General features: G+C 44.2%; 3 protein-coding genes, 2 long non-coding RNA genes and 1 other non-coding gene across 19 annotated transcripts; 3 read left to right on the forward strand and 3 right to left on the reverse strand.

Annotated features, from left to right (window-relative positions):
- Positions 1 to 6,350: 6,350 nt before the first annotated feature.
- Positions 6,351 to 217,642, reverse strand: TRAK1 (trafficking kinesin protein 1). 13 transcript variants are annotated; one of them, XM_021666616.2, is made up of 17 exons: positions 217,622 to 217,642; positions 143,515 to 143,810; positions 108,675 to 108,869; positions 62,863 to 62,939; positions 54,557 to 54,673; positions 51,135 to 51,235; positions 50,154 to 50,262; positions 47,705 to 47,783; positions 45,990 to 46,120; positions 45,304 to 45,378; positions 44,297 to 44,434; positions 39,285 to 39,361; positions 37,506 to 37,742; positions 35,784 to 36,100; positions 27,172 to 27,528; positions 12,348 to 12,450; positions 6,351 to 9,131 (listed from the first exon to the last, which is right to left on the reverse strand). In XM_021666616.2, exons 4-17 carry the CDS (start codon positions 62,911 to 62,913, stop codon positions 8,336 to 8,338), a joined length of 2,688 nt encoding a protein of 895 aa, XP_021522291.1. In that variant the 5' UTR covers positions 62,914 to 62,939; positions 108,675 to 108,869; positions 143,515 to 143,810; positions 217,622 to 217,642; the 3' UTR covers positions 6,351 to 8,335. The 13 variants fall into 13 exon arrangements, with proteins under 13 accessions (XP_021522291.1, XP_064216176.1, XP_064216174.1 ...); XM_064360106.1 differs by lacking the exons at positions 143,515 to 143,810; positions 217,622 to 217,642 and adding exons at positions 11,460 to 11,538; positions 139,688 to 140,127 and having other exon boundaries at positions 27,310 to 27,528; XM_021666617.2 differs by lacking the exons at positions 143,515 to 143,810; positions 217,622 to 217,642 and adding exons at positions 11,460 to 11,538; positions 139,688 to 140,129 and having other exon boundaries at positions 9,038 to 9,131.
- A 46,070-nt stretch (positions 217,643 to 263,712) lies between these two features.
- Positions 263,713 to 924,353, forward strand: ULK4 (unc-51 like kinase 4). Its single transcript, XM_064360107.1, has 37 exons — positions 263,713 to 263,797; positions 268,921 to 269,106; positions 276,218 to 276,317; positions 281,890 to 282,029; positions 285,388 to 285,550; positions 292,046 to 292,147; positions 293,020 to 293,103; positions 295,856 to 295,931; positions 298,657 to 298,749; positions 300,222 to 300,346; positions 300,501 to 300,570; positions 302,514 to 302,610; positions 306,799 to 306,903; positions 310,005 to 310,065; positions 312,104 to 312,285; positions 313,824 to 313,870; positions 319,670 to 319,748; positions 372,029 to 372,136; positions 387,815 to 387,898; positions 403,123 to 403,284; positions 417,442 to 417,624; positions 447,308 to 447,435; positions 488,553 to 488,686; positions 490,462 to 490,583; positions 490,738 to 490,794; positions 500,618 to 500,669; positions 500,772 to 500,870; positions 524,882 to 524,929; positions 525,034 to 525,178; positions 540,099 to 540,191; positions 578,981 to 579,029; positions 631,126 to 631,231; positions 724,920 to 725,083; positions 732,448 to 732,546; positions 786,221 to 786,406; positions 921,332 to 921,417; positions 923,849 to 924,353. The coding sequence occupies exons 2-37, from the start codon at positions 268,969 to 268,971 to the stop codon at positions 923,910 to 923,912; spliced, it is 3,831 nt and encodes a 1,276-aa protein (XP_064216177.1). The 5' UTR covers positions 263,713 to 263,797; positions 268,921 to 268,968; the 3' UTR covers positions 923,913 to 924,353.
- Positions 308,287 to 308,422, forward strand: LOC135268189 (U8 small nucleolar RNA). The gene has a single exon (XR_010336470.1). It is a non-coding gene; the product is annotated as a U8 small nucleolar RNA (small nucleolar RNA).
- Positions 924,354 to 930,225: 5,872 nt separating the features above from the next.
- On the reverse strand, positions 930,226 to 972,589 carry CTNNB1 (catenin beta 1). 2 transcript variants are annotated; one of them, XM_012460130.2, is made up of 15 exons: positions 972,423 to 972,589; positions 946,263 to 946,323; positions 945,593 to 945,820; positions 945,135 to 945,388; positions 944,770 to 945,008; positions 944,480 to 944,681; positions 943,028 to 943,172; positions 937,074 to 937,177; positions 936,651 to 936,989; positions 936,221 to 936,379; positions 934,665 to 934,784; positions 933,999 to 934,149; positions 933,792 to 933,913; positions 932,508 to 932,568; positions 930,226 to 931,529 (listed from the first exon to the last, which is right to left on the reverse strand). In XM_012460130.2, exons 2-15 carry the CDS (start codon positions 946,273 to 946,275, stop codon positions 931,321 to 931,323), a joined length of 2,346 nt encoding a protein of 781 aa, XP_012315553.1. In that variant the 5' UTR covers positions 946,276 to 946,323; positions 972,423 to 972,589; the 3' UTR covers positions 930,226 to 931,320. The 2 variants fall into 2 exon arrangements, with proteins under 2 accessions (XP_012315553.1, XP_012315555.1); XM_012460132.3 differs by lacking the exons at positions 946,263 to 946,323; positions 972,423 to 972,589 and adding an exon at positions 946,025 to 946,049.
- Positions 972,590 to 974,960: 2,371 nt separating this feature from the next.
- LOC135268160 (uncharacterized) lies at positions 974,961 to 977,492 on the reverse strand. Its single transcript, XR_010336443.1, has 3 exons — positions 977,142 to 977,492; positions 976,372 to 976,452; positions 974,961 to 975,234 (listed from the first exon to the last, which is right to left on the reverse strand). It is a non-coding gene; the product is annotated as an uncharacterized LOC135268160 (long non-coding RNA).
- Positions 977,493 to 1,076,516: 99,024 nt separating this feature from the next.
- On the forward strand, positions 1,076,517 to 1,081,078 carry LOC105722554 (uncharacterized). Its single transcript, XR_001108604.2, has 2 exons — positions 1,076,517 to 1,076,919; positions 1,080,667 to 1,081,078. It is a non-coding gene; the product is annotated as an uncharacterized LOC105722554 (long non-coding RNA).
- The last annotated feature ends 72,355 nt before the right edge of the window (positions 1,081,079 to 1,153,433 follow it).

A 1,153,433-nucleotide genomic window follows, 5' to 3' on the forward strand; every position in this document is an offset into this window, starting at 1 on the left:
TGTTGGATCGTATGGTAGCACCATTTTTGGTTTTTAGAGGAACTTCCATATTGTTCTCCATAATGACTGTACTGATTTACACTATCACCAACAGTGTACAAGGATTTTCTTTTCTCTACATCCCCGCCAGAGTTTGCTATTGCCTGACTTTTGGATATATTTCATTGTAGTTTTGATTTGCATTTCTCTGATGATCAATGATATTGATTACCTTTTCATATACCTGTTTGCCATGTGTATGTCTTCTTTCGAGAAATGTCTATTCAGGTCTTTTGCTCATTTTTTAATTGGGTTATTAGTGTTTTTTCCTATGAAGTTGTTGAAGCTCCTTATATGCTCTGGCTGTTCCGTGTCAGAGGTGTAGTCTGTGAATCCACCCTGTAGACGGTCTCCTCATGTCGTTGGCTGTTTAACTTGATGTGACCCCATTTGTCTATTTCTGCTTTGGTTGCATGTGTTTGTGGGGCATTACTCGAGCAATCTTTGCCCAGTCCAATATCCTAGAGAGTTTTCTTGTAGGAGTTTCATAGTTTGAGGTCTTAGATTTAAGTTTTTAATCCATTTTGATTTTGTTTCTGTATATGGAGAGGGACAGGGGTTTGGTTTCATTCTTCTAGTTTCCCAGGCACCATTTATCGAAAAGATCGCCCTTTCTTCAGTGTACATTCTCAGCACGTTTGTCAAAGATGAATTCACTGTGGATGTATGGATTTGATTCTGGATTCTTTGTTCTGTTTGGTTTGTGTGTCTGTTTTTATGCCACTACCATGCTATTTTGGTTACTATAGTATAATTTGAAATCAGGTAATGTGATTCCTCCAGTTTTGTTCTTAGAATAGATGTGGCTCTTCTGAGTCTTTTGCGATTCCATATAAATTTTAGAATTATTTTTTCTATTTCTTTTTTTTTTTTTTTTTTTTTGAGACAGAGTTTCGCTCTTGTTACCCAGGCTGGAGTGCAATGGTGCGATCTCGGCTCACTGCAACCTCCGTCTCCTGGGTTCAGGCAATTCTCCTGCCTCATCCTCCTGAGTAGCTGGGATTACAGGCGTGCGCCACCACGCCCAGCTAATTTTTGTATTTTTAGTAGAGACGGGGTTTCACCATGTTGACCAGGATGGTCTCGATCTCTTGACCTCGTGATCCACCCGCCTCGGCCTCCCAAAGTGCTGGGATTACAGGCTTGAGCCACTGCGCCCGGCTATTTTTTCTATTTCTGTGAAGAATGTCACTGGTATTTTGGTAGGGATTGCATTGAACCTGTAGATTGCTTTGGGTAGTATGGACATTTTAACAATATTGACTCTTCCGATCCATGAACATGGAATATACTTCAATTTTTTTGTCTTCTCTTCAATTACTTACCTCAGTGTTTTATGGTTTTTATTGTAGAAATCTTTCACTTATTTGGTTAATTCCTAGGTGTCTTATTTTATTTGTGGCTACTGTAAATGGGATTACTTTCTTTATTTCGATTTCAGATTGTTCACTGTTGGCACAGAAAAATGCTACTGATTTTTGTATGTTGATTTTGTATCCTCAAACGTTACTGAATTGATCAGTTTTAACAGTTTTTGCTGGCACCCTTAAGCGTTTCCAAATATAAAATCATCTGCAAACAAGGATAATGTGACTTCTTGCTTTCCAGTTGGAATGCCCTTTCTTTCTTTATCTTGTCTGATTGCTCTAGCTAGGACTTCCAGTACTATGTTGAATAACAGTGGTGACAATGGGCATCTTTGTCGTGTTCCACATCTAAGAGGAAAGGTTTTCAGTTTTCCCCCACTTAGTATGATACTAGCTGTGGGTCTGTCATATATGACTTTTATTATGTTGAGGTATGTTCCTTCAATTCCCTGGTTTTTGAGGGTTTTTATCATAAATAGATGTTGAACTTTATCAAATGACTTTTCAGCATCAATTGAAATGATCATGTGGTTTTTATTCTTCATTCTCTTGATGATATGTATCACTTTAATTGATTTGCATATGTTGAACCGTCCTTGTATCCCAGGGATAAATCTCACTTGGTCATGATAAGTGATCTTTTTAATGCGTTGTTGAATTCAGTTTGCTAGTATTTTCTTGAGGATTTTTGCATCACTATTCACCAGTATGTTGTTCTTGAAATTCCTCCTAAAGAATGTTTTTAAAATACAGGTGAGTGAGGGCACAGTGGGGAAATAAGGCCCCACAGCGGGAGGGAGGGGCTGAGATCCATGTTATTGGTGGAGAAATGGGCCAGAATTGGAATGAAGAACCCAACCTCCTTTATAGCAGACAGGACAGAGAAAGCAGAGTGAGCCTGCAGCAGGCTTACAGGTTTGAGCACAGAAAGTTGGAAGAGTTCCTGTGTGGTGCTTCTGCTTTCTTTAGGAAAGAGGGCAAATATCTTTTGCTGAGAGAGAGAGAGGGAGGGAGGGAGGGAGGGAGGGAGGGAGGGAGGGGAAAGTGAGGATGTATTAAGGCGGGTTCTTCGGGTCTTTTGCTGTCTCCAAGCGCCCTCTGCTGGCTACGAAAAAAATAGACCTTTTAGGATATGGTGTTTTCGAGCCATGAGCTCAGATGTACAAACAATTTCATTTTGTTTTTCTAAATCTCGATGTAATTCCTATTATAAGCTTCCAATCAACTCAGGTAGCTCAGCATGACTTTCCTGCTCCACCAGCTTCTCCTCAGGCGGCATCTAGGTTCTGGCCAGAGCTGTGGGCGACGCTGGTGGCACCTCTGTCCTGTTGGCAGGGCTCCTCGGGATGCACCTGCCTCTCTGCTCCCAGGTGGTGTGTGGAGTGATTCCCACGTCTGCCTGAGGCCGGGTACTTCGGGATCTCCTGGGACTTCTCCACGGAGACGCCTCCGCTGCCGTTTCTGCCTCCTCACTGCTCCGTGCGGTCCCCGCCCTGCGATGGGGTGAGGTGCAGGTGCGGGGAGGGGCTCCAGAACATCCTCACGTCCCCAGGCCCCTGCCAAATGAGTTCATCTGTCCTTGGAGCCCCAAGCGCATCGGGGGCGTCTCCTACAACCTTGGCCGTGGCCCACAGACAGGGAGAGGAGAAAGGCCCCCACACCGGTTCAATGCTGCCATCCCTCTCCGACTCCCACCGCCTGGAGCATCTGCGTGAAGTCCTTGTCTTTTGTGCTTGGGAAGCAGGAGTAGCAGGGGAGTAAGCCGCGAAGAGAGAAACTGTTTCACCAACTCGATGCTTTAAAAATTTAAAAATATATTCTTTCTTAAAGAGAGAGAGAAACTGGCTCCACAAGTTTCCTTCCAAACCTTTGGTCTCACACCAAACATATACTCAGCTTTGTCCTTCCCCATATTTGAAAACCAAGAATTTTATTATCTTTGTTTTCTGGTCTCATCAAATGCCTCTTTGACAACTTCTTCCTTAGGCCATAGTGTCCTCTGGTTGACCTTCCTCGACTGGGAGAAGGGCTTGGGACACACATGAAGAAATTCGACGTAGAACAGGGCAGATGCCCCAAACTACCGTAAACATCCTTCTGTCCCACTCACGGGACAGGGGATGCCTTCTAGGGCTTACAGAACATGTATCGGTAGAGGGCATCAGAGGGCTTCCTGACTTTTGGGATTAACTCTTTTCCTCCTACACCTTTTTAATTTTTTTCTAAGTTTTGTTCTTGACTTTTCCTGAAAACACTTCAAAGTGAATTGCAGACACCAAGCCCCTTTGTCTCAATCCTTCAGCTCCTGGGAAATAGGACATGCCCTTCCATATCCACAGCGCAATTACCGAATTCAGGAAACTTCATACCGGTACAATTTTAGAAACACATGCTCTATATTCAGATTTCTCTGATGACTGTCCCAACATCGTCTTCACTCCAGCATCCAGTTCAGATCACGAATCGCATTCGCTGGCTTGTCCCTTCAGCCTCCTCTAACCCGGAACAGTCCTCACTCTGTCATGACACTGACGATTTTTTAAGGGATGGGTACATTGTTTTATAAGATGATAAATGTCCCTCGATTTGTCACCCTCACGATTCAGGCTCTGCATTTGTGGCAGAACAGCACAGCGTGGAGCGTGTCCCTCCCAATACATCTCATAACAGGAGGTGTCTTCCAGCCGTTTGTCCCATTTTGGGTAACGTTAAATTTTATGACTTGTTTAAAGTGGCGTACTGCACAGCAGAGTTGTCCACTGCAAAGATAGCTTTCCCACTTTATAAATTAGCAAGAATTCTGTGGGAATACAACGTGTGTAAATATCCTGCTGCCTAACGAATTCTCACCCAGTGGGTTTCACACCCATTGTTGTCTGAATTAGTTAGTATTATGGTTGCGAAATGGTTGTTTTTCTGATTCTGTTGTCCCTTCTGTATCTGTCATTCACCTCCCTTCCGCTGTAAGGAAGAGCTTAGAGGAATGCGTTCTAGGCTCCCCTTCCATCCTCCCTCTGCTTGGAACGCCTTTCCCCCTCGGCAAACCCTGGCAGCCCAGATCAGGCTCACCCTCCCTCTGCCCCTGCTGGGCAGTTAAACCCACCCCCTCTCTCTTTCTTCCCTTCAAGTAAGATGGGCTGCAGCTGCCTGCCTTCTGAGAGCCCCTGAGACAAGGAGAGACTGGAAAGGGGAATCCCCTCCCACAGCAGCACTCCCACCCAAACTCCACCTAGTCTAGTGCAGTGGGCCTCAAACTTTGGGGCACACGAGAATCACCTTGAGGGCTTGTTACAACACAGACACCTGGGCCCCAGCCCTGGGATTCCAGTGCACTATCAAAAAATCCTACTGGCTTAACAAGAAAGTTGTTTCTCCTTCAGGTTACGTGGCAACCAGGTTGGCAGGGAGCTGTGCTCCACACACCGGGGACTCGGGATAACGGAGATGCCACCGCTTCAGTACGTGGTTTAAAAGAGAGGCCGCAGAGTCCTGCGTGGGTGTTCCTCTGCTTATCGCCCACCGGTCAGAACTAATCATGTGACCTGCCTGACTGCAATGGCTGGGAAATGGGGATCAGGCGGATCATTTGCTCAGCCCCGTGACTTCTGCCACCAGCACACTCCCTGGATCCCACCAGCCCACTGCCACACGGGCCTCCTCTCTGTTCTTCAAGGGCACCAAAGTGCTTTTCTGCCTCCGCGCCTTCACACCAGCTGCTCTCTGTGCCGAAATGCCCGTGCCAGCTCTCACATGCTTCACTCAATTGCCCTCCCTGGAGTGGCTTCCTCGGACTGTCCAATCCAAAGCAGCCACCCACTCCTTCACACGCCCTATTCTAATTCTCTGCACAGCCCTTGTGTTCTTCTCACAGCCCCCGTGACAGCAGAGCCCGGCTCACTTGCTCGCCCCCAGCGCCTCCGAAGCCTGGCACATGGGGCTACTCAGAACACATTTACTCAACTATTAATTCTAAGGTGCATTACTGTTTTCATGTCACAGGTTAAAAAAAAAATGGAGGACCTAAAGAGGACGCGTGGCTCGTCCAAGGTCACACCACTGCCAGACGGTCAGCAGCTGCCTTCAGACCCACGACACCACGTCTTACAGCAGCGTTTGTCTGCCTGATCGCGCTGCTTTCAAGCACTGAGGGGGCAGAATATTTGTCTTCTCCTTTTGTTCTCCTCGCTCTTCTCCATCTGGTGGACCTCCACCATCTTTGGGTGTCTCTTAGCCCAACGCTATGGAAGGCAATTTGGCAATATCCATCTAGGAATTTACTCCACAGATGTGCTCACATATGCGATGATCACATACATGCAAGGCTTTTCATTGCAGCACTGTGACAGCAAAAGATTAGAATTAACCCAGTGACACCAGGCACAGTGGCTCACACCTGTCATCTCAGTGCCTTGGGAGGCTGAGGCAGGAGGATTGCTTGAGCCCAGAACTTCAACACAGTGAGACCCCACGTCTACAAAAAATACAAAATAAATAAAAATTAGCTGTGCATGGTGGCACACACCTATGGTCCCAGCTGCTTGGGAGGCTGAGGCAGGAGTATCACTTGATCCCAGGAGGTCAAGGGTGCAGTGAGCCATGTTTGTGCCATTGCACTGCAGCCTGGGCAATGGAGTGATACCTTGTCTCAAAAAAAAAAAAAAAAAAAGAATTATCCCAGTGACCATCTGTAAGGGACGGTTCATAAGGGTATGTAAATATTCACAGTGGGAATATACACTCAGTGGAATAGTACACAGCCCTGAAAAGTGAGGGACATCTTCGGAGTCTGATTGGAAAGTTGTCTAAGGTATATCATGCTGAAAGAAAGAAGGCATGTAACAGCACGTAAACATTTAGTTTTCTGCTAAACACTTTCAAGTCTTACATAAAGAGATCGTCTCCTTCATGAAAAGATAAAAACAAAATACAAATCCGAATACCAGCGTGGTTTCCATCATTTGAACTTATTTTATTGATACTCATCAGCGAATGAAATTGTGTTGATTTCTGATGCATTACAAGACACTTTTTGGTAGTGGCTGCACAATGGTGACTGTTTATTTACTATACTAAATGTTGCAACCTCTGAACTGCCAATTTTTACACCGTATTTCTGGCAGTGATGAGTGGCTCCTCTCTCTCAATACACAAACTGGTCCATTCAGTCTATGATTTTCATATTCCTTTGTTATTCTACCTACTGCTTTAAAATACATTCAAATAAAAAGGTCTAAGTTACTTGCAGTGAGTGCACACGTACAACAGTAAGGACGGCTGAGAACACAATGAACCAACACTCCTGTGTTCAGAGAATACATAGTCTGAAACCGTGGGACTGAAGCTTGCTCCTTAGGGGCTTTATCCCTGGTGGGCATGAGGTTACCCTCACTCAGTGGAAGGATGCATCTTCTGCTGGTGGGGAGCACACGGAACGACAGTTTCATTTACGTGGGATGTTTTCCTTCCATAAATGTCTGGGACACGGTGTCACGGGGCCGCATGATGCACAGTGCAGCCCTCACGTTGGAATTGGTAAGTTATGTGGCTGGACTGGGGTGCCACAGACACACTATGACTGGAACTGGAAGGAAAGAGAATGTTTATTTAAAACACGGCAGACACAAATAATAAATAGGAGTTTAAAACCGAATCGGCGACAGCAACAGGACCGGCCTCGTGGTTCTCTGCACAAGCACCTGTGTCTTTTCCTAAGGGTAAAAAGTGGCACAGGGAGACAAAAGGCTTTGGAGGGAAAGAAAACACCCTTTGTGACCACGTGCTGCTGTCAAACAAGAAGGCAGAACGTGTGGGCACTGAACACTGAACGGCTGCGATCGGAGACCGCACGGCGACCGCGCCCTGGCCGGCCTCGGCTTCCAGAGGCGGCGCTGGAGCCAGTGCAATGCCAAAGCCTCGCTCTCCCTGGAACCAGTTTGGTATTATGCCTGCTTGTGGTTCTTCCCCTCTGCTTTTGGTGTTGACAAATTTCTTTAATAAGCTTTTCCCCTATACTTTTTCCTTTTAATCCTATTGTTAAAGGTGTCTTGGGTCTGGTCTTAAATCAATTTGGTTGTGACGCCGGGTCCCAGAAAAAGCTGCTATCTCTTTAGCGGTTTGGTGTGTTTGAAATGCGTATTTGAACCACATAGAGAACATACACTACCAGTACCATGACTTCCCTGCATATTAAAAACAAAGGAAAAATAAAACAGATCACACAGAACACGGACGGGCTGCTGAACAACGCAGCAGGACCATAAATACATTCTCTCAGGTCGGACATCGGGCCTGACAGCTGCTCACAAAACACAGGATGACCTCAACGGAAAGGCATGAAAACAAAAGGTCACACCTCAGAAAAGAAATGCCTGTCCACTGAGGCGGAGTAGCGAAGGTCCGGAAGAAGCTGGGCCACCCATAAAAAGAAAAGCCCTCCAATCAGGAGACCACGCCGGCCACACGTGGCTGAGGACGGAGGCTCCTTAGGCTCCTTACAGGGTGGGCGAGGCGAGGTGTCATGACCCGTGCCGCGTGACAGCTCGTGGTGTGCCAGCCACAGAATTCACTGGTTTCCTATCCATAGGATAAGAACACACTTGGAGTTTCAGTGCTTCTGAAAGGAAAGAAGAAAGGACCCCACCTTCCCCCACGTCAGCACAGGTGAAGCCTTCGTGAGCGTGACGACAGTGCAGAGGCGCTTCCTGTGGGATCTGAAGAAAGAGCAGGGTGGACGCGAGGTCTCCAAGTCCTATGTACACATTTTACAAAGTTTCCACTCTTCCTCCCTTAGGCACGAGGTTGATTTGTCTAGCTCAGGAGGGGGTGGACAGAGGAGGGCAGCGGGAGGGGGTGCACCACGGGGAGGAGAGGGAGGAGGGAGCAAGGCAGGGGAACGTCGGCCTCCTCCAGGGCAACGGCCCCTCCGGTCCTCACCGTAAGCTAGTTTGTTTGGAGAGCTTAGCACCCATCAAGATGCCCGAGGTGAGAGTCACGGGGGCTTTCATCTGCATGCTGGACCCCACCATGGTGGGGAAGCTGCGGTTCCGCCGGATGCCACTGTTGAGCTGCAGCCCGCCGATGGCACTGGTGACAGTGGGACATCCCAGGGGCAGGCCCTCGGGTACCAGGCCTCTGGGGACGAGGGCTGGCGCCGGCCCCGGGGGCCCACACAGGAGGGGTCCCCGCTCCTCAGTCAAGGCGGGGACGTGGGGTCGCCCTGAGTTCACCACTCTGGCCACCCCGAGCCTTCGGACTTTGTCCACGAGGTTGAGGTTGGAGACGGACACGTCGGTCTGGCTCTCGCTGCTGCGGACGCTCTTTTCTCTCACCTCCCGCAGGATGGAGCTGGCCGGCTTGGAAGCCAGGAAGTTGTCGTAGGGGGGGCTCGTGCACTTGAACTCAAAGGAGGGCGGGGAGGACGTGGGCGTCTGCATGGGCGAGTTCGGCGGGGTGGAGGGGATCACGGCCATCTTGGGCACGTAGGAGTGCAGGAGCGAGCCCCGGCCGGCCCTGTCCCAGCTCTGGGGGTCGTACACGGCAGCAGAAATGCCCCGCTCCTTCAGCAGCCACACGAGCCCCAGGGACGTGCTCATGGTGGTCGTGGACTCACGGGTGTTAGTGAAGGACTCAGCCAGGCTCAGTCTCCGTGGAGTGCATGGTGTGGCCACCGGCGTGGACTTCAAGTGGCTGGCGCTGCCACAAGCTGGAGTTGGGGCTGAGTTAAGGCTGGAAGGAAAGATGACAGGTTATTCACCAGAAGTGCCCACGAGCTCCACAGAGAGCGCCAGTGGCCAGCCTCCTGCAGGGGGTGTGGGGAGACCCGGGACGCGATGGGAGGGTTCCCCCAGCAGAGGTCCCCAAAGGCTCCGACCACATCTGCTCCTCCCTCTCCCCCTGCAAGGGGAGCATGTTTCAGTGAACAGGAAGCTGCAGTGATCCCCTTTGCCCATTCCTGGCTGGTGGGTCCAGCTGTCACCTTTGCAGTTGAAGGAACAGGCTCAGAGCTAGGGGTTTACTTGGTGCCACATCTGGCTGCTAAGTGGACATCGCAAGTTGAGTGACTCTAAATCCGTCTGAGAACAAGAAAAGAAGCCCTTTGGCAAACAGGCACTCTCTCCCCACCAGATTTACCGATTCCAGTGTTCCCTCCTAGTACCTACTTCTCCCTGAAGCAAGACGTGAGCCAGGACTCCGGGAGACGAGACACTTTATCTTAGGAAGGGCAAGGATGGCCACAGCACGTGGGCTGAGGCCGGGCTGTGCCCCTCAGTCCGCTGTGGCCGTGGGCTCCTGACTCCGGGTGCAGAGCTCCTGCCTCTGTCCCACGCTGCCTTAACCCTCTTTAAATGCTTGCCCACATCCATGCTAACCGGTGGAGGTGGAGGGTCGGGGAGGCACGTCGCATACGAACAGATCTCCGTCAACGGCGCTGCCCAGAGAAAGGCCGGCCGCAGCGTGTGGAGCCTGCGGCACTGAGGAAAGCAGGAAGATCTGCTCATGCACGCGGGTCGTGCTCACCGCGGACTCGCTGGTTCCAGCAGCTGAGATCCAGCCGTGGAGTCCGTTAGGAACGAAAAGTTTCCACAAGGGCAACGGAGGGAAATGCATTGCTGTCTGCTTAAAAAGCAGAAAAGGTTCTCTCTTTTTTCATATGTGTAATTGCAATTACCTTTGCGCCAACCTAATAATTCAGTCTCCCTAGGGACTGTCAAAAATTGCCAGTGCCGCCTATACTGCAAGTCACCACTGCGGTGTATTGGGGAAAGTTTCCAACTGGCAATAAACTTCTTGGCTGTCATACTGCCGCCCTGCAAAGCTGGGAGAGGTTCTCTTTTAACAGCTGCTACAGGGTCCGGGGAGGCCAAACAGGCGAGGAAGCTCTGCATCTAAATGAGCGACCGAGAGCCAGCAGGCGCTACCCTGCTTCTCGACAAGCAGCCAGGAGGCAAAGGCGCACAGCCCTCCCAACACTCTGGTGTCAGCGCCTGCTCCAGGATTTTGCTGGGGCTGCCAGTGCGCCTTGGAGCAGGTCAGCTGTGTGGTCCCTGGGAGCTGAGGGTGGAGACTTCGCTCCCCAGCCTGGGGGAAGAAAGTCCAAGCACTCTGGGAAAGGCATCAACGGAGGGAAAGGGAAGGAAAGGGCCCATTCTGGGGCAGGTCTTTGGAATGAGCAGAGGAGGGGCCCCCTCCTCATGGGAGACGGTTCAAAATGACATACAAGCTAGCGGCACCATCTGGCTCCACACTCAGGGGACCTCAGCCCTGGAGGTCAGCATGGCGTGGGCATCCCAGAACGGGCCCATCTCACACAAGCTCAGGGGTGAGGATGCTGGTGGGCCGGGGGCGCTCAGAGAAGCATGATTAGAAACCACAACAGATTCCAAAGGCTAAACGTGGATTTTTTTCTAAAGGCATGGGTGGAGTTTTACAAATGCTGATGTGCCCTCAATAAAGGACAAAAAGCCGCAGACTTGAGACCCTGTCGACATGGCCATCCCGAGGGAGATTGTTTCAATTTTGCTTGCTTCAATTGATTCGTTGCCATTTTATTTCAAGCAGCCTTTCTTTCAAACTCGGGCCAAAAAATAAAAAAAAAAAAAGCCTTCTCTTGCTACTGACTTCCCAGGCTTGGCTCGGCCTGACAGCCACACGGAGACCTGTGTGCGGCTTGAGTCCTATGGCTACGGACGGACAGGAGTGCCATCCAGTAACCCAGGGCACCAGCCTCTCATCGGGGATGCTGGTTCCACGGCTCTGAAAACAGCCTCTTCCCCACATAAAGCCACGTTCTCCAAGGGCAGGAAGGGAGACGGGAAGACAAAGCTCAAATTTACAGGTCCCCGTCTGGTGAGGACTCGGGGTTAGGCCTGTATTAGTGCTGGCACTCGGCTTGACTGGGGGCGTTTAGATGGGTTAGGGGCATCGACCATCGAGGCCGAGTTAGAACCACAGAGACACAGCCACGCCTCAGTCCCAGGTTAGTGACGGCCACACGTGCACACACAGCCCCTCCCAGGGAGCTGCCGGGGCAGGCACTGCTGGCGGTGTGCTCACCCCCTGCCTCGCCCGCGGCCCTACATCTCCTCTCAGCTCAACGGGGCATATGGCCGCTTCGACGTCCTCCTCACATGACCTGCGGAGAATCATTCATAGTTTAAGATGCCCCTGGCTCACTGCACCCGCCCCTTCTGCTTTACCTTCCGGCAACCCAGCATCTCGCACCACAGAGGAGACAGCTGAGGGGTCGCTCTACTCTGCTAGGGGAGACCATTTTCTCTTTTGCTGGAAGCGGTGAAAGGCCTGAAATCAGGCCAAACAGACCAACTCACAGCAGACCAGTCCTCCCCATAGAAATGGACCTTGCTGGGCACGTGGCTCAGTCCTGACGTCTTCTCATTTTGGCCATTACAGCTTGGCTGTGGGGCCTGGTTCCTGGGGCCTGTTCCAGAGGCATAAGGGCTTCCACAGGGCTCCGTAACTCCATCCATAACTAAAAGAGTTCTGTGCTCTACTGACAAACTCTGGGGCAAAAATCCAACAGGCCTGTGTTCGTGTCAACTTCAGCTGGTTGAGGACAGGCCTCACAATCCATTCCACGGACAACTAACAGGGCAGCCGAGGGCGGGCCCAGGTCTCTACATCTGAACCAGATCCAGACAAACAATAGCCTTAATTCAAAAGGAAAGATGGACTTGAACCCAAGAGGTGGAGGTTGCAGTGAGCCAGGATCACGCCACTGCACTCTAGCCTGGGCGACAGAGGGGGAAAAAAAAAAAAGAAAGAAAGAAAGATGGGACCCAGAACAAGTGCCTGCAAATGCTGGCTTGAGTCGGTTTTTCTATGAGCCTCTCTACCTGGCTTTCTTCAACACTAAGCCTTGCAGGCAAGGGAGTGCCCCACCCTCACCCCGCCCCTGCCCACCCCAGGGCCAGGGTCCCTTACCTTGGTGTGACCCGAGTGAGCTCGTCCGAAGGGTGCAGGATGCGGCAGGTGGTGAAGGTGAAGGTGGAGTTGGTCTGAGACATGCACTTCCCGGGATGGTGCGCTGCATTGGGAGCGACAAAACACACCCTTGCATCCAAGTACAACCGCAACGAAAATTCAAATCCAGCATGTCACCCCACAGATGCAAGAAGCGGTGAGCTACCTTGTTAACTGGATCTGGGCGAGGAAGGTGAAACTCAAATGTTCTGGATTGAAGGTGAGTCCTCAAAAATAACCACAATTTTGAGCACTGGTCTGCAGAGCACCGAATTCCAGCTTCCGACCCAAGCCAGACAAGGTTTCTCATCGGCATTCTTGGGCCAGTAGTGGATCCAGTCTGGGGCGGGAGGCGAGGGGGGCCGGGTAATGGGATTTTGGGGGGTAATTTTGTTTCCCCCCTCAGGTCAGACCTGCTGTCTTCTTTTGTGGCTTTACATGTCTTTGCATTGGCCACAGGTACCAAAGCTCTGCTCAGGGGAAGGGGAGGGGTCCAGTCGGGGAGAGCCACTTGGCACCTGGGAGCAGGGCAAGGCTCACAGCTCCCTTTCTGCTCACACAAAAAGGGGCTTAGGGACGCTGGCTCCACTACTGCCTGTCTGTGATCATCATGGCGGGAGACGGGGACTTCAGCTGCCTCGGCAACAGCGTGGCAAGAGTTCCAGAGATCAGGGCTCTCCGGGGCCATGGGCTCCAGGATCGGGTCTGCAGTACCGGTCCCCCGGAACCCCAGCGGCCAGCTGCTTTCCTGACATCTCCAAGATGTCTGACGTCTAATGAAAATGAGACGGCAGCAAGCGCTCCTCAATTTCCTTCCCTTTAATGCTCTAACAAGCCGTTGCTGAGGCAGCTGAGACTATGGTCTGGAGCAAAGTAAATCATGGAAGTGTTAGGACCATGCATGAGAAAGCTGGCAAAGGAAAAAGGAACAGAGTCTGCGGGAGACATCATGATTGCACAGGTTCATCCTCATTCATAACTCAAGTATCAGAAAAAAAAAAGATGCTGCCCCAAACAGCATGCAGGATGAAGTACCGGGGTGCTTCTCCCACCCAGCCCCACCCCACCCTCTGCCCCTGCAGCAGCTCAGCCCCCAGAGACCTCCTGGGAGAAAACTGAATCGGACGTCAGAGGCCGTGGGGATTCAAAGGCCATGAAGATTCAAAAGGCTGAACTAGAATCTTCCAGCTCCTCATGGTATATTTTCTCTTGGATTTGACAAAAGGCAGACAGCTGCTGCCCCAGACCTGCAGGTCCACACACAGTTGACCATGTCTTAAAAGAAAACTAGGAACCAAACCAAAACAAGCAAACAAAAAATGCTGGAGACACAAAGGCAGGCGGGACAAATCCAGAGCACAAGAGTGACGGTGACTGGAGGATTTGGAAGGTCTGGCCCGGGTCTGTGTGCCCAGGCAGGCTTCTGTGGCACCTGGCATGACCGCCAGCACCAGGGCCACAGGAGAAAAGTCTCAGCCACGTGGAGCTCCACGCAAAGCAGGAGGGAGGGGAAAACACATAAAAACGGCCTTTGTGAATCTTTCTCGATCGGTAAACATAACGGTTCAGGAACTCCGTGAGTAAGAAACCGTCACGAGGAAAACAAAAATGGAACAAGCTATGAAGAGAAGGCAGCGACAATCACGAGTCTCTTCCTGCAATAAGGTCCAGAAACAGAAACGACAGGAAGCCCGGGACGCATCCCAGATAACGGGCAGGAAGGGGACTTGGGAAGAGGGAGAGGGGCGAGCAGTGAGTAGAAGTAAGACACTTGAAAGAAAGAACATTTAAGAGAAATCAAATGAGGGAAGCTGGATTTAAAATCAGAAGCATCCCCCCCTTAAACACAGGCCAGAACATCCAATCAAAAGGTCGCAAATGTTCACTTCCTCCTCCACCCTTTACATATTGGATCTTCAGTTGCAACAGGGAGCGTCGGATGGACGTTTTAGAGACACAGCTGCATCGGCAGAAGCAAACCCATCTTACACAAATGGGTTTTGGAGGTAGGAAAAGGCTGCTAAAAATTCACAAGTCACCATTCCCCAGAAGCAATCAACAGCTTTAGAAGACCAAGATCAACCAGTGTGCAAGGTGCTAAAGCCAGAGGTTCGGCCGCTCCAAATACCGCCAGGACGCCCGGACCCGCGGGCGGGCTCTCCGCGTCAGCACTGACCGCCGGGCCGCTGCTGCGCCTCCCTTCCTTGAGACACAACACAGAGACAGTGAGTCACCCGAGACCGAGGTCGTCAGGGGCCCCTCATGCTTGCTACAGAGCAGCAACGGGCTGATTCCTAACGCCCTGATGCAGGAGGAGAGCAAGTTCTAAAAAAAAGCAAAACGGGAGAAACATCAAAGACCCTTCTTGTCGGGAAGTGGGGGTGGGGGTGAGGGCTCACTGTGAAGTCACCGAGCCCGCGCCTCGCACCGCAGCCCCTTCTGTATCTAAACGGAAAGTTCCGTGCAGAAGACGGTATCGCGTGTTCATCCCATGCTGCTCAATCTGGGGGCTCCAAAGGAAAGGCTTTCTTGGATTTCATGCTTTAATTCCCTATTTGAGTTTTTTCCCTCAACCTGAGTGAAGGGCTTCCTGGTGTGAAGAGACGGGCATACGTTAAATGCGTGAGAGTATTAACGACGACAAATATTTTCATCGTTTTATTTAGGAATAGGTTTGCATTTACCAATAAAAACCCCTAATTCTTAATTGTTTTTCTTGCCCCAGATTCCGACACTGGTACAAAGTGTGATAGGCTTTAAACTTAATGAATCCTTGATTATTCAAGATCTTCTCCGGTGATGAACTGCCCATGGCCAGCGTGAAGATGTTTTGTTCTGAAAACATACCACATGCAAGCACACATCCTTCCGCTAGCTACAGGGGGACGCGTCAGCGGACTCTGAGGGTGACAGCACCCGACCCACACGCTAACAGAGTGACAGCTCACCTGCTCTCGCTGCTGGACTCTGGCGAGCTTTCTGCCTGGGGCAGGTACACTTGGGCAGTAGCACTGACTGCCATGCTCCTCGGGGGCCTGTGGCGCCTGGGACTGACTGCAAAACTGGGTGGCTGGGATCCTTCTGCTGAAGCCAGTGAGGAGGGATCCCCGACATGGCCCCACTCCCTGGACGCCCCTCAGACTGCACTAGACAGAGTCGGGTGGCTGCTGCTCTGGGGACTGCTCAAGCCTCCCAGGGAAGACAGGTGGGAGGCCCACGGATTCCCACGGCCCAGTGCTTTTATGGTGAGGAGAAGAGAGCACAGGAGAGGCTGGGTCACTGCGGTGGGCCCAGAGGTTCCACAGGGAGTTGCAGGATGATGAGGACTCTGCCCATCTGCTGCCCACAAAATACACCTGGTACACACCTGCTCATGCCCTTCCTTCCCCATCACCCCTGGGAATTGCTGGGGACAGAAGCTTGCTTCTCTCTGAAGGCCACCATAGAACCCAGCCCTTAACCCTCACAGGAGCTGGAAGGACTTGGTGTGCTGCTATGGGGACATTTACGGTGCAACATTCACCACGCACAGCTGCCTCCGAGGAAGGCTCTGAGGATGGAGACGGCAGCCATGCTGCACACCAAGCTGTTTCTCAACAGCTCACATAAGTAACGTCTACACACGCAAAATATCTAGGAAAAGGGACTGTGCCTTTGTGATGCACTGAAGCCCTTCCACGTCCTTTCTGCCTTTCTTGGGAAGTGGCCGACTAGTGTCAAATAAACCCTATGCCCCTGCCCTTCCTGTCCTTTTTTCAACTTGAACATGTAATGGGATGCTGCTGTCACATGACTTGGATCTGCTTTCCAAGTTCTATAAACCCCTCAACTAATACACGCCCCCCCCCGACCCAGCAGTGGCAGCCACAGGCCAGCCTGTTCTATCCAAGTAAAAACAAATCTATTGAAAATAAAAGCCCTTGTCCATCCAGCTTGAGGGTGTGTTTTGAAGAGTCCCCTGGGACTACAGCCAGCTTGTAATGACTTTGTGGCCTTTTGCTCGAGGGGTGGAAGGGGGAGAGGGAGACGTGTGTTTGCCTGTCGACTGCATGAGAAATCGTTCCCTTTCCAGTAAACAGACAGGGAAGAAACAATGCGTTATCTCTTCCTAAAAGACTAAGATATCAGGGCATAGAAGATGCTCTGAAGATGTTCCTGTCTCTTCATTATGTCACTCTGCCCATGACACCTGTCTGCCCTACGCATCATCGTCAATAGAAGTGCTGTGTGGGGATTCCTGAGGCTTTATCAAGCGTCTCCTCTGGAGGTGAGGAGCGGGTGATCACGAGCAGCTTCACACGCAGCGGTGCGGCTTTCTGGTTTTAGAAAATACAAAGGCGGTTTTAAACTATAACATGCTGTACAAGACGACGCTTCTAAAGGCCTTGGTTCTGGGCTTCGCAGAGGCTTGGTATTTATTTGTTCTCTGCGTTTCTTCACCAGGCGTCTGATCGCTCCTGCAGCTCAGTGGAGATCTCGAGCTCCTCGGTGAGCAGACGTCTGGCCAGAGGGAACTTGGGAGGTTTCTATCACAGATTTGAACCACATCACAAGAGCTTTTTCTGATTTCTGCACAACTTATTTTTGGTTTCTGCAAAATTAAAAGTCGACTCTTGCTGCTACGCCAAGTTGCCTACTCTGTTTCATCTAAAAAGTACCTGATTTAAGAGGTGGACAATTTCACAGCACTGTGCAGAGAGGGTCAGAAATCCTCTCAAGTGTCCCTGGGGTATCTTCCAGAGAAAGGGGAATTTTTAGAATGCTGTTAAAATGTCAAAAGGGCAAATGCGAAATCTGTAGTCTTCAGACACCACCGAGGCCGGCCCCCGTGCCTGTTCCCTCGTCCTTCGTTCTGTGCAGACACCGACGGCGCAGGGAGCTGGCCTGGCTGAGCTGCATCGAGGCTTCCCCCGCTGGTGTTTTCAAGGCCGGCAGGAGAGCACGTCCCCTGGGCTCCACTCCTCCTCTCCACACTGGCACTCCCTCAAGGGCCCTCCACGTTAGACGGGTGTCGGTGGGGACGCCTACTCCTCAGCCGCCCACGTGCCTCTAGGAGCGCCGGGGTTGTTCAGAAGTGAGGATACCAGAGAGGACAAGCTCAACGAGTGAGCTCTGTTCTGCGTATTTTAAGCAGGGCTGACTCTACGCTGTCTGTTCTGAAGGAGTCGATTCTTTCAATCTTCATTTTTCCACTGCAGGCAGCAGCTGGCCTGTTTTACTCTGGCGTAACATGACGGAAGAGCGGGGGGTTCCCTTAGCGTCTCCTAACAAGGTGGGTGTGAGCCGGCCATCCGCTCTGTCCATAACAACCAAACTCCCTCATCGCTGCCACGGACCAGGCTGAATCAGAAAGTGTTCCCAACAGAGTGGGAACTCACATCAACTCTCTCAGTGTAGACGACGGGAAGGAACTTCCCTGCACCCAAAGGTCTGTGAACCGAGCACACCAGACCTTTCCTTCCAGACCCGTCAAGTCCCCAAACCAACCTCTCACAAGCCTGTCTGAACCCCACTTCTGTGATCTGTGGTGCACTGAACGGGGCACAGCATAGGGCTGGGCTTTGCTGTAACTGCCCCGCCCGGCAAAGCTGCAGGATACCCCGCTGCCCCGGCTCCGCCTGGCTCCTTCCCACCACAGCCCTTCTCTGCGCTTTCCTCACTCAGCCACTGCTCCTGACCTTGGGCCTGTGTATCAAACAAGGAGGCAACGGAAGAGGCTGATTCCTGGCTTTTGCCTTGGTGGCCTGGCGGCTGGAGATTTAGGGAATTTTCCAAGGGCAATTCTGGCCAAGTGCGTTTTTTGTCTTCCACTCTGACTTTAAGATCTCAGTTCTCGGCCAGGTATGGTGGCTCACACCGGTAATCCCAGAAGTTGGGAGGCTGAGGCAGGCAGATCACTTGAGCCCAGGAGTTCAAGATCAGCCTGGTCAACAAGGTGAAAGCCCGTCTCTACAAAAATACAAACATTAGCTGGGTGTGGTGGCACACGCCTGTAGTCCCAGCTACTTGGGAGGCTGAGGCAGGGAAATCACTTGAACCTGGGAGGTGGAGGTTGCAGTGAGCCGAGATTGCACCACTGTACTCCAGCCTGAGCAACAGAGAGAGACTCTGTCTCAAAAAGAGGAGCTCAGATCCAATTGGGACAGTTTCCAATGTGGCCAGGTAAGATGCCAAGATGCCATGACTCATGTAAGTTTTCGAGGATATATCCCCTCAATATGAACCAGTCATGCTGTGTAAAGGCTTTAAAATAACCTGACCATAATTTTCTCTAACCATGTGTCCTTAATCCCACTTCTTTCTCACCTTTAAGGATCAACGCATACAAGACAGTTCAACTAAACTGTCCATGTGCTAGCCACACACCAACGTCACTGTCTGACACTAACTCTTAACCCATGCGCTAGCCACGCGCTGACGTCACTGTCTGACTCTAACTCTTAACCCACGCGCTAGCCACGCGCCGACGTCACTGTCTGACTCTAACTCTTAACCCACGCACTAGCCACGCGCCGACGTCACTGTCTGACTCTAACTCTTAACCCACGCACTAGCCACGCGCCGACGTCACTGTCTGACTCTAACTCTTAACCCATGCGCTAGCCACGCGCCGACGTCACTGTCTGATACTAACTCTTAACCCATGCGCTAGCCACGCGCCGACGTCACTGTCTGATACTAACTCTTAACCCATGCGCTAGCCACGCGCCAACGTCACTGTCTGACTCTAACTCTTAACCCACGCACTAGCCACGCGCCGACGTCACTGTCTGACTCTAACTCTTAACCCACGCACTAGCCACGCGCCGACGTCACTGTCTGACTCTAACTCTTAACCCACGCACTAGCCACGCGCCAACGTCACTGTCTGACTCTAACTCTTAACCCACGCACTAGCCACGCGCCAACGTCACTGTCTGACTCTAACTCTTAACCCACGCACTAGCCACGCGCCAACGTCACTGTCTGACTCTAACTCTTAACCCACGCGCTAGCCACGCGCCGACGTCACTGTCTGACTCTAACTCTTAAGCCCCACGCTAGCCACGCGCCGACGTCAGTGTCTGACTCTAACTCTTAACCCATGTGCTAGCCATGCGCCAACGTCACTGTCTGACTCTAACTCTTCATCCACGCGCTGGCCACGCGCCGCCGTCACTGTCTGACTCTAACTCTTAAGCCACGCGCTAGCCACGCACCGACGTCACTGTCTGACTCTAACTCTTAAGCCCCACGCTAGCCACGCGCCGACGTCAGTGTCTGACTCTAACTCTTAACCCACGCGCTAGCCATGCGCCGACGTCACTGTCTGACTCTAACTCTTAAGCCACGCGCTGGCCACGCGCCGCCGTCACTGTCTGACTCTAACTCTTAACCCACGCACTAGCCACGCGCCGACATCACTGTCTGACACGAACTCTTCATCCATGCGCTGGCCACGCACCAACGTCAGTGTCTGACTCTAACTCTTCATCCACGCGCTGGCCACGCACCGACGTCACTGTCTGACTCTAACTCTTAACTCACGCGCTAGCCACGCGCCGACGTCACTGTCTGACACGAACTCTTCATCCATGCGCTGGCCACGCACCAACGTCAGTGTCTGACTCTAACTCTTCATCCACGCGCTGGCCACGCACCGACGTCACTGTCTGACTCTAACTCTTAATCCACGTGCTAGCCACGCGCCAACGTCACTGTCTGACTCTAACTCTTCATCCACGCGCTGGCCACGCACCGACGTCACTGTCTGACTCTAACTCTTAACCCATGCGCTAGCCACGCGCCAACGTCACTGTCTGACTCTAACTCTTAATCCTTGCCACATGCAGGCTCTTCCCCACACAAACGCCAAAAATCAGAGTACTTGCAGAAGAAGAAGATGACTGGTTCTGACATACTTTCTATGTAAATTAAAACATAAAACATAGCACTGAAAGTAAAACCATAATCTAAAACTTTTTAAACATTCCATTTTAATCATCTAAATTTTGTGCAATACAATAACATGGAATCATCCTTCTTACGACGTGGGAGTATAAAAATCAACAACTGGATGATGCTTCAAATAAGACATTTAAATACATAAATCAAACTCTTCAGTGCCTAAAGCTTTTTCTCCACGGGACAGCAGGCTCTGAATGAAAGTGCCTCGTATATAAAGCACTTCCCAGTTTCCTTCAATCACACCAGCTATGCATAAAAAGGTTAATCACCTTCTGTCCCCAAAGTGTCTCCCTACTGAGTCTTCCCAGGCAGGCAGCAGCTCCTGGGATAGTGCTGTTTGGGAACAGACAAGCCAAGGGCAGAGGACGGATTAAAAGGCAGGGACCAGACCACCGTGGATACAAGTCACGAGGCAGAGGATGCCCCAAGCCCTTCCCAGGAAGCTTATCTGTCTGCCCGTGTCTCCATGATTGCAGGAATAGCTATGTGGGACCTCTGGATGATTTATTTAGTGATGTGCTTTTACGTTATGAGAATTTAAATGGTCCTGTAATTCTCAGTAGAGAAAACAGAGCCAACTCTGTTCACCCTGCTCCCCTCTGAAGCCAGTTTTTAAAGATGAGTCTTACCCAGAAAATAAGCCCCAAAGAACTCTCATCTAGATGCTCAGACCCTTCCTAAATTACCATCAGCAACCTAGATCATTCTTTTTTTATTACACACCTCCAACCTGACCCTTGCTACAGTCTCATGCAAGGGGCATGCCCCTCCTCAAATAAAGTTGCCAGGATGAATTTACTAAGGTTTGAGTACAGAGGGAACAAGCAAGAAAGAATCTTCAGTGTCTCTGTTCAATAGCGCGGTCATGACGACAGTCCTCATCACTGGCTCCTTCTCTCCCTCTGTGTCCTTCAGGAACGTGGTCAGGATGACAGTCCTCATCACTGGCCCCTTCTCTCCCTCTGTGTCCTTCAGGAACGTGGTCAGGATGACAGTCCTCATCACTGGCTCCTTCTCTCCCTCTGTGTCCTTCAGGAACACGGTCAGGATGACAGTCCTCATCACTGGCCCCTTCTCTCCCTCTGTGTCCTTCAGGAACGCGGTCAGGATGACAGTCCTCATCACTGGCCCCTCCTCTCCCTCTGTGTCCTTCAGGAACGCGGTCAGGATGACAGTCCTCATCACTGGCCCCTCCTCTCCCTCTGTGTCCTTCAGGAACGCGGTCAGGACGACAGTCCTCATCACTGGCCCCTTCTCTCCCTCTGTGTCCTTCAGGAACACGGTCAGGATGACAGTCCTCATCACTGGCCCCTTCTCTCCCTCTGTGTCCTTCAGGAACGTGGTCAGGATGACAGTCCTCATCACTGGCCCCTTCTCTCCCTCTGTGTCCTTCAGGAACACGGTCAGGATGACAGTCCTCATCACTGGCCCCTTCTCTCCCTCTGTGTCCTTCAGGAACGCGGTCAGGACGACAGTCCTCATCACTGGCCCCTCCTCTCCCTCTGTGTCCTTCAGGAACGCGGTCAGGATGACAGTCCTCATCACTGGCCCCTCCTCTCCCTCTGTGTCCTTCAGGAACGCGGTCAGGACGACAGTCCTCATCACTGGCCCCTTCTCTCCCTCTGTGTCCTTCAGGAACACGGTCAGGATGACAGTCCTCATCACTGGCCCCTTCTCTCCCTCTGTGTCCTTCAGGAACGCGGTCAGGACGACAGTCCTCATCACTGGCCCCTTCTCTCCCTCTATGTCCTTCAGGAGCGCGGTCAGGATGAGAGTCCTCATCACTGGCCCCTTCTCTCCCTCTGTGTCCTTCAGGAACACGGTCAGGATGACAGTCCTCATCACTGGCCCCTTCTCTCCCTCTGTGTCCTTCAGGAACGCGGTCAGGATGACAGTCCTCATCACTGGCCCCTTCTCTCCCTCTATGTCCTTCAGGAGCGCGGTCAGGATGAGAGTCCTCATCACTGGCCCCTTCTCTCCCTCTGTGTCCTTCAGGAGCGCGGTCAGGACGACAGTCCTCATCACTGGCCCCTTCTCTCCCTCTGTGTCCTTCAGGAACGTGGTCAGGATGACAGTCCTCATCACTGGCCCCTTCTCCCTCTGTGTCCTTCAGGAACGTGGTCAGGATGACAGTCCTCATCACTGGCCCCTCCTCTCCCTCTGTGTCCTTCAGGAACGCGGTCAGGACGACAGTCCTCATCACTGGCTCCTTCTCTCCCTCTGTGTCCTTTGGGAACGCGGTCAGGACGACAGTCCTCATCACTGGCCCCTTCTCTCCCTCTGTGTCCTTCAGGAACGTGGTCAGGATGACAGTCCTCATCACTGGCCCCTTCTCCCTCTGTGTCCTTCAGGAACGTGGTCAGGATGACAGTCCTCATCACTGGCCCCTTCTCTCCCTCTGTGTCCTTCAGGAGCACAGTCAGGACGACAGTCCTCATCACTGGCCCCTTCTCTCCCTCTGTGTCCTTTGGGAACGCGGTCAGGATGACAGTCCTCATCACTGGCCCCTCCTCTCCCTCTGTGTCCTTCAGGAGCGCGGTCAGGACAACAGTCCTCATCACTGGCTCCTTCTCTCCCTCTGTGTCCTTTGGGAACGCGGTCAGGACAACAGTCCTCATCACTGGCCCCTTCTCTCCCTCTGTGTCCTTCAGGAACGTGGTCAGGATGACAGTCCTCATCACTGGCCCCTTCTCTCCCTCTGTGTCCTTCAGGAGCACAGTCAGGACGACAGTCCTCATCACTGGCCCCTTCTCTCCCTCTGTGTCCTTTGGGAACGCGGTCAGGATGACAGTCCTCATCACTGGCCCCTTCTCTCCCTCTGTGTCCTTCAGGAACGCGGTCAGGATGACAGTCCTCATCACTGGCTCCTTCTCTCCCTCTGTGTCCTTTGGGAACGCGGTCAGGACGACAGTCCTCATCACTGGCCCCTTCTCTCCCTCTGTGTCCTTCAGGAACGTGGTCAGGATGACAGTCCTCATCACTGGCCCCTTCTCCCTCTGTGTCCTTCAGGAACGTGGTCAGGATGACAGTCCTCATCACTGGCCCCTTCTCTCCCTCTGTGTCCTTCAGGAGCACAGTCAGGACGACAGTCCTCATCACTGGCCCCTTCTCTCCCTCTGTGTCCTTTGGGAACGCGGTCAGGATGACAGTCCTCATCACTGGCCCCTCCTCTCCCTCTGTGTCCTTCAGGAGCGCGGTCAGGACGACAGTCCTCATCACTGGCTCCTTCTCTCCCTCTGTGTCCTTTGGGAACGCGGTCAGGACGACAGTCCTCATCACTGGCCCCTTCTCTCCCTCTGTGTCCTTCAGGAACGTGGTCAGGATGACAGTCCTCATCACTGGCCCCTTCTCTCCCTCTGTGTCCTTCAGGAGCACAGTCAGGACGACAGTCCTCATCACTGGCCCCTTCTCTCCCTCTGTGTCCTTTGGGAACGCGGTCAGGACGACAGTCCTCATCACTGGCCCCTTCTCTCCCTCTGTGTCCTTTGGGAACGCGGTCAGGACGACAGTCCTCATCACTGGCCCCTTCTCCCTCTGTGTCCTTCAGGAACGTGGTCAGGATGACAGTCCTCATCACTGGCCCCTTCTCTCCCTCTGTGTCCTTCAGGAGCACAGTCAGGACGACAGTCCTCATCACTGGCCCCTTCTCTCCCTCTGTGTCCTTTGGGAACGCGGTCAGGATGACAGTCCTCATCACTGGCCCCTCCTCTCCCTCTGTGTCCTTCAGGAACGCGGTCAGGACGACAGTCCTCATCACTGGCCCCTCCTCTCCCTCTGTGTCCTTCAGGAACGTGGTCAGGATGACAGTCCTCATCACTGGCTCCTTCTCTCCCTCTGTGTCCTTTGGGAACGCGGTCAGGACGACAGTCCTCATCACTGGCCCCTTCTCTCCCTCTGTGTCCTTCAGGAACGTGGTCAGGATGACAGTCCTCATCACTGGCCCCTTCTCTCCCTCTGTGTCCTTCAGGAGCACAGTCAGGACGACAGTCCTCATCACTGGCCCCTTCTCTCCCTCTGTGTCCTTTGGGAACGCGGTCAGGATGACAGTCCTCATCACTGGCCCCTCCTCTCCCTCTGTGTCCTTCAGGAGCGCGGTCAGGACGACAGTCCTCATCACTGGCCCCTCCTCTCCCTGTGTGTCCTTCAGGAGCACAGTCAGGATGACAGTCCTCATCACTGGCCCCTTCTTTCCCTCTGTGTCCTTCAGGAGCACAGTCAGGACGACAGTCCTCATCACTGGCCCCTCCTCTCCCTCTGTGTCCTTCAGGAACGTGGTCAGGACGACAGTCCTCATCACTGGCCCCTTCTCTCCCTCTGTGTCCTTCAGGAGCACGGTCAGGACGACAGTCCTCATCACTGGCCCCTTCTCTCCCTCTGTGTCCTTCAGGAACGTGGTCAGGATGACAGTCCTCATCACTGGCCCCTTCTCTCCCTCTGTGTCCTTTGGGAACACGGTCAGGATGAGAGTCCTCATCACTGGCCCCTTCTCTCCCTCTGTGTCCTTCAGGAGCGCGGTCAGGATGACAGTCCTCATCACTGGCCCTTCCTCTCCCTCTGTGTCCTTCAGGAACGCGGTCAGGATGACAGTCCTCATCACTGGCCCCTTCTCTCCCTCTGTGTCCTTTGGGAACACGGTCAGGATGAGAGTCCTCATCACTGGCCCCTTCTCTCCCTCTGTGTCCTTCAGGAGCGCGGTCAGGACGACAGTCCTCATCACTGGCTCCTTCTCTCCCTCTGTGTCCTTCAGGAACGCGGTCAGGATGACAGTCCTCATCACTGGCCCCTTCTCTCCCTCTGTGTCCTTTGGGAACACGGTCAGGATGAGAGTCCTCATCACTGGCCCCTTCTCTCCCTCTGTGTCCTTCAGGAGCGCGGTCAGGACGACAGTCCTCATCACTGGCTCCTTCTCTCCCTCTGTGTCCTTCAGGAACGCGGTCAGGATGACAGTCCTCATCACTGGCCCCTCCTCTCCCTCTGTGTCCTTTGGGAACGCAGTCAGGACAACAGTCCTCATCACTGGCCCCTTCTCTCCCTCTGTGTCCTTCAGGAACGCGGTCAGGATGACAGTCCTCATCACTCGCCCCTTCTCTCCCTCTGTGTCCTTCAGGAACGCGGTCAGGATGACCTCATCACTGGCCCCTCCTCTCCCTCTGTGTCCTTCAGGAACGCGGTCAGGACGACAGTCCTCATCACTGGCCCCTTCTCTCCCTCTGTGTCCTTCAGGAACGCGGTCAGGACGACAGTCCTCATCACTGGCCCCTTCTCTCCCTCTATGTCCTCCAGGAGAAGTTATTTGTTGACTTGATAAGCTTCAGTCCTTCTGTACAACTTCTCGAAGATGCACTTCCACTTCTAGAATTCACCTTTTATTCTGCCTGAAAGGCTGCCAGGGAGCATCCCAATCGACATGACGCCTACCCCTTCAGCCACAAAAATCAGCGAGGCATCACGCTCTGTGGCACCGCCTGCCTTCCTGACGGGCACTGGTGTGGATGACAAAGCTGGGACACTCCCGCAGCTGGTTCTCCTTTTTCAAGGTGTAGATATGAAATAAAAAACATTTCATTCCCTTACAAGCTTAATCTAGTAATTTAATCGCTTAAAAAAAATCAAACCACGAATAAACCTATGTGCTGAACAAATCACATGACTGGATGACTTCTCTAAAGTTAACGTCAAGGACAAAAGGAAGAGTTGATCCCACACAAAATCCCTTGACCCCAGCTGCCTGAAATTAGCCAGGGGAATGGGAGACACCGCCAGGAACCCCAGCTCTTTCCTGCCCTGTGTCTCACGGGGAGAGTTGCGGTGTTCACAGAGGAAAACTACGAATCATGAAGACGAATGTCCTCGTTTCAAACCTGGTGACTCGGGAATGACATGAGGATGACAACACAGAGTTAACTCATTTCTTCTCAGACTCTCCCCTGATTGCATAAAAGCTTTGTCTTCCCAGCACAAGGAGCTGGGAGGCCCAGTCCCGGCAGAGCACGCTATTGGGGAAAACAGTAGCCATGAGATCTCACGATTCCCAGGGCTCTGAGCACAAAGCTTTTCATCCCAGTTGGGATGTGGGTAATTCTGTAAACTCATGGTCACAGCTTTCGTGCTTGGACGCAGTGGGTGGAGTCAGCCAGAGCTCCTTCCCAGCTTCATCCAGGGCCCTCTCCCCAGAAGAGCTTAGTGACGTTCTCCGAAGGTTTATTTGGTTAAGGAGTGTTGCTGACACACTTTTAAAAAGCCCACTTTGAACACATGCGTCAGCTGGAAAGGAAACGACGTATATACCTACGCTGAGGCTGGGAAAGTGACTAGGCTGGCGAAGATCTGAAATCCTGAAGCCTTCCCGGTTATTTCCATTTTAATACAGCCTACGGGCGACAGACGGTCTCACCTGCCTTCGGAATGACCCAGCACTCAATTTCCCTCAAACTGCTCAGCTCCGCTTGGAAATCACCAGGGAACTTCAGAATCTTCCCCTTAGACTCAGGGAGACACCCGGACCAGGAAGAAGGGCACTGATGTTCTCAGCCACCCAATGGCCCACTTTTTTTTTTTTTAGCAGCCTTTCCTGGTCCCTCTTTAAGATCCCTGCTGGGCCATGCACCTCCAGGATGGGCAGGGGAGCGACACCCATTGTTACAAATAGGAGGCATCAGACTCTGTATTAAAAACAGAACCGCACAATGAGAATGCTTTAATCATCACCCACACAGACGAGCAGAAGCTACAGACAGAGAGCCACTACGGATGGTGCCTGGAACAGAGGTGAGAATGGCCCAAAACTCTGCCTCCGGGAAAGGTGCCAGGTTTACAGGACTTATCATGGTGCCCTCACCAGACCCCTCCTCCTCCTCCTCCTCCTCCTCCTCCTCCGTGGCCGCTGGCAGCTCCTGCATCTCCTCTGGGGAAGCCTGAGGCCGGCTCGGGTAACTTCTGCTGCCTGAGACAGTCACACGTGCTCGGGACCTCTCACCTGAGGTCTCTGGGTTCTGAACTGGCGTGGAGGTAGCTAGGCGCGGGAGAGAAATGTGGTCACCTGTGTCATCTTCTTCAAAGTCGTTAAGGCAGTACACTTCGTCCAGGTCAACGTCCAGCGTCCGGAAGCCCTTGGTGACCACACCGGGCCGGGGGTCCAAGATGCCCCCAAGGTGAGGTTGGGCCAACTGCTGCCAGTGGTGCAGGGTGGCAGAACCTGCAGGAGACCAGGAGGGGAAGAAGGGGACAAGGAGAAGAGAGGCTTAGCATGGAGTCCAGGACAGCGGCTGCTTAGCACCTTCAAAGTGCTCAGCGCGAACCCCAGCAGGGCCCGGGCCTCCCGGTGGACCACAGCGGGAACTTCGGGAGCTGCCCTGACCCTAACCCTACCACAAAACAGTAGCCAAACCCTACCATGCCCAGAAGGGGTGCCACGTTAAGAAATCCACAATTATTTTTTAAGTAAAATCCATACCATAGTATGTGCAAAGGGAGTCTGAGGACAAGGCTTTTATTTTAATCAACCGATGTCAACCCCAACATTCAACACCTTCTCATTTTACAAAATGGAAGGGGAAACACGGCAAGGTAAGCCTCAAACGGGGGGCCACACGTGCTGATTCTATGCCGAACACACACTGCTGGGAACAGGGAAGACACGCGCTCAGGCAGCATAAGATCACATCAAACAGGCCCAGGACCCACAGCAAGAGAAAAGCAGGAAATGAAAGCGGCTCACAGAGGTAAGTGGCAGAAACGACCATCACCCCCTTGACTGAGGTTTTCTAAACTCTGCCAGCAACTTTGAGAGGCTGCTGGGTTAGGGAGACGGAATCAGGTCAGAGAGGTGTGATTTAAGAACACAGTAGGTCCACACAGAGGTCTAACGCAGGGGAGCCCGTGTTCTCCATGACACCAAACCCCAGGACTCAGATGACACCATGCAAGGTCTGTAATGACACTGGAGTGTGTCCCTGAAGACCTCAAGCTGTCACAGGTGCTCTACAAAGAGAAGTGTCCCTAAACCAAGCATGCTCAGGAAACTGAGTGAAGAAGTGTTTTTGCTGAGGGGCATCACAGACCCTGTCGTGCGCCACAGTGTCCTTGCCCGACTTATTTCACAGAGGAACACTTACTAACACCGCATGTGACACCACGCTAGTGCACGGCCCGTGAGGGTGAGGCTGGCAGCTAGCCCCATTCTGCAGATGAAGAAGGCACCCAGATGCGCATGGCCACGCAAATAAATATTCCGTGCTCAAAGGAGAGACTCCCGAAGAGGTTCTCAGGCATTTCCTGCACAAATGGACGCTCGGGCAGCCACCACTGGGTTACCAAGGCTGTGCTTGTTGGGTAGGAAAGAAGCCCTTTAGGATACCAGGCTGCCCTGGGGCGTGAAGACACAGGAGTCGAGGCTGCCAGAAGCCAGCAGCTCAGGAAGTCAAGACAGAAGAGGGGAACGTGGGCAAGCCGAGGCGGGAGGTGGCGGGTGAGGGAGGCCCGTGGTGTGGGCACGGAGTCTGCCATTTCCAAACACCCTTTGGAAATAACGTCTCATGGGACAATCTCAGCCAGAGAGGCTGGGAAGGGATTTAAAAACGAGCAATTTCCAATCCACTTAGGAGGAAGAAGAAGGCGCACACTGCCAGTCATGTTCACAGAGTTCCTAGACGCCCACTTCAAGGTCTATCCCGGTTTTAAGAGTTCACGGGTACAAGAGCAACACACTCCATCTGGATATATTAAATAGAAATAGAAAATACACTAAATTAAAAAAAAAGAATTAGGAAAGAAAGATTATAAGGAAAGAGGGTGTCATATATCTGTTCTCTCACTAGGTGCTAAGACGCATCTAGAGCGATGGTTCTCAACTAGGGACAATTTTGCGCAGTCCCCCGCCCTGGAGACACGTTTGGCTGTCTCAGCTGTGGAGGAATGGCGTCTGGTGCTAACGGCATCTCGCGGGTAAAAGCCAGGGACGCTGCCACATATCCCGCAATGCACAGGGCAGCCCCACAGCAAGGAACGAACTGGGCCCAAATGTCAGCAGGGCTGGCGTTGAGATGCCTCTAGAGCTGAGCTCCTCAACTCTCGGCTGTCTTGAGAATCTGAAGGAAGCTGTGGACCCACTTCCTAAGGAAGCGTGCATGCTAGCAACACGGAGCAGGCGAGCCCGGGGCTGCGCAGACCTGCAGAGAACCCACTTCCTAAGGAAGCATCCATGCTAGCAACACGGAGCAGGCGAGCCCGGGGCTGTGCAGACCTGCAGAGAACCCACTTCCTAAGGAAGCGTGCATGCTAGCAACACGGAGCAGGCGAGCCCGGGGCTGCGCAGACCTGCAGAGAACCCACTTCCTAAGGAAGCATCCATGCTAGCAACACTGAGCAGGCGAGCCCGGGGCTGCGCAGACCTGCAGAGAACCCACTTCCTAAGGAAGCATCCATGCTAGCAACACTGAGCAGGCGAGCCCGGGGCTGCGCAGACCTGCAGAGAACCCACTTCCTAAGGAAGCATCCATGCTAGCAACACTGAGCAGGCGAGCCCGGGGCTGCGCAGACCTGCAGAGAACCCACTTCCTAAGGAAGCATCCATGCTAGCAACACTGAGCAGGCGAGCCCGGGGCTGCGCAGACCTGCAGAGAACCCACTTCCTAAGGAAGCATGCATGCTAGCAACACTGAGCAGGCGAGCCCGGGGCTGCGCAGACCTGCAGAGAACCCACTTCCTAAGGAAGCGTGCATGCTAGCAACACTGAGCAGGCAAGCTCGGGGCTGTGCAGACTTGCAGAGAACCCACTTCCTAAGGAAGCATCCATGCTAGCAACACTGAGCAGGCGAGCCCGGGGCTGCGCAGACCTGCAGAGAACCCACTTCCTAAGGAAGCATCCATGCTAGCAACACTGAGCAGGCGAGCCCGGGGCTGCGCAGACCTGCAGAGAACCCACTTCCTAAGGAAGCATCCATGCTAGCAACACTGAGCAGGTGAGCCCGGGGCTGCGCAGACCTGCAGAGAACCCACTTCCTAAGGAAGCATGCATGCTAGCAACACTGAGCAGGCGAGCCTGGGGCTGCGCAGACTTGCAGAGAACCCACTTCCTAAGGAAGCATGCATGCTAGCAACACTGAGCAGGCGAGCCTGGGGCTGCGCAGACTTGCAGAGAACCCACTTCCTAAGGAAGCATCCATGCTAGCAACACTGAGCAGGCGAGCCCAGGGCTGCGCAGACCTGCAGAGAACCCACTTCCTAAGGAAGCATCCATGTTAGCAACACTGAGCAGGCGAGCCCAGGGCTGCGCAGACCTGCAGAGAACCCACTTCCTAAGGAAGCATCCATGCTAGCAACACGGAGCAGGCGAGCCCGGGGCTGCGCAGACCTGCAGAGAACCCACTTCCTAAGGAAGCGTGCATGCTAGCAACACGGAGCAGGCGAGCCCGGGGCTGCGCAGACCTGCAGAGAACCCACTTCCTAAGGAAGCATGCATGCTAGCAACACGGAGCAGGCGAGCCCGGGGCTGTGCAGACCTGCAGAGAACCCACTTCTTAAGGAAGCATTCATGCTAGCAACATGGAGCAGGCGAGCCCGGGGCTGCGCAGACCTGCAGAGACCGGGTCACCGGCTCCCGAGTCCCACCAGCCACAGCCTCCCTGTGAGCTTCCCTACACCGAGGCAGGCCTGCACGGCACCTTGTTTGACATCTATTACACCAACTCACTCCTCGACACCACCCCAGGAACTAAGTATTATAATTACACACTTTACAGATAGGGGAATGGTGGCTGCCTGAAGTTAGATAACCTTTCAAAGCCACTTAATGAGTGGTGGCATAGCCGGGGTTCAGAACTAAAGACCAGGTTTTCAGGCTGCCACCCATCACAACCCACAGGCCTGAGGACAGGAAGGACACCGGTGTCCCAGCTGCACGAATGGTCAGCAGCAGAATTTCCAGGTGGGTGTCCAGGGCCTGTCAGGAGACAGTCCCGCTGAGAGGCGCTCTCTGCTGTCCCCGGGGACTCCCATTCACCCTGCCTAGCAGGCCCCAGGACGAACGCCTGCCGGCTGTGCAGGTGCATCCCTGATAGGAAAACAGCACCTTGAGAAGTCTTAAAAAGCCACCGTACTATCAAGTTCAGCTTGGGACTGGACACATGGGAGTCTAAGAATGACGAGAAAGCCCTGGTACAATATGCCCACGTCCCCTCTACTTTTGGAAGGGAAAAAGGGGGTACGCCAATAGACTCTGGAAGGTGAAGAACCCTGGTAAGGAGATGCCGAAGCCCCTCGTCCTTCTGAAGGGAGGACGTCTACGATTCCCTGGGAGAGAACCCAGGGAGGCTGGAGGTCTTCGCCCCGACAGCAGTCTAGGCCTTTCTCCTCCAACTGTTTAACAGGCTGCCCCTCCCCTCCCTCCCCCTGCCTGCTCCCAAGGATGGGCTGGAAAGAGAGAAGTGAGGCTGTGAAGGGTCTGCTGTAGGAGGCCACAGAAATGCGTGGAATTACTTGCATTCTCTGACACTCCACAGCCAAGGAAACTCAGTGAAATTACAACTAAAACATTACGTGGAAAGAAACATCGTCCTCAGATTTCTATCCCATGCCTTGGGCATCCTTTACTCACGTAAGAACAGCCAACTGTTACTGGGCATTTGCTGAGTGCCAGGCACTTTTCTGAGGTCTGCATTTATAACTCACTTCATCTGCACGTTATCGCTGCTGTCCGCACTTTGCAGATGAGGAAGCTGGAGTACAGGAAGGAAAGTCACTTGCTAGCGGCTGTGTGTCTGGCAAGTGGCTGACTGATCCGGGACTGACAGCAAGGCTGGCTTAACCCTCAGCAGTGAGAGGTCTCACACATGAGAATTTCCAAAACCTGGTCAATAACACACCCGAATGTCTTTCCAGACACCCATGCAGGTGGTTGTGCTATTTTAGTTCTGTCATGCTGCGGGGCTCGTGGACTATCTCCACTCCTGGCTGGTTCCAAGGCCCCGGGGGGTTTGCCAAGCCCGTCAACTGGGCAGGACACCTCATGCCTCACCTCCCTGCTGCTGCCTAAGCCATGTGGGAATTCTACCAATCTCCTGGCTGCCTGGAGTCCTTCCTCTGATACAAGAAGGTATGTGAATTAAAACATCAAGATGAATTGCATCTCATTCAGAACCGATGTTGCCTCTTTCCCATCCATTTCTCCAGCTCGTTCCCCAGCCTGGCTTCCTTTCCTTGCCAGACACTGTAAAATGAGCTATCTCCCATTACCAGTTCAAGACCTGCTCACTCCTCCCACACACAAAAGCCAGGCACCCGGGGCAAGGGAAGGGAGAAAGCTTCATCTCCTGGCGGGCCCCAAGGTAAAGTTCAATGGGAAATGGGCATGGGCAGCAGGGAGAACTAACTAGGGTCATTGCCTCTTTCCCCTCTGCTCTCCTTCCACACCCTGGTGTTCCAGCTACAACATTTTCAAATCCTCAGAAGAGAGGAAACCCCACAATCTACTAACGTCAGGGGAGCATCAGGGCTCAGACACTAGAACGAAGCCTGCTGGATAAGGTACAGCTCCCCAGTGTAGCCTTTCCCTTAATTACATGTTATCTATCCGGACATGTTGCCTTGGTTATGATTAATCAGAAAGGAAGAGCAAATTCCAGGAAGAAAGCACTGCCCGCCTCAGTCTTTGTGACACAGACCTCCTTCTAGTCTGAATGTTCTGTTTGTTCTTCACCTGCTTGAAACTGGTCAGGCAAGATGGAGAGACAAGCGTGTGCTAACACTCTTAAACACCTGGCTGTTTCAGCTGCCACGGTAAGCAGAGGGCAAGATGAATTAAACAGCTAAGGGAGCCAGGCGGAAGACACTGATTGGCTACCTGCTCTGATCGCGGCCAGCAGTCTCCAGGGACCGCACCTCAGGTACGTTCACCTGGGCTGCTGGTGATCATGGGAATCTTATTAGCTTCTCAGGAGGCCAAGAGAAGGAGATAATTTAAGAATATGACCCTAAAGCTGGTCCAGATCTCAACACGAGTAACTCAGCCCTACAGACCTGGATGGGAGCAAGTTTGGGAAACCAGAATTTTAATAAGCACCTACTAGATGCCAGGCACGAGATAAAACACTTCACATTTACTCCTACCACAAGCCGGTTTGGTAGCCATCAGCCTATTTCACAACCACAACTAAAGAAAACAAGGCTCAGAAAGTGGCGTAATTTACCCAGTGTCACAGTCAGAGCCATACTGAACCTGGCCCAGGCTGACTTCCGCATCAGCTCCCCGTCTTATCTTATTAAACATGGTAACCAAAAAACAGCTGTGGAGGAGAGGGGAAGAAGAAAATACTGGTTGTATTTTAAACAGCTAGGAAGCCTGAGCCAGGTGTGCTGACTCGCCTGTAATTCCAACACTTTGGGAGGCTGAGGTGGAAGGATCACTTGAGGCCAGGAGTTCAAGACCAGCCTGGGCAACATAGTAAGACTCTGTCTCTACAAATAAATAAATCAGCCAGGCGTGGTGATGCACTCCTGTAGTCCCAGCTACTTGGAAAGCTGAGGCGGGAGGATTGCTTGAGCCCAGAAATTCAAGGTTGCAGTGAGCTATGATCACACCTCTGTACTGCAGCCCGGGTGACAGAGCGAGACCCTGTCTCAAAATAGAAATAAATAGATAAACGGCTAAGAAGTCAGAGAACTCCAAATGGAGCCAAAAGGATCTATATCATGAGGTTGTGTTATAGTCACTATGATAAGACATAACTTTGTCATGGTATTGATTTAGCCTCCTGGGTAGGAGAGAACTCTAGATGAAATGCATCTTGCTAATCTAACAGGATTTCCTATTGTCCTATTAGCTAATCACAAAAATACTACCAAGTCACAAAATTAAAAGAAATAAAGCCAAACTGTGTGCTTTGAAAATGAATCCAAAAACATATTCTTAGATGATCTAATGAAACACAGTCAAATGCAGAAAGCAGACAAGACAGAGATGATAAATTCCCATGATCTCTGAGTGACAAAGGAGAACAAAGAAAAGAAAGGCAGAAAGTAAAATTGCAGAAATGAAAGATTTTATTGAAAGAAGAACAGACACAATGTGAATCAGGAAACAGTCACCAAGCTTACAACTAAATAAACAGTTAAAAAGTAAGCCGCACCTCTTCTGAACTCTGAGAAGGACCCAATTATACAATTTTAAAGTAATAATGAAAACAAACCAGCCCGCCCTCCTCCTCTGGGGACTAAGGAACCCAGTCAAGTCTTGGGTCTCCAAGAAGCGCAGCCGTATCTTACAGCATATGCCTCTCACAGGGGCAGCACTGCTCCGCGGGGCAGACACAGGCTCTTTCAAGGTGAACATGGTTAGATTCTTTTTCATTTTCACATCACGGAAACACTGTTGATGTATACCGTATGTAGATATACATATAGTACATAAACAATATATCCGTGGTATTAGAACGTCATAGGGGGTGATTAGCAAAAAACGTCCAAGGAGGCTCCTTAGCGGGGACAATAATTTTTAAAAAGCTGGGAAACGCTGCCTTACAGAAGTTCTAATTTGGCTTCGTATCATAAGTGTTAATACAGAGTTTTAAAACACCTTCTCAAACTTATATGGCTTTTCAAACTAAAGGGGTAAAAAATGAAAAATAGAAACACTTGCTGGCTCTTGGCAGGGTGGTATTAGGTAGAGGGAAAACCTTTTGTAAGTGCCTAAACTCAAAAAAAAGAACAAAAAAAAAGGAGGCAGGAAAAGAGAGAGGGAGAGAGGGTGGGGGGAAGAAGTTTTTCCGAGTTTCACCGTCTGAGGTGCCCCTGATAGCAAAGCATGAGCTGCCCCTGGAAAAGGATGGCTTAAGGAGGTAGAAACTCACTCGTCTCCACAGCCACCCCTTCCTGGGCTCCAAACTGTAGATTCTAGGAGCCGAGCTCAAAACATACTGCATCTGCCGAAAGCCACAAGCTTGTTATATGAAGATCAAATCAGAACACATAAGCCCACAAATCACATTTGGGTGGTTATGGGGGAAAAAATCTCCATTTAATAGAGTGTGCTTGGCACTTCTCCCTGACACCAAACCTTCGGATTCGCTAAAGCATTAATTCTCTGCGTTCCTCACACCCACGGCAAAACCTAATGAATTTCTGAACCTGTTAGCAGTGCCACTACTGCTTCAAAACGTTTTAATTTCTAAGGTTCTAAAAGCAAAGGGAAGAACTAGAGGACCACAGTGCATGGGCTTGTCTTTCCTTGGCAGGCCTGGTGGCCTGTGTGTGCACTGTCGCACCTGCCAGCCAGAGCGGGGGCACGAGGTCTAGGCTGAGCGCCACCCTAGAGGAACTCAAACCAGCAGCGAGGGTCGCTGTCGCGGAAGAAGAAGGAGTAGGCGTGACAGAGGTGCCCCGCCCTGCGCAGGTGGATCAGGGACCACAGGGAGTCGCCCAGGAGGACGGAGAGGGGCCGAGGCCCCGTGCCATCACCTTCCAGTGGCTTCACGATCTGCAGCTTCTCGGGCAGGTAGGAGCGGCTGCTGAAGGACATGCCGGAGAAGCCGGTGAACTCGGAGAAGCGGGAGTGGGTGCCCAGGGACATGATGCTCTCGGTGGGTGTGAGGGAGCCGCTGCGGGGCTCGCCCTTCTCCGCCAGCTCCTGGAGCTTCCTCTCTTGCTCCTCCTCAAAGAACCTCCTCTCCGAGAGGTAGTTCTCCCGGCGCAGGGACAGCCGCCTCAGCGCCGTCTCCAGGTCGTGGGAGCCAGGGGTGCCCGGCGTCCCCGGCTTCTTACTTCGCTCCTCATTTCTGGAAGAAGACACGGGCGTGAGGGTGGAACGTAAGCAGGGCTCCAGGGCACAGCAGCGGCCATCCCCGGGGCTGCAGGACTCTCCACGGGAACCAAGGCCAGCAGCTGACATTCAGGCAAAAGGGGGACAAATGCGTGTCCAGAGCTACTCCTGCCAGGGGTCTTTTCGAGGGGGTGGAGGTGGGGGGACTGAGGATGAGTATTTGCACACAGACTGAGTCAGTTCAGTCCCTCTACACACCTCCCTGAAGAACCTGTAGGAAGAGCCTGCAGGCTGCTGTTCCTGGCTGCCAGAAGGGAGCGGGTTTAAGGGACGCTTCTCTCTCCCCTTGAGGGAAAGGAGCCCAGACCCCGACTCTGAACAAAACCTGCTCCAACCAGGGAGGCTCCTGTCTGTGTGATCCAACTGGTCAGGAAGAATCAATTTTATTAGGTCAGAGAAAAAGGGCACACAAAGTGCACAATGGGTGTGTGTGTGAGTGTGTGTGTGTGTGTTTGTAAGGGCACACAAAGTGCACAATGGGGGTGTGTGTGTGTGAGAGTCTGTGTGAGGTGTGAGTGTGTGTGGGTGTGTGCGTGTGTGTTGGTGTGTGTGTGTGTGCGCGCGCGTGCAAGCTCGTGTCTGCCTGTCTGCCTTCAGGACAAAGAGGAACTCACCACTCCTGAAGAAAGCACAGCCCTGGGCACCCTGGCCCCCCTGCACCCCACCCTCTGCACCTTGTGACCACATTCCAGTCACAAGACAGCCTTGTCTTCCTCACTCATTCCAACATCCAAGCTACAAAGTGGTCACAAAACAAATGTCTATTCTGTAGCCTTACCATGAAGATTAACAAAAAAATATTCATTAATCCTCCCCTCAAGCACTTCACAGCATAGACTTTCCAGTATTATCTTGTTATACGACTTTAAGCCGATTAAAATATCACATCGAGGACAGGCCCGGGCTCAGTGGGTAGGTAGAACAGATTTGGAGAACTGGAAGGTCTGCATTTTTTTTTTTTTTTGGAGACAGAGTCTCATTCTGTCACCCAGGCTGGAGGGCAGTGGTGCAATTATCAGCTGGCTGCAACCTCTGCCTCCCGGGTTCAAGCAATTATCCTGCCTCAGCCTCCCGAGTAGCTGAGATTACCCGCCACCACACCCACTAATTTTTTGTATTTTTAGTAGAGATGGGGTTTTGCCATGTTGCCCAGGATGGTCTCAAACTCCTGAGCTCAGGCGATCCGTCCACCTTGGCCTCCCAAAGCGCTGGGATTACAGGCGTGAGCCACCGCGCCCGGCCAGGTCTGTATTTTTCAGGCAATTCTCATCCGCCCCCCTCTTAACAATGACTGAGCCCGCAGGCAATCCATACCGCTCCTCACCCCGAAACAGAGAAGCGAAAGCTCGCAGCGTGCTCACCCCAGCTCGGCGGCCTCTGTTTCCAGAATGATGCTGTTGGTCTTGTTGTCGAGGACCACGTTGCCGACGTCGCTGCCGTAGAAGCTGGACCGGGGGGTGCTGACGCAGCTGGACAGGAGGGAGTGCGTGGCCGAGGACTGGTTGGAGCCGGGGATGTTCATGGGGGAAGGAGTCAGAGACCTCTGCCTGACGACCTGGTTGATGCTCCTCACGGTCTCAAAGACGCGCTTCTGGTGACTAGGGAGAAGGCACCGCACCGTGAGTGAGCCCACGTGGGGACGACCCGGGAGTTTCACCTCCAGAACCATCAACTGAGGAGCCGGAAAGACACCTGGCCGTGCGTCCCTAGCGGCCCACTATCCTGCGCCTACCTTGTGTTTCTTAGGGTGTGGGTTGCCTCCGTCACAATGTGAAACTTGAGAGATTTAACACCCACTCAATCCAGACTTGAACACCTGGTTGAACCCCAAGGGCGATGCTAGTGAAACCGCGTTTCACATCCCTAAAGCTTAACCTACAAATAAACACACTTCAGTGTGACTTTGTCTCCTAGTTTGCTCTTTTCACAATCGCTAGGAAGCGTGCTGCAGCAGGGACGTGTTCACTGCTCGGCTCATCGCAGAGATTCAGCCGATACTTACAGAATGCGTATCTGTCGAACATTCACAGAGGAAGAGCAAGACTCAGAGGCAGTCTTAAACCTCTATAATGAGATGGTAAATACTAGATCTGCCTGTTTTTGGAAAGCGCTATTTTAGGAACAGAACCACACTGTGACGCTCACTTGTCCCCTTTTAAAGAGAAAAGGGTGTGCATGTTTCTGAGATGGCTACTTCCTTCTGGGCTGCAGAGGATGTCACACATATACTGAAGTTCACTTGGACGCTTGTCACTCCCAGGGTCTCACTAAAGTTCCATCCATGAAGTCCGGGTTCAGAGAAAACACAATGAAACCTGGTTCACAGGTTCCTTACGAGCACCTCGGGGCAGGCTAAGCACAGAGCTGCATTAGGAAGAGAGACGGGGGAAGCTCATACCCCAGGTGTGTTCAGAAGGGGACGGAAGCCTTGCACAAAATCTCTAGGAATTCTCTGAATCTCATATTACATTGCTTTTAATTTTTTCAAAAATGTTTTCCACTGAAAGGAAAGATAAAAACGTGCAGCTATGCCAAGATGAAGCTTGTGTTAAAAGAGATGGGAAACACGTATCTCCCTTTCTAGGACTTTCTGTAAGTTCAAAATTTGTCTTCAAAACCTAAGAAGAAGAGGAGCACAGGGGCTCACGGGCCAGTGACTCACACCTCTAATCCCAGCACTTTGGGGAGGCCAAGGCAGGAGGATCACTTGAGGCCAGGAGTTTGAGATCAGCCTGGGCAACACAGTGAAGCCCCATGTCCACAGAAGATTTTTAAAAATTAGCTGGAAGTGGTGGCATGCACCTGCAGTCCCAGCTACTCAAGAGGCTGAAACAGCAGGATCACTTGTGCCCAGGAGTTCGAGGCTGCAGTGAGCCATGATCACACCACTGCACTCCAGTGTGGGTAACAGAGACACTCCATCTCTAAAAAATAAATAAATAAAAGTTAACACGAACAAAAGCTAATCAGAGGACCTGAGGGATGCCGTCAGCTGTGTTCTATCATTTCCCTTAATCTGGACTGGGAAGGACAAGAGTCAATCACTGTTGGTACCCAGAACCCCAACGCTGCTAGGTTTTGAACACCACAGGTCACGAGTTTGCCTCTGGGAAGCTCGGAACTGTAAAAACCGGCCATACGTGATGTCTGGAGACTCGGCCTCTTCCAGCTGCAGCTCCTTGCGCATGGTTCCCTCAATCTCCGCTGCCAAGGAGTCCTGGGAAAACCAGAAGACGAATGTTAAGTGGGCGCCGGTTCAAACGCTCTGTCTCTGAGACAGGCACGCGGCCAGGGGCGCCGTGGAGAGCACGCCAAGGCAGCAGAAGCCCAGTCTCCCCGCAACGCAAGGTGAACCGCACTCTCTGCTGTCAGAGACCCTCGCTGAGCGTTCGCCGGGCAGGTTCTGAGCACGGCAGCGCCACCGGGCACGGAGCGTACAGCTGCTGACTCACCTGCCGTTAGGTGTCTAAAGCAAACTCTCTGCTCCCTTGGCCAAACCACGGAGCTGCAACCATGGCCACAAGGCGGGATGCGGAGCTTACCGGGGAGGGCGATGCATTCACAGTGATGGGGACAGGTGAATTTCCAAATACCTCTGAGCGTACAGTGAGATGTGGCACCTCAGTCCACACAGGCCACACAAAGCTACTGTCCCGCTCGTCTACAGGGTCTGTCACACGCCCTCTCTGTCAAAGATTTTGACAGAGAATAGACAAGTGCTTCCAACTTTGGCTCCTAGGGAAGCCTTTCCCACCTCCAAAGGGCAGTCTGGCTCTGGGCTGGCGAGGTCTCACACGCATGGCCTGAGTCACGCACACTGACATCTCCAGGTCTCCGCTCTCATCCTCCCTGTCCTCCTGCAAGGGAAGTTCCTTTCCTCGCCAACCACCCACGGCCCACCCACCTTTTAATGACCTGCCCAGGAAATGCAGGGTTCCTGCTTCCACTAGGAATCTGCATTTCTTCGGAAGCAGACACTAAACACAGGAAGTCTTTGCCACTTTCAACAGCTCACATACTTCTCTCTCCAGCTTTGTGGGGCAGGGGAAGCCACTAGCCAGGGGTGGCTAGTGAGCACATGAAATGTGGTGTGTGACTGAGGACCTGAACTCATAATTATCTATTAATTTAATTGATTTAAATTTGCATAGCCACATGTGGCCAGTGGCTTCCCAGCAGACGGCGCCTGGGGCCGTGTCTCTGTGGCCTCACAGTCCACGGGGATGCTCCAGTCTGGAGGCTGGAACCCAGTGAGGAGACGCCACAGGAGCCAGCGGGAAGCTCGATGAATAAAGGGCTAGCAGGCGTGCTCTCAACCCTTATTCACAAATGTGCATTTTATTCTGTAATTATTACCCACAGATCGCAATTAAACATGATGTCTAGTAAGGGCTTCTCTAGGTGAGTCTGACATCTTTTAAGCCAGCCTATTTTTTTAATACTGTTATTCACCATATAATTGACAAACAGAGAGGAAAGGGCCTTCATACACCTTAAGAAAAATGAAGTGTCAAATTACTACAGTCGGCCGTCCGTATCTGTGGGTTCCTCAGACTCAACTAATCTTAGATAGAAAATTTGGGGGTAAAAAACAAAAAATAATAAAAATTTAAAAATCGGTACAGTATAACAACTATTTACATGGCATTTACAGTGTATGAGGTATTGCCAGTAATCTAGAGATGATTTTTTGTATGTGGACGAGCATGCAAAGGTTATAAGCAAACACGATGCTCTTTCACATCAGGGACTGAGGCATTGGAGGATTTTGGTATCTGCAGGGGTCCTGGAACCAATCGCCCTCAGATACTGAGGAATGACTAATTCCACAGCCACACTGAGATAAAGCCACGTGCAGGCCCTGTGACTTGCTTACGGCCACGACCCTCTCCCCTCCGGCAAAGCAGGCAAGTCTGTGGACCCCTTCTCAGAATAATGTTTTTAGGCAAATAAAATGAGGATTATAAAAGAAGGCAGATATATATCAATATAACTGTGTGTGTGTGTGTGTGTCTGTGTGTGTGTGTGAGAGAGAGAGAGGGGGAGAGGGAGAGGGGAGTTCAGGACCAGTTATTGCTGTCATTTTGAAGTGGAGATCAGCATCCGTGGGGTGTGAGGCACCTGTAGCAACACCACAGGGCCCAGCAAGGTGGCTCGCGCCTGTAATCCCAACACTTTAGGAGGGTGAGGTGGGTGGATCACCTGAGATCAGGAGTTCAAGACCTGCCTGGCCAACTTGGTGAAACCCCATCTCTACTAAAAATACAAAAATTAGCCGGGCGTGGTGCTGGGAGCCTGTAATTCCAGCTACTCAGGAGGCTGAGGCAGGAGAATCACTTCAACCCGTGAGGCAGAGGTTGCACTGCAGCCTGGGCGACAGAGCAAGACTCCGTCTCAAAAAAGAAAAAAAAAAAGAAATGTGCCATAAAAATACCTGTGATTTCTAATGATGACAAAGTCACAGGAGTGCTAATATCACGGTGGCTTGGCGACCTTCATGAAGCAGGAAATATTGAGTACAATTAAGAACTAATTTCACAGGCCCCCCGAATTTGGTCTGTAAATCCCAGATGAACTCCTGCCATAAGGCAAGAAAACTGGAACACAGCTGTGTAAAAACTGCTACTCACTGTTCCATTCAGCGATTAGAACAGCCAGGAGCAAAAGAGGCAGATCCGGGCGATGTGCATGGTGCAGTCTGCAGACTGCTGTAAATACCTTTAATGCATGATGCACTAAAAAACAGCCATCTTCAACAACTGGGCTGTGCCAAGAGCTACAGAAAAAGGCAAACAAAAACTTCACCTCAGCAAATACGAAAGCTGAGAATCCCTCAGAAGAAACTGAAGTGGAAGTTTCGAGTCGACTTTTCTCACGCAATAGTTTAGTTTTCAAAGAGAGGTCCGTCCTTGGGAGCGGGGAAGGCAGCGGAGTGGATCTTGGTGCCCAGGAAACGCGACGGTGTCAGGAGCTCACCGCACCGAGATGAGAAGCCAGGAAGGAGGGAACCCCGCCCGGCAAAGAGCCTGCAGCGTGGGAGCCAAGCGCGGTTAGCGCTAGATCAGGGAACTCGGGGGACTGAATATTCTTTGCTGCTTTTACTGAGATTCCTGGAATCACTGATCGCCCATCTGTGCCTTAGAAAGCTGACTATATGTCTTTCTTGTTGGTTTCCCTGAGATTTCAGTGAAGTTTCCTGCCGGTGGGGTACAGGGGTGGTGGCTGTTCCAGCCTGACTTTGATGCGTGAAAGCAAAGAAGAAAAAAGACATGATTTAGGGAAAGTGGGCCAGACAACAAGGAGGGACAGGGGTCGGCAACAGGGGCCGAAGGGAAAGAGCGCCAAGGCAAGGCCGAGTTCAGAAGGGACAGAATCTCACAAGCGTTCGTGCAGCCATCCACTCCCATCTCACTTGGGGGAGTGGCTCTCGAAAGCGCTTCTCTCCTCAGACAGCATTTAGCATTCATCAAACCATGGAAATGGAGCCTGAACGTACAGGAGTTCTTGAGCTTGTCCTTCAGGCCATCAGATCCATCTAAACGTAATGTCCATTAAATGTCTACAATTCTACAACATACCCAGCGCTAGGCTAGGTACAGAGTATTACAAGAGGAAGGGGGAAGAGTTACAAAGAAGACAGGGTCCCCACCTTCCAGGGGCTTTAGTCTGATAGAAGATGACATGAGGAAGCTCATTCCCCTGTAACACTTCTTCACAGGGCAGTGATCAGCCATGGGGTTCAGCCCCGTGCTGCCCAATTTCCACAAGGAGAGCAGCCTCCTGGAAAACGCCCTTGTCAATCACGTTCCCCAAAGCATATGAGGCAAATGAGGCCAGGGCTAAAAAATTAGACGGTAGTAAAATCATATGAAGAATGTAGCTGAGTGTACGGCTCACTCCTGTACCCCTAGCATTTTGGGAGACTGAGGTGAGAGGACCACTTGAGGCCAGGAGTTCAAGACCAGGCTGGACAATGGAGCGGGACCCTATCTCTATTTTTGAAAGGAAGAAAGGAGAGAGAGCAAGTGAGAGAGAGAGTATTGTCAGCCTAAGCACAGAGAGAATTCTGTTTTTCAGATCACAGATACTGAAACTCACCAAGGGAATGATTAATAAGTGTACAAAGAATCAGCAGACCTGGAAGGGCATTTAAAAAATTCTGGAATATACTTATGAGGCCAAAACAGCACACACTCCAATGTCAGAATTAAAAAAAAAAAAAAAAAACACCTCAGGAACAGGGTGAGTATCCCTTATGCAGAATACCTGGGGCCAGTAGTGCTTGAGATTTGGGGATATTTCCAGAATATACATCAACCGAACATACCTAATCTGAACATCTGAAATCCAAAATGCTCCAACGACCGTTTCCTTGAGCATCGTGTCAGCGCTCAAGGAGTTCTGGACTGTGAAGCATTTCGGATCAGAGGTGCTCGACCTGTATGTATCAGGTCTTCCAATACCTGAGGTTCCTGCTAAAGCAAGATCCTGCGACATTTAGCTTTTAATGGCAGGAGCAGAAAAGACCACAGATTTAGAGGAATGGAAAGGACCGACGTGTCTTACGTATTTGAGAAACCACCAGACTCAAGCATCCTTGATTCAGACTTAGATCTGAACTGAGCAATGAGAAGCGAACTGTAAACACCCAACTCCAGTGGCCGGAATGTCCGACACAGCTCCCATCACTGTCCCCCTGCTGTCCTCTGGCCGGGAAGAAGGCATCGCTCACCACGGGAAACAGACCCAGCACCCAACTCCAGTGGCCGGAACGTCCGACACAGCTCCCATCACTGTCCCCCTGCTTTCCTCCGGCCGGGAAGAAGGCACCGCTCACCACGGAAAACAGACCCAGCACCCAACTCCAGTGGCCGGAATGTCCGACACAGCTCCCATCACTGTCCCCCTGCTTTCCTCCGGCCGGGAAGAAGGCACCGCTCACCACGGAAAACAGACCCAGCACCCAACTCCAGTGGCCGGAACGTCCGACACAGCTCCCATCACTGTCCCCCTGCTGTGCTCCGGCCGGGAAGAAGGCACCGCTCACCACAGGAAACAGACCCAGCACCCAACTCCAGTGGCCGGAATGTCCGACACAGCTCCCATCGCTGTTCCCCTGCTGTGCTCCGGCCGGGAAGAAGGCACCGCTCACCATGGGAAACAGCCCCAGCGAGTGGTAACGCCGGGACGTGGTGCTGGGCACCGTCTTGTTCCGGAGATTCTTCAGCTCCTCCTGCGCCTCGTGCAGCATCTCCATGCACTCGGCATACTTGTCCTCCAGCTCGCGCAGCTGCAGGAGCAAAGACACAGAGGGTCAGGGTCTCCCGGGCACCCAGGTGTGCACATGTCTGCCCATCTGAGGGCCGGAAAGACACCAACAGAGTCCCCAGCACGTGTAGAACCAGCTGCCCTGTGGGCCTCTGGCCAAATTACAGAATTTTCAAAGCCTTGCTTTTTCTCTGACCTGAGGCAAGCTTACAGACTCAGAAACCTCCTAAAATACCAACAGCGGGCAAATGAAATAAAACCAACTTCATGCAAAAGAAAAATCAGACTACCCATGATGGCTTACATCTGTAATCTCAGCCCTTGCCCTTTGGGAGGGCAAGGCAGGCAGATCACTTCAGCCCAGGAGTTGAGACCAGCCGGGACAACATGGCAAAACGCCATCTTTACAAAAGAACAAAAATTAGGTGGGGATATTGCCCACACCTGTAATCCCAGACACTCAGGAAGATCACCTGAGCCTGGGGAGGGAGAGGCTGCAGTGAGCCATGGTCATGCCACTGTACTCCAGCCTGAGTGACATATGAGATCCTGTCTCAAAAAAAAGAGAAAGAAAATCGTCACACCCATGTTTCAAGCCACAGCTGTGCGTGAGATTCCTCTCCCAGAGTGCTCTGTGTGGCTCTGTTTCATTTCTCTGAACATGTTTTGGGCACCTGCACCTAGTCAGCACCACCCCACAGGTGTTCAGAACCAGCATCCGTGCCAGTGGGTACAGAATCAAGATGCGACTGGGTTTACTATGCCACGAATAAAAATGAAATGAAATTCAAAATAAAAACGGTGGTTACGACGGAAGGGACTGTTGCTGTCGGGGAAGGCTGGTCCGCCTCCGCTGCAGTCAGAGGCGCTGCAGGAACGAGGGGTGCTCACCTCGGCCGTGAGCTGCCGCTGGGCATCCTTCGCAGCCCCCAGATGCTGCACGAGCTCTTCATTTTCCACCGCGCACTACAGCATGGCAAAGACAGAACATTTTCTAAGACACTCAGATTGTCCAACTTTCCCCCTCATTAACCTAATCCACGAGGATCTCCTCGCTTTCTACGAGGACATGCTCATCTCATATTCAAGTTCTGTTTTTCATATGATTTTGAAGGTAAAGTCTTTCCTAGATCCACATCCGTTCTCTATAGCCCTCCACCCCATCCCCCACTTCCAAAGCTCGCTGGACGCACTCTACCCTACACCAACGGCAAAGCCAATTTTGTTGCCTCTTCTTAAATCTGAAGAGGATTCTGCTCTCTTGCAGAACATACCTCGTGCACTGTGTAAAAACAAACACGAGACTAGATGATCCCTGAGTTAAACTCCAAAAGTTCATATTTACAGCATCTTTTTAATGAGTTCAAATGATTTTAGGAGATAAGAGGTCACAACTGAGACTCGTCACCCGTTCAGGGTGATCAGTTTTATACTAGTGAGCCCACTAAGCTTTTTCTGCAAACGGACAACGCAAACTGCTAAGATGTGAAACGGAAGGGCGCTGTCTTCCGGAGTAAGCGTCTCTTCCCCATCTCGGCATGGCCATTGTATCAGCCAGAGGAACACAGAAGCCTTACAGCTTTTGCCTTTTTCTGCAGATCCACTATTTGCGACAGCAAGTGTGTGATCTCCTCCTGCTGCCGGGCAGCATCTTCTGTCTTCTTGGCCAATTCCTCTGAGATACTAGCAATCTGGACATTGGCATCCCCTTTGACAAGGAAAGAATCAGAAGAGCAAGTCAGAAAACCACACATGCAGACCCAGAGAGAAAAGTTTCTATGCGCTTTGCACAGGAAAAACCATGGTTATTACTAGACAGCTGGAGTGGAGAGGGTGCAGGAAGAAGGAACTCACAGTGACCATTTTCCCACATGGAGAAGCAAAGCAGCTTCTGCAGGGCTCAGAAAAAGCAGCTCACCCCATTAGCTGTCACTCCTGGACTCAGCGTGGGGCCCCAAGCCCACCCTTTGCTCTGGGGACACCAAGGCTGTGTCCCCAGAACAAAGCAGGGAGGCTCCGGGGGTCAGATAGAAAGTGACAAGACATGAGTGCACCTGGCCAAATCCTTACATTCCACACGTGAGCAATCCATGAGACCAAACAGGCACCCGCTGCTGTGCCCAGTTCTAGAAAGGAACTTCTGCCTGCACAGCGCAATCCCTTGGGGTTTCCAACCCATATTCAGAGTGAGCACTCATTCAGCTAGATTAGAACATGAGGTGTGTTTCATTCACTTAGTATTTTGCTGAAACGCAAAATACTTGGTGTTTTGACCTTTTGTCTTAACTTGTAAACTTAAAATGAAGAGGACGAGGGAAATATTTATTTGCAAAGGTGAGAACTCTGGCCTCAACTTCCACAAATCAAATTATTGGTTGTAAGCTGTCCTTCCACATTAGCAACACAGGTTTCGGTGGGTGGCCCTAACTTAGACATTAAAAAATTCCAATATTCCAGCCAGTCACAGCGGCTCACAATCCAGCACCTTGGGAGGCTGAGGCAGGCGGATCACCTGAGCTCAAGAGTTCAAGACCAGCCTGGCCAACATGGTGAAACCCTGTCTCTACAAAAACACAAAAATTAGCCAGGCATCATGGCGGGTGCATGTAAACTTGGGAGGCTGAAGTGACAGAATTGCTTGAACCCAGGAGGCAGAGGTTGCAGTGAGCCCAGGTCACGCCGCTGGACCCTAGCCTGGGTGACAGAGTGAGGCTCCATCTCAAAATAATAATAATAACTCCAATATTCCAGTAGAAAGCCAAAATCAAATTTAAATATCCAGCTCAGTAATAAGCTGAGTTAACACATAGCTGGCAACTTAGCACTAAGTTGACTAATGGGGAGGGGGTGCCACGCAAGGCTGGGGAGGCCTCTGGTTTTAGGGAAAATGCTGCTGAGCCGTAGGCTGGCAGGAAGCTGCCCTTCAGCAGGGCTGCTGCGAGGCTGTGTCACCACGACAGCGGACGGATGCGAGGAAGCGGGCGGGGCGGGGCAGCGGCGGGGCGGGGCAGCAGGCGGGGCGGGGCAGCAAGCGGGGCGGGGCGGGGCAGCAAGCGGGGCGGGGCAGCAGGCGGGGCGGGGCAGCAATAGGCATGGGGCGGGGCAGCGTGGGGTGGGGCGGGGCAGCAGGCGGGGCGGGGCAGCAAGTGGGGTGGGGCAAGGCAGCAAGCGGCACGGGGCGGGGCAGCGTGGGGCGGGGTGGGGCAGCAGGCGGGGCGGGGCAGCAGGTGGGGCGGGGCAGCAAGCGGAGTGGGGCGGGGCGGGGCAGCAAGCGGGGCGGGGCGGGACGCACTCAGCTCCTTCACGCAGTCGTTCACCAGCTGCTGCTCCTTCTCCTCGTAGGTGATGGTCTCCGTCTTCAGCTGGCAGGCCTGCGGACGAGACCCAGGTCAGACGCCGCGCGTTCTCACCCGGCCAGGTGGGGCAGACACGGGCCGAGGCGTAAAGCCAGGGCTAACCCGGGTCTGGGAGGGAAGCTGCCCTCAGCAGCCCCCCACGTGTCCCCCGTGGCACCCTCAGATACACAAAGTCCATCCGAGTTCCCGCTTAGTTAATGGACGTGCGCGCTCAAGCTGAAAACCGGGTACCACTAGAGGGCGCCACGGGCACAGGCGCTCTGCAGCTTTGCTCTGTTCAACGCAACGACCACTACCATCCCATCCAAGCATCTGTTCCTATCTGTTCATTTGTGGCTGTCCCGGCTCATAAATGTGGATGCTCTGTGGTCCTCACAGTGCCCAGGACACCACCCTGCCCACAGCAGGCACCCTGAGGATAACCACGTAGGAATGGCAAACACCTGCTACGTGCCAGGCACTGAACCCTGAGGTTCTGAGTTGCACTTAAACCTGCTGTGTTCAAGTTTAGTAAGAACGAGGCTCAACACAAAAGCATTATGATGCAGAGGCACAAGAACCGTCCCAGGACTCTGGACAACTTGCCCTGGCTGAAAAGGGTGAAGGCCAGGCACAGTGGCTCACACCTAGAATCCCAGCACTTCGGGAGGCCGAGGAGGGAGAACCGCTTGAGCCCAGGAGGCGGAGGAGGCTGCAGTGAGCCAAGATCATGCCACTGCACTCCAGCATGGGTGACAGAGCGAGACCCCATCTCAAAAAAAGAAAGAGAGAGGGGAAGAAAGGAAGGGAGGGAAGGAGGGCCCCAGTTAGACAGAAGTGTCTGAGCCCCGGGTCCTGGCTCCAGAAAGACATCACAGTCGGAGTGGAGGTGGGGTAGCAGGAGTCTGTAGCTGCGATCAGATTCCCTCAGCTGGCTTTGGGTGAAGACTCTGACAGGGCTGAGTTCCTGGGCACCTGGGGCTGGAGGATTTACCCACATCAGGTGCTGGAAGAGGTGGCACTAGACTCGGAATGGGGAGAAGGGGGCTGTTGCCTTCTTGGCTACTGGCTGGCAGAAACCTGGGCAGCCTTCTTGGTCAGTCTGGGTTTACGTGACCCATCAGTGAACAAGGGACTGGAAGAGGTGAGGTCCAAGAGAACAGGGATGCAGAAGAGCATCTTATTCAGGTCGGGCGTGAAGATCTTACCAAGGTGTGGGCAAGTTCGACAGACGGTCTGAACTATTCGAGGGGCTCCCAGGAGCCCAGGGCCAGCCTAGGTGGGCACACAGCTCCCACCTGACACAGGCCTGATAAACAGGCTGTACTTCGGCCAGAGGACAAAAACTCACCACTGATTAAGACAGACGGTACTAAATCTGCACGCATTGGGGTTTTTAATAGAGGGGGCAGTGGGTGGAGGCAGAAAACAAGGGGCTTAGAGTCACAGACTTGCAAATCGTAGCTTTGTCATTTACTCACTCGAATGACCTTGGGTTATCAAAACACCTAGTAGCCTGGGGCCCACTGTTCCGATATGAATCAGAGTAACGAGCTTTCATCCCTGTTGTGAAGACTAAAAAAATGAGGCGGGCAAAAGCCCTGGCACAATCCCTTGGCAACAAAAATAACAGCAGGGGTCCCCGGTCGCCTCGGCTCAGGCTTTTTGAGTTAATTAAGAAATATGGCTCTGCCGGGCACAGTGACTCATGCCTGTAATCCCAACACTTTGTGAGGCCGAGGTGGGTGGATCACCTGAGGTCAGGAGTTCGAGACCAGCCTGACTAATACAGTGAAACCTCATCTCTACTAAAAACACAAAAATTAGCTGAGCGTGGCGGCGCATGCCTAGAATCCCAGCTACTTGGGAGGCTGAGACAGGAGAATTGCTTGAGCCCGGGGGGGCAGAGATTACAGCGAGCTGAGATTGCACCACTGCACTCCAGCCTGGGTGACAGAGTGAGACTCTGTCTCAGAAAACAAACAAACAAACAAAACAAAACAAAACAAAAAGAAATCTGGCTGTGAGCATCTGTGGACCCTTTCCTTGAGCATCTGCTCTGTGGCAGCATGAAAGCAAGGCTGGGCTTCTCCACAGGTGCTGTGGTCAGAGCTGGAGCACACCGGGGAGACCTCACTGCAGGGCTGACGGTGAAGGAGGGGTCTCCAGTCTTCCCAGTCCTCGCTGTGTCATTCACCAGGTTCACCTGCCCCAGCCAGGGAGGCGTGTGCTGGGCTGGAAGGCAGTGCCTGGAGCACAGCGGAGGCATGTCTGCCGAGCGCCTGGCACAGCTCTTCACAGATTGCCACCTCTGAGGAGGGCACTTAACCCTGGCTGACCTCACCAGATAAGGCGAATGGGGCCACCTCCCTTCCAGCAGGGGCAAGAGCAGGGAGTGCAGGTCACCTCGGATCGAAGTACAACATTCTCCTCTTCGAGATCTTTCAGCTTCTTTTGAAGAGAATCCAAATGAAAGTAATTCTGGACTGAGGAGGACGACTCATTCCTCTTCAACCTGGGAGAGAAAGTACACTCACAATCCGGGGAGACACGCTTCCTCCCAGCACCTGGGAAACCACGGGGAGACACAAGGAGGGGCGTGCAGAAGGACAGTGACCCACCAGACCACTCTCCCAGCCCCAGGAAGGCAGCGCCCGGTGCACCGATTCAGACCCACAGCTCAACCCTTTATCCACAACCTGCCACCTCACCTTGGAACTCGGGGCCACCAACTCTGTTTAAAGCCTACACAATTCCAGGATGTCTGGGAGTTTATTTGATACTCATCAAGCATTTGTATGTGCCAAGAACTCTTTTAAGTACTCTGTATGTTTCAACTCAATTAATGCTTATAACTCTGTGACCTAAGTTCTACTGCTATCTCCATTTTACAGATGAAAACTCAAGTCACAGAGGTTGAGTAATCTAGCCCACAGCATGCAGCTAGTGAGGCCCAAAGCAAGATGTGCAGCCAGCCTGCTGGGCGCTAGAGTTCAAGCTCCCGACACAAGGCTCTGCCGACACTCAGAGAAGACGCCGCACCTTCTGTCCTGAGGACGTGCCCCAGCACCTCTGGCTCCAGAACCTGAATTCCCTCCAACAGCAGAGCCTAACCCATCGTCCACTAATGTGCCAGGGCACATCGATCTAAATTGACAAATAAGCAATGAGACCCAGGAAAAGGAAAACTAAAAACCTGTCCACCTGGTCCCACTGAAACAGTAACATGAATCTGTTTGAGGCGCTTGGAGACGTTTGGCCCAGAAAAGGCCGAGCGCGGGTGACCCCCACTGCTGATGAAGGTGACCCTGTCTAGGTGACCCCAAGGACGTAACAGCCGCCAGCCTGTGCTCTGGCCTCCGGAAACACAGCCCTCTGGTGACTTACGGGGTTGAGCAGACAGACTCGGGCTCGCTCTCCTCCGCCGCGCTGGTGTAGAACTGAAGCAGCTCATCCTTCATGGACAGCTCATGCCGGAGCTGAGACACCTGCACAGGCAGAGCCGGGGCCATCATTTGCTTCCCATTGAAAGTAAAAGCATTTAAACTGATTTTGTGCTGCTCAAAACAATAGGCTTTCATTTGATCTATTTAAATGAAACACAATTACTTTTTGGCCGAAAGTGGTCTGAATTTGTAATTTTTACTTTGGTACAAGGAACAGCAGAGAGGGGACTAGAATGACGCTTGGTGGCTGGGTGCCGTGGTTCACGCCTGTAATACCAGCATTTCGGGAGGCCGAGGTGGCAGGCAGATCATCTGAGGTCAGGAGTTCTAGAGCATCCTGATCAACATGGTGAAACCCCGACTCTACTAAAACTACAAAATTGGGCTGGGTGTGGTGGCTCACACATGTAATCCCAGCACTTTGTGAGGCTGAGGCAGGTGGATCATTTGAGGTTGGGAGTTTGAGACCAGCCTGACCAACATGGAGAAACCCCGTCTCTATTAAAAATACAAAATTAGTTGGGAGTGGTGGACATGTCTGTAATCCCAGTTACTCAGGAGGCTGAGGCAGGAGAATCACTTAAACCCAGGAGGTGGAAGTTGCGGTGAGCCGAGATCACGCCATTGCACTCTAGCCTGGGTGACAGAGCGAAACTCTGTCTCAAAAAAAGACTGATGCTTGTGGGGGATGCAACTGCCAGGGACTTTGGATGTAGCCAGATGACCAGCTGGGCAAATGGCCAGAAAAATGGGTCATGTTATGAACGAGGAGGCCATTCATTCACTTCTGTCAGAACCAAATCCCAACTCCAAATAGGCTCCTGGAGATGCCAGCTCTGCATGGCCAGCACAGGCAGCCTGCCGACCTTGCTCTCACGCGCGGATGACCGCACAGCCCCACTCTGTGATGCCCCCTCATAAGGCTCCTGGCCGTGCCTGGCCAGACCTCGTTCTGTGTTCACTGCTCACTGGATAAGAATTTCAGACACAGGAAGAACAGAGGCAACCCTCAGAGAAGGCCACATCGACTCCTGCTGAGATGGCTTTGCAAACCACCCTGATTTGTACTTAAGGTTTTCAAATAAAGTTCTACTGTAAAATTTTCATTTGCCCTTTCACTCTGCAGTACTGATGAACAGGGAACCAGTGCTAGAAAAAGAACCGCAATTATGTTTTAATTTTCTTGTTTGTCATTTGACCTAGGGTCTACGGTTTATTGCAACTTTTTTCTACATAACACAGTGAATTATGATGTCTTCCATGGAGAAGACAATTTTATGTGCATAAAGGGTTTAGCTTCGACACCTAGACTGATAATTGAATAATATGCCAAAGGGAAAGATGTTACAGCTTTCAAATTCAAAGCTTTTCCAAGGGGAAAAGGCATTTCCACTCCCAGAGACTTGCATCCTCTGTGCAAGTGAGGCCTGTCCCAAGCAAGGACAGTAAAGTGAAGAAGCTGACAGATGACCATTTGTGGGCTACTGGGTGGCAGGTCTGTCTGCTCAGAAGTGGCCGGGAGGGGGCCAGGCTGACCCAGCAAGCTTTCCCATCAGTCACATGAGAGGGAATCCAGGTCGTGACACTGGGGACAGGGAATGCAGGAATCACTTTATTTCTCCTAAAATACAACAGCATTCTCCCTTATTATATTTTAAAGAAAAGCTAGGATTAAAACTTTTCTATACAGTGGCAACTACGCATCATCATATTAAAACTATTGTTAAACCCAGACGACAATGTACTGGGAATAGCTTTAACAAGAAAGAAGTCCAAAGGCATCTTAGGTACCAGAGCATCCACTCCCACTAAGGAAGTTTCTGATAGAAAACAAGGGAGAAGAAGCCCGGCACGGGGCTCACACTTGTAATCCCAGCCCTGTGGGAGACTGAGGCTGGTGAAGAGGCCAGGCACGGAGGCTCACGCCTGTAATCCCAGCCCTTTGGGAGACTGAGGCTGGTGAAGAGGCCAGGCACGGGGCTCACGCCTGTAATCCCAGCCCTTTGGGAGACTGAGGCTGGTGAAGAGGCCAGGCACGGGGCTCACGCCTGTAATCCCAGCCCTTTGGGAGACTGAGGCTGGTGAAGAGGCCAGGCACGGGGCTCACGCCTGTAATCCCAGCCCTGTGGGAGACTGAGGCTGGTGAAGAGGCCAGGCACAGAGGCTCACGCCTGTAATCCCAGCCCTGTGGGAGACTGAGGCTGGTGAAGAGGCCAGGCACGGGGCTCACGCCTGTAATCCCAGCCCTGTGGGAGACTGAGGCTGGTGAAGAGGCCAGGCACGGGGCTCACGCCTGTAATCCCAGCCCTGTGGGAGACTGAGGCTGGTGGATCGCTTAAGCCCAGGAGTCTGAGACCAGCCTGGGCAACATGGTGAAACTCTTCTCTACAAAAAAACACAAGAATTAGCTGGGCGTGGTGGCACATATCTGTAGTCCCAGCTACTCGGGAGGCTGAGGCAGGAGGATCGCTTGAATCCGGGAGGTGGAGGCTACAGTGAGCTGTGATCTTACCACTGCACTCCAGCCTGGGGACAGAGTGAGACCTTGTCTCAAAAAAAAAGAAAAGAAAAGTGGGGAAAGGAAACCAGGAGGAGAGTTCTCACAGGTAAAATTCACTGGTAAAAGAACAGGGTGACAGAAGGGAAGCTGCTAAGGAGGGCGTGGCTCTAAGCCCCTTCTCCTTGCTCCAGCCATCCCCCCTGACGCCGCAGCTGCCCTCCTCCGTGCAGACCACGTCCCTTCCAGAAAAGCAGTGTCACTCCTCCCGAGCCGAGGCGCCCTAAGCTGGGCCAAAAGTTCCATGCCCTTCCTCTGACCACTCACATCCACCAGCCAAGACTCACATCGTGGAAATAAGATAATAGGCATTTTTGTTTCGTTTTGTTTTACAGTACAAAATTATACTGTAGCGATGACACGAGTCTCCCTTTCCTCTGTGCAGAGCTGACGTCCTCACAGGGCTCCTCTCCAGCTGCCCACGCCCAGCCTGACTCGGGAAGCCCTGCTCGTTAGGGTGGTTGCCTGGGTGCCCTTCTGCCACGCGTGGGGCTTCTGGATCAGCCTGGACTCTCCGAGGGCAAGGACTGTGGCTGACCCAACACGGCACACAGGCGTGCGACTGCGTGAGGACTGTGCCCGCCCGACCACCCATCCTCACTGCCCGAGACAGAAAGGAGGCACGGGAAGCAGCTGGAGCTGCAGGGGGGCGGCTTTCAGGCCCCAGCTGCCCGTCTCGGAACAGGCGGTTCTGGGCTCAGGCCGCGGCCGTGCCCTCGGGAGGGACCTGCTAACTAGGACCCCGTTCGGCCATCTCCTCCAGCCGTGCCCTCGGGCCCCCCGTGAGCCTCGGCCGCCGCTCTCACCTCCTCCCTGACGTGTTCCACCTGCTCCTCCAGCAGCTCGTTCCTCTCCGTGAGGGTCTTGTTCTTCTTCAACAGCGACTGGCCGATGCGGGCGGCCAATTCTAAATCCCGCTCTTTCTGCGGAAGGAAGGAGGGAGAACAAGGGTTCAAAAACCTGTGTTTCCCGAAGGAGCCAGCGGTGCTCCGTGTCGAGTGAGGAAAACGAGGGCACCCAGGAACAACAGAGGAATTAATAATTCACATCCGTGCTGGCATCTGACGTCTGTTAAAACAGGCGCGACCTCTGCCCACATAGCGTGTGAGAGCTACACGGACATCGCGCAGTAGAACGGAGGCCTGAAAATGTAATGAAAAAAGCTTTGTTCCTACACAAAAGAAAAACACGCTTCTCAAAACAGTTACATGCAACTGCTTTGTTACTGTGCAATCATGGGATGACCTGTCTCTCCACCTGAGGGCTGGGCTATTGTATTGCTAGGGCCCAGCACAAGGGAACAGTAGCTCTTTGTTAAGTGAATGAATGAATGAATGAATGAATGAATATAGAAACTCTAAAATGCTCTTACAACGAAGCCAGGAGCTGACACAGGGAGGCAGCCTCTCTAGCACACATTAGGCTGGAATACATCGAGTTCCTTATTTTTGCCTCATGTGAAACAAAAATGTTTAAAGTTACTCTGAAAAACGATTACGTGCTGTTTTGTTTTGTTTTTTACTTAGAAAAGGCTACTTAAGCTTCATTAAGCAAAAAACAACATCCAAAATGGAGATATTATGCATAAAATGGCCATACTTCACAGACAAAAACATGCTTAAGGCACAGAGCTTTCTGTTAGCTCAGCCGATGGCATCAGTTAGACAGAGCAAGACTCTGTCTCAAAAAAACAAACAAACACAAAAAAAAAACAGAGGAAAATTGGGAGTGGCGTGTGAAGGCAGGGCAGCCTCTGTGGGAAGAAGGACGTCCCCTGATAGTGGACAGGCGCCATCGGCAAATGCAGACTTGGTGATTTGCTACCACTGTCTGATTCAACTTGGGTGTTGGCAAAGGGAGGAGAAGTCAGAAAAGCGAAATCATTTTAGAAGTCTACGCTCATGACTCTGTTCATCTGGTTTGAAAGAAAGAATGGAACGTGTTCTTTGGGGCAGGAAAATCGCTGGGGAGGAGTCCTGGGCTCTGATGAAGCACGCGCTGCTAACTCCCACACGGTCCCAGGCAAAGGGCTTCTGCCTCACAGGATCAGGCACACTGCAGATCCTTCTTTTTTTTTTTTTTTTTGAGACAGAGTCTCAGTCTGCTGCCCAGGCTGGAGTACATGGCACGATCTCGGCTCACTACAGTCCCCGCCTCTCAGGTTCAAGCGATTCTCCTGCCACGACCTCTTGAGTAGCTGGGATTACAGGTGCGCACCACCCATGCCCAGCTAATTTTTGTATTTTTAGTAGAGACGAGGTTTCACCACATTGGCCATACTGGTCTCAAATCCTGACCTTAAGTGATTCGCCCTCCTTAGGCTCCCAAAGTGCTGGGATTACAAGCATAAGCTGCTGCGTCCAGCCAACAGATTCATTTTTCAGGCCACAGGTTTCAAACCCATTAGTGGGTTGAGAAACCATTTTGGTGACAGCAACCAACATTTTGTTTTAACTTAAATACAATGGCACAGAATGGAAAACACCAAAGTGCATCAAATGTAATAAGAGAATTATTTCATGTTTAAACGGTTGTCTCGTCACCTGTTTGCCTATGTGAGCACTGGCTCACAACCTAAGCTGTGTTTCTTACAGCAGGCACTGGTCACAAGTTCCACTGCTCCAGATGAACCAGCCTCCTGCACACTGGGAGGGTGTGGGTTCTCTATGTGAATGCAGACAGGGAGGTAAAGGGGCAGGCTGGCTGAGATAGTCTAGAAAAACTCTTCTAGGCTTATGACTCACTAAGTTTTAGAATAAGTAGAATAATCAACTTTTATTCCTAACTTCTTAGATATCCATGTTATTCCATGCAATAATACCACATCTCCCTTTGCAAAGCCCAGGAATTCCAGTGAAGATGAGCGTCGCACTTGAGGTCTAAGACTGGATTCAACCGCACTTCCGCTCCCTCTCGCAGGATGACGGCCTCTCTCCTCCAGGCCTTCCACAGTCCCCAAAATGGCACTGCTGTCACCACAGTCCCAGAAGCCAGCCAGGTATCACAGTTATCAAAAATGAGCCAGGCGCAGCAGCTCACGCCTGTAATCCCAACACTTTGGGATCGCTTGAGGTCAGGAGGTGGAGACCAGCCTGGCTAACATGGCAAAAAACCCATCTCTACTAAAAATACAAAAATTAGCTGGGTGTGGTGTTGGGAGCCAGTAATCCCAGTGACTCAGGAGGCTGAGGCCAGAGAATCGCTTGAACCCAGGAGTCAGAGCTCGCGGTGAGCCAACATCACCCCACTGCACTCCACCCTGGGTAAGAGAGGGAGACTCTGTCTCAAAAAAAAAAAAGAGCTACAAATTACCCAGCTCATTCCCACAACTTGTGCCTCCTCATCATGACGCTTCCTTTCTGGAAGCACAGTACATGTGGAGAGGGCCCTCTCATGGGCAAAGGGGACACACGACTCTTCCCAATCAACCGAGATGCTCATCTCTGCACATTTATCCACACTGGTCACAGTGTCTACTAAGAAGTTCCCTTGGCTGGGGGCAGTGGCTCATGCCTGTAATCCCAGCACTTTGGAAGGCCAAGGCCGGAGGGCCTCCTGAGCACAGGAGTTCAAGACCAGCCTGAGCAACAGAGGAGACCCCATCTCAAGATACAAAATTGAAAGGAAGGTCCCTTGTCTCATAGCCCTTTGCCATGTCTCAGACTCAACAGTTGTGCTTATTGGGCACCCAGAGGAAAGGGTTCAAAGACTCGTGTGAGGGAGACTGCACAGAATTAAAGTCTCCAGGGGCTGACTCAAGACCAGCACCTAACCCACGCGCTTTCAGCTGGATTTGGTTAAAACTGCGATACCAATGTTCACTTCCCTTTGAAAGTATGGTCTCCATAAATCTAACTCAAGTCTACCAAACGTCTCTTCTAGAACACTCAGCAGGCGCTTCGTCAGTGCTCCTCAGCTCACCACCTCACTACCTGTTCTGCGCTGCTTTCACGCACGCAGGCTGCCAAGTTCCAACAAGCGCTGATACTTTGTAAGCCTTAGCCATATATACACACACACACACATATATTTTTATATGGAGTCTCGCTCTGTTGCCAAGGCTGGAGTGCAGTGGTGTGATCTTGGCTCACTGCAACCTCTGCTACCTGGGTTCTAGTGATTCTCCTGCCTCAGCCTCCTGAGTAACTGGGATTACAGGCACACACCACCTCACCCAGCTAATTTCTGTATTTTTGGTAGAGATGGGGTTTCACCATGTTGGCCAGGCTGGTATCAAACTCGTGACCTCAAGTAATCCACCCATCGCAGCCTCCCGAAGCGCTGGGATTACAGGCGTGAGCCGCCGCGCCCGCCTGGACTTCACCACATCCTGCATGCACATTTCAATGTAAACAAATGAAGCACACAGTATAATAATGAAGACGGGTCAGGCAAGGCGAGGGATGCCAGAGCGCCCGAAGGATGCGGAAGGCTCGCAAAGGGCCAGACACCAACGGGAATGGGAGACAGGACGGGGAAGAGAAACAGGCAGAGCGGTGAGCTCAACAATGAAGTCCTCCGTCTGCCGGTCACACCTCAAACCCTGCGCCCAAGGGCGGCCTCGCCTCTGCTTGCCCCACAAAGACAAACACTTCCCTGGTCGATGCCAGACATGTGATCTTTAATTTTAAAGAATACTCTCTGCCAGAAGAAAAAGCAGGAAGTCATAGCAAATGGGCATAAAAATGTAGTTCGAATGAGATCCAGTCTCTGACAGCGTAATAGGGTGGTTACAGTCAACAGTCATTTAGTCCACGTTTAAAAATAACTGAAAGTGTAACTGGAATGGTTATAACACAGAGGAACGACAGACGCTTGAGGTGACGGTGCCCTTTTCCTTCTCCCTGCCTCCACCTTCTTTTTTTGAGACAGGTCTCGCTCTGTTGCCTACGCTTGAGTCGCTGGTGCAATCACAGCTCATCACAGCCGCACACTCCTGCGCTCCCGCAACCCTCCCGCTGCGGCCTGCTGAGTAGCTGGGACCACAGGCACGCACCACCATGCCTAACTAACTGTTGGAATGCACCTCTGGGCAAAGCTCGCCTCCGCCTCAGTTACAGAGTCTAGCTTTTTGTAGAGAAGGGGTCTCACTATGTTACCCAGGCTGGTCTCAAACCCCTGGCCTCAAGCAATCTCCCACCTCAGGCTCCCAAAGTATTTGGATGACAGGCGTGAGCCACACTGCTCAGCGTGACACCCCATTTACCCGGATGTGATTATTATGCATCATATGCCTTAGTCAAAGTATCTCACGTACCCCATAAATACATTCACCTACTCTGTACTCACAAAAATTAAAAATAAAGAGAAGTTCGATTAAAAATATTTATAGATGAAATGAAAATTTAAACAAAAACGTTATTGTAGTGTCTCTAGTTTTTTCTCTTTAATTTTACTAAGGCAACAGGCTGGTTGGGTTTTTCTTTGAGAATTACAAGAATGAAAAAACCTCCCATTTCTCTAGCCAAAATATGGTAAGTGTTTACTTCTAAAAACAAGAAAACAGGCCAGGTGTGGCAACTCATGTCTGTAATCCCAACACTCTGGGAGCCCACAGCGGGGAGAATCAGGAATTTGAGGAGGCCAGGAGTTTGAGACCAGCCTGGCAACATGGTGAGACCCCATCTTTACGAAAAACAGAGATAAAAACAAGAAAACAGCTAGAGGACGGTCACCGGCTTAAACTACCAAGAGAAAAAGAGACCACAAACAAGTGACAGGCCCTTGGAAATGAGCCATTAAAAGAACCACCAGTTCCTTTATTCCCCAGGAAATGAGGCGAGCCAGGGCTCATTCTAACTGCAGGCTCCCTCTCCTCACTGAGCTTTAAAAGCACAGACTTAAAAAGACTGTAACTCGAGTCTCAGCCCCTTTTCACCAATGAACTCCTGCGCTGACGGGCACACCCACGAGAGATTCCAACAGCCTGCCGCCTACGCTCAGCAGCTGACTCATCCCATTCACCAAGTTCAAGGTAAAAAGCGTGACTAAGGGGCCAGTGGAATCCCCCCTCCGTAACCGAGGAGGAGGCAAGCTTTGCCCAGAGGTGCACTCCAGATAGCCCAGGTGAACCTCAGCATCGTCTTCCCCTTAGAGCCAGAGCAGACCCTGCCGGCGGAGGGCTGTGCTTTGGCGTCCTGAGCAAATCCCCCAGCACCCCACCTGCCTGCTGGCGGCAGCCGTGCAAAACACAGCAAGAGAACAGAAGAAACAGCCGAAGCCCAGGAAAAGCGCGGCACAGCGCAGCTGCCGCACGACTGGGACAGTGAGACTTTAACCGGGACACCCGCCTAGTTCCGAGGAAAGGCAGTGACTCAGGCGTGAGTCTTATCAGAACAGGAACAGAATGGCATTACACACGGGACACACAGACACAAACAGACCGTTGCCATGATAAGGCTTTAAAAATGACACAGCCTGGGTGCGGCGGCTCACGCCTGTGACCCCAACACTTTGGGAGGCCAAGGTGAGAGAATTTTTTAATTCAAAGATGTGAGAGATTGAAGTAAACAGTGACGGTGCTGCTGCAGTGTGGTTCTAATTTTTTGTTTGTTTTTTTGAGAGAGTCTCGCTCTGGTGCCCAGGCGGAGTGCAGTGGCGCGATCTCGGATCACCGCAACCTCCACCTCCCGAGCTCAAGCGATCCTCCCACCTTAGCCTCCCGAGCAGCTGGGACTACAGGCATTTGGGATTACAGGCACACATCACCATGCCTGGCTAATTTTTGTATTTTTTGTAGACACGGGGTTTGGCCATGTTGGTAAGGCTGGTCTCAAACTCCTGTGCTCAAGTGATCCACCTGTCTTGGCCTCCCCAAGTGCTGGGATTCACAGGCGTGAGGCACTGCACCAGGCCGGGAAGACTGAGCCTCAGAGTTTAAGATCAGCCTGGGCAATATAGGGAGATCCCATCTCTACAAAAAATACATTGTTCACCCGGCTGGATGCACAGAACAAACGAGACTGGGGGGTGACTCCTACACCTGGGGCACAGCCAGCTGGGGATGCGGATGGGGTCGGCTTCAAAGGTCCCTGGTGGGCCCTGCAGTGCAAGACTGAGAAGCAGGAAGACATCGAGGCAGTTAAACGGCATAGAGGGCCAAGTGGGGAGAGCAGGGGCCATGTCCCCAGAGACAGCGGGTGGTAAGAGGAGGGTTCAGGACCGTGAGGAGCCTCAGATAAAGGGTAAGGGGATCACAGAGGGCTTGGATGGGGGCAGCTGCAGAGAGAACGTAAGGCCTCACTGCCGAGGCCCCGAGAGCTTGAGTGGTGGCCTTGGAATAAAAATAAAGGCACGGATTTGGGACCCCTCTCAGAAGACTTGAACAAAGGGTGATGAGTGGGCGCCAGAAGCACTTTGTACGCTCTGGAGAGCGCTGCTCGGGGAGACGGATGCCGCACAAGGGGCCAGCAATAAACCGCTTTCAAAAGTCAGCGGTGCCGGGAAAGGCAGCCTGCTGCATGGCCGACACCAAAGATGGCCGCAACGGGAGGGGGACCGAAGGCTGAAGGCCGGTGCCCCAAACACCACCCCGACACCCTGTCACACGGCCAAACACCCTGACATCGTTTCTGATGAGTTTGTGACTTCCCTACTTCAGAGGACCGAGCAGGAGTGGACTGCAGGACCAGGATGAGAAAGCTGACGTGCAGAGGTAGAAACATGGGAGAGAGAGACGTAGAAACGGTGAGAGAATGCCACACCCCCCAAACGAACCTTCCGAGGCAGGCGGATCATGAGGTCAAGAGATCGAGACCAGCCCGGCCAACATGGGGATACTCTGTCTCTACTAAAAATATAAAAATTAGCTGGGCGTGGGGGCACGCACCTGTAGTCCCAGCTACTCGGGAGGCTGAGGCAGTAGAATCGTTTGAACCCTGGAGGCTGAGGTTGCAGTGAGCTGAGGTCTCGCCACTGCACTCCAGTCTGGGCAACAAAGTGAGACTCTGTTTCAAAAAACAAAAACCTCTGGGAAAACCAGTGTGACCCCGTGTCTGTCTGAGCTTCAACTCTGACCTCCCACTGGCTGAAAACAGTAACAATGATTTCTGTGTCCTCCACATCACAGTCACACACCCCAAAGTCATTCCAGAGTCTAGAGGAGGAGCAGGGGTCTAGACGTCAGCATCTGTCCATTTAAGGCCTGATTCAGGGGAGCGGGGGAGTATTAATGATGGGTACTTACTCCATAAACACTAAGAACCCAGCATGTTCCGGCCTGTCCCCGGCACACAGATACACATATCATACTCAGCTGTTTCTAGAGACCTTCATAGCACTGAATTCTCAACTCCCAGCAGAATATCAGAAGAAATTCAGAAAACCACAGACTCTGAAATGCAGGCAGCTCACCGAATCTTAAGCAACTTTCTTGAATGTCTCTTGCCATGCTTATTCTGCTTATTTCCATGCTGACACTGCATAATATTCCACTAACCTAAGTAAAAACTTAAAATACGTTAGGAAGACACAGATGATGATGTATTTTTCTGACTTTTTGGATACACTTAAAATATATCAATGTTCCAGGATTTTTTACACTTACAACTGGATATTCTACCAAGTATTTAAACGCAGCACATTTGCTGTCATTCATATATTCCTTTAAACATATAAAACACCTGCACAAAATTACAGCTATAAGGGCCGACAGAGCTACCAGTTCAAAAGGTGAAGCCCGCCGGGCGCGGTGGCTCACGCCTGTAATCCCAGCACTTTGGGAGGCCGAGGCGGGTGGATCACGAGGTCAAGAGATCGAGACCATCCTGGTCAACATGGTGAAACCCCGTCTCTACTAAAAATACAAAAAATTAGCTGGGCATGGTGGTGCATGCCTGTAATCCCAGCTACTCAGGAGGCTGAGGCAGGAGAATTGCCTGAACCCAGGAGGCGGAGGTTGCGGTGAGCCGAGATCGCGCCATTGCACTCCAGCCTGGGTAACAAGAGCGAAACTCCATCTCCAAAAAAAAAAAAGGCGAAGTCATTAAATGACACCCCGAAAGAGCCCACTTTCCAAGACTCCTGACTGAAGCAGGCAGTAGGCATGGTTTAACCAGTATCCATGAAAATCAGGCACTTACAAACCACTCTCGCCTTCCCCTGGAGCACTTACCTCCTCAAGAAGCCGAGTGACAGCATCTATGTCATTATATGTCCTAGTCATCTGGCCAACTCTTTCAGCACATAAAACTGTAAGAAATAAAAACAACAATGAGACTACGGATGTCATGAACCTGCCAAACAAATACCTCACGTAAAAAAGAGCCCCTAGCGTCGCTGCGCGTCAGGCACGGAGGCGCGCCGGCTCTGCTGCGTTGAACCCGCACCGCGCTCACACCGCCAGACTCCATTCCCAGTTCCAGTGGCTGCAGGATGAGTCTGCGGGAAGGGGAACGTGCAGTCCCTGAGAAACCTTCACATGGTGTGTCTGTGTGTGAGCAGGTGCCGAGGGTGAGGTGATGGAGGGGAAGGGGGTCTGGCCTCACAGATACTCAGCAAACTGAACTGGGGGGCGGGGCCCAGCACAGCCACCCATGTGTGAATGATCAGAACGACCTGGACTCCGCTAACCACACAGGCCCAACCAGAGGAACAGAGCGGGATCCTTCGGAAAGCAGCTGTTGGCATAATTATTCAACAATAGTCTTAAACTGATCATTTCATAATGGCACAGCCCCTCCTCCCCAAGTGGCCTACATTCTAAGGTGATGCAACCAGCTCCATACCATGAAAACTAGGCTGTTATTTTTTAAATATACATTAAAAAGACTGCTACGATCGCCCACACACACATACACATACACATGCACTGAGAGTGCTATTTCGTCACACACACAATTTACTGTGGTCGTAAGAGTCTGCACACAAGCACTTTAGGGCGATGTGTCTTTGTTCTCCTTCCGTTGAAGAGACGGGTTGTGAAACAAAAGAAGGCTTTTGTCTGCTAAAGATACATCAGGGTTGTTTTATCTTAAATCAATGACAAGGAATTGATTTGCAGTTCAACAAACACCAAGAAGGTAGCATAAGTTTTATTCTATGGGGGGAGGAGTGAATACGGATGGATTTATGGCCAGTGTGCAAACACTTCTGAAACCTGCCACTTTGGGACGAAATAAATAACTTCTCAGTAATGCTCTGTAACTAAGACTCTAGTGAATAATTCTGTTAAGAGTCAAAGCTTTCCTAATGACCCACATTCAATAACAGCCCACGCGACGCATTTGGGAATTGAAGCGTATTACTAAGCTAAACTCAGTAGCATTACAAATGGCAAACAGCAACTGGAATTCAATAGGTCTCTGAATATTTTATGAAATGCAAGTAGAGATCATCCTAGTAAATTAGCTCAGAGAAATCGGATCTGCTGGAATGATTTTCTAGCTTAGGGAGGAGACCTGAAATCTGGTTCTAAATCTGAAACCCTACCAAGAGAGCGCCACCAGAGCCAGCAGACAGGACTCCTCCACCCAGCACTTTCGTGAGATCCCTCTTGTCCAAGTGGGGGAAATATACTACCTCAGACAGAGCTGCCAGGGAGGGAGCCGCAAGGGAGATTTATAAGAGCAGCTTTAAACCAGGATCTAATTTGATGTAGATGAAGTCCAGCTCAAAGTGCTCTAGACAGTCCATCAGCTCGAGGTCACACCAGTGCTTAAGTGAAGACTCCTATGCCACAGCTGTGATGGTCTGCAAGAGTGTGGATCAAAACCCCAGCCCCCCAGCCAGCACCCAATGCCCCTGCAGCACTCCCCCAGCCAGCACCCTGCAGCACCTTGTATACACCAGGCAACAGCCCGCAGCAGTTAGGTGGCCTCTGTGTTTACATTTGTGTTGTCACTTGATGACCTGCTAATCACCCCCCTCACCGGTCCCCACTCTCCTCAAAGGACTGAGTCCTCCACTTTCCTGGGAAAAAGGGAAACTGGGCTACATTTTTAACTAACCTGGCTCTATTCTCTGTATGACAGGATTCAGAGCTGCTATTTCTCTAACCCTATATTATTTAGAGATAACACTCACATTTTTAAGGCTAAGTTTTTGAATTGAGGTAACTGTAATTATTCGTATAGTCAGTCAGTCATGTGTAGATAACCACAAGCAGACGCAAGAAATAATACAGAGGGGGCTGGGCGTGGGCACTCACGCCTGTCCTCCCAGCACTTTGGGAGGCTGAGGCAGGTGGATCACCTGAGGTCAGGAGTTTGAGACCAGCCTAGCCAACATGGCGAAACCCCGTCTCCACTAAAAAAAAAAAAAAAATACAAAAATTAAGCAAGTGTGGTGGTACACACCTGTGGTCCCAGCTACTCGAGAGGCTGAGGCAGGAGAATCGCTTGAACCCAGGGGCAGAAGCTGTGCCCCTGCACTCCAGCCTGGGCGGCAGAGCGAGACTCCATCTCGAAAAAAAAAAAAGGAAGGAATAATACAGAGGGATCCTGTATACCCTTTATCCAGTTCCCCGCAATGGTAACATTCTGTAAGACCATAATATCCCCAGCAGGATATCAGCACTGATACAACCCGTAACTTTTCCTCACAGTTCCCACTTCACTCATGCTCATTTGTGTGCACGTGTGTGCGCGAAGCTCTACGTAACGTTACTGCCTATGTTGGTTCACACATCTACCACTTACAAGGATCCCATGTGTTGCTCTTTTATAAAGCTTTAAAATATTTGTAAAATTGAACCCAGTAAAATGCACACCTGTCTCTACTAAAAACACAAAAGTTAGCCAGCCATGGCGACAGACGCCTGTAATCCTAGCTCGGGAGGCTGAGGCAGGAGAACTGCTTGGACCCGGGAGGTAGAGGCTGCAGTGAGCTGACCTTTACTAAGCACAGTAACTATGGCCAGGTACCATTCATAGCCCTCCACATAGATTATTTCATGTAATCTTCAGAGCAATACTCTGAGGGGTAAGCGCTTACACTAACACCATTTTACAGCAGAAAACTAAGGCCCAGAGAGGCTGAATAACTCGCCCAATGTCACACAGCTAGCAGGTGGCAAATTTCAAAATAACAAACTTTCGGTCAAGGCAGCAGTTAACACTGATGGTTCTCCTACTATGTCAAGGGGTTTAACATGCTTTCTCAATTAATCTTCACAGCAACCCTGCAGGGTGGGCACTGCTGCAATGACCACTTCACAGACAAGAAAATGAGGCTCTGAGACGTTAAGAATCTGGATACTAAGGACCCAACTGAGGTCACAGAGAATGAGGCTGCATTGCAGGGACCGCACCTGGGCCAGTCTGGCTCCTGGACTAAAATGGAAGACCCTAAAGGACATGAGGACGAGGCACAAAGCATGGGTGTGTAGGAAGTGTGTGAACAGAGCAGGCAGCGTGGGGGCCTAGGGGAAGAACCCTGAGCCTGGGCTCGGAGGCTCAGGTTCTCACAGGAGACTCTGTCCCCGTCACGGGGCTCTGAGCAGCCATCAATTAACTTCTGTGTTTTGGAATTCCTCTTCCAAGAAATAAGGAAGCAGGTGTGAGACCAATGAGGGTGGGAAATTACACACCATGCCTTCAGACAGCATGATGGCTGCAGGTCGTGCTTTTCAGATACCAACTTTCTAGACACTAAATCTACAATACACCGTGGTCAGTTTCTCTCTCTACAAGAACGTATTTCAAGGAGAAGTTCCATTTCTGACCCAAGGAGTGCTACCAACTAAATCCACTTCCAACCAGAAGATGTGGCAAGAAGGAAGGAGGGAGGGAGGGAGGGAGGGAGGGAAGGAAGGAGGGAGGGAGGGAAGGAAGGAGGGAGGGAAGGAAGGAAGGAGGGAGGGAGGGAGGGAGGGAGGGAAGGAAGGAAGGAGGGAGGGAGGGAGGGAAGGAAGGAAGGAGGGAAGGAAGGAAGAAAGGAGGGAGGGAAGGAAGGAAGGAAGGAGGGAGGGAGGGAGGAAAGGAAGGAGGGAGGGAAGGAAAGAGGGAGGGAAGGAAAGAGGGAGGGAAGGAAAGAGGGAGGGAAGGAAGGAGGGAGGGAAGGAAGGAAGGAGGGAGGGAAGGAAGGAGGGAGGGAGGGAAGGGAGTGAGGGAGGAAAGGAAGGAGGGAGGGAAGGAAAGAGGGAGTGAAGGAAGGAGGGAGGGAAGGGAGGGAGGGAGGAAAGGAAGGAGGGAGGGAGGGAAGGAAGAAAGGAGGGAGGGAAGGAAAGAGGGAGGGAAGGAAGGAGGGAGGGAAGGAGGGAAGGAAGGAGGGAGGGAAGGAAGGAGGGAAGGAAGGAAGGAAGGAAGAAAGGAGGGAGGGAGGGAGGGAAGGAAGGGGAAGGGAGGGAAGGAGGGAGGGAAGGAAGGAGGGAGGGAGGGAAGGAAGGAGGGAAAGTAAAGGGGCCACCATAAACCTCTATGTTTTTTTTTTTTAAAGAGAGTCTCACTCTGTCGCCCAGGCTGGAGTGCAGTGGCACGAATGTAGCTCACTGCAACCTCTGCCTCCTGGGTTCAAGTGATTCTCCTGCCCCAGCCTCCTGAGTAGCTGGGATTACAGGTGCCCACCACCACACCCAGCTAATTTTTGTATTTTTAGTAGAGACAAGGTTTCACCAGGTTGGCCAGGCTGGTCTCAAACTCCTGACCTCAAGTGACCCACCCACCTCAGCCTCCCAAAGTTCTGGGATTACAGGTGTGAGCCACCATGCCCAGCCTCTACAATAATTTAATATGAGATAAAATTATGGTCCATCTTCTAGAAGAAGTTCGATGCAACTTGCTGCCTAGCCATCACAGTAAAGTACACATGCCTCACCTCTGGCACCATCAGGCTCACACCAAACAACCATTACCAGGAACCAAGCTCTGCACTGAACAAGGCAGGACCCCTGCCCTCCTGGGGCACACAGAAAACAGGGCAGCCTGGGGGATGGGGCTCAGAGGGTTCAAAGCCTGACAAGTCCCTTTAAGGACTGTGGACTTAAACGGAAAGCCAGCAGAGAGTTTTTCAAGTGGGGGGCATGCAATGGGATTTCTATTTCAGAAGACATTTTGGCTCCAGTGTGCAGCCACGGGGAGGGGTGCGGGGCAGAGTGACCAGCGACAAGGCTGGGGATTAATCCAAGGAAATAAGGAAATCGTAGGTGGCACGAAGTGGGCTCTCTCCTTGAAACTTAAGAGATAAAACCGAGTGGGAAGTAAATCAAAAAGCAGTGGATTGGGGCTTCTCTCTGGGACAGTAAGGACAGCAGTGATGTCTCCTTTGGAAATGGGCAGGAGACGAAAAATCAGAGGCAGGACCGGGCGGCCCCGAGAAAGCACTGGCACCGGGACAGTAGCTGATGACCCTCTGCAGTCACGTGCCAGACAGAGGGCTGCCCACAATACACAGGGGCAAGATGCCCGCCTGACAGAAACACCCTCCTAGAGCCAGAGGAGGGAGATTTTTGGTTTGGGAGAATCCACTTTGAGATAAGAGGAGAATCAATTCTTCTTGGCATGGAAGGTAAAGTAAGGAATTACGAAGCCAAACTGGAAGAGGAGCAGTGGGCGGGCTGACCAGAGGGCGGAGACACAGGACTGGCTGTCACAGCCAATGGGGACAGGGCGATGGAGGGGGGGTGAGCTCCATGGACTACCTTAGTCTGAAAACCAGTAAAGCAACTTTTATGCAGAATTAAACCAGGCTCAAAATGATTGTAAGAGTAAATGTTGGCAGCCATCTTCCAGCATCCAGGAGGTAGCCAAAACCCCAAACATCTACAGTGCGCAGGCCCAGGGCAGAACAGAACCATGTCCCTGCCTGATGCCAAGGAGACCTGGCCAGTGGGAAGCTCGGGAGTGACTGGAATTGAAGACCCCGAGGAAAACCCCACGGGAAGAAGACAAAGGCGGTGTGGCACTGGGGTTTCTATCTTGACACTGTCCAGGGCTTCCGAACGAGCTGGGAGAAGTGGGAAGGAGCGGAGCTTGGGGCTGGAGCAGGTAAGATCTGAGACCCAGGCAGAAGGCAGAACCCAGAGGCCTAAGCTGAGGGGTGGGGGGTGGGCAGATCTCTACAGCTCATCACAGCAACCTGCCCTCGCCAAAGGACCCTGTGTCTCCATGCTGTATGTCCAATTAACAGGCGTGACAAAAGCTTTTTTGTCATTTTGGTCTTATCAGCCTTCTTTAAGAAAATATAGTTAGAAAAATGTCCCTTCCCATTCATTGATTCTGGAGGAAAACATTCTCATAACTTTGTTAGAACGAATAGCTTTCATCACTTCTTCACCTAACTCTAGTCACATTCTTCCCATCGATGTCAACTCTGCGTATCTCTGGAGTGAATAAATGAATAAATATTTTACACACACATGTACATATGTGTGTATGCATGTGTGTGTGCATATAAGAAGAAAAACCTCCCAAACCCTCAAGAAGACGCTGTTTCGTTATAACTCAAGTAGAAAAGGTATTCGAGACTGCCTAGTATATTTGCATTTTGGGCTGTTTGCATTCTGCCTTACGTACAGGTCATTTCTTTAATTAAAATAGTGTTTTCCAAAGCTTTTTTTTAAGAAACTGAGCTCCATCCTCCCCTCAATAATTTTTCTTCCTATCTTCTGTACCTTAGCATCAGTGTTTTTAAAAGTCAATTTTCTATAATTATCATCACAAAAACTGCAAACGGATTGAATAAACATTCAAAGTAGGCACGTACCCCTAGCAATTCTGATATACCCAGCTGAAACAGAGCTGGTACTTAGGTGTCAAACAAAAGAACGGTTCACAGGCCAGCTGATGGGCTCTCTCTTTTGACGAGCAGCAGCCGTCCTCAGGATGAAAAAGCATTATACCCGGCCCCCGAGGCTCCAGGAAGTAAACTCAGTAACCACCTACTGCCTGCAGCGTTCACAGGGGTAGAGGATGGAGGTTCAGAACCTGGGAGCCAACCTGGGGTCCCAGAACCTGGGAGCTAAAAAGCTTTCCATAAAATTCCAGATGAGCCACCCTGCATCCAAGATTACAAAACAGATGTCCTTCAAAGGTCTGTGAAAAGCATGCAGTTTTTGAACTTAATTAGTCCCTGCTCTGCTTAATAATGTTCCCCAGCTCTGCTCCCTCCTCCAAGCAGCAGCCTCAGCACACGGGACCTACAGGAACCATCCCGACCCGGCCCAGCCTCCCCTCCCGCCTCCTCCCCTGCCATCCAAGCTCACTCTTCACCAGAGCTCCTCCACATCTGATGATGCGACTCTGAGATGTCTGGGCTGGCACTTGTATGCCCGCCGTTTCCGTCTCGTGCGGACTGTCTTTCTCTCACTTCTCCATCTGGGAATTTCCTGCTTTTCCCATAGGCCAGAAGGAAGGTGCCTCCCCACAGCTGACTCCCTATCCAAGGGGCCGCTCTTCTGCCCCCTTTTGTAAGATCTGTAGACACCCAGGGCAGGCTGATTTCACAAAGCACTTCTGGTGAGGGGAACATCTTTAAATTGCTGTTGTGACTCAGCTTTCAGCGGCGATGCTCACTTGTCTCTGCCAGACCCAGTGCTGGGTAACTTACACTTTCACCCCCACGCTTTATATGACAGGGAAACCGAGGCTCTGAGAAGTCGCATGAATTGTCTAAGGTCACAAACGCTTTTTAAGGTCTCCTAAGTATCTGCTCAAGATAAATGAACATAGACCTAAACATACATATGTCAGCATTCATAGCAGCATTATTCATTATAGCCAAAAAGTCCATCAACTGGAGAATGAATAAACACGATATGGTATGTCCATACAACGGGATGCTACTGAGCCATAAAAGGAAATGAAGTTCACGTATGCTACAGCATGCAAAATCCTATGCTCAGCTTAAAAAGACAAGAACACCACATATTGTATGAGTCCATTCATGTAATGTATAAGGAAAGGCAAATTACAGAGATAGAAAGTAATCACTGCACCGGGCACCGTGGCTCACACCTGTAACCCCAGCACTTTGGGAGGCCGAGGCAGGTAGATCACCTGAGGTCAGGAGTTTGAGACCAGCCTGGCCAACATGGGTGTAACCCTGTCTTTACTAAAAATATAAAAAGTAGCCGGGCATGGTGGCACACGCCTGTAATCGCAGCTATGCAGGAGGCTGAGGCAGGAGAATTGCTTGAACCCGGGAGGCAGAGGTTGCAGTGAGCTGAGACCGCGCCACTGCACTCCAGCCTGGGTGACAGAGTGAGACTCCGTCTCAAAAAATAACAGCAATAAGCAAAAGAAAGACCCCTTGAGCCCAGGAATTTGAGACCAGCCTGGACAACACAGCAAAACCCCATCTCTACAAAAAATAAAAACATTAGCCAGAAATAATGGCAAACCTGTAGTCCTAGCTACTCAAGAGGCCGAGGTGGGAAGATATCCTGAGCCCAGGAGGCGGAGGTTGCAGTGAGCCGAAACTGCGCCCCTGCACTCCAGCCCGGGTGACAGAGTGAGAGAGACCTCGTCTCAAAAAAAGAAAGAGAAAGCAGATGACTGGTTGCCTAGAACCCTAAGCGGGAAATGGCAGCTGACTGCACACAGGCACAGAGGATCTTTGCTGCGGAATGCCAAGTCTAAAGCTGAATTATGCTGGCAGTTTCACAACTCAGTGAAGTTAAGGAAAACGTTTGAGTTGTCTACTTAAAATGGGTGATACTTAAGTTACCAAATAAATAACATGCAAGCAAGCATCCTCGGACCAGGCCATATTCCAGCCACTTCCCCATTACACGGCAACGTAAAAATACCACTGCATGGTTTCGATCCCACTAAGAAACCAGCACGATAAACAGCACATAAAGGTACTAATCTGCCCCACTTAGACTATTTTAAAATTAGAGAATTGTTGTTAAATAAAATGTAGTCCGATCGTAGAAATAACTTCATGATATGGCCATAACTGAGAAGAATTTGACTTTGAACTCTTCCTAGGCACACACCTCTTCTAAACAGCCACCTCCTTGAAGCCTTGGGCAAGTCCCTCACTTGCCTGTTGACCTTCAATACTTATCTTCAAAATAACTTAGACTTGATCAAATAGTCCTAGTGAACTGACTACTCACCCCAAGACACACCTTACTTGGCTTTAGAAACAAAACAAAATGTAGCTATTTTGATGAAGACTTTGAAGTGGCCACTGGAACAGGGTGAGGGCCCACAGTACTCGGTAATAAAAAACAATGCTCATTACTCAGCAGTTACAGCAAAAAGAACGAACAAATTCTTTTTATTCTTATCTCGAAGTCCTCATGTCAAAAATGGCTACAGCAGGACAGACGGAACAAACCCCAAACGCTTACAAACACCCTTCCCACCTGGGCTGTCCAGGTCACGTGAAGGAGCTTTCTCATTTGAGGCTAGACACACAGCTGATACTCAAAAAAGAAAAGAAAAGAAAACCTCTGTTCTACTTGCAAAGAACGGCTCATTTCTAACCGACACCCCGGAGAGGGATGAGAACATGAAAAGCCTGGTGTGTGTCACAGGACCAACATCAGCCCGAGTCCTGGGGAGTGAGTCCTGGGGAGTCTGTCCTGGCCACAAGGCTCCCTGCAAAAAAGAAGTGACACAAAGAGACAGGGAGATGGGAAGTTGCTAAGTCAGATGCATTAAAAGGATGGCATCAACTCAGTGGCTGTGGTCCTAGGCGGAAGCAAATGGGCAGACCGCTACCGCTCCTCCCAGCGGAGAGGCGCTGGCTCCCCACGCTGCCTCGGGCCTGTGTGGCATTCCGACGAAGGCACACGAGCAGGTCACGGGGACAGCAGTGGGGGCAGAGGCCAGCCCAGAGCCAGGCCCACTCCGAACAGTGGTCTGTATGGGCATTACCCTGTCCGTGTGGAGCGTGGCCTCTCCATAGGGAAGCAGGAGCATGGTGTCACCTGCCAGGGACGGATATCAACACAGCACAGCTCCGGGTCCTTTTATTCTTATCATATCACTATTAACTGAGCCGTAGTGTGACTATCCTACCGGCTCACGTTCTTATGCCTTGTAGGCTATGCAGGCGCCAACACAAGCTATTTAAGCAGCAGAGACGAATCGATGAAACGAGCATACTAAGACTGAGTGTCTACAATGTGCCAGCTGCTACCCCAGGCATTTTACAAGAATTATTTCACTTAAAACTCAGAAGAACCCCACAACATAAATAGGATCCTCATTTAACAAACCAGACCGAAAGGCCAGTGGCTAGTCCAAGGTCAAGAGGGACACCGCCCTGGACTTGGACCGGGTTTGCTAGACGCTGTAATCATCCACCCCGCCCCACACTGGAAATCCCAGGGTTGATCTACAGCGGCCATTTATCACCGAGACATTTAGCGAGGCAGTAACCAGACGGCTCGCACTGGCCCCCGGACCACGAGCCTGGCACTCTGTTAGGAGCTGCCTGTAGGTCACCTCCATTAGCGTCGACATCCATCCTATGAGGAAAGTGTTACTACTGCCCCATTTTAGACACAAAGAAACTGCCCAAGGTTACAGAGCTATTACGGAAGGGCCTGCTCTGTCCGACCCCCACGTTGGAGCTCTCAATATCTGTTTAGTAAATGAATGAATCCTACCCTCAAGGAATCCTGACCTAGCTGAGAAGGTGAGGCACATGCACAAACTGGCGTAACACAGAGGAACAAGCAGAAAGTGCCAGGTGGGCGACACTGCTAGGCAGCTCAGAGGACAGAAGAAACCTGGGGGTGGCAGAGGGACACGGGACAGCCCCCAGAAGTGGGCAAAACAGCAGAAGGACCCCAAAATACAGAGATCGTGAGCAGGCTCTTTGTCCATGGCCACCCTTTATTAGGAGAACCACCTAGAGTGCCTGACCCCACGGGAGGCCTGTGTCGGGTAGGCATGGATATTGAGAATCAAACCCCGAGCAGAGACCAGGACAATGGAAACCATGAACCAAGAGAACTTTGTAAGAGGTCTCTTGTCAGTGGGTACTGACACACCAGGTCAGCTCCTCCTTCAACTCTGACCCCTCGGGAAAGCCGTGCACAGCACCCTCGACGCTGCCGGTGACACGATGTTAAGGCCCAGGACTCCGGCCCCTTCTCTGGAACATTCCCAACTCCACAGCCCAGAAAAGCCGGAGGCATCACAAGCGCCTTGGGGACACAGCACATCTGGACCCAGTCACCCCCACGGTCCAGTCCTCTCTCTGCAGCCCAGGGGTGCTCTCCCAGGCTGGAGACACGTGCCCTCTCTGTGCTGCCTCCCCAGCCTCACCTGGGAACCAACCAGCTGGAGAATCTGAACAGCCAGCAGGTGCAGGCGCTGGACAGAGACGCAGGAGGCTCTAGGTTCCCACGACTGACTGGCATTTTTTCCACCCATGTTTTTCCAGATGATCACGTCTGCTTAGTGTTCAACACCTGAAAGCTGCCCTTTGTGAGGAAGACTGACTGCCGACTCACACACTCTTAGCAGCCACCCCTCGGGAGAGCGGGATGCATTCTCTCTCCTGCAGTCCGTGTTCTCAGGGAACCTGAGCTTGGTGATGAGAACGCCCAGCCAACTCCAGACCATTGCACATCTCTTTCCAAACCACACCTTCTCCTGAGCAATCCTGAGCAACATGTGCCAGAAATTTAGCGATTCACCTTGCAAATGGGCAACCGCTTTGGAAGTGCCCCAATGAGAAGAAATTAGGATGTCAGGCTTCTTGATGCATTTCATCAAAAAAAAAAAAAAAAAAAAAAAGACCACCACCACTGGGAATGTGCCAGGTAACAGGCCACAAGAAAGTGACTGTGAAACTTCCCTTTTCACCACGGTGTTCCTCATACAGATGCCCAGGCACTGAGACGGGGAGGGACTCACTATTTCATTCACACAGTTCAGCCCTCTTGATCTCACCGTGAGGAGAGGGATTGCAAAAAGCAGACAGAGCCCGACTCAAAATATGCCACAAAGCACCTGACATCAATTTTGCTTTCTCATCATGCAAGTTTTCAGCTGCCAGAAGACACAGGGCCTGGATATTTCCTCTCCCTGAAAAGACAGTGAGAGCCAAGTCGTCTCCTGCTGTCTGGTCTTCCAGGAGCACCCACCTCATAGGGTAAGAGGATCAGTGAGATAATTCAAGGGAAGGGCCTAGAACTCTGCCAGCTGAGTGCCTGGGCGTGGTGAAACGCAGAGTCCCACAAGGCAAGGCAAAGGCCCTGCTCCGTGCTTACGGCTGGGGGACTCCACACAGGTGCAAACTACCTGAGCAGAATGAGTGTTTACATGAAAGCCTGTTTTAAAGATTAAATGAGTGACATAAGAAAGTGCCTAGTATCCTACACGGTGACCTGGGGAGAACAGCGAATGTATCCTGTATCCATTAACTATCAGAGCAACTCAAATGCTAATTGTGTCTTACACATTTCAGCCAAAAGCACCTCTTTTAGACGAGTTGACGATGTAGAAACACCTCAAAATCCAGGTAACACAGATCCAAATCCACACATATTTTCACTACTCACAGAGTATTTCTGCTTCACAGGTGGGACTGGCTTTCTGTGTGACCACGACAGAGAAAAATGGGGTCCTGCCCAGCTTGCTCTGAGACACACGACATGTTTCCAGCAGCACTGGCCATGATGCCAAAAGCTCTCAGTTTCTGTCTTTCTGATCTGCACCACAGCCTGGCTTCTTTCATGTCAGGAGCAAACCTTAAAAGTGAGTCTGTTTCATTTTACAAAGTAAACTAAGCATGTTGGCAATGGTGTTTTTCTTTTGAGGTTACTGTCCTAAAAATACCGTTAACACCTCTCCTACAGGATGCTAAAAATGGTTTCCTGGAGTATGAGGGAAAACTGGGTAGAAGCACACAAGAGCAGAAGAGGATACACAGTAATTATCATTAAGGTGACAAATGCGAGGCAAAATGTCTTCCCCGGAATCCGGTTATAAGGCAGACACACCATCATCTACGAGGTGTGGATCAGCCAAGGACAATGTGCGTTGGAGTCGCCCAGAGGGCGTGTTAAAACTCAGCTTGCTGGGCCCTGCCCCCGTTTCTGCTTCAGCAGGTCTGGAGTGAGACCCAAGAAGGTGCACTTCTAAGGAGTTCCAGGTGATGCGGACGCTGCTGCTCAGGGACTCCCCTCTGAGAACTGCTGGATCATAGCTATAAAACTGAAATAATAACAGTACTTGAGCTCAAATGAATGTTTTAAAAGTTCAGTGCATGAATCCACATAAAGTACTGAAAACGGTGCCAAGTACTTAGGAAGTGCACGGTGACATTCTCTAACGCCACCACCTGGCTCTCGGTTTTTTAAAAAAGTTTCACACATGTATCTATAGAAATTTTGAGGAAAAGAAGATTTCTAACAAAAGCTTTTAACAGTGGCCCACGATGGCTGCGGATGAGCACAGGGGTAATAAGACCTAAGCCTATTCACTAAAGCTGACCTCATGCCTGCATAACTAGAGCCTGTCAGATATTTTGCTGACAGGAACTGGTCAGAAACCTGTTTATCAGACGTAGAACAAAAGACAGGACTGACAAAATCAGCCAGCCTCCAGAGACCCCCGAGACCCCTAAACCTCCTCCCTCCTGCTCAACTGCATATTTCCCTTACGGTATGCACAGCAAACGGAATCCCAGGGAAGGGGCTGTTGCTGCACTCTCCCTCTTCTCCCGTCCGTGTCACACGCATCCCCCTGTTAGAACACGCACCTCTACTGTGCCCCAAGTCATCGACGTCAGGACACGTTCTCCATCAGGCTGAGCCTGTGATCCCAGGCTCGGTCCTCAAACCTGGCTCAGAATAAACTGTGATTTCTCTCAGTTCTAGTGGCTGTGACTTCACTTCGCTGACAAAATACATGAAGAGAGACAGACAGAGACACGCTCTCTCTTCGTATATTTATATATGATACATATTTATAACACGTATTTACATATATATCACATACTTATGTATATTATATATATGAAATGGGCACAACACAAAGGTTTTTCCTCTTGACTAAGCTATATGATACTTCTCCAGAATATTTTATAGCCTTTAGTTTAGAATCACACAGATAAATGACTGGTTTTTTTTTAATTCTTACCAAATTTTTTTTTTTTTTGAGACGGAATTTCGCTCTTGTTGCCCAGGCTGGAGATCAGTGGTGTGATCTCGGCTCACTGCAACCTCCGCCTCCCAAGTTCAAGCGATTCTCGTGCCTCGGCCTCCCGAGTAACTTGGATTACAGGCGCCTGCCACCATGCCTGATTAATTTTTGTATTTTAAGTAAAGATGGGGTTTCACCATATTGGCCAGGCTGGTCTCAACCTCCTGACCTCAGGTGATCCACCCGCCTTGGCCTCCCTAAGTGATGGGATTACTGGCATGAGCCACTGCACCCAGCCTTATTTATTTATATTTATACTTTATTTATTTATTTATTTTGAGGCAAGGTCTTGTTTTTGTCACCCACCCGGGGTGACTCAATAGACACTCGCCACCATATCCGCTTAACTTTGTATGTTTAGTAGACACGGGGTTTCTCCATATTTGTCAGGCTGGTCTCAAACTCCCGACCTCAAGTGATCCGCCCGCCTGGGCCTCCCAAAGCGCTGGGATTGCAGGCATGAGCCACCGCGCCCGGCCAAAACTCTGACTAGGTTTTAAGGCAGCAGCTGATCTCATATGTTAACCTACATGCCCATCATCTGGACATCTTGTTACGATGCAGATTCCGACTCAGCAGGCCTGGGCTGGGGCCTGAGCTTCTGCGTTTCTAGCAAGCTCCCAGGTGATGAGGGCACTGGCAGAAGCAGCAGAGATTTAAGGGGCAGGAAGCTAATCCAGCTAAATCTGGGGGAGCTCTAGTTCTACAAGGACAGATGGACGCCTTTCTCCTGATCCCATCCAGGGACCTAACAAATCCTCAACGCTGTCACTCCTCTCCCCTCCCCAGGAGGGCACCCGCCGGAACGCAGGCCTCGGCGTGGATGGGGTCCCTCACTCTCTCCTGGCTTCTCCCGGTTTTCTCCCTTCCTGCAATAAAATATTTGCAGCTGTCCTGGAGGGGAGTGTTAACAATATGTTTAGAACAGTAACTTTAAAAGAAAAACACTTTTGGTACAGATCGATTATAAATAATGTTGAAAACAAAAGTTCCAGCCTGGGCAACATAACGAGATCCTGTCTCTACGAAAAAAATCTTAAAAAGCAGCTGGGATTGCTGGGTCAAATGGAATTTCTATTTCTAGGTCCTTGAGGAATCGCCACACTGTTTTCCACAGTGGTTGAACTAATTTACACTCCCACCAACAGTGTAAAAGTGTTCCTACTTCTCCACATCCTCTCCAGCATCTGGTACCCCAAAACCTAAAATGCAATTAAAAAAAAAAAAAAAAGCAGCTGGGCATGTTGGCGTGTGCCTGTGGGCCCAGCTACTCGCTACTCGGGGGGCTGAGGTGAGCCCGGGAGGTCAGGCTGCAGTGAGCCAGGACTGCACCGCTGTACCCAAGCCTGGGCAACAGAGGGAGAAGCTGTCAGAAAAAAGAAAGGAAAGGAAAGGGAAAAAGAAAGAAAAAGAGAAGTTATCCTGAGACAGGAAAACAGAGCGTCCTCAAGCAGCAGTTTGGAACATCATATTCTGACTGCTTTTACTCAAGGGCCCTAAAGAACATCCGCATCACTGTTTAAACATCCTGATCAGCCCCCGAAGCCCCTTTCTCCAGGCTGCGGGTGAAAGTTCTGGAAGCCCAGCTAGAAAGCTCACACATCCTCCCTTTTCCCTGCAAAGGAGCATCTCTTTAAGAGAGCTGGCAGTGGGCTCCCAGATTTCAGGCTCAGCCTTGGGCTGTTCGTTTTGAAATATTTCTAAGTTTTAAAAAATTCTTATTTCAGATCAGTGATTAATAATTTTTTTAAAAAAATAAACACTGCCAGAACAAAAACATGCTTCATTTAATAAGACTCGGTCTCTTATCCATGTAACTTATCAGAACCTAGTCACAAGATCACAACTGAATCTCTTAAAACAGAGTGCTGGAATGCCACAAAAAAATAAAAAAGAACAATTAGTGACATTTGCAACAAGGATGAATTTCACAGAATTAGTTAAGCAACAGAAGCCAGACACAGGGGAATACACCCTGTTTGATTCTATTACAAAGACTGGGAAGTGGCAAAACAAGTCTAAGGTGACAGAAGTCATAATAATGGTTTCCGGGAGGGTCGATGTGAACTAGAAAGGGACCGAGGGACTTCCTGGGGAGCTGGAAATGCCGTCTCGGGGTTGGGGGAGCGGGTCTTACAAGGACGGCTTTAAACCATTTGCATAAGACCTCTAAAGTTACACCTCAATTAAAAAAAAAATGAGTGCTATGAAATCAGCAGAACACTCAAGCCTATTTAGACACGAAGAAGGAAAGGATCAGATCTGAGCCAAGTACAGAATTTACCCTCTTCCAAGAGGTCCTGAGAGTCATGGTGTCTGTGGGTGGGCTTCCTCTGTTCCTCCTGGCAGTCGTATTCAAAACATTCTTCTTCCCTGCCTTTGTCTCTCAGGGACATTGCTGAAGTCATCCCACAGCCACGACATCCCCCTAAGGGACCATCCTTGGGGGTGCCCCCAACCCCCTACCCAGAGGAGCCATGCCGGCCTGGGCCCCCAGGGGACACACTGCGCCCCGGCCGGGGCCGCAGACATGCCCTGTCTGAGCTGAAGTGCAGGGGTGTACACAACGCTCCTGGCCCAGCATCAGCGGGGAAGGACCCGGAAGGGGGTGGCTCCCAGGAGCCTGGAGGAGGGGCGGGCGGGGAGCAGCACCAGGCGGAGTGGGAATGCCCGGCCAGGCGCAGGGGATTTGAGGGAAGCCCTGCAGGCAGGTGCAGGAACTCGGCTAGCTCTCCGCCGCTTCTCCCCCAGGAGCAGTGAGGAATGGTAGCTTCCGAAAGTCTCACAGCAACCCCATGGGGCAACAGCAGCTAAGCTTAGAGCAGGTACACCTGTCTGAGCAGGTACCTAGAGCAGGTACACCTGTCTGAAGGCGGGGCGCTGGCGGAGGAGGTGTCCTTCTGAAGCACTTCCTGTGGGCGTGCACAAGATAAGGAGACAAACCTGACTGTGGCAACGGCCAGACTGACAGTGCTTAGCAGGGGAAGGAAGGGATCATTCTAGCAAAAGGGGGGAAAAAATGCAGTGACCACTACCTCATAAGCTTAATTCATCCCAGTCCTCCTTGGATAATAACCTGCATTTTCTCTTTATCAATCTGCATTTCATAAAATCCTGCTCTTACCCTAAATCTGTTTCCACAGCCAAATTTATAAAGATCTCTCTAATTGCTAGACGAAGATAAAAAAAAAATCTAAAGCCTAATAGCTTGCAATGTTGCCTGCAGAAGAAGCCACAGTTTAATTGCATACCTTGGTATCAATTCCTCTGTACTGTCTGATTTTGCCTGTAACAGTGAGAATGGCAGGTTCTTCCATCAAACCCAGTGAAAGGCAGCCCTGGGTGCCGGCACGTCAGAGAATCACAGCTTGTTCTGTCATCTCTGTGCTTCAGCACCACCTCACCCACACTGTGCAGGTCTCCTGCTCCTAACAGCTACACCAGGACACCTATTCTAACCTCTCTGACGAGCCAGCCAAGAGAGAAGATTTTAGCAGACTGCACAAGTTCGTGAACTACATCTCATTCATCTTTGAATCCTCAGGGCTGAGAATTCTGCTTAGCTGGCTAAAAACGTCTGCTAAATTGAATTACTACCTCCATAAAGACTAATATGAGATCATATACAAGTGACTCTAAATAGAAAACCAGAGGACATATGTATCCTCTAGTTAATTTTTTAGAACTTGAATATGAGAGCTGCATTTTACCATAATAAGATGTGTTCTTCCCACCCACCCCCCAAAAAAAATTCAGGCAGGGAGTTCAAAACTCCATTTGAAATACTGCATAAGCTTTAAATATAAACACACTCAAAAAAAGTTTCTTTAATCTCAGCAGGCTTTATCAGATTAGGCTAATTCAACTCAGACAACAGTGGGTGTATCTATAAAGTGCTGAGAATAACACGAATGGTTATTCTGAACCCCTGGGAAGGAGGGAGAGAGGAGGAACGTCCACCTTGTGCGTGATGCATTCAGCAAGTATCAGAATGACGATGAGATGCACAGGATATTGTGCTGGCAACAGTGCATATAAAGGCAAACAAAAGCGAATTTCACCGATGCAAAAATGCCGCTGAGTGACTTTACTCATAATAAAGTCATTTCTACTCATCTTTTAATTCGCATCTAGACTAGCCCTATTATGAAACACACAGAGACTTACATATTCTAAATGATGTCCAAGTCTCTATATGTTACATAATATTTAGAACATGACTTTATTACTTTTCCCCCAACTTTTAATTACAAAAATATTTAAAATACATAGAATAGGTCCAAGAACACTGCAGTGAACACTGGCATGCCTCTATCAGAAACGAACAATGAATATTTTGTTTGGGGGGGTGCATAGTTCAGATTTACAGAAAAGTTACAAGAATAGGACAGAAAACTCCTGGATGGTACAAAGATTCCCCAAATGCTCACACTTACCACATGCGCTTTCTCTCTCGACACTGAAGCACGCTATTTTTAATCCATAGACCTTCCTGAGACTCCCTTCAGTTGTCCCAATAACATCCTTTATGGCAAAAGAAATCCAAGATCACGTGTTTCATTCAATGGACAGGTCTCTTAAGTCTTCTTTAATCTGGAACAATCTCTGGGTCTTTGTATTTCAAGACATTGATTTTTTGAACAACACAGGCCAATTATTTTGTAGAAGGCCCCTCACTCTGGGTATTCCTGGTGTTTTCTCATGATTGGATTCTGTTTATGAACAGAAAACACACAGGTGGTGTTACTTTCTCGTCAGCGCATCCTCTCAGGAGGGGTCTGCTGTGGAGCAATCCCACTACTGCCAATGTTAACTTTATTTTTATTTTTTGAGACAGGGTCTCATTCTGTTGCCCAGGCTGGAATGCAGTGGTGTGATGATGGCTCACTGCAGCCTTGACCTTTAAGCTCAAATGATCTTCCCGCCTCAGCCTCTAAATAGTTGGCACCACAGGCACATGCCACCACACCTTGCTAATTGTGTTTTTGTTTTTTCTTTTTTGTAGAGACAGGGTTTCACTGTGTTGTCCAGGTTGGTCTCAAACTCCCGGGCTCAAGTGATCCACCAGCTTCAGCCTCCCAAAGTGCTGGGATTACAGGCATGAGCCACCATGCCTGGTCCCATCAGTAATTTTGTTTGTTTGTTTTGGATTTTTGGGTTTTTTGGAGACAGAATCTCACTCTGTCTCCCAGGCTGGAGTGCAGTGGTGTGACCTTGGCTCACTGCAACCTCCGCCTCCTGGGTTCAAGCTATTCTCCTGCCTCAGCCTGCCAAGTAACTAGGATTATAGGTGCCGCCACCACACCCGGCTAATTTTGTATTTTTAGTAAAGATGGGGTTTTACCATGTTGGTCTAGCTGGTCTCAAACTCCTGACCTTAAGTGATCCACCCACCTTGGCCTCCCAAAGTGTTGGGATTACAGGCACAAACCACCATGCCCGGCCCCCATCAGTAATTTTTAAAGCTCCAATTTTTAAAGTCCCAATGTTAACTTTGATTATGTGGTTTCCTCACTATAAAGCTATTATTTTTCCCTTTGTTATTCAAAAGTGTCTCATGGTGATATCTACTTTGAGGCCACTAGTTTTAATAAGTCTTGTCTTAATCAGTTATGTGGACGGACGGAAAGTGGTGAATTTCTAATTCCATCATTCTAACATTTACTAGTTTGCTTTCTATTGTTAGCAATACCTTTTTCTTCCTCCCATTTATGTAGTCATTCATTTATTTATGTCAGTATAGACTCACGGATTCTTCCTTTATTCCATAAGTTATAATCCTTCACTATTATTATTTGTTTTGATGTTCAAATTGCCCATATCAGGCCCGGGGAAGCCCCTTCAGGCTGGCTGCTGTGTAAGACGTGAGATTTTGAACCACCCTGGACTCTCCTTGTCACCCGTTTCTCTGGGTGTAGACACTCTTCAGGGTATCCCTCATCTTTCCTCTCTTCCTGACGCAGGGGTGTGAGACAGTTCCCAAACTCATGCACCTCTGCCTTCACTTCACCGTTAAAGGCAGAGATGGTACAAAGAGCATCTTCCCTGAGAGTGTAGTGTCTCCCATAGTCTAAGCAAAACACAACCCCCAAAGACCGGCAAGAAAGCCTGGGAACCCCCGTGCCAACGGAGGGATGAAGAGAGCAGGACGAGGGTGGACGTGGAGGCTGGAGCCGGAGGCATGAGACACTTTAGTAACAGAAGTGCGTGCTGTTCCAAAGGCGTAGACTAGACACCGGGACCCACAGCAGGGAAGCAGAGTGAGTTCCCGATCCATCTCCAGGAACACCGGACAGGAAGGCCGGTGGAGGGGAAGGTCAGCCACCTCTCGCAGGGCAGGGGCACGTGGTTCTCTGCCTCCCACTCACATCTACTTGACACACTCCCCAGAAGTCATCTTCCCAAAGCTCTACCTGTGTTGTCCAAAGAGTGGCCACGAGCCACTGGGGCTATTTATGTTTACACTTAGATGAATTAAAATTAAATAAAGTTTAAAATCCAGTCACACTAGCCACATCTCAAGTGCTCCGCAGCCACATGTGACCAGTGGCTACCATATCTGTCAGCAGAGAACAGAACATTGACAGCATTACAAAAAGTTTCACTGGATAACACTGATCTAAAGCGTGCCCCTTATTTTCAAGGTGGGAGCTCTACACCGTCTCAGCTTCCACACCCTGCATCTCCCCGGCAGCCTGCGCTCCCAGCCTGGCTTCCCACCACACCTCAAGCAGACAAAACAGGCTGCTAACTTCTGCCTACATAATGCTACTGCCTTCGCTCACCTGTGAAGCGGACCAGACTGCCACCCCTTTTGAGCAGAACCAATCGAGGGACAGCAGATGCCGGAAAAGCTCCAAAAACAGAGCATACATTTCCCTTTTGTAAAGGGAATTTACATTTGGAAGGGTGTCTCCGTGTTCCGTACGATCTCTTATCAATGGATGAGGCACCCACTTGAATGTGCACACACCTTATTAAACCGGCCTTGCGTGCCCACGTTTGCAGGCTGCCTCCCCACAACGTGCTCCCCCGTGGGAACCCCAACCCCTGTCCTTTGTCTCACCTTTTCTCCACACCTTGCTGCCCTTTGGGATGATAAAGAGGCTTCCAGATTCTTACTGCCTCTTTGACTCTATTTCTTTGTGACTGCCAGCGCCTACTTACATAATCACACTGATTTTTCTCTTGTCAACATCTTTTATCAGTCTGTTGCTCAGGGCACCCAGCTACCGAATCAAGCAGGGTAGAGGGATAAAGTTTTTCCTCTGCTACACCTCAACATCCCCAGCCCCCCAGGCCTAAATCCTCCGACCTTTCAAGGTCTGGTTCAGCACGGCTCCCCTCTCATTTCAGGTGTGGGCATCCTTCTCTCCACTCCACTCGCCCCACTGATGCTCAACGCTCCACACTCACATTTCACTTCTCTGCTCCCACAGAGCAGGGTTGACCCTAGTGAGGCTCATGTCCCCAAAGACCTTGCTCATACGATGTCAATCAATAAACAAGGCTGGGCACAGAGGCTTACACCTGTCATCCCAGCACTTTGGGAGGCTAAGACAGGAGGATCCCTTGAGCCTAGGAGTTCGGGACCAGCCTGGGCAACATAGCGAGACCCTGTCTCCACAAAAATAAATTTTAAAATGAGGCAGAAGGATCGCTTGAGCCCAGGAGGTCAAGGCTGCAATGAGTCGTGACTATGCCACTGCACTCCCGCCTGGGTGACAAAATCAAGACCTTGCCTCAAAATAAATAAATATATAAAATATAAATATAAATAAACAAATAAGGCTGGGTGCGGTGGCTCATGCCTGCAATCCCAGCACTTAGGGAGGCCAAGGCGGGTGGATCACCTGAGGTCAGGAGGTTGAGACCAGCCTGGCCAACATGGTGAAACCCCATCTTCACTTAAAATACAAAAATTAGTTGGGTGTGGTGGCAGGTGCCTGTAGTCCCAGCTACTCAAGAGGCTGAGGCAGGAGAATCGCTTGAACCTGGGAGGCGGAGGTTGCAGTGAGCTGAGATCACGCCACTACACTCCAGCCTGGGTGACATAGCAAGACTGCATCTCAAAATAAAGAAAGAAAAAATAAATAAATAAAATTAAACAAACAAGAGCATCACAAAGCTCCAAAAACGTGGTTTCTGGGCTTGCTCTGGCTTTCTTCCGAGTCTCTCGTCCTCAGCTCCTACATCAGAGAGGACCTTATCTCTGTCTCACTATACCCAGTGATATTCACAAAAACTTAATTCTAAAACAGTTACATTATAAAACCGTTTACATTTCATTCTTTTTCTTTTCTTAATCCCCGCAGTAACCATAGAGGAGATGCTGTGTCTGGAAAAAGAGAAGTCAGCCTCTGTCTTCATGGGCGCATTTACACGATGAAACACAAGACAGAGAAATGGGGATCTGTTTGCATCGACACGTAGGAAAATTCAAAAACTCGGCTCAAAAATGCAACTTTTCAATTAACACTTAAATCACCTCTAACAAAACTTCACTCATGCACCAAAAAAATAAAAATAAAACTTCACTCACGAACCAGCCACCGCCATCTGGGTGACATTTGAGAGATCACTGAAACCAAGTGAGAAACGGAGCACGCGAGACTGGCCTCATGTACATATCAGTCTTCATGAGAGAGTAAGAAGCTGTCAGAATCACCTCAGCGACAATCCACCCGAGTCTCTCCATTTGTGAAGTCAGAATGAACTAGACCACCTCCCGCCCCTGCATTCAAATCTATCAGGTTATAAAAGGGGGAGGTGAGCAGGGATGGAGAGCAAGTCTTATTACAAAAGAAACTGATGCCACAAACAGGTGGTCAAAATGCTGTACCTTGTTCAAAATGTCATTCCCCCCACCGCCCTTTTTTTAGATAGGATCTCACTCTGTCACCCAGGCTGGAGCACAGTGGCATAATCATAGCTTACCTTGCCCTGCTGGGCGCAAATAATCTTCCCACATCAGCTTCCGAGCAGCTGGGACTACAGGCATGCGCCACCACGTGCAGCTCAGCGTCTCACCATGTTACCAGGCTGCTCTCAAACTCCTGGCCTCCAGTGATCCTCCCACCTCAGCCTCCCAAAATCCTGGGATTACAGGTGTGAGCCACCACACCAGGCCCACATTAGCCTTTTCAAGGAGATATTTTTTGTTGTTAAAGGCCTTAGTAAGTAGTACTATTTCTCAGAAAATAAAATTAAGCACTGACCTGGCTCTTCATCGCTTATAAAGAGCTATCACTTTATTTACACTCCACAGCGGCTTCTAGCAGTGTTGTTACTCCTGTTTTCCAGATGGGGAATCTAGGCTCACCAAAATCCCAAGACGTTCCCATACACGTGGCTACACGAAGCACAAAACAGGCCTCAAATACAGGGAGCCAGAGCTCTTCCTGCCATTCTGCCCGTTTCTAGAGTAACTACAAAGAGGACCGTTTCTTCACTATAAGGGCACACACTGAACCCAAGCCCTTTTGAAAATTAAAAAGGTGTCATACTCTTTCTAAGCACACTTTAAAAAGTGACCAGTGTCGGCAAGAAACAATCTAAGATCCCAAAACTGACCTAAATGGTTCTTTTCCTCCCCTCCCCATCCCTGGGGCTGCTTCCATGGACATCAGCAGTTTACCAAACACACATGATGTAAAGAATCCCCCAAAGCATGCACCAAAAATTTAGATTTCTCAAGACTTCTCCTAGTCTGGTGTGAATCTGAGAATCTGCTTTTTAAATAAGCAAATGATTTTCAATGCTTTCTCGTTTTCAAGGCTCTGCCTCAGAGGTGGACGCATCCAATCTGGAGGACTATGACCCCGCCTGACACCAGAGTGGCAGCTGTACACATTGAGTATGCATGCACAAATTCTGCCAAGGCTACTGCTATTTTGTATCGATCGCTGGCTATTTCAAATCTCTTGTAAAAGTTACTTGAAGACACTGGGTCGTCAACGCCTCCAACATCTTCTTATTATAAGCCCCTGTCCCATGCCTCTTGTTACATCCTCTGGGTCTTGCTCTGGAGGCGGGGAAGCAGGGCAGGCAGAGATGGGTGCTGAATAGAAGACCACCACAACACACACTAATACACGGGGGGAATACAGTTATTCAACACTGAATAAAGTTCTCCTAACCCTCAAAGATATGAGGGAATGGTAGCTATCCCTTAATTCCAACTTCAAAAGAGGGGTTCTAATTGGCCTGCAACCTATATTCCCAACCAGATCCATTTCTTTTTCAGTGCTAACACTGCGATTTAAGTGTGAGTCAGTAACTCTGACATAAATGATGATTTTGCATCTTTTTCAAAACACTTGACTCACCTTTTATCAGCATTAACAGTTCCTAAAAGCGTCCCTCATTGACGATTCAAATGCCCAATAATCAGAGAGACAAAGCATTGTGTGTGTCTATTAAGTTGCAATAAAAAAGACAGAAGCAAATAAAAGACAGGTACATATAAACAGGGGTAAATTTCATTTCCAGACTAACCTGCCTGAAGCTAGGAAGGACCCAATGAGTTAGACACGTGTAAGCAAGTAACCACAAAATCAGCGCACACCTGAAACCCCCTTTTTGTGCCTTTCCTAAACCAGTTTATTTCTGGACTTCTGTTCCTTTTATTCCCTACTTTGCTACCTCTTTAAATGGGATCATGAAAATGCCAGTGGTCCCAGTAAATTCTGTCTCAAAAACCTTCTTCCCGACATCCAAAATGGGAGAGAGGGTAAAACACAAGTGTCTTGCTCAACATACATTCAGACAATAAGAGGATCAGAATGTTTACCCTTGAACGCATGAGCCGTCTCCTCTTCCATCTTCCTCTGCTCTTACAGGAAGACAGATCAGGGTCTCTCCGGGCCAACAGACTCAACTGAGGAATTGCTGGGTAAGAAAATCCTTCCGATGGACACTCAGATAAGAGCAGGCCTCCGCTCACCCTCCAGACTAACCATGGCAAGTGACTGGCTTTATTTCAGGGTGTAAAGGGAACCGGACGGTGTGGTAATTGGGTCATGATATTAAGAAACCTTCTTCTCCCACTTCTAGGATGACATCCACAGAGCCATGGCCACACCTGACCCACCCACGGGCCTGTGACAGCACCCTGCCATGACCAGTGCTCCCCAATCCAGTGGTACAGTGAGGATGTACTGAATCACTTAAAAGTTATGGGCTGGGCACGGTGGCTCATGCCTATAATCCCAAACACTTTGGGAGGCCAACGCCGGTGGACCACCTGAGCTTGGGAGTTCGAGACCAGCCTGACCAACATGGAGAAACCCCATCTCTACTAAAAATACAAAATTAGCCAGGCGTGGTGGCACATGCCTATAGTCCCAGCTGCTTGGGAGGCTGAGGCAGCAGAATCGCTCGAATCTGGGAGGTGGAGGTTGCGGTGAGCCAAGATTGTGCCACTGCACTCCAGACTGAGCAGCAAGAGGGAAACAGAGACTCAAAAAAAAAAAAAAAAGTTATGGAGGGTAGTCACAAATCACCAGGGAAACTAATGATGCTTTCCAAAAAGAAGCGTCTCTAGAATTTCCTTTTGGAGTTAGGTAGCAGGATGGGAACTGGCTTTAAGAATGATATATTCCAAAGAAAAAAGAATTCATTCATCCTTTCCCCTCATGACCCTGGCAGCTGCCTCCAATCCTTGTTCCTTGAGTTACTTAAAGACGTACACAGAACCAACATGACAACGTCTGCATCCGATGCCGGGGGACGGTGGGGCTGAACTGGCAGAGTTTTTCCACCCATTTAAATACCAGCCCCGAGAAGGCCTGTTGGCCCCTCTCCTTAACCCACAGTCAAGGCAAAACTCAGTGGATGAGAGATAATTATGTAGTTTTTCGACCTGGACTAACTAGGCCAGGTCCCAGCCTGTTACATCATTCAGGTTAATCAAATGTAGTCAGGACTAGAGCATTCTGAAACTCCCGACTCAATTAAAAAGCGCTTACCTTATCTATTAATGGCTCCTATAGGGTTGGGAACACATCATCACTGGGGAACAGACCCTCAAAGTGTATATATTAATTGTGCCCTTTTTTTGTGAAGGGATGTGATAGGAGGATCATTTTCAAGAAGAAATTAAAGAAGACAGATTAACGTGTAATACACAATTTTGATGCCCAACACCCCAGCAAGCTGAGACCCACCCACTGGGATTGCTTAGAGAACACACCTCAGTGCTGTTTTCCGTGTGCCTGAAACCTGAGGCCTGTCCAGCCACACAGCCTGGCCTCCACCCAGTCTCCTCCGGAATGTGCCACACCCTCCCTGCACAAACCAAGGTAGTGGCAGAAGGACACATCCTCTTCCTGCCCTCCCATCACCTCCCGCCCCCACCTCTGCTGGATCCAGCAAGCAGCTTCATTTGAATCACCCGCTAAGTGGGAGGCTGCTCCTGCCTCTTCTCCAGCCTCCGCTGGTTCCCAGCTCTCGGCTGAGAAAAGGGCAGAGTCTTCCAGGCCTGCTGCTGGCGGTCCAGGAAGCCACCTCCTGAGCACACGATTCCAAGCTCCCAGTTTCCTAACCCTCCAACGGCAGGAGCACAGGGAACACATTTCCACTTGCACACGTACGTGCATCAACAACACACTCACGTCTCACGCCAGAGAGAATTCAATCCAATAGAAGTATAACACTTGCAAGCCCGGCATGCCAAAACCATCTCCCCTTCTGAGCAAACCCTCATACACACCGCAGGAGTCTCTCGCGGCAAAGAGCGCTGCCCACCTGCCACCTCCTCCACCGTGCCTTTGCAATCGTCAGAGCCAGTGGTGCTAGTTCTGGTGCCCACCCTCGCCAGCTGCCTGTCTCCCCTGAAGGTTTCAGGACCCCCCCACCCTGAAGGAGACAGTGCCCCACACATCCCGGCTCTATTTTGCAGGGGCCATAATTACCATCCGAGCATTCTTCATAATACCAGTCTAGTTCATAATAATCCGCTTCGATAAATTTCTGCATAGTCAGTGGTCTTGCGAGGAAAGAATGGACTTTAGAGCGCCATCAACGTCAAGTAAAAGGCTGCCATGCCTCCCCGCCCTTCCAGAATACTGGGCAGAAGAACATCCCGAAACACACCAGAATCAGGCTGTGCATTCTTAACGACAATCTGGAGCCAAAACAGGAAAGCGGGCAATGAAAGGAAAAATTCTACGGGGAAGGAAGAAGTAGGAGGAGCAGAAAGGCAGGCAATTTGCAGAGCTACCGGAGACCCCGGCAGCACTGGACAGCAGCCCTGAGTGGGAGTAGCCAGGATCGTCCTATCCAGACGCCCAGAGGGTGACGTCAGGGACACACACCACCGCCGGCTTCTCACTCGAGCCTCGTCTCCTGCTTGCGGCTCATCTTTCAATCTAACCGTTGCCATGGAAACCGGCTGGCTCTGAAAAATGATGCAGAGATGGAGGAAATGTCTTTAAGGATGCTGGGAGCAGAGGCTGAGAGATGCCAGGCAGGGAGGACAGAGCAGGCAAGGAGAGACGGGGGGTCAGCACCATCATCACCTTCAGCAAATGTAAGGACAAGCTTCTTCACCCTACGCTGGGTCGTGATAGAAGGAAGATTCTGATTTGAAATCTGCCACCTTTTAAAATCTATAAACCATTACTGTTGGTTCGCTTCCCTCAACCTGACTTAACACATTAAATGTCTTTTATAATTTTCGACCACCACTTGAGGGAAATGATCACTTAGCAAATGGAAGCATTTTCATTTAGATGCACTACTATTCTCATGCCTTTGCTCAAACTTCTAGAAAAACAGCCTGCCACATGCAAATAGAGGAGAGTGCCGGCACAAAGGGCTTGTACAGTACAATATGCTGTTTCATGGACACTTACATGTGTAATCAAGGTGCAAAAATGCACACCAGAAGGAAGCAGCCCATCTGCAGGAAGGTAGCTGCCTCCGGGGAAGGAGTGAGGAAATGGGGCTTTAAAACGTTCCTTATAAATGCACCTGTGTGTTTCATTTCCTTAAAAAATGCAGTTAATATAAGCTCTAAATGTCTGACATGTTTGAAAGATTCATAATAAGACAAGGTAGTGGATAAGAAGCCCGATTTTAGATTAAGCTACAGGTTGAATTTCATTCCCTAGAGCCGGGTCTCTCAAGCCCAGCACCACTGGCATTTGAGGTTAGATGATTCTTGCTGTGAAAGGCTGTTCTGAGCATTGCAGGACGTTCGGCAGCAGCCCTGGCACCCACCCACCAAACGCAGGCAGCATTTCTCTCTACCCCCAAGATGTGACAACCAAAATGTCTCCAGGCATTGCCAAATGTCCCCTGGGTGCAGAATTGCCTGATGAGAACCTTGCCCTAAATCAAAACTACTTCCTTTCTTCACTGGCCTCTCAGCCAGGTACTGTTAAGAATCTACTGGTGTCAACAGTAGCATATATACAAATTGTGTGTGTGTGTGTGTGTGTGTGTCTGCTTCTGTATGTAAAATAGAAAATTAAAAGGAAAATCACATAGACACACGCATCTTACATATAGAATCTTAGATGGAATCTATACTTTGTACCGATCCATCTCAATCTTCCTAGATCACTGGAAGCTGAAAAGTCTGTCACGCTGTGTTGTGAGGTCCCCAAAGAAACCTCTCTCTGCTCTTGGGGTAGCCTTTCTTCATGGCAGGGCCATACCTGGCCCTCTTCATCAGGCCTTGCTGGCACACCTGGGCAGGAAACCACATCAGACCTTCCCACTTGCCAGGTGGCTGGACGACCCCATTTGGCCCAGTCTTTAGTGAGAGCAGATCCTGTCCCCCTGTGGACTGGAGGGACTCAATCCTTTGGCACTACGGATAACAGAGCCTCAGACCCTAGAGGGAGAAGGGAAGTTAAAGGCAGGGGCCAGAACCAAAAGCAGACAAAGGAACCATCCTGCAAGGGGCAGAGGAACCGCTGATGCTGATGATGAACTTCGGCTAAAGGAACCATCCTGCATGGGGCAGGGAACCGCTGATGCTGACGATGAATCTTGGCTAAAGGAACCATCCTGCATGGGGCAGAGGAACCACTGATGCTGACGATGAACTTCGGCTAAAGGAACCATCCTGCATGGGGCAGGGAACCGCTGATGCTGACGATGAATCTTGGCTAAAGGAACCATCCTGCATGGGGCAGAGGAACCGCTGATGCTGACGATGAATCTTGGCTAAAGGAACCATCCTGCATGGGGCAGAGGAACCGCTGATGCTGACGATGAATCTTGGCTAAAGGAACCATCCTGCATGGGGCAGAGGAACCGCTGATGCTGACGATGAACTTCGGCTAAAGGAACCATCCTGTATGGGGCAGAGGAACCGCTGATGCTGACGATGAACTTTGGCTAAAGGAACCATCCTGCATGGGGCAGAGGAACCGCTGATGCTGACGATGAATCTTGGCTAAAGGAACCATCCTGCATGGGGCAGAGGAACCGCTGATGCTGACGATGAACTTCGGCTAAAGGAACCATCCTGTATGGGGCAGAGGAACCGCTGATGTTGACGATGAACTTTGGCTAAAGGAACCATCCTGCATGGGGCAGAGGAACCGCTGATGCTGACGATGAATCTTGGCTAAAGGAACCATCCTGTATGGGGCAGAGGAACCGCTGATGCTGACGATGAATCTTGGCTGAAGGAACCATCCTGCATGGGGCCGGGAACCACTGATGTTGACGATGAACTTCGGCTAAAGGAACCATCCTGTATGGGGCAGAGGAACCGCTGATGCTGACGATGAATCTTGGCTAAAGGAACCATCCTGCATGGGGCAGAGGAACCGCTGATGCTGACGATGAACTTCGGCTAAAGGAACCATCCTGTATGGGGCAGAGGAACCACTGATGCTGACGATGAATCTTGGCTAAAGGAACCATCCTGTATGGGGCAGAGGAACCGCTGATGTTGACGATGAACTTTGGCTAAAGGAACCATCCTGCATGGGGCCGGGAACCACTGATGTTGACGATGAACTTTGGCTAAAATTGTTAACAGGGTGAAAAGTCCAGAAAACGTAGGGACAAGGCAATGATGCCATGCCCAGCCATGGTGTCCTCTGGCTGCCACTCATTCCCTGGGGACCTGTGGCCCTCTGGCCTCATCTCTTCCTCCTCCAAAGCACCCCCAGCCCAACTGCACGTTCTTTCTGGTCAAAGTGGGTATCAGCCTGCCTCACTTACCTTACTCCCTCTCCCTGAGCCCAACTTGAGGATACGTTTTCGGTCTTCTAGGACGTGCACCCATTTAAAGTCAGCAGACAACGATCTTTATCCCTTTCTTATAACTGCCCCGCTGTCTGACACATCTCATCCCTCCCTCTCATCTTTCATCTCATCCTATCTCTGACCACGATGGTGCCTCTCAAGAGCCCCACTGCAAACCACCAAACAGCCCCCTCAGACGTTCACCTCAAGACATGTTCACCTCAAGACGTCCACAACAGAGGCCGGAGTCCCGAGTTTTTCTGAGGTTTTGTTTAAAGTTCCTTAAGGTATTTACAAAAAGATGATGCGCATCATAAACAGGCAAATAGTTAACAACTACCTCCGAAAACATCGGCAGTGTTTACCAGTTCCATCCAATCAGGGTGGGGGAGGTCAAATAAGAATCTGCAAAATGATTTAATAAAGGAACCGGCGGGCTGGCTGCATTGGCTCATGCCTGTAATTCTACCACTTTGGGAGGCCAAGAAGCAAGGATAGTTTGAGGCCAGGAGTTCGAGACCAACCTGGGCAACACAGCCAAACTTCAATTCTACAAAAAAATGTTTTTAAACCAGCCAGGCATGGTGGCAACATGCCTGTAGTCCCAGGTACCTGGGAGGCTAAGGCCGGAGGATCACCTGAGCCAGGAGTTCAAAGTTGCAGAGAGACGTGATCATGCCACTGCACTGCAGCCAGGATGACAGAGTGAGACCCTACCTCAAAAACTAAAAAAATAAAATAGAGGAACAGGAAATGCAAACTCCCAAAGCATCACATGAAAGTCAGACAAACCTCCCAATGGCTGAACACATGGCGGTTCCTGCAGCTACACAGCTCTTCATCTGCATCCTTTGCAGTATCCTTCGTAATAAACCAGTAAAGGCATTAAAAACATACGCTTGTGAGACAATGCTATCTATGAAACTATGGATGATACAAGAGCTTCACTTGGTATGGAAGAGTATCCCACTGCTGAGGTCAGAGAAACCAAGTATTAATAACTCTGGAGGAATGGCAAGACGGGTGGGTGAACTACAATACTGCTTTTCACCAAGAACAAGGCCATCAGCTGCTGAAGAAGCATCTGGATACTTTTCTTAAGGGCGAGAGAAGACGGAAGGTATTTTTTCCTCTTTGTTGAGATGAAATGGTTTCCAGACCAGGGACACAGTGTAGTCGGTGCATAAATCAGTGAACTTTGGATACAATAATTTTTTACAGAGCAGAATCTTTCTTACTCAGAAGAACTAATCACCTAAGTTCCTGGAGCCAATAGGTGAGAGTTCCTCAGAGAACATTTCATTCACTGTTGCAGCATTTTTGATCTTCCTTGAACACATATCGACAAATTTCACAGAATTGGGGGTAGGGGACCGCTGGGTGCATTAATCCAGGAGATTTCAAACTTAGGCAGACACAGTGTTGTCCCTCCCGGGAAAAGGGTTTCAGTGGCTCGTGTGTGTTCTTCCTTATGACCCAACTAAACATTAGGCCCACGTGCTGAAATCGGATGCTTGTTCGGTACAATGTGTAATATTCATCGTCTTGAGAAGACTGATGCTTCTGAAGAACACCATGAAAGTTGAGGAACTGATTACATTTGGAAGAGCTGTATCTACTTACAGAAAAGTAAACGAGGTGTAAATAAAATCTAGTAGCATCAACATGTTTTTGAGTTTTAGCAACTGAAAATTTTGCTAATGCATGAAAATGTAATGGATAAATTTTTTATTATTTACAAATCATATCAAAGATCTTTGTTGAAAAATGCACAAAACTTTTGTTTTTTGTTTTTTGTTTTTGAGACGGAGTCTCGCTCCATTGTCCAAGCTGGAGTGCAGTGGCACGATCTCGGCTCACTGCAACCTCCGACCACAGGGTCAAGCGATTCTCATGCCTCCACCTCCCGAGTAGCTGGGATTACAGGTGCATGCCACCACACCCAGCCAATTTTTTGTGTTTTTAGTACAGATGAGATTTCACCATGTTGGCTAGTCTGGTCACAAACTCCTGACCTCGAGTGAACTGCCCACCTCGGCCTCCCAAAGTGCCGGGATTATAAGCATGAGCCACCAGGCTCAGCTCCTTTGCCCATTCTTAATTAGGCAGTTGTGAAATTTTCAAAACTGCATGTAATGTTTTGGAAGGAAATACATACTAACATGTTAAAGTAGCTCCTTTGTGGAGGAGAGGAGGTGGAAGATCACAACTGTGTGTCTTACTTACAGACTGCTAGCCATTTTACCCATCGATCAGCATGTGTTACTTATATAATTTAAAAAAAATTAAAATGCAGTGAATATTAAATATAATAGACAGAAAAAACTGACATTCTATGAAATTTAGCACAACTGAAGAAACATAACACTTCAGCAGGGTTCAAGGGGTCCTAAGAGTTCTATAAAAGATTAGCTTTCACTAGAAGCCTCTCTCTTACTGAAATCCCAGCCATCTCTTGGCACATGTTTTCTCCACATATAATTTTATGTGTAACAGAATCAAGAAACAAATACATTCTAATGAAATAATCCGATCTATTTGGAACAATATGTTCTCAAATTATAAGAATGAATTTTGTTAAAGTTAAATAAAAAGACAAGGATACGAACCCCTCATCTGCTTGCTTTTTTGGTTTGATGGAAACCCTTTACGCGAAGCTTGGCACATTTACCTCACAGCACTAGGAATCTGTTTAACATTTTATCCCTACCCCATTGCCACAAAACGAGTAAAAATAACAGATTTCATAGTTAGGCGCATGGGCTTTCGGAGTCAGTCCGAGGTTTGGTTCAGGCTCTTTGTTTTCCTGTCTGTGACCTTGTTAGACACATCAGTCTCATCTGCTAAATGGGGGTGATTAGAATACATTCCACAGAGACAGGTGAAGCTATAAGCAATTGGTGCACGGCAGAGCACCCAGCACGGTGCCTGGGGCAAAGTGAGTTTACAATAAATGTTAGTTGGGTTCATCTTCATCACTCTAATTCTTTTTTTTTTTTAAGGGGGGGGAATTATCAGGAAATAAACAATTAAAAAGAGGGTACAAATTCCTAAGCTATAATTAGGGAAATGAGGTAGAAATGCCATTTATAAGCTTTTCCCGGAATAACTGATTCAAAGGCACTGAGTTCACAGCACGGAGCAGGAGTGACAGGTGGGGTGAGGCAGGAGTGAGACCATTTCTACACAGCGACAACACGTGACTGAGCACAGCTTATGTCAAGTCCACAGGCTGCACATATTTAATTCACTTTTTAAGAAAACGGGAAAGAAACAGAACAGCGTATAAAATAAGCGCAAAGGAAGCAGCATCATTTAGGGGGATTTTTATGAGCTTCGAGCAATTTCAAAGTGAACTGCACCAAAACTATTTTATGTGCTCGGAAAGACAAAGTCATCTGTGCACAGCTCTGCAGAGCTTCACAATTAAAACCCGTCTATCTGGCATCAAATCCACCTTCCTTCACACAAGAGTCCCAGCGCTCCTGAGGGTTACAGCCCTTCCTCAGCCCAGGTTCACTGCAGCTGAAAAAGCAGCCTCCTTCCTACCATGACCCTACGCTCCTCCATCACTGCCACCAGAAAGTCAGGAATAAGAACGGGTCCCAGGAGCAGCCCCAGCAAGCCTCGCGGCCACCTGGTCAGCCGCCCCGTTCGGGAAGTGCCGACTGTATTCCAGGCGTTCAGTACTTTATATCTCACTTAATCCTCAGACTCCTGCGACCTAACGACTCTCCCACTGTGGAGACAAGGAAAGGGGTCTTCGTGGTTTAAGTCATTTGCCAGGACTGCATACCAAAAGCATCTGGACATAAACCAGAAACGATCCCGTCCTAAGCCTCTTCCACTTCTCAGTAAGTGAACGAGAAAGCATCAGAGGATTATTTGCTAATGGAATTTGAATGAAAAAAAAGAAGAGGTACAATTAAAGAAGACAAAGACTCAAGTTAGCACCTCACAGAGAAAACAAATTGAGAAGCTTCTCAGCCTCCTGAGTAGCTGGGATTACAGGCACGCGCCACCGCGCCTGGCCCTGCCGGTGTAATTCAGTTAAAAGTCTTGAGATGGCATCATCCTGGATTGAGGTGGGCCCTAAATCCAATGACAAGTGTCTTCAGAAGAGAAGAGCAGAAAAGGCCCACAGAAGAGAGGGCCACGTGAAGACAGAGCAGAGCCTGGAGGGATGAGGCCACAAGCCAAGGAATGCCGAGGACGGCCGGCAGCCACCAGAAACCGTGAGGGGGGCAGGGAACAGTTCTTCCTCAGAGCGTCCAGAAGGAACCAGCAGTGCTAACACCTTGACTTCGAACTCCTGACCTCCAGAACTGTGAGAGAATAAATTTGGTCTTACACCACCAAGTTTGTGGTAATTTGTATGGCAGCCCCAGGAATCTAACATAGTTGCTGAGATCACACTTTCTTTAAAATCTGTTAAGGTTACTAGACCACTGGAAAAATATGAAATAGGTTCAGAAATCACAAAGAAATGACTCAGACCCACAGTACCGACGCTTATGTTAAGCGTCATCAGGAGTTTTGCTGTCGCTGCTACAAGACCTGCATGTTCTCTTTCGTGAGTATTTAAGAGAATCTGACAGATTTGGTCTGTGATGTTAAGGCAGGTCTAAGTAAATGTATTTGTAATCAAATTTAAATGTTTAAAAGAACTTAATAATAAGTTACTTATTAGCTGTGTGAGTATGTATTTCAATTTACGTAATACATGAAAAAGAGGAAGGAACGCTAACAATGAGCGATACGGGATAGAAACGATGCAGTGATGAGTCTGCCCGTGTCTCAGACCTCACAGACCTCGCCACATCCCACCTCCCCGCGCCTCACAGGTGACCAGCATGGGCACGCCGGGCCTCGATGTGGCTGAACAAAACGACCTCCAGTTCCTACTCATCCCCAGTGCTCCTCCTTCCTGCTGGCACACAGAGCCCCTGGAGGTCCCAAGTCCCCTCTTGAACCTGCTCCCAGTCTCCAGAGCTTTCCTCCCTGTTGGTCAGGGCACCTGTGTGCCACAGTGGAAGAGAGGAAGACCCGGAAGAGGCTTCCGAACCTTCTGTCCTTGAGGGGGCCATGGGGCTCACGTGAAAGACAGCCTTGAAAGCAGGCCTTCCTTCTGCTTGCTTCAGAAAGTAACCGAACAGGGTGCTTCTTTCTGCAGAGTTCTCTTTCTGATCTTTGTTTTTTAAAATGTTGCCGCTGCCAGTCACAGCACCCACGGCAGAAGGCAGGCTGCTAATGAACAGCTTGCTGTCAGCTACCCCTCCCAAACCATCTCCTCCTCATTTCAGGCACAGGAGAAGCAGGCACCAACCCACCTCCAGGGGAAGGTCGGGTAACAAAGCCCGGCTTTTACAGAACACATCCAAAAGCAGGGGGACGGATTCGGCAGAGCACTCAGGAGCCAACGCGCATCCTGGCCTCCATGCAGTTCTCATTACCATCCACCTTACCTCTGAGAAGGACAGAGAGAAGAGCTCGGGTGTGCGGGGGCAGCAGTGCGCAGCCTGCACAGTTCTGAGCTGCCTCCTCCCAGCCGGGGAGGCTGAATGGGAAATCTCACTCCCGTGTCCAGCAGGTCACGCAGCAGGTGCCACAGGCCTCAAAACACAAGTAAACCAGAAGCTCGAATGGCCCCGTGTTCCACTCATGCCAAAAGTCAGCTGCACCGCAGTAGCCTGAGCCCATCACAGGGGCGGAATGTTAGTGAGCTGTCATGTCAGTTTCCCACCTGAGTCCGTTCCAGCTTTGTCTTAGATACGCTGACAAATATGAAATAACACGAGAAAGAAAAACTGTCAATCTGTACAGAATTGCTTGCCAGGCATTTTTCTTCTTAAAAAGAAAAAAAAAAACACTCAACATTGGAATCTGGTTTGATGAGAAAGAACTGAAAGCTGACAGGCGGCAGGGGACAAAGTATGCCCAGGGACCATGAGGGTGGGTCTGCTGACCAGTACGAGTACCTGGCTGCAGTGCTCACCAGACGCTGTGCAAGGCTCCTGGTGCTGTCCTGCACCCTGGCATGGGGCTGCCTTTGATTACCTCCCCAAGACGGGCACCCTCGATTCCACTCAGTACCTGGCGCCAGGGCCACACCTGGGCGGAGCCATCGTGACTGCACATGGCTGCCCTGGAGGAAATGACTGTGCTCCAGCGTGTCTCTGCTTCTACCTTCGATCTCGCAGACGTCAGTGTCAGCTAACAGCGGTGAAAAATGGGCCCAAGGAAGAGTCTGCTTATCGGAGCAGTGAGTAAGAGAAAAGAGAGAAGGCACAACCCCAGGGCTCACTTAGGTTCCAGCCTGTAAAAAAAAAAAAAGGCCCCAGAGCTTGGGGATGGCAGAAAAGACATACCCAGAGTACTTGGACATTTACACAAGAGAAATTCTTGGTAATGACTTATACATACATTATAATGTATACGTCTTGCCATTAGCTTTGTTAGCAAATGATAATGAAAAGTTCCTGGCAATTAGATTTCCTTCCCAATTCAGTACAACCTCCACTACACCCAGACAATTTATCCTTCCTTCCTTCATTCAACCCTGCCTCACCACACACACGTCTAGGTGATAACAGACTCCTCAATGTTCCAAGAGGTACCCCCCCACACACACACACGCACAAACACACACACGCACACACAAACGCACACACACACGCACACAAACACACACGCACACACACATGCGCACGCACACAAACACATACACACAAACACACGCACACACGCGCGCACACGCACATGCACATACACACACACACTGCTCTCTTTTAGGTCACCACCTCATAAAGTAATAAAATTATTGACCGCTCTCCCCTTCGGAAGGCAGCACTATGTGCCGTTTATTCATTTAATTTGTATAGGTCACTGCATTCCGTACTGCCAGCACTTTTCATGTTTTAAATAGAGATGGAACCTCATCATGCTGCCCAGGCTGCTCTCAAACTCACCCTGCCTTAGCCTCCTGGATGCTGGGACTACAGGTGCGAGCCACCACGTCTGGCCAGTGTCTCTATTTTTGTTTCACTTGGACTTTAATTAAATGAAGGCAATCTTTGGAAGGTGGTAACAGAATGATCTTGTTATTCTACACGTGGCTTTCAAAAGGTGGCAACAGATAGAATGATCCTGTTATTCTATGTGTGGGTTTTAAATCTTGTTTTGCTTTTATGAAAAAAGATAAGAAAAGATAGAGTTTATTTTTAAAATTTAAAATCGTGTCTCTGCATTTTCACTTATTTAAGAAGCATTTATTAGGCACCTGTTCAACACGAGGCCCTGGGGTGAGGATGCTGTCCATCAAGCAGACATGGACTCTGCTCCATTCATTTGCTCTATGAAGATGAAAATCATTTTAAGCAATTTGTAATCTTTTAGAATTTAAGCCTAGTACATATCTAAATCTTAACAAGAAAAGTCCTGGGTAATTTAAAACATGCTAGAGAGTTAAGTGCATATTTCTATAGTGTTCTGAGAATACTTAGAAGATATTCCCTAGATTATGAACTGAAGGCAATTTAATAGCACTTGCATTTGAAAAAGAAATCAACACTACAATTTTTATAAAACAAAAATTAAAAGTCTCTATTCTCTTAATTCCTATTTTGCAACATAGAAAAACTAGATGGCCATAAAATAAAAAACAATTTTAAAACCTTCATCATGGGATACCATTAACCAGAGAGTGAAAAACTCTCAAAGAAACACTCAGAGAACCATAAAATATTTAATGCTGATTAATTTCCAGATAAGAAACCGAGTCTCAATGCAGTGATAAGTGATTTGCCCAAGGTCACATATTTAATCGGTGAATGATTAAGAAACGCACCCTAACACAGGACTGAGAGTCTGTGGTCACTTCCTCTCCTCTCAGAGCCCCTCGGAAGAAGAAAACCTTCACTCTAAAGCGACATTACCCAACCCACACGGGGATCAGGTGTCTCTCTCAATTCTAGTGAAACTCCACAAGTAACATACATTACTGCTCTCCCCCACAAAACCGCCCTGCGACAGTTTGAGAAGCGGATCTCTTGATAACACTTTGAATTTAAGGGAAACGACTCATATTTCCTGAAATGACATACCGTATTCACACCAACTTTAGTCTTCTCCTTCCCGGCCATCACCTAGTCGCTATTTTCCACACATTCGCTAAGAAAGAGGTAAGACATCCCTCCTCGGCCATCTAATAAAAAATCTCTAGGATGCGTTTAGGCCTCTTGAAGACCGGATTCAGTGTTTTCAGGCAAATTGCTGGTAAGTACTATCCGGCCTGATACCCGGAAGCGAAAGGGTATTCGTCCACGTGTTATTTGGGGAAGCAGAAACAGCGTGGATTCCTAATCGTAGATCAATGGTCAAATATAATTGACAGAATATTAAGTAATGGTGAAAATTGTGTTTTTTAAGAGATTTAATGCCAGGGGTCAACATATAATACTTATTTTAAAAGTATTATGTCCTTAAATATGTAAATGTTGCAGAATAAAACAAAAAGAAATCTAGGAAAATCTCACAAAAAGTGAGTAGCGATTGCTATGTTAGTCATCTTTTTGTTTTTATTTTCGAAATCACCTAAAATCAGCAAACTTTTGTGATAGAAAGAAATATTATTTTGGCCGGGAGCAGTGGCTCATGCCTGTAATCCCAGCACTTTGGGAGGTGGAGGGGGGTGGATCACCTGAGGTCAGGAGTTTGAGACCAGCCTGGCCAACAAGGTGAAACCCTGTCTTTACTAAAAATACAAAAATTAGCCTGGTGTGGTGGCATGTGCCTGTAATGCCAGCTACTCGGGAGACTGAGGCAGGAAAATCGCTTGAACCCGGGAGGTGGAGGTTGCAGTGAGAAAAGATCGTGCAACTGCACTCCAGTCTGGGCAACAGAGCCAGACTCCATCTCAAAAAAAAAAAAGAAAAGAAATATTTTATTTATTTTTCTCTTTTATTGAAACAGAGTCTCACGCAATTGCCCAGGCTGAAATGCAGTGGCACGATCATAGCTCACTACAGCCTTGAACTCCTGGGCTCGAGTGACCTGCTCACCTCAGCCTCCCGAGTAGCTAGGACTACAGGCATGTACCACCTGGCTAATTTAACAAATACAGTTTTTTGTAGTAATGGGGGTTTCCCTATGTTGCCCAGGTTGGTCCCAAACTCCTTGTTTCAAGCAATCCTCCCGCCTCCGGCCTCCCAAAGCACTGGGATTATAAGTGTGAGCCACAAAAATATTATTTTTAAAACCTAACATGTTAAGGATCATTTGTGTTCATTACAAGGACAGGCACGAAGAGCTGAAAACAGGGTTGGCATCACAGTTCCCTATACACGCCTCCTTCTTCACTCTGAAAATCAGAAATGGGCCCTGGCTCTCCGCCACGTCATCACCAACGAAGCCACAGAATCTTCCTCAAACCCACAAAAAAGGAAACCGAAGCACAGAGAGGTTCCGTGACTTCTTTGTGACAAAAAACAGCAGGTTTCAGAACCAGGACTGAGGTGCAAATGTAGTATCTGCGGACTGAGGTGGGCAGGGGAAGGCGTCTCTGAGAATGGACAGGGTCACTGGTGAGGGCCTGAGGCGTGTCCGCCCTGGGGTCCTGTGGAAGCCAGGCAGGTGGCAGGAAGAGCTGGGGCGAGGATGACAAGCACACGTTCAGCTTCTGTGAGATTCTGGCAACACACCGGGGCAGGAGAGAGACGAAGCCACCGCTGCAGAGGCAACAGGCAAAGCAAAGAAGTTGTGGGCAAGAGGGGACCCCATGCCGGAGGACCAGTGCGCGTCCACATCTAAGCGCATCGGAGAGAGAAAGGGGCTTGGCCGAAAACGTGGACAAAAACCCAGGATGACTAGTCAGCGGAGGAGAGCTAGGGTGCCGTGTTTGTGTGGACGTCCCATTCCACACAAATACAGGCCGAAAGCAGAACTCCCTCACCTACCTACCTACGTGTCACGCTCCTTTCACCTACTGTCCCTGCTGTGCAGGGAGTGCCCTGAGGGCGGAGATCGCGTCAGTTTTGTTCCCTCTTCTGTACAGAGGGTAAAGACTCCCAGTGGGAATACTCTGGATGAGGCTTCTCATGTTTTCTCATTTTTGCTTTCTTTCTCTCTCTCTCTTTTTTTTTTTTGTAGAGAAGGGGTCTCGTTTTGTGGCGAAGGCTGGTCTCAAATGCCTGTCTTCAAGCAATCCCCCCACCTCGGCCTCCCAAAGTGCTGGAATGACAGGCGTGAGCCACCGCGCCCGGCCATCGTGCCTTATCTTGAGCAAATCTCCACTCTCCTGGGGTGAGGCCTGTATGAATAAAACACACGAGTTTCGTTGTGCACACCGATAAAACCAGCGGTATAAACGCTTGCTACGGCTGTGATCGTGTGGACACACGTGAATGAGGAAAGGCGGAAATGGGGGTATGCAGGCTCCACTCTATGGACACGCTCCAGAGTGCTCGGGTGAGGAGAGGGGAGAGGCACACACAATTCCTGGCCCCACATACCCCAGCTATGCCAGTCAGTACACCGCGCCTCAGGGACGCCATGTGAACAACGATGCTGGACTAGATCGAAGGTCTTTGTTGTTGCTGTTGAATTTTAAATTCAATTCTTTGAAGTTAAAATGGCAAGGGAGCTGGTTTAACATGCAGGTTCCCAGACGCCACTCCCTCCTCCCACGTCAGCGAGGTAGGCAACTCGGGGCAGGATGGCGCCCAAGGCCTGGGGAGCCGCCTGCACTGGTCCGACCCAGTGCAAAGTCCTTGGGTTAGGTCATGGCAAAAATAAATAGTCCAGGAGATGATTTTATCTCCTTAGTCAGAAAGCCTGAGCTGGAATGCAAACAAGTCTTCAAAGGATTAGAGGTAACACCAGTCGCTTGGTAAATACTTTCAGCTAATTCATTTGTTTCTAAACAAATGAGAGTTGCTCAAAACACCGTTCCATCGTCTGCTTTACAGTGTTTTGAGAAACTCTCATGTGTTTTGTAACCTTCTTTTCTTAGGAAAAAGACCGCTGCAGGTAAACGCAGAGGGAGGGCGGTCAGCAGATCATACGCAGGCGAGATACGGATTTTATATTTTTCTCAATCAATGCTGCTTAACAAAAGAGTTACATACAGCAGCCCCTGGAAGAAGGAACCAGAGTCCCACAGCCACCTGACGGCCGGTGCAGCAGCTTTCACGGCTGGTGTCTGCTGCCTGGTACGTGACTGCAGAAGTCTAACACACACACGGTCATTTCCACCAGGGATTAGGGAAGTGTAACCTACAGGCCACAGGATGGAGGTGAAAATCACAGGGGAGAAGGAAACTTCATCTTCAAATTAAGCTGTGTCGAGCTAAGCATCACTTGGGACAATGCCCTGAGCCATGAAAAACATGAATTTTGAATATGTGAGACACGTTATTTTACCAATAATCCACTGACAGATGCTAAAACTAAGGTTTTGATGGGGTTTTGTTTTTTTGTATTTCACCAGATGAGTTTTATTCTTAAACAGGAAGTCTTGTCCCCTTTGTGGCTACTCTGAGATACTGGGCAAGAGACGGATTCAGACAAACTAGGTCTGAATCTGAGCCCTCACCTTGTTAGGCCTGTGACTTTTTCCTAACTTCCCTGAGCCTCGCCGTCCTCATCTGCAGAATGGGGACAGCAAGAGTGTTAAATTCAGGCCACTCTGAGGATTACCCAGCACACTGCAAATGCTGTATATTGACTATGCCTTCTCCCAAATGTCCCATGGTTGTGGGTATATTTGTTTTCTGGGTCATTTAATTTTCTGTGTTTCCCAGACTCAGGAGTTAAAAATCCACCTGACTGGGAGAAGTGCTAAAACGTCTCCGACAAGGTCATTCTACCACCTGGTAAAGGCAGATGCCCAAAGCTTTCTCGCCTCTTCTTAGGAAGCCAAGTGAGGGCCGCCTTTAAAAGGTAAAGCCACGTGTCTCTACCCGGGGGATGGCGTGCCGGAAGCAGCCGTGTCTGCCCTGATCTGACGTGCGCGGCAGCGTGTAGCTGGGCCTCCTCTCCAGGACTCCTCACCGAGGGGAGCGCATCAGAACCCGGCGCTCCTTATCCCCATGCGCACCCACCACCGAGAACCTCTGCCCTCATCGACGGAGGTGCCTTGTCTTCTCACACGCCTCAAAACTGACTCAGCACACTGGTGAGTCACAGCGTCTCCCGGGTTACACACGTGTGAACAGACACACGAAACCCAAAAAGGGCACCAGGCACACAGCAGGACTCTGAACCTGTGCCTTCTGGCGACCCCTCTGCCAGTTTGGCAAGGCTCACAGACCCTTCTTCAGATGAAAATTTCGAACACGTAACATAAAATACGAAGGACTGCAAAGGGAAACAACTGCATCTAAAGCCTGAAAAGCTCCGGGGTGCGAACAACAGCAAAGGAGTCTGCGACATCTGGTAAGTGCTTCTTTATTAAGAATAAAAGAAATAAAAAGATCTAAGTAAATAAAATAAGACTCATTCCATGACTCCGCATGCCACAGCACTGAGCCTTCCACACTTCCATTTCACCCATAAAAAAACAGCCCTACCCAACAGGAACATGAAACGAAAGGTCGATCAGCACACTTAGCAACAAATGTAATTTCATGGCAGTGATGAGCGAAGGCAGGAATTCAAAGTATCTGTTTCCACTGAAGCATGATGTGAAAGTATCTGTGATATCTACTGACGACAACGTCACAGGTGCTGCTAACGCCACTGTGCTGTGTGTGTCTACGTTCATAATGAAAGGAAATGCTGCAGTTCAGTTAGAAGCCAATAAAAACTAAAAGTAACTTCTTCCCCTTTACTAGTTCACGGGACCCCTAAATTCTCTCTGCAGACCCGTGAGGCGTCGCAGGACCTCAGTGTGAGAGCTCTGCTCCACAGGGTCCTGGATTTAGGAGTTAACACCTGATCATTCAATTAACAGACATTCAGGAAATAGCTATGCTGCTCTAATAGCAGGAACCACAGAAGATACAGAATTAAGTGACGGCTTGATGCAAGCATGCTCTAAGAACTTTCAGAATCTCCGCTCAATGTTTATTTTGTTTTTTCCAGTTTTATTATAAGTTGTGTTATCTACTGCCTAACTCACCAGGATTTCTTCTTTTTTCTTAGCTGTATAAACTAAAAACAAAGCAAGCAAACAAACAAAAAAGACACTCTCTCTGTTCAGGTCTGCTGTTAAACAGATTTTAGAAACTGTGGCTCAGCGTCACAGAGTAAGCACTGAGCCTTTCCCACATCTATTTTACCCGTAATGAAACCATCCCTACCCAACGGTAGGTATTTTACAGAATGAAATGAGACACTTTGTGTAAAAGTTCTCTGAAAACCCGTAATGAAACCATCCCTACCCAACTGTAGGTATTTTACGGAATGAAACGAGACACTTTGTGTAAAAGTTCTCTGAAAATTGTGCGGTGTTGCCCAAGGATGGTCTTCCACTTACAAAGGAAATGCCAGTGATTAATCAAAGTGTGAATGGTGCTGAGTGCAGTGGCTTACGCTTGTAATCCTAGAACTTTGGGAGGCTGAAGCAGGAGGATTGTTTGAGGCCTAGAGTTTGAGACCAGCCTGGGCAACATAGGGAGATCTCAAAAAAAAAAAAAATTAACAGTTAGCTGGGCATGATGGTGCATACACGAAGTCCTGGCTACTTTGAGCCCAGGAAGTCAAAGCTGCAGTCAGCTGCATGTGCACCACTGCACCCCAGCCTGGGCAACACAGCAAAACCCTGTTTCAAAACAAAAGCGTATGAGTGGGCACCAGGAGCCTCCTGTGGCAGAAACGGCCGTGACAGGTACCACAGACTCACAAGAGGGTTTCCTACGGGAAGGTAAGTAACACAGAGAGAGCTCCCAAAAAATAATTCTGTTACAAACTCTACTGTTCTCCTGTGAGTTCTTTTGCAGACTTCAACAATCTGAAAAAAGTCAATACAAAACCTGCCAAGGAGGTTTGCTTCAACTTGAATGCGAGTATAAGTCTAACATGCCTCATGCCTCCCTGTGTGGATTATTCTGTTTTTATCCCTATCGAAGCTGGTTATCTGCAGCGTTCACAGAGACTCTGTAGGGTTTATGAGTCAATATAAGCAGAATTTTTTTTCTTACTAATATCTAATGAAGAGAACCTGAAAACATCCCTAGACGTACCCTGAAGGAGAAACTTGTAGCACCAACTTGTTTATTATAAATGATCTCACTAATTCAATAAAATTAGAGAGGGCCGGGCGCAGTGGCTCACGCCTGTAATCCCAGCACTTTGGGAGGCCGAGGCGGGTGGATCATGAGGTAAAGAGATCGAGACCATCCTGGTCAACATGGTGAAACCCCGTCTCTACTAAAAATACAAAAAATTAGCTGGGCATGGTGGCGTGTGCCTGTAATCCCAGCTACTCAGGAGGCCGAAGCAGGAGAATTGCCTGAACCCAGGAGGCGGGGGTTGCGGTGAGCCGAGATCGTGCCATTGCACTCCAGCCTGGGTAACAAGAGCGAAACTCCGTCTCAAAAAAATAAGATAAAATTGGAGAGATCAGCCTATATTAGAAAAAATAATTACAAGATGTGATGTAAGCTGGTTTTGAACCAAGTTATCTCCAGGTAGGAGGATTGCTATACTTTAAGTGACACAGTGATATGCAGATATGTAAATTATTGGCTGCCATAAATTTTTAAAGAGTGAAATTACTTCTAAAAAATAAATATGAGAAACATAAAGTATTAATTTTTTAAATTATCCTTTTTTTTTCGAGTCTGCAATATCCAGCTTCACACCCTGGCCATCATGGCCACACTGAAAACCCTCGCCGAGTGTACTGCTCACCCTCCCAGGTATCAGCTCTGCAGCCCATGAGCACGACAGGTTTGCTGCTGCTGCGATATTTGGACTCGCTGAATAACCACTTAGTGAGCTTTCACACAAGAGTTATCAGCCTTGGTACACACGTCTTGCTGTGCCACATAAATGAGCAGCCTGGATGTTCCCAATATCTTTGGTTTTAAATTTAGACAAACTCCTTCCCAGTGAGTTTCTAAGGACTTGTGGTACTTTTGGTAAGAAACAGAAATAGGAACATTTTCAAACTCTTCCGTACAGTACAAAAAAAAAAGTTGGCTCCCACCTGTAATCGCAGCAGTTTGAGAGGCCAACGTGGGTGGATCACTTAAGGTCAGGAGTTTAAGTCCAGCCTGGCCAACATGGTGAAACCCCGTCTTTACTAAAAATGCAAAAATTAGCCAGGCAAGGTGGTATGTGCCTGTACCCCCAGCTACTTGGGAGGCTGAGGCAGGAGAATCGCTTGAACCCACGAGGCAAAGGTTGCAGTGAGCTGAGATCACACCATTGCACTCCAGCTTGGGTGAGAGAGCGAGGCTCCATCTCAAAAAATAAGTAAATAAAAAGTTGGATCGGATGAAAATCTTACTTGGTCCCCACTCCTCTAAAATGTCTATGCAGAGCATTTAAAACTGGGAGCTTCGATGTGGGTAACCCCTACAGCTGCATTTCTTTGACCACCTTTCCAGAGGTGGCAAGCCACAGCACAGGGTAGCCAGAACAAGAACTTATTTGGGGCCATGGCTAAGAAGGACTGGTCCCGACGCTGCCGTCGCAACACACACGGACAATTACTTACGGAAGTATTTTAGCGTCTCTTCAATTTGCTCGGTTGTGAGGTCAACGTTGGCATCGGGAGAAATGAGCGGTGTATGGAGCCAGTCGTCGTGGTCATAACCGTAGATGGTGTCGGCTCTTAACTTGTAATGGGGCAGCTGCTCCTCCAGGAGGCTGATGATCTCGACTTCCGGAAGGTCGGTGCTGTTGCACACGTCTGAAGACAAGACCACGAGATGTGAGCACCGGGCGGGGCCACCCCCTGCTGCTGCTGGTTAACTAAACCTGTGCCCTGCGGCCGCACCTTCGGTGACTCATCTACAGAACGAAGAAGCCAGGCAAGGCTAGATCGGGAGTCTTTTCCCAATTTAAACTCCATTCTCGAAACTTTGAATTTTGCAGGCTTACGGCCAAGACCTGCACAAAATGTCTCCGGCTGTTTAGTGTCCACTATTTAGGAAGAAAAATCAAAATTTTTGAGCTTTTATCATCTGAGTCTTTCCTCCAACCCTTTCTCCGGCCATTCTCCTTCAAGCTTTCTACACTTCAGCCAAACCAGTATTAATTTTACCAATATGCCTAACCTCTTCCTGACACTCTTTTACCATTCGGGCTAACCCCTCATCTAGAATTTTGCCTTCATTTAATTTATTCATTCATCTGTTCATTCATCCACACTTCCTTCCTTCCACCTATCCATCCATATGTATCCTGAGTACCAGAGGCAGAGAAGACACAGCGGTGAACACAAGAGTCACGGCCCTGCCCTTCCAACACTTACATCCTTAGGGGGCATCCAGCAGTTACACCAGCAGGTGCCCATTCTTTAAGGAATACCACCTGACACACTGGTGTTTTGAGTACACCAGGCAGAATTAATCTGCCTTACCCTTTCTATGCTGACATGCCATTTTCTCAGAACTTCAGTTACTACACTTATTTTTTATTTTTTTTGAGACAGAGTCTTGCTCTGTCACCAGGCATGAGTGCAGTGGTGCGATCTCAGCTCACTGCAACCTCTGTGTTCTGGGTTCAAGCAATTCTCCTGCCTCAGTCTCCCAAGCAGCTGGTACTACAGGTACACACCACCACACCCAGCTAAGTTTTGTATTTTTAATAGAGATGGGGTTTCACCATATTGGCCAGGCTGGTCTTGAACTCCTGACCTCGTGATCCACCCACTTTGGCTCCCTAGAGTGCTGGGATTACAGGCGTGAGCCGTCACACCCAGCCGCTGCTACACTTATTAAGTGTCTTGAGGATATTTCAGTATCTGACTCATCCTGTTGGGGGAGGGCACACTTCCATACACAGCAATCCTTAATCCTCCACCTGTACCCCGCAGCTCTTGGCCAGGCTGTGCTCAGGGGTGCATGAGAATGCCTGTGATGAAGAACCAATTCACACAAAGCACATGGATGCAGGCCTTTACATGACGACACGGCAGACACGGCCAGGACGGTACCCTACTTCTCTATCCCAGGGCTATTCATCAAAGGAGAACGCAGAAACTGAAGGAAGTGCTAATGCGTGAGTGATAACTCTCTATCAAGTAACTCTGACATCATCCTCTCTATCAGCCCATTTTGCAGGAGGCATCTGAGACCTGTGACGAGACGGCCCATGGGAGCAGCGGTGGCTTCGTCAATCCATAAATGGTAACCAAGTGCCTGTGGTGTACGCAGCTAGACAAGAGAGGAGAGTTAACTTGGTGTTTTGTTCTAGGAATGAGTCTTCAACAAAGAAAAATTAATCAAAAGATAAGAATATTACTGAGGTTGATTCTGTTTTTTTAAGACAGTGTCTCACTCTGTTGCCCAGGCTGGAACGCAGTGGCACGATCTTGGCTCACTGCAGCCTGGACCTCCTGGCCTCAAGCGTTCCTCCCACGTTGGCCTCTCGAGTAGCCAGGACCACTGATGTGCACACCACACCCAGCTCATTTTACTTTTTGTACAGACAAGCTCTCACTATGTTGTGAGGTCTAATTTTACTTTTTGTAGAGACAAGCTCTCACTATGTTGCCAGGTGGGTCTTGAACTCTTGGGCGCAAGCAACCCTCCTGCCTTGGCCCCCAGAATGCTGGGATTACAAGCATGAGAAGTCTTGCTAGGCCGGAGGTCAGTTCTCATCAAAGTCACCGTACCATGTTCTTGCTTTGAAGCAGAAAACAAAACCGAGAACCTGGATCAAGTGAAGGACCAAACTCAAGCTTCAGTCTCCATCCCTCTCCAAGCTGTTAGAGAGGGCAGAGGAGAAAAAAAAATACTTGTGACAAATAAAACCACGCAACCGAATGGGAAAACAAAGAGGAGATGCTGAGGATGAATAAAAGTGTGAGGTTTTCCTAAACATGGTAAGATCTCATTAAAGGGGAAAGCCTTCCACATGAGCACTCACTGGCACATGTCTACACACACGCGGGAAATGACCAGTGCGCTCAGTGGGGGTAGATCCTGGCGCGCTCCACGCGGGAGGCAGCTGTCAGAGGGAGCAGGAAGGGGCTGGGGCAGGGATTCACCGCAGAACCAAAGCCCGAATGGCAGGGAGGAGCAGTCCCTTCCCTGTTCTCCCTGCTCGAGCCAAGGCCGGGACTGCGGGGCCTGCACACACTCAGGTAAACACGGGACATGTGCCCGGAAGAAGAGCGAAGACCTCGTGTCTGCTAAGAAGGCCATTCAGCAGATGAAAAAAATATGGATTCATGGGAAAAAAAGAGCATAATTATGACTCGCCACCCTTTGGGCAGGCACCCACTGCAAACACCTGTCAGCACCCACCCTCCAGCAGCTCCCCACCATCCAGTTCCCACAGCTCTCCCTCGACTCAATATGCAAAACTTCACCAGAGAGCACGTCCACCCAGGGTGTCAGCACGGCTTTCCAAAACGCAAGGAAAGGGTTAAAAATGAGACAGGACAGGCAGGATTTTACGTGGAGCCTTAGGAAAGAAGTTCAGTCCTGGAGGGGTGGGGGGCTACATCTCACTGCTGGGACTTCTCTGCCTCCGAGGGGAGATGTCACAGCAAGCACACAGAGCATTCCAGCCAGCCAAAAACGACCAGACCTGCTCCCTGACTTCACAAAGCTATGTCCTCCCCCAGGCAGAGCAACAGCCCCACCTCAAGACAGACAACTTCTCACATTTCCTCCCATCTCCCACTGGCAATAAACCACCATCCAAAGGCTCAAGATGGGCCGGTAATAAGCAAACATTTCCTCTTCTCGCTATCAAGTAAAGAGTAAGTGTTGAGAAATGCTGAGTGTACGATAAAATATACTGTTTGCTAAGAACAGCAGCAAAGAAAACCTAGCTACCCCCACCCCGACACACACATAAGTGGAAAACTGTTAGGGACATTCTAAAGTGGCAAGACAGTATGTGTGTATCACACACCAGTTCAAACAATTCTTTCAGCACGGGACATGTGACCTGCCCCCGTGCCTCCCTCGTGGAGAATACTTTCTGGTACCAGGGGTAAGCAGGCGCCAGCTGCCCGCCTAGTTTATCTTGGTTCTATGAGAAAACGCAGAACCCCTGTTTGTGAATACGCATCACCTGTTCAGAGAGCGTAACTACGTGGGTCAGAATCTGCTCGAGGCCCTCAGCCCGGAATGCTGTCAGCCCGAGGCTCTCGGCTCGGAAGGCTGTGGGCCCCGATAGTCCCACTTGGCTGTTCTGAGCGTCTGCTTCTTAATGCCTTCAGCGCCACCTGGGTGGGATCTCTACGGCCGAGCTGGTCTCGGTAAGTAAGTTCCTGTGAAGTTCATCTCTGGGAAAGAACTCACAGCCATAAAATGCCACCAGGTAACTGAGGGAACATGGGATCAAACAGGGCTGACACCCAGTCGGCAGCATCTGGCTAAACATGGATCTGGTCAAACCAGGATTCCACAGCGACTCCACACGGCGCAGCGCCAGCCTATTGCTGGCAGAGCAGGCAGGGAACCAACACGTTCCCGCATGACACACCCACACAGCAGGCTGGGATCATCTGGTGTCAATGCTGTTTGGTGGTGGGGAAGGCAACAGACTCCAGAAAAGAAAAAGTCCCTTCTAAGAAATCTGAGAATAACGCCTTGCTGGTGAGCATGCTTTCAGTCGCTCAAAGTTGAGACCTGACTCGTCCTTCCGTGTTTCCAGAGCTGAAGGTCAACCTGTTTACAGTGTGCGTCCTTGTGCCCAAGTGGTATCTTTTTCCTTAGAGCATATGATATGTGAGATAAAGTGTCCAGAGGTAAGGCTAAGCCAAACGCCTTTTTAAAAAGCCCTGGGCCAGGCACGGTGGCTCGCACCTGTGATCCCAGCACTTTGGGAGGCTGAGGTGGGTGGATCCCTTGAGGTCAGGGATTCAAGACCTGCCTGGCCAACGTGGTGAAACCCTGTCTCCACTAAAAATACAAAAATTAGCCAGGCAAAGTGGCGCACGGTGGTAATCCCAGCTACTCAGGAGGCTGAGCCAGGAGAATTGCTTGAACCGGGGAGGCAGAGGTTACAGTGAGCCAAGATCGAGCCACTGCACTCCAACCTGGGTGACCGAGCAAGACTCGGTATCAAAAAGAGCCTCCGTATATTTGGTTTTTGTGTGACGAGACCAGCCGTATAAACATTAGCAGCAAATTTCCACATGCTTTAAAGGTCCAAAGAATTGGGACAGGATTATGGAGATGGCCCGTGCAGCTGTCCTTGACCTTGGTCACAAAGCCTAAAGCCCTATGGACCCCCTGTGGAAGGAGACGCCATGTTTGCCTCAAGGAGAGGACACATCCAAGGCCTGACATCAGGTAAAGATAACAGAAGAGTCTTCGAGAATTCCCCAGGAATGCTTTCACCGTGCCCAACACCATGCAGGGCATTCTCACCCTCCCAGCAACCCGGGACACAGATGTCTGCCTGCGTGACAGATCCGTAAGCTGAGATGCAGAAGGGCTGTGGGACATCTCGTCGGTCAAGGCGATTCAGCTAACGACGCGGCGGTCAGGCAGGTGCAGCCTCTTCCGTCCCCCACCTGCTGCCCAGCTCCTAGGAGGGTGCACCTGAAATGCTGGGGAATTCCCAGGATGTCACTATCAGGATGCTCCTGTTCTAAACAGGTGGAAGCCTTCATACCTGTGGTGGGCTTGTAAAATGAAACACTTTCAAATTAGGGAGGTGCTGGAATGATTTTCCCCTTTAAAGCACAGAAGGCAGAGGCAAGAATTTAGTAACTTGTCTGCAGAACCACGGAGGGTCCAGGGCCTGTGCGGGGCAGGGGCTTGTTCCAGTTCCCGCTGCGAATGGATAAAGCCGCCCCCACCCCACCCCACCCCGAGGAAAGGGGCCCTTCGTGCTCTCTCTGGTCACCATCTCCCCAAAGTTGCAATTCACTTTAGTAACAAGCTGTAAAAATGCGTTCTCAAGGAAGTCTCAAATGAAGGGCAGCAATTTCCTGACCAATCCCGAAGCCCAAAGGTCCACGGCTTCAGGTGGACATGCAGTAACAATGCCCGAAGTCCCACCGACTCCCAGCCTGTCAAACCATCAAAAGGCCGGGCTCAGCCATCAGGGGAGGCTCACCTCTCAGCATCTCCTCCTTGCCCAGTTACTGTAATGGCCCCACGGTGGCCAGCCACATTGAGGCTGGTGCCATTTCTGGAGAAAAGCTTTTTTTTTAAAATTATTTTTTATTTTTGTTTTAAATAGAGATGGAATCTCACTATGCTGACCAGGCTGCTCTCAAACTCATGACCTCAAATGACCCTCCCATCTTGGCCTCCCAAAGAGCTTTTTAAATCATGCTGCTGCTCTTTAAAAACCTCCCAGGTCCCTATAAAGTGCTTCAGCATTCTGCCTCTACGTTTCTACGGCAGAGGCTACGGATGCTTCCCGGCATGCAATCTCTGCTGCTTCCTTTTGGTAATGCCACCCCAAGATGTGGCTGGGCCACGGCCACCCAGCTAAACACTACGTTTCCCAGCTTTCCCTGCACTGAAGTGTGTCCACAGGCCTGGTCAACAGAACGTCCAAGTCATGCCCTTTCCGCCTGTCCAGCTGCAGAGTTGGGCTGGTGCTGGAGCCATGCTCGGCTGAATTAGTCAAGGCGATGCCCAGGAAATGACCAGAGCTGCCTCGGCTGCCTGAAACACCTGGTGTAGAGGGAGCTCCCGGATCTCCTTCCACTCGGCCTTTTAAAGGCAAAAGAAACGAAGGGCCACCTTGTTGAGGCCACAATTCCAGTTACTTTGGTCTCTGTTAAAGCAGCTAACTCAATACTCGAATAGCCTTTCTTAGCAAGTGCAGTTCTGCTATTTTCCCCAATATCCCTGCACTTAAGGCATACCAACTTCTCACCATTTTCCAAACACGTTTTTTCCACAAATCTGAGTTTTTCCACCAGCTGTTTTAGCTGCCTAGAATGCCCTTCACTGCCTAGCAAATTCCATCTTAAAATATCATTCAAATGTCACTCTGTACTGCAAAGCCTCCCTTAACCCCTTTCCTCCGACTTCCACAGTACTCGGTACATAATGACTTCACTGTTAGAGAGGTGTATTCTCTGTGGCCCTTCCCTACTAATTGTGAGCCCCTCAAGAGAAAAGGCTTTGAATTATCCGCCTTACGTTCTGCCCAGCCCTTAGGACTTTGCCAGGCAACGGTGGTGTGAGATGAGTGAGGAAGCAAGAGAAGGAGGGGCAGCGTCCAGCGTCAGGTCTGGCCTGTGACTCTCCTGCCTACTCAGGACAGACATGCGCCCAGCCTGCAGCATGATGGGGGGGGCATCTAGTGTCAAGGTCTTCTCCAACCCGCCTCCGTATCCCCCTAGCTCTTTATCCAGCACAGAGGAAAGTCCCGTGGGTAGTGAATGTCCCCTGGATTGTTCAGCACATGTCAATCCAACGCCCACCATTCTCTGGGCACCACTTTGGAAGCAAAAAACATAAAAGGACTCTTTACCTCTTCAGAGCTATAACCCTTTCTAGGTTTTCTCCAAGGCATAAGATTCGGAACGCACCCTCCTACCCAGGGTGTGGGCTTCAGTGGGGCCGCCTGGGAGCGGGGAAAGGGTGCTGGAGCCTGCTTAGCACCTGGAAGGTGTGGAGCTGTAGAAGCAGCTGTGTCCGTTCTCCACCAGGCTCGGGCTAGATGCTCGCCTGCAGAGAGCGGCAAGAGGAGGCTCCTCCATCTAGGGATTTGCACTGATGCTCACGGGACATGCCAGCTTCACAAACCTGCAGGTGCCTGAGACAACGCTCACGTTTTACAGCAAAGGCGATAGCTCTAAATTAGCGTAGAACATTCAACACTCAGAGAACCTGGTGTGAAAATACAGAATTCAGCTGGGCACAGTGGCTCATGCCTGTAATCCCAGCATTTTGGGAGGCTGAGGCGGGCGGATCACTTCAGGTCAGGAGTTTGAAACTAGCCTGGTCAACATGGTGAAACATGTATTAAAAATACAAAAACATTAGCCGGGCATGATGGTGGGCACCTGTAACCCCAGCTACTTGGCAGGCTGAGGCAGGAAGAATCGCTTGAACCCTGGAGGTAGAGGTTGCAGTGAGCCAAGATCGTGCCACTGAACTCCAGCCTGGGTGACAGAGTAAAACTCCATCTCAAAAAAATAAAAAATATAGATCTCTGGCCTCTCAGAAGAAGTTAGCATATATAGGATCAAGGCCCTCCTCCTCCACGGAGGAGTGAAACGCTGAGTGGTGGCTGCCCCAGGGAGGGAGTGCGGTCACCCAGCAGGGGTTCTGGGCCTCTTGCCTGCACGCTGGAGCCTGGGAGCTCTAAGCCCAGGAGAAGAGACCTGAGCAGCTCCAAGGTGGGCGGAGTGTGCAGAGCGCTGTCTAGACGAAAAGCAGCCGTAGACACTCACCCAGCTGGCAGGAGACGGAAAAACAGAAGGGGAGAGGGAGGAATACACAGCAGGAGAGAGAGAGAAAAACCTAGTGAGAGACAGCTCAGGGAAAGCAGAGGAGGAGAGGCCGAAACGAAGCCGGCACCACAGCTGCCACCTGCTGGAAGAAGCCAAGAGGCCCTGGGTGCCCGCCTGGAGCATGGCGTCCAGAGTCAGGAGAAAGGGAGCCCCCCTTGGTTCTGACCCATGCCCGCTTCACCTTGTCACTGGCAAATCACATCTTCATACGCCTGGGACGCAGTTTCTTCATCTGCAGGACAAAGGTGCATGGCTGCAGTAAAGCTTTCTTCGTACCCTAAGTTTCTCTGAGCAGTGACAGCAAGAGCTCTGGGAGCAGCCACCACTCACAGCACTTCCCGGCCACGCCCCCAGAGCCACGCTGACATGCTGACTCCATCTGAGACACGGGGGGGTCTGTATTTTTATGAATGTTGAATACTAAGGGCCAGATGAAACACGCATGCCTCCAGCACTCTGGGACTTCAGAGAATGCTGCAGACCACATTAAAGGTGACAATCAGAACAACAGAAGGGACCTTCACTCTTCAAACAACGGCCACATTAGAGGCCCCTCTTTTCTATTTCTTCCTCCCTGTCCCTCTCCCCCTCCATTTCTTTACCCACCGAGTTTCTACTTGGCCATCAGAGAGGTGGGGGCCGAGCATGGCCCTTGGTTGTGCTCGGGAGGGGTCCTGGCTGGGGGCGATACATCACCCATGGCAGTGACCGCAAACCCACAGCAGCATTTTCACGACTTCACAAGACAACACTCCTTATCTGCTCAGCCAACTGCAAACCACTCTGCACAGACTCGGAAACGATTCCCTTTTCTTAAAATCAGAAGGATTAAAGGGCACGAACGACTCATACACAGGCCACACTGGTGCTGCAGGTGTGTGTGATACTTTGTAAGCAGTACCAGACAACCTTCTAGAAAATTCCTCTCTGTCAAGGGACCATGCTGTTTAGAGCTTTACCTGAGCATCTTTAGAGATTCGGTCTCAGTAATTACTTTCCATGCCACCAAAGTTGTGACTCCACAGATCACAAAGGGGACATTAGGGCTAAAAGCTACTGGTGCAGCCCCCTGACTGAAAGGAAAGGACACTGTTCAGGCCAAGGAAGCAGCAGACTGAGATGGGTGTGTGGCCCGCGGCAGGTCCCGCCACGTCAGGGCCTCGGGATGCGGGAGGTCCCACCACGTCGGGGCCTCAGGATGGGGCAGGTCCCACCACGTCGGGGCCTTGGGTGGAGCAGGTCCCACCACGTCGGGGCCTCGGGATGTGGCAGGTCCCACCACGTCAGGGGGCCTCGGGATGGAGCAGGTCCCACCACGTCAGGGGGCCTTGGGATGTGGCAGGCCCCACCACGTCGGGGCCTCGGGTGGAGTAGGTCCCACCACGTCGGGGCCTCGGGATGGGGCAGGTCCCACCACGTCAGGGGGCCTCGGGATGTGGCAGGTCCCACCACGTCAGGCGGCCTCGGGATGTGGCAGGTCCCACCACGTCAGGCGGCCTCGGGATGTGGCAGGTCCCACCACGTCAGGGGGCCTCGGGATGTGGCAGGTCCCACCACGTCAGGCGGCCTCGGGATGTGGCAGGTCCCACCACGTCAGGCGGTCTCGGGATGTGGCAGGTCCCACCACGTCAGGCGGCCTCGGGATGTGGCAGGTCCCACCACATCAGGGGTCTTGGGATGTGGCAGGTCCCACCACGTCAGGCGGCCTCGGGATGTGGCAGGTCCCACCACGTCAGGGGTCTTGGGATGTGGCAGGTCCCACTACGTCAGGGGGCCTCGGGATGGAGCAGGTCCCACCACGTCAGGGCCTCGGGATGTGGCAGGTCCCACCACGTCAGGTGGCCTCGGGATGTAGCAGGTCCCACCACGTCAGGGGGCCTCGGGATGTGGCAGGTCCCACCACGTCAGGGGTCTTGGGATGTGGCAGGTCCCACTACGTCAGGCGGCCTTGGGATGGAGCAGGTCCCACCACATCAGGGGGCCTCGGGATGGAGCAGGTCCCACCACGTCAGGGCCTCGGGATGTGGCAGGTCCCACCATGTTGGGGGCCTTGGGATGTGGCAAGGGCAGCTCCAGATGTTGGCTCGCCATCCGCTGTCTGCCCAGCGCCCAGAGCTCTGCCTGGTAACTGGTAGGTGTTCAATGAACGTTCGCTGCACAACGCGAAGCGTTTGTATCTATTACTGCCTCTCATTTACTCTCACAAACCGGCAGGCAGTGCAGGATGTGGGCTGGGAACGCACTTCCTGAAGGAGGAGACCCAGATCTAAGACGGAGGGGAGACGGAGGCCCTGCAAGGTTCAGAGCCGCGGGGGACGTCCCGAGGCTCAGCGTGGGCAGGAATGGAAGTAGGACCTCCCTCTCCAGCCTGGCTCGCACCCCAGCCACAGAGGGACGAGGGCAGGTCCAAGTCTTCCTTTTCTGCCCCTCTCTCCACTGAGAACAGCTCACTTGCTGTGAACGGCAAAGAGGATCTCCAGAGGAGAGCAGGACAAGCAGAGAAACCCTCTAGAATGAGAAAGAAAGGCTAACAAACTGCGCTTCACAGACAGGAGCAAAACCCAACGCGGGGAAGTTGCCTAGAACGCCGGGGTCTTCGATACCACCAGAAGAAACTCTTTCTAAGAAAATGGGTAAGAAGTTACACTGGCTGAATTCCACACTGCCTGGTGTCAGGTGCTGAGCCATCATCTACTCACATATATACGCACCAGCCTGGCGACACGCACCCCGAAGGAAGCGGCCGCACGGAGACGGCCAGTCCAACCAACTCAGCTGTGTTTAGAAATGGCTCCGACGAGAGGCTAAGGGGCATCTGGGCACGGCGCACTCCAGTCGGCCACGCCAGGGTGCCGTGCACAAGACGGGACGAGAAAGGCAGGGTAATGGAAAGGAAGGACCCCGCCATGGAGGCCCCACGTGCCACAGCTAAATTCAGGGCTTTTCAGAAACAGTAACTCCAACAGACCTTCTATAGAAATCTACAAAAACAGGCAATAATTGCATTACAGGTTGTTAGTATTAGATTGATTCTAATACTAAAACATAAAGCAAAAATTGTACAGAAATTTATTTTAAATGGAAAAGTTAAGGTGTATAAGTTCGGAGTTAAATCTCCAGGAAAATACTAAAAAAAAAAAAAATGGACTGTTACTGTCGATTTGAATTTGTTTTACTAGGAGATAAAAAGATAAAATACTTTTGATCTCCGCTAGTGTTGATAATTTCTCTTAAAAGCGAATGCTGGCCGGGCGGGGTGGCTCACGCCTGCAATCCCGACATTGTGGTAAGCTGAGGCGGGCGGATCAGTTGAGTTCCAGACCAGCCTGGCCAACATCGCAAAACCCCATCTTTACAAAAACTAGCCGGGTGTGATGGCACATGACATTCATCCCAGCTATTTGGGAGGCTGAGGTATAAAAATCACTTGAACCCAGGAGGTGGGGGTTGCAGTGAGCTGAGATCGTGCAATTGCACTCTAGCCTGGGCAACAAAGGGAGACTCTGTCTCAAAAAAAAAAAAATTAAAAAGTATGTAACATACTACAATTATTAAACAACCAGGGGAGGATTATTTTACATGGAAATATCCAGGGCCGTACGAATGTAATTAACATGCTCGCAACCGAACGAGTGTTTAGGCAGACGGAGCTGGTGTAAACTGGAACAGCGCTTGCAGTGAACAGATTGACATTATGTTTACAGAACCAAAAATGTGTCCATGATCCTTAAACCAGTAATCACACCTGCGATTAAATCTCAGAAAGGAATAGCGACAATCTAAAGTGTAAAATTCATAAGCATGTTTACGGTACACGTGACAAAGTTAAAAACATGCATGACCAGGTTTCTCAGAAAGTCAAACACAATCACCATATGTTGCAGCAATTTCACTGCAGCAAATTCCTGCCGCTGCTTTTGTCTCAAAAGAAGGGAAAGTGGGAACTCAAACAGATATTTATGCACCCAGGTTCTTAGTAGCTTAGACAGAAACAGCCCTAACACCCATCAGCGGATGAATGGATGAACAAAATGTGTAGATACAGAGGAGTATCATCCAGTCACAGGAAGGAATGAGGTACCGATAAATGCTGTGACATGGTGAACCCTGCAAACATTCCGCTCGTGAAAGAAGCCGGCCTCAGAAGACCCCACGTGGAATGATTCCATTCACATGACACGTACAGCACAGGTAAGTCCACAGACACGGAAAGCAGATTCGTGGCTGGCAGAGACCAAGGGAAGGGGACGATGTGGAGTGACTGCTCGTGGGCAGGTGTTTTCCTTTTGGGGTGACGAAAGTGATCTAGAACTAAATAACGGTTATGGGTGCACATTTCACATGCACTAAATGCTCTTTAACACCGTTAACTGGGCTGGGCGCAGCGGCTCACGTGTGTAATTCCGACACTTTGGGAGGCCGAGGCAGCAGCATCGCTTGAGCCCTGGAGTTTGACACCAGCCTGGGAAATATAGTGACATCCCATCGCTATATGCTTTTGGCTGGGTGCAGTGGCTCTTGCCTGTAATCCCAGCACTTTGGGAAGCCGAGGTGGGCAGATCACCTGAGGTCAGGAGTTCCAGACCAGCCTGGCCAACATAGTGAAACCCTGTCTCTACTAAAAAATACAAAAAAAAATAGCCAGGTGTGGTGGCACACACCTGTAGTTCCAGCTACTTGGAAGGCTGTGGCAGAAGAATCACTTGAACCTGGGAGGCAGAGGTTGCAGTGAGCCAAGATCATGCCATTGCACTCCAGCCTGGGCGACAAGAGTGAAACTCCATCTCAAAAAAAAAAAAAAAAGAAAGAAAACAATGTTTTTAAGAAAATTAATTTTTTTAATGGTTAAATGGCAAATGTTATGTTTATTTTGTTTTGAAGAGACAGGGTCTCATTCTGTCACCTGGGCTGGAGTGCAGTGCTGCAATTATGGCTCAGTACATCCTTGAACTGGGCTCAACTGATCTGCCCACCTCAGCCTCCCAAAGTGCTGGGATCACAGGCATAAGCCACAGCGCCAGGCCTACAATACTTTTTAAAATGACATTGTTAGCCTGAGTGTGCTGGCCCATGCATGTAATCCCAGCACTTTGGGAGGCCAAGGCAGAAGGATCACCTGAGCCTAGGAGTTCATGACCAGCCTGGGCAAGATGGCAAGACCTCATCGCTATAAAGAAAAAATTAAAAATCTAGATGTGGGGGCACACACCTGTAGTCCCAGCTACTGGGGAGGCCGAGACGAGAGGATCCCTTGAGCACAGAGTTAGAGGACGCAGTGAGCTGTGACAATACCACTGCACTCCAGCCTGGGAGACAGCAAGGCCCCATCTCTTAAAAAAAAAAAAAAAAAATTGTTTTTGAGACAGAGTCTCACTCTGTTATCCAGGCTAGAGTGCAGTGGCATGATCTTAGCTCACTACAACCCCCGCCTTCCAGGTTCAAGCAATTCTCCTGCCTCAGCCTCCAGAGAGGCTGGGACTACAGGCACATGACACCACGCCCAGCTAATTTTTGTATTTTTAGACGAGGTTTCACCATGTTGGCCAGGCTAGTCTCGAACTCCTGACCTCGTGATCCCTCCTCAGCCTCCCAAAGTGCTGGGATTACAGGCATGAGCCACGGTGCCCGGTCCACAGCATCTTTCAAAACAAAAATGTTGGTGAATTTCATACTTATTCTTGTCAAATACTATGTAAGCTGTCAAAATTTGGCATAGGGGTTAGAAAACTATAAACCCAGCCCAAAACAATTATCTTTGTGTAATTTTTAATAAATAAAACATTGATATAGGTTTCATGAAAATAGCCGCATTTTGAATTTAGTAAGATTATTACCTTCACTTCTAATCCTGTGGCTTTAGGCAGTCTAGTTCATAAACAATAAGGAAGTTTGTTTTGGGAAAGGGCTGCTATCGTCTTTTTCAAAGCTAAACTATACAAATGCCTCCCAAAGTTAGTTCGACCTATGTCCAGGAATGAACAAGGACAGCTTGGAGGTTAAGAGCAAGATGGAGTCAAGTCAAATCTTTTTGCACTGTCTCAGATTTTCTGGGTTTACAGCTCCTTCTGGGCCTTCTATCTGGAATGCTTTTCCCTTGCCTGCCAGCCGCCCCTTTGCCCTCTGATTCCAGATGGAGTGACTTCTTGAGGGCCACCTCCCTAGATAGGTAGGCTAAGTTACGCGCCCCCCCCCCCCCACCCCCACGGCACCTGGCATTTTCCACCAATCACAATCTGTAGTCACTGAGTGAGTGACTGATTGTCGCAGTCTCTGTCACTGGACTATATACATCTCCAAGAGGGCAAGGACAGGGTCTGCTCAGGGCCAGAGCAGACACTCAATAAATGCTGCAGAATGGAACGAGCAGCCAGTGGGTTCTTCACAGGCACCTGCAGCGCCGTGCACTGGGAAAATCGAACAGACGCTGAGCAGAGAGGCCAGGACCTTCACCGAACACCTGCGGGAGACCTGGGGCTTTCGCCAAAATGATGCCTCTCTCCTGGTCACAAAAATGCACAAGACAAGACTTGCTTTTCTGCCTTCTCCTCTCCTCCTCCCCGGGCCACAAAAAGCTTGGCTGTCAAATGGCCAGGCTCACACCCCACCTATAAAAGGCAAGGGGGCCAAACCAGGGCAACAAAATTCAACACCTGATGCTGAATTGAGCAAGAAAAGTCAGAAGAGTGAGAATGTTTACACCCTCAACAGGAAAAAGCCCTTCAGCTCTTAGGCTGCAAAGGCAGGAGGAACCCTTTCAGGCCTACTTCAAAGGAACTTAAAAACTCTGCATGGAGGCCTCCATCCCCAGAGAGCTGCGCCCCCACCCTGCATGGCTCTCAGCTGCAGAGGGCTGCACTTTCTCCTGTGCACACCTTAGCAGAAGACCCAGAACCCAGATCCACCAACCCCCACCCCACGACACACGCAGACACACACAGACACACGCAGACACACGCCCCACAGCCTTTCCCTCTATTGTTTGTGCGGCTCCAGCCACAGCCAGGAACTGCCCGTCCGGGCTATCCAGTTATCCCCACATGGACAGTCTTTATAAGTGTTCTGGTTACAGAGTTGCATTACTCCTGGTATTTTTTGTGTCCAATTTTGCAACACACACGAGGTTTTCAGGAACAAACACACAGTTAGAGTCAGAATGCCTGTATAAAGTTTAATTTTGCACACTCAAAGCGATCAATCATTTTCTTTACAGTCCTCGCCTTTATGTCTTGCTTAGGATGGCCTTTCCCATCTCAAGGTTAGTAAAATACCCAGTAATATTTTCCTCTAGCACTTTTATGGTGGAATTTTTAACATTATATCTCTTCTTTCTTAAATTCTTTTTAACTGCTGTTTGCGAAGTAGGGCTAACTCACAGGCAGTGTGTCCAGGTAGCAGCCAGCATTACATCTTTGAATCACCTTTGAACCATCTGGATTTTATTGGGTCTGATGGAGTTATGCAGGGATCCAGCTGCTCTTTCTTATAATGATAACAAACACATCAGTAATAACAGCAAACATTCATGGACTGCTACCATAAGCCCTTATAAGCCTTTACATCCATTAACTCATTTGATCCTCCTGACAGTCCTGACATTTACCCCCATTTGACAGAGAATGAATACACTAAAGCAGAGAGAAGTTGAATACCTAGACCCACACCACACAGCGTGTAAACAGTGAACTGGTTTTCTAACAGATCTGAACTCAGAGGGCACAATCCTAACCACCACCCATGCCCACCGGCAGGCTCCAAAGATCTTGGCCTCACTGATGAAATAATCCCTCCTTCTAACTCTTCTTTCTCTAAATTCTCCTAGCCTAACTTCCAGTCTCTTGCATACTTTGATAATTTCTTTAGCAAAGCACATAGATAAATCTTCACTTTTTTACCCATTCTGAGACTTTGTCTTCAACCAGGAGCATTATGGTCAAACTGGGTAAGACTCATCTTACAACTGTCACGCCTCTTGGTGGTTCAACTTCTGGAGGTTTCGTTACTTTGCTGTCTTTTGCGTTGTAGAGTATGTGCTAGCAGATTCTTTTTTCTTCTAGTGATTTAGAACAGAGCTTCCGTAAGCAGTGCTGGGAACGGAGGGTGCCAGGCAGTGGCCAGGGTGACCTTCAGCTAAGAACTACTTCCACCATTCACTCATCGTGCTAGCCTCATCTTCCCGGGCTCAGGTGAGCCTCCCACCTCAGCTTCCCAAGTAGCTAGGACTACAGGCAGCACCACACTTGGCTAATTTTCATATTTTTAGTAAAGATGGGGTTTCTCCATGTTGCCCAGGCTGGTCTTGAACTGGGCTCAAGGGATCCACTTAGCTTGGCCCCCCAAAGTGCTGGGATTAGAGGCTTGAGCCACTGCCCCAACCTGCATCATATTTTTAATTATGGTCAAGGAGTAAATTCTGAAAGAGTTAAGTCCCACATCAGGAAAACCTACTTTATTAATAGCACAAGATCTCATGAAATCCACACGCCAACTGTGCTCTACCATTCAATGCATGCATCTGTTTCACTGTTAATCTAAACTATTTCCTGAACAGGAAATTCTGTTTAAAAATGAACAATGGTTACTTTTTCAAAACATCAAATGAGATCATCTGGATATTAAAAGATTTCAAACTCATCCAAAAAGTGCCAGTCTGACAACACGCAGTGAAGCAAAACAGACACGGAAAACAAACCAACCCTGACGGTAAATGATTCCACATTTACTTGAACCAATTTTCAAATGAACGCAAATGTAAATTCAAAGTGTGGAAAATTCCAAAGGACAACCTACAAAGCAGAATACAAAGAGACAAACACAGCATTTTAATTGTAAAAAGTAATTATTCAGGTGATATAATCACTATACACAAGTGTCCAGTGAGCACAAAGTGTCTATTTTATTATTCTGTTTTTTATTCTAAATAAAAGAAGAGGTCTCACTATGTTGCCCAGGCTGGTCTCAAGCTCTTGAGCTCGAGTGACCCTCCCACCTCAGCCTCCCAAAGTGCTGAGATCACAGACACGAGCCCAGCCATGAAGTGTCTGTGAAGTGTACGCTCAAACAGCATCGATGACCACTCAGGAAGGGCCCTTCACCACCGCTCTCCGAGGTTAGGGGCAAGCCTGTCGGAATCAAGAACAAAGACAGCAGAAATCAAGAGTTTCAAAAGCTTATTAAGAATGCTCGGCCAGGCGCAGCGGCTCACACCTGTGATCTCAGCACTCTGGGAGGCTGAGGCAGGTGGATCACTTGAGGTCAGGAGTTTGAGACCAGCCTGGCCAATCCAGCAAAACCCCGTCCCTACTAAAAATATATATATATACAAAAATTAGCTGGGTGTGGTGGTGCATGCCTGTAATCCCAGTTACTCAGGAGGCTGAGGCAGAAGAATCGCTTGAACCCAGGAGGCAGAGGTTGAGGTGAGCTGAGATCGCACCATTGCACTCCAGCCTGGGCAACAAGAGCAAAACTTCATCTAACAAACAAACAAACAAACGGGAATGCAGCCACACTGGGAGAGACTCAAGGAGACTGAAGGATGATAGCTAAAGGGCGTGGAGCTTTTGGGGGGTGGAGGAAAATGTTCTGAAATTGAACAGATTCACCAACGGAACTGGTGATGGCTGCACACCCCTGTGAACATACTGAAAACCACCGAGTTTATATGGATGAACCATACGGAGCATGAATGATATCTCAATGAAGCTGTCACAGAAAAAAAATGTAACCGCAAGGAACGTGGAGTAGGGCTGCTGAGCGCTCGTACTCGGTAGAGGCAGGAAGCAGAGAACTCCCCTGGGCAGACAGGGAAGGGTCCCTGGAGAACTTCCGACCCAATGAGGTCACTGTGCACAGGGCACCTGCCTAAACATACCAGCAGTGAAAAATTCTATCCCTTCACACACGTGCAGTGAGGGAAACAGATCAGTGTGGAATGGCTCAGGCTAAGGGCCCGCATGCACACTGCAAGGTCAGGGTGGGGCCGCCAGAAACTCGCACCTCATACAAATCAGGACCACAGCCCCATCCGCAGACAGAGAAGCCCTTGTATTCAACTGCAACGGGAGAACCAGCAACCTGCTTTCAGGACTCCTCTCTCTGCTGAAAGTTAATTCCACTCGCTCTCTGAGTGTCCGTGTGCCTACTGCTCCCTGGTCAGGAGACAAGAACCTGGACCTTGCTGGGCTAAGGAGCAAAATATCCTGCGTCAGCACCACACCCTAACACATCAGCAAATCCGGAAAACGGAAACGCTGTCCACAAAAGATAACTCTGAATCCACGAGAAAGATTAAATTGCCTTCCACATCAACTGTGTGGAAAGCCCAAGGTAAAAGGACCTTCTAATACCTCCAACAGACATTTCTTCTGAAAATAAGGTAAGAGAAGTAAAATGAGACTTTGGCTGGGTGCAGTGGCTCATGCCTGTAATCCTAGCACCTTGGGAGGCCAAGGCAGGCGGATCACTTGAGGTCAGGAGTTCGAGACCAGCCTGGCCAACATGGCGAAAACCCATCTCTACTAAAAATACAAAAATTAGCTAGGTATGGTGGCGTGGGCTGGTAATCCCAGATACTTGGGAGGCTGAGGCAGGAGGATCACTTGAACCTGGGAGGTGGAGGTTGCAGCGAGCTGAGATCACACCACTGCACTCCAGCCTGGTGACAGAGTGAGACTCCATCTCAATAAATAAATAAATAAATGACATTTCATGCTTAAGAACAATTAAGCTTTGGTTGCCTAGATTTTCAGTGACGTGAAACAAATGTTCACAGCTTAACAGTGCTGAGTGGACAGGTGGGAGATAGCTGGGCTCCCCAACAGCTCTTTGAATGCCATTTGGCTTCCCAACTAAAAAGAGATGGTTCTCTCTTAACATTAAGTTGGTGTCATGATACAGATCACTCTGTGAAGGTCTAGGCCAGGAGTCTGCAGACTGTGGCCCAAGGGGAAACTCACCCCCTGCTATTCTTATAAAGAAAAGTGTTCCTGAAACTCAGCACAGCCGCTCCCCTCCAGGTAGTGTCCATGGCTGCTTCATGCACTGCAACGGCAGAGACGAGCAGCTGAGGCCAAGACCTGCAGACCTGCAGACCTCAAAGATGTACTCTCTGGCCCTTTACAGGGGTTTGCCAACTCCTGCTCTAGGCCGTAAGAGTCACCTCCTTCCCCCATCCCCCACGCCCAAGTTTCCAGCCCAGGAGGGCTAAGAGAAGAAGCCGATCATTCAGAGATGACTGGCATCATGAGGTGCCATTCGGTGCCACTCCTGTCACCTAAGAATATCCTAAAGTCCAAGCTGTTCATTTTGTCCATGATTCTTCCTTCATCCTTCCTGAATCACCCTTGCTATGATTCACCATTTGCCCAATATGAGCAAAGTATTTCACAAATCTGTGACTTCAGCCTGGGTCACACCACTCATTGAGGCCGATATAACCCCATGTCCAGCAGGAGGCTCTGAGCCTGCCTGTGTGGGGCGGCTGGATCTGTCCTCCTGACTTGTCCTCTGCCCAGAGGAGAACATGTCCCTAGGTAGGTACCAACCTTTTGGCCCAAATCCTCAAGTAAGAGACAAAGCCAATTGGCAGGTGACCCATGTCTGTGAGCAAGAAATAAATGTTGCAGGAACCACAAGGATTTGAAAGCTGTTAGCACTCCTATAGCAACACTATATAATACATAGCTAATTTAAAGTCCTGAAAAGTTGGCCAGGCGAGGTGGCTCACACCTATCATCCCAGCACTTTGGCAGGCTGAGGTGGGCAGATCGCCTGAGGTCTGGAGTTCAAGACCAGCCTGGCCAACATGATGAAACCCGTCTCTACTAAAAATACAAAAAGATTAGCCAGGCATGGTGGCAGGTGTCTGTAATCCCAGCTACTCAGGAGGCTGAGGCAGGAGACTCACTTGAACCCGGGAGACAGAGGCTGCAGTGAGCCAAGACCATGCCATTGCACTCCAGCCTGGGCAACAAGAATAAAATTCTGTCTCAAAATAAATAAAGTCTTGTGAAGTACAACCACTGACAGCCAGAATAAAGTCCACCACATGGGACTGAAGTTACAGCCCTATCAGAATCTCCTTACATGAGTCTAAGCAAGAAAAACGGCCACACTTGGCTATACTGACACCATCCCTTACAGAAACTGTTTCTGGAATTAGTTCCGGGAAACAACGCGGATGGGAGGAGAGCAAAGGTGGCTGGAACAAGGCAGGAGAAAGATGAGATGGGAGAAGAGTCCTTTTCTTCTACACAACTAAAGCTGCCTGCCTCACCTGTCACCATGTTTTTTAAAGAGAGACAAGATCTCTTGCTCAGTCATTCAGGCTGGAGTGCAGTGGCACAATCATGGTGCACTGCAGCCTCCACACCCTGGGTTCAAGTGATCCTCCCACCTCAGCCTCCCAGGTAGCTGGGACTACAGGGCCTGCACCACCACAACCAGTAACTTTTGTAGAGAGGGGGATCTCACCATGTTGCCTAGGCTGCCTTCAAACTCCTTGGCTCAAGCAACATCCTCCTGCCTCGGCCTCCCAAAGTGCTGGGATGACAGGTGTGAGCCACTGGCCCCAGCCCTGGCAGTCTCTTCCTACAAGGAACTCCCCCTTTCCCTCAATCAATCCCAAAACTTGCAAAACCCAGTGAGGGCACCGGGCTCCTGCTGCTATGCGTCTCTGGCCCACTAGGTGGTGCTCCATCCTCACCTGGACCGGCCCATGCTTTACCTGCCGTCCCAGGCAGCCTGAATTCAAACCAAAGGCAAAAGAAGAGAGGGGCACAGACAGCTTCCAGGCCCTGCCACAAAGTCGGCTTTGCCTCCTTCTCACGTCTACTAGCATCAATAGGGAGAAACGACACTCAAAACAGCACCGGGCAACGAATTGGAACCTGCAGGCATGACAACCTACGTCAGGACTTTTCAAAGCTGAACAGAACAGCATCATTGTATTTATCAGATAAGCTGAAACCAAACACGTTGGTTTGGGAAAGAGACCAAAATTCCTACTAAGAGAAGAACATCAGGGTCCCTGAGCATGCCTCTCCCTCTCTGCGGGCTGGGGTTTGAAGGAGGGGCCCTGCCCACAGGCTTCGGGGGCCATCGTCTGTCCAGCCACCTCCATCCCTCCCACTAGGAAGGTTCAGTTTGTATCATGCATATGTTCCACCGTCTAGGTCAAAATCGAACTAGGGTTTAAACTCCCTGGAGGGTGAAGATTCGGGTGTTGCTCTGAGCGGCTGCACTCCGATCTGGAGCTGGCGACGGCGTCCTCTGCCTCCTCCACCCACCTCCAGCTCATTTCTCACCTGCACTTAAAAATCTTGCTCACTTTAAACAGCCATCCAGCTGGGTCACCCCTGCCCATGCCCACACGTCCACCCATCAGCAACTCCAGCCCAGTAGAGACTGGCGGCCATCCTCATCCTCTCCACCAAGTGCAGTCACTCATCCAGGCTGAGACCCCACACCTGACAGCACCCGACTCCCCAGCTCTCACGGTCTCCCATGGCCCTATCACACGCCACTTCTGCCAGCCACACTGGGCCACCTCTGAAGTCTGGAATTCAGATGCCCCCCGCCATGACTGCAACCCCACCCTCACAGCTCTCCCTCGGTGATTCCCGAGATTCCACCTGGAGACCCCCTGCCCCTAGCTCCCTCTGCACGGCCTCTGCCGTCCTCCTCCTGTCCTCCTGGAGACCCCAGCCCTTTGCTCCGGCAACGTTGGTGCCTAAAGCTTGGTCCACCTCACTCCTGTGGAACTTTCAAGGCACCCATACGGCAAAACCCAATTCTGGATGAAACCACCTGTCCACCTGCTCTCCCTGCAGCTGGGCTCCAAGGGGTACCCCGTCGACTCCCATCCTCAAAGCGCCCACCCTGCTAGGCGCTCCTTCCTTTCCAACACCGTGATAGAGGGTGGCAGAGTAGGAAGTGAGCCTGGATCGGATGAGACCTCAGCAGGGCAGGACATTTGTAAATTAGGGCAAGACCGCCTTCTAGGCAGCTCATCAAATGGTGAGCTAGCTGGAGCTCTGTGCTCTGCCCTCCCCGCTGCCACCGGTCAGGTGACCCCCCACAGAACTCACCGGCTTCAGCCTTCCCGCCTCACGTTACTGATATCCTCACCTTTTTCTTCCCATTAGCTGAACTCCAGCTAATACTTCAAAAGACACACCACGCCTCACGACATGGACACTCAGCTGGGAAAGGGCCAGGTGACCACAGGGCCAACTTCGCTTCCTTCACATGCTAGGAAAGCACCAAAGAACATCAACCCAGCACGGCCCGAGACCTGAGCATCAACCCAGCACGGCTGAGACCTGAGCATTAACCCAGCACGGCCCGAGACCTGAGCATTAACCCAGCACGGCCTGTGACCTGAACATCAACCCAGGACGGCCCGAGACCTGAGCATCAACCCAGCACGGCCTGTGACCTGAGCATTAACCCAGCACGGCCCGAGACCTGAGCATCAACCCAGCACGGCCCGAGACCTGAGCATCAACCCAGCACGGCCCGAGACCTGAGCATTAACCCAGCACGGCCCGAGACCTGAGCATCAACCCAGCACAGCCTGAGACCTGAACATCAACCGAGCACGGCTGAGACCTGAGCATCAACCCAGCACGGCCCGAGACCTGAGCATCAACCCAGCACAGCCTGAGACCTGAACATCAACCGAGCACGGCTGAGACCTGAGCATTAACCCAGCACGGCCCGAGACCTGAGCATTAACCCAGCACGGCCTGTGACCTGAACATCAACCCAGGACGGCCCGAGACCTGAGCATTAACCCAGCACAGCCTGTGACCTGAGCATTAACCCAGGACGGCCCGAGACCTGAGCATCAACCCAGCACAGTCTGTGACCTGAGCATTAACCCAGCACGGCCCGAGACCTGAGCATCAACCCAGCACGGCTGAGACCTGAGCATCAACCCAGCACGGCCCGAGACCTGAACATCAACCCAGTACTGCCTGAGACCTGACCATTAACCCAGCACGGCCCGGGACCTGAGCATCAACCCAGCACGGCTGAGACCTGAGCATCAACCCAGCACGGCCCGAGACCTGAGCATCAACCCAGCACGGCCCGAGACCTGAGCATTAACCCAGCAAGGCCCGAGATCTGAACATCAACCCAGCATGGCCCGAGACCTGAGCATCAACCCAGCACGGCCTGAGACCTGAGCATCAACACAGCACGGCCCGAGACCTGAGCATCAACCCAGCACGGCCCGAGACCTGAGCATCAACCCAGCACGGCCCGAGACCTGAGCATCAACCCAGCACGGCCCGAGACCTGAGCATCAACCCAGCACGGCCCGAGACCTGAACATCAACCCAGCACGGCCCGAGACCTGAGCATCAACCCAGGACGGCCCGAGACCTGAGCATCAACCCAGCACGGCCCGAGACCTGAACATCAACCCAGCACGGCCCGAGACCTGAACATCAACCCAGCACGGCCCGAGACCTGAGCATCAACCCAGCACGGCCCGAGACCTGAGCATCAACCCAGCACGGCCCGAGACCTGAGCATCAACCCAGCACGGCCCGAGACCTGAACATCAACCCAGCACGGCCCGTGACCTGAGTATCAACCCAGCACGGCCTGTGACCTGAGCATCAACCCAGCACGGCCTGTGACCTGAGCATTAACCCAGCACGGCCCGAGACCTGAACATCAACCCAGCACGGCCCGAGACCTGAGCATTAACCCAGCACGGCTGAGACCTGAACATCAACCCAGCACGGCCCGAGACCTGAGCATCAACCCAGCACGGCCCGAGACCTGAGCATCAACCCAGCACGGCCCGTGACCTGAACATCAACCCAGCACGGCCAGTGACCTGCCCGCCGCCTGCACCTAAGAAGCTCTGGGGAATGCTGCCAAGCTTCCAAAGGCATCCCCAACCTACATCCACCTCAGCTGTACGATTATTAAAAATAAAAAAGACATTGTTTCCTTAAGGAAGAGGAGGAGGAGAAGCAGAGAAAGGAGGGTCTGGGGATGGAGGAGGAGAAGGAAGGAGGGAGCGGGGGAAGGAGAGACGGGGAGGGAGATGGGGGACAGAAGAGGGTGAGAAAAAGGAAAACATAAAGGTCCTCCAGGATACTCCTCTGGAAACAGACACACCACCGGGCCCCGCTGTTGACACAGTTGCCAATATCATGGCCATTTAAAGGGTGAGACCCCACAGCCCTTCCCAGAGCACGCCCTGGTGGGCCGCCTATCAGTATGTGTTTGGTCTGTTTTCTAAGACAGACGTCTGGGAAATTTAAAAACTCAAACCATAAACTATGTGGGAGTCCTTGCTGGGAGGTTCACGTATGCCCGGGAGGTGACGCCTGGTAATCAGCATCCAGGATTCAAAACCCACGTGGACCAGGCAGTGAGGTGCAGGAGGAAGGAGGGAACGCATGTGAACGGGGTGCCCATGGTGATTAGGGTTCTGGAGCCAATCGCTCCATGAGCCGAAAGGAGAAACTGTTAAGCATTTGTCTCGGGTCACCGAAAAGACAATAAAATTCCTCGAGGAAATACCGAAAACGCTCACCTCTACACCCTGAGGAACGCGTGTCAGACGCTGCTGCTGTGTGTACACCTCAGCTGGCAAACCGCAGATGCGCTCATGCCGGGGGTGCCGGTGGCGGGCGCCCACACGCTCCCACGTCGTCTGAACAACACACACCACACCACCTCTGTAACTCGCGCCATCAAATCAGTCCCGGCCCAGGAATTCGCACGGGCACACTCATCGCTTATTTGCTTAAATATGGGGGGACGCGGCTCCCCCCAACCCCAGTGGTATTTGCAAAATACTGGAAACGGTCTACGTCTTACAATGGGGAATTAATTAAATCAATCCTGGGGCTTATGGACAAGGAAAACAAGGCAGCCAGCAGAAAGAGTATGTGGAGGCCTCCCAAGTGGAGAGGTCTCCCAAGTGGAGAGGTCTCCCAAGTGGAGAGGTCTCCCAAGCGGAGAGGTCTCCCAAGCGGAGAGGTCTCCCAAGCGGAGAGGTCTCCCATGTGGAGAGGTCTCCCAAGCGGAGAGGTCTCCCAAGCGGAGAGGTCTCCCAAGTGGAGAGGTGTCCCAAGCGGAGAGGTCTCCCAAGCGGAGAGGTCTCCCATGTGGAGAGGTCTCCCAAGCGGAGAGGTCTCCCAAGTGGAGAGGTCTCCCATGTGGATTACCTAGGAGAAAAAGCAGCCGTACGCTGAGTGCATGTCTCCATTTGGAGAAAGCTTTCAAAGCGAGGAGGGGACATATATATCGTACAAACGTGTGCACAGAACATTTCTGGAAAGATAGACAAGCAACAGCCATTCCCTCGGGAGGAAGGCAGAGGGCTGGGAGTGTGTCGAAGCTGGGAAGCGTCAAAGTGTCTTCTTCACACCGTATGCACTTTTCCTGCTGCACACTTTTAAAACCAGCGCTTCTGAGGGTGAGTAGGAATGCCGCTTGAGGCGCGATTTAAAACGCAAAACCTGGACACGACTCAGAGCCCCCATCAACAGGGCAGCTGCAGCGGCCCTTTCTCGGACCCCTGAGTAGTCAGCCTGCTCAGCCGCCTTTCGGCTCCCCCTGCACAGCAACGCTACCTGCAGGGGCAGGGCCTGACTGCTCCTCTCCTGTCTTAATGAGGCTGTGTCCACTCAGTGACATCTGAAGTACAGGCTGTCATTTTTCTCTAGTTTTTCCTTTATAGTGTGGGGAGGCATTACGTTGATTCTTTTAAAATTTTGTGTTTGGCCGGGTGCGGTCGCTCATGCCTGTAATCCCAGAAATTTGGGAGGTTAAGATGGACGGATCAATTGAGGTCAGTAGTTCAAGACCAGCCTGGCCAACACGGCGAAACCCCATCTCTACTAAATACACAAAAAATTGGCCGGGCGCAGTGGCTCCCGCCTGTAATCCCAGCACTTTGGGAGGCCAAGGTGGATGGATCATGAGGTCAGGAGATGGAGATCATTCTGGCCAACATGTTGAAACCCATCTCTACTAAAATACAAAAAATTAGCCGGGCATGGTGGTGGGCGCCTGTAGTCCCAGCTGCTTGGGAGGCTGAGGCAGGGGAATCACTTGAACTTGGGAGGCAGAGGTTGCAGTGAGCAGAGATTGTGCCACTGCACTCCACCCTAGTGACAGACTGAGACTCCGTCTCAAAAACAAAACAAACAAAAAATTAGCCAGGTATAGTGGCACATACCTGTAGTCCCAGCTACTCCGAGGCTGAGGCAGGAGAATCACTTGAACCCAGGAGTCAGAGGTTGCAGTGAGCTGAGATCACACTACTGCACTTCAGCCTGGGCAACAGAGTGAGACTCCGCCTCAAAAAAAAAGATAGAAATAAAAATAAAATTATGTTCTTAAAAGGATTTGTTATCTATTAATTTCATTTAAGAGCATGAAAAAAGGAATTACAAAATGCCTCTTCTGAAAAGAAATATTAAGTCTCCCCAGACGGAGAACTGCTGGGTTTTCCTAGCCTGTTGAGGCTGCTAGAGCAGAATATCATAAACTGGTGAGTTGAAAACAATAAACATTTATTTCTCCCAGCTTTGGAGACCAACAAGTCCAAGATAAAGACACCAGCAGATGTCCGGTGAGGGCTTGCTTCCTGGTTCACAGACGGCACCTTCTCCTCCGTCCTCACAGGGTAGAACAGGCTAGCTAGCTCTCCTAATCCACTCATCAGGGCTCTGTCTCGTGACCTCACACCTCCCAGAGGCTCTCTACCTCCTAATACCACTGGACTGCTGATTAGGTTTCAACCTGCGCATTTTGGGGAGACAGGCATTCCGACCACAGCCTGGCCGAATTAAATGACTCATGATGCTGGTGACGATACAGCCAGACAATGGGAGACCGTGCTATTCCTTTAACGAATAAGGTAATAGTATGTGAATTCATTTTAAGTAATATTGGTAATACTCTTAAAACTCAGATCAAGGAATAGGATATGGTCCCATCTGTGTTTTTTAGGAAATGAACACGTGCGTACAAACTTCTTGGAGTGCCTTTTCTAGCGGTGAAACCGTACGGACGGTGCAGTGAGAGCTGCTCTGCACTGACAATATTTCGGTGCACTTTCAAGTTTCACCACTTGCATGTGTTATTTTCATAATTTTAAACCCAGTTAACAGTAAGTGAAATTATTAAAAAAAATGAAGAACAGGCCGGGCGCGGTGGCTCATGCCTGTAATCCCAGCACTTTGGGAGGCCGAGGCGGGTGGATCACGAGGTCAAGAGATCGAGACCATCCTGGTCAACATGGTGAAACCCCGTCTCTACTAATACAAAAAAATTAGCTGGGCATGGTGGCGCGTGCCTGTAATCCCAGCTACTCAGGAGGCTGAGGCAGGAGAATTGCCTGAACCCAGGAGGCGGAGGTTGCGGTGAGCCGAGATCGCGCCATTGCACTCCAGCCTGGGTAACAAGAGCGAAACTCCATCTCAAAAAAAAAAAAAAAAAAAAAAAAAAATGAAGAACATAAACAGGGTCAGAAAATAATGCTGCTGGGTCTAAACCTCAAGGATCCCTATTTTACACAAGCGTTAAGCCTCCTGCTCTGTGCCTCCTCAAAGGTCGGGGTGATGGCAACACCCACTTCAGAGCTGTGCTGAGGGGAGATGAGTTCCAGGAGCAGCACCTGGAAACATGCCAGGCACAGAGCTACTCCTCGGTAAGTGGCAGCCACTGTCAGGATCTGCGAAGGCTGATTGTACAAATGTGTCACCTTGACTGGGCCATGGGCTGCCCAGAAATTTGGTCAAGACGTATCCTGAATGTGTCTGTGGCCGTGTTTCTGGGAGAGATTAACATGAGCGGGTAGGCTGAGTAAACAGGTCCCTCCTCACTGTGAGTGACGAGCACCTCATCCAATCAGCTGGGGTCTGAATAAAGCAAAGAGGCTGACCCACCCCAGGGTCTTGAGGACTGGCACCCCAGTTCCTGGACCTCAATCCTGTCAAGCCTTTGGGCTGCAGCTATACCATCAGGTCTCCGCAGGCTCCAGCTCGCCAACTGCCCATCTTGGACTTGTCAGCCTCCAACATCAAGTAACACAATTCCTTCTGATGAATCTGTATATCTGCTTCTCCTATTGGCTCTGTTTCTCTAGAGAAACCTAGAACAGGATTTAGAAAATTCCGTTTCTTCTAGATCTAGTTATAAAGTTACAGCTTTGCCAGGCACTGATGTTCACACCTGTAACCTCAACACTTTGGGAAGCTAAGGTGGTAGGATTGCTTGAGGCCAGAAGTTGAAGACCAGCCTGGGCAACATAGCAAGATCTCATCTCTATTAAAAAAAAAAAAATAGCCAGGCATGGTGGCTCGAGCCTGTAGTCCCAGCTACTTGGGAGGTGGAGGTGGGAGAATCACTTGAGCCCAGGAGTTCAAGGCTGCAGTGAGCCATGATCGCACCCCTGCACTCCAGCCTGTGAGGTAGAGTGAGACTCTGACTCTAAAAGTAAAATAGCTTCAGCTCCTCATAGTTCCAGCCTGCCCTGCTCAAGATTTTCAGTGTTTATGAGTGATCAGGGGTCAGTGAAAACAGAGAAGTTTCTGACTCCAAAGTTCCTCCTGGGGCTGGGTCCCAGACTCGCATGCCCCCCCAGCTGCCCAGCCTGAGGCTGGCATCGGTGCACCCCAAATCCCCTCTCGTCAGTCCCAGTTCCTACAACAGACCTTGGCTGAGCAGGAGGAACAGGGTGCCGCGGCCCGCACCTGGCCACTCTCTGCCAACAACTGCCGTTTTTTCTATTATAATTTATTATGTGCCAGTTTCCTAAAATAGTTTGGGGTGAACAAAGATTGATCCATTATATACAAGAAAAACTTGTTTCAGCCAGGCACGTTGGCTCACGCCTGTAATCCCAGCACTTTGGAAGGCCTAGGCGGGCAGATTGCTTGAGCTCAGGAGTTTGGGATCAGCCTGGGCAATGTGGCAAAACCCCGTCTCTACTAAAAATACAAAAAATTAGCAGGGCGTGGTGGTGTACGCCTGTAGTCCCAGCTACTCGGGACGCTGAGGCATGAGAACTGCTTGAACCTGGGAGGCAGAGGTTGCAGTGAGCCAAGATCATGCCAGTGCACCCCAGCCTGGGCAACAGAGTAAGACTCTGTCTCAAAAAAATAAAAATAAAAAAGAGAAGAGAGGGGAGATGGGAGAGAAGAGATTGTTTCAGGTGCAGAAATAAAACCAGTTAGGAAGAAGATAAAAATATATCAAATACCTGAGAACTAAGGTCCCCAAATCACAGGAAAAAGATCTCACAAATACATTTCAAATAAATTTCACAACTCACGTCAAAAATCTTGTGATAAATATTCTACGTACTCCCCTAATCATAAGGGAACTGGAGGACAGGAAGATTAGCTGGTGGCCCCCAAAATCATTTACAGAATATTGAAAAGGCAGAGGTGAATGTTTCTGTGGTTTTGCAAAGACCAAATGTTATCTCTACCAATCAGCTCAACAGGCCCTTTCTGCATTCCATTTGCAAAAACAAATCAGCTGTGAAATAGAGGCCATTCCACTGAGGGAAGGAGAAAAACACTTCTAAATTACACATTTACAACATATTTGTGATTCCCTAGATTATAATTCACATTTTCTCAGTCTGTCGTGAAAGGGATATATATTGCACTGTCCATTCTTTTCTGTTTCATAGTCAGATAAAAGACCAGTAACATAGTAACACAGTCAGTAACATGGTCAGATAAAAGACCCATTTAGATGATAACTTTTCAATAGAAAACACATATAAAAATTACACTAGAAATTGACAAAGCCTTAAATTTAATTAATAAGATGTGTAATAATTGCATAATATTTTATTTGAGCATGTTTTCAGAGGATAAGACATCAAGTTTTATGGCTTAAGTCAGTGACAGAAAAGGAACAGAACCTGGGCCAGGCAGGGCGGCTCACGCTTATTACCCCAGCACTCTGTGAGGCCGAAGCAGGGGAATCACTTGAGCCCAGGAGTTCAAGACCAGCCTGGGCAACACAGTGAGTCTCAAAATAAAATAAAATAACAAATTCTAAGCCATGGCCCTTTGAGGAAGAGTGCCCCAGGCAGGGCTGCTCCTGTTAGCAGACTATTCCTGGGCAATCCTCACTTGGCTTACAGCTTCTCCTTTGTCCCCTGGCCCACCTCTATGCTCTGAGAGCAGGGCCGGTCCTCACCAACCCCAGGAATTAACATAAACCCCAGCAAAACGCTGGCCCTGGGCGCAAGCTGGTTCAACACACAAAAATCAATACGACTGCCTCAGTAAGACGCATATTTAAAGTGTCTTTAGGCTTATTCAATGAGATTTACACATCGTAAGCCTAAAATGGCTGGAACGAAACAGGAGCTCACATCTCTCAGGGATTAACTGTTTTCTGGTCCAGACAGCTCCCAGGAAGCTGTGTGCAGACAGGACAGAAACCAGACGGGTCATCAACCACCGGACTCCGACCAGCTTAGAAGGAGTGAGAGGCGTCAGCCCCACAGCAAGAGAGACAAGCCACAGCAGATGTGATTAGCAAGGCCTCCGTCACTGGGGTGTGGGTCTGAGCCCCAGGCCCAGGCGTTTAGTAAAGGACAAAAAAGAAAGGGAGGACGGGAGAGAGAGCCAGGGGAGGGAGGGAGGAAGACGGTGCAACTCTGTCCTTTACCTTCTGAAAAATTCCTTGCTGTCCCAAGATACCAGGTTAGTGTCTAAGAAACCAGGATGAAGACGAGGCATGGGATGAGAGCCCTCGCAGAAGCCCTGCTCCCCACTGCAGAGAACTCGAAGGGAATCGGAGGGGGAGTGCAGGGGCCTGGGCTCAGCTCAGCCCTGTGCTCCTGCCCTGCAGGTGCCACTTGCATCCTCTGAACACGGGCAAGGGGACGAGGGGACCCGGAGATGGTGGGGAGAGGGCGCTGGTTGTCTCTGAAGTCCCTTCACTCTGCCTGTCTGTCATTCAACATGGCAATTTCTCTACCACACGGCCAAGAACAACCTCCCAGGCAGCGCAGAGCAGGAGAGAGACAGCTTCTCCTGTGGTCTCTCCTCCTTTCGGGCCACACCACAAAGAAAACAGACACAGACAGACCTGGCAAACGTACTTACCACAGGAGTTTGTCCGAATGAGCTGGACTTCACAGCGTCCTGGCAGCGGCTGAGCCCCGATGGGCTGCCCAAGTTGAAAAAGCAATGCCATGTGCAGACATAAATCCAAAGGCACTTCAGAAGACAGAGAGAGCCTCCGCGGGACCCCAGCCCAGGCAGCCTCGCACGGCCGCCCGCCCGTGCCTTCCTCAGCAGTTTTCTGAGTTTGCTTGTTAGGGCAAATCCTAAGATCGTGAGCACAATGGGTTATGTAACCCCGGGCAGCCTGGGAACCCCATCGGCTCATCTTGTTAAGCCATCCCAGACAGAAAATGACGCACCCAAAAACATGATACCGCTAGGTTGGGGGCAGGGCAGTAGCAAGGAGAACGGGGCTTTGTGATGGGCATTCGGTCGTGCCTAAAAATTAAAGTGGAACAAAGTCTGCTGTTCATCTCAGGGCTTGCTGGGAACTGGGGGAGGAGTGAATTATCAGGGGCTGGATGCCAAGCGGTGTCCTGAGACTGCACTTGGCCAAGCCCCGGGAGGCCACAGATGCATTCCCGGGGACAGCCTAGGTCTCTCGGAGAACTTTTTTCCATTCACTGTCTTCCTTTCAATGACTGCCTAATAAAACTTTAATCCGAGCACGTTCTCTCTCCATCACCTGGCAGCCCATACCTCTGTGTTTACACTGCTGTTTACCAAGCCACTGCTAAACACAACAGCACTGAGCGGGTTCTCAGCTGTCCTCCGGTCCCAACAAAGAACCCCCAAGTCACCACATCCTATAGGGTCTGAAGTTTCAGCATTACACTCTGCCATTTCTCTACCCTCCGTTGTCACGTTCAGAGAAAGCGAAACCAGCCTAGCAGGCTGCATGCTTCCTGGATGTCACCGGTACAGGCGCCACGAGAATCCCAAGGATCAGCTCCTGTGTTTGGACAAATGTGGGTGCCATTGGGACGTTGCCTCCTCCACAAGGCCCTTGTGGTGGCTCCTGTCCTTCCCCTCCGAGGTTCAGCCTGGCACCCTCCCTGGTGCCCTCCTGTGCTGTGCTTCTCACTGTGCCAACCTCGGTGTACAGCCAATTTCTACGCACTCATCTGTCTCCCCAACTAGACTGCATTTTGGGCAGCAAAGAGCCCCTGCCCTGGGGTCCCACGGACCTGGATGCAAGTCCCACCAGTCTAGAGTTCCACCAAGGTGCTGAGCCTTCTGAGATGTAGACTCTTCACCTACACAAAGAGGGTAATAGTGCCCACTTCACAAACAGACACAACCGATACACCCAACACACGTTCACTGAGCACGACGTTAGTCACCGGACGCAGGAGTGCGCAAAGCTGGCACACAGCCTGCCCTCTGCGAGTCTCCAGTCTGCTGCAAGTTTGGCAGACAAAACGCAAATGCAGGAGCTCAGAGGATGGTTAAGTCTGGGGAGAAAGTCAGCAGGAAAGGGAGACAGGGAAAGGTGGGGAAGATCACTCTTTATGTGGGGAGCGAGGGGGTCACAAAAAGCATCAAATAAAATGTCACTTGGGGCCAGGCACAGTGGCTCACACCTGTAATCTCAGCCCTTAGGGACACACAGGTGGGAGGATAGCTTGAGCCCAGGAGTTCAAGACTGGCCTGGGCAATATAGTGAGGCCTCATTTTCCACCAAAAGGAAAAAAAGAAAAGAAGTGTAAAATGTCACTCGGAGAAGGAAGAGGGGGTCATAGGCTATCTGGAGTCAAGGCAAACCACAGGCTCTGAGGCTGGATGTGCCTGGTGAGTTCGAGGTTCAGTGAGGCAGCCGGTGTGCCCGGAGCAGGCTGGGCACAGAGGAGACAGGTCAGCGGGGCAAAGAGGGAGGCCCATCGTTCAGCCCCTTCCTTCCAGGTCTCTATAGGAGGGGAGCTCACGGGAAGTTTGGAGGAGAGTTAAACCATCGGACTGTATTAAAAGCCAACTCTCACGGCTGGGTGGAGAAGGAATTTTACGGAGGCAAGGGCAGCAGTAGGGGCCCGCTGGGAGCCAGCGCGATCACCCCGGTGTGAGGTGGGGGTGGCTGGGACCCGGCAAATGCTGGGTAGATTCTGGGCACACTCAGAAGACAGAGCCAACAGCATTCCTAACAAACTGGGGTATGCAAGAGAGAAGGGCAGAATCCTAAATGCCTCCAAGATGCTTGGCCTGAGCACCTGGAATAATGCAGGTACCATTCACAAGGGCGGGGAAGACCCCAGGAAAGCAGGCGGAGGTGGAGCTCGGCTTGGTCACGTGAGCTTGACACGCCTGTCAGACATCTGAGTGGTCTTCAGCCTGAGACATCTGGCCTTAGCGGGGAAGGTCCAGGCTGAGTACACGGAAGGCGATTTTAAAGCCTGTGTGCTGGGTGAGGTCATGTGCTGCCTGGGTGCGGACATACGAGCAAAGAGGTTGGAAGACTGGGCCCTGGGCCCTTCGCCGTTCCCAGGCTTGGGAGAAGAGGAAGCGCAGACACCGAGGCGGGAGAACAGGGAGAGCGTGGAGACCCAGAAGCCAAGTAAGGACCGTACTTCCAGGAGACAGGACCTGGCAACGGTGTCAACGACCGCTGAGGAGTGAAGTCAGGCGAAGACAGAGGACGGGTCCCTGCACTGAACCAGGCTGGGAGTGTGGTGGGGCAGGAGCCTGCCTGCAGTGGCCTCCAGAGAGAACAAAAGAAGAACTAGAGCGAGCAGAGGAGCAGAGACACCGGCCTGCGGGAACATGGAGCTGAGGAGGACTGTTTCAGAAGACAGAGATCACAGCCCGTTTCTGCACGAATAAGAAAGACCCCAGTGCAAAGGCAAAAGGATGATGCAGTGGAGAAAAGGGAGATGTTGGAATGCGACCTTCAGCGGGGCGGGCAGGCGGGAGAGGGGCTCAGTCACGGGTGTGGGCCAGGCGACAGAAAGGGAGAGGAGGAGCAGGTCGCCCGGCCGGGAGCCCCGGCCTCCCCTGTGCCTTTCTGCGTCCAGGAAACCCCTGACACACAGGAGGTCCTCAAGGCTTAACTGGTAACACAGAACAAAGAGAAGCTGCTGGAACCCAACTTGCGTCCATTAAGCTGTCATCAGGCATCACTTCAAACAGACAAAGAAAATCAAACACTGCAGGCAAAGGTGAGAAACCAAGCAGCTCCTACAGGAACGCCAGTGGATTTCACTCTAACTCTGCGGCTTGCTGCCGTTACGCGCAGCACCCTCCACCGTTTCCACTGAGGGCCCTCTCTTGTGCTAGCTCCGAGCCCTTGTCTCAGTGTTTCCTTGGGGAAAATAAAGAAGCAAGAGCGTAGTTCGTACTGAGCACCTGCGCGGCGATGTTCCCCTGGGAGGTGAGGTCCGCCTGGGACTCGGAGGCTCATGACGGACACAGGCATCCGTAAGACCCGCGTCTGAGCAAGTCCCGATGGTGTACAAAGGGCGCTGTGTGAACTTCCGTGTCCGCATCCCACAGGGACCTGCCTGTGTCTCCCGTTATACCTGCCTTATATCTGAAGAAGCTGACCCCAAGAGGGAAGGAAGGCTCCAGTCTACACTGCGTGCCTGCGATGGGTCACGCTGGCTGCTCAGGTTTCAGCGTTACCATCTTGAACCTTCATGACCGTTCAGTGAGGTGCTGTCTGCATCTTAGTCAGGAGAGCAGGTCAACAACTGACCCAAGTTACAAACGCTCACTGCAGCACGGCTCTGGATGGGAGGCCTCACGGTCCCAAACCCCCCTCTTTCACACTTCGGTGGTTCCGCTCCACGCACCTCCCCCAGACCCTCCCATGCTCCTGAGTCCTCAGTGACTGAAACCTCCCTCCCTTCCTCCCCGGCAGGGAAAGGGCCACATACCGGTAATGGTGCAGGCATCCCGGTACCCTCTGGAGCTGGGAGCATCTTCCACGGCCTCGCTTACATAGTGCTCCTCAGGGATGCCCGGGCTGCAGGCTAGGACTGCATGGTTGCATGCCTCCGAGGGGGGCACAGAGCTGGCCGAAGTGTCGTCGTGCAGAGCTGTGGCGTCCAGCTTGGCAGGTTTCACAGGGAGGTGCCCACTGCCATTGGGGGCCCCACTGCCGGAGTCTGGGGCAGCGGGCGAATGGCCCCCAGTAGTTCCGGTGCACCAGCAGGGACTCCTTACAGGGACTCTATGGGACAATTGAGAGAGAGGGGCACAGTTAGAGTCTGTCAATAAACCTCAACAAACCTTTAGAAAAGAAGGGCCCGGAGTTGGCGTGCGTTCAGACTATGAATTCTGAGAAGTGTTTCCCTCACGTCAAGACACCTCCAATCACATTGCGTTGGTTCAGTAAAACAACTGCAGCAAAGTTCCATTCAACGAATCAGGTATCCAGACTGACCAAAATGTGGAGTACATGGCTTCCTTTGCTTATTGAAATGTGCCTTGAAGTAGCTCTAAGCAAATAAAACACACTGGAGCACAGCTTAAACCTGTATTCCTACAGGAGTTATACACACAGAGAGGTCACATTTTTATTTGTATATTGAATTACATAAGATATGTTTCTCTTAAACTCTTCCCACCACAATAACTTCTCAACTCTGTAAGGACTTTAAGGTATGTCCCTACCTTAAGCTACAGTGAGAAATTAGGGGACTCCTTTAAGAACTGCTAAAAATGGCCAGGAGCGGTGGCTCACCCCTATAATCTCAGCAGTTTGGGAGGTCGAGGTGGATGGCTCATTTGAGGTCAAGAGTTCGAGACCAGCCTGGCCAATATGGTGAAACCACATCTCCACTAAAAATACAAAAAAAACCCAAAACTGACCAGGTGTGGTTGCGGCCACCTGTAATCTCAGTTACTCAGGAGGCTGAGGGAGGAGAATCGCTTGAACCCGGGAGGCAGAGGTTGCAGTGAGCTGAGATCGCACCACTGCACTCCAGCCTGGGCGACAGAGCAGGACTCCACTTCAACAAAAAAAAAAAAAAAAGAAAAGAAAAGAAAAGAAAAAAAGGAATCTGATGAAAACTATGAACTCACCCCCATTTAAAACCTGACAGACTAAAGATACCTGCTGAGAAAATGATGGCACATGACAGGCTGCCCAGCATCTGCTCCGCTCCAGCCGCAGCACACCTGCACGCAGGTGTGTTCCACACCCTTCCGGAGCGCACCGCCTCACCTCCCAGCCCACCTGCACACACACCGCAGGTGTACACTCAAAATGCCAAACAGGAGCTTCACGGAAAAGGAAGCCTACGAAACATTCCTCAGCACAGGAGATCGCAAAGCGCGGTCTGAGAATCCCTGGAGTTTCCTGAGACTGGTCTGGAGGGTCTGCAAAGTCAAAGACGCTCTCGCTCACTCTTCCATGGATGTGCGTGGAACTTTCCAGAGACTACATGACGTGTGATGATGCCATTGCTCTGAAGGCTAAGTAACGGAGCTTTCGTATCCCTGCGGTTTCACATCTTATGTTTCAACTTCTAATACAGTATCTATGAATCAACAGAACCATATAAACAAAAATGCTTTAGGAGACTCGATAACTTTGAGGCATCCCAACACCACAAACACACACACAAAAGCGTGAGAACCACTGCTCTAATAAATGATACATTAATGTTTGTTTAAAAATACATACTCACAAAAAGAGAAAGTTAACAGACATTTCACCCAGCACGATACAGTCAGTTCTGAAAGAAAACTACAGCCCTGAATTTGTGACATTTTTCTCAACAAGCTTATTTACCAAAATACACCAGGAATTCCTATTACAGGCTGAGTATCCCTTATCTGAAATGCTTGCGGACAGAAGTCTTCCAAATTTTTGATTTTTGGCTACGTGCAGTGGCTCATACCTGTAATCTCAGCACTTTGGGAGGCCAAGGCGGGCAGATCACTTGAGGTCAGGAGTTCGAGACCAGCCTGGCCAACATGATGAAACCTCATCTCTGCTAAAAATACAAAAAGTAGCTGGGCGTCCTGGCACATGCCTGTAATCCCAGCTACTTGGAAGGCTGAGGCAGGAGAATCACTTGAACCTAGGAGGGGGCAGCGAGCTGAGATCACACCAGTGCACTCCAGCCTGGGCAACACAGCAAGACTCTGTCTCAAAAAGAAAAAAAAAATTGGACTTTTATCAGATTTGGGAATATTTGCCTTATACTTACCAGCTGAACGTCCCAAATCCAAAAATCTGAAATCTGAAATGCTCCAATGAGCATTTCCATTGAGTATCATGTAAACACTCAGAACATTTCAAATCTCAGACTTTCACATCAGACACACTCAGCCTACATAAATGAACTCAGCCCAGGCAATACACTTCCTGCCCTCACTGAAATGAAAAAATCAATATGAAAATGGGAAGGAGGGGTATGAGAGCCCGTATATCCCCGCTGAGAAGGGAAAGTTAACAAGAGAAGCTTGGGACCTTTAGGAATTTCTGCAAAACAACATGTAGATGAAACTGGATTGGAATAAAGGAAAAAAAAAGAAAACTGGATGGTCACGCCTAGTCAGTGACTCGAATACAGACAAATGGATAAACTGCCTAACCAGAAAAGTCTATAATCCTCAGGCAGAACCCAGAACGTTCTGGGCAGCAGAGGGCTGAGCAGGGTGGACTAGAAGACCTCCAAGAGTCACCACTGGTGGTCCAGGGGTCAGATGGGAATTCACTGGCTGCAGCCGAGGGAAGATGGGCACGGTCACAGCCAACCCCAGTGGGGCCCAATGGGACTTCTCCATGATGGCCAAGTTGTGATTCCTGGTCCGGATACCAACTTGCTGACTAGAATCAGTGCATGAAACTCCATCAAGCTGCACTCTTTACAATTCATACACTATTTTCACACTTTTTTAGAAATATGGAGTCATACTATGTAACCCAGGTTGGTCTCCTGGGTTTAAGTGATCCTCCGGCCTGAGCCTCCCAAGCAGTTGGACTGCAGGTGCACACCACCAAGCCCAGCCTTCACACTCTTTCTCTGTATGTCTATTTCAATTAAGTGGTGAAAAGATTAGTAAATGCAGATACTGAATCTATAAATTATCTTGAGAAGTCATCCTTAAACCAAGAAGATAAAAAGACACACTGATGAGAGTCCCAGAAAAACCAAGAAAGCCTTGAGACAGAAGGAGTAAAGGATATACAAACAGTAATTTTAAAATGCTTTTCTAGAGGTGAAGCCTTACACCTTTCAATCAAAAGGCTCTGCACCAAGACCCTAACAAAATCCACGGAAAAATAATAAACTCCCAGACATCATCTAGTGGGACGTTTAAGTTCCAAAGATTGAGATAAAAATCTGACAAACATTAAAAAGGCATCCCCACATGTCTACATGCCGTGCCAGTGGGATAATTCCTCAGAATTTATTTAATTCAATTTTATTTTATTTATTTAAGACAGGGTCTCATTCCTATCACCCAGGCTGGAGTGCAGTGGTACATCACAGCTCACTGCAGCCTTGACCTCCCACCTTAGCCTGTAGCTGAGACGACAGGCACACACCACCACATCCAGCTAATTTTTGTATTTTTACTAGAGAAAAGTTTTACCATGTTGCCCATTCTGGTCTAAAACTGCTGGACTCAAGTGATCCTCCTGCCTCAGCGTCCCCAAAGAGCTGAGATTACACGCATAAGCCACAGCACCTGGCCAGTTCCTCAGAAATTTAAGTGAAAGATAGTCACATAAGACTTCTATACCCAATTAAGCTACTGTTATACCCAAAAACAACTGGCAGATGCTTAGAAGCTCAAAGACTCCGATGGTCCTGAGGAGCTCCAAGTCTGATGACGGATGACACCTCATGGGCTCTCACTAACGCAGGTCACCACAAAGAGCTCAAAAGGTGAGGAAGACGCAGCAAAGTAAAACCGGCAGGGAAATTAAACCGGGAACACTTCAAGTCACATGTGAATAAAAACAGGGAAATTAAAGCAGGAACACTTCAAGTCACATGTGAATAAAAACAGAAATTAAAGCGGGAACACTTCAAGTCACATGTGAATAAAAACAGGGAAATTAAAGCGGGAACACTTCAAGTCACATGTGAATAAAAACAGGGAAATTAGACCAGGAACACTTCAAGTCACATGTGAATAAAAACAGGGAAATTAAACCGGGAACACTTCAAGTCACATGTGAATAAAAACAGGGAAATTAAACCGGGAACACTTCAAGTCACATGTGAATAAAAACAGAGAAATTAAACCAGAAACACTTCAAGTCACATGTGAATAAAAACAGGGAAATTAAAGCGGGAACACTTCAAGTCACATGTGAATAAAAACAGGGAAATTAAAGCGGGAACACTTCAAGTCACATGTGAATAAAAACAGGGAAATTAGACCAGGAACACTTCAAGTCACATGTGAATAAAAACAGGGAAATTAAACCAGAAACACTTCAAGTCACATGTGAATAAAAACAGGGAAATTAAAGCGGGAACACTTCAAGTCACATGTGAATAAAAACAGGGAAATTAAACCAGAAACACTTCAAGTCACATGTGAATAAAAACAGGGAAATTAAAGCGGGAACACTTCAAGTCACATGTGAATAAAAACAGGGAAATTAAAGCGGGAACACTTCAAGTCACATGTGAATAAAAACAGGGAAATTAAAGCGGGAACACTTCAAGTCACATGTGAATAAAAACAGGGAAATTAGACCAGGAACACTTCAAGTCACATGTGAATAAAAACAGGGAAATTAAAGCAGGAACACTTCAAGTCACATGTGAATAAAAACAGGGAAATTAGACCAGGAACACTTCAAGTCACGTGAATAAAAACAGGGAAATTAAACCGGGAACACTTCAAGTCACATGTGAATAAAAACAGGGAAATTAAAGCGGGAACACTTCAAGTCACATGTGAATAAAAACAGGGAGCGGGAACACTTCACGTCACATGTGAATAAAAACAGGGAAATTAAAGCGGGAACACTTCAAGTCACATGTGAATAAAAACAGGGAAATTAAAGCGGGAACACTTCAAGTCACATGTGAATAAAAACAGGGAAATTAAAGCGGGAACACTTCAAGTCACATGTGAATAAAAACAGGGAAATTAGACCAGGAACACTTCAAGTCACATGTGAATAAAAACAGGGAAATTAGACCAGGAACACTTCAAGTCACATGTGAATAAAAACAGGGAAATTAAAGCAGGAACACTTCAAGTCACATGTGAATAAAAGCAGAGAAATTAAACCAGGAACACTTCAAGTCACGTGAATAAAAACAGGGAAATTAAACCGGGAACACTTCAAGTCACATGTGAATAAAAACAGGGAAATTAAAGCGGGAACACTTCAAGTCACATGTGAATAAAAACAGGGAAATTAGACCAGGAACACTTCACGTCACATGTGAATAAAAACAGGGAAATTAAAGCGGGAACACTTCAAGTCACATGTGAATAAAAACAGGGAAATTAAAGCGGGAACACTTCAAGTCACATGTGAATAAAAACAGGGAAATTAAAGCGGGAACACTTCAAGTCACATGTGAATAAAAACAGGGAGCGGGAACACTTCAAGTCACATGTGAATAAAAACAGGGAAATTAAAGCGGGAACACTTCAAGTCACATGTGAATAAAAACAGGGAAATTAAAGCGGGAACACTTCAAGTCACATGTGAATAAAAACAGGGAAATTAAAGCGGGAACACTTCAAGTCACATGTGAATAAAAACAGGGAAATTAAAGCGGGAACACTTCAAGTCACATGTGAATAAAAACAGGGAGCGGGAACACTTCAAGTCACATGTGAATAAAAACAGGGAAATTAAAGCGGGAACACTTCAAGTCACATGTGAATAAAAACAGGGAAATTAAAGCGGGAACACTTCAAGTCACATGTGAATAAAAACAGGGAAATTAGACCAGGAACACTTCAAGTCACATGTGAATAAAAACAGGGAAATTAAACCGGGAACACTTCAAGTCACATGTGAATAAAAACAGAGAAATTAAACCAGAAACACTTCAAGTCACATGTGAATAAAAACAGGGAAATTAAAGCGGGAACACTTCAAGTCACATGTGAATAAAAACAGGGAAATTAAAGCGGGAACACTTCAAGTCACATGTGAATAAAAACAGGGAAATTAGACCAGGAACACTTCAAGTCACATGTGAATAAAAACAGGGAAATTAGACCAGGAACACTTCAAGTCACATGTGAATAAAAACAGGGAAATTAGACCAGGAACACTTCAAGTCACATGTGAATAAAAACAGGGAAATTAAAGCAGGAACACTTCAAGTCACATGTGAATAAAAACAGGGAAATTAGACCAGGAACACTTCAAGTCACATGTGAATAAAAACAGGGAAATTAGACCAGGAACACTTCAAGTCACATGTGAATAAAAACAGGGAAATTAAAGCGGGAACACTTCAAGTCACATGTGAATAAAAACAGGGAAATTAGACCAGGAACACTTCAAGTCACATGTGAATAAAAACAGGGAAATTAGACCAGGAACACTTCAAGTCACATGTGAATAAAAACAGGGAAATTAAAGCAGGAACACTTCAAGTCACATGTGAATAAAAACAGGGAAATTAAACCGGGAACACTTCAAGTCACATGTGAATAAAAACAGGGAAATTAGACCAGGAACACTTCAAGTCACATGTGAATAAAAACAGGGAAATTAAACCAGAAACACTTCAAGTCACATGTGAATAAAAACAGGGAAATTAAAGCGGGAACACTTCAAGTCACATGTGAATAAAAACAGAGAAATTAAACCGGGAACACTTCAAGTCACATGTGAATAAAAACGGAAATTAAACCGGGAACACTTCAAGTCACATGTGAATAAAAACAGGGAAATTAGACCAGGAACACTTCAAGTCACATGTGAATAAAAACAGGGAAATTAAAGCGGGAACACTTCAAGTCACATGTGAATAAAAACAGGGAAATTAAAGCGGGAACACTTCAAGTCACATGTGAATAAAAACAGGGAAATTAAAGCAGGAACACTTCAAGTCACGTGAATAAAAATTGAGAAATTAAACCGGGAACACTTCAAGTCACATGTGAATAAAAACAGGGAAATTAAAGCAGGAACACTTCAAGTCACATGTGAATAAAAACAGGGAAATTAAAGCGGGAACACTTCAAGTCACATGTGAATAAAAACAGGGAAATTAAACCGGGAACACTTCAAGTCACATGTGAATAACGCACTTCTTGCACAAACCCAAAGCAGACAGCCCAAAAGAGAAATGCGCAAAGGATAGAAACGTTCTTTCCCCGGCCAAGACACAACGCACACGCCCCAAACAGTTAAAGGAACCTTAACAGTGAATTTTAAAAAACAACCACAAAGATTTCGGAAGTATAACAATGTCCAAATTCACAGCTGAGTTAGGGAACTTCCAGCCTTGCGTATCACTGAAGTAAGGTGAGGCGTATAAATTTGGAAGAACGGCCCGACAAAAGGTACCGTGGCTCTCCGGCCCGAGTGTGTATAGGTCAAAGACGCACACCACAGCGAACAAGCCACAGCGGAGGACCGAGCCATTAATTACGGGACAGCTCTCAAGAAGTCAACCGTGCCGCCATGAGGAGGAGGTGTCAGAGCAGACAGGAACGAATCCGCACAGAAAGATGCTGTAGGCAGAAAAACAGGAGCTCACGAACGTGGACTTGACAAAGTTTTAAAATGCATTAACAAACTGAGCCTTCGTTAAGCCTTCTTCAACCTGTACTCAGAGGTATTCCATCTGACCTACGTACACAGAAGTCTGAAATACTTTCTCCCGTTGCAAAATGCAAGTGTTCTTCTGAAAACTAAGACAGTTTCATGTAAATCAATATGGTTTTTTGTTTGTTTTTACAAAGGTTCTAATATGTAAAGATTTCTCTCTCTCTTTTTTTTTTTTTTGAGACACGTTTTCTTCTGTCTCCTAGGCTGGAGTGCAGTGGCTCGATCTCGGCTTACTGAAGCCTAGGCCTCCTGGGATCAAGCAGTTCTCCCACCCCAGCCTCCTGAATAGCTGAGACTACAGGCATGCGCCACCACGCCCAGCTAATTTTTCTATTTTTGGTAGAGACAGGGTTTCACCATGTTGGCCAGGCTGGTCTCAAACTCCTGGCCTCAAGTGATCCACTCACCTGGGCCTCCCAAAGTACTCGGATTACAGGCATGAGCCACAGGGCCTGGCCCTAATATGTAAAGATTTCTTAAAGAGGTTTTACAAGCAAGCCTTAGACCACTTTCCCTTTCACGATCTATAAAGTGAGGGAGATGGCCTAATCCTCATCAGTAGCCCCAAATCACTACCGTTTCTCCTCCTAGTACCTGTTTCCATTTATAGCTGTCAGACACTTAACCCAGAAACACACTGCTACAAAATAAATATTGCACGTATAAGCACTCTCTGAAAAAAAACAAAATTTGGAGACATCAGCAAACGCTCACCTCACTCAAGACTCAAAAGGGAACACAAGCCAGTTCTGAAATCCAGAAAACGTTTGACATGTGCAGCAACTGGCAAAGCTATTCGGATGCCCGAGAGGCCCCTCTTGAAATGACACGACTGAACGCTCACCCATTAAAATCAAATGGAAAACCACCTCAATTTCTATTCATAGAAAAACAGTTATACATTATGGCATGTCCAAACAACTGAATTCTATAAAATGTCTGTGTCTAGTACGAATTAGATTCTCAAAATAATCACTGTCATTAACACTGTAATTTCCAGATTCTCAGAATCGGGCGCTTTTCTTGGTTCTGCTATAATATTCACATGCCAGCATTTCCAAACCTGTTTTGCCACGGAGCCCTTCTCCACACACCCATCTACGTGGCATTTGTTTCACGGAGGACGCTCTAGGAAAGCCTCTCCATCAGACACAAGCTTCGTGCACTGTCCATCCACCGCCATCTGTCCAGTGCTGATCTCCCCCCAAAAACTGTGAGCTCCCTGGAAGCACGGCCTGGCACTGGCACATAGTAGGTACTAAGTAACTGTCTACAGAATAAATAATGACACATGAAGAAGGGGTTTGGTGCAAGTTATTCTGAGGATCCCCTGAGGCTTAAAGATCAGGTTTTACAATTTATACAGGAAGCAAAGGGTCTAAACTCCCAAATTTCCCCCTGCTGACCTTGAGGACCAACAGGGATCCATGGAAAGCACCTGAGGCACTCCTGAGTGTTCCGAATATGCAGACCACGGCCCGCGGGCTCTGCAGGACTGCTCCAATTTAACCTTACTTCATTTTCAAACAGACTAACACACAGCAAACGTGGCTTAAAGAGGCCAGGCCCAGTGGTTCACACCTGTAATCCTAGTACTTTGGGAGGCCCAGGCAGGAAGATGGCTTGAACCCAGGAGTTCAAGACAGCCTGGACAACATGGAGGAACCCTGTCTCTATACAAAATACAAAAAAATGACCAGGCATGGTGGCATGCGTCTGTGGTCCCTGCTACTAGGGAGGCTGAGGTGGGAGGATCACCTGAGCCTGGGAAGTTACATTGAGGCTGAAGAGAGCCATGAGTGTGCCACTGCACTCCAGCCTGGGTGACTGTGGGATCCTATCCGCCCCCCACCCCCTAAAAAATGTAGTTTAATAGTTAAACGTGTAAAATGACCCAGACACAACAATTCAAGGATCAGGAGACCTCATTCATAGACCACTCAAAGCTGGTTTGCAAGGTCTCCACACACTTTCTAGCTTGGAGAATGAGTCACGGCACGTGCCCTCTGGGGACACAGAGGAATTTGTAGGGCAAAGCTGACAACCTTTCCCCAAGGTGCCAGCCTAACTTCACTCTAATGTAAACGGGCATTTCTGAGGTTCCACAGGGGCTCAGGAACAAAGCAGCCCCTGCCCTGGACGCTCTCTGGCTCCAGCAAACCCTGGCAGACCAAGCAAAAGGCTTCTTTCAGGCAGAGGAAACAAACAAGGCTTAAGGAAAGTGAGAGGACGGCACGGCCCTGAGAGATGAAAGCGCCTCTGTTTAGTTTACTGAATTCTGCCCAGAGAGCTGCAGGAAGGCGGGATTTTTCTTAGCAGAGGAGTGAGAAATTCTGCAATCTGGTCCATTTTTCAGCAAAAGAGGTGCCAGGAAAAGAAGTAGGATAAAGTACACATGGAAGCTGAGCCTGGCGGGGCGGCCCAGGTCCCCTGCCCCACTCTTCTCAACTCCGTGCTCAACAATTCCAGCCCCCCACTTGTCAAGAGTACTTAACACACTGTTCAACTTTATGCCAGTTTGCTACTGAACTCAAATTTGCTAACAAAATACACCTGTGCAAGTTCCTAATATTTCCTCCCCATTCCCCTCCAACCTATGTCATTTTTGTGACTCAGAACCTGAACTTGAAGAGCTGTTTGACACCAAGAAAACTGTGTCATGTCCCAGGCCTCAGACCCCTCATCTGGACGAGGAAGGGATCACGAAACCAAGCGACCTTCCACACCCTGCCTTCCGGCTGTGCCACCGCACTGGCTATAAAAGAGGGTAGTGGAATTGCAGGAGGATTTGTGCACCCTGCCCAGTCCTTCTGGGGGGCACACCCCACATCCCTGGTGTGATGAGCGTGAAACCATTCTCACCCACACACAGGTGGCTTCTAGTAGGAGGTCACGCGCAGACAGAACTGCCCTTTGTGAGCAATAAATCACCTGTTTCCCAAGGGGTCGAAAAAGGAGCTTCTGACAAGGCACGGTGGCTCACACCTGTAATCCCAGCACTTTGGGAGGCCAAGGAGGGCAGATCACCTGAGGTCAGGAGTTCGAGACCAGCCTGACTAACATGGCAAAACCCTGCCTCTACTAAAAATACAAAAAATAACCAGACATGGTGGTGGGTAACTATAATCCCAGCTACTCAGGAGGTTGAGGCAGGAGAATTGCTTGAACCCAGAAGGCAGAGGTTGCAGTGAGCCGAGATGGCGCCATTGCACTCCAGCCTAGGTGAGAGAGCGAGACTCTGTCTGAAAAAAAAAAAAGCTTCCCTCAGGACAAACTCAGAGATTGTAAAGAGAAAATCAGAACCAGAGTACCAGGTTGAAGCCCAAAAGGTGACAAGGAGAAGCTACACCTGGGCCCCCCATGGCCAGCCAGGCCCCTGAGCTTTCTAAGTCTCCTCCTTCTGGGCAGAGGCATCTGATACACCAAGGGACTTTCCTCAGCGATTCTAAACAAGCAGGGCCAAGTATGGCCAAAGATTTCAAAAGGGACTAACTGCTCTTGGGATTAAGTCAGTCTTCAATTACTACTGTAACAAGTGACCACAAATTCAGTGTCTTGAAATAATACCCAATTCTCAGATCACGGTTCCATAGACTGGAAATCCATCATGCATCTCACCAGGCTCCAATCAAGGTGTCACTGGGGTGTGAGTTCCTTACTGGGGCTCTGGGAAAGAAGTGGTATCCACACTTACTCAGGCTGCTGGCCTAATTCACTTCCTTGTGGTCGCAGGACTGAAGTCCCTATTTTCTGCTGGCTGTCAGCTGGGTGCCAACCTTTCTTCCTGTGTTTCTTATGCTTTCCATGAGCTCCTGGGGGTCTCTCTCCAGTGTCCACAAGCGGCTCCCACATCCCAGAGCAAGCGAGAGCATGTGGAATCCTTCTCACACTAGGCATCTCCGTGACTTCCCCTCTGCCTCGTCTTTCTAGCCCAGAGCCAGTGCCGGCACGTGGAATCCGCTTCACACTAGGCATCTCCGTGACTTCCCCTCTGCCTCGTCTTTCTAGCCCAGAGCCAGTGCCGGCACGTGGAATCCGCTTCACACTAGGCATCTCCGTGACTTCCCCTCTGCCTCATCTTTCCAGCTTCCTCTTCTGCCTTACTTTTCTGTTTTTAAGGGTTCAAGTGATCACACGGGGCTCACTTAGATCATCCAGGAGAATGCCCCTATCTTAAGGTCAAGAGATTAATAGCCCTAATTCTATGTGCACAGTTCCTTTACAGAAGTATCTAGATACTTAATAACTAGTGGATGGAAATCCTGAGGGGATGAGTTTGGATTTGCCTCCCACAGAGGCCTTTGATTCTGAAGGCATGTTCTGCCTCCAGAGCCCCCTGCTGCCCCAGCCTAGTGGGAAGGCAAACCAGAGTCACCCCACCAGTCACTCAGACCCTTTGCCCTAGAAGGTCAGATTTAGATCTGACATACCAGACGGTCCGGGTTTAGTCCCAGCTCAGCCATCAGCTGCTGACAGCAGCCTCTGGCCAGGTTCTGAAATTTCTTTCATCTACAAAATGTGGTGTGACCACCTGCTTGTCAAGCTGCAGAAGGAGACACAATGAAAGTAGGTGGCTGCCAGGGTGGGATGGTAGATCTGAAACCGGATCAAGTCTGAGAAGCTCTCTCTCTTCACAGACAGTCTCATTCTGCACCTAGAAAACCCCATAGTCTCTGTCCAAAGGGCCCCAGTTCTAACAAACAACCTCAGTAGTTTCAGGACACAAAATCAACATACAAAAAGCAGTATCATTTCTATATACCAATAACGTCCAAACTGAGGGCCAAATCAAGAACTCAATTCCATTCACAATAGCCACAAAAAGAACAGAACACCAGGTCGGGTGCGGTGGTTCACGCCTGTAATCCCTGCACGTTGGGAGGCCAAGGCAGGAGGATCATGAGGTCAAGAAATCAAGACCATCCTGGCTAACATGGTGAAACCCCATCTCTACTAAAAATACAAAAATTAGCTGGGCATGGTGGCATGCACCTGTAGTCCTGGCTACGTAGGAGGCTGAGGCAAGAGAATCACTTGAACCTGGGAGGCAGAGGTTGCAGTGAGCCGAGATTGTGCCACTGCACTCCAGCCTGGCAACAGAGCAAGACTCCGTCTCAAAATAAATAAATAAATAAATAAAAATAAAATACCTACGAATACAGCTAACCAGGAACGTGAAAGATCTCTACAATGAGAATTATGAAACACTGCTGAAAGAAATCAGAGATGATACAAACAAATGAAAAAACAGGCCAGGTACAGTGGCTCACGCCTGTAATCGCAGCACTTTGGGAGGTCAAAGTGGGTGGGTCACTTGAGGTCAGGAGTCCAAGATCAGCCTGGCCAACATGGTGAAACCCTGTCTCTACTAAAAATACAAAAATTAGCCAGGTATGGTGGCACACACCTGTAATCTCAGCTACTTGGGAGGCTGAGGGAAGAGAATTGCTTGAACCCAGGAGGTGGAGGTTGCTGTGAGCCAAGATGGTGCCACTGTACTCCAGCACGGGCAGCAGAGTGAGACTGTCTCAAGTGAAAAAAAAAAAAAGAAAAGAAAAACTTTCCATACTAATGGATAGGAAGAATCAATCAATATAATTAAAATAACCATATTGCTCAAAGCGATTTCAGATTCAATGTTATCCCTGTAAGACTCCCAATGATATTCTTCACATAATTAGAAAAAAAATTCTAAAATTCACTTGGAACAACAACAACAATAACAACAAGCCCAAATGGCCAAAGCAATTATAAGCAAAAAGAACAAAGCTAGAAGGATCTCACTACCTGATTTCAGACTATACTACAAGGCTACAGTAACTAAAACAGCATGGTACCAGTATAAAAACAAACACATAAACCAATGGAACAGGTTAAAGAACACAGAAATAAAGCCACACATCTACAACTATCTGATCTTTTACAAAGCCAACAATAACAAGCAATGGGGAAAGGACTCCCTATTCAATAAATGGTGCTGGGATAACTGGCTATCCATATACAGAAGACTGGAACTAGATCCCTTCCTACTACCACATATAAAAATCAACTCAAGATGCACTAAAGAGTAAAAGATAAAACCTAAAACTATAAAAACTTTAGAAGAAAACCTAGGAAATGCCATTCTAGACATGAGCCCTGGCAAAGATTTCATGATAAAGGCACTAAAACCGATTACAATGAAAAACAAAAATTGTAAGTGGGATCTAATTAAACTAAAGAGCTTATGCACAGCAAAATAAACTATCAATAAACAGACAACCCATAGACAAACATCTGATAAAAGTCTAATATCTGGCCAGGACTGGTGGCTCTCATCTGTAATTATACCACTTTGAGAGGCCAAGGCAGGTGGATCACCTGAGGTTAGGAGTTTGACACCAGCCTGGCCTACATGGTGAAACCCCGCCTCTACTAAAAAGACAAAAATTATCTGGGAGTGGTGGCGGGCGCCTGTAGTCCCAGCTACTCGGGAGGCTGAGGCAGGAGAATCGCCTGAACCAAGGAGGCGGAGGCTGTGGTGAGCTGAGATAGAGCCATTGCACTCCAGCCTGAGCGACAAGAGTGAAACTTCATTTCAAAAAAAAAAAAAGTCTAATATTCCAAATCTATGAGGAACTTAAATAAATTTACAAGAAACAAAAGCATTAAAAAATGAGCAAAGGAGGCTGGGTGCAGTGGCACACGACTGTAATCCCAGCACTTTGGGAGGCTGAGGCAGGCAGATTACCTGAGGTCAGGAGTTCAAGACCACCCTAGCCAACACGATGAAATCCTGTCTTTACTAAAAATATAAAAAAATTAACCAGTGTGGTGAGGCAGGAGGCTGAGGCAGGAGAATCTCATGAACTCAGGAGGTGGAGGCTGCAGTGAGTCGAGATTGCGTCACTATACTCCAGCCTGGGCAACAGAGCAAGACTCTGTCTCAAAAAAATAATAATAATTTAACAAATAAAAATGAAAACAAATAAATAAAACAAAATAAAATTTTTAAAAAATTTAAAATGGGCAAAGGACATGAACAGACACTTTTCAAAGAAAGACAAACACATGGCCAAAAAGCATATGAAAGAAAGCTGAGGCTGGTCCAGAGGCAGCGAGTGATCTCAATTGATCGTTCACAGTCAGTTACAGATTGAACTCCTCGTTCTGCTCTTTCCCCCTTCTCACTACTGCACTTGACTAGCCTTTAAAAAAAAGAAAAGAAAAAAAGCTGAACATCACTAATCATTAGAGAAATGCAAATCGAAACCACAGTAAGATGCCATCTCACACCGGTCAGAATGGCTACTAAAAAGTCAAAAAACAACTGATGCTGGTGAGGTTGAGGAGGAAAGGGAATGCTTCCACACTGCTGGTAGAAATGTGTTACATATTAGTCCAGCCACTGTGGAAAGCAGTCTGGAGATTTCTCAAAGAATTTAAAATAGAACCACCATCCAACCCAACAATCCCATTACTGGGCATATACCCAAAGGAATGTAAATCGTCTACCATAAACACATACGCACACGGATCTTCATCCCAGCACTCTTCACAACAGCACTTGAGCCCAGGAGTTCAAGACCAGCCTGGGCAACACAGTGATACCTCCTACCTCTTTTGTTTTAGGGGGTGGGCTGGGCAGAGTCTCACTCTGTCACCCAGGCTAGAGTGCAGTGGCACTATCTCAGCTCCCTGCAACCTCCCTTTCCCATGTTCGAGCAATTTTCATACCTCAGCCTCCAGAGTAGCTGGGATTACAGGCGTGAGCCACTGCGTCTGACCAGAACTCATCCCTTGATTAAATTTTTTTAATTTAAATAATAATAATAATAATAATAATAAGCAATAGCAAAGCCATGGAATGCACCGAGATGGCCTCAGTGGTGGACCTGACAAAGAAAATGTGGACAGATGCCACAGAATACTACGCAGCCACAAAAAAAGAGCAAAATAATCTCCTTTGCAGCAGCATGGATGGAGCTGAAGGCCATTATCCCAAGTGATTTAATGTAGGAACAGAAAACCAAACGCCACATTTTCTCACTGATAAGTGGAAGTTACACACTGAATACATATGGACACAAAGAAACAATACACGCCAGACAACGGGGCCTGCTTGAAGAAGGAGGGTAGGAGGAGGGTGAGGACTGAAATCCATTAGGGGCAGTGCTAACTACCTAACTGATGAAGTTATCTGTATACCAATCCCCTGCGGCAGGCAACTCGCCCATGTAATGAACCTGCACCTGTGCTCCCTGAACCTAAAATCAAAGTTGGAAAGAAAAAAAATCAAGTCTGAGACTCACCCTCAGCATCACAGGCATTTTGCTGCTGACCATGCAATGGAGGCATGTGTTTTCAGCACTGTGTTTCTACCTGAGGAGCAATCAGTCACTCTGGAAGCTAGCTAACTTGCACACAGTCACTTGAAACGGGGCGGGCACTCTAAGACCTCAGCTCCTCTGTGGCCACAGCGGTCTGGCACTATGCTCAGTAATTTGCATGCATGGCCCTGCTTAAGGCTCACAGCCTGTAAAGTAACATCAGCACCCACTTTTTACAAGAGAGGAAGGACAGGGAGTAAACAGGGCCAGGATGTGAGCCTAGCTTTGAATGGCTCCAAAGACACTGCTTGCCCTGTGACGGCTGTGAGTAGCATTGTTCTTAAAGGAGCTCGCCGTCCAGTGGAGAATCAGATATTCCATGTGATCCTGACCACTGACCATTTTCCTACATCTGTCCACTGTCTCTTAAAACAACCCTCTTGTTGAAATGGGGGCAAAGGAACTCAAAGCCAAGACCCGCTGAGACCGCTCAAGTCCATGTAAGAAATATGCGTACCCCAGCTAGGCCGATGGCGGGGTCTGAAGGCCGGGGCCGAGCTGTGTTGGGGGCAGCTGATGGGCAGCCATGCAAGAGGTCTGTCCCTCTCCTCTTTCATCCTACCACTCTCCTGCCTCATTTGACCTTTCTGGCATTCCCATCAGTCCCAGCCAACTCCTTAAATAACTGGACAAGTGGCTGCACAGTGGAAAATAGCGTGTACAAGTTGAACAGGTGGAGGATGAGTTGAAGGCTCACAGCGACGGCGCCAGGTGGATGATAGAGCCAGCGTGCCGGGCAGCCGCCGTCGGCCTCACAGGACCCTCATGCCACGCAGCTCATGGTGGGCTTTCGCAGGCAACGGGCCACGGGTCCCGCCATGGTCATACGCCAGAGCTTGGTACAATCAGCCCCATTTCTGAGGCAGGGGTTGGGGAAAAGGCTTGGGGAAAGATTAAGTGACTTGATGAAAGTTTATCTAAATAACTGTAGATACAGGACTGGGAAGCATCGCTGATCACTGGAAACCTGCAACGACTGCTCCCCTGGGCTGTGAAGCGGGGCAGCACCTTGGAAGAGGGGGTGCGTGTGACCACCCACAGAATGAGAAAGATTTAGAGGAGCTGACGGCCACAGCTGCACTCAGAAAGTGGGAGCAGGTCAGGGTAACCACAGCACAGGAAAGGCGAGGACAAAGGGTCAAGGACAGCTGCCAGGGCCTCAGTGGGCTCCTGGGAGAGACCCCAGGGCCTCCTGAAAAGCACAAGCTGGGACAGCTAGGGCCCCAGGCGGCCCCGTCACGGATTCTGCTCGAGTGACTTCAGGGCAGACTTGCACGTGGATGGGGCTATAGGTGCCTGCGTCGTGTGTGTCTGTCCTCTCACTCTCATTTCACATACACTCAGACTCAGGAACACACAAACACACATATGCACACACATACACACAAAACAAATGCCACTTTTAAGGCTAAACCTTTCTCTGGCTCTGGAGAAAGTGAATCCCCCTAATAAATCAACAGTCACTCAAAGAAAATTTCCACAACTCAAGGCAACTGCAGAAAAACGACTCTGACCCAATTTAGTTCCTGAATCCAACCCTCTGTCTTCTCTAAACCTTGCTCAGGACGGAAGCAAACGCACCAGCACGTGCACGGCCCCCGGTAAACACCTATGAAGCACGGAGAAATCCACTGAATGGATCCGCGTCTCATAAACAGAAGCTGCTGTCGTGTGACCAAATCCCCATTTCCAAAAATAATTCTGCAAGTGAGAGAGCAAAGAAATCCCAAACCACGCTGCCTTCTGCAAGCTCATCCCCGTCTCCCAGAATGAGGAAGAAAGAGGGGAAGGCTGCACCCCGACCGCCTTACGTAACGGTCTGCAGCTCTCCCTGGCTGATGGCAGCAGATTTATAAAACGCCATAAATAGCTCCCTCTCCTGACACAGGAAACCAGGCTAAGAGGCTGAGCTGCAGCGCCTGCGTCCAGCGGCCTCCTCGCGTGTTTACAATGGAACCTTTATGAGCAGAGCATTCAGGCACAAAGCAAGTTCGGTGAGACCAGCTGGCCCAGGGCCCGTGAGGACGCACCACCTCAAAGACCCCAAAAAGCTAAGTCAGAATAAAAGGTTTGAATAAAACTTGGCTGTCGACTCCTGAGAGAGACACACTCCCAGGCCAGTGTAGGAATGGTGACTACAGGATGCTGCTCTGCAAAGGGGCTTCCCCAGCAAACCGGGCCAACGGGGTTGTTCTTTGGGGTACACAGTGGCCTCTGGACACTTACGATTGCCAGCCAAGGGGCACAAGGCCAGCCTGACAGGCAGCCGGCAGGATGAACACAGTTTTCAGAGAAGCATCCCAGCAGGATGTTACATGCCCCACTTCCAATCAGAAAATGAGAACCTGAAGCGGGTTCTCTGCATTCCCAGGACACCAGGAAGAATTCTGGAAGCTGGCCAAAGCCAGGAAGAGTGGTAGGAGTGGTAACCTCATCCCAGATCTCTGTAGGTGGCTTGTTGGAAACATGAGACTCCAGGCTGAAAAGCTATTGCTTTGAAGGGGAAAACTTTGCCCAGGAAGGGCTAGAAGTCCCAAAGCCCACACTGCCTGTGTCATCACTCTGAATGGCAGGGGGTCTCTGGGGGAGAAAGAAAGAGGAAAGAGAGAGTGGATTTTTTTTTTTTTTGAGACAGAGTTTCTCCCAGACTAGAGTGCAATAAGCAAAATCTCGGCTCACCGCAACCTCCGCCTCCCGGGTTCAAGCGATTCTCCTGCCTCAGCCTCCTGAGTAGCTGGAATTACAGGCACGTGCCACCATGAGCAGCTAATTTTTGTATTTTTAGTAGAGACAGGGTTTCACCATGTTGGCCAGGCTGGTCTCAAACTCCTGACCTCAGGAGATCAGCCCGCCTCCGTCTCCCAAGTGCTGGGATCACAGGCGTGAGCCACCGCGCCCTGCCAAGTGTGGGCATCTACAGGAAGACAAGCACACGGGGCCTCGCGTCTCCCAGTGAACAGGCCTGCATGAGGAATGAACCTCACCCGGTCAAAAACCGCGGCTGCCCAGCTGCCACCGCCTAGGATAAAGTTAACATGATAGCTAGCGTGAGAAAGAGGTCCAGGAGTGAGCTACGGGTGGGAGGGGAAGAGAACAGGCTGTTTGTGAGTCCTCCTTAGGTCCGGCTTTCACTGCAGTCACTCCCTAGGAGGAACCTGGCTTTTAAAGCATCAGGACTCCAGCAAGGAAAAGGGCACTCCTGGCTGCCATTCACTGCACAGTGACCGTGTGCCTGGCCAGGCCTGGGTCCATTACCCCAAGGAGTGTCTGCCCAAAACCCACGGGGCCACGTCATCACCCTCCTCAAGTCACCAGTGGGGAGACCGGGGCCGGAAGTAACTTGCCCACAGACCTAAGAACCAACAGGTGAAGCTGGTGTTGAGCCCGAGCCCGTTTACTGCAACAGCACCTGGCAAACATGCTGATAAACGCATAAGAGAAACATCGGTGTACTTCACTGTACTCTTCACCACTCACAGATTTAAAACTTATCAGAACAAAAAGTTGGGACATAAAAAGAACACCCAGCAGGCACAAGCCGCCGGGCCACACCTGCATCTTTAGCAAAGAAACTTCAGTGCTGGACGTGGTGGCTCATGCCTGTAATCCCAGCTCAAGGCAGGAGGACTGCCTGAGCCCAGGAGTTGGACACCAGGCTGCGCAACAAGTGAGACCTCATCTCTACAGAAAATAAACAAAAGTAGCCGGTACAGTGCTAGGCACCGGTGGTCCCAGCGACTGAGAGGCTGAGATGGGAGTCCTGCTTCGGACCAGGCGTCCAAGGCTGCAGTGAACCACGATGGCACCACCACACCCTTGCCTGGGTGACGGAGCAAGACCCTGTCTCAAAACAACAGCAACAACAATAAAATTCAGTAATAAAACTTTTCAGGAAAAAAATATCACTGGTAATCAAAGAAATGAAAAATAAAACAAGTATGGGCTACTATCATGTTAATTATAAGATGATTATAATTAATTATCATTATAACCTGTGCTGCTGACAAGCATGCAGGTAACAAGCACACTCACAGCCAGGAGCACGAATCAAAAGCAATTCCAGTCCAGGCGCAGCGGCTCACGCCTGTAATCCCAGCACAGGCCGAGGCAGGCAGATCACCTGAGGTCAGGAGTCCGAGACCAGCCTGGCCAACAGGATGAAACCCCATCCCTACTAAAAATACAAACATTAGCCGGGCGTGGTGGTGGACACCTGTAATCCCAGCTACTGGGGAGGCTGAGGCTGGAGAATCGCTTGAACCCGGGAGGTGGAGGTTGCAGTGGCAGAGAGCGCACCATTGCACTCTAGCCTGGGCGACAAGAGTGAAACGCTGTCTCAAAAAAAAAAAAAAAAAAGCATTCCACTTCTTTAATTATTTTCTAAGAAAAATCATAACTGCATACAAAGATGTAACTTTTCTCAGCATTTATGTAACTGCTAAAAATTGTCTAATAATACAGACTTTGATTAAAAATTGTGTAATAATACAGATTTTGATAAAAAATGTCTAATAATACGGACTTTGATTAAATAAGGCATGGTCCTCCCATATATCATGTCTGCACATTTTTCACCTCAACAGCACATCCAGTGACACCGAATGACGTGGTAGCCAAGAAAAGACGCTCTCGGGAGAGATTCAGTGCGAAAATGGCAGGCCACAAAACAAAGTGCAGAACATGGTATCTCTATTTAAATAAAGGTGAGACATGTACAATGTAATTAAAGAATATTTCCGGTAGAATTTCATCTTCACAAGCACCCATCCCCACCCATCCCCACCCAGAGAACCACACCCAACAGTCCTCAGTTACCCTCCTTATTAGGTCCTTGTTTGACCTCCAGCGTGACAAACCCAGTCCTCCCTGTTGAGAGCTGAGTGAGCTCAGCATCACTGCACCATCTGACCTGCCCACAGCTTTCTTTTTTTGAGACAGGGTCTCGCTGTGACACCCAGGCTGGAGTGCAGTGGTGCAGTCAAATCTCACTGCAGCCTTGACCTATAGCAATCCTCCCACCTCAGCCTCCCCTGTAGCTGGGACTACAGGCATGCACCACTATGCCCGGCTAATTGTGTGCGTGTGTGTGTACAGAGTCGGGTTCTCACTATGTTGTTCAAACTCCTGTGCTCCGGTAACACACCCACCTCAGCCTCCCAAAGTGCTGGGATTACAGGCATGAGCCACCACGCCCGGCCTCCACCACTTTTAAACTGAACAAAAGCACGTCTCCTCACCAGGACCACACAGCCACGAATGCATTTCCTAAAGCACTTCCACGGTAAGTTCAAACCCTACAGGGACAGAAAGGCAGTCAGAACAGGTCGCCATGTGACGCTGGCCAAGTGAACGTCAGTCAACCCTCCCATCCTCGGTTTTCTCATCTATAAAATGGGAAGCTGTTACAGGATTAACTGAACTAATACAATCACGCAAAGAAAAATGCACTGTATGCATACAGTAAGTGCTCAATAAATGACTGCTCTGCAGTTACTGCTGAGGTGATTTCCCATAACTAGTAAAGGCTGACTTGTTGGCGAAATGGAGACCTTATTTCAATAGGTACCATCCTGCAAACAGGCTATGTACGAATTTCAAGTGGAGACTAATTACGTATCATTCCTTAAAGACTCACTTCTACCTGTTTTAGTTCACTGTTCTGACCTCAGTGCCTGAAACATGGTAAAACTCGATGAGTGCAGAATGAACTTAATGACTCACCCTTTATGCCCAAGGCACTAAAAAATAACCAGTCCAACTCTTTTAACTACAGCTACGTGGTCTACGTGCAGTGGCTCACGCCTGTAATCACAGGGCTTTGGGAGGCCAAGAGTTTGAGACCAGCCTGGGCAACATAGTGAAACTCAGTCTCTACAAAAAATTTAAAAAGAAGGAAAGTTAGCTGCACATGGTGGCACGCCTGGAGTCCCAGCTGCTTGGGAGGCCGAAGCGGAAGGACTGCTTGTGCCTCGGGGTTCAAGGCTGCAGTGAGCTTCAATCACACTGCGGCTGCTCTCAACCCTGGGTAGCAGAGTAAGACCCTATTTCTTTCTTTTTTTTTTGAGATGGAGTCTTGCTCTCTGGCCTAGGCTGTAGTGCAATGGCCTGATCTCGGCTCACCACAACCTCCACATCCCAGATTCAAGTGATTCTTCTGCCTCAGCCTCCCGAAAAGCTGGAATTACAGGCACCCACCATCATGCCGGGCTAATTTTTGTACTTTTGTAGAGATGGGGTTTCGCCATGTTGGCCAGGATGTCTCAAACTCCTGACCTTGGGTGATCCGCTGCCTCGGCCTCCCAAAGCGCTGGGATTACCGGCGTGGTGAGCCTCTGCGCCTGGTCGCAAGAACCAGTTTCTAAATAAATAAATTTTTTGAAAATTCACATCAAAAAAGCTAATTGCCAAAAAAGAAAAAAAATTAACGTGACAGGCCAATCACAAATATACCACCCTACAAAGCACCATGGCTATTCACTGAGCCATCTGTTCGGAAATGAGAAGGAAGTGCGTGAGGGGTTCCTGACGGCAGAGCGACAGGCCACCAGATCTCGCTGCCGGCAACTTCTGAAACTAACCTGCAAACCTTACAAAGCCTGAAAAAGACAAACAATCTCAGCCGAGCACCAAAGAAGAGCTGGAAGTTTTTGTTTTAAGGCACGTATTTCAAAAAGCTTCATTTCTACTTCCATATTAGCTTCTCAATGTGCACTGAACTACGGTGAAATCACAGCCGTGTGTTTTTGAAAACAGATTCCGCAGCTATGGAAACTGCCGTTGTCACTGTATTTTGACTTCACTGCAGGATCGAGTGAGAAGGAACATCTCAGCCTGGACACGGCCACTCAGCTACACATCTTGTTCTTTTCAATAAAAAATGTGCTCAACCGTAATTGACAAAGTTCTCAAATACCTAATTTTCAGAACAAACTGCACCACATAAAAGTTCCTTCAGTTAACAATCCCTACTTCAGACACATGTGTGAGAAAGTACCTGATTTTATTAATTCCAAATAATCCCTAGAGAGGCAAGGGGGGTTTGCTTGGTCCACAATTAAAAGTCAGATTCCAGACTCAAATCAGCCTGACAGAAAAGGAGAAATTCTCTACAAAGCACTAACACACGCATCTGGGAAACGGCACTCAGTTTATATCATCCACTTTTGATAAGTAATCCAAAGCAGACCTCGGATTACTCAAGAAGTAGCTCAAATAATTAGGAATGTGTGGTATTGAGGGAAGAAGCCAAGAGCCTCTGTACGAGAATGCGCAGAAACAGTGCAGCCGAGGACGAAAGCCGCACAGGGGCTAAAGGGAGCACGCATCCCCCCGCCCCCTCCCCAAAAAGGCACCCATTAGCCTTTCTCATTGAAATGAACACGGCAGTTACCAGGAAACAGGTCCAAACAGTCACGTACATACCAAGTGCATGGTGACAGCTGGGCCTTGGGCCGCCGTGTCATGGGATGGCAAGATGGCCTTATTGGGCCTGATAAGCACAATGCATAAAGGCAATAGCAAGACAGGAAATGAAAACAGGAAACACATGGGCTGGGAACTGCATGCACGGTGGGCAGGGAGGACTGCGTCTGCCCAGGGTAAGCAATACTGGCTCCTCACTGGTCCTTGCTGGGCACTACTTCCAGGAGCACCAACAGCGGGAGGTCTCGCTTCTGCACAGCTCATGCCCTTGCGCCTCTGGGTGGGCGTGGGGAGGGGCGGGGGCCGATGTCCACACCCAGCCTTCCCATGCTGGGCTCTCTCTCTGTCTCTCCATGACCATCCCATTTCAGAGCACAGGAATCCCTCCACAGCCTTAGGTCTAACACACTTCAGAGCTGCCCCTTCACAACCAAAACTTTACTTTTTTTTGAGACAGAGTCTCACTCTATTGCCCAGGCTGGAGTGCAGTGGCATGGTCTCAGCTCACTGCAACCTCACCTCCCAGATTCAAGTGATTCTCATGCTTCAGCCTCCCAAGGAGCTGGGCCTACAGGTGTGTGCCACCACGCCTGGCTAATCTTTGGATTTTTAGTAAACACGGGGTTTTGCCATGTTGGCCAGGCCAGTCTCCAACTCCTGGCCTCCAGTGATCTGCCCACCTCAGCCTCCCAAAATGCTGGGATCACAGGCATGAGCAACAGTGCTCAGCCCCAACAACTAAAACTTTAATAGGGGCTTGTTCTATTGGAAGGGTGAGAAAGGCATCTTTGGCAGAAGGAATAAGAAAACCCTTTAAAAGCTCAACACGGAGTTAAGATTCAAGAGGTGGCCAGGTGTGATGGCTCATGCCTGTAATCCCAGCACTTTGAGAAGGTGAGGCAAATGGATCACTTGAGCCCAGGAGTTGGAGACCAGCCTGGGCCATATAGTGGGATGCCATCTCTATAAAAAAATTAAAAAATTAGCAGGGTGTGGTGGCACATGCCTGTAGTCCCAGATACTTGGGAGGCTGAGGTGAGAGGATGGCTTGAGCCCAGGAGGTCGAGGCCGCAGAGTCGTGATTGCACCACTGCACTCCAGCCTGTGCAACAAAATGAGACCCTGTTTCTTAAAAAATAAATAAACTATTCTAGTACTTCCACAGTTCTGTGACCCAGTTATGCTGGGTAAAGGCTATTCCGTTTGATATCATCTGATTAATATCAAACTGAACAGACTTTTCCCAACATAACTGCAGGTTGAGAACCCCACATCTGAAAATTCAAAACCCAAAATGCTCCAGGATTCAAAACTTTTGAGCACTGGCATGGTGTTGCAAGGAAATACTCATTGCAGTGTTTTGGATTTCAGGTTTTCAAATATGAAATGTTCGATCAGCAAATATAATGCAACTATTCCAAATTCTCAAAGAATCTGAAATCTAAAACACTTCCGGTTCCAAGCTGTTTGGGAAAGGGATTTTATTTTATTTTATTTTACGATGGAGTCTCGCTCGGTGGCCCAGGACGGAGTGCAGTGCTGTGATCTCAGCTCACTGCCACCTCCACCTCTCAGGTTCAAGCAGTTCTCATGCTTCTCCTGAATAGGCTGGGATTACAGGTGTTCACACCCATGCCTGCCTAATTTTTTTAAATGTATTTTTTTATGTATTTTTAGTAGAGACAAGGTTTCACCATGTTCACCAGGCTGGTCTTGAACTCCTGACCTCAACTGATCCACCCTTGGCCTCCCAAAGCCCTGGGATTACAGGTGTGAGCCTCCATGCCCGGCCTGTTTGTTTTTTTTTTTGTTGTTGTTTTTAAGTATAGCTACTTAACCCACTAAAAATATACCCTTACTATTCTATGATAAAATTAATTCATAAATCATTATGAGAAAAGCTTTTCATTCCAGGAAGTCCAGCACAAATATTTTAACTTCAGTATTTTAGGAAACATTCTGTAATCTGCTTAATGTGTTTACCATGTACTTGTATTTCCATAGTAACTTCATAATGAAGCAATATTCATTCTAGGATATTAGCCTAGGATCACATGGTAGCTTCCTAGATTCTAGTTGATAATAGTTTAGAGTTCTTAGGAATTACATTTGGGTAATCAGACAGTTCAAAAATTTGTTTTATTTCTTAGTCTTCCAACACTGAGACTGTCTGTGAGAGAATTCTTTTTTTTTTTTTTTTTTTTGAGACAGAGTCTCATTCTGTTGCCCAGGCTGGAGTGCAGTGGCACCATCTTGGCTCACTGCAACCTCCGCCTCCCAGGTTCAAGCGATTCTCCTGTCTCAGTCTCCCGAGTAGCTGGGATTACAGGCACGCACCAACATGCCAGGCTAATTTTTTTTTTTTTTTTTTTTTTGTATTTTTAGTAGAGACAGGGTTTCACTATGTTGGCCAGGCTGGTCCTGATCCCTTGACCTCATGATCCACCCAACTCAGCCTCCCAAAGTGCTGGATTACAGGTGTGAGCCACCATGCCTGGCCTTTTTTTTTTTTGAAGACAGAGTCTCACTCTGTCACCAAGGCTGGAGTATAGTGGCACAATCTCAGCTCACTGCAAGCTCTGCCTCCCAGGTTCAAGCAATCATCACACCTCAGCCTCCCAAGTAGCTGGGGCTACAGGCGTGTACCACCGGGCCTGGCTAGTTTTTGTAATTTTTGTAGAGACAGAGTTTTGCCACGTCGCCCAGGCTGGTCTCAAACTCCTGACCGCAAGTGATTTGCCCACCTCCCAAAGTGCTGGGATTACAGGCACAAGCCATCACACTCAGTCACGCCTTTTCAACAGAGCAAGAACTCCATCACAAAGGCATTCCTGGTTGTGGTGGGAAAAATCTACTGACAGACACAATGGGGATGCTCCTTCAGCTACGGCCCAGGGCAGGGCTTGGCAAACGTTTCCCATAAAGAGGAAAACATTAACTATTTCAGGCTTTGAGGGCAACACAGTCTCTGCTGTAACTCAGCAGCTGCAGCAGGAAGGCAGTCACAGAAAATACGGAAATGAGTGGGTGTGGCTGCGTCTCAATAAAACTTTATTCATAACAGCAGGCAGGGGCATCGATTTGACCCAGAGGTCAATTTGCTGACCCGTGGTCTGGGAGAATAAGCAGTGGATTTGGTACTGAAAAGCAGGCCTGGAATTCTGACTTTACTACTCACTACCAGTGTGAGCTTGTTTGAGTTTCTTAAAATTTCTAAGTGTCTCTTCCATTTCTCACAAACGGGATCATGTCATCCAACTCCTGAGGTCATTCTGGGGAGTGAGGTGATAAGGTGAAAGTGAGTGCACATCCCCTCATAAGACAAACACGCCTTCGCTGCAGGGCAGAGCCTGGAGAACAGCTCAGGGGGCTGCAGGGAAGTCCCACCAAGGGACACTAGGGGACACGAGGTTGGAAAACACACTGTTTTCCAACCAAGTGAAGACTCCACCGCTGAGAATCACACTGCGCAGCAGCAGCCTCGACAGTCTCTGTTAAAGACCTACCATTGTTTTGCTTTTTCTTAACAGCAAAATATCTTTTTTGTTTTTTGTTTTGTTTTGTTTTGTTTTGAGATAGAGTCTTACTCTGTCACCCAGGCTGGAGTGCAGTGGCACAATCTCCGCTCACTGCAATCTCTGCCTCTCGGGTTCAAGCAATTCTCCTGCCTCAGCTTGCCAAGTAGGTGGGACTACAGGCGTGCGCCACCATACCTGGCTAATTTTTGTATTTTTAGGGGAGACGGAGTTTCACCATGTTGATCAGGCTGGTCTCGAACTCCTGACTTCAAGTGATCCACCCGCCTCAGCTTCCCAAGTGCTGGGATTACAGGCATGAGCCACCATGCCTGGCAATACTTTGTTTTAAGGCACACAGATAGTGCTGACACAATCTATTTCACACAAAGTAGCACGCCTGGTCAGTGAAAAGGAAAATAAGCCACCAGCATGAACAAGCCTCAGACGTGTCATTACTCAAATACAAAGTTTTTCAGAGGCGTAGCAGTATCATCATGCTGTATTTAAGCTGGTTTTGTATTTAACATTCTGAAATGTTAAATAAAAAATAGTCTCTGAGACAAGCATGTTTTTTAATGCTAAAAGTATAATATTTAAACATGTGGATGCAAACTTTATTTTTTTGAAATTGGCTCTAGTAGGAAAAACATGATTCAAATTAAGATCTATCCTCAGCCAAAGGAATGAAAAGCACTGAAGCATTTTGTTTGCACCTCCGCTGACAGCACCCCTTTATAACACCAGGAGTCCCCAAGGAGACTGAGAGTTCTGCCAGAATAACAGGCAGCATTCCACTCCTGCTTTGGGAAAACTGCGCTTCATCCACAGGAAAGTGGGCATGTTAGAAGGTGAGCGCCTGCCGACAAAACGTCGTCTGCCGTAGGATTCCTGCCACAGATGCGCGGCTCTCTCTCAGCCATGACTCCTCTTGCAATTCCAACGTCCCCTTCTCCCAGCTGGGCAGCCTGAGCCAGAAGCAGCTGTCCCAGAGCCTCCACCCGAGACAGCTGCATGCTGGAGGGATGGCGTCAGCATCGGCCTGGAAGGGAGTGGCTTCCCTCCTGAGCCAGGCGTGAGCACCAATGGCTGCCATCATTTGAATCGAATATCCCCTTCCAAAATAACCTGGACCACTCCCAGGGCAAAGAACTACTGAGTGAAGCTCAAATTCCTGCAGATGGGTAGATGGACGCTCCTGATTCATTAGTTAATGCAGTGGTATATTAGTTAACGCAGTGGTATATTAGTTAACGCAGTGGTATATTAGTTAACGCAGTGGTATATTAGTTAACGCAGTGGTGTGTTAGTTAACGCAGTGGTGTGTTAGTTAACGCAGTGGTATATTAGTTAACGCAGTGGTGTGTTAGTTAACACAGTGGTATGTTAGTTAACGCAGTGGTATATTAGTTAACGCAGTGGTATGTTAGTTAACGCAGTGGTATATTAGTTAATGCAGTGGTGTGTTAGTTAACGCAGTGGTATATTAGTTAACGCAGTGGTATATTAGTTAACGCAGTGGTGTGTTAGTTAACGCAGTGGCGTGTTAGTTAATGCAGTGGTATACACTGTTGGTGTTCTCATTCGTGAATTAGATGGGAAAGAAGTGAGATGACTTGGCATGACCCAAGCCAAAGCGAACATTCCCAAATTCTCTTGTATTTGTACTTGTGCAGAATGGAATTCTCACATGACGACTGGGATTTCTATATTAAGTATCTCAGGCCAAACTTCTACTAAATAAAGTTCAAGTGGCACTGGGTTCACATGACACTCAGAGCTCTCGAGCAGCTGATTGTTCTCCCCGTATCTCCTGCTTTGGAACTTGAGCTTCAAAGTAGCTCCTTGCCTGCTTCTGTCATGGCCAGAGTCCACTCTGTATCCAGGACATAGAAATGTGATGAGCTATGAAAAGACTGACGGACAACAGGGCTGTCTCCCTCGCACTGTGTGTGTGTGTGTGCGTGTGTGCATGCATGCACGAATGCACACAAGCACACACATCCACCACTCTTGAGACTTAAGGTCAATGATTATGTAAGATGTTAACATTAGTGGAAGCTGGGTCAAGGGTGTATGGAAACTCTGAACTCTTTTTGTAATTCTGTAAATCTAAAATTATACCATAACAAAGAACTTTTAAAAACACACTCTTCAGTCAGCTTCGAGGCCTAAAGCATACCATTGAGGCTTTGACAGTGTCCTCAGCAGAAGTCATTAAGTCCCTTGGAAGGTCAGTTTATTTAGCCCTAAATGAACCTGATGAGATCCCCAAAAGACTGCAAAACAAAACAAACAAACAAAAACAGGCCGGGGCGGTGGCTCACGCCTGGAATCCCAGCACTCTGGGAGGCCGAGGCGGGCGGATCACCTGAGGCCAAGAGATCGAGACCAGCCTGGCCAACATGGCAAAACCCCGTCTCTACTAAAAATACAAAAAATCAGCTGGGCGTGGTGACAGGTGCTTGTAATCCCAGCTACTCAGGAGGCTGAGGCAGGAGAATGGCTTGAACCCGGGAGGCGGAGGTTGCAGTACGTTGAGATCACGCCACTGCACTCCAGCCTGGGCAACAAGAGTGAAACTCTGTCTCAAAAAAAAACAACCACCTGACAAACAGGTGTGATATTAATACAACAACATTCACATGAAGGATTCTTCCCAATGACAGACTGAGACTATAAACCATGAGACTGCTAAGGGGCCATGCCTGGAAAAGAGGCAGTCCTTTACCACTACATTACCCGTCCCACAGTTCAGAGCTGCCCGTCTCCCTCCTTCCTGCTCCTCAGAACCCATGGGTCTTAGTACTTGCTATTTGCTCCACCTGGAATCTCCCTTTACCACCCGCCCTTCCCCCGCCCCACCATCACGCTGTGGCCATCTCTGTTTTCTCAGATCTTAGCTGACAACTTAACCCCTTTATTTTTCTTCTGAGAAGCAGTTCCCTCTGATATACTACAATCTACTCATTTGTCTATTTCCCCTCTCCCTGAAATACAGTGTAAGTTCCATGTGGGTGGAGATTTTGTGTTTTTTGTTCACTGCTAACATGATTTCTTAAAAACCTTCTCTGGGCTGTCCCCTATGAGCTTATTGACATGGTTCTCTGGAATCATTAAGATTTTTAAAAAGAGAAGACATTTCTTATTCAGGAGGAAAGAAAGAACTGATAATCAGACAAGCACTTTCAGAACCGCTGTGTTCCTGTAACTCTGTCCCGTGCTTTAAACACTGTGTTACTGCCTGTACTAAGCATATGCTACTTTACAGAAATTATTTCACTCATTTCTCAATGACCTGTGAAGTTTAAGAAGTAGGCAGTATTATTCCCAGTGCACAAAGGAGGAAACTGAAATACCACAAGTAAACAGTGAGGCCAGGACAGGAATCTAAGTTACCCCGTATCTTGCCTAGAAGAGCTTCCATCACAGCTAGCTGTCTCTCTGTAGAAGAATAAAAATACTCTGAAATCAGTCACTTTTAAATTTTTTCCTAGAAAATAATAGGGTTTCTGAGTTGGATGACGTTTTTAATAAAAGACAAATATCAAGGAAAACTGTACATGACCCATCACATCTGTCCTTGCAGGAAAATGCACAGATACGTCCACCAGGGAGAAGGAAACGCCCGAGGCTGCCGACAGGCACAGGGAGAGACAGCCCACGGTTCTGTTCTAGCCGCTGTTTTGAAAATTTCATTAGAATTCATAAAAACTACCAGAAAGATTACTGGTGAAGACAAGTCACTACCTTCTAAAATTCAGGGGACTCAGTTCCCATCCTGGAGTGGAGAGTGGAGGTGGGAGTCTCAAAATCTGTGTACGCACAGAAGCACACTTGCCAGTGCGCTGAAGTCCCAGCCTGGGCAGCAGAAAGACACTCGTCTCTGATAAAAATTTTTTAAAATTAGCCACACATGGCGGTGCAGGCCTATAGTCCCAGCCACTCGGGAAGCTGAGCTGGAAATTTACTTGAGCCTAGGAGGTGGAGGTTACAGCGAGCCATGATCGCACCACTGCACTCCAGCCTGGGCAACAGAATGAGACCCTGACTAAAAAAGTCCAAAGCCTACTTCTGTCATATGTATGTATGCATGTGTGTACACACACATACGTGTATAAGCACACGCATACACACCTGGATTCATTTTAAATTCAGTAAATGAGCACTTTATCCTTTAAAAAGAACTACGGCACAATGAACGGTTGGTAAAGGGCAAAGCTCTCAAGATACACATTTTAGTGTCTCTCGGGTTACGTTTTGTCTTACAGCCAACGGTCCTTCACTATGCTCACTCTGGCATTTTTTGCTTCCTTAGAGGTACATAAAGCAACGGTGTATCTTATGATCTGTGGTGTGTGGGGGTGGCAGTTCAGCACGATTCAAATGCGCCACCAAATGATGGGCAAGCCCACGGCGGACGCGAAAGGCAGGTCCCTGCGTCGGCCAGGAGGCCGGACGGGCTGACTTCAAAGGCTCCCTCCATTCTCTCTCTTTCTCTCTCTCTGCCTAATAAATCGCCCTTTGTAAAAAAATAAATAGAAATCAATCAAAATAAAGGCTCCTTCCAGTCCTCAGTTATCATAATATAGATGAACGTGATAAGATGAAATTTAAGGGCAAAAGCATACTCACAAACAGACCTCGCCTTCGTCAATCGCCACGGCGGCCGGGACGCATGAGCGGTACCTATGTGTCAAAGAAGCGGCTCCAAGGAGTATTTTACCCAAAGCGGCCACAGGTCTGACTTCTCAACGGAATGCCCACTGTGGCAGAGCAGGAGGAGAAGCAGCAGCCAGGCCAGGAGAACTAACCCGAGCAGGGGACAAAGGGCGAGTGTGGGAAGGAGTGAAGGAGGAAGTGATGCCCGAGCTCAGCTTTACTAGGAAGCTCGCTGAAGGACACGTTCAGGTTTACTGGCATTTAAAATGAAAACGCCTTTCAGTTGGTTGAATTTTCCGCTTTCTTCAAATACTTAAGAACAAAAGCACAAATTGATTAACATGGTGTGGGCCACGTGTGAGCTGAACCAGGGTGAGTTCTCCAGGGGACAGGACACTCGATGGAGGAGTGACATGTGGCCTCCCCAAGATGCAGGTGAGAGGGAGCCAAACCCAGAATCTAAGATCTTCCGCTCCCTTTCTGCCTGGCCACACACAGCGGGTCAGTGCTCGCCTTCCGGCAGGTTCTCCTCAGAACACAAGACGAGGGCAGCAGATACAGCATCGCCAGCAAAACACGACAAGACCCTCCCCAGGAGGCTGCGGCTACATGTTCTGAACCCAGCGGGCCCAGTCAAAACGCCAGCAGAGGGAACAGGCCAATCAGTACCCGCCTGACACCTCCTCAACCCCCAGCCAGCATGCTGCAAAGGAGACTTAAGAATGGAATGAAATCTGGATTCTATTAGGAAGGAAGGACGTGTGGCAGAGATGGATGAGAATTGGCAACTTCTGTTATTTCCATCATTCACCCACCCACCCTTCCTTCCTTCCTTCCTTCCTTTCCTTCCTTCCCTCCCTCCTTCCCTCCTTCCTCCTCCCTCCTCCCTCCCTTCCTCCTTCCCTCCCTTCCTCCCTCCCTTCCTTCCTTCTTTTCCTTCCTTCCCTCCCTTCCTCCTTCCCTCCTTCCCTCCCTCCTCCCTCCTCTCTCCTTCCTCCCTCCCTTCCTTCCTTTCCTTCCATCCCTCCCTTCCTCCTTCCCTCCTTCCCTCCTCCCTCCCTCCCTTCCTTTCCTTCCTTCCCTCCTTCCCTCCTCCCTCCTCTCCTCCCTCCCTCCCTTCCTTCCATTCCTTCCCTCCCTCCCTCCTCCCTCCCTCCTCCCTCCCTTCCTTCTTTTCCTTCCTTCCCTCCCTTCCTCCTTCCCTCCTCCTTCCCTCCCTTCCTCCCTTCCTTTCCTTCCTTCCCTCCTTCCCTCCTTCCCTCCTCCCTCCTCTCTTCTCCCTCCCTCCCTCCCTTCCTTTCCTTCCTTCCCTCCCTCCCTCCTTCCCTCCTTCCCTCCTCCCTCCCTCCCTTCCTCCCTTCCTTTCCTTCCTTCCCTCCTTCCCTCCTTCCCTCCTCCCTCCTCTCTTCTCCCTCCCTCCCTTCCTTCCTTTCCTTCCTTCCCTCCTTCCCTCCTTCCCTCCTTCCTTCCTTCCCTCCTCCCTCCCTCCTCCCTCCTCTCTCCTCCCTCCCTCCCTTCCTTCCAAAAGCAGCACCATGAGCCTCCTGTCAGTCTTGGTGGAGAAAACCACGGCACAAAACTGGATCCCAGCCCTCCAGGAGTTCACGGTCCATCCATATTTACATAACAATATTCCATTTTCCTTGGTATCCAAAGTAACACAGGACAGCCAGGTGGTCTAAACAGCCAAGAGGAATTTGGAGTGCTTTTAATAACTGCACCTTAAAATGCACCACTGCCCTACTTCCCGTCTGCATGATCACTGCCAGCCAGGAGGCAGCTCTTTCTGAATCAGCCAAACTGGCAGAAGGTGCCCTTCATCAGCCCCTGTTCTATTCATAGCAGCTGTGCACAGCTCAGGTTACAGGCTGGTTCACATCCACAGAAAACTGGCTTCTCTAACTGAGACAATTCTGGTACCTTACTTTGTCTCTGGCCAAGATTTTTATTTTTAAAACTCTAATACTGGAAATAGAAATGTTGAGCTAAAGGTATAAAGAAGGATGCAGAATCACCTGTTATTATAATCAGGGCCAGGAAAAAGTGAAGGCTCTGAATTCAAAAACACGAAGCACTCAATACTGTATCCTCACACGACACACACTTAAAGGTTAAGACAGAAAAATGCATACGTTCGTGTTGCACTTGGGACAATATTAAAAAGTGGGAATTTTTACCTTTTTTCTAGATTTCTGAGTGAACAAAACAAACGAATGTTTTTAATTTCAAAATTTCTAATAACTCACCAGGGTAAAATATTTAATAATCAGTTAATATGTTTGCTCAGTATAATTTTAAAATCAATTATATAAAATATTTCCATTTATTTTGAAATATTTTCATTGTCTGTTACCCAAGAATTATTTCAATAATCATTTCAAAAGTCAACAAGCCAATAAAAAAATGCTCAACATCATTAACCAGCAGAGAAGCGCAAATGGAAACCACATGAGATGCCACTTCTCACCCGCGAGGATGTCGGTAATCAAAAAGAGACAAGGCGCGGTGGTAAGGCCGTGGGCAAACTGGAACCTCACGCACTGCTGGCGGGAATGTAAAACAGCACAGCCGCGTTGGAAAGCAGTCTGGCAATTCCTCAAAATGTTAAATACAGAGTTACCACACGACCTAGCAATTCCTCTTGTAGGTATCAACATGAAGAAACAAAAACAAACGTCCACACTAAAAGAGTCCACAAATGTTCGCAGCAATCCTATCCACAAAGGCCAAAAAGTGGAAATAACCCGGAGTTTACCAAGTAACGAATGGGTAGCCAAATATGAAAAATACGTACAATGGAATATTATACAGCAATAAACAGGAACGGAGCACCGATACCTACATCGTGGGCAAACCCTGAAAACGCTATGCTGAGTGAAAGGGGCCAGCCACAGAGGACTACACGTCGTCTGCTTCCGTTTATAACAAGTGTCCAGAGGGGAAAAGACAGCTACTACAGATGCAAAGTACATTAGCAGTCGCCTGGGGCTGGAGGACTGGGGGAAGTGGGGGGCAATTGCTAACGAACACGGGGCTTCTTTTGGGAGTAAGTTTTCTAAAATGTATTGTGGATGACCGGGCACAGTGGCTTACATCTAAAATATCAGCACATTAGCAGGCTGAGGAAGGAGGATCGCTTGAGGCCAGGAGTTCAAGACCAGCCTGGGCAACACAGGGAGAATCTATCTTTATGAAACATTAAAAAACTAGCTGGGCATGGCAGCACATGTCTGTGATCTCAGCTGCTCAGGAAGCTGATATGGAAGGACTGCTTGCACCCAGGAGGTCAAGGGTGCAGCGAGCCATGATCACACCACTGCACTCCAGCTTGGGCAACAGAGCGAGACCCTGTCTCAAAAAATAAAATGAAATAAGATTTGCTGTGGTGACACTGCACAACTCTGATGACCACTGAATTCCACACTATAGATGTGTCAACTGAATGGTACGCTAATTATATCTCAATAAAGCTGTTATTTTAACAAAGCTTTTTAAAAAGTCTATGGAAGAGAGTTTCATAAAGAGAGAGAGTTTCACAGCAGTTTCTTTGAGGTGTTAGAACTATTCTGTATTCTTGTGCTGGTTACATGACTCTATACATGTGTTAAAATTCAGGCTGGATACAGTGGCTCACTCTTGTAATCCCAGCACTTTGGGAGACCCAGCTGGACAGACCACTTGAGGTCAGGAGTTTGAGACGAGCCTGGCCAACATGGCGAAACCCTGTCTCTAGTAAAAATACAACAATTAGCTGGATGTGGTGGCGCGTGCCTGTAAATCTGGCTACTATGGAGGCTGAGACACAAGAATTTCCTGAACCTGGGAGACGGAGGTTGCAGTGAGCCAAGACAGCACCACTGTACTCCAGCCTGGGTGACGGTCTCAAAAAAAAAAAAAAAAAAAAAAACTAGTTTGCTGTATGATGGTTTCTAAAATTTTTTTAAAAATTAAGGCTATGGCTTTGGGCATACACAGCCAACGTATTATTAACAAAAGTTCAGAGATAATCATGGCAGGGGCTAGTCTGTAAAATGGAAGATGATTCGCCTTCCTCTGACTTAGTTACATTTGCTTCAGTGAATAAGAAAGTCATTTCCACTTTTCACCATACATACAATTTCTACCATATATAAAGTATCTTCAAAATATTTCTACCATGCTGGGAACAAGCATGATGGTGGTAAAAGAGCAGAAGGCTGTTTTTATAGAAAACAATGAGCCTTCCAATGGAATGAATGCTGCTTCTTCCAGGCACCAGGCCACAGAGGAGCGTGAAGTCCTTGGTTCTTGGTCTGGCTGTACAACTGACTCACTGGTGAGGTGACGTGGGGTGAGTGCTTTCTGATTCTCCTACTTAAATACCCATGGCTTCCCATTGTTGCTAAATAAAACCCAAGCTCCTTGCTATGGTACACAGGGCTGCAACGAACATTAAGTGTGCATGTGTCTTTATAGTAGAACGATTTATAGTTCTTTGGGTATATACCCAGTAATGGGATTGCTGGGTCAAATGGAATTTCTATTTCTAGATCCTTGAGGAATCGCCACACTGTCATCCACAATGGTTGAACTAATTTACACTCCCACCAACTGTGTAAGAGTGTTCCTATTTCTCCACATCCTCTCCAGCATCTGTTGTCTCCAGATTTTTTAATGATCGCCATCTAACTGGCGTGAGATGATATCTCAGTGTGGTTTTGATTTGCATTTCTCTAATGACCACCAAATGCCCATCAATGATAGACTGGACAAAGAAAATATAAATATACACCATGGAATACTATGCAGCCATAAAAAGCGATGAGTTCGTGTCCTTTGTAGGGACTTGGATGATCTGGAAACCATCATTCTCAGCAAACTGACACAAGAACAGAAAATCAAACACCGCATGTTCTCACTCATAATGGGTATTGCACAGTGAGAACACATGGACACAGGGAAAGGAGCATCATGAATTAGGGGCAGTTGGGGGCGTAGGGGAGAGACGGTGGGGGGTGGGGAGGGATGACATGGGGAGAAATGCCAGATATAGTATGCACCTAAAGTAAAATAAACAAATTAAAAAAAAACCCAAGCTCCTGATTCTGGCTTGCAAGGCTCTCGGGCTACACCCTGTACCTGCCTCTCCTTGCCTCTCCCTGCCAGGCTGGGTACCAGACGGATCACAAAACCAGCTAGGCCTGACTCCCCAGCCAAAGGGGCGTTGAAGGAGGTCATTCACTTCACAGGTATTTACTGATCATGCTGACAAAATGCTTAGCACAGAACTTGGCACATAAGGAGCCCTGAATAGTTCATTATTTACCTGAATGAATGATGGTAGCTGTTATTACTAATGGTTTTCACTATTCACCTGAATAAATGGCAGCTGTTATGACTGCTGCAGATGCACACACTCAAATGCTAGCTTGCTTCATAAGCCCAGATTGCTGTCCATCCTGAACCCTCAACACCCCAATGTAACAGCAGCAGGTACTCACTAAATGTGCTCACCCCACGGCATTGGTCTTAGGGAACAGGGAAGATTCAGGGAGACCCGGAGTGCTTAGAGAAATTTCAATTAAACTCAGAAGAGGCCTTTGTGCATCCAGGTATCTTTGTCATAGCTTAAGCACGTGTCAGGGTAGGGGACTGTCTGCAGGGCCAGAGATTTTAGTTCCCAGTTGTGTGGTTCCCAGTCGTGTGGGACGCACAGTCCATCCTTCAAAGGTAATAGAGAAAGCAAAGGTGCCCCTCGGCACGTGGGGGTTTCATTTTCACTTGGTGAGGGAGGGGAAAGGCAGTGTGACGGACTTGGGATACTCCCTCACCTGGGCGGCTCCGGCCTACTCTCCCTGACCAGCCCGGGGCAGGCAGGGGCAGTGTGGACTTGGCTCGGGCAGGCCCTGGGCGTGGGTGCCAACCAGCCTTTGCCAGCTCCTCTGGGCCTAGATCCTGGGGGCGGGGTGAGGAGGCAGTGGCTTCTGTAATACCGATTTCTCCAGCCTTCACCAGGGTCCAGGAGGAAAGGAGCCCATACCACAGAATGGGGCCCTGCACAGTGTCCCCAGCTCCCCCAAGAGGGGGGACTCCCCACCCCATCCCCAGAACAGTCACCTGCCCTTAGGGCCCCTTTTACCCTCCCCCTTTGCCATCCCCCGGCCCCCCAGTTCTGAATGGATGGCAGTCTTTTCTCTCCCACTGAGTGCCTTTTTTTCTGGAGGCAGTGAGCGGGAGGAGGTCCATCATCCACCTTTTCCTTTTCTTCACACACAAAAAAGAGCTCGGCTATCACACTACACGAACTGTAAACACTAGAGAAAAGTCAGCCAGACAGGGTCCATAAGGTCCACTAGCTTACACAAACGGGAAAGAAAAGACTTCTCTGTGCAGGCCACCGCCCGGGATAGGCAAGATCTCATAAAAACAGCCATTGTTCAGGAGGAAAGAATCAGACAGCTTCAGTCCAGGCAGCACATGAGAAGGCAGCATTCAGCCGGCCTGCAGAGTCAGGGAATCTAAAGGGCAATGGAGGAGCCCAGTCGGTCGGCTCCCCGGCTTCCCCTAACAGAGGTCCGAAATGTGCCAGGAGCACCAGCAACTCCACATGCCTTGGGAAAATGACTTCCTCTGACAGCCACTCACATCCTGGGGACCTCAGCACCCCAGGCCTTAACGCTGTGGCATCAGGGACCCTTTCATAATGGGGGAGGGCACAGCATTGCATACAATGGGAGCCCAGCTGGGTTAAATGCACATCCTGCGTGCCCGCAGAATCAAGATCAGAAGGAAACCCCCTGCATGCCAGCTGTTAACTCTGGCATCCACGCGCAGACCCAGTTCCATCTTCACATGACGCAGTCACCCGAGTTATTTTCTCCTTCAAGACTGAATCACGCCTTTTGCTCCAATTGGCTACTTTCCCAAATCAGAGGCCGAATCCGCTCAACAACGGCACAAGGGGCCTAAAGCTGGAGGGTTATTTCCCTCTGGAAGCCTCAGGAGGCTGCTGTTCCCTCCTTCCAGGCTACGTGGGAGCCGCCCCCAAACCCAGAAGGGCCGGACTGCGCCAGTCCACGAGGTCACGTAAACCGGCGAGGAGCACCACAGCCTCCCGAGGAGCTTGTGACAACAGACTGCGGGGCCCCTGCCTGAGATTCTGAGGTCTGAAGTGAGGCCTGAGAATTTGCATTTCTGACAAGCTCCCAGGGACGCTGAGGACACGGGCTGGGGACCGCACCGAGGGCTGCTGCTGAAAGAGCAAGCAACGTGAAGCCACGTAAGCCCCAAGACATGACACGATGGACTCTTCCGCACAGGGCCGACGCCTCGTCCCCTGGACACCCGCCCAGGTGGAGTTTCTTTAATTTATAACCATCTTTACATCTTTGTGAGTTTGGACTTCACAGATTACCCCTTGTGTCTGACGGAGTCTGCAGATTGGGTCATTCAAAAGCTGGTGGCACGCTAAGCTATCATATCACAAGGGCACAGGGTGGCTTCACACGAGTCATGTCACTGGGTAGCAGAGAAGACAGGGCTCAGAGGGGAAGAAGTTTAAGAAGGAAAATCTCAGCCACATGCACCCGGACAGCCACCGGGACTGTGTTCTGGGAACTGGGGACGAGGCAGCCAGACCTCCATCATGTGTCTCGGTCTCCCGGTCACTCAGAATGCTCCATGGCTTCTTTCTCAGAACGGCCCATTCACGTGCAGGTGGCGAAGCGCTAGCCATCTCCTTCGAGCCTTTGAAGGCCAGTTCACTCGGGTCAGGGGCCGTGGAACAGCCATCGGCTGCTCAGGCTGGTCCATGCGTGGAAACGGGACCCAGAAGCAAGAAGAGCAGCTGCAGATGCTGGGCCAGGATTCAGAGAAAACTGCAGAACGAGGGCACGCCCCGGCCAAGAGCAAGCTGACCTTCCCACAGGGTTAACGCCATCCCCACCTCTGTGGACAACGAGAAAGCCTGGGCCCCACTGGGCTGCCTGTCTTCCTCCCTCCCTTGGGCATAGAATGGAGGGTCCGCACTGAATTATCAAAGGAAACGCCACAGAAAGATGGGTACCACCCTCAACTTCGCTGATTAATTCACACGACCAAGAGCTCTCTCCGGCTAGGCTGGTGAACGCTATCAGGATCTAAACAATGACAGGCACGATGAGATCTGCCATGCTGCGGAGGCAGCGCCTGGGCCCCAAACCCGAGGTCTGCACGGCCCACCTGGAAAACACAAAGGCCACAAAAGTTGCCATGAAACTGGATGAAAAATTAAACGAATGCCAGGCGTGGTGACCCATGCCTGTAATCCAGCACTTTGGGAGGCCAAGGCAGGCAGACTGCTTGTGCCCAGGAGTTCAAGACCAGCCTGGGAAGCATGGTAAGACCCTGTTGTTTTATAAAAAATAATAAAATTTAAAATTTTTAAGAATCAAATGTATAATGTGAGCTCTTCTGCATATAAAAATAAAAATTTTCCTTCAAAATAAGAAAGTCAACCAGAGGATCTCTGACTTTACTTCCTTAATTCCTACAAAAGTGACCACAAAGGAGGTTTTTAAAAGATGTAATAGTGACCATCCTGACCAAGAGGGAGAAACCCTGCCTCTACTAAAAATACAAAAGTTAGCGGGGTGTGGTGGCACATGTCTGTAATCCCAGCTACTCGGGAGGCTGAGGGAAGAGAATCGCTTGAACCCGGGAGGCGGGGGTTGCAGACAGCTGAGATAGCTCCACTGCACTCCAACCTCAGGGATACAGCGAGAGTCCATCTCAAAAATAAAAATAAGGCCAGGCATGGTGGCTCACACCTGTAATACCAGCACTTTGGGAGGCTGAGGCAGGTGGATCATGAGGTCAGGAGATCGAGACCATCCTGGCCAACATGGTGAAACCCCATCTCTACTAAAAATACAAAAATTAGCCCGGCATGGTAGCGCACACCTTTAGTCCCAGCTACTCGGGAGGCTGAGGCAGGAGAATTGCTTGAACTCAGGAGGCGGAGGTTGCAGTGAGCTGAGAGCACACCACTGCACTCCAGCCTGGCAACAGAGCAAGCCTCTGTCTCAAAAAATAAAAATTAAAAAAGATATAATAAACCCACAAGGACAAAGAAAACAGAAGAGAACATGAAAAGTTTTGACAGATTTTTGGAAGATGGAGAAACAGCTGGAGAAAGCCTACCTGCCTCGGTGGGACGAGGCCAGGATTACCTGCAGGGGCCCGAGGAAAAGCAATGAACTCTAACGGGGTTCCGGGCTTGCAGGCACTGGGCTCTGGAGGGTAGTGAAGGGGAATCAGGCTTATAGCTAAAAACAGGAGGACTGGCCCAAGGTGCATAGAAATGAGCACTGATACCTCCCCAGCTCCTGAAGGGCCTCACCCTCCTGATCACACAGGCAATGTCCCTTCTGCACGCCAGCAGAAACTGATCAGAGAAGGTGAACACAGAAGCTTGGGCTCTGGAACACCAGGCACAGATGAAGGTAGGACTGAGCATGGATTATAAATCTATACACTTAGCAGTATGAGACCCCCACCCTCACTCCTCCCCACCCTCAGTTCCCTTCCCCCACTCAACTGACAAAAGCACCATCAGTCAGGCAGGGGACTAGAGGGCTCCCCTCTGGGCAAAGCAATCAGTCCAAAGGACAAAACGACCATTACCCAAAGGGTTCCTGGTGAAAAAGGCAGGGTCTTATCACTCATAAGACAGCGCGCCCTGCTCTGCACAGAGCTAGTTCCTGGTGAAAAAGGCGGGGTCTTATCACTCATAAGACAGCGCGCCCTGCTCTGCACAGAGCTAGTTCCTGGTGAAAAAGGCGGGGTCTTATCACTCATAAGACAGCGGGTCCTGCTCTGCACAGAGCTCCAGCCAGCTGCCTCGACTGTGGACAGCCAGAGGCCGCCAGACGCCCGAGGAGAGCCTCTAATTTGCAGACAGACACCAAAGCAAACAGAGAAAAGGAAGCCAGGAGACAGAGACAATGCAGAGAACAGAAGAAAACTTCCAGAATTCATCACTAATGCCTTCAGAGAGAGAAGGCGCTGTATCCAGAAAATAAGACTAGGATACTGATTCCAAAAAAGTCAGGAGGGGCTTTTGGAAGTTACAGAGAAAGCTTTGGAAAACTAAAGAATTAATAGTAGAAATAAGAAAAATAAAAGGACTAAGGATAAAACCGAGGAAATACCCAAGAAAATAAAGAAAAGAGAATTAAGAATAGACAACAAAGAAAAACAGAGGGTCAATCCCAGAGGAGCTCCAGAATGAGAAGAGAGAGGGACAATGAGAGGAGAAATTATCAAAGAAATGATACAAGAAACTTTCCTAGAAATAAAGCATATAAACTTCTAGATCAAAAGGTTCATACTAAGAAATGGGTGATGGAAAAAATAATAAGTAAATAAATAGTTAATTTTTAAAAATAGATGGAAGGAGTCCACTGAGTGCCTGGCATAATAAATTTTTAAAAGTCCCACCCAGCACCACCAAATTTAGATATTTCTAAAAACTTTCAGAGAAAAAAAATGAATGACATAAAAATGAGCAGAAACCAAGATGATAAAAGACATCTCAACAACACAGGAGGTTAAAAGAACTTAGAGGCAAAATTAATTCAACCTAGAATTCCACACCCATTCCTACTAGCAGTTAAGCATGAGAGCAGAATAAAAATAACATCCCTGGCAGGTGCAGTGGCTCATGCCTGCGAGGCCATGGATGGATCGCCTGAGCCCAGGAGTTCAAGACCAGCCTGGGCAACATGGTGAAACTCCATTTCTACTAAAAACAAACAAACAAACAAACAAAACTAGCTGGGCATGGCAGTGGGCGCCTGTAATGCCAGCTATTCAGAAGGCTGATGCAGGAGGAGTGCTTGAGGCCAAGAGGCTGAGACTGCAGGGAGCTGAGATTATACCACTGCACTCCAATCTGGGCAACAGAGTGACACCCCTCTCAAAAAATAAAAATAATAATGTCCCATGCACAAGGATATTATTTATAACTACGGAGGCAGGCCAGACGCGGTGGCTCACGCCTGTAATCCCAGCACTGTGGCAGGCTGAGGCAAGTGGATTGCTTTGAGCTCATGAGTTCAAGACCAGCCTGGGCAACATGGTGAAACCCCATCTCTACTAAAAATACAAAAATACAAGAATTGCTGTGAGGTGTGGTAATGTGTGCCTGTGGTCCCAGCTACTCAGGAAGTTGAGATGGGAGGATCCCTTGAGCCCAGGGGGCGGAGGTTGCAGTGAGCCGAGATCATACAACTGCACTCCAGCCTGGGTGACAGAACAAGACCCTGTCTCAAAAAAAAGGAACCATAGAGGCAAGTATCAGAAGAAAAAGAAAAAGCTACAAGTTAGAAACAGTGACTTTTTGGGGACCAGACTAACAGCGGAGCAGGTGGAACACAGAATGGAATTCACGGTGGTTCTAATGGACCTTTGAGTACTTTTTGACCTTTTAAAAACCACGTACATGGAATTAGCAGGAAATACACTGGACTGAGAGTCATGTTGACCTGAACTGTGAGTTTGCACAAAAGTAATTTCAGACCCACGGTAAACTCTGCAGGTCCCACGGCCTGTCCATCAGGAGATAAAATGTAAGAAAAAAAACACACAGAGGGGGGTCTGCAGATTTAAAAAGACAACATACACACCCAGCTCCTAAGAACAGCAAAATCTTATGTGCCTAGAGATTATGATAAAAAGACAGCAGTTACTCTCGGCAGCGGGGAGAGAGGAGCTTCTAGGGAAGCTGGCAAAGTTCTATTTTCTGACCTGGATGTTTATTATAGGAGGATTTATCTTATAATTCACCACCTATTACTGTTTTGTGTGGCTTTCTGTATCTGCATATGATTTTACCCCTCCAAAAAAAGGGAGGAAGTGCTTTTTAAAAAGCTATGTGCATACGATTGCCTTGATGAGAATGAATTATTTAAAAATAAAGTCAGGCAGACATCACACACACAGAAGACTCTCTGGCAAGATGTTCCCTGTTACCGACACTAAGCATTTCTGAGCAGTATGATTTGGGATGGCTTCTTACTTTCATCTCTTTCCTAAGTAATTGGAACCTTTTAAATTGGTTGGCACACAAAAACAGTCATTATTTTACATTAAAGTCAACTACAGGTTCTGTGGGCTGATTTGTCACATCTACGGGTGCCAGAGTTTCCATCTTCCTCCTTCTGTCCTGACTTTGCCTAATTAATGCCAAACCTGGAAGTATGGGACAGAAATGAGAAAAAGTAAATCTTAAATAAGTCCATGTGTCTACCTTTCAGATCTGCTAAAAGATCAGCTTTTATGGCCAGGTATGGTGGCTCATGTCTGTGATCCCAACACTGAGAGGCTAAGCAGGAATCTGGCTTTTAAGAATCTGGCTTTAGCCAGGAGTTCAAGACCAGTCTGGGAAACAAAGCAAGACCCCATCTCTACAAAAAGTTAAAAAACAAAAAAACCAGCCAGGCACAGTGGTATGTACCTGTAGTCCCAGCTTCTTGGGAGGCTGAGGCAGGAGGGTCACTTGAGCCCAGGAGTTCAAGGCAGCAGTGAGCTATGATTGTGCCACTGCACTCCAGCCTGGGCGACAGAGAACACAAAAGATCAGCTTTTGTGAGAGTATCCTCTGCCTCCATTAAACGTGAAGACAATTCAGGTACATAATAATTAGGCATTTTTAGAACAGCTTTACCTTTTAAAAAGCACAAGCTAATACCTTGGCCGTGGCCACATTTAACTTAAAGAATGAATTTAAATATTAAAATGTTATCCTAAATCAGGTAAGATATGCCTATGAGTATCTTCCATTTTAATCAGCTTCCATAACCCCTTAAAAATGAAATGAAATTGAGGCCACCCTAATTTTTTTAAAAAATTAAGTTATTAGGCCGGGCGCGGTGGCTCAAGCCTGTAATCCCAGCACTTTGGGAGGCCGAGGCGGGTGGATCCCGAGGTCAAGAGATCGAGACCATCCTGGCCAACATGGTGAAACCCCGTCTCTACTAATACAAAAAATTAGCTGGGCACGGTGGCGCGTGCCTGTAATCCCAGCTACTCAGTAGGCTGAGGCAGGAGAATTGCCTGAACCCAGGAGGCGGAGGTTGCGGTGAGCCGAGATCGTGCCATTGCACTCCAGCCTGGGTAACAAGAGCGAAAACTCCGTTTCAAAAAAAAAAAAAAAAAAAAAAAATTAAGTTATTACAAGGCACTCAGGAAATAAATACCAAAGTTCACGAAATCCAGAATCAATAAACAAAAAACATGCACATATTGAAAAGGAAGAGAGAAGTGCTCAGTTAGCACCGTCAGTGCTGAGCGGTTTATGATGGGGAGTTAGTCTTAGGGAGAAAAATTTACATTTCTGCCACCCAAAACAAGTTATATAAATTCTAGCAGACACTGTGCCTTACACATCAGACTTAATGGTAAACACAGAGATTAATCTTCCTTCAGAAGGGCTCCAAGCACTCTGTAGACATCCTCTTAATTTCATCTTCCCAGCAGTGGGGATACTAAAGTCAGAGGAATTCTAGGCACCAGCTAATTTATCCTCTGGCTTGTTAGATGAGCCAATAAATCCATCCAGAGGGAAAGTCCAGGCAGCCAGGCGCGATGGCCAGAGGGCCACCAAAACCCACAGAAACCCTCCTTCCTCTAACTCCACCCTGCCGTAGAGACGTGGTCCCTATTCCAGCCTTTCCCAGGCTATGGGCTCCTGAGAGTCTCCTAGGAGTTCCCGAATGATGTAAAAATTATGTGTGGTCTTTTTTTTTTTTTTTTTTCCAAATGTGCTCTACTCAAGATTTAAATCGACACAAAGATATAAAATTCCAAAAGTTGCTCAGTCAAAACTGTGATTGTCAAGGAAGCAAAGCTTCTGGTTCCAAAGGTGGTTAGCTGCTACCCAAGTAAGCCTCCAGTTTTTACCTGGTTGCCATTTGGTGTGGGGACCACTGGCCCCAAACACACATTACTGGCTGAGAGGGTCATTCTCTGCAGGCTCAGAGATGTGCAGGCACAGGGACTCTCCCTATATAACATACTGAACTGCTCAATTATCCAAAGTCCATATAAGCAAAAAAACTCAAACAGATTTTTCAAAGTATCTGTATATGCTAATAAGCAATTACAGCAATGGCCCTGGAGTACAGGCCTGATTGGGAACTCTGAACAAAGCACATTATAAAGTGTTTCAGCCTACTAAACACAGCAGCCTGGTGTCTAACCGTCCCAGGAGAAGGCGTCTTGGCTAAGGATGGCAGCCAGACGGCACTGCCTGAGAATCACAGATTAAGTGCTGCCGGGGGTAAAACTAGACTCAGTCTCCAAATGGTGAGCCTGGGTCCTTGGACCCAGCCACAGGCGTAAGTTCAAGTCCAGCAAATGCCCCCCTCCTCCCATCTCTCCGAAGTCCGTACGAGGTGCACTCGGCAGCCACACCTGAAGCATCAGCAGCAGGCAAAGTGTGTTTTCCCACCACCCAGGATCGGACCCATGCTGACCCACCACCTCACAGAGAACACTGGGTTTATGATGTTTTCTGAGTTTTTTTGAGACGGAGTCTTGCTCTGACTCCCAGGCTGGAGTGCAGTGACACTGTCTGGGCTCACCGCGACCTCTGCCTCCCGGGTTCAAGCGATTCTCCTGCCTCAGCCTCCCTAGTAGCTGGAATTACAGGCACGCGTCACCAGGCACGGCTAATTTTTGTATTTTCAGTAGAGACAGGGTTTCACCATGTTGGCCAGGCTGGTCTTGATCTCCTGACCTCAAGTGATCCACCCGCCTCGGCCTCCCAAAGCGCTGGGATTACAGGCGTGAGCCACCGCGCCCAGCCTGGTTTACGTTTAAACGAATAACAACGTGATTCCCCCTTCAAAATTTTTACCCTCCAACAGTTCCCACAGCAGGTTTCCCTTAACAGAAGGCATGAGTCCAGCTTCTAAATAGGGTTAAAAGAAAGAAAGGCACCTATTTGTAGAGAAGTAACGCACTGTGAAATGCGTACTCGAGAGCATAGATTTCTCCTTTGAAAAATTTTAATCACCACATTTCAAAATTGCCACATCCAATTTCCTGATTAGGGGAAAAAATATTTAAAAGAAAAAGCATCAGTGGGCAAAGAATTTCTTTTCTTTTCTTTTCTTTTCTTTTTTTTGCGACAGAGTTTCACTCTTGTTGCCCAGGCTGGAGTGCAGTGGTGTGATCTCGGCTCACCGCAACCCCCGCCTCCCGGGTTCAAGCAATTCTCCTGCCTCGGCCTCCAGAGTAGCTGGGATTACAGGCACACGCCACCACGCCTAACTAATTTTGTACTTTTTAGTAGAGACAGGATTTCACACGTTGGCCAGGCTGGTCTCGAACTCCTGACCTCAGGTGATCTGCCTGCTTCAGCCTCCCAGGGTGCTAGGATTACAGGCGTGAGCCACCGTGCCCAGCCAAAGATTTTATTATCTTAAGTACACTGGTTTTGTAGCTCTAGCTTCCAGAACTAAAGTAACATAAAAATCTAGAGAAATCGTGTAATTCAAGTAAAAAATCAGAGCACAGGGAAGAAAACAGAGAAAACTGGCCACAGACTCATGGCTGTGTCAGGGCTTGATCTTTTCCATGAAATCTTCTTAGTAAAAAATAGACCATTTATTAATAAGCCTTTAACCTGGAGCACCTCCCCTTCTCCTCATGCAGATGGAGGAGGCGCCCACATCAGCTGTCCCAGGGAGCTCAAGAACCAGCCACACGGCCGGCACGTGGCACAGACATCCTCGAACTTGGGTCTTCTGGCTCCAGAGCCCAACCTCTGCAAATCCGATTCGCTGACTACTTTCCAGGAAAGCTGCCCCCTAAACAGAGAAAACTCCTTCCATTAACACAAGCCATATTCAAACGGCCTTCAGGAAAATAAAATGGGCTAGGCACAGCGGCTCACATCTGCATCCCCAGCACTCTGGGAGGCCAAGGAAGGTGGATCTCTTGAGCTCAGGTGCTGGAGGCCAGCCCAGGCAACATGTGAAACCCCGTCTCGAGCAAGAATAAAAAAATCAGTTAGCCATGGGGGTGTGACCTGTGGTCCCAGCTACTAGGGAGGCCGAGATGGAAGGACTGCTTGAGAGGCAGAGGTTATAGTGAGCCGCGATCGTGCCACTGCACTCCAGCCTGGGCGACAGAGCGAGATCCTGTTTCAAAAAATAAACAAATAAAATGAAAAGCAGATAGGGATGAAAAGGACAGACTGGATGCTGAGGCAAACTGAAAACTGGATTTAAAATTCCAAAATCAGTTTTAAGACCCCAAATCAAACAATCCAGTGCCTTTTATATCTTGGGCCACCCGGAGGCTGGGCTCCTACCCAGGCCTGAGGCCCACCAGCAGACGGCAGACACGAGTTCCCGTTTTCAAAATAGTAAACTTGACCACAGGAATAACTATTCATATAAATTTAAAATTAGTTAAAAAAAAAAGAGTTGGCCTCCCACCAACTAAAATGTACAGAAGGCTGTCTGCCAAGTTATCAAGTGCTCTTGAGACCAAAGCATGGTCCTGTTTCAAACCTGTGAGTAGTTGGGGTGGTCGGGGAGGGGGTGGGTCCTGTCATTCTAACAGGCCACTGGGAGAATCAATCGGGGATACCAAGAACCAAAGCCAGGGACTGGCTCGGACATGGCCAAACCCTGCAGACCGGCCTGCCTGACACCATGAGAACCGGGATCCCCTTTGCTCCCCAACTCCACGGAGAAAACAAGATACAGGGTCTGGAGCTGGATAAAAACACCCGGGCGGAAAGCCAAAGACAGCATCCATCAGAAGCTGGAGAGGTCTGCTCACAGGGCTGGGGCGGGGGTGGAGGGGTCGGGCAAGGACAAAGGGTTCCCAAGACAAAGGGACAGAGGGGGGAGGGGTAAGGAGGAGGGGTCTAGGACGAGAAAAGGCAAAGGGGCCAGGAGGAGGGAAAGAGGGTGAGGGAAGCAGAGAGGGAGTGGGAGTTGGGGAGGGGACAGGAGAAAGGAATGGGGGACAGAAAGGAGGAGACGGTTAAGAGGACAAGGGAAAAAAGAAGGGAAATGGGCAGGAGGAGGCGGGAAGGAGGGCAGGGCAGGGGGAGAAGGTGACAAGCAGAGGCAGACCCACAGGACAGCTGAGTGCCTTGAAACGGTTGCCCAGCTGCTGCCCGTGAGCCCACAATAACAAAGCTTACGCCTGGAGATGGCTGCGATCACTAATCCTTGCCCCTAACGCGGGATGAAAGAGCAGGAGGAACTCTAAAGTCAGAGTACCCAGGATCAAACTCCACAGAAGGGCCTTCCCAGTGTATTCTTTACAAAGGAGGCCAACATCCTCGGGTAATAAGAATCTGAGATCACTCCTTTTTAAAGATGAGACGAGGAGACAAGTATAATTAGCCACACGTCCAGACCATGACAGGTCACGGTCTAGGTAATCAGAGCAGTGAGTGCAATGGATGATCTGCCCAGAGAGAGGAAGAGCCAGCCCGCCCTCCACGTTAAGAACTGTGTTCCCAGGGCTGGGACTGGTGGCTCACACTTGTAATCCCAGCACTTTGGGAGGCCCAAGCAGGCAGATCACAAGGTCAAGGGATCAAGGCTATCCTGGCCAACATGGTGAAACCCTGTCTCTACTAAAAATACAAAAATTAGCTGGGTGTGGTGGCTCACACCTGTAGTCCCAGCTACTCGGGAGGCTGAGGCAGGAGAATCACTTGAACCCAGGAGGCGGAGGTTGCAGTGAGCCGAGATGGTGCCACTGCACTCCAGCCTGGTGACACAGCGAGACTCTATTTAAAACAAACAAACAAACAAACAAAAAACCTGTATTCCCTCCTGGAGCATACACTGTGAAGCAGTCATTTTTATGAGTTCACCGAAAATTTGCAAGCAGAAGAAATTTCTACTCAAAACTCTCTATGTTACTGAAAAGAAAAAACTTCCATTAATGGGGAAGTCTAAACAACAGTATTTTTAAAGTAATGTAATCATCTGTCCAGGCACAGTGGCTCACACCTGTAATCCCAGCACTTTGGGAGGCTGAGGCAGGCAGATCACTTGAGACCAGGAGTTCAAGACCAACCTGGCCAACATGGCAAAAGCCCATCTCTACAAAAATACAAAAATTAGCCAGGCATGGTGGTGCACACCTGTAATTCCAGCTACTCTGGAGACTGAGACAGGAGAATCGCTTGAAACCAGGAGGCAGAGGCTATAGTGAACTGAGATGGTGCCACTGCATTCCAGCCTGGGCAACAAAGTGAGACCCTGTCTCAAGATCATCATCACCATCTAAAAAATCATTTATGATATACCATATTAATAAAACAAAGGATACAACATGTATGATCGTCTCAATAGATGCAGAAAAATAATTTGACAAAATTCAACACTTGCATGATAAAAACATTCAACAAACTAGAAATAGGACGGGCTTGATGGCTCACGCCTGTAATCCCAGCACTTTGGGAGGCCGAAGCAGGAGGAACACCTGAGGCCAGGAGTTCGAGACCAGCCTGACCAACATGGAGAAACCCCGTCTCTATTGAAAATACAAAAATCACCAGGTGTGGTGGTGCATCCCTGTAATCCCAGCTACTCAGGGGGCTGCGGCAGGAGAATCGCTTGAACCCGAGAGGCAGAGGTTGTGGTGAGCCAAGACAGCACCACTGTACTCCAGCCTGGGCGACAGAGTGAGACTCCAACTCAAAAAAAAAACAAAACTAGAAACAGAAGGGAACTTCCTCAACCCAGTACAGTGCATCTATCAAAGACCCATTGCTAATATCAAACTTAATGGTAAAAGATTGAATATTTTGCCACTATGATCAGGAGGGCATCCACTCTTACCACTCCTATTCAACATCACTGGAGGTTCTAGCCAGAGCAGTTGGCGGGGTGGGAGGGGGCCGGGGGCCAACGAAAAGGCCCTCACATCGAGAAGAAAGAAGTAAAGCTATCACCATTTGTACATGACATGATCTTACATATGGAAAATCCTAAGGAACCCACGAAACATCTATTAGAACAAATACACAAATTCAGCAAAGTTTCAGGATACAAGATCAACAAACCAAGTCAGTCACATTTTCACACACTAGCAAAAAACATTCCAAAAATGAAATTCAGAAAATTATTCCATTTATATTAGTATCAAAATAATAAAATACTTAATGAATTCAACAAAAGAAGTAAGAGATTTGTACACCAAAACTACAGTGTGGAAAGAAATGAAAAAATGTCTAAATAAATGGGAAAACATCCCACGATCAGGTATTGGAAGACTTAATATTGTTAAGATGTCAATACTCCTGAAATTGATCCACAGATTCAATGCAACTCCTACCAAAATCCCAGCTGTTTTTTTTTTAAGCATAAATTAACAAGCTGGTCTTAAAATTCATATAGAAATGAAGGAAACTAGAATAGCCAAAATCATCTTGGGGAAAAATCCGACAAGGTTGGAGGATTCACAGTGTCTAATGTCAAAACCTACTACACAGCTACAGTGATGAAGACACTTTGGGAGGCCGAGGTGGGCAGATCACTTGAGACCAGCCTGGCCAACGTGGTGAAACCCCATGTCTACTAAAAATATAAAAATTAGCCGGGTGTGGTAGTGCACACCTGCAGTCCTAGCTACCCGGGAGGCTGAGGCAGGAGAATCACTTGAACCTAGGAGGTGGAGGTTGCAGTGAGATCGTGCCGCTGCACTCCAGCCTGGGCGACAGAGTGAGACTCCATCTCAGAAAAAAAAAAAAAAAAGACAGCATGGTACTGACATGAGAATATACAGATCAATGAACTAGAACTAAGGGCCCAGAACTAAACTGTTACATTTGATTTTCAACAAGACAATTCAATGTGGAAAGGACAGTCTTTTCAATGAATGGTCCCAGGACAATCAGATGTCCATATACGTAAAACAATAAAGTTGTACCTTCACCTCACAGAGAAAGGACAGTCTTTTCAATGAATGGTCCCAGGACAATCAGATGTCCATATACGTAAAACAATAAAGTTGTACCTTCACCTCACAGAGAAAGGACAGTCTTTTCAATGAATGGTCCCAGGACAATCAGATGTCCATATGTAAAACAATAAAGTTGCACCTTCACCTCACAGAACGAAGTTAGACTCCTCCCTCACAAAAATTAACTCAAAACGGATCATATACCTGAATATAAGAGCTAAAACTCTTACATTCTTAGAACAGAAAAAAGTAACAGAGCAACTCTGGGCACGCCGCCTATGAGAGTCCTGCTCGGCAAGGAGCAGTTATATAACAAACAAATAAATAGTAGCAGCTCTTGGTGACCTTAAGGTAGGCAATGATTTCTTATATATGACACCAAAAGCACGTGACCAAAAGTAAATAAATAAGACTTCATTAAAATCAAAAACGTTGTGCTGTAAATGATACCATCAAAAAAGTAGAAGACAATCCATAGAAGAAAATACATGCAAATCCTATATGTGGTAAGAAACTTGTATCCAGAATATATAAAGAACTCTCACATTAAAAAAAAGCAAAACCCAGAAATAGGCAAAAGTCCTGAACAGACACTTCTCCAAAGATACACAAATGCCAATCAGCACGTGGAAAGGTGTTCAGCACCATTAGCTGTCCCCAGAATGCAAAGCCACAGTGAGACAGCCCTTCATACCCACTAGGATGCCTACAATCAAATATATCAACAGTAACAAATTTTGGCAAGGATCTAGGGAGAATGAAACCGTAATACACTGCTGGCGGAAATGTAAAATGGTGCAGAGACACAGGAAAACAGTCTGGTAGTCCCTCCAAAAGCGAAACATAGAGTTACACTGTGACCAACAATTCTGTCCTAGATACATACTCAAGCAAAATGAAAACATGTTATACATCCACACAAAAACTTGCACATCATGTTCACAGCATTATTTTTAAGATAATAAATAATAAGTGGATGGCCAGCACGGTGGCTCACGCCTGTAATCCCAGCACTGTGGGAGGCTGATAGAAGGATCACTTGAGGTCAGGAGTTCGAGACCTGCCTGGCCAATATGGTGAAACCTTGTCTCTACTAAAAATACAAAAATTAGCTGGGCATGTTGGTGCACACCTGCAGTCCCAGCTACTCGGGAGGCTGAGGCAGGAGAATCTCTTGAACCCAGGAGACAGAGGTTGCAGTGAGCCGAGATCGTGCCACTGCACTCCAGCCTGGGTGACAGAGCGAGACTCCCTCTCAAGAAATAAATAAATAATAAGTAGAAACAACCCAAGCATCCATCGACTAACTGAGGAATGGAAAATAAAATGTAGTATATCCATATAACAAACATTTGGGAATAAACAGAAATGAAGAATTCCTGCATGCCTCATTCACCACCCCTGAAAACACTCTGCCAAGTGAAAAAAGCCGAACACAAGAGACCTCATATTATATAATTCCATTTGCATGAAACGTCCAGAATAGGCATATCCAGATTAGAGATTGCTTAGGGCTGGGGAATGAAGGGAGGGAGGACTGACTATTGACTGCTAATAAGTATGGGATTATCCTTTATGGGATAAAATGTTCTAAAATTTTATTGTGATCACAGTTGCACAACCTTGTATTAAAAATCACTAATTGGATGAATTGTAAGGTATATTAATTAATCTCAAGGCCGATTTAAAAAAATCAATCCCAGCACTTTGGGAGGCCAAGGCAGGAAGATTGCTTGAGCCCAGGAGTTTGAGACCAACCTGGGTGACACAGGGAGACCGTCTCTACAAAATAATTTAAAAAAAAATTTTTTTGAGATGGAGTCTCCCTCTGTCACCCAGACTGGAGTACAATGGCACAATTTCGACTCATTGCAACCGCTGCCTCCCAGGTTTAAGCAATTCTCCTGCCTTAGCCTCCCAAGTAGCTAGGATTACAGGCGCCCACCACCATGCCTAGCTAATTTTTTTTTTTTTTTTTTTGTATTTTTAGTAGAGACAGGGTTTCATCATGTTGGCCAGGCTGGTCTCGAACTCCTGACCTCAGGTAATCCACCTGCCTCGGCCTCCCAAAGTGCTGAGATTGCAGGTGCATGCCACCACACCCAGCCTCTACAAAAAGTTTTTAAAAATAATTAGCCACATGTCGTGGCACATGCCTCTGGTCCTAGCTGAGGTGGGAGGATCACTTGAGCCAGACAGGTTGAGGTTGAAGTGAGCTGTGATCATACCACTGCACTCCAACCTGGATGACAGAGTGAGAACCTGCCTCAAAAAAACACCAATATCTCCTTGGTAATTGTGGCTAGAGAAATTCAGTTCAATTCAGTATTCCTGCCCCTATCCCAACACCCTTGCACCACAGCTAAGAAAGAGACGAATTTAAAAGATGTTAAAGCCACCACCGCCTCTGGGAGGTCTCTGACCCACTGCCTCCCTTTCCATTTGAGGTCCTGCATTAGAAAAGGCAGTTGACCTCTCTGAGCCAAATCTTTTGTCAGGCAAGTGGCTGACAATGTTATAATCCTGTCTTTCACTTAAACATGGCCCAGCAGCTCTCAGGGTAGCATCCCTTTGAATGACCTCTCAAGAATCTAGGACTGATGGTATCTTTTACACATCACACCACACACAGCTCACAGACTACGGACTTTCCCAAAATCAAAGTTTGTTTCTTTATTTATCTATTGGGACAGAGTCTCACTCTGTTGCTTAGGCTAGAATGCAGTGGCCCAGGCCGGTGGCTTACGCCTGTAATCCCAACACTTTGGGAGGCCGAGGTGGGCGAATCACAAGGTCAAGAGATCAAGACCATCCTGGCCAACATGGTGAAACCCCATCTCTATTAAAATCACAAAAATTAGCCAGGCATGGTGGCGCGTGCCTGTTATCCCAGCTACTCGGGAGGCTGAGGCAGGAGAATTGCTTGAACCCAGGAGGCGGAAGTTGCAGTGAGCCAAGATCACGCCATTGCACTCCAGCCTGGCAACAGAGAGAGACTTGGTCTCAAAAGAAAAAGAATGCGGTGGCCCAATCACAGCTCACTGCAACCTCAAACTCCTGGGCTCAAGTGATCTTCCTGTCCCAGCCCCTCAATAGCTGAGACCACAGGCATGTGCCACCAACCTGGCTAATTTTTTTTTTTTTTTTTTTTTGTAGAGACGAGGCCTCACTTCATTACCCAGGCTGCCAAGATCACAGATCTTAAACATGCTGAATCCAGAATTTGAGGTTCGGGCTTCCAAACACCAAAGCCGCTCCGCCCCACCACATTCACAGAGAGGCAGGATAGATTGCATTATTTACGCCCCAGCAATCCCTTATCCCCACCCCAGAGATCTCTAATTGCACCTCACACCATTTCCAAGGAGGAGGGGTCAGGGACTGCCAGGCTGCTGGGTAATAAGCCCGCTGCCCTCCTGAATGGCTTACTGCGCTGGCTGAGACGGGAGGCCTCGGTGATGACCCAGAGCCCATTAAAAAGCACTGGGAACGTGATGCGCTAACAGTTCCAGAGCAAACACATCCAAATATCGGGTTTTAAGGCAACACTGGCCTAGAGTTTATAGTTCTAAAAGCTGACTTGATCATAACTCCACAGGAAAAATCCCTTCCCACATTTCCACACGAGCCAGTCAGAGTGGGTGTCACTCTGCTGCCCACACTGGAGTGCAGGTGGTGCAGTCGTGACTCACTACAGCCTCGAACTCTCGGGCTCAACAGATCCTCCCACCTCAGCCTCCGAGTAGCTGAAACTACAGGCTCACGCCGCCGTGCCTGGCAGCCGGTGCTTTGATTCCAATGACAACGAAGTTTCGTTATAGGGAGAAAAGCAGCACGCTTGTTTTATGGGGTGACAAAATGCTTGGTGCCACAGACGTGGAGCAAAACGAAACCTCGAGGAAATAAAAGAGAGGACGATAGTCTCGTTGCCGACATTCACACACAAGACGGCAACGGCATTCATCTGGCGCTGCATTTGTCTGATATTTATTTATTTGGATTTTAAGAAGACAGAGTGGAAAAGCCTGAGAAGAGGCTGGAGGCTGCAAAGATGGTTTTTCCAGGCTGACCCACTCTAGGTGCATTTGAGCAAAATCCTGGGGCTTCCTGCAGTAACCTGGCAAGACGCGCCTGGCTGCAAACACCAGGGGCAAGGGGCAGCAGGCCACAGTGCACGGAGCGAAGAAGCCTGGGAAGGTGAACGTTCTGCATTCACCAGGCAGGCCTCGCCCACTGCGGTCCCGAGAGGCCCACCTCTCGGGGCTGATTATTCTTACCATACCCCACCAGAAAGCAGCATGGTTTTCTGTCCTCAAATACTTGAGATTCCAAGAGAACTGCACCGTCTAGATTCTCTACCGATAACCTCAGCCACTTACCCACTTGAAGCGTCAGCACCCACTGAAATAGGAAACCTGCTAAGCATTCCTGACTCAGTCAGTCTCTCCAGGCCTGAGGGTGAGGGAGCTGATTCCCCTCACTTTTCAGGACATGGGGAAGAATTCGGACTTCACCCTCCACCCCCCAGGCCCCCGCCCGACCCATGCTGTGCTCAGGGCCAGCAGCTTTGCAGGCAGGGAACTAATCTCAGATTGCTGAGGGGAGCAGGAGTGACAATGATGAGCCTTGGATCAGCTGTTTAATCTTTTTATACTGTCCCTGGTCCCTGAAATTCTGATCTTTACTCTGGGGGCATGTTATTATCCATGTCATGAGGAAACTCAGACAGCCCCACTCTAAAAAGGATCATTTTTAAAAGAGTAAATTTTGCTGGGCGCGGTGGCTCAGGCCTGTAATCCCAGCACTTTGGGAGGCCGAGGCAGGTGGATCACGAGGTCAAGAGATTGAGACCATCCTGGTCAACATGGTGAAACCCCATCTCTACTAAAAATACAAAAAATTAGCTGGGCATGGTGGCGCGTGCCTGTAATCCCAGCTACTCGGGAGGCTGAGGCAGGAGAATTGCCTGAACCCAGGAGGCGGAGGTTGCGGTGAGCCGAGATCGCGCCATTGCACTCCAGCCTGGGTAACGAGAGCGAAACTCCGTCTCAAAAAAAAAAAAAAAAAAAAAACAGTAAATTTCAAATGAGGTACTGCTTCCAGGCACAGCCTAAGCAAATTTTACAACACATATACTAAGGAAGTATTATCAAATCACCTGAAGAATGTTCAGAAAACTATTTTTTTTTTTGAGACAAGGTCTTGCTCTGTCCCCTGAGCTGGAGTGCAGTGGCACAGTCATGGCTCGCTGTAACCTCAAACTCCTGCCTCAGCCTCCAGAGTAGCTAAAACTACAGGCACGCACTAGCATGCCTGGCTAATGTTGTTATTTTTTGTAGAGATGGGGGTCCCATTATGTTGCCAAGACTGGTCTCGAGCTCCAGGGCTCAAGCTCTCCTCCTGCCTCAGCCTCCCAAAGTTCTGAGACTATAGGCGTGAACCACCGCACCAAGCCAACAATTTTTAACCCCAGGATTTAAAAATTATGTAAATGTTTTCTGACTTTAAAAATTCCATTTAGATGTGTGTGAGATCTAGGCCTCACCCTCGCCTCTTCTCTCCCCGGCTCCTCCTGTCCCTCTACCCCTCTGGGCACATCACATCCTTCTATTGCCTTGAAATGCCACCTTCTACCACCCTCCTCCTGCCTCTCCTGGTGCAAAACCCTCTCTACCATCCCTGCTTCCCATCCTGCCTCCCCTGCTCTGGCTCCACACAGCAGCTGAGATTTCTTTTAAAAAGTCAATCAGGGCTAGTCACACCTGTGATCTCACACCTGTAATCCCAGCACTTTAGGAGGCCAAGGCAGGTGGATCACTTGAGGCCAGGAGTTTGAGACCAGCCTGGCCAACATGGCAAAACCTCATCTCTACTAAAAATACAAAAATTAGCCAGGCACGGTGGCACGCACCAGTAATCCCAGCTACTCGAGAGGCTGAGGCGTGAGAATCACTTGAACCTGGGAAGCGGAGGCTGTAATGAGCTAAGATCGCACCACCACACTCCAGCCCGGGCAACAGAGTGAAACTCTGTCTAAAAAAAAAAAAGTCTTATCAGGCTGGGCACATTGGCTCACACCTGCAACCCTAGTGCTCAGGAACGACAAGGAGGGAGGATGGCTTGAGCCCAGGAGTTCAAGACCAGCCTGGGCAACATAGTGAGACCCCACCTCTACCAAAAACAATCAAAATTAGCCAGGACGGTGGCACCCACCTGCAGTCCCAGCTACTGGAGGGGCTGAGGGGAGAGGATCACTTGAGCCCAGGAGGTTGAGGCTCCCGTGAGCTGAGACTGCACTGCTGCCCGCCAGCCTGGGTGACAGAGCAAGACACTGTGACTTGCTCTGGATGTGTCCCCGCCCAAGTTTCATGTTGAGTTGTAATCCCGTGTTGAAGGTGGGGCCTGGCGGGAGGTGAGGGACCATGGGGGTGCTTTCTTACGGTTTACACTGCCCCCCTTGGTACTGTTTAAAGTGTGTGATGCCTCCGCCTTTTCTCTTCCTCCTGCTCCAGCCGTGTGAAGCGCTGCTCCCCCTTTCCCTCCCACCACGATTGTAAGTTTCCTGAGGGCTCCCGAGAAGTCACACAGATGCCAGCATCGTGCTTCTTGTGCAGCCCGAAGAACCACGGGCCAATCAAACCTCTTTCTTTATAAATTACCCCATCTCAGGTATTTCTTTATAGCAACGTTAGACTAGCCTAAGATACCCTGTCTCATAAATAAATAATCCAAAAATCAATCAATTCTTGTCACTCCCCTGCAGCTTCCTCCATACTCAGGATCCTCCAGTAGCTCCCAATCCTACGCAGATTAAAATACCCACTTCTCACAGCAGGCGGCCGTAAGGGTATGCGCCCTCCGCTGAGTAACTCCCGGCTTTATCCGCGTCCACTTTCCCCAGGAGCCCCCTGCACTGCACCACACTGGCCTTCTCACCAAGGCCTCTGCTTTTGCTGTTTGCTCTGCCTGGGAAGCTTTGCCTCCTTATGTTCCCATGGCTCAATCCTCATTCTGTCTCTGCTCACCCATAACCTCCCTAAAGACACCTCTGCCGCCACCGCATCCTCTCCCCTAGTCACTACCTGGTCTCATATCCTACACCTATCACTACTTTGAGTCTCTTCCATCTGCCCCCAGACCTGGACCGTCTCATTTACTGTCATAACTCAACGCCTGGCCCAGGGAAGCCACACAGCACACAATTAGCAATCATTGATCTAAGTGGGTCTCCAGCTCCCCAGTCTGCCAGGAATCCCGACTCTAATCAAAGGTGATTTTTACCCGCTGAAGACGTGTGAAATCAGGGCCAACCATACATTTCTGGAATAAGCATAAACCACTCAGCAACTGTCATGTTAGGCAGCCTGTAAGCACGTGGCCCACCCCCTGGTGTTCCAGTACCTGCATCCACTAGTTTGTAAGAACAGAGGCTGCGGCCGGGCGCGGTGGCTCACGTCTGTAATCCCAGCACTTTGGGAGGCCAAGGCGGGTGGATCACCTGAGGTCAGGAGTTCAAGACCAGCCTGGCCAGCATGGCGAAACTCTGTCGCTACTACAAATACAAAAAAATAGCTGGGCGTGGTGGTGGGCACCTATAATCCTAGTTACTCAGGAGGCTGAGGCAGGAGAACCGCTTGAACCCGGGAGGTGGAGGTTGCACTGAGCTGAGATTGCACCACTGCACTCCAGCCTGGGCAACGAGAGCAAAACTCCATCTCAAAAAGAAGAAAAACAGAGCCCGCCATTGAGAGAAAAGGCTTTATGAGTGGTTTCCTACATTACAATTCTCCTCCTTCAGATAAAATTAGAGAAATGAAAAACGGTTGTTCCTGGTTTTCTTTCCCAATCTCTGAATTCACAGGGAAATGAACATATTAATAATTAGTTACCCAGCTAAGTAACTCTCTCTCAAACTGGTCTCACTGTATAGTTTAGGTTTTGGGCTTTTTAAAACATATTTTCGGCTGGGCGCGGTGGCTCACGCCTGTAATCCCAGCACTTTGGGAGGCCGAGGCGGGCGGATCACGAGGTCAAGAGATCGAGACCATCCTGGTCAACATGGTGAAACCCCATCTCTACTAAAAATACAAAAAATTAGCTGGGCACGGTGGTGCGTGCCTGTAATCCCAGCTACTCAGGAGGCTGAGGCAGGAGAATTGCCCGAACCCAGGAGGAGGAGGTTGCGGTGAGCCGAGATTGTGCCATTGCACTCCAGCCTGGGTAACAAGAGCGAAACTCCATCTCAAAAAAAAAAAAAAAAAAAAAATATTTTCTACAACTAAATAATGTTTAAAATATAAGAGTACTTTTCTAAAATAGATATATTTACTGTCTTTTGAAGAAAAATGCCCAAATTGGCTGGGCACAGAGGCTCACGCCTGTAACCCCAGCACTTTGGGAGGCCGAGGCAGGCAGATCACCTGAGGTCAGGAGTTTGAGACCAGCTTGGCCAACACAGTGAAACCCTATCTCTACTAAAAATACAAAAATTAGCCGGGCGTGGTGGCACGCGCCTGTAGTTCCAGCTACTCAGGAGGCTGAGGCAGGAGAATCGCCTGAACCTGGGAGGCAGAGGTTGCAGTGAGCTCAGATCATGCCACTGAACTCCAGCCTGGACAACAGAGTGAGATTCTACCTCAAAAAAAAAAAGATCACTGATCTCTTCAATCACTGGATCACTGAGACCCAGGACAACAGCTGCAGAAAAGGTGGTTAGCCAAACTAACAACACACGAACTGGTACGCAGAAATAATCAGTGCCCTGAGGTAAAGGTGGTCCTGTGCAAGATGACCACTGCGCCACAGGACGAAGAGGACAGCAAGCTAACCACGCAGCTCAAACCAGGCTCTTGTCAGAAAAAACTTTAGTACAGGATCGCCCTGAGACTTGCCCGCATTTCTTACACTTTCTGTGAAATGCCAAGGCTCACTTTTAATCTAAAATAAGCAAGATTTCTTCATGTCCCACTGAGTCCTCTTCCAGTTCCACAAAGGATTAAATAAAAAAGGAAGAAGGGAGGGATGGAGGGAGAGACAGAAAGAACGAGAGTACAGAAAAATAGAGGAGAGCAAGAAAGAGACAGAAGGAGAAAGAAAGGGAGAAAAAAGAGGAAGAACAAACAGCAGAGGGAGGAACAAACAGAGACATAAAGAAAGAAAAGAAAAAGTTCACGGAGGAGAAACGGGGACGTGCTGCAGGGAAAGCTGCTTGTTAAAGGTCCCTCTTTCCTCTGTGTACTGTATCAGGCCATATGTGGGAAGTGAACAGGGCTGGAACTCCGCCTCGGAACATCTGCCACGGACTTTAAAAGCCCTAATAATAGCACAGCTGGTGTCCCCAGCCTAATGAGCTCACCACCCACGTGACGGCTCCTTCTCCAGCAGCTTCTCCAGAGAGAGGAGGCTGCCACTGAGAAGCAGTCCCCGTCCCGCCCTCCCCCACAGGCATGCTTTATTCATTCTCCCCTTCCAGAAACCACCCCCTCCCACTTTCTGGAGCTACGTTACTCCGATCCAGCAGTTCCTCTGAACAGACACATTCTTCTTTTTTCCTTCCCCTCTCCCTTTGGACACATTCTTAACGTGAAAGGCAAACGCCAGAAATAAAAGACGGGGACATCACTACAGATCTTATGGACACTGAAAGAGTCAGAATCACGCCAATTAATTCAGCAGCTTAAAGTGGATAAAGCCCTTCAAATACACAACCTATCAAAATTAATGCAAGGAGATATAAATAACCCTACATCTATTTTTAAAACGGAACTCCAAATGAAAAACTTTCTACACCACAACGGAAGGCCAGCGTGCCCCAGCGTGCCTGGTTGCCAGGGTCCAAGTTGCAGGCGTCTCGTCTCGGGAGCACTGGGCAGGGAAGCTGTGTCTGGCAGGAAGACTTTCCCACTGACTGAGGCACAGCAAACAAAGAAGTGAGGTTTTCACAAGGTTGGGAAGTTTTAACCCCTTCTGGTATAATCCTTTGAAACTAATTCCCATCACAGTATACTTTCAAAAGCTCTCTAGCACTTTAAGAAACTGTGCCTTAGCATCAGGAAGGGGAAGGGTTTCGGCTCCTGAGGGGAAGCTGTAGAAAGTGACAAGAGGGCTCACGTTGGCACTGATGTGGTATCCATAGCAATTGGAAGAGAAGCTGAAAAATCTGGGGTCACTCACTCTCAGTCCAGGGCAACACATCCTGACAGCCAGGAAGAGTCAAATGGCTACAGTGAGACACTTGGGGTTCACTCACCAGAAAAAGACAGAGAAGGCCACGTTTCAAAACGCAGGCTTGGAAACACAACATGGTGTGTATGCAAGCATGAAGTACTGACGCTAACAAATTACTAGCTCTATCCCTGTCTAGCAAGTATTTATTTCAATAGCAATCACATGATTAGCTAAAAGCGGGCAATCATTAACTTCATCTACTATTAAACAGTTACACACAGAAACACGGTGTTTATATCTTGTTAATATCATGAATAAGTTATGTAACCCTCGACAATGCCCTGTTTTAACTTAAAACACCAATGCTATTGTTGCCATAAGTTAAACACTGCAAAATTCACTAAACTTCAAAGATACAGTATTCTAAGGACTACCATAAATATTTATACATTATTCCCTTTTGTTGGAACGTTTAATAAACTGAGAAGAATCCCCTTTGAGACGCAGCACAGTTGTTTCCACTCACGAAACAACGGAAGCGTTAACACAATCGATTGCAATTTTGGTCTCTGTTCTTCCAGTCTTGCCTTTTCACTCTTTTTGGTCACACCTCCAGGTCAAGTCACTCTTTCTCAAGTCTTAAGAGATTCCTTCTGGCTCCATCTTCAGGTCCACAACAGTGCCCTGCTATGCCACATCAGAGCCAAAAGCAAAAATATCCAATAATGCCAATCCTGTCTTTTTTTTTTTTGGACAGAGTTTCGCTCTTGTTGCCCAGGCTGGAGTGCACTGGCACTATCTCCACTCACTGCAACCTCCGCCTCCCGGGTTCCAGCGATTCTCCTGCCTCAGCCTCCTGAGTAGCTGGGATTACAGGCGCGTACCACCACGCCCGGCTAATTTTTGTATTTTTTTAGTAGAGATGGGGTTTCACCATGTTGGGCAGGCTGCTCTTGAACTCCTGACCCTATGATCCACCCGCTTCGGCCTCCCAAAGTGCTGGGATTACAGGTATGAGCCGCCGCGCCCGGCCCACCAGTCCTGGCTTTAATTAAAATTTTGATATTTTGTTCATCACAGAATTGTTTGCATTTATATTTTTAAGTATTACATTAAAATACTATTTATCTTGATGACTGAGGGTTCTGGCACCCTCCCTTAAATTTTGTACAACCCTAGTCAGGCCCTGGCCCACATTAATAACAATACACGTGGGGCAAGCCAAGGAAGGAATAAACACCAGGCTCATCAGCTACATCAAAGACTGGGCAACAGCTTCAGGATCACCGATGGAGGGGTGTGTGTGTGTGTGTGTGTGCGTGTGTGTGTGTGTGTCAGTGTGTCACAGTGAAATCAGACTTTGAATATTTGAATAAATATTTTACATCATGCTGCATTGCCACCTAAGATAGGAGTGTCCAATTTTTTTGGCTTTCCTGAGCAAAATTGGAAGAAGAATTGCATGGGTCACACATAAAATACACTAACAATACCTGATGAGCTAAAAAAGAAAAAAAAAAAATCGCAAAATGTCTCAATGTTTTAAGGAAGTTTATGAATTCGTGTTTGGGGGCCACATTCAAAGCCATCCTGGGCCACAGGTTAGACAGGCTTGTTCTGACAGCTGACAAATTATCCAGAACTTTTCATTATCTTAAACATTGAGCTCCATTTTTTTTTAACTTTTTTCTTTTTATTTTCTTGGGAGGAAGTCTCGTGATACTGCCCAGGCTGGAGTGCAGTGGCTGTTCACAGGAACGATCAGAGTGTACTCTGCCTTGAACTCCTGACTCTAAGCAATCCTCCCGCCTCAGCCTCAAGCAGCTGGAAATTTACGGGCACAGTAATTTTCACACACACACGCCTTGTACTGTCAACACCTCCTCACAGGAAACCACCACGCGGACCTCCATCACCACAGGGTAACCGTGCCTGTTTCTGAACTTCACACACATGGGGTCACACGGTGTGTACTTTTTATGTCTGGTTTCTCTCACTCAGCATTTTGTCTGCAACACTCATCTATCCGTTTTGAGTATTCGTGCTCCATTGCCTTTTACGCTGCTGAGTAGTATTCCACGGTATGGCTACACCATGCTTTGCTTATTCAGTCACCTGCTGATGGACGTGTGAGCTTCTTCCAGTCGGGGGCTATCATGAGTAAAGCTGCTATGAGCTCAGTACATAAGCATTTGTTTCTTTTCCGTGAATACCTGAGTGGATCACTGAGTCAAAAGGCACATGCTCAGCCTCAGTAAATATTAACAGTTTTCCAACAAGTTGTTCCTCTGGATGTTATACACCGACTTGCAGTTATTCCACATTCTCGTCAGCACTTTATATTGTCAGATTTCTTAATTTATCCATTCTCATAGGGGCTGCAGAGGTTTCTGCTAAAATAAGCAGTTTCCATTTCTCTCCAATTTTACCATGATTCTGTAACTCCAATAGAACAGCTATAAAACCTCAAGTAAGACATAAGAATCACAAGAAAGTACAGTAAAATCTCAGAGCTCACTAGTTTCTTTGCTTCCTTCCTTCCTTCCTTCCCTCCCTCCCTCTCTCCCTCTCTCTCTCTCTCTCTCTTTCTCTCTTTCTTTCTTTCTTTGAAATGGAGTTTCACTTTTGTGTCCCAGGCTGGAGTGCAATGGCGTGATCTTGGCTCACTGCAACCTCCACCTCCTGGGTTCTCCTGCCTCAGCCTCCCCAGTAGCTGGGATTACAGGCACACATCACCACACCTGGCTAATCTTTGTATTTTTAGTAGAGATCGGGTTCACTGTGTTGGCCAGGCTGGTCTCAAACTCCTGACCTCAGGTGATCCACCCGCCTCAGGTCCCAAGGTGCTGGGATTACGGGCACGAGCCACCGCTCTCAGCCATGAGCTCACTAGTTTCAAGGACTCATAAGACAAGCACAGATGATCACGGCAAGGAAACCTGTAACATTTCATAAACGTCACAAGAACTCTTACAGTCAACATGCTGCCATAAGATGTTTACAAGGAGCCTGGGCACCGTGGCTCACACCTATAATCCATCCCAGCACTCTGGGAGGCCAAGGTGGGAGGATAACTTGAGGCCAGGAGTTCAAGACCAACCTAGGCAACATGGTGAAACACTGTCTCAACAAAAAAATTTTTAAAAATAGCCAGGCATGGTGGTGCATGCCTGTAGTCCCAGGTACTCCAGAAGCTGAGGTGGGAGGAACGCTTGAGCCCAGGAGGTGGAGGCTGCAGTGAGCTGTCATCACTACCACTGCACTCTAGCCTGGAGAAAAGAGCAAGACCCTATCTCAAAAAAAAATTTTTTAAGATGTTTGCAAGGCTAAGCCAGCATCTCTTCTGAGAAATAAAGAAGTAAATGATACAACTAGAAATACCTGCATACCTATTATGTGTAAACAAACCCAAAGGACATTTTAGCCTTTATCTCACTTGGCCTCTCACAGGGAGTGACCCTGTCAACCCTACCCTTCACCAAAAGAACACTCTCTCCCCCCCTACACTTCTGGCCTCCCGAACTCTACTTACTTACTCCTCTGTGAGTTCTACACACGGATATCACTCCTGTCTACACAGGAATGGTCCCCAAACCCTTGCTTCAAACTCCTATCCCTCTGTCAAGTGTCAGGCCCAGATGTCCCACTGCCCTAAAGATCTCCACTTAGAAATCTCAGGAGTGGCCAGGAGCGGTGGCTCACACCTGTAATCACTGGCCAGGCGCGGTGGCTCATGCCTGTAACCCCAGCACTTTGGGAGGCCGAGGCGGGCAGATCATGAGGTCAGGAAATCGAGACCATCCTGGCCAACACGGTGAAACCCCATCTCTACTAAAAATGCAAAAAAAAAATTAGCCGGGCATGGTGGCAGCATACGCCTGTGGTCCCAGCTGCTCAGGACGCTGAGGCAGGAGAATCGCCTAGCCGAGATCGTGCCACTGCACTCCAGTCTGGGTGACAGAGGAGACTCCATCTGAAAACAAACAAACAAGCAAACAAAAAACTCAGGAGCACATCAAACTCAGTATATTCAAAACAAGACAAGACCCTCCAGGTCCTCACCACTGGGACGGCTGATTAACGGTGGTCCAACTCGGAGACCCCGGCCTTATCCTTCACTCTGCCCCTTCCCTACCCTCCCTACCTCTTCAACGGGCACGGCTCATCTGCTGGGCATCTACTAACACGCCCTCCATCACTCAGTACAGCCAGAGCTGCCGTCGGGTGTCAGTCGTCGTGGAGGGTCACGTGCTGGCCTGGGACACGTTTACCAAGGTGAAGCCGGTGCCACCCCTAACGCCACCCAACCCTGCCATGGGCCTTCTCTTTGGAAAATCTACAAACTGCATCCCTTTTTCACCCTAGTGACCAAATACAGATGCAACTTCTGAGTTTGTGAGGGAAGTTCTCAAACCTGCTTGTAATGATCAATGCTGGCAATGCTGCCTCTTGCCAGAGAATTCAGTATGCCGTAAAGAATGAAAACTAGATTATAAGACAACCAGACTCCCAGGAATATTTATTTATTTTCTTTCTTTCTTTCTTTCTTTCCTTTTTTTTTGAGACGGAGTTTCACTCTTGTTGCCCAAGCTGGAGTGCGGTGGCACGATCTTGGCTCACCATAACCTCCGCCTCCCAGGTTCAAGCGATTCTCCCACCTTAGCCTCCTGAGTAGCTGGGATTACAGGCATGCACCACCACGCCCGGCTAATTTTGTATTTTCTGTAGAGAAGGGGTTTTTCTATGTTGGTCAGGCTGGTCTCGAACTCCCAACTTCAGGTGATCCGCCCACCCCGACCTCCCAAAGTGCTGGGATTACAGGCGTGAGCCACCAGGCCCAGACAGAATATTTATTTTCTTTATTCCCTTCACGACTATCATCTCTACTATAACATCAAGAGACTCAGCCCAGCTAAAAGTTTTGCAAGGTAACACTCAATTGTTGTAAAAACATTCCTCTTGCACTAATTTTTTTTTTTTTTTTTTTGAGACAGGGTCTCTCTCCATTGCCAAGGCTGGAGTGCAGTGGTGTAATCATGGCTCACTGCAACTCTGTCTCCAGGCTTAAGCGATCATCTGCTTCAGCTTCCCAGATAGATGGGACTACAGGGGCACACCACCATGCCCAGCTAATTTTAGTAGTTTTTGTAGAGATGGGGTTTCACCATATTGCCCAGGCTGATCTCCAACTCCTGGGCTCAAGCAATCTACCCGCCTTGGCGTCCCAAAGTCCTAGCATTACAAGTGTAAGCTGCCACACCCGGCCAGAAATTTAATAAGACTAATTACTTTCCTATCTTTCAAATATGGTGTGAAACATCTACTGCACCAGTCAGTATTTTAGTCTAATTTTGCCAATGATTTGGCTGTCACGCCTTTTATCCTCGGCTGTAATAATAACAATCTGCTTGTTTGCTCAAATAGAAAGATGTTTTCTCAAATATATAACACCAAACTACGTTTTTACCACAAGACTCCTTTGGAATGTCTTGATATTCAAATCCAAAGGGATTCTTCTAATGTCTTGGGACCACTGCAAGGTTAACCCTTTCTCCTCAAAGTCAAAACAGGGAAGCTACTTGCCAGGTGAGCAAAAACCGTAGCTCACATCTGTGCTTTAGGCCAAGGGGTCTATTCCTGCCACTGTCATACAGACGAAGGCCAGCGCACACCCCACCCTTGAGGTGTGGCAAATAATACCTGTTCCCAAACTATTTGTGGATGAATGGATCATAAGGAGTTCAGTAAACAGTAATTACGGCTAACACAAATGCTTCCTCTCAGCCAACCGTATGTATAAATTCACATAATCCTCTTAATAACTGTAAGAGGGCTGGGTGTGGTGGCTCATGCCTGTAATCTCAGCACTTTGGGAGGCCAAGGCAGGTGGATCACCTGAGGTCAGGAGTTCGATATCAACCTGGGCAACGTGGTGAAACCCCATCTCTATAAAAAATAAAAAAATTAGCTGGACGTGATGGCGGGTGCCTGTAATCCCAGCTACCTGGGAGGCTGAGGCAAGAGAATTGCTTGAACCTGGGAGACAGAGGTTGCAGTGAGCCAAGATCATGCCACTGCACTTCAGCCTGGGTGACAGAGTGAGACTCCATTAAAAAAAAAATAATAACTGTATGAGGTTATCATATAAGGTGATGATTCCGAAGCTGCCTGTCATAAACAGGAGTTGTTGGGTTCAACGCACCTAAGCACCAATCTTACAGGGGTAAAAGAAACATGGCTTCAAACACATCAGTGGTGTGCTGCACTGTGTCTACGCTGTTAAACAGGAAGGGTTTAACTGTTTAACTAATGAATGAAAACAGCTACATCTCACTCAGGCACATAAAGCAACTGCACAACTGTATTCTGTATTTTATTTAAAACATATCCTAGATGCAAAGGTGGAAAAGAAATGCTCGCTGTCTAGGTGACACTCTTTTCTTCTCTACTATGAAAGCCAGTAAATCAATTGTCTTGGAAATTCTGCACCCAAACGTAATACTCAGAGACACAGTACCAGTGAGTCATACGCATAACAAATTGCTCATTTCCTCCTCCCCACCTTTCCTCTAAATCATTGTAATGCTATTCCTGAATCATAGGTTTGGTTTTTTGTTTGTTTAGTGTTTTTAATTTTCCAGCATAAAGCTTGCCAATTCCAACTTTGTAACATGACAAGAATCTGTCCCTTTAGTTTAAACCTCCAATTTTCTTCCCAGGTTGGAAATTCTACAGTGCAGGCAAAGCCCACACCTCTGGACCTCCCCTTGATACTATAACTGTCTTGCTAGATCTCCTCGGGTATCAGATTACCAAACTCCCCGACGGGAAGTCCAACAGGCAAACCTATTTTATTGTGGGAGCCCTGTATTCAGAATCACAAGACGTAGCACACTGTTTTCCTGAGTTACCGTTTTCTCTTCTGGAAGTCTCATATACCACATCCAAAGAGGAACGAACACTTGGAAAACTTAACATTTACTAAAGCCGAACATATGCCTTACGACCTAATAATCCACTCCTGAGCACATACCCAAGAGAAACGAGTACTTACATATCTAGTTCACAGTGGATTTATTCATGATAGCCCCAAATGGAAAAAGCCCAAATGTCCATCAACAGGTAACTGTATGAACAAATCACGGTGTAACGGTACAATGGGATACTATTCTGCACCAAAATGGAATGAAGCACCAGAACACGCAACAAATGGGTGAATGTCGCGGACAAAACGTTGAGCAAAAGAGACCGGACACAACAGTGCACACCATCCGACGCTATTCACGTGAGGTTCAAAAACAGGCACAACTGTCCTGTGGCAATGCAGGTCACAGCAGTGGCTACCTACAAGGAGTTACGGGCAGTGCAAGTGGAGTGCTAAGCAAAATCAACAAAGCTAAGATAAGAAACGAAAGGTTCAGTTAATCTGTCAGCCTTCGATGGTAACGCAACATGATATAAAATATTTGTTTCATAGAGCACGGCCACAAGCAAAAGGCAGGCAGAAGCAGAGCCCGCCAGCATCGCCTCTCACGGCCGTGTTCTCTCCCCGCCGTGTCCTGCAGCCAGAACACGGCCACCTGGTTCCACCACGAATCTGGCCCGTCAGTCCCCGTGGCATGAACCGCCAGGCCGCCTGCAGTCCCTCTCTGCCCGACCTTCTCATCGCGCTGAGGGCAATCGATCCTTCTGGAAGGCAAAGGAATCTGTCTTCCCCACTCTCCAAGAAATACTTCCTAATGGCCCCCAGACAAACATAGATTCAAGGGTGGTTTCTGCTCTCATTGTTTACCTGCTCCTCAAGGTCCAAATTCCTGACCTAGTAATACAGGTGAAGCCAAACCACTTCTAACATTATAGGGAGACATCTTATCTTTGGTCACATCTCAAACTAGACATTATTTGATGGGAATCCATAATCAAAGGAGGCAGCCTGCACCAGGCGCTGCGCATCTAGAGTAGGTTGTATCATATCTGCTCCACATTCTGCAAAACTTAAAAACTGAGGGCTTACAGGATGTCAGCACAACAAACATCCAGACCACAGCGCATGCGGTTTATGTTAAAGAACGGCCTGGCCAGGTACAGTGGTTCATGCTTGTAATCCCAGTACTTAGGGAGGTCAAGGCGGAAGGATCGCTTGAGGCCCGGGCAGCCTGGGCAACATAGGAAGACCTCATCTCTACAAAATAATTTTAAAAAAGAAAAAGAAAATTAGCCAGGTGTGGCGGCACGTGTGCTACTTGGGAGGCCAAAGCGGGAAGATGGCTTGCACCCAGGAGTTCAAAATTACAGCGAGTTATGATCACGCCACTGCACTTCAGCGCAGGCAACAGAGAGATTCTATCTCTAAAAAAAAGAACTTTCTAATTTTACCAAAGCAAGCAGAGGAACGAATGGACAACTTCTAAAATCCCATGGTTCTCCATACGCATAAATGCTTTATCTCAGTAATCCTGGAGCGAGAGAAAAAAGTGAGATCCTATGTCCCTATTCTAATTAATGTGCATTTTAAGTGACATAAATCAACCTGCATCTATGTAATGGAAGATAGGATTTGCTAACAGTTAATCCGTGTGAACATAAATCAGTAGACAGTGGCATCTTTTAATCAGCATAATCATGTTATCTAGTAACGAATTCTAGTCATTAAGGAGGAACGCACAGCGCCCTGAATAGTATGCTAAAGAGATGCTTTCAGGAAATGTCAAGCCACTTAGTCCACATGTTCACAGTTATTTTCACCTACTTCTTAAAAGAAAAAAAAAAGATTTTTAAAGTCACCTGAGTACCCACAGCATGGTCTTATTTAACATTCAAATGTGGATAATTTATACTGCGATGGAACATCTTTGTCGGATGTTAGTACAAAATTCATTTCCTCTGGATAGATTATCTTCTGTCTTTGAACGTCCTGGGACTAGCAGAGACCCTAGAAACAACACAGACCCAAGATTGTCACACTGGGGTACATGTGCTTATGCTGGGGAGTCCATGGAACCTCAGAGAAAATAAGGTACATTTTCCTTAAGAGTACTTTTTGGAGGCTGGGCACGGTGGCTCATGCCTATAATCCCAGCACTTTGAGAGGCCAAAGAGAGCGGATCATAAGGTCAAGAGATCCAGACCATCCTGGCCAACAAGACGAAACTCTATCTCTACTTTAAAAAAAAAAAAAAGCACTTTTTGACTCAGTCAGCAATTTTTGTTGTTGTTGTTTGTTTTGAGATGGGGGTCTTACTCTGTCACTTAGGCTAGAGTACAATGCTGCAGTCATGGCTCACTGCAGCCTCAACCTCCTGGGCTCAAGAGATCTTCCTACCTCAGCCTCCCTAGTAGCTGGAACTACAGGTGCACATCACCACACCTGGCTAATTTTTTTTTTTTTTTTTTTTTTAATGATGAGGTCTCACTATGTTGCCCAGGCTGGTCTTGAACTCCTGGGTTCAAATGATCCTCCCACCTCGGCATTCTAGGAAGGGCTATTCCCAGCTTCACCTGTTATATAACAACAACCTGTCTCTGTTTAAAAAAAAAAAAATTTAATGACATCCAAACAGGCTGACTACGGGCACACTGCCCATGAGTTAGCCCTGCTCCACAAGAAACAGTACTATAAAATAAAAACAGTATATTTCGGATTAAAAAAAAAGACCAAAGATTTCAAGAGCTCCCCTCCCACCCCATTCCCCCTCCCACCCCATTCCCCCTCCCACCCCATTCCACCCTCTTCCACCTCAGGTGCACTATCAACAATAATTAAAGAAATGTCTCACTATAATGAATAATACCACACAGCCGTTCACAAAATGCCTATCAAAGCCTTTCTTTAAGCAGCTAAACATCACTGGTATTCTGTGTAACTCAGGAGACACCCAGTTTTACACATACGCAATTATTTACTGTCTCTTCACTAAAACTTTGCACTTTTCAACACTGAAAGTGGCCTCCATTTAGATACATCTAAGAAGACAAGTCAGAATAGGGAACATTTGTTTGAAAAGAAGGGGAAAAAGGGAGGTGAGAAGCCAGAAGACCCATTCACTCAACAGTGTAACTCTGTCAAACAACAGTGTAACTCTGTCAAACAACAGTATATCTCTTTCCAAGAATAAAATAAAACCTAAGAACCCACAGGAGCCCTTGAGTTCATGAAGACACAGTTTTCCTCCGAACATCTCCATCTTTCAAAAAGAGCATCCTCTTCTCTTCCCCCTACAAAAATGACAGTGTATGCCAAATATAGATGAGTTAAATAGATTAGAGTCCTTTTTCTTTCTTTCTTTTCTTTTTTCTTTTTTTTTTTTTTTGTGACAGAGTCTCACTCTGTTGCGCAGGCCGGAGTGCAATGGTGTAATCTCAGTTAACTGCACCTCCAACTCCTGGGAGCAATTCTCCTGCCTCAGCCTCCCAAGTAGCTGGGGTTACAGGTGCAGGCCACGCCCTACTAATTTGTTTGTATTTTACTAGAGATGGAGTTTCACTGTGTTGGCCAGGCTGGTCTTGAACTCCTGATCTTAAGTGATCCGCCTGCCTCAGCCTCCCAAAGTGCTGGGATTACAGGCAGAAGCCACCACACGTGGCCCAAAGCCCTTTTATATTACCTGATTTGACCCTTATAATAAACCTATAAAACGATAATTACTGTTACATGCTTTATTATTCCTGCTAAGGCTCAAAAAGGTTACCAAATTGCAAACCGAATCATGTTGGAATGAGACCTGAATGCGCTCCCACGTCGTTCAATACAACTTTGTTAATAGACAGACACTTGCATTTATAACACTGTCTCCCAGAGAGGGGAGAGCAGGGCAGAGAGATTAAGGTCACACAGCCAATAAAGAGAGAGGGGTTGGGATTTCAGTCTGTTTCCCACTCCAGGACCAGAGAGAAGGAGACGCCACACAGCCAGGGTGGAGATACCCTCAGCCGAGCGCTGGGGACGGGAAACTGGTCCCTGGGGCATCAAACAGGAAGCAGCTGGTGCTGGGGCCAAGCTGAAACCCAACTCTTGCCAAACTCGCAGTCCTGGGACAAGGGCTTTAGCCCAATTCAGCATCCCCGAGGGCCGGGCTCAGCTCTCCAGCTGGCTTAGACTACACTGGCCTGGGAACCTCTTGACAAAGCGGAGGTCAAAGATCAAAGAGCAACCGAGCATGACCGTTCCAAACAGAGACAGGGGGAAGGCGCCATCTGTCACTCCAGGCCCAACTCTCCAAGCCTACTGGTCCAGCTCCCAGCCTGTGGTCTCTCCCCTCCACCTGGGAGACCGTCCCCAGTGGCCTGGCCCCAGGGCTAACCAGAGCTCAGCCTGAGCGCCTTCCTCTTCGCTGCTCTGGTAGCTGGAAACGGGAAAGGACCGTGGAACGAGATCGTTTCAGTATGGTAACCTCCACTCCCTTCCAGATAAACAAAAGACCCTCCAGGAAAGGTGACCAATCACAGACAGAACTGACAACGTTCACACCTAGGAAGCAAATAAAGTTCTGGTGAAAAAAAAAAATCATCAGCGCAACGACGAATACCTCGAAGGCTCTCAAAGCGGAGGCTAATTTCAGTGTCTACACAAGTGCAGCCGAGGGTCTAAAACGGGGAAGCTGAACGGGGAGGGGCGCCCAGCGCCAGCCTCGGAGCAGGCGGACTTTTGACATCTTTCCTGAAACACAACTTTACAAAGGAAGAGACGACGCGGTTCACTGCTTTTGTTTTTACCTGCAAGAGGCTGACCTTGGAGACCAGAAAAGAACTTTAAAAATCAAGTCAAAAAAGTGAGGAAGTGAACTCGTTGGCTCTCAAGGGCGCAAAGCAGGCTCTTAAACGCGTGTCTGCGGTGTCTACACGCGCAGAGGGTGTCATTTTCACTAAGTCTTGCGGGTGCGTGGGAACCGGGTGCTGCCCGCGCGCTGGCCTGGCCGCTCCGCGCGCTCTGAAGGTCGCCTCACTGTCACCTCGCAGAGCGCGGGCGAGGATCCAAGCCACGCGGCGGGGCCGACACGAAGCCCTGGGGCACTTTTCCGGGTCCGAGGGCCGCGGGCAGGTGCGGCCGGGGCGTCAGGAGCGCGTCCCCGCAGGGTCCCGGCCTCTCGTGGACACTCGCCCCGGTCTCACGTGGACACTCCGGACGCCGCATCCCCCATCCCCGGCCCGGGCTTACCCGCAGGAGGCGCACGGAGCGCGACGCGGCAGGCGCGGTCCCGGGGCTCGGGGGTGCCGGGCGCTCGGCTCTTCCTACGCCGCCTCCGCGTCGTTCTCGGCCCGGCCCCGGCCGCCCGGCGGCTCCGGTTCCCTCTGCTGCAGCCGGCCGGGCGGTGGGACACTCGGGGGCGGGGGGTCGGGTCCGGTCCCCTCCGCTCCGCCGCCTCCGCCGCCGCCTGCCCGGGCACTCCTGGGCTCGGGCCCGGGTTCCGACCGCGGGGTCGTCGGGGCGTGCGGGGCTCCGGGGGCGCTCAGGGGCGCCCGGGCTCTCCCGCCTGTGGCCCCGCTCCGGGGGGGCCTGGCTCGCGGCGCGCGGGCGTCACGGGCTGCGGGGGCGGCGGGCGCGCGGGGGCGGCGGGCGCGCGGGCCGGGGGGCGGCGGGCGGGGGCGCGGGCTCCGATGCGGGCGGCGCGGCGCGGCCTCTCGCCATGGCTCCCCCGCGCGCGGCGGCTCCACCCCCTCCCTCCGCGCTGCCGTCACCGCCCGACGCGCGCCGAGCCCTCCCCCTCCGGCCCCGCCCGCCGCCCGCGCCGCCACCTGCGCGCCGCCCTCCGGGATGCCCCGCGGCCTCGTCCCGGTCCCCGGAGCCGCGCCCGCTCCCTCGCCCGCGGCCGCCCCTGCGCTGTCACCCGCGCCGCGGGGCGCAGAGAAGCGTCCTGTCGGGACCTGGATCCGGAAAAGCTGGTCGCGCCCGCCCCGAGCGCCGCTCCACTCCGGGCACTTGTGCGGTCCCTCCCGAGTCCGGGCGCTGAGGGTCGCGAACGCCGTGGAGGTCCAGCCGTTCTGTCCCCGCAGGGCAAAGACGCCCGTGGGTTTAAATGGAGGAGGATGGAGCTGGGCGGGGACGAGGCTGCGGGGGACGGAGCTGGCGTTCGGGGCAAGATGCCACCCAGGGGTGCGGGCGGTGGGGGCGGGGGACAGCCCGGGGAATCAGGAACCGACCCAGGAAGTCTAGCTCGCAGGCCACCCTGTTATGCAAATCACTTGTGGACGGTTTAACGGGGAGCAACCCACGTGATCGCATTTCCAGCTGAGGCTGCCGAGTCTACTTCTCTGCCCAGGGGTCACAGAGGACGTCGGGAGGACTTGAAGACTCAGACCGGATGCAAAGGTGTAAGGAAACTGAACACCGCGAAAGCTGGTTTCTCATGCTGGCGTAGACCTGACTCGGAGACATCATCCAGTGTGTGCTGGAGATCGGCTCCGGCAAGAAGCATCCATGGACGCCGTGGACGCCGACTCTAGGGGCACCGACTGGCTGGCAGATACTTGCCTGGCCTGATGTGTCTCCCCATAGGTGGTTCAGACCTGTTGGTAGAAGAGCGGAGATAGGAGCTATACAAGGAGGTAGGCAGGCCGCACCCGGACCGGGTGATCAAAATTTCCATCGCCGGTGAGAGTAGATGGAGTTCATGTCCACATCAGCCGCAGTATCCCTGGGGACGGCGCATCGTCTGAACCGGAATGATGAAACACCAGACAACCCCAAATAAGGACCACCCATTAAAAAGAGGAAGGGGCTGCATTGTGCAAAAATGCCAGTGTCCTTAAAATCAAAAGAAAGCTCGGGAAATGTTACGGATTAAAGGGTTCTAAAGACTCAGGGCAGCTAAATGCCATGCCTGATCTACACTGCGTCCCGTACTAGAGGAGGGGGAATGCTTCACCAGCTGACAGAGTCACAATACATGTCATAGACTAAAGCACTGGATCAATGTTAAACTTACTGACGTTGATAACTTCTGCTATGGTTATGTACAAAGATATCTCATTCTTAGGAAATACACACTGAAGTATCTTGTAAGAAAGGTCATAGCATATGCAGCTTACCTTCAAATGATTCAAGGGAAAAACATCTTGATAGGAAAAATGATAAAGCTAAGTGGGCAATAAAGGTAAGCTGCATATTATCAGTGAATCTGCATATGGGGTGTACTTAAACATTTCTGTAAGTTTGAACTTATTTCCAAATAAAAAGATTTGGAAAATCCATCACATTGGGGGATGAAGTAAGGTGAGGAGAAAGCAGGTGTGATATAAAAGGGAACACAAGGGATCTTTGTGACTTTGGAACTGTTAAACGTCTTGATTATGGTAGCACAGGTGATAAAATGATCTAGAACCTGATACACATGCAAATGAGTATGAGGAAAACTGGGAAAATCTGAATAAGATAGGTAAATTGTATCAAGGCCAATATCCTAGTATATGATATAATATTGAGGTTTTGCAAAATGTTGTCATTGGGGAAAACTAGGCCGAACATATTATTTCTTACAACTGAATGTGAACCTACCATTATCGCAATACAATTTTTAATTACAAAAAAAATCATTTTCAATTACCAAAAAAACTGTCTGTAAATGGGCATGGCATCCAGGAGCATGCCAGAGCAGATATGCCAGAGCTCTCATAGCGGATCCAGAACAGACACGGTGCTGTTACCCACAGTGAAGGCTCTCAAGAAAAAAATTAGACCATTTGAAGTACAACCAACAGATCAGATTCATTCCAGCGCTGTAATTTAAGAATCCTAGAGCTGGGGGTTCTTTGAGATCATCTGGTCTAACCTGCTCATTTTCAGGAAACCGTGGGCAGAAAAGTAGTGTGTGTCCACAGGAGCATCAAGTTAGCGGTAGACCTGTAACTACCACTTGTCTGCCAAATTTGTTCCACTCTCTTTGCATCTACCAGCTGCCTGCCACTCCCTAGATCCGTGAGATTCAGTTAAGGCTGGTAGAAAATTTCGAAGTCATTCACTCTTTGGAGTCCCTGCCTTGTTCTGTGGTGCCAGATGACAGGCATCTGGATTCTGCTCCTGAGGAGTAGGGGCCAATTTCCCTCTCCTCCTCCCAGCTCGGAGGAAGCAGATGGCAGGCGGGGCCCCAGTGACAGCCCCAACTCTGGACCTGCCAGAGCTGATGAGCTACTTGGAGCGGCTGCTGGCCTGCTGCTGCTGGAAGCCAGTGGAACAGGAACCTGGGAGGGAAGCAGGATGGATTCAAGAAGGGAAAACAGTCACGGCCCCGGCAAGTCCTTGCTTTACGCAGTATCAGGCAGAGGTCCCGGCGACAGCGGCAACTGGCTTCTCGTGAGCCACGGATAGCCCTGTACTCTTCCCTTTTGTTGAATCAAATTGAAATTAATCTGTTTATTTGCATTTGCCAGCCCTCGTTAGTAACTGTGGGAAAATACAAAATAGAGTATCTGATCCCTGCCTGTTAGGAAAGAAAAGTGCGGCTGGGGACCCGAGGTGGGAATGTTGAAAGTGACTCAACAGAAGCAATGAAAAGGCTAGCTGTATCAGCTGGGGTTCCCCGAAAGCCGCGCCAGGGAAGGACTCATGGGCAGATACTCCCTTTTGGGAAATGATCCCATAGGATATGGGTGGAAAAAGAAATTGGGACCAGGAAGGAAAGAAAGCCAGTCCAAGGATGTGAAATTTCTGTGAACAACTGGAGCTTAGTCCCACGGAGGCCCCTGAGGAACTGCGCAGAATGCAAGACAGAAGGAGGGAATATTTAGCCACCAGTTCCTGTCTCCCATTGGTCAACTTGGTGCTGAGGCCAGGAGTGGCGGCTCACACCTGTAATCTCAGCACTTTGGGAGGCTGAGGTGGGAAGAGTTCAAGGCCAGCCTAGGCAACATAGCAAGACCCTATCTCAACAAAAGAAAAAATTTAAAATTAGCCAGGTTTGAATGTGTATGCCTGTAGTTCCAGTTACTCAGAGGCTGAAGCAGGAGGACTGCATGAGGCCCTGATCTCAAGGCACTGCAGCCTGGGCAACAGAGTAAGACTTTATCTCAAAAAAAAAAGTAGATGCAGCATGAGGCATATATGCAAGACGCCCGACACCAGCCTTATTCACTGCTGCCGTCCCAGCACAAACAACATTGCCTGACTCATGGATGCCCAGTCACTAGATAGTGAACAAATGATGGCCGGGGCCTGTAATCCCAGCACTTTGGGAGGCTGAGGTGGGCGGGTCACCTGAGATCAGGAGTTCCAGACCAGCCTGGACAAAAGAGTGAAACCCCATTTCTACTAAAAATACAAAATTATCTGGGCGTGGTGGTGCAGGCTGTAATCCCAGCTACTTGGAAGGCTGAGGCAAGAGAATCGCTTGAACCTAGGAGGCGGAGGTTACAGTGAGTGATTCAAGATTTCCCCACTGTACTCCAGCCTGTGTGACAGAGCAAGACTCCGTCTAAAAAAAAAAAAAAAAAAAAAGAATGAAATACTACAAAAAGTAGGTCCATAAGTCTTTTTTTTTTTTTGAAACAGAGTCTCATTCTGTTGCCAGGCTGGAGTGCAGTGGTGAGATCTCAGCTAACCACAACCTCCGCCTCCCAGGTTCAAGCAATTCTCCTGCCTCAGCCTCCCGAGTAGCTTGGACTACAGGCGTGCACCACCATGCCCAGCTAATTTTTCTTGTGTTTTTAGTAGAAACAGGATTTCACCATGTTGGCCAGGAATGGTATCTATCTCTTGACCTCGTAATCTGCCCACGTCGGCCTCCCAAAGTGCTGGGATTACAGGCATGAGCCACCACACCCAGCCTCACAAGTCATATTTTGACAGTTTTGCGTGTGTGTGTGTGTGTCTGTCTGTCTGTCTGTCTGTTTTTTGGGTTTTGTTTTTATTTTTTTAGAGATGAGGTCTTGCTGTGTTGCTCAGGCTGGTCTGCAACTGCTGAGCTCAAACAATTCTCCCACCTCGGATTCCCAAAGCACTGGGATTACAGGCATGTGCCACCGTGCCCAGCCTGTGTCTGTTTTATTAGTATTGGACTGGGCTAGGGTGATAGACTAGTGAGTAAAACAGGTACACTCCTCAGCCTGGGCAACACAGGAAGACCCCCATCTCTACAAAAAAAATCAAAAAATTAGTCAGGCATAGTGACATGTGCCTGTAGTCCCAGCTACTTTGTAGGCTGAGGTGGGAGGATTGCTTGAGCCCAGGAGGTCGAGGCTGCAGTGAGCCATGATTGTGCCACTGCACTCCAGTCTGGGTGACAGAAGGAGAGCCAGTGTCAAAAAAAGAAAAATAAATTGGTATATTGCTGGCTCTAGCGGACCTCTCTGCCCAAGAGAGAAGTCAGATATTGTGATACACATATACATATTTAATTAGTTTGTGAAGGCTGGGCGCGGTGACTCTCGCCTATAATCCCAGCTCTTTGGGAGGCCAACGTGGGGGCAGATCACCTGAGGTCAGGAGTTCAAGACCAGCCTGACCAACATGGTGAAACCCCTATCTCTATAAATAATATAAAAATTAGCTAGGTATGGTGCTATGCATCTGTAATGCCAGGTACTCAGGAAGCTGGGGTGAGAGGATCACTTGAACCTGGGAGGCAGAGGTTGCAGTGAGCCGAGATCGTCCCACTGCACTCCAGCCTGGGTCGCAGAGCAAGACTCTGTCTCAAACAAACAAACAAAATTAGTTTGTGAAAAGTGCAATGGTGCTATGAGTAGGATAAGATGGGGGTTTATGATAGATTCGTTGGTTGAGGAAGATTTAAGGAGCTAACACTTAAGCTGAGCCCTAAAGAAGGAACAGGAAGCAGCCATGCACAGTGGAGGGGCAGCATCAGGGAAAGACCCGCATGGCTGGAGCCATACTGGGGTTTCAGGGAAGAGCCAGGCGCTGGGCCTTAATGGTTCTGGTGAGGAGTAAAGAGTTTTAGGTAAGAGTGACAAAGTCACATTCACTTTCTAAAAAGCCCCTTCTAGCCGCTGTGTGGAGGATGAACTCGAGTGGATAATCAGGAACCTCCACAATGCTGGCTGTGGAGGGTGTGAGGAATACCAGATCACATCAAGGCCAGCCCAGAAGGGTCAGCTGCCACAGCGTCCCCTCTGCCACCACTACTGCCACCAGTAATTCTTCAGGAATATGCTATAACCCACTGTGACATAAATGGGTTCAAAAATGGCAATTGGTAGACTAAGGGTTGCATAGCTGAAAGTTAATTAAAACCAGTATTTCTAGCCTGGGCAATATAGGGTGACCTTGCCTCTACAATTTTTTTAATTGGCCAGGTGTGGCGGTGCATGCCTGTGGTCCCAGCTACTCAGAAGGCTGAGGTGGGAAGACTGCTTGAGCCCAGCAGGTAGAGGACTCAGTGAACCATGATTGCACCACTGCATTCCAGCCTGGGGGATGAATAAGATCCTGTTTAAAAGAAAAAAATAAAAACAATTCTCAGACAATCTTACAGGTACTATGTGAGGGAAAGGGGAAAAGTGTTTTCTATTCATTAACAGATGTGTAGGAAATAAAACAATTACTACAAACAAAGCATCAGCTTGAATTGAACTGAGAGCACCCCAAATGATTGTAGGGTATTCATCTATAACCACCCCATATGCATACATCTTCTAAGAAAAGAGCTTGAACCTGTCACCGTTCCAGAATGAGAGCAAAGTCCAGTGATGTTTCATCCACATGCACATTATCCTGAAATCTCTCTTTTTTTTTTATTTTTTTTATTTTTGAGACAGGGTCTTGCTCTGTCACCCAGGCTGCAGTGCCGTGGTAAGATCTCGGCTCACTGCAACCTCCATCTGCCAGGAGGCTGAGGCAGGTTAAAGGGATTCTCCTGCCTCAGCCTCCCGAGTAACTGGGATCACAGGCACCTGCCACCACACCCAGCTAATTTTTGCATTTTTAGTAGAGATGGGGTCTGGCTTTGTTGGCCAGGCTGGTCTCGAACTCTTGACCTCAAGTGATCTGCCCACCTCGGCCTCCCAAAGTACTGGGATTACAGGCATGATCCACTGCACCTGTCCCCACCCCCTTTTTTTTTTTCTTAGAGACGGTGTCTGTCTCTGTCACCCAGACTGGAGTGCAGTGGTGCTACCATCACTCACTGCAACTTCGAACTCCTGGGCTCAAGGAGTCCTGCCTCAGCCTCCCAGGTAGCTGAGACTACAGGTGCATGCCACCAGGCCCAGTTTTTATTTATTTATTTGGTAGAGATGGCAGGGGGTCTCACTATGTTGAACAGGCTGGTTTTGAACTCCTGGCCTCATGTGATCCTCCACCTTGGCCTCCCAAAGTACTGGGATTACAGGTGAGAACCACCGTGCCCAGCCATCATGGAATATTTTATGCGAGATTTTAATCTCACATTTATTGAGCACAGTTTACACCAAGCACTGTGCTAAGTAGCACTGTGCTAAGTGCTTTATTTTTAAATTTTTTATTGTTTATTTATTTTTGAGACAGAGTCTCACTCTATTGCCCAGGCGGGAGTGCAGTGGCACGATCTCAGCTTACTGCAACCTCGGCCTCCAGGCTTCAAGCAATCCTCTTGCCTCAGCCTCCTGAGTAGCTAGGACTACAGGCGTCCGCCATCACACCCAGCTAATTTTTGTGTTTTTAGTAGAGATGGGGATTCGCCATGTTGGCCAGGCTGGTCTCCAGCTCCTGACCTCAGGTGATGCTCTAGCCGCGGCCTCCCACAGTGCTAGGATTAGAGGTGTGAGCCCTGCGTGCAGCCACGTGCTGAGTGCTTTAGTAACATCAGTGCCTTAATTCTCACAGCAACTCTGTGGGATAGCTATTATCTGCAGTTTATAGATAAGGAAACTGACCCTTGGAGAAGGTCATAAACTATTGAAAAAGTCAGGCTGCTAGCCCCAGATGACTGATTGAACACTTTGCTTTTGTCTCTGCAAAGTAAAAGAGAGTCAACTTTAGTCTTGGGTAATGGGAAGAATGAAGAGGAGAGGATTTGCACGGAAAAAGAATTCTAGGATTAAGACATGAAGGGCTGGGCATGGTGGCTCCAATTTATAACTCCACCACTTTGGGAGGCCATGGCGGGTGGATTGCTTAAGCTCAGGAGTTCAAGGTCAGCCTGAGCAACATGATGAAACCCCGTTTCCACAAAAAATACAAAAAAAATTATCCAGACATGGTGGCACGCACCTGTACTCCCAGCTACTCAGGAAGCTGAAGTGGGAGGATAGCTTGAGCCTGGGAGGCGGAGGTTGCAGTGAGCCAAGATGGAGCCACTACATTCCAGCCTGGGTGACAGAGCCAGCCCCTGTCTCAAAAAAAAAAAAATATATATGAAGACTTGTGTTTATAAACCAGATTCATTGCTCATGGATTTTTTCGAAGAGAACGCATGGATTAACAATGATAACTTCATTACAGCATGTGGTCTTGTGCTTGAATCCATCTACCTTCCTCAGACGAACCAGACACTATCATTCTTGTGCTATAAACTCTTCAGCAACTCCCTAATGATCTAGGGGTATAGCCCAGACTTTCACTCCGGGAACAGTATTCTCTTGACTTGACTTCCACCTCCAGATGCCACCTGCTTTCTGTCACCCTTCCTAGCAAAGCTATTTGAAGAGTTGCTGATTGTCGCTGTCTCAATGCTTGTCCATTTTTTCCCTAAGCCTGTTCCGCTCAGACTCCTCCACCCAAACAGCCTGTGTCAAGGTCACCGTTGGCCTCCACTTGGCCAAATGAGGGTCCATTCTCAGGTCTTCTTTCACGTCACCTCTCAGCCACGTTTGACACGACTTTTGTCATCTTGCTTCTCGAAACATCTTCTTGACTTGGATTCCAGGAAACTGCCCTGTACACTCACTCCTTAGTGACCTCATCTACTCCCCGGGCTTTAAACACCATCTGCACACAGACAACTCCAAGTTTATCCTTCCAGCCCAGACCTTCCTTCTGAACTCCAGACTCATGTAAACAAACTTCCTACTTGACGTCTCATAGGCATCTCGACCTTATTATGCCCAAAATGGAGCTGCTGGACTTCTCCCAAACTCTGCTATTCCACAGTTTCCTAGATTTCAATTGTCCAGGCAAAAACCTTACACTTATCTTTGATTTATCCCCTTTTTTTTCACCCCACATCCAATCTATTAGGAAAGCCTGTTGGTTCTACCTTCAAAATACAATCCAGAACCTACCTCACCACCTTCCCGGCCTCCCTCCCGCACCAAGTCACCGTCGTTTCTCCCGGATTCCCACTAGAACCTGCCACGTTCTTACTTGCTCACCTGCCCTCTGCCCCTGCCCTACCTCAGTCCATTTTTCAATGCAGCAGCCAATGATCTTGTAGAATGTGAGTCACATCGTGGCTCTCCCCTGTTCAAAACCCTCCAGCTGTTCCCCATTCCTCCCAGAATATAAGCAAAAGTCTTTACAGGGCCGACAGTGGTGGTGCACACCTGTAGTCCCAGCTACCCGGGAGGCTGAGATGGGAAAACTGCTTGAGCTCAGAAGGTCGAGGCCGCAGTGAACTGCATTTGTCACGCTGCCCTCCAGCCTGCGCGACGGAGAGAAACCCTGTCTCGAGAAAAAAAGAAAAAAAGAAAAGGTCTTTACCATGGCCCACAAGACCTACACGTCTGCTCCCCGATCTAACCGGCTTCATTTTCCTCTGCCCTCCAGCTCAGTAACTTCACAGGAACAATGGTCACCTTGCTGTTCCTTGAGCATGTCAGAGACACTGTCACCTCAGAACTTTGCTTGGAATGCTCTTCCTCCGCCTGCCCTTATGGCTCTTCTTGTCTCAATAAGACTTACTTCTTTTGAGATGGGGTCTTGCTCTGTCACCCAGGCTGGAATGCAGTGGAATGATCATAGCTCTCTGCAGCCTTGAACTCCTGGTCTCAAGCAATCCTCCTGCCTCAGCCTCCTGAGTAGCTGAGACCATAGGTGCACATCATCATGCTGGCTAATTTTTTATTTTCGTTTTTGTAGAGACAGGGTCTCTCTATATTGCCTAGGATGGTCTCAAACTCCTGGCCTCAAGTGATTCTCCCTCCTTGGCCTCCCAAAGTGCTGAGGTTACAGGCATGAGCCACACGGCTCACCAATGAGGCCTCTTTGAATCGTCTCATCAATACTGCCACTTACTTTCCCTGGGCACTCTCAATGCCCCTTAACCTGCTGTATCTTTTTTAAAATTTAGCACATTTTAATATATTATATTATTTATTTTCTTAAACCTCTTAATTCACGAGGTGATCTTAATCTCAGATATATTCTCAGCACAACGTCTAGAACATAGTAGTTGCTCAATAAATATTTGTTGTTTGGATTAAATCTTCAGGCTCTAAACACAGATCCATAGGACTTGGAGTACATTTATTGATTAACATTTTATTGTTTTGTTGAGTGTGAAGAGTATAATAACTCTCATTTCTCATATCAAAGTTAAAAGATCTTGAGAATATGTCCTGAATCTCCTTAACTTCCCTTTCACAACTCATTATAAAGTGACCACCTTTCAAAACCTTGCTAGATCCTATTTGTATTCAAGATATACAATAATATTCTTGGGGTAATGAGTGTCCTATATTACTTTCTGATTATGATATGTTGACACCAGCTAAATCTCAGGCTTTTATGGACTTTGAGCTCATTTAGTCTTCTTCCTAAGCTAAAGAGTCTTTTTTGTTTTTTTTTTGAGACTAGGTCTTGCCCTGTAACCCAAGTTGGTGTGCAGTAGCACATCATAGTTCACTGTAACCTCGAACGCTTGGACTCAGGCAGTCCTCCCACTTCAGCCTCCTGAGTAGCTGGGGCTACAGGCATGCCCCGCCACATCTGGATAATTAAAACAAATTTTTGTAGAGATGAGGGTCTCACTATGTTGTCCCAGCTGGTCTTGAACTCTTGGATCCAAGGAATCCTCCCACCCTGGCCTCCCAAAGTGTTGGGATTACAGGCATGAGCCACCATGCTCAGCCCCAAATTGAAGAGAATTAGTCACAGTTTATCCTCATGGAAAAATACCTCTGCTATTTTAATTCTTTAGTTGCTCTTATTTAAGTATCTCCAAATGTGTATGCCTTTCTGAGTTTCTGGTGACTGATATTCTAAGCATGGCAACATGCTTCTAGCTCTCTGTTTCTAAGCTTTGTTTTGTTTTCCCTGAGCAATCCTGACCCAGGCTCAGGGTTCATGGACATTCAAGGGCGGACATCAGGGAGCATATTTGTTAGGGTGGACTATACTGAAATGAAAATAAGTAAACCTGCCAGGCATGGTGGCTCATGTCTGTAATCCCAGTTACATAGGAGGCTGAGGCAGGAGAATCACTTGAACCTGGGAGGCAGAGGCTGCAGTGAGCCAAGATGTGACACTGCACTCCAGCCTGGGCGACAGAGCGAGACTCCATCTCAAAAAAAAAAAAAAAAAATTAAAGATAAAATGTCATGCCACAACACAGCAGTTTCTTTTGTTTGTTTGTTTGTTTAACTCAAGTAACAGTCTAGAGTGACCCTAGATTGGAGGAGGAGCTCTGTTCCACATACTCATTCAAAGACGGGTAAATCACGGTTGTGCTATCTTAGATCACCCTGGCATGGTCATCCCACTTAGGGGATGAAGGAGGGAGCATGGAAGAGTATATGTGAGAGGTCTGATGAGCCAGGACTGACGGGTACACTTCAGCCCTGCTTAGATTTCACTGGCTAGAGGTATTAGTCACATGGCCATAAGTCACCACAAGGGAGGCTGGGAAATGTAGTCCAGCTGAGCAACAAAGGAGAAGGAGAGGATAGATTTTGGTACTCAGCATTTTCTGACACAGGAGTTCTGAGACCTGGGCAAACATACACACCCACTATATATTTATCTATCTATCTATCTATCTATCTATTTTTAGACACAGTCTCACTCTGTCACCCAGGCTGGAGTGCTGGAGTGCAGTGGTGTGATCTCAGCTCACTGCAACCTCTGCCTCCCTGGTTCAAGTGATTCTTCTGCCTCAGCCTCCTGCATGGTACCTGCCATCACACCCAGCTAATTTTTTGTATTTTTACTGGAGACGGGGTTGCAGCATGTTGGCCAGGCTGGTCTTGAACTCCTGACCTCAGGTGATCCACCCTCCTCGCCCTCCCAAAGTGCTGGGATTACAGGCGTGAGCCACCACTCCCGGCCAAAATATATTTTTTATTCAATTTATTTTATGTTGTTCTGAAAATGTGTTGTAAAGAAAACCACTTTATCAGTTCAAATTACAAGATTTTGGTTTTAGTTCACTTTATGCTTCACTAGGAAGCATGAGATTTTATGATTGGCCCAGCAGGGTCGTGACTGTTGAGACTAAATCTTAGGGCCTGTTACCAAGAGAAGACGCCACTACATATGGTCAGGCAAGGTGCAAGCATTACCACACCATGTTGACATCTGAACGAATTACTTGATAAAAACGGGGAAAACCCTACCATGAGGGACAGTGCTGGCGCTCTGCCCTTGTCCCCCACAGCCTCACAGCTGTAGAGGAGCCAGGACCAGCTTCCAGCACGCTGACCTAATCCTCTGGCTGCTGAAGCCTGCCCTGCTCAGCGCAGTGGGCTGGAAGTTACGGGGAATTGCAGATCTTCCAGAAGTCCCTGTTCCTTTGTCCCTTCGGGCAGTGTTTGTTCTGTGCTGGCTCCCAGACTTCCTCATGTGATTAGGCGCCAGTTATTTTTGCCTGATAAAACCCCTTCATCAGCACCACCTTCCTTTCCTGTCTCACTTCTCTGTCCCCTGGCGGTGTTTCCTGGGATCACTTCCAGAAAAACTGCGTATCTTAGGGGCCACTTTAGGAGGATCCCAAACTAACACACCTCTCTTACTGTTACTCGTTTGCATTTGGTCAGAGTTTAGCACAAGGTCTGTATGTTGGCAACTGTCGAATTGAAGCACAGAGCCCCCAAGGAAACTTCTCAGACCCTGTGATGATGCCACGTTGGGTGGTGAGGTGAGGAGAGGCGGGGCCGGCTGTTTCCGCGCTACCAGTACTGTGAGAAGAAAACAGAAGTGACGAGCGTGCGCTGCTCCGCACTGGCTAGTGGAATGTTTTCCTCCTGGTGTGACACATTTAACAAAATAACAGGGCCAGGCACGGTGGCTCATGCCTGTAATCCCAGCACTTTGGGAGGCCGAGGTGGGCGGATCATGAGGTCAAGAGACTGAGATCATCCTGGCCAACATGGTGAAACCCCGTCTCCACTGAAAAATACAAAGATTAGTTGGGTGTGGTGGCGCGCGCCTGTAGTCCCAGCTATTCGGGAGGCTGAGGCAGGAGAATCGCTTGAACCCAGGAGGCGGAGGTTGCGATGAGCCGAGATCGCACCATTGCACTCCAGCCTGGCAACAGAGCAAGACTCTGTCTCACAAAATAATAATAATAATATTAATAAAAATAACGCAGTTGACCCATATGAATAGACTCCTGGTGCTCTGACTGGCCTTAGATATACATAAGCCCAAAAGAAACAACCCAAACCCGTGCCACGTAGACCAATCAAACAGGGACTCAGCAGCCGCAGGGTCTTAAAGGAGCGTCCCAGGCTTGTTGGATGAATCAACAAAGAAGCACTTTCAGGAACAGAAGCGAGGAGCGTTCATGCCTTTTGTTTTGTTTGAGCCACTGAACGTGGCGGGCCACAGATCCTGCCCCACCCACGTGGGTGGTTTTAGCAGCTGAAGCACAAGGCCAGGACGGAAGAGCAGGAACATCTGTGGCTGACACCTTGACATTGCTGCCGAGAGGGCGGGTGATTCTCTCGACAAGAACTCAAACCTGTGTTTGCTTCCATTTGGAAGCCCGTCCAAACCATCCTTCCAGGTTGCACATCCCAGCGGCAAGCAGAAGAAATAAACACACAATTTGAAGAAATTGGATGGAGTCATTTTTTCCTTTATCACCCCCGTTCCATTTGAAAACTCTGTTGCATAAAGCACATTTTATTGGTTCTTTTTCTGCCCCTCTTAGCTGTTTCAAAACTTTTACAATGTGTTTCTATTTCTTTAATATATCTATTTTTACATATTTGACAACTTTATATTTATCAAAATGTTAGTTTTTTTCTTGCATCAGCCCACATCATGCTTCGAGACCTTAATCTTACCTAAGAATACACTGGCCAGGCACGGTGGCTCAAACCTGTAATCCCAGGACTTTAGGAGGCTGAGGCGTGTGGATCACCTGAGGTCGGGAGTTTGAGACCAGCCTGACCAACATGAAGAAACCCTGTCTCTGCTAAAAATACAAAAATTAGCCGGGCGTGGTGGCACATGCCTGCAATCCCAGCTACTCGGTAGGCTGAGGGAGGAGAATCACTTGAACCCGGGAGGTGGAGGTTGCAGTGAGCCGAGATTTTGCCACTGCACTCCAGCCTGGGTAACAAGAGTTAAACTATGTCTCAAAAAAACAAAACAAAACAAAACAAAAATACACTGTAGGGTCAGGTGCGGTGGCTCTCACTGTAATCTCAACACTCTGGGAAGGATCTCTTGGGTCCGGGAATTCAAGACCAGACTGGGCAACATAGGGAGACCCCCTGTCTCTACAAATAATAATAAAAAATGAGCTGGGCATGGTGGTGCGTGCCTGTGGTCCCAGTGACTAAGGAGGCTTAGGCAGGTGGGAGGTCAAGGCTGCAGTGAGCAGCGACTGTGCCACTGCACTCCAGCCTGGGTGACAGAATGAGACTCTTTCTCAAAAACAAACAAAAGGCTGGGAGCGGAGGCTCACACTTGTAATCTCAGCACTTTGGGGGGCCGAGGCGGGGGAATCACCTGAGGTCTAGAGTTTGAGACCAGCCTGACTAACTTGGAGAAACCCCGTCTCTACTGAAAATACAAAATTAGCATGTGGTGGCACATGCCTGTAGTCCCAGCTACTCGGGAGGCTGAGGGAGGAGAATCGCTTGAACCCAGGAGGCGGAGGTTGCTGTGAGCTGAGATTGCGCCATTGCACGTCAGCCTGGATAACAAGAGTGAAACTCTGTCTCAAAAAAAAAAAAAAAAGCCAAATAAAGAGGCTGAAAGACCACATGCAAAACACAGTGATGCAGGATGAACCTGGAGTATCTTGTAAAGCCAGGAAATAAAGAAATGCTAAAAGAAAAACTAAACCCACACTCGTGGGGTCTGTGTCAAAGGGGCACGGGAGTCAAGTGAAGAAGTTTCCAGCGGCCAAAGCTGGAAGAAATTGAGCAACGAAATAAATAAAGTAGGCTTGGATTATAACTCAAAGTACAAAATAAATCCCCGTGAACCTATATTGACATAAATAAATGAATGAATAAATACATGGGGAAGAAGAAAATAAAATCTCCCATACAGAAGAATTCCAAATAAAGTATGTGGAACTCCACTTCCAGCAGATGGGTCATAACTCCCACTCTGTGTGTGTGGGCTGTGCTTAGTGACGTCGTTCAAAAGAGTACAGTATGGCCTGGGCATCATGCCTGAAATCCCAGCAGTTTGGGAGGCCGAGGTGGGCGGATCACCTGAGATCAGGCGTTTGAGACCAGCCTAGCCAACATGGCGAAACCCTGTTCTACTAAAACACAAAAATTAGCTGGGTGTGGTGGTGCACGCCTGTAGTCCCAGCTACTGGGGAGGTGGAGTCAGAAGACAGGAGAATCACTTGAACCCGGGAAGTGAAGGTTGCAGTGAGCTGGGATTGTGCCACTGCACTCCAGAGTGAGACTCTGACTCAAAAAAACAGAAAAAAGTACCTTCACCGTGGAGACGGCGGACAAGCGTCACCTCCAGCAGTGAGGCGATCAAGGTTGACCCAACGGTAATGAGTCATGCCGGTAGTATGGCCCTTAGTAGTATGTGATGAGAATGGCACTTGATCTCCACGCGCCTCCTCCCCAAAACCAATAGCCCCAGTCTGATTATGAGAAAAAGATCAGACAAATCCCAATTAAGTGACAGTCTAAAAATAACTGATCAATGATCCTCAAAATTGACAAGGTCGTCAAAAACTGGGAAAGTCTGAAAGACTGTCACAGCCAGAAAGAACCCAAAGAGACAAGATGATTAGATACAATGGGGCATCCTGGATGGAATCCTGGAACGGAAAAAGGACATTCAGTAACAACCAAGTAAATATGAATGAAACGAGGACTATCATTAATAATAAACGTCAGTATATGTTCGTTAATTATGACAAACGCACCGTACTAACGTAAGCGGTTACTAATGGGGGAAACTGGGCGTGGGGCATGTGGAGACAATTTGTATTATCTTTATAATTTTTCTGTGAATCTAAAATTATTCTAATATGAAAGGTTTATTTTAAAAATAGGGATAAACATTGCAACCAGTATGATTTAATGTTTAAATAATTTGGCTGGGCTCAATGGCTCATGCCTGTAATCCCAGCACTTTGGGAGGTCAAGGCAGACGGATCACTTGAGGTCAGGGGTTTGAGACTAGCCTGACCAACATGGTGAAACCCTGTCTCTACTAAAAATACAAAAATTAGCCAGGCTAGTGGCATGTGCCTGTAGTCCCAGCTACTCAGGAGGCAGAGGTAAGAGAATTCCTTGAACCCAGGAGGCAGAGCTTGCAGTGAGCCAAGATCACGCCATTGTACTCCAGCCTGGGTGACGAAACAAGACTCCTTCTCAAAAATAAATAAACAAACAAACAAATAAATAAAGTTTAAATAATTTGTTCCTCATAGATAGTATAATGGTTAAATATTTTTAAAATAAAAAGATAGTTTAAATAATTTGTAATATGATTAAGATATTTAATGAATCGGTTACTAAAGAAATACTTAAGTGTAAAAAGTAAATATAATTTAAAGTTAAAATATACTTTTTCTCTAAAATTTGAGAAGTCATAGGAGAAGGAAGAGGATGGAGGAATGAGGTAAATTGAGAGGTTTCAGCTGGGCGTGGAGGCTCATGCCTGTAATCCCAGCATTTTGGGAGCCAAGGCAGGCAGATCACTTGAGGCCAGGAGTTCAAGACCAGCCTCGGAAATATGGCAAAACCCTGTCTCTACCAAAAATACAAAAATTAGCCAGATGTGGTGGTGCATGCCTATAGTCCCAGCTATTCAGGAGGCTGAGATAGGAGGATCGACCTAGCCCTGGAGGTCGAGGGTACAGTGAGCTATGATTGTGCCACTGAACTCCAGCCTGGGTAACAGAGGGAGAACCTCAATAAATAAATAAATAAACAAATAAATGTAGGTTTCATCCTGTTTCACGTATGGTTTTTATGGAAAAAATATATATATTTTTGATGTTAGGTGTTAATGGAAATCGTTATAGGACACCTATATCAAGAGAGCAGAAACTGATAAAGCGTAATACAGCCAGACATTAAATGTGGCAAGAGTAAAGCCAATGAGTAATCAGTGGTTACAGTAAGTACTGAAAGGTTAAATTCTCCTTAAAAAAGAGAAGGCTCGGGTGGGCACTGTGGCTCATGCCTGTAATCCCAGCAGTCTGACGGGCTGAGGTGGGTGGATCACTTGAGCTCAGGAGTTCGAGACTGGCCTGAGCAACAGGTTAGATCCCCATCTCTACAAAAAATACAAAAACTAGACAGGCCTGGTGGTGAATGCCTGTGGTCCCGGGTGCTTGGGAGCCTGAGGTGGGAGAATTGCTTGAGCCCAGGCGGTAGAGGCTGCAGTGAGCCGTGATCACGCTGCTGCACTCCAGCCTGGGTGACAGAGTAAGACCCTCCTCAAAATAAAACAAAAAAAAAAAGAGAGAGAAAAAGAGAGAAGGCTCTCAGAGTGGGTTAGAAAGGAAGAAAGAAAGAGAAAGAAAATCTAGCTCCACAGAACTGACTTACAAAAACCTATCTGAAAAAGCATGATTCTTTGAGAGTTGAAAAGTGGTAGTGGGAAGGGCAAAAATGTAACGGAAGAATGCACAGTAAATAAAGACAAAGAAGAAGAAGGCGTAGGTGACTCTTACTACAGCGTGGTGTTCTGAACGTCTCTCTCGTGTTTCTCAGCCAGCTCACACACAGCTGAGTCCTCATCAGGCCCGACGCCAGCTGGTTCCACCCTTTTCCCCAGTAAATCTGAGGATCTTGAAACATGTTTACATTTTCCAAAAATCCATTCCCTTATTCTTGTCCCCTTTTCCCTCGGGCCACTAAATGACTCACTGCAGGTCTCTTGCCTCTGGACATCTTTTCGATCCATGCCACTTCGAGGCCTCACCACTGTCTACCCAAGCACAGCTAATGTAAGGCTGTCATGTTTAATTAGAATTGACCAAGACCTGAGGATAGTAATTATATGTTAACCAAGTTAACCAGATGGAAAGACTCGATGTTGTGATATGTCATCTATCCCCAGATTAATCGGTGAATTTTACGTAATTCCAACCAAATGTAAAAGAATTTTATTTTAAGGAAATTACGACGTATTCTAAAATTGCTATGGAAGAATGCATACGTAAGAATATCTAAGACAATTTAAAAAAATCAAGGGTTACTACTCCTGACCAGAAAACAAAATGTAACATAAAGTCACAGTAATTAAGGGATTATTTCTGTCATCGGAATAGACAAATACGTCAATTGCACAGAACTGAGAGTTAAAACCAGAATCATGTATCTGTGAGGATTTAGTTTTATATCTAGCAGGGCACTATTTTGTCTCTTTTTTAGTACACCAGATTCTCTGGGTTCCTGAATAATTCAGATAGGAACTGTTTTACTGGAAGAAAACCTTAAGAAATTGTGTTAGTCATATGGTGTCTACTGTGACATGTGTTTTAGGCAAAATCCTGTGTATATATCCACACACACATATATATGTGTATATATGTTTGTATATTATATACAATACATATATCATGTATATACTTAATGTTTATATATTATATATACACATATTTCATTATATGTAATACCTGTATACATTATATATTTATATAATAATATATATTAGTATATTGTATAACTTATTATGTTAAATGTAAACGTGTATATATATAATTACACAGCCAGACACGGTGGGCTGTGCCTGTAGTTCCAGCTGCCCAGACAGCTGAGGCGGGAGACGGCTTGAGCTCAGGCGTTCCGGGCTGCGGTCACTATGATGGTGCTTCTGAATAGCCACTGCCCTTTACCCTGGGCAACATAACAAGACCTCGTCTCTAAATTTCTTTAATAAAGGCTGGGTGCAGTGGCTCACACCTGTAATCCCAGCACTCTGGGGGCAAGGCGGGAGAATCACTTGAACCCAGGAGTTCTAGACCAGCCTAGGCAACATGGGGAAACCCCATTCCTACAAAGAATACACACACAAAAAAAGATTAGCCAGGTGTGGGAGCACAGCCTGTAGTCCCAGCTACCCAGATACCCCGAGGCTGAGGTGGGAGGGTCAGGTGATCCACTGCACTCTTAGCCTGGGTGGCAGAGTGAGACTCTGTCTCAAAACATGAAAACAAATCATATAAGGGTCCCTCATGTATTTATCACTAGCTCCAAGAATTATCAACGCAAAGCCAGTCTATCTCAATCCTCACTCAATTCCCTCATCCCTTGAATTATTTTGAAGTAAATCCCAATCCCAGACATCATATCATTTTATTCATAAATATTTCAATGCAGCCAGGTGTGGTGGCTCATACCTGCAATCCCAGCACTTTGAGAGGTCAAGGCACATGGTTCAAGGTCAGGAGTTCGAGACCAGCCTGGCCAACATGGTGAAACTCCATCTCTATTAAAATACAAAGCTTAGCCGTGTGTGCTGGTGCACGCCTGTAATCCCAGCTACTTGGGAGGCTGAGGCAGGAGAACAGCTTGAACCTCGGGAGGCAGAGGTTGCAGTGAGCCAAGATCATGCCATTGCACTCTAGCCTGGGAAATAGAGACTCCGTCTCACAAAAAAAAAAAAAAAAAAGTAAATATTTCAATGTGTATCTCTAAAAGATAAGAAGACTCTTATGACAAGTTACCTAAAATGTACATATTACTAGTGAAACTGTGTTGACAGAACTCACCCTGGCATGGCTTTTTATCTTGCCATGGCTTTTTTGCGGGGCTGGAGATCGTTCACAAATTTTTCAATTTTTTCTGTGGATATTATTTTATTCTGATTTCCTGCTCTTTTTGTGTCTATTTTGTTAATCTGAATTTTGCTAAACATAGATCAATTTCATTAAATTTCCTCATTTATTTTTATGAAATGACATCTAGCAAAAGAAACAATTTAAGATACAGCCAGCTAATGCCAAAGGAACCACTGATGATTCGGGGGGAAAAAGGGGCACTGGAGGAACAAAGGTCACGTGCAGAGGAAAGGGGACAGACCCCGGGAAGAAGTGGAGGGGCTGCCCTTAAATCGGAGGCCACCATCCGTCACCATCCGCTGTGTCCGAGGGAAGACGGTTTGTGTGTTCGATGCATGTAAATGGATTGACTCCGTGATTCCGGGGAGAGTGGGGGAAGGGATGAGACTATGAGAGGTTAAAGGAGAAAGAAGTTGTGAAATAGTCAGCTCAGACCGGAAGAAAGTAAATTGTCTAAGAAAATGTGGAGGCCTGGGAAGCCATTTGAGAGCCATGAGTTACAGATCGAAGGCAGGCCCCAGGTCAGCACGGCTGTGTGTTTAACCGCAGCCACCACCTTCTGCTCCTGTGCTGGCACAGAGGGAAGAGGGGAGGTGAGTTTAACCAGCATTATGTTTGATCAGATGAGTTTAACCAAGAATGAGGAGACGGCAGTTCGGAGCATGCAGAGGAGGATGATTTTAGTGCCATGGGGAAGTAAAACAGGAAAGGAGTGATGGACAGTGGGAAAATCATTAGTGGTGTGGGCGAAGAAACAGCCATGGCGTGAGAGATTGCCAGGAGGTTTGTCTCATGACAGACTGAGTCACGGTGGAAGGGAGACGCAGGGGACGGGCGTGTGGGAGCGTGCTGTGCGGAGCATTTCAGGACGGGAACTGGGGACTGCAGCCTTCCATTTCTTACGGATATGTTGGTCCCTGCCTGTTAATTGTGCTGCTCTTTACCTCAGACCTGCTCTTCATCCAGGAAAGTGGATTTGCTGTTCAAGAGTCCCCTCGCTGGAAGGATTTTCTTTCCTTCAGTCTTCAATGACTCTCTCTCTCTCTCTCTCTCTCTCTCTCTCTCTCTCTCGACAGCTCTCACTGAGTCACTCAGGCTGAAGTGCACTGGCATGATCTCAGCTCACTGCAGCCTCCACCTCCCGGGTTCAAGTGATCCTCCCACCTCAGCCTCCCGAATAGCTGGGACTACAAGGGCACGCTACTCTGCCCGGCTAATTTTTCATAGTTTTTGTAGAGACGGGGTTTCATCATGTTGCCCAGGCTGTCTCTTTGTCTTCTGTGCCTGGAATGCTAAAGCGGTACACTTCTGGTTGGCTCCGGGAAGCATTGCAGAGCAAGTCACAAGCCAGGCTTGAATTTTCCTTCCTTTAGTCAAAGGGAACTCCCCGTCAGGGAAAAGCTGTGCGTCAGGAGGAGGCATGCTGGAAATGCCAACGACCTGCTCCTGCAACTTTCTAGTACCTGTAGGGCCTGCGGTTAATGATGTGGTAACACTGGGCTCACTCATCTTTGTGGCTTGGTGGCTCTTTTAACTCAGTTCATGATCAGCGGCTCATACCCCAAGGGCGTATAGTTTAAACAACAAAAAATCTATTTAAAACTGTAGCAGTAATTTGCAGTTCTAGCAAAGAGGAAAGTTGTGGGGTTAAACTTTGTATTTTCTTTCTTATAGAGGCTTCTAAAAAGGTATTTTTGTGTGTTTTTTTTAACAAACATTGTGTACAAACTTTAAAGCATCAATATTTGGATCAAAACAAGACCTAGCTTATTTTCTGCTTGCTGTAAATTGAGCAAACATGCTATAATAAAAACAAAATGAAGGGAAAAAAAGAAAAATGGCCAATGTTTGCCGGACCTCTTTGGATTTGTGAGATGACATATACCATATTCAGATGTGCTACTCTGAAGTTACTAAGTGATGGGAAAAGAATGCCAAATTTGGCCAGGTGTGGTGGTTCATGCCTGTAATCCCAGCACTTTGGGAAGCTGAGGCAGGTGGATCACTTGAGGTCAGGAGTTCAAGGCCACAATATTCTTTATGTCACAGGTCAAGGAATGTTATGAAATTGCTGAAAATGTATATTCCAAATCACACCCAGGAGCTGGGGTAAAAAAAATTCCTGGAATATGTTTAGCATTTTGCTGGGCCTACTGTGAGATGGCCACTGAGGAAACGCCATTAATCCCTTAGGACCCCAAAGTTCCACTCTGATCTATGGGTCACATGGATTATGGGACTCCAGGGGTCCCACAGTGCTCAACAGTGCCCTGGCAAGCCAAGTATCTCCCTTTACCTGGCATGCTGTTGCTGTGATCGGTGCCTTCAAGTCTTGTTGTGAAACGCTAGGAAGAAGACTAACGGTAAGTTTCCATACATGCCATTACCATATGCATTCTCATGAGCATTTGGACCCTCCTTTCATTCAAGGACTCTGTGTTCTGATATGTCTTATGTCTGGCACATGGGTGAGGGGTCATGATTCTCTATCATAATATCTCAAATTACAAATTTGTTTTTCAGACCTGATTTTTTTTGTGGGTCATACAAATCAAATTGTATCTATTATCTATTTTACTAATTTGGCGTTATTCTTTTTACAGATCTATTTAGTAACGTCAATTACATGATCAGATACCCCCTCTTAAACATCCCTTTGGGAGAGGACATTCTGTTGATCTCTCTATCCCTGCGATTTTGATGACAATGTGCATCTTGGTTTTCACCAGGAAGAGCTGTTGTATGATCAGATCTTCCTGGGACCCTCCTGTTCCCATTGAAATGAAAAAGGACATTCCCACTGGTATCCACGGTGTACAGACAAAGCCACTCATGTGCTTTGAAGAGACGCTTATCCCTCTCTCCCAATATATTTTTCAAGGCCCTGATAAAGAAAGGGTCTTCTAGTACATATGGGAAAGGTAGTTAGGTCCTCTCAAAGTCTCTGGAGACTTTTCTTTATATTTATGGCTTTTAAAGTGTGGCTCAGGGAACCCTGGCCATGTTTGAGATCCTGTCAGGGGCTGTGTGATCTCAAAACTATTTTCATTGTACTATGATGTATTTGCTTTTCTTTTTCTTTCATTTAAAAAATTTACGATGTCTTGTAGAGATGGGATCTTGCTTTGTTGTCCAGGCAGGTCTCAAAATCCCAGGCTCAAGCGATCCTCCCACCTCAGCCTCCCAAAGTGCTGGGATTACAGGCATGCACCACTGTGCCCAGCTCCCTGTTACTTGCTTTTCACACATGTTCTCTCATGAATGTATCGTGAAGTTTCCCAGAGACTACATGACATGTCATCTCAACAGAGGGAACGTAGAAGCAGATGTAAGAACCCAGCTGTCTCCTAAATAATGCTACTCTGCTCATTGATTTTACATTGTTTTGGAAAATATAGGTTTTTAAAAATTAAAATATGTTATTGAAGCTGGAGTCACAGCAAGACGGCCAAATAGAAGCCTCCACCAATGTTCTCCCTGCAGGAACATCAAATTCCACAACCATCTACACACACACACACACACACACACACACACAACCACCTTTATAAGAACCAAAAATGATGTGAGCAATCACAGTACTTGGTTTTAGCTTCCTATCATTGAAAGAGACACTGAAGAGGATAGGAAGACAGTCTTGAACTGCCAGTGCCGTTTCCCCCCGTTTCCCCCCGTTTCCCCCCGTTTCCCCCCCGTTTCCCCCCGTTTCCCCCCGTTTCCCCCCGTTTCCCCCCGTTTCCCCCATCCCCAGAAGCTGTCAGGTGGCAGGGAGAGAGAGTCTGTGCCCGTGGGGGAGGGGGGCACAGTGACTGTGGGGCTTTGCACTGCAACTCAGAGCTGCCAACACTGAGCAGAACTCAATCGACGATCATGGAGGGAGCGTCTAGATGAGCCCTGGCTCGAGGAAAATGACCCATTCCTGGAGTCAGAACTCGAGCTTCGGCAAGCCTTGCCACCGCGGGCTGAGGTGCTCTGATATTCTAAATGAACTTGAAAGGTAGTCTAGGCCACTAGGACTGCAACTCCTAGGTAGGTCCTGGTGCTGTGCTGGGCTCAGAGCCAGAGGACTCGTGGGGGCACATGACCCAGTGAAACACCAGTCACTGTGGCTGAGAGAGCGCTTGTGCCACCGCTCCCCTAGCCCCAGACAACACTGTCATGGCTCCAGAAGGGACCCTTTCCTTCCACCTGAGGAAAGGAGAGGGAAGAGTAGAGGGGACTTTGCCTCGCAACATGGGTGCCGTCATAGCCAGGCTAGCACAGGGCACCAGGTAGCGTCGTGAGGTCTCATTCCAGGCCCTGGCTCCCACACAACAGTTCTAAAGCCGTTCTGGGCTGGAGGGGAAGGACCCAGTCCTGGCAGGATTCATCACCTTCTGACTGTAGAGCCCTTAGGCTCTGAATAATCAGCAGCAATAACTGGAAAGTACTTACCGTGGGCCTTGGGTGAGACTCTGAGACGTGTTGGCATTAGGTACAAACCAGCACATTCCCAGCCACGGTGGGTATAAAAAGACACTCCAGCCGGACGCGGGGCTCACGCCTGTAATCCCAGCACTGTGGGAGGCTGAGGCGGGCGGATCACAAGGTCAGGTGTTCCAGACCGGCCTGGCCAACATGGTGAAACCCCGTCTCTACTAAGAATACAAAAATTAGCAGGGCGTGGTGGCGCGCACCTGTAATCCCAGCTACTCAGGAGGCTGAGGCAGGAGAATCGCTTGAACCCGGGAGGCAGAGGTTGCAGTGAGCCGACATCAAGCCACTGCATTCCAGCCTGGGCGACAGAGGGAGACTCCATCTCAAAATAAATAAATAAATAAAAATAACAAAAAACAAAAATAAGAGAGACTCTTCCTGCTTGAGAAAAGCAGAGGGGACAGTGAAGGGGACTTTGCCTCGTAGCTTCGGTACCAGCTCAGCCACAGTCGGGTAGAGGAACAAGAGGGCACTCGCAGGCCTGACTCCAGGCTTGGGCTCTCGGACAGCATTTCCGGATCGACCCTGGGCCGGAAAAGGGACGACTTCACTGAAGGCTGGGTCCCAGACCTGGCAGCATGTATCATAAACTGACTGAAGGGCTCTGGCGCAGACCCTGAGTGCACATGAGCAATTGCCAGGTAACACTCCCCATGGCCCTGTAGCGGTGGATACAGAGAGAAGCTCCTCTGCCTGGGGAAAGCGGAGGGAAGTGGGAAGGACTTTGTCCTGTGGCTTGGGCGCCAGCTCAGGCGGAGTGCAATACAGCACCAGGTAGATTTCCAAGGCTCTGGCTCCAGGATGACATTTCTAGCCTCCCCTGGGCTGTGGGGAAAATTCCCACCCTGATGAGAAGGACACAGACTGGCTGACTTCACTGACTGTAGCACCCCAGGGCCTTGAGTGGACACAGGCGGTAACCGGGAAGTGACTGTAGCACCCCAGGGCCTTGAGTGGACACAGGCGGTAACCGGGAAGTGACTGTAGCACCCCAGGGCCTTGAGTGGACACAGGCGGTAACCAGGAAGTGACTGTAGCACCCCAGGGCCTTGAGTGGAAACAGGCGGTAGTGACTGTAGCACCCCAGGGCCTTCAGTGCATACAGGCGGTAACCAGGAAGTGACTGTAGGACCCTAGTGCCTTGAGTGGACACAGGCGGTAACCAGGAAGTGATTACACTGGGCTTTGGGCAAGACCCAGTGTTACACTGACTTCAGGTCTGACCCGGTGGAGTCCAGTGGTGGTGGCTACAGGGTTACTCGTGTCACCCTTCCTTCAGCTCCAGACAGCTCAGCACAGAGACAGAGACTCTGTTTGCTCAGGAGAAAGTAAGAGAGGAAAAGAAGAGCCTTTACCTGGTAATCCAGAGAATTCTGCCTGATCTTACCCAAGACCACCAGGGTAGTGCCTCTATGAGTCTTCAGGAACCACAGTGTTATGGGGTCTGGAATGTCTCCTAATGCAGGAGCCGTGACAGTGACCATAAACTTAGATCACAACACCCAACTCCCTTCAAATGTCCAGAAAACCTTCCCAGAAAGGATGGACACAAACGAGCCCAGACTGTGAAAATCACAATAAACACCTAACTCTTCAATGCCACACACAGACCCACATCCACAGTAGCAAGACCATCCAGAAAGACGTGCTCTCACCAAATGAACTAAGTAAGGCACCAGGGACAAATCCCAGACAGACATGAGACCTGTCAGAGTTCAAAAGAGCTGTTTTGTGGAAACTCAAAGAAATTCAAGATAACACAGATAAATAATTCAGAATCCCATCAGATAAACTTAACAAAGACATTGAAATAATTTTTAAAAATTATTTCAATTTCATTCCAGGCAGAAATTCTGGAATGGGAAAATGCAACTGACACATTGAAATGCATCAGAGTCTCTTAATAGCAGAATTAATCAAGCAGAAGAAAGAACTAGTGAGCTTGAAGACAGACTAATTGAAAATACACGGTCAGCAGATATGCTGGCTCATGCCTGTAATCCCAGGATTTTGGGAGGTCAAGGCAGGAAGATCACTTGAGCCCAGTAGTTCAAAACCAGCCCAGTAGTTTGAGACCAGTGGTTGTGAGACTCTGTCTCTACAAAAAATTTAAAAATTAGCTGAGTGCAGTGGTGTGCACCTGTGGTCCTAGCTGCACAGAAGGCTGAGGTGGGAAGATTGCTTGATCCTGGGAGGTCGAGGCTGCAGTGAGCCACGTTTGTACCACTGCGGTCCAGCCTGGGCAACAGAGTGAGACCCTGTCTCAAAATTTTTTTAAAATTAATTAAAAAAAAAAAAAAACCACAGTCAGAGGAAACAAAAGAGAATAAAAAAAGAATGCAGCATGCCTATACAATCCAGAAAATAAATTCAAAAGGGCAATTCTAAGGGTTATTGGCCTTAAAGAGAAGGTAGAGAAGGAGACAGGGGTAGAAAGTTTATTCAAAGGGTTAATAACAGAGAAATTCTCATTCCTAGAGAGAGATGTTGATATCCAAGCACAGGAAGGTGACAGAACACCAAGCAGATTTAACCCAAAGAAGACACCTTAAGGCATTTAATAATCAAACTCCCGGCTGGGTGTGGTGGCTCACGCCTGTAATCCCAGCACTTTGGGAGGCCGAGGCAGGTGGATCAGGAGGTCAGGAGATGGAGACCATCCTGGCTAACATGGTGAAACCCCGTCTCTACCAAAAATACAAAAAATTATCTGGGCCTGGTGGCACATGCCTGTTGTCCCAGCTACTTGGGAAGCTGAGGCACGAGTATCGCTTGAACCCGGGAGACGGAGACTGCGGTGAGCCAAAATTGTGCCACCACACTCCAGCCTGGGTGACACGGCAAGACTCTGTCTCAAAAAAAAAAAAAAAAAAAAAATCAGACTCACGAAGGCCAAGGATAAAGAAATAATGCTAAAGGCAAAAGAAGAGAAATAAATAATACAATGGAGTTCCAGTATGTCTGGCAGAGCACTTTTCAGTGAAAACCTTGCAAACCTGGCGAGAGTGGCATAACATATTTACGGTGCTGAAGGAAAAAATCTTTTATCCTAGAACAATATATCTGGTGAAACTATTCTTCAGATATGATGGAGAAAGAAAGACTTTCCGGCTGGCAGCGGGTGGCTCATACCTGTAATCCCAGCATTTTGGGAAGCTGAAGCAGGTGGATCGCCTGAGGTCGGAAGTTCGAGACCAGCCTGGCCAACATGATGAAACCCCGTATCTACTAAAAATACAAAATTAGCCAGGTGTGATGGCATGCCCCTGGAGTCCTAGCTGCTCGAGAGGCTGAGGTGAGAGGATCGCTTGAACCCAGAAAGCGGAGGTTGCAGTGAGCCGAGATTATACCACTGCACTCCAGCCTGGGCAACAGAGTAAGACTCCGTTTCAACAACAACAACAATGAAAAAAAAAAGAAAAGAAAGAAAGAAAGAAAGAGACAGACTTTCCCAGACAAACAAAAAATGAAGAGTTACATCAACACCAAACCTGTCCTACCAAAAATGCTAAACGGCGTTCTTCAATCTGAAAGAAAACAACCTTCATGAGCAATAAGAAGTTCCTGAAGACAAGACTTACTGGTAATAGTAAGTACACAGAAAAACACAGAAGATTAAAATACTGTAATTGTCATGTGTAAAGTACTCATGTCTTGAGTAGAAAGATGAAAAGGTGAACTGATCAAAAACAGCAAATATGACAACTTTTTAAGACACCGGCAGTACAATGATACATAGAAACAACAAGAAGTTAAAAAGCAGGGAGCACCATTAAAGTGTAGGGTTGGTATTAGTTTGCTTTTTGCTTGTTAGATTGTCTGTGAAATGAGTGTGAAATTGGCATCAGTTTGAAATAATGGGTTATAAGATATTATTGCAAGTCTTATGGTAACTGAAATCTAAAAAACATACAATGGATACTCAAAATATAAAAAAGCAAGAAATTAAAACATGCCACCAGGGAAAATCACCTTTGCTAAAAGGAAGACAGGAAGGATGGAAAAAAGGAGGAGAAGACCAGAAAACAAGAAATAAAATAGCAGGAATAAGTCCTTACTTACCAATAATAACATTCACTGAAATAAACTAAACTTTCCAATCAAGAGACACAAATTGTGCTTGTAATTCCAGGATTTTGGGAGGCCAAGGTGGGTGGATCACCTGAAGTCAGGAGTTCGAGACCACCTAGCCAACTTAATGAAATCCCATCTCTACTAAAAATACAAAAAATATCTGGGCACCTTTAATCCCAGCCTCTGGGGAGGTTGAGGCAGGAGAATCGCTTGAGTCCAGGAGGCAGAGGTCGCAGTGAGCTGGGATTGCGCCACTGCACTCCAGCCTGGGTGACGACAGGTACAGACTCCATCCCTGGTTACAAGCCAGGAATAAATTTTACTTCCTTCCCTCTCCTCCTCCTAAGAGCACCTCCTCTATAAACACATGCACGAGAATCCCCCTCTCAGGTGCTAGTTTTAGGCAATTCAATCTAAGACAATAACAGGGTTTGGATCTGTCTCCCCACCAAATCTCATGTTAAAATGTAATCCCTGCTTAGCTATGGGGAGACAAAAAAAAAAAAAGAAATGGGCCGGGCGCGGTGGCTCAAGCCTGTAATCCCAGCACTTTGGGAGGCCGAGGCGGGTGGATCACGAGGTCAAGAGATCGAGACCATCCTGGTCAACATGGTGACACCCCGTCTCTACTAATACAAAAAACTAGCTGGGCATGGTGGCGCGTGCCTGTAATCCCAGCTACTCAGGAGGCTGAGGCAGGAGAATTGCCTGAACCCAGGAGGTGGAGGTTGCAGTGAGCCGAGATCGCGCCATTGCACTCCAGCATGGGTAACGAGTGAAACTCCGTCTCAAAAAAAAAAAAAAAAAAAAAAAAGAAATGTAATCCTTAGTGTTGAAGGTGGGGCCTGGTGGGAGGTGCTTGAATCATGGGGGCCTATCCCTCATGAATGACTTAGCCCCTTTCCCTTGGTGATGAGTGAGTGAATTCTTGTGAGATCTGGTTTCTTAAGAGCGTGTGGCACTTCTCCTCAGCTCTCTCTCCCTTGCTCCTGCTCTGCCATGTGAGATGCCTGTTCCCCCTTCCCCTTCCGCCATACTTGGAAGCTTCCTGAGACCTCCCCAGAAGCAGATGCTGGCACTATGCTTCCTGTACAGCCAGCAGAACTGTGAGCCAATTAAACCTCTTTCTTATAAATTATGCAGCCTCAGACATTTATTTTTAGTAATGAAAGAATGGCCTAACACAGTAAGAAATAGTCCTAATATAAGAAGAAGAATCAGCCAGGGATGGTGGCTCACGCCTGTAATCCCAGCACTTTGGGAGGCCAAGGTGGGTAGATCTCTTGAGGCCAGGAGTTCGAGACCAGCCTGGCCAACATAGTGAAACCCCATCTCCACTGAAAATAGAAGGCCGGGCGCAGTGGCTCACGCCTGTAATCCCAGTGCTTTGGGAAGTCGAGGTGGGCAGATCACCTGAGGTCAGGAATTAGAGACCAGCCTGATCTACATGGAGAAACCCCGTCTCTACTAAAAATACAAAATTAGCCAGGTGCGGTGGCACATGCCTGTAATCCTGGCTACTCTGGAGGCTGAGGCAGAAGAATTGCTTGAAACTGGGAGGTGGAGGTTGCAGTGAGCCAAGATGGCGCCATTGCACTCCAGCCTGGGCAACAAGACCAAAACTCCGTCTCAAAAAAAAGAAAAAGAAAAAATTAGCCAGGTGTGGTGGTGGGTGTAATCCCAGCTACTCCGGAGGCTGAGCCAGGAGAATCGCTTGAACCGAGGAGGCGGAAGTTACAGTGAGTCAAAATCTTGTCACTGCATTCCAGCCTGGGCAAAAGAGTGAAACTGTCACACGCACACACACACACACAAATGTAAAAAAAGAAGGAGATTTATGTTCTGACTGCCCACATTAAGAAACATCTAGAATGCCTATCTTTATTACAAAAGAAAACAGAATGCATACCCTCATTGGCTGCATATTCTACTCCAGGGACCGTTTCTTGATTTTCAGGAAGTTCCAGGAGGCTGGATCCTACCTTCTTTTAAAAAAAAAATTTTGAGACAGGGTTTTGCTATGTTGTTCAGACTGGTCTCAAACTCCTGAGCTCAGGCAATCCTCCTGCCTCAGCCTCCCAAAGTGCCGAGATTACAGTTATGAGCCACCATGTCCAGCCAATCTTATCTTTTTTGTTTGTTTGTTTAAAATTCTTGGTTAGTTTTATTACTGACTATGAACTCATTTGCCATTTAATCTAGATTATTTTAATTCTGATGCTAAGGCCAGCTATTGTCTTTTGCTAGGAGTCAAACAAAATTTTTGTAACCAAAACGTGTTTTCAATAAAATTTTATATGTATATATGTAGATAAACAACAAGAGAGCACTAAGAATCTATGTAAAATTTCATCACACAATTTCTTTGCAAGCTGATTGATTACAGAAAACTGTTCATCAAAAACGGGGGGGCGGGATTTTTTGTTGTTATTTCAGACATTCAAATCAATACAACCTATATTCTGAGTATCAACCGGAATGGTACGGGTTAAGAAGCAAACCATTTACACAATGTGGAATGTTCCATTGCACTTCCTCAGAGCTAGACTGCCTACATGAGAAATATCTTCTCTCCCTGAGAGATCAGCTAATTGAGAGGCTCATCAGCTAAATCACATTGGTCAAAATACCTGCCAACCAAGCAGATTAATAAATTCAAAGCAGAGAGGGCCGGGCGCGGTGGCTCACACCTGTAATCCCAGCACTTTGGGAGGCCGAGGCGGGTGGATCACGAGGTCAAGAGATCGAGACCATCCTGGTCAACATGGTGAAACCCTGTCTCTACTAAAAATACAAAAAATTAGCTGGGCATGGTGGTGCGTGCCTGTAATCCCAGCTACTCGGGAGGCTGAGGCAGGAGAATTGCCTGAACCTAGGAGGCGGAGGTTGCGGTGAGCCGAGATAGTACCATTGCACTCCAGCCTGGGTAACAAGAGCGAAACTCCGTCTCAAAAATAAAATAAAATAAAATAAAATAAATTCAAAGCAGGAACCTTCGCATCATCTTTGCTGTCCACTAAGAGCCTCACTTGTTGCTATTGCCACCGAAGTGTTGGGGAGTAACCTTCAGGGGCAGGTTGGCATCCCGAAAGAAAAGTATTCACACTTTGCTTCTTTTTCAACTTTTTTTTTTTTTTTTTGAGATGGAGTCTTGCTCTGTCACCAGGCTGGAGTGCAGTGGTGTCATCTTGGCTCACTGCAACTTCCGCCTCCCGGGTTCAAGCGATTTTCCTGCCTCAGCCTCCTGAGTAGCTGGGATTACAGGTGTGTGCCACCATGCCAGGATAATTTTTTGTATCGTTTAGTAGAGATGGGTTTCACCATGTTGACCAGGCTGGTCTTGATCTCCTGACCTCAAGTGATCCGCCCGCCTTGGCCTCCCCAAGTGTGGGATTAGAGGTGTGAGCCACCGCGCCCTGCCTTCTTTTTCGACTTCTTTGGGTCACTTTGAGCTACCACAACATCTGGACATTGAGCTGCTTCAATCTGGACCCGCCTCAGGCATTTCTGAGGTGTCCTCGGGGGTACTGAGGGATGGAAATCTTCCATCAAGTTGCAGGGCTCTCCCAGCTATAGCTGAGGCATCATCCCTTCACTGCACACTCCGCCGGCACCTACGCCATGGTTTTCAAACCACCCGATCCTCTCTTTTTGACCACTGATTTAGATTTAGGCAGGAATCCTTAGATTCTGCTTTTAATTTTTTCTTTTTCTTTTTGGACAGAGTCTCGCTCTGTCGCTCAGGCTGGAGTGCAGTGACGCAATCTCAGCTCACTGCAACCTCCGCCTCCTGGGTTCAAGTGATTCTCCTGCCTCAGCCTCCCCATGTGCCACCACTCCTCGCTAACATTTGTATTTTTAGTAGAGACAGGTTTCCCCATGTTGGCAAGGCTGGTCTTGAGCTCCTGACCTCAGGTGATCTGCTCACCTTGGCATCCCAAAGTGCTGGGATTACAGGTGTGAGCCACTGTGCCCGGCCAGATTCTGCTTTTAAATTGATGTGGATTCCAGAGAGTACTGATGGAAGACTTTTTCTCTAATCATAATCTGATTTTTTCCACCCATAGCCAGGCCATGAGAGCAGCTCTGCCTCAGCTATTCAGCTCTAAATGACTCCTCGTTACACACACTCTCCGCCTTGTCTTAACCAGTTACCATCTCTGTACCCTCATTCTCTGCAGATAATTTTTCTTTCTTCTTTGTTATAATAATTTAAAACAAAATGGTTAAGAACTGTCTCCCCAAAAATAGAGCTTCATGGAGCAAAATTAATTGGCTAGAAACAGACCTAATGCATATATCAAAAAGTCAGTCTATAATGAGGAAGACATCACAAATTCCTGAGGAAAGTGCTCAGTATTCTGAGGGGTGATCAAGTTACGCCCTAATTTCCCAATGTTCACCAAAATAAATTCCAAATGGATTAGATAATCTGACGTGAAAACTGAAAGAATAAAAGTAGAAAAATATGCAAATATCTACTCTCCAAATGAAAAATACCTTTCCAAGCTTAATAATAATTTATTTGAGATGGAGTCTCACTCTGTTGCCCAGGCTGGAGTGCAGTGGCACAGTCTCAGCTCAATGCATCCTCCATCTCCCGAGCTCAAGCGATCCTCCTGCCTCAGCCTCCTGAGTAACTAGATTATAGGCTTGCCCCACCCAGGTTTTTTTTTTTTTTTTTTTTGTATTTTTGGTAGAGACAGGCTTTCACCTATTGCCCAGGCTGGCCTTGACCTCCTGAGCTCAAGCTATCTGCCCACCTCGGCCTCTCAAAGTGCTGGGATTAGAGGCACACGCCACTATGCCTGGCCAATGAGAATATTTGTAAAGCAACAGAGGAAATATTAAACTGTAAACTGTTGACACCACCCTATCACGTAGGAATTTATCATCAGACAAAAAACCTGACATGCTGGTCAAGACTGATGTATAAGAATGTTTTTGCCAGGCATGGTGGCTCACGCCTGTAATTACCCGATAGCAGATCACCTGAGGTCAGGAGTTCCAGACCAGCCTAGTCAAAGTGGTGAAATCCCATCTCTACTAAAAATACAAAAATTAGCCGGTGTGTTGTGGGTGCCTGTAATCCCAGCTACCCAGGAGGCTGAGAATTGTTTGAACCCGGGAGGTGAAGGCTGCAGTAAGCTGAGATCATGCCACTGCACTCTAGCCTGGGTGACAGAGCAAGACTCTGTCCCAAAAAAACAAAAGTTCTTTTCAGTGTTAACTGTGTACCATGAAAGAGGAAAGGAAGCCAGCTTTTATTCTGGACAATGAGAGAGCACCTCTCCCTCGTCCCATCGGAGATTGTTCAGGGAGCCTGGCCTAATAGTTAGGCCTGAATTTGTGAGAGAAAACTCAACTATAATAATCTGCAGATTCTTTGAATTGCTAAAGGCAAAAGTCAGGAATGGGAGACATTTATTTAGGAAAACTCTTTAATGATGTTTAGAGATAACAGACCAGGTCAGTTTCATGTAGAGGTAAGTGATTAACAGAGATTTCAAATGCTGCCCCAAATAACATAATAGGACTTATAATTTTTCCCTGAAGACAAGGAAGAATGACGGGAAGTCCAAGTCTGGGTAGAAAAGGTGAGAAAGGAAAATAGAGCTTCAGACAGAGCCCTAGGTTACCTGTGGGTCTGAGGCATCAGGCTGACATGCACGTATATACCTATACACGTATATACATGTATATGCAAACAGCTCTTTTAAAAGAGCTATTTAAGAAAATTAGAATATATGCATTTATATGTGTATAATGCATATATGTATATACACACACATTTATATATCTATAATGTATATGTATATACACATACATACATTATATGTGTGTGTATATATGTGTGTATATATTGAGGCTAGGTGTTGCTGTGTTGCCCAGGCTGGAGTGCAGTGGCTATTCACAGGCATGATCCCACTACTGATCAGCACGGGAGTTTTGACCTGCTCCGTTTCCCACCTGGGCCGGTTCATCCCTCCTTAGGCAACCTGGTGGTCCCCCGCTGCCAGGAGGTCACCACATTGATGCCGAACTTAGTATGGACACCCGATTGGCGTAGCACACTACAGCCCAGAACTCCTGGGCTCAAGCGATCCTCCAGCCTCAGCCTCCAGAGTAGCTGGGACCATGCCCAGCAGATATTTTATATATTACATGTGCATATATACACATATAATTGTATACTCACATATAAGATTTAAAAATATTAATTTAAATTATATGATGTACAGGCCGGGTGTGGTGGCTCACGCCTGTAATCCTAGCAGTTTGGGAGGCCAGGGTGGGTGGATCACTTGAGGTCAGGAGTTGGAGACAAGCCTGACCAACATGGTGAAACCCCATCTCTACTAAAAAGTAACAAAAATCAGCCAGGTGTGGGTGGTGCGCGCTCGTAGTCCCAACTACTTGGGAGGCTGCAGCGGGAGAATTGCTTGAACCTGGGAGGTGGAGGTTGCAGTGAGCTGAGATCGTGCCACTTCCTGGAAGTGGAATCGCTGGATTGAACGAGGGGTGTGCATTTGCCATTTTCAGGAACACTGACAAATGCTCTCCCATCAGCAATGTGCAGGTGCCTGCTCCCTGACACCCTCACCGTCACCAGGTTTAATACTCAATTTTAAGTTGTTTTCTTTCTAGGCTGTAACTTCTCTCTCTTGTTGCCACACGTTCCGTGAAAGTATGTGTCACAGAGTAACATGGGCTTTGGTGAATGAAGAAGGAGAAGGAAATTGCTTTTAACGGTACTGTTGAAGAAGATCAGAACACGCCACCCCAACACATGCCACTTAGACATATCGACTGTTTTGAACTGAAGACAATTGAGAGACAGCTGATTTCAGGGTCAGGCCTGTTAATACTTGGATGAGAGAAACAGCAGGTGCAGGAAGGATTCCCTAACCTCCTCTTTCCACCTAAAAGGAGGGCATAAATTTCCTGTCAGAAAGGTTCCCTCCCTGCACCATTAAAAGGAGAACATTCTTATCAATGGAGGTCGGGAATTCACACCAACATGAATCTGCAGAAACAAGCCTTGCTAAAATAATACATCTGGCCGGGTGCAGTGGCTCATGCCTGTAATACCAACACTTTGGGAGGCTGAGATGGGTGTATCGCTTGAGGCCAGGAGTTCAAGACCAGCCTGGTCAACATAGTGAAACCCCCATCTCTACCAAAAATACAAAAATTATTCGGGAGTGGGGGCACACATGTGTAGTACCAGCTACTGGAGAAGCTGAGGCAGGAGAATAGCTGGAACCCGGCGGGTAGAAGTTGTGGGGAGCCCAGATCGCACCACTGCTCTCCAGCCTGGGCGATAGAGGGAGACTCCATCTCACCAACAGCAACAAAAATCTTCCATTAATTTCCCGCTTATTTCCTAGTCACCTTCCTGTAATTTACTGCCCCCAGCTCAGATCTCTTTTTCCACTGCCTCTTCATGTTTCTATAATTACTCTTTGTTAAAATGATGTATGAGCCCCTGGGTCTAGTCATTTATTTGAGGCTTCCTTTCTTTTCTATGAAGGCCTCCATGTGCACATAAAATTTAGAATATTATCAAATAAATGCATATGCTTTTCTCCTGTTAATCTCTGTCTTGCCAAAGTCACAGGCCCCAGTGACAGAACTTACGAGAACAGAGGAAAAAGGGCCCTTCTACACTGTCACATGTGTGAGGGGAAGCAGGGTCCGATGAGACTAGCATGTGCTGGAGATAAGATGAGAAGGAAGCAAGACTTAAGGAACTTGTTGTGAGAAAAGACCAAACTATATGATTTCCCCGAAAATCCCGTCTACTCTGGAGTGGCCAAGTACGTGCAGTGTATGCTGGAGTCAATGGAAAGGGACATCCCGGAAGGCCACACATTTCAAGGGCTCCTAGGGTGTTATTGTAAGGGTGAAACTCTCCCATCCAAGAAGGGGTGGCGTTTGACTCTTCAGTGTATTCACTGACACACTGGAGCCGGAAGAGGGATCCTGCTGCTTCCCAGGCCTTCCAGAGTAAAGGGCAGCATCAGCCTTGAAGCTCCCAGACTCCAGTGTCTGTCTCTAGGAGAATCCATTCCCTGATTGGTGATCTGAGAGTGGCACACACTACATCTGAGCCCCCATGACGTCATGGCCAGCTTTACAAGCCGGAGGAGCACCACAAAAACCATCTCCTGCTTCTGAATTTGTGCCCCTGGCTCGTGGATTCTCCCCCTTCTATTTCTTTCCTTTCTGTTTTTATCTCTGGTAATGCTTTTCTTCTGTTTTCACTGTGATCGTTTTGCTGTTATCTTTTTTCCTTTTTTTTTTTAGATGGAGTCTCTCTCTGTTGCCCAGGCTGGAGTGCAGTGGCACAGTCTCAGCACGGCAAACTCCAACTCCCGGGTTCAAGCGATTCTCCTGCCTCAGCCTCCAGAGTAACTGGGATTACAGGCACCTGCCACCACACCTGGCTAATTTTTGTTTTTTCAGTAGAGACATAGTTTCAGCATGTTGGCCAGGCTGGTGTCTAACTCCTGAGCTCAAGTAATCTGCCGGCCTCCGCCTTCCAAAGTGTTGGGATTGCAGGCGTGAGCCATTGCATCTGGCCTTGTTATTTTTCTAAGCTCATTGCCTCTTTTTTTTGAGATGGATTCTCGCTCTGTCACCTAGGTTGGAGTGCAGTGGTTGAATCTCAGGTCACTGCAACCTCCGCTTCCTGGGTTCAAGCAATTCTCCTGCCTCAGCCTCCCGAGTAGCTGCCCACCACCATGTCCGGCTATTTTTTTTTTTTTTTTGTATTTTCAGTAGAGATGCGGTTTCACCATATTGGCCAGGCTGGTCTTGAGATCCTGACCTTGTGATCTGCTGGACTCAGCCTCCCTAAGTGCTGAGATTACAGGCATAAGCCACTGCCCCCAGTCAGCTGACTGTCTTTAAACTAAATCCAACATGTAATTGGCAAATTCATAGCCATAATAAGAAACTTAAGTAAGTAGGACAGTGCAACATAAAAAGAGGGTTTAGAAGATTTGAACATGTCAGTTAATAAGCTTAAAAATATGCATATGAAATTTGGAACTCAATAAATAGAAATAAGTCTTCCCAAACTCTTGTGGTACATTAAAAATAGTAGCCATGGCTGGCGTGGTGGCTCACGCCTGTCATCCCAGCACTTTGGGAGGCCAAGGCAGGCAGATCGCAAGGTCAGGAGTTTGAGACCAGCCTGGCCAACATAGTGAAACCCGGTCTCCACTAAAAATACAAAAAATTAGCTGAGCATTGTGGCGGGTGCCTGTAATCCCAGCTACTCGGGAGGCTGAGGCAGGAGAATGGCTTGAACCCCAGGAGGCGGAGGTTGCAGTGAGCCGAGATCACACCACAGCCCTCCAGTCTGGTTGACAGAGTGAGACTCCATCTCAAAAAAAAAAAAAAAAAAAAAAAAGTAGCCATTCGTTTGATCACAAAGAAAATTTCAATAAATCCCCAAACCCAAATAACATACAGGCTAATAACAAAATCAGTCTGACTGCTAATTAAATAAAAAACAAAACCACAACTCCTTCTTTTTTTTTTTTTTTGAGATGGGGTCTCGCTCTGTCGCCCAGGCTGGAGTGCAGCGATGCGATCTCGGCTCACCGCAAACTCTACCTCCCAGGTTCAAGCGAAGCGTTTCTCCTGCCTCAGCCTCCCTAGTAGCTGGGACTACAGGTGCCCGCCACTAGGCCTGTTTAATTTTTGTGTTTTTAGTGGAGACGGGGTTTCACCATGTTGGCTGGAATGGTCAACTCTTAAATGTCTTGATCAAAAATAAAATGCAAGCTCTGGCAAACAAGAATTTGGTAAAAAATAAAATAAAAAATGCAAACTCTGGGTACTATACCGTTTCACTTGTTCTTGGTGACATTAGTTATGATTGTTAAAGTTTCTCACTTGCTTTCTGCCTTGATTTTCTAGTCCTCTGAGTTACTGGTTCGCTTATTTTAAGAGAGTCTTTCGTCGCATACCTCGATGTTTCTGACTATGTGTGCACAGATGTGATAGGAAGGCGCTGAGAGCCTTCGTCAGTGCCTGTTGCACATTTGGGGTGTTTATTCATCGGTGAACTTCATTTTATGGTGATGAGGTAGTGAAATCGTTTTCTTTTAAATGACATCTAGAAGCATAGTTCGTTTTGTTTTGTTTTTGAGACAGAGTTTTGTTTTTGTTGCCCAGGCTGGAGTGAAACAGTCTGATCTTGGCTCACCACAACCTCTGCCTCTCAGGTTCAAGCGATTCTCCCGCCTCAGCTTTCAAGTAGCTGGGATTACAGGCGTGCGCCACCACACCCACCTAATTTTGTATTTTTATTAGAGACGGGGTTTCTCCACGTTGCTCAAGCTGGTCTGAAATTCCCGACTTCAGGTGACCTGCCTACCTCGGCCTCCCAAAGTGCTGGGATTATAGGTATGAGCCACTGTGCCTGGCTTTCTTTTTTTTTTTTTTTTTTCTTTTTAGATGGAGTCTGGCTCTGTTGCCCAGGCTGGAGTGCAGTGGTGCAATCTCAGATCACTGCAACCTCTGCCTCCCACGTTCAAGCAATTCTTCTGCCTCAGCCTCCCAAGTGGCTGGTATTACAGGTGCGCACCACCACACCCAGCTAATTTTTTGTATTTTTAGTAGAGACGGAGATTCACCATGTGAATCCACTCAGGCTGGTCTCAAACTCCTGACCTCGTGATCTGCCCTCCTCAGCCTCCCAAAGTGCTGGGATTACAGACGTAAGCCTCCACGCCCACACTTTTTTTTCTCTCAAAGCGCTGGAGAGGCTCACACCTGCAATCCCAGCAATTTGGGAGGCCTAGGCAGGAGGATGACTTGAGCTCATGAGTTCAAGATCAGACTGGGTAACATGGTGAAACCCTGTCTCTCCAAAAAGTACAAAAATTAGCAGGGCATGGTGGTGCACACCCGTAGTCCCAGCTATTTGGGAGGCTGAGATGGAAGGATGACTTGAGCCCAGGAGGTAGAGGTTGCAGTGAGCTGAAACCACGCCACTGCACTCCAGCCTGGGGGACAGAGCCAGACCTTGCCTAAAAAACAAAAACAAACAAACAAACAAAACCAAACCAAAGAAAAATTAGGAAACATCCTCTTTTGCCAAAGGTCACTATTTCTTGTACACAACTCTTTCCCAATAAATAATATTCCAATATTTTAATTGAAGATTAGAAGACTAATTGTCATGATGATTTGCAGGAATGGGGGCTAAAGAAAGGCTTCGTGGCTCAAAAGGCAGGTTTTCACTCATTCTCCAGTGTCCCAAGCCTTTTGTTCATATCGTTTAGAAAGTATTTCCATGTTTTACCTTGAAGGTAAATGCTACTGCGTGGAGAAACTTGCCCGGGGTGCTGAGGTCTGCTGGTATTCAAGGTGGAATCTTCTCATCCTTAACAGGCTGAGGATAAAGGCTCCAGGACTCACATGTTACTGGCTGAGCGGGGGTGGCTCTGAATCCTCTGTTCATCTAAAGTCAAGTGCTTTTCTGTGTTCCAAAGAATGCTTCAGAGTTTCCACCTAATGATGGTTCCCTTCCTTGTTCTTAAGTGCCCTTATGATTTCAATCTCAATTCAATCATTTTAGTGAGATTTTAGGAGGATTTGTGGTAAATTCATATGTTCAGTTCTTCACCTGGAATCTTGTCTAAATTATTTCATGAGGACAATTGTAGCCTTTCCCAAGTGTCTCATTTTTATTCCCTTCTAAGTAGAGGTGGAGAGTCTGTCTTGGGGGCTACCCTGAGCACCTCTAATGTCCTTCAGAGCCTTCAAAATAAGTATTCTTTGTTCTTTTTTTCCTTTTTCCACGCTGTTGCCCAGGCTGGAGTGCAGTGGCACGATCTTGGCTCACTGTAAACTCTGCCTTCTGGGTTCAAGTGATTCTTCTGCCTCAGCCTCCCGAGTAGCTGGGATTACAGGTGTGCTCCACCACACCTGGCTAATTTTTTGCATTTTTAATAGAGATGGGTTTTCACCATGTTAGCCAGGATGGTCTCGATCTCCTGACCTCGTGATCTGCCTGCCTTGGCCTCCCAAAGTGCTGGGATTACAGGCATGAGTCACCGTGCCTGGTCTTCAAGTATGTGTTCTAACTGCTCTCCAGTATTCAAGTGAATTTTCTTAATTTATTTTCCTTTTCCCTCATTTGTTTTTTCTATAATGAAACGTCATTTGCAGCCACATGGATGGAACTGAAGGCCATTATCTTGTGTGAAATAAGCCGAGCACCAAAAGACAAATATTGCATGTTCTCACTTATATGTGGAAGCTAAAACATTGGTCACATGGCGGTACAAAGTGGAAAGATAAATTACAGAGACTGGGAAGGGTGAGTAGGAGGAGAGGGGACAGTGAAGGAAAGTGTGCTAAAGTATAATAGACAAAAATACAATAAGATGGAAGGAAGAAATTCAACGTTTGATAGCAGAGCAGGGTAGCAATCCTTAACAAAAAGGTACTGAACTTGAGTGACAGACACCCTAAATTCCCTACTTGATCACTACGAATTATACACCTGTAACAAAATTTCACATTTACCCCATGAACTTGTAGAAATAAAACAATTGTAAAAGAAACATGATCAAACTTTTCCCCCTCCTATTTAGGTGCCTTTAGAACTTGAGGGTAAAGCATATTTCAGATAATAAACTTTTTTAGGTGTGGTGGTTCATGCCTGTAATTCTAGCACTTGGGGAGGCTGAGATGGTAGGATTACTTGAGACCAGTTTGGGCAACACAGTGAGACCCCCATCTCCACACACACACACACACACACACACACACACACACCATCTCCACACACACACCCCATCTCCACACACACACACACCCCATATCCACACACACACCTCATCTCCACAGACACACACACCCCATCTCCACAGACACACAAGCACCCCATCTTCTCACACACACACACACACACACACACACACAGACTTAGCCAAGCATGGTGATGTGCATCTGTAGTCCTAGCTACTAGGGAGGTTGATTTGGGAGAATCCCTTGAGCCCAGGAGTTTGAGGCTACAGTGAGCTATTACGATGCCTCTGCACTGCAGCACAGGCAACAGAGGGAGACCCTGTCTCTAAAAAATAAATTTCGGCTGGGTGCGGTGGCTCACACCTGTAATCCAGCACTTTGAGAGGCCAAGACGGCAGATCACCTGAAGTCAGGAGTTCAAGACCAGCCTAGTCAACATGACAAAACCTTGTCTCTACTAAAAAATACAAAAATTAGCTGGGCATAGTGGCAGATACCTATAATCCCAGCTACTTGGGAGGCTGAGGCAGGAGAATTGTTTGAACTCCGGAGGCAGAGGTTGCAGTGACCCAAGATCACACCATTGCACTCCAGCCTGGAGTGGGAGACTCTGTTTCCAAAAAAAAATAATAATAATAAAAAATAAAATAAATATAAAAAGGAATTTTATTTTTTGCTGACTTTAAATGCATTATTATTATTATTCACACATGTTTTCATATGAAGAAAATATTTTTTTCTCCCCTACAATATTTAATGCAATTCTTTGCCTAAGAAAGGGAGTTTCTTTTTTTTTTTGAGACCGAGTCTTGCTCTGTCAGCAAGCTGGAGTGCAGTGGCACGATCTCTGCTCACTTCAACCTCTACTTCCTAGGTCCAAGTGATACTGGTGCCTCACTCTCCTGAGTAGCAGAGATTACATCTGTGTGCTACCACGCCTGGCTAATTTTTGTATTTTTAGTAGAAATGGGCTTTCACCATGTTGGCCAGGCCAGTCTTGAACTCCCGACCTCAGGTGATCTGCCTGCCTCGGCCTTCCAGAGTGCTGGGATTACAGGCATGAGCCACCATGCCTGGTCTTAAAAAAGGAAGTTGCTATGTGCTTGAATGAAGAGTTTTTTTCTTTTTTTGAGATGGGGTCTCACTCTGTCACCCTGACTGGAGTGCAGTGGCGCGATCATAGCTCACTGCAGCCTTAATCTTCTAGGCTTAGGTGATCCTTTCACCTCAGCCTCCCAAAGTGCTGGGATTACAGGTGTGAGCCACTGGATCCAGGAAGAGTTTCTTTATGGTCATCTAGAAGTGAAGAAGATGAGATGTTAGTTGTTTCTGAGAGGAAGAATTTGCCTGAATAAACTCAGTATTGATAGTCTCCATGTCAGATTCACTCTTACCAATTATAATGAGAGTGAAAATCTAAAATTTAGATGAAAGCAAAGGTCATTCTGAAAGCACTTGGGAGTTTAAGCAAAATTCAAAACGTGGCATTTCAGCTCTCAGTACTACTTAAGAATCTAAACAGCACTCAACTCTTTTATGCTTTTTGAAATTGAACTAATGTCTGTCAAGGTCTAATCTTTGGACCTGTAGTGGTTACTGAGTAGGGTCCATGCTTTCTCTAGCTTGTCTGTTGTGATACTGTCTTAAAATTATCTCCAGCAGGAGCCCTGAAACTTTTCTGAGTCGTTGGCACCTTTGAGAATCTAACCAAACCCATGGACCCCCAGCCAGGAAAAATGCACATGCATACGAAAACGGAACTGTCTGTAGGTTCACGTGTTGCCTGGAAGTGTTACCAGAAAGGGGTCCTGATCCACTCCCCAAAAGAGGGTTCTTGGATCTCAAGCAAGAAAGAATTCGAGGCGAATCCATAAACAGAAAACAAGTTTATTAAGAAAGTAAAGGAATAAATGCATGGCTACTCCATAGACAGAGCAGCAGCTTGGGCTCCTGGACTGATAATTGTTATAGTTCTTTCTTTTTTTCTTTTGTTTGAGGCAGAGTCTCACTCTGTTACCCAGACTGGAGTGCAGTGGTGTCATCTCAGCTCACTGCAACCTCTGCCCCCCTCACACCCCATCCAGGTTCAAGCAATTGTCCCACCTCAGTCTTCTGAGTAGCTGTGATTACAGGCATATGCCACCATGCCCAGCTAATTTTTGTATTTTTAGTAGAGACAGGGTTTCACCATGTTGGCCAGGCTGGTCTTGAACTCCTAATCTCAAGTGATCTGCCCACCTTGGCTTCCCAAAATGCTGGGATTACAGGCATGAACCACCATGCCTGGCCTATTTCTTGATTATATGCCAAACAAGGGTGGATTATTCATGAGTTTTCCATGAAAGGAGTGGGCAATTCCCAGAACTGAGACTTCCTCCCATCTCTAGACCATCTAGGGTAAATTCCTGATGTTGCCAGGGCATTTGTAAATTGTCATGGCACTAGTGGGAGTGTCTTTTATCATACTAATGCATTTAATTAGCATATAATGAGCAGTGAGGATGACCAGAGGTCACTTTTGTCACCGTCTTGGTTTTGGTGGGTTTTGTCCAACTTCTTTACTGCAAACTGTTTTATCAGCAAGGTCTTTGTGACCTGTAGCCGAGCTGACCTCCTATCTCATCTGGTGACTAAGAATGTCTAATCTCCCGGGAATGCAACCCAGTAGGTCTCAGTCTTATTTTACCTACCCCGTATTCAAGATGGAGTCACTTTGGTTCGCACGCCTCTGATAGAAGCATCCAAGGAACTTAGGCTAAGAAGACCCAGGATTTGATATTGCCTCTGACATTAACTTTTAGGTTATCAAAATTCAGAATAAACAAAATACTTCAACATTTTAGTCTTCATTAATTTGGAGGTAGTCTATGAGGAAATGTTTTCCATACCAAAGCTGTTAAATACATAGAACTGACAATAATGGATACTGCAAGATTCTTGAGAAGGTAGGAAGGGTTAGAAGTAAAAGGAGATTTGATTTACCTGAGATCAAAACAGTTTTTCTAGATAGTTTGTTGGAAATAGATGCTCAGTGCCACAAAGAAAAAACTAGCACTGAGACAAAGGATCTTTCAGCAGTGCAATTTTTACTTCCTGGACTGCAGGAAGGGCATCCTCGCTAGCCATTGTGCCATGAGCATACAATGAACAAAGGAAAACACAAAAATTTATCCCTTGTGCATTTGGGGTTGTCCTTACTGCTGTGTCTGATCTCCATTGGCTGGAGCCAGACCTCACAATCTAAACTAAAACCCGACTGGCTAACAACTTGAAATTTTTCTAAACAGGTAAAAGCAATGAAGAGCTGGGACATGCCTGTGAGCACGTCCAGTACAGATATCTTGGTTAAAGTACAAGGACACAGAATGTACTACATGCCTGTAAGCACGGCATGTCCAACAGCTATATGGGATAGGGCTTCACAAAGTTATTAGCACATTTATTCTTTAACAAGAAAGGAAACTTAAAAAGGAGCTTTTCCACTTCCCACATGGTTGTTTGAAAAGTGTGGTGCTCACCTTGCAACATTGACATTACTTGGTAACTATATAGAAACACACAATTTTAGGCCCCACTGAGATACAGAATCAGAAGTTTTGTAGGTGGGGCCAGAAATCTGTGTGTGTGTGTGTGTGTGTGTGTGTGTGTGTGTTTTGAGTTGGAGTTTCACTCTTGTTGCCCAGGCTGGAGTGCAATGGCATGATCTCAGCTCACCACAACCTCTGCCTCCGGGTTCAAGCAATTCTCCTGCCTCAACCTCCTGAGTAGCTGGGATTGCAGGCATATGCCACCGTGCCCAGCTAATTTTTTTGTATTTTTTGTAGAGATGGGGTTTCTCCATGTTGGTCAGGCTGGTGTGGAACTCCTGACCTCAGGTGATCCACCCCCCTTGGCCTCCCAAAGTGTTAGGACTACATGAATGAGCTCTGTTTTAATTGTTAATACTGATCGGCTGTGCCTGAAGTCCAACGGGAGGAGGGTAAAATGAGGCCTGTCCCATCACACCTTCCCTTCATGGCCTGAACCAGTTTTCAGGTTAACTTTGGCATACCTTTGGCATAGAAGAGGGATGCATTCAGTTGGTAGGAGGGCTTGGAACTTTTATTTTTGGTTTACACAATCAACTTGGGATGGAGTGTCTGATCTGTTTCCTCCATCTCCAAGATGGAAGGTAATTCAGAGCTTTCTCTTTTCTAAACGGTTAGGAACCCGGGGCCCCTGCTTCTGAGCCACTGGTTATCCAGACTATGCCACCACGTCCACCTGAACTCCCAGAAGACACCAGAAAGAAAAAAATGGAAGGAAACAGAAGGGCAGTGGGGACAGGAAGAGAAGAAATGAGGAGGTCCCAGGGCTCCACAGCCCCCAGCGCTGCCCAGGAGGGTCAGCTCTAATGATCCAACACTCCAGCCTCCGCTCCCACTTAGGATTGAAGAATGGTCCCTCACGAGCTCCCATTTCGGGCTCTAGCCAATAGGAACGGAGACTTTCAGCCAATCAGCGCTTTGCGTTTTCCCTGCGTTCTGCGTGCTGCCATGGAGATGGAATGAGCAAATCCAAACATGGAGGGGTGGTGGGCGCAAGACCTACGCTGTGACTGTTACTCTAGCACTTCTCGCCCCGATCTCTGGCCTGTGGGCTCGTCCAAAGGCCCGCGCCATGCCCTTTGGGTGGAGGAAGCGGCCCTCGTGGTCGCCCACTTCCGGCCCCGCCCACAGGAAGGGAAACCGCTCAGCCACTCAGCTTCCCGAGCTGCTTCCGGCGTCCTGCCTGCTGCCCTGGAAACGGTGTGGACGAATCCAAACCTGGAGGGGTAGCGCCTCCGTCAGGCTGGTCGGCGCCTCCGCTCGTCCCGCTTTGCTTCATTGCTTTCCCCCCATCGTTGGGCCTGTGGACCTGTCCTAAGGCGGAGGCCGGACGCGCGCATCCGCGGGAGCAGTCCACGGGACTGAGGCTTCGCTGGACTTGGCTGCCAGGTGCGTGGCGGTGGCGGTTTTAGTCGACACGGGCTGGGTTCGTGTCTGTCTAGGCGGTGGCAGAGGAGCGTGCAGGCCTGAGGGGGGCGCCTGGACCCCGTGCCCCTGCGCTCCCCCGCGTTGGCTTTTGCCTGCGGGCCCCGCTTTGCGCTCGTGTTAAACGAAAAACTGCCCGTTTTTATCCGGGCTTCGGTTAAGGGCACACGGCTCGCCCCTTCTAGGACCTGGCTGCAGCGCGGAGCGAGGGTGCTCGTGTTTTTCGGCTCGGGAGATGCGCCGGACGGACGCCGCGTCTTCACCGCCCTGCAGCGCTTCCCGGGCTCCCTGCCGCCCTCGCTGACGGAGGCCCACGGACGTGGCGAGGCCGCCGAGTCTCCTGCCGCCAGCTGCCTGGGGAGCGGGGCGCGAGCGACTCCGTGGCGACCCTGAGTCTGCGAAGTGCGGCGAGGAGGAGCGCCTGTGGGGTCTTAGCGAGCGCGCGCCGTCGGTTACAGCCCAGGGGAAGGTTGATGTGGCCGGCGGTTCGCAGACTGGAGCGCTTCCCTGCCACCCCAGGGCGGGTAGTAACGCGGAAGGCCGGGCCCCACCACGCAGCGTTTCAGTCTGTCAGTCCGGCGCGGGGCCGCGAACTTGCATTTCTGTGAAGCCCGGGTGATGCCCTTGCTTCTGCTGCGGGGGTCATGGTTGTGCTGAAGGTGGCTCCTGTGCGCTTTCATCACCTGGTCGCTCTCCGAATTCCTTGAATGTGGGACTTGCCTCATTTGCACGCGTGTGTGATTTGCTCTGCCTTCTGGCTTCTCAGATGCGTCTTAGGTGAACTTGTGAATTGAGAGACTAAACTGTGGTTTCTGGGAGGGCACCCTCGAGTGAGAAAACCATGAAGAAACATAGGGAAGTGATGACTACGAAAGTCAGGGAGTGGTTACTTTTGGGGATCAGGAGGGGTGGTGATTGAGATATGCTCACCGAGGGCTTCTTGTGCGGCTGGCAAAATGCCACTTCCTGACCCTGGGTGGTGATTAGGAGTGTGTCCTTCTTTAATAATTCATTAAACTATGTATTTATTCTGTGGCGTTTTCTGTATTTGTGTTTTATTTTACAATTAAGAAGTTACAGATTTAAAAATGAATACTAGGAGGTCTGTAATGGGGAACGACTTTGGACTGAGTCAGAAAGAATCTTAAACTCATGGAATTTCAACTATTAATGTTATTGAAAGATAACTTAATGCCAGGTGTGGTGGCTCACACCTGTAATCCTAGAACTTTGCATGACCGAGGTGGGCGGATCACTTGAGGCCAGGAGTTCGAGATTAGCCTGGACAACATAGTGAAACCCCGCATCTACTAAAAATGCAGAAAGTTAGCCAAGCATGGTGGCGTGCCAGAGGCAGAGGCTGAGGCTAAGGCACGAGAATCGTTTAAACCCCGGAGGCGGAGTTTGCAGTGAGCCCAGATCTTGCCCCTGCACTCCAGCCTGGGCCACGGAGCGAGACTCTGTTTAAAAAAAAAAAAAAAAGGTAGAAAATCACTTGATCCAATTCTTATTTTACTCTAAGGAAATTGAGTCCCAGAAGGGAGAAGTGCTTGAAAGTAACACCACCCCATCTAAGCAGATTTATAACTAATGTGTTTTGTTAATTTCAGACTGAAATTGTCCAATTGTAACTCAATGGTCAGATGTAACTAAAATAAAGGTTAAGGAAATGAATTTGTCCTAAATCAAATTCAGTATTTCAAGATTGGCTGGGCGGTGACTTGAGCCTGTAATCCCAGAAATTTGGGAGGCCAAGGTAGGAGGATCACTTGAGCCCAGGGGTTCAAGACCTAGCCTCCCTTAAAAAAAAAAAATCAAGATTTTACTTATTTTTTCCCCTGTAGCCTAAAACTTTATTTTCAAGAAATCAGTTCTACATATCATATGGAAACTTACTTTATCATCTTATTCTGATATATTCTAATGTAGACAATTGGTGAATAAGGTTTCTGATTCTATTTTCTCTGGTTTAATATCTTCCCATTTAAACATACTGTCAGTTTAACCTTATTCTGGTTATAATACATACCATGTAGCTGGGACTACAGGCATGCACTGCCACGCCAGGCTATTTTTTAATTTGTATAGAGTCAGGATTTTACCATGTTGCCTAGGCTGGTCTTGAACTCTTGGTCTCAAACAATCCTGCCTCTGCCTCCAGAAGTGTTGGGATTACAGACACTAGGCACTGCGCTAGGCCAGCACTGGTTCTTTTTAATGCACACGTTTTAGAACGAAGAGGAATGTAAAAAGGCCTTAGGGAAACTGTCATTAATAATAGATACTGGCTGGGTGCGGTGGCTCACGCCTGTAATCCCAGCACTTTGGGAAGCCAAGGTGGGCAGATCACCTGAGGTCGGGAGTTTGAGACCAGCGTGACCAACATGGAGAAACACTGTCTCTACTAAAAATACAGAATTAGCCGGGTGAGGAGGCTCATGCATGTAATGCTAGCTACTGGGGAGGCTGAGACAGGAGAATTGCTTGAACCCGGGAGGTGGAGGTTGTAGTGAACTGAGATCACCCCATTGCGCTCTAGCCTGGGCATCAAGAGCAAAACTCTGTCTCAAAAAACAAACAAAGAAAACTAAGCTGTGCCTTTTTGTTTTTAATTAATCAATCATCATCATTATTATTTTTTATCTTTTTGAGACAGAGTTTTGCTTTTGTTGCCCAGGCTAGAGAGCAATGGTAGGATCTCAGTTCACTGAAACCTCCGTCTCCCGGGTTTAAGCCATTTTCCTGCCTCAGCCTCTGGAGTAGCTGGGATTACAGGCGCCCAGTACGCCTGGCTAATTTTTGTATTTTAATAGAGATAGGGTTTTGCCATGTTGGCCAGGCTGGTATTGAACTCCTGACTTCGAGTATCTACCCGCCTGGCCTCCCAAAGTGCTGGGATTATAGGCGTGAGCTACCTCACCCTGCTCATAAATAAAGGTTTTAACGGAACTCAGCCGTACCTATCCATTTGCTTACTGTCTCTGTCTGCTTTTCTAGTTCAAGAGCAAAGCTGAGTAGCTGTGACAGAAACCGTAAGGTCTGTAAAACCTAAAATGTTTACCCCCGTAATATTTTATAAAAAAATTTTTTCTCTCCCTTGATAGAGCAATCTTGGAAATATTTTCATCTGTAAAATGAGTTTTCTTAATTTTTTTTTTTTTTTTGAGACAGAGTTTCGCTCTTGTCACCCAGGCTGGAGTGCAATGGCGCAAGCCCAGTGCAGTGGCGCAGTCTTGGCTCACTGCAACCTCCACTTTCCAGGTTCAAGTGATTCTCCTGCCTCAGCCTCCCGAGTAGCTGGGATTACAGGTGCGTGCCACCATGCCTGGCTAATTTTTTTTTTTTTTTTTTTTTACAGAGTCTCTATCTCCAGGCTGGAGTGCGGTGGCTCGATCCCGGCTCACTGCAACTTCCATTTTCCGGTTTCAAGCAATTCTCCTGCCTCAGCCTCTCGAGTAGCTGGGACTACAGGCACGCACCACCACACCCAGCTAATTTTTTGTATTTTTCGTAGAGATGGGGTTTCACCATGTTGGGCAACCTGGTCCCAAACTTGTGACCTCAGGTGATCCGCTGTCTTGGCCTCCCAAAGTGCTGGGATTATAGGCATGAGCCACCATGTCCGGCCAATAGATTAACCATTTTTAATTTTAATTTTTTGAAGTCTTTAAAAATGTTTAATTGTAAAATACAAATAAAATTTACCATCTTAACCCTTTTTAAGCGTACAAGTTTAGTAGAGGTTAAGAACAGTTACATTGCTGTGCATCGATCTCTAAAACTTCATTTTTGCAAAAGCAAAATATATTACGTTTTGCTTATCCCTGTATCAGTGGACACAAGTTGCTTCCATGTTTTAACTACTGTGAATAATGCTGCTGTGACTATGTGGGGTACAAATGTCTCTTTGAGACCCTGCTTTTAATTCTTTTGGGAATATGCCCATATTGTGATATGGTTTACCAATAGTTGTATATATTTGAGGTGTACAGGGTTTTTGTGTGTGTGTGTGTGTTTTTTTTTTTGAGACAGGGTCTTTGTTGCCTGGGTTAGAGTGCAGTGGTGAGATCTTGGCTCACTACAACCTCTGCCTTCTGGGTTCAAGCTATCCTCCTGCCTCAGCCTCCCAAGTAGCTGGGACTATATGCACAGGCCACCACTGCTGGCTAATTTAAAAAATTTTTTAAATATTTTGTAGAGATGGTGTTTCTCTATGTTTCCCAGGCTGGTCTCGAACTCCTGGCCTCAAGTGAACTTCACTCTTTGGCCTCCCAAAGTGGTGGAATTACAGGCATGAGCCACTAAGTCCAGCCCAATGTGCTTTTTCAATTTTTGTTTTTTTTTTCCTGAGAGAGGGTCTCACTTTGCTGCTGAGGCTGGAGTCTCATGGTGCAATTGTAGCTCACTGTAGCCTCAGTCTCCTGGGCTCAAGCAGTACTTCTGCTTCAGCCTCCCAAAGGGGTGAGATTACAGATGTGAGCCAGTAATCACACTGAGTGCCCAGCCAATGTGTTGTTCTGATATACAGATATGTTGTGAGGTTTTGGAAAGTTTAATATAGCCTAACATATCTTTCCAAAGAGATGCCAGGTTGATTTTTTTTTTTTTTTGAGTGGTGCTCTGTCTCCCAGGCTGGAGTGCAGTGGCACACTCTCAGCTCAGTGCAACATCCGCCTCCCAGGATCAAGCGATTCTTCTACCTCAGCCTCCTGAGTAGCTGGGATTACAGGCCGCGCCACCACGCCGGGCCAATTTTTGTATTTTCAATAGAGACGGGTTTTCACCGTGTTGGCCAGGCTGGTCTCAAACTCCTGACCTCAGGTGATTCCTCGCCTCCACCTCCCAAAGTTCTGGGATTACAGGCGTGAGTCACCGCACCTGGCTGGGAATTTTTATTTATTTGCCCCTTAGCTTTGTTCATCCTGCAAAAAATATCGACATTAGTATTTAACATTTGTAAGTCGATTTTCCGAATTTGTTGAATTGCTAGATTTTTTTTGTACGTATAAAATATTCTTGGCTAATTATCCTAGGCTAATTATGCAACTAGCTTGTACTTATCAATGTCATTTTTGATTACGTTTTAGGAGCCAGAGATGCCATTATTCTATCGTATGTGAGAAGTTGGCCCAGAGATGGAAAACTTTATTCTGTATGAGGAGATCGGAAGAGGAAGCAAGACTGTTGTGTATAAAGGGCGACGGAAGGGCACAATCCATTTTGTAGCCATTCTTTGTACTGATAAGTGTAAAAGGCCCGAAATAACCAACTGGGTAAGTCAGCGTGTTTCCACTGGTATGGGGAAAGAGAGCTACAATAGGTAGAAGAGGGTAGCGTTTTCACAGGAGCCTTTGAACTGGTTATATTAAATGCCACATTTTCTATCTGGAATGGGGTGATCTTCTCTCTGTTCAGTGCCACCAGTCCTGAGTAATGAGTAATAAACATATCCATGACTAACTTATTTTATTTTTTTCTTGGTGGGGGGTATAAATCAGGGAGACTATACTCTTTTTTTTTTTTTGAGACAGAGTTTCGCTCTTGTTACCCAGGCTGGAGTGCAATGGCGAGATCTCGGCTCACCGCAACCTCCGCCTCCTGGGTTCAGGCAATTCTCCTGCCTCAGCCTCCAGAGTAGCTGGGACTATAGGCATATACCACCATGCCTGGCTAATTCTTTGTATTTTTCATAGAGTCAGGGTTTGGCTCTGTTGCCCAGGCTGGTCTTGAACTCCTGTGCTCAAGCAGTCTGTCCAATTCGGCCTCCCAAAGTGTTGGGATACAGGCAGGAGCCACTGTGCCCAGCCTGGAAACTATATTCTATATTAGATAATTTACTTTTTGAATTCGGTTTGTTTAGGAAACAAGAAGTGCCCCCACCCCCCCAGCCCTACAATTTACTGTCAAGGAAGGACAGTGGGTGAGAGTGACTCGGATTTGAAATAGCTGTATCACTTTATAGCCTAGCCTTCCTGGACCACACCTAGCTTAAAACAAAAATATTGTGGTAAAATACAACATAACATAAAGTTTGCCCCCTCAGTGATTTTTAATTGTACAATTTAGGGATAATAAGTACATCCATATTGCTGTGCAAGTATCACCACCATCCATCTCCATAACTCTTTTGCAATTAAACTTTATTTACAAAAGCAGGCAGCGTGTGCGGTTTGACCTGTGAGCCAGCCAGTAGTATTAGTGATATTTGGATTGACTCCTACAATCCTTAGGGATTACATGGAAATACCATTCCATATTTGTTTATACTGTATTTTCACTTGTTTGCTCTTTTGCTTCTCATAATTTATATGATTTAGCTGGGGCTTATGTTTCTCTTTTGCTTCTCGTAAGAGAAGCTCTATACACATTAAACTGTAATTCCTTGTTTCTCCTCCAGCTTTTGGCAACTATCATTTTGCTTTTCGTCTCTGTGGTTTTGACTATTCTATATACATGGTATCATATAGTATTTTTCTTTTTTCGTGTCTGGCTTATTTCAATTAGTGTAATGTCCTCAGTGTTCATCCATGTTGTAGCTTGGGTCAGAATTTCCTCCTTTTTAAGGCTGAATCATACTTCATTGTACGTACGTATAGTGCGTTTTGCTTATCTATTCATGTATCAGTGGACACAAGTTGCTTCTCTGTTTTAACTACTGTGAACAATGCTGCTGTGAATATGTAGGTACAAATATCTCTTTGAGATCCTGCTTTCTTTTGTGTATATACCCAGAAGTGGAATTGCTGGTCCTATGGTAATTCTATTTTTGATTTTTTAAAGACTCGCTGTGCTGTTTTCCTCAGCAGCTCTACCGTCCTCACGTTGCAGCCCATCGGCGCACAAGGGACCAGCTTCTCTGCATGCTTGTTGGGACTTGTTTCTTTTTTTTTTTTAACAGTAACCATCCTAATGGGTGTGAGGTGATAGCTCATTACTGTTTTGATTTGCATTTCCCTAAGGACTCGTGATGCTGAGCCGCATCTTTTCATGCGCTTGTTGACAATTTGTATTTCTCCTTTGGAGAAACGCCTGTTCTTTTTGTCCATTTCCTTAAGTCCTTTGCCCATTCTCTAATCTGGTTGCTTTCTTGCTGAGTTTTTTGACTTACCTATATATTCTACATACTAATCCACTATCAGATATGTGATTTGCAAATATGTTTTCATATTCCATAGGTTGCCTTTTCACTTTGTTGTTAGTGCCTTTCGATGTAGTAAAGTTTAAAATTTGTGCAGTCACATTTGTCTTTTTTTTGTTGTTATCTATGTCTTTGTTGTCTTATCCAAATATCCGAAAATCGTTGCCAAACCCAGTGTCATGAGGCTTTTGTCCTATTTGTTGTTCTGAGAGTTATGTATTTTTAAAACTCTTATATTTAGATATTTGATTCATTTTGAGTTAAATTTTGTATTTGGTGTTCAGTAAGTGTCTGTTTGTTTGGGCTGCTAAAGCAAAATACCTTAGGCTGGGTAGCTTAGAAATAACACATTTATTGGCCACAGTTCTTGGGGCTGGCAAGTCCAAGATCAAGGTGCCAGCAGTTTTGGTGTCTGGTAAGGGCTTGCTGTCCTTTTCAAAGCTGGTGCCTTCTGTGTGTCCCCACATGGCAGAAGAGGAAAACAGGCTCCCTAAGCCTCTCTTCTCAGGGCACTAATTTTATTTACAGTCCACATGATCTAATCATCTCTTAAAAGGTTCCACCTCCTAATACCACCACAATGGGCATTAGGTTTCAATGTGAATTTTGGAGGGACACATTCATACCATAACAGTAAAGGTCTAGCTTCTCTCTTTTTATGTGGATATCCAGTTTTCCCAGCACCATTTGTTGAAAAGACTGTCCTTGCCCCATTGAATAGTTTTGGAATCCTTGTTGAAAGTCATGTGACCGTATGTGTGCGGGTTTATTTCTGGGCTCCTTATTCTATACTTTGGTCTGTATGTTTGTCTTTATAGCAGTGCTATACTGTTTTTATTACTGTAGCTTTGTAGTAAGTTTTGGAATCAGGAAGTATGTGTTCTCCAGCCTTTTTTGCTTTTTCTGTTAAGATTTTGGCCATTTGGCATACCTTGAGATTCCATGTGAAATTTTGGATAGATTTTTTTTCTAGTCCTGCAAAAAAAGTGGTTGGGAGTTTGATAAGAATTTCGTTGAATGCATAGATTGCTTTGGGGAGACTGATTTTGGGTGGTATTTGAATGTTATTAATATCTGAATATTGTCTTCCAGTTCATAGAAACGTGATATTTCCTCACTTATTTATTCTGTAGTTTTCATTCTGTAAGTCTTTCCACCTGTTCAGTTTAGTTAATTCCTGTGTGTTTTATTGTTTTTGCTGCTGTTGTTAATGGAGTGGTTTTCTTAATTTCCTTTTTCCATTGTATATTCGTTAATGTCTGGAAATTCTCACTGGGCATGGTGGCTCACACCTGTAATCCTAGCACTTTGAGAGGCTGAGGGAGGCGGAGGCGGATTGCTTGAACTCAGGAGTTCGAGAGCAGCCTGGGCAACATGGTGAAACTGTGTCCCTGCAAAAAATACAAAAACTAACCTGGGGTGGGCCAGGCACGGTGGCTCATGCCTGTAATCCCAGCACTTCGGAAGGCCGAGGTGGGCGGATCACTTGAGGCCAAGAGTGACCAGTCTGGCCAACATGGTAAAACCCCATCTCTACTAAAAATATAAAAAAAACTCAGCTGGGTGTGGTGGCACATGCTGTAGTCCCAGCTACTGGGGAGGCCGAGGCAGGAGAATCACTTGAACTTGGGAGGTGGAGCTTACAGTGAGTCAAGATTGCGCCACTGCACTCCAGCCTGGGCAACGGCATGAGACTTTGTCTCAAAAAAAAAAAAAAAAAAAAAAAAAGAGCCAGGGTTGGTGGCAGGCACCTGTGGTCCCAGCTACTCGGGAAGCTGAGGTGGAAGGATTTCTTGAGCCTGGGTGTAGGTGGTGGGGGTTACAGTGAGCAGTGATTGTGCCGTTGCACGCCAACCTGAGTGTCAGAATGAGACCCTGTCTCAAAAATAAATAAATAGAGTAGCTGCAGAGTATGTAGAGGGTTGGTTAAGTTTCATAAGAATTGCAGTGGTCGTGGGAGTGAGCTGGAAAGCGTGTGTATGTGGTGACAGCCTAGGATGTGTGGAAGAGATTTTGGTGGTGATGCAGTTTTTAGTAAAAGTCTACAACACCATCCAGTAAAAATACAATAGGGGCCATAAATCTAATTTTGAATTTTTTAGTAGCCACATTGAAAAAGGAAAACAAATGGGTGAAATTAACTTTGGTAATATATTTCTAAAGCCAGTAGATACAGTGTGTAATCATTTCAACATGTTATTGGTAAAAACAATTTATTTATTTATATTTTTGAGATGGAGTCTTGCTCTGCTGTGCAGGCTGGAGTGCAGTGGTGCAATCTCGGCTAACTGCAACCTCTGCCTCCCAGGTTCAAGCAATTCTCCTGTCTCAGCCCCCTGAGTTCCTGGCATTACAGGCATGCACCACCACTCCTGGCTAATTTTTGTGTTTTGTTGTAGAGACAGGGTTCCACCATGTTGGCCAGGCTGGTCTCAAACTCCTGACCTCAAGTGATCTGCCCACCTTGGCCTTCCAAAATGTTGGTTTTACAGGCATGAGTCACTGTGCCCAGCCAGTAAAAACTATTATTGAGATATTGTTTATTGTTACCTTTTGGTATGAAGGCTTCAGAATACTGTGTGTATTTCACATCTGTAGCATGTCCCAGCTCAGACAAGCCACCTTTCGAGTTCTGAGTAGCCTTGTGTGGCACGTTGCTCCCACATTGAACGCTGCAGGTCTGCGGAGTAACCATGAATAGGTGGTTGAGGTGAAGGCGGAGGCGAGACTTGGAGAGGCAGTGTGGCCCAGCATTTGGAAGAGCAGGCATGGGACGTATGCGGAACGATGAGTGCTGGAAGGAAGTGCTGGGGCCCAGATTCTGTCGGTGATTCTGCTGGAACTGCCGTACCCCGTTTATTTTTCATCGGGACCTCCCCTTCTTGTGCCTGGTGCGGTGGGAGTCCTTAAACATGCTCACCAGGTGGTCTTCCTTATTCTTTGGTGGTCTTATTAGTTTTGCAGTTTCTTTCTTTTTCTTTTTTTTTTGAGACAGGGTCACACTCTGTCGCTCAGGCTACAGTGCAGCGATGTGATCTCGGCTCACTGCGCCTAGACTTTCTGAGCTCAAGGGGTCCTCCTGCCTCAGCCTCCCTAGTAGCTGGGACCACAGGCATATGCCACCATGCCTGGCTAGTTTTTTTATTTTAGTTTTGTCGTTTCTTACAAGGCACTTCTTAAGTTTTCTCTTGATCACTCTGCTTTGTGTTTTTAGCCCGTCTACCTTCTCTATTATGCGGATCTATTTCCTCTAATTGTGCTACAGTATGAGCCCACCTAGTCGTTCAGAGCGTTTCATTTCTAAAATGGGGAGCCCAGGCCTGTAATCGGTGGCTCATGCCTGTAATCCCAGCACTTTGGGAGGACGAGGCGAGTGGATCACAAGATCAGGAGTTTGAGACCAACCTGGCCAACATGGTGAAACCCCATCTCTGCTAAAAACACAAAAATTAGCCAGGCATGGTGGTGCGTGACTATAGTCCTAGCTACTTGGGAGGCTGAGGCAGAAGAATCACTTGAACCCAGAAGGTGGAGGTTGCAGTGAGCTGAGATTGTGCCACTGCACTCCAGCCTGGGAGACAGAGTGAGACTCCCATCACAAAAAAAAAAAAAAAAAAGAAAGTTTGAGGAGCTCTGTACATACGGGCTCAGGCTCATTTGTTTGTGTTAAGTGGTAGTAGAGTTTGGATGTGACTTAAAAAAAAAAAAATGTGTGTTTTTTTTTAAGCTGGGCTTAGTGACTCATTCCTGTGATCCCAGCACTTTGGGAGGCTGAGGTGGGAGGATCGCTTGAGCCCAGGAGTTCAAGACTAAGTTAGGCAAGAAACTGAGACCTTGTGTCTATAAAAAATCAAAAAATTAACTGAGTGTGGTGTTGCAAGCCTGTGGTCTCCACTACTCTGCAGGGTGTTCACCAGAAACTTGGACAACAGGGAAAAATGAATAGAAGGAAAAAAGGACGGTTGTCCTATCACCTAAAGATAATTATTGCTCTGCCAGGCATGGTGGCTCACACCTGTGATCCCAGCACTTTGGGAGACTGAGGCGGGTGGATCACAAGGTTAGGAGTTCAAGACCAGCCTGGCCAAGATGGCGAAACCTTGTCTCTACTAAAAATACCAAAATTAGTTGGGCATGGTGGCGGGTGCCTGTAATCCCAGCTACTCAGGAGGCTGAGGTAGAGAATTGCTTGAACCTGGGAGGCAGAGTTTGCAGTGAGCTGAGATCGTACCACTGCACTCCAGCCTGGGCGACAGAGCAAGATTCTGTCTAAAAAAAAAAAAAAAAAAAATCATTGCTCATATCTTGGTTTGTTTCCTTCTAGTTTTTGCGGGTATTTTTTTTAATGTTTTAGTTGTGGTATATTTTTGTTTCTTACCCTTTTCACTTAACATTATAACACTCATTCCTCTATGTTTTAAATTAAGTAAACATTTTAATGTTGATGATACTTAGTTGATAATACAAGTTGGTTAACTATTGTGTTATTGAGTATTTAGGTTATGTTTACTTAGCAAAAAGTTTTTCCTTTAAAATTATTTCTTCTTCCTTGGTTTTAAAAGTAGTGTGTATTAGTATAGACAATGGAAAATGAGAGAAAAGCAGAATTAGAAACACCAGCAGTTTAACCAATAAAGTAGCTATGGTGGTGAATAACCTCTGGTCATTTTCCTATAAATAATTCTTTTGCGAATTTGTGTTTACACAGACAGACAAAAGAGTATTATACAAGTTTTAAAAAATTTTATTTATTTATTTATTTAGAGATGAAGTCTTGCTCTGTCACCCAGGCTGGGGTGCAGTGTCGTGATCTTGGCATGCTGCAACCTCTGCCTCCTGGGTTCAAGCAGTTCTCCTGCCTCAGTCTCCCGAGTAGCTGGGATTACAGTTGTGTGCCGCCATGTCCGGCCAATTTTTGTATTTTCAGTAGAGATGGGGTTTTACCAGCTTGGTCAGCCTGGTCTTGAACTCCCGACCTCAAGTGATCTGCCTGCCTCAGCCTCCCAAAGTGCTGGGATTATAGGTGTGAGCCACTGTGCATGGCCAAGAAAGTTTATTTTTAAGTTAGTGTTTTTCTGTGTAATAATTAGCCTTCATAATCATCATTTCTAATATCTGTATAGAGTTCCACCAAATAAATGTCACCATTTTCTTATCCACTTACTAATTGCATATTTAGGTTTTTCTCAGTAGATGTAAGAGTTTTAGGAATTTCTTTTTAGAGTGAATGCTCTGTGTTTTTATAGGTCCGTCTCACCCATGAAATTAAACACAAGAATGTTGTTACTTTTCATGAATGGTATGAAACCAGCAATCACCTCTGGCTAGTAGTGGAACTCTGCACGGGTAAGAAAGAGTATGTAAGAAGTGCTATGAATATAGGATTGAAAAAAATGCTGTAAAGTTTTGTTACTTTCCTTTTATCTTGTATTGTAAATATAAGTAGTCGTTGGTGTTATTTACTATGTTAACTTGAAAATCTGTTGCTCTGTGGATATTAGGGACGAGTAAAGAGCAAAGATGTCTGGGAAGAAGAAGAATTATGTAAATTCAATTTTGAGTTGCCTTTACTTTGGTATTATATTACATACATAAAAAATTAGAAATGTTTTAAAGTGATGATTAATTTATCAAAAACGTTTTCCCCATAAAAACAAACATTTTAAGTTGACTAGGTATTAATTAATACATTTATAAAGTATCTTTTGTTTTTATGAAAAGCATTCTGTACCTCATAAAATTTTAAGCAATGTGGAAAGGTACAAAGATGAACCAACAAATAATTAGAGATAACAAGTTACAGCTGTTGCTTCGTACAGCTTTGTAGGACTATACAGGGAGGAAGTTGACTAAATACATATTATCTGGGCTTTTAGTTTCAAAATTTTAGGAGTTAAACAGGCAAAAAATGTAATCACTACTGAGTGCTACTATTAACTGCTGGTAAGTACTGCTGTTGGTTTACTTTGTCTGCATTTAGTAACAATATAGGATAATTAAAGATCGATATGCTTATTGCTAGCTTTGTGAATCTAACATATTGACACTTTGAATTTATAAAACTTCATCTTAAAGAAGTCATTTGGATTAATAACTTATTTGATTTTATTTTCTGAATCAATAGGACAGCATTATGGTTGAATTCCTTCTACAGATGTACACGTTGGCAAGGTCATCAAGAGATAGTCCTGTAATGAGTTTTTTGCTTAAGCTGTTGTTTCTGACCTCTGACCAGGCGTAAAACCTGAACTGTAAAACATGCCTGTGTTTGTGAAGGCCCCTAGCCCACCAAAAGAAAATAAAGAAACCCCCAAATGCCTCTTCCCTTCATTATAGTAGTTCTTATTCAACTTTCCAATGCCAGCAGAGACTTTTTCTGAATTTGGCTGTTGTGTTAACTTTTAACTTTTGTGGCTATTTAGTAGGTATGTATATGAATATTTATGGGGTACGTGAGATACGTTGGTACAGGCATGCAGTGTGTAATAAGCACAGCCGGGTAAACGGGGTGTCCATTTCCTCAAGCATTTGTCCTTTGTGTTACAATGTAATTACATTCTTTTAGTTATTTAAAAATGTACAGTTAAATTATTATTGACTTTAGCCACCCTGTTGTATTATCAAATACTAGTTCTTATTTATTCTATTTATTCCATTAACCATCCCCACTCCCCCTGCCACCTTCCCACTACCCTTCCTGACCTCTGGGAGCCATTCTTCTGTTCTCTATCTCCATGATTTCAAATAATTTTCAGCTCCCACAAATGACTGAGAACATGTGATGTTTGTCTTTCTGTACCTGGCTTATTGCACGTAACATAGTGACCTCCAGTTCCAGCTAAGTTGTTGCAAATGACAAAATCTCTTTTTTTATGGCTGAATTCTACTCCATTGTGTTTATATACCATATTTTCTTTATCCAGTCATCCACTGATGGATTGGCTGTTGTAATCTTGACCCTTTAAAAAAACAGTTTGTGGTGGGCGTGGTGGTTCACACCTGTAATCCCAGCACTTTGGGAGGCCGAGGTGGGCGGATCACCTGAGGTCGGGAGTTTGAGACCAGTCTGACCAACATGGAGAAATCCTTTTTCTACTATAAAAATACAAAATTGGCCTGGCATGGTGGCTCATGCCTGTAATCCCAGCACTTTGGGAGGCCGAGGCAGGAGGATCACGAGGTCAGGAGATCGAGACCATCCTGGCTAACATGGTAAAACCCCGTCTCTACTAAAAATACAAAAAAAAGGGTGGAGAGATCCAAGATGGCTCATCACTAGCAGCTCAGGATTGTAGCTCCCAGTGAAAGCGCAGAGAACGAGAGGACGCCACACTTTCAGACAAATTTTTGTTGCTCACGGACCAGGTGATTCCCAGTGGAGGAGCCCCATGGGCCACGAGCATGACTCTTGTGGCTGGCACGGCGGTTCTTGGTGCAGAGTAAGCGGGACTTGGTCCCCTTTTGACCGATGTTTGGAGCTCCGGGAAGGCAGAGTTACCTATTCAGCTGATTGAAGGACGGACTCAAGAAGGAAGCCAGACCGGAGATTCCCAGGCAGAAAAGCACCATCAATCTTAACACTGCTGTTTTGGCCGGCGCAGTGGATTGCTCAGATTTTGGTGCTGGGAGTCAACAAGTTGGACGTCCACTCAGAGAACTAATTAGAAAGTCAGTAATTACAAAGATGACAGATGGATAAATTTATAATGAAAGGAAGAAACCAGCCTAAAAAGGCAGAGAATACCCAAAATCAGAACGCCTCTCCCTCTACAGGGGATCACAGTTCCTCATCAGCAATGGAACAAGGTCTGATGGAGAACGAGTGCGTTCCATTAACAGAAGTAGGCTTCAGAAAGTGGATGATAAGAAACTTCTGTGAAATAAAAGAACTTGTTCTAACCCAATGCAAAGATACTAAAAACTTTGAAAAAAGGTTTGACGAAATGCTAATGAGACAATTTGGAGAGGAATATAAGTGAATCAATGGAGCTGAAAAACACGAGAACTTCGCGAAGTATGCACAAATTTTAACAGTCGAATTGATCAAGCAGAAGAAAGGATATCAGAGGTTGAAGACCAACTTAATGAAATAAAACGAGAAGACAAGATTAGCGAAAAAAGGATAAAAAGGAATGAGCAAAGTCTCCAAGAAATATGGGACTATGCGAAAAGACCTAATCTATGTTTGGTAGGTGTACCTGAATGTGACGAAGAGAATGAATCCAAGCTGGAAAATACTCTTCAGGATATTATCCAGGAAAACTTCCCCAACCTAGCAAGGCAGGCCAATATTCAAGTCCAGGAAATACAGAGAATACCACAAAGATATTCCTTAAGAAGAGCAACCCCAAGGCACATAATCGTCAGATTCATTAGGGTTGAAATGAAGGAGAAAATACTAAGGGCAGCCAGAGAGAAAGGTCAGATTACCCACAAAGGGAAGCCTATCAGACTTACAGCAGATCTCTCAGCAGAAACCCTACAAGCCAGAAAAGAGTGGGGGCCAATTTTCAACATCCTTAAAGAAAAGAACTTTCAACCCAAAATTTCATATCCAGCCAAACTAAGCTTCACAAGTGAAGGAAAAATAAAATTTTTTGTGAACAAGCAAGTACTCAGAGATTTCATCACCACCAGGCCTGCTTTACAAGAGCTTCTGAAAGAAGCACTACACATATAAAGGAACAACCAGTATCAGCCTTTTCAAAAATATACCAAAAAGTAAAGAGCATCAACATAATGAAGAATTTACATCAACTAATGGGCAAAACAGCCAGCTAGCATCAAATGGCAGTATTAAACTCACATATATTATTATTAATCCTAAGTTTAAATCGACTACATCCCCCAATCAAAAGATATAGACAGGCAAATTGGATAAAAAGCCAAAACCCATTGGTATGCTGCATCCAGACCCATCTCACATGCAATGATACACAAAGACTCAAAACAAAGGGACGGAGGAAGATTTACCAACCAAACGGAGTGCAAAAATAAATAAATAAATAAAAAGCAGGAGTTGCAATTCTCACCTCTGATGAAATAGACTTTAAAGCAACAAAGATCAAAAGAGGCAAAGAAGAACATTACATAATGGTAAAAGGATCAATGCAACAAGAAGAGCTAACGATCCTAAATATACCCGCACCCAATACAGGAGCACCCAGATACATAAGACAAGTTCTTGATGACTTATAAAGAGACTTAGCCTCCCACACAATAACAGTGGGAGACTGTAACATCACATTGTCAATATTAGACTGATCATCGACACAGAAAATTAACAAGGATATCCAGGACTTGAACTCAGACCCGGAACAAGTAAACTTAATAAACATTTATAGAACTCTCCACTTCAAATACACAAAACACACATTCTTATCAGTACCACGTCACACCTATTCCACAAGTGACTACATAATTGGAAGTAAATCACTCCTCAGTAATTGCATAGCATTTCATAGGTTTAAGAAATATTGATTGGCTGCTTGTTTGTTATTTTCTTCCCTTATTCCTTCCTGTCTCCATTGTTAAGCACAATTATTGGCATAAAAGAGGTTTTCAATACCCATTTCTAGACTGCATTCTAGCCTGGGCAATAAAGCAATACTCCCGTTCTCTCTCCCGCTTTCTCTTCCATTTTCTTCCTCTCCTTCATTCTTTTGTTTCTTTCTTTCTCTCTTTCTTCCTTCCTTTTTTTCTTTCTTTTAAAAAAAAAAAGAGAGGACTCCATGATAATAAGAGTGTGCCCCATTAGAGTTGCTTTTTTTTCCCTGACAACCCTTTCTCTTATAGGAAGTGTTGGATTTTTGCTTCACATTCATTACTGTATTGCTGTTGTGCACTGCTGTTTAACACGCTGTTGATAAGTTATTTGTTAATTCATGATGAAACTCAAAAACTGAAAAAAAGAAGTTTCCATCTAACAATATGAGCCAACTAAATCCACAATAATTAGAAAGAGGAAATAACAAAGAACAGAAAACAATGAAATAGAAACAAACACTAAAGAAAATTAAAAAAAAAATACAAAAAAAAAAATTAGCCGGGTGTGGTGGCAGGCATCTGTAATCCCAGCTACTCAGGAGCTGAGGCAAGAGAATCGCTTGAACACGGGCGGTTGAGGTTGCAGTGAGCCGAGATGCGCCACTGTACTCGAGCCTGGCAACAGGGGGAGACTTCGTCTCAAAAAAACAAAAAACAAAATTACCCAGACTTAGTGGCACATGCCTGTAATCCCAGCTACTGGGGAGGCTGAGACAGTATAATTGCTTGAACTCGAGAGGTGGAGGTTGCTTTGAGCCGAGATCACACCACTGCACTCCAGACTGGGCAACAAGAGCGAACCTCCGTCTCCAAAAAAAAAAAGTTTGTTTCTGACACTTTACTGGTAGAGAAGTAACTGGGAAGAGAAGTAACTGGTGGAGAAGGATATAGCAGTGGGATTCTCAGTGCACCTGATGTTGGCCTTTTATTTCACCAGTGGTGCATGCTAAGGGTTGTGATTATCTAAAGAGCATAGTCTTTTTTGCCATGCAGCACTTCGCGGAATGTGACCTGACTACACAGCAGTAAATCAGACTGTACTTTGCATAATGTGATGTAAGCGCACAGTTTTGGAGTCGTATTTACCATTAGTATTTGCAGCTGTTAGGGTTATTATCCTTTCATCTTGCCTGTCACCATTCGTCTGTAGGGAGCAGGCACTTTCCTGAATCTGTCTCTGGTGCTTGGGCGTAGACTTCTGCTGAAGAGCTCGGGCCACTGTATTCACTCACCTGTGTGTTCCTCAACCAGACTGTCAGGGTTTACGGTCTTGGTCAGTTTTTAATGTTCGTACCTGTCAGCACAGAACCTCTCAGGGACACTCTGTGATGGTAGTGGCTTGAAGTGGGTGATTTTAATCAACTTCTTGCAGGTGGTTCCTTAAAAACAGTTATTGCTCAAGATGAAAACCTCCCGGAGGATGTTGTGAGAGAATTTGGAATTGACCTGATTACTGGATTACATCATCTTCATAAACTTGGCATTCTCTTTTGTGACATTTCTCCTGAGAAGGTAATTCATGAAAGTTTTTCATTTCCTAACCGCTTCTGTCTCAATTTAGAGTGCTTTCTCAAAGATGTTTTTATTTTTAGATAAAATTTTGGTATAGAACATCTTGAAATTTTAAGTTAACCTTTTTTTTTTTTTTTTTTTTTTAAATAAAAGGAGGCCAGGCATGGTGGCTCATGCCTGTAATCCCAGCACTTTGGGAGGCCAAGGCAGGTGGATCACTTGAGGTCAGGAGTTTGAGACTAGCCTGGCCAACATGGCTAAACCCTGTCTCTACTAAAAACACAAAAATTAGCCAGGTATGGTGGTGGATGCCTGTAATTCCAGCTACTCGAGAAGCTGAGGCAGGTGAATTTCTTGAACCTGGGAGGCAGAGGTGGCAGTGAGCCAAGATTGCACCACCATTGCACTCCAGCCTGGGTGACAGAGCAAGACTCCGTCTCAAAAAAAAAAAAAAAAAGAAAGAAATAAAAGGAAGTACATGGTACTGTATTTTAGGTACTGAAGTTGCTTTTTGAATGTGAAGTCTCCCTGTCAGAGCTCTTTGAGTAATGCCTTACTGCTGCTAACCTATATTGTATATGATGAACACAATAGGTCTGTAAGATAAGGCCCTCTTAGCTCCGAAGTCATCGGACACATTTATGAAACATTATTTTAGCTTGATAGTGCCATTCTTGGCTATATATGTATGATTCCTAATATTATGGATCAAATATTTTCTCTTTTGGTAAAATTATTCACAACTAACTGTGCTTCAGTATAGTGGAGTCGTGAAATCTACTTGGTTTCTGAGTTGCATTCAGCACTGACACTTAGAAGCTGTGTGTGGACAGGTTACCCTGCCTCTCTTTGCCTTAGTTTCTTTGTCACATGGAGATAGATTTTTCCAGGTATTTGTGAGGATTACCTATTATATTTAGGTTAAGTTTCTGGGCTACTTTTTGGTAAGTAGTGTGCTCACAGTGATGTCAGTAACCGTCTTTGTAAGTGTGTGCGCTGAGGAATTGTACGTGTCACTGTATCACTGGTCTGTTTTTACTTTTCCTTTAATATATGCCAGTGAAATCAAAGCTGAATATTTCATTTAGAAATTAGAAATTTTATTTTCATTAGAAATTGTATTTTTGCAGGCCATCTGTATGAGAAGATAATTAAAGCTAAAAAAAACCTCCGTAAAATCCCGTATAATGAATAGTAGTTCTTGTTTGAAATACTCAGATCTGTGCCTCAAGTCCGCAGCTGCTCAACTGGCGTTATAGTGCTGAGAGCAGCCGTAGACAGCTTGTAAATACCTGGATGTGGCTGTATTTCAATACTTCATTTATGGATATGGAAATGTGGATTTCATGGAATTATTGTCACCTGTCTAGAAATATTATTTTTTTCCTAAACCATTTAGAAATATAAAAACTACTTTTTTTTTTTTTTGAGACAGAGTCTCACTCTGTCACCCAGGCTGGAATGCAGTGGTGTGATCTCAACTTACTGCAAACTCCGCAACCCAGGTTCAAGCAGTTCTCCTGCCTCAGCCTCCCAAGCAGCTGGGACTATAGGCACGTAGCTGATTTTTGTAGTTTTAGTAATGACGGAGTTTCACCATGTTGGCCAGGCTGGTCTCAAACTCCTTGACCTCAAGTGATCCTCCTCCCTTGGCCTCCCAAAGTGCTGGGATTTATAGGCGTGAGTCACCATTCCTGGCCAAAGACCACATTTTTTTTTTTTGGCAGTTTTCAGATGGTTTTTTTTTTTTTTTTAAATCCAACACTCTTGGTTCATAGCTGTACAAACGCAGGCAGTGGCCAGGGATTGTCTCAGAGGCCGTAGTTTGCTGATGTCTGTGCGGGAGCTGTTTAGTGTTAGGATTTGAGAAGTTCAGGCGCTTTGTGACCTGAACCTGTGTTCTGGAACAGGGGTTAGCAAAGGTTGGGCGGGATTCCGGTTTTAGTGAATGAACTCTGCCTGGAGCACAGCCACAGTCTCTGGTGTATGTGCTGTCAGTGGCTACTGCTGTGCAACAACAGAATTAAAGTGAAGACAAAGACTGTTTGGCTCAAAAAGTCTAAAATATTTACCAGCCGGCTCTTTGCCAACAACGAAAATGTTTGCTGATCCATGCCGGGGGTCCTCTGGACCAGCAGCATCAACTTGACCTGGGACATGGTAGAAACGGGCCCCATCCCAGACCTGTTGAATCAGAAACTCTGGGGGCAGTGACTGGTCGTTTGTGCTTTAACAAGTCCTCCAGGGACTGTGATGCTCACATGAGTGTAAAAGCCACTATTACAGACCAGCAGGCATCCTTACTATGTGTTTGTGACTAGAAGTTAAGATTTAACTTCACATTGCCTTTCTTTTATTTATTTTTATTTTATTGTTTTTTTGAGACAGCGTCTTGCTGTCACGCAGGCTGGAGTGCAGTGGTGCAGCCTTGGCTAACTGCAACCTCTCCCTTCAGGTTCAAGCAATTCTGGTGCCTCAGCCTCCTGAGTAGCTGGGACTACAGGCACCCATCACCATGCCCAGCTAAATTTTGTATTTTGAGTAGAGATGGAGTTTTACCATGTTGGCCAGTCTGGTCTCAAACTCCTGGCCCTCAGTGATCTGCCCACCTCAGCCTCCCAAAGTGCTGGGATTATAGATGTGAACCACTGCATTTGACCCTACATTGCTTTGAAAAACCACAAAGCAACCTGACCCATTGCGCCTATCTAGAAATACTTTTAATAGAGGAAATGATAAAAGTAACGGAATGTTAGTTCCTGGCGTGTTTTCAACAATCCATAGCTTCTAATCACAACTTCGACTAGGAGACTCGAGCACTTACCACCTGCCAGCGACTGGTACAGACTCTTCACATGTATAACCCTGATTAATCCTCACAGCAGTCTGAAGAGTTAGGTACTATTTCCCCCATTTTACAGGCGAAGAGACTGGGGATTAGAAAGGTTAAATAAATTCTTCAAGGTCAGACACCAAGTTAATGGTGGACCTGGGTCTAAAATCCAGATCTCCAACTTCAGTCCCGACTCTGCATCATGCTTCGTCACTTGAACACACTCAGGCAGGTGCTTACACTATCGTTGCTTATCTTTCCCCAGACCTGAGGTTTTCTACAGTGGTTATACAGTGTGCTCATGATGTGTATCTGAGAATGAGCAATTTCATTTTTTATTTGATTATGAAAAGTTAGATTTATTTTTCTTTAGCTTTTTAAAAAATTATAAGCATTTATTTTTCTGAGTTCTGATAGAGAAAGAATGCCAGTGCTCAAAAGTTCTCTAGTGCAATTATAAGAGGGGCTGATGTATGTTCAAACGAAGTTGAATTTTTTCTGAAAACATTTATTTGCTCTTCATAGATACTCTTGGAAGGGCCTGGCACACTGAAGTTTAGCAACTTTTGCTTGGCAAAAGTTCAAGGTGAAAATTTGGAAGAGTTCTTTGCTTTGGTGGCAGCAGAAGAAGGAGGAGGTGACGGCGGAGAAAATGTCCTGAAGAAAAGCATGAAAAGTAGAGTCAAAGGTATGTGGACCTGGAAGATGTACAGACCCAACTCTAGTTGTGGACCATGCCACTTCTGTGTTTAGGGGACAGTGCCAGTCAAATAACCTATTGAAAATAATAATGGCCAGCAAAGTCTCTACATAGGAATGGCTTTGTCCATGCCTAAAGTATTCAGTGTGGACCTACTCTGTCAGGCCTGGAGAAACTTAAACAAAGCCTGTATTTTGTCTTTAGCTTTATGTTTTACTGAGCACTCGTTAGCACATAGGAGGGGAACGGTGTCTGGTGCATCAGTGGCTCAATAGAAATTAGTTGAGTGAATGATATTCTGCAGTTGAAGCCTACTTCTGGGGTGTATTCTTGGCATGTGAAATGGGGCCGGGGTGTTAAAATTGCTATACTCGAGGGGAGAGTCTGAAGTGATGTTTCTTACACCTTTCGGGGCACGTGGTAAAGCTCTTTCCTCCTCAAGTTTTATGTCTGGGTACTGGGGCCGTTGGGCTGTTGAAGCTCTGTGACACTCCTCATGTTGTCAGCTGAGCTGGGTGGCGGTTGAAGGAAAGAGCACTCTGAGAGGGTGACAGATACCCTTGGACTTGCTAGTCGTGTGGCCAGGGATGAGGGAGGAGGATGGGGAACAGCAGGTCAGTTGTAGGCCTCCTAAGTAGGACTAAAGGAAATGAAAATTTCAGGGCCAGCTTGTATACGTTAAGATTTTGTGCCTGAGAAGAAGGCTTTTAATGTCCTCAAATTGCATTTCACAGAATTATCTGTATTCTATGAAAGTGACTATTGTGGTCTATGTTAGTAGGATATGAAGTTCTGAATTGTGTAAAATTTTATTATAGAAAACAAGGTCAGTGATATATCATAGGGGTTCAGTCAGGGTGGTGGGAAAAATTGTAAAATAGATGCAAACCTTCTGGGAAGGCCGGAAGGTTTTGCAGAAGCCTCAGGATAGAGTTATTCCTGAAGGCAGCCTAATCCTCTTGAGCTAAAATAGCAAAAAGCAAATAACAAGGGAGTGTGGGGGCGTTTCTCTAAAGAGCTTATTTACTCATGTGGTCCTGAGACTGATCTTTGATCCTTCCAACTGCTCTCTACTGGGGGGTGGGGAGTCAGCAATGTGAATTATCCACAAGTGTGTTGACTCAAAGCCTTTGTAACTGAATCTATACTAAATAAATGCCCTGGTTAGGGCCGCGACTGCTGACTCTTTATGGCACCCTCCTTGGTGTCTGTGAGTGGCCCGGACCCCTAGCCTGCTCTTTGACTGAATATCTGTGTCTGAGTGCATTTGTTCATCTGTCGCTGGGTCAGGGTCTGCAGGTTGGACCTGGCAGCATGTGTCAGTATAAATGCGTGTTTAGTAAGGGGAAGAGAGCTGTGTTGTGGAGAAATAGGTCAGAAGTTCTAGAAGTGATGCTTACTTCTGAGCTTAATCTAAGTGCAGTGTCTGTGACAGGGCAGGTTGGTCTGTTTGCAGCTAGCAGGGCAGAATCAGTGCTGACTTTTGGGGATCATGTACTTCATAGGCAATTAACCTTCACATCCCTGTGGTATTAAGATAAAAATAAAGTGGAAAACCACTTCCATTTTCCTGGAGACTGAGAATTCACAGTCTTAAGTGTGGCAGTGAACTAGGCACGTGAAAAAAATCACCCTGCCTTTTGCCATATGTGACCAGTCGGGTGCTGTGGTAGCGCTGATGATGGGTCCGTGGTGGTGTGCAGCCATAAAGAATCCGTTCACGTAGATGCTGATGTCAGGGCAAAAATACCTGGATTCTAGTTCTGCCTTCGCTTCTCGTAACTTTCAGAGTAGTGTCACTTAGCTGCTAGGAGTTTTAATTTCCTGTGGAAAATTAGGGGAATGGAGGTTGGCTGGATCATAGTTCCCAAATTCAGGGACAGAAAAGTTATATAAATCAACGTTGTGGCCGAGTTTAAGAGGGATTGTTGGAGGTTATGTCAAACTAGGCTCGATTTTGGCCTGACGTTGATTGAGAGAAATTATAAATCTGGGCTGATTTATGAAAAGTTTCAAATTTAGGATCGCCTACCTGCAGGTTAGAGTTCCAGTTCCAGGATCTGGTCCCGCATTGCCTGTCTGTTCTTGCGGTGGCCACAAGAATGTGTTTCACTGTCCTTCAGCTGCAGGTGCAACTGAGCAAGGCCTCCACCTGCTTGAGGAAATCCACCAGTGCTTTGGCCGTGAGACCAGCTTCTCATGACTGCACCCAGCTAATGACTGAGCTTGGAGGGGACAGTAAGGCAGGCCTACTCCTGGGACGCACTCTAGTGGCCGACATCGCTTCAGGGATTATTATTATTATTATTATTATTTTGAGATGGAGTCTTGCTCTGTTGCCCAGGTGGGAGTGCAGTGGCGTGATCTCAGCTCACTGCAGCCTCTTCCTCTGGGTTCTAGCAATTCTTCTGCCTCAGCCTCCTGAGTAGCTGGGATTACAGGCACAAACCACCACCACGCCCAGCTAATTTTTGTATTTTTAGTAGAGATAGGGTTTTACCATGTTTGCCAGGCTGGTCTCAAACTCCTGACCTCAAGTGATCTGCCCGCCTTGGCCTCCCAAAGTGCTGGGATTACAGACATGGGCCACTGTGCCCAGCCTGGTTCAGTGATTTTTTTTTTTTTTTTTTTTTTTTTGTAGCACAATCTCACTCTTGTTGCCCAGGCTGGAGTGCAGTGGCGTGATCTTGGTTCAGTGCAGCAACCTCTGCCTCCCAGGTTCAGATGATTCTCTTGCTTCAGCCTCCCGTGTAGCTGGGGTTACAGGTGCCTGCCAGCATGGCTGGCTAATTTTTTTGTATTTGTATTAGAGTTGAGATTTCACCATGTTGCCCAGGCCGGTCTCAAACTCCTGAACTCAGATGATCCGCCCACCTCGGCCTCCCAAAGTGTTGGCATTACAGGCGTGAGCCACCGTGCCTGGCCTGGTTCAGGGATTCTTGATGACCCTGAAGAACTTTCTTAAGACTTCATGGCATCTGTCTAAGGATGATTTCATCTAATCTTCCTTCCCTTTCTCTTTGCTTGAAGTCCATAGTACATTGTAGTCTGAGCAGATTTCCCCATGTTTTTCTCATAGGTGCTTCCTGTAATAAAATCCTTGTGTGGTTAATCTTGTCTTGGTGACTGCTTCTTGGGGGACCCAGACTAACAGTTCTCATCCCATCTTCCCCATCACCCCCCAGTCCCCCACCTGCCTCACCCCTTAACCCCACCCTTGGCCTTATGTTCCAGCAACACGCTGTCTTCACAGTTTCCTGCAGGTGTCGTACAGCTGCTCGCACCGCGCCCTTACGCTTTCGCTTCTCGTTTCTCTCTTTTCTCCCATTTCCTCCCCTCTGCTCCCTTCCCTTCCTCTTGCAGTGGCATGATCGTAGCTCACTCTGACCTTGAGCTCCTGGACTGAAGCGATCCCCCACCTCAGCCTCCTGAGTAGCTGGGACTGCAGATGTGTGCCACCATGCCTGGTAAATGCCTAACAGTTTTTGTAGACTGGAGTTTGCTGTGCTGCCCAGGCTCATCTCAAACTCCTGGCCTCAGTGAGCCTCCTGCCTTGGCCCTCCAAGTAGCTGGGACCACAGGCTTGTACCACTGTACCCAGCCCCGCTTCAGCTTTCAGTTTTAAAAATTTAATTTAATTTAAATATTATTTTTGAGATGGAGTCTCGCTCTGTTGCCCAGGCTGGAGTGCGTTGGCACGATCTCGGCTCACTGCAGCGTCTACCTTCTGGGTTCAAGCAGTTCTCCTGCCTCAGCCTCCCGAGTAGCTGGGACTACAGGCGTGTGCCACCATGCCCGGCTAATTTTTGTATTTTTAGTAGAAATGGGGTTTTGCCATGTTGGCCAGGCTGGTCTTGAACTCCTGACCTCAGGTGATCCTCCCGCCTCGGCTCCCAAGGTGCTGGGATTACAGTCGTGAGCCCTGCACCCAGCCTGGCTTCAGCTTTGTTGAGAAAGACTTTCTTACTTCTTTGTCTGTCTGGGGGCCAAGATTTTATCAGACTGAATACTTAAGTGTTGTATTCTTTTATAACTTTCATAATGTTTTGTGCATAAACCGTTTAACTTACCGTGTAATAATATACTGTTCGGTGTGTTTGTTTTCTACCCATTTGTGTGTGAACCCAGGGACTTTAATTCCATTGTTCATTAGTGCATTTATTTGTTAATTCCACATTTGTGTACTTTTTGAGACAGAGCCTTGCTTTGTTACACAGGCTGGAGTGCAGCAGTGTGATCTTGGCTCACTGCAACCTTCACCTACTAGGTTCAAGCGATTCTCCTGTCGTACTGGCCCAAGCATAGAAAGTCAACACCAAGACAAGAGTATGCCAAATTGCAGGGTCTTTATTGCCGGTGGCCACGGAGGACTCGCATCTCTCCAACCCGTGGCCCCGAAAGGAGGGTGTCAAGACCTTTTATACCCGTAAAACTACCTCGGGAGTGAGAGTGAGGGGCAGGGGTGGGGCTGAGGGGCTTCAGACATTCTGAGGGCTAGTGTATTCTTTTTTTTTTTTTTGAGATGGAGTTTCGCTCTTGTTACCCAGGCTGGAGTGCAATGGCGCGATCTCGGCTCACCGCAACCTCCGCCTCCTGGGTTCAGGCAATTCTCCTGCCTCAGCCTCCTGAGTAGCTGGGATTACAGGCACGCACCACCGTGCCCAGCTAATTTTTTGTATCTTTAGTAGAGACGGGGTTTCACCATGTTGACCAGGATGGTCTCGATCTCTTGACCTCGTGATCCACCCGCCTCGGCCTCCCAAAGTGCTGGGATTACAGGCGTGAGCCACCGCGCCCGGCCAGGGCTAGTGGATTCTGTAAATCACCTCCTGGGTGGAGATGAGGGTGAGGGGCGCTGGACATTCCAGTGGATTCCTGAGTGAAGATGAGGGTGAGGGGCTCCGGACATTCCAGTGGATTCCTGGGCAAAGATGAGGGAGAGGGGCTCCGGACTCTCTGAGGGCCAGGGGACTTTTTGACATTCTCATTGTTACTTAAGTGGTTCACAAAAGTCAAGATTAGCATTTGCTTACACATTGTCTGGGTAGGGTGGAAATTACAGTCCTTAATTACTTATTCACATTTGGGTTACAGAAAGCAGTTTCAACAGAAAGCCGAGGTATGGTTGAGGTATGAGGTTTTATGGGGCTTTTACCATGTCACACTCCTGCCTCAGCCTCCCGTGTAGCTGGGATTACAGGAACCCTCTACCACGCCCAGCTAATTTTTGTGTTTTTAGTAGAGATGGGGTTTCACTATGTTGATCAGGCTGGTCTTGAACTACTGGCCTCAGGTGATCTGCCTGCCTCAGCCTCTCAAAGTGCTGGGATTACAGGTGTGAGCCACAGCATCTGGCCCACATTTATTTCTTAATTTGACTAGTTTAGGCATGTTCTAGGTATTGGAAGTAAGGACGGGCAAACAAATACTCATATTCGACAAATATTAACGAAACATCTGTTTAGCATTGGGCAGACCACAAGGGCATTCAATGGGCGTCATTTGTCTCTGTTTCCTCAACATCTCGTGCAGGCAAATATACCTTCCATGGATGTGTGTGCAGCGTGAGAGCACAGCGGAAAGCCTCCACAGGAGAACTTTGCAGTCACCCGTCAGGGCACACGAAGCTGCTGATCTGGCTGTCGTGGCTCTGGATGTAGGGTTTGCTGGAAGGCCTACCTCAGCGGAATTTTGTTTCCAGATCATTGGAGATTACTTACTTCCTAGAGAAAAGATTCTCCCTGGGAGGTGGGAGTTTGTTAGATGGAATGGACAGAGTGTGCACCAGGGAGGGACAAGGACCCTGGCCTTGGCGGGTGCTCTGCAGCGCCCAGCTGTGTGAGGAAGTGGAGCTTATGTACCCCTGTAAAGCTTCCTTTTCCCTTGTCAGTGAATGAGGGGACTTTCAGGCTCTAAGGTAGGAAATTTCTATGTAATGTTAAACTTTGTATAAAGTGTATGTGGCACACATGAGTGCTTTTCACGCAGTGTTTCTGATTCTCCTGGATGCACGGTAGGATTGCACCCTCCCCCTGGTCAGAGCCAGTGCGTGTGAGCAGAAGTGACGTGAGTGACTTTGAGGTGGGAGCCAGTGTTGAGTCAGCTGCGTTCTTTCTCCCTGCCTCCAACTGAGGAAGCGTGGCGGAGCCGGAGCCACTGTTATCCTGGGTCTTCGATATGGACATGTTAAGTGATAGATAAACCTTTGCAATGAAGCCAGTGGGACGTTGGGGTTGTTACTGCTGCTCGACTTAAACTATTCTAATTGAAATTTAAAAGATTTTAATAAATTCACACCCATCTGCAAAATGTAAGCTTAAAATTAGAAAACATTTACAAATGCGAAATGCACGTGACGTTTTATTCGTGCGTGCGTGTGTTCCTCTCCTGCCCCTTTGCATCTCGCCAGGCCTCTCCTAGGTGGGTCCGTGTTGGCAGCAGTACAGATGCCTAACAGAGTTGTTCTTCATGCTCTGCTTTTAGGATCTCCTATGTATACAGCGCCAGAAGTTGTGAGGGGTACCGACTTCTCCATCTCCAGCGACCTCTGGTCTTTGGGTTGTCTGCTTTATGAAATGTTTTCAGGTAATTGTTTCCGGCACAAGTAGAAAATCAGAGCTTGACTAAAACAAAACCAGGTTAAGGCTATAGTTTGTGGGTGTTTTACCTGTAAGATGTCAAAACACCTGATTTTTTTTTTTTTTTTTTTGAGAGAGAGTCTTGCTCTGTCACCCAGGCTGGAGTGCACTGGTACAGTCTCGGCTCACTGCAGCCTCTGCCTCCTGGGTTCAAGCGATTCTCCTGCCTCAGCTTCCTGAGTAGCTGAGGTACCAGGCGCCTGCCACCATACCTGGCTATTTTTTGTATTTTTAGTAGAGACAGGGTTTCACTATGTTGGCCAGGCTGGTCTTGAATGCCTGGCCTCAAGTGATCCATCTGCTTCGGCCTCCCAAGATTCTGAAATTATAGGTGTGAGCCACTGTGCCCAGCTAAAAAACTGACTTTATTAAATTTTTATTTATACTGATTTTGGCTGAGCTGTTTGGTATCTAGGCGTAGGCAGATTCCTAGGAACTTTTTGAAAAATAGGTAATTTTTCATGGTAATAATCTGGAATGCTGAAATGTGCCTAACTCAAAAAGTGCAATTGTTAGACATTTTTGTGAAGATGGCTTGCACCTGTGTGTTATTCGGATGTGATGAGTGGCCCATGCCAACGATAGTTCCCAGTAGTGGTCCGTATGTGTGTTTGTGTATTTGTTAGGATGATGATGCATTTGAGCTAAGATAAATAGAAAATATATAGACAGTGCCTGGTACATACGAGGCATTAAATAATTAGCTATTGCTGTATATTTTTTCCATAAGTTGTATAATCTTGAAATATCTGTAGTTGAAATTAGAATTGTTTGTGATAGCAAACTTCTTTAATTTTGCAAGTTTTCATGTGATTTCAGGAAAACCTCCATTCTTCTCAGAAAGTATTTCAGAATTAACTGAAAAGATCTTATATGAAGAGCCTTTGCCACCTATTCCGAAAGGTAAGATTTCTTGTGATAAATGGAATTAATTGACATTTTACACTGAATAAAGTGTGCCTTTATCCACAGTTTGCTTTTATGGATTCGTAACTCCCCGGAGTTATCTTTTATAAATGATTCCAAGTTGATATTTTTAGAAATGTTAGTGTTTCCTTTGCCATTTTTTTAAAGATACTGAAACAGAGAACGAAGTGCTGGTACATTTCCCGTTTTTAAAAACAAATTATTTTGTGCATCTATATAAAAAATGTATAGCTCAAAGAAGTCAGCATCTGAAACCCTATGTGATAGAGCTTTTTGTACGGAGCACGCGCTTTGTAGTCAGTTCCCGTGTGGTTATCTGTCTCCTGTTGGAATAGGAACAAATCCGCCATTTCCTTATCTTGATGAGTCAGAATGCTACCCTTATAAGTTTTAAAAATCTTTAAAATCATATACAGTTGTGGTATTTTTAAAGTGTTGGAACTTTAATCATATAAATTGTGGTTAATATAACAGTCTATCATCAGGAATAATTTTAAGGAAAGAAAAAAGGCACAAATGTGGTAAAACGTTTTGCTGTACATCGTTAAAGTTTATCTTAAGACCCATAAATGAAAACAGGATTCTACAAAAATCTTTGCTGTATATATGTGTATTGTACGTGTGTGTAGATATATATACACATAAATATATATATATATATGTATATATATTTTTTTGAGACACAGCATTCTTTTGCATCACTCAGGCTGGAGTGCAGTGGTTCAGTCAGCCTCCTGAGTAGCTGGGTCTATAGGTGCGCACCACCGGGAATGGCTAATTTTTGAATTGTTTTGTGGAGACGGGGACTTGCTATGTTGCCTAGGCTTGTCTCGAACTCCTGGCCGTGAGTGACCCGCCTACCTTGGCCTTCCAAAGTGCTGAGATTTCAAATAGAAACCACAGTGTGTAGCTGTTACTACGACTTTTAACCATAGACTGATGACCTGGATATGGCATATAACTAATTTAAAAAGACAAAATATTATGAGATTAGTGGTATTGGACAGTGTCGTAATGTAATGCTTTTTATTTCTGTTAAAAATCTTAAAAGAGGGATTGCAGATATTCTAATCATAGTACATTATAATGCAGTACTGAGATTATAATCTAAGTTGTTCAAGTTAGGAATACTTTAAAGAATAAAGTATAATTAATAGTTGAGCTGGGGCCAGGCATGGTGGCTCACGCCTGTGATCCTAGCACTTTAGGAGGCCGAGGTGGGTAGATCACCTGAGGTCAGGAGTTAGTGACCAGCCTGACTAACATGGTGAAACCCCATCTCTACTAAATACAAACAAATTAGCCAGGCATAGTGGTGCATGCCTGTAATCCAAGCTACTTGAGAGGCTGAGACAGGAGAATCGCTTGTACCTGGGAGGTGGAGGTTGCAGTGAGCCAAGATCACGCCATTGCACTCCAGCCTGGGCAACAAGAGTGAAACTCTATATAAAAAAAATGTTGAGCTGGGCGCAGTGGCTTACTTATAATTCTAGCACTTCAGGAGACCAAGGCAGGTAGATCACTTGAGCCCAGGAGTTTGAGACTAACCTAGGCAGCATAGTGAGACCCCCATCTCTACAAAAAAATCAACAAAAATTAGCCAGGTGTGGTGGTGCATGCCTGTAGTCCCAGCTACTCCGGAGGCTGGGGTGAGAGGATCACTTGAGCCCAGGAGGTAGAGGCTGGAATGAACCATGATCGTGCCCCTACACTCCAGCCTGGGTGACAGAGCAAGATCCTGTTTCAAAAAAAAAAAAAACCCAGAATAGTTGAAGACAAGTGTTTGAGTTTGTTAAGCTGGTGATCCCTATTGGCATTGTTCAGTAAAGAGAAGGCTTAGAGGTTTGTTAAGACTTAGTTTTTGAGATTTGCGTTTCTTTTTCAAGACGGAGTTTCACTCTTATTGCCTAGACTGGAGTGCAATAGCTCAGTCTTGGCTCACCACAACTTCCGCCTCCCAGGTTCAAGCAGTTCTCCTGCCTCAGCCTCCTGAGTAGCTGCGACTACAGGCATGTGTGACCATGCCTGGCTAATTTTTTTTTTAGTAGAGACAGGGTTTCTCCATGTTGGTCAGGCTGGTCTCAAACTTCCGACCTCAGGTGATCCACCCACCTCAGCCTCCCAAAGTGCTGGGATTATGGTGTGAGCCACCATGCCAGCTGAGATTTACATTTCTTTTTTGTGATCTAGGAAAAAATGTTTTTATTTTTATTTATTTATTTATTTTATTTTTATTTTTTGAGATGGAGTTTCGCTCGTTACCCAGGCTGGAGTGCAATGGCGCGATCTCGGCTCACCGCAACCTCCGCCTCCTGGGTTCAGGCAATTCTTCTGCCTCAGCCTCCCGAGTAGCTGGGATTACAGGCACGTGCCACCATGCCCAACTAATTTTTTGTATTTTTAGTAGAGACGGGGTTTCACCATGTTGACCAGGCTGGTCTCGATCTCTTGACCTTGTGATCTACCCGCCTCGGCCTCCCAAAGTGCTGGGATTACAGGCGTGAGCCACTGCGCCTGGACTGAAAAAATGTTTTTAATCTTTGTGTTCTGTACCCCCCCATCCTCCTCATTAAATAGAGGATATAATTGTTGCTAATGGAGTCAGTGTTCTCTTATGAATAATTTATGTGTTTATAATACTGTTACTTTAAATGTTAATGTAGAATATAAAAATAAAATTGGTATGTATTTACTACTTATTTTTTCTTGGAAATTAATTTGTTTATAGATTCTTCTCTTCCTAAAGCTTCTTCAGATTTTATCAATTTGCTCGATGGGTTACTTCAAAGAGATCCTCAAAAAAGGTAGGGCAGTATTTCAGTTTTTAAAAATGTTTCTTTAGGGTTCTGCAAATGGAGTAAGGGACAGTATTTTAATGGGAATCAATAGTGGAATCTCTTCCCCCTTTTATGTACTTCTAAAATGGTGCTGTTCTAAATATACAAATAGCTATTCAAATTATTATTTTTTAAAGAAGTCTGACTTTGGATTAAAAGGTTTTCTCTCATTGGCAGGTGTTTTTAATCAAGAGGAATTTTTGAAGTCAGTTTCTCCTTTCACGTATTAAATAGCTGAAAAATTTTCTTAAAACTCCCCAGTCCAAGAAGTGCCATTTCTTTTATCGTGTATTTCAGGCTAAAACTGTTTATCGACCTAGGGGTGATATTGTCGAGTTAAGGTACTGTTAACTGAGTGATATTTAATGCGACCTGTTTTTATGACAGTCCCGTCATAATGGGGATATTAAGTGACAGGATGATAGGCACATGGTGCATTTTCTGTGTTGCGGCGACGGCCACGTTGGAAACCGTTGTCGAGACACAGGATGGGGAGCCTGGGAGGTGACCCCGAGTGGGAAAGAGGTCCAGGCAGCTAGTTTCTGATTCTGGTTCTGTCATTGGATAACTTGGAGCGGGGATGGGAGGAGGGTTCAGTTTATAAAACAGGGAATAAATTTAGTGTAGCATGTATAAGAATCCATTGTTTTATTAAATATATATTTAAAACTGCAGAAGGAAATGATGACTTTTGTATAAGCTGTAGGACAAACATCTTTTACTTACATTAGATTAGTGTTATTTTGGTGGATAATTTTTCAGACATCTTTTGATAAGATGTAACTATACCTAATTTATTTCAGATGGTGTATCCACATATTCCTACATTTATAACCCTGGGCTGTATAATGTTTTGCTTACATGGGACTACTCCGTAACCTACGTTTTTCTCTCATGGTACATTATGCATATTTTTCCATTTCCATTTCTGAGTCTTGCTCTGTCACCCGGGCTGGAGTGGGTGGTGCAGTCTTGGTACACTGCAATCTCTCCTTCCCGAGTTCAAGTGATTCTCGTGCCTCAGCCTCCCAAGTAGCTGGGATTCCAGGCACATGCCACCACACTCAGCTAATTTTTGTGTTTTTAGTAGAGATGGGGTTTCACGATGTTGGCCAGGCTGGTCTTGAACTGGCCTCAGGCAATTCTGCCTGCTTTGGCCTCCCAAAGTGCGGGGACACCAGATGCTAGCCACTGTGCCTGGCTGCTTGGTCATTTTAAATGGCTGTAGAATGTATACACAATTATCTACAAAAAAGTAGACATTTAGAATGCCTTCTGATTTGAAATACTATATACATTGTTAACAGTAAATATCCTTTTGTGAATGTTTTTCATTTTTGGGGGTTTACTTGGGTAGTGATCTCTTTCATGTGGATTTCTCCAAGTGGAATGGCTGGCTAAAGGCCAAGAGCTCTTAGAAAGTTGGATACATGTCCTGCATTCTGGGAACAGGTGCTGACGTACGCTTCCAGCAACGGTGTGTTAAAAAGCTCCTCCCCTCCCGCTGTCACCTGCAGTGTGCCTTGTTGATCTACATTTTTTGCTGTTTGGGGGATGAAAATAGATTTTTACTTCTTTGGCTATTTTTATTTCTTCTTTAGTGACTCATAAGAGCTTTTTGTGTAAAGGAATATTATACGTGGTTGCAAATTCTTTCTATTGTGTTTTACTTTTGATTAAAGTAATTTTTCTTTAATACAGAAATTTTGAATGATTAATCAACTATAAATTCTTTTTTGTTTTAAAATTTCAGTCAGGCTTAATTTTCCCAATCTGGTGAGTATGCCTAGAGGTATACCCTATTAGTAGTGAAACTTAATCTTTCGAAAGTGAGCCTGAGTTTTAAATACAGCCTAAAGTCACTTTAATGCAAGTGAACTAACTAGGTAATATTATTTTGACTCCTAAACAAGATGTGAATATGAAAAAATATATATCATTTTTCCCCCCTGAGATGGGGAGTCTCACTCTGTCACTCAGGCTAGAGTGCAGTGGGGTTATCTTGGCTCACTGCAACCTCTGCCTTCCAGGCTTAAGAGATTCTCTACCTCAGCCTCCTAAGTAGCTGGGATTATAGGTGTGGGCCACCACACCCAACTAATTTTTGTAATTTTTGTAGAGATGTGGTTTTGCCACATTGTTCAGGCTGGTCTTGAACTCCTGGACTCAAGCAATCTGCCCACCTTGGCCTCCCAAAGTGCTGGGATTACAGGTGTGAGCCTCTGCGCCTGGCCTCGTATTCTTATTTATTCCTGAATGAAGTTCTAACAGAATAGTTGCAAAACTTCAGTGTGTCAGTCAGGGTAAGTAAAATACAGGATGGCAGGATCATAGATATCTGATATATTTACTTCAGAGTTTCAGTTTATTTATAGACTCCCTTTTTTCTAGAATGGGTGGAGAACCCAGACTTTATGGCATTTGAACCCTGAAACTTCTAATACTTAGTTAACAGACTGTTTCATTCTGTACCATTTAAGTCTTCTGAATTATTTCTTTTGATCTTGCTGTCTAAAAGAGGTTAATTGCATACAAAAATGAAAGAATAAAATATAAAATGATTTCAAAGGTACACGTGTACCTTTAGGAGATACAGATTGTACAATCCGATATGCGCAATTGGGACGTGTCTTGGGAATTCTTGATGGCAAATCATGTTAAAGTAGAGTTTTACCATTTATGTTTTATAAAGATTAACTTGGACAGGGCTACTGCAGCATTCATTTTGGAAGAAAGCTTTCGCTGGGGCAGATCCGGAAGCGAGCATCGACGACCTTGGTCTCAGGTAGATACACTTACCTTTGTGTATGGGACACTCAAGCCCATTACTGTTCTACGATCCAGCATCAGTGACCTGAATTTGTCTGTTTTCTTAGGAGAAAACCCAGCATTTGTTTAATTAAGGGTTGCTTAAGGAGTTTAATCATGATATTTTTGTGCTCTTGATTTTGCTTATTTTCTGATTGTTCTTCAGTCATTGATATAACATGATAGTCATTAGTTCTGTTGCCAAATAAATCTGGTTTCCCACCTCCCAAGTAAATGGTAGGATCTTTTTTCTCTCCTTTAAGTGAGGTGTGGTCATGTGACTTGTGTTGGGAAATGAAATGTTGACAAAAGTAATGTGTGTTATTCCCATATTTAAAATTGAAGAGCAGTGGTAATTTCCCACATTCTTCCTCATGATGAGGTAATTGGGAAGAAAAATGTCAAAATGTAGTTCTTGTCAGCCTGGATTTTTTTTTTTTTTTTTTCTTTTTGGAGACAGTGTTTCACTTTGCTACCCAGGCAGGAGTGCAGTGGTGCAATCATGGCTCAATGCAGCCTTGACCTCCCTGGGCTCAGGTGATCCTCCCACCTCAGCATCCTGAGTAGCTGAGACTATAGATATGGGCTACCACACCCAGCTAATCTTTGTATTTTTAGTAGAGACAGGGTTTCACCCTGTTGCCCAGGCTGGTCTCAAACTCCTGGCCTCAAGTGATTTGCCTGCCTTGGCCTCCCAAAGGGCTAGGATTATAGGTGTGAGCCACCATACGGTCTGTCAGCCTGGATCTTTTTATTTATTTTCTTCTTTTCAAATTTAAAAAAATGTGTTAAAAACAAAAAAATAGAGACAAGGTCACACTGTGTTGCCCAGGCTGGTCTTGAACTCCTGAGCTCAAGTGGTCTATCTGCCTCGCCCTTCCAAAGTGCTAGGATTACAGGTGTGCGCCACCACACCCGGCTTTAGCCTAGATCTTGAAGGCCTGCAGTGATGTAGCTGTCCTGCCAGTCTTTGACGGCTATGTGCGTGAGTGAGGCATGAAGCTAAGAGGTTCTGTAGCTTTGCTAAATGTCAGGTGTCAGGTGTAATTTCACTATCTTCTCCAACCTCTTCTTATTTTTTATTTATTTATTTTTTGAGACGGAATTTCGCTCTTGTTACCCAGGCTGGAGTGCAATGGCGTGATCTCGGCTCATCGCAACCTCCACCTCCTGGGTTCAGGCAATTCTCCTGCCTCAGCCTCCCAAGTAGCTGGGATTACAGGCACTCACCACCATGCCCAGCTAATTTTTTGTATTTTTAGTAGAGACGGGGTTTCACCATGTTGACCAGGATGGTCTCGATCTCTTGACCTCGTGATCCACTCGCCTTGGCCTCCCAAAGTGCTGGGATTACAGGTGTGAGCCACCGCACCCGGCCTCCAACCTCTTCTTCTAACACAAAACTATAGAGAACTCCAAAGTCACTTTGATTGTATTGGTTTTCTCCAGTAATGGCAGAAACGCGACGGAGTGTTCTGGGCCAGAAAATTCCAAGGAGCTTGTGCAGAACCCTCAGAGTGGACAAGCAAAAGGCCACAAGAGTGGTCAACCACTAGGCCACTCTTTCAGACTAGGTAAGCTCTTATTTGAGCACATTCCTGATGCTTAGAATGCTGTTTGAGGGAGTTCCTCATTTCAGTGTTATTTCCCTTTAAGTCTTGCCTATATTATGCCTTGCCTGTGATATTTTTGTTCTTTTCTGGATAACATACTACTTTCCTGCAACAGAAAATCCAACCGAATTTCGGCCTAAGAGTACTCTGGAGGGTCAGTTGAAAGAATCCATGTTTCTTCTCAGGTAGGTAAAATGAAAAAAGGGGGAGCAGTGCTGGACAAAAGTTACGTTTTCTTAAAGCGTTTGCTCTCTTGGTGCAAACCATGTTACCTGGAGATAAAGAACAGGGATTTTAGTGCCAGATTCCAGTTTCACTCTGTTTTCAAAGTTACAGTTAGGTACTGGCCACTGAAATGTAGGTTTTGCTATATACAGGATATTTGAAAAATTTTAATCAAACCAACTTAGATTTTACCAAACCAACTCATTATTACATTTGTAAGGGCTACTGTCTCTTCACTTTGTTATTTCATTTGTAAGGGTCACTGTCTCTTCATTTTGTTGTTTAACTTAAAATAGAATTGAACCTAAAATTTCAGAAGTCCAGCTTGTTTGTTTCGTTTTGCTTTTGAGACAAGATCTCCTTCTGTTGCCCAGGCTGGAGTGCAGTGGCGTGATCTTGGCTCACTGCAACCTTCACCTCGCCTGTTCAAGTGATTCTCTTGCCTGAGCTTCCCAAGTAGCTGTGACTACAGGCAGGCACCACCACATCTGGCTAATTTTTTTTTTTTTGAGATAGAATGTCGCTTTGTCGCCCAGGCTGGAGTGCATTGGCATGACCTCGGGTCACTGCAGTCTCCACCTCCTGAGTTTAAGTGATCCTCTTGCCTCAGCCTCCCGAGTAGCTGGGATTACAGGCACCTGCTACCACTCCCAGCTAATTTTTGTATTTTTAGTAGAAGTGGGGTTTTGCCACATTGGGCAGGCTCGTCTTGAACTTCTGACCTCAGGTGATCTGCTTGCCTCGGCCTCCCAGAGTTCTGGGATCACAGGCATGAGCCACCGTGCCTAGCCTAATTTTTCTATTTTTAGTAGAGGCTGGGTTTCACCATGTTGGCCAGGCTAATCTCAAATTCCTGACCTCAAGTGATCTGACTGCCTTGGTCTCCCAAAGTGCTGGGATTACAGGCATGAGCCACTGTGCTTGCCCCTGAAGGAAATAATTAAAAAAGGTTAGTGTTCCGAGGGGAAGGATTTCTTAAAATGTGAAAAGCTCAGGCCAGTGCATTGGCTCACGCCTATAATCCCAGCACTTTGGGAGGGCGAGGCAGGTGGATCACAATGTCAGGATGGTGAAACACATCTTTAATAAAAATACAAAAATTAGCCAGACGTGGTGACAGGTACCTGTAATCCCAGCTACTCAGGAGGCTGAGGCAGGAGAATGGCTTGAACTGGGGAGGCAGTGGTTGCAGTGAGCCAAGATCATGCCACCGCACTCTAGTCTGGGTGACAGAGCAAGACTCCGTCTCGAAAAAACAAAACAAAACAAAAAAAGTGAAAAGCTTGAAACCATAGATCCAGGAAAAATGCAGTGGCCTGTACAGTATGGCAGGCATTTATATGTGTAGGAGGGGTTCTCACACATAGATGCAGATTGTAACTTACTTGCTACTTATTTTAAATAGGTGCCAGGGTAATTTCCGGCCCGTACAATATGGCAGGCACTTATATGTGTAGAGGGGTTCTCACAAATACATGTGGACTGTAACTTACTTGCTACTTATTTTAAATAGCTGCCAGGGTAATTTCCTCTTCGAAAATTTTCTAACATACAGCTATAGATATTTTCCATTCCTTGTAGAATGTCTGATTGATTTTATTTATGTTAGTCCTGTCAGTACCAAAAGACATTTATAAAAATTAATGTTTGAAGGTTTCTAGTTAAAAAAGAGAATACTGTATATGGCATGGAAAGTATAAATAAAAGAAATAATACACTAGCCAGGAAATTAATAGCAGTTATAAAAACTTTATAAACAAATGAGATCTAGACTTTTTAGTGAGATCATATGGAATCATCATACTCTACCAGTTTTCATGAGACATGTTTTATTCCAGAAAACAGTGAACAGAGAATGAACTCTCTGAAATCTGAATAACGTTAACTGGTGTGGATTTTTCAGTTCTCGTCCTACTCCAAGAACTAGCAGTGTAGTGGAAGTAGGTCCTGGTGAGGGCGTGACTCACAGTGCACCACGGAAGACTTCTCCTTTGACCAAGGTGAGCAGAAGATGTAGAAGCTCAAAAGAATAATTGTAAGTTGATCAATGAATTACGTTTATGATTCCAAAATTCACAGTAAGGTCATCTTTCCCGATGGCTACGGGTTTTTTTGTAAGTGCTGTGAGAGAGAGCCCATTTAGATGCTCCATGGTGGACCTTTTTGGTAAGACCTTCCTTGAGATACAGTTGACATACTGTACAATTCACCCATTTAAGGTGCACAGTTAGGGCTGGGTGTGAATTATCATTCTAGCACTTTGGGAGGCTGAGGGAGGAGGATCACTTGAGGCCAGGCGTTCGAGACCAGCCCGGTCAACTTAGCAAGACCCTGTCCTCACTCAAAAGTAAAAAAAAACTAGCTGGGTTGATTCTGCCTTTTGGCTGTAATGAAAATGCTGCTGTGAACGTTTGTGTACGTGTTTTTACATGGATTTGGTGGTACACACCTGTAGCCCTCGCCACATGGGAGGCAGAAGTGGGAGGGTTGCTTGAGCACAGGAGTTTCAGGCTGCAGTGAACTGTGACAGCCCGGGTGACAGAGTGAGACCCCACCTCTTAAAAAAAAGGTACAATTCAGGGACCTGTAGCATATTCAGAGGTGTGCAGCTGTCACCACAGTTAACTGTCTCATCATCCAACATCAGCAGGCACTGCCGCCGGCCGCCCCACGTTTCTGCTGTTCTTTTCCATGCTCGTTCTACACAACCCGGCCATGGACTGCTGCTGGTCCGCGGCCTCTTAGGAACCAGGCCACGCGGCGGGAAGTGAGCGGTGGGCGAGTGAGTGAAGCGTCTGTATTCACAGCCGCTCTCCAGCACCTGCATTGCCGTCTGAGCTCTGACCCCCGTCAGATGAGTGGTGGCGTTAAACATTCTCAGAGGAGCATGCACCCTGTTGTGAGCTGCCCAAGTGGGGGATGTAGGCTGTGTGCTCCTCATGAGAATCTAGTACCTGATGATCTGTCAGTGTTTCTGTCGCCCCCAGATGGGACTGTTTAGTTGTAGGAAAACAAGCTCAGGGCTCCCACTGATTCTGTGTTACAGTGAGTTGTATAATTATTTCATTATATATTACAGTGTATAATAAGAGAAATAAAGTGCACTGTGCCAGGCACGGTGGCTCACACCTGAGATCCCAGCACTTTGGGAGGCTGAGGTGGGCAAATTATGAGGTCAGGAGATCAAGACCATCCTGGCCAACATGGTGAAAACATGTGTTACTAAAAATACAAAAATTAGCTGTGGGTGGTGGTGCGTGCCTGTAGTCCCAGCTGCTCAGGAGGCTGAGGCAGGAGAATTGCTTATACCCAGGAGGAGGAGGTTGCCGTAAACCGAGATCGTGCCACTGTACTCCAGCCTGGCTGACAGAGTGAGACTCTGTCTCAAAAAAAAAAGTGCACAATGAATGTAATGTGCTTGAATCATCCCCAAATCGTTTCCCTCAACCTGGTTTGTGGAAAAACTGTCTTCTGCAAAACTGGTTCCTGATGCCAGAAAGTTTGGGGACTGCTGGCACCAGTGGTCTCATGTCGTATTTGCCCTTCTGTGCCTGGCTTAGTTCACTTGGCCTAATGTAGTTAATGTTCATCCATGTTGTAGCATGTGCCAGAATTTCATTTGTTTTTAAGGCTGAATAATATTCCCTTGTATGTATTGAATAGGCTTTGTTATCTTCCCGTCTGTTGATGAAGACCTGGGTTGCTTCACCTGTTGGCTATTGTCTTTCTTACGATAGCCATGCTGTTTCATGTCTAGCAGGTGTGACATTCCACTGATTGATTGAGACAGGGTCTCACTGTGTCGCCCAGTCTTGAGTCTGGAGTGCACTGGCATAATCTTCGCTCATTGCAACCTCCCCACCCAGGCTCAAGCTATTCTTCTGCCTCAGCCTCCTGAGTAGCTGGGATTACAGGCACACACCACTATCATCTAGCTAATTTTTGTATTTTTAGTAGAGACGTAGTTTCACCATGTTGGCCAGGCTGGTCTTGAACTTCTGACCTCAAATGATCCACCCACCTCCTCGGCCTCCCAACATGCTGGGATTATGGGCATGAGTCACCGTGTCCTGCTAGTAGATGTGAAATTCTGTGTCTTAGTAGTTTTGATTTGCATTTACCTGATGGCTAATGATATTGAGTACCTTTTTTTTTTTTTTTGAGATGGAGTCTTGCTGTATCTCGCAAGCTGGGGTACAATGGTGTGATCTCGGTTCACTGCAACCTCCACCTCCCGTGTTCAAGTGATTCTCCTGCCTCAGCCTCCCCAGTTGTTGGGATTACAGGCACCCACCACCACGCCCAGCTGATTTTTGTATTTTTGGTAGAGATGGGATTTCACCATGTTGGTCAGGCTGGTGTCGAACTCCTGACCTCAGGTGATACGCCTGCCTTGGCCTCCCGAAATGCTGGGATTACAGGCGTGAGCCACCACACTCGGCTGATGTTGAGTATCTTTTTATGTGTTTTATTGACCATTTGTCTATTTTCTTTGGATAAATATTTATTCAAAAGTTCAACCTATTTTAATTGTTTTTAATTTAATGATTATGATCTCATTACAATTATTGATCATTTAGTCTATTCCTGAACATTTTATTTTAATATTTTTGCTATTGAGTGAGATATTTGTTATAACTTGGCATTTGTGCATATATTCAGTTTACCTATAGGAAGTTAATTTTTGCATACAGTTTTTTAATTGGTCCACCTTACTAATCTTACATTCTTTCTTTCCTTTTCTTTTTTTCTGAGACAGAGTCTCGCTCTGTTACCCAGGCTGGAGTGCAACGGTGTGGTCTTGGATCACTGCAGCCTCTGCCTCCCAGGTTCAAGTGATTTTCCTGCCTCAGCCTCCTGAGTAGCTGGGATTACAGGTGCATGCCATTATGCCTGGCTACTTTTTGTATTTTTAGTATATGGGGTTTCTCCGTGTTGGCCAGGCTGGTCTCAAACTCCTGGCCTCAGGTGATCTGCCTGCCTCGTCCTCCCAAAGTGCTGGGATTACAGGCGTGAGCCTGGCGCCCGGCTTCTTTGTGTGTTTTCCTATGTCTTTCGTCTGAGTTGCAAGGGGCATCTTGGGTTTCCAGGAACTTCCTTGGCGAACTCCTCTGTTCCTTTATCCATGATCCTTCCTTGCTCAGTTTTGAATAATTTATTTTTCTTATTCCTTACTTCACAGATTTGCTTTTCTGTTTTAGTTTGCTAGTCATTGTTTCTTTTACGTTCTTAAGCATAAATCCTTTTTTTTTCCTTGTTGGCAAATACTGAGGCATAGTACTAGGAGTACAAATTATATTTAAATAGAGCACAAAGAACCATCTCTAAGGAATAACTGATGGTGAATGTCTGGTGATTCATTTTATTATGTATCAGCTCTAAGTAGGCTTAATAAATAGTTGATGTTTAACACTCAGGTAACAGGTCTGTATTTAAGTCTGAAATTTTGTATGTGTGTGTTACAGCTTCAGCTTCACATTGAATATTCTGTAAAGCGGAAATAAATTGATTAGCATTCTGTGAATGAAAACTAAAGCCGTGGGTAAGGCGCAGTGGCTCACGCCTGTAATCCCAGCACTTTGGGAGGCCGAGGCAGGCAGATCACCTGAGGCCAGGAGTTTGAGACCAGCCTGGCCAACATGGTGAAACCTCATCTTTAGTAAAAATATAAAAATTAGCTGGGCATGGTGGCGTGCACCTGTAATTCTACTACTTGGGAGGTCAAGGCAGGAGAATCACTTGAACCTGGGAGACAGAGGTTGCAGTGAGTTGAGTGTGCGCCACTGCACTGCAGCCTGTGTGATGGAGTGAGAGTTGGTCTCAAAAAAAAAAAAAAACAAAAAAAACCAGCCGTGCTGGTAATTAATGGAAAAACCAATTTGTGTTATCACAGCTTAGAACATTGGACTGTAAAGATCTTTTTTCTTCTCCAGCCTTACTGGCAACATGAGCAATTCAGTTACTTTCGCAGAGTCTTATTTTTTATCTGTAAAATGGGAACGATGGTACCTATAGTTTAGGGATTTTGTGAAAAGCAAATGAGACTGCAGGTGTCTTGAATAGCAGTTGAAGCGCTTCGATCTAGGCGACCTCTGGCCATGGTGTATTCCTCAGCTTCTTACTAGTTCAGTCTTCTGAAGCTCTACATTAGTCGCAGAAATGAAGTCTAATTTTCGTTCCAATTTCAGGTTACAAGTGGACACCTGAGTCAGCAGGACCTGGAATCCCAGATGAGAGAGCTTATCTACACGGACTCAGATCTTGTTGTCACCCCCATTATCGACAATCCAAAGGTGTGGAAAGACACGCTAACCACTGAGGTGTAGACCTCACTGAGATCCGAAATGCGCGTGAGGTTTTCGTTCAGAGCGTTGTTTACTGTGTGACCTTTCCTGTTCCTCTCATCTGCTTCTGTTTCATTTGCTGTGCTGCCTGTCTGCATCTCCTGTCGGCAGCCCTTTCCTCTGCCTTACCTCCACGTCACTGGAGTTGGAAGTTTTCTCTCCTGCGTTTTGATGAGTCAGCTCCGCCTCTCACTGCGGCTTCCTTCCACGTGCCACGGAGGCGCTGCCACCCTCCTGGCCTCAGACCTTAGCTCTCATCCCTTTGTTTCTCCGCATGCACTACTGCGAACCACTCTAAATATTTTAGTCTCTGATGTATTTTGAAGGCAGAGGCAGTCAGAGGGCAGTGCTCAGCAGGCTTGGCTGGGCAGGCGGATCACACGGAAGCCCTCGCCTCTCACTGGTTGAGACTGCAGGGGAGACGGTGGGGAGACACGGGGGGGCTGGAGGGGTCATGGTTCACAGTGTAATTCCAAACCAGTGCCAATAATACTTTATGGCTGGGGGATAGATAATGAGGATCTACTCTAAAACACAAATTCATTTCTAGGTCCCTCTGTTTCGTCTTGACCTCTAGCTCCACACCATGCTCACGTTCCACTACTGATGATTCTCTATGTTAAGTTTTCTGCTTTTTCTTTTTAAAATGTCTTTTTCTGTATTAATTCATGACTTTTTTCTTACATCTCATTGGGAACATTATTGTGCTTTAGACCACAGGGATTCTTGGATTCATGTTTATTTTCTAGATAGCATTTCATATAGATTTTTTAGCTATTTTTCATAATGGAGCTAATTCTTTTTGTGAGTTAACATGTCTGGCGGAGCAACTTTATTACGCTAAGTTTGATGTGCATTGGGGCATTTTCAGAGTGGTCTTTCTAGGACAGTGTGTGGTATCTTTCCCAGGGGTGTCTAATATTGGCTTCCCTGGGCCACATTGGAAGAGGAATTGTCTTGGGCCACACATAAAGTACACTAATGATAGCTGATGAACTAAAAAAGCAAAAAAATTGCAGAAAAATCTTAAAATGTTTTAAGGAAGTTTACAAATTTGTGTTGGGGCACATTCAAAGCCGTCTTGGGCTGCCTGTTGGACAGGCTTGCTTTAGACAATATTCTGTGTCTTGTTTTCCTCTTGTAACCATATTTGATAGTTTCTGGGAAGCCTTAGTGAGTGGAAATTTTTGTGTTGAACTTTTTGTTTTAAACTGCTTTTAGTCTTAGGAGAAGTTGAGGGTTCCTGTGGACCTTTTGCCCAGCTGCTTTTAGCTGACATCACACAGGTCTGTCGTCTAGTTAGCAAGGCCTGGGAATTGACACTGCTGTAGTTAGTCGGGCGGGATAACCCTTACCTGTTCCTCCTTCTGGAGGGCAGTGGAATATGGTAATCGGGGTTGTAGGATACTTGACTAACGTCTCTGTGTAATGAGGGCTTGCAATATCCTGATTGATCCTTCTTCCTGAAAAAGAAAGGGAAAAATAGAAGAAAACCTGAGCGTAGTGCTGTTAACTACGCCACCAAACTTACTGGAACTTTCCCAGTTGCCTCTAATGTCCTTTCTTTTTGTTCCGGATGCCACATCACAGTTAGGTGTTCTGCACCCTTAGTCTCGCATAGTCTGCCCTAGTCTTTCATGGCCTTGTCGGTATTTCTTGACTTTGTCCTTCATGACCTTGACACTTTTTTTTTTTTTTTGAGACGCCGTCTCACTGTGTTGTTGCCCAGGCTGGATTGCAGTGGTGCGATCTCAGCTCCCTGCAACCTCTGCCGCCTGGGTTCAAGCGATTCTCCTGCCTCAGCCTCCCAAGTAACTGGGATTACAGGTGCCTGTCACCGCGCCTGGCTAATTTTTGTAGTTTCAGTAGAGATGGGGTTTCACCATCTTGGCCAGGCTGGTCTTGAACTCCTGACCTCATGATCCACCTGCCTCAGCCTCCTAAAGTGCTGGGATTACAGGCTTGAGCCATTGTGCCCAACTGTTGTATTTTTTCTGTAATACATGTTATAAAATATGTGACTCGAGTCCTTGACACTTTGAAGAGTAACTGGTTGAGTGTTTTGTAGAATGTCCCTTAATTTAGTTTTGTCTAAGCGTTTCTCATAATTAGAATGATACTGTGAATTTGGATTATGAGATTAGAATGAGAATATGCATTTTAGTAAGAATACTACAATAAATACGATAATGCTGGTTACTTACTTTATTAGTAAAGGTTTTAAAAATATCACATATAGAAGTTTTGCAGAAGTTAGGTATAGAAATGATGGTTGCTTTTTTAAGTCAAAGTCTCAAGATGAAGTATCTGGCTGTCCTAAGCTCATGAATCATCTACATGGTTTCTTCACATTTCTCAAATAAATTGTGCACTTTCCAATTCATGCCATTATGGCTTCCTGGAACGGTGTCTTCTCTGATATAACAATAAAGTTCTAACCGTCCTTCGAGATGACAGCCCACCTTCTTTCTTTTCTGTAAACCTGGTCCTAACTGTATCAACTAAGGTGCTTGCTGTATTCTCTACACTACTATTTACAAAACAATTCTTCTGTCCAGTGTTGTGTCTGTAACGTCCTGCTTGTTTTGAATTGGGAAATGTTTTGTTGTTTAATGGATGTTTGTCTCATCTTCCCAACTAGAATGTCAGCTTTCTGAAAACGGGATTGTGTCTTCTTACCTTGGTATTCCCATGAGCATTTGGCATAGAGCCTTACCTTGGCAGGTGCCCAATAGGTATTTCTTGAATGACTGAATTTTTAACCTAGAGGTAAATCAGCTAAAATGGAAGCCGAGCTAGGGATGAATTTTTTTCTATGAAACTTTATTTTATGACAGATATCAATTGAAATAATTAAAAAAATTATTACCTGTATTTGTATATTTTAATCTGAAAGGCACTGTTGAGTTCTTATTTTTTTTTTTAGTATCACATTTTACGCATGCTTTTTTGTCCTCATTGATTTATAATCTGACATAAGGGACCTAAAAGGAGACAGATATCCATCTTAAAAATCGTCTGAAAAGTTGTTTTTTTCTTTTTAACCGCAGATAATGAAACAACCACCAGTTAAATTTGATCCAAAAATATTGCATCTACCAGCACATTCAGGTAGGATTATAAAAGACTTATTGAACATGCAGACTCTGTGTATGGATACAAATATGATATTTGCAAATGGAATATTTGTGAAAAACTAAATTTATTTTTTCTCGGCAGTGGGTTATATTCTTGGGACAGTGTTAGGTGAATCGTAAACAATCTGTAATTCATTTGTGCCAGCTGTTGACATTTCTCAGCTGAGTCTGGGCTGCCCTGTCCTCTCGTGGATGGGGAGGTTCCTGTAGATCTGGGCAAGTTTTCCTGTAGAGCGGGTGGGGGTCTTCTCCTGCCCTTCCCTTCATAGAGCTGGTTGAATTTCTGCCATTTATGGGCTGCTGTAGGTGCACAGGGTTGGGGACAGCAATGAAGGATTGGGATTCGTTGGAAGGACCGGGACATTTGAGAGCAGGACGAGGTGGCTTGTGACTGTGGAGATGGTGTGGGAGTGGAGATGCTTACAGGGTGATTAGTACGTTTCTGTTGTGCTAATGACAATCTTATTTAGGGTGAATGGCAGAAATTTTTACATCTCTTAAACTGGTTTTTTTTTTTTTAACAAATTATATTTTAAGCTGTTAAACTCGATTTGGGGAAAATTATTCATCGTGGCTAGAGTAGAATCTATTACTTGAAGTAAATTTAAAATATATTTAGCTTTAAATAAACCAGCTAAGGGGTTATATTGATCAATTTAATTACTGATAAAAAAACAAAAAAGAAACTGTGTAGAAGGACATTTTTGAAAGACCAAAGTGAAGCAAAATATATATATACATTTTTTTTTTTTTTGAGACGGAGTTTTGCTCCTGTTACCCAGGCTGGAGTGCAGTGGCGTGATCTCGGCTCACCGCAACCTCCGCCTCCTGGGTTCAGGCAATTCTCCTGCCTCAGCCTCCTGAGTAGCTGGGATTACAGGCACGTGCCACCATGCCCAGCTAATTTTTTGTATTTTTAGTAGAGACGGGGTTTCACCATGTTGACCAGGAAAGTCTCAATTTCTTGACCTTGTGATCCACCCCTCTCGGCCTCCCAAAGTGCTGGGATTACAGGCGTGAGCCACCGCGCCCGGCCAGCAAAATATTTTTAAAAGTGCTTTCAGTACCAAGTAGGACTATTTATGCAAACCTAGAGAATTATTACCTGGAATACGATTTCCTTTTTCTTCTTTGAGTTATTTAGGAAATTATATTTACAGTTTATTTTGTCTAAAGATAGAGATCAGCCGAAAATATGTTAATTTTCGGGGATATCACATTTCTTAGATTTTGCCTTTTTTTGTATAGGGATTTGGAGGTTGGAATTTCAGGTGATTTTAGCTATCATGTTATCCTGTTTTTTTTTTTTTTTTACAGTAATTTTATTGGATTTTTTTTTTTTTTTTGAGACAGAGTCTCTCTCTGTGTCACCCAGGCTAGAGTGCAGTGGTGTGATCTCTGCCTTCTAGGTTCAAGCGATTCTCCTGCCTCAGTCTCCCAAGTAGCTGGGATTACAGGCATGCACCACCACACCTGGCAATCTTTTTTTGTACTTTTAGTAGAGACGGGGTTTCACTATGTTGGCCAGGCTGGTCTTGAATTCCTAACCTTGTGATCTGCCCGCCTTGGCTTCCCAAAGTGCCAGCTTACAGATGTGAGCCACCGTGACCGGCCTATTGGAAATTTTTAAGAACTGTAAGATTTGTGCTTTTCCCAGTGTTTCCGAGTTGATTTATGTATACAAAGGCCCTTTTGTCTTTTACTTCAGTTGTATTGAACTTTGCATTTTGTTATAGTCTAGGTTGTGGGACAGTTGTGCTTCAGACATCCGCTTTATTTGAAGCATGGTTTTCCCTTGACGTGGTTAAAAAGTTTCCATGGATAGGTAAAGAGATGAGGAATATAGAAGGACAAATAAAAGTCGTGTCATCTTTGGAGTTATTTTGGTTTTGACAGTGCAGTGTTTTCTTTGTCCTCATCTTAGCTGTCGTCACTCTGTGTTTATTGCTCTTGTGATGTTTCTAGCAGTTCTTTTTCTCATACATGCTTTTATCATTTTCTTTCCTTGGCAGTGGATAAGTTACTATTTCTGAAAGACCAAGATTGGAATGACTTTTTGCAACAAGTGTGCTCGCAGATTGACTGCGCCGAGAAGAGCACGGGGGCCTCCCGAGCCAAGCTGAATCTCCTTTGCTATCTGTGCGTGGTGGCTGGTCACCAGGAGGTGGCCACCAGGCTCCTCCACTCCCCGCTGGTAGGCCTCTGTGACATGCCTTATGCATTTACATTTTTTTGTTTTTGTTTTTTTTGAGATGGAATCTGGCTCTGTTGTCAGGCTGGAGTGCAGTGGTGTGTGATCTTGGCTCACTGCAACCTCTGCCTCCCAGGGTCAAGCGATTCTCCTGCCTCAGTCTCCCGATTAGCTGGAACTACAGGCACCCGTCACCAGGCCTGGCTAATTTTTGAATTTTTAGTAGAGATGGAGTTTCACCATGTTGGCCAGGATAGTCTGACCTTGTGATCCTGACCTTGTGATCCACCTACCTCGGCATCCCAAACTGCTGGGATTACAGGCATGAGCCACCGAGCCCGGCTTAAGCTTGTGTTTTTATAGAGGCTCAGAGAAGTGCTAAAATATCAGTTTGATTTAACTACCATGAAAAATCTGATTTATCATGGTTTTAGGTTTATGAAAATTATCTTCTGCTTAATTCTTAGGCCTTAAAGTAGATGAGAGTAGATGGTGATTTTGAACTTTTTTTTTTTTGGTTGCTCACATTTCCATTTTATGTTAACTTGTAAGATTAAAAAAATATATGAAATCAGGCCGGACACTGTGGCTCATGCCTGTAATCCCAGCACTTTGGGAGGCCAAGGCAGGTGGATCACCTGAGGTCAGGAGTTCGAAACCAGCCTGGCCTACATGGTGAAACATGGTCTCCACTAAAAACACAAAATTAACTGAGCAAGTGGTGCATTCCTGTAATCCCAACTGCTCGGGAGGCTGAGGCAGAAGAATCACTTGAACCTGGGAGGCAGAGGTTGCAGTGAGCTGAGATTGTGCCATTGCACTCCAGGCTGGGCAAAAAGAGTGAAACTTGGTCTCAAAAAAAAAAAAAAAGGTGTGATATCATAAGACAGACCTTTTATCTTCTCATCAGTGACTGGAATGAACTGCCCATGTGGAATGGGTAGGGGTGACCATTCCTTTACTGGGTCATCGCGTAAACTGCAAGGTTTTTGATGTGATGTTGAAGGGAGACATCCATCCTGTAAGACACCTTTTTCCTCTTCCCCTGGGAGTTTACTTTCTGGACTGTGTTGGTCCGTTGGTAAGCTCATGGGAATTTGTCACAGTGTTTTGTTTCTTTTGGCCTATGTTTGAGTATCGATTGGCAGAGTTTTTGAAGTCGTCCTCAGACAGGAATTGCTGTGGTTCAGAGGTGTTTTCTACAGTGGCCCTCATTGAATTTGCTTGAAAAACTTTATTCATTTGCTTTCAGGATAGTATTAATATTAGTTCTTTTGATAGTTGGTGTGTGTCTGTCAGGTAAGGGCAGTCACTTAGAGAATATAAAGTGGTAGGAGAAAGTAAAAGTACTATTCTTGGTTTTCATTTTAGTTGTGTTCATATACTAGTGCCTTCGTAATGTAGTAAATATCATTTTTGGTGTACATTGTAAATTTCCTTTTCATAAAGGTCTGAGCTGTTAACTTTGCTGTCACTTTCTGTGTTTTGTGGATTAAATATTTTAATTTTTTCTTTTTTTACATTTTAATTTTTTATTCTAGTTCCAGTTGCTAATCCAGCATTTGCGGATGGCTCCAAACTGGGATGTGTAAGTAACATTTATATTTAAAAAATTATTTTTCATGACTTTATTAGGTAGTTACAGCATACATATTTATCAAAGGCAGAGTCCTAAATAATTATCATAGATTATTCTGACATAATGATGACTCTATCCATAGGCAGTTTTTATGGGCATTCCAATTATGAATTTTAGAATATTTAAAAATAGCCCTTCTCCTAATATTATAAATACAATTCTGGAATTATCTAAGCTACTCATGGAAACTTTATTAACTGTTACTGTTTTTTTATTTTCTTAGAGATGGGGTCTCTCACTATGTTGCCCAGGCTGGTTTTGAACTCGTGGGCTCAAGTGCTTCTTGAGATGGGCTTCTCCCATCTCTGCCTCCCAAAGTGTTAGGATTACAGTTGTGAGCCACTGCAGCTTGCTGACTGTTACTGTTTTGAGTTTTGGTTATAAAATACTCAAACCCTGGTCCCTGTGTATTAATTTAGTTATACTTCCTCATAGTTTCCCTTGGACACCCTTATCTTTACCTCATGTAACACATAGCTTCCCTGTGATGTTATTTGTAATCTAATAGGATTATGATTTATAAACTCCTGATGGAAGGAAGTGTCCTTGCTTTTTATAGAAGCAGTATGCCAGGTGGAAAACACAGCAGATCAAGGGTTAGAAGGCTCTGGGTTCCGGTTGTCAGTAAGACTTGGCCAAATGATTATCTTTTTCCCAATCTCTGTTTCCTGGGGAGTGTGGGTGGGACAAGGAAATGGCATAGGTTTGGGATTGAGACAGACCTGGGTGTGTGACCACAGATCTGCTTTCTGGGCCAGTTACTTCAATTGCTGAGCCTCAGTAGCCTCATCTGTAAAGTTGGGTTGAGATAAATACTTCATAAATTTTTGGTGATTACTCCACTTTGAATGAGGTAAATCTGTGAGAGACCTTGTATAGTGCCTGATTCTTGGTGGGCATTTCATTTACAATGGGGTTGGGGTTGTAGAAGTTGTGGTTATTGTCATCAGGCTTGCTTATCTCATATGATTGTTAGGAGAGGCACATGTGAAAATGGAGGCGAAAGGAGTTTGTGATTGTGGCAGTGGTATGATAGCAATTATTCTTCTGTGCTGGTGAAATATGGGTAAAACGACAGGAGTTTAGAAAATGCTTAACAATGAGAGTAATTCTTATTATACATCTTCTAATATTACTCTCCCAAAGTAAAATCTGTTAATAGAAAGTAGGATTTTTAGGTAATGGTTGAGCATTTAATACTTTGAGAAGGCTTACGATATGCCCGTTAAAAATGAATCAGTCCCAGCACTTTGGGAGGCCGAGGCGGGTGGATTACGAGGTCAAGAGATCGAGATCATCCTGGTCAACATGGTGAAACCCCGTCTCTACTAAAAATACAAAAAATTAGCTGGGCATGGTGGCGCGTGCCTGTAATCCCAGCTACTCAGGAGGCTGAGGCAGGAGAATTGCCTGAACCCAGGAGGCGGAGGTTGCGGTGAGCCGAGATCGCGCCATTGCACTCCAGCCTGGGTAACAAGAGCGAAACTCCGTCTCCAAAAAAAAAAAAAAAAAATGAATCAGTGAAATACTTGTTTAAACACTTTTATCTAAAACGTGTAATATCCTTGAATGGGGCGCCCCCTGCTGACATTTTAAAACAGACATTCCAGATCATTTCCGAGGACAGTCATCTCCCTGTATCAGCCCGGAGACTGGTTCTAGTGACCCCTTTACCGAAGTCCACACATACTAATTTGCTTTACTAATTTGCTCTCTTCTGCCTGCCTGCCTGCCTGCCTGCCTCCCTCCCTCCCTCCCTCCCTCCCTCCCTCCATTCCTTCCCCTCCCCTCCCCCCTGTTCTCTTCCCTCCCCCTCTCTCCTCCTTCCCTGCCCTCCCCTCCCCTTCCCTCCCCTCCCCGCCATTTTCTTTTTCTTTGATTGACCCTTTTTATTAGCTGCCTATATTTGGTGTATTATATACTTTTGAATTTGAGCATAAATATTAGGATTATAAAAATTCTCTTTTTGGGGCAGAATTTAGAATTACATGTTGTTATTAATATTTAAGGTTAAATATTAGGGTTATGTAAGATAAGCCTGGAACGTGGACTTTGAAAAAGAAAAAAAAGGAAAAAATTAGGATTATAAACATCGTATTCTTATCTCTTGAACTTGTAGGTCACTTCTTTTTCTTCATGGTCCAGCTTTTTAATGCTGTTTACTTCTCAAATGCCTGGTGACCTGGTTCTTAGTTTATATGATGAATAAATGGTTAAATTGATTGGTTCTTAGTTTATGTTGTGAATAAATGATTAAGCTTGTATAGAAGTTGGCAGTACAAGTCTCTTTTATGCTTGCTTAAGTCTCTTTCTCCAGTAGCCTGTCCTTTAAAGAAAAGGCTGGTATGTGGGTAAGTGAGGCCTGTTAACTGGTTGACTTGAACTTGGGATTCCACTGGCTGAAGATGAGGTGGGCAGGCTGGAGGCCTCTGCAGTTGCCAGGGTGGGTTTTTCTTTGGAGTGGAGCTGGCTTTCCTTATTTAACCCCTTCCTTGCTTCTGTATCTGGAGGGTCACAGTCTTTCTCCCCACATCCATGCCTGTGTCCCACCCCAAGGTGGATTGCTCACTGTAGGAACAATTTTCCACATTCACCCAGGAGGCCAGGGCTGCGGGGTTTATCCTGTGTACCAGGGAAGGGAGATGGAAAAGAGGCAGGGCCTGGCTGGCTCAGCATTCCTTGTACAAGGGCACAGTTGTTCCTGGCGCAGTTGTTTAATCTGATGATGGTCCTGTGGCTTGTTCTTGCTTTTTGTCTCAGTTTATTCAAAGTCCCTGAGGCTTCCTTGGCGACATCTGTCTACCTGTGGTTCTTTAGACAGGGGATTCCTGTGTTGGTCCTGGCAGTGTTGATTCTATCTATGCGTGTCATCTGAGATTTTCTCAAACTTTCTGGTCCACTTGTAGCCCTCCTTTTAGTTTCCAATTATCATTGAATAAAAGAACTTGTGCCGGGCGCGGTGGCTCACGCCTGTAATCCCAGCACTTTGGGAGGCCGAGGCGGGTGGATCACGAGGTCAAGAGATCGAGACCATCCTGGTCAACATGGTGAAACCCCGTCTCTACTAAAAATACAAAAAATTAGCTGGGCATGGTGGCGCGTGCCTGTAATCCCAGCTACTCAGGAGGCTGAGGCAGGAGAATTGCCTGAACCCAGGAGGTGTAGGTTGCGGTGAGCCGAGATCGCGCCATTGCACTCCAGCCTGGGTAACAGTAGCGAAACTCCGTCTCAAAAAAAAAAAAAGAAAAAAATTAAAGAACTCGTATTTTAGCAGACTGTAGAGGGATCAGAAAAACGAGTGTCAGGTGTTTAGTCTGCAATCATTAAAGACAGAATGTCTCATAAGTTCGGATCTGTGTTACTTTCATTATTGTGATTTATGGACACTTGCTTTCTTTCCCTTTTTTTTTTCCTTCTGTTTCCTTTCCTTATTTATTTTATTATTATTTTTAGAGACTCACTCTAAAAAAAATAGGGTTTCATTGTGTCCCCCAGGCTGGAGTGAGAGTGCAGGTGCATGCCACCATGTCTGGCTAAGTTGAAAAAAAATTGATAGTAGCTTACTCATTTGGCGCATATTGTCAGGCACGATGGCGCTTGTGCACGTGGATTATCTCCTTTGATTCCTACAACTTGAGGGACGCAGTGTTACTGGTCCTACTTACGAGGTAACCAGGACCAGGAACATGAAAGATGAGTAATTACTCCAGGGTACTGTCTCCCTCACCCTCAACTCTGGGCTAGTTTTTAAATTAAAAATCACAGCCAGACGCAGTGGCTCATGCCTGTAATCCCAACACTTTGGGAGGCCGAGGTGGGCAGATCACCTGAGCTCAGGAGTTCAAGACCAGCTGGACAACATGGTGAAACCCCGTTTCTACTAAAAATGCAACAGTTAGCCAGGTGTGGTGGCGCACACCTGTAGTCGCGGCTACTTGGGGGCTGAGTTGAGAGGATTGCTTGAGTCTGGGAGGCGTTGCAGTGAGCGGAGATTGCACTACTGCACTCCAGCTTGGGTGACAGAGTGAGACCCTGTCTCAAAAAGAAAAAAAAAATAAATAAAGTATTTGTTCCTCACTTGCATCTGTCATATTTCACGTGCGTGACAGTCACATGTGTAGTGCACTGAGCAGTGCAGATGTGGGACGTTTCTGTCAGTGCATGAAGGTTTGTTAGACGGTGCTGTCTTAGATGCTGTCATGGAGCTGGGTTGGTTCTGAGGTGCAGAGTCACTGGGGCACCTGGAGTGGTGACCTGAGAAAACTTGAATTTTGAGAAAGAGCCTGTACTGTGAGGGTGTTGTGTGTATAGGGTATGTGGTACTTGTATTTAGGATTCTGGTAAAAAGTGACTATTCATAAGCTATTTAAAGTTTCTATTTTAAAAGTATAGGGTTTTTAGGTAGTGTATTTTCTCTTGTTCTAATAGGAATTGTTTTTGGTTATATTAGGGAAAATAATTGGCGTGTGGATACGTTTTTATTTTAGTTGAATAAATCTGGTAACTAATATTTACTTTTATAGATTGAAAAATGGTTCAGTGTTTCATAAGTATTTTGAGCCTATCTTTTAAAAGAGATAGGCATTTGCGGTGACTCAGGCCTGTAATCCCAGCACTTTGGGAGGCTAAGATGGGAGGCTTGTTTGTCAGGAGTTCAAGGGACCCCCATCTCGACAAAAAGTAAAAAAATTAGCTGGGCGTGGTGGGGCACGCCTGTAGTCCCAGCTACTTGGGGGGTTGAGGTGGGAGGATGGCTTTTCCAATTATCCTTCAGAACGATTACTTTTAAAGTATAATCTTTTTATTCACAGGTGGGGTGCTACTTCTGCAGTTGCCTAGGACTTCTTTAATTTGTATATGTTACGAGATTTTAATGGGCAGTTTGAGAAGTGTTGACATTTCTGAGTTATTTCTGCATGTTGGAGTCGCGGTAACGCAGACGTTTTCCCTGTGGTTCTTCTCTGAGTCCGATTTGGTTTCCTCCATGGGGGCCCACACAGGTTTATTTTAAGAAGGTAAAAAATATGAACTGAGTTAGTACTGATTATCCCTGACAACATGCAGACGTCACTAAATAAGAGTGCATTTCTCATCAACTCACCATTTGTTTCGATTAGAAAAAAACTCATTAAAACTAATTTTTCTGCATGAAATAACTTTTTAAATCACACTGAATGTGATTCATTAATAGTAATTTATCAACCTCAGTTTTCTGCTGGATACTAAGGGAACACCTCATTAAAAAACCAGTGTTTATGCAAATAGTACAATATTTTAAAACCTTTGGATTGTAAAAGTCTCTGTTAAATTGAATATATATAGATAGTCACCGTTCGGATATTATTTACGACTTACATAGAAACTCACTGATCTGCTAACAAGTAGGAAGGAGGCCTTGAGCCAAACGCTTCTGTACTCGGCAGTAAAAGGAGTAATTACCGTTTTGCTCTTTTCTCTGGTTAAGTCTTTTTAAAAATTTTGTTTTTCCTTTTACTGTTGACCCACAACTTGTTTAAATTTTGTCACTATTGCAGTGTTGCAGCGGACCTTGCAGCTCACGTCTCCCTGTGTGTCCGAGGGAGAGTTTCTCTGGGCTGTATACGTGGGGGCGTGTGGGCCTGACCTGTCACATTCAGCGTTTATTTCACAGTCTTGTATGTACTGCCCATCACTGCAGAATGTAACTAGCCGGGGTTACTTTCCTCGGTCTGGACTCTTCTCTTCAGAGCCTGTTTCTCTCTTTTGCAGACGGGCCAAGGTTGCTCGGGTGATTGGTTTACTGGCCTCGCACACAGCTGAGCTCCAGGAAAATACACCTGTTGTTGAGGTAATGTCTTTTATTACTGAAATGGGACGAATGACAAGAAATACTGTTCTCGATTCTGTAATTTAGAACATGCAGCTTTCATTGACCTTCACTTGATTTTTCTTTGTGGGATTGTGGCAATCGTTCTGAAACTGTCACCTCAGCAGATCTTTAGGCTTAAACACAGCAGCTCATTACAGCATGGTCCATCATTAAAGTGGCACGGCAGAGTTAGCAAGGGTTCTGAACTCTGCTCATCATTATTTCGTTAGTTTTTGAATAAGGCTTTTTTCATTTCTAGTTTTCTTGTAGTCTGTCCAACATTTTATTACAGCTAATGTATTTCCTAGTTAAAGCGTAGCTTATAATTCAAAATTCAAGTTCTTCTGGCATTTCACCTAGAATTTAGTGTTTTCACACTAAAGACTCCTTTCTACCTATTCTGTTAATGTATATTACACTTAATTGGTAATGCAGTTTTATTCCTTGAACTGGGAGAGGCTCAAGAGTCAGTGTCGGTGAGAAGAAGGCAACAGCTCCCGAAGGAAGTAAGAAAGGGGTAAGGAGAGGGGACTGCAGAGCTGAAGCTGGTTGTGTAGTATTTGGGGCTTTAAGAGAAATTGGAAAACTTTTTATGACTGTGGTCTTTACTGTAGTAGCCAGCTGGTATTTGGAACTTTAAGAGGAATTGGAAAATTTTCTGTCTGTGCCGTCCACCCCCGTGGCCAATTGATGGGGTGGTATCCCAGCTGGCCTTGTAGTGTCTGGGTGGAGATTAATTTAATCTCACTGTATTTCCCTTGCTTACAATTCCTTCTCTATTTCCTGCAAACTGTTGGATCTCTGAGCTACTAATAAAATGCCACTAAGTCTGAATTTTTCCTTTTTTGGAGGGCGTAAAATAAGTGAATTGTGACCCTGTGTGATCACTGATGGTACCCAGCCTGGTCCTCAGAGATGTGTCCAGTAGATTTCTATCTAAAAGATCGAGAACATAGGGCAGTATTTACCAGGAAGATGAGAAGCTTAGGTTCTCAAAAGTGGGGGTTCCTTCTGATGGCTCTGAGCAAAAGGCCTCCAGTGAGATGGAGTCGCTGTAGGAGACGGGGGAGAATCTAAAGTCCGAGACAGAGTCCCAGGAGTTTAGAGGACGTTCCTGCATTGCCACAGCAGTAGTCCGTTGCTCAGGAGCTGTGAAGAAAGAGCCTCTGAATATGTAAAATGTGACTGTTGAATTACATTATTCAGTAGTTACAATGATAAGTAGGATGGATGCTTTAGGAAGCTGAGTTAGTGGATTGGAAGATCAGTAGGATGAATTTTCTCAAGATTTAGAAAGAGGATAAAGATTTTGAACTACAAAGGCATGGATGATAGTTTCAGATCTGTTGCACTATCCAGCATGGTAGCCTCCAGCCACGGTGGCTGTTGAGTGCTTGAATTCAGCAGCTAGTCTGAATTGAGATGACCAACTTACAGAGAAGAATACTATGGCCAACCTGGAATTTCCAACCCGATTATTCTCCTTTATCTTTTTCACAGCATTTATCACCACCGGACATTTTATGTACTTATTTCTCTTCCCACACTAGACTACAAGCTCTGTTGGAATAGGGATTTTCAACCGTCTTGTTCAATGCTGCACCCCAGTGCGTAGACTGTGCCTTGTGTCTATATAGATGCTGACAAGTATTTTGAAATGAGTGAATAAAACTGTACCAGAACGCTTGGAACTCCCTGTAGCAGTGTCTGGAAGATGCTGTGTTTTGCTGCTGCAGGAATTCTCAAGGGACTGGGCAGAGGGCGTGTGAAGTAACCTGGGACCTGCCAGTCACCCTGGGTGATGTGCAGCCCACGTTCCCTGGCACCTGCTGCCGCACTCCCAGCAGTTCCTGAACCTCTGTGTTACCTCTTCTCACTCAGGTTGACTTCTGTGGCCAGTCTGCATTCTCACAGTATTTCTCCTACTCCAATTATACCTTCTGCCGACACTGTATTCCTGGTGCTGCCTCCACTGAGAGGAGGGTGGGTGTTAATTCCCGGGGTTCTTGTATCTTTTATCCCAGTACTGTTCTCTTCATGGGTGTTTGCTGATGCTTTATTAATTTGAAATGCAATAACTCAGGGAAAATCATACTTCATTAAAAAAATGGTGTGTGCTTAACTATCTGGTGAACTGTTTTGAGTTACACACACTGTATTGTGAACTAAATTTGGTTGGATAATAGAGAGCTTATGCAATAACTTGAAACTGAGCCAGGTGCTCCTTTGTGATGCCATCTTAATTTTGTTATTTCAACACTTTTTAGTTCTTTGGTCATTACTTTTAATGGCAAAAACTGTAATTACTTTTGTACCAACTTAATTCCTGCTGTGAGCAATTGCCTGTGATAACTTAAGTAGCCACAAGAGGTCATTCAAGCACTAGAAAAAAAGTTGTGCAAGTTTTTTGTTGTGGACATGGAGTCTCGCTCTGTCACCAGGCTAGAGAACAGTGGTGTGATCTCGGCTCATTGTAACCTCCACCTCTGGGTTCAAGCAATTCTCCTGCTGGGACTACAGGCACACACCACCATGCCCAGCTAATTTTTGTATTTTTAGTAGAGACAGGTTTTCACCATGTTGGTCAGGCTGGTCTCGAACTTCTGACCTCGTGATCTGCCTGTCTTGGCCTCCCAAAGTGCTGGGATTACAGGTTTGAGCCCACTGCGCATCACCAAGTTTTAAGAATTTATGGCGATCATTAAAAAATCTGGAGAAAATAGATGCTGGAGAGGATGTGGAGAAATAGGAACACTTTTACACTGTTGGTGGGAGTGTAAATTAGTTCAACCACTGTGGAAAACAGTGTGGCGATTCCTCAAGGACCTAGAAATAGAAATTCCATTTGACCCAGCAATCCCATTACTGGGCATATATCCAAAGGATTATAAATCGTTCTACTATAAGGACACATGCACACGAATGTTCATTGCAGCACAGTTTACAATAGCAAAGACCTGGAACCAACCCAAATGCCCATCGATGATAGACTGGACAGGAAAAAATGTGGCACATATATACCATGGAATATTATGCAGCCATTAAAAATGAGGAGTTCGCGTCCTTTGTAGGGACATGGATGAACCTGGAAGCCATCATTCTCAGCAAACTGACACAAGAACACAAAACCAAACACCACATCTTCTCACTCATAGGAGGGTGTTGAACAAGGAGAACACATGGACACAGGGAGGGGAGCACTATACACGGGGGTCTGTTGCGGGGGAGTGGGGGGGACAGCTGTGGGGGGAGTTGGGGAGGGATAGCATGGGGAGAAATGCCAGATATGGGTGAGGGGGAGGGAGGCAGCAAATCACACTGCCATGAATGCACCTATGCAACAACCTAGCATGTTTTTCACATGTACCCCAAAACCTAAAATGCAATAAAAAAAAAAAAAGAAAACTTTTGTAACTTTTGAATTTGTGATTTTTGTTTTTGTTGTTTTTTTTTTTCTTCTTTGAGATGGAGTCTTGCTCTGTCACCCAGGCTGGAGTACAGTGACACGATCCTGGCTCACTGCAACCTCCACCTCACGGGTTCATGTGAATCTCCTGCCTCAGCCTCCCGAGTAGCTTACGCATGCCCACTACCATGCTCGGCTAATTTTTGTATTTTTAGTAGAGACAGGTTTTCACCATGTTGGTCAGGCTGGTCTCGAACTTCTGACCTCGTGATCTGCCTGTCTTGGCCTCCCAAAGTGCTGGGATTACAGGTTTGAGCCCACTGCGCATCACCAAGTTTTAAGAATTTATGGCGATCATTAAAAAATCTGGAGAAAATAGATGCTGGAGAGGATGTGGAGAAATAGGAACACTTTTACACTGTTGGTGGGAGTGTAAATTAGTTCAACCACTGTGGAAAACAGTGTGGCGATTCCTCAAGGACCTAGAAATAGAAATTCCATTTGACCCAGCAATCCCATTACTGGGCATATATCCAAAGGATTATAAATCGTTCTACTATAAGGACACATGCACACGAATGTTCATTGCAGCACAGTTTACAATAGCAAAGACCTGGAACCAACCCAAATGCCCATCGATGATAGACTGGACAGGAAAAAATGTGGCACATATATACCATGGAATATTATGCAGCCATTAAAAATGAGGAGTTCGCGTCCTTTGTAGGGACATGGATGAACCTGGAAGCCATCATTCTCAGCAAACTGACACAAGAACACAAAACCAAACACCACATCTTCTCACTCATAGGAGGGTGTTGAACAAGGAGAACACATGGACACAGGGAGGGGAGCACTATACACGGGGGTCTGTTGCGGGGGAGTGGGGGGGACAGCTGTGGGGGGAGTTGGGGAGGGATAGCATGGGGAGAAATGCCAGATATGGGTGAGGGGGAGGGAGGCAGCAAATCACACTGCCATGAATGCACCTATGCAACAACTTTGCATGTTTTTCACATGTACCCCAAAACCTAAAATGCAATATAAAAAAAAAAAAAAAAAAAAAAAAAAAAGAAGAATTTATGTTTCAACTTCCAGAAGCAGGATCTGTGGAGGTTGAGCAGGTACATGGTACCATGTTTCATCTTTGTCCTGTTTTTTTTTTTTAGAGGTTTCTGGCCGGGCGTGGTGCCTCACTCCTGTAATCCCAGCACTTTGGGAGGCCAAGGTGGGCGGATCACGAGGTCAGGAGATCCAGACCATCCTGGCTAACATGGTGAAACCCCATCTCTGCTAAAAATACAAAAAATTAGCTGAGCATGGTGGCACGCACCTGTAGTCTCAGCTACTCGGGAGACTGAGGCAGGAGAATCTCTTGAACCCAGGAGGTGGAAGTTGCAGTGAGCAGAGATTGCACCACTGCACTGCAGCCTGGCGACAGAGTGAGACTCCATCTCAGGAAAAAAAAAAAATTTCTGCTACAAGATGTTTGGTTCCATTCCATTGGTGATTTTTTACTATTTGTGATGAAAAAGGTCAATGAAAACCATTACAGCCTCTTCAGAAAGATGCAGTCAACACTGAGCACATGATTTTAGGAGATTTGGGAACCTTGTGGAGTCTGCTGGTCAATCTTTAGTTCAGGTTTCTGTAAAACTCACAATTGGATGCTTGTGGATAATTTTCCAGTAATCGGTAAGAAAATTTCAAGTGTGAGATAAATCCTGAATTCTCTATTACGTTTACTATCAGTGAACAAGAAAAATTGTGGTTGAAGATCCTACAAGTGTTTTATTTTATATTTTACTTATTTATTTTTTGAGACAGAGTCTCGCTCTGTTGCTCAGGCTATAGTGCAGTGGTGTGATGTTGGCTCACTGCAGCCTCTTCCCCCTGGGTTCAAGAGAGTCTCAGCCTCAGCCTCATGAGTAACTGGGACCGCAGGTTCATGCCCCGCTAATTTTTGTATTTTTACTAGACACAGGATTTTACCATGTTGGCCAGGCTGGTCTTGAACTCCTGGCCTCAAGTGATCTGCTTGCCTTGGGCTCCCAAAGTGCTGGGATTACAGGCGTGAGCCACTGCACCTGGCCCCTGTAAATATTTTAAAGGCATAGAACCTCATTTTGTTACTCACCTTTGCTCCCCACAGTGCCGAGCCAGCAAAGTAATATGTATTTCAGGCACTCAGTCAATGCTGAAGAGTTTAATGAATGATTAAAAGAATGTTAGGAGCGTATGATGGTGTAATTTGTCACAAAGAGACAGAAAAAATGGAGCAAAAATCTATTTTACTATCCTTGTGATATAATTTAAATCTCTTTCATCTTACTGTCTCGTCAGCAGCTACAGAAAATAACTGCTCATGATCTCCTTTATGCATTTAGAAGCATTTATTGACATCTGTATCTTCTTCACAGAAAAATATAACCATCTGAAGATTATTTTCCTAGATAACACATTTACCACTCTGCAGTCATTGTGGTTTCTGTGTGTAATAATTTAAGAAATATTTTTGATATTAAGCCAGTATATTTAGTCTGAAGCATGCAGTGAATATATTTTAGGAATTTTAATATAGACCTATCAAATTCTAGAACTGAAAGGGTTTTTTTTTCTTTTATTGTGACTGAGTCTTACTCTGTTGCCCACACTGGAGTGCAGTGGCATGATCTTGGCTCACTGCAACCTCCATCTCCCAGGTTCAAGTGATTCTTGTGCCTCAGCCTCCTGAGTAGCTGGGATTACAGACATGCACCCACGCCCAGCTGATTTTTTTTGTATTTTTAGTAGAGACAGGGTTTCACCATGTTGGCCAGGCTGGTCTCGAACTCTTGACCTCAAATAATCCACTTGCCTCAGCCTCCCAAAGTACTGGGATTATAGGCGTGAGCCACCATACCCAGCCAAAAGGAATATTAACAGACATTTTAGGTTAACCCATTCATTAAATTTCCTTATTATTGACTGGGCGTGGTGGCTCATGGCTGTAATCCCAGTACTTTGGCAGGCTGAGGTGGGAAAATCACTTGAGCCTAGGAGTTTGAGACCAGCCTGGGCAACATAAGGAGACCTCTTCTCTACAAAAAATAGAAAAACAGTCAGGCGTGGTGGTACACATGAGTGGTTCCAGCTACTCAGGAGGCTAGACATGAACCTGGGAGGCTGAGGCTACAGTGGGCTATTAGCATGCTCCTGCGCTCCAGCCTGAGCGAGACCCTGTCTCAAAATGTTTTTTTGTTATGGAAAATTTCAACATCTACAGAAGTAGAGAGACTAGAATGATGAGGTAGCATCATTTGCTTCCGGCAGTCCTCAGAGTGGGCTCATCTTGTTTCATCTGTGTCTCCTGCTTTCACTCTCCCTTTCCCTTTTTCTCGCCCCCCCCCCCCCTTGCTGGAGTATTTTAAATAAAATAATATTATTTTACTAGAAAATATATTTTTCTAACAGAAAAGAATTAGGAAAATATATAGCCACAGTTTTATCATCACACCCAGTACCTTCAACAGTAGTCCCTGAGTGTCATCTGATACCCAGTGAACGATCAGATTTTCTTGGTGGTGTCACACGTGTCATTTTGTAATTTTTCTTTGAGCCAGGATTGTGCTTAATGTGACCCTTAAGTCTCTTAATTCCTGGTCTAATTTTTTGGTGTTATTTATTTGTTGCAGAAAGATTGTCCCTTGTCTTGGCCCAAATTGGAGTATCAGAAGCTTTACTGCACTCTTTTGGTGTTATTTAGGAGAGGCCTTTATCACCCGTCTTTGCTTTCTTGCACATTGCTGCTTGGATGTGGACCCTTGACTCAGTACTTGTTTTGGGGAGGATGGCTTGGGGAAATAGGAATTGGTCATAGTTGGTGCTGTATTTCTCCTACTGCGTCATAGAAAGTGAGACAACTAAACCGTGTATGCCCCTATTAGAGGGCTTAAAGTTCATCACGAGACTCAGATGTGGTCAGCCTTATTACAGATATTCCCATCACTCTTTTTTCTTCATACACTCATCTGTGAGCCAGGAACTCATCACTTTTTCAGTTAGTAGTTTTAACATCAATCGATTATTGTCTTCATGTAGTAATCCTTTAGAGTTGCAAAATGATAATTGTCTTACTCTGTAATTTCCTTTCTATTTATGGTTGGACGTTTTCTTACAGAAGAGCTTTCCCTGATCAACTGTTGGGTTATCCTGAAATAGAGTGTGTTTCGCAAGGCAGGATAAATGCCTATTGTTTTTCTTCATGGGTCAGTTTTCAGAAGAAAGAATTGGTGCCCCAGTAATCTCCTAAGTGTCCGTCGAGATTGATTTTATATTCTGAGAACTTACCGGTTATACATGTATGTGTGTATCGTCTAGTCCTTTGCAATCATTAGTCTTCCTGATGCCTAAATGGTTTCATCTCCATCCAGTGGGAGCCCTTTCAAGTCTGCCCCTTCCTCCCTTTGACATGAGCCTGCTACTGTCTCTGATAGCTTGCTGGCTTCTCGGGGGTGAGCTTTCACAGGCTTGTTTTGGGAATAGTCAGCTCCTAGTTTTGAAACCACTTCTACAAGGAATCTTGTTTACTTTTTGTTAGAAGATGTAGTTAGAGATGGCAGTCTAGGTTCTCTAGGATTTTTTTTTTCCTTGTAGAGCTTTTCAGAGGTCGATCTAGGTACTGTTGTTTCTTAAAAAGAGAAAAATTTCTGAGTTTACTTATACTCTTCCAATTCAGATTCTTTTTTAAATTGAGACGCAGTTTCACTCTTGTTGCCCAGGCTGGAGTGCAATGGCGCGATCTCGGCTCACCACAGCCTCTGCCTCCCAGGTTCAAGCGATATTCTCCTGCCTCAGCCTCCCAAGTAGCTGAGATTATGGGCATGTGCCATCATGCCCAACTAATTTTGTGTTTTTAGTAGAGACAGGGTTTTACCTTGTTGGTCAGGCTGGTCTCAAACTCCTGACCTCAGTTGATTCACCTGCCTTGGCCTCCCAAAGTTCTGGGATTGTAGGCGTGAGCCACCGCGCCTGGCCCCAATTCAGATTTAAAATTTGTTTTTACCTCTTGATTTACAATTTTTATTTTTCTTCTCATGAGCTAAAAATCCTGGCTGGGTGTGGTGGCTCTTGCCTGTAATCTCCACACTTTGGGAGCCGAGGTGGGTGGATCACTTGAGTTCAGGAGTTCGAGACCAGCCTGGCCGACGTGGCAAAACCCCATCTCTACTAAAAACACAGAAATTAGCTGAGCATACTATTGCATGCCTGTAATCCTGGCTGCTTGGGAGGCTGGGACATGAGAATTGCTTGAACCCAGGAGGTGGAGGTTGCTGGGATTGCACCACTGTACTCCAGCCAGGGCGCATAGCGAGACTCTGTCTCAAAAACAAAAAACAAAAAAAAACAACTCTTGGCTGTTAGTAACATTAACATAATGACCTTTTTCTAGCTTAGAGTTTAGAATAGGTAAAAAATAGTAGTACACGTATTGTTACTAACAACAAAATACAAGGCACATTTTAAGTACTTTCTTCCCTTGGGATATAACCCACTGGATGATATGTACAGTCAAAATGCTGAGTTTTGATGTCAGTTTAAGTCTTCGCTTTGTGCTTGTCACCAATGTGATATATAGTTACATATGTTTCCAATTTTTTTTTCCTGGATATTTAAGGATTACTTTGTACTTTCTGGTTTGAAAATTATAATTCCTTTTTATTGAAGTGCTAGAAATATACAGAAGTATGTACAAAACATACATGTATTGCTTAACGAATTATTGCCAAGTGTGAAAACCCAGGCAGCTGCCACTGGGTTTGAGTAGAACATGGAGTGGAACGTTGCCAGCGTACCTGGGACCCGCGTGTCCTCCCACATCGCTGTTACCTCCCTTCGCCAAAGGAAGTTACTGTAACTTCCAATCCTAGGATTACTTTGCCTGCTTTTGAATTTATTTAAATTGAGTCATAAGTGTGCTTTGGTATCTGGCTTCTTTTGTTTCGTATCGTGTGTGGAATTCGTCCCTGTCGCACATACTGTGGCTCCTTTTTATTGCATGCGTATGCTGCATCACTGGTGATGGGCGTTTGGATTGCTTTCTGTATCTGGCTGTTACAAACCTTGCGCACACGTTTTGATGCACTTGCGCAAGCTCTCTGTTGCGTATGTGTAGGAATAGAATTGGCAGGTTATAGGATATGTGTGTGTTCAACTTTAGGAGGTAATCTAAGCTGTTTTCCAAAAAGGTTGTATGAGTTAAAATGCTTTGACTAATGAAAGAATGTTCAGTGCTCTGCATTCTCCTTCATATTTGGCGTTGGCATACAATCATGTTAAATAAGTATTTCCGGCCGGGCGCGGTGGCTCAAGCCTGTAATCCCAGCACTTTGGGAGGCCGAGGCGGGTGGATCACGAGGTCGAGAGATCGAGACCATCCTGGTCAACATTGTGAAACCCCGTCTCTACTAATACAAAAAAATTAGCTGGGCACGGTGGTGCGTGCCTGTAATCCCAGCTACTCAGGAGGCTGAGGCAGGAGAATTGCCTGAATCCAGGAGGCGGAGGTTGCGGTGAGCCGAGATCGCGCCATTGCACTCCAGCCTGGGTAACAAGCGCGAGACTCCGTCTCAAAAAAAAAAAAAAAAAAAAAAATAAGTATTTCCTCTATGCTTTTAACTTTAATGGTTGTTCGGTTTGGTATGGCATCTGAAAGTGTGAGTATATAATTTTTCTTCCTATCTCTATTCATAGGTGGGTTATATTAATAGAATTACTGAAAATAAATGACCTTTGCATCCTTAGAAGAAATGACTTGGTGCTCTCTGTAATTCACTGTTGGAATGTCTTTCCTGGTTTTTTTTAGAATTGTTTCTCTGTTTTTTCTTGCCACATTACATTGATTTCTTGGAGAGTCCAGGCTGTTTGTCCTGCACAATGTTCCGCAGTCCAGATTTGTCTGCCTGCTTTTTCTTAGTATCGCTAACTTATTCCTCTAGTCCACACATTCCCTGTGAACCGTAAGTTAGGTCTGGAGACTTCGTTAGATTCGCGTTAAACCTTTCTTTTTGGTAAGAACGTGTCGTAGGTGATATTGGGCACTTGGTATTTGAACTCACCAGGAAGCATGCAGCGTCAGGTTTCATGAGTTCCGTTTGCTTGGATCATTTGATTGAAGCGGCGCTGCAGAGAGCTCCGTGTAAAGATGCATCTTTTCCTTGGCGGTGCCACTTCAGCTCTCATGTGATGTATGCAATAAGAACAGAATATTACAAATTACATAGACTATAACTGCTCTTTTAACATTTTTCTAAAATAAAACATACAGTTTTAGTAAGTTCAGGAAGTGTTAACCGTTGTGCTCATTGTCATTAACTGCCATTGCATTTTCTCTTCATTGTCAACAGATGATTACGGTTTTTGTTTTTGAGATGGAGCCTCACTGTAGTGTTCAGGCTGGACTGCAGGGCACAGTCACAGCTCACACCTTGGGCTTCAGCCCTCTCCCCACCTCAGCCTCCTGAGCAGCTGGTACTAGAGGTGTGTGCCATCCTACCCAGCTGTCTTTTTAAATTTTTTGTAGAGATGTAGTCTCCCTGTGTTGCCCAGGCTGGTCTTTTTTTTAAATCATTTTAGCTAAGCTTTATTGAATGCTTACTGTGTACCAGGTGCCAGGCTGGTCTTAAACTCCTGGGCTAAAGTGATCCATCCTCCTCAGCCTCCCAAAGTGTTGGGATTACAGGCATGAGCCAGCACACCTGGCCTCAACAGATTTTTAATTCACTAAGTTCATCGTGCCGTGCAGCATTATCACCATTACTGTTTTTGAAATTAATTTAATTTTTGTTTTTTGAGGCAGGGCCTCACTCTGTTGCCCAGGTTGGAGTGCAGTAGCGTGATCATGGCTCACCGCAACTTCACACTTCTGGGCTGGAGTGATCCTCCTACCTCAGCCTCCCCAGACGCTGGGACTACTGGTACACGTCACCACGCCTGCTCGTCTTTTAATTCTTACTTTTAGTGGTGATGGTGTCTCGTATTATCTTCCAGGCTGGTCTCTAACTACTGGTGACAAGCAATCCACCTGCCTCAGCCTTCCTATGTGCTGGGATTACAGGCATGAGCCACCGCACCTGACCTCTAATCAATTAATTAATCTATTTTTAATATGTATTTTTTGTTTCAGTAGCTTTTGGAGTACAGGTGGTTTTGATTACCCAGATGAGTTGTGTAACTGTGAAGTCTGAGTTCAGTGCACCGGTCACCGTGTAGTGTACGTCGTACCCAATGCGTAGTTGTTTTAAAGCCCTCTCCCCTCCCCCACCTGGGAGCCTCCAGTGCCCACTCTACCACTCTGCATGCCTTTGCATGCCCATAGCATAGCGCCCACTCATAACTGGGAACAGACGGTACTAGGATTTCTATTCCTAAGTTACTTCAGTTGGAATAATGCTGGCCTCTAATTTAATTTGAAAAATGTATTTTACATTCTGTGTCCTCGTGGTTTTTGTGGGATAATCACATTTTATGATACAGTTCTTTTTTTAAAAGAGAAATATCCTAAGAATTACTGACCTAAAAGTATTGGCATGGAGTTCTTCCCATTCTACTGCATTGGTTATGGAATTGAATTGATGTTAAACGTGGATGTATGGAGATTTGAAGCATTACTTGGTTCTCTCTGAAAAGTGTGTGCTTTTGGAAACTCTAAACATAGTGAGTGGTGAATCTACTTCAAAGGCTGCGATGTGTGTCCCACTTCGGGCTCCTGCTCCGTACTCAGATGCACAGTTGCACGGCTTCCTCCTCTCTGTCTCCTAGCTCCAGAGGAATTGCTTTGCTTTCCTGCTAGAACAACTGCACACAGCCACTTCTGTCATTGTCCCTGTTCTCCATAGTCCTCATTTTCAATTTATAACCTTTTTTTAAGAACATAGAGCACTTTTCGTACTTTTTGAGATATATGAATTATATAGATATGTGGACTTATTTTTCACTATAGTTTTTCCATGTAGCATTTATGATTTTGTAAATATTCTAATTATAAAAATAACATGTGATCTTCTAATTATGGCAATTTGGCTATTGAGATAATCTTGCAAATTATGTGTGATCCTCTCCCATCAAAAAAAACAACACATGGCTCAAGCCTGTAATCCCAGCACTTTGGGAGGCCGAGGCGGGTGGATCACGAGGTCAAGAGATCGAGACCATCCTGGTCGACATGGTGAAACCCCGTCTCTACTAATACAAAATATTAGCTGGGCACGGTGGCGCGTGCCTGTAATCCCAGCTACTCAGGAGGCTGAGGCAGGAGAATTGCCTGAACCCAGGAGGCGGAGGTTGCGGTGAGCTGAGATCGCGCCATTGCACTCCAGCCTGGGTATCAAGAGCGAAACTCCGTCTCAAAAAAAAAAAAAAAAAAACAACACAAAAACAAACCTAGAGGCTGGGCGCAGTGGCTCACGCCTGGAATCCCAGCACTTTGGGAGGCTGAGGTGAACAGATCACCTAAGGTCAAGAGTTTGAGAGCAGCCTGACCAATATGGAGAAACCCTATCTCTACTAAAAATACAAAAATTAGCTGGGCGTGGTGGCATGTGCCTGTAGTCCCAACTACTTGGTAAGCTGAGACAGAAGAATTGCTTGAACCCAGGAGGCAGAGGTTGCAGTGAGCTGAGATTGCTCCACTGCACTCCAGCCTGGGTGACAGAGTGAGACTCCATTTCAAAAACAAAAAAACTCAAACAAATCTATGAAATGCAAGGTAAAATTTAACAAAAAGATGAACAAGAAAGCGAGGGAAATTTTCAAAAGTCAGAAATGGGGGCAACTAAACTCCTGAAATGGTAACACTGAAAGGCTGTCTGGGACGAGATGAGTTGGTGGGTATTGCTGACGTGTCATAGTTCTGAGGTTTGATAGAAGTTAAGATAGAAGGTGAGGTCTGAGGTTTGCTTGAAGCAGTTAGCTAGAGCCAATAGCCTTGAAGAGCTATCCTTTTAATAAAATGGGGAATTTGAAAAAAAAAGGCAACTCACTTATCTACACAGAGAGATAACAAAGAAATTTGGTGATTTTTATCTTCAGCTCTAGAAAGAGGAAAAAATGCTTCCATATCAATTTTCAACTGCAGTTTTTTTTTTTTTTCAATTTTACTCGTTTTTTGGGCTATGAATTTGTACTTCTCTTAAACTAGAAAATTAACATAAAAACCACACCTGGGCTCCTGGTTCTGGTAATGGTCGAGGAGCTGTATTGGGCTTACCCTCTTGCCAATAATAATAAAAATAATAATAATACATCTGGACAGAATATAAAACAAAAGTAGGTAGAAACTGGAGCGAACACACCACTTGAAAGAAGGGAAGTGACCGGGTTGAGCTGTACGTTTAACTGGTTTTTCCTTCTGCTGATGCTCTGAGTTCACACAAAGGGAATAAAGTTTAGGCAGAAGGTAACTTCTTGCTGGGCCAAGGAATTGAGGTTGCAGTTTGGCCCTGCTGGGAAAGGGCGGTGGAAAATGAGGGGGGAAAAATCGTAATACAAGCAGAGTCACAAAATATGTGTACAAGTTCCTCTACAGTGGCTGACTTTGAAGCTGGGCATGTGCTGAACGACACCCTATGGAACCAGCAGAAAGCAGTAGCTGGAGTTCCAAGAATGAGCAGAGTTCCGGCAGGTGCTCAGTGCTGGGGAGAGAGTTTGGGGGTGAAGTCTCACCAAGTTAAGAGGGGCTTGGAAACACCTTGGACTTCTTTCCATTGAAATTTGAGAAGGGCCATGCCACACATTGGGACTAGGAATCATGTCCTGGGACTGAGGCTGTACCTTAGGGTAAAGGAAAAACAGGAACAGACTGGTGCTAACAAAAGCAAAAAGAAGCCTCCACAGGATTGAGTGACTGGCCACATGCTACTTGCCGGAACACCACCCAGTACTCTGGAGGAAGATAAGGTTATCCAGAGCCTTTAGTGTATCTCATCCAGAAGGTTCAGAGGAGAAACTCTTGGAGATCCTGGCTTAGATAAAGAGATTTTAGACTTAACACCAAAAGCATCATCTATAAAAGAAAAAAGTTAATAAATTGGACTTCATCAAAATTAAAAACATTTGCTCCACCAAAGACCCTGTTAATATGATGAAAAGACAACTAGACACATAGAGAAAATATTTACAAGCTACATGTCTGACAAATGATTCATATCTGGAATATTCTCAAAACTCAACAGCAAAAAACATTCAGTTAGAAAATGGGCAAAAGACATGAGAAACATTTTACCAAAGGGGCTATATGAATAGCAAATGTGTACATGAGAAAATACTTGTCATTATTATCTATTAGGGAAAAGTGAACTAATTCTGCAACTGTACACCTATAAAACAATGTAACAGCGGCATACCAAATGCTCTCAAGGATGCTGAGAAACTCGCTGTGTACATTGCTGATGGGAATGTCAAATCGTACAACTACTCTGGAGACATTTTGGCCATTTTGTACACTAAACATTTACTTACCACATTATGACTCCATAATACATATCCATATGAATATGCATATTACATACTCACTTTGAGCTTTTTTCAAAGGTGTGAAATCTTATGTTTATACAAATATTGTTATTTCTATATATATTTTTTATATCTATATGCATACTAGCTTTAATAGGCTGGTACTGGAAATACCAGAGTGTCACTCAGTTTGTGAATGGTTAAACAAACTGTGCTACATCCTTAGAATGGAATACTACTTAGTAAAGAGAAATAAACTATTGATACTCAGCAACTTGGATGGCTCTCAAGGCATTATGATGAGTGAAATGTCATGTTAATATACCATTCTTGAAATTACAGTGTGAGAAAACAGATATCCATTGTCTGTTTGTCTGTTTGGACATATCCAGATGTCCATTCTCACGCTACTATGAAGAAATACCAGAGACTGGGTAATTTATAAGGAAAAGAGGTTTAATTGACTCACAGTTCCACATGGCTGGTAGGCCTCAGGAGACTTATAATTGTGGCAGAAGGCACTTCTTCACGTGGAGGGAGCAGAGAATGAGTGCCGAGTGAAGGGGGAAACCCCTTATAAAACCATCAGATCTTGTAAGAGCTCACTATTATGAGAACAGCATGAAGGAAACCACCCCATGACTCAGTGATCTCCATCTGGTCCCGACCTTGACATGTGGGGATTGTTACGATTCAGGGTGAGAATTGGGTGGGACACGGAGACAGACCGTATCACAGCAGTTGCCAGGGGTTAGGGATATCGGGGGAAGAGAGAGAGTTTGCATGCACGACGATTGCATGAGGGAGATTTTTGTCATGATTGAATGGTCTGTTTTTTGACTGCAGTGGTGGTTGTGTGAAGCTGCATGGTAAAGTGATGTAGAATTATATATCCGCATTGTACCAATGGCAGACTTTTGGCTTTGATATTGTTATGTATTTATGTAAGATATTACCATTATGGGAAACTGGAGGAAGGGTGTATGGGACTTCTCTGTACTGCTTTTTCTACTCCCTGTGAGTTCATAATTATTTCACAGGAATGGATGTCACAGTCAGAACATAACAGAAGAAGGAATCAGTGAATAATAGGTCTGTTTAATCAAAATGGCTAAAACTGTCACACAAAGGAAAAAGAATGAAGAAAACGGAACACAGTGTCCAAGACTTGTGGAATAATATCATATAAAATTATCTAACAGTCACATGATTTGACTCTCAGAAGAAGATGAGAGAATGAGATAGAAGGAATATTTGAAGGGATAATTGTTGAAAATATTTCCAAATTGATGATAGATGTCAGCTTACATTCCCAAGAATCATGCTGAACCCTGACCAAGATAAACCAAAAAAGCCTACGTTTAGGCTCATCATAGTCAAACTGCTGAAAATCAAAGATGAAGAGAAATCCTGGATATTCTATGCTGGGAAACAGTTGTATGAATGTGTACTGACTTCTCATTGGAAACCATAGATGCCATTAGACAGTGGAACAGCATTTTTAAAGCGTTCCAAGGAAAAAATTGCTATCCCAGAATTCGATATTTTGTGAAAATACTCTCAAAAATAAAAGGGAAATAAAGAAATAAATGGGTAAATTAGTCTCCAGACTGAGAGAATTTGACTAGAAATGTTAAAGTAAGTTTTTCACGTTAAAGGAAAATGAGCAGATATAAACCTGGGTTTATAAGAATTATTGAAGAGTGCTATAGTGGTAAATATGTTGGAAAATAAACAATTTTTTATGTCTTATTAAATCTGTTAACTCTAGGAAAAGCTATTATGTGTTTATAACGTAAGTAGAAGTAAAATATATGACAGCAATTTATAAAGCGTTGGAGGAACATATGCGGAAGTCTGATATGAATTTTGTATCACTATATTTTATGTATATATCATGTCTTACGTTTATATTGTATGTGTGCGTGCTTTTCTTTTTTTTTGGTTGAGACAGAGTCTCACTTGGTCACCCAGGCTGGAGTGCAGTGGTGTGATCATGGCTCACTGCACCTCCACCTCCTGGGTTCAGGTGATTCTTGTGCCTCAGCCTCCTGAGTTAACTGGTATTAGAGGTGTGTGCCACCACACCCGGCTAATTTATTTTATTTTTTAGTAGAGATGGGGTTTCATCGTGTTGGTCAGGCTGGTCTTGAACTCCTGGCCTCAAGTGATTCATCCTCTTTAGCCTCCCAAAGTGCTGGGATTACAGGCATGAGCCACTGCACCCTGTATAGCCCATAATACAGTATTACGAGCTAATACTGTATATGTTCTTACACATATGTGAGATAGTGTAATGTTGACTAAAGGTTAATTCTGATAATTTATGCATGCTATTATAATTGGAAGATTATCCAGTAAAAAATAGTCTGAAAAACAAGAGAGTAACTACTAAACAGTGAATAGAAGAGATAAAAAGGAATACTTGGCTAATCTAGTGCCATGGTGTTTACAACTAATTGATCTCAATGAGTCACAGATTCATTTCTTCTGCACTCCACTGCTTCACTTGACTAGCCTTAAAAAAAAGATTGCTAAATTAACATTTAATCAGGAATAAGTCAGGAAAGAAGGAATAAAGGAAGAAAGATCAAATGGGGCAAATAGCAAATGACAAGATGATAGATTTAAACCTCACTATATATATATTTATATAATATATATATATATATAGTGGGTTTTTTCTGTTTTCGTTTCTGAGATGAAGTCTTGCTCTGTTGCTAGGCTGGAGTGCAGTGACATGATCTTGGGCTCATTGCAACCTCCGACTCCCTGGTTCAAGTGATTCTCCTGCCTCGGCTTCCCGAGTAGCTGGGATTACAGACATGTGCCACCATGCCCAGCCAATTTTTGTATTTTAATAGAGGCGGGGTTTTACCATGCTGGCCAGATGGTCTTGATCTCCTTACCTTGTGATCTGCCTGCCTTGGCCTACCAAAGTGCTGGGATTATAGGTGTGAGCCACCACGCCCGGCCAAACCTCACCATGTTAATAACTGTGTTAAATATGAATAGTCTAAATATTCCCATCAAATGGCAGAGATTGTCATACTAGACTGAAAAAAGCAAAAAAGACCTAGGCTGGTGCAGTGACTCATGCCTGTAATCCCAGCACTTTGGAGGCCAAGGCAGGTGGATCATTTGAGGTCAGGAGTTGAAGACCAGCCTGACCAACATGGTGAAACCCCGTCTCTACTAAAAAAAAAAAATACAAAAATATTAGGTGGGCGTGGTGGTGCACACATCTGTAATCCCAGTTACTTGGGAGGCTGAGGCAGGAGAATGACTTGAAACCTGGAGGTGGAGGTTATAGTGAACTGAGATCCCGCTGCTGCACTCTAGGCTGGGTGACAGAGTGAGACTTTCTCTCTCTCTTTTTTTTTTAAAAGAGCTAGCTATATACAGTTTATATGAGGCATACTTAAACTGGAGGTTAGACTTAAACAACAGAAGAAGATATGCCACGGAAACACTAGTAACAAGAAATCTTGGGTAGCTATATTAATAACAAAGCAGAAATTAAGGGAGTATTACTAGAGATAAAAACAGCTCATAATAATGAAAGTTTCAGTTCATTAGGAAGCATTAACAGTCTTTAATTTGTCTATAAAATGAGAGTACTTTAAAATATATGAAGGAAAAATTGACAGAACTAAAAGGGGAATGTGATAATGACAAATTCATCATTATTGCTGGATATTTTAAAGATAAGTAGATAAAACTTCTGTGAGAACATGGAATATTTGAATGATATTAATGAAATGGAAATAACATTTACAGAATGCTAATTCCCATTGATTGTTGCCTGCAGGAAACACACTTCACCTGTACAGACACACGCAGACTGAAAATAAAGGATGGACAAAATACTCCACGCTAGCGGAAACCAAAAAAGAGCAGTAGTTACATTTACGTTAGATAAAATAGATTTCCAGACAGAATCTGTGAGGAGAGCCAGAGAAGGTCACTACATAATGATAAAGGAGTCGGTTCAGCAGGGGGAGGTAACAGTGTAAAGTGCATATTCACCCAGCACTGGGGCACCCAGATGTATAAAGGCAATATTATTAGAGCTAAAGAGAGAGGCCCAGATACAATGATGGCTGAAGACTTCAACACCCCATTTTCAGCATTGGACAGCTCTCCCAGACAAAAAACCCACAAAGAAGCATCAGATTTAATCTGCACTGCAGACAAAAAGGCTCTAATATTTACAGAACATTTCATCCGAGAGCTGCAGAATAAATATTCTTTTCCCAGCACATGAATCATTCTCAAGGTTAGACCGCATGTTGGATCACAAAACAAGTCTTAAAACATTCAAAAAACTGAAATAATATCAAGCATCTTTTCTGACCACAGTGGAATCAAACTAGAAATTAATAATGAGGAATTTTGGAAACTGTACAAATACATGGAAAGTAAACAGTATGCTCCTGAATGACAGTGGGTCAGGGAAGAAATGGAGAAGGAATTTGGGAAGTGAGGTGGCGGGCAGGGGCTGGCAGCTTGGGCAGCGACCATGGCGTAGCAGGGCCTCGTGTTGCCTCATTGTGATGAGCATGTTCTGGGGCTTCGTTGGCTTCTTGGAGCCTTGGTTTATCCCTAAGGGTCCTGACTGGGGCGTTAACGTTACCATATTGATGATCTGTTCAGTTTGCTGCTATCTCTTTTGGCTGATTTCAATTCTGGCCCAACTCAACCCTCTCTTTGAACCACAGTTGAAAAATGAAACTGTCTGGTATGTGAAGCATCCTTGTCCTTGAGGAAGAAGACGTGTTGTACAGTGCTCAGTCTTTGAGGTCATGAGAAGAGGATGCCTCCTAGATGCAAAATCACCTCCAACCAGACCACCTTTCTTGACTTGCCCATTTTGGCCATCAGCCGCCTTAAATGTTAGTGCCGTATTTGAATGTCTTATTCTACAATGTATTGTTTTTTCCTTCGCCTTTTTTACGCTCTAATGAATTACGTGCCTACTTAAACTGAACTGTGCCGACTCCACAAAGCGCTTATGTTCTCTTGTGAGGTGGAAGATGCTCTTCTGGGAGATATGTTACTCTCTCCTTGGAGTCTGTGCATTTGAAGATGGCTCCCGCCTTCTCACATGGGAATAGGGGAAGTGTTTAGAAACTGCTACAAGACAAATAAGACTCCAGTGTGGCAGTCGGTAGGAGAGCATTTTCAGACAGAAGAGCTGTCTCAACAGAATTACCTCTAACTGTATTTTCAGCATGAATTTATTCTTTCTGCCATCTTTTGAATACATGATCTTTCTGCTTTCCGTGGGAAAAAAAACAATTTGGGCCAGGCACAGTGGCTGATGCCTGTAATCCCAGCACTTTAGGAGACTGAGGTGGGCAGGTCACTTGAGGCCAGGAGTTCCAGACCAGCCTGGGCAGCATGGTGAAACTCTGTCTCTACAAAAAAAAAAAAAAATATCCAGACGTGGTAGCATGTGCCTGTAGACTGTGTTACTTGGGAGGCTGAGGTGGAAGGATGGCTTGAGTCCAGGAGGTGGAGGTTGCAGTGAGCTGAGATTGTGCCACTGCACTCCAGCCTGGGTGACAGGGTGAGACTCTGTCTCAAGAAAAAAAAAAAAAGAAAATGGAAAATTTTCTGAAAACAAATGATAATGTAAACACAATATACCGAAACCTTTGGGAGGCCAGCACAGTGGCTCACACCTATAATCCCAGCACTCTGTGATGCCAAGACAGGTGGATCACTTGAGGCCGGGAGTTCGAGACCAGCCTGGCCAACATGGCGAAACCCCTCTTTACTAAAAATACAAAAATTAGCCAAACACAGTGGCAGGTGCCTGTAATTCCAGCTACCTGGGAGGCTGAGGCACAAGAATTTCTTGAACCTGGGTGGTGAGGCTTGCAGTGAGCCGAGATCGCACCACTGCACTCTGGCCTAGGCAACAAAGTGAGACTCTGCAAAAACAAAAACCAAAAAAAGCCTGTGGGCTACAGTAGAAGCAGTACTCAGAGGTAATTTTATAGCTGTAAGTGCCTACATCGAAAAGAGGAAAACCTTCAAATGAACAATCTAACAATCATCTTAAAGAATGAGGAAAGCAAGGGAAAACCAAGTCTAAAATTAGAAGAAAAGAAATAATAACGATCAGAGCAGAAATAAATGAAACCGAAACGGAGAAACGATTAAAGATCAATGAAGCAAAAAGTAGTTTTTTGAAAAATTACACAAAAGTGACAAACCCTTAGCCAGACTAAGAAAAAAAAGAGATCCAAATAAAATCAGAAATGAAAAAGGGGATGTTACAACTAATACTGCAGAAATCCAAAGGGTCGTTAGGAGCTGCTCTGCCAACTGTATGCCAATACATTGGAAAATCTAAAAGAAATGGACAGATTCCTGGATACATACAACCTACGAGATTGAACCATGAAGAAATCCAGAACCTGAACGCACTAATAACGAATAACGAGGTCAAAGTCATAATAAAAAGCCTCCCAGTAAAGAAAAGCCAGGGACCTGATGGCCCCACTGCTGAATTCTACCAGACATTTAAAGCAGAACCAACTAATACCAATTCTACTCAAACTATTAAAAAAAAAGACGAGGAGATAATATTTCCAGGCTTACTCTACGAGGCCAGTATTACCCTGATACCAAAATCTGACAAAGACATACCATAAAAAGAAAACTACAGGCTGATATCTCTGATGAATATTGATGCAGAAATCCTCAATAAAATACTAGCAAACTGAATTCAGCAATACATTGGAAAGATAATTCATCAGAAAGAGAATAATGAGTACCCAAGGGATTTGAGCAGAGGCGGAGATAGGAAGCTGCCATCTCAGAGAGGGGGAAAGCTGGCCCTCTAGGAAAAGAGAACAGGGCTCCAGAGAAACCAGGTTTGTGCTGGAGAATTCATAGTGAAAGAAGTCAGCCTAGTTTGTGCTGTTCTCCAGAAGACAGTTTCAGTCAAGAGAATGATTGGATTTCTTCGGAAGGAGAGAGTGACTGCTTCCAGCCCTCCTGCACAAAGCCCTGTGTTTCTGAGTCTTTTACCCCAGAACCTAGTTTATCCAGTCTCATCAGAAAGCAAGGGAAGAAAAGCTGTGAGAAGTGAAGAAAAGCAATTAGAAGACTAACTCTCTTAGTCTCTCCTCAGAGGGATCTCACTGTCACCCAGGCTGGGGTGCAGTTGCACAATCTGGGCTCACTGCAGCTTCTGCCTCCAGGGCTCAAGCAGTCTGCCCACCACAGTCTCCTGAGTAACTGGGACCACAGGCGGTGCGCTACCATGCCTGGCTCATTTTTGTATTTTTTGTAGAAATGGGGTTTCACCCTGTTATTGAGGCTGGTCGTGAACTCTTAGATGCTTTTCTGGAAAAACTATCTTGTTGGGTTTGAAGCTGAAGTTGAGCTTATGTTTTATTTTGTTATTCTTGTGTCCTCATGGAGTACTTTGTACCCCATTCCTGCTTTGGTGTGGTTTTCTCAGTTGTTTAGTATACTATTTTGAGGGGCCCTAGGATGCCATATTTTACATCAGACACGGTGTGTGATTATTTCCTGCTTCTTTGTTGCCCCAAGCTTAGACATATCGTTTATAACTCCCCACATTGTTAATTTCAGTGAATTTACCCTTGTACCTCACAGCTAAATACACTTCTTTTTCTGTTATTTTTTGGACAGTAGGAGCGGCACATTTGTTGAAAATGATAAAGCAGGAGTTGAATAATAATCACATTTTTGTGTAGAATGAAGTGAAACATTCTGGATTTGTTTCTTATATTAAGCTGTGATGCTAAAGTACATATCATTTGGGGAATTGCCATATTTGAATCACTTCTGCATACAAATGGAGTATCTCACATCAAACAATGCTTAAAAGACATGCCTTCTAATTTTTTATAATGATGGAATTCATTTAATTTCTTATCTGACATCTCATAGAATAGTTTTTAGCTTCTCTGTTTGCTGCTATGACTAATTTTGGTGCTTGTTTTTTTCTGGGCTATGAATGTACCTTTGCGGTATTTTTAGGGCAGCAGTTATGAGACTAACATATTTGAATGTAATGTAAGTTAGTAATCCTTGGGAACCTAGCAAAGCATAACATTGAATTTTCTGTTAGATGGAGGAAACATGGAAACATAACTGGAGATGGGAAGAATTGCAGAAAACATAACAAATCAGAGTTGATCCCTGAAGCAGAAAAATGCGATTTAAAGTGAGCTGCCTTTGTATTTCTACTATTGAGGAGTGTTGAAGATAGAACTTTTAATAGTATAGTAACAAGTAAATAATACTAGTTATATTTAGCAAGCTCAAAATTGTAATATTGGAGTTTTGTTCTCTGTGCCATAACTTTTAAATTATTACAGCATCTAAAAGAGGCAATTTTAATAACAGGGCAATAGTAACTTGGCTTCATATAGGAGGCATAGTTGTGGTTCTGCTGTTTGAAAATGTGTCTTATATAACCCTCGATAAATGTATGTATCATACACACCCCAGTAGATGCTTACATCAGATACAGAAATGCTCAGTCACATGACAAATGCTGAAGACTCTCTGGAGAAGGAAAGTGTTGTGAAACTGGCCACTTTTCAGGAGTCTCAAGGAGCCTCTCTCTAGCTTAGTTGAGGAGTGTGGCAGTACCTGGATTCTATGCCTCTGGCTTGGTTTCCTCTGCCTGGAATGTTTTCTCCCTCCAGACTCATCAGGTTTTGTTTGTGGTTTCGAGAGGGCAGCCGTAAGGGTAGAAAAAGCTTACGCTTCTCTTTCCAGCATAGCTGCTGAGAGTCGTGGTCGAGGCACCCCATCCTGGCAAGAAGACACAGAGCACCATTACTGTTACCATCATCGTAGGTGGGTTTCAGAATGGGGAGGCCTCTGCTGACTGCTGGGTTCTTTTTTGCACCTTCCTCTTTTAGCCACTGCCATGAAGTCGCTTGATGGGTGGATTAAAGGGGGATTCAGAGGCTGATTCTGTGGTACGTCTCTGAGATGATACGTGGATTGTTATCTCTAGTGATCCCAATAGTTTCTTGGTGCTTTTTTTTTTCCCAAGGCTGGGTCTATAGGCCCACTGTACAGATGTAAGATGGATTTGGGCTAATACTCCATGTAGCACCTGATCTAGGTAAGGTCTTAACCTGAGATTGGACTATGGTGGCACTTCAAAGGGTCTGGGTATTTCCATTTCTCAGTGCTCAGCCACATGATAAATGCTGAAGACTCTCTGGAGAAGGAAAGTGTTGTGGAACTGTGGCCACTTTTCAGGAATCTCAAGGAGCCTCTCTCTAGATTAGTTGAGGAGCTCTAGGTCTGTGAAGTAGGTTAGATCTGGAATCTGGGTAAGAAGCTGTGAATTATTACGGGATTTGAGTTAGGTTTCCACTCAGTAAATCTAGAAATTTTCTTATTAAGAATTCGGAGACTGACCTGATGGTCAGTTTACCATTGATTCTTGTGGGTCAGGATGTTCATATCACCACATTGCCCTCTGACTCACTGTGGCAGGAAATCTCATGATTTCCACTGTGATCAGAGAACCCACTTCCATTGTGAGTATTTCACTGTCATCTCTGGCCTGTAAAGGAATAGCCACCTTAGAGCTCTTCAGAGATGCTGGTGCTCCCTTCACTAAGATGGTTTCCAGGGTCACGTTAGAGGGACAGTTTATGGGGTGGCTGGGCAGGCTGTACTTTGTTGAAGCATTCCAGCGTTTCCAATTTCCAGAGCTTTTCGATTCCGTCCTCTCTGGCGGTGGTTCTCACCCTTGGGTCGCCGCATGTTGGTGTTAACTGAAGAATCTCAAGACTCCTAAATTTGAAGAGGAGAGCTTGATTTCTCATAAGGGGTTGCAGCCTGCAGGTTGGCTGTCCCGACAGGCTGGGAAGTGTGGCTTCTGGCAGAAACTGAAAGCAGGTACTCAGAGGGAGGGAAGGACGGAACAGGATTTACGTCAAATGAGTTGGCGGAGTGTACATGTTTAAAGATTATAAGAGAAGCTGTGAATATTCATGAAAGGGGTCACACGCATGTGTAGAAAGTAAACGTGCATGTTACATGCAGCCCACGTTCACTTCGGGGTGGAGACAACATTGAAATGCATCACACTCAGGCCCTGGGTGAAGCAGGGGACGGGCCGGCACTCAGTGCGCACCCTCTGTAAACCAGCCGGAGCCAGTCCCTGGTCTGTGGCCTCTACCAGGAGAGAGTTACCGAACTCGGTTTCTTGTCCAGTCAAAACTTGTGTTGGCTTGTGGAGCAGGGGAGGCTGTCGGTTACCAGTGTCTGGCTGTTGACAGGCTGCGGTTGTTCCTGTCGTGCCTGTCCTGAGGCCAGTGCTCACTTAGCTGCTGGAGAAAAACAAAAAGCCCTGTGGCAGTTAGAACACAGTTTATCAAGTGTGGCGTGCGTGATCTAACCCTTGCCTGGCGCGGCCTTAGGTCTTGTTTATAACTTAGCATCTTATTGCCACGAAGAGTCTGTTCTGTCAGTCTTAATGCTATTTTAACGCTTAAGTAAATTCTCATGTCCAGGCTGTACCCCATACCGTTTAATCCAGATCTCTGGGGGTGGACGGAGGTATCTGTAGTGTGTAAAGCTGCGTGGGTGATTGTAATGTGCAGGCAGCACAGAGTGCCCCAGTAGTGGTTCTCAAAGTGTAGTCCCGAACCAGCAGCACGAGCATCACTTGGCAACTGTTAGAGATGCAGATTCTCGGGCCTTTCCCCAGATCTATTAAATGAGAAACTCTGAGGATGGGGCTTTGCGATCTGTTTTTACAGACTCTTCAGTGATTCTGATGCACACTAAAATTTGAGAACCACTGCTCGAGAGTGTGCTGGGGAAACTGTAGTGTTTTGACCTCACTATTTAGAGTTTATGTTTCGGTTGTCCAGTCTAGCAGACGCCCAGGTGTTTGAATCTCTGGTCTCCCAGGTGAGGCATTGTGCGTGTGCGCTGCAGATCTGCTGTTCAGCCGTGGTTTGATTCTCAGGGGAGATTTTTTTCACCACTGCTTCATTTCCTGCCAAGGTGTCAACATTTCTTGCCAGCTTCTCTTGCAGGCTGCTTCATTTCTTATTCATATGTCCTTGAGGTACCAACTTTATCTGAATGGCCTCCTATCTGATACCGCACTATGGGCAGGAGCTGAGGGTTGTGTCTTGTTCCATTTCAGACGGTTGTTTCAAGGTCACCAAGAGGTTAGCACATCTCCCCCTTGCCCAGCCCAGGTTAAACTGTCCTGATTGTCCCTGTGGCTTCTATCTGTTCTCTGTTCTCTCACTCTCTCTGTTGTCCTCTTTTCTCTCTCTTTCCCCTTTTCTGTCAGTTTCTTCTTTTCTCTCTGTTTTTGGTCTTTGAGGTTTTCTTAATTTCTTGCAAATTTAGGTATGCATTTTATAAAGATATTTTATCCAGTTTTTTTTTTCCTTTTAATGGAAGGAATATTCAGAAGATTTTGTCTGCTGTTCATCAGAAATGGAAAAAGTTGATTTTAATTGAGTAATCTGGTTTTGAACTACAGATTTATTGCGATTTGATACCCAATTTCTTAATTTAGTATGCATGGCAAGATTGATCAGTACACTTTTTAAAATGAAAACTTTATTTATTTATTTATTTATTTATTTATTTTAATTGCATTTTAGGTTTTGGGGTACATGTGAAGAACATGCAAGATTGTTGCATAGGTGCACACGTGGCAGTGTGATTTGCTGCCTTCCTCCCCTTCACCTATATGTGGCATTTCTCCTCATGCTATCCCTCCCCAACCTCCTACCCCCCGCTGTCCCTCCCCTATTTTCCCCAAACAGACCCCAGTGTGTAGTGCTCCCCTCCCTGTGTCCATGTGTTCTCCTTGTTCAACACCCGCCTATGAGTGAGAACATGCAGTGTTTGATTTTGTGTTCCTGTGTTGGTTTGCTGAGAATGATGGCTTCCAGGTTCATCCATGTCCCTACAAAGGACGCGAACTCATCGTTCGTGATGGCTGCATAATATTCCATGGTGTATATGTGCCACATTTTCGCTGTCCGTCTATCATTGATGGGCATTTGGGTTGGTTCCAGGTCTTTGCTATTGTAAACTGTGCTGCTATGAACATTCGTGTGCATGTGTCTTTGTAGTAGAACGATTTATAATCCTTTGGATATATACCCAGTAATGGGATTGCTGGGTCAAATGGAATTTCTATTTCTAGGTCCTTGAGGAATCGCCACACTGTCTTCCACAATGGTTGAACTAATTTACACTCCCACCAACAGTGTAAGAGTGTTCCTATTTCTCCACATCCTCTCCAGCATCTGTTGTCTCCAGATTTTTTAATGATCGCCATTCTAACTGGCGTGAGATGGTATCTCAATGTAGTTTTGATTTGTATTTTTCTAATGACCAGCGATGATGAGCAATTTTTCATATGTTTATTGGCCTCATGTATGTCTTCTTTTGTAAAGTGTCTGTTCATATCCTTCGCCCACTTTTGAATGGGCTTGTTTTTTTCTTGTAAATCTGTTTTAGTTTTTTGTAAATTCTGGATATCAGCCCTTTGTCAGATGGGTAAGCTGCAAAAATTTTTTCCCATTCTGTTGGTTGCCGATTCACTCTAATGACTATTTCTTTTGCTGTGCAGAAGCTGTGGAGTTTGATTAGGTCCCATTTGTCTATTTTGGGTTTTGTTGCCAATGCTTTTGGTGTTTTGGTCATGAAGTCTTTGCCTACACCTATGTCCTGAATGGTTTTGCCTAGATTTTCTTCTTTGGTTTTTATGGTGTTAGGTCTTATGTTTAAGTCTTTAATCCATCTGGAGTTAATTTTAGTGTAAGGTGTCAGGAAGGGGTCCAGTTTCTGCTTTCTGTATATGGCTAGCCAGTTTTCCCAACACCACTTATTAAACAGGGAATCATTTCCCCATTGCTCGTTTTTGTCAGGTTTGTCAAAGATCGGATGGTTGTAGATATGTTGTGTTGCCTCCGAGGCCTCTGTTCTGTTCCATTGGTCTATATCTCTGTTTTGGTACCAGTACCATGCTGTTTTGATTACTGTAGTCTTGTAGTATAGTTTGAAGTCCAGTAGTGTGATGCCTGCTTTGTTCTTTTTGCTTAGAATTGACTTGGCTATGCGGGCTCTCTTTTGGTTCCATATGAAGTTTAAGGTGGTTTTTTCCAGTTCTATGAAGAAGGTCATTGGTAGCTTGATGGGGATAGCGTTGAATCTGTAAATTACTTTGGGCAGTATGGCCATTTTCACAATATTGATTCTTCCTAACCATGAACATGGAATGTTTCTCCATCTGTTTGTGTCCTCTCTTATTTCGTTGAGCAGTGGTTTGTAGTTCTCCTTCAAGAGGTCCTTTACATTCCTTGTTAGTTGTATTCCTAGGTATTTTATTCTCTTTGTAGCAATTGTGAATGGCAGTTCGTTCTTGATTTGGCTCTCTTTAAGTCTGTTATTGGTGTATAGGAATGCTTGTGATTTTTGCACATTGATTTTGTATCCTGAGACTTTGCTGAAGTTGCTTATCAGTTTCAGGAGATTTTGGGCTGAAACGATGGGGTCTCCTAGATATACAATCATGTCATCTGCAAATAGAGACAATTTGACTTCCTCCTTTCCTATTTCAATACCCTTTATTTCTTTTTCTTGCCTGATTGCTCTGGCTAGAACTTCCAGTACTATATTGAATAGGAGTGGTGAGAGAGGGCATCCTTGTCTAGTGCCTGATTTCAAAGGGAATGCTTCCAGTTTTTGCCCATTCAGTATGATATTGGCTGTTGGTTTGTCATAAATAGCTTTTATTATTTTGAGGTACGTTCCGTCGATACCTAGTTTATTGAGAGTTTTTAGCATAAAGGGCTGTTGAATTTTGTCGAAGGCCTTCTCTGCATCAATTGAGATAATCATGTGGTTTTGGTCTTTGGTTCTGTTTATGTGGTGAATTACGTTTATAGACTTGCATATGTTGAACCAGCCTTGCATCCCCGGGATGAATCCTACTTGATCATGGTGGATAAGCTTTTGGATGTGCTGTTGCAATCGGCTTGCCAGTATTTTATTGAAGATTTTTACATCAATGTTCATCATGGATATTGGCCTGTATTTTTCTTTTCTTGTTGAGTCTCTGCCAGGTTTTGGTATCAGGATGATGTTGGTCTCATAAAATGATTTGGGAAGGATTCCCTCTTTTTGGATTATTTGGAATAGTTTCAGAAAGAATGGTACCAGCTCCTCTTTGTATGTCTGGTAGAATTCAGCTGTGAACCCATCTGGACCTGGGTTTTTTTTGGGTGGTAGGCTCTTAATTGCTGCCTCGACTTCAGACCTTGTTATTGGTCTATTCAGGGTTTCGACTTCTTCCTGGTTTAGGCTTGGGAGGAGGCAAGTTTCCAGGAATTTATCCATTTCTTCCAGGTTTTCTAGTTTATGTGCATAGAGTTGTTTGTAATAATCTCTGATGATGGTTTGAATTTCTGTGGCATCTGTGGTGATATCCCCTTTCTCATTCTTTATTGCATCTATTTGGTTATTCTCTCTTTTCTTTTTTATTAATCTGGCTAGTGGTCTGTCTATTTTGTTGATCTTTTCAAAAAACCAGCTCCTGGATTTATTGATTTTTTGAAGGGTTTTTTGTGTCTCTGTCTCCTTCAGTTCTGCTCTGATCTTAGTTATTTCTTGTCTTCTGCTAGGTTTTGAGTTTTTTTGATCTTGCTCCTCTAGCTCTTTCAATTTTGACAGTAGGGTGTCAATTTTAGTTCTCTCCTTGCTTCTCATGTGTGCACTTATTGCTATATATTTTCCTCTAGAGACTGCTTTAAATGTGTCCCAGAGATTCTGGTATGTGGTGTCTTCGTTCTCGTTGGTTTCGAAGAACATCTTTATTTCTGCCTTCATTTCAGTGTTTATCCAGTCAACATTCAGGAGAAAGTTGTTCAATTTCCATGAGGCTGTGCGGTTCTGGGTTGGCTTCTGAATTCTGAGTTCTAACTTGATTGCACTGTGGTCTGAGAGACTGTTTGTTATGGTTTCCGTTCTTTTGCATTTGCTGAGGAGGGATTGACTTCCAATTATGTGGTCAATTTTAGAGTAGGTGTGATGTGGTGCTGAGAAGAATGTATATTCTGTGGATTTGGGGTGTAGAGTTCTGTAAACGTCTATTAGGTTTGCTTGGTCCAGATCTGAGTTCAAGTCCTGGATATCCTTGTTAATTTTCTGTCTCGTTGATCTGTGTAATATTGACAATGGGGTGTTAAAGTCTCCCCCTATTATTATGTGGGAGTCTAAGTCTCTTTGTAAGTCATTAAGAACTTGCCTTACGTATCTGGGTGCTCCTGTATTAGGTGCATATATATTTAGGATCGTTAGCTCTTCTTGTTGCATTGATCCTTTTACTGTTATGTAATTTCCTTCTTTGTCTCTTTTGATCTTTGTTGCTTTAAAGTCTATTTTATCAGAGATGAGAATTGCCACTCCTGCTTTTTTTTGCTCTCCATTTGCTTGGTAAATCTGCCTCCATCCCTTTATTTTGAGCCTTTGTGTATCGTTGCATGTGAGATGGGTTTCCTGGATACAGCACGCTGATGGGTTTTGGCTTTTTATCCAATTTGCCAGTCTGTGTCTTTTCATTGGGGCATTTAGTCCATTTACGTTTAGGGTTAATATTGTTATGTGTGAATTTGATACTGCCATTTTGATGCTAGCTGGCTGTTTTGCCTGTTAGTTGATGAAGATTCTTCTGTGATGATGCTCTTTACCATTTGGTATGTTTTTGGAGTGGTTGGTACTGGTTGTTCTTTTCTATGTGTAGTGCCTCTTTCAGGAGCTCTTGTAAAGCAGGCTGGGCGGTGGTGATGAAATCTGTGAGTACTTGCTTTTTCGCAAAGGGTTTTATTTTTCCTTCACTTATGAAGCTTAGTTTGGCTGGATATGAAATTCTGGGTTGAAAGTTCTTTTCTTTAAGGATGTTGAATGTTGGCCCCCAGTCTCTTCTGGCTTGTAGGGTTTCTGCTGAGGGATCTGCTGTGAGTCTGATGGGCTTCCCTTTGTGGGTAACCCGACCTTTCTCTCTGGCTGCCCTTAGCATTTTCTCCTTCATTTCAACCCTGGTGAATCTGACAATTATGTGCCTTGGTGTTGCTCTTCTTGAGGAATATCTTTGTGGTATTCTCTGTATTTCCTGGACTTGAATATTGGCCTGCCTTGCTAGGTTGGGGAAGTTTTCCTGGATAATATCCTGAAGAGTATTTTCCAGCTTGGATGCATTCTCTTCGTCACATTCAGGTACACCTATCAAACGTAGATTAGTTCTTTTCACATAGTCCCATATTTCTTGTAGACTTTGTTCATTCCTTTTTACCCTTTTTCCTCTAATCTTGCCTTCTCGTTTTATTTCATTGAGTTGATCTTTGACCTCAGATATCCTTTCTTCTGCTTGGTCAATTCGGCTTTTGAAACTTGTGTATGCTTCGCGAAGTTCTCGTGTTGTGTTTTTCAGCTCCATCAATTCACTTATATTCCTCTCTAAGTTGTCCATTCTCATTAGCATTTCGTCAAATCTTTTTTCAAGGTTCTTAGTTTCTTTGCATTGGATTAGAACATGTTCTTTTAGCCCACGTAAGTTTCTTATTACCCACCTTCTGAATCCTGATTCTGTCATTTCATCACACTCATTCTCCATCCAGTCTTGTTCCCTTGCTGGTGAGGAGCTGTGATCCCTTATAGGAGGAGAGGTGTTCTGGTTTCGGCTGTTTTCATCTTTTGTGCACTGGTTTCTTCCCATCTTTGTGGATTTATCCACCTGTCGTCTTTGTAGTTGCTGACTTTCTGATTGGGTCTCTGAGTGGACGTCCCTCTGCGCTTTCACTGGGAGCTGCAATCCTGAGCTGCTCCTAAGCGGCCATCTTCCTCTGTTTCGAAAACTTTTTTTTTTTAAAGAGCAGCTTTAGGTTTACATCATCGAGAGAAAGGCACAAAGATATCTCATATACCCCTGCCCTCACACGTATACAGCCTCCCCTGTTAACGTCCTGCACCAAAGTGGTGCGTTTGTTTCAGTCGGCAAACCTACGCTGACACATTATTGTCACCCCATGTCTGTAGTTGACACTGAGCTTTGCTCTTGGCATTGTGCACTTCTCTGTGTTGAGAAGAATATATGAAACATGTATTCAGCCTTATAGTTTAATACAGAGTATTTTCACTACCCTGCCAATCCCCTCTGCTTTGCCTATTTTTAACTTGCCTTTCCCCTGGCCCCTGGCAGCCACTGACCTTTTTACGTCTCCATGGTCTTCCAGAATGCTTCAGTAGTGCTTGTCTTCAGGCTGTTGAATGATTAGGGTTATGCCCCAGTCAGGATAGGCCAGCTTATGTTATGGTAACGAAAAGCATCGGAATCTCAGAGGCTGGCTGCAGGCCTAGATGGCCCTTGTGGGCAGCTGACCTCAGCACTCCAGGCTGCTTTCATCTTACTACGCTGTTTCTATCCAGTATAGGGCCTCATGGTTTCCTGAGGCAGGGGAAGAGAGAATGGAAAATTGCACACAGGAATACATACATCGTTTCCACTTTGAGTTAATTGGCCAGAACTAGTCACATGGCCCTCCCTGACTCTAAGGGGGCTGGGAAATGTTTTTGTGTCCAGGAAGGGCAGGAACCTGGACAGCACCATCTGTTACTTTTTAAGGTTGATCCTGCCTTAGGCATAAAGGGTATTTTCTAGAAGGAAATGAGCAAGGTCAAAGGCTCCAAGAGAAGATTGGAATAGTCAGCTATTCCTGGCAGCTGGACCTGGCAGCTTCAGAGGGTTTCAGGACCTGGGCTCTTTTAGTCTTGTGTGGGGATACTGCGAGAATGAAAAAGTGAACTTCAGCTGTTCTTCACTTTGTGTCACTCCGTCCAAGGTTCAGATTCCCGAGCAAGAGCCTTGCTGGCTGAAAGTTAGTTTGTGGCTCTGCCCTGGACTGTATCAGACTGTAAGAGGAAAGGTGTTTCTGAAGAGAGCCGGGGACTTCTTCAGGTTTTGTGTTTGAAGAGCAGGATGTCTGATTTATCATTCTACAGACCAGGCACAGTGCAGGAAAGACATTTCCTCAAAAGGAAATTGAGTGGTGTTAGGAAGAGGGACTGGATGACTGGTGACCAAAAAATGGCAAATTTCTTTTGTGGTTGACATTTGTTGACATCTAATTAAAGAAATCCAGCAAGTTTATAAAGTTTGTGTGCCTAGTGTCTCCAAACTTTTTAAATGACTGTGAATGACTGTATGAGAAATCTACTCACGCATTTTACTTGCCTTTCCTGACAGTTCATTATCTTTAAGAGAAGGAATCTACCAGTTACAGGTTGTTTGTTTACATTTAGGCCTCAACAGGGAAGTGACAAGATAGCAGTCCTTGCTTCTCCCTGATTTAGTTTTAGGAGTCAGATGCCAATTACAGATGCCAGTTTGAATGCATTTAGCCAATTAACATGAAGAGAATTAGAGATAATGTTAAAACTTTGATTATGGTCCAGATGTCACCAAAGAGATCTTCTTATAGACAACCTTGCCAGGACGTTTTCAGAGTTATTAAATACAGAACAGAACTTTATTCTCTTTTATTTCTGTTTAGTTTTTTTTTTCTTTCTTTCAGAACTTTATTCTATTCAGTTTCATCATCTGTTTCCCGTGGCGTTACCGGCCTTCCCTTATCTGTCCAGCATATCCATTTTCTTTTTTAACCAACATTGTGAAACTGAGAGTTTGAAGTTTCAAGCCGGCAGATGTGATTTTACTTGCCAAGGCTTAATCAAATATACGGCATCCAAAGGAATCTAAGATTTAATGCAATTAAAATAGAACATGGATTTAAAAAGGTGGGGGGGATTATGAGGTTTACAGTGTGATTTTCTGTGCCCTCGCTGTGTTTGGAACGTTGAAAGTATTGTTCTAAGAAACCACTTAGAACAAAGGGCAACGTGGTTCAAAATAGAATTCCCTCTTCATTTGGGATTGTGGAATGCCTCTTATTTCAGGGGCTAGGGAAAAATACTGGATTATTTAAAAAATTGTGTTGTTGATGTAGTTTCTACTATATTTCCCATTGGGAGTAGTTAAGTAGGGTTTTGAAATGTCCGTTTGGCCTAGTAAAACACTGATCATAATAGGAAGTGCCTGATACCTTCTAAATCTGGAGCTTTTTTTTTATAGCTGTTAATTGTATTTCCACTAACATGGACATCTAACAACCATGTTTTGAGAGACAAGAGCAAGCACATCATATCTTTGCAAGCCTCAGAATAACAGCTGCAGAACTGCAGAACTCCCGCGTTTATTAGACTTCGTTTTCTAATTCATCATCTTCCTGTCTTCGACTTACGAGACTCAGTCCTGGGTATACACGACTGTAGCACATTTGAACTTTTCATATCTATCAGATGACTTCAGATAAAGCCAAAAAGGCCTGGCTCCACCCAGTCATATTTGTTAGAAAATAGGTTTTGATTTCAAATAAGTAGTTTGGGAAATGGCAGTACAGTCTTAAATGACTGTTTGCAGTATTCAGCCGACCCATCATGCCAGTGACTGCCCGAGAACAGTTTCCATTAGGTTAATAGAACCAGTGATGATATAGATGTGCCTCAAAGCAGAATAATGCTAGAAATAAGACCTAAACTGCCCATTTTCCTTCATGTATGGTTTTCAAAAAATGCACACAATAATAGCATGATACTTGATTATCCTATTTTTATCTTTTAGTTTCAATGGTGGTTTTTTGTTTGTTTGTTTGTTTTTTGAGTTGGAGTCTCACTCTGTCGCCCAGGCTGGAGTGCAGTGGTGCAATCTTGGCTCGCTGCAACCTCTGCCCCCGGGGTTCAAGTGATTCTCCTGTCTCAGCCTCCCGAGTAGCTGGGACTACAGTTGTGCGCCACCATGCCTGGGTAAGTTTTATATTTTTAGTAGAGACAGGGTCTCACCATGTTGGCCAGGCTGGCTTTGAACTCCTGACCTCAGGTGATCCACCCACCTTGGCCTCCCAAAGTGTTGGAATTACAGGTATGAGCCAGCACACCTGGCCTCAATGTTAGGATTTTTTAACAGTAATTTCAATGTTAGAAGGCCAAGAGGATTCTTAAAGACTAGAAGAAAACATGCGTAAGAATAATACCCACATATTCCTTGAATTTCTGAGTTTGAAGAACTAAATCTATTTTACCTTCCTCATTCATTCAGTATTGGCATTTTCAGCTGCCATTGTACCTAGGTCAGCAGATACATTTTTCCTCCGGGTGTTTGTCATTTATGTGTTATATTTGTTGCTTATGCTTATATTTTTCTTTTTGTTATTACTATTTCTTTAAAATTTTAATACCACAAGTGGAAAATCTATACAGATAACCTTGAGGAGAACCGTTATCTGTTGAGTACTTTTTAATGCTATCCAAAGTGAACTTTTGCAAGTGAGATGTGAGGTTGCTGTGGCATTGCTGGAATAAATTATATGATGTGTGTCTATTTACAAGACACTGAGTTCCAAAGCAATTTCTATTATGCTGGAGGCAGTCCAGACAGTTTTATCACTTTAAGGGTCTGTAGCATTAAAATGTTTTAAATTTCCAGTGACGCTTACTGACACAAAATACCAGTGGATTATAAAATGGAGAAATGCTATAAATGCCTGCCACTAACTTTGTGAAGCAGAAAGCCAGATCTGAGTTTTGAATTTAATATGAAGTTGACAGTTTTTTAAATTAAACTTTTTATTTTGAGATAATTGTGGATTCATGCCCAGTTGTGATCCAACATTGGGGATCAAATTTCAACATGAGCTAGGGGGCAGGACAAATATTCAAACTATATAAGAAATAATACAGAATAATAGTAAGTTCTCTCTGTAAGAAATAATACAGAGAGATCCTGTGTATACTTCATCCAGTTTTCCCCAAAGGTAACGTCTTACAAAAGTGTAGTAAAATATTACAACCAGAATATTGACCTGGAAACAGTGAAGGAAGAGAACGGTTTCAGCACTGCAAGGATCCCTGTGAGCTTTTTATGGCCCTGTCCTCACCCTGCTGCCTGGGCTGCCCTCCACCCCCGAAGCCAATCTGTTTTCCATTTATGTATTTTTGTCATTTTGAGAATGCTGTGTAAATAGTCATATGGTTTGCAGCCTTTTGTGGTTGGCTTTTTTCATTTGGCATAATTTTCTGGGGATTCATCTAGGTTGTTGGATGTATCAGTCGTTTGTTCATTTTTATTGCTGTGAGTGTTCTGTGGCATGGTTGAATCACAGTTTATTTAACCACTTAGCCATTGAAAGATATCGGGGTCATTTCCAGTTTTGACAGTTACAAATAAAACTGCTGTAAACACCCATTTACCGATGTTTGTGTGGACAGAAGTCTTCCTTTCTCTTGGGTAAGTGCTCAGGAGTGCAGCTGCGGGTTCTGTGGAAATTGCAGGTTTAATTTTTGCTGTTTTTAAGAAAAACTGCCAAATACTGTTTTATATTCTCACCAGCAATGTGTGAGTGATTCTGTTTCTCATCATCCTCGGCAGCTTTTGGCATTGCCACCATTTTTAATTTTTACCGTTCTGAGGAGTGTGTAGTGATAACTTACTTTGGTTTTAATTTACATTTCCCTAGTTGCTGGTGTTGCTGAACACCTTTTTACATGCTGATCTGCCAGCTGCATGTCCAGTTTGGAACAATGTCTCTGTGCTTTCGGTGTCAAGTGTACTTTTTAAGCTAGTATTAGGTTAAAAAGACGTTATCCTATATTTTCTTCTAGAAACTTTATAGTTTTATGTTTTATATTTAAGTCTGTGATAGATCAGGGTTCAGTTTTTGCTTTCCTCCGGATGCCCGATTGCTTCAGCACTGTTTGTTGAACAAGTTGACTTTTCTCCATTTCTCCTTTGCACTTCTGTCACAGGCTGTTCTTGTGTGGAGCTATTTCTGAATTCTGTTTGGTTCCATTTATCTATGTGCCTGTGCCACTAGTAATGCCTGTATTAGCCTGATTTGCTTTGTTATATAGGAATACCTGAGGAAGGATAATTTATAAAGAAAAGAGGTTTATTTGGCTGACGATTTTGCAGGTTATAGAAGAAGCATGGGACCAGCAGGTGCTTCTGGTGAGGGCTTCAGGCTGCTTCCACTCACGGCAGAAGGTGAAGGGGAGTAGACGTCGCATGGTGAGAGAGAAGGAAAGAGAGGGGACGGGGCTTCCAGATTCTCTTTCACAGCCAGATCTCCGGAGGACTAAGAGTGGGAACTCGACTCAATCCCACAAGAATGGCATTAAGCCATTCATGAGGGGTCTGTCCCATCATACAAACACCTGCCACAAGGCCCCACATCCAACACTGGGGATCAGAGTTCAACATGAGATTTGGAGGGGATGAATATCCAAACTCTATCAATGTCCAACAGTCTTCATTACGTATCTAAATGAGTCTTGAAACCAGGTAGAGTAATTGCAACCATTTTTTCTTCTTTTTTCCCTTTTTGGATGGGGGTCTCACTCTGGTGCCTAGGCTGGAGTGGCATGATCGTAGCTCACTGCAGCCTTCAATTTTGGGGCTGAAGCAATTCTCCCACCTCAGTCTCTTGAGTAGTTGGGACTATAAGCATGCAGCACCATGTCTGGCTAATTCTTTTTTTTATTTTTGTAGAATGGGGTCTTGCTCTGTTGTCCAGGTTGGTCTCAAACTCCTGAGCTCCAGCCATCCTCTCGTATTGGCCTCTCCAGGTGTTGTATTACAGGCCTGAGTCACTGTGCCCGGTTCACATTTTCTTCCTTTTTCAAAATTATTTTGGCTGTTCTGATTCTTTTGCCTTTCCATATAAATTTTAGAATAATTTTGATATGTACAAAGAATTGTTTCAGGATTTTGATAGGAATTCAATTAAATCTGTCCATTAGTGTGGGGAGAATTGACATTTTCCACTATGGTGAGTCTGCCTATCTATGAACATAGTCTGTTACTCCATTTATTTAGCTGTTCTTTGATTTCTTTGAATAGCATTGTGTAGTTTCAGCATACAAATCCTGTACGTGTTTTTTTAGTTGTATACCTGAGTATTGTTTTTTTTTGTGGGGGGATTGTAAATGGTGTTTTAAATTTCAGCTTCCATGTGTTTATTGCTAATATATGGAAGTACAGTTGATTTTTGGAGGTTAACATTGTATCCTCTGACCTGGCTGAACTCACTTACTAGTTCTAGGAGTTTTTTTCTTTGGACTCCTTGGGACTTCCTATGTTGACAGTCAGGTCATTTGCAAATGATTATCTGTTTTATATTGGGTGAAGTGTGATAGTTTGCATTTTTTGAGGAGTTGATCCATACCTGTAATCCCGGCTACTCAGTTTCAAGCAGGAGAATCACTTGAACCCAGGAGGCAGAAGTTGCAGTGAGTTGAGATCCCTCCACTGCACTCCAGCCTGGGCGATAGAGTGAGACTCTGTCTCAAAACAAACAAACAAACAAAAAAAACAAAAAGGAATGAGTTATTAATACATGCAGCAAGACGGATGAATGTCAAATGCATTATGCTGAGTGAAAGAAGCCAGACAAAAAAGAATATATAGTATATGATCTAATGTACATAAAATTTAGAAAATACATACTGACAGAAAGTAAATTGATGGCTTTCTGGGGAGGAGAGAAAAGAAGTAGGAAAGAGGGATTAAAAGGGACGTGGAGGAAACACTGGAGGGTTTTGTTATCCTGATTGTAGTGATAATTTCACAGTGTATACATACAACAGATGTGTCTGATTGCACTCTTTAAACATATGTGTTTATTTTATGTAAGTTATGCTTGAGTAAAGCTGTTAAATACCACATTAACCAGTGTTCCTACAGTGCGTGACTGCTGCACAGCTATCCACCTGCATCACCAGTTTTGCATATTCTTATGTGCTCCTACAGTGCGTGACTGCTGCGCAGCTATCCGCCTGCATCGCCAGCTTTGCATATTCTTACGTGCTCCTACAGTGCGTGACTGCTGTGCAGCTATCCACCTGCATCACCAGCTTTGCATATTCTTATGTGCTCCTACAGTGCGTGACTGCTGCGCAGCTATCCGCCTGCATCGCCAGCTTTGCATATTCTTACGTGCTCCTACAGTGCGTGACTGCTGCGCAGCTATCCACCTGCATCACCAGCTTTGCATATTCTTATGTGCTCCTACAGTGCGTGACTGCTGCGCAGCTATCCGCCTGCATCGCCAGCTTTGCATATTCTTATGTGCTCCTACAGTGCGTGACTGCTGCGCAGCTATCCACCTGCATCACCAGCTTTGCATATTCTTACGTGCTCCTACAGTGCGTGACTGCTGCGCAGCTATCCACCTGCATCGCCAGCTTTGCATATTCTTACGTGCTCCTACAGTGCGTGACTGCTGCGCAGCTATCCGCCTGCATCGCCAGCTTTGCATATTCTTACGTGCTCCTACAGTGCGTGACTGCTGTGCAGCTATCCACCTGCATCGCCAGCTTTGCATATTCTTATGTGCTCCTACAGTGCGTGACTGCTGCGCAGCTATCCACCTGCATCACCAGTTTTGCATACCCTCACATGCAAATTGAGACCAGTGATTGCAGGGTTGGATGTTGTGTAATTGTCAAACTGCTTTGAAGTTTTTCAGCACTTACTTTCAGTTTTTTTTTTAATTATACTTTAAGTTCTGGGATACATGTGCAGAACGTGCAGGTTTGTTACATAGGTATACAGGTGCCATGGTGGTTTGCTGCACCCATCAACCCGCATCTACATTAGCTATTTCTCCTAGTGCTATCCCTACCCTAGACCCAACCCCCTGACAGGCCCTGGTGTGTGATGTTCCCCCATGTGTCCATGTGTTTTCATTGTTCAACTCCCACTTATGAGTGAGAACAGGAGGTGTTTGATTTTCTGTTCCTGTGTTTGCTGAGAATGCTGGTTTCCAGCTTCATCCGTGTCTGTGCAAAGGAGATGAACCCATCCTTTTTTATGACTGCATAGTATTCCATGGTGTATATGTGCCATATTGTCTTTATCCAGTCTGTCATTGATGGACATTTGGGTGTTGGTTCCACCAAGCCTTTGCTAATGTGAACAGTGCCTCAGTAAACATACGCATGCCTGTGTCTTTATAGTAGAATGATTTCTAATCCTTTGGGTATATATCCCGTAATGGGATTGCTAGGTCAACTGGTATTTCTAGTTCTAGGTCCTTGAATAATTGCCACACTTTCACAACGGTTGAACTAATTTACACTCCCACCAACAGTGTAAAAGCATTTCTATTTCCCCACATCTTCTCCAGCAGCTGTTGTTTCCTGACTTTTTAATGATCACCATTCTAACTGGTGTGAGATGGTATCTCCTTGTGGTTTTGATTTGCATTTCTCTAATGACTAGTAATGATGAGCTTTTTTTCATGTTTGTTGGCTGCATAAGTGTCTTCTTTTGAGAAGTGTCTGTTCACATCCTTCGCCCACTTTTTGATGTTTTTTTTTTTTTTTTCTTGTAAATTTGTTTAAGTTCTTTGTAGATTCTGGATATTAGCCCTTTGTCAGATGGGTAGGTTGAAAAAATTTTCTCCCATTCTGTAGGTTGTCTGCGCCCTCTGATGATAGTTTCTTTTGTTGTGCAGAAGCTCTTTAGTTTGATTAAGTCCCATTTGTCAGTATTGGCATTTGTTGCCATTGCTTTTGGTGTTTTAGTCATGAAGTCTTTGCCCATGCCTATGTCCTGATTGGTATTGCCTAGGTTTTCTTCTAGGGTTTTTAATTGTTTTAGGTATTATGTTTAAGTCTTTATTCTATCTCAAGTCAATTTAGGTATAAGGTGTAAGGAAGGGATCCAGTTTCAGCTTTCTGCATATGGCTAGCCAATTATCCTAACATCATTTATTAAATAGGGAATCCTTTCCCCATTGCTTTTGTCAGGTTTGTCAAAGATCAGATGGTTGTAGATGTGTGGTGTTATTTCTGAGGCCTTTGTTCTGTTGGTCTATATGTCTGTTTTAGTACCAGTGCCATGCTGATTTTGTTACTATAGCCTTGTAATATAGTTTGAAGTCAGGTAGCATGATGCCTCCAGCTTTGTTTTTTTTGCTTAGGATTGTCTTGGCTATGCAGGCTCTTTTTTTGGCTCATATGAAATTTAAAGTAGTTTTTCCAATTCTGTGAAGAAAGTCAATGGTAGCTTGATGGGGATAGCACTGAATCTATAAATTAGGCGGTATGGCCATTTTCACGATATTGATTATTCCTAACCATGAGCATGGAATGTTTTTTCATTTGTTTGTATCCTCTCTTATTTCCTTGAGCAGTGGTTTGTAGTTCTCCTTGAAGAGGTCTTTCATATCCCTCATAAGTTGTATTCCTAGGTATTTTATTCTCTTTATAGCAATTGTGAATGGGAGTTGACTCATGATTTGGCTCTTTGTTTGTCTATTATTGGCGTATAGGAATGCTTGTGATTTTTGCACATTGATTTTGTATCCTGAGACTTTGCTGAAGTTGCTAATTAGCTTAAGGAGATTTTGGGCTGAGAAGATGGGGTTTTCTAAATATACAGTCATATCATCTGCAGAGACAATTTGACTTCCTCTTTTCCTAATTGGATACCTTTTATTTCTTTCTCTTGCCTAATTCCCCTGGGCAGAACTTCCAATACTGTGTTGAATAGGAGTGGTGAGAAAGGGCATCCTTGTCTTGTGCTGGTTTTCAAAGGGAATGCTTCCAGCTTTTGCCCATTCAGGATATTGGCTGTTGAGTTTGTCATAAATAGCTCTTACTATTTTGAGATATGTTCCATCAGTACCTAGTTTATTTAGAGTTTTTAGCATGAAGGACTGTTAAATTTTGTCAAGGGTCTTTTCTGCATCTATTGAGATAACCAGGTGGTTTTTGTTATTGGTTCTGTTTATGTGATGGATTATGTTTATTGATTTGTATATGTTGAACCAGCCTTGCATCCCAGGGATGAAGCTGACTTGATTGAAGTGGATACACTTTTTGATGTGCTGCTGGATTTGATTTGCCAGCATTTTATTGAGGATTTTTCATCGGTGTCCATTGGGGATATTGGCCTGAAATTTTCCTTTTTTGCTGTGTCTCTGCCAGGTTTTTGTATCAGGATGATGCTGGCCTCATAAAATGAGTTAGGGAGGAGTATCTCTTTTTCTATCATTTGGAATAGTTTCAGAAGGAATGCTACCAGCTTCTCTTTGTACCTTTGATAGAATTTGGCTCTGAATCCGTCTGGTCCTGGACTTTTTTTAGTTGGTAGGCTATTAATTACTGCCTCAATTTCAGACCTTGCTATTGGTCTATTCAGGGATTTGACTTCTTCCTGATTTAGTCTTGGGAGGGTGTATGTGTCCATTAATTTATCCATTCCTTCTAGATTTTCTAGTTTATTTGTGTAGAGGTGTTTATAGTATTCTCTGATGGTAGTTTGTATTTCTGTGAGATCAGAGGTGATTCCCTTTTATCATTTTTTATTGTGTCTATTTGGTTTTCTCTTTTCCTTATTAGTCTGGCTGGTGGTCTATCTATTATGTTGATCTTTTCAAAAAACACCTCCTGGATTAATAGATATTTTTGAAGTGTTTTTTGGTGTCTCATCTTTTTTAGTTCTGCTCTGATCTTAGTTATTTCTTGTCTTCTACTAGCTTTTGAATTTGTTTGCTCTTGCTTCTCTAATTCTTTTAATTGTGATGTTAGGGTGTTGATTTTAGATCTTTGCTGCTTTCTTTTGTGGGCATTAAGTGCTATAAATTTCCCTCTAAACACTGCTTTAGCTGTGTCCCAAAGATTCTGATGTGTTGTGTCTTTGTCTTTATTGGTTTCAAAGAATATCTTTATTTTGGTTTTAATTTTGTGATTTACCCAGTAGTCTTTCAGGAGCAGGTTGTTCAGTTTCCATGTAGCTGTGTGGTTTTGAGTGAGTTTCTTAATCCTGAGTTCTAATTTGATTGCAGTGTGGTCTGAGAGACTGTGTTATGATTTTCATTCTTTTGCATTTGCCGAGGAGTGTTTTTCTTCCTGTTGTGTGGTCAGTTTTAGAATAAGTGCAATGTGGTGCTGAGAAAAATGTATATTCTGTTCATTTGGGGTGGAGAGTTCTGTAGATGTAGAGAGTTCTATGGATTTAGGGTGGAGAGTTCTGTAGATGTAGAGAGTTCTATGGATTTGGGGTGGAGAGTTCTGTAGGTGTTCTGTAGGTTCGCTTGGTCCAGAGCTGAGTTCAAGTCGTGGATATCCTTGTTAATTTTCTGTCTCATTGATCTGTCTAATATTGACAGTGGGGCGTTAAAGTCTCCCTCTATTACTGTATGGGAGTCTAAGTCTCTTTGTAGGTCTCTAAGAACTTGCTTTATGAATCCGGGTGCTCCTGTATTGGGTGCATATATATTTAGGATAGTTAGCTCTTTTTGTTGCATTGATCCCTCTACCATTATATAATGCCCTTCTTTGCCTAGGATTGCAACCTCTGCTTTTTTTTTATTTTATTTTATTTTTTTATTGTTGCCTCTCAGCTTGGAACTTCTTTTTTTTATTTTTATTTTATTTTATTTTTTTTTATTGCATTTTAGGTTTTGGGGTACATGTGAAAAACATGCAAGGTTGTTGCATAGGTGCATACGTGGCAGTATGATTTGCTGCCTCCCTCCCCTTCACCTATATCTGGCATTTCTCCCCATGCTATCCCTCCCCAACTCCCCACCCCCCCGCTATCCCCCCTCCCCCCAACAGACCCCCGTGTATAGTGCTCCCCTCCCTGTGTCCATGTGTTCTCCTTGTTCAACATCCGCCTATGAGTGAGAACATGTGGTGTTTGATTTTGTGTTCTTGTGTCAGTTTGCTGAGAATGATGTTTTCCAGGTTCATCCATGTCCCTACGAAGGATGTGAACTCCTCGTTTTTAATGGCTGCATAATATTCCATGGTGTATATGTGCCACATTTTTCCTGTCCAGTCTATCATCGATGGGCATTTGGGCTGGTTCCAGGTCTTTGCTATTGTAAACTGTGCTGCAATGAACATTCGTGTGCATGTGTCCTTATAGTAGAACGATTTATAATCCTTTGGATATATGCCCAGTAATGGGATTGCTGGGTCAAATGGAATTTCTATTTCTAGGTCCTTGAGGAATCGCCACACTGTTTTCCACAGTGGTTGAACTAATTTACACTCCCACCAACAGTGTAAAAGTGTTCCTATTTCTCCACATCCTCCAGCATCTGTTTTCTCCAGATTTTTTAATGATCGCCATTCTAACTGGCGTGAGATGGTATCTCAATGTAGTTTTGATTTGCATTTCTCTAATGACCAGTGATGATGAGCATTTTTTCATATGTTTGTTGGCCTCATGTATGTCTTCTTTTGTAAAGTATCTGTTCATATCCATCGCCCATTTTTGAATGGGCTTTTTTTTTTTTTTCTTGTAAATCTTTTTTAGTTCATTGTAAATTCTGGATATCAGCCCTTTGTCAGACGGGTAGGCTGCAAAGATTTTTTCCCATTGTGTTGGTTGCCGATTCACTCTATTGACTGTTTCTTTTGCCGTGCAAAAGCTGTGGAGTTTGATTAGGTCCCATTTGTCTATTTTGGCTTTTGTTGCCAATGCTTTTGGTGTTTTGGTCATAAAGTCCTTGCCTACGCCTATGTCCTGAATGGTTTTGCCTAGGTTTCCTTCTAGTGTTTTTATGGTGTTATGTCTTATGTTTAAGTCTTTAATCCATCTGGAGTCAATTTTAGTGTAAGGTGTCAGGAAGGGGTCCAGTTTCTGCTTTCTGCATATGGCTAGCCAGTTTTCCCAACACCACTTATTGAACAGGGAATCCTTTCCCCATTGCTTGTTTTTTTCAGGTTTGTCAAAGATCAGGTGGTTGTAGATATGTTGTGTCGCCTCCGATGCCTCTGTTCTGTTCCATTGGTCTATATCTCTGTTTTGGTACCAGTACCATGCTGTTTTGATTACTGTAGCCTTGTAGTAGAGTTTGATGCCCGGTAGTGTGATGCTTCCCGCTTTGTTCTTTTTGCTTAGAATTGACTTGGCTATGCGGGCTCTCTTTTGGTTCCATATGAAGTTTAAGGTGGTTTTTTCCAGTTCTATGAAGAAGGTCATTGGTAGCTTGATGGGGATAGCGTTGAATCTGTAAATTACTTTGGGCAGTATGGCCATTTTCACGATATTGATTCTTCCTAACCATGAACATGGAATGTTTCTCCATCTGTTTGTATCCTCTCTTATTTCGTTGAGCAGTGATTTGTAGTTCTCCTTGAAGAGGTCCTTTACGTTCCTTGTTAGTTGTATTCCTAGGTATTTTATTCTCTTTGTAGCAATTGTGAATGGCAGTTCGTTCTTGATTTGGCTCTCTTTAAGTCTGTTATTGGTGTATAGGAATGCTTGTGATTTTTGCACATTGATTTTGTATCCTGAGACTTTGCTGAAGTTGCTTATCAGTTTCAGGAGATTTTGGGCTGAGACGATGGGGTCTTCTAGATATACAATCATGTCGTCTGCAAATAGAGACAATTTGACTTCCTCCTTTCCTAATCGAATACCCTTTATTTCTTTTTCTTGCCTGATTGCTCTGGCTAGAACTTCCAGTACTATATTGAATAGGAGTGGTGAGAGAGGGCATCCTTGTCTAGTGCCTGATTTCAAAGGGAATGCTTCCAGTTTTTGCCCATTCAGTATGATATTGGCTGTCAGTTTGTCACAAATAGCTTTTATTATTTTGAGATACGTTCCGTCGATACCTAGTTTATTGAGAGTTTTTAGCATAAAGGGCTGTTGAATTTTGTCGAAGGCCTTCTCTGCATCAATTGAGATAATCATGTGGTTTTTGTTTTTGGTTCTGTTTATGTGGTGAATTACGTTTATAGACTTGCGTATATTGAACCAGCCTTGCATCCCCGGGATGAATCCTACTTGATCATGGTGGATAAGCTTTTTGATGTGTTGTTGTAATCGGCTTGCCAGTATTTTATTGAAGATTTTTGCATCTATGTTCATCATGGATATTGGCCTGTAGTTTTCTTTTCTTGTTGAGTCTCTGCCGGGTTTTGGTATTAGGATGATGTTGGTCTCATAAAATGATTTGGGAAGGATTCCCTCTTTTTGGATTATTTGGAATAGTTTCAGTAGGAATGGTACCAGTTCCTCTTTCTATGTCTGGTAGAATTCGGCTGTGAAACCATCTGGGCCTGGGCTTTTTTTGGGTGGTAGGCTCTTAATTGCTGTCTCGACTTCAGACCTTGTTATTGGTCTATTCAGGGTTTCGACTTTTTCCTGGTTTAGGCATGGGAGGAGGCTACTGTCCAGGAATTTATCCATTTCTTCCAGGTTTTCTAATTTATGTGCATAGAGTTGTTTGTAATAATCTCTGATGATGGTTTGAATTTCTGTGGCATCTGTGGTGATATCCCCTTTCTCATTTTTTATTGCATCTATTTGGTTATTCTCTCTTTTCTTTTTTATTAGTCTGGCTAGTGGTCTGTCTATTTTGTTGATCTTTTCAAAAAACCAGCTCCTGGATTTATTGATTTTTTGTAGGGTTTTTCGTGTCTCTATCTCCTTCAATTCTGCTTTGATCTTAGTTATTTCTTGTCTTCTGCTAGGTTTTGAGTTTTTTTGATCTTGCTCCTCTAGCTCTTTCAATTTTGATGATAGGGTGTCAATTTTAGTTCTCTCCTTTCTTCTCATGTGGGCACTTATTGCTATATATTTTCCTCTAGAGACTGCTTTAAATGTGTCCCAGAGATTCTGGTATGTGGTGTCTTCGTTCTCGTTGGTTTCGAAGAACATCTTTGTTTCTGCCTTCATTTCAGTGTTTATCCAGTCAACATTCAGGAGAAAGTTGTTCAATTTCCATGAGGCTGTGCGATTCTGGGTTGGCTTCTGAATTCTGAGTTCTAACTTGATTGCACTGTGGTCTGAGAGACTGTTTGTTATGGTTTCCGTTCTTCTGCTTTTGCTGAGGAGTGATTTACTTCCAATTATGTGGTCAATTTTAGAGTAGGTGTGATGTGGTGCTGAGAAGAATGTATATTCTGTGGATTTGGGCTGGAGAGTTCTGTAAATGTCTGTTAGGTTTGCTTATTCCAGGTCTGAGTTCAAGTCCTGGATATCCTTATTAATTTTCTGTCTCGTTGATCTGTCTAATATTGACAATGGTGTGTTGAAGTCTCCCACTATTAATGTGTGGGAGTCTAAGTCTCTTTTCAAGTCTTTAAGAACTTCCCTTATGTATCTGGGTGCTCCTGTATTAGGTGCATATATATTTAGGATCGTTAGCTCTTCTTGTTGCATTGATCCTTTTACCATTATGTAATTTCCTTCTTTGTCTCTTTTGATCTTTGTTGCTTTAAAGTCTATTTTATCAGAGATGAGAATTGCAGCTCCTGCTTTTTTTTGCTCTCCATTTGCTTGGTAAATCTTCCTCCATCCTTTTATTTTGAGCCTTTGTGTATCCTTGCATGTGAGGTGGGTTTCCTGGATACAGCACACTGATGGGTTTTGGCTTTTTATCCAATTTGCCAGTCTGTGTCTTTTGATTGGGGCATTTAGTCCATTTACATTTAGGGTTAATATTGTTATGTGTGAGTTTGCTCCTGTCATTTTGATCCTAGCTGGCTGTTTTGCCCATTGGTTGATGCAGATTCTTCATTGTGTTGCTGCTCTTTACCATTTCATGCGTTTTTGGAGTGGCTGGTGCTGGTTGTTTTTTTCTATGTGTAGTGTCTCCTTCAGGAGCTCTTGTAAAGCTGGTCTGGTGGTGATGAAATCTGTGAGTACTTGCTTGTTCACAAAGGATTTTATTTTTCCTTCACTTATGAAGCTTAGTTTGGCTGGATATGAAATTCTGGGTTGAAAGTTCTTTTCTTTAAGGATGTTGAATATCGGCCCCCACTCTCTTCTGGCCTGTAGGGTTTCTGCTGAGAGATCTGCTGTGAGTCTGATGGGTTTCCCTTTGTGGGTAACCCGACCTTTCTCTCTGGCTGCCCTTAGTATTTTCTCCTTCATTTCAACCCTGGTGAATCTGATGATTATGTGCCTTGGGGTTGCTCTTCTAGAAGAATATCTTTGTGGTGTTCTCTGTATTTCCTGGACTTGAATATTGGCCTGCCTTGCTAGGTTGGGGAAGTTTTCCTGGATAATATCCTGAAGAGTATTTTCCAGCTTGGATGCATTCTCTTCGTCACATTCAGGTACACCTATCAAACGTAGATTAGGTCTTTTCACGTAGTCCCATATTTCTTGTTGACTCTGTTCATTCCTTTTTACCTTGTTTTCTCTAATCTTCCCTTCTCGTTTTATTTCATTGAGTTGATCTTCGACTTCTGATATCCTTTCTTCTGCTTGGTCAATTCTGCTGTTGAAACTTGTGCATGCTTCACGAAGTTCTCGTGTTGTGTTTTTCAGCTCCATCAATTCACTCATATTCCTCTCTAAGTTGTCCATTCTCGTTAGCATTTCATCAAGTCTTTTTTCAAGGTTCTTAGTTTCTTTGCATTGGGTTAGAACATGTTCTTTTAGCTCACAGAAGTTTCTTATTATCCATTTTCTGAAAGCTGATTCTGTCATTTCATCACACTCATTCTCCGTCCAGTCTTGTTCCCGTGCTGGTGAGGAGTTATGCTGCCTTGTAGGGGGAGAGGTGTTCTGGTTTTGGGTGTTTTCATCCTTTTGCGCTGGTTTCTTCCTATCTTTGTGGATTTATCCGCCTATTGACTTTGTAGTTGCTGTCTTTCTGATTTTGGTAATTTTAAGTCTGCAGCAGCTGAACTCATAAACCCCCTTTTCTTCTCCCCAGGTGTTCTGGCCCAGGGGGTTAGCACTTTATGCTTTTCAGCTGTGTTGCTACCGTTTTCCCTGCCCACAAGGTGGCAGTCTAGTCACACTCATCCTGCAGAGGCTTCGCTGAGCTGTTTTGGGCTCCGCCCAGCTTCCGTTTGAGCTTCCCTGCAGTCCTGTGGGTGTAGTTAGAACTGCTTCCGCTATGCTGGCCCACCCTTGTAGTGACGGAGTCTCTGTAGTGGCGGGTTGTCTTGGTTACGGAAAATTGCCCCGGGAACTGCAGGGTGTTTCCCGATGGAGGACGCCCCTCCCCCACAGAGCTGGACCGTCCCGGGTTCAGCCGTGTTTCCAGAGGGGCCCTCTTTGCCCGGTAATCTCTTGGCTTGCCTCCTTGCCACAGCTCCCCTTGCTGGCCCAGAGGGGACACAGTCTCGTTCACTTTGCTCAAGGAGCCGCTGCTCCCCGCCCCCGGTGCAGGCCGAGCGGCTGCTCTGGTCCAACCAGCGGAGCTGGGAACCCGTGGAGCTTCTCCGCCTGTGAATCTCCTGGTCTGTGGGCAGTTAAAATCGCTGCCCTGTGTGCCGCTGCGTCAGCTGAAGCAGCGGCTCTGAGATTCGTGGCGCTCCCTTGCCCGGGGTCTCCTGGCTTGGCTCCCTGCTTCAGCTCCCCTTGCTGGCTCAGAGGGAACTCTGTCTCTCTCGCTCTGCATAAGAAGCCACTGCCCCCCGCCCCAGGGCGTAGGCTGAGCGGCCACGCCACTCAAACCAGCGGTGCTGGTGACCCATGGGGCTTCTCCTGCTGTGAATCTCCTGGTCTGTGGGCAGTAAAAATCCGTCTGGAAATGCGGCATCCACTTACCCTCTGCGCCTTCTCTCGGAGCTGCAATCCCGACTTCCTCCTAAGCGGCCATCTTGGATCCTCTGCAACCTCTGCTTTTTTTTGCTTTCCATTTGCTTGGTAAATCTTTCTCTATCCCTTTATTTTGAGCCTATGTGTGTCTTTGCACATGAAATGGGTCTCCTGAATACAGTACACTGATGGGTCTTGACTATATAATTTGACAGTCTGTGCCTTTTAAATGGAGCATTTACCCATTTACATTTAAGGTTAATATTGTTACGTGTGAATTTGATCCTGTTATTATGATGCTAGCTGGTTATTTTGCCTGTTAGTTGATGCAGTTTCTTCATAGCGTTGATGGTCTTTTCAATTTGGTACGTTTTTGCAGTGGCTTGTACTGGTCGTTCCTTTCCATGTTTAGTGCTTCCTTTAGGATCTCTTGTAAGGCAGGCTTGGTGGCGACAAAGTCTCTCAGCATTTGCTTGTCTGGAAAGGATTTTATTTCTCCTTTGCATATGAAGCTTAGTTTGGCTGGATATGAAATTCTGGGTTGAAAATTCTTTTCTTTAAGAATATTGAATATTGGCCCCCACTCTCTTCTTGCTGGTAGGATTTCTGCTGAGAGATCTGCTGTTAGTCTGATGGGCTTCTGTTTGTGGGTAACCTGACCTTTCTCTCTGGCTGCTCTTAACATTTTTTTCCTTCATTTCAACCTTGGTGAATCTGACAGTTGTATCTTGGAGTTGCTCTTCTCGAGGAGTATCTTTGTGGCATTCTCTTTATTTCCTGAATTTGAATGTTAGCCGGACTTGCTAGGTTGGGGAAGTTCTCCTGGATAATATTCCGAAGAGTGTTTTCCAACTTGGTTCTGTTCTCTCTGTCACTTTCATGTACACCAGTCAAATGCAGATTTGGTCTTTTCACATAGTCCCATATTTTTTCGAGGCTTTGTTCATTTGTATTCACCTTTTTTTCTAACCTTGTCTTTTCACTTTATTTCATTGAGTTGATCTTCATTCTCTGATATTCTTTCTTCTGCTTGATCAATTTGGCTATCGATACTTGTGTATGCTTCACGAAGTTCTCGTGCTGTGTTTTCCAGCTCCATCAGGTCATTTATGTTCTTCTCTAAACTGGTGTTTCTAGTTAGCAATTCTTCTAACCCTTTTTCAGGGTTCTTAGCTTCCTTGCATTGTGTTATAACATGCTCCTTTAGCTCGGCGGAGTTGCGGAGTTTGTTATTACTCACCTTCTGAAGCCTACTTCTGTCAATTCATCAAACTCATTCTTCTTCCAGTTTTGTTCCCTTGCTAGTGAGGAGTTGTGATCCTTTGGAAGAGAAGAGGTGTTCTGGTTTTTGTAATTTTCAGCCTTTTTGCACTGGTTTCTCCCCATCTTTGTGGATTTGTCTACCTTTGGCCTTTGAAGTCAGTGCCCTTCGGATGGGGACTCTGAGTGGATGTCCTTTTTGTTGATGTTGATGCTGTTCCTTTCTGTTTGTTAGTTTTCCTTCTAACAGGCCCCTCTGCTGCAGGGCTGCTGGAGTTTGCTGAAGGTCCACTCCAGTCCCTGTTTGCCTGGGTGGAGGCTGCAGAACAGCAAAGATTGCTGCCTGTTTCTTCCTCTGGAAGCTTCATCTCAGAGGGGCACCTGCCAGGTGCCAGCCAGAGCTGTCCTGTATGAGGTGTCTGTCAGCCCTTACTGGGAGGTGTCTCCTAGTCAGGATACATGGGGGTCAGGGGCCCACTTGATGAGACGGTCTGAGTCACACTGAGAGAAGTGTTTCTACACTATTTTATATTCTTTTTTTTTCCTTGTCAGAATGGAGCCATTCCGTACGTGTTATTCTGAAACTGTTCTGTCCTAATTGTGGCTCCACTATGATTTGATTAGCTTGTGTTCTGGTGTATGTACTCTGGCAGTGAGTATATGTGATTTTCTTAGTGTGACTCCTAGGAAATTAACTAGATCTGATAAGACATGCTGCCGAGTTTCAGCCTACATTATATTACAACTTTGGTATAACATTCCCAGTCTCTGATTTCTTAAGGAATCACGTAATAGTTTAATGCAATCTAAGAACTTTTCAGATTGCGGTGTGCTGGAGCATACCAGGGAGCTGGCATGGTAAAATTTGTTTTCAGATCCCGGCTGTCCAAGGGAACTGGATGGCTTGGGGCCAGTTGCTGGAACCTCTGTCAGCCTCTGTTTACTCTTTACAGATAGGGCAGCATTGCCTCTCAGGATCAGTGATACAGTGAAAGTGCTTTATAAACTGAAGAGTGGGGCAGGTGCACTGGCTCACTCCCGTAATCCCAGGACTTCTGGACGTCGAGCTGGGTGCATCACTTGAGGCTAAGAGTTTGAGATCCGCCTGGCCAACATGGCAAAACTCCACCTCTACTAAAAATACCAAAATTAGCCAGACTTGGTGGCATGCGCCTGTAATCCCAACTACTCAGGAGGCTGAGGCACAAGAATCTCTTGAACACAAGAGGCAGAGGTTGTAGTGAACCAAGATTATGCCAATGCACTCCAGCCTGGGTCAAAAAAATTTTTATAAACTGAAAAGGGCTATATATGTTTATTTTACTGGATATATTTCTAAGCTTCATCTGGGAGAGTTACTGTATTTTTCTTCAGGAATATAAGGCACATATTTTGAAAATAACTTGGAAAATAGTTCTTAAAAATGGTGACTTTTGCTTTTAATAATTTACTTTTTTCTCTTTGCAGGCAATTGTTCTCTTAACTGAATTAATTAGGGAAAACTTCAGGAACAGCAAATTAAAACAGTGCCTTTTACCAACCCTCGGGGAGCTGATCTATCTTGTAGCCACCCAGGTGAGACTGTCTGATTTTAACTCTATTGCTGTTTGACATGTTCCGACATACTCTGGCTGACAAGTATTAATATCCTATAAAAGATTTTTGACTTTGCCGCTTAGAGCATGCCTAAGGAACTTAGGAGAAATTTTACCTCTTGGGGGAGAATTTCTCAGTGTTTCTCGGTCTCTTTCTATCTTACCCTGTCCGTCTCCTTCCCTCCCTCCCAGTGCCTCTTTTCCTGCAAAATGTAGGAGATTTGAAGGCCATATTTTAAGACCAATGGACTGAAAGTCCCTATGGAACTCCCAGGGTTGCTGCCATCTTTGACTCCTTCCGGCAAGAGGAGACCATTGATCTTTCCATAAAAAGTTCCATTTCAGTTTAATAAAATACAACTTTGTGCAAGTAAAGCTTTTAACATGACTATGGGCATTTGCGAAGGCAGAATTTGACTTCTCATATCTAAAGTTACGATATGGAAGTGCTACTGAATTCAACAAGGCAAAATTTAATATTTCATTAATGTGTGTGTGTGTTTTTTTAAAGAATATTATGGAATAAATAGTGATAAATTATGGATTAGTCATTTAGTGTCATACTCTGAGAGTTTAAAATAAATACTAGCAAGTTGTAAGCAATTAAGGAAGTTCTGTCATTGTATTTCTTTGTTTGTTTGTTTTGAGACAGGGTCTCACTGTTTCCCGGGCTGGAGTGCGGTAGCATGATCATGGCTCATGGCAGCCTCCACCTCCTGGGCTCAGGTCATCCTCCCACCTCAGCCTCCTGGGTGGCTGGGACTACAAGTGTGCACCTCTGTAGGCCTGGCTAATTTTTTGTACATTTTGTGAAGAAGGGGTTTTGCCATGTTGCCCAGGCTGGTCTCGAATTCCTGGGCTCCAATGATTTGCCCACCTTGGCCTCCCAAAGTGCTGGGATTACAGGTGTGAGCCATTATACCCGACTGTCATTGTATGTCTTGAGTTTTGGTTCTAGAACTTGCTCAAATGTTCCATAACCTCAATATCCTTAGTATCTAAATTAAACTGACTTTCTGAACAATCATCACTTTACGGCAGTTACCACGGTTGTTATGAAACATCAGTATTTTAACTTGTTTAACTCCATAGCGAGTCCTGAGAGCTGACGCAGCGGGTCTCTCCTCTTTGTTCCTTCCTTTTCTGAGTGTCTTGACTATTCCTGGCCCTTCGTGAGTCAGCTTGTCCAATTCTGCAGATCATCTGTTTTTAAAAACTATACTGATTATGTAGATAAATTTAAGGAGAACTAATATTGTTATGATTTTGAGTCTTCCAAATCATGTTTTGAGTCTTCCAAATTGTACTGAATCTGTGTATTGATTGGGAAACATTGATATCTTTATGGTATTTATATAGTCCTCCAGTGCACAAAAGGTAGTATTTCCATATGGCAATATATTAAAAAATTTATTACAATTCTTCTATTCTTTACAGAATGGCTTCGTACATCTTTCTTTGGTTGAATTTATTCTCAGGTAATTTTGTATTTCAAAGGGACAAGATATTCACGAACCTAGAACACTAGAAAGTGAAGAAAGGTGTCTTTTTATAGTTTTCTATCCAATCTGTCTAGTTCCCGAGTAAATATTATAATTATATGTAATGTAATATCAATATTATAAAATATAATTTCTTCTATTTACAGAATTAACTTTATACCTGTGTACATAAATCCAGATGTAGATTTTGTATCATTTTATGCAGCAGGTAGAAACACTTTTTCACTCAGTAGTTATACACTCTAAAGAATAGTATATGGGGTGACATAGTATTGGAATTTCTGGCTAGGGCAATCAGGCAAGAGAAAGAAATAAAGGGCATTTAAACAGGACGAGAGGAAGTGAAATTGTCTCTGTTTGCAGATGACCCGATTCTATATTTAGAAAATTCGCTTATCTCAGCCCCAAAACTCCTTAAGCTGATAAACTATTTTAGCAAAGTCTCAGAGTACAAAATCAATGTGCAGAAATCACAAGCATTCTCATTCACCAACAGTAGACAAGCAGGGAGCCAAATCATGAATGAAGTCCCATTGACAATTGCTACCAAGAGAATAAAATGCCTGGGAATACAGCTTACAAGGCCGGCACCAAGATGGCCGTGAGAAGGTGACACTGGAATGCAGCTCCCGGCGAATGAGACGCAGAGGGTAGAGGACTTCACTATTCCAAACGAGGTGCAGGGTTCCTTTCAGTGGGACTGACAGGGCCCTGAAAATAGCCCAGGGAAGATGCCGCAGGGCGAGACCCGCCTAGGGGGCAACTCAAGACGGGGGAGTGGGGCGCGTCCCCGCCTGAAACGTGCAGCCGGCTCGGAGGGGTGGGGACTTCACCCCCTCGGTGCTGCGTTTCGGATCCTGTGCTTACCTCACCCCTCCTCCGACCCACGGTCCACGAGAGCCCCGCCAGACCGTGGGCGCCGTGGGTTGTTGATGTAAATCTGAGCAGCGGCCCGGTCGGCCGTTGTCACATGGACCTGGGTGGGAGTTTGGACTAACGCCGGCGGGCCCCACCATCCCACAGAGGAGGCAGGGGTGAAAGCGGTAAACAGGCCACACGGCCTGGCAGGCCCCACCTCCACAGAGTTCACACTGAAGCCCGCGTGCCAGAGAGCTGGGCAGCGAATACACCAGCTTGATCCCAGCCAGGAAGACGGAGCTCCGGAGAGACGCCATTGCAGGGTGGGGCCCATCTCACCTGCAGACAAACCCCAGGGAAGGCCCACCCACCCAGCAGCCCGACTGAACCCGAGGGCCCAGCAGCGCCTCTACAGGCTGACAGAGGTACAGCTCCAACCTCAACAGAAAAAAAGTCCACTCCGGGACTCCTCCTGAAATCACCAACTTCAAAGATCAAAGGGAGATAAATCCATGAAGATGGGAAAAGACCAGTGCAAAAAGGATGAAACAATCGAAGACCAGAACACCTCTTCTCCTCCCAGGGATCACAACTCCTCACCATCAAGGGAACAAAAAAAGACAGAGAATGAATCTGATGAATTGACAGAAGTAGGCTTCACAACGTGGGTAATAACAAACTTCTCTGAGTTGAAAGACCATGTTCTAACCCAATGCAAAGAAATTAAGAACCTTGAAAAAAGGTTAGACGAAATGCTAACTAGAATAACCAGCTTAGGGAAGAACATAAACGACTTGATGGAGCTGAAAAACACAGCACAAGAACTTTGTGAGGCATACGCAAATTTCAGCAGCCAAATCAATCAGGCAGAAGAAAGGATATCAGAGATAGAAGATCAAATCAATGAAATAAAACAAGAAGGCAAGATTAGAGAAAAAAGAGTGGAAAGAAATGAACAAAGCCTCCAAGAACTCTATGGGATTATGTGAAATAACCTAATCTACACTTGATTGGCATACCTGAATGTGACGGGGAGAATGATCAAGATATTATCCAAGAAAACTTTCCCAACCTAACAAGGCAGGCCAACATTCAAATCCAGGAAATACAGAGAACAACACCACAAAGATATTCCTCAAGAAGAGCAACCCCAAGGCACGTAATTGTCAGATTCACCAGGGTTGAAATGAAGGAAAAAATGCTAAGGGCAGCCAGAGAGAAAGGTCAAGTCACCCACAAAGGCAAGACCATCAGACTCACAGTGGATCTCTCAGCAGAAACCGTGGAAGCTAGAAGGGAGTGGGGGCCAATATTCAACATCCTTAAAAAAAACAACTTTCAACCTAGAATTTCATATCCAGCCAAACTAAGCCTCATAAGTGAAGGATAAATAAAATCCTTTATGGACAAGCAATTGCTGAGAGATTTCGTCACTACAAGACCTGCCTTACAGGAACTACTGAAGGACGTACTAAACAGGGAAAGGAACCACCGGTACCAGCCACTGCAAAAACATACCAAATGGTAAAGAATAATGACACAATGAAGGAGCCATGTCAACTAACAGGCAAAACAACCAGCCAGGAACAAAATGGCAGGATCAAATTCAAACATAACAATATTAACATTGAATGTAAATGGCCTAAACACCCAATCAAAAGACACAGACTGGCAAACTGGATAAAAAGTCAAGACCCATCAGTGTGCTATATACAGGAGACCCATCTCACATCCAAAGACTCACATAGACTCAAAATAAAGGGATGGAAGGAGATTTACCCAGTAAGTGGAGAGCAAAAAAAAGTAGGGGTAGCAATCCTAGTCTCTAATAAAACAGACTTTAAACCAACAAAGATCAAAAGAGACAAAGAAGGGCATTACATAATGGTAAAAGGATCAATACAACAAGAAGAGCTAACTATCGTAAATATATATGCACCCAATGCAGGAGCACCCAGATACATAAAGCAAGTTCTTAGAGAACTACAAAGAGACTTAGTAGTCTCTGCACAATAATAGTGGAAGACTTTAACACTCCACTGACAATATTGAACAGATTAACGAGACAGAAAGTCAACAAGGATATCCGGGACTTGGATGCGGATTAGGACCAAGTGGACCTAATAGACATTTACAGGACATTCCACCCCAAGTCCACAGAATACACATTCTTCTCAGTACCACATTGCACTTACTCCAAAATTGACCATATAATTGGAAGTAAATCACTCCTCAGCAAATGCAAAAGAACAGAAATCATTACAGTCTCTCAGACCACAATGCAATCAAATTAGAACTCAGGATTAAGAAAAGCACTCAAAACTGCACAATCACATGGAAACGGAACAACTTGCTCCTGAATGACAAATGGATAAACAATGAAATGAAGGCAGAAATAAATATGTTCTTCAAAACCAACAAGAATGAAGACACAAGGTACCAGAATCTCTGGGACACATTTAAAGCAATTAGAGAGAAATTTATAGCAATAAATGCCCACATGAGAGACAAGGAAAGATCTAAAATTGACACCCTATCATCAAAATTGAAAGAGCTAGAGGAGCAAGATCAAAAAAACTCAAAAGCAAGCAGAAGACAAGAGATAACTAAGATCAGAGCAGAACTGAAGGAGATAGAGACACAAAAACTCTTAAAAAAATCAATAAATCCAGGAGCTGGTTTTTTGAAAAGATCAACAAAATAGACTGCTACGTAGACTAATAGAAAAGAAAAGAGAGAAGAATCGAATAGATGCAATAAAAAACGATAAAAGGGGATCATCACTGATTCCACAGAAATACAAATTACTATCAGAGATTACTGCAAACAACTCTATGCACATAAACCAGTAAAGCTGGAAGAAATGGATAAATTCCTGGACACTTGCGGTCTCCCAAGACTAGGCCAAGAAGAAGTTGAAACCCTTAATAGACCAATAACAAGGTCTGAAGTTGAGGTAGCAATTAATAGCCTACTGACCAAAAAAAGTCCAGGTCCAAATGGGTTCACAGCTGAATTCTACTAGACATACAAAGAGGAGCTGGTACCATTCCTGTTGAAACTATTCCAAACAATACAAAAAGAGGGAATCCTTCCTAACTCCTTCTATGAGACCAACATCATCCTGATACCAAAATCTGGCAGAAACACAACTAAAAAAGAAAACTACAGGCCAATATCCATGATGAACATTGATGCAAAAGTCTTCAATAAAATACTGGCAAACTGAATCCAACAGCACATCAAAAAGCTTATCCACCATGATCAAGAAGGCTTCATCCCGGGGATGCAAGGCTGGTTCAAGATATGCAAGTCTATAAACATAATTCACCACATAAACAGAACCAAAGACAAAAAACACATGATTATCTCAATTGATGCAGAGAAGGCCTTTGACAAAATTCAACAGCCTTTTATGCTAAAAACTCTCAATAAACTAGGTATTGACAGAATGTATCTCAAAATAATAAAAGCTATTTACGAGAAACCTACAGACAATATCTTATGGAATGGGCAAAAACTAGAAGCATTCCCTTTAAAAATTGGCACTAGACAAGGATGCCCTCTCTCACCACTCCTATTCAGTATAGTATTGGAAGTTCTAGCCAGAGCAATTAGGCAAGAAAAAGAAACAAAGGGCATTCAATTAGGAAAAGAAGAAGTCAAATTATCCCTGTTTGCAGACGACATGTTAGAAGACCCCATCGTCTCAGCCCAAAACCTCCTTAAGCTGATAAGCAAATTTGGCAGTCTCAGGATACAAAATCAATGTGCAGAAATCACAAGCATTTCTATACACCAATAACAGACAAACAGAAAGCCAAATCATGAGTGAACTCCCATTTACAATTGCTACAAAGTGAATAAAATACCTAGGAGTACAACTAACAAAGGAGGTAAAAGATCTCTTCAAGGAGAACTACAAAGCACTGCTCAAGGAAATAAAAGAGGACACAAACAGATGGAGAAGCATTCTGTGCTCATGGTTAGGAAGAATTAATGTTGTGAAAATGACCATACTGCCCAAAGTAATTTATAGATAAAATGCTATCCCCATCAAGCTACCATTGACCTTATCCACAGAACTGGAAAAAACCACTTTAAACTTCATATGGAACCAAAAGAGAGTCCACATAGCCAAGACAATCCTAAGCAAAAAGAATAAAGCTGGAGGCATCACACTACCTGACTTCAAACTATACTACAAGGCTACAGTAATCAAAACAGCATGATACTGGTACCAGAATTGAGATACAGACAAATGGAACAGAACAGAGGCCTTAGAAGCAATGCCACACATCTACAACTATCTGATCTTTGACAAACTGGACAAAAACAAGCAATGGGGAAGGGATTCCCTGTTTAATAAATGGTGTTGGGAAAACTGGCTAGCCATATGCAGGAAGCTGAAACTGGACCTCTTCCTTACACCTTATACAAATATTAACTCCAGATGGATTAAAGATTTAAATGTAAGAACTAACACCATAAAAACCCTAGAAGAAAACCTAGGCAACACCATTCAGGACATAGGCATAGGCAAGGAATTCATGACTAAAACATCAAAAGCAATGGCAACAAAAGCCAAAATAGACAATTGGGATCTAATTCAACCTAAGAGTTTCTGCACAGCAAAAGAAACAATCATTAGAGTAAACCGGCAACTAACAGAATGGGAAAAAATTTTTGCAATCTACCCATCAGACAAATGGCTAATATCCAGAATCTACAAAGAACTAAAGCAGATTTGCAAGAAAAAAACCAACAAACCCATTCAAAAGTGGGCAAAGGATATGAACAGATGCTTTTCAAAAGAAGACAAATATGCGGCCGACAAACATATGAAAAAATGTTCATCATCACTGGTCATTAGAGAAATGCAAATCAAAACTACATTGAGATACCATCTCACACCAGTTAGAATGGTGATCATTAAAAAATCTGGAGACAACAGATGCTGGAGAGGATGTGGAGAAAAAGGAACACTTTTATGCTGTTGGTGGGAGCGTAAATTAGTTCAACCATTATGGAGGACAGTGTGGCAATTCCTGAAAGATCTAGAAATAGAAATTCCATTTGAGCTAGCAATCCCATTACTGGGTACATATCCAAAGGATTATAAATCGTTCTGTTATAAAGACACATGCACATGTATATTCATTGCGGTGCTGTTTATGATAGCAAAGACGACCTGGAACCAGCCCAAATGCCCATTGATGATAGACTGGACAAAAAAGTGTGGCACATATACACCATAGAATACTATACAGCCATAACAAAGGATGAGTTCATGTCCTCTTTAGAGACATGAATGAATCTAGAAACCATCGTTCTCAGCAAACTGACACAAGAACAGAAAACCAAACACCACATGTTTTCACTCATAGGCGGTGATGAACAATGAGAACATTTGTGCACAGAGAAGGGAACAACACTCACAGGGCTAGGTGGAGGGGTGGAGGGGAGGGGAGGGGAGAGACAGCGAAGGGGAGCAGGGAGGATGGGGAGGAATAACACTGGGAGAAATGCCTGATGTAGGCGACGGCGGGGAGGAGGGTATGGAAACAGCAAACCACCATGGCTTGTGTACCTATGCAACACTCCTGCAGGATGTAGGATGTGCACATGTCCCCCAGAGCCCAAATACAATTAAAAAAAAAAAGAAAGAAAAAAGAGTATAGCTTACAAGGGATGTGAAGGACCTCTTCAAGGAGAACTACAAACCATTGCTCAGGAAAATAAGAGAGGACACAAACAAATGGAAAAATATTCCATCCTCATGGATAGGAAGAATATTTAATGGCTAGGAAGAGTCAATAAAAAAATGGCCATACTGCCCAAAGTAACTTATAGATTCAGTGCTATTTTCATCAAACTACCATTGACATTCTTCACAGAATTAGAAAAAAACTACTTTAAATTTCATATGGAACCAAAGAGAGCCCCTGTAGCCAAGACAGTCCTAAGCAAAAAGAACAAAGCTGGAGGTATTACACTACCTGAAGTCAAACTATACTACAAGGCTGCAGTAACCAAAACAGCATGGTATTGGTACCAAAACAGACATATAGACCAATGGAACAGAACAGAGACCTCAGAACTAACACCACACATCTACAACCATCTGATTTTCAACAAATCAGACAAAAACAAGGAATTGGGAAAGGATTCCCTATTTAGTAAATGGTGCTTGGAAAACTGGCCAGCCATATGCAGAAAACTGAAACTGGAACCCTTCCTTACACCTTATACAAAAATTAAGATGGATTAAAGACTTAAATGTAAAACCCAAAACCATAAAATCCCTAGAAGAAGACCTAGGCAGTACCATTCAGGACATAGGCATGGGCAAAGACTTCATGACTAAAACACCAAAAGCAACGACAGCAAAAGCCAAAATAGACAAATGGGACCTAATCAAACTAAAGAGCTTCTGTACAGCAAAAGAAACTAGCATCAGAGTGAACGGGCAACCAACAGAATGGGAGAAAATGTTTGCAATCTACCCATCTGACCAAGGGCTAGTATCCAGAATCTATGAGGAGCTTAAATGAAATAAGCAAACAACCCCATCAAAAAGTAGGCAAAAGACATGAACAGACACTTCTCTAAAGAAGACATTTATGTAGCCAACATACATGAAAAAAAGCTCATCATCGCTGGTCATTAGAGAAATGCAAATCAAAACCACAAGGAGATACCATCTCACACCAGTCAGAATGGTGATTATTAAAGAGTCAAGAAACAATAGATGCTGGCGAAGCTGTGGAGAAATAAGAAACTTTTGTTCCCAGCACTTTGGGAGGCTGAGGCAGGTGGATCACGAGGTCAAGAGATCGAGACCATCCTGGTTAACATGGTGAAACCCCGTCTCTACTAAAAATACAAAAAATTAGCTGGGCATGGTGGTGTGTGCCTGTAATCCCAGCTACTCAGGAGGCTGAGGCAGGAGAATTGCCTGAACCCAGGAGGCGGAGGTTGCGGTGAGCCGAGATCGCCCCATTGCACTCCAGCCTGGGTAACAAGAGCGAAACTGAGTCTCAAAAAAAAAAAAAAAAAAAGAAACTTTTGTATGTTGGTGGGAATGTAGATTGTAGATTGGTTCAACTGTTGTGGAGGACAGTGTGGTGATTCCTCAGGGATCTACAACCAGAAATACCATTTGACCCAACAATCCCATTACTGGGCATACACCCAAAGGAATATAAATCATTCTATTATAAAGACACATGCACATGAATGTTTATTGCAGCACTATTTACAAATAGCAAAGACATGGAATCAACCAAAATGCCCATCAGTGACAGACTGGATAAAGAAAATGTGGCACATATACACCGTGGACTATCATGCAGCCGTAAAAAGGAATGAGATCTTGTCCTTTCCAGGGACATGGAGGAAGCCGGAAGCCATTATACTAAGCAAACTAACACAGGAACAGAAAACCAAACACCGCATGTTTTCACTCATAAGTGGGAGTTGAACAATGAGAACACATGGACACAGGGAGGGGAATAACACTCACCGGGGCCTGTCAGAGGTTGGTGGGGAAGGGGAGGAAGAGCATTAGGATAGATTCCTAATGCATGTGGGGCTTAAAAGCTAGATGATGGGTTGATAGGTACAGCAAACTACTATGGCACATGTATACCTATGTAACAAACCTGCACGTTCTGCACATGTACCTTGGAACGTAAAGTAAAATGGAAAAAAAGTGTGTGTGTGTGTACATGTGTGTGTATATATATATATTGATATTGATTTTTATTGATACACACATTTATATATATCAATAAAAATGTAAACTTTATTTCTCAACATAAGCTCCATCAAGGTCAAGATACTTTGGTAAGTGATGATACCAGCCGTTTAAAAAAAAACAGAATAGTATATGGGGTTACAAACACTGGAACCATTTCTTAATAATTAATATATTTCTCAGTTAGTACTTGTAGCTCCTTGCTCCCTCTTTTTTTCATGTAATAGAACATTTCCATCCCAGCACTTTCGGAGGCCAAGGCAGGAGGATCTCTTGAGCCCAGGAGTTTGAGACCACCCTGGTCTACAAGGTTAAACCTCATCTAAAAACCATGCAAAAATTAGCTGTGTATAGTGGTGTGCACCTATAATGCCAGCTACTTGGAAGCCTGGGGTGGGAGGATTGCTTGAGCCTGGGAGGTTGAGGCTGCAGTGAGCTGTGATCACGCCACAGCACTCTAGCTTGGGTGTCAGAGCAAGACCCTGTCTGAAAAATAAATAAATAAAATAATAAAGAGAACATTCTCTGTGCGATGTACTCTGTGCGCCAAGTTTTGTGAAAGGTGCCTTTCCTCGCAGTTGTGTGGGAATAGGGCTGGAGAGTTTATTTCTACTTCGCCACTATTTTGGACCCTCAAGGCAGACTTACCAAGTTTTATATGCCCCCAGAGTAGAAGAAACCTTCAGGGCTCCGTTTATCCCATGCTTTCAATTGTCTGATTTTTGGCTTAATTATTCATTATTATCTTGTCAGGTCTTTGATGCATTTTAAGGATGTCAAAATAAAAACAGTTGCTTTTATTAGAAGAGTAGTCAGGTCCCTGGTCTGCTTTCTTACCGAGAATGAGAGTCTAGTCTAATTCTTCTTTTTTTGGTCCTGCAGTTTTCCCCTCCCTGCCTCCTGCTTGAGATATAATTGATATACAATAAACATGTATTTAAAGATCACAATTTGATAAATGTTGAAAATGATGTGAAACCATCACCACGCACAAAAATGAACCTGTCGCCTCCAGAATTTCCTCAGCACCCTTTTTAGTGCTCTCCTGTCTCCATACTACCACTGCTTTGCTTTCTGTTATATAGACTTGTTTGCATTTTCTAGAATCTTATGCAGATGGAACCATACAGAACCACGTTCCTGCTAGATCTAAAAGCAGATCTAGAGAATCACTTTCCTCGGTGTGTGGTGTTTGTATTTTTTGAGATGGAGTCTCCTTGTGTTCTCCAGGCTGGAGTGCAATGACACAGTGGCTCACTGCAACCTCCATCTCCCGGTTCAAGCGATTCTCCTGCCTCAGCCTCCTGAGTAGCTGGACTCCAAGTGCACACCACCACGCCCGGCTGATTTTTGTATTTTCAGTAGAGAAGGGGTTTCACCATGTTGGACAGGCTGGTCTTGAACTCCTGACCTCAAGTGATCTGCCTGCCTCGGCCTCCCAAAATGCTGGGATTACAGGCGTGAGCCAACACTCCCAGCCCTTGGTATATACTTTAATTGAATACAAATTAGGCTATTTTAATAAAGGGATGATACTGTGGCCATGACATTTAACTACATCTTATGATAGCAGACTGGAAAAGGAAGTTAAGTCCCTCGATCTACAAAAATAAATAACTTTTCAGGACATGAGGGCTTTGTGGAATTGTCACTTTGACTACAATAAACCTTAAAATCTTAGGTCAATGCTAACCCGTGGGGACCGAGCTGATGATAATCGTATACAATACACAAGCCTAGGTCTTATTGACTCTCTAATAACACCCTAAGGCTTCAGACTGTGATTCTGCAGAGAATGCTGGAAGGCAACTCATTTCCAGTTTATGTGTTTCTCTTTTGTCGAGGATGCCTGTCACCCTGAGTTCAGGTATTCATATTTCATCTTTTTTGTTTGTTTTAGCCCATAATTTCTGTCTTCTTGCCTTGTTCATTATCACAGCCAATGTCTAATTACCCTCTGGGCCCTCATGGGCTGGTTCCCCAGAACCTATATGACCTAATTCCTCACTGCCTTCCTCCTCCTCACTCCTCCCAATGATACTCACCTCCCATGGTTCCTTAAACCCACTCTGCCATGGTTCTGCCTCACCACGTTGACATTTGCTGTTCCTCCTGCTTGTATTATTTGCTTCTGAGAGGTTTGTGTTTTCTCTCTGCTCAAATGAATCCCTTCAGAAAGCCTTTCCGTGGCTGAATGATCTGAGATGGAGCCAGCCTGTCTACAGTCTTTCTGCAACCACCTACTCTGCTGTTTTTCTTTATGGCACTCATCATTATTTTGACTGACTTATTTTGTTTACTTCTTAAAAAAAAAAACTGAGCCGGCTGCGGTGGCTCATGCCTGTAATCCCAGCACTTTGGGAAGCCAAGGCAGGTGGATCACCTGAGGTTAGGAGTTCGAGACCAGCCTGGTCAACATGGTGAAATCCCATCTCTACTAAAAATACAAAAAATTAGCCAGGTCTTGTGGCAGATGCCTGTAATTCCAGCTACTCGGGAGGCTGATGCAGGAGAATCACTTTAATCTGGGAGGCGGAGGTTGCGGTGAGCTGAAATCATGCCACTGCACTCCAGCCTGGGCAACAAGAGCGAAACTTTGTCTCAAAAAAACAAAACAAAACAAAAATCTCAGTCTTCCACTATGCACTACTAAGGAAGAAAATTGATCTGCCTTGTTATAGTTTGTGGCAGTTATTAAGAAGAGCTCTTGGCACACAGTAGGTGCTTTCTTCATGCATGACTTCACTGAGGCCAGTGGACAGGAGCGAAGTGAGGAAGGAGGCAGGGTTGGAGAGACTGCCAGGGACATGACCATGAAGGGCTCCTTGCCAGTCACAGGTCTTGGCCCTGATCCTAGGAGCAAGGGGAGCTCATTAAAGAGTTTTAAGAAGGGCAATTATGTCAGCTGATTTGCATGCCAGAAAGATTACTCTGGTTTAAATGTGAAGAGTTGAATGAAGACTGAAGACAGAATTCTGAGAGCCTGGATGGGAGTAAGCAAAATAGTAGCAAAACTAGGAGAGAGAAGTGGGTGTTTCGGGAAAGGGACAGTCAGTAGGGCTGAATGTAGTTCAAGGTCCAATTTAAAGGACTAAGAGGGGTCTGTTGGATTTAATGACATGAAAGTCACTGGTAACTCAACAAGAGCTTTTTACATGTTTGTTTATTTTCCCTGGAATGAGGGAGATAGAAGAAGTCATATTGGAGTGGGTTGAGGACTTAGCGGAAGGTGAGGAAACTGAGAAAGTCAGTGTAAAGCGAGGATAGTTGTGAAAAGGGACCAAGGGATGGAGAGGGTCTCGTTTTCAAAATGAGAGGCAGTGATCCTATTCAGGTGGAAACAGGAAAGATCCAGAGGGGATAAGATGTGGAAAATTTAGGAGCCGTAAGGGATGGTTCATAAGCTAATGACCCTGAAGAAGGCAGGGTGGGAATGGGAGGATCCTGAGCCCCAGTGGAGGGAGAGGAGTGGAGGGGCCTGTCCTGTTACAAGCACTGGGCAGGAGTAGCAGAGGGAGTTATGTGGATGAAAGCTTTCTCTCCTTTCCATTCTCGTTATCTGTGACGTGGTGGGAGGGTCAGAGGTTTAAAATAGCCTTTGCAGGGAGGGTGGTGATAAGAGAAACAGCAGGTCTGGAGAGTGATGCTGAAGGTCCCCTGAGGATGCCGATCCCGAGTCAGCAATGGACTCTGCTCTGTGGAGCCGCTTTCTCTAAGGGCTCAGTTGTCTGAGAGCAGACCCAGAGAAAACAAGCAGCGGGCTTTCTCAGAGATTGAGTTTCCCAAACGAGAGTAAAGGGACAGCTAAAGAGAGACGGATAGGTGAGGTTTTGGGCGGGAGTGATCACATGATGGGCCAGGGATTAGGCGGCGGGAAGTGAAGTTGGCCATCTGTTGAGGGAAGGAAGGGAGAGGACAGAGTCCGGTGATGGTAAAGGTTGTGTGGGCATGCTGGATAAGGGAAGGGAAGGCACTTGTGTTTGCAGGTTAAATTTAGTGTCAATTTGTGATTTTTGAGTTGGAGCAGCTCCTGATCGTAATGTCCAGGGTGTAACCATAGGTAGAATTCTGTAATCAGTAAGGGTGTGGTTTTAATGGGTCATGATTCTTCTCGTGGGCGTCAAATTCTTTTGAATTAGTAACGTACTAATTCTTTTTTAAAAATCTCAACTTCATTTTAGATTCGGGGGTACATGTGTAGGTTGTTCCGTGAATACATTGCCTGATGCTGAGCTTTGGGGTGCGGCCGATCCTGCCTCCCAGATGGTGACATGTAGTCCGTCCGTAGGCAGTTTCTCTGCCCTTACTCCTGTCCCGCCTCCCCACTTGTGGTGGTCCCAGTGTCTTTTGTTCCTGTCTTCTGTGTGAACCCCATGTTTAGTCCTCACAGGTGCAAACACGTGCTGTTTGGTTTCCTGTTCCTGCTTTCATTTGCTTAGGATAATGGCCCCCAGCTGCATCCATGTTGCTGCAGAAGTGTTTCGTGGTGGAGACATGCTACGTTTTCTTTATCCAGTTCACTGCTGATGGGCACCTAGGTCGGCTGCATGTTTTGTTCTTGTGAATAGTGCTACGATGAACATAGGAGTGTGTGTGTGTTTTTGGTAGAATGATTTGTTTTCCTTTGGGTGTATAACCACTAATGGGATCGCTGGTTCAAATGGTAGTTCTGTAATGGTATCGCTGGTTCAAATGGTAGTTCTGTAGTGGGATCGTTGGTTCAAGTGGTAGTTCGATAATGGGATCGCTGGTTCAAATGCTGTTTCTGTTTTTAGTTCTTTGAGATATCTCCAGACTGTTTTTCACAGTGGCTGAAGTAATTTAATAAGGTGTCACTTCTGTCATCTGCACAATCTTGAGTATATTCTGTAAGTAGAGCCTAATTGTTTCTGCTTTAAAAATAATTTTTTTTCATCTTTCTCTGTGGCACCTGATTTATTTTGCGATTGTATTTGATAGGTTGCAGGAGTGTGCTTGTGGTTATGACACTAATTTGGTTAATCTGGAAGGGAACTATTGCTGATGTCATTAGAATCAGTGTACCTGCTCATTTGCTCATTTTTCTTTAGCTCCTTGTCTTACTGGGTAACACGCTGCCTATTACTTGTGCTTGTGAATTATCCTGAGTTATCACTCAAAGTTGTGTTTTCTGTGCTTTCAGATCATTCCAGATAATGTGATACGTTTTAGATAGTTGTGTCTATATTATCATCCATAATTATCAATAGAATGATTTCTTTGTCAGATTGTATTGGATCATATTGTCATTTCTCAATTTTTAAAATCTAGCTTCTAATGAAGGGATCTTATCCCCATCACATGTAATGCAATGAGAAATAGAAGAAATACCTTGTATGTGCAATGCAATAAAAGATCCTCCATCTGGTCATTATCGTCAGGTAGTAAGTAATACTTTAGACTATTAAGAAGTTTAAGATAGTTTGTATACTTGGAACTGAGCTGTGCCATTTGCTTGAATGGGTTAATATCTTTTGTGCTATGAGCTTCACTGCCTTTTTTTCCCCCCACTTCATTTTAGGAAGAAAAAAAAAAGAACCCTAGAGAGTGCTGGGCCGTTCCCTCGGCTGCATACACGGTGCTAATGAGGTGCCTTCGGGAAGGGGTAAGGCTCCTTTGTCGTCCTCTGTGGATGCTGGCGATTGTAATAACCCTCCAGGCGCTCTGTGAGGATCGTAGCCTGCAGCAGTGCAGAAGCTTGTCAGCCAAGTATTGCTCCTGAATTTAAATAATCCCGACAACCCGCCATGAGCAAGTGACCTGCGGTGGGGCAAGTGTGAAGATGATCCAGCTTTCTCATTCACTTGTTTAAATGTCTGGCCTTTTAAAGGAATGACAGCATATATAAACAATGTAACTAGCATTCATAGCGTATTCTTAATTACCCTCCCCATTCCCCCTTTAAGGTTATGGATACACCAGTTTAGTAAGCAAGGCATATGCAGAGAATTTTCTGTGAGCCTGAGACACCCCGTGATTATCTTGTCAGATTGCCATTTTGAGGTTTAGAAACCGGGAAGCTTCTGGTATCCATTGATTTTAATATTAAGTCGTATTCATTATGTGAGGTAATTTTTCAGTTTATTCACATCATTTCTTAAGCAATTGTTAATGGCTGAGAGCTGGCCAGCTGGCCAACCAACTTGTCTATATGTATCTCCCATGTGTAACTGTGTAAAGGATCACGTAACTGACCTAAAAGGTTGGCATTTTCCGTTTGCATTAAATCATTTGACATGGGTTCACCCAAAGCAAAGCCATAGGCTGGAAGCATTCTTTCAGGAATGAAAAAGATATATCAGGACAAACATCTTTCTTTTGAGTTACTTCCTACTTTATATGGTAACAGAATCATGTTCCCAGTGTGGAAAGTCTCCAAGGTTTCCCCCTAGTGATCCAGAAGAAAAGTGGGAACACTTCCCAGGCCAGGTTTGAATACATAGTGGTTTGTCATGATGGGATGTGATGACTGTTATCAACTGTACTTTGTCGATATGAGAATTAAGTCATTCTCAGCTGTCATCGAAAGACGTTCGGCTTAACATTAAAGCTTCAAGGTAAGTGCCCTTGGAGGCACACGGATGAGGGATTCCTGTTCACACACAGATCTCACCTCGTGTGGGAGCAAAAATAAAAATGTAAAATGGAACATGCCAAACACATAAATGCAAAAGAAGCAAATACAGGAACTCAAGGGAGAGAGGAGGCTTGTCGGGACCTGCCGTCAGTGTCAGAGACCTTATTCTGAGTAGTGCTGTGGTGAACGTGGGCACACAGGAGTGCATCGTCTCTCTGATACACTGGATTTCTTTGTTTAGCGTGTCTCCCCAGCAGTGGGACCGCCCGACCCTACGGTAGCTCTATTTCTAGTCTGTTTGTTTTGGGGACACTCCATACTGTTTTCTGTAATGGCTGTTCCTGTTCCCGTTCGCATTCCCAGCAGCGGTGTGGAAGACTTGCCCTTTCTCTAGTCCTTGCCAGCATCTGCTGTTTGTCTTTCTGATAACAGCCATTGTAACTGGGGTGAGATGCTATCTTACTGTGGTTTTGATGTGCGCCTTTGGTCATGTACCTGTTAGTGATTTTTATGTCTTCTTTTGAGAAATGTCTGTTCAGATCATTTGTCTATCTTTGAATTTGGTTATTTGGGTTTTTTACTATGGAGTTGAAGTCCTTATATATGCTGGTTATTATTTTTAAAATTTCAACTTTCATTTTAGATGTGGGGGAACGTGTAGGTTTGTTATGTGGGTATATTGCGTGGTGCTGCAGTTTCGGGGTATGACCCGTCCTGTCACCCAGGTCATGAGTGTAGTGTCCAAGAATAAGGACTGACGTAGTTTCTCAGCTCTTGTTCCCTGTCCACCCTCTGCCCACCCTCTGCGCACCCTCTGTCCACCCTGTGCCCACCCTCTGTCCATTCTCTGCTCACCCTGTGCCCACCCTCTTTCCACCCTGTGCCTACCCTCTACCCACCCTCTGCCCACTCTCTGCCCACCCTCTGTCCACCCTCTGTCCACTTTCTGTCCACCCTCTGTCCACTCTCTGCCCACCCTCTGCCCACCCTCTGTCCACTTTCTGTCCACCCTCTGTCCATTCTCTGTCCACCCTCTGCGCACCCTGTCCACTCTCTGCCCATCCTCTGCCCACCCTCTGCGCACCTTCTGTCCACCCTGTGCCCACCCTGTGTCCATTCTCTGCTCACCCTGTGCCCACCCTCTTTCCACCCTGTGCCTACCCTCTACCCACCCGCTGTCCACGCTCTACCCACCCTCTGCCCTCTGCAAGTCTCCAGTGTCTGCTGTGCCCTTCTTTCTGTCCATGTGTACCCAGTGATCAGCTCCCGCTCGTAAGTGAGAACACACGGTGTCTGGTTTTCTGTGCCTGCTTTCATTTGTTTAGGATAATGGCCTCCTGCTGCATCCATGGTGTTGCTAGAACATGATTTTATTATTTTTTATGGCTGCATAGTTTTTTATGATATATATTTATTACATTTCTTTTTCCATGTATTCTAGTTATTGATTCCTTAGCTAAGATACGGAATCGGCCTAAGTGTCCATCAGTGGATGAATGGATACAGGAAATGTGGCATATATACACCGTGAAATATCATTTAGCTAAACAGCAAATTGATTGGTTCTTAATGCTGATCTCTATATAAATGGAATGGCACCATAGTCTTTTCAGACTTAATTCTTTTGCCTTTAAAGCTAGGTTAATTTACATGCTAATTATGTAAACTGTAGCTCATTTGGACCACCGTATAGGGTGTTGTTGAAATATGCCTCAGTGCGCACGCGTGCACGCACTCTCACACACACACACACACAGAGTTTCCTCACATGACTGAGTCTAGTCAAAGTCTGTCCCCTGCTCTGCGGTGTCACCTCTGTCACATTAAAAGTGTCCCTTTCTTGGCTCTATTTGGTTCTGTTGGTTTATTTATTCAGTGCTGTGTGTGTGTGTGCATGTGTGTGTATCAGTTTATACTCCCACCAGCAGGGGCTGGGAGTACTCATTAACCCATATCTTCTCAAACATTTGACACAGACTTTAAATTTTTGTAAATCTGATGGGCATTAAGTGGTTTATTTTTAGTTTTTTGAGACAGGATCTCACTCTGTTACCCTGTCTCCCTCCCTGCAGCCTCTGCCTCTAGGATCAAGCAGTCCTCCTGCCTCAGCCTCCTGAGTAGCTGGGACTGCCCATGCACACTACTATGCTCGGCTAATTTTGTATTTGTAGAGGCAGTTTCACCATCTCGCCCAGGCTGGTCTGGAACTCATAGGCTCAAGGGACCCACCTGCCTTGGCCTCCCAAAGAGTTGGGATTATAGGCGCCAGCCACCACGCCAGCCCTGGTTTCTTACAGTAGTTTTAACATGTGTTTCCTTGATGCTAATGAGGATGGCTGTCTTTTTCTATTTACTCCGTTTTTGGGCTTTCTCTGTTGAAAAGTGCTTGTCAAGTCTCAAGCTTTGTAGGAACTCTGTACCCTCTACAACCTATTATTATAAAATGTTTCAAACATTAGAAAAGGAAAGAAAGCCATAGTAATCACCTTCGTTTCCATCACCTAGATTAAAGAGTAAACATTTTGTCCTGTTTGCTTTGCTGTAATGTGTGTGTGAGCATACGTGTATCCATGTGTGTGTGCATAGATTCACTTTCTTTACAGTGTCTATTGATAGGCAGAAGTTCTTAATTTTAATGTAGTCACATTATATATAATATATAATACGTATATATAAGACTGTGTGTGTGTGTATGTGTGTATGTGTGTGTGTGTATACACATACAGTTTTAAAGTCTTGCCATGTTGCCCAGGCTGGTCTTGAACTCCTGGGCTCAAGTGATCTTTCTGCCTCCGCCTCCCAAATAGCTGGGGTTATAGTCAGGCATGCCACCATGCTCTGTGTAGCTCAGTTTATCTATTCCTTTCTGATTTGTGCTTTTTGTATCTTTTGAAATGCTTCCCTCCTCCAACATCTTTAAGAGAGTCTATTGCATTTTGTTTTGAAAGTCTTATTTTTTCTTTTCCCATTTAGAGGTGTTATCTGTTTGTAATTATCTTTTGTGTGTGGTGCTATGTGTAGGTCCAGTTTGCTTTTTAAAAATAAATACAGTCAAATGAAGAATCTCCTATCTAGACCCAATTTAAGGTCAGAGCCCCCAGTGCCTACAACTAAGTATAAAAATATGAACAATAACTTCCCCATCTCCCTGGTACTCCACTGATCTGAGTAGAGCATTGAGGATGTATTTGTAGCTGGGAGTGCAGGTCGCAGGAGGGAAGGGCCACAAGAAGCTAAAAGCATAGCAGGTCCTCACTTGATTTACAGAGAATTTCTTTCAAGAGGCCACAGTTGCTCTGACAGCTAATTTCTTAGCAGCAGCAACTGTAGTTAAAAAAAAAAAGTGACATAGTATATTTAATTGCTAATAAAGTATTGTCAACTCACAAATGTATTCACATAAAATATATATTTCAGGAGCAATAGAATAACGATGAATATAAAAGGAATTAGGAGAAAGAGAAGCAAAAAAGAAGACATGAAGAAATACAAAACAGATGAAACAGATAGCACAAAATAAGATGAAAGTTATAAATGAAACTAAGCCAACAATCACAATAAATGTAAATGGACTAAATAGTTAAGAGAAAATGACCATAAAGCAGAATTAGGCTCATCACAGTGGCTCATGACTGTAATTCCAGCACTTCGGGAGGCCGAGCCAGGCTGATCATGAGGTCAGGAGTTTGAGACCAGTCTGGCCAATATGGTGAAACCTCATCTCTGCTAAAAATACAACAATTAGCCAGGTGTGGTGGTGCACACTTGTAATCCCAGCTACTCGGGAGGCTGAGGCAGGAGAATCACTTGAACGTGGGAGGCAGAGGTTACAGTGAGCTGAGATCACACCACTGCGCTCCAGCCTGGGCAACAGAGCAAGACTCTGTTTCAAGAAAACAAACAGAATTTGAAAATAAACAGTATGAAAAGACATCTAAAACATACAGTTATAGAAAGACTGAAAGAGAATGAAAAAAAATACACATCATATGTACCTAACCCAGAGAGGGGTGGTTAGCTACATTATTATCAGATAAAATAGGCTTTGGGTAAAAAGCAATATGGAAGATCTTTTAAGGTCACAAATAATGATGAAAATTATAAACCAAGGGAAAAGGCAATCTAATACTTTAATATATCTAATAACTGTCAGTCAAAATACATGAAAGGAAAATACGACAAAATTGCAATCCTACCTAATAGGGTAATTTAAACACATATCTCAGTATCTGATAAAACAGACAAAAAACAATCAGCATAGACATAAAAGATCTACATCTGTCTAGAAAATTAACAAGCTTGACCTAATGTACAGAAGCACACATTTCTCCAAAGTGACAGTTCACCCCCCACCCAGTATATACGTACTGAGCTATAAGGAGATCTCCACAAATTCCTAAGAAGCAGAACCAAGTATACATCTTTCTCTCTAATCATAACGTCATTAATCAAAAAATAATAATAATAAGATAAAGTAAAAAGCCAGAAGGGCAGAAACTAAATGAGAATGTGACAGAGGAGTTACAGATTTTGTTTAGCTTATGAAGCTTGTACTGGGTAAAGCAGTCAAAGGGATATGAAAATTTACACAGCAATCCAACCAATATAAATCCTTGAAAGATGCTACATACAGATGTTTCATCAGTTCTCACATGCCAAACCCAGCAAAGCCACACTTTGTATCCTCCCTGGCGAGCAGGCCTGCCGCAGGAGGAGAGGCAGCGCAAACCTCCCTGTGCAGTGGAAACGCCACACTGTGTGCGCCTTAGCCATCACCGCTCTGGAAGTGGCAGCTCCACTCAGTGCCAGCTGAGAGTCACTTCCCTCATACCACTCCCAGCAGTTCACTCCAGGGCACTTCGGGCAACTCTATACCTGGCAAGCCATTTGCATCCTGCTAATAAGTCTTTCAGAAAGTTAGGAATCTCTGAATTCCTAGATTCATAGTGATATTCAAAGGAAAGAGCGGCATCATTTCTGTTCCACACGCGTTTCTCACCTTTGCTGATAAAAGGCACAGGGAGTGGCAAGTGCCACAAAGAGCCTAATGCTGACTGTGCAGACACCGCTCCATCAGGAAGAACGAATTTAGACTGTAACCATTTAAAAAACCAGAAAATACAACTGTACATTTTAACTCTTATTAAATCCAAGAGATTTAACTTATTTGCTCCTTGTTTAGGTAATTAGTGTCTAAAACATTTCAAAGGTACCGTATATAATGGCTATTTCTAGTGCTTTTTAAAAATTCAAGCCCAGTCTCTTCTAATTAAATATATAAATTGTCACTGGCTTTCTCAGAAAGAAGAACAAAGAACCTTAGTTAAAAACTAAAAATTAAACTTCCTCTTAAAAAATTGTTACATCAAAATTATCTAATAAACTGCACTTCAGAAAATGATTTCTGAATTATTAAGAAAATATAAATAATAAAGCAACAGTTGTGTTCTGAATTTCATATTTTTTATTCTTTTTAAAATGTCGTTTTAAGTTCTAGGGTGCATGTGCAGGATTGTTGCATGGGTAAACGTGTGCCATGGTGGTTTGGGGCACCCATCAACCCATCACCTCAGTAGCAAGCCCAGCATGCATTAGCTGTTTTTCCTGATGCTCCTCCCCCAAGCCCTGACAGGCCCAGTAATTGGTGCTCCCCTCCCTGTGTCCATGGGTTCTCACTGAACCTCGCATTTTTAAATGCAGCATATGCCAGGTGTCAGTTCAGTAGCCATAATTGTACAGACAACGATGTAAGCTAAAAATGTCGATGAGATGCAAACGTGGGGCTTCTCTCAGGGCGATTTCCAGCCTCTGTGACCTTTGTAGAGTGGGCTGCCACCTTTCCCCAAAAATGAATACCTTAAAAACAACTTTCTCAGCCTCCCTGTTGCACACACATATGAAAGATATGTTATTTAAATTCAGTGCCAGATATTTCTGAGAGCAACACAGCAGGGATCCCAAGGAGAAGATTTCTCTTTGCTGATGGGCATAAACTTGAAGAGCAAAGCAGTGGAAGGGTAAGTCTGCAGACTCAGGCGGGGCTCGAGTCAGAAGCACGTGGACGGTCATTGGCACAGGTTTTGGAAGGGCAAGTCTGCAGACTCAGGCGGGGCTTGAGTCAGAAGCACGTGGAAGGTCATTGGCACAGGCTTGGGAAGGGCAAGTCTGCAGACTCAGGCGGGGCTCGAGTCAGAAGCACGTGGACGGTCATTGGCACAGGTTTTTGTTTTTTTTAAATAATAAACACCACCAACTAGAGCCCCCAGGGTTCAGTCAATATTAAACCTCTCAGGAGTGGCACGTCCAAGACTGAAGTTCCCATCTTCTGACTCCCCGTCAAGGTCTCTGGAATCCCAGCACCAGCTCTGAAATTGTTATTCTGTGTTTTCATGGATACCTTTTTTCTTTACTGCCATGCTCTTTTTATTTGTGAACAGTTATACTTGATCTTCCTGTTTTTGTGTGTGTTCCACCAAAAGTGTTTGCTCTAAGCACTTCCCCTCTTTCTGTGTGAGCATTTACATCTGTGACAGGGACAAAAAGATCTAACATCTCTCTCACGCTTGCTTTGTGTTTGGTTTTGTTTGTTTTCGAGACAGGGTCTTGCTCTGTCACCTGGGCTGGAGTGCAGTGGCGTGATCACCATTCACTGCAGCCTCGACTTCCTGGGTCACCTCAGCCTCTGAGTAGCTGAGACTACAGGTGTGCGCCACCACACCTGGCTAATTTGTATTTTTTGTAGAGATGGGATTTTGCCATGTTGCCCAGGCTGGTATTAAACTCCTGGCCTAAATGACCCTCTTGCCTCAGCTTCTCAAAGTGCTGGAAGGAACTACAGGTGTGCGCTACCATGCCTGGCCTCACTGTTATTAAAATTATGGAATTCATGTTGACAAAGCAGGTTGGCCTGTTTGGAAAAGGGTATCATAATTTCTCAGGTAACTCTAAAAGGAGAAAGCTACTGAAAATTACTTCAATACACTCATTACAGTCTCAGTGTAAGATTATAGCTTCTTCTCCCAAAGTGTAACCACAGCATGACACAGGATGAGGTGACTTTGAAAATGCCACATACAATATCCTCTTGAGTAGAATCATAATTCAGAGCTCTAAAATTTTCTAGAAACAAAACTGTCCAAGTTTGTTTAACCCAATGTGTTCCAGCTTATTTGACTAGGAGACCCTTCATTCCTGCAACATTGATAAATATCCCACGGCAAATCTAGCTTTCTGTCAATAATGAACAAAACATTTATCATGTAAAACTAAAATTGCCTTCTAAGCAGAGATCTACATATCAATAAAATGAAGAAATAAAATTTCTGTACTGTTTTCTTTCCAATACAAAGATTAGAAGGGAAAGGAAAAGGGACAGGACCAATAGCCCACGTTTGGCAAAATGCTTACGCCCGTAACCCCAGCGACTCTAGAAGCCGAGGCATGTTTGGCCGGGCACCATGCTTACACCTGTAACCCCAGCGACTCTAGAAGCTGAGGCGGGAGGATCACTGGGCTCAGGTGATCGAAACCCTGTCTCAAAACAATTAAAAATACTAGCTGGGTGGGCACCTATAGTCTTAGTTACTTGGTGGCTCACTTGAGCCCAGGAGTTCGAGGCTGTAGTGAGCTATGAGTGTGCTCCTGCATTCCAGCCTGGGCAACAGGGTGAGACTCCATCTCTAAAAATAAAATGTAAAAATAAATAAAGGCCAGGTGTGGTGGCTTATACGCATAATCCCAGCACTTTGGAGCGGGCTAGATGGACGGATCACTTGAGGCCAAAAGTTCGAGACGAGCCTGGGCAACATAGCAAGGCTCCATCTCTACAAAAAATTTTTAGAAATTAGCCCAGCGTAGTGGTGCACGCCTGTAGTCCCAGCTACTCTGGAGGTTGACGCAGAAGGATTGGTTGAGCCCCGGAGTTTGAGGCTGCAGTGAGCTATGATCACACTGATGCCCTCCAGCCTGGGCAACAGAGCAAGACCCTGTCTCTAAAAAGTAAATAAATAAATGGCCCATGCTCAGCAAGGTACATTACCAACTTTTGAATGTGGGTGTGTGTGTGGGGGGGGTGCTAAAAGGAAATAAGCCAATTAACATTTCAGTAGATGTAAAAACGAGAACTGCCCCACCAGTGTGAATGGACTGATGCCACAGAGCTCCACACTATTAAGTTAAAATGGTCGATTTTATGTTATGCCTATCTTACATATAACCACAACTTTATTTCATTTTTGTCTTAATTTTTTTTTTAAATAGAGATAGGGTCTCATTAAGTTGCCCAGGTTGGTCTTGAACTTCTGAGCTCAAGCGATCCTCCTGCTTTGGCCTCCCAAAGTGCTGGGATTACAGGCGTGAGCCACCACTCCTGGCTATTGCCACAGCATTGAAGAAAGAGACAGAGAAATAGAGCAGACCATATTCTCGACTATTAGGTAATGCAACTTTATTCCAAAGAAGGGTAGTAAAGGCAGTAAAATCCCACCCACCTGGGAAGTGTTAAACCATCTCATAAACAACCCTAGATGAAGGAAAATTTCAAACTAGACTTGGGACGGTCTGTATAGTAACAATAATGGAAATACTGCATGTCAAAACTAATGGGCTATTGCTAACACTAGATTGAAAGGAAAGTTCATAGCCTTAAATGATTAATAATGACACGAAAAAGAAATAAAGCAAATGAAGTTATAAAACAATAAAAAGCTGGAGTGGAGAACTAGGGATAAAAAGCCATTTCTGTTCCCAGGAAATGAAGACAGGGCAGTGTCTTTCCTACACTCAGACAGTGTATAATGTGTGAATATAGTTTCATAAATGTTAACTATGAAGAATTGGACTTACAGTGGAGAGCTAACTTAAGAAATAAACACATTAGCTGAATGTGATCGAGAATTCAAAGGAACTTCAGTCAGCTGCCATCTTATTCTGGCGTTTTTAAGTTCAAATGTGTCTGTCTCTTACTGTTAATCTTTTCATTGAATATGTTTTCTATTTTCTACTAACATCAATTATCTTTCTCAAATTTGTATGTTCTCAGTCAGCATCTCAATAGGTAAACTAAAGTGGATTTTAGAAGTTACGTGCAAATGAAAAAAGGCAAAAATAGATTCTTGAAAAATTATATTGGTAGGGGAAAATATTGCATATATTCAAAATATATATTAAAAGTAAAGGCTATTAACTTAGATAGTGTGGCACAGGGATTAACAGGCCCACCAAGCAGAGCCTAGAAAGAGCCCCGTCAGTAGGTGAGGCGGAGGTGGCCCGGCAGAGCGGGGAGAGAAGACAGACTCTGACTCAGCGATGTGGGGAAACGGATTGTCTGTATTTACGTTTACAAACAAAATTAAAACTAAACAGAGTGTCACACACAAATACAGTTTTAGTCTCATGCCTCCTTTTCCAATAAACAGCACCAAAACTAACATCTGAAATACTGACGTTAGTTATTTTCACATTTGTGGATTGATCTTTCCTTTAAAGGCTTCAAGGTACCTGGAGTTTTTTTTTTTAAAAAACGTATTTTATTGTTTTAGTATTTTGTTGAACCAAGAATGTAGGATTTTCGTTTCTTGCAGTATAGTGGGGAAGATGCCTGGACAGCCCTATCCCTCTGAAAGCACCTGGAAATACTGGATATAAAATAATAATACTAATAAAAATAACACCTTGTAAGCATCTATAAAGTAGCACGCAATTCTTAAGCCAGCAGCTGTGTGGACAGGAACCCTGAGAGGTGCCCAGAACACTGGAGCTGGTGTTTGCCCCGACAGCATTTGCTCACCAAGGTAAATGAGAAAAATGAGAGGCGAGGCTCAGGGCCTGCCTAAGTAGACCAAAATTATATTGGCAGAAAACTTTTTTGTAAGACTGCCTACAATATATTAAATCTGTTTAACAACATTAAAACATAGTACAGCTCTTCATTAATAAGCCTAGCTGTTTTAAAAATAATCTTAGCTTTCATTTTAACGATATGAAGAAATAGGTCTTTGATTTAAGCAACGGGCATTAGTGCAGTGACCCTTCCCAAAGAGTGAGCTACGTATAAAATAGCACCAGTCTCATTGCTTGTACAGAATCCCACAGGGGATCGCCGATGGACTAGGGCCACGTACTTCAGGTAGGAGCAGGTTGAATTGGCCTGACAACCTCTCCGAGTTTACAGAGCACTGGGGTGACACGTGGCCCCTTTCCAACCCAGCTGCCAAAATCGTTGTGGTTTTCTGGTACTAGGAATGAGTCCTAGGAAGTGACCGACGGTTGTGTTGTAAAGCACATGTGTTTGAGGGGGCTTTTATAAATAGCTCATTTCCCCTCTACATTCAGGAAAAAGGTTTTAGAACTTCATGAGAAATAAGGCAAAGAGCAAGGCATATGGGGACAAAATGTCAGTATTTGTAGTGAGAACTAGGATGGAGGATGCAGCTTACCTCCGTGGGCAAACAGGCTTCCGCATATCGAACCCCCGCCACACTAAGGAAGCTTAGCCTTCCCCAGACGCAGCAGTAGTCTCCACGTGCGGTACCTGTCTGGTTAAGGCTGACCTTACAACCAGGAGGTACGTGATGACACCCCTGTGTGGTGGGGAAGCGGGGAACAGTTGAGCTGAGCACTTAGAAATATCCAGGTTTCTCTTTCCAAATTTGTCAAGTAGATGTCACATTTTATTTCCCCAAGTAGAGTGAATAAAGGAACACAGAGAGGCTAGAAGTGTTGCGTTAATTTTTTCTGGCTGCATTGAAGGCAACAGGATTGGGAAGGAAGAGGTCTCTCAGATACTCATTCTGAGAAATGAAAAACGTGTTGAAGTTTGGGAAATTGAAGGATGTCTAGATTTTTTTTTCCTAGCAACCTTGTAGTTTCTGCTATGTGGTATTAATAATAATGGGAAAAAAGCTAACATTGATTGAGAATTTACTACTTTTCATGCTCTAGATTGAGTCTTCATGTATGCTATCTCATTTCATTCTCAAGCTCTCAAACTGCTTGGTTTTGTTACCTTTATTTTATAGATGACGAAGCTCAGGCAAAGAGGTAAAAATACTCAAGGTGATATCGCCAGCAAAATGCAAAAGCGATGGCTGAAACTCAGATATTACTCTGTACCTCCTGCTCGTTTTAAGATGTTCTTATATGAAAAATGCGTAAATTTGGATTGAAAAAAATACATGCTTATTGCAATAATCCAAGCAATATAAAAATATCTAAAGTCGAATGAATGGGCTCCTTCTCCCGACAGTCCATACCTAATATAATCATCATTCACAGGGTGTTTTATGCCGTTCCTTGCCCTTCCTTTGTGTATATATTAATATTTACATATATATTTTTCTTGTTAAACAAATATAGGATTATATAATCTTTAGTGTATTTTTTACTATTTTAATTAAGGTATAATTTATATAAAATGCTCAGATATTTAATGTATGTGTGCTGTAAATTTTTTTTTTGAGACAAGATCTGGCTGTATCACCCAGGCTGGAGTGCGATGGTGCAATCTTGGCTCACTGCAACCTCTGCCTCCTGGGCTCAAGCCATCCTCCTACTTCAGCCTCCCAAGTAGCTGAGACTACAGGTGCGCACCACCATGCTTGGTAGAGGCAAGAGGTTTCTCCATGATTCCCAGGCTGGTCTCGAACTCATGAGCTCAAATGATCCCCACCCATCATGGCCTCCCAAGGTGCTGGGATTGCAGGCATGAGCCACTGTGCCTGGATGTAAATATTTTTTCCTGGTCTGAGGTACTGTGAGGCTTAATGGTGTCATTATGAGCAGAAATTTAAAATTTGAATGAAGCTTAGTTTAATACTTTTTCTCTTACATCTAGTACCTTTTTGTCCTGGTTAAGAAAGCTTTGCCTACCGCAATATATTTTTTATGACCTCTTCTAGAAGCTTTATGGTTCTAACTTTTGCATTTAGGTTTGTGATTCATCTCAGATTAATCTGTGAGTATGGAGTTGCTGGGATGTTTTTATGGCCCTAAACATGGTCTAACTTGGTAACATTTCTTGTGATCTTGAAAAGAATGTGTCTTCGACCTTTGTTGGGTGGAGCGTTGATAGTGTTATCCAGCTCTGCGGTGACCTTCCTGACTTTTTATCACCTCTGTGGGTTTATTATTATACATCTTTTTTTTAACAGTATATAACTCGAGTTTATCACATGCTGTTGTAACAGTACATAGCAGCATATAAGGACAGCAGCAGCTTATGTTTGAAATAGGTTCAAAAATTAAGGAAAGCAACCTATATATTTCTAAACATTTCCTTTTTTATTCTTTGTTCTTTTGTATATGTTAAATTTTCTTCTATCATTTTTTTTCTGCCTGAATAATTTCCTTTAATATTTTGTAGTGCAGTTCTGCTGGTGATGAATTTTCTCAGCTTTTGTACGTCAGAACAGTATTCATTTGACCTTTGCTTTGGAAGGTGTTATTTTTGTGTAAATTTGTAGGTGGACAGTTACCCGTTTTTTCTTTTGATACTTAAAAGATATTACTCTATTGTCTTTCGATTTGTATTGTTTCTGTGAGAATTCCCTGTCATATTTGTTCCTCTGTATGGAGTGTGCCTTTTTACTCTAGCTGCTTGTAAAGTTTTCTTTTTATTTTATTTTAATTAATTAATTTATTTATTTATTTATTTTAGAGACGGGGTTTCACCCTATTAGCCAGGATGGTCTTGATCTCCTGACCTTGGCCTCCCAAAGTGCTGGGATTACAGGTGTGAGCCACCGCACTCGGCCTATTTTTATTTTTGACACAGGGTCTTGCTTTGTTGCCAGGCTGGAGTGCAGTGGTGTGATCACAGTTCACTGCAGCCTCCAATGCCCACACTCAAGTGATCCTCCTGCCTCAGCCTCCCAGGTAGCTGGGACTACAGGTATGCACTACCATGGCTGGCAAATTTTTAAAATTTTTTGTAGAGAAAGGGTCTTGCTGTGTTGCCCATGCTGGTCTTGAACTCCTGGCCTCAAGCAATTCTCTCATCTTGGCCTCCCAAAGCACTGGGATTACAGGCATGAGACATTGCTCCTGTCCATAAGGTTTTCTCTTTATTACTCTGTGTGTGTGTGTGTGTTTCTTACCAGTCTGATTATGATGTACCTTGGTGTGATTTTTCTTTGTTTCTTCTGCAGAGGGCTCATTGAGCTTCGAATGACCAGTTTTCATGAATTTGAAAAATTCTCAGACAAAATTTCAAGCATTTTTCCAAACACATTCATTAGGTCTTTCGAAGGTGTCCCACAGTTCACTGATGCTCTGTTCTTTTTTTTTCCAAGTCTTATTTCTTCTGTGTTTATTTTGGACAGATTTTATTGTTAATTGCTATGTCTCGTGTTTACTAATCAGTCAGTCTGTAGTGTCTAGTCTGTTAATGCCATTCAGTGTATTTTTAATATAAGACATTGCGTTGTTTATCTCTAGATTTTTGATTTGGGTGAATTTTGTATCTTTTTTTTCTCTCCTTACCGCGTTTTTGCTTTCTTCTTCCTTCTTGAGTATGTGGACTATATTTACTATAGCCATTTAATATCTTCCTACTAAGTCTATCAATCATTTCTAGTGATTGAATTATGAATCATAGTTTTCAGCATCTTTTCATGTTTGTCACTGTGAATTTTATATGATTGGGTGCCAAAGTTTTTAAAATTTCTGTAAGTACTTCTGGGCTTTTTCTTGGGCTTATTTTTATTACCTGAAAACAGTTGAATCTTTTTGAGGCTAGCTTTTTAGCACCATCAGGACCGTCCAGAATGGCGTTCAGTCTTGGACTAATCTGGTCACACCACTGAAGCAATACCTTTCTTAGGATTCTCCTTGATGTCCCTTATTTAGGCAATCTTTCCGCTCTGGCTGATCGGTACACAGATTTCCTAGGACTGGATGGCTTCTGAGGATTAGTCTGCCTGCTCTGTATGATTTTAAAATTATGTTCCAATTTTTATATTATAGTTATATTGTTTATTTTCCAGATTGTTTCAGCGTCGTTGTTTTATTAAAATGTATGGAGAATTATGTTATGCTAGCTTGCTAGTGAATTACCAAATGATTATATGTAATAGTTTCATAGTATTCTGAAAGAGTTATCATCTCTCCCAAGATGCCTTACACATCCGGAGGCGGATGATACAGTCTTGGTATCATGACATTATTTGCAGTGGTTATAAAGGAATAACATGTATTCATTTCTCACACTAATTAATATTATTTTAATCTCCTTGATCTGTATCCTTTCTCTCTAGGAAGAACGCATTGTGAATCACATGGCAGCAAAAATTATTGAAAATGTCTGTACCACCTTTTCTGCTCAGGCCAAGGGCTTTATTACAGGAGAAGTCGGACCCGTCTTATGGTACCTGTTCAGACACTCCACTGCTGATTCCCTTAGGATAACAGCAATATCGGTAAGCTGGAGCGTCTTTTGGGGATATATCTGGGTATCTTTAAACACCAGTTTGAAGAAAACATCCGAATAAGCATAAACTTAATTGAATAGGTAGGAAACTGAAATCTCAGAGTAATATTGAGATAAATAACTTGATTTTCTTTTAAAATAGGATTTTGAAAACTTGGGACTGGAAAACCTTGGGACTGTGAGAGAATTTCAGTAAAACCTTGTTAAGAGACTACTAAAAATACAAAAATTAGCTGGGCGTGGTGGTGCACGCCTGTAGTCCCCGCTACTCGGGAGGCTGAGACAGGAGAATTGCTTGAACCCAGGAGGCGGAGGTTGCAGTGAGCCGACATCACGCCACTGCACTCCAGCCTGGCGCCTGGCAACGGAGCTAGACTCTGTCTCAAAAAACAAAAAAAGACTATGGTATTATGGTCTTAAAAACTAATTAATAATTAATTTATTTGTTTTGAGACAGAGTGTCCCTTTGTTGTCTAGGCTGGAGTGCAGTGGCGTGATCTTGGCTTACTCAACCTTCGCCTCCCGGGTTCAAGCGATTCTATTGCCGCAGCCTCCCGGGTAGCTGGTTCTATAGGTATGCACCAGCATGCTTGGATTTTTTTTTTTTTTGGTAGAGATGAAGTCTTGTCATGTTGCCCTGGCTGGTCTTGAACTCCCGGCCTCAAGCGATCTGCCTGTCTTTCAGAGTGCTGGGATTACAGGCATGAGCCACCGTGTCCAGCCTCAAAAACCGTTTAGAGGCAATAGTAGAAACCGGTGGCAGTGTGTAGGGTGCAGGGTTGGGTTTACTCTGTTTTTAATGTTGCTGACTTTTCCCTGTTAGCATCCTAATTCAGACTTTGTGTCAAATGAGTTTATCATGTGGTTCAGATGAGTTCATTTAATGTTCAGGCATCTGTGATTTTGCCGTTTTTGTGTTTTGATTGGTTGCCCGCTACTTTGCTCACGTGGTTATAATAACTTGCTATAAAGGATAATTACGTATGAAGATGTGTTAACACGCTTGTATCAATTTAATAGTCTACTGAACAAATACAACCCTCTCTCATGTGATTTGTTTGAATACCCCTTTGAGTTAGCAGTCTCACCCGGGCTCTTACACGTTAGGTGGCATCCTTGTATTTCCCTGGTCAGCCCGCTCCTGCACTCCTCTCTGTGCAGTTCCTCTCTCTGTCTTCTTTCCTTATGTCCCCAACCTCTCCTTTTCATCACGCATCCTCACTCCTGACCTTCCCCCTGCTGCCCAGAGAACAGTGAAGCCCTCCGAGGGGAACGATGCCACGCCTTGTGCCACGTGAGTAGGACCTGTTCACGCGCACACCTATGTCTCTCAGTTCCTTCCTTCCTGTCGCCGTCGACAAGCTGTCCCTCCTCCTGTCGGAGATGAGCCTCTTCATGCTCCTCCAAGTCGTCTTTCTGGCCCCTTCTTGGGAACCTCACTTAAATGGTTCTTTTTGCCCTTTCCTAAATCTCAAATCTTTCCTTCTCTACTAGGTTCTTCTAGTCAGCATTTAGGTGTTCTTTAATTTACCTCATTAAAATACACGTGTGCGCACACAGACGCACAGACACAGACTCTCTGACACACACGCAGATACACAGAGACACACGCACAGACTCACATGCACAGACATGCGCACAGACACAGACACAGACTCTCTCACACACACACAGACACACATGCAGAGACACACACAGTCACACACTGCCACACACGCGCACACACTCACACTGTCACACACACGCACACTCACTCTCATACGGACACACACAGACTCACACAAACACAGACTCAGACACACACGCACACACACACCCTCACACACACTGAAAACGTCTCTATGCTGCATATCCCCCCATTACTGGCCCCTCTTTAGAGAGCCATTGCCACATGCTGCTCCTTTCTGGCCTCTGTTTCTGTTTTAGCCCAGTCTGGTGCTGTCCAAAAAGTGCCACTGACGCTAATCTTGCTAAGGTTCCTAATAACTTCCATGCTGCTAAGTCCTGTGTCTCTTACACACATCTGTAAGAGAGGATGCACGGCCTTGACTGTACACACATCTGTAAGAGAGGATGCACGGCCTTGACTGTCCACACATCTGTAAGAGAGGATGCACGGCCTTGACTGTACACACATCTGTAAGAGAGGATACACGGCCTTGACTGTACACACATCTGTAAGAGAGGATGCACGGCCTTGACCGTACACACATCTGTAAGAGAGGATGCACGGCCTTGACCGTACACACATCTGTAAGAGAGGATGCACGGCCTTGACCGTACACACATCTGTAAGAGAGGATGCACGGCCTTGACCGTACACACATCTGTAAGAGAGGATGCACGGCCTTGAGTGTACACACATCTGTAAGAGAGGATGCACGGCCTTGACCGTACACACATCTGTAAGAGAGGATGCACGGCCTTGACCGTACACACATCTGTAAGAGAGGATGCACGGCCTTGACTGTACACACATCTGTAAGAGAGGATGCACGGCCTTGACTGTACACACATCTGTAAGAGAGGATGCACGGCCTTGACTGTACACACATCTGTAAGAGAGGATGCACGGCCTTGACTGTACACACATCTGTAAGAGAGGATGCACGGCCTTGACTGTCCACACATCTGTAAGAGAGGATGCACGGCCTTGACTGTGCACACATCTGTAAGAGAGGATGCACAGCCTTGACCGTGCACACATCTGTAAGAGAGGATGCACGGCCTTGACCGTGCACACATCTGTAAGAGAGGATGCACGGCCTTGACCGTGCACACATCTGTAAGAGAGGATGCACGGCCTTGACCGTGCACACATCTGTAAGAGAGGATGCACGGCCTTGACCGTGCACACATCTGTAAGAGAGGATGCACGGCCTTGACCGTGCACACATCTGTAAGAGAGGATGCACGGCCTTGACCGTGCACACATCTGTAAGAGAGGATGCACGGCCTTGACCGTCCACACATCTGTAAGAGAGGATGCACGGCCTTGACCGTGCACACATCTGTAAGAGAGGATGCACGGCCTTGACCGTGCACACATCTGTAAGAGAGGATGCACGGCCTTGACCGTGCACACATCTGTAAGAGAGGATGCACGGCCTTGACCGTCCACACATCTGTAAGAGAGGATGCTCGGCCTTGACCGTGCACACATCTGTAAGAGAGGATGCACGGCCTTGACCGTGCACACATCTGTAAGAGAGGATGCACGGCCTTGACCGTGCACACATCTGTAAGAGAGGATGCACGGCCTTGACCGTGCACACATCTGTAAGAGAGGATGCACGGCCTTGACCGTGCACACATCTGTAAGAGAGGATGCACGGCCTTGACCGTGCACACATCTGTAAGAGAGGATGCACGGCCTTGACCGTGCACACATCTGTAAGAGAGGATGCACGGCCTTGACCGTGCACACATCTGTAAGAGAGGATGCACGGCCTTGACCGTGCACACATCTGTAAGAGAGGATGCACGGCCTTGACCGTGCACACATCTGTAAGAGAGGATGCACGGCCTTGACCGTCCACACATCTGTAAGAGAGGATGCACGGCCTTGACCGTGCACACATCTGTAAGAGAGGATGCACGGCCTTGACCGTGCACACATCTGTAAGAGAGGATGCACGGCCTTGACTGTCCACACATCTGTAAGAGAGGATGCACGGCCTTGACCGTGCACACATCTGTAAGAGAGGATGCACGGCCTTGACCGTCCACACATCTGTAAGAGAGGATGCACGGCCTTGACCGTCCACACATCTGTAACAGAGGATGCACGGCCTTGACCGTCCACACATCTGTAAGAGAGGATGCACGGCCTTGACCGTACACACATCTGTAAGAGAGGATGCACGGCCTTGACCGTCCACACATCTGTAAGAGAGGATGCACGGCCTTGACCGTCCACACATCTGTAAGAGAGGATGCACGGCCTTGACCGTCCACACATCTGTAAGAGAGGATGCACGGCCTTGACCGTCCACACATCTGTAAGAGAGGATGCACGGCCTTGACTGTCCACACATCTGTAAGAGAGGATGCACGGCCTTGACTGTCCACACATCTGTAAGAGAGGATGCACGGCCTTGACTGTCCACACATCTGTAAGAGAGGATGCACGGCCTTGACTGTCCACACATCTGTAAGAGAGGATGCACGGCCTTGACTGTCCACACATCTGTACGAGAGGATGCACGGCCTTGACTTTACACACATCTGTAAGAGAGGATGCACGGCCTTGACTGTCCACACATCTGTAAGAGAGGATGCACGGCCTTGACTGTCCACACATCTGTAAGAGAGGATGCACGGCCTTGACTGTCCACACATCTGTACGAGAGGATGCACGGCCTTGACTTTACACACATCTGTAAGAGAGGATGCACGGCCTTGACTGTACACACATCTGTAAGAGAGGATGCACGGCCTTGACTGTACACACATCTGTAAGAGAGGATGCACGGCCTTGACTGTACACACATCTGTAAGAGAGGATGTACGGCCTTGACTGTACACACATCTGTAAGAGAGGATGACTGTACACACATCTGTAAGAGAGGATGCACGGCATTGATTATACGTACATCTGTTTCAGGACGCACATATTTTCAAAATTACAAAAATCCGCAACTCATCAAATTACAGGTAAACAATCAGAAAGAGTTACAAAGTATACCAGTGAACTTTGTTGAGGCACTATTGAATAATATTTTAAGGCATTCATTTTAATCCTGGGCCTTTAGAAAAACCTCTCTTGTTTTAGTTCGGTTTATGTTATAAAGATCACATTATAAAGATTTTCATCTTTATACTTAGCATGGTTTCTCATGGTGTCTTTTCTTGGCAAAGTTTTTTTCACTTGTCCCCAGCCGAGTCTCATGTCTTCTAGTCCTTTGTCCACCTGATGCGTCAGGTTTGAGTCTTTCCCTTGCTCTTAGCATTTATCTGAATCATTACTTTCTTGCTGAAATTTTTCAGTTGTCCCAACAGTGACTCCATTTTCTTTTCTGTGCCAAGATCCTGTCCCTGTTCAGGAGGATGGATTGCCTCTCCTGTCCCATCCTGTCTTATCTTTTTCTTTCTTTTCTGTTTTCTTTTCAACAGTGTTTTGGTCTTGTCACTCAGACTGGAGTTCAATGGTGCGATCTCGGCTCACTGCAGCCTCCGCCTCCTGGGTTCAAGCGATTCTTATGCCTCAGCCTCCTGAGTAGCTGGGATTACAGGCACCTGCCACCATGCCCAGCTAATTTTTGAATTATTAGTAGAGACGGGGTTTCGCCATGTTGGCCAGGCTGGTCTTGAACTGCTGACCACAGGTGATCCACCCGCTTCGACCTCCCAAGCGCTTGGATTACAGGTGTGATCCACCCGCCTCGGCCTCCCATGCGCTGGGATTACAGGTGTGAGCCACCGCACCCGGCCTCCCAAGCGCTGGGATTATAGGTGTCAGCCTCCGCGCCCGGCCTCCCAAGCGTTGGGATTACAGGTGTGAGCCACCGCGCCTCGGCCTCCCAAGCGCTGGGATTGCAGGTGTGATCCACCCGCCTCGGCCTCCCAAGCACTGGGATTACAGGTGTGATCCACCCACCTCGGCCTCCCAAGCGCTGGGATTACAGGTGTGAGCCATCGCACCCGGCCTCCCAAGGGCTGGGATTACAGTTGTGATCCACCTCCTTTGGCCTCCCAGGCGCTGGGATTACAGGTGTGATCCACCGCGCCCGGCGTCCTAAGGGCTGGGATTACAGGTGTGATCCACCCGCTTCGGCCTCCCAGGCGCTGGGATTATAGGTGTGAGCCACCGCACCCGGTGTCCCAAGGGCTGGGATTACAGGTGTGATCCACCCGCTTCGGCCTCCCAGGCGCTGGGATTACAGGTGTGAGCCACCGCGCCCGGCCTCCCAAACGCTGGGATTACAGGGGTGATCCACCCACCTCAGGCTCCCAGGCGCTGGGATTACAGGTGTGAGCCACCGCGCCCGGTCTCCCAGGCGCTGGGGTTACAGGTGTGATCCACCCACCTTGGCCTCCCAGGCGCTGGGATTACAGGTGTGATCCACCCGCCTCGGCCTCCCAAGCGCTGGGATTACAGGTGTGAGCCACCGTGCCCGGCCTCCCAAGGGCTGGGATTACAGGTGTGATCCACCCGCTTCGGCCTCCCAGGCGCTGGAATTACAGGTGTGAGCCACCGCGCCCAGCCTCCCAAGTGCTGGGATTACAGATGTGATGCACCCGCCTCAGCCTCCCAAGCGCTGGGATTACAGTTGTGAGCCACCGCGCCCGGCCTCCCAGGCGCTGGGATTACAGCTGTGATCCACCCGCCTCGGCCTCCCAAGCGCTGGGATTACAGGTGTGATCCACCCTCCTCGGCCTCCCAAGCGCTGGGATTACAGGTGTGATCCACCCGCCTCAGCCTCCCAGGCGCTGGGATTACAGGTGTGATCCACCCGCCTCGGTCTTCCAAGCGCTGGGATTACAGGTGTGAGCCACCGCGCCCGGCCTCCCAAGGGCTGGGATTACAGGTGTGATCCACCCGCTTCGTCCTCCCAGGCGCTGGGATTACAGGTGTGAGCCACCGCGCCCGGCCTCCCAGGCGCTGGGATTGCAGGTGTGATCCACCTGCCTCGGCCTCCCAAGCGCTGGGATTATAGGTGTGATCCACCCGCCTCGGCCTTCCAAGCGCTGGGATTACAGGTGTGAGCCACCCGCTTCGGCCTCCCAAGTGCTGGGATTACAGGTGTGAGCCACCGCGCCCGGCCTCCCAAGGGCTGGGATTACAGGTGTGATCCACCCGCTTCGGCCTCCCAGGCGCTGGGATTACAGGTGTGAGCCACCGCGCCTGGCCTCCCAAGCGCTGGGATTACAGGTGTGATCCACCCGCCTCGGCCTCCCAGGTGCTGGGATTACAGGTGTGAGCCACCACGCCCGGCCTCCCAGGCGCTGGGATTACAGCTGTGATCCACCCGCCTCGGCCTCCCAAGCGCTGGGATGACAGGTGTGATCCACCCGCCTCGGCCTCCCAAGCGCTGGGATTACAGGTGTGAGCCACCGCGCCCGGCCCGTATTGTGTTTTCATAGCTCTTTAGTCTCCTCCAGTCTGATACGGTTTTTCAGTCCTCATGTTTACACGCCATTTACAGTTTTTAGAGTGCAGGGCTTTTGTTTTGTACAGTGGAGCGCAGCCTAGGTCTGTCTGTGTTTCCTCATTAAATCTCCATGGCACACACTGATGACTCTTAACTGTACCAGAGACCTCTGTGGTGGTTGCCATGTGATGAGTATCCATTTGCATCATTCTCTTTTCACATCAGAGGTTGGCAAATATTTTCTGTAAAGGACCAGATAATAAATATTTGGGGCTTTGTAGGTCACATACAGTCTCTCATGCATATTCTTTTGGTTTTGCTTTCAATAATCCTTTAAAAATGTAAAATGAGTTTCGTTAATTTTTTTTTTTTTTTTGAGACAGAGTCTTGTTCTGTCGCTTAGGCTGGAGTGCAGTGGCGTGATCTCTGCAACCTCTGCCTCCTGGGTTCAAGTGATTCTCCTGCCTCAGCCTCCCACGTAGCTGGGACTACAGGCACCCACCACCACGGCCAGCTAATTTTTGTAATTTTAGTAGAGACGGGGTTTCACCATGTTGGCCAGGCTGGTCTCGATCTCTTGACCTTGTGATCTGCTCACCTCGGCCTCCCAAAGTGCTGGGATTACAGCCGTGAACCACCATGCCCAGCCTGGAGTAGCTTTCTAAATGGTCTTCGAAAGGCCACTTTTAGGCTCCACCAACTTGATTCTCCACACAGAACGAACTTTATAGAATCATATCTCCTCTTCTTATCTGCTTAAAGTTTTCAAAGCTTTCAATGTTTTTGGAAAGGTTAATCATACTTTATTAATAATACTAGATAGAAGTTGAGAATTGACTGTTTTAAGGTAATATTAATGTTTAAAGCAGCACATTTTGCTTAGTAAATTAGTTTTGTTAGTTTATTTTATTATAATGTCTTATACATTTTAAACTCCTTGAAATCTAGGACTATGTTTTGTTTCTCTCTCTGTTTGAAACCAGGTCTGTTGATTGCAAGTTAAGATTTTTCTTGCAAAGAAAAACATCCTGCCCAAATGTGAGCAGAGGGCCAAGGTTAATAAGATTAAACTCCCGTCTTTACTGGGAGACAAAGAGGAATAGGCCACAAAATAATAATAAAAGGCAGGTGGGAGAACAGCCTGAGATCATCGTACAGTTACTCTAACGTCACAGTCTTAAGAAAAAGAGTGCAGCCACACGGTTAACAGATTTGCATGAGGATTTACTAAAGACTGAGGTTATACAAACGGAGAAAATGTGCTCTGAAAATAATTGACACACATTCCTGGTGGGGAATGACAGTTGCCTCTGGAATGGCTTCCAGAGCTGAGCCTCCCTCTTCAGGTCTTTTTCGCGGTTTACCTCTCAGGAGCGTGTCCTGGAGGTTAATGATACATTTGGTGATTCAGGTCAGAGTTCTCACGTGACCTTCGGTGCCTCGCATGGTTTGGCCCTTGCCTGCCTCTCTGTTCTGTCCTGTAACACTCACTCCCTCCATCACTCTGTCTCCAGACTTCACCTTCAGACACTTCCCAGGATTTGTAAGCAGTTTTCTGCCTCGGGACCTTTCTCCTTGCTGTTTGCTGTGCCTGGATGTTCTCTGCTGGCTTTTTACATGGCCGATTCCTCATTTCAGGTCTCAGTATAAGTGTCACCTCCTCAATGAGGACCCCGCTGACTTGGCTCTCCCCTCTAGTGAACGCAGCTTTATTTAACTTACTTATCACAGTTGTTCTCATTAACATAAGTTCCAGAAAGACCAAATCCTGTCGTTCCTTTTCTAAGCTCATGGTAGTGCTCGGTAGCTACCTGCTAGTCAGATGGACGAATGAGCAGGTGGCGGGCGGGTCGTGCTGCTTTGTGCTGAGGAGCAGCCTGCGCTCGCCGTTCGCTTGTAATCGTCTGTTTTCTGCCTGTCAGTGACTCGCTGGCCGATTTCTCCTGATGGTCTCTTGGCTCCATAGATTCGTCCACACCAGTGTGTTCCCCACGCAGCAACATTCACACTACCTGGGAACTTGATAGAAACGTAGATTTTCGGGCCCAAACCCAGCCTTAGTGACCGAGAGTCCCCCAGGGGAGACGCCAGTCACCTCGACTTGAACATCCCCCAGCCTGCCGATGCTTACGAACCACTGCCCTGGCCCTTGGAGGTCTTAAAATACGCCGGTGTGGCTTAGAGTAAAAGATAGCAACGTGTCCTTTTCACATGGAGTGGCGGCATTGGTAGGGATTGGTAGTGGGAGGGAGAGGACCTGACTTGGGGAATGTGCTGAATAGATAAAAGCGACTCTCAGACCTATTGGGATTATAGGGAAAACTCTCTATAGAGACCATGGTGAGAACCGGGGACACCTGTAGCGTTAGACTGAGTCAAGTGGCTCCTATGAGAGGCAGCTAGGGTAATCGTAATTACTGAAGTGCTGAGATGAAAAGCTGTCCAATAGCGAGGAAGTATGCAGGATAGTGGTTCTCACTGGGGTTGGAGGGGAGCTTTTCAAACAACATCGACTACTTCCTCTTCTCTGTCCACCCCCTGCCCCTGTTCTGATATGTCTTAAGATCTCTCAGGGGTCAGATAAGAGTGTGTGTAGTTTGAAAAACCTCCCAGGGTAATTTCATATGACATCAAACAATCATTTGAAATACCAAAAAGAAATGGTTCTTAAACCTTTTCTTCCTTGGCGATTCTGTTCGTATGTTTCTAACAGATTAGCGGCCTTCAATTTTGAGTGAGTCTGTTTCTTGGAAACTGCTTTTCTTGAACAGACTGTAAGAAAATCCAAATTCTGGAGGTAACACTAAATGTTCTTTTCGAAGTAAATTTTAAAGTGAATTTTGAACTGGAACAGTTTTTTCCAGTTTTAAAATACAGGATCAGACTCAATTTGATAAGTAAATGTTTAAAAACCACATCACTGAAGATCAGCCTTGATTTGATTTCTTTTTCTGATTCAGAAAATACAAGTGTCCTCTTAAGGCTCTGTGCATCTTTTCAGCTGCTCAGAAGCTCTCAACCGAGTTTGATATTCAGAAGTGAATTAAATAAATTTCTGCATGAGCTTCTCAAACGGAAGGTCTGTTAGGCTTTTGCACAGCATTCCGAACAAGAGCCATTCCAGTTGCCCAGAATTATCTGGGAAAATCTTCTTAGTGAGAAACTTCCTTGTCACAACTGGGTAGGGATTTCGTTTCAATGGAAAGTCGGTTTTGTAGTGCCAGGTCCTCCAAGAATTGTTATAGTGCCAATGAGACTTGGACTTGTTTTTTGTTTGTTTGTTTGTTTGTTTGAGATGGAGTCTCACTGTCGCCCAGGCTGGAGTACAGTGGTGACATCTGGGTTCACTGCAACCTCTGCCTCCCAGATTCAAGCAATTCTCCTGCCTCAGCCTCCCAAGTAGCTGGGATTACAGGCATGTGCACCATGCCCAGCTAATTTTTTGTATTTTGGGTAGAAACAGGGTTTCACCACGTTGGCCAGGCTGGTCTCAAACTCCTGACCTTGTGATCTGCCCGCCTTGGCCTCTCAAAGTGCTGGGATTATAGATGTGAGCCCCTGCACTCGACTGAGACTTATTGTTTTGCTGTGTTGAAGTCATTGCTGAGAGAACCCTAATTTGCTTGAAAAATTCTGATCTTTAGGGACATCACTTCAAATCTTTTTTTTTTAATTACTTGGATTAGGAAAATTAACAATATTGTTTTGATTTCATAAACAGCAATTTTCTTAGGTTCATTACAAATGAGTTTTTAAAACTTTGACAATTTTTATTTTTTTATTTTTATTTTATTATTATTATTTTTTTTTGAGGCGGAGTTTCGCTCTTGATACTCAGGCTGGAGCGCAATGGCGCGATCTCGGCTCACCGCAATCTCCGCCTCCTGGGTTCAGGCAATTCTCCTGTCTCAGCCTCCTGAGTAGCTGGGATTACAGGCACGCGCCACCGTGCCCAGCTAATTTTTTGTATTAGTAGAGACGGGGTTTCACCATGTTGACCAAGATGGTCTCGATCTCTTGACCTCGTGATCCACCCGCCTCGGCCTCCCAAAGTGCTGGGATTACAGGCTTGAGCCACCGCGCCCGGCCGACAATTTTTATTTTTTAATTAAAAATTTAAATTTATTTATAATTAAAGAGTACTTTTGCCAGGTGTGGTGGCTCACGCCTTTAATCCCAGCACTTTGGGAGGCCGAGGTGGGCAGATCATGAGGTCAAAAGATCGAGACCATCCTGGTCAGCATGGTGAAACCCTGTCTCTACTAAAAATACAAAGATTAGCTGGGCATGGTGGCACGTGCCTGTAATCCCAGCTGCTCGGGAGGCTGAGGCAGGAGAATCGCTTAAACCTAGGAGGCAGAGGCTGCGGTGAGCCGAGATCGTGCCATTGTACTCCAGCCTGGGCAAGAAGAGCAAAACTCTGTCTCAAAACAAAGAATACTTTTTATACACACACCCCCACACACCCGCACACCCACATATGTCTCAAAATTTTAAAATCAGGACCAGATTTTTAGAAGTGAGTTCATTTTTCTGTTGTGTTACATGGACACAGAGAAATAGTGAATTCATTTTTAATATTACTCTTTTCAGATATTACTATTATTAATACTTTTCTACCAAAACTCAGCAATTTGGATTTTAGATTTGAAGAACTCTAATTTCATATTTCCTAAACCATGATGTCTGATTTATCCATTGTAGCTCCTTTGAAAGAAAGAGGACACACTGAAAAGTTACTTGAAAAATGCCCAAAGCAGAGTTTAATTATTCGATGGAATTTCATTCTGACAGGGGTAGCTCCAAATGCATACAAATCCCTGGTGTGTGTTTGAGATGGAGTCGGTGATTATTGCCTTTGTAGGTGTTTATAAAATGTTACACGTGTTTCCTGTGATAGTTGCACAAGGAAAGGGACCCATTTTGTTTTTAGGGAGAAGTGTCTAGTTAGTACCCCACAAATGCTCATTTTTCCAGTGCACATGTTTACTTGTTTATTTCAGAAATGGCAGTAAATGTATACATTATTAATTTAAAAACTCCCATAAATGTTTATTTCAATACAAGTAAAAAAGTAATATAGTCATTGGCATTAGAGTGTAACTTTAAATATTACTATAAAACTAATATGCATTTATTTGAAAAATTTCAATGGTGTAAATGTGAAAGATTGAAGGTTCTTCATGGCTCGATTCCTACCTCCCACCTCTCATTCCTGCCCTCAAGAGGAAGCATCTGGAAAAAGTCCTTCTAGATTTTCTTTGACATGAGTTACACTTACCTTTTCCTTTCTGGCTATAATAAAGCCATCTTAGCATTTTCATAAAGATTGGGGCTGGGTGTACCCCAGCACTTTGGGAGGCTGAGGTGGGTGGATCACCTGGGGTCAGGAGATTGAGACCAGCCTGGCCAACATGGTGAAACCTTGTCTCTACTAAAAATACAAAAATTAACCTGGCAAGGTGGCCGGGGCCTGTAATCCCAGCTACTTGAGAGGCTGAGGCGGGAGAATCGTTTGAACCCTGAAGGTGGAGGTTGCAGTGAGCTGAGATTGCACCACTGCACTTCAGCCTGGGTGAGGAGTGAGACTCTGTCTCAAAAAAAAAAAAAAAAGATTGGAAATGAGGTTTAGCATTAAGTAAAAATATTTACTTTAAAGAATTTCATTTTGAGGGACGATATGAGTTTTATGTCAATTAAGTATTGTTTTCCTTGTTTTATTATAACATTTAAAAGAAGTTTATTCTTGGAGAGAAAAATGTCTTTAATTTTTTTCTAAGATGTTTAAGAAAATGGAAATATTGTTCAAAATCTTTTTTTCTATCTCCCTTCCTCCCGTCCTTTCTCGTGACATCATTACTTCTAACAATTTGTTTTATATTTGATATTTTTGTTATTAATCAAGTTTATAAATCTGTTTAAAATATAAACCAGGGAGAAGGAGCTTATATGATATTATAATGAGTGTTTATATAAAGCTGTTCCTAGCTTAAGCTTATGTGTCTCTTTGGAGTCTCTCATGTACACACGGAATATCATCATTTCTTTATTTTCCTTAAAAACTTCCAAGGGCTTCGCTTTCCTTATGGCTTACCATTTTAAGTTCCTAGCTCTGTGGACGGACTGGCTCCAGCGTGCTTTTCTAGATAGATCACGAGGTTTTCTTGTTTCCTACTGTGTACTTCTTTCTCTGCACCTGATAAATGCCCTGGTCGAGGCAGACAACTTAATCTTGATGTCTCCGTGTGAAGACATCTGTTCTCTCAATCTAGAATTGTGGTTTTTTACTCACTTTTCCACATATTTCCCATCCCTACCCTTCAAAAACTGGCTCAGCGTCATCTTTAGGTAGCTTTTGTTGACATTTTTTTCCCTTCCAAACACAGCTAATCGAGCCCACTTCTGTTCTAACACTTAACTACATTGTATTAGCTGATTTTAAGTTTCATGTCTAATAGTCTGTGAGCAGTTTAGGAACAGCTCTGGGGTCTGACTACCCCGGTTTGATTTCTTGCTCTGCTACTTACTAGCTATCTGCCTTTGGACAAGTTGCTTAATGATTGAATGCTTTAGTTTTATCATCTATAAAATGAGGATAATAATACTACCTTTCTTATATTTGTTAGGAGAGTTAAATGAGACAATCTTCCGATATTTACGGTAGCGTTCCTCACATTGTAAACAGTAAATGTTAGGTATTCACTGGTAGGACTGATTCTCAGCACTTAGTTCATTGTCTGAAGGTGTTCGATAGTGTGTTTTATTAACTAAAGGGAAGTTTTTCTATGTAGGCTTATGGGTTAATTTATCAATTTAACGGTTATTACTACAATAGTCTCTAGTGTTTTAAGACAACTTTAGTTTTTATTGGCAGCCCGATGATTGTTTTATTTTCAAGTTTGTTGAAAATTTCCAACTTTCTTGTGCCAAAATAAGTGATAAAAGAGCCAGATAAGCACCTTCTCCTGCCTGACACGGGGCCTGTGTCACCTTCTCGGGGGATGATTGATGCACTTGGAGCTCCTGACAGATCTGTTCTCTCGTCTTCGTAGGCCTTGTGTAGAATCACGCGCCATTCTCCCACGGCCTTCCAGAACGTGATTGAAAAGGTGGGACTGAACTCAGTACTCAGCTCGCTGGCCTCTGCCGTCTGCAAAGTTCAGCAGTACATGTTGACCTTGTTCGCGGCCATGCTGTCCTGTGGCATTCATCTTCAAAGACTCGTCCAAGAAAAGGTTTGACTCAGATTTGACCTGTTCTTCTACTTTAAAAATTGTTGTTTTCTTCTGCAATTTTAGTGGTTCCACAAATGTCATGTTTGCAGAATTTATTTTTCATATCAAGAGGTCTTTTTGAACTTTGCCAATCATTTGTACTATAGAGGGTTCATCTTAACATGTTATAGGAGCCTTTTAGTGATTAAAATAGAAATTTTTTAAACGGCTTCTGCCTGCTTGTCGCATTTCAGTAATGTTAAACTAGAAAATGTCTTGGTCCTTGCTACATGCCGGCATTTCTTCTGCCTCAGCAACTCCAGCCTCCATCTCTTTCTCCCATGTTCTTTGCTGTTTTAGGGGGAGGAGATCTCTTTATATTTTCTGCTTATTCTGACCTGTTTTTGTTCCTTTCCTTGTAATACTCTGCCAATCGAAATTCTAGAGCCCTCATTGTGCTTTTAACTTAGCTCTCTTCTAGTCCTTTTGTGCCTTTATTATATATACCATAGAGTTCGTAAGTATCAAATTCATATCACAGAACTGCAGAGTGAGAAACAGATCTCTATAGTAGCCTTTCTCCAAGTGTCTTTAGCCCCTTGCTGAAGAGAGGTCCCTGGACCAGCAGCACTGACACCATCTGGAAGCGTGTTGGAAACGCGGACTCGTAGGCTCCATGCAGACCGGCTGAGTCGGAATCTACGCTGTAGCGAGATCGCTAGGCGATTGGTTTGAACTTCATGGCTTGAGAAGCTTTGCCTGAGAATATTAGTGTTCGATGACATGTTAACATGTAAAAAATAAAGTAGACCTGGCTGTATATAAATTTGGAAAGCAGAGAGTCACACTTAGGAATATTTTCAGTTGTACAATTTTTTCCCAGGTTTTAATATGCAAGTGTGTAATGTGATTCTTAATGAGGGGAATGCATTTTAAACTGATTCTTTAAAATGTAGCAGACACCGTTCTTTAAACTTATCGTGAGTCCTCATGAGGGGAGTGCAGCATTATTTCAACCAGTCGTTCTTTTTTTCTAGCAGGGGTAGAGAAGGGTACCTTTCTTCCTTTTTTCCCTTTTTTTTTTTCTTTTGAGATGGAGTCTTGCTCTGTTTCCCAGGCTGGAGTGCAGTGGTGCAGCCTCGGCTCACTGCAACCTCCGCCTCCTGGCTTCAAGGAGTTCTCCTGCCTCAGCCTCCTGAGTAGCTGAGACTACAGTTGCCTGCCACCATGCCCCGCTAAGTTTTGTATTTTTTAGTAGAGACGGGGTTTCGCCATGTTGGCCAGGCTGGTCTCAAACTCCTGACCTCAGGTGATCCACCCGCCTTGGCTTCCCAAAGTGCTGGGATTACAGGCACGAGCCACCGCGCCTAGCCGAGGTGTACCTTTCAATTCAGAGTTCTGCAGTACGTGGTGAAGGTAATACTGCTCAGAAGTGTGGAATGGAACCACTAAAATAGGCTGTTTACCATGGTTCTTCTGCATTAAAAAACACATTAAATTTTATTTTATTTTATTTATTTATTTTTTTGAGACGGAGTTTCACTCTTATTACCCAGGCTGGAGTGCAATGGCTAGATCTCGGCTCACCGCAACCTCCGCCTCTCGGGTTCAGGCAATTCTCCTGCCTCAGCCTCCTGAGTAGCTGGGATTACAGGCATGCACCACTGTGCCCAGCTAATTTTTTGTATTTTTAGTAGAGACGGGGTTTCACCATGTTGACCAGGATGGTCTCAATCTCTTGACCTTGTGATCCACCCGCCTCGGCCTCCCAAAGTGCTGGGATTACAGGCGTTAAATTTCATTTTTTATAATGAAACTTAATTTCAGTAACTACTATGAATACCTCTCAGATTTACTTGGTAAACTTGATCTGTGGAAGTCCAAATAGAGAGTAAACCACTTCTTGTCTTCAATTATTCTGATTTAGATTCTGCTAAGAAACTTGTGCCTCAGAGAAAGTATTTTTTTCCAACAAATCTGTGTGTCTAATTTTTGCTATTAAATTTTCAATCTTTAAATATTCTTATCATTGTATTAGAAAAAGTAATACTAGAATAATTTTACTGTGTAATCCATGGTTAGAGAGGCTGAGAGGTTTAGAAGAATTTGTTTTTTTTTAACCCCCAGCACAGGCATGGATTAAGTTTCAAACATAGTATTTTACAAAAGCAGTAAAATAGGATGTATGTTAATATAATTTTAATTATTTTTGATATATAACTACTATTCCACATATCTTAGGGAAGTGAGCAATTAAATGTATGGAATGATAAGTAGTCTTTTACTTTTGATTAGTGTTGGTACATTAAAAAACGTTTTTATTGTGGTAGATAAAACATAACGTAGAATTGATCATTTTAACCATTTTTAAGTGTGCAGTTAAGTCGTGTTAAGTATATTCACATTGTCGTGAAACAGATCCCTGGAACATTTTTATCCTGCAAAACTGAAACTCTGTACCCGTGAAACATTTTGGGTGGTGTTGGATTTTATTTAAATCTTCTCTGTTAGAGTCCCCTCTGACACTGAATTGGCAGGGGGAAGAAGCGTGCTGCATTGACGCTGCTGGGTCGGGATGGAAGCACGGGTCCCCAGTGGGCCGAGTTTGCCACCTCGGGAGGTAGAAGAGCTCCTCATTACTGCTGGGGGAGAGTGGGAGGTCAGGCTTTCCGTTAGGACTCCTCTGACGATACCCTGGCTGCTGTGGGGAAGGCATTCTCGTCATCACCTCCACTGATGCTGGTGGAGTGGAACGGGTGCCTCGTCCCTGGGAAACGTGCCGCACGATGGAGGACTTTCTATCATAGGGTTGGGGTGAAAGCCCCAGCTCTCTGCTTGCTCTTTCCTGGCACCATTCTGGCAGGGGATTATGCTGGGCCACCTTGCTGTATGGTCACCTGAGGTTGGAAGTCTAGGCTCCTACTTGCTCTTTGCTGGTGGGGTTGGGGTGTGGATTTTCCACGGTGTTTGGCTGAAGTAGAGTAGCTGTTTTCTGAAAATCTTCTGTCTTGCCAGGCTGCCATCTCTCGGTCCCTTGGTTTGAAAGAGGGTTTTTTCTTGTGTATTTGTGTATGTATACCTCTTGCTGTTTCTAGGCGCTTGGGTTTTTCAACACCCAATCTGGGATTTAAGAGGCAAAAAGACAACTTGGTGAATGCACTGCGGTGTCGATCCTCAGGTTTCACGGTCCTGAGCTGGCTGCTGCCTTCTTTCCACGCATCCGTCATCTCCTGTTTGTTTTCTATATACCGTCCAGGGTTTTTAGCTGCACTTAGTGGTAGGAATAAGGAGAAGTGCATCTTTTCTCTCTTGTTTTCTGGTTTTTTAAATTATCTGTGACACCTCAATAAGGTACAATGAATTTTTATTTAGAATGCAAGTTTCCATTTTAATAAAAAGATTAATAAAATTTAAGAATTTAGTGAACATTTACTTTTTTTTTTTTGAGACAGAGTCTCACTCCAGTTGCCAGACTCGAGTGCAGTGGTACGATTCTGGCTTATTGCAGCCTTGGCCTTCTGAGCTCAGGTGATCCTCTCACATCAGCCTCCTGAGTAGCTGGGATTACAGGCGTGCACCATCATGCCTAGCTAATTTTAATATATATATTTTTTGTAGAGTTGGGGTCTTGCTATGTTGCCCAGGCTGGTCTTGAACTCCTGGCCTCAAGTGATCCCCCCACCTCAGCCTCCCGAAGTGCTAGGATTACAGGTGTGAGCCACCATGCCTGGCCCTGGACATTTACTTTGGGCCAAATGATTTTCAACTCTGGGTCTTTCACAGATGAGACAGTGTGTGGAGTATTTTTGTCAAGTTCTTGGAGTGTATAAGTGCTAGGTACAAGAGCTTATGCCCTAACAGGAGGGGCCGATAATAAACAGGAAGACACAGTAATTTGGGATAGTTCCCTGGAGAACATGGAACAGGGTATGTGATAGAGTGCCTGCAGGGGGCAGTGTGCAGGTGGAGTGGGGCCAGACAGTATTCGCCTGGGTTGGGATGGGGAACAGTCAGGGAAGACCTCTCTGAGGAGGCACATTCTGGCTTTGGATGATAAGAAAGAGCTTGAAATGTGAAGATGTAGGGGAAGAACTTGGTGGTTCAGCCTTCCTGAAGTGTGAGAGATCTTGGGGAGATGTGGGAGAGAAAGAAGGTCCACAGCGTGGGACACAGCCAGCAGGGAGGAGGGAGCACGGAAGAATCTGGGCAGTTGGAAGAAGACCCAGGTCATGTAGGGTCATGTATTGGCCTTCCTAGGGGTTTAGCGCAATGATCATTGTCTTATTGCTACTTAAAGAAAAGTGAGTGTATTTGTCTATACATGTGTGTTTGAGGTGCAGATGTACCAGCCTTATTGTTGATAGGTTAGAATAGTGGAGTGGGGGAGACCCAGGAACAAATTGCTTCCTCTTGAACAGGCAGAAGGAATTATATATACTGCTTTTTGGCAGGACTGATGCCCATATATCATGGTCTTTTATAATGGAAATCCAGCCTCCAAAAGAGTTCCATTCCCTTCCTTTTAAATAAAAACTTAATTACTGTTTACTACAGAAAACTTAGAAGACTCTAAAGAAGAAAACAAAATCAACTGGAATCTCACTACCCAGGCATAATTATCGTTAACATGTTGTTAACAATATTAACATGTTTATCTCTTTTTAGTTTTCTGTCGGCGTCTCTGCATTTTATGCGTATATTTACCGAGTTAAAATAAAATCGTGTTGATTTTTCTTGCTATTTTCATGAGTGTTTTACTGTGTCATCAAATATTCCTCAGGGACAAAAAATAACTTGTTACCTGATTTGTTTTGTGACACACCGGTAATTTAAGTCTTCCGCCACGATTGAACCTTTTGGCTCCAGTTTTTTGGTTTCTTCTTATCTTGATGTGACGAACACCCTGCTTTGCACATCTCTGTCCGCCTCTACTAGACGACCTCAAGTGTTCCACACATTTGTAATGTAGCTAGATTGTTTTCTGGGAAGGTGGATGACGTGAGTACCATTTAGTTACAATTTTGCCAGCAGTCATGTAAGCCCCATGCTATATTTTCTCATCATAAAATCCGAGTTTACCATTATTGAACTAGCAGTATATTTCATGTTTCATAGTTATTTGCAGTTTGCGATTAATCTCTGATTCCCCATTTGAGGTTTGTAACCGTGGCCCAGTCTTCATCTTAAACTACACTAACTAGATGGTGGAGTCTGCTGTCTTCTGAACCACGCGCACTTTCCCGAGTGGATGCTCACGTGTTAAAGGAACTTGATCTGTTCACACCGTCGTCTGCATCAGCTGCTTGGGTGTCAGTGACATTAGATGGTTACTGTTCAGCAGCCGTTCGCATCATTAGTGCTTGCTTTGTTTTGTGTCATCATCTTTAAAATGATTTGCTCGCCCATAGGCGTGCTTAATAGAAGAAGCACATCCAGTGTTAGTTCCATGCACTGTGGTGTAAAAATGAGCAATCGTAACCACAGTGAGAAGGGACTCCTGATTAAAAATCAAAGTGACAAACCACTTTGTCCATTTTTTCCTCTATACACCTAATAGGAAACTTACTGAATTATTGGTAGATGGTACTTTATATGTGATTTTTGAATCACTGCTAGATGTAGGGAATTTATTACCTTTTATAATTCAGATGCTTGAATGACTGACCAAGACACTTCTAGAAGACCTGATCAAGTGGAAGAAAAAACTTTGTAGGCTAGATATGAGTTTATTTACTAATCCTTGTACTACAAATTCCTTTATTTTTCTAGTTTACTTTGTAGTCATTTTTCTGTCACTTTCAAGCTTTTAATGTTTCCTGCAAATATTTCATTTTCAAGGCTTGAGGAGTTTGAGAGTTCATAGATATTTCCTGCTGTTTATTGGGGAGAAATATATTGGATGAGGTCGTTATAATTTTCTATAATTATAATGTCTAAAAACGTAAAGTAGTCAATGCTAATTTAATTAAACTTATCAGATTGTATTTATAGCAACAGATTTTAGGACTCATATGAGTAGTATAGACAATTCAAACTGGATCGCTTCTTGGCCTTTTGGCTAAGATCAAGTGCAGAAAATTCCAGCTGGGCACAGTGGCATGCGCCTGCAGCCCCGGTTACTTGGGAGGCTGTGGCCAGAGGATTGCATGAACCTAGGAGTTCATGGCCAGCCTGGGCAACATGGTGAGACTCCATCTCTCTCTCTCTTTTTTTTTTTGAGACAGAGTCTTGCTCTGTGACCCAGGTTGGAGTGCAGTTGTGCAGTCTCAGCTCACTGCAGCCTCTACCTCCTGGTTCAAGCAATTCTCATGCCTCAGCCTCCTGAGTCGCTGGGTTTACAGGAATGAGCCACCACACCTGGCTAATTTTTGTATTTTTAGTAGAGACAGACTTTTTCCATATTGGCCAGACTGGTTTTGAACTCCTGGCCTCAAGCAGTTCTTCCTCCTTGGCCTCCCAAAGTGCTAGGATTACAGGGGTTACCTAATGCTCCTGGCTAGAACCAAGTCTGTTTCAATAATAAAATGAAAATTCAGAATATGTGGAATACAGATCACCAAAGGCCGAAGTTAAACATTTACCTCTCTGAGGTAATATCTGTAAAAATTTGATATATAGCGTTTCAAGTTCATACTTGCTGTGCGTATGTGTATATACACGTGTATGTGTTGACATATTCCCCCTTCCCTGCTGTCATGCTATTAGAGTCTTTATTTTCTTTGTGCAAATTGGACCACCTGTATGTTCTTTGCTGGCCCATATTTCTCCTGTTCAGTGATGTGTTACAAATGTTGTTTAAGTCAATTAATGCAACTCTTCAATGTCATTTTAAAAGGTTACAATATACAGTCATATGAAGGTATTATGGTTTATTCTAACAGTTCCCTTTTGCACATTTAATAATTTCCAGGCTGAGCGTGGTGGCTCACACCTGTAATCCCACTTTGGGAGGCTGAGGCAGGTGGATCACGAGGTGAAGAGTTCAAGACCAGACTGGCCAAGATGGTGAAACCTTGTCTCTACTGCAAATACAAAAATTAGCCGGGTGTGGTGGCAGGCGCCTGTAATCCCAGCTACTCAGGAGGCTGAGGCAGAGAACTCCTTGAACCCGGGAGGTGGAGGTTGCAGTGAGCCAAGATGGTACCACTGCACTCTAGCCTGGGTGACAGAGCGAGACTCCGTCTCAAAATAATAATAATTAAAAAAAACAAAAAAATTTTCATTGATTTGACAGGGAGAACATTCTCATAGCTAAATCCCTTTGTATGGACATCCTTAATTATTCCCTTAAGATAAACTTTTAAATAAAGTTGCTGGATCAGTCTCATTTCTTAAAAAGTTCTTTTTGGTAGTTTATATATGACACTGTAGTTTTATATGTACTTGCAAATAGCTATAGTGCCAGTAAGAAATGTGATAAAATTAAACTCTTTCATACGTGCCAAAAATAGTTTGATTTAGCCCTTCATTGAGTGCTTGGTTACAGTCTCTATACCTTCTGATTTACCTTTCTATCTTTAAAATTTTCAGCTGAGATACTTAGAGGTCACATAGTAAATTAAGGTTTTCTTTTTTTAATGATCTCCATCTTTTTAAATTTGGTGAGTCACAGTAAGTTATTTTTGGGTTGTTGAAAGCTGTGGCTCTGTTCTAAATTTGAGCCCAGAAATCATGCCAGTTACAAAATATGCTTTGTCTTCTGACATCAGAGTGTCTGGTAGAAGATGACTGTTCTTGGAACTTAAAATATCTAAATAAGACAAGAACAGAATCTGGAAAATATTTCTTATAATATGGCTGAGTAGATACTCTGCAAACCCTCTCTCATTATAAAATAGACATGCCAGATAGTCCTTGGAAAGACGTACTTGAACTTGCCAAAAAAAAAAAAAAAATCAGAATATCTAAGAATGAAAATGAAGTGAAAAGCAGACGGTCTACTACGAGAATAATGGGAGGTGGCCTCAGTTATCAAGAGATGTGTGCGTGTCTTCAAGGAAAAGTTTCAAACCTAAATAAAGTTGAGAAAATAATAATTGCCCTAAGTATATACATCAGCAACAATTTGTCATTCTCAGTTTTGTTTCATTTATATTCCCACTTCATTGCTTCTTCCTCGAAATTATTTTGAAGCAAAACCTATACATTGTATCATTTTGTAATTACCTTATATGTATTTGTAGAAGACAAGGAATTTTTAAAAGTAAATATATTCACAATGTCATTAAATGCCCCAAAATTAATAGATTCTCAAAATAGCCACAAATCCAGAGTTCACATTTTCTTCACTTTCTCGTAAATGATTTTTTATAGATTATCTGTTTCAATTAGATATCTGTTTGCAAATATAAGTAAATACATCTCATCTTCTCTCTGTCTCTCTATCCTCTCCCTTGCTTTCTCTCTCTCTCTCTGTGTATATATCTATTTTTATATATGTATTTGTGTATATATATATTTTCTCTATATAAATCTCTCTGCCTCTGTCTTCTCTGTCTCTATGTTTACCTCTCTTTCTGTATATCCCTGCTTATCTATGAGTAAAGGGTTAACAAAACCTTTCCCTCTTCTGTGTGGGAATTTGAATTTCAGTTAACTTTTGAACTCTGTGTCTCTGGGAACCCGGTAAGACTGACCTGTTATTTGTGTTATCAAGCAGGACTGCTTGTGGTAAAAACGATCCCTGATTGGTCAGTTGCATCCAAGCTGGGAGAATGATAAGTACTCGGTAGGAAGCTGTAGCTCTGGGGGTCCCCTAAGTGCAGTGACTCTGGTCTCTGTGTAAACTCTGGAAGCTGTGATTATGGAGTTGTTACAGGATATCTTGGTGCTTGTGTGGTTGGAAGTTTCTAAGCCAGGCTGGCTCCCATACCTGCCCAGTGTGGCTCTCTCAGTGCACCTGCGCCATGCCCCCCTCTCGGTGCACCTGCGCCGTGCCCCCCTCTCGGTGCACCTGCGCCGTGCCCCCCTCTCGGTGCACCTGCGCCGTGCCCCCCTCTCGGTGCACCTGCGCCGTGCCCCCCTCTCGGTGCACCTGCGCCGTGCCCCCCTCTCGGTGCACCTGCGCCGTGCCCCCCTCTCGGTGCACCTGCGCCGTGCCGCCCCCTCGGTGCACCTGCGCCGTGCCGCCCCCTCGGTGCACCTGCGCCGTGCCCCCCTCTCGGTGCACCTGCGCCGTGCCGCCCCCTCGGTGCACCTGCGCCGTGCCGCCCCCTCGGTGCACCTGCGCCGTGCTCTCCTCTCGGTGCACCTGCGCCGTGCTGCCCCTCTCGGTGCACCTGCGCCGTGCCCCCCTCTCGGTGCACCTGCGCCGTGCCGCCCCCTCGGTGCACCTGCGCCGTGCCGCCCCTCTCGGTGCACCTGCGCCGTGCCGCCCCTCTCGGTGCACCTGCGCCGTGCCGCCCCTCTCGGTGCACCTGCGCCGTGCCGCCCCTCTCGGTGCACCTGCGCCGTGCCCCCCTCTCGGTGCACCTGCGCCGTGCCGCCCCCCTCGGTGCACCTGCGCCGTGCCCCCCTCTCGGTGCACCTGCGCCGTGCCCCCCTCTCGGTGCACCTGCGCCGTGCCGCCCCTCTCGGTGCACCTGCGCCGTGCCGCCCCCTCGGTGCACCTGCGCCGTGCCGCCCCTCTCGGTGCACCTGCGCCGTGCCGCCCCTCTCGGTGCACCTGCGCCGTGCTCCCCTCTCGGTGCACCTACGCCGTGCTCCCCTCTCGGTGCACCTGCGCCGTGCCGCCCCTCTCGGTGCACCTGCTCTGTGGTGCCCAGGCGGCAGCGACAACTCCCACAGGAGGAGAGCATCAGTTGCAGCCTTGTTGGCAGGCTCAGGTTCCAGAACAAACTGATAGAAAATGTGATCTTGGGTAGACTTTTGAATCTGTGTGCTTTGTTGACTCTAGAAGACCTTTGGCGAGTGCCACAATATTTTCTCCCTTCCTTGTATGAAAGGTAGCCTATGCCATTGTGCATTTTATTTATTTTTGGCCCGAGATGGAGTCTCACTCTGTCACCGAGGCCGGAGTACAGTGGTGTGATCTTGGCTCACTGCAACCTCTGCCTCCTGGGCTCAAGCCGTTTTCCCACCTCAGCCTTCAGGGTAGCTGGGACCACAGGCATGTGCCTCCACACCTGGCTAATTTTTTGTATTTTTGGTAGACACTGGGTTTTGCCATGTTGCCCAGGCTGATATTGAGATCTTGGACTCAGGCGATCCGCCTGCCTCAGCCTCCCAAAGTGTTGGGAATTACAGGTGTGAGCCACTGCATCTGGCCCATTTTGCACCTTTTTAAACTTTGCAGTGTATCTCGGAGATCACATCATATCTGTCTATAGAAATGCTATTCATCTTTTTTAAAATTAGTACTTCGTAGTGTGAATGCACCACATTTTTATTAAACTCGTTTTTTTAATTGACATTTGAGTGTTAGATCTTTTTTTCCCTGACATTTTAAGACTAAAATATGAAAAGGAAAACTCGAAAAAATTAAAAGGAAATTTACATAACTGTCTTTGTGATCTTGTTGTAGGGAACTTTTTAATGATTAGTATCCAGGATATGAAAAATAACCTAATAATGAAAAGGAAAAGTTAAGACAAAATGGACATAGGGTGTGAAGAGTTACTTCACAGAAGAAGAAATTGGAATGGTCAGTAAACTTGGGAAAAGACACTTGAACTAGAAACTAACAGATAAAATGAAAGTTAAAATGACTATTTTACAATCTTCAGATTGGCGAAAATGTAAGTCTGACAGAATTGCTGGCGGAGATATGGACCAGTGGAAACTCAGCCAGGAGAAGTGGAGTGTAATTTTATAATCTCTAATGAAGTTGAAGATGTACATATCTGAGCTAAAAAATACATGTGTACAAAGAAATGTGGAGAAACGGCTTATCACAGCAGTGTTTGCAGTAATATAAGATGATGCAGAATGTAAACGTTAACAAAAGGTTGGATAATTAAACTCATATCCATGTGGTGGAATATTATGCAGCAATTAAAAATGAACAAACTCGATTGAAAAGAGTTAACGTGGACCTCGTAAAGAAAACTTTGGGTGAAAAAGGCAAGTTGCAGAAGGATATGGGCAGTGTAATAACATACATGAATAGTTCATTTCTGTTGTTTCGGTGTTTTACAAAAAGGAGTTTTCAGCTGGGGGCTGTGGCTTACGCTTATAATCCCAGCACTTTGGGAGGCTGAGGTGGGCAGATCACCTGAGGTCAGGAGTTTGAGACCAGCCTGGCTATCATGGGGAAACCTATCTCTACTAAAAATACAAAAATTAGCCGGGTGTGGTGGTGTGCACCTGTAATCCCGGCTACTAAGGGGGCTCAGGCAGGAGAACTGCTTGAACCCAGGAGGTGGAGGTTGCAGTGAGCTCAGATTGCACCACTGAACTCTAGCCTGGGTAACAGAACAAGACCTCATCACTTAAAAAAAAAAAAGTAGTTGTCACCATATATACATTATTTTCTTATATTCATTAGCATATGGAAATTATTAATAATGTAAATTGTTTAGTGAATGGCTTAAAGATACACTTTTTGGTCAGGATAAGTAAAATACATTTCCTGAGTTTTGCCATCATTTGTAAAGCACTGTGGCAGTGTATTCTTTCTTATTTCATTATATTTCTTCTGAAAGTTTACAGAAAGTTCCAGAATATACTGGATTTTAGGAACTCCATCTCTCATTGAAAATGATATGGATTATCACATTAGCTAACTTTGTACATTACCACATATTTTAGTGGAAATATTCTGACAGATTATTATGTAGTGTTTTATAATTGAAGAAGTTATGGAGGATACAGTGTGATTTAGGTATGCAAGGGAGTGGGGAAACTACTTGTGGAGTGAGCTGTTCTTATGGTAAGCCGTATTGTTAGCTGAGTACTCAGTGTTGCAGATATAAGAAACAATGTTACTCTTTTTAATTCTCTCTCAGTATTTACAAATCCATTGTCATCTTTCAATCTACAGGTGTTCATGGATGACTGCAGTCATAATTGTTTAGTTTGAGGAGAATCTGAAGTTAGCTAAAAAAAAAACTACTTTTTTAGAAATACAGGTTTCAAAAGTAACTTAATATTTCTCACGTAGAAGTCTACCAGGCTCTCTCCCTAACCCTGTTTACTTATGATTCAGAAAGTATCATTCTGCCTGGGCATGGTGACTCATGCCTGTAATCTCAGCACTTTGGGAGGCTGAGGTAGGCAGATCACTTGAGGCCAGGAGTTCAAGACCAGCCTGGTCAACGTGGCGAAACCCCATCTCTACTAAAAATACAAAACAATTAGCCTGGCATGATGGGGTGTGCTTGTGGTCCCAGCTACTCGGGAGGGTGAGACAGGAGGATCACTTGAACCTGGGAGGCTGGAGGTTGCAGTGAACCAAGACTGCTCCACTGCACTCCAGCTCGGGTGACAGAGTGTGACTCTGTCTAAAAAAAAAAAAAAAAAAAAAATCATTCTGTGAAATCGATATATACATTACACAATTTTTGGTGGTAATCCCCTACTCATAGCATTAGGAAAATTCTTTTATAGATATGAAAGAGTAACATGTGGTTACCTCCCTACAGAAAAATGTCCGGTCAACATGGAAAGCCTGAAGGACCGAGGGCTGGGTGGGTCATGTTGTGTGTTTTGACATAACCTGTAACACAACAATGATTAATAATAAGCCCAAAGCTGCCGATGTCTGTATAATTTGGAAGCACCATGGAAGATCACTGTGAAATCCAATGCATGTAAACTTTTGAAAAATTCAGATACATTTGCTCACTTTTTAAATCAAGCATTTAAAATATGAAATTAATTTATACATATTGATTAGTTTATGGGTGTCCATCATGACATTTTTAGTCTGTATTAATATGTGTTCTCTGAAAGACATTTTACTCAGATACTTGGCTAAACTTTTTCAAGGAAATTTGTGATCCAGAACAATTTTAGATTTCCTGACTACCTTGTTTGTCTCCGTCAATATTAAATAGAAAAATAGCGTCAGTGTGGTTGTCGAAATGGCTTCTCAGTGCTTGTCTTTGAGGCTGTTATCAGTTGTTGGCCGGGCTATACATACTGATTTTTAGCTGTGACAGTTGAACCAGATCAATTTTACCCCTTGAGATTTTAAGAGATAATGTTGAAATTCTCTGCCTTGTTACCTAATGTTTGCCTGTGTGATGTGTACTAGAGGAATATTTCCCATTATGCTAATTTTGATAGTGAAATATTTTTGGTTGTGATGGAAGCTTTATACATTTCAGAGAGATTCCTGTCATTTTGAATATTTCATTATATCATCTTTAAGTGAGGCTAGAAATACTCACTCTGAAATCACTGCTGAATACTATTTGCTTCTGGTTGTGGATGCCGGACAGAAACTTGTGCTGTGATTTGGGTTATAGAACTAAATAGCCTCTGCTCCTTTTCTGCACAGTAATATTTGGGTATGTGCAGCAGTATGACGAGATGAATTTCAGTCAAAGCTGAATACATAGTGGATTGCTAGCTGAAGTGACCTGAGGTCATTTTTGGTTCTCTAAAGGTAGTTTTGATTACTCATCTTTGGCACTAAGTCTTTGCCTGCAGCCTGTGACCTTCCCTCCTCAAGTGTTTTAAGATTAGAACTGTTCTAGAGGCGTGGTACACGTTGCTTAAGAGTAAGTGTAGAACCCTAGGCAACCAGTTGTAGGGAGTCAGAGTCATTACTATTGATTCGGTTTTCTGAAATGACTAAATGAGAATTTATTTAGGGCAGAAGATGTTTTTAGGCTTAGATCTAAAATTGTGCTGCAGCTTCTTAAAGGACCCAGGGTTACTGTGTTACAAATAAATCTGTGTGATTTCTTTTATTTCTGATATTTGTTATAGTTTGTCTAGTTTATTTCACCCCAAATCATGAGCATATTAGTTTGATTTTGCAAGTTTATTAGTATAGCTGAGTGACACTACAGATGGTCCCTAAACTATAATGGCTTAACTTATGATTTTTTTTGACTTACAGTGGGTTTATTGTAAGTTCAAATCATCTGTATATCAAGAAGAAATACAATAATAGATCTATCACTTATTATTGAACACTTCTGTGTTTTCACATTACGGCTATTGCTGTTTGAAACTTTTTTGTGCCTGGAATTGTTTTTCTTTCTTTATATACTTAAGCTCGTTGTTTGGCACCCACTTATGAGTGAGAACATGCGGTGTTTGATTTTCTGTTCTTGTGTCAGTTTGCTGAGAATGATGGTTCCCAGTTTCATCCATATCCCTGCAAAGGACATGAACTCATCCTTTTCTATGGCTGCATAGTATTCCATGGTGTATATGTGCCACATTTTCTTTATCCAGTCTGTCATCGATGGGCATTTGGGTTGGTTCCAAGTCTTTGTTATTGTGAACAGTGCCGTAATAAACATAACATGTGCATGTGTCTTTATAATAGAATGATTTATAATTCTTTGGATATATACCCAGTAATGAGATTGCTGGGTCAAATGGTATTTCTATTTCTAGATCCTTGAGGAATCGCCACACTGTCTTCCACAATGGTTGAATTAATTTACACACCTATAAACAATATAAAAGTGTTCATATTTCTCCACATCCTCTCCAGCATCTGTTGTCTCCTGATTTTTTAATGATCACGATTCTAATTGGCGTGAGTTGGTATCTCAGTGTGGTTTTGATTTGCATTTCTCTAGTGACCAGTGATGATGAGCTTTTTTTCATATGCTTGTTGGCTGCATAAATGTCTTCTTTTGAAAAGTGTCTGTTCATATCCTTTGTCTACTTTTTGATGGGGTTGTTTTTTTCCTTGTAAATTTGTTTAAGTTCTCCATAGATTCTGGATGTTAGCTCTTTGTCGAGTGGGTAGGTTGCAAAATTTTTTCCCCATTCTCTTGGTTGCCAGTTCACTCTATTGATAGTTTCTTTTGCTGTGCAGAAGCTCTTAAGTTCAATTAGATCCCATTTATTTTGGCTTTTGTTGCCATTGCTTTTGGTGTTTTAGTAATGAAGTCCTTGCCCATGCCTATGTCCTGAATGGTTTTGTCTAGGTTTTCTTCTAGAGTTTTTATAGTATCAGGTCTCATATTTAAAGCTTTATTCCATCTAGAGGTAATTTTTGTGTAAGGTGTAAGGAAGGGATCCAGTTTCAGCTTTTTGCCTATGGCTAGCCAGTTTTCCCAACACCATTTATTAAATAAGGAATCCTTTCCCCATTGCTTATTTTTGTCAGGTTTGTCAAACATCAGATGGTTGTAGTTGTGTGACGTTCTTTGTGAGGCCTCTGTTCTGTTCCATTGGTCTACATCTCTCTTTTGATAACAGTACCATGCTGTTTTGATACCAGTACCATGCTGTTTTGATTACAGTAGCTTTGTAATATAGTTTGAAGACAGATAGTGTGATGCCTCCAGCTTTGTTTCTTGGCTTAGGATTGTCTTGGCTATGCGGGCTTTTTTTTGGTTCTATATGAAGTTTAAGGTGGTTTTTTCCAATTCTGTGAAGAAAGTCATTGGTAGCTTGATAGGGATAGCATTGAATGTATAAATTACTTTGGGCAGTATTTTCATGATATTGATTCTTCCTAACCATGAGCATGGAATGTTTTTCCATCTGTTTGTGTCCTTTCTTATTTTCTTGAGCAGTGGTTTGTAGTTCTCCTTGAAGAGGTCCTTCACATCCCCTGTTAGTTGTATTCTTAGGTATTTTATTCTCTTTGTAGCAATTGTGAATGGGAGTTTGCTCATGATTTGGCTCTCTTCTATTACTGGTGTATAGGAATGCTTGTGATTTTTGCACATTGATTTTGTATCCTGAGACTTTGCTGAAGTTGCTTATCATCTTAAGATTTTGGGCTGAGACAATGGGGTTTTCTAAATATACAGTCCTGTCATCTGCAAATGGGGACAATTTGACATCCTCTGTTCCTATTTGAATACCCTTTATTTCTTTCTCTTACCTGATGGTCCTAGCCAGAACTTCCAATACTGTGTTGAATAGGAGTGGTGAGAGAGGGCATCCTTGTCTTGTGCCAGTTTTCAAAGGGAATGTTTCCAGTTTTTGCCCATTCAGTATGATTTTGGCTGTGGGTTTTTCATAAGTAGCTCTTATTATTTTGAGATACAAGCCATCGATACCTAGTTTGTTGAGAGTTTTTAGCATAAAGAGCTGTTGAATTTTGTTGAGGGCCTTCTCTACATCTATTGAGATAATCGTGGTTTTGTCTTTGATTTTGTTCATGTGGTGGATTATGTTTATAGATTTGTGTATGTTGAGCCAGCCTTGCATCCCCGGAATGAAGCTGAGTTGACTGTGATGGATAAGCTTTTTGATGTGCTGTTGGATTTGGTTTGCCAGTAGTTTATTGAAGATTTTCGTATCAATGTTCATCATGGATATTGGCCTGAAATTTTCTTTTTTAGTTGCATCTCTGCCAGGTTTTGATATCAGGATGATGTTGGTCTCATAAAATGAGTTAGAGAGGATTCCCTGTTTTTGCATTGTTTGGAATAGTTTCAGAAGGATTGGTACCAGTTCTTCTTTCTACATCTGGTAGAATTTGGCTGTGAGCCCTTCTGCTCCTGGACTCTTTTTGGTTGGTAGGCTATTAATTGCTGCCTCAACTTCATACCTTGTTATTGGTCTATTCAGGAATTCAACTTCTTCCTGATTTAGTCTTGGGACGGTGTACGTGTCCAGGAATTTATCCATTCTTGTAGATTTACTGGTTTATATGCATAGAGGTGTTGAATCTCTGATTGCAGTTTGTATTTCTGTGGTATCAGTGGTGATATCCCCTTTATCATTTTTTATTGCATCTATTTGATTTTTCTCTCTTTTTTTTGAGTTTGACTGGTGGTCTATCTATTTTGTTGATCTTTGCAAAAAACCAGCTCCTGGATTTATTGATTTTTTGAAGGGTGTTTGTGTCTCTATCTCCTTCAGTTCTGCTTTGATCTTAGTTATTTCTTGCCTTCTGCTAGCTTTTCAATTTGTTTGATCTTGCTTCTCTAGTTCTTTTAATCGTGACGTTAGGGTGTCGATTTTATATCTTTCCTCGCTTCTCTGGTGGGCATTTAGTGCTATAAATTTCCCCCTAGACAATGCTTTAAATGTGTTCCAGAGATTCTGGTACATTGTGTCTTTGTCTTTATCGGTTTCAAAGAATATCTTTATTTCTGTTTTAACTTTGTGATTTACCCAGTAGTCATTCAGGAACGGGTTGTTCAGTTTCCATGTAGCTGTGCAGTTGTGAGTGAGTTTCTTAATCCTGAGTTCTAATTTGATTGCACTGTGGTCTGAGAGGCTGTTTGTTATGATTTTCATTCTTTTGCATTTGCTAAGGAGTGTTTTACTTCTAATTATGTGGTCAATTTTAGAATAACTGTGGTGTGGTGCTGAGAAGAATGTATATTCTGTGGTTTCGGTGTGGAATGTTCTGTAGATGTCTATTAGGTTTGCTTGGTTCAGATCTGAGTTCAAGTCCTGGATATCCTTGTTAATTTTCTGTCTAGTATTGACAGTTGGGTGTTAAAGTCTCCCACTATTATTGTGTGAGAGTCTGTCTCTTTGTGGGTCATTAAGAACTTGCTTTATGTATCTGGGTGCTCCTGTATTGGGTGCGTATATTTAGGATTGTTAGCTCTTCTTGCATTGATCCCTTTACCATTATGTAATGTCCTTCTTTGTCTCTTTGGATCTTTGTTGGTTTAAAGTCTGTTTTATCAGAGACTAGGAGTGCAACCCCTGCTGTTTTTGGCTCTCCATTTGCTTGGTGAGTCTTCCTCCATCCCTTTATTTTGAGCCTGTGTGTGTCTTCGCATGTGAAATGGGTCTCTTGATACAGCACACTGATGGGTCTCGACTTTATATCCAATTTGTCAGTCTGTGTCTTTTGATTGGGGCTTTTAGCCCATTTACTTTCAGGGCTAATATTGTTATGTGTGAATTTGATCCTGCCATTTTGATGCTAGCTGGCTCTTTTGCCTGTTAGTTGATGCAGTTTCTTCATAGTGTAGATGGTCTTTACAGTTTGCTTTGTTTTTGGAGTGGCTGGTACTGGTTGTTCCTTTCTATGTTTAGTGCCTCTTTCAGGAGCTCTTGTAAAGCAGGCCTGGTGGTGACAAAATCTCTCAGCAGTTGCTTTTTCATAAAGGATTTTATTTCTACTTTGCTTATGAAGCTTTGTTTGGCTGGATATGAAATTCTGTGTTGAAAATTCTTTTCTTTAAGGATGTTGAATATTGGCCTCCACTCTATTCTGGCTTGTAGGGTTTCTACTGAGAGATCTGCTGTGAGTCTGATGGGCTTCCCTTTGTGGGTAACCTGGCCTTTCTCTCTGATTGCCCTTAGCATTTTTTCCTTCATTTCAACTGTGGTTAATCTGACTATTATGTGCCTTGAGATTGCTCTTCTTGAGGAATATCTTTGTGGTGTTCTGTGTATTTTCTGCATTTGAATGTTGGCCTGCCTTGCTAGGTTGGGATTTTCTCCTGGATAATATCCTGAAGAGTGTTTTCCAGCTTGGATTTGTTCACCCGTCACATTCAGGTACACTGATCAAACGAAGATTTGGTCTTTTCACATAATCCCATATTTCTTGGAGGCTTTGTTCATTTCTTTTCACTCTTTTTTCTCTTGTATTGCCTTCTCTTTATTTCATTGAGTTGATCTTCAATCTCTGATATCCTTTCTTCTGCTTGATCGATTCATATATTAAAACTTGTGTTTGCTTCACGTAGTTCTTGTGCTGTGTTCTTCAACTCCATCAAGTCGTTTATGTTCTTCTCTAAGCTGGTTATTCTAGTTAGCATTTCATCTAACCTTTTTTTCAAGGTTCTTAGTTTCCTTACTTTGGGTTCAAACACGCCCCTTTAGCTCAGAGCAGTTTGTTATTACCCGCCTGCTGAAGCCTGCTTCTGTCAGTTCGTCAATTTCATTCTCCATTCAGTTTTGTTCCCTTGCTGGTGAGGAGTTGTGATCCCTTGGAGGAGAAGAGGTGTTCCGGCTTTTGGTGATTTCATCCTTTTTGTGCGGTTCCTTCCCATCTTCGTGGATTTATATACCTTTCGTCTTCCAAGTTGGTGACTTTTGGATGGGGTTTCTGAGTGGATGTCTTTTCTGTTGATGTTGAAGCTATTTCTTTCTGTTTGTTAGTTTTTCTTCTAACAGCCAGGCCCCTTTGCTGCAGGTCTGCTGGAGTTTGCTGGAGGTCCACTCCAGACCGTGCTTGCCTGGGAATCACCTGCAGGGGCTGCAGAACAGCAAAGGTTACTGCCTGTTCCTTCCTCTGGTAGCTTCGTCCCAAAAGGGTACCTGCCAGATGTCAGCCACAGCTCTCCTGTATGATGTGTCTCCCCGTTAGGATACGCAGGGGGTTCAGGGAGCCATTTGAGGAGGCAGTCTGTCCCTTAACAGAGCTCAAGCACTGTGCTGGGCGATGCGTTATTCCCTTCAGGGCTGCTGGGCAGGGACGTTTAAGTCTGCTCAGGGGAACCCAAACCGCCCCTTTTCCCAGATGCTCTGTCCCAGGAAGGTAGGGGCTTTGCAAGTCCCCGATGGGTTGCTGTCTGTTTTTTCAGAGATGCCCTGCCCAGCAAGAAGGGAATCTGCTTGACAGTCTGCCTGCAGAGGCCTCGCTGAGCTGCTGTGCTGGGCTCTGCTCAGCTGCTGTGTAACCTCCCAGTGGCTTCGTTTACACAGGCAACATTGAAACAAATGTTACCTGAGCCTCAGCAATGGCTGGCGCTCCTGCCCCCACCACGCTCCAATATCCCAGGTTGAGCTCAGACTGCTATGCTGGCTGTGACAGTTTCATGCTACTGGATCTTAGCTTGCTGGTCTTCATGGGGGTGGGATCCGCTGAGCCAGCTCACTTGGCCCCCTGGCTTCAGCCCCCTTTTTCAGGGAGATGAGCTGTTCTGTCTCGCTGGCGTTCCAGGCACCACTCGACTAAAACAGCCTCCCGGTTTTGTGCTGGAAACCTGGGGCAGTGATGTTGTGGGCACCAGAGGGGATCACCTGGTCTGCGGGTTGTGTAGACCATGGGAAAGCGCAGTATCTTAGCTGGAGTGCTGGAGTGTCTGGAAAAGTCCCTAATGGCTTCCCTTGGCTGGGAGAGAGCATTCTCCGGCCCCTCGCGCCTCCCGGGTGAGGCGATGCCCCACTCTACCTTGACTTGCCCACTTGGGCTGTTCCCACTGTTTAACCAGTCCCAGTCAGATGAACCTGGCACCTCAGCTGGAAATGCGGAGATCACTTGTCTTCTGGCGCTCTTGCTGTGAACTGCAGACTGGAGCTGTTCCTATTCAGCCATCTTCCAGAAGTCCTCAAAAATGAATACTTCCTGCAGATTTATGCATTATGATATTTTTATTATATATTTGTACAAAAACATTCAGTCATTACATCAGACCTATGAGAAGTGTCATTGTAATTCTTCCACTTTATTTTAAAGTTGAAGAAACTGAAGCACAGTGGTTATTTTGTTAAGAAATGCGCCATTTGTATTCAGGTCTTACTGACTCCAAAGCTCAAATTCTTTGCCACTCCATTTATTCAAGTGCCCTCTTACCACTCAGTAAAAATCTCTAGTTCTCTTTGTCTAAATCCTACATTTCTCTTGTAAGTATTTTGTTTTCTTTGTAGAGACAGGGCCTTGCTGTGTTGCCCAGGATGGTCGCAAACGGTCCTCCTGCTTTGACCTCCCACAGTGCTTGGATTACAGGTGTGAGCCACCATGCCTGACCCACTTTTTTTTTAATACGGTTTGTATTTTTGTTGCTGTTTATTAATGAGATTTCAAAAGCTACACTGTAATTGTAGTGGAAACTGCGGAGTCCTCAATCTTTATGGTTATCTGGTCAGTTTACTAGGATCCCCAAAGGAAGAAGCACCAGTTGTATTTTTACCGTGTTTCTGGACTTGAATTTTAAGTGCTACATCTAAGCGTTTAAGAAAATGTTTGTTTTAATATAAAATTTAATAAAATGCATTTAAATATAAATGAACATCTTTAAAGCATAGCTAAATCACTTGTAAGATGATCTTCTTTAAATTTATACACTTTTTCATTTTCTTGGTTTATTATTGTTTATGCCAAAGTCTTGTGTTTTGCTCCTTGTCAGGGAGATTTAAATAGGTTTTCTTCTTTGCCGTGAATACTTTGAAAATTCTTCATGGATTAGAATAAGAAATGTATTGTCCTTTCCTGCAGAAGGTTTGCTCAGTTGTGTCAAAGAAAAAAAAAAAAGAAAAAGAAATGCATTATCCTTGGGGTTGCTTTCAAGTGAGTAACAGTAGACTTTTTAGAAAGTTTCTTCTGAATTGACTGCCATGTGTATTTATTAATATTTGCTCTAAGCTCAGAATTAAACATTTAAATAAAAGAAAAAGACGGACAGCAGTGACTGTTGGCGAGGCTGTGAAACAATTGCAGCTTTCATATATTGCTGGAGAGTAGGTTGGTGCAGCCACTTTGGAGAGCCACTTGGCAGTCTCTAATAAAGCTAGATAGATGCCTGCCTCTTAATGTAGCAATCCTCCTGGCGGGTGTAGACCCAAGAGAAGTGAATGCACGTGTTCACAGAAAGACACGTGGAAGAATGTCCATGGCAGCTTTGCTCATAATAGACCCAAACTCTAAATAACCCAATGTCCAGGAGTAGAATGGATATGTAAATGTTTCTGTATTCACACAATGGAATATTATACAACGATAAAATGCCAGCTGCTGCTATAGGTGATATATACAGCTTTTACTCTGTTATATGAAAGCCGACAATGGTAATTTCCCTCTTTTCATTTCTTTTTTGTATATCTTTGCTATCTCCCCCTTTTTCTTGATTTTAGTTAGTAAGTTACCTATTTTGTTGGTATTTTTCTTTTTTTTCTTTTGAGACAGAGTCTTGCTCTGTCACCCAGGCTGAAGTGCAGTGGCGCGATCCTGGCTCACTGCAACCTCCACCTCCCAGTTTCAGGCAATTCTCTTGCCTCAGCCTCCCGAGTAGCTGGGACTACAGGCACATGCCACCACGCCCAGCTAATTTTTTTTATTTTTTTTTTTTTTAGTAGAGATGGGGTTTCACTGTGTTGCCCAGGCTGGTCGCGAACTCCTGAGCTCAGGCAGTCTGCCCATCTCGGCCTCCCAAAGTGTTGGGATTATAGGCGTGAGCCACCGCACCCGGCCTGTTGATATTTTTCAAAGAGCCAGGATTTTGATTTATCACTTTCCTTAAAAATTGTTTTCCCACCTCATTGATTACTGCTTACACCTTTCTTGCTTCATTTTGGCATGCTTTGTTTTTCATGTTTCAGCTTTTTATGTTGGAGATTCAGATATTTTTATTATTTTATTTCCAAATATAATTACGGGTCATATATTTTTTATTTGTACTTTTATCATATCCCGTATGTGGCTGATAGGATTTGCCCCTGTGTCCCCACCCAAATCTCATCTTGAATTGGAATCCCCAGGCGTGGAGGGAGGGATGCGGTGGGAGGTGACTGGATCGTGGGGTGGCTTCCCTCCTGCCGTCTTGTGATAGTGAGTGAGTTCTCCTGAGAGCCAGTGGTTTTAGGGTGCGGCACTTCCTGCTCTCTAGCTCTCTTTCCTGTCACCATGTAAGACATGCTTTGCTTCTCCTTCACCTTCTATCATGACTGTAAGTGTCCTGAGGCCTCCCCAGCTGTGTGCAACTGTGAGTTAATTAAAACTCTTTCCTTTTTGTATTACCCAGTCTCAGGTAGTATCGTAATAGCCGGGTGAGAACAGGCTGCTACAATAGTGTTTTTACTGCTATCTTTTTATTTCGTTTACTTATTGTTTTTTAAGATTAAAAAAAGCATTCTAAATTCTTGTGGGTGCATAGAGCTAAAACTTAAAATGGTTGAACTCATGGAAATAAAGAATAGAATGGTGGTTACCAGAGGCTGGGAAGGGTAGTGGAGGGGGGAGAAGAGGTGGTTAATGGGTACAAAAATATCGTTGGATAGAATGAGTAAGAGCCAGTATTTTTAAGTTCTGCAGTTTTGGTTTGTATTTTCTCTTAAGGTTTGTTTAATACAGAGTTAAAAATATTTTGCAGGTAGAAGGGCCTTTTGGATTCTTGATGTTTTAATTAATTTCTAGTTTTATTTGTTCGTTTTTCTCCCTGAGACAGGCAGGGTTTCACTCTGTTGTCCAGGCTGGAGTGCAGTGATGTGATTATAGCTCACTGTAGCACTGACCTCCTGGGCTCATGTGATCCTCCCACTTCAGCCATTTAAGTAGCTGGGACTATAGGCATATGCCATCATGTCTGGCTAATTATTATTATTATTTGTTTTAAGTAGAGAAGAGGCCTTGCTATGTTGCCCAGCCTGTTCTGGAACTCCTGAGCTCAAGCAATTCTCCTGCTTGAATCTCCCAAAGTGCAGGGATTATAAGTGTGAGCCACTGTGCCAGCCTGATTTCTAGTTTTATTGCATTGTGATCATAAAAATTATTTTTACTTTGTGTAATATATTAATATTTTTTCATGATCTGTTATATGATCAATTTAAAGGAGCGTTTTATGGTTAGAAAAAGATATATGCTTCATTATTGGAGTGTAAAATTTGATATCTACCCATAATATCTTATATATTGTTTATGTTATTTACATCTTTTATATCCTCATTTTTGTTCTTTTAAAAGTCTCGGACTGACAGTGGTGTGATAAAATATTTTATTGCTTCTCCTATCCTATGTAATTTTTACTTTAGAAAGGTGGTTGCTATACTGTTTAAGGCATAACATTCATTGCTATAATCATTGTGTTATACATTGTTGTGAATGGCATATAATATGTACATATATGTTTGTATAATTAATATATGTATGTACATATATACACACAATAATATGTACACATATGTACACATGTACTATAATATACATAATATATCTTATATAGTATGTAACAGTGTATTATATATTATACATAAATATTATATATACATACAATATTTTTAAATGTTAGAATTTATATACAATGAAGTTTACTTTTAATAAAATTTACTTTTGGCCGGGCGCGGTGGCTCACGCCTGTAATCCCAGCACTTTGGGAGGCCGAGGCGGGTGGATCACGAGGTAAGAGATCAAGACCATCCCGGTCAACATGGTGAAACCCTGTCTCTACTAAAAATACAAAAAATTAGCTGGGCATGGTGGCGCGTGCCTGTAATCCCAGCTACTCAGGAGGCTGAGGCAGGAGAATTGCTTGAACCCAGGAGGCGGAGGTTGAGGTGAGCTGAGATGGCGCCATTGCACTCCAGCCTGGGTAACGAGAGCGAAACTCCGTCTCAAAAAAAAAATTACTTTTGTGGGGACTCAGTTGTATGAGGTTTAATATATGCATAGGCTCTTGTTACCACTACCAGAAAGATACAGAACAATTCCAGTATCCCAAAGAATGACCTTGGGCTGCTTTTTTTCTTAGGCAAGCCACCCTCATCCCAGTCCCTGGCAATCACTGATGTCGTCTCTGCCCCTGTAGCTTTATCTTTTGCAGAATGCCGTATGAGTGGGATCGTGCTGCATATGATCTTTGCAGCCGGTTTCCTCACTTAATATCATGCGGTTGAGATTCCTCCACGTCGCTGCATGTAGCAATGCTTGATTACTGCTGAGTACCTTTTCACTATGTGGATGTACCATGGTTTATTCATGTACACATTGAAGAACGTGTGAACTGTTGTCAGCTTTTGACTACAGGTTAAATATCCCTTATCTAAACTGCTTGAGACCAGAGGTGTTTCAGATTTCAGTGTTTTTGGACCTTGTAATATTTGTGTATACATAACGAGATACCTTGGGGCTGGGACCCACGTCTAAACACATTTATTTATGTTTCATATACACCTTGCATAAAATAAGACCAAGGTAATTTCATACAATATTTTAAATATTTTCGGTGCATGAAACGAAGTTTGTGTTAAGTACTTATGTGTGGAATTTTCCACTTGCATCCTGTCAGTGCTCAAAATGTTTTGGATTTGGGAGCGTTACACGTTTCAGATTTTTGGATTTGGGATACTCAATCTGTATTGCAGATACGTGTTGCTATCAAATTTTGTGTACAAGGTTTTGTGTGAATTTAAGTTTCTATTTCATTAGAGTATTTAGAAGTAGGATGGTTGAGGCATATATGATAGGTATCTATTTAACATTTTAATGGAACTGCCAGACTGTTTTCCACGATTCCTGTACCATTTCTGCATTCCCTCTAGCAACGTATGAAAACCTTCAGTTGCTCTACATGCGCACCGTTTTTCATGGTAGTTATTCTGCTAAGTCCATGGTTACATCTCAGTATGATTTTAGCTTGTGCTACTGGAATGATTATGATATCGGGCATCCTTACAAATATATGTCCGACAGATACGTATTTTATTTGTATCTGTTTAATGTCTGTTTAAATATTTTGTTCATTAAATTTTTTTTTCTTAATTTTGAGTTTTGAGAGTTTTTAGTATGTTCTGGTTACAAATATTTTCTGTCAGTATCTGGCTTGTCTTTTCTTCCAGTGTGTGCTCCACAGAGGAGAAATTTTAATTTTGGTGACATTTACTTACATTAGGTTGTATGATACATTTTTGGGTCAATATTTGCATATGGAGTGAGGAATGCGTGTCAGTTAATATTTTTGTGTGTGGATATTCAGTCGTTCCAGCATCATTTGGTGACGTGGTTATCCTTTTACCTTTATCATAAACGAATGGACTGTATTTCTAAACTCTATTTTGTTTCCTTGTTCTATATGTTTATTATTTTGTCAACACTAATTGTTTTGATTACTATAGTTTTTTGTATGTCTTAAAATTATTGTGTGATTCTTGCATATCCTCCAAAATAGGTTTTCATATTCTAGGTTTTTTTTTTTTAACCTTTCCATACAAATTTTAAACTTAGTTTATATCTGCAAAATATCCTGTTGGGGTTTTCACTGAAGCTGCATTAAGTCTACAGGTCAATGAATTGACGACTAACTTGAGTCTTACTGCATGAACATGGAATGTCTCTTCATTATTTATATATTTCAAGAGTTTTCTTTCATTACTCTTTTAGAGTTTATCATGTACAGATTCTCTAGATGTTTTGCTAGAGAGAAAGCTATACTTTGTTGCTATCATGGCTGGAGCTATTGAAAAGTGATACTTTAAAAATGATTTATTTTCCAATTGTTCATTATTGGTATATTGAAATATACCAGATCTTGCTAAACTCACTTGTAAGTTATAGAAGCTTTTTGGTAAATTCCTTGGGATTTTCTACAAAGACAATCATGTCATCTGCAAATGTTTCTTTCATTCAAATCTAAATGTCTTTTATTTATTTTTCTTCTCATACTGGAACAGCTTTCAGTAAAATACTGAATCATGGATGATGAAAGTGGACGTCCTTGTTTTCTTCCCAGTTTCTGGGGAAACACCTTGTCTTTCATCACTAAGCATGATGCTAGCTGTAGGGTTTTTTCCTAGTTGCCTTTTTTCAGACTGAGGAGGCCTCTTGTATTTCTAGGTTTCTGAGTGTGTTTTTTTTGTTTTTTTTTTTTAATCATGAATGGATGTTGAATTTTGTCAAATGCTTTTTGCTTAGTAATTGATATTGTTATTTTTCTTGTTTCATTGATTAATTATGATGAATTACACTGATTGTTTTTCAAATGTTGAATCAGCCTTTGATTCCTGGGATAAACCTCCCTTGGTCATAATGTTTTATTCTTTTAATATATTGCCGGATCAACATGCTTGTATTTTGTTGAGGAGTTTCTGCATCTGTGTTCCTAAGGTATATTGTCTATACCTCCTTGTCTCGTATAACGAAGTAACCTGGACCTTTTTGATGTCTGTAAATGCTTGTTTAATGATAGTTCCTTCAAATCGAGCTGTTCCAGTTCGGTTTACCTCTCCCACAATTTTGCTTTGTTTTTTGTTTTCATTCAATGGTATCTTAGTATGTTTGGGCTGGTATAACAAGGTACTGTAGACTGGGTAATTTATAAATAATGGAAATTTATTGCTCACTGTTCTGGAGGCTGGGAAGTCCAAGATCAAGGCACTAGCAGATTTGGTGTCTAGCGTGGGCCCATTTGTCATAGATAGTACCTTCTCGGTGTCCTTACGTGTTAGCAGGGGTAAATCACCTCACTCCTGGCCTCTTTTATATAACCTCATTAATCAGGTACTTCCCAAAGGCTCCACCTCTTAACACTATTATATTGGGGATCGTGTTTAACGTCTGAATGGGGGCAGGCGAGATCATTCAGGCCATAGCAGGTAAAATCAGAGAGTTTTTATCAGCTGAAATGTTTTCGATTCTCATTTTTTGTCATCTTTATATGAAATGGGTATTTATGGATACCTTTATATGAAACTTGCCCCCTATGTTCTGTATTTTTTGAAATACCTTAAATTATCTTTGGTTAATGCGATATTCCATGTGGAAGAGATCAGAGGTTTCGTCTGTTTCTCAGCTCTTCCTTTCTTAGTTCTTTAGTTTTTTTCTTAGTTATCGATATTTATGTATCAAGAAAATCACCCCTTTATTCATAAAATGTGCTGCAAATATATTCTGTAGTTTGTATGGTTTCTTTCTTTATTTCTATGTAGCATTTGACTTTTTTTTGTATTTACATTTCTCATGCTTATTTTGTTCTTTCTAATAAATTATTTGTGAACATTTTCCCCAGTCTGAGATTGAAATATGTGTATACGTATGTGTATATGTTTGTATCCCTGCCTCCTGTGGCCTCCTCTAGATCTTTGAATCATTTTGTGTTTATTTTTTAAATCTTAGGTTTGTTTGGTGTTTATTTTGAAGTAGGACATGGGACAGGTTCCAACATGCATATGTGCTCAGTCTGTTAATTTATGTAGATTGGTATCTAGCGGACCTTTCTTGGTTTACATCACTTTTTGTTTCAGATTCAGACAGTCTGCCAGTTGATTTCTCCTGAGTTCTCTGGGGGCCTCTGACTGGCTTCCGCGCAGGTAGGCTGCCCTCCGTCTGGTGAAGGCGGTCACCTTGGAATCATCCTGGGATTCCCTTTGCTGCTTTCCCTTGTTCAGTATTCTCATCTTCCTTTTTAAATTTCCTCCTGGTGAGTGTTGAGGGTGTTCAGTGGAGTTGATGGTTTGATGCCTGATTTTGGAGAGACAATGAAAAGCCAGATCACGAAGGACCGCAGACACCATGATGAGTTTCAGCTTCTTTTCAATGGTTGTGTGACTATTGAGAATATTTTGCAGGTGAGTTGTATTTTCTCTTATAGAATGTTTCCTTGAAACAAGCTATGAATTTCAAAATCAAGAAATTGGCATTGATTCAGTGTTGTTAGCTCATCTGCAGACCTTATCCAGTTGTCCCAATAGTGTCCTTTATGGGAACAGAACTTCCAGATCTAGAATTGCGGTCAATTATCATGTCTTCTTAATCTCTTATAGTCTGGAAGTTTCTCAGTCTATAAATCCTGGAAGTTTGAATGGCTTTGGCATTATGTGTATGTATGTTGGGGATGGTGTTGATGTGGGAAACAGACGTGTGATTGTGGTCCTTAGGCCACAGAGGATAAATTAGAATCAGGAGTGGACTCTGGGGAAATGGATTTTCTACTGTCTATATACAGGAAAGGTAGGAAACAAATATTCTACTCAAGGATGACTCTGCATTCATCAGTTTTTTCACCTGAGATGAATAATTTGGCTTTGACAGTTTGGTTCAGGAACTAGGTAAGACCAATGCTTAGATATGTTTGTATCCTTAAGTAGCATAGAATTTACGTGGCATATACATGACTGTGTAAATTCTTCCTACCTGGAAACATAGCACCAAATAGAAAAGGATTGGAGTGTGGCAAAAAGAAAGAAAAAAAACGAGCTTCTTAAATCTGCCTTGGACACACAGTGTTACTGTTAGGTGCTGGTCTCTGTTAAGCTGTCTTGGGAACTTAGGTATTCCTGTTCTCTGTAGCCATCTTGCTGATATTATGATTCCATATTTCTGACTACTTACATTCAGTAACCATGTGTGTGCGTGTGTGTCTGTTTTCTGTTTACATATTGATAGAAATTATGTATAGTCTGTCTTTTAAAAGGGAAAGTAGCACCATTCCCTGTCAATACTTCTTCCTCTGTGTTGAATTATACCTTTAATTAAAGAGTGTTATAGGAGTATACGTTTCTTTGTGTCGTGTACTGAGTACTGTCTTTATTTTATGTCCGTTAAGCCCTCAGATGTGTAGACTAGAGATATGATCTCTCTAGATGCAGGTCTTCTCAGAGACTCCTATCTGCATGCAGTCGTGACTGACAGTTGTATTGTTTGCTGCCACATTTCCAGTTGTGTGACTGCGTAGCCAACAGGCAGCCTTTGTCATTCAGCTGGCCTGGATTTTATCCAGCTCTGAAGTTGGGTAAATGCTTAACTTTTCAGTATTCATTTTTCTCTTTAAAGTGGGGACAATATTGTCAAGTTTTTATGACTAACTTTCAGATTTAAATGAGATAATATTAAAATTTAATTATGGGATCTGGCACAAATTGAGAATGTGAAAATAGTAGTTGATATTATTTACTTCCTGCCATCTGCTTGATTGTTATAGTCTGTTCACTCTGAGAATTGAGACGGCCCTATTTTTTTTAATGTTATCTAAAAAAAAATTTTAAATGTCTTCCACAGGATTTTGTCTCCACAATTATCCATTTACTGGACAGCCCTTCAACATACATTAGAGCAAAAGCCTTCCTGGTTCTTCTGTATATTTTGATTTATAACCGTGAGATGTTGCTGCTCAGTTGCCAAGCAAGGTAAGATCTTCTCTGATGTTTTCATTAGTAACTTCAGTTTAGAGCCTGTTGTATTAGTAGTTGTAGGGTATTTCTTGGCCTCTGTGTATCTGGTATTGAATGTTTCTAAGGGCTTTTCCAGGGGTTTAATATTTCACTTGTAATCTGAGCGTGGAATACTGAGGACCAGGAGAGGACTCTGGAACCGTAGCAGGCTGGGAAACGTCTGGTGTGTGGCTCTTTGCCCCCACCCAAATCTCACCTTGAATTATAATCCCTGTAATCCCCATGTGTCAAGGGCGGGACTAAGTGGGGGTAATTGGATTATCCCGCATGCTGTTCTTGTGATGATGAGTGAGTCTCACCACATCTGATGGTTTTATAAGCGTCTGGCATTTCCCCTGCTGGCATGCACTTTATCCTACCGCCCTGTGAAGAAGGTGCCTGTTTCTCCTTTACCTTCTGCCATCATTGTAAGTTTCCTGAGGCCTCCCAAGCAATGTCAATCAATTAAACCTCTTTCCTTTATAAATTACCCAGTGTCAGATATTTCTTCACAGCAGTGTGAGAATGGGCCAATACAGCCCTAGATCTGAGAACAATCCAAGGCCGGGTGTTGAGATGGTTCTGGTTTGTACCGTTGGAGTCAATATTGGACCAGCGATTTGGTTGTAATTTTCTGTATTGTAAGATACTGGAATAAGCAGCTGAAAGCTCAGAAGGAGGAGCAGGGTAGGGGCAAGAGTTAATGGACTGGTCCTAGGAAGGCCAGGTGTTTCTCCTGGCTTGTAAGTCCTTCCTCTAAAAGGAGGAGCTGTTCTGGCTGCTCCTCAAGTTTGCTTCATGTTCTGATGCTTTCTGATTAACATCTTCTGAACCATCTGATCTGTGCTGTATTGCTGCCCAGAGGAGCCCTGAAAATTTAGTTTCATGTCTGTTTCTGGATCCAGGTTTTTACTTGTTCTAGAGTACTGAGCAGAGCCTGGTATTGCTGAGATTGATCTAGATTAGGGGTTGGCAAATTGTTTTCCTAGTAACAGTGAGAGAGTAGGCTTTGTGGATCAAGAGACAAAATTAGGGCCATTATATACCTACCTATATAACAAACAGCAAAACAAATTTCCGTGTGTATTTTTGGAGACAGGGTCTTGCTCTGTTGCCCAGGCTGGAGTGCAGTGGTGTAATCACGGCTCGCTGTAGCCTTGAGCCCTGCGCCAGGCTCAGGCGATGCTCTCACCTCAGCTTCCTGAGTAGCTGAGGCTACAGGTGCGTGCCATCACGCCCAGATAATTTTTACAATTTTTTGATAGAGACAGGGTCTCACTGTATTGTTCAGGCTGGTCTTGAACTCCTGGGCTTGAGTGATTTTCTTGCCTCAGCTTCCCAAAGTGCTAGGATTACAGGCATGAGCCACTATGCCCAGCCCACGTTTTTTATTGACATAAAAATATACCATTAATAATTGAATGAAATTTTTCTTTTGTAATACAGGGCTAGTAACGAGAAGAAGAGAATTCTTTTTTGTTTTCAGGGGAAGGAGGAGATAACATTTTGCTTAATTGGGGATCAAAGTTAGTGTCCTTATCATTAAATCAATTGCAAATGTTCTTCTCACTGCTGATTTTTAATGTGATTTAATGTCTTCACACAGATAGATACTGCCAGATAACAGTATCAACTCATGAACACAGGATTTTAAGTGAGCATATTTGTCACTGGGAAGGCATTTGCAGCATTCTGTAAGATGCTTGACTTTTGTGTTTCAGGATGTCATTACATGGTAGATGAATCACTTCCAGCTGAGGGTGTGGAATTTCCTAATAAACCTCCTTGTTTCTCGTCTTTTAGGGATCGCTTTTTCCTTATTTTAGGTCCGATGTCTTGAAGTGTGATGTTTCACAGATTTTGTCTATTGTTTGGTTGTTTTAGATGGGAGGACGAATCCTGTTTCTGTTAGTCCACTATGACCAGAAGTGGAAGTTGTTCTTGTCTATGTATTTTTAATGACCTCACCGCTGGCTTTGCCACCTCTGATCTGTCTTGGCGTTTAATCATCATTTTCACTGGAACAACTAACATAGTTTCTCCACAGTTTTACCATGCAGAGTTAGGGCAAGAAAAGAGAGAGAAAAAAAGGAGAAAATGAAACAATAAGAGAGAAAGAATAAGCAAAAAACGTTCTCAATGGATACTCTTACCTTATTTCTTGCTCTCACAGTCTGGTTTCCGTGTAGCAGCTAGAGTACCTACTTAGACACTGCGAATCAGCTTTTGTTCCTTCCCTGCTGGGACCCCTCCAGCAGCATCCAGTCACTCTGGAATAACACCCCCACCCTCCCTGCTGGGAGCCCTCCAGCAGCATCCACTCACTCTGGAATAACACCCCCACCCTCCCTGTTCAGACCCCTCCAGCAGCATCCAGTCACTCTGGAATAACACCCCCACCCTCTCTGTTCAGACCCCTCCAGCAGCATCCAGTCACTCTGGAATAACACCCTGCTCCTTCCCTGTTCAGACCCCTCCAGCAGCATCCAGTCACTCTGGAATAACACCCCGCTCCTCCACGTCCTCCCTGTCCTTCCTTTTCTAGTTCATGCCCAGTCTTCTCTGGGCACACTGCATTGCAGCCCATGGCTTGCCTGTTGCTCTGTGGACGCACTAAGCCTGTTTCACTCACCTCAGGGCTTCTCTCGGCTGCTGTTCCCTGCGCCTGTGATCTCTTCTTAGATGCTTGCATGGCTGGCTTCCTCAGATCATTCGAGTCTCCGTCTAAGGGTTACTTCTGAGAGCCACCCTGATGACTGTGTCTAAAATACCTACTACAACCTTAATTTCAGAAACTCTTTAACTGGAAGAAACTGAACCACGTACACCTTCAGAGCTTGGGTATGACCCATGTGGTCCTTCCTCCCTGGGAATTGCTGTGACTTGTCTCTGAAAAAATGTTTAGAAGCTGGAGCAGTGATGGGAACATAGTGGTCTGAAGGCATGCCCCTGACCCTGACCTCCATTCTTCTCACTCTCTGGAGCAACACAGCATGCAGGGTGAGTGTAGAGAGAGGGTCTGGCCAGTGACCGCAGCCTTGCAGGGGAGGTAAGATAGGCCCCGTTTTTCCTCCACTGTGTGGCGAACATGGTGCTCCTGTCCTTGGGCCCCTAAGCTCAGCATGAATAGTAGAACTTGGAGCTTCTGTAGGGTCTAAAGCAGATGCTTTCTGCATGTGGCGGTTTGGGCTTGCAGTCTTACTCCCAGGAGATCTCGAGCAGAACTGAAATGGTGGGCCGATCTGTCTCTGTCCATAAGGTTTTAGAAAGACCGCATCACCTTCCTGCCCTGGAAGAGAACAGCCTCTCCCTACCTGCTTCTTCGCCACACCTGTCCTGATTGGGTGCTGAACAGAGTAAGAACTCAGTAGGCAGAGATTTGTCCCAGCCAATTTAGGGAAACACAGTACTTGAAGGAGAAAGACGACCAGGCATTTCTCTTTCTTTTCTTTTCTTTCTTCTCTTTTCTTTTCTCTTTTGTTTTGTTTTCTTGTTTGAGACAGAGTCTCACTCTGTGGCCCAGGCTGGAATGCAGTGGCCTGATCTCGGCTCACTGCAACCTCCACCTCCCAGGTTCAAGTGATTGTCCTGTCTCAACTTCCCCAGTAGCTGGGACTACAGGTGTGCGCCACCACATCTGGCTAATTTTTGTATTTTGAGTAGAGACAGGGTTTCACCATGTTGGTCAGGCTGGTCTCCAACTCCTGACTCAAATGATCTGCCTACCTTGACCTTCCAAAGTGCTGGGATTACAGACGTGAGCTGCCACACCCAGCCAGACTGGGCATTTCTTAACGGAGCCAGAACTAATGGAAGACACAGAAAAGAATTTTAACATACATTGAAAACTCTATGGAGAAGACAGAGGTTTTTTTTTTTTTTTTTTTTTTAATTCTAAAACTGAAAGAGAATGGCCTCTGCCAAGGCTATAGGGATAGTAGTGGTGCTTTGAAATGCAGTTTGAAAGGGCACATTGGATGAATCAGAGCTGATGACAAAGACATGGAAACTTGAGAGGAAACACTAAGAAATACGGAGCGGAGGTCCAGCAGGCCAAGTGCCAAGTGCCAAGAATTTTAGGAGGAGTAAGGAACAGCTGGAGGAGGAATTCCAACAGAGGAGATCGTAGCGGTCAGCTTCTGGTGGAGCATGCTGTCTTCTGATACTGTGCTCAAAGGAGAATCAAAGAATTAAAAGGCACAAGACCACACGGACAGAAGCACAGGGAAAGTTGGCTGCAGCAGATGAATGTCGTTGCCTTGTCTGTATTTTGGGAGTTGAAAATCACCACAGACGCCACGATTCGAGGCAGTGCTTGTTTAGTAACCTGACAGTTTCCATGGCAGGAGTCTGGGCTTGGTGTAACTGGATCCTCTGCTCACATCTCACATACTTGATGTCAAGGTGTTGGCTGGTGCTGAGATTCTCAGTTGAGGCTCTGGGTCCTCTTCCAAGCTCACAGATTATTGGCAGAATTCATTTTCTTGCAGTCTGTGGACTGACATCCTCACTTTTTTGCTGGTGTTTGCCTGGAGTTCACGCTGAGCTCCAGGAATCCGTCCTATTCTTCCCTGACAGTTTACTGCATACCTGTTTATTTCTCTTGGTGGCAGCAGGAGTGCCTCTCATGCCCCGAGAAGCAGGGCCTCATCCTCTCATGCTTCAAACATCTTTCACTTCCCTCCTCCACCATCAGTCAGAGAAAATGAGTTTTAAATGTTCACTTGATTAGATTGGGCTCACTCAGATAATCTATGTGTGTTAAGATGAATGGAATTGGGACTTTAATGATGCCTTTGAACTCACTTCCTGAAACAGATGCTCCTTGATTTACAATGGGGTTGCATTCAGTAAACCCATCATAAGTAGAAAATGTCATGTCAAAAACGCATTTAATACATCTAAACTAATGAACGTCATAGCTTAACCCAGCCTACCTCAAATGCACTCAGAACACTTACATTAGCCTATGGTTGGGCAAAATCATCGAGCACAAAGTGGGATTACAGGTGCATGCTGCCATGCCCGGCTAATTTTTGTATTTTTAGTAGAGATGGGTTTCACCATGTTGGCCAGGCTGGTCTTGAACTCCTGATCTCCAGTGATCCACCTGCCTTGGCCTCCCAAAGTGCTGCGATTACAGGCATGAGCCACTGTGCCATGACCACAAAGCCTGTTTTATAATAAAGTGTTGAATACCTCATGTAATTTATTGAATACCACCCTAAAAGTGAAAAGCAGAATGGTTGTATGGGTATTCCAAGTATGGTTTCTACTGAATATTGCTTTTGCACCATTGCAAACTAAAATACCATAAAATTGCAAGTTGAATCATTGTGAGTCGGGGACCACCTGTTGTATGTAGATTGGTGTTTGACTGAGTACTGGGATGGTGGGGCTTGGCGGGCAGGGGCATCTTTAGCATTCTGCTAACCACCACAATCCCCAGAATGGAGGGCTGCACAGTTGTGGAAAGGCACAAGGAAGATGTCTGTATACAGCCATGGAGTCATCTACAAGATACTATTATCCTGATAAAAGTCAGGTGTAGAACAGTATTCATAGCATACTGTTAATACCTTTTGTCTAAGAAAGGGGGTGAAAACAGAGAAGATATGTACTTTTACTAATATTTTACAAAAGCCAGAATGGAAAGTTAAATAAATTAACAAGTGGTGATTTACAGGATTAGAAAGAGAGTGAGGAAGGTGCAGGGGCTGGAACGAGCTATGCTTCTCTGAATGTTCCCGCTTTATGGTCTAGACTTAAGAACCATGTAAATGTTTTATATAATGGTAAAAATGATAAAAATAAAGTGGTCTTTAAGAATTGAAAACGATCTGTGTGTCAAGTTTGTGGTAAGGTTCCCCAGAGAGGAGATATTTAAAGTCACTGCTTTTAAATCACAGTATTATGGCAGAATATTTCTGTTGGAATATATTTTAGTGACCAAAATCCCATTAAGAAACCTTAAACTGCATTCAGTGTTCTTGTTGTCAGTATATAAGTATTGCCATTTTGAAATTATATATATATATTTTAATATAAGTATTGCCATTTTGAAATTATATATTTTAATATAAGTATTGCCATTATGAAATTATATATATATATATATAGTGTGTGTGTGTGTATATATATATATGGTCTCTATGGTGTGTGTGTATATATATATGTTGCCTCTATATACATATGGCATATACATATGGTATATATACCATATGTATATACATACACATATACCATAGAGACCATATATATATACCATATGTATATAGAGACCATACACACACACACACATCATGGAGACCATATATGTATACCATATGTATATAGAGGCCACACACACACACACACACCATGGAGACCATATATGTATACCATATGTATATAGAGGCCACACACACACACACACACACCATGGAGACCATATATGTATACCATATGTATATAGAGGCCACACACACACACACACACACACACACCATGGTGATCATATATGTATACCATATGTATATAGAGGCCACACACACACATACACACACACACATCATCGAGACCATATATGCATACCATATGTATATAGAGGCCACACACACACATACACACACACACACATCATGGAGACCATATATGTATACCATATGTATATAGAGGCCACAGACACACACACACACACACACCATGGAGACCATATATGTATACCATATGTATATAGAGGCCACACACACACATACACACACACACATCATCGAGACCATATATGCATACCATATGTATATAGAGGCCACACACACACATACACACACACACACATCATGGAGACCATATATGTATACCATATGTATATAGAGGCCACATAAAACACACACACACCATGGAGACCATATATGTATACCATATGTATATAGAGGCCACACACACATACACACACACACACATCATGGAGACCATATATGTATACCATATGTATATAGAGGCCACACACACACATACACACACACACACACACCATGGAGACCATATATGTATACCATATGTATATAGAGGCCACACACACACACACACACACCATGGAGATCATATATGTATACCATATGTATATAGAGGCCACACACACATACACACACACACACACATCATGGAGACCATATATGTATACCATATGTATATAGAAGCCACACACACATACACACACACACACATCATGGAGACCATATATGTATACCATATGTATATAGAGGCCACACACACACATACACACACACACACACATCATCGAGACCATATATGCATACCATATGTATATAGAGGCCACACACACACATACACACACACACACATCATGGAGACCATATATGTATACCATATGTATATAGAGGCCATATACACACACACACAGACAGACACACACCATGGAGACCATATATGTATACCATATGTATATAGAGGCCATATACACACACACACAGACAGACACACACACCATGGAGACCATATATGTATACCATATGTATATAGAGGCCACACACGCAGACACACACACAGAGACCATATATGTATACCATATGTATATAGAGGCCACACACACACATACACACACACACACACATCATGGAGACCATATATGTATACCATATGTATATAGAGGCCATATACACACACACACAGACACACACACCATGGAGATCATATATGTATACCATATGTATATAGAGGCCACACACACACACACACCATGGAGACCATATATGTATACCATATGTATATAGAGGCCACACACACACACACATCATGGAGACCATATATGTATACCATATGTATATAGAGGCCACACACATACATACACACACACACACATCATGGAGACCATATATGCATACCATATGTATATAGAGGCCACACACACACATACACACACACCATGGAGACCATATATGCATATCATATGTATATAGAGGCCATATACACACACACACAGACAGACACACACACCATGGAGACCATATATGTATACCATATGTATATAGAGGCCACACACACACACACACACACACACACCATGGAGACCATATATGTATACCATATGTATATAGAGGCCACACACACACATACACACACACACACATCATGGAGACCATATATGTATACCGTAAGTATATAGAGGCCATATACACACACACACAGACAGACACACACACCATGGAGACCATATATGTATACCATATGTATATAGAGGCCATATTCACACACACAGACAGACACACACACCATGGAGACCATATATGTATACCATATGTATATAGAGGCCATATACACACACACAGACAGACACACACACCATGGAGACCATATATGTATACCATATGTATATAGAGGCCACACACACACATACACACACACACACATCATGGAGACCATATATGTATACCATATGTATATAGAGGCCATATACACACACACACAGACAGACACACACACCATGGAGACCATATATGTATACCATATGTATATAGAGGCCACACACACACACACAGACAGACACACACACGGAGACCATATATGTATACCATATTTATATAGAGGCCACACACACACATACACACACACACACATCATGGAGACCATATATGTATACCATATGTATATAGAGGCCATATACACACACACACAGACAGACACACACACCATGGAGACCATATATGTATACCATATGTATATAGAGGCCACACACACACACAGACAGACACACACACGGAGACCATATATGTATACCATATTTATATAGAGGCCACACACACACACACACACACATCATGGAGACCATATATGTATACCATATGTATATAGAGGCCATATACACACACACACAGACAGACACACACACCATGGAGATCATATATGTATACCATATGTATATAGAGGCCACACACACACATACACACACACACACATCATCGAGACCATATATGCATACCATATGTATATAGAGGCCACACACACACACACACACACATCATGGAGACCATATATGTATACCATATGTATATAGAGGCCATATACACACACACACAGACAGACACACCATGGAGACCATATATGTATACCATATGTATATAGAGGCCATATACACACATACACACACACACACATCATGGAGACCATATATGTATACCATATGTATATAGAGGCCATATACACACACACACAGACAGACACACACACCATGGAGACCATATATGTATACCATATGTATATAGAGGCCACACACACATACACACAGACACACACACGGAGACCATATATGTATACCATATGTATATAGAGGCCACACACACACATACACACACACATATCATGGAGACCATATATGTATACCATATGTATATAGAGGCCATATAAACACACAGACAGACAGACACACACACCATGGAGACCATATATGTATACCATATGTATATAGAGGCCACACACACACATACACACACCATGGAGACCATATATGTATACCATATGTATATAGAGGCCATATACACACACACACACACACACACCATGGAGACCATATATGTATGCCATATGTATATAGAGGCCACACACACATACACACAGACACACACACGGAGGCCATATATGTATACCATATGTATATAGAGGCCACACACACACACACATCATGGACACCATATATGTATACCATATGTATATAGAGGCCACACACACACACACACACATCATGGAGAGCATATATGTATACCATATGTATATAGAGGCCATATACACACACACACAGACAGACACACACACCATGGAGACCATATATGTATACCATATGTATATAGAAGCCACACACACATACACACAGACACACACACGGAGACCATATATGTATACCATATGTATATTGAGGCCACACACACACATACACACACACACACACACATCATGGAGACCATATATGTATACCATAAGTATATAGAGGCCATATACACACACACACAGACAGACACACACACCATGGAGACCATATATGTATACCATTTGGTATACATATATTTTTATACGCTTTACATTTAATTTTTTATGATTATATTCTTTACATTTAAGTTTGTGATCCATTTTGAGTTAATTTCCATATAAAGTATAAGGTTTAATTGGAGGTTTTCTTTTTGGTTTTGGTTTTTGCCTGTGATTATTTAATTGCTCTGGTGTTACTTGTTGAAAAGGCTATCTCTCCTGCATTGAATTGCTTTTGTACCTGTCAAAAATCATGTGGACGTATTTGTGTGGGCTACTTCTGGGTTCTCTAAACTTTTCCGTTGATCCATGTGTCTATCCCTTGATCAATACATTGTCTTGATTACTGTCATTAAGATTACCTGATCATAGTAAGGCTTAATATTGGGCAGAGTGATTCCTCTCCTTTTATTCTTCTTTGTCAAGATTGTTTTAGCTGTTCTGGCATCTCTATGCTTGTCCATATAAGTTTTGGAATGAGTTTGTTTATATTTGCCAAAACCTTGCTGGGGTTGCATTAAACTAATGTGTCAACACAGGGATAGTTGATACATTTACTTAGTCTGCTGGTCCTTGAACGTGGTGTCTCTCTCCATTTATCTAGTTTTTTTTTTAACCTCCTTTCATTAGCATTCTGTAATTTCATCATGGTTTGTTAAGTATATACCTAGTATTTCTTTTTGTGGGGGAGCAATTATAAATCGTATTGCATCATTAATTTCAGTTTCCACATTTAATTGATGTGATTTTTGTGTTTTTTTTGATTTTATCTTCTACAGCCTTACTAAACTCACTCATTTATCAGTTTTAGGTGGGGTTTTTTTTGTTTGTTTTTTGGTAAATTCCAGGAGATTTTCTACATAGCCAATCATGTCATCTGTAAATGTGGACAGGTTTATTATTTTCTCTCTTGCTTATGTGCCCTTTATTTATTTTTCTTGCCTTTGGTATCTAGAATTTCGAGTACTATGTTGAGTAAGAGTGGTGAGAGCAGATGTTCCTGCTTTGACCTTGTAGGGAAAGGATTTTTAGGCTTCCACTATTAGGTGTTAACTCCAGGTTTTTGTAGATGATTTTTATTGGTGGAGGACAGTCACTCTCATTCCTATTCTCTAGTCCCAATTTTCTTAGAGTTTTTTTTCTCTCATCATGAATTGTTGTTGGATTTTGTCAAATGCTTTTTCTCTGTCAATTACTATGACGCTTTTAGCTGTTGCTATAATAAATGACATTAATTGGTTTTCAGATTCTACATCAGTTGCATACCTAGAGTAATCTCACATGGTCACAGTGTGTCAATTCTTTTATATTTTGCTGGATTTGATTTGCTAATATTTTGCTGAGGATTTTTACCTTTCAGTTCGTGAGAGATACTCAGCTGTAGTTTGCTTTCTCTTAGTATTAATATAATACTAGCCTTATAAAATGAATTGTGATGTATGCCCTCTGTTTCTGTTTTCTGGAACAGACTATAAAATTTGTCAATCTTTTTGGCTGAGCACAGTGGCTCTTGCCTTTAATCCTAGCACTTTGGAAGGCCGAGGCCGTTGGATCGAGAGGTCAGGAGATCGAGACTATCTTGGGCTAATATGGCTAAACATCATCTCTACTAAAAATACAAAAATTAGCCAGGTGTGGTGGCACGTGCTTGTAATCCCAGCTACTTGGGAGGCTGAGGAAGAAGGCAGACCAGAGGCAGAGGTTGCAGTGAGCCAAGATCGCGCCCCTGTACTCCAGCCTGGGCGACAGAGCGAGACTCTGTCTCAAAAAAAATTCCTAATTTTTCTTTAAATGTTTTGTAGAATTCTCTAGTGAGGATTCTTGGGAGGCTGATGCAGGAGAATTGCTTGAATCTGGGAGGCGGAGGTTGCAGTGAGCCAAGATTGTGCCACTGCACTTCAGCCTGGGCAACAGAGCAAGACTTCCTCTCAAAAAGAAAAAAAATTGTCTTAAGGATGTTCTCTTTGCATGCATTGAACATTTTATCAAATGGTGTTATATTCTTTGCTTTTAATCATCAATATGATTTAAGACATTTATTAGGAAGTAAATTAGACTGTTACATCTACTTCTCACTTACCCATTCTGATGTTCTTCTTTTTCATATTCTTAGCCTTCTATTATCCCTTCTTTAGGATTAGAGAACTTTCTTTAGACGTTTTTTAAGGGTAGGTTTGCTGTTGAAAAAAATGGTTAGTGTTTCTTTGAGAAATCTGATTCACCCATTATTCCTGAAGATTACTGCATTTAGTTGTGGTTGACGTTTTCTTGTTTTTTCTTTTTATTCTTTAAAATTTTTCTACTTTCTTCTGTCCCCTATGGTTTCATATCATGGTTTCAAATCTGTTATTTCAGTTAGTATTCCTTTATAAGTAGTGTGTTATTTCTGTGTTTTGAAGGTATTTTCTTTGCTTTTAGGATTTAGAAGTTTAATTATATCTTTGGTGTGGATTCTTTGGTTTTATCCTATTTGGAGTTTGATCAGTTTCTTGAATCTATAGCTTTATGTCTTCTGTTGGATTTGGAAATTTTTGGGGCGTGATTTCTTTGAAAACTTGTTCAGTTCCATTTTCTCTCTTTTTTTGGGACTCTGATGATATGAATGTAAGGTATTTTGTTATTCTCTTACTGATCACTGAGACTCTATTTTTTCTTTTGTCTATATTTTCTCTGCTTTTCGGATTTCGTAAGTTTCATTTATTTGTGCTTACGACTACTGATTCTGTTACCCGTCATCTGCACTCTACTATGGAGCTTATCCAGTGAGGTTTTTATTTCAGTTATTGCATTTTTTCAGTTCTATATTGTACATTGGTTCCTTTTTTATAACCTTTTTCCTCATCTGAGATTTTAAACAATTTCATTAGTTTTTAAGAGAATTTGTAACACTTTTGGAAACATTTTTGTGATAGCTGCTTTGAAATCTTTGTTAGATCGTTCTAGCATCTGATTCATACTAGTATAGTATGTGTTGATGGTCTTTTTTGATTCATGCGATTTTCTAGGTTCTCGTTTTGATGAGTGACATTTTGCCTAGGTCTTGAGTCCTCATCTTGCTCTGTGTCGTTACGTCTTATTGTTGATGAGTGAGGGTTTTGTTGCTGGTTGCTGGACCTCACTGACACCAGCTTTGTAGGGGAATCAGATCATTGCCTGCTTCTGCTGTTTGGAATGGGAGGTAGCTCCCCACTCAGACACCTTAATACTGTCACAGCAGGGAAATTAAAGAATGGGCTGCTTCTGTTGGGTGGGGAATGGAGGGGTCAGCCCTCGCTGTGTGTTACAGACACTACCCCTGCCAGGGGAGTTGGGTAACTGCTGACTGCTTCTGCTTGGCAGGTGATGGAATATTAGCTTTGCCCATACTGCGCAGCTGGGGAATGGAGTGGGCCACATGTGTCCCTGGGGGTGGGTTAAGGTAGAAGATCAAATTCCCACGGTCCCACTAAAACTATGGAGGACTGGGAAGGAAAGGATTGCATGCGATTTTCTGTTGCCAGAGTAAGGCAGGTATTGCCAGAAAGAATTCCTGTTGCTAGGCCATCTTTTCATTGGTCCTTTGGCCAGGGAAAGCAGGCATTTCTTAGAGTTTTGTTGAGAGGCAGCTCTGCGTTGGAGGCTTGTGTAGCACCCTGCTGGGGTATAGGAGAGGCAATAAGAAAGTCGGCAGACCCACTGCTGTGTCATTCCTCAGGTCCTCCGTGCCGCAGCCAGGCCACCTTCTTCTGCCTTTCAGAGTCTTCCTGTGCTTATGTTGATCCTTCTCCATTTTGGCAGAACTGGAAATCCACAGTCACTTTTAGAGTTGGTGGTATAGTAGTTAGCTGGCCTGCTTTTCACATTGGCTTTTGAATACTGCTTGAGGAAATGCCACCTTTTAAAAAAATGATATAGTGATTTGGAAAAAATCTATGACTATTAAAAATACACATTGCTTTGGTTTTAACAGGCTTGCGTCTGATTTAGCCACTAGAGATAAAAGTATGAATTGTTCAGGATGTGTGCTTGAGTATTGTTCAGTATGTATGTATTCAGTGCAGCATTATTTCTAGGTGGTGAATAACTAGAAATATAGTTAATATCCATTGGTATTGAAAGGCTTCAATAAATAATGGTATAGCTGTGATATAAATGATGTATTTAATTAACCTGGAAGAATGTTCACTGTATATAGATAAGTGAAAAAAAGGCAAGGGCAGAGTTATATATTAATTATGAAGTTATTTTAATAAAGCAAAAATGGCAAAACTTCTATTTGCATGTGTTTGTGTACAGTTTCATTAAAAAAAAAGGTCATGGAAGAATAATACCAAATTGGTTATCTCAGGAGGATGTGATAGGGTGATCATTTATCTTCACTCATTTGTATTTTTAGGCTGTTATAATAAGCATGTTTCACTCCTATAATTTTATATATAAATATGTATGCATATATGCATATGTATATGTATATATAAAATGAAAAACAAACTGAAGGAAATGTTAGCACTGGGTGCCAGTTAGTTTTGAAGGACTAAGGGGATCCTTGAGGCCATAAAAGTTCACTTAGATTAAATTTAGTCGTATAAATTATTGTCAGAACTGAATAGCAGCCGGTGCAGACTATGAAAAATAGTAGTCGTTCCTCTGTGCTTTGCAGCCCAGGTATTATATTCATGTGAGTATAAAATGCAAGGTTCAATATAAAGGCATGCAAAAGAGAGCCAGCCTTCAGGCTAGAGAGTCGTTAAAATTCTCTGTGATGAGCTTATTCGGGAACTTGTTCTCCCTTCCTTACTTGTCCCTTGAAACTGCACTAGCTGCTGAGTCCTGAACAAATCACAGAGCTGCCCATCTGCCTGAGAACGGAAGCCTCACATCAGTAGCCCAGGATGACCTATGCTCCATTATGCAAGTATGTTTTTCTGCATACCATCCTCACCATTGGCCTTTTATGGATTACATATCAGCACATTTTCTATGATGTCAGCTCCGAAATCTGTCTGGCATGAGACAGGTAGTGAAATTGAGCTGTCAGGATCAGATAAAAATGATACAATGGCTCACAGATATCCACCTATTTCTCCAAATGGCTTCATACTCGTGTTACTGTGACAGGCGATAAAATAGGGCCTTATGCATCTCTCAAAATGATAATCCTTTTAGAGGATGAATCATCTTGTAAGTTGATTGTATAGGTTTGCCAGGAGCCTGAAATGTCAGTGGCTCCTGATGGATCAGGTTTTCCTGGAGATTTTTTTTCCTTTCCCATAATATTGCTAATAATGTAGTAATCAGTTAAATAAACAAAACTGCTTTGATTTTAAAATTAATATCTTTTAAAAAGAAATATTTGCTCTGGATAATTGGTTAGTGTGGGGAAAAATTATTTTCTCTGCTTATACCATACCCAAGTCAATTCCAGATGGATTGAAGAATTATGTACCAAAAAGAAGCCGTAAACAGCTGGAAGAAAATATGTTTAAATATGGGCAAAGAAAGCTTTTCTGAGTAGAAGGGCATGGAATAAACCATAAAAGGAAATACTGATAGTTTGGCTACATATAAATTAGAAAGTTTTCATCCTCCAAAAATCATAAATAAAATTTGTATGCTAACAAAAGCTGTAAAATTTTGCATCATATATAACAGTTAATCTGTGTACTATAAAGAGATTCATAATGATAGGAACAGATATTCAGCATCATTAGTGATCAGCGAAATGCAGATTAATATGTTACGAGGAACATTCCTTTTGCTGAGCCCTTGCACAGCCTCCATCTTTGCCACTTTGCTCCCCCGTACACAGGCCCATTGAGCAAGCCCTGGGTGGCTGGAGAAGGAGTCTTTGTTGACGTTGGTAGAACGTCATCTTGTCCACTTGGTTCTTGAGAGCCTCCTCTCAGGTGGATGCCCGTTAGTGCACATGCATGTGCTTATTCTGAGACGTTTACCCGTGTGCCTCTTTCTCAGAACTTCTTGTACCAGTTTTCAAATTCCTCAGTTTTCGGAGCCTGACCATCCTGCTAAGCTGTTAGCCCCAGTGCCCAAGAATCAGCATATATCTGAGTTGTATCTCAGTGTAAACATAGGGTGTAACACAACGTATTGTTTGAAGCGCTGCTCACTGGGAGGATGCTCTTTCCAGGGACACTTCTTCTTAAGCTGGTAATGCAGTCGTCCACTTTCATTTGGTGCCAGCGTGTTGTACTGAGCCATTCACTAACCAGATTTGGTACTTTTCTTTGTCAGTCAGCTGGTCATAAACAATTCTTAATCAGGATTGAGAGGAGGCAACACGGAGGAGTATGTGTGGAAGGAATCTAAGCCACTATTCATGCAATTTACTACCCTATTTTTTGACCTGTTGAAGCTCAGTCTCTTATATTGATTGACTCACTTGATGATGGTTTAATGCTTTGCATCCTTAACCTAGTGCCAGGTTAATGATAGATCACGTGATCATTTGGTTTCACTAGTAATGCTCATTCTCTATCAGGAGCTGTTTCTCAAAAGGAGAATAGTAATCCACATGTGAGAATGTGACTGTGCTCTTAAGCCGCACAGATGTGTGCTGTGATTCACTTACTGATGCTTCCCTGGGCCTCCGTCTGCCGTAGGGTCTCATGTAGTACTGGATACGCTAGGTCACAAGGCCTGAGTGGCCGAGCAGCTTGGAGAATTGCTGCAGAGCCTTTACTTACTCCATTCAAAACTAGGAAGTTTGTGAATTCCTCAGAAAATGAGAGACACACATTCAAAGGTGGCGTGTACTGCCTCTTAATTCACAGAAACGCACCAAGCCTCGTGCTTCTGTTTTGGTTACAGGCAGTAGAAGGTGCGGTCGCTTGTTTTTGACCTGGAGGCATGTCCCAGCATGCTGTAGACCACTGAGCTGCAGAAACCTCCATGAAGTGGCAGCCCCTGAACTTCTGTGCAGTTTACTGCTCTCTCATGCATCTTACTAAGCCAACTAAAAAGTACTCGCTGCTCTTGCTTCCTCAGGTCCAACCAGCTTAATGTCATCAGAATAGTCTACAGGTGGATGTTTGGCGGGATGCCAAGATGATCCAGATGTTTGCAGAGTGTTTTAGGGCCAAGAGTAGCAGTTAGCATAGCTCTGAGGCAAGGCAGTGAACGTGAACTGTTTGCCCTGATGAGCAACAGCGGGCTCATGCTGGTGGTTCTTCCAAGTTGACACGGAGAAATGAACCTTTGCCAAGTCAATAGCACCCAAGAGGCCAGGGCTATGATGATTGGCTCCAGTAGAAATACTGCATCTTAAATCGCAGCTGCAGTTGGAGTCACATGTCTGCATTTTGGATGATCTGCTGTCATTCTTGGAGTTCCACCACAGTCATATTCCAAGATGTTGCAAGGGCCAAATAGACTATTCGTTTTTTTTTTTTTTTTTCAGTACAATCTGTTTTGTTGAACAAATAGTTTAAATGGAAATGATAGCTGTTATCACCCTTACATGTTTTAAGTTTTTGCAGTTGACACTAATTTTTATGATTTGCTTTTATGTTGATATGGCATGCTAGAGAGGGAATGTTCCAGACTTCCATTTATCTCTTCTTACCACACTAGCCTACCTCTGTGGATTCCTCCAGGAATCCAACATATGGATTCCTCTAGTTGCTAAGTTTAAATTTAACATATACAAATCAAATATGCTTCCTAACTGCATCCTACCTCCCAGACTGGGAGTCAGAAACATTCAGTAGCACTCCATCCAGTCACTCAGTAATAGTCAAAAACGTTCAACAACACTCCGTCCAGTTACTCGGTAATAGTCAAAGGCGTTCAACAACACTCCGTCCAGCTACTCGGTAATGGTCAAAGGCGTTCGACAACACTCCATCCAGTCACTCGGTAATAGTCAAAAACGTTCAACAACACTCCGTCCAGCTACTCGGTAATAGTCAAAGGCGTTCGACAACACTCCGTCCAGTTACTCGGTAATAGTCAAAGGCGTTCGACAACACTCCGTCCAGTTACTCGGTAATAGTCAAAGGCGTTCGACAACACTCCGTCCAGCTACTCGGTAATGGTCAAAGGCGTTCGACAACACTCCGTCCAGCTACTCGGTAATAGTCAAAGGCGTTCGACAACACTCCGTCCAGTTACTCGGTAATAGTCAAAGGCGTTCGACAACACTCCGTCCAGCTACTCGGTAATGGTCAAAGGCGTTCGACAACACTCCGTCCAGTTACTCGGTAATAGTCAAAGGCGTTCAACAACACTCCGTCCAGCTACTCGGTAATAGTCAAAGGCGTTCGACAACACTCCGTCCAGCTACTCGGTAATAGTCAAAGGCGTTCAACAACACTCCGTCCAGCTACTCGGTAATAGTCAAAGGCGTTCAACAACACTCCGTCCAGCTACTCGGTAATGGTCAAAGGCGTTCGACAACACTCCGTCCAGCTACTCGGTAATGGTCAAAAACGTTCAACAACACTCCGTCCAGCTACTCGGTAATGGTCAAAGGCGTTCGACAACACTCCGTCCAGCTACTCGGTAATAGTCAAAAACGTTCGACAACACTCCGTCCAGCTACTCGGTAATAGTCAAAGGCGTTCGACAACACTCCGTCCAGTTACTCGGTAATAGTCAAAGGCGTTCGACAACACTCCGTCCAGTTACTCGGTAATAGTCAAAGGCGTTCGACAACACTCCGTCCAGCTACTCGGTAATGGTCAAAGGCGTTCGACAACACTCCGTCCAGCTACTCGGTAATGGTCAAAGGCGTTCGACAACACTCCATCCAGTCACTCGGTAATAGTCAAAAACGTTCAACAACACTCCGTCCAGCTACTCGGTAATAGTCAAAGGCGTTCGACAACACTCCGTCCAGCTACTCGGTAATAGTCAAAGGCGTTCGACAACACTCCGTCCAGCTGCTCGGTAATAGTCAAAGGCGTTCGACAACACTCCGTCCAGCTGCTCGGTAATAGTCAAAGGCGTTCGACAACACTCCGTCCAGCTACTCGGTAATAGTCAAAGGCGTTCGACAACACTCCGTCCAGCTGCTCGGTAATAGTCAAAGGCGTTCGACAACACTCCGTCCAGCTGCTCGGTAATAGTCAAAGGCGTTCGACAACACTCCGTCCAGCTACTCGGTAATAGTCAAAGGCGTTCGACAACACTCCGTCCAGCTACTCGGTAATAGTCAAAGGCGTTCGACAACACTCCGTCCAGCTACTCGGTAATAGTCAAAGGCGTTCGACAACACTCCATCCAGTCACTCGGTAATAGTCAAAAACGTTCAACAACACTCCGTCCAGCTACTCGGTAATAGTCAAAGGCGTTCAACAACACTCCGTCCAGTTACTGTGTAATAGTCAAAAACGTTCAACAACACTCTATCCAGTTACTCAAGCCCAAACTTTGTGTAATCCATAGTTTTTTCTTATCATTCATCCAGTTAATAAACAAGTCATATAATCTCTTCCTCCAAAAGATGGTCCCCTGCTTATCTACTTCTTTCCTTCTAGACGGCCCCAACCAAGCCAACAGCATCTCTTCTTTGCTCTGACACTGGCCTCCTGCGTCTAGTCTTTCAACTCCCCCGACTCAATAATACATTTTCTACACAAAAGCTGGAACAATTTGATGGAAACATCTAGCTGGGCGCAGTGGCTCATGCCTGTAATCCTAGCACTTTGGGAGGCTGAGTGGATAGATCACCTGAGGTCAGGAGTTCAAGACCAGCCTGGCCAACATGGTGAAACCATCTCCACTAGAAGTCCAAAAAAATTAGCCGGGTGTGGTGGTGGGTGCCTGTAATCCCAGCTACTTGGGAGGCTGAGAAGAGAATTGCTTGAACCCGGGAGGCGGAGCTTACAGTGAGCTGAGATCATGCCACTGCACTCCAGCCTGGGCGACAGGTTGAGACTCTGTCTCAAAAAAAAAAAAAAAAAAAAAGAAAACATTTGTGTTTAGTTGAATTCAAGGCAATCTTGATTATGTGAAAGCCTAATTTTTCAATGGAATGTCTAAAAAGTAAGGTTTTTTTTAAGGGAAAAACATGGTAATTATATAAATTTTTAAATGAATTTGATGAAGTAGATGATTGTTTACCTGTGATTGTAAATATTTAATTTATTGTTGTAGTTACACTACACTTTCCCTATGTGTTCTTCTAGTAGTTTCATAGTTTCGGATCTTAAATTTAAGTCTTTAATCCATTTTGACTTGATTTTTGTATATGGTGAGAGTGAGGGGTCTAGCTACACTCTTCTGCATGTGGATACCCACTTTCCCAGGTTCATTTATTGAAGAGACTGCCATCTCTCCAAAGTGTATTCTTGGTATCTTTGTTGAAAATCAGCTGGCTGTAACTGCGTGGATTTACTTTTGTGTTCTCTATTCTGTGTCATTGATCTGTGTGTGTTTTTATGCTGGTTCCATGCTGTTTCAGTTATTAAAACTGCATTTTGAAGTCTGGTAGTCTGATGCCACTGGCTTTTGTTCTTCTTTTTTCATTTTTCCAAAATTGGTTTGGCTATTTTGGGTTTTTAGTAGTTATGTACACATTTTAGGATTTTTTTTTCTGTTTCTGTGGAGAATGTTATTGGTAATTTGATAAGGATTGCATTTAATCTGTAGATTACTTTGGGTAATATAGATGTTTTAACAATGTCAATGTTTCCAATCCATGAACATGGAGTATCTTTCCATTTACTTGTGTCCTCTTTAATTTCTTTCATCACTGTTATGTAGTTTTTCTTGTAGAGGGCTTTCACCTCCTGGGCTAACTATATTAACAGGATTTTAAAAAATAGCTCTTATAAATGGTATTGCTTTCTTGATTTTTTTTTCTGTATATCATTGCTATCGATATATAGAAATGCTTTACTGAATTCACTTACTGTTTCTAAGAGTTTTTGGTGGAATCTTCAGGATTTTCTATAGCTTCAAGATTATGCCATTTACAAGCAGGGACAATTGGACTTCTTTTTTTTTTTTTCAGTTTGAATGTACTTTCTCCTGCCCATGTTGAATAAAAGTGGGTTTCTTTGTCTTGTCCTAAATCTTAGAGGAAAAGCTTTCCATTTTTTTTTTTTTTTCTGTTCCGGTATTATGTTAGCTGTGGGTTTGTCATATATGGCCATTATTGTGTTGAGGTACAAACATTCCTCTATACCTAATTTGTTGAGAGTTTTTATTTTGAAGGATGTTGACTTTTATCAAGTGTTTTCCCTGCATGTATTGAAATCATCTTGATTTTGTTAATGTGATGCATCACATTTATTGATTTGCATATGTTAAACCATCCTTGCATGCCTGGGATGAATTACACTTGATTATGGTGAATGACTTTTCACTGGCGATATTGGCCTAAAGTTTCCTTCTCTGGTTTTCCTATTAGGGTGATACTGACCATGTAGAATGAGTTTGAAAGACTTCTTCCTGTGCAGTTTTTTGGAGTACTTTGAAAAGGATTAGTGTTAGTTCTTCTTTAAATGTTTCATAGTATTCAGCAGTGAAGCCTTCAGGCTCTGGACTTGTCTTTGATGGGAGACTTTATTACTGCTTCAGCCTTATTATTGGTCTCTTCATACTTTTTATTTCTTCATAACTCAATTTTGATAGACTGTGTCCAGGTATTTGTCCATTTTTCATAGATTTTTCAACTGTTTGGTGTATAGTTATTCATAATAGTCTTATGATTCTTTTTAGTCTGTGACATCCATTGTAATATCTACTGTTTTTTATCTCTGAATTCATTTATTTGAATCTTCTCTCTGTTTTTCTTTGTCTGCCTAAAGTTTGTTATATTTTCAAAGCACTGACTCTATTTTGCTGACCTTTTGTACTTTGAAAAAGTCTCCATTTCATTGATTTCTGCTCTGTGGCACCTCTTTCCTTCTGCTAATGTTGGGTCTAGTTGGTGGTTGTTTTTCTAGTTCCTTGAAGTATATGTAATGTTATGTTGTTTGAGATCTTTCTGATTTTTTGATGTGGGTATTTATTGCTCTAAACTTCCCTGTTAGAACTGCTTTTGCTATATCCCACAGGTTTTAGTATATCGTGTTTCCATTTTATTTGTATCAGAGAATTTAAAAATTTTTAAATGTAAAGAAAAATTCTTCCTTGACCCTTTCATTGTTCAAGAGTATATTGTTTAATTTCCATGTATTTGTATAGCTTCCAGAGTTACTCCTGTTACTGATTTTTAGTTTTATTTCATTATAGTCAGAAAACACACTTAATCTAATTTTGAAAACCCCTCCTATGTACGGCGTTGGTTGTGTCGGATTCGTTAGCTTTGGTGTTGAGTAGGTGCAGTAGTGTAGTCTTTGCGCAGTTTCTCAGCTATAGTCAGTATTAACAATGCCTGTGGGTACCTCAGTGGCTTAGGCTGCAGGAGTTTGTGCAGGTCTGCCAGCGTGGGCTGCTTCCCTGAGGGAAGGGTGGCAGGCCGTTTCATGCACTGCACCAGGGGAGTGCAGGGCTGGCTGACTGGCAGCTCAGCTGCTTCCCCACCTTTGGAGGTGGAAGTAACAAGCTGTCTCTGATGTCGTGCCAAGAGGGAATGGTAGATCAGGCATTATTTCTTTGGGAGCAGATTGGCAGGCTTGTTTGCTCCAAGGGGCTGCAGGACTGTTGAGTGTGGTGGAGCCTTTAGGGTGGGGAGATACAGTGGCTGTTGGCTCCCGGGGCAGAAACTCTCTCGCAGCAGCTCCAGTGTCAAGATGGCACTGTGCAGCAGCAGCTTGGGTCGGGGGAAAATAGGGCACAGTGTCGGCTTCTTCTCTGGCACAGTGTAGCCATGTGGACTCCAGGCAGCTTCCTCAGCAGGGACTGGGGCCCGTGAGGAGTGGAAGATTCTTCAGCAACAAAAGCTGCAGGTCTTCGTGATGTTGATAGGAGCTACTGGGGGCTCCACGCTTACCTTTTTCTTGTAGGGGGAATTTCCTCATGATTCTGAGTTGATCCCAACTGGGGAGACAGAGTAGGGTATTTGCATTCCTTCTCAACCCAGCCGTCCTGAGTCTTCCACTCCACCGCTGTACTTCAGTGTTCTCCTTCAGATATTCCAGTCAAAACGGAGTTACTAATTCATTGTTTTGGTCTTTCTTTGTGGGAGTTGGGGTCATGAGCATCAGGCACCTGCAGTCAGCCATCTTGGTGACGTCAGTATAAAACTGCAGATTCTTACATAACATCAGACAGGCATCGTAGGCATTGTGTGTTTGTTTATAAGCCATGTAGTTTGGCGTGATTAGGTATCTAGTGGTTATATATTATATATGTGTATACTTATATGCTAATTGGATATATATATCTTTTCATTTTTGTTTGATTTATAGTAGCGATGTCTGTCTGAATAATCTAATTCACATTTACCAGAAACTAGAATTCTACTGCCTTCCTTCTTGAAGTACTTTCTTGACACCCAGGGCAGTTTTTTTTGGGTTTTCTTCACCTTTCACTCGTCACTCTTCCTCATTTCCTCTGCTGATCCTTCTTCATCATCTTAGCCTTTCTGGTAATTCCATGACTCAGTCATTGGATGTTCACTCCCCAGGTGACCTCATTTAATCTAATGGCGTCTAGAGTTTGGATGCTCGTTCCTCAGACCTCCACATTTGATCTGCAGTGTTGGAGGTGGGGCTAATCGCAGGTGTTTGGGTCTGAGGACAGATCCCTCATGAATGACTGGGGACTGTCCTTGCTCTGTTAGGTCTTGTCGGAGCTGGTTATTAAAAAGAGCCTTGTACCTACCCCTCTCTTTTTCGCTTCCTCTCTTCCCATGTGACCTCTGCACACCCTGGCTCCCCTTTGCCTTCCACCGTGAGTGGAAGCAGCCTGTGATCCTTGCCAGATGCAGCTACTCAATCTTGAACTTCTGCAGACTTCAGAATCATCAGCCAAATACACATTATTTTCTTTATAAATTACCCAACCCCAAGCATTGCTTTATAGCAGCACAGATGGACCAAGACAATTGCCTTAAATACCACCTATCTATGGCCTACTCTCAGATTAATTTCATCAGCCCAAGCCTTTTCTCACACTCACACTTAAATACCAACTTTCCATGTGATACAGAAACTTCAATGTTTGATAATGATTTTTCTGCTCTAGACTTGCTATTCTGGCAGACTTTATCTATTTTAGTAAATAGTAGCTCTGTTATTCCAGTTGCTTAGTTGCATGGAATTATTCTTGATTTCTCTTTTTCACATCTCATGTCCAATCAACAGCAAATCTAATTATCTGTACTATGAAAAGATACCCATAATCTCATCAGTTCACACCGTCTCCCCACCACCACACTAACCAAAGGCACCATGACTTCTCATCCAAACTGTTACAAGTTGCTTCTATTTTATTTAACCACATATCAGATGATGCCTGCCTCCTTGAGAGTAAAATTCAAGCTTCTTACCATGGCATGCAGTCCCCTTCGTGGCTTGGAGCCTGGTTACCTCTCGGATCTTTCTTACGCTGAGCTGTAGCTACACAGCGAGCCTGCGTCTGCCTGTGGGACGCTGCATGTGGCTTACCGATTATCTGGAGTGTTTGTCCACTTTGCATGCTCGCTTTACCCCTTCTGGTCTTCGCTTAGCTGACATCCTGTCAGAGGGGTTTTCTCTGGCAAGAGACTGGTTTTCTTACTCTTCTTTAATTTTCTCCATAGGACTTGTCACCACCTAAGCTATTTTCTGGTTGCTTATTTGCTGGCTGTTTCATTGCACTTGAATATACACTCCATGGGTTGTATATACATCAACTAGAAAAATGCTTAGCACATAGTAGATAAAATAAATACTTATTGAATGAGTAAACTGGTATCATCATCCCTGTACTCATTGAATTCATTTTGCTATAGACATTGTACTGGTGTAGATATTAGACAGAGGACTTGGTGAGTTTGGCCTTAGAATCATGGAGGCAAAGCAGGAGGTCTTAACAGAAGGCAGATCAGAGTTACCTGAAGGTGGATGTATGTTTATTGAGCACAGGATTCCTGCGGTGGTAAGACTAAGAAAACTGTGGTCAGATTGGAGAGAATGAATCAGGGACATAAATGGAGAGAAATGCAGGGGTTGGAGTGACAGTAGTTTGGGAAATGGGTATGTTCCGGGGAGAAATAATACTGTTACAGATAGTTGGCTGGGGGCGGTGGCTCATGCCGGTAATCCTAGCATTTTGGGAGGCAGAAGCGGGTAGATCACTTTAGGTCAAGACTTCGAGATCAGCCTGGTCAACATGGTGAAACCCTGTCTCTATTAAAAATACAAAAAATAAATGAAACAAATAAAACAAAACAGAAATACAAAAATTAGCCTGGTGTGGTGGCGCACGTGTAATCACAGCTGCCAGGTGAGCCAGGAGAATGGCTTGAACCCAGGAGGAGGTGGCGGTTGCAGTGAGCTGAGATCATGCCACTGCATTCCAGCCTGGGCGACGGAGAAAGACTACATTAAACAAACAGAAAAAAAGATAGTAAGGGACACAAAGGAGAATTGATCTTGTTTATTGCAGTTTATTTGGATTTCTGTTCACTGTGCTACCTCTTTAACTTGATACACCCTTGTAAAACACCGAGAAATGGCATTTGCTGCCTTTTGTAGGATGCTTGTGAAGTATTTGTGGACACTATGCTCAAATGTTACCATGTTTTATCTCCTTTATAGAATGTGAATTCTTTTAGAAAATAATATTCCCTTGTCAGTAAAGTCAATTTATTCTACGGTAGCCTGTGAAATTATGCGTAATGGGGACGCATTGGGGACAGCATGAAGAAGTGGAGCAGCACTCTACAGTTAGGTCTGTATTGTTATGTGTAATGTGGAGGCATTGGGGACAGCGTGAAGAAGTGGAGCATCACTCTAGAGTTAGGTCTGTATTGTTATGTGTAATGGGGAGGCATTGGGGACAGCGTGAAGAAGTGGAGCATCGCTCTAGAGTTAGGTCTGTATTGTTATGTGTAATGGGGAGGCATTGGGGACAGCGTGAAGAAGTGGAGCATCACTCTAGAGTTAGGTCTGTATTGTTATGTGTAATGGGGAGTCATTGGGGACAGCGTGAAGAAGTGGAGCATCGCTCTAGAGTTAGGTCTGTATTGTTATGTGTAATGGGGAGGCATTGGGGACAGCGTGAAGAAGTGGAGCATCACTCTAGAGTTAGGTCTGTATTGTTATGTGTAATGTGGAGGCATTGGGGACAGCGTGAAGAAGTGGAGCATCGCTCTAGAGTTAGGTCTGTATTGTTATGTGTAATGGGGAGGCATTGGGGACAGCGTGAAGAAGTGGAGCATCACTCTAGAGTTAGGTCTGTATTGTTATGTGTAATGGGGAGTCATTGGGGACAGCGTGAAGAAGTGGAGCATCGCTCTAGAGTTAGGTCTGTATTGTTATGTGTAATGGGGAGGCATTGGGGACAGCGTGAAGAAGTGGAGCATCGCTCTAGAGTTAGGTCTGTATTGTTATGTGTAATGGGGAGGCATTGGGGACAGCGTGAAGAAGTGGAGCATCGCTCTAGAGTTAGGTCTGTATTGTTATGTGTAATGGGGAGTCATTGGGGACAGCGTGAAGAAGTGGAGCATCGCTCTAGAGTTAGGTCTGTATTGTTATGTGTAATGGGGAGGCATTGGGGACAGCGTGAAGAAGTGGAGCATCACTCTAGAGTTAGGTCTGTATTGTTATGTGTAATGTGGAGGCATTGGGGACAGCATGAAGAAGTGGAGCATCGCTCTAGAGTTAGGTCTGTATTGTTATGTGTAATGGGGAGGCATTGGGGACAGCGTGAAGAAGTGGAGCATCGCTCTAGAGTTAGGTCTGTATTGTTATGTGTAATGGGGAGTCATTGGGGACAGCGTGAAGAAGTGGAGCATCGCTCTAGAGTTAGGTCTGTATTGTTATGTGTAATGGGGAGGCATTGGGGACAGCGTGAAGAAGTGGAGCATCACTCTAGAGTTAGGTCTGTATTGTTATGTGTAATGTGGAGGCATTGGGGACAGCGTGAAGAAGTGGAGCATCGCTCTAGAGTTAGGTCTGTATTGTTATGTGTAATGGGGAGGCATTGGGGACAGCGTGAAGAAGTGGAGCATCACTCTAGAGTTAGGTCTGTATTGTTATGTGTAATGGGGAGTCATTGGGGACAGCGTGAAGAAGTGGAGCATCGCTCTAGAGTTAGGTCTGTATTGTTATGTGTAATGGGGAGGCATTGGGGACAGCGTGAAGAAGTGGAGCATCGCTCTAGAGTTAGGTCTGTATTGTTATGTGTAATGTGGAGGCATTGGGGACAGCGTGAAGAAGTGGAGCATCGCTCTAGAGTTAGGTCTGTATTGTTATGTGTAATGGGGAGTCATTGGGGACAGCGTGAAGAAGTGGAGCATCGCTCTAGAGTTAGGTCTGTATTGTTATGTGTAATGGGGAGGCATTGGGGACAGCGTGAAGAAGTGGAGCATCACTCTAGAGTTAGGTCTGTATTGTTATGTGTAATGTGGAGGCATTGGGGACAGCATGAAGAAGTGGAGCATCGCTCTAGAGTTAGGTCTGTATTGTTATGTGTAATGGGGAGGCATTGGGGACAGCGTGAAGAAGTGGAGCATCGCTCTAGAGTTAGGTCTGTATTGTTATGTGTAATGTGGAGGCATTGGGGACAGCGTGAAGAAGTGGAGCATCGCTCTAGAGTTAGGTCTGTATTGTTATGTGTAATGGGGAGGCATTGGGGACAGCGTGAAGAAGTGGAGCATCACTCTAGAGTTAGGTCTGTATTGTTATGTGTAATGGGGAGGCATTGGGGACAGCGTGAAGAAGTGGAGCATCACTCTAGAGTTAGGTCTGTATTGTTATGTGTAATGGGGAGTCATTGGGGACAGCGTGAAGAAGTGGAGCATCGCTCTAGAGTTAGGTCTGTATTGTTATGTGTAATGGGGAGGCATTGGGGACAGCGTGAAGAAGTGGAGCATCGCTCTAGAGTTAGGTCTGTATTGTTATGTGTAATGGGGAGTCATTGGGGACAGCGTGAAGAAGTGGAGCATCGCTCTAGAGTTAGGTCTGTATTGTTATGTGTAATGGGGGGGCATTGGGGACAGCGTGAAGAAGTGGAGCATCACTCTAGAGTTAGGTCTGTATTGTTATGTGTAATGGGGAGGCATTGGGGACAGCGTGAAGAAGTGGAGCATCACTCTAGAGTTAGGTCTGTATTGTTATGTGTAATGGGGAGGCATTGGGGACAGCGTGAAGAAGTGGAGCATCGCTCTAGAGTTAGGTCTGTATTGTTATGTGTAATGGGGAGTCATTGGGGACAGCGTGAAGAAGTGGAGCATCGCTCTAGAGTTAGGTCTGTATTGTTATGTGTAATGGGGAGGCATTGGGGACAGCGTGAAGAAGTGGAGCATCACTCTAGAGTTAGGTCTGTATTGTTATGTGTAATGTGGAGGCATTGGGGACAGCGTGAAGAAGTGGAGCATCACTCTAGAGTTAGGTCTGTATTGTTATGTGTAATGGGGAGGCATTGGGGACAGCGTGAAGAAGTGGAGCATCGCTCTAGAGTTAGGTCTGTATTGTTATGTGTAATGGGGAGGCATTGGGGACAGCGTGAAGAAGTGGAGCATCGCTGTAGAGTTAGGTCTGTATTGTTATGTGTAATGGGGAGTCATTGGGGACAGCGTGAAGAAGTGGAGCATCGCTCTAGAGTTAGGTCTGTATTGTTATGTGTAATGGGGAGGCATTGGGGACAGCGTGAAGAAGTGGAGCATCGCTCTAGAGTTAGGTCTGTATTGTTATGTGTAATGTGGAGGCATTGGGGACAGCGTGAAGAAGTGGAGCATCGCTCTAGAGTTAGGTCTGTATTGTTATGTGTAATGGGGAGGCATTGGGGACAGCGTGAAGAAGTGGAGCATCGCTCTAGAGTTAGGTCTGTATTGTTATGTGTAATGGGGAGTCATTGGGGACAGCGTGAAGAAGTGGAGCATCGCTCTAGAGTTAGGTCTGTATTGTTATGTGTAATGGGGAGGCATTGGGGACAGCGTGAAGAAGTGGAGCATCGCTCTAGAGTTAGGTCTGTATTGTTATGTGTAATGGGGAGGCATTGGGGACAGCGTGAAGAAGTGGAGCATCACTCTAGAGTTAGGTCTGTATTGTTATGTGTAATGGGGAGTCATTGGGGACAGCGTGAAGAAGTGGAGCATCGCTCTAGAGTTAGGTCTGTATTGTTATGTGTAATGGGGAGTCATTGGGGACAGCGTGAAGAAGTGGAGCATCGCTCTAGAGTTAGGTCTGTATTGTTATGTGTAATGGGGAGTCATTGGGGACAGCGTGAAGAAGTGGAGCATCGCTCTAGAGTTAGGTCTGTATTGTTATGTGTAATGGGGAGGCATTGGGGACAGCGTGAAGAAGTGGAGCATCGCTCTAGAGTTAGGTCTGTATTGTTATGTGTAATGGGGAGGCATTGGGGACAGCGTGAAGAAGTGGAGCATCGCTCTAGAGTTAGGTCTGTATTGTTATGTGTAATGGGGAGTCATTGGGGACAGCGTGAAGAAGTGGAGCATCGCTCTAGAGTTAGGTCTGTATTGTTATGTGTAATGGGGAGGCATTGGGGACAGCGTGAAGAAGTGGAGCATCGCTCTAGAGTTAGGTCTGTATTGTTATGTGTAATGGGGAGTCATTGGGGACAGCGTGAAGAAGTGGAGCATCGCTCTAGAGTTAGGTCTGTATTGTTATGTGTAATGGGGACGCATTGGGGACAGCGTGAAGAAGTGGAGCATCACTCTAGAGTTAGGTCTGTATTGTTATGTGTAATGGGGAGGCATTGGGGACAGCGTGAAGAAGTGGAGCATCGCTCTAGAGTTAGGTCTGTATTGTTATGTGTAATGGGGAGGCATTGGGGACAGCGTGAAGAAGTGGAGCATCGCTCTAGAGTTAGGTCTGTATTGTTATGTGTAATGGGGAGGCATTGGGGACAGCGTGAAGAAGTGGAGCATCACTCTAGAGTTAGGTCTGTATTGTTATGTGTAATGTGGAGGCATTGGGGACAGCGTGAAGAAGTGGAGCATCACTCTAGAGTTAGGTCTGTATTGTTATGTGTAATGGGGAGGCATTGGGGACAGCGTGAAGAAGTGGAGCATCGCTCTAGAGTTAGGTCTGTATTGTTATGTGTAATGGGGAGGCATTGGGGACAGCATGAAGAAGTGGAGCATCACTCTAGAGTTAGGTCGGTATTGTTATGTGTAATGGGGAGGCATTGGGGACAGCGTGAAGAAGTGGAGCATCGCTCTAGAGTTAGGTCTGTATTGTTATGTGTAATGGGGAGTCATTGGGGACAGCGTGAAGAAGTGGAGCATCGCTCTAGAGTTAGGTCTGTATTGTTATGTGTAATGGGGAGGCATTGGGGACAGCGTGAAGAAGTGGAGCATCGCTCTAGAGTTAGGTCTGTATTGTTATGTGTAATGGGGAGGCATTGGGGACAGCATGAAGAAGTGGAGCATCACTCTAGAGTTAGGTCGGTATTGTTATGTGTAATGGGGAGGCATTGGGGACAGCGTGAAGAAGTGGAGCATCGCTCTAGAGTTAGGTCTGTATTGTTATGTGTAATGGGGAGGCATTGGGGACAGCGTGAAGAAGTGGAGCATCGCTCTAGAGTTAGGTCTGTATTGTTATGTGTAATGTGGAGGCATTGGGGACAGCGTGAAGAAGTGGAGCATCGCTCTAGAGTTAGGTCTGTATTGTTATGTGTAATGGGGAGGCATTGGGGACAGCGTGAAGAAGTGGAGCATCGCTCTAGAGTTAGGTCTGTATTGTTATGTGTAATGGGGAGTCATTGGGGACAGCGTGAAGAAGTGGAGCATCGCTCTAGAGTTAGGTCTGTATTGTTATGTGTAATGGGGAGGCATTGGGGACAGCGTGAAGAAGTGGAGCATCGCTCTAGAGTTAGGTCTGTATTGTTATGTGTAATGGGGAGGCATTGGGGACAGCGTGAAGAAGTGGAGCATCACTCTAGAGTTAGGTCTGTATTGTTATGTGTAATGGGGAGTCATTGGGGACAGCGTGAAGAAGTGGAGCATCGCTCTAGAGTTAGGTCTGTATTGTTATGTGTAATGGGGAGGCATTGGGGACAGCGTGAAGAAGTGGAGCATCGCTCTAGAGTTAGGTCTGTATTGTTATGTGTAATGGGGAGTCATTGGGGACAGCGTGAAGAAGTGGAGCATCGCTCTAGAGTTAGGTCTGTATTGTTATGTGTAATGGGGAGGCATTGGGGACAGCGTGAAGAAGTGGAGCATCGCTCTAGAGTTAGGTCTGTATTGTTATGTGTAATGGGGAGGCATTGGGGACAGCGTGAAGAAGTGGAGCATCGCTCTAGAGTTAGGTCTGTATTGTTATGTGTAATGGGGAGTCATTGGGGACAGCGTGAAGAAGTGGAGCATCGCTCTAGAGTTAGGTCTGTATTGTTATGTGTAATGGGGAGGCATTGGGGACAGCGTGAAGAAGTGGAGCATCGCTCTAGAGTTAGGTCTGTATTGTTATGTGTAATGGGGAGTCATTGGGGACAGCGTGAAGAAGTGGAGCATCGCTCTAGAGTTAGGTCTGTATTGTTATGTGTAATGGGGACGCATTGGGGACAGCGTGAAGAAGTGGAGCATCACTCTAGAGTTAGGTCTGTATTGTTATGTGTAATGGGGAGGCATTGGGGACAGCGTGAAGAAGTGGAGCATCGCTCTAGAGTTAGGTCTGTATTGTTATGTGTAATGGGGAGGCATTGGGGACAGCGTGAAGAAGTGGAGCATCGCTCTAGAGTTAGGTCTGTATTGTTATGTGTAATGGGGAGGCATTGGGGACAGCGTGAAGAAGTGGAGCATCACTCTAGAGTTAGGTCTGTATTGTTATGTGTAATGTGGAGGCATTGGGGACAGCGTGAAGAAGTGGAGCATCACTCTAGAGTTAGGTCTGTATTGTTATGTGTAATGGGGAGGCATTGGGGACAGCGTGAAGAAGTGGAGCATCGCTCTAGAGTTAGGTCTGTATTGTTATGTGTAATGGGGAGGCATTGGGGACAGCATGAAGAAGTGGAGCATCACTCTAGAGTTAGGTCGGTATTGTTATGTGTAATGGGGAGGCATTGGGGACAGCGTGAAGAAGTGGAGCATCGCTCTAGAGTTAGGTCTGTATTGTTATGTGTAATGGGGAGTCATTGGGGACAGCGTGAAGAAGTGGAGCATCGCTCTAGAGTTAGGTCTGTATTGTTATGTGTAATGGGGAGGCATTGGGGACAGCGTGAAGAAGTGGAGCATCGCTCTAGAGTTAGGTCTGTATTGTTATGTGTAATGGGGAGGCATTGGGGACAGCATGAAGAAGTGGAGCATCACTCTAGAGTTAGGTCGGTATTGTTATGTGTAATGGGGAGGCATTGGGGACAGCGTGAAGAAGTGGAGCATCGCTCTAGAGTTAGGTCTGTATTGTTATGTGTAATGGGGAGTCATTGGGGACAGCGTGAAGAAGTGGAGCATCACTCTAGAGTTAGGTCTGTATTGTTATGTGTAACGGGGTGTCATTGGGGACAGCGTGAAGAAGTGGAGCATCGCTCTAGAGTTAGGTCTGTATTGTTATGTGTAACGGGGTGTCATTGGGGACAGCATGAAGAAGTGGAGCATCACTCTAGAGTTAGATTTGTATTGTTAGGGATCCCATTAGGCTTTTATTTCTCCCAGCAGATGTAATGGATATTTTCTTATGTATTAACAGTCTGTACTAGTGTTTGAAAATGATTTGAATAGTTTTTGCCTTAAGTAAAAGATATTTCAAACCATGGTAGTTCAGCAACACATTCTCAAATTTTATAATGGATAATTTAAACTTCAGAGAAAAACTGATTCCTTATAGACAAGTGTGAATTTGCTTTTTTTATCCTCTGCACATTTGGAGAGGATTTCTTTGGGATTCCCTGACTGCCAAAAGATAACATTTCTATTTTCTCTGTTTTCTGTTTCTCGGGTAGCTGTTATTGATATGGAGGATTTCCTAAGACAGGGATAGAAGCTTATTTTTGAATCATCTCAGTCTCTGTTCGGATTAAGATGATCTAGATTGTTTGGTGTTCTAGCTGCCTTCCAGAAGCAAATGTTAACCCTGTGTGGATAGGTCTAACCCTAACCCCAGGCCTCAGAATATCTGCCTGATTTTCAGGTATAGAGTCCAATACTCAATAGAAAGTAATCAGGCCTATGAGGAGACAAGGTCATATAAATAAAAGCAATAAGATCAACAAGAGAGACAGTATCCTCAGGGAATACAGGCAATGGAGTTATCAGATACAGACTTTACAATAGATGTGATTAATATAGTCAAGGAATTTGAAAGATTAAAGATTTTAGTGGAGAACTAGAGCTATTAAAAAACCCAAATGGATATTCTAGAACGAAAAAATACAATAACCGAAAGTAAGAACTTAGTGGATTTGGTTAACAGATTAGACTGAGCTAAGCAGAGAAATAATACCTAGCAGAAGTCTGAGATCAGTATAGAGAGACAAAAGTGTGGAAGACACGGAGAAGTGCTGGAGAGACACGGAGGAAAAGGGTGAGGAAGTGCTGTTTTTTACAATAAATGGCAATAGATAATTTGGATATCAATATAGGAAAAATAAAAACTTTCCTCCTACGCTGTACTGTACTGAAGATCAATACAGGTCGATTTTATGATTTTCTGTTTAAATTTGTAAAGGCAAAGCAGTGAAGCTTCTGGTAGATAGCATATGAAAATATCTTCATGACTTTTGTGTAGATGGAAAATTTTTTTTAACAGAACACAAAAGCATGATCGGAAAGGAAAATAGTGATAAATTAGGCTACCTTAAAATTATGGTTCATTCAAAGGCCTGATTAAAAGAGTAAAAACATCAGCCGTAGAGTAAGAGACATATATAAATGACAAATATAATCATTAGTGGTCTCAGGAGAAATATGTACACACCTATTTCATCAAGGAAAATCGGACAGATGACCCAATAGAAAAATGAGCGCAAGACTTGCACAGGCACTTTACAAAAGTGGTTACCTCCAGGTGGCCAAGTAACACCTGAAAAGATGCTTAACCTGATGAGTCATCAGGAAAATTTAGTTTAGTCACAATGAGGTGCCAACATGTGCCCACCAGAATGGCTAGGATTTAAAAGTCTGATAATGTGGGGTTTTGGCAAGGATGTAGAAGAACCTGAATTCTTATATCTAGCTGTTGGAGTATAAATCGACATAATGATCACTTTAGAAAACTGTTCATCAGTGTCTATGAAACGGAATTGAGGCATGCGTTGCGACTCAGCAGTTTTACTTCCAAGTGTCTATCCAATAGAAATGTTTGCATGCACCCAGCATAAGTTCTGCCTGTCCCTGTTCATAAATTGAAATAGCCCAAATGTTCATCCGTAGCAAAATGGATAAGAAAATTATCGTATATTCACATAGCGGAACACTACACAGCAATGAAAAAGAGTGTGGATGAATACGAGCAGACGTAAATGTAGAGCAGATAAGCCAGGCTTTCAGCTATTTGGTAATGTTTCATCTCTTTATGATTAAGAGTTGAAGGAATGACAGCCTATGCTTAGAGGTTCTCAGTGTATTGGTGAATGTTGACTTTGAGCTTCACACTAAGATCATCCGTACGGGCATGTTTAATGTAAACTTCAGCACGAATATCTCTGGCCATTTCTCTTGGGCTATTTAGTTTTGCCAAAGAAGAACATGTGAAGAGTGTTGCAGTCGCATGCTTGGAAGGAAACGAATAGTCTGCCAGGGTCCCAGGAGCCCACTGGGCTAAGGGAGCTGAAGTTTCAGTGTTTACCGTGCATAGATTCACTCAGTCTCCCTATTTGCCGTTTAGTAGTCCTCTCTTAAACTTGGTCTGCTATTTCTCAGTCCAGATGGCTTTTATTTTATTTTCTCTAGAGAATAAATGTTCAGACTTTTGCCTGAGCGCCAGCTTAGTGGCAGTTACCTACATATATTGGCTAGAGGAGGTAATTTAAGGTTCAAACTACTTTTTAATCAGATTTTGTCAGATATTTGATCTTTTACTACTCCTTCCTCACCCCTAGTTTTAGAAAGAGCTTTTCAATAAATAGTATCAGAGAAGTGCTTGTCCACTTGGAAAAACAATGGAATTAGATTCCCACCTCAACCCACATGATAAATCAGTTTCCAGTGGATTGAGGACTTCAGTGTGAAAGACATGAGGAGGAGAAGAAGGAGGAAAGAGGGTAAAGAAGGGGACACAGAGAAAGGAGAGAAAAGGTCCAGACCTGCAAATCGGTAATGAAAGATCAATAACCCACTGGGAGGATGAGCAAAAGACCTGCAAATCGGTAACGGAAGATCAGTAACCCAGTGGGGGAATGAACAAAAGACCTGCCAATCGGTAACGGAAGATCAGTAACCCAATGGGAGAATGAACAAAAGACCTGCCAATCGGTAACGGAAGATCAGTAACCCAGTGGGAGGATGAGCAAAAGACCTGCAAATCGGTAACAGAAGATCAGTAACCCAGTGGGGGAATGAACAAAAGACCTGCCAATCGGTAATGAAAGATCAGTAACCCAGTGGGAGGATGAGCAAAAGACCTGCCAATCGGTAACGGAAGATCAGTAACCCAGTGGGGGAATGAACAAAAGACCTGCAAATCGATAACGGAAGATCAGTAACCCAGTGGGGGAATGAACAAAAGACCTGCCAATCGGTAACGGAAGATCAGTAACCCAGTGGGAGGATGAGCAAAAGACCTGAACAGGCACTTCAGAAAGAGGCATTTTCAGGGATTTGCTGTTCATATTTTCTTGTTTTCCTCAGAAAAGAGGAAATATGAACAGCAAATAACTACCAAAATATTCTCACTGTCATTAATAATTATGAGAATTCAAATTAAGACTACAAGGTACCGCTTTAGACCCCGTAGGTAGATAGGTAGAAATTAAATCTAATACCAGTAGGGGTTGTTGAGGTTGTGACTCAGACGGAACACATACACTATTGGTGGGAATAAATAGGACCACTACTTTGGAAGCCAGTTTGGCAGGGTTGTGAAGCTGAATATTCGAGTTTCTATTCCTATACACCCTAGCAACTCGTGCGCATGTGCACCAGGGGACAGATAAAGCAGTGTTCCTCAGGCATTGTTTTTTGAGAACAAAAGCTGAAAGCACCCCTCATGTCTTTCAGTAGAATGATGGGTAAATAAATGGTTATATACTCTGCATGTTTAATGAAGACAAAACTAGTTATGTCCTTAAAGAATATGTTTCTGTTCTTCCTACATCAAAAGGAGTAGAATGATTTTCATGGCATCAAATTCTATCTCATCTCTGAAGAGATGTCCGGCTCTCCCTCATTTTAGTCAGTTGAGGCTGTGCTTCAAATGCAGAAGTGGGGCAGGGCTTTGGACCACGGTGATTCGTGATTCAGAGAATGGGATGAAAAGCGGAGTGTTATCCTTCTCTAGGGATTTTCTCATAAGATTTGTGTACTCAGGAAAGCAGTATCCCAAGGTTGGTGGTGGTGATAATAGTAGCTACGGTTTCTCGAGTATTTACACACTCATTTACTTCCTCACAGCAGTCCTATAAGGCAGGCATTCTCATCTCATTTTGTAATTGGAAAACTGAAGTTTGTAAGAGCTTAATTTGTACAAGATCACGCTGTCAGAAAGTGCGACAGCTGAGAATTGCTTCCAGGTTTGGTTGACATCTCTGTTTCATTATAGTCAAAGCAGAAGATTTGACCTGCTGACGGAAGGAGTCCAGGAATCGTAATGGACACAAACCACTGTGAAGTTCCGGGGTGCTGCTGGAGCACTGTCGGTTTGCTTCTTTGGTAGCGTCAGCCTGACACTTGACACCGTGAGAAAGCATAAATCTTACAAATGTGGTTGTCCGTCTGCCTTGCACTCAGCATTTATTATTTGGTAGGGTATCCTAGGAAATTAAGCATTAATCACCTAAAAAAAGTTTTAAAAAAGGGTCTGTAGGACAACGATATCACTTAATGTTTAAAATCATTGTGCAGGCATGGTGGCTCAGGCCTGTAATCCCCACACTTTGGAAGGCCGAGGTGGGTGGATCACAAGGTCAGGAGTTCAAGACCAGCCTGGCCAAAATGACAAAACTCTGTCTCTGCTAAAAATACAACAATTAGCTGGGTGCGGTGGTAGGTGCCTGTAATCCCAGCTACTCAGGAGGCCAAGGCAGGAGAATCGCTTGAACCCATGCGGCAGAGGTTGCAGTGAGCTGAGATTGCGGCACTGCACTCCAGCCTGGGTGACAGAGTGAGACTCTGTCTCAAAAGAAAAATAACTTACACGGAAAGCTTTGAGTAGGTAATGTCTACTCGTGGTTCAAAAACAAACAAACAAAAAATTCAAAGTGAAAGCTTCTCATCTTTACTTCATTACCCTAGATTACCACCATGTAAAATTAAGCATCATTATTAGCTCATTTATCCTGCTGGATTTTAAAAAAATCTAAGCAAATACGAATATTGATTATTTCCCTCCCTTTATTTAAGCGAAAGTTTTCTATTTTGAACCTTGCTTATTTTACTTAAAAACATATCTTGTAGTTTTTTCATATAGTGTATAAAGAGCTGCTTCTTTTTGACACCTGCATTCTAATTATGTACCATATTTTACTTAGCCAGTCCCCTTTTGCTTGATACCTTCTAACCCGATTTTTAGATGTTATAAATAGCAAACTCTATGTACGTATCATGTCATATATGTACAATCATATCTATAGGATACTTTCTTCCTAGAGGTGAAATTAGTAGATTATTAATTTTCAGGGTACTGCCAGCTCACTCTGCCTGGGATTTATACTTGATTACGTAGCCAACAGCAATGTGCTAGAGTGTCAGTATCCTCAGGGTCTCGATGGCAGTCTCTGTCGTCAAGTTTTCTGAGTTTTGGTCCCATGAGGTAAAAATGTATGTCATTTTATGTATATATTTTTTAGTATGAGCAAAATGGAACGTCTTTTTCTTGAACCATTTATATTTTCTTCTGTGTGTAGCGGCCTTTCCTAGTCCTTGCTCATTTTTCCCTCCTGTTTTGTTAGTCTTTGTTTAATTATTATCTAGGGGGCATATGTGTGTATACACAGACAGTATTAACCTTTTGTGATGTGGAATGGAAATATTTTTCTCCAGTTGGTCTTTTGATTTTGCTTCTGGTATTTTTTTTCTAGGTGGAAGTTTTTTTTTATTTTTATGTAGTCTAGTGGTATAAATTTTAAGCAAACACACAGCAAACAGCAGAATTAAGAAATGGGCCTTGGGATTAATGAGAACCGAGGAATTGCTGTAGAGAACTATATAGAACTTCATGGCAGTTTCAACAGCATTATTTACCTACTCAGCTGATATGTACTGAACACTGAATCAGGGTGAGGAGCTGTGCCCAGAAGGGAAAGGACATGCTGAGAAGAATCAGGTACAGTCTTTGCCCTTAGGTAGTTTTAAGTTTACTGGGATGGCAAACACCATCACATACTCAAAAATATCTTCTAAAATTGCGATTGGGTGGTTCCTCCATGCTATGAGATGGTACCATAGAGGGCTTTAGTTTAAGGAAGTCATCAGAGACTGCAGTGGATTATGAAATACGAGTGTGGATTTATTGGCAAGGAGAGAAGAGAAGAGCCATGTGGGCAGAGGCAGTAGCCTGTTGTCGGGGGAGGTACTGTCTTAAGGGACAGAGAACCCAGTGTGACTGGAGGGAGAGAAAGCAAGATGAAACTGGGGAGGTAATTGGGGGTCAGGCCTTGTAGGTCAGGAGTTTTAAGAACTCCCATCTGAGGAACAGTGAGATGCCTTGGAAGAGTTTTAAATAGGGGAGTGACCTGATGGAGAAGATTAGTTTAGATGTAGGGTGTAAGGATTAGAATGACAGAGGAGAAGCGGTTGGGCTAGTTAGCTGGAAGGCTATTGTAATAGGCCAGGACAAGGAAATATGGTCGCTTGCTCTCGGTTTGGAGTGGAGAAGTGAAAGGGTTTGAAGAATATTCAATGATTGATCTAATATGGGAAGTGAAAGAAAAGGAGGTGTTAAGGATGACTCTCCTAGGTTTCTGGTTTGTTTAATGAGGTAGAGAGTGATGCTAAACAGTGGGATATTGTGCTCTGGAAGAAAACCAGGTTTGGTGAGATGATGACGTTTATTTTGGATATGGAGCTTGAAGTGCCTTTAAGACAGCTAAAATCAGATGTCAAGTCAGCAGTTGAATATATTGGTATATAACTTAGAGACTGGGTTTGAGCTCCAGATATATAATTGGAAGATTATGTGTATAGAAAAGTGGTAATCTAAATCATTGGTAGGAATTAGATAGCCTGGGTTAAACAGTTAGAGGATAGCTATGGGCCTAGAACTCAGTCTTGATAAACTTCAGCATATAAGAGTGTGAACTGGCTGGGCCCAGTAGCTCAAGCCTGTAATCCCAGCACTCTGGGAGGCCGAGACAGGCAGATCACATGATGTCAGGAGTTCGAGACCAGCCTGGCTAACATGGTGAAACCCCATTTCTACTAAAAATACAAAAAGTTAGCCGGGTGTGGTGGTGTATGCCAGTAACGCCTGTAATCACAGTTACTTGGGAGGCTGAGGCAGGAGAATTGCTTGAACCTGGGAGGTGGAGGTTTCAGTCAGCTGAGATCACGCCATTGCACTCCAACCTGGGCAACAAGAGTGAAACTCTGCCTCAAAAAAAAAAAAAAGAGAAGTGCGTGAACCAGCAAAAGACACGGAGAAGGAATAACCAGAGAAACTGGAGCAGAAAACTAGTAAAGTAGGACGTTGTGACACAGGAACAGCGGGTGGCAGCAGCGGTGAATGCTGCTGACTTGTCCGGGTGAAGGCCGATGAAGGCCCATTGGATTCGATGTCATGTGACCTTAGAGATAGCGAAGAGAGAAAGTCAGATTGAAGGCGGTTGAGGAACAACTAGGTTGAACAGTGATTATGGCTCTAGCCACATAATCAGTGACTAGAACAGAGGGTGCTAACTGACGGATACAGCATCCAGGCCAACTTCCTGATTCGAGCTCATCCTCACACGTTCACTAATGAGTTCCGAACAGTAATACACAGAAATGCAAATACATGAAAAAATCTATTGAGAGAGCCACATCCATGCTAAGTGTCAAGATTTCAATACATTTTACGTACATGTGTGTAATATGAGTACAACTCCAGTCTACAAGGGAATTGGTTGGAAGTTGTTTCTGAGAGGTAAAAGTTGGCTGGATGGGTGAGAATAACAGGAATGGATGGAGGGATGACAGTGACCACGGAGATCGCCTTAAAGGGCCTTGTGCGTGATGAAATCAGAGGACTTGTTTCCCTGGAGGGAGTTGTGGGGAATGGGAACTTGAGAAAATGAGTAGTACGTGCAGCAAAGGCGAGAAAGTGGGGAGGGGACCTAAAAGTTTGTGGTGACATCTTGAATGTCTAAGGTGATGGTCCAGTAGCCTCCCTAGTTCTGGGTTGGAAGTGGTTAGCTCAGAAATGAATGTCTAAAGAATGCCAGTAGTTTGAAAGAAGACGTAAGTTAACTTTAAAAGGCAGGTATCATAAAACTAGTAGATAAAAGAGACATGTAAAAGCCAGGTATTTAGTATCCCTGTATAATCCACTGTTAAAATGAAACCTTTTCTTTGGATTCATGTACACAGTTTGCTGAGAGAATTGAAATTCATGTGAATCTCTAGGTTCCCAGGCAAGTTCAATACTAACGGTAAACAAATGTGCAGTTAACCTGTGGTTCTGCTTTGGACCTCTGAGCCGTGAGGAGCCCTCTTCTGCCCACGCGTCTCTTTGCCTTTCATTTGTCACCTGGAGAATGCTGTTTGTTTCCATTGGCCGAGGCAAATGAAATCAGGACATTAGCAGAGAAATTCAAAGTTGCCTTGTTTTCTTTCTCCATAAATGTTTTAAGTTTTCCGAGGCAAAAATCGTGCCTGACAAGTTGCTGCAAATCTAAACATCAATGTGACTGGACAGGTGCCCTCCGGAAACGCTTGCCTTGGCGGCTTTTTCGGACAGATGCTGTCCAGCGTTTTATCATGAGAGGTAATCTCTGCACTTTCCTGTGTGTAGACTGGTGATGTACATCGAGAGAGACAGCAGAAAGACCACTCCGGGCAAGGAGCAGCAAAGCGGCAATGAATACCTGTCCAAATGCCTGGATCTTCTCATCTGCCACATCGTGCAGGAGCTGCCACGGATCCTGGGTAAATTGGAGTCGCGTCCACAGGCCCCGTTTCCGCTTACCTTTCCAAGACCTGGCTTTTAGGCATCAATTCTTTTTTAATTCTTACTTGTCTGTTCTTGAAGGCAAAGACACCTTTTCATGAATATGTAGTTTCAAGATTTAAATTTGCTTTATCTGTTTTTGTAATTATTTTGCATCAATAACATGATGAGGCCAGATGACACAATGTCACATTAAGGGGTGATCTGAGGTAAACTGGCAATTTGAGAAAATATATAAAAGAAAAGTGTTTTAATTGCTTAAAATTAGACTTATGTATTTGGAGCTAACTTTTCTTAAGATTTTTTTCTGCCTAAATCAGACGAATTTTGGAATTAGAACCACAAAGTTATTTATTGTTAAAAAAAAACTTAAAAAATGCATAGATTTTGTTTATTTTTTTCCTTGCTGAAACAAGATTTTCTTTTATTTGTACAAATTTGTAGAGTATGTGAGAACTGTTGTTCTGTGTATCAAATGCACAGTGATCAAGTCAGGACATTAGGGGTGTCCAGCACCCACCTGCAGTACCTTTGTGTTCACTGCAGTCACCTGCTCTGCTGTCAGGCTTCGAGTTTATTCTTCTGGCTGACTGTATGCTCATACCTTTGGCCCACTTTTCTTCGTCATCCCTCCACACCCACTCACCCTTCTCAGTCTGTGTTATTTTCCATTTTCTTCTGCCATGTAATCATTTTAACGCCCACAGTAAGTGAGAACAAAAATGCATGGATTTTAATTTTAAATATTCAACTCTAATCCGAAAGAATTTTGATATTCGTTTAAAGTTTGAAACTTTCTTTGGTTTGAAAAATTTATCTTAAGATAAAAATCTCTAATAATGATTGACAAAGGATGTTTATTACAGCTAAAGAAATACCGTATTTCATTGTTTTTGCAGAAATTAAAATAAGCTAAGGAGCATGTACATGCAGCTTAAATCCCATTCCATGCTTTTCCAGCAGATGTAGCTGTAAACCAGAAATGTTTAGAGTGTTAAATTTGATCCAAGCTGTTATAGTAGAGATTACCAGGAATTCAGAATATTAAATCAAAGTAATGAAAATATCTTCAAGGCCAACTGACAGTAACTTTTTGCTCTTTACTAATACTTTAGGAGATTATTTTTGCCTAGTGATGACTGAATATAGAGCCTCTGAAAATTTATTTCGAATTGTAAGCTTTTTTACCTCCAACCTGAAGGCTATAATTTGGTCAGTTGGTAGCTGAATTCTTTATTACTGGACTTATCCTGTTTTAGGCTATGACGATAAGATTCTGATGTCCACAAAGCAAGTTTTATTTATTTTTCTATTTATCATCCAATGAGAAGTTTTGGGAATTGACCTCTTCTTACTCCCAACCTGTTCTGTTTTCTTAAAGTCGTAGGTCGTGTTCTGTAATCCATCGCTTATTATTTTAAATATTTTTTCTTGTTTGCAGAAGTAACAAGTGCTCATGATTGACGTTTGGAAAATACAAAAAAAATTCTAAAACTATTATAATTTATTAAATGTTATTTGTCATTCCCACAAGACGTTGAGTTCATTGATAGCGTGTTTGCCGAGTGTCACATTCTGTCCCAAGAGGTCAGAAGTGTTTGTTGTAATTTCAGTACTTGTGAATAAGTATATCTGTTTATTTTATTTGGAGGTTAATTACCTTAGAAGTCCCATTAGTATTCAAGCAATGACCAGCAGCTCCTAAGTATCTGTGGTTTTAACCCGCACACGTGCTCTGGGCTGTGCTTCCCAGGTGACATTCTGAACGCCTTGGCTAATGTGTCTGGACGTAAACACCCGTCAACAGTTCAAGTGAAGCAGCTGAAGCTGTGTCTGCCCCTGACGCCTGTGGTGCTCCACCTCGTGACTTCACAGGTACCATGACATGGAGGAGGAAAAGGACATCAGTGCCTCTTTTCTTTGTAAACTGGAGCTGAGAATCCTTAACTCAAAACATTTTCCGTTTTTTATTGAACTAAAATTGTACATAGCTTCCAGAATTTAATCTACAGAAACTCTCATCACACAGGTATTTCGACCTCAGGTTGTAACAGAAGAGTTTCTTTTCAGCTACGGAACTATTCTTGTGAGTAACACTACATTTTTCTTGTTTCTAATAAAAATGTGGCTGCCTCTACTGTTTGTGGAATTTGGTGTCAGAATGAGGTAATATAAAAATCCTCTTGGTATTTATTTGTCTCCAGGGAAGTGACCTGTTAATATTTTTATCTGTTGACTGTAATAAAATTTGACATTTGGAGAAAACACATTCTCTCCTGATAATGTGTTTTGTTCAGAGACAGCCCAAATAGGGTAAATATGCCCACAGAAACACTTTCACAGATTTTGGTATTGAACATCATGAAAAAATTTAATAAAACTGATGAACATGGAATGCTGGGAACATGTTATCATTATTATTTATTTCGGCTTACATTGTCAGAAGTAAGTAGTAATACCAGTCAAGGGAGAGAATTATTGACTGAAATTCAGGACCTGGATTTATTTAGTCATGTGCAGTGTCTCTTCTTGTGCTGGCATTTCTCTCTGTTGAGCTCAGTTCAGCTTCTTCTTTAATTTTGAGGATGCAGGTAGAAATGAGAAATCACTGTATTATTTTTCACTACCATTTTGGCTCACAAAAATTGTCTTTTTGTTTAGCTCACGGGTCATGAATTATGTTGTGTTTTTCCCTTGCCAGTAGTGGTTGCAGTATATATGATTGATGAAATGAGGAGCCATCCAGAGGGAAAGCTAAAACATTTGTCACAGAGCTTCTCCAGTCTTACCCTGATATTAATAATAAACTGAACAGAGATTTTCAAAATGCCATAGAGGTAACTAGTTAAAATGAAGTCAGCATCTTAGTTTTATTGTTGGTTTGGAATTTTTTTAAAAAAAGATTGCCACACACAAGTGAGAATATAGCTGCCTAGAAATTTAATCGCAGGGTGAAGTACGACGTCTGTGAGTGTAAATGCTGAGTGGCGGTTGTTGACTTTTAGGAAGCAATGGAGTAGAGGTCCCGTTGTGCTCAATTTAAAATTTTTATCATTTGAGTACTTGAATCCTGAATTCTAAAAAGTCTGTAATTTTGGTACCACATTTATGAAATTGCAAATTATGAGAATTTGTATTTGCCACCGTCTTTTTACCTGTTTTCAAGTACAACATAGGCATCATTTTAGCACGACTATGATTTTCTATTTACGATTCCATCGCACTGGCATATTGATGCCTGAAGTTGGTAATTTTCTCATAGTACCCACGTTGGAGTATTGTGGCATGGTGTTTGTTTGGGATAGGTATGACTGTCTTGTTCTTTCTCCTTCTCTCTTTTTTTTTTCGTGTGTAGTATTTTCTTCTGCCTACATTAACTGAATATGCTTCAGGTTTTTAAGTAACTACCAAGTTTTTCCAACAGAAAAGTCTTTATGGGCTTTCATAAGTTCTATGAATATTAGGGAGAACTCATCTGCTCCTCGTAATTCTGTGTTTAGAGACAAGGGAGGAGACCGCACTGAGTGTCCATAAAGACTCTCTGTGGCTGCTCTGTTGGGCCTTTTCACTATAGGCACTTTTAGGAAATGGAAATAACTTGGCTGCTTTAGAGATCATTAAGATATTGAAAAAATTCTAGCAGTTTTTTTCTTGCTAGTCTCACCCAATTAGAGGAAGTTTAGGGAAACAGAATGAGTTTTTTGCCTCTCTTCAGTCTATTTTCCTAGTTTGAATCATGGCCGGTCCCAGAATTCTCGAATGACTTTTCTTATTGTGTTTGTTGCTTGGCCTTAACTACGTGCTCACCTTTTGCATACTCAGCGTTGATGGCACTGATGAAGTGCTGGTAAAGGGAGAGGATTACTGCTAAAATTCAGGACCTCGATTTAGTTATCCATACGGACTGCGAACTGTTCCAGAAGATAGCAAAATGTTATTCGGGCTACAGTGCCTTCCTGATGCTAGGAGACCCTTAGAAATTTACAGTGCAAGTCAGCATATTAAAGCCTTTTGAGTTTTAATAATTTAAAAATTTATTTTTAGGCAAAGCCTTGCTTGCCTCCTTCCTTCCTTCCTTCCTTCCTTCCTTCCTTCCTTCCTTCCTTCCTTCCTTCCTTCCTCCCTCCCTCCCTCCCTCCCTCCCTCCCTGCCTACCTTCCTCCCTGCCTCCCTCCCCTCCCTCCCTTCCTCCCTGCCTCCCTCCCCTCCCTCCCCTCCCTCCCCCCCTCCCCTCCCCTCTTCTCCCCTCCCCTCCTTTTTTTGATGGTAGTGGTGGGGATGCACGGTTATGAATGTTCTGTAGCCCAGTCCACAGAATGATCGGGTAAAACTATCCAGAGCATAGTGCTTATTTGGTTCTAGTGACATAGGGAAATAGTCCATTATATTTACATACTTAGCTTTGTGAATTTTTTTCTTTTCTTTTTCTTTTTTTGCTTTTTTTGAGACAGTCTTGCTCTGTCACGCAGGCTGAAGTGCAGTGGCACAGTCAGGCTCGCTGCAGCCTCCTCCTCCCAGGCTCAAGCAGTCCTCCGTCCTTAGCCTCTGACGTAGCTGGAACTACAGGTGTGTGCCACCATGCCTGGATAATTTTTTTAATTTTTTTGAAGAGACGGGGTTTCACCATCTTGACCGGGCTGGTCTTGAACTCCTAGACTTAAGTGATCCACCCACCTTGGCCTCCCAAAGTGCTGGGATTACAGGCATGAGCCACCTTGCCCAGCATTGTGTTTTGAAAGACTTATTGGTACATCCGGAGATAAATGTTATTTTCAGATTTCTCAAAATGTGTCTTGTGAAGTAGCGATTGTCTTCTGGTAGGCGTATTGGCCTTTTATATTTTAAAGATATGACTTAGTTGGGGTATTTAAGCTCAGTCCACTTTTAGAAGCTGTATCCAGTAGCAGCAATCCAATAACTTCTTGGCTTCCACTGAGGCAGCTCTCCACGAGCTGCTGGCCTGCCGTGGGTGGGTGTGGAGATGGCAGCCAGGGTTGCTGTGAGGTCTACACGTTGGAAGGGTTCTTAAGGAGCAGGCTGGAGAGGGGGCATTGGAACTGTGCTTCCCATTGACTTCAGTTTTGTAATGCCACTAGGGCACGGTTTGCCTAGTTGAACTACAGACTTTTGTTTCTTTTGCTGTACAGAAATTCAGGGTACTTCTTACGTATGGAGGCATAAATACAGGAATTAATTTTTTGTAAAAATTTTTCCCCAAGGAAAATGAAGTTTGGGTCATCTTATATTTTAGGGAGACTAGCATTTGGAAGCAATTCAGCAGAGCAATTTTAAAGCGTTATCAAGCTTTGCAAGAGTCCTGGCAGAAGAGGACTACCCAGCTGATAATTGCTGTTTTCGCTTCTTACTGGCAGGAGCAGCCTGCCTTCTTGCTGGGCTCCCTCTCCAGGTTTCAGCAGTCCCGTCTCCGGGGAAGTTCTCTGGCGAACAGCACGCTGCTTTTGCTCCTCCATCGAATTGGGCCGGGAAATAGGAAGTAGTCAATTAAGGAAATGTTTTCATGATATGTATTAACCTAACATTCGCTGCATTTCTTATGTCCTTTTGAAAATGCTTTTGATTAATGATCAGGGGAAGCAGACTTTGTTGTGTCTAAGTTCTGGCCTCCTTAGTTTATACAAGTAAAATGGCTTGTGGTGGTGATCGTTTCCTACAGTAAATAACTGTGAAAGCACATGCTTCCTGCCCTCTGTAAATTTTATGTAAAGAAATGCTGGTTTGTTGACAGATACTGACTTCAGCTATAGGAAAGCCAGAGATGGTGCTCTCTTGTATTTTTCAAAAGATGATAGTATATATTTACTTATTTGTTGCCGCCCAGACGTTCTTGTCTTTCTTCCTTTAACACATCATGGATTTGTATCCCAGTTTGCTGAAGGAGCTCATCTCAGCCTCTGCTGGGGAGCACTGAACGAAGCAGAGCCCTGGCCCGCACTGCCCGCACTCCTAGCCAGCGGACGCAGCCCGGGGGGTGGCTACTCTTTTTTGCTCCCCTGCTGAAACTCCCCGCTTTAAAGCTTGCGCTGTGAGAAGATACAGCGTCACCCTCTGTGTTGTGGTCATCTGCAGATTTCTGGGTCATTGGGCCTTGTTCCTCAGCATTCCTTTAGCACTTGGCTCGCCATGAGCCTCTCCTTGCGGCTCCCGCGTCATGGGTGGGGAATTTGATATCCCTCTGGGGGGTCTCCCAGTGCCTCAGCCTCACAGCTCCCTGGCTGCCTCTCTCCCCAGGAGCTTGTGTGTCTTCCCGTCAGCTGGCTGCCCCCACGGTCAAACACTTGACCTTACTGTCAGCATCCCCTTGTTGGTCCACCAGCCCTGATTTTCTCTCCTTCTCTCCTCCCCAGCAGCCCTCAGCAACTTTGAGACTTAATTGTTCCTACCTGCTTTCTAGCTGCTTCCTGCTCACCATCCTGCCCTGCTAGGGCACTGCTTCTTCACGTTCTCTTGACTCTGTCTAGAGCGCCTGGTCCAGCATTAATCCCGCCTCGCGTAGATTGGAGCCTCCATTCCCCTCTTCCTTCCTTGTCTTCCTCTGGCATTTTTTTTTTTTTTTTTTTGAGACGGAGTCTCTTTCTGTCTCCTGGGCTGGTGCAGCGGAGCCATCTCGGCTCACTGCAACCTCTGCTTCCTGGGTTCCAGCAGTTCTCATGCCTCAGCCTCCCAAGCAGCTGGGATTACAGGCATGCGCCACCACTCGCAGCTAATTTTTGTGTTTTTTGTAGAGATAGGATTTGACCACGTTGGCCAGGCTGCTCCTGAACTCCTGACCTCAAGTGATCCGCCTGCCTCAGCCTCCCAAGGTGCTGGGATTGCAGGCATGAACCACTGCATCTGGCTTCCTGGCAAATTTTAATGCTAGTTAAATTTAAGTCTCCACCTACCCTAGCCCTGCTCTGAGTGGCTAAATATGGCTGTGGGGGGCAGGGGGGACAATGCAAATAACTGGTCTGTCTTAAAATTCACATCGGCTGCTATTTCCATGTTCCCTTCTCCTTGAATCTCCAATGCCTCCGACCCCGTCCTCACTCCCCCCTCATTACTTCCTATTACACTGAGAATGAGAAGGAAGAAATACATCAAATACATTGAAATTGATAAATGAATGAAATATTTAGTAGGGATTTAAAAAAAGTTAAATAGGGGAAATATAAGGTAGGACATAAGTTAAAAGAATCTCATAATTCTTCATAATAAAGAATAAATAATTTCAGCATTTAGTCAAGCTTACATTTTGATATATATATAAAAGAAAAAGTGAGTGGTTAGAAAGTCCCGAGGGAACTGAAAGGCAGAAAAAACAGGGAAGCGTGAAGTGTACCCCTCAGGTTCCCAAATGAAGCAATGCGTGTCCTTGCCGGTGATCTCGTCCTCAAAAATTGTCGTTCACATCACCAGCATTGGTGTATTGTGTGTGTGTGTGTGTTCACATCACCAGCATTGGTGTATTTTGTGAGTGTGTGTTCACATCACCAGTATTGGTGTATTTTGTGTGTGTGTGTGTGTGTGTTCACATCACCAGCATTGGTGTGTTGTGTGTGTGTGTGTTCACATCACCAGCATTGGTGTATTTTGTGAGTGTGTGTTCACATCACCAGTATTGTGTATTTTGTGTGTGTGTGTTCACATCACCAGCATTGGTGTATTTTGTGTGTGTGTGTTCACATCACCAGCATTGGTGTATTGTGAGTGTGTGTGTGTTCACATCACCAGCATTGGTGTATTTTGTGAGTGTGTGTTCACATCACCAGTATTGGTGTATTTTGTGTGTGTGTGTTCACATCACCAGCATTGGTGTATTGTGAGTGTGTGTGTTCACATCACCAGCATTGGTGTATTGTGTGTGTGCGTGTGTGTGTATTTTTTATTTTTTTTTTAAATTTGGAGATGGAGTCTTGCTCTGTTGCCAGGCTGAAGTACAGTGGCGCAATCTCGGCTCACTGCAACCTCTACCTCCTGGATTCAAGCGATTCTCCTGCCTCAGCCTCTGGAGTAGCTGAGACTACAGGCATGCACCCCCACACCCAGCTAATTTTTGTATTTTTAGTAGAGACAGTTTCACCATGTTGGCCAGGACAGTCTTGATCTCTTGACCTTGTGATCTTCCTTCCTTGGCCTCCCATGTGCTGGGATTACGGCCGAGCCATTGCACTGGGCCTATGTATATATTTTTAAGAGAATTACACAGAAGGGGTTGTTGTTACATACACTGCTGTGTCCTCTTTTTTTTACTTAGTGATTCATAGACGTTTAAGTAGATTTGTTGAGGTGAAAAGATATCTCTCTCACTCTCTCTGAGTTTTTTATTCAACAAAAGTTATATGCCCATTTTGGAATTATGTGAAAGGATTTTAACAAAATTATCATGAAAAGCATACATTACTACTTTTAAAAATTAACTCCACTTTAAAGTCAGTTTTGTTTCTTCGTAGACCAACAAAAACTTGAAGATATCCTTTATTTTCAGTTTTTAAAGGGCTTGCATTTTTAGCCTTTCTGATTTTCTTTATAACCTAGACAATAAATGTCTTTGTTTTTTTATTTAAATTATTTATGGTTATTAAAGAAAATGTGGAAAACTGAAATTTGAAAAAATAAGATTATAGCTCTACACTAGGAGACAACCATTGTTAACCTGTTCTTGTTTTCTATTCATATAGATGTGTTTGTATTGTAGAAACAATTATGTATGTATCTATAATGTATATGTGACATATACAAATACATGTGATTGAGACCATTCTGTATCCATAGATTCATATTCTACCTTTAAAAACCTTAGGTTGCATTTGGCTGGGTAGGTGGCTCACACCTGTAATCCCAGCACTTTGGGAGGGCAAGGCGGGTGGATCATGAGATCAAGAGATTGAGACCAACCTGGCCAACATGGCAAAACTCCATGTCTACTAAGAATACAAATATTAGCTGGGCATGGTGATGAATGCCTGTAGTCCCAGCTACTTGGGAGGCTGAGGCAGGAGAATTGTTGGAACCTGGGAGGTGGAGGTTGCAGTGAGCCAAGGTTGTGCCACTGCACTGCAGCCTGGTGACAGAGTGAGTCTCTGTCTTTCTCAAAAAAAATAAAAATAAAAATAAGGTTGCATTTAGGTATTTTCCAATAACTTTAAAAAATTCCTCTTAAAAACATTTTAAAATTTAATTTTAAATTGGCAAATAAGAATTATATACATTTACTGTGTATAACAGGTTGTTTTGAAGTATGTATACATCATGGAGTGGCTACATTGAGCCAATGAATGTGTCTGTTACCTCACATACTTGTTTTTGTGATGAGAAGACATGAAATGTACTATTATCAATTTTCAAGACTACAGTTTTTATTAACCATACTCACTGTGTACACTGGGTCTCTTGATGCCTGTTCCTTCTCTGTAATCAAAGTCCCTGGTAACCACTATCTCTCCTCCACTCAGAGTTCACCTGTGTTAGTTCCCACCTGTAAGTGAGATCACGTGCCGTTTGTCTTTCTGTGCTGGACTCATTTCCCTTAACGTAATGTCCTCTCGGTTCATCCATGTTGCCGCTAATGACAGGTTTTCCTTTTTCAAAAAATTCCATTGTGTATATTTGGCACATTTGTAAAATCCATTCATCTGTTGATGGACAGTTGAGTTGATTCTATATCTTGGCTGTTGTGAAGAAAGCTGCAGTGAACGTGGGAGTATAGGTATTTCTTCAACATCCTGATTTTATTTCCTTTGGAAATACTTATATGTGTATTTCAGTAGTTGAATTCCTTGATCATGTGGTGTTTCTATTTTTAATTCTTTTGAAGAATGTTCATGCTGTTTTTCATAATGGCTGTGCTAATTTACATTCCCACCAACAGTGTGCAAGACTTCCCTTTTCTGAACATCCTTACCAGCCCTTGTTATCTTTTATCTTTTTGATAATAGCCATTCTTACAGACGCGAAGTGATATCTCATTATAGTTTTAATTTGCCTTTCCCTGATTAGTGATGTTGAGCATTTTTTTCATAGTTAACCATTTGCATATCTTCTTTGAGTAATGTCTGTTCATTCCTTTGACTTTTTTTGGAGGCAGGGTCTTGCTCTGTCGCCCAGGCTGGAGTGCAGTGATACCATCATAGCCCACTGCAGCCTTGATCCTGGGCTCAAGTGATCCTCCACCTCAGCCTCTGAGTAGCTAAGCCTACAAGTGCATGCTACCATGCCTGGCTATTTTTTTATTTTTCTGTGGAGACAGTCTTGCTATGTTGCCCAAACTCCTGGCCTCAAGTTATCCTCGTTTCTTGGCCTGTCAAAGTGCTAGGATTACAGGCATGAGCCACTTCACCTGTCCTGACCATTTGAAAACATTCGATTATCTGCTTTCTCACTATTGAGTTGAGTTCCTTATATATTTTGGATATTCACCCCTTGTAGATTTGTGGTTTACAAATATGTTCTCCCATTCTGCAGCTCGTCTCTTCACTCCTTTGTGTCCTTGGCTGTGCAGAAGCTTTTTAGGTTGACAGAGTCCCATTTGTCTGTTTTTGCTTTTGTTTCTTGTGTTTTTGGGTTTGATCTAAAAAAGTCATTGCCCAGACCAAAGTCATGGAGCTTTACCCCTCTGTTTCTTTCTAGTTGTTTTGCAATTTTGGGTCTTAAGTTTTCTGAAGATTTTAGCGGCTGCTATCCTGTTTGTAGGAACTGTAGCTAGTTTGGTATACTTTCAGTAAGGCTCAAAAATACACAATTTACTATTTAGGGACACATGTATATGTGTTAAAACTATTTAAGAAAACTGAGAAAATGGTAAATACATGATAGCGGTTATCTCTGGAAGTGAGGTAGGCAGGTGGCGTAGGGGAGTTTATGCAACCAGTTGGGAATGTCTTAGTTCTTAACTTGGGTGGTGTTTAAGGGTTTTCTTTGTAACACAAAATATATGCCTGTGTTCTTCTGTACATGTTACATAGATTCTATTGTATTAGATGTTTTTAAGACATACCATTGGAGCACAGTAGACCAATTTCTACTGTGGACTAATTGCTTATACTTAGTTACTTTTTAGCTCCAAGGTCATCTTATGTTTTACTTGCCATTTGTTACCATATATAAAATAATGTATATGTATTGTTTTGTTCACTAGGGGCAAGAGCTCTGTTGCAGTGTTCTTGCACATGGTAATGTGGGGGCTCTGCCTAGCATGGCAGTGATTGTTTCATTGAGATCGTGTTCATGGAGTGCCTTTTCTGTCCAGAGCATTTGGTCAGAGACTGGGAAACTCCCTCATCCAGGGAGCTGAGGCCTCAGAGAGCTCACAGCCGAGCTACGAAGGTCTTCCTCTCAAACAGCAATGGGTGTCACCTTGCAAAGGAGACACTAGCAAGGTGCATGGGAGCACAGAGAAGGGAATTGGGATAAGAGGTATCTAGCAGGAACTAAAAACAGTGGTGAAATTTGAAGACAGGCCTTGAGAGCAAAACTGCTGTCTTGACACACTTTGTATTCAGGGTAGCTAAGGCTTGACCTTCCTTTGAGATGACTGTCTGCCCTGCTTAGGTGCCTCTCTAACTGACTACCGAGGTGGCAAACGTGTAAGTGTGGTGTGTTATGGGAGATGGTTATGTATCAGTTGTATTGTTCTCACTTTTGCAAGTGCTTACATTAACGCTGACTGTATTCCAACATTAAATCTCATTGATAGTGATTTGTATATTTAAAAATGGTTATAGTTAATAATTTACATATATTATTTAATATAATTTTAAAACCAATAGTATTTATAATATGTGTAGCGTATTTATTACTGTCTATGGGTTATTAAGAGCAATAGGTACAGTTTTGGGCAAAATGTAAACTACCTGCATTTTATTTCAGAGTTATTTTGAAACTCTATTTATTAAAATATTTATTCTTTTCAGAGTCATATTAAATCTGTAGACTCAGGAGAAACAAACATAGATGGAGCCATAGGTGAGTACACCGTGGAACATGTTGTGTGTTTGTTTGAGGTACTTTGATATTGCGATTTAGAACATGTAAATAAATACCTATAATAATTACCTGTATTTCTAGGACTGACAGCGTCAGAAGAATTGATCAAGATCACGTTGTCCGCTTTTGAAGCAATAATACAGTATCCTATTTTATTGAAAGACTATCACTCTACGGTCAGTTCCAGCAGCGTTTGAAAAAAGTTCTTTTTAAATTTACTTGGTAATTCTGTATATAAGGAGACCTAGCTTAGGGTGCTTGGTTCATACGTGCACGTTCCTCTCGTGAAATAACCACTCAGAACCCTGCTACCCTGGCAGGATGAACATAGGAAATCCCTTCCCTTTGTTGACTTTCTAAGGGTTTTTCTTTGCTTTTCTGTTTCCTTCCTGGTCCACACCTATCCCTCAGCGTACTTTCTTCTTGCCTGGTTATTTGTTGTAACTGGTGGTACAAACCCTCCGAGCCGGCTTTCTCAACCTTGGCACTGAAGGCGTTTTGGGGTGGACAGTTCTTTGCTATGGGGCCATCCCGTGCACTGTGGGATATTTAGCAGAGACCCTGGCCTCTGCTCACTAGATGCTGATAGCCCCACTCCTCTCCCTTCAGTAGGACAACCAAAATTGTCTCTACACATTGACATATGTACCCTGGGTTGCAAAATTGCTCTCATTTGAGAAACTGCCTTAGAAGGATCCTTAGGTGAGCTGCCTGTTGACTTTAGGAAGAGGAAATCCCCCCTCCCTTTCTTTCTGCAGAAAGGTCCCCAGAAGAGGAGCCAGTTAGGAAGACAACTGGCTTATGGTGCAAGGAGTGGTAGCAGGTTTTGCCAGGCAGTGGCTTTCCCTGGAAGCTGCTGTGGAGCAGGGACATGGCTCCCTCCTGCCCTCCTGAGCCTTCCCATCTCCTGCCCCACCCCCTCACTGAAGCATGCTGATGTGTTCCTTGCACCTCGGCCTTATTGCCTTCTTCCAGTGATCTGCCCCATTTAGCATTTGACCCCAGCAATAGTGACCGCTTTCAGATAACAAATTACGTGGACATTCAAAGTATAACTCAGCAGAGTCTGATGTGAAACTGTTCGTCAATTTCGAACAACTAACCCTATAGGGAAAATTTTAGATAGCAGTCAGTCATGAGTTGTGAATTGCCTGTCATGGTAATGAATAAAAGTACTGAATTTAGAAATCACAACTGTACTTAAAAAAGATATTATGAAGTAAAGAAAAAGGTAATTTTAACACCTTCATGGTCACATAGATACCATCGTAGAACTGAATTCTGCAGTCTGTTTCTCTACCCTCTGCCCCCACCCATCAAACACTGTTAACTTGTGTGCATGTGCATTAAATCCTTCACTTACGTTCTGTATTCTCTGGCTTGTGACATCTTGGAATGACCTCCGTTCTACTTTGGGGTTTTATTATATACAGATTTAGAAATTTGAATTCATAAAACATGGTTTAGAGTGTCATTGTTTCCTTTTGCTAATCACTTCTGTTTCTTTTTGTTTTGATTGTTGTAATAATTCTTATTTGCTTTCTTTTTCTTTTGGTCTATTTTGTATTCTTTTTCTAACTTTTTGGTGTAAATATTTAGCTTGTTAATTTTCCATATTTCTTTTCTAATTTATGCATTTGAGATTATGTTTCTCTTAAATACTGCTTTAGTGTCATCTCACAAGTTTTGGCATACATAATTTTAATCTTTTAGTTAAAATATTTTATATTTCTCTTTATTGAATCATGGGTTATGAATGTATATGTATTTAAATGTCATATGATACATTATAGTTATCTTTGTATATCGATTTCTAGTTTAACTGCTTTGAAGTTAGAGAATCTAGTCTGGGTGATTTTAATATGTTGAAATTCATCAAGACTTCGTTTATAGCACATTATGAGGTTATTTTTTGTAAATATTCTGTATATTTGAAAAAAATATATTTTATAGCTGTTCAGTGCAGTATTCAATGTATGTCCATCAAGTAATTTATTAGTTATCTTGTTCAAATCTTATCCTTACTAATTTTGGCCTGCTTTTTCTATTAATTACTGAATGAGATGTGTATAAATCTGCTATTACTATTATGCATTTATTTCTTGTAGTTCTGACAATTTTTGTTTTATGTATCTTGAGGCCATGTTATTAGGTGTATTCAAATTTCAAATTATGTCATCTAATGAAATCAGCCTTGTGTCATTGTGAAGTGGCCCTCTTTATCTCTAGTAATGTTTTTTGCCTTACACTACTTTGTCCCATTTTAGCATAATCATGTAAACTTTCTTTTGATTGATATTTGCCTGCTATATCTTTTTTCATTCTTTTCTTTCCAACAACTCTCTTTTTATGTTTTAGATCTCTGTAATATGAATATCATATAGTATTTTAAAACTAATTTGTCCAGGCTGGGCGTGGTGACTCACGCCTGTAATCCCAGTACTTTGGGAGGCAGAGGTGAGCGGATCATCTGAGGTCGGGAGTTCGAGACTAGCCTGGCCAACATAGTGGAACCCCATCTCTACTAAAAGTGCAGAAATTAGCTGGGTGTGATGGTGCATGCCTGTAAACCCAGCTACTCGTGAGCTGAGGCAGGAGAGTTGCTTGAATCTGGGAGGGGGAGCTGCAGTGAGCTGAGATCATGCCACTGCACTCCAGCCTGGGCGACAGAGTGAGACCCTGTCTCAAATAAATAGATAGCTAGATAGATAGATAAATAAATGAATAAATAAATAAGTAAATAAAAATAGTTTGGCCAAGTTCTGACTTCTAACTACAGCATGTACTGTGTTTCCACAGTGTAATTGTTGGTCTTCTCGGATTCATTCTACTATATTCTTTCAACCTTTGTCATACATTCTCTTCTTACTTCCACTCTCTTGTTTCATTGATATTTTATTTTTCATTTAGTTTTTTCCCTATGTAAGGTTGGTATTTATATATTCTCTTTATATTCTTTCACTGGTTACCCTAAAATTTACATCACGCATATTAATGTATTAAAAGCTAAACTTGGAAAGAAACTTTCTTTTCTGTTAGTGATATACAGACCTCAGCCTGCGTAACTCTGCGCGGTCCCCCGGGATATATATGTTGTTGGTGGTGTTTTGCGGCATTTTTCAGTCTGTCTTGTTTTGTTTCTCTCTTTTAAATGTCCAGCAGACTTTGTTATCACTGCTTTAATGTAGTTCATGTTCATTTACATTTATGCACGTATTTACTACCTTTGTATGCTTCGTTTCTGCTTAGTTTTCACTGCCGCCTTCACTGACTGCAGTACATCCTTTCTAGTCTCCTTTAGCTCACGTTTGCTGGTGGCGAACTGTCTTGATAAAGTCATTCTTCCGTGAGGGATATTTTGCTGAGCATTACATTTCCTCTTGGTAGTTATTTTTGATATTATTGTTCAGCACTGCGCAGATATTATTTCTTTATCTTGTATTCTGAATTGTTGCCATTGAGAGGACTGTGGTTCATCTCAAGTCTTTCCTCTGAAGGAAATCTCTCTCTTTGTCCCTTGTGTCCTTCTAAAATACTTTTTGGGGGAGGAGATGTAGATTTGGTTTTCTGTACATTCACTGTGATGTCACTAAATATAAGTTTCTTTTTTACTTACTCTGTTTCGGGTTCTCTGTGCTTCTCGAATCTGTGGATTGTCCTTTTTCATCAGTCTGGAAAACTTTCTGCCGTTCTCTTTGCTTGCTCTCTCTCTTGTTCTGTCTCCTTCAGCAATTCAGATCACGTATACTTTAAACTTTCTCACTGTATTTTCTAATTCTTACTGTCTTTTTGTACGTGTCAGCTTTTTCTTTTTTAGTGTCATATTCCAAATGATATTATTTCTTTTTTTTTTCCTGTGTTCTGTTCTTCTTCTCCTGCCACGTACAGCTGTCGAGTTTCTAATTTTGGTTATTTTTCATTTGTAGAAGTCTATCATTGCTAGAAATTCTGCTTTTTTTTTTTTTCAAATCTATATTGCTTTTTATTTTATAATTTCCTGTTCCCTGTAGATATTTCCTAGTGTGTGACTTATTTATTCATGTTTATTAAATGTAGTTCTACAGTATATGTGGTAATTCTAGTATCAGAACCATCATTCTCAGCAAACTAACCCAAGAACAGAAAACTAAATACCACATGGTCTCACTCACAAGTGGGAGTTGAACAATCAAAACACATGGACACAGGGAGGGGAACATCACACACTGGGCACTGTTGGTAGGTGGGGGGCTAGGGGAGCGATAGTGTTAGGAGAAATGCCTAATGTAGATGACGGGGAATGGGTGCAGCAAACCACCACGGCATGTGTATAGCTATGTAACAAACCTGCATGTTCTGCACATGTAGCCCAGAACTGAAAGTACACTTAGAGAAAGTCATCTTTTGTCTGTGGTGTCTGTCATACCTTCTTCATGCCCAAATCTTCCTGGATTCTTGGAGGCCTGAATGTTGTTTATCCTTCCGGGACATTGTTCCTGAAATTCATTACAGGGCATTCCCTGAAATCAAGTATGGATATTCCTTTCTCCATAATAGGTGTCCTTCTGCCAGGCACCTGAGGGCTCTGCCAGTTGGGACAGTGCTTCCGGTCAGCATCGTTTGTACAGCATCAGTATGGAAATCCCTGACAGTGTAGGTCTGAGACCGGAACGTCCCAGGGCAGCCTTCTCAGTTTTCAGGAGCGTGAATGTGTGTGGAAGGGTTGGCGAATGAATCTAGTTTTTCCTTACTTTGAGAGTATAATCCCCTCTCTGCAGGTGCCCGTTTCTGTGTAAGGTGACTCATAAAACTGTGTGCTGGGAGGACCTGAGTGCAGGGGTCCCACGGATACCTGTGCTGTGTTGTTGCTGAGTGCTGCTGGGCACAGTCAGCTCCATGCTCTCGTGTTCTCAACCCTCTGCCTAAGGCTTTCCTTCAGAAACTAGTCTGAAAGCTCCCCCTGCTTTCGGAGCTTAAGGTTTAGGGTGTTTATATTTTATCTGGCATTTTTCATTGTTTTCAGTAAGAGAGTTAATCCAAGTAACAGTACCCACCCTAACCAGGAACCTACTTGTCATGGTCATTGTCATAGCAATGAATTCCAAGTCATCAAATAAGCTATGACGTGCTGGGATGTTGCTTGCTGATTCTTTTGCCTAATGAACAGTAACCTTACGGCTAATTTGTTAGGGTCCGGTATTTATAAATATCTATATTGCATTTAAATAGATATTAGTCTATTTTCTAATCATGAAATGCAAGCATACTAATTGTTATAACTACAGCATGTATTGTGATAGAAGAGGTATTACTGCAACTTACTGGCTTCATAAAAACGTTTTTTAATGTTATAACTTGAGAAATTTTCTAATTACCTCTTGTTGAGCATGACTGGAATACATGAAGAGGAAGATCCAGCTCCCCAGGGAGCATACTGTTGTTTGAAATGTTAGCACACGTGGTGTTCAAGGCTGTTGATCGATACTGTATTGTATGGAAGTGGCCAAATGCGTTTGGTTCTTGCTGAGCACAAACACTTAATTCGGATTTTTCCCAGAGTTTTAGACCCTTTAGCTCCTCAGAGTTGAAATAATCAATCTGGCATATAGGGCAGTCAGAAAGCCACGTGATTTGTTTTGTACAGAGAATTTGTTCCCACTCATGGTGGCTTTGGAAAATATTAATAGCAAAGGGAGAAATGAAGATGACTTCTTTGTTAGAAAATTCTGGCTGCAATATACATAAGTTGATTAAAATATTTTTCTCTTTAAGTGTAGAAAGTGAGCTAAGCCTTCATACTTTTAAACAAAAAAACGTGTCCTTTTGTAAATTTTTCAGGGAGAGGCTGGAGCCTAATAAATATTGAATAATTTAGCCCTAAACCACTTATTTGAGTTAATACTTAGTGTTGGTGGGGACAGGGAGCAAATGGAACCCAGAAACTCTACACTCAGAGTGTGTGTTGTTACAGCTGCTCTGAAAACCTGTTTGGCAGTAGGTACTACAGCCGAGCATAGGCATATACTGTGACTCAGCAGTTTTACTTCTAAGCATATATTCAATAGGAATGACGTATATACAAGAATGCTCATAGCTGCAAACTGGAAACTACCCAAATGCCCATCAGCCGTCGATGGATGAATACATTATGGTATAGTGAAATGATGGAATGTTCTTCCACACAGAAAATAAACCATCTACAGTTATACTTAACGGCATGGATAAACCTTACAGATTTAATGTGGTGCTAAAGTTAACAAATACAACATACCATGATTCCATTTGCAAAAAGTTTAAGAATAGACAAAACGATTCTAGGTCGGGATAGTGGTTACTGTTGGGTGGTGACTGGTAGGTCTTGACAGCGGGGGCTGCACGATGTCCTGTTCCTTCATCTCGGTGCTGCTTACATGAGTGTGTTCACATTGTGAAAATTATCTAAATTGTATACTTAGGATAAGTACATCTTTATGTATGGATCTTATTTGTGAGTTAAAAATTTACATAAATATGAAAAACGGTTTAGAAGTTGGTAAAGGTCTAAGCCTGTATACAGGTTGATTATTCCCTTGTCTAAAACAGTTGGGACCAGAAGTGCTTCAGATTTTGGATGGTTTGGGGTTTTGAAATCTGTGAATTTTTGGAATATTTGCATTATCCTTACTGGTTGGACATGCCTAATCTGAGACTCTGAACTATCCCAGTGAGCAGTGCTTCTGAGTGTCACATTGGTGCTCAGAAAGTTTCCAGCTGGGCATGGTGCCAAGCTCCTGTAGTCGCAGCTACTTGGGAAGCCGAGGTGGGAGGATAACTTGAGCCTGGGAGTTCAAGGCCAGCCTGGGCAACGTAGCCATAACCCCATTTCTAAAAAGAAGAGAAACAGGTTTCAAATTTTGGAGCATTTCAGATTTTAGATTTTTGGATTGTACATACAGTCACGCCTTGCTTAAAGATGGAGCTAGATTCTGAAAAATGCCTTGTTTGGTGATCTTTTCTGTTGCGTAAACATCACAGAATGCACTTACACCAACCTAGATGGTGTAGCCCACTACAAACCTAGGCTATGTGGTGTAGTCTGTAGCTTCTAGGCTACAAACCTGTACAGCATTGTACTGCACTGAGTATTGTAGGTGTTTGTAACATGGTAAGTATACCAAGCAAAGGTCTGGTGAAAATACTGTATAAAGAGAGATGGTATACCTTGATAGGATCCTTACTCTGAGAGGTGCTTGCAGGACTGGAGTTGCTCTGGGTGAGTCAGTACTGAGTGCTGAGTCACTGTGAAGGCCTAGGATATTACTGTACACTACAGTAGACAGTATCAACACTGTTCACTTAAGCTACACTAATTTTTTCTTTCTTTCTTTTTTTTTTTTTTGAGACGGAGTTTCGCTCTTGTTGCCCAAGCAGGAGTGCAATGGCACGATCTTGGTTCACTGCAACCACTGCCTCCCAGGTTCAAGTGATTCTTCTGCCTCAGCCTTCTGAGTAGCTGGGATTACAGGCTTGCGCCACCACGCCCAGCTAATTTTTTGTATTTTTAGTAGAGATGGGGTTTCTCCATGTTGGGAAGGCTGGTCTCGAACTCCTGACCTCAGGTGATCTGCCCGCCTTGGCCTCCCAGAGTGTTGGGATTGATTAGAGGCATGAGCCACCGCACCCGGCTTACATTAAATTTATTAAAAAATATTTTTCGGTCGGGCACGGCGGCTCACATCTTCACCTGTAATCTTAGTTCTTTGAGAGACTGAGGCAGGAGAACCACTTGAGGCCAGGAATTTGAAGACTAGCCTGGGCAATATAGTGAAACCCCTTGCCTACAAAAAAAAAAAAAAAATGGCATGGTGGTGCATGCCTGTAGGAAAAAAAAATGTGGTTAGGTGCGATGGCTCACTCCTGTAATCCCACCACTTCGAGAGGCCGAGGTGGGCGGATGACCTGAGGTCAAGAGTTTGAGACCAGCCAGGCCAACATGGTGAAACCCCATCTGTGACCTCATACGGTAGCTCAGTCCTGTAATCCCAGCATTTTGAGAGACCGAGGTGGGCGGGTCACCTGTGGTCAAGAGTTCGAGACTAACCAGGCCAACATTGTGAAACCCCATCTCTACTAAAAGTATGAAAATTAGCCAGATGTGATGGTGGGCTCCTGTAGTCCAGCTTGGGAGCCTGAGGCAGGAGAATCACTTGAACCTAGGAGGCAGAGGTTACAGTGAGCCAAGATCACACCACTGCATTCCAGCCTAGGTAACAGTGAGAATCTGCCTCAAAAAAACAAAACAAACAAAAATGTATTTTTTTTCTTTAATACTGAATTCTCTGTATCTTACTGTAGCAATTTTACTTTATAAACTTCTAAAATCTTTTTGACGCTTTTGTAATAATACTCATTTTAAAACAAACACATTGTTCAGTTGTACAAAAATATTTTCTTTATATCCTTATTTGATAAGCTTTTTTTTTTTGAAATTTTTAATTAAATTTTTTCCCTTTCTAAACTTTTTTGTTAAAAATGAAGACAAAATGACACACAATTAGCCTGGGCTTACACAGGGTCAGCATCATCAAGACGTTGTCAGAAGCAGTAGGAATTTTCCGCTCCGTTACCAGCTTATGGGACCATCATCATACATGTCATCTGTTCTGACCAAGGCGTCATTATGCCATGTGTGACCGTATATATACATATTTAAAGTTAACTGATATGAATAAGCAGCTCTATCTTTTATTGGTATGGATTCATATTCTGTATTAGTTTTCTATTGCTGCTGTAACGAGTTACCACAAACTTAGTGGTTTAAAACAACACAAATATATTATCTTACCGTTCTGGAGAGTCAGAAGCTCGAAATGAGTTTCGGGGTGTCAGTGTGGCTGTGAACCTTCCCGAGGCTCTAGGGGAAGGCTCTGCTTCCTTGCCTTTTCCACCTTCTTGAGGCCACCTGCATTCTTAGGCTCCGGGTCCCTTCTTCCATCTTCAAAGCCAGCAGAGCAGCATCTTCAAATCTCTCTCTAGCCTTGGCTTTTATTGTCACATCTTCTCTGACTCTGACCATCCTGTCACCCTTTAAGCATCCTTATTATTATATTGGGTCCACCTGAATAATCCAGAATAATCTCTCAAGAGCCTTAACTGAATCTGCTCTGCAAACTCCCTTTTGCTGTGTAAATAAGAGACTTGAAGGTTCTGGGGATCAGGACATGGCCGTCTTTGGAGAGGCATCGTCCACCACAGATTTCTGTTTTATCAATGGCTTCATTACTATGTTACCTTGCTGCTTCTCTCCTCCAGATTTGCTAGTGCAAGCCCTTTCAGGTTGGCCTGTGTCACGTGTCCTTGGGACATACCCTGTCCTTTTCTGAATGCTACTTTATTTTATGTTACAGCAAGATATTCTTTCCTCAGTTTGTTACTACTCAGCGCTGGCTATGAAATTAGGCGTTTCTGAGGAGCCCTGGTTTTCTTTATTGGGAATGGCATTAGAGGAGCACTAAGTGTGCCCCTGTCTTCTGGGATACCTTAGCTTCTAGCCCTTCAAGAAGCAGTTAGGAAATACACCCATGTATATGCATTGTGATGGTCCAAATGTGCCCTCAAACTTCATATGTTGAAGCTTAATCCCAAGTGTCACAGTATTAGGAGGTGATTAGATCACAAGGGTTCCCCTCTCATGAATGCAGTTAGTGTCCTTTTAAAGAACTTGAGGGAGTTGGTTTGGCCCTTCTACTTCTTCTGCCATGTAAGGACACAGCTAAAGGATGCCATCTTGGAAGCAGCCCTCACCAGACATCGAAACTGCTGGCATCTTGATCTTGGACTTCCCAGCCTCCTAAACTGTGAGGAACAAATTTCTGGTATGAAATTACCCAGGCTAAGGCCTTTGTTACAGCAGCCTGAGTAAACCAGCACATATGCATATGAACACACATAGACACCACCACACATGCGTATGAACACATAGATACCACCACATACGCATCTGAACACAGATGGATACCAACACACATGCGTATGAACACATAGATGCCAACACATACGCATCTGAACACAGATGGATACCAACACGTGTATGAACACACACAGATACCACCACACATGCATATGAACACACATAGACACCAACACATACACGTCTGAACACACATGGATACCAACACACATGCGTATGAACACATAGATGCCAACACATACGCATATGAACACACATAGATACCAACACACATGCATATGAACACACATAGACACCAACACATACGCATATGAACACACACAGATACCACCACACATGCATATGAACACACATAGACACCAACACATACATGTCTGAACACACATGGATACCAACACACATGTGTATGAACACATAGATGCCAACACACATGCATATGAACACATGTAGATACCAACACTCACACATATGAACACACAGATACCAACACACACGTGTATGAACACAGCTACCAACACATACACGTATGAACACAGATACCAACACATATGCGTATGAACACACATCGATATCATACAGTCACAGACAGTTATGGCCTTCCATATCCACAGGTTCCACATCCTTGGATTCAACCAACTGCAGATAAAAAATATTTGAAAAACAATGAAAAATGATAATATAACAATAAAAATATATAAATTTAAAAAATGGAGTATAACAACTATTTAGCTGGCACTTACATTGCATTAGGCATTGTAAGTCACCTAGAGATGATTTAAGGTATATGGGAGGTTGTGTGTATTTATATGCAAATACTAATGCCATTTTATATAAGGACTTTAGGATCCCTGGATTTTGTTATGGGGAAGGGATCCTGGTACCAGCCTCTCTCTCATACTGAGGCCCAACTGTACTCAGCATTCCTTACGAGAACCTAGACTTCTCATCCCCTAAGTCAGGTTGTCTGCTCTGTCCCCTCCTCCGTTTTTCTCAAAGCCCCATTCAAAAGTCCCGTCTGCGAGACTCTCCTACCCACCCAGCAGAGAAAGGCCCTCCCTGCTGTGGGGTCCACAGCTTTCTATACACCCGCCGTAACAGCCCCTGCTGTGCTATGCTCCTACTCAATTACGTGTTGACACATTGTCCTCTCCCTGGAGCCGGTCCACTGTGGATACTAAGGGGCAGCCGTACGTACTTACACACACGTGCCTGTATGCACACACATACGTATTTGGATTTGTGAGTTCACACTGCTCTCTTCATATTCAGCCCCCTACACAGTTCGTTCTTGCCTTCACCCATTCTGTATTTGTGGAAGTTTTGGCTTCCAGCATCATCAGCACATTTTCTCATTTGCTTAATCCTGTAATATATCTAAAATTGTCATGGAATTGCTTCACTGAAACCACTACCAAAACAAACCAAATGAAGTCAGGATTTGTTTGCAGAATTCCTCGCCTTCCCAACCTCTTCTCATCTGCAAGCAGCCCTTGGGGGTATGCGGTCAATACTGTGTGCATAAGGGACGTGGCTCCCTTCCCTACTCTTACTGCAGTTACAATAGTTGTTTGAAGTACAGTTGACTCGTGTCCATTTGCTTTCAATTTTAGGCTTTCTTTTGCTCCTTCCTCTTTTGTTGCTTTTGATTTTTTTTAAATATGTAGAACGTGAATGTGCTTCCAGAAAGCCAAAGCTATGGAAAAGATGTACTCAGAGCAGCGCCACTCCCTTCTACTCCATTGCATTCCGTCACGCTCTCCTTACTCTTGTAGATTACTGACTTCGTGGTTTTCCAGTTTATCCTTTTCATAATTTCCTTCTGTAAAGTGAGCATATGTTTCCTTATTTTTCCTTCTTGCACTGAATGTAACATACATGTTCTTTTGCAGTTTGCCTTTTCATTTAATAATGAGCGTTAGAAATTGCTCCATATCAGTTCATAGAGCTCTTTCTCATGCTTTATTAAAACAGTATAGTATTCCACCAGTGTTTGGCCCTCTGGGTAATTGCTAATATTTGCAGTTTTAAGCAACAGATAACCTTGTTCCTGTTCACGTTCCTATTGGAGGTGTATTTTCAGGGTAAATTGTGATTGGGCAGTTCAATCACTAGAAGGCTGATGTTGGGATCAAAGGGTGAAGGTGCTTGTGCTTTTGTTAGATACTGCCAAAGTCCCTTACGCAGGCTTTTACCATTGTCTTTCTCACCAACAATGGATGAGAATGCCTGTTTTGACACCGTCTTGCCAATAATGTGTTACCCACCTAATGTGACCATGGGAATTCTTAACATTTTTATAGCTATTTAATATTGCAAAGAAGATTTAAACAAAGCATCAATCTTGGGCAACAGTAACTTTAAGAACAAATGAAATAAGGTTTAGTGAAGCAAGTGTTATTCATGTATTTCAAATGCATTTGCTGTTTAGCTTAAATGTCCCAGACCTCTCTTAGCATTCCTAAGTCGTAGACATTCATTTCATTTGGGACATGCCATTGAGAATCATGAACATGCAGAGAAACTGGTACCCACAGAAACTGATGTGCAAATATATTCACACACTTTAAAAAAATGGGTGGGGGTCCTAGTTTTTGAGCAAAGAAATAAAAGTCACCCGACTTGGGAATTTCAATTTTCAAAATGAGTTCAGGTCTCTGCTTTTAGAACACGCTGACAAATGAACTTGCACGAGTGAATATCTTTAAGAAATCAATATTGCTAGTATTATTAAAATTCCTTGGATTATTCCATGTAAGTGTATTATGCCTACACCAAAATAAATAATTAATGATGGAATTTTATAATGGAGATCACCGGTACAGAGGAGCTCGATTAGGGTGCAATTGTATTTATTTTAATACCATTAGCTATATGAGTATATATGTTATAAACTATATAGCATATAGTAGTGTATATAAATATATGATGTATACGTATATAAATTCTGTGGAAGATTCTGGAAGGGCAGAACATTGGTGAGCAAATTAGCGAACTCCACGGCAGCAAAAAGGTACTCACTGTGTATTGTCTCAGTGATTCAGTCTCTTTTTAAAAAGGTGACCTAGTACCAGTGGGCAAAGCCGTGCCCATTTGAAGGTTTAGAACACGTTCACTGTCATCTGCTGTCGTCATGGTTTTGTCACTGTGACTTAGAAGTGATTTAATGAAGCTAATTTTTAGGCTTTGTCCTTTTTCTGTTGTTCTTTCTTGTCTTGCTGCATTGTTGCTGTTTGGTGTGGGGGTGCCATTGAAGCGTACAGTTGTAATCTGACTTCTCAAAATGCAGACTGAGGTTCACCATGTGTCAGACTGCACTCTCCAGGTATTCTTTTAAATCAGGAGGCATCATGTAACATGATTAGTCAGTAAGCACAGTATTAACTCATTCTTTGTGTTGGCATGTTATCGGCTTTGAAATTTCTCAGGTCCTGAGACAGTTTAGCCACAACTTTAGACAAGAATCAATGGATGCTAAAGGAAATAAATAAATAGGTACTGCTGTTTAAAAGGATATTTGGAAGAGAGAATTTCCCACCTCTGGGCGGAGGTGCTGGTGGTGGCAGCAAATCTGTACGGGTCTGCGACAGTGTCAGCTCTTGCCTCCTCAGAAGAAAGAATCCAACTGAGGGGCATAGGCAGACTCATGGCAAGTTTTAGAGCCAGAGTGAAAGTTTATTTAAAAGCTTCATAGCAGGAACAAAAGGAAGTCAAGTACAACTGGAAGAGGGCCACGTGGGCACCTTGAGGGATTCCAGTTTGTGGTTCGACCTTGGACTTGGGGCTTTAAATACCACATGCTTCCCCGGTCCGCATCTCTTCTTGCTTGATTCTTCCCTTGGGGCAGTTTGTCCGCATGTGCAGTGGTTTCCAGAACTAGGGGAGCCGCATGCTCACGGAGTTAAGTTGCACACGTGCTCATGTGCAGTGGTTTCCAGAACTAGGGGAGCCACATGCTCACGGAGTTAAGTTGCACACGTGCTCATGTGCAGTGGCTTCCAGAACTTGGGGAGCCGCATGCTTACGGAGTTAAGTTGCACACGTGCTCATGTGCAGTGGTTTCCAGAACTTGGGGAGCCGCATGCTCACGGAGTTAAGTTGCACACGTGCTCATGTGCAGTGGCTTCCAGAACTTGGGGAGCCGCATGCTCACTGTGTTAAGTTGCACACGTGCTCATGTGCAGTGGCTTCCAGAACTTGGGGAGCCGCATGCTCACTGTGTTAAGTTGCACACGTGCTCATGTGCAGAGGTTTCCAGAACTAGGGGAGCCGCATGCTCACTGTGTTAAGTTGCACACGTGCTCACTTGAAGCAGTTCTTCCCTTACTACTAGAACGTTCCTAGAAGGTGCTATGCCAGTTAAACTCTGCCATTTTGCCTCTTAGTGCGTATTGAGCCCAGTCACCTAACTCCTGAGATCTTATTGGGAAGCTTCTGATCTCCAGTTCCAGGTGTTTCTATCTATTGGGAGACTGCCTTTCCCTGGCACTGACTTGTGACTGATTAGAGTGACAGTAACAACCGCCCATCACCCGATGTCACCTGATATTCCTGGTTGGGGTGGGGGCCCTCTCCTGCCCGGCTCATGTCTGCCTGACTACCTGCTGTCACAGCATGAGCCTGGATTATGAGGGAAGAACCTCCCTTCTGCATGTAGGTGCTCTGTCCTGGAAAGTGGTCAGGTTGAAGACAGAGAAAAGCTGTTAGCTGGAAACATATGCCTGGCCCTTCTGGAGCTGTGAGGCCATGGATGGTCCGTACTGAGCCTCTGTTTCTTTTGTAGGTAGGATCGGGGAGTGGCCCCGAACCCTGAATGAAGGAGGGGATAGGGGTAGCAGAGCAGCTAAAATTTGTCTGCATAAGAAATGAAAATGCATTGGTTGGTGGGAGAGCTAAGAAAAGAGGAAAGGAGGCAGGAAGCAAGGGAAAGGCTGCCTAGAAGCCAGAAAGTGAGGCAGCAGGGCAGGAGCCCAGAGCTGGTGAAGGACGAAGGCCTGTGAGAAGAGTTAGAGTTGCAAGTGATTGAAGATGATTAAAAACAGGTAGACTTCAGTTGGTGTCACTGCAGTAAAGCCTCAGTCACTCCAGACTCTCAATAAAGTCTGGTATACATACCAAGAATTTGTGAGTCCTCTAAATTTAATTATTAAAAAGGGGCTATGTTCTGTGACTTTCACTGGTGGGTAGAAATCGACAAAGACCGACCAAATGAGAACAAACAGGCGGTTTTTTCAGAGCTGCTACAGCAGAGAAGTTGGCCAACATCACTGGCCTTTGGCAGAGACTTAAAGGCAAGGAGGGGAGTGGGAGAGGGAAGACTTCAGTGCGCCCTGACTGGAGGCTCTTGGTAGGGGAATCTGGAAGTGGGCTCGTTAGAAGCAGGACATCCTATGTGATTGGTTAGGGGAACGTACTCGGCTTTCTCTAGCTGGCCCTAATTTGGACGAGTACAAAAATTACTGAAGCTGACGTCATCGACTACATCCTAAGCATCCCGGGCTGATTGCTGCAGAGGTCGTGGTCCTGCCTTCCTCCTGCCTTCTGTGGAGGTCGTGGGTTAGAGTTCCATTGTCATGTATGGTCTCGCTACCACCAGTATATTCAGTCTCCCAGGAGCAAATAGCGGGCAGGAGAAGGTAAAAAGCAGATAAGTGAGGCAGAAACCCAGAGCTGGCAGTGAACCCTGGGAAAGTCAATAAGCCTCTGCAAATTCCCAGCAGCCTTGGGAAGGACACTAAACTGCTTATAGCAAGTAGGGCTGATGGTTTTATTTGAACCTCAAAGTTTACGGTAACCGCAGCTGATAACCAGGATACAAAAGCAAATAAGGTTTTGTTTCGTTCTAAAGAAATTGGCATTCGGTACCACAAACAAATAGTTTTATAAGTTCAGATCTTTTTAAAAATATCTTATTCATACTAAAAAGATAGTATGAACACAGTTACAGCCGTGAGGAAAAAAGTGGCCTCAAGAAAACTTTTTAGCTATTTGGTTTACTCATGTATTCATTACTCATGTATTCTTAGTAAGTGCCTTTGATAAACCATTTATTTGTTTGTTTATTCATTTTTTAGGGATGGGGTTCCACTCTGTTGCTCAGGCTGGTCTCACACAACTGGTTTCAAGCAGTTCTCCCACCCCAGCCTCCTAAGTAGCTGAGACTACAGGTGTGAGCCACCATGCTCGGCTCTACCATCTTTGAGGAGATAGTAGTGGGCCAGAGTCAGGTCCTACTCTGAATGGCTTCTCTGTTGGGGGAGGGGGTGGGATGAGGATGGAGGGGATGACCGATATTGGAGCACGGTTTGAAGAGTGCTGTACTGGTGGTGTGCACCGTGCATGCTGGGAGCCCTGTTTAGTCTAACAGAGTCTGGAGATGATTTTAAGAGGAGGCAGTTCTTGACCTAAGTCTTGAAGGCAAGTAGATGTTAACTTCTGGGTGGGGAGTGAGTGTTGTAGGCAGAAAGAATCATGTTTGTGTCCACCCCGCTTCACCTTAGCCTTGGGCTGAGAGTCCAGCCCTTCCCCCAGCCCCTGTGGACAGGTGGTTAGAAAGGAGCATCGCCTGGGCTGTCCCAGCCTTGGCATGTGCTTGGGAGCTGGTGGGAACGGTGCCTTACCTGTCAAGTACATTGTCAGGAATGTACCCTTCAGAGGTGCTGGGCTAGCATTTGAAACACTCTGATCAGAAGTTCTTATTTGGAAGTGTCTTTATCTTGATGGCCCTTTTGTTAGACTTTTTTTCCTTTGGTGAAGGTAGTCTTTTTCTCAAGGCATGGGGATTGGCCAGAAATATTGTACAGGTCCTGCCCTCCGTATCCTTACATGGGAAGGTACAGGAATCTGGTCAACCCAGCAGAGTGGTTTTCTTGACATTGGACACTGATTTGTTCATGAGTTTATTTCATTGACTTTCTGCTGCCCCATTCTGGCTACGCTTAAGGGAATTTAACCTTGTGCATTAAAGATCCTTGTACCTTGGAAGCCTTTGGGAGTCTGATGAGGCCTATGGATGCATTCTCAGAATGCTTTTATTATTGATTTATTATTTAAATTTAATTAATTTTTTTTTTTTGAGACGGAGTCTCACTCTGTCACCCGGTTGGAGTGCAGTGGTGCGATCTCAGCTCACTGCCACCTCCGCCTCCCAGGTTCAGGTGATTCGCCTGCCTCAGCCTCCTGAGTAGCTGGGACTACAGGCACCCGCCACCATGCCCAGCTAATTTTTGTATTTTTGGTAGAGATGGGGTTTCACCATGTTGGCCAGGATGTTCTCAATCTCTTGACCTTGTGATCCACCTGCCTCGGCCTCCCAAAGTCCTGGGATTACAGACATGAGCCACCGTGCCACACCTAATTAATTATTTTAAACAGTGTCTTGCTTTGTTACCCAGGCTGGAGTGCTGTGGTGCATTCATAGCTCACTGTAACCTGGAATTCCTGGGCTCTTGCAATTCTCCCACTTCAGCCTCCCAAAGTGCTGGGATTATAGGCAAGAGCCGCTGTGCCCAGCCTCAGAGTAATGTTTTTAAATGCAGAAAATAAATAAAATGCATACAGTTCTCTAGGAAACTATATGTATTGAAATAAAAAAATAGTTTTTAAAAAGAACAGATGTTTGCTGATGCTTGCCAGGCGGTCATGCTTACTGTGTTTCCAAGAGCGCCTTTCTGTTCTGGCCCAGCTCTGCCACCTCACTTCGGGCGCCCTTGGAGCAGCTCTCTTAGTTTACAGTAGTCCTCCCGTGAGTGTCACCTCCAGGGATTTGGGGCCAGAGGCCGAGGCTAGAACTTTTGCTCAATATGTCACTTGAGCAGATTTTTTTTTCTTTTAATTTCAAGTTACTTTCTTACCTTTGTCTGGTGTCCTCTGGATTGTTATCTAGATGATTGTTTTAATTTTCATCTGAACATTTTCAAATTAAAGTAAAAATAAGTTTCTCTAAATATCTCAAATAAATAAATAAAAGAAGACCCAAGTCATCCCCTGACTCTAATTCAGGCCTCGAAATCTAACTCTTAGTAACTGTTTATTTCTGGTGATCAAACACAAAGGCAACAGCAGCGACAATAACACGCCCCTCGGCCTCTTCCACGAAACCTGGATTTTCTGCGTATCCATATTTAGATACTGTTGGTTATTTTATATTTGTGTAAATACATACTTATAAATTGGGTCTTTTGTTTCCTAGCCCTGAATAGCTATTAAAGTTTGATAGTGGCAGTGACAAAATCCCTTTACCTACATACTGTGTCAGCTCATCTAAATAGTTACTTCCATGTTTGTGTGTCTCTGTATGTATCTCATGTGGGTCTACATGCAATGTTTGTGTAAATGTTTGGATGTATCAGTCACACAAATGTCCCTTTATCATTTAGAGGGATAAAATAACCTGTGAGATTTATATGGACATATATTGTATTGTTTTATTAAATTTCCCTTTGATATGGTTTGGCTGAGTCTCTGCCCGAATCTCATCCTGAACTGTAGTTCCCATAATCCCCACGTGTCCCTGCATCCCTGGTGGGAGGTAGCCGAATCGTGGGGCGGTTACCCCTGTGCTGTTCTAGTGTTAGTGAGTGAGCTCTCATTCCCCCTTTCCTTGGCACTCACTCCATCCTACCACCTTGTGAAGAAGGTGCCTGCTTCTCCTTTGCCTTCTGCCATGATCGTAGGATTCCTGAGGCCTCCCAAGCAGTGTGGAACTGTGGGTCAATCAAAACTCTTTCCTTTATAAATTACCCAGTCTCGGATATTTCTGTATAGCAGCATGAGAATGGACTAATGACTAATACAGCGCTCGGTCCACTTCCAAGTTCCTGTGTATGTCTGTTTCTAGACTCCCTTTTCCATTCCATTGATCTTGTCTAGCTCTGTGCTTGTAGCATTTTATTCCCATCAGAGTAAATCTGGAAACTTGTTAGAGTTAGCCATCCTTTTCCCAAGCTTTTTTGGAAGTTTTCTGTTATCCTTTTTTTTTTTTTTTTTTGAGACAGAGTCTCAGTTGCCCAGTGCGGTGGCACAATCTCAGCCCATTGCTATCTCCGCCTCCCAGGTTCAAGCGATTCTCCCACCTCAGCCTCCCAAGTAGCTGGGATTATAGGTACATGCCACCATGCCTGGCTAAGTTTTGCATTTTTAATAGAGATGAGGTTTCATCATGTTGTCCAGGCTGATCTCGAACTCCTGACCTCAAGTGATTTGCCCAACTCAGCCTCCCAAAGTGGCTCCTAGGCATGAGCTATTGTACCTGGGCAGTTTTCTGTTCTTCTTGAACCTCTCCTTTCCATATATATTACAGAGTCCATATGAGGGGCTTGAAAACCTTGTTAGATTTTTTTTTGTGTGAGTTGGAATTATAGATTAATTTTCAGAGAATTGGCCTCTCTGAGTCTTCTTATTAAAGACTATGTTTTACCTTCATTTATTCACTTCTCTAACATTCTTGTTTTCTTTATGTAGATATATATTCCTGATCTACAATTTTCCTTCACTCTGAAGAATTTCTTTAAATATTTCTTACAAAGCAAATCTATTGCTGAAAAATTTCTTCAATTTTTGTGTATGAGAAAGTCTTCATTTCTCTTTCAATTTTGAGGGATAATTTCATCACATACAGAATTCTAGATTGATGGCTTTTTTCTCTTAACTCTGAAAATTTCATTCCAGCACAATGTTTGAGGTGGACTGAACTTAGGTAAATGGGCCTTTCGTGTAAGGTTTTATGTTTATCGAAGGCCAGGAGCCAGGCTGTGTTCTTGTTTGTGGTAGTTGTAGGTTTCGGAGACTGAACTTTCCTCTAGTAACTGAGTTGTTTTCTGTCCTGTTGGCTTTGGGTTTCCCTTCAAAGAACTCTGTCTTAAATCCCGCCTGTGTCGGTTGTAAGGCTGTGTTATACTGAACCCAGGTTGATGTTGCGTTAAGGTGGTGGGGAAGGGGTATCGTATAGCCCTGTGATTAGCGCTTACTCTTTTAGTTAGGACCTAGGCTGTGACCTTCACAAGTGCTTCTTAGTGTCCCCAGTCTCCCACTGTTAGGTGAGACAAGAAGGCTCGAGGGGCCTGGAGTTGGGTATTTCCCTTGCCCGAGAGTTAAGTTCTGCTAAAACCCCATTAAGTTAGGCTGTTGTAAAATAGTTTCCCTTGAGTCCAGACCTTTGTCAAACAATGCTCTGGACATACTTCAAAATAGTAAATTTCCTCTTCCCTTACTGAAGCGCCAGGAGATTTTTTCACGTTCACTCTGAGAAGTGGTGTTGGTGGGGAGCTCCTGACGGTAACACTTAGGGGCTCCCCTAAGACTGGGTCTCCCGGAGTTTCTAATCTCTCGAGCTAGTCCATGCTGTCTCCAGCAGTCAGTCAGTCACCCTTTACGTGCTGTTCTGGTGGCTCCAGTGGCGGGTCCTGCTCCTGGTGAGCTGTGATTTTCCAAATTTGCTCGTCCCTCTGGTTTTGGGGTTGGTGGTTTCCTATGACTTCAATTCTTTGACGTATCTAAGAAAAGTTGTTGATTTTTAGTTTGTTCAGCCTTTTCTCTGTGGTATGGTTGGTTGTGATGATTTCCAATCTCTTTACATGTTGGTCTAGAATCCAGAAGTCCATCAACGACTATGGTACTTGTAAATATATGCATTTACATATACACACACACAAATATGCACGGGTATACATTTATATCAACATATATATTCTTGCTAAGATCATGATATTGCTGTTGTAAATGGGATATTTTTTGAGTTATTTAATTGGTTGTTGTAGGTACATATAAATGTTACTGACCATGGTCCTTGGGCTCTCAGTGCAATAGAAATTGACGAGGCCAAAAGAGTTTTCCCATAGAAGGCTTCATTGGAGCTCATGGCCGGGCATAAGGGAAGCATCATGAGAGAGAGAGAATTCCCTGACTGCCTCTCTGAAGAGCTGATTGGAATTTTTTATTAGACAAAGTGCAGGAATTGATAAATAGGGTAGGGTATGCAGGCTGGGCTGGGCAAAGCAGAACGTGATGGGTCAGGGTGCAGGTCAGCACAGCTGGTTGCGATGTTTATATTAAGAAATGGACCACCTGGTGGTCTGGCCAATGGCACAAAGCTGTCATTCCTTCCTGAGGGGGGACACTCCACAGTTTGTTTTGGATCTCTGAGGCCAGTTATTGGAATTCCTTAAGTAAAAGGCGTGGTTAAACATGGGAGCGTAGAACAACAGAGCATGACTAAAGCCTTGGGGTTAGTGGGTAAGGCGTCAGTGAGGTAGTAGTGTGGGTTTTGTGATTAAGGGAAATGTGTGAAAGAATGTGTATAAAAGAATGCTCTAGTAAGGGTGAGCTGGAGCCAAGCCTCGTTCCTACTGTGTGTCATAAATGCTGTTGATTTTTCTGTATTCTTCTTCTGTCTGACAGGCTTTCTTTTCTGGCCATATTTAATTGTTTTTGAATTTCTTGAGATGGGCACTTAGATCATTTGTTTCAGTCTTACTCCTCTCCTGATAAACACTCTTCAGCCTTTAAGATAGCTGTTGATCGTGTCGGTATCGTTGGTGGCAGAATATATAAACACTCCTCAGCCTTTAAGATAGCTGTTGATCGTGTTGGTATCGTCGATGGCAGTATATATAAACACTCTTCAGCCTTTAAGATAGCTGTTGATCATGTTGATATCGTCGATGGCAGAATATATAAACAGTCTTCAGCCTTTAAGATAGCTGTTGATCGTGTTGGTATCGGCGATGGCAGAATATATAAACACTCTTCAGCCTTTAAGATAGCTGTTGATCGTGTTGGTATCGTCGATGGCAGTATATATAAACACTCTTCAGCCTTTAAGATAGCTGTTGATCGTGTTGGTATCGTCGATGGCAGAATATATAAACACTCTTCAGCCTTTAAGATAGCTGTTGATCGTGTTGGTGTCGGCGATGGCAGTATATATAAACACTCTTCAGCCTTTAAGATAGCTGTTGATCCTGTTGGTATTTCGATGGCAGTATATATAAACACTCTTCAGCCTTTAAGATAGCTGTTGATCATGTTGGTATCGTCGATGGCAGTATATATAAACAGTCTTCAGCCTTTAAGATAGCTGTTGATCGTGTTGGTATTTCGATGGCAGTATATATAAACACTCTTCAGCCTTTAAGATAGCTGTTGATCATGTTGGTATCGTCGATGGCAGTATATATAAACAGTCTTCAGCCTTTAAGATAGCTGTTGATCGTGTTGGTATCGTCGATGGCAGTATATATAAACACTCTTCAGCCTTTAAGATAGCTGTTGATCATGTTGGTATCGTCGATGGCAGTATATATAAACAGTCTTCAGCCTTTAAGATAGCTGTTGATCGTGTTGGTATTTCGATGGCAGTATATATAAACACTCTTCAGCCTTTAAGATAGCTGTTGATCATGTTGGTATCGTCGATGGCAGTATATATAAACACTCCTCAGCCTTTAAGATAGCTGTTGATCATGTTGGTATCGTCGATGGCAGAATATATAAACAGTCTTCAGCCTTTAAGATAGCTGTTGATCGTGTTGGTGTCGGCGATGGCAGTATATATAAACACTCCTCAGCCTTTAAGATAGCTGTTGATCGTGTTGGTATCGTCGATGGCAGAATATATAAACACTCTTCAGCCTTTAAGATAGCTGTTGATCGTGTTGGTATCGTCGATGGCAGTATATATAAACACTCTTCAGCCTTTAAGATAGCTGTTGATCGTGTTGGTATCGTCGATGGCAGAATATATAAACACTCTTCAGCCTTTAAGATAGCTGTTGATCATGTTGGTATCGTCGATGGCAGTATATATAAACAGTCTTCAGCCTTTAAGATAGCTGTTGATCGTGTTGGTATTTCGATGGCAGTATATATAAACACTCTTCAGCCTTTAAGATAGCTGTTGATCATGTTGGTATCGTCGATGGCAGTATATATAAACACTCTTCAGCCTTTAAGATAGCTGTTGATCGTGTTGGTATCGTCGATGGCAGTATATATAAACACTCTTCAGCCTTTAAGATAGCTGTTGATCATGTTGGTATCGTCGATGGCAGTATATATAAACACTCTTCAGCCTTTAAGATAGCTGTTGATCGTGTTGGTATCGTCGATGGCAGTATATATAAACACTCTTCAGCCTTTAAGATAGCTGTTGATCATGTTGGTATTGTCGATGGCAGTATATACAAACAGTCTTCAGCCTTTAAGATAGCTGTTGATCGTGTCGGTATCGTCGATGGCAGTAAATATTTCTTTCCTTTGCATAGTTTTTGCTTTGGACATAACTACAAGCTTGGAGTTCTCAAAATACTTTGGTGGAGCACGATATCTGTGCTTTGAGTGATGTGATATGACATCACTTATTGGAAGAGGGTAAACAAAACACCGCTGCTTCTTAGGGTCCTTGCAAAAATACCGAGATACACCACTGCATATACATTTCCTATGTCAAGTGGAGATAGAACATGTTAATACAGACGGCCACCAAGCACATATGGAGATTCTTGCCTGTGCGGGACGTTGTTTTGTTGGTAGGGACAGCAAGATGTCATCTGGCCGTGCACAGATTCTCCTGCCCTTTTATCAGTATAGAGAGAACGAGCACACAGACAATGGGAATTTTGTTTGTTGTCACTAAAATAGTTCATCAAATCATCGTTAGACTAGAGTATGGATTTATTCTTTCTTTATTGGTATTTTGGAGGAAAATGCTTGTTTTCTGGGTTAAGTTTCACACCGTGTTTGATTGTGACGTAGCTAGGAGCTCACAGGGGTGGTTCGGGGGTGGATTTACATCTTTGGGGTCTGTTTCTAAAATAAGCAGGACGAACTTGTAGTTGTTCAATGTATTTCATAAAACATGGGGACTCTGTGTCCCTTTTTTCCCCAACATTTTGATTGTTGTTTAGGTTAAAGTTGATGTATGATCGTCAGCTTATGCATATTAATTTGATGGTTTCATGCCAACCTGTGCCGACTAGATTTTGCATTACATTCTGAAGTTCCTTTCATAGACCCTGAGGGTTTTGAGAAATTGCTGTTTTGATTTTCATGATGTCATTTTGACTCTTGACGACTTTTTTAGAGTTAAATGAACTTGGTGGTTTATGAAATGTCATGGAGGGTTTAAATCCAGGATAAACTTAGCCATTGCTTTTCTTCTCCTCTGATTAGGGATTCTGTCTGTGGAAAAAATGTAGTTTGTGGCTGATATCAGTTTTGTGTTGATGGAGATTGGAACTGAGTCTTCTGCGTGCTTTGTTTTAGGTTGTTGAGTATATCCTGCCACCCTTGGCGTCCTTGGTTCAAAGCCAGAATGGTAAGTGTGATGACACCGGCGAGAATTCCGTCAGCCGTCATGACACGTTCCGTCTTCATTCTGTCTCCGTGGAGTCACGTTGTTCGCGTTGTGTTTCTTCCCAGTGGAGTGGAGGCTCTTCAGTCTGCAGCTGCTCTCAGAAACCGCATCGCTGCTTGTGAACCAGGAGTTTGGGGGTGGCAAGGAGGAGGCCGGTGTTGACTCTGACAGCAGTCTTCTGGCTCTCATTCGAGACGTCTTACTTCCCCAGTAAGTATCATGCAGCTACATTCATGCAGGGAAGGGTCAGCTATCCAGGAAGCTTCTGTCGAACTAGGTTCAGGGACGGCGTTGGGGTCTTCATGTCCTTATATTTATACACATATGCTTGTGCACTCATTGTAAAAAAAAGTTTAGAGACAGATGCAGTAACTGTTAGCCTGCAGAAGACTCAGGAGAATCTCAGTTCATCTTCACAGACATCCATTTAGAGCTTAATCTGTTTTCTGCCAGAAACATGATTTTGAAGTTATACAGATTTAAAGGTGTTCATGGCTCAAGGGGTAAGGGTCATGTTTCAGGATCAATATTACAAAACTATGAGAACATGAAATTGAGGCGTCTCCTGGTTCTACTCAGATGTAATAGAGACAGAGGTAATCCCTTTCCCCAAACTCTTGGAATTGAAGTTAGGTTTAGTTAATGAGCAGGACTTTCTCAGGGCTTGGTGGAGGTGGTGGAACAGGTAATGAGTATTCATGAAGAGAAAAGGGTTTTGCGTTCTTTCAGTCCATCGCTCGTAGAGCAAACACACAGCAGGATGACTCCTGAGACCACCTAATGCAAACGTGCGAAACTCCAGAATGTCACCTTATAGTTGAGGGGACGCTGTCAGTTTTATCAAAGTTAGTTCCAAAACCTATATGTTACATGTCAGTATTAAAGAAGATTTTGCGAAAGTAAACAAATGCTAGATTGTGTATCATGCATTAATATGCTACCTGATCGTGGCTTTCTTCAGGGCCTGGGCCGCAGTCTGGGTCAGCTCCCTAGGTTTACAAGAAAGACAGCCTAACTGAATGCTTCCCTCTGTTGTTTCAACTTCTTAAGATCTGCTGTCCTCAATAAAAAAAAAAATGGTCATAATAAAGAAACCGATGTAACTGCATTCTGATTTTGGCCAATGTTAAGAGTTTGAACTTTCTCATATAATATGAGGTTCACATAAAAGAAAACCCAAATAACTGAAATTGCCAGTTGCTGTAGACGAAGCACTCAGCCACTCCAGTTGGTTGAGGCAGGTGCCTTTCACTAAGCGTGTGGGTGTTCTGTGTCGACCCCCAGCCTTCCAGTGTCTGGGGGAACCTGTCCTGACTGGCTGGAGCTTGGTCCGTAATGGCTCGATTGATAGGCCAGACTCTTGTTTCTTTTTTCCTTTGACACTTCTGCAGTTGGTTTCAGGGAGAGCTCTGATAATTAATATGGACTGTAAGAATACTTTTGATGCCCAAAGTAAGACAATTATCTATACGAAAATTCTGAAACTGTGTCATGTGGAGTTTGCTCAGTGATGCGCTGTCAATACGTACCTTTTCAGTTACATTCATGATGTATGAGTGTGTGTCTGTGCTCTATGCTTAGTGAATTCAATATGTGATTATACCCTTCTCTAATGGGATTTATGCTTTTAGTGCATTCTAAGTTTTGAAAAGTATTCGTGTGTAATTATAAGCATCTTTCAGTAAAGGAAATGCCTTAAACATAGTTTTTGCACAAAATATGATACTTAAAGTTAAAGGATGTTCTTTGAGAGCTGAGTTCAGTGGCTCATGCCTGTAGTCCCAGGTACTTGGGAAGCTGAGACTGGAAGATTGCCTAGGCCAGCTTGGGCAGCATAGCAAGGCTCTGTCTTTTAAGAAAAAAACAAAAACAAAAAGAAAATACGTGCTTTGGATATCTGCTATGTAAAAACTTGTAGAGAAGCGTTTGCAGGACCTGAGCTGTCTCCCCTGCACAGTAGGGATCAGATTTACTCAAACAGGACTTCACAGTCTAGTCATAGATTTTTTGCAGCTCTGTTAATCTGAAACCACATTTCTGTATATCTGAAGTCTGCCCAGTTTTGGAACGGTTTGTAATAAAAAGCGTTAACTCTAATTCAGTGATCCTGTGTTACTGATTTGAGCTGGGATTACAGATTTCCTTTGGTGTGAGTCTGTACTTTTTCCAGAGATGAGGAATTAAAGAGGAAAATGTAAATGTAAACCACATGATAGTTCAAGAACATAAATAATGTAGATGAGTTCAAGTTTTTATTGAACAACTTGAAATGCACTTCAGATAACAGTATGGAATTTATTTGCTGTGATGTGGAATGTCTTCAAGGCTTTCAGGCTGATTTTGTTGCAGAGTGTAAGCCTTGGCGCTCATTTCAGTCTCCAAGCCTTCGTTTTCTCATCTGTAGAATAGTGCCCACCTCAGACGATCATTGTCCAGACTAAATCGGGTGCTTCTTTTAAAACACTTAGTACAGTGTATGGCAGATGGTACCCTCTTGACAAGTGTTTAGTACTATCACTATTATTATCAGGCTCATTATTTTAATCTCATATTCATCTTTAAAGTGAAGATCATAATAGGACAATAATAGTAATGGTACATACCTCATAGAAATGAATTGGCCGTTAAAATAGATACTGTTTATCGTGCCTTCCTGGCATATATAGTCAGGGCTAATGGAAGTAATGTAAAAAACCTGTAAATGAAATATAAGTAACACATTCATTTAACGTCTTTGACTCTGGAAAACTAGAACCTTGGCAAGGAGTTTGATCTCTGAAGATAACTCTTGGTAGTAATAAGTTTAGAATACTAATAATGGAAAATCCATGTTCTCCATTGAGTATATAAATATAATAGCTTAAGAATTAAGAAGTTACTAGAGTCCATGGGAACTATATAGCACCTACTTCAGTTTAGCAAGTAGACATGTTGGTGTTTACATTTTTATTTTGTTAAAGGTTTAGCCCTCTTTTGATCTCAAACGATACTTTTGATAAAGCCAAGGTGACACTCTTTTCACACACATGTACGGTAGGGACCCCAGCTTGCACAGGGAAGTATTTCATTAGTCAGGACTTTATTTGCAAATAACACCCAATTCAAATTAACTTATAAGATAATTTGTTTGCTCACATGACTGAGAAGTCAAAGACTTGTGTATACAGCTGGATTTAGGGGCTTGATTTCTGTCTGTGATACTCCATGGATATGTCTTTCTCGCCATCTCTTTGCTCTGCCTGCATCTACTCTGCTTTGTTCTCAGATAGACCCCTGTTCTCATCCACTCGGTGGTTGAATGGTTCCTGGCAGAGAGGGTAATCCTAGAGAAAGGGCGGATGTCTTTTCTAATACTTCAGGAAACAATCTCAGGAAGGACAATAATTTAATCTTGTTAAGTACCATGTAATATCCACGTGCCAGGTGCTTATCACAACTGCTGTGTAATAGGAACAAAAGCTCAGTTGTAAGAATAAATCTCAGTATGTTGGCTCTCCAGAGAAACAGAGCCAATAGGAGCTCTGTGTGTGTGTGTGTGTGTGTGTGTGTGTGCGCGCGCGTATGTGAAATAAAGATTTAAGAAATCGGCTTGCATGGTTACAGAGGCTGAGAGGTCCCAAGGTCTGCGGTTGACAAGCTGGAGACAGACAAAATGACATGCTGAGAACAGACTTAACTGCAGAATATTACTAAAGAATGCATAAGAAAGCAGTGCACACAAATGCAGAGTGGGAATCAAAAGAAGAGCCTGTGCTGGTGTCGTTGCTGTCAAAAGCTGGCAGGCTTACAGCTGAAGAAGAGCCAATGTTTCTGCTCCAGTTAAAAGGCAAAGAAGACCTGTGTTCCAGTTCAAGGCAGTCAGGCACGAGGAGTTCCCTCCTACTCAGCCTTTTTGCTCTATTCAGGTCTTTGATTGATTGGATGAGATCCACCTATGTTAGGAAGGGCCGTCTGCTTCCCTGAGTGTACTGATTCAAACATTGCTGTCATCCAGGAACACCGTCACAGCCACACCCAGAGTGACGCCTGACCAAACGTCTGGGTACCCTACTTATTGAGTAACTTGACACATCAAGTTAACCATCACAACGTATATCAAAATACCGTGAATGAGCTGGTTACTATTTAAATTGATGCATTAATTGCAAAAAATCATTACCCTTTCTCAATGTGCATGCTTTACTTTCTAAAGAATGAACTTCAAAGTATTTGCTTACAGCCTATCACATGTGGATTATAATACCATTTGTAAAGAGATAGTATTTGAGTTAGACTTTGAAACCTGGGTGTGGCCGGAGAGGAACCAAATGGGGCTGCTGGGCGCACTGGCTCGCGCCTGTAATCCCGGCACTTTGGGGGCCCAGGTGGGTGGATCACCTGAGCCCAGGAGTTTGAGACTAGCCTGGGCAATGTGGCGAAACCCCATCTCTAGAAAAAAAATACAAAAGTTATCCAGGCGTGGTGGCGCACGCCTGTAGTCCCAGCTACTCAGGAGGCTGAGGTGGGAGGATCACCTGAGCCCAGGGAGGTCGAGGCTGCAGTGAGCTGTGACTGCACCACTTCACTCCAGCCTGGGCAACAGAGTGAGACCCTGTCTCAAAAAAAGCGGGGACAGGCACCCCAGGCAAGAAGGGGTAAAGCAAAGCTATGGAAGAGGCAGCATGCTGGCAGGAAGCAGCCTGGTTTGTTTCCTGCAGAAACCTGCACAGAGTCAGTTCAAATAAGCTGGAGAGACAATATTTTCTCTCTTCATCAGCTCATTTACTTACCTGATACTGAATGCGTCTTATTTCACAGGCATGTTTCTAACTGCTGGAAACATTAATGACCAAGATCAGGATAGCCTTTGCCTTTCCCCAGAGCTTAGACAGTTCTAAGAATTACAGAAGTTTTTGTTTTTCCTTAACCGAAGAAGTGTGTAAGTCATGTATGTAAAAATGTTTACTGAAATACTAATTTTATTTCGAAGCCACCTTTATTAAACTTTGGGCCTATATAATGTTAGTAAATCTGGAGGGAGCGTGTTCTTTCTGAACTGATTTGGTTTTGAGTTTTACAATTCCTACTTCCTAAAGCCCAGGGGTTCTCAGCATTCTGTGCCCTTAGGACGCGGTTTCCCATGACCTACTCATTGACATCTTTCAGAGCTCTCGTGCTTCTTCCATCACCATTTTAGAAGTATTGCTTAATTAAGGACATTTTCGCTAAGGTAAAGAAAAGAAAAGGATACTTACCATCAAAACTTTCATATAACTTTAGATTCTAAGTATTAATATAATACAAGAAAATTAAACTAAATATTTGGTTAGTTTTCTGTTGATACATAACAAATTACCATGAACTTAGTGGCTTAAATAAATGCCCATTTATTAGGTGACAGCTCCAACGTCAGAAGCCTGCCGCCCTGTCCCTGGGCTCTTGCTCAGGCTCTCACATAGCTGAAATCAAGGCATCCCCTGGGCTGAGTCCTTGTGTCACGGCTCTGGAGAGAATCTGCTTCCAGGCTCGTTTAGGTTGTGGACAGAATTCAGCTTCTTGTTTTTATTAGTTTCTTAATGTTCCTATAACAAATTATATAAACCAACTATCCTGAAGTAGGAGGAATTCATTCTGTAACAGTTCAGGAAGCCAGAGTCTGAAGTCAAGGCATTGGTGGTGGTGGTTCCTTCGGGCGGCTCTGGGGGCGAATCCGTTCTGTGCCGCTGGTGTCTTCCAGCGATGCTTGGTTCGTGGTGGGTCACTCCGGTCTGTGCTTCTGCTTTCATATGGCTTTCTCCCTTGTGCCCCTGCCCCAGATTTTCCTCTGCCTTTCTCTTATGGGTACACTGTCACTGGATTTAGATTTAGGGCCTGTCTTAAATCCAGAATGATCTTTTTGTGTTTTGTTTTGTTTTGAGATGGAGTCTCCCTCTGTCACCCAGGCTGGAGCACGGTGGCGCAATCTCGGCTCACTGCAACCTCCATCTCCTGGGTTCAAGCGATTCTTCTGTCTCAGCTTCCCAAGTAGCTGGGACTACAAGTGTGCGCCACCACACTCGGCTAATTTTTGTATTTTTAGTAGAGACAGAGTTTCACCATGTCAACCAGGCTGGTCTCCAGCTCCTGACCTCAATGATCTGCCCACCTCTACCTCCCAAAGTGTTGGGATTACAGGTGTGAGCCATAGCGCCCAGGCTAACCCAGGATGATCTCATCTTGAGTTTTTAACTACATCTTCAGAAACCCTTTTTCTAAACAGGTCACATAGATGTGTTTTGGGTGTTATAACTTGAACATACCTTTTTTGGGGCAATTATTCAACCCATGGTGCATTTGTAGGATTACAGTACCCATATCTGTGCTGCCTGTATTTCTTCTTACGGAATCCCTCCATCTATAAGCTGGAAACGGGTGTCAAATTCTTGACATACTTGGGCTCTGACTTCATATTTTGCCACCAGCTTGAGGAAACTGTGTACTTATTAAGTTGGTGATACTGGCCATGGTCGTCTTTATCTTGTGGCTCTTGTTTGGATTCAAATCTTGCCCTTGCCCTTAACTCAGTGTGTGTGCCCTTGCTCTCTCCATTCGGTTACCTTCCTTTCTTTAATATGGTTGGAATGTCAGTGTCATAACTGAGTTATCTGATTAATGAGCAAAGATTTTTTTCTCTTCTGGGAGGAAAGATACCACATATACTCAGAAAATTACCCCATGATTTATATTCAGCTTAGAGACAAGATTTAATTTTAAAGGTTTCTGCAGAAGAGAAGAGGCAGTATTTAATGGAACTTAAGCCCAAATTGACCTTATTAATTAAAATCAGCACCTCTCAGGAATTTAATATCAAAGTCATTATCAATGAAATCTTAGTACTAAAAGTAGTCTTCTGCTGACTATTTGGACTCTTTTTTCAGAGACTTGTTACATAAGGTGAGGACATTTCTCTTTTAGTATTTAAATGTGCATGGGACTAGATTTTTCACTGAGGAAACACCATTGCTTTTTCTTGGGGAGGTGGCAATTTCAATACTCTTACGAATGCAAATCTAATTTGTATTAATACTATACTGTGAGATTGTGCATATGCACTTTAAGACCGCTCCAGTCTTCCTCACTGCCTTTTTTTTCTTTTTTTATTAATTAATTCTATAAATACGTATTAAGTGACTTCCGTGTGCCAGGCACTGGGGATGCAATGGTTAACAAGAGTGAATCCCCGCCCCTCAGTGAGCTTACATTCCTGTGGGCAAGACAAAGCAATGAAGAAATGAATATGTGGGATGACTTCAGCTAATTGTGAGTACTGTAAAGAAAACTATGAACCATTACGATGGGAGAGTAAGTGTTGGGAAGGGGAATGGGGGCGGCTGGCTGTTCTGAATAGCATAGTCAGGCAAGGCTTAAGTGATGGCGCAAGTTGTGGGAAACATTTGCCATGCACTTTGCCTTTGGCAGACTGGAACCATTTTGCCAACATGTATTTTAGTTTTAGATGTATATTTTTTAGCTTTGAGTGTCTGTATTGAAAAGAGATGATGCTGATGTAAATGTGCTTACAATATTTTTTTGACAGTATGCCATTCAACATTTCTCACCCGGGAAAAATGAGCACAGCCCTTCTTTTTTGTAATTCTCTTGTGACTTGTAAAATCATCAGGGCCATAGTAACTTCATAAATTATTCAGGCTTTGTTTTTTGGAATCTGAGAAAGAATGGATTCCTTACAAATTAAAATGGCATTTCCTTTTAGGAATTGGAATTTATAGGTGGATTCTATTAGCAGCAACACAGTGTAGGGTTGTTGAGCTGCCTTAGGAATAACGTCCAGTAAAAGTCACGAGTTTGACCATCAAATCTCTCAATGTGGCTCAAAGGACATTGGGATGATTCTGTATTGCTGCTTTGCCTCCCTTAGCCATAAGCAATCTATGTAAAAATAGGTATAAGCCTCACCATCTTTGATAGGAATCCTAGTACAAAGGAGTTATTTCATTTTTCTTCTTTTCTTAATTTTTTTTAATTAAATGTTTTGGGGTGGAGCCCACCACAGCTCAGCAAAGCCGCTGTAGCCAGACTCCTCTCTAGATTCCTCTTCTCTGGGCAGGACATCTCTGAAAGAAAGGCAGCAGCCCCAGTCAGGGGCTTCCAGATAAAACACTCATCTCCCTGGGACAGAGCACCTGGGAGAAGGGGCGGCTGTGGAAGCAGCTTCAGCAGACTTAAATGTTTCCTGCCTGCCGGCTCTGAAGAGAGCAGTGGATCTTCCAGCACAGCACTTGAGCTCTGCGAAGGGACAGACTGCCTCCTCAAGTGGGTCCCTGACCCCTGTGCCTCCTGACTGGGAGACACGTCCCAGCAGGGATCAGCAGATACCACATACAGGACAGCTCTGACTGGCATCTGGCAGGTGCCTCTCTGGGATGAAGCTTCCTGAGGAAGGAGCAGGCAGTAATCTTTGCTGTTCTGCAGCCTCTGTTGGTGATACCCAGGCAAGCAGGGTCTGGAGTGGACCTCCAGCAAACTCCAGCAGACCTGCAGCACAGGGGCCTGTTAGAAGGAAAACTAACAAACAGAAACAAACAGCATCAACATCAACAAAAAGGACGTCCACACAGAAACCCCATCCGAAGGTCACCAAAGTCGAAGACCAAAGGTAGATAAATCCACGAACATGAGGGAAAAACCGCAAAAAGGCTGAAAATTCCAAAAACCAGAATGCCTCTTCTCCTCCAAAGGATCACAGCTCCTCGCCAGCAAGGGAACAAAACTGGACAGGGAATGAGTTTGACAAATTGACAGAAGTAGCAGAAGGTGGGTAATAACAAATCCTCCGAGCTAAACGGAGCATTGCTAACTAGAATAACCAGTTTAGAGAAGAACATACATAAACGACCTGAGGGAGCTGAAAAATACAGCACGAGAACTTCGAGAAACATACAATAGCCAAATTGATCAAGTGGAAGAAAGGATATCAGAGAATGAAGATCAACTCAATGAAATAAAGTGAAAAGACAAGGTTAGAGGAAAAAAGGGTGAAAGAAACTAACAAAGCCTCCAAAAAATATGGGACTATGTGAAAAGACCAAATCTTCATTTCACTGGTGTACCTGAAAGAGACAGGGAGAATGGAACCAAGTTGGAAAACACTCTTCGGGATATTATCCAGGAGCACTTCCCCAACCTAGCAAGTCAGGCTAACATTCAAATTCAGGAAGTAAAGAGAACGCCACAGAGATACTCCTTGAGAAGAGCAACTCCAAGACACATAATTGTCAGATTCATCAAGATTGAAATGAAGGAAAAAAATGTTAAGGGCAGCCGGAGAGAAAGGTCGGGTTACCCACAAATGGAAGCCCATCAGACTAACAGCAGATCTTTCTGCAAAAACGCTATAAGCCAGAAGAGAGTGGGGGCCAGCATTCAACAATCTTAAAGAATTTTCAACCCAGAATTTCACATCCAGCCAATATCATACTGAATGGGTGAAAGCTGGAAGCATTTCTTTTGAAAACCGGCACAAGGCAAGGATGCCCTCTTTCACCATTCCTATTCAACATACGATTGGACGTTCTGGCCCAGGCAATGGGGCAAAAGAAACAAATAAGTGATATTCAAATAGGATGAGAGGAAGTCAAACAGGAAGAGAGGAAGTCAAATAGGAAGAGAGGAAGTCAAACAGGAAGAGAGGAAGTCAAACAGGAAGAGAGGAAGTCAAACAGGAAGAGAGGAAGTCAAATAGGAAGAGAGGAAGTCAAACAGGAAGAGAGGAAGTGAAACTGTCTCTGTTTGCAGATGACGTGATTGTGTATTTACAAAACCCCGTCGTCTCAGCCCAAAGTCTTAAGCTGATAAGCAACTTCAGCTAAGTCTCAGGATACAAAGTCAATGTGAAAAAATCACAAGCATTCCTATACACCAATAATAGATAAACAGAGAGCCAGATCATGAATGAACTCCCATTCACAATTGCTACAAAGAGAATAAAATACCCTGGAATACAACTTACAAGGGATGTGAGGGACCTCTTCAAGGAGAACTACAAACCACTGCTCAAGGAAATAAGAGAGGACACAAACAGATGGAAAAATATTCCACGCTCATGGTTAGGAAGAATCAATATCATGAAAATGGCCATACTGCCCAAAGTAATTTATAGATTCAATGCTATTCCCAGCAAACTACCATTGACTTTCTTCACAGACTTAGAAAAAACTACTTTAAATTTCATATGGAACCGGAAAAGCCTGCATAGCCAAGAGAATTCTAAGCAAAAAGAACAAAGCCGGAGGCATCACACTACCTGACTTGAAACTATACTACAAGGCTACAGTAACCAAAATAGCATGGTACTGGTACCAAAACAGATATAGAGACCAGTGGATCAGAACAGAGGCCTCAGAAATAGCACTACACATTCTACAACCATCTGATCTTTGACAGACCTGACAAAACAAGCAATGGGGAAAGGATTCCCTATTTAATAAATGGTGTTGTGAAAACTGGCTAGCCATATGCAGAAAACTTAAACTGCACTTCTTCCTTACACCTTATGCAAAAATTAACTCAAGATGGATTAAAGACTTAAACTTATGACCTAAAACCATAAAAACCCTAGAAGAAAACCTAGGCAATAAACATTCATGCCATAGGCATGGGCAAAGACGTCATGACTAAAACACCAAAAGCAATGGCATCAAAAGCCAAAATTGACAAATGGGATCTAATTAAAGAGCTTCCACACTGCAAAAGAAACTATCATCAGAATGAACAGGCAAGCTACAGAATGGGAGAAAATTTTTCCAATCTGTCCATCTGACAAAGAACTAGTATCTAGAATCTACAAGGAACTTAAACAAATTTACAAGACAAAAACAACCCCATCAAAAAGTGGGGAAAGGACATGAACAGACACTTCTCTAAAGAAGACATTTATGTGGCCAACTAACATATGAAAAAAAGCTCATCATCACTGGTCATTAGAGAAATGCAAATCAAAACCACAATGAGATCTCATGCCAGTTAGAATGGCAATCATTAAAAAGTCAGGAGACAGATGCTGGAGAGGATGTGGAGAAATAGGAACTCTTTTACACTATTAATGGGAGTGCAAATTACTTTCAACCATTGTGGAAGACAGTGTGGTGATTCCTCAAGGATCTAGAAGCAGAAATATCATTTGACCCAGCAATCCCATTACTAGGTATATATGCAAAGGATTATAAATAATCCTATAAAGATACATGCACACATATGTAGCACTGTTCATAATAGCAGAGACTTGGAACCAACCCAAATGCCCATCAGTGATGGACTGGATAAAGAAAATGTGGTACATATACACCATGGAATACTATGCAACCTTAAAAAGGATGAGTCCATGTCCTTTGCAGCGACATGAAGCTGGAAACCATCATTCTCAGGAAACTAACACAGAAACAGAAAACCAAACACTGCATGTTCTCACTCATAAATTGGAGTTGAACAATGAGAACACATGGACACAGGAAGGGGAACATCACACACTGAGACCTGTTGGAGGGTGGGGGGGCTAGGAGAGGGATAGCATTAGGAGAAATGCCTAATGTTGATGACAGGTTGATGGGTGCAGCAAACCACGGTGCCACATTTTTATCTATGTAACAAACCTGCACATTCTGTACATATATCCCAAAACTTAATGTATAGTAATAATAAAAGAAATGGCATTTTTATATTCTAGTACTATAAAAAAAAGTTATTGCTGGGTATGGTGGCTCATACATGTAATCCCAGCACTTTGATAGGCCAGGGCAGGCAGATTGCTTGAGGCCAGGGGTTTGAGACCAGCCTGGGAAACATAGCGAGACTCTGTCTCTCCAAAAAATTAGAAAAAATTAGCTAGATGTGGTGGTCTGTGCCTATAGTCCAGTTACTTGGGAAGCTGAGATAGGAGGATCGCTTAAGCCCAGGAGATTCAAGGCTGCAATGAACATACACAAACCTAGGTGGCAGAGCCTACTACACACCTAGGCTGTATGGTATGGCCTGTTGCTCGCAGGCTGCAAACCTACGCAGCATGTTACTGCTGTGAATACTGCAGGCAACTGTAACACAATGGTAAGAATTCATGTATCCAGACGTAGAAAAGGTATAGAGAACAATTTTATATGACTACTGTTGTATATGCCATCTGTCATCCACCAAAAATGTTGTTGCGTGGCACGTGACTGTATATGTGTATTCTTTAGTCTACCCTATATGTAATAATTATTGTGGTTTTATAATGTATTCTAGCTTTTTATTTAGCAGAATCTTCCTCATTGTATTTCACCCTAAAGTTTGTTGAATATTCTGGGACCACTCCCCCACATTCTCAGCACACTCCATTGAGATGTAAATTTGAGTCTCTGGCTGAATCCCTGCAGAATGGACTTCTTTATTTATTCAAGGAGACACTTTCCTTTACTTGACCAATTGTTCGATCATGTCCCTCAGAATATCTTCTCATGATAATCCAGTTACTTAGCCAGTTTCAGTTTTCTCCCAGCTGACCTAATTGGTTCCTGTTTATACCAGGCACTTGACAGGATAGGGATTTATTAGTTATAGGACTGGCAATGAAGAATGGAGAGTCGGGGGCTATCTCACCGTCAGCTTGTTGACTTAGGTCCTGAAAATGTGATTTTTTAAAAGGGATTTTCTCTTCTTCGGGATGGATGTGAATTTAGTATGAATGGCCTTTCCTGCCTGGACCTCTGCTGCTTTGGCTTCTAGCAAACACATCTTGGTTAGATTAGATCCTAGGGGTAGAAGTGTGAGGTTCAGGGACGCTGTCTGCACTGGGCACTGTGATGTCAACAGTGATCTTAATCTGTGGCCAGCCTCAGGGCACGTGGAGTGCTCCTCTCCAGCCCCTGTTCATCAAAATGGGCCAGCTCTTCACTGGTCAATCTTCTCTGAGGCCATTTCGAGTCAGGGCTCATCACTGTATTTTTTTTTCTGCTAAGTTGCGTTCAAAGGAGTGCAGGACTCAATTACTATCAACTTAGCTGCGCTTTCAAAGACAAAATAAATCACAGCCTACCTTTGCTAGATCTTGCTCACCATTACAAACCTATATTTGGTTAAACTAAAATATATTCAATATTTGTATTCTAAACATGCCCATTATGAATTTTGCCCTTCATTTTTCCAACAGGAGGAAAACAGAACAATGTTCTTTGGGAAAATTCTTACCCACAAGCTAGTAGTACAAGCTTTATTCTTCCCTCCTGTTTCAAGGTTAGATAACCTCAAACTGTCTCAAGACACTTTGATTTCAGTCAGTAATGTTTCAGCAGTGTTTTTTCGTCTTTTTTTTTTTTTTTTTTAAGAGACAGGGTCTTGCTCTGTCACCTAGGCTGAAATGTAGGGATGCCATCATAGCTCACTGCAGCCTTAGATGCCTGGACTCAAGCAGTCCTCTGCCTGAGCCTCCTGAGTAGCAAATATATACATTTGCTTACAGGCTATATAATTAGGCTTGTTGTACAATGATTTCCAAAATCAGAGTAAATAAGCTCTGAGTCAGCCTGGGGCCCTATTCTCTAGATGAAAAGCGTCTGTTTTATATCACAGATTTTTAAATATCCAGTTAGGAATGTTAGAGGTATTTTTCTCTCTTTTTAGTAGTTGGCTACTCCAGAGAATTAAATAATAACCTTGGTTAGTTTGTTGGCTTAGTCATTTGATGCTTGTTTATTGAGCATCTACACAGTGCTGCATACCGGAGAGTGAACTTCAATAGGTAAGACACAGTACATAAACCAGCCTCTGCCTAGCAAGTCACATTGGAAAGCAAGCATGGGAGAATTTTGTTGTGGAAATTTTGATGAAGACATTTTGAGTATTATTCTCTTTGGTAATAAATTTAACTTAGGTTTTTCAAGTATTAATAATAATAATTGCTGTGCAGAAAAGAGTTAACGTAGCAGGCCTGATACTGCTATCCATAAAAATTTTTTGTTTACAAAAATTTTGTAAGCAAAATTGTAATTGGCTAGACATCTAGGAACTTGGCTGTCAGAACGCACCCAGTTAACACTTAGCTGGTGAGGGCAGTTCACTGCACCTCGACTGTTTGAGCAAACACTGTGGTTTATCCTGAACACCACTGCACCTTGACTGTTGGAGCAAACACTGTGGTTTATCCTGAACACAGCTGCACCTCGACTGCTTGAGCACACTGTGGTTTATCCTGAACACCACTGCACCTCGACTGTTGGAGCAAACACTGTGGTTTATCCTGAACACAGCTGCTTTCCTTCTGGGAATCGGGAATTTTGATACATTTTAGATAGAGGTTGCCTACATGACCCGCCCCTTATAAAAACTGGCTGTTGAGTACCCGGTAGACTTCCTTGGGCAGAAACATCCCACACATGTGCTGTATTTTCATTGCTGGGGTAAGAGTGTGACCCCTCATGGAAGTCAGAGGACATAAGGAAATTGGCACCTGGCATCCTCCAGTCCTCCGTGTGCACCCTTTCCCATGTGATTCAGAAGGCGGCCTTACTACGTTGCTGTGCTACGTCGTAGCCTTGCTGAGTCCTCTGAATTCTCTAGCGAGTCTCTGAATGTGAGGGAGTTCTTGGAGACCTTCAACACAAATGCCCAATGTTTATTGATCTCTTATTACATGCCCAGCTCAATACTGATTGTTTTACATGGATTATCTCACTGAACCTTCCCAAGAACAATGTTTTATGAGGTAAATGACTATCATTATCAGCACTGGAAAGTGAAGTTGTTTCAAACTTTAAGAGGTTAAGTAACTTGTGTAGGTCTTATAACTCATGAGCGTATTTCAGTGTCTGTATATTTTTCAGATGTTTGTACCTTATGGTATACTATATTATTTCTATTTTCAGAGTAGCATTTAAGTGAAGAAAACTACTGAGTTGTTTTTCCTTTTATCTTTCTATTTTTGGTTTATTCTATTATTTCAGTAGAGCATATTTGCCAGTAACTTTCTGAGAAGGGGCACATGAGAGGTAAATTACTTAAATCTTTATTAGTGTGTAAAATATCTTTCTGTCTCAAGCTAAATTGATAGTTTAGCTGGATATAGAATTCCTGGTTGGACATAATTTTTCCTGCTGAGTATTTTTAAATGTCGTTACTGTTTTAGGTATGAGCACATTCTCGTGGAACCTGACCCAGTACCAGCATATGCTCTGAAACTGCTTGTCGCGATGACTGAACACAACCCAACTTTCACCAGGTACTGGAAGTTTACATTTCTTTTTCTTGTGTCTCACCTATAAAATGAATTTTCTGTGTTCTGAAAATGTTATTAAAGATGCTGAGATTCCAAAAGACCAGTGTTATGAGTTGTCAAAATCTCATTTTTTTAATGTTTCATAAGTTGTAATATCTGTCGTTTATGCTGTTTTGAATCTTCTCATATTTTAAATTTTTATTAGAGTTGGCATACTGTGGAATGCATGCTGCTTTAAAATGATAATCTCTTCTAAGAAATAAGGCAAAATATGTGCTTTAAAAATGTCAGTTGGTGCCTCATTTTGTACTGAACAGTTTATTAAATCTCAGTAGTGTTTATTGACTTATTTGTTACCATTTTATTTAGTTGATATACTTCTTTTTAAGTGGTAGAGAGCTTTTACCTTTATTGAAGGTACTGAATATGATGATGCCAAATTTCTTTAGAACTAGTTGCTGAGGATGTTTTTAGTCTTCTAAAGAATAGTTTGTCTTAGAGAACACCCAGGCCCACAGAAGCAGAAGAAAGGTAGAGGTTCTTTTTGCTTTCAAACAAGAAAATTACTTTTTTGTACAGGCGTTGTTGTCTGAGGACCTTTTGGGATTTGAATACCGTCTGTAGGTGCAGTGCGTCTCCAGAGCTACCGGTTGGTCTTTAACAAAGAACTAAATCACATAGCCCCAGCCGTCTGCATTTCCTCTGGTCTGCTGTCCGATCACAGAAAGTACTGCATTCTTGTGAGCCACTCTGACTGTTACCAGCAAAGAAGAAAGGCTGTTTTTGGAAAGTACTCATATCCCAAACAGTGATCCCAGTGGGTGTGTCGGGACACAGATGTGCCCTGACTGAGTCACAAGTGCCAAGCTGCTCTGGTTCTTTGGGTTACTCAGCGCTGGGCTGTGGTAGTTCTAGAGCCCACTACCTTCCCTCATCCAGTTCTAAAGGATGCCATGCAAATACTGCCCTCTATTCTCTGAGCCATGTTGCAGAAGATTCCAGGGAGCACTGAACTTAATACCCCTTTTATCTTTGCCAGTTGGAAGCAAAGCGTTTGCTTCAGTGTTTCTATAGTCTTTTAGAGAGCCCAAGCAATGAGCCTTCCAAATTCATCACTCAGAAGGCATCACTCTCTATTCCTAAAAAAGAAATTTCATTCTAAAGAGTGAATCTGTTTTAGAAGTTGCATCAAAATTCAGATAGTTGTTTCTTTCCTGAACTTTTGACATCAAGTGCTAATACTGTGTCCTCATTTTATCCTTCCGTTAGAGCCAACGTACTGCAGTCGCATTTTTAAACGTTAACTTGGGCTCATTCACATGTCATGTTTTCTAGACTCCTTTTCCTTCTTGCCGTCTCTATTCAGCTGAATTTCCTCATACTGAGGAGAAGAACCTGGAGAAGGAGAAGCAGTTCTTTGGCCTCTATAGAACCTTTTCATCTTAAAAGTGATTAGAAACTAGGTTTAGAAGTCCGTTTACTCTAGTTTTAAAAAAAACTTTACAAGCAGAATTTAGTGGAGTAGTTTTTGTGTTTTGTTTTGTTTTGATTGAACTGTATTTGAATATACTGCTTTTGCTTTAAATTCTAACCAGAAAATCAAGAGATCTCCTTGGCTTCTCTATCCCCGACACCCTCGGCTTCATGGGTCTCTTCCCTGGTGTTCATAGTTGTTACTTTGGTCTCGGTCCTCCTGAATTTTTTTCTGGCTACTCAAGTTCTATCTGTCTATCATCTATCTATGTATTTATCTATCTCTCTGTCTGTCTGTTTGTCTATCTGTCTGCCTGCCTGCCTCCCTATCTGTATGTATATATGTGTATATATATATGAATATACATACACTTATGTGTATGTACCTGTGTACACACACACACACACACACACACACATAAATACTGAAATAAATAGATTTACTTTGTGGTGGTTGATTTAAAAAAACCTAGATAGTATCATTCAGTATGTATTTTCCTGAAATTTGCTTTTTCACTTATCAAAATGATTTGGAGATTTTTTCATATCATATTTATTCATACTCTTGTCAACATCTTTGCCAAACAAATGAATGAAAATGGGATCTCATTTTATTTGCATTCACGTAACTAACTAATAACAGCGACTCTCTTTTAACGTTTATTCACTGTATTTAATTAAAGTGTGAAAGGTACACAGCCTTCAACCTTCAATTCTACTTTGAAGGATTTGTTCTAGAGAAAAGCTCACATATACACAAAATTCTACTAAGGCAAATAATTTTAAAAATGAGCAAATTTTATATAATTTATACAATTTTATATAAGTAAAACATAAATTATGATATAGCTATAATGCAGAACACTCTGTGTAACAGTTTAAAAGGGCAAGATACAGTTTGAATACTGATATGCAAAGATATCTAAATCATTTTGTTAACTGAAATTACTTACGTACCTCCCCTCTCCCCGTTAGATACTACGTTTGTCTCATTTGTGGTCTCCTTCTGGATTCAGTTTGTCTTTTCCTGAGAAACAGAGCGTTAAAGTAAGTCTTGCTTCATGTCAGTTACGGCTGCGGCTCGGAAGGTTCAGGAGGACAAGAGCAATGCGTTAAAGACCAATTACCGCCCCCACACTGCACAGGGAGGTCCTAGGGCGTGTGTGCAACTCGCAAAGTCCATTTATACACCTTAAGGAGGCATAAAGGAGGAGAAAGTCATTAGACTTTTGAGTTTATTTCCCAACTGTTTAAGAATAGATTTTAAGTGCACCATTTTGCAACGAGTAGTGAATTTTTAGTGGGGGATAAAAGAACAGTATTTTTAGAGAGGCAGATACTGAGAATTCTTACTTCTTCCCGTTTACCCCGTTCTTTCCTCTTCTTTTTTGTTGCTCCCTGTGGTTAAGGATTTTCATTATGTATCCAAATGCAAGCTAATGTGAATAGTATTTTTTCATTTCTCCCCCCTCCCTTTTTTTTTTTTTGAGACGGAGTTTCGCTCTTGTTGCCCAGACTGGGGTGCAGTGGTGCGATCTCGGCTCACCGCCACCTCTGCCTCCCAGGTGCAAATGATTCTCTTGCCTCAGCCTCCCTAGTAGCTGGGATTACAGGCATGCACCACCATGCCCAGCTAATTTCTTTTTGTATTTTTTAGTAGAGACGGGGTTTCTCCATGTTGGTCAGGCGGGTCTCAAACTCCTGACCTCAGGTGATCTGCCTACCTCGGCCTCCCAAGTGCTGGGATTACAGGCGTGAGCCACTGCGGCTGTCCCCCTTTCTCCCTTTTGTACACAACTAGCGTGTTATGAATGTTTTTTTGCTTTTTTTTGCTTTTTTTTTCACTTAACTGTCTATTCCCTAGATTTGCTTCCGTATCAATACATAGAGAGGTTCTACACTGTGTTTTTCAGTGGTGAAATCTTCCATTGCACAGATATATTATAATTTATCTAGTGTCTAATAGACTTGTTTCTAATCTGTGTAATTGCAAATAATGAATATTCTTAAAATGTATAATTTTGCACACATTATCTTATAGGATAATTCCTGTATATGTATTGCTGTATCAAAGGAGAAATACATTTAACTTTTTTTTTTTAATATGGCCAAATTACCTTCCCTGGGGTTTACTGTTTTATACTTCCAAAGGAGATCTCTGAGGATGCTTACTCTTTCAAGTCTTGCCATCAAAATTTATTAAACTTTGCAATTGTTGCCATTGTGACAGGTGAAATGAGTTATTTCAGAGTAATTTTAACAGGCATTTCTCTTACCATGAGTGAGAATGACTACCCCTTCATAGGGTCCAGGATGTGTGTGTATCTTTTTTCTGCCTATGGCCTTTGCCAACAGTTCCTTGGTCTTGGCAACACTGCTTTTCAAACCAAATCATCTCTTGGCTTTCCATTGCACGAATACACACAGTCGCCCAACCCATTTTACTTTTAACCAAGGCCGGGTTGTTGCATGTTTCTGCTGTCGTGAATAGTGCAGCCGTGAATATTCCTCTGCGTGCTCTGTGGTGAATCCCTGTACGTGTGTCCTTTGGGTACTCACGCAGGGGTGAAAATGCTGGGTCCGAGGGCATGTGCTCACCCAGATCCAACAGATACGCCGTGCCACAAAGATGCAGGAGTTTTCCAGGTTGGTTGTACCAATTTACATTTCTGTCAGCATCGTTCAAGGGGCCTTCGGTGTCATGCAAGCTTTTTTTAAAAAATAATAAAAATAAATAAACACAGGTTTATTGAGATTTACTTGGAGTAAAATCACTCATTTGAGGTATACAGTTCTATGAGTTTTGAAAAAGATACACAATTATGTAATCCACTATCACAATCAAGATAAAGAGGGTTTCTGACATTCCAGAAAGTTCCCTTGTGCCCCTTTGAATGTTACCTCATAAAAATTCTGCTTGGGGAATATGACCACATTGATTTTATATTTTATTTTAGTTTTAAAAATTTATTTTTCAGAGTTAATACATAACATGTTTGGAACTTCAGTATTTGAAAGTGTACACAGAGAAAAGCAATTCTTCCTCCAGAGAGAACCACTGTTGCCAGTTTGTGTGTGTGTGTGTGTTTCTGCGTGTGTTTGTGTGTGTGTGTTTGTGTTTGTATTTGTTTGTGTGTGTGTTTGTGTGTGTTTGTGTGTGTGTGTGTACTGTTTTTCACATAGACAGTAGCATGCTGTCTATACCATTTCTGCACCTCTTTTAAAAATTAACAGTTTTATTAAAATGTAATTCATATGCTATCTGTGCCACTCTTTTAAACAGATACAGTGTTGCATTTTGTGAATATTACATATGGATTTAGCAAGTCTCCTTTTGATGAATATTTGTTCGTTCCTAATCTTTTGGTATTATAAACAAAGCTATATTTAACGAAATGGGTCATTGATCATATGCGTGAATATATGTGTAGCATAAATGAGAAGTGGAATTGCTTATCAAAAGATATTTAAGCAAGCAGTTTTCAAACTTGTCTGTACATTAGTATCACCTGGGGAACTTTTAAAACATCCGAAGTCCAGGTCGTACCCTAGGCCAAGTCAATCACAATCTCTAGGGCGAGACACTGGCGTCAGTAGTTAGATGCTTCCCAGCTGTTAACTCTGCAAACACGTTTGCGAACCACTGGTCTAAGGATTTGTAATTTTGAGAGATGTTACCAAATTTCCCCCAGTCCAAGTTGTAGCAGTTTTCTCTCCGCCATCTGTGTACAAGTGCCTCTTAATTCAAAACCTTTATCAAATTAGTGTATATGTGATCTTTGCCATTCCCTTATGCGACGATTAAGTCTTTGATACTAATTTCTAGTTTTCTCGCTTTGCGATCAGGTAATCTTTTTTTGTTCTGTTTCTGTTTCTTATTATTTGCTTTTACTTGTGGCTTAATATATGGTCAGTTTTTGTGAATTCTCTGTTTATTTGCTTACTGTAACCAAAAGAAAATTAGGCCTCATGCTGGGGAATGTCACCCCTCTTTTTGGCAAGTGCCTAAAATGGCAACTCATTAACCTTAGAGATCCTCCCCAGCAGTTTGGTGTGAATGGTTTTGAGGCAAAATGCTCAACTACAGATGTGTATCAAGAGTAGAGTGCCTTGAGTGTTTGTACAGATAGAGTTCCAAATATGTAAAAATAACCATGAACCCTTTGTTACAGATTTAACTTAATGCTAATTAATGGTATCCAACAGCATCATGTTCTTTGAAGGATATGCATTTTAATTTTGTTTGTATATATTATGAGTTTAGAGTACCAGGTAATAACTATTGGAACATTAAACCATCCCATGCCAAGTGAAGCTTTATTATTTTTATGTGTCTATTCTTATTTTAGAGGATTCTTAGTTGATAGAAGCCCTCAAAGCTTAGTCATATGACTGTTGGGAATTTATTGTTCCCCTTCAAGTGAGGGACGAGCATGATCAAATCTGCATTGTACATGGCCGGGATTTTTGTTTTTTAAACAGGGCTGCCACGTGGATCTAGTTTATTATTGAGGTGCAGCAGAAAGGTAAATTGTTTGCCACACTGGTGCAGTCGCCACGCTGGTGCAGTTTTATTGGGAGGGATGTGTTAACTCCCTCGAGCTCTGCCCTTTTCTCTCTCCTTAATTTTACAGTAGGTTGCACAAAAACCATTCCTTTCAGAGAAAGCAACACTCCAGAATCTTGTTTCCATTAAGAGATAATTAGCTTTCAGCAAATCTTCCTTAGCAAACAAATTAGATTTTAACTTCTTTGAGTTCTTTTGGAGCAAAATTTAACTGTTTTTCTGAATTGCAAAAAAAAAAAAAAAATTGTTTGTGTTCTGTATCTAAGAATTGTTATTTTAGTTTGCTTGTTAGAGCTATTTGTTTTATGACAAAAGATTCATAAAATTCTGTTCATTGGAATGAAATTTTAGGTTCTCTTAAATGAAGTTCACAGTGAATTAATGATACGGTGTTCAGTGAAAAGTGGTTCTGCCCATACACTCACCAGTCTTCCTCTGACTTCTCATTAGTTTTTGGTTCATTTGTTCATTCTTTCATTCGTTAATTTATCAAACATCTTAATTAGCAACTACTGAATGATGGCAAAAATAAATGATAAGGAAGTTCTTACTCTAAGGGTGCTTAGTATTTAATGGAAGAGACAGATTTATAAATAGACTTTTATTAAACAATGTAATGATTTTAATACATGTACTGATTTTTTAATGCTGTATCTTTTGATGATAGTAGCATTTAAAGGAATTTAACCCAACTAACTATATGATTTTGGCCAAGTTACTTCATTTGTCTGTACCTAAATTCCCTCCCCCTGGAAAATGAGAGTAATAAAAGAAATACCAATATTTCTGTGGACCCCCTAGTCCATAGAAAATGCTGTATAAGTGTTCCCTTTCCACCCCCTCCTCCTTCCCTTCATCCTTTTCATTATTCTTAGAGGAAGAAATATTACTATGAGTGTTCCTAGAAGAGGTGATTCCTTTGACAGAAGTTAGAAATGTCTAGTGATACTGATTCAAACCAGAGCTCCAGCACCCTACAAAAAAATTGAGGGAAAAAGTTTTTCAGTAGCAGAAAAAAACTGCTTGGGCGGGACGGTCTTTTTGAATTGACTTTGGAAAGCAATTGTGCAAGCCATTGAGGATACCCAAGTCACGGCTTCCACTTAAGTCTGCCTTTCAATTTATTATATGCCTTAATAAAGTTAGGCTTTGCCATGTTCTTATGTATTTTAATTTAAATTTTGTAGTCTGATAAACGCAAAAGCCCAGATCATCAGAGATATTTGAGATGTTTGTTAAACTTGTTGAAATAAGCCATTTAAGTTTTTTACCCTCAATTAGCTGAATTTATACAGCTAAAATATTTCCTTTGATGAACTCTCAAGGAGTTAAATAACTATATAACTGTGTTGTAAATTCATTCTAATGTTGCCCAGGCTGTAGCACACTGATGTGATCACAGCTTACTGCAGCCTTGAACTCCCAGGCCCAAGCAATCCTTCTGCCTTAGCCTCCCGAGGAGCTGGGACCACAGGTGCAGCTGCTACACCCAGATAATTTTTCAATTTTGTTTTTTGTAGAGATAGCATCTTGCCATGTTGCCCAGGCTGGTCTCAAACTCCTGGGTTCAAGTGATCCTCCCGCCTCAGCCTCCAAGTGCTGGGATTACAGGTGTGAGCCACTGCATCCCACCAACTTTGTTAGAATGAACTGATTTCTTCAGAAATAATTTGCTGCTTCTCAAGCTGCCTGTGTATATTGAAAAGCCTCATAATGAGACACAGGTCAGTCTCTGAGCCTGTGAAGCTCCTGTGTCTGCCTGAGGGTCACTCATATGTGGCTTCTCGTTTCTTCTTCACTGGCCCTCTGCAGAATAAGAAACAAGGTTTCCCTAGTGAGACTGAGCTCGAGCATCTGTTTTTAACTGGCTCTTTCTTCTTTTTGTGGACCATAGCTCATGTTCCAGTGCTCTCAACCACTTGTTTAAATTGGGTACACATCCATACGTTTTGTCAAAGTAGAATTTTAGGGGATAAAGCAAGCATAAACTATTTAAAACACTGAGCAAATTAAAATTGTCCTAATTGTTGCCTTTGCTAAAGTGTTTTGTATTCTTCCAGTGAGATCATCATTTAACAGTATTGAGCATAAAGTTTTATTTTACTGTCGAAAAGTTTAGCGTTTTGTTTTTCCTGTGGAAATCCTTTTTCTTGATTCAGCTGCTAGTGGTTGTTAACTATCTTTGAAAGCTGTTAGTAAAATAGCACCTCTCATTCTAAAGGAAATGTGGACAGTTGGATGTGGTTGTTATACATCGTCTTGTCTGGTTCTAGAGAAATCCACAATTTATAAGTATATTTAGAATAGTTATATGTTGTCCTTGCAATGGATTTCTTGATTTGTGAACCTGTTGAGTTTGTGTGTGTTGGACTCCAGCCAGGACAGTTATTTCAGCACAGTGATATTTTCTCATTGTTTGCTTTCAACATAGATGTGAGTTTATGGTCACATGAATTCTTAGCAGTTATTTCTAGGTCAGCAGTGGACGGCTTTTTTGGTGTGAGATTCACAAGGACACAACTTAGGCTGATTGTATACATTTATAAATAGTGATTCCCCAGCTGTGCATTGCAGGGTGGTTTTAAATCTGACTATGGATTTAGCCAAGCTTTTTATGTTTTGCACGACTTCCTGAGGTCTGTAAACTTTCCCTTGTCATCTAAAGCAGAGACTGGCAAACTGTGACCCATACGGCCAGCTGGCTTGCAGCCTGTGTGAGGCCTGGGAGGTAAGAGTGGTGTTTACGTTTTTAAAGTGTTATAAAACTTACAGAGATGAATGTGAGACAGAGATTCTGTGTCTGGCAAAGCCTAAAATATTTACTTCTGGACACTTCTTAGAAAATGTTTGCTGATTCTTGCTTTAAAGGAATGGAACTTTTTGGTGTTTATTCATGTGAACACAGAAATACTGGAATTTTAGAGCTAGATGGAACTTTGGAGATCATCTGGGTATTTTAAAATGTAGATTTTATTACTCAGGGATGGTGAGGCCAAGAGATGAGGACACAATTGCTACTGAAAAAATACTTTGTTACTAAAAGATCCAAGAGGAAGAGCATACCATGCCACTGGGTGCCAGTGAGGAGGAGCCGGGGTTAGTCGGGGGCAGAGGAAGATGCGGACAGAAGCTTTTACCGTGGTTTTTAAGGGAAGGAACAGCCAAAACCGGGCAAGCGGGCTTAGGACTGGCTAGTTTGAATAATTTCAGTGGGCTCTGGAGTGTAGGGTCTGTCCTTGGGTGTCCGGTGCCTTGCTCTGGAGGGATTAGGGCAGGGGAATATACGAGCTCAGTAACGGAGGTGGTCATGGGTATGAGCTAAGGGCTGGTTGGTTTGCGTGGGAAGGACATGCACAGGGGTTCATTCTTTGCTGTCTCTAGGAATTAGCCAGGCCTGGGACAGGCATTCCCTCTAGATTAGTAAGACCCAAGGCTATCAAAGCATCAAAAATACAGAGTAAAAAGATATTGTCAGTACACGGTGCCAATGTTTTCATTTTATACATCAGGAAAATGAGGCCCCACCAGTAATTTGTGTATCCTAAGCCCCACAGTCAGCTTGAAGCAAGAACACATTTTGGGTTCACATCTCCTGGTTTATTCATGGCGCTTTGTACTACTCAGCAGAGCCCCTTTCTTCCTGTAAAAATCCAAGTGAGTATCATGAAGGACTTAAAGTCAAAGTGTTTTAAGTTTCATCGTGTCGCACTTAGAACAGTCCAATTTGTCAACACAGCCACTCTCAGCGTCATGTGAATAAAAACAGAAGCCTGATTCTCCTGTTCCCCTGCCATCGGCGTGAGGTTCCGACCTTCACCGCTTGTTGCTTCTGGCACTATTTGATTCATAGTTTAGCCTCTGCCTTCTCCCACTATCCTAGGTCTTGAGCCCTGTTCTGGCACGACTTAAACCGCACCAATAGGGCTGGCATCCCTCCTTTGTATGTTAATTATGATATTACTCGTCACGTCACTGTATCTCCTGCAGAACCAAACACAAGTCTTTACCTAAGCACTGATGAAATGGCCGTTAATTACCTCCATCTACCCCGGTATTCTTTTTCTGATAGGATTGTAGAAAAACAACCTAAATGCTTCGGAGTTTTGTTCCAGGTATTCGATTTTTCTTACGTATTCATAAGGAAGATCAGTGGTAATTGATCTAAGCCTGTCTTGAGGTGATTTATGTTTTTCAGGATATAAAAAAACCTTACGTGAGTTTTGCTGCTCTAGGTGGTAAATATTTCTGCTTATTTTCTTCCAGTAGCTTTCTTCCCATCATAGAGATTTCCCCTTGTTTCATGGTAATTTGGTAAACGTTTCATTGCCTGTCCATATCGTCTGAGGCTCAGTTGCGTCCTCTGAGACTGTTCATCTCTGCTGTCAGGGATAACTTAATCTTTGGAGTCTGTATTTTCATAGCAGCCCTATAGGCTAGGGGCTTGCTCACTGTAGTTATTCTTCTCTGACTTTCATGGGTTCAGTGATAGCTTTTCTCAGGGAGGGGTAACCGAAGCCTGGCAGAGAGCTCTCCACGGTCACATGCCGCCCAGGCTTGAGTCACTCCACGCTGCTTATGTTGGAAGCTAGCGTTTAGCTGTTCTTTGGTCAGAACTGCCTGGGTATTTTGGGGGCTGCAGTCAACACTGATGGCCAGTTCCTTCCTTCTGTATTTAAATAGAAATCTAGAGATCAACATTGTTAACGGAATGCTGCCTAACATTTTACCCCAAAGTATTTCCTGAGTTGCCCACAGGAAAATTCCTTTTGACTTTTCTGTCTCTTGAGGTCTTACAGTTTATTAATCATAGAATCGTGGAACTTCAGAACAGAATCATGTTGGCATTTTTCTGCCTGCAACAGAGTTGTCATTCATTCATTTATTCACTGAGTCACTTTACAACTAGTTATATTCACTGAGGTGGGCAAAACAAGCAGTGTCCTGGCTTTAGATGGAGCTTATGATTGAGTGGAGGTATAATAGATGATAACAAGAAAATCAACTGAAACGAACATCCTTCCACTAGCTACAAGTGCCGGGGAGGACGGTGAAGCACACTAAGAGAATGGAGAGTTTTATGAGGTGGGGTGGGCGGTTTTTTGAGAAGGTGGACAAAGACAGCCTTTCTTGGGAAGGTGAGATGTGGGACTGAGGTGAGGAAGCTAATTGGCTGTGCTGTGCCAGCTGCAGTGTTTAAAAAGCAAGCCCCCAATTTTCAGGAACTTTCAGAAGGAGAGAATAACCAAATCCAGTGCTGCTGAGAGGCTCAGTACGAGGGAGACAGAGGATTACCATTCTTCAGTGATTTATTTACGTTTGAGATGGAGTTTCACTCTTTCGTCCGGACCAGAGTGCAGTGGCGCGATCTCAGCTCACTGCAACCTCTGCCCCCTGGGTTCAAGTGATGCTCCTGCCTCAGCCTCCTGAGTAGCTGGGATTATAGGCACGCACAACCACGCCTGGCTAATTTTTGTATTTTTTTTTTTAGTAGAGATGAGGTTTTGCCATTTTGGCCAGGCTGGTCTTGAACTCCGGACCTCAATTGATTTGCCTGCCTCAGCCTCCCAAAGCGCTAGGATTACAGGTATGAGCCACTGTGCCTGGCCGAGGATTACCGTTATTTTGGGATTAGAAGGTGTAAGTACTTTAAGGATAATTTTCAGTGCTGTGTGGGGCAAAAGCCTGGTGGAGTGGACTGAGGAGGAGATGAACTGGAAGCAGGGAACATCAGTAACTCTGATGTCATTCTGCTCTGGGGGCAGAGCTGAGAAATAAGAGCTAGGAGGAGATGTGGGGCACGGGGGTCAGAGGAGGCTTTTCATTTAAGATGCTGAACATTTTCGTGTTTTCTGTGTTAATAAGAACAGTCTAGTGTAGGGGCTGGTCCTTAGGGTGTTACTGTTGCAGCTGGAAACCTCTGTGGCCGCGGGCGCCTTTGCCTGGGTTTTGCTCTGGCCTGCTGAGCTCGTTCTGCCCACTTGGCCTGGCAGGCTGCGCTCGGCTGGGGCTGTCGGCCTGATCCCACGCCTGCCAAGGCCAGCCAGGTATATAGTGGCGTGGGGTGTGTGAGCAAGCATGAGGTCCAGCCACCGCACATAGCCAGGCATGCCGGCCACGGCAAGGCAGGCAACTCCAGATGCCAGCACAGGTGCCAGCTGTGTGTGAAGCTGTGGCCGGACCAGATATACCAGAAGCAGCTTCCACTGTGGACACCAGGGAATGTGGTAGCATCCAGAAGCCTGGAGGCACTGGGAACTGCAGAGCCTCAAAGAGGGTGTCACAGCCCTGGCGTGGGGAGCCCCTGGGTCTGGGCTTCTTGAAAGGCTGCAACTCTTCTCTCCTTCTTGTCACGTGCAACATAGCGAGAAGGGGGCGTGTTTCAGCCGTGTGTGTGTTACAGCTCTTCAGTCCCGCCACTTGGTAGGTCCTGAGTTTTTGTGCCGCATCCCAGAAGAATGAGGAATGTGGACAACTGTAGGGTGAGCAAGGCAGAGAGGAGCTTCACTGAGTGACAGAGCAGCTCCCAGGAGACCCAAAGTGGCCAGCTCCTTCCCACAGGCAGGTTGTCCCCTCAAGTGTCCAGCTCTCAGTGGAGAGGAGACCTGTGGCGGGCAGCTCCTTTCCACGGGCAGGCTGTCCTGACTATTTGAGGAGACTCAAAGTGGGTAGCTCCTTCCCTCAGCTGGTGTCCCAATGTCTGTCTGAGTCTGTCTGAGTCTGGGATTTTCATGGGCTGAGAAGGAAGTGCATGCTGATTGGCCCATGGGCAGCCATGGGTGGGTCTGGAAAAAGCACTTAAGTTCTCACTCTGGGCCATGAACTCTCCCCAGAACTGACAGCCTGGTCCCCAGGCTTCAGGCTGTCCCTGGCTTGAAGGTAGGGTTTCACCGGGAGCCCTCCCTCTTCCGTCTAGGAAGCTGTCTGCTTTTTGCCATCAACATGCCATCTGTGGTGGCCCAGGCTGTTCATGCTGTGGGGCACCTGCAGGCCTGTGCCACGCCATCCTCAGCACCCCCACCAGGCCTGCCTTCTGTGCTCATTGGCACCCAGAGTCTGGAGGGGGCCAAGGTGGCAGGGGGCTGGCGTGTCAGCACCACCCCGAGCATGCGCACACCCAGCTGGGTTGCAACAGTGCCCAGGCTCAGCCAGGACTGGAGCAGGTGCCAGGAGCAGGGAGAGGCCAGGGAGCAGGAGCAGGCACTTCTGAGCCGGGGGTATAGGGACTTTCTAGGCCTGGAGCGCTCAGGGCTGCCTGGGTCAGAACTGTGGCTGGGCAGCCGCAGCTGTGGCCAGGAGCATGGGTCCCCTGCCCTGCTGACTCTGTGGAGGGCTGGGCTCCCGTCTGTTCCTGGCTCGTGCCACCTCACAGAGTGTGCATCCCTGGCTGCGCCTCCCCCACTACCGCTGGCGTCTTTGCAGTGGTGGCTCCAGATGGGCTGCCACAGCCATACCCTTCCTTTCGCGTATTGTCTGCGCCTGTGTTTGCATTATGGTGGCAAAGTTGACTCGTTGTGGAGACTCGCTTCTGCCTTTTTTTTTTTTTTTTTTTTGATACAGCGTCTCACTCTGTCACTCATGCTGGAATGCAGTGGCACAATCTTGGCTCACTGCAACCTCTGCATCCCTGGCTCAAACAATCCTCCTGCCACAGCCTCCCAAGTACTTGGGATTACAAGCAGATGCCACCATGCCCGGCTAATTTTTGTATTTTCAGTAGAGACAGGGTTTCACCATATTGCCCAGGCTGGTCTCCTGGGCTCAATCTGCCCACCTCAGCCTCCTAAAGTGCTGGGATTATAGGTGTGAGCCACCATGCACAGCCTACTTCTGGCTTTTTGCTAAAAGTTTTGATGCTTTCTCTCCTGGAAAGGGTAAAACTGGTGATGTTGGAAGGCAAGTGGTGACCTGCTGGATGGATGTTCTTACCCTCTTAGGGATTCCCACCCTCCTCCCCCAACATGCCCTAAGGGAGAAGAGAAGATGTCACAAGTGGAGAGGGGTAATTGAGCTGGAAAGTTAAGAAGTTGTGTTCTGGTGTTGAGATGCTTGAAAGTGAGATTTTTGAAGGGATGCTGACTGGGTGATTGCGGGTAGACTAAGGAAACAGTTTGCAAGTGATGAGGTCTGTCAGCCGGGTGGACAGGGCATTGAATTCTTATTTGGATGACTGGAAACTATACTACAGATTGCTATTTTTAGAATATTCGTAAAAACAATGACTGACACTGTCCTAACGCCTTGTTACTGTTTGCCTAATTCTATTTGGAGCTGTAGTCATTTGGTACAATCCTTTGTTACTTACTTTAAGATAAATAGTAAAAAATGTTAGGTATTGGCTGGGCGTGGTGGCTCATGTCTGTAATCCCAGCATTTTGGGAGGCTGAGGCAGGCAGGTCATCTGAGGTCAGGAGTTTGAGACCAGCCTGACCAACATGGAGAAACTCTATCTCTACTAGTAATGCAAAACTTAGCTGGACATGGTGGTGCGTGCCTGTAATCCCAGCTACTGGGGAGGTTAAGGCAGGAGAATTGCTTGAACCTGGGAGGCGGAAGTTGCTGTGAGCAGAGAATCCTGCCATTGCACTCCAGCCTGGGCAACAAGAGTAAAACTGCATCTCAAAAAAAAAAAAAGGTATTAATTGTGGGCATTTTTATGAGCTCCTTTTTTTATACCTGCCTTTTACACAGTTATTAGGAAATAATTATTCTTGTTGGGGAAAAATGTATTACATTCCCCCGATACACCATTTAAGCATGTTCAGAATTTACTGCTGAAATTGCCTCTTTCGCCTGTTTGAGTCTCAGCCTGCTCTGGAACTCTTCCTGGAGGTGGAGTTCAGCCCGGATTTTCCAGGCTGTAGAGACTGTGCTTTTATGATTTAAGAGTTGTGTATATCGTTGGATCATTCTTCCATTTTCTTCTTGAACTTCTGCTTAAAGTGTGTGTCTTCCAGCTTCCTTGCTGCGTGTATAACTGGAACGTTGGTGAAGTCTCGGGTGCACCATGCCCTTGGCCGTATTTTGTTACCTGCTTGTTAATTGCTCAGACTTTAGCATTTTGAGACACAGTTTGGGGCGGTGATTCTCCATGTGTTTCCTGTTGAAGTCTGACAGAGCTCTGGAGGGGCGGGCAGTGGGTGCAGCCCGCAGGTCTCTGGTCATCTCCTAAGTTCTGTCCTAGGAAGAGCCTTAGGGTTCCTGGGCCACTAGGCAAAACCAGAGGCGGTTCAGCAGACTGGCCATTTTGGAGATGACATGAAAGCGTTGTGAAAGCAGTAGCACTTAAATTCCTGAATCGTTTTGTTGCAGGAAGTCTTGCCGGGGCTGTCAGAGTGCCATGTAAAATCCAGAGCTAGGCTCCAAGCAGGCCGTGGTAGGCTTCTCAACTCACCAGTCATGTTTAAGAAATGACGCAGTTGTACAGAGCAAGCTTTCTAAGGAGTTTCTACAGTATTGTATGTATGAGTGCACAGTTGAGCTTTTCTAGCTGGTCCGGTGGGGAGGTGAGAGCTGTAACTGGCCTGTGTGCCGGTAAAAATGGGACCTCTTTTTTGTATTTGCTGGGATGAAGATGTCGTTGCTCATGAAAAGATGACAATTATGGTGGCACTGGTGAGACGCAAGCCATCGAAGCTTCCATCGGCCAGCAGCCGCTTACTCATTGCATCCTGCAGTGGAGTGCGTGGGTTCTCGTGCACACATAGGTCTGGCGTCAGAGCGGCCTACTTCATCCTTTCCCGTAAGACAGTTTTCCATTTCTTTACCCAGATATCACAGGTATCATTATCTTCAGGATTTAAAAGAGATGTTCTTCAAATTACTTATTTTTTGAAAAAAATATGGATTAACATCTTAATTTTACTGATTTATTAAAGAGTGTATAAAGGTGACAGTTGCCTTATACCAGAATATTAATGTTAGCAACATTTATTTTGACAGATACGTGTATTTATTTATTGAGATGGAGTCTAGCTCTGTCATCCGGGCTGGAGTGCAGTGACGCTATCTCGACTCACTGCAACCTCTGCCTCCTGGGTTTAAGTGTTCTTTTCTCAGCTTCCTGAGTAGCTGGTACTACAGGTATGCACCACCATGCCCAGCTAATGTTTGTATTTTTAGTAGAGATGGGGTTAATCCAGGCTGGTCTCGAACTCCTGACCTCAGGTGATCTGCCTGCCTCGGCCTCCCAAAGTGCTGGGATTACAGGCATGAGCCACCACACCCAGCCATTTATTTATTTTTTGCCTGATGAACGTTTACAACTTTTGTTTCTGGCTTCTTTGATTTTTGGCTTGTCAGTTAATGTCTTTCGGTTATTTTGAACTTGTAAAACAAATTTATTTTGCTTCTGATGATGTTAAAATGTGCAGCACTGAAGACAGTGGCAGCAAGAAACATTGTCTTGCAACACAGAATTTCTGTGGTGTTCTTACATTTTGTGTTTATGTGGTTACTGGGTCTCTCTCTATCATATAGCTAATTCAGGAACTATTACTTGTTTTTTGCAGCCAGTAAAACCATCGGCTGATGATATTCTGACTGTAGAAATAATAGCTACACAAAATCTCCTGATGTGATCGGTGTACCTTCTGATGTCTGAGAGAGTCAATTCTTGATACTATTAATGTTAGACCTGTCTGGCCTCATGGTTCCTTTTTACTGTTTACACTTTCTTTTGGCAATTTGTCAAGGTCATTTACCAGAATTAACAAAGTACTTGTGCTGTGCAATCTTTCTTGTTGTCTACTCTTAATAAAGGACGCGTTATCGTGAGCACATTGCATACACCTGCCACTGGCAGTCAGCTATGCACAAAGTGAAACCCGACTGAATGGGATGTAACACGGACTCTGAATTCATCTGTCATGTCTCAACAGCAAACCTTCTTGCATATCGAGAGTCTTCTGATTTCATGTGATGACAGTTACTGGCCAGAATACATTACAGTGTTTGCTATACAGATGTGGCCTTAGCCGTGTAATTAAGAGCTGCCAGACTAAACAGTGGTCTGAGTTTCAAATAATGTTCTGTGATTTGCTTGGTACATTTTTGTTACCATCTCAAACATGTGTTATCACTTAGCATTCTTTGCCAGAGCATATTACATAGGAAAAAAATCAGGCGGTGAAGTCATGGTCCTTCAGTGAGGTAAATGGCTCAAAGACATTTTGTATCTTCAGAATATACCATTTTTTTGGTGTGCATTTGCTCTCTCTGCTTGGAGTCACAAATTCTGCTCAACTCAGTTGTTTACAGGGTAAACAAATGGTCAGCTTTTTTTTTTTTTTAAATTGTACTTTAGGTTCTGGGATACATGTGCAGATCATGCAGGATTGTTGCATAGGTACATACATGGCAAGGTGGTGTGCTGCCTGCATCCCCCCATCACCTATGTCTGGTATTTCTCCCGATGTTATCCCTCCCCACCCTCCCCATCTCCTGCTGTCCCTCCCCTAGCCCACCCCCAACTGACCCCAGTGTGTGATGCTCCTCTCCCTGTGTCCACATTTTCTCATTGTTCAACACCCGCCTATGAGTGAGAACATGCGGTGTTTGATTTTCTGTTCTTGTGTCAGTTTGCTGAGAACAATGGTTTCCAGATTCGTCCATGTCCCTACAAAGGACACAAACTCATTGTTCTTTATGGCTGTGTAGTATTCCATGGTGTATATGTGCCACGTTTTCTTTATCCAGTCTATTGTTGGTGGACATTTGGGTTGGTTCCAAGTCTTTGCTATTGTAAACAGTACCACAATGAACATACGTTTGCATGTGTCTTTATGATAGAATGATTTATAATCCTTTGGATATATACCCAGTGATGGGATTGGGACAGGTTTTATTAGATATCTTGAGATTCCCACATAGAGTAGGCCCAAAGGGAAAATGGACAAAGGACATGAAAAGGCTATTCCTAACAATAAACATAAAAAAGAGTCACTCTCATTAATAATAAAAGAACGTTTCATTAAGATAGCATACTTAAAACCAAATTGGTAGAGTTTGATTTTTAATCGCACTTATTGAGAGTCTAGTGAAATGTGTACTTTCATACCCCACTGTTTGCCTTTTAAATGAGTATCTTTGAACTCAAAGCAAAGGCAACAAAAGCAAAAATGGACAAATGGGTGTCCGTCAACCTAGAAAACTTCTGCACAGCTCAGGAAACAAGAGAGTGAAGAACAGCTTGCAGAATGGGAGAAAATGTTTGCAAACCATACATCGGATAAGGGGTTAATGTCCAGCATATATAAGGAACTCAAACAACTCAATAGTAAGAAAACAACCCCAGGATAAAATGGGCAAAGGATCTGAATGGACGTTTCTCAAAAGATGTGCAGATAACCAACAGCTATATGAAGACATGCTCAACATCACTAATCAGCAGGGAAATGCAGATTAAAACCATGATGAGCAATCGCTGCACACCTGTTAGAATGGCTATATCCAAAAATGAAAGATAAGAAGGATTGGAGAAGGTGTGGAGAAAAGGGAACTCTCACACATTGTTGATGGGAATGGAAGTTGTCCCAGCCACGATGGAAAACAGTATGGAGGTGCCTCAGAAAATTAAAACTCCAGGTACCACACGTTCCGGCAGTCCCACTGCTGAGTATGTATCCAAAGGGATTGAAGTAACTGTGCACTGCCACGTTCATTGCAGCATGATTCACAGTAGCCAAAGTATGGAATCAGCCTATGCCCATCAATAGGTGAATAAGAAAATGTGGTAGAGTTGCACAATGGAATACTGTTCAGCCTTTAAAAACAAAGAAATCCCGTCATTTGTGGCAACACGGATGGACCTGCATGACGTTCTATTAAGTCATATAAATGAGGCACAGAAAGGCATGGTCTCACTTACATGTGGAAGGCAAATTGACTCAAAGTAGAGAGGAGACTGGTGGTTACTGAGGGGCGACGGAAGGAGGCAGAAGATTGGGGAGACGCTGGTCAAAAGCTAAGAAATTTCAGTTAGATAGGATGTAATATGCAACCTGGCACATATAGTTAATAACAGTGTATTGACTCTAGTATTTGTATTCTTGAAAATTGGTGAGAGTAGATTTTAAGTATTGTCACCACAAGAAGATAATGTATATTTCAATGAGCTTGATTTAGCCATTCCATAATGCATACGGATTTCAAAACGTGTTGACATGTTGTACACAATATATACATTTTAAAATTAAGATTGACAAATAAAGGTACAGATTCGTATGTCCTTTGTGATGAGCATACTGTCAGCAAGTGTTAAACACCTTTGATTCCACTTTTAGAAATACATCCTAAGAAAATAGTAAAAGATATTCACGAATGTTTATATACAAGAATGCCCATTTAAAAAAAAGAATGCACATGAAAACATTATTTAAAACAACAATAAAAATAGTAAGACAGCTACTATCTCCTCCCTCCCTCCCTCCTTCCCTTCCTCCCTCTCTCTCTCTCTTTCTTTCTTTCTCTGTCTTTTCTTTCTCTTCTCTTCTCTTCTCTTTTTCTTTTCTTTTCTTTCTTTTCTTCCGACAGAGTCTGGCTCTGTTGACCAAGCTGGAGTGCAGTGGCACAATTATGGCTTGCTGCAGCCTCAACCTCCCAGGCTCAAGTGATCCTCTTGCTTCAGCATCTCAAGTAGCTGGGACTTCAGGTGTGGGACACCATTGCAGCTAATTTTTGTATTTTTTGTAGAGATGAGGTTTTGCCATGTTGCCCAGGCTGGTCTTGAACTCCTGGACTCTTTCCTCTCCTCCCCCTCCTCCCCCTCCCCCTCCCCATCCCCTTCCTCCTCTCCTCACTCCTCCTCCTCCCCTCCTCTTCTCCCCTCCTCCCCTCCTCCTCCCCTTCCCCCTCCCGCTCCTCCTCCTCTCACTCCTCCCCCCCTCCTCTTCCCCCCCCTCCAACTTTGCTCCCCCTGCCCAGTCATGCCTTTCTCCTGTACATTACAGCATTTAAGGTTATAAACTCTGAAACAAATTAGCTCTGTTACCTTGGTGTAGTGAATTCTTGTGATTTTATGTTGTCGTGACATTCATATTCAACATAAATATAACTTTTCCATACAGAAAACAAGGCTCAGTCACCCTTGACTCGGTTTCCATTTCTACACTGTTCCCCAGTGGCTCAAGCCAGTGGCCAGAGATGGGAACCTAGAGGCATCCTTCCTTACCAGCAGAGTGGGCTCCCAGTTCCTGCTGCTTTCTCTAAGGGACCTTTCAGGCATTTGCCTGTGAACTTGAAATAACCCTATTCCCTTGTATGCTGCCACTTGCCATGCCTTTCTCTTTTTCTCTGTCTGACTTCGTTCCTGCCTCCTGTGACCCAGGGATGGAGGGCTGCCCTCCTGATTCATTACACATTTTTTTTGCCCAGGATTTGTAAAGAAAGCTCTTTGATCTTGTTTCCTATTGCGGTGGTATATTGAGTTTGTACCTTCCAGATGAAGAACTAGGGATGCTCCTGACAGGGATTTCCCCAGGACGCCTGGGAGAACACCGCGTCAGGCTTTCAGAGCCAGGGTGATGGTCAGGCAGTCATAAACAGGACACGGGTACAATCTGGTGGGACTTTGCCTTTGGTCTCTGCTGTCAGTCTTTTCTCTTACTCATGCTGCCTCTTTCTGTTCACTGTCCTTGTGGCTCTGGTGCAAGGATGAGCATGCCTCTTACATGTGGTTTCAACCTGTGAAGCCGAGGTATGAATATGGAGTCATGTCTCGGGGAGAATGCCAAGGATTCAGTCATTAGGGAAAGGTGGCCAGCTGCAAAGCAGCGGGGTTCAGAGAGAGAGGGAAGACGCAGGGCCCAGGAAGAATGGAAAGTGCTGGGCAGAATGTGGGAGTGAGAGGCCAAAGCCCTCAGCTGGGTGGCAGGAGCACGATGGACCGCGTAAGCCCTGGACGAAACAGGACTCACAGCCACATCGCAGCATCTAGGGTCGGAGGGAGTCAGAGGTGCTGCATGAAAGGGTCCTGCACACTCTGTGGGAGCCTCTTGACTGCAGCTTTCCATTTCTCCTTTTGTACTTCCTGTGATTGAAACACTCTGTGGCCTTAATCTGTTCAACAGGTGTGGAATATTACAGGGCTGTATAGAACATCTATTGAGGTAATAGGTATAAAAAGCATTTTACAAAGCTGTTAATGCAACATAAAATTATTCTGTTTACATTTAAAATCTCCTTTCTATTGGAAAATACTTGCTTTTAACCTAATCGAATTTCTTTTACTAAAATCCATATTTCTTACGCTGTTAGACAATGGACAGTTTCCCTAAATCGGAGGTACATTCTAGAAAAGCTTCATATTCTAACTTGATTCTGAGGCTTTCTCAGTAAGTTAAGCAGTCAGTCTTATAACTTCGATTAAGTTATTTTTATGTATGTTTTGTGCCTACTGGAGCATAAATTTCCTCTGGGAAGAAGTATAATGTCTGTCCATAAAGAGGGCTCTATAGCTCTTCGTAAAATGACCAGTTCTAAAATTTATCTATACTAAAGCTGCTGAAATCTCAACCCTGCCCTCCCCTTTTTTTGTGTGACAAATAACTCCCTATATATGTGCCTTAATGATAATTCTTCTGCCAATTCTCTGAAAGCAGATCAGCAAGAATTGCAGGCAAGGGCAGACGTTTCAAGGAGAAATGTCACAATGTTATTGCTTTCAGGGTAGACATAATATCATACCATAACTAAACTGTTTCTTTTAGAAGCTGATTCACTGATCCAAAAATTTGAAATTCAGCTTGATGTTAGAGATTTTTAATTTAAAATGACTGTCCTTGGTCCACTAGACTGGTAAATTATGTAAACAAAAAAGCTTTGCTTAAAGTCTAGTGTTCAGTCAGTTGCTGAGCAAATGTGAAATCTAAACCCTAACCGGCATAGTTGGAAGGCTAAACAAAGTCCAGCTTGTGTTTTGGTTGGTACACAAGTAGGCCAGAAGCAGCTTACTCAGAGAATCAAATATGAATTACTTTTAAGAAAGGAGGCAGGGGTAAGGGAGCTGGGATCAGGGGCGAGTTCAGGCTCTGGTAGGCAGATCTCCAGCTGCCGGTGTATCTATGGCACCTTCCAGTCAAGTAAACACCAATTTAGTGCTGTTGTGAGGGATATTTCAGATGTAATTAAGGTCCCAAATTAGTTGACCTTAAAATCTGGAGATTATCTGGGTGGGCCTGACCCATCATATGAGCCCTGTAGATGTGGTCTAGAGGTCAGAGACAGAGAAGTACCAGAGATTAGAAGCTTGCGAAGGATTTACTGTGGAGGAGACTCTTGCCTGCTGGTTTTGAGAAGGAGAAGGCCATGTAGTATGGGATGTGTGTGGCTCTACGAGCTGAGAGAGATCCCTAGATGGCAGCAGCCAGGAAGGGAGGACTTCAGTCTGGCAACTGCAAGGAACTGAATTCTACCAACGATAAGAGTGAGTTTGAAGATGTATCCCCTCCACCTCCAGCCTCCAGACCGGAACTTAGCACAGCTGACCCATTGATTCCAGCTTTGTGATATTCTGAGATGGCTGAGCAGCCATGCTGAGCTGGACTTCTGACCTGTAGGACTAATACAGGTCTAACTGGACTAATAAATGGGTGTTGCTTTAGGCTGCTACGTTTGTGGAAATTTGTAAGACAGCAATAGAAAACGAATACAAGGCCCCAGTGGTATCCCCCTTGGCTTGCTGTAGTGGTCTGTCTGGTTCTGTAGGCTAGTGCTACTCAGGCTGGTGAGGAAGCACTTATTTATTTATTGGTGACATTGAGCAGTGGCATTATCACAACTCACTGCAGCCTCGACCTCCGTGGGCTCAGGTGATCCTTCTACGTCAGCCTCCTGAGTAGCTGGGACTACAGGCACACACAACCATGCCTGGCTAATTTTTCTATTTTTTGTGGAGACCAGCTTTCTCCGTGTTGCCCAGTCTGGTCTCAAACTCTTGGCACTCAAGTGATCTGCCCACCTCAGCCTCCCAAATAGCTGGGGTTATAGACATGTGCCACCACGCCCAGCTAAAGAAGTAGTTTAAAAATGTTCTGTTTGGGCCAGGCGCGGTGGCTCACGCCTGTAATCCCAGCACTTTGGGAGGCTGAGGCGGGTGGATCACGAGGTCAAGACATCGAGACCATCCTGGTCAACATGGTGAAACCTCGTCTCTACTAAAAATACAAAAAATTAGCTGGGCATGGTGGCGCGTGCCTATAATCCCAGCTACTCAGGAGGCTGAGGCAGGAGAATTGCCTGAACCCAGGAGGCGGAGGTTGCGGTGAACCGAGATCGCGCCACTGTACTCCAGCCTGGGTAACAAGAGCGAAACTCCGTCTCAAAAAAAAAAAAAAAAAAGTTCTGCTTGTGAGCAGACTAATACTGCGGCAGATCATCATTTACAAAGATGTCTGCAGAACTGCTGCCCGTCTCACGTGCCCTTCTGTACTGTAGCTGTGCCGTGCTCCAGCAGGAGGTGGAGTCTAGCTGCGCTCCACTCGAATCTGGACTGGCTTCATGACTCACACATACCCACGTCGGACACAATGGAAGTGGTGCTGTGGCCTCCAAAGCTGGGTTAGAAAAGCCCGTGCAGCTTCCATCTGGTTCTCTTGGAGTGCCTGCTCCTCAGATGCTTCCTCTTGGCACCCAGCTGTCACGCAGAGAGAGGCCAAGCCACACGGGGAGTGCAGCTGTAGATGGATGCCCCAGTCAGCAGGGTCTTCCCAGCCCAGGTGCCGGAAGTGTGAGTGAGGAAGCCTTCAGGTGATCACACCCCAGCTGTTCTCATCCCCCACAGCTTTGTGCCTTCCCAGCCGAGGCCGCAAACGTTGTGGAACGAAGAGAAGTCATCCCCACTGTGTCCTGCCGAAATTCATGACCCACAGAATCCATGAGCTTCATAAAATGGTTATTGCTTTATGCCACTGAATTTGGAATAACTAGTTATGCAGCAGGAGATAACTAGAATAAATATTTTTATAAAATACTATAAAGATGAAATTCAAAAAAGACACACAGAATATAAGCGGAAATCATGGTGTCACTTCTATGCTACTCTCTTGGTCAAAGCAGTCATAAACCTGCCCAGACTCACAAGAAGACACAAACGCTTCTTCTCAGAGAAGAGTCAAATAAATCAGAAGCCATTTTGAAAAACCTTTTACATTTTGAAATAATTTTAACTTTACAGAGAAGTTTCCAAGTAGTGCAAAGAATCTCCATGTGTCCTTCAGCCAGCTTTCACGAATGTTAACATCTTACATAGCCATAGCACGGTTAGCAGTTATCAAAATCAGGAAATCAACACTCATATGCTGTTAACCGAGCTGTAGATCGTATTCCAGTCTCTCCCGTGTCCATCTAATACACTTTTCTGGTTCAGGGTTCCATCTGGGGTCCCACATCACATTTGTTCCTCGCGACTACTTAGTCTGCAGCAGTTCCTCGGCCTTTTCTGGTCTTTCATAACCATAATATGTCTTTGTGTACTGGGTAGTTACTTTGTAAGAGGCCCCTCCATTGAAGTTTGTCTGCCGTTTTTCCGTGATTAGATTGAGTCATGCATTTTTGGCAAGAAGAACACGGAAGCGATGCTGTCCCCTCCTCCATGCGTCCTGTTGGAGTGTACACGATGGCCATGTGTCTCATTACTGTCATGTGAAACCTGCTCCCTTGGGGCTGTCCGCCAGGTTTCTCAGATACTGTAAATACCTTAGGGGGAGGTACTGTATAAATATCCTGTTATTTTAAAATCATATTTTGTGGGACCATATTTTAAGACTGTCACAAACTTCCCATTTTTTATCACTAGAGCCACAGACATAAACCGTCTTTGAAATTTCCATAATCTTGTCTTAGGCCTGTGACAGTTTGTAGGCTGTCTTTGGTCTGTAGGTCACACGTTGAATAGCAGTGTTCTAGACTTCTTCCAGTTCATTCTTCCTGTTACAGTCAGATTGGAATTTGAACAGCAAATCTAGCTATGTCATTGTGCTTAAAATCCTCAGATGTTACCCGTAACCTTTAGGGTAAAACCGAAACTCATTAGCATTTCTTAGCATGGCATTCAAGGCTGTATCATTCTGTTCCATCTGTCACACTGACCTTTTACTACTTAAAACACTCTCCTGGTAGTCCTCCTTACCCTCCTCTGTCACACCTGCTTCCTCTCCGCATCAGAACTGCCCAATTCCTACTGTCTTTCAAGGCGCACGAATGCGTCCCCTCACCAGTTTGGGCTAGCTAGGTTTTCTTCATGTTTGTTCCTTTACGTCCTGTGAGTACACGCATATCTGTGATAGAAGTTAATTTCACTTTTATATTTGTTTGTGTATCTGTTAACCTGCTTGACTCTGAGTTTTTGAGAGCATGGACTTTGAGTTGATAAGATTAGCCCTTAGCAACAGCTCAGTTATGTTAATCATAAATTAAATACTGAGATAGTTTTCAGAAATTCAAGTCCCTATGCTAAGTAAGAACCGTGTGAAAAGATTCTTGCCAGAAAGGCAGAGCAGGTGGCTGGAGACGGAGAAGCCTTTGAAATGAGCAGGTGGCTGGAGACGGAGAAGCCTTTGAGATGAGCAGGTGGATGGAGACGGAGAAGCCTTTGAGATGAGCAGGTGGATGGAGACGGAGAAGCCTTTGAGATGAGCAGGTGGATGGAGACGGAGAAGCCTTTGAGATGAGCAGGTGGCTGGAGACGGAGAAGCCTTTGAGATGAGATGAGCAGGTGGATGGAGACGGAGAAGCCTTTGAGATGAGCGGGTGGATGGAGACGGAGAAGCCTTTGAGATGAGTGAGTGGATGGAGACGGAGAAGCCTTTGAGATGAGCTGGTGGATGGAGACGGAGAAGCCTTTGAGATGAGCAGGTGGCTGGAGACGGAGAAGCCTTTGGAGATGAGCAGGTGGCTGGAGACGGAGAAGCCTTTGAGATGAGCGGGTGGCTGGAGACGGAGAAGCCTTTGAGATGAGCAGGTGGCTGGAGACGGAGAAGCCTTTGAGATGAGCAGGTGGCTGGAGACCGAGAAGCCTTTGGAGATGACAGTGTGTCCTTGATTGATGGGCTTGGCTCGCAGAGACAGTGTATCTGGACTTACGGCATCATGTGTCTTGCCTCCTGTGTCTTGTCTATTCTTTTTATGGGTAGATAAAAACTGCAAGCAAGCAAGTGAACCTAAGACAGGGCAGCTCCATCTACCAGCCTGGTGATCTCCTTGGACCTGTCCTGTCACTCTTGGGGGAGCTGATTTCTATGTCCTGCAAAGCTGAGCTCAGAACAGGTGGAAACGCTTTCCCTTCTTTACCTCCCTCTCCTCCTGGTTCCTCTGCTTCTGAATAAACAGGACTAAGGCGGGGTAGGGCAGGAGAGACTTCATTCCTCTTAACGTGATTCTTCCCTCATCCCTACATGGCCTCGAGACAAAACTTTTAAATTTTAAAGGAAAGTTAGAAAATGTCAATAATGGTGTGAAATTTAGCTCAACCCACTTCTTCATCTCTCTGAATATTAATGAAGTTCGTCTCCTTATTCCTACTTTTCCTAAATTGCAACTTTATATCTAAATATTATCAGATTTCCTTTCTATTTCGCCTTTGTTTTCAATGCACATGAAATACAGCTGTGCCAGAAAATAGAGAAAGACCAATGCCACCATATTCCATAGGCCGCTGCTATGACTTTACCTCAAAAGCACGCATACTTTTTTACATTAAAAATATTGACTTATTATTTAAAATATGTGTTTTAATTATTTAATAATCACGGCACATTTTGTGACAGAATCCTCTTATAGATCAGTTTGTGCGTGTAGCTTCCATAGATGAATCTCAGCTAAATAATTATCAGAATTTAATTATATGGTTTATTTAAATAGTACTTAAATACATGACACTTAAAATACTGTGTATTGATACTTGGACTGTCGAACATTAATAAATTTTTTAAATATTGTCAACATGAAGGGTATCATTTAGACGCAGGAGGGAGTTAGAATGTGAAATTGTGTATTCTAAAAGTTTGTATAAGTTTATTCAAAACCTGATAATTGAAACACTCCCTCCTTTGTTAATAATATAAACCACAGATACACAAAATCAATTCTGAACCAAACCTTTGTAAGGGAGACTCAACCACAGGCAATCTGTCATCAAATGGCACCGATAAAGGGAAAAGCAACCAAGCAACCCCAGGGTAACGTGGTCCTGAAACTGCGTCTGGGAAGCGCGGCGCACTTCAGTTCACTTAAACACACTGTGCTTAGCTGCCTAAAAGGAAGAAAATGTGCTGTCATATTGTTAATACGTTCACAATCCTTTGAAGGTCAGAGATCATTTCAAAAAGATCTTCATTTTGTTTGGTTTTGGTTTTAAAAAACTAAGTAAATCTTTTCACTTCTTGTCCTTCAGGCTGTCCATAAATTACAGACGTTTCATTCTTTTAGGATTTATGGTGTAACAAGCTCGTGTAGTAAAATGATACAGATGATTTAAGTCACGGTGGCCAACCACAGCAGAGCCCAGCAGTAAAACAGCCTTTCGTGTCATGATTTTCTAAGGTCTGCTGTAATTATTTAAGACTTGCTATCTGTTAATTCTCTAGAAATCAGCAATATCAACTTTTTTTTAGTGGCAAGCCTCATCCTCCTTGGCCTACAGAGGCCTGAGCACTGGAGCTGCTCTCCGGAGTGCTGCATCAAATGAAGGGTGCGCTGAGTAGATGGCGCCACAACCCAGAGTGCGTTGGGGTTTGATTACTGTCTCCATCAGTTGGACCTATGCTTGTGTGACAGGAGATGCTTAAAGTAAGGCGACTGACTTTTAAAAATCACATTCTAAGGACATACCGAGTCCAGATAGCACATTGGGAGGCCATGGCAGGCAGATCACGAAGTCAAGAGATTGAGACCATCCTGGCCAATATGGTGAAACCCTGTCTCTACTAAAAATATAAAAACTAGCTGGGCATGGTGGCACCTGTAGTCCCAGATACTCCAGCCTGGTGACAGAGTGAGACGTCATCTCAAAAAAAAAGAAAAAAGAACATACTGAAAGACAAATGAGTATTGTCTCTAAAACAATGTCCTTAAATCTGTGGATATCAGAGGTTTTATCAAAAGTTGTTCAATTCATGGTTAAAAAGAAGAAAAGCATTTTATGCTACTGCTCAATACATTATAGAACAGTACTATGTCCGATACCCTTGGATATTCTTTGTTTCATTATTTTTAATTAAAAACATGCTAGTTAATATCCAGTAAACTCATCTCATTGTCTACTACTGATCACTTCCTGCAATTTAGAAAAATTCTGCTTTAGAGAATTGTAAATGTTTGCAGCTACCCATCTTCTGACTTGCTTGAAATTCTTCTGTTGAAGTTACATTCAAGGTCAGTTCATAAGTCATAGAAAACAATATAGAAATTTTTTTAACTAAAAAGAATGACTGTGGAGGCTGGCAAGATGGCCAAATAGGAATAGCTCCGGTCTGCGGCTCCCAGTGAGGTCAACGCAGAAGGCAGGTGATCTCTGCGTTTCCCACTGAGGTACCTGGCCCGTGTCATTGGGACTGCTTAGACAGTGGTGTGGCCCACAGAGGACGAGCCGAAGCAGGGTGGGGCATCGCCTCACCTGGGAAGCACAAGGGGCCAGAGAATTCCTTCTTCTGACTTTAAACCAAAAAAGATAAAAAAAGACAAGGGCATTACATACTAGTAAAGGGATCAATGCAACAAGAAGAGCTACCCATCCTAAATGTATATATGTACCCAGTACCTGAGCAACCAGATTCATAAAGCAAGTTCTTTGAGACTGACGGAGAAATGTAAACTCTCACACAATAATAGTGGGAGACTTTAACACCCCACTGTCAATATTAGATTAATAAGACAAAATTAACAAGGATATTCTGGACTTGAACTTAGATCTAGACCAAGTGGACCTAACACACATCTACAGAACTCTCCACCCCAAATCAACAGAATATACATTCTTCTCAGCACAACATCTCACTTACTCTAAAATAGACCACATAATTGGCAATAAAACACTGGTCAGCAAATGCAAAAGAATGGAAATCATACCAGTCTCTCAGACCACAGTGCAATCAAATTAGAACTCAGGATTAAGAAACACACTCAAAACCACACAACTATGTGGAAACCAAACAACCTGCTCCTGAGCCCAGCAGCATCCTGATACAAAAACCTGGCAGAGACACACAAAAAAAGAAAATTTCAGGCTGATATCCCTGATAATGAACATCGATAAGAAAATCCTCAATAAAATACTGGCAAACCAAATCCAGCAGCACATTAAGAAGCTTATCCACCATGATCAAGTTGGCTTCATCCCTGGGATGCAAGGCTGGTTCAACATACACAACAATTTATCACATAAACAGAACCAAAGACAAAAACCACATGATAATTTCAATAGATGCAGAAAAGGCCTTTCATAAAATTCAACACTACTTCATGCTAAAAACTCTCAATAAACTGAATATTGATGGAACATATCTCAAAATAATAAGAGCTATTTATAACAAACCCACAGCCAAAATCATACTGAATGGGCAAAAGCTGGAAGCATTCCCTTTGAAAACCAGCACAAGACAAGGATGCCCTCTCTCACCACTCCTGTTAAACATAGTATTGGAAGTTCCTGCAAATGCAGTTGGGCAAGAGAAAGAAATAAAGAGTATTCAGTTAGGAAGAGAGGAAGTCAAATTGTCCCTATTTGCAGAGGGCATGATTGTATATTTAGAAAACCCCATCGTCTCAGCCCAAAATTTCCTGAAGCTGATAAGCAACTTCAGCAAAGACTCAGAATACAAAATTAGTGTGCAAAAATCACAAGCATTCTTATACACCAGTAAAGACAAACAGAGCCAAATCATGAGTGAACTCCCATTCACAATTGCTACAAAGAGAATGAAATACCTAGGCATACTACTTCCAAAGGATGTGAAGGACCTCTTCAAGGAGGAGAACAAACCACTGCTCAAGGAAATAAGAGAGGACATAAGCAAATGGAAAAGCGTTCTATGCTCATGGATAGGAAGAATCAATATCGTGAAAATGGCAATACTGCCCAAAGTAATTTACAGATTCAATGCTATCCCCATCAGGCTACCATTGACTTTCTTCACAGCATTAGAAAAAAACTACTTTAAATTTTGTATGGAGCCAAAAAAGAGCCCGTATAGCCAAAACAATCCTAGGCAAGAAGAACAAAGCTGGAAGCATCATGCTACCTGACTTCAAACTATACTACAAGGTTATACAGTAAGCCAGACAGCATGGTATTGGTACCAGAATTGATATGTAGACCAATGGGAATGAAACAGAAGCCTCAGAAATAATACCACACTTCTACAATCATCTGACCTTTGACAGACCTGACAAAATCAAGCAATGGGGAAAGGATTCCCTCTTTAATAAATGGTGCTGTGAAAACTGGCTAGCTATATGCAGAAAATTGAAACTAGACCCCTTCCTTACACTTTATACAAAAATTATCTCAAGATGGATTAAAGACTTAAATGTAAGACCTAAAACCGTAAAAACCCTAGAAGACAACCTAGGCAATATCATTCAAGACAGGAATGGGCAAAGACTTCATGACTAAAACACCAAAAGCAATGGCAACCAAAAGCAAAATAGACAAATGGGATCTAATTAAACTAAATAACTTTCCTGCACAGCAGAAGAAACTATCATCAGAGCGAATTGGCAACCAACAGAATGGGAGAAAATGTTGGCAATCTACCCATCTGACCAAGGGCTAATATCCAGAATCTACAAAGAATTTGAACAAATTTAAAGGAAACAACCCCATCCAAAAGTGGGCAAATGGTATGAACAGACACTTTTCAAAAGAAGACATTTATGTGGCCAAAAAACATATGAAAAAAAGCTCATCATCACTGGTCATTAGAGAAATGCAAATCAAACCACCACGAGGCACAATCTCATGCTAGTTAGAATGGTGATAATTAAAAAGTCAGGAAGCAACAGATGCTGGAGTGGATGTGGAGAAATAGGAACACTTTACACTGTTGGTGGGAGTGTAAATTAGTTCATCCATTGTGGAAGACAGTGTGGTTATTTTTCTAGGATCAAGATCCAGAAATACCATTTGACCCGGCAGTGATATTAGTGGGTGTACACCCAAAGTATTAGAAATTATTCCACTGTGAAGACACATGCACATGTATGTTTCTCGCAGCACTGTTCTCAATAGCAAAGACTTGGAACCAACCCAAATGCCCATCAATGATAGACTGGATAAAGAAAATGTGGCACATATACACCATGGAATACTATGCAGCCATAAAAAAGGATGAGTTCTTGTCCTTTGCAGGAACATGAATGAAGTTGGAAACCATCATTCTCAGCAAACTAACACAGGAACAGAAAACCAAACACTGCATGTTCTCACTCATAATTGGGAGCTGAACAATGAGAACACATGGACACAGGGAGGAGAACATCACACACCAGGGCCTGTCAGGGCATTGGGGGCTAGGGTAGGGACAGCATTAAGAGAAATACCTAATACAGATGACAGGTTGATGGGTGCAGGAAACCACCATGGCACTTGTATACCTGTGTAACAAACCTGCACGTTCTACACATGTATCTCACAACTTTAAGTATAATAAAATAATTACATAGCTTGAATTCTCTTTTTATTCACTATGGAATGATTTTTATGTAGCTCTAAATTTTCTTTAGAGCTACATAATTAGTCAAATCAAAGAACAAATTTGTTATGGTTTGTTGTATTCAGAAGAATGTGAGAATGGAATGTTAGCATTTACAGTCAAAGAGACTTAAGAGGTAATTCACACCAGCCTGTGCATCATGCAGAAGCCTGGAGAAGAGCTAGCTGCAATTCTTAGGAAGGAATTATGGTAGTTTTGTGTGGTTACGCCTCAGTAGAACATAGTTTAAAATACTGTCGTCAAAAGGCAATGTTGTGCGTGACGCTCTGGATCTTCAGGTACCACTGGAGAAGTTGTGGCATTTATGATCTTCTGATGTTATTGGCCTTGGTTGCTAGGGCAACTCTTGAGACGTATGTGCTTGGCTATTTTAGCCCAAGCCTAATAATAGTATCTGTCATAAAAATTTAAGAAGACCAGTTTAAGAAAAGAGGTAGTTAACATCTAGGAAGCCAAGGAGGAAGACTGTGAATGTGTTGGTCTGAAGCTCCCGTGGTTTTGAGTCTGTGCATTTCCTGTCTTACCCAGGCATGATGTAAAGAGCCTCAGCCTCACTTACGAGCCTTCAGTTGCCCAGGAAAGGTAGAAAATGTAAATGAACTTAATATTTGTCACCAAAACGCCTTTTGTTGAAACTATAGAACTAATCACATTTATTAATTTTTAAATTTATCAACATTATTTATTTAAAATTTTCTTTTTAACTGACAATTGTAATTGTGTATTTATGGCATACGCGGTACTGTTATACATATATGCATTGTGGAGTAAGTCAGGCTGATTATCGAATCCATCACTTCATATGTTTATCATTTCTTTGTGGTGGGAACACTTAAAATGTATATTACATTATTATTAACTAACTTATTCCTCCTGTCTAGACAGCTTAACTTTGACCCCTTTGGTTTGTGTCTCTCCTTTCCTTGTCCACACCTTCCCACTCTGGTAACCACCATTCTACCCTCTACTTTTACGAGTTTGACTGTTTCAGGTTCCACGCATAAGTGAGATCATGTAGTATTCAGTTTTCTGTGCTTGGCTTATTACACTAGGGATAATTCATCCATGTTGTCACATATGATAGAGTTTCTTGTTTCCTTAAGGCTGACAGGTATCCCATTGTGTACACATGCTGCATTTTTTTCTATTCTTTCATCCACTGATGGGCATTTAAGTTGTTTTCATATCTTGGCTATTGTGGGTAATACTGCAATGAACAGTAATCACATTTATCTTTGCTAGACATCAAGTTAGACTTTGTGAGTGCTTCAGTCTTTAGTAAATCTCTCTGTGTCTCATGAGCTCTTCACAAATATATGTAAATACTGTGGTCTTTTTTGGTTAGTCTCATAGGCTTTTCTTTTATGAATGTATTATCATAGACAAATGAGCTCCTGGGAGGCCAGTTGTTAAAATTCCCTTTCTATCCATGACCATTTAATCATACTATTAAATATTTGTTGTTTTCTGTGAAATAGACAAACTGCACATACCTACAACATATGCAACACGCTTGTCTTAAGCTCTATAATTTATCATACAAAAAGTAGAAAGGAATATGATTTTATTTCATTTTTTGGGCTGAAGCAGGAATCTGCAAACTACAGCTTTTCCAGAGACATGGCCCGCTGCCTGGTGTTTGTACATGAAGTTCTGTTGGAGCACACCCATGCTTGTTTTTTTCTATATTCTTTATGGCTGCTTTTACTTTATGATGACAGAGTTGAGTAGTTGCTATAGAGACAGTGTGGCCTGCAAAGCCTGAAGTATTTACTATTTGGACTGTTGTAGAAAAAATATTTGCTGAGCCCTGGACTAAAGTAGTATTTAGAGACTCAAATACTGTTCTTTTTTAAAAATTATTTTACTTTAAGTTCTGAGATACGTGTGCAGAATGTGCAGGTTTGTTAAATAGGTATATACCTGCGCCATGGTGGTTTGCTGCACCCGTCAACCCATCATCTAGGTTTTAAGTCCTGCATGCATTAGGTATGTGTCCTAATGCTCTCCCTTCCCTTTCCCCCCACTCCCCCGATAGGCCCCAGTGTGTGATGTTCCCTCCTTGTGTTCGTGTGTTCTCATTGTTCAGTTCCCATTTATGAGTGAGAACATGCTGTGTTTGATTTTCTGTTCCTGTGTTAGTTTGCTGAGAATGATGGTTCCCAGCTTCTTCCATGTCCCTGCAATGAACATGAACTCATCCTTTTTTATGGCTACAGAATATTTTATGGTGTATATGCCACATTTTTTTTTATCCAGTCTATCATTGATGAGCATTTGGGTTGGTTCCAAGTCTTTGCCATTGTAAATAGTGCTGCAATAAACATATGTGTGCATGTATCTTTATAGTAGAATGATTTATAATCCTTTGAGTGTATACCCAGTAATGAGATTGCTGGATCAAATGATATTTCTGGTTCTAGATGCTTGAGGAATCATCACACTGTCTTTCTCAATGGCTGAACTAATTTCCACTCCCACCAACAGTGTAAAGTGTTCCTGTTTCTCCACATCCACTCCAGCATCTGTTGTTTCCTGCCCTTTTTAATAATCGCCATTCTAACTGGCGTGAGATGGTATCTCGTTGTGGTTTTCATTTGCATTTCTCTAATGACCAGTGATGATGAGCTCTTTTTCATACGTTTGTTGGCTACATAAATGTTGTCTTTTAAAAAGTGTCCCTTCCTATCCTTGGCCCACTTTTTGATGGGATTGTGTGTTTTTTTCTTCTAAATTTAAGTTCCTGGTAGATTCTGGTTGTTAGACTTCTGTCAGATAGAAAAATTGTAAAAATTTTCTCCCATTCTGTAGGTTGCCTGTTCACTCTGATGCTAGTTTCTTTTGCTGTTCAGAAGCTCTTTAGTTTGATTAGATCCCATATGTCAATTTTGGCTTTTGTTACAATTGCTTTTGGTGTTTTAGTCATGAAATCTTTGCCCATGCCTATGTCCTGAATGGTATTGCCTAGATTTTCTTCTAGGGTTTTTATGGTTTGGGGTTTTACATTTAAGTCTTTACTCTGTCTTGAGTTAATTTTTGTATAATGTGTAAGGAAGGGATCCGGTTTCAGCTTTCTGCATATGGCTAGCCAGTTTTCACAATACCATTTATTAAATAGATAATCTTTGCTTCATTGCTTGTTTTTGTCAGGTTTGTTGAAGATCAGATGGTTGTAGATGTCTGGTGTTATTTTTTATTTTTTTCTTTTTTTTTTGAGACAGAGTTTCGCTTTTGTTACCCAGGCTGGAGTGCAATGGCGTGATCTCGGCTCACCGCAACCTCTGCCTCCTGGGTTCAGGCAATTCTCCTGCCTCAGCCTCCTGAGTAGCTGGGATTACAGGCACGTGTCACCGTGCCCAGTTAATTTTTTGTATTTTTAGTAGAGATGGGGTTTCACCATGTTGACCAGGATGGTCTCGATCTCACGACCTCGTGATCGACCCACCTTGGCCTCCCAAAGTGCTGGGATTACAGGCGTGAGCCACTGCGCCTGGCCCTGGTGTTATTTTTGAGGTCTCTGTTCTGTTCCATTTTTCTGTATGTCTGTTTTGGTACCAGTACCATGCTGTTTAGGTTACTGTAGACTTGGAGTATAGCTTGCAGTCAGGTAGCATGATGCTCCCAGCTTTGTTCTCTTTGCTTAGGACTGTCTTGACTATATAGACTCTTTTTCAGTTCCATATGATATTTAAAGTAGTTTTTTTCTGATTCTGTGAAGAAAGTCAATGGTAGCCTGATGGGGATAGCATTGAATCTATGTTACTTTGGGCAGTATGGCCATTTTCATGATATTGATTCTTCCTATCTGTGAGCATGGAATGTTTTTCCATCTGTTTGTGTCCTCTCTTATTTCCTTGAGCAGTGGTTTGTAGTTCTCCTTGAAGAAGTCCTTCACATCCCTTTTAAGTTGTATTCCTAAGTAGTCTATTTTCTTTGTAGCAACTGTGAATGGAAGTCCACTCCTAATTTGACTCTCTGCTTGTCTATTGTTGGTGTATAGGAATGCTTATGAATTTTGCACATTGATTTTGTATCTTGAGTCTTTGCTGAAGTTGCTCATCAGCTTAAGGAGATTTTGGCCTGAGATGATGGGGTTTTCAAAATATACAATCATTTCGTTGCAAACCAAGAGAATTTGACTTCCTCTCTTCCTATTTGAATACTCATTATTTCTTTCTCTTGCCTGATTGCCCTGGCCAGAACTTCCAGTACTATATTGAATAGGAGTGGTGGAGAGAGGGCATCCTTGTCTTGTGCTGGTTTTCAAAGGGAATGCTTCCAGCTTTTGCCCTTTCAGTGAGGTATTCGCTGTGGGTTTGTCATGAATAGCTCTTATTATTTTGATATACATCCCATCATACCTAGTTTATTGAGAGTTTTTCTCATGAAGGGGTATTGAATTTTGTCGAAGACCTTTTCTGCATCTACTGAGATAATCAGTAGGTTTTTGTCATTGGTTCTGTTTATGTGATGGATTACGTTTATTGATTTGCATATGTTGAGCCAGTCTTGCCTCCCAGAGATGAAGCCAACTTGATTGTGGTGGATAAACTTTTTGATGTGCTGCTGGATTGGGTTTGCCAGTATTTTATTGAGGATTTTCACATTAATGTTCATCAGGGATATTGGACTGAAATTTTCTTTTTTTGTGTGTCTCTACCAGGTTTTGGTATCAGGATGAGCTGGCCTCATAAAATGAGTTAGGGAGGATTCCCTCTTTTTCTATTGTTTGGAATAATTTCAGAAGGAATGGTACCAGCTTGTCTTTGTACCTCTGGTAGAATTCAGCTGTGAATCCATCTTGTTCTGGGCTTTTTTTGGTTGGTACACTGTTAATTACTGCCTCAATTTCAGAACTTGAAATTGGGCTATTCAGGGATTTGACTTCTTCCTGGTTTAGCCTTAGGAGGGTGTATGTGTCCAGGAATTTATCCATTTCTTCTACATTTTCTCGTTTATTTGTGTTGAGATGTTTGTAGTATTCTCTGATGGTAGTTTGTATTTCTGTGGGATTGGTGGTAATCTGCTCTTTATCATTTCTTATCGTGTCTGTTTGATTCTTCTCTCTTTTCTTCTTTATTAGTCTAGCTAGTGGTCCATCTGTTTTGTTAATCTTTTCAAAAAACTAGCTCCTGGATTTGTTGATTTTTTTTGGAAGGGTTTTTTTGTGTCTGTAGCTTCTTCGGTTCTGCTCTGATCGTAGTTATTTCTTGTCTTTTGCTAGCTTTTTAATTCCTTTGCTCTTGCTTTTCTAGTTATTTTTACTGTGTTGTTAGGGTGTTGATTTTACATCTTTCCAGCTTTCTGTTGTGGTTGTTTAGTGCTCTAAGTTTTCCTTCTAACACAGCTTTAGCCGTATCCCAGAGATTCTGGTATGTTGTCTCTTTGTTCTTGTTGGTTTCAAAGAACTTCTTTATTTCTGCCTTAATGTCATTATTTACCCAGTAGTCATTGAGGAGCAGGTTGTTCAATTTCCAAGTAGTTTTGTGGTTTTGAGTGAGTTACTTAATCCTGAGTTCTAATTTGATTGCATTGTGGTTTAAGAGGCTGTTTGTTATGATTTCTGTTCTTCTGCATTTGCTGAGGAGTGTTTTCCTTCCAGTTATGTGTTCAGAAATATATGCTATGTCACTCTGAGAAGAATGTATATTCTGCTGATTTTTGGTGGCAAGTTCTGTAGATGTCTATTAGGTCCACTTGGTCCAGAGCTGAGTTTAAGTGCTGAATATCCTTGTTAATTTTCTATCTCGTTGATCTAATATTGGCAGTGGTGTGTTAAAGTCTTTCACTAATATAAGTTTATTATAATAAAATTAATTTCATTAAGTTGATCTTCAATCTCTGATACCCTTTCTTTCAGTTGATAGATTTGGCTTTTGACAGTTGTGTATGCTTCACGAAGTTTTTGTGCTGTGTTTTTCAGCTCCATCAGGTCATTTATGTTCTCTAAACTGGTTATTCTAGTAAGCAGTCCCAGTAACCTTTTATCAAGGTTCGTAGCTTCCTTGCATTGGGTTGGAACATGCTTTTTTAGCTCAGAGGAGTTTGTTATTACCCACCTTCTGAAGCCTACTTCTGTCATTTCCTCAATATCATTCTCCATTCAGTTTTTTGCCCTTGCTGGAGAGGAGTTGTGATCATTTGGAGGAGCAGAGGCATTCTGGTGTTTTGAATTTTCGTGTTTTTGTGCTGGTTTTTCTTCATCTTCATGCATTTGTCTACCTTTGAGCTTTGAGGCTGGTGGCCTTTCGATGGGGTTTCTGTGTGGGGGTCCTTTATGTTGATGCTTTTGCTTTCTGTTTGTTAGTTTTTCTTCTAACATTGAGGCCCCTCTTACTTCAGTCAGAAATGCAGAAATCACCCACCTTCTGCATTGGTCTCTGGGAGCTGCAAATTGGAGTTGTTTCTGTTTTGCCATCTCGGCCCCTCTCTGGATGTCACAAATATTGTTCTTAATCAAAAGGCTTAGGTTTTTATGAGGCCTATTTTTTCTTAATGTTTGTGAGAAAATTCTTCTATTACAATTGATGACAGTTACTAACTAGATTTGATGAGGGAAAGTGCCTAGAGTCTATCAGGTGATTGGTGTCTAATTTTTAAAAAATTAGAGATCATTAAAATTTGTCATACATTAATTCCTTAATGCTGAGAAGACAGCTAATGAGGCATATATAAAAAAATTACAGTGTGTCATTCTTATGATTTAACTGTGCAGTGAGGGTTGGTTACATTATTTCAGCTGATATTACCAATTTTGATAGCCTTTATAATAATTGTGAATTTTGATTCTTACATTAAAAGTATCAATCTACGTGGGATTTCACTTGGTACTCATCAATAAGGCTAAGCTAGTAGTCACTTGCAAAAAGCCTCGTATTTCTTGTTTAATTGCTGTAGTTCAGTGTCTTAAAAATGAATGTTTAATCCTACGATTTCTTAGTCATGGAATTTTAGCAATGAAACATGGGGGCTGAGTGCTTCGTATTAGGGCATCATTCAAATATGAATCGTCTAATATGTACCTATGTTTTATCTTTTCTTTTTAACAGACTTGTGGAAGGAAGCAAACTGATCCCACTCATTTTTGAAGTAATTCTGGTAAGAACGGAAATGTGCATTTGAAATTCAAATGAAATTTTAAAATTGTAAAGATTTTAACCATGTTGTATGGCTGGGTTGCTTACCCTGACTTTGCCCTGAAGGGTTGTGTGTCCCTCATCATCACCCTTAACCTCATTGGAATTCAGCTTCCTCATCTTTAAAGGAATGTCAAGCTCTGAAATTATGTGGGGACACTGGTTAAAGACTGCCCGCTTTCCACGGATCCTTTACATTTTAGTTCTGTTGTGTTAAACAGTATGTGTTTTCTGGCATAGATTACTTGATCTGGGGTTGGTTTGTATAGAGAGGGGAGAATGATCATTGCTGCAGCTCACTAGGAATTTTCTGGTGCTCAGTATGAAGCCCTCTGCCTTTGCAGCTACTGGGCACCAGATCAGCAGTTTTATGCCTGTGGTCAGAAAGTTTTCTTCGGAACTTAGAATGGCCTCGCTCCCGTGCACCATTTTTTCTGTTCACAGAATACAATTTAATTTAAAACCGTCTGTTAAAGAAAATCTTTTCTTTGTGTTTCCTATATGTCAAGAATAAAATGGGATGCAGGATTGACTTTCTTTGTCTCTGACAAATTCCTAGTGATAGCAAATACAGATCTGTGAATTAGGCTGCAAACTGAGCCGGTGCTTACGAGCGAGTGCCCGTTGTACCCGGATGTGTTACCTCCTTTTACTAAGTAGGTTACTTCCCCAGCTCAGTAACAGCACAAGGGACAACAGAGGGGGCGGGCGCTTCCCCAGCCAGATCAGCCTAACTTACCTAGGTCATCAACAGGGGAGCATTAGCTGTGATAGTCTGATAACCCTGCACATGGAAAATCAACTTTCTTTAATCATCTTAAAATATTATTCTAGAAATCGTTTGTGTGCTGTCATGTCCATATGGTGAAAACCTATTTTCCTTAGCTGCAGATCACTCTTACCCTTTCAGGATTGCTGAGTGGGTTTGCTGAGCTATTTGCACTGGATGGGGAGTAGAGATGGGAATGGATACTATTCCCAAAGCATGTTCAGGTAACAAGATGATCGCTGCCTTGATGAGTGGAACACGTCATGTTAGAGCCTGGACTAAATTGCTTAGAATTGTGAAAGAGGATTTTAGAGACAATGTTAGGAGTCAGGATGGAGAATGGGCAGATAAAGAAACATGGAGATCAAGAGCTGTCTGATGGAGATGTGAAGTTTCACCAGTGACATGGATATGTAGATCTTCCCACCTTCTGTCAGATGCACGTTACTTGCCAGTTTGTTATGGAGTTGGGTTTGTTTTGGAGGGCAGCGGTGCAGCATACTGCTGAGTGTGGCCACATGGTTGGACTCAGCCACATTTGAATGCATTTGGAAAGAGGCTCATCCTACAGACAGCCTAGGGCTAAAATGGGCTTAATGGGTCCATGTGATTCATCCTCTTGCTGTGGCAGGACGGCTTTGAACCTGTTAGGTCAATACAACTCCTTTTGTGGCTGACAGAAAGTTCTTACCTTATTCTTTGGCAATCATCTCGAGGTCTAAAATTTCACCATAACAGATTCCTTTTTGTAGGTTGCCAGAACCTCTTCATACTTGGTTCATCTCCGTATACTGAGCACCCAGCAAGTGTTTCATATTTTACAAATCATAATAAATGTTTAAATAATTGATTAATGCCGCAATTTGAACCCTTGTCATTGTGGTGTAGCTGTCATAGGGAATGGGTAGAAGGTGACATCTACTCTGCAGATCACCAGATCAGTATTTTAGCCAGTCCTGAGACCTTTGGCCTTGCAGGCATGACTGGGATGATGCTCTTTCTCTAACCAGAGAAGTTCCACGCTTGGATTTCTTGTAGGACATTATCTGAAAAAGAGATCTTGCTGCTAAAATGTAAGGAAGAAAAGTGTTGGAAACCACTGCTTTATGAGGCAAGAGTTTGATGTCCTTGAAGAACATTATCAAATTGCTATTCTACTTTTGTCCTTTTTGAGTTGAATCATCTCAATTTTTTCTGCGTAGAAATACATTTCAATCAATGAGATGCCTTTGTAGCAGTTACCCTGTGAACTATTAGTTTGTCCTTTTCCAATTGTTGTCACCAAGCTAGATGTAATACAGTATTTTCTTGATTCTATGATGCACACATTTTCTTTTTCGGATTTTAGCATTTCTGAAACTGTGATATACTTTCCAAATCAATGGTGTTTTACAGTTGCTTGCAGCCAGGTGACCTGGTTGTCATTGCCTTAACCAATTTATTTCACTTTTATTTTCCTTTTTGTAAATGCCTAAAAGTGATATATTATAAAAATCTATGTCTGAGTAAGTCTAAAAGAGCTCTTTCAATAAAAAGAAGATAAAAATTCTAAGTAATAAGAAACCATGTCATAGTTTAATTGGCAGCATTTTTCTTTCTTAGTGCTTGATAAAATAATGGTGCATCTTAGAACTGATGGATTTCCAGTTTCAGGGAAACACAGTATATATTTCACTTTGGGTTTGTGTCTAAGTTTGAGGGCCTTGGTGGTGTCTAGCATATATATGCCAGCTGCTTTGCGGTGATTTGATCAGAACAAGGCATAATGAGAAGATTGTGTGGGGCGCTGCATGTTGGCTGCCACTTATGCCTTCCGGCTACCCATTAAGAAAACAGCAAAACAGCATTTGATTCATTTAGCTGGTAGTCTACTGTGACCTCCTGATGACTTTTGTCTTTACTCTCAGCTCCTCACTGTTTCCTAGCTTCTGTCTGATGTACTTAAAACCTGCCTACGAGCTTTGTAACTTCCTTCTTCCTTTCTAGAGTTTCTCCCACGATGTGCTCCTCTCCTAGATGTCTTCCATTCAGACAGTGAAGGCTCGCAGTGGGGTGGGAGGTTGGGGAGGGATAACATTGGGAGAAATGCCTGAGGTAGGTGACGGGGGATGGAGGCAGCAAACCACCATGGCATGTGTGTACCTATGCAACAGTCCTGCAAGACCTGCACATGTATTCCAGAACTTAAAGTATTTAAAAAAGAAAAGAAAAGAAAAGAAAGAAAGTGAGTCTGTCTCTTCTGATGTGCAGGAATTGCAGGCAGCTTTTCTATTTTTTCCTGTAGGTATGCAGGCAGATGAGGCGAAGGGACTACAGTTCTGAATTTGACATCCTATCTACATAAAATAGCCAAGTGGAAATCTTAGGAAGAACAGACATTTCTGGACTTGTGTGGCAAACCACCAGCTCCAAGTGTGGATTCAAACTGGTTAAATAAGTAACCAATTGAAATTAATTTTTATTAGTTTGGAAAAAAATTAACAATTATCTCCATTGTCACTACCTCCTGAGGAGGCACGGTGCTGCTTCCTGCCTGGACAGCTCATAGGTAGGCGGAGTTCACGTTGCAGGGGGAGAGCGATGTGCACGCACATGGTCAGGTAGGAGCATGATAGGAGCTGTTTGTTACAAAGGTGGGTTTGGAAAGCTGTGGACCCTGGAGAAGGGAGTGACCAACTCTGTGAGGAGGCAGGAACTCCCAGAAGGAGTAACTTTTGAACAGGGCCTTGGGGACAGAGGAGGAGGTATTTTGAGGAAAAGAGGAGGGACTCCCACTTGGGGAATGGGACGGCTAGGTCTGTATGCTCAATGCTGAGTATACTTGGCTCTCGGTATCTTTGTGGGATTGAATCTAGGAACCAGCCTCATACTAAAATCTACAGACACTCAAGTCCCTTGCAAATCCTTCTGTACACTTTAAATCATCTCTGGATTACCTGTCACACCTAATGCAATGTAAATAGTTGTTACATGGTATTTTTAAATTTGTGTTACTTTTTCTTGTATTGTTATTTTTAATTTTTTTCTGAATATTTTTGATCCATGGTTGGTCAGATGCACGGATGTGGAACCCATGGATAGGCGGGGCTGACTGTCCTTAGCTGGCAGAGCCCACCTGGGTGAGACCTCTGCATTTTCACTGGCAGCACAGGGCAGCTGTGTTGGACAGGGAGTGCGGGCTCAGGCAGCATATGCTGGATTACACTGAATGCAATTGTATTATAGCATACCCAGTCTTCTCAGTCTGCTGCACTAAGGCAGCCTGGATCTGGTTAATAAACGCGGGTTCCTGAAGAATGTGAGCCATGAGAAGAGCCTCTTGACTTGGCTTTTGAGTGCAGAATTGTTGGATACACAGGATGGAGGACTTTCTTTGTTTCTCTCCACTTTTTCCAAAGAGTAGAAGTTGCTTTTAAATGTGCCTGAAGTGTGAATTTGGATGTATCAGCCTTTGGAGTTTGCTATAATTTGCTATAACTCTAATCTTTCTTCATTTTATTTCAGTAGTTTATGTTTCGGCCTACTTCAGTAAATCATTTTAATGTCAAATAATATAGGTAACCTCTGTTTTATTGGAAAAAATATTCATGGCAGATTTTCCAATATGTGCCGAAATATTGCTGTCATGATATTTTATGTTTCTATTCCAAAACAAACAATTAAAAAGCAATTTCAGTGGCAATGTTAACAATAAAAATTGGATCAGCAGTACACTAGTTTGACAATTATATTGTTTTAACAATTCTCAAGGACAGCAATTGCAGCAAGCCTCGGTAAATCTTTCAAGTCCACTCTATTTTTAGAAAAGAGTCTATTTACGGACCCTGGAGGCCTAAAGTATTTAATCACTGAGACACCAATGTAGCGTAGACAGACAGTCACATTACATTTAAAGGATGCTTTCAATCCTGTGCATTCATCAGGCTTATAAAATTGCTTTGCTCTCCACTCTACTTGTAACTCAACAAATATGTATTTGTTCTTAGAGTATGTTAAAAAGAGAAGTTCCTTTTAATTTTAAGAATCTACATGCTAGACCGGGCGCGGTGGCTCAAGCCTGTAATCCCAGCACTTTGGGAGGCCGAGGCGGGTGGATCACGAGGTCAAGAGATCGAGATCATCCTGGTCAACATGGTGAAACCCCGTCTCTACTAATACAAAAAATTGGCTGGGCATGGTGGCGCGTGCCTGTAATCCCAGCTACTCAGGAGGCTGAGGCAGGAGAATTGCCTGAACCCAGGAGGCGGAGGTTGCAGTGAGCCGAGATTGCGCCATTGCACTCCAGCCTGGGTAACAAGAGTGAAACTCCGTCTCAAAAAAAAAAAAAAAAGAATCTACATGCTTATGTTCAGTATACCATTAACAAAATTTTGCTACGCACATGGGTGAAAATTGCTATAATAAAATAGAAAATAAGATTTAAAAAGTATATTGGCTGGGTACAGTGGCTTAAGCCTGTAATCCCAGCACGTTGGGAGGCTGAGGCAGGTGGGTCACTTGAGGTCAGGAGTTCGAGACCAGTTTGGCTAACATGGCAAAACCCCATCTCTAAAAAATATTAAAAAATTAGCCAGGCATGGTGATATGCACCTGTAATCCCAGCTACTCAGGAGGCTGAGACAGAGAATCACTTGAACCCAGGACACAGCGGTTACAGTGAGCCAAGATCACGCCACTGCACTTCAGCCTAGGTACCAGAGCAAGACTCTGTTTCAAAAAAAACCCACAATATTTGAATTTTATTGTCTTTACTATTTTTTTTTTTCTTTTTGAGATGAGATCTCATTCTGTCATCCAGGCTTGAGTACAGTGGCATGACCATAGCTTACTGCAGCCTTGAACTCTTGGGCTCAAGAGATCCTCCTACTTCAGCTTCCCAAGTAGCTGGGATTGCAGGGGTATGCCACCATGCTTGGCTAATTTTTTTTTAGGGTTTGTGAGATGAGATCTTGCTGTGTTCACCAGGCTGGTCTTAAATTCCTGACCTCAAGCATACCTCCCACCTCGGCCTGCCAAATTGTTGGGATTACAGACATAAGCCACTGTGCCTGGCCAGAAAACAAGATTTGATTAAAATTTCAAAATGCGTGATTTAGGAAAATACTTTTAAATGTGTGCAGTTAACCTGTTGCATGCAGGCGCTAAATCTACGTCTGTACCCATTCAGGGCTGTTACAGGTTGAAGAAGGAACCAAGTAACAAATGTTTGCTGTATACAAAGATGACTTTATACACTGCTAACACGTACTGCCATTTACATATATGCGAGGTGTTTCTTTTGGGAATGAAAATTGATTTATATAAATCCCTTCTTGGTGGCTTATGTCATAAATACATGTTTGCAAAATAACTTTCTTGGGCTGGGGTACAATCTGTTGATACTGGATTGAATGAAGTGAAGTTGCTCATATGACAACTGAATAGTGACTTTAATGTGATCAGTTCCACGTTAGCTGAATAAATAGGCTGAACTAAGTGCAATAAACATATTAGTAAATGTGGGCTAAATAAAGCATAACTAGTTTCTGCATAACCAGCCAAATAAAGGTAAATTTTATTGAGATAAACACCACATATTGTACACAATGGAAAAAAAAGCTAAAATAGAGTTTATTATATCTGTGGCCAGTCACAGGTTGCATATTAAGAATTTGTAACACATAACTTCTCCCAAGCCAGTAGAATCTTGAGTTTTATCGTCATTCTCATTTCTAGTTCTGCTCTATATTCTGGGCTTCACTCTGAGGAAATAGTACAAATACGTTCTTCCTTCTCTCTAAAGGAGAGTTGAGTTAGAAGACGCAGGAGAGAAGTAGGTAAGTGGTAAGGTGTTGAACAGTGTACTTCTCAAGATCAAAAGCTTTTATGGTTTTTGTTTTTACTTGTAGTTGATTCAGGAACTGGAAAGTGAAATCGTTGGAAGGGCCAGTGTTCTTCAGTGTTATGAGCTCACAGAGGGCAGTGGATGTGGCTCCCCTGAACTCTGGCCACGAAAAGTGACACCACTGAACTAATTCCGGATAACCTAACTCTCGGTTACATTGGCCAACTTTGGTTTCAGGCTTGTGTTAAAAAATAAGATGCTTACTGTGGTCAGGCACTGCTCCATCACTCTGCTCCCAAAACGTGTGCATTTGGAGTTCCTTGATAGATAGAACAAAGTAAAATGACTGATGGTAGATGCAAAGAACTACTGGAAAAGCCTACTGTGAAATCAGTGACTTCTCCTTCTCAATATGAAACCAATGAATGTTACTTTTTCTTGAAATTTCTCAGTAACACAGGACCCTGTGAAGTTTATTCACGAACAAAAACAACTGAGATTACCCACATTTTAAGAAAGTAGAAATGTCCGCAAAGAGTTACTAGTTTTGATTAAAGAAAGCAGCAAACATCTATTAGTATTGCTTTTGACGCTCTTTGCATTTGTTTTTTGCGGATGAACGAGAAAAAGCAGAATTTATGCGCTTACCCAGAGCTGCAAAGGATTTTCAGACTGAGCCAGGAAATCTGATGTACTAAATCAGTTTACAGATTTATGAGAGAAGTAGAGCCTTTAAAATAGTTCTAGTAAGTGAAATTGCATTTTGGATTTATTAGAGATACCAAATTGGAAAAAGACTGATAGAAAGTCAGTAAGGGCAAGTTATTACATAGAAATTTTAGGTTTATCGTTTTTGTGTGTGTGACAGCAACAATATATACTTGTAAAAGGTTTAAACAACACAGCAATGTCGAACGTAGCGTGTGGTGGTCTCCCATGATTTCACGACTTACAGCTAGTGCATGTTCTCCTCGTTATTTTCCATGCGTGTATGTCTTTTGTCAACAATGGGACCGTACTGAAGGTTCTATTTTGTGTCCGTCGTATTTTGTACGCTGTGCCCACAGCAGCGGTGGTAGAGTGTGCACGTGCGTACGTGTGCATGCAGGCGTGCCTGTGCCCGTGTGGATGCCCATGGGTATTTTTTATTCTATTTAATGACCATGTAATATTGATTATTATATTTAGCATAATTTATTTAGCCAGCCTCCATTGATGGATGTTCCAGATTTCTCCCCGACTTTCTAAGATGTGGGAAAAATAAACAGGGTATGTTTGTCATACCTTGTCTGCCTACGTGAGTTTCTGTAGGGTAGGTTCTTGAAAGTTGAATTGTTACACTGAAGTACATGCATCCTTTATATTTTAATGTTACACTTCAAAGGGTGATACCTTTGTAACAGTGGTATACAGTAACGCATGCTTTGCCACACCCTTAGCACGATTCAATATTGTCAGTCTTTTAAATTGTCAATTATTTGTATTTTGACCTGTTCACTTTTCATTATGAGAGTCAAATTTATCAGTGTTTTTGCTCAAAGCTTACGTGTTTCCTAGCATGCTTAGGAAAGGACTTCTCCTTCAAAAGGTTATAAAGGATTCTTTTTTTATTCTATACATTTATGGCTTCATGATTAAATTGTAAATCTTTGCTCCAAAATAATTTTGCTGTAAGGAATGAATACAAATGCAACTTATCTCTTCCCCACGTCTCCTTCTCACTGTCATCAAGCTAATGTTCCAACAATGTTTACTGATTTACTCCATCATTATGGTGACTTGGACCTCTCTCTCTCACCATATACCAAAATTAACTCAAAATGGATTAAAGACTTAAATGTAAGACCTCCAAATGTAAAACTACCAGAAGAAAACATAGGAGAAATGCTTCAGGACATTGATCTAGGCAAAGGTTTTATGAGTTCAACTACAAAAGCAAAAGTAGGTAAATGGGACTATATGTATGAAATTAAAGGAGCTTCTGCACAGCAAAGGAACAATGAACAGGACGAAGAGGCAACCTGTGAAATGGGAGAAAATATTTGCAAACTCTTCATCCAACAAGGGAATAATGTCCAGAATATACAAAAAACTCAAACAATTTATCAGCAAGAAAACAAATAATTCAATTAAAAATGAGCAAAGGCTCTGAATAGGCATTTCTCAAAAGAAGATATACAAATGCCAAGTGTATGAAAAACACTCAGCATCACTAATCTTTGGGGAAATGCAAATCAAAACCGTGATCAGATATCTCACTCTTGTTAGAATGACTATGATCAAAATGACAAAAAATCACAGTGCTGACAGGGATACAGAGAAAAGGGAACTCTTGATACGCTGTTGGTGGGGATAGAAATTACTACAGCCATGATGGAAAATGGCATGAAGATTTCTCAAGGAACTAAAAATGGAACTACTGTATGATCCAGAAATCCCCTGCTGGATTTATCCAAAGGAAAGGAAATCAGTGTATTGAAGGGATACCTGCCTCCCTGTGTTTATTGCAGCCCTGTTCACAATAGCCAAGATATGCAGTCAACCTAAATGGATAAGGGAAATGTGGCATGTATACACAATAGACTACTATTCAGCCATAAAAAGAATGAATTCGAGGGCTTCATGGAGAAATATATTGTTGGAAAAAAAAAAAAAGAATGAAATCCTGTCATTTGCCTTTGGTTTTATTGATTTCTTTATTTTTGATTTCATTATTTTACTGTTTTGTTATTTTGTTTCCTTTGGATTTCATTTTTTGCTTTTATTCTGATTTTTACATTTTTATTCTTTTTATTTATTTATTTATTTAGAGACTGAGTCTCTCTCTTTTGCCCAGGTTGGAGTATAGTGGCGCAATCTCGGCTCACTGCAACCTTTGGCTCCCGGGTTCAAGCAATTCTCCTGCCTCAGATTCCTGAGTAGCTGGGATTACAGGCACGTACCACCACACCCAGCTAATTTTTTGTATGTTTAGTAGAGACGGGGTTTCACTGTGTTAGCCAAGATGGTCTCGATCTCCTAACCTCGTGATTTGCCCACCTCAACCTCCCAAAGTGCTGGGATTACAGGCGTGAGCCACCACACCCGGCCTTGACTTTTTTTTTGAGACTGACTCTTGCTCTGTCTATCACCAGGCTGGAGTGCAGTGGTGTGATCTTGGCTCACTGCAATCTCCACCTCCCAGGTTCAAGTGATTCTCCTGCCTCAGCCTCCTGAGTAGGTGAGATTACAGGCATGCACCACCACGCCCAGCTATTTTTTGTATTTTTAGTAGAGATGGGGTTTCACCATGTTGGCCAGGATGGTCTTGATCTCTTGACCTCGTGATCTGCCTACCTCAGCCTCCCAAAGTGCTGGGAATACAGGCGTGAGCCACCGCGCCCGGCCTTTTGGTTTTGTTTTGTTTTATGTAGAAGCTTACGGGATTGGCTTGAGACTTCTCTGTTTTTTCAGATATCAACATTTAGTGCTAAAGTTTCCCCCTAAGCACTGCCTTTGTTCCGTCTCACAAATTTTGATGTATTGTCTCTTCAGTTTCACTTAGTTCAACATAGTTTCCAATTGACCTTGTGATTTTATCTTTGGTTCATGGATTATGTAGAAGTGTTACTTAGTTTCCCAGTATTTGGGGACTGTCAGATATATTTTTAATTGATTTAAATTTAGTTACATTGTAGTTAGAGAACATAGTTTGCATTATTTGCATCCTGTACAATTTCTTCAGACTTGTTTTATGGTGGAGTATATAGTCTATTTTGGTAAACATTCATCTTAAACGCGTAAATAATGTGTATACTGCTGCTGTCGGGATGTTCTGTGAATGTCAACTAGGCAATAGTTTGTCATCGTTGTTCAGATCATCTTTTTCTTTACGCGGTTTTCTGGCTACTCTTCTGTCACTTATTGAGAGAGGGGTAACAGGGTCGGCAGAGTCTCATCCTGTAGCATGGCATTGACTGTTTTCCCTCTCGGACCAGTTTTGTTTTCTGTTTTGAAGCTCTGTTATTCCATGTAAATATTAAATGTAGGATTTTATGCCATTTTGATGAATCGACCCCTTCATTATGAGATGACCCTCTTTATCCCTGGTAGTACTCTGTCCTGAGATGTATTTTATGTGATGTTGATATTACCACTGCAGCTTTTTTGGCTAGTGTTAGTGAGATACATCTTTTTCCATTCCTTAACTCTTAACCTATGTATGCCTTTATATTTAAAACTGTTTTCTTATCATTAAAAAATCTGGAGACAACAGATGCTGGAGAGGATGTGGAGAAATAGGAACACTTTTACACTGTTGGTGGGAGTGTAAATTAGTTCAACCATTGTGGAAGACAGTGTGGCGATTCCTCAAGGACCTAGAAATAGAAATTCCATTTGACCTAGCAATCCCATTACTGGGTATATATCCAAAGGATTATAAATATTTCTACTATAAGGACACATGCACACGTATGTTCATTGCAGCATGGTTTACAATAGCAAAGACCTGGAACCAACCCAAATGCCCATCGATGATAGACTGGATAGGGAAAATGTGGCACATATACACCATGGAATATTATGCAGCCATCAAAAACAATGAGTTCGTGTCCTTTGTAGGGACATGGATGAACCTGGAAACCATCATTCTCGGCAAACTGACACAAGAACACAAAATCAAACACCGCATGTTCTCAGTCATAGGCGGGTGTTGAACAATGAGAACACATGGACACAGGGAGGGGAGCGTCACACACTGGGGTCTGTTGGGGGGAAATAGGGGAGGGACAGTGAGGGGTGGGGAGTTGGGGAGAGAGAGCATGGGGAGAAATGCCAGATATAGGTGATGGGGAGGAAGGCAGCAAATCACATTGCCATGTATGTACCTATGCAGCAATCCTGCATGTTCTTCACATGTACCCCAAAACCTAAAATACAATAAAAACAAAAAAAAAAGTAAATAAAATAAAACTGTTTTCTTGAAGATAGATGCAGTTGGGCCTTGCCTTTTTTCAGTCTAATAATAGTAACCTTTTAAAGATGTTTAGAACATTTTTATTTAATATGATTTTGATATTATATTTAAATCTTACTACTAATTTTCTATTGTACCTTCTGTTGTTTTTCTCTTTTGTCTTTTTCTGCTTTCTTTTGGCTCGGTTGAGTGTTTTCTTCTTTTAATGCTTGGTATGGTTTATAATACATATTCACTTTTAATTTATTCAAGTCTACCTACTGTCATATAAGTAATTGTGTTGATGTAATAGTCACCTCCAAACAGACTTCTGGACGGAGTAGCCAAGAGCTCACTGAACATAAAGGATCACAGATCAAATTTTAACAGCTCACATCACGCGACTTATTAAATCAATTAAGTACACACGGTGCGAAGCAAGGGGTGGGGCAAGTGAACACATTTTAGGGCAAACAGGGTGAAGTCCATGCTGCATACATCCTGGGGAATAATGTGTTTATATTTATCCCCTCTCTGCTGCATCAGCCTTCTTCAGAGTTGAAATTTGAGAAAGAAAGTCCACAGATGGAAGGTATCCTGGGTCAAAAACACGTATTTGCTGTATAAGACAGGCATAGAGATATTTAGAGTGGGCCCTGGCTGTATCGTGACAATAAACTTGCTGAACATCCGTGAATTTTACGGGTGTTTCTTAGGCAAAGACCACACAGGGCCTGAATAGATGTCACCGATTTGCGGCTTTGTTAAAACTTCATGGATACTTCCTGTATGTTTGGTATATTGTGAATGTCTAGGGCCCGGCTAGTTCGTGTGTGTTTAATGACTCAGGAGTGTGGTGTATCTTTTTGTCCTTTCATTCATTTCTAATTCCGCTTAATACACGTATGCTCTATCTGCAGGTGACACATAGGCTTCCTACATTCTGTGCTCTCATCTATGTCAGAACTCCTTATCCTCCAGTAATACAGGAGTGTATCTTACACCACGTCATGTCTTATGCAAACAACTCACGTCAGTACACTCTTATTTTTAGTCACTTCCAATTACGTGTATTACGTGGTCCAGCTCTTGGCACGCCCTCCCCATGTCTCGCCTCACGTCACCGCTCTCTTTCCCTCTCTGATTATGCTTTCACTGCACTGCCCTCTTAGTTTACCGAATACGCTCTGCAGAGCTCGCTTTCCTCCTACCTGTGGACCCTGCTGTTACTCTTACCTCTTCCCGGCATGTTTTTCTCCTCTTTATGTGGCTGTTTCTCAACCTTCCATTTTCATAGAGGCCTTTCTTCTCTACTTCATCTAAAGTGGTCCCGTGGGAATAATCGGCCGTGTCTGTCTCTTCAGCCTCATCTGTCGTCTGGCACAGAGTCTTAGGTATCAGGTAGCCACTCAATACGCATCTATGGAATAGTTATGGCATAGGCAAGTATTATTTTTAATGTAGTGCTGGATTTAATAGGCACATTTTAAAGTATTTAAAAAATAAATATTTGTAAATGAAATTGATCTGTAGTTGTATCATCTGCTAACGCTTTCTTAAATTTTATATTTTGAAATAGTTATATTTTCACCAGAAGTTGTAGAGATAGGACAGAGAAGTCTCCTCTGCTTCACCCAGCCTTTCCCAATGGCTGTATCGTATAAACTCTAGTACAATATCTATACCAGAAAATCTGCATTGGTACAACGTGTATGCATATCTCAATCTGTGTGATTTGTTGAGCTTTGTTTTACCTTTATGTTCTATGAATGCTTGAAAGAAATGTATATTCAACTATTATTCACTGGGGTGTAATATGAAAGGTGCTAGACCCTGTTGCTTGATGAAGCTGTTGAGTTCTTCTGTATCTTTGCTGATCCTCTTTCAGGATATTCTGTCCGTTGAGTTTTCAGCTCTCGTCGTGGACTTTGTTTCTCCTGTCTGCCTCCCAGATTGTGCTTCGGTGTTTTCCACCTTGGTTGCGTGTTTCATACATATTTAGAATGGTTATGTCTTCTTGGCGAATGGAATAAAAATGATAATCATCATTTTATCATCATGTAGTGTTTCTCTATGTCCTGTTAATTTCCTTCCTCTGAAGGTTATTTTTTCTGATATCAGTATAGCCACACCTGCTTTTGTTAATTAATGTTTGCATGGTGTCCCCTTTTCCATGCTCACTCTACCTTTATTAAATGTTAAGTGAGTTTCTTGGAGACAACATGCAGTTGGTCGTTTATTTTCTTACTCTACTTTGCAAATCTGTCTTTTCAGTGTATTTTTAGACCTTTCATATTTAATCTGATTTTTAATGTTTTACGTATTGAGCCTGCCATTTTTTTTTTCTCTTTCGCATTCTGTTTCCTGTTTTCCTGTAGATTACGTGGACATTGTTTAGAATTTCATTTTTATTTGTCTGTAATGTGTGTTTCTCTTTGTATAGATTTATTAGTGGTTACTCTCCTCTCCATATCATACTAGAAAAATGTAAGTTACAGTCTACTACTTTAATCATTTTCACAGTTTAAATAAAGTATAGAAACCTTATCTGCCATCACAGAAAGTTTCTTTTAAAAATTCAGCTCTGAAACTATATGATTATGGCTCATTTTTAGGAGATTATAGTCCTTGGACTGCTACTAAAAATTTTTATTTAACTTTTTATTTTAGTATAGTTTTCGATTTACAGAAAGGTTGCAAGGATAGTGTAGTGAGTTCCTGTGTGCCCTACCTCGTTTCTCCATTGTGAAGTTCTTACGTTACTGTGGTATATTTGTCATGACTAACGATTCAATACTTTATTCAGTTTTCACCAGTTTTCTGTCTTTCTTCCTCTCTCTCTTTTCTCTTCTTTTCTTTCCCCTCCCTTTCCCCTTCCCCCTTTCTTTCCTTTTCCTTTTTTCTTCTCTTCCTTCCCTTTCCCTTTCTTTCCTAGAGTCAGAGTCTTGCTCCGTCATCCAGGCTTTAGGGGCAGCATGATCATAACTCGCTGTAATCCCAAACTCCTGGGCTCCGGCGATCCTGACACCTCAGCCTCCTGAGTGGCTGGGATTATAGGCACACACCACCATGCCTCACTAATTTTATTTTACCTTTTGTAGAGACAGGGTCTCACTATGTTGCCCAGGCTTGTGCTGCACTTTGGCCTCAAGAGGTCCTCCTGCCTTGGCCTCCCAAAGTGCTAGGATTGGAGGTGTAAGCCACTGTGTCCAGCCCAGGTTTCACTAATTTTCTATAGTATTTTTTTTTTCCGAGACTCATCTGGAGTACCACATTACACTTAGTCGTCATATCTCCTTAATCTCCTGTGATATGTGGCAGCTCCTCCGACTTTCCTTCTTTTGAATGACGTTGGTGGTTTTGAGTTGCACTGATGTTTTGAAGAATGTCTCTTAATTCAAGCGTCTTCTTTTATATTATGATATTTTTGTCATGATAAGATAAGCATTATGGGTTTGGGGGAGGAAGCCAGAGACGAGGTGCCATTCTTATCACATCATATTAAGGGCATATGCAGTTAGCACGGCCTGTCATTGATGTTAACCGTGATTCTGTGGCTGAGGTTTTTCAGGTCTCTCTACTGTAAAATTAGTCCCCTGTTTCTCTCGCATCCTCCAACCTCCAACTTTTCTACTTTACCCTTCGAAGGCAAGTTTCTAAGTACTTCTGACATGCAAAGAATAGGAAATGAAGCTCTGCCTCCTTGGGACCAGATTATGTGAATACATTATTTGGAATTTTTCCAAAAAGGAGATTTGTCTTCCCTCCCCCATTTACTCTCTGACAACTTTTAAAATTTCTTTCCTGTTAGAGGCAAATCATGAGTGAACTGCCATTCACATTTGCTACCAAGAGAATAAAATACCTAGGAATACAACTAGCAAGTGATGTAAAGGACCTCATCAAGGAGAACTACAAACCACTGCACAAGGAAATAAGAGAGGACACAAACAGATGGAAAAACATTCCATGCTCATGATTAGGAAGAATTAATATCATGAAAATGGCCATACTGCCCAAAGTAATTTATAGATTTAGTGCTATCCCCATCAAGCCACCATTGACTTTCTTCACAGATTTGGAAAAAACCACCTTAAACTTCATATGGAACCAAAAGAGAGCCCACATAGCCAAGACAATCCTAAGCAAAACAAAAAAACAAAAAAAAAGGTTAAGGCATCATGCTACCTGACTTCAAACTATACTACAAGGCTACAGTAATCAAAACAGCATGGTACTGGTACCAAAACAGAGATGTAGACCAATGGAAAAGAACAGAGGCCTCAGAATTAACATCACATCACACATCTACAACCATCTTGTCTTTGACAAACCTGAAAAAAACAAGCACTGGCGAAAGGATTCCCTATTTAATAAATTGTGTTGTGAAAACTGACTAGCCATATGCAGAAAGCTGAAACTGGGTCCCTTCCTTACACCTTATGCAAAAATTAACTCCAGATGGATTAAAGATTTAAACATAAGACCTAACACCGTAAAACCCCTAGAAGAAGACCTAGGCAATACCATTCAGGACATAGGCATGGGCAAGGACTTAATGACTAAAACACCAAAAGCAACAGCAACAAAAGCTAAAATAGACAAATGGGATCTAATTAAACTTAAGAGCTTCTGCACAGTAAAAGAAACTATCATTAGAGTGAACCACCAACAAACAGAATGGGAACAACTTTTTGAGATCTACCCATCTGACAAAGGGCTAATAGCCAGAATCTACAAAGAATTTAAACAAATTTAAAAGAAAAAAAACCCCATCAAAAAGTGGGCAAAGGACATAAACAGACACTTCTCAAAAGAAGACTTGCATGCAGCCAACACACATATGAAAAAATGCTCATCATCACTGGTCATTAGAGAAATGCAAATCAAAACCACAGTGAGATACCATCTCACGCCAGTTAGAATGATGATCATTAAAAAATCAGGAAACAACAGATGCTGGAGAGGATGTGGAGAAATAGGAACCCTTTTACACTGTTGGTGGGAGTGTAAATTAGTTCAACCCATTGTGGAAGACAGTGTGGCGATTCCTCCAGGATCTAGAACTAGAAATACCATTTGACAAAGCAATCCCATTACTGGGTATATACCCAAAGGATTACAAAACATTCAGTTATAAAGACACATGCAAACGTATGTTTATTGCAGCACTGTTCACAGTAGGAAAGACTTGGAACCAACTCAAATGCTCATCAGTGAACGACCAGATAAAGAAAATATGGCACATATACACCATGGAATACTATGCAGCCATAAAAAAGGATGAGTTCATGTCCTTTGTAGGGACATGGATGAAGCTGGAAACCATCATTCTCAGCAAACTAACACAAGAACAGAAAACCAAACACCGCATATTCTCACTTATAAGTGGGTGTTGAACATGAGAACACATAGACATAGGGAGGGGAACATCACACATTGGGGGGTGGGGGGGCCGGGGAGGGATAGCAGGGGTTGGGGTGTTTGGGAGGGCTAACATTAGGAGAAATACCTAATGTAGATGACAGGGGAATGTATGCAGCAAACCAGCATGGCATGTGTGTACTTAGGTAACAAACCTGCATGTTCTGCACATGTGCCCCAGAACTTAAAGTATAATTTTAAAAGTTAAAAAAAAATTTATTTCCTGTTGTTTCTTATTTTTCTTAGTTTGGAAATTTGAGGTTTTTTTTTTAGAATGCTATCACTGTTACTTATTAGAGTAGCATTGTATGAATATACATTTTAATGTTATTATTTACTCTGTCTTCTAATTTGATAATTTGTGACTTCTCCCATTTTGTTTAAGATAGCTTAGTGTTTTATTTAACATGAGTTTTTTTCTCCTAAAGAACTAGCTCTTGAATATTTATCATTTCTACTGATTTTATTATATAGGTTTATAAAACATTCCTTTTTTAATAAGAGTCTCGTTCTTTTCCTGATCTCTTGATTCAAGTGCTTACCCCTTTATCAGCTTTTCTTGTGTAAAATAACAGGCGTCTGTTTTCGTTTTCTCAACTAGAGCTACCTCTGTTTCCTTGGGAGTGTGCCAGGGAGGGAAGTGAGTGCAAAGCGTTACACGGAAGTTTTCCGTGCGACTTGTGGTAAGCATTGCTAAATTCAGTCAGCTGGTTCGTTGCCACTTCTGGGGTTAGAGAGAAGGTTGAGCACAGGACTTGGCTTTGGGGAGCCCGTGGTTTACTGTGGAGGCCGATGTAAATCCGCAGGTACAATCCGGCATAGTGTAAGTTACTGCAGAGACACGGTGGTGCCACGTCCCTGGTGTGGGGTGATTAGAACCCCCATCCAGGAGACGGGACACGCTGTCGAGCAGGAGGTGTTGCCGTTTGCAGAATGGACGGTGTGCTGGCGAGCTGCAGTGCCTTTCCCCAGGTACGTATGCATCTGCCCTTTCTTTGCTTGGAAAACTTCTGCTCTCCTGTGAGAGTTAATGCCCATTGGTTCCCCTGCTCCAAGGCCTCTCCTGACCGGGTCAGCGTTGTTGGCCACAGGTGCAAGCCATCCTTCTCTGGAGCAGCTGTCACAGTTGGCAGGTGTCCGTTTGTTCTGAGTGATTAGCTGATTAAAGCCCACCAGTAGATCACTGATTTCATACAGCAGGAACTGTGTCACGTGGAGTCGCCACTGTATCCCTGCCCATAGGTCAGCCACTGGCAACATTTTTTGGGTTTATGTAAATTCTCTCCTGTGATGTGGTTCTCAAAGTTTGAACCTTTGGTAGGCAGAATGCTGCCCACACCCTCTGAGAGCTTTATGCTCTAATCCCTGAAACCTGTGAAGAGTTAGGTTACGTGGCAAACGGGAATTAAGGTTGTCAGTCAGCTGATAGTCATTAGATTATCCTCATCCCAAAGCCCAGTGCAGTCAGAAGGGTAAATACCTGCACGAGGGAGTGAGTAGGTGAGGGGGTGGGTGGGTGGAAGGTGGACTGGGTCCAGACTTTGACAAGCTTTTAGTCCGTGCTAAGGAGTTTGGACTTTATCTCATGTCTTCTGATGGGCCTTGGAAAGCTATTAAGCAAGGATTTGTTTATTAAGATTTAAGAAAGATCCATCTAAGAGTCATATGTGTGAGGAACACATTTTGGAACGTGAGAGTAAAGCAGTGTTAGCAGATAATGCTTGTTTCGTAGATATTAAGCAATAGCTATTGCTCAGTAACTTTCTCAGTTTGAAAGTGCCTTTTCTGCCAGGTGTGGTGGCTCACGCCTGTAATCCCAGCACTTTGAGAGGCCAAGGCCGGTGGATCACTTGAGGCTGGGAGTTCAAGACCAGCCTGGCCAACATGGCGAAACCTGGTCTCTACTAAAAATACAAAAATTAGTCGGTCATGGTGGCATGCACCTGTAATTCCGCTATTCAGGAGGCTGAGGTGGGAGAATTGTTTGAACCCAGGAGGTGAAGGTTGCAGTGAGCCGAAATTGTGCCATTGAACTCCAGCCTGAGTGACACAGTGAGACTCCGTCTCAAAAACAAAAGATAATTTAAAAAAACAACGCCTTTTCCGTGTAGTTTTTTGGGTTTATGTAAATTCTCTCCTGTGATGTGGTTCTCAAAGTTTGAACCTTTGGTAGGCAGAATGCTGCCCACACCCTCTGAGAGCTTTATGCCCTAATCCCTGAAACCTGTGAATAGTTAGGTTACGTGGCAAACGGGAATTAAGGTGTCAATCAGCTGATAGTCATTAGATTATCCTCATCCCACAGCCCAATGCAGTCAGAAGGGTTCTTTAAATGTGGAAGAAGGAGACAGGAAAAGAAATTGCCAGAGTGCCTCGATGCACTATGGGAAGGACTCACCTGGCCGTTGCTAGCGTTGATGTTGGAAGGGTGCCGCGGGCGAAGGAAGGGACGCCGTCCGCCTCTGGAAACTGGAAGAGGCAAGAAAACAGATCTTCCCCTGGAGCCTCCAGAAAGGAGTGGAGCCCTGCGGCTGCCTAGATTTCTGTTCCAGTGAGTTTTCTTGGAGCCCTGACATCCAGCACTGTAAGATAGTCAGTTTATGTTGATTTAAGCCACAAAGTTTGTGATAATTCATTGCAGCAGTAATACACCTACATAATACCTCTTACTGTTCTTTTTACAGTAAGCCTACCATGTAAGTAGTCATAAAAACAATATACAGCAGTCTTTGTAGAAGCAGCACCTGAGATGAAATGTAAACTCGTGTGTGTGGGGGGCGGGGGTGTATTCTCTGGGCCATAAAAATAGCTACATATATTTGATGATGTTTCTTCGATTAAAATTTGATTTTTTTTTTTCTAATGCTGTTGCCCCATGATTCCCGTGTGAAGAATTCCTGCTGTGCCCTGTAACTGTGGCAGGTTCTAGGTTTCGTTGTGCAAATGATCGATTTTGCTTTCCATGACGGAGTTTGATTTGAAACGTATTACTCGCATTCTCTGGGAGATTGCTCACACGTGTTTCTCTGTCTGGTCTCCTGAGATGTTCTTTATCTGTTGAAACACTGGATTTTTATTTTATTTCACCAAATAATATTTGATACCTTTTTTAGTAGCTCCAGTTGAGCTACTTTTAAACACTATTTTGGAGGCTAGTTTAGAGGGTTTGGTTTGCAGAGTGAGCCGTGCTGTGAAGCTGTTTGGGTGGATGGCTGGCATGGCCGGCTGAAGCAAGAGGAGCAGGCAGGTCTTTCTGACTCTTCCTCTGCTGGCGGCTTGGGAGGGAGTGAGGAGCTGGTCATGTGGCACCAGGACGTCCCTGCTTGGATTAGCTGAGCGTGTTGGGGACTCTCGTAATGTTCAGTAGGTCCACTCTTCCCAACGGGCCTTAGAACGCTTACCGCTTTTTAGCTTCAGCCCTTTGGGAAGTCGGGGTCCGCCGGTACTGAAAGATGTGCTGAGAAATGAGTTTTTTCAAAAGTCATTTTTTGTTTTACTTTAGGGAAATGTGTGTTAAGAGGATTCAGTACACCTGCTCCTGTGCTTAGGAGTTTTGCTTTGTTTTTTCGCTTTTTCCACGTGTCGCATTGCAAGTTGCAAATTTCGCCTCTGCTATGAAGGGCTGCTCCCCTCCCCAAACATCTCTAGGTTTGTGTTTTGAGAAGCATCTCTCTCGCTCGTGCTCTCTCTCTCTCTCCTTTTGTCTTCTTTAAGAATTATCCAGTGGTAAATCGGCCTTCTTGGGGCAGTAATCAAAGAGAAGCGATTACATGTGGGCAACACTGTCTCATTGTGTCGAGAAACTTCTTCCTCCCTGGTGGGTTTCCATTTGTGGCCAATCAGTACTCACTCTCCATGGCCTAGGCAGTGAATCCAGAAGAACAAGGGGGTCCTCTATGAACCTCACTGTTTTACCCGGGACTTAATTCTGCAGGTGCCTGGACTATCTGCCTAAAACATTCAGCCTGGGATGTGGTATGCGGAGGTGGAGAGATAGGAATTGTTACAGAGCTAACTTTGACTTAAGAGATAAAAGACAGCTGTAAAATTTGCTATATCTTGATTTGTGCAAGGGCCTACAGGTTTTGAGCCTAAAGGAAAAAGAGCCACCAATGATCTCCCTTGGCCACACAGAGAAAGGAAGTTCCTTGAACTGTGTTTCCTGGAGAATCCTTTGGCAAGGTCCAGCTTCAAGAGAAGAAGAGTTAGCTTTCGATGTTGTGTGGTTGACACACAAGGACTGACTTTGAGATTTTTCCATAATGCCTGACCGCAGAGTGGGAGCCTACCCTTCCCAGTCACCTCCATGCTGTGCGAAAACAAGGGCCCTCACGGGACTTTACTTAGGACTCCCGGGAGGGGAGTGTGCAGGGAGGGGTGGTCTGTTCTCCTTGGTGACCACCAACCTCAACCTGAGGGAGCTGCAGCCGAGAGACTGGGGTGGGATGATGTCCGGAGTGGAGAAGTCGGGGATGCTGGTAAATAGTACAGTGCCCAGAGCAGCCCCAAAACAGTTACCTAGCCCACGGTGTCTAGTGCTGGCACTGAGAAACCTGACGCTAGAATCTGGTCAGTGTCTTCCTGTCTCTGGTGACATCAGTCTCTATCGTCTTGCTTGGTGACTTCCGTTTTCATATGGATGGTGCCTCCTGCACTTCGGCCACTCAGTACCTCACCTGTCTTACTTCCAAGGTTCTATTCCATCCCCTACACACACCTCATGCACACATTCCGTGGACACATCTGACCTTGTGAACTTTCCTAATCGAACTACTTTTATGACCTTGATTTCATGCTTCTCACTCGGAATGCCACCTCCTGTCCTCCCAGCTTACCCGTGACAGTTCTCGGGAATGCTTCACCCTCCAGAAATGTCCAGACCACTGACCCAGCCGTTCTCACTGTCTTCCTGATTCATCATGCCCGCTCTTCCCTTTCATGGCTTGGATTCCGTGAGTTGCCCGTTTCAATCCTTGAAAACACCTGAATTTTCCCCTTGCCCCCTTCCGTGTATCTTCCTGAATTGTCAGAGCAGCAGCTTTCATCAAGCCCAACTCCTTACTCTCCTGTTCTTCACCAGCACCTGAAAAATTAAAATCTCCTGCAGAAAATACACAATTATACCAACTGGTTTCTCTTTAAATGGCTTGACTGTATCTCAGCTGGAAATCCGTGCTGCTTCCCACCCTCTAAAACGAGTGCCCCAATGCACAGCTGCCGTAAGCTCTGTTGACATGAAGTGCTCCATTCCAACACCAGGCCTGTCAGCCTGCAGGCAGGTGTACTCACACTCCCTTCCTTGTCATCCCCCGACGTAATGACTGGAATATCCCCGCTTCTGTCGAAGCCAAGCCAAGTTATCTGCTTGTGCCCTGGGCCCGTTCCTTCTTGGCTTTGTGAGGTCTTCTCCTGTTGTAACTTCTCTGACTCTTTCCATCTTGTTAGGAAATACTAGGCATGCTCCTAACCCCACGTCTCCCCGCAGCTGTTCCTTCAGTTCTCCGATTGCCCTCACAGCTGAATTTCGTGAAAGGGTTGTCTTTGCCGCCGTCTGTCTTTGCCTTATTTCCTCAGCTACTTCGTAGTTCTTTTGGTTCCTCTTTATTGAGCTCGAGCTTTTTAATGTCACCAATGACTGTCACATTGGCAGATCCCTTAATCACCTCTCTGTTTTACTTCCTTGACCTGAAAATAGTTCTTAACAAAATGACGAGCACCCTCACTTGTTGAGTCTGTCTCGGCTTCTGTGGCCCCACCCCCTCTAGTTACCCTCCCATCTTCATAGCACAACTTCCTAGTCTCCTTTGCTGACTCCTCGGGCTGTATTTGACCACGAAGGTTCAGAGGGACCCCAAAGCTCTGTCTTAGAACACCTTTTTTTTTTTTTTTAAACCTACACACTTTCCCATGAGTAAATTCGTCCATGCTGGTAGCTTCAAATATTTCTTAGTTTTATTTTTGGAGAAGGAGTCTTGCTCTGTCACCCAGGCTAGAGTGCAGTGGTGTGATCTTGGCTCACTGCAACCTCCACCTCCTGGGTTCAAGTGATTGTCCTGCCTCAGCTTCCTGAGTAGCTGGGATTGCAGGTGCCCGCCACCACGCCTGGCTAATTTTTTGTGTTTTTAGTAAAGACGGGATTTCACCATGTTGGCCAGGCTGGTCTTGAACTGCTGATCTCGTGATCCACCAGCCTCGGCCTCCCAAAGTGCTGGGATTACAGGCGTCAGCCACCGTGCCTGGCCCAAATATTCTTTTATTAGTAATTCCTCATTACCTTTTCTTATTTTACTTTAAGCTCTGGGGTGCATGGGTGGAACTTGCAGGTTTGTTACATAGGTATACGCGTGCTATGGTGGTTTGTGATAGTTGTTCAGGGTCGACTTCTGGCAGAACCCAACTAGAAGCTGGCAGTTGACCCTGGCAGGATCAGCAGGCAGGAGGAGAAACAGGCCAGGTCACTTCAGGTAAGGGGTTACTGCCTGGTCTCTGGGCGCTTTACCACCCGTTGCAGATGTGAAGCTGACCTACACATCTGTAGAGCCCCTTCTTTATTTTTAGTGAAACCCTTTTGAGCGTGTTGTCTGATCTGATCAGCGTGCGATCTGTAATCTGAAAAAACTGTCACCTGTATCTTATAAATATCTTAAACTTTATGTAGCCAAATAGATCTTTGATCCTACACTCCTTGCCCTTCCTCGCACTTCCCAAGCAGCTTCCTCCACAGGCTCTTCTGTCTCAGTGACATGCACATCTCCCTATCCATGTAATACAGGCTGGGACCGTCCTTTCTTCCAGGCAGAGCTCGGCTTGCCTCCTGTTCTCCATCTCCATGACTGGCCGTAGCCCAAGCCACCCTCCTATCTCAGCGGCACTGTCTGGTGCCTGACTCACCTCCCTGCTTCTCCTTTCGTCTCTCCCGTTGTTTCTGTTCCATTTAGCTGGATTTGATAGATTTGATTTTCTTACCAATGGAAAGTCTATATTTCTCTCCAGCTTAAAACCTACAATGGCTTAATATCCAATTGAAAATAAATCCAAATCTCTGACTGGGCATATAAAGCACCACTTCTGTCCCTCATATCTCTGTTCCACTCCACACACACCGTTCACCCCTTCCCCTGTGTTCTTCAGCCACAGGGGCCTTCCTTTTATTTTATTTTTAGAGAGAGAGTCTCGTTCTGTCATCCAGGCTGGACTTCAGTGGTGTGATCATAACTCAGTGCTGCCTTCAGCTCCTGGGCTTGTGATCCTCCCACCTCAGCCTCCTAAGTAGCTGGAAATGTGGACATGTGCCACCATGCCCAGCTAATTTAGACAACGTTTTTGTAGAGACGGGCGTCTCACTGTGTGGCCCAGGCTGACCTCAGGCTCCTGGTGTCTATCTTGGCCTCCCAAAGTGCTGAGAGTACAGACCTGAGCTGCCCTGCCCAGCCCGTCGTGCCCTTCCTGTTTCTTGTGTGTATGAGTAAGAAACTTTGCATATTTTGATTTTCTGATAGTTTGGATGAATTAAAAATTATATGTTCTATACCAGGAAGTGATAACATGTAAGAAATAACTTTTAAAATTTACTACTGTCGACTCTGCCTCAAAAAAAAATTTACTACCATCTTTTAAAAATAATTCTGGCTTGCCCCCCTTCCTTCCTTCTCCTTCCCATTCCCTCTCCTCTCTCTCTCTTTTCTCTGTTTCACTGGCACCCAGGCTGGAGTGCAGTGGTGCTGTCTCGACTCACTGCAACCTCCACCTCCCAGGCTCAAGCCACCTTCCCACCTCGGCTCCCCCTCCCCCAACCCCAGTAGCTGGGACTACATGCATGCCATGACACCTGGCTAATTTTTTCATATTTTTGTAGAGACAGCATTTCACTGTGTTGTCCGGCCGGTCTGAGTTCCCAAGCACAAGTGACCTGCCCTCCTCAGCCCCTCAAAGTGCTAGGATCACAGAAGTGAGCCATTGTGCCCAGCCAGCACACTTTTCTTTTTATACAAGTGGTACATTTAGATCATCATCGTCTAAAAACTAAAATATACAAAAAAGCCTAAGGAAGAAAATAGAAATTAACTATGACTCTGTGCCCAGAGATGATCATAGTTAACATTTACTTTAGTGTATATATTTCTGTGTGTTTCTCTCTGTAGTTACCGTTGTAGATCTATTGGCTACAGCCAGTCATCTCCTTGCATGCTTCCAACATCCATGAATTTCAGCTACCATGGTTTAAATAACTCCACTTCCCCTGCAGCATGGCTGAGATTTCAGTTACAGATTTCATTGTGTTTCTGTGTGCACGTGTGTGTGTAGGATATATGGTGAGTGACTGTGTAATGTACAAACCTCCCTGGTAGATCTTCAGTCAACAAATCGCCAAATAAGAGACGTGCATCGTGATTAGTGACCTATCACATCACTTCTTTCAAAGTCAGTGAGTTGTCACTTTGCATCGGCTCTTGCTTAGACAGGAAAGTGGGTACCTGTGTTTTCTCCTTGTCTCCCAGTGAAAAACATGTGACTTTATACAAAAATGGATAGTTGAGAGACTGGTCAACAAAGGTAAAAGTTCAGCAAAGAAACAGTGTGATAATTCTGGAAAGGAAATCTGAACTAAATATAAGTGGAGTTAGGAGTAAATAGCTGATTGCGGTAATGGTGTCCTGCTGCGGTTCTAGAATTCCCAGGTATGCAGCCAGAGGAACTTGGTGAAGGTGAACGTGCTGACATTAGTGAGGAAAGTGGTTGTGACAAAAAGCGTGAGGATGGCCCAGAGGAAGTGACATCAGTAAAAACCAAAGTGACATTAAGAGAACTCACACAGATGTGTCACAACATTTGAAAGCACAAAGGATAAAGCGTGGGGATTATGACAGTTCCTCAAGGCATGGATGAGACGCTCACTTTGTATTGTAAGTGATAGGATAAAGAGAAGGCTTAGCGGCATTCTTCATAAGTGTTTTACAGAGAAGTCAAGCTAACTCTCAATGTTTCTGTTTTAAATTACAGTGTACTAAAGTATTAGGTTTGCTATTTTTTACCTCTCTATACATTCATAATTGGTAAGAGTTTTTGATATTTTGACAACAAAATTACTTATTTTTATTATTTATTGTTATTTAAAATTTTTTTTATATCCGTAGATGATTGAGGAACAGGTGGTGTTTGGTTACATGAGTCAGTTCCTTAGTGTGATTTGTGATTTTGGCGCACCCATCACCTGAGCAGTGTACACTGCACCTAATTTGTAGACTTTTATCCCTCACCCCTTTCCTACCTTCTCTCCCTGTGGCCCTTTCCCAGAACCTCGGGCAGCCTGCCCCAAGGACCCCTGTGAGGCAAGGCAGGAATGGTTTCTCGGGGACCCAGAGAGCCCACGGGCTTTTCCTGCTGCTTCCTGTACCCCAGTATTTCACTCAGCTCCAGGTAAAGGTCGGAGTCTCCTGTGAGCCAGACCCTCAACTTCCCCAGTGAGGGTGCGTGTTCAGGAGCAGACAGTAGCCCCTTCCCACTTCCACAGTTGGGGCACCCAGAGGTTTTGCGTGTCTCCCGGGTCCTTCAGTGGGTCTGTGGGTTCTCAGCCTTCCTGGTTTATTCCTGCAGTGGTTCTGGAGTGAGTTCACAATGCGAGACTCACGTGCTGCTGTGTCCACCCCAGTGGGAGCTGGAGTGTCCGTCCCCAGATGGACGGAGGCCCGTTATGACCCTCCGGGGTCCCTTGACAACACATTTTAAAGATCATGGAGCAATTGTCATTTTTTTTCTATTGATTATGCGTGAAATGGCTTGGTACAGTTTCAGCTGGTTTGGCCGTTTTAATAGTCTCACACAAACTGTGCAACGTAAGGGCTGCCTAATAGAAGAATTATCTTTATTCTTAGGGCTGAATATTTGCACGTAGCATGTTTTACATCTACATAGGTTATGGATCTGATCGTACGTTATTATTTAACCATATCCAGTTATTTTGAAGAAATTTAAAGATGATAAAAATAAGTTTAAAAAATATTTACTCATATTTACTGCCTTAGGGAACCTTCATTCCCTTGTCTATATCCAGCTGGCCCAACCTGCAACCCAGGACAGCTTTGAGTGCGGCCCAGCACAAATCCCTAAACTTTCTTAAACCGTTATGAGGTTTATTCACAGACTGTTTTTTTTTCTTTCTTTCTTTTTTTTTTTTTAAGCTCATCAGTTATCATCAGTGTATTTTATGTGTGGCCCAAGACAATTCTTCTTCCAGTGTGGTCCAGGGAAGACAAAAGACTGAACAGCCCATTTAGATTCTATTCAACTTTCATCTTTATCTTTTTTAAAAAAATTGTCTGACAAACTTTCCCCATTCCTCACTTATTTTTTCATGCAGGGATACTAGTAAAGAATTATTTCCATTTTTGTTTGCTGAAAAAATTTTTATTTCACCTTCATCTTTGAAAGATATTTTCACTGAGTACAATTTTTAGTTTGTTACTTTTTCTTCTAATACATCAAAGATGCTTTTCAGTGTCTTCTGGCTCTCACAGATACTAATGTAAGTCTGCTGTCATTTTTATATTTGTTCTTTTCTGTGTCTTTTTTTCCCTTTGGTTTTTTTTTTTTTTTTTTTTTGAGACAGAGTTTCGCTCTTGTTACCCAGGCTGGAGTGCAATGGCGTGATCTCGGCTCACCGCAACCTCCGCCTCCCGGGTTCAGGCAATTCTCCTGCCTCAGCCTCCTGAGTAGCTGGGATTACAGGCACGCGCCACCATGCCCAGCTAATTTTTTGTATTTTTAGTAGAGATGGGGTTTCACCATGTTGACCAGGATGGTCTCGATCGCTTGACCTCGTGATCCACCCGCCTCGGCCTCCCAAAGTGCTGGGATTACAGGCGTGAGCCACCGCGCCCGGCCCTTTTGACTGCTTTTAAGAATTTCCTGTCATTTCTGGTTGTCAGCCGTCTGATTATGATTACTCTTGGTGTATCGAAGGTGTGTGTGTACATATGCGTGTTTGTGAGCGTTTATCCATCTGTGGTTTATTAAGCTCTTGGATCTGTGGAATTGTGATTTTCCTCAAATGAAAACTTCTTGAACCGTTATTTCTTCAAAAAGCTTTTTGTCCCCTTTCCTCCTAGCCTATTTTATCCTCCTATTACACATGTTAGGCTACTTGATATGATTTCATAAGACACTGAGCCTGTTTGTTTTGTTTTTCAGTTTTGTTTTTTTTTCTTTCTGTGCTTAGTTTTAGATATATTCTATTGCTAGGTCTTGAAGTTCACTGGTCTTTTTGTCTGTTGTATTTAATTTGTTGGTAATCCCATCTAGTGAAATTACTATTTCAGATGTCCTTCCTTCTTTTTTCATTCCGCGCCCCCACCCCCCGCCCCGTTGCCCAGGCTGGAGTACAGTGGCGTGATCTCAGCTCACAGCAACCTCTGCCTCCCAGGTTCAAGCAATTCTCCTCTCTCAGCCACCCAAAGTGCTGAGACTGCAGGCCCACGCCACCATGCCTGGCTAATTTTTTTTTTTGTATTTTTGTTAGAGACAGGGTTTCACCATATGGGTCAGGCTGGTCTTGAAGTCCTGGCGTCAGGTAATCCACCCGCCTCGGCCTCCCTATGTGCTGGGATTACAGGCGTGAGCCACTGTGCCCAGCCCTTCTTTTATTTTTAAAACACATTTGGTTGTTTGAAATATCTCTTTATGTCCTCATTATATTCATTTTTCTTTACACTCTTGAAGTTGTGTATCTTTATAATAGAAATCGTAACTTTTTTGTTTGAACTTGGACTACTACTGTCATTTCTGGATCTTGATTTTTTTGACTGATTTTTCTTTTTATGAGTCACATTTTTGCATTTCTTTTGTCTAGCAATATTTAATTTTCGACATTGTAAATTTTGCATTAAATCTGTCATTATGTTGATTTTTCTAAAGAGGGTTGGATTTTATTGTGGTAGGCAATAAAGTTACTTTTGGATTATTTTAACTTTTGGAGTTTGCTTTAAAGCTCTTTTAAGACATATTTAGAAGTGCCTTTACTTTAGGAGTTAGACTGTTCTGTTTCTAAGGCACTGCCATTCTGAATTATTTTTACGAAAGGCACTATGTATTCAGCGTGGCCTCCGCCGTCCGGCTGTGAGAGCGCTGTGGGTTCCCTGGCCTTGTCTGAGCTCTGGGAATTGTTTCTCCTACTCCTACCTAGGAGCTCATTTCTCAGGATTTTCTTTTTGGCCTGGCCTTCGTGGTGCTTTTTCCTATCCTTAGGCAGATTGATTTCAGAAATACACTGGGATTTTTTTTATAGATGTCCCAAGCTTTTTTCTCTGTGTAACTCTCTTCTGTCTCGAATTCTACCACATAAATTCTAGTTCCTTTCTCCTTAACTTACCTAGATTGCTGGACTCTGGGCAGGTTCCTGCTCACCGTGCCTCTGTCTGAAAACTGCCTCATGGTAGAAGACCTGGTCAATGGCACGTTCACCTCACTTATTTTTTCTCTTTTAGAGATCATAGTCCCATGCTAAGTTTTGTCTCTTTTTTAATATTTGTCTTATTTTCTAGTGTTTGACAGAGGTAGGGTAAGTGCAGATCCTCTGAATCCCTCACAGTTGGAAGGTGAAGTCCAAGAGTATCCATTTTATGACATGGCTCCTTCTCCTTCTGGAATGTTAATAACGCAAGGCAGGGACCGTGTGTCTGAACATCACCGACACTAGCCAGCACTGGACACATAATGAGACCTTGCTAAATGGAAATAGCAATTGAGATCTTAGGACCATCTTAAAACATACTGAACTCAGTACTTCATTGATTTTATGTTTTCTTTCTTACTATGGCTTAAAATAGACGACTATCATATCTAAATTTATTTAAATGTCCAGATACCCTATTTATCAAATGTAACCTTAAATTTTTATGTTTTAAATTTCATATGTCAATGTAAATTACTATAATATTTTGTGTCTATTAGTATAAATCACATTATAAAATATATATGGCTTTATGCATTAGGGAATGATAAGGTCTTGTTATTAAGATGCGTCTGTGTGCCTGCCCTGCCGTTTGGTAGATGCAGAGGTTGAGAGTGTGATGTCCAGCCAGGCTGGAGTGGTGGCCGACAGGAGACCTGGGCCTCTCTTGCTGCTCTGTGATTGTCTGTTCTGCTCAGATCCTCAGTTTGACCCTAGATAAAAGTTCAGTGGTGAACTCAGTTCCACAGTTTCTTTTAGCTTCGAGCACCATGATTTTTGTCATTTTTCTGTGAAAATTTGAAAAGAAAATTCAAAGCATAATCGTTTTGTCTTGGAATTGAATGTAATTTTGATAAATCAATTTATATAGGCAAGTTTGTATGCAAGTATATATTTTTAGGTTCCAAAGTGTATTTTAATGCATTTTACAATGAATCATGTACTAAATAAAATGGACCATCAGTCAGGTGATCTGTGTATGTATATATTTCTCCTACTTTTTGCTCCTTTAGTGTAGACCATTGTGGTGTGTGTGGGTTTTTTTTTTCCTCACCACCTGCTGCTTTTGTTTGCCATTCTCTTGTGGCACCTTTCACTGGCATCCTGAAGGCTGTCTGCCCAGATGTCCTCAAATCTGGCCAAAGCCTGATTTCAACAGCAATCTTTTGGATAAAAGAGCTTCTGGTTCCTTTGTGTAGTTTGGCAGTTCTAATTAGTGCTCCTGACTTAAGCTGTATTTAAACTAATCATTATTTTTATCTTTTGTTCATTATATCTTGTCATCTGTTATAAACAAAATAACAAAAGATCACCTTTAAATTGTCTTCAACTTAAAAATTGGAGGAAAATACATTAAATGCTAAAAAATTATAAGTGCTAGTTAACCGATACTAAATGATTTTAAAGATTTTATCTGTGACGTGAACAACACTGACAAGAGCTTCGTGGTGTTTTCAGTTTTCAATTCATACAGTAATGTTACTAAGCACTGGCATTGTGCCAGGTCTACCAGCATAAATAATACTTAGCCTTTGCCTTCAGGTGGCTTCATCTAGTTATAATCGAGTAGGTAAATGCTACTGGGAACTGAGGGAATAAGGTACCAAATGAATATTTCACAGCTTTTGTCTGATTACCTAGAAGGTAATAGTTCTTCCTCAGTGTTTCAAAGCTATATATCTACATGGAGTCAAATTCAACCTCAAGGCATCTATCAGTGTGGCAGTCAGAATTCTAATATGTCCCCCAGGAGCTGTATCCCCACTACATACCAAAAGGGAGTTTGCAGACTTAATTAAATTACTAATCTGTTGACCATAAGATAGGGAGATTATGCAGGGGGGCCTAACCTGATGACATGAGCTTAAAAAAAAAAAAATAGTAGTTTGTTCAGTGGGTTGCAGAAGACGAAGTCAGAGATACTCAAAACTTGAGAAGGGATTAATGCCAGAGAATTCTGTTTGGATGGGAGGATCTGTGGAGCAGGGACCTGAGAGTGGCTCTGGGGAGTTGAGAGTGGTTTTCATCCAGCAGCCAGTAAGAGAACAGGCACTTCAGTCTTACAACCACAAGGAACCGAATTCTGTTAGTGGTCTGGATGAGCTTAGAAAAGGATTCTTCCATGAAGCCTCTGGATAAGAGTGTCGCTTAGTCCACACTTTGATTTTAGTATTGTGAGACCCTAAGTGGAGAGCTCAGTTGAGCCTGCCCGAAATTCTGACCTACAGAGACTAAGATCGTAAGTGGCTGCTGGTGGTGTGTTTTTTGCCCTTAAAAATTAGTAATTTATTAATACCATCAGATATTAGTCAATGTTCAAATTTTCAGTTGTCTTATAAATGATTTTTTATGGTTTATTTGAACAAGTTATTGACATTGATAGTACATCTTTTAAGTTTCTTAAATCTTTTTCTTTCTTTCTGATATTGAAGAAACAAAAATAGTTTTTCCTGTGGTGCTTCCCACAGACTTCATTCTCATAGTGTCACTTAACATGTTCTGTGGCCACTTGTTAGTAATTTTCTATTGTGGCAAAAAACATGTAACATGAAATTTACCATTTTAGCCATTTTAAAATGTAACATTTATTAACATTAAGTATATTTGCCTTGTTGTACAATGAACCTCTAGAACTTGTTTCATCTTGTGAAACTCAAGTCGTGTTTCCATTAAACGTTGCTTTCCTCCCTCATTCTCTTTGCAGTCACCTGGCTACTTTCTGTTTCTAGGATTTTGACTACTTTACAGGCTTCATGGAATGGAATAATACAGTATTTTTCCTTCTGTGACTGGCTTTTTTCACTTAGCATAACGTCCTTGAGATTCATCCGTGTTGTTGCAAATAACAATACTTCCTTCTTCTTTTAAGAGAATAGTGTTCCAATGTGCATATAGAGTATATTTTCCTTATCCATTCATTGATGGGCACTCAAGTTGATTCCGTATTTTAGCTACCGTGAATAATGCAGCAGTGAACATGAATGGATTAGCTCATGAGATCCTGTTTTGAATTCTTCTGGATATATACCCAGAAGTGTGACTGCTAGATCAAATGATAATTTTATTTGAAATGTTTTGAGTTACCTCCACACTGTTTTCCATAATGGTTACATCATTTTGCATTTCCAGTAACAGTGTCCAGGGGTTCCAATTTCGCCCGTTCTCACCGTTTGTTATATTTTTTATTGTATAGTGGCCATCCTAATAGATGTGAGCCGATATTTCATTGTGGTTTTGATTTGCAATTCTCTTATAATTAGTGATGTTGAGCATCTTTTCATCTGCTTGTTGGCAATTTGCATATCATCTTTAAAGAATTGTCTATTCAAGTCCTTTGCCTATTTTTAGTTCTCCTGTCATCATTGTTATTGAAATTTAGGAGTTTGTTATATAGTGTAGATAGTAACCCTTTGTCAGATGTATGGTTTGCACAAAATTTCACTCATTTCACAGGTTGTCTTTCCTCTGTTGATTGCTTCCGTTGATGGACAGAAGTTTGAAAATTTGATGTCTCCTTTATGTGCTTTTTATTTTGTGCTTTTGGTGTCGCATAAAAGAAATCATTGCCAAATCCAGTATCTGGAATCCAGTGTCGTGTGTTTTCTTTGAGAAGTTTTATAGTTTCAGAACTTACATTTAGATGTTTAATCCATTTTGCATTTATTTTTGTATGTGGCATAAGGTAAAGATTCAACTCCATCTGTTTGCATGTGGACATCCAGTTTTCCCAATGGCCTTTGTTGAAAAGAGCGTCTCATTTTCCCATGGTGTAGGCTTGGCAACTTGTCAAAGGTTGTTAGACCGTATGTGCACAGGTTTATTTCTGGGCGCTCTGTTTTGTTCCATTGGTTTATATGTCTGTATTTATGACAGGACTATACTGTCTCGATTACTGTTGCTTTGTAATATGTTTTGAAATCGGTCAGTGTGAGAAAACTTGGAGAGGTTTGTACTTTTTCAAGATTATTTTGGCTTTTTTAGGTCTTTCGACAATCCATATGAATTTTGGGATTTTTTTTTTTTTGTATTTCTACAAAAATGTGCCATTGGAATTTTTATAGAGATTGCACTGAATCTGGCAGACCACTTTGAGTAGTATGAACATTTGAACAGCATTACATCTGTTAATCTGTGTGCACAGGATGTCTTCCCATTTTGTTGTATCTTAGGTTTCTTTCGGCAGTGTTTTATAGTTTTTGGTGTACACGTCTTTTGCCTCCTTGGTTAGGGTTATTTCTAAATATTTTATTTTTTATGCTACTGTAAATGGAAAGGTTTTCTTAATTTCCTTTTCAGATTAGTTGTTGTTAGCTGTTTATGCTGTTGTGCATTTTAGTAAGTTCCCTGTGTGTGCTCGAAGATTGTTCGTGGTTATTCTGTTTATGAGTTACAATTTGACATTATCTATAAGATAAATCTTATTGAGTATGTCGTTCAAGTATTACTTATCTTTACTGATTTTTCCCCTTTATCTGTCTTAGACTGAGGGAAGTGAATGAAGTACCCTATTATTAGTGTGTTTTTGCATATTTCTTCCCACATCTCCTGGTTTATGAAAGCTGTCGCTGTGTTACTGGGAATGTACATATTAATAGATATTTCTTGGCTGGGCATGGTGACTCATATCTGTAATCCCAGCACTGTGGGAGGTCAAGGGAGGATCACTTCAGCCCAGGGGCTGAAGACCAGCCTGAGCAGTTTAGTTATACCTCATCTTTACTAAAATAAATAAATAAAAATTAGCTGAGCACAGTGGCATGCACCTGTGGTACCAGGTACTCAGGAGAGTGAGGCAGGAGGGTCACTTGAGCCTAGGAGGTGGAGGTTGCAGAGAGCTGAGCTCACACCACTGCACTCTAGCTTGGGTGACAGAGTGAGACTCTGTCTCAAAAGAAAAGTTACGATATCGTCACTAAATATTATGATACATAGTTGAGAATTGCTTCATTAGTTTATCCTTTATACTACTTCTCTCTTTAGATCTTGATACAGAGTTAGAAGGCAGGGATGGATTCGTGTCTGGTCATTGTGTAATCTTCTCCCAGTCTCTTCTCTCATTGATACGCTCTTTTTCAGTCAGAGGTTTTCCTCCTCAAGTCCTCATTGTGTAATCTTCTCCCAGTCTCTTCTCTCATTGATACGTTCTTTTTCAGTCAGAGGTTTTCCTCCTCAAGTCCTCTAGTTTCTAATAGGCTGAATAAGATTTGGCCCAGAGAACCATTTCATTAGTGAATTGTGATTTCAGTTAGACTTCATAGCTTTCTCATCATGACGCTTTTTGGAAGCAAATAGGTTTTGGAAACACTCTTTAAAACACCATCTGCATATATGACAGGTGCTTCTGTTCTCTGCAGAGACCAGAGCTGCAGCCATTCCATCTTCCTCTGCGGCATCCCACACTTGTGAGCCTCTTGACAGCTTGCTGGCTGTTTACAGTTCCCCATGCCATGCCCTAGGGTCCACATCTAGATGGCTTTGCAGGAGCATCCGGTTAGAAGCAAACAATCGAGCAGTTCTGGTCAGTGACAACAAAGCACTCCAAGCATGGTAAAAGTGCATTGAAGAGTGGGAGTGAGGAGGAGCACGAGGAGGCTGCGGCCTGAGCAGGTGAGGTGGCTGGGAGCGTAGGAAGAGCCGCACCTGAGGTGTGCGTGATTCTGGCTGCTCTTTTGAGAGGCTGGTATAGAAGTAGCTTCCTGGTCTAACATCTCCCTGGCAGGTGATACGTTACTGTTGAATGAGACTATAATTACAGTATAATGCTTTCCTCACAAATATAAATATAAAACAAAGTATTCATCTCTCTGAATGGTTACTTTCTGATTGCAGAATGGGTGAAATTTAGATGATCCATCTCTTCTTATTAATCCCACGGAGATTCATAGTGGAAAATAAATGAGACTTATTTATGCTTGCAAATCAAATTGCCGTAAAAGGTTATTTCAATAGACAGAGGCAAACTCATAATAAAATAATTTAGTAAAAATGGGAGCTAAGAGTATGCTTAATGGAACATGATTAGATTTAATTTTCTTACTATTTCCATCATTAAAGCTCCATTATCTTTTCTGAGACCTCATTTAGGCTTCCTGCCACACCGCAGCTCTGAGGCATATCTGGGGAGCGTATAGAAGTCTCTGAGTTCCATTAAAAAACAAAACTAGCTAATAGTATTCTGTTCTTTCATTTTTGCTGTTTGATATCTGTCTCACATTCGGAATTTCATATATTCTGTTTCTCACCCCATCTCCTGAAAGCCATAAATATCATTACTTCAGAGCTTTCACAAAAAACAAGTTTGATTCTAAAGTTGAAAACAAAACTAAGACCTACTGATGAACGTCTCTAAAGTGCAGACTCTGAGGGTTCTCAAGAACGAATCTCGTTACCCCTTTGCCTTCAAGCGTAGCTACAGTGAAACCACATTTGTAGACAATAACACAGTCAGTAATAGTACTAGCATTTTATGTTTAGTAGCACTTGAGAAATAGGAGTAGTTAAGAATCCACACACTCTGAAAACTTCCAGAAGTTTAATGTAACAAGGGAGAGGGTGCTGGCCTTCCCAGCCAGAGAGGTGGAGCCTCATTATTTTGGTTCGGTCTGAAGTCAATGCCCAGAGGCCCACAGGGCCATGTGAAAGCAGAAAGCAAGGTGATGAGGGCCTCGTCAGAGATGAGTTGAGGAGCTCCGAGCAGCCGGCAGCGTGGGCTCTGTGGGACTGACCGTGAGGCTGACGCACCGCTGCTCCTGCCTGCTCTATGCAGACGTAATATAGTCGATATCTGTGATTTATAATGACAGTGAATTTCTGGTTTGTTTTTAATTCCCCTGAATTCAAAAGAAAGTAATATCCTAGGTACTTATTAACCAAATGTATTAGTCCATTTTCACGTTGCTGATAAAGACATACCCAAGACTAAGTAATTTATAAAGAAAAGGAGGTTTGATGGACTCACAGATCCACGTGGCTGGGAAGCCTCACAGTCATGGCAGAAGGCGAAAGGCACATCTTACATGGCAGCAGACAAGAGAATCTGAGGACCAGGTGAAAGGGGTTTTCTCTTACAGAACCATCAGATCTTATGAGACTTTTTCCCTACCAGGAGAACAGTATGGGGGCAATTGCTCCATGATTCAATTCTCTCCTACTGGCTCCTCCCACAACACGTGGGAATTATGGGTGCTACAATTCAAGATGAGATTTGGGTGGGGACACAGCTAATACCACCAAGATTCAGTGTTTATTGCAAAAGTTCTGGCCAGGTGCTCAGAGGAATCGGCCTCAGTGTGCCTTTGTCACTTCCCATTTCACTCAGCCACAAGACCTTGTCTCATCTCACCTGTGCAGCCACCGTCTCTGCTCCTCCCCAGGTTCGTGGCCTGTCCGAGTCTGTTGGTTCTTCCAGCCCAGCTCATTCTCATCTCCTTCCTAAAACCTCTCAGCTCACTCTGGCCTCGCCCCTGGTATACCTTGATCAGCACGTGGCACCACTCCTTAGCCTGCTGTGTTTGTCTGACCTACCATGCCCTGGATGGCAAACTCCCTAATGGCTCATCTCTGGGTGTAGGTTTGAGACCAGCATAAGGACCTGGGGCGGGCCTGGCCCATCCTGCTCTTCATATAGATTGTCAAAGAAATAACGTTCAGTTATGTGCAGTGGAGATTTTTTTTTAACTTTTTTCAAAATAGTCTGTTTTCTGTGATACAAGGACGTTAGCAGGGAAGATTACTCAGAATGATGGAAAACCAACAAATTGTTCACGTATTTTGTAAAAGTTTTATTGTAGATCTGTTTGTCTTTTAAATGTGTACAAGTTTTCATTAAAACCTCTTATTTTATGTTGGGGCTTAGCTGTAATCCATTCATTGTGTCCAAATGAATCCTCTGTGTTTTCTGGTCTCGATGGTAAAACCCTGTGATGGGGAAGGTAGACATATTCTCCACCTGCCTTCCCCCCGCCCACCCTGGCCAGTATTTGTGATGAGGCTGGACTTCATGGTAACTTAGCTGGATTCTGGTGTATCAGATTCGTTTGGGACGGAAGAAAGGTGGGCTTCTGAGGCTTTTTTTTTCTTGCTATATGTTACAACTTTATATTGTTCTTGGGTTGATTAGTGTGTATTCTGGGAAAAGGTGAATGGGGGGTGCCAGTCTTGTGCTAAAACTTGTATTTGATTGATCTTTGCCTTAATCCACAAATAAAACTGACATTGTGCAGAACTGTTTTGTTTGAATGTAGTCATAAAGCTTAGAAATTGTTAAAATTTGACATTATTTGACCTCTTATTCAAATATTTTCCCTGTGTGGTCTTTCTTGGGAGTAATGTGGAAACATACAGCATTGGGTTTAGCATCAGAGAATGTTAGGGCAGAAAAGGGCCTTGGAGGTTAGCTGGAGTCCTCAGAAGATCACTTGTGTCCTGGCATCCATACGTGCTCTGGACGCTGCAGTGCCCTCTCTGCTGCTGCTTCTGGGTCGGGCTCCCAGCGGTGCACCCGGACGACGCAGCTGACGCACAGTGATGCAGCTGGGTGCTCTCAGTCGCTATAAGGATGGGCTCTGTCACCTGTATAGTTTTAAACAGCATGTTTCTACCTACCTAAAGTTCCACCTCTTTTTCTGTCCTTAATGGCTCTGGTGACAATGATTTGGATGCCGTGGTTCACAGTTGTGGCTGTTGGTGGTTTTCTCTCTGGGGGTGTCCATAGCCCTGGTGCAGCAGAGCCTACATTGTGTTGAACTACAGAGCGTGGGGAAATCAAACTATCTAAATTTCGATATATAGATGATTTCTTGTGCCTCACAAAGTTTTTTGTTGGAGACAGTCTCACTCTGTCGCCAGGCTGGAGTGCAGTGTCACGATCCTGGCTCACTGCAACCTCCGCCTCCTGGGTTCAAGAAATTCTCCTGCCTCAGCCTCCCGAGTAGCTGGGACTACAGGCGTATGCCAGCACACCCAGCTAATTTTTGTATATTTAGTAGAGACAGGGTTTCACTATGTTGGCCAGGATGGTCTTGATCTCTTGACCTCATGATCCACCCGCCTCTCCTCCCAAAGTGCTGGGATTACAGCCGTGAACCACTGCGCCCGACCACAAACAGGTTTGTTTTTTTTAAATAAAAATTGGTTTAACTTGTTATTTGTGCCCTGAGAGATAAGATTCTAAGATTATCTAATACGATTGGCTAATAATGAAATCGGAATGGTGCAGAATGGTGTATGGATGTTCCTGAAGCTCAGGGGCGTCTCCTGATGCATCACCAGCAGCCTTCTGTGGTCACCCCCATAAGTACAAGCTCATGACAGCCGCTTGTCCACTGTCGTGCACGCCGGCAGGAGGACTGTGCCAGCCCGTCAGCCTGAGGGGACAGCATGTCCACTCATTAGCAGCCCATCGAAATTCACATGCAAAAGGGGCTGTGACACCATTACTCTGTGTACTCTCAGTGGGCGGCCAGGTGGGAGTGTGGCTACAAGGAAGCAGTCCCCACACATGTGCTCCCTGTTGGGAAACAGCTTGGAGAGAGTAGACACAGACTGCCTTGCCTTTCTGCTCCCTGTCTGTGGGGAAGGGCATGGGTCATGCCGGGAAGACACAAGGGCAGCCACAGAGCTGCTCTGTCTGCACCTCGCTGCAATGTGTGGGTCAGGACGCCTTTGGACTCACTCCTGGCAGAACACGACAGTTCCAGATTGAGGTGAATAGCTGCCTTGTGATGGGGAGGCCTTTGGAGTTAGCATCTGTGGAATTGGGGTTGTACCCTGAGCTTAGCCTCATTGGACTGAGTTTTCTTCATGGGTAAAGCCTGCCTGCCCTGCCTGCCCTGCCTGCCCTGCCTGCCCTGCCTGCCCTGCCTGCCCTGCCTGCCCTGCCTGCCCTGCCTGCCCTGCCTGCCCTGCCTGCCCTGCCTGCCCTGCCTGCCCTGCCTGCCCTCCCTTTCTCCCTAGCTTTCTCACTCCCATCCTTCCTCTCTCCCTTCATTCTTAGCACTCATTTTTATTTCTGGTTTTCTCTTTGATTTGCATGAGGAAAATTTGATCAAGCCATTTTGACATATAAACTCTTACAGCCGAAGCTCATTTATTGGGATACAGTAGTTAAAAATACAAAAACGCCAAGCCTTCCGTTTCCCTCTTTCCCATTTCCTTATTCCGTTGTTCAAGGGGCTTCTCGTGGACTCTTGAGCCTGGTGCTTTGATGCAGAAACGGTGGACGTGACAAGTAGTACTCCTCAGATGAGTGTGACCTCTCAGCATGTAGCCAAGATCCCCAGGAGTATTTGTCCCAGAACAGACATTGAAGAGGAGGGTTGGGTTGCTCCTGATGTCTCAAGGCCCTTAGGAAACTCTCAACCTAGCTTGACTGAAGAAATGAAGCTCTCAAGAGTTTCCTTCTGGACTTTGGAGCTGGAGACTGGCCAATATATGGTCCCTTTCTCCCTTGATGAAGCTGGCCAGTCTCCTGACTTGTAGAATTTCCTCACTATTTCTGCTTGTCCAGCACGTACCCTACTTAAGTGTAGAGCCTGTGGGTATATTAATCCCTTCCTCCAAGCCTTTTCCCATCAGGAGACCCCTTGACGACACTTCCTGTGATTGTTTAGCACAGAATTTTGGACTCACATTTATTAATTTATTGACCCACATTAATACTGCTCAGTTTGTGCTTACGTCTACGGTTTCTTCTGATTCCAGTTAATAAAAATATAACCGTAAAGACACAAAAGATTACCTGAGAGGTGAAAAATTCCTGGAATTGTTTTATCCTGTGGCAACCATTAATTCTTCAAGATGGCATAGCTTGTGTCATTATGTGGCCAAAAATGAGCTTACTGAATGTTCCAAAGTGATTAATCAAATATAATGGTTATTACCTGAGTGGAGTCTAAGACAGGAAAGCTGATTGCCTTCAGTTATGGAAATCGGGAACAGAGGTGTGATCGCGCATAAAATACCAAGTGCAGCGAATTCCAGCGTGAGTGACACCGATCCAGGTTGCCTTCTGCTGCTGTTAAACCTGTCCTAAACGTGCGTGCTCGCAGTTCTGAGTTACCTGCTTAGAATATTCTATTGGCAAATAGGTGCTCTTGGCTTAAAATTTCAACCCTGACTGTAAGATGGCTATCCCCTTTTTAGAGATAGCCTCCCGCCGCAAAAACTGAAAAATTCTACTAGATCCAAAAAGTGTTTCCGGCCTGAGGGTCAGCATGCCTTGTGTTGGGGTATTCCCATTGGCTCCGGAATAGCCTGTTCATCACTTGCCGTTCAGGAGTAAGAGCTGACCTACCACGGAAGGTGTTAAGGGCAGCCCTGTGCGCAGCTCCAGGGAGCCGTGGTTACAGCGTTGCTCCAGTGAGGGCAGAACATTTGTCTGTCTTCAAGTTACATCCTTGGATGTCTCCTTGGCCTTTCCGCTGAGATCAAGTGTAAAATTACATCTTTGACTCTGTAAGCGCTGATGTGATTTTTAGGTAAATAATCGTGAGGTAATGGGAAAGGAAGATGGCTTTTAAGTCCTGACCTTCCTCTTTATAGTCCCTTCTCAGAGATTCAATCTGTCTTTAAAGTTAAAGGATTGAAAAACAACTGAACTCATGGAGCTAGAGAATAGGATGGATATCAGAGGCTGGGAAGGGTAGTGGGAGGGTAGAGGGTGGGTGGGGACGGTTAATAAGAAAAAAAAAGAAAGAATGGATAAGACCTAGTATTTGATAGCACAACAGGGTAACTATAGTCAGTAATAATCGTACATTTTAAAATAACTAAGAAAATAATTGGATCATTTGTGAAACAGGATAAATGCTTGAGGTAATGGATTCCCCCATTTCCCCTGTTGTGATTATTATGCATTGCATGCCTGTATCAAAACATCTCATGTGTTCCTTAAATATATTCACCTCTTTTGTGTTCACAAAAATTAAAAATTAAAGGATTGAATTGGAAAAGTCTTTAAGATTCTTCCAAGGTCTACTAGCTTATTTTCTTGCTTTGCTTAGGGTTTTCAGCTGGTTTAGGGCAGGCCAAGGCTGAAATCTGGGCTCTGCCGTTTTTTTTCTGCTCTACCACACTATACGTTTACAACAACTTTAGCTTTAGGCTGGGCATGGTGGCTCACGCCTGTAATCCCAGCACTTTGGGAAGCTGAGGCAGGTGGATCACAAGGTCAGAAGTTTGAGACCAGCATGGCCACCATGGTGAAATCCTGTCTCTACTAAAAATACAACAAATTAGCTGGGCATGGTGGTGGGTGCCTGTAGTCCCAGCTACTTGGGAGCCTGAGGCAGGAGAATTGCTTGAACCCCAGAGGTGGAGTTTGCAGTGAGCTGAGATTGTGCCACTGTACTCCAGCCTGGGCGACAGGGTGAGACCCCGTCTGAAAACAAAACACACACACACACACACACACACACACACCCTGTAGCTTTAAATAACCTTCTAGTCAATTCCCCTGAAACCTTTTTCCTGCAGGATTTACTAGTACCTCTTCGAAACTGAAACTGAGTATCAGCACTTGGTAAACGTCCATTAGGAACAATTTGCACACTCCCATGGTGAAAGACAACTCTCATTGAAAACTGCCTTGTGATAAGTGTGTGTAATGAATCTTTCCATTCCTTTTCACTGTTACATTTTCTTTCTTTAGGATGGGACACTGTTTGTGAGCAGTTATCTTTTACAGAGAATCTCATTAAAATTGTGTTTCATTAAAGTGTGTTTCAGACTTTTAGGAGTGTACATTTTCCATGCCAATGCAAATGCTTCATGAGTGCTTGACCAGCGTTTAGCATGAGAGAGATTTTGTGTATTTTATTTAAAGTAAAAAAGAAAATCTGAATGTATCCCTTTTCACAAACAGTATTCAAAAGTAAATGTAAACTGATTGAAAGCATTTTGGGAAAGGCCGTTTTCATCCTTTTACAGCTCTACTTTATACCAGTATGTAGCAAATCTTAGGTGCTCAATAAATGTTTATCAGTTGCTTAACTAAAGGCTTTTCTGGTCTTTGACTAGTCATTGACTAGAAAAGTTTCTAGTCAATGACTAATTTCTTGAAGGGGGCTCTCACACCATCTTTGCCTTCTGCAGCCGCCTTTACCCAAGCAACTCTGAGCAGGATTGTTTTTTCATTAATTTTTCAGAGAGCACTGTGTACCAGGGACTGGACGTGGGCACTGGGGACACGATTAAAAGCCCCAGTCCTGCCCTCAGGCACTTGGCATCGGTGAGGGGTGGGATTAACCAACAGTTCTGTACGCTTGGTGGGCACAGCGATGCAGCGGGCACAGGAAAGTGAGGAGAACGGGACTCGCACGAGGCAGCCTTCCCCACAGACCCCAGCTTCGGGAAACAACATCTGGCCTGAATTTTTAGGAGTGACATTAGTTTGCTAGGACCTGGTTATTGTTATTTTTATTGCTGTCTTTACTTTTGGACAGCAGCAGGGATGTGAGGCTGAAGGAGGTGCGTGTCTGGACGTGCTCTGTTCGCTCATTTGTCCTCCCTACTTTGGGCTGGTCGTTAGCTCAGATAGTGTGTTGTGTGGCAGATTGGCCTCTCTTTCAACACTACAGGCAGATACATAGAAGGAGCACAGTCCATCCCCAGGGAGCTGGTCCTGGCAGCTTCCCTTTGGCTCCATTGCCAGGGTTCTCCTGCCTGAGCGGCTTGGCTCTGGCCCACTGCTCCTGCCTCGAGGCATAGGGCCACAGCAGAGCCAAGAGGATGGATGCCTCCTGCTAGAAGCCTAAATAACATGAAAGGGCAGGGCTGGGAAAGCCATGTGACACAATTAACCTGCCAGAGGGACATTCACAGCACACCGCTATTGGTGCTGAATGAGGACTGGAGTTCTGAAGACAAGCTCAGCATACTGATTGGCAAATGGTACCAGTTCATCCACATACTCCCTTCTGTGCCAGCCGGAATGCATCACTAATCATAACTTGTATTTGCTGCTGCTAGAGGGCCCCTACAGGATCTATCAGTCAAATTTAAAAATAATTTTAAATTGCCTTCTCTCATATCTTTGATCAGAAAGGTGGAGGAAGCCTTCAAATGATGGTGCCCCATATAAAGGAAGGGGCTTAAATCAATGTACCTCCGGACGCCCGGGGTGAGCGCACCACACACTTCTGGTACCGAGGGGAGAAACGCATGCTTCACTATTCTCCCTTTGCCTCCTCAGCCCCTGTCAGAGCCTGCTCAGCCCCTAGAAGCCCCACCATGTTGGCAGAGGGGCTGTTTACCTGCTGCACAGCCAACAGCGCAAATGCCCAGGGCAGCGACCCCTGCACCTTCATCCCACGCCACATCCCCCCTGTGGACCTCCAGATCCTGGCCTTTCTTCCTAGGAAAGCCACATCTATGTTGAGGAGGTAAATGACTGAATTAATTTTAAGTTAGCCTGTGTCCTTTCAGTTTAATTCAGCTTGTTCCCTTCCCTGTTTCTCACCCCCAGGGGTCACTATTTGGTTCAAAAAGTCATAAGGACATTTCCCAAATCATCTCCTGGGACTGAGAGCACTAAAGTAACCATGTCCCTGCATCTGCCGAATCATCTCCTGGGACTAAGCACTAAAGTAACCATGTCCCTGCATCTGCCGTCCGACAATTTTGGTGGCTGCCCCTCCTTTCAGGGCTTTAAATCCCACCAGGGCTGTGGGCAGACAATGGTCTTGGGCTTACTGTAAACCAGTGCTCCCTGCCTTGGCCGGCAGTCTTCCAGATTTAAGCCCCACAGACGGAGACAGAGTCTCTGCCACTTTAGAAAGAGGAGTCTGGCAGCAGTAGTTGAGGTGGGGCTGGAAGTAGAGATGCCTGTTAGGAGGCTGTGGTTCCTACTGAGGATGCCAGTTGCCTGATCGTAGGTAGGTAAGTGGGAATGGAGAGCAGAGGATAGATGCAGGGAGGGGCTCGAGGGAGACTCCAGGCGACCCCATGGCTGCAGGAGACCTAGGGAGGCAGTGCCCGATGATTCCAGGTTTGTGACTGTGTGGCTGGGCAGCGTGTGGGGCCTCCCATTGAAAGAGGAACCAGAAAGGAAAATGTGAGGGCAAAGGGAGATGAACTGAACGTGGATTCCATTGAGCTTAAGCTGCCAGTGACACAGTCTTGTGAAAAGTCTTCAGTACTATGGAAATGTGTCCTCTTCCCTCGAAACATACTGATTTCACCTGAATACTCTGAGGACTTTGCTGAGCTTGGGTCAGAGCTCTAGGAATCTAGCCAGGTGAGAGAATGTTCATGACAGAAAGTGACTGCACGCCCCACCACATCCTGGAGCAGCACTTTGGTGCCACAGTACACGTGAGTGCACGGTAGACTCACGTCCTCCAGAGCAACCGGGAATGTGTTTCCGGAGATGTAGTTTAAGCGTGCATTGAGTAGGATGTGCTGTGTGCTTCTAAGATTGTGGATGCTGCATGCACAACTTGCGTGTGTGCTTCTCTCTCCGTTCTCTCTGGTTTCTCATCGCTACAATTAGTTGTGGTCTTCTAATTAGTTGTTAAATTTTGGCCTGAACCAAAGGCAAAAGAGAGTGACCATGGTGCCCTGTTACTTTTAGTTGTTAAAGGTGTTTTCTACCTTGACTATTTAGATCTTTACCAAACTTTTAATACAGATATCTGAAGTCTTTCAGCGGCATTTACACTGTCAGATATCAGAGTAAAGTAGAATGCCCTGTCTACGTGAAACTGCTTTGGGAAGGCTGGTCATTTTTTACTAGCATTTCCTTGCTGTGCCCTTGGTATTTCAGAGCTGTCCTCTTTAAGCACTGAAGCAATCAGTTTTGAGAAGGCTGATTCTTCAGGGTCCAGTGCTCTCCTGCCATTCATTTGCTGAAACTGTACGTTTTAATGAAGTTGTTTCATCTGCGTTGCCAAACACTAGGATTTTGCTGCTTCAATTCTAATTATCTCTGCTGGCAAATGCTGTTTTATTAGAGACCTGGAGTGTTCTGTTTATTAAAGGTCCACGCACTATGGTGTGAGGCACATGGCTTAGGTCAGCTGGGCTTTCGGGTTATGGACGAAGGAGTTAAGCGTTTTCGTCATAATCTGGAAGTGCAGTGGGGTTGCCTTTTGTGGGCTGTCAGTGGTGCCTCTTCTGTGGGCTGTTCCTCTTTGCCCCATCAGCCAGTGTGAACACAAGTGCCTGAATCATGTGGCTATTAATGGTGGCTCTAGTATGTTTTTTTCCTTTGGGGCAATGTGCTTATTCTTTTCTTCCCTGTAATTGCCTGATACCCACATTGTGCTTCCTGGGTTGTGCATCAGGCAGTGTAGTGACAAACACTGAGGGCTCTTGTGAAACTGGAAGACTGTGGTGGTGGGGGAAGGGACACGGGACACGTGGCCTGGAAGGGAGGGTGAGCATCACGTGACAGCTGAGATCAGTGTTTCTCAGGTTCTTTTCACCCCTGACGCTGCTTCATTCAGTTCTTCCCAGGTAACACGGTGGGTCCACAGGTGGTGTTGGTTAACCTGGAGTGTGCTGACTGGCCGGGTGACCTGCCCTCCACCCTCCTCTGATCAGTAGGCAATGCTTCACGGTGATTAGGGGCAAGGCTTCTGCCATCCCGTAAAGCAAATCCCAGCTTCACCAATAAGAGTTTGGCAGGTTACACTTGACTTCTCTAACCTCAGTCCTTATGGATAAAAAGGGTACAGCGATAGCCCTTGTTATGTTTTTGTAAGGGTTAAATGAGATGATGCAGGTGAAGTGCTTGGCGTACAGGCCGTGGCACGTAGGAAGTTCTCAGTACGTCATCAGTGCTGTCCTGGCCCAGCTCGGGCCCGTGCCGTGGCTCTGCTGGTGACTGTCCCCTCACGCTGTCCAGGAGGCCTTGTCACAGGTCCCCACCTGCTTCCATCTCTCCTTGCACGTATCAGGGCACTGATAGTGTAGACTCCTTGCTTTATTAATGAGCTGTGAAGATAGAAAAAAATGTAGATTATCAAGATTTTAACTAGTCTCCCATATTGCGCTTTTACCCTGGGACTCGGTCATAAATTTGGGGGAGTGGGAGGGGCGCTCCCAGAGGAGCATCTGATGATGAAATAGTCTTTAGTCAGAATCGTCCCTCCTCTCTGACTCTGGCCTGTGGTCTTTGAATGAAACATGTGTGCCCTTGTCTCTTTCCACCAGTCTTCCAGATGGGCCCAAGAGGGAATGGAGCCCACATATTCACGCTCATGTTTTCTCTTGTCATATATTCCTCTCCTCTGACTTTAAGAAGCAAATGTCATGGTTTTCAATGCACAATTTGCCCCCATAAGCTAATATGATTGTGAACGAGGAAAAACCTTATTAAAGTTGCTCAGATAAATAGCACAGTTTGATAAAAGTTAATAGAAGTATGCTTAATTCACATTTACACCTTCTCTGCTGTCCTCTGCGTGTATTGAGCATTCTTTCTGGGAAAATTATGCTCTAGTCCAGAGCGGTAAAGTCTCCCTCTGCTGTGTATGTAAGAAGACATAAATAAGAGGGAAGAGCAGGTAAAGATAATTCTGTATTATAATTTTTATACAGCCCTCACTTTATACTGAACAAAGTTCATGATATATGGATAGTCTATAAACAAACACAATAAAAAGTAACAAGTGTTTTCAGTTAATGTATAGAACAGAAGCGGAACACTTTCCCATGGACTGCTTATGGGATTATTCGTCTCTTTTTTTATTCTGTGCATCAAATACTTTTTCCTAAGCACCTCTAGTAATAATGTTAGTGGGGAAGTTTGATAATCAGAGTGTAGCTTAGTTTTTTTTTTTTTTTTTGAGGCAGAGTCTCGCTCTTGCACCAGGCACCAGACTGGAGTGCAGTGGTGCGATCTCGGCTCACTGCAACCTCCGCCTCCTGACTTCAAGCAATTCTCCTGACTCAGCCTCCCGAGTAGCTGGGACTACAGGTGCGCACCACCACGCCCAGCTAATTTTTGTATTTTAGTAGAGACGGGGTTTCACTATGTTGGCCAGGATGGTCCCAATCTCTTGACCTCGTGATCTACCCACCTCGGCCTCCCAAAGTGCTGGGATTACAGGCGTGAGCCACCATGCCTGGCCGAGTATATGTTAGTTTTATACCCCTCTGCAGATCGAGTAGTGGGGCTGGCAGAGGCCTTTATTCTGCAGCGACTCTGGGACCTCCAAGCAAGGAGCCCTGGGACCCTATTGTTTGGGATCTGATTCTGCGTTCTTAGCGTCCAGGGTTAGTTAGCCGGGGTTTGGAGAGTTAGCTTTTGTAGTAAAGGAAGTACCTATGTCAAGTGGCACTCACTCGTGAGTGGAGGAGAAGCTGGAGTATTGGCTTCAGAACGAGCAAAGTAACTGCCAAGCGTATTATAGAAAATGGGCATTTAGTTACAGAAATGTGTATCTCAAAGAAACAATAGCTTTATTTCCAGTAAGACTGACCTATATTTGCTGACAGATGGGTCTTAGGAGCAGTATGTGTCATTTTACCAAATGGGACCAAAAATAAAAGATTTATTAGCTTCACTTTCTTCATAAGAATAGGTTTTCTATGTATCGTTAGTTACTTTATCACGAATAACGTGTAGTGTCATCTTGGTGCTTCTTAATCGCCCTTTCCTTCCAACCAACTGTAAGAATAATTAGATGAAATTGGCGGCAGACCACCACTTCCACATTAATCTTCTTAAGCTGGTGTCTGTGAAACATTCAAACGTTAACATTCACCGCAAAAGTGCTCTTAAGCGTGTGTTTCTGAAGTTCAAAATTTAGTCATCAGTATTTGGAAGGCAGACACTTTATCTTGTGTTAAGCAATGGCATACATGGCAAAACCCACACGAAATCAAGTGGCTCTCATCAGTGGAGGAACAAATCTGCTGAGAAAGCGGTTTCGGAGCCAGATGCAGTGTGGGTATTTTTGTAAGCCTTGGAAACCACCTGTCCAATCAAGAGGTTCCGGGATTCTCTGCTTCATGTTCTCACTCTGATACCCAGGCTGTTGGAAGCCTCACCATCTAGAAGGTCACAGGGCAGAGGAAAAGACAGGATGATAAAGCCGTCACTGGCTCCTAGTGCTTCTACCCACGTGAGTTTAATTGGCCAGGGCAAGTGTCAGTTTCATCACTAGTATCATTTTCCAAGCAGGCAGGGAAATGACATTCTACTATATACCTAGGAGAGAGAAGTGGGGAATTTGTTAGTCATTCATAATGACTAACTAAACAAAAAATGAAGGGTGATGATTCAGATGGAAAGCTGGTTCCTTGAAAAGTCTGATGGCTTAGATGAAACTTTGGTGAGGCCGATCAAGAGAGAGGACACAGTGTAAAGGCAATGTAAACAGGGTCAGGGAAGTTTTGTGAAGGTGTAATGGAATGCTCTGTGGGTTTATTACAGTATGTTTGAAAAATTTGGACATTATAGATCGTTTTCTAGGAAAATAGAAATAACCAAATTGGGTCAAGATGTTGTAGATGCCTGAGTAGAAGTGTTTAGTTTTAAAATTTCTTTTTAAGGTCTGCTGGTGTGATACTGTGGAGTTTATATTTGATCGTCACCCCTGTTTCCTAGCATACAGCTCCTAAAATCCTTAGAAACTGTCTTCACATGCTGTCTTTTTGTATGCTAATGAGTTGATGGCTGGCATCCCCTAGGGTAGCTTCGGGATGATGACTTGTCACCTGAATGACCAAGGCAACATTAGAGGGCTGAAACCTTTCAGTCCCAATCCCCAACTTCTGGGAGGGTAGAGGGGCTGAGGTTAAGTTGATCACTCATGGCCAGTGTTATAATCAGTCTTGCCTACATAACAAAGCTTCCATAAACCCTAAAGGACCTAAAACGGAACCCTAGAATTCAGAGAACTTCCAGATAGCTGGATACGTATGGGTCGATGGAGGGCAGTGGGCCCAGGGAAGGCACAGGCGCTCCACACCTCTTCCCCCATGCGTTGCACTGTGCATCTCTCCAGCCACGTCTTTTGTAAAATCCTTTATAGTAAAATGGTAAACATGTTTTCCTGAGTTCTGTGAGCCTCCCTAGTAAATTAATTGAACCCAAAGAGGGGGTCATGAGAACCCCAACTTGATGCTGGTGGGTCAGAAGTTCCAGAGGCCCAGACTTGTGATGAGTGTCTGAAGGAGGGAGGGGTGCGTAGCCTTGTGGGACTCAGCCCTTGCCCTATGTGGTCTGATACTATCTCCAGGTACATAGCGTTGGAGTTGAAGTAGGGAACACCCAGCTTGTGTCAGCTGCAGAATCGATTGCTTGCTTCGTGTGTGGGGGAAATCCCCACACATATGGTCACAGAAGTCTCCTGTGTTGATTATTACTGAGTGAGAGAAGAGAAAAAGCTCTTTGAGTTTGTGTGTGTTTTTCCACAAAACTGGTAGAAATGTACGGAGGCTAGTTGCTTTTGTGAGTGAGTTCTACCAGATCTCCTAGAAACAGATATTACATGCACAATAAATATTTTTGGAATAAAATGGATGGACAAGGTTAGCGTGAGATTGATGCTAAAACCAGAAGAAGGCGTCACTCAAGTCAGTATCACTTATGAACATAGGTGCAGCAATCCTAAAGCAGCCAAGCCCACAGGGTCTGGAAGTGTGTTAGGAGAGGAAGCACGTCTCTGCTCCTTCGAGGCTTTGCTCAGATGTCTTTTTCTGAAGGAGCTATGCTTGCTTGCTCTGTTTAGCATTGCGGCTTCCCCTGCAGCGCTCCCAAGCCGCCTTAGCCTGTTTGCTGTGACATATCTCATAATTATTTAGTATGTCATTTATCGTCGTCCCCTCCTGGTACAAGGTAAACACCATAAGGGCAGGGCTTTCTTCTGTCGTGTTCACTGATACACGCCGACTACCTAGGATTGTTGGTGCTTAGCATTTGTTGCAAAAATGACGCATCCTGAATGCAAAATAGGATCCTGGATTGGATTCGGGAACAGAAAGGCCGTCAGTGGAAAACGGCGCCACTCGAATCGTCTGTAACTGAGTTGTTAGTATCGTATCAGTGTAACTTTCTTAGTTTCGATAAATACGACAAATGTAAGATGTTAACATTAGGGAAACCTGGGTGATGGGTATATGGAAACTCTGTAGCTTTATAGAAGAGATTCAAAGATACTAAAGTTATTTCAAAAGAAAAGCTTATTAAAATGAGAGATACCAAGAGCCTTTATTTAAAAAGTAAAATGAAATTTGTTAGATGACACCACCTCAGTGAGTCATCCTGACCACCCAATTTCAAATCACGTGCGGCCCCACCGTTGCCCCCTCAACCTTGCTTCCCTGCTCTGCTTTCTTCTTCTTTGCCAGCGTATTTGCTATCTTTGAATACATTATACAGTTCACTTATTTATTATGCTTGTCTGTTGATGTGAGGATACGGGACTTTGTTCACCAGTATACCTCACGTGCCTACCACAGTGCCTGGCCCAAAATAGCGATATGTGAAAAACAGCCCCACAGCAAACCACGTGTTCTCTGGGCGAGGGGTAGAAAAGATGAATAGGAAAGGGTCTAGATCAAGCCTACTAATGAACATGCTGGTTGCTTTTCGGGGTTGGACTAGATACTAGCAGAATAGCATGGGGAATGGGCACAGGACTTGGAGTGGGCGAGTCCTCGGTCTCGGCGGGCGCTCAGAGTGGGCGAGTCCTCGGTCTCGGCGGGCGCTCAGAGTGGGCGAGTCCTCGGTCTCGGCGGGCGCTCAGAGTGGGCGAGTCCTCGGTCTCGGCGGGCGCTCAGAGTGGGCGAGTCCTCGGTCTCGGCGGGCGCTCAGAGTGGGCGAGTCCTAGGTCTCGGCGCGTGCTCAGAGTGGGCGAGTCCTAGGTCTCGGCGGGTGCTTACGGGAACTGAGAGGAGCTCCACCTTACATCTTGGACCCCCTGTGTCTCTCTTGCCTCATCCTAGTTCCAGACTGCAAAGACTTCCTCTTTATTTTTGAATTATATGAAATTCAATAATTTCATTTATAATCTGTGTTAATTGCTTAAGTTTTAAAAAATATTCATAGCAATGAAAAAGGGAACAAAAGAAAAACAAGTTGTTTGTAAAACCCTTTAAAAATTACAAAGAAATTATTTTGCCTTTAAAATGAGAAATTAAGACTAAAGAATTACCTATTTTCCATTCTCCTTAGGACCTAAGTTACTCCCCACCATGTGATGTTAAGTGTTGAGCAAAGCAAAATTCACAATTCACTCTTTTTGGTCCAAATGTAGTTTATTGTGCTGAAGGAGTAATATAAATCGGATCAAATGTACTAAAGTGGGGAAATATCGGTACCAGGATAATATTGAAACTGCAGAAATAGTCGCTTGAAGTAGTTTTCATTTGTGATCTCAAACTCATCTTCAAGCACGGTCTTCTGAGTTCCACATACTTGAATTCGTTTGCCGCCCACCTAAAGCATGGAGGACCATGTGGCGTCTCAGCTGAAGGGCAGGGGAGTCCGTGCTGCAGCACTGGTGTCTGAGTTACCCTCCCTCCCAGCTCACTTAACTCACTGATGGGATTTGCCTTAACACAGAAAAATATGCTCATTAAAGTGCATAAAGGTAATCATTTAACCTTGTGCAAAGAATGAAACAATGGAGATCGTTTGCTCATTTGTCTTTATGATGATGTGATTGTATTTCTGTGTGGTTATGATGGAAATTATGATCTGTTGCAGGAACATCAGGAGAGCATTCTGGGTAACACCATGCAAAGTGTGATTGCGTTACTCAACAATCTAGTTGCCTGCAAAGATTCGAATATGAAGCTACTTTATGAACAAGGTAAATGCTTCATAGAATTACTCTCTGATCGAGTTTTGCCTATTCGTAAGTTTCTTCATCTTATCTAGCATGGAGTCTAGAAGTACTATTTAAAGTTGATGAGTCAAAATAGATATTTAATAATTTTTAAGTCATATCACTAGCAAAAGTTGGAAGTGTGGGATGGTTTCTCTAAGTTAATTTATTCTCTTTAATGGCATAAAGTCAGTAGGCATTGCTTAAAAATGACAAACCAAGTAACAGAAGTGTAATCACAGCATTTAGACTGATTGGTCTCTGTCTTCATCTGTTTTCTGTTGCTGTAACTGAATACCTGAGACTGAGTAATTTAAAAGGAAAAGAAATCTCTTTTGTACAGTTGTAGATGCTGGAAGCCCAAGATTGAAGGTCTGTATCTGGCGAGGGCCATCTTGCTGTCGGAGACTCTTTGCAGAGTCCAAAGGCAGGGCAGGGCATCACATGGTGAGGGGCTGAGCTCGCTGGCTCAGGGTTATCTTCCTCCTCTTATGCAGTGACTGATGTCCCCTCCTAATGACCTCCTCTAATCCTAACTGCTACTCGAAGTTCTCACCTCTAATACCATAGCTGGATTTCCCATCCTCTTAATGTCATTTTAACGGGGGTTAAGGGTCAGCATGAGTTTTGGAGGGGACAAACATTTGAACCCCCTAAGACTGCCAATCAAAATAAAAACAGATATGACCAAAAGCACCTTGGAAAATGAAACTGGATGAATTGACAGTGGTTTACTTTATATCTTATGCATGTCTGTACTGTTACAATTCTAAAAATCATGTTTACTCGTGCATTACTTAACTACAGCCATGTGTTCTGAGAAATGCATTGTTAGGCAGTTTTATCATTGCAGAACACCATAGTTTTCTATGTAGCAGGCATAGCCTGCTACACACCTACGCTGTGTGGTATGACCTGTTGCTTCTAGGCTGTGAACCCGTGTGGCATGTTACTGGACTCAATACCGCAGTCAGTTGTGACACAGAGCTGTAAGTATTTGTGTACTGAAACATAGGAGAGGTGTGGCAAACATATGACATAAAAGATAAAACACGATACACCTGTACAGGGCACTTAGTATGGATGAAGCTTTCAGGACTGAGTGAGCCAGAGTGGGTGGCGAGTGAACGTGGAGGCTGGGACGTTCCTGTGCACTGCTGTAGACTTTATCAGCCTGTGTACTTAGGCTACACTCAGTATATAAAAATATTTTTCTTGTTCTACAGTAAAGTAACCTTAGTTTGCTGTAACTTTTCATAACTTAAACATCCATTTCTACTTGTTGACTCTTTTGTAATAACACTTAGCTTGGAACACAAGCACATGGCACAGCTTTATATCCTCATTCTGTAAGTGTTTTTTTTTTTTTTTTTTTTTTTTTTTTTTGAGACAGGGTCCCATTCTGTCACCTTGGCTGGAGTGCAGTTAGGCGATCACAGCTCACTATAGCCTTGAACTCCCTGAGCTCAGGTGATCCTCCTGCCTCAGCCTCTCTAGTAGCGGAGACTACAGGTGCATGCCACCCTGCCCAGCTAATTTTTCTGTAGAGACAGGGCTTGATCATGTTGCTTAGGCTGGTTTGCCTCGGCCTTTCAAATGCTGAGATTATAAGTGTGAGCCGCTGCACCTGGCCACTTTTTTCTATTTTTAAATTTGATTAACTTTTTTAGTTTTTCTAAGACGAAAACACACACATTAACCTTCACCTAAATGGGATCAGGATCATCAAGATGTCACTAGGTGACAGGATATTTTCAGCTTCATTATAATTTTATGGGGCCACCATTGTGTATGCAGTCTGCTGCTGACTGAAGCATCATTATGCAGTGCAGGGTGGTATAGACTCCTCTTTCATCTTAATGGAAGCTATCACCGGAATCCTTCACAAAAATAAGACTTGGGACAAAATCTGCCACTGAATAAATTTACCAAGTCATTGTTTTAATTTCTGCCTGTCGCACCCCCCCAAGAATTTAGAGTTCTGCTTTTCTTTCTTTCTTCTTCCTTTCTTCCTTTCTTCCTTTCCTTCTTTCCTTTCTTTCCTTTCTTTCCTTTCTTTCTTGACAGAGTCTTGCTCTGTTGCTCAGGCTGGAGTGCAATGGTATGATCTCGGCTCATGCAACCTCCACCTCCCGGGTTCGAGCAATTCTCCTGCCCCAACCTCCAGAGTAGCTGGGATTACAGGCAGCTGCCACCAGGCCCAGCTAATTTTTGTATTTTTAGTAGAGATGGGGTTTCACCATGTTGGCCAGGCTGGTCTCTCTCGAATGCCGGACCTCAGGTGATCCACTAGCCTCAGCCTCCCAAAATGCTGGGATTACAGGTGTGAGCCACCCCGCCCGGCCTAGAGTTCTGTTTCTGTGTGGTTATTATATTTCAATGCTGGTAATATTTTTTTCCTCCCCTAAGAAAAATATGCACTTACCCCCAGTGATAAATATTGCCAACAGTTGTGGGGCTTTGGTACGTAGAGATGTTTATTCTTTCACATAGCAACATCCTGTTCTTCTTTATGGATGTAGCATAATTTATTTAACCAGGGCTCTAATGATAGATATGTGCTGTCTCCAATATTTTGCTGTTACAGACAGTTCTTCAGTGAATAGCTTTATACATATATCCTTTCACATGGGAGCAGGAACATTTATAGGAGAAATTCCTGGAATTGGAATTGTTAGATCAAAGGATAGATACATATGTAATTTTTGTAGATATTGACAAGCTGCTCTAAGTGATGTGCCAATTTAGATTTCCACCAGGACACGTGAGATTGCTTGTCTTCGGATTTAAGAGCGTGTTTTGCCTCCCCATTTGTTCAAGACGTTTTTACGTCCTTCAGAGATGTTTTGTAGTTTTCTTTATATAGGTCTTGTGCATTTCCTGTCAAGTTAATGTCTTCCTAAGTATTTTATATTTTTTGCTTTCAATGAAAATGAGGACTTTTCTACCACTATGTATTCCAATTTATTTTTAAATTATTTTACTTATTTTGGAGGCAAAGTCTCACTGTGTTACCAAGGCTGGAGTGCAGTAGCATGATCAGAGCTTATTGCAGCCTAGGGCTCCTGAGCTCAAGCGATCCTCCCACGTCAGCCTCCCAAGTAACTAGGACAACAGGCACATGCCACCATGCCTGGCTACATTTTTTTTTTTTTTTTTTTTGTGGAGACAGCGTCTTGCTGTGTTAACCAGGGTGGTCTCAAACTCCTGGCCTCAAGTTTATCTTCCACCTCAGACTTCCAAAGCACTGGTTGGTATTACAGGTGTGAGCCACCATGCCTGGCCATAGTTTGTTATTTTAAATATGTTTGAAAGTTTTTTATTTCTGTATATGCACTTTTGTACCTAAGTTAATTCTTTTATGATTTTTAATATTAATAGTTTTTAGGTGATTTTCTTCGTTTTCCAGTCATATAACCCTAATAATTGTAAATAATAATGGTTTTCTTTCCAATTTTTATGATTCTACTTTTCCCCTCTGGTCTAATTACAAGACTCAAAGAGGGTGGGGTAGAAGATGTCTTGGATTTATCTGCGGACTTTTTTCTGGTTAAGGAGGCACTTGACTATTTTAATTTTTGTTTTCTTTTTAAATTGGGAATAATGACTTTTGTCAAGTGATTTTTGGCCTCTATGGAAATGATCAAATGATTTTCCTTGAATCTATTTATATAATGGATTATATTTAATAGGTTATCTCATATTGAACCCATCCTGGTGTTTGAGTCAGTAACCACATTTGTTGATGATTTAGAGATCTTTAATTGTGCTACTTTAGTTCTTTGTTAATAATCTTTTTAGGATTTTTCATTGCCATTCATTGGTCTGATTGGTTTGTGATTTTATTTGTTCATTTTTGATGGGAGAAACACATTCTTTGCCCAGGTTTTAATATTAGTGCTATATTGCCTTATTAAAAAATTTTTTTTCCTCTTTCTGTATTTCTGGAAAGTTCACGTATTATTGAAATTATCTACTCCTTAAAAGTTCAGTAGAATTTCTTTGTGAAGTCATCTGACTGGTGCTCTCTTTTTGCAGTATGATATTAGTGATAGCTCTGTGATGCTTTTTCTCTATAGCAATAATGAAACTTAAAAATTTTTCCACGGGAGTTCACTCATGATTTGGCTCTCTGTTTGTCTGTTATTGGTGTATAGGAATGCTTTTGATTTTTGGACATTTATTTTGTATCCTGAGACTTTGCCGAAGTTGCTTATCGGCTTAAGGAGGTTTTGGGCTGAGATGATGGGGTTTTCTAAATATACAATCATGTTGTTGGCAAATAGAGACAATTTGACTTCCTCTTTTCCTAGTTGAATACCCTTTATTTCTTTTTCTTGCCTGATTGCTCTGGCCAGAACTTCCAATACTATGTTGAATAGGAGTGGTGAGAGAGGTCACCTTTGTCTTGTACTAGTTTTCAAAGGGAATGATTCCAGTTTTTGCCCATTCAGTATGATATTGGCTGTGGGTTTGTCGTAAATAGCTTTTACTATTTTGAGATACATTCCATCAATACCTAGTTTATTGAAGGTTTTTAGCATAAAGGCTGTTGAATTTTGTCAAAGGCCTTCTCTGCATCTATTGAGACAATCGTGTGGTTTTTGTCTTTGCTTCTGTTTATGTGGTAAATTACGTTTATAGACTTGTGTATGTTGAACCAGCCTTGCATCCCTGGGTTGAAGCCTACTTGATCATGGTGGATAAGATTTTTGATGTGCTGTTGGATTCGATTTGAAGATTTTTGCATCAGTGTCCATCGGGGCTGTTGTCCTGAAATTTTCTTTTTTAGTTGTGTCTCTGCCCGGTGTTGGTATCACGATGATGTTGGTCTCATAAAATGAGTTATAGAGGATTCCCTCTTTTTGTATTGTTTGGAATAGTTACAGAAGGAATGGTACCAGCTCCTCTGTGTACTTCTGGGAAAATTCAGCTGTGAACCCGCCTGGTCCTGGACTTTACTTGGTTGGTAGGCTCTTAATTGCTGCCTCAAACTTCAGACCTTGTTACTGGTCTATTCAGGGATTCAGCTTCTTCCTGGCTTAGTCTTGGGATGGTGTAAGTGTCCAGGAATTTATCCATTTCTTCTAGATTTACTGGTTTATGTGCATAGAGGTGTTTGTAGTAATCTCTGATGGTAGTTTGTATTTCTGTGGAATTGGTGGTGATAGCCCCTTTATTATTTTTTATTGCATCTACTCGATTCTTCTCTCTTTTTTATTAGTCTGGCTAGTGGTCTATCTATTTTGTTGATCTTTTCAAAAAACTACTTCCTGGATTTATTGATTTTTTTTTTTTTTTTTTTGGAAGGGTTTTTTGTGTCTGTCTCCTTCAGTTCTGTTTTGATCTTAGTTATGTCTTGCCTTCTAGCTTTTGAATTTGTTTGATCTTGTTCCTCTAGATCTTTTAATTGTGATGTTAGGGTGTTGATTTTATATCTTTCTTCACTTCTCTGGTGGGCATTTATTGCTGTAAATTTTCCTCTAAACACTGCTTTAAATGTGTCCCAGAGATACTGGTACGTTGTGTCTTCATTCTCATTGGTTTTGAACAACATCTTTATTTCTGCCTTCATTTCATTATTTATTCAGTCGACATTCAAGAGCCAGTTGTTCAGTTTCCATGTAGTTGTGCAGTTGTGAGTGAGTTTCTTTATCCTGAGTTCTAATTTGATTGCACTGTGGTCTGAGAGACTGTTATGCTTTGCATTCTTTTGCATTTGCTGTGGTGTTTTACTTCTAATTATGTGGTCAATTTTAGAATAAGTGTGATATGGTGCTAAGAATGTATATTCTGTGGATTTGGTGTGGATGGTCCAGATCTGAATTCAAGTCCTGGATATCCTTGTTAATTTTTTGTCTCGTTGATCTGTTTAATATTGACAGTTGGGTGTTAAAGTCTCCCACTATTATTGTGTGGGAGTCTAGGTCTCTTTGTAGGTCATTAAGAACTGGCTTTATGTATCTGGGTGCTCCTGTATTGAATGTATGTATATTTAGAATAGTTCTTCTTGCTGGATTGATCCCTTTACCATTATGTAATGACCTACTTTGTGTCTTTTGATCTTTGTTGGTTTAATGTTGGTTTTATCAGAGACTAGGATTGTAACCCCTGTTGTTTTTGCTTTCCGTTTGCTTGGTAAATATTCCTCCATTCCTTTATTTTGACCCTATGTGTGTCTTTGCATGTGAAATGGGTTTCCTGAATACAGCACACTGATGGGTCTTGATGTTTTATCCAATTTGCCAGTCTGTGTCTTTTGATTGTGACAGGTAGCCCATTTACATTTAGGGTTAATATTTTATGTGTGAATTTGATCCTGCCATTTTGATGCTAGCTGGCTGTTTTGCCCTTTAGTTGATACAGTTTCTTCACAGCGTCGATGGTCTTTACCATTTGGTATGTTTTTGCAGTGGCTGGTACTGGTTGTTCCTTTCCATGTTTAGTGCTTCCGTCAGGAGCTCTTGTAAGGCAGGCCTGGTGGTGACAAAATCTCTCAGCAGTTGCTTTTCCATAAAGGATTTTATTCCTCCTTCGCTTATAAAACTTAGTTTGGCTGGATATGAAATTCTGGGTTGAAAGTTCTTTAAGGATGTCAAATATTGGCCCCCACTCTCTTCTGGCTTGTAGCGTTTCTGCCGAGAGAGCTGCTGTGAGTCTGATGGGCTTCCCTTTGTGGGTAACCCGTCCTTTCTCTCTGGCTGCCCTTATCATTTTTTTCCTTCATTTCAACTGTGGTTAATCTGAGGATTATGTGCCTTGGGGTTGCTCTTCTTGAGGAATATCTTTGTGATGTTCTCTGCATTTCCTGTATTTGAATGTTGGCCTGCCTTACAAGTTGGCGAATTTACCCTGGATAATATCCTGAAGAGTGTCTAACTTGGTTTCATTCTCCCCATCACATTCAGGTACACTGATCAAACGTAGATTGGGTCTTTTCACATAATCCCATATTTCTTGGAGGCTTTGTTCCTTTCTTTTCATTCTTTTTTCTCTAATCTTGCCTTCTTGCTGTATTTCATTGAGTTGATCTTCAATCTTTGATATCCTTTCTTCCTTTTGATCAATTTGGCTATTGATACTTGTGTATGCTTCACGAAGTTCTTGTGCTGTGTTTTTCAGCTCCATCAAGTCGTTTATGTTCTTCTCCATGCTGGTTATTCTAGTTAGCATTTTGTCTAACCTCTTTTCAGGGTTCTTAGTTTCCTTGCATTGGATTAGAACATGCTCCTTAGCTCAGAGAAGTTTGTTATTACCCACCTTCTGAAGCCTGCTTCTGTCAATTCATCACACTCATTCTCTATCCAGTTTTGTTCCCTTGCTGGTGAGGGGTTGTGATCCCTTGGAAGAGAAGAGGCGTTCTGGCTTTTGGCCATTTCAGCCTTTTTGTGCGGTTCCTTCCCAGCTTCGTGGATTTATCTACCTTTGGTCTTTGAAGACAGTGACTTTTGGATGGGGTTTCTGAGTGGATGTCTTTTCTGTTGATGTTGAAGCTATTTCTTTGTTTGATAGTTTTCCTTCTAACAGTCAGGCCCCTCTGCTGCAGGTCTGCTGGAGTTTGCTGGAGGTCCACTCCAGACCGTGCTTACCTGGGAATCGCCTGCGGGGCTGCAGAACAGCATGGATTGCTGCCTGTTCCCTCCTCTGGTAGCTTCATCCCAGAAGCGTACCCACCAGATGTCAGCTGGAGCTCTTCTGTATGAGGTGTCTCTTAGGATGTACGGGAGTCAGGGAGCCACTTGAGGAGGCAGTCTGTCCCTTATCGGAGCTCAAGTGCTGTGCTGGGAGCTCCATTGCTCCCTTCCTAGCTGCTGGGCAGGGACGTTTAAGTCTGCTGAGGTGTAACTCACAACTGCCCCTTTTCCCAGGTGCTCTGTCCTGGGGAGGTGGGGCTTTATAAGTTCCTGATGGGCTGCTGCCTTTTTTCAGAGATGCCGTGTCCAGCAAGAAGGGAGTCTAGTCACAGTTTGCCTGCAGAGGCCTTGCTCAGCTGCTGTGGTCTCTGCCCAGCTGCTGTGTTAACTTCCCTGCGATTTTGTTTACACAGGCAAGGTTAGAACTGCCTCAGTAGTGGTGGATGCCCCCCCCACTCACTGGGGGTTGACCATCTCAGGTTGAGCTCAGACTGCCGAGCTGCCTGTGAAAATTTCAAGCCAGTGGGTCTGAGCTTGCTGGTCTTTGTGGGGGCAGGACCCACGGAGCCAGCTCACTTGGCACTCTGCCTTCAGCCTCCTTTTCTTTGGGAGAATGAGCGGTTCTATCTTGCTGGTGTTCCAGGCACCGGCTGAAACAGCTGTCCAGTTTTGTGCTGGAAACTTGTGGCACTGGTGTCGTTGGCCCCGGCGAGAATCTCCTGGTCTGTGGGTTGGAAAGACCTTGGGAGAAGCGCAGTATCTGAGCCGGAGTGCTGCAGTGTCTGGACAAATCCCTAATGCCTTCCCTTGGGTAGGAGGGGGAGTTCTTCGGCCCCTGGCGCTTCCTGGGTGAGGTGATGCTTCACCCTGCTTTGGTTTGCCCTCCTTGGGCTACACCGACTGTCTAACCAGTTCCGTTGAGATGAACCGGGTTCCTGTGAAGGAAACTCGCCTTCTGCGTTGCTCACACTGGGAACTGCTCTCCGGAGCTTTTCCTACTCGGCCATCTTGGCTGCTTTGATCATTTGTCTTTGCCGTGTTTATTTCAGTTTTGGTGTGTGTTCTCTCACTGGTCAAGAGTTGGTTTGGAATGAAGATATTTTTATGGTGAAAAGGGTTTTTTGTTGTATTAACTTCATTGCCACTATTCAAATTTACTTTTATTGATGCATAATATTTATACACATTTATAGGGTACCTGTGATATTTTATTCCATAAATAGAATGTGTAATGATCAAATTAGGGTATTTAGTATATTCACCCCATTTCTTAGTTTTGGGAACATTTCAAATCTTCTCTTTTACTTACTTTGAAATATACAATATATTGTTGCTAGCTGTAGCCACCCTGTGGTGCTATCAACTGCTAGAACTCATACTTTCTACCTGGGAATATGTTTGTACTCATCAGTCTTCCTCTCTGTATGCCCCCACCCACCAACACTTACCCTTCAGCCTGTGGTAACTGTCATCCTACTTTCTACCTACATGAGATCAACTTTTTTAGATGGCACATATGAATGAGAACATGTGATACTTGTCTTTCTGTTCCTAGCTGATTTCACTTAACGTGATGACCTCCACTCCCATCCGTGTTGCTGCAAATGATACAATTTCATTCTCTTTTACGGCTGACTAGTATTCCGTCATGTATAGATAACACATTATCTTTATCCATTTATCTGTAGACTGAATATTATATCTATACATGGATGGAATATTATTCGGTTGATTCCACACCTCGGCTGTTGGGAGTAGTGCTGCAGTAAACAAAGAGGTGCAGTTATCCCTTCGATACACTGATTTCTTTTCCTACAGATAAATATCCAGTAGTGGGATTGCTTGATCAAATGACACTTCTGTGGAACTGGAGGTTATCATGTTAAGTAAAATGAGCTAAGAACGGCAAGACGAACTTCACATGTTCTCAGTTATTTGAGGGAGCAAAAAATTAAAACAATTGAACTTATGGAGATAGATAGTAGAATGAAGGTTACCAGAGGCTGGGAAGCATAGTGGGTTGTGCTGACGGGTGAAGTGGGGATGGCTAATACTTAGAACGAATGAATAAGGCCTAGTATTTGCTAGCACAACTGGGTGGCTCTGATAAAAAAATAATTTAATTGTATATTTATAAATATACAGTTAAATGTTTTTTAAAAAAATAACTATAAGAGTATAATTGGATTGTTTGTAACATAAAGGATAAATGCTTGATGGGATGGATGCCCCATTTACCCTGATGTGGTTATTATGCATTGCATGCCTATATCAGAATATCTTATGTCCCCCATAAATATATATACCTACTATGTGTTCACACACACACACACAAAGAAATCTCCATATTGTTTTTGATAATGGCTATACTAATCGGCATTCCTACCAATGGTGTATAAGAATTCCCTCTTTACGTCCTCTCCAGCATCTGTAATTTATTTGTTCTTTTGGTAATAGCTGTTCTGACTGGAGTAAGATAGTATCTCATTGTGGTTATGATTTGCATTTTCCTAATAATTAGTGATGTTGAGCATTTTGTCATATACCTGTTGGCAGTTTTTATATCTTCTCTTGAGAAGTGTCTATTCAAATTCTTTGCCTACTTTTTAATGGAATTATTGTTGGTGTTGTTCTGTTGAGTTCCTTGTATATTTTGTATATTAGTTCCTTATTGGATGAATAGGTTGAAAATACTTTCTCTCATTCAAAAAGTTGTCTCTTCAGTCTGTAGGTTGTGTCCTTTGCTATGCAGAGGCTTTCACATTTAATACAGTCCCATTTGTCTATTTTTTTGCTACCTGTGCTTCTGATGTCTTAGCCATAAAATATTTGCCTAGACCAATATACTGAACAGTTACCTCTTTGTATTTTTTCCTAGTAATCTTATGGTTTCTGGTCTTATGGTTATAAGTCTTTGATCTGTCGTGAGTTGATTTTTGTATGTGGTGAGAGGTGAGTTGAGTTTTATTCTTCTGCATATGAATATCCAATTTTCCCAGAAACATTTTTTGAAGAGGGAGTCCTATCTCCATTGTATATTCTTGGAATCATTGGTGAAAATCAGTTCGCTGTGAATACATGAATTTATATCTGGGATCTCCATTCTGTTCCGTTGGTCTATGTGTCTGATTTTATACCAGTACCATGTTATTTTGGTTATGCTAGCATTGTAATGCATTTTGAAATCAGATATATGATGCCTCCAGCTTTTTCTTTTCTTTTTTTTGTCCCTCTCCTCAGGATTGTTTTGGCTATTTGGGCTCTTTTTTGGTTCCATATGAATTTTAGGATTTTTTTTTCTATTTCTATAAAAGATGGCATCAGTACTTTGATAGGAATTGCTATGAATCTGAATATAGCTTTTGGCAGTATGATCATTTTAACAATATTATTCTAATCCATGAGTGTAGGATGTTTTTCCATTCATTTTTATCCTTCTCAATTTCTTTCATTAGTGTTTTGAAGTTTTCCTTTTAGAAGTATTTTACCTCCTCGGTTAAATTTATTCCTAGGTATTTTTTTAAACCATTGTAAATGGGTTTGCTGTCTTGATTTTTTTTTTTCTTCAGCTAGTTTATCATTGGTGTATAGAGACTCTACTAACTTTTATATATTGATTTTGTATTCTGCAACTTTACTAAATTTATTTATCTGTTCCAAGAGAGTTTTTGGTGGAGTCTTTAGTTATTTTTAGATGTAAGATTATATCATTAGCAAAGAGGGACAACTTGACTTCCTCTTTCCCTGTTTAAGTGCTTTTTGTTCGTTTCTCTACCTGATGGCTCTGGCTGGGATTTCCAATGATATGTTGAATAGGAGTGGTGAAAGTGGGCGTCCTTATCTTGTTCCAGTTCTTGGAGGAAAGGCTTTCAGCTTTCTACCATACAGCATGATGTTAGCTGTTGGTATGTCATATTTGGCCTTTATAATTATATATTGAAGTATATTCCTTCAGTGCCTAGTTTTTTGAGAGTTTTTTTATCATGAAGAGATATTGAATCATGTTAAATACCTTTTCTGCATGTTTTGAGATGACCAGATGGTTTTTATCCTTCATTCTGTGAGATGATTTATCACATTGATTGATTTGCATATGTTGAACCATCCTTGCATCCCTGGGATAAATCCCACTTGGTTACAGCGTGTTATCTTTTTGATGTTCTGTTGGATTCTGTTCGCTAGTGTTTTGTTGAAGATTTTTGTGTTTATGTTCATCAGGGCTGTTGGCCTGTAGGGTTTTTTTTATAGTAGTTGTGTTTTTATCTGGATTTGGTATCAGGGTAATGCTGGCCTTGTAGAATAAGTTAGGGAGAATTATCTTCTTTTCATTTTTTTGCTATAGTTGGTGGAGAATTGGTGTTAATTCTTCTTTGAAAGTTTGGTAGAAGTGGGCAGTGAAGTGATCTGGTCCTGGACTTTTCTTTGCTGTAAGATTTATTATTACTGATTCAATGTCACTATTCATTATTGGTCTATTCAGGATTTCTGGTTTTTTCTGATTCAATCTTGGTAGTTGTGTATGTCTAGGAATTTGTCTGTTTTCTCTAGGTTTTCCAGGTTGTTAGTGTTTAGCTGCTCATAATCATCTCTGATGATCTTCTGTAGTTCTGTAGTAACAGCTGTAATGTCTCCTTTTCCATTTCTGATTTTGCTTATTTGGATCTTTTTCCTATTTTTCTTGTAGTGTTGCTAGTGGCTTTTTTATTTTATTTTTTCGAAAACCAAACTTTTCCTTTTTGTTGGTCCTTTATACTTTTTTGCCTCTTTTTTTTCTTTTTAGATCTAATCTGATCTTTATTATTTCCTTCTACTAATTTTGGTTTTGGTTTGTTCTGCTTTTGTAGTTTCTTTAGGTATGTTGTTAGATTGTTTATGTGAAATCTTTCTACTTTTTTTTTTTTTCTTTTTTTGAGACAGAGTCTTGCTCTGTTGCCAGACTGGAGCACAGTGGCGCAATCTCGGCTCACTGCAACCTCTGCCTCCTGGGTTCAAGTGATTCTTCCACCTCAGCCTCCCAAGTAGCTGGGACTACAGGCACGTGCCAAACGCCCGGCTAATTTTTATATTTTTAGTAGAGACAGGTTTCACCATGTTGGCCAGGATGGTCTCGATCTCTTGACCTCGTAATCTGCCTGCCTCGGCCTCCCAAAGTGCTGGGATTACAGGCATGAGCCACCGCGCCCGGCCGAAATCTTTCTACTTTTTAATGTAGATGTGTTATTAGTATAAACTTCCCTCTTGGCACTGCTTTTGTTGTGTTCCATATGTTTCGATATGTTTTATTTCACTTTTCATTTGTTTGAGTAACTTTTTGTTTGTGTTTTGTTTTCTGATTTCCTCACTGACCCAGCGGTCATTCAGGAGCATATTGATTTCCATGTATTTGTGTAGTTTCCAGTGTTCTTTTTGGTATTGATTTGTAGTTTTACTCCATTATGTTCTGAGAAGATACTTCTTATGATTTTGATTTTTAAAAATTTGTTGAGACCCATTTCGTGGCCTAACATTGTCTATCTTGGAGAAGGTGTTATGTGCTGACAAGAAGAATGAGTATTCTGCCGTTGTTGGATTAAATGTTCTGCAAATGTATGTTAGGTCCATTTGATCTAAAGTACAGTTTAAATCCAATGTTTTGTTGAAGGTTTTTCTGTCTGTATTATCTGTCTAATAATGAGAGTGGTATGTCAAAATCCCAAACTGTTGTATTAGCATCTATTAATATCTCTTCCCTTAGCTCTAATATTTACTGTATGTTTATGGGTTCTGTCGCATTGGGTACATATATATTTAAAGTTGTTATATTCTCTTGCTGAATTGATCCCTTTATTATTATGTAATGACTTTGTTTTTAGTGTTTTTGACTTGAGGTCTATTTTAGCTTATATAAATGTAGCTACTTTTGCTTGCTTTTGGGTTTTGTTCACGTGGGATATCTTTTTCCATACCTTTAGTTTATATGTTTGTTCAGAGGTGAAATACATTTCTTGTAGGCAACAAGATGGTTCATGGTTTTTTAAATTCATTCAGCTAGTCTATACCTTTTAAGAGGGGAGTTTAATCCATTTACATTCAAGGTTATTACTGATAGGTAGGGACTTATCTCAGTCATTTTGTTATTTATCTTCTGGTTGTTTTGCGTATCTTTTGTTTCTTTCTTTCTCTTTTATTGTTTATCATAGTTAAACAATAACTACTTAGGCTTTATGTTTTGCTCACATTTGAGTTTTTTCCCCATCTAATTTTTGTGTCTGTTCTACCAGTAAGTTTTATACTTTTGTGATGACAAATATTGTCCTTTCCCTTCCATATGTAGGATTCCTTTAAGCATTTTTTTGTGGGTCTGGCCTAGTGGTGATGAGCTTTTAGTCTTTATTTGTCTGCTAAAGATTTTATTTATCTTAAATTTTGAAGGATAGCTTTGCTGGACATAGTATTCTTGGCTCACAGGTTTTTGCTGCCTCTGTTTTCTTTTTCTTTCAGCATTTTGAGTATATCATCCAATTGTCTTCTGACTTGGAGAGTTTCTGCTGAGAAATCCAGTTAGGCTGATGGTCATTTCCTTATATGTAGTTTGACACTTTTATTGGTATTACTGTTTATAGAATTCTCCCTTTTACTCTGATTTTTGACAGTTTGACTAGAATGTGCTTTGGAGAAGACCTTTTTGAGTTGTATTTGTTTTGGAATATTTGAGCTTCCTGTTTCTGTAGTCTAAAGAGCTTGCAAGACTTAGGAATCTTTCAGCTATTATTTTATTACATAGGTTTTCTATGCTGTTTTCTCTCTCTTCTACTTCTGGAATACCCAGAATTTGAATATTTGCTCTCTTTATGGTGTCTGATATATTATAGAAGCTTTTTTCATTTTTATTATTTTTTATCTGACTGGGTTATTTCAAAAGACCCTTCTTCAATTTCTAAAATTCTGTCTTCTGCTTTATATAGTCTGTTATTGAAGTTCTTGATTGAATTTTTATTCCATTCATTTAATTCTTCAGTTCCAGGTTTTCTGTTTGATCCTCCTTAGCAATAGCTGTCTCTTTGTTGAAATTCTCATTGAGATCATGAATTATGTTTCTGATTCCTTTGTTTTGTTCATCTGTATTCCCTTACATTTCACTGAGCCTCTTTAATATCACGACTTTGAGTTCTTTTTTACAAATATCTTTGAATTCTTTTTTGTTGGAATCTATTACTATAGAATTATTTTCTTCCTTTGGTGGTGTCATTGTTATTTTTTTTGCCTTTTCATTTTTCTTGTGTCCTTATGTTGATGTCTATGCATCTTGTGTAACAGGCATTTCTTCCTGTTTCTCAGATTAGGTTTCTGTATTTTTAGTATTCTTTTTTTTTGAGACGGAGTTTCGCTCTTGTTACCCATCAGATTAGGTTTCTTAGGGGGAGACTTTTTCCTGTAGATGTGTCTGTAGTGTTGGTTGAGTAGGGCACTTCCTCTGTGATTCTGGGCTCGTGCAGTAGTGTACTGTCTGTGTGATTTCTTTGGCTGCAGTCAGCATAAGTGGTACCTGTGATTCCCTTTGTGGCTCAGGATGTGGCTGTTAATGAAGGTGTTGGTGACATTTTGCTGGGGGATGGAGATGCCAGCCACTGTTGGGCTCCCATGTGGCATATGCTGATGCTAGCAGTGGTAATGATGTTCTGAGCATGCCAATCTCCAGGCCCCCAGGTGGCATGTGTGGGTGGATAGGGCAGGAGAATCCCCAGGTCCTGAGACAGTGTGCTTGGCTGCTGGTGGCAGGTAGGCTTTGTCTTTTGTCAGGGTTTCTGATGGTTTATGTGCTTGCTCCGGGTGATAGGTGGAGTGGGCTAGTCAACTAGATCCCCAGGCCATATTCAGGGGCAATGGGGGTTGGGGTGGACTGGGTCCTGTGTCAGGCCTCCTGGTGTGTATGTGTACCTGGGATGACAGACATGTTGAGATGAACCCCAGGCCCTTGGGAGGTATGCTTAGACACCTAGAGGGGTGACACCAGGTAAGGCAGGCCTTTCCTCAGACTTTCTAATGGTGCACATGGGCACAAGCTATGGTGGGTGGAGCAGGGCATTCCCAGGTTCCTGTGTGGTGTGCTCAGTGGCAGCAGCAGTGGGCAAGATGAGCCTATTCTCAAGCCCTGGGGTGGTATCCTAGAGGGCTGGTCCCCAGGCCCACTGAAGACACTTGCACATACACGGCAGCCCTGTGACTGTGGGGTAGGGTGGGTGCAGGGTTGCTGTTGGTGGCAGCATCCCCAGGCGGCAGAGAGGCAACTCTCAGTCTCTGGGGAGTGCATGTTTCAGTTCCGTTTGTCCCAGGAGCAGCCTCCCTAGCTCATTGCACTGCTTGTTTTCCTGGTGTGGGACACTGCATGGGGTAGAGTGCTGGAACCTGGCCACATCATAGTTCCAGCTGGCATTGCATTGCTGCAACCCTCTGGGTGGATACTGAGGGATGTCAGCAGGTCTCCAGGGATGTAGAAATTTAGGGGATGTTGGGCCCCATGGCAAAATGCAGTCTGGTGGGATCTGGGTGCTCAAAATGCCATTCTGCAGCTGGTTGGGTCTTGGGGGAATGTTTGGGACCCAGTGTGAATTCCCTGTCTTGAGCAGTGCCATTGTCCAGACTCCACGCAGCTCACTCTGCTAGTCTCAGGGCCTGTAAGAGTAAAGCGGCTCTCCCGTGGCTAGGGCTTGTAAGGGTCCCCAGTGGGAGTGTGGACTACCAGGGTCCCTTATTCTTTCCCTACACTGGGGAGCCTCTCCGGACTCCGAGTTGATCCTGCCTAGGCAGGATTAGATAAAACTAAGCCTCACGTCTCTCTCTTTCTGTGCCTCGGATGTTCCCTGTCCCTTCCCTGCTGAATTCCAGTGCTCTCTCTTAAATGCTCTAAGAATCACATGATTATCTCCTTGCTGTTTTGGTCCTTCTTTGTGGAAACGTGTGTGCCTCTAGTCAGCCATCCTGAAAGCCTCCCAGACAGTTGTAGTTTCACTGCACTATGATCAGCAAATGTTGGGAGTATCATTTCTACTTTTTAAAATGTATTGATGTTACCTTGAGCCTTCTCTATTCAGTTTTCATGATTTATAACGTGCTCCTGAAAAGGTGCATATTGGCTTTCTCTCATGACAGGGACTGGTAGTAGCGTGCCCTCCCACTATTAGTGACCGTAAAACTCAACAGAGTATGTGAAGCAACTGTTTTCAAGCAACCTGAAAACGGAAAATAAAGTCTTGAAAGTGTTCTTAGAGAAACTGGTACTTACATCAAGGAGGGCAAGCAATACAAATGATAGCTAACCTCTTGTCAAAATCAACAGAGGCCAGAAGAGCAGCAAAACATCTTTTAACGTAGACAGAACAGGGCTGTGGTCCTTGAGAGGAGTGAAACACATGAGGTGAACGTCGTGTTCACTCTGGCCTTTCTTTCTTTTTTTTTTGGCCCAGGGCGGGAAGTAGAGTCCAGGTAGAAATAGAGGTCCTGTTGAGCTGGGAAGGAGAGCAGTGGTTAGGGGTGTGAGCTAGTGGGGATTCACAGGGCAGGGTCTAAGGGAGGAGTGAGTTTCATAGAGGAGTGGAGTCCAGAAACTGATGGAGTTTTCCACAGGTTTTTGGTGAAGGCTGGGCTGTACCTGCATGGAGCAAGATCATGTCAGGCCTTGCAGACGTGGAGTTGGAAGGCTGAGAGCTGAACTGACATGATGGGCAGTGATGAAAGACAGTGGAACTCCAGCCTCACCACAGTGGCAGTCCTTGGTATGCACCTGAGTGTGCGTAAAACTAGCCTGACATTAAGGGCCACTATAGACCTGCTTTAGAATATGGGTCATGTCCTAAAATCAGGGCTAAGTCCTTGGTCTAAGGATTAAATCAATATAAATCTGTCCTAACAGAATAAAACTAAGCATGTTGGGGTCACATGAGCCACCAGGAGTTTGACTGCCTACCAGAACAAAAGTCAGTACCACTAAAAAGTAGGTGACATAATCCAGATTCCCCACAGCATATTATTCACAGTGGCTAGGAGAAACCCAAACTTAGGTAATACAGAAAGAATTTGAAGAATATTACCCATAATAAAATATCAGCTGAAACAAAACCCAAGATTACCCAGATGTTGGAACTAACAGGCCAGAAATTACTAGACAAATATATTCAAAGACAGAAAGTAAACATATGTGAAGAGGCAGGAAATCTCATCAGAGTAATGAATCTATAAAGAAGAACCACATAGAAGTCTCAAACTAAAAAGTTCAATATTTAAAACAAAAACATTCCCTGGCTGGGCTTTTCAGCAGATTAAAAACCATAGAAGATTAACAGAAATTTTTCCATGTGAAGGGCAGAGAAAAAAAGATTTTAAAAAATGAAAAAGCATCTCTGGCCTATGGGACAATTTCAGGGATTCTAATATATGTGTACTTGGAATCCCAGAAACAGAAGAGAGAGAATCGGGCAGAAAAAAGAATTTAAAGAAGTAGTGGCCAAGATATCCTCAAATTTGGTAAAGCATATTTGTCTACAGATTGAGAAATGTCAGAAAACCCTTGGGAGATTAAAAAGCAAATAAACAGAATTCATCTAAGCACAAGATAGTCAAACTCCTAAAATTTGGAGATAAAGTCTTCAAAATATTTACATAAAAATTATATATTACGTAAAGGGTAATGTACAAAAGGTGGCTGACCTCTGGTCAGAAATAGTGGAGGCCAGAAAAGCAGAAAACACTTTTAAAAGTTGCCAATCTATATTTTTATATCTCCAGAAAATATGTTTTAAAATGAGGTTGAAATAAGGACATTTCACATAAATGACAGCTAAGAAAATTTATCAGCTGCAGACCTGCTTTACATGAATTGCTAAATTTTTCAGATTAAAGCAAAGGGATACCAGATGAAAACTCAAACTCAAATTTAGAGTAAGAAATGAAGTACACAAGAGAGAATGCAAATGTGGTTAAACATGAAATACCTTTTTTTTTTGTTGTTGTTACTCTGTAATTACTTAAAATAAAATGGACTAGGTGGGCTTCCAGAAAGGTGAATTGAGAACCTCCATAATCTGCCCCACAATAAAACCAACAGAAGTACTGGGTAAATTGTGAAAGTTTACATTAAAAATTCTGTAAATTACCAAGTTACCACCGATTGCAACAATACAAGGAAAACTGATGAGTCTCGGTAAGAACAGTGAGGTGGTGCTGGTGTGACTTAATCTGACCCCATCCTCTCTTTCATGCCTGCATGTAGCCTTGAAAATTAGCAACTTCGTAAACACTTTTGCTGTGAAAAGCAGCAGAATTGAAGCTTCTGGAATGGGCCACTTGGATTTGGAACCCTCCCTAAAAATTTCACTCCCAGAACATTGCCACAATTTGACCTGTCTCATATCTCCCTGGAAAAACCGTACTTACGGGTCATTGCCACTATTTGACCTGAACTGGAGCTCATCTGAGGGGAAAAGTCAATACTACTGGCATTTATAGCAAACAATCATTGACAGTTTTTAAACATCATAGCTTGAAGTTGAGAGACCATCTGGTGCAAGGAAGAGTTTGTCAAGAAACTTAAAAGGAAGTTCTAGGCAATGAAATATACACTGGAGACTCTGCAAAACTGTATTCCTGGGGAATATAGAAGCCTATGTCCATGCATAGGGCTGTACATATGACCAAGAAAGACCTGAAGAGGACCCCGTCTCTCTTCCGGCCGATGTTGAGGCCCTGTGCAGAACTGTAAATTGCCTAAATGTTGGAGGTGTGCTCTAACACATACACACAGCCGTCTGGCAAAGGGTGAAAGACTTACTGACGTAAGGCATTTAAGGAAACGTCTGGCCAGTCGTTAGCTGGCCGCTGAGCTAAATGAACAGACCCTTCTGTGGCCAGACTCTGCAGAGAATATAGACTTCACAGCATTAGCACAACAGTGTCTTTGAACAGACAAGAATAAAATAGCAGTAACAAAATGTCCTCAGTGGGAGGGTCGGATTTCCAGTGTTGATGTGTTATATCATCCAAGGTGTTCAGTTCTCAACAACAAAATCTCAAAGGATGCCAAAAAGCAAAACTAGGAAAATACGGCGTATACACGGGAAAAAGCAAGGCAAAGAAACTTTCTGAGAGGACCAGCATGTGGGATTTCCTAGACAGATTTTAAACCGACTATTACAAGTATCTGCAAAGAACTGCAGGAAACCATGTCTAAAAGGAAAGTGTGAAATTGGTGTCACACCAAATAGAAAATAGCAATGAGAGGCAGAAATTATCCAAATGAATCAAATGGAAATTCTGAAGTTGGACAATAGAATAACTGAAGTGTTACTAAAGAAGGTCAGTGGTAGATTTGAACTTGACAGAAAAAAGAGCTAATATGAAAACAGGTCGTCACTTTTGACCTCATAGAAATAAAAAGGATTATAAGGTCATACTATGAAAAAATGTATGCCAATAAATAACTTAGGTGGAATTTCTAGAAAGACAAACTGTTAAAACTGACTGAAGAAGAAATAGAAAAAAATGAATAAACTTATAACAAAGAGATTGGATTAGTAATCACAAACATCCCACAGAGAATGTGACTACAAACAGGGATTGTTCATTAAATACGAGAGACTAACCCAGAGGACTGTATTTGGAGATCAGGTACTGCAGTGTATTCCCCATCCCCTAATGATTCTGACTTTTCCACACACAATACAACATTGTTCTAACACCCCCAGATCTCATCTTCTTACAGGATTAGTTTCTGGCTTCCTAACCAAGGCTCTTGCCATCCAAACTAAATCTAGATATACGTGAGGCTCCTTGGGTACCTATGCTCAGGTGCAGCTCCTTAAATATTGTTCCTTTCAGTTTTGATGACCTGTGAACCAAGGACACAGATTATGTGCTCCTTCACATTCCCCGACTACAGTTATGAGACAGAAAGAAACACCACCATAGACACGTTCATTTAAAAAGTAGAAAAACATGTGGCACCTGACAGTCGCTGATCCATGGCAGTGTTGGACACTTGATGGCAAGATCTCTTTGTTCTAGGGGAAAAATATTATTTGCTTTAGGCAGAGTTCTGCTCCTTGGGGATGCTTCTCTGTGGCTCTTCTCTACGCTCTCTGAGCCTTCTTCCTTTTACATAATAATGGCTCATATTTGTAGTTGAGTAGATTTCTCAGCCTGATCCCTGTCTGTAGAAGTTTAGGGGACCTTGAGACCTCTTTGCATTCTGAAAAGAATTGTCCCTGTCAAGCTGGAGGTGCTTCTGATGATACAATTCAATTAAAAACTTTGTTTTCTGTAAATGACTGATGTTTATTCCATTAAACAAAAATCCTACCCTTAAACTTCTTCAAAATAGTCTCTTCTCTAACTTTGGCTGACAGTTAGGATACTGTCGAACAATGCCTTTAACATTGTTAGTAGTCTGTTGACTGGCTGGGATGGTGGATGAGGAGTCAGATGAAATTGAGATGACAGAGCCGTGCAGCTCCTGGCCCATGAAAGCATGGGATTGTGTAACTGAGATGGGGTGGAGGACAGAAGTCCCAGAGGAGGACGGGAGCTTAGGCAGTTGCAAGGTCAGGCATGAAAGGATTGTCTGTAATGTGATTTAGGTAGCAACTGAAGTTTTGCATTCAGTAGTTAGAGTCAGAGTTCCTGAGGGACCACAGGTGGCTTTACCATGAAGCCAATGAAGCTTAAGTGTCAGGGGTCCTTGTTTATACAGGAGCAATTTAACATTCCTAATTTTGTTTTCTTCCTATAGTCCATCCCTGTTCCCCAACTATATATGCTTCAGTTTTCCCAAAACCTAGACACATTCTAGGTCTTATGGAGTGAAGTAGAAACCACACAAATAATTGTGGTAGTAGTGGTGCTGGGGGTGGGTCATAATAATGAGCTTCAGAAAATAAGGTGGAGGGATTTTATAGTCTGAGGATGATGGCATCTTGGGGAGAGCAAGTAGATGGTACAGACTAGTGATCTGAGATTCAGTAAACTGTAGCCTGCTGTCAGCTGCTTCCTTTACAAATACAGTTTTCTTGGAACATAGACGTGTCCACTGATTTGAGTATTGATTATGGCTGGTTTTATGCTATAATGGCAGTATTAAATAGTTGAGATGAAGACTGCCTGGCACACAAAGCCGAAAATACAGTTGCTCCCTTGAGCAACATGGTTTGAACTGCATGGGTCCACTTATATGCGGATTTGTTTCAGTAAATATGTCAGATCAGTTTCAGAAGATTTATGACAATTTGTAAAACCTCACAGAAAAACCACCTAGCCTAGAAATACTGAAAAAAACTAAGAAAAAGATGTGTCATGAATGCATAAAATCTATGTGGATACTAGTCTGTGTTATCATTGACTGCCGTAAAATAGATACAAATCTAAAGTTTGTATCTATTTTTTAAATATATAAAAAAATACATAAAATGAAAAGTTAAACTTTATCAAAACTCATGCATACACATGCTTATAGGCCATATATGGCATCATTTTCTCCATAAATGCCACACAGGACATTTATGGGAGAAATATAAACAAATGTCAAAATGCAGTGTTAAATCATACCTGCATAAAATTAACTGTGATCCATACTTTACTACTATAATAATAATGTAGCTACCTCCTGTTGCACTTGTGGTGGGCTGAGGTGTTGTGAGATCCATCTAACATATCTTGTGATGTTAATCATCTCCCCATGAGCAGCGCGCTCTCCAGCAAGTTGCATATCACAGTAAAAAGGAATCTATCAGAGTTCTTGTATATTTCTCATTGTGTTTAGTGTAATACCGTAATCCTTAAATAGCACCATGGGACCCATATGAAATGCCACCAGTGATGCTAAAAGTGCTCCCAAGAAGCAGTGAAAAGTCATGACGTTATAACAAAAAGTTGAATTCTTTGATACGTATTGTAGATTGAAGTTTGCAGCTGTTGCCTGCCATTTCAAGATAAATGAATCCATTGTAAGGGCCATTGTAGCGGGGGAAAAAAAGGAAAGGAAATTCATGATGCTGCTGCTGTGGCCATACCGACAGGCATGAAAACTTCTTGTGATATAGTCTTTAATCTCACATTGAAGATGCAGCTTTTATGTTGGTGCAAGATTACTGTAAGAAAGGCATATTTGTAGACTCTAATGTGATTATAGAAAAAGTAAAGTCATTATATGACAACTTAAAGCAAAAGGAAGATGAAGGATCTAAAGCTGGAGAATTTAATGGCAGCAAAGGATGGTGTGATAATTTCAGAAAGAGGTTTGGCTTTGAAAATGTCAGTATAACAAACAGGAGAAGGAACTTCTGCTGACCAAGAGGCAGGAGACGAGTTCCCAGGCACCATTCAGAAAATCATTGATGAGAAGGCATATCTGCCTGAACAGGTTTTTAGTGCAGATGAAAATGCCCTATTTTGGAAAAAAATAAATAATGCCACAAAAGACACTTACTAATAAGGAAGAGAAGCACTAGAATTTAAGGCAGGAAGGGATAGGCTAACTCTACTGTTTTGTGCAAATGCTGTTAAGTTTATGATCAGGACTTGCCTTATTTATAAAACTGCTAACCCCTAAGCCTTGAAGGGAAAAAACACTTAACTGCCAGTGTTTTGGTTATACAAGAAGGCCTGGGCAATGAGAACACTTTCTCTGGATTGATTCCATTGATGCTTTATATCTGAAATCGCTAAGTACCTTGCAGGTAAGGAGCTGCCTTTTAAAGTTCTTTTGATGTTGGAAATGCTCCTGGCTACCCAGGACCTGTGAGCTCAACACAGAAGGTATCAGCATGGTCTGCTTGTCCCCATCACAACATCTCCAATTCAGCCTCTAGATCATGGCTCATAAGGACTTTTTAGGCTCATTACACATGTACTCTATAAAAAGGGTTTGAAAATGTCAAAAAAGATTTTCAAAGAAAATGGTTCTTCTATGGAAGAACCCTTGATAGAGAGGATATCATGAAAGTCTGAGAGGATTACACCGTTGAAGAGGCCACTGTTGTAGAAAAAGCCATAAAAGCTATCAAGTGGCCACGTGTGGTGGCTCACGCCTGTAATCCCAGCACTTCGGGAGGCCGAGGCAGGAAGCTCACGAGGTCAAGAGATCGAGACCATCCTGGCCAACATAGTGAAACCCCATCTCTACTAAAATACAAAAGTTAGCTGGGCGTGGTGGTGCATGCCTGTAGTCCCAGCTACTTGGGAGGCTGAGGCAGGAGAATTGCTTGAACCCAGGAGGTGGAGGTTGCGGTGAGCTGAGATTACGCCACTGCACTTCAGCCAGGCGCCTGGCTACAGAGCAAGACTGTCTCAAGAAACAAAAATAAAAAATAAATAAAAGCGATCAAGCCTCAAACAATAAACAATAAATTCCTGCTGGAGAAAACTGTGTCCAGATGTGATGACTTCACAGGATTTACAGCAGAGCAATCAAGGAAATCATGAGATTGTGGGTGTGGCAAACAAACAGAAAGGTTGGGGCGAAGGGTTTCAAGGTATGAATCTCGGAGAAATTCAAGAGCTAACAGGCACCACAGCAGAGGAATTTAAAGCAGGCATCTTGATGGAGAGGGGTGCTTCTGAACTGTTGGCAGATGGTGAGGAAGAAGGTGTATAAGCAGCAGTGTCAGAAAACAAATTGGCATTAAACAATCTGACAGGAAGAAGGGTTCCAGTTACTCAGGACTGCTTTTGACTTCTTTTATAACGTGGACATGTTTTATATGGGTGCTGAAACGAGAGCGAATGGTGGAAGAAGGATTCGTACTGTTGAGAAACATGTTTAGAGAAATGAAAAAGCAAAAGTCAGAAATGAAGGTGTTTTTCTGTAAAGTCACCCTGAGTGTGCCTGCCTCTCCTGTTTGCCCTTCCACCTCTTCCACCTTGTCGGCTCTGCCACCCTGAGACAGAAAGACCAGCCCCTCCTCTCCTTCCTCCTCCGCCTGCTCGGTGAGAAGGCGTGGAGAATGAAGACCTTTGTGATGATCCACTTATGCTCAGTGAATAGTAAATCTGTCTTCTCTTCCTTGTGGTATTCTTGATGATATTTTCTTTTCTCTAGCTTACTTTGTTGGAAGAATACAGTTAATAATACGTGCAAAATCAACCCCAAAATGTGTTAATCAACTATGTTATCAGGAAGGTTCCCAGTCAACTATAGGATGTTAGTAGTTAAGTTTTGGGAGAGTCAAAAGTTAGAAGTGGATTTTTGGCTGGGTGGTGTGGAGGGCGGTTGGCATCTTTAATGCCTGCGTTTTTCAGGGGTCAGCTATATTTACTATATTGCTTTTTAAGAAAAAGTTTGCCAATTCCTAGTCTAATAACAGAAATGTGACCACATCACGAAGGCCCAGCTATGAATGCAGAACATGAGAAGAAGTACTCATCACTTGAAAGGGCCTGCAGAGGAGACAGTCCTGAGAGAGGCAGTTTCAGATAAGAGTGGGAAGGTAAGAGAAACATACAGAAAAGAGGTTGACAGTCTGAGGGATTTTGTTGATAACTGGCTATGAGCTCCAAAGGTCACAGCGGAAGAGGTCAGGAGCTGGAGTGCGTGGGATGTGCCATCTGAAAGAGATGTGCAGGAGAAGCGGGGGGTGACCTGAGAATCCTGAGCTCCTGGCTACAGCATGAATAGAGACGTGTAATGACTCCAGATGGTCTTAAGGCTGAGGAGGGTGTTCGGACTGTGAATCTAGTGGGGCCAGAAAGAGTATGGGGCTTTCTAGGCAGGAGTACATTGAGGTCGGAGACTCCTGTCCTAGCCCCAGCTGGTGGACTGTAGAGCAGAGGCCCGTGTGGCTCGAGCAGTCTGAGTCCACGCTGTAAGATGAGCACCCAGGTCTGGCTGCTAAGTGTGTGAGCTTATTTTTCTGAAGTTGGTTAAAGATGTTATGTGTGTTTGTAAATCCAGAGTATATATAAATTCGTGGAGCATGGCCACATGCAGAGTCTCAGGTCACCTGCCACTGTGTGGGCATTGAGTGTATGTGGTTTGAATGAAGTCGGCTGTAAATCTTTGCTTTTGATCAATTCTGTCTCAATCATTGGTTTGTATATTCATTGCATTTTATACAGAATTAAATTCCATATTTCAAACATACAGTGTTATTTCTTTTTTCCTTTTTTTTTTTTGAAACGGAGTTTTGCTCTTGTTACCCAGGCTGGAGTGCAATGGCACGATCTTGGCTCACTGCAACCTCCGCCTCCTGGGTTCAGGCAGTTCTCCTGCCTCAACCTCCTGAGTAGCTGGGATTACAGGCACGTGCCACCACGCCCAGCTAATTTTTTTGTATTTTTAGTAGAGATAGGGTTTCACCATGTTGACCAGTATGGTCTCGATCTCTTGACCTCGTGATCCACCCGCCTCTGCCTCCCAAAGTGCTGGGATTACAGGCGTGAGCCACCGCGCCCGGCCCAGTGCTATTTCTAATACTGATACTATAATAATGTACGTGAAGAACTGGAAATGACTGTTCTCTGCTTTAAGTGTTTCATTGTCACACTGACTTTCATCCTCAGTCCACACCAACAGTCAGCGGTAGGTTGTTAGAAGGCTGAATTCTAAGGCACACATTATTTTTCCTCATATTGTGGAATTTCTGAAATCACTACATCAGCCACTGCTCTCCGTGTAGTAGTCGTGATGTAATTATTGCTGCTAGAATGTACATGTTGAAACATGTGTAATGGGTTTGAGCACCCTGGAAGAAAACCCGGAGACCTCAGGAGACGATGTTTTAGCAGTGTTCTCATTCACCAGTCCTCATGGAACAAAGGATGTGGAAAAGGCGAGCATTGATAATTCCAAGTTGAAAAATGAGAAGAATCAGGCTCCAAAGTGGAAGAACTTTTTAGAATAACTAAACCAATTAACTATACTTATATCTTCCTTTTATATATGTGTGAATACATACATATACACACACATATAGTTTGATATGGTTTTTCTCATATATTGCCTATTTTATCTATATCTGTATATCTATATATATCTCCAAGGATTTAATCTAAAAATCATGGTAAATCTTACTATGTCAATTAACTTTCTCATATATCACAGTCTCAGCACTTGCACTGAGTATAAGATGAAGTTCTAAGTGATAAAGTATGCAACATACTGTAATTAGCATTTTTAATAGTCAATAAATTATTCTCCTTCTGATCAGTGGCATCTTAGAGTCAGCGAAGTGTGGTAATATCAGTAAGGACCTCAGTTCAGTATCTGTTGCCTCAGTTCATGTCTGTTGACATGCCACAAACTACAGAAAAACTAGTAAGTAGATTTGCTGATGTTATCAGCATATAAATGCATTATATAGTTTAGTTTTTTTGCTTAAACATTTTCTTTTAAATAAAACATTTAGAGAAATAATTATAAAACAAAGTAAGATCTTTGTTTCTATTTGAAATGTATCCATTATTAACATTTTAAAACTGGCTGCTAGCTCATCCCTGTGCAACGACCTTTCAATAATGGATATTAATTCCAACTTCGCTTTTACCAGCAGAACTGTCAGAATGATGGATTTACGTAACACACTGCAGCCAAAAAACTGTAGCACCTCCAAAGAAGCATTTAAAGAAAATACATTTGTCTCTATTGGTTTATATGGAGTGTCAGAAATCAAACTACTCACTTCTTATTAGGCTTATTATTAAACTGGCTAAGTTGGTGCTTACTTAAGGACCGAAAATCACTCTGAAGATTGTTTGGGCTTTAGGAATAAAGAAAGTATACTAGATTGCTCTCTTATATTTCTTTACTTTTAAGAATAACATTCAAAATAATTTTGCACAGCAGGGACTGGCAAACTTTTCCTCCAGAAGACCAGATAGTAAATATTTAAGGCCTGTGGGCCATATTGCTTTTGTTGCTGCTACTTAATTCTGCCAACATAGCATGAAGATGAGCATAGAGAATCTGTGAAAGAATGGCCGTGACTCGTGCTGATGAAATTTTATGTACAAAATTAGGTGGCTAGCCCACAGGCCATGGCTTGCCACCCTCTGTCCAATAACTAATTCAAACACTTCCCAAACTCCTCTCAAATCCTCTCACGTCAACATGTTGATAAAATTTTGTTATTAAACTGTGATTTAACTGAAGTAACAGGGACATTACATGTAAATAAATAAATTGAGATTGAGGCTGCTGCTCCCACAGTAGTATGGAGATGTATGAAGGAAAATGGGAAAATCTAAGGCTTGATCTAAAAATCATAATAAGTCTTACTATGTCAAATAACTTTTCCTGCATAATAAACCATCCAAAGCCAAGTGACTTAGAGTAACGCTAACTTGCTCACTGTTGCATGCTTTGGCAGCATGGTCTGGGCTCCATGGTGTCAGCTGGGCTCACTCACATGCTTGGAGCCTCAGTATGGGGTGGACCTCTCTCCCCACATGATCTCTTATTCTTAAGGAGGCTGGCTCAGGCTTTTAAACATGGTGGCAGGATTCGAAGGACGGCCTGAGGGGAAGCTGCAAGGCCTCTTGCTGCTTAGGTTTGGAAATCTCATGTTGCTTTCATCACATGTTATTGGTTGAAGGAAATCACTAAGCCACCTTGGTTCAGGGGGTGGAGAAAGAGACTCCAGCTCCTAGTGACAGGAACCACAAAGAGTATGTGGCAGTCTTTAATCTACCATGGTTACCTAGGAATTTGGAATCAGAACTCTACATGACATTCTGATCAGTGCATTTAGTTCAGGGGTTGGCAAATTTTATTCTGTAAAAGTCTGGACAAGAAATATTTTAAGCTTTATGGGCCATATAGTCTCTGATACAACTATTTAACTGCACTTGTATAGCACAAAAAATAGATGTAGACAATATGTAAATGAATGTGTGATTACATCCCAGTAAAACTTTATTCCAGATCTAGGGTTTGCTACCCCAGATCTAGTTTGTTAAGTCATTGAACGAGTATTTGTATGATAGGTATTGTTCTATGTGCAAAGAATACAGCAATGAACAAAACTGGCAAATATCCCTGCCTTCATGGTGCTTACGTTTTGGTGGGAAAAAAAAGCAACAAGCAAAATTAATAGATGAGAAGTTTATGTTAGATGGCACGAGATGTTAAGTAACAAATACTGAGAAAAAAATAAAATGAAGAAAGGGGATATGAAGTGTCTGGATGGGAGTGGGGGTTGAAGTCTTACACTGGGTAGACTCATGGTGAAGGTGATTGTAAAACAGAAGCTTGAGACGGTGAAGCAGGAAGCCATGCAGATACCCAGTGGAAGAGAACAGCATGTGCAAAAGCCCAAGGTGGGAGCACAGCTGGCTTCTCAGAGGAGCAGTCAGAAGAATGTGTAATTGCAGTAGATTAAATGCTGGGAAGAGCAGTAAGAAAAATCAGCAGAACTTGCTGGTGTGGTCAGGGTACACAGGTTCATTTTTGTCAAAACCTATTTTAAAGCATTAAAATCATTTGGGAACTTGTGACTGTCTACCTATCTCTCTATCTTGGTTGGGTAACTTGTACAGATTAGACCAGTGGTTTGCGAAGCAGATTCAGAGAAGTGCCTAGAAGCTTCCCAGGTGAGGCTATTATCATAATCTAGGTTAGAAAACCATTGCAGTAGAGTCAGCTCCCATGTGACTGGCATCTCTTGTATCCTGTCATCTTGAGAGATTTCTGTGTGAATCTATCTGGGGTTAGAAAATCCTTTTTCCTAGAAGGCAGCACACTCCACCTTTGGAAAATTCTAATTGTTACAGAGTGTTTCTTTCTATTGAACTGATTGCTTCTGTGTAATTTTTACTCTATTTGATTCTGGTTTTCCTCTTTGGAACTACTTAGACAGTATTTCTTATTTCAGTTTACCTATAGGAGGAATAAAATACCTTACAGTATTATATGCAAGTAAAGTCTAAAATACAATAATATCACAATTGGTGTCTTGTAATATCTTACATTTAGGATGCTAGAAATACTGATTTTTTTTCCAGCTAGCTATCGATGAAACATGTTTATTTCTTTACCTATATATTGTAACTATACCTTGTTAATAGTGTCTGCCGAAACATTGGGCATTCCTTGATTTTAACATTCATTTTACTTTATTATTGAGGAGAATGTATTCAGTTAGTATTAATTCAAGTTGTTTATTTTCAAGTTGTATCAGCTGTTGTTGAATTACAAACCGCCATAAGTCAGTGAATTGAGACAAAAATTATCTGTTATCTTGACTCTTGTCTGTAGGTTGGGAGAGAGCTCAGCTGTAGGCTGGCCGGTGATACACATTAATGAATTGCCAGCGTTGGGTCAGCTTAGGTGGAGTGGCTCCAATGGACTAATAAAGTTGGATTCTAGTGCAGTTCTGTTTGGTTCTGGATGAAGTCCTACTAATCCTTAAATGCACTCAATGGCCACAGTTAATACCACCAGAATAATCATTTCAGTCTCTCGTGACTAAAGGGCCAGGTGCAGCTCCCTGACTGCCTGGACTTAATTTTCTTTGATGGTCCCAGACATTTCAGCTCAGTTTTCCGAACCCTGTCTTTTTAAATGTGTGCTAATAGTGGTTCCTGTCCTCTCCTTCCTTAGAGTTGTAGTGATTTTTAAGGGTTCATATTTTTAAGCTTTTTAAGGTAACTCTAGAAAAAAACGATATTTCATTAGCTAATATTTTATACTTCTGTATTAAGTGAAATTTCATTTGTTTAAAATATAGTTTCTTATATATGTATTTTTATTGTACTTTAGGTTCTGGAATACATGTGCAGAACATGGAGGATTGTTGCATATGTACATACATGGCAATGTGGTTTGCTGCCTCCATCCCCGTCACCTATATCTGGTATTTCTCCCCCGTTATTCCTCCCCAACCTCCCCACCCCCCACTGTCCCCTCCCCTATTTCCCCCCAACAGACCCCAGTGAGTGATGCTACCCTTCCTGTGTCCATGTGTTCTCATTGTTCAACACCTGCCTATGAGTAAGAACATGCAGTGTTTGATTTTCTGTTCTTGTGTCAGTTTGCTGAGAATGATGGTTTCCAGATTCATGTCACTACAAAGGACATGAACTCATCGTTTTTTATGGCTGCATAGTATTCTATGGTGTATATGTGTCACATTTTCCTTGTCCAGTGTATCATCGATGGGCATTTGGGTTGGTTCCAGGTCTTTGCTATTGTGAACAGTGCTGCAATGAACATACGTGTGCATGTGTCTTTATAATATAACGCTTTATAATCCTTTGGATATATACCCAGTAATGGGATTGCTGGGTCAAATGGAATTTCTCTTTCTAGGTCCTTGAGGAATCACCACACAGTCTTCCACAATGGTTGAACTAATTTGCACTCCCACCAACAGTGTCAAAGTATTCCTATTTCTCAACATCCTCTCCAGCATCTGTTGTCTCTAGATTTTTTAATGATTGCCATTCTAACTGGTGTGAGATGGTATCTTAATGTGGTTTTGATTTGCATTTCCCTAATGACCACTGATGTTGAGCATTTTTTCATACGTTTTTTGGCCTCATAAATGTCTTATTTTGAAAAGTGATGGGGGCAGGGTGGGGAGTTGGGGAGAGATAGCATGGGGAGAAGTACCAGATATAGGTGAAGGGGAGGAAGGCAGCAAATCACACTGCCACATATGCACCTATGCAAGAATCTTGCATGTTCTTCACATGTACCCCCAAACCTAAAATGCAATTAAAAAAAAGTGTTTATTCATTTCCTTTGCCCACTTTTGAATGGGTTTGTTTATTTCTTGTAAATCTATTTTAGTTCTTGGTAGGTTCTGGATATTAGCCCTTTGTCAGATGGGTAGATTGCAAAAATTTTTTGCCATTCTGTTGGTTGCTGGTTCACTCTAATGATGGTTTCTTTTGCTGTGCAGAAACTCTTAAGTTTAATTAGATTTCACTTGTCTCTTTTGGCTTTTGTTGCCATTGCTTTTGGTGTTTTAGTCATGAAGTCCTTGCCTATGCCTGTGTCCTGAATGGTTTTGCCTAGGTCTTCTTCTAGGGTTTTTATGGTATTAGGTCTTACCTTTAAGTCTTTAATCCGTCTGGAGTTAATTTTAGTGTAAGATGTCAGGAAGGGGTCCAGTTTCTGCTTTCTGCACATGGCTAGCCAGTTTTCCCAACACCGTTTATTAAACAGGGAATCCTTTCCCCATTGCTTGTTTTTGTGAGGTTTGTCAAAGATCAGATGGTTGTAGATGTGTGGCATTGCCTCTCTTCTGTTCTGTCTATATCACTGTTTTGGTACCAGTACCAACCTATTTTGATTACTGTAGCCTTATAGTATAGTTTGAAGTCAGGTAGCATGATGCCTTCAACTTTGTTCTTCTTGCTTAGAATTGACTTGGCTATGCAGACTCTCTTTTGGTTCCATATGAAGTTTAAGGTGGTTTTTTCCAGTTTTGTGAAGAGGGGCATAGGTAGCTTGATGGGGATAGCGTTGAATCTATAAATTACTTTGGGCAGTATGGCCATTTTTACAATATTGATTGTTTCTAACCATGATCATGGATAAACTAGGTATTGACAGAATGTATCTCAAAATAATAAAAGCTATTCACAACAAATCCACAGCCAATATCATACTGAATGGGCAAAAAACTGGAATCATTCCCTTTGAAATCTGGCACAAGACAAGGATACCATCTCTCATCACTCCTATTCAATATAGTATTGGAAATTCTAGCCAGACCAATTAGGCAAGAAAGAGAAATAAAGGGTATTCAATTAGGAAAGGAGGAAGTCAAATTGTCTCTATTTGCAGACGACATGATTGTGTATCTAGAAGACCCCATCGTCTCAGCCCAAAATCTCCTGAAACTGATAAGCGACTTCAGCAAAGTCTCAGGATACAAAATCAATGTACAAAAATCACAAGCATTCCTATACACCAATAACAGACTTAAAGAGAACCAAATCAAGAACAAACTGCCATTCACAATTGCTACAAAGAGAATAAAATACCTAGGAATACAACTAACAAGGAATGTAAAGGACCTCTTCAAGGAAAACTACAAACCACTGCTCAACGAAATAAGAGGACACAATCCGATGGAAAAAATTCCTCTTTCTTCAGTGTGTTCCTGCTTCTGGCTGATTTCAGACCAAAGGACTCTGTACTTGGTGCTAGTTTTAAATGCCACTCTAATCGTGAGAACTGTGGAATTGAGGAAACACTGGAGGAGAACAGGACAGCCAGTTCTAGGGATTATGGTATTGACTGGTTTCCTTTGTACTTTTCTTTTGAATTCCTAGTTGGCCATTGACTTGTTCCCATGGTCACTACTGGGCATCTCTTTGAAAGTCCATTCAACGGAATAAGAGGTGAGAAAAGGAAGATGGAGGAGAACAAAAGGGGAGACTACAGTTGATTAAATGACGTCACTCATTTCTGCACTTTCACTACCCTATGTCCACTGCTTTAATTTTAAGAATCGCTATAGTGAGATACACCTCACATACCACACAGTTCACCCACTTAGAGTGTATAATTTAGTGTTTTTCAGTGTATTCATGACACAGTAAATTTTAGAACATTTTTGTCACCTCAAAAAGAAACTCTGCTCATAGCAGTCACTCACCACATCTCCTAAATCCCCTCTGCCGAGACAACCACTTAGCTACTTTCTGTCACTGTAGATTTGCATATTCTGGACATGTCATATAAAAGGAATCCTGCAGCATGGGGTCTTTGGCTAGCTTCTTTCAGTTTGCATAAGATTTTCAAGGCTCATCCAAAATGTAGCATGTATTGATACCTCATTTCATTTGATTGCAGAATTTTTTTATATGGATATACTGCATTTTGTTTATCCATTCATTAGTTGATAGAATATGGGTTGTTTCCACTCTTTGGCGGTTGTGAATAATGCTCTTCTGAACATTCTCGTGTAAGTTTTTGTGTGGTTGTGTTTTCATTTGCCTTCAATATGTACCTAGGAGTGGAATTGTTAGATCATATGGTAATTTCATGATTTTTTAAATTTATTTTTATTTTTTTTTAAATTTATTTTACTTTAGGTGCATACTGTACCTGGCATTTCTCTCCATGTTATCCCTCCCCACCCCCCATTGTCTCTCTCCTACCCCCCCACAACTGTCCCGTGTGTGATGCTCCTCTCCCTGAGTCCGTGTGTTCTCATTGTTCAACACCCACCTATGAGAGAGAACATATGGTGCCTGACTTTCTGTTCTTGGGTCACTTTGCTGAAAACGATGGTTTCCAGATTCATCCAAGTCCCTACAAAGGACACGAACTCATTGTTTTTTATGGCTGCGTAGTATTCCATGGTGTATATGTACCACATTTTCTTTGTCCAGTCTATCATTGATGGGCATTTGGGTTGGTTCCAGGTCACTGCTATTGTACACAGGGCTGCAATGAACATACGTGTGCATGTGTCTTTATAGTAGAATGATTTATAATTCTTTGGGTATATACCCAATAGTGGGATTGCTGGGTCAAATGGAATTTCTATTTCTAGATCCTTGAGAAATCGCCACACTGTCTTCCACAATGGTTGAACTAATTTACACTCCCACCAACTGTGTAAGAGTGTTCCTATTTATCCACATCCTCTCCAGCATCTGTTGTCTCCTGATTTTTTAATGATCGCCATTCTAACTGGTGTGAGATGATATCTCAGTGTGGTTTTGATTTGCATTTCTCTAATGACCAGCGATGATGAGCATTTTTTCATATATTTGTTGGCCTCATATATGTCCTCTTTTGAAAAGTGTCTGTTCATATCCTTCACCCACTTTTGAATGGGGTTGTTTTTCTCTTGTATATCTGTTTTAGTTCATTGTAGATTCTGGATATTAGCCCTTTGTCAGATGGGTAGATTGCAAAACTTTTTTCCCATTCTGTTGGTTGCTGGTTCACTCTAATGATGGTTTCTTTTGCTGTACAGAAGCTCTGGAGTTTAATTAGATCTCAGTTGTCTATCATGGCTTTTATTGTCTTTGCTTTTGGTGTTTTAGTCATGAAGTCCTTGCCTATGCCTGTGTCCTGGATGGTTTTGCCTACATTTTCTTCTCATGTTTTTATGGTGTTAGGTTTTATGTTTAAATCTTTGATCCATCCGGAGTTAATTTTAGTGTAAGGTGACAGGTAGGGGTCCCATTTCTGCTTTCTGCACATTGCTAGCCAGTTTTCCCAACACCATTTATTAAACATGGAGTCCTTTCCCCATTGCTTGTTTCTTCTGGGATTGTCAAAGATCAGATGGTTGTAGATGGGTGGTGTTTCTTCTGGGGTCTCTGTTCTGTTCCATTGGTCTGTGTCTCTGTTTTGGTACCAGTACCATGCTGTTTCGATTACTGTAGCCTTGTAGTATAGTTTGAAGTCTGGCAGTGTGATGCCTCTGGCTTTGTTCTTTTTGCTTAGGATTGTCTTGACTATGTGGGGTCTCTTGTGATTCCATATGAAGTTTAAAGTGTTTTTTTTCCAGTTCTGTGAAGAAGGTCATTGGTAGCTTGATGGGGATAGCATTGAATCTATAGATTACTTTGGGCAGTATTGCCATTTTCATGATACTGATTCTTCTTAACCATGAGCATGGAATATTTCTCCATCTGTTTGTGTCCTCTCTTATTTCATTGAGCAGTGGTTTGTAGTTCTCCTTTAAGAGGTCCTTTACATCCTTTGTTAGTTGTATTCCTCAGTATTTTAATTTCTTTGTGGCAATTGTGAATGGGTGTTCACTCTTGATTTGGCTCTCTGTTGATCTGTTATTGGTATATAGGAATGCTTGTGATTTTTGCACATTGATTTTGCATCCTGAGACTTTGCTGAAGTTTCTTATCAGTTTGAGAAGATTTTGGGCAGAGAGGATGGGGCCTTCTAGATATACAATCATGTCATCTGCAAATAGAGACAGTTTGACTTCCTCCTTTCCTAATTGAATACCCTTTATTTCTTTTTCTTGCCTGATTGCTCTGGCTAGACCTTCCAATACAATGTTGAATAGGAGTGATGAGAGAGGGCATCCTTGTCTAGTGCCTGATTCCAAAGGGAATTCTTCCAGCTTTTGCCCATTCAGTATGATATTGGCTGTAGGTTTGTCATATAGAGCTTTTATCATTTTATGATATGTTCCATCAATACCTAGTTTATTGAGAGTGTTTAGCATAAAGGGCTGTTGAATTTTATCAAAGGCCTTCTCTGCATCTATTGAGATAATCATGAGGTTTTTGTCTTTGGTTCCGTTTATGTGATGGATTACATTTATGGATTTGCATATGTTGAACCAGCCTTGCATCCCCAGGATGAAGCCTACTTGATCATGATGGATAAGCTTCTTGATGTGCTGTTGCAATCTTGTTTGCCAGTATTTTATTGAAGATTTTTGCGTCGATGTTCATCATGGATATTGGCTTGAAGTTTTCTTTTTTAGTTGAGTCTCTGCCTGGTTTTGGTATCAGGATGATGTTGGTCTCATAAAATGAGTTAGGGAGGATTCCCTCCTTTTGTATTGTTTGATACAGTTTCAGAAGGAGTAGAACCAGCTCCTCTTTGTATGTCTGGTAGGATTCGGCTGTGAACCCGTCTGGACCTGGACTTTTTTTGGTTGGTAGGCTATTGATTGCTGCCTCTGTTTCAGCCCTTGTTATTGGTCTATTCAGGGTTTCAGCTTCTTCCTGGTTTAGTTTTGGTAGAGTACAAGTGTCTAGGAGTTTATCCATTTCTTCTTGGTTTACTGGTTTATGTGAGTAGAGCTGTTTGTAGTAATCTCTGACAGTAGTTTGTATTTCTGTGGGATCAGTGGTGATATCCCCTTTATCGCTTTTTATTGCATCTATTTGATTCTTCTCCTTTTTCTTTTTTATTAATCTGGCTAGCGGTCTATTTTGTTTATCCTTTCAAAAAACCAGCTCCTGGATTTATTGATTTTTTTGAAGGGATTTTTGTGTCTGTATCTCCTTCAGTTCTGCCCTGCTCTTAGTTTTATCTCTTGTCTTCTGCGAGCTTTTGAGTTTTTTTTAATCTTGCTCCTCTAATTCTTTCAATTTTGATGATAGTGTGTCGATTTTAGATCTTTCCTCTCTTCTCTGGTGGGCATTTATTGCTATAAATTTCCCTCTCGATACTGCTTTAAAGGTGTCCCAGAGATTCTGGTAAGTTATGTCTTCATTCTGGTTGATTTCAGAGAACATCTTTATGTCTGCCTTCATTTCATTGTTTATCCAGTCCACATTCAGAAGCAAGTTGTTCAGTTTCCAAGTGGTTGTGCGGGTTTGAGTGTGTTTCTTGATCCTAGTCTGATTGCGCTGTGGTCTGACAGACTGTTTGTTATGATTTCTGTTCTTTTGCATGTGTTGAGGAGTGATTTGCTTCCAATGATTTGGTTAATTTTAGAGTAAGTGCAATGTGGTGCTGAGAAAAATGTATATTCTGTGGATTTGGGGTGGAGTGTTCTGTATATGTCTATTAGATCCGCTTGGTACAGCTCTGCATTGAAGTCCTGGATATCCTTGTTAATTTTCCGTCTCGTTGATCTGTGTAATATTGACAGTGGAGTATTGAAGTCTCCCACTATTATTGTGTGGGAGTCTAAATCTCGTTTTAGGTCATTAAGAACTTGCTGGGGCCGGGCGCGGTGGCTCACGCCTGTAATCCCAGCACTTTGGGAGGCCGAGGCGGGTGGATCACAAGGTCAAGAGATCGAGACCCTCCTGGTCAACATGGTGAAACCCCGTCTCTACTAAAAATACAAAAAATTAGCTGGGCACGGTGGTGCGTGCCTGTAATCCCAGCTACTCAGGAGGCTGAGGCAGGAGAATTGCCTGAACGCAGGAGGCGGAGGTTGCGGTGAGCCGAGATCGCGCCATTGCGCTCCAGCCTGGGTAACAAGAGCGAAACTCCATCTCAAAAAAAAAAAAAAAATGAATAAAGTTGAGATAGAAAACATAGTATCGGTGAGCCTTGAAAACATTATGTTAACTGAAAGAAGCCAGACACAAAACAGCAAGTATTGTTGTGATTCGACTTGTGTGAGGTCCCTAGAAAAATCAAATTCATAGAGACTAAAGTAGAACAGGTTACCAGGGGCTGGGGGGCGGGGAGAATGGGAAGTTAGGGTTTAATGGGTACAGAGATTTCTGTGTGAAATGATGAAAATATTCTGGAAATAGTGGTGATGGTTACACAACACTGTGAATGTACTTAATACCACTGAATTATATACTTAAAAATAGTTGAAAGGGTACCTTTCTATGGTACGTATATTTTACCACAGTTAAAACATGAGCCCCATCTGAAATGGACACACAGGCCTTTTGTTCCTGTTCCCCTGGTGAGAGGTGGCCTCATGGCCAAGTCAGGATGCAGAGAGTTTGGGTAATGTAGACAGTTTGGGTAACGTAGCGCTTGTTTGAGTGAGGCTTCCCAGTAATTATTCTGCAGTTTGGAAAGCAGTGCCTGAATACTTTGTGGGTAGTCAGCTATTTTGGCTACAAAGACCAAATTTAAGTTGATATATGTGCAACTTACAAAACAGTAATTCAGTTTAGAGACTGTAGGGTCTGAAGACCCTGAGAAGTTCCTCTCAAACTCCAGTCAGGAAAAATACACTTTGAAGTTCCCATTTTACCAATGCAAATGAATAAAATGGACACAGTGTTTCTTTTATTAGTGTGTGCTGTGATTAAAGCTTTCATTAATCGACCTTGAGTCTCCTGCCCTGTTTTCCCTACATATTAATGTATGCTTCAAATTCAAATTCCCTACCACACTGTGTTTCAGAGGGGACAGCTGTATGGTGTCCCAGCTGTGGAACATCAAATGTCTCTTCTGTATGAGGAAGAAGGTGACGTGTAATGATAAGTGGAACATTTTAAAAGAAATACCGCATATGAAATTAGAGACTGCTTATCATTCGGCACCCACAGTAGTGAGGCAAGTGGGAGCCACTCCTTCGGAGGCGTGGCAGAGGTGCTAGGATGTTTGGCGTGTAGGTGGGCTGAGTAGTCAGAGCTCCAAGGGATGCCTTCAGGTAGGCGTCTGCCTCTCCTGTGAGGCTCAGAGGAGGTGCATGCTGTGAGAAACTCCAAAAGGCAGGGCCCTGGGTCCTAATCAGAGTTCTGGGGTGGCCACTTGGTGTTCAGCATAAGAAAGACCTTTCCAACAGGTTAAAGGTGGAATTTTGTGGAGGCCAACTTCTGGACGTAGCGATGAATGGTCGGTGCTGTGAATGCCCCAGCAACCTCAAAGGAGACGGAAGGGGGGCGATTCCAGCAGCGGCGGGAGGCGGGCTGATGGCCTCTGGAGCCCCGTCCAGCTCCAAGGTTCTGTGATTCTTTCTCATATTTAGTGTTTGCGAACATTCCCGCAGTCTCCAAGATGGAAAGCAGGGGAGAAGTTAATGTGATGAAAGCCGTTAAGATGTAAATTGTTTTCTCTGTAAGTACTTTCATAATGTGCTGAAACATACATTCACTTTTATTCCCTTATGTCTAGGCTGTTGGCACTCGGACTCAAGCAGGTTATACCCGTACAGAGACAGACAGCTAACATCCGGCCCCCGTTTTTCCTTCAACTCATAGAACCCGCGCTGCACAGTGACTCTAATGCCTTCTCTTTTAGATCCTCACTTTTAGACAAAAGAGTCCTAGTGCCGGGCAGCATTATTGAGGCACATTGCTGCCGTATTCGGCAAACAGTAGGACATTTAAAGTGAGGACAGTTATTAGTAGGATTAAAACAGTAATAAAACTTTACGGAGGCATTACTAACTCATTCACAGATCGTGAAGCATAGCTAATGGTCAACCTTCATGGGTGAAGCGTTCTATTTGTCTTGTGGTCCACTGCTTTGACTTTTAGTCAAATGTCAAGAGATCACTTAGATTTCAAATGCCTTTATGTGCATCTTATTGTTAAAGCCTGTAGAATTTTGCACACTTAAAAATGAGTCCCCAAAGAGCAGTGATCCAGCATTAACATTTTAAATATAAAGTAAGGTATCAGCTCTTTCTACTTAAAGATATACAGATGAGGGATTAGCAAACAATAAAATGATCTTTAGTCTATATACGCCCCAAATGTTGGATTTAATCCAGTCTTCTTCCCTAGGTGTCTCCCAATTACTAGCTATAAATAGCTGAATAAATTATAGGCCGTTTACCTCCTCTTTCATTAACCCTCCACCAGAATTATTTCTGGACATCGTAGTCTGTCTGCTCCTGCCTCCTTGCTTACAGCCCTGACTCTGTACCAGACCCAGCAGATTCCCTTCCTGTTAGACACAGTTCTGATTTGAGTCGTTCCCTTCAATGTCATTCAACAAACCTTTTTGGACTCAGAATATTCAGAGTGGAAGTATTCTTAATATTAAGTTGGTGCACATGTAATCGTGGTTTTTGCCATTACTGTAATTACACAATTATGTTTGCACCAACCTAAATAATTTGTTAAAAACCCTGTCTGTACAGATGACGAAAATAAGTTCAGTGAGGTGCGTAAACTTGCTCAGGACCCTCAGCTAGAAAGTGGCTGAGACGTCCCTGAGATACCGGGGCTCCCTTCCTGCCTGGTCACCAAGGGCTGAATTACCTCCCTTTCTCTTCAGAACAGCGAGTGCTTAGCCATGGCACCATTAGGTATGCTTAAAAAAAAAAAAAAAAAAAAAGGCCGGGCGCGGTGGCTCAAGCCTGTAATCCCAGCACTTTGGGAGGCCGAGGCGGGTGGATCACGAGGTCACGAGATCGAGACCATCCTGGTCAACATGGTGAAACCCCGTCTCTACTAAAAATACAAAAAAATAGCTGGGCACGGTGGCATGTGCCTGTAATCCCAGCTACTCAGGAGGCTGAGGCAGGAGAATTGCCTGAACCCAGGAGGTAGAGTTTGCGGTGAGCCGAGATCGCGCCATTGCACTCCAGCCCGGGTAACAAGAGCGAAACTCCATCTCAAAAAAAAAAAAAAAAAAAAAAAAAAAGACTTTTCCTGCTCCTGTTAACAAAATATCTGAGACTGAGTAGCTTATAAAGAACAGATATTTCTTTTCTCACAGTTGTGGAGGCTGAGAAGTCCCAGGTCAGTGCACCAGCAGGTTTGCTATCTGGCGAGGGCTCCTCTCTGCTTCTACGATGGTGCCTCTTCCTGTGTCCTCCGATGGCAGAAGGGAGCAGAAGGGCCCTCCTTGGTTCCCTCCAGCCCTATAGTGATGGTCCTGATCCTATTCATGAGGGCAGAACCCTGGCTTAATCACCTCTTAAAGGCCCTGCCTTTTAATAATACTATTACATTGGGTCTTAGGTGCCAATATCTGAATTGTTGGAGGGATGTATAGGTTTAAATCGTAGCACCATTGCTCCCCATCTTGTCGGCACTTGGTATTATCAGTGTGTTGGATTTTAGCCATTCCGTTGGGTGCGTAGTGGTATCTTGTTCTTTTAGCTTGTGATTCCCTAACGACATATGCTATTGAGCATCCTTTTCTGTGCTCGTGTGCCATCTGTATATCTTCTTTGATGAGATATCTGTTCAGATCTTTTGCCCGTTTTCAATTGAGTGGTTTGTTTTCTTATTTTTGAGCTTTAAGGGTGCTTTGTATACTTTGGATTCAGGTCCTTTTAAAAAACGTTTATAGGTACATGGTACGTGTATATATTTATGGGATACATGAGACGCTTTGATACAGGCGTGTGGTGTGAAATAAGAACATGGAAAAGGCATTCATCCCATGAAGCATTTATCCTTTGAGTTACAAGCAATCCAGTTACTTTGCTGGGCCTGCAGTCATATGTATCAAGCATGATCCTGTTCCCAGCATGGTGGGCATTCAGAACTCTGTGGTCCTTTGCTTCACACAACCCCCTCCAGGTCTTTTCTTTGATCTGGTCCTGAAAAAAGAAAATCTGTCCCTGCATTTTATTTAAAAGTAAGATTATTATTTTTTATCTTAAAACCTTTAAGTTGTCCCCTCCAAAAAGGCTGTTTTGTTTTTATTAACTCTTGAATTGGGCTCAGTTCTTTATGTGATTCTCAATCATTAAAACTGGTAGGTTGCCTGTTTCAAGGCAAAATCTACCTCTTTCTTTAAAATGATTTTCTTTTCATTTTTTTAAACAATCCATTAAAAATAATTTTATTAGGTATCTAGTTCAGAATAAATTTACAGTTGAAATACAAGAAAACTTTTCACTTCTTGAAGCAAATAATTGGAAACCAGTTTTGTGAAAAGGGCATTTTAAAAAATCTTAATATTGTTTATTTATTTGTTAAATTTTTATTTGAATAGGTTTTTAGGGAACAAGTGGTGCTTGGTAACATGAATATGTTCTTCAGTGGCAATTTTTGAGATTTTGGTGCATCTGTGACTCGAGCAGTGTGCACTGTACCCAGGGTGTAGTCTTTTATCCTCAGCCCCTCCCACCTCTTCCCACGAGTATCATCTTTATGCCTTTGCATCCGCATAGCTTATCTCCCAGTTATGTGTGAGAACATTCAATGTTTGGTTTTCATTCCTGCGTTACTTCACTCAGAATAATAGTGTCTAATTCCATCAAGGTTGCTGTGAATGCCATTATTTTGTTCCTTCTTATGGCTGAGTAGTATTCCATGATAATGTGTGTGTGTGTGTGTGTGTGTGTGTGTATAATATGTGTATATATATATATAACATATATGTATGTATTTGTATACATATATATGTACACACACACAACATGGAATACTCAGCCATATATATATATATATATATATATATCTCACATTTTACTCACTGATTGATGGGCATTTTGGCTAGTTGCATATTTTCGCAGTTGCAAATTGTACTGCTATAAACATGCATATGCAAGTATCTGTTTTGTGTAATGACTTCTTTTCCTCTGGGTGGATTTGCCAGTCGTGGGATTGCTGGATTAAATGATAGATCTACTTTTAGTTCTTTAAGGAATCTCCACACTGTTTTCCATAGTGTTTGTACTAGTTTACCTTCCCACTAGCAGTGTAGAAGTGTTCCCTGTTTGCTGCATCCATGCCAATATCTATTATGTTTTGAATTTTTGATTATGGCTATTCTTGCAAGAGTAAGGTGGTATCACACTGGGGGTTTGATTTGCATTTCCCTGATAATTAGTGATGTTGAGCATTTTTTCATATGCTTCTGGACCATTTGCATTTCTGCTTTTGAGAATTGTCTGTTCATGTTGTTAGCCTACTTTTTGATGGCAGTGTTTTTTTTTTTCTTGATGATTTGTTTGAGTTTTTTGTAGATTCTGGATATTAGTCCTTTGCTGGAAGTATAAGTTGTGAAGATTTTCTCCTATTCTGTGGGTTGTCTGTTAACTCTGCTGATTATTTCCTTTGCTGTGCAGAAGCTTTCTAGTTTAAGTCCCACCTATTATATCTTTGATTTTGTTGCATTTGGGGTTGTTGGTTATGAAGTCGTCACCCAAGCCAAGGTCTAGATGGGTATTTCTGATGTTATCTTCTAGAATCTTTATGGTTTCATGTCTTAGATTTAAATCTTTGATCCATCTTGGGTTCATTTTTTTGTAAAGTGAGAGATGAGATTCCAGTTTCATTTTTCTACATGTGGCTTGACAATTATCCCAGCACTATTTGTTGAATAGGGTGTCCTTTTCCCACTTCATGTTTTTTGTTTGCTTTGTCAAAGATCAGTTAGCTGTAAGTATTTGGCTTTGTTTCTGGGTTCTCTATTCTGTTTTATTGGTCTATGTGTCTATTTTTATACCAGTGCCATGCTGTTTTGGTGACTGTTGCCTTATAGTATAGTTTGAAGTTGGGTAATGTGATACCTCCAGATTTGTTCTTTTTGCTTGGTCTTGCTTTGGCTATACAGTTCTATTTTATGAATTTTAGGAGTGTTTTTTCTAGTTCTGTGAAGAGTGATTGTGGTATTTCGATGGGAATTACATTGAATTTGTAGATTGCTTTTGACAGTATGGTCATTTTCACAGTCTACTCACATGATAATGGGATATGCTTCCGTTGTTTGTGTTGTGTATGATTTCTTTCAGCAGCATTTTGTAGGGTTTCTTGTATAGGTCTTTCACCTCCTTGGTTAGGTATATTCCTAAATATTTTATTTATTTTTTTTGCAGCTGTTATAAACAGGATTGAGTTCTTGATTTGATTCTCAACTTGGTCGCTGTAGGCATATACCAGAATTACTGAATAGTGTACATTAATTTTATATCCTGCAACTTTGCTGAATTCATTTACCAGTTCCAGGAGCTTCTTGGATGAGTCTTCAGGGTTTTCTAGGTATATGATGAGATCATCAGCAACAGCGACAGTTGGACTTTCTCTTTACTAATTTGGATATCCTTTGTTTCTTTCTCTTGTCTGATTGCTCTGGCTAGAACTTCCAGTACTATGTTGAAAAGAAGTGACGGAAGTGGGCATCCTTGTCTTGTTCCAGTTTTCAGGGGGAATGCTTGCAACTTTTCCCTGTTCAGTATAATGTTGGCTGTGGGTTTTTCATAGATGACTTTTATTACCTTAAGGTATGCCCCTTCTATGCCAGTTTTGCTGAGGATTTTAATCATAAAGTGTGCTGGATTTTGTCATATGCTTTTTCTGCATCTATCAAGGTGATTGATTTTTCTTTTTAATTATGTTTATGTGGTGTATCACATTTATTGACTGATGTATGTTAAATCATCCTTGCATCCCTGGTATGAAACCCACTTGATAGTGATGGAGTATCTTTTTGATAATGCTGTTGGATTGGGTTCACTAGTATTTTGTTGAGGGTTTTTGTATCTGTGTTCATCAGGGATATTGGTCTGTAGTTTTCTTTTTTTGTATGTTTTTTTCCTAGTCTTGATTTTAGCTTTATAGAAAGATTTAGGGGAGATTTCCTCTTTCTCTGTCCTATGGGATAGTGTCACTAGGGTTGGTACCACTTCTTTGAATATTCGATAGAATTTAGCTGTGAATCCATATGATTCTGGACTTTTTTGTTGTTGACAATTTTTAAATTACCATTTCAATCTCACTATTAGTTGTTGCTCTCTTCAGAGATTCTGTATCTTACTGGTTTAATCTAGGAGGGTTTTATATTACCAGGAATTTATCCATCTCCTCTAGGTTTTCTAGTTTATGTGAGAAAAGGTGCTCATAGTAGCCTTGAATAATCTTTTGTGTTTCTGTGGTATCAGTAGTAATATCTCCCATTTTGTTTCTAATCGAGCTTATTTAGATTTTCTCTCTTCTTTTCTTGGTTAATCGCACCAATCTGTCAATTTTATTTATCTTTTCAAAGAACCAGCTTTTTGTTTCATTTATCTTTTGCGTTTTTTGTTTGTTTCAATTTCACTTAGTTTTGCTCTGATCTTTGTTGTTTATTTTCTGCTGCTGGATTTTGATTTGGATTGTTCTTGTTTCAAGAGGTGTGACCTTAGAGTGTCTGTCTGTGCTCTCAGACTTTTGGAGGTAGGCATTTAATGCAATGAACTTTCCTCTTACGTGTGTCACTATTATCATTCAGTTCAAAGAATTTCATTTTCATCTTGATTTCATTGTTAATCCAGCGATCATTCAGGAGCAGGTTATTTAATTTGTTTGTATTTGCATGGTTTTGAGGATTCCTTTTGGTGTTGATTTCCAATTTGATTCCACTATGGTCTGAGAAAGTACTAGGTATAATTTCGATTTTTAAAAATTTACTGAGACTTGTTTTGTGCTTTGTCATATGGTCCATCTTGGAGAATGTTCCATGTGCTGATGAACAGAATGTATATTCTACAGTAGTTGGGTGGAATGTTATGTAAATGTCTTTTCAGTCCACTTTTTCTAGGGCATAGTTTAAGTCCATTGTTTCTTTGTTGGCTTTCTGTCTTGACGACCTGCCTAGTGCTGTTAGTGGAGTATTTAAAACCCCCACTATTATTGTGTTGCCATCTGTCTCATTTCTTAGAACTAGCAGTAATTGTTTTACAGCTTTGAGAGCACAAGTGTTAGGTGCGTATATTTAAGATTGTGGTACTTTCATGTTAGACTCGTTCTCTTATTATTTAATGTCCCTCTTTGTCTTTTTTAACTGCTGTTGCTTTAAATTTTGTTTAGTCTGATACAAGAATCCTGCCCACCTTTGGTGAGCATTTGCATGGAATGTCTTTTTCTACCTGTTTATCTTAAGTTTGTATGAGTTCTTATGTGTTAGGTGAGTCTCCTGAAGACAGCAGAAACTTGTTCGGTGAATTTACTTATTCTTGCATTCTGTGTCTTTTAGGTAGTACATTTAGACCATCTTACATTCAACTTTAGTATTGAGATGTGAGGCACTGTTCTGTTCATCTTGCTATTTGTCGCCTGAATACCTTGGATTTTTTCATTGTGTTTTTGTTATGTAGGTCCTGTGAAATGTATGCATTGAAGAGGTTCTGTTTTGGTGTATTTTGAGGATTTGTTTTGAGTTAGAGCTCCTTTTAGCAGTTCTCATAATGCCATTGGTAATGCCCAGTTCTCTCAGCATTTGTTTGTCTGGAAAAGACTTTATCTTTCCTTCATTTATGAAGCTTAGTTTAGTTGTATAGAAAATTCTTGGCTGATGATTATTTTGTTTAAGGAGGCTAAAAATTGGACCCCAATCCTGTCTAGCTTGTAGGGTTTCTGCTGAGAAATGCGTTGTTTCTGTAATGGTTTTTCCTTCATGGATTACCTGATGTGTTTTCCTCTCAGCTCTTAAGATCCTTTCCTTTGTCTTGACTTTAGATGACTGTGTGTCTGGGTGATGATCTTTCTGTGATGAGTTTCACAGGTGTTCTTTGAGCTTCTTGCGTTATGTAGACATTTTCTTTGTCTACTACACGTCAGTAAAAAGTTTTTCTGAAAACGTCTCTTTATATACGCAGACGGTAGCTTACCATTGGTGTATGTGCATCCTAGATTCAATCAGACTGGATTGTTACATGACACTGCTGCCTAATAGCAGGGTGACCCTGCACACCCAGCCAGCACACGTGTCTGAGCTACCTCCTCATATGGAAGATGGGGATATTATGCTTCTTTAGCTACACTGAGAGCTAATATTGGTATATGGATGTCATTGAGAATATACTCTTTCCCTTTAGGGGACACTGTCTGTGTTTATGCATAAAAAGCAACAACTCTAGTGAGTTTTAAATTATGACTCTTGATTAGATTGAAAATGACCTATCCGTAAATGAAATGTTATTTCTAAATACATGTTTACAGTTTATATAGAGAAATCTAAGTGTAACTATAGATTGATGTGGATATGTTCAGATATAGTGCAAAATTCACTGGAGATTTTTTACAACATTATGCCTATGGATTTTTTTTTCTGTCTGAAAGCTATTATGTAAAATTAAACAAATGATTACTTGCATTTAGGTTGTTATAGATGATAGGTTGGGATCTAATAATGATTTTTCTCCCTTTGTAGCTTGTCACATTTAATCAGTAGGTAATCAGACATTGATGGAAAATGAAATTCAAAATTATGCTCTTCACTCGCTATTTGCATATGTCAGTCTGCAAGCCTGAGTCGTATTATAGTCCAAAATAACAGAAATGGCTTTTATTTCCATTCACTTAGTCATCTTAAGAGCTGAGAGGAAAACACATCAGGTAATCCATGAAGGAAAAACCATTACAGAAACAACGCATTTCTCAGCAGAAACCCTACAAGCTAGACAGGATTGGGGTCCAATTTTTAGCCTCCTTAAACAAAATAATTATCAGCCATTTCCATTCATTTATATAAATATTTGTTGAGAACTAATTCCAGCTGCTGTTCTAGGCACTGGTCACAACAATGTATAAAACAAACAGGCTGGGTGCAGTGGCTTATGCCTGTAATCCCAGCACTTTGGGAGGCCGAGGTGGGCGGATCACAAGGTCAGAAGTTCAAGACCAGCCTCACCAACATGGTGAAACCCCATGTCTACTAAAAATTAAAAAAAAATTAGCTAGGTGTGGTGGCACGTGCCTGTAATCTCAGCTACTCAGGAGGCTGAGGCAGGAGAATTGCTTGAACCTGGGAGGTGGAGGTTGCAGTGAGCCGAGATGGCACCACTGCACTCCATGCTGGGCGGCAGAGCAAGACTGTCAAAAACAAAAACAAAAACAAAAAAACCCTCCCCTATCTTATGTTTTAGGGAGGGGACAGTAAATAACTTGTGTGGTAACAGTATGTCAGATGTTGACATGAACAGTTAGCGGGTAGGACATGCAAGGTGAAGGTTGTTAGAGGTGATTGGGAAGTCTTTTTTCATGATGATGTTCGAGCAGAGAAGTGAAGGCAGGAAGGGAGAGTCATGCCAATGTGGAGGGACGAGTGCACTCTGCCTGACCAACTAAATTCTCCAGGCTTAATTTGAAATCAAATGACCCAAAAGAAAAAATTCTAGTATTTCTCTATTTCTGTAGAGTAATTTGGTTGTTTTTGTTTTGTTTGCTTTGGTGTTGTATATTTTGATTCAACCAAATGGCCTTTTCTATTTCTGAAATCGAAGCATTGATTGAAATGACTAGTTTCAAATGTTGAGATTCCAGAGTTAAACATTTCCAGTTCTAGCTCTCTTCAAGGCAGCTGCTTACTATTAAGATATGTTTACATACATGAGTAAGATCTAGATTTTTTCAGAAAGAGAGAGTATTGTTTTATATCATTTTAGGACATTGAAAATGTCAGGTGTTAATCATCAGATTCCTTTTTTTTTTTTTAAAGACGAAAACATACCAAATGCCAATTACGTGTGTGTTCTACTTTTAAGTTAAATATAATCTGAAAAGATGTAAAGAGGCATCATTATTTAGTTTTTAAACAAGTTCAGAACAGTGTTTTTATATTTTTCAATTTTCTGATCTCCATAAATGATTTCTTAAAAATTTAGATACCCTTTGACATTAGCAGGAATTTTCCTCAGAGAATTTTAGAGTGTACAGGGCCTTTAGACCCTTTTAATCTGATTTCCCCGTGTTAGTAAGGAGTCCTGGAAGAAGGTGGGGTGCCCTGCAGAGCTCGCACTGACAGCTGGCATCTGCAGACTGACATCTATGTCCTCTTCTGTTTCCGAGGTCAGCTTTAGGTCGTGGTGTGCCCACAGCATAAAGGAGGAGCTGGGTCATGCTTACGTGTATAAATAACGTGTGAAGTGTTTTACACATCCTGAGTTTGTCAACAACTAAGTCTTGGTCTGTTGTTGAGTTTGGTGTTTGCCTATGCACTCCTTGTAGCCATGACACTTCCAGCTTCCTGAGATAGTTTTGGTGCACTAACTAGGTTTCCTGTGAGAGTTTTGAAATTAAATGTTGGTTTGCTGAGAAGAGCCTTACTTTCTTCTAGAAGGCTGAAGTTCAGTTTAACTGACATGTACTCATAATTCTCATTTAGTCCTTTAGATATGTAGGATTCCTTTTCACATAGGTGTGGGACTAGATGTTCTCTGTCCTCCTTGTCAGCCAGAGAATTGGTTACCATTCCAGTACCTTTTTGAATTTCTGTAACCGTTGAAAAGCGTATCTAAAGATTTTTCCCCACCTTAGGTTAATTTATCAATAGTTGTATTTCTGTGTCAAAGGGCATTGCATTTTTTTTTTTACACCAATTGATGGATAGGTGCTATTTGTACATTTGACCAGGTCTATTGAGATAATTTACAAACAATAAAATACACTAATTACATGTGCAGTTTGCTGAGTATACAGTTGTGAAGCTACCACCATAATCAAGATGTGGAACATTTTTATCACCTCAGTTTCCTTGTGTCCCTTGAAGTGAATTCCTTCACCCCTCCCACCTGCTGGCAACCACTGATTTTTTTTTTATGCCTACATAGTTTTGCGTTTTGAAAAAATATTATATAAATGGAATCATACAATACGTAAACATTTGTGTCTGCCTTCTTTCACAGTGCAAAATGATTTTGAGATTCATTCATGTTGTCACATGTATCAATAGTATTTTTCTTTTGAATAATGTTCTATTGTATGGCTGTATTTCATTTAGTTTATTCATTTTCCAGCTGATGGACGTTTTTGAGCTGTTTCTATATATTAGTGTTGTGAATAAAGATAATATGAACACTCACATACAGGTCTTTGTGTTCACATCTGTTGTCATTTTTCTTGAGCAAATACCTAGATATGAGATTACTGGGTTATATGATAAATGTGTTTTTAACTTTACAAGAAACTGCCTGTCTCTATTACTCAAAAGATAACAAGTGCTGGCAAAGATGTGGAAAAAAGAGAACCCTGGTACACTGTTGGTGGGAATGGAAATTAATAGAGCATTGGGGAAAATAGTATGATTTTCTCAAATTTAAAAATTGAACTACCATATCACCCAGCAGTTCTACTTCTGGGAATATATCCAATGGAAATGAAATTCATATGCCAAAAGATACATCTGCATTCCCATATTTATTGCAGCATTATTCACAGTAGCTAGGATATAGAATCAATTTCAGTGTCCATCAGTGGATGAATATGTACACAATGGAATACTATCCAGCCTTTAAAAAGAAGGAAGTCCTGTCATTTGTGGCAACACGGATGAAGCTGGAGGACACTATGGTAAGTGAAATAAGACAGGCACAGAAAGAGAAATATACCACATGGTCTCACTTACATGCATAATCCAGAAAAGTCAAACTCAGAAGCAAAGAGGAGAATGGTGGTTACCAGGTGTTATGGTGGTGGCAGGAATTGGGGTGGGGTGGGGTGAGGTGCAGGGATTGGGGAAAATTGGGACATATTGGTCAAAAGACACAAAGTTTCAGTTAGATGGAAGGAGTAAGTTCACGAGGTCTGTTGTATAGCAGGGCGACTACAGTTAACTGTAATGCACTGTATACTTGAAAGTTGCCTTTATTAAAGTAGATTTTAATTCTTCTGGCCACAAAAATGTATGTGAAGTGATGGTTATGTAAATTAGCTTGATTTAATCATTCCATAATATATACATATATCAAATCATCAAAACGTTGTACCTTGTAAATACATACAACTTTTATTTGTCAATTAAAAAAATAATTTTTACAACACTGCCTGTTTTCCAAAGTGGCTGTGCCACTTGGCATTCTTAGCAGCAGTGTGTGAAGTCCAGTTGTTTCACATTCTCACTGACACTTGGGAATTGTCGATCTATTCAATTGTAACCATTCCAGTGGCTGTGTAGTGGTATCTCTTATGGTTTTAGTTTGTATCGCCTTAGGTCTATTGATGTTGAGCTGTGCTGATTTGCCAGTTAGTAACTATAGACCTTAAAACAACATATAAACCTTTTAAATTACTGGAGAACACAAAAACAGTGAAGGCTTACTGGAGAAACAAAAACAAAGACATGTAAAAAAAATCCACGAAAAACCAGAAAGCGCACAAGAGCACATTTATAACAAAAATGTGCCATCACACGCGGTAAGCGGAGTAAAAAGTACAGGTGCATAAAGGAGGGGTTGTTATGGTCCGACTTGTGAATGAGATGACCGGCGTGAGGCCACACTGTCTGCTGGCCCTGAGTTCCAGGGTTTGGAGGTTGCGGGGTTCAGCTGCAGTCTCCAGACCATTCCAGAACTGGCTGCGCTCGGTACCATGCATTGGACTCTGTGGGATCCAGTGAATGATAGGTGAGGATGCCGTCTCTGGGACAGCCACCAGCACTTCTGGGAATTCCACTGTGGCTTTGATACAGGGGTTTGGCCAGAGGGCTATTGGGGACATGCAGACCCTCACTCCACTGCCCTGATTCCTGAGGACAGGCTGCCCACCACGATTCAGGTGGGCCCCTCCTGGCCCTCTATACCCGTGCTCCCTTTAGTCATCACAGAAGGTAAATAGTAACTTAAGAAAACTTCCATCCCGGTCTCAACTTTAGATCAAGGAAATAAAGATTTTTGTGTAGTGGGATCTTGGCATCGATAGTTTCTAAAACCAGGGTTTTCAACTGTTGAGAACCAGTGCCAGGGGAAAAAAAAGTTAAGATGAAAATTAATGAGCTGAGCTAGGCTTGCAATTTAGGCAGCTAAAAAAGGAAGAAAGAAAAACCCTGAAGGAAAAAGAAGGAAGAAAATAATGAAGAAAAAAGCAGAAATTAATGAAGCAGAACAGTTCATTAATAGAGAAGATCAGCAAAGCCAACTGATAGATCTTTGAAACGACTGATAAAATGGAAAAAAACTTGAGATAGCCTTAAGAGAAAAAGGAGAGAAAGTGCAAATAAACAGAATTAAGAATGAAAAAGAGAAAATAATATCGCTAGAGCAGTGACTGGAGAGAGAATAAAGGAATACTGTGGAAACACTATGCCAGTAAATTTGAAAACATAGAAAAATAAACTTAGATATAGCTTAACCAAACTTTATTCAAGAAGTAGAAAGTCTGAATTGTTCTATAACTAAGCTGCATATAATTTATTCAAACTTAGACACTATTAAATGTCACTAATCAGAACTCTCACATTAAGGAAGGACTTTCACGCGGCAGTTTCTGGCCACAGACAACCTCATTCTTAACCCCAGTGTGCCACGCACGTGCTGTCTTTTTGCCCCTGGGATGTTCCGTTGTGTTAAACGTAAAGTTGGCAGGCCTTTGTGTAATTCATACATTAATTCAAATTTCACTACATTAATTTATTTGCCAAAGTCAAAAGTAAAATTGGACAAAAGAAAAAAATCTTTAAATGTAACTACTGTACCTAGAAGTGAAGGCTTAATCTCTCATACTTTTCATTTTGCAGTGGGTTATACCCAGGCTTTGAGCCCACCATATGTTTTGTGCCAATCAGTAAAAATTTGCCCGAGGTGTCCTGCCCTCAACACCCTACAGATAGGAAAGAAGCTGCCACGTTGCCAGGAACTATGGGAATTCTGTTGTATTTTGGAGGTTTTTGCAAATACTTAATTCATACTTTTTTGTTTATTATATTCAACTCTTGATTACCCAGGGGAGATCAAAAGCGAGACACTCTTCTTTCAGCAGAGCTAAAGATGCTCTGTTGTATATTGGGGTTCTTCATGAGCTTTTTCTAGCAAAAGTTTCCATCCATTAAAAAACTTTTGAAAGCCAATGTTCTAGAGTTCCTAGCTCAATAAAAATATTGGCAAGTGAATGAATGAATTAATGAAGTGGACCCGTGGTTCATGTTTGTTCTCTGTAAATTTCTTTTCTAGACATTTCATGTAAATGGAATCATAGGATATTTAGCTGTTTGGATCTGGCTTTTTTACACTTACCACAGCATTTTTGAGATTTATCCCTTTGTAGCATATCCGTATTTTGTTCCTTTTTATTGAAGAATAGTATTATAATGTATTTTAATTTGTGTTTTTTTCCTTCAGTTTTGCTAGGGATTTTATCAATTATATTAATCTTTAAAAGAATAAACTCTAATGTTTGTATTTTCTATTTCACTGATTTCTGCTCTTAGCTTTATTAATTCATTTCTTCTACTTAATTTGGGCTTAATTGGTTCTTTTTCTCTGGATTTCTTAGGTGAGAATTTATAGAATTGGTTTTAAATCTTTCTTCATTTCCAGTATTTAAGCTACACAACTCTAAGCTCTATTGTATTTTCACGATCATTCATTTTGAAATATTTTCTAATTTCCCTTGAGGTTTCTTCTTTGACCCATGAGTGTTTTAGAAGCATGTTCCTTAATTTACAACCATTTGGGGCTTTCCTAGATACTTTATTGTCATTTATTTCTAATTTATTTTCAGTTATGTTGAATGAACACATTCCAGGCATTTCAGTTTTTGAAAATTCCTAAACTGATTTTGGCCTGGCATGTGGTTTCTCTTAGACAAGGTTTCATATCTACTTGGAAAGAATGTGTATTCTGCAGCTGTGGCTGTAGGAGTCTATAAAAATCATTCACATCAGGCTATTTGATAATGCCGTTCAGAGTTTCTATAGCTGATTTTCTTTCTGTATGCTTTTTTTTTTTTTTTCGGTGTTTCTGTGACTGAGAGAGAAGTGTTAAAATCTCGTTACGGGGTTTTCTGTCTAATTATATCAGTTTCTGCTTTATGTATTTTTTTTCTCTTTTATTATACTTTCAGTTCTGGGGTACGTGTGCAGAACGTGCAGGTTTGTTACATAGGTATACACATGCCATGGTGGTTTGCTGCCTCCATCACCCCGTCATCTACATTAGATATTTCTCCTAATGCTATCCCTCCCCTATGCCCTCACCCCCTGTTATCTCTCCCCTAGCCCCCACAAACCCAAGGGCCCCAGTGTGTGATGTTCCCCTCCCTGTGTTCACGTATTCTCATTGTTTAACAACGCTTATGACTGAGAACGTGTGGTGTTTGGTTTTCTGTTCGCTGAGAATGATGGTTTCCAGCTTCATCCATGTCCCTACAAAGGACCTGAACTCATCCTTTTTTATGGCTGCATAGTATTCCATGGTGTACATGTGCCTATCTTATCCAGTCTATCACTGATGGGCATTTGGGATGGTTCCAAGTCTTGGCTATTGTGAAGAGTGCTGCAGTAAACATACATGTACGTGTGTCTTTATAATAGAACAATTTATAATCCTATGGGTATATACCCAGTAATGGGATTGCTTTGTCAAATGGTATTTCTAGTTCTAGATCCTTGAGGAATCACCACACTGTCTTCCACGGTAGTTGAACTAATTTACACTCCCACCAACAGTGTAAAAGTGTTCCTGTTTCTCCACATCCTCTCCAGCATCTGTTATCTCCTGATTTTTTTAATGGTCACTATTCTAACTGATGTGAGATGGCATCTCATTGTGGTTTCAATTTGCATTTCTCTAATGACCAGTTATGATTAGCTTTTTTTTTTCATGTTTGTTGGCTGCATAAATGTCTTATTTTGAGAAGTGTCTGTTCATATCCTTCACCCACTTTTTGATGGAGTTGTTTGTTTTTTTCCTTGTAAATTTGTTTAAGTTCTTTGTAGGTTCTGGATATTAGCCCTTTGTCAGATGCGTAGATTGCAAAAATTTTTTCCCGTTCTGTTGGTTGCCAGTTCACTCTAATGATAGTTTCTTTTGCTGTACAGAAGCTCTTTAGTTTAATTATCTCCCATTTGTCTATTTTGGCTTTTGTTGCCATTGCTTTTGGTGTTTTAGTCATGAAGTCCTTTCCCATGCTATGTCCTTTAGGTTTTCTTCTGGAGTTTTTATGGTGTGAGGTCTTATGTTTAAAATCTATAATTCACGTTGAGTTAATTTTTGTATAAGGTGTAAGGAAGGGATCCAGTTTCAGCTTTCTGCATATGGCTAGCCAATTTCCCAACACTGTTTATTAAATAGGGAATTCTTTCTCCATTGTTTGTTCTTGTCAGGATTGTCAAAGATCAGATGGATATAGATGGGTGGTGGTATTTCTGAGGCCTCTGTTCTGTTCTGTTGGTCTGTATCTGCTTTGGTACTAGTACCATGCTGTTTTGATTAGGGAGCCTTGTAACATAGTTTGAAGTCAGGTAGTGTGATGCCTCCAGATTTGTTTTTGTTTTTGTTTTCCTTAGGATTGTCATGGCTATATGGGCTCTTTTTTGGTTCCATATAAAATTTAAAGTGTTTTTTTCTAATTCTGTGAAGAAAGTGGTAGCTTGTTGGGGATAGCATTGAATCTATAATTCATGATATTGATTCTTCCTAACCATGAGCATGGAATGTTTTTCTCTCTGTGTCCTGTCTTATTTCCTTGTGCAGTGGTTTGTAGTTCTCCTTGAAGAGGTTCTTCACATCCCTTGTTAGTTGTATTCCTAGGTATTTTATTCTCTTTGTAGCAATTGTGAATGGGAGTCCACTCATGGTTTGGCTCTCTGTTTGATGTATAGGAATGCTTGTGATTTCTGCACATTGGTTTTGTATCCTGAGACTTTGCTGAAGTTGCTTATCAGTTTCAGGAGATTTTGGGCTGAGGTGATAGGGTCTTCTAGATATACAATCATGTCGTCTGCAAATAGAGACAATTTGACTTCCTCTTTTTCCAATTGAATACCCTTTATTTCTTTTTCTTGCCTGATTGCTCTGTCTAGAACTTCCAATGCTATATTGAATAGGAGTGGTGAGAGAGGGCATCCTTGTCTAGTGCCAGATTTCAAAGGGAATGCTTCCAGTTTTTACCATTCAGTATGATGTTGGCTGTGAGTTTGTCATAAATAGCTCTCATTATTTTGAGATACGCTCCATCAATACCTAGTTTATTGAGAGTTTTTAAACATGAAGGCTGTTGAATTTTGTCAAAGGCCTTCTCTGCATCTATTGAGATAATTATGTCATTGTTTCTGTTTATGTGATAGATTACGTTTATAGATTTGCATATGTTGAACCGGCCTTGCATCTCAGGAATGAATCAACTTGATCGTGATGGATAAGCTTTTTGATGTGCTGTTGGATTAATTTTGCTAGTATTTTATTGAGGATTTTACTCTACCAGGAAAACTCTAGCTCCCTCAACAAACTCTAACTCCAAGCTCTTCCCTCTCTCAAGCAAAGTAAGACTACCCCCCTCTCCTTGGACCCTGTCACCATGTGCCTTAGTCTAGAAAATTCTTCCAGACAGAATGCCAGGGTAGTTATGGGGCTCATTCATTGTATGTGTTTTTCCTCTCACGAATCAGAGTCTTAGACTTCTTTTATCTAACATTTGGAAAACAGTTGCCTCATGTATTTTTTGTGGGCTTAACGTTTATGACAGGACTCGTTTGGTAATAGTTGTATCATCAATGTTGGATTATCAGAGTCTTGAGTCTTCCTCATTGTGTTTTTAGTTTGAAGTTTATTTATGATGAGCATTTATTCATTTATTTGAGTGATTTATATTTCCTTGTTTTTGTTCATTCTACTCTTTTTAGTATTTTCTTATTGGTTTGTCAGTATTTTTTTTTTTTACAAATAAGTGAAAATTGACCTCTTTCTCACTTACTTGATATGTTTACAAATATTTACCACTTTATTGTTTGATTTTTGATTTTTTTAGTCTTATATTTTACTACAGAAATGCAATATTTTATTAAGTATTACTTGTAAATCTTTGATGGCTTCTGGCTTTTGTGTTATATTGTCGAGGCTTTCTCAACTCAGAATTTTAAGAATTCTCTTTTTTCCTGTTAATTTTATGGATTCAGTTTATTAAGTCCTTGGGCCACCTGGAATGTGTTGTTATGAGTTGTGGGAGTAGGATTTATTTTGTGACTACTCAGTAGTACTGATGCTGTTAACTGAATATTTCATCTTTTCTCCACTGATCTGAAATGCCACATTTTTGTACTTAATTTCTACATATTTTTGCGTAGATTTTAGGCCTCTTCACTTTTTCCCTTTGATTTGTCCGCTTATGTGGCAGTGCTGTAGTATCGTTATATATTGAGACATGTTGTGGTTGTTTTTGCTTCCAGTTAGTTACCATCCTTGGCAGTTTTCTTACTATTTTATTTTTTTCCAAAACAACTTGGTAATTAGCTTCTATAGATGGAGAAACATACTGACTATTTATTTTTATTGCGATTACTTTGAATTAATAGATAACTTTAGGAAGAATTGACATGTTTTAGAAATTGAGCTTTCCTATTCAAAAACACGGTCTGGCAGTTTGTTTCGGTCTGCCTGCTTCTGCGCCCCTCATGTTTAAGTATTTCCTCACTAGACCTTGGACAGTTCTCGTTAAATGTATTCTCAGTCATCGCATCTTTTCCTTGCTCTTGTAAATTGGATCTTCGATTTCTATGTTATTACTCTCTTTCACTGATTTTTTTTTCTTTTTGCAACAAAGTCCTTTTTTCTTACACAGACATTTATTGGGCACTGACTGGCATCAGCTACTGAGAGGGTGTCTGGGTATAATGATTCCGAAGATGCAGGCCCTGTCCTTACACAGTGGCAGCCTTCTATTGCAGTCTCTCTTATCCCAGTTAATTTACTTGTTGATTGAGTCATTCAAAAATTATTTAGTGAGTACCTTTAATAGTCCCAAAATGTGTTTTTCCTTCCGTTAGAGTCCCATTCTTTGAGGAGCTTGCAGTCTAGTTGGGGAGAAGCATTTTATGCGAAAGGATAAAAAGCAATATGTGGTGGTAATGCAAAAATGAACTGTGAACAGCAGCACTCAAGGAAGGAAATAGTGAGCGGAGGAACGTGTACCTGAGGGAGGCAGAGGCTGTCAGTGATGTAGGAAGGCGAGACCACGTCAGCTGAAAAGAACAGCGGGAGCAGAGCAGAGGCAGGAGCGAAGGGTGAGACCGCAGTCAGCTGTGAACGTACGTTCTGGCTGGAAGTGTGGTATGTGCTGAGCTGGAGTGCGGGGGCCTTGAATGCTGGGCTGGACTCAGAGTGGTCAGGTAAGTGATGGCTCGTTGCTCAGCCTCCTTATCAGTTGAGGAACTTTCTATTACGTCAGTGATGTTAAGCACCGTTAGGCTGCCCCAATCGTGTGCTGGAGGTCAGAGGCAGAGGGAACTGTTAGCTGAACCAGTGACATATGTAGTGATGAACACCAGAACTGGAACAGGAAGGGAGCTGTAACGTACAGAATCATTTCAGAGACACAGCAAAAGGGGCGCGCTCAGGACTGAGTAACAGCTACGGGCTGAGTGGGAGAAGATAGCATTGCCACCAAGCTTTCAAATCACAGCGGCAGGAAACTTCATCATGCCTTTTGACTATTCCTGAAGATGTCAGTTTGGGAGTCCTATCCTCTGAATCAGGTAAAAAATTTGGAAAGAAAAAATTCCTATGTGAGAATAATCCTAGTCACACCCTGTGTGTATTTATATTAATATTAGTGTTTTAGGCTTTATGATGTTTAGAATCTAGTAACTAGAGTTTGACCAGCCAAGACTGATAGGAGGTGACATCTGGGGGCAGTTTTCCTGGAATGGGATGATTTGAATCCACAGGAGAACTCGTGTTACTAAATCTTAGAGTGTGTTAGTGCTGACTTGCTTGGAAAAAATAACAAAGTAGCTACATTTCCTGTCCAGGCAAGGGCTTTGCGGATAGTGTCTAGACATTTGAAGGTTAGGGAGAGAGCACCTGCTCCTTCCGAGGTGGGGCCGTGGGCAGAAAAGAGTGTGCCAGGAAGGGGATGGTGCTGCTCTTTGGCTCATTGCACTGTTAGTAGGATTTGGTTTCCTTACATGAGGATTGTGAGGCACTGGGCCAAGCAAGAGAAGGAGAGCGAGTTAGATCACACCCTGCCCTCTGTTAAATACTTCCAGTCTTCTGAAGACCTCATTACCATCCCGCTGTACCTGCTAAAGGATTATATTACAAGTCAGCTAGCGATGAGCCACTGGAAACCCACCAGGGCAGTGCGAAATAAGCCAGTGCAGAGAACAGGTGATCTGATGCCGAAGTGTTTGTCAGTAAAGTATCTTTTGAAAATTCGAATCATGACTTTAATAGGAAAAATAGAAAACATGTCGATGTTGTCAGTTAAAGAAGAATAGGATGGCATTTTCAGGGAGCACCAGTTGAAGGTTTCCTTGGGAATTGAGAAATTAGCATATTGAGAAAAGACAGATGAAAGGGGGAGATGAAAGTGGATGAACTGAGGGTCAGGGGGTGGGGGTTTGCAGGAGGCAGAAGGGACTGAGATAGAGCCTCAGCGGGAAGAGTGCTCGCCAGGAGGGGCTCCTGAGAAGGAAGGAGTCCCTCGTACTCCGCGACCTTCAGGAAGGGTGGCTGGAGTGTGCCATTTTCTCGGCTCTATTTTTTTATATCTTGATTTTCACATCGTGCCCCGTGCCAAAGTTACCCCATTTAGGCAAGCGAAGCTGGCACTTTAATGTCCCGCAAGGGGCCGAGTGGTGTTTTTCTCGGTGTCAAGCTTTCTCATAGCTAAGACACTTGGAACTTTCTTCAAAATGGAGCAAACTTTACAGAAGTGTCAGAATGCAGCAAGAGTTTCACTTGGTGTTACAGGGGTGCAAACTGAACCCTGAGGAGAAGCCTTACTCACTGTTAGCAAACTGGTGAGTTTCAGGCCACAATTTAAAATGCTTGAAGTACTGTGAATCCTTCTTTTTAATTATTGGCAAGATGTTAAATATCTGTATCTTTTCCAATCACAAAAGTAATATATATTCATGATAAAAATTCAAATCATGCTGAAGCGTGTGAAGTTAAAAGTGAACTCACTCCCAGAGATGATCTGGGTTAGGCGTGTGTATGGAGCTTACCAAGCAAAACTAGGTAATGAGGAAGAATCACCATCTGGAGTTGGCTTGCCTGGGTTCGTGCCTAATTTCCGACTCTCCGGACGGGCTCCACTTTCTTGTCTGCAGCGTGATGGGAATAACAGCTGAGCGGCTGCAGAGGAGGCGATAATGTGTGTAAATACACTGTGTGGAAAATAGCACGGTGCTTGAAAGGAGGAGGTATTCCATTGAAAGGTTACTCTCAATGTCTCTAATGTATATGCTAGAAACTCAGATTGGATTGTTCTCCACGTGTTGCTCTCTGACGTGGTTCTCCACGTTTTGTCACAGCTGTCATTCTATGCCTTGCATGTAGTTCTGTTCCATCTTTTATCGTGGTTTCTAATCTCATTATTTCCTTCCCCTTCCAAGTAGGCTTCTTTGTGAGGTTGAGCACTCTTCATAGAATTACTGATCGTTTGTATGTCTTTGGTAAATAGCTGTCCCTTATTCTTTACTCATGAGTAACTGAGGTATTTGTCTTTTTCTTGGTGATTTGTAAGAATCACTAGAAAAAGATTTTTTATATTAGGGATATTTATACGTTTGTAATTTTTGTGAAAAATATACGTTAAGTTTATTGAGACTTGTCATGTAGCAATTACAGACTTTTTTATTGTCAAATTTATCAATGTTTTCTGTTATGCCTTCTGGTAACCTTTCCCACTTGAGAGATTGTTTTTATATTTAGAAGCTTAATCTGGCTGGGATTTGTTTTTATGAATGATATGAAGTGTAGAGATTTAGCCTTACTTTTGTTCATGGTTAAACAGTTATACCATAATTACTTATTCTTCATAGAATTTGAAATCCCTGTTTATACAAGAATTTCTATGTCCACACATCAGACTCCTGTTATCTACATCTAGGCTTCCTGTGCTGTCCCATCGGGTCAGTTCTTAATTCCTGTATTGGAATCAGAATATTTTAATTATGGTAATATTGGAATATATTTTGATGTTTGATAGGGCAAGTATTTAATTCTCTTTTTACCAAAATATCCCACTGTTCTTTCTGGTATTTTCAGCTTGTTTCCTTTCTTTATTGCTTTGGCTAGATGACCTAACCAAATCTGAGTAACAGGTGGGAGAGTAGGCCTCCTTGTCTTGTTTCCTGACTTGAATGGATGTGCTTCTAGTGTTTCCCTTTGAGATCGTATATACAAGTGTTCAATGGCCAGATCGTATGTGAAAAGAGCACACTTGATACACAGCCTCTGCAGCAGTTAGTCCAGAAGGCTAAACCACAGCCTCTGCAGAAACTGGCCCAAGTTGCTAAGTAACTACTAGCTTCTCTGATTTTCGCCCCTACTTCCAACTCAGGACCAACCATAGACAAAAATGCTCCCCAAACAAAGCACCAGTGCCCTACTTCTGTGAGGCCTCCTGCCTCCATGGTGCCTCCCTGTGCCAGCAACATCCAGCCAGTGCTTACCTGACACCCTTCAGTCTTTTCACGATAAAACTCTCCCACTCCCCCGCCCGCCTTTGAGTCTCCATCAGTTGGAAATGAGGCTAACTCTCTTGCCATACACAGCTCTGAGTAGCTCCTGCTTGTTCTCATTTGGGTGACCTTCATTTATTTCTGCACACTTTAATGTTCATTAACGGGTTTTCTAATGATTCATTGGCAACAGATTTCTAGAAGGAAGCCTCCTTTGCTCACGTTGTAATGTCAGTTATTCTGCACATGTTTCTTGAGTGCCTACTATGAGCCAGGGGCTGTGCAAGGCTAGGTGATGCCGTAATAGCCCAAATTGGTATGTTTCCTGCCCCTGTGGAATTTATGGTATAGTAGAAAGGCAGATACTCGTTGGATAAGTGCACACACTGGATTGTGGGGTAAAGGGAGGAAAGCTCCAGGAAACTAGAAAGGAATGTTCAGGGAGGAAACCCAGAAGAGTGAGGTGTCCAGCAAACCAGGGAACAGCAGAGTTTCCAAAAGGTCAGCTGTGTTGAGAGCCATCCGGGGATCAAGTGCAGGGAGGTAGGTAAAGAATGAACATTCTGTTCTTTTGCTTTTAACCACGTTTCCTTGTTTATTTTGCTGTATGGTCATTTGTGTCAGCTTCATTTTGTACATCCATATTTAAAAGTGAGCATTTAGAAGTCCCCTCATAACCTGAATTGATTTCAGTGAACTTCAATTTTTTAGAGATTTGATACGTAAAAGCTGCATATCAATTCCTCTTAGTATTTATTTTCTCCACCAGAAAGCGAAAACGAAACGCGTTCCCTGCTGGTTGTTGTCATTTACTCGCCAGCGCTGGTGTTGAATACTGAGTACCGCTCCACACCTCCTGCAGCATCAGCTGGAATGGACTCACGCTGAGTGGCAGCTGTTAATTAACTATTGCAGAAAGATATCACTGAAGTGAAAGATTGTTGTGGGATAATGGACTGCCCTGCTGTATACAAATGCTAAAATCACTTCTGCAAAATAAGATTTTAACAAAGAAGATTTATTTTCAAGGTGGAATTTCTTGCTGCCGTAACAATTTCCTATCCCTTCTTATTTACTTATTTTTTAGCTGTTGGCATTTCTGTAGTTGGGGGAGACGTTGAACTTCCCGTCGGAAGCACTCCCCCTTTCCTTTCTTACTCTTTTCCGGTCCCAGCTACACCTTTCAAAACGCAGCTGGGTATTTGTTTCTTGCATTCACACTTTAAACTTGCCGGACGATCTGATTTTCCTTCTTTTCCCTTTTTCTGTCATTGTAGTTACAGGAAAGCAGTCTTGCAAAATGGGTGATAGCACAGACCGTGGAGCCACATGGCCTTGGTGACGTCACCCGACCTCCCGAGCCTGTTGACGGGCTCTGCGTTAGATGTGGTAGAGCACGTAGGATGGTACCTGGCACACGGAAGGAACCATGCAGGCGTTTGCTGTTATTACTGCGCTTTACACTAGGTTATTCCAGTGTCTGGTTTGTAGCTTTAGAATATTGACTTACAAACGATTGTCACAGTTTATCATACATCTTTACGGAAAATTTATGGAAATAATTTTGTGTAGAGCTTTAACAGGTTTAGAGGTAAACAATACTCATTTACCACAGTCTGACTCAGAAGGTGTTGAAGCTGAAAGAAACCTCAGAAAGCACATGGTGCTCCTTCTCCATCTTCAGAGGAGGAAATTCAGGCTCGGTGAAAAGGTCACTCAGGCGTGGTGGTGCTGGGAACAGGCTCCCAGTCCAGTGGGTTTTCTCTGTCACAGTTTGAACAATATAGTTTTCATCCCATTTTGGCAGACCAAAAATAAGCCGATTTATAAACTTTTCCCACAAAACAATGTACTAAATATAGGGTGTGTCCAATATTTATTTGATAGATGTGTTTGATAAATATTGGAGACACCCTGTATTTATTGATAGTATCAAATTGGCTTCTGTAAATTCTTGGTCCATCGCCTGATGCTGAATCAGAAGCGCATCTCATTACTAGGAACAGTGGCTGAAGGCTTCTTGGTAAAGACAGCAGACTAGGCTAAAGAAATTACTTTTGCTCCCTTCTTATATTAGTTTTCTATTGACATAGTAGAAAAGGCACAAGCTTCTGAGGTCAGAAGTCCAAAGTCGAGGTATTCTCAGGGCATCATTCCTTCTGGGGGCTTCTGTTTCCTTGCCTTGAAAAACCAAGCTGAGTAGCCTCAGGGGCCCTCTGCATTCTTTGGCTCCTGGTCCCCTCCTTGCTCCACTTCAAGTTCTTGCTTCTACGATACAGCTCCTGCTCCTCAGCCTGGCCTCCTGCCTCCCTCTCATGAGGATCCTTGTGATTCTAATGGGTCCACTTGGATATTACAGAAAATCCCCCTTCTCCAGATTCTTAGCTTAATCACATTTGTAAAGTCCCCTTTGCCACGTAAGATTATATTCACAGGGTCCAGGGATATGGATGTGGATGTCCTTGGGTGGGGCGAGGGAGCATTATTCAGCTGATCACACTCTCAAAACATCATTTAAATAAGAATTGAGTATTCTAAACTGTTAACTCCAGGGAAAACAGAAAGTTGCTCAGGAAAGGATAATCCTTATTTTCCATATTATTTACTTGGGAATAGTGTTTATACAATCATAGCAATGTAATCACTGAACATCAATCTGAGCAAAAGTGAGAGCTAACCATGCGGGAGGTATGGGGGGAAACAGTTTGCCTGTGAGGTGGGGCTGGGGAAAGAGACCTTCTTCGTCTGCATGCTCCATGGTAGGAAGTCAGATAATGCCTAAAACTCAAAAAATCTTGAAGTAGCAGAGCAAGCGTGTTATTTACAGAGATGGAGGCAAATAAAATAATCAAGTAAAATAAGTGAACCCTCACATGTTCTCACTTATTTGTAGGAGCTAAAAATTAAACAGTTGAAATGACGGAGCTAGAGTGGAATGTTGTCATTGCCAGAGACTGGGAAGGGTAGTGGGAGGGAGGGCAGAAGTGGGGTGTTCACAGGTACAAAAAAAGAGAAAGAATGAATAAGATCTGGCATCTGCCAGCACAACAGGGTGACTGTCGTCAATCCTAATTTAATTGTACGTTTAAAAATAACTGAGAGTATAATTAGATGAATCATAAACACAAAGGATAAATGCTTGAGGTGATGGCTACCCCATTCCCCCGATGTGATTATTACATATCACGTGCCTGTACCAAAATATCTCATATCCCTTATAAATATATACACCTTACACCTTTTACATACTCACAAAAATTAAACAACAAAAACATCTGAACAAAACACAAAATAAACTATGTAAAGCTCTCTGTGACCTAAATACTTTTTAGAAAGGAATTGAAAATACTTGTTTCTGCAGAGAGAGGAAGGTAGCCTGGGACTGCTGTAAGACTTCTAACTCTGAACAAACAGAAAGAAAGAGAAAAGGAAGGAAAAATGTATGAAGTCAAGAAAGTAACTTGACTTTTCACAGCTGGAGACTGCTATCTAGATGATTTAAAAAACAAAGCGTCCAGTCATTGCATTGCTTAGGACTCTTACCTGCTCATAGCAGAAACTTAACTCACCGTAGCCAAGTGAAAAGGAGAATGTCTTCATTTAGGCAAGAACCATGTTTATGTCCCAGGTACAGCTGGAGCTGGGTACCCAAACTCGACACCTGAAGCCCCTTGCCCCCAAGTTCCTCCTCTCTGGCGACAGCTTGCTTTTTTATACTTGTAACCCAGTAAGATGTCATCACTGCCTCTCCCAGCTTTCAAATGTTAAAATGCGTTTCTCAGAGAGATGCCATTTTCTCCTTCCTTGCCGTTTTCTGGCTGTGGCCTGGAAGCCAGTGCCCTTGTGCAGAATGGCTGCTGCACGGTAACTAGGTGGTAACCGTGTTACTGGAAAGGGGCCCCGATCCAGACCTCAAAAGAGGGTTCTTGGCTCTCACACATAAAAGAATTTGGGACGAGTCCGCAATACAAAGTGAAAGCACGTTTATTAAGTAAAGTGGCGAGGTGAGCAGATCACAAGGTCAGAAGTTCAAGACCAGCCTGGCCAACGTGGTGAAACCCCATCTCTACTAAAGATAACCAGAAAAAAAATTTTTAAAAAATTAGCTTGACATGGTGGCATGTGCCTGTAGTCCCAGCTGCTCTAGAAGCTGAGACAGGAGAATCACTTGAACCTGGAAGGTGGAGGTTGCAGTGAGCCAAGATCACGCCAGTGCACTTCAGCCTGGGTGACAGGGCAAGACTCTGTCTCAAAAAAAAAAAGAGAAAAGTAGAGTGACCAAAGAACAGCTACTCCATACACAGAGTAGGACATTCCCAAAAGTAGGAGGAAGACCACACCACCCTAGGTACGATGCTTGTTTATATACAGCATAACAACAACAACAGAAAATCACAGGGACATGTGCTCTACTACGGGGGTTTGTGATAAAGGATTAGTTTCCTTAATTACTATATTTTGCAAAAATCAATGTTATCTTTAAAGCAAAATTAAAAATGCCTTTGTTCTCAAGGCACTGGGATATCAGGACATTCCTAGGTCTAGGTCTGTTTAGTAGCATGTTATTAATCTGTTTCCTTAACCATAAAGATCTACAGGCTAAGGATACCTGTCGTCCTGGGAATGCAGCCCAGTCGATTTCAGCCTTATCTTACCCTATTCAAGATGGAGTCAGTCTGGTTCACATGCCTCCAACACCTGAGCCTCACTGTTTCTCTGCCTAGGCATTGTTAATTATATTAAGGGTTTGTATTTTTAGAACAGGACCCTGCAGTTTAAATTAAAGCAATGAGTTATATGTTAAAAACGTGGTAATATATCTCATACAGAGTTGACCCCTGAACACTGTGGGGGTTAGGCGTGCCAGCACCCCACATGGAAAATGCCTTCATGTCACTCTTGACCACCCAAAAACCTAACTACTAACAGCCTGCTGTTGACTGGAAGCCTTACCGACCACATAAAACTGTTGATTAGCATACATTTTGTTTGTTTTATGTATTATACACTGATACGGTTTGACTGTGTCCCCACCCAAATCTCATCTTAAACTGTAGCTCCCATAATCCCTACATGTCGCAGGAGGGACCTGGTGGGAGGTAATTGAATCATGGGGGCTGTTATCTCCAGGCTGTTCTCACAATAGTGAGTTCTCATGAGATCTGAGTTTTATACGAGGCCTTACCCCCTCACTGTGCGCGTCTTGCTGCTGCTGTGTGAAGAGGGGTGTGTTTGCTTCCCTTTCTACCAGGATTGTGTGTGTCCTGAGGCCACCCCAGCCTTGTGGAACTATGAGTGAATTAAACCTCTTTCCTCTATAAGTTACCCAGTCTTGGGTATGTCTTTATTAGCGGTGTGAGAAGGAACTAATACACATACTATATTCTTACAATAGAACTGGAGAATGCAATACGATAAAGCTACAGAAACACGTTATTAAGAAAATCACAAGGAAGAGAAGATATATTCGTTAAGTAGAAGTGGATCATCATACAGGGCTTCATTTTTGTTTTCGAACTGAGGAGACCGAGGAGGCCTGGGAAGAGAGGAGGGTTTGGTTTTGCTGTCTCGGGTGGCAGAGGCAGAAGAAAATCTGCATTCAAGTGGGTGTAGTTCAAACCCATGTTGTTCAGGGGTCAGCTGTATTCTTCAGTGAAAAAAGTAAGTGATAGAATACATCCCATGTGTAATATATCTGTGTATTTACAACTATTTCATGTACTTAGACTCTATAGCAAACTCTTACATGTGGTGCATTTTGAGGAAATGGGATGTCCATGAACTTTTCATTGTCTGTATAATACTTTTATATGCAAATATACACATTGGTATTACCTGAATTTTTGTAGAGTATGATAAGGAAAATTAAAAATAGGTATTTGTCTATAATGAACATATATTGCTTTTATGATAAAAACACAGCGAGAGAGACTGTCGCCACGTCGCACTGCCTGCAGGATAAAGTCTAAGGTCTCCTATCCTTTAGGAGTCGTAGAATCTGCGCACCACGTCTCTCTGCCCTTCTGCCCTGCCTCTCACTGCTGTTTTTCACAGGCCTTGGCTGCTAGCCTTCCCGCAACTGCCTGAGCACAGCATGTACAAATCCCAACTGTGAGCCTTTCTCACTGTTTTCTGACCGAGCCTGGCTTGCCTGTCTTCCCCCATCCCATCTATCCGATCCCGGCGGCCTGCAGAGCCCACGTCACGGTCCTGCTCCCACGGGAGCTCTCCCTGCCTTCCCGTTGATCGTCGTCTTCTCTGACCAATGAAACCAACTCGTGCTTTATCCTGTGCTCCAGTTCATGTTCCGGGGTATTTCTATGTGCCGTGAAGGGACTATTCCTTCCGTTTTTTGTAATTCCTTCAGTCCGGCGTTGTAAAAGTTACTTTACAAATGCTTAGCGTATTGCGGATGGACCAGCGGATGAAAGAGTGATGCTGCTTTTCTCCTGAATGTTTACTGACCGTCTCAGAGGACGACAGGGGCGGAAAAAGAAGGGCTGAAGATGTTCTGAGGTGTCGGGCTGTAGAGGATGTGCTCCAGCTCATTGCCCAGCTTGCAAAAATCTCTTCTTAATTGAGCACGTACTGAATTAACGTTGAAATCGAATTGATAAGGCTTTCAGGCTTTGGGGGGTAGGCCCAGGGCTGTGTTGCTGATGAAGGATCTCCCCACCCCAGGATTTTCTTCTCTACACCTCCACTCTCTCTCCCCAGCGTTTCCTGGGCATTGGAATATATGATCAGTCATTCCTTAACCATCTTAATTATCTCCATTACCTGGAGATAATTGGAAAGTAAGTTTATGTACATTTGAGTTAACAGAATCTGGTGTTTGAATTAGCCATAAATAACACTGTATCGTACGTTCTGAGTATGAAACTACTGGCCAGTCCTACTTGCTGTATTTTCACAATTCTTCCAGGTATATTTCTTTAAATTAATCCTAAGCCACTTGAGCTATCTCTGAGTAGTCAAAATGAGTGTCTCTTCAGTGCAGAAATCCCTTAGTGTTAAACTTCTTTCGGGGATTTCATAATGGAGTTCATTCTGTCCACAACTTTTCATTCTCAATATGTAACTTGGACTTCTTTTCGGCCATGCAGCAAAATTCAGGACTTTTGCCTAAACCAGAAAAGGGCATGGCAGCCCGCTGGGACAGGCTACCGGAATAAATTATATGCTTGGAATAATTCAACACAAAGGTCTATGCCAATCACAGGAGGATCCAGAGACCATTGTGGGCTCAGAAGGGGGCGGGGCCGGTTTAAGATACTCTCATACACAAAGTTTTCCTAGGAAAGTAATTCAGAATGAAAGTAATGAATACAGAGTCTCTCTGGATTTTTGAAAGAGAACATTTTGTTGAAACATTAGCTTCTGCCATATTTGAGAAGTCTCAGTGTGTGATTCATCAGGGTTCTTCCAGATTATAGAGTTCGATGGGTTACTTTACTTCAGTAAAGCCCAGAATTGTGAATTAGCTAGTCATATTCCTGGAGCTAAACGTGTTTGATGTCCCCCCCGACTCGGGAAGGGCAAACTCCGATGAGCCCTGGAGCTTGGACCCATGGATGAGGGTGAGGATTTCAGGTAAAGGAGCCAAACCCTAAGCTCTAGGCCAAAGGGACTGGAGTTGGGAGCACAGATGCCGGAGGAGGACCAGAACTGGGGAGCAGTACTGGCCTGGTGACAAGCACAGTGTAGATACCTGTGTGGTCACTTATGCCAACCTAGGTGACATGTTAGGCCCACGCGTAACAGGGCTGAAATAGCAGAGGCAGACCCTACGCTGAGATGGCTCAGAAATGTCTAACCTCAGAGGCGCTTGGTCATACCGTCATGTGGGACCACCCAGTAGGTGAGTGGCGGCTTGTTAACCTTTGGCCAGAAGAGACCGCATGCCCTTGGGTGCTCCGTGGTTCAGGACCCCAGGTTGACAGATGCTTCCATTTGTGCCTGTCAGTGTGTCCAGGATGGCATTGCCGCGTTCACCCTCCAAGTTCTTCAGTTTAAAAACGAACTTTAACTTAAGTGATTTAATGCGACTTCTGGTTTTAGTGGGTAAGCATTGATCAGTTTGGGAAAGAATGATGTCCCCACATTGAATTTACAAATACTTTTAAACATCTTTTCCAGATAGTGTGTTTAGGTTGATTTTAAAGAACCCTATTGTAAGTGACCACAGGTCTGCATAGTGTAAATATAGCATTACCCAGAAGAAAGCCTCTATGTAGGAGGGTCACATTTGATTGAGAGTGTTGTATTTTCAAATCGTTAAAGATGAAATATAAAGCACTTTCTAAAGCTTGGCAATTCGAAGTAGATGCTTATATTAGCTCTCACTCCAGCAGATTGTGAGAGACTAACAAGAACACAATGATTGGAGTTGGGACGGTTCCTGTAGATTAGTATTCTCAGAACATTAAACACTTGGAAATAACTTAGAGACTCCTTTAGGGATTTGCTTATAATTAATACAAGATAGTCTTGGATTTTTTTTAGGAGTTGGTTATAATTAATGCAAAGTAATTCTTGGGTTCTTTTAGAGATGTTGGGATGGAATATTAAGAAATTATTGTGGTAGCGTTTGCCCAGAGATCTGGGAAGCACTAGGACACCGCCCCAGATGCATCCCAGCAGCATCTTGGAGAGATGACAGGCATGCAGGGCGCAGACCCCCTTTTCATTATGCCGAGGTGCACTTTCTCTATTTCCTATACCTACCTACTAGCCTGGAGACAAAGCCGGCTTTGGCTTTCCCTGTACGTTTACCTCAGTGTTTAAACTCAGTCTTGGGTGTTGATACGTTCATGTAAGAAAGCTTCCCTTGCCCTTTCAAGTAGTTGTGTATCAGCTAAATTAGTAGAAGAGGCAAAAGTCATTTAAAAAAAAAAAAAAAAAGGCCATACATTTTCCCAATAGTCTAAAGCAGAGCTGATCTAAGCCACAGGTAACTACTGCACCTTAGACTGGGTCCGGGTAAGAGAGAGGAGAGAGAAGAGGCGGAGGAAAACAGTAAAAAAGGAATGGCTTAGCGTTTCCCAGGGGTCAGGCCTCTGGCTGTGCCATGTTGTCGCCAGCCTTCTTAGTGGAAGATGAAGTCGGACAGAGCCACACACCCATCTCCGCTGACACTTTGATCTCTTGGGAAGTCTTAACTCTGGAGAACGCAGCCTTGGTGGCCTCCTTGAATATCTTGTCATGATCATGACTCATTGGTGAAGAAGAAGAAAAGCAGGGAGATAGGGCAGTGTTAATTTCCCCCCTCCAGACCACAGATTTCTACCTTGACTTGCTTTGCTTCTTTGTAGATGTATTTCTTCATTTAGAAAAACGCATTATGTATCAGCCTGTTTACAGAGCTTCACCAGCGTTAGTAGTAGTCTGATTTTCAGTTCCCAGGAGGTAGGGTGTGAGACTAACAGCAGTTGGTCCCTCTTCCTTTGCGCCCTTAGGGGCTATGGACCACTGGTGGTGTCAGCCCTATGCAAATGCAGGTTTAAGCCTTCCTGCCTCCCTCCCTTATTTCTTTCCTCCTCCTCCTCCTAGACTCCCTTGCCTTGCTTTCTCTGTTCCTCCTTCCTTTCCTCCCTCCTCCCTCCTTCCTTTGCTCCTTCCCTTCCTCTTTTCTTCCCCCCTTCCCTCCCTCCCTTCCTGTTTCCTAACTTCTTCTGTGGGCACATTCTGAAACAGTAGAGGAGCAAATACGTGCACACCTACATGGTATGTGGGAAAAGGCAGCATGGAAAATCTGGAAACTTGAAGTCTTCAGTCTACAGTGCCTGGCAAATTGTACTAATGATAGTTATCCGTGGCCTGGAAATGGCAAAATCAGTGAACTTTTCTCAGATTTTGAACTATCTCAGTTTAACATTCTTTTTTTAATTTTTATTTTTTTCATTGTAAACTGGTAAATTATAGTTGTATGTTTATGGGATGCAAAGTGATATTGCAATTTATGAATATAATGTGGAATAATTAATCAAGCTAGTTAAAGTGTCCATCATCTCAAATACTAATTTTTTTGTGGTGATTGTGAAGTATACATTATTCTTTACAGTATTCACCATGCTGTGCATTGTATGTCAAAGAAAGCAATCTTATTTCTTCCGTCTCGCTGAGGTTTTGCACCTTTGGACCGTCATCTCCCCGTCCGCAGAGCTTCTCAGTCTCTGGGAACCAGCGTTCTACTCTCTGCTGCTTTGTATTTTGTTGTCTTAGATGCTGTGTATGTGAGACCATGTGGTATTTGTCTTCCTGTGTCTGGTTTATTTCACATAGCGTAATGCTTTTCAAGTCCATCCATGTTGTCACAAATCAGAATTTTCTTTTCTTAGGCTGAATACATTCCCTTTGTGTATATGTACCACGTTTTCTTTGTGCTTTTATCTTTGATGAACACCTAGATTGATTCTGTAACTTGACTACTGTGAGTAGTGCTTCGGTGAACATGAGAGTGCAGATCTCTCTCTTCAGTGTGTTGATTTCAAATCTTATGGGTAAATACCCAGAAGTGGGATTTCTGGATCATATGGTAATTCTGTTTTTAATTGTTTAAGGAGCCTCCATATACTTTCCATAATAGTCATACTAGTTTACATTTCACCAGCAGTGTACAGGCGTTCCCTTTTCTCCACATGCTTGCCAAGCTTTGTTATCTTTTCTTTTTTAATAATAACCACCCTTCTTGCACTAAAAACAAAGCCTAAAGCAGACTAAGAAAAATAAATTAATTAATTAAAATGAAAAGATAATAACCACCCTGACAGATGTGAGGTGATAGCTCATTGTGGTTTTAATTTGTATTTCCCTGGTGATGAGAATCTTTTCATGTATCTGTTGGCTGTTTGTATGTCTTCTTTTGAGAAATGTCTATTCAAGTTCCTTGTTCGTTTTTAAATCAGACTGTTTTCTCTCTGCAGTGCTGCTGAGCTCCTTCCATGTTTTGTATGTTAACACCTTATCAGATGTGTGGCTGGTGCATCTTGTCTCTCCACTCTGTTGTTTTCCCCTGTGTCATGCAGGATGTTACATTTTGATGCAACTCTGTCTGTCTACTTTTGTTTCTGTTGCTGCACTTTTAAGGTCAAATCTAAAAAGCTGTTACTGAGACCAGTGTCATGTAGTTTTCCCTCTGCGTTTTCTGCTAGTGGTTTTACATCTGAGTCTGTAGTCCATTTTGAGCTGATTTTTATATATAGGGTGAGAGTAAGGGTCCAGTTTATTCTTCTGCATATGGATATCTGATTCACCCAGCACCATTTATTGAAGAGACCGTCCTTTCCCCATTATATGTTCTTGATACGTTTCTCAGGAGTCAATTGGTGTTTCATTTCTGGGCTCTCTGTTCTCTTCTGCTGGTCACTGTATCTATTTTTTTGTTTTTTAATTATACTTTAAGTTCTGGGATACCTGTGCAGAACATGCAGCTTTGTTACTTAAGTATACATGAGCCATGGTGGTTTGCTGCACCCGTCAACCCGTCATCTACATTAGGTATTTCTCCTAATGCTATCCCTCCTCTAGCCCCCCAACACCAAACTGGCCCTGGTATGTGATGTTCCCCTCCCTTTGTCCACGTGTTATCACTGTTCAACTCCTACTTAGGAGTGAGAACATGCAATATTTGGTTTTCTGTTCCTCTGTTAGTTTGATGAGAATGTTGGTTTCCAGCTTCATCGGTGTCCCTGCAAAGGACATGAACTCATCCTTTTTTATGGCTGCATAGTATTCCATGGTATGTATGTGCCACATTTTCTTTATCCACTCTATCACTTTTGGACATTTGGGTTGGTTCCAAGTCTTTGTTATTTTGAACAGTGCCACAATAAACATATGCATATACCCAGTAATGGGATTGCTGAGTCAAATGGTATTTCTAATTCTAGATCTTTGAAGAATTGCCGCACTGTCTTCCACGATGACTGAACTAATATACACTCCCAGCAGCAGTGTAAAGCGTTGGTATTTCTCCACATCCTCTCCAGCATCTGTTGTTTCCTGACTTTTTAATGATCACCATTCTAACTGGCCTGAGATGGTATCTCGTGGTTTTGATTTGCATTTCTCTAATGACCAGTGATGATGAGCATTTATTCATTTTTGTTGGCTGATAAATGTCTTCTTTTGAGAAGTGTCTGTTCATATCCTTTGCCCAATTTTGATGGGGTTGTTTTTTCTCGTAAATTTGTTTAAGTTCTTTGTAGATTCTGGATATTAGCCCTTTGTCAGATGGATAGATTGCAAAAATTTTCTCCCATTCTGTAGGTTGCCTGTTCACTCTGATGATACATTCTTTTGCTGTGCAGAAGCTGTTTAGTTTAATTAGATCCCATTTGTCTATTTTGGCTTTTGTTGCCATTGCTTTTGGTATTTTAGTTATGAAGTCTTTGCCCATGCCTATGTCCTGAATGGTGTTTCCTAGGTTTTCTTCTAGGGTTTTTATGGATTTAGGTCATAAGTTTAAGTTTTTAATCCATCTTAAGTTAATTTTTGCATAAGATATAAGGAAGAAGTCCAGTTTAAGTTTTCTGCATATGGCTAGCCAGTTTTCACAACAACATTTATTAAATAGGGAATCCTTTCCCCATTGCTTGTTTTTGTCAGGATTGTCAAAGATCAGATGGTTGTATATGTGTGGTGTTATTTCTGAGGCCTCTGTTCTATTCCATTGGTCTATATATCTGTTTTGGTACCAGTGCCATGCTGTTTTGGTTACTGTAGCCTTGTAGTATAGTTTGAAGTCAGGTAGCATGATGCCTCCAGCTTTGTTCTCTTTGCTTAGGATTGTCTTGGCTATATGGACTTTTGTTGTTGTTGTTGTTCCATATGAAATTTAAAGTTGTTTTTTCTAATTCTGTGAAGAATATCAATGGTAGAGTCATGGAAATAGCACTGAATCTATAAATTACTTTGGTCAGTATGGCCATTTTCATGATATTGACTCTTCCTAACCATGGGCATGGAATGTTTTTCCATCTGTTTGTGTCCTGTCATATTTCTTGAGCAGTGGTTTGTACCTCTCCTTGAAGAGGTCCTTCATATCCCTTGTAAGTTGTATTTCTAGGTATTTTATTCTCTTTGTAGCAATCGTGATTGGGAGTTCACTCATGATTTGGTTCTCTGTTTGTCTGTTATTGGTGTATAGAAATGCTTGTGATGTTTGCACATTGACTTTGTATCCTGAGACTTTGCTGAAGTTGCTTATCAGCTTAAGGAGGTTTGGGGCTGAGACGATGGAGTTTTGTAAATATACAATCATGTCATCTGCAAACATAGACAATTTGACTTCCTCTTCCTATTTGAGTAGGCTTTATTTCTTTTTCTTGCTGATTGCCCTGACCAGAACTTTCAATACAACATTGAATCGAGTGGTGAGAGAGGGCATCATTGTCTTGTGCCTGTTGGCAAAGGGAATGCTTCCAGTTTTTCCCCATTCAGTATGATATTGGCTGTGGGTTTGTCCTAAATAGCCCTTATTATTTTGAGATACGTTCCATCAATACCTAGTTTATTGAGCGTTTTTAACACAAAGAGGTGTTGAATTTTATCGAAGGCCTTTTCTGCATCTGTTGAGATAATCATGTGGTTTTGTGTTTGGTTCTGTTTATGTGATAGATTATGTTTATTGATTTACATATGTTGAACCAACCTTGCATCCCATGGCTGAGCTGACTTGATCATGGTGGATATGCTTTTTGATATGCTGCTGGATTCAGTTTGCCAGTATTTTATCAAGGATTTTCAAATCGATGTTCATCGGGGATATTGGCCTAAAATTTTCATTTTTGATTGTATCTCTGCAAGGTTTTGGTATCAGGATGATGCTGGCCTCATAAAATGAGTTAGGAAAAAGTTCCTCTTTTTCTATTGTTTGGAATAGTTTCTGAAGGAATTGTACCAGCTTCTCTTTGTACCACTGGTAGAGTTTGGCTGTGAATCCATCCGGTCCTGGACATTTTTTGGTTGGTAGGCTGTTGATTACTGCCTCAATTTCAGAACTTGTTGTTGGTCTAGTCAGGGATCTGACTTCTTCCTGGTTCAGTCTTGGGAGGGTGTCTGTGTCCAGCAATTTATCCATTTCTTCTAGATTTTCTAGTTTATTTACGTAGAGGTGTTTATAGTATTCTCTGATGGTAGTTTGTATTTCTGTGGGATTGGTGGTGAAATCCCCTTCATCATATTTTATTGTGTCAATTTGATTTTTCTCTCTATTCTTCTTTCTTAGTTCACTACCAGTCTATTTTGTTGATCTTTCTAAAACAAAACCTTTTTTTTGAAGGATTTTTTTGTGTCTCTATCTCCTTCAGTTCTGCTATGATCTTAGTTATTTCTTGTCCTCTGCTGGCCTTTGAATTTGTTTGCTCTTGCTTCTCTAGTTCTTTTAATTGTGATGTTAGGGTGTCAATTTTAGATCTTTCCTGCTTTCTCTTGTGGGCATTTAGTGCTATAAATTTCCCTCTACACACAGCTTTAAATATGTCCCAGAGATGCTGGTACTTTGTGTCTTTGTTCTCATTGGTTTCAAAGAACATATTTATTTCTGCCTTAATTTAGTAATTTACCCAGTAGACATTCAGGAGCAGGTTGTTCAGTTTCCATGTCATTGTGTGGTTTTGAGTGAGTTTCTTAATCCTGAGTTCTAATTTGATTGCGCTGTGGCCTGAGAGACTGTTATGATTTCCCTTCTTTTGCATTTGCTGAGGAATGTTTTACTTCCAATTATGTGGTCAGTTTGAGAGTAATTGTGATGTGGTGCTGAGAATAATGTATATTCTATTGATTTGGGGTGGAGAGTTCTGTAGATGTCTGTTAGGTCTGCTTGGTCCAGAGCTGAGTGCAAGTCCTGAACATCCTTGTTAATTTTCTGTCTCATTGATCTGTCTAATATTGACAGTGGGATGTTAAAGTCTCCCAGTATTATTGTATGGGAGTCTAAGTCTCTTTGTAGGTCTCTAAGAACTTGCTTTATGAATTTGGGTGTTCCTGTATTGAGTGCATATATATTTAGGATAGTTAGCTCTTCTTGTTGCATTGATCCCTTTACCATTATGTAATGGCTTTCTTTGTCTCTTTTGATCTTTGTTAGTTTAAAGTCTGTTTTACTGGAGACTAGGATTGCAACCCCTGCTATTTCTGCTTTCCATTTGCTTGGTAAATCTTCCTCCATCCCTTTATTTTGAGCCTATGTGTGTCTTTGCATGCAAGATGGGTCTCCTAAATACAGCACACAGATGGGTCTTGACTCTTTATCCAATTTGCCAGTCTGTGTCTTTTAATTGGAGCATTTAACCCATTTACATTTAGGGTTAATATTGTTATATGTGAATTTGATCCTGTCATTATGATGCTAGCTGGTTATTTTGCCCTTTAGTTGATGCAGTTTCTTCGTAATGTCGATGATCATTACAATTTGGTATGTTTTTGCAGTGGCTGATACTGGTTGTTCTTTTCCATGTTTAGTGCTTTCCTCAGGAACTCTGGTAAGGCAGGCCTGGTGGTGACAAATTCCTTCAGCAGTTGCTTGTCTGGAAAGGATTTTATTTCTCCTTCTCTTATGAAGATTTGTTTGGCTGGATAAGAAATTCTGGGTTGAAAATTCTTTTCTTTAAGGATGTTGAATATTGGCCCCTAGTCTCTTCTGGCTTGTAGGGTTTCTGCTGAGAGATCTGCTTTTAGTCTGATGGGCTTCCCTTGTGGGTAACCTGACTTTTCTCTCTGGTTGCCCTTAACACTTTTTCCTTTGTTTAAACCTTGGTGAATCTGACGATTATGTGTCTTGGGGTTGCTCCTCTTGAGGAATATCTTGTGGTGTTCTCTGTATTTTCTGAATTTGAATGTTGGCCTGCTTTGCCAGGTTGGGGAAGTTCTCCTGGATAATATTCTGAAGAGTGTCAACTTGGTTCCATTCTCCCCATCACTTTCAGGTACACCAATCAAAGGTAGTTTTGACCTTTACACATGGTCCCATATTTCTTGGAGGCATTGTTCCTTCCTTTTTACTGTTTTTTCTTTAATCTTATGTTCTCGCTTTATTTCATTGAGTTGATCTTCATTCTCTGATAACCTTTCTTTTGCTTGATTGATTGGCTATTGATACTTGTGTATGCTTCATGAAGTTCTCGTGTTGTGTCTTTCAGCTCCATTAGGTCTTTTATGTTCCTCTGTAAAGTGGTTATTCTAGATAGTATTTCATCTAACCTTTTTAAGTTTCTTAACTTCCTTGCATTGCGTTAGAACATGCTCCTTTAGCTCGGAGGAGTTTGTTATTACCCCCTTCTGAAGCCTACTTCTGTCAATTAGTCAAACTCATTCTCTGTTCAGTTTTGTTCCCTTACTGGCTAGGAGTTGTGTTCCTTTGGAGGAGAAGAAGCATTCTTGTTTTTGAAATTTTCAGCCCTTTTGTGCTGGTTTCTCCCCATCTTCATGGATTTATCTGCCTTTGGTCTTTGATGTTGGTGACCTTTGGATGGGGTCTTAGAGTGGACATCCTTTTTGTTGATATTGGTATTATTTGTTTCTGTTTGTTAGTTTTCCTTCTAACCATCAGGCCCCTCTACTACAGGTGTGCTGGAATTTGCTGGAGGTCTGCTGCAAACCCTGGTTGCCTGGTAATCACCAGTAGAGGCTGCAGAACAGCAAAGATTGCTGCCTGTTCCTTTCTCTGGAATCTTTGTCCCAGAGGGGAACTGGACAGATGCCAGCCAGAGCTCTCCTGTATGTCTGTTGGCCCCTACCGGGAGGTGTCTCCTAATCAGGATACATAGGTTTCAGGAACCCACTTGAGGTGGCGATCTGCCCCTTATCAGAGCTCAAACGTTGTGCTGGGAGATCAGCTGCTGCCTTGAGAGCTGTCAGGCAGGGATGTTCATATCTGCTGAAGCTGTGCCCACAGCCATCCCTTCCCCCAGGTGCTCTTTCTCTGAGAGATGGGCATTTTATCTGTAAGTCCTTGACTGGGGCTGCTGCCTTCTTTTTCAGTGATGCCCTGCCCAGAGAGGAGGAATCTAGACAGGCACTCTGGCTGCAACAGCCTTGCTGAGCCGCAGTGGGCTCTGCCCAGTTCGAACTTCCCAGCAGCTTTGTTTACACTCTGTGGGTAAAACTGCCTACTCAAGCCTCAGCAATGGCAGACACCCCTCCCCCCACCAAGCTCGAGTGTCCCAGGTCTACCTCAGACTGCTGTCCTGGTAGTGAGAATTTCAAATCAGTGCATCTTAGCTTGCTGGGCTCCATGGCGGTGCGACACCCCACCAAGCCAGACCACTTGGCTCCCTGGCTTCAGCCCCCTTAAGTGAAGGGTTCTTTCTTGCTGGCAATTCAGGTGCCACTGGGGTATGGGAAAAAAAAAAAAACCTCCTGCTGCTAGCTTGGTGTCTGCCCAAACAGCCACCCACTTTTGTACTTGAAACCCAGGGCCCTGGTGGTGGAGGCTACAGAGGGAATTTCCTAGTCTGCCAGTTCTGAAGACTGTGGGAAAAGTGCAGTGTCTGGGCCGGAATGCACCTTTCTCCCTGGTACAGTCTCTCACAGCTTTCCTTGGCTAGGGGAGAGAAACCCCTGACCCCTTGCGCTTCCTGGGTGAGGCAATGCCCCATCCTGCTTTGGCTTGCCTTCCGTAGGCTGTACCCACTGTCCAACCTGTCCCAGTGAGATGAACCAGGTACCTCAGTTTGAAACGCAGAAATCACCCACCTTCTGTGTCAATCTCACTTGGAGCTGCAGACCAGAGCTGTTCCTATTCGGCCATCTTGCCAGTGCCTGTCTATTCTATTTTTAGACCAGTACCATGCTTTTTAAGTTACTATTGCTTTGTAGTATATTTTAAAATTAGGAAGTGTGGGGCCAGACATGGTGGGTCACGTCTGTAATCCCAGCACTTTGGGAGGCCGAGGCAGGTGGATCACTAGGTCAAGAGCTCGAAACCATCCTGGTCAACATGGTGAAACCCTGTCTCTACTAAAAATACAAAAAAAAGACATTAGCTAGGTATGGTGGTGCACACCTGTAGTACCAGCTACTCGGGAGGCTGAGACAGGAGAATTGCCTGAACCCAGGAAGTGGAGATTGTAGTGAGCTGAGATCGCGTTACTGCCCTACAGCCTGGGTGACAGTGTGAGAATCCGTCTCAAAAAAAGAAGATTAGGAAGTGTGACATCTCCAGCTTTGTTCTTTTTGTTTAATATTGCCTTGGCCATTTAGGGGCTCCATATGAATTTATTTTGTGGTTCCATTTGAATTTTACAGTTGTTTTGACTGCTTTTATGAAGAATGCCTTTGAAATTTTATTAGGGATTGCTGTATTGAATCTGTTGATTGCTTTAGGCAGAATGGATATTTTAACAATATCAATTCCTCCAATCCATGAACATGGGACAATTTTCTGTTTATTCATGTCTTTGTTCATTTCTTTTTAATTTTCTATAGTTTTCCAGGTACAGTTCTTTGACTACCTTAAATTTATTTCCGAGTATTTTTTACAACTATATTAAATGACATTTTTTAAAATTTATTTTTTTTAGGAAGTTTGTTGTTAGTATATAGAAACACTACTGCTTTTTTTGTGTTGATTTTGTATCCTGCAACTTTTTTTTTTAAATAAATATCCCTGTGTTAGGTTTTCTTTTCTTTTCTTTCTTTTTTTTTTTTTTTGTTGGAACAGAATCTCACTCTGTTGCTCAGCCTGGAGTTCAGTGGCACAATCTTAGCTCACTGCAACCTCCACCTATCTGGTTCAAGCGATTCTTTTACCTCGGCCTCCTACGTAGCTGGGATTACAGGCACCACCGTCACACCTGGCTAATTTTTATATTTTTAGTAGAAACGGGGTTTCACTGTGTTGGACAGGCTGTTCTTGAACTCCTGACCTCAAATGATTCCCCCACCTTGGCCTCCCAAATTGTTGGGATTACAGGTGTGTGCCACTGTGCCTGGACTATATTTATTACTTCTAGCAATTTTGTGGTAGAATCTTTAGGGTTTTCCATATGCAAGATTATATTGTTGACAAACAGCAACAATTCCATTTCTTCCTTTTTTATTTGGATGCTTTTTTTTTCTTTTGCCTAATTACTCTGGTAAGGTCTTCTAATACTGTGTTCAATATAAGTGGCAAGAGTAGACATCCTTGTGTTCTTCTGGATGTTAGAGGAAAATGTTTCATTTTTTCATTGTTGAATATAATGCTAGCTGTGCTTATCATCTATGTCCTTTATTGTGTTGAGGTACATTGATTTGTTGAGAGTTTTTAATCATGAAAAGATGTTCAATTTTGTCAAATTATTTTTTAAAATTTTTATTTTTTATTATACTTTAAGTTCTGGGGTACATGTGCAGATCGTGCAGGATTGTTACATAGGTATACACATGCCATGGTGGTTTGCTGCATCCATCACCCCGTCATCTACATTAGGTATTTCTCCAAACGTTATCCTTCCCTAACCCCCCCCCCCACACCCTAGCTCCCCCACCCTGCAATAGGCCCTGATGTGTGATGTTCCCCTCCCTGTGTCCATGTGTTCTCATCATTCAGCAACCACTTATGACTGAGAACATGTGGTGTTTGGTTTTCTGTTCTTGTGTCAGTTTGATGAGATTGATGGTTTCCAGCTTCATCCATGTCCCTGCAAAGGATATGAACTCATCCCTTTTTATGGCTGCATAGTATTCCATGGTGTATATGTGCCACATTTTCTTTATCCAGTCTATCACTGATGGGCATTTGGGTTGGTTCCAAGTCTTTGCTATTGTAAACAGTGCCACAGTGAACATACATGTGCATGTGTCTTTATAATAGAATGATCCTTTGGGTATATACCTAGTGACGAGATTGCTGGGTCAAATGGTATTTCTAGTTCTATATTGTTGAGGAATTGCCACACTGTCCTCCACAATGGTTGAACTAATTTGCACTCCCACCAACAGTGTTAAAGCATTCCTATTTCTCCACATCCTCTCCAGCATCTGTTGTCTCCAGATTTTTTAATGATCACCATTCTAATTAGCATGAGATGGTGTCTCAATGTGGTTTTGATTTGCATTTCTCTGATGACCAGTGATGATGAGCATTTTTTCATATGTTTGTTGGCTGCATAAATGTCTTCTGGAATGTAATTAAGACCTTCTGCACAACAAAGGAAACTATCATTAGAGTGAACCAGCAACCAACAAAATGGGAAAAAATTTTTGCAATCTACGCATCTGACAAAGGGCTAATGTTCAGCCTGCAAAGAACTTAAACTAACTTACAAGAAAAAAACAACCTCATCAAAAAGTAGGCAAAGGATGTAAAATTATTTCTATGCATCTGTTGATTATATAATTTTTTTCCTTCATTCTTATTTGATATATTTATTGATTTGCATATATTGAACCATCCTTGCATGCCAGAGACAAATCTCATAGTGAATGATTCTTTTAATGTATTATTGAATTCAGTTTATTAGTATTTTATTGAGTATTTTTACATCTGTGTTTATCAAAGACATTTGCCTGTGAGTTTCTATTCTTGTGATATCCTTGTCTGGCTTTGGTATGAGGGTAATGTCGGCTCATAATTGGAAGTATCATTTCCTCTTTTATTTTTTGGAAGAGTTTGTGAAGGATTTGTATTAGGTTTTCTTTAAAAGTCTGATAGAATTCAACACTGAAGCCTAATATTATTAGGTCCTGGGCTTTTCTTTGACAAAAGACTTTTTATTATTTATTCCATCTTCTTTTGATCTGTTCATTTTTTTTTTTTTTTGACAGAGTCTCACTCTGTCACTTAGACTGGAGTACAGTGGTGTGATCGCTGATCATTGCAACCTCTGCTTCCTGGGTTCAAGTGATTCTCTTGCTTCAGCCTCCACAGTAGCTGGTATTACAGGCATGCACCACCAGACCTGGTAAATTTTTATATTTTTATTAGAGATAGGGTTTTATCATGTCGGCCAGGCTGGTCTAGAACTCTTGATCTCAGGTGATCCGCCTACCTTTGCCTCCCAAAGTGCTGGGATTACAGGCATGAGCCACCATGCCTGGCCCAAATTTTTTTTTCTTCATTATTTAGTCTTAATAGGTTATATGTGTTTAGGAATACATTCTTTCTTCTCAGTTATTCAATTTTTTGGCATTTAATTGTGTATAGAAGTCTTTTATGATTTCTTTATATTTCTGTTTAATGTCTTTCATTTTTTATTTATTTGAGTCATCTCTTTTTTGCTTAGTCTAGCTAAAGGTTTCTCAATTTTTATTTTTATTTTTTCAAAAAAACCCCACAAGTTTTAGTTTACATAATACTGCTTTTCTAGTTTTGTTTCATTGTTTTCTGCTGATATTTTTCTGCTAAAATTGAACTTAGGTTGTTCTTTTATTTTTTGAGGCATAATATTAAGTTTTTTGATTTGAGATCTTTCTTGAAATAGGCACTTATTGCAATAAACTTTTTTTGTAGAACTGTTTTTGCTGTATCCCAAAAGTTTTAGCATTTTTTATCTCCATTTTTATTTGTCTCAATTTTTTAAAAAAATTATGTTTAATTTATACATTAACTTATTGGTTGTTCAGGAATGTGTTGTTTTTCATGTATTTGTCAATTTTCCAAAATTACTCCTGTTGTTGATTTTTCAGTGTCATATCTTTCTAGTTGGTAAAGGTACTTGCTATTATGTCAGTCTTCTTAAATTTGTGAATACTGATGAAGACTTGTCAAGACTTTTTCTCACATGTAATCTATCCTGAAGAATGTTCCATGTGTGCTTGAGAAGAATGTATATTTTGTTGTTGTTGGGTGGAATGTTCCGCATGTGTCTGTTAGTTCATTCTAATGTGTTGTTCAAGTCCTGTGTTTTCTTATTAATTTTCTGTCTGGATAATTTGTCCATTGCTGTAAGTTGGATAAGTCCCATACTATTCTTATATTGCAGTCTATTTCTCCCTTTAGATCTTTTAGTATTTGCTTTATATATTTAGGTGCTCTGATCTTGGGTGCATATATGTTTACAGTTGTTATATTCTCATTGAATTGACCCTTTTATTATTATATGACATTTTTCATTGTTTCTTTCTGTAATTTTGGTTTAAAATCTGTTTTGTTTTATATAAATATAAGTATCCCTGCCCTCTTTTGGTTTCCCTTTGCATGAAATATCTTTTTCCACTTTCTTAGTTTCAGTTTGTATGTGTCCTTAAAAGTGAGGTGAGTATCTTATAGGCAGCTTATAGTTGGGTCTTGTCTTTTGGTTTTTGTTTTGTTTTTTGTCTGTTTGTTTAAATCATTCTGTTACTCTGTGTCTTTTTGTTGGAGAACTTAATTGACTTATATTCAAGGTAATTATTGATAGGTAAGGCCTTCTGTCATTTTATTAGTTGTTTTGTTTCTTTCTTCCTCTCTCGCCTTCCTCTGCAGTTTGATGGTTTTCTATAGTGATACGCTTTCAGTCTTTTCTATTTTTGTTTTGTGTGTCTATATCTATTTTTATTTTGTGATTACCATGAGGCTTACATAGAACATCTTATAGCAGTCTGTTTCAAGCCAATAATCTCTTAACTTTACACTTTTATTGCCCCCATGTCGTTTTTGATACTAGAATTTACAGCATTTTATAATATGCATTTCTTAACAATTTATTTTAGCTATAGTTATTATTAATTTTTTCCCTGGAACCCTCATACTAGGAGTAAACTGCTTTATGTGCCACCATTAGAGTTCTAAAGTATCCTGAATATGGCTTTGTATTACTTATACCATTGAGTTTTGTGATTTTTGTGTGTTTTATGTTATTAATTAGTTGTTTTTTTTGTTCTAACTTAAACAACTCCCTGTAGCCAGTCAGGTAAGGCAGATCTAGTAGCAGTGAATTCCTTTAGCATTTGTTTGTCTGGGAAGTTTTTCTCTCTTATTTTGGAAAGGCAGCTTTGTTGGGTAAAGTATTCTTGTTTGACAGCATTTTTTCCTTCAGCACTTGGAATAAATCATCGCCCTCTCTGCTGAGAGTTGTATTGCAACTCCCTTGGATGTAATGTTTATTGTTGCTCTCTGCATTTTTTCTTCATCTTTGAGTTTTCATAATTTGATTATGTGTCCTGGTAAACTCTTCTTTAGGTTTACTTTGATTGGAGACCTCTGTGCTTCCTATACCTGAAGGTTGGCATCTACCCCTAAATTTAAAAAAGTTTTCAGCCATTATTTCCTTTAAAAGTGCTTTCTGGATTTTTGTCTCTTTTATTCCTTCTTGAATTCCTCTTATGCATAGGTTAGGTCTCTTAATGATATTCTATACTCCCTGTAGGCTTTATTCACTCTTATTTATTTATTTGCAGTTCTGGTTGGATAATTTCAGATGTTTTATCTTCGAGTTTACTGATTCATCAGTTTGAGGGAGACTAATATTGAAGCTTTTTGTTTACACTTTTCAGTTTAGTATTGTCTCTAGTATTTCTGTTTATAAAATTTGACCCTTTCTTTAGATTGTATTGTTGGAGCTTTGTTATTTTCTTTTGGGGATATTATGATTTCCTGGTTCTTTGTTATTCTTGTTCTTGCATTGGTATTTGTGCAGTTGAGGAGATAGCCATGTTTTTAGGTTTTTAAGGTGTTTTGTTTGTTTGGCAGGGAAAGACCTTTACTATTTCATTTAGCTTTTATTGTAGATAGGCCAACTTTAATGGCCATGGGCAGGCAGAGTTTGTTTTGGGCTCTCTAGATGTCTGGGCCACTGCCTTTGCTTTCAATTTCGATGAGGCAGTTGGCTGGGCTTTTCTATCCAGTGAGAACAGCTTGTTGATCTCTGGCAATACAGTGGCTCGTGATTGGGCTGGGCCACGAGGGTATATTCTCTGGGTAGTTTTACTATTTGAGTTCAGCAGTTGAACAGGGTTGCAGGAAAAGCTGTGATCAGGATGCCGTTTGGAATGGATGGGAGCAGCTGCTATGTTCATTAGAAATGCACAGTTGAGTTTTGTCTCTCTGTCCAGGCAGGCTCTTGAGGTGAGCCTTGAAGCTGGACTGAGTGCTGTTTAAACTCCTGGGTGTGTCAGAGCCTCTGCTCTTTGTGGATTCGCTGTGATGCCTTTCTCCCTGGATGCAAGGCTTTGGGGCAAGGTATGATGCTGGTCCTGGAGACTGGCTGTGTAGGGATTTAAGCTAGGTAGAACTTTGGATCACTTCTGGAATGACTGGCTCAGCTTTTCAAGTCGGATAGGCTATTAACTGGGCACTGCTGTGCTGACAGGTACACAAAGCTAACACCGTATCTATGTCCTGTTTGCTTTGAACTCCACCTCTTTTCTTTGCTTCTGCCTAATCCCAGTTGGTCTAGTGGTACCACTTTCTCCTGTGTTCCCTGTGAGGTAAGATAGGAGTGGGCTTTCTGGAAAGGGTCACACAATGCTAAGGAAGATGGTTGTCCACCTCTGGTTTTCTTTTTCCTCTGTAGAAACCCTAGTCCCTGGAGAATCCTCTCTCTGTGGCACTGTGCTAACCTCTGGGAGGAGGAAGGGTGGCATAGCCAAAATAAGTCCCTTTCTCCTACCCTTTTCATGTGGAAAAGTTCCATAAACCACACAGGTGACCTCAGTTCTGGAGGATTTTACCAAAGTGTTCATATCTGTGGATAGTTGTTGATAGAACTTTCTGTGGAGCATGGTGAAGCCTAAGACGACCTGTTCTTCCATTTTGAAGACATCCAACGAAGCGTTCCTGATACCCATTTTCTTTTTAATTCCAGTTATTCCTTGATATCCATTACTTCATATTGTCATGATTCCTACTCTATTATATTAGCACCTTTGCCTTTATTTCCTTCGTAAATCCTTGCCCCTCTCTGGGACTTATTCAACCTCAAGTCTTTGACTCTGTTTCTCTCTAAAGCTGACATCCTTTGGGAGATTTTCTGTTCTCTCGGATCGTATTTTGCGTCTTTTCTTCCAGGTTTTTTTTTTTTTTAGTCTTCCAGTTTTAACTGTTTTCAGGGCTTAATCTCCTTGGACATTGGCTGGATGCCCCTTTGTTCCATCAAATTCAGTGTATCTTAAAAGTTAACCTAAAATTACCTGGAAACTCACTCCCCCATTTCTTCCAGTGAGAATATAGCGCCAGGAACAGAGCAAATGCTCAGTAAATTCTATTAACAGCACAGACTGTTTTATTTATCTTCCTCAAGCGTTCCTCTAGTTTGTCTCAACCTGTTTTTTCTTAGCTCTGCATTTTCTTTTTTTTTTTTTTTTTTTTTTTTTTTTTTTTTTATTGCATTTTAGGTTTTGGGGTACATGTGAAGAACATGCAAGGTTGTTGCACAGGTGCACACCTGGCAGTATGATTTGCTGCCTCCCTCCCCTTCACCTATATCTGGCATTTCTCCCCATGCTATCCCTCCCCAATTCCCCACCCCCCCACTATCCCCCCTCCCCCCAACAGACCCCCGTGTATAGTGCTCCCCTCCCTGTGTCCATGTGTTCTCCTTGTTCAACACCCGCCTATGAGTGAGAACATGTGGTGTTTGATTTTGTGTTCTTGTGTCAGCTTGCTGAGAATGATGTTTTCCAGGTTCATCCATGTCCCTACGAAGGATGTGAACTCCTAGCTCTGCATTTTCTAATATAAGTATATTTTATATTCAGTAAAAGGTACAAATCTTATATTTGTTTTGAAAATGCATGCGCTGCTGTAACCAACACCCCATCAAAGTATAGACCATTTCTGTCACCCTAGAAAATTCCATCTTCCCCTCTCCTAGAAATAACTTCTGATCACAATCAATAGAGACAGCTTTTCTTTAGAACCTTAAATAAATGTGTTCAGACAACTTACTTCATAGAATTCTTTAATTTTTGGAATTTATCTCAGCATTTTTTTTTTTTAAAGAGAAAGAGAGAGAGTAGGAAGGAGGAAAAAGGAAGAGAGAGAGAGAGAGAGAGAGAATGGGGAGGAGAGAGAAGGAAAAGAAAGAGGGAGAGAGAATGGGAGTATTGCTTTCTTGCCCAGGCTAGAATGCAATTTAGTAATGGGTATTGAAAACCTCTTTTATACTGATAATTATACTTAATGATGTAGTCAGGAAGGAATAAGGGAAGAAGATAACAAACAAACAGCCAACCAATATTTCATTTAAACCTATGAAATGCTATGCGATTACTGAGGAGTGATTTACTTCCAATTATATAGTCACCTTTGGAATAGGTGTGAGGTGGTAATGTATGTTTTGTGTATTTGAAGTGGAGAGTTCTATAAATGTTTATTAAGTTTACTTGTTCCGGGTCTGAGTTCAAGTTCTGAATATCCTTGTTAATTTTCTATCTCGTTGATCTATAGAATCGTTAGCTCTTCTTGTTGCATTGATCCTTTTGCCATTATGTAATGTCATTCCTCGCCTCTTTTGATCTTTGTTGCTTTAAAGTCTACTTTATCAGAGGCGAGAATTGCATCTCCTGCTTTTTGTTTATTAGTTTATTTTTACTCTCTGTTTGATTGGTAAATCTTCCTCCTTCTCTCTGAATCTTTGTGTATTGTTGCATGTAAGATGGGCCCGGATGCAGCATACCGATGGGTTTTGGCTTTTTATCCAATTAAAATATATATAAGTTTAATACCGGCGTTTGACGCTAGCTGGCTGTTTTGCCCATTAGTTGATGTAAATTTTTTATTGTGTTAAAGTTCTTTGCTTTTTGATATATTTTTGGAAAGGCTGATATTGGTTGTTCCTTTATATGTATAGTGCTTCTTTCAGAAGCTCTTGTAAAGCAGGCCTGGTGGTGGTGAACTCTCTAAGTACTTGTTTGTTTGCAAAAGATTTAATTTTTCCTTCGCTCATAAAGCTTAGTTTGGCTGGATAGGAAATTCTGGGTTGAAAGTTCTTTTCTTTAAGGATGTTAAATATTGGTCCCCACTCTTTTCTGGCTTGTAGGGTTTCTGCTGAGAAATCTGCTGTAAGTCTGATAGGTTTCCCTTTATGGGTAACCTGACCTTTCTCTCTGGCTGCCCTTAGTATTTTCTCCTTCATTTCAACCCTAATAAATCTGGCAATTATGTGCCTTGGGGTTGGTCTTCTTGAAGAATATCTTTGTGGTGTTCTCTGTATTACCTGGAGTTGAATATTACCCTGCCTTGCCAGGTTGGGAAAATTTTCCTGAATGATATCCTGAAGAGTATTTTCCAACTTGGATTCATTCTCTTCGTCACATTCAGGTATACCTATCAAACGTAAATTAGGTCTTTTCACATAGTCCCATATTTCCTGGAGACTTTGCTCATTCCTTTTCATCCTTTTTTCTCCAATCTTGTCTTCTCGTTTCATTTCACTGAGCTGGTCCTCGACTTCTGATATCCTTCCTTCTGCTTGATCAATTCGACTGTTTAAACTTGTGCATGCTTCGCGAAGTTCTCGTGTTGTGTTTTTCAGCTCCATCAATTCACTTATATTCTTCTCTAAATTGTCCATTCTCGTTAACAGTTCGTCAAACCTTTTTTCAAGGTTCTTAGTTTCTTTGCATTGGGTTAGAACAAGTTCTTTTAATTCACAGAAGTTTCTTATCACCCACGTTTTGAAACCTGCTTCTGTTATTGGAACACACGTGTAATCTATTAAGCCTTGTTCCGTTACTGATGAGGAATTGCGATCCCCTGTAGAGGGAGAGGCATTCTGATTTTGAGTATTCTCTACCTTTTTACGCTGGCTTCTTCCCTTCATTATATATTTGTCCGTCTGTCGTCTTTATAATTACCGACTTTCTAACTGGGTCTCTGACGTCCAACTTGTTGATTCCCTGCGCCGAAATCTGAGCAGTCCACTGAGCCGTCCAAAACAGCGGTGTTAAGATTGATGGTGCTTTTCTGCCCGGGAATCTCCGGACTCTGCACCAAGAACTGGCGTGCTAAGGCACCAGCAAAACCGCCACGCTGGCCACAAGAGTCGCCCTGGCGACCCGTGGAGCTCCTCCACTGGGAATCTCCTAGTCCGTGAGCAACCAATATTCGTCTGAAAGTGTGGCGTCCTCTCGTTCTTTGCGCTTTCACTGGGAGGTACGTGCCCGAGCTGCTAATCATCAGCCATCTTGGATCTCTCCTCTCAGCATTTTTTTGAGATTCATCTATGTTCTTGTAAAGTTCAGTGTTTGAGGTTTTTAGTTGCTGAGTAATATTCCATTATATGATTATATCTCAATTTGTTTAGTCTCCTGTTGATGGATACCTGGGCTTTTTCTAATTTGGGGCTTTTTTTTTGTTTTTTATATGTGTGACAGAGTCACACCCTGGAATGCAGTGGCAGGATCTTGGCCATAACCTCTGCCTCCGGGGTACAAGCAATTCTCCTGCCTCAGCCTCTTGAGTAGCTGGGATTACAGGTGTGTGCCACCAAGCCCAGCTAATTTTTTGTCTTTTTAGTAGAGATGAGGTTTCACCATGTTGGCCAGGCCAGTTTCGAGCTCCTGGCCTCAAGTGATCAGCTCACCTTGGCTTCCCAAAGTGCTGGGATTACAGGTGTGAGCCACCACACCTGGCCATAGTTTGGGGCTATTTTGAATAAGGCTCTGCTGAATCTTTATGTGGACATATGTATTCATTTTACTTGGATAAATACCTTGGAGTAGGATTTCTGGATAATATGGTAAATGTATATATAAATTTATTAAAAATAAAAATGCCAATGGTTTTTTATCAGTAATATATGTGAGTCCTGCTTGCTGTGCATCGTTGCTAATGTTTGGTGTTGGTTTTTTAGATAATTATTTATGTGTATGTGTGGTGATATCCCATTGTGATTTTAATCTGCATTTCCCTGATGATAGTGATACTGAACACTGTTCATATACTTAATGACTGTTACATCTTTTGTGAACAGGCTGTTCACATATATTACCCATTTTTTAAAAAAATTTGATTTTTTTTATTAACGAGTTGTGGGAATTGTGTATTCTGGATATAGGTTTTTGGACACACACATATATATACACACGTACAGAAAGAAAGAGTGTGTGTTTTCACCTGGCCTTTGGCTTTCTTATTTCTTAATAGTTTCTTTTGATTTGCAAAAGCTTTAATTTTTAATGAGATCTCATCGATTTTTTTAAAGACCAGATATTTTGGGATCTTAAGAAATCTTGCCTACCTCCTAGTTGCAAAGATCTTCTCTTACATTTTCTCCTAGAACCTGCATAGTTTTAGCTTGTATGTTTAGATCTGCCGTTCATCTGAAATTAGTTTTTGTGTATTGTGTGAGGTGGTGGTCAAGTATCTCTTTTTCCCCCCATTTGGATACTTAGCTTTTCCTTATCCTTTTGTGAAAAGGATTTCTTTTCTCTGAAGAGTTTCTCGTTGAAATTCACTTGACCATGTAATTGTGGGTCTGTTTCTGCGCTCTGGCATTAGAAATATCTGCCTGAACTCATTTTTCTTAAAGAGATAGATCTCCGTTTACTGAATCAGTGACTCAGTAGCAGTGAACATCCCGAGTGCTCAGACCATGGTCTCTAAGTACAAATTCTCATTGAGCCAAACCAGGCTTCTTGGAGAAGTGTTTGATGTCCAGTCAGAGACAGGAATTCTATAATATGAACTCAAGTCACATTGCTAGAGCAGAAACAAGGATACTTTCAAGGGGCTCTTAGTGGCCAAAAATAGGACATGTTGAGCATACACATGAATAATAATTGAAATCAATTGGAACCCATAATACATATTATTTAAAAATCCATTATGTTCACAATGATGCTACAAAATGAATGCTTTAGTGACCTTGGTAGTATCCGTCTTCCTCTACCTTACCCACTTCCCACCTTGCTTATCTGTGGTAGTTGCTAACACTACAAAATTGTTGTTCTGAAAACCGGTAAATGACAGGAAATAATACACATTTATCTTGCTTTTCCTTTTCAAAATAACAACCCTTGAGTCCATGGATCAGTTTTAACTTCACTGAGACAAATGGTTTATCTTTCCAGACAAGATGCAACAGGAAATCCAAAGAATCCATCCACAGGTATTATTACCAAAGGAATCGAACCTGAATTACATCTCTAGGTGCAATTACCAATTTATAGGACATCTAGGGGTATAGGAACAATTCCATGAGAAAATCTACAAGAAAACTGTTCTAATTTATCCAACAAATACATGGAATAAAAAATGTGAGTAGAGGAAGGACTGTTAGAAATTAGAGGAGACTTAAGGTCTGTGACCAGGTGAAATTTATGGAGCTGGTTTGCATCCTGATTTAGACAAACTCTTTATTAAAAAAAAAAAAAAAATGTAGTTTTGAGACAGTTGAGGAATATATTAGAAATACATTAATTTTTAAAGTGGCAATTGTATTATAGTTTAAAAAAAAGAGTATCTGTTATACATAAGTATTTACAGGAGAGATAAGATGTTGTCTGGTATTCACTTTAAAATGCTTCAAGACAGATAAAATAGTCAAAATGTTGATATAGTTGAAAAGGGTAATGAAGGTTCATTTTACTGAACTGTCTCATGACTTTCCTTGTTTTAATAAAAAAATTTAAACATGAAAAACACGCATTTTGACCCGAAGTGAAAGTTGTGGCTATGAAGAACACTGAAAATACGGCTGAGATCAGCTTCCTATAAATCATATCAGTGGGTTTTGCTAGCATTATCACTGTTGTGGAGAAATACTTTTATCTCCTACTTCATTTCTAGTCTTATCTGAGAACCTTCCCTTGGGAGCTGGTGGCTTCAGTGCGTAAAGTCAGAGCTTGGCATTTGTTTTTCCCCAGCAGACTGGAAATACTCTCTGTCCCAGCAGGGATCTGATAGCATTCATTCTTTGCACTCCTTCCTTGAAGACTGAAGGAAGATCAGGAAGAACATTGACACCTGCCAGCTGTTTACTCTGAAGTAAGCACTATGTAGATGAGACGGGTGCTCTGGGGCCCACCTCTGCTTCGTAAAGAACCATATCCTTCTCTGCTGCTCACAGAGCTGGACTCCACCAGGCCTCACCTCCTTTACCTTTGACCATCGGCGTGACATGTCACAAAGTCATCAGGAACCCCAAATGAAAAACCTGTTCTCTTGTAGCATATGTTTAGCAGATACTATGTTTTCAAGCCCTTCTGCTCTATCCACGGCTCACAGATGCCAAGTGCTGATTCATAGCCTGCGTGGGTGATGCATTGTGACTCTGAGGAGAATGCCTGGTGGTGCAGTGCACATGCTGTAATAATTGCTTTGCTGCACTATGTACCATTGGTGATGTGGGTTATCAGACCTTGTCATTTATAAGGAAATTTTGACAGTAATTCATTGTACTTTCAAGTGTGTTTATTTTCAGCCTTGAAACTCAGTTTTGCTTTTGTTTTTATGAGTCTTAGCAGTTGTGTGAGATTTACACCCTTTTTTTTGCCACAGGGAGTATAACTTTGAATGATGTGTCTATCTTTTTGGTGTGTCTCTGCCTTTAGTGACGAAATTAGTTCACTTTTGTAGTCTGATAATAATTTGATGAGAATTTTGCAGTTGTCAGGAAGACTGGATTGCTCTGCTGGAAGTGACAAGGTGCACTGTGTGGAACAGATACCAAAACCCACGTGGCTGTGCGCAGCTGAGCTTCCATTCAGTTGATCTGGACTAGGGACGAGTAGATTGCGGGTCCAATAAAATACAGCTTTTAGTACACATCAGACACATCAGACTTCCTCACCATGCTTTTCCCCATCTGCTCGTATAAAATATTTATCTTTGAAAATTCACTTTTTTTAAAGGAACATTTGAATTTATGATGCTTTGCTGGTGCCAAAGTTCTCATTCATCATTTAAGTTTATAACATTATTTCATGTTGTAATTTCACTTTTGTTGTATTTCATGTTTGTGAATTCAGAGGGTAACACTATACAATAGCATAAAAATGTCAATTTAAATGTAAACAATAACACCCCCAAAATGTGAAAATGTATTTGTTATAACAGACTATGTCAAACTAAACATTGGTAAAGGCCAGCCATACTGTTAATATGAGGGTTGCAGAGACAAAGGAATGTCACCTGGTAATTTCTAAATTTCAAATTTCTTAAAATTATACTGAATCTTACATTTTTGAACTGCATTGTTGAAACCACCCAGTTGCTAGTAGACCCACTGATAGGCCAGACCTCTGGGTCCACTGTGGTCTTGGTCACGCACCGAAGACTGCCTTCAAACAAGAATCTGGGGACAGTTGCTGTCAGTCCTCAGACCCTGTGAAGCCTGCCCGTGCAAGATGGTGTTTCTCAAGCTGTGGTTTGGAACTTCTGCATCAAAATCACGTGGGGAACTTCTCTAACAAGTATTTTCTTCAGCCCCATCCCCGGCGCCTTAGCAGACTCCCTGGGAGTGAGGCCTGGAAACCTGCATTTTAAACAGCTTTCCTCGGTGGACCTGGCACAGTTGAAGCACCGCTTAGGGTCTATTCAACATAGAGCCAGGGCGCCTCTCCGTTTGGTTCATAGGACACGTTTCTGTGCTTTATGATGAGGTTTTCTTTTCTTTCCCTTTTTTGCCCTCAGGACTTGTCAGTCACATCTGTAACCTGCTCACTGAAACTGCCACGCTGTGCTTAGATGTGGACAGTAAGAACAACGAGATGGCAGCTGCACTGCTCTTCTCCCTGCTGGAAATTTTGCACAGCATGCTGACCTACACCTCCGGGATTGTGCGGTTGGCTTTGCAGGTAGAGATCTGTGTTCCTGTGTCTGGAGCAGCCCTACGCCATGCCATGCTTCCCTTTCGTTCTATTCTTTATCTTCTTTTAATGTATTTTTACTTATTTAAAAGAACATATCACTCTGTGGAGAGTGTCTACCGAACAGTCATCTTTGGGTGACCAACGTCAAGAACAGAGAATCTGGTTGGAATCTTCGGGGAAAGAAGGAGAGGCCCGCTAAGCAAAGACTTAGCGAGCGTTAGTTGGGAAGGCACTCCTGACCACGGAAAGCATTTCCCTTAGGCACATCCTAGGTTAGCCAAGCCGTGTGCAGCCTTTCATGTCCCCATGTGGCTCTCCAGTTCCCCTTCTGCAGGGCAGGTCAGCTTTCTAGGAATGATGGACTGGGGGTTTATGTACATCCTCGTGTATGTGTGTTTGTGGGTACATATACACACTCACGTAACTCATAAGCTCACTTGCTTTCCCTTATGACTGAGATCGTGGAATTGTGAGATGGTTCTGAGGAATAGAGGTGTATTCAGTGGCTATGGGAAAAGCCAACTAGCCATAAACTGTAATCTGTATTTACTTAGCATCGTGCTCTAAGGCAGGAAGCAGGTGTGGTTTTATAGAGTACTTTCCTATGCCTGTTTCAGTTAATGCTCTAACCAATTGAGTCAGCTGATATTTAGATCGAGTGAAAGTGACACGGCCACTGTGAATTTATTGTTATATTTAAAATCCCAATACAATTTGCAAGAGATGTATATCAGATGGTAGCGTCCTAGGCTGGATACATGCAGAAGCTAAAGTTGAAACCAAACTGTTTTGATACTTTGCCAAAGTCACGGTGGCAGAGCCAAGAATAAATCCCCAGAGCCTTGGATAGCCTCTGTTACTCATCATTACGACGCATGATAGCTTTTATCCACAGTTAAGCTGGTCAAGTATTGAGCTTGTCTCATATGATTTAATAAACAATTCCAAGATCCCCTCAACAAATATTGTTAGTTACTAAGTATTTAACTCAAACTGTAAAGCCAGTAGATTAATTAAAAAGCCATGCTCTTTGAATTACCTAGCGGCTTTTATTTGCTCATTTGTAATAATTCCAGATTAACAGTAAAGCATTGTTAAGGACTTAAATAATCCCAAATGGCGTGTTTCTCCTTTCCTATCTCTTCCGGTAAGCTTCTCTTCAGAGAACACTGTTCCTTATTTCAGTTTCCATAGTCGTAGATTCTGTAATTCTTTGAGACGTAGTTGATAGTTATTCTCGCGGGATGCCTGATAATAATCTGTAAAAGACTGTCTTGTAAGTTGTAGACCAGGAAAAAAAAAACAGGATCAGAAGTTAAAAATGTTCAGAACAATAGAAATGCTTTTTTTTTTTACTACAAGAGATGAGGTAGTAATTCAGGGATGTTTTTGAATTTTCTGTTTCCGACTTTCTAGTTTCCTGGTGGACCGCTGTTTCTGTTTTCACAGTCTTCAACACCACTGTACGTTTTGCTGCCGTCATCTCTCTAAATCACCCCTCATAATATCTGCTATGTGTCGCCTTTGGCCTTGACCACCGACTTTGATCTCGTGGCACCTGGTGTCAGTATGAAGGAGGAGGAGTCCTTGAGGCTGAATTAGTTGAAGGAGTTGGGAAAAGAAATGGAATGTGAATCAAAGACATACCTGCCGTGAAACACGGAGCCATAAGTACTTTCCAAAACTCTAACTCACCCCTTCCATCACACTGGGGATTCTTCTGCACTTAAAACCTCTATCTACTTCTGATAGCAGCTTCTTTCAGCAGAAGGATTGAGAGAGGCCAGTGTCTAAAATTATAATGATGCTTAGATTTACAAACCACTTTCCAGGGAGGAGAGTGGTGTGATGGAAGCGTGTGTCCTGGGGAGCGGAGGCAGGCATGTATCAGAGTCTCCATCAGAAGTTCATTCCCTACATGCTACCTTCCCTGTGATTCAGAACTGGTCCCTGCTCACCCCTGAATGTTATGTGTGATAGATACGGAGGCAGAGACAAAGTGCCTGAGACTCACTGGTGTGGTGGGGACACGTGGGCCATACAGGCTGGAATGCCTTAGATTCAAAGCCCAGACACACCACTCTACCACTCCCCACCCTGTATGACCTTGGGCAGGTCACTGCACCTGAGTGTCAGTTTCCTCATCTGCAAAGTAGGTGTGATCACTGCTCTGCAGGGTGGCTGTGAGACTTCAACGGGAGAATAAAATATATGTAATTATATAGAAATATAAAGTGGTGTACATATACCTGGCCCAGCGAAGGTGGCCAGGAAGTGTTTTCTGTATCATGAACGCAAGAAGAAGAAAGGTGCTTCCTTTCTTGTTTACAGGGGCCTCCTGTGGGTCCCGAATGTCTCATTTCTGTGTCCTGGTGCATGGAACAGCACTCGGTTCATATTTACTGACTGACTCCTAGCAGGCTCACGAGTTACTTTGCACTTAGGAGCCTAGCGTAGGCTCCTGTAATTTCAGCAGGAATCAAGAGAGAAAGCGTGCTTGTTCTCAGGAAGCTTGCAGTTTAATAGGGAAGACTGTCAGCCTACAAATAACGAAGCAAGTCTTCAACTTACTGCGTGTGTGAAAATGCAGCAATTGAAAGGTGTTTGATGCTGTAGAATGAATAATGGGACAGGGGACCGAACCCAGTGTTGAGATTACGGAGGGCTTTTCTGGGGAAGACAAATCTTTATTATTATAATTCAGGTCACCTGACTTTCCCATCTGGACCTTGTTTATCCTTTCTGAGGTGGCGTGGGGAGGCTTGTTACATCCGCCTGATAGTAGGGCCATGAAGCTGCTGTCAGTTTGCGGATGTGTCAGTGTTGTTGACAGGCTGTGATGAGGCTACTGAGGCTTGCTTCGTCTCACGCACACATAAAGGCTATCCGTGGTGGGGGGCTGTCTATTTTTAGCATGTCTTATAATTATCCAACTTGGCTCCTTCATGGCCTTCCCCTTGTTGGCCTTCACCATGAACTACCCTCTGTCTGGTTCTTGAAAGTGGCTGAGATTTCTCTGTCACAGCCTGTCGTCCTCATAGTTTCTCCTTTCCTTTGAAAACCTTCAGTGGCACCTCACTGTCTATAACTCTCCGACTCCTTGCCAAGACTTTCGAGGCTTTATGCAGTCCAGCCCCAGCGTACCTTCCCAGCTCACCTGCCTGACCTCCGTGCTCCCATACCCCAAGCAGACAGTTGCACTGCCATCTTGTAAATGGATGCCGTGCTTTGCACTCCTGTGCCTTCCCTCGTGAAACTGCCACATGTGAGATATCTGCACTCCATGACTTCTAGGAGACCCACCATCCAGGCGATCAAGTCAGTTGTGACATCATCCTTCCCTCCTTCACCCAAACTTGATTTCTGCCTCTACTATAGCAGTTTTCATATTCTGCCGTAGCACAGTCACGTGGAGCTTGTCATCCTTTTAGTTGAACCATGAGATCCTAGAGAGCGGGAACTGAATCATGTTCATCTTTGCATTGCGAACGTGTAACATGATGGTGTCTGGGGAGCACAGAGAGTGCTGGATTGGGTTGCTCCAAGCCACACCATTGACAGTTATGCTCCAGTGTGTGCTAAGAGCTGCTGGAGACATAAGGCAGGAACTGGGCTGGGCGTGGTGGCTCATGCTTGGCAATTCCAGCACTTCGGGAGGCCCAGGTGAGCAGATCATCTGAGGTCAGGAGTTCAAGATCAGCCTGGCCAACATGGTGAAATCTTGTCTCTACTAAAAATAAAAAAATAATAAAAATAATTAGCCAGGCATGGTGGTACATGCCTGTAGTCCTGGCTGCAAGCCTCGGGGGTCTGAGGCAGGAGAATCACTTGAACCTGGGAGGCAGAGGCTGCAGTGAGCCAAGATCATGCCACTACACTTCAGCCTGAGTGACAGAGTGAGACTCTATCTCAAAAAATAAAAATAAAGGCCTGGCCTGGTGGCTGACACCTGTAATCCCAGCACTTTAGGAGGCTGAGGCAGGCAGACCACAAGGTCTGGAATTTGAGACCAGCCTGGCCAACATGGTGAAACCCTGTCTCTACTAAAAATACAAAAAATTAGCCATGTTGGTGGTGGGTACCTGTAATTCCAGCTACTCAGGAGGCTGAGGCAGGAGAATTGCTTGAATCCAGGAGGCAGAGGTTGCAATGAGCTGAGATCGTGCCACTGCATTCCAGCCTGGACAAGAGTGAGGCTCCATCTCCAAATAAATAAATAAGACAGGAACTACTTGAGAAATTAACTGTCTCTTGTTCTGTACAGATGCCTTGCCTCTGTGTTTATTTAGAAGACCCCTGTTGAGTGCCTACTTCTGTGCACTAGATTCGCGTAGCAGTGTTAGACGTAAGAGAATGGTATTATACCTGGCCTTTTTTTTTTTTTTTAAACACTGAGAAGTGAGCTGTATTCTGTAATCTCATTTTAGGTAATGCTGTATTGCCATTTAATGTTAAATATGCCTCAGAAGTTGACAGGCGGCCTGCCCTGGCCTTCCAAAGTGCTGGAATTACAAGCATGAGCCACCACACCCAGCCCAGTTCCTGCCTTACATCCCCAGCAGCTCTTAGCACACACCGGAGCATCACCGTCAGTGGTGTGGCTCGGATCCATTCAACACTCACTGTGTCCCCAAACACCATCACGGTGCGTGTTCGCAAAGCAGAGACGAATATGATTCAGTCTCCACTCTCTAGGATCTCATGGTTTAAAAGGATGACGGGTTCCAAAGGAATGCCTGCTTCTTTAGTTTTATATGTTTAAGGCTATTAAATGTATATTTCTACCTGAAGTTCTTCAGTGAAATGAACACTTGTATACCTAGCAGCTTGCGCAGTATGCCCCATAGACCAAAGCTGAACTCAAATCCATTTCCCTGCCAGCAAGCCCTGCCCCGCTCACCCTGCCATGCAAGCCAGAAACCTGGGAGGCATTCTTGAAATTTCCCTCTTTTTGATGTCCCACATCTACTCTGTCACCAAATCATGTAGATTTTACCATAAATATCAAACCCATCAGGTTGCTTCTCTCAGCCCTGCCACTGCCACCCTAGCCCAGGCTAGCACCCTCTCACCTGGGCTGTAACAGCTGAGGGCTTGCTGGGAGTGGGGTGAGTTCACACAGCAGTGACAGAAGGGAGTGCGCTCTGGAAAGGGCTCAGTGGGACCAGAGGCCAGGGCAGAGGACCTGGATGGAGCAGACAGTCATGGCGTCACGACGGGGACACGGGCCCGTGCACGCTGCCCACAGAGGGCTGCTTGTCCAGGAGTCAGTAGCTGACACGAGGGAGGGTGATGGTGGAGAATTGGAGAGAGGCGGAGAGGCGAGGCAGGCCTGGGCATCTGCATTTGGTTCTGGGGGTTTCAGTGCTCACTGCCGCATCCAGGTCGGTGTCCTGTGTTGCACAGAGCCTCCTTTGTGGGCAGTACTTCTCTGGGGAGGGTGGAGTTTCTGCCGCCTGTCTTCTGTGCCACTTCTGTTGTGCACAGCGGTAGCTTTCTCCTTCTGGAACTCTTGGCAACATTGTAAGGAGGTGCCGCGTGAATACTGGTGGGTGGGGTCGATGTTTCTTTGTGACTGTGACCCACCTGTAGGTCTTGGAGGATCTGGAGGACCGTGGGACATCCTGGTGGAAAAAGCCCCACAGCGTTTCTTGTGCTGTGGCCCCATTCGCTTGCTTCTGTGTGTTTGGAAAGGAGGCGCCCTCCCCGTCACTGCTGCCTCATTGCTGATTTGCAGGACGGCCTTATCTTTCCCAGGAGGAAACCAGTCCGCTCTGAGGGATAATGTGGTAATGTGGAAAGGCTAATATTCCATGTCAGATCCTACTTCAGAGGGCAAGGGATCAACGGCCAGCGTTCAGGAAGGCTCGGGCCTCCGGGATGGTGCTGCACGATTGTTTCCTGAAAGGAAATTCTCCGTCTCCGATGAAGTCAGTCAGGGAAGTGAGAGGAGAGGGAAGCTCCAAGCTAGTGATTACCCTCATCCTGACCTGCTGAGACGTGCAGGGTGTTAAAAGACAGGTGTCCGGTTTTCACTCAGGTTCTTCTGAAGCAAAGCAAAGAGGCAACTGAAATTCTGTCCAGAGGCCAGAAGTGCAGAAGGAAGCTAGGCATTTCTGAGAAGGCCCCGGGGTCCAGGTGAATGACAGCACACGGCAGCCTGCAGCCTGCTCTCTTGGCTCTGGCCAAGGTCATCATTGAAAAGTGGTTTTGTTTCTTCTGAGTCAAAGTAGAAACAGAGAGGAAGAGTGTGAATGTGTGCACATTATAGCAAATGCAAAGAAACACTCAGTTCCTTTCTTCAGTGTAAAATTATTCATCTCTGTGATAGAAGTCTCCTTCAGAATTAGACAATTCTATAAAACCCCTGGGAGAAGACACAGGATGTAAAAACCACTCATTTATTCTCATTGCCATTTAAGTCTACACAGCTGCAGGAATGTAGAGCCATATTTGAAGCCTTTTCGTGCGGTACTATATTGGACGAATATTCTAGATGTTATTTGAGCATATGTGTGCATATAGAGAGGAAAAGCATAGCAGAATGCACCTGGTGTGTATCGTAATGTGCGTAAATGCGCTCAGGGGAGATTAGCATTTGTGACTTGGAGTCAGCCTGGATTTGGTCCTCTGGCCTTGTCACTGTCACCCATTATCTGTGAAATGTTACACAAACTACCTAGCTTCTCTAAAGTTCAGTTTTCTTCAGCACCTGGTCTCTGGATGGCTGTTAAGATAAAGCGCTTCTGCCTGGGCACAGTGGCTCGCATCTGTAATCCCAGCACTTGGGGAGGCTGAGTTGGGCGGATTGCCTGAGGTCAGGAGTTAGAGACCAGCCTGGCCAACATGGCGAAACCTCATCTCTACGAAAAATACAAAAACTAGTGAGGTGTGGTGGCAGGAGCCTGTAATCTTAGCTACTCGGGAGGTTGAGGCAGGAGAATCGCTTGAACCTAGGAGGCAGCGGTTGCAGTGAGTCAAGATCGTGCCGCTGCACTGCAGCCTGGGTGACAGAGCCAGACTCCTTCTCAAAGATAAAGTGCTTCCCTACTGCAGTATATGGGACCTCACCATCGTTTCTCCCGCAGCAGCCTTGTGATTGCTTTATCTATGTGCTGTGCAGGCCAGCCTCTGTGGCCTGAGCTGGCGGCAGTGGCAATATCTACACTCTTTGTTGTGTTATAACGAAGCGTAGTATCTCTTCTGGGGCCGTCAAGTATTCCGTCCTCGGGAACCGGGGGTAGAATGCTTCCTCAGCCCCTTGTGTCTGCCAGACTGAGTGGTCCTGTTTCCTTCAGCCAAGCTGACACCACCGAGACCCTCTTTCATTTCTCTTCTCCCTGTTCCAGGCCCAGAAGGCTGGCTCAGGAAAGGACACTCAGGCTGCCGAAGACCTGCTGCTGCTCAGCAAGCCTCTGACAGGCCTCATCAGCCTGCTCATTCCACTGGTAAGAGCTCCTGTTTGTGTGTCTTTTGGAACGTTACTGAAGGTGAAGTAATTTTATTTGAATTTCATGATCTCTTGAATTTCTGTGTTATTTTCATTCTCTTCAAAACTAGAGCCAAAAGAACTTTCAGAAGATTATTTGGCCTGGAAAACTGAATCTCTATTTTAAAACCAGGTGGCTTATTCATTTAAATAGATATTTAGGTAAGGCAGAATCTGAAAGCAAATTACTTTCTTAACGAATGTGAGGTGAAAAAATTCAACAAATGAATTCCAAGAAGGAAGAAGAAATTACTATGGGAATCAATTTCTTTTCAAAAAGATACTTTAGAGTTATACTTGGCATGCAGGACGTACCCAGAAATGCAAAAGCACAGACGCAGACCTAGGGCACGCCCTCTCAATCTCAGTTTTCTGAAGCACATCTTTAAATAGCTGACAACGCTTTACGTGAAAAGAGTATCAGTAAATTCCAATTAAGAGGAACTGTATAGACCACATTTTTTAACCACAATACTACAATAAAATTAGAAGAAAAAATAAAAACAGTAAAAAATGCACTATTAGCAAATACTCTCTATCGGCAAAAAGAATAAGATGTTGTACTTATATCAGTCTAGGTCCAATCAGGAAATAGAAACCACACAGCGACTTAAATGTAATTTTAATATTAAACAGTATTAAGCTACTACTATAGAAGAGTAACTGTAAGATTTTAACAACTCTCTGTACAGTACCTTAAAGCTGAAGGAAAATACTCAAGGAAGGATGAACTTGAAAGGGGGCCCATCTCCCTGAGCCTGAGTTAGACCTCACTGGGGGCATAGCAACAGCCCACAGCACAGTGGAGTTTGCTGGTTGCCAGGAGCAGACCTGGTCCACAGTCCTTGGGAAAGCAGGAAGCAACCCTCCAGGGTGCAGGGATTGCTAGCCAGGGGGCAGGCACACAGGGAGGCACGCTTGTTGGGGTTACCTCTGCAGGAGACCCGTCAGCAAGGGGAGTTGGGGTGCAAGTGCACAGTATCCATGTTGAAAGGGCAGCAGGATGAGGCTGACAGGCTAGGCTGGGGCTGAGGGTTGCTGTGGGACTGTGAATTCCGGGCACATGGTTAGGGTAGTTCATTACCAAAGTCATCACAGCTACGCTTACCAAGTGCAGCCACCAGGAGCAGGAGTGTCCGACCCCGGCTGTGTTCCTCTAGCACCCCCTACTGAGGAATCTTAGTGTCACACTCACTCCAGAGGGAGGAATGTTTTGTTTTGTTACAAATTACTATTAAAAAACTTTTTTTTGCTGTCCTGAAAGGTGGATGGTGGTATCTTATTGTGGTTTCAGTTGCATTTCTGTAATGACCAGTAGTATTAAGCATCTTTGCATGTGCTTTTTTGCTAATATCTGTGTTTTTTTATTTTTTTTAAATGAATTTTCTTCATAATATGAATACATTAAAAGTAAAAGTAAATTGAGTTACCTTAAAGAAAACTGTTTTGGCCAGGCATGGTGGCTCACGCCTGTAATTCCAGCACTTTGGGAAACTGAGGTGGGCAGATCATTTGAGGTCAGGAGTTGGAGACCAGCCTAACCAATATGGTGAAACCCCATCTCTACTAAAACTACAAAAAAATTAGCTGAGTGTGGTGGTGTGCACCTGTAATCCTGGCTACTTGGGAGGCTGAGAGAATCGCTTGAACCTGGGAGGCAGAGGTTGCAGTGAGCCAAGATCGTACCGCTGCACTCCAGCCTGGGCAAAAGAGCAGGACTCTGTTTCAAAAAATAAAAAATTGTTTTAAACATATAATTTTACTGTCTACAAAACTTCCCGGTCTTTTAAAATCAAATTATTGTCCCTTGGAAGAATTTTTGACTAACTTTAATTAATTTTAACTTTATATTTTTGTGAATTAATTATATCATCTTGTTGTTTTTTGAGACGAAGTCTCGTTCTGTCACTGGAGTGAGGTGGCATGATCTCGGCTCACTGCAACCTCCGCCTACCAGTTTCAAGCTATTCTCCTGCCTCAACCTCCCGAGTAGCTGGGATTACAGATGCCTGCCACCACACCTGACTAATTTTTGTGTTTTTAGTGGAGACAGGGTTTCACCATGTTTCACAGGCCAGTCTCAAACTCCTGGCCTCAAGTGATCCACCCACCTCGGGCTCCCAAAATGATGGAAATACAGGCATAAGCCACCGTGCCTGGCCTGATTCTACCACCTTTCTAGTTAAGAATATCTAGTTGCCCTTTCTTTTTTATTTATTTTCTAACCGCTAGACGATATGGGAAGTTGACCTTTCTTAAATGGAATTTTTCCATGATATCCATGTTCCATGGAGTTATAAGTTAGACATTATGTGGAAGATGAAATATAAGAAATAAAGTAGATATAAGTGAACAATAAAAATAATGCAAGACAGTATTGCATGCAGAGTTCCTCTGCATGGGTTCAGCTCAGCTCTGCCGCTTACCAGCTGTGTGACTTTGGGCAAATATTAAGTAACAATATTTGTTAATTTATTGATGCCATAGTTTCTTCATCTGTAAAATGGAGTTAGTGAAGCTAATTAGATCATGAAGTTATTATGAGGATTGAATGAGCAGTATCCAGCATATAGCATGTGCTCAACAAATATAACTATATAAAAATTGATACAGGCGAGGCATGGTGGCTCAGGCGTGGTGGCTTGGCACTCTGGGAGATCGAGATGGGAGGATCAGTTGGATCCAGGCATTTGAGACTAGCCTAGGCAACATAGCAAGACTTTGTCTCTACAAAAAATGTTTAAGCTTTGGCTAGGTGTGGTGATGCACACCTGTGGTTCTAGCAACTCGGAAGGCTGAGGCGGAACGATTGCTTGAGCCCAGGAGTGCGAGGCCACAGCCAGCAGTGATGATACCACTGCACTCTAGCCTGGGCGAAAGAGCGAAACAGGGAGACTCTGTCTCAAAGAAAAAAAAAAGTGCTACACATTTGCACCACCGTTAACCAGTGCTGACCGTGAGCTGGATTCTATTAGCGCTTTACCTTTGATCTTATTTAGCCCTTCTTTCCTTGAGACATAGGCCGTCTTTTCCTTCCAAATTAGTGCCCCAAAGCTTACAAAGGATAAAAATACAGGACAGCTCGGTGTCTGAACTCAGAGTCCACGTTTTCCCTACCTGGGCCTCTGGATTAACTGCAAACAAATGAAGCTCTTAGCTTTCTTCCGTGTTTGGGAATATTCACATTGAAATACAATGTTCTGATTAGAAAGCCGTTCTCTTCTGGCTGATTTTAAGTTCTGGAGGTTTCATGAATAGAAGATACTCTTAGCTCAAACATGGAGTCATTTCCTGATGCATTTCTCGTAGTTTAAGATGTTCTGGACGGCGGCCGCTTTATGCCTTTCTGTCCATTTATGACGGACACGTACATGGACGAAAATGCTTGTAGACTTCACAAAGGATAAAATATTTTACATTTCTACTTTATGTAGTTATATCTAACTCCTTAGCAGAGTTCATTAGGAAATAGAAATGATGCAGCCTTCAGAATCCAAGGAACACCAGCACAGAGCGGCTCTGATGATCCTGGGTTTGCATACACTGCTGCTAACAGCTGCCCTGATTACACTGTTCGATTGCTGGGGTTGAGTGATTGGACTTAACCCTCCCTGGAAACAGGGTGGATACTCCCATCTCCTCTCCCGGAGGAATCTGCTTCTTTCAGAATCGTTTGTTGGACAGGCATCTTTCCCAGATAATCTAATACCGTTGGCCGTAATGAAAAATCCCGGGTGGAGCGGCAGCTGAAACTTGAAATGCAAACTCAGTTCTTTACCCTGGAGGGGGCTAGGTGCTGCCTGTGGAGTTTTCTGGAGGTTCTGAAGTAGATGAACAGCGGGAACCGGGAACTTGGAGCAGAGAGGTATGTTACCTGGGGCAGTAGGCGTCTACCAAGTTCAGAATCAGAAGCTTCCCCAGAAGGCTGACTTCAGGAATTCCAGTGATCAGGGAGGAAGGTGAGCATAGAATATGAAATGGGAAACGGTGTTTTTTGTTGCTATTTGAGAATCTTGCATGTAAATATTTAGTAGCATGCTTTATGTATTCTTCTGTCACCATTTTTTTTTCTGTTTTCTATAAAATTGTAAACACAACAGGGTCCCAACCTGGGCTCTAATTCCCTTTTTCTTTTAATTTCTTTCTATTACGCTGAATCACATAAAATTGCCAATATCTGATCATTTGGGGCCTACAAAAGTGGCGGTTTCATTTGGTTCAACCTTATATTGGGAATATTACAATTTATTAGTCTGTACTACCAGTAGTTCCTGAAATTCATATAGCCCATTTTTTTTATACACGGTACTATCCCCTAATTACTTGACTATGATACGATTCTGGCCAGAGGTTGTCAGGAGCTCTGGATTTGGAGTCAGAAACCCAAGACTGACCATCTGGCTCTGCTGCCGCCCAGCTGTGTGATCTTGGGTCGGGCGCTCTTCACCTGTGAGCCTGAGGATGAAGTGAGATGATGCCTGGGAAGGTGCCTAGCATGCTCAAGTGTGATTTCTCAGGAGGTTCCTCTTTGATCACATATTATGTCTGATTTTTAGCCTTAGCCACTGCTTGCTATGATTTGCTGGAATAGACTCTCCTGCCCTCATAAAGCGCTTCTGTCTGTCACCCAGCCCACCTCCCGTGCTGGACCTCTGCTCAGTTGAGGATTATTTACAAGCCGGTTCTTGGAGTCTTCTTCACAGACATCCTCCCTCGTTTGTATAAGTCCCTCCCAAAGGCCCCCTCTCGTTCCTGTCCCTTTACAGATTGTCTTCTGGCTTCTTACCTTGAATATTTACGTGTATAAAAGCACAGGGTCCAGTTTCCTTGAATCCTACCCCCTGCTTAGAGGTCTTCCTGCCTTTCTCCGGAATTCTACTGGAGCTGTGGCTTCCACTGTCTGGCTTAGAGCCCTACAGCCCAAAGGTGATGCCACCCAGTGTCCAGGGCAGGTGACTGCCCAAGGAATAACATTGTCCTCCGAGAGGCTTCTCTGAGCTGTTCGTGACGCCGAACTCCTGTTGCATGTAGCTTGATCACAGATAGGTTCTGGCATGTTGGCTAGACGTGTGCCTGATGTGTGTGGGCTTCGCTGTACAGTAGACGTGTGTGACGTATGTGGGCTTCGCTGTGTACAGTAGACGTGCGTGACGTGCGTGGGCTTCGCTGTGTACAGTAGACGTGCGTGACGTGCGTGGGCTTCGCTGTGTACAGTAGACGTGCGTGACGTGCGTGGGCTTCGCTGTGTACAGTAGACGTGCGTGACGTGCGTGGGCTTCGCTGTGTACAGTAGACGTGCGTGACGTGCGTGGGCTTCGCTGTGTACAGTAGACGTGCGTGACGTGCGTGGGCTTCGGTGTACAGTAGACGTGCGTGACGTGCGTGGGCTTCGCTGTGTACAGTAGACGTGCGTGACGTGTGTGGGCTTCGCTGTGTACAGTAGACGTGCGTGACGTGTGTGGGCTTCGCTGTGTACAGTAGACGTGCGTGACGTGTGTGGGCTTCGCTGTGTACAGTAGACGTGCGTGAAGTGTGTGGGCTTCGCTGGGTACAGTAGACGTGCGTGACGTGTGTGGGCTTCGCTGTGTACAGTAGACGTGCGTGACGTGTGTGGGCTTCCCTGCGTACAGTAGACGTGTGTAATGTGTGGGCTTCGCTGTGTACAGTAGACGTGTGTGATGTGTGTGGGCTTCGCTGTGTACAGTAGACGTGTGTAATGTGTGGGCTTCGCTGTGTACAGTAGACGTGTGTGATGTGTGTGGGCTTCGCTGCGTACAGTAGATACTCACTTATCATCGGAACCATTAGGCTTAAAAATGGCCTGTGACAAGAACACTGCCATATGTCTTCTCTCGGAAAGATTAATACACATTTATAGCTGTGCTTAAAGTGAAGAAAAATAGTGATAAGGCTATTGAGGACCTGAAGTAGAGCACACACAGACCAAAGATAAATTTTACAGTGGTTGTTAAAAATGTGATAGGTTACAGAATGAGGTGCTGGAGTTGCTTTCCCGTAGGGAAAAATAAACACACTTTCAGTTTTCATCTGACTTGGATAATTTTGGAAGTATTTGGCCTAAAGGCAACAGAATGAACTTGTTAGCTTTTGAGGTTTTTTCCAGATATGGTCTTATGAAAGTAAACCTACTTATCCTTAAGAGAATATGAAACCTGTCAACCTATAATTTATGACCTATATTTATAATATACACTGTGGGGGAACCATAGTGAAATGTTTATGTAGGACAGTGATTTTAAGTCTGTTTTGACAATCTGATTATTCTTGACTCTCTTACCTTAAAAATGCCTGGACTTGCTTCTATGCAACGTTCTGCATGCAGTTCACAGTTTCAGGGGAACTTCAAAGCCTCAGTTGGTAACCAGAGCATAAGATACGGCTGATACAGGATAATAAGTTGACTGTGTCTCCTGAAGGAAAGATAAAGCAAAGGTGATTGTTTGACCAAAGCATTTTATTTCTGAAAAAAAGAAAATGAGAAGCCAAACTATATATTCTAGATATGTTTTTAAACTAGGTAGTTAACTATGGTAAGAAATTATGCTACAGCCTCCTTGTCCCTCAATTAAAATAGATATTTTCAAATTTATAGGCGGTGGTATTTTTAAAATATTCTTTTATGTATCAGAGGTGCCAGTATTTAGAGTAATTTATATGATTCCGTTTATCTTACATGAATCGTGTGTGCCTTTTTTGGCCACTGCAAGCTGTTCCCTGACAGTCCGTGTAGGACCCAGTCCTCGGCTCGCACCAGCGTGGCTGTGCTCAATGACTGGGAGACCGAGCTGTCGCCTGAGCATCTAACGATTCTTATCGATTCATGTTTCTGAGATCACTGTGCCAGTTTTAAAAATAGGTGAATTAACATAAAAGTAAAACACAGTGTTGAAAAAGTCAATTTCTGTTTTCCGTTTTTATTAATACATTTCTTCCTTTCACAAACCACGCGAGCAGATTTCTCTTTTGAAATGGTGGTGGACCTGTCCTTGTCTGTTCTCCTTCTTCCTGCCAACTTCACTGTTAGAGGCATGAAATACAGGTCACGCTTTATGGTGATGCTGGTTTATGGTGGTGGAGCCCAGGGGAGGTGGTAGTCTTTTTACAAGTCAGGCCCGGGAGATGTTATTAGTTCTGTACTGAGCAGCTCCGCTAAGGAGTCAGTACTCCATTTAAAGGTGATACCCCTCTTTCTGAGTAGCCACCGCCCATCTGCCTTCTGGACATTTCCACTGGATACACCATAAGGACCTCAGATTCAATAGGGTTAAAACAAACCCATAATAAGTATCTCCTCAAAAGTGTTCCTACTTTGGAAGCCAACGCGGGAGGATCGCTTGAGCCCAGGAGTTCAAGACCAGCCTGAGCAACACAGTGAGGCCTGGTCTCTAAAAAAAAAAAACTTTTTTTTTAATAGAACCTGGGGCCGGGCCTGGTGGTTTACAACTGTAATTCCGGCACTTTGGGAGGCTGAGGTGGGCAGATCACTTGAGGTCAAGAGTTTGAGACCAGCCTGGCCAATAACGTGAAGCCCTGTCTCTACTAAACTTATAAAAATTAGCCGGGGGTTGTGGTGCATGCCTGTAATCCCAGCTACTCGGGAGGCTGCCACGGGAGAATTGCTTGAAACTGGGAAGCAGAGGTTGAAGTAAGCCTAGATAGATGGTGCCGCTGCCCTCCAGCCTGGGTGACAGAGCGAGACTCCGTCTCAAAAAACACTTAAATAGAATAGTAGAACTGTTGCTCCGTTCGTGCTGTCAGGAAACTAACTTCCACTCAGCTGCCCAAGCCCAGAATGTGGGCATCGTTCCTGTCTTTGCCTTCACCATCCTGTCCCGTCTCATCAAGCCCTGGCCGTTCTCCCACCCAAACATCACACATCACATCCTGCCGCTTTCTCCTTCCTGCCGTGAGCGCTGTCATGAAGGCCACCATCATCCTCCTGCCCTCGAAGGACCGCAGGAACCTTCCACCTGGATTCTCTGCCTGTCCTTGCTCCCTCTACTGTGTTCTCCATGGTGCAGGCAGAGTGCTCTTTCCAAAATGCAAAACTCATCCTGTCATTCGTCGACTTAATAAACTCCAACTTCTGAATAGGTTTACAGAATCGTAGCTAATTGGACCCTTTATTACGTTTCTAGCACTTTCTCTTGCTTTTCCTTGTCATACTCTGTGTTCTGTGTACCAACTGTCTTCAGTTCTTTAAACATGGTTTTCCTCAGCTCATTCTCCTTTCATTTTGCTGAGTTTCCTTGGCTTTCAGGTCTTGGCTTTGGTGTCACTGATTTTATTTAGGAAGCGGCTTACACCCACAGAGATTGGGTTAGCGTGTCTCTGACACTGGCTTCCGTCGCGTCCCCGGCCTCCTAGTCCTGACACTTCCTGTTACCTTGTGCCACGATCAGTTGTTTATGTCTCTGTCCCTCCCACTAAACTGTAAACCCCAGGAAGGCAGGAGCCCTATCTATTTGCTTCACTTTGGGACCTGGTACAGAGAAGGAATTTAATTGTATTTGTGTAGGAAAGGAAGTGAAGAGCTAACGAACGTGACATATCCTCTCAATGCAGCTGAGGATAGAGGCAGTCTGGAAAGACACGGACCCAGGTACAACTTGCTCTGAGAACTTGCCCGCAGCCCTCCTGCTGTCCTGCGCTGGCCTCTGGTGGGAGGTGGTGGTGGGGATGGCTTAGCAGCCCGGCTGTCCCACTTTAAAATCGCACCCTTTACACTTCTTTCTAGAAGTTGCCCTCTTCTTAGGGTTTGCCCTGACATTCACTGGGCAGCCTGTATTTCTGAAACAACCCAAGCCCTATCTTTGATTGTCAAGAAAGGATACAGAAGGGCAGATAACATTAACCGGGCACCCATGCACTGCTGGAAAATTGCTTTACTTACAGCCACTCCAATGCATAAAAACGCAGCCCTGGGATCCCGGCAGCATTGCTGAGCACAGAAGCCTCTGAGCAGTCAAAACAGATGCCACAGCACCGGTACCCTTTTCTAACAGGCAGGTCCCCAGGCCGTGACATTCAGTGTTTAGATTTGTGTTGCTTTAGGGAAGAGAGGCCCCGGAACTGCGGCTCTGCTTTCTCCCACTACGTTTTATGCCATTGTCTTGAGTGGCTGTCATGTAGCCATATGTTTTTTTTATTGGCATTTTGTTATTGGCCAAGGCTGCCTGCTCTAGGTTGAGTAGAAAAATGTTCGTTTATGCTGTGGGATATGAGGCGTGCCAGAAAGCATCTCCTCCAGAAAGTCACCCTCACCCGTGATGACCACATTCTGGCATTCCCCTGTCTTCTTTTCAGGCCCTCTTTCAGGAAGCAATGCTTTCATATGAATACATTTCACTAGGGCAACGGGACAGACCGCTAAGCGAGAGATGGGAGTTAGAGGGGTTGAAGAAAGAATCGAACGTGGAACTGTGAAACATGGGTCAGGCCGAAAGCAAAGCCTAGCTTATTAAAAGGTTTTTAAAGGTGTATTTTCTTTTCTGTCTCAACATACTTGCCTTGATTTTAAAATGTAGGACAAAATTACTTTTGCGTAATTAATGGTTGAGTTTTTATGTGCATCAATGAGGAAAGCAAATCTTAATAGACTCTAATAACCAAATCTAAAGGCTAGATATTAGAAACAGTAAAAACAAATCAGAATTTTAGTATAACATTACATTTATACATCTCACTTATGTAAGAATTGGGCAGAGTGGTAATAACTGATAGTTTTTGGAGTTTTGCAACTTATAACAAATTCATTTATGAGACATAGTATCTGTAAGGAGGTAATATATATAAAGAAGTCACTTAAATCATTTAGAAATAGATACCCCCAAGAGAAAAGTGATCAAAGAAATTTAGCAGGTAATTCACAACAGCAAAAATACAAATGCCCAATGTTAATTTCATCAAACACCTAAAAGTTTACTAGTAATAAAGGAAAATTTAATGAAATGCAAGTTTTTACTTTTCCAATCTTGAAAGTTGGAATCTGGCTGTGGGAATATATATTGGTAAATTAAACAGTTAATTGATCTGTATTAAAAGCATTAAGATTATTTATACATTTTAAAATAGTCATTCCACTTAGAGAAATTTATGCAAAGGAATTAATCAGAGAAGTACAGGATCATTTGTATAAACAGATGTACTTTACAGCATTTTTTTAGTACTGAAAACTTTGTTGATAATCTATATGTTCAATTGGAAATTAAATTCTGTTCTTAGGGTAGATTCTGTGATGCTCAAAATATCATGTTTCCTAAGCACATTTAATCTTGTGAGAAAACATCTCTAACATAAGTTAATAAAATATTAGGATATATCACTTAATATGCTAGACAGTCTTTACTTTGCGTCGTTCTGATATGCAGAAATTTCAGTTTAATATTAATATCAGTCCAAAAATTGATAATTAAAAGAAGGAATTGTCCAAAGATGGTTGCAGCAAAGAAATTAAAAATCACTTGGGAAGTGAAATTTGAAAGGAATGTAAGTGGAGCTACAGAAGAAATAGCTGACTCTAGGATTATTGAAACTACTACCATTTGAGAAGCTCTGCGTATGTAGTCAGAGAAACTTGGTCAGAATGAACTTATTTGCATAACTGAGGAAGGTGGTTTTGATGAAGAGAATGAAGATGTCCCAAAGGAGGTGATGCAAGCCAAACACTTCTCATTGAAGGAACTCTGGGAAATATCCATGACACTTAATGTGCAAAGGATAAAATGTTGAGAGTTGACCCAAATTAGAAAGCAGGATAACAGTCCACCAAGCCTTAGAAGGTGTGCTCTCTCCACATCATAAATTATGTGATGAGAAGAAAAGCACTATTCACACTACTCTTGGTAAGTGTTTTACAAAGAAATAAGATGCTTTAGTTCTCAATGTTTTTAATGTTTCAAATTACAGAGTACTGCATAAATATTACTGTTTTTTTATTCCCCAACACCTTTATAAGGACAGATTTATAATCAATAATCAGGACCAAGTGCAGTGGCTCATGCCTGTAGTCCGAGTGCTTTGGGAGGCTGAGGTGGGAGGATCGCTTGAGCCCAGGAGTTCAGGGTAACAGTGAGCTATGGTGACACGATTTCACTCCAGCCTGGGTGACGGAGACTCTGTCTCTAAAAATAATAATAATAAGGTTTTCAATATTTTGAAAAAAAATTTTAAAGATCATGGAACAATCCTAATTTGTCCATTCATTATTCAGATTATTTTGCATGTTTCAAGTTTGCATGGTCTTTTTATGGCCCCATACTTCCATGCAAAGTGAGGACTCTTCTGTTTAACACAGGACACACATACACTGAAATGCTTGCCGTGGTTTACTCTGGGTGGTAGAACAACACATGATTTCTGTTGTCTCCTTTAAATCATCTGTATGTTTCAGAGTTTCTTTAAGCTACCTTTAAAATTTGATCACTTTTATAAACACAAAACGTTTTAATTGTCCATTTTTATTTTACGTTACCTGTTTTTCCTTAGCATAAACAATGATATTAAATTTCTACCCACTTTGTCCTGTCCTAGCTCCCTAATGCCCTCCCTCTGAGAAATCAGTGATATCCCTTTATCAGCTAACAGTCTACTTTGGGGCTTTTTTTCCATTTTTCCCCATTTTGAGGATAAAAAAGCAAGACCCAACTATATACTGCCTACAAGAAGCGTGTCTTGGCTATAAAGACACACACAGGTTAAAGGTAAAAGAAGGAAGGAGGTACACCATGGTAACACTAATCCAAAGAAAGCTAGAGTGGCTATTTTAAAATATTAGACAAAGTCGATTTCAGAGCAAAACTATTGCCCAAGATAAAGAAGGTCATGTTCTAATGATAAGGTTGTCAATCAAGCAGACCTAACAGTGCCACACAAACCACGTGAAGCAAAACAATTGTTAGAAGCACAAGGGTAAAAAGACAAATACTCAATTTAAATCAAAGATTTCAGTGCACGTTTCTTAATAATTGTTAGAAGAGTTGAAAGAAAATCAGCAAGGAAATGGCAGACTTGAGCAGCGCTACCACCTAGCTTGACCTGATTCACATTCATAGAGCACCTAACAGAAGAAGGAAATACATTCTGTGAAGTGTTCACTGAACATTTTACAAAGACATACCTTATTCTGAGCCATGAAACAAGCCTCAAACTTCAGATTATTCAGGTCATATAAAGTATATATATACATTTATAATTATGCAAATATATGTTTTATAATATATAGAAATTATAGAATGATAATTATATAGAACTCACCATCATGGAATTAAAAGCCAATTTAAAAAAGATGGTTGGAAGATCCCCAAGTATTTGAAACTGACACAATTCTAAAGAATTATGGGTCAAATTAAAAATAAAAAATTAAATACTATTTCAAATTTAAGGAAGGTAAAAGCACTACATATCAAAATTTGTGGGATGCTTCTAAATCAGTACTTGGGAGGGAAATTTATAGCACATGACTCCTCTGTTAGAAAAGTTTGGAAAAGGTCTCAAATCAATGACTTTAGCTTCTACCTTAAAAGACTAGAGAAAGAAGAGCAAGTTAAACTCAATGTAAGTAGAAGAAAGGGAATAATAAAGATCACACAAATCAGAAATCAGAGATAAGGAATTAGGAAAACAGTAGAGAACATAAGTAAAATCAAAACCCAGTTCTCTGAGATGGTCAACAAAATTAATAAACCAATTATCGTACTGATCAGGGAAAAATGAAGGTACAAATTGCCTATATCAGGAACGAGAGAAGAATATGGAAAGACATCTCTACAAATTCTACAGATATTAAAGGAAATAAGGGAATATTATGAATAGCATTATGCCAATCAATGAAAGAACTTAGATGAAATGGAGAAATTTCTTGAAAAGCACAAACTATCAAACTCAAGGAAAAAAAACAGATAACCTGAATAACACTGTATTAAAGAAATTGAATTTTTAGTTTAAAATGTTTCCATAAAGAAACCTCCAGTCCCAGATAGCTTCAGTGGTAGATTCAATGAAATATTTTAGAAATAATGCCAAGTTTACAAAATCTTCCCCAGAAAATTGAAGAAGTTCTGTTTCCTGACTCATTCTAGAAGCTGGCATTACCCCGATACTAGAAACCAAAGAAAGACATTACAAGAATACTACCAGTATCCTTTATGACCATAGATGTAAAAATTTTAAACAAACTTTTAGCTAGTTGAATCTAACCATATATTAAAAGAATAAATACAACATGAGCAAGTGGGATTTATCTCAGTTCCTAATGCAGGATTGGTTTAACATTTAAAAATCAATCCAGTAATATATTGCATTAGCAAGCTAGAAAAGGAAAACTATATAATTGTTTCAACAGAGTCAGAAATGTACTTGATAAAAATCTAACATTTATTTCTGATAAAGCATATCTATGAAAAATCTACGGTTGGCATTATACTTAATGGTAGAAGCCCTAATGCTTCCCGACTAAGATCTAAACACAGAGATGTTTGTTTTCACCACTTCCCCATTTTATTAGAGGTCCTGGCCAGTGCAGTCAAGCAAGAAAAATAAATAAAAAATCATTCAGATTGGAAAATAAATAGTACAACTGTCTTTATCCATAGATGACAGAGTGTCTGTCGAGAAGTCCAATGGCATCAACAAAAAGCTACTAGAAATAATAAAGAAGTTTGTCCACATTGCAGTAAACAAAATATACAAAATAATCTATTTCTGGCAATGGACAATTTGAAATTGAAATAAAAAGTAATGCTATTTGCAATAGCATAAAAATGTGAAATATTAGGGATAAAGCTAACAAAAGGTATGGAAACCACAAAACATTGCTTAGAGAAATTAAAGGACTTCTGTGTATGTGGAGAGAGACACCTGGTTCAAGAGTGGGAAGACTCAATATTGTTAAGATGCTAGTTCTCCCAAATTTGATCTGTAAACTCAGTGTGGTTCCAGTCAAAATCCCAACAGGCTTTTTTTTTTTGTAGAGATTGACCAACTAGTTTTAAAATTTACATGAAATATAAAAGACCTAAGGATAGTCAAAACAACTTTGAAAATGAATAAAGTTCTAACACTATCTGATTTCAAGACTCACTATGAAGCTACTGTAATCAAAATAGTGAGGTATTAGTGAAAATAAAACTTCAAGGGTGATGGTTATGTTCACTGTCTTGATTGTTGTATACTTAATGTGTACTTTATTACATGTCAATTAGGATTCAAGGAAGCTGTTGAAAATAAGTCATTTGTAGGTTGCTTTATTATTTTCATTTCTTTCTGGGTGAATTCACCTAGTGGCCATTTTGTTCGGTGGTTCTCTGTCTCCATTTCAGTCTAGCTTCCTGCCCAAGTTCATCAGGAGTGGAAGGTATTTGTGTTTGTGATGCTCTTGTTTTTTTCTCTAAAGCAATTGCTTTCTATCTAGTGGCACTATAGGTGCCTTGCCCTAGATCCCCAAATCCAGAAACAAATGCAGGGCCCAAATTTCTACCCCCAAATCCAGATACTGAGCCTGCAGCGAATTTGGCCCAGGTTCTGTGGCTGCTGTTTCAACAATAGGATAGCTTTACGTATTAGCAGGAGCCCCACAGCTGGAAAAGCTCTCCTGTCTCTTTTGTTGACAGGGAACACCAGCCCCCATTTCACACTCTCTGGCTGGCTTTTGTCTTGCCACACCTGGAGTGATAGTCACCTTACAGTGAAGATCTTATTTCTTGGTAGCTACTTCTGACTGTTTTTGAACTTAAAGCTGCTGTGTGTGTGTGTGTGTGTGTGTTCCATTTCTGGCCCACAGGGATAACTAGCTGTATTTTTTAAAGCTTCCGTTATTATAGCTATTATAATAGAAGGGGTGTAAATTTTGAACTCATGTACCATCTCGACTGGAAGTCACATGCTTGTACAGTTACCAGCTTTACCCCAGCACATTTTAAAGTGCTCAACATAGCAGGTTCTCAATAAATAATTGTTGGATCCATGAATAAGATACACTAAGTGCCAAAATCTGGTTACAAAAAAATGATGGTCTGATTTATGTCACAGTCTATACATGTGTATATAAAATGTACAAAAGGAAGCGAGGCTGGAGAAACAGCAAAGGATTACGAGGGTATTTCTGGATAACGTCTTATTTTAAAAGGTGCCTTTCTTTGCTGTCCCTGCGCTGATCCCGCTTTTTTTGTTTTTCACAATAAATATGTATTTTTAAAAACCAGAATATGATAAAGTTATTTACATTTTGAAAATAGTAAACAAATAAACTAGGATCCTGACTCTCATCTTTCCTGAGTTGAGGCACAGCTGCCCCCACCAATTTCCGTCCCCAGAGCACCAAGTCATGTTTGCAGATGATTTTCTGTTACCCTTCTCACTGGCCTTCTCTTCCTCCAGGAACTAATTTTCAGGTGCTCTAAAAGGACTGAAAGGACTTGTAAACAGAATTTCTCCCTTGCATCCCTTCAAAAAGTCTTTCCATGATGCTACTTGAAGTTCTTTTAATTAGAATTAGAAAATAGAAAGCTTGCCATCTTATTTTGATTTGGGGTGTGAGTGATAAGCTAGAAAGGTGTTTAGTGTTCATGAGGTGGAGCAGGGCAAGTGGCATGCAGCCTCAGCCTTGGGAACTTATCTACTCAGGGGACCTGATCTCAGAAGCATCTCTCACTTTGCATCTACAGGGACCAAGATATCTTCTTGCTCTGCCCAGAGTATAGTGTGTAAGACGCAAAAGCAAAGCAAGTTGGCAGCTCACTGCCAGCTCTTTCCACTAGAGATACCCAACATTTTCCCTGTGAGATGGAGAGGAATATCTAAATTGTGATTTTAGCTTCAGAATATTGAGCATTTTTCCTAATATAATTTATCATTTTCAGTGAAAAGTGAATTTTTCTTCTAATTTAGGGTTTGAAATCCTAGAGTCAAATCTGATAGATAAACTCCAAGCTTCTTAGATAATTCAAAAGTACACACCCCTTCCATCCTCCCTGCCAGTGGCCAGTATACTAAGAAAACTTCATAAATATTCACCAGCTCTGTAACTCTGAGTTTCTCATAGTAGCTGTTTTCATCAGCATTCACTCTAATTTTGCCAGAAAAGATCAGAATACTGTTCTGTTGAGTGGAGACTAAGTATAGTTTGGTTGGCTTTCCTGTGGCAATAAATTGACTCTCTGTGGTGCTGTTTTCTTGCATCCAAAATAAGCAGGTGGATATGACTTAGCAGAGCATAAAACTTTATCTTGAATGTAGGTATTTTGTTTTTCCACTGTCAGACTCAGTAAGTTCATGTCTCGACACCTTGTGCTATATTCGTGAAATGATAAGAATAGTACTTTCTTTTAGAAGAAAGCAGATGAGATTTCTTTCATCAATATTGCTTGTGACATTTGCTAATGTTAATTCTTGCTGCCTTTCCTGAGGGAGCGGCGTTGTGCCCGTCTGCTGCAGAGGACATGGGGACTTGATTTTTGAAACAAGCAGCAGCCCTTGGGTCTGCTTCCTAATTACTATGAAAGAACATGGCTGACTGGTCCCACTTCCCAAGCAGTCAGGACATTTTGGACGGATGGCCCCTAACATACTTCTGTCCAAAAACCCAGTACAGTTGATTGACACGGTGCATAAAGACTCCTTTTTCATCCCGTCATTTGAAAGATTCAGGGAGTTGAAATGACAATTTTCTGCCTACAAGGCAGTGGTTGCACTGGAAGAGCCCTGCTGGCCCCTTCAAACTCAATCATTTAAAAATTCACCTAAGACATCATGAAAAATTGAATGTAAAGTAACAAATAATGAAAAATACCTGGTATCGATTTCAAATAAGACCATGTACTACAATATGGTACAGCACTTTTGAAATCATCAACCAAAAATACAGCTGCTCCTCAGCTTACAGTGGGGTCATGCCTGCAGTGAACCCGTCCTAAGTGGTAAGTATTGTAAGCTGAAAATGCATTTCATACCCCTGACCTCCCAAACATCATAGCTTAGCCTTGTCTGCCCTAAATGTTCTCAGAATACTTACGTTAGCCACCAGTTGGTCAAAATTATCTAATACAAAGCTATTTTACAATAAAGAGTTGAATATCATGTATTTATTGACTACTGAACTGAAAGCGAAAGACGGTATGGTTGTGTGGGTACCCAAAGTACTGTTTCTACTGATTGCATATCTATTTCCCACCATTGTGAAGACAAAAAACCTTTAGTAAAACCATGGTAAATTGGGAACTATCCATACTGTTTATTTTATTTTGTTTTGTTTTGCTTTATTTTATTTATTTTTGAGACGGAGTCTCTCTTGTTGCCCAGGCTGGAGTGCAAGGGCATGATCTTGGCTCACTACAACCTCCACCTCCCGGGTTCAAGTGATCCTCCTGCCTCAGCCTCCAAGTAGCTGGGATTACAGGTGCCTGCCACCACAGCCAGCTAATTTTTATATTTTTAGTAGAGACAGGGTTTCACCATGTTGGGCAGGCTGGTGTCGAACTCCTGATCTCAGGTGATCTATCCACCTCAGCCTCCCAAAGTGCTGGGATTACAGGTGTGGGCCACTGCACCCAGCCTGTCTGTATTCTTAAGGTAGTTGGTTACATGCATTTTCCATTTTCCTGCTATTAAAGTATCACTTGAGTCCAAAAGTAATTGTATGCATATTCAGTTCAGAGTTACTATTTATTCTCACATAACCGTTATTTAACCATTGTTGAATTATTTTGGGCCACACCATTACCATCTGGTAAAACCAGTCAGCCTTGATTGATTCGATCTCCTTAGCCATCCTTCCTAGAAAGAGGTATATACTTATTTTGGATCATTAGCATATGTATATTCTATTAGATATTTTTATTTCCATTTTGGCTGGACACCCTGTGATCATTAGTTGTTAGATTTTCACAGTTCTGTTTGTCCCTGGGCTTAAAGCATCTTTGGGAGCCACATGATTAGAGACTTGAGATGTGAGACTCATTTCTTGAGATCCCTCTACGATCAGGAGCATGCCTGGTTGGACTGAATTCTTTCATACGCAGCAGATAGCCACCCATTTTATAGAGGAGTAAACTTAAGCATAAATCGTTTTGTTAAGCTATTTCTGTCTTTGTCAGTGTGAATCTTGAAGGATGAATTTTTCAATTCATAACTTTTTTTATAATTACGGTTTAGCTCATAATTAAAGATTCACTTGAGGCAAAAAAAAAAAAGAAACTCACATTTCATGTAAATGAAACCTCAAAGCTGTTTGGAAGGTGGAGGCCAAGATAATTACAAAATCCATCATGCAGAAACACTGCAAATACAGAAAATTCAATGTTTAACGCAGTGATCAGTTTCCCTTAATTTATCACTGAGGGAAAAATAAATTAAGTGCTAAACTTTCTCTGTAAGTTATACTAAAACACTTTTACCATTAACACCAGGCAAACACACTATGACATAAAACAATAATAATATATTTCTCTGCTGGAACTTTTCACATACAAGGTACCAGAAGTATAAATGAAAAATGAATTGGCTATCCTGATGATGGGCAGATTTCCTGTCTTTTGAGTTTTAAATATACCTGCATGATTTACAATATCTTACATTTTTTTCTCCAAATATTTTGAGTGTTTGACAAATAGATTCTATATGCTAGTGTTCTTTTAAAAACAATAATTGTGTATGTCCAGTAAAAATAATGCAAACTCTTTGGAAGGGTTAATAAATGAGAAGTAAGTATCTTCCTCTCTTGTCCAGACTCACAGAAAATATTTGCTTTTACACTTATATGTATATGTGTGTGTGTGTGTGTGTGTGTATAAATAAATGTATATGTGCCCCTTTTTATACAATGAAATCATAGTATACATGTGGATCTGCAACTTGCTTTCTCTCCCATTTCTCAATATATTCTAACAAAATTTCCGTATCAGTACATATAAATACAGGTTGCGTATTCTTATCCAAAATGCTTGGGACAAGAAGTGTTTTGGATTTTGGAATTTTTGCCCATAAATAATGAGATACCTTAGGGAAAGGAACCAAGTCTAAGCACAAAGTTCATTTATGTTTCATGTACACCTTGTGCATATAGCATAGAGATAGTTTATTTCTCCTTCAAGGGTACTCATCATCTTTGTATTCATTTATGTTTCATATACACCTTGTGCATATAGCATGGAGATAATTTTATTTCTCCTTCAAGGATACTGATCATCTTTGTATTCATTTATGTTTCATATACACCTTGTGCATATAGCATGGAGATAGTTTATTTCTCCTTCAAGGATACTGACCATCTTTGTATTCATTTACGTTTCATATACACCTTGTGCATATAGCATGGAGATCATTTTATTTCTCCTTCAAGAATACTGATCATCTTTGTGTTGTATATCTGTGTTTTGACTGTGACCTGTCACACTCAGGTGTGAAATTTTCCATTTGTGGCATCATATTGACACTCAAAAACTTTGGGATGCTGGAGCATTTTGGGTTTTGGATTTTAGGATTTGAGATGCCCAATCTGTATAACTATTTTGAATGACTGTCATACTGTATGAACATAGCATAATCAAATTGGTAAGATTTCCTATTAATGGATGTTTAAGCTTCTAGGTGTATGTATGTGGAGGGGGTACGTTTTTCTGACAAATAGTGCTGCACTGAAATTTTTTTGTTGAGTATACTGTGCTTACTTGTGCTTGTATAATTATAGGACAAATTTCTAGAAATAGAATTGCTAGGTAAAAGGTTGTGAATTTTTAGTTTTGATACAGAGTGCCGAACTGCCCTTCCCAAAAGCTAGAGGACCAGTTTTCATTCTCAGCAAAATAAGAGATCGCCTGTGTCTTCTTGCTGATACTGAGTTTTATGAAATTGTGGCATTTTGCCATTCTGATGCATGAATCCTGATAGGTCTTTAGTGTTTTGCATTTCTTTAATCATTTGTGAAGTTTAGCATCTTTTGTAGGTTAATTAGTCATTTGTGTGTCTTTTACGCAATTACTAAATTGCTTTAGCGTAATCTTTGTTCGTGTTTTTCTACTTAGTTTGCCCCTTTTATTGATTTGTAAGAGCTCTGTATATATTAATAAGCTTATCCTTTTGTCACAACAAATATACTTTTTCAGTTTATTTTTGTATTTTTAATTTTTATATGTATTTTCAGTGTAAAGATAGTTCTGTTCAATCAAATTTATCCTTGTCTTTAAGATTTCTGAGTTTTATGTTATGCTTGAAAAAGTCTTTCCACTCCAGGATTATAAATACAGTCACCCACATTTTCTTCTAGCACTTCTATGACTTTATTTTTTACATTCATTTTATTTATTCAGAATTATTTTATTGGAAGGAATAGTAGACATCTATGTAGTGGTATATTGGTAAAAGATTTCAAGCATCAAGTACTGATAAAATTTTGTTCCGTTGAGTCTAGTTATCCTTTGCCACGTATTATTAAATAAGTGGAGTGGCACCTGCATGTCTTATGAAATTATCATTTCTTTGACTGAACGTGATTGGTTATATTTGCTGTCTGCACCATAATCATTAAGTAATCGGGACTAGTGTATATCCTGGGAAATAATAGCAAAGCATCTTCTATGAAAATATATTTGCTGCTTCCTAATAAAACTAACCAAAAGGAGATGATTGATAGTGATTCTTTTACACCAGAGAAACGGGGGTGAGTAGTGGCTTCCAGGTGGGAAAGCTGTTCTGGCGTAGTCCCCGAGGACTACACAGAAGAGACCTGTTTTTACGTTATGTGATCCTCTAGAGAAAGTGGCATTTTCAGGACTGGTTTTCCCTCTGAAAATACCTCTTTTCTTCATTGGTTCATCTGAGAGAAACAGACTGAAGACATACTTCATTGATTCTGGGGGGTTATGAGGAAAACTGCATTTAAAGTTGAGGTGTTGATGGGTAACATAATTATGGCTGTATTTTTTTTCTAATCTCTGTTTCAAGGTCATGCTGATTGCAGTGTACCTCGTGGGTACTGGTAGAATCTCGCCCTCTTCAAATGTGTGTATACTAGGTTTGTGAACCGTAGAAGCTGCTGTTGCCTTGTGGTCAGCAGGGATAATCGTGTAATAGTATGGAGGTGTGCATTTACAAGTAACAACAATGAAAAAAGTGGTCGCATCTTTAAAAACTGAAAACGAAGCGACGTTATCTAATTAATTTGACATTCGATATGAGGCTGTTTGGCAGGAAATATGGGGCATTTCTATGATTCAGTTGGATCACCCCGAGCACCCATTTGTTTAACTGTGGTTGAGCAGGCTTTACTGATCACCAGATGAATGACCATTAGCAAATTAGTAAGCCTCTCTTTCCACATCAAAAAAAGGGAGGGAATTATAACACCTCACAGGATGATTGAGAAAACTATAAGATTAATGCATGAAGAACTCTTAGTACAGCACAGCCTATGATAAACACCCCCTAACCCAGGATGTTTGCTTTTGTCTCTTTGTTATATTGTTATCAGTAGTGGTATCATTATCTTTACGTGTGTGTGTGTGTGAGTGACGGAGTCTCACTCTGTTGCCAGGCTGGAGTGCAATGGCACAATCGCGGCTCACTGCAACCTCCGCTTCCTGGATTCAAGTGATTCTTCTGCCTCAGACTCCCGAGGAGCTGGGATTACAGGCGCCCACCACCATGCCCAGCTGATTTTTCTATTTTTTTTTTTTTTTTTTTTTTTTTTTGAGACAGAGTTTCGCTCTTGATACCCAAGCTGGAGTGCAATGGCGCGATCTCGGCTCACCGCAACCTCCGCCTCCTGGGTTCAAGCAATTCTCCTGCCTCAGGCTCCCGAGTAGCTGGGATTACAGGCACGCGCCACCGTGCCCAGCTAATTTTTTGTATTAGTAGAGACGGGGTTTCACCATGATTTTTCTATTTTTAGTAGAGACAGGGTTTCGCCATGTTGGCCAGGATGGTCTGGATCACTTGACCTCCTGACCTGCCTGTCTTGGCCTCCCAAAGTGCTAGGATTACAGGCGTGTGTCACCGTGCCCGGCCTATTATCTTTATTACTCAGTAGTACACTGATGTGTAGTGAAAGACTATTATGGGTACAGTCAACAAAATACAATTCCTAGGTGTCTTTAGACCGTTTATTTAAGATAAACGGTAAATTCTCTGAGTTTGAGTTGTTTCATTTTTGCCACCCTGACTCCCAAACCTCATTGCATGTAGGCTCGGAAAGCATGCCCATGCATCCTTTTAGAAAGGAAAATAATGTGGATATTTAATAGTGTGGATACTTACCCATAACTGTGATACAGTAAATGTAGCAGTTTTGATAATGATGTTTGGCTTCTTTGTTTTGTTTAATGCCTGCAAAATTATCCTGCCTGTGGCTCCCAGAGGCCTTTCCCATGCAGCATGTTCTATAATCATATTACTGATCTAATAAACATCTATCTCTTATTGTAATAAACTCTCTTTGTGAACAGCCTCATTAATGTGCTGAAATAATGTACCCGGGGGTATTTCCAATAATTTCATTGTAGCTCTAAAATTAGCTGCCCTAATAGCTCTGTTGGTGCAGAAACTGCCACTTCAGCTCCAGTGACTGAGTGTCGCCTTGCAGATCATGAAGGCACACGGAGCAGAGCTCACAGTAAAGGCACTTTGGGGCAACCAAGTTCTGCAGCGTAAAACTGCAGACAAACTCATTCTAATTCAATTTTGGATCAGCCTCTGAATAAATGAACTATCAGTTTATAAAGCTGAAACTTTACCTTATGGAACTTATGCTAAGTGCCTAGATAATAAAGGCTTAACTATGTCTAAGCCATTTTATATAGAGAATTTTCTTCTTTCAGTTGTAAAAATTGCCTAGTTTGTTAAGTTTCTACTGTTAGGAAGTGGTGGTTTTTATTACCCTTGCAATTTTATTAGAAAGTATCTATTTTTTTAATGGAAATAACCCCTTTAAAGAATAAATTTGTTATCTCCTATTGGTTTTCATTTAATGTATATTCTTTACCTTCACCTTGTATTATTTGAGTTCTTCAGACAGGAATTATTTTAATATGAAGAGGATTTCATGTATTTTTCAATATCCTGGATACAGTAAACAGCAATTTTAACAGACTTCTAGACCATATAATTCTGTAATACACTTTTTAAAGAGAAATTTTATTTTACATCTGGGATACATGTGTTAAGACCAGCAGGTTTGTTACATAGGTAAATGTGTGCCATGGTGGTTTGCTGTACCTGTCAGCCCATCACCTAGGTTTTAAGCCCAGCCAGCATTCATTAGCCGTTTATCCTGATGCTCTCCCTCCCCATGTACCCCTGCCTCCCACAGGGGTTGTTCCTCTCCTATTGTTCGTGTGTTCTCATTGTTCAGCTCCCACTTACAAGTAAGAACATGTGGTGGTTGGTTTTTTTGTTCCTGCATTAGTTTGCTGAGGGTAATGGCTTCCAGCTCCATCCATGTCCCTGCAAAGGACATGATCTCATTCTTTTTATGCCTGCATAGTATTCCATGATGTATATGTACCACATTTTCTTTATCCGGTCTCATTATTGGGCATTTGGGTTGATTCCATGTCTTTGCTATTGTGAATAGTGCTACAGTGAATACACATGTGCATGTATCTTCATACCAGAGCGATTTATATTCCTTTGGGTATATACCCAGTAATGGGATTGCTGGGTCAAATGGTATTTCTGGTTGTAGGTCTTTCTGGAATCACCACACCATCTTCCACAGTGGTTGAACTAATTTACACTCCCAACAACAGTGTAAAAGCATTTCTCTTTCTCCACAACCTTTCCAGCATATGTTGTTTTTTGACTTTTTAATAATTGCCATTCTGACTGACATGAGATGGTATCTCACTGTGGTTTTGATTTGCCTTTCTCTAATGATCAGTGATGTTGACCTTTTTTTCATATGTTCATTGGCTGCATATATGTCTTCTTTTGAGAAGTATCTGTTCATGTCCTTTGCCCACTTTTTAATGAGGTTATATTTTTCTTGTAAATTTGTTTAAGTTCCTTATAGATTCTGGATATTAGACCTTTGTCAGATTGATAGATTGAAAAAATTTTCCCTCATTCTGTAGGTTGTCTGTTCACTCTGATGATAGTTGCTTTTGCTGTGCAGAAGCTCTTTAGTTTAATTAGATCCCATTTGTCAATTTTCCTTTGTTGCAATAGCTTTGGACGTTTTTGTCATAAAATCTTTTCCCATGCCTGTGTCATGAATGATATTGCCTAGGTTTTGTATAGTTTTGAGTTTTACGTGTAAGTATTTAATCTGTCTTCAGTTAATTTTTGTATATGTTTTAAGGAAGGGATCCAGTTTCAATTTTCTGCATATGACTAGCCAGTTTTCCCAGCACCATTTATTACATAGGGAATTCTTTCCCCATTGCTCATTTTTGTCAGGCTTGTCAAAGATCATATGATTGTAGATATGTGATCTTATTTCTGAGACCTCTATTCTAATCCATTGGTCAATGTATCTGTTTTTTGTACCAGTACCATGCTGTTTTGGTGACTGTAGCCTTGTAGTATAGTTTGAAGTCAGGTAGCTTGATGCCTCCAGATTTACTCCTTTTGCTTAGGATTGTCTTGGCTATACAGGCTCTTGTTTTGGTAATCTTTTCTAATTCTGTGAAGAATGTCAATGGTAGTTTAATGGGAATAGCACTGAATCTATAAATTACTTTGGGCAGTATGGCCATTCTCAAGATATTGATTCTTCTTATCCATGAGCGTGGAATGTTTTTCCATCTGTTTGTGTCCTCTCTGATTTCCTTGAGCAGTGGTTTGTAGTTCTCCTTGAAGAGGTCCTTCACTTCTCTTGTTAGCTGTATTCTTGGATATTGTATTCTCTTTATAACAGTTGTGAATGGGAGTTCATTCATAATTTGGCTGTTTACTTGCCTGTTGTTGGTGTATAGGAAGCTGGTGATTTTTGCACACTGATTTTTGTGTCCTGAGGCTTTGCTGAAGTTGCTTATCAGCTTAAGCTTTTGGGCTGAGACGATAGAGTTTTCTAGATATAGGATTATGTCATCTGCAGACAGAGACAGTTTGACTTCCTGTCTTCCTATTTTAATTCCCTGTACTTCCTTCTCTTGCCTGATTCCCTTGGCCAGAACTTCTAGTACTATGTTGAAGAGGAGTGGTGAGAGAGGGCATCCTTGTCTTGTGCCGGTTTTCAAGGGGAATGCTTTCAGCTTTTGCCCATTTAGTATGATATTGACTGTGGGTTTGTCATAAATGGCCCTTATTATTTTGAGGTATGTTCCAACAATATCTAGTTTATTGAGAGTTTTTAGCATGAAGGGATGTTAACTTTTACCAAAGGCCTTTTCTGCATCTATTAAGATAATCATGTGGTTTTGTCTTTAGTTTTGTTTATGTGATGGATTAGGTTTGTTGATTTACATATGTGGAACCAACCTTGCATCCTGGGGATGAAGCCAGCTTGATCGTAGTGGATAATCTTTTTGATATGCTGCTGGATTCGGTTTTGTTGAGGATTCTTTTAATCGATGTTCATCAGGGATATTGGCCTGAAGCTTTGGTTGTTGAAGCTCTGCCAGGTTTTGGTATCAGGATGATGCTGGCCTCATAAAATGAGTTAGGGAGAAGTACCTTCTTTTCAGTTGTTTGTTATAGTTTCAGAAGAAATGGTACTAGCTTCTCTTTGTACCTCTGGTAGAATTCAGCTGTAAATATGTCTGGTCCTGGTCTTTTTTTGTTTGGTAGGCTATTTATTACTGCCTCAATTTCAGAACTTGTTATTGGTCTACTCAGGGATTCAACTTCTTCCTGATTCAGTCTTGGGAGGGTGTATGTGTCCAGAAATTTATCCATTTTTTTTAGACTCTCTAGTTTATTTGAATAGAGGTGTTAATAGTATTCTTTGATGATTGTTTATAGTTTTGTGGGGTCAGTGGTGATCCCCTTTATCATTTTTTTATTGTGTCTGTTTGATTCTTCTCTTTATTAGTCTAGCTAGTGTCTATTTTATTAATTTTTTTCAAAAAATCAGCTCCTGGATTCAATTATTTTTTTGAAGGGTTTTTTTGTGTCTCTTTCAGTTCCACTCTGATCCTGGTTATTTCTTGTCTTCCACTAGTTTTGGGGTTTGTTTGCTCTTGATTCTCTGGTTTTCTTAGTTGTGATGTTCTATTGATTTGAGATTTTTCTAATTTCTGGACCTGGGCATTTAGTGCTATAAGTTTTCCTGTTAATACTGCTTTAGCTGCATCCCAGGGATTCTGATACATTGTCTGTTTGTTCTCAGTGGTTTCAAAGAACTTCTTGATTTGTGTTTTAATTTTCTTTTTTTATTTACTCAAGAGTCATTCAGGGGCAAGTTGTTCAATTTCTATGTAGTTTTGTGGTTTTGAGTGAGTTTCTGAATCTTGAGTTCTAATTTGATTGCACTGTCGTCTGACAGACTGGTGTGATTTCAGTATTTTTGCATTTGCTGAGGAGTGTTTTACTTCCAATTATGTGATCAGTTTTAGAGTAAGTGACATTTAGCACCAAGAATAATGTATATCCTATTGTTTTGGGGTGGAGAGTTCTGTACATATCTATCAAGTCCCTTAGATCCAAAGCTGAATTCAAGTCCTGAATATCCTTGTTAATTTTCTGTCTCAATCTGAGTAGTATTGACAGTGGGGTGTTAATATCTCCTACTGTTACTGTGCAGGAGTCTAAAGTCTCTTCGTAGGTCTCTAAGAACTTGTTTTATGAATCCGGGTTCTTTTGTATTGGGTGCATATATATTTAGGATGGTTAGCTCTTCTTGTTGCATTTACCCCTTTACCATTATGTAATGCCCTTCTTTGTCTTTTTTTATCTTTGTTTAAAGTCTGTCAGAAACTAAGATTGCAACCCCTGCTTTTTTCTGCTTTCCATTTGCTTGGTAAATTTTCCTCCATCCCTTTATTTTGAGCCTTTGTGTGTCTTCGTATGTGAGATGGGTCTCTTGAATACAGCACACTGATGGATCTTGACTCTTTATCCAGCTTGCCATCTGTACCTTTTAATTGGGATATTTAGCCTGTTTACATTTAAGGTCGATATTGATATGTGTTAATTTGATCCTATCATCATGATGCTAGCTGGTTATTTTGCAGACTTTTTGATGTAGTTGGTTCACAGTATCATGGGTCTTTGTACTTTAGTGTTTTTTTTGCAGTGGTTGGTAATGGTTTTTCCTTTCCCTATTTAGTGCTTCCTTCAGGAGCTCTTGTAAAGCAGGCCTGGTGGTGATGAATTCCCTCAGCAATTGTTTGTCTGAAAAGGATTTTATTTTTCCTTAACTTATGAGCTTAGTCTGGCCAGATATGAAATTCTGGGTTGGAAATTCGTTTCTTTGAGAATTATGTTGAATATTGGCCTCCAGTCTCTTCTGGCTTGTAGGTTTCTGCTGAGAGGTTATGCCATTAGTCTGATGGGCTTCCCTTTGTAGGTGACCTGGCCTTTCTCTCTGGCTGCCCTTAACATTTTTATCTCTTCATTTTGACCTGGGAGAGTCTGCTAATTATGTGTCTTGGGGTTGATCTTATGGAATTTCCTACTGTTGTACTCTGCATTTCCTGAATTTGAACATTGGCCATTCTGGCTAGGTTGGGGAAGTTCTCCTGGATGATATCTGGAAGTGAGTTTTCCAGCCTGGTTCCATTCTCCCAGTCTCTTTCAGGTACCTCAGTCATCGATTTGGTCTTTTTGCACAATTCCATAGTTCTCTGAGATTTTGTGTTTTCCTTTTCTTTATTTTTTCTCTAATCTTTTCTGCCTGTCTTATTTCAGCAAGATCATCTTCAGAGTCTGAAATTCTTTCCTCTGCTTGGTCTGTTTGGTAATTGCATTGTGATGTTCTTATATTGCATTTTTCAGCTCCATCAGTTCATTTATGTTCCTCTGTAAGCTGGTTATTCTGGTTAGCAGCTCCTGCAATGATTTATCTTGGTTCTTTGCTTCTTTGCATTGGGTTACAACATGCTCCTTTAGCTCAGTGAAGTTTGTTATTATCCGCCCTTGAAGGCTACTTCTGTCAATTCGGCCATCTCAGCCTCTGCCCATTTCAGCCTCTGTGCCCTACGTGGAGAGGTGTTGTGATCATTTGGAGGAGAAGAGGTATGCAGGCTTTTTCCATTTTTAGCTTTTTTTTTTTTTTTAAATGATTGTTTCTTATCTTGGTGAATTTATCTAGCTTGGATCTTTGAAGCTGCTGACCTTTGGATGGGGTTTTGGTGGGGTCTTTTTTTGTTGATGCTGTTTTTGTTGTTTTCTATTTATTTCTTTTTCTTTTAAGTCAGGCCCATCTTCCATAGGGGTGCTGCTACTGGGTGTCCACTCCTGACCCTATTTGCCTGGGTCCCTCCCACACCTGGAGGTGTCACCAGTGAAGGTTCCAGAAAAGCAAAGATGGCTGCCTGCTCCTGCCTCTGGGATCTCTGTCCCTCAGGCACGCGGACCTAATGCCAGCCAGAATGCTCCTGAATAAGGTGTCTGGCAACCCTTGTGGGGGCTCTCACCCGGTCAGGAGGCCTGGGATCTGGGACCCGCTTAGCGAAGCCTTCTTGGTTCTTCTGGTGGAGGGGTGCTGCACTGGGGGAGATCACATCTGTCCACACTGCCCGGATTCCTCAGAGCCAGCAGGGGACAGACTAAGTCTGCTGACCCTAAAAGATGTGGCTGCCTCTCCCCCAGGGGCCCAGGCCTGGGAGATCAGGGTTTTGACCCTACACTCCTGGGTGGAGCTGCTGAAATTCCCACAGGGAGGCCCCACCCAGTGAGGAGGGGTAGGTCAGTCTGGCCACTGCCTGCCACAGCCTCTGTGCCGCTCTGTGAAGAATTCCTCCTGGATCCAAACTATCCGTCTCCACAGCACAAGCAGGGGAAGACGGCAGACCGGAGCTGCAGTGACAGCCACCCCTGCCCCTGAGAGCTCAGTTGTGGTATGCACAGGCAACCGCGGGGATGCTGTGAGCCCTCCCGCCAGGGACTCCGTAACCTTAGGTTGTCTCCAGCCCAGTGGCCACTAAGAATCTGCACAGCTCTGTACTTGGGACCCAAGGCCCTGGTGGTGTGGCCCACGAGGGGGTCCCGTGATCCGCAGGTTGCACAGATCCCTGGGAAAAGCGTGGGTTCCGGGCAGGGTGGCATGCTCACTGACTGCCTCTTTTGGCTGGGGGTGCAAGCTCCCTTGCCCTGGGTGGCTGCCACGTGGGCTGTTGTACACCCCACTTTTCCTCACTCTCTATGGGTCCAGAAAACCGCCTAGTCAGTCCCAGTTAGAGAACCTGCATACCTCAGTTGCCATTTACCTGCTTCTTGGTGGGCGCCTCCAACTGCAGCTGTTTCCATTCGGCCATCTCGGCCCCTCCTCCGTGAAATGTTTGTGAATCTTATAACCAAAAAGCCAGATTTTCCAGTTGCTTTGTTCCCCGTTTGATGGTCATAGGAAACCATGATGCTCTGTTACTGGGTTGTTAAAGGCAGCCGGAGCCCTTCCTGTGTTTCCCATTGATTATAGCAAGTCTTGGATTTGACCCCACTAAACGAGGGTCATTACATGGGGTGCCTAGCAAATTCTCCCTTTCTTAAATTTTAGAGTTAGGAAAGACAGGCTTATTTCAGACGTTTGAATTAGAAAACATGCCATAAGCACATTAACAATTCAAGCAATCTAGACGTGATTCAGGTAAACCCGAGGTCTTCCTCTCCCAGGACCCCACCGCGGGGTCTGCTTGCATCTGGCACGCGCCCTGGCGTTCTTTTCCCCGCTCACTGTCACAGGCATTTCCCTCAGTCATTTTCTTTCTTTGGTTTTTGCTTTCATTTTTCTAAAGATAGGACCATACACAAAATAGTATAAATATTTTGTAACTTGCTTGTATTTTTATTTATTTCAATATTATGGACGTCTTTTTCAAGTCTGTGCTTATATGTTCATCTCATTCTTTTTAAGAGCACGGTATTTTATAGTATGAATGTACAATGGCTTATTTGATTTAAACGTCTTCTGATGGATGGCCATGCAGATTGTTTTCAGTTATTTTCTATTATGTATTATAAATGTTGTACAGTACACACCTTTGTGTGGTACTTCTGAATTTCCTTTGATTAGATAAACTCCAGACGTGTGATGGTGAGATACAAACATGCTTTTATTTTATGAGTACTAATTACCTTATAACTTTTCAAAAGATTCTAACAGTTTATGTTCTAACTAAACTGTATAAATGTACCTGCTTTTCTACATTTTTACCAGCACTGCATTTTCTGAGTCTTTTTAATTTTTTTGTCCATTTGATAGGTAAAAATAACATCACAAACTTTCCATTTGGACTGTGGCTACAGCAGTTAGAAAGGAAATACAAACGTGAATATGTGTGACATTAAGGCTTTAAGTGCGAAACACAGAGAAGTAGATGATTTTACAGAAAAGTATAAATTATCAAAATTGACATCAGAGTAGATAAAAATATCAAACTTCAAAGTTCTTAAAATGTGATCATCTAACGATTTCAGCATCTCAACCTCTATTTAAATAAGGATAGGAATCTGCAAGGTGTAAGTTCACCGCAAGAATATAGAAAAGAAAAAATCCAACAAAGAAATCTTATAAGTATTTACACCCTGTAGCAATTCAAAGATGTGAATATAACTATCACCAAAGCAAACATCGTTAGGTAAGACAACTAATCAGAATTTTTTATGTTTTAAAAGATAAATGTTGATTTCACGGGACATGATCACCCTTTCTGCCTTCCAGGTATCTTACAAGACTTCTTTATTAGAAATAACATTTTCAAGGACTGTTTTATGATGGAGAGTAGAATCTGCTTTTCTTAGCTTCAGGGAAAGAGGAAACATTTTTCTCTTTATTATTCTGCTAAGATTTCTTTCACAAGCAGTTAGAAGGGCTGCCAGTTTAAAGGGTAAATACCAAAATTCCATTAGTTATTACCGAAAGAAAAAAATCTTCAAATATGAAAAAAACAAACAACAAACAAGTGGATTACAGTGCTATGATATTTTGCATCTACAAGATCTTTAATTAGAATGTTGTCAAGCTTAGATGGTTTTACATGTGCATTCAAAATTTTCAAGAAGTAGGCAACTCCTATGCTATCTAAATGATTTGGAGTTTAGAGAGTTAAAGCTTCCTGGTGCATTTTCGTGAAGCTATAGTAAGTCTCATACCATAATCTACTTTAAAACAGTACAGAACAATTAAAGGTAACTTTCATTTAGGAATACAGTCAAGAAAATCCCCTCCCCCCAGAACAGATTAAATTTAGCAGTACGTTACTTAATGTAACCAAATAGGATTTGATTCTGGAATTCAGGAATAGTTCAAGCACTAGAAAAACATTTAATATTTTAAGAAAGTGAAGGTGAACAAAAGCGTGATTATAATTATTGATGCTAAACAGTTCAGCTAGCAATTCATCGTTTTTAAAACTCCATTTAAGATAGAGTGAGTCTCCCAAACATGTTGGAGGTTATTTTCTAAGAGTCAATAGTAAACATTTTAAATAAAGAAACTCTAAAAGCATTTTCATGAAAGCTGCAAAAGAAGAATGCCACTGCTAGTCCACGGTGACGGGGAGGGTGGGGTCAGCGTGATGGAGACCGTGCTGTGCAGCAAGAGAAGTAAGTCTGCAGTCCCAAATGATTTGCATTTAAGAAGATTTCATACCTAGAAAAAAGACAACAAAAAATTCGTTGGTACTAAACGGCAAATTTTAGTGAGCAGGTGTTATATAATATACACAAATTAATAGCTTTTTTTTTTTTTTTTTGAGACAGAGTCTCACTCATTTGTTTCCCAAGCTGGGTGCAGTGGCACAATCTCGGCTCACTGCACCTTCTGCCTCCCAAGTTCAAGCGATTCTCCTGCCTCAGCCTTCCAAGTAGCTGGGACAACAGGCATGCACCACCACACCCAGCTAAGTTTTGTATTTTTAGTAGAGGCAGGCTTTCACCTTGTTGGCCAGGCTGGTCTCAAACTCCTGACCTCAAGTGATTTGTCTGCCTCAGCCTCCCAAAGTGCTGGGATTACAGGCGTGAGCCACTGTGTCTGGCTGCCTTTTAAAAATACTGACATTAAATTGAAAGAACGAGGCACGGTGGTTTACACTTGTAATCCCACCTTTTTGGGAGGCCAAGGTGGGCAGATCACCTGATGTCGGGAATTCAAGACCAGCCTGGCCAACATGGTGAAGCCACATCTCTACTAAAAATACAAAAATTAACCAGGCATGGTAGCCGGTGCCTATAAACACAACTGCTTGGGAAGCTGAGGCAGGAGAATTGCTCCCAGGAAGTGGAGGTTGTTGTGAGCTGAGATCACCCCACTGCACTCCAGCCTGGGTGACAGAGTGAGACTCTGTCTAAAAAAAAAAAAAAAAAATTTAAAGAACTGGAAATAGGAGGAAATCCCTTTCACAGAAGTGTAAAATCATCCTATAAAATGGCCAAAAATAAAGGCAACAAGAAAATACAACTCATGACTACTTGTACATGATAACCGTAGGAAAAGTTTGAAGACTATAGGTAAAATATGATGTAAACGAAATCACAGACGTGCCAGGTACCTGGTGAGAAGACTATCATTAAAAATATTAATTCTTCCAAAATTAAAATATAAATTTAAAGTGATTATCATAACCTCACCTACCCTTTTTTGGTATATTAACAATAGTCCTACAAAATAAACGTGAGAGACTAGCCAAGAAAATTTTGAACAGAAAGGCCTCGATGTGTTATTCTTTTTGTCCTTACATTTATCTGTCTCTCCCAGAACCTCTTTAGAGAAAAGGAATAAACTTACATGAATGAAGAGAAAGGGGAAAGGAAGGCAGTGGCAGATTAAGATTTCAGCCTACTTCCGGAAGGCGGGAGCCCTACGGGAGCCTGTGGAAGGCACGTGGAAGCCTTTGGCACAGGGCGGAGAAAGCCCTGTGAGGGGTCACGTGACGGTGGGCAGTGGCTTTCCCACAGTGCCCCTGGCCTCAGGAGGAGATGGAAGGGGCATTTTCAGACGTCTGTAGGGAACAACTCTGCCATCTCCTCCCTCTTACGCCCTTCTTCAGTTACTGCATGCCAGCGACCAGGCAGCCCAGCACATCCCCCGTGTCTCCACAGTGATGGCAGCGCTTTGCCCTCAGTGACGCTGACGCTGAGCAGAAATCAGAGAGTGCCTCAGAGTAAAGCAGTCCTGATTTTCTGCAGAGTGCTGGTGATGGAAGTGATGGTGAGCCCTCCCTAGAGAGAAGCTTTCCAAGCCCCACCGCCTCCACCGCAGGCATCACCTCTCACCACCAGTGATGTCATTCAGCGCCTTGCTTTCTATGGTGTCTCTGCTTTGAGGATTTCCAAATTTGTGTCTTTAGTCATGACCTGTCCCCTGAACTCCATTCTTACAAGTCTGTTGCCTAAATAATACCTGCACAAGAACGTCTTAGCCGGCGGTGGAGTGAGCCGTAGGCTGGTGATCCGACTGGCCTTTTTGCAGGCTCCCTGTTACCCGCTCTCCTCTCTGACCTCGTTTCTAGCCTCTCGTTGCACATTCACTGAGTCATGCTGCCTGCCTGCTGGTCCTCAGAATCACCAAGCACTCTGCTGCCTGGGCTTTTTTTCCCCCCCTTTTCCCCACCACCATTTTTATTATGAAAGTTTTAAACAGAAAAGCTGAAAGAATTGCACAGTGAGCATGTATGTAATTGCCAACCGCGTCGTTTAAGTTTTCCACATTTATTCTATCACTTATGTATCTATCAATCCGTCTTACTTTTTGATGCATGATAGTAATGCCACAGGACTTTTGAACTTGGTGTTCTAACCCCGTAAGGCTCTTTCCTCCAATGTTCACCTGGCTCCTTCCCTCACTTGCACTGCCTGTCTGTCCAAAGAACACTTCTCAGAGAACCCTTTCTAACAACCCTATGCAGATTGGCCTGATACTGTGCAATGTGCCCATTCATGCATTGTCTGCCAGCCCCTCTAGAGGGAGGGCCCCAGGAGGGAGGGGCTTCACCTGCGTGGTCCACCTGTTCCTATAGCATCTAGACAATGCCTGACTCATGGTAGGTGCATTTGGCAGAGACTTGATGTTCTCCACCAATACCCATTCTCCTGTGCATGCTGTGGGGACTGCAAAACTCTACCTCCATCCTCGTAGGGTCCTGAGCTGTCCCGAGGGTTAGATTGACCTAAGATAGCTTAAAGCATACACTTTGTTTTAGAATAGGTTTTTACATGGCATGGGAGTTCTCATAAGGAAGTAATAAAGACCGGAAGAAGTAGTTAAAGCAGTCACTTACATTCTGAATTGGACAATGAGTAGTACAGTTGGCCCTGAACAACACAGGTTTGAACTGTGCAGGTTCACTTATACGTGGACTTTTAAATATTTTTTGGAAAAACTTGAGATTTGTGACAGTTTGAGAAAACTTACAGACAAACTGTGTAGCCTAGAAATACCCGCCTCATACCAAAATTAAGAAAAATGTATGTCATGAATGCGTAAGATACATGTAGTACTAGTCTATGTGCAAATTGGCTGTTTATGGTATCAGGCCTCCCATCAACAGTAGGCTATTGGTAGTTAAGTTGGGGGAATCCAAAGTTACAAGCAGATTTTGGACTGTGTTAGGAGCACAGGGTTACTGTTCCTAACCCTGTGTCGTTCAAGGGTCACCTTGTAGTTGTGCAAATGGTAAGACAAAGGAGCTTGGACTGAGGTGGATTGTTGGGTATGGAGGTAGCTAGAAAGGTAAGGGTTACTTCAACAAGGCTCATTAGAACAGAATTCCTTCAGCCTCAACTGTCTCATCCTTGACGATAAGAATGTGTCATCTTTCACATGGGAATTTCATCTGCTTTTGAGAAACAGCATGGAGGTCAGCGTGATCTTTTCGCACCTGCTGTTTTCCAAGTGGCTTTAACTTAAATCGACAGTATACCAGAGTAGTATGTATAGCTAAATACACACACTCAGAGTTAACATCGAAAGCCAGAATAAAAACTACATTTCCCAGCCTCCCTTTTGCCCCTTTCTCTCTCCTTTTCCTCCTGGGTAATTAGCCAGAGTGGGAATAAGATCAGTCTCTTTACATTAGGAGGCCAGGGAAGGACTCTCTCAGGAGGTGACGTTTGAACTGAGCCGTGATTTGTGTGCACGCACCCTTTTGAAAACAGGCGGCGAGCACCCCAGGCAGAGGAGATAGCAGATGCTAATGGCCCGAGCAGCGCAGACTTGGTACGTTTAGAGGAGTGAAGGAAGGCCAGAGTGTTTAGGCGTAACGAGCAAGGGGCAGAGGTGGGTGCCGGTGAGATGGGGAAAATGGACTGTAGGGGCACAAGCGGAGCGTCGTGGGGCGCTGGTTACTTCCTGGGTGTCTCACACCCACGGGACTCATCCAGTCAGCGGCGACAGAATCCGCCTGAATGTCTACAGTGGGGAGAGAGCAGAAAAGACACGACCAGCCCAAAGCCTTTCCGCAGAACTCGGCGTCCCAGCATTCACTGTGAACACGTTTACCCTCTGCGGTTTCCGAAACTTCGCGACTTCACTAGAATCGTTTCCATCTCCTGTATTGATGGGAATGACTTTTTGAATGAGCGATGCTTTCCGCCTCTTTGGTTGTTGACGTGATGGACGTAGGAAGAGCCTTAGGAGAGTTGAGTAGGGCAGTGCGGGAGGCAAGGTCGAGCTTACCTGGCTGTGGTTTTCAACTTGTTTTGCATTTCTTTTTTAACACCCTGGTACTCTAGTCTGTGATACGTCGACTTGAAACTAAATCAGTAAAAGCAGTGGCGGGTTTTCTGCCCTCCGAATTCCCACATCTAAAAATATAGTGGGTCAAAGGAGGGTCAAAGGAGACTAAGTATCCTTCTCAAGAGAAAGGGGACGGTGCCAGGGCCTGGGGCAGTAGTGATTCCTGGAGCTGCGTCACCTGGAGTTAGCACCATTCATCAGCTTCATGATGCTTTCTGCTGCCTCTTCGGCTGAGTCTGGGCAAGAGTGATACAAGAAGATGAAGAGGAACAGGATTGATGTCTGAATGGGAGATCCTGTGTCAAAGATGTCCTAACAACGTGGACGAGTCTCTTCTCAACGTGCTTTCTGGTAGTATAAAAAAAGGTAGAATTAAGTGATTATTTTTCCTTTCTTGGTTAGTTAATATCTTCTCTGAAAAGAAATATTTTCATATACTTTTTGACAAAGCACTGCACCAGGCGTTATTTTTAAAATAGAATATAAAATGTGAAAGACTTTGAAATGCGTTACACTGATAGATTGAATAACGAGAAGTAAACACAACTGTGATTTTAAATTGTTTTAAAATCCAAATGTAAGTTTACTATGAAGTTTTTCCAAGTTGTATGTGTGTATGTATTTATATCTCATCTCTCCTGCAAAGTATTTGAGGTGGCTGATAAGAATGTTTGCAATAAAGTTAGGGTTGACAGAAATATGACAAATGGACATACTTAAGCTAAAAATGATTTTTTTATTCTGAAGTTCAGATTTATTCAGATGCTCCTTTTTCTAAGTCTGGCAACCCCAAGTAAAGTGGGAAGCATGAAGACAGCACCAGAAATAATACAAGGTGAAGTTTCTAGAAAAAGGAGTCTAACAAAATCACTAAAGTCGGGTCATAGTTTGATTTGGGGAGTCCTGGTTGCCAGACAAAAAATATTTATAGTTATTTACAAGATGTGTATTGCCCAGAAAGGAGGAGGAAAAGAAAAGAAAACAGTTCCATGGGGCAAGAAAGGTTTTCGATTTTAAGGTTGAAAGAAAACTTTTCCATGGATCACCATTAAGGTACACTTGGTGATGATGAGGGTAGTGGTGGTAATATCTACTTTTTATTCATCATTTTATTAACTAGACAATGACTTTTGAAGAGCAATGTTTTAAAGTCGGTTTTTATCAGTTTTTCCTTTTGTAATTATACCTATTAAACCGTTCCCCTATCCAAGATCAAAATGTTTTCTCTTAGCAGTTTTATAGTTTCAGCTTTTTTTTTTTTTTTTTTTTTTTTTGTGACGGAGTCTTGCTCTGTTGCCAGGCTGGAGTGCAGTGGCGCAGTCTCGGCTCACTGCAACCTCCACCTCCTGGGTTCAAGCGATTCTTCTGCCTCAGCCTCTCGAGTAGCTGGGACCACAGGCGCACGCCACCACGCCCAGCTAATTTTTGTATTTTTAATAGAGACGGGATTTCACCATGGCCAGGATGAGTTTCAGCTTTTATATTCACGCCTGATAGGGCTTGGCTGCGCCCCCACCGAAATCTCATCTTGAATTGTAGCTCCCATAATTCCCTCATGTTGTGGGAGGGACCAGTGGGAGATCATTGAATTGTGGGGGCAGTTTCCCCCATACTGTTCCCGTGGTAATGTGTAAGTCTCACAAGAGCTGATCGTTTTTTTAAGGGGAAACCCCTTTCACTTTGCTCTCATTCATCTCTTGTCTTCCACCATGTGAGATGTACCTTTCACCTTCTGCATGATGTGAAGCCTCCCCAGCCGTGTGGAACCATAAGTCCATTAAACCTCTTTTTTGCTTATAGACTACCCAGTCTCGGGTATGTCTTTATCAGCAACGTGAGAACAGACTACTACAAGGCCTTTTATCCTTTTGCAGTTCATTTTGTTACATGATGCAAAGGCTAGGTACAAGCTTATGGTTTTGCATATTTGAGCATTTGTTGAAAATGTATTCTGTTGGCCAGACACAGTGGCTCGTGCCTATAATCCCAGCACTTGGAGAGGAAGAGGCAGGCAGATTACTTGGGGCCAGGAGTTCGAGACCAACCTGGGCAACATAGCAAAACCCTGTCTCTACTGAAAATACAAAAAATTAGCCAGGCCTCCGTGGTGCACGCCTTTAATTCCAGCTACTTAGCCTGAGGCATGAGAATCACTTGAACCTGGGAGGCAGAGGTTGCAGTAAGCCGAGATTGCGACACTGCACTCCAGCCTGCACTCCACTCTGTCCCAAGAAAAAAGAAAATGTAATCTCAACTCTGTTGCCATGGACCTTTATCAGAAATCAGTTGACTGTGTGAGCCTATGGGCGTCTCCTGAGATTTGTTTTGGCTATTCCATGTTCTTTACGTTTCCATATGGAACGTTGATGTGGCTTGTGGATTTCTACAAAAAAAAAAAATAATAAAAAACACATTTGTGGGTTTTTATTGAGATTGTATTGAATATACAGAGTAATTTGGGGAAAACATTGGGAATAATTTCAAGTTATCTGGATAATGAACAAGGTGTATCTCTATTTATTTAAGCTCTTTTTACTTTCAGCAATATTTTGTATTTTTCATGTGTATATCCTTCATCCTATGTCAGATTTATCCCTAAGCATTTTCAATTTTTTGATGCTATTATATTGTTTGTTTTAACTTCAATTTCTGATTGCTACTTACGTGAAAATTACAATTAATTTTGTGTGTTTTTCTTGAATCCTGCGTCCTTAAACTCACTCATGTACGCTAGTACCTTGTTTGTTAATTATATCTGATATTCTACATACAGGATCAGACTTAGGCAAATAAAGTTACTATATTTCTGTTTTTCCAATCTGGATGCCACTGGGTGGAACTTCTGGTAGGGGGCGTGCTGATTGCATTGGCTGGAATTTTCCAAACAGTGGTGAGAAGACACATCCTCTCTGTCTTCATAATCTCAGGGGGAAGCATTCAGTCTCCTACACAACCTTTATCTGGTTTGGGAATGTCCACAGAAAAGGGGGCGGGGGCGGCTTTCAGATTATAGGTAGATTTAAAATTTTTCTGATTGACAATTGGTTGAAAGAGTTACTGTCAGTAGAAAGGTTGCCGGGCTCATGCCTGAAATCCCAGCACTTTTGGGAAGCCAAGGCAGGTGGATCACTTGAGGTCAGGAGTTTGAGACCAGGCTGGCCAACATGGCAAAACCCTGTTCTACTAAAAACACAAAAATTAGCCAGGCATGATGGCATGCGCCTGTAATCCCAGCAACTCAGGAGGCTGGGGCAGGAGAATTGCTTGAACCCGGGAGGCGAAGGTTGCAGTGAGCCGAGATCTCACCACTGCACTCCAGCCTGGGGGACAGAGTGAGATTCCATCTCAAAAAAAAAAAAAAGAGAGAGAAAGGAATGTTTGGGTCATGTTAAGAGGTTGTGGAGAACATTTTATCATGCAGATAAAGCCTCTAAGCAGGTTTCACTGAGAATAGATTGTGAATGTTTCTTATCAGACAAAAGATATGTGTTGATGTTGATGCTGGAGGGTGGAATGAGGCATGTCTGGACCCCCCACTTCTCCAAACCCGTCTTTCAGGTTAAATTTTAGAGTGCTGTGGCTGAGAAGGAAGACCATTCAGGTGTTTGGGGGACCTTAGGATTTTGTTTTTGGTTTGCTAGAAGTTCCATTCTACTCCTGGTTCTACGTTGTAAATAGGTGTTGGAGATTGTCGAAGACTTTTTCTCCTGAGAAGATCTTGTGGTTTGGGGTACATTGTTATGGGGTAACTTGTGCCCCCTGGAAAAGATATGTTAAAGTCCTAACCTCTGCTACTCTAGGATACCTGTATTTATAAATAGTGCTCTTGCAGATACAATGAGTTAGGATGGGGTATGCCAGAGTATGGTGGGTCCCTAATCCAGGATGTCTGCTGTCCTTTCGAGAAGACAGCCATGTAGAGACAGAGACACATGGGAGAATGGCATTTCCTCACGCTGTCTTTGCTTAGTTTCGCAGTGTTTTTCCCCATCTCTGGTATTAGGTGACTGTCTAGTTTGGGTATCAGGATAATGCTGAACTCAGAGAATGAATTAGAAATTATTTCTTCCTTTTCAATTTTCTTGAACACTTCGTGTACAATTACCATTGGTTTTTAAATAACAGTTTCATTGAGCAGTAATTCACATATCATACAATTAACTCTTCAAAAGTACATAATTCAGTATTTTTGTATGTTATGCAACCATTTTCTAATTCCAGAATATTTTCATCATCCCCAACAGCAACCTCATACTTATTAAAAGTCATTCCCCCTTCCCTCCCGCTACAGCTCTAATCAATCACTGATTTACTTTCTGTTTCTATAAATTGGCTATTTGGGATATTTCATGTATATGGAAATACAGTTTGATTTTTTTTGTTGTTCTCTTCGCTTTATGTTTCCAAGATTCCTTCATGCTTGTAGCAAGGATCGGTACTTCATCCCTTGTTATTCCTAAATCGTACTCCGTGAGATGTATCGTATTTGTGTATCCATTCATCAGTTGATGGACATTTCAGTTGCTTTCACATTTTGGCTATTATGAATAACATTGCTATGAACGTTTGTGTACAGATTGTTGTATAAACATATAGTTTCTCTTCTTGAATATATATCTGGGAGCTGGGTCATATGGTAAATCTGTGTCTGACCTTTAAAGGAACTGCCAGACTATTTTCCACAGTGCCTGCACCATTAACATTTCCACCAGCAGTTTGTGAGGATTTCCGGTTTTCCACATACTCACCAACTGCTTGTTACTTTCTGAGTTGTTTATTACACTCCCTCTGTGGAGTATGAAGCAATATTATCATGGTGGTTTTAATTCTTTTCTTTTCTTTTTTTTGAGACAGGGTCTCGCCTGTCACCCAGGCTAGAATACAGTGGCATGATCTCTGCTCACTGCAACCCCCACCTCCTGGGTTCAAGCAATTATTCTAACTCAGCCTCCCAAGTAGCTGGGACTGCAGGCATATGCCACCACGCCCAGCTAATTTTTGTATTTTTAGTAGAGCTGAGGTTTCACCGTGTTGGCCGGGCTGGTCTCAAACTCCTGACCTCTGGTGATGCGCCCACCTTGGCCTCCCAGAGTGCTGGGATTACAGTTGCAACCCACCATGCCCACCCACTAATTTGCATTTTCTTGATGGCAGATGATATTGAGCATCTTTTCCTGTGTTTATTGACTATATTCATACCTTCTTTGGAGAAATATTTGTTCAGATCGACCTTTTGCTCTTTCAAAAATTGGATCATTTTTTAGTGAGTTGTAAGAAATACATCATGTATGTACAAGTTCCTTATTAGGTTTCAGATTTATAGAATATTTCCCTTGTAGATTGCCTTTTCACTTTCTCGATTATACCCTTTATAGCAAATCAGTTTTAGATTTTGATGAAGTCTAGTTTATCTATTTTTACTTTTGTTGCTATGCTTTTGGCATCATTCATAAGAAATTATTGTCTGACCTAAGGTCACAAGACTTACTCCTGTGTTTTCTATATCTGATACACCTTTATTTTGAGGTGGAGTCTTGCTCTGTTGCCCAGTCTAGAGTGCAGTAGCATGATCTCCGCTCACTGCAACCTTCACTTCCTGGGCTCAGTCCATCCTCTTGCCTCAGCCTCCTGAGTAGTTGGGACTATAGGTGTGTGCCATCGTGTCTGGCTAAATTTTGTATTTTTTGTAGAGATGGGGATTCACCACATTGCCCAGGCTGTTCTCAAACTCCTGAGCTCAAGCAATCCGCCTGCCTTGGCCTCCCAGAGTGCTGGGACTAGAGGTATGAGCCTCTGCACCCAACCACATTTAGCTCTTATATTTAAGTTTTGATCTATCTTAATTTTTATTATTATTCTACTATAAGTTCTGGGGTACCTGTGCAGAATGTGCAGGCTTGTTACATAGGTATACATGTGGCATGGTGGTTTGCTGCGCCCATCAACCCGTCATCTACTTAAGGTATTTATTCTAATGCTATTCCTCCCCTAGCCCCTCACCCCACCTCCAACAGGCCCAGTGTGTGATGTTCCCTTCCCTGTGTCCATGTGTTCTCACTGTTCAGTTCCCACTTGTTAATGAGAACATGTGTTGTTTCATTTTGTGTTCCTGTGTTAGTTTGCTGAGACTGATGGTTTCCAGCTTCATCCATGTCCCTGCAAAGGACATGAACTCATTCTTTTTTTATGGCTACATAGTGTTCCATGGTGTATATGTGCCACAGTTTCTTTATTCAGTCTGTCATTGATGGGCATTTGGGCTGGTTCCAAGTCTTTGCTATTATGAACAGTGATGCAATAAACATATGTGTGCATGTGTCTTTACAGTACAATGGTTTATAATCTTTGCGCATATACACAGTAATGGGATTGATGGGTCAAATGGTATTTCTTAAAGAGTTGTTGGGCTGAGAGAGTGGAGTTTTCGTGTCATCTGCAAACAGAGACAATTTGACTTCCTCTCTTTCTTTTTGAATATGCTTTATTTCTTTCTCTTGCCTGTTTGCCCTGGCCAGAGCTTGCAATGCTGTGTTGAATAGGAGTGGTGAGAGAAGGCATCCTTGTCTTGTGCTGGTTTTCAGAGGGAATACTTCTAACTTCTCCCCATTCAATATGATATCGGCTGTGGGTTTGTCATAGATAGCTCTTATTATTTTGAGATATGTTTTATTAATGCCTAGTTTATTGAGACTTTTTAGCATGGAGGGCTGTTGAATTTTATCAAAGGCCTTCTCTGCATCTATTGAGATAATCGTGGTTTTCGTCATTGGTTCAGTTTATGTGATGGATTATGTTTATTGATTTGCATATGTTGAACCAGCCTTGCATCCCAGAGATGAAACCAACTTGATCATTGTAGATAAGCCTTATGATGTGCTGCTGGATTCAGTTTGCCAGTATTTTATTGAGGATTTTCAAATCGATGTTCATCAGGGATATTGGCCTGAAATTTTCTTTGTTTATTGTGTCTGCCAGGTTTTGGTATCAGGATGAAGCTGGCCTCATAAAATGACTTAGGGAGGAGTACTCCTTTTTCTATTGTTTGGAATAGTTTCAGAAGGAATGGTACTTCTGGGAGAATTTGGCTGTCAATCTATCTGGTCCTGGGCTTTTTTTGGTTGGTAGGCTATTTATTACTGCCTCAATTTCAGAACTTGTTATTGGTCTATTCAGGTATTTGACTTCTTCCTAGTTTAGCCTTGGGAGGGCATGTGTGTCCAGGGATTTATCCATTTCTTCTAGATTTTCTAATTTATTTGTGTAGAGGTGTGCATAGTATTCTCTGATGGTGGTTTGTATTTCTGTGGGATCAGTGGTGATCTCCCCTTTATCATTTTTTATTGTGTCTATTTGATTCTTCTTTCCTTTTATTAGTCTGGCTAGGGGTCTGTCTGTTTTGTTAATCTTTTCAAAAAACCAACTCCTGGATTCACTGATTTTTTTTTTTTTTCTGAAGGGTTTTTCGTGTCTCTATCTCTTTGAGTTCTGCTCTGATCTTAAGTTATGTCTTCTGCTGGCTTTTGAATTTGTTTTCTCTTGCTTCTCTAGTTCTTTTAATTGTGATGTTAGGGTGTTGATTTCAGGTCTTTCCCACTTTCTCCTGTGGGCATTCAGTGCTATAAATTTCCCTTTGAACACTGCTTTAGCTGTGACCCAGAGATTCTGGTATGTTGTGTCTTTCTTCTCATTGCTTTCAAATAACTTATTTATTTCTGCCTTAATTTCGTTATTTACCCAGTAGTTATTTAAGAGCAGGTTGTTCAGTGTCCATGTAGTTGTGCAGTTTTGAGTGAGTTTCTTAATCCTGAGTTCTAATTTGATTGCGCTGTGGTCTGAGAGACTGTTAGGATTTCCCTTCTTTTGCATTTGCTGAGGAATGTTTTACTTCCAATTATGTGGTCAGTTTTAGAGTAATTGTGATGTGGTGCTGAGAATAATGTATATTCTATTGATTTGGGGTGGAGGGTTCTGTAGATGTCTGTTAGGTCTGCTTGGTCCAGAGCTGAGTGCAAGTCCTGAACATCCTTGTTAATTTTCTGTCTTGTTGATCTAATATTGACAGTGGGGTATTAAAGTCTCCTACTATTATTGTGTGGGAGTCTTGTCTCTTCATAGGTCTCTAAGAACTTGCTTTATGAATCTGGTTGCTCCTGTATTATGTGCATGTGTATCTAGGATTGTTAGCTCTTCTTGTTGCATTGATCTTTTTGCCATTATGTAATGCCCTTCTTTGTCTCTTTTGATCTTTATTAGTTTAAAGTCTGTTTTATCAGAGACTAGGAATGCAACCCTTGCTATTTTTGCTTTCCATTTGCTTGGTAAATCTTCCTCCATCCCTTTATTTTGAGCCTATGTGTGTCTTTGCATGCGAGATGGGTCTCCTAAATACAGCACACAGAGGGTCTTGACTCTTTATCCAGTTTGCCAGTCTGTGTCTTTTAATTGGAGCATTTAGCCCATTTACATTTAGGGTTAATATTGTTATGTGTGAATTTATTCCTGTCATTATGATGCTAGCTGGTTATTTTGCCCATTTGTTGATGCAGTTTCTTTATAGGGTTGATGGTCTTTATAATTTGGTATATTTTTGCAGTGACTGGTTTTTCCTTTCCATATTTAATGCTTCCTTCATGAGCTCTTGTAAGACAGACCTGGTGGTGACAGAATCTCTCAGCATTTGCTTATGTGAAAAGGATTTTATTTCTCCTTTGTTTATGAAGCTTAGTTTGGCTGGATATGCAATTCTGGGCTGAAAGTTCTTTTTTTAAGAATGTTAAATATTGGCCCCCACTCTCTTCTGGCTTATGTGGTTTCTGCCAAGAGATCTGCTGTTACTCTGATGGGCTTCCCTCTGTGGGTAACCCGACCTTTCTCTCTGGCTGCCTTAACATTTTTCCTTCATGTCAACCTTGGTGAATCTGATGATTATGTACCTTGGGGTTGCCCTTCTCAAGGAGTATTTTTGTGATAGTTTCTGTATTTCCTGAATTTGAATGCTGGTGTCTTGCTTGGTTGGGGAAGTTCTCTTGGATAATACTCTGAAGAGTGTTTTCCAGCTTGGTTCCATTCTCCCTGTCACTCTCAGGTACACCAATCAAACCTAGGTTTGGTCTTTCAGACAATCCCACATTTCTTGGAGGCTTTGTTGGTTCCTTTTCTTTCTTTTTTCTCTAATGTTGTTTTCATGCTTTATTTCATTAAGTTGATCCTCAATCTCTGACATCCTTTATTCCGCTTGATCGATTCGGCAGAATCGCCGATACCTGCCGATACTTGTGTATGCTTCATGAAGTTCTCGTGCTGTGTTTTCCAGCTCCATCAGGTCATTTATGTTCTTCTCTAAACTGGTTATTCTAGTTAGCAGTTCCTCTAACCTTTTGTCAAGGTTCTTAGCTTCCTTGCATTGGGTTAGAACATGCTCCTTTAGCTCAGAGGAGTTGCTTCTGTCAATTCGTCAAACTCATTCTCCGTCCAGTTTTGTTTCCTCACTGGCAATAAGTTGTGATCCTTTGGAAGAGAAGAGGTGTTCTGGTTTTTGTAATTTTCAGCCTTTTTGCACTGGTTTCTCCCCATCTTTGTGGATTTGTCTACCTTTGGCCTTTGAAGTCAGTGCCCTTCGGATGGGGACTCTGAGTGGACGTCCTTTTTGTTGATGTTGATACTATTCCTTTCTGTTTGTTAGTTTTCCTTCTAACAGGCCCCTCTGCTGCAGGGCTGCTGGAGTTTGCTGGAGGTCCACTCCAGTCCCTGTTTGCCTGGGTGGAGGCTGCAGAACAGCAAAGATTGCTGCCTGCTCCTTCCTCTGGAAGCTTCGTCCCAGAAAGGTACTCACCAGCTGCCGCCGGAGCTCTCCTGTGTGAGGTGTCTGTTGGTCCCTGCTGGAAGGTGTCTCCCAGTCAGGAGGCACGGGGGTCAGGGACCCACTCGAGGAGGCAGTCTGTCACTTAGCAGAGCTCGAGTGCCGTGCTGGGAGATTGGCTGCTCTCTTTCAGAGCCAGCAGCCAGGAATGTTTAAGTCTGCTGAACCTGCGCCCACAGCCACCCCTACCCTCAGGTCCTCTGTCCCAGGGAGATGGGAGTTTTATCTGTAAGCCCCTGAGTCAGGCCGCTGCCTTTCTTTGAGAGATGCCCTGCCCAGAGAAAAGGAATCGAGAGAGGCAGTCTGGTTACAGCAGCTTTGCTGAGCTGTGGTAGGCTCCATCCAGTTCGAACTTCCTGGAGGCTTCATTTACACTGTGAGGGGAAAACCACCTACTCAAGCCTCAGTAATGGTGGATGCCTCTCCCCCAACCAAGCTCAAGTGTCCCAGGTTGACTTCAGACTGCTGTGCTGGCAGCGAGAATTCCAAGCCAGAGTGTCTTAGCTCACTGGGCTCTGTGTGGGTGGGATCGCTGATCTAGAGCACTTGGCTCCCTGGCCTCAGCCCCCTTTCCAGGGGAGTGAACGGTTCTGCCTCGCTGTCATTCCAGGCGCCACTGGCATATGAAAAAAAACTGCTGCAGCTAGCCTGGTGTCTGTCCAAAGGGCTACCCAGTTTTATGCTTGAGGCCCAGGACCCTGGTTGTGTAGACACTCGAGGGAATCTCCTGGTCTGCGGGTTACAGAGACCATGGCAAAGTGTAGCATGTGGGCTGGGGGGCACCGTTCCTCAGGGTACAGTCCCTCATGGCTTCCCTCGGCCAGGTGAGGAAGTTCCCTGACCCCTTGTGCTTCCCGGGTGAGGCGGTGCCCCACCCTGCTTCAGCTCGCCGTCTGTGGGCTGCACTCACTGTCTGACCAGTCCCGGTGAGATGAGCCAGGTACCTCAACTGGAAATGCAGAAGTCACTCACCTTCTGTGTTGATCTTGCTGGGAGCTGCAGACCAGAGCTGTTCCTATTCAGCCATCTTGCCAGCCACCAAGCAAGTTAATTTTCGTATATGGTGTGATGTGGGGTCCAATTTTATTTTTTTATGTGTAGATATCCAGTTGTCTCAGCACCATTTGTAGAGGAGACTATTTTCCCCCTATTGAATTGTCTTGGAACCCTTGTTAAAAACCAGTTGACATACATGGAAAGGTTTGTCTGGGCTCTTCATTCTGTCCCATTGGTCTGTATATCTGTCTTATGGCCAATGCCACATTTGTTGGATTACTGTTGCTTTGTAGTAAATTTTAAAATTAGGAAGTCGGAGTCCTCCAACCTTGTTCTTCTTTTGTAATGTTGTTTTGGCTATTCTTGGTTCCTGGCATTTCCATATGAATTTTAGGATCTGCTTATCAATTTCTGCCAAACTAGACAACTGTAATTTTGATAGAGAATGCTTTGAATCTGTAGATCAGTTTTGAGTGTGTTGCCATCTTCACAATGTTCGGTCTTCTAATTTATGAACAATGCAAGTTTTTTTAAATTTATATAGACTTTCTTTAATGTTTTAATGTTTTTACAATGTTTTGTACTTTTCAGTATGTATTATATTTTTTGCTGCCTTTATTCCTAAATATGCCATTTATTTTAAAGCTATTATAAATGAAATTATTTTCTTAATTTCAACTCCAGATTGTTCATTGTTAGCATATAGAAATACAATTGATTTTTGGCTGGGCACCATGGCTCACACCTGTAATCCCAGCACTTTGGGAGGCCGAGGTGGGCGGATCACGAGGTCAAGAGATCAAGACTATCCTGGCCAACATGGTGAAACCCCATCTCTACTAAAAATACAAAAATTAGCCGGGCGTGGTGGCACGTGCCTGTGGTCCCAGCTACTCGGGAGGCTGAGGCAGGAGAATTGCTTGAACCCAGGAGGTGGAGGTTGCAGTGAGCCAGGATTGTGCCACTGCATTCCAGCCTGGCGACAGAGCAAGACTCCATCTCAAAAAAAACAAAAAACAAAGAAACAATTGATTTTTGTGTATTGATCTCATATCCTGCAGCCTTGCTGAACTTGTTTATTAACTAAAAGTTTTTTTAAAGGGTTCCTTAGGATTTTCTATGTATACGATTATGTCTTCTGCAAATAGAGATAGTTTTGCTTCTTTTTGGGTGCTAGTTTTCTTACGTATTTTTCCAGATAGAACCTCCATTATAATGAATATAGGAAGAGTGGACATCTCTCTTTGTTCATGATCTTAGGGGAAGGAAGTTCACTCTTTTGCCATTAAGTATGTTAGCCACAGGTTTTTCATGGATGTCTTTTATCTGTTGAGAAAGTTCCCTTCTGTTCCTAACTTGCCGAGTGTTTTTAATACATTTTGTGAAGTGCTGCTTTTGTGACTGTTGAGAAGATCATGTCGTTTTTGTTCTTCTAATGCTATTTCATATAACATTGATTGATTTTCAGATGTTAAACTAATTTTGAATTCCTAGGATAAACCCCGCGTGGTAATGGTCTACAATACGTTTCACCTATTGCTGATTCGGTTTGCTACTTTCTTATTAAGGGTTTTGGCATGTATATTCATAAGGGATATTGACCTATAGTGGGCTTTTGTTTTTATTGTTGTTGTTGTTTGTAATGTCTTTTTCTGGTTTGGGTATCAGGGTGGTACTCCCCTCAGAGAAGTTCAGAAGTGTTCCCTTTTTCTTAGTTTTGTGGAAGACTGTGTAGAATTGGTATTACTTCTTCCTTAAATGTTTGGGAGAACTCTGGAGTACTTATGTTTTTGTTGTTGTTTGTTTTTTTGTAGGATGATTTTTAGCCATACATTTATTTTCTCTAGTGGATAATGTGCTACCCAGGTTGTCTGTTTCTCCCTGAGCGAGCCTCGCCCTGATTTGTTCTCTGTTACTTCGTCCTCTTAACTCTAGCTGTCTTGGTCTTTCAGGGCTTTCTGCCTTGTCTCCTCAACTTAAGGAATCCACTGGGCTCCACCTCTGCTGTCCTCCCTGCACACACCTGGAAACTCTCTCAAGTCTGTAACCTGGGACAGTAGGAGGGGTCTCATCCTGCGTTGCATGTCCTAGGGATCGCTGTCCTTCATTATCTTATGTCTAGTGTCTTAGGAACCATTGCTTCATACGTTTGTATGCTAGTTGGTTGTTTCAGGCAGCTGGGTATACCCTTCCCTGTTAAGCCAGGGGAAGTGGAAAGATTTTATACCTGAAAATATCTATTTTTTGTGGCAAAACAAAGACATTTTCAGATCTACAAGGATCCAGAAAATAAACTACCATTTAAAATATTACTTATGATAAACATCCTCCAGTTATTTGAACTAAAAAATAAAGACATATCAGAGTAGATTGAAATAGAAGCCTACTTCAATCTCACCAAGTATCTGGATTCTATGAAAATAGAGAAAGGTTAAATATATCTTACAGTGCTGGGAGCACAGAAAAAGCTATTGTTAATGGAAACGAAATGTTGTACAATTACTACATGACTAAACTAAGACAAAGAAAGTTCACTCCAAAAAAGACTACAACCAGTGTCTCTTGTAAACTTAGATATAAAACTCCTCAGCAAAATATTAGCAATTCAAATACATCAATGTATAAAGAGAATGAACAGAGCAGGATTTATTCCGGAAGTGTAAGCCTTGTTCAACATTAAAACATCAGTTAATGTATTTTACCATGTAAACAGGTTAAATACTACATGATTATATAGATTCATACAGAAAAAAGTAATTGACAAAACCAGCACCTATTCATGATGAAAAATGATCACACTAGAATTAGAGAGGAGGGAATCTTCTTAACTTGATAAAGGGCGTCTATAAAAATCTACAGCTGGCATTGTACTTAATAATGAATTACTAAATCCTTTCTCTCTCAGGTTGGCTACAAGGCAAGAGTGTCTTCTCACACTAAGCTCATTTAACATCCTAGGGGAAGTTCTAGCCAGTGCAGTAGGGTAAGGAACGAAGTAAAAGGAATACCCATTGCAAAGGAAGAAATAAACCTCTCTGCATTTGCAGGTGACACAATTATCTATGTAGAAAATGTCAAAGAACCTTCAGAAGGACTCCTAGAATTAATAAGTGAGTTCAGCAAGGTTTCAGGATACGAGATCAATAAACAAAACTCATCAAGATGTATACATTAAATACGTGCAAGTTTTTGTATATCAGTTACACCTCAGTAGGAAATCAGTTGCATTTCTGTTACTAACATATACGAACAACGAATAGATTCCAGAAGAAGCAAGAGTCTGACACGACCGTGGGGAAGCAGAAGAGGACGGGAACGTGTGCAAGCATGAAGCGAATGCTTAGTCTCAGATCAAAGGCTTAATGAGAAGGGTAGAATTAAAACCTAAAAAGGAAGAAAAGAACGATCATAGCGTGCTGAAGAAGTTCCTCAACACCGTTCCTGCTTATTTTTCCAGTACAGTGCACAGCTGGGCCCATCTTGCCGCATCCTGTGGACACCAACTTTATCAACTGTTCCGTTAAAGCCAAGCTGGACTTAGTGCAGGCAGGGATGGGCAGTCTGTATGCCAGGTGTATCCCTTGTGTGACTGATTGGATAGTGGTTGAAACTGAGAAATTGTGGGAGAAGTATCAGGTGGCTCCAAGGATCATCAGGGATCCCAGATTTGAACAGTCGCCATGTGCACACGCAGGAACCCTCGCAGGTGACTGCTTAAAACAGGAACACAGCATTGTGGCCACGTTGACCAGAGACCCTAAAAGAGGGATCCGTGAGATTCCTGGAGTTCCTATCGTGTATGTTTCTAACCATAGATACAAATGGAACTGATGCCAGAGGACTATGTGGGCCCTCGGTTGTAATTCTTACAAGACAAGGCTCCTCTGCCTTTCTTAGACCAGCTTTCTGTAGCTGCCAGTTCATTAGACATGCAATACCACAGGACAGCAGCCTTTTCAGGAATGGTGCTGGAGCAATTGGATGCACAGTGGCAAAACAAAACAAAATCCTCTACCTACACCTCATATTTTATTTAAAAATTAACCCCAAATTAAGTTAATTAGACGTAAAATATAAAACTATAAAACCTTTAGAAAAAAATACAGGAGAAAGTCCTCAAGACACGGGTTTTGGCAAAGAGTTTGTCGTACCTGCCACCACAGGCACAATTGCTAAGAGCTAAAACCAGTGATTGGACTTCATCCAAATTAACTTTCTTTCTCTGCAGAAGACTCAGTAAAATGGATAAAAAGGCAAGCTACAGATTGAGGGAAAATATTTTCAAAACCATCTATCTGAGAAAGGCGTTGTATCTAGAATGTTTAAAGAACTTTCGAATATCAAGAATAAAGAAATAAACATCCAATTAAGAAAGGGCAAAAGTCATGAATATGTGATGAGATGTTCAGGGAAATGTGAATTTAAACTACAATGAGATACCATCACCTGCTTATCAGAATGGCAAAAAAAAAAAAAAAAAAATGTAACACTAAGTGCTCGGGGAGAGGCTGAGAAACTGGATCTTCTGGACATTGATGCCAGGAATATAAAATGGTAAAATACTATAACCGCCTTGGAAAACAGTTTGACAGTTTCTTAAAAAACTAAATATGAGTCTCCCATACAACCCAGCCCTTGTACTCTTGGGCATTTATCCTGGAGGAGTGAAAGCTAATGTTCACACGAAAACTGGTACAGATGTTCACAGTAGTTTTATTTGGAATAACTCCAAATTGGGAACAACTCATTTTCTTTGTGGTGAGTTAGTTAAACTATGGTACATCTATGTCATGGAATACTACTCAATAATAAATGAAATATTGATATACAAAAAACTTGAATGGTTTTTAAAGAAATTATGCTGAATGACAAAAACCATATATACAGTGTGATTCCATTTATGTAACATACTTGAAATGAGAAAATGGCAAACCAGTTTGTGGTCACCAGGGGTTAGGGCTGAAGGAGAGTGAGAGTTGACTCTTACTGTAATGGGATGCTTGTGATGGAATTCTTACCTTGGTGGTGGTGGTTGTCATCAAATCTACACATGTGATTAAGTTGCACAGAGATAAATATAATGTGTACACACACACACATATAAAATTAGTAAAATCAGAATAAGGTTGATGGTTAATTTCCTAGTTGTGATATTGTACCATAGTTATTATACAAGATGTTTCCACTGGGGAAACTGGGTGAAGTATATATGGAATCTCTCTGTATTGGTTCTTAGAACTGCATGTGAATCTACAAATATCTCAAAGTAAAAGGTTAATTCATATGCAAAAGAATGAAATTGGACCTCTGCTTACACCATATATAAAAATTAAAATGCATCAAAGACCTCAATGTAAAAAGCTAAAGCTATAAAGCTCTTAGAAGAAAACATGGGCATGACTGGGTGTGGTGGCTCTTGCCTGTACTCAGCACTTTGGGGAAGACGAGGCAGGATAACTGCTTGAGCCCAAGAGTTCAAGACTAGCCTCGGCAACATGGTGAGACCCATCTCTATGCAAAATTTAAAAATTAGCCAGGTGTGACTGCACCCCTGTGGTCCCAGCTACTCAGGAGGCTGAGGTGGGAAGATTGCTTGAAGTCAGGAGGTTGAGGCTGCAGTAAGCAGTTTGCACCACTGCACTCCAGCCTGGGTGACAGAGAGATGCTGTCTCCCAAAAAACAAAAACAAAAATAAATAATGAGAACATTCTTAGCTATATGTTACTGAAATCAGACATATACCCAAGTAAAAAAAGTTGTTAGAGTTTTTCAAAATTAAAAACATTTTTTACTTCAAAGCACAATATCAAGAAAGTGAAAAGACAACTTGCAGAAAGGAAAACATTTATAATATAATTGTAAGGGACTTGTATTTAAAATATGTAAAGAACTCTTAGAACTCAACCATATAAAGACAAATGACCTGTTTTTTAAATGGGCTAAGGGTCTGCACAGACAGTTCTCCAAAGATATGCAAATGGTCAATCAGCACCTGAAAAGATACTCCCCATCATTAGCCATAAGGGAAGTACATATTCCAGACCTGCTAGGATAACTACAACCAAAAAGACAGATAATAACAAGTATCAGTGAAAATGGACTTTTCATACATTGCTGGTACAAGTGGTGGCTTTGGAAAACGGTCTGGCAGTTCTTCAAAAGGTTAAATATAGGGTTACTATGAAGCAAGTCAGTGGGTACAAAGTTACAATTCAATAGAGGAATATGGGGCTAGGGTTTCACCACATTATAGTAAATATAACGTATATCTCAAAACAGCTAGAAGAGAGGATTCTGAATGTTCTCACCACAAGTAAAGGATATATGTATTGATATGTTAATTACCCTAATTTGAATATTACACATTGTATATGTGTATCAAAACCTCACACTGTACCCCATAAAATGTATAATTATGTATCAATAAAAATAAAATTATAGAAAAACTTTTTAAAAGAAGAAAGGACTATATAGGACCTTCTGATTTTGCGCTGTTAGCTTTGTTTGAGCAACTGTATTCACTTTGAAAAAGATACATTTAAAAAGTGTTTAGGCTGGGCACAGTGGCTTATGGCTGTAATCCCAGCACTTTGGGAGTCTGAAGAAAGGGGATTCCTTGAACCCAGGAGTTCAAAACTAGCCTGGGCAACATAGGGATGCCACATCTCTACCCCACCCCCACCAAAAAAAAAACAATTAGCTGGGCATGATGATGCTGTGTGCCTTTGCTCCCAGCTACTCAGGAGGCCGAGGCAGGAGGATCACTTGAGCCCAGGAGGTTGAGGCTACAGTGAGCTCTGATCACACCACTGCAGTCCAGCCTGGGCAACAGAGTGAAACCCTGTCTCAAAACAACAACAACAAAAAAAGTAAAAAAGTATTTTGCAGACCACTCGGGCCGACACCCCGTTATTAAGCCAAGTTTTATTGTGCTTTTTGAGTAATACTAAGACCATCTTCAACAGAATTTAAATAGTTATATTTGTTAATTTTCAGCTTCCTAATGAAGATCCTGAGATTTTTGATGTCTCATCCAAGTGTCTGTCTATACTGGTTCAGCTGTACGGAGGGGAAAACCCAGACAGCCTCTCTCCTGAAAATGTGGAAATTTTCACTCATTTACTGACATCCAAGGAGGACCCAAAGGAGCAGAAGCTTCTGTTAAGGATTCTCAGGAGAATGGTGAGTTCACACAGAAACTGGGGACGCTGTGGGTGACTTCGCTGGCAGCCACATGGACAGTAAGTAGCCATTTCTTGGACCTAATTTCAGATTTCCAGAAAATTTGCAAGAATGGTAAAGAACTCCCAGTTACCTTTCTCCTCAATCACCTGTTGTTGACATTTGCCATATACTGTTGGTCTGCATTTCTGAATCATTTGGGAATAAGGGACATGGCGCCCCACGCCCCTTAACGTCTAAGTATGCATTCCCTAAAGTAAAATTGATACTCTGTTACTTAACTAGTCAAAAATCAGGAAATTTAACACTGATAAAATTCCCTTACCAGTCCTCTGTCCGTATTCTAGTTGGATCAGCTGTCCCAATAGCTTTCATAGCTGTTTTTCTGGTGGAGGACACAGTGGGGATTGTGTGTTTTGGTAGACATACGTCTTTAATCCGGAGTAGTCTTTCAGTCTGTCTTTGTCTTTGATGATATTTTTGAGGCTTATAGGCCAGGTATTTTGTAGTGTCTCCCTGAGTTTGGGTCTGTTTGGTGTTTCTTCACGACTGGATTCATGAGTAATCAGAAGTAAATTGGTCCTTCTCAGTCCGTCACATCCAGAGGCTCTTGGTGGCTGTTTGCCCCTTATTGGTGGTTTTAATTTTGATCGCTTGGTTTAATCTATATGTAGTTGGTTACTGTAAGGAAAAACCTTCCCTTCTGCTTCACTGACTTTATTTAAAAATGCATATATAGCTGATGTCTATTTGAAAGTACTCTTGAAAACCTATTCACTTTCTACAGCAAATCTTTCTCTGCTGATTTTGAAGGCCTCTGTTTACAGTCGCTAGTGTCGAAGTTAGAAAACAATGGAGGTTCCATTCACCTGTCGTCTTCTGGTTTGTCAGTCTGTGTTGACTTCTAGATCCTGACGCCTTGAAGTGTCCTTTGGCAGGTGGAGGCTGCGGATGCTCCAGAGAGCCGTACTCAGGGTGACTTGCACCGATTTGCTAAGTAGACAGTTGCAGCGAGTGACCCAGCTGAACCTGCATGACAGGTGACGGGTGACAGAACTAGAAGGGAGGAAAGGAGATTGGCCCCTCACTGCTATATTGTGCTTTTGTATGGGTGTGACACCCCCCCCCCCAGCCCCAAACAAGACTTACTAATCTCAGTGGGGCCATTCCTGAGTGGCAGGATTATGATGGTCTAGTTCAGTTCCCCAAGTGTGGGGTGAATACTTCTGAGGAGAGTAGGTCTTGGAGATGGCGCAGCAGCCTAGCACTGGGTAACGTGGCGTCGCGGAGTGATGCAGTGATTTCACCTCCGTTTTCTTTTGGTCCTTCTGGTTATTCAAGGCAAAAGCTTCAGTTTGTTGTTGCGTGTTTAACACCTCTCTGATCCTTCAAAATGTCCCTTTTAGACAGAGCAGGCCTCTCAAGCACTTGTGTTTTACAGTGGAGATGTTTCTTTAACAATTACTTTATTTAAAGCAAAAAGATGAGTCAATCTGAAGACAAGTACTAGAGAATATAATAATACAAGTGATCTGTAGATACGTCAAAACTGAATTTGGTAGAGAATGTCAAAAACTTGGAAAATATTGGTCCGATATCTGATATGGTTAAATGTTCTAGCGATCTACAGTCTCTTTGAAACTCAGGACCAGATTTTTATTTTGACTTAGAGTTTTCAGTTTTGTCATGGTACTTATACTGTGTATCATATTATGCCCATAGGAGACCCTCAGGCAATGCCATCATAGGCACAGTGGTATTTCTGCGGCAAAATGTATGAATATTTATGCCAAGCAGGGGTAAAGAAACACCAAACATGGGCTCATGGACTTCAGGTCAGGTTTTTCTACCAAATGTGTTTTTGAACAAAACTTACAAAAAAAAGTTTTGGTTTTCAGAGTTGTCTAGATTTTAGAATTGCAGATATTATGGACCTGTCTTTGGAAATAAGTTATGTTATTTACTAAAACACTGATCAAATTAATCATACAGATTAATTAATTAGACCCCAACTTGGTTGAAATAAACAGATTCTACCATCTTTTAGTTTGCTTTACTATTTAAAAGGACTTCTAGCCAGGTGCGGTGGCTCATGCGTGTAATCCCAGCACTTCGGGAGGCCGAAACAGGCAGATCACTTGAGGTCAGGAGTTCGAGATCAGCCTCGCCAAAATGGTGAAACTCCGTCCCTACTAAAAAATACAAAAATGAGCCAGGTGGGGTGGAGCATGCCTGTAATCCCATCTACTTGGGAGGCTGAGGCAGGAGAATCGCTTGAACCCAGGAGGTGGAAGTTGCAGTGAGCCGAGATCTCACCACTTCACTCCAGCCTGGCTGACAGAGACTCCATCTCAAAATAATAATAATAATACAATTAAAAAAGTAATAAAATGACTTCTGTGTAATTTCTGACCTATCACATAGGGCCAGGCAGATTTTGTGTGTGGAAGAAAAATTGAATCCCAGTGATTTTTACCTTTCTATGCGAAAACAAAAGTTGGTCCTGGTGCTGCTCATCTATTTTCTTTTTATTGTGGTAAAATGTATATAACATAAAATTTGTGACTTGGATTATTTCTAAGTCTGTGGTTCAGAGGCATCCAGCACATTCACGTTGTTGTGTGGCCATCACTGCTGTCCATCTCCACAGCCTTTCCATCTTCCCAGACTGAAACTCTGTGCCTGTTCAACAGTCACCTCCCACTCCTCCTCCTCCCAGTGCCTCATAACCACCACTCTACTTCCTGTCTCCATGACTGTGACCACTCTAGGTCCCTCGTACGAGTGGAATTATACAGAATTTGTCCGTTTGTGTCTGGCTTGTTTCACTTAGTAGAGCGGCTTCAAGGTTAATCCACGATGTAGCACGTGCCAGAATTTCTTCCCTTTTTAAAGGCTGACTAATAATCCATCGTGTGTGTATACCACATTTTAAAAATGTATCCTACATTGATGGACATTTGTATTGTCACACCTTCTCTGTCCCATTTATTGATCTTTTAAAACATATCTGTTATTATCAGGATTGGCTCACGGATTTTTCAGTGGGTGACAGTCCCCAGCTGCCCCAGATTTGGCTAATGGGAATGGCTTTTGGATGTCTGCTGTCTTTTGACATTCTGCATCTTTTCTGGGGGGATGTGGGGAGCGCTTTCCACCATAATGTGATGTTCCAGGCTCATGTTGTATCCCTCATCCAGCCTTGGAATCAGCCATTCCTCCAAGGAACTGTGGAGCCTTTCTCTGTGGTGTTTAGGAAGTAAGATGCAGAAATGTTCTGGTTTGGGATTACAACAACTGTTTGCTCAGCAACAGGAACAGGAAGAGCCTGGACAGTCCCAAGAGTTAAAATACACGGTTTTCTTCCCTCCTCTGGAGGGCGTCTGTGAAGGTCACTCTAACCCTTTGATGTCTCTACTTCAGTTGTTCGAGAATGCCCGTAATGTTTCCAGGCCTGCCGTGTGTGATAAATGCCTCAAAATCTTCTGAAAGCTTTCTAATTTACCCTGGGTCAGTCAATGTCAGGCCAAGTCATGTAAAACATACAATCAGAGATTCTAGGAGCCCCGGTCGACTCAGGTGTGACCTTGGACTTTCTCATCCTGAAGCTCAGTTCTGATGAAACGGAAGACAGATGGTCTCCGATTTACCACGGTTCAACTCAGGATTTCTCAACTCTACAATGGGGCAAAACTGATGCTCATTTAGCAGAAACTGTTTTTCAAGTACCCACACAACCATTCTACTTTTCACTTTCAGTGTGGCCTTCAATAAATTCCATTAGATATTCGATACTGTATTACAAAATAGGGTTTGTATTAAATGATTCTGCTCAATTGTAGGCTGATGTAACTGTTCTGAGCACACTGAAGGTACCTGCGCTGTGATGGTTTGTAGGTTAGGTGTACTAAATGCATTTCTGACTTACGTTATTTTTAACTTCTGATGGGTTTATTGGGAAGTAGCCCCATCATTAGTCAGGGAGCGTCTGTATGGAGATTAGTACATTTGGAGAGAAATAGCAGGTTACCCAAAGAAGAATGTGATACACCCATCTCGTGCTTCTGGACTGATTAGTCCTCCGTCCTCTCTGTTCGGCTGTTCTGTTTTCAGTTCTCTGGCAGCTACTGTTTTGTAATTGTTAGCTTACTTTCTGTTCTTGTCTTTACGTTACCCTTGCTCCAGGGTAGTAGTGTGGTCGGTCTTGTTATTTGCTGTATCTGCGGAATGTTACGGTGTCTGCCATATAAAAGGTGTCATCAGATGTTGGTTACTACTGTGTGGAAGTCCCTGTGTTGGGATTTTTGGTGCATTAATCTCCTTTCATCCTGACAGCATCCCTAGAGATCAGTTCCAGTGATTGTTCCCAAATTATTCCCATTTTACAGGTTATAAACTAAGGCTCAAGGAGACATATAACCTGTAAAATGGAAATAACTTCCAAGGCCACCAACTAGGAAATGGTAGAGCTGGTATGAAGCCCAGGTCGGATTGCCCCAGCCCGTTTTCCCTCCAAGTAGCTGGCCCCAGGCCGTTGCTTTGCCAAGAACTGATCTGAATTCCACACGTATTTGTCCAGCAGAATTTGACTGAGCTTTGATCCAGACAGCACCTGAGAGATTCATTCTTTCATTCATAGAAAAACAGGTCATAGATAGAGTTACGACTGTGTGCAAAGCACTGCTCTGGGGATACTGAAACAGTAAGACCTGATCTTGCTGCTCCCTGCCCTCAGGGATCTCTAACCAGAGAGACAGGGAAGCAACCAGCTTCATTACTAAGCAGAATCCAGTCAGTGCTACGGTGCAGGAGCCAAGCAGTTTCCTCAGGAACGATCATTTAGGGGAGGAAGCTGGCAAGACATGATGTTTAAGCTGAGCGTTGGAAGAATGTGTTGGTATTCTACACGCGGAGCAGGAGGAAGTGCATCCTGAGCAAAGGCCCAGGAATCCACGGAGCCAGATTGGGAAGACAGAAGAAATGGGCCGGGGAACGCCAGAGCTTTACTAGACATGAGCTTTAGGAGCATTTGGAGTTTGGACATTGTTGATGAAATTAAGGAATTCTGGTCCCTGAAACAAAAGGCTGCTGGCCGCATCTTTATCGAATTAGTTTTCCTCACAGTGGAATAAAACTTTACCATAGTAGCTGTCACAGAATAGGTGCTGAGTAAGTATTTACTGAGCTCAGTAAGGAATGTTCATAAAACACAGCGATTTTGTTATTGGCAGTTCATTTTTGCCCTTCAGTCCCTGTTGGGAGCTCACGTTAGCACTTGGCAGACACACGTAGGTCAGACTGAGAAGGACCATAAAAGACATGTAGTTATCCCAGAGTCAGGAGCTCTGGCCTTCTCCACGGTAGCCCTGTCGAGTTTCTGAGGACTGCATGAGACTGGATATGCCTGTGGAAAGAGGACAGGAGCTTTGCTGATATAAGGAGTTCAAGCAGAAATTCCCGTGACTCTGGGGAGACCCAGCTCTCAGGCTGCGCTCACTGGAGCAGAAGAATCGGATTCCATAGAGAAAGAGAGGCAATCTAGATTTATTACCTGGGCCCAGTAATTGGATTAAGGAAGCCTGAAAATGCATTTTGTTGACCATAAGAAGTTAAGGAGGAAAAGACAAGCTCCCTGAGGACCACCTGGTCAGGATATTCATTAAGTACACAGTCCCACCAGAAGCACGTCTAAAAAGAAGAGCATCTAAACTGGTGGATCATCTGCTTTAAAGCCCTGATGGAAGATTGGCCTCCTGCACCCGAAGCTGAGCCGCCTGGATGGATTCAGAGAGGGCAAGCCCAAGATATGTTTGACCTCATAATTTACAGGTAATGAGCATGTCAGTGACTGGTAACCCATGGTTGTCAGAGAATCACCTTGGGGAATAATGTGGCAGATCCCTCCCTGTGCATCACAGAAAGGGCCCTGGATTCTTGACATTGTTCTTAAAGTTCCAATCTTGTGACAGTCACTTTCTAAAACTGTATTTTTCACTAACAAAGCAATAGGATGTTTAATTTCTGCTAATGGAGGCGGGATGTGTTTTGCCTCTAGGGTGCTCTTTCTTACTTAGTCTGTATTTAGAACATCCAGAAAATGTTGAAGGAACCTAACGATTTAATTATCTGCTGTAATTTAACAGGAAGTTGGGAGGTTTTATAATTACACTTTCTGCTTTAGCTTCAAAAATGTGATGGAAATCCTTCAAGTTCTCCCAAGTTTACCTCTCCCTTAAACTGGATATCAATGGGAGTTTTCCCAGGGCAATGATTGTAGATTAGCTGCTTGTCTCTTAATTAAAGCTAGCTTACTCCAGCGCTCAAAATATTGACTACACATGAACCACCACAAATGTGTTCTGTGCCTGAAATTGGCCTAAGTATATGCTATCCACTACTCTCTGAAAGCAGAAAAACAGTCCATGGAGTGCTTTCTGTCACCTTCTCACTCGTCTGCCTGATGCAGCAGAGGTCGAAGGAGTGTGATTTGCAGTAATTCTCTGAAGATGATTAGTATTGAGGATTTGTTACAAATGCCTATTCCATGAAGAATCTTGACCCTGTGGCCTTCAGAAAGTCTTGCCGTGCTCACCATCATTTTCATTCTGAATTCTCATGTAGGTCACCAGTCCTTCTCATTCCAATGAGAACACGCATGTTGTGTTGCTGAAAATGAGTGTAATGTAGCATTTCTTCATGTATAGAGTCATTACTTTTTTAAAGATACCAGATGAGGAAACTAGGAATTCTGCAGCCATTCTTTTATTTTTACTCTTTTTTAAAATTATACTTTTAAGTTGTGTGATACATGTGCAGAATATGCAGGTTTGTTACACAGGTATGCGCGTGCCATGGTGGTTTGCAGCATCCATCACCCTGTCATCTAACTTAGGTATTTCTCCTAACGCTATCCCTCCCCGAGACCCCCATCCCCTGACAGGCCCTGGTGTGTGATTTCCTCTCCCTGTGTCCATGTGTTCTCATTGTTCAACACCCACTTATGAGTGAGAACGTGTGGTGTTTGGTTTTCTGTTCTTGTGTCAGTTTGCTGAGAATGATGATTTCCAGCTTCATCCATGTCCCTGCAAAGGACACAAATTCATCCTTTTGTATGGCTGCATAGTATTCCATGGTGTATATGTGCCACATTTTCTTTATCTAGTCTATCATTGATGGGCATTTGGGTTGGTTCCAAGTCTTTGCTTTTGTGAACACTGCCGCAATAAACATACGCATACATGTGTCTTTATAGTAGAATGATTTGTAATCCTTTGGGTATATACCCAGTAATGGGATTGCTGAGTCAAATGGTATTTCTAGTTCTAGATCCTTGAGGAATCGCCACCACACTGTCTTCCACAATGGGTTGAACTATTTTACACTCCCACCAACAGTATAAAAGTGTTCCTATTTCTCCACATCCTCTCCAGCATCTGTTGTCTCCAGATTTTTTAATGATTGCCATTCTAACTGGCGTGAGATGGTATCTCAGTGTGGTTTTGATTTGCATTTCTCTAATGACCAGTGGTGATCAGCTTTTTTATGTTTTTTGGCTGCATAAATGTCTCCTTTTGAGAAGTGTCGGTTCCTATCTTTTACCCACTTTTTAATGGGGTTGTTTTTTTCTCGTAAATCTGTTTAAGTTCTTTGTAGATTCTGGATATTAGCTCTTTGTCAGATGGATAGATTGCAGAAACTTTCTCCCATTCCACAGGTTGTCTGCTCACTCTGTTGATAGTTTCTTTTGCTGTGTAGAAGCTCTTTAGTTTAATTAGATCCCATTTGTCTATTTTGGCTTTTGTTGCCAATGCTTTTGGTGTTTTAGTCATGAAGTCCCTGCCCATGCCTATGTCCTGAATGGTATTGTCTAGGTTTTCTTCTAGGGTTTTTAGGGTTTTAGGTCTTATGTTTAAATCTTTAATCCATCTTGAGTTAATTTTTGTGTAAGGTATAAGGAAGGGATCCAGTTTCAGCTTTCTGTGTGTGGCTAGCCAGTTTTCCTAACACCATCTATTGAATAGGGACTCCTTTTCCCATTACTTGTTTTTGTCAGGTTTGACAAAGATTAGATGGTTGTAGATGTGTGGGATTACTTCTGAAGCCTCTGTTCTGTTCCATTGGTCTGTACCTCTGTTTTGGTACCAGTACCATGCTGTTTTGATTACTGTAGTCTTGTAGTATAGTTTGAAGTCAGGTAGCGTGATACCTCCAGCTTTGTTTTTTTGTTTGTTTGTTTTGCTTAGGATTGTCTTGGCTATGTGGCTTTTTTTTTTTTTTTTTTTTTTTTGGTTCCATATGAAATTTAAGGTGTTTTTTTCCAATTCTGTGAAGAAAGTCAGTGGTAGCTTGATGGAGATAGCGTTGAATCTATAAATTACTTTGGATAGTATGGCCATTTTCACAATATTGATTCCTCCTAACCATGAGCTTGGGATGTTTTTCCATTTGTTTGTGTCCTCTCTTATTTCCTTGGGCAGTGGTTTGTAGTTCTCCTTAAAGATGTCCTTCACATCCCTTGTTAATTGTATTCCAGGTATTTTATTTTCTATATAGCAATTATGAATGGGAGTTCACTCATGATTTGGCTCTGTCTGTTATTGGTGTATAGGAATGCTTGTGATTTTTGGACATTTATTTTGTATCCTGAGACTTTGCCGAAGTTGCTTATCAGCTTAAGGAGGTTTGGGGCTGAGATGATGGGATTTTTTAAGTATACAATCATGTCGTCTGCAAATAGAGACAATTTGACTTCCTCTTTTCCTAATTGAGTGCCCTTTATTTCTTTCTCTTGCCTGATTGCCCTGGCCAGAACTTTTAATACTATGTTGAATAGGAGTTGTAAGAGAGGGCATCCTTATGTTGTGCTAGTTTTCAAAGGGAATGCTTCCAGTTTTTGCCCATTCAGTATGATATAGGCTGTGGGTTTGTCATAAATAGCTCTTATTATTTTGAGATACGTTCCATCAATACCTAGTTCATTGAGAGTTTTTAGCATAAAGGGCTGCTGAATTTTGTCAAAGGCCTTCTCTGTATCTATTGAGATAATCGTGTCTTTGGTTCTGTTTATGTGATGGATTACATTTATCGATTTACGTACGTTGAACCAGCCTTGCATCTCAGAAATGAAGCTGACTTGATTGTGATGGATAAGTTTCTTGATGTGATGTTGGATTCAGTTTGCCACTCTTTTGTTGAGGATTTTTGCATCAATGTTCATCAGGGATATTGGCCTGAAATTTTCTTTTTTTGTTGTGTCTCTGCCAGGTTTTGGTAACAGGATGATGTTGGCCTCATAAAATGAGTTAGGGAGGAGTCCCTCTTTTTCTGTTGTTTGGAACAGTTTCAGAAGGAATGAATGCTACCTCCTCTTTGTGCCTGTGGTAGAGTTCGCCTGTGAACCCGTCTGGTCCTGGACTTTTTTTGGTTGGTAGGCTGTTAATTGCTGCCTCAATTTCAGACCTTGTTACTGGTCTATTCAGGGATTTGACTTCTTCCAGGTTTAGTCTTGGGAGGGCGTAAGTGTCAGAATTTATCCAATTCTTCTAGATTTACTGGTTTATTTGTGTAGAGATGTTTACACAAATAAGGAATCTGGAGGGAATCTTCTGGTCTGCGGGTTGTGAAGACCATGGGAAAAGTGCAGTATCTGGGTTGGGGTGCAGGGAACAGTCCCTAATGGCTTCCCTTGGCTGTAAGAAGGAGTTCTCTGGCCCCTTGCACTTCCCAGGTAAGGCAGTGCCCCACCCTGCTTCAGCTCGCCCTACGTGGGCTGCACCCACTGTCTAACCAGTCCCATTGAGATGAACCAGTTACCTCAGTTGGAAATGTGGAGATCACCCGCCTTCTGCATCACTCTTCCTGGGAGCTGCACACCGGAGCTGTTCCTATTCGGCCATCTTGCCAGCAGTCCCTCTGCAGTCATTCTTTTAATATTTTAGCACCAGGTTGGGTTGTAGAATTTAGAATCAGAAGGGACACCGTTTCTACTAGAAAAGTAAGGATTCCTTGAGGTATAATAAAAAGGCAAAATTATACCTCTCTTTTATTTTTCTTGTGGTTAAGACCTTCTTTTCTTGATTTGTATTCTTAAAGGAAAAGAAAATGGGGATTGTTGTAAAACCAGTAAAATTTCTAAGGGAAACATTATGCACTCAAATGAGTTAAATGTAAATTTAATCAATTTTATGAAATCTGGTTTCTTAGAAGATTTCCTGAAACCCTGAGAGGATGCTTTTAAGTGTTTCTGAAAGAGATTTTTTCTTGAATGTGTACACACCCATTTGTAGTTCTGCTGGATAAGCTTTCTCTGCCACTGATTGCCATAGGGTTTGCAAGTCAAATTGGGAACTCTTTGAATGACTTTGTTGTATTTTCCCAACAAAGAAACATGGATGGAACTGGACGACATTATGTTAAGTAAACCAGGCATAGAAGGACAAACACTGCATGTTCTCACTCATGTGGAGGCTAAAAACAGTTGCTCTCTTAGAAGTAAAAAGTAGCACAGAGGATTCTAGAGGCTGGGAATGGAAGGGAAGGGGAAGAGAGAAAGGATAGGGAAAGATTTGTTAAAGGATGCAGAATTACAGCTAAATAAGAGGAGTAAGTCCTGGCGTTCTATACCATTGTAGGGTGACCATAGTTAATAATAAAATATAGTTTCAAAGAGCTAGAGAAAGATGTTTAACATTCTCAAGACAAAGAAATGATAAACGTTTTAAATGATAGATACCCTAATTACCCTGATCTGACCACTATACATTATATGTATCGAAACATCACTGTGTACCCCATGAATATGTACAATAATTACTTGCCAACTTTTTTAAAGTCTATCAAAAAAAAAAAGAAATAGTGCCTAAAAGTTTTACGTCATTCCCTTAAGAGATATTCCTGAGCTTTTGAGCAAGACAGATTCAGGAAATGGCTAGTGGAATAGAGTCATTTGTAGCCAGCCTGTCTCAGGACTCAGACCTCTGTGTTACTATTGATAAAATGACAGTCCACCTCAAGAGCCTTGAGGAAATAGGTAGATCTTTACCATAGGTATCGACAAGATCACGTGTCACAGGAGGTGACAGGGAAAGCTTCCTTAAGATCCCTCTGAACAGGTCTCCCTTCCCCAAGTATCAGCTCTCTACTTTCCTCCCTACGTGGAGTCTCCTAGTATCTGCAGTTCGATTGCATATAGGGATGAATGCTACAGAACCATTGCGAGAGACATTTAATAGGAAAAATCAGCCAGGTCTGGTGAACAATTGAGTGTAGGTCTCTGAGGCGGGGGAATGTAAGTTAAGTGTGGCTCACAAATTGAACACAAAGGGTCAACAGCAGTTTTAGGTGGTGCTGGGTTCTCTGGTTTGGCTGTGGCTCCACCTCTCCCTGTTTTATACTCAGGTGATTCAAACATTTGTTTCCTGCCTGACTTTTGAGAAAACTGGAGTTTGTGGACCCCACTTCATGAGAATTTCTAATTCAGATACCTGGAATATTATTAGTACCTTCAGTAGAGGTAGAGAATGACCCATTTAATATAAGTTTAATTTTACACGTGTTCTGTTAAAAACGACAAATAATATCTTGAAAAAGTGATCTGGTGTTTGAAACTTAGGGTGGATGAATGTGAAAGCAGGCCACAAAATGAAAAACAAAATTAGACTCTAGTTTTATAAAAAGGAATATGTATATATGAGAGTTATCAATATTGAGATATAGCTAAATCCATAAGATAGAGTCATTAATTCATTCAGCAGCAGCATATTGAGCATCTCTTATGAGCCGGATACGGAAGTGCTGAAGGTATAGTGAAGAACAAGACAGGCAAGCCCTTTGCTCTCATGACGCTTATGATCTGAGTGGCTGAATACAGAGTATTTCTTCCCAGATTTTTAGTATAAACGGTAATAATAAGCAGCCATGGCTTGAGATTTGGGAAATATTGTCAGTTAAGGAGGTTGAAAAGTTTCCTGTGTGGTTTAACAATGAAACAATGTGGAAGTCAGCTTAGTGGAACAGGAAGAATGTGGATTTAGAGGAGCCCACAGCCCTGTGCTCCAATCTCAGCTCTTCATCAGCTACTTGCACTTCAGTAGACGAGAGACAATCTCTCTAACTTTCACTACTGACAAGGCAAGCAGGTTGATTGAGATTTGTGTTTTTCCAACTACACGTCAAGTTTCACAGTATAGCATTTGTTATTTAAGGAAAAATGAAATAGAACAGAGTAACAAATCTTAATATATTGTTCATAGGATATTGCTTTGTGAAACTTTTTCTTGTTTTCTGCATCTGTTTGCACATGCGGCTGTGCGTACCAAGTTGATATAATTTTTCTTTTTAATTTTAGAGACCCAGTTTCACTCCGTTGCCCAGGCTGGGTGTCTTCCCTTCCTTTTTTCCCCAGTCTGTCATTCGTAGCCCCTGTGCAGCATAATGTTCCTTCTGTTTTCATTCATTGGAGACTCAGCTCCCCGACTCCCTTCCTGTAATCCCAGCACATAAAGTTTGTTCCCTACTCTGTCTCTAGCGCCCTATGCTCTGTCAGGTTCTATTGCCTCTGATGATACTTTTATTCTTTATTATAAAAGTCTCGAAATCCCAGAAAAGTTGAAAAAATCACAGGATGAACACCTGCGTAATCAAGAATTATCATTCTACCGTAGTTCTGTGTGCGCATGTGTTTTCTAAGTCATGTGAAAGTGAAGACATCATGACACTTGGTCTCTAACCACAATACCATTATCACAACCAAGAAAATTAACAATTTCATATCATTAATATCTACTTAATACTTCTCTCTCTCTCTTTTTTTTTTTTTTTTTTTGGGACAGTGTCACTCTGTTGTCCAGGCTGGAGTGCAGTGGTGCCATCATGGGGACTGCAGCCTTGACCTGAGGGGCTCAATTGATTCTCTCACCTCAGCCTTCCAAGTAGCTGGGACTACAGGCATGCACCACCATGCCCAGCTAATTTTCTTTTTTAAAAAAATAGAGGAGGACTGGCTATAAATGACTGTATTCCACTAGCCATTTCCTGAATCTGTCTTGCTCAAAATCTCAGCAATATCTCTTAAGGGTGCAGTGGCTCACGCCTGTAATCCCAGCACTTTTGGAGGTCAAGGCAGGTGGATCACCGGAGGTCAGGAGTTGGAGACCAACTTGGCTAACAGGGTCAAACCCCGTCTCTACTGAAAATACAAAAATTAGCCAGGCATGATGGTGGGCATCTGTAACCCCAGCTACTTGGGAGGCTGAGGCAGGAGAATCGCTTGAACCTGGGAGGTGGAGGTTGCAGTGAGCTGAGATGGCGCCACTGCACTCCAGCCTGGGCAACAGAGAAAGATTTTGTCTTAAAAAAAAAAAAAACAAAAAACGGGGACAGAGTCTACAGCCATACCACCCTGAACGCTCCCCATCTCATCTGATTTCAGAAAAATAGAAACAGGGTTTCACCATGTTGCCCAGGCCGGTCTTGAACTGTGCTCAAGTGACCGCCTGCCTCAGCCTCCCAAAATGCTGGGATTACTAGTTGTCGAAAAATGACTATCATTTTTTTTTTTTTTTTTTTGCACCACATTCCAACCAAGGCTCACGTACTGAATTTCATTATTGTTTCCTGATGTCTTTTAATCTAGAAGAACCTTTCTTCTTTTTTTCCCTCATGAAATTGACCTTTTGAAAAGCCTAAGTCACTTGTTTTATAAAATATCCCATACTCTGGAGTAGAATGATTGTTTCCTTATATTTTGGATCAGAATGTCCCATTGATAGTGCTGCCTTATACTGTATCATATTAAGAAGCACATGGCTGGCGCGGTGACTCACGCCTGTAATCCCAGTACTTTGGGAGGCCGAGGCAGGCGGATCACAAGGTCAGGAGTTTGAAACCAGCCTGGCCAACATAGTGAAACCCTGTCTCTACTAAAATTACGAAAAATAGCTGGGAGTGGTGGCGGTGCCTGCAATTCCAGCTACTCGGGAGGCCGAGGCAGAACAATCATTTGAACCTGGGAGGCAGAGGTTGCAGCGAGCTGAGATCGCACCATTGCACTCTGCCTGGGCAAGACTCTGTCTCAAAACAAAACAAAAAAACAGATGTCAGTCATCTCCACTTTCAGTGATGCTGAGTTTGGTTGCTTGGTTGAGAAGGTATCTGCTGCATGTCTCCACCACGCAGACGTGTGTTTCCCTGGCAATCACTAAGTAAGCCTTGGAGAAATACATTGGAACTGTGCGAATATTTTTATTTCCCACATTGACTTTTTAAAGAAAAGGGTTAAAACTATAAAAATTTGATAATGTTTTTGGAGCAAAATGGTTAATTTTAACACCTGAGGGGAAATATTTAAAATGTGGAAAAGACCAATCTACGATTCTTGGAAACAGACGTAATAGCTCTCAAAAAGGGAGAAGAGTTGCCGGGAATACTGCCTCCTTCTGTGACACTGATTCACTGAGAATCTGCCCAATGTAAGCTGTAAGTAAAAGCCAAGAGTCCCCGGTGCTTTGCGTTCTGCAGCCTCCTGAGAACCAAGGGGAGAGGTGGGAGCAACGCAAAAGAAAGCTTACTGTGAGAGATCATTTATTCATTCAACCCCTGAGTATTTCCGTTTATAGGGAATTACTATCTGGTTCACATAACAGTCATTGCAAGTTCCTGTGGTGTTTTCCTGACACTTAGTAATCATTCTGACCATCACAACTTTACTGTGCAGCTCTTGCCCTGCAGAATGCTGCTGGTTCCTTTGGTAATTTGGGATATCTTTAATGGCACGCTCTTAACAAAACCATTCTCAAAACGGTGAGCATTTAAAGCATGTTAGCTATTAGAATGAGTATGTTTGAAAAATACTTCCAGGCCAGGCGTGGTGGCTCATGCCTGTAATTCTAGCGCTTTGGGAGGCTCAGGTGGGTGGATCACCTGAGGTCAGGAGTTCAGGACCAACCTGGCCAACATGATGAAACGCCATCTCCACTTAAAATATAAAAATTAGCCAGGCATGGTGGGGGAGGTGCCTGTAATCCTCCCCAGGAGGCTGAGGCAGGAGAAGCTGTTGGATCAAGGAGGAGGAGGTTGCAGTGAGCTGAGATTGTGCCATTGCACTCCAGCCTGGGCGACAAGTGGGGAACTCCATCAAAAAAAAAAAAAAAAAAAGAAGAAAAATACTTTCTTGTGGTTGTAAACAGCAATGGCAATTTTCTGAGGGGCCTTCTCTTATGAGTACCTACACTAAATGTTTTTAAATTTTGTTTTTTAAATAATATTTTAAATATAATTTTTCATCATATAATCTATATTAATTTTAAGAAATGAGTTCCATTAATTGAAATAATAAATAATATCCACATTATATTCATAGGAATATGTCTCTTTCCTTAGCAAGACTGTTTCCAAGTAGATTGGCTACGTATAAAGCAAATAACCAGAGTCGGGTGACAGGTTTTAAATAATCGCAGAAAAATATAAAGATAAAGAGATTAGTTCAGTTGATATTTACCATATTTATGCAAGAGAGTATTTTAAGTTCAAGCTGTTAGATAAGTTGAATTTAAACATATCATGTAAAGTATGACCTCCGTTTTTTTGTAAACTAGTGTCTTGAATTCAGTCAACAGAACTACTTGATGGGGTTTAGGTGTGTGATTTTATAACACAGCCGTTCCTTTTTGTTCCCTAATACGTGATACTGGAAAATTAACCCCTCAATATAGATAGATTTATTTAAACTGGCAATCTAACAGTTATGTTAAATAATGACAGAAGGTTCATTGGGATTTGATCTTAAAACATGAAACTAACATTTATCGAAGTGAACTTACTTTGTCTTTTAACAATGTTATAAAGTCATTCTAATGAGTTATTCTGAGTTTTTCGATACCACACGGAAAAGGTCCTCAGTAAGACAGAGCGACCATTCACTCAACAAGCAAATACTGAGTGCCTGCTCTGTGGCGGGCATGGTTCTCAGTGTTGGGGGCACAGCCGTGAACGAGGCAGAAAACGCTGCTCTAACGGAGCGTACTGGGAGAGTGAGATGATAGCCACATTTATTAAATAAACTATGTTGTATTTGAGATAGCAAAAGCACCTAGAAGAAAAATGTAGAGAGAAAGGAAGGTAGGAAAGGCGGCAGGCTATTCGCAGCTTTTAGATAACGTGGCTAGGGAAGGGCTCTCTGAGGTGACGTCTGAGTCAAGACAAAGAAGTGGAGAAAGCAGTCGGGGAGTGTTTGGAGCAGGGGATAGCAAGTGCCAAGGCCACAAGGCAGGTGCATCCCTGGTGTGTTCTAGGGACTGTAAGGAAGCCCCTGTGTCCAGAGCAAACTGAGCAAGAAGGACACACGTGGGATGTGGGGGACAACAGGGAGGGGTGCCGTGGAGGAAGGAGGTTAAAAAGGCCCTGCAAACGCTCATAAACACTGGCCTTTATCCCCAGGGAAGTGGGACCCTTTGGAGGGTTTTGAGCTGAAGGGCGAGAGCATCTGGCTGCTGCATTGAGAACAGTCATTGAAGAGGGGGAAGGACAGGAGATACCTGTCAGGAGGCTGGTGTATCGGGAGAGTCCTGATCATGACTTGGAGGGGGTAAAAAGGGGTCGTATTTTGGATATATCTTGAAAGCAGAACCAGTAGAATTTGCTGACAGATTAGATGGAGACTATGAAAGAAATAGTCAAAGATGATTCCAGTTTTGGCCTAAGACAAGTGAGATGGCTAAAACTGGAGGAATTGCTGATTTGAGGACTTAGAGAAAGCCAGGAGCTCCGTGTGAACATTTTACGTTTCAGATGCCTGTCAGCCAGCCATGTGGAAATGGCAGGCCGGCAGCTGGATCTACAGGTCTGGAATTCCAGCGGAGAGCGGTCTGGACCAGAGCAGAGTGGTGGGAGGTGGGGATGGAAGGTGAGGTGCCTGGATGTGGATTCCGAGCGTTGCCGGTTAATGGTAGTGACCAGGAATAGATTAAAATGAGTGAGTAAATCAGGTGTGGAGGAGGACGAGACCACTGCGGGGAAAGCCAAAGAAATGAGGAGTTTTGCCAGGACCCTCTCCGTGGACTTTGACCAAGCGCTTGATAGGAGCGGTATTGAAGACAGTGCCAGTGAGCTGAGGCCTGGAGTGTGAGTGACCTGATGACCCACAAGTAACTGCCACGGGTAAGAGGATAAGGTGTTCACTGGAGACATAAGATTTCAAGCTGGGGCAGAGGGGCAGGAGATGCATGGAGGAGGGGTGGAGAATGGGCAGGAGGCAGCAGTGGGAACCACGGAGCCTTCTCCAGCCCAGCAGCTCAGGGGTATGACACATGCAGGAGGAGCATGCCACTAGGGAAAGCCCAGTTCAGTTACAGCAAAGAAAGGTGAAGGACTCTGTCCAAAGGGCACAGTGAGTAGGAGGGATTCAAGACGAGGGGTGAAGATGGGAGTCAGAATACAGGAAGTGCAGAGGCTCGTAGGGACGAGAGCCCAGGGGAAGAAGGCTGACCTGGGGGACCTGGGCTTTGTGTGGCCACCTACGTAAACTTGGACACAGTGAGGAATGAGACTGGCCCTGACTGTCCCCGGCCGACTGGATGGGTGAGGCCGGGAGTGAGCTGAAGGAACCTGGAGCCTGAAGAGTTTCTGGAACTCCTCCTGACTCCCGCTGGGACAGAGGTGATCCCTGTCTCCCTGCCCTGGGAATCAGCAGACGCAGTCTTGCTCTGAGGGTGTGGTAAGAGGCCTGTAGACGGACCTTTCTGCTCCATCACTTGGGGCTTTACCAATGATTCTAAACTTTGCTGGTGTCATGTTTCACATTGTAACATTCTTCATATTTGACCTTTCCAGACCCATCATAATAATGGGTCTCTTGTTGTAAAACTGTGTAAGATCTTCCTAGTTTTCCATTGCTATTGAAACTAGCATTTTCTTCTGAACTGCCTGTCTTTCGAATTGTCTTGTCTTTCGCCCTTGACGAGATTTTCTCTTCTCCAACTGTTAATCATCTAGCTTTGTGCTTTGTCAGACCCTCACTCATCAAAGACTTGGGTGTGATTCTTCCGTCATCACTGGCACTGATTTTATGAAATCTCACATCTGTTTCAAGATTTTAATTTTTTTCTTTGGTTTGGTATGAGAGCAGGTGTGTGCCAACCACCCATCAGTTTATCAGTGAACTCGTTTGTGCCCCTAAAGTCGGGTTTTCCCTAATCAGTCAGAGTTCCTCGGGACTAGGGCACTGAAAATAAATCTTTATGTATTACGTATCCTCTGCGCTCTGACTACCCATTTAGTGTAGCAGACCTGTGATCCCGCATGCACGCACTGTTTCTTTTCAAGAATTTGCCTTTAAAATCAAGCATCATAGTAAATGACCCTTTTGATCTTTTCAGTAGGCATTTACTTTGATTTTTAAAAAATACTTTGGCTTGTAGGGGTGATGAGTAGGCTGAGCTAACCACATGGTCTCCTTTTGATCTTTTGGCTTAGAGCATTTAGGAGATGGCTGGGCAAGGGTGGGTGCCCCACACGTGTGTCATAGAACAGGGCTCACTGGCGTTTTAGGCAGTTGTGCCAACCTGCCTCGACTGGTATCCCAGTGATACCCGTGAAATACTGAGGATTGTTGTCACGTTTTCTACCCCAGGGATTAGTCTTCTCCAGCACCACTGTTAAAGGACATGTTTTGAAAGTGTCCTGAGAATTGTTTCTCGTGGCATCTTGATTTCCTTTTTCAGTTGAAAGCACGTTGCTATCAGGACCCTCCAAGCAAGTAATGATTAGGGCTCGGATTTCAGATTATTCTGCCTCCATTTCCAGTTTATACATAGAACATTTTTATCTCTTCTTCAAAGAAAGTCTCATAGTTTCATACAGTACATACTTTTTTCAGGATTCTAATTTTTTGTTTTCTTTTTTCACTCTCTTTTAATATACTTTCAGTTCTGGGATGCAGGTACGGAGTGTGCAGGTTTGTTACATAGATACACATGTGCCATGAGGATTTGCTGCACCCATCAACTCGTCATCTATATTAGTTATTTTTCCTGATGCTCTCCCTCCCCTTTCCCCCCACCCCCAACAGGCCCAGGTGTGTGATGTTCCCCTCCCTGTGCCCATGGGTTTCCATTGTTCAACTCCCACTTATGAGTGAGAACATGCAGTGTTTGGTTTTCTGTTCCTGTGTGAGTTTGCTGAGAATAATGGTTTCCAGCTTCATCCATGTCCCTGCAAAGGACATGAACTCCTTCTTTTTATTTCTGTGTCGTGTTCCATGGTATATATGTGCCACGTCTTCTTTATCTAGTCTAACATGGATAAGTATTTGGGTTGGTTCCAAGTCTTAGCTATTGTGAATAGCTGCAGAAAACATATGTCTGCATGTGTTTTTATAGTAGAATGATATAATCCTTTGAGTATATACCCAGTAATGGGATTGCTGAGTCAAATGGTATTTCTAGTTCTAGATCCTTGAGGAATCACCACACTGTCTTCCACAACGGTTGAACTAATTTCCACTCCCACCAACAGTGTAAAAGTGTTCCTATTTCTCCACATCCTCTCCAGCATCTGTTGTTCCCTGATTTTTTAATGATCGCCATTTAACTGACCTGAGATGGTATCTCACTGTGGTTTTGACTTGCATTTCTCTAATTACCAGTGATGATGAGCTTTTTTTCCATATGTTTGTTGGCTGCATAAATGTCTTCTTTTGAGAAGTGTCTGTTCATATACTTTGTCCACTTTTTGATTGGGTGGTTTGTTTTTCTCTTGTAAATTTGTTTAAGTTTCTGGTAGAATTCAGCTGTGACTCCATCTGGTCCTGGGCTTTTTTTTTGGTTGGTAGGCTATTAATTACTGCCTCAATTTCAGAACTTGTTATTGGTCTATTCAGGGTTTCGACTTCTTCCTGGTTTAGTCTTGGGATGGTGTATTTATCCAGGAATGTATCAGTTTCTTCTAGACTTTCTAGTTTATTTGTGTAGAGGTGTTTATAGTATTCTCTGAGAGTAGTTTGTATTTCTGTGGGATCAGTGGTGATCTCCCCTCCATCATTTTTTATTGTATCTATTTGATTCTTCTCTTTTTTCTTCTTGTTAATCTTTCAAAAAAAAAAAAAAAAATTCTGGATTCATCGATTTTTTTTTTTTTTTTTTTTGAAGGGTTTTTCGTGTCTCTAGCTCCTTCTATTCTGCTCTGATCCTAGTTATTTCTTGTCTTCTGCTGGCTTTTGAATTTGTTTGCTCTTGCTTCTCTAGTTCTTTTAATTGTGATGTTAGGGTGTCGATTTTAGACCTTTCCTGCTTTCCCCTGTGGGTATTTAGTGCTATAAATTTCCCTCTGAACACTGCTTTAGCTGTGTCCCAGAAATTCTGGGACATTGTGTCTTTGTTCTCATCGGTTTCAAATAACGTTTTAGTTTCTGCGTTCATTTTGTGATTTACCCAGTAATCATTGAGGAGCAAGTTGTTTGGTTTCCATGTGGTTGTGCGATTTGATTGAGCTTTTTAATCCTGAGTTCTAATTTGATTGCACTGTGGTCTGAGAGACTGTTTGTTACAATTCCATTCTTTTTTATTTGCTGAGGAGTGTTTTACTTTCAGTTATGTGGTGGATTTTATAACAAGTGTGATGTAGTCCTGCGAAGAATGTATATTCTGTTGATTTGAGGTGGAGCATTCTGTAGATGTCTATTAGGTCTTCTTGGTCCAGAGCTGAGTTCAAGTCCTGAATATCCTTGTTAATTTTCTATCTTGTTGATCTAATATTGACAGTCGGGTGTTAAAGTCTCCCACTATGATTATGTGGGAGTCTAAGTCTTTTTGTGGGTCTCTAAGAACTTTATGAATCTGGGTGCTCCTGTATTGAGTGCATATATATTTAGGATAGTTAGCCCTTCTTGTTGCATTGATCCATTTACCATTACGTAATGCTGTTCTTTGTCTTTTTTCATCTTTTTTGATCTTTGTTGGTTTAAAGTCTGTTTTATCAGAGACTAGGATTGCAGTCCCTGCTTTTTTTTGGCTTTCCATTTGCTTGGTAAATCTTCCTCCATCCCTCTATTTTTAGCCTGAGTGTCTTTGCATGTGAAATGGGTCTCCTGAATACAGCACACCGATGGGATCTTGACTCTTAATCTAATTCGCCAGTCTGTGTCTTTTAATTGGGGCATGTAGCCCATTTACATTTAAGGTTAATGTTGTTATGTGTGAATTTGATCCTGTCATTACGATGCTAGCTGGTTATTTTGCCCATTAGTTGATGCAGTTTCTTCAGAGTATCAGTGTTCTTTACATTTTGGGTTGTTTTTGCAGTGGCTGGTACTGGTTGTTCCTTTCCATGTTTAGTGCTTCCTTCAGGAGCTCTGGTAAGGCAGGCCTGGTGGGGACAAATCCCTTCAGCATTTGCTTGTCTGGAAAGGATTTTATTTCTCCTCCACTTATGAAGCTTAGTTTGGCTGATAATGAAATTCTGGGTTGAAAATTCTTTTATTTAAGAATGTTGAGTACCAGCCCCAACTCTCGCTTGTAGGGTTTCTGCAGACAGATTCGCTGTTAGTTTGATGGGCTTCTTCGCTTCCTTTTATGGGTAACCTGACCTTTCTTTCTGGCTGCCCTTAACATTTTTTCCTCCATTTCAACCTTGGTGAATCGGACAAGTATGTGTCTTGGGGCTGCTCTTCTTGAGGAGTATCTTTGTGGTGTTCTCTGTATTTCCCGGATTTGAATGTTGGCCTGTCTTGCTAGGTCGGAGAAGTTCTCCTGGATAATATCCTGAAGGGTATTTTCCAGCTTGGTTCCATTCTCCGACTTTCAGGTACAGCATCACACGTAGGTTTGGCCTTTTCACATAGTCCCATCTTTCTTGGAGGGTTTGTTCATTCCTTTTCACTCTTTTTCTCTTGTCTTCACACTTTATTTCATTAAGTTGGTCTCCAGTCTCTGATATTCCTTCTCCCATTTGATGAATTCAGCTACTGATACTTTTATATGCTTCATGAAGTTCTCATGCTGTGTTTTTCAGCTCCATCAGGTCATTTATGTTCTCCCCTAAACTGGTTGCTCTAGTCAGCAATTCCTCTCACCTTTTTTCAAGGTTCTTGCATTTGGTTAGAACGCACTCCGTTAGCTCAGAGGAGTTTGTTATCACCCAGCTTCTGATGCCTACTTCTGTCAATTCGTCAAACTCATTCTCTGTCCAGTTTTGTTTGCTCCCTGGTGAGGAGTTGTGATCTTTCGGAGGAGAAGAGGCATTCTGATGTTTGCAAATTTCAGCCTTTTGGGTCTGTTTTTTTTCTTGTCTTCATGGATTTATTTACCTTTGGTCTTTGCTGTTGGTGACCTTCGGATGGAGATTTTGCGTGGTCATTTTTTTTGTTGATGTTGATGCTACTGCTTTCTGTTTGTTAGTTTTTCTTCTAACAGTCAGGCCCTTCTGCAGGTCTGCTGCAGTTTGCTGGGGGCTCCACCCTGACCCTGTTTGCCTGGGTATCACCAATGGAGGCTGCAGAACAGCAAAGATTGCTGCCTGCTCCTTCCTCTGGAAGCTTCTTCTCTGAGGGGCACCCACCAGATGCCAGGTGGAGCTCTTCTGTATGAAGTGTCTGTCAACCCCTGCTGGGAGTTGTCTCCTAGTCAGGAGGCATAGAAGTCGGGGACCCATTTGAGGATCTCTTAGCAGAGCTTGAGTGCTATGCTGGGAGATCTGCTGTTCCCTTCAGAGCTGGCAGGCAGGAATGTTTAAGTCTGCTGAAGCAGCGCCCACAGCTGCACCTTTTCCCAGGTGCTCTGTCCCAGGGAGATGGGAGTTTTATTTATAAGTCCCTGACTGGGGCTGCTGCCTTTCTTTCAGAGATGCCCTGCCCAGAGACAAGGAATCTAGAGAGGCAGTCTGGCTACAGCGCTGCAATGGGCTCCATTCAGTTTGAACTTCCCCATGACTTTGTGAACACTGTGAGCCGAAAACTGCCTACTCAATCCTCAGTAATGGCAGATGCCCCTCCCTGCACCAAGCTTGAGTGTCCCAGGTCGACTTCAGACTTTTGTGCTGGCAGCAAGGATTTCAAGCCAGTGGATTTTAGCTGGCTGGGCTCTGTCGGGGTGGGATTGCTGAGCTAGACCACTTGGCTCCCTGGCTTCAGCGCCCTTTCCAGGGGAGTGAACGGTTCTGCCTCACTGGCATTCCAGGCATCACTGGCATATGAAAAAAAGAAAACCTCCTGCAGCTAGCTTGATATCTGCCCAAACAGCAACCCAGTTTTGTGCCTGAAACTCAGGGCCCTGGTCGGGTAGACACCCGAGGCAGTCTCCTGGTGTGTTGGTTGCGAAGACCGTGGCAAAGCGTCGTGTCTGGGTTGGAGCACACCGTTCATCATGGCACAGTCCCTCACAGCGTCCCTTGGCTAGGGGATGGAGTTCCCTGACCCCTGGTGCTTCTGGGGTGAGGCAACACCCCACCCTGCTTCTGCTCACCCTCCATAGGCTACACCCACTGTCTAACCAGACCCAAAGAGACGAACTGGGTACCTCAGTCGGAAATACAGAAATCACCTGCCTTCTGCATTAGTCTCACTGGGAGCTGCAGACCAGAGCTGTTCCTGTTCGGCCATCTTGTCGGGAATCCCCACTAAACACTTACTTCTGTCTATGAAACACTCCTGAAAACATGGATTTCATCAATTGGGTCTCCGAAATGTTTGGTTTTAAGTTCCACAAAAGTTTTGATGCTACTTGCTTTTTTTTTTATTCCTTCATTGTCATGTCAAGAAACTGAGCCTGTTTGTAAACTCCACATGGATCTTGTGTGTGATGGTTATGAGCAGGTTTTAATGAAATTTGAGAGTGTCTCCAGAGATCACAGATACTGGGGCCTTTAACATTGTGGCGTTGCTTAGCAACCTGGAAGTCATTACGTTTCCAGGCTCTGTAATAACATGATGTACTTTTCTTTGCCAGTCTCTGATGAAAATGTAATGGAAATAATCCCTGTCTAAAGGCTGCACTCTATGAGTGGGTGGAAAAATAGATTTTTTTTTCATGGCCTGGGCAGGTTTTAATTCAGTACACAAAGTATTGTTTTGTGAGTGTTGTATTTGACAGAATAAGATATATTCCAAGATTATATTCTTTTTTTCGTTTTTTAAAGACTGGGTCTCATTCCATTTGTCCAGATGAGAGTGCAGTGGTGCAGTATCAGCTCACTGCAGCCTTGACCTCCCACACTCAGGTGATCCTCCCACCTCAACCTCCTGAGTAGCTGGTACCACAGGCATGTGCCACCACACCCAGCTAATCTATTGTATTTTTAGTAGAGGTTTTGCTATGCTAAGTCCATGTCTCAAACTCCTGGACTCAAGCAAGCTGATTGCCTTGGCCTCCCAAAGTGCAGGTACAGGCAGGGGCCACTTTGCTAGTGTTCCAAGGTGATATTCTTACAAGGAAGACCTACTTCTGAAATAATAGTTGTAAACACCATAGCAGTTGTTAACATACATTAGAGTACTCTCATCATTTTGAAAAGAAAATTCTCAAGGTTTATTATTAGTTCTATTAGTTTGCCACCAATTAATTGAAGAATGCCTGTTTATTCCTGGTTAATTTATTCTACCCAGGTGTTTGCAGGTATTGGGCAGATTTTAAGAGTATAAGAAAACCATATGCTCTAGGTGGGAGCAAAGCAGGTATAAATGAGTGAAAAGTTTGATGTACTATTTTTGAAAAAATATTTTTGCAATTTTTAAAGCAGTATTTTTTAAGCTACAAAAGCAATATACAGTTTGTACATGAATTTTGTAACTACATTGTCAATAATAGCCAAGAAGCAGAGACAACCCAAATGTGATTCAATTGATGAATGGCTAAATAAATTGTGGTATGCCATAAAATAGAATATTATTCAGTCATAAAAAGGAATGAAGTACTGATACATGCCACAACATGGATGGACCTTGGAAACATTATGCCAAGTTAAAGAAGTCAGACGCAAAGCACCGCGATGGATGGTTACATGTATGTAAAATACCTGGAATAGACACATAGATTAGTGATGTGTGGAATCTACAGAAAGACTGTGGTTGCTGGGGACCAGAGAGGGGAGTGGGCGCGGCTGCTAATGGGTGTGAGTTTCTTGTGGGAATGATGAAGGTCTTCTAAAATTGATTGTGGTGATGGTTGCACACTGCGAATATACTGAAAAGCACTGAGTTGTACACTTTGAAGTGGTGAATTTTACGGTTTGTGAATTTGTGATTTTAAAAAGTCACAACACCAAAAAAAGGAATATATAGTTATGGTTGATGACTTGGAAAATATATAAGTAAAGAAAATAATGTCTTCCTTAAATGTATAATGCATGGGTTAGCATAGTTACAATATTTTAGTTTTCTTTCTAATCACACACACGACATGTACATACGCATAGGTATACACATGCATACATATACACATATACATATATTAACATACTTCTAAATGAATTAGGATTTTAAATCGTAATGGTGAAAAGTTCATGTGTTTATTTTGCTGGCTTCCACAAAATTCCATTGAAATGGTCAAAATAAGTAGGAAAATAAGTAAAAAGGCACAGTCTCACTGTAAACAGGCAAGGTATCAATAATAGATACCTAATTTGAGAAATTACTAGAAGACAGAGCTGGTCTGACAGAGAGTTCAGGATTGAGAAGACCAGAGACTGCCATAAGCAGGAAGCAGGCTCATGGGAAAATTCTGAAGGAATCCCAGACTCAGGGAGGGCTGAACGTAGACCCCCTCCAGCCACGACGCTGCTCACCACGGGATGTTCCCCAAGGTGCCCTGGAGGTGGGCACAAGAGCATCTGAATTCTGGACTGGGTTGTCCTGTTCCCTCGAGCCACTGCTCCCCACCGGAGAAGACTCTCAACCTTCCATCTCTGTTCCTCCTCTGAATGGATATATTTCTTCTTTTCTCATCCGCTTTTCACTAACTCCAGGGTGAGGCTGCTCACAGCTTTCAGCAGCATCTATTTAGGAAGAGATCCCCAAGAAAATCAAAGCACAGTCTTAAAAGTTACTGAGCTATCCCATCAGGCTGCAAGTACTCATAGACCTTCATTTATGAACACGAACAGATGAAGAATTGCTGGGCATTTGAGGAAGTCCATAGCCAAAGAGTGGCCACAGGGGAACCCAGAGGCCAACAGGCATGGAGGAAACAAAGATAATGTAAGAAACAGGTCTTTAAAAATACTCTAATTAGGGCCAGGCTTGGTGGCTCATGCCTGTAATCCCAGCACTTTGGAAGGCTGAGGTGAGTAGATCACCTGAGGTCGGGAGTTTGAGACCAACGTGGCCAACATAGCAAAACCCCGTCTCCACTAAAAATACAAAGATTAGCCAGGCATGGTGGCATGTGCCTGTAATCCCAGCTACTGGCGGGATGAGGCAGGAGAATTGCTTGAACCTGGGAGATGGAGGTTGCAGTGAGCTGAGAGCCTGGGCAACATGGCGAGACTCTGTCCCAAAAAAAAAAAAAAAAAAAAGATTTCCTTAAAATAAAATATGACTTTCAAATTTTAAATCCCAGCAGAGAGGTTGAATACTAACAAGCTCTGACAGACGTCAAGTGACTTACTTATAAGACCACCTTGAAGAGTTCTCTCTGAGCACAGCGAGAGCGATGTTAAGAATCATGGCACGTAGATCTAAAAACTTCAAAAGCCCTTTATGGGAACTGTGTGTTGGCACCACAGGTCTGGTGATGTACTAAAATTGAATACCTTCCAGCATACAGAGAAGGGACAGGAGACTCAGCTGTGGCCTGCGGACATTTCCCCCATGTTGTCCGCGTGAGAGCAATTTGCATATCGTATATATTCATGTGTATATCTACAACCATATAATATACAGTGGTACATAATAGTAAATTGTAGACATATACAGATATGTATATAAGTATACCTGCACACAGTAAGTATGTATGTGTGTGTGTATATATGTACAATAGATATATAGATAAAATGTTTATCTGTATGTGTGTGTGCGTGTGTGTGCATGTGTGTGCACGCAGCCATATTTTCCAAAGACAAGTGGGGCATTTCATTTGTAGGATCAGTTGAACTGGATACTGTTACATATTTACTTAGATCAAATAAGTACGGTTGTGTTGTACTGTTAAAGCATGAAATATATACTGTTATTTCAGACGCACATATTTTCTGGGGAATTATATTTCCAATGTCATAATATACAAGTAAAAGACCATCTTGCCTGCTTTCCCTCATATTTCACCTACGTGGTTGCCCCTCTTAAGTGAGAACCGCTGCAACTCTGTTCGCCTTGGTTTTCCACTGAGGAGGTTTTAAGAGGAATTCCAGAAGTGAGCTGCACCTGTAGTGGAGCCGTGACACCATTTGGCGGGGATTCCTTCGCGTCGCCCAGGGCGCTCTGCTACGGGGCTGAACGCACACCTGGAGTGCTGCTTGCTGTTCGCTTTGAGGACATCCCCAGCTTTGAAATGCTGCCGTTATTGTCCTGGTTTGTGCAACTGTCCTTTCTTTCTGAATCGGAGGATTTAACGGGTGCCGCCTTTCAGTATGTGTAATTAACAGATCACCCCTTGTTGAGGTAAATGGTGACTCTATTCAAATGGTTTTTGAACAATTAACTTTGCAATATGGAGTATTTGATTTTAACCAACTTGATTTATGTCTTTAATCAAGAAAATCAATAATATTAACTTTATTTTTTTTACAAAAGCCTGTAGTTTATTTGATCTGACCTTACGATGTAGTTGTCTTTCCATTAATTCTTACAAGGTGTTGCTTCTGCATTTGCAGTGAAACGCCCGTGTAATGTCATGGTGAAGAGCGGGGCCTTGGGGGTTAGGCAGGCTTGGGTTCAAGTCGCACTTTTATCTGGTAAATAATTGGGCAAGTGACCTGCCTTCACTGAGTCTCGGTTTTCTGTCATAAAAACAAGATGTAATGGTATTTCTACCATAAGACTGTTATAAGGATTAAGTGAGATATAGTATAAGCAAAGTGCTTAGCATGTGCCTTGAAACTGTTCAATATTGGTGTTATCATTATCATCACTTTTATTCCTATGCTATATTAATTTTCTGGCCACAGCAAAAAATTTAGTTGTCTTATTTTCCAGATACATAATACTTTTTGCCCACACAATTCCAAACATTAGAACATGAAACTGGTTATTTGAGACTATTTTGAATTTGCTTCATTAAAATTTCATCAAACTTCAAGATTGTGAAGGCTACCAAATATTGAAAAATTCTGTTTATTCCCTTCTTCTTTCTCTTAAATAAGGCAAGTGTTACTGTTTACTGTGATGTGAAGAAACACTCATTCATGACGTGCCCTGGTAAGACAGCCAGATTTTCCACACCAGATACTGAGATTATCTGGCAAGAAGAACTTCTGGATTCAGAATCCTGAGTGGGGTAAAAGTGCTGAAATACTGCCATCTCTGGGATAGTTTGTGTGATGGACATGACAGGACGTCTACCCCTGCTATTCAAAATCTGGCCCCACCCCTTGCCTGCAGAATCAGCATCTGCACTTTATTGAGATCCCCCAGATAATTCATATGCATATCTTTTGAGAAATGCTGCTCTAGAAGCTGCTCCTGACCAATCCAGAGCGGGTGATTATTGAAGATTTGCATCTGAGAGTTTCACTTTTCAGAATCGGGTCTGTCTCTAGCCAGTGCCAGATGTTTTTGGCTATGTTTGCTGGAAAGAGGACTGGAACTCCAATTTGTTTTTGTTTCTTTCTAGAAGGCCTGCTAACATCCACTTGGGAAAAGCCTTTCTGTTTCTTTAATTTTTCTTGATCAAATGATAATGATAACATTCAGCATTGGCATATCTGTTTCTGGTCTCTTGCCTCTAAAGTCTTGTTTATCTAGTAAAGAATTCACAAATGGAGAGATTTTGAGCAGCACTAGAAGAGAAATACGGGGGAAAATAAATATTGATTTAATAAACCTGTGAAACAGGCTAGCCAAAGCAGTAGGAGAGTTTTCTTCTGTGTTAAAATGATTACATCCACCTACTGATGCCTTAAGACTATAGTAACATGCAGGGGCCCCCACACAGGGCCAGGGGGAGGGCAGCTGGGCCAGTGTTGTTGCTGATCAATCAGTTCAGGGGCAAAGGTCAGGAAATGGGCAGGAGGTGGAGTGGGGAGTATTGAGTGGGCCCTTCCAGGTAATCAATCACCAGCGAGTGACTGGATTAAGGGAAGAGACTTGGGCCTGGTGCAGTGGCTCACACCTATAATCCCAGCACTTTGGGAGGCCAACAAGGGAAGATCACTTGAGCCCAAGACCCCAAGATTAGCCTGGGCAACATATTGAGACCTTGTCGCTACAAAAAAAATTTTTTTTTTTAAATTAGCCGAGCATGATGGTGCATGCCTGCAGTCCTAGCTACTCAGGAGGCTGAAGTGGGAGGATAGCTTGAGCTGGGGAGGTCAAGGCTGCAGTGAGCTGAGACCACACCACTGCACTTCAGCCTGGACAAACAGAGTGAGACCCTGTATCTACAGAAAAAAAAGAGAGAGAGAGAGACAGACTTGGACGGAGGGTTCAGATGTTCACGCTGTCCCTTCCTTGGACACATCACTTAACATCTCAAAACTGAGTGGTAATTTACCTGATAGGGCCCTTTTATGAAAATTACAGCAGACAGATATTCAAAGTGTCTGTCATAGTGCTTGGCACAGAGAAAGCCATCAAAAAAAGACAAACACATGTATGCATGTCCATGCCCACAGATACATACTTTGGAAATGGCATTTGTCAACTTAAATGTGCGGCACCCAGCTGTATATCCCTACTGTATCACAAGCTTTCATCCTGGTTTCTTCAGGAAAGGCCCATTTCCGTTTGATTATGCACACCCATCCTGTCAGTGGTACACACCTTCTGCTGAGGGTGAACTAGAGTGCACACTGCAAAATGCACACATTTGTATTGCTTGCCTCAGCGAGGACCAGAGCTGTGAAGTCAGCTTTATCGAAGCCACAGAGAGATGTAGGGAGTGATCGCAGGCCAGCATCTCCCAACACAGAGGAAGCTTGTGTCCCTGCTTCCCCAAACCAGGCATCCACCTTGCTGTGTCTGACTCAGCACGGAGCAGTCAACAGAGCTGCTCATGACTTATGCATGAAGATAGGTGATCCCATCTGGCCTCCCTCAAAGTCTTGACCCTTCTCTGTCCCTTCCCTGCTGCCAACAGATAATCCTCAGCCCCTGGGGAACCTGAGGACCATTGCCAATTACTGCGGGCATCTCTGGTGCCCCTGGGGAGCTCCTTGTGCCTTGTTAGGCTTAATTGCATGGCCACTGAGAGCTGGAGCCTCCGGTGTTGTCTCTTCAGTGGCCTTGGGGCATCGTAGGGACAGGCAGGGTCGCTCAGAGAGTCCACTGCAAAGTTGCAGGTCTCCTGCCTCCATTACCACTACAAAGGCTGGAGAATGGCCAGCCTGCTGGCGAGGCCTCAGCTGCAAGGAATGACACTGGAGACTGCATCACTGCACAGAAGCTTTCCAGGAACAGTGCAGCCAGATCAGGGCTCTACTCTCTTAGTGCCTGGATCTCCCGAGCTTCTGAGCTGTCGTGAAGCTGGAAGGTTCTCTGTTACTAAGTGCTTCTCCCAGGGATGTTCTGGTTATTGTCACCAGCTGTTAATCAGATAACTCTATAGACTGGAAACAGTTTTCTTCGAAGTTAGTGTTTGACCTTTGTCTTAATGATGATGTAAAATCCACTATGTGTTGAGTGTTTGCTGACCCTGAGCTGGCCGCTGACTGAGTCACTGATGTGAGTAATATCCGAACAACCTAATGAGAGGAGATACTATTAACCCCATTTTACAGGTGAAAAAAATCTGAGGCATAGGAGGCTGAAGGAGCAAGAGATGGAGCCAGTATTTGAACCTAGACATTTTAGCTTAACGGTTTAACCATCATCGTTATTGTATATTGTATCATACTTACCCTGGATAAGGAAGAATTGGCAAAGTCCTCTAGGGATCTATGTTTAGGAATGTGTTGCTGATTCTAATGTTCTTAACCCATCTCTGCTTTATCAATAGCTTCAATATGTCAGTTTTTAATTCAGTCATAAATTTGAATTCTGCCTTTTCTGTTAAAATTGTCTTTTCTCAAAAAAGTTCCAGAATAACATAGCATCATCTTACCTAGTAACTTTCTGAATACTCCAGTCCACACTACACTGGAGGGGTTGCATGTTTTGTGTTTTTAAGCCACGAGTCTATGCCTGCAGGTTTTCACACCTGAAATAAACTTGCTAGACTCGACTGTCTTACCATAGTTAACCCTGTGCTGTCCGACACAACTGAAAAGTGGGCTCTTCTGGTTAATCAAGGTATTTGACCAGCTATAATCTCAGGAAGCAGAATGCTAAGATAAGCTTTATCAGCAAAACTCTTCCCAACACAAATTAATCTTTGTTCAACTCTTTAGAACTCCTTTCTGAATATGCAGTGACCCACATGATATTATAAACAGCAGAACACCAAGTAAAGCATCATTCAATTACCTTGTTTTACAAGCCTGCTGAAGCTCTTACTTCGTAATGATATAAAGCAGCTGACTTCCCTAGAAACAGTACCAAAATGCTAGCCTATCTTTAAACATTCTACTTGCACAGAATGAAAATTCATCATACCAAAATGAAGAGTAAGCCTTTGTATTTTATTATGAATATTTCACACTCATGCAAAAATGTGCAGAAAACAAAATAATAAAGACTTGTTTAACCACCACCCGGAAAAATGCTGCTTTAAAAAAAGGTTCTAGTCACATTAGGATATGAAAACTTACCACAGTAGTGTTGTGATATAAAATAATCTCCAAATAATGATGTACTTTTAACTGTACAGCTTTCAAAGTTCTAAACAGTTTGATTTGTATGTCCAACAAGTTCTAGATTTAGTCAGCTTCTTCTGCAAAGAATGGCCCACAAAGAATATAGCCAAGGCTGATCCTAGGAAGAAATGAGTTTGTGTCCAAAAGCGCTTTTCGGGCAATAGGGTAAGGAATTCATATTTTTTGTTAATTTTATGTATTTTTTTCCTGGGTTTTATCTCATCAAATTGGAGTTTTCTCAATCAGATCTAACTTTACCATTTTCTTTTCTTTTTTTCCTTTTCGAGATGGAGTCTCTCTCTGTTGCCCAGGCTGGAGTTCTGTGACACAGTCTCGGCTCACTGCAACCTCCGCTTCCCAGGTTCAAGGGATTCTCTTGCCTCAGCCTCCTGAGTAGCTGGAATTACAAGTGCCTGCCACCACGCCCCGCTAATTTTTTGTATTTTTAGTAGAGATGGAGTTTTACCACGTTAGCCACACTGGTCTCGAACTCCTGACCTCATGATCCGCCCACCTCAGCCTCCCGAAGTGCTGGGATTATAGGCGTGAGCCACGGAGCCCAACAGCTTTACCATTTTTTCTATTTAAAATCTTATAGAAGATTTTTAAACCCATCATCTTCTCTCTCAGCTGATGACCTTCATATGTCACTGAGAAAACAGAAAAGATAAAGAGAGGACACCTCAAATTCTCTTCCACCTGCCTGGTCTGTGCCACAGGGCTGCTGTTTCCTCTTACGAGAGGAGCCAGCTCCTTCCGAGGCTGAGCCCCCAGCTTCTGCGCCAGATCTGGCTTTTCCCGCCGGCTCAAGGACGTCCATAGCAGATCTCCCCTTCTCTCTCCTGCATCGTCAAAGCGCGCTTCCTGGGTCTTTCCCATTAGAATATGATATGCTGGTATATCACTCATCTTTTTTTTCCTTCCCTTTTATTTTTTTGATTTCCAGCTTTTAAGTTGAGGGGTGCATGTGCTGGATGTGCAGGTTTGTCACATAGGTAAACGTGCGCCACGGTGGTTTGCCGCACAGATAGTCTCATCACCCAGGTATTAAGCCCAGCTTCCGCTGGCTGTTCTGTCTGATGCTCTCCCTCCCCCCACCCCTCACCCTCCGACAGGCCCCCGTGTGTGGTGTTCCCCTTCATGTGTGCATGTGTTCTCATTGTTCAGCTCGTGCTTATAAGTGAAAACCTACAGTATTTGGTTTTCTGTTCCTGTGTTAGTTTGCTGAGGATACTGACTTCCAGCTCCATCCATGTCCCTGTAAAGGACATGATGTCATTCCTTTTTATGGCTGCATAGTATTCCACGGTGTATATGTACCACATTGTCTTTATCCAGTCTGTCATTGATAGGCAGTTTAGGTGGAGTTCATGTCTGCTATTGTGAATAGTGCTGCAGTGAACATACGCATGCATGTATCTTTATAACAGGATGACTTAGATTCCTTTACCCATATATTCCTTTAGGCATGCACCCAGTAATAGGACTGCTGGGCCAAATGGTATTTCTGCCTCCAGGTCTTTAAGGAATTGTCCTGCTGTCTTCCACAAAGGCTTGAACTAATTTACACTCCCACCAGCGGTGTAAAAGTGTTCCTTTTTCTCCACAACCTCACCAGCTTTGTTTTTTGACTTTTTAACAATAGCTGTTCTGACTGACGTGAGATGGTATCTCATTGTGGTTTTGATCTGCATTTCTCTAACGATCAGTGATGTTGAGTTTTTTTCATGTTTGTTGGCTGCGTATGTGCCTTCTTTTGTGAAGTGTCTGTTCATATCCTTTGCCTACTTTTTAATGGGGTTGTTTTCTTCTGGTAAATATTTAAGTTCCTTGTAGATGTTGGATATTAGCCCTTTGTCAGATGGATAGATTGAAAAAATTTTCTCCCATTCTGTAGACTGTTGACTCTGACGATAGTTTCTTTTGCTGTGCGGAAGCTCCTTCGTTTAACTTTATCTTATTTGTCAATTTTTGCTTTTGTTGCAGTTGTTTTTGGCATCTTCATCATGAAACCTTTGCCGGTGCCCATGTCCTGAATGGTATCGCCTAGATTTTCTCCCAAGGTTTTTATAGTTTTGGGTTTTATTTTTAAGTCCCTAATCCGTCTTGAGTTGATTTTTGTATACAGATATCACCCATCTTTAAAAAAGAAAAGAAAAGCCTCCCAGATCCAAGTCCTGTCTAACTCCGCCTCATTTCCCTACCTGCCTCCCTAACAAAACTCCTTGGGAGAGTTCTCTAGACTCACGTCTCCAGCTAGCCAAGCATCTGTACCCGCGACTCTTGCTGGTGACTAGTGAGTAATCAGTTCTCAGTCCTTGGCTGGCTTGGCCTTTGGCACAGCTGGTGACTCCTCCCTCAGGAACACTCTCTTCCTTGGTTTCTGGGACACGCTGCTCTCTCGCTTCTCCCGACACACGAGCCGTTCCTCTCAGTCTCCGTGGCTGGGTCTCTAAACGTTGCCGTGCTTGCCTGAAGACTGGCTCCTGAGATGATGACTCCTCTCCGTCTGGGTTTGCTCCCCAGGGGAGCTCATCAAATGTCTGGCTTTTTCTACCATCTTTACACTTAGGCCTCTGTATTTGTCCCTTCAGCCCACCCAGAGCCTGAAGTGGGGTCTGACAGAGTCAGTGTGTGCTCCACCTCTTCACCCACTTGACTCAGTGGCACCTCGGACTTCTCATGGGCTCCCCAGACCTGCTCCTCCCTCACTCCTGTCCATCTTAGTCATGGCAGCTTCAAGTTTCCAAGGCATGCTGCTTCAGTAGGGTGAACTCTGAGCAGAGGCCTGAAGGGAGTGAAGGAACAAGCCATCTCTAACGCTTCCTTCTCTCACACTCCACCCCATTCACCAACACATTTTGTGGGCTCTACTTTCAAAGTATGTGAAGAATCTGATCCTTTTACCACCTCCGCTGCTCCCACCCAGTCCATCACACCGCACATGGCTGACTGTCACTGCCTTGCCCCTTGCCCATGCCCCAGTCCACTCAACACGGCAGCCAGAGCCGTCCTCTTAAAACCTAAGTTTATGGCGTGCAAGCCGAGGAATGGCCGTGCATCTTGCAGTAAGATCCAGTTCTACCTCACCTACGAGGCCCTTGCGGTCAGCCTCCGCTACCTGCATGTCTCACCCCCTCTCCAGCCTCTCCTTCCTGCTCACTCCCGTCATGATGCACGTGCCATTTTGGAGACACTCACGGTCAGCCCCCGCTACCCGCACGTCTCAGCCCTCTGCATCCTCTCCTTCCTGCTCACTCCCGTCGTGATGCACGTGCCGTTTCAGAGACACACCAGGCATGCTTGTATCTCCAGGCCTTTGTACGTGCTCTGCCTTCTTTCTGGAAGATTCTTCTCCGTGACTACGTGCTTCCTCCTTTCCTTCCTTCAGGTCTTTACCCGCATGCCAGCCTGTCAGAGAGGCCTTCCCTGACCAGCCTGCAGGAACTGGGGCCCTTTCTCTGCCTCTGCTCCCTCTGCCTCCTGATTGAGCATTTTTATCTCCTTTACACTTACTGTCTTGTCCTGTTGTGCTTTGCCTGTTTGCGTGTTTATTTTCTGTTGTTTATCTGCCCCTCTAACATACAAGCACTGCGAAGGTAATGAATGTGTACATTCTTATCATCACTGCCATATACGTAGCTCCTAGAATTGCACTAGGATTATGGTTTGTTTAAATAAATGAGAAGTTTTTGTAAACTGCACCCGCTCCTCCTGGGATGGCCTTGAGCTACAGTCTGTTCTGCAGAGCCCACTCCGCTGCCGTGTGCTCACCCTGCGATGCCCTGTGGCTGGAGGTCATGTGAGAGGCAGTGTGGTGTAATGGTGAACAGCACAGGTTCTGGAGCCAAAATTGTCACGTTTGAACCTGGCTCCAGCACTTACTCGCCCTCTGACCTTAGATGTGTTACTTAACTTGTCTGTGCCTCCAGTTTCCTCATCTGTACAATGGGCTTCTAATAGTGTTCTCTGTATATACGTGAGACTCTTGTGAGGACCGTATAAATTACTTCTGTAAAAGCAGTTAGAGCAGTACCCGGCACATGACACATGCTGAGTGTTAGTTGTAATATTTTTGTTCGTCTTTGGGTCCTCCATGACGTCTGTCACAGCAGGCTGAATTCAGTGAGCTTACATCAAACCTATGTCTCCTTTTGGAGGTACAGTGTAAGGGGCAGGGGACAGTGTCAGATGGGCAGGCAGCAGACCTGTACTTGTGCGTAAGCTGTTACCACGTCATGAATGTGTTCCACAAACATGTTCTGAGCCCTGCTCTGTGCAAGGCTCTGTGCTGGGCGTGGGACAGATGGCGGTGAGCAGACACAGGTGGCGGTGCCCAGCGTCAGGGATCTCTCAGCTCCACGCCGTTTAGCTGTGAGATCCCAGTGCCCCACTCTCAGAAACGGACACCGTGGGAAGCAGCCCACGTGCCATCTGTAATCGCATCTTCCGGCTCCCGCCCCTCTGAGGCTGTGGGGTGATCCTGCCAGCCTAGCACTCCGGAGAGCATTGTACCCCACACGCCATGCACACATCCTCACACTTGGATCGAGGCTGCTGACTTGGGCTGTCACCTACTCTCCCTAAGGTACCTTTCATGAGGAGGCAAGGTTTCATGTCAAGTCAGGCTGAAATCTCTACTCTACACTGGGAAACCAGGGGCAAGTTACTTAACTTCCTTAAGTATTTATTTTCTTTATCAAAAACTAGAGATTATAGCATCTGCTTCATAGATTTCTGTGAAGATCAAATTTTTTTTTCTTTTTTTATTTTTCTGAAGATCAAATGTTTACCTAAATGTCCTCACATATTCCAAGCTTCTAGGGTGATTATTTGCTTTAATCTCCAGATAAAACAGCGGCTCTACCCTGGGGTCCAACACCCTCCAGTGGCTGCAAAAGACATCTGAAAAGTAGAAAGGGCTTAGGTTGTAGATTCCACACCCCAGATTCTTGCTTGCGACTTACCGTCACACCCTTCGCCTTCCTCAGAGCATGGACCTGAGCCTTCCTGTTTCATCTGCAGGTGTGGGGAGCAGGTGTTTTCAACCTGCTGCCTGAACTGCTAGGTCTCATTCTGCCTTGCACCCCACTTCCCAGGCTGCCGTCTTCCCTTCGCTCCTTCTCCCTCTGCCTTCCTCCTCCTCCAGACTTGGAAGGCCCTGGCTCTGATGGGCTTTGCCAGGTTTCAGCTTCCGCTCTGATTCTGTCTTCCTTGTGAAACACCTTAACCAGAAGAATATCTGTTTTTTCAGCAAAATTAAATCTTTATTTTAATTTTCTGATTGTACAGATAACACATGACCTTTAGAGAAAACAATTAAAGCATTACAACAATGAGTGAAAATGTTAAAAAAAAAAACAAAAAAACCTGAAAAAGGAATCATATTGTACATGTCCCGCAGCTGCCTTTTTGCACTGGCTTGTGAGTCATGGAATTTCTAGTTAGATGAGAACTGTCTGCAAACAGTTCTAGTCTGGTTCAGCTACACTTAGTAAGTGGTAAGGACATCTTATTGCTGATGCTGTGATTTGGGACGCCACCATATCCTCACACCTCTGTGAGTGACTGTGTTAGAAAAGAACAGTCACTGAGAATCTGGAGACAGGAGAGACTATCAGGAGAAAGGGCAAGGGATGATACACACCTGACACTGACGAGTCCAGTGCGCTCCTGCCAGGCAGCTTCGGGTCTCGTCCGTGTGTCTGTGTAGGGCAGGGAATGACAGAGTGGTCAGCAGTGAACAAGGACTGCCACGTCTCAGTCTCATATTAACAGGACTTGATGTGTTTCGAATGATCCTCTTTCCTTTCTAGAAAAGCACGTGAAGTCACAGAAGTGCCAAAGAGCAGTTTGGCGTGGAGAACACGGGGGACTGGGCTTCTCCGTGGCAGCCTCAAATACAGGAAAAAACTTAGTTACAAGGCCATGACCTATTTTCCATCTCACCAAGGTCAGAATGATAAACAATTTAAATAAATTATAAGGAAAAATTTTGTGACAGTTACATATCCAGGTGCTCATCTGAGAGAGGCTGTGGGATATCCTTCAGGCTAGAAAAATGGTTTGCATGGAGTATTTGTTCTCAAGTTTTCTGTTTTGAATTTGATGACATTTCTAAGCTAGCTGTTTCACTTTAGCATATCCAGTAATGAAATAAACAAAGTGTGAAATATGAGAGAGTGCTAGTTAAACATTTATACCAGCTCTGCCCTGTCATTTCTTGAAACTATTAAAATGTAATGTTTTTATATGAAATCATTATAAATTTATAACAAGTCTAATCTGTGGTGATGCACGGTTCCGTGGACTGAATTATTGTTCTAAATTTCAGTTGGCAGATGCTTTCTCTGAGTGATGTGCTAGGACGATTAGCTCCTATAATGCAGTAGAAGAATGTATCTCCTAATTTGCATAAAACATGAGTGCTGATTATACAGTTTGATTTGAGGCCTTCTAAAATATTTTTGCAAACAACAATCTTGACAGTCAGCTCTCTTACAATAAGAAAGTTGATTATGAATACTCAACTGCCCTGAAGACTTTATATCCCAAAATCTCTATTAAGAGTATATCCATACAGAGAATTACTCTTTGAAAAGATCACTGGGGTACAATAATTGATCTGTAAATAGAAGTTAGATTTTATAGGGTTTTTGACAAGCCCACAAGTATCTTGGGTTTGGAGGCTGAGACTCAACCCAGGATTGTATTTCTTTCCCAGATCCAGTCTTAGATACGGGTGGACCAACAGCTGCCCTTCTAAGGTAATTGAAGAGTATGGGAGTGCCGTTCCACCTCAAAGCATCTCTTTCAGCTCCTCTCTGAAAGTCATTATTAGTTCCTATAATTCTACCACTAGAGATGTTTCTTTGGGCACAAGCACTCCTTCACAGACAGACACTCTTAGAAAGGTAATGTCCTTACCCTCAGCACAGTCCTGTTCTTGGCAAACAGGAATTTTCTAGCTGCTCTCCAGTGTGGTAGAGAGCCGAGAGCAGCTCTGTTAGGAATGACGACCAGGAACCTTGCAGCGCTTTGAGGCGTATGTTCAGGGAAGGGAAAGATGGCTGTCATCAGAGGGAGGAGCATCCACAGGCAGAGGTGAGGTCAGCACACCGTTCTGGATTTCTGTAATAAAATAGAGGTCAAGTGTTCAGCCTGGAGAAGCCTGCACAGAAGTGCTGGTCTGCAATTACACGTGTCTGTAGTGAATACGGAGTTGTAAAAACAAGTTACAATCTTGTAAACACAGCTTTAGTGGGCTTGCCCGAACCTAGCAGAGTTTGCCCCGTCTCAGAGTGGGACCTCATTTCCTCGTCTTCCAGGACCCTTTCGTAACCTGGCTTCTGCTTGTCCCCAGTTTAAGAGCCAAAAGCGTAACCAGGAGTTCTCTAGTGTGTCCTGACCTCAGAGAATCCCCAGTCTGACGGGTAAGAGACACGTTACCGCACACTGTTGTCACGCACTGTTTGTAGTTAGATGAGAACTGTCTGCAAACGTGTCCATAAATGAGCTAGCCGGTTGAAAACCAGGTTCCACTGAAATTGCTGAACCAGCCAGAGAGGCTTGATTTGTAGAGGTTACAATATACAGAAATTATGGGCAGTGACACCTGGGAAAGAACCCCCACGTTACTCAAGACTTCAGTAAAGCAGATTGGACTCCATGGTCTCGTAAGGCCCTGCCCCATGAGTTCGTGGTATCAGCACAGCCCCTGCTCAGCCACTGTGGACTGAGGGGAGAAGGCAGGGAATGGCAGAGTGGTCAGGAGTGGGCCAAGTGCATTCATCCTCCTGGGTGGCTCACGCTGGATCGCACATCCCAGCCTCCCTTGCGTTCAGGTTCCACTAATGCTGGTGAGCACATGTGCGTGACTTCTGGTTGAGTTTCCTTAGCAGGCAGAGGTGCCTTCTCAGCCCTCTCTCTGCCCTTGCCAGCCGCATGCTGAGGGCTCTGGAACCCTCATGGCCCAGTGGAGCCCCACAGTGGAAGGAGCATGAGTCTCTGAGGCACCAGGTAGCAGGCCACCTTTGTCATTTGTATTGAATTGTCTATAAGAAGAAACAAGAAACACAATTGTAAGGTGTTCAGCTACTGAGATTTGGGTGGAGGAAGGCATAGGGAGGGATCTGTTACTTCATCTAGCATTATTTTAACTAGTATAGGAGGCGTGCCCTATAGACGTAAGACCGGGTTTGTCTTTGTTCTGCTTTAGTAGTAGCAGTTCTTGTTATTAGAGAAAGGGTCTTGCTCCATCACCCAGGCTGGAGTACAGTGGGGTAATCATAGCTCACTAGAACCTTGAACTCCTGGACTCAAGTGATTCTCCCGCCTCATCCTACCAAGGAACTGGGACTACAAATATGAGCTACCACACTCAGCTAATTAAAAAAAAAAAAAATGTAGAAATGGAGTCTCTCGCTATGTTGCCCAGGCTGGTCTTAAACTCCTGGGCTCCAGAAATCCTCTCCCCCTGCCCTCCAAAATGCTGAAATTACAGGCATGAGCCACCACACTCAACCTGCTTTAGTTATTACTGATTTTATGTTAACATTCTACTGCTCTAGATTGTTAAAATATGTTAATGCAAATTTGCATCTGTATCACTGGCCCTCTGAATAGAGATTAATCTGGTCTGTCGTCAGCGAGGCAGGCCAGTGCTTCGTGGAGCCAGGTCCTGCTTGTTCTTAGAGTCAGGGGAAATCTGAATTCCAGGGAGGGTTGTAGGACGGGGAGCCCCGGGCACAGTGGGTACCAGGCTTAACATTTCTACGTAGTAGGCAGGAATAGGTCAAAGTCAAGTTCTGTCTTAGATTTCCCAAATCCAAAAAGGAAGGCTGCTACATTCTGCCAGCCTTGAAAGCAGATCCAGTGGAGTAAAGCTGGGGAGGGGAAGGCAAGAGGCAGATTGGCAGGTCCGTGGGTGCTGTTCTGACACCCGACTGGGTGCAAGACGGTGCTGCTCTCTTTTGTTTAAGATTCAAAAATGCACGCGCCCTGCTTTTTTGTGAATTGGCCTTGTTTGACCTTGAAGGTTCACGCTTCCCTGTTAACCAGAACCTAGTTAGGCCCTGAATCATCTGCCTTCATGTGAGCCCAGGACTCTCCTGTTTGGGCTTTGAGCTCTGCAGAGATGAGGCTGGGAACCTAGTCCGAGGGAGGAGGATAAGCAGAGGATCTAAGCTGCTCTGCTAGGCAACCCAAAAGGTGACTGTCCTGGGAGGAGACGTCAGTATGCTGTTTACTATTTCTGGCTACTTCCTGGTGACCAGAGTTCTGAGCATGGGACGGGACTGAGAGCGTGAGGAGAAGCAGCTCGTAACTGAGAGGGGGTCCCAGCAATATGAAGGGAACAAGGAAAGCAGTGGGTTCACAGGGGCCCCGGCAGTGGGACATGGCTGATTCCTCCAGGACAACGTCAAAATTTGATGCAGAGATTTAAGTTTTCTGTTATAAACTGCAGTCCCTTCTGATGCTATCTGTAAATACTATGGTAAGTACTAGTCAGTCGCGCCTGGAGGATAAAGGAAGGGGAAGCAGTGTGTCCCCTTGGCAAGGACGGTGTAAGTGTATGTGACCCTCACCATGCCTCTGTACCCACAATGATGGTTTTAGCATTTACCGGGGAGCAGGAAGGGGCATCAGTAGTCCTCTAGTCCAGCTGGTAACCAGAGCCAAGTCAGAGGAAGCCTGCGGCCAAGTAACGCATACGAGGCCACGGTCAGATGGCACAGGAACAGGCCGGAGACACCCCAAGCTCCCTTCTTCAAATACGTTAGAGCAGGGTTGCTCAGCCTTTCTTTCACATGCACTTTAAGGAAGCTTTTTTGGCTTATTCTCCCCGACTACCTCTCTCTATGCAGTTTTAATACAGACTGTGTCTGCGTACGTCTCGCGGTCCTTCGGAGAGGCACAAGCCGTTGTCGTATCTGAGCTGCAGTCCCACTTGCCGAACCAGTTTCACCCCTTTGGAAGCCACAGCACCCTGTCAAGAATGCAGTCCTAGAAGCGGGTGACCTAGGCAGGACGGAAGCTCAGATCTTCCACACTGTCGGTGGGATGACCGTAGTGGTCCCTGGGGTGTCTGACGCTGGACACGGATGGAAAAGGAGCACCTTCTTCCCATCTTGCCTGGAGGCCCCCCAGGCACATGGATCTTCTCTGTGAGAAGATGGCTCCACGTGGAAAGGCGGAAACTTGGATTTGTCCCAAGGGGAGAGCCTCATCCTTAAGCAGCCAGTGAGGCTCCTGCAGCGTTGTGGAGGGGCAGGGGGTGGAGTGCTGCAGTTTGTAGCTTGAATAGGAAGAGAAAGGCTGAAGCAGCACCCTGGCAGATGCCACCCACTGTGGAATCCCTGGAGGTTCTGATTTTCTGTATTTGAAAATATACTCTGGAGAGACTGGCGGTTTTGCCACTTTCCTTCTGCAGCATTTTTGTAAAATTCCTGGTGTATTCCTCAGAAACCAGCCTATGGCTTTTGTCCGTCAGGTGCCTGTTGCTGCAGTCAAAGGGTTCCTGTTCAACTTCCTGCAAAGAAGAAGAAAGCACCATTAGTGTCTTTGTCTCACATGCTCTGGCACCAGGTCATTCACTGCCAATCCCACAGAAGTCATGTTTCCCTCTGTGGTGAGTTTGAGCAGAACCGAGGCCTTGAATCACCAGCTTGTTCAGGGGTATACCAAGTCACATGCTGGATGTAAAGTTCATGCTACCCAGAAGTTAGCTGGCTTTCCAGAGAACAGCTCTTACAAGACTTGACTCACCTTCCGTCCTCCATGCTCCAATGTGGAGTGGAAGGAAAGGCATTCTCAGAGCAGTCTGCCAGGGAGAAGTCTGTCGCCCGACATGCTTACAGGTTGTGTTTCGATTTCTGCCACATGAACGCAGGAAATCTGTTATTACAGGGTCTCATAGTCCCTTTTCCTGATGCTTCTGAGACATTCTGCACTTTGATTCCGGAAGAGGTGGGTGGACGCAGTTGTCTTGTGAACTTCCCTGTGATGGAAGAAGAGAACCTGCAGCTTGTTCTCCCACAGGACAAAGCCTTGTTAATTTCTCTGCAGAAGGAAATCTGCACACGTCTGGCAACACAGCCGGCTCCCGTGAAGGCTACTCCTGCTCCTGTGTTAAGATGGATACTTGGATTTCTCTATCTCTTCTGTGATGACAGAGGCAGCCCCAGTGAGTCAGACCTTGCCAAGCACAGTGACACGTATGAAAGACAGTTAAGAGTAAACCATGAAGTTCCTGCAAAGTCCAGATGATTCTGGAATTGCTGGATACAACTAGCTTTAGTTATTATTAAAACACACACACACCCCTGGCTGTCAAACAGTACACCACAATTTCAGCTTCTTATGCAAGCGCCAAGTTACAGTTTATTTTTAAGCAGCATTACTTTTTATTATATATCTTTTGCTATTTTTTGATATTTATTATTACATGCATAATATTTAAAAAATAGCAAAAGATATATAATTCTTTATAAAGATTATTTCTATTTATATTAAGGTCATAAATTTCCAATGAAATAGTTATGTGAAAACGTTGTGTTTCTGTTTTGTGCATGTTTTTCTAGAAAAGGGACCATAACTTTGGTCTTATTCTTAAAAAGGCACATGAGTCAAAATACAAGAACAAAATCAAAAGCAAAAGAGCAAAGAACACGATGCCCCTCTGCCGAGAAAGACAGACAGTTAAGTTAGGATTTCACAAAACTATTTTTTCAACTTTCACTTTTATTATCTTCTTAGGTTAAATATGAGAATGTTAAATATAATGAATAGCAGGTTTGCATAAAATATGGAAAGGTCTGTTTGTGAATAAATGACTTTCACAAATCACATTCATCATAATATAGTATTAAATTATATATACCGTGTGCCAATGAAATAGCACAGAGAATTTATATTCATATTAATAATGGCAAGATGGACAAAATAATCTTCATCTTATCTTTCAGAAAGATGTGCGTGACCTTCATAGTGGTGCTATGGTGATATTTCCTTTACTTCATGGGGGAAAATTATTTATAGAAAAATTAAGCTATTTCACTGAACGTAGGAATAAAATATCCTGGGTTCTCCATTCCATTTAGCAAGACCCATCCAAAGAGAAACTTACATGCCTTATGTGTGTGTGGCCAGAATCCCAAGGGGATATCGGAGTTTTATGTTCATTTTTGACAAGTGGACTGAGGGTGAAAAAGATACGATTTTTGCCCTACTTTGCCTTTTCTAGAGTTTAGTTCTACAAGAGGGACAGGGATTTAGAAGCGGTTTTTTTATTGTGACTACCAGTAGTAGTTCTGTTACCACTTCTACTCCTAAAGGTCCCCTCACGTGTCTGCCCGTAAAATGTCAAGTATTGGTGAAGGGAACAGTTTTATGCTAGTCCCCGAGGAAGACTCAGACGTAGGACTAGAGGGTAGAGAAGTCTGGTGTGTCGTCCCAAGTCAAATGGACCTAGGGCCAACTCTCCCAAACCAACCTAGGTGGTCAGGTCTTCTAAAGGATGTGCCTAGAAACCTGCTGTTTCTGAGCGTATGTTATTTAGGAAATGCTGAATCTCAAGAGTCTACGACTGCCTTCCAGGAGTTATACGAGATATGAATAGGACAGATGGATATTTGTGGTGTGAGAAAAGTCAGCTCTATGAATGATAAATTGGGAATGGGGATATATGGTGAATTCAGTAGGAGTTCAGCCTTCCTCCCATGGGACCTGTAGTATGGCTGGAGCGCTAGAGAGCCTCTGGTCTTCCAGATGTGCTCAGAATGCATCACTTCAGACAGGAGGGCGCCACAGCCCCTCTTCTGTTTGGACCAGCATCTCAGAGGCTGACTTGGGGAAGAATAAACCACTAGCCCACGGCTTCGTACGGGTGCTTTGGTTCCTTGGGTCCCTTGGAGACCTGCTTCTAAGTGACATCACAGAAGACGTTCACTTCTCTGGAGTCTCTGGGCTTTCTGAGTCTCCCAGAAGCTAAGAACTAAGGGCTCTGGCCAAACCCCATTTGTTCACTTTTTACTAGTTTAGATTATGCCAAATCTGATATGTCTGGAAATTCATAAATATGGAAGTTCCTTGGAAGTATGATGCGTTATACAGATATAAAGGACTTCTGTTAACCTCGTTTGATTTTTCTTGCTATGAAACTAACCGTACTCGAAGAAGTCTTACATTTACTTGTGTTTTACGGAGGCTTAGTGTATGTGCTCAGTTATATTTATCTCTCTTGGAAAGTTCTCAGGCAGCATAAAGGGTGGGACCTTGGAGGCAGAAGGATTTTTAGCTGTTTGGGCCTCCCTGAGCTCACTCATCCTCTCTGGCCCTCATCCCTCCTCTGTAAAGCCAGGATAATAATATGGACATTCTAGAGTTGTTTTGAGAAAGATATCCATGTCAGGAAATCCCTTGCACAACCTGCACTTGGTATAAATGATAGTCTTTACCTCGTTCTCCCGTACGCCTTGCCCCCGACACCCAGAAATGCTCAATTGTATTTGCTGAAGGTGAATGCTACGCCTGAGCCAAAACGTCATGCTTTCGTATTTGAAATCTTCTTTTTGCCACCTCTGGGTCCATGTCCTTTTTTTTTTTTTTTGAGACGGAGTTTTGCTTTTTTGCCCAGGATGGCCTGCAGTGGCGTTATCTCAACTCACTGCAACTTCAGCCTCTCAGGTTCAAGCAATTCTCCTGCCTCAGCCTCCCGAGTAGCTGGGACTGCAGATGCGCACCACCACACTTGGCTAATTTTGTATTTTTAGTAAAGACGGGGTTTCACCATGTTGGCCAGGCTGGTGTCGAACTCCTGACTTCAGGTGATCCACCTGCCTCAGGTTCCCAAAGTGCTGGGATTGCACACGTGAGCCACTGTGCCCAGTGGTCCATGCACTTTTTAAGCTTATTAATTTAGGAACTCTGCCTGCTTATATCTTCCTAATACCTTATTGCTCATGCAGGTAACAGGTACTGATGCTTCTTAGAAGTAAAGCAGTACACTAAGGGTTACCCTGCCCTTAGTAGGCCCAGAGTAGATGACACGATGTGGAATAAGTGGCCCATATGTAGTGGTTCACACCTGTAATCCCAGCACTTTGGGAGGCCAAGATGGGAGGATCACAAGGTCAGGAGCTCAAGACCATCCTGGCCAACGTGGTGAAACCCTGTCTCTACTAAAAATACAAAAATTACCTGGGCTTGGTGGTGTGAGCCTGTAGTCCCAGCTACTTGGGAGGCTGAGGCAGGAGAATCGCTTCAACCCAGGAGGTGGAGGTTGCGGTGAGTGAAGGTCGCACCACTGCACTCCAGCCAGGCAGCAGAGCGAGACCCCGTCTAAAAAAAAAAAAGGAGTGGCCCATAGACAGAAAGAGAGACTCCTTTTCTCTGGAGATACTTTGGCAAATTTCTTAGAGAAGGTGGTATCCAAGGTGAGCTTGGAAACGTGTGCATGATTTGGTCATGCAGATGTGGCGGGCAGAGCACTCCAGGTACGAGGAACTGCGTGGGCCTGAGTATGGAGCCTGGAAAGTATGCAGGAACCATGGATATGTAAGAGCAGAAAGGAAGCGTTAGATAGAGTGTTGCATGCATGAAAGGGAAGAGGACGAAGAAGTGAAGTTGGCGAGACAAATCCGAGCCTGGTAGGGGGAATCTTGACTGTCTCATGACGTCTGAGAGCTGGAGCACAAAACATCTGTCTTCGAACTTGCTGGAATGCTGCACCTGTCTGGTTCTGCTTTTTAGACTATGAACAAAATGGCCAACATAAGAATGCTTTCTTTTATGATCTTTTCCATAAATGAAGAGACATTTTGCATGCTAAAGACTTAAAAGCAATATACACATGACAAGTCTAGTTAGCACATGCCTAACTTTGGACTGAGTTGACTATTGGAATAAACTTTAAAGCTGCTGCAATGCGCCTTTGAACTCAGCTAGAGCCGCAGTGACGGCACTTTTATTTAGCTCCTGCTCTGTTCAGAAAAAGGTATAAATCTTTACATGTGAATCCTGTGTGGGTTTTTTTTCCACTAAATATTTGTTCCTGTGTCTAAAAAGGGGGGATTCCAGTGACTAAATTCTGTAATTGGAGTTCTTTGAAGCTAAATCCTGAGTAATGACTCCATGTATTGTAGATGATTTTTAAGCCGTTAGGAAAGTTTGAAGCTCATCAGAAAAAACACTGAGTCTCTATGTGACCGGGCCCTCATATCCACATGACTGACTCACACTTTCGTCATGTTAAATGCTTTATGCTTAAGAATACTTGGGAAATGATTTTTAAAGGAATTATTTCAGAAGAAGAGAGCTCAAAGATAGAGTATCTCCACTTGCTGTCTTCTTTTCAATTACTTTTACTTCAGACTCATTTTCCACAGCACACAAATGTATGTCTTTCTTATTAATTGTGCAATTATTACAAAAAGTAGTTCCCAATGAAAATGAACATCATCTGCACACTTGAAAATACTAAGCTAAGTCTAAAAGAATTGAATGACAGAATTCTTGTCCACGCCCTTTTCAGCCTCCCTCCCTCCGTCCCTTCCTCCACAGACCTGCTTGGCCTGACTTCCCTCTTGCGCTCCGGGCATCCCAGCCTGGGCCCTGGTGGGAGCACTGAGCCCAGGCCGAGCTCACTTTCCGCAGAGAAGGGCGAGCAGGAACTGCAGCCACAGAGGAGAGCACTGATGTTGAAGAGGAAATCTGGGGTTCCTTGTGAGGCGAGTACAAGGAGAAACAGGAGCTTCCAAAAAGCAGCTAGAATTAAGTCCTGGGTGTTGCGGTGTGGCTCAGCGTGAGTGGTGGATCGTGGAAGAGGTGGGAAGAAAAAGACGGCGCCCCAGAGCGCGTGCCAGGTTGTCAGTGCACCAGGTGAACGCCCAGTCAGCGCTTCCCGAGCACCTCGTGAAAGCTCCTTCCTGCCCTGCTTAACGCCCAGCCAGCCGGTTCCCCTGCCCGCAGACGGAGCTGGGAGTCTTGAGGGCGGCTCATGAAGTCCTCCTGGGCTTGCGCTCGCCTGCCTCTTGCTGCCTCTCACGCAGCCCCTCGTTATGCTCTGCACCCACCTGTTCTGGCCCCGTCAGTCTTCCTGCTCGGCTGCACCTTTGGGCTCTTCCGTCTTCCTAGAACAGCGTTTTCTGCCAGCACAACCCCTGTCCTCACCTCCCCCCGCAAACCCCTGCTCTCTATGCAAGTCTCAGTTTATAGCCTTTACCCACTGGGGCGATAATGTCTGTGCTACTCCCATTGTAGCATCCATGGCTTCATTATGTATATTTTTAAATTTATTTTTCTTCAACTTTTATTTCAGTTCAGGGGTACCTGTGCAAGATGTGCGGGTTTTACATAGGTAAGCGTGTGCCACGGTGGTCTGCTGCATAGATCATCTTGTCACGTAGGTATTAAGCCCAGCATTCCTTAGCTATTCTTCCTGACGCTCTCCCTCCCCCGGCCCCCAGCCTCTAACAGGTCCCGGTGTGTGCCGTTCCCCGCTACGTGCCCATGTGTTTTCATCATTCAACTCCCACTTCTAAGTGAGAATATGCGGTGTTTAGTTTTGTCTTCCTGCATTAGTTTGCTGAGGATAATGGCTTCCAGCTCCATCCATGTCCTTGGAAAGACATGATCTCATTCCTTTTTATGGCTGCATAGTATTCCATGGTGTATATGTACCACATTTTCTTTATCCAGTCTGTCATTGATTGGCATTTAGGTTGATTCCATGTCTGCTATTGTGAATAGTGCTGCAGTGAACATACGCATGCATGTATCTTTATAACAGAATGATTTATATTCCTTTGAATATATACCCAGTAATGAGATGACTGGGTCAAATAATATTTATTCCTCTAGGTTTTTGAGGAATCGCCACACTGTCTTCCACAATGGTTGAACTAAATTACACTCCCTCCAACAGTGTAAAAGTGTTCTTTTTTCTCTGCAACCTCATCAGCATCTTTTGTTTTTTGACTTTTTAATAATCACCATTCTGACTGGCATGAGATGGTATCTCATTGTGGTTTTGATCTGCATTTCTCTAATAATCAATGATGTTGGGCTTTTTTTCATGTTTGTTGCCTGCATGTATGTCTTATTTTGAAAAGTGTTCATATCCTTTGCCCACTTTTTTTTTTTTTTTGAGACGGAGTTTCGCTCTTGTTACCCAGGCTGGAGTGCAATGGCGCAATCTCGGCTCACCGCAATCTCCGCCTCCTGGGTTCAGGCAATTCTCCTGCCTCAGCCTCCTGAGTAGCTGGGATTACAGGCACGCGCCACCATGCCCAGCTAATTTTTTGTATTTTTAGTAGAGACGGGGTTTCACCATGTTGACCAGGATGGTCTCGATCTCTTGACCTCGTGATCCACCCGCCTCAGCCTCCTAAAGTGCTGGGATTACAGGCGTGAGCCACTGCGCCCGGCCTTGCCCACTTTTTAATGTGGTTGTTTTTTTCTTGTAAATTTAAGTTCCTTGTAGACTCTGGATATTAGACCTTTGTCAGATGGATGGATTGCAAGGTTTTTTTCCCATTCTGTAGGTCGTCAGTTCACTCTGATTATAGTTTCTTTTGTTGTGCAGAAGCTCTTTAGTTTAATTAGATCCCATTTGTCAATTTTTGCTTTCTTTTTTTTTGAGACAGATTCTTTCTCTGTCACCCTGGCTGCACTGCAATAGCATGATTTCAGCTCACTGCAACCTTCATCCCTGGGTTTAAGCATTTCTCATGCCTCAGCCTCCTGAGTAGCTGGGACTACAGGTGTGTGCCACCATACCTGGCTAAATGTTTGTATTTTTAGTAGAGATAGAGTTTCACCATTTTGGCCAGGCTGGTCTCAATCTCTTGACCTCAAGTGCTCTGCTCACCACAGCCTTCCAAAGTGCTGGGATTACAGATGTGAGCCACCACACCCAGCCATTTTTGCTTTTGTTGCAATTGCTTTTGGTGTTTTCATCATGAAATCTTTGCCTGTGCCTATGACCACATAGTATTGCCTAGATTTTCTTCTAGGGTTTTTATAGTTTTGTATTTTACCTTTAAGTCTTCAATCCATCTTGAGTTAATTTTTGTATATGGTGTAAGAAAAAGGTCCAGTTCTAATTTTCTGCATATGTAACTGGCCAGTTCTCCCAGCACCATTTATTAAATAGGAAATCCTTTCCCCATTGCTTGTTTTTGTCAGGTTTGTCGAAGATCAGCTGGTTGTAGGTGTGTGGTCTTATTTCTGAGTTGTCTGTTCTATTTCATTGGTCCGTGTCTGTTCTTGTATGATGCTGTTTCTGTTACTGCAGCCTTGTAGTTTGAAGTCAGGTAGCATGATACCTCCAGCTTTGTTCTTTTTGTTTAGAATTTTCTTGACTGTTTGGGTTCCATATGAATTTTTAAATAGTTACTTCTAATTCTGTGAAGAATGTCATTGGTAATTTAACAGGAATGGCATTGAGTATGGCCATTTTCACAACATCGATTCTTCCTGTCCATGAGCATAGAATGTTTCTCCACGTGTTCATGTCCTCTTTGATTTATTCGAGCAGTGGTTTTTAGTTCCCTTTGAAGAGGTTCTTAACTTCCCTTGTTAGCTGTATTCATGGATATTTTATTCTTTTTGTAGCAATTGTGAATGGGAGTTCATTCATGATTTGGCTCTTGGCTTGCCTGTTGTTGGTGTGTAGGAATACTAGCAATTTTTGCACATTGATTTTATATCCTAAGATTTTGCTGAAGTTCCTTGTCAGCTTAAGAAGCTTTGGGGCTGAGACGATGGAGTTTTCTAGATATAGGGTCATGTCTTCTACGAACAGAGATAGCTTGGCTTTCTCTTTTCTTATCTGAATACCCTTTATTTTCTTCTGCCATGGGCAGAACTTCCAATACTATCTTGAATAGGAGTGGTGAGAGAGGGCATCCTTGTCTTGTGCTGGTTCTCAAGGGGAATGCTTTCAGCTTTTGCCCATTCAGTATGATATTGGCTGTGAGTTTGTCATATATGGCTTTTATTATTTTGAGCTATGTTTCTTCAATGCTTAGTTTATTGAGAGTTTTTAACATGAAGGCATGTTGAATATTATCGAAGGTCTTTTCTACATCTGTTGAGATAAACGTGGTTTAGTTCTGTTTATGTGACAAATCATATTTATTGATTTGCATATATTGAACGAACCTTGCTTCCCAGTGATGAAGCCAACTTGATCATGGTGGACAAGCTTTTCGATGTGCTGCTGGATTCGGTTTGCCAGTATTTTATTGAGGGTTTTTACATCGATGTTCATCAGAGAGATTGGCCTAAAGTTTTCTTTTTGTGTTGTGTATTTGCTGGGTTTTGGTATCACGATTATACTGGCCTCATGGAATAAGTTGGGGAGAAGTCTACTTTTCAGTTTTTTGGAATACTTTCAGTAGAAATGGTACCACTTCTTTGTACCTCTGGTAGAATTCAGCTGTGAATCTGTCTGGTCCTGGGCTTTTTTTGGTTGGTAGGCTATTTATTACAGTCTCAATTTCAGAACTCATTATTGGTCTATTGAGGGAGTAGCTGCTTGTGTATTTCCTGCATGCCTTTAGCTCTAATAACAGTAGCAACATCCTAATTATTAAAGGCCTCTAAATCAGCTTTGATTGTAACACAGACAAGAAAAACATAATGGAAGCCTTGGACTCCATGGAAATTTGAGATGGAAGCGTTAGATTGTAGTGCAAGTCTGTTAGCCTTCCAGGCAGCCCTTTTCCTCTCCATTCTGATCTGTTTCTGGAAAACGTGAAGTGGCTCGTGGCTGTGCATTTCTGATATGATTGGATGTGTTTGCCTGTTGCTATGCATGAAAACTCATAGAAAAGCTTGATTCTGAACCCTCAACTCATTAATGTACTCTCTCCATATGCTTCTGTACTCAACACTGGCCAAGAACGTAAAAGGAGTGAGGGAAACTTATTAAACCATTGTGGCAGTTTATTCCAGTTCTTATCATAAACTGTATTTAAATTTTGTTCACCCCAGAAACATAAACTATATGCATCTTATCATAAACTATATTTAAAATTTTTTCACCCCGAAAGCACTTGAATTGACTCATCTGCTGAAATGTGCTCCATTGGCTTTTAATATAGTAGAATTCGTTTGTAGTTAGTTCAGGAAACTCCTTTTTGACTTCATGAAACCATTTTATAGATGCTTCATGTTCCATTTCATTTCTTAAACAATATTAGAAATTCTAAAGCATCTTACTGCCGTTCATTTGGCTGTATGTATTGCTCCTCTGAGGGATGAACCTTACAAGAGTAAGCTGTAGGAATGGGTCTCTGTGGGGACGCTTAGCAAGGCCTTCCGTCGTGGAGCCTGTAGGACCAAATGCAGCCGCCATCAAGTCATTTCCCTGGTTTCTTGATTGCCAGCTGCAGCCCCCAGCCCTTCCTTTCCGTTGCTCTTTACCTCTACAGGTGGGCTGCATGCTACCAGCCCACAGGTTGGATTTAGCACTGCTCCGTTATTCAAGGCCAGTGGGTCAGAACTTTTCAAAGCTGCAGCAGAAGCACAGAAGTCCAAACCCAGTTGTTCAAAATACATTCCAAGCCTCTGCTGGCATTGTATCCTCTAAAACGCCATTAACTAAATCAAGCCTCGTCTCGTGGTCAAGTGTAAAATCAGGGAGGTAGGAAGTATCTTTATCCACCCTGAAGTAAAAAGTTACATGGTCGAGCTGAAACGAATATTTGTTTGAAAATAATATAAGCTATCATACCATCACAGGGCCTGACTGTGTACGGTAAAGCCCATATCAGCCTGTCTATTCCTCCCTTGCTGTTTATTCTGAAACATGAACAGCAGGAGTCTAAACATCTTGATGGTATAGCTGCAGTGCTTAGTGGACAATTACGAACTCACACATTGGAGAACATCATAGCCTCTTAATCAAGATGGAATACCAGTTATGTTGCTGTCCTGAGATGCTCCCAGTTGTGGGATGGCACACAGCTGGACTTCCATTTGGAAATTTGAGGAGGATGGCTCTATATCCAGCTTAGGAATCATTCTCTTTCCCCTGTCCTCAGATGTCCTGTTTGCACATATGTTTGTCTCCTCAGCTGGACACTTCAAGAGGAGAAACCTGCTCCTTTGTCCCCCGTGTGTCCACCCCAACCCCATCCGTTTACATATAAGATTCCCAGAGAGTGTCAGAGAATGTTTATGAAGTGACAGAAACTTCAGCTTAGCACTGAGAGTGGCCACCATTATGAACCTGGGCTTATTTTCACATCATTCTAATCATAGCACATCAGAGATGAAAGAACCTTTAGAGACCATTTAGTTGCGGAACTTGCCATGATGATGAAAATGTTCGCATCTGTCCTGTCCGTTATAGTAGCTGCTGGACATAAATGGCTATTGAGCACTCCAGATGTGTCTCATACTGTCGAGGACCTGGATTTTAGTTTTTATCAATTTTTACTTAAATTGACTGGTAACTACTGTATTAGACAGTGCTGATCTAGGTAATTCGGTTTTGGCCCTACTCTCTAGAGTAGACATCAGTAGATGTTTCTCAGTGAACAAATGAATGAATGAAAAAGAGAAATGCCCCCCACCCAAGGTCACATAGCCAATGCATGGCAGAGCCAAAACAAGACCCCAGAGCGGTGGACAGATCGCCCTGCCTGGGCACGTGCCCCTCCCCCTTCCGTCCTACAGGCCTGTGTTTGCGTTAGTTCGGCCTTAATTTTGTGCTTGGTACCTTCTAACGTTATCTGAACACCTCTTGGTCAAATAGGTTGGGGGAAAAAAAAGGACAGAAAAATAAAACTATTTTTTCTCTTCAGTAATTTGAAGAGTGAGCATTAAAAACCCAATCAAACATCAAATAATTTTTACACAGTAGAAATAATATATACTTTCCATCCAAATTAAAACACATGCTTCCAGCAATTTAATTATGCAAATGTGATATAAGCAGCAGTGGAAACAGCGTTAAAGGGGAAGAATGAAGATTGATAAGCTACAATTTCTGGTGACATTTTCCTTTTTAATTTCCTCTTTTGGTTAATATTATGCTGATTTTCATGCACTGCTTAGGTGGATACTTTATTTCTTTGTAATAAGCGCCTCTACAAATTTATGCAAATAATATTAATCACTGTTGAGAAAAACAGCAGACATCACCATCCCTACTGCCCACAGTGTTAGGCACCAGTAATAGATGGGTCTTGGGCTATGCATATGATTAAATACACTGGTAAGCCTAGCTGCTGTCTTTAGAAAGGGATGTTTTTCCTCTAGCTGCGTGGAGAATTCGAAATCCTAAAATATAATTCCTACCTTTACTATATAAGAGTGGCCCAAAGCAAAAAATCGAAACACAGATGAGATTGCCTTGTTCCTACCTCATCGGAAAAGCCCCATTCCACCTGGCGCTTGGCAGCAAGGAACTCCATCTTAAGGTCCTTCACAAGCAGACTCTGAGATGAGATTTGGGCATAAGTTGTATATTGAGGAAGTGCTCCCAGGAAAAACCCGTTAAGGGAGTGGGAGAAGGAGGACAGGAAGGAGGAGGAAACTGAGTACAGTGGGAGCCCCGCAGGAACACGTGGAGAGGGGCTTCCTCCTGATTCCACAGAGAGTGCTGGATTCATCTTAGAATTTGTACATGAGGCCAGGGGACTGGGCTTTTCACATCACATTCAAGTTAGTCATTGGCAAGGACCACTGTGTGGGATGTAAATCCCAGGTAGTGGCAGCTCTCTGGGAGTGCACAGAGAGCAGCTAGTAGGCCAAGCACCTTTCTCTGCCATGAGCTGCTGGTGCAGGCCCCTGGACGGGAGCGAAGGCCAGAAAAAAGATCCAAGGGATTGAGGAAAGCCCTGGCAATGTCCACCGGGCCTCACCCTGGCACCTGCCCACAGCTGCGAGCCCCATCCTTCTGCTTGTGGTAGCTAACCTCACTGGGCTGGGAGATGCCCAGGTAGCTGGTTAAACATGATTTCTGGGCGTATAAGGGTGTTTCTGGAAGAGATGAGCACTGAGTTGGCAGACTGAATAAAGCAAGTGGCCCTCCACAGAGCAGGTAGGCATCACCAACCCACTGAGGGCCTGAATAGAACAAAAAGGTGGAAGAAGGGAGGATTTACTCTCTTTACCTGACTGCGTATGCTCTGCTGTCAGTCTGCCCTGCTCTTCTGCTCTTGGCATTCCTGGTTCTCAGGCCTTCAGGATCTTACTAGAATCTAGAACATCTGAGATAGATACATACATATATATATAAAACATCTGAGATGCACACATACATACATATATAAAACATCTGAGATACACACATACATATATAAAACATCTGATATACACACATACATATATATAAAACATCTGAGATAGATACATACATATATATATAAAACATCTGAGATACACACACACATACATATATAAAACATCTGAGATACACACATACATATATGTATAAAACATCTGAGATATACACATACATATATATATAAAACATCTGAGACACACACATACATATATAAAACATCTGAGATACACACATACATATATGTATAAAACATCTGAGATATACACATACATATATATATAAAACATCTGAGATACACACACATACATATATAAAACATCTGAGATACACACATACATATATGTATAAAACATCTGAGATATACACATACATATATATATAAAACATCTGAGATACACACACACATATATAAAACATCTGAGATACACACATACATATATATATAAAACATCTGAGATACACACATACATATATAAAACATCTGAGATACACACATATATATATAAAACATCTGAGATACACACATACATATATATATATAAAACATCTGAGATACACACATACATATATATATAAAACATCTGAGATACACACATACATATATATATAAAACATCTGAGATACACACATACATATATAAAAAACATCTGAGATACACACATACATATATATAAAACATCTGAGATACACACATACATATATATATAAAACATCTGAGATACACACATACATATATATATAAAACATCTGAGATACACACATACATATATATATAAAACATCTGAGATACACACATACATATATATATATAAAACATCTGAGATACACACATACATATATATATAAAACATCTGAGATACACACATACATATATATATAAAACATCTGAGATACACACACACATATATATATAAAACATCTGAGATACACACATACATATATAAAACATCTGAGATACACACATACATATATATATAAAACATCTGAGATACACACATACATATATATATAAAACATCTGAGATACACACATACATATATATATAAAACATCTGAGATACACACATACATATATATATAAAACATCTGAGATACACACACACATATATATATAAAACATCTGAGATACACACATACATATATAAAACATCTGAGATACACACATACATATATATATAAAACATCTGAGATACACACATACATATATATATAAAACATCTGAGATACACACATACATATATATATAAAACAGCTGAGATAGATACATACATATATATAAAACATCTGAGATACACACATACATATATATATAAAACATCTGAGATACACACATACATATATAAAACATCTGAGATACACACATACATATATATATAAAACATCTGAGATACACACACACATATATATAAAACATCTGAGATACACACATACATATATATAAAACATCTGAGATACACACATACATATATATATAAAACATCTGAGATACACACATACATATATAAAACATCTGAGATATACACATATATGTATATAAAACATCTGAGCTCTATATATGCACACACACATGCATATGCATACAAACATGTACATGTGCACATTATCCTACTAGTCCTTTCTCTGTGGAGAACCCTAGCTAACGCACTGTTGTACCTTCCAAAGTACACTGGATCTTTTCTCTGGAGGCCTGCTGGGGACTGGAGAGCTTCCTGGTAAATTATGACCAGGCAAATGAGATTTTTTAAATAATGGCTTTTATTCCATCAACTCACATTAGGAATTTTAAGACAGAGGGGTGAACAATAGCGAAAATTTGTAGAAAGGCTTGTGGGGAAAGTATTCAGATCAAGAGAGCCACTCATGGGAAAGGCTGGCTGAGGAACCCACATAATCCAGAAATTAATGTTGGTTTGTTTGCTCCGGCATCTGAGACTTCCTGTATAAAGCCTGGAACTGCTGCAGTGCTTCCTCCGTTTTCACAGTTAGAATGTGGAGGGCTCGATTACACGGCAGAGAGCGCCTCCAGGGTCCGTCCTGCCCCATCTGCAGCAGCCTCCCCATGCCTGTTTCAAGGAGGGGAAAGGGAAGCTGGAATTCCAGCTGCCAGGTGCTCTCATGTCAAAGGACTACAATCCTCTTGGAGAAAAATTTGAGCTGCGGGCACTTTCTTTCTTCTTATTTACTTCCTTTCAAAGGAGTTGTCCCTCTGAAAGGCTCTCTTTGCAAAGCAGAAATGCTATTTTGAAGGTGAACATAAAAGCTTTCTTGGCAAAGAAATTGCTTTGTTCCATTTGAGAAAACGCTCTGCTTTTGAGAGAAGAGAGGATATGTGGCCATGGGAACTTGATTAGCTCTCATCATCTTGCCCTCTGGTTTTCAGCGACGAGGATGTACAGAAAGGCTTTCAGTGTCCGTCCGTCTGTGGACACCAGCCTGTCCCCGATGCAGAACTTCAAGGGCTGCCATACCTACAGCAGCCTGAGACTGTGGAATTCCTGTTATGATAGGAAACGCAGGGGGCTGATTTAGGCCCGTGCAGTGGGAGAGGAATCAATTTTGGATTTTCTCTCTGTGGTTGAAGCTAGTTCTGCTGCTAAATGGCTATGAAAATTCCATCTTAGGAAATGAGGACAGCCGTACCTTGGCATATTGTGTGAAGGGTACATTACAAACTCTAAAATTCTGTGAAATTTTAGTTGATGGGCCCCAGGCCCTCAGAATTCTGTATATGTGCATGCATATACTTACATCTGTGTGCACACGTGTGTGTGCGTGCACGTCTGCACATGCATGTGTTTTTCCCGCCTTCCCTATCCTAGCACATGTGGTTGGTGTTGATGTGCCCCTCAGCTGCCAGGCACCCCCCTCCCTTCATCCTCACCCCTTGGGGCAGAGGAGGCAAGGAGGCCTCTCCCTCACACAGGTCCTTCCAGATAGCAGCAGCAATAAAGAGAGATGACAGCTCTCATTCCTGCACTCCTCCCTCATCTCAGCCTCATACGGGGAGTCTGCCAAATCAATGTCAACTTTAACTTACCAGAATTACCAAACTTCTTCTTTTTATGTACATATAGTGTATATTAGAAAGCAGTACTTGGCAGCCGGAAATAGAAAATTCAGTATAAAATGGAATCATCCTAATTTGAAGTACATAGGATCTTAAGTAATAAGATCTGAGACCTGAATTTGCCGTGGCTTCGTGATGTGGCCTGTATTCTCCCTTAGCCTTTGTTTTCCCATCTAGAAAATGGAGCGAAGGCCCCAGTAGAGGTGTTTTTGTGACAATCCGATAGAGGACAGTTGAGGAAATGGGACTTGCACAGCGTTTCTCAACCAAGTTAGTGTCATCAGCATCCTTGGTGGAATGGTTCACAGCTGCAGTGTAACCCCCTGGTTTTACAGATGAAGAAGCTGAGTTCCAGATTGGTTAGGCTCCTCCATGTGACTGACAATGAGCTGTAGTCACACAGCTTCCTGATCAGTGCATCCCACATGCCCCAGATACACAGCGAGCATTCACTTGAGCTGCCAGTCTTCCAGGCTGCCCAGGAGATGCAGTCCTTCCGGGTACCATCCAGTCCCAGGCTTTGTGGGTGGAAATGCAGGTGACCTACCTGAGGGAGTTAGTGGTGTGACCAAAGGCACAGACCATGGGCATTTGGAAAGGGGTGGGCATGAGCTTGCGGTAAAATAAGAGTTTCAGATGTTGTTTCTCCTTCTGCGCCTTTGAATCAGCCCCATACCCGCCTGTTCCAGCAAGTTCTGGCGAGACTCCTCCCTGAGAGCTGGTGAGCAGAAGTAGAATTCTGTGCTCGTCCAGAAGTGACACAGAACAGAAGTCCGTAGGGCCTTCCACTGACACACTTTTTCTTCCCTAATCTGGACCCTAGTAACTTTGAAGAGTGTTCGGGAGGGAGCTTGAAGTTCTCCTCCATTGCTTTTGATCCATTTTCTTAGAAGCTTTCAACTGATTGGAGAGGACACTTTGCTGCATGTTATTTTCCTAGAGTTCTTGCTAATTGATTTGTATGGAAAGTGTTTTTCTCCAGAGGTAGCTTTGTTGTTGTGATGGTTCTCCTGGTAGCAGGACTGGGGTCCTACTCGGGAGCCCAGGCGTGTTGCCGGGACGGTGAGTTGAGCCCTCCTTCTCCCACTTACCCTCCTGGTCTAGCCTGGTCTCCAGAGCTGAGTAAGTTTAGCTCAAGGACAGGCTCACCATAGTTCTTGGTGGCAGAGATCACATATGCATTCAGCTGTCGCAGCTTCTTTCTTCCTCCCTTCCTGTATTTTTCAGAAAGCCTCGTTCTGGGACCGGCTTGTGGCTGTGGCACAGTTTTTGCTGGTTTTCTCAGGTTAGATATTTCTTTAAAAGAATGTAGTGTTTTTATTTGGGTTGCCTCATGTTGATGTGTTCCTTTCCACCTCTACATGTTCCCTTAGAGGCTTGGGGTGGACACTTTTGAATATCTACAATAAATAATTTGAGATGAGAATTTTGAAGATATTCAAAGACCAAGTACATTTTTTTTTTTTTGCCCTCATGCTGCTGACAGCTAACTCCTGTAAATTTCTTATGCCTCTAGAACACAGCTGTTTCGTAGTTACCAATTTCCGTGGGGTAGGTTAGCATCAGGCACAGTATTCTTCAACAAAATAGCTGTTTGCTGACGCACATCACAGGACATCCTTTTCTTATATCTTGTGGCATCAGTGGTTGTGATGTTTTTACAAGGGGGAAAAGTCTTTATCTCACTATTTCTCCATTTCTTAGTGTCTTCCCAATAAACATAAGTTACCACCAAGATGTATTTTACCAACTTCCGACCCCATTAAACTTGATGATAATATGAAGATGGAGTTACTCTTACCCCAATAGTGAGGAACTTATCAAATAAATGAAAATAGAGCTCCTAAGCTGCTGCTGATTCTGTCATCAGTCTTTAAATTCCAGGCTATGAAAGGTGATTGTTTTCCAATGAGCAGATCATCTTTACTGTGAAGCTAACCAGAATCAAATGACCTGTGCTCAGTTCCTAATTTAAATTAAGCTAATTTAAAACTTCACTGTTGATGAGGATACTTAATATCCTCGATGAGGTTCATGACTTAATTATCCATTCTACTTGCTTGCAAAGAGCACTATTAGAAAGAATGAATTGTGTGCCATTGCTTAAAAAAAAAAACAAAAACAAAAAAAAAAAACTTTAAAAAAATTAATGTAGAATGGCCAAAGTTTTGTTTTTATATTTGTGCAAATAGCAGTTTACTTTTGTTGACCTTTCTCTCTTTCATTCTCAACTCCATATATTTTTATCCTGCCTTAAATTCTCATCCCTGGTAAATGGGCCATCATTTTGGCAGTTCCTTCCCCTCTAGCTGTGACATTCGGGGCAGTTTCTGCCCTGTTCACTTTCTCTTTTCCTCTCTGCTTCTTCTTCATCTCTACTCCTTCAAAGCATGAATTAAAACAGAAGTTAATTGAACATGAAACTTATTTTGCTATTTGTGGTTAATTCTTTTCCTCAAATGTTCAAATGTTTTCATGTATTAAAATACACATCTCAGACGTATTTCTTTAGGCAGCATACTTCAAAGACCTAGAACTCTTTCTCTGTCTTAATGATATGTAACCTCACAAGGGGACTTCCTGCTGCCCCGTTTGGAGGGCCTGGAAGTGGAGCGGGAGACGCAGCAGGCTCCCGCAGAGAGGAGAACCCGCACGCCCACACCAGAGTGTTGCTTCCCGTGACTCACTTTTTATTTTTATATATACTTATGGGCACGCTTTAAAGTGTGTGTACCAATTTTTTTCCCACATGGCCTCTGCAGAAAAATAGCCCATAAAAAAATCCTCCAGAGTCATCGTATAGGTTCATAAATGTAGAGCTGGAAGAATCCTAGGATATCGGGTGGGACATCCTCTCTTGTGGCAGAGGCTTGGGATCCCCCAGGATGATAGTGGCTAATAGAACCTGAAGAAACGCAGCGGGTCTCTGACGGAGAGTAGATGAGGCAGCCTCTCAACCCAGTTTGCAGAGATGATTTCAACAAGGTTTCTATACAGTAAGCCCTTGTCGGTTTGCAGCCCCTTTCACAAGCCCTCCATGTTCAGCCCTCTTCCCATCACCACAGCAACTGTCTCTCATAACACACAACTGGGAAAGAAGCAGTTCTCCAAATATGACCTTGTCCTACCTTCAGTTTTGCCTCTGTGTGTGTGTGTGTGTGTGTGTGTGTGTGTGTGTGTCTTAGTTACCCTGTCCTGTGAACTTTTATTCTCCTCTCAAGATCTTGACATCGTATAATAAATAAGATGCTTTATTAAAATAAGAAAACCGAGTCTGGAAGCTTTATGAACTTGGCAGTATTTCACTTAGATCGGTAGTTCCCCAGCACCAGCCCATGGCCCAAGCTGCTGTGGAGTCAGCTGAGCCACAGTCCAGACCAGCTGAATCACTGAGTCCTGGTGTTCAGGAATCTGAATTCTTTGTGTGTGTGTGTGTGTGTGTGTGTGTGTGTGTGTCTGTGTGTTTAAACAGAGTCTCGCTCTGTCACCCAGGCTGGAGTGCAGTGGTCCAATCACAGGTGCATGCCACCATGACCGGCTAGTTTTTGCATTTTTAGTAACGATAGGGTTTCACCATGTTGGCCAGGCTGGTCTCAATCTCCTGACCTTGTGATGTGCTCGCCTCAGCCTCCCAAAGTGCTGGGATTACGGTGTGAGCCACCACTCCCAGCCTCAGGAATCTGAATTCTTGATGTCCCCCCGATTCTGATGTGCCACCAAATTGGTTTATTCTCTACTATTCTCATCCCGAGTAGCCAGCATCCCGACCCTGTGTATCTATCCTACACAGCAAATGGGAAAATTAAAGCAGCTCTGTTCACATCTTGCCTAGGTCACAAAAGAATACAAGAAACATTTCAGACTAAGAAAAATGACACTTGTCACAAGATGGCACTACCCTTGCTTACCCTTAGGTAAGATGTGCAAGATTTCAGAACTAAAAAAGTACCAGACACCAAGGCAAAGAAAGAGCGATGCCGGCCAGGGTGAGTGGGAAGCATCTGCTGATCTTAGTTCTCTTTCCCTAAGCCAATGCCCAGTAGAGATCCCCAACATCGGATTTGTGTGTGCCTGCATGCATTTCGTAGTTATCCTGTCCTGTGAACTTTTATTCTCAGAACTAGTTTTTCAGCAATTTGCAGTCAACCTCTGTTGAAAGGAATGTAAACGGAATCACAGGTGGAAATGAGCAGTGACCGCCAAGCACCAGGTCCCCTCTGAGTCCAGGCATGTTGAGGCCACGTGCGGTGGCTTGGGCTTTGCTCTCATCACTTCAACTTCCCTGATCCCACGAGCCATCAGTTTTTCATTTTGAAACTGTCTAGGCCACAGTTGTCCACAGGATTCAATTCCGTGCTTACTCTGAAACACTACAGTTAATATCCTCAGCTTATTCTGCTGCTTATACCGATGGAACCTTCAAGAAAGATTCTTTCTCCTGTTGTTGGGATTATCATGGCTTTGCATAAGTTACCCAGAAGTATGTTCTCATCCTACCCTCTAGATCTCAATGTGCAACGCTTTGTTTGAAAAACATTTGTTCTTTGTTTCAGATGAGATGGCTAGAAAATATTTTTAAAAGTTGCTTAAGCACAGGAACAGAACACCGCATGTTCTCAGTTGTAAGGGGGAATGAAATATTGGGTGCTCATGAACATAAAGATGGCAACAATAGACACTGGGGGCTACTAGAGGGGGAGGAAGGGAGTGAGGGGAGAGGGTTGGAGCTAACCATTGGGTGCTGTGCTCACTGCCTGGGTGACGGGATCAGTCACAGCGTCACATAACATGTGCACATAACAAACCTGCACAGATACCCCCTGGATCTAAAAAGTTGAAATTATTTTAAAAATAATATTCTATAAATGTCGGTTAAAGTTGGTCTAAAGATTTTAAAGATAGGTACTAACCTTCTTAAAGAAAAGATTTTAAGTGACTTTTGCCTTTCCTGGCACGCCATCTGCTCATCCAGGCAAAGCAGTGCAGACTTCACCTGTTGAGCAGGTAAGATTGCTGGCTTCCCATCAAGACTGCCATTGGGAAGGTGGAAAGCTGGAAATACCATCCTTTTGTAGCACTAAGTGTCATAACCATGATAAAATCAAGTTGATTCATGCTTGGAGTTGACTATTTTCCAGAACTTTCCTAAATCATTTGAATGTTTGATTGGAAGTCACAAATGTTATTGTGGCCCCCAGATCTGCTTTGTAATTGGTGCTTTTGGAATAGATAAGCTTTGAGATGGAAACATAGGTTTGTTGGTTTGTATTTTATTTTTTCCTCTTGGCTGGAGAATCTCTGCTTATTGGAGCAATCAGCCCTATCCTGTACTCCAGACAGTGGACACTCTCAGATTTCCAATGGGGACTAAAAAAGGAGTTGTGAACTTTTATGATTGGACATCCCAAGATCTTCATTTAATTATGTCTTTTATTTCTGCAGCCTATACAATTTTGCATTTTATTTTATGTTTAACAACTATTTATTTAGCATATAGAAAGCTTTGGAAGGTAGGTGAAAAGAAAAGTCGTACCATAGTCACAGATAAATTATTAATGATAATTTTGGTATATTTCCTTCTAATCTTCTACTTAATCCATATTCACAAACATCCATTGTTCACCTGCTGTTTATAAGGCACCAAGAAAGAATCAGAAGTAATTGACAGCCATTCAAACACAGGCTAATTGAATTTTCAGGGAACACTCATTAAATGATCCAGATGGATAAAACTAAGTGCTAAGAAATTTGTCTCAAAACAACTTTAGAGATTCTCTGAATTTGGCAAAGGTGATAGGGAGGGGTGAGGGAAGTGGATCACACAAAAAAAGTTTATTTCTACCTCAAATCTGTAAAATACTTAAGAAAATGTGTAAATAAATATAGAAAAAAAGGAGAAACCCAGGAATCCTAAATGACATTGTGACAGTTTGGTATCCTGGGATTGGGGATTTGACAGGTAATAAAGAGCATTGGAAAAACCTTGGACAGACATTTTTCTTCTTCTTTTCACTTTTTGCCAAGGATCTAAAGGCAAGGAATTAATATTAAACAGTCAGGTTTTATTCTATAATTGCACACATTATTATCCCGAGAACACTCCATTCGCTTTAGATAATTGGAGTAGATGAACTGTTGAGAGCCCTAGAGTACACACCCAGTGTGAATTGACTTGCCCAAGCATTGCTGCTCTCTTAACGTCTCTTACATGCATCACTGCTGTGCCATTTCCTCAGCTGTGGGCCCGAAGTGCTCCTTGCCCCGCCAGCCAGACATCTACTTGGTACAAGTCAGACGAACCAGATCTTGAACCCCAATGAGTGCTTGCAGGCCAGACCTACAGTGCTAACAGCCAAGTCTGCTTGTGGATAACTCCCTTCTTTCACCCAAGCGGCTGCTGTGCCTGAAAGAGTTCACTAGGAAGTTCAGTAACAGCCCAAGAGCAGGGGCCTTGAAGCTGCTTTAGTGTTTTCAGGAGGTGTGTATGGGTTATAAATGCCAAGTGCTAAGCTGTAGACTTCACATGACACCCAGTAGAGACTGGCAGAGATTGGCCAGTCCTCCTGCCTCTTCCACCTTCCTTTGACCTCCCCACCTTGCTTCTCTCTGACCTCTGCAGCCCATGTAAGCGTGACAGCATGGCTTTGTAAAAACCTGGAACCTCAGACTACTGCCATGGCCTTGGCTGGACTATTCCCAGAGCCTTAGCCCGGCTGTCTGGAACTACTGTGAGGCCTAAGTGTTGCCATAATAAAAGGTCTTTTAAGCCACAAGTGCTGGGGACAAAGATTCTTCGGATATTTTTAGATGACTTGGCTCTGATCCTCTGACTACCCAGTCACCCCTCGCCAGGAAGACGTACAGCTTCTTACAGTGCCATCGACGGATTTCGTGACTGCATGTCCGTGCTCCCAGGGTGTCCCTGAACCCTTATTCCTGACTTGTGTTTGTAGAACAGTGGAAGAGTAGTTGGGCATAACCCAATTTTGGTTCTGCCTGTGAGAAATGTGCAGGTAAGCACTGCCTGATGAAGTGGGAGAGGATGTGGGTCCAGAAGTGCTCAGATTGTCACATAATTTGTAAAACTTGCAAAAAGCAGTCAGTATAGGGTGAATTTCCTTGGGAAAGCATTGTGAGACCCCAGAAGCTTGGGAGAGGATATAAGTGGATAGAAGTTGGTTGAAGGAAAGGAAGAAATAGGAGAGAGGGGTTTGGAGAGACAGGAGCATCCTTGTGCTGGCAAATTCTAATCTCTCCGGCATTGACTCCAGCCCACTGAGTGCAGAAACCTCAGTGACAGCAGGGGTGTGAAATCTGTGGCAGGAAAACAGCTCTTTGCTTCGGGGGAGAAACGACTTTAACTGTGTAGAGAGGAACCACTAGGCCTGTGGAAGTGAGGTCAATTAATGTGATATTAATCTGAAACATCTTCCTGTTAGTACAAGTTAGGGAATTTTAATTCGGGTCAGTCATCTCATATGTTTTTGTATTTTTATTTTCTAAATATCATTTGTCAAATCTAATATGCTCTTCTAATAAATACCCTTTCTTACAAAGAGCTTTATTTTTTCATCCAAATGATTTAAAACCTCTTATATAAAGAAGGGTGTTTATTGCTACCTTGTGTTAGTGAAAACTTGGAAACAATCTAAATGTTCATCAGTGGGTATCTATTATGTAAACTGATCCGTTTTTATAATGGAATGCTGTGTAGTTCTTAATGACGTAGAGCTAGATGCATTGATAGGAAAAGATGTTTATGATATTGGGTTGCACAACTGTATAGTGAGGTTCAATTTTTTTATAAATTTCAAGTATGTGACTAAGTTCAGAAAAGAGTCTATGAGGAATTGTTGTCCAACCTTTTTTTTTTTTTTTGAGCCGGAGTCTCGCTCTGTCGCCCAGGCTGGAGTGCAGTAGCGCGATCTCAGCTCACCACAACCTCTGCCTCCCGAGTTCAAGTGATTCTCCTGCCCCAGCCTCCTGAGTAGCTGGGACTACAGGCGTGTGCCACCACACTTAGCTAATTTTTTGTATTCTTAGTAGCAATGGGGTTTCACCATGTTAGCCAGGATGGTCTTGATCTCCTGACTTGGTGACCTGCCCGCCTCGGTCTTCCAAAGTGCTGGGATTACAGGCATGAGCCACCGCACCCAGCTGGATATTTTTATTCTCTTATTCACGTATATTTGTATTGACCTGAAGTATTTGGGCTTTTTCAATGAGCATGCATTTTTTTTTTTTTTTGTCTAGAATTAAAGTTCCTGTAAAATTAAACACCAATACAAAGAAAAAGATCACTAGAGGCAGCAGATACTATAATAATCTTTAAACTGAATTCACTGCTCCCCAGATTGAGCCAAGTTTGGAAAACCTGAAAAAAACAGATATTTCAGAGTAGCCGGTTGATGTTCCCCGCCATATTCTGTTTACGAATTTGAAATATTGATACATTGCAGCAACTTGGATGAATCTCAGAAGCTTTATACTGACTGAAAGAAGCCAGTCTCAAAAGGTTACATACTAATTCAAATGGAATTCACGGGACAGTCTCAACATGACTAAACTATGGAGACAGAGAAGCTATCAGTGATTACCAGGGTCTGGGAGAAGGGCAGCAATGAGGGATTTTTTCAGTGATAGAAAGTTTTTTTATCTTGATTGTGGTGGTGGTAAACATGAGATTAACGTGTTAAAATTCATAGAACTATAAACAAAATCAATTTTATTGTTTGCTAATTTAAATAATAAAATATGTAAAAGCAAAAAAATCAAAGGAATAAGGAACCAATGAATATCCTATATCCGAACCCACATAAGAACCTGACTGTGGGTTCCTGGCTGTTAAGCACCACGTGTCCACCCCACTCTATGGGGCTTTTTCTCCTTGGCTAAATCCCAGAGGCAGCCTCACCCTTACTTCTGCCGGGGGCATCAATTCAGTCCCAAGAACGCTAACGAATCCAGTATCAGGAAGCTCAGCACCTTTCAAGACTTTATATTGGATTTACATATATTGCCTTCTACGAAGCCTGCAATTTCTGCCTCTAACTTCTACCAACAGAATCTAATTTTGCTCACTGGCATCACACGGAATTAATGCAGCTCTGGAAACCACCAGTATGTTGCAGCCATCCCCCTCTGCTCTCACCCTCTCACTTCTCTGTGCTGCTGCTTTTCTCATCCTGGTTTCTGCACTCGCCACTCCGCTGGGCTCCTTTGTTTACTGTCTCATTTGTCAGCGTCCCTCTGAAAATGCATCGGCCGGAGGTGAACATGATTCTCCATCTGTGGTCTGATCATAGGAAACAGAGCTAGTTGGCCCTCTCGCTAACCCTAACGTGGTTTTTCTGTTGATGATGCGCGGGTCACAGGGCCACCTCTAGAAGCCATGTCACTCCGTGGACTCAACGTGCCCACACATTGTCTTTTTGCACATGCTGCTGAGATGCCTCATCCTCCCCATTATGTTCAGTAGGAGGAGGCTTTTTGTCTTTCACTGCAGAACTCTGCATTTATCCCATTCAGTACATGTTTTTAGGGCCGGCCGAGGTCATTTTGCATCCCGCAGGGGTCTGACATCTGGCATACCCACCATTTTCCCAGTCTCCGGCTCTGACATGCCAAGTCTCCATCTAAGTCAGTAGATAGTCCCTCTTTCCAAACGCCCTGAAGAGGGACATGCTTGAGTTTCACTTTTGTGCCATCACCTCTGACTCACTGGACAGCCTGTTCCACAAGAAAATAAATGCCGACATGTCTTGAGCTTTCCCTCTGCCTGTGCTCCTTTCTGAAAAGGTTCCTCTTGTCTTCTGAATGTTGTACCTCTTTATATGTGACTGTTAATTGTATGCCTTGATGCTATTATAGTTTGGGTTGCTGGGGCCGGATGGCGCCGCATAAATACAACTTATCATCCTAATTAGCATCACTGCATACTTAAGCAGATCTGAAACCTGCAGTCTCCTCTGGTGCTTCACAGGTGTAGTTATTATGAAATTACTACACATCTGGCTGTCTTTTTTCCATAATTGCTGCAGTTGAAAGGTGACTACTGGCCTATTCTAGAATGAAAAGGTGTTAATTATGTTAATAATTAGGAATGTGGAAGCAGCTTCCCTTAGTGGGTCCTGGAGGTGTGTGGGCTCTGGAAACTACAGAGAAGGCTGGTATTCAGGGACAAGGTGCCAGGACATAAGAGGAACTAGAGGCTCTATAGGAAAAAGTGAGAGAAATCATAAATGACCATGGAGGCAATTTCTTGGCATGATTTAAAAGTGCACTTGATATAATAAGGTAAACTTAAAAGGCCAGGGATTTGGTGTAATTTGCTCCTGTAAGTGCCCTATGGACTTTCTCTAACGGGACACCTTCTTCCAGTCGATAGCTCAGGATGTGAGGGTAAATGGAGAAGGTTCTAGATCATCCTTTTTTTCCTCACCCGGAAGCCATCCTTTTTTTCCAACACTCTTAAAAAAAAAAAAAAAAATCATTTCACCAAAAGAAATTTTGGTGAAATTCTATGCATGTCTACATTACGAAAAGCTTGGAAACAGTAGGGCAGAGAGCATCGCATATAAATGCAGTGTTACCAGATACTGACCCGTTTTATATAGTTATTCCTAAGCTGGTTGGCTAGGAGATTGCATTTACTTGGTAGTCCTTCTGTGAAACATTTGCCACAGTGTCCTAAAGGCCCTGCCCTTAATGGGATGAGAAGGGAATCTGGCTTCTGAGTCAGGGGTCCCTCTGATTGCTAGTCTGGCTAAGGGGGTGTCCCTGCCTTCTGTGTCTTTTACTTTGTCCCTCTGAAAGTGTCATGCACTGTCAAAGAAGACCACTTCTCAATGGCCTTGAAATAGTCAAACCATCTGTCCTAACCAGTCCAGGTGAAGTGAGACAGAGAGAGGAAGAAACCTTTAGACACACCTTAAAACTTACGTAAAATGTACTTTACGCGTGACTGCTAAAAACACATTTCATGTTACATTTTCTTTTATTCAGAAACCCCCAGACGTCTATCCTTGCGACTGTCAGCTTCTTTCCCTCAAGTCTGCCTTCAACCTGTTACTTTTCTTCTTACTCCGTTAACAGAGGCGGTAGCATATATTATTATTCTACTATGCATCTTTTCTTGTGTGTGTGTGTATATATCTATATATCTATATATATGCATGTAAATATAACTTTCTTTAACTTAAGGTTAATACATTTTTTCAACACATGTAGGGTATTCTAGTTAAAGAGAACTGGGAATTGTAGCAGGCAGGCATTTCAATCAAAGATTCTAAATTGCACTTCAGTTAATAATGAAATTCTTGCAGGAATTAGCTGCAAACTTGTATTTAAGAATCGAATTTGAAGAGTTGTCTGTATTGATTTGTGAGGTATAATGGTGCTACTCGTGATTGGAATGCTGTGAATTTGCTGCCTGCTGAGAGAATGAGAGAGATCAGAGCAGTCTGTTCTGGGGAGCCCCCATCCATGCTCATGCTGTGCTAAAGCCAATAGCCCCAGCCAGTGGGGGTCCAGGAACCCAACCATTGTGTAGAGTGATTTTTGCTGGGATATGATAGGGACCTGATTGTATTTTATCATACATAAAATCCATTACTTATCTATTTGTTTATACATGCATTCATATACATATAATTTATTTATATATAGCTATATTTTATATACAAAATAAAATCCATCCTTTTATTTAAAACACCTTCTTCGGTGTCATAAGCTTTTCTCCTCACATGCAATTTCAGTCTCTTTGAAACCATTTTCACCAAAACAATAACATATATTCTAGAATTTACTGAGTGGATAGTATTTGCATCCAAAGTATGTGTTTATCACATCACAGCGTGAAATCTGCTTTCCTTTTGATAACTGGAGTTCAACTCTGATCTTTTAGGAACCCAGTGAAGAATTTGTATTTAGGTTTTGAAAAGCTGTTTCTGTCTCCGGTTTACCTCTATCTCATTTTAATTCTTCAAACTCCCTAGATCCTCCCACCTCCTGGGTTTCTTTTCTGAGTGACCAAGCTCTGATATTGCCTTTTTTTTTTTTTTTCAAAAGGGGTGGTTTTCTTGGTAATTCCTGGGAGAATATTGCCATTATACCTATCTTTTAGTCACTAGGGACTGCGCGTATGATGTCAAGCTGTACTTTAATGAAAAACGTATCATTTAAACCATCAGAAAATTGTAGGTTACACTGAAGAACGCAGGGACATACTCACCGCTGTAACAAGCCCTACTGGTCCTCCCCGTCTCCCTGCTGGTGTAGATGATCTCATCTGGCTGGGTAGTTACCTTCTTTGGAAAGAGGGTCATTAGTTTTTCCTCTTGTGGTACCTATGTTTTTCCAGCTTAATGTGTTAGCCTGCTTCCTCCACTCAAGAGTGAAAGGTGCATAATTTATCATGAGGCAAAATCCAAAGGAGACTCTCCTAAGACCACAGTGTACGAGATGAAGGAGGGAAATGCTGTCGTATTGCCTTTGATGAAAGGCAGGTGGAGGCCCAGAGAGAGAAGGTGACCTTCCACTCAAACCTTCGCTCTTGTTTATGTTGTTCCGTCATCACGCTTTCCACTTGTTCAAACCCCTCCACCCTCGCAGCGCACGGCCACTTCCACCTACCCTCTGAATAGCTGAGCCAGCCCCTCCCCTTCTCGGCACTCCCGGTGCTTGCTCCTCTAATTGGCAGTGAATCCTCTCTACCTGATGGTGGTTTTATCTGATTCTTGAGCTTTTATTAACTTTCCATATTTTCTCTTCCTGGCAAAATAAGGCATGGATCCTTTGTCTAGCTCTGTGCCTTTGTATAGTTCTGCGCATAGAGTGTATAGGCCTTTGTGTACACAGAGTATACGTACCTTTGTATAGTTCTGTGCACAGAGCAGACACTCAAAAATGCAGTGAATTGGATAAAAGATCTCATGAAGGAAGCAGGTGTTCAGCGGTCCCCCTCAGTCAGTTTAGCGTTCTTATTTGCGGACAATTGAGTAGTGGCCTCTGTGCAGTAGGTGTATAGTGACACAACTAGATGTCTCCTTCCCAGGAGCAAGGCCTGTATCTTCCTGTCCCTTCGGGTCCTGAGCACAGGCTGGGCACACCAGAGTCTCTGAACCTGCTCAGTGAATTGAAAGGGAGGGAATGGGCTGCCTTCTTGATGCTAAGGCCCCAGCTGAAGTAACTGTGACCTTAGAACCCTGAGCTTGGGCTGACTTGGCTTCCTGCTGGGCTCAGCCTGCAGTGACAGTCATAATCTCTTAAAGTGAAATAACAGCAGTGCTGCTGGATCATGAAAAAGCTTAAGATAACCAGGTGCAAGCTTTGCCGCCTTCTTAGTTGATGAACCCAGGAAAGTAACTGACCTATGCCATCCACAAAAAAGGGGAAACATTTCAAATCTATTTATTTTTCTTTTTTTTTTTTAATCCAAAAGTCTCTCTATACCTTGGTGCTTCTGAGTTGCAGTTTTTCCTTGTTCCTTTTTTGTTAACTCAATAAAAACACCATTAAGGGGGTTCATGCAGCCCCTTCACTATGTCTGCTTTTGCTCCAGCTGCAAGTGCTCACGGGAGTGAGATTTGGACAGGACACTGGGAGGGGGTGGGGGCAGAAGGCAAAGCTCCGTGCATGGGTGTAGGTTTCCTGGATCTGCTCCTGGCCAGCTGGTAAAGAATTTGCTTTCTGTGGTTTAGTAGTGCTGAGACCAATGAAGATCTTTAGTCAGTTATGCCCTAATTAGCAAAAATGTTCATTTCTCTGTATAGCTAAATGTAAAGTTTTTCCTATTAGACAGAAGTGCCATGCCCCTATTTTTCCGGGTTGTGGTACGTGTCTTTGTATGTGTTACTGTTGTTCAGGAAGGGGTTGGGATTTAATTTATTTTTTCCCTCTCCATTATCCACTCCCATTCTCCCATCCCCACTCTAGTGAATTTAATATATGTCCTTGAATATGCAGCTGAAGTATGTGGGTTTGGCAATATGAAAGGAGTTTAAAAGTATACACACATGCGTGCACACACACAGACACACGGCTATTATATATACTCGTGGAGCCTTGCTTAAGAAATCCTTCCCTAATCCCTAGTCATAAAGATAACCTTCTACAATATGCCTTGTTCTCACCATGATTTTTGAAATGTCATCCTGTAAATCTTTGGCACACATTTATTTCTGGTTTTGTTTGAGTGAAGCAAAAATCCTGGATATAGTTTAATATGTTTGAGATGTAGTCTAGCAACCATTATCTGCTGAGCATTAAATAACTTGGAAAGAAATAAGCAGTCATTAATTCTTATTCCATAGGCTCTCAAACATTAGTGTTGGTGGGAGTTACCACCGAGCTTTGAAGAAATGAACATTGTTGGTCCCTGGTGAGATTCTGGTTCATTAGGTTAGGGTGGGGCTCAGTCATCTGCTTTTTCTCCAGTGCGGGTGGTCTGCAGTCAGTACTTTGAGAGATACTGTCTATCTTATGTGGGTCAAATTGTTAGCAGTGGCGAATCCACACAGGTCTGCAGCAACCTCAGTTCGTGCCTCTTCAGAAGAATTGATCTGAGGGGCATAAGGCAGACGAAGAGACGGGCAAGTTTTAGAGCAGGAGTGGAAGTTTATTAAAAAGTTTGAGAGGCCAGGCGCTGTGGCACGTGCTTGTAATCCCAGCACTTTGGGAAGCTTAGGCAGGTGGATTGCTTGAGGCGAGGAGTTCCAGAGCAGCCCGGTCAACATGGCAAAACCTCATTTCTGCTAAAAATACAAAAAGTAGCATGGTGTGGTGGTGCACACCTGTAGTCTCAGCTACTCAGGAGGCAGAGGCACGAGAATCGCTTGAACCCGGGAGGTGGAGGTTGCCCTGGGCTGAGATCACGCCACTGCACTCCAGCCTGGGCGACAGAGCGAGACTCTTGGCTCAAAATAAGTAAAAGTTTTAAAGCAGGAATGAAAGGAAGAAGTATACTGGTGAGGCCGGAGCGGCTGCGAACAAACTTCGACACTCAACTGGGAAGGAAGTGGCCGTTGCATTCGGCCCGGAGTCTGGCCAGACGCACCTCCCAAGAACCGAGCCCCGCGACTGGAGAATCCTGCCGCTTTTAAAGGCTCTCGCTCTTAGACGGTGCACGTGAGAGGGTCGTGGTCGATGAGGTAAGGCTCGGGCGGGGATGCAGTCGTGACTCCCGGTGGATGCAATGTGAGCCCAGCCTCCCGGGGAAGACGCCGCCATACCTGCCTGCGATCTGCACACAGGATCTGGGCTGCGGGGGTTGATCTTGCACCCCCAGGTCCATGAGTGGCACCGGGTCTGTGCCCTCCACTGCCCTTGTACCTTCTGTACTCAACGTTTACTTCTAGAAGGCTAAGGGCAAGTGGTCTTAGAAGCGTTAAGAGGGAGAGGTGTCCTTCCTCACCGGGGGAGGGCCAAGGGGACGACCTGAGAGACTCCAGCGTGTGGTTTGCCTTCGACGTGAGCTCTTACATGTCGGCACCTTTGGGCGTTGGCGTCGCCTCTCCCCTGTTCTTCCCCCGGGGTGGCTGTCCGCATGCGCGGGGTGGTTGTCAGCATGCGCAGGGGCCTGTCCGCATGCGCAATGGGCCGTCCACATGCGCAGGGGCCTGCCGGTGCTTGGTCGGGGCCGTGCACCGTGTTTGCCGAAGTGGTGCGCATGCTCACTGGGCTCAGCCTGCGTTTCCCCTACCAGGCAAGTGTTCCCAGAGAACGGTCAGACACCCCTTAAACGCCGCCATTTTGCTTCTGTGTGTACTTGCTTGAGCCCACTCGCCCAGTTTTTGAGATGGTATCAGGAAGCTGCTGATCGCCAGTGTCAGGTGTTCTATCTGTCGGGAGACTGCCTGCTTTTCCTGGCTCTGGCTGAAAACAATGATTGTTTTAGAGACAGCTAACAACCACCTGACCGTCACCTGATGGTCACCTCCCATTCCTGGGTGGTGGCGGAGGTCTCCCGCCCTGCTCATGTCTGACTGCCTACGGTAACACAGCCTAGCAGATGCGTCACTTTAAAGGACACCATCCACAACAACACAAATAAGGGACTTCGAGCAAAGCGAATGCCGCTGAAAATTCACCTGCAGCACCAACCCAGCCCCTGGGTACTGTAGTCATTGCAGTCGGGGTGCTACACGGAAGAATTGTTGAATATTTTATAGCCTTAGCTCTTTTCACACAAATGTAGAGTTTCCAACAGGCACTGATTCTTCTAAGGACTAGAACCTATTACCACCTTAATTAACACCTCTCCAACTCCTCTTTTAAAAGAGCCCCCTGAGGTCCTCAATAGAAATGTGAGATATTGGGAGGAAGCGCCTTCCCAGGGCGCAAGTTTGTCTGATTATGAAGGGAAAAAGTAAACCAGAGAGGCCTGGCAGTTAAGATCCATGGACAGTTTCCAGGCTTAAAAAACAAAAGGCAGTGAGATATCATTGCATTAAATTACTGCATCTTAAAACTTGTTCCAGGGCAGCCCAGATGGCTTTTTTTTTGTTTATTTTTGTATTATATTTTATTTTTTTTTGAGGCAGTCTCACTCTGTCGCCCAGGCTGGAGTGCAGTGGTGTGATCTTGGCTCACTGCAACCTCTACTTCCCAGGTTCAAGCGAATCTCCTGCCTCAGCCTCCCATGTAGCTGGGATTACAGGTGTGTACCACCATGCTCGGATAATTTTTGTATTTTTAGCAGAGACAGGGTTTTACCATGTTGGCCAGGCTGGTCTCTAACTCTTGACCTCAAATGTTCTGCCCGCCTTGGCCTCCCAAACTGCTGGGATTACAGGCGTGAGCTGTCACTCCCAGCCCTAGATGGCTTATTTAAAGAATAGGTCTCTCAGGATCACTTTAGAAGAATATTCAAAATTGGGAAGAATTCTCGTCCAGGACAGAGGCATGAAGAAGTTGTTCTCCGCGCCCAGCCTAGGTTCTGCGGCCAGGCCAGTTCAGTGGCTTCCTCAGTTCCATGGAAACGGAAGGAATTTATGCTAGACTCATTAGGCTCTCTGGGAAGCAGCCACTCTGCTTGTTATTGAAAAATGTTTATGATCTTGCAACAGTTGACTTGTCTTGTCACATCTGTCATCACTATCAAGGTAATAATAGTGACATCCCTGCGTTACACGGCATGGTTTACACAGGACTTTCCCCTGGAATAGCTCATAATTGTAGTGCCTGCCCCTTGTTGAATGCTCAGGAAGAGATGAGTGTGCTTCATATACACCCTAACTCTTCATGCTCCTGAGAAGAAATCTATACTTTCATAGTTGACAAAACAGAAGCTCAAAGCGACTAGAAGAGTTCCCTTTAAGTTACATAACCAGTAAACAGCAGAGCTAGAATCAGAATTCAGGCGGCAGATTCTCCAATCGTGTAGCATATACCATAATTAGAAGAAAACACAAGTTTATAAACATATTTAAAATATAACATTTTTATCATTTTACTGAGCTTTAAGTTATGAGAAGGTTGTACATGAAGAAACTATAGAATCAATAGTGGCTGATTTTACTATGGTAGAACAGTGATTAGGCTGTTGTCAATAACCCAATAGAAGGCTTGGGCTCTCCATTTATTAATTCACTGACTCTGGCTCCACCATTTATTCATTTAATGTTTCTGGGAGCATTATTTAACCTCTTTGAATCTCCATTTCCAGATCTATAAATTGGACACAATAGTAATACCTATCTCATGTAGTTCTTATGAGGATTACATGACATTAATACATAAAGTATTTAGAAAAGTATCAGGCACATGGTAAACACCAAATAAATGTTAGATGTTTAAAAAATGAATATGATAACCTTTGCTTTGCCAGATTAGACATGATGGCATCCTGCTTTGACCACGTACCAAGATGTGTCTAGCATAGTAAAATAATTCATGTGAAGACTTCTTACTTAATAAAAACTAGGTTTTCAGAGTCACAGGCTTACAGGTTCTCCCTTTTGAAATTGATGGTACTTAAACACTTGGCTAATTCTTGAATTATGATAACCAGATAATCATGTACATATGAAGAGTTCTTTTAGCCTTTTTGAGCCATTGAGAAGTCAGTAGAAACAAGGCATCCTAACAGCTCTTGGGATGGAGACCATCTTGTTTGAAGGATGTGAATTGAAGCATATGTGAGTTGAAGAGTTTAAATCACAAGCACTTGATGGTACTGGTTTGTAGTGCCCCACACGAAGATGCCCAGGTGCACCTGGCAGAATAGTGCAGCTTTTAAGTCCATTCCAAAGGTTGCCATAGCCTCCACGCTGCCACTTCAATGTCTTGTACTACCTTTAATATTACATGTAAGTAAAACAAAGACCCTATTTCTAGAAGTCATGCGAGAAATACCCAAACTCATTTTCATAGACCTGTTACAGCTAATCATATCTTTTCAGACCCAATCTTTTATTCCTCCAAGTCCACCAAAATATAATCAGTGTTACTGATTCCTCCATTCCATTGTTCTTTTTAAAACCAAGTTAACATACACTGGAAGTAGATTTGAGTTTCTGGATGAATCTGTCATCTTTTACAGGTTATAAAGGGCCACCACTGATTAAGTCCCCTTCATTCCAAATACTGCTATTTTTTTTTTGCAAGCCATGCTTGGATACAGAATATCGATCAGCCACGTCCAAGTTGTTTTTCTAGATTTGCTCTGACCTCACCGACCACACTGCTGATTGCCTGCTGCTGTCACTCCAGGATGACTCAGGTGACTGGCTGACCTGCTCATCAGGCTTTCCCTCAGGACACACCACAAGCACTGGACCCTTCTTCTTTATAGTTAGAGCACTCTGCAGAGTACTCTAACTATAGAGTCTCATTAAAATATTTTTAGCATAATGGCAGGTACAATCCCAAACACAAATCCTTTTTTTGTGACATTTCTTCAAAATCTTTATTTTGACTCTCAGTACTAATTAAGCTTCAAGTATACTTCAGAAAACTAAAGTTTTGAACCAAAAACTAGATATAACTATGCCTACTTACTGAATTTAAAACCAAATCTAATTATATATTTTTACTAAAATATGCAAACAATCATCTTTAAAAACAAACCTAACAACCCAGTTCAAACTAATGTGGACTTCTTAAAGTTAAAATATCAAGTTTATCCAACAAACTGATTATTATTTTTTTTTTAAAAATATCTTCCTAATTCTCTCTGCCAAAGAAAAGCCCATCTATTACTATTTATTTCTCACAATATCCATGGAATGGAAGAACTGAAGAAAGTCATTTTTTTATCTTTTTTTTTTTTTTTTTTTACTTATAAGTTCACTCATTAGGATTTTCTCAAGAGGTAAGATAAAGAGTTGAGAGCAACTTTTGCCTTTAAACTCATTAATAATTTACCTTAACCCCTGAGACAACAGTGGTAGATACACCGATTAGTTTAAAGGGTCAATGAAATGGGTGGAGGAGGGAGCAGGAGGAGGAGGGAGGTCAAGTGACTAATTCCCTGCAGCGTCTGTGAGTTAACAGTAAGAAGATATAAAAGGAGAAGAATTGGCAGCAACTTTCCAAGCCTCAGGCCCAGAAAGTAAATCTTTCTTGTCTGTAATCACTGGAAGCTATTCTGGGGTGGCAGAGCCTCAGTCTGCGATTTGGATAGCACGGGTCTACAGCATAAATCACCTTCTGGAATATTTTGGTAATTTTTTTCCTTCAAAATTATAATTCTGTTCAGCGTCAGCTATTTATCTTGAGTTATTATTATAAGAAAATCAGTGATGTGTTGTTCAGAGGGATGTGTTTTGTTGCATTTTGGTAAATGGGTGTGTGGGTAGAGGAGCACACATGCCTATTCTGTCTGGAACCAGCCTGTTCATCTCTTTTTTCATAGAAGTTTAACCCATCCTTGTGTTAGATCATTTGTCATTATCAATAATCAGCTGTGTAAAGACTAAAAGAAAAAAAGTGAAATGACAGTATTTCAAAATCAGAAGAAATTAGTTTGAATTGTTGAAAAAAATAGATGTAATTGACTATTTTACATCAAAATTTCCAATCATTAAATAGTATGTGTAAGAAGAGTCTTAATGTCCTTAGACAATACCTAATATATTCAATTAAAATTGCATAGAAAAATATACGAACAAAGAGCAAAAGTCTAGAGGGAAATATTTTAAGATGTTATCTCACTTAATAATGATTTGAGTGCCTATTACATGCCAGACACTGTTCTAGATGACAGCATATGTGGTGGTGAGCCAAATAAAAGTGCTGCTGGCTGGGCATGGTGGCGCACACCTGTAATCCCAGGGAGGCTGAGGCAGGAGAATCGCTTGAACCCAGGAGGCGGAGCTTGCGGTGAGCCGAGATCGTGCCATGGCACTCCAGCCTGGACCACAAGAGCGAAGCTCCATCTCAAAACAAATAAACAAACAAACAAAAGGTGCTGCCTTCATGGAGTTTGCACAGTTGAGAGAAGGAAAATAATATGTCGATTTTTAAAATTTCCAGTTTTATTTTAGATACAGAGGGCACATGTGCAGGTTCGTCACGCGGCGAGTATATTGCACCCAGGTAGTAAGCACAGCACCCAGTAGGTCGTTTTTCAACCTACACTCCCTCCCCCCTCCCCCTTCTAGGAATCCACAGTTCCCATCTCTATGCCCATGTGTGCTCAGTGTTTAACTCTCACTTACAAGTGCCAACGTAAGGCATTTGATTTTCTCTTCCTGCATCAATCTGCTAAGGATAATGGCCTCCAACTTCATCCATTTTGCTGTAAAGGATATGATTTCATTCTCCATTTTTAAAAAATAACAGCTTTATTGAGATACAATTCACATATCATACCAGTCACCCATTTCGAATGTACAGCTCAGTGGTTTTTAGTGTATTAGCAGTTATGCAACCATCACCAGTTTTTCAATATTTTCTTCACCCCAAAAAGAAACCTCCTACCTATTAGCAGTCACTGCCCATCCCCCTCTCAAGCCCTGGAAAGCGCTAGCGTTTCTATCTCTATAGGTTTGTCTATTCCGGATATTTCAGATGGAATCGTACAATATGTGGCCTTTTTTGTCTGACTTCTTTCACTTAGTACAGTGCTTTGAGATTTTACCTATTTTGTAGCATGTGTCAGTGACTCTTTTTTTTTTTTTTTTTGCCAAATAATATTCCACTGTATGGACATAGCTCACATTTTTTTAATTCATTTATCAGTTGATGGTCATTTGGGCTTTTCCCTTTTGCTATTATTAATGATGCTACCGTAAACATTAGTGTACGTGTTTTGTGTACACGTTTTCTTTTTTCTTATGTTCGTACTTGTGAGTGGAATTTCTGGGTCATTTGATAACTCTGTGTTTAACCATCTGGGGAACTCCCAGACTCTTTTCTAAAGCAGCTGACCATTTATTCTCCCACCAGCGGTGTATGAGAGCTCTGATTTCTCGACCTCCTCATCATCCCCAGCGTTCGTTACTGTTTGTCTTTTTGGTTGTGGCCGTCCTAGTCGGTGGGAAGTGGCATCTCATTGTGGTTTGGATGTGCATTGCCCTGATGGCTCGTGACACTGAGCATCTGTCTTTGCGTGTGCTTTATGGCTGCTTATACATCTTCTCTGAGGAAATGTTTACCTGATCCCTTGCCCACCAGTGGGATGTGATGGGAGACTGAGCCCTGTTCTTGGTTACGCCAGCCTAGAGTGCAGTTTCTGTCGTGCTGAGCTGGGAAGGTGGAGGGACGGAGAGGACTGTGGCTGAAATGCCACAGACTAACACTGTTCTGACACTGTTCTTACTGAGGTTTAGCAGATTTTCTTGAATACACACTTCTTCATTTGCTGTATACACTTAAGACAATTTCAGACACATTAAATGATTTTCTTTTGAATAATTTCTACAAGTTACGCATGTTTCTCTGGAAATTGGTCTCCATGGTAGCTCCTCACACCACTATTCCAGAAGCCTGGAACACCATTTTTACTCAAATGAGTAACTACTGACAGGCAAACTATGATTAGGCTTGAGCATCTGGCAGGCATTTTCTTAGAAATGAACAAAGTCTGTGACTTCAAGGTAAACAACTGATGGCACTTGTCGCCGTAAATTTGAGTTTTCAAGCAAAAATGGGAATTCTAAATTTTAGAAAACTCCATCCAAAACAGTGTGCCCAGCCGTTTGAATGTACAAGCAGACAGGAGCATCTGTCTTCTAGTAAGCAGACATTAAAGGATTTGCAAAAATGTAAAACAGTGTCACTCTTGTTCTCAATTTTTCTTGTTTTAGAAAATATATTTAAAAAGACATATGCTAATTTGCATAGTTTTATTGTTATTTTAAATGAATTTATAAGTATTTTTAAATGTCCCGGTCTTAATTTCCAATATAGTAAATACTGATAAATATACCCTGCATAAACAAAGTCCCTTGAGGTCCTCAATTTTTAAAAATATAAAGGTCTAAGACCAAAAAGTTTAAAAACCACTTACCTCATAAAGATCTGTATGTAATCTCCCTTAAATCAGTGGTTTCTCTCTCTCTCTCTCTCTCTCTCACACACACACACACACACACACACACACACACCCCGACTACACCAGATGAAGATGTATTCTTTAGAAGGACACATAGAACAATTACACTTACAGACCATCACTAAATTTTTAAACAAATTTTAAATAAATTATATACTCAGACCGTGTTTCTACCCATAGTTAAATTAAAAATGAATAATAAAATACACCACCCCCATCACCACTATTACCACTAGCATTATGTGTTTGGAAACTACAGGATATGTGTATGCTTATGCCATTAAGGTGATTTGATAACCTTAAAATAGAAAATATTTAGAGCTGTTGTGGTTTTAGATTGCCACAAAACAAACCATGCTGAAACAGAGTGGCCTACGTTATCCTAAGTGAAATGACTCAGAAACAGAAAGTCACATGTCATGTTCAGACTCATAAGGGGGAGCTGCACAGTGGGTACACATGGACATACAGGGGGAATAACAGACACATGGACATACGGGGGAATAACAGACACATGGACATACAGGGGGAATAACAGACACATGGACATACAGGGGGAATAACAGACACATGGACATACAGGGGGAGTAATAGACACATGGACATACAGGGGGAGTAATAGACACATGGACATACAGGGGGAGTAATAGACACATGGGCATACAGGGGGAATAATAGACACATGGACATACAGGGGGAATAACAGACACTGGAGACTCCAGAAGGTGGGTGGGTGGGTGGGAAGGAGGGGTGTAGTGTTCACTGTTGAGCTGATGGGTACACTAGAAGCCCAGACTTTACCACTACACTACATATGCATGTAAGAAATCTGCACTTACACCCCCGAAATATATAAAAAGTTTTAAAAATGTTTTAAAAACGTAGTGGTCTAAATGGATAACGTCTATCTTGCTGACGGATCTGCAGTTTGGGCCCAGTGAAGTCAACTTGCCTCTGTACCTCTGCTCCACAGGACATCAGCTGGCACAGCTCAGACTAGGGGGTGGGAGTCGTCTGAAGACTCACTCTCAGGTGACAGTCGATGCTTGCTGGCACAAGCTGGACCCCTTGTACATGACCTCCTCCTGTAGCCTGGGCTTCGCAGGACGCAGTGGCTAGGTTGTAAGGAAGGCCATCTCACGAGCTCTAGAGCCTTGCAGAAGCTGTGCCACCTTTATGTCCTAGCTTCAGAAGTCAATTAACTTCGGGAGTCAAACCTTGTATCTGTTCAAGGTCAGTCCTTAAGCCTGGTCTGTATTCAAAAGGAGGGAAATTAAATTCTATTTTTGATGGCAGGAGTATAAAAGAACTTTCAGGCCTGTTTTAAAACCACTGTAGAACTGAAGAAATAAAATTATATGGTTTAACTAAAGCAGCACTTTAGAACTTTAGCTAGAGATAAATTTTTATCATTAAAGATGAATTTTAAAAACAAGGAACGTCGAAAGTAAATGTGTTGAATGTTCAACTAAAGAAGCTTGTAAAAGAATAATAGAATAAACCCAAAGGCAGAGGAATAAAACGCTAAGTGTAAGAGCAGAAATAATGAAATAGAAAACAATGCAAAACTGAGAAGAAGACCAGCACCAAACGCTGTTGTTGGAGAATGTTAATAGTCCAACTAGCTAAGAAAACGCAGAACAAGTAAGCGCCAGCAATAGGAGTAACAGCTAACATTTAGCAAGCACTAATTTATTAGTTTGTCTTGCCATAGGCCGATTTAAGCACATTATATAAACTAGTTTAATTCTCACAGCAACCATATGAAATTGGTACTTCAGGTAACCCTGCATTACACATGACGAGACCAGAGCATTGCAGGGGTGAGATAACTTGCCCAGAGAACAACACTCGCCACTCAGTGCCTTCCTGCTTCTCATCTCTGCTGGGTCTCTGTTTATTCCCCTCTTCTCATTCCTCATGGTGTTTTGTGTCTTTTCTCCATTCACTGGAGAAGCCTTTCCAAAGGTTTGTCTTCTTGAGGCGTCTCTTGCCTTTGTTAATGTTTCATATGTTCGTTTCTGTTGCATTACTCTTTGCTCAGTAATTATTTCCTTCTATTTTCTTTGAATTTATTCGGCTTTTCTATTTCTAATTTACTTATGATGAGCTCATTGCTTTTCAGCCTTTCTTCTTTTCTAATATAAGCACTCAGGGCTACAGATAACCCTTTGGGAGCTACTTACACTGCATTCCACAAGTTTTTTGTTTGGTTGATTAGTTTTTGTTTGTTCGTTTTTGTTTTTGAGACAAGGCCTCACTCTGTTGTCCAGGCTGGAGTGCAGTGGTGTGATCGTAGCTCACTGTAACCTCAAACCCCTGGGCTCAGGTAATCTTTCCACCTCAGCCCTCTAAGTAGCTGGGCCTACAGGTGTGCAATTTTTTTTTGTTTTTTGTAGAGATGTGGTCTCCCTATGTTGCCCAGGCTGGTCTCAAACTCCTGGCATCAGGCATCCCCCCGTCCTTCGTCTTCCAAAGTGCTAGGTTTATAGGCCTGAGACACCAGGCCTGGCCCACAAGCTTTAATGTATAGTGTTTTTATTATAACTTAGTTCTAATTTTTTAAACATTATCACTTAGTTCTAATTTTGTGCTATCACTTAGTTCTAATGTTTTTCTTTGAATTATGAGTTATTTAAAAATGTGGTTTTAGAATCAAAATCTGTAGTTGCTTGTTGTTGTGGACCTCTAAATGCACTGCACTGTGGTCCGAGAGCAGGAGCTGTGATGGATTCTGATTCTTAAAATGTTTTGAAACTTGCTTTATGGCCCAGTAGTTGAACGTTTTTACATAAATATTCAGCTCCCTATGGTGGCTCACATCTATAATCTCAACTACTCAAGAAACAAGGCAGGAGTATCACTTGAAGCCAGGAGTTTGAGACCAGCCTGAGCAACACAGTGAGATCCCATTTCTAAACAATTTTTTCAGAATTCGCCAGGCTTGGTGGTGCACACCTGTAGCCCCAGCTACTCAGGAGGCTGAGGCAGGAGGATAGCTGGAGCCCAGGAGGTTGAGTCTGCAGTAAGCTGTGATCATGCCACTACACTTCAGCCCAGGCAACAGAGGAAGAACCCATTGCTAAAAAGTAAAATAAAATAAATAAATAAATAATCAATGTGTGTGTTAGAAGAAATATGTTCTCCACTTATTGGTATAATGCTCCATATATGTCTGTATTAGGGTTCTCTAGAGGGACAGAACTAATAGGAGATATATATATGGGAGTTTATTAAGTATTAACGTACATGATTACAAGGTCCCGCAATAGGCCATCTGCAGGCTGAGGAGCAAGGAGAGGAGCCCATCTGAGTCCCAGAGCTGAAGAACCTGGAGTCCGATGTTTGAGGGCAGGAAGCATCCGGCACGGGAGAAAGATGTAGGCTGAGAGGCTACATTTCATGCTTTTCTGCCTGCTTTATACTCTAGCTCTGCTTGTAGCCGATTAGGTGGCGCCCACGCAGATGAGGGGTGGGTCTGCCTCTCCCAGCCCGCTGACTCAAATGTTGAGCTCATTTGGCAACACCCTCACAGACACACCCTGGATCAATACTTTGCATCCTGCAATCCAGTCACGTTGACAGTCAGTGTTAACCATTACCATGTCCATTACATTGAGCTTGTTCATTATTTTGTTGAACATCTAGAATAATGTTTGGCAAAATACCTGGGTACTATGGGTCAGCCAGGTTGTCACATAAAACTAACCATCACAACATCCCTCCCTCCCTCCTTTTCTCCCTTCCTTCCATCCCTCCTTCCTTTTTCTTTTTTTGTTTTGTTTTTCGAGATAAGGTGTCCCTCTGTTGCCCGGGCTGAGTGCAGTGGCATGATCATAGTTCACAGCAGTCTCAACCTCCCAGGTTCAAGCAATCTTCCCACTTCAGCCTCCCAAGTAGCTGGGACTACAGGCACATGTCATCACACATAGCTAATTTTTAATTTTTTTGTAGAGACAGAGTTTTGCCACATTGCCCATGCTGGTCTCCAACTCCTGGGCTCAAGCCATCTTCCCACCTCAGCCTCCCGAAGTGCTGGGATTATAGGCGTGAGCCACTGCCCACACCTGGACCTACACTTCTTTGATTTTCCATCCTCTTACTTTCAGCCTTTCTCTGTTTTTATGCTTTAGATAAATTTCAGATAAATAGCATAAAGTTAGATTTTGTTGTTTTTATCTGCTCTGACAATCTGTGTTTTAATTGGTTAGTTTATCCTATTTGCATTTATTGTGATCATGTTTAGAGTTAGTTTTTTCTGCCATTTTAATTTGTGTTGTTTATTTACTATGTTTTTCTGATTTTCCCCACACTCTGCCTTCCCCTGCCCCGCCCTCTGCCAGCTTCCAATACATTGATTGTAAGCTAAACAAATGTATACCTTTTTTTTCCCTGTTCTACTATTGATCTGAAAAGTAGTCTGTTTCTTTTTTTTTTGGTAATTATCTTAAAAACTTAACAGGTATAATTGATTTAACAAAGTTTAGAAACAGCGTGGCACAGCGTGTGGCCCACGGATTGTCTCCAGTCTAAGGACTGTCGTGTATTAACACGCAATGTGATAAGCATGGAGATTGCGAATAAGCGTGTAGAGACGTGTGGGTTCATTTGACGTTGCCAGTACATCTAAGGATATGATCGTTTTCCTAGTGAGTCATTTCTATTATGTTTTAGAAAAGATCAGTTCATGATGGACTGGAAAAAAAGTCGAGGGGCCTTTGCAACAGATAGTTTGAAAAACACTAAAGTTCAAGGTTTCTAGCCTTCTCCCACACAATGCAGTGACGTTAAACTCTTGAGTGCGGTTTGCCCCTTTCCACCCTACCCGTTATTGTCATCTGGTGTTTTAGACCCATTTGTAAACACACCTCTGAAATGTGTCATGTTATTTTTGTTTTTCTAAACGGCATCGGTTAGATTTACCCGCGTGTTTACCAAACTTCATTTGCTTATTATTTTTTAGTGCAGCTTATTCTTTCCTTCTGGATTCAAAGCTCTTCTTTCTAAAATACCTCATTTGGTAACTTTTTCCTTAAAGGTTTTTACTGGTAAACTTTATTTTTGTTTTTTAGAAAAGTGTCTTTATTTTAACGGACATTTTGCATAATTGTGTAACTAAAATTATGCTATTCTGAAGTAATCGTTCTAAAACATTTCGTCTTCCTGTAATGGTCTTTTAGTACTTTTAGAACATTGCCCCACTGTCTTCTGCCATTCTGCTGTAAATGTCAAAAAGTCTAATTTGAGTCTAATTGCCGTTTTTGAATAGGTGATCAGTCTTTTTCCTCGAATTTTAAAATCTCGTAGCTGGGCATAATGTCATGTGCCTGCAGTGTCGGTTACCGGGAGGGCTGAGGCAGGAGGATTGCTCGACCCCAGGAACTTGGGACTGTAGTGTGCAGCAATCACACCTGTGAATAACCACTGCACTCCAGCCTGGGCAACACAGTGAGAACCCCCTTTTAAAATGTATGTCCCCTTTAACTTTGGCGTTCTGCAGTTTCACAACAGTGTTTCTGTGTTTCGTGAAACATCTCGAAAAGGTTGCTTCCTGCAGCAATATTCCTGTAGCAAAACACTGCTTCTTGCAGCCACATTTAAGAGGTATTAGCTGATAATTTTCTAGAAAGTATGAACGTTATGAATCAATAACTTTCATGCTTTACAGTTATGAGCTTTCATACTTTAATGTTGTGAAAGTGATTTTTATAACTTTCATACAATAAAATTGATAGTTTTCTAGAAAGTATGAAAGTCAGGAAAGCAGTAAAGCCGCCTCGCATAAGCTTTCATTCAGTGAGTCTTGGCTTCTCTAAGTCTTCCCTCTTAATCTTACACATATTTTCCTCCACTTGACTTTCTGTTTTGTGTTCTGAATGCCTTCTTCATACCGGTCACATAGTCCTAATCCAACATGAGCACAGGTGTTTTGGATCTGGAATATTTGCATAGATGTATGGTTTGAGCGTCTCTAATCTAGAAATCTGAAATGCTCCAATGAGCATTGCCTTTGAACATCATGTCAGCCTTCAAAAAGTTTCAGATTTTGGAGCAATTTGGGTTTTGGATTTGGAATACCGAATCTACATCTATTTTTCTACTGACTTGTTCTGTCTTCCTCTATTGCTTATCTACTGCTTAACCCAGTCTTTGAATTTTTAATTTCAGCAACCACGTTTTTTCACTTTTTGTATTTAAATGGAGTTTTCTTTCAATTATTTACAGTACCTGTTTCCAGTATCTGTGTCCTGATCTTCTCTTTCCCGATTCTTTCTTCTATACCTGTAATCAATGTAATCACTTTTTTTGTAGTTTTTATTCAATAATTTAGTTACATGAAGTTCCTTGTATTTGTAATTTTAGTCTGTGAGATACTCACCTTCAGAGTTGTCTTTGACACGTCTGAGGACATGTCCCTCGTGCACTGTTTTATTCTTCCAGGTACCCTAAGGGTATTACCCTCAGAGGCGCACTCCTGTGTGTGCACGTACATGCACATGTGTGTTTTCACTAAGTTTTCTGGACCTACAGTAGCTGTAAAGCAAACCATATACAAGCCAGACCATAGTTACTGATGTCAGGGACGTTCAGCTTGGACTCAGTGCTCAGCCCTGCAAGTCAGGCTTCCTTGACTGTCCCCGTGTCAGAGCGGGCATCATTTCTACCCTGTTCCTGAGGGCACGGATGTGTTGTTTTCACGTTTCTTCTTGTGTCTGCCCCTGCATGCTGTGGAAACTCAAGTTTCTGGGTAGCAAAATGGGCATGTTCTGAGGCAGCCACAACGGCTGCGGGTTTAACTTTTTCTGTGTTTCCCACTGAGGAGTTAACTGTTTCCTTACCGCTTTAGCTGTGTACTGTGTGTGCTGTGTGTGCATGTATGTATGTTATGAGTGAGTGAATGAGACGGGGTTTTGCTGTGTCACCCAGGCTAGAGTGCAGTGCTACAATCATAGCTCTCTGTAACCTCAAACTCCTAGGCTCAAGCAGTCCTCCTGCATCTCTTCCCGAGTGGCTGGGACTACAGGCTCTTGCAACCACACCCGGCGGAATTTTTTAATATATTTGTAGAAATGGAGTCTCACCGCATTGCTCATGCTGGTCTCAAACGCCTGAACTGAAGGAATCCTCCTGCCTCGGCCTCCCAAAGTGCTGGGGTTACAGGTGTAAGCTACTACAGCCAGCCTAATTTAGCTTTATTTGTAAGGGGATGTGGGCTCTATTTTATCAGTACATTTACAGAGTGTCTGTCCAGTCTCTAATGTTATATTATTGGAATGGAAATCTCCCACAATGCATCTTTATCATCAGGAAAAGTATGAGCATTCTTAGTTTAAAAGAAAAAAGCGCCTACCTTCGCTAAGGGCTGGAGCTTCCCTCCCTAAGGGCTAAGTCTTTCTCCTCCAGGCACGATCCCACGGGTGGCGTGTGGCCGCACGGGCGTGGCCCTTTCCCGGCGTTTGCCTGCTGCTGCGTGTCCACGCAGTCTCCTCTTCTGGGCTGGAGTCGCCTTCCACGCCAGCACTCCGTGGTTTTCATCTCCGTCAAGCTCTGGCGTCTCTCCTCATTCCTATTCACATCTTTCGTTTTTCTCCCTACGATATGAGCAACGTAACCAGATAGTAACTGTTTTCTGCAGAGCGTGTGTCATTTTGGCGGCCCAGCCTGTGCACCCTTCTCTGTATTAGGGGAACGTTCCCCACCTCATCCATCATGCTTGGCAGGAAACAACGGCGAGCCTCTGCTGATAATACTGTGTCCTCCTCCCTCCCCGCAGCTGGGCCAAAGGCAGGAGACCTCAGCTCTCTCTGTCAGACTCCCTCATTCCACACATCGACGCAGGAGCTGGTGACATTGCAGGCAGGAGATGATGAGTTTCCTCCCTGGAGAAGCAACAGGATCCTGGTTTGCCAGCTTGACTTCCTGGCATGATGGCACAGAAACAGGGCTCTCACCAGTCATAGCTGCGGTATCCCTCGCTGCTTCTCTGCTCGCGGCCCTGGAGTGTCTTGTAGCAGTGGTGGTGGTTATGGGCTTTGCTCCTGGCAGCTTAGCCTCAAGTTCTCCAGCTCCCCTCAGAGTCCTAGGTCCCAGACTGTCTCTGCTGGACCAACTAGGGTTAATCTCTGCAGCTTGCTACTAAAAACTAAGAACCCAGGTGTTACCCTCATCAATCTTTTTTTTTTTTTTTAATTGCATTCTAGGTTTTGGGGTACACATGAAGAACATGCAAGATTGTTGCATAGGTACACACATGGCAGTGTGATGTGCTGCCTTCTTCCCATCACCTATATCTGGCATTTCTCCCCATGCTTTCCCTCCCCAACTCCCCACCCCCCAGCACTGTTTACAATAGCAAAGACCTGGAAGCAACCCAAATGCCCATCAATGATAGACTGGACAGGGAAAATGTGGCACATATACCTCATCAATCTTTTAACCGTTTCCGTTTCTCCTAAGTCAGCCTGTCCCCGTTTGGGGCTGTCCCTGCAGACTCTTTCTACACGGCCTTCTCTTACATGTAGACCTTCACCTTCGTTTGTCTTGGAGATGCCCAGTGGCTTCTACACTAGGCGGATCGTTCACTGTTTTGTGTATCGGACTGAGTTGTCCCACATTTTCCAGCCTTCAGATGTTCTGTTTCTTTAGCATCCAGGTACAATAGTGATAGCACGTATTTGGCACGTATCCGCCCCCCTCCCAAATAGTTCTAAGAATTCTTGGAGAGCTCTGAACACCTTTTGATTGCCTCCCACATACACCTCTTGCTCCCATAGCCCCCAGATTCAATCCCAGACACTACTGCAGGCGGCTGTTCTCCCAGCTTACCTCCCAGGATAGGTGGATGCCCGGGCCATGCTACCCAAGGTGACCCTGAATTATAGACTTGAGCAGGTAAGAAAGAAGCCACCGTACAGAAGCACACTTACAGCTGTGATCTTGGAGAGCATCACTACTCCCTGGCCCAGGAAACCCCTTATTTCAGAGGACACTGCCGGACATGTCTGCAGAAACTCACTTCCATTTGTGAATAAAAAGTTGGTACCATGCAAAGAAATAGGGAAAACTCAAGCCCAGACCTCACTAACCTCACTGAATTCACAGAGACAGCTGCATGTCATTCTTAATATGCTCGAATATAAATGTGGTGGTACATTTCTGTAGTTACAAGATCTTAATTTTAATCAGTACCACTCCTCTTTCTTTGGGAAGTGGAATTAATACTCTAGGGTGAACTAGAAATGCTGAATTGTTAATAGCCTCCCTAGAGTTTTACTTCTTGCTATGATACCTTCAACAATTTAATCTTAAGAATTTAATCTTAGGCAGAGTAAAATATCCTAATATAGGTTCCTGAGTTTGAAGTTCTTTTAAGTGTTATTCAAAAATAGGAGAATCTTTTTGTCCAAACTCTGAGAAGAGCATGAGTCAAAATCAGTTAAAAGACAAGGCAAATAATTATCAGCAGAGGCAATGCCATATATATATATATATATATATTTTTTTTTTTTTTTTTTTTTTAAGATGAGTTTCACTCTTGTTGCCCAGATGGGAGTGCAGTGGCACCATCTCGGCTCACCACAGCCTCTGCCTCCCGGGTTCAAGTGATTCTTCTATCTCAGCCTCCTGAATAGCTGGGATTACAGGCATGCATCACCTCACCTAGCTAGTTTTGTATTTTTAGTAGAGACAGGGTTTCTCCATGTTGGTCAGGCTGGTCTCGAACTCCTGACCTCAGGTAATCTGCCCGCCTCGGCCTCCCAAAGTGCTGGGATTACAGGTGTGAACCACCATGCCTGGTCATATAATTTTTAAAAATTGTAATGACTTAAAAATAATTATGACATTTTCTCATTTATATTTGAATGCTTGGCATTTCATGACTTTTGAATGTGATACTGATTTTGTTCCTTGTGACATAAAGGCACAATTCTGTCTTCTAGTCTTTGGCTACAGTCTGTTTTAGTATGTTCTGTATTTTAGAAAGATTTCATCCATTCTTTAATATTATAAAATTCCCCCACGTTGAATTAGAGTAGATGATTTAGATTTCCGCACATTTAAGTAAACTTGTCTATCTAGAATTTGACCTGTAGAGCCGGCGATAGATACTTGGCTAACATGGATCACCGAAGGCTGTCAGTTATCCATAGTCCCCAGCAGACATTCGTTGTGGCTTTTTAATTTGGAATCAGAGCTTTTTATTATTACTCTTTATTTTAAAATTGTCTGTTCACTTAAAATAAGGAGTGTTTTGCTAGTTGGAATCCGAACTTTTTGGAGTAATTGGGAGGCAAATAAACCTGTGCCGTAGCTGGGCAATATTCTAAATATTTCAAGAACTGTGCAGATAGTTAAATAAATGGCTTATTACACCATGCTGAGTTTTCATGAAACTGCCTCTTTAGAGACGGACTTGATTATTCAGAGGATGATCTGTCCCTCCTCATTCCCATCAACCATCCATTCTTCTGTATTCTTTCTTCAGTAGCGCCCACCCCTACCCCACCCCCACCCACGCAGTTAAAGGCAGGACTGCTGGCATCTCTTTCCTCTCTCATTCCTGGTTTCCAGGCATAAGACAAACCCTATTTGCTCACTTGCTTAAACTGTTCCTTTAAGTCTTGATTCAAATGTTTTTTGTTTCTACTCAATAATGAGTTGAGGAAAAATTCATTTATCTTTGATAGAAAAGTTAAACACATTTTAAGCTAACAGCCAACACCTTGCAGTATATCTGTTCGATTCTTTGTTTGCCAGACATTCTTCACGGTGCTTGTATGTAAGTGGTTTCCGTGAGAGCGGAAATGCTCACCTCCCTCGTTCAGATGCTTCACGTGATCATAATTTACCCATATTCTTGTTCTGACTACCATTCAGTATCAGTTAGGTTTGGGCCTCTGGTACTAAGTAAAAAATGTTAAATTCATCGATATAAATGTATTTATTAATAAAAAACCAAGATTGTTTTAGAACCTTAAATGTGAGTTTTACTTCAGATAGTCAACATCAGATAACATTTAGAAATAGAATGCCCCTTCCCAAGAGTAATAGCTGACTCAGTTTTCATAAATATCTTGATTGTGAGACCCTTTAGCGATGACACATCTGACAAGGTGCATTGAATGGCAATTCAGCCTTTTGATTTTATGGTTTTTTCGTTTCTTCATTCGTATTGATATTTAAAATAAAGATACTTAAAATGCATTACTTAAAGTAAATGCATTTACTCAGATGTATTCCTTTGTAACACTAAACAGCACACCAGAAAGTCTGTCTCTGTAGAAAATAATGATCAACGCTTCGACCCAGTGCTTCAGCTATTGTCTGGTGGAAAGTTAAATAAATTAGCATTGGTGTGAAATCTCTTCAGCTAGCTATATACCATTAAGTAAGTTAGTACTCTCATGTTACATCAGTTCCTGGTGTATGACTTAGAGCCAATTAGAAGGTTTCTTGGGTACTGGGAAGATTCCGTCCATTCTATTCTGTCGTTATAGTGAAATGCACATTTCCCCTCATCTTAAAAGATTGAATAGCATTTCTCTTAAAAAATGAAATAAAATGCCAGCTGGTTAAAAGAGGGAAAAAATCTAGTTATTGTAATGTTCTCCGCGTCAACAGCGCCATCCCTGCAGGGTATTGATTTTTCCCTACGTCACTCAGCTCACAGTCTTGACTAATGAAGGCAGCAGGCGGTATGGATGATCCCCAGGCTATGAATGATTCAGAAATCACGCCTTTTCATTTTGTGGTGAAATGCAGCAGCTGCCTTTGACGCTTTCTGAGCCTAGTCCTGCTCCATCCACCTGGGCCTGAGGAATTCAGTCACACCTCACACACCTCACAGTCTTTTATGGCCCTCCTTCTCAGTCTGTGTTCAGCTACTTCCCTGTTGTGACTTCAGGTCTTGGCTATCCCAGGCTAGCAAGATACCGTGTGTGTGTGTGTGTGTGTGTGTGTGTGTGTGTGTGTGTGTGTGTATTCTGTGAAGTAACCAAAATTTAATCATTAAGAGAGAAGAGAAAACTATCTCTTTTGTGAACTTCAGTGAACCGCTGTCAGCCACAGATCACTTGTATCATGGCAAGGAGGGTGTCCCCATAGCATTCTCCTAACTGGGCTCTGTGTGGTCCTTCGGTACAACCCTCTGGGGGTACTGTAGAGGGTACAGGAGCCTCACCAGGCTGTGCGGTGACTTTGTGCATTCATTGTAGGCCTTGATGAAGATAAAGGTTCACACAGGTGTGTCCTATTGTTTGGGTAGTGTTTGGCAACTGTAGAATAATTTTAATACAGAAACTGGTGAAAACTTAGGGCAAAATCCTAAGTTTTATTTGCTTTCAAGTTGTTATCTCTTTAATATGATTATGTTAAATAATGTCCCTTAGAAACATACATTGAAATGAAACTTACACGTATTCACGAGTGCTCTTCCTCTAAAACTTGTTTTAGAAAAGCAAATACCCACCAGTTTCCACACTTTAGAGCTGCTGTGAATGTTCCAGAATTAAATATCTGAGTAGCACTGACCTCTTCCTTAGTTCTTTGCAGTTTCAAAATTGTGTGCCAGCCTCGTTTATTCAGTGATATAAAAATCAGGCAGCTCAATGGTTGCTCCAGCATTTTATCCATTCAAAGAAATGTAACCAATGCTCTCATTTTTCCACTTTTCATCTGCTGAATTTGTACCTCCTAAAAATAATCCAGCGCTGGCAAGTGTGCGAGGAAACTGGGGCTGTTCTGCTCGTGTTCGTGAAAACTGGTTCATTCCACGTAGAAAATATCTGATGGCCTATTTCAAGAGCCATATTGCTGTCAGTAACCTTGACTTGGTAATTCTGCTCCTAAGAATCTCTCATAAAGAAATGATCCAAAACATGGAATATGTTAGATGTATAAGCTTATTTATAATTCTCAGAAATTGGAAGCAATCTGAAAGTCTGCCAACATGAGCACAATTAGGTAAATTGTACTGTACTCCTTCAGTGGAATATTTTATAGCCGTTACAGAATATTATAATAAATACAGATTGGCAATGTGGAAAAATATGTAAGCTAAAATATGATGGTTAGAAGTAAAGCAGCGAAAATAGTGTGCTCCCTGGGATTAAAAGTTACTCCTCCTTAGCAGAAGGATCACAGAACATAAGAATCTCCTCATCTACGTTTTTAGGAGACCACCAACTCTTTCAGTTAAATATTGCAGCATTAGCAGATCACCCTGACATTTGCTGACTTCACACAAGAGCCATGTACATAGCTCATGATTCTGCAGGCCTGCCATTTAGGCTGGGCACTGCCAGGAAGCCTTTTGCTTGTCTTGATGGGATTGTCTTGGTTGAATCCCGGCCCTGGGGTAAAGCTTGAGATTTTCCTACCTGAGCTCTTTAAAGAACCATTGAAGGTTATAAGGAAACCTGAAACCCAGTGTGTTAGGGTTAGGCGTTGAATGCTCTGCTCCCTCATGCACCCTTGGTCAGCTGCTGGTCGGGTAGGTGATACTGCTGATCTCAGCCGGCCTGTCCTACATGTCTGGGGTCTTAGCTGGGACGACTCGGCCAGTTAGTTCTGCCCCACGTGGGTTCTCATTCGTCAGCAGGATAGTCCAGGCTTGTTCTCCTAGACAGAGATTGATGCAAACAGAACTGAAGTGTGCAAAGCCTCTTGAGTTCCAGGCTTGGAACTGCACAACGTCACTTCCATCACATCCTGTTGGCCAACACAAGTCACGAGGCCAGCCCAGATTCAAGGATGGAAAATAGACTCTACGTCTTGCTGGGAGGAGCTACAGTGTTGCACTGTCAGAGGTGTGGATGCTGGGACGAGAGTAATTGCAGCCGCTTTTGCATCACTCGCTAACCCTAACTCACTCAATTGTCAAGTTTCCTTATAACCTTCAATGACGCTTTAAAGAGTTCAGGTATTCCAAATCTGATGCTTTACCCCAGGGCTGAGATTCAGCCAAGACACACCAATATGCACCCCTTTGAGTTGGTCATGGTGCCCATCCTGACTGCCGGCCCAATGCCATACCACCAGCTTCTTAAGTATTTTGAATATCTCCTCTGTTTCCTCTCTATGACTCGAGGACCCCCTGATAGGCATGAAAGTTCACAACCTTCCGAGGAGCATCACTTTGCTCACACAGTTTGGAGAGTGTAGTTGTTAAGTGACTTAATCTTCAACAACAGACGGCATGGTTACGGAAGCTGAGACCTGTCTTTCCTGCATCTAGGTCAGAATCTCATTTTCTTTTTGATTTAAGGGAGCAAAAGCAATAGGAAGATTTAAATGTTTCCAGATAACATGAATTCTGGTTAACTGACTAGTTTAACAGCAGGAGCACATTAGACAGAGGCAATACTGGAATAGTGTTGTGGGGACTGGCTTTGGAGACTGACTAATGTGAAATTGAACAGTGATCCCTAAACTCTTCAAACTCTTAGAAAAAGCTCATGTGCTTGTCCCGTGAATCCTAATGTTACCTCCTCATATTGATGGAAAAACTGAAATAGTTCACCCAGCAGAAAAACCAAAGCCAGTTTTTAGAAGTATTGCAGTAGGTTTCTGGTTTATGTGTTAGTCTTATAAGCCAAATATTATTTTCCATCTATTGCATTTTAAGCTGGATATTATTTGCTGTATATGGCATATGATATGATTTGGGTGTCTGATTTTTCCATTTCTTAGCAGAATCAGATGATAGAGGGAACACCCTGAGTGGCGACGGGCAGTTTTTATCTCCCGTGAGCCTCCGAGGCAGCTGCCTGGTCAGTTGTTGACTGAGGACTTACTGACTTGTGTGAGGCCTTTGACCTACAGGTGCTGAAAGTGTTTGTGTAACATTGCCAGGAAAGCATCACCCTTTGTGACCTTGGATACAGCGGCCTGATGTTTATGTTCTTCTGCAGTGTGATAATGCATTAACCCACCCAAAAACTTCTGACAGCCTTACCATCCTCAGCCTCTTATGAGACACAGTGGTTGCGTCTGGCCAGGCAGTTCACCTTTGAAACTAGCACTGGGCCATCAGAAAGCATCTCAGGTGTTGGAGGAAACAGATCAGCTATTGTATTCATTTTTCTTTGGCTTCAGTTGAATTCAGTGGCTCTCAATCTATAGGACTTTAAAAACAGGATCGGCCCCTAACTCCCAAAGACACTGATTTGCTGGATCTGGAGGCACCTGGAAATCTGTGTGTTTCATGGTAGTATCAGTGTTTCTCCTGAGTGGCAGGGCTGCGACCTCTTGCATTAAATATGTGTTAAGAGACGAAGCTTCTGCCACTTCTTTTAAGTGGGGTCAGCATCAGCACCAGCATCAGTTCGTCCCGTTTTGCCAGTGCAGTATGCTGGAGCACTTCATGGACCCTCACGTGGTACATCAGTCTCAAACTCAGAAAGCTGAGGCATGCCCTCTGTTCTGCTTTCCAAGCATTTGTGGCAGGAAGAAGCCATGTCCCCCCAACCCCTGCCCAGTGATGGCAGAGAAGCAGGGGCTCGGGTTTCAGAAGGAGTCCCGGGATCACAAAGTCCACACACAGCAGATGGACGTGGACCTCCATGATGCTGAGGCATAGCAGGTGCTCGTGGAGGTGGCAGGAGGGAGAGAAAACGGGCCCCTCAAGGACGGATGGGCTTCAATGAAGTGCGTTCCCAGCCGTGGAGAGGTCCCGCAGCAGCACAACGCAGCCCCTCTTACTGTTTCAGGCTCGGTTTATGGAAAGCAGAAGTGTGATGAGCTCCTGCACAGGAAAACATGGGGTTCGATCTCACCCCGGTGCTTGATTTCTGTTTCCTCAACATGGCTCTTCCTCCTCCATCCCTCTCTTCTTCCTGCCGTCCGTCACTTCTGCCCTCTTCATCCCTGTCCCCTTCCTCTCCACTTCACGTGTGTCTTCTTCCCTCCCTCCCAGCCGCCCTTCCGTGGGCTCGTTCTGTTCCCACTCCACTGGATGTCTTCTCGACTCAGGTCCCTCGAGGTCTGCCGTTGTCTCCTCTCACCTCACTCATCAGCTCCCAGCCATGAGGACCTTTGTTATCTTAGAGCGCTTCTGCCTGGAGGGAGGTGTGGCTGCCTCCCTCTCTCCTTCAGGCCTTAGCATAAATGTCACCTCCCACCAAAGGCCTCTGATGTCTCAGGAATAATTCTTTTTCCACCCATGGCAGCCTCCCTTACGGAGTTCCCACCTAGTGGGAAGAATGTTCTTCCGCAGGCAGGACAGATCTTCCTGAACCCAGCGTCAGCCAGGAAGCTCCACTCTGGTTTACCAAGTCTGGGGCCTGTGGCCTCGAGCACCCACCAGGCTGATGCTGAAGCCTGCCCCTGGGTTAACGCCCTGGCCAAGGTCCCCAGAGGGTTTCTATTTCCAACCCTCCTCTTCAGTATCTTCCAGGAGCCCTTTTTCTTTCTTTCAGGCCGAGTTACATATTTCTTTTTTTAAATTCGAAACTTAATTTTTTAGAGGAGTTTTATCTTCACAGCAAAATTTAAAGTACAGAGATTTCCCATATACTTCCTGCCCCCACACATGCACAGCATCCCCCACCGTCAGCATCCCCCCCCAGACAGGACATTGTCCGGTCGATGAACCTGCTGACATATTACAAAGTTCATAGTATACATTAGGTTCACTCTTGGTGTTGTAGATTCTGTGGGTTTGGACGAATGCGTAACGATACGTCTCCACCATTAGAGCATCAGGCAGAATAGTCCCACTGCCCTAAAGACCTGTGCTCTGGCTGTTCATCCCCTCCCCCCTCCCAATCCCAGGCAACCACCGATCATTTTACTGCCTCTAGGGTTTTGCCTTTTCCAGAATGTCATATAGTTGGGATCTTACAGTATGTAGCCTTTCTTCAGATTGGCTTCTTTCGCTTCTAATATACATTTAAGGTTCCTCCATGTCTCTTTGTGGCTTAATAGCTCCTTTCTTTTCAGTGCTGAATAATAGTTCATTGTCTGGATATACCACAGTTTATTCATTCATCTACTGAATGACACCTACCTTGGTTGCTTCCAGATTTTGGCATTTATGAGCAAAGCTGCTATAAACCTCTGTGGGTAGGTTTTCGTGTGGACGTGAGTTTTCACTTTGAGTAAATACGGAAGAGCACAAGTGCTAGGTAGTAAGGTAAGGGCGTATTTAGTCTTTCAAGGTGGCTCCACCATGCTGCATTCTCGCCAGCAGTGAGGGACAGGTCCTGTCGCGTTTGGTGTGTCAGTGTTCCAGATGTGGGCCATTCTAAAAGGTGTGGAGTGGTGTCTCGTTTTAATTTACATTTCTCCATGTCACACGATGTGGAGCCTATTTGCCATCTACATGTCTTCCTTGGTGAGGTGTCTGTTAAGGTCGTTGGCTAATTTGTTTTAGTCAACTGTTTCCTTATTTTTCAGTTTTAAGAATTATTTGTATATTTTTGACAATAGTCTATCAGATGTGTCCTTTGCAAGTATTTTCTCCCAGTCTGTGACAGCAGTTTTAAATTTTAACGAAACCCAGCTTATCAGTTGTTTCTTTCATGGATCATGCCTTTGGTGTTGGAGCTAAAAAGTCATTGTCATGCCCAAGGTCGTCTAGGTTTTTTCCCTGTGTTATCTTTTAGGAGTTTTATAGTCCTGCATTTTACATTTAGTTGGACTCATTTTGAGTTGGTTTTTGTGAAGAGTGAAAGATCTGTGTCCACATTCATGTTGTGCATGTGCTTATCCCATTGTTCCAGCACTGTTTGTTGAAAAGACTATGTTTGCTCCATTGTTTTGCCTTTACTCTTTGTCAAAGATCCATTGATTGTATTTATGTGGGTCTGTTTCTGGGCACTCTATTCTATTCCATTCATCTGTTTGTCTTTTGTTTCACCAGTACCACACTGTTTTAATTACTGTCACTTTTTAATATGTCTTAAAGTTGGAAAGTGTCAGTTCTCCAACTTCTTTCTTCTTGGCTACTCTGGGTATTTTACCTCTCCCTATAACGTTTAGAGTCAGTTTGTCAGCATTCACAAAGTAATCTCCTGGGATTTTGATTGGGATTGCATTGAAGCTATAGATCAAGTTGAGAAGAGCCAACATCTTGACAGTATTGAGTGTCCCTATCCAATGAGAACGTGGAATGTCTCTCCATTTAGTTTTTTTAATTTTATTCATTTTTTTTTATAGTTTTTCTCATATAGATCTTTTATTTCCTTTTCTTGTTATTGCATTAGCTAATACTTTTTAGTACAATGTTGAAAAGGAGTGGTGAGAGAGGCCATTTTTGCCTTGTTCCTAATATTTTTTTTTACGTTTTGGTTCAGTGTGTTTGGACAGAAGGGGGACTTTTCACATCATTACTGCCAGCTGTATTGACCAAACATCACATTATTTTTATAAAACATACATGATTACTTTCTTTTTCAGAAAAACTCATGATTCTCTCCTACCAATAGAATAAAATGCAGACTCTTTAACATGGTGCACGAAGCCTGTCACAGCTGGTCTCAGATTATCTGTTCTTAGTCCATTTGTTTCTATAACAATACCACAGACTAGGTAATTTATAAAGAACAGAAATTATTTTATCTTAGTTCTTTAGATTGGGAAGTCCAAGATCAAGGCACGAGCATGTTCATTGTCTGGTGAGGGTCCAGTCTCTGCTTCCAAGATGGCACCTTGAATGCTGCATCCTCCCGAGGGGCAGAAGGTTCTGTCTTCACATGGCAGAAGAGAGCAGACCAGTTCCTGCAGGCTCTTCTATAGCAGGACTAAACCATCCACGAAGGCAAAGCCCCCGTGACCTAAACGTCACCTCCCATTAGGCCCCACCCCCTGACACTGCGGCACTGAGACTTGTGTCCAGCACGTATTTTGGAGGACACACTCAGACTGTAGCATCTCTCCACGCGTCTCTTAGCATCCTGCATCGCAGACTTTACCAGTGACGTCAGCCCTCCGGGCCGGCCCTGAATTCACACAGTCTTCCACAGCTTCGTATGTTGGTTCACACTGTTTTGTTCACTGAGAGTCATTTTGCTTTCTCTCCACCTTTCACACTGCCTCTAATCCTTCAAGACAGAGATGAATGTCACCTTTGCCATGAAGCTTTTCATGCCTACTGCAGATGAAATGAGCATTTTCACAGGGCTCCATAGCACTTTATATAAAAGTAATAGCTAAGAATAGACAACAAGTTACTGTATGCCAGACACTGTCTCAAGTGTAATTATGTCAGCAGCTCTGTGAGCTACTATTACTTTACCATTGAGGAAACAAGGCCAAAAGAGTTCAGTTTCCATGTCGCGGAGAATAATGTTGCCAGAAAACAGTGGAGATAAGAGTTGAACCCAGGGTGTCAGACTACAAAACTCAGGCTCCTGCCACTAGATGACCCTCAGAGGTTCCTGTCTGATGTTACAGCCTGTAGCATGTTGTTTGGGAGTTTAGTTCTCCATGATGGTGAGTCTTTGAGAGTGAGGTTGTGTCGTATGTATCTCAAGGTCTGTGACTGGCCCAGCACCGGGTGACGGAGTGAACGGAGGACTGACCTTCACTACCATGACATTCGCCTCTCTTTGCCACTTCCTGACTTTAATCTCATTCTCTTGAGACCTTGACCTTGCACGGAATACTGCCAGCTTTGTTTTCAACCTTTTATTTGTATGTATGTTTGTGTACACATTTTTATTTTCTTGTGATAATCCCATCGTTGTTTTCCTGTGAATCTTAAGTTGTTTCCTGGCTTGGTTATCTAAATGATAGCCTTCCTTGCCTTATTTTTATTCATGTCTACCTTGTTTATATTCTTTCGGTTACCGGTCCTATTTTTCTTTTCTTTTTCTTTCTTTTTTTTTTTTTTTGATGGAGTCTCTCTCTGTGCGGTGTCCCGATCCCGGCTTACCGCAACCTCCACTTCGTAGGTTCAATCAATTCTCCTGCCTCAGTCTCCCAAATTGCTGGGACCACAAGGTGTGTGCCACTACACTTAATTTTTTTTTTTTTAGACGGAGTCTTGCTCTGTCGCCCAGGCTGGTGGAGTGCAGTGGCATAGTCTTGGCTCCCTGCAACCTCTGCCACCTGGGTTCAAGCGATTTTCCTGCCTCAGGCTCCCAAGTAGCTGGGATTACAGTGATGCACCACCACGCCCAGCTAATTTTTGTATTTTTAGTAGAGACAGGATTTTGCCATCTTGGCCAAGGTGGTCTTGAACTCCCGACCTCGTGATCCACCTGCCTCATCCTCCCAAAGTCCTGGGATTGCAGGCATGGGCCACCATGCCCGGTCTTTTTTTCTTTTTCTTTTTTTTAAAAACAAGTCACCCTCTGTCACCCAGGCTGAAATGCAGTGGCACGATCTTGGCTTACTGCAACCTCTGCCTCCTGGGTTCAAGCAATTCTTCCTGCCTTAGCCTCCTGAGTACCTGGGATTACAGGTGCCCACGACCACACCTGGCTAATTTTTTGTATTTTTAACAGAGACCGGGTTTCGCCATGTTGGCCAGGCTTGTCTTGAACTCCTGACCTCAGGTGATCCACCCGCAGTAGAGGGCACTGGTTATAAGCTGAGGTACTGGACCCAGAGGCTTGGACAAGAGTCCGGGGAATTGTTGGCAAGTCATTTGATCCTTCTGAGTCTCTGTTTATTAAGTGGAAAAATAACACCTATCTCAAAGTGTTGCTGTGAGTTGAAAGACTTGCCTTTACGAATTATTTAGTCTTCGCCTTCCACTTAGAAGTAGTTATTGTAGCTGCTGCTGTTTATTTGTGAACTTTTTGATAAGTGACATACCTAGAGAAAATCACAAGTGGCCACACGACGAATGTTCATGAGCAAATGCACCCATGCAGCCAGCAGCACCCAGCCTGGCAGGCATCATTGCAGCACCCAGCCTGGCAGGCATCATTGCAGCACCCCAAAAGCCCCCTCGTGTCCCTTTATGTTTTTCAGGCTTAACTATGTTTACTCGTGTAGATTAGTTTCTTTAACTGCTGAGTAGTGTTCTGTTACATGATTACAAAAGAGTTTGCTTATCCCTTCTTCTCTTGGGTAATGTTAGGCTATTTTTCTTTTCTCCCTCCCTCCATCTCTCCTTCCCTTTCTTCCTTTTTCTTCTTCTTTCCCTCCCTCTCTCCTTTCTTTCATTTCTTCCTTCTTCTTTCCTCCCCTTCCCTACTTTCTTCCTTCTCTCTCTCTCCTTCCTTCTTTCTCTTTCTTTCTCTTTCTTTCATATCTCTCTTTCTCTCTCTCCTTCCTTCCTTCTCTATTTCTTTCTCTTTCTCTTTTCTCTCTTTCTTTCTTATCTCTCTCTTTCTCTCTCTCTCTCACTCATCTATTATGAAAAGCACTGTAATCCCGTCCACATTTTATATCAGTGTCTAGCGAAGAAGACAAGTGACTCTCGGTATTCCAGTCAGGAAGGAATTGAAGACAGGAGATTGAAAGATTGATCAGAGTGAAAATCAGAAGCTTCTGTAAGTTTTCAAGGAGTCGGGACTTACGAGGATCACAGCAAACCACACACACACTCACAAGTCCCATCTGCCCATGCCACGGAATTCCCAGGAAGAGGCCTAGAAGCCATTAGCAAACCTCACACCAGCCATTACTAATCCCCAGGCAGGGCCTGCATTGCCTCCAGTGAATAACAGCCTCTCTTTGCCCGCCTTCCAAATGTCATGTGATTAATTTCATCAGCAGAATGTAAAGGAACCTGCTGGCAGGGGAGTCAGGGAAGTGGAGTTTTCTGGATTCCTGCATGCAGGCAGGAGCACAGAAGGGTGATGAGAACAGTCCTGAGTATCAGGAGCTGGTCTTCAGCTTAAGAGCATGTGTGAACCACAGTCCTTTCCCACAAGGAGCACGTGACCTAGAGGAGTTCAGGTGATTCCGGTCAATACCTGGCACATACTTTATAACGTTGCCTCCTAGCTGCCGAGTGCCTCAGCGACAGAGTGCAGCCAGAACCCCTTCCCCGTGGAAACCCGCTAGTCACTCAGACCACCACGGAGCCAAAAAGGGATCAGGGAGGGGTGGAAGGCTGTAGAAGACGACGAAAGCCTGGGAGAGTGGCAGCATAGCCTGGACAGGGACAGCAGCAGCGTAGCCTGGAGAGGGAGAGCAGCAGCGTAGCCCGGAGAGGGAGAGCAGCAGCATAGCCCCGAGAGGAAGAGCAGGGGCTTTGAAGCCAGACTGAGGGTTCAGATCCCAGCTCCTCCTCCTTTCCAGCTGGCGGAAGTGACTTTTAACCTGTATCTCAGCTTCCCTGTCTGTTAAAGGGAGGTAGTAATAATAGTTTGTGCATCTCCTTGTTGCATGATTATAAATGAGTGAATTCACGTGAGGTGCCCGGTACACAGTAAACTTCCCGTACACTTAGCTGTCGGCCTCGTTGTCATCGCCGTCATTGGCATCCCTCTGATACTTATGGAGGAAAGCTTACTCGGTGCTACACCAAAATAAAGTTGGGCCGGGCATTCCCAGCACCTGGGAGGCCGAGGCGGGCAGATCACTTGAGGTCAGAAGTTCTAAACCAGCCTGACCAACAATGGTGAAACTCCATTTCTACAAAAAGTACAATATTAGCCAGGTGGTGGATGCCTGTAATCCCAGCTACTTGGGAGACTGAGGCAGGAGAATCACTTGAACCCAAGAGGCAAAGGTTGGAGTGTGCCCGAAATGGTGCCATTGCACTCCAGCCTGGGCAACAAGAGCAAAACTGCATCTCAAAAATAAATAAAGTTGACTTAAGAAGAAGATGCAGGGTTGGGGTCCGTTGCTGGTATTAGACTGACTTGCTCCTTCCTTGGGCTTCTCCCCTCTAGTGCTGAGCTCTGAGTGTCCTCTGTGCAAGAAGACAGGTTGGATGAACAGGCCCCGAGATTCCTCCCACTCTGTCTACCCTGGGCTCCGTGGCACCTTCACCCCGAGGCTCTGGGATACCCCAGCACGCTGCCCAGGCTTTTACTGTGTGAACGGTCACCTCGGCCGCCGCCATTCGTCACCAGGCACCAAAATCATACTGAGCCCGCCTTACGTTTCGTGGACATCTTCAGTATGCTCCAGTGTTCGTCCTTATTGTCAGTGGGTGTTGGGTCCAGGCGACTGTAAAATCTGATGGAGGATTTAGAGTAGGCAGAGTCGCCCTCGGGGTTTTAATCATGGGTCCCAGTCCTCTCAGTGCACCGTGTCCTCTCCTGCCAGCACCTGAGCCAGTAAACTCAGTGATAGCTGTGATTTTAAATTGTTCAGTACACTCACATGATGGCATGTTATTCCAAAATTAAGAGCATTTTTAGCATGTGGTTTATAATTGCCATAACAACAGCAGCATAAAAAACAAAGCAAAGCAATTCAAATAGGTTGACTAAAAATTTAAAAAGATGTATGGAGGCTCAGCTCTAACAGAAAAAGAATAGAGAAAAAGGCAGAAAGGCGTGGGAGTTGCTGGCTGCTCTGTCGCTCTGCGGTGCTGTGACAGAGAGCTCCTGCACGCCTACTGTGCGCTTAGAGAGCACCTCCTCTGCCCCCACTATCTGCTCAGAGGGCTCCTCCATCCCCACTGGGCGCCCGAGACCTCCTCCGCCCCCACTGTGCGCTCAGTGCTCGGCAGGCAGAGGTGGGGGCCTGCCGCGTGCCTGCTCCATCATGACCCTGAACAGAGTGAGACCCAAAGGTGTGCCATCTTCCATCATCACATTTCTAGACTAGGCTGGAAACCTCGGCTATTGAAAGAAGTACTTCAAGGAGGGTTATTTCTCTCAATTAATGCAGCCCCCGGGCAGGTCTGCGAGTGGGTTTGGCAGGCTTGAGCACCACATGCTGATACATTGGGGGTATAAGGCCCCTCAGGGTATTCTTAGGGTTATGTATTCATTATTACTTACATTATCAGCAAAGAACAGAAACACCAAGTCAGGTTGGTTTGAGCAGTGAGTAAATATAAATTCTGTTTCCCAGAGAATCCAGAGGTTTGGGGGGTTTCAGCGCCTGCCTGGCTTCTCTTTCTTGAATTTCCATCCTCTTCATGTGTGCTGCTCTTTTGGACTATAGCCGGATGTTTTCAGCAATTCCACCCATCATACGAAGAGTCAGACGAAGACGTAACCGCCAAAGACCCTCTAAGACGACCTGCCTGGGGCTTAGAAATGGAGACCTTTTCCAGAAGGCACTCACAGATTTCCGAAAGTATCTTTGACCAGATTAGGGTTGGTGCTTTCCTGAGAATCACTTTACTGGGATTAGCTCAGACTGGTCAGAAACTGCCCTGGTGCTCAGGGGGCGCTCATCTTCCTGGGAGCAAGCCTTGTGGACGAGGAGTGGGTACTTAAAATTGGACTTCTATGAGGAAGGGGAAGGGGGGAGGTGGGTTTTTTTATGGGCACAGAGATGTCTACTTGTATTTCAGATTTTTTGTTTGTGAAATTAGTTTTAGTTTTCCACAAAACTATATACAGAGAATAACTAGAGTCAAACTGAATTTCAATGGAATTCTCATCCTTGCCGAAGAAATCACTGTGTTCTCCATTTCTTTTCATACCTGCGTCAGACTCAAGCAGCCTGAAAGAAACTCTAAAGACATTTAACCCAATCAGATTATATTCACCCAGGCTCATGGGATCGAGATCCAAAGGACGTTTCAACCTAGTTTATGAAAGCAGGCCGTGCCCACCCGCCCTCAGATGTCCCCCTGCGTAACCTTGGTAAACAGTACTTGTGAACAAGCCTGACGTCGGCCTCGGTGCAGTCCTTTCCAGGAAGACTCTAGGTCCTGTGTGTGCGCTCTGGCAAACGTTAGTATCATCCTAGGAGGGTATGAGGAAATCTCGGCTTCCATGAGACCCAAGTCTCTAGCTGGGGAATCAGGCCTCTGTTTGAAGAGTGCTCAAAAGGAGACGAGAATGTATCCTCCATCCGTTGTAACTGTCTGTCCTGTTCTTTACAAAGCAAAGTAACACAACCAAATTTCACTCCATGGGGACCCATTTGGCCTTATTTTGTTTCTGAATTTTGGACCAAGAAAATTCAATATAAAGATAAGTGTCATATTCCATTCCCAGCCGAATCCATACCCCAGGGGCAGAAAACAGAGGAAGCCGTGCTGTTTTTTCTTCTCGTATCATTTCCGTTCTGGAGCTAGCAGGAAATTGTGTCATTCTCAGTCCTGTTTTCCTTCCTTCCACTAAGTTAAACAGAAAGTTTCTTTCTTCTTCCTTCTTAGAAGAAAAAAGTCCGTAACTCTTACTGAACTCCACCTGTGTGAGCCCCCTGCCTGTCCGGTAACTTTCCTTCTCTCTGCTTTTTGTTACCCACTAAATTCAGTTCCTACCCTGATCTTGCCATTTTCCATTGAGATTTTCACCAGTTTCTGCCATAAGCTCCTAGGGTTATTGCCAGGCTCTTCGATGTGCCAGGGTTGCTGACAGGCATCTTTACAGCCATCTGCATCACCTGTCTAGCCGGTGGGCCATTTGCATGAACAGCACATCATGACATGTAACTATGGCATTCTACCACCGACAGCGACATGGTCTGAACTTCTAGGTCTTGTAGTCTTCTGGTCCCTATAAGCACAGTTAAGATGACAGACGCCCCTTGAGAGTGGTTTAATCTCTGCTTCCTGAGCAACTGTCTCTCCCAGGGTGAAGGTCTTACAGAGGGACCTTGATAGTAAGAGGGAGGGAGGAATGGTGTGTGTGGAGAGCAGGCCCCAAGTGTGGGAAGGTCTGAGGATGGACTAGGAGGAAGGTACCCTGTGGTTTCAGCAGGAAGCATTGCCTGAAATCTGTATTCCAGTGCCACTCCTGAGCGTAGGCCTGGGGTCTTCACCCAGCATCAGCCTCCTTTCTTCCCTGGTCACGGCTGTGCCTGCAGTTTAGGATGCTGGCTGGACCCTGGAGAAGCCTTTCCTTCTGCTTTCATCACGTGCCCTGCCTCCTCCTCCTGAAGGCCTCCTGGACAGGTCTTGGGCAGTGTCTGCTGGCTGTCCCCGCTTCAGCCTTCCAGCTGTTCCCTCTCCCTCATCTGCTTTCCCCCATGGGATAGGGTGGACTTGTCACATCTGTCCTAGGCTGGGCATATCTAAAAATGGAACCTCATATAGCTACCACGTTAACTTGTGCCAAATCCTGGCTCTGGAACTTTACTCTCTGGCCAAAAACAGCTGGCTGGCTGTCTCTCTGAGCCCCAGTCACTCCCTCTGAAAAATAGAGATGAAAATAATGCCCATCTCAGAGGGTGATTACAAAGATTCAAGAAGGTAATGTATGAAAGACCTTTATAAACTAATCATAATGCACCATAATGATATTAAAGGAAATTACTATATATCAATCTCTGAATATAAAACAGCCCCTCATTCAGCCTGGCCTATTAGCATATGCATCAAAATGAGGTCCCAAAAAGATACTCTTTCTCTAGATATTGATGAAAGCAGTTCAGCTTTCAGGCAATCTCTGGTTCAACTTCAGTCAATGAGAAGAATATAAAATACTCTCTGATCCAGTCCTGTCTCTAGCCACCACATTCTCCTCCCTGGAGATAGCCTTTATGATCGTTTTTTGTGTATTACCCCAGAGATGCTTTATGCATATGCGAGAAAGTGTTAGATATTCATTCTCCTCCCCTCTGTACACCAATGGCAGCCGCCATGCGTGTTGCAACGCGTTTTCTTTCGCACTTCCTCCCTGGCTATCTTTGCTCATCAGCTAGGTAGAAGTGATACTTTGCCATTGTTCTGTTTTGAATTTTTCCATAGGTTATTGGGGTGCAGGTGGTGACCCATCACCTGAGCAGTGTACACTGCACCCTCTTTGTAGTCTTTTGTTCCTCGCCCCCTCTCACCCTTCCCCCCAATCCCCAAAGTCCATTGTGTCTTTGTTATGCCTCTGCGTCCTCATAGCTCAGCTCCCACGTATCAGTGAGAACAGACGGTGTTTGCCCTTCCCTTCCTGAGTCCTTCACTTAGAATAATGGTCTCCAGTCTCATCCAGGTTGCTGCAAATGCCGTTACTTTGTCCCTTGTTACGGCTGAGTAACATTCCCTCCATTACATACACACCACCTTTTCTTTATCCAGTCATTGACTGATGGGCATCTGGGTTGGTTCCACAGTTTTGCAGTTGCAAATTGTGCTGCTGTAAACATGCGCGTGCAAGTATCTTTTTCGGATAATGACTTCTTTTCCTCGGGGTGAATACCTAGTAGTGGGACTGCTGGATCAAATGGTAGTTCTGCTTTCAGTTCTTTAAGGAATCTCCACTCTGTTCTCCGTAGTGGCTGTGCTCGTTTACATCCCACCAGCAGTGTAGACGTGTTCCCTGGTCACTGCGTCCACGCCAGCATCTACTGGTTTTTGATTTTTTGATTCTGGCCATTCTTGCAGGAGTACAGTGGTATCACATTGTAGTTTTGATTTGCGTTTCCCTGATCACTAGTGATGTTGAACATTTTTTTCACGTTTATTGGCCATTTGTGTATCTTCTTTCGAAAATTGTCTATTCATGTCCTTAGCACACTTTTTGATGGGATTGTTTCTTTTTTTTCTTACTGATTTGTGTTGTAGATTCTGGATATCAGTCCTTTGTCAGATGTATAGATTTTGAAGATTTTCTCATGCTTGGTGAATTTTCTGTTTACTCTGCAGACTGCTCCTTTTGCTGTTCAAAAGCTCTTTAGTTTAATTAAGTCCCAGCTATTTATCTTGTTTTTATTGCATGTTGCTTTGGGGATCTTGGTCATGAAATCCTTGCCTAAGCCAGTGTCTAGAAGGGTTTTCTCTGATGTTATCTTCTAGAATTTTTATAGTTTCAGGTCTTAGGTTTAAGTACTTAATCCATTTTGAACTGATTTTTGTATAAGGTGAGAGATGAGGATCCAGTTTCGTTCTCCTACCTGTAGCTAGCCAACTATCCTGGCACCAAATGTTGAAAAAGGGTGTCCTTTCCTCACTTTATGTTTTTGTTTGCTTCGTTTGAAGATCAGTTGGCTGTAATTAATTGGGTTTATTTCTGGGTTCTCTATTCTGTTCCATTGGTCTATGTACCTTTTTTTTTTTTTTTTTTTTTTTTTTGAGTTGGAGTCTCACTCTGAAGCCCAGGCTGGACTGCAGTGGCACAACCTCAGTTCACTGCATCCTCTGCCTCCCAGGTCCCAGTTCAAGCAATTCTCCTGCCTCAGCCTCCTGAGGAGCTAGGATTATAGATATGTGCCACCATGCCCAGCTAATTTTTGTATTTTTAGTAGAGATGGGGTTTCATTGTGTGTACCAGGCTGGTCTTGAACTCCTGACCTTGTGATCTGCCCACCTTGGCCTCCCAAAGTGCTGGGATTACAGGCATGAGCCACCATGCCCAGCCCTATGTACCTATTTTTAAACCAGTACAATGCTGTTTTGGTGACGAGGGCCTTAGAGTTTAGTTTGAAATCAGGTAGTGTGATGCCTCCAGATTTATTCTGTTTGCTTAGTCTTGCTTTGGCTGTGCAGGATCTTTTTTGGTTCCATATGAATTTTAGAATTGTTTTTTCTAATTCTGTGAAGAATTATGGTGGTATTTTGATGGGCATTGTGTTGAATTTGTAGATTGCTTTTGGCAGTGTGGTCATTTTCACAATATTCATTCTACCCATCTATGACCATGAACATAGGATGTGTTTCCATCTGTGTTGTATACAGTTTCTTTCAACAGTATCTTGTAGTTTTCCTTGTGGAGGTCTCTTGGCTCCTTGGTTAGGTATATTCGTAAGTTTTTGTTTTTTGTTTTTTTGGCAGCTATTGTAACAGGGGTTGAGTTCTTGATTTGATTCTCTGCTTGGTAACTGTTGGTGTATAAAAGAGCTACTGATTTTTGCATTTTTTTAATCCGGAACTTTGCTGAATTTTTTTATCAGTTGTAGGAACTTTCTGGAGTCCTCAGTGTTTTCAAGGTAAGTGATCATATCAGCAGCTCACAGCGGTGGGTTCACTTCCTCTTTACCGATTTGGATGCCCTTTATTTCCTGTATCATGTTAAAGAGGAATGCTGAGAGTGGGCCTCCTCGTCTTGTTCCGGTTCTCAGAGGGAATGTTTTCAACTTTTCCCCATTCAGCATTATGTTGGCTGTGGGTGGGTTTGTCATAGTTGGCTTTCATTACATTGAGACATGCCCCTTGTCTGCTGGTTTTGCTCAGTGTTGATCATAAAGGGATGCTGGATCTTGTCAAATGCTTTTTCTGCGTCCATTGAGGTGATCATGTGATGTTTAATTCTGTTATGTGGTGTATGACGTTTATTGACTTGCATATGTTAAACCATCCCTGCATCCCTCATATGAAACCCACTGGATCATGGTGGACTGTCTTTTTGATGTGTTGTTGGATTCGGTTAGCTAGTGTTTTGTTAAGGATTTTAGCATCTATGTTCTTCAGGAATATCAGTCTGCAGTTTTCTTTTTTGTTACTACCTTTCCTGGTTTTGGTATTAGGGTGATGCTGGCTTCATAGAATGAATTAGAGATGGTTCCTTTTTTCTCTATCTTGTGGAATACTATCAAAAGGATAGATACCCGTTCTTTGAATGTCTGATAGAATTCTGCTGTGAATCCGTCTGGTCCTGAACATTTTTGGTGGTAATTTTTTTTATTACCATTTCATTCTCACTGCTTATTACTGGTCTGTTCAGGGTATCGAATTCTTCCTGATTTAGGAGGCTTGTATTTTCCCAGGAATTTATCCATCTCGTCTAGTTTTCTAGTTGAAGTGCGTGAAGGTGTTCATAGTAGCCTTGGACGATCTTTTGTTATTTCAGTGGTGTCAGTTGTAACATCTCCCGTTTTGTTTCTTAGTGCGGTTATTTGGATTTTCTCTCTTCTTTTCTTGGTTAATCTTGCACTGTTTTAATTTGTATGTTACTATGAAATTAAGCACAAATTCCTATCTAAAGGCCATGTGAATTTCTTTCATGTAGTTTCCTGTCTTTTCATGTTTTGCCCAGTTTCTTTGAGTTGACCTTATACTTACTGATTTGCAGAAGTTGTTTACTAGGAAAACACCCAAGCCCTTTGTAGTAAATGTTGCAACTATTTTCCCAATTTATTGTTTCCTTTTTTGTTCTGTTCATAATTAGTTGCTTCCTTGCAGAACGTCGTTTTTATGTAGTGAAATTTCTGTCATATACTTTGGTAAAAAAGAATGAAGTCGAGGAGCTGTTTCAGCTCCAGGGTTTTGCTTTCAGTCAATCGATCTTGAGCGTTTATTCTTTTTCGATCACCTATTTTTATCCTCTGACGTCCCATTTTAGCCAAGTGAAGGGTGCAAGGGCTGGAGCTTTCACCTGGATGGGCCCGGGAATAAGGAAGAGTCCAAAACTTTGAGTCTTGGGACAAATCGAGAATACAGATTCTTGAGATCGGAAGTGAAAGGTTGGCCCTGGAGGCTCAAAGGTCCAGAAAGGTAACCAGAGGACAGAGATTCCTCAGAGCTCTGAAGAACGGAGTGTTTGTTAAATTGGAGTTGGGGTAAGGGTGCCAAACGTGCTCTCCACTTTCTATCATTAGATAACTATGGGAGAATGGAGGAGCTAACTAGTCATGCACGGAAACCTGCACAGTATGAGGGGAGCCATTGCCTGGCAGACGTCTCACGTTCATAGACATATCTTCTCTAGCTCATTTGCTCTTCTGAGATGCTAAGCCATACCCTTGGAAATCGGCAGTAGTCCTGTCTGTTACCTGTTCTGTCATTGTGGAAACCTGGAGTCAGAGCTGGCAGAAGAGCTAATTCTTCATCCTTTCTGCATCATGGATGTCCCATTCTGTGTTGGTATTCCTTCTTTCCTACAGCCATAGACAAAGCCCATCTCCAGTGAGGACAGATCCTTCACCACCTGTTCTGCCTGGGAGCTGATGGCAGCAGCAGCTGGGTCAGTCTTAGTTGGAGGGAATGGCAGAGCCGCACATTTCTTGGGCAGATGGTGTCACCTTGGGCTCTGCAAATGTTAGAAAGATTCTACAGAAGCTCACTGGCAGCTGGGCTGTTTTGTCATGAGCATTCAGACATCTGATGGCTACACCAGCTTGTCGGGACTGGTAGCCGAAGAACCTTGCTCTGAATCCCGTGACTGATGTTTTTCCCGCCCCCTGTCTCCCCACCCTTTGGCCATTCTCTTAAAGCCAGATTCTAATCTTTCTTTGAAAAGGATATTTCTCAAAAGAAATGTTTTCTCCCTCTGCTAGACACTCCTGCAGGAAGAGAGGATGAACAGAGGCTTTGATCTTGTAGGCATTCTTTTTAAGTTTGATCTTTTGATCTAATGTTTTGTTTCTATGTACTTAATGGATTGCCTCAAAATCACCTAAATATCAGGTCAAATAAGACAAATACTTTCAAAAGCAAAATCCATAGCAATGCTTCACTGTAACCCTTAACAAAGTGCTATAGAACTTTGTTCTCTGCAACCAGCAGATTGTTTCCAACTTGGCAGAAGGTAAAGAGAAGAACGTCTGGGTTTCCTCCGTAGCGAGGGATCGCTGACCCAGAGGATCACCAAAGCCCGACTAGCAAATGACACATGAGTAACTCTCTGTCACTGTCCCAACATTCTTTATAGGAAGTAATAGATAAGTCACTTCTAGGGTGTTTGCCGAGCAGCACAAGATTGCCTGTGTCTTTCTCATGAGGACTGTGGGACAACCCAGTTCCCCATTGGAATATGAGCCTCTGAGCCAGTTTAGTGGGCAGCGTAGAGCACAGATGTCTCAGGCATTCCCACATAGGATCGTTAGCGGACAGTGCACTGAATCTGAAGGCTTAGCAGAGTCGGGGAGCTGTCATGGAGGCGTCTTTTCTCATAACCTTTTATCTTCCCTGCCACCACATAAATAGAAGTCCTTAGTACATGAGTCCATGAGATACATGAGACTCGGAGAACTGCCAGCAAATTGGAGCAATATCAAGTGGGAACACAGCTCCGAAGAGTGCGATTGGCTGCTTTGGTTGTTTGGCAGATCAGAAATCTAAGGGAACTGGTAAAAGAAACCCACCACAATTTTATTCTGGTTCGGTATAGTTACAGCCGTATCTTCTAGACCAGTGCCTACGGTAATTGGGCTATATCTGATGCCACAGTAGTTTTAGGAATAATTTAATTTAAGGTTTGTGGTTGCCACTCATCTTTAAATCCATGAGTCTGTCCCTGAACCTTTTTTCAAAAGGTGATTAATTTGTGTTTTTTGAAAGAAAACATTACCGCTGGGACTGAACTAATGTGTATGAGAGCCAGTTAAGTGGACAGCACAGAGCGCAAACATCCCAGACATTCCCACACGGAATTATCGGTGAACAGTTGTTAGTGGCTCTCTGTGTTACTGTGCAGCCTTCAAATATATGGCAAACCAGTACACACGCACAAAAATGAAACCTGGAAATATCGCACGTATCCAACAGTAGAGAAATGGTTAGATAAATTTTGGACATGTAAGCGTCACAAATTAATACATGAGAATTTCTGTATCTGGTCAAGATGGAGTAATAGGGCCCAGATGTACCCTCCTGCCTTAAAACAGCCAAAAGAAAAAGAAAAAATACATAAAGCAATGGTTTTCAAGACACTGGACACCAGGCAATGAAAGGGAGTGGCCTCTGAGAGATGGCACACAAAACAGGTGAGTCCTGTGACTGCCTCAGCTTACTGCCTGGAGAGTCTACAGCCCACAGCATATGGAGGGTGTCTTAGTTTCTTTTGTGCTGCTGTTAAAAAAAAAAAATACCTGAGACGGGTAATTTATAAAGAAAGGAGGCTTATTTAGCCCATGCTTTTGCAGGCTCAGGTAGCTGAAGGACACAGCCTGCCTTCTGGTGAGGGCTTTTGCGCGGCATCACAACATAGTGTAGAAGGTCGAGGAGGAAGCAGATGTGTGTGAAGAGAAAGAAATCCGAGGGGCTTTATAACAACCCACTGTCACGGGAACCAGCCCACTCTGGCAAGAACTGATTTCATCTTGCAAAAGCAAGAACTCAATACTGCTAGAATAGCCCCCAGCCATTCATGAGCGATCCACTCCGTTACCCAAACACCCCCCCCACTAGGCCCCACCTCCCAACACCCCCACTCTGGGGATCAAATTTCAACATGAGGTTTGATGAGACCAAACAGATCGCATCTAAACTATAGGAGAGAGGAACTGAGCTGGGGCCCAGCAGGGTCCAAGTTGAAGAGACAGAGCTGAGTCCAGAGAGACCAAGCCAGCTAGTGGTCAGTAGTACACAGCACTGGAGAGGAACCTTGGAAATCCATGATGGTTTCCCTCGAGTATGTCAGCACCTGTATGTGAGGTCAGGAAAAGAGCCATCCAGAGGGATTAAAGGGAACAATGCCCCATGCTGGCACAGGGCCAGGAATAGTGCACATTCCCACCAGGCAAACTAGGAAACTTTGTAGTCCCTGGGGCATACGGTAGAATACAGAGAAGGGTCCTGCCCCAGCAGGGGAAATAATTTGCCAGAAATTGAGCACTGCTTCAGACTTGCCTAGCAAATCAGAAAACGAAGACCTCAAAAAAACCAAAATGTTTCCAGTAATTTGATTGTATTTCAAAACAAAGATCAAGAACATTCTTAGGCATAAAAATATATCAAGCACCCAACAAAGTAAGTTTTACAATGTCTCCCATCAAAGTTTATAAGTCATGAAAAGAGGCAGAAAAATACAGTCTGTCAAAGCCAATCCAGAAGTGACACAGACATTAGAATGGGCAGGCAAGGATGTTAAAAGTTATAACTCGATTCTCTGTGTTCAAAAAGTTTAGCCAGAGACATGGAAGATACGAGAAAAGATCTTGGGAAAACGTTTAGAAATGAAAACTGTAACACCTGAGGAAAAATACATGGGATGGCATCGACGGTAGATTAGACATTGCGGAAGAAAAATTGCTGAGTTTGAACATACAGAAGCTATCCAAAATGAAACACAGAAACAAATAAACATAACGACTGGATAACTTTCAGTGGCCTAATATATGTGTGACTGGAGTCAATGAAAAAGGGGAGATGGAAGAGGGCCGCAAAAATATTTAAAGGAATAATGTTCTAAATGTTTCTAAATTTCATGAAAACTACAAACCCATAGATGCAATGTAGTCAATGAACCTCAAGCACTAAAAACATAAAGAAAAATACACCAAGGCATAGCACAATCAAATTGCTCCAAACCAGTAGTAAAGAGAAAATCTTCAAAGGAGCCAGAGGAACAGGAAGCTTTACATGTGGGGGAACAAAGAGTAATGGCGCGTTCTTATAAACAGCGCAGGTGGGAATACAAGGAAGCAACGTCTTTACTGCAGGGGGGGAAACTGTCAACCTAGAATTTTATTTCCAGCAAAAAAAAAAAAAAAAAACCTTTCAAAATTGAAAGCAACAAAAGACATTTTCAGATATACAGAAGGTAAAATGATTTTTTGCCAGCAGACTGGTACTGCAAGAGACCCTTCAGGCAGAAGGAAAATGATACCAAATTAAAATCTGGGACTGGGCACAGTGGCTCATGCCTGTAACCCCAGCACTTTGGGAGGCCAAGGCAGGTGGATCACTTGAGGTCAGTTGTTCAAGACCAGCCTGGCCAATGTGGTAAAAGCCATCTCTACTAAAAATTCAAAAGTTAGCCAGGTGACATGGCACATGCCTGCAATTCCAGCTACTTGGGAGGCTGAGGCACAAGAATCACTTGAACCTGAGAGGCAGAGGTTGCAGTGAGCCAAGATTGTGCCACTGCACTCCAGCCTGGGTGACAAAGGGAGACTCCATCTCAAAAAATAAAATAAGAAATCTGGATCTGCCCAAAGGAATGAGAAGCATCAGAAATGGTAACTACACACCCATGAGGTTCTCAGTATAAACTATGAGAGTTCCTAGTCGCCTTATTTGTAATAGCCCAAATCTGGAAACAGTCCAAGTGTCGACAGGTGATCAAACTGTGATATATCCAAACAATAGAGTACTACTCAGCAGTAAAAAGGAACTATTGATACATGCTATAATACGGATGAGTCTCAAAATAATTATGGTTTGTGAGAGAAGCCACAGAAGAATGTAAACAGTATGATTCCATTTACATAAAGTTTTGGGATATGCAAAGTAGCGTGTGACAGCAAGTAAATGGGCGGGCGCCTAGAAGGCGGGCTTGGGTGTGGTGAGAAGGGAAGGAGACTTCTCCTCATGGGCACGAGGAGGCTTTGGGAATGGTGGATATAGTCACTGTCTTGATGTGGTGTTGGTTTCACGATTGTATACACATTCAAACTTAGCAAATTGTATAGTTTACTGTATGTCAGTTAAACTTCAATAAAACTATTAAAAATAGTATATTAAGACAGTAGAATGTGAGAAAGACATAGAAAATTATAGAAAACACAGTTTGATAAGCCCTACAAGTAGGTAAAACGACATACAATATGAATAGTATATCTTTAAAGAAGTAATTTAGAAAGATGGTTATATTTAGAAAAAAAGGTTATTATAATATCGCCGGTGAACGAATGAATAAATAGAAGTAAAAAAAATCTCTACTCTCAGACTTTGTCATTTACAGGATTTGAATTTTAATTGCTCTATGTAAGATCTGTAATGATTTCTGCCACAATCTCCTCATATACAGTGAGATCATTAGTCGTATTTAACAGACGCTTAAATGAGCTAATTCATTTCTGAGTTCTCAGAACGGTACCTGGCATACAGCAAGCACTCAATACTTGTTAGCTCTTATGATTACCAGCTACTGACTGAATGTGCCTCTAAGGCCACCTCGTATCCAGAAGGTTGAAGTTTAAAATGGTAATTCCTCCCTTATCACTTACATACTCAGAGATAAACAACAAAAACTAAAAAAGGGACAGAGCGAAAAGGGAAGGGGCTTGAGATCTGTGTTTCAGCTTACCGACTCCAAGGACCGAGACCCCCAGATGTGCGGAACAACTCTCTGGGGCCCACGGGGAGAAGAGTGGACAGCGGTGGACGTGCGTGGGGCCAGTCAGGGCTTGCGTCAAGATCACGGACCCCCAGCTGGGTTGGGCATGACGGACCAAGTACCTAGTGCGACTGTCCGGTCCCCGCTGTCAGACTCTCTCCTGCTGAGGGCTTTGCGTCCTTCCCCACCTGACTGTGCCACATCGCCGCCTCTTTTCTCTGGACTCCAGGCCTCGTGTTTGAGCAGGTAGTTTTTATTGCGTGTGACAGAACGCTTTCTTTCTCTGCGTAATCTCTTGACCTCCAACTTTAGCTAACAACTTTGCTCGTCATTAGGCTGTATATGTGCGTTTATGTTGTGTGTGTATATTTATCCTAATATGATACATATATATTCCAACTTATATAGAAAACAGTCTATAATTTTCACACATACCAGTTCATACTGATAGTAGTATTTTCATTGCACCTTCAAACTAGAGGTAGAGTCATCACAAGTACTAAGGATGGCAAAAAAAGTGAGTCTCCAAGGAGTTAAGGCTTTTCCCCAGCACCCTCTACCCAGTCACGTGCAAGCACTTTACGCTTCTCTTTGTTAGGTAATTTAACTTTATAAGAAATGGTAAAGCCAAATGTTTATAACTTGGATAACTTTAAGTTTGTACTACTGAGATTGTAATGTTTATAAGGATTCTGTGACGGTCCTTCTCTTATGTAGATAATCTGTATAATAATTTATTTTTCATAAGTTTGCATCTTTATATGTTGTATTTCATAAAAACAATTTTAGAATCCTTATGACCTTAACTCCTGTTTCGTTATCATGAACCAAAGTATCTCATGATGGTAGCAATTGATTGATGGCACCATTTTGTAATGGGGTGAAATGGACTGTAGCCTCTAATGTCCTCAGTTAAGGGAGGCCTTGGATCGTGCTGCATTCTGCCGCCTCGTCCAGATGTTGGAAGACTGTGCATCTGTACAGGACCATCAATTCCTAGAGCTCGTATTCTACCCCAGGCCAGGTCTCTGCTTCTAGGACTGCCCGTTCAAGGACATGTTGAGTAACGTGTCACGTTTCTACCATCTGGGAACCGTATTCCTTTCCTGGATTTGCATTGAAATCAGTAGTGAAGTTAATGGGGGTAGATGGAGTTTTCCATTTGCAGGGGACACTTGTGAGTGATTATTCCCTGAACACGAAATCGTCCTGCTCATCACATATCTTTTGCCAGAACCCTGTTAGGCTCTAAAACTCATACGGAGCTAATTTCAGAGTGTGTGATAAAGCTGGTTTCACATTCTCAAGTGGGTCATACCTGGTGACAAGTGTGTGCCAGTCAGTCAGGCTATGCAGCCTCTCTTCTGGTTTGGTTGGGTCAGCGTGGCCAGTGAGCCCTTGGTCCAGGGAGCCGCTGAGGGGCTGGCCATTGCGAGCTACATCCGAAGGCTTCTTCTCGCTGGCCCTGTGGCAGCTGTGTGGAAAGCCTTCATCTGAAGAGCTGCATCTTTACTTTCTGGGAAGATGATGGAGTGTAGGACTTTTTTTTTTGACACAGAGTCTCACTCCATCACCAGGTGCCAGGCTGGAGTGCAGTAGTGCAATCTCAGCTCACTGCAACCTCTGCCTCCCGGGTTCAAGCAATTCTCCTGCCTCAACCTCCTGAGTAGCTGGAACTCCTGGCACATACTACCATGCCCAGCTAATTTTTGTATTTTTAGTAGAGACGGGGTTTAGCCATGTTGGCCAGGCTGCTCTCAAACTCCTGACCACAAATGATCCACCTGCCTCGGCCTCCCAAAGTGCTGGGATTACAGGCGTGAGCCACCACGCCCTGCCGAATATGAGGCATTTAAGGCTAGTCTGCCAGAGCCTCTCTACCTTGGGCAGCCCGGAAGGACCCTGCAGCACAGGTGCACCCTGGGACAGGAGGTCGCCAAGTGAGAGCCACTTGGACCCAGTACTGCAGAAGTAAGAGTATTTATTGTGTATTGGAGGAAAGACTGGTCCGGGAGTCCAGCGTCAGGAGAGAGGAAAAGAAGGGCGTGTAGTCTGGTGAGGGGGCGGTTAGTAACCCTCCAAAGAAAGGCGTCCTGGTATAACGTGAGAAAGAGACGCAGTGTGACTCAGCCGGGATCTGATGGCCTAGCCTAGGGTTCCTCAGCCTCAGCACCAGTGACACTGTGGGTCAGACAGTTCTATATTATAGGGACTTTCCTGTGCAGTAAGGAGTGTGTAGCAGCATTTCTGCCTCTACCTACTAGATGCCAGTCCACCTCCCCTTAACCCCAGCTGTGACCTTGAAAAGTGTTTCCAGACATTGCCAAATGTCTCCTGGGGGTCAAAATCACCCCCAGTCAGAGTACACAAACGTAAAGTCGTAAGCCGTTCCTTGAAGCCACTGGATGGAGCGCAGCCGCAGCTGGACTCCGATTTCATGGGCTCTCTCAGTGCGGCAGACGCCTCAGCTACAGCCCCAGACTCCTTCATTCTTAGTGTCCTCTGATGGTTGAGATTGAGGATTTGAAGTCGGGAAGACCACGGCTAGTCCCTTTGCCTCCTGGGGTGGCAGTTTCCTTGTCTGTAAACCAGAGTGGCAGCAGGACTCATACTGATCTGGTGCGGGCAGAAGTGCACGTGGAGAACTTTCCACTGTGGCTGTTGTCAAATTAGGTTCTGAGAGTCACGGAGAGTTTGTAGTGGTAAGGTATTCACAGCTTGCGCCTTTTGCCATCCACCCTGTCCTCTATTTCAGGGTGAATGAGTCTGTCTAAGGTAAGTTTTAAAGGACCTAGAACCAGAAATACCATTTGACCCAGCGATCCCATTACTGGGTATACACCCAAAGAAATGGAAATCATTCTACTATAAAGACACACGCACACGTGTGTTTATTACAGCACTATTTACAATAGCAAAGTCATGGAACCAACCCAAATGCCCACCAGTGATAGACTGGGTAAAGAAAATGTGGCACATATACACCATGGAATACTATGCGGCCGTAAAAAGAATGAGATCATGTCCTTTGTAGGGACATGGAGGAAGCTGGAAGTCAACATCCTCAGCAAACTAACACAGGAACAGAAAACCAAACACCGCATGTTCTCACTCATAAGTGGGAGGTGAACGATGAGAACACATGGATGCAGGGAGGGGAACGTCACACACCGGGGCCTGTTGGGGGTGGCGGGGAAGGGAGGGAACATAGAGGATGGGTCAGTAGCTGTGGCAGACCGCCACGGCACGTGTACACCTACGTAATGAAATGCACGCTGTGCACATGTATCCCGGAACTCAAAAGTTTTTTGAAAAATAAAAGCTAAAAAGAGAGTGAAAGCCTTAACCCCACCCCTCCACCCCCAGAGACACACAGTTACTCCACACACACCTGGCACATGGGTAGCTGTCAAGAGGGTGACATTTTCCACTTAGAAGCCACAGAGCTGGCCGTGCTCCAGCAGCATTGCCTTTGCTCCGTGTAAGTCGACTCCTAGCGAAGTGGTTTTAGGGGAGCCTGGAAGTAAAGGGGGCTGTTTGGAGAAGCGCTTCAGTTAGAAGGAAGAACAGGAGCCGCCCCTTCACCCCTCTGTTGAAATCATTTTCTTGGTCTCAATTTATTTTCCTGCCTTTATTCAATGAAAACCTTGTAAGAATGGCTTTGCATTCGAACTGGGGGTTCATGAAGCACTTGTAAGCTGTTTATACTCTTTACACTGTAACCCATCTGAAAAGAGCCTTTTTGGATAACATTCTTAGGCTTCCAAGAAACCTACCCTTGTATTATGAGCCATCAAGAAAAATGCAAAGAAGCAATGACAAAGTCCAGCCTGCTTGCAACCAAACAGCCTGTGCCTGAGAACTACCCGTGGCAGCTCACCTGGACTGCGAGGGAGTCTCTCTTGGTCTCAGTGACCTTGACTCTGTGAGGCCTCTCTTCATGCATCCTTCTCTACTCTGCAAAGAGTGTGTAGGCAGAGTCTGTAGCCAGCCTGAGGCTTTTCTAGAATCTTAGCTTCACCCGTTAGAGACTCCGTTGGACCAGAGCTCTGCTGCTCCTGTCCAAGTGTCCAAGTTTGCCCAGCGGAGCGATTGCTACACGGTGGTCACAGCTCCTTTGAGCCCAGGGCCCCAACCCTGTCCTGTACAGGCCCCCTGCACCGCCGCTGCCCCAGCTGGGTCTGTCCACAAGGATAAAGAGCAGAGGCCTGAGGAGGCTGGTCCACTCAGCCTGTCAAAGCCTTTGAAAGAGGAACATTCCAGCTCTTTGATGTTGCCCTTGGAGGCCTGGGAGACCTTGCTTCAGTTAATTTTATCTCAAGGCTGATTTGACACTTAGCCAGAAAGTTATTTCCTGTGCAGACACGTTCTGCTGGGTCCTGTGTGGTCCTCTGATTCACCCACAGCGGGGGGTGTGGGGGCCAGCAGGTGCCTCCTGGGAGTCTTCCAACCCCACCGCACACGTAGACACTTGTCACCACCAAGCTGTGCAGAACGGATGCTTTTGGGTCGGCTGGCCTGTCTCTGAGGTAAAAACCCACAGACTTCATGATGCCTCCCTTCCCTTCTGGAGCCAGAGTCTCAAAGGCTTTGCAAACAATGTCCTTGAAGCTGTATCCCTGCCTTTAGAGAGGGAAGGGTGAGGTCTGGCAAAAGGGCTGTTCGTTTTCTCAAAATGGTCATTATGAAATGTTTCCAAATGGAGTTGGTATTTGATCAAGTCCCTCAATGAAAATAACAGCCAGCATGAGAATTTTCAGCTGTCCGGCAGTCAACGGCAGGCCTAAATTGTGATTAATTGGTACCTGACGGCTTTAATAATGTAAACCAGATGTGCTTTAATTTTCCTTCCCATTTTATTTTCCTCCTAATTTTATCAAGTTGAAGGAATTTCGGTGGCCCCTGATGTTTCGTTAGAGAGCCACAGAAGCACAAGGTGACGTCTGGAGGACAGAGCGAGTGACAGCTTGCGTGGCGACAGGGGCTGTTCCAGGGGGTGCCCCGCCGCGCTCAGCCCGGCTCTGACTCGCGCTCAGCAGGAGCCCGAGGTGAGGCTGTGTCTCACAGAGGTGGCTGACCCCGCCCTAGGAAGCACGCACATCATTCTCAGAGCTGGCCACCTCGGGTTCACACGCTGGCTGGCCGTGGCCCCCTGTGGCCTGGGTCTGAGACGGTCCCTTACCCGCCCTCCTGACTGAGGATCGGTGCCCAGCCCAGGCTGAGGATTCTGCAGTGTCGGCCCTGCCTCTGCTCTCCAGGCCTGGCCACCTGGACCTCTCGTGTCCTGGCGTCCCTGAGGCCTTCTGTCCTGCCTTAGAAATCCCAGCTTGATGCCTCTGGAGTTCTTCATGGTGGCGATCGGGTGGGAGGCCCAGCCCTGTGCCCTGTCCCAGTCTCCCTTCCACACTGTGGATTCACTGCCGCAGAGGTGTTTTTGCTCAGTAGAGCGTGTTATTAAGGCCAGAAATCATGGCCCGCTGTAACTGACTGACTGTTTCTTCCAGCTGTAACATGAGTTTCGGGGCAGGCTGAAGACTTCACTCAGAGAGATAACAGTTTCACCATATCTTAAAACTTACCAAAAGATAAAAGCCTCATCTAATGGAATCTGTTGAAGAGACTGCTAACAATTGCCGATGAACCCACCTCCTTCCAAACCCGAGACTGTGGAATCATGGTGCCCATTTCAGAAGCTCTTTTCTCCTCTTTGAAGAGTACTTGAATTACTTTGTTTCTGACAGGAATCTCAGGAGTTCTGTTTCCATATGGGGAATGAGGCGGACCCCCGTTCCCTCAGAATGGGTCTGCTTCAGCATTTAGTACTACAAGAGAGGGCCCTCAGTGCGCGGCTCACTCGGCGTGCCCACCCCAGCAGAGAGGGTCCTCAGTGCGCAGCCCACTCGGCGTGCCCACCCCAGCAGAGAGGGCCCTCGGTGCGCGGCCCACTCGGCGTGCCCACCCCAGCAGAGAGGGCCCTCGGTGCGCGGCCCACTCTGCGTGCCCACCCCAGCAGAGAGGGCCCTCGGTGCGCGGCCCACTCTGCGTGCCCACCCCAGCAGAGAGGGCCCTCGGTGCGCGGCCCACTCGGCGTGCCCACCCCAGCAGAGAGGGCCCTCAGTGCGTGGCTCACATCTCCACCAAGGCACTGCCTCTGCCACTGAGCCCGCCCGGCCCTCATTTCCTCCTCTGTAAAGTGAGCGTGGTTGATACTTGTTTTTCAAGTTGTCAAAAGGAAAATAATATGTTTGAAAGCACGTAACTCCCTGAGTATAGTAGATGCTCAGGAATGTTAGTTTCCTTTCTTGCCCCAGTATCAAACCATTTTTACTCCAAGGCTTTTTGACTCATTTAATCCTGTAGGTAAAAGTGAAGCCCAGCGGTTTCTACCTGAAATCTGGGTTTTGTTGACTTTGCCCTGGCAGACTCCCCTCTCCCACCGGGCTTGTCTGGAGCACACCACGTGGAGACTCATCGGTGCCGCTGAGCAGAGGTCATGTGCCACTTTCCTCCTCTCCCCTCCCAGCTTCTATTCCAGATGCCAGCACTGCCTCAGGCCTCCCGGTGAGCTAGGGCTGAGTTGTGCTTCATGCCGATGGTGAAAGGCTGCCTCACGTTGCAGGCCTCCTGGACAGAAACATGGTGCTGCTTATGCTCCAGCACCGCTCCAGGCGTCTAGTGCAATATCTCCGTCAACCTCCAGAGAACCTCATTCATGGGGAACTGGGTTACATCTAGGGAGCAAGGCTTTGTGACTGGGTCCACCTCTTCTGTAAGACTGCCTCTTCCTTTGCACTCCAACTGTTACCCTCTTACCCTTGGTGATCAGATGCACTGACGGGCGTCCCTAGGGACACCTCTTGATCTCTTTCAGACCATCCCCCGCTCACTAACCCTGGACAGAACGGGCCTCACTTGCTTTTGCTGAGGCACATAAAGTTTCTGAATGGACTCCAGGGAAGGCACAGATGCTGTGAGGCAGCTGGAGGCCATGCATGACAGTCGCTCCATCCAGTCTCAGTGCACTCAGCACTGCACGGAAGACGTGCATGGGCCTGGATGCAGAGCAGGATGTGCTAATGTAGTTTTGCTTTAATCTGAATACAAAAGGTGAGACCCTGGCAGCAGCTCAAGACGTTTCTGGAAGGACCCAGAATGCACACTGCAACACCAGGTAGAAAGTGAAGGCGGGCCTGCCAGATTGCATCACACCCACGAGAGATTCTCCTCCAGACTCCGTCCTGGCGTCAGGTGGCAAGGGGATGCCTGTCTCCACGTGCAGTTGGGATAAGGTGGCTTTGAAGTGGCCTGAAAACCCAGCTGAAGAGAAGGCAAAGTTTACGCTAAGAGAACAGAACGAAGGGGCTGGATGGATAGGGTTATTTTTGAAATGTAAACTCTCTGAAGTAAAGTCACAGTTACCTGCTTGTTTTTACTTGTATTTATGAGATCTGAGGGCCACAGAATTAAAATAATCCTCCCCTGTGTGAAGCGTGTGTCTGTAATAACAAGCAGCAAGAAGCACCTGGGCCGTCTCGCGCGTCCGCTGCACCTCCTGAGAGCCCTTTCTCGTCTGCCAGTGCTGCCTGGGCCTGTTGAGAGGAACTCATGATGAGAAAGCTGAAGTTAACTTGACTGCCCTTTGCCACACACATTCAAGATCACTACAGATACAGACAAATATTACGCACGCTCATAAACGAAGTACTGCAGCCGGCCCGGACCTGACTCAGTTACGGCCACGTGCCTCCCCACTCCAGAAAACGGGTGTGAGTGCAGAAGCCCGCACTGGAGCCTCTGACGAGCTTTAGGAGGAGGGTGCTGTGAGCATAAATTCCTGATGTGCCAATGGCGATAGAAAATAGAAGAGAATTCTGGTTTGCGTGTTTTTTAAGGCCTTCGATGAGGAGCGTCAGCACCAGGCCTGGCTTTGTCCCTCATTGGCCACTTTGCCTTGGGCACACCATTGTTTTCTCCGTTCTCTCAACCTCTCCTGCAAACTGAAGAGGCTGCCAACTGCAGGCTTCTGCCATTATCGGGGGTACACGATGGCTCCACTCCCTAGTCTGCATTTGGGGAAGCGGAAATCCAGAGAAGAGCCAGCCCAAACTCTGTCCTGCGGGGTGTTGTGTACAAGGCCACGACCTTACAATTCCTGAGCCTGGCGGAGAATTTGAAGATGACTCTGCAGGACACTAACATCTCATTTCAATGTTTGGGCGAATGCTGGATTGACACAGTGCCATGTTAAAGTGACCGTAGCAGAGGGTGCATAAAATTATGTATTTACCAAAAGTGTGTTAACTGATTATATATATATGTACGTATACATATATATATTTTTCAACAGATATACAGGAATTGTCTTTCCAAGTTTATCTTCCTTCTAAGCTCAAATTGCAAATTCTTTTATGATTTTTCCTTTAAAGACCCATGTTTTGAACAATACCTGTCTACCAGGTGAGCTTTCTGTATTTAGGATAATTCGTGTTTCCATTTTGATTGATTTCAGCCATTTAGTTACCAGGCGGATGTCTTAGCAGCATGACATAAGGACTAGCACTCCAGACTTGGCTGATATATTTTTATCATAAAGCGGGGAAATGTGAGGCCGGCATGACTTTGTTTCCAGGAAATGGATGCTGCTCTTCGATGTTTTGAAATACTGAAATCCACTCGTGGACTCAGAGGTCCTGGAACCTCTGCTGCAGGACATTATTGCAAAATAGAATTCAGTTTGCCTCTCTTGGCTAACTGACTGCGAGTGATGCCGATGGTAACTCCGGGTAGAAGGTATTGTGCTCACATGCTCCGCGTTGTTTTCTTAGAGTCGCTGTGGTACGTCTTCTCGACTTCCGTAACCACAGCCAGGATGAGCGCTCCAGTAGTCTCTTAGTCATGAATTCGGCACCACAGTGGACAAGGGTCACGTTTACTCCTAATTCCTTCAAAATGGACAGATTTCTTTGTGGGTTTCAGTTTGCCCAGAACATTCTCTGCTTAGGTAGCTATAAGAGGAGTAGGCGAGATGACTTTTGAGTAGACCCATAATTTGGGTTTTGAAGAAAATGTAAGTACTGAGAAAATAGAAGTTTAAAGGCCACAGTCTGGTAGATACAGTGGAATCTATGTTTCTAAAAGAAGGCTAGTTCTCATCGCAATTTATAACCTTCCGTGGCCTAAGAAGACACTCAACTCTGGGAGACGGAAGCCCCCTCCCAAGGATCATTCATTTCAGAGCCACTTGAAATCCTCATATCACGGTTATTACCAGCTACAGAAAACCATTTGGTGTCATGGTTTACAATAATTTAGCAAACCCATCACCAAACCGAAGGTCACGTAATTTTTTCAAAAATTACTCAGACTTATTCTTACTAATAACTGATGCTAAAAGCCGACCCAGACTCTGCCGATCTGATTATCTTCAAGCGATGCACGCATGGCCTCCTTGCTTTTCCATTTCGCTGTGGAAGGACAACGTGGTTCCATCCACATTTTAGTGCTTATGAATAAAAGTGTGAAGGATTTTGAATACAGGTTTTTGTGTGGACATAAATTTTCAATTCACTTGGGTAAATATCCAAGAGTGCAGTTGTTTGGCCACATGGTAGGACTGTGTTTAATGCTCTGTCACCCAGACTGGAGTGCAGCAGCTTGATCAAGTCTCACTGAAGCCTTGGCCTCCCAGGCTCAAGCGATACTCCCACTTCAGCCTCCCGAGTAGCTGGGACCACAGGTCTACACCACCACACCCAGCTAATTATTATTTATTCATTTATTTAGAGATGAAGTCTCACTCTGTTGTCCAGGCTGGAGTGCAGTGGCGCGATTTTGGCTCACGGCAACCTCTACCTCCCAGGCTCAAGCGATTCCTGAATAGCTGGGATTACAGGCGCCTGTCACCCTGCCCAGCTGATTTTTGTATTTTTAGTAGAGACGGGGTTTCACCATGTTGGCCAGATTGGTCTCGAACTCCCGACCTTAGGTGATCTGCCCACTTCGGCCTCCCAAAGTGCTGGGATTACAGGTGTGAGCCATCGTGCCTGGCCTTATTTATTTTTTTTGTAGCGACAAGGTCTCACTTTGTTGCTGGGGCTGGTCTTGAACTCTTGGGCTCAAGTGATTCACCAGCCTTAGCCTCCCAAACTGGTCGGGATTATAGGTGTTAGCCACTATAATTTTATAAGAAATTGCCACATTATCTTCCAAAGCCCTGTTCCGTTTTGCATTCACACCAGCAATAAATGAGAACGGCTATTATTCTGCATCCCTAGCAACATTGTTACTGTCAGTTTTATGAATTTCAGCCATTCTAATAGGTATGCACTGCAGTTTCAGTGTGCATTTCCCTAATGACAAACAATGTTGAGTTACCTTTTCTCATTTGCCACCCATATGCTTCCTTGGTGATGTGTCTATTCAGATTTTTAAGTCATTTTAAAAACTAGGCTGGTTGTCCTTTTATTATTGAATGTGAAGAGTTCTTTTTGGCCAGGCATGGTGGCTGACATCTGTAATCCCAGCCAAGGTGAGAATCGAGAGGCCAAGGCAGGAAGATCACTTGAGCCCAGGAGGATGAGGCTACAGTGAGCTGTGACGGCACCGCTGCACTCCAGCCTGGGCAACAGAGTGAGACCCTGTTAAAAATAAAAATTTTTTTTTAAAGAGTTACTTTCATGTTCTTGATGTAAGTCCTTTATCAGATATGTAAGTTGCAAATATTTTCTCCAGGTCTGTGGCTTATCTTTTCATTATCTTATCAGTGTTTTCAAAAAATAAAGTTTTTAATATTGATAGAGTCCAATTTATAATTTTTCATGGGATTATGTTTTTATGTTAAAAACTCATCACCAAACCCAAGGTCACAGAATTTCTTCTATAGTTTCTTCTAGAAGTTGTCTAGTTTTACATTTTATATTTAGATCCATCATCCATTTAAAATTACATTTTACATAACACGTAAAACGTGTCTAGGTTGAGGTGTACGCATAGGCGCAAATCCATTTGTTCTAGCACTGCTTGTTCAAAACACTATTCTTCCCTCCTTGAATTTACTTTGCCCCTTTGTCAAAATTTTAACAATATTTGTGCAGTTCTGTTTCTGGGCTCTCTCGTCTATTCCATTGTCTGTGTCTGACCTTCTGCCAGTACACGCTGTCAGGGTTGCCGTGACCACGTAGTGCCTCTTCAAGCTGGGTAGTATGGCTCCTTCAACTTCATTCTGCTCTTTCAAAATTATTTTAGCTCTTCCGGCTCCTTTGCCTCGCCATGAAAATTTTGGAGTCAGTTATTCTTCACTTGATCTTAGCCAAAAGGCCAAGAAGTAATAGACTTAGTTGTTCTACATTAAAAACATTCCTGCTGATATTTTGATAGTAATTACATTAGAACTATATTTTGGGAGAAATCTTTATTATATTCAGCCTTCCAGTCCTTGAACATAGTATAGCTATTTCTTTATTTTATTTCATCAGCATTTTATAGTTTATCATACAGATCCTGACATACTTTATCAGATTTGAAATTGTTTATTTTGAATTGTTTATCAGATTTGAAATTTGTCAGAACTTGCGTTACGACCCAGCAGATGGTATATTTTGGAAATTTCCCATATGCACTTGAAAAGCGTATGTATTCTGCAGCTTTGAGGTGAATTTGTTATATATGTCAGTTAGGTCAGTTCTTCTAGTCTCGTTGTGCAGGCCCTCTGCCTCCCCTCTGGTTTTTGTATGCACATTGCTGGGAGAGACCGAAAACTGTCTCCTCATGATTGTGGGTGTATCTAATTCTCACTTTGATTCTGTCATTATTGTTTGTTTGATGCATTTTGAGGCTGTGATTATGAGCATAGAAATTTAGAATTGTTGTATCTTCCCGGCCAATTTATTTTCTTATAAATATGAAATATCCTTCCTTATCTCTCATGATTACTGCCTTAAAGTCTGCCTTATCCGGTGTTAGCTATGCCAACTTTCTTGGGTTACTGTTGGCATGTCATATCTTTTTCCATTCTTTAACCTTCAACTGTTTGGTGCTATATATATATATATTTTATATATATATATTAAAAATTATATATATAATTTTTATATTTTTTATTTTTATTTTTTGAGGTGGAGTTTCACTCTTATTACCCAAGCTGAAGTGTACTGGTGCAATCTTGGTCACTGCAGCCTCTCAGGTTCAAGCGATTCTCCTGCCTCAGCCTCTCAAATAGCTGGGATTACAGGCGTGTGCCACCACACCTGATTAATTTTTTGTATTTTTAGTAGAAACGGGTTTTCCCCATGTTAGGCAGGCTGGTCTCAAACTCCTGACCTCAGGTGATCTGCCCGCCTCAGCCTCCCAGAGTGCTGGGATTACAGACGTGAGCCCCCACACCTGGCCTCGGTGCCCTTATATTTAAAATATGTTTCTCATAAGTAATATATATATATAAGTATATATTAACATATTATATATATATATAACTTATGTATTATATATAGAGTGTTGTAGATATGTATGTGTGTATATATAGCTATAATTTATATGTTATAGATGCATATAATTATATATATATGAGATGTATTTTATTTTGTTATATAAAGCTTGAAATCTTAATTTTTTACTTGGAGCATTTGGTAAATCTACATTTAATGTAAGTATTGATATTTTAGGGCCTCCATTTACCACAGTCCTCTTGATTTCTTCCCAGTTTGGGTTTGTTTTGCTTCTTTTTTCCTAGTTTCTTTTTTTTTTTTTTTGAGATGGCGTCTCGCTCTGTTGCCCAAGCTGGAGTGCAGTGGCACAATCTCCGCTCACTGCAACCTCTGCCTCCCGGGTTCAAGCAAGTGTCCTGCCTCAGCCTCCTGAGTAGCTGGGATTACAGGTACCTGCCACCACACCTGGCTAGTTTTTGTATTTTTAGTAGAGACAGGGTTTCACCATATTGGCCAGGCTGGTCTCAATCTCCTGACCTCAAATGATCTGCCCTCCTCGGCCTCCCAAAGTGCTGGGATTACAGGCGTGAGCCACCGCGCCTAGCCCTTTTTTGCTAGTTTCTTGATGTAGAACCTTAAATTATTGATTTGGAACATTTCTTTTTCCCTAAAATACGTATTTAGTACTATAAATCTCCCTCTAAGCACTGCTGTAGCCCCTTCCAGATGTTGACATGTTGTATCAAGGTCATTTTCATTCAGCTAAGATTACTTTCTAATTTTTATTGGAATGTCCTCTTTAACCTCTGGATTATTTAAGAGTGTGCTGTTTAATTCCAAGTGACTATAAATATTCCTGTTATCTTGGTTATTAATTTCCAGTTTAATTCCATTATGGTCAGATAATATATTTTATATGGTTTCAGTTGTTTTAAATGTGTTAATGTGTTAAGATTTTTTTTTTTTTCTTTTTTGAGACAGAGTTTTGCTCTTGTTACCCAGGCTGGAGTGCAATGGCTTGATCTCAGCTCACTGCAACCTCCACCTCCTGGGTTCAAGCAATTCTCCTGCCTCAGCCTCCCGAGTAGCTGGGACTACAGGCGTGCGCCACCATGCCCAGCTAATTTTTGTATTTTTAGTAGAGACGGGGTTTCACCATGTTGACCAGGATGGTCTCGATCTGTTGACCTCGTGATCCACCCACCTCGGCCTCCCAAAGTGCTGGGATTAAAGGCGTGAGCCACCGCGCCCGGCCTTAAGATGTTTTATGACATGGAATACTGTATACATTGGTAAATATTCCTGGATTCTTGCAATATGAACAATGAATGCTGTTGTTGACGGGGTTAGTAATCTACATATGTTAATAGGATCGAGATGGTGGATGGGGTTCCTCAGTTCTTCTGCATCTTTGCTGATTTTTGTCTCCTCATCCTATTTCGTGTCATGAGAGGAGTTTTTAAATTTCTAACTATGATTGTGGATTTGTCTGTTTTCCTTTCCAGTTGTATCAGTTTTTGCTTTGTGTATGTGTAATTTCTTTCGTTAGATGTATACACATTTATTGTTATGTCTACTTGGTTATAAAACCCTTTAATCAAAATACATCCTGGTTATTTTCTCTGCTGTGAAGTCTACTTTGCCTGACATCACTGTAGATCCTGTCGCTTTCTTCCGATTAACGTGTGCATGGTATTGTTTTTCTTCCCCTTGCTTTAAACCACTATCTCATTATATTTGAATTAGGATTCTTACAGACAATATATGGTTGGGTCATTTCTAAAAATCATCCAGGGATCTTCTTCCTTGCTGCATTTAGACCGTTTACATGTAATGTAATTCTTGGTATGCTATGACTTAGTCTGCTTTTCCATTTGATTTCTAATTAGGTACCGTGCTTTTATATTCTCACTTTTCCTTTTCCTGCTTTCTTTCAGCTATTTAAACATTTTTAATATTTTAATATATCTATTGTGGGTTTTTTCTTTTTACCACATCTCTTTGTATAATTTTTTAAAGTGGTTGCTCTTAGAGTTATAAAATACTTAACCTTTCAGAGTCTACATATGACAATATTTTACTCCTTCAAATGGAGCATAAAAGCCTTACCACCATGTAGGTTCCTTTGCCCTCCCCCATCTTATGTTCCAGCTGTCTTATATATTACATCTACATACATTGAAACCTCCATCAATACAATATTATATGTATTTTTTCTATAGTCAAACAGCTTTTAAAGAAAGATAATATCCTGTTATATTTACCATTTTTGTTGCTCTTCCTTCATTCTTGATGTTCCAGGTTTCCTTCTGGATTACTTCCTTTCTCTCTGAAGAATTTCCTTTAGTAAATTTTTTTTTTTTTTTTTTGAGATGGAGTTTTGCTCTTGTTACCCAGGCTGGAGTGCAATGGCGCGATCTCGGTTCACCGCAACCTCCACCTCCTGGGTTCAGGCAATTCTCCTGCCTTAGCCTCCTGAGTAGCTAGGACTACAGGTGCATGCCACCACGCCTGGCTAATTTTATATTTTCAGTAGAGATGAGGTTTCATCATGCTGGCCAGGATGGTCTTGATCTGCTGACCTTGTGATCCACCTGCCTCAGCCTCCCAAAGTGCTGGGATTACAGGTTTGAGCCACCGTGCTTGGCCAGGACTTTAAATTTTGGTTATTGTGTTTTTAGTTATAAAATTATCATTTGGTTCTTCTTCATATCTTCTCCTTTTTTACTGATACATTCTATTGTAATACTTGTTTCAGAGTGTTAGTGATTTTAGCATTTTTTAATAGCACTTTGAAGTCTTTGTCAGATAACGCCAACATGCGTCATTTTATTTGTTGTCCTCTGTTGTCTTTTTTCATGTCAGCTGAGATTTTATGGTTGCTTTTGCCAAGTAATTTTGAATCATATCCTGGTCATTTAAAATATTATGAGACTGTCGTGTTAAATACTACAGAGAAAATTGATATTTTTGTTTTAGCAAGCTATCTTGCTGGTTAGGGTTAGGCTGCAGGTTGGAACTGTAATTTCAGCGTCACATTAGTTTCAAAGGTTTTGCAGTGCTATGTGCATCTGTCTGGTGTGTTCCTCCCCAGGGGTCAGTCTGGGATGTGGGTAGAGATAGATCTGTTACCTCAGTTCTTCAGGTCTGCGGTGTGCTATTGGGATCAGTTCCATGAATACACAGGTTGGGGGTGAGGCCAGGAGTTCACAAACTGTTTTATGGAGGAACTTCCCTAAGCTCTTCTTGATTCATCCTCTTCCCAGTACTTTCTGGTTCCCTGGGCTTCTCATTTTCTATCTGGCCTAAAGTTCTATGATTGTGCCATATCCAGGCCAAACACTAGGAGAACAGAGAGAGAATAGAGTTCTGGCCGGCGGCTCTTCTTGCTGACTACTGCTGCTGCCACCTCTGCCGCCACTGCCACTGCGGCCATCACAGAATGGCCTGGGACACGAGGATGGAGGAAAAAAGGGCAAAAAAAATCTTGGGGGGGGGGCGGGGGTGGTTTCATCTATTCTCTAGGGTTTTGGGGATTTTCCTGCCCCATTCCTCAAGCCGAGTGTCTCCTAGAACATTTGGGGTTTGTGTTTGGCATCCGGGCTGAGAAAGAAGTGGTAAATAACTCGCTGCCAGTTTGGTGGTGCTTTGAATTCAGCGTCCTCTCCCATTTTCCTATTGCTGTTTGCTTTTCCGTGTTCTCAAATAGCTGCGCTGTGGATTTTGTTCAGGTTTGATGGTTGCATCCAGAGGGAGGGAAAGAATGTCATGTGTGTTTTCTCTGTCTTACCCAGAACTGGAACCTCTGATTGATATGCTTTTAAATTTTTATTTTCGAATTAACGCATCCTTATATACAGAACAACAGCTGATGTTATTAAGAAGAGTCAGGTAATTGGCCAAACCACATAGTTTTCAGTTGACTTTGTTTATGTCTGTATTTATGTCGGCTACGCTTGATACTGTTTCGGCTCTTCCTTTGATCATGTGATTGCCTTTGTAGTTTTCTATTTGCACCTTCTAACCAGCCTTGTGGGTGGAAGTAGTCTTGCCATGTATCTGCAACTTGTGGGTGATTTCCTTGGAGTGCAGCCTCTACACGCAGTCTCATGGCAGGGCTGGTCGGGGGCAGTGAGCGTGGATGCAGTCAGCTGACCTGTTTGAGGCAGCTCTGAGAAAAATCGGGTGGGAATCTTTGCTGAAGACCCCTGATGTGGAGTGTACCTTCAGTGCAAGTTTGTGTCTACTTCAGACATAATTGAACTACGGCTGACATTTTTAAGCAGTAACCTTTTGAACACGTCAAGTTGGGTGCAATTTTAGAACAAATTTACATGCAGCTCTTCTGAGGTGTAAATCTTTGCAGAAGTCACACCTGATGCAGTTGAACTGGCAGCTGTTCGCTGGCACACTCAGGAAGTGGGAGAGGGTCTCTGTATGTGCGAATGCATTCATATGTAATCCAGAGTTCGTGTTAAGGTTAGTTACCCCGTGACCTCTCTATCATGATTGATTGGTTAAAAAATGTTCAGCCTCAAGGCCGGGTATCGTGGCTCCGCCTGTAATCCCAGCACTTTGGGAGGCTGAGGCAGGGAGATCACAAAGTCAGGAGTTTGAGACCAGCCTGGCCAACATGGTGAAAACCCGTCTTTACTAAAAATACAAAAGTCAGCCAGGCGTGGTGGCACATGCCTATAATCCCAGCTACTTAAGAGGCTGAGGCAGGAGAATTGCTTGAACCCTGGAGGTGGAGGTTGCAGTGAGCTGAGATCATGCCACTGCACTCCAGCCTGGGCGACAGAGTGAGACTCCGTCTCCAAAAACAAAAAAATGCTCAACCTCTTGAGATCTAGGGAGACAATAATCCAGCCTTGGTTGCTGTGATCAAAGTCAGCTGAAGCCATCCTGGTTCCAGCTTCGTGGCGGGGAGAATCTGGTTTCATGTGGAATCCCACAGCAGACCCTTAATTTCACTAAGCCTTGGTTACCTCGTGAATAAAACATGACCTATACTTACCTTGTAAGGTAGGCTGTTGAGAAGAATAAATGAGAAAACACATAGGAAGCAGGCTTCTGAAATAGGAAGTGCCACACAAGCATTTATTACAAGAAATGTGAAACTAACAAAGAGAACAACAGGAGGCGATGGTGAATTAAGAGCACGTCTATTAGAATCACAGCCTTCTCTTCTCTGCCTTTCAGGACATGGACCCATTTTACAGAGGGGCTGAATTGTGAGGTCTCTGGGTGCCAGAGTTAGACAAATCCCTACCTAAGCCTATTCTAGCCCCGAGAGTTTAAGATTCTGCAAATAGGTGCTTCCGAGTCAGGGATGCCCAAGGGTTTTCCTCCCAGGACTGTGGCGATCAGCATGGGCACACTTCCTGGGGTTGAGTTACTCATGCCTCTCCCCCAGGTCCCCAGGCACCTTCTGGGCATCCTTCTGCCCATGTGAAAGAGAGCATGTTGGGCTCAGAGCCCCAAAGGCAGATTCGCAGCTGCTGGTCAGGCCTCCCGATCCCGGCACAGACAACGGAGTTTTGCTTTAACTGGAAAGTTCAGGTTCCTGGGTTCTCTCCCTGAGAGATCCGCAGGAGGCACCCTGCCCTGAACTGGCCTTCTCCTGCCCCAGCAGACTGCCTCGTGTCTTCCCCAGGCGGGGTCCTGCCTCTCTCCCCTTGGTCAGCAGCACTCTGGGGGGGAGGGCAGGTACAGGGGGTTACAGACAAGCTCAGGGGACACCCCCCGGTGCCTCAGGCAGCCACAGCACCATGCAGGCCTGACACTCTGGGTGCCCATCCGACAGGGCATGAGTCGGGGACGCATCAGCTGACCACTGTCTTCGCCCTCCCGTGCCTGTAGGTCACCTCCAGTGAGAAGCACTTGGAGAGCCTCAAGAACGCAGACAGCCTCCTGCAGGCCCTGGAGCGGCTGGCCCCCGGGCATGGGTAAGTGGGCCGGGAGGATCAGTGCAGTCGCTCCGGATGGGCACACACTCAGCCGTTCCCTTCTCCGCTCCTCCCACCCATCTCCCTCCACACCAGGGACCACCACCTTCTGGCCCATCGCTGTCCACCGAGACCCTTCCCTGTGTGGGAAGGGAAGCTCTACCACTCCACCCACTGGGAATCCCCAGTTATGGTGGGGAAGGTGGGGGCACAGGAATCCGCAGGCGGAGAGAAAGTCTGAGTCCTGCCAGCGGAAACTGTGCCCCACGTTGAGGCACCCAGGAGGTGGAGTGGATGACCAAGTGGGAGGTGCAAGGAAACACATGAGAAAGGCAGCCCTGGGCTGTGCACACGTGCTCCCATCGGCACCAGCCAGAGGCGTCCTCGTCACCGCCTTGTGGAGGACTCAAGGCCCAGGCAGGGCTGGGGCAGACGTGACAGCTTAGCCTGCTCTGCAGCCCCAGGCCACCTTCCTCAGCTGGCAGCTCAGAGGCACCACATGGAACCGAGTATTTGACACCAGCTGCTGACAGCATGGGGCTAGGCCAGCCTCCCACCCGTGGCTGTACAGTCAGTGTGTCTAGAACAGACCGGATAGGCCTGTCACCCAGGAGCATGTTACACGCTGTAAAAGCAGGAGGAGCGGTGTCCCAGCCAGCCTGCAGAGAGCCTGCTGCTCGGTGGAGCGTTCCCCACCCTGGGGAGGACCCGCCTCTTGCGGGGTCCCTGACCTTCACTGGACCTGGAATGCTTCTGCCATTTCCTGGCAGATTCTGTTTTTAGAACTGCACGTTTCTGTGAAATCTGCTTCCTGGTGTACTTCGGGTTTGTTATTAGGTGGCTGAAGTGTGGCTGAGAAGGTGAGTTTGCAGAGAGGGCTCAGTTGCGACCAGCCTTTTGCATTTAATCCTGGATAGGGAGAGGGGCGGATACCACCTTTTTAGCATACCCCTTTCCTCTTCGGTGTAGACCACAGAAGTAAGTTCTTCATGACTTGCTGTGAGGTGAGGGGCAGGAGAGACGGACTTTGCTGTCAAGGGCCCCTTTGCACCTTGCTGAGCCCCTACCATGTAAGGCGTGGACGGTGACCCCCTGGACTGGCCTACGGACCTCCTGTGAGACTGTTTTGAGCAGCACATGCCGTCAGATCCTGGCCTTGTGCAAAATGCCATTATGAAGCCACCTACACAGACTTATGCTGAAGAGGGCACACAGAGAGTGGAGTGTGGCAGCAGCTGGAGAGAGCCCTTTCGCTCTGCAGGCACCCGCACTGTGGGACGCCTCCTAGTAGGGACCCCCAACTGCCTTTTAGCCAAAAATAGCACATCCTCATGCTGGACCCCAATTTGGACCAAATGTGTCAAAACAAAGTTCAGTGCTCCATGAGGCTGGTGGTCTGTCCTGCCCCCACGCTCGGTTCTGTGCACTACGGCATCGAAAACGTCTACAGCCGGCAGATCTTGTGCTGGGTGGGAAGCTCTCCTCCAAAGTGGTCTCGTTTGGACTTCGTTCAGATGGCCTAACCAGAAAGGCTTTTCTTGTTGACCAAGAATGGGCGGAGAGCGTTGCCCTCAGCTCCGGCGCTGCTCTGCCAGCAGCTTCTGCCCTCCTCGCCAGCCTCACTGGGCCTGCTGTGTGTGGGTGCGCAGCATGGCCGCACTAGTCCAGCCTACATCAGCCAGGGGCGAGCCAAGTTCAGATTCCTGCTGTCCCACAGGGGCTTTGATGGGCAGAGCGGGAATGCATGGCCCCGTCTCCTGGTCATGGCCCGTCCCACTGCCACCCATGTCTTTTATGCAGTGTCCCCCCGCCCATTTATGTGGTAACAGCTGTATTTCTGTGCAGTCAAGAGTGTGCCACAAGCTAATTTTACACTTCAAGGGTCACTGGTGTCAGTCTTGTCTTTGCTAACAGTGGTTAAACATAGGTTTAAATGTGTCTCCATTTGCTCCAGTAACAAAGTTCCCATTTTAAGCTCTTAATTGCACAGTCACACTTAGTAAGAAAGCTCCTGGCTGATTGGCTGGAAAGGGCAATGGAGCAGGAGGCTTCATGTGTGGAGTGGATCTGGTACACACAGGCGGCTCCAGGCGGGAGCTGGGCAGGCCTACTGAGGGCCCCAGGCCTGGTGGAGTCTGGCTGCCTGTGGCTCAGTGGCTCAGTGGCTCAGTGGCAGTGTTTCTGGCAGAGGTGGCTCAGATAGTGAGTGGTGGCTGGGGCTGGGAGCTCAGAAATAGCTTGGGGGTGGTGGCTTGCCCAGTTCTGAGCCCCCCTAGGGCTGTGGGCCAGGCTTTCCTGCCTCTGCCTCCCAAGAGCATGCTGTGGCTGGTCCATCAAATACTCAGGTGCAAAAGAGGCTGGCCCCTTTGAAGGGGGGGCATTTTACCTTAGAGATGCCTCGTAAGTGTTCCTATTTTGGTTTTTCCCACAGTTCACTTCCCGACAGCATGGCGGCTCCCTTGGCCCTGGAAATCCTCCAAGCTGTTGGACACTAGGCGAGAGAGCACGGAGCAGGAGCCCACCCAGCAGGAGCCCACCCTGTGGCCCCAGCCCTCGGATGCACAAGCGAGGTCGGCTCCCAGACACCTTTGCCACATTCCCCCACAGCTGTATTTGGACCTAATAAAAGTCAGCTGAACCCAAAGCCTGTTGGCCAAAGTGCTCACTAACCCCAGGGCCCAGAAAAGCGACTCCGAATCGACTTCCTCGGTTCCCGTGGAATGCGTCAGGGAAGCCCAGGTTTGTTGGCTGTTCTCAGAAATGTTCTTTTCATGTGTGTGGGCCAGGTGGGCCTTGTCTGAGGCTGGCACTGCCTGTGGTAAGGAAGCAGTGATGAGAAGCACACTCAGCCTGCCAGCATCTGTGAGCCCCTCTCCTCCTCCGGCAAGAGCAGAAGGGCAGGACCAGGCAGGAACGCTCTCCCACCCAGCTCCAGAGCAAGCCTTTGGAAGCTAATCTCTGAACGTCTTGTCTTCCTTCCCTTTTGTTCATTTCAGGAGAAACTGATTCCAAGAACACTGGGGAGGACGGGTAAGACTCACTGAGCAGCACAGATAGTGGAAAGTCTGCCTAAAGGAATGCAGAATGCTCAAGAACAGTGGTTTCCCTGAAGGTTTGCCCATCCCGATGGGATGATGGCGTCAGAGTAGAATCATTCTCCTCAGCTTCTGCCACCTAATCCCATCCCCAAAACCTTTCCAGCTTCTGCCTCGTGTTCCCCCACGTGTACGCCTTAGAACCTCCTATGTAAGAGTCGGTCAAGCCCTCGACAATATTTGGTGACGCTGTGGAAGGAACCTGGGACTGCTGTAGTGGACAGGCTCGCTCTTGAATCTGGACTGGGTAGGTAGAGGTGGGTCCTGGGCAGCTCCAACCCGATGGGTAAGTTGAGGTCATGCCTTGGCCTTTCTGGGGCCTCATTTTCCCCATCTGCAAAATGAAAAGGCTAGACTAAATCACTGGCTGCCAACCCTCTTCCCGGCTCCAGTGCCCTGGTGCTTCTGCTTAGGGGATTTGCCCTCTAACACGCTCAGATGGATTCCATCCCAGGCAGTGGCCATGCCGGCCCACAGGTGGCCCCTCTCCTGCCCCTCAGGAAGCTGGTCATGCTGGCACCAACAGCCCAGCCTCTTTGACACAGTAATCTGGGTAGTTTGACAGTTTCCATTTGACATTCCCTTTGATGCATCTGTGCACAGAACTGTTGTTTTCACTGTAAAGCATTTCATTGCAGGCCAGCCAGAGGCATCCTCATCACCACCTCGTTTCTTAATGAGGTTCTCGGGGCAGCTCTGTGAACACAGGGCAGACATCATCCCTGTGTTGTAGTTCAGATACAGTTTCATTGCTTTACAATGAAAACAGTTCTGTGCACAGCCGCATCAAAGGGAATGCCAGTTACTTCATGTAATCCCCACCACAACCTGCAAAGCAGGCCTTCTACGTTTCCTTTCATCGATGAGAAAACACTCAGGAGCCATTTCCACTTGCCCAAGGCCCACAGCTTGGCTGAATCCAGGACTCTGACTCCATACCGTCATCCCCTATTGGGGTGCACAGAGCTCGAGCTGTGACGAAGTGGGACATGAGAGTGTGTCCTCTAAGAGTGTGACCCAGGGCCAGGCAGCTTCAGTTGACCGTGCAGAGCCTACTTGCTGCCCGTGGTGAGCAGGCTTCGCCGTTTAAGTCCTCCCAGGCAGTGTGCTCATCTCCAGGTATGTGTGCCCATGTGGCCCTGGCCTGGCTGGACTTGCCTGCGAGTGAGTGGGGAGCAGCTGATGGAGCAGCCAGACGCTCGGTCCTCGGCTCCAGTGGCTTCGCCTACTGGATGCAGGAACAGGTTCAGGTCTGTTTCCTTTGCTCTCTCCCTTCTTTAGTTCTTGCGGGGAACTTCCCCGGGGTTCTGGATCTGGAGTCCTCTCAAGGTATTTCAGAGCAAGGGAAGATTCTTCTTCCTTCTTTCCCCTTTTCACTTGAGCAAGGAAGAGTCTTTGCTGTTTAACATAGGACAGGAAACTTTTACTATTCTAGAACCATTCTGTTCAGTGGACCACTCCTGGCCCTGAGCCCCTGTGTTGCCTGTTTGGGGAAAAGCTCATCTGGGTAGGCGAGGACAAGGAGATGATGGTCCAAAGCAGAGCCACTGCCCTGCCAAAGGTGTCGGGTCACTGAAGCTAGTCCATGCCAAGCCTTGTACCCTGGTGAGGCTGCATCCTGGAGGAAGGTGCCTATGGAAAGCAGCAGCCCAGGTCCCTTTGAGTTCCGAGGTCAGGGTATGAGCAGCCCAGCTGGGCAGAGGGTGGCTTAGAGCAGTAACCCTTCCCTGCCCCCCACCCCGACCTGTACCTTAGTATTTGACATTCCTAAGTGGCTCCATTCTGAGAGCAGAGCTGGCCCGACCCCTCAGCTCTTAGGATTCTGGCAGTGGCAAGGGGCCCAGACCTAGGCACCTGCTAGCCCTCTCCCCTCCTCCATCCCCAAACTTAGCTATTTGCTAACTGGCTGCAACCCACTGGCTCTCTTCAAGGATGGATGGTGTCACTAAGTCACAGAGTTGAGAGACAAAGGAGGTGACAAGCAGTAGGGCACAGGCAGCCCAGGTGGGTGGCTGCACACAGGACTTCCTCCTCTCCCTCGCAAACAGCGGATCCAAAGTTCCAAGACTTTGCCTTCACTTACAGCTGAGTGTGGATACCCACTGAGCTGTCCCACCATGCAGCACCATTTGGAGTGGCTCTGCTCACAGGTGTCCTGAGAGCTGCTGATCATCACTCGCGGCACGCAAGTCGGTGAGCCAGTGGAACGCAGCAACAGAACGTAGTCTTATGGTTCTTTGCAGTTTCTCTTTTCACGTTTCTCCTATGAGCTAATGAGGTTCTCAGGTCGGTTCTGTCAACACAGGGCAGGCATCATTCCTGTGTTCCAGATAGAAAATGGGGGCTCTGGTGGCGAAGGCTCTAAGGCCAGGCGATGAGAGAGCAGTCAGGTCTCTCCTGTCTGCAATTGATGCAGATGCCCTTTTTCCTCGGCAACAGAAAAACGCAAGGTAGGAATAAATCTTACACATACAGGGGCTGAGGTAGCAATTAGTAGGAAAGGAGGGGAGAGGCTACAAGAAGGGCTTGGCCTCCTGGGAGTGTCTGGAGTGGGGCTGGGCAGACCAGGCAAAGCTAGGCAGCCCTGGCCTCAAGCTTCAGTGGGGTTGACAAGGGGTGTGTGGGAGCAAGAAGCTGGGCCTAGAACAAGGACTTTTGAACTGGCCCTTAAAATCCAGCCTCTGGCCTCCCCCAGCAGAGGCCTGGTGATGTTGAGGCGGTGGACAAATGTATTCATTAGGCGTTTTAATTAATAATTACACTTGAATGGTACTATTCAATCCAGAAACCTGGTGAAAACACCTGAAAGACGGCAGAGCCTCTCCCTCACTGTCTCCTCCTCAAGGTGCCCAGTGCCACCAGGGTCTTTGTTACGCATCCAGGGATGGTCTATGCGTGTCTCACAGAAAGACTCTGCACCCACCCATTTTTACCGTGTCAGCAGCTGTCAACTCTGCCCCTTGCTTTTTCTCTTTGTTCCTGCATTTTAGGTTTTGGGGTCCATGTGAAGAACATGCAAGATTGTTGCTTTTTCTCTAAATAATGTATTTTGAAGACCATTTTATACCAAAACACAGCTTTATGTGCTGAGCAATTGTTCCCTTTTGACTGCAGAGTGGTCCACCAGATAGATGCATGAAAATTTGCTGAGTTGTTAGTTCCCTTTTGATAGGTATTTGGGTTGCTATCTCCGATTAGTGCTGCACTGAATTCCTTGTACATACTTCTTGTGAGTATACTTCAAACCATTCTGAGACCTGCCTTGTCACACAGTGGCTCTCAGTCTAACATGGAAATTATGTTAATGGACCTACCTTGGAAATGCATAGGGGTAGGGTTTCTCCTTTACCTTCCTGCATACCCCTACTCCTGTTCTGAACTCTGACCTTCCCCCACAACCTGAACTCTGAAGCCTGTCACCTCCCTCTACACTTACTGGAGTCTCAAGCAGTGGAATGGACACGATACAGAATTCCACGAACGAGGCTGCTGTATTTGGAAAAAGGGGGAACTGCCCTGCCTGCCCCTGCAGCCCCCATCATTTCATAATTGCACTTTGGTGGGTGATTTGCTCAAGACAAGGAAAGGCAGGTTCTCACTTAATAGAACTGCAGATCAACTCAGCATTCTTTGCTTTATAAACAAAACAGCACAATTCACATCTTTTTCTTATAGCAACCAAGAGTGAGAGTGTTAAGATCTTTCATTGTTAGATTCAGATCATCAGATTTCAAAGCCTCACACCTGTAACATCTGCTCCAACATACAAAAGCTTCCTTTTTTAGTTCAATAGTGATTGCTGCAATGGGACCAAATGTCTTCTCAAGGCTGTCTCCTAAGTACAGCACAAGTGAATAAAGAAAACTCACGCTGGAAAGCCCTCCTGTTCTCAACGATCACTCCTGTACCTGGAAATGCAGGTAGGCAGCATTCCATTTAGGCCTTCTCCTCCTCACCACTTCTAGTATTGACAACGACCTCGCTGTCTTCACTACTCAGCGGAACCTCCCTTTTCAGGTAACCGTTATTTTATTTCTAGTCGTCTCATCATCTCCTTGCTTTTTAGTTTGTCTGTGGATATTTTCCCTAAAATAGCTTGTCCCTCTTTTTGAATCTGAAGCTCGATGGAGTTCTACAGCACGCATCTGTGACTTGTTAAGTATTGTGTTTGAGATATACGCGTACTATACTGACACATCACATGTCGTTTTTTACTGCAGTGTCTCTTGGGTGAACAGAGATTGCTGGACACATTGGTGTCCAGTGTAGACTGTCATACTGTGCCCTACCAAGCCTTACTGGAGGTTGAGGCAAAAGAAAAATCAGTAATACTGCCTTTATTTAAAATCTGCTGCTGGTCATGGATGTTTTTCTGTATTGATTTTATTCCAATGGCTGTTTCACACCTTTATGAGAAGGTCACTCTCTTCCCACACTGATCTCCAGTGCTGTCTCTGAAGAGTCTTTAGATGCCTATGTATTATTCTGTATTAATCTCTATTATTTCTATCCCTATTCCTCTAACAGGGTTACCTACCTTTAGCTTTATATTAAGTTGGCAGGCCGTGACAGCTGCTAGAGCAAATACTCCTATTTTTCCTAAGCGTCTTGGCTACTATTCACCCTTGGTACTTTTAATTCCAGAACCACCTTGCTCAACTGGATCAACTTGCACAGTAAGTTTTTAAACTTCAAAAATATAATGAATTAGCAAAGCTCTGAAAATGTTTTCTGGTTTTAAAAAGTTCTTTAAACACCCTGCGATGGCTCTTTACGTTAAAAGCTGAATTCACTAAAGATGTTCACTGTGTTAACCTCCCAACAGCTCTAGGCTTCCTGAAATACTGGCTGGTTTGGTTTATTACACCTGAGACCTACCACCTCGTCAGCTAAGTGAATGTTTCTTTTCAAACCCTAATTAATTACACTTTAGACCACAATGAAGAAATTATTTTTGCCAACCGAGGGCAGTCACAAAAAGTCCTCCTCTGATGAGGCTGAGATTTTTTAACAAAAAGGAACTGAATGTATGTTTTTCTCATAAGTCACTATCATCATCAAAATAAAAACAGTAAATCAAACCGCTCTCCCTAAAGACAGACAAAACAACACTTTCACTTTTTAAAAGCCCAAACAAACACGTCTTAACAGGTCTACTTGAAGAGATGAACTAAGCTTGTCAGACCTACCACTGGGATGATAGGACCATCTGGCAGATAGATAGTGTGAAAGGCTCATTCTGGTTCTGATTATGTTCAGATAAACGTCAACACTTAAACCTATTTAATTATTAGTTCAAAGTGGAGTTGAAGGAATTCCCCTTTCCCAATGAGTCACACTCGTGTGAGGCTGCTTCAGGTCCAAATCCAGGTAGTTAGTTAATATTATTTCATTATTACCTAAATGGAATGAAACTATCATCAATCATCTGAAGGGGACTGGAATAGACATAGTCTGGCTTTCTCTCACAAAAGCCCAGAATTAATCATCAGTGTGCAAGGCAGAAACACTTTATTTGGGGGGCTGCAATGTAACCCAGGGCCAAATGCTAAAGAAACCTGGCAAATCTCACCTAGAGAAGGCAGGCCCTCTCTATCAATCAATCAATCACTACAACAAATTACTTCACTATGTATCTTCCTCAGCATGGAGCTGAGTTGTTGGATAAAGTAACGTCACAAACCATTTAATGACAAGAAAAAAAATAACACAATCGAATGAATTAAAAGTTTAATTCTGAACCATTTTTTATAACCGCATTTTCTCTTGAAGCATCGTATCACAGCAGGTTACAACAACTTTGGGATAAAAGGCAACTGGTAAACTGTCCAAAACAAGGTTCCAAATAACACCTCTTACTGATTTACCCTACCCATACATATCCCAAATAAAGTTTTTGATCAAAAACATGAAATAGATCCACCTGCTTATTTTAAGCATATTAAAAAGGAAACTAATTGGACCATTTTCTATTTATCTATTTTATACAAAAAGGCTACACAATGTTACACTTTATTCAGATTACAATTAGAGTGATTATGAATTAGTGTTCTACACCATTACTCAATTCTTAAAAATTAGAAATTGCTGTAGCAGTATTCACTATAACTTAACACTACAAGAGACTTAAAAAACTAACAGTTACTGCAAAAAAAAAAAAAAATTAAAAGAGCTACTTCAAAGCAAGCAAAGTCAGTACCATTACAGATTTTTTTTTAAAAAAAAATTTTTAACAAGCAAGGCTAGGGTTTGATAAATTCCATCTTGTGATCCATTCTTGTGCATTCTTCACTTCTTGAGTCACTCCCAAAATCCATTTGTATTGTTACTCCTCGACCAAAAAGGACCAGAACAAAAAGTTTACGTCAATTGTTCCCATAGGAAACTCAGCTTGGTTAGTGTGTCAGGCACTTTCTGAGATACCAGCCCCACCCCTCGAGCCCTCTCAGCAACTCTACAGGCCAATCACAATGCAAGTTCAGACAATACAGCTGTATAAAGAGAGAAAGGCTGCTATTAATGTTTAAAACAGCAAATGTTACTCATTTGAGTATTAAGTTGCAAAAGCTGTGGCAAAAAACATTAACGTTAATAACTTCCACACATGATCACATAACAACCAGAAATCTGAGAACATTCCAATGTTCCAAGACATCTCCTTTCAAAGTATATACCTGTTTTTGTGGCAGATTTACAAATAGCCTAAACCACTCCCACCCTACCAACCAAGTCTTTCTGAAGTTCTGTAGGCAGAGTAAAAGTATTTCACCCAAACTGGCTTTTTAAAACTTCTTACCTAAAGGATGATTTACAGGTCAGTATCAAACCAGGCCAGCTGATTGCTGTCACCTGGAGGCAGCCCATCCATGAGGTCCTGGGCATGCCCCAGATCTGGCAGCCCATCAACAGGATAGTCAGCACCAGGGTGGTGGCCACCCATCTCATGCTCCATCATGGGGTCCATACCCAAGGCATCCTGGCCATATCCACCAGAGTGAAAAGAACGATAGCTAGGGTCTAGAAGAATCAGGGTGGCAATGAAACAAGCCAGAGAGAGGAGAGAAACAGACATAGACGTTAACACTGAGGTTAGGGCATCCAAAGTTTAGCAGCAAACTTGTCAGAAAACAATGCTTTCTAGCCTCGAATTTCAACTTATAGCTTTCTTTAGCCAAGTAATGACTCACTGCTGGACCACCCATGAGACTACACAAATAATGTCTGTTTCTATCAGAGCAGCACACCAGCAGGGCCGAGTCACACCATCAGTCTAACCCTGAACACTCTGCATTTACCCATCAGACTTGGGGTTCCCAAGGAGGAACAGCAATGACTTCTGTGACCACCTAGGCAGTGAGAAGTCATGGGAAGAGGATCAAGACAATAAATAATGAGGTCTGGCAGGTGTAATCTATCTGATGAAAAGTCCAAGTGACTCCCACAAAAGTACTAAAGAAACTAAAAGCAGCATTTCAATTAAACCTCAACATATTTTATCTTAGGTTGACATGTATTTTTCACAGCAAGAATCCTGCGCTTTAGTGGTTTCATAATTAGGTAGAAGCAGATGAGGTTATAAATCCAAGATAGTTATAGTTGTTAGTGGTCTACCCCATCCTCCACGTTCATTACCGAGATTGGAATTAACTTTTCAAGAAATCCCTGATAATGCAGCTATGTAGACAAAGGTACTGTGAGTCGTCTGGCCAAAGAGAATAGAGAGCCAGGTAAACTGCAGCACCCTGCACAGCAGCGGCCTGGCAGCAGCGTGTACTCGGTGGTGGTGTAGTCCTGCTGCTGCTCAGTGTGTGGCTCTGAATTCCCTGTGCTCCATTAGAGATACTGTTGCTGACTGTGGAATTTAAGAACTGCTTTTAATGGAAGCCACTACTTTTTTGCCAACACTGGTTTCCCAGATGAGCAAAGTGGCTCGTCTGATAAGGTTTTAGAACTTTAGCTTGATCTGGAGTTAATCAAGAAATATGAGACACATACCATCCTGGCGATATCCAAGGGGCTCTCCCTGGGCACCAATATCAAGTCCAAGATCAGCAGTCTAGAGAGACAGGCACCAGGTAAGGAAGAAGAGAAAGTAAAAGTACTCTCATTTTTTTTGAAGCATACTTTCAGATTGCAAAAGGAACAAGTAACTCCAACATTACAGAAATACTTAGAAAATGAAGTTCTTCAAAACTCTACCCCTCAAAGACATTTTTTTCTCTTTGCTCCTCATATTAAAAATACTCACTGACTTGATCTTTCAACAAGTACATATTAAGCACCCACTATGTGCCAGGCACTGTTCTACATGCTGGAGATATAGCAGTTAAAAAACAGCAGGCGAAAATGCCTTCCCCCAACAGGAGCTGCTGAGAGAGAGGATGTGTTGAAAGTTTTAGCCTGAGCAGCTGGACAAAACTGGCATTAACTGAGACAGAGAAGACAGGTTTGTGGAAGGAGGGTAGATGGGGAAAGTTAAGGGCTCAAGTTGGAACCTGTTAATAAGACGTGTATTAAAAACCCAAGTAACACACTACTCACTGGTAATTTGCTCTGTTTTTCTTTTGAGTTGGGAGTCTGGCTCTGTCACTGAGTGCAGCAACCCCTGGGTTCAAGCAATCCTCCTGCTCCAGCCTCCCCTGTGGCTAGGACTATAGGTATCCATCTCCATGCACAACTAATTTTTAAGTTTTTTGTAGAGATGGGGTTTTACTATGTTGCCCAGGCTGGTCTTAAACTCCTGGCCTCAAGAGCTGCGTCGTTTTAAACCTAACAATCTCTCTTTCCACTCAACAAACATAATCCACTGTATGACTAGGACTGTGTACCATCACTGATCACTATGGAGTGGATCAAATAAACTTCCAGGTGGTTCTGGTTTTATTAGAAACAATGTTTCAATCAACACCCCTACGGAGGACAAATACTGAAGACAGATTCATAGCAGAAATTCAAGTAAAAAAGTTTCATTAAAGTTTAGTAAAAACTGACAAACTAACTTCTAACAGTGTTTACCACTGCCTCCTTCCTTACACCCTTTTGAACAATCTTTAATCTGGTAACATCTTTCATCTTTCTTGTGAACTTTAATTTTAATAGTACAACTTGTTTGTAATGATTCTGAATAGGTTCTTGAGCAGTTGCTAGACAGCATAAAGAAGAATACTCAAGCCAGGGCAACAGTCAGTGCAAATGAATGTGTACTGTGTTTTGAGAGGAAAGAACAAGCTGCCTTTCCCGCTCTAGGAAACTACCCGATAACTGCTCACATTTCCCTACCTCATTCCAAGCCATTGGCTCTGTTCTGAAGAGAGAACTGGTCAGCTCAACTGAAAGCCGTTTCTTGTAATCTTGTGGTTTGTCCTCAGACATTCGGAACAAAACAGCAGCTGCATACGTCGCTGAGAAACAAGGACAAGGCTCTTGAGGAAAAACTGAGACTTCGGTGTACACATCTGCTAAAAGCTCTGGTTCCGTTTTACTTACCCACACCTTCATTCCTAGAGTGCAGTAACTCTGTCAGAGGAGCTGTGGCTCCCTCAGCTTCAATAGCTTCCGCAGCTTCCTTGTCCTGAGCAAGTTCACAGAGGACCCCTGCAGCTACTCTTTGGATATTTTCAATGGGAGAATAAAGCAGCTAAGGAGAAAACACAAAACCTAATTAAATCTAAAGCTAGAACATGGCAAGCAGCCCACTGTGGTGCAAACATTCCCAATTCAGAGTGCAAGAGGCACTCACAGTGTAGTAAATAATATTCTCTGAATTTTATGCCCTAGGGGGTTTAATGCTCTAGAGCATTAGATTTCTAAAATATTTTTTTAGCTATGAAACTTTTCTTCAGAGGCAACTCTGATTCATCTGAGATTTGGAAAACCCCAGAATTGGTTTGGGGCCTATGCCCTGCCCCTGGCAGCCCAGGCCAGCTCTCCCCTATCCAAAACTAGGCACCTGTAAAAGTGAAATGTGAAGTCTCCTCCCTCGTCTTGAGGCTCTGGTCTCACTGTTTCTCCTACTGACCAAAACAATGAAGGAAATTTTCATAAAATTAAATGTTGGTGCCCCTATTTTGGTCTCTAATTTTCTGAAATTTTATTAATCATTACGATCTGGAAATTTTATGGACATAAAACATAGAACACTTCACACATTACCTGCACAAACAATGGAATGGTATTTAGTCCTCTGATGACAATTCGGTTGTGAACATCCCGAGCTAGGATGTGAAGGGCTCCAGTACAACCTTCAACTATTTCTTCCATGCGGACTCCCTCCTACCAGAAGAAACAGGGTTAACAAATAGAGCATTCTCCTCTGTAAAGTTTCGGAACTTGAAAGGCTTTGCATTCTGAGAAACAATTAGACTACAGTTATTTACAGTATATACCTGAAGTTCCCCATAACTTGCGATTAGTTCAGGAATGAAGGAGGATTCCATTAAGTTGAATGTCACTCCTGGTAGCACTAATTCCAACTAGCAACCCCCACCCCCCTCCATACACAGTACAACAGAGCTTCCCATATAGCACTGAATCCAAAAGACAACTTTCCTACTGTGGGCACCAACTACTCTGGGTAAAAGGTTTATAAAAAGAGAAGGTGAGAAAGTAATGCTCAGACTACATCAACGTTTCTCTTTTACATCCCTCCTCTATTTTTGTACATCTTCCATGTATTTGGTAAAAACTTTGCCAAGTTTTAGCACCAACTGCTAAAACTAACTGAGTTGCCAGCAGAAAATCCACTCCTCACTCTTCCAAGACACTTCAGCTGACAGCCTCATGTATAGGAGAAGGAAATTAGCTTTTGCAATATGCAAGTACCATCTGTTTCTCCTGTTTCTGTATTTGAGTTTTAAAAGGGGTTATGATTCTGCTACATTTAGCAGCTTTTATAAATAATTTGATTCTTACACGTATACAAAAACTCCTTTCTTCCTAGAAAAGATTTTAAAAAGTGCCCCTCACTATGAAGTCACCCCATGGAGATGGGCCAATACAAACAGTAATAAATGAAGAAAGCGAAAGCCCAGCGTGAGTAACATCCACAGAGCAACCAGCAAAACGAGATTCCCAACAGCTGGTAGGCTACATCTTTGTTTTCTAACCTAATTAAATAAGGTTTTAAAGTCTTGAGAAATCAGAAGTGTCTTTATACTTTTAATGAAGCTACTTTTAAGACTCAAACTTAGTATCAAAGCTTGAGACTGAGATTATTGTGGGTAAGAGTCCAGAAATGGTACTACTTATTTTTGAAATAATGTCAATACTAGATTCTTCGGTCTATGAAAAAAGTTTAACCCTCTCACAGAAAAAATAAAACAGACTGCTAAATATTTAGTTAAAATTCATGATGAGGCAAGGGATAAGAAGCTCTGAAATTAGACTTGGACTCTACCTCTTCTTAAAAAAGTGGGCCTTTGTGTAGATTAAATGAGAACACTGCATGAAATGCCTAACCCCACAGTAACCCAACCTTTTTAAGACTGACCATGTGAAGGACGTATCCAAGGAACTATCACTGGGGCCACACTATGCCTTATCTTCTCTGCAGCCACAGAAATGTGCCAGTTTTTTTTTGAAGCGGGGGTGGGGGGGGCGGTCATTAGCAGCCCTTCTTCACAGGAAGAGGGATGGGGGGACCAATGATGAAAGAAGTTCAGGAGCCTTTGGATTTATGCACTCCTTTTAGATAGCCAGGTATCACCTACCACAAATTGCTGCTGTGTCCCACCCATGGATGTACGGCGCTGGGTGTCCTGATGTGCACGAACGAGCAACTGAACTAGTCGTGGAATGGCACCCTGCTCACGCAAAGGAGCATGATTTGCTGGACAAAGGGCAAGATTTCGAATCAATCCAACAGTAGCCTGAAAAACAGAAGGAAGAATTGGCATACAACTCAACAAAATCATTTTCTTAGCCAACAATTCCCACCACACTAAATCTACTGGTAACAACTGAAGGTGGCTGTGACTACACAAACATTTCAGAATCCTCCCCCTATCGCAGCCATACTTCCTACTTACTTAGGAATACAATTCCTATTTATTGATCACTACGGTTGGACAGCCATCTAATAGCTAAAGGTGCTTCATTTTCAATTCTGCAACAAAGGTAAATTCTACTTTGACAATGTACCTTTATCAGAGGCCAATGGGATGGTGGGTGTAGGAGCTTAACCACAACTGGGAGTCCATAGTGAAGGCGAACTGCATTCTGAGCCATCTCTGCTTCTTGGTGTCGGCTGGTCAGATGGCGAAGAGCACAGATGGCAGGCTCAGTGATGTCCTCTCTGTCACCAGCCCGAAGGACAGTACGCACAAGAGCCTCTATACCACCCACTTGGCAGACCATCATCTTGTTCTTATAATTATTGCAAGTGAGGTTAGAAAGAATTCCAGCTGCGCAGGTGACCACATTTATATCATCTGAACCCAGAAGCTGAACAAGAGTCCCAAGAAGACCTTCCATCCCTTCCTATGGAGATAGAAACAGATGGTCAGTACAAGTACATACTCATCTTGACTCTATTCCCACGGCACCAGTTTACTCAGAATTTACCTGTTTAGTTGCAGCATCTGAAAGATTCCTGAGAGTCCAAAGACAGTTTTGAACAAGACGTTGACTTGGATCTGTCAGGTGAAGCCCTAAAGCTTGCATTCCACCTAGAAAATTAAAAAGGATATAAAGCAATAGTCATTAGCCAGAAGTTCCTATCAACTCTAAGTATCTTTTCTAGTGTTAGAAGGTGTCCTTCTTCATTTCCAGAGTTACCTTCCTTTCTCCTAAGTACTTTATGTCCTCTCATTTTCTAGAATGTTGCTCAGTTTCTCTCGCTTTGCCAGTTTACCTCACTACGGACAAACTGTCAAATAGCTACTGTTCCTTTCCTAAGCGGAAAAAGCCTTTGTTATCTCCACTGTCCCCCTTAGGTAATATTCCTATTACTTATTTCTTTTCATCCCTTCAATCATTTTGAAAATATTTATTCAGTACCAGGTCCTGTTCTGCACTGGAGATACACCAGTGAGCAAAAATATTCAAAAGTTCCTACCCTCAGAATTTATGATCTAGTTGAAGAGGCAGACAAATATACAATTAATAAATTAAAACCATACGGAGTATGTCAGGTGGTATTAAAGTATTATGGAGGAAAATAAGACAATGGAGTACAGCTACAGTTTTAAGTAATTAGGTCACCTCATATGAAGATGACATCTGACTAAAGCAGCTAGGTAAATTCCTGGGGTAACAAGAATCCAGAAAGACGGCATGAAACCACTTACTGCCAGGGACTTTATACAATTCACTGACTACAAAACATGTTTTCCCAAGGTTCACAACCTTCCATCCTTTAGGACCCTTAAATGAGGGACATTTACTCTGGAAAAGGCAGCTATACATACTAGATTAACTTTACCCACCCATCTTCAATTTAAATCACTTCTGAAGGTAGTAAGAGATCCTTTTCCTCATCCCCTTCTTCATCTTTTAGGTCTGTTTTATTTCTTCAGATGAGGTCTATTTGCTGTAATTCTTATGATACCCTGAACTTCTCCTTCATAGTGTTTATAATGACTGTAAGTTAGTCAACTTTCCCTACAAGACAAAGATCATCTCTATTGGGTTCCTTTCTCATAGTAGCTCCAGCGGCTAATAGAATGACCTGCGTATGACTGATGCTCAGTATTTGTGAAATGACTACTTTCTTTCCCTCATTAAGACTTCATTCCCTCCCTTTATACAACCATTAACTTGAATGGATTTTAACCCGAGATGTCCATCAGAATGGCCTACAGAGACTTTTGAAACACACACATTCTGCAGTTCTAGGGTAAAAAAGTGCCATGCAGATGACTCTGGGGCCCTGCTACCTCTCCTTCCCTGCTGCCCTTATCCCTATATACTAGGAGGGGAACTTCCAAGCTCTAGCCGGCCTCTCTTGCATTCACACATTTCCAGCTACCTACTGACCTTTTAAGTCGCTTTAAGTCAGCTTCTTAAATTATTATGTTCAAAAATTAAGGATGCCTTCTGAAGGTTCCATTCATCTTCATGGCCCCAATGTCCCCCCAACAAGCCATTTTGGTTGCTCCCTTAGCGCCTATATTACATTCTATGATTCTTTCAGTGCCGTATAGTTCTAAAACCAAACTATTTCATTCCTAAAAACCTGTAACATCTCAGCAGTCTCGTCTTCTAGCTTCTGGCCATTCAAACTGTTCATTTATACAAAGCTACTATTAGTATTTTAAACACATCACTGTGGTGCTTTACCATTGATAAACAACCGTCAAAATGTCTCAGCATCTTTTTGAGATAGTAAGTAGACAATTCTTTAGTATAACCTTGAGGAACCGTTTAGAATTCGAACCCCACCTAGCCTTCCAAACTGACCAAAGTATTCTGTATCTGTGGCTCCAAAGCGGGAGTAAGGCATGAATAAACTCCATGAATAGTAAATATCTTACAGAAACCTAGAAAGTCCTGAATGTTATGACTCTGCTTACCTAACCTTAACCTCATCTGATACCAGGCCATCCGCCTCATTACTTACTAAGTTCTGTTTATGCAGACTGTAGCACCTGGATCTCCACAATCTCTTTCCTTCTAAGGCAAGCTTGTCCAACCTGCAGTCCATGAGCCACATGGTCCAGGACAGCTTTGAATGCAGCCCAACACAAATTTGTAACTTTCTTAAAACATTATGAGATTCTTTTGCAATTTTTTTTGGTTTTAGCTCATCAGCTATCATTAGTGTATTTTATGTGTAGCCCATGATAATTCTTCTTCCAATGTGGCCCAGGAAAGCCAAAAGACTGGACACCCCTGTTCTAAGACATAACACATGGTATTCCTCTTCTCTACCTGAAAAACATTTAACCCTAACTTCTCATACAGACAAGAGATAGGTTCCTTCTCATCCTGCAGTCCCATTTAACATCCCTTTTTCAAGGAGGCCCCTTCCAGCTCGTCTAATCAGCCAAGTCCCCTCCCTAACTAATTCTTACCGCTATTTGCTGTTCATTTCTCTCATAACATTCAAATTTATGAATACTACATATTTTTAAATATTTTTGTCACATCCACAAAACAGTAAGAATAAGCACAGGGACCCTATCTGTTGTGTTACCCATGTATACCACGTGCCTATTCCATTTCTTAAAATACATTAGATGCTATGTTCAGAATGAACGAATGTAAGAATAACCCAGAAGAACCTCAAGATTCCTGGGCTTCCAGTCCCACACATATCCAGCTGTCTATAGTCCTTCCAGTCACTTCATATCAACACTATGAGACTTGATGTCAAAATTAACACTCCAGAGATTCTGATTAAATAAATCTAAAAATCTGTATTTTCAGCTTACACTACAGGTTACTGCTGAAACAGCTGACAGAATTTACATTCCCCTCATTCTAATATGAACTCAGCCACATTTGTCTATTCCCAAGCCTATGGTTCCACTGCCAGCAGTTACCGGGAGCAATCATGTCTTTCTCATAAATTCCCAAGTAAAATTACTCTAAGTGGGAAAAATGCATGTTGCTAGCCCTATACTTTACTCCCAACCTTTTCTGCCATTAAATACCTTTATATTTTTCCCTCTTTCAATATTGATTTGAGGCTTGTTTTGAAATTCTGGGTAAATGTTGTCAGTGGGTTACTGAAAGGATAAAAAATGCTAGGTAGCTAAAGAGTATTTTCCACAAACACACACACACACCCAACACAAGAGGCCCTAGTACAAACCATCTATTTTCCCCAATTGCCAACATACACAAGATACAAACTACCACATACAACTTTACTCCTTAAAAATACTTAGAATAGAAAAAAACCTGTTTTTCAAACGTAGACCATCTATTAACTGAGAATACAGAATATCAGGGCAAAACACTGCATATAATCAGGCAAGAGAAAGAAAGAAAACGCATCCAAATAGGAAGTCTCTTTGCAAATAATATGATTCTATACCTAGAAAACCCCATAATCTCTGACTAAAAACTCCTTGATCCAATAAACTTCATCAAAGCTTCAGGATATAAAAATCAACGTACAAAAGTCAGAAGCACGTTTATACACCAACCACATCCAAGCTGCAAGCTAAAATCAAGAATGCAATCCCATTTACAACAGCCACAAAAAGAATAAATACTGGGGCCGGGCGCGGTGGTTCACGCCTGTAATCCCAGCACTTTGGGAGTCTGAGGCGAGTGGATCATGAGGTCAAGAGATCGAGACCATCCTGGTCAACATGGTGAAACTCCGTCTCTACTAAAAATACAAAATATCAGCTGGGCACGGTGGCGCGCGCCTGTAATCCCAGCTACTCAGGAGGCTGAGGCAGGAGAATCGCCTGAACCCAAGAGGCGGAGGTTGCGGTCAGCCAAGATCGCGCCATTGCACTCCAGCCTGGGTAACAAGCGAAACTCTGTCTCAAAAAAAAAAAAAAAAGAATAAAATACCTAGGAATACAGCTAACCAGTGAGGTGAAAGATCTCTACAACGAGAATTACAAAGCACTGCTCAAAGAAATCAGGGATGACACCAACAAATGAAAAAACGTTGTATGCTCATGGATAGGAAGAATCAATATTGTTAAATGGCCACACTACCCAAAGCAATTCACAGATTCAATGCTATTCCTATCATACTACCAATGGCATTCTTCACAGAATTAAAAAAAAACTATTTAAAAATTCATATGAAAACCAAAAAAGAGCCTGAATAGCCAAAGCAATCCCGAGCAAAAAGAACAAACCTGGAGGCATCACTTTACCCAACTTCAAACTATACTATTAAGATAAGGTTACAGTCACAGCATGGTACTGGGATAAAAGCAGACAACAGACCAATGGAACACAACAGAGAGCCCAGAAATAAGGCCGCACACCTAACAAGTTAACAAAAGCAATGGGGAAAAGGCTCCCTATTCGATAAATGGTGCTGGGATAACTAGCTAGCCACATGCAAGATTCAAACTGCACCCCTTCTTTTACCATATACAAAAATCAACTCAGAATGGATTAAAGACTTAAATATTAAACCTAAAACTATAAAAAGCCTGGAAGATAACCTAAGAAATACCATTCTGGACATAGGACCTAGCAAAGATTTCATGACGAAGATGCCAAGAGCAACTGCAACAAAAACAAAAATTGACAAATGGGACAGTAGAAAGAGCTGAGAACACCAAAAGAAATCAACAGAGTAAACAGACAACCTACAGAATGAAAGAAAGTATTTGCCGACTATGCATCTGACAAAAAGGTCTAATATCGAGAGTTTACAATAAACTTAAATTAACAAGCAAAAAAGAAGCAACTCCATTAAAAAGTGGACAAAGGACACAAACAGACATTTTTCAAAAGAAGACATACAAGTGGCCAACAAGCATACGAAGAAAAGGTCAACATCACTGATCATCAGAAAAATGCAAATCAAAACCACAGTGAGATAATGTCTCACACCAATCAGAATGGCTACTAATAAAAAGTCAAAAAGTAACAGATGCTGGCAAGGATGCTGAGAAAAAGAGAATGCATATACACTGCTGGTGGGAAAGCAAATTAGTTCGGCCACTGTGGAAAGCAATTTGGTGATTTCTCAAAAAGCTTTAGACAGAATTACCATTCAACCCAGCAATCCTATTAGGTATACACCCAAAGAGAAAGAAATCTTTCTACCATAAAGACACATGCACGCATATGTTCATCGCAGCATTATTCACAATAGCAAAGACATGGAAATCAACCTAAATGCCCATCAATGGTAGACTATATAAAGAAAATGTACATATATACTGTGGAATACTATGCAGCCATAAAAAAAGAATAAGATGTCTTCTGCAGTAACATGGATGGAGCCAGAGGCCATTATCCTAAGCAAACCAACACAAAAACAGAAAACCAAATACCACATGTTCCCACTTATTAAGTGGGAGGTAAACACTGAGTACACATGGACACAAAAAGGGAACAACAGACACTGGGGCCTACTTAAGGGTGGGAGGTAAAGAACTGAAAAACTACCTATTGGGTACAATACTTATTGTCTCGGTGACAAAATAATCTGCACACCAAACCTGTGACATGCAATTTACCTACATAATGAAACTAAAAGTTAAAAAAAAAACAAACACTGCTCATGAGCATCTACTAATAAAGCAATCATTTTACTACATAAAATTGTACTATATTAGAATTGGTCATTTCTCCTATAAATTCATAGGTCTGTTAGCAAATCTTAGGTTTACTCAAAACAAATTACAAACAAACTTAATCAAGCAAAGTATGTGCCATTAATTTTTGATGGATAATAAGAACTCTACCTAGTCTTAAATACTTAGCTACAATCCAGATGACATGTACTTTGAATGTAATCTTGGCTGCAAACTGAGTAAGACATCTATTTTCAGTCATTAAAGTTCTATCACCTTTTTCTAAGAAAAGTAATCTAAATAGAACTGCAGACGCTGTACACAAGACCCAGAATAGATGCATATACTTACCAGCTTCTACAATAGCCGGCTTATTACTAGAGCAGACAGATAGCACCTTCAGCACTCTGCTTGTGGTCCACAGTAGTTTTTCATAAGTGTAGGTCCTCATTATATTTACTAAAGCTTGGGGTCCACCACTGGCCAGTATAATCAGCTAGAAAGATGTACATATACTGTTGGTCATGGAATCTTGATCAAATGTCTGAGAAAAGCCGTATTATCAACCTATTTTCTTATACAAGAATTTCGGCCAGCTTGCCATTGGACCTAAATGTATTCCTGGACCCCATCACTCAGGTCCCCATACTGGGGCCCTATCCAACTTGTCCCTTTAAAGCATTCCACTCAAATTCAGACATCCCAGTCCTCCCAAGAATGTTATCAGTTTTGGTCCAATTTCCTTCTTCCCACATTGCTCATAGAAAAACAAAAAAAATTTAGAGACCATGTTGGTATGCAACAGTCATGCCCTCAAAACTGATTCACTGAAATTTGAACCAGAACTGGTACTTAAAACTCCTAATCAATTGGCCCTTTCATTTTCCTAATTATATCCACCTTAAAAAGAGATACCATAAAAGGATCATTCACTCTTGCCTTTTCATTCCCTGTACATCCTCCCTCTTGACACTGTCCCAATTTTCTAAAAACAAATTTCATCATTTCATGATTCTGAACTTTCCTACTGTGCTTTTAAACATGTTCCACAAAGCCCTATGAGATCTGCTGAGTCTATCTCAATAGCCTCACCTCAAGCCTTTCTTCCTCCTTACTCTTAGTATTTCTTAAATTCCCATCTCCTTCCTTCGTTTCAAAGATGCCGTTTTCTTACCTAACCTTCACCTAGTGAATCCCTTCTCATTCTTGAACACTGAACTCAACTATCACTTCCTCCAAGAGGCCTCCTTGAACCCTGAAAAAGAGGGTCTGTTTCACTTGTTACGTGCTCTCATAGCCCCACTTCTTCCCACTACATAAATTAAATATTAATTAGGTTATTATTCCCAACATCTACATCCCACCTAAGAACAACAGTGTGAAGAGAAGCTTGCCTGTCATATCCCTACTACTTAGCACAGTGCTTTACATATGAAAACTCAAAAATTTAAAATAGAAATAAGCTGGGCTGCACAGCAGGAGGTGAGTGAACATTATCTGGCTCGAGTTCCACCTCCCGTGAGATCAGCTGCAGCATAAGAGTCTCGTAGGAGTGGCTACCCTAGTGTGAACTGCACACGTGAGGGATCTAGGCTGCACGTTTCTTATGAGAATCTAATGCCCGATGATCTGAGGTGGAACAGTGTCATCCAGAAACCATCCCCACAACCCCATTCATGGAAAAAATGTTTTCCACGAAACTGGTGTCTGATGCCAAAAAGGTTAGTAACACTGCATGGAATGATACAACACTGTCAAGTCTCTGATGCTCCATGAAAACCACATAAAGAACAATTCTCTTACCTTGCTTTCTTGGTTGCCATAAGCTAAAATTTGAAGGCAGTCTGTCGTAATAGCCAAGAATTTAACATTTGTTTTGTTGAGCAAGGCAACCATTTTCTGCAGCCCACCAGCTAAACGCACTGCCATTTTGGCTCCTTCTTGGTGTAATAAAAGGTTGTGGAGAGTTGTAATGGCATAAAACAACACAGAATCCACTGGTGAACTGGGAAGAAGAAACAAGCCTCATGAGAAATATTGTAACTATACTCTTGTACTTTTTAGCTTCAAGCATTCTGACAATGTTTTCTTACCCAAGCATTTTCACCAGGGCAGGAATGCCTCCAGATTTAAAGATGGCCAGCAAGCCCTCCCGATGATGGGAAAGGTTATGCAAGGTCCCAGCAGTACAACGAGCTGTTTCTACATCATTTGTATTCTGCATGGTACGTACAATAGCAGACACCATCTGAGGAGAACGCATGATAGCGTGTCTGGAAGCTTCCTTTTTAGAAAGCTGATGGACCATAACTGCAGCCTTATTAACCACCACCTATAATAAAGGAATTAAGAAACATCATTAGTTTTCAAGTACTGGTATTGGGTAGACTTTCTGAAACTACTCCCCTTGAGCATTTCCTTCAAAGCAGACTAAAAAGGTAGCCATGTCACTGCTTACCTGGTCCTCATCATTTAGCAGTTTTGTCAGTTCAGGGATTGCACGTGTGGCAAGTTCTGCATCATCTTGATAGTTAATCAAGTTTACAACTGCATGTTTCAGCATCTGTGATGGTTCAGCCAAACGCTGGACGTTGGTGGGATGAGCAGCATCAAACTGTGTAGATGGGATCTGCATGCCCTCATCTAATGTTTCAGGGAACATAGCAGCTCGTACCCTCTGAGCTCGAGTCATTGCATACTGTCCATCAATATCTGGAAAAGGTTAATTCGACACTCACTATCCACAGTTCAGCGTTTACCTAAGTATCTGCTATCCTAAATGGTAAAAGCAACATTGCAATTACTCCCTTTTCCTCACCACAACATTGTATTTAAACTATGATATATTAACTTAACTATTTAGTTCTCAAAACTGCATTCTGACTTTCAGTAAGGCAATGAAAAATAATACTCTACCAGCTACTTGTTCTTGAGTGAAGGACTGAGAAAACCCCTGTTCCCACTCATATAGGACTTGGGAGGTATCCACATCCTCTTCCTCAGGATTGCCTTTACCACTCAGAGAAGGAGCTGTGGTAGTGGCGCCAGAATGGATTCCAGAGTCCAGGTAGGACTGTTGCTGCCAGTGACTAACAGCTGCTTTTCTGTCTGGTTCCATGGCCATGTCCAACTCCATCAAATCAGCTATAAATATGAAACAGTATTGCCATTAGTACATTGGAAATGTTACTTTAATTTTTAAAAAAAGAATCTGTGATATGACCCATTGAAATATTTTCAGAAATAAAGTCAAATCTGAAAGACAGCCAAGAAAAGCAGAATGACAGCCAGGGTTAGCTCAGTGATGAAATACCTAAGCCCTTTGGGGACCACCTAACAGTTACTCACTGAATCAGTGGAAGAATGGTACTGCATCCAGGTCCAGAAGCAGTCATCCAGACTAGATTCCTGCTGGTGGCTTGTTTGCTATTTCACCAAGCCATTAGGAGGAGTGAGCAGAAAATGGAGCAAAAGGTAGCCTGACAAGTAAGCAGGGAGAGAGGAAAGCAGGGGGATCTCAGCCAGACTGGCTTAATGGCAACGAAGCAGAGCCCCAATTCAGTAACTAAAGATTTATGACACAAACCTTGAGTAGCCATTGTCCACGCTGGATTTTCAAAAGAGTTGTATGGTATACTTCAGATACCCTAAAAAAAGTTAATCAAAAGTCATTAGGATTTAAATTTAGTTTGATTGATACTCCTAATTCACTGGGATACCTGTTAAATGTCATTACTATGCCCAAAAAACACCCCACGTCCTCATTTACCAGGTTATTTAGTGAAATGCAGACCTCAAGGTCTCCTCCAGACACCTCAACCACAGCTCCATCACTGCTGAACTTCAGTGAAAACTCCTCCTTACCAAACATGTCTTTTTATTAATAGTAGAAATTTAAGTTACAGATATTCAGGATGGTGATGAGAAAGCACACAGTTATAATAATAAAATCTAGGGAGGGGGAAAAAACTATTCAAAAATCAGCTGCTCTCTGAATTCCTAAAGGTCTCTCCTTTTGTAACTTTTCACAGCAAAATTCACAGATGCCCCTTTGGATGACAGAGGTCCAATGGGATTTTTAACATTTTCATTAACAACTTAGTTGTTTTCTTTTTTTTTTTTTGAGACGGAGTTTCGCTCTAGTTACCCAGGCTGGAGTGCAATGGTGCAATCTCGACTCACCGCAACCTCCGCCTCCTGGGTTCAGGCAATTCTCCTGCCTCAGCCTCCTGAGTAGCTGGGATTACAGGCACGTGCCACCATGCCCAGCTAATTTTTTGTATTTTTAATAGAGACGGGTTTCACCATGTTGACCAGGATGGTCTCGATCTCTTGATCTCATGATCCACCCGCCTCGGCCTCCCAAAGTGCTGGGATTACAGGCTTGAAGTTGTTTTCTTTTCTGATATAGTGCCATCAAAAATTATTTCTCATAAAGCAAATTTTGGTGACTAGTAAATTTTAAGATTTTTAGTACAAAGAAAAATTAATTTTCAAATGAAAGTTTGCAATACAAAAGCACCTTTATTAATGAAATTTTTCTAAGTTCAAATTTACAGCAATGATTTATTATAAATACAATTACCACCAACAGGGATAAGTATTATTTTGATCAATATTTTAAAAATTAGTATCATATATATAAATTTTAACGTCTAATTTATGTATTTTTACTTTATTATGCAACATTCAGAAAAAAACACTGCATCACACAGGGAACTATTTGCGAATGAGAACAGTTTAAGGACTTATGGGCCTCTAGGTATTTCTAATAAGAAAATGTCCTTTATTACAGAATCTGTCCCAAACAAATTCATCTCGAACTACACACTAACATATTGGGTATGTAAAGATATGGAATAAAATAGCTAAGTGTGAACTATGTTTTTCTTTTTTTTTTTGAAGACAGTTTTGGTGAGTTCCCCAGGCTGGAGTGCAGTGGTAATCTTGGCTCACTGCAACCTCTGCCTCCCAGGTTCAAGCGATTCTCCTGTTTCAGCCTCACCAGTAGCTGGGACTGCAGGTACCCGCCACCATGTCCGGCTAATTTTTGAATTTTTAGTAGAGATGTGATTTCGCCACATTGGTGAGGCTGGTCTCAAACACCTAACCTCAGGTGATCCTCCCACCTCAGCCTACCAAAGTGCTAGGATTATAGGCATGAGCGACTACGTACAGACTTTGTTTTCAATGAATGCACAAAGACGTGTCAATGTTTAATGAAGAAGGAAGCTCCTTGCTGTGTCCTAAAAAATTTCTCTATGTAAAAGAGCATGTGTTTATTATTCTAAAACTGCTCTTCCATTACTCGATTTTTACAATCACCAGGATCATCTGACATCTACAGCTGACAAGAGTTGTAGACAGTTTTTCAGTGTCCATGGTAGAAACAACTGACTATATACGATATGAAATGAAGGACAGGAAATAGTAAAGGTGATTCGGTCCTTAAGAATCTTATATTTTAGGATAATTTGCTAAGCAGGATTATGTGTTTCATGTTTTGCTTTAATAGGACTGGAGTGAAGCACAGGAATCTCCATTTTTAATGAACATTCTAGGATGCAGGCAAGTTATCTGCAGACCACACTTTGAACATACTATGCTGGAAGGCACCCTAGTTCTCTGCACACTGAGGCTGTGTTTTAGCTTCCATTTTCCTTTTTTTCAGACAGGGTCTTGCCCTGTCACCTAGGCTGGAGTGCAGTGGCATGATCATAGAACGCTACAGCCTTGAACTCCTAAGCTAATGCAATCCTCCCATCCACCTCAGCCTCCGGAGTAGCTGAGACTACATGCCTGTGCCACCAGGCCTAGCTTTTTTTTTTTTTTTGGTGGAGATGGGGTCTCACTATGGTGCCCAGGCTGGTCTCAGAACTCCTGGTCTCAAGTAATCCTCCTGTCTTCACCTCCTAAAGTCCTAGGATTACAGATGTGAGCTACCATGCCTGGCCTTAGCTTCTATCTTTTGCCTGTCTTTAAGAGTGACTATTTAACTACTTCACCACCCTTCTAAAAACTTGGTTCCCCACTCCAACCTACAATATATTTCTGCAAAAGGAGACTCAAAACATGTTCTAACTGAGCCTGTCCTTTGGCCAATGCCAACAGACTCAGAAACCAACTGTTCATGTCTATGGGCTATATAGCTATTTAAGAAGTGCTTTGATACATTGGCTTCAAGAACTTTACAGAACTGTTTTTCCTTGTTGTTGCTGCAAAGACAAAACACTTACCCACAATACTGGGTAAACTCTGTTTGTACAGGCTGACCTTGTAACCTGACCATGATTTATAATGATTTCATTTTTATAATGGAAAAAATCAAGTTCATGTTCCAAATTTACAACAGCCATTTGTACACTGGGACTTCCCAACATTACATATGTATTTTTTAGCTTTTAAAATTTATGCAACATAAATAAAAATTCATCTTGCCCTTCAACAAAGGGTAGAAATGGGGATCTAATTGGGCAACAGCAAAGAACCTCTCACCCTTGAACCTGCTCTGGAGGCAGATCCAAATATACCAAAAATCTGAGCATTAACCACTAAAGAAATCAAACAGATTGCCCAGCAAGAACTAGGGCAGAACACTGCTCCAGAAACGAAAAGGAAAGCCTTCCTCCTCCTTTTTCTGGCCTGAGCCTTCAGACTAAGGCTGGCTTCTCCTCCACCACACCCTGCCAACCATTAAGGTCCCAATTCTAGTGCTTCCAATTAGCCAAAACTTACCAATCACTTCAGGAAAATGTTTTTTAAAAAGCAACAGAAAAAGTAACTCCATAGAAACTGAGATGAAACTTTTAGGAGTATGGTAGAGAGTGAAACAGAACAATTTAGTATCTCCATAAAGACTGAAGAGAATAAATAAATAAAAAAACTGTATAGAAACTGAAGTTGAGAAAACTTCCTAGAGTACAAAAAAATGCCAAAGACAAAAAACACAAGAGAAATCATGATCGATTCAGGAGATCAAATGTCCAACTAGTAGGCATTTCAGAAAGACTCATCAAGAAAGAAAAATGATAAAAATCCACTAAGTACCAAACAAGAGGGAGGAGTGCTTAAAAATTATGAAGTACAATCATACACCACATAAGGACATTTCAGTCAAGATGGACGGCATACCCTACAGTGGCCCTGTAAGACTGTAATTCTGTATTTTTACTAGATCTTTTCTATGTTTAGGCAAACAAGCCAGGCAAAGTGGCTTGTAATTCCAGCATGTTGGGAGGCGGGTGGATTGCTGCAGCACAAGAGTTCCAAGACCAGATTGGGCAACACAGTGAAATTCCATCTCTACAAAAAAAATTTAAAAATTAGTCAGGTGTGGTAGTTTGCGCCTGTAGTCCTAACCACTTGGGAGGCTTAGGCAAGGAGGATCACTAATCCTAGGAGTTCAAGGTTACAGTGAGCTGTGATCACACCACTGCATCCAGCCTGGGCAACAAGCAAGACCCTGTCTCTTAAAAAAAAAAAAAAGGATACACAAATACCACTGTTTCAACTGCCTACAGTAACATGCTGTACAGGTTTACAGCCTAGGAACAACAGACTATATCACATAGGCTAGGTGTGCAGTACACTATGGCATCTAGGTTTGTGTAAGTACTACACTAAATGTTTCAAGACAGATGATCATTAAGCTACAGGCTACATTAGAATGCTGTGTGTTCTGAGCAGCTTTACCATCACCAAGTGATGTTCTGACACAAAGGGGACTGGCCAACCTCTCATGTATTTTCCATTCAGTCTGATGCATCCATGCATCTTATTTTGGCAATATGAACATGATACTCTTTCCAACTACATAATTTATAAAGGATACTTCAAAATTCATCTTGCTATTTCTGATTTTAACCCTATAAATGTCTCCTGTCAAAGTCAATGGCAAAAATCTTGACACAACTGATATATAACAGATTTCACACTAAAGTTATATTTCCTCTTCCCATCAGGACAGAATTATCTTAATGACCTTCGTTTTCAAGACATTTGAGTATTATTACCTAGGAGTAAATCTGCTACATAAAAATAAAGCACACATATTTAAAAACCACAGTTTAATACTAGCAATTCATAATTCACTTTAACAATAATCAAGATCCAAAGAATTATTCCCTGTTTTAAAGTTAGAAAGTGCTACTCTATTGCATAAGCATGACAAACTTTTGATAAATCTCCAGGGATTTTTTTTTTTTTTTTTTTTTTGAGACGGAGTTTCACTCTTGTTACCCAGGCTGGAGTGCAATGGCGCAATCTCGGCTCACCGCAACCTCCGCCTCCTGGGTTCAGGCAATTCTCCTGCCTCAGCCTCCTGAGTAGCTGGGATTATAGGCATGCGCCACCATGCCCAGCTAATTTTTTGTATTTTTAGTAGAGACGGGGTTTCACTATGTTGACCAGGATGGTCTCGATCTCTTGACCTTGTGATCCACCCGCCTTGGCCTCCCAAAGTGCTGGGATTACAGGTGTGAGCCACCGCGCCCAGCCTCCAGGGATTTTTTAAAAGTTCTTAGTAAAATTTAATTTGTAAATCTAAAAACACATGCATATGCATTTTCGTTAACTGTCACCAGTAATACTTTGCCATCTAGTAAATGTATGCAGTTTCCTCAAATCTTCTGTGTTAGCACATTTCATCCAACACTAACATTTTAAGTTGCAACTCACTCCAGTTTCCTTTCTGCTTTCTTCCTTCATAGCTTTCTTCAGGGAGGGGTGGGGTGGGGTGTGTGTGTGTGTGTGTGTTTTCTCTCAAGGTGTCTTGCCATCCTGGGCTATGTGTGTGTGTGTGTTCTCGAGGTGTCTTGTCATCCTAGAATGGCCAATAAGCATCAAACATCAAATGACCCTTGCTCCTCTGAACCCTAAAATGTATGCCTTTGGTATTGTCTTTAAATAGGTACACAAATGGCTATTAGAAATATAAAATCTTCTCAGGTAGGAAACAGAAGCTGAATGAAAAAAATAAATATATGAAATCTCTTTATGGCTGGGAAAAATTAGGATGTTTACAGAATAATCTTCATTCCTTCATAATTGTTTTCCTACCTCAGCCATAAAGTAATAGATGCTTAGTATAAATTAGAATTTTTATTTATCATCTCCATCATATGAATCCACCACACAGTAAATGATGACATTTTGATATATTTGGCATATTAAACTTACTGCTATGTATTTTTAAAAATAAAAATATAAAAATCAATTCCTTATGAAGACTATTATAAAATATTATCTGGATTGTATCGTATGTCTATACTATAAGCGTATCTCCTCCATTCTTAGCTTGTTCTTCCATTTTGTCTATTCCAACAATGCTGCAATAAACATCTTTGCATATAAATAATTCTCTTAATTCCTCCACCACCAGAAGTTCTAGAAATAGTACTACTGAGTTAAAGGGTAAGAATTTTAAGTCCCTTCATGCACAGCTCCAAAATACTGACAGAGCATAAACTGACATAATTTTCACAAAACGTATTGAACAAGTGGCCATCTTACCAAGGACTGGTCAGCATCAGCTGTTATCTCACACAACTTTTAATAGATATGTCCACACACCTAACATACATACCATCACCCACCCATCCTACAAGGTTTTCTAAATTCTGATAAGTTTAAATGTTTATTTATTTACTACATGTAATGTAGCCTTTTGTCTTGCCAGATTTCTAATGTCATCCTTTTATATTTTTGTAAAGTACATGTATACATTATACATAAAAAGCCCCTTGAACATTCATTGATATAGCACACTTAGGCCAACTGTATGTCTTAGAATATAATTTCACTATTTAAAATAATTAGATTATGGGAATACCCTTTGCATGCTGATTTACTGTTAGTCTCACCAATGAGTAACTCCATACGGCATCTTTGGTCAGTAACATAATCCTAAAATAAATACTACTGGTCCTTCAGGGAAAAAAAAAGACGATGTCTTAAAGCAATCTTTCACTCCATCTCCAAGAACAAATTATCACAAAAAGCAGACGATTTTCCTCCAACTTATATTAACATAAGCAGCCAAAAAGACTGATATGTTAAAACACAGCTATCTCCTTTAAGATATATCCTGAGAAGGCTTTATCTCACAGGCACATTTTCTATAATTTCCAAAATACAATTTTATACCAATTAAGTTAAAAAACAAAACAATGCTTCATATAGTTTATGAAGTAAAAGTATACAAAGAATATACACTTGCTTCTTAATAGTAGGGTATCAATAGAGTAGGCCTGGGGTCAGCAAAGGAAATAGGATAGAAAAAAGTATTAGAGATGTCTGCAATTCGGCCAGGGGCGGTGGCTCACAACTGTAATCCCAGCACTTTGGGAGGCCGAGACGGGTGGATCACGAGGTCAAGAGATTGAGACCATCCTGGTCAACATGGTGAAACCCCGTCTCTACTAAAAATACAAAAACTTAGCTGGGCATGGTGGCGTGTGCCTGTAATCCCAGCTACCCAGGAGGCTGAGATAGGAGAATTGCCTGACCCCAGGAGGCGTAGGTTGCGGTGAGCCAAGATCGCGCCATTGCACTCCAGCCTGGGTAACAAGGGCAAAACTCCGTCTCAAAAAAAAAAAAAAAGAAAAAGAAAATAGCATTTCAGATAAAATAATTTAAAGCCCAAATGTAATTTGAAAATAAAAATGTTTGTACATAATTTTTAAAAAAACAATTAAAATGGAGCTAACTAAAAGAGACATTAGTATTTTATGTACACTTTTGGTAAATCAGCTTAAACATTACTAACTCAAGTCTCAAATACCAGGATAAAATATTACCATCTCCTTGAAAAGGTAGCAGTCACAAATGCTAACAAGGCTACAAGTCTATTTTACAAGGATAAAGACTGCAGCTGTGTGAGACAGTGTTTCCACTACATCTCCCAACTGAAAATCCTGTTTCTCCCAACTTCACAAAATGATTGGCTAAATACTTTTAAACTTTAAGATACCAGTTAACATTCCTGAGACACTTTTATACCCTTTTGTGTGGATTTTATAGTCTGACAAGGCTGAACAGAAAACAACTCTTAGTTTAACTAAATTTTTAATATAAGTAGCCATCACAAGTACATACAAAAACTATTTTCCTGTACAAAAACAGGACAAAGAGATTTCATTCGTAGCAGTAAAATGAGATATATACACAAGAGTAAATGGGAAGATGTGTCTTGTTCTTGTCTTGATTTCAGAAGAACTATAAGAAGGAACCAGTTCAATCACATTACTAAAATAACATCATAAATCAACAACCACAGCAGTTCAAGTATTGTATTATTGGGAAGAAATGGATAAGAGACTGCAGTAGGCAGAAAAACACCCAGATGTAACATGACAATTTCATAAATGAAGAAGGTAATATTTCAATTAGTGTATCACTTGATTAAAAGCATTAGGAGATATGGGCTTGTAATTCCAACTGTCATTTTTTCATACTTATTTTACATTAAAATTAAACCTATATTCACTATTTACATGTAAAAAAAACGAGATAAAATATGTATATATATAAGAATAAAACCATGCCCAATTGATTAAATGATTAAGCATGAGTTGAAATTAAAACCAAAAAGGGAAACATAAGATAATTTGTGTGTGCAGTTTTTTAAAATCTGAGCAACAAATCACCACATATAATGTAATCCAAAAAATGACATACTAGAACATCCATAGCACACAAAAAACTGGGAACAAGTCAGTAAGAAAAAAAGAATTACACTGCAGGGAAAGAGCAAGAAATAGTGTTTCAAAGGAAAAACAAAAAGTGAGCAATGAATATATACAAAATTAAACCCATTTACTTTTTGCTTATCAGAATGGCAGACTGAAAAGACTGATAATATCTACCACTAATTAAAAATATGGTTAAACTAGCAGAAACTTTTGATAGTAATCTGGCCCTATACATTAAATATAAGTGTAACTACCCTTTGACTTAAAAATTCAGTTTTTATAACAGAAATGTATTCTGTGAGAATACTGCCAAAAGCATGCCAAGAGTTCTGTACACCTAAGCATTCATAGAGAAAAAGATGGAAATTATTCAAATATCCATCAACATGGGACTGAATAAAAAATAATTTATCCATTAAATGGAATATATTCACCCACTGAACAAATTTTAAACACCCTTTATATTACTGGTTATTACAATGAGTAAGAGAGTCAAGGTCATACAAATAGCGAAGCTTATAGTCTACTGTCAGGGAATTAAGCAATAAAAACAAAGAAAATTTAGAGTGAGAACTGCTAATAAACAAATTTATGAGGTGGCAGGTGTGCTACTCTAGCAGGTGGTCAGGGAAGGCCTGTGAGGAAGAGACAGTTCATTAGAGGAGGAGCAGCTGGCCACAAAAAGATGGGGCAGAGAACGAGTGAAAATGAAGGAATGAGCTTAATGTGATAAAGGTATTAAAAGGTCACCAGTGAACTAGCAGGCAGGGAACCATGAAGAGAGAGAAAAGAATCAGATCAGTTAGGATGTAAAATAAAATCCAAAGTATACTGGGAAGCCAGTGAAGTAATGTGATGTATGATTTAGGCTTTCTAAAGTTCACTCTAGCAGCTATAAGGGAGAAAAAAGACAACAGGGGGCAGTAGCAAAGCAGAAAGATCATTTAGGAGGTTACTGTAGTTGTCCAGGTGAGAGGGGGTGGTGGACTACCACGCAGTCATTAAAGAGAATGAAAAAGGTCTACATTAAAAAATATATATATATACACATATATATATGTATATAGCAAGTATGCAAGGCATCTGTATCTCTGTTTACATATATTTTTCTATATATTTGCAGAACCAAATACATAAATGTATTATTAGAAATAATATTTGTCCAAAAAGTTAGGGTTATAGATATTAGGGTTATATAATTTAACCCTATATAGGTTAGCCAAATACTGAAATATAACGTTAAGGAAATGTTTCTAAGCATAAAAGCTAGGTGGCCTATGAAATGGACTTTGTACAAAAGAAATGTGGCAACTACTCAGTCAACCATTTTGCCTCAAGGCAGAAACAAATTGCTAAAAATATTTTCTAAAGCAAGGAAACAGTACTGCAAATTTTTCAATCTTTAAGCAAATGTCACTTTATATGTATCAATAAATTTCATATTTTAGTAATTTAATAAATATTTGTTCATTCCTATATCTTACTCTGTTAAAGTGACAGTATTCTAAGAATCAACTGCATTATAAAGTCACCAGGTTTCTGAGTCACTTACAGCATCTTAGTATCTTTTACAGCATAATTTTAGGATACTGCCTTGTGGATCAGCTAAACACTGAATTCTGCCTTTGACATACTTAACGAGGTAGCATAATTAAATTCCTAGCAACTTTGGTTCTGAGCCTATCTCATCGAATCTTCCTAGCAACCTCATAAAGAAGGTATCATTCCTCAAAATCACAAGAAAACTGACTAGCAATATTCATGTAAGACTACCTAACAAGCCATTCAATTAAAATTCAAATCCAGGTCTGTTTGTTGCTCAGTCATGTACCCTTTCAATCTAATCATATTTGCCACCCCTATACCAAAGTTAGAGACAACTGGTAACAGTCAATGTTGCAAATAAATCAAAGAAAGGGGTTAGCCAATTTTATATAAAGGATTCACATGTAATAGTAAAGAACTATATTTTTTTAAAAAAATGAACTATATCCTTTCAACAGTGACTACAGCCCCCAAAATTCTTTGAATCACTATATACACCACACTTTGACTATGTGCCTAGCTAGACAGTACTAGATATGCCAAAGAAATTGAAGATTTTATTTCAACAAAGTTTCTAGATGTTAATCTCCACATTCAGACTACAGGCAGAATTAATGGGGAGGTACTCAATGACTTCTAAATTATATCCCTTAATGATAACCTTTCTCTACTCCACTTGTTATTAAGAGTTTCCCTTCCCCACTATACCAGCATGCTGACTTTCAAAAAAAGAAAATTTAAAGCGCCGAATGAGTGAACTCTGTGACAGCACCTTTAGAAACAGCTTCTCACTGTTTCTCAAGTGCTTCGCATATATTAAGCTCTTAAATATTTGATGAACTAAATGTGTTAATAAAAAGAAAATGCTCAAAGTGGACAGAAGAACACACAAAATGTAATATGGAGGCTTAGAGAGCTAACAACAATTATTTATAACCTAAGAGATTTCTTAAATGCCTTCAGAACCATGAGAGATTCATTTATCAACAATGGGTATCATCTAGAACAGGGTTCAGAGAAGTTTTTCTGAAAAGCATCAGAAAGTAAATATTTTAGGTTTTGTGGGCCATAAACTCTTTGTCACAACTACTCAACTCTGCTACTGCAGTAAAAGCAGCCAGACAATATGCACACTACTGAGCATGGATGGCTGTGTCCCAATAAAACTTCATTCACAGGAACTGAAATTTGAATTTCATAACATTTTTACATCACAAAATATTATCCTTTTGATTTTTTTTTTTTAGCTATCTAAAAATGATTCTTAGTTCATAGGCCATAAAAAAAGACAGTGGGCAGTAGTTTGCCAACCCCTCATTTATTTGTTACATACTTTCACTGAGAACAAATGAACGTGTATTTTCACATTTTAATAATGCACATTAAGCCTAAATGTGAGGACCTGTAATAAAAAGGTTTTTAAGTGGGTTACTAAGAGAAATCACAAAGTTTTCTTTTCCTCATTAGTATCTTCAAAAACATGAAACTGGACCAAATCACACATGAAAGCTATACCAACACAATTTATTTGGGAAAACCATTTCAGGCCATTAAAAGCAGTACATGCTAAACCATAATTCAGCCACAACATATGCATGACTTTTAAAAATCTTTTTTTTTTTTAAACTATGAAGACCTAAAGGCTTGCTTGAAGGTCCCCTTAAACTGGCAACCAGGTCCTTCCAATGGTTCTTATCCAAGGGTGTTAATCAGACTAACCTGGAACATCTAGAAATACCAAGAGATTCTCTATCAGAGGGGCTGGGGAAGGGTCCGAGCATTGTATTTTTAATTTATGTGTCATAGGTTGCTGATGCTGCTCCCCATAGCTAAGGACTACAGCTAAAATCAAACCATATGATCCAAACTTCATGCGTGCCATTAGGAAATAACCCAAGTTACAGCAGCATCTATTCGTTAAGACAACACAGATTCTTAAACTTTTGAAACCTTCTCCCCCCACCATACATGTCAAGTTTATCTTATTCTTGCAAACAGAAAGACATTTTGCTGCCTTTGACAGCCTTACTCTAGTAATAGGCCTCATAATTATGAGGCTCTCTTACAGTTAGGAAAAGATGATGACAGAAAGAGTAAGCTAGGAAGCTTGTATTATCAAAATGTGACTGCTTTTCGTTATTTCAATACAGAACTTTTAGGACTATTCCCTCATCTTTGTTCTATTGTGAGTCCAAAGACACACCAATAAATGAGTCATAACCTCGAACTATGCATGAGTGCTCCACTAGTATATGTTGTCTTCTCAATTTACCAGATTATGATGTTAATCAAATTTTCCCACAACTCCTTTATTTACGCAATAGTTTCAGCAATACCAATAGTATAATACAATGTATAGTTTTTCATTCAACAAATATTTATGTATCAGCTACAAGCCAGGATCTGTAATAGATTCTGGGTGTGCAGTAGTGCAGAATGCAGAAATGTTCCCTGCGTTCTGGAGAGGGAGACAGACAACCAAATGAACAATTACAAAACAGTATATAACTGAGCATCAAGTGGGAGAAGGGAGTGGAACACAGCAGAAGTGGAAGGAAGTCCCACTTAGAGTGGTCAAAGGCTTCTTGAAGGTAACACGTAAGCCGAGACCTAAAGAAGGATGCAAAAGGGCCAGCATGTAAGGAACAGAGAAGGAACATTCCAGAAATAGAAAATAAGGTGCAAAAACCCAAAGTCATGAAAGAACATGATCGTTATTTCAAGAACTAACCCTTGAGATCAGAGTAGTCTGATTATAGAGGAAAAGGGTGAGTGCAGTGAAATGTTAAAAATAGCCAGAACACGTAGAGCTCTCTAGCCTTTGGTAAGAAAAGTGTTTTCTATTCTATGTGACACTAAAGTCATGAAAGGTTATAAGGAGGTAACATAATATCATTCACGTTTTTAAAAGCTCATGCTATAATTATAAAAAAAAAGAAGAAGAAAACAAGAACCAAGGGAAACCAGTAAGGCAGCCATAGCAATAGTCCGGCTGATAGACGGTGGCACTAGGGACAAGAAGTAGCTAAAGAAACATTTAGGAGGTAGAAACAAGAGGCTCTGTTGATGGGATGAACTGGATATAGTAGCTGAGAAAATTAAATTAGGTAAGAGGAATAAAGATGAGTCCTACCTATCTGGCTTGCACAATTAGATTGTGATAATAAATCTAGCGCCATGTAAGAAAAAAACAGCAGTTTCTAAAAGTGCACTCTCCAATACAATAGCCACTAATCACACAGCCACATTTCAAGTTTTAATAGGCGCATGTAGCTGGTTGCTACCAACTAAACAGCACAGATACAGAACATTTCCACTGTCTCAGAAAGTGTGGACTACTGGGCAGTGCTGTGCTAAAAGTAAGAAATGTGCCAAATGCAGGGGTCCATCAAGACTAAAATTATAAAGTCTGCATTTGATTGGCCAACATGTAGGTCCGGCGGTGAACTCAGCAAGAGCATGTTCATTGGAATTATATTAATAATAACATATTGGAATAATACATCACAAACTGGGATGAGAGTGAAAAGTGGAACCATATACAGAGGGTATCTTTCAGTCTGTGAAAAGGAGAAGAAAAAAAAGGCTGGGTGATTCTAGAATATTCATTCAACAAAACTTTATCGAGCATTTTTAATGCTGGACAGATACTGTCCAGCTACCAGGGATACAAAAACAGAGCAAGGGCCCTCAAAGGGGGGAAAATAAGCAAGTAGACAAACTTTCAGATTGTGATTAGATACATCAAATAAATGAAAATAATATGACTAAGTCCAACTGAGCGAACAAGGAAGATTTCAATGGACAAAATATCTGACATCAGCCATGAATGCTGGATCAGTCTGAGGAAAAACAGAAAGGCTGAAGAGGGAGAGGAGAAAAGTAACAGGTGATGAAGGATGTGGTCTGAATATACAGGAGCTTGAGCTTTTACTGAATGAAATGCTAAGCCCCTGGAAGTTTCTGAACAAAAAAGTTACATGCTTTATTGTTATAAAAAGGGTTATTGTGGTTACCATGTTGAAAACACATTTAAGGGGGAAAAAGTTGTAAGCAGGGAGACCAGTTAGAAGGCCTTTCCAATAATACAGGCAAAAGCCATTCATAATAGCAAAGATAAAATCAACCCAAATGCCCATCCACGGCAGACTTGATAAAGAAAATGTGGTACATATACGCCATGGAATATGATGCAGCCTATAAAAAAGAACAAAATCAGGTCCTATGTAGCAATGTGGATGCAGCTGGAGACTATTCATTGTAAGCAAATCAGCACAGGAATAGAAAATCAAATGCTGCATGTTCTCACTTGTAAGTGTGAGCTAAACACTGGGTACACAGGGACATAAAGATACAACAGACACAGACAAGAGCAGGGAGGGAAGGAGGAGGAAGGGTAGACAAGTTATCTGTTGGGTACTATGCTCACTACCTGGGTGACTGGTTCAACTGTACCTCAAACTTTAGTATCATACAATATACCCTTGTAACAAACCTGCGCATGCACACCCTGAATCTAAAATACAAGCTGAAAAATAATAATACAAACAAAAGATGGCATGGCATGGCTTCAGTGAGAAATGATTAAGATTTTTGGATATGCAGACGTGTACCACATAAGGACACTTCAGTTGATGATGAACTGCACATACAACAGTGGTCCCAAAAGATTATAATGGAGCTGAAATATTCCTATCACTTAGTGATGATGTATCCATCATAACATGGCAGCACAATGCTCTACTCATGGTGTTTGTGGTGATGCTGGTGTAAACAAACCTACGGTACACTTCAGCTGTATAAAAGTACAGCGGGCCAGACATAGTGGCTCACGCCTGTAATCCTAGCACTTCACAAGGCCAAGGTGGGAGGATTACTTGAGGCCAGGAATTCAAGACCAGCCCTGGCAACAGAATGAGACCCTGTCTCTACTTGATAATGACAATGATTGCATTACAGGTATTATTTTAGAATGCACTCCTTCTATTACTTCTTTAAATTAAAAAAAAAAAAAAAGGTTAACTATTAAAAGAGCCACAGGTAGATCCTTCAACAGGTATTTCAGAAGGCACTTTTCTCCCAGGAGGCGGCAACTCCATTTCTGTTACTGCCTCTGAAGACATTCCAGAAGCACAAGATGTGGAGGTGAAATACAGTGATACTGATGATCCTGACCCTCTGCAGGCCTAGGCTAATGTGTTCATAGTTTTTAACAAAAAAGGTAAAGGGTAAAAAATAATTTTAAAAATAGAAAAAAGTTTATAGAGATATAAGGGAAATTTTTTGTAGAGCTGTACAATGTAATAACAGCTAAGTGTTATTTGTAACAGCTTACAAGTGTAGTAACAGCTAAGTGTTATTACAAGTGTCAAAAAATTTTTAAAAGTAAAATTCATAAAGTAAAAAAGTGACAGTAAGCTAAAGCTAATTTATTATTGAAAAAAGTCTCTTAAAATCTTTAAAAAAAAGTAGTGCAGCCTAAGTGTACAGTGTTTATAAAGTCTACACTAGTGTACAGTAATGTCCCACGTCTTTCACAATGACTCTAGTCATTCGCTGACTCACCGAGAGCAACATCTAGGCCTGCAAGCTCCAGCCATCATAAATGCCTTATACAGGTGTACCATTTTTTATTTTCGTTACCGTAGGTTTACTGTACTTTTTCTTTTTTCTTTTTTTTTTTTTTTTGAGGCGGAGTTTCGCTCGTTACCCAGGCTGGAGTGCAATGGCGCGATCACGGCTCACCGCAACCTCCGCCTCCTGGGTTCAGGCAATTCTCCTGCCTCAGCCTCCTGAGTAGCTGGGATTACAGGCACGCGCCACCATGCCCAGCTAATTTTTTGTATTAGTAGAGACGGGGTTTCACCATGTTGACCAGGACGGTCTCGATCTCTTGACCTCGTGATCCACCCGTCTCGGCCTCCCAAAGTTCTGGGATTACAGGCTTGAGCCACCGCACCCGGCCTACTGTACTTTTTCTATGTTTCAATATGTTTAGATAAAAATACTTATCTTTATGTGACAATTACCCACAGTATTCATTACAGTAATTGGCCACACCATATAGCCTAGATGTCTAGTGGGCTAAACCAGCTAGATTCGTCTATCTATACTCCATGATGCTCGCACAACCATGATTATCTCCTAATGACACATTTCTCAGAATGTATCCCCATCATAAAATGACACATGACTATATTTCGAAGGTAGAACAGACAAGGTTTAGCAGAGAGAATTTAGATATGGGGTATGAAAGATGAGTTCAAGAACTGCAATGTTTTAAGCTAGGTAACTGGAAAGACACAACTGCATTCCAGAAAAGACTAAGATGCAGCTTTGGGGAAAACTGGGAGGTCAGTTTTAGATCTATATTAAGTTTGAGAAGCTTCTTAAGACATCCAAAATGCTGACCAAAAAATAGCTGGGTATCAGGTTAAGGATGTCAATTTGGAAGTCATTAGCAAATAGATGTAAATACCATCTGTATGAAGCTATGATACTGGAGTACATATGCACAACAAAAAAGGAGAGATTCAAAAACTAAACCTTCAGCCACTCCAACAGAGGTCAGAAAGATATCAGAAAAAAAAGAAAAAAAGAAGGAACTGCCAGTGAAGTAAGAAAACCTCCTAACAAACATGGTGGCCTGGAAACTAATGAAGAGGCATTTCAAGCAACTGCAGCAATGGTGCCAAATACTACTAAGAGATTAAGTGAGATGACAACTACAAATTTATAACATGGTGGTCACTGGCAGGGGTTCAAAAGAAAAGGGAGTGCATAAAGCAACTTTTCAAGGTATTTTGCTGGAAAGAGAAGCAGAGACTAAGGTGGTGAGTGAAAGGAGAGATGGGGAGAAAAATTTTTTTTTATAATGGGATAACAGCATGTTTGTTCATAAAAAGAGCCAGAACAGTAGGAAAAACCATTGATACAAGTGAAGAGAGATGCTACAGTAACATTCTTGAGAGCAAGAGGGGTGGGATCTGGTGTACAAATGAACTGGGTGGCCCTATCTTGGAAGGCTATAGTTCATCCACAGTGATAGAGGAGAGGATAAAGGACACGGTCATAGATACTAGGGATCACTGGGCATGAAGCCAGGGAGGGACAAGATTGTTGAACATGTATACAAGAAAGTGATTATAATTCAATATGAAATTTCAGCTGTGTAGAAGTGAGGGTGAGGAACAGGTAAAAGCTTGGATAAACTGTAGGACCCAATGGGACTGATGGGTTGCTGGAGCTGATATATTCAGTAAAAGAATTAGAAAGTGGGGTGTTTGAAATGAGATCGGGGGAAGGGAGCACACTTACTGATAAAAGACTAAGTATTCCAGGATATGACAATAGGAATGTGTAGTTAGGGTAGAAAACAAGATCACTGGAGGAGAGGAAATTAAGGAACTAAGAGATCAGGATATTGGAAGCATCTTCTACATCAAAGTTTGTACCAGACTGTCAATCAGCATACCGCTTCCTTCATCAAAATCTTGCTACAAAAAAAGTAAGCTGAACTAAACAGTAAACTTAGTGACACAGGTGACTTACATTCTGGCATAAACTTTTCCTTATCTTAATTCATACAGGTTAGTTACCAGACCAAGTCTTGACTACTACTGCTCTACATGGATACTGATGTCCCCAAGAATTATGACAGAAATAAAAGAGAAGTGACAATAAGCCAAGAGCTAATAAAGTGATCAAGGAAAAATGTGAATGACCCAGGAACGTTTGTAAGTGCTGGAAATAAAAGATGGGCAGTGGGTGGTATAATTTGATCACATGAAAGTCAAAGCTTTAAGTTTTGGAGAAGAAAGGTCAAAAAGTTGACAATGAGGAACAAAAGCAGACATTTAGTGTACACACCTTAGTTCAGTATTATAAGGTGTGCAAGCAGGGAAAAATTCACCACTCGAGAGAGCTGCAAGAGAAGTAGCATTCTTGGGGAGAAGGCTAGGTTACAGTTGGAGTAAGAAAGAAAGGGACATTCACACAACAGATTGAGAATAGAAAGGATTTTCTGATGACCGAGTTCTAGAAGTTACAATGAATGATTTCAGACGATGAAAGGTGGGAGACGGGGACCAAAAAAAGCAACAGGATTAGAGTCTGGGGGATGAGTTAACAAAGAAGAGCGAGTGTAACTAAAGTAACAGTGTCCTTGAAAAGGCACGCCTCAGGATTGGGCTCTGACCAGAATGCAGTAGTACTACTTCTTCCTTCATGTAAAGACAGACCCTTGATGAAGCTTGATGCTAATAATGTGAGGTAGTTCCTACTTAGCTCCTGATGGGGAGGAGACGGGAAGCGGAGGAGAAAAGGGAAGGTATGAAACGGCCCTTCTGTCTTAGACATTTCAGACAAATGTAATGGAATCTGGGGTATAATGGCGATCAGGAAAAACCTAAGGCCCTTTAGCATTCAGTCAGGGCATTCTTCGAGCATGAGAAATAAATATTCTTTTAAAAAATCAAATTTTAATATTTCCCAGCATCCACTTATCAGCAATACCATTTTAACTATAATTACTCTGCCTCAAGGGTGACCCCTGATCTTCTGGCATTCCGAGACATCTTATCTCTAAACTTTCTAGACTCTTATTTCTTATTCTATGGGGATTAGAATGACTGCAGTCTCAATCGGGACCCTGGAAAAATGACAGCACAATTAAAGCAGGAAAACAGTGATCAGCAGAGGACAACTACGAGACACAAACTAACAAAGTAGGTGGGCTTCAAACTTCACAAAATTCAACAAAATGCCAGAAAACTGATATACTAAATTTATAATATATTTAAAGAGCACTATGTTTCCTAAGTAACATTTAGTTTGTACTTTTGTACCTAAATGAACTATAAAGCATAAGCAAAGTTTGAGAACATTCTTTAAATGGCTCAGAAAGAAATTTAAGGGTCTGCCTCAGCACTTTCCTATACAGGGGAATGGAACTCCATCTGGAAGCCTCCATAGTTACCTGGATTGAAAAATATTTCCAAGAATACCTTCTTCCTCCCTTATGCAGGTGGCATTCATCTAGTATATGCAAAACTTCAAAGACACTCACTCCCTACACCCTTACCCCAAAACTACTTAATTATACTAAAAAAAAAAAAAAAAGAGCGAGCATTCCTAATCCCTGTTACAGCTGTTCAGTTTACTTCATAGTAACGCAGAATTGGGAGCAGTTTGCAACAACTATCCCTCAATATAGCAAATTACTATCACCACTTAAGGTCATCTTCAAATTGCACTCCCAAGAAAATCTGCAGTAAATTTAACTTCTTACACTTTTATATGGATGTCCAATAAGGTATGCCATATATATCCACATATATATATTTGTAATAATATATATTACAAAACCCTGTAAGAGAAGCTTATCAAACTAAACCTAACCCTTCAGCTTTTTTGTACATCTTTGGCTTCCAACTCAGCTACCAACATTTAAATTTATTAATCATAAGGTTTATATGCCATGTAGATGAATTAACTTGAAAGATGAATTAACCTACTAAAGTAGGTTAAAAATATTCCTCAAGTTTTAAACGGTTTAACATATCTGTTACAAGTCAGTTAAAAAGAAAATATTAGTCCAGTAACATGTGAATTACTAAATCAGAGTAAAACCGTGGGGATATTAGTGAAAAAATTAAAAGATGGAAATAAATAGCAGAGAAAATGGAAGTACGATGAAGCAGTTTCACCCCAGCATTATTCAGCTGTTCACACTCCTCAAAACCTCATCAAGAGGGGAGGAAAAAAGCCTGAAAAACAAATTCAAAAGATATCAGAGGTGGGAAACTTCTAGGATATTACAAAAGAAACTTTACAGTGGTTCCATGAAGAATCACATGGAGATTGTGAGATAGGCCAGGGCACCTCTAGGATTAATGTTTCATGAAAGGTTCACTGATCTGCTTGTATTTTACACCGTCATACTGTAATAAAAATGACTGCAGACCATACAGCACTATTTTCAGATGATGCTTTTTAAACCAATGCTGGCCTACAATTTGCATTTTTAGTCCATTTAAACATGGAGTTTGAAGACTAAACACCCTACTTTTCTTTTTTGAGACAGTGTCCCTCTGTTGCCCCGCTGGAGTTCAGCGGCACAATCTCGGCTCACTGCAACCTCCACCTCCTGGGTTCGAGAGATTTTCCTGCTTCAGCCTCCCAAGATGGGATCACAGACGCCTGCCACCACACCTGGCTAATTTTTGTATTTTTAGTAGAGACAGGGTTTTACCATGTCTGCCAGGGTGGTCTCCAACTCCTAACCTCAGGTGATCCACCAGCCTTGGCCTCCCAAAGTGCCGGGATTACATGCATGAGCCACCACACTCGGCCACCCCACTTTTCAAATTCTGGAAATTCCTTGTTAGAGCAAAAGATTTAACCAAAATCTATTTAACTGCCTGCATAAACTTACACTGACCAAAAAGCCATATGTCATTAATTTAAGTAAAATATATCAATTAATTTTTAATTACCTAAACTGATTTTAAGTTTTGGATCTAATCTAAAAGTAACAGTTTAGCTTAGAAATGCAAACTTCTGGTAAAAGGGACATGATTTAAAGACCAGTAATATCTGAGGCTGACATGAGTTGTCTATACAGAATTTGATTTGTCCAGCATTTCAAGTGCCTTCACAGATTAAGTTTTGAGACCTCTTAAAAATATACTTAAAGAACTCTATCTAAGATGGTCAAGTAATAAGCAAGTTACTTCTCCCCCTTTTCCTTGAACCAGGCCATCTTAATTCCTAACTTTAAAAATGTGAGTTTTCCAGTCTTCACAAATAAGTTAGTAATATGAATCTTGCTCTTAAGTACCTAATCTGTAATCGACACAAGGTATTTTCCAAGTGCCTAAATACAAACCTAATAGCTTAATGTTATCTGCTGAACTATGTACATTCACAGAACCAGTCATTTCACAGAATCGTTATGAAAACACCATACTTCAAATGGGACTACTGCAGTATTCAGTCAATAAGTTTATTTAATTTATGCTGAATATAGCATTTTAAAATATGAATTTTGTTCACCGACACTTGCAAATCAAGAGATGTACATTAATCTGGATTTCCTACTTCTCTTAGAGGAAAAAAAAAAAATCAGATGATCTGGCAACATAAACTATATTCCCACACAGTGACTAGAGCTGCTTATGACTGGCTGCTTAAATGGGACATTTGCACTTCAATTTGTAGTAGTCCACATGGTCCAATTTAGCCAATACCTAAGTGGCCCTGGAGACATTGAGTAGCCATTCCCACTATAATGCAGTAAGACCAATCCTGTAAGGCTTATGAAAGCAATCTTATTCTTGGTAACATATCTTAAACATCAAATTGTAGTATCCTACATTAATGAAGGCAAGTAGCCCATTTCAAGAGACAAATTAAATCCCCAGTAACAATTTTTTTTTCAGTAAGCTGTATGTACATAATTTTCCAAAGAACTTTTAAACCTACTCTCATTTCTCAGAAAACTCTTGAAAAAATCAGAACAGAAGCTTATACACAGTAAATGCTGTAAATACTAAGCACCAACTTGGAAACCACTAATTTACAATATGGTCCTTGATGGAGGAATATTTAATCCATCCAGAAATAATCCACATAAAGCACTAGAGGCATTCTTGCCTTTCTGGTTTAAAAAAAAAAAACTAAATATAGCAATAATACACTTCTTAGTGAAAATTCATATACCAATGTTTCCATAAAATTACACTGAATTACAAAGGCAAAGTAAAGCAATCACTGATAGCTGTCATTTCCCTTCCCTACACTTACTAAAACATTTAAATGTCATTCCAGAAACATATTCTGAAAAACAAATTTTTAAAAATCTAAACCCTGAAAAATTTCCATAAGCTGACCATTTGACTTCCAAAAGCTAATTTAGAATAAGCTTCATTCCAGTTGGTAATTAAGATTCTGATGTGAAACAAGTACTTTCAGAAAATAATATTAATAGAAAAACCATGAACTTAAAATAGGAGCCTGGAGAAAGCTTTTATGGAAAAATTGAAAGGGCAAAACACAATTCATCATAGCCCACCACTATGTACAAATGAGACCAACCGGATGGTCACTAAGGTCACACACACTGGCTCAGTTACCTTTATTTCTATCTATTTCCTAATATAATCAAGTTGAGCACTTACTCATCTTTTACTCTGTGACTGATTTTAGACAAATTGACAATTCACATCTTCATTCATTTTTTTCTGAGAATTTCAGTTGTTCTAATCCATCAATATAGCTAAACATTATGATCCTTTTCCTCCTAAAGTACTATATTGAGATTCTGGTTTATCATCATGATATATTTAAGCAAAACTGCCTATTCAAAGTGACCTTAAAAAAACTCTCTACTTTTCTACTGCAAATATTGGCTGAGATGACATTTTCTCAAGCCTGTCTTTTAATTAGCAGTAATGATATAAATGAATTATTTTAGAAATCAAAGGTTTCTTAGTTGATTCTCCCTCATCAGAGATATTCGCAAACATATTCCACATAAACTTGTCTGGAATTAAAAAAAAAAAAAAAATCACAAGCATTATACTATATCCACTGGAGGGCACTCAACATGACCCAGGCATGGAATGAACCTGCTCCAACACTACTTACTCTGCTGCTTCAGGCTTGAGGGAAATTTTGAGAGTGGGGAATGTCTCTTAACAGAAGAGATGACCATAAGTTAAAAAAAAAAAAAAAAAAAAAAAAGGTGGTTAAACCCTAAAAATGAGTTCCTAACGTGATTGACTTTATCTTTCAAGAGCTGCTTTTTCCGTAGGGAGGAAGCAATTACATGCATACCTCAAGGACAGCAGGGTTCAGGCCTCAACAGATGAGCCTAGGTTTCAAACTGAGTCAAGCTCAGCCTTGCATGAAACACAAAAGCAGCATTCTTAAGTAAACAGAGGAAATAAATAACTCTCTCCTGAGTTTAAGTGATGAAAAACTATAGGAGTTAACTCCTACTCTTTTGAATCAACACAATCATTCATTTTCCTTTCGTGAAACCTGAGAAGTATGTATTTATTTTAACCGATTGGCCCACTTACCTATCACAATCACAACTGCAACATTACATAGTCTGTTAAAGAAAGATAACTGAATCTGCAAATCAGTATCTTCTCAATGAGAGTATAGGAGGCAATGGCTACAGAAGCACTCCTGGGCTGTTTACTATTTACTTTTACAGTATAAGAATGTTCTCAGTCAAGCAGTTTCAACAGTAGATACCACAGTTCCAATAAAAAGAGGACTACAACACCTGTAATCCCAGCACTTTGGGAGGCCAAGGCAGGTGGATCAAGAGGTCAAGAGATCGAGACCATCCTGGTCAATATGGTGAAGCCCCGTCTCTACTAAAAATACAAAAAATTAGCTGGGCATGGGTGGCATGTGCCTGTAATCCCAGCTACTAAGGAGGCTGAGGCAGGAGAATTGCCTGAACCCGGGAGGCGTAGGTTGCAGTGAGCTGAGATCGCGCCATTGCACTCCAGCCTGGGTAACAAAAGGGAAACTCAGTCTCAAAAAAAAAAAAAAAAAAAGAGGACTACAAGAAAACAACTAAGTTAACACAATATTTCCAAAAACAATGTCACAAATCAACATGCCACATTACAAAAGAGTTGTAAATACCTTTTGTTAGACGTGTGTCCAGTTCTAAAAGCCTTCATCCTTTGTGCCCTGGGTTGGCAGTCAAGCACGCTTCCGACTAAGCTCAAAGTACAAACTTAAAATTTACCACCTACTCATCTACAATTATTGGTTATCAGTAGCTAGGAAACCACCAAAGAGAAATAAAATAATCTTTTAACAGGACAGATGTATTATTTCATTTCAATAACACTGAAGTTTCATTTAACTGAATATACAGTCTTTTGCAGGATTTTTATTTCACTGATATTTATAATTACAAAATGATATTAAACTTTTAATTCTCCACATCCCTAGTTTCAACAATACTTAGCATGCACCTCTCCCCACCACGCCCTACAACAAAAAAGGGTATCTACGACAGTTTTTGCTAACACATTTCAAAATACTCTTAAAGAAACTTGCCTCCTCATTTTCTATCTTGGTGGTGATGTTATGAAAACAAGCACAGAGACCCTCATTTATGCCAATTTTTATCCGGTCATCAACAGGAACAGTAAGAAGCTCAGTCTAATAAATTTTAATATTGCCAATACACTTTTCTATATAATCATCTTGGTAAAGGAAATAATCCAGTAACAGTTTTAAAAACCCCTCGATACTCTGAAACCTGAACACTGTTAAATGCTTCATTTTTTATTAGCCACCTTATTTTTTTTAAAGTTGGTTTTTCCTGAAAACTTTTAAATGATTGTTCTGGTCTGTGGGAGACTCAAGACTCCTCAGGACTCTAAAGTTACATGCTATACTAAGCTCTCCAGCACAGGTTTTTACTTTTCCCCACCCCCAGGACTTCAGACTTGAATAGTTTCAGCATTCCTTTAATCCTACAGAATAGACTTCTGAAAGTTTTTCAAGTTATTGTTGCAATAATCTCAGGGCCTTGTCCTTGTACATGGCCTTCAGAACAAAGGTTAGGTCAAATTAATGAATATTGGGCGCAAATTAACCAAATTTTGTCTGGTGTGAAAGGACATCCTCAAACCCTTAAGGGTACGTTTTTTTTTAATCAGAGATTTTTCAAAGATTTAAATATAAAAGTAAAATAAAGGTCGCAGCAGCCTTGGTTCAAACGAAAAGACTCCGAAGTAGAAATTTATGTCAATAATTTAAGCAGACAGTAAACCAGCAGTATAATATAACACTTGAGGCTATATTTAATATTTCTTAGGATGAATACAAATCAACACGAAGACATCTGAAGGTACTGAATGTTCGTTCACCAAGTGACAAACACTGAAATGGCTTCCTAAATTCCAGACAAACTACTTTACAACTTAGCGATCTGAAAAACATTAGCCCAGACATTATCAAAGGAAATGCTGCCGTCTCTTCAAGTTGATGTCTAGCCTAAGCCACCCTAAGCCACCATTATTCACGATACAAAGCTCTCATTTCACGAAAACCACTCCTCGATTTCCTTTTGCCGACCTCTGCATACCAGCAGCCTAGTCTTTCTTCATTCACCACTCACAAACTCGAGGGGTGGGGGGCCGGGGAGGGGGGAGACCACAGATGTCTCGAAGATACAAAGTATGAGACAATGTCCCTCCACAAGGGAACAGAACGAAGGGAACAACTACACCAGTGCCAAAGCTTTCCAGCTTGGCAGATTCAGAAGCGGGCTATAGGAACTTAACTTCGAAAAGTCTCGGTTCAAAGTCCTCTCTCCAGACAAAACAGAGACAAGTTTCAACTGCTTGAATTGCATTTGGCCGTTTTGCAGAGAAGGAAAAATTCACTCCGCTGAAAAGAAAACGTGCTCTAAAAATCAAGTTTAGCTGCCATCAAAGTATTTGAATAAATTTAAATTATTTCTACGAACAAAATTCTCGAACTGGTCTGAATCAGAGGCTGAAACCTGCAGTTTAGGTGGTAACAAACAGTAAGCCATCACCTTCGCCTTCCTCCACCCCCTTGTTTCACTAGGGTCTCATACCCACTACCGTAAATCCAGAAGACTCCCCCACTTTATCCACCGCTTTCACTCACCTGCACGGTACGCTAAAATATAGGTGCAAGACATGGGTTTTTTACGTGCACACCCTACTGACGCATCGCACCGACCGCACTCAGAGTTTGGTAACTAAGGTTTAAAGTTGCTTCGATTCAAACTCACATAGGCAGGGCATTACGAATAATAAAAAAAAAAAATTAACACTTCTATTCTTCTGAAATCTTAAGAGAAAGTCCACTTGGCGGATCCCCAGGACGATTCAAACTCACATAGGCAGGGCATTACGAATAATAAAAAAAAAAAATTAACACTTCTATTCTTCTGAAATCTTAAGAGAAAGTCCACTTGGCGGATCCCCAGGACAGCTGGGACTTAGGGTGGCGCTCCGGCCTGAGCCCCCGAACCCCAACTCGCCGCAGGAGCTGAGAAGGCGGAGCCCCCCGTCCCCACCCCGCCCCCCACCCCACCCCGGCCCCGGCGCATCCCGAGGCACAGGGTCCCTCCCCCAGACTCGGCCAAGGCCGGAGCCCCGGACAGAAACCGCAGACCCCCAGCCCCACCCCCACCCCGCCGGCCATCCGGGCTCCTAGACGCGACCCCGCGGCACCCACTCCCTGCAAGCGATGCCCCCGGGGCCCCCGAGGGGCAGCGCGACCGGAACCCGGGCCCGGCCGCCGCCCTCCGCGCCCGGGGCGCGGCCCGCCCCCGCCGTCCCCCACCTGAGCCCCCCGCTCCCCACCCCAGGCCTCCGGGCTGCGCCCAGCCCGGCTCCCAGCCCGCCGCCCGGACCGCGCGCCTGCGACGAAGTTTGGCTCCGAGAGGAAGCGGGAGCAGCCCCGGAAGGGTAAGGAAAGGAGCGCCCAAGCACCTCAGGGGAACAGGCTCCTCCCGCCGCGGGAGTCCGAGCGTCCTCGACCTGCGGTGGCGGCTCAGCGGGGACTGAGGCTGCTCCTCGGACCTTGCTCCGTCTCCGCCTCCCCTCGCTCTCCACTCCCGGGGCCGGGCTACCGCGGCTGCCACAGACCGAGAGACTTAAAATGGCGCCGCACAAGGAGCTCTTATAAGTCGCGCAGTAGCCGCTGTATCCTGCCGCCGCCGGCGCCGCGCGGAGCGTTCCGCCGCGCGAGGACACGGGGCGGGGCGCGAGAGGGCGGGGGAAAGTAGTCCCACGCCGCCAGCCGTGCGCCGTCCGGCAGTGCGCCGCCGTGAGAGCGCCCCGGGTCGCGGCCGGGCCGCCCTCGCCGCGGACGCTCCCCACGGACGCTCCCCGGGGCGCAGGCTGGCGGCTGCCCGCCGCGCGGGATCTGAGGGCGGCCCTGGAGGGCGCCGTGTTCTGCGTCAGGGCGGTCAGGCCCCTGCAGGCCTGCGTGCGGGAAGGTGGCCCCGTCTCCTCCCCCGTCCCAAGCCCGACGCCCCCGCCCCGCGCGCTTCCCGAGCCGGGAGAGCAGCTGCAGGACTCGGCGCGCCTTTCCCGCGGCCTGCGGAAGGTGGCTTCTCGGCCCTGGCCCTGGGCGGCCGCGCGGGGCGAACGGGACGGGTCCTGGGAGGGCGGAAGTTCGGGGCCAGCGCCCGCCCGGCTCGGGGCGCTCCTGGGCGCCGCCGCCGCTGCCCCGTCGCCCGTCTGCGGACTCCCGGCCCGGCGAGTGTGACGGGGCCTTACGACCTTGCGGTCTGTGCCGCGCACTCCCTGCTGGACCTGGCTGGCAGCCCAGTCTCACGGCCCCCACAGGCCCCCCACTGTCTGGATGCTGGGTCCCACCTCTCAGCAGGCGGCTCAGCTTGAGTTTCGACCCGAACCACGGGCCAAGCCGACCTCGATCCCACTCGCGAGGGCTGTGAACTCCCCGTAGGATGGGCGCCAAGCCCGCAGTTCAACAAGTCCTTCTGAGTACCTACTGTGAACAAGTAACTAGTGGAAATGGATTAGCTCCAGAGCACTGTCAATTAAGTTAATTCTTATAGATTGCATTTTTATCTGGTTCCACTTGTCACTAGGTATCAATAGATTTATTTGTGGGGATTTTTCTTTGGAGAAGACGATTTTTACGGTATTACTTGAGAAATCGAAGTATGTTTATAGAAAAAGCGATCGATTAGGCAGCCTCTAATTTTTTTAACTGACTTTAAAAACGTTTTGTAATTAATTTTTATAGGCTGAAAAATGTTTCCCATTGTAATGCAGCAAAATTGGCATTTGTCAAAGCTGCAACAATTACGATCGCTTCACTTTCTCTAGTCTATTGTTTGTGCTTATTTTTCCTCCAAAACATTGGAGAGAGTACAAAAAGCAACAGTGAAAGTTACCTCTGTGCTTTTATCCCAGGACCGCAATTAATACATGCAAACAATAGGTCTTTACACATAGATCCAGGCAGGAAACCCACTTACTTATGCACTCATGGAGGTAGGATATGTAGCTTAAGGCATAGCTTGTGTTTCAGGGACAGCATATTCTTGAAATAACTTTTATTTTTGTCTTAAAGATGTTTTACTATATAAATGGTAATGCCAACTGCCGTCTGTCACCATAGCACATGTGGGCCACTGCAGTGGAAAAAGTCCACACACTTAAGATGACGTTCAGTGACTCCATTGTCTAGAAAGACCTTCTCATTAGTATCTTCCCTAGTAATTCTGTAGAATTGAGTATAGCTATTGGTTGTACTCACAATTCAAAAAGATTGAACCGAAAAAAGGTATTTAATTAAAGCCATGTTTCTAATATAAACGCAGAAGTATAAATGGAGTTTTCAGGTACTGATTCCTAATTTTGATTGTCATTTGCAGAGTTAAGGAATATGCAATTGATTTGATTAAAGTCATACATTCAAAATCAGACGACAGATTCACCACTTTTGCAGGGTTTTTTTTTAATGTTGTTTTTCTATATGCAGTTTTTTTGTTGTTAAATAAGGCACTCTTGAAATTGGCTAAGAAATATCTGCACCATTGGAAGATCTAAAGTAAAAAAACATTTCTGTATTTCTGTTTCTGTGTTCCGTTACCAAAATAATGGAATCATTTTTCTATAGTTTAAATACTTTAAATTTAGAATTAGGATTTTTAATCCCTATTGACACCATAAACAAATACATGTTATAAAAAAAAGGTAAAATTTGCAACAATGCAACATGCTGTTTTTCCTGTCATAATAAGTTCACTGAAGAATTACTGGTTGACTAGCATTAAAGCAAGTTAGTTAAACTTAACATTGCTCCTAATTTTTATTTGCATGTTTCATAAGGCAGAAATTGTTCTAGTTGTCTCACCAAAAATATGAGATGAATAACTTCTATAGAATGAAGACAAATACTATCATTAAACCAAAGAAAAATACAGTATCGAAATACCTGAGTTTGGTAAAATAAGAAATTTTGTTAAATAATTTTTTAAAAAATTGACCTTGGACAATACATTTCATAAAAACAGTTGGTTACCTGTTTTTTGCCTTTTCCTTCTAGAGCCGGTCATCCTGGGTTTGACATAAATTAATTTTATGAAATGGCGACAGACAAGTGGTTTTAATTTTTAAGCTGTGTTCTTAGAAACCAAGTGTCTCCGGCTAGTTTAAGAGAGAAGATATTTCTTGTCATGCTTTCAGGCCACTGGCATATCAAGCAGTAGAAGACGGAACCTGAGTGTAAGGCATCCCTTCCCTAAAACAGATGCTTTTGAATTACCTTTAAGAGAGAGAGAGAAAAAAGCAGCCCAGATTATTTCACACTTGAGACAGAAACAGGAATCACGCCAGCATTGTAAAGAAGGGTCATTCAGTTTTTGGATGCTTAACTCTATCAAATCCACTAATTAAACATTTATTGAGCACCTAAGACAATGAGCTTCCCTTAGAGAGAGGGAAACGGATGACTGGCTCCTTTTGATTAGGTCTCTTAAATTAATGTAAAATTGTAACTGTTAACCCTATTTTAAGAGAAGCAGAAACGGTAGAAAACAAGCTGTGAAACTAGGGTGTGGTCTCTCTTGGACTCTACATCCGAATCCCCTCGGAAGGCTCCCCGCCCAGCAGAAAGGTAAGAATAATATTCCATGCATTTAAAAACAATCAGTCGCAACTCTCTAAGAAGGCTTGTTAAGAATATTTCTTATGACAATGTAAAAACACTGGACAGCAATCAGGACCAGCTTCTCATTCAGCAGTTCATCAAGTGGGCTATTTATGGATTGGGACTTTTGATTTGTAATACATCATCTCAGGGTTCAGTGTTATCTTTTGATTTCTTTCCAGCTGAACAGGCTAAGTAGTTGTAAATACCTCTTGTCAAACTACATGGTTGGCTATTCTCGCACACAGAAGTAATCTAGGAACCCACTGGGCAAGTTCGGCGGAAAGCCGCTGTGGAAAGCATGCAGCTGATGTACACTGCAGAGCGAGGGAGGGGCGGTGAAGGTGGTGGGAGGCAGTGGCCATGGTGGTTGCTGTGGCCTGGTCACTTCAGTTATGTCAGGAACACCCTACGTGCTTGGAGGTATGTGTTCTCGAGGCCTTCACTGGTTTGCCATACTGACGAAGTATATTTTAATGGCTACCGTACGAAGTATGAAGGAGAAGCAATGGAGACTTCTTCCATGATATGCAAAGAACATGAAGGTATATATGTTTCTCAATGTTTCTAAGAACTCAGACAAGTACCGCTGCATTTCTAAGAAATCATGCTTCGGAGACACACACCCGCAACACACGCACGTGCGCACACACACACACACACACCCCTCTATTAAAAATTTCAAAATGGTTGCAGATATTTCATTCACAAGAAGGTTAAAGGCGTTTCCCATCGCAAGGAGGATTAACTTACCGGAGGATTCTGGGACTGCAGATGTATACTGCGGCAAAATCCTAAATTCACCGAAAAAAAATCATTTCTGGACTCCAGCTGCTAAAAATAATAGAATTATAGCAAATCATGGATAAGATTAAAACAAGCTATTTTCACCTTCCAAAATGTTCAGGAAAAAAAAAAATGATTCTTTTCTTTTAAGTCATTTCTTAAACAATGCAAATTTTAAAGTAGCTTTTCTTTCCAGACCTCGCAGCGCCATGAAATCGATAATTTTTGATCTTTTGGTTAGTAGGCAACATGGTGAGCTATTGCAGGGACTGCAGGCAGCAGACATGTTCTTGTCAGCTAAAAATTTTCATATTGTTTTTGAATCCATTGAGATTTGTAGATGTGATATCACCGGTTTTTTGTTTTAGCTTGCACTAGGCAATAGGGATGCAAACCCTCAGTTTATCGACATATACATGTCTATTGCTTTATATGTATTAAAAACAGGGAGTCTTACTGGATCTTAAACAAAAAATTATGTAAAAGGAGTGGCTGGTGTGATTATAATCCCATCATGCAGGGTCCACGGTTCCCATTTAGTGAAATTTCGCAGAGGGCAACTTCTTAAGAACATCCCTGCTGTGCAGAGTGAAAAGCATGAACAAACCAAAGACAGAATTCATCTGTGTTTATATTTTACAAACAATGAAAAACCTACTCTTTGTATGCCTTTTTTCCCCCACCTTATTATTTCATGAAAACTGCAGCATTTTCCCCGCCCCCATCCAAACACTCACCACCCTAGCACTGCAGTATTCCGTCCCTCTTTGCTTCTCCTTCGTCTTCTTTTTCGCTTTCACAAATTCTGCACGCGCCATCTTTGTGTGGGGTGATTCTTTGCTAATTTCACTTACCCATTCTCTTACAAATCAGTTCAGAAATAGAAAATTATAGTGCGCTTTGGGGCTTAATTTGCCTAAATTTCTTTCAGTCTCCCCTTCTGACATAGAAAAATGAAAACAACAAGGGGGGGAGATGCCAAGAAAAGAGAGAAAGAGATATTTCTATTATTGACGTAACCTGTTGTATACAGTGGTAATAAAAAATATTATTAACATAATAGCAACAGCTGCAGCCTAAATAGAAGCTATGAGATAATTAATGTGCTACAACAAATTAATTTGCTGCAGGTGCTTCTGCTGTGAACTGAGTAACCCATGCCATATAAAGTCTAAATACAATTAGGATTCCCCCCCACACTAAAACAAAATACTGAGTAAAATGTCCTGTTTAGTAAACATGCCTATTGAAAAAAAAATTCTCCCCAGTTCTTTTCCCCCTGCCCTTCACCAATCCATGCTAAAAGGTTTAGTCATCAGTGGGTAAGTGTGGAGTTGCATCGGTGTGTGTATGTATGTGTGGGTATCTATGGAGGGCATGGCATTTTTAAACATAGAGGTTTTATACTGTGTCTTAGTTGGAAAACATAGGGATCAGCTATATATTTCTTTTAAAAAATTATATATGTTTGAGCTTCATTGGTTTCAGAACAAAAATTAGATGTTTCCATGTGTATAGCTGGAAAAAAAAATAAGTTGAGCAATTACCTAACTAAATAATTTTTTAAAATCATCTATTTTATCAAAGAATGAAGTGTGTTTATAGTGTAGCACTCTTTATTGATGCAAAAGAAAATTTTCTTTTCCCTTTCACCTGCTGTCAGGTTGAGTGTTTAAGGAGAGTGGTTGCTGGTTATATCACAAGTGTGTGCCAGAAATATGTTGTATCAGAGTAACGCGGGCAGGGCCTAGAGAAGGTCACAGTGCCAGAAGCAAATGTCCTTTTTCTATTTTGTACCACTCAGTAAAAATTAACTTTGGGCCTAGAAGAGTAGAAGAACATACAGATTGAATTTTTTTTAACTACTTGGCTAAAACATTCTTAAGGTAAGGATGTAGTCATTTCCGATTTTTCTTCTAATAATGCTGCCAAAAGAAACGACATTTTTGTTTGCATTGCAGTCTTAATTTTTTGTTTGTTAAAAAGCAAAATAAATTTTATCATGGCCAAATTTTCAAGGTTATCACTTATTAAAATTTATTATATTGGATGATCTTAACATTTAATGCTAAATCCTATAATACAGTATTTGCTTATACAATGCATAAATTTTAAGAGCATTTTTTGGTATAACTTTGCAGAAATTTTAGTTCTAGGTGAAGGTATAAAATTATTCAAACAGAGTGCTGTTCCAGCTATACCCAGAAGGGACACTGCATTTGCATGGATTTTCTTTAAAATATATTTTATTGTGCATCCTCTTTTTAGGTGGACAAGCAACGTTCTTAGTCACTCCTTTCTCCGTGGAGAGGTTCCACGTTTGCCACACCATTTCCCGTGCAGCGATGGACGTGCATTTTACTCCATCCTTCTTTTGTTTGTACTAAAGCTTTTTCTTCATAATCTGTTTTCAAATCTGTTCATGTTTTGAATGTACAATTGTAGAATTTGAGTTAGGGGGAAAAAGAAGTAAAGGTCATATTGATTTTCTTTTAAAAAGAGAAGAAAGAACTGGCCGATTTCATGATAAAAATGAGGAAAATGGACAAGTATGAAATATACACATCTCCACTGGGAATTTCTAGTCATTTTCATGTCAGCTGACTGTGTCATTCTACCAAATGGAACTCACTGAAATCGTATAGTTCTATAATTATAAAATCAATTTGGGAAAAGAAAAAAGGGCTTTAATTTCTGTTGCTTCAAGGGATTATCCATTCAAAACATTTTTCTGTGCACTATAAATTGTATTGGAAACTAAGCTATAAGAAATAAAGATAGAAATGTCTAACACATATTCCTTTTTCTTATTAGTGTTCTCTTTTCATAACAAACCCATCCCAGTTCCTTCAACCCTTTCTCCTGTGACTTACCTTTCAGAACCCGTATTCACAGATTGTCAGTACAAGTGACATTGTGCCGATTCTAAACAATTAAAAATGGTAGTTGTTGTAAGCCAATTTGTTTTGGGGTGGTTTGTTACATAGGAAAACTAAGTAATAGGACAAAGAAAATTCAAGTTTTGTCTTGTTCTAAATAATCACATCATACTGCAGGTTATGTGCTGCTTATCTTCTGCCACAAGCATTTCTAAAGATTTTTAATGGTACAGTCTTCTTAGTAAAATAATTTTGTATGTGCACCCGCAGACACATATCTACTGAAATTATATATCTGTACAGCTGCCAATTACATATATTAAATATCAGTGAAGCCTGACTTCTTTTTTTAAAAAAATAATATAGTGGTTGTAGTAACTTTCTCCTCATTCCGGTGGATCCTCACGTGCCTTCTAGGTTATAGTCACTCCACTCAGGATTACTATTCTAAAACTCTCAAATCTTTCCCGTAATTAGCTTTAAAGCATTATTTCACCTATTCCGAATTTGTGAAATTCATTTTTTAAACTAAACCCAGAGCTTGATTTATTATAGTTACTGATTATTGCAGAATCCTTTAGGGAATTATACCTTGATCTTTTCTATTAACTGACTTTAAATGAACTCCCTTTGGTAAAAACTGCCATTCATTTTTCTAGCAAATGTACCTAAAGTATATACAGGTTTGTGGAGTTTCTTGCATCACCATTTTCTCTTGATATATACATACACACAAAAGACTGTGTGTGTGTGTGTGTATACACAGACACAGACTATTTTAACAAAAAGTAATTAAAGAGAATAAGTATGCCTGTTCAATGTCAAAAGATTCAGAGGACCTCAATAATAGTGGTACTTTTAGCAGCTGTTTGTTGAAAATCTATATAATGACAAAAAGCTGTAAATTCAGTATTGATTTTGAACAAACATGTTTATTAATTTCAGTGGCATCTGATTTTGAATACTATTTGCAAACAAATGTGGAAGATTCATTTTTCAGTGCATGAACACTGATTAGGGCTCGTAATGGGGTCTTGGAGCCTTGTTTAACTTGATAGTTAGAAAGCCACTGCTGTAACGAACACAGAAGATGCAAATCCCACTCTTACGTGCATTAGGCATGTGACCTGAGCAGGCACTTTAGCTCGTCTCTGCGTCTTGGCATTACTGTCGTAGTAGTAGTAATAACAGTGCTAGTAAGTCACAATAATCCCAATGGTGGCTTCCATTTATTGAGCTACCACCAGGGAAGAGCTTTGCCCTTCACAACCAGTGAACTTCCCTCTTCATATAGAAGGCCTCTTTTAACCATCACAACTAGTGAGGTAGGGAAACATCATTTTCCCCATTTTACATTTTGGAAATTGAGACTTAGAGAAATTACAAAGTTTGTTCAAGTTATAAGCTAAATAAAGACAGAGCTGGGATTTGAACTCTGGACCTGTGCGGTTCAGTTAAATAGCCGTGAGCCACATGTGGCTATTAATATTAAAATTAAACAACACATTTTGAGCACTCGGTAGCCATATGCAACTACTATGTTGCACAGCACAAAAATATCTTCATCATTACTGTAAGTTCCACTGGACAGTACTGAACTCTGCTGACCAACTGCAAAGCATGTACTTTACTGGATGTAATTCTTCCTCACCCATTCATGCCTTTACTTGTTCCTTCATTCAACAGATATTTACTGAAAACCAACTATGTGCTTGTCACCACATGGGACACTGTAGAATTATCTCACTGCATTGTGGTCAAGAGCAAATGAAATGACATGAAACAGTTGTTTAAGCTCTCAGGTTCTAGGTAAAAGTGAAATACTTTTATGCTGTAGTGGTTGGAGTGTAAGGGAAATGCTGCTTCCTTGCGAGCAGAGTCTGTGTTTACCCTTCCTGCAGTCCTCTCGTCTCTCTGTACACCCCTGCCGGCATTTACCGGAGTCCAGTACCCCTCAGAAGTGAATGCAAAGCCTTGCATCATAGTGCACATGGGAAGGTTTTTGCCTGCTCACCTGAACCCTTTTCCTAAGCTTGAGGAGTTCCGCAGGTAGAGTACTGTGAGCCACATGAACCACGGCAGCCAGAGCATGAAGTCCTCCCTCCGCCAATCAGATGACATGAAGAAGCTGAGGCAGCTTTAATTATTTCAGTGACTGCAGCAGTGATGTCCTGTTTCTATGTGGCTGTCACTTTACTGGAACTGTGATGGGTAATCTTGAAACCAACTTTATTTTGTCCACTCCCTTAAGCCTCCTGCATGACAGTGTTTCTGAGTGACTTTCCCTCACTTTGTCACAACAAAGTTCTATGGTTACCGAGTTGCAAAACACAGTCCCAGTTTATTAATCACGCTTTTATATTTAGGCCAAGGTAAAAATTCTCCCTCTCCCAGCCAGGGCTGTGAAGAGGGTGGGCTGCCTTCTCCCTCTCACCATCACATTCTCCCCACTGGCTAGCTGCTATATTGGTTCCCTTTGGATTGCGCCATGTGGAAAGGTAAGAGGAATGCAACATTTCTCAACAGACTGGTTACGGTCATAAACTGGATTTTGCTTTTTGGGTCCAGCCAGTATCTAAAGGTGAGCATTTTTATGGGTTCATTCGCAGCTCTCCTGCAAACCCTTCTGACTCCCTCTCCCTTAGCATAATGGGACTCCACTAATCCCTTCTAAGGTCCTCTTCAAGGACTGTCCCCCAGTCTTACCCTCTCATATCTTTAATGTGCTCAGTGTTCCCAGTTCTGGGTCACTTGCTTTGACCTTTCTGCCTGGTGGTCTACCGTACATTTCATTCTGACATCTAAAACCGTCATAGTCTGGTGCCTCAGTTGACACTTCTGGTCTGACGTTCTGTTCCCCTAAAAGACTCGGAGCCAGGGCCAGTGAGAAGAAGGCAATTCATCAGGTGGTTCTGTAGTTACTGCTACCTAGCCCCCTTGGGTTTCTGCTTGCATCTGAAGCCCGTTGCTTCTACCCTTCCTGGTAATTCTGTGAACTGTCCAATATCCTTCCAATACATTTCTTTTCTGCTTTAATCAGTCATTTCTATTCCTTGCAACTCAACACCTGGGTGGATAAACCTTCTATTTGGGTTATTTTCTATTGTCTGTCTCTCTAGTTTGTATTTAGTCATTATTTCTCTACTCTTTTTCCAGATTTCAAAATAATACATGCATCACTTAAAGCATTCAAACAGATAAAAATGTATGAGATAGATACAGTGAAAAGTGCCCCATAATTCCACACCATCAGATATCCATCAGTATTTCTAAATTTAATTTTCAAATTAAATAATGCATTCACACGTGTGCATGCGTGCGTGCATGCGTCTGTGTGTGTGTTTCTCTGTCTGTGTGTGGACTGGTATACCAGTCATTAGCTCAGCTTGATTGAGTTATAGAGCCTTTCCCTTTCTTTCTTTTTGTAACATGTATGTTTTCTAGTAAAATTATTTCATTTGGTTATAATATCCATCGCCAACCACTAGAAATAAAAATCTCCATGGTCTTCAATATACCTGAATATCACTTTCCTGTAGAACATCCATTTTTTTCATTAAAATAATTTCTAAACCACTCTATGCGCTCAGTCTTATGTTTAACGCTCAGATGTGCGTTTGTGGAAAGGCCACACATCATCAGCGCCATGAATTGGCAAACTGGTCCTTGCTTTGGAAAACCCTCCAGGTATTTATTTAGAAATACATATTCCTATATATAATTTCACCCTGTCCACCAGTTCCCACCACCACCACCACTCTTACCTTAATGCTATTATTAATTTCTTCTGTATCCTGTCCATTTCTCTAGGAAAACATGAATTCGTGTTACTTTCCCTCTCTTTTTTAAACGCAAAAGACAGTAGAATTTTCTTGCACTTTATTTTTGTCACTTACCATGCCCTGGAAATCTTGCTACTCCGGTGCCCAGAGTGCTGCCTCATTTGTTTTTATAACTGCGCAGCATTCCATGGTACCCTAGTTTATTTAACCCCTCCCCATTGATGGACATTAGATTGTTCCCAAGAATTTCTCATCACAAATGGTGCTGCATCATAATTTTGCACATTTGTCATTTGCTACACGTGCAAATATTAGCTGTAGGATCAATTCCCAGAAGTGGGACTACTGAGTCAAAATAAAAAAAAAATGCACCAGGAGAGAAGAATCAGTGCAATATTGTCTAATTGTCAATATCTAGTAGGCATTCCTAACGATCATAAGTTTTGTGACAATTTCCATTCTCGCCAGCAACAAATGAGAATGCCTATTCTCTGGCAGTTTCATCAATGGAGGGTGTGTGGAAGATACGGCGATGCCCCACCCATGCCCTCTAGACAAGTCATCTCTATACTACCGCTGCAACTCTCTGCCGCAGGGCTTTTTCTTTTTTTTGGTTTAGGAAGCAGGTTTGACTTGTGTGTGAGTGTGGGGATAGGGCAGAAGTGCCATCAAGAATGATAGAGAGTGGAGCAGGTGGATGAATACCCTGCTTTCTCATTTCCAGAGGGGTAACTCGAAACGGTCTCCCACGGCCCCTCAGCTGAGCTCCAGGTCTCCATTGTGTTAAATGGCTTGATAACGCATCCTGTCTGGACTTCTTCTCTCCTCCTCACTTCCGCAGGCGTTTCCTAAAATCATCTCCTAAATAAACTACTTAGACTAAAATACTGGGGAGAACCCAAACAGTTTGTCATTGGATTTTTGGAATTGTATGAATGACCTCTCACTGTAATTCGTGCATCCCTCTTTGCGATGAGGTTGAGCGTATTTTCATGCATCTGAATATTTTTCTTTCTATTTCTGTAAACTGATGGGTAAATATTTTGCCTATGGATCTCTTCAATTTCTACAAATTCTCTATAGTAGGAAGATTCAGTCTTTGTGATACAAATATTTTTTCCAGTGTGTTTGTCTTGTTTATGATGTTTTTATGGTTTTTTAATTTTGGCCTCCTCCTCCTCCTCTTCTCCTTTTCCGCTTCCTCGTCCTTCTTTTCCTTTTTTTCTTTCTGCCATTCAGGAGATTTGATTTTTATCTAGCCAAATCAATCTTTTCTTTTGTGTCTTCTGCATTTTACAGTTAGAAATGCTTTTCTTATTCCAAGTTACAGAAGAATAATTCTGTATTTTCTAATAATACTTAATTTTTATTTTACATTTATATCTTTAATCTATTTGGGACTTATCTTAGAAGAGGTTCGTCACCAACTTTTGTCTTCACTGTGATGATTTTTTTCCCTCCATAATTGCTCGTAGAATCAACGTCCACTGTGAAGACCGCCTTTGGATTACTTTGAGCAAGATGTTGTATTTCACTGCCCGAGCCTAGTTCCTCTTGCAAACGATTATGAGTCTCGTGGCTTTCCTCTTGACCTGGCCTTTACTTCCCTTATTAGCAGAAGAGTTTCCTGCTACAGCATCTCTCTATCTGGAACAGCCTCTTCTGTATCTTTTTATTTCATGAGCCTACAACCTATCTTCCCTGAAAGCGTGCATTTTCTTCCTTTCCCATAGTTGTTCATTTTTTCTTTCATTCTGCATAAAATGGCAGGGCAACTTGTGTGCCATTTTCATATGGTATTGGATCCAATCTTTCCTAAAATTGCAATTGCAGCTGCTTCTCCTTCTCCTTCTCCTTCTTCTTCTTCTGTTGTGACAAAGAGTATTGCTCTGTTGCCCAGGCTGGAGTGCAGTGGCACAAATGAGGCTTGACCTCCTGGGCTCAAGCATCCTCCTGCCTCAATCTCCCAAGCAGCTGGAACCACAGATGCATGCCACCACACCTGGCTATTTGTTTATTTATTGTAGAGGCAGTATCTTGTCATGTTGGCCAGGCTGGTCTTGAGCTCCTGGGCTTAAGCAATTCTTTTGCCTTGGCCTCCCAAGATGCTGGAATTCCAGGCATGAACCACCGTGTCCAGCCAGCATGTTTTTAATTGCAGCCCAAAAACCAATGAAAAAGATTGAGAGGGCCCTAATGATTTTTAAAATCTGACTTTTGCCACTTATCACATTGCTGTGTACAGTTTCAATTGAGAGTTGTTCACTCTTAGGGAGAAAAATATCAATAGATATTTAGAAGATGATAGATAGAAAGTATGGATAGATAATAGATAGATGGACAGTCATGACTTCCATTCATCTCTAGACTATCATAAACTGTCACACAAATCACATGGCACATGAATTGAAAACCAATTCTGTTGTTTTGGCCAAAGCAGAAAACTGGAAGGACTGAACCTTTTCAGCTTAGCTGTGGTTTTTAAAATATTGTTTTTGTGCTTCTGATGCCTTTTAAAGACCTCTTGGGCCAATTCTACCCCCAAATGTGGGTGAATCGTAGTCCCTGATCTTTGGCTTTTTTCTACTTGAGCAGCATTCACAGACACATAGTTTCTTCTTAGAAAGAAGGAAATAAGCCCATCATATTCTATTGTCCTGCTTGATACTGTCTTACCATTCACTCAGAGTCCCTACTGAGCATGAGACAAGGAAACCAGCCATTATTCCTTCCTCTCATGGGGGTTTTAAGCTCCTTTCACCCACATGTGATAGAAAGAAAACATGCTCATTCCTGTAATCCCAGCACTTTGGGACACTGAGGCGGGTGGATCACCTGAGGTCAGGAGTTCGAGAACAGCCTGACCAACATGGTGAAATCCATCTCTACTAAAAATACAAAAGTAGCCAGGTATGGTGGTACATGCCTGTAACCCAAGCTACTTGGGAGGCTGAGGCAGGAGAATTGCTTGAACCCAGGAGGCGGAGGCTGCAGTGAGCCAAGTTTGAGCCACTGCACTCCAGCCTGGGCAACAAGAGCAAAACTCCATCTCAAAAAAAAAAAAAAAAAAAGTAAGAAAGCAAGCAAGCTTGCTACGTCTACCTGTTTACTCAACTGCCTCTGCGTGTACCAGGCTCTGCTTGTGTTACCTGGGAAGAAAATATTCCTGCCTGTTGCAAATGGAGTAACTGTAAGACCGACTTTCCTAAATACTTTCAAAGACCTTACTCACTTCTTCTTGCATGAGAGCGGGGGAGTAAAACTGGGTGGCCTAATGCCCATCTCCCTGTCAGTCCTTCATTCTCTTGCAAGTTTTCAGTGTAGCCTCTGTGGAAACTTCCATCGCAGACATCTCCCGGGCACCCCCACCCTCCTCATCAGAATACTCCTCCCCTGGGTGTCACTAGCTGTGGGATTGTAAGGACCATTATAATAAAGGTGACAATGACAGATCTCAAGGAAGTGGAGCTCCAAAGTGAGGGAGGGAGGCACATCAGAGAGAACGGGCTCCGCAAGCCTGATAATGAGCGTGGAGAGGACTTGTTCTGCTTATGGGTGAAAAAGACAGGGGAGTCTCTGTTTGAAGACAAAGCACATAATAATGTGATCACAGAGCCCTCCTAATGGGGCCGGTGTGATGTTCAGAATATGTATTCTTTTCACTGCCTTATTCTTATATTTCAGTGGAAAAGGTCTTCAAATAAGTGTTTACTGAATGCATCCAACCCCGTCATGCTACACTCTAGCCAAGATTTTTATACAGCAAAATTATATACAGGTTATCATGTTTAATTGACTTAATAACCCTGAGTCTCATGAATAACTTTTTCTGGACTTCTCGCCTCAGTTGGAAAGATAAAACATGTTTGATCAGGTATTAACCCCTCAGTAGTATTGCCGATTTATATTTCCAGAGGATTTTCTAATAGGCTTGGGTGCTCCTTTCCTTTTTCTTCTCCCAAAAGGTAGGGAGGCTTTGATGCAAATGTATAACTTGGTTCACCCAGTCCTGCCCAGTGCTGCCAGCTTCCTCTGTAAGGGGTGCCCTGTTTCCCCGAGTCTGAATTTGAGGATGGGTGGCCTGGAAGGGTGGCCTGATATCATCCCCTTGGTGCCCGGGAAGAAGCCAGGCCACAGCCCTGCCTCCCGTGCCAGAGGCGGCTGCTGCTCTTCTCGTAGCAGGGCGTGCAAATGCTCACAATTCTCTTAGTCTGGAACAAGGGAAAAGATTCACTAGCTTGGCTGTATTGAGTTTGTCACAGGCTTTCCCTTGCTTTCTTTCTCTTGATTTGCCAGTCACTGAGCTTGGCAATCACAAAGGCACTCCGAAGTTGTGACTCTGTCAAGCAAATGTGGAGAATGGGGGACTTCCCTGAGTGATTCTTTCCCATAGGCTTTCTGGATGGTTCCTGAAATGTGGAACAAGAGGGACTGTCTCCCAGCCCTATCTACTTTTTACTTTGGGCTGGGGATTTAGGGGAAAATGAGGAATGACTGTCAGTGAGTATGAGGTATCTTTTTGGAGTGATGGAAATATTGTAAAATTGATTGTGGGAATGGTTGCAAAACTTTGTGAAAATATTGAAAACCACTGAATTGTACACTTTAAATGGGAAATTATATAGTATGTGAATCATGCCTCAATAAAGCTGTTATAAAATTTATTCACATATTTTATCACTAACAATTAATCCTATTTTTCTAGGATCCAATCCTTAGTGAATCTCAGGATATGCCTCTCTTAGGAGCAGCACATGGCCACCTCTAACTGAGTGCAGGTGTCAGAAGATATGAGCAGAGTTTGTGCAAAGTCTGTTCCTGCGACAGACTCAGAAGCTCAAAGGGGTCTTACAAACGCGATTATATAATGGATTCGTTTCAAAACAGGGAATCTAATTTTTAGATGTGCTACAGATAGACTAACACTAATTTTTCAAAGTTAGGTAAATAGAACCTCAGAAGTACATATTACCTATCATCACGACCTCCCCATCGCCAGGAAGGTGCTTCCTGATTTACTGGCTTGAAGGATCATGCATGAACACTCTCGGTGGCACGTCACAGTTCAGCGCGTTCTGAGGGGTGCTGCAGGTGGGAGCTGAATGCAGGGTGTGTGTCCTGCCTACGTCCTAGACCACCTGTACCGTTTTGTGACCCCTTCCCCACTCTGGTGTTCACCCCATTAGCCAGTACAGTATGTGCATTCCTTTACTTCACTCTCTTTTAATTAATTAATTATTAGAGATGAGATCTCGCTCTGTTGTCCAGGCTGGAGGAATGTACTATAACCTCAAACTCCTGGGCTCCGGTCATCTTCCCGCCTCAGCCCGGGACTAGACTGGAGGGATAGAGGGGTGCACCATCCTGCCTGGCCCTGAGCTCCTTTTCAGAAGATTATCCTTGTCTACTGGAACTCACTTTGTCCACTTGCACAGCCTGGAAATTTTCTGTGTCCACCCACATGGAGAGTGGCCCTTAGTCAATGGCCGAGGGGTGCAGATGGGGAGAGATGAAATGCCATCTCCCTCATCTCAGGTCCAGACAACTCTGAGGCATAACTCACACTCCAGAGCTCCCCCCAGGGGACTCGGACACAGCCTTGCTTGGCGTCCTCTCCTTCCCTGTCTTGCCTCCCCTGTTTCCTTATACATCTTCCTGGCAGCACTTCCTTTATAAATCATCTGAACACCAATCTTATCTCAGAATCTGCTTTTAGAGAACGTGACCTAAGACCATGCTCCACATATCTGACTGATCAATGTGTCCAGGGCGGTCAGCATTCCTGCCTGGACATGCTACGGGTGCAGCAGGTCTGTGCATGCCAGCTGGCTGTGGGGATCTGGACTGGCCTTTCTCTCTGGAGCACTGCAATGCTTGGGCAGGTAAGGGATCAGCTAGGATTTGTCAGTTTTCCTATATTCCCTCAAAGGCCTTGATGAAACCCAGCTCCTTGGGCTGGGATTGTGGTTCCAGGGCAGCTTTGACCAGAGTAGGGGTAGGGGACTCCGGCTGAGTGCTACCAGCCCTAAGGAAAGTGACTCCACCCTGCCCCTCCCCCATTCAGGACGCGCTCTGCACCCGTGTGAAGGTGTAGGTTTCAAGGTAGATCTACTCTCACTTGGACTCTAACCTGGGTCCCAGGTGAGGCCCCTGAGTGTCCTCCTGGCCTCTCACTCTTTTCACCCAAGTCTGCCACTGCCCTAGGAGACCCTAACTGCTTTGTCTTCAGAAGTTACCCTCTTCTACTTCATGGCCTTTGCAGGATGAGGGCCAGTATAAGGTTTCCTACCAGCTGAGCATGTCAGCATGCCGTCCTAAGTCAGACAGCTTAGGCTCTGGTTTGCTCTTCATCACTTACTGGCTGTGAGAACTTGGGCAAGTCACAAACCTCTCTGTCCTCATCTGTAAGATGTGGATGCCTCTACCTCATTAAGTAGTTGTGAGAATTAAATAAAATGATAAATGTAATACACTTAACCCAGCATCTAACACATAAAAAGTACCCAGTAAGTATATAGTTACTATAGTTTTCTTCTACTTAAAAAAATGTACACAATTGTCAGTGATTTATATAATCATCAGCTTTCAACTGGTTGAAGTTTCATTGATTCACCAAATTTAGAACATATGTTCTCTATGAAATAAAATACAGTATACATGGCTTGAATAAAATTCACTTTGGGGACTCTGAGGGTACTTTATACAGAGGGACGATTACTTTCTTTCCTTTTCTTTTGTGAGATGGAGTCTTGCTCCGTTGCCTAGATGGGAGTGCAGTAGAGCACACAATCTTGGCTCACTGCAGCCTCTGCCTTCCCAGTTCCAGTAATTCTCCTGCCTCAGCCTTCCAAGTAGCTGGGAATACAGGCACATGCCACCATGCCCGGCTAATTTTTGTAATTTCAGTAGAGATGGAGTTTGAACATGTTGGCTAGGCTGGTCTTGAACTCCTGACTTCAGGTGATCCGCCCATCTTGGCCTCCCAAAGTACTGGGATTACAGGCACGCACCACCATGCCCAGCTAATTTTTTGTATTTTTAGTAGAGACGGGGTTTCACCATGTTGACCAGGATGGTCTCGATCTTTTGACCTCGTGATCCACCCGCCTTGGCCTCCCAAAGTACTGGGATTACAGGCGTGAGCCACCATGCCCAGCTGGGACAATTACTTTCTAGAGCAGGAAAAACGGAGAAACCATAAGAGGCCTGAGACACTACTGATGGAGAATGATTTCAGGACGGGGAAAATAAATGCCATTCCTACTGTGAGCCCTTCAGAGAGGTACAGGTGGAAGCTGAGCTGCAGGTGAGCTGCTCCTTGCATGGGCAACTGCGCCACGCTCTCCAGGATGAGTGGCACCCAGGATTCATTTGTTTAACAATAGTTCATGGTTTCCCCCAGCACCTGGGGCACATGGTTAGTATAAATGTGAGTGTGCAAATGAATTATTTCTCACGTACAAAGGTACTGACCAGGCAGATCATTTGGTGCTTTAGGATCTAGCCCGCAATATCCCTCACATTTCATACGTGTCCTTTTAACATCCACCATCTAAAATTGCCATACTGATACAAAACACACCTCAAACACAATAGAAGTTGCCAAGCCTCTGTCACTCAAAACTGCAGAGTGAACCCAAGATGAAACTGATCTACACTATGGAAGTAGGTGGCTGCCTTCTGGAGGAGGCTGTGAGGGGCCTTCTGGGGGAGCTAGGAGCTTGGAATGTCCTGTTTCTTAAACTGGGTGCTGTTTCATGAGTGTGTTTACCTTGTGAAAATTCAGCAAGGTATACATTATAATATATGTATTTTTCTCCATGTTTGTTTTACTTCAATAAGATGAAACGAAGGCAGTATCGGCTACATCTTAATACACAGAAATAAGAAACTATCTAAGCACAGATTTCGAGTCTTTCTGGTTACATTTGGAAGCAGAATGAGGCAGACACTGCTGACTAACCTCAGATGGATTCCTTCGTCCCTCCCTCACCTGCTCTGAGACAGGCCAAACTCACTTTCCCAGCTGCCCTTCAGCTGTGACATATTTAGGGACCAGTGAGATGGAAGAAACTATTTGCTGGGGACAGCCAAAAAAGCTCCTGCTTTCTTGATTAAAGGGACAGAAAAAACCAGTATCATGCCTTTGCATGATACTGTTCCTCCCACCCTGAACACAGACGTGAGGTCTGGAACCAGTTCCTCCCGCCCCGAACACAGACGTGGGGTCTGGAACCAGTTCCTCCCGCCCCGAACACAGACGTGGGGTCTGGAACCAGTTCCTCCCGCCCCGAACACAGACGTGCGGTCTGGAACCAGTTCCTCCCGCCCCGAACACAGACGTGGGGTCTGGAACCAGTTCCTCCCGCCCCGAACACAGACGTGGGGTCTGGAACCAGTTCCTCCCGCCCCGAACACAGACGTGGGGTCTGGAACCAGTTCCTCCTGCCTTGAACACAGATGTGAGGTCTGGAACCTGGGCAGCTGTATTATGGCAATAAGGGGGAGTTCAAGGGAAAGTCAGAAGCACCGCCCCTGAGATCTATTATGGGAGGAGCAATGGTTTTTATTTAAGGTAAGTTACTCTTTTTGTTGTTGTTCCTGGTACCTGCAGTGAAGAGCATTCCAAGTGGACACAGCTCTCCTCCTCTCCTCTTTCCTTCTCTTTGTTTGAGACCGAGCTCACTATGAACAGGAGATCAGCTGAGTATTGACTATAACTGTCTCTCTGGCTCTGTAGTGACTAATAGGTCTGAACTCCAGGAACGTCTCATTTACAGCTATTTCATAATTTTCATTATAAAATCTACAATACACACTTGGTATAACAGATAGGTCAGGTTATAAAATGGTATGGCGACAGAGCAACGGTGCCCATGAGCATCCTTTGATGGTGTTATGGGAAAAAAAAAGAGGTACCGAGGTCTAATCACTTTGGAAAATGCATGGACCAAGTTAACTAAGTTACTTAACTGTGGGATTCTCAAAGCCTTTCATATGCCAATATGCAGAAGAAAGAGCTGAATCGATTTCCAAACCCTTTATGACAGTCACCTTCTGGGACTGGCCGTTGGGGAATGCTGCTTCCTAGACCTGAGATGGAAACGCACCTTCGGCTACATCTTACTTTTTCCCAGTCCAGCCGAGGGCTGTGCTCTTTGGAGTAATGCACTGGAGGGTTAACAGCCTAGAGAGGTTATCTGCACACATTTTCCTGCCCTTGCACATCCCAGTGGAGACACGGATAATCCTGCAGTTCACATGTTACATCAATGAAAGAGTCAAACTTAGGGTAACATCATAAGGGTCGTGGGCTCATGGGGTACAACTTATTCATGCAAATCTCTGCTTAGGATGACCATATTCCCTGCTTATTCAAATCCTACCAATATTTCAAGACCTTGGTTCAGTCTCCTCCACCACAAGACATGTTCTGACCATAACAACCCATAGCGCTCTTTTAAGCTCCAAGCACATGGAGCTAGATGGCACAGAGTCCAGAGAGCTTTATTTTCTGTCTTCTCATATGTACTAATTAAAGTAAGTTATGCTTCGCTGCAGTAATAAGGAAAATCAGAAATATCAACGGCTTATTACAAACAGGATTTATTTTTTGCTTACATATAATGCAATGCCTATTGCATGCTTTTCCCCATCTTTATGCTTCTGGAACATGCAGCCTCAAGAAGGAGAAAGACGGAAGAGAGGCACTAACCTAACTGAAGGGAGGCTGGAAGTGAGCGGGGTGCATGTTGATAAACATGAACTCTGTCACATTTTCTTATGAGATCGTATTTCCTATTAATTTACAAGCATCTTAAGAGCAGGTGGGCCTCGCACAGCCGTCACCTCTGTTGCTCTTGCTTCCCTCCCTCTCTCCTCCTTTCTGCTAGGACAGTTCACTGCTTTGCACCTCCTCCACTCTGAAGTCACATGGCTCCAGTGGGGATGACGCCATCTTCCGTAAGAAGTATGTGGTCCAGCAGGACCAACTTCTGGGATTATTTTTTGGAAATTACAGGAAAGGGGCCCCTCTCTCTCTGTTGCACTTAAGGCTTGGAGCTGCCTGGGGACACCAGGTAGGGAAAATTGGCTTGGGAATGAAGTCAACGCAGAAAAAAGCAGAGCCAAGAGGTAGCAAGAGACATGGAAGTCTCGGCGACATTGTTTGATCCCCCAGCGGGATTAGATTTATGGGCATGCGACCTGTGCAGTCACACGGGGGTCTGAGCTTAGAAGGGCCCTGTGCTTGGCTTAATGCTCTATATTGTTATCTTGAAATTCTTAATGATTTTTGAAAAGGGACCCCACACTTAGATTCTGTATTGGGCCCTGAAAATTATGTAGCCAGTCCTGGCCCCTGGATTTGACCATACCTGAAACCACAGATACTCCTACTGGATTTTTTTGTTTACACAACTCAACTCAGCAAATTTCCTTTGAGTTTCTGTCACTTGCAGGTTACATAAAGCTCTGATCACAGTCCGGGGTCCCAGTTGCAAAACCTCAGGAACTCATTCTAGGCAGTTTAAGTGGAAAGGGAATTTGTCCAAGAATATTAGATAATTCACAGGATCTCTGAGAAGGCCAGAGGTCCAGACATGAAAGCCTAGTGACCAAGAACAGTGGCCAGATTTCGTCACAGATCTGCTTCTGGGAATACACCCCTGGGCACAAATACTGTGTTCATTCCCCGGAGTCTGGGGTTGAATGCTTCTTAGAATAATCTGCTGCTGTGTTCAGCACAATGAATTCCCTGTGGCACCAACTTCATGGCACTAGTTTCCCAGTCAAAACCTCAAGTGAGGGTATCAGGTCAGTAGAGCCTAAGTCCCCTGCCTACATCTTAGCAGCATGAGTGGACGGGCAGGAGCGATCCCAGCATCTACCCTGCGATGCATCATAAACCATCAAACTCCCCCAAAGATAAGAAGATGTTGGAGGCATCCAGAAATAACCAATACCCACTACTTAAATACACTAAATTCTACTGAGGCCTGTGCATATTCATGAATGTGGAATGAATCCACTGATGCACACACTTTCTGCTATTCTTAGCAACATCTCCCAGTGTTCCACCCCAACCAGTCTTCAGGACACCGACCGCTCGACTGCCTTGGCAGTGTTGTTCCAGGCTCATCTCTGGCTTCACTTCCCTGGTGATCTGTTTTCCACCCACCAGGAATCCTAGCTGGAACAAGATGGGAACCTTTCTGCAGAGGAAAATACATCCCGGCTCCTGGGTTCTAAGGCTTTTTTTTTTTTTTTAACCTGGAGGCAGGTGGAAAGGAGCTTGCTGGATATTGCTGGCTGCCACAAAGCAAGTCACACACACTCAACTGCAGCTGGCAGGTGAGAAACCTATTTCTGTGCAAAAACATCTTCTTAGTGCTAATAAATTTTATGCCAGCTTCCAGCCCATTCATGAAGAATACTTTTCAGAATCAGATGTTAACAAAATAATGAACAATATAAAATGTACAGAGTTGGTAATTATCAGTTTCCTTTGACGAATCCACCCTAGAGTTTATCACCGATCTGATGTAAAAATTAAACAGAACAAAAGAGTGCCTTTGGGAGGGGCATGAAATCAGCATTTAGAAACAACAGTTTCATCCACTTTGTGCCTTTGCATCGAATGCATTTATTTCGAAGGAGAGGCTGGAGTGTAGATGGTGAAAACGGGCTGAGAGGCTGCTGTGGACGAGACGGGCTTCCTGGTGTTTAGCAAGAGGCTCTAGGTGGCCCGTGGGGGTGTGTCAGGATGTCCCCGTGGGGGTGTGTCAGGACGTCCCTGTGGGGGGTGTGTCTTGGTCTCAGATGGGTGAGTTTGTGTAGAAATCAGCAGGGCCCAAATGAAGTCTAGACAGGGTGTGACTCTGCCAGGGACTCGGGGACGTGCCAGATTTAGAATTAGGAAAGAGCAAAGAGCAGTTCCTTGTCTCTGTATCTCCATCTTGGATCTGCTTCGGGGCTCCACTTTCTGAAGCTCCTCTGTGGACAGGAAGGGGTTGGTATGAACTGGGCTCCTCTGGGACGCTGCTCTCTAACCCTAGTTGGAAGAAATAATAACAGGCCTTCACTCTCCCAGAGGGGCCGGTGTTGCAACAGCCTTAGAGAGTCTGCCAGAGTTCTGTGCCCCAAACTCTTTTATCTGGGAATCAGACGAAGATGTGTGGTGGACGCTCGGTGAACATTCACCGCACAAGTGGCCTTCACTTCTGAGCAGCCTTTGTGGGCGCTGTTTCTACCTGGAGGATTCTCCCCTTCTGAGCAGCCTTTGTGGGCGCTGTTTCTACTACCTGGAGGATTCTCCCCCTTCTGAGCAGCCTTTGTGGGTGCTGTTTCTACCTGGAGGATTCTTCCCCTGTCCTTGCTTCCCATTGGTCACTAAAACCTCTTGGAATTTTGACAAAAACCATTTAAACATAAAATGAAGCCCATAAATCTTGAGGGAGAGGTATTCTCCTGAATGCCAGGAATGCAGTTCAGTCCCCCACCAGCCAGGTTCACCTCCTGACAGGGCCAGTGCTCAGACAGGGCTCACCCACACTGCAGGAGGGGAGTAACACATGTGGGATTCTGTGTGGCCACTGAAAAAGGCATCCGCATCCTCTGAGGACGGTCCTAAATAACCCTGTGCTGTGCATTTTCACTGACCTTTAAACCCAAACAAAATAGATGAAGAACAGCTGGGGAGACAAGCAGGGCAGCTTGAGAGACTCTGTTTTGGAGCATTCAGCTGCCTCTGGGAAAGCTCCTCTGTGTTCCCAAGGGCAGGTCTTTACGTGTAATGCCACTCCTCATGTGACCACGGCGGGGACCCCCTGTCCAGCCTCCTCTGGGCTGTGGTCTCATGGCCTCTCTTCTATAGGAGGTGGTGAGGCTTTCTTCACATTGGAGGGGAAACAGAGCGCACAGAGCTCAGCTGCTGTCTCTGAGAGGCCAGAACCCCTTCCAGTCTCTGGGAAAAGGCCTAGCAATGCTTTTCAGCTCACGATGCAGCTAGTCCTTTTTGGGCCTGGGGAGGTCACTTTCTGAACTGAGAGTCCCTGCCTGCATCCTCTGAGATTAGGGCAAATGAGCAGAGTTTCCTTCTTTCTCTCAAATCTGGCCAAGACTTCCAGCATTCTTGCAGGAGTGGCAAGGCAAATGCAACTTACCACCAAGACATTTGTGAATCCTTGCTATGAAACAGGATGAGTAAGTCCTCAAGGAAGACAAAAGCATCATTTCAAAAGAGATGGCAAATTAGTGGCTGCTAATGCATGCTAAAAATATACACAGAAGAGTAAGTAACATGCTGTCAAGCGCCCTCCCCATCTTGAACTTGGAAGCACCTTCAGTAACCCCATCTTAACCCAGGAAATGTATGGTGAACACATAGGACGTGCCTGTGATTAGAAATCTCAGCTCTGCCATTTTCTGGCTGTGTGATCTTCAAGCTACTTGACCTCTGGGCCTCAGTTTGGTCATCTGCAAAATGGTCACAATGATTACACTGCCTTGTGTGGTTGCTGTGAAGATTCACCAAGACGGGACAGCTGCCTGGAATGTGCAGTAGCAGCTCAGGGAATGTCAGGCATTACCCCATCACAGATGTGGCTGGAGGAGAGAGCGATGAGCCCAACAGGGGCTAAAATCCCGAAAGATGGTCTCTTGAGGAGTGCGGACGGGATAAAGCAGGGTTTTGGGCCAACAGTAGACGCTATTGCCCCTCACAGTCAGAAGCCATGGTCTCAACCCTGACTGGCCTCCCTGGTGTGAATGGCTGCCTCACCCTGGATGACCTTTAAAATGAGCAAAGCCATGGGGCCAGACGGTTTTGCTTTCTCTCTCTGATTGACCCATATAATTACCACTCTCCCTGGGGGTTTGACTGGCCAGAGATGAGCTCAAGAGAAAAGGAAAGGCTAGATTCCGATAGGAACTTATGCCCGGCACTAAGAAATTTGAAGCTTCTGGAAGCCAGGGTAAGTATTCCAAAGGTTTTAAGCAGGAAGATGATCAGAATTATATTTCTGAAAAATCACAAGGAGGATGTGTATAATCCTGTACCAGTGTCTGCAGAGGGCCACAGAGACACAAGGCAGAAGGTGAGAGAGACCCATTCGTCATTCATGCAAGAGATGACCCGCCTAGACCAAGACGAGGCAACAGAGATGAAGAGGGCAGAACGAGGAGAAGGGATGTCAGTGAGACTTGAGAAGAACTGGCTGAGTGTGGGGAACAGTGGGATGCCGGTGGGGTCTGCACCGTGGCGGTCAGCACCAGCTGTGGATGGGCCACCCAGGGAAAGATAACTTAGGTGACACAGCCATGGCTTTGACATTAACTCAGCAGAGTGACCAATCAGATCCCAGCATGGATGTGCACTACCCACCCTGGAGACCCTTAGGGGTCTAGGCTGCACCTCCAGAAGCTGATGCTTTTGGAGAACGTCAAGAAGAATCCATAGGGAGATTCTGTGCAGTGCCAGAAGCTGGAGAGATTAGTGTTCTCAGAGGAGGGTTAGCCGTCCTTTCCTGCTTCCCAGGCCTCGCAATGGGCTGCCCCACTTGCTCCTCCTTCCTCTCCCCTGCACAGGCCACCATCATGTGGGAGGGAAGCCTGGGGTGCAGTCAAGTCTTTGCCCCTGAGAGAAATCTTTGCCTGTCCTGAATCCCTGGGGATGCCTGCCAGGGAGCAGGGGGCCTCCGGGGAGTGTTGCTTTCTTGCCTCTGAGTCTCTGCAGAGCCCCATCTGTCAGCAGGAGACAGGAGGGCAGCATCCCCTGAGGCTTGGCGCTACTGTGGAGAAAGCACATTGGCTCCAGAGCCTCCACTCAGGCAATGGAGGAGGCAAGGGTGACAGCTGTGCCTGGTGAGGTGCGCAGATGCAAAGAAAAGAGAGAAATACACCAGGCTGTGTTTTGTACAACCAAGTAGAGCAAAGATGGGTAGATTGACTCAGGCCTCCCTGAGAAACGGCTCGAGGCACAAGATGGACCACGGGGTCGTCTATATTTAAGGAGGTCGCTTCTTCACTCAATGCGCCTTGTGGACATGTCATGTCACAATAGCATCCGCTCATTGTATGACTGTCTTCCCACAAGGCTGTATCTCTGGAGTTTGGTGTCAGAAAAGGCCTTTACCTAATTTCCAGGATCTTAGCTTTGTGAAGCTAGGGTTTTTTGTGTTCTAGAAAGTCACCAAACTCTCTGAGAAGAGTCTCAGTGTCAATGATGCAGCTGATTCCAGCCCAGGGAAGCAGGGCTGAACATTTTTCCACCAGCATGGAACTCGGGACAGTGCTTTCCTGCTGCCGACTCCCTTCCTCTTAGCTTCCAGTCAAGACTTCTGCTTGGTGCTGTGATTAGTTACGCCCTGAGGCGGAGTTTCTCATCCTTGGCACTGTTGGCATTCGGGGCCACATACTTCCGTGTTGGTTGAGGATGCCGTGCACGTGGTAGGATGTTCCGCACCTAGATGCCAGGAGCAGGCCCCTCCCCCAACTTATGACAACCACAAATGTCTCCAGACATTGCCAGATGCCCCTTGGTGGGCGAAATCATTCCAGTGCCCACCGCTGGTCTGAAGGAAGGCCTCTGGTTAGAAGTGATACCTAGCTCCTTATGTAGTGTCCAATTCTGCTCTGACATTCGTCCCGTGAGAAAAGGGAGGAGGATACAAACATTTGATTCCAAGCACCATTCCTAGTAATGAACGGCCTCCTCACCATAGCCACTGGGTGAACCAGCCTTCAAGGCCTATATCCCCTTCTTGAGGGTAACAGGAGGTGAATTTCAGGTAGGCCATGAGCGCAGCATTAGAAAATACGGAATCAAAAGCACGAAGTTTAATTTCTTTCCAAGCTTCATTCAGGTCCACTGAAGTCTTGGGTTTGTACTGGCATCTTTTTTTCTACGTTGTTAACACATCTTTGGTAATTTCTTTTTCCCCTGCCCACTTTATCTCCTGTGTTAGCGTTTCTGTTGCGCATTGTGCTATCATTCTAGTGGTTGGTCACCGTAAAAATTATAAAACATATCCTTAACTTATTGCAGTCTACTTCAAATTAGTACCTTTATTACAACTGAACAATGCAAGACTCTTGCAATTTAAATCTATTTATCCTGCTCCTGCCTGTTTGCCCTCGTGTTCGTCTATTTCACACACACACACACACACGCCCCCCGCACACGTTATATTCTTTGCTTTCATCCGTGAAAAATGTTTCTATTTGCCCTCTTAGGTGAGCCGCCTTTCCTCCTGCCCTTCGTTTCTTCCACCCGGGAGCCTTCCTTCTGCGTAAAAGCATTCCTCTAGTGTGTCTTCTGTTTCAACGCAGAGAGCGGCCCTCAGGCCAACATCCTTTCTCAAACATTCGTATCTGAATTTAGTCAAGGTGTTTTCATCATGTTTATTGCAGTTCTCCAATATTTAAGAAAAAGCGATAGTGTTCTTTCTGTTGAACTTTTCAAAGTAACCCATTGGGTTGATTTAAGGAAAAGTGTTAAGCAAATAATTGTCTAGGTGGTACAGAAAAAAACTGAGAAGGTGTAACAGAGCTTTCCAGAGGTTACTGATGAGAGCTCATGATGGGATGATGTGGAGCGAGAGGGAGGAAGAAGGCAGCCGCTTCTTTGACTGCCTGGTTCTTACCAAGGTATAAGGATACTAGGTGTGCCTCAGGCTGAGTTCTGGAGCTCTGGCTATGGTCAAGTTGCGTCACTTCCCTCACCCAAAAACAGGGATAATCAACACAGTGTTAGAAGGAAAGCTTCAGCTATTTTTCTAGTTTCAGGTTACTTAAAGTTATCTTAAATAATAACTGCCACTTAGAGTGCAAACACTGTGCCAGGCAATATGCTCAGGGTCCCTGTACTAACTGGAAGTCAAGTTGTTCTGCTTACTAACTGTTTCTGCTTTTCTTTAGTGATGAGATTTCTCTCACTTGTCAGCTTTATTCATATACGCACTCAACAAATGGATATTGGGCACATTCTCCATGCTAGTCCTGGATTAGGTGCTGAGGCTACAGCAGAGACCAAAAGCCGGACTGGCCCCTTCTCTCCTGTACCTTGTGCTTAACCCAGAAGACAGGCGTTAATCTAACAAGCTCAGATATAAACGTATAATCGCAAATTACCTGAGGGCTAGGAAGGAAACCTGGATTCTACAAGGTGACAGGGGCCCCAGCACCGTCAGGGGCCGGGGCGGGGATGGGGGATCTTCTTAAGGCCGTGATTATTGAGCTCCATTTGGCTGGGACCAATCCTTTTTTTTTTTTTCTCTCTCTCTCCTCTCTTTACAAATTTTTTGATCAGAATGAAGCCAAGAAAATAAAGGCCTAGAAGGAGCTGGGCAGAACATCCAACCCAGAGTATTCCTTTTTATAGATGTACCGGCATGCAGCCATTCCCCCATGCCAGGCACTTTTAGGCTGTCCTAGTCACCTCTGCTTAGCTGGTCCCTGACAGTGTCTGGCATACAGTTGCTGGTATTCAGAAAATGACGTTGAATAAATTAATTAATCCCCTTTCAGTTACATAAGGAAACAGTAGTTGCCCAGGAAGACATTCGTCTATTCAGTGTGGACACGCAGGGGATAACGGATATTGAGGTATATCATTTAAGGCAGTGGCTGCCACAGCGCCCCATCAGAGTGCTGGTTCTGACACCGGTGGGAGCTCCACCGCTAACTAACCATGCTCTTCCGGCCTTGAAGCACAGGAGAAAAGGGAGAAACAGGTAATGGCAACAACCTGACCTCCAGTTAGCACGGGATTTCCAGCAGATTGCTTGGCGCACAGTGTTCACAATCTGCCTCCCACCCTCACCTGGTGACCTCCTGCCCCTCACCTGGCGACCTCCCGCCCTCACCTGGCGACCTCCCGCCCTCACCTGGCGACTTCCCGCCCTCACCTGGCGACCTCCCACCCCCTCACCTGGTGACCTCCCGCCCCCTCACCTGGCGACCTCCCACCCCCCTCATCTGGTGACCTCTGGCCCCCTCACCTGGTGACCTCTGGCCCTCACCTGATGACCTCCCACCCCCCTCATCTGGTGATGTCCCGCCCCCTCACCTGGTGACCTCCCGCCCTCACCTGGCGACCTCCCGCCCCCTCACCTGGTGACCTCCTGCCCTCATCTGGCGACCTCCCGCCCCTCACCTGGCGACCTCCCACCCATTCTTCAGGTTCCTGCTTCCTTCCTCAGAGCCCTTCTCTGACTGCAACAAGTTAGATCTCTGCACCTGTGACTTGCTCACACCCCAGTGAGTACCCTAGACTTTTCTTTTTGTATATCACATAGTTATAATTAAATAGTTATTTGGCTAATTGTTTTTTCAGTATCTGACAGCTCTCAGTGAGCTGCAGTTTCACGACCATCACATACACTGCTGTATAACTTATGCCTGGTACTTAATAGGCTCTCAGTAAGGCAAATTAACCAACGAGAACTTCTCCTGGCCAGTTTTCTCTCTGTAAAGTGAAGATAATGACATTGAACTCACCAGCTTTGTTTTTCCCAAACAAGAGGCACATTAGTTAGAAGTGCAGGAAGCGCAGAGGCTGTAGGTAGTCTTATGTGTTATTTCCTGCCTTTTTATTTATTTATTTATTTATTTTTTGCTTACCTACCTGAAGGTGCCTGTTTCCTTAGCTTTTTTTTTTTTTAATTTAAATTCCTTGCCTGTAATTTTATGACCTCCTGTATTAACCCCTTCTCAGAGCTGTACATTCTTCTTTCTGCTTCCAGAACTCAATCACACAAGCTGGCTTCCAGCTTTCTGTTGAGGTTAGGGAGGACTTCTCCCCCGCCCCGTGGTCTCACACAGACATGGACATAATCATGAATAGTTATACAACTTAAAACTCAGGTAAGATGGCGCCAGATGGACTGGGGACACTCCCAAGCTCACCTTTGATGGGGGAGGGGCTAATTACCTGCCCCCTTTAATAAACTCTTTTATCCCCACCAAAAAGACAGCAGAAATCTCCTTAATACACTTTTAGTGGGAGGAAAGCCTGTGTTCTAGGTCAAAGAAGGAAAGGTCAGGTGTTGTTATGCAGAGAATTTGAGAGCTGGGCAGAGCCATGGAGCACGTCAAATGCAATACCCTCATTTCACAGGTAAGGAAACTGAGGCCCAAGGAGCACAGCTAGTTACTGGAAGAGCCCACGCCAGTGTCAGAACCAGCACTTGTGGGCTGGGCACAGCGGCTCATCCCTGTAATTCCAGCACTTTGGGAGGCCAGGACGGGGAGATTGCTCTAGACCAGGAGTTCAAGACCAGCCTGGGCAACATAGGGAGACATTGTCTCTCCAAAAGCAAATAGCCAAGTGTGGTGGCATGCCCCTCTAGTTTTAGCTGCTCAGGAGGTTGAGGCAGGAGTATCACTTGAGCCCAGGCGTCCAAGGTTACAGTGAGCTATGATCATGGCCCTGCTTTCCAGCCTGGCCGACAGACACTGTCTCTAAAAGTAAAACCAAATCATCACTCATGATGTGCTGTAGCAGCCACCGCCTTAAATGATATACCTTAATATCTGTTATCCCCTGCGTGTCCACACTGAATAGACGAATGTCTTCCTGGGCAACTACTGTTTCCTTATGTAACTGAAAGGGGATTAATTAATTTATTCAACGTCATTTCCTGAATACCAGCAACTGTGTGCCAGACACTGTCAGGGACCAGCTAAGCGGAGGTAACTAGGACAGCCTAAAAGTGCCTGGCATGGGGGAATGGCTGCATGCCGGTACATCTATAAAAAGGAATACTCTGGGTTGGATGTTCTGCCCAGCTCCTTCTAGGTCTTTATTTTCTTGGCTTCATTTTGATCAGAAAGTTTAGAAAGAGAGAAAAAGAGGTTAAGACTCTCCAAAAAGGGTAGCTTACGTGATTTTGTTTTTATTTCTTCCTCTTTCCTGACAAGTTTGGACCCCATGTGAGGTCTTTCCGTGGGCAAGGCATGTGCAGAACAAATCCACTCCTGCCCTGTGCTCCGTGCCTCCCTCCAGCCAGCTGGACCTGCTCCCTCCTTCCACTGACCTTGCTTCCAGTAAGCAGGAGTCTCCCTATGTTGCCCAGGCTGGTTTTGAACTCCTGGCCTCAAGCAGTCCTCCCACCTTGGCTGCCCAAAGCACTGAAATTACAGGAATGGGCTGCTGGCCCAGCCCACAAGTGCTGGTTCTGACACTGGCGTGGGCTCTTCCAGTAACTAGCGGTAAGGGCTTTGGTTCCCACCTAAGAGACTAAGGTGTCACCCCCAACCCTGGGGCCACATTTGTCCCCCAGCCATTCCCGTAGACTCACCTACCCTCTGGTGTTTGCTCCTTCCTTGTTCTGTACGTGCCTTGCCCTGACCACCAGCGTGTTCTTGGCTCATTCTGCTTGTGCGTTTCGCTTCTGTGAAGTGTCCACATCAGTGCCGTCCAGCAGAAATTTCTGGAATGAGGGAAATGCTCTATAATCTGTACTGTCCAAATGGTAGACACTAGCCACATGACTTTTTAATCTTCTTATTGCCCAAGGGGAAAAAAAGGGATGGCCAAAGAGAGGCACTTGTTTACAAATGGGCCTTTTTGACTTTTAGAGAAGAGAAACCTAAAATATGGAAACTGCAGACACTCACTTTTATTCTCTTTCATCATCACTCTATTCTGTTAAAAGAAGCTTTTAAAAGACCCATATGATCTAAACTATCTTTTAAAACTATGTAGATAAACAAGAATTCCAAGATGTCAGTAGAATAAAAACCGTGCTTCAAATGCGTGTTGGTATCGTGGGCACCATCCGCATATCTCATCTGCTCCAGCACTGCCCACCCTTGTTCCGGGGGCACTGCACCTTCTTCTGCCCTAACTCCAGACACATGAGGAAGGACTGTGTGGTCATCACAAGACTAACCCCTGGGGGAGGGAAACACGTGACTCAAGCAAGGCCAATCAGAGTCCTTCCCTGGGATTTTTTTCAGCTGGAGTTGGAGGAGGGCCTTGTGCCTGGGGGATGGATCAGGAAGAATCTGAAGTTGGAGAGGGTGGTGGCCTTGTTTTTAGTCACCCAGAGAAAGCCTGTCTGCTCTGCAAGATAATGAGCAAAGAAGATACAGGCAAAACAAAGAGAAGGAGGGCTCTGGTCTTGTTTCTCATTGCTAAAAGGACACATAAAAATGAACTCTGAATGGCTCAAGAGGATTAGGGAAAATGGGTCAATTGAGACTCCAAATGGTAAGTGACTCACTGAGAATACTCGGTGCGATAGAGATACCAACATGAGACATTTTCTCTCACTCATTGCTGTGCACTGTGATGTCTGCCTCTCTCAACCTTGACATTATCTCGACAGATTCTGTAACTCTCTGGCCACTTCTGATGATTAAACACAGGCCGGTTCTCTTAAAAACACCAATCCTCTAAGTAACACCATGGTTTACTCTTTGCTATTGCTGTCTAGACTTGTGGCTCAAAGAACCTAAATGGAGGGAGAGCATGAGCTTCCCTCTCCCTTCTTCCTCCTTCTTGTCTCTAGCTTGTCCATACTGGGGAAGGAGAGAGGGATGAGAAGCAGGGGTCAACTTACGTGACTCTCGGGTGGCAGAGTGGCCTTGATTTCTCTGCGGTTCAACCTGGTACTGGCTGAAGCTTGAGGTCTTTTCTGATGTGGCTGTCTCTGTGTAGACAGTGGGTGTGTTTTCCTTGGGGATGGTGCTCAGTTTCATTCCGTTTCCATTACGGAAGACTCTCGGGGCGGCCCTGTCTCCTGTCAACCACAGCAGAAGTTCAGGTCCCTGCTGCCCTTTCTGAAGCAGAGTCTCCTCTCTTGGTTTGGGGAACGGTGGTTCCTGCTCCCTCTCCTAACCTTTACACTCCCCCTCTTCTTCCTGCTAGGCACTCTTCATCTGAGTCTCTTCTAAGCTTCCTTCCCCAGGCAAGGTGAGGCTGTTCACATGTGCTCCTCACCTTCAGAAGACATTCACGAAATTCTCCAAGCATTCTCTAAACATGTTCCTCTCCACCTGTTGCCAGCAATAGAGAGCCTAGGAGACAGAAGTCTTGTTGACATCCCCAATCTTCATGTTACTTTCCCGACCCTGCTGCCCATCGGTGTGAAGAGAAGAAAGCACTCCTGTCCCTCCATCCTTTGTGGGGAGGCAAGAGGTTTATTTTCTCCAGGGACCCTGTGCTCCTCAGAAAGCCACACAGCTCTCCCCACTGATCCCCACCGCCTCCTGACCTGTTTTCTCCCAGTCCTTGCTTTAAGTACTCTCCCGGGGTGGGGCTGGTGGTCGATTACAGAGTGGTCATTTCTGCTGCCTCTTACTTAATAAACCCCGTCATCTTTTTAGAATGCAGGGATTATTAGCTCTACCTCATCTTCATGTAAGACCTGGTCAACATCCTGCTACGACGATTTGTAAAGTGTTTTCCTACCTCTATACCAAAAGGCATGAAGGAAGAGTCCATCACTCAATGGCTCGGGTCATTTTTCCTGGTGGGTCTGGGTGTCAGACAGGCTATGGCAGTCTCCACAGATATCTACAGGCGGGCAGGAGAAGTCTGAAAAATGCCAAATAAGACGTTCAGCCCCAGGGCACGTACCTTACTTCAGGCCAGGGTGCAAATGTTATTGAGGAGAAACGCTATAGGTTGGAAGAAATGGTCTCACCTGTGAAGTGCCTCCAATGGGAAAACACAGGCTCAATTCACGAGCTTTCCCCATTTCTCAGCTGTGTGACCCACGGCAATCACGTTTGTGAACTCAACCTCTTCTTCCTCATCTGCAAGAGGGGACACTACCGTTGACCTTGCTGTGTGGATGAGAGCTGCACCACGCAGAGTTCTAGAATGACAGCCCAATAACCAGGAAGTATGAGGCTTGTTTCTGTTGGTTTTCTCCATAACAAAGACCGTCTCCCTTTCCCCTTCACCTAGGAAAGAGCCCAAACTCTCCAACCACTGTATTTCTCAAAATGAATAGGCTTAGGACTCCCTTCCCTCCCTTTGTTCTCACCAGGGAGGAATGGGAGTTGGACTGATGAGGGTAGAAGGTCCTGAGCTGAAGCAGATACTGCTGGTTTGGCTGCCCGGTCTCAGCAGTTCCTGCGGGGTCTTGTCCTTGCTGTGCTCCCATTCGATTTGGGGAACTGCCCGTCCTCCGCCTGACGCCTGTGGCTCTATGAAGTTCCAGTAAAGGCGACCATTCCTGGCGCCCCGCATCCTCGACCTGATGGGGCCAGTCATGGTGCCTCCCTCGCTGGCAACAGTGGCTGGTCTTGAAATGGACAGAGCAGGGCCTTTTCTGAGATTTATCTAACTGAAGCTTGCTCTCTTGGATGATGAAGTTGAGAGAATACATGTCCAGAGCTTCTGGGGAACATGATTTCAGCTTCATGAAAGGAAATGAGGCCTCCTAGGAGAAAGCAAAGGCGTGAGAAGAGGAGGGATAATGAACTGCTGTTGAGTCCCTGGTTCCAGGTGACCTGGCCTGCCTGTGAAGCGGCCTTGTACGGTAACCTTTGCCTCTTTTGCCTAAGCTAGTTAGAATTGAGTCTGTCCCTTAGCCCTGACCAACACAGGGCCCTGCTCTGAGAGGCCCTACTCTGCCTTCTGCCCCTGGAGATCCTATATTGATACCGGAGTCATCACTGATAGGCTTGGCAATACCCTGCTGGTTTAGTTGCTCTCTGAAGATACTCAAAGCACAGGTCAAGGGTGATTTTAAATTGTCAGTACTTCTGGGGTGAGTCTATTAGAACTGGCATGTGAAGGTTCTCTTTAAATGGGGCCCCCTGGATTGCCCCCAGTGGCCTCTCAGATGCGAAGCAAGCCTCTGCAGACTCGGGCATGGTCTTGCTCTGATTCCTGGTTTCTTGGGACAGGAGATAACACCTTAGCCCCCGACCCCGGGGTAGTTAGTGTCTTTACAAGAAATTCTAACCATTCAAAGTCCATTGGATTTCTGAATCTCATTCTTTAGCTGGTTATTGAACCTAGTTCCACCATGGGAATGCTCAGATGCTTCACCTTGGCCCTTGCCTCAGCTCTGGGGCCTGAGCTCACCAGGACCACGTTGCCCTGATGTCAGCTTCCAGTTCCTGTCTGCATTCCCGCTGCCCTGCTCCCTGTAATTTCTAATGAGGTGCAAGAATCCTGGAATCACAAAGAACCGAGTTTGACCACTGGCCCTATTACTTTCTAGCTTAGTAAATTTGGGCAGAGTGTGGCGATTCCTCAAGGACCTAGAAATAGAAATTCCATTTAACCCAGTAATCCCATTACTGTGTGCATATCCAAAGGATTATAAATCATTCTATTATAAAGACACATGCACACATATGTTCATAGCGGCACTGTTTACAATAGCAAAGACCTGGAACCAACCCAAATGCCCATCGATGATAGACTGGACAGGGAAAATGTGGCACATATACACCATGGAATACTATGCAGCCATAAAAAACGATGAGTTTGTGTCCTTTGTAGGGACATGGATGAACCTGGAAACCATCATTCTCAGCAAACTGACACAAGAACAGAAAATCAAACACCACATGTTCTCACTCATAGGCGGGTGTTGAACAATGAGAACACATGGGCACAGGGAGGGGAGCATCACACACTGGGGTCTGTTGGGGGGTAATAGGGGAGGGACAATGGGGAGTAGGGAGTTGGGGAGGGATAACAGGGGGAGAAATGCCAGATGTAGGTGATGAGGGGATGGAGGCAGCAAACCACATTGCCATGTATGTACCTATGCAACAATCCTGCATGTTCTTCACATGTACCCCAGAACCTAAAGTGTAATAAAATATATATTTAAAAAAATAAAAATTGGGGCAGAAAGTTCATCTTGCGGAAGCTCAGGTTATTCCCGCATGAAATGGGACAGAATACCTGCCTCGCGGAGCCACTGATCTGCAACCAAAGGAGCTGTGACCGTCAGCTCTCCCGTCCCTCCAATCGCGTGCTTGCAGCAGGAAAGACATGATTTCCTAAAGGAAGGGAAGACGGCGCTGAATAGACAAAACACTATTGTCCTTGCAACCCTAAGTGTCCTTACTAAGGTAAAGGCCCACGGCATTTTTTCTGGAACAGGCTGTCATCTGTTACGGCCTTAAAATACAATCACTCAGGCCCATATCTGAGTCAGTTCTGAGCACCTGCTCCCTCTGCTCTAGGAAGAGGCTGTGAACATTGGGGGGCTTCTGGAAAGTTGTAACACATCATCGCTTAGCACACAAAATTCACTCTGGCCAGACTGTAAAGTATGTTCAACCACTGGAGACAGTTCAGTGCCCCTGAGAGAAAAGACTACCCTTCTTAGTTACAGCCCTAAGAATGGCCACTATCTTCAAGAATTCTGAAGCTATTTCCCAGCATCTGTGTTCATCTTAATTTGCAAGCAGAGGTGCTCTGTAGCGTGCGTGTGTGTGTGTGTGCACGTGCACTTCAAATGGACCCTTTCTGTGATTTGATCTCTATTTTCCCAAGTTTTGTATGGAGAATAGTGAGGACTTAAGTTTAAGAAGCATCTTTTTTGAGCACCCACAACAGAACAGGCACTGAGTTTGGCACCAGGGACACGCAAAGGATCAGAAGTCACAGTCCCGACACCTGGTCATCTTGCACATTTAGTCACAGTGTCACACAGAAGTGCAGTGGTAGAGAAGTGCACAGGGAGAGACAGCTGAGCCAAGCGAGGGATCTGTGGTGAGTCTTACGTCAGTGCACGATTACATCAGCCATGAGCTGGGCACGGGTATGTGCTTCCTGCTGTTTTCAGAACACACCCTCATGCTTTCAGCTAAGGCCCTTTGCACACGTGATTCCTTTTGCCCAGATTGCTCTTCCCCTGCGTATCCTTACGGACCATCCCCTTCCCTTTATCCAGCATCTACATTCAAATACAAGTTCATCAGAGAGGCCTTCCCCTGGCATCCCGTGTAAAAGGCGAGACCACTCAGACTGAGCTTCTATTCCGTACCGGGCTCTGTTTTTCTTCATTGTATTTATTACCACTCACATCTTACACTGATTTGTTTTTATATGTTATCTACACACACAGAGACGTACACACGCAACTGTTACAATCAAGAAAGCAAGGACTTTGGTTTATGTGTGTATATATATATATTTTTTACTTCTGTATCCTCAGTACCTGGAACAGCGTTTGTCAGAGTAGATGCTGAGTAAATACAAATTCAATGACTGGGTGAACGTGCTAAAGCACCCACCTGGCTTAGACTTGATCTCCATACTCAAACTGTGCAGCTTCTCTGGGATGAACAACAGTCAAAGCGTAGCCGCTGCTTTCACTGAAGCATGAGCACAGCAGCTAACAGAGCCTGGAGGAGGAAGCCACCAGTTCTTCCCTGTGGGGACGTGTGGAAGGTGACATCTCAGAGGAGGCTGAATTTCACATGGATCTTAAACGAGTTTGTCAAAGCAGAACGCAATGAAGAGCTGCAGCAGTTACTGAGGAGTTACCGCTCACATCCGTCGGACTCACCATCCAGGACATTTCACAGCTGCCTACTACGTGCACGTGAGTCTCAGCCTGAGGTTTGCTTTCCACGGTGAGCTGGGTTGGCTGGGAGGAGCCCTCAGACAACGGCGGGTGGGAGGTGGAGGATAAATGCGCGCATTTCTTTGCCCCTGAAGTGGAACAACTTACAGGTGAGTTCTGAGGTCTCCGAGGTGACTGGGCCTGGCTCCCCCATCGCGATTACATGCTTGACAACACATTCTTCACTGGCTTCCTCCTTTTCCCTTCCTTTCCCCGTCTCACCTCCCCACTTCCCTAGCAGTGTTTCCTGAGGTCACCTCCCAGACGATGGCATCTGGAATCCTTGACTCATGTCTACTTCTGGGAGAAGCACCTAAGACAGTCATGGTCCCCAAAAATAGCAGAAACATGAACAAAGACAGAGGGCTCGACTGAGCCCGGCAAGTGAGGGGAGATGGAGAGACCGAAGCAAGAGCGAAAACCGCCGGCCAGCCCGCAGTCCACCGTGAGGCGTGTCTGTACACGGGGTTTAATAACAGCAAGACTGGAGCCAGCGTTTCTTCCTTCCACAGCCGTAGTTTTTAGATGCTGACTTAGCTTTTCAGCCTCTGTTTTTTTTTTAATCATTCTGTAGGCTGCCCTTTCATTCCAGTTTTAATTTTCTCCAAGTCAATTTACAGCCCTGCCATGGGCGCCAACCTTTCTCCATGTGGAGCAGGCCCTGGGACATGCTCCTGGGAGCCCTGGGAGAGAGTGTACAGCCGAGAAATGGCACCTGGGCAGCACGTTATGGCTGTGCTGGGTGGGCAGGACAGAGAGTGGTGTAACTAAAGGAAGGGAGGTGTGTGCAGGAAATAGGGGAGCAGAGCTAGGACTACTGTTCCTTTGGAGTTACACATTCGAGTCAAACGTCACCGTCATTCAGTGAAATCTCCTTGACTGAGTGGCCAGTTGTTCTGAGAGATAATTCAACAGTATCCGAAGCATGAACAATCACTACAAGTGTTGCTTCTGAATGGAGACAAGAGTAGCATGTTTTGAGATATAAATCCATTCTCATGGGGGCTGTCGATCTTGCAAGGAGAGGGATGCTGAGCCTGGTGGGGCCGGTTCTGATGGCTCACAGTGAGCCTTCCCTAGATCAGTGACCGGGGCAGGACCTCTGGTCTCATCCAGTAGGCTGAGAGGAAATTGAGCTGCCAAGCCACATGAAACTCCTGCTGGAGATTTGGAGGAAGATGAATGGTACTTAAGTAACAAGAGGACCGTGAAATCAAACCATTAAAAGACAATTTCAAGACAAGCCAACTTCCCTCACCTTCTATTCACTGTGATAAGGCCCCTAAGTCACTGGGTGCTTCCTTTGATCTTGCTTAAGTTGCTGTGTTGACTTTGTCACCACTTTGTACTGGGCACAGAGGTGCTCCTTGCAAATGGAGCATGGGGAGAAAATGGGCATGGGGAGCCTCCATCCGCTTCTTCCTGTTTTCTCTGTTGTTTTCCAGCCTTGGGGACAAAGCTGGGATTCTTGGGGCTGAAGTCACTTAGGTTGCCTGCAGATGTGCCTAGAAGAGAGATGGCCTCAGCAAGCCTACTTTTCTCTGATTTCTAAAAGGTTTTTTTCATCTGATCTGAGGTCCCTGTCACTTTCTACTCCACCTCACCCCAGAATTGGGGTCAGAATGGACTTGTGTGGGATTCGGGCCCATGCAGCCGTGTGCCTTTAAATCTGGTGTTGGCAGTGGTGGCGGTGATGGTGGGTGTCACCTAGGACGGCATAAATTTCTCCTTCTGTCCCCAAAGCTCACCTTTCCATTCTTTAGTTTTTAGTTTGAAATTTAACTTTAGTCATACAAATTATAGGAAAGTACATCCTTCTTGTGAAAAGTTAACTCTAAACACATCTGACAAAGTTAAAGCCCGCTTTGACTAACGGTTCTCGTCCCCGGCCTCCCCAGAGGTGACACCTGTTGCAGGGAAGGCGTGTATTCCTCCAGTTCTTTTCTACTCAGTGACACTCATCTTGTGCATTGCTATCCTTAGAGAAAATATAAAGAACACGTGCTCAAATATGTTAAAGGCATCCTGTTTTACACACTGTTCCACATCTTGTTTTTCCATTTGATGTGGGTGTTCAGATGGTGGGACTGGTCTCAGAGCCGCTGGTCTGGTCACAGCCAGGAGGGTGAGGAAGGCTGGAACTCCGCCCATACCCACTAGATTAGCCCAGAGGAAGGGATGCCTTTCTGTAATTGCTTCACCCAGAGGGGATCATCTTATTTGAATTCACAGGAAGACATGCGCTGTGTGGCCCTGGATGGATCCGCTACACTCTCTTGCGTTGCCTCACAGTATTCCCTATTGTGGGTGTGGTGTATCTTACGTATCCATCCCACCACTGCACACAAGTTCTTCTGAGTTTTTCATGATCACAGGCAATGCTGCAATGAATGGCCCTGTACACGTCCTGTGTACACACGTGCAAGTGTTTCTCCTGAGAAGTAGTGGGATTGCTGGGACATAGGGACGCATTTTAAATTCTACCAGCTCAACTGCCTTCTGAGGGCCGTGCCCACACGCAGTCCCACCAGCAGCGCACGAGAACGCTCATTTCCACCATCCCGGCCGCCACATGCCGCCGCCAGACTTCATTTTTTCCCGATTGCCTTCTGTCTTGGTGTATTTGGGTTGCTGTAACAAAATACCACAAACCAGGTGACTTACAAACAACAAAAATCTATTCATCACGGTTCTGGAGCTGGGAAGACCAAGATCATGGTGCTGGTGAGTCTGGAGTCTGATGAGGGACTTTATCCTCGCCTACAGCAGCACATAGGTGAGGAGAAAGGCCTTGCTAGGTTCAGCCATATAACTGCTTCCTGGTTCATAGATGGGGCCTTTTTGTTGTGTTCTCACATGGTGGAAGGGGCTAGCTAGTTTTCTGGGGCCTCTTTTGTAAAGGCACTGATCTCATTACTGAAAGCTCTGTCCTTGTGAACGAATAACCTTCCAAAGGCCCCACTTCCTAATACCATACCTTGGTGATTACGTTCCAACATATAAATATTGGAAGGACACAAACATTCAGACCACAGTATCCTCCCCCTTCTTACTGTACCCCTGGTTGACTCTATTGCTGTGGGGTTGTTCGCAGCCTATTGTTTGATTTTATTCCTGGCTTCCTCATTATCTCACCTCACCCCTGGCTCCCTGGGCACCAAGCTTCCCCTTTCTTGGTCCATCCACTCTGACAAAGATCATCTACTCTCATTCTAGGCTGTATTCCAGGTGGCAGGTGGGCAGGAGGACAATACTGCCTCTAACTGGCTGTGTGACCGTGGGCCAGTCACTAGGATGGGCCTCAGTTTCTCTAATTGAACCATAAAAGAACTGGGTTACAGGAACTCCAGGATCCTAGTTCTGAAGTTCTGACTTGAGTAGGACTAAAAATTTTTATTTTAAAAAGACACTCGTCCTCACGGGCACGAACCACTGTTCTGGTCTGTTTAAAACACTCACTGTGAGCACATGAGTCATTTGAGGAGGTAATGGGCAGGTAGGTATGCCTTTTACTGCTCCCATAAATCACGTCACCATTCAGCTCTGTGTTTTCATGGGTGTGGCTGGGTGACAGAGAAAGGACTTCTTGGTCTGCCCAAGCTTTCAATCAGCTACCGAACATTTCTTGAATAAATCAGGCCCACTTCCGGCTCTGCAGCCCCCTCCTTCTTATCTTCAGTCCGCGTCTTCCTTTTCCATTCAGGAAATATTTATTGAGCACCTACAACATCCCCTACTACATGGCTGCTTTTGGAGAAAGTGAGAGTGGAAGGTGGGTTAAAAATACAGGGTGCTGGGAAGCGCTTTTACAAGCTGCCGACTCTCACGGTTTGCTGCAGTGTTGTTTAATAGGACGGCCTGTGATGATGGAAATGTTCTGTAAAATCTGTGCTGTCCAGTATGGAGAAACAGTGAGTGGCCATTGACCAGTTGTTGTGACAGGTGTGGTTAATGTGTGATGAATATGAGTAAGCAATACAGGCGTGGGGGTGCCTTGCAGCAGACGCCCTAGAAATCAGTTCTCACAATCCTCTCTTTGAAGCCTCAGTCTCTTAATCTGTAGACAATTGTTTTAAGGATCAATGCACACAGTGTATAGCTTTGAGTCCAGGGCCTGGCTCATCACAGGTGTTCAGTCGAGGAGTACCTCCTTTCCCTCTTGTAGTGTCCTGGTTCTCAGGACTCCCGCCTGCTTAGGACCATCTCAAGGGGCAGGACTCCAGCAGCAGAGCCTGTGCTCTGGGAGGGGCAGGCTGAAGAGGCCACCTCCTCCTCCTATGAAGGCTTCCAGTGCTTCAGACTCTGATTCACCCAGGGGAGTTGCACAACTTTATGAATGCCACAGGTCATACCACTCTCATTCTGGGGATTTTCAAGTGTGGGAATCTGCCTCCCCACTACCGCCTACCTAGACAGGTGCTGGAACATAATAGGTGCTCAGTAAATAATGTGGGTGGATTAGTCACCCACAGTCGTTACAGTTGACTGGAAGCCAAGAGTCGTGGGCTGCAAACGCTCCCAGCTCTGCCTCTCCAGGAAAAAGCAAAGACTTTGGGGTAGCAAGCTAGGGTTTGAGGCTCAGTTATGCTGTTATTTGCCCAGCAAAAGCAACCTATATACATATATATATAGGTGCTGGGCAAATAACAAAAGCAATATATATATCTGTGTGTGTATATGTGTGTGTATACATATATGTGTGTGTGTATATGTGTGTGTGTATATGTATGTGTGTGTGTATATATATGTGTGTATATGTGTGTGTATATATATGTGTGTGTATATGTGTGTGTATATATATGTATGTGTGTATATATATATGCTTTTGTATGTGTATATATACACATACAAAAGCATAAACAAAAGCAACATATATGTGTGTGTATATATATGTATACACACATATGTATATATATACACACATAGAAAAGCATAACAAAAGCAACATATGTGTGTATATATGTATATATGTGTGTGTGTATATATGTGTGTACACACACATATATACACACATATACAAAAGCATAACAAAAGCAACATGTATGTATATGTATTGCTTTTGCCGGACAGGTCCCAAGGCTGGGTGTAGATTTTAAATACACATTTCTTCTCAGATCGGGGTTTGTCCGGGCTGATCATCGTCCCCCTTCTCTGCCCGTCCCCGAACCCCCTTTCACAGCGGGAGCCTTGCAGTTGGTTTCCTGTGACTCCAACACAGGCAGGCGGGTTTTCTCCTTCCCTTCCCTGACCTCACCCAGCGAGCACTCCAGAGGCAGTCAAAGCAAACAGAACTGGAGCGACCTGGGCAGGAAGCGCGGAACAGAGGGCTTCTTTAATCAGCTGTTCCCTTCCGTTAGAAGATACATTGTAAGAGTAATAACCTTAAAAAAAACTGTAACAGAAGAAAAATAAGTTGGATCATACTTTGATAAAATGGAGGTATTCATTTACTTTTCATTCAACGAGCATGTGAATATCGTGTGCTGGGTACGCTGAGCTGTGACTGTTTAATGGTGTGTGAGACACGGAGCTTGACCTGTAAGAGTTCACAGTTTAGTAGAGGAAATTAGAAGTAAGGACCCAGGCCAGGCACGGTGACTAATACCTATAATCCCTGCACTTTGAGAGCGTGAGGTGGGACGATTACTAGAGGCTAGGAGTTCAAGACCAGCCTGGGCAACATGGCAAGACCCTGGCTCTAAAACAAAACATAAATACACAGAAATAAAAACCCAACCAAATTACGTTATACCTAGAGGTTAGATGACTTCGTCCTTTTCATCACTGTGTCCCTGTTGCCTAGATTTATGCTGGCATGCGGTTGGTGTTTAGTAATTATTTGTTGAGGGAATGAATGAGTGAATGGGTAGAATGTTTGGAAAGCCCATGGGAGAAGTCTCTAATCCAGCATTGAGGGATCAGTTAAGGCTGCGTGGAAGACATGGCAGGGCGCCCGGAAGAGTTAAAGAAAGGGTAGAAGTGAAGAAGGAAGGAGTGGGTGGAAAGGAGGGAGGCAGACGAAAGCCGGGCTGGGAGAAAGTAAGTCTGCAGGTGGAGGGGCAGCACACGGGTGAGGATGAAGGCCTTGCTAGGTCCAGCCATATCAAGCTGCCAGTAACTGACCGTTTTAACTAAGAAAAATAACAGTTGCATATATTTTAACCAAATATTTAAAATGTCACTAACTAGTCAGACACAAGCTCTTTCGAAGCCTTGTGAGCCATTCAGAAATTGAATGCTACCCTGAGAGCATGGCTAGGCAATGAAGTTTAACTTTTTTCTCCCTAAAAAATCTAGTTTATTTTCATATAGCAATACAACTAGTATCTGCCATTATTTTAAAAATTCAGATTAGAAAAAGAGTATAAAGAAAAATGAGAACGACCACGTCTGCTGTCACCACCCCGATGACCATAGCCGACAATTCGGTGTGCTCTTCTCAGCCTTTTTCCAAGTCTTAAATATGGAGAGGCGTAGGCCATGAACTGCTGTTTAGAAGCTGCTATTTGGAAGTTGTCTCTGTGAAGCTGCTGTGTCTAACAGCGGAGGCTGCAGGTTACCATGGAAAAATTCAGTTTTGTCTTGTGAGCAGAGTGGGAGGAAGGTGAAGCAGGACTTTTTTAGGGCTTAACTGTTGTGCCTCCTCATATGCACCCTCATGGGAGGTGGCCAGGGACAAAGTGGGCACAGCAAGGGTCAGGAAGCCTCCTAAGAGGCAGGGCATTGGGGTGTAACATTTTCTCTAAAAGCCAGAACCAAAGCCATAAGCCTTGGAAATTTCAAAAATAGTGGAACATTCAAAAAGAAGACGATTACCTACAGCTGGACCATGCGAAAAATTCCATTATTGATATTTTTGATATAGTTGGTCCCAGTCCGTTTTCTCTTTGTGTTATGGACATCAGGCTGGATTAACGTTCGGCAGATATTCACTCCGCTCCTCCTGCCGCTTGGATATTCACGCATGCGCGTACGTGGGTACCGTGTACTCACAGCAAGTAAGTAATGTTTTGTGTCTCCTTGCCTTTTTCCATTTTATTTCCGAATTCCAGCTTGGACTTATCCCTGAGAAAGTTCCTGAAGGGATTTTTTATCCCGAAATAGTCCTTTACAACTCTGATGATGTGCTGTTAACTCCAAGAAGGTCTTTGGTTCCCTAAAGTTGGTGAATTGAAGTCACTTTTGGTGCCCTTTAGAATTTGTGCCCCCTCTTTGTGGTATTATATTTTGTAACCTGTTTTACCCAGAGTGGGCATAACTGGCATTTGCCAAGCAAGAAGTCAAGTCCTGTAGCTCTTAAAAGTGGTTAGTGGGCCTCAGACAGCTGTTCTCTGCCTGCTTTGTGCAATGCGGGTGGATGGCAAGGATGTCTGCACAGTGCCCAGACCACCTGCCAGGAGTGGAGAGTGAACACCTGAAACTGATCACGTGGGGGCGTGTTGACTGGCTCCCTCCTGGTCCATACCCACAACTGCCCCCTCTTCCCTTCCCCACCTTGGTATTTCACCCTGACTGCTTCTCTCTGAGGTGGGGGACACCTCTGCCTTTCTGCCTGGCCTTCCTAACCTAGGCAAATTCTGGGTGGAGCTCATGGTTGGCCATGGAGAGGCAAAAATTACGGTGACTTGTGACACTTAATCGATGCCCTGGGCACTGTGTCCATTCCACCCGCCCCTACACCCGCCTACATATTCTCTGGGAAACAGACTTCATCTGCTGGACGCTATTCTAGTGTAAGATAGAGATGTCTTAAATCCTTGCCTTCTTTTAATCCTTTTCAGTTTCCAGGGGTTTTTAAAAATGCCTTTAACGTTTACAATTCTAGAGAGAAATTCTTTTTTTCAAACTTTGTTTTTTTAAATCTGCTCATTTCACCAATGGCAGTGACAAAGGATGGACCTGCCTTGCCTGACCTGGACCCCCTCTTCTCAGCAGCTTGCCCTACAACGGCTTGTTCTACACCGCCAGCTCCCGTTTTCCCTGCACAGCCCAGAGCTGCAGGCAGGGCTCAGCTGCCCACACACACACACTCCAGAGTTTCCCTGCAGCCCCCCAGTTGTTGTCTGTTCCCTTGTTTTGCTGTCTTGAGATTTCACCTCTTCTTTTATATTTTCTTACATTCATTTGCTTAACCAGAAAAAAATCACAGATTCCCTTTGGTCTGGCAATTAGAGCTGCAGCCTTGACCATGACAATTCTTTGTTGTTCTTTTCTACTACTTTCTATAATAAACTGTCCAGGCTCATGATCAAAGAATTTCTATTTTTCATCTGATATAAGTAACCACCCCAGATAATAATAAAACAGCAATAATAGCATACATTTAATAAGTACTTACCACATACCAAGCACTATTTTATGTGAGTGATCTCTTTTGACCTTAGTAATAATCCCTGCTCTACAGATGAGAAAAGTTAGATACAGAACATTCAGACCAGGCACCATGGCTCATGCCTGTAATCCCAGCACTTTGGGAGGTTGAGGCAGGTGTATCACTTGAGGTCAAGTGTTCGAGACCAGCCTGGCTAATGTGGTGAAACACCGTCTCTACTAAAAATACAAATATTAGCCAGGTGTGGTGGCGGATGCCTGTAATCCCAGCTACTCAGGAGGCTGAGGCAGGAGAGTTGCTTGGACCCCAGAGTTGGAGGTTGCAGTGAGCTGAGATGGCGCCACTGCACTCCAGCCTGGGCAACAAAGTGAGACTCTGTCTCAAATGCGACTACTACTAATAATTTAAATAATTTACTGATATTCAAAACCAATCAGTAACTCACATTAGGAGCCACTGAGATGTACTGCATGTAGAAATATCACCTGTGAATCTCTTTGACCCACTTCCCTGCTTAATTTGTCTTGGGCATTCAGAACCCCCGACTGAAGCACTGTTTATTTGAGGACATGGGGATCTCAGACGCGCTCTTGAAGACTCTGCATCAAGACTCTTTTTTCGGCTGTTGTTTTCTACAAGCGGCTGCAGTTGTGCTTTCAGGGTCTGAGAGACAGGCTTTATCAGGATTCAGATCTCTCTCCCATGGGCCAGAGCCACCCTCACTGAGCAGCACCTCTGATTGCAGCCCCCACGATTGTGTTCTTAATGCTTTGGCCCAGCCTGTGGGAGACTGAGTGACATGCTCAGGGGCTGGGCTGAAGGCGGAGATTTGCATGCAGCAGCCAGAGGCTGGGTCTGCTTCAAAGGCTGCCTCTATGAGGCAGGCACAGTCGTCAACCTCCAGATACCTGGGGTAGCTCACAAGCCATGCGTCTAGGTATCAGTGTCATGGTCCTGTTGACAGGCTTTGCCCCTTGGAATTTAGAATTTTTCAGATTTTAGAAAAACAACATAATGTATAAGTTGTAATTATATAACACTCCCTGCAGGAATGAGGGCAATACCTCATGATCAAATACATTTATGTGTCTGCAGTGAAATGTACAAATACTCAAATTCAGTGGGATAAACAAAGACTGTAAATAGCCTCGTGTTTATTCAGGTCAGGGTTTGCTACACATGAGTTTAGATACTAAACTTAGGAAGGCATTTATAGTTTTCAGAGTGTTGTAGATAAGGGATAGTCAACCTTTCTAGAGAGCAATTTGACAATATATATAAAGAATCTTATAATGTACACGCCCTTTCACCCGACAACTTTACTTCCAGAAATTAGTTATAAGGAGATAATTATGATTACATGCAAAAATCTAGCAGAAAAAATGTTCACCACAGCATCGTTTTTGTTTGAAAATGAAGACAAAAACAATCTAAATGTCTGCTTGTTTAAATAAATATAATGCATCCATATAATAAAATCGGAAGTAGTCCTTGAAAACATATTGTTTGCTTATTGACTTGGGAAGATGTGCATGTGTTATTTAGAAACAAATGTAAGCTATGAATACAATCGTATTTGCATAATGAAACCTGGAAGGGTACACATCAACTAGGCTTATTTTCAGGAGTTAGTCTTGTAAGTGGTTTTTATTTACTTGATGCTAATGTGGGTTTCTGCATTTTTTAAAATTCTAAGTTTGAAAAAGTAATACCCATCAAAAATTTCAAAGAATTCAGATCCATGTAAGCTAAAACAAAGAGTTCTACCCCTCTCCACTCTCTCAACTCCCTCCTTGGAGGAAACATATATCAATTTAGTGTATTTCTTTGCAGACCCTTTTCTATGTTTGCAAATACAAATTTTGAAAGTAATTTTTCGACTGGGCACGGTGGCTCACACCTCTAATTCCAGCACTTTGGGAGGTCGAGGCGGGTGAATCACCTGAGGTCAGGAGTTTGAGACCAGCCTGGCCAACATGGTGAAACCCCCTATCTACTAAAAATACAAAAATTGGCCGGGCACAGTGGTGGTGGGTTCCTGTAGTCCCAGCTACTCAGGAGGCTGAGGCAGGAGAATTGCTTGAACCCGTGAGGTGGAGGTTGCAGTGAGCCGAGATTGTGTCATTACTGCACTACAGCCTGGGCGACAGAGTGAGACTCTGTTTAAAAAAACAAACAAACAGTAATTTTTCCATTCATGGAATTATACCATGTCTGTTCCTCTGTGTCTGTATTTTTCATGACACTTTATCATTAACTCTTTCTATGCTGCAAGAATATAATTTACTTAAGCCTTTCCACGTTGTTGGGCTTTCAGTAATTTCTGTTTATTTGCTATCTCAAAGAATACCGCGATGACCTTCCCTTGTACAGGTGCCTTTGCGGACAAGCACACGTTTATGTAGAGGAGTTTTTAATTTTGATTTTTCTGACTTTTCTATAATCAACATGTGCTATTTAGATTATTAAAACTATTATCAAGCATATTAAAAGATTCCACCAGGCTGTTTTGAAAGCCCCGAAGCCACCCAGTTGGCCAGTCTTTTCTCAGGATGAACAAGCTATTCACCAGCACCACCATGTAAATAAATAGCACATGTTTTCAGGCCACACATAGTTCATACAGATTTACCCTTCCCAGGGAGATTCTCGTCCAGGGCTGCAGATGGAAACCATTGCCTCTGCCTGAGGAAAGGAGCAGCAGGAGCCAAAACCACGGGGCGGGTGGGGGACTGTCCTTGGAAGGCTCTGGGTCTACCAGCCTGTCCAGTGACCTGAGGGCCTCTGCTTGGCAGCTGCTGGTTGCCAAGCGATTGAGGAGGGCCTCAACCACTTCTAGGGGCCAGTGCCTCCCCGGGGGCCAGCTGGCTTCTTGGAAACTTAAGCCTGATGGGTCTCTGAGGTGCAAGGGGCTGCTGACTCCAGAGGAGACTCCTGAGAGTGGGAGGCAGGCAGAGTGGGAGCCTGGTTTGGGCCGAATCTGGGCCTCCATGCCCTCTAGCTTTCCTGTTCCTTTTGTGCTTGCAAAACAGATGCCACACTTCCTCCATTTTCACATATTCCGTTCTCTTCTGCATTTTAATGTTTCTGACATGGGAAGTGGGCATTGCGCATGGAGCGGTCCTTCCCTGTGCTCTTTTTGAAGCCTGCTATTAAACAGACGGCCGCATCATGTCATGGGGGGACTTCCAGGATCAGGGAGTAGAAATGTTCCTCTTTTATTCCCTTTCACCTCCAACCTCATCACACGTGCAGCTCCAGCTAGCCCCCCATCAGATCAGGGGCTGTAAAATCCCACCCTTTGTGTGTACAGCATGAAGGAAAAGGTTGTTGAAGTCTTTTCTGAAATCCAGACCGGACTCAAGCATGAGGCAGTAGCCAGGCTCATCATTCCCTTCCTTGGTTGCTCTGTGCCCATCCCTTTCAATAATGCTGCTAGAACCCTGCTGTGTAATTAGTGGGGGCATAATTAATGCATGAGAGGAGTCCTTCTAACAGATCTGAGCAAGTGTATTCTCTTAAAAATGGGTTGGGAAGCGGAACCTCACAGGCTTCTACATGTTGGGCTGGAATGTCCAGTGCGTCCATCAAGTCCCATCCTCAGCCACATACATTCATATGTGGAGGCTTCATGGATGGACCCAGCCTCACGGAGCAAAGTAAAGGAGTTAGGAAGAGTTCTGAGTAGCTGAACTGGGAATTGAACATGGTGGGTTTAAAGAGTTGGGGAAATGGGACTGGGCGCGGTGGCTCACGCCTGTAATCCCAGCACTTTGGGAGGCCGAGGTGGGCAGATCATGAGGTTAGGAGTTTGAGACCAGCCTGGCCAATACGGTGAAACCCCATCTCTACTAAAAACGTGCAAAAATTAGCCGGGCATGGTGGCACGCACCTTAGTCCCTGCTACTCAGGAGGTTGAGGCAGGAGAATTGCTTAAAGCCAGGAGGCAGAAGCTGCAGTGAGCCGAGATCGTGCTATTGCACTCTGGCCTGGGTGAGACAGTGAGACTCTGACTCAAAAAAAAAAAAAAAGAGTTGGGGAAATGAAGTCACAGTGGCAGTAACAGGACCGTCGGAAGGCAGAGTTTAATTAGAGAGCGGCTGATTGAGGAAGACACAAAGAAATGAATGTTTATGAAGTACCCACCGTGCAGCAGGCACTGAGATGCAGTCTCAGCCCCAGGGGTAGATGTTCAGTGCTATTTACTGGTGGTGGGAATTTGACCAGCTGAAGGCCACACAGTTAGGGATCGGGTCTCTGGTTCGTCTAACTCTCAGAGTTTAAAAGAAGACATCATTCTTATTGCAATCTCATGTTTCCCTGTTCCTCGGGTCCCTTTCTTCAGCCTTTTCCCTGAGTCCATCCAGCACGCCATTGCTGGGATAAACTTCTGGAATCTGGTTCAGACGATTCCCTCCACACCCCGGCTCCTCCCTGCCCCTGCAGCCTCACCGCGGCGGGTGGAAATGCGCCCCCTCCCAAGGCCTTGCTCAGATGACCTGGCCTGGACGCCCCCTGAAGCCTCTCCCAGGCCTGAGGGTCGTGGTCGTACTGTTGGGAAGGCTCACTCCTTTATCCACATTTTACTCATTAATCTTACGAGCCTCTGACTGCCAGTAGGCACGAAGCAGCACCCTTGTCCCCGGCCAAACTTGCCTTTTCCTTCTCTTGTGCATCTCTTAGTGACGCATCGTCTTCCACTCAGCTGACCAAGCAAGACCTGGGTCTCAGTCTTGATGCTTTTTCGCCTCACCGTGCTCTAGCCGCTCAGTCACTGACCGCTAACGTTGCCGACATCTCTCTGGAACCCACCCCCGTCTTTTCATTCCCACTGCTACACTCTAGTTCTCTCTTGCTCGGAATAGTTTGCTACCTGCTCTTCCTGCCCGTTTTCGCTCTCCACCCTTTCCAACGTTTTCCATGTCGCAACCAAATGATCTTTCTGCAAAACCAAGCTGACATGTCACTCACTCTTTTAAATCCCTTCAAAGTAACGTAACTCACAAGGACTTCCTTATCTGGCCACGAATGTCCCTCTGTCTTTGTTTTCCACACCTCCTCCCTTCCCATTCTATGGCCACGTGTGTGAACCACCTACAGTTTCACAATACGTGGGGGGAAATGCGTCCTGGAACACAGATACAGACTTCAAATGTCAAGCCACACTTGCAGACTTTAGAAATGCAGCAATATTCAAGCACTCACGTTCACCTGAGAAGCAGCCCATGTTTCAGCGCTTCCTTCGCGTGCTGGAGGGAGGGATGAGAAGGTCACGGTCCTCGAGTGGCTGGCTTTTCCTAGGGAACAATAAAGGCAGGTAGGTGCTGAGCAGATCTGAGTCCAGAACCAGAAGTGCTGCCCCCGTCCCTGAGAGAGCTGCTTCCTCCCTGGTGGGCTCTGCCAAACGCTGCTAACTTTCTCCCTCTGAGCTTCTTGCGAGAAGCTATGACTATCACTCAGTTTAATTCCCACTTAATATAGTGTCGAGATAAAGACGGAGGATTCCTGGGCTAGGCCTGTGAAGGCGCAGGGCAAATGCGTGAAAAATAAAACATCTCCCGACTTCACCATCAGAGACACAGACTTTATTTATTTTCTTGGGAGTAGAGTGTCTGGTGAGGTGTTTTTTCCTCTGGCTTGTTGTAGCTCAGTGGAGCACTGAATTTAGAACGGAGTCTGATCTGTCACAGCCAGAGCCGGCAGGATTGTGGGATGATGTGACCTGGAGATACAGTCTTCTGGGTTTTGTAATCAATCCTCTGGTCTGTGGCTGGGGCCCTGAGGGAAGGCTCCAGGCTCCACCTGCTCTGTACAAAAGTGTGGAGTCATAGTAACACTTGCAGAGTGCATTTTGAGGCCTTCTTTTGGTTCAGTGTTCCCCTAAAGCAGATCCCAGGAAGCACACAGGGATTTAGGAAAGTGAGACGGGAAGGAAGGAAGCCAGTCCAGGGTAAATAAATGAGCAGGTCACCTCTGCGGGCGATGGGGGCTCAATTCACTGGAGATTCATTTTTTTCTTTTGAGACAGGGTCTCACTCTGTCGCCCAGGCTGCAGTGCAGTGGTGCAATCATAGCTCAATGAAGCCTCATGAACTCAATCCTCCCTCCCCTGCCTCCTGAGTAGCTAGGACTACAGATACGTACCACTATGTCCAGGTAGTTTTTTGGGGTCTTGCTATGTTGCTCAGGCTATTCTCAAACTCCTGGTCTCAAGTAACCCTCCTGCCTCAGCCTCTCAAAGTGCTGGGATTACAAGTGTGAGCCACCATGCTGGGCCCCCTGGGGATCCTTGAGAGATTGTCCCTGTGTTGGGGGAGGAAGCTGTGGTATTTACGTATGCTCTCCTGTTTCTCAGTGGGGGAGAGATTGCCCCTGTGTTGGGGGAGGAAGTTGGAGTATTTGTTTCTGGCTCCTATTTCTCACTGGGGGAGGGTTCCTTCTTGGGAGCATTTTTTGATGGCAACACAACACTCTGCTGGGTTTCCTTATACATCTTAATTAGTTTTCAGTCTACTTTTTGGGCTCCGCTCCCTCATCATTAAATACAGGAGTGCCTTAGGGCTTGGGTCATCCCTGTTTTCTTAATTATCTATGCCATCGTCTCACACTATTTTATCTGCATTTTTGGTTTTCAGCTCCACTTGCATGTTTATGACTCTAATTGCCAGTTTGGGCAGACTGCTAGTTATGTCCCCAGAGCTACTGTCCCCTTCTTCCTTATGAACAGAGTTGTTTCCAGACCCTGGGCGTCTCAGCTAGACCCTACATATCCCACCTCCCTTGTGACTAGGTGTGGCCAGCTTTGAGGGTTCACCAAATCTGAGCCAATGGGATGTTAGCAAAAGCGGTGGGTGCAACTTTTGGCTAATCTCCAGCTAAAAGACAAGCCACTTGCCTTGGACTTTTCTCTCTTCTTCCCCACAGGCTGGGGCACAGACAAGGCGGTAACTTAGCTTTGCCATTTCTGATGAGAACGGTAACTTAGCTTTGCCATTGCGAGTGAGGACACACTCTGAGGACGGTGTAGGAAAACGATGGAATGCGCCTGGTTCCCTGAATTATCTCGTGGAGCAGAGTCACACCACAGTAAAATTCTACTTTATTAAGCATCTGTATTTGGAACCTTTTTGTTGCATGATTGCGACTTAGCCTGTTAATTAAGTGATAAACCAGCCCGGACCTCTCTTCTGAGATCCTATCCAAATCCAACTCCACATTTCGCCAGGATGACTCTTAGGCCTTCAACAAAACTAAACTCTTCATTTTTGTTTCCTTATTCTTCTAATATGATTATTCTCCAACATTATCTTTTTCCATAAAGGTAATCTTAGCAATCACTTTATTACCAGAATGCTAGAATTTATTTTTTAAATACCTCTCTTTATCTTATCTCCACATCCTAATCCAATCATCAGATCTCATTGATTCTACTTTCAAGATAACATCACAGGTCCATAGTCTGCATTTTCCTGCTTTTTCTTTTTTGGATTACTAGAGAAAGCAGAGTCCATCATGTACCTGTTATTGTTGTAAGTTCAGGCAGGGACACTTTTTGTCTTATTTTGTTTCATTTCCTTTTTATGTTTTACTCTTTCTTGTCTTATTCTTTGTGCATATTCCCATATCCCTTTTCTCTACAGGTACATTCTGATGTGTTTGGTATGTGTCTTGTAATAGGTATACACCTTTGAAAAATGCACAGTATTTGCATAGGCAAGTGTTTTCATTTTTAACATGGTATTGTAATAGAGATCTCATTCTAACTTTTTTAACCTGCTTAGTACTTTAAAATATTTGTCTCTGTTGCTCTGTGAACCACTAATTCCTTATTTCCATTTGCTTCGTGTGCTCCTTAGTGGGTCGGCACCATAATCTGTTTATCCATTCTGTTGATGCTGGATGCCTCAGTTACCACAAAATCCCTGCTTCCGAAAACAAACAAAGAGAGTCACCGAAACCTCCTCACATGTTTCTTCGTGGACGTGAGTGTTAGCTCTTCTTGGGTCTATATCCAGCGTGGGATCTCTGGGCCATAGGGTGCAGGCATACTTAATTTTACTAAGTGATGCTGGGTTTCTGCTGGTATGGCAGCACCCAGCCTTCTCTCTCACCATTAGTGCATAAAGGTTCCTTTTCCCCCAAATGCTTGCCCATTATGATCAATATATGGTTCTGTCTGACTTTTTAATTTGCCAATTTTATGGCTAAAAAGTGGTATTTCATAATTATTTTAATTAGTCATTAACTGTGCCAGTGTGAGCGTCAATTCTCATGCTTGTTTGCCATTCTACCTCGACTTCTTTGAATTGCCTGTTCACACTCTTTGTACATTTTTCCCCCATTGCATTTACCGACTTGTTCTTGTTGATTTGCAGGGCAGAGTTTCTTTTATCATAGGAACTGTTCTAATCATGTACTATCCCTATTTTCATTTATGTTTATGAGCACGTTGGTGCCAAGTAAAGCTCAAATGAACTCACAGGAACAAATGATTTCCAGTAGTTCGTATGGAGAAAGGAGGTGAGAGGCCCGAGTCATCGCTCTGCCCGTGGTGGTATAGTCATCTGAACTCTACCAAGCCTGCATCGTGGCAGTTAGACCCACCCTCACAGCAGCAGTGCTGTGCTGCACAAACCACTACTTTGTGCAAACCAAACTTACACACTTCATTAGCAATAGAGGTATCAGTAACTGTGTGCTGAAGAAGTTTTAATTAAATGGTGCTTTAGACATTTCAGCACTCTATTTTGGAGTGCACCATTAAATTGATTGGCCCATTAAAATCAGTGGCTAAAAAATGAGTTCACTGTTAAAAAGAAAAACAAATGATAATGATACTGACAGTGACTAAAACAACGGGCCATCTTACCAAAATCAAAAAAATCAGGCCTTAACGTGAAATGTAAAACGTGCAAATAAAGTTTCCTACTTTTATGTCCGACATTGGTGATTTACTGTGAGCAAAACAACAACATTAATCACCCTAGAGCAATGTTGCTGGTTTGACTTTCATCCGTTTTAAAGTTCTGCTCGTGTTTAATTTGCAAATTAATTTTTATAGTATTTTTAAAAAGATTTTGTAACCGTGAGAATTTTACAGCTATTTTTATGTTTCTACATTTTAAATAACATTGTAATAAAAACAATTTTGACAAATACTGGGAGTCTGGAAGAATTCTGCCATTAGCATTTAAGAAATACTGCCTCGGTATACTAAAGCATTCACAGAGCTGGGGTGAACGGTGGTCATAAGGATAAAGTATCAGGCACCACAGATAAATTCAAATATATGTTAGTTTGCGGTGAAGTTCATAGACAAGGTTAACACACCCGCAGATTTGTGGTAGATATGATGGGCTGACTCTCATCAGCAATTCTACCCTTCTAGGGTCTTCCCTTCTTAGAGAGACTGGAAAACCAAGAACTACATTTCCCAGACTCCCTTGCAGGTTGAGATCTGGATAGAATTTAGAACTTGGCCTTTCAGGAGCACCCATGTGAGTGTGGGGAAGCTGAAGTGAGCAGATGCTACCATCTGCTCTTTCTGTTGCCAGGCACACTGCGGAGCCAGTTGTATTTGTCCCCGGGTCCAGCTACTATCTCTGAGGATTGTAGATGCCAAGTGTAGCTGGAGGCTGGGGGAAGCATGCTTTCAATGGTGTGGATGTGATGGTCTCCCGGTGGTGGTTCTGTCTCCACAGTGGCCCCCTGACTGTGGGAGAGGCAGTAGCTCTTTTGGTGGCTCGGTTATTCCTGTCGCTTTGGGAGTCATTTTAAAAAGCTCAACTTGTTTGTTGAGTGCTTCTCGTGATCCTATAAGCTCTAAATACCCTATAATAATTTGTTCTTGCCTAGCGTGGCAAGAATAGATTTTATTCTTTACAACCAAACCTTGACTAACATGAGGTCAAATCCTTGCAGAGTGAGACTCTTCAACGGCCAATATCAATTCTCTCCAAGGGTAGGAACATATTTTTTTGTGCAGGGCTCTTGCTAAAGCCGTGTAGGATACCAAATTTGCTCTTCACTACTAGGGAGCCCAGAGACAAGATGGTTTATGCGGTCAGTGGCATGTGAGCAGCACAGGTATGGTCCCTGAGTTCAGGGATTGGGTGGGGTGGCATAAAGGGAGATATGACTGTGTGTAGATGGCATGGCCAGGGAAGCCTCCCAGAAAAGGTGGAACCTACACTGAACTTCAATGAAGTGAGTCTGGAGAGGCGATGGAAAGGGAAGAGAGGACACGGGAGATGAGGCGGTGGAAAGGGAGGAGAGGACACGGGAGAGGAGGCGGTGGAAAGGGAGGAGAGGACACGGGAGATGAGGCGGTGGAAAGGGAGGAGAGGACACGGGAGATGAGGTGGTGGAAAGGGAGGAGAGGACACAGGAGATGAGCGATGGAAAGGGAGGAGAGGACACGGGAGATGAGGCGGTGGAAAGGGAGGAGAGGACACGGGAGAGGAGGCGGTGGAAAGGGAGGAGAGGACACGGGAGATGAGGCGATGGAAAGGGAGGAGAGGACACGGGAGAGGAGGCGGTGGAAAGGGAGGAGAGGACACGGGAGAGGAGGCGGTGGAAAGGGAGGAGAGGACACAGGAGATGAGCGATGGAAAGGGAAGAGAGGACACGGGAGATGAGGCGGTGGAAAGGGAGGAGAGGACACAGGAGATGAGCGATGGAAAGGGAAGAGAGGACACGGGAGATGAGGCGGTGGAAAGGGAGGAGAGGACACGGGAGAGGAGGCGGTGGAAAGGGAGGAGAGGACACAGGAGATGAGCGATGGAAAGGGAAGAGAGGACACGGGAGAGGAGGCGGTGGAAAGGGAGGAGAGGACACGGGAGAGGAGGCGGTGGAAAGGGAGGAGAGGACACGGGAGAGGAGGCGGTGGAAAGGGAGGAGAGGACACAGGAGATGAGCGATGGAAAGGGAAGAGAGGACACGGGAGATGAGGCGGTGGAAAGGGAGGAGAGGACACGGGAGAGGAGGCGGTGGAAAGGGAGGAGAGGACACGGGAGATGAGCAATGGAAAGGGAGGAGAGGACACGGGAGATGAGGCGATGGAAAGGGAAGAGAGGACACGGGAGATGAGGCGGTGGAAAGGGAGGAGAGGACACGGGAGATGAGCAGAATGGCATGAACAGAATGCAGAGATGGAAAATTAAGTGTTGGCTAGATCCTGGAAATCCTTGAATGATAGGAGAAAGATTTGATAATATTTTATTCTTTAAGCGATGGAGAGCCACTGTGGGTTTTGGGTAGAGGTAACATGATGAAAGCTGTTCTCTTGTTTCCTCCATCACTTTTGGGAATAAAGAAAGCCATGTTTACATGATAAGCCTTTGGAGTGACTGGAATGACGGAGGTTGTCTCATGGTGTGCGACTGAAACTGAGTTGTTCTTATGTGGCCTGTTAATTTAAAACTTCAGGCAGTGGCAGCCATGGGAGATTTAGCATTGGATAAATCTTTCCTGGAAGACATCAGAAGAGTCAGACCAGTCTCAACAAGCCAGTCCACGTTCTAACTATTGAAGAAGAAACCAAGACTCCCCCCAGATTCCTGAGAGCAATCCTCAGATTAGGGTTGTGGAGAATGAAAAAAATATGGAAATGACATTTTGCAAAATTGATTTTTTTTTTCTTTTTTCTTTTTTTTTTTGAGACAGAGTCCCATTCTGTTGCTCAGGCTGGAGTGCAGTGGCATGATCTTGGCTCACTGCAACCTCTACCTATACCAGGTTCAAGTGATTCTCCTGCCTCAGTCTCCCAAGTAGATGGGACTACAGGTGCATGTCACCACACCCGACTAATTTTGTGTATTTTTAGTAGAGACGAGGTTTCACCGTGTTAGCCAGGATGGTCTCAATCTCCTAACCTCCCAAAGTGCTGGGATTACAGGTGTGAGCCATGGCGCCTGGCACGATTTCTTTAAGTAGCAAAGTGGGAGATACTTGATTTCAGGATTTTACTTTCTCAGTGGCAACAATGGAAGGCTGATTGCATTGCTGGAACTTTTACATTCTCTAAGAACTGTAATTTTTGTGTGGAAACTTTATAATGGTGTGTGTTAATTTTATTTTTGTTTTTCTGGGGTTGGACTGAGTTCCTTGTATAACCTTCTCTGATGAGTGAGGCTGGATATAGTTGGGATACAGATTGGGGACAAATTGTCAGGTAGTGAACTTTGGAGTTAAGTGAGTGGCCTTTCTTGACCCATTTCAGAAATTTCTGGGAATTATAAAAGAGAGGCATTGTTTTTGGGGTAAAAATATCTGAATGGGAACAACAAGAATGGAGAAAGAGGTGTCCCTGGTAATCTGTGGATTTTCTACCCAGAGATAGACAGTTTAGGTTTGACTGACAATAGACCTGGCTACAGAGCCTGAGAGTTAATGAAAGCAAAAAAGCATGGGAATGCAGCCCTCTAAAGGGAGAAAGTGCTTATGGCATAGTTTTTCTCTACTTGCAGTCCTTCCTGGCGGGGCTCGCCCCGTGTTTCACTAATCCAATCGGCCACACTTCAGAATGCTCGTCAAGCATGTTCACTTGAGGACAGGTTATACCCATTCCCTTCTTTGGGACAGATTTGGGAAATGGAGGTAGACAGGTTACACCCATTCCCTTCTTTGGGGCAGATTTGGGAAATGGAGGTAGACCCCATTTATATGTTGACTACTTTTCTATTCTTGATTTTGAGGGGCCAAAAGGAACAGTGGGGCAGCTTGGTTGCATCAGCAGGCTGTTACAATCACTTCCCTCCCAAAGCAACTTGCAGCAGAGCTAAGGAAGCTAACCACACAGTCCTGCAGGCTCTGAGCCAGCTCTCACAGAGACCCTGTTGGTCTGTTGAGGGCAAAGCAGTGTGAATCAGTGGACACAGATTTCCTCGCTCCCTCTTCTGGCTCTGTCAAGTGTCATCTTTGAGGCCATCTGGGCCACCCTTGGACGGTCCCACTTCCATGTTCCAATACGACCTGTGCATTCCATTCTGGGAATTATCATGTCATTATAATACAGGGAGGAATTTGACTTCCCAGGTCCCCTTGTTTGGTGTGTGTGAAGTCTTTGCTCGGTGACAACCTGATGATTGCTGGTATTTTTTCAAGGCGTGTACAAACAACATCAAAATTCTGTGATCAGAGATGGGTGGACTAGACTTCGAGACTTCGACCTTTCATTTTTTTCTTGTAGATGCCACGAATATTAAACTGCATTACTTAATTTTTCACTATCCTTGTATTTGTTTTTTGGTGCCAATCTGTTTTGCCTGACTGTTGTGTACTTGCTTTACAAGTGCCTTTGTAACCTGAGCAGACAGATGCATTTTAGGGTAAGTTTCCTCCTCGTCACACTCTTCGGCCCCTGTTTAGGAGGAGACCCACTTCCCTTTTTTCTCCCCCAAGACTCTTCTTCCTTCTTCCTCTGGTTTCCAGGCAGCTGGAAGAGTGAGTGCATGCCTTCTTCCATTCTTCCGTCATGTGCTCTTGGTTCTCTGGCCTCTTCAGTCCAGGGGGCTGGGCTGTGGAGAGTTTTCTCTTGAGCTCAGAGGGGAAGAGACATCTTCCTCATCTTTGGCACTCAGCCATACTCCCCAGCTCCTTTGGCAGAAGTTCTGCAAATAACAAAGCAGTACTTTCTTTTCCACTTGCTCCTTGCGTACAATGGCAAATGCATCTCAGCAAACTGGTTGGGAGGATGGTAGAACCGCATTTTAAGGCGCCCTATCCAGATGTCATTCAAATCCCACCACTGCTTTCGGCAGAAGACACTCCTGGTACCTAGCTGGGGGCAGGTTGTGGCAGCAAGAACCAGAAGTCTGAGAAATCACTGAGGCACGTGTTGCTAAGGGTCTGAGCTGAGAACTTGGTACTTGGGGGGAAAGAGATGTACGGATGTGAGAGACAGTAGCGGGTGAGAACTGGCAGGACGTTGGACTGGCACTAACAAGTCATTCTCAGAAGTGTGAGCAAGTACAAAACTCAGAAACGGGGCAAAGGGATAACTGTACAAATGAATGATAATGGTAACAAAGAAAAGGAAGATGTAATAATGGAATACACTTAGAAAAATATAGGAATTTAAGAAAATGTAAAAACAAATCAAAAACACTTTTGTAGATCAGAGTTGCAAAGGCCGCTTGCTGGGCTTTCTCTCCCTCGGGCTTGGTGCACGGCTCCCTGGAGGCGACTGACACAAGTGCAGGGAAATCAATACTAGTTAACGCAAATAGGGGCGGCCTTGGAGAGGAGCGGGGCCTTGTGTTTTCAAAGGCTTAATGACCCACCAGGCCAATTACACTGAGATTCTTCTGGGTTCCCGGTGGTGCGTTCGCTGATTCCTCTTGTCTTGATCTGGGTTCCTTTAAGACCCAAGCTTTAGATAAAGAATCAGGAAATGATTTCTGGGAACAGGATTGAGAAGCAGAGAGAGCAGGGTAGAGAAGAGGAAGAGCTGGTGTGTGGTGCTTTGTAGGGACTGTGGCTGCGGTGACAGGAACCTGGGTTTCCTGGGACTATGGAGAAGGCTAGAAGGCCTCCCTGGACTGACCACTAGGAGAGGAGGCCGGACGTCTCTCCAGCGTGCATCCTCCTTGCCCCTGCCTTTGCCCCCACGGGCAGAGGGTTGCCCCAGGAGTACTAGCACCCTCACTTTGGACCGGGTTGAAATGGGTTGGTTGCTCTATGGCAGAAAGTGGGGAGATTATAGAGCTTGAGGGAGGACACTGTGGGCTGGAGGTTGTTCAAGCTTGTGGAGATGTCCCCCCTGGCTGCGGCTGAAATTGCAGGTGGGATGAGGTGATACCTAAGCTTCTGCACAGTTAATAACGCCTTCCATTAGGCCACCCTCTGCCTCGCTCTTTCCACTCTGCCTGTACTAGTGCTGGCACTCAGCGGATGTGCCCCAGTTGTTCAAACACAGAACTGAGAATCCCACGCTCTACTCCCACGCTGGCCCTCAGCCTCTCCTGGGAACCTCCGGATGGTCCCATAATTTTGCAACTAAAGGTTTAATTTCTGGCCAAGCAGGTCTTTAGCTCCAAGTCTGTCTGACTGGCTGGCCAGCTGGGCCTGTGCTATACAGGTGGTAAAATACTTTGCATATCACCCTGATTGTAATCATCTGCCCATATGTATGCCTCTTTCACCAGATCAGCGTGCCTTCAGGCAAGGACTGTTTTTTGAGACCAAGTTTCACTCTTGTTGTCCAGGCTAGAATGCAGTGGCATGATCTCAGCTCACTGCAACCTCCGCCTACCTGGTTCAAGCGATTCTCCTGCCTCAGCTTCCCAAGTAGCTGGGATTACAGGCATGCACCACCCCTCCAGGCTAATTTTTTGTATTTTTAGTAGAGATGGGGTTTTATCATGCTGCCCAGGCTGATCTCAAACTCCTGACCTCAGGCGATCTGCCCGCCTTGGCCTCCCAAAGTGCTGGGATTACCGGCATGAGCCACTGCACCTGGCCTGTTTTATTTATTTTTATATCTCCATTGCCAGTGCAGGCTGTGCCACACTTAAGAACCCAATACCAGACACAGAAGTGATATCAAAATGAAAATATCCACGTAATACCAAGGTGAACCAAAGCATGGCTAACGTCAGATACTGACTCCTGTGAACACAGCTTAAGATGGAACTGAACACTGAATATTTCAAGTCCTACTTTACCCTTGGCCATAATCTTATTCTAAACCGTAACCTAAATCCATTAGAAAGCTGGGTTCTGAAGATAAGTATCTGTAAACTCTGGTTCTTTGAGAGTGTATTTGATGTCTAGAAATGACCCAGATTTGTTCAGAGATAAGTCTGGCAAATTCGATTAGTTTTTCAAAGCGAGAAACACTGTTTTGGATCGTAAATAAGTATACGAGGCTGAGGTGTGTTTTCTTTTGTTCTAAGCTGAACTGGAGGCAGTTTCAAAGGCTGAAGCATGAATACATTCTGAGCCATGGAAGATGCATTACAAGTAAGTGTGCAGCCTCCCAAGGTGACTACTTTGAAAGGACACCCTTGTTTGGTTATTTAAGTTGGTTTAATATAATCGGTCGTGTGCAATGATGGCCATAATTCACCCACAGGTGAATGTACACATTTCCAAGAGCGGAGACACATTACTGTCATCCCCCCGTGTTAAACAGCTTAGGTATTTGGGGAGTCACAGACTAGAACGTGGAGAACGCAGAGCATCATGGGAGCACAGCCTGCTACCCGTTCTCTCATTTTAAAGCTGCTAAGTGTCACCTATTACTGTCCTACTTTCCCCTTGAGGAGGTGGCTGGATATCCTCTTTGGCATATGAATGTCATAAGTCAGTGGGCTGCAGGAATTCCAGAATGTACGACTCAGCTACTCCAACCAAGACACGCTACAAAAATAGAAAGAAAGGCTAGTTGTTCTTCCCGGGGATAAAAACCAAACTTCCAAAATTCAACTTTCAATATGAAGTAGATCTGGGTCACATGATAGTAGGTGCTGCCGCTCCTCTCCCCTGCACTCTCTTCGATGTGTAGCTTGGACAGAGACTCATTCCTTTAAGTCTAGGTTTCTCAGGCTCAGCACTGCTGACATTTTGGGTGGTAGAATTCTCTGCTGTGAGAGCTGTCCTGTGCCTCATAGAATGTTTAGCAGCATGCCTGGGTTTCATTTGTTAGATGCCGGTAGCAACACTCCCCTGCCCCTTGTGACAACCAAAAATGTCTCTATACCTTCCTAAACATCCCCTGGGAAAGCAACCTGACCCACCACCCACATTAAGAACCACTACTTTAAATGGAGGACAAAGCTCTCAGCTTCTCTCCTGAGACTAACATGACTTAAATAGTAGGGAACTTTGCTGCGTCTTCCACAGCAGTGAAGAGCCTTCTGTAAATGGTGTGGTTTTGTGAGATATTAGAGGAGAACCCAGTTGTGTATGCCCAAAGGCCCTCCCAAGCAGGATTTGTGGTGGGAGGCAGTATTTAGCTGGAGCCTCCTAGTCTTCTGTGACTGTTCTGTAGTTTAAGAAAGGAGCATGGACTTCAGAGCCATAAGATTCTGAGCTCAGATCCTGCTCTGTGGGAAAGCTAGTGTGGGTTTTCTCTGTGCAAAATGGGGATTCCAGGACCCACCTTGTGGAGGTGGGAGGGGGAAGTGAAATAATGCATGAGAATGTGCAATTGACAAACCCTCACTTGCCCATCTGTTCCCAAACCACCCAGGCCAGCTGCAGCTGACAGAGTTGGTCTTCTGTGCAGACCCCTTTGGGTCCCTTCTACATTTCCACGCACTCCTTTTCCAACTGCGTGTCCTTTATTTTCCAGAGCAGCACAGGTGACTCATTTCAGAGGACTGCCCTTGGCTGCTGGAGCCACTCTGCCCACATGTGGAGATTGGAAGTGCGTGGGTGTTTACACATTCCAAGTCTCTCCTCATGGCTACATGTCAGTCACTGACAGGTGCTGGAACGAAGTCTCAGCTCCTGGTCTCAAGTGGGGCCAGACACGAAGCATAGCTTTCATGCCAGAGCTCATCTCTGGATTCAGGAGGAGGCTGGAACTTTGCCTGGACTTGCTCCCTTGCTTGGCTTCTTCCTGTTTCTCGACCTGCTTCCCCTATTTTCTTACCCAGTTTCTCCTGGGCGTGCTTTCTACATAAATCACCTGCATGTGAATCATCGTCTCCAGGCCTGATTCTGGGGAAGCCTGTGATCTCCCAAAGCGGCCTCCATTGATTCCTTCCTTCCCAGTACAAGCATGTTGTTCCTCACATTAAGAGGAAGACTCGAATGTCCCTCCCTTGAACCTGGGCTGGGCTTTGTGACTTGCTTAACTAGAGTACAATGGAGTGATGCTCTGAGATGTTCTAAGGCTCGGTTATGGAAGCCCAGGAGCTTCCACCTGGGGTTCGAGGGATGCTCGTGTTCAAGAAAACTCAGCCTCCAGGTGGTGAAAATCCCAATGCACATGGAGAGGATACTTGTAGCCCCCCATCAAGAGCCCCAGCTGAGCCCCCAGGCTGCAGCCACCATCTGCTGCCAGCCACGTGAGTGAGACATCTCGCATGTCGTTATGAACTGAATATATGTGTCCTTCCAATATCAATATTTTGAAATCCTAATCCTCAATATGGAAGTATTTAGAAATGAGACCTTTTGGAGGGATTTACGTCTTGAGAGTGGAGCCCTTAAGGTGAGATTGGTGCCCTCAGGAGAGGCAGGAGAAAGCTTGTTTCCTCTCTTTCCCCGCCATGTGAGGAGACAATGAGAAGACAGCCATCTGCAAACGTCATCATAGACTGCATCAGCTGGCACCTTGACCTTGGACTTTCCAGCCTCCAGAACTGTGAGAAATAAATTTCTATTATTTAAGCACCCAGTATTCATTCAACAGCCTGAACTGAGAGGGACGTCCAGCCCAGTGGAGCCTTCAAATGACTTCAGCCCCAGCTTCCATCTGACTATAACCACATGATAGATGCCACTGACATCTATCCAGCAGAGCCCAGTAGCCCACAGAATCATGAGAGACCACAATAAATTGCTTTAAGCCACTAAGTTTTGGGGTGGTTTGTGTCTTAGTCTGTTTGGAGTGCTTTAAAAAAAAAAAAAAAAAACCATAGGCTTCTGACAACAGAAACTGATCTCTCACAGTTCTGGAGCCTGGAAGTTCAAGATCAACATGCCAGACTTGATTATGGTAAGGCTTGTCTTCTGTTCATAGAAAGCGTCTTCTCACTGTTCTTACAGGGTGGAAGGAAGGACAGAATGAGCGCCCCTGGGCCTTTTTTGTAAGGCACTAATCTCATTCATGAGGGCCCCATCCTTGTGACCTAATCACCCCCCTAAAGGCCCCACCTCCTAACACCATCACCTTAAGGCTTAGGATTTCAACATATGAATTTTGAGGCAATGCAAACATTCAGACCCCAGCAGTTTGTTTCATAGTAATAAATACCTAAAACCGGATTTGGACTGAAGACTTCTCTCCCAGGAGGCAGAAGATTGAGCCAAGATGTGTCCACCAGCCCAGCTACACTAAGAATATTCTGAGAACAATTCTGCATAAGAAAGGGTTGTAGAAAAGTTGTCAGCTATGGCGACTTGCAGAGAGGATGGCTCTTGGTCTACTGTGTTCCCCCTGCAGAAAGAACTGGGGAGTGAGGGTTGTTCTTGCATGATTTTTCTCTGCTCGCTCTCAGCAAGATGTTTCTATGTTGCTCCTTCCACAGCTCAGCTAATTAGCTAGTATGTCTGACTGGCTGCTTGCCTTCTAAAAATGGGTTTGTGAAAATGACACTTCCCCATTCAAGAGCTTTATTAGCTTTCTGGGTGAGATGCTAGCTGCTTTATAACAGTTTCAGAACCAAATCCCAATGATGTGGAGACAAATACTCCCCCCACAAAAAACCAGGTGTCGCTTGCTGTGCCAGGCAATCAATCCAGACGAGCACCTGCTCAAGCTACCTCTCTGTGTCCTAGGGTGATGCAAAAGGAGCTAAATTTTGAGCTGCTGTTTGAAAGATGTATACTATTCAGGTGAAGGTTATACTAAAAGCCCAGACTTCACCACTACACAATATATCCATGTAACAAACTGCACTTGTACTCCCTAAATCTATATAAAAGAGATGTGATTAGAAAAGGCAGGCACGTGGGGTGGAGGAAGCGGGTGTGAGAGGGTCCACCATGAGGTTTTTGAGACACAGGGAAGATGAATGTAATCCTGGGCTGAGATGTGCCTCAGTTGACCCTGACTCATTCCCAGTTTGTGTGCGTGTGCACGTGTGTAACCAAGACAGTAACACGCAGGGAAAGGAAATGGTTTGGACCCCAGGGAGTCTCTCTTGACTCTTCTCTACCTGTGTGATAAGACAGATAGAGGAGGCCTGGATATGACGGGAGGAGGGATGGGGTCTCATTGCTACTCTGCCTGGACCACAGTCGCTGCCAAGCTTGTCACAGATTTGTCATTGGTAGGGGTGGCACTGGCTTGTGTACTTCTCTGGCTTCTGAGATCCAGGTCTTTGGAAGCGCATGCTGGATGAGTATTTGTAGATCAGAACGAGCCTCTCCACCACCTCGGCTTCTCCATCAAAGTGCAGCTCCATCCCCGGACTGACCGTGTCACCCACCTGGTGATGTGTGTGAGGCTAAGTCCTCTGGGGCACTTGAATCAGAAGTCCTTGGTGTTCTTCACATGCACCATGATGAGCTTAGGGCCTAACTGAACCTCCAGGGATGAGATGTGATGTCGCCACCACATTTCACCACTTGAGGGGCACCATTCAAACCACAGTCTTCATGAGCTGGTGTTGAGCAGTGCACAACCTGAGCTGCAGTTCTCAGCGGCCATGGGGGAAAAGGAGTCAGGAGGGACTTCTAGAAATAGCGCTGAGCAGGGGCACAGAAAATGGCTTCTAATTTTCCTCAAAGCCCTGATCATGGCACTCTGCTGCTTGGCAGCCTCTCGCTGCCTGTGATCTGGCTTTTAGGTTCTCACTCCTTATTACCTCCTGCCTTCGTCTCCAAAGCTGCTTCCTTCACTCATTCTGCTCCAGCCACACCAGCCTTCTTCCTGCCTTTCAAATACACCAAGTGTCCTCCTTCCTTGGGGTTCTTTACCTTCTACATGGAATGTTCTTTCCAGTAGATATCTGCACGGCACACTATTCCAGTCTGTGCTCAGATATTACCTCCTCAAAGAGGCCTTTCCCACCGCCCTGTCCAAAAGACTGCCCCTGGCACCCTCCGTCTCCAGGCCTGCTTGGTGTTACATCACAGCACTCCTCACTGCCAGACAATATCTCAATTCTTTTTTTTTTTTTTCTGTTTATGGAGGGCAGGATTTCTTCACTGCTCTATCTCCAGTCTTGAGGCTATAACTGAGATACTCCATACCTATCAAGTGAATGAATGAATGAGTTCACGCACATGGGCTCTGCCAATCGCGTGCTGTGTGACCGCAGCCCCCTGAACAGCACATCTGTTCCACCAGGAGGTGACGGCACCCTGGGCTCTGCAGTCCCGTCTGGGAATGTTGCTCCTCTCCTGTCTCCTTTCAGGCCAAGGATGGCGGGAAGATACTGAACCCCGTGTGGGATGCGTGAAGGGTTCAGAGGGGAAGGAAGAAAATGAAGCAAAACCAAGGCTGTGGAGAGTGAGGGTGACGCGAAGCACGCGGGCTCGGGGCAGAGAGCGGGGGGCGACGCAGGACACGCGGGCTCAGGGTGACGTTCCAGGCTGGAGGGCACAAAAGGTCCTCTGGGTTGGCTGTGTGAGAAGCAGGCAGAGAAATGTCACCAGTGAGTGGGAAATCCAGCTTGGGCATGAAGGGAGGTTGAAAGGCCCTGAGTGCCCAGGGTGGTGGGCAGTCACACACAGGGTCTGCAGAGGAAGCACTGAATAACACAGAATCACATCACGATAAAGTTCATTGTTTTTCAACACTCTTACTGCCTGTAACAAAGAAGAGTCTCGGTCTGACGATGATGTGCTTTACTCCTTCTTTCTAATCTCTCCTTGCAGTAAAGAGGTGGCAGCCCTCAGGCTCAAGGTCTGAAGCAGGCGACACTTCCAGATGGAATTTAATAACCCTATTTTGTTTTACTTGTAATTAGTTTTTTTGTGATCACCTTCTGTTTATGGCAAATTGAACTGGATTCTGACTTCTCTTGGAAAGCTGGAAGGGCTGGCAAGTCCAGGCTTTCTTTTCCTCATGGCCACAATTTACTGGGATGAAGAGCGGTTTCTCCCTTTAAGTGGGGAGTTCTCTAAAATAGCCCCCGCTTTCTTTTTGTCTCATTGAGAAAAATGAGAAACCATCTGCCACCACAATCACTTTGTGTGTATGCCACATGGTATGTCAAGGGTTACAGCTCGGGTTTGCCAGTGTCTCCTCCACTGGAGGAAGGGTTCTTTATCACGTTCAGGCATTGCTGTCGCCAGGGCAGCTTTTGCTAAATGCTTATAGGAATTGTTCAGAAACTCTCCCAGTGCTTCTGATAAGCACCTGTGGGTTGGTTACAGTATCCTGGCCCGTAAGAGATGTCAAGAAAGGTCTGCCGCCTCATCTACCCCCATTCTCCAGGTATCTGTCAGCATTCTTTGACAGTAAGCAACAGAAACTGACACTTGTTAATCTAATTAAAAAAGGAATGTGTTGGAAAGATGTTGAATAATTGATAATATTATTAAAACAGTGTTGACCAACCAGGCTTTGGAAAGCAGGGAAGCCATGAGAATCATAGTCAAAACCTCATGAGCTATCTTGTTTGGGGTGCATTCATCAGACGTCTCAGCTCTGTGCCTCTGCTTTCAAAATTCTAATTTCTGCCACGCCTGGCCCTTGTTTCCTTTCTTGCTTAGACCACCAGGATGTCTCGAATTGTAGCAATTGTGCAGGACTTTCTTGGGATTTTTTCCTCCAGCCCACATATACTATTGTAATTTCTGCTTTTCCCTATTTTTGCTGTGTATCACACTGTTTTGTTATATATATTTACTATCAACTTCATTCCCTTTGTGGGGAAAGGCTGGCCAGAAACAACATGCCTTTCATAGTTAGTGGCTGTGTGTTCTCGGGAGAGGCATTCAATTTTCTGCGCCTCATTTTTCTATAAAATGCCCTGCCGGCTTCCCCCGGTAGTTTTAAGGGTCAAGTGAATTCATGTGCATGAGAGGGATTTGTACAGCAATATAATCACACAAAGTATTATGACACATTGTAGCAGCAGCATGATTAAGAGTGATAATTGGATGAGGCGCAAGCAGATTTTACTTTACTTCTGAAATTCAGCCAAGCAAAAGGAAAGGAAAAACCAGGTGGTAGAGGTAATATTTCCAAACTGGGGAGAGGGAGGGAATTTCATCTCAGCTTTGGGCCTTTCTGAATGCACATTGCCCTTTGTTGGCTCAGGCTGCCACGAAGCTCCTTTTGATGAGCCTTTTCTGCTGTGAGTGCCCGCCCTGGGGTATAACTTGCCCAGCCCTCAGCCTGAGGAATGACACGTTGCATAGCAAAACACATATTCTTACCTCTGCCCAGGAAGTTGTGGAAGCCTGTGGAATGGACCCCGGGGCTTCTGTGTTCTTCAGGTCAGAGCTAGGGGAGGCTGAATCATGCCCCTGGGGTTGGCCTGACTCAGCATTCCTTTGTCACCCTGGTGTCCTGTTGGAAACCTGAATACCAGGGGAAAGAAAGAAGCAATTTTAAGGGCCTCTTTGCTTACACAGAGTTTGTCCCATTTCATTCAAGAAAGCCTCCTGATAATAAAATCTCAGACAGAGACTGTTATCTGCATGTAAAATTATTTGTATTTTCTCAGGGATAAAAATATCATGCTTGTCTTTTAAATAACTTTAAGGGATTTTTTGTTTTGTTTTGTTTTTAGTCAGTTTTGACAAAAGCATCAGTGTCTCTCTGGTTTTGGAGATATGCTCCCAATGGTGTGGATGGTCCCCAAGACCCCTCTGGGTCCAAGGCTGCCAGGGAACATCTAAGGAGGTCAGGGCAGTCCAACGAGCACCAGGGATGAGATGGTTAGGAACAGCAACTCAGGGGACGAAGCCCAGTTTCCCCACAGTAATAGACCACAATTCTTTACAATCATTATTTACAATCCAGCCGTCTCTTTTTGAGCAGAACTAGCCTTTGTTGGCCGATGCAGAACACAGTAACGGGTGTCTGTCTTATCAGCCCTTTAGACGAGCAGTCTTAAGGGTCTGTTCAATGTTTACCTAAGTGTGGGGGAGGAGCGTGGAAACAGATTGATTTCCTAATAACAAGAGTTTTACATAAAGAAAGATGTACTTGTTCATTTCAACTGGATAAATATTTTGAAGTGATTCAGCAAAAATATCATCTGCTTTTCTGTGGCTCTTCTTTTTCTCATGCATATTTACTGTTATTATTTTGTGCTATTTCTTAATATGTCAATTTGTGTGCAATCTATTAACCTCTTTTAAATTAGCGTCCTAACACCACTTACACTGTGCTTCCCCATCAATCTCAATACAGTTACATCCCAACTTTTGGTTAATGAAATCTGTGTTTATACTTCTAAGACTGTGAAAATATTGCTTATTATTGAATCAAGTAGTGTAGCATAATTATGTCCTATTCTTGAAGAAGTGTTTCATTTTTTCCTTTGCTAAGTTTTCTATGTTTCCAAGGCATTTTCTCCATCCCCAACCCACGCCCAGTACTTCTACAGCTCTGTCCATTTTAAATTAATATTTCTCTCAACTATGTCAAACCGCCAATCGGCTCCCTGCCCAGAGACCTTCAGATTGATGTTGACTTCCTCCTGCCCTCATCTGCTCTGGTTTCTTTCTAGGACTGGTATAGATGTATTTTCCTGGCAGTTTCTATCACTGAGTCCTCTAACTTTATGTTTTCATTTTGCTGAAACATATCCACCAGTAGCTTCCTAAAAAATGAGGCATGGGGCATACATTTTTTGAGTCCATTGTATGTGAACTCTCTTTAGTCTGTTCTCATACTCAGTTGAGGCTTTGTGTAGATATAGAATGCCAGTTTGAAATTAATTTCACCCCAGAACTGAAGTATAACTCCATCGCTTTCTAGCAGTCATAATTGCTATTGAGATGTCTGATGTAATTCTTTGTATCTTTGTATGTGACTTTTTTGTTGTTCTTTCTGGAATTTCTTAAGGCTCTCCTTATCGCTGATGTCCTGATATTTGAGGAAAGCGTGCCTTAGTGCGAATCTCTTCCTCATTCTCTGAGGTCCACAGTGGAATCTTTCAGCAGGAGACATGAGGCCTCTAATTTTTAGAAATTTCGTTGTATTGTTTTTTTGCTAACTTCTTTCCCTCTCTTTTTTGTTCCTCAAACTCCAAATGGTTAGATGTTGCATCTTTTAGACCACAGTTTTTCACATGTCAAGTTGTGCCTCATTTGAAATCAAAACATCAGTTTAGTGGGTTGTAATGAGCACTTAAAAAAATAAAATAGAATAAAATAGAAAATTTTATTTTCTGTGTATGTGATGGTTAATTTTGTGTGTCAACTTGAGTGAGCTAAAGGATGTCCAGCAAGTTGGTAAAACGTTATTTCTGGGTATGTTTGTGAGGGTGTTTCTGGAAGAGATTAACTTTTGAATCCATCTGTCCTCACCAAGGTGGGCAAGCATCCCCCAATCTATTCAGGGCCCTGATAGAAAAAAAAGGTGAATGAAGAAAAAGCTGTCATTCTTCTTAAGCTGGCACATACACCTTTTCCTTCCCTCGGAAATCACAGCTCCTGGTTCTCAGGCTTTGGTCTCTAGGACATACACCAGTGTTCCTCCCCCAGCGCCCGCCACCCTCTAGCTCTCAGGTCTTTGGCTTTGGGCTGGAAGTGACACCATTGACTCTCTCTGTTCTTAGGTCTTTGACTTAGACTGAATTACACCACCAGCTTTCCAGGTTCTCCAACTTGTACAGGGAATATAATGGAACTTCTCAGTCTCCACAGTTGGGTGAGCCATTTCTGACAATAAATCCCCTCATATCTACATATATCCTATTGATTCTGCTTTTCTAGTGAAAACTGACTAATACCGCTTATCATATACCAAATATCAGAATTGTGTGTGAGTATCTACGTGCAGGGGGTTGCAATACAATAGGGGACACATTGATTGCTATGAGTCATGGTAAAAAAAAGTTTACATAGCACCACAGATTGCTTAATTTAAAAAAAATTCCTTGTTCTTCTATTGTCTATTCTTGGCCTTTTTAATTTTTCCAACCCTTTTACTCAATTTATAATTTTGGCTATCAGGTTTTTAATTTCCAGGAGGTCTATTTGCTATTTATTATTTTTCCATAGTACCCCTGGTCCTCACCACTCCAGTGCATGCTAGCCTGATTTCCAGCTGCCACAGGCTGCATTTCTTTCCCAAAGGCTTCCTCTGGCCACTCAACCCATCCAAGTGAGAGGCTGGATATGCCAGGGAATTGACACTTCTCCTCTCTTCCCCCATCCCCCTGCTCACCTCGACCAAAAGACTGTGGGAGTTGGTATAAAAATACCTCAGCTAATTTAGAATAATATGAAGCCTATGTTTTACATGGTTACTCATTTTCTCAAGGGGTTAAACTCCAGTGACCATAGTAGTAAATGGTCAGCAATGTACCCTTTATGGACTGCTCCCCCTTTCTTGTCTAACTTCTTCACTCTTCTTTATTCCAATATAAATGACTTGCATTTGAACCCTTGTTTCAAGGTCTGCTTTCTGGGGACCCTTGTCCGACCAAATTACTTGGTGACGCTTCAAAGCTTCTCTGGGGGATTTGCATTATAAATAGTGGCTTTGAAGAAGGAATATTTCCTTGGAAAAAGTCTGTTTCATCCCTGTAGAAGCAAGCAAGCAAGTTTCAGGTTTGGGAGTACTGCATGGGTATTTCTGATCAACGCCAGGACATGACTTCATGTGGGGAGGTGCAGGTGACAGCTTGCTCCATGGACACATGAAGCCTGGACCATATGAAGAAGGGCATTATTCCAAGTGATGATGATGCTTGGCACAAATCTGATTCACCCCAGAATATCCTCGCCTTCTGTCAGGTATCAACCTTGGCACCCCTATGCCCACCTGTCCATTGGCAAGTCCCTGAAGGCAGATGGATCTCCCAGGGACTGTGGCCCTTGACTTTCTAGCTCACATTAAACCCTTCACAGGGGCCTTAAGAGCAGGACAGCTCAGGCTTGGGAGGGGAGAGCATCATTAAATAATTAAGTATGAGGTTATTCTTTATTGGCCTATTGAGGGTTAATCATAAGAATTAACAAACAGCATGTATGGCTGAGAGTCCTGCTGTTATTTTAATAGCTGTCTTACATCTTGAGGGGTAAAAACAGAGAAAGAGCTGAGCAGAGCTGGAATAAACCCAAGTTTAGCTTCTGGCCCAGTGTAGCATGTGGCATTCTGGGGAGTTTGGCTGGTGGCACTAGGGAGGACTGAGGAAGAAGTCCCAGGTGAGGGATGTGGGTGTGTGATTCCTGTCTACTGAGATGACCTGTGTCAATCAACGCCTCTCCCTATGTGGCCTGTTGACTGCCCACCTAATAGGAAATCTTGACTACCATATTTCTTTTGAGTATTTTCTTCCTGCCTTATTCCCTTTATTTTTGCTTCTTCCTCATGGTGAAGCAAATCACTTAACACATCATAAGTGATTCCTTAGTTCAAATATTGGAACAGTATGATATTTGATGAGTACTGTTTTCTTGCAATCTGTGTAGCTGTGTTGTGTGTTTCTCAGCTCAGTGGCCAGATGATAGCCAGTTTCTGGAAAAAGTGGGGTCCTTATGCTGGAGGCGGGGAGGTTAGAGCTGGGGAAGGAGTACAAGAGGTCATTTTCTTCGTGACCAGGGAAATAAGTTACTTTGTGAGAATACGATAACTTATCACCTTAGGGAGTGTACCTACGTCCCTAGGCAAGTAAAGACAGGATATTTCAGTCAGTGACCAGTGCTGAATCTTGACCTAGGAGACAGAACAGAATGAATATTGAGCTTGTCTCTCATGGCATCCAAGCGGGTGTTGGGAGTGCACCTTGAAGTGACTGAGCCTATCTTTTGTGGAAACAGATACAGCATGTAATAGCCACCAATTCTATGCAGACACCCCAACACCATTCAGAGATCGAAGTCCCTCTCTGTACTGTACTCACCTAGTTCCTTCAACCTTGTCCTTGAGCTCTGCCACGAGGGCCCTAAGCACATAGGAATGGACTGTGAAGCCCTCAAGAATCACATAAGGCAACTCTTTCTGGGGGCTTTCCTGGAATTTTAGCTAGTAATCCCGTCTCCTGGGAGTTTTGCCCATCTTGTTCCCAGCCGCAGGGAGGCCTCCAGCTCAAGCTCAAGGGATCCACCCTTCTAGTCCTCTAGTCACCCACGTCCTCCTCCTGCCTTTCTCTCTCTGGCAGTCCCTTGGGATGTACTTCTGTATGCTGACCTCAACCCAGCCTGCTTGACTCCTCTGGGCATCGTGCAGCCTACGGCAGCTTCTGGCCTGCAACTTAAGCCTGAGGAGACTGCTGGCCATCCCTCAGGGAGAAAAGGTGTGGGCAAGATTTGTGCAGGGAGATTATTCAGTCACTTCCCCCTACTACCCTTCCACGCTGCCTCCATGACCTGCAGCGACTCATGATATTAGATACCTTTTACTGAAGAGTTGCCCAGCTGGCCTTGCTTGTGTTTTGCTTCCTTATCAAGTGTGACTCCTTTGCATGGGTTTCCTTTCTTTTGGGGAGGAGTGGTCCAAATTCTCTTTTGAGAGGAGAGACTGTTCTGGGATTGTTTTGGTTGTAGCTTTGCTTTTTTAAAAACAAGGATGTATGTCTTTGCATTTGTCTATTTGAGGCAAAAAGAGGGTAATTAGCATGAGTTTCTGAGTGTAGAACTACAGGAGATATAGGATATAGAACTATTGGAGTCTTGCTACCTATGTCAGTCATCCATTGCTGTGTAACAGACAATGCCGAGACTCTGAGGTTTAAAACGACAACCAATTATTTAGCGTGTGATGTTGTGAGTCAACAATTTGGGCTGGGCTCAGCTGGGTGGTTCTTCTGGTCTTGTTTGGACTCACTCATGAGCCTGTGGTCAGTTAGCAAGCTCATTCATCAAATATTGTTTCCTTCACATGGTTGGCTGCCTGTTGGCTTGTCTTTGCATCATGTGACCTCTTATCTTCTAGCAGCTAGCCTGGGTTTTTGTACTAGGTGGGTGGATAGGGTTCAAAGAGAATGAGCAGGCTCAAAACTGGTTCGGTGTCACCTCTTCCACCTGTTCGTCAAAGCATGTACAAGTCCAACACAGATTCCAGGGGAAGGAATAGAGGGGTACATTGCAAAGGGCAATGGAAAAGGAAAGGGTGGGGGAATTGTGACCAGTTTTGCAAATAATCTACCTATCATGCTATCTCTGCACTGCCATTTCTTTTTATAAAAGGTATGGTAATATTCAAGAAAGTCCAGAATTTCCTCCACAGGCTCCCTTTCCACTTCCAATCAATGGTCCTCACAGTGCAAGGGGTGGGTGTTGGGGGAGCGAATTATATAAAAACTCCTCTACATCAGCACCACAGGGATCCCAAAGTAAACTAGGCTGTCCCTGGAGAGGATTACAGCCTGGAAGGGATAGAAAGAAACAAAACAAATATTCCAAAACCATCCCCCAGGTGCTTAGATAATTAAGGTGAGGAAACAGTGCATTTTCCCCCTATACGTTTGACTTATTATTCTGAAATAATTTCAGATTTCCAAAAACGTTGCTGAAGCCATACACAGAGTTCTTGTGTGCTGCTCACTCAACTTAATGTTCACATCTTGCATAACCATAGTACAATGATAAAAACCAAGAAATTAACATTGATATCACCTTATTAGCCAGTCTACAGACTTTATTCATATTTTGCCAATTGTCCCACTAATGTTTCTTTTTCTGGTCCAGGATTCAATTCAGGATCCCGCATTACATTTAGTTGTTGTGTCTCCTGAGCCTCCTTTAATCTGGGAAAGTTCCTCAGTCTTTCTTTGCCTTTTGTCACCATGGCGCTTTTGAAAAATGTTAGCCAGGCTGGGCACAGTGGCTCAGGCCTGTAACCCTGGCACTTCAGGAGGCTGGAGTTCAAGACCAGCCTGGCCAACATGGTGAAACCCCATCACTACTAAAAATACAAAAATTAGCCAGATGTGGTGGTACGTGCCAGTAGTCCCAGCTACTCACAAGGCTGAGACACAGAAATCACTTGAAATTGGGAGGCAGTGGCGGCAGTGAGCTGAGATTGCGCCCCTACACTCCAGCCTGGGCAACAGAGTGAGACCTCATCTCAAAAAAATTAAAGTAAAAAAAAAAAAAAACGTTACTTAGTCATTTTGTAGAAAGTCTCTTAATGTGGGTTTGAAAGTTGTAACATCAGCATGTTTTGCCATCAGTGATCTTTGATGGCTTGGTGGTCTGTCAGGTGTCCCCATTATAAAGTAACTATTATTCCCTTTGTAATTAATAGGCATCTTCTGGGGAGATGGTTTAAGATTATGTATGTATCCTGTTCTCAGCATGCATTTGTCCACCAGTTTTAGCATTAGCATCAAATTACTGCCTACAACTCTTACTAGTGTGGTGATTGCCAAAAGGTGACCTTCCTTCCTTCCTTCCTTCCTTCCTTCCTTCCTTCCTTCCTTCCTTCCTTCTCTCCTTCCCTCCTTCCTTCCTTCCCTCCCTCCCTCCCTTTTTCTTTTCTTTTCTTTCTTTCTTTGAGACAGGGTTTTGTTCTGTTGCCCAGGCTGGAGTGCAGTGGTATAATCACAGCTCATTGCAGCCTTGACCTGTGGGCTCAGGCAATCCTCCCACCTCAGCCTCCTCAGTAGCTAGGACCACAGGTGTGTGCTACCACGCCTGGCTAATTGAAAAATTTCTTTTTGTAGAGATGAGGGTCTCACTATGTTGCCTGGCTAGTCTCAAACTCCTGGGCTCAAGTGATCCTCCTGCTTTAGCCTCCCAAAGTGCTGGGCTTAAGGGAGTGAGCCACTGAGTCCAGCTCAAATGGTGATTTTCTATTTCCATTATTCCTCATACATCTATTAATTAGAATTCTGTAAGGAAGAGCTGTTCCTTCTCTGTCATTTATTGATTTATCACTTTTTTATATCAGTGTGGACACTTGGCGATAATCCATTACTGTCGTTGTTTATTTTGCTAGAGCAGGCCTCTCAGATGACGAGAAACCGCAAAGTATCTTAATGATCTGTAATGTGCTGGTCACTTCCTCCACAATGTGTGGGCTCAAGGGCAGGGCCTGGGCCATAAGCGTGTCTGCATCTCCCAGGCCTGGGGCCTTGCGTCGTGCCTGGTGCAGTGTGCTGAGTGAGTGAATGAATGATTCTAGTGCCTGGAAGTAGAGCAATAATAAAGTCGAGAGGCCTCAAGCTCCAAAAGGTGTATGATGCCTTTTTCTCTAAGCGCGACAAGTTAAAACAAAACAAAACACTCTAAACTGTAAACGTATAAGGAAGGCCAAACCCGTTCTCAGTACTCTGCACACTGGCTGCTTAGTTGCCTTCAAATGAAAATTGTTGAAGAAGTGTTGCTGGTCGTCTGTGTTAGCTGGTGCCCAAAACACACACTAGGTCTGCCTTGATCATCTTAAGCCTCCTGGAGGAGTTGGCATGGCGCGGGCGGCCTCACAGAGGAGGCGACAATCGAGGTGGGTCTTCAGGAGCGGATAGCCACTTCAGACAGAAGAGAAGGAGGAGAGTATTCTGGGCGAAGAAATACTAGGTTGGTGCAAAAGTAATCGCCACCTTTGCTATTTGAAAGTAATGCCAAAAACCGCAATTACTTTGCACCAATGTAATAGCACATGCAAAGCTTGAAGGAGTGGAAAAAGGTGACATGTTGGAAAAATGGTCACTAGCCTCATGTAGAGGAATGGCAGGGCTTGAGACTTGGGTGAGAAGTAATGGGTAGAAATTGGAAAAAGTCTTAAATGTCACATCAACGGATTTGGACTTGATCCTACAGTTGATGGGGAGCCAAAGAAGGTTCTAGGTTGGGCAATGAGGACACCCATTCATTTAAGAAGAGCTTACTGAACATCTAGCACCTGGTGGTCCAGTTCTGGAAAAGACTCAGTCCTGGTTCTCATGGAACCAGGAGGGAGAGAGTGTCAGTAGACATTCTATATAACAATCAGAGTTTCTAGAAAAGATCCCTGTTTGGGAAAGAGACTGATGGCAGAGGTGAACAGGCAGGGAGGGAGGAACTCATCTTCTTCCCTTTCCTGCCTTGCTTGGCTTGGGCACACTCTAAGCCCACAGCTGCTGGAAGAAGGGAGAAAGAAATGCTCAGTCTCAGGAAGTCCTGCAATCTGTGGTGAGGATAGGACCTTCGATGCAGGCACCTCTTTCTACAAACAGGAGAAACCCTTCCTCTATGAAGTCCCTGACCACTATGGTGTTGGGGCAAAGACTTCTAGACCTTATGTGCTTGGTACCTGGAAACTCAGGAGATACTCAGGGATAAGAGGTTTGGTGTAGAGAGGGCAGTGTTTATATGCTGAATTTAGATCCCTGCTCTTTATTTTGAAGCTATAACCCCCAAACACAGATGATACAGGTCCTTGATATTTACTGAGGGTGCCATGTTCATATTCCCTCTAGCCTACCATGGCAAGGTACTTTCAGCAGCCAGGGTTTGCATCCCTTTGCTGGAAGCATTCTCTGCAGACAGTGTGCACAAGCCTAAACAGCCGGAGAGCTCGTGCCCTCCTCCCAGTGGTCCTCCGCCAAGGGCTGGCAGGAGTTGGTGGACGAATACTCCAGCTCCCTTGCCCTTCCTGTGTTGTAACTCTGAGCTGTTCCGCACCGACTCCCAGCATTGCCCACAGCATTCCTGACAACACAGCGTGCTTGGCTCCTTCACCCCGTCTCGCTTCTGACTCCTCTCCGGGTGTCCTAGGAGGTCCTCAGATAAACCACCCCCACTGAAATTCCAGCTTCAGGAGCTGCCTCTGGGGGAGCCCACATTAAGAGGACACATGCATGGTGTGCATTAAGGATGCATCTTGTCATTTGCATGATGAGGGAAGCCACCTGGCTTACCTCATCTAGGGTAGGAACGGGTGCTGTCATTGGGGGCACAGTCAGCTCTGGGGGCTGCCATCCAGCCCCGCTCCATTTCCACTTTCTCAGGCTGCCTTCTTCCCTTGGTATTTGTCAAATGCCACCCTTGACTCTGGAGCCCGAGGAAGGGAAAGATCACATCAGAAGCTGAGCTCAGGCAGGGGCTGTTCACTCAGGCAAGGCTGATGGAGAAGGAAGCCGCGGCTCACCCCTTTGCAGTCATTTCCTCGCCAGTAGCAAGGAGCAGTTTCACTTTTTTTTTCGGCAGTCTAATCACTAAGAACTCCCCTCTGGTGGGTACTTTTTTAAGAGCATAATAGAAGGTGTGATATCTTGTGAGAGGCGCCAGAATCACCAGGAGGACGGCAGCTCCGGGACTGAAGGAGGAGGTGACGAGGTCCTGGGCGTACTAAAGATTAACACCAAACACTTTGTTGCTGTTTAACTCTGACAATTCATGTTGCTGAAGCGGAAACGGAACATTTCTTTCCCTCCCTTCTGTTTATTCCTTCTCTTGTCTGTTCGGGGATTCAGAAGCTGTGGATGTCAGATGCCAACTCCTTAAGGGCTGAAATGGTTTTATATAATAACAGAGAGGGGGAGCCTACAGAATGAAGAAAGAATCTAATTCAGTGCTCGGGCTGAAATGGGAACTGGAAGTGAGGGGGGAGCATTCCTAAAAATAGCTCACTCAGAGCAGAACGCGGCCTGTCTCCCATGGCAGGCTCGGCCCTTGGGTGAATTACAGGAGCCTACGGTAGGCCTTGTGGGCTCCCTTTTGAAATGTTGATGGTGGCTAAAAGCAGGCGTTGAGTGGAAGGCTGCCCGCGGTGCCTGATGCTCAGAGCAGTTCTTGGCACCGGATGAGGCTGCTGGGCCTCCACGTGCGGCCTCACAGGCAACACGCCACGGGACACACATGCTCGTTCCCTCCCGCTAATGATTTATGCAGCTATTGCTGGAACTCCAAACCCTTCACAGAGGCACACACGAGTCTCTAAAGAGGGATGGGGAAGGAGCCTTTGGGAGCCCAGGGCAGGCGGGGGAGAGGCAGAGAGAGAATGAAGAGAGAGCAGTGAGACAGGAGATAATGATGCCGCACCTTCGGGACGCAGCAGCCCCGAGAGACACAAGAAGGGGAGGCTGGGGACTGCGGAGGGAGGAGCGGGGCCAGATGGGGATAGGAGTCCCACAGGGACACGCAGAGGTGGTCCAGACGAGCAGAAACAGGAAGAGGAGGCAGTAGTTTCCTTGCTGGATAATGAAGGAATGGGGCACAGCACCCCCCCACCCCTCCCACAGGCTGCCTCCTTCCTGTGCCCAACCCCACGCTGTGTTTATAAGAGGAGCCGGCTGGGCGTGGTGGCTCACGCCTGTAATCCCAGCACTTTGGGAGGCCGAGGCGGGTGGATCACGAGGTCAAGAGATCGAGACCATCCTGGTCAATATGGTGAAACCCCGTCTCTACTAAAAAAATACAAAAAATTAGCTGGGCATGGTAGCGCGCGCCTGTAATCCCAGCTACTCAGGAGGCTGAGGTAGGAGAATTGCCTGAACCCAGGAGGCGGAGGTTGCGGTGAGCCGCGCCATTGCACTCCAGCCTGGGTAACAAGAGCGAAACTCCGTCTCAAAAAAAAAAAAAGAGGAGCCATGCCTGACTGCGTTTTGCAGGCATCGTTGCTTCTAGCGGACAACTCCCGGGAAAAGCGTGCGAATCTCAACGATCATCTCGGGATTTCACTACAGTCTTTCAGCTTGACGCGTGGTCCCTGATGCCTTAGCGGACGTGCCGGGTGCACCCAGGGATCTCTGGGTCAGTCCTTTTCTCCTCTCTGGAAGGTTTGCCTTTGAGTAACAAGTCCAGGTGCCCCGTCTGTCTCTCCTCAGACTCCCCCAGTCTGGACAGGGTACTGGACAGGGCACCCTAACGGCTTCTTGCCTGGTCTGAGATGCCTGAGAAAGTGTGCGTGCAGGCACACAGGGCGGCCTGGAGCCTTGCTGTAGCATCTTCCAAATTTAAACCAACGAGGAGGAGGATGGGAAGAAGGCGCGAGCTTTTCCTGCACTCCCGGTGGCCTGTGTGGCACCGCCATGAGGCTCATCTGTGCTCTGGGCAGCTGCCGTCTCCCAAGGCCCCCTTCACTTCCACATAGCTGCTGACCTCAAGCATGCATTTTTTCTTTTTTAAGAGACAGGGTCTCACACAGGCTGGCGAGCAGTGGTGTGATCAGAACTCAGTGAAACCTTGTACCCCTGGGCTCAAGCCTTCCGAGTAGCTAGGACTACAGGAGCAGGCCACCATTTCTTGCTAATTTTTTAATTTTTAATTTTTTTGTAGTGATGGGGTCTCATGATGTTGCCCAGGCTGGTCTCGAATTCTTGGCCTCAAGTGATCCTCCTGCTTTGGCCTCCCAAGTTGTTGGGATTTAGGCATGAGACCCTGTAAGTGTGCAGTCACATGTCTCTCTCTGCCTAGGGACTTTGACCTGGGGGCAGCCCTAAAGCAATGACTGGTGTACAAATGCTCCAGCTTCCTTGTCCCTTGGATGGCATAACTCTGAGCATGTCCTACTCAGTTTCCCAGAGAGCTGTCGTGGGACTGAGGCCAGTCGTGCACAGAGGCGGCCCCATCGTGAGTGCCCCCGCACGGCTGCACCGTCTCCCTCCCTGTCTCATATCCTATTGGCGTTTCCGGGGATTACTTCTTGAATAAACAAAGTGCCCTCAAACTCTAATCTCCTCAGGGCACTAGCCCAAGACGGGGGCTGTGTGGCTGGAGGAGCTCCCCCCCAGATCACGTGAGTGGAGGGGCTGTGAAGGGCTGTGTCACCACGGGGTTAGCACTTCACAAATGAAGGGCTGCTTATCATCCATTGGCTGGGGTCTGGGTTTCCTGGAGACCGCTCAGACAACTTGCTGGCGTTTCCACTGTGATGCAATTTGGATATTTGTCCCCACCCAAATCTCACACTGAATTGTAAAACCCAGTGGGAAGGGCTAGTGGGAGTTGTTTGGGTTGTGGGGCGGATCTCGCATGGCTTGGTGAGGTCTTTACGATAAGGGTGAGCTCTAGTTGTTTAAAAGCATGTGGCACCTCTCTCCCAGCACCCTCTCTCTTGCTCTTGCTCTCACCATGTGACATGCCTGCTCCTGCTCTGCTTCTGCCATGAGTAAAAGCCTCCTGAGGCCTCCCCAGAGGCAGATGCTGTGTGCTTCCTGGAGAGCCTGCAGAACCGTGAGTCAATTAAACCTCTTTTCTTTGTAAATTACCTAGTCTTAGGTATTTCTTTATAGCAATGCAGGAATTGCCTGATACACACAGAGACTGGCAGGAGCTGCCTTAGGTAACGAACAATGGAAAAACAAGACAACACTGGAAAAAAGAATAAGCACACTAACTTTTGCACTTTGACAGGCGCACTCTGAGAATTCACAACCCAAGTTAAGTGGAGAGGCTTTAAAGCAAAGTGTAGGCATGGAGAGAGCCGACCCAGCCGATTCTGGCCCTTCTCAAACTCTGAACTGCGACATGGATGCAGGCAGTAGAAACCTGAGTGTGGCTGCCTCTGTCCCCAAGGAGAGTGACCCTGGGGTCTTAAGAGAGGGGCTGGGGGTCTGGAAAGAGTCTGATCATTGGAGGAAAGAGGCTAAGGGGGCCTCCCTGCTCCTCATTCTCTGGTTCTGCTTACCCTGAGCAAAAGATTTGGCTTCTCTGAACCTCCGTCGCCCCACCTGTAACAGGAGGCCAAACACCCCACAGAATTGTCACGAAGATGAAAAACAACATGACGCCTGTGTGGCCGCGACTATCAATTTGGCTTTTCTCTTCTCCTTGTCCTCTCAGGGAGCCATGCCCTTGGCCCGACAGAGGCCAGGTTTAGGGGAAAAGGAAGCATGTCCCGAGCGCCCGGCCGCAGGGTCAGGCATTGGGCTGGCCGGCCACCACCGCTCCCCACATGCAGCCAGCCTGCGTCAGTGGGCATGGGAAAGAGACGTAAATGCGGATGGGCATTAAACACGAGTTAGACATGCCATTCCGCACCACCAACACATTTCAAAAGTGCGCATCACAAGGCTCTTGTTGAGGCCCTGGCGACCGGCCAGGGCCAGGCCACAGAAGGAAGCTGTTTCCTGGCTGGAGCTGCTGGGCGGCCAGGCGTGGTCCGAGGCCATATCATTGCAAATGCAGGGCTCTTCAGTGACTTCCTGTCCTCCCCTCCATTTGCTCTCCTGTGAGCCCTGCTGCAATGCCCTGGCAATGCCCCAGCCAGCCAGAAAAGTCAGCTTTCACCTGCCCTGTCCCCACGTCACAGAAATGGAAGGAGTGCAATGTTCACGCAGGCCCTGTTGCAGCATCCCCAGCCCTCTGGGACCCTGCCTTGGCTTTTTCTCCCCCTGGAGTATAAGGAAATGGTTCTCTTATCCACAGTTGGTAGAAACCCTATTTCGTCGGTATCACTGAGGTCTGAAAGGCAGCCACGGGCCCCAGAGGTGGCAGAAGGTCCATGATGCCGCTGGAGTAAGTCAGGCCTCCTTCCCGGCAGACAGTCTGCAAATATTTATTAAGGGTCGGCTCTGTACCCAGGGCTGCGGGGTGCACAGAGACGCCCTGTGTGAGACAAGGAGCTTATGTTCTGACTGGGAAGGCCAGACGGACACACAGGAAACCAGGGGGTGCTGCAGACCCCGAGCTCTGCTTCTGATGCATGACTGTGTGGCAAGGTGTAGACCAAATACCAACACACTGGTCTCAGGTCCGTGATCTGGTGCAATCTCAGAATCTGCAGAAGATTGCAGAAGTCACTCTTGTTTTGCCCAAGGACTTTGCTCCAGGCAGCACCCAAGTCCACACATGGTCTCCACCCCTTTTCTCTCTTTGGTCTTTTTGCCCTGTATCTCTACTCCACTTAAGTTTTATTCCTTCAAACTAAGACTATAAACATTCAGAAATTGTTCACACTTATCAATCAGTCCTCAAAAATACCTTGCCAGGGAGGTCCTGCTGTTTTTCTCTTGTAGAGGAGGAAGTGGGCTGAATGTGATGAGTGGCACGCCCAGGACCACACAGAGGGTTCATCTGTCCTGTGTGGCCCCGAACCCTCAGGGTTCCCATAGGACAGGGTAGAAGTGGCTTAGTGTGGAAAGATGCTGGCAGAGTCAACTCTGTGCTTGGCCCCGCAAGAATGTCAGTCCATGGAAGCAGGGTCCTCTAAATATCACATAAACAGACTGAATCCTAAGAAATGAAAAGAAATGGAACTAAATTCACAATTCCTATATGCCTACCCCCCTGACATAGGCACCTATTTGGATAAATACTTATATATGCTTTTGCATGCATAGAAATATTGTGCCTCGAGTAGTGGGACAGTAGAACGTGCTTTTTAATTTATTTTTATTTTTTATTTGGAGACAGGGTCTCGCCCTGTCCCCAGGCTGGAGTGCAGTGCTGTGATCATAGCTCACTATAGCCTTGAACTTCTGGGCTCATGCTAGCCTTCTGTCTCAGGCATCTGAATAGCTAGGACTGCAGGTGTGTGCCACCATATCTGTCTAATTTTGTTGTTGTTGTAGAGGTGAGTCTTGCTACATTGTTCAGGGTGGTCTCTAACTCCTGGGCTCAAGCATTCCTCCTACCTCAGTCTCTCCACACTGGGATTATAGGTGCAAGCCACTGCCTGGCCTGGTTTTTGAAAAATCTTGAGCCATCGAACTCTCATTGGCTGGACTAACGTGACTGACATTTGCACCTGGGACTAGTCTAACTCCTTTAGGGCTCCCTTAGTTCTACTCAGCCCATTCGCATTCTTGCTCTGTACGAAATGTCTGTTGTTGGAATCTGAGAGTCCAGTGTACGGCATGTTCTTCCTCGCCTGGATTCTGAACCACTGAGGCAGATCTAGAAAGCCTCTGGACTGACAATGGAAAGTGAGCATCCTCACCAGCAAAACTGACGGTGGAGAGTGCAGCTTAGCTAGGGGGCAACTGTGGATATCAAAATACCGAACTTCTGATCAGACAGACTCACCACCCAGCCAGGCTTTGCTGAACCACGGCCGTCTTCCCCAGGTGGGGGCCGACCCTGCATTTGGGGAGCAGGGAAGAATGCAGGTATCCCCAGGCTGCCAGAGCCCAGACACGAGAACTTGTCAGTGGCTTCTTTTGCTCTCATCCAATCAGGGAAGAGTGCAGGGTGGGTAGAGGTGAGGGCCGTTAAGCAGGTAAAGCCCCTTGCCCAATAGTGCAAACCATGCCACAGCTACACAAACGGCGGAGCCACGCTCTGGAAGCACACACCCTTCCACGCCCCGTGGAACCCAACTCAGCTGTCTCCAAGACCTACCACGAGCTCAGGGGTTGAAGGTCAGTTTGTTGGTAGCTGCCTGGGGTTGTTCACTGGGCAGGGGTGAAAGGGTGGGGAAAGGACCTTGGGAATCTACTGCAACATTTTCCTGCACGAAGAGGCCGAGTAACGTGGTCATTAATGGCTTGGTGATTAAAACCCGGGTTCAAGTCCTGACTTTTTTTCTAATTTCCTTATCTATAAAATGGAGATAATAATTATACTTACTGTTTTTTTTTAAAACATGAATTTAATGAAATAATTTCCAACAAAGGCCCCAGCACAGTCCCTGGCACGTAGTAACTGCTTAATGAGTCTTTGCTTATCACGCCCAGTGGAATGCCTTGTGCTGAGACATCACACTTCTCAGAGCACCTGCCTCTCCATCTTCTTATGGGTACAGTGGCAACGTAGTCAGCTCGTGTCTAATCCTGAGCATGGTGCTGGACATGCAGTAGCTGTGTGAATCAATTCCACCAGCAAGTGCCCTCCTGACTCAAAGCGGAGCTCTTTGTATTATACTAAGGGAATGAGTGTTAGGACTAGGCTTAGGGGTGGGGGATCGTGTGAAGTCGCTGCTCAGTCATGGTGGGAGGAGAACCTCGGGCCTTGGAGGAAGAGAAACTTAGAGCTAGCTGGTCAGTGATGGGCATGAAAAGGGAGATGGAGGCAGCCGAAGACACGCCTCTCTGCTTTTCTACTTTCTTCCACACAGAGGGAACTTCTAGGACCCAGGAGCATCATGGACAGCCCCTGAGCAGGTCCTTCCACTGAGTGGCTTGCAAGACAATCTCTCTCTGTTTCTCTCGTTCGTTCTCCCTCCCTCATGCCTCCACACTCTGCCTCCCTCTCTCTGCCTCCCCCTCCCCATCTCTGCCTCCAGAGCCTCCTGCCCTCTCTCATCATGAGGCTTCAGGCTTGGATCTGGCCCCTGATTCTTCAGGCAGTGACAGCCAGCCCCGACGACGTCGTGACGTTCTTTTCGACAAGACTGCCTTTTAGGTAAATACTTTCTGGGCCAAACTCACTGAATTAACGATCTGGGTCATTTCAATTTCTTCTCCGGAAATAATTATGGCCTTTGGGAAATGTGAAGTGTACAGCAGTCCTCTGAGGAGAGAAAAAATACCAGCCTCCCTCTCCCTAGGCCACCTCCTTCCATTTCTGTGTGACCCAAGGAACCAAATTAGCAGTGACTCCCATCTCAGGGACCCAGTGTTGCTTCGGATCTCTCTGGGGAAGTCCCTCAGGCACTAAGGTAGCTCTGCACGTGAGGAGATAATATTCCTGTGACTTTTCTGTGTGTGAGAGGAGTGACTTCCTTCCAAGCAGCTAAAATTTTTTTGGAAAATAACATTCTGTATATTCCCTCACCAATTCTAGAAGGTGAAATAGAGAATTAGGTGGTGTCATCATCATTTAATTCATAATTTTATTGCCATAGCATCGGGAAGACCAACGTTTGCTTTACAGTGCAAGGCAAGAACAAAGCTCACAGACCTGGGTTTGGGAGTCAGTGGGCTGCAGTGCGGGTGGCTGGGTGGCTTTCGTCACGGTAACGAAACGTGGTCGAAGAAGCTGACAGTGTCTTCTCTGGGCCGGGGGATGTAGGAAGTTACCTTGGAAATGGAAATGGCTCCTTTTTGTCATAAAAACGTGGGATGAGGAGGCTACCACTGCCTGGGGGGATGCCTGTTGTGCCTGAACAAAGCTGGCTCTTCGTAATATCCCTCAGGAGGCAGCGCTGGCAGGAGGGAGGGTGGGGAAGTCTGCAAGGGACTTTGTGCTGGTTTGCCAGGATGCCACGACAAAGTACCCCCGACTGTGAGGCTTAAACCATAGAAATTAATTTTTTCACAGTTACGGAGGCTACGAGGCCGATGTCAAGGTGCTGGCAGGTGGTTTCCTCTGCGGTCCTTCTCCTGGGCTTGCAGAGGCCATCCCCGTCTCCCTGTGTCTTCACACGGGCTTCCCTCTGTGAGTCTGTGTCCTAGTCTCCTCTTCTTATAAGGGCACCAGTCCTGTTCTTACAAGGGCTGAGACAGTCATCCACGGGAAACCGACTGATTACGGAGGCGCATCCGGAAGCAACCGAAGGGAGGGAAAAGGGATTAGGGCCCACCCACAGGACCTAATTTCACCTAATTACCTTCTTAAAGGCCATATCTCCAAGTATGGCCACATCCTGACGTCCTGGGGTCGGGACTTCAGCATGTGAATTTCACAGGGACGCTATTCAACCTATAATGTTAGCTTTCCTGGGAGGGGAGGGAGGAAGATGGAAGCTGAGTGAATGAAGAAGAGAGGAGAATGGAGGGGACGTGACTGGTGGGGCGCTCCAAGCTGTTGATGTTCTGAGGCAGTGGGACCTCTCAGGTGCACTGGGTTGATCTGATGGAGGCTTCCCGGTCAGATGAGTCATGAAGCCCAAAGGTGAACGCACTGGGCGGAAGGAGGCCTGGCTGCTGACTCAGGCTCAGCAGCTGGGACCAGAGGCTGGTGTGTGGGGGTGCAGGGAGTGGGGCGAGGGCTGGGGCCAGCTGGGGAGGAGAGCTGCGGCTGGACGGTTCTCCAGCTGTGCATATGGAACTGGCTGAGCATGAGTGTTAACCGAAAGAACGGGAACCTTGGAGCCCAGACTGGGGCAACACAGACCGCGCAGAGGCCGGTACAGGTGAGGCCTCTGTGCACAGCTGGGCCAGCTGCATGATGTGTGTCATATCCTGCAGTCATGTGACTGGGTATGAGAACAGCGCTCCTGGAGCTGGCGGTGCTGGGCACCGTGGCTCTGGCCCCAGAGGAGGAGCATCTCTGCAAGTCTGAAGGAAGTGTTCTCTTTCTTCCTCCCTCCTTCCCTCCCTTCCTTCCCTCCTTTCCTCCTTTCCTCCTTCCCTCTCTTTCTTTCTTCTTCCTTCCTTCTTTTCTTTTCTTTTTTATTAGAGGCAGGGTCTTAGTCACACAGCTGGAGTACAATGGTGTGATTATAGCTCACTGCAGCCTCACACTCCTGGGCTCAAGGGATCCTCCTGCCTCAGCTTCCTGAGTAGCTAGGAACAGGTGTGCTACCATGCCTGGCTGTTTTTTTTTTTTCCTTTTTTGTAGAGACAGGGTCTCACTCTGTTGCCCAGGCAGGTCTTGAATTCTTGGCTTCAAGCAAATCTCCTGCTTCGGCCTACTAATGTGCTGGGATTATAGGACTGAGCCACCGCACACGGCCGCAGGACCTGTTTTTAATGGTGACACGATGTGGCAGCCACAGAGGCCATAATAGGAATGGGAGCTGAGCAGATTCGTGTTTTCGCTCTACCAGGCATGTGGAAGCAGGATGGGCCTCCTAAGTCTGAGTGCAGCCCAGGAATACTGGGAGATGGGGCTAGAGAAGGCCAAAGGAGAACTTTATTTCCAGATAAGGTGGGGATTGAGTGATTGAAAACTAGAAGGGATAGGACTGGTTTGTGCCTTAAGCTGACTAAATGGGTCATGCCAGTCACACTAAGATCTCTTTGTAGAGAACAACACTTTTTTTGGAAGAGGTTTTAAATACCTACTTTTGGAATTTTGGTTAAAAATTTGACCCATTATACCTCCAAAACGATCCCTGTTTTATCAGCAGGTTAGAGATTCACTCGCTGGCACTTTGGTGGACACGGAAAGAGACGTATTGGACTCAAGAAACTATGAATGACAGCCTGGGTTATTAAGTCGCCCCTGTCCCATGTACAAACTGGTTGCCTTCAGTAAGGAATACTCTGTCTTAGGGTAGGTCTATCAGAAGCAGACACTGAGACAGTCATCCACGGGAAACTGACTGATTACGGAGGCGCATACAGAAGCAACCGAAGCGGGGGAAAAGCAGGGCAGGGTGGAAAACCTCACAAGGGTGTGCTCGTAGGCAGAGTAGAGTGTCACACCTCAGAGTACGTCCCGACTTGAGGCAGTGGAGCTGTGCGTTCACGGTCCCCAGTCATTCTTTGCCCAAGGGCCTCCAGGCACATCCAGGTTTTTGGTCGTGTGGGCAGAGTGCTGCGACAGCCCTTAGACTGTCAGTCCTCTAAAGGGAACGTGTGGCTGTTAGGGGCAGCTGGTGACAGGTGCACAGAAAGGGTCAAAGGAAGATCCCTGGGGTCTGGGCAGACCTCTGTCCACTGTTCCACTTCACTGCCGAGCAGCTGGCCTGCTGCACATGGACTCCTGTCTCCCGGAACTGTTTGAAGACCTGATTCAGAAGTGTAGCCTGAATCTTGGGTCATAAGCATTGAGGTTGAGGGTGGCTCTTTGACGTACCAGCTTTGTGACCTTGGCCAGATGACTCTGACCTTCACTTTTCTCATTGGCAGGATGAGAATGATAATTCCTCCCTCACAGGGGGTTGTCAAGATAAAAGAGGCAGTGCCTGCTAAGCACCCGCTCCCTGCTTGGCACCCCACAGGAATGTGTGACGTGCCAACTCCCTTTCCCTGCTTCTCCCCCTCTCTTCTTAGGGAAGAACAAGTTTCACCACGCCTGCTGGAAAGTTCCTGCAACCTGCTGACTTTGTTTATGTACCATTCGGGTGAAGGTAACAATTTAGATGGCAAATTGCACTGCCAGAGCCGAGGAGCCGCTGTATTAATTTCTGACTATTTACTGTGACAGGTTTAAAGCTCCATATCTCAGGGAGTGCTGGAGCTCCCACTCCGCCGCATGCAGAATTGCAAAGAGGCTTCTGCTGCTTCCTGGCAGCATCGAGCAGGTCATGGGGCTGCGAGTTCCCATCATCTCCTCCGCTCTGAGGGTCTGGCAGCAACATCCTGGGAAGACTCAAAGTGTTGTCTGACTTTCACCTGTCTCTTCTCCCAGGAGCCCGGGGTGACCACCAGCTCTAGGCTAGGGGAGTCCACCCTTTCCCTTCGGGGAGCACAGATAAGCCTCTCCGCAGTGCTGTGTGGCTCTGTATCAGTTGGCCGTGGAGCGAAAGTGCCACCTGTCTCAGTCTGGTCACGGGAGCATGCAGCCCACAGGTGAACTGGGAGGCAGCTCCGAAGAAGCCCCGGTCTCTCTCCTTCAATTCGGGCCTCAGGCAAACAGCCATGTTACATGGTATTCTCCACATTCTGCAGGTTGGAATACTGAGGCTTGAATGAGCTCTCACAGTCAGTGAGAGGCAGAATCCGATACTGAACTGAACTGACGTTTTCCTGACCCTCAGTGGGAGACGTCAGTCCACGTGCCCGTGCTCTTCCCTTGCCCTGCTGCCTGCTGGTCTGTGTGGAGAGAAGCAGTCAAGGGTCCTTCCTACAGCACACGAGGCTTTTCAGAGACTGAGGCGCTCCACGTGTGCTTCCATTCCCCTGAGGGGCACGTTCCTCCATCCTCTGCCCCCACCTCAGAAATCACATCATTATAGAGCAATCTGATGAGTGCGTTTTATTCCTTGGGCACTGTCTCAGACGCCCACCCCTCTCCTCAGCAGCATGGCAAAGCATTCCTTCCCAAGAAATCACTTAGACTGAACGGAAGAATTTTCTTCCCAGAACTTCTCATTATGTGTGAATAGCCCTCGTGCCTGGGGGCTGTTGGGAGGTAGATGTGTTTGCGGGGTGCCTGGGGCCCAGTGAGTCCACAGTGACGGTAGGTGACTCTAGTCACTGTCAGCGTCCTCAGCTGGGTGCTCCTTTGCGTCTGCGATGAGCAGGAGGATGTACTTCGCTTCAAATCTGAACTGAGTTGTGGAAACATAATTACGAAACACAGGTTCTCTGCGACAGCGGAGGCTAGAGGAATTGTTTCAGCAGCACCAGCCAACAGAACTACACACTGTCCGACACGGGGCACACGCGACCGTGGAGCACGTGAGGCATGGGGAGTGCCAATGAGAACTCAACAATTCAATTCTAATTCACTTAAATTTAGCCACATGTGGCTAGTGGCTACTGATCTGAACAGCACAGATGTAGCCTTCATTTTTCGGTGACTGATGGAAGCTAAAGAACTTGATCCACGGCACACACAAACACTGGAAATGGTTTACTGCTAGACTATACGCCCCAGTGAAGGTAAGAAACATGGAGGTGGGGTAACGAGAGATTCGCTGGTCATTCCTTGGAGGTGACATGCTAAAATAAACACTAACAACCAATTCCTGACTTGCGGGTTGGTAAATCTCAAAGTGAAACGAGAGCGAGAGAGCCCGGGCCCCTTTGAATCCGAATACTATAGGCGAGTTTCCATTCATGTTTCTCTTAGACACATTCCAACCATCCTTTAAAAAATACACAATGTAAAATGAATGCCCTCACCTTTTAACTTAGCAACTCAATTTATAGGAATTTATACTGAAAAAAATAACTCCCAAATAAAGAAATAAAACTTTATGCACAAAGATGTGAATGATAGTGATACTGAAGTTGGTAGACCCTTGGAAACAAGCCACATGTTCATTAAGAGAAGGGCTTAAGAACGACACAATTCAATATTGGAAACAAATCAATTATGAAGAAGAAAATGGCTAAGCAATTACATGATATAAATGTAATAGAATATTCTGTAACCCTTAAAATCATATTTATATTATAAGGGTAAGTTTTTAAAAAGCAGAATTGTACATACGGAAAATTCTCCAGTATTTTAAAATGCATAATAAAAAAGACAAAATGAATGAAAAGCATTCCACTAGACTTCTGCGTCTGGGAAGATGGAGTAGAAATACTTTTACTTTTCCTCCCACTAAGCACAGTAAAAACTCTGGACAGTATATATGAAACAAACATAAGAATACTCTGAAAGATGGAGAAAAGAAGACAGATCAGCTAGAGACCTCTGGACCCAAGGAATGATATGTTGGTGAGTTCTCTGGATTTTCTTTTCGTCTCATTTATACCAAACTTTGAGCTGAAGAATCTGGCAACCTAGAAACACCAATGGGTACAAATTTTTAAAAGCCCAACAAAAGCCCAGTCTCTTCTGCTAAAAGACCAGGAAGGAGGCAGCCTATCAAGACGACAATGTTTAGACAGTGACCCCTTTACTCCAGCCACCGCAGAAAATGTGTCTCCCCATCCCAACTCGTGCAAGCCAAAGCTGAATGGGGAGCATAGATTTCCACCTTCTTGAGACTGTAATGAGGCGTTTCGACACCCCATCAGGGTGGTGTCAGAGAAGGTTAAATAGCGAGCTGGTACTTTCACCCCACCAGACAGTGATGAGACCTTCCTCACCAGCGAAAACGGAAGATTTAGATAAGAGACGGAGACTTACAGTATGAAAGCGTCCAGGTTTCAAAAGAAAATCACCTGTAATACCAAGAACCAGGAAAATATCAACTGAATGAAAAAGGCGATCAATAGATACCAACATAATCAGCCAGTAGGATCTAACGGACATTTATAGAACGCTTCACCCGAACAGCAAAATACACATTCTTTTCAAGTGCACTTGGAGCACAGACCAAAAGGACTCCATCTTGCGCCACTGGAACAAACCTCGACAAATGTAAGGGAATCGAAATCATAAAGCGTGTATTCACTGACCACACTGAAATCAAACTGGCAATCAACACAGAAAGATAACTGGCAAATCTCCAGATACTAGAACACTAAACAACGCACTTCCAAATAACCCACGGGTTAGAGAGGAGGTCTCGGGGGAATGAAAGAAAACATGGAACTGAATGGAAATGAAAATACAACATACCACCACGGTGGGACATAGCTGCAACGCTGCTGAAGGGACATTTACGGCACTGACGAAGACACTCGAAAAGAGGGAAAGTCTCAAGTCAGTAATCTCACTCCCATCTCGAGAACCTAGAAAAAGAGGAGCAAAATAAACCCGAAGCAAGCTGCAGCAAGGAAATGATAAAGACAGAGCAGAAATCAATAAAATTTAAAACAACAACAATAGAAAAAAATCAATGAAACAAAGAGATGATCCTTTGGAAAAAATCAATAAAATTGATAAACCTCTAGCAAAATTAACAAAAAATAAACAAGAAAGAGGAGACACAATTACCCAGTATCAGGAATGAGGCAGGGAACACCACTACAGGCCCTGAAGGCATAAAAGATAAGGAGGCTACACCACAAGTGACTTTAGACACGCACATTTGGCAACGTAGAGGAAATGAACCTTCTCTTCACAAACACTAACACCACAACGCACTGAACGCTAGGAGAAGAGGCCAATTCGAATAGCCTTTTGAGTATTAAGAAAATTGGATTCATAATTTTAAAACTCAAACAAGAAATCTCTAGGTCTAGATGTTTTCTCTGGAGAAAGCGACCAACTATTTAAAGCAATTCTACACAAATTTCTTCCAAAAAACAGGAGAGGAGAGAATACTTCCTGATTCATTTTATGAGGCTAGTATTATCCTGATACCAAAATCAAAGACTTTACTAAAAAAAGAAAACGACTGATCAATGTATCTCATGAGTATCAACGCAAAATCCTTAGCAAGTTATTAGCAAACAGAATTTAGTGACGCATAAGAAAAATTTTATACCAGAATAAAGTCCATTCCAAGGATGCAAGGATGATTTAATATTCAAAGATCAATCATATAATCTATCACATTAGTAAGCTAAAAAAGAAAATGACACAATCATATCAATTTAGGCAGAAAAAATCATTTGACAAAATTTAATATCCATTTATGATTAAAAACAACTCAGAAAACTACCAATAGAGGAAACTCCCTCAACTCAAGAAACAGCATCTACAATGTCCCCACGGTCAACCTAACACCTTCTAATGAGACTGAATATTTTACCCCTGAATTTAGGAAGAAGGCAGAGATGTCTACTTTCACCACTCTAATTCAACATTGTGTTGGAATTTCTAGCCAGTAAAATAAAACAAGAAGAAGGAATAAAAGGTATTCAGATAGAACAGTAAGAAATTAAATGGTTCCTATTTGCAAATGACATTACTATTCACATAGAAAATTCCAAGGAATATACCCCCCCAACACAAAAAAAAAAGAGAGAGAGAGAGAAAGAAAGAAAACCTCCTACAACTAAAAACTAAGTTTAGTGAGGCCACAGAAGAGTGAATAAATAATAAATATACAAAAATTAATTGCGTTTTTATATACTAGCAATGAACATGTGACCATTGAAATTAAAAATACAATACCATTTATAACTGCTCAGGAAAAACTAAAATACTTAAATGCAAATTTAACAAAAATATACAAGACGAGGTAAAGCTAATGAAATGTGAAACACTTACATGCTGAAGACCACAAAACACTAATGAAATAAATAAAATCTAACTAAATAGAGAGACATACCATGGTCAGGGATTGGAAGACTCAATACAATAAAAAATGTCAATTCTCCTTAAACTGATAAATGGGTTTAATATATTTCCTATTAAAATCCCAGGATTATCCTTTTTTGTGGATATAGAAGATTATTCTAAAATGTGTATGGAAAGGGAAAGGAACTAAAATAGTTAAAATAATTTTGAAAAAGGAGAATAAAGTGGGAGGAATCCAATTCAAGACTTCTATTTCCTGAGATAAATTTTGTGTAGAATCCGATTACAAGACTTACTATAATAGCTACGCTGATCAAGACAACATAGGAATGGTGGCGGTAACGCAAACCGTATCAATGGAACAGAACATAGGACCCAGAAATGGACCAACACAAATATGCCACACTCATTTTTGACAAGGCGCAAAGATGATTTAATGGGGTGTAGATAGGCTTTTCAAAAAATAATACTGGAGCAACTGGACATTCATAGGCAAAATAATAATCTAATTAATCACAACTTTAAGTCTTATACCTTTTATAACAATTAACTCAAAATGGATCATAAACTCAAATGTAAACTGTAAAGCTATAAAACTTTTAGAAAAAGTCATAGGAAGGCTGGTTTGATTTGGCTTTCTGATCCTGATCCTGACTAATATAGTGGATAATAATACCATTCTCGGCCAAAAGCAAGGTGTGGTTTTATGAGGCTGCCGTGCTGCTGCTTCTCTGGCGCCTGTAAATGGTCTCTGAAGGCCTCCATGGGACGCGTCTCAAAATGTCTCCAGTGATGGCATCACCAGGATGTGAGATGTGTATGGTTTTCCAGAGTAATGCTTTTGCCCAAAAGCGTTACTGACTTTTGCTCAACACATAAAAAAGTCAATTCTCCTTAAACTGATATACGACATTAATATATTTCCTATTAAAATACGAGGATGCCCAAAAATGCTTTTCCCAAAAGCATGACTCTGGAAAGTCATACACATCTTACAGCCTGGGGATAAGGTTTTGGGGGACAGAGTTAATTTGGGTGTAGAAGTTCTATGATCTTAAAAACGAGGGAGCCATTTTCCTTTATCATCCCAGTTTGTATGATTTCACATTTGGGGTGGTATTTGCCCCGCAATTCTGAGGGTCTCCTGTACTTTTACCCCTTAAAAGACCAGGTGGCAAGAAGGGTTTCTGAGGTGCTGTCCTTTCCGAGGATGAAAAGACCTCCCTCTCTGCAGGCTTCCTGGAGAACTCAAGCCCTTCACGGCTAGTTCAGGTCAAGGGCATTAGATGGGCAGAAGGAAGAGGGCCATTCTCTCCCTTCAGGAGCTGATTCTCCCCTATGTCAGCTGCAGTTACATGAAGCCCTTTTCTCTTCATGGATGGGGGTTCTTTGTCACATTCTTGTAGACCCGGGAGGTTTCCAGGACAATTCTGTTCTCAGCCTAAAGGGAATTAAGACGCTTCTGCTGAGCCCCAGGTTCCACTCTGGCCACTCTTTCATTCCTGCTGCTGAGGGACCCCTGCCTGTGCCCTAGGGCTTCCAGCATGGCTCTGCCTTGCCCTTGATCTTGCCTGCCCTTTCTGTGTCCCCAGATACTGCTATCTGGCTGCCAAAGCTGATTCAGAGTTGGGGCTCAGCTCCTGACTTCAGGCTTGCTGATCTGCTGCTAGGCTGCCTTGCTTCTGAAACGTCCTGGCTGTGTGTGATTGCCTTACCCTGTGACTTCTTAGGCCACCTGACTGACACATACTACCAGTCACCCCATTTTCCTCAGCCACAACTCTGTCAGCCAGATGGCTCTGGGATCCTCCAGGGGAAGCTGGGTTTGGCACATTATCTGTGCCTTGCTGGGTCCTGTGGAGCGGCAGAGAGCTAACTTGCTTCCCACACCAAAGCACTAGGCTGCAACCAGGTTTTATCCTATGGCCATTCCAAGGAGGACAATTGGCTTCCCAGAAATGAGAACAGATCCAGGTGTACAACTGGACAGTGCTAGAGAACTGGACACGGGAGAACTGATAAGGAAGACTTCCTAGGCTCTGCCTCTCACTCCGAGGACCGGATCCGACCTTGAGGGGTCTACTCGAACTGCAGAGGCCCACAGGAAGCCCAGTTGATTCCAGGGACTCTAGGAGGCAGTATAGCTCTGGGGTCAGTAACAGTGGCTCTGGGGGGCTGTAGGCAGAGTGGTCTGAGGCCCTGGGCCAAGCTCAGGGCCTGGGCCAGGCTGTTGGGATGCTGCTGTCTCTCTAGAGGAATTACGTCCTGCAGCCACACCAGGTAAGGATGAAAGCCCTGCTTCTGCCGCAACCATGCTCCGCCACGCACGGGACTTGTGCCGGGAAGGAGGCCGAGCCTGCGGAGTTGCACCTGAGTCTGAGCTGTACTGGAGGGCTTCCAGGCTCTGACAGAGCAGACCCAAGCTCAGTTTTCCTGCAGGAGGAAGTCCAGTCCTGGGCCCCAGCCCTGGTTCTCTAGCAATCCTACTGCACTCCCTAGAAGCCAATGGGGAAGGCCTTCTGCAGAACGCTGGCCTAGGAGTTCCTGGCTGATTTCTAGGGATAAATTAAGAGAAAAAAAATCTTTTGGGGTGGACTGAAAAGGCAAATTCCTATCTCTTTTCTTGAGGCTTCTGCGTCAAATCCTGTTAAAATACAGAGGAGATTCTTAAACCAGAAGGCCAGAAAGTCCTGTATTTACCCCACGATAAATCTACAAGAGGAGCCTTTTAGAAATCAGAACAGCCACACTTTGGAAGTGAGTGCTCGGAATCTGGTGGGCTTGATGACTTACTGACTGACAGGTGACTCAGTAATGTGACCTGCATCGTGGAAACCGCTGGTGCTGTGGACAGGAAGCCACACCAAACAGTCCAGTAAACAACCGTGACAGAGGAGAGTGAGGAGGAGCGGGTCTGAGGCTGGCCTTTCTGAACACAGAAGCTGGTGGAATTGGAGAGAGGTAAAGACAGGGAACCTGGGAACGAGGAAATGCAGCAGTGAGTCAGTATCCAGGCCAGGGTGGGCACATGGCGATGGGGGACATACTGGCCAGGTAGCATTTTTCAATTCTCCCAGTTTCTTGGATAAAAACCTAGTTTTTAATGGTAAAAAGGTCTTTCCTGGGAAGGATTCAGGGAAATTCTTACAGGCATAGTCTTTCTGGGAAGAGGTGCCAAGCGCAGACTGTCTTCTCTACAGCCACATGAGAAGTCAGGGCCAGTGGAAAACCGGGTTTCCACCGACATTCATTCAATGTCCACTTCACTCCATGCACGTCATGCAGGTTAACTGCTCGAATCAGCTGCACCTGTGTCATCTAGCACACCACATTCCTGGCCCTCCCTTCCAAGACTATCTACCACCATGTAGATTTCTAACAGATCTCACTTGTTGACTTAGACACACTATTATGTAGCCTACCGGCCTAATCTTCTCCATATGTTAATAGGATGTGACTCAAGGGAAAGCTGACAGAATGGGTGTGAGAGAGAAAGATGAGCAAGGCGCGGCTGTCTGCTGGCTGCTCACAGCAGAGTAAGGGAGACAGACGTGGTGACCATCCATGACGGCACGATGCAGTGGGTGTTTAAACAAGGCTGACCACTGCGCTTTGGAGCCCAGAGGACAGGATGAGGAATGTGTTCTTCCCCAAAGGAAAGGAGAAGTAAAGAGGGTAGAAGGTACGAGGAGAGCAAGTCTTGCAAACTAAGAATTAGGGGGAGGGAAAGGGTCGGCGCAGCTTCCCTGTGCAGTGTGGGCACAGGTGTGGGGGTCGGCAACGGCACGGCGTATTGGCGCTTCTTCCTCATATGCAGGAAAGAACGGGGGCACTGTACTCCCGGAACCTGCAATCTTGAAAGCTGAGGCTGCAGAGGGAGGCAGCCTTGTGTGCCCGGTGGAGGGCTCAGGGCTTTATCCTGTCATAAGCTACAGAAGCGTTGGGGTATTGTGGATGTTTGAAACCAGAAGTGTTGTGATTAGCTCTGTTTTTTAGGACTAGGACAGGGTCTTTGTCCTCCCTTATCAGGCTGTGGATACAAACGAAGTTATGTTGATAGTGAAGGTGTTTTTGTCATTTTATATGTCCCTTCCATCTGCTGAACTGCAGGACACCTGGTCCATTAAGGACCCCAATTCAACTGTGGTACCTTAGGGAGGCCCTAAAGTGGGGGCGGTTCCTGCCGGTAATTCTGGGCCTCCTACTGCCTGCTCACTCAGCAGCTCTGCAGACTTCGGGAGTCTGCTTCCCTTCCCCATGTAGCTTCTCTGGCCTCGTTCAGCCCACCTGTGCTTGCCTCGCCTTTGCAGGTAGGGGAGGTGCTCACTGGTGTCCTGCCCTCTTCTCTCATCTTGATTTCTCGCACCCATTTCTATCTGGCTTCCTTTCAGCTTTTGAATCAAATCCTGTTAACATATGGAAAGGATTCCTAAGTCGGAAGGATAGACAATGCCGCCTCTAAATCAACAAGAAGAGTCTAAAAAGTCTGCAAGCCCATGGCAGAGTTACTCAGACCTAGAAGTATCACAAGATTTCATCAAACTTCTTTTTCGTTTGAGAACCATGCCTTTCTTCCCAGTGCAGGGATCTCAATTTGAGGCTCACTTTTAAGGAAACATTTGTTGGTTTGGGCTATTGTTGAAAGCTTTTTGCCTCCCCCAAGTTAGGTCATCAGCGTGAATTGATGGTTATATTAAAGTGAATTCCCAGCAAGTCAGAAACATTTTAGAAGGCGGACTGAATTTTGGGAACATTTCTGCCGTGAACGCCGTGCCTCTGCTCCTTAGCGTCCGTACTTCGGTGGAGGAAAGCAGGGGGCACAGTGGAGAGAGATGCGTTCTGGAATCAAACTGCAGTAGTTCAAATCCGGGTTCTGCTACTTATCGTGTGGTCTTGGGCAGTTTCCTCATCTGTAAAACGGGGATAACAACAGCATCTACTGCATAGAATTGTAAAAACGAATGGATGAAAACCGTTTATCAGCTGTGGGTATGAATGAAGCCTCAGTAAGTGCGGCGGTGATGATGGTGATAATTCCGAGGTGCCGCTGCTTCCTGTGTTAGCTGACAGGAAGGAGAGGAAGAGGGTGATAAAACTGCAGCCATGTAGAAAGGGATTGAGTTAGTGGAACTTTCAGATGGGTTGAGCTGTGGGACACAGCTTTGCCTCCCAAATGGGCAGAGCTGCACAAGGTCGGAGAGTATTTTTCTGTGGATAAGATTCAGGCTAGGGCTGACCACTGCTTTTATGGGGGACTGTAAATGTAGTTTTGCCTGGAGTCAGACCTGACCTGGACAAGTAATGTCTCTCTGAGGTGAGTCTGCTCTCAGCATGGGGTGTGGAGGAGTCTGGAGAAGTGAGCTATTCAAAACGACACGCTGTGGAAGGAAGCAAGCGCTCCCCGCTTGCTCTTGCACTCTGCTTGTTCTGAGAGCAAAGTGCTGGCAGGCTCAGAAATTACTTGAATAGTTGCTAAAAAGCCCCCAGCTTCTGGCAGCAGAAGCTCCCGGGGCAGAACGTTCCTTAGCTGCTAACCAAGGAAGACTGGGTCTTTCCCACCCTGGCCTTGGAGCCTGGTGCTGCTGCTCCGCATTTAGCCTGGGAGGCAGGAAGTGTCCGCAGGAATTTCACTGTCTGAAGTTGTTCACGTGGTGTGACCGCGGGAACCCTAAGAGCACCCCAAGCCCAATGTCCCTGTGATTTTCCGTCCCAGTCTGGGCAGGTAGGATGGATCAAGCGTTCACCATGGCCACGCTGCCTCACTCTGTGAGTAGAAGGCCTGTGTCTCCATGTTCTTCAGCAATCCCAGCAATAGTGGACTTCCCGGGACATCAGTAGTTGACCAGCCACCAAGAGAAGGATGTCTTCCCTTCATTCCTCAGCCTTTCCCTCCATTTTTGTGTAAAAATAATTTTCTGCCATGAAAGTCTTAACGTGAAGACTTTAGTAATTAAGTAAAGCCAATTTTCGGAAGAAATGCCCTCTCACCAACACAATTCTTTTTGCACATTCTCCTTTAGCTTGGCCATCTGTGGATACAGTTCTCTGGGTTTCCACTCGGCAGCGTCACTGGCATTGCTGTGCTTTTCATAATTATTTTTTAGGGTTTCATGATGTATATTCCATTAGTTACTGCCATCATTTATTTAATCATTCCTTACTAATGCACATTTGGAATATTTTCTCTTTTTGGCTGTGATGGTGACTGCTGTGTGAACGTTTGTGTTTAGAGTCAATTTCTTCTATTAAATTCTTCCTTTGGCTTACTGGTTGGAAGTATGAACATTTGTATTCTTCTTAACACGCTACCTTCCAAAGGGATCAAACCAGACGTCCAATGTTGCCGACTCTGTATGATGGTACCATTTCCTTCTCAACTTTTCTCACACAGGCCATTGCCATCAAAATAAATGTATATTATTAACTTTTTAGCAGAAACATAGTACTCCACCTCTACTTCCATTGTGTTTGCTGAATTATTAGTACCTCCCCTCTGTCTGACCCTTTAGGCCAGAAAGACCTACCAATTCCTATGGTCTGCTGGTCTTCACTAGGACATCCTCACAAACCCCAACTTGATCCTGAATCGGAATGTATTTTCATTTTGTTTTTTTGAGACAGGGTCTTGCTGTGTCACCCAGGCTGGAGTACAGTGGCACGATCGCAGCACACTGCAGCCTTGACCTCCTAGGCTCAAGCAATTTTCTTGCCTCAGCTTCACCCACCCCCCCAACCCCCTCCCCCACCCAGCCCCCCTCCAGTAGTGGGACTACAGGCAGTTGCCGCCATGCCCAGCTAATTTTTTTTTTTTTTAAGAGACCAGGTTTCACCATGTTGCCCACACTGGTCTCAAACTCCTGGCCACAGCAATCTGCCTGCCTTGGCCTCCAGAAGTGTTGAGATCACAGGCGTGAGCCACTGCGTCCAGCCTTTTTCATTGATTCTTAAACCCAACTAGAATCTCCCTTCCTTCCCCTGGACCCTGCCAGATTTGATCTTCCTCCAGCTTCCTTTAATGTTTCACATTTTAAATCGAGTCAGCTTGTCCAGTTGTTTCCATTAAGAAATGATTGCTCCACGCTCTCCAGACAGCACTGCTTCCTCTCCCGACGGTAGGTACTGATCTAGACAATCACTACCAGCGATGCAGAAACTTTCCCCACACATTTGATTCCAATGTGTTTTCTCTTGTGGGAGTTGTCTATGTTCTTTACCGTTTCATTCATTCATTTTGACAGATGTGACTGAATGCCTAAGATATTCTGAATGGTAGCAATATGGCCGTGAAGATACGGCTCTGCCTTGTCCAGCTCTCATTGTACAAGTGAGTAAGGGAACATACAAGCCGGGCCGTGGTAGGTGCTAAGGAGACAAACACTAACGTGGGTAAAGGGACAGAGAACGCTGGGGAAGTGTGGGAAACGATGGGCTGCAGGTGGCTTGCGTCAGCTCTTGAACACGGTATGTGTCTCCCCCCAGCTTCATGGTCAATGACCTTGGTAACCTGAAACTGGCCACAGTGGGAGTATTTAGATCACACACAAAAATGCCAAAATTCAGGGACAGCTGGTTTTTGAACATTTGCCAGCATACAGCTGGATATGGGATTGCTATTTCATGTGGGTCAGTCAGGGAAAAGAGTCGACGGTGGCTTGGATTGGTGGTGGATGTGGTGAGAAAGGCATTCTGAAGAGATAGTCAAGGAAGAACCCACAGTATTTACCGATGTATCAGATAGGCCATGTGTCAGAAAGAAGGCAGGGATGATGCCTTTTTGGAAAGGCCTTTTCCCATGTACATATATATACACATTTAGAGATAGGCTCTTGGTCTGTCACCCAGGCTGGAGTGCAGTGGCACAATCAGTGCTCACTGCAGTGTCAACCTTACAGGCATGAGCCACCATGGCCAGCCCTTATATTAACTTTGAAGAAAGTGTTTTTAGTTAAGGAAGATTTGTGGTAGGGTGGCAGGGTACCACCCAGCTGTTTGGCTTCTATTTCATTCTTCTATACAAATATTGCGAGCAAAGACTCTCTTTTAACCCTGTTTGAGTGGTTTGGTTTGAAGAAGCTAACCAAATGAAGCTATGGGGAAAGTGCTAGCTGTCTGCGAAGCCCCACTCTGCCCCTTTCCCATGCATAGTAGAGAGTGCAGAGGGCATGAGGCAGCTAGATGGGTCTCTGGGACCAAGCGTGGGCCAAGGGGAGGTGAGTGAAGTGTCCTTTCCAGGTGGTTGTCACATGAAAGGAAAGCCATTTTTTCTGGCATTCCTCTTTCCTTACCGCTTAAGCTCAAACACAGGTGCTAGATGTGCCTATACTTGGCTTTGACCATCTAGCCGAGGACTGTGGAGCAGTAAGGTGGAGGGAACTGAGGTTCGGGGATGGCCACGTATAGCAAAGCTGCTCGCCCACTCAGGACTGTTACATCAGAGACAAAAGACAAGCATTTTAAAGCTGAAGCTTCTTGGGAGTCTTTTTATTACAGCAGCTTAACCTTTCCCCTAACTAATACAAAAGCCAATTCCAAAACCAACCAACCAACCAGCAGAAAATCAGAATGTTGAAAGTGACATATTCCAACTGATGACAAAAGCCTGCGGGATCAGAACCTTTTGATGAGTACAAAATGGCAGGAAACCAAGGGAAAAGAGGCATCCAGTAGTGGAAACACCCACAGAAGGCCATGGCGTTAGGTGGGAACAGTGAGCAGAAAGACACTGGGTGAAGGAGAGAAAGAATACTGGAGTTTTAAGGCAGGAAGATTTTCCCAGCATGAGGTCAGGAAGTCCTGGGAACTAGGGGCTGAGGACGAAGTGTGGGCCTATAGGCAAAGTTGATCTACTACAGAGAAGGCAAAACTTAAGAAGGGAAGACACTCTCGCAGTCACTGAGGAGGTGGGCAGGAACGACCCAGGAGATCTTTTGAAAAATGTGTCTTTTATTGGCCATGCACTAACTTTGATCTATGCCGAGGGAGGGGGAAAAAGACACCTCACAACCTTCCCCATTAACTTTAATGGGGAATCCCCTATAAAGTCTATGGGCGGAATATGGCATGATGAATCTGTATGATTATTTCATGAAGCTTCCATAAGATAAATAAGGCTCTTAAGAGATGTGTTTATTGGTGAACAATTTATATTGGTGTACATACCATCGGCTGGAATGTAATTGCTGAGGATAAGGTGGGAAACAATTACCAAGTTTGACTCCAGCTGGCGCTACACCCGTGGGAATGCCGTAAATAACTGCTGAATCACAATGAATATAAATTGGCTCGCTGGATGAACACTTCCAGAGAGCCAACGCATACCTCCTTATTCTCGTTAAGAAGCTGGTATTGCCTGGCACTTAGAGGAAGCAGCAAGATTTCCCTTGAAGACCACTTTGAAGGCTAGGAGAATGACTTTGGCAGGAGGAAGGGAGCCATGCCCAATTCTCAGGGCCCTGCTGAGGCCCCTGTGTGAGCCCAAGTTTTGGCTGGAGGGAGCGGGCTTCCACCTCTCCGTAGCCCTCGGAGCAAGCTGCAGTGGGAAGAACTCCGCCTGTTTCCCTTCTCTCTGCATCTCCCACACTTTGTCACTCTGCAGGGACATTCCTATCGTTCTGCTCCTTATCTCCCAAATTTATTCCTTGTCTCTCATGGTTTGGCCTTTACCCAACTATACCATAAAGGCTGGCCCTGCTCTTGCTGTGCGGGACAGTGGAGAATAGGCACATGGGCTATGAAGTGGACCCGCTTGATTTCAAATCCTGGTCATGTCCCATATCATCTTTGTGATGGTGGGCCTTGTGTCATTTGTGAAATGAAGATAATATTTGTTTATCTCTATTCTCCCTAGAGAAACAGTCTGTGACCTCCATGAGGGCAGAAACTGGTCTCGTTTTTTCCTTTTATTCTTAAATGCTAGAATAATGACAGGCATATTCTATATGAGGTAGGTGAAAGGTACTCATCTAAGTTTTTTAAAAAATAATGATTGTGTGGAGAGACAGATTGAGATCCAGCTGAGATTAGGTCCCCCAAAGGTGAGGCAGCGGGCTCGCTCGCCCTAATTATGTGTGTGGGGGTGGGCGCTATCTTTTTGGGCTACAGTTTCTGGAAGAATTGAAGAAGACTATTAGGCACAATGCATGGGAAATGGGGTGGAGATGGGGTGGGCTTGGGTGTCAGCATCCACCTGGTTACGGTTCTCTACGCCAATCTAACTTGAATAGGAAGGGGCAGTAGTGAGGACCATCTTGGGTAAGCATGAAGTGGTTACCATTTACACTTATGTGAAGCCAATTAATAACAGTTATTTGTGGAAGGACCACCATTATTCTCCTCTGTAACTATGCCTCTTTGGAATATGACTTTGCATTTGCTCCAGCAGGAGGTGAAGCCTGTTTCCCTACTCCTTGAATCAAAGTTGCCCTTATGACTCGCTTTAGCCAACAGGAAGTGGCAGAAGTGTCCATGTTAATCCTGAGTCTAAGTCTCAAGGAGCCTTTGTGAACTTCATTTTCCTTCAAAACCTGTCCAGTCATGTGAACAAACCCAGGCTGGCCTGCTAGATGATGGGACACCAAGTGAACCAGAGCCAAGTCAGCCCAGCTGTCCAGGGCAGGCCTCAGAAATGTGAAGAGCACAGTGAGATTCAGCAAAGTCAACCAACAGCTGACCCGCAGACACACGGGGGAGCCTAGGCCTAGCCAACAGCAGAGGGACCACCCAGCTGAGCCCTGCCCGGATTGCCAACACACAGAATCACGAGCTAAGTAAACGAGGTGGGTTTTGAACACTTTGTTCTGGGGTGTTATACAGCAATAGAAAAGTAATACAGGATTCCACAAAGTTGGGTGGGATCCAAGACTCAGAGAAAGTGATGACTTCTGGCTGGGCGCAGTGGCTCACACCGGAAATCCCAGCACTTTGGGAGGCCAAGGTGGGTGAGGATCACATGAGGTCAGGAGTTTGAGACCAGTCTGGCCAACATGGTGAAACCCCATCTCTACTAAAAATACAAAATTAACTGTGTGTGGTGGTGCATGCCTGTAATCCCAGCTACATGGAGGGCTGAGGTAGGAGGATCCCTTGGACCCATGAGGCAGAGGTTGCAGTGAGCCAAGATCACGCCAATGCACTCCAGCTTGGGCAACAAGAGTGAAACTCCGGTTAAAAAAATAATAATAATAAAAAAGTGATCACTTTCTCCGCATGCAATTCTCACTGCCATTCCTCTTTAAACTTAATTTTATCAGGCGTTATTGAGGCAATTTCTGGCTGATTTCTGGGTCAGTCTACATCCTTTCCCCAAAGTCCAAGTTCCAAAGCCCCTCGTGTCTTTGGACATTATCCTCAAGTGGCGACAGCTGCAACGGTTAGAAGTTACCAGTGCTAGGGCCGGGCGCGGTGGCTCACGCCTGTAATCCCAGCACTTTGGGAGGCCAAGGCGGGTGGATCACGAGGTCATGAGATCGAGACCATCCTGGTCAACACGGTGAAACCCCGTCTCTACTAAAAATACAAAAAAATTAGCTGGGCGCGGTGGCACGTGCCTGTAATCCCAGCTACTCGGGAGGCTGAGGCAGGAGAATTGCCTGAATCCAGGAGGCGGAGGTTGCGGTGAGCCGAGATCGCGCCATTGCACTCTAGCCTGGGTAACAAGAGCGAAACTCCGTCTCAAAAAAAAAAAAGAAGTTACCAGTACCAGCTGCAATGCCCACGAAGGAACTACCTCAGCTGTCTGCTGCTCCTTGAAGGTGTGCAATGGTGGGGTAAGCACAAGAAGTTAAAGACTGTGGCACTGACAAGTCCAGACTTGAAACCTGACACTGAATAGCTGTGAGACTTAACTTCCCTGAGTCTCAGTTTCCTCATCAGCAAAATGGGGACAGCAATGCTTGTCTCATGGGGTTATTGTTAGGATTAAATGAGTTGGTACATGGAAGGGACCTAGCCCATTAAAGGATTATTATGAGAGTGGCAGAAATTCATGGAGGTTTGGGGCCCAGCATAACGGAGAGGCTTAGAAAAGGCATCTCCTTCCACATACATGAGAAAACAGTCCCAGTGAACCCTTGGCAGCTACAGGCCCAAGTCAAGATTATCTGAGAGCCATTGGAGGAGCACGAGGGCACCTGGCTGCACCTTTGCTTCAGAAATCACGAGCCTGGCAGCGGGCCCTGCCTTCAGTGCTGATGTCCCGGTCAAGACGGGGCTGCACTCTTGGCAAACTTTCTCTGCTCTTTGTGTCAGCGATGTAGTGTTTAGTGAATTTCTTCCTGTTCTGGAGCCTAGCACTGATTGTCTTGGTGGCCTGGGCACGTGTTTTCTTCACAGAAGAGCATGCGAGTGCAGAATGGTTTGCTCCTTTGCAACCAGTTCCCTCCCCTTCCCCACCAGTGCGTACCCCACCCTTCAACATTGCTCCAATTCCTGTGGGTCAATAGGCTGAGCCCAGGGATGTGGATTTATGTCCTTCAGAAGTCTGATTGAGGGTTAGGAAAAATCATTTGGGATGTGATGACAATCACAGGCACAGACCCTAGAGTTGTGGCTGCTGTTTCTTTTCATAGACTATTCCCAGGGGGCCTTCATGCTAAGTACTTGCCAATATCTGCTAAAAAGGTTCATATTTCTCCATGGCTGTAGAAAGCTTTAAAGGGAAAACACCTAAGCTTTGGGTCATCTACTCTTTTTGTCACTCTAAATTTCATTCTACATTCTTCCGGAATGTTTGTGCACATACACATATGTACATACATATGTGGACTGACATACATACATATATGAATTTTCTCCCTCCATATATATGTGTATATATACACACACAACGGGATTATGCTCTAGCTTTTCTTTTTTACTTAACATAATATAAACGTCATGTCTGATCACTAAATGTCTATTAGAAGGCCACAATCTGGAGGCCCAAAGCCAAATTCAGTGCATATGAAAATTGTTTGGCATTGTTTTAAAGACTTAAATTTAAACTCCTTAAGAAGGGGCATAGATTTTTCAATTCCTGACTGGGCCTGAAAGCATTGAAAGTTGTCATCCTGAGTTTCACATCATTGTTTACAGTTATTATTATCTCACCATGTTAATATTTTTCAGTAGAGAAATTTTGGCCATGTTGACCAGGTAATTCTCTGTAGTTCGGGATTGTTTTGTGCACTGCAGGACATTTAGCATCCCTGATGCCTGCAAACTCAGCACCAGCAGTGTCCTCAGGTCTATGTGATAAGCAAACCGACCCCATGCGTGTCCACACGGGGCATCTGTTCCTGCCTCCCGCTCACGATTAAATCATCATAGACTCTCCTCCATAGATATCTTTAAGTATAATGACCTTATGTCCTAGGTTATCTGGGACAGCCCTGTGGTTCAGGTGTATTTATTAATAGCAGCCCCTGTCCCTCTCAAAAGTATCCCTCTTTGTATGATAAACTGGTGGGTCGCCCTGACTGTAAGGCCCTGCTTCGGATGGTTAGATTTGTCATGTTCTGCCAGAAACAGACTAAATGTGCCATTGGTGCTAAGCATGTCTTCCCAGAGTTAATCATGCGGTGAATGCCATCCACTGAAGATGCTCTGGGCAGCTCTTACTTCCAACTCCAGCTGAACATCAGGGTAGCCATTGACACAGGAGCATTTTTTAAAAGGTGGGCAAGAATTGACTCAAGGCCAGAGCGAGGCTGAAGAAAGAGGATGTCTGCTGAACCCGTGGATTCAAGAAGACCTGCAGCAATGCCACGTGTGGTCCAGAGAGGCCTGCCTAGGCTCCATGCTTTACAGATTAAGAAACCGAGGCCAGAGAAAGGAAGGGAAGTAGAACCTCAGGGTATGAAAGGCTTAGGAGTCTTCTCGCCCTTCCCAACTTGGAAGCTTGCATTTCCACTGAGCATATTCACAAGTGGAGGGTCAGCCTCTGTCAGAACTCTGAGCCATGGGTCATAGATACCACACAAGCCAGAGGCAGCGGCAGAGGCAGAACCCAGTGATCCCCAGTTTTGGACCGCAGCTCTTCACTTTGTTCTATTCTGTGTCTCCTTAGATTTCCCCCTAAGATACTTAAACCTCCACTCTTCCATATACGTCTAAAAGATGAAACCGATTTGGAAGTACCAGATGTCTCTAAGAGAGGGATCCTAGAGAATATAGGGGCTGCACACTCAGCAGCACGGGCTGGTTTGAGAAGCGGATTCCATTGTATTGGACCCTGGGTACTTTCTAGGTCTCTCCCTAACACTTCATCCAATCTAAGCTTGGAAGAGCTTTGATCAGGAACCCCTGGGTGGCAGCTGGTTATCTGGGATGTGGAAGAGGATTCACCTTGAACTTTGTAACTTCAGAAGAGTCAGGCTCTCAGCATGAAAGGAGGCTTGGCTTGACCCGGCTGCAGAGCCCGCTTCTGCCTGATGCTGTTTCCAGATGGACCTTTAAGTATTCCGAGCGGGTCCCATGCAGGAAATATGTCCTGCATTGAATGCCAAGTTTTGCTATTATTAATTCTTACTTCTGGCTTTTTACAGGATTGGTGCTCCTTTAAAGAGACCTGTTAGCCATTCCTTGTGAGCAGCTCTGTTTATTGACACGATTTGCTCTGCTTTGGCCATAATGAATCACGGGCATTACAGCAATCTGAAAGACCACGGAGTTCCACAAGTGGTGCCTTTTCTTCCATCAAGTTTCTCGAACATCCTTTCTGAACCTGCTCATCTAATCTCACCTTGGATTCAAGTTCTTCACTAGGAGTAGTGTATTGGTCCTGGGTTTTAAAAATTAAAACTATTCTGAACAGACATGGCAGGAAACACTTTGCAAATCAACGCAAGTTAATATGCAATTTTAATCTAAATAATCCTATTCCTGTTGGTGGGCACTGCGTGCCAGATCCGTGTTAAGCACTTCCCTGGACTACCTCAGTAAATCCTCGTAACTCCATTGCGACGTCTGTATTATTAATTCCCTCATTTTACAGAGTGCTAACTAGGGGCTCAGAGAAGTGGAATAGCTTGCTCGAGAGTACACAGCTACTAAATGGTAGAGCTAAGATTCAAATTTAGGTCAGCCTGAGGCAGGGCCTGATCCTAACTATAGCATTATACCAGCTCAGAGGCCTCAGAGGGGAGAGTACCCCACTTCCCAACTCTCTCCGAGGCGTATAAGCTCCCTGTGCCTCTGCTTACCAGGGATACAGTGTAGGGTCATGGAGAGAGCCCTGGCCCTAAAGTCAGAGGATCTGGATTTGAGTGACAACACCTGCCCTGCCTTTATTAAGTTTATTGTGAAACTGAATGCTACAATATACATGACTAAGGTCTTTATATATAATTGTCGGCTGTGATGGCTTGTATAAAAGATGACTCTTCTGTGTATATTTCTACCTGTTTCTACCTGTGTGTGTGTATATGTATGTATATATATATATATAAATCCCAATTATATCCAATGATGATAGGCTTATATCAGGTTGCTCACAGTTGGGTAAGCCATTCTTGGGACTAGGATTTCAAATTAGAAGGGAACTAAGAAATCATCTGTACATTACAAGTGAGGAAAATGAGGCTTGGTAAGAGATTTCTTTGTGCTTTTCCCAGGACTAGCAGAATGACGTTAAGATTTGGAGACTGAAGACTCTGGATTAGGCAGGGGCCAAAAGAGCCATAACATTTGCATGTACTGTTGAAACGCCTGGGTCATTTAGTGGGATGAGCCCAGTCCAGAGGGGGAGAAGAGCAGACTGAAGCCAGAGAGATGATGAAGACTGCTGTGGGGCGCAGGAAGAGAAGGCTCCAGGCGGAAGGACGGTGCTGTCTGTAAGGGAGGGGGTTCTGGAAGCTTCACCACGTGAGAAACCTGACGCTGTTTCTTCCTCCCGTGTCTTTAGGTCCCTGTGCAATGTGCGGTGCCCACGGCTCCCTGCCTGGGGGAAATTGAGGTTTACAGTATTCAAGGAGGCTGAGAGTAAGTATTTGATGACCCAAGACTAGGAAGTGGTCCAGCAGGAAGGCTGTATTGAGTTACCAACTTGGGTGAAAAAGATCAAGGTAGAGATTTGATTCCACAAAGTGTAAAGGGCCAGTAGGTCTTACAGAAGTGGCTTGAAAAAAATTCCGTACGAATTCCACCCACGCCACCCTCAGACTCCACACCCACGGGCCAGCTGACCCCACACTCATTTTTCCTAGTCTTCCTGCAAATGCCTGGTTCTGATCCAAACTAGATGAGAAGGTCCAGACAAATAACCCAAGTCCACAGCTGACAAACCCACAGCACACGTCGTGTGTGCAGATGGGGACCGGAGGTCAACTGTGTCATCTGTCTTTATGAAAGAGAGCATGCTATTATACTGATTACAGTGTACCGGGCTTTACTAGGACTAAAAATAGATACATGTGGCTTCGGAGACAGGCACTAACATTCCTTTGGCTTCCTTTACTATGTGCTTTTGTAGAGAAATCTTTGCCTTGATTAGAAAAAAAAAAAAAAAGTCAGGCTGCCAAAAGCTGTGCTGCCTCAGGCATTTTCTGAAGGGCAATTTGCATCTGACCAGTGCTGCTGCCGTCTTTGGCACGCCCCTGGTGCTGTTCCCCACCATCATGTTTGTGTGTGACTGCAAAAGGAACACAGCAGGCAGCCCCACTCTGAGTTCCTTTATTCCAGCTTTTCCATTGCTGGGCTTTTCATATCTCCTAACAAAGAACTGCACACCACAGCCCAGCCTGGGTGAGCCCAAGAGACCTCTTCCCTGGAGAAGACACAGGAGAGAGGTTGGGGCTGACTCTGCAACAGGATGAGAGAAGGAATTAGCATTGATTGAGTTCCCGCTGTGTGCTCCCCTGTGCCAGATGGTTTTGCTGATCACTGCAGAAACTCTGGAAGGCAAATAAATCGGAGGCTCTGGATAAAGAAGCAAATGATGGAGCTGGAATCTGGGCCCAAGTCTGTTCATTTCAAGCCCATGTCCTTCCTGTGTCGTACTGGGATGCGATCGATCTAAAGCAGGAAGTATACACTTCTCTGTGCCCTTCTTGCCTATGGAATCTCTTGGGAGCGATAGTGGAGGTAAAATGAAAAGCTAGAAAACACTCTTATTATTTCTGTTCTCAGGCAGGCATAATAAATTCATGTTCGCAAAATCAAATGACTTTAATGGTCTGGTGGGATATGTAAACGGGAGTGCCATGATGAACAGGAAGTGGGGACAGGGGTGTTATAATGGAACCAGGCCCCACAGACATGCTCCATTGGAAGGCATCAACATTCATGCTTTAAAAATCATTGTTGGCCAAACCAATGGTGCCTGTGAACCAACCCGAAGCAAGGGCTGTTATGTGGGGACTCCTAACTCATGTGTCTTTCTAGGTGTTGGTCACAGCATATCTTGCCAGGTGCAAGTGTATCCTGCTTAGAGTCTCTTAGGTGTTGATGTTTGCCTTGATTTCTGCATTTCCTAAAAAGGAGAATAAATATATGACCTATACAAATTGCAAGTATACATATATACCCACATATGCATTCACCCTGAACAGCAGGGATGTAAGTGGTGCTACATTGAGAATACACATATACACACACATACATTCACGCTGAACAGCAGGGATGTGAGTGGTGCCACACTGAGAATACACACATACACACACGTACATTCACCCTGAACAGCAGGGATGTGAGTGGTGCCACACTGAGAATACACACATACACACATGTACATTCACCCTGAACAGCAGGGATGTGAGTGGTGCTACACTGAGAATACACATCTACACACACGTACATTCACCCTGAACAGCAGGGATGTGAGTGGTGCTACACTGAGAGTACACACATACACACACGTACATTCACCCTGAACAGCAGGGATGTGAGTGGTGCCACACTGAGAGTACACACATACACACACGTCCATTCACCCTGAACAGCAGGGATGTGAGTGGTGCCACACTGAGAGTACACACATACACACACGTCCATTCACCCTGAACAGCAGGGATGTGAGTGGTGCCACACTGAGAGTACACACATCCACACACACGTACATTCACCCTGAACAGCAGGGATGTGAGTGGTGCCACACTGAGAATACGCATCTACACACACGTACATTCACCCTGAACAGCAGAGATGTGAGTGGTGCTACACTGAGAATACACACATACACACACGTACATTCACCCTGAACAGCAGGGATGTGAGTGGTGCCACACTGAGAGTACACACATCCACACACACGTACATTCACCCTGAACAGCAGGGATGTGAGTGGTGCCACACTGAGAGTACACACATCCACACACACGTACATTCACCCTGAACAGCAGGGATGTGAGTGGTGCTACACTGAGAATACACACATACACACACGTACATTCACCCTGAACAGCAGGGATGTGAGCAGTGCTACACTGAGAATACACATCTACACACACACACATTCACCTTGAACAGCAGGGATGTGAGTGGTGCTACATTATTCTTTGTACTTTCCTGTCAAATTACTTTTCTGTATTAAAAGAAAATGCAGCATGTGACGAGGGCTGAAAGCAACTTTAGTGTCTCAGTCCACCTCACCCACATTACAGACGAAGAAACTGAGTCCGGAGAGAAAAGGAGCTTTCCTAGTTTCACAGAGCTAATTAGGAGGAGAGCTGGTCTTGGAGGCCCCGACCCCCAGGCCAGCAATCCTGTCACTGCATATCCCTCCATGCACAGGTGTGAGGGCCAAAGAGGGGTCTAAGTACTATGTATAGAAATACTTGTAGCAGCGGTTACACTGCCTTAGGGTCAGGTTCGGGCAATGTGACAGTGTTCTGCCATCAGAAGAGGACCTCTCAGAATTTACCTGCAAGACCTCCTGGCTGAGTGTCTTCATGTCTTCATGAAGACATGAAGATGTGAGCCTGGGATTCCAACCCAACCTACAGTCAACCTGGGCTCTATACCTGTCATGAGAGTCTAGGTGGGAGATGTACCAGGAAGGATGCCCTGGGCCTGCACATGGAGCAGTGATGTCCTCTCTGAATGGAGCAAGAGGCTCTGAGCAATTAGGTGAAGGGAGAATTTACTTTAAAACAAATTGAAAAATCCATAACCTTTGGGCTGAAACTTGTTCTAGGCCTAGATGAACGGTGCTTTGCATTCCTTAAGAAAAGACGCAGAATATTAGAGGTGGAAGGAACTCTGAAGAAGAATCAAATTCTTCATTACCAGTGGGTCTTCAGAATCTCTTTGTACTGAAACAAAATAGATTTTCTTGCCTCTGTGCTTCCCTAATGCCATGTATGTAATGCTGGCTTTATCATTACTCATGACACTGCATCATGTACACGCCGCCTGTGAATAACGGCTTCCAGTGACTCTCTCAAAGGTTGCTACTGTGCGTCACTGATGATGGCTGCTCTATCAGTCAGGGCCAACTAGACTCAGAACCAGTAGGATATGTATGTATACTACCAGATTTGTTGCAAAGAACTGGCTTACATCATTATGGAGCCTGGCTACGGCTAGGCAAGTCTTAAATCCACAGAGGAGGCTGCCAGGAAGGGCAGGCTGGAACTGCCGGACATGAGCTAAAGCTGCTGTCCACAGACAGAATTTCCTCTTCTTCAGTAAAGCCTCAGCTCTGCTCTTTGGCCTTTTAAGTGACTGGATGAGGCGCATCAGACTACCAAGGCTAATCTCCTTTACACAAAGTCAACTGCCTGTAGACGCTAAGTCCGTCTGCGATGCCTAGATTAGCATTTGATTGAATAACTGAGGTCTACAGTCTAGTTGAGTTGGCACATAAAACTAACCATCACAACTACAAATGCAAGTCTTATCCAGAGTACGCCGGAAACTATGAACGAGACTGCATGTTCTGGTCATGTCAAATTTACTGTTTAGAATTTTGTAGCACAGCATGCAACATGTCTTCCAACCCTGTTTTCTCTTGAACTCCCTAGGCTGTAGTCACCACGTTCCTAAACTTTGTGACTGCTTTGAGTGTGGACTGCACCCTTTCCTTTCACACCAGTAGGTAGGCTAGGGCCCAAGCATGGTGGCTTAAGACTGACCTGAGAAAACATGGTATCAGCACATCAATTGACGGGAAGGGAGGACATTGATCCAACAGGCCGTTGGCTTTGTGGAACAGGAGTCTTGAAAGCCCTTGGAGAAGACAGGTGCAGCCAGGTCTGGGACTTTAATCTGCCTGAAAGGGAGCAGAGCCTGAAGGGAGGTGTGGTGGATGCTCCGGGTGTCCAAACTAGGGGTACAGAGCGAAATATTCCCGCTGCCTTCAGATGCCGCAGATGGGAGGCAGCATCATGGTGAGAACCCGACTGGGTAACAACCAACCCAGGGGCGTGGGCACGTGGGTGAGGATGAGGCACGTGGGTGAGGATGAGGCACGCACGGGTCCAAGTCAAGAGCTGGTGTTGAACTGTCGGGAGCCCAGAGGACCGACACTGTCCTGTGTCTGATGTGAGCATCACGTTAGGTCAGCAATATCAGCACCATCTGGCAGCCCAATCTTGTGAGATATCTTTTCAAAAAAATTAGTTTTATTTATCATTTTAATTTTTTAGAGACAAGGTCTGGCTGGAGTTCAGTGGCACAAATCATAGCTCAATGAAACCTTGAAATCCTGGGTTCTAGTGAACCTCCCACCTCAGCTTCCCGAGTAGCTGGAACTGCAGGTGCACACCATCACGGCCAGCTAATTTTTGTATTTATTCTGTAGAAATGGTGTCCCTCTATGTTGCCGAGGCTAGTCTTGAACTCTTGGCCTCAAGCAACCCTCCCATCTCAGGCTCCCAAAATTCTGGGATTATAGGCAGGAGCCACCACGCCTGGCCAAGATTTCTTGACAGAAATACCACAGCAGCCAGTGGAACAGTGTGTGCATCAGGTGGACCTATGACCACTCCGTAAACACAAGTCCTGGAGCTCCTCAGCGCAGCAGGGCAACCCTGTCCATGGAACAGAGGGCGAGAAAGCAGTCCAGAAAGGAGAAGTGGGGACCGGGGCTCACATGGTCCTGGTCCATGGGCAGGATATCCCACTCAAATAGTAATGCTGGCCCAGGCTGGCTCCAAACACTCAAGTGTGCTGAGGAATGCCTTGAGGAAGCCATTCCAAGACAGAGGTTGGGGGTGGGAACATTCTGGGGGCTGGGAGAGGAGGGGTGGTAGGGCGGTGCTAGGACCCCACTTACTTGTCCAGATCTGCGCGTGGTGCTGGGGCAGTGAAATTATTGAGGATCACATGGCTGGGTGTTGGCGAACCTGTGTTGTCAGTGAGGTATGACCAAGAAGTTTATTACTAGTAATTATTGAGGGGCTGAAGCTTGCAAATGCTTTACTAAAAGAAAAACAGGACATATTTATGGTAATTCCCATGATTACCCTACTCCAACTCACTTACACTAATGTGCTTTCTTGAGAGGCAGAGGAAAGGAGGGAACTGAACTAGCCCAGGGGGAACATAATACGGCTCCGTCTATGAGTGTGTTTCCTAGAGCTGGGGAAGGCAAGGATGGGGAGCCCTGGCCCAGAATGCCAGCATACAGAGAGCGCTAAGTACTGAAGCATCACTAAACTGTAACAAAATGAAGAAGACAGCAGTTCCCAGAATTCCTAGAAGGCAAACCATATGTAAGTGGTTCAGGGATGGAGGGGTAGGAGTGGTGACCCTGCTGAAAAACCCAGAAGACACCAGTTGTTGGTGAGGATAGAGAGCAACAGATACACTTGGACATGCTGATGGAGTGTAGCTGAGTACAGTCACTCTGGGCAGCTGTCTGGCAGCATCTGCTAATGATAAACATGTGCCTTCCCTATGATCAAACAATTTGTCGCTCCCTATTTCTATCTATGTCTAGTCTACATCTATCTCTCTGACAGAAATGTCTACATATGGTCACCAAAAGATATTTCTAGATGGCTCATAGCGTTCTATTCATAGTAGCAGGAACTGGAAACTCTCCAAATGCCCAACACCAGTAGGATGAATAGATTGTGGGATATTTACACCCTGGAATACAATCAGCAAAGAGGATGAACACTCTTCAGCGACACAGAACAACGTGCATGAATCTCACTTGATGACAAGCAAAAGAAGTCAGACACAAAAGAGAACAACCTATATCATTTCATCACAAAAAGAACAGAAACTGGCAAAGCTAATCTCCGCCGTTTGATGTCAAGATAGTGGTTATCCTTGGGAGGAGGCAGGGAGGGAACACGAGGGAGGATTCTGGAATGCTGGTAACGTTATCATTATTTTTAAAAATCCGGGTGCTGGTGACAATGTGTGTTCAGTCTGTGGAAACGCACTGAGTATTCATGATATGTGTAATTTTCCATGTGTAAGTTACATTTTAACAACAGGTTAAAAGAAAAGAGGGAAGCTCCGTTCTTCCTCCACTTAGTATTCATCCCCTCTATGTAAAAATTGAACTAATATTTACAGAATACTGGTTTGAAGGTGTGACACATTATGAGCCTGTCCCAGACCCCTGCTTGTCTCCCTCTGGCTGTTGTCCCACCCACTGGCCATCCTGCATGCTGTGGGGGAAGGGTACCAGCTGGGGAACTGCTGTGTGAGATCGACTCCACCCCTGTTACAGCACGAAGAGCTGAACGCAGCAGGGTCTTACCCTGGACATTTTTCTTCCCATGAGCATTCCGCTCTTTCACAGGAAAGGAGTTTGATTCTTCCTTAGCAGCTAGCTGATACTCCAGAACATTGCAAGGGAAATGCCTGTAATCATCATTTTGGTCACGGTTCCACACCATAGCATGAGGCCCTGTTTCCTCCCTCTTTTCCCTTACCTCTCCTTTGCCCCTTTCCTCCTTCTACCACTTTTCCTTCCTGCCTGCCTATAATAGGCCTTCAGTCTCCCAGGGATGTCCTGGAGAATTGTGGGAACACTGAGATACTTAGTAGATTCAATGGCTCATTCAAGAATCAGGCAAATCTGACTTTAAAATGTGACAATCTTGGCTGGGCACAGTGGCTCATGCCTGTAATCCCAGCACTTTGGGAAGCCAACGTGAGCAGATCACTAGAGGTCAGGAGTTCAAGACCAGCCTGGCCAACATCCCTGTCTCTACTAAAAATACAAAAATTAGCCAGGCGTGGTGGCATGCGCCTGTAATCCCAGCTACTTGGGAGGCTGAGGCAGGAGAATCACTTGAACCTGGGACGTGGAGGTTGCAGTGAGCCAAGATCATGTCACTGTATACCAGCCTGGGTGACAGAGCAAGACTCTGTCTCAAAACCCATAGAGCAAGACTGTCTCAAAACAAAAGAAAACACCTAAAATGTGACAATCTCTTACCAAAGAATCTGCACAAACCATTTAGCTTTCCTTGACTTCAGTTTTCTCATGTCAGCAAAGGGAAAATAATGACATGTCTCAGCCATTACTGGAGGATGAACTAAAATAAAACAGCTGATGCCTGGCATACAATACCCGCTTAGTACATATCTGCCTTCCTGTATTCTACCAAGTTTTGTGGAGAAGTTTCTAATACTGGTTGGGGCACAGATGAGTAACAGACTGTTGTTTTTCAATCTAGATTATCTGAAACTGTGCAGCGATGTTCTTGGTTTTCCATGATAGATTACCAACACCTAAAGCCATTTATGTAGCATCAGGAAAAGTGACTCAGCAAGGTAAGAAGTGATCGATTACTACTGGAGATGGAGTTTATGACAAGGCCAAATGGAGTCCACATATGACCACCTGTGATAAGCCCGTCAGCGTGGCCGGAGGGTGGAAATGAGAATAGAGGACTCAGCAGCACCGCTGGTTGTCCAAACAGCGTGGGAGATGAGGAGGGGTATTTCTCATGGGCCATGTCCACTGACAGCATTTACCCTCTTCTTATGCTATTTAAATGGCTGTCTTAATTCTGGATTTAATGAAAGTCCAGGCATTAGAAGAGAGAGGAAAAGCCCAAGTTCAGACTGTGTCCTTCTGAGATTTTATTCTCTCTTTGATCCCACTATAGTTCACTCCATTCTTTCTAGATGATAAGGAAAGATGAGCTTTTTATAAAGAGAAGGACCCAGAGGCTGTATCCATTCTTTTCAATCCTCAAACTTTTCTGTCTAAATTTTGGGAGGCTCCTAGCATCAATGGTGACTACTGCCCTAACTCAGATGCTCCGGATAGTTCCTGAAGGGCTCCATGTTGAAGCAGACCAAGAGGTTTACGGAGGAAAAGCAGAGAGGCAGTGATAGAAATATCACCAACTCCCAGCAAAAATCCAGCTCCCACCTGAGAGAAAAAGGACCGAGGGCACATGAGTTACCTGAATATTTGTCTTCTGTCTGACTTCTAGAGACACTTTGCTTAAGCCTCAGTTTCATTTCTTTTTCTGTGCTGAACAATCTCTGGTTTAACCTCTACCGGTCCCTTTTGGCCGCTGGGCTTCTAGAACGCTTAGAGCTTTGACCTTCCTTGATCCCACCAAAAGGTCTACCTCTAGACCCCATGTCCCAGTCTGTGTCCTCAAACCTGACCCAACCTCATCATAGCCCCTTAGGGAGTGAAGGAAGTGGTAGGAAGAGACCTGGAATTTGCCCCAGATACTAACACAGAACAGGAGTTTCCCAAGGAGATGAGAATGGAAGGCACTGCAGGCAGAGAAATTAGCACTGGCAACAGTGTGGAGTCTGGAATTGGGATTACCTTTTCAGGAATTGTCAGCAACTTGGAATGACTGGGATGCATAACAAGGAGGAGGGTAAACACAGCTGGAGGGGATGGGGGGCGACCATTTACGGATGGTCTTGAATTCTAGGTTAAGGAGTTCTGGATCTCACCTCCACCCCTCAAAGTTCTCCTGCAATAATATAATTTCCTCAGCAAAATCTCTCATGTTCGAGATGTGATATTTTGACACAGTAGCAGGAACTGCCTTTCTGCCGTCTTCCATATGGACCCGCACAGATACCGTGATGCAAGCAGGATTACGCTACAGCCCTGCCCATCATAGCGCATCTCCAGCCTACAGGATTATTATTCCCTTTGCCTGGAGCTCAGGGCCATGCAGAGTCTGTCTTTCTCATTCTCCAACCGCATACACCATTGTTTCCAGGTGATGGAACACACTGGGAAAGTGGGATTACACCAGACACTGAAGCTGTGAAAACGAGCAAGATCAAATGTCAGTCTAGGTGGTGGGACTGATGAGCAAATGGGCTGAAAGCTTTGATGATTCCATGTGCACGGTGTCAGAAAAACAGGAGTATTTAACAGTTCCTTTAGCGGAAATTTTAAATATCGACTACTTGCAAGGTAAATGGAGACGCCTGGTCCTGGAGTCTTGACTGAGACTGGAGGCCCAGCCTGGACGGCACCAGCTGGGTGCTACTCACTCTCCCTGGGTCTCGTTTTCCACTTTTCCAAACGAGGAAAACACCCTTGCTCTGCCCAACTCACAGAATGATTTTGCAAGATTTAGATGAGATAGTGCGCCCAAACCTTCACGAACTATGATGCATTTTAGAAATATAAAAGGTGATTGAGGGTTTTAACAGGCAGACTCTGCCTCCAAGGAATCTCACCTAAGAAATGTGGAAACCCAGTTCCACTTTTGCCTGGGGCCACAGGGCTCTGGCTGGGCTCTGTTCAGATTTTTGTTGTGCAAAATCACCGTGGAAATGGAGATGTCACTAATGGGTGCATAATTTTGGCCCCATGTTCAGAATGCCCCTGGATTCCTTTAGGAGTGGGCCAGCGGCGGGGGTTGGCTCGTAACCTGTTTTGTGTGGAGCCTCTGGATGAAGGGCTGGTGGAACATCCAGAGTTCAGTATTGATCGTGTTTATGATTTAAACACTCAGAGAATAAGGAATTGACCACTTGGATGTGGATTGATGGTTTCCTGATGCTTTATGACAGGTGCGGCCCAGGGACCTCTCTTTGCTGTTAAACAGCTCAATCATTTCTCATCCTGGCATCCTCACTGGTCCACTGGCTCCTCCCTTCCTCCTCTCTTACTTACAAGTGCTGACCCTTCCTGGGCTGCTGCCAAACATAACCTGGATACTGTGAGCCTCGGGCTGCTGGGCTACCAGGATCAGAGTCAAGAAGGGTAAAGGATCAATGTTTATGGCGTGTCTTTTGAAGTACTAGCATGGTCATTTCATTACCAACTTTGCAAAATAGGTATCACTGGTCCCATTTTATAGATGAATAAGTTGAGGCTGATGGATAACTTGCTATGTGAGGGACCCAAGCCTGCCTAATTCTACACTTTTACACACTCTCACTTCATTGCCTACAGAAGAGCTCAGAAGGAGAGGGAGGCAGACGGGGACAGGACGTATAACCGACCCTGGGGTGGGAGTAAATTGGAGTGCTGGACATGTGCACTGGGAGCCACCAGGCTGTACTGCAGACGACTCAGCACACAGTGGGCAGGAAGGAGGGCTGAAGAGAGGAGCAGGCAGTTTTCTCCAAAGCTGCTTTACCACAAAAGCCCTGAGCGTGAACATAAGTGAGTCTACACATCTGTATCTGCCTCTTCGACACACATCTTTGCAGCTTGCTGTGTGGAGTTTCTCTGTGCCTTCTTTTCTAGTTTAACCTGATTTTCTTGAAGATGGCAGAGCTGGATTTGTGCGTGGACAGAGCCTGGACATGTTCAGAAGACCTCAGAATAAGAGTTGGGCAGCCTGGTTCTCACTAAGTCAGGAAGAGGACCCAGAGCTCTGGGTTTCTCAGTGGGCCATGTGCACCTGCCTCCCTCTAGCTGTCAGACACTTGCCCCTCCTGGGTATGCTGGCAGAGTTTGGCACCATTCTCTCACACTGAAGAGAGACCCTCATAGGTAGAGCATTGCAAGTTGCAGGCTGTGGCTCAGTTACGTTGCAATGGGGCTGTACCAGTCACGATTTTTAGTTGCAGGCGTCAGCCAGCCCTGGTTGACTGAAGCAGAAGAGAGTTTGATGGAAAGAATACTGGGTGCCTGGGGAATCAGCAGGAATGCCGATGGTGGGGCTGGAGAATGAGCAGCCTGGAGCAGCACCGAGAATCCCATGGTGGAAGGGGTCTGGAGAAACTTCTACTGCGCCAGCCATTGAATGTTGGGCACTACCACTGGCATCACAGTCACTCTTGTGCACAGACTTGAAGCTGCAGTAGAGAGAGACAGAACTCTACCCTCCCTGTGTCTAGCCCAGGGTGGCACGTGGTGGTCGGGTCCCGTGTACAGCCTGTGCCTGGCCACAGAGGCTGCTGGGACTCCAGTTTCTGCATTTTGATACCTACAGTGGGAAGCAGCCACTGAAGACAGTGAAGATTCATGAAGTGGGAGCTTCTCAAGTGAAAAAGGAGTTCAAATACTGGGTGGCCAAATAGAATGATAAATACTCACTATCGCTGCCTTAGCTGAGGACTGAGAAGCTAGGGGCAGTGTCAGGGAGAAGACGCTATGTTCCCTAACAGGTACCGAGTGATTACTCTCTGTGCTAACTACTCCAAACGCAGCATCTCATTTAGTCCTCCTCACGAGCCTCCTAGGAAATTACTTAAACCCATTTTCCAAAGGAGACAGCTGGACTGGACAGCACTCTGGCGCATCCTCGCAGGCGGCTGAGCTGAGGTTCTGGCGTAGGCGGTCTGTCTTCTGAGACCGTGGTCACGTTTCACGACTGAGGGCCGGTGAGGACCTCGAGGTAGATTTCCTTAGGTTAAAGCACTGTAATCAGCTGTCCCTAGGGCTTCCCATTCCAATTATGCCACATGAACTCCTGTATTTTAAAAATCCCATCTCAAGGTATTTCTAGGAGTCTCCAAGACGGCTTGTGTGAACACTATGTGTCAGACCAGGTTGTTGGAGGCCACTGTGCCGTCCCCTTCCTCTGCCAAGCCCAGGCCCGCTGTGGGGACTGCTGTCCAGGCTGAGAAACTCCAGTGTGAACACGGGTGGGCGGGCACTCTCCCGTAGCTGTGCTTGGCCATGGTGGAGCTCTCCCCTGGCCCTCTCCCAGACTGCGTCCCCCGCACTACACTTTTCGCCCTGTTTGACACAACTGCCAGCCAAGCCTGAGCTCCCCTAGGGTCACTGGCCCTGCCCAGGAGAGGCCTCCAGGAGCCGATCTCTGCTGCCCAGCCACAGATGCCCTTGGCCCTCGAGGAGCCTTACTGAGCCGTGCCAGGGGGCAGGAGGGTCCGCTTCCCTCAGCTCCCCGCTGTGGGACACCTATAGTAAGGCGACGGATTTCAATGGGACATCACATTTGGTTGTTGCCACAAGCTAAACCCATTTTTGCCCTCGGGCCCACAGAGATCATCACCCTAGGATGTCAGCGGCACCCTTCAGGCCCGGGTGGGAAACCGCTGATTGTGACATCTTTGCTCTTCTCCTCCCCTTTAAGGACCCCGCCTTCCTTTTTCATAATTGGCTGATATCATTCTCCTCCCACTCTGATCTCACATTCATTAATTTATTTGGGCAACATCAAATATTCATTATGTAACAATTATCTGTAAAACGGGGATAGGAATAATGATATTTCGTTGTCTTGGCTTGGGTCTTCCTGCGAGCAGACTTGAGACAAGGCTTGATTGCAGGCTTCTCGTTTGGGAGGTGATCCCAGGAAGCAGGAGTGATTGCAGGAGGAATGAGCAGCGGAGGAGGAGAAGAACGGTGACCCGAGGGCGTGCTGTCGGTTACCGTGCAGGGGGGCGGAGAAGGGTGACCCGAGGGCGCGCTGTCGGTTACCGTGCCGGGAGGAGAACGGTGACCCGAGGGCGCGCTGTCGGTTACCGTGCCGGGAGGAGAACGGTGACCCGAGGGCGTGATGTCGGTTACCGTGCCGGGTGGGGGGGGGGTGGAGAACGGTGACCCGAGGGCGCGCTGTCGGTTACCGTGCCGGGGGGCGGAGAAGGGTGACCCGAGGGCGCGCTGTCGGTTACCGTGCAGGGGGGAGAACGGTGACCCGAGGGTGTGATGTCGGTTACCGTGCCGGGTGGGGGGGGCTGGAGAACGGTGACCCGAGGGCGCGCTGTCGGTTACCGTGCCGGGGGGCGGAGAAGGGTGACCCGAGGGCGCGCTGTCGGTTACCGTGCCGGGAGGAGAACGGTGACCCGAGGGCGTGATGTCGGTTACCGTGCCGGGTGGGGGGGGCTGGAGAACGGTGACCCGAGGGCGCGCTGTCGGTTACCGTGCCGGGGGGCGGAGAAGGGTGACCCGAGGGCGCGCTGTCGGTTACCGTGCCGGGGGGCGGAGAAGGGTGACCCGAGGGCGCGCTGTCGGTTACCGTGCAGGGGGGGAGAACGGTGACCCGAGGGTGTGATGTCGGTTACCGTGCCGGGTGGGGGGGGCTGGAGAACGGTGACCCGAGGGCGCGCTGTCGGTTACCGTGCCGGGGGGCGGAGAAGGGTGACCCGAGGGCGCGCTGTCGGTTACCGTGCAGGGGGGAGAACGGTGACCCGAGGGTGTGATGTCGGTTACCGTGCCGGGTGGGGGGGGGGGTGGAGAACGGTGACCCGAGGGCGCGCTGTCGGTTACCGTGCCGGGGGGCGGAGAAGGGTGACCCGAGGGCGCGCTGTCGGTTACCGTGCCGGGGGGGAGAACGGTGACCCGAGGGTGTGATGTTGGTTACTGTGCTGACAGCAGCAGCCCGACTGCACTGGCACATCTGAGAAGCACATGAGAGTCTCCCAGCACTGTCCTCCTGAGGGAAGCGAGGCAAGAGCATTTATCCTCAGCTCCTTGCCTCCCCGGTGGAGAGTTGCCTAGGGAGGGGAATGGGAAGTTCAGGGTTACCCGCCCCGACCTTTAGAGGGCTGAAGAGCAGCTTCTGCAGCTTCAGGGCATCTTCAAGGCAGACAGGAGCAAGTCATGGGCACATGCCTGAGTGACACTGTCCGAGAAAGAAGCTCCTCTTTGCAGCTGGACTGAAGTCAAGGGTGGGACGAGGGGCCTTGCTACAGCATTGCAAACATACACTACGCTTCCTCGTGAAGTAGTTACCGTTAACTGAGTTGATTTATGTAAAACACCAGGAACAACACCTGCCCCCAACAAGGCTGTATGTGTGTGTTTGCTGCTATTAACTGTGTGACTACTGCACGTGCCTGGTGCTGCTCCAGGCTCTGTGGGTAACTCATGAGACGTACCTTCAGCTCACAAAACATGCCTCATTTATGTGTCAAAGCTCTGATTCTTGATACCGTTCAAGTTCTTTTGCCAGGAGATTCTTAGGCCCCAGGTTTGGGGCTGGTCAGGGGCCATGGCCCCACTGGCTGTCAGCCTTACCAGTATCCCTGCTTCATTTCAGAGGTCTGCCCTGCCACGTTCGGCTTCCCAGAATCCTGAACAAGGATTTGAACACTAAGGTTTGAATCCTGCATATGAAACAGTCAAACTCAAGTTGTCCATCCTCTGAATTATGCCCTGCTGGGAAACGAAAACGGCTACAGAGCAAAGCCACTTGCCTTTTAATAATTGATGGATAAAAGATTGCAGCATGTCCAAAAACACGCTTTCTGGACCTGCCACTCAGAACGGTTCAGGCAGAGGAAACTGCTCTCTCGGTTCCCATGAGGCCAGGCCTGCCCTCAGCTAATCTGGTGACCTGACCCAGAGCATCTGCATCCAGGCAGTGAATGCACCTTTCCACCAGAGGTTTCCGGAGGCAAGTCCAGCCTAGTCAGTCCTTATCCATCCAAGCCGGCTGACCTGCTCCCAGTGCACAGGCGGGTCCCAAGTCCTCTCACCCCTGCCTCGTTCCCAGAACGAGTCTAGACTGTTCTGGCCTCATACCCGGCCCTGCTGGACACGGCTGCTTGAGGACTGCCTCGGCCAGCTCCTTGCTGCCACTCCCACGGACTCCTTGGGTTCCAGCAGTGCATGGCTTCACAAGGCAACCCCTTCCTCTTGGTCACAGGCCTTTTGCCCAGCCCAGGCACCGAGGGACTGGGACCTGCCCTGGCTCTATCTTGGCTCTCACAAATGGGAACTGGTGAGGTCTCACCCAGGTGAAACCCAGAATTCACTTTCCTTTCAAATGTTAATATATTGCTGTGAAAATATGCCTTTATCAGTCCATAATCCTGTGTTTATAATCTCAATATCTAAAGGCTCTGAAAGTGGAAAGTTGGTTGTGGTCTGCGTGGTGGCAAAATCTAACTGGGTTAATTTCATTTTCCAGAAGTATGTGATCTGCACTAAGGGGAGGCTATCGATAGCCTTTATTGATCTCATTTGGTGTGAATATGCATACACGCTGCTGCAGAAATATTAATGTCATTGATTACGAGGTTTTCCAGATCCCACTGGGATGTTAATGCACGAGCCAGTGTGTGCACCAAACTGCCTTTCTAAACTACATTCTGAATTCTGAAACATCCCTGGATGTTTCCCTGCCTCAATCCCTGAGGACTTGAGGCCTGTATTAGAATTATCCCTGCGAGGGTTAGGGCCTGGGAGAAGTGATCCTGAGTGGCCATTACTGTCTAAAGCTTGAGGATGCAGGGAGCCAGGGGCAGCAGCAGCCCGAGTAAAGGCTATCACTGGATCCTTTAATATGATTACAGAGTCAGGACTTCAGGAGAGTCACATTGACATCCCTTTCATTAAAAAGAAAGAAAAAATTTGCTTCCTGTAACCCATACCCGTTAATTCAGCATCTCCCGTAGATAGCTGAAACCCCTTCAGAAAGACTGGAGCATTTTCTCGATAATATTTCTGGGCCTTTGTTTTTCTCTTTTCTTCTTTCCCTCTCCCTTTGCCCTATCCCTGAACTTCCCCCACTTCTTGTGTTTTGGGCCATAAGAGAGCAGCTTCTGTCATTCATGTGACAAGGAGGCTCCTTAGGTAATTAAAGGGAAGTCTGCAGCCTGAACTACAAATGAAAGGTCACCTTGTTCTGCTTTTAGTCGCACCTCTGCTGGGAGTGTGGTTCTGAGGGCAAGAAGAAAGGGTACCAAAGGGCATGGATGGCCAGCCGCACACCTGGCTCTTCCACGCGGAGCAGGCAGTGGGAACGCTTGGAACACACTCAGTGTTTGCCCTCCAGATTTTTCCAGTCTCCTCATAGATGACCCAGGCCTGATCCAGAACAGGAGGACAGGGTTTTAGATTTAACTTGAAGTCTTCATTTGTATTCTTCCCAGAAGCAGACCCTGAGATGAGCGTTCCAGGAGATGAGAACTGTAGCTGGAAGTGGAGCAGAGCCAGGGGGTGACTGGAATGTAATCCTTTGGGGAAACGATGGGAAACAGCACAGAACACTCCTCAGAGTGCTCTTCCTGAGGTGCCAGGTGAGGGAGCTGAGGTATTTATACACCCTCTCCTGAAACTCATGGGTTGAGGGCTGGCGGGGGCTGCAATGACAATGCCCTGGCACTTGGGCCTGCTTCCTGGGGGCAAAGGCCTCAGGAACAGAGATATGGACACTGGGGTTTGAAGTTGATGGTTACATACTGTAAGAGTAACATCCAAGCGATACTAGTAAGGTACTGAGAGCGTCTACTACAGTTCTTTTCACTAAAATGCAAAGGAATTTTTGTATGTCTTTATCAGAAGAAGGAAAAGAATACTAGTCTTCCCATTGTGAGGGCTGTGCCCACGAGAGCCAGCAGAGCCTGGCAGGACAATATGCTTGGTAGTGGGATCATTTGGGCCTAGTGAGGGGGCAGGTTCTGGGGAAAAAGGGCAAAATATCTGGAGGAGGGAATCATTCCAGGGGCTGCGGTGATGATGCTGGTGCAGCTGTGCCCCTGGCCATGGGAGTGGGGCTCTGCAGCTGCGGTGCACCCTGAAAGCAGTAGGGAGGTGCTTCTTTGCAGCCCTTAGAGACTTCAGCAAAAAATATCCTTGAATAAGGCTAGAGCAGGCAAGGGAAAAATGGCAGGCATAGCAGTGGACTCAGCTTGATTGTGAAGCCCTGTGACCTTTCTTGGGCTCCGGGTAGGGCTGGAAGTACCACGTGTGTCCTGTTGTGGGCGGGGGGGGGGGTCCTGCTGGGAGGATAAGTGGTGCTCAGAGCCTTTTTAGGGCAGGAGTTGCCTAACTTTTTGCTGCTAAGTATTATAGGCTTCATGGGTACTAGTGTCTCTGCTGTAACTCCTCAGCTTCCCTGTTATATAGCAAGAAATGGTCACAGACAATATGTGAAGAATGTGTGTGGCTGTGGAATGTGTGTGGCTGTGGAATGTGTGTGGCTGTGTTCCACCACAGCTTTTTTTTATGGATGCTGAGATCAGAATTTTATATAATTTTCATGTGTCACAAAAAAATGTTTTTTCTGATTTTGTGCATTCATGAAAAAAATGTAAAACCTATTTTTATCTTGTGAGCCACAATAAAACAGGCTGTAGGCTGAATTTGGCCCATGGGCTGTATTTGCAGACCTTTGTTCTAAAGCTTCTCTCTGACTTGGGATCCAGGGTTAAGGGCAGATTTCCAACCCAGTCTTGACAACTTAGGAAAAGCACACCTCCTCCTCACTACAGTGAGTTGAATGACTCATCCAGTAATGGGAAGGGCTCACAAGCAGGGAGACAGAACTCCGAGTATGTGTGGACATTTAACTGGCTCCAGAGAAGGCTTGAAGCCCAGTTTGCTAAGCTTCTGCTCATTTGCTGCTCCAAAAAGTGCCAGCCTGCAGGACCAGTCCACAGCCTGTTACTCTGGGGATTTTACGGGGTTCAGAGGGTAAAGAGGAGACTTTGGATAAATAAAGATCAAATATTTGGGTGACACTGGTGGAAAAGGCAGACTGCGGAGCCGCATCACCTCGCATTCAGGTTCCAGCTCTGCCATTTACAGCCTGGTGATCTGGATCAAGATGCTTAATTACTCTGGGTCTCAGTTTCCTCATCTGTAAAATGAGGAGCAATAATACCCCACCTCTTAGGTTTACTATGAGGATAAATTGAGACATTATGGGAAGCGACCCTGGATCAAGCTCAGCTTGGCATCTCATCTTTACTTAATGGATGGTTTTAAAATTATTTTAAATTCCAACTTCACAAAGTTGTGACAGAAATTAAATGAGGTAAATGTGTAAAGGGCCCAGGGACACAGTCAGTATGTGTTAAGAAAATGGTGGCTACTAGAAATGCAAATCAAAACCACATTGAGATACCACCTCACACCAGTTAGAATGGTGATCATTAAAAAATCTGGAGACAACAGATGCTGGAGAGGATGTGGAGAAATAGGAACACTTTTACACTGTTGGTGGGAGTGTAAATTAGTTCAACCATTGTGAAAGACAGTGTGGCGATTCCTCAAGGACCTAGAAATAGAAATTCCATATGACCCAGCAATCCCATTACTGGGCATATATCCAAAGGATTATAAATCGTTCTATTATAAAGACACATGCACACATATGTTCATAGTGGCACTGTTTACAATAGTAAAGACCTGGAACCAACCCAAATGGCCATCGATGATAGACTGGACAAGAAAAATATGGCACATATACACCACGGAATACTATGCAACCATAAAAAACAATGAGTTCGTGTCCTTTGTAGGGACATGGATGAACCTGGAAACCATCATTCTCAGCAAACTGACACAAGAACAGAAAATCAAACACTGCATGTTCTCACTCATAGGCGGGTGTTGAACAATGAGAACACATGGGCATAGGGAGGGGAGCATCACACACTGGGGTCTGTCAGTGGGGGGCCAAGGGAGGGACATTGGGGGGGTGGGGAGGTCAGGGAGGGATAACATGGGAGAAATGCCAGATGTAGGTGATGGGGGGATGGAGGCAGCAAACCACATTGCCATGTGCGTACCTATGCAACAGTCCTGCGTGATCTGCACATGTACCCCAGAATCTAAAGTACAATTAAAAAAAAGAAGAAAATGACTGCTACTATTAAAAATATGCTGGAGGAAAAAAGTTAGGAATTTCTCCATCTTCTTTGGGATGATGGCTCTCAAGAGGTGGGAAGAGGAGGAAAATGGCACCTGCACACTGTTGATTGCAGGGTATTTGTATTCATTCCCTTTCTGAAGTTCCTGAATAGCAAATGTTCTTGACAGCAATTGGGTCTGGATGCCACGTTTTGAAGCCCAACTGACAAACAAGAGATTATGAGACTACGGTTATCTTCTACCAGCTGTGTGGAAGATCCTGTCATTTGGCGTCACACAACTGTGAATTCTTTTATCTCCTTCTCCCTCTTATGTGCTCCCAGAGCATATGCAAGCAAGCTCTGACACTGATAGAACGTTCTCATTAACTATCATCTGAAAGATGGGGCGTCAACGCAGGAGTTCTGCATTGCATCTCAGACGGAAATTTCCACTGGGGATGCTGAAGTGGTGACGTGGCAAGTTTGAAATTCCCTTCTACATACACCACAGTCTCAGGTTATGGAGTGCCTGGATTTCCGCCCAAATCGCTGCCTGCTCCTTCAGAAGGAAATGGAAGATGAGGCAGCTATGGGCCCTGAGAGGGGACAGAAAGCTGATTTTCCATCATATAAACAATAGTCTCTCAGGCAGTGTAGATGGAGCAGGTGACTGGAGCCAGAGGGACGGGGTTGTGCTCGTAAAGGACCAAACAAAGAGGCTGAGCAGGGACCCTGCGGGGGCCCTGGAGACGCACCCTTTAATATTCATCCCACCTCATGTGGTCAGTCTAAGCAGGTCATGGTAATTCCTATTTTCCTTCGCAGGGATTAGTTAAGTGAAGGGCATGCTATCCACTCCTGACCAATGAGATGAGGAAAAGCCTGCAGTGTGTGTGTGTGTGTATGTGTTGGTTGGGGGGCAGTCTGGGGAAAGTTTATGTTCTGCAAAGAAGGAACTCAGAGAGAGAGTGCCTTTTCTCCCTGTGGACTTTGCCACGAGTCCCTGGTGTTGAGGCGTCATCCTGCTGTCATCCCTAGGAGAGGCCAACATCACATATGCTTGAATGGCAAGAGGGATGGTTCCCAGATCCTTAAGGACAGCACTGCCTGCAACTGATCTCTACCTGCCTTCAAATCATATCTCTGCTTGCTCATTGTCGAAGTCAGTTTGAGTTGGAACTCTCTGTCCCTTGTAGCCAGAAACACCCTATCTGGGGCCACATTTTTGACACAGGAACATCCACTAAGGTGAGAAATAAGAGAAGGGTGTGCACTAGGCATGTGCAGCAGGGGCAGCTGGGCACTTCTAATGGGTTAGTGTGAAACATACCTTGTACTCTACCTGGAGCGTCCTCAAGAATCTATATTAATTAATTATCTTATTCATGAGCCTGTGCAAGCCACCTACTATATGGTTAGCACAGGGACAGGTCTTTCTGAGAATAAAAGAGTCATATAAAACATCATTCTAGTTGTCAAGCATCATAAAATTGAGTTGGTGGAGCCAAGACTAGGAAGAGAACAAAATAAGTGGTTTAGAGAAGGGCGTGATGCGTGTGTGCTGGAGCAGGCAGCAGCTTCGTGGAGACGGAGAAGGCCACGCTGGGCCTGAGTCAGCAGCAAGCATGGAGGTGAGGATGTACAGATGTTAAACCACGTGCTCCAACACAGCCAGAAAGTGGCAGAGCTGGGGTGCAAAGCCAGGATGCCCAACTCCTTCCAACCCTGGGCACGTAACCACGACACTGGAGCACACTGATGCTCCCGATGTACCTTTATAAGCCTGGAATGATGCTCTATTAATTTATAATGAGAAATAGAACTGGAAAACATCATAAATTCAAAATACGTGAAGCCAAGTCATATTCAGAAGGTCCCCAAGGAAGCCTGAAGCTGATTGACACACAGGATACCCTCGACACCAGGATGGGGGTTTGTGTCTTGAAAGGCTAGTCCTTCTCTTCCTGGCAAGGTACTACTGGTAAGAGCACGGCCAGTTTTAGAGACTTAGGGCTCCCATTTAAATGCTGCAGGCTGTTCCTAAAGTCCTCCTTCAGTCACGGTGTAAGTCAACTGGTCAGGCCTCCAGGCGTTAATTATGTTCACATTTAATTCAATGGTGGACTAGCAAATATTTAACAGCTGGCTCTCTGGGGGGCTGAGGGGAGCCCTAATTTGTAACATTAGTCAAGTCAAGTTCCAAATACTCCCTCCCAGACCATTTCAAGCTATCAGCAGGAAGAGAGGCACACAATCAATGGCTCTGGAGAGCTGGTCCCGGCAGGCCCCAGCACACCACTGCGGGCACGCTGCATGCTGCCTCTCGGAGCCTTCTTAGATGCCCTGATGGGAATTATGGGATGCTCCCAGACTTCTGTAGAACATTGACCAAAGTAGTCACAGCCATGTGTGTGAACTTCTCCAGTTTAATCACTGGAAAATGGCTGCACTTCCAAATTCTTAGAGAACACGTTGCTTTTACATCCATGCACCATCAACTAACAGTTTTGTAAGGTGGCTAAAGAAACCAAAGATGGATTTCCTTTCTATATTACCTAAAGTCCAGAGTTCTGTTAAAATTACTGCCAAGAGTGAGGCTTGGGGCTGGGGCTGCACCGAGTAATGCCAGGGGTAGCCATAGATAAATTGGCACGCAATCTTCTAGAGCACCACCGCCATTCACCCCCTGCCTCACTTTGCTGTCTTGCCCAACATAAAATGACAGGAAAAAAAATTGTGTTGCTTAGTAACAGCTCTGAGCGAGGGGAGACCAGTCAATACAATTCTGAATTAAGGCAATATCCACAAAAAAAATCCATCTTGAGGATTTATACGAAAACCAAACTGTAGTTCTAGTCTTACAAGCTGGTAGAGAAGTCCCATTAGCTTTGGGTATTGGATTATTTAGAATAATATATCTGGGATATAGATTTCTTTTTCTGGGAAGAATAATCTACTCTGAGGTCATGAAAATCAATAGGCCACTTTGAAGACGGACTTGAGCCATTATTGGTAATGTTCTGGTTGTGCTTGTGAATCAACAATCAAGCAAAAACAGGGCCTTTTAGTAATTCCCACTACAGAGCCCTACTTATCAATTCTGCAGCGAAGCCCCTCCATCCACTGAATGCATCAGCATCCCCCAAGGCCTGCTGTGAGCCTACGGAGACCCTGAAAGCTGACAGCGGCACAGAGGATTGAGGATGGACCTTCCAGGGTGGGCCCACCGTCCTAGCATGCCTGAGACTGAGGAGTTTCCCAGGACGCTAGACTTTTCATGCTAAAACTAGGAAAGTCCTTGACAAACTGGGACAGTTGGTCACCCTGCATCAGCGGTTCTCAGCTGCAGGCGATTCTGACCCTCAGTTAGGGTTGTCAGATAAAACAGAAGATACTCCAGTTTGATTTTCAGATAGACAATGAGTAATTTTTTAGTATAGATATGTCCCAAATACTACAATGGGACACACTTATAGTGAAAAAGAATTATTATTTGCTTGTCTAAAATTCAAATTTAACTAGGCTTTATATATATATAGTAAATCTGACAATCTTAGCCACAGGAGAGAGTTGCTAATGATCGAAGTCTCTTTGGCTGTCACAACTACAGCTTTATCAGGGATGCTACCAGCATGCAAGGGTAGAGGCCATGCTGCTAAACGTCCTATACGGCACCAATGCACACAACAGCTGCCAACAACAAAGAATTATGTGGTCTGAAATGTCAGTGGTACAGAGGCTGAGAAAGCCTGCCCTAGACCTTAAATAAGCCGTGCCACAGAGCTCTGTCTTCCTTGAGAAAACACTGAAGGCTCAACGCTGGCTTCCCTGCTTTAGACACACACACACACGGAAGAATGTCACATGCTCTCCTGACCTTTAACACTCTGAGACAGATGGCGTCAAACAGCCATTGGGAGCTTAAGAAGCGTCTAGCAAAACGGGACACTTCCCCTTGCCGGCTCCCCTTCCACACTTGGAAGGGTGGGGCAGTGTGTGCCACTCAACAATAGAGCAGATAAAAGCTGGATCGGGATGGTCCCCAGGACACCCCATCTCCCCAGACTTCTGTGGTGACATTTCCTTGCCCTCCTGAAGTTTGCTCATGGCTTTGAAAACACAGTTTCAAAATATCTTCATTGTTTTATATACATGGTACTGGTCGCGCCTGGAGTTTTCCTGAAGGAAACTGTAGCAGCAGGAATTCTGTGCAATACTATAATAAGGGGGCTTTATCCTTTCAAAACTACATCCTTTCTCCTGGTTGCCAGCTCTCCCACAGTCCTGTGAAAAATGTGGCTCAGAAGTTACTGCGGCGTTTTTCTCTTCCTCCTGTCTCACTTTAGTTCATATCAAGCAACAGAAGGCAATTCTGTTGTTCCCACTTAGGGATGCTAGCTTGAATGAATGAATGAATAAATGAATGAACCAAATGTCAATCCTGTGCTCATTTCCCTAGTGTGTAAGAACTGAAATATAAAACGTGGCACCTGCTTAAAAGGAATTGGTGAATTTGACTTCTCTGGGTACCTTGTACAAGTGGAATGCATGTTTAATGGGCACAGAGTTTCAGCTGGGAAGATCAAAACGTTCTGGGGGGTGGGTGTCGGTGACCGTTGCACAACTATGTGATTAAACTTAATGTCACAGAACTGTGCACTTAAAAATGGCTAAAATGGTAGATTTTTATGTTGTGTTTATTTAACCATAATTTAAAGAAAGGAATTGGTGGTATGACGTATGTCTAGGCATATACGTTTCGATATATGCTTGCTGATTGATTATCTATGGTCTATTTACAAACTTTTCCCGAGTAAACTTGGTAGTTGCCTCGTCATCCTGCACGCTTATCCTTAAATTAAATGGACAATGCCTCTTTCTTCTTCTCCCTGTTCTTAATTCCAGCGGTCACATGAAGATAGGAATATATTTTCTCTTTGGAAGTTACTTTAATTTTTGTGGGTATGTAGTAGGTGTATATATTTATGGGGTACATAAAACATTGTGATACAGGCATGCAATGCGTAATAATTACGTCATGGAAAATGGGACCCATCCCCTCCAATATTCATCTTTTGTGTTATAGTTCAATCATATTCTGGAGTATACCCTGAGTACTTCAAATGTACTCAAGAGTACAATTAAATGACTACTGACTACTGTCACCCTGTTGTACTGTAAAACACCAGGTCTTATTCATCATTTCTAACTAATGTTTTTTAGTCATTTGCCATTCGCTCTCCCCTGTCCTTAAACTCCCCCAGCTCAGACTTGGGATGCTCTCCAGGCTACGGTCTCTGTCCCTTCACGTGGGGTCTGGGGCCTGTGTTCCTGCCATATTTACTACACTGAATCACTCCCGCCACAGCCTAAGCCCGCTCCCCTGTCTGAAATCCAGGAATCCTGGCCTCGTGAGAACCGCGAGGACCTGAGCACCCTCTGTAAAATGTGAACAGTGATCGCAGAGGACACACTGGACGGTGGCCTCAAAGTTCTTGGCCACCACGAGCAGCCACACGTGGGAACATGTGTCCGTGGACCCTGTCTCTCGTTCCACCCGAGTGTTCTACTTTCCTTTGGAGCATGGAGCAAAAACCCCGACATGATGCCCTCTGGCAAGGGTGTGCCCAGGGAAAAACTGTGGGGAAGAACATTTAATGTGGGTACGGGAACCTGGGTGAGAGTTAAAAACACACACTGTCAAAGGAATCAGCTCTGAGTGCAGCAATCAGTCTGGGTGCAGTCGTGGTCCTCTGCCTGGGGCCTTCTTGGAGCCCACAGATCCTTCCCTGTATGGGTTGCCCAAGAGCAGGTTCACAGAAGCCCACGTCCACCTCTCACTCCTACCCAAGTCTCACCGCAAGGCAGATCTCAGCCATGGGCCTCAGCATCATGTGAGGGTGACGGTGAGTGTGAAGAGGCCCTGGCAGAGGGGCTGAGCAGAAGGGCGCACGGGCACCTGACATGCTTGGCTCAGCGACTTCTCAGCTGTGAGTGCTCAGCCAGAGGCGTCTCCTCCTTAAGCCTCGGTTCGTTCGCCTGGGAAACTGAGATACTAGCACCATCTCAAGCTGCCTTTGTGAGGGCTCAAAGGGCACGTGGTGCACAGCAGCATCCACTTGTGTGAAAGTCTCTCTTAGGTGAGGTTACTTAGAGGCGGAGCCTGAGACAGGGATTCAGGTGCACGCAGTTTATCGAGGGCGTGCTCTCAGGAGAAAGAGAACAAGAAAAGCAGGAAGGGGCAGGGGGATACAGTGAGCTAGGAAGCGGGCCTGCTGAGTTTGCTGGAGCTTATCCCGTGGGGAGCCCTGGAGCATGAACTGTACCCCTCTAGACAGGCCCCTTCGAGAGGCCTCAGTGTCTACAGGCTGCCTCTAAGCGGGAAGGGAGGGTACTGAGGAACCTCTACCTCTGCTTTGAGAGGCAGAGACAGCTCTCTGAAAGGGGCCGCTCTCATTTAGCCGAGGGCAACACTTCGAACTGCCTCATTCAGCGCAGGGCAGCTGTGAGCAGTCTGTAGTCAACATTTACAGCAGCTGCAGATGGGCAGCCCCTTGGTGCAGGACATCTGAGTAGGGGACCGTCAGCATCCACCACACCTCCTTGGCTCTTTAGAGCTTCCAGCAGTAAACTCCCTTGTTCAGCTGGCACAGGGGCAGACCTGCCTCACCTTGAATCTGGTCACATCCAGAGTCGCATCACAGCAAGATGCTACTGGATGCCCCACACCTGCAGCATCACAGCAGCACTGCGTGTGTCTGGGCACCACTCTGCTGATCTCACAGGAAGCGGCCAGGCAGGGGAGTCGTTTTGCCAAGAGCAGTGATGAATTCACACTGACCAGTCACGCCCTTGTCATGCCACCATTCTGATCAAGAATCTCTTCTTAAAAGGCTGAGAGGGTCCTGTCTCAGATTAATAACTAGAGCCTTGCTTTTCCAGCTGTGGCAGACAGAGCAGGAGCATGGGTATCACCTAGGCACTTCTTAGGAAGGCAGAGTCTAGAGGCTCAGAACCACAGTCTAACCAGACCCCCAGGTAATCCACGTGTACAATAAAGCTCAGGAATTGCTGGAAAAGACACTTCCCCTTTCTTTCCTCCATAGCACCATTGCAATACTTATCACAGTTGCCAAAATTTTTACACTTACCTTGTTAGTGTCCAAGGGAAGAGTGGCAGCATGAAGCCAACAAGGACTTGTGTTTGAAACCAGCTTTGTCACCAATAAAGCTTATTCCACGGGATAAGCTCAAGCGGACTCAGCAGGCCCGCTTCCTAGCTCACTGTATCCCCCTGCCCCTTCCTGCTTTCCTTGTTCTCTTTCTCCTGAGAGCACGCCCTCGATAAACCGCGTGCACCTGAATCCCTGTCTCAGGCTCCGCCTCTAAGTAACCTCACCTAAGAGAGACTTTCACACAAGTGGATGCTGCTGTGCACCACGTGCCCTTTGAGCCCTCACAAAGGCAGCTTGAGATGGTGCTAGCATCTCAGTTTCCCAGGTGAACGAACCGAGGCTTAAGGAGGAGACGCCTCTGGCTGAGCACTCACAGCTGAGAAGTCGCTGAGCCAAGCATGCCAGGTGCCCGTGCGCCCTTCTGCTCAGCCCCTCTGCCAGAGCCTCTTCACACTCACCGTCACCCTCACATGATGCTGAGGCCCATGGCTGAGATCTGCCTTGCGGTGAGACTTGGGTAGGAGTGAGAGGTGGACGTGGGCTTCTGTGAACCTGCTCTTGGGCAACCCATACAGGGAAGGATCTGTGGGCTCCAAGAAGGCCCCAGGCAGAGGACCACGACTGCACCCAGACTGATTGCTGCACTCAGAGCTGATTCCTTTGACAGTGTGTGTTTTTAACTCTCACCCAGGTTCCCGTACCCACATTAAATGTTCTCCCTCCAGTTTTTCCCTGGGCACACCCTTGCCAGAGGGCATCATGTCGGGGTTTTTGCTCCATGCTCCAAAGGAAAGTAGAACACTCGGGTGGAACGAGAGACAGGGTCCACGGACACATGTTCCCACGTGTGGCTGCTCGTGGTGGCCAAGAACTTTGAGGCCACCGTCCAGTGTGTCCTCTGCGATCACTGTTCACATTTTACAGAGGGTGCTCAGGCCCTCGCGGTTCCCATGAGGCCAGGATTCCTGGATTTCAGACGAGGGAGTGGGCTTAGGCTGTGGCGGGAGTGATTCAGCGTAGTAAATATGGCAGGAACACAGGCCCCAGACCCCACGTGAAGGGACAGAGACCGTAGCCTGGAGAGCATCCCAAGTCTGAGCTGGGGGAGTTTAAGGAGAGGGTGGAGAGGTGAGAGGCGGGTGATCTGGGAGGCCTGGTGCCCAGGATCAAGATTCCAAACACAGGACCTCGGCAGGGCTGCTGCCTGTTTCCCAGCCCGGGTCCCCCATTAGGTAACCTTGGGCCACTTGCCTGCTACAGCCCTCTTGAGCCCTTTTTTTCTCTGCAAATAAAGAGGATAATTTCTAAATCATAAGGCTGTCATGACACAATGTATTTAAAACAACAAACTTTGCAAAGCCCATAGTAGGCATGCAAAAAAAAAAAAAAAATCCTGAAGAACTAGCTTAGTGCTGGACATGAACTCACATTTAGAAAATTTAATTGAAATGAACTGTGTTTAAGCAGATTGACTTTCAGCCTCCTAAGAGGCAGGATGTCTACAGGTGGCGGAGGGAGCTTCAGAAACTCTGATCTCACTGCCTGTTCTCATTCCTCTTGCCCTTGATGGTTTTCACAGCGTGTCATCAGCTGTTGACACGTGGACGGATATGTCCCTGCCTATGCCATGTCTGAATGGATGGCATAGGAGACTAAAGGGACAGAGGGCAGGGACCAAGGCCAGGTGGTCGTGGCATTTGGGGAGCACTTGAGGCCACCCTCCAGACTTCAGAGCAAATGCAGCAATCCAGTGGAACATGCCAAATTGAGCCTGGCTCCCATTTTGTTTGCCCTGTGCAGGTCAAACATTTTTAAAATTACTCGAAGATCCCACAATAAGCATTTTATGCCTCTCACTATTTGAGTACTTGGGGTATGCCGAGATTTCTGCATCATTTCTGTGTTTTATCTTTACAGTGGCTCTGTGAGGTGGATGCAATGAGTCTCATTTTATGGATGAGGAAAGTGATACTCTGATAGATGAATGTGATTCTTATAACCACACAGGAGGCCAGGGGCAGAGCCGGGACTCAAGCCTGGATCTGGGAGATTCCAGAGTTCCTAAGCCCTCGGCTGTAGACTTAGCGTCATAGAGGTGTACCTAAGAGCTGGAAGCTGGTAAGCCCCCACAAAATAAAAAGGAACCAATTAATTCCACTATCAGTTATTTATAAATTCAGAAACTAGTTGAAAAGGAAGGAAAACAATCAATGACAAATGTTTTCAGCATGCCACTCTTTCATATGCCTTGAAGGTGTCATCAAACTCCCTAGGCAAACTCCCCCTTCACACAAGTGCCAGGGTAAGAACAGGGCCCCTCAAACGCCTACTGCACACCCCCGCCAGCAAGCCGAGGGTTGACTGGGTCCTTGAGCTACAGCCAGACCTTCAAATGAGGCTTGTCCCTGGTGACTAGCAGCTCTGCAGAGTCCTGCTCATCTGTAGGAACTATGGGGCCCTGTTGTCACCCACCTCTGATGCCACCACCATTCCCTCAGCTCACCCTCGGAATTCTCCACCCTTCCATCTTCTGCCAGGAATATGCCAAGAATGGAGAGTAATGGGAAACGGCTAGGCCCCAAATCACTTCCAGTCAAATTTTTAGTAGCACCCTCACACTGTGGTTCTTCCTAAAGACATCCTTTGTGGCTTTCTGTCTTCTGAAGAGCCTTGCTAGATGTATATGCTGACAGAATGTTAGAAGTGGGAAAAGTTCTGTTTCCTCATTCATAGAGACCCATCTCCCACCCACAGGATTCCGTCCTCAGCGCCCCTGACAGGATGGTGACGCAGCCCATGCTTCTTCCTTTGGAAATATAAAAGGTATTACCTCAGAGGGCATTCTGTTCGATATTTCAGAGCTCTGAGTTTTAACAAACCCTTCTTTACACCTACCTGAAATCTGCTCCATTTTTATACCATGTATCCAGCAAACCTGTGCTGAGCAGGTTGACATAATATTACAAGTGACATAATATTACAATATGACATAATATTACAAGTGACAGAAAACTCACTCAAATTGACTTACCCTATAATAGGTATTACTGGAAGAAAAATGGCTTCAAGTGAGGCTTGTCCCAGAGTTCAAAAAAGACCAGGTGGTGCTCTCCTTTCACTCTGCCTTCCATGTATTAATTTTAATTTTTTTGCAGGGGGCAAAGTCTCGCTCTGTCACCCAGGCCGGAATGCAGTGGCTCTATCTCGGCTCACTGAAACCTCCACCTCCCGGGTTCAAGCATGTCTTCTGCCTCAGTTTCCTGAGTAGCTGAGACTACAGCTGCCTGCCACCATGCCCAGCTAATTGTTGTATTTTTAGTAGAGATGGAGTTTCGCCATGTTGGCCACGCTCCTCTGGAACTCCTGAACTCGGGTGTCCACCCACCTAGGCCTCCCAAAGTGCTGGGATTACAGGCGTGAGCCACCGTGCCCGGGCTCCATGCTGTTTTTCTGCTCATCCTTAAGCTCTCCTGGCCCTCCCGGATCAATGTGGGTGTGAGCAAAATGGCTGCCGCAGAGCAGCCCTCTTACCTCATCCTCCAGAAGAACTAGGAGCAACCCTTTTGTTAGCACCTGGCACAACTCCTAAGACTCTCTCTTACTGGCTCACACTGGGTCATGTGCCCATCTCTGAAGCAATCACGGCAACCAGAGATATGAGCTATGGAGCTGGGGTAGGAATGTCTATCTCACCTACACCGAAAGACTTGAAATGAAAGAGGGGTCGATTCTCTAAAGGAAAATGAGATCACTGTTGGCAAGAGAAGGTGGGAATAAACGCTGGTCAGGAGCCCACAAATGTCTCCTACCGTTCTTTGCTTTTTGACAGCCACCATGCTGGTTACTGGGGGTGGCAAGTTGAGTGAAACTCAACCCCTACCTAAGGAAGCCAACAGCTACACAGGGACAGAAAACCAAATAGTGCATGTTTTCACTTGTAAGTGGGAGGTAAACACCGAGTATACATGGACACAGAGAAGGGAACACAGACAACGGGCCAACCTGAGCATAGTGGGCTGGAGGAGGAAGAGGATGGGTTCTGTGCTCATTACCCGGGTGGTAAGATCAACCCTCCATGACACACAGTTTATCTATATAACAAACTTGCACATGTACCCTTGAACCTAATAATAATAATAATAAAAAGCCAATAGCTTGGTGGCAACACTCATTACTACTGTATAAGGTTCATATCAGTGCTGGTGTCACATTCTGGAGTAAAGAAATATGTTCTTTTTTTATTGAGGGATGTTCCAAGCCTCTGAAGACACCTTGCCCACCTCTTCAAAATCTCCCCTAAGTTAAACATCCCTGGCATATCCAGTTTTAAGCCCTCTGACTTGGTTGCAAGACTCAGACTATGACAGTCCCCTCCTGGGAATAATAACGAACACAATGCCCAGTATTGGACCTGATCTCCAGAAACAATGGGACTGCCTTAGGCTGGGATCCCCAGCAATAGAATCTCCGATGAGGATTGATACTGAAAGGTCAAAAACTAAAAGCATTCCCCTCAAAAACTGTAATGAGACTAGGAAGGCCACTCTCACTACTCCTATTCAATATAATACTGGAAGTCCCTGCCAGAGCAATCAGGAAACAGAAAAGAAAAAAAGGCTTTGAAATAGGAAGAGAATAAGTGAAACTATCTCTCTTCACTGGTGATATGATTCTTTACCTAGATAAACCTAAAGACTCTGCCAAAAGGGTCCTGGAACTGATAAATGAATTTAGTAGTTTCAGAATACAAAATCAATGTACAAAAACTAGTAGCATTTCTAAATACCAGTGACATCCAAGCTGAGAGCCAAAGCAAGAATACAATCCCATTTACAATAGCCACAAAAAAGTTACCTAGGAATACATCTAATCAAGAAAGTGAAAGATCTCTACAAAGAGAACTACGAAGCACTGCTGAAAGAAATCATAGATGACACAAACAAATGGAAAAACCTACCATGCTCCTGGATTAGAAGAATCAATATTGCTAACATGGCCATACTGCCCAACGCAATCTCCAAGTTCAGTGCGTTTCCTATCAAGATATCAACATCATTCTTCACAGAACTAGAAAAAAAAATCCCCAAATTCATATGGAATCAAAAAAAAGAGCTTGAAGAGCCAAAGTAAACCTAAGTAAAAAGAACAAAGCCAGAGGCATCACATTACCAAACTATACTGTAAGGCCACAGTAACCAAAACAGCATGGTACTTGTACAAAAACAGACACATAGACCAATGGAACAGAACAGATAACTCAAAAAGAAAGCCACACACCCACAGCCAACTGATCTTCAACAAAACCAACAAAAATAAGCAATGGGTAAAGAACTCCCTATTCAATAAATAGTGCTGTGATAGCTGTCTAGCTACATGCAAAAGAATAAAACTGGACCCCTACCTTTTACCATATACCAAAATTAACTCAAGATGAACTAAATATTTAAATGTAAGACCTCAAACTATAAGAATCCTAGAGGAAAACCTAGGAAACACCATTTTTGATACCAGCCTTGGGAAAGAATTTATGACTAAGTCCTCAAAACAATTGCAACAAAAACAAAATTGACAAGTGGGACGTAAATAAACTGAAGTGCTTCTGCAGTAGCAAAAGAAACCAAGAAACCATCAACAGAGTAAACAGAAACCTACAAAACGGGAGCAAATATTCACAAACTATGCATCCAACAAAGGGCTAATATCCAGAATCTATAAGGAGCTTAAACAATTGAACCAGCAAAAACAAATAACTCCATTTAAAAAATGGGCAAAAGACATAGACACTTCTCAGAAGAAGACATACAAATGGCTAACAAACATATTTAAAAATGCTCAAGATTACCAATCATCAGAAGGATGCAAATCATAACCACAATGAAATATCATCTCACGCCAGCCAGAGTGGCTATGATTAAAAAGTCAAAAACAACGAATACTGCTGAGGGTGCAGAGAAAAGGGTATGCTTATACACCGTTGGGTAGAATATTAATCAGTTCAGCCACTGTGGAAAGGAGTTTGAAGATTTCTCAAAGAACATAAAGCAGAGCTACCATTCCCTTCAGCAATCCCATTAGTGGGTATTCATCCAAAAGAAGATAATTTTTTCTGTTAAAAAGGCACATGCATTTGCATGGTCATCGCAGCGCTGTTCACAATAGCAAAGACATGGAATCAACCTAGGTGCCCATCAGCGGTGGATTAGATAAAGAAAATGTGGTGCATACATACCACAGTATACTTTGCAGCCATATCAAGGAACAAAATCATGTCCTTTGCAGCAGCATGGAAGCAGCTGGAGGCCATTATCCTAAGTGAATTAATGCAGGAACAGAAAACCAAATACCACATGTTCCTTCCTTCTTTTAAGAGGGAGCTGAACAGTGGGTACTCATGGACATACAGATAGATAGGAAAAATAAACGCGGGACTACTAGAGGGAGGAGGGAAGGAGGCAACGGCTGAAAAACTACCGGGTACTATACTTAATATCTGGGTGATGAGATCAGTCGTACCCCAAACTTCAGCATCATGCAATATGCCCAGGTAAGAAACTCGCATGCATATATACACCCTGAATCTAAAATAAAAGTTAAAATTATAAAAATAAATAAATATCATAAAAAACAAATGAAAACCATAATGATATATTTAGGTATATTTATTTTGTGTGGCAAATTAATTCTTGTTACTCGAAAAAAAAAAAAAAAAAAGAATTTATCTGGGAGGTGATTTCAGGAAATACCAGAAAGGCAGGTAGGGAAGAAAAACCGAGGCAGAGTGGTTAGTGAGCAGATTATCACCGTGGGCACCGTGGGCACCGGGGGCTCGCCCCTCCCAGGGAATTCTGGGAGACCACGAAGAGCATGGCATAGAGCAGCCCCAATCCAGGAGAACGAGGCTGGGTAGTTAGTTCCCAACTGCCGTCTGTCTATTGGTTGAAGCTGCTTCAAGGGTGTTGCTATGATTTGAATATGGTTTGTCTGGCTCTGCCAAGTCTCATGTTAAAATGTGAGCCCCAGCATAGGAGGTGGGGCCTGGTGGGAAGTGTTTGGGTCCTGGAGGTTGATCTCTCATGAATGGCTTGGGCCGTTCTCTCAGGAGTGAGAGCTGGTTGTTAAAGAGCCTGCATCCTCCTCCCTTTTCCCTCCTCCTCCTCCTCCTCCTCCTCCTCCCTCCTCCCTCTTCCTTCCTCCTCCTCCTTTTCCTCCAACTACTTCTTCTTTCTTCTCCTTCTCTCTCTCCTCCTCCTCCTCCTCTTCCTCCTCCTTTTCCTCCTCTTCCTCCTCCTTTTCCTCCTCCTTCTCCTCCTCCTTCTCCTTCTCCTCCTCCTCCTTCTCCTCCTCCTCCTCCTTCTCCTCCTCCTCCTTCTCCTCTTCCTCCTCCTCCTCTTCCTCCTCTTCTTCTTCCTTTCTCTCTCTCTTCCTCTCTCACCATGTGATCTCTGCATATGATGGCTCCCCTTCGCCTTCCACCATGAAGCCCTCACCAGAAGTAGATGCTGGCACCATGCTTGTTGTACAGCCTGCAGAACTGTGAGCTGAATGAACTTTTTTTCCTTCATCAATTACACAGCCTCAGGTATTCCTTCATAGCAATACAAATGGACTGAGTGGGTGTTAACTCCCTGGCACCCTGGCCTGCCCCAAGCACAGGCCAAACACAGCCCTGAGGCCAGAGCAGCCACAGGTAGACAGGTGGGGAAGCTGTGGGGACAAAGGCCCCGGGCAATCAGGCAATAGTTTGTGCCGGGCACAGTGGCTCGCACCTATAATCCCAGCACTTCGAGAGGCTGAGGCAAGAGGATCACTTGAGTCCTTCTTGCATTAAGAAGTTACTGGCCTTAAGGGGAGCATGAGTGGAGAGGGAACCTGAAAGTCACCAACAGCACTTGTGACAGGGACCAAGACTCCCCTCAAGCTGGACGCTCGCTCCACTTCTACATAAACGATGTCAGCACCCAGATGTGGTTTCGGAAGATAAACAGCCCATGGCTTGATCCCACAGAGCTTTTAATGCCCCACCAGAACTCCCCATCGCTCCATCCTGTACCCATGCCATCGGGTTTTGAATTAAATGTTACGTCATGCATTCCTCCCTGGAAATTTTCACTATTGTGGTTTCAGCCCCAGACTCCAGCCTGTTGAAATCACCCGGTCTCTTGATTGGATCACGCACTGCACTAACTCTGCCTCCATGCTTCAGTCATGACCAAGCCTTAAACGCTGCCTCTTGTCTTGTTTTCTACAACCTTTTATGACACAAGTTATACCTATTCATAATGAAAATTCATTAGAAAAATTAACTCAGTGAGATGAAGGAAAAAAATCACCTCCTATCCCATCACCCAGAGGTAGCTGCTGTTAATGTTGTACTTTATTTTCTTATAAAATTTTATGAAGGCATAAAAATATTTTTTCTACAAAAATGGGATCATATGATATATTGCTGTATTATAACTTGCTTTTTAGCTCTTAAAAATGTAGAGTGTATGTTCACAAATTATTTTATACTCCTCCCTCCAGAAGGTGACATTTAATTCTCTTTCCCTCAAATATGAACTGGGCTCGGTGCCTCACTTCTCACACATAGAAAAGAAAAACATCATAGCGTTATAGTGGAAAAATCCGGCGAACACCACCTTAACCAAGTGCTCAGGCTAAAATCGCCACTGGTAAGTCATTGATATCAGCTGCTCCCTGCTGGGACGCAGTGAGAAGGGCACTTGCCTCAGTGGTAATATTCTTCCCCAATACCCGGAACCCAGTCCAATCTTGAAAAACCTTCAGACAAACCCCAGTTGAGAGACAGCTTCCAAAACATCTGACCAAACTTCTTCAAAAGTGTCAAGATCACTAAAAAAGACAAGACAGAAACAGCCACAGATTGGGGAATACTAGGAGACATGACAACTAAGTGCCACGTGATGTCCCTGACTGGACCCTGCAGCAGAAAGAGCGCGCTAGGGGAAGACTGGCAAAATCTGAATCAAGTTGATAGTTTAATAAATAAAATTATATGGTTACTAATAGCTTAGCTTTGATAAATCATGGTTATGCAGGATGTTAATATTCAGAGAAGCTGGCATGAAAGGTGAACAGGAACTGTGCAGTCTTCCCAACTGTACTATAAATCTGAATGGATTTCAAAATAAAAATATTTTTATTAACAAATATATATGTACTAAACATCTTTCCAGTTCAATAGCGATCCACAATAATATTTCCGATGGCTGCCTAGCTTTATTAGATAGAGATAAAAAATTTTACTTAATCAATATCTAATCCCCCGCCCCCGACGTTTCTATTTTAACAACACTGGAATGATAATTCTCTTAAATTTCCTTGGTGCACTTGCCTTTAATACATTTCAAAAGGTAGAGTTTCTGGGTGCAATCTCTTTTCCGGTGTCTGGGAATACCTGCACCATTACTACCTAAAAAGCTCGTCTAAGGTGCAGTTGCTAGACCACACCCTAGATGTGCTGAACTCAAATATCTGGGCGTATAGGCCTGGGAATCTGCACTGTCACAAGCCGGGCCAAAGACTGTCATAGGCAGCGTTGTCTGGGAAGTATTGCTTTGGTATTTGATAAAAATGCTTAAAGGGGGTTGCAGATGCCATGGTTGGCCCACGCCCTCCACAAGGCCTGCATTGATACCCCGTGTGCCAATTGGACTTTTGTAGGTGGGGAAGCTGTGGTCTGAAGGATGAAGAACCCCGGTAATCAGTCAATAGTGAATTTGGGCCAGGCACAGTGATGCACACTATAACCCCAGCACTTTGAGAGGCTGAGGCAAGAAGATTGCTTGAGCCCAGGAATTCGAGACCAGCCTGGGCAATGAAGTGAGACCCTCATCTCCTCATCTCTGCAAAACAAAACAAAACAAAAAATCCAGGCGTGGTGGTCACACCTGTAGTCCCAGCTACTTGGGTGCTAAGGTGGGAGGATCACCTGGGCCTGGGAGGTTGAGGCTGCAGTCAGCCATGTTTAGGTCACGGCACTCCAGCCTGAGTGACAGAGCAAGACCCTGTCTCAGAAAAAAAAAGGAAACAAAAAGAAAAGAAAAAAAATTGGTCTGGGGCCGTAGGCGCTGCAGAGTGGCTGAGGGAAACTGGCTGTGGCCATGGCAGCGAGCTTTGCTCTTTTAAAATCCAGGAGCAGAGCTAAGTGGGAGAAGAAGGAGCTGCTAACTGCCCATCACCTCAGACCTCCTCCCCTCAGCAAACCCAGGAGCTGCCGGCGGACATCAGCTCCCTTCCCTGGGCTTGAGAAAAGCGGAGGGGGACGCTTCCGTCTGTCAGAAAAGTGGTCCTTGCAGCCTCCTGGGTGGTCAACGCGTGCTGACTTGCCTGGGACTTTTTCCGTTTTCACTAAGAGTCTTGTGTCCCGGGAAACCCTTTAGTCTCAGACAGACCTGGGCACGTAGTCACCTGAAGTGACCCAGGGAGAACTCTGGGCCCTAAATCAGACATCCGTCCCTACCCAATGACGAGGATAAAACAAATCCCACAGCTCTGAGGCTGGAGGGTTAGCCAAGGGAAGAAATCCAAGATGCTCCCGAGCCCTCAGTCTGCCTGCTTCCACAGCACATCGCTATCTGCTTCCAACACTCACTACGCGCTACGTCGTCTGTGTGGACAGCTGTCTCACGCCTCTAGTCTCCTTCTAGGCGTCAGCCAATACTTACTCAAATATTGAAATTCAGTCCCACGATCACCTCCTCCAGGTAGCCCTCCTTTCTCTCCATAGGCTGGGTTAGATGACAATGCCCCTGCGCTTCCCTTTTCAGGGAGCACTCAATCTCTTTCCAGGAGAGAATCCCAAACACCAAATTCCTATTCTCCCACTTAACAGCCATATGACAACGTGACTCAGAGGGCAAGTGACTTAACCTCTCTGAGCCTTAATGATAGTACCTACCTCCTAAAGGGAATGTGGGATTAGATTCAGTGAGATCAGGTACATGCATACGTGACTCCAGTCAGAGGAGATCCAGGTGTCGTGAGGCCTGAGGCTTACACGGCTCAGGACCTCTCTTTAACTGAAAAAGCCCATAAAATTACCAACACAAAATTAGATAAGAAAACAAATACCTAGGATAAGAAATGGCAACAAATTATAAATTTTGAAAAGCTGACTGATACGGTTTGCCTGCCCCCACCCAAATCTCATCTTGAATTGTAGTTCCCATAGTCCCCACCTGTAGTGGGAGGGACCCGGTGGGAGGTGACTGAATCATGGGGGCCGTTACCCTCCTGCTGCTGTTCTCGTGATAGTGAGTGACTCCTCACGAGATCTGACGGTTTTGGAAGGGGCTTTTCCTCCTTTTTCTTGACACTTCTCTGTCCTGCTGCCCCATGAAGAAGGAGATGTTTATTTCCTCTCTGCCATGATGGTAATTTTCCTGAGGCTTCCCCAGCCATGATGAACGGTGAGTCAGTTAACCCTTCTTCCTTTATAAATTACACAGTCTCAGGTATGTCTTTATTAGCAGCCTAAGAATGGACTCAAGAAATTACAAAATCAAAACAATAGCATGTCATTTGTATTAAATAACTGTCCCCTCTAAAATACTTTCTTCCCTGAATTTCTTGGCTGCATTCTCTTTGATTACTTCATGACATGGCAAGTTTATAATGTTATTTTTCTCTAAAGCCAACAGAAGGATAATTCAGACTTTCACCTACTATGGTTCATCAACTATTTTTATTATGAGTAGTTTTCTTTAACGTTTCTTGTAGCTCTACAACTCATCATTGGTGAGGTCACGGACATTTTTAGGACTATTGTCAAATTTGGGAGTCTCCTCTGAAGCCAACAGGTTTCAGGTTTTGCGTTTTCTTATGCGGTGATGCATCTTTAACTATGCTTTGGGTTGAAGATGCTCATTAACCAGTTTGTCATTCATATCATCATCACAGTGGCACACTAGAAGGCCAACAGCATCACATCTGACAAGAGCTAACATCCGTTGTGATGAGGCATCGGGTGAAACAGAATCCTTCGCTTACAACTTCATGTGTCCAGTAACGGGAGGAAACGTCCTCAGCACATATTTCAGACCTTGTTTTTCCTCCTTCCACCGTGCAGTTCTATTGTGAGTGCCGTGGCTTGTACCTCAGATCCTGTGACAACTTGTGACCCACACCTCCCAGACACAGTGCCAGGTGAGTCAGCTACAGTGTGGGTGGCGTTCCGATTCTTGGAAGTCATTCTTACACTGGGACATCCAGCATCACTTAGCTAAGCCCCAAAGTGACCGTGCACCACACCCCCCCACACCCAACGGCCTGAGTGACCAGTTCCTCTCCACCTTGGCCAGATCCCTGAACCGCCTGTGACGACGGCAGCTGCACCTCACCCTAACGGCAGCGTGACAGAGCAGGCATCAGAGTGGAGGCACACGGTGCTTTTCATGAGTTGTGGTTAAAATACCTTTTGCTTTTGCAAACTTGCAAACACCTGGCACCCTGGGAACACTTCCCAGGGCCTTGGAAGAAGCCTGTGTAAGGGAAAGGCCTCAGACTGATATTTAGTTAGCCTCACAAAGGCCAGTCCTGCTTCCAGCTGCGGGTGACAGAAATCCAGTTCAAAGTGGCTCCCAAAAGAAGAAATCTTACTGGCACACATAACTGAAATCAGAAATGAGCAGTCTGAGGAATCCATCCCGGAGCTCCTCACGTTCACCAGGGCCCAGGCTCTCTCTGCAATTCCTCTCGGCCTTCTGCAGAGCTGGCTTCCTCCTACACCTAGATCTTCCTGTGCTTCAGGTGGCTGTCAGGAGCCATCTGTCTTTCTGCCCCCTTCAAGAACTACCACAGACCCTTCAGCCAGCCTCTACCTGAGTCTCATTGGCCCAGAATGGGTCACTCACTGGTCCTAAACCGATAATAGACCAGGCCATCAAGTCCATGCCTGGAGTTGAGATCAAGGCTCTAATCCTCACTGCTACCCTCCATGGGGATGGAGGAGCCAAGCTGTTATAGTCTCATAGAGGTCAGAGGTCATCCACCATCAGTTGCCTACAGGGAACACAAAGTCATTTTCAATAGTTTCTGTGGAAAGATGCCTTTGGAGCTCCAAACCATCCATTTATACTTTTGTTTATTAAATAAGCTTCTACAGATGCCTACTGGGGCCAGGTCCTGTGCTATAAACTGGGAAATCAAGATAGGACTCAGATATAGTCCTCACCCTCCAGTAAATGGTCTATTTCAGGAGAAATGAGAGCGGACCACTGAAACATAGAACAAGAAGGTTAGCCTAAGCACAAAAGAAGGTCCAGGAAAAAACCCCATCTTCGAGGGGAGAGGGTGAGGGAGAGGCTGGGCAGACAGGATGATTCCCCCTGTGCAAAGGCCTAGGGCATAGCAAGGGAGCAAGTGGCTCCACATGGCTGGAGGACGGGAGAACTGCGTGCCTGCAGGGCAAGAACTGCCTCCCACCTTCTGGTAAAAGTGGGCACATCATGCAGGTGTTTGTGCGGGGTTTGGGCGTGGGCTTCATCCTAAAGGTGATGAGTGGCCAGTGAAGGTTATTCAGTCAGAGAGCAACACAGTTAAATTCAGTTTAAAAGCCTGCTTTTTAAAGTAGGTGTGGAGGAGGGATAGGAGGAACATCAGTTAGAAGTTGAGCAGAAATTATTTCAAAGTCTTGTTTAGTTGGCTGGAGTGTTATTTTCTCTGAAACCGATACTCCTCAATTCCCCAACACACACACACACACACGCACCTGTACACACACACACACGCACCTGTACACACACACATGCACATACACCTGTACACACACACATACACATACACCTGTACACACACACACACACACGCACGCACATGGAGCTTCTACCAACCACTCCTGAGAGAACTCTAAAAATCACCAAAAATAGCTTCTCTCCCAGTTTGGGGCCATTTGTCAGCCAGCTCACAGCTACTAGTGTGTAAGTGTATTAGTGTGTATGTGTGTGTGCATGTGTGCGTATGTGTGTGTATTGGGGGTTGGTAAGGGCTGATCAGCAACCAGCTTTTCCTTCTCACTACTTGATGCTCAAACTCTTTGCAAAGAAACCTGGAATCATGTATGAAACAGACACTGAGCCCATGGTGTCCCTTCGAAACCCCTCTGTCCCTTGAAAACCCTGAAATGGGGAAAGACAAGGACTGGAGAGAGAGAATACCAGCTTTGCACTCAGTCACTGTATGATCTCGAGACAGATATTTCTGATTCTTGGGAAAGAGTATTCTCAGTTCTGCCTACTTCCTGGGAGACTAAGATGAAACTAAGAGAATAAATTGCTGAAATGGAAGAGCTAAATGTTTCCTTTTAGGAATATCTGTATGGAACAGGCATATAACAATATTAATGACATTTAATTTTTTTGTTATGTGTGTGAATAACATTTATTGAGTACTGTCTTGAGCCAGGCAATTTCATCAACTCTTTTAATTCTCAAATGACAGCTAAGGAAGGGGGTGACCTGAGGGGCTAAGCAATGTCCTCACAGTCACAGGGCTGGTTAGGGGCAAACCTGGGATTCTAACTCAGTGCATTTGGCTCCAGTGGTGCCCCGCTGTTACCACCCCAGACTGTCAGCTGAGGACAACTTAGAAGTTTTATGATTTGCACTCTAAACAAAATTTAAACCAGAATGGCATATACCATTTCCACACTCTTGGAAAAAAACAAGAGGTCCCCATATATCAGGTACGTATTTGGTGCAAACCAAGACTTAACAGGATCTGACTTTGGAAGAGTAAGCGTAACTCCAGGGGGCAGAGCAAGATGGCAGAATAGAAGGCTCTACCCATCATTGCCCCGAGGAAGGACACAAATTTAAAAACTATCTATATACACACAAAGAAAACAACTTGATAAGAGCCAAAAGTCAGGTAAGCACTAAAAACAGTTTTTTTCTTACCTCTGAAGGGTAAGTCCCAGGCCAGACAGCATTTAGGACTAACTGACTGAAGAGCCCTTGGACCCGGAGGGAGCACTGGTGGTAGCTTGGCAATATTGTCTAGGTGCCTGTGGTAGTGATGGCCGCAGGGTGAGGCTCCTTTGACTGTGGAAAGAGGAGGGAAGAGTGGGAAGGACTGTGTCTTGTAATTTGAGTGACAGCTCAGCCACAGTACAATAAAACACCAGGTAGTCTCCTATGGTTTTTGACTCTGGTCTCTGGCTCCTGCACGGTACGTCCATACCTGCCCAGGGCCTGAAAGAACTCACCACCCTAAAGGAAAAGATGCAGGCTTGACTGGCTTTGCTGCCTGCTGATTGCAGAGCCCTAGGGCCTTGAGTGAATATAGGCGGTACCCAGGGAGTGGTTACAGCAGGCCCTGGGTGAGATCCAGCACTGTGCTGCTCTCAGGGCTATCTAAACACAGTACTAGTGGTGGTGGCCACAGGGATTCTTGTGTCACTCTACTCCTAGCTTCAGGTGGGTCAGAACAGAGAAAGACACTCATTTGTTTGGGAGAAAGTAAGGGAAGAGAACAAGAGTCTCTGCCTGGTAATCCAGAGAATTCTGGCTCTTCTCCAAGACTACCAAGGCAGTAAATCTATGGTCTGTAAGGACCACAGCATTAGGGGGCTTTGGGTACACACATCACAACACGAAAGTCCTTTTGAATATATGGAAAGCCTTCCTTCCCAAGAAGGATGAGTACAAACAAGCTCAGATTGTGAAGACTACAAAAAATAGCTAATTCCTCAAGGCCCAGCACAGATAAACATCTACAAGTATCAGGACAATCCAGGAAAACAAGAACTCACCAAATGCACTAAATAAGGCACCAGGGACCAATCCTGGAGAAACAGAAATGTGACCTCTCAGAGAATTCAAAATAGCTGTTTTGAGGAAACTCAAATAAATTCAAGATAACACAAAAAAGGAATTCAGAATTCTGTCAGACAAATTTAACAAAGAGATTGAAATAACTACAAAGAATTAAGCAGAAATTCTGGAGTTAAAAAATGCAATTGTCATATTGAAGAATGCATCAGAGTTTTTTAATAGCCGGATTGGCCAAGCAGAATAAAGAATTAGCAAGCTTGAAGAGAGGCTATTTGAAAATACAGTCAGAGGAGAAAAAAGAATAAAAGAATAAAAGGCTAGCGCAGTGGCTCATGCTTGTAATCCTGCATTTTGGGAGGCCAAGGTGGGCGGATCACAAGATCAAGAGATCGAGACCATCCTGGCCAACATGGTGAAACCCCATCTCTACTAAAAATACAAAAAAATAGCTGGATGTGGTGGCGCCCACCTGTAGTTCCAGCTATTTAGGAGGCTGAGGCAGGAGAACTGCTTGAACCTGGGTGGCGGGGCTTGCAGTGAGCCGAGATTGTGCCATTGTACTCCAGCCTGGTGCCTGGTGACAGAGTGAGACTGTGTCTCAAAAAAAAAAGAAAGAAAAAAAAAAGAATAAAAAACATGCCTACAGGATCTAGAAAGCCTCCAAAGAGCAAATCTAGGAGTTTTTAGCCTTAAAGAGGAGTTAAAGAAAGAGATTGGGGTAGAAGGTTTATTCAAAGAGATAATAATAAAGAACTTTCCAAACCTGGAGAAAGACATCAATACCCAAGTACAAGAGGGTGACAGACAAAGCAGATTTAACGCAAAGAAGACTACCTCAAAAACTCTCAAAGGTCAAGGATAAAGAAGGAATCCTAAAAGCAGAAGGAGAAAAGAAACAAGTCACGTGCAGTAGCGATCCAATACGTCTGGCAGCAGACTTTTCAGGGGAATCCTTATAAGTCAGGAGAGTGGCATGACATAGTTAAAGTGCTGAAGAAAAAACCCTTTTACCCTTGAATAGTATATTCTGTGAAAACGTCTTTCAAAGATGAAAGAGAAATAAAGACTTTCCCAGAAAAACAAAAGCTGAGGAATTTCATGAACATCAGACCTACCCTACAAGAAGTGCTAAAGGGAGTACTTCAATCAGAAAGAATATGAGCAATAAGAAATCATCTGAAGGTATAAAACTCATTGGTAATAGTAAGTACACAAAAAACAGAATGATATAGCAGTGTGACTATAGCCTGAAAACTACTCTTAAATAGAATGACTAAATGATGAACTAATAAAAAAAACTACAACAACTTTTCAAGACACAGACAGTATAAGATATAAATAGAAACAACAAAGTTAAAAAGTGGTGGGACAAAGTTAAAGTGCAGGGTTTTCATTCGTTTTATTTTTCCTTTGCACTTCTTTGTTTATGCAAACAGTGTTGAGTTGTTATTGATTTAAAATAATGGATTATAAGATAGCATTTGCTACTGTCATTGCAACCTCAAATCAAAATATATACAACAGACGCACGAAAAGTAAAAAGCAAGAAACCAAATCATATCACCCAAGAAAATCACCTTCACTAAGAGAAAGACAGGAAGAAGGAAAGAAGGCAGAGAAGATTACAAAACAACCAGAAGCAAGTAACAAAATGGCAAGAGTAAGTCCTTACTTGCCGATAATACCATGTTGATATTGTTTAATTTCCATCTGTTTGTATAGTTTCCAAAATTTCTCATTGTTGAGTTCTAGTTTTATTCCATTATGGTCAGAGAAGATGCTTGATATTATTTCCTTTGTGTGTGTGTGTGTGTGTGTGTGTGTGTGTGTGTGTGTGTAATGGAATCTCACTCTGTAACCCAGGCTGGAGAGCAATAGTGCGATCTCAGCTCACTGCAACCTCCACCTTCTGGGTTCAAGAAAGTAATCCCATATACAATAGCTACAAATACCTAGGAATTAACCAAAGAAGTAAAAGATTTCCATAACAAAAACTATAAAACAATGATAAAAGAAGTTGAAGGGGACACACACACACACACACACACACACAAAAGACAGTCCACAGTTTTACAAGAAAAGAACAAACAAGCCCATTCAAAAGTGGGTGAAGGATATGAACAGACACTTTACAAAAGAAGACATACATGAGGCCAACAAACATATGAAAAAATGCTCATCATCACTGGTCATTAGAGAAATGCAAATCAAAACTACATTGAGATACCATCTCATGCCAGTTAGAATGGCAATCATTAAAAAATCTGGAGACAATAGATGCTGGAGAGGATGTGGAGAAATAGGAACACTTTTACACTGTTGGTGGGAGTGTAAATTAGTTCAACCATTGTGGAAGACAGTGTGGCGATTCCTCAAGGACCTAGAAATAGAAATTCCATTTGACCCAGCAATCCCATTACTGGGTATATATCCAAAGGATTATAAATTGTTCTACTATAAGGACACATGCACACGAATGTTCACTGCAGCACTGTTTACAATAGCAAAGACCTGGAACCAACCCAAATGCCTATCGATGATAGACTGGACAGGGAAAATGTGGCACATATACACCATGGAATATTATGCAGCCATCAAAAACGATGAGTTCCTGTCCTTTGTAGGGACATGGATGAACCTGGAAACCATAATTCTCAGCAAACTGACACAAGAACAGAAAATCAAACACCACATGTTCTCACTCATAGGCGGCTGTTGAACAATGAGAACACATGGACACAGGGAGGGGAGCATCACACACTGGGGTCTGTTGTGGGGAAATAGGGGAGGGACAGCGTGGGGTGGGGAGTTGGGAAGAGATAGCATGGGGAGAAATGCCAGATATAGGTGATGGGGAGGAAGGCAGCACATCACACTGCCATGTGTGTACCTATGCAGCAATGTTGCATGTTCTTCACATGTACCCCAAAACCTAAAATGCAATAAAAAATAAAATTAAATTAAAAAAAAGAGATAGTCCATGTTCATAGATTGGAAGAATCAATATTGTTAAAATGTCTATGCTACCCAAAGCAATCTACAGATTCAGTGCAATCCCTATAAAAAACAACAACAACAAAAACAAACCAATGACATTCTTCACAGAAATATAAAAAACATCCCAAACATTTCTATGGCATTACAAATGACCCAAAATAGCCAAAGCTGTCCTAAGCAGAAAGAACAAAACTGGAGGAATCACATTACCTGACTTCAAAGTATACTACAGAGCTATAGTAACCAGAACAGCATGGTACAGATACACAGACCAGTGGAACAGGATAGAAGACCCAGAAACAAATTCATACATCTACAGTGAACTCATTTTCAACAAAGATGCCAAGAGTTTACAGTGGGGCAAAGACAGTCTCGACAACGAATTGTGCTGGGAAAACTTGATATCCCTATGCAGAAGAATGAATCTAGACCCCTGTCTCTTGCCATATACAAATATCAAATCAAAATGGAGTAAAGACTTAAATCTAAGACCTCAAACTATGAAACTTCTACAAGAAAACATTGGGGAGACTCTCTAGGACATTGATCTGGGCAGGAATTTCTTGCGTGATACTCCACAAGCACAGGCAACTGAAGCAAAAATGGACAAACGGAATCACATGAAGTTAGAAACCTTTTGCTGAGTAAAAGGAACAATCAAGAAAGTGAAGAGACAACTCACAGAATGGGAGAAAATATCTGCAAACTATCCATCTGACAAGGGGCTGGTCACCAGAATATACAAGGAGCTTAAACAACTCTAGTGAAAAATCTAACTTTTTAGATTTAATTGGATTTATAATCCAATTATTAAAATGGGCAAAAGATCTGAATGGACATTTCTTAAAGGAAGACATACAAATGGTAAACAGGCAGTGAAAATGTGCTCAACATCACCGATCATCAGAGAAGTGAAAATCCGAACTACAATGAGATATCAGTAAGAGTGTGTCAGAACTTTTGGGATTAAGTTCTTGGCTCCATCATCACGAAAGCTGTCATTCTGGGGCTCTGGCAGCAAGTCTTTTAGGCGAGCCGGGTTCCCATATCTCTAGCTTTCTGGACCAGCCTATAAACTTGGTCATCAGCAATCTCTGCATCACTCTCTGGGGGAAGCTGGAGGGAGGGGGCTCACTGCTTTCTAGTCAGGGCCTGTGTTAAAAAGAAAAAATTGAGTCAGCTCTGTAATTCCGAGTTTGAAAAGACACAAATCACAGTGGAAATTCTGGCTAAGCATAGTCCTGTTGGAGCAGTATGTGTTCCTTCTTCCAGCGCTCCTCCTTAGTTACCAGAAATGTGCTCTTATGCCCTAATGAGAACCCCAAGGGTTTATAAATTTCCCCTGGCCTAGCTGGAAGTGACTCTCTGGAGACAGAGGAGGTTAAAAATGTGGCTTACGTTTCAAGCGATTATAGCAACCTTGCAGAACCCCTGACACCAAGAGGATTTATATTGGATTTTCTCCAATATTAACATGATGGAGTACAGTTGGGCATCACAGGTCTAAGGGCGCCTGATTCTCCAGGAAAGCATCTTCGGTTTGGGACTTAAAGAAGACAATGTGTGCCAGGCGCGGTGGCTTGCGCCTGTAATCCCAGCACTTTGAGAGGCCGAGGTGGGTGGATCACAAGGTCAAGGGATCGAGACCATCCTGGTCAACATGGTGAAACCCCGTCTCTACTAAAAATACAAAAATTAGCTGGGCATGGTGGTGCACGCCTGTAGTCCCAGCTACTCGGGAGGCTGAGGCAGAATTGCTTGAACCCAGGAGGCGGAGGTTGCGGTGAGCCGAGATCGCGCCATTGCACTCCAGCCTGGGTAACAAGAGTGAAACTGTCTCAAAAAAAAAAGAAGACAATGTGATGCTTGAGGTCCAGACCTTGCCAGAAAAATATAATCAGGAAATGAAAGAGCCCAAGAATTAGAGCCTTATGCTCCTCTTTTTAACACCTCTGCTAATGGCAGGTTTTGGAGGACAGAGGTTACACACACAACTTCATTCACAGAATGCCCTGAAGGAGAGAGCAGACCTTCACCACTCAAGCCAGCCTTCACCTTCACCACTCAGTACATCATGGGGGCAGAAAGAAGGGCTGGAGACCCTCTGGGTGTCTCCAACAGCAGTGGATCTCGGCCCCAGGATCAGCTGCATTGGCATTTCCTGGAAGTTGTTAGAAATGCAAATTCCTGGCCCCCACCCCAGAGCTGCTGAATGGGAGACTCTGAGGGTGGGGTCCAGCAATCCTGCTATTACTAAGTGTTGAAGGACTGATACCTACTTATGTTTGAGAACCACTGTTCTACAGCAAACAAGGGAGGCTGGGTCCTGACTTCAGATGCACTTTTATTGACCAATGTAGTGCTTCGAACATTTTAAAATCAGTTTCCAATGTTCCAAAATGGGTGTTTTCTTTTCATGAAAATCCACATTTCTGGCTTTTCTTGGGGGAAAAAGATAGGAAGATCTAGACACAGGGGGCTCACACACCTACTTGGAAATAATCATCTGGAGCCTGAGAAGAGGCTGCCACTCTTAGAAAGGTCACAGCCCTTCTGGAAGCAGCGCCCCTCATTACCCATCTCACTGGCCAGCTTCGCTTCTTTCCACCTGAAGGCATTTGAGCCCTTGGCCTGTGACCTACATAATGTCTGGTGTCATCTCAAGCTGAAGTTCATTCAACACACGTTAGCTGAACGCCGAGACTCTGCCGCCCTCAAAACTTGCTTCTCTCCCTGACTCTGGTGATTATCTCCCCACCGCGTCCTCAACTCCTTCCACGTTTCGCTAAGATAGAGAAAGAGGAACAGACTTGGTGTTCCCAGACTCAGCGCAGTACCCAGAGCACAACCAGGAGAGTCAGTTAACATCAGCGAGAAAGAGGTTTATTTGTTTGACCTTCACTCCCCTCTGATCCTCCTCTTGAGAAAGTGATCTCATTATTGCATTCAGAAAGGAAGGGACTTGCCCTTCTGTTAGGCTCAGAAGGCATTTATCTGTGGTTTGGGGCTCACAGAGGTGAACAAGCTCCTCCAGCGGCGGGCGGCTCCGCAGCCTGGGATTGCCCCGGACATTTGATGCTCATTGACTACCTTCTCCGTGCCAGACCCTGGGCTGGGCTCTCAGGAAACATACAGCAGGTGGGATCCTTTGTGTTTTCCTTTGGGAGGGGGTTGGCAGGTCAGCAGGTGAAGGCCAGCCTTGCACTGTGAATCCCAAACACGCGGTCCTGAACACTTCCCTGCCGGTGGCAGACACTCTACCCTTTATAAAGTAACTCCTTTGGCTCCTTGCCGTGCCTGTTTTTACAAAGGTAAATATTTCTACAGGGGGTCCATTAGGCCAACTGGTGATCCAGCAAGGTATGGGTTCTGGAGAAAGAATGAAAATTGGAGAGTGAGGGGAGTGGGCAGAGTACACGTGTGGCAGGGAGGGGATGTCGGCAAAAGTGCACCTGACTGTTGTGTGTTGGCCCTGACCTGAGTGCCCAACGCACCCTCAACTGAAGACAAACTTCCTGTTTGTGAATGTGCATCTCTAGAGCAGCTTGTGAGCCGTGTACTCACTGGGCCTGAGTCTCCGTGGGAACCCAGCGGTGACTGAGTAGGAATTGGGCGGAGCAGAAACCGCAGAATTTTTCTGATGGGCACCTGTGGGCTCGGACTGCTAACTGGGGCCTGCTCACCCACGGAAGCAGAGGTGCAAGAGCTGAGGTAGGGCCTGGGGCCAGATGGGACTACAGGGATGGGGACTGTGGCAGGAGGCTGACCTGAGAGTCAGGTCAGGGAGGGGCAAGATGGAAAAGGGGCCTGCACAAGAGGGGCGAGGGACCGAGGACAAGGCAGAGCCACTGAATGGGGAGCTCCACTGAGGGGCTCCCTCCAGCTTGACTGGCCTCTCGTGGCTATGGGCAGCCATTGAATGGCACCTGCCATCAGAAGCCACATTCTTCAGAAAGGATGGGAGGTGGAGAGCAGGGAGGAGGCATAGGAATCAGGAAATATAGTCATTAAACGTCAGCTTCACCTCAACCCCCCAAAGCTTGAGACCATATTCCCCTGTGGTCCAGGTATCGGTTGAGGTCAGTTTATCCCCTGTGACCCAGCAGAGATGGCTCTGCCCTGTTCCCAGCCTACTCTTCCCCACGCCGTGTGTGATGGGCCCCGGCACTAGGGTGCCTGTGGTCACCCCTCAGCTCCCGTTTTCACCCTCACCCGCCTCCTAGGACCGCGTCCTCCCTCTGCTCCATACTAACTCTGCTCCTTGTCCCACGCCCAACCTCCCTCCCATTTTGTCCTAAACCACTTTTTTTGTGTGAGTGACGGACTTTTTTACATGTTTGGAGCTGCAGATAGTTTTCTATCCCAATATAAAATGGTACCAGCTGTTCCTGATGTTAAACGTCTTCTCGTCACCAGACCAGCGTGCACACCTCCTCTTCCCACCTCGGGTTCTCATCTCTGCCCACCCGATTCTCTCCCGGTCCCATCACTGCTGATACTTTCTTCATGCAGAGCGTGTTAGCGGCCACCTTGTTTCAGGATCTTCTTACAGACCATTCTCTGGGAGTCTCACCCTCCTGACCCGATGGGGCCCATCACTCTGTGGTTTCCTGAGCAAATAGGAGGGATGTTTTTGCCAGCCGAAATAACACCTTTCTTACCCTGCTGCAACCATTTTACAGGTTAGGACCCAGAGGCTCTAACAAATTAAGCAACCTGGCTGGACGCAGTTTCTGGGCTACTTGGGGAGAATTCTGAAGGGGGTTCCTGCCCACCAGGAGGCTGGAGCCAGGAGGGCCTGGCCCTGCTGTGGGGGGTCTTGCCCAGCTGTTCTCCCCTCAGAGGATGAGGCTTATCTCCTCCCTGTTGCTTGCTCTTTCCAAGCAAGGTCGTGCGGAGAGGCTCTGATGCACTCGGCTTCCTGTTAATTTGCCCTCTGGGGAGAATAACCATGGGTGTTGGGTAGGGCCAAAGTGCTGCGCTGTCAGCAAGGTCCATCCCTGCAGCGATAGCCAGCCCGGTACACTTTCTCAGTTTAACACACTGGCCGGTACATTGTACCTCATAGCTCAGAATCAATAAAGTCAAGGCAATTTCCTTAACACGCCATCAATAAGAGATTATGGAAGAGGGAGGGTTTTCTTTAGAAGCTAATGCCTTACTAAAGTTCAAATGAGGCAATGTATAGTGAAATAAATTCAATCTCCATTTTCACTCCTTGCAATTTTAGTGGAGACTAAATGAAATGGAACTCTGTTGATCCTAACCCGTTCAATATATCTTAACTTCCTAAGAACCAAGGTCATTTTTACCTTCATCGGAAGGGAGGCAAAATATAAAATACTCACCCATACTGAACAGAAATGCATTTGCAGGTTTTTGAAAGCCAGGTAGATGACTGATATATTATGTAATTCATTTCATGGCACAGCTGAATGTGTTTTATAGATAGTGTTTAACCTTGCCAATTCTGCTCTGAGATAATCCCCCTTCTGAGGATAAAAATCATATATTTAACATAAAAGGAAAGGTTGGGAGGAGAAATGCAGCCTAACGTATCCTATACAGCAGATAACCAGAAGTTGCTTACACAGAAAGAGGATCAGAGCAGGTTCATTGCTGCTTCGCCTTATTAGCTAACCATCATGTTATGCTAATCAGGAGTGAGGTGATAACCACTTGAGTGGCACTGTGGCAGTGTGCTACTGAATGATAAAATGCACCCACTGCTGTGTGGCAGTCTGGCATGTGGGCAATGACACACGCCACAGCAATGACACACACCACAGCAGGACACACGCCACAGCAATGACACATGCCACAGCAATGACACACGCCACAGCAGGACACACGCCACAGCAATGACACATGCCACAGCAATGACACACGCCACAGCGGGACACACGCCACAACAATGACACACGCCACAGCAATGACACACGCCACAGCGGGACACACGCCATAGCAGGGACACACGCCACAGCAATGACACACGCCACAGCAATGACACGCCACAGCAGGACACACGCCACAGCAGGGACACATGCCACAGCAATGACACACGCCACAGCAGGACACACGCCACAGCAATGACACATGCCACAGCGGGACACACGCCACAGCAATGACACACGCCACAGCAGGACACACGCCACAGCAATGACACACGCCACAGCAATGACACACGCCACAGCAATGACACACGTCACAGCAGGACACACGCCACAGCAATGACACACGCCACAGCAGGACACACGCCACAGCAATGACACATGCTACAGCAATGACACATGCCAGAGCAGGACACACGCCACAGCAATGACACATGCCACAGCAATGACACACGCCACAGCGGGACACACGCCACAGCAATAACACACGCCACAGTGGGACACACGCCACAGTGGGACACACGCCACAGCAATGACACACGCCACAGTGGGACACACGCCACAGCAATGACACATGCCACAGCGGGACACACGCCACAGCGGGACACATGCCACAGCAATGACACACGCCACAGCAATGACACATGCCACAGCGGGACAGACCCTGGACTGAATTTCTGCTCTAGGCAGTGTGCCCGCGGTGGCCTGGGGTGATTCACTTAAACTCCCTTAGCCTCAGTTTTCTTGTTTGTGAAATGAGAGTAACAACACTCACGCTAGTAGATAATATTGGTTATTTACCTATCATCCATTTCCCTTCTTCCTCCTTTCCAACAGAATCACCATTTCATTCAGCTTTTCCCAACTCCTACTTCCAAAGAGAAATCTTGATTCGTCTCAAGCAATATATGAAAGTCCTTGGCATTGTGGTTCAGAGAAGGGCACGTGCTCCTGGTTGGTCCAATTAGACCGGAAGAGAGTCTTTTTACTTTCCCCTGGGGGATATGAGCAAGGAAGCACGTTGTCCCAACGGCCACTGATCACTGTCTCGCAGCCACATGGGAAGCTAGGCAACATGACGGCAGACACGTCAGGTGACAGCAGCAAACACAGAGACGGAACGTCCCTGGTCCTTAATAACCTCATGGACTGTGCTGCTCCTGGAAACATCTCTTTTCTGGACTCTGAAGTATAGATAAATATTATTTATTTTAAAGTCAATCATATATTTATATTATTATTTTTTTCATCTTCTCAGAGCCAGAAAGGAATGAAAGCCATTTCCAACCAGGGTTTTTTGCTACCAGCAGTCCAATACATTCTAACTGATAAACTACCTCAAAGGACTGTTGCAAAGATGAAGAGGGAAAGGTCTGTATATAGGGCTGTCCAACGGGCACCTCTGTGATAATAAAAATGTTCTATGTCCACACTGTACGCTTCAGCAGCCATTAGCCACACGTGACTGTTGAGCACTTAAAACGTGGCTAGAGCAACTGAAGAACTGAATTTTAGAATTTATTTAATTTTCATTAATTGAAATTAGAAATTTAAATAGCTCCATGTGGCTTCTGGCTGCTGTGCTGTCCTGCACAGATCTACAGAATCATCTGGGACAATATCTGAAACCCAGTAGGGTCAATCAAGGTTGGCTTCTCTTCCTGCGTCCCTGTACCCCCTCCACACCTCTCTGAAAACTTTCAACAGGTAGCACCAAGAGCAGGAGGCATTAATCTTGCAGGTGAGAGGAGCCAAGTGTCTGAAAGAGACGCAGACCTGAGGCCACGCCTGTTACATGTTCCTGGTCTAGTTACCCAGTGAAGCCAGGACTCTGTGTGGTTGGAGGCCCAAGAAAAAACCACTTCTTGCCAGTGTATACCTTTGGGCTGGATGAGAAGCTGGCGTGCAGGTAAGTGCTGCCTTAGGACCCAGCAGAACACGTCTGGACGATGTAACAACCCAGCGAGTGTGATAAAGGTCTCGTAAGAGCCCCAGCCTTCTGAGGGCCACACCTGTGAAGCAGCTGAGCCTCAGGTGCTATGCTCTGTGCTGTGACCATCTTAGCTACCATCGTGGCAGATAACGTCACCTCACAGAATGGCCCTCAGAGGGAATCCTGCGATGTAGGAGTTGGGATCCTTCACTGGGTGACTGGGACCAAAGTCTGTCTCCAGCAAGTCGTGTTCATTGTCATTTGCTAAAATTCACTCCCTCCCCTCCCCTTTATTCCTCTACCAACCCCAACTTCCCCTACCTCCAACTTGGTACAACTCAGCAGCTGTTCCATTGACAGAGGGAAATATCAGAGTCCTCGTAACCCAGCCCATGAAATATCAATGTCCAGCATGGTTGGGGAAAAGAAAAATCTTAACACACCTCCCAATCCTCTCAGGACTGGAAGTGTGGCGTGCCCAGAGGCGGACTCAGTGCCACAGGCTCTGCAGGGAAAGTGTGCTGTGACTGGCTCCCCAGTACATAGGCATGTTGGATTCAGAATTATCCGCGTTTTGGGGGTATTTATTCTTATAAAAAACATTTTAACTGAGATGTAACAAAATAAAGTGCACAAATCTTAAGTGTACATCTTGATGAGTCTTTTCAACGAGGATGCATGCACCTTGTAACCCCCTCCCAGAATAAGAAATCCCAGCCGGTGTCTTCCCTCAAAAGCAATCACTTTTCTTATTTCTATCACTACTGATTGGTTTTGCCTGTTCAAGAACTTTGCATTATTGAATCATACGGCTTCTCCGTTAAAAATTTTGTCTGTGCGGGATATCCAGATTGTTGCATGTAGCAGAGTGTTCTTTTCCATTCCCACGTAGTACTCCACCGTATTGAATATACCACACTTTATTTATCCATTCCACTGTTTCTGGACACTTGGGCTGTTTCTAGTTTTTTGATCATTATAGCCACTACAGACATGTTCATACATGTGTTTGGCAGACATATGCGTGTACTTTAATTGGGTGTATAGCCATTGGTGGAATTGCTGGGTTATAGGCTGTGTCTGTTCAGCATTAATAGATACTGTCCATGTTTCCCAAGGTGATCGCACTGATTTACACCCCCATAATCACAGTATGTACATTACAGCTTCTCCACATCCTCACCCAAACTTAGTAATGTCAGTCTTTTTAATTTTAGTTATTCTTGTGGGTTTGGCAATTCTGGTGGAAGTGTATTACTAGATTTTGAAGCTCAAAGACAGAGGTTGGCAAAATATGGCCTGCAGGACAAATCCAGCTCACTGTCTGTTTTTGTACACACAGTTTCATTGGAACACAACCATGCTCATTCATTTATGAATTGTCTATGACTGCTTTTGTACTTAAACAGCCAAGATGAATACTTGCAACAGAGACCATGTGGCCCACAGTACTTAAAATAGCTGGCCATGTGTAAAGTTTGCTGATCCCTGCTTAAAGTAAGTAGTTCATGAAAAAGACTGTTTCAGTAATCACTGTAGACATCTTGTTGCCGTTTTCTGGGCTGTATGGGGTAGGCAGTAAAGTGAGCATGTCTCGGTACTATGGTGCTAGAATATCTTACAGAATGCTGGGATATGTATCCCCTCAGCCCTCACGCCAGCAGAACGGGGCCTGGGGCAGTCGCTGGGATATGTATCCCCTCAGCCCTCACACCAGCAGAACGGGGCCTGGGGCAGTCAGAGTTGCTGCGATGATCTCTGATTTTGAGCAGCCTCAGTAGTTTGTCCCAGTGTGTTGTATAAACACAATTTTCTGTGCATACCAGGACTTTTAAAAGTTTGGGAAGCCCTAGGACAGTCCACATCAGCTGTCTTCATTTTCAGAAGCCTGCCAACTGGTTCCTACCTGTCCCTGATCACTGAAATAACAAAATCAGGTTTTTAAAACCTTTTTCTCAAGTCCTCATTTTTCTTAGTCTCTTTGTGGCATTGGATACGATTTGCTGTCCCTTCTGCAAACCACTCGTTGGTCTTGCCTATATATTAATTATAATACTTGTTAACATTGCATCCCTACTATGGGACATAAGACTGACATACAGCATCTTAGCTGTTTACTACAACAACCAGACGTAGTAGGTGTTGTCACCCATACTCAGTTGAGGATATGGTTCCAGCAAGTCTCAGTTCCCAGCCAGTAAGTGGAAAAGCGGGGATTCAAACCTGGGTCCATGGGATCTGACTGTCAATACTCCCTAGAAGATCAGCGGTTACCTCCCACTGCACAATCCTGTTGCCATTCCTCTAAGCTTAAAGATCTTTTGGGTTTGGCTTTTGTTCCTTCTGTGTCCCCTAACTCTTGTTTCCCCCGAGGCTCAGACCTTAATTTCCTCTTACGACACACTCTTTCCTTCAAGGTCTGACTCACGGTTTTAACTTTAACTTTGATCCAAATGTGAATTAATATAGATTTTTCTGAGGGTGCTATGAAGACTTTACGTATGGTTTCCCATTAACTCCTCAACATAACCCTGAAGGTCAATGCTGCACCCACTTCATAGAGGAGGGAATTGAAACTGAGAAGGGAGAGAGAGATCCAAGATGGCTGATCACTAGCAGCTCGGGATTGTAGCTCCCAGAGAAAGTGCACAGAATGAGAGGATGCCACACTTTCAGATGAATTTTTGTTACCCAGGGACTGGAAGATTCCCAGTGGAGGAGCCCCACGGGTCGCCAGGGCAACTCTTGTGGTCAGCGTGGCGGTTTTGCCAGCTCCCCGGCGCAGTGGTTCTCAATGCAGAGTAAACGGGACTGGGTACCCTTTTGGTCGACGTTTGGAGCTCCGGGAAGGCAGAGTCATCCATTTACCTGATTGAAGAAGGGACTCAAGAGGGAAGCCAGACTGGAGATTCCCGGGCAGAAAAGCACCATGAATCTTAATGCCACTGTTTTGGCTGGTGCAGTGGGTTGCTCAGATTTTGGCGCTGGGAATCAACAAGTTGGACGTCCACTCAGAGACCTAATTTGAAAGTAGGCAATTACAAAGAGGACAGGTGGATAAATTTACAATGATGGGAAGAAACCAGTGTAAAAAGGCTGACAATACCCAATATCAGAATGCCTCTCCTTCTACAGGGGATCACAGTTCCTCATCAACAAGAGAACAAGGCCTGATGGAGAATGAGTGCATTCCATTAACAGATTTAGGCTTCAGAAAGTGGATAATAAGGAACTTTAGTGAGCTAAAAGAACATATTCTAGCCCAATGTAAAGAAACTAAGAACCTTGAAAAAAGTTTTGACGAAATGCTAACAAGAACAGACAACTTAGAGAGGAATGTAAGTGAATTAATGGAACTGAAGAACACAATATGAGAACTCCGCGAAGTATGCACAGGTTTTAACAGTTGAATTGATCAAGCAGAAGAAAGGATATCAGAGGTCGAAGACCAACTTAATGAAATGAGAAGACAAGATTAGAGAAGAAAAGAGTAAAAAGGAATGAGCAAAGTCTCCAAGAAATATGGGACTATGTGAAAAGACCTAATTTACGTTTGGTAGGTGTACCTGAATATCATGAAGAGAATGATTCCAAGTTGGAAAATATTCTTCAGGATATTATTCAGGAAAACTTTCCTAATCTAGTAAGGCAGGACAATATTCAACTTCAGCTAATCCAGAGAACACCACAAAGATATTCCTCAAGTAGAGCAACTCCAAGACACATAATCGCTAGATTCACTAGGGTTGAAATAAAGGAGAAAATTCTAACGGCAGCTAGAGAGAAAGGTCACGTTACCCATAAAGGGAAGCCTATCAGACTCACAGCAGACCTCTCACCAGAAACCCTACAAACTAGAAGAGAGTCGGGGTCAATATTCAATATCCTCAAAGAAAAGAATTTTCAACCCAGAATCTCATATCCCGCCAAACTAAGCTTCATAAGTGAAGGAAAAATAAAATGTTTCGTGAACAAGCAAGCACTCAGAGATTTCATCACCACCAGGCCTGCTTTACAAGTGCTTCTAAAAGAAGCATTACAAACAGAAAGGAACAACCAGTATCAGTCATCCCAAAAACTTACCAAAACGTAAAGAGTATCTTTATTAATGAGGAATCTACATCAACTAATGGGCAAAATAGCCAGTTAGCATCAAATGACAATATTGAACTCACAAATATTAATATTAATTCTAAATTTAAATGGATTAAATCCCCCAATCAAAGACACAGACAGGTAAATTGAATAAAAAGTCAAAACCCATCGGTACACTGTATCCAGATCTATTTCACAAGCAACGACATACAAAGACTCAAAACAAAGGCATGGAGGAAGATTCACCAATTAAATGGAGAGAAAAAAAAAAAAAAAAACAGGAGTTGTAACTTTCGTCTCTCACAAAAAAACTTTAATAGTAACAAAGACTAAAAGAAACAAAGAAGGACATTACATAATGGTAAAAGGATCAATGCAACAACAGGAGTTAATGATTATAAATATATATGCACCCAATACAGGAGCACCCAGATACATAATACAGGTTCTTCATGACTTATAAGGAGACCTGGACTCCCGCACAATAATAGTGGGAGATTTTGACACCACATTGTTAATTTTTGATGGATCAACGACATAGAAAATTAATAGGGACATCTATGATTTGAACTCAGACCTGGAACAAGTAAATTCAGTGAATATTTATAGAAGTCTCCACCCCAGGTCCACAGAACATACATTTTTCTCAGTATCATATTACACCTATTTTGAAAGTGACTACATAATTGGAAGTAAATCACTCTTCAGCATTTGCATAGCATTTCACAGACTTAAATGAAATATTGGTTGGCTGTTTGTTTGTTATTTTCTTCCCTTATTCCTTCCTGTCTCCGTTGTTAAGCACAATTATCGGCATAAAAGAGGTTTTTAATACCTATTTTTAGACTGCATTCCAGCCCGAGCAATAGAGCAAAATCCTGTTCTCTCTCCCCCTTTTTCTTTCTCTTTCTTTCTTTCTCTCATTAAAAAAAAAAAAAAGAAAGAAAATGTGACACATATACACAGCCATTCAAAAAAAAGAAACTGAGAGGGGATTATTGACCTGGCTGAAGGCCACTCAGTTGCACGGTGATGAGAGACAGCACACCTCAAACCCAGCTCTGTGATGACCCCAAAGCCCATGAGTATGTAGGACACCCCCACTCCACCTGAATTTCAGAGATATCATTAAATTTAAGATTTAGGACAAAGGCCTTCAAATTCATTCATTCATACTGCAAATAAGCACCGAGCCCTTGATATGTACAAAGAAAGCATCAGAAGAGGCACAAAAAATGGTGCAAGAGAAGCAGGAGAGGAAGGATGAATGCCAGGCAGGTCACCTCCCTGCCTCCTCCCTCTCGGTCCAGTTTTCTCATCTGTGAGCCAAGGACTGCTCCTGTGAACAAGGGTTTGCACCAGATCGGTGTTTCTAGGGTAAGGTGTTAACAGAAGGTCACTCGCCTGCATTAAAATCCCAAAGGTCCTTGTTACAAATGCAAATCCTCAACCTTGCTTCTTACAACTTCCTGCAGGACATGCCTGTTTATATATTTCATCAAGACCTTGAGCACAACACGTCTAAAAGCAAACTCGTCTTTCTACTTTCCCGATCCATGCGAGGTCTGCCTTACAGCTTCTGTTTCCCACCGTTCTCCTGGCACCTATGTTGATGGCTACAAGTCACCGTGGATTTTAGATTCCCCAATCTGTACCTACAAGCTGCCACCCAACCCCACTAGTCTTTGATATATCCTGTTTATGTATTCTTGCCTCAGGTCTGGGTCGTGCCTTTCCTGTTTCCTGACACCATGCAAAACCGTTTGATCACAGCCCCTTCCTCTGAGACTCCAGCAATCCGTGCCTGTCTTCTGGAATGTAGTGCACTGTCTCCTGATTTCACCTGTTTTTGTATCTGCCTGGGCTTGCACATGTCCCATCAGGTCAGGGTAGACCATCCATCACCATCTCTTATGGCGGCCCTCAAACTTGCCTGAGCCTCGGAATCACCCGCTGTTTTCCCCCAAACAGGTTTCTGACCAACGTCTGATTCAGTGACTCTGAAGTAAGCTCAAGCATTTGCATTTTAGTTTATTTTTTTATAAACCCAAGATAATCTCTGCAAGGAATCTGCATTTTAACAAGTGCCTTTGGGATTCTAACGCAGGTGTCCCTCTAGCTTACTTTGAGAAACACTGATCTATCTGTCTGTGCTCAGGGGCACCCCTTCCTTCACAAAGGGGAGCACTGAGACCCAGAGGAGGCGGGGAACAGCCCCACCAGCACTCAGCACTCATCTCCTGCTTCTCCTGCATCTTTTTTGTGCCTCCTCTGATATTTTCTTTGTACGTATCAAGGGCTCAGTGCTTCTTGGTAAAATAAATGAATTTGAAGACCTTTTCCCTAATATCTTAAAGTTATTCTCTGGTTGTGAAGTTAAGAGATGCCTCTGAAAACTGCAGGAAGTCTGTCCTCTGGTAGGATATCTTGGGTAAAAAGTGGTGGGACTGAGGGACATTCTGCAAAACACCCGACCAGGACCCCTCAAAATTCTCAAGGTCATCACAGACAAGCAAGGTCCGAGAAACTGTCACAGGCAAGAGGTATGTAAGGAGACAGAACTAAACGTGACGTGGTATGCTGGGTGGCATCTCGGGGCAGAAAACGGACATGAACTAAACGTGACGTGTTATGCTGGGTGGCATCTCGGGGCAGAAAACGGACATTAGGTAAAAACTTTTTTAAAAAAAGTCCTTTAAGTATTTTGGAATCAAAATAGTCAAACTAAGATTCGAAAAAAGGGCCAGGAATCGTGTTTATCAAGTGTGTCACACTGCAGGATGGAGCGGCAGCTGCATCTAGGAGGCTGGAAAGGTCTGTGGGGTCTGAGCAGGGAAGCCGACCAGGCAGAGTAGCACATCCCAACCCAGGGAGAGAGTGGGGTGACCATGATTCCTAGACCAGAAGTGAAGCCAGTCGAGAACTTGGGGAGCCTGTCTTTTTTGTGTTTTGAGACGAGGTGTCACTCTGTTGCTCAGGCTGGAGTGCAGCGGCGCCATCTCAGCTCACCACACCTCTGCCACCCAGACCTCTTGGGGGTGTGGGAAATGCAGGCTTCCCATCCCACAGAGCAGCGGCCCCGACATTTTTGGCCCCAGGGACTGGTTTCCTGGAAGACAGTTTTTCCACAATGGGGGAGGGGGTGTTTTTAGGATGAAACTGTTCTACCCCAGATCATCAGGCATTAGATTCTCATAATGAGTGTGCAAGGTACATCCCTCACCTACGTAGTTCACCATAGGGTTCCCGCTGCCATGACAGTCTGATGCGCCACTGATGTGACAGAAGGCGGGGCTCAGGCGGCGATGCTCACCTCCCACTGTGCAGCGCAGTTCCTAACAGGCCACAGACTGGTGGTGGTCGGTGGCCCAGGGGTTGGGGACTCCTGCTGCAGGGGAAAGGTTATTGTTTCAGCCCCTTGAGAGGGCAATTTGCCTGGAGTCTGATTCATAATGGGCATCCTTGGAGCCAGAAATTACTACTCCCCGTATTTACCCCGAAGGAGCCCTTGTCAGCTCCTGCTGTGGAAGGAACACACAGGGTCCTCTTCAAGGTGGATGATCACCAAATGGTTCATAATAGCCAAGAAGGAAACCAGCTAAGTGTCCCTCGGGAGGGGAACGGCTAGGTCAGTCGTAATAAACCCACTCAGGGGAACATGCTCCAACAGAAACGCACATACGTCACGTGCACAGCGTCCGGGGCCCCAGAGGCAGCCACCAAGCTGTGCCACTCAGACTCCCTCAAGAAAGCAGCTGCCCCTCAGCTGCAAGGCGTGCAGCGAGTCAAGTCTCCAGCTGCGGAGCGTTGGGGATTCACTGCCGCATTTGCGTCGAGGCCACGCTTTCCTGGGAGTCTCCCAGCAGGTGACTGAGCATGGCTGCGGAACTGAAGCTTGGCCATCCTGCCCAGTGACCAGAGGGCAAGGTCAACGCTGAGCTCCCATTGGGCAGGTGAGACTCAGAGGCGCATCACACGGTGCTCTCCTCGCTCAGCCCTGCTCCCTCACTCCCTCTACCTTTATCTTTCACAGGCATCACCCCCGATTAACCCCTTACGCTCCTAACTCCTCTCAGTGTCCACTTCCCAGAGGATGCCTGAACTGGCACTTCCATTGATTAATGAAAGTAGCAACTTACAGGACACTGCATACACTAAGATGCCATTGTGTAAAGAAACACCTACAGGAATAAGTATTTCTTAAAGGTAAAGAAAGATACAAGAATGGAGGAAGAAAGGCAGGAAGGAAATAAACCTCACACACAAACATATATTTTTCTATGCATTCATATTCATGTGGTCAAATGCTCTACCCCTGAGCTCTACCCCCTGAATTCATATATATGGGTAGGTATGCGTTGAAAAGTTCTGAGAAAAGCCCAATTAAATAGTAACCGTGCTTATTTCCTGAGGTGGGGAAAAGTTTGAGAATGGTGCAGTAAGATTCTCTGTATTGCTTTAATGTTCTTTTTACAAGGAGAATGCTTTTAATCTTTATACTTAAGTAACTAAAAACTTTTAAAAGGTACACCAGCCCTTGGGAATACAGGTCCGTTGGACCAAGACTGAGTTTACTCAAGGAAGATCTCAGCATCTCTGCTTAACTCAGGGGTCCCCCAGAGTGGAGCCTGAGGCCCTTCAGAAGTGTGGCACCCCACAGGGGTCAGCCAGTCCTCAACCCACTCCCTGCCTCTGCTGGACAGCCAACAGCCGCAGAGATGCATTGAGAAGGAGAAAGATCTTTCTGTTCAGAAAGATCTATGGAGTGTTTTAAATTGCATGAGACTTTCCTGGCCTCCCTGGCTGCACTGTGCAGAGATGCCATAACTCCCCAGTACAGCATCTCTGAGAATTGCACCTGTAAATCTTCCCCTCACGTGGCATGGAGTGCTTCAGAGAACGATTCTAAATCTAATCAGCTGCATGGGCATCTCATGCAGGAGGAAGCCATGTTTGTTACTTATCTGCCAGAATTACCTCTTTCACCTTTAAGCTGTCAGGGTCTTCTTTCTCATTCTGTCTCTCTGTCTCCCTCCCTGACTCCCTCGCCTCTTACCCTTTGCCTCCTTCCCCCCTCCTTCCCCCTTCCCCTCCATGTCCTTAAAGAGGGAGCAGGCTAGGTGGGAAGAGCCCCAGAAGCTGGGCACAGGCTGGAAGCCTCCTCCTTGCACTGCTGGCCTGCATCACGCTCACTCCACCAGGCTGGGTCAGAAGTCTGCAATCTGGACGTGGTGTGAATGGCTTCTCACAGCATGCCCCAGAGGAAGAACTCCAGCTGGCTCAGTTGAGGCTACTGACGTTTAGGAAATTACTATTATTTTTATTTTTAGACACCAATAAAAATGACATCTGGAGCCAGCGCAGATAAATGTTCCATTTGTGAGAAACCAGAAGTCTGAGTGATGGCTGAGGTTGCCCAGCGAAGCATGACAGAGGAACTGGGGGGCTTTGAGGAGGAAGTTCACCCCAGCACTGCAGGGATGGAACAGAGCCCGGCTTGGAAAAGCAAGGTGGAGGCAGAAGTTCTGAGAGGTCCCAGAATCGTTGTCTTTAGCCAATCTGAAACTCCCAATGCCTGGCCAAAAAATACCTTAAAGTACCATCTTCCAGCCATCATCTGCTGCGCCCCTTCGGTTTACATTCGCCAAATACCATAGCTTTGCAAGGGTGGTACTGTCACCGCCATTCAACTTAGGAGAAGGTTAAGTAACACACCTACAGTCACACAGAGGACGGACGTCGGCGCTAAGTTTGGCGCCCAGTTCTGTCGAAATTACAGCACTGTCTTTCCACCAGCTCTCAAAGCCAAGGTTTTCCTCTCAGTGACCCACCTGTGCCATCTAAGCGTTCAGAACATAAACAAGGGGAGGGGACGAAGCATTAGCTGAGTTAGTGTCAGTCTTTGCAAACGCATCTAGTACAGACTTTATGAATGGGCTTAGGTGTTGACCGTGACTGAGGCAGTGACTGAACGCGCCTCCCCGTTCCCTCATCTGTAAAATGGGGCTGGTAATGTGACCTACATTATAAGGCTATTGTGAGGATTAAAGAAAATAATACACGCAAAGAAATTCATGCTGTGCTCGTCAAATGGTATTAACACTATTTTTTCCCCAGAAATGGACTGTTCTTCAAGGCTGTTCACTTGCCCCTCCAGGTTCACTGAGGATGGAGGGTTTCCATTCTTACTACAATCAGACGTGACTTGTATTTAGTCGGGTTAAGTGCATAATGACAGGGCCTGATACGAAGAGACGGGTATATTCTGAATGGGACAAAGAGAGTAAAAGCAAAGAAATCAGAGTGTCAACAGCAGAGTTAGTTTTCCTCTCTGCTCAAGCAAGACGACTTCATTGTGCGGTCTGTGTAAGTACACACCGCAAGGTCAGTGCGGTGCAGAGATTGTGAAAGTGTCCCCATCTGGAGAGGACAAGGGACTACCCAGCTACCACTCAGCATCACCTTCAGGATCTTGGGCCCAGCATTGTCAAGGTCAATTTTCAGAAAAAGAAACAAATCAAAAGGTAGGATTCTTATGAGAAACTTCTCAATTTTATGACGTTGACAACTAACGCCAGTGGCCCCAGCCAGCCAGGCTGTGCTTCTGCTGCAGGGCATTTCTACACAGCGTGTCCATAACTTCCCATGTCACCTGAACGCGGACAGAGTTTTTCTCTCTAAAGCACATGGTAGCTTCACGGGCAATTATGGGACACTGGAGTTTCAGTGGCCAGCATTAAACACTTCCTTCTTTGGGTTTCCTGGTTTTATTTCTCCCGGGGTCGTGCTCCACTTCCGTTAATTATGTCTTTCCTTCCCCACTTTCCACAAGGGCCCGTGATCAAGTGGGCTGCCTGGCTCGCAGTATTCATCGAATAATTGCAGAGTTAGGAATCCAGGGGCCTCTTTCCTTCAGGAACTCTTTCAGTTTCTACCTTTTTTTCCTAGAGTGAAATTAAAGCAATTTTTCAGCAACCTGTTTAACCGGATGGAGAGCAAGGCTTCCCTGGGACCACAGGTCTCCCTTTGGCCCTCCTCTTTGTGTCTATGGGGTTGCATTTTTCATTTCCAAGGGCTCTATTTACAAGTTGCCAAAGCTCCCTCCTTTCTGGCTCTGTCCCTTATCTATGTCTGGGCACCAGCTCATTGTGGCGCACTGAAAAGTGAGATATCTTCCCTGCATATTTATTTTTAGGGCCTCCCACAGAATTCTGTGAGTGTAGGCAGAGCTGTTGAGGGCTCGGAGTCTCCGGCTTGGTGCAGGACCTGGGGGTGGCGGGGGGTGCTGGGATTGGTGCTGTCCCAGGCAGGGTAGATGACTCCTTCCAAGGACCACCAACTGATTTACCATCTTGATTTACTCTGCCCACCCTACCTGTGGGGGGGATACAGAGCCATTGCAGGATGCTTTTGCAAACTTCTTTTCAGCAGGGGAAGCCTTCCTTTAAATGATGCTGTACAGAAAAGGCAATAAAAGAATGGAAAGAGAGGCCGCTCTCCTCGGCGATCCTGGCATGCTCAGCCCCTCCTCAGCCCTCCTCCCAATTGGAGCAGGCTCCTCAGGTGCTCCTCGGCAGACTGAGGTTCCACAGAGGAAACTGGTGTTCGGGTCCGAGTGTTTCTGTTGATCATTCCTTCCCCTTCACAGGCAGGGATTTGTAACTGAAGCGAGCATGGTGTCTGCCCGGATGCACTCAGGTCCCTTTATCTGATCTGTGTGTCTCTCTCTCCCTGGCTTTGGTGACTCGTTGCTTCCAATAGTGGAGCACCGCCCTCCAAGTCCCGGAGCCCGTCTGCTTGTGAGGCGCTGGGAGTGCCAGGGAGTGTACGTCCCCAAGGGTAATTACTGACCGATGCCCAACCAGAGAAGGCTTATGAGAGCTAGCACCCTTCCCTGAGGCTGGGATGGAACTTACATGCCAGGACGTCCCTAGGGGAGCAGGCTGATGCTACCCTCTGAAGGATTTTGCCCAAAACCACCATTTGTCCTGCTTCCTTCTTTCCTGTACTAACCTTGCCTGTGAGCACATCCTCAATACATTACCTGTGTCCAAACCCTCATCTCAGGCCCTCTCCAGTCCCGACTATCTCCCCCAGGGCCGTTCTTCCTGTCATTGGCTAGTCTTCAGCCAACGAAAAGTACGAAGGGGCCTGTGCAGGTAGGCTCCTCCGCAGGTACAGAGGGGCCCCTCCGCCAGTGGCCTTTCAGGATCCAGGCAGCCGTTCAGTTGGGCCTGCAACCATTTCTCTCTGCTGTGTGTTGATTTATTCCAGGGAAGCACAACTCCCCGGCCAGTGTTCAACTTATCAGGGACTTTGTTACCTTGGAAACACGGGGCTAGGAGACCGAGGAGCCCAGCCTGCCTAAGTCAGAGAGCTGGTGCCTGGGGCATCTTTTGAGGTGGGGGAGCTTCTTTGGGGTGTCTGCCAGGACAGAACCTGCTTCATAGCCCACTTCTCCTTTTGCATAGTCATTCACCCTCACTCAAAACCTGATGCTCATTAGAAGTCTGAAGATGTGCCTTTCAAGCTTTGGAGTCATAGTTTCCCTTATGAATCCAATTTAAGGCCCGTGCATTTTCCCCATCTCTACGATGCCAAAGAGCACAGCAAAACATGGCCTTTCCTTCAGGCTCCACATCTGCCTGGCTTTTATGTGGTTAATGTCTCATGTGCCCTTCTGCCTGGGCCGGGCAGTGAGGGAAATGAGGGAGGCCGGAAGGACCTTTGGGTGCCAAAAGCCTTTCTTGATCCCTGAGAGGCTGCATTAGGACCCTCACCAAGCATCCCCACAGACCCCCATGGCATCAGTTCATAGACCATTTTCTAATTGCTGATTTGCTTGGCTAGTTGATGAGGTGGAAGGAAAACCTCCAGGTCTGAAGGATTTAAAGTCACCAAACAATAATATTTAAACACAAACCATGATGCCTTAATCAAGTGGTCAATTGTACTTGCCGGCCTCACCCACTTGGCAACAAAGGAGCAGCCCCGAGGTGAACATGAGAATGTAATTTGGACATGGAAGAAAATAGGTCACTCTTCGTATTCATAGACTGTATTTTTTAAACGGAAAAAGTCAGGGCACAAGATCTCATATGTGCTTATGGGAACTATGGGAGAAAATAGCTGTAAATGCAGAATGGGTTGCCCTTGTCCTTAAGCCAGCCATGCCTCAGTTCCCAGCCCCACAGCTCTCCACCCGCAGGTCTGGTCCTACCTTCACATTCATCAAAGGTGATGGAGACTGGACCACTCCCTTCTGCTCCAACCCATTCCTGCCTGCATCCTGGGCACTCCTGGGCGGACCTGCTAACACCCCACAGCTCCTCGATCTGCTCAGTTCCCATGGCCTTCCCCCTCCACTCCTCCATGCTTGTGGCACCTGCTGGACCCTGACATCCCCAGAGCTGCTGTCGACTCCACCTGCTTCTCTGAGCTCAGCCTCTGCACCATCCTTGGCTTCTCAGTCTCTGATTTCTCCCACACTTACTCTTTGACTCCATGATGCTTCCATTTGCATGTGTCCTCTCTATTCGGGGACTCATCAGCTGGCCCCCTCCTGGCTTTACTGTCCTCCTCATCACCCTTGGTTTGGCCAGCACCCTCCTCTCCCGCCCCTCAGCTGTAGCACCACCCTGCGACCTCATCGCCCTCCACTCTTCTCCAGCCTTCTCAGTGCTTCTAGGGGCAGTCACAGCAGTCCCACCCGTACCTTCAGTACTGCTCGGCATATATATAACGAGCCCAGTTTCTTCTGCCCCTCCATTGCAGCTGCTCCAAGCCCATTTGCAGGTCTCACAGAAAATAACTCAGAAAAGGAGTTTCTAGCGTGAATTCCTTCACTTCCATCCCTGTTTATGGAAATCCTATTGCATCTTGCCTCCTCCTCTTCCCTCCTGCACTGCTTGCTGCCTGTCTCCTGTCTAGGGAAATCAGGTCTAAGGCTAGATATCACTTCTTCCAGAAAGTCTTTCCGGGGCGCCCCGCCTCTGCTGGCCAAGGTAGGTTAGGCTCTCCTCCTGGGTTTCTACTGAACCCTGATTTCAACTCCACTCCACCACACTGTATGACCGATTTACTGGACACCTCATTTGCTGGGCTGTGTACTCTTTGAGGGCAGAAGCGGTGTTTTTCTTGTTTCCTTTTATTTCCCCAGCACCTGGTAAAGTAAACGCTTGACACGTGTTGTTGAATAAATGAATCTCATCTTCTTTATACACAGTTTATTCACCTGCATTCAGGTTCCCTTCCCTTCCCGCCTCTTGTGCTGTCATTGTTCCTTTTGTGGGTTGTGTCCTCAACCTGCCTTCTGGTGGGGTTTTACATACAACTGTTATTATTAATGACGTTACAGCCACTACCTACTGGACACTCAGTATGTTGAGGCACCTTGCTGAGCACCTCACGTGATTCTGCAGTTTAATCCTATAGGATTAAATAATAAATATATAATTATTAATAATTATAAAATAATAATAAAATTTTAAATAATAATTTAAATAAATTATTAATAAAATTATTATTTAATAAAAATTAAATAAATTAATAAATAAATTAAAACAAATAATTTAAATAAATTATTAATAAAATTATTATTTAATAAAAATTAAATAAGAAATTAATAAATTGATTAAAATAAATAATTTAAATTTTAAATAATACATTATTAAATAATAAATTTATTTAAAAATAATAAATATCAAATATAATTAATAAATAATTAAATAATTAATCCATAGGATTAAATAATCCTATGAGGGTAGGATTATTCTTCCCACTTTCCCGATGACATTTAAGCAGAATTAAATCTCCTTTAAAGCAAAGCCCTTCCTGGACTGTGTATGCTCCTCCACCTAATGTCATGCATCTGCATTACTTTTACACCATATTTCTAAAGTGTCATCTCTACCAGCTCGCTTCCCCTCTGACCCTCTCCTACTCCTGGTTCCCTGGAACAGAGCCCTGTCTGACTACGAAAGCTCCCGCTGACGTCAGCAGTGACCTCCATGTGGCTAACACAGTGAGTGCTTTCAGGCTCATCTTCCAGTTTCGCAGCAGCGGATGACGCTGCCTGGCCACTCCCCGCGCGGTTCTGTTTCCATCCCAGCTCCCATTTCCTCTGGCCCCATTAAGTGTTTTGTTCCCGGGGGCTTGGTTCTTGGCTGTTTCTTTCTTGCTCCATACCCTGTCTCTAAGTATGCTCTGCTTCAGCTTAACTAAAAACCCTGCTGGAATCCCAGGCTGCTTCCCCTATGCCCCAGAACCATAGGACCAAGGCCTCTGCTTCATCTTGATGACCCTTCCACAGAGGCCAAACTCGGCTTGCCAATCAGATCTTATCCTTCACTGTCTCCATTCCAACCCGCCCCAACACCTCCTCCTCCTCCGGGATTCCTTAACTTAGCCAAGGACACTATCACCCGCACAGTGGCCCAAGTAAAATGTCATCAGAAGTTTTGGTGACATTTGTTCCTTCTGCCCTTCTCTTCTACCTTGTATCTAACCGGCCACCAAATCCCATTTTTATTGCTAGGCTTCTCTCACGTCTGCACTTTCCCTCTCTATCTTCACTGGAATTGAACCTTGCTTTGACTGGCTAATTACAATGGTGTCTTGAGTGCCTTTCTTTTCACCCAGTGAGTAGTACTTTTTAAATGAAAAGATAATGGCATCTACTCTGCTTTAATTGCTTAATGGCTCCCTATTTCCTTTGGAAAAACTCTTAACTGCTTAGCATGACTGTGAAGACCCTTTTATTTTTTTGAGACAGGGTCTTGCTCTGTTGCCCAGGTTGGAGTGCAGTGGCATGATCTCACCTCACTGCAGCCTCTGTCTCCCGGGTTCAAGCAATTCTCCTACCTCAGCCTCCTGAGTAGCTTGGATTATGGGTGCCTGCTATCATACTTGGCTAATTTTTACACTTTTAGTAGATACAGGGTTTCCAGGCTGGTCTCAAACTCCTGACCTCATGTAATCCACCTGCCTCGGCCTCCCAAAGTGCTGGGATGACAGGTGTGAGCCACCATACCCAGTCAAAGACCCTTCTTGATCTGAGCAGTGCTGATTTTTCTAGCTGCATTTCTGCCTCCACCCCCAGTCCAGGTCCACCTCCCCACCTGACATGATGCATGCATAATGCTGACACACACGCTCCCCTGAGAATCAGTCCAGCTCTCCCTCCCTCGGAATCTTTATTCTGTCTCCTATTTGATGACTGGCCCAGCTTCTTCTTGTTCCTATTTTGTTCATACTTCACTATAGAAATTACCTTTTTGCATTACAAATACTGGAATATCTCTTTGTAGCTCCTAATTAGACCATGAGCATCCAGAGCACATGAATTCTTAGGGTTGGAGGCAGATCATGTAGGTGACACTCTGGGTTTAAAACCAGAGATGCCAGCAAAGACCATCCTCGGCATCACCTTTCCCTCCCTACTCTCTGAGGGAAATCGGGCAGATGGTGCTTGGTAGAGAAAAGAGCTGCCAGGATATATCAATGGGCAGATTTGTATTTTGCTTCATCAGGTATCTTAAAACCTGCAGGTTTTTGGATTTAGTCAAGAAGTTAAGACCACCAACCTGGAAGGTGCCCTTGAATGTTAATATCCAGCCTTTGTGGGCAGCTTCTATTTGCAGATCTCAGGTTTTTAACTCTATTTCTTCCATCTCCTTCAAGGAACCCCTGATTCTGAACTCTCCCAAGAAATAAAATCCCGATCACAGCGCACATGGATAACTAGAGTGGGCTGCTATTACCTGAGTCTGAATAAAGGTTATTTTTTGATTCCTCTAAGCTGTTCCTAGCCTCCTGGAGGTACGTAATCCCTACTGGAGTCTGGGTACAGAGAGGCTGAAGTAAATGATCTTTGATGAGCTAAAACACTGGAATTCATGGAACTTGGAACAATCTCTGACGACTACAAACTTGTCTTGAGACGTTTAGCAGGAAGGTAAATGACAGGGCGGGGATGCATCTTTGTCTTGAGTATTTGATGCCTGGAAATGGCCTGTTGACCCCCTTGCACAGGTGCCACCACCACGCGAACACGACTGGGCTAGCCTGCTGGAGAATGAAAGACATGTGTCCCCGCCACCCTGTCACCTAGTGATAGCAAAGCTGATAGAATAGTGGCCCGAATGACCTGCATTGTCTGCAGGCTATGAGGGAGCCCAGCGGACACCAGAATGATCACCTAACTGGGTTCTGCCTCACAGAAGACCCTCAGAATAGTGAGCTGAATACATGGTGGTTTTAAGCTACTAAGCTTTGGGATAGCCTGCTTTGAAGCAAGAATGAGCTATCGCTACCTGTGCGGCTGATTTTCATGCCATAGCTCCACTGACTGACGAGGAGTGGCGCTCCTTGGAAATGGTCCATAGAAGGACAAAGCATTAGGGAATGGAACCAAGGCTCAGGCTCACAGGTCACTCAACTAGAGAGACTCAGGGACGGCCTGGAGGAGGGGCTGACGCTGCCAATGAGTTCAGAGCTGAGTCCAGCGGGCAGGGTTGTTGTGCCGCCTGCAAAGCCCCAGCCCCAGCCCCTCCTTTCCCTTAGGGGCAGGTCGGTGGCTTCTTCAGTCCTAGTCTGTGCAGAACAGCAAACAGGGTTTTGTGTTTCAGGCAGAAGGGAACTTACATTTTACACGACGGCCACTGAGTCTTACCATGAGAGTGCCTAACTTGTGGCGTTTAAGGGGCCGAGTGGGAGCAGCAGCAGAAAGAAGAAAAGTGTCTTTAGAGTGAATCTACTCAGAGATGCCAATGCCTTCTCGCTTGAAGGGCAGAACGTGAAAAGTAGTAATTTGCTCTGGCCCAGCCAGGGGACAGAATGTTAACTGTAAACAGCTGTTTGCTTTGTAATGGTCTGGTCTGGAAGGCTCCGTGACAGGGGTGAGTCATAGAATTTTAGATCTGGAACGAGTATTAAAAGTTGTCTTGTGGGAAATCTCTGTCCTCCACTTGAATGCTTCATTTCATTTTTATAGTTATGTACACAAGCCATACTGGTATACAGTCAGCCCGCCCTCCAACTCTGTGGGATATGCATCCTGTATTCAACCAACTGCAGATCAAAAATTGTGAAAAAAGAAACTAATAAAAAACAAACATAAAAAATAGTACAAATAGGAAATACACTACACCAACCATTTAGATAGCACTTACATCGTATCAGGTATTACAAGTAGAGATGATTTTAAGTACACAGGAGGATATACATAGGTCATATGCAAATAGTTCCCCATTTTATAGCAGGGACCTGAGCATCCCGGCAATACTGAGGAATGACTGGATTCTCCACAAGCCGCCTCCCCCTCGGGCCGTGGCACCCAAGCCCACCTTCAAAGAAGCAGCTAGTGAGCATCCTCACAGCCCCTTTCTACAAAAATGGATATATATTTACAGATCTACTTTTTAATTGGAACATTATAGGATTGTTTTTAAATTTGATTTATTTTTTACCAACTGATGTTTTTTTAAGATCTTTCTGTGTTTATACATAGAGGCTGAATTCTGTATATATACATAGAGGTTGAATACAAAGGCTGCATAGTATTCTTTCATATAATTATCCACA

Source organism: Aotus nancymaae, unplaced genomic scaffold (assembly GCF_030222135.1).
Source record: "Aotus nancymaae isolate 86718 unplaced genomic scaffold, 86718_ANA_hifiasm-v0.15.2.pri h1tg000038l, whole genome shotgun sequence".
Taxonomy (NCBI): Eukaryota; Metazoa; Chordata; class Mammalia; order Primates; family Aotidae; genus Aotus; species Aotus nancymaae.

Excerpts from the sequence above, each read along its gene's own strand:
- TRAK1 (XM_021666612.2), bottom strand. The coding sequence starts at position 139,973 with ATGAGCCGATGGGGTTCCCAGGCTGCCCGGGGTTACATAACCCATTGT. Across the intron at positions 45,379-45,989 it reads TGCAGAAAAAGGCAAAAGCT|TGCGCGGTGGAAAATGAAGA; the intron begins GTAAGGCTTCTG and ends GCCATGCTGTAG. Across the intron at positions 37,743-39,284 it reads GCCGAGTCTCCAGACATCAC|TCACCAGAAGCGCGTCTTTG; the intron begins GTATGGCCGGTT and ends CCTTCTCCCTAG.
- ULK4 (XM_064360107.1), top strand. The coding sequence starts at position 268,969 with ATGGAAAACTTTATTCTGTATGAGGAGATCGGAAGAGGAAGCAAGACT. Across the intron at positions 302,611-306,798 it reads AGACTTCTCCTTTGACCAAG|GTTACAAGTGGACACCTGAG; the intron begins GTGAGCAGAAGA and ends TTCCAATTTCAG. Across the intron at positions 725,084-732,447 it reads TTGTGCGGTTGGCTTTGCAG|GCCCAGAAGGCTGGCTCAGG; the intron begins GTAGAGATCTGT and ends TCCCTGTTCCAG.
- CTNNB1 (XM_012460130.2), bottom strand. Across the intron at positions 936,380-936,650 it reads CCCATTGGCCTCTGATAAAG|GCTACTGTTGGATTGATTCG; the intron begins GTACATTGTCAA and ends TCTGTTTTTCAG. Across the intron at positions 934,785-936,220 it reads GGACACAGCAGCAATTTGTG|GAGGGAGTCCGCATGGAAGA; the intron begins GTAGGTGATACC and ends TTCTTCTGGTAG.